Genomic DNA, 1,153,433 nt, shown 5'->3' with positions numbered 1-1,153,433 from the left:
AAAGCTCCAGAAAATAGTAGAAGATCAACAATAACAGACTGAGCACTGAATCAAGAAAAAACCTACTTAAAGTGGTAGGATCTCCTTGGTGTCTTGGCTGGCCCCACCTCAATCCCTCACCAGCTCAGTGCAGAGATGTCACATGCCCAATGTGGATCCCTAGTCCCAGTTCCAGAGGGAGCAGCATACATCTCGTACAACTGCTGGGAGCGTGCATGTGTGGTCCAGTCTGTCCAGTGGTGATCTGAGGAACTCACAGTCCCAGAACTTGCCCTGCATGTAGAACAGTTTTAAGAGCTCTCCTACACAACACTGTGGGAGAAGAGTCAAGTCATGTTACTTGGGGGGCAAGGGACTGCTGGCTACAAAACCTAACAGTGTAGTGACCAGGAATGTGAGGAAACAGTTTCCTAGAGAAGAGGAGACATTCCTATCTGCTTAAACATGGAAATTTCTAGGCCAAAGTGCATGTAACAGATAAAAAAAACAAGAAAAGACAAGGAGGACTCTACAATTTGACCTCAGGATAGTCTCTAATCCAGGGGTTCATAACCAGGAGTTCATGAACCTGAATTCAAACTCAAAATAAAATTATTCTTGTGGGGACATGTTAGTATGGGTGTGATATACTTATTAAATAATACACAGTAGAGTGTGGACTTAGTAAAAGTTCATGGTTTTCACCTGACTGGTAAAGGGGTCCGTGGAACAAAAAAGGTTAAGAACACCTGCAATCTCATTTTGTACAAATAATCTCTGAAGGAGAGCATCCCACAGGTCAATCTGCAAAGAATGGGAAAGTGGTTTTTTTTTTCTCTCCTCTTCCTTTTGTTGTTTGTTTGTTTGTTTGTTTGTTTGTTTCACTCCTGGCATTCGTCCTAACACTAGACAAATGGAATTTAAAGAAGAGATGCCTCAGAGTCCAAATTCCAGTGATAACACATTAAAACATCAAAATGGCTAGGTTTCAACATAAGATTACAAAATACATATAGAAACAGGAAGTAATAAGCTAGACAAAGGAAAAGATTAAAGCATTAAAAAAGCATTAGAAATCATCAATGAGGAGTATCAAAACTTCAACATACCAAAGACTTTTACAAAATGATCCTAATTATGCCCAAAGAGCAAAAAGGAAAACATGACAAAGAACCAAAGGAAATCAGGAAAACAACCGATGAACTCAAAGAGAATATAGAGTTAATTATGAAAAGGAATGAAATAGAGCTGAAGACAATAATGACAGAAATTAAAAACTCTCTAGGGAAATGGATGTGGCTGAACCAATTGGGGGTCTACCTACCACATGGGAGGACCCGGATTCAGGTTCCAGTGACTTCTAAAGTAATGAGCAGACACTGCACCTGCTGCAATGAGCTAGACATCATACTTGCCACAACAAGCTAGATGTAGCACCTGCCATAAAGAGGAGACGCCTAAACGAGCAGATGCCACAAGCCAGCAGACACCGCCAACCATGGGAAGCAGATGTGGCTCAGGCCATTAGGTACTCACCTCCCATTTGGGAGGTCCTGGGTTCGGTTTCTGGTGCCTCCTGGAGAAGGCAAGCAAACAATTGTCAGACAGACAAGAGAACCATCTGGGGGAGGGAAGAGATAGGATTAATTAATTAATTAATTAATTAGTAAATAAATCTTAAAAAGAAAAAACACTCTGGAGGGGTCAACAGCCAACTGAGCTGGCAGAAGAAAGAATCCGTGAACCTGAAGATACGATCAATGAAATTATCCAGGCTGAAGAGCAAAAAGAGGAAAATATTTTAAAAAGTGAACAGAACCTGAGGAACCTGTGAGACACCATCATATGTACCAATATATGCACTGTGGGAACTCAGTAGAAGAGAGAGAGAAAAAGCAGAAAGAATATTTTCTAAAAGGCTGAAAACACCCCAAATTCAACTAAAGACCTGAATATAAATATCCAAGATGCTCAATGAACTCCAAAGAGGATAAAACCATATACACCCACATTTCATTATGTCATAAACTGTTAAATACTCAAGGTGAAAAAAGAATTCTGAAAACCTCAAGAGGGAAACATGTCACATACAAGGGAGCTTCACTAAGATTAATAGCCAATTTCTCTTTAGAAACCAGAGGCAAGAAGGCAGTGGAAAGACCTATTTAAACTGCTGAAAACAAAACACTGCCAACAAAGAATCCATATCTAGCAAAACTACCTTTCATAAATGAGGAAAGAATTAATGCATTCCCAGATAAACAAAAGCTGAGAGACTTTGTCACCACAATACTGGCTCTATACGAAATGCTAAAGAGAGTTCTTCAGGTTGAAAGGAAGGGACCCTAGACAAATGACTGAAGCCTCATGGAGAAATAAAGATATCAAGTAAAGATAATGATGTGGGTAAATATAAATACCAGGACTACTGTATGTCTGTGATTCCACTTTTACTTTCTTACAGGTTCTAAAAGATAAATGCATAAAATATAATGATATATCAATGGTTTTAGACTCATAATGTATAAAAATGTAATTTGTGAAAAGAACTACATAAAGGTGGGGGAATAAAGAGGTTTAGGGACATAATATATGTACACTATTGAGGTTAATTTGGTATCAAAGCAAGAGAGACTGCTGCAGATTTAGGGTATTAGGTCTAAGCCCCATAGTAACTACAAAGAAAATATTAGTATGCAAACTCAAAGAGATAGAAAATAGAGTACAGGTTTTCAGGGGTAGAGGGCTGGGGCAATCGGGAGTTAAAATTATACAAAATGAGCAAAGGGTTTCTGTTTGAAGTGAAGGGAACATAATAGTAAAGAATGGTGGTACTGCAACATTGTAAATGTGACAAATCCTAGTGAATGGTATGCATTGGAGGGGTTTGGATAGGAAGATTTATATTGTATATTTCCACAATAAAATAAAAAAGAAAGGAAAAAACTAACGAGATAATGACAATTAAATGTAATACATGATACTGTACAGAATCTAAGAATGGAGGAGAAAAGGCTCAAAAGCACACTCTTGGGAAATAAGAAAAAAATCAGAAAACAGAATATAAGTTTTTTATCAATGTTAAATTTAATGAACTTAACTGCACTTAAGGTAATTACCTAAGAGAATATCCTTCTGTGTAGGAAATGTACACAGAAGTATTGTGGTCGAGGAATATGATGCATGCTACTTGCTTTCAAATGTTAGGTAGGTAAGCAGAAACATAGATAAGTAGGTAGAATGATAAGGCAAAGATGCCAAAACGTTAAAATTGGTGGATCAGGTATCTGAGGTAGGGGTAGTTTGGAGTTCTTTCCGTGGAATTTGAAATTATTTTTGGAACTGTTCCGTATGTTTGAAATTACTTCAAAAGAAAAAGCTAAAAAATATGTATATATATTCATATTTATATATATAAAACAGCTCATTATTTTTTAAAAGATTTCTAAAATATCTAATGTATTCCACTTTAATAAAATTATTTACCAACTGAATTCATGTTAAAAGCACTACTTCAGGTCATGGTTGGAAACAGTTTTCTTAATACCTCCCCTTACCACCTCAACACACCAAGCACATTCATTTTAAGAGAATAACCAAGATTTTAACATCATAGGTAAAAATAAAATGATCTTATACCTCTAAATTCTTTCTACAGACCACTGTAAACATTTTCCATATGAAGGTATTTTTAGAGACAAAGTTTTCTAATACGTTCTAATATTTTGTTTGAAATACTATATGCTATTATTTAAGCCAGACAAATATGTGTTTCTCTGGAGGTTTCTTTCTTTAACCAAAAAAGTCTAATTCTACTTAATTTTTACTCCATTTTAAGCTTTTTAAAAAATTATAAGCACAAAATTATATAAATTATTAGTCAATATATGAAATGGTATTTATCAGACAATATTATGGAAAACAGGAAATGAGTCAAATGTCTAAAAGAAGACTATCATTAAATTTATAAACAGGAGATGAAAGAAATTGCATATCTTTGCTTTGTCAGGATTTTGGAAACCATGAAAATGGTAAACAATTTCTAATTAATAACTCTTGCCATTTTAAGTTTTGAATAGCTAGACACTTTTTTTACATGAGTGAATAAAATGGTTACATTTCATAAAAACAATACTACCACAAAATATTTATTTCAATAACAAATCTGTATAAAATGTTATATAAAATTCAGTCATCTCAAGCATTTCTTGGCTCCACGTGTATGTTGGCTTCTGACAGCCTAATTCCAAAAAGCAATTACAACCTCAATCCATATGTAAAAAGACAACAGAAAGCAAGTACGTTAAACCAGTTTTAAAAGAATAAAAATCTAAAGAAAACAGATTACGACTGATTTATATGAATGCCTAGTGCTGAAGTTAATTACAAGTAACCCAATAAAATAGTGCCTTTATTATTGTACAGCAAGTAATAGCTCTAGATGTAAAAACCAGATCTCTTTCCGCTGACTTTTGCATGCCCAATCCCACAGCACACAACATTAAGAATTAAACATGTAGTAAATAAGCCATATAGCAAACAGCACTTTTTAACTAAAAGCAGAAAACTCTCCCACTGTTTAACTATTTGGAGTCTGAACAGTGACCACTGTAAACTGGTACTATTCTTTCATTGAGGAAATTCTTAAAGTTAATAAAAAATGAGATTTAAATTTTGATGTTCAAAGTTTAACTTCAAATGAAAAATATAAATAATATCACATTCATTTCACATTCATTAGGAACAAATAAGGTGCCTTTTATGATTATGCTATGAAGTGATGATATCTTTAGAATTTTAAATTTTACAAAACTTATACTACATCTACATGTAAAGTTTTGGTCACTGATTTTAAACATATACTACCTAAGATATAAATATCTTTAGAATTTTAAATTTTACAGACCTTATACTACATCTACATGTAAAGTTTTGGTCTCTGATTTTAAACATATACTACCTAAGATATAAATATTGTTAGAGTAACATCTTGTAGTTGGCAAGAGCTACAACCTATAGCAAATCACAGAATGCATACAAGTTTCCTGGTGAAAAGAAATAAGACCTTTCAGTACAGAATGATTCAGTGACTGTTTCAAACACTTATCAATATACTTAATGAGATATTAGCTGATACCAAGTATAATTTTAAAACAAATGTCCTAAGACACCTTATGGATAAATATAAATATACAGGCCATTCTTTGACCTACAAAATAACTAAAATAGTAGTTATGACAAAATACTAGATAAACTGGTATCACTGAGCAAACATATCAGGACTAATGAAACAAATAATCAACAGTCCATATCCCTGGTAGTATTTTATCTCCATCAACTTCATCTCTATCAGAAATACATGCAATATTAGATTATTTTGCATGTACTTTTTTTTTGGTCAGTGTGATGGTTAATTTCATGTGTCAATTTGCTTAGGTTATAGTGTTCAGTTATTGGGTCAAGGAAGCCTAATTATTAATTGAGGATATTCCTTACATGGAATTATAACATAGGTCAGTTGATTGCATCTATAGAAGATTGCATCTACAATCAACAAAGGAGACTGTCCTCAGCAATAAGGGGAGAATCCGCAACCAATCAGTTGGAAGTCTTAAAGCAAGAACTGAGGATTTCAGAAGTCAGAAAGGAGAAAGAGTTCCTATCTCTACTTCAGCAGCCAGCTTCTCCTGGGGAATCTGACATTTTCATCAGAGTTTCCAACTTCAGGCTTCTCCTGGGAAAATTTGAAGTAAATTTAAACAGAATTTCCAACCTGGTGACCAGCCTTAAGGAATTCAGACTTGCCAATTACCACTGTCACTTGAACCAATTCCTATAATAAATCTCTTAGGGTGTATATATGTTTATATATATCGTTTTGGTTCTGTTACTCCAGAGAACCCTCACTAATACAGGCAGTAACTTCACAAATTGGAATTTGTGTCCAACTATGGTGAAACATTTTAAAGGTAAGGCTCTCTGTCTCCTTGAGTCCTCCATAGCATCTAACTCAATTTTCCATTCAATAGACATTATTTCTTTAACAAACATTTGACAGTAATATTGCCAGGTGCAGTGGAGGGTGCCATTAAGAACACCCAGTGATCTTCAAAGCAATACTAAATGTATTAGATTCTTGTGACACCTGTAACAAATTATCACAAAATTGGTGGCTTAAAACAATAGAATTTTCTCTCTCTCTCTCTCATAATTGTGGAGGCCATTAAACACAAAATCATTTTCATGGACCCTACTTCCTCTGGAGGCTCTACTGAAGAATCTGCTCCTTGCCATTTCCAGCTTCTAGTAGCTGTCACCATTCCCTAGAGTATGGCCACATCTCCCTGTGCTGTCTTCACAAGCCTTCTCCTCTGTGCATCTGTCTAATCTCCTTCTGTCTCTATTTTATGAGGATGCTTATAATGGTATTATCTCCTCCTCTCAAGATCCTTATTTTAATTCACATTTGCAAAGACCCTTTCTCCAAAAAAGGGTTAACATTAAAAAATTACAGAGATTTGATTTGGATATCTTTGGGGGATGGAGGTTGGGACATTTTTTGGCCTGCCACACTAAATAAACTAAATTAAAACAACAGGAAAAACAACTTGAAGAAAAGTAAACTTTACTAAGAAGTTCAAACAAATTGGAGATGATTCAAAAGAAATAAAACTTTTAAAAAAAATTAGTGGCAAGAGATGGAAAAAATTTTAATGCGAATAAAGTTAACTAACTTCTATTCCAAGTGTTAGATTTACTAGTGATTGGGTTATGATTGGTTTTGTTTTCAGTTTCAGAAATCTGATTTAATTTGGTAAGAATAAAGCCTATCAAACTACAATAAACTAAAACTATAGCATTTGAGCTACTGGTGACAAGCTGATATCACACTGAGCAAATTCTAATAAATAGCAGAAAAGCAAAAATGGTGTTGCCAACTATTCAATAAGTAAGGCAGCAGTCCTCACTTGGTAAAGAGACTACTAAGCAATGCAAAGCTCCTTTAAGAAATCCTTCCCCATTATTTTACTTTTGCACTTCCACGGACCAATCTCCTTTCATCTTCTTTAACGTAACACAGCACTATCAAATAGAATCCTATTTTCACAATTTAGACTAGTCCTTCATAAAGGACAAAAGCAGACCTTCTGAATAGATAAAAGATCAGCAACTCTGAAAGCTCAACTTTATAAACTTTTCTAAATAAAGGAATAGGTAAATTTTGTTTCTCTGAAAAAGAAACAATAAGAAACCAAAATTAAATTTGCCCTCTATTTTGTAGCATCTGATAACCAGAATAATCTGAAAAACCAGCAGAGCTAAGACAACAATACTGCTGTTTCAATTAAATGCTTAATGAAAACCTGAGCTTCTAAGTAAGTTTCAGAAGTATATAACTATAAAAAATTATACATCATATATCCAGTATTCAAGACATTAGTAAACATTTGCATACACACTAAAAGTAAAAGCACCCTATACAAAGGAGAGTGCCAGGAGAATGTAGAAAAATTTAGGGTTAGGTTTGTTTTCTTGCAAACCGTCCAGGAGACAGCATGGCATACAAAGCATATATGTCAAATACATGAATAGTGTTTACAAGACAGCACAGAAATAAGTATTAACTAAATTAGTTGTTAGATACTTTGAAAATAAGGCAGAGTAGTTTGAATTTGACAAAAGAGTAAAACAACTACAGGTTCTTGTGAAAAGCAAACATACATAAACAGGCAAGTATATAAGGAAATTTGTCTACTATGTACTGAAAGAGGTAAAATCAAGGGGAAAAAGACTATTTCACTAACTTAGAAATAAATTGGGTCAGAATCTCTGATTCTTAACAGAAACCTCTTTTCTTTTTTTTTTTCTTTTTTTCTCTCTCCTCTTCCTCCCTCCCCCCACCCATTGTCTGCTCTCTGTGTCCATTCACTGCGTGTTCTTATGTGTCCATTTGTATTCTTGTCAGTGGCACTCAGAATCAGTGTCTCTTTTTGTTACGTCATCTTGCTGCATCAGCTCTCCGTGTGTGCGGTGCCATTCCTGGGCAAGCTGCGCTTTTTTCACGCTGGGCGGTTCTTTATGGGGCACACTCCTTGCACGTGGGGCTCCCCTAAGTGGGGGACACCCCTGCGTGGCAGGGAACTCCTTGCGCGCATCAGCACTGCACGTGGGCCAGCTCATCACATGGGTCAGGAGGCCCTGGGTTTGAACCCTGACCTCCCATGTGATAGGTGGAAGCCCTATCCATTGGGCCAAATACACTTCCCAGAAACCTCTTTTCAAATATTACCTTTCATCTTTCCCTCCCTTCATATTCTTAAAGGGTTCACACTGAAAATCATCATAATAAGCAACTGTTAATGGTAGGAATATACTTGGCAAGAAAAAAAATTTTGATCATCAGTGAGTTAGATTAACTGTTATATAAGTATTTTTCCAGTATGGAAACACATGAGGCATGTTTAAAGTAATGTAGTTCATATTGAGGAAAGTTTACAAAAGAGACCCTTAAAAAGTCATTAAAGTAGTAATCCCTATAATGACATCAATCTCACTTGTATTCAGTCAACTTTATTGACTTTCCCAGAAAGAGCTGTCATTACAGCTTGCACAGGAAACTGTGGAATCACCTTTGGGAGCCTACAGAAAATGAAAATGTTATCCATTGACCTTGACTCCATGGAATAAAAAAGCCAAAAACTGCTAATCTGTGAGATCTCTTCTAGCTCTAAAATTTTATTATTTGAAATGAAAATGGATTAGATTGGGGAAATAAACACAGTAAGATCAGAAAAAGAAATACTGCAGAAAACAATGGTTGAATTTGTGAAGCAGAGATCTAAAAAGTCTAATTCATTTCATGAAGAGAAAACAAGATGCATTAAAAACACTGACTAGAAAGGATCTGTGAGCTAAGACACTTAGATTCAGAATCTAGTAATTGTAACTTACAACCAATAAGAAACTGAGGCTCAAATGAGTGAAGTAATTTGCCTAAGATTACACAATTAATAATAGAAGGGAAAATTTTTTATTAAAATCCTAATGTTATCAACACAGCGTTTTTCTGGCTTCAGCCTTGTATTAGTTTCCCAGTTGGTAAAACAATGAGTTCGCTTAACAACAGGAATTTATTGGCTCATGGTTTCAGAGGCTTGAACACTTGCTTCCCGCAGGGATCAGTATCTTCAGGATAGCCAGCAATCTTTGGGGTTCCTTGGCTTTTCTATCACATGGCAATGCACATTGTGGTGTTGTCTCCTTTTTCTTCCAAGTTCTGTTGATTTCCAGCTTCTGGCTGCTCACAGGGGCTTCTCGTTCAATGTCCTATTTCCTTTGCTTATAAAGACTTCAGCCATATTGGATTAAGGCTCACCCTCACTCCATTTGGGCACACCTTAACAATAACATCTTCAAAGGTCCTGTCTACAAATAGGGTCACATCTATAGGACCAGAGATTCAGATTTAGCATGTATGTTGTTCGAGTCAAGATTCAGTCCCTAACAAGTCTCTTCTCAAAAACCTATCGAAGTCATCATATTCCTTCCTCCTTTCATTAATTGCGACAGAAACAATGGCTATCTCTACATGGCCAATCTCAAGTAGTGAAGAATTGACTACTAGGAAAGCAAATAGCCTTCAGAGTTCTGATTCTTACTTCATTTAGACCTCAAAGTTAAAACTTACTTTGATAAACTGTGGACATGCTTCTGGACTTTCATATTGTACAATGGCTACTTTACTAAAACTAACTGCCTGGTTAAAAAATGCATAATAGATGGAATATACATGAATTATGAATGCATAATGTCTCTTCCATAATATTCTATTATATTCGAACTGTACAATGCCAGGGTATGAGAGTACTAAATAACTATTTCAGCTCAAAACCAAGCAAGGCAATCAACATAAACAAATTAAATGCAAAGAAAAAATTTAATCTGTGATATTAGAAACTGGGATGGCTAATATTAACTCTGCTATATAGTATCTATGAAAAAACAATGCAGTACTATGGGACTATAGCTAAACCTTCACAAAGTTATCACATAGTTTGATTTTAAACAAAAGCAATCTTGAGCTTTACACTTTTAACCTGGTCTTTCTATAATACTTCAGGAGACTGGTCTTAAAAAAAAAAAAAAAAAAACAGAAAAAGAAAGAACTAGGCAAAACCATGCATAATAATTGATGAGAAAGGTCAAACTGTATTCGTAATTACATTAAAACCAAAGAAAAACCTTATACTCAGAATATTCCTATTTGTGTATTCTTCCTTTTTCCTAACTCTAACCAAACCCAAGTTTAAAAGACTAGTTGTAAAACAGTAGGGTGCCAAATTAAAGGATACTTTATTTTCAGATGTCTCCACACTCATAGGCTGACTTCCTGTCAGGAAGAGTTCCATTTCACTGAATACCCCAATCAGCAGGGAACTTGCAGAATTAAGTGCCAGTTGATATTACTTTGTTTTGCATTTACCACCCTTGAGAATAATGTTCAAAGATCTAGTTATATAGTCAGCATGGTATCATCCTACTGACCAGACGGCCAAGCCACAGGGTGTACTCCCTGTTTCACAAAATTTACCTTAAATGGTTGCATTTTCTAAATCCTAGCGTGCTGGTGAATCAACAGGATGCCTTGTATTTGAGAATAAATCCTTAAGTTAAACTATGCCTTTCTTTAGTTGTCAAACATATGTAACAAAGCGCTTCAAATTATTATTCTAAAAAAGTCTGCATCCAAGTTCAAAAAAGATCAATTAGCATTTACTAACTCAATCTAAATATTTTCATGTAATTCATTTTGTTTTCAATGTTTTTGCTTTTGTTTAAAGGCAAACATTTACACCTAATAAATATAAGTTATCTTTATAAAATTTTGAATTAAACTATAAATGTTTCTGCCATATTAATACAAATACTTTACTTTCAGATACTTTAAAACTGTTAGTGCAATAGGTGATTACTCCCGATGCAATACTGGAAGCCTACTTTTTTCAAACAAATATAAATGACAGCTCTTATTGATTCTCATTTCATCTGCAAACAAAAGGCCAAAAGCACTGACAGTAACAGAAATCAAGGACAATCAACTCGTATCCACTAATTTTCTATAAGTATATTCTAACCATAACGTACAAACATATCCAAAGTGGCGGGGGGGGATTAGGAAAATGTTGAAATATTAAATTATATCCATCATGACTGGACCATGCTGCATATAAATTAACATTAATAAGTCAGTTTCCCCCAAAGCCCTAATTACCCTATGAGAATGGATGGTTGGTTCCAAAGGGAATGGTATAATTTATTTGTAGAATATTAGAGTATATGTTTAAATATTTAATACAGTTGGAAAAGTTGTATCCATGCAGGTACTCTGAACGAAAATGGTGAAAATTCTATAACAGAAATTTATTTCTTTTATGAAATCTTGACACACAACGAGGTATTCATTTATTTAGGTAAATATATCAATTTTAAGAGCCAAAGGTTCACATTTATCATATTCTCATTGTTAGAAGCTGTGATGACTGACACAAATGTTGGGCTATTTGAAGCCAGTAGCTTGAAGAAATAATTCTACCAAAAGAAAATTTTAAGTGCACAAAATTGATTTCTTCAGAAGTCATCAACAGTATTTTTGAGACCCCAAGTTAATCAAGTGAAAGGGATTTAGAATGTATCATTTTCTTCCCTTAAAACATTTAAGTAGTATAGGGAGAAAATTCAGAATTAGAGCTGGAAACTTACATACCTCTTTCAGTTTAAGATAAAATTGAATACAAGCAAGGCAATTAATAGAGTGAATTCTGTTCCTCACCTAAAGTAAATATTTTAAATAATCAAAAACTCAAAAATTAGGTTAAGTAAGGTAAATATGTTGATTTTAAAACAAATATGTTAAATGCCTATGTATCTAATACTGACAAGCAGAGCAAACACAATGAAAAACTGCCCTCAAGGAGTTATTATAGTACTTAAGACAAATGCTAAACTACTTATATTTCTATAAATTTAACTCTTACCTTAGAACTTAACACTATGAATATAACTCTAATATAGTATTAAGTTCATAAATTCATAACCCATTACCAAATGTTCAGAGTATCTACACTAAGAAATGAAGACTAGTGAGAGTTAACATTGGGAAGCAGATATGGCTCAGGCGACTAGGCTCCCGCCTACCACATGGGAGATCACTGGTTGAGATCCCGGTGCCTCCTAAAGAAGACAGCGTGCAGGCACCGCAAGCTGACATAATAAGAGACAAAAGAAGAAAAAACATAATGAGAAACACAACAAAGCAGGGAGCAGAGGTCCCCAGTGCCTCCTAAAGAAGACAGCAAGCTGATATGACGGGCAGGTGCAGCGAGCTGACACAAGATGACGCAACAGAGACGCAGGGAGGAAAAAACTAATGAGAAACACAACAAAGCACAGAGTGGAGGTGGCTCAAGTAATTAGGTACCTCCTTCCCACATCAGAGGTCCCGGGTTTGGCTCCCGGTGCCTCCTAAAGAAACGAGAAAGATACAGCAAGTGAAAAACAACAAGGGATTGGAAAAATAAATAAATAAAATGTATCTTTAAAAAAAAAAGTTAACATGATACGATTTGGAATAAGTTTTAGCCTCAGAGTAAAAACAAAGAAAACATATTAAACAAGTATATTATTCTACATAATACATGCACAGAGAGATTTTGATTTGTTCTAATACCAGAGCAATTTCTGTATATGTCAAAGGTTGAGTTGTTCAAATCATCTCAGAAGAACAACAAATTCTCTCCTCTATCCTTTAATTTAATGACTGTACCTATATATGCCTTGATGAATTTGAACACAAACATTCCATTTCCCAATTACCTCCCTATTCTTCCCTCACAAAATTGGAAGATTCTTTTTGTTTATTACTTTTAGAAATTGCCTTATTCATAAATTGTATGTTCTAAAACATAGGATACTACAGATTTCAGTGAAAAACGCTAGGCTTAGTCTTCAGTCATTCCTTCACTCTTAATTCTGAATCTCTATTAATATTTTCAATACTGACTTCATATTTTCATTATGTCTACGTCTTGAGCTGCCTCAAATCCTAGATATTTAGAAGGAAATGGATGATACATGGAGAGCCATAGCCACTGCACTGTCAAAGAAACTATTTAGCTGCATAGCTAAACACAGTCTACCACTAATATTTGCATTCATTTATTTTGCTAATATTTACTAAAATTTTGTAACATCAGAAATTGTATCAAGTAACATTTGCATATAGATAAATTTAACCTTCTTTGATTCTTTTGGACCTCTTAAAGTGGATAGCAGAGTTCTATTTCTATAATTGAGTCAAAAATAGTATATATAACTTCTGTTAATAGAAAATACATTCTGATCCTGGTTTCTGGACCTCAAGCTACATACTCGAACGTGACTACAAAGCTTTAACCACAACAACAATGATGAAAAACACAACTGCTATTCACTCAACCAGTATTAGGAAATAACTATATAACCAATTGACATCAAAGTATTTGAATTTATCATTAAACTTTCTATAGGTTCTATAGAAATATTTTTTAATATGCTCTGTTAAACATGAGTTTATTTTAGAAAGAATATTAGTTCTTAGTATAATGAGTTCTGAAGTTCTCTCCTTCAGATACAATGTGTAAATTAGGAGGAATGATGCCCAAACTATCTATAAATGTGAGAGAACATGTCATTGAGATAATTTCTTCTAAATGGAGCAAAAATATTTGCAGTGCTTCATGAAATTATCTAAACTTTTTCTTTGTTTATTAATTAGAGAAACAGAAAAACAGAAATAATACCAGAAAAGAGGCACTTCTAACAATTCTGCCTTGCCTCCTATGCAACAGCAACTTTTCTCAAACTATATTCCACAAAAATTGTCATAAGCATTATGTCCATAAAAAGGATGCTATACGGAAGCAGATGTAGTGGAGTGCCTGCTTCCATGTATGAGGTCCTGGGTTCAATCCCCAGTACCTCCTTAAAAAAAAAAAAAAAAAGGATCCCATGATCAAATATGCTTAGTTAATGCTATTGCTATTTCCACTATAGATTGAACAATATACATTATTATATACAGATATAATATGTAATATATATATACATACACATACATGTATTTACTAAGACCTTGAGAAACTATGCAGTAAAGAAACCTCATTAAGTGTATTTAAAACATTCTTCTAAACATTTTACCATTATATGCATTTTTTACAGAACATTCATTATCATCCCACAATAAACACACTGGGATTTGCTATACAGGAAAATTCTAATAGTGAGAACTGATCAACAAGAGCATAACTATCACAACTCTGGACAAGGAAAATTATAGGCACTAGGCAGAGTAGAAGAAATGTTTAGGGATTTTAATATCCTAAAATATGAGGGTATTTCACAATTTTAAAAATACCAAAAGACTAGAAGGTAAAAAGGCCAAAACATGGTGATTTATCCACAAATTTTACTGATAAAATTATGAGAATGGATGGTTGGTTCCAATATAGATGGAACCCAGAAAATTTTTTACTTAAAGGAGTGAAGAAAAACTGAAATGATGTACTCTTGAACAGAAATTAAAATTAGCATTAAATAGGGATTAATAAATAACTTTTTATACTCCATCCCTAACTCTACTCCCTACCCGTTTTCCTTGTGCTTCTTTTAAAGTCTTTATTAAACTGCATCTCCATTATAAGTATTTGTCTCTCCTACTAGATTACAGTTTCCTTAAGGGAAAGACTTGTCTTAAAAGGATTTGATACATGTTTGGTAAATAAATGAAGAAATAATATCACAACCAAGTATAGCAAAGAATCAGAGTAGAGATATCCACACAAAGCACTGTAGAAGAGATTACATTTGAACTGGGCCTGATTGACAGTAAAAATGAAAAATTCTAAAAGTATAGTTAGTGGCCTCACCATACTGCTTTACAAAGTTCCATACTACAGGATCTCCTTACAGATGAATTTAATCCAAAGATCAAAAATGATAAACTTCTCTCCTGTTTTGTGTATGAAGCTCTCTCTCTTCTAGTGGGTCTTCTTGAAGGAGTGTCCATTTGTATCAACCCACCTGGGGGCGGTGGACTCAATCTGAGTCACATCCTTATTACATGGTCAAATCAAAAGCCCTAAATTGATTAAATCCTTTGAATTTAATATAATCAAAGGGTATCATACAGCAGAGGAACTGATTAGTTTCTAAACATAATCTTTCTCTATTTGGGATTTATAAATAATCTCAAACTGCCACAGATATTATAGTTGACTTAATGAAAATGAAGACTTAATATAAAAAATAATTAAAATCCATAAGTATGGGGGAATTTCATAATGAAAAAGATCAAATAACCAGAAGGCAAAAAGCCAAAATATAGTGATTTATGATCCATGCCAATGTTCATGTATTAATAATATAACCATTTTTGTTGAAAAATTGTTAGGTGTTGAAGATACAATAGAAAAAATACAATGCTTACCACCCTAGAGAAGAGGGAGAAACAGAAAAATCATAGGCAATTTAAATAAAGAATAATGAAAGGGATATAATATGGGTTGGTGAATGCCCTGGAAGAGTACCTTATTCAGGTTGAGTTATGGAAAAGAGAGGAGCCAGGGAAAGCTTTCCAGAAGAAAGCATAACTTAGGTGGGAACTGAATGATTTATTTATTCAACAAATATTCACTGAGAAGCCATCATATGCCAGAGACTATGCTTAGTAGAGATATATATACTATAACAGACAAAACAGAAATAGTTGTTACACACATGGCCTAGGGTACAGAGAGGAGACTGACAATAAACAAGTAAACTAACAACCACATTTAGATTTACAATTTATTTTAAGTTCTATGATGTGTGTTAAGACAAGGACTAAGAAAAGAGATGCCAACTGTAAAAACAATGGTCTGAGAAGGGGATAATTAAGCTGAGCTACGAATAATAAGAAAAACCAACAGTAACCATATTTGAAGAAGAGACATTTTAGGAAAGGAAAAGTATGTGCCAAGATAGAGAAATATGATTGCACCTCTGGAAACTTCAAACAGTTTAACATAGTTAGAGAATAGGTAAAATAACAAAGAGGTGAGAAATGAAGTTCAAAGTTAGGCGTAATAACAAAGAACAATTTTGTGCCATAGTATGAAGCTGGTTTGCTTTTTGTTGCTTGTTTGTTTTAATAACCTATCATACTCAAAATATCCAATAAAACTATAAAAAGGAAAAATTCACAGAGCAATAATGTTAATGTCATATATTTATAAGGGATAAAAACAAAAAGAAGAAAACTAGAATTAGGAAAGAGAAATTATAGGAGAGTAAAGAAAAAGAAGAACACTTTACTATAAAGATTTAGAAAAACATTCAGGTAGTAAAAATTCAAACACAAAACTGACATAAAAGAATCATAAGAATGCTGCCATCTGACTCGAATTGTGATTATTACCATAACTTTTAGTTAATAATTTTTAGTTGATAATTCAGAGAAAAAATTTGAATAACCAAATCTGAAGTCATTTCCTTCATGTAAAGGAAATGTTCCCCAAAACAGAACAATGTACATATTTAATATTTAAATAAAATTTATTTTAAAGACATACCACTCTAGCACAGCATTTTAAATTAATTTTCGCTAGTAATTAATTACTCAGACAGGATGCCAGGCCACACTACATGGTGCTTCTAGTTTTTCTATATACTGTATGCATTTCTGATAAATGGGAAAAGAATAGATGACCTGGCAGAAGGCACAGACAATAATATGTGATTTACAGGACAGGAATGCAGCTACCACAAGATTTATCTGACAGCCCTCTCCAATAGTGAACTGTTGAGTATCCGATAGAATGATTTCTAGTCTAGAAAGTCTACTACTGAGTAGCCATACACATTATTTATTTATTAGATGTTTTGGGTTGAAACCATTTTTAAATGATGCACTTCACAATGCACAGTCATAAATTTAGCTTTAAACCCAAGAAGGGAGGTAGTGTTATTGGAATGTATGTCAGACTGAATTAGGATGAGCAGCACAACGCTATTATAAAGTAGCCTTGAATGCAATGTCAGTTCTTTCAAAAATGATATTAACGTCAAATGAACAAGATATAAATACTTTATACAATGCTGGAGTAATATTACTTGAAACATTTATTTAACATTTTCTTTAAATTCATATATATTTTTTAAAAGTTTATAAACCTGTGCTACAAATAGGAGGCACAAATGAGTTTCATGCTTGCTAAAAAAACAATCTGAAATATAGTTGAGAACTTGTTCAATTTTTTTTGTATGTCAGAGAATACAAACTTTCCCAAGAATGTATGCCATGTTATTCTACAGAATTAAAGAGAATTTAAATCAGACTTTGGAGCTTAATTAGTTCTAGAATTATTTTATATGAGATTCAGTATATGAATAAGCCTAATTTAATAAAACTTAAATAGATGTTAAGTTCACTAAAAAATATCAATATATAATGCTGGGTTATTGTTCAAAAAAGCTTGCTACCTCTAGTTACGTTTTGTCTAAGAAAAGTTAAAATTGAAATAGGATAAATTATGATACATTGCCTAATGAACTTTTAATGAATGAGTGGATATTTAAAAATACAATCCTAGTTAAAACTTTAAGAAAAAAGATTTAGTGACGTGTTTGGTCTTACTGGCAGCACACCAAATGTGATCATTTCCTCATTTCTTAAACTTAAGCTCTAAATACTCTCTTGTAATAAAATGTGACTACACATCTTTAGAAGAATGCAAACAACAAGTATGTTTTGAATGGGTTCAGGAAAAACAGTCATCTAATAAAAAAACTTTCAATAAAACAAATAAAAAATAAACAAAATGTGGCTGATTGTCATGAAATTAACACCAACTAATTTGTAAAGTTCTAAATCAAAGTTGCAGATGTTAGCTTCATAAGCATATCCTATTATTTATGTGATTAAAAAAAAGAGTTTTGACCTGATCTTTCGATCTTTGGCACTCAATCCTCTCCATCTCCGCTAAAAAAAAATTAATTAAAATTTTAGCAAGATGGTAGCTTTTCACTTCCCACCCTATCTCCAGCTAAAAAAAATTATCAATCAAACTCAAGCCATCCCCACCCAATATCTGCAAAATGTCTAAATGAAATTCAGTTTCATATCTCTTAAGCTTTCATGTAGAAAAGGACAGTTCACTTCTTAACAAAATAAATCACTTTTGTGATTGCCACCCTGACCTCTCTGAATTAGGAAAATTCAAAGTGAAAAATGTAATTATCACCCCGGAACAATCTGTATACATCTGGAGCTAATTCTGGCTTCATTTTTCACATTATTTTTCATAATGCATTACATCTTGTAGAGATGCCATGGAACTTTTGAAGAACTCATAAAAAATGTTTAAGATTTCAATAACCACTAATGTATTTTACTCAAATAAAAACGTTGAGGATTTCTGACCTATGTAACTTGCTCTACTAAATAGTCTTTGCATCCCATTTGATTAGATTAGTATTAACCAGCACTGAGACGTACATGATAAATAGGTATATTAAAACATGTCATTCTTTATCTTTTCAGGTTCTAACATTCAACTATGTAGTACAGTATATACAAATATCTTTCATGTACCAAAAATACTTTCAATTCATATAAACCACAAAGTGAAATTTCAATCACCCATGAAACAATTTTATCATTATAAACAAATCCATACTCCTGTGAAGGGATATCCAGAACTGTAAATTACTGCTTCTTAGAAGGTCAAGGGTAATTTGATGTAAGTATAAAAATGGCATATGGTAATTTCAATCTAAGAAATAAATAAGTGATTGCTTCAAATCACATGATTTAACAGGAAATTTTATCCAGTCAGCTTTTGAAGAAATTGAGTTTGCTGGTGGAGATAAGTTATAACAGCATGATTCTCACTAAATCTAAGAATAATAAGCCTACTAGAAACATAACTACTCATCACAAGTTCATTATAAAATTCCATTAGGTGTAATCTCTAAAAGTAATTGTTCTTATTGCATTTTATTGACAATACAAAGTATTGATTTTTCACACCTGCTATGATTCTTTAATTTGTATTCATGAAATGTCCATTGGCACAGTCTAAATAAATTTGGCAATACAGACACTAAAACAAATAAATCAATGCAAAGAAACATTAATTTTTCATTATCCTTATTCATCAGGCAAGTAAACCATAAGAGTTGTAAATGAAGGTCAAAGGTTTTGAAATGGGTCAGAACCCTTGACCTCTAGACCAATACCCTTCCTATTAAAAAAGGCTATTTTAAAGTTTAAAGTAGGGGAATTTACTACCAGCAAGATATTATTCTTAAAAGACTACAAAGAAAACTCTCAATGAAAACATTCATCTGTTTAATTGCAAAACAGAAAGAAAAACATCACAGGATACATGATTTTTATGTTGTTATGAAGTTTTATTTTAATCATTAAAATTCACTACAAAAAGTATACGGTTTTGGAACACTGAAAGTAGTTTTACTTTAAGGAATTTATTTTGGAAATCTTATTATGTTGGCTGCAATATTTTTGTTGACATGTTCCCAAATCTACTATGCGTGTCAAAAATAATCAGAAATGACAAGGATTCAACAGTATTTATCACTCATTTCATAACCTCTATACAAACCCATTATTTGAGAGGAGTCAGAGTGCCACTCCACAATGTATAGAAATAAATCTGTTTCTATACCCTTAATAGATACAGCAAAGTAATTATCCAGTCACCACTAGATCAAGGTTATGTATAAGCTGGATATTTTTAATATGACTCTAGAACCCTCTGTTTTTCCATCTATCTTTAATTCATTCAGCATTTATTTTAAAATCATCTAAATGCTATTTTCAAAAATAAGAAGATAATTTAAACTGTAAACTTAAATTCCCATTACACCAAAAATATCTGATAAAGCCATTATCATTTCCTTGTCTAAATAAACCTAAATGAAATTTTATTTTTAATTCAACATATATTCTTGTAACTCACCTGAGAACACAGTAGCATAACCAATTCCACAACTGAACTACTCGACTTCATGCAAACCAGACCTATTTTAAAGAGAATTTTAAAATATATATTACAAAGCAAAGAACAAATATGAGAGAATTATATGTTATATAACTTTGTCCAAATTGGTTTATTTAAAAAAATGTTAACATATTGTGAAGAACAAAACTTGTACACATTTGACCATATGATTAAACACGGTACTCCAGACACTTTAAACTTGGCACCACCATTTTTGGTAAACTATTTTATTTCAGTTTTCAAAATAGTAAAACATTTAATCCAACTTCATATACAATGACATTTCACAATACTCATAAAAAATGTGCACAACATATGCCATATTGATCAATATCATCTACATTTTGTTTTGGAGAGAGTTGATTGTTAATACATGCAGAGAAGGGAAATGGCTCCCTGACCTTTGCTTTCTCCACCACACTCTTTCCCTTCAACCCTCTAGCTATCAATCAAGTTTCCATTTTGTTTCATGGCAGCAGACATCCCAAACACTCTTATTAGTACCTTGACCTCTGACATTACAATAAACCTTAACAGAAGTGCAAGCCGTTGTCTGCTATATATTCTTGATTTCTGTTAAATTAATTCATTCACATTTTCTCTTTTATGTTCATTTTGACTCTCTGGTTCACCAAAAAGTATTTTACAGAAGGAATTTTTATGCAGTTAATATTCACCTAAAGAAATCTTTCATTTTGATGAGCAATAAAATCTAAAGTAACTTATTCAAAGAACACTTTATAAATAGTATCTAAAAGAGGAATGCCTAAAAAGGACTAAAGTATTTAGTGACATAATGAATAATCAGAAAAATTACTATTTTTAATTATATAATTTGCAAGGTAAACATTAGTTTAAGTTTCATGGTATAAATCTAAAATAATTCTTGGTGGTCCTTAAATACCCTACAAATATATTCCCTTTCTTGCCAATTAGAATTCTACCAAGTGTCCTATTTTGTTCCCTTTCTTTTATCTTCTTGCTGTACATTACTTACTTCTACTTTTTTTTTTAGTGATCATGCTTTAGACTTAATGATACATGTTGACATTTTGTAGCCTTAGAAGCAGCATTCAAATTAAATAGGTGGCTCATTTTTTATTGAAAAGTTACAGCCATTTTTCTTAATGTGTGGAGAAATATGTAACATAGAGATGATAATAGTGTTAACACTGGCATGAAAATTAGCTTTTAGAATGTCTATATATTGTATTAGTCAAGCAGGCCATTAACTAGACTACAGTGTGATTTCAGTAGGGCTAAGTTCAGAGTTGCTCCTCACGCTAATGCTGTCAAGACCACAAGGAAGGGCAGACCTGAAACTATTTCACTTTTCTTAAAATTTAACCCAGCTACCAGGGAGTTCTGTTTACTCTAATTTCAAAATCCATTTACCACCAGTAAGTAAATTCATATATTTTTACCATTAGGTCATTATTCCTTATTGCTCTATTTTAGAGGAACCAGAATTTGTATGAACTATGCTTTTGTGACTAATCATTGGCGTATCTGTTCAGATAATGCAGAATAATAAAAAGGTCCTCCGGCTATCCAAAGTCAGAAAATTTACAGGTGTTCTTTTGTACCTTTTATCACATATCTTAGGATAGTTCATTACTCATATAGTTACCCCTATAATTGTTTTCATGTATATGCATATCTCTAGCTTTGGGTGAGGTTGGTTGCATCTATGAAGAACTGTGAAATTAATTATAATCCAGTAAATCTGTTTTTGGATTTACAGTTAGATGCTAAGGATTATCCAAAGGCCCTAGGACAACAATTGGGGTAAAGATGTAAGTTGTTACCAGAAGCATCAATTTTTGTTTTTACATTTCACACCTATTATTGCAATCAGCAGAAAGAGGAGAAGGTATCTCTGACTCACAGACCTAAATGGGTTTATGATCTGACACCTCTAAAGTTTCTCAAAGAAATAGTTGGGTTCATTTTGCTTGCTTTTATTTTTTAGTCTGTTTTTCACAGATATGGAATTTTAGTTTCTTCCAAAAGAACAAACTCAAACTAAGAGTTTTATAATCTAAACACCTGACTTATTAAGAAATACTGTTGCATAAACAAAGACTAAACCAATTTCTTCAGAAGACATATTAGGGGTTATTCATCCCTAATATATTATCTAAAATTTTTCCTTAATTCATAGTATATTCAGAAAAATCAAATGATTTACCAGAGATTAAACACCATCTAAACCCACTGATATATCTTAAACCTCATATACCAAGAAAAACAGCCATGGTCATTTACATCAGGAACCTTGGAACATTTTTTCTTTTTTAAAATATTCTAAACATTTTAAAAATAATTTATAGAACAAAAGAATGATGATGAACAACATAAAATTTTAATAAGGACTTAAACATAGTAAACTCAAATTCTTCTTCCATATTTTCCTGGATTTGAGTGTATACATATATACCAAAACTGGGCAATGACCTTTGGATGCAACTAACTGTCCTCTATGAATCTAGAAAATATCCGTTTTGTAAATACTAGTTCCAGTTTTCACATACATTTCTAATAGGTCTTAGCTTTTTCTTGAACTTACACCATCACTACATAATGCTTTGGAAAACATTGATGACTAATAATTTTGTAGAAGGAAGGACAGCCATCTTCTTTACTCCAGAAATACAAAAATTTCTTAGCTAGATTTATTAACATCATTTAAAATAATCAATCCACTGATTTTTTTTTCATGTCTACCTGAACTTTTCCCTTCCAGTCATCTTTGTATACACGCGCCTTCAATATTTACCCACTTGCAAAGTATATCAAATAAATTGTGGTGCATAACCATCACAAAACACAGAAGAAAACTATCTTCTTTTTTTTTAGTAAAATGGGATAGCTCAGGTTCTTGTTGCAAAATAATCCGTGATGAAAATTATATATGATGAAGTCATTCCCATTGAATGACATACCGAGAAAAACAATTTCCTTTGTCTTTAGAAATATACTCTTCAATAGCTGATTCTTCAGTTTGATAAAAATGATAGAGTGTTACTCCCTGTCTCTTTTAATTCATCTTCAGATTTTCTAAAAGTTCTAAAATGTACTCCACTCCTCTGACAATTTTATTCTCTTTGCAATAATGGGCAGAAAATGAACAATTCTGAATTTTCAACTGTGTTCAGTAAAAGCTAAAAAAAATTAAGGATGCTATTCACTGACTATACACCATTGTTTTGCAAGCTTTTTTCATTAGTACCCCACTAACAAGACACTTCAGACATTTTTTTTAAATCATACCTCTTCATGAAAATTTAATACTAAAGATATACTACTTACCTATTTATATACTGTGCCCCATTGGAGGGTCAAAAACCATTGTCATAACCAAGGTACTTTCATTCTCCCTAAAAACCAGGTTTTGCCACATCAGGAATGCAAGTTTATACCCTCTTAACCATAATGCAATACTCTGGGAAAAGTAATTAAAAATATGGTGATTCTTTCCTATTGTGCCATCATTCTATAGGCAATCCCATCATTTTTTTCTTATTATTTTAGTCCTTAGTGTCATTAGGAATAATTGAGTAATGATAAAAGAGCAAATATTTTGAGACACAGAAAAAATAAGATCAATGAATTGCCATAATGAATCTTAGATTCATAAAAAGGGCCAATGAATCCATATATGGTATTTATAAGATGAATACATTTTGGGGTTTTTTTGGCTAATTTTCTCTCTGTTGTTTGGCAGATCTCTAAAAAATAAATAAAAGGAATGAAATATCAATCCTTATAAAGAATCATAACTATTTAAATAAAAATGTCAATGTCATTAAAATTGAGACAATTGGACAGTATGTGTCTCCTAAGTATTGCATCTACTTAAACGTCTTAATTATGCCTAACTTCAAATATTCAGAAAATATTTGGGATAAAGGAACCATTACACGACACATTGCACTGAAGCAACAGCCAGAGAAAATGTACCATTCTATAGCAAAACCAACCAGAATTCTTCCTCAAGTCAGTAGCATGAAAACAGAGGCAGATGAGGGAGAAACTTCCTGAGATTAATGAGGACTTATAAGGTTAAGAGACATACCCAAACGCAAGAATGATGATATCTGAATCTTGACAGGAAGAACAACTACAAAAAGACATTTCCTAGATAATCAAAGATAAATATGGTCTGGGTACCAGACAATATTAAATGATTATTACTAATTTCATTTGGTTTAATAAAGATACTGTGATATTAGATGCACTATAAACTACTGAGGGGAGAAAAATGACAAGATGTCTGAGACTGCTGTAAAATACTAAGGCAAAATAAAAGAGGATAGGAGAGATTGAACAATTATGGCTAAATGAAGATGTTTTGGGTAGTTGGTAATAAATTTGTGAATATTATACTCTCTGCTTTTGTGAAGTAGGGAAAAAAAATCATAATTTAAAAAATAATTTTTAAATTTAAACTTTCCAGGATCTATGCATACATTATAGTAGACTGGAGCTATGTACCCCAGAAAAACATGTTCTTAAACTTAATCCATTCATGTGAATGTGAACCCACTAGAAAGGCAACCTTTTGGTGGGGTTACTTCTGTTAAGGTGTGGCCCAACAGAATCAGAATGGGTCTTAATTCTATTATGGGAATGCTTTATAAGCATAATGAAATTTGGATACACATTAATCCAGGGAGCAGCAAGAAACTGGAAGTAAACAGGACCCAAAGAGAAGACAGGTAAGGCTGCCATGTATATTGTCACGTGACAGAAAAACCAAGACAAGGATCACGGGCAGCCAGCCCCAGACAGACTGCCTTAATGATACCTTGATTTTGACTTCCCCTAGCTTCAAAATCATGAGCCAGTAATTTCCCACTTTTTAAGCTAATCCTTTGTATGGTATTTGCTTTAGCAATGAGGAAATTAAAACAGACAACTAAAACTGTAAATTGATATTTAAAGAGATTGGAGTAGAGATAATTTGATTTCCCATGATTTTTCAGTTTCAAAGGAATGCCTGTATTTTATGTTAAACCAGCAACCATGGACACTGATAGGTCAGATTTAGCCATCATCTATTCCAAGCACTTTTTATTCAAAATATTTTTTTATTTATTGAAATGAAATTCAAACAATGTAAAAGTAAACACTATAAAATGAGCAACTCAGCAGCATTGAGTACATTCACAATGTTTAGCAAGCACCACCTCAATCTAGTCCCAAAACATATTCACCACTCCAAAATAAAACTCTGTACTCATTAAACAATTACTCCCCTTTCTTCCTGACCCTGGCAATGACCAATAGGTATTCTGTTTCTATGCAGTCAGAACATTTTTTAATGCAAAAATAAATTCTACATCATGCCTGATAAAAGTCATCTAGCATCTTCTTAAAAATACTGAAGTATTGGTATTTTAAAGTCAATCTCTTAAGCTCTTAAATAGCTCTAATTATTTGAAAATTCATACTCTTAACAGAATGAACTCTACTATGTGCACAAACTCAGGGTAAGTATATTTTCCATTTGGATGAGTCGCCTTTCTAAACTTCAAATATTTGAAGGCACAGGGTACATAGCAAGTATATCATGCTCCTATATATATATCTCAAATTCCTCATTCATTTTTTAAATAGCACATTTTCCAATACCCTCAGCAGCCTTATTCTGCATATTATCTGGTTTGACGCAATCTTAAATAATTACCCAGAAAAGGCCTGACAATCTAAATATAATGTAAATAGAATAGTGTACAATACTAATATAATCTCTACTTATTTGTAAAATAACTCTACTAATAGAGACTAGTAATGCATTCTTCATTTTCCTAATTTGTAGATACACAATATTGTTCATAAGGATCTTACCTTCAAACCTTAGGTAAATGACTCACTAATTACTATGACACTAGTCCCTCCAATTCTCTAGTCTCTTGGTTAATTTTAATGTGTTTTAAAAATCTTAGTTCTCTGAGTCAACACATCATTTTCTGCTTCAGCTAAATCATGATTATCAGATGCCTGCTCAGAGGAAACATATAAATAATAAACTTCCATGCTTCTCTTATTATCAATAATTTAATTTTTCTAACTTTTAAGTTTAAATATGTATAATAAAATACATACATAATAAAATAAAGAAAAATCACTTACTTGTTCCTTCTATGAGTAGCTCTTGTCCATGGCTACCCAAAAGAGTACGAGAGAGAAAAGGTGCAAAATCCACAAAAATCTCTCGCAGTAGAGGAGCTGCCTTTTCCAAAGAATGTTCAAGCCTCTCTGTAATACTATTTGAAAAGAGGTAAATTACATACTATTCAACAGAATTATTCAATTTTCTAGTTTATGAAATAAAGCATGAGATTCCATCGAAATGTAAAATTACATTAAAAATTTTAAATTACCTATAGACTCATTTAGTGCTATGCATAGCAGCCCTTCAGCCTGGGATATCCTTCTTTACCCTGCTCTACCTTATAACCCTAGACCTGGCAAACAACCTGGTGTTAAAAACTCCAAGCATCAATTCTTATTAGAAGTCTTAACTGGCCAGATAAGAATAAAGTTTTTTACTAATGGGCAGTGTAACCTAAACAAACCCAATAATTCTTATCAAACTTGGCTACCAATAAATCATCAGCACCTAGAATTAAAAAACATATCTGCTTCATTTCTAAATTATAAACAGTATACACTATAGACTCAATAAATGTTTATGCAAATAACCAGCTTATTTTTTTGTCATTTAATTTTAACTACCTCTGTTACAACTTAATGTTAATGCAAAATGAATACTTTTTCATTTGAAAAGACATATGCTATATGAGCCCATTTAAATGAATGTAAAATGGAGAAATCCATTTTACATTCTGATATGTGTAACTATGTGTGACTACATGTATATATAGTGATGCATATATATGCATATATAAATACATACACAAATATAAATATATATATTTGATAATTTAAAAATGAACACCCTGAATTTCATAACATTCAGAGGTAACCACAGCTTTAGGTATCACACATGTACACAAACAGTCATTATATATCTCTTAGTAGTTCCTACTACTCATACTACCAAGAAAAAAGCTGCTGCTAAAACTATCTGTTGGTAAACCACTGGGAAATTCCTACTGTCATTAACCATCCCCTGCCATTTTCTACCCTTAAAAATATTCCTCTCTACATATCACATAGACCTTTTTACCCCTGGATGATATCACAACTATGGACCTACATTTGTGGGATGCTATGGATTTTACCTATGGGGTAAGGAGGAACAAAAACTCTCTGTCCATGGTAGAAAACAATTCACAGCATCCAAAATTAGAATTTGAAATAGATATTCCCAATTAAACAAGGAAAATGACACTAATTATCTACAATTCAACACTGTTGAGGCTTTGATTGATCTTCACCTATTCTTACAGCCTTTCTATAGAAAAGAAACTCCAAAAAACTTTCAATTTACAATCATTTGAAAGAACAGCTACTAATTGTCTGTGTAACTAGCATAACTTTTATGCACATAGCATATTTTTGTGATGTACTACTATCACAAACAGCCACTACTTAGGTCATGTCTCATTAATCATTTACATCTTATAATCTTTAAAAATAAATTGAACTTCTAAGATATCAAGAATCAAGTGTCATGCATGTTGATGAAAGAAGAAAGGAAGAAAGAGAAAGGGAGAAAGAGAGGGAAAGAGACAGAGAAAGGGAAACGGGGAGAAAAAAGGGAGAAAAAACAAACAAAAGACAGTTAAAGGGTCATTAAAAGATTAAATCAGAAATACCCAAGTTAGTAGCTTAAATACCTCATATTTGAAACTGGGTCATCTGGAACTAAACCAACTGTTGGAACTGATGGTAATTTTGCATTAGATGATCTACTACCTATAAAAGAAAAATAATTATTTTAGCAATTTTGTTTTAAATAGACTTATTCAAATGAGGAGTTTATCATTATACCAGTAAACACCACTAAAGGTGCTAAAATGCAAATGCATTAAAAGTAAAATTAAATCAATAGTTTTGGATACAAAATGTACAAAGATATAATTCATACAAAAAAAGATGGGGGTACAGTTGGATAGAAGGGTAAATATGTATAATATTGAACATAAGATGGTATCGAATCATAAGTGAGTAATATGGATTTAGGATGTCAAATTTTAATTCCAGAATAATCACAAAGAAAAAATATGAAAAATATGTTCAGAAGGAAATTACGAGGAATTAAAAACGTTACAGTAGAAAAAAACAAATTTGAAAGTAGCCATTAATAGAAGAATTGCAGGTCAAAAAAAATTGTAAGATTTACAAAGGCAAAATAGCAAAATGGCTAAGAAAATGCCTGCATTATTGCATTACTGTCACATTATTTTAAATGTGAATGGACTAAAGTCTCCAATCAAAAGACAGGGGTTAGCAAAATGGATGAAAAGGCAAGATCTAACTAGAAAGTGGTAACAAAAGACTGAAATTCAAAGATATAAGTAGGTTGAAAGTGAAAGGATGGAAAAAATATACCACGCAAGTAATAACAAAGAGAGAGCTGGGGTGGCTATACTAATATTAGATAGGAGAGACATTAAGTTAAGAACAGATATGATGAAGAAAAGGTCATTATATACTAATAAAGAAGCCAAGTCAACAAGAAAACATAATAAATATACATGCACCTAACAGCAGAATCAAAAAAAAAGAAACAAATATTGAAAGATTTTAAGAGAAACAGAAAGTTCTACATTAACAGTACAAGATTTCAATACATCACTTTCAATAATGAATAGAACATCTAGTCAGAAGATCAATAAGAAAATAAAAGACTTGAATGATACTCAAAATCAGCTAGACCTAAGAGGCAGGCATTTATAGAACAATTCATCCAACGACAGCAGCATACATATTCTTCTTTAGTACCCAAGGATCATTTTCCAGGATAGGCCATATGTTAGATCACAAAACAGGTCTCAATAAATTGAAAAATATTAAAATCATGTATCTTCTCCAAGCACAGTGGAACAAACTTAGAATTCAGTAATAGAGGGAAAATGGGAAATTCTACAAATATGTGGAAATTAAGCAGCAGATCTTCAACAAACAATGGGTCAAAGAAGAAATCACAAGGAAAATTAGGAAATATCTTAAGACAACTGAAAATGAAAACACAACATAGCAAACCTTATGGGATACAGCAAAAATAGTATGGAGAAGGAAATTTATAGCTCTAAATGCTTACATTAAAAAAGAAAAAAGACTTCAAATCACAGACCTAACATCAAAACTGGAAGAACTAGAAAAAGAACTACACCCAATGTGAGTAAAAGGATGTAATAATGATTAGAATGGAAATAAATGAAGTAGAGAATTTTTAAAAGGCCAATAGAATCAACAAAACCAAAAGTTGTTGCTTTGAAAGATCAATAAACTCAACCATCCTTTAGCTACAATGACAAAAGAGAGAGAGAGGATGGAAATAACTAAAATCAGAAATGAAAAGGGGACATTACTACTATCTACATAGAAACAAAATAGAATATAAAAGGATACTATAAACAGCTCTATGCCAAGAAAATTAGATAACCTAGATGAGATGGACAAATTCCTAGATACACCCAAACTACCAACACTGACTAAAGAACCAATAATTACTAAAGAGACTGACTCAGTAAATAAAAACGTCCCAACAAAGAAAAGCCCTGGACCAGATGGTGTCACAGTTAAAATTTCCCAAACAGTCTGGGGTGGTTTGAAACTATATGTACCCCCAGAGAAATGGTCTTAAATTTAATCCATTCTGGTGAGTGTGAACCCACTGTAAGAAGGGCATTTTGATGAGGTTAAGGCAATTATGGAGTGGTCCACCTCAAACAAGATAGGTCTTAATCCTATTACTGGAGTCCTTTATAAAGGGAATGAATTCAAAGAAAGAGAAAACACAAAGGGAGTGGCCAGAAGTTGTAATTAATAGAACCCAAAAGAGAAGGGAGAGACCAAGAGACACTGCCATGTTTCTTGCCATGTGACAAGCTTACAACAGCCTCGAGGATGCCTTGATTTGTACATTTTACAAGCCTTGAAGTCAAAACCTAATAAGTTCCAATTGTTTAACCTGACCCATTTCACGGTGTCTGCTTTGAGCAGCCTAGGAATCTAGAATCCGCACCAAGAATTAACACCTACCCTGCTCAAAATCTTCCAAAAACTTGAAGAGGAGGGAACACCCTCTAACTCTTTCTATGAGGCCAACCTTACCCTATGTGGCAGTTTAACATTGTATATGAATTCCAAAAACTGGTCTATTCCTCTGGGTGTGATTATGATTAGGGCTTTGATTGGGTCACATCAGAAGGACACTGAGTCCCCGCCCTTGGTGGGCAGGGACTCACAGAGAAAATGCACCACAGAGAAGGGAGGTTAGAGTTTTGAGCTGGAGCCCCAGGAAGTAAACACAGAGAAGCAGCTACATTAGACATAGCAGAGGCCCTAAGAAGAGAGATAAGCCGTTTGCCTGATAGTCTACAGCTGACCTTGAGGAGAGACCAGAGCACCTGAGCCCAGAGAGGAACAGCCTTATCCCAGCCTACAGCTGATATTGGAAAAAGCTGGGACCACAAGCCAAGAGAGAAAGAGGGAGCCTCAACTCTTGCAGACATCTGCAGCCATCTTGCTCTAACACATGGCAACAGACTTTGGTGAGGGAAGTAACTTACGCTTTATGGACTGGTAACTGAAAGCTTCTACCCCAAATAAACACCCTTTATAAAAGCCAACAGATTTCTGGCACTTTGCATCAGCACTCCTAACACAACATAATACAAAAGTTAGATAGAGAGAACACATAAAAAGAAACTACGGACCAGTATCTCTTACAAATATAGACACAAAACTCCTCAACAAAATACTATGAAACCAAATCCAAATCACAATGAAAGAATTATATACCATGATTAAGTGAGATTTATCTCAGGTATTCAAGGGTGGTTCAAACATCAAATCAATTAAAGTAATATACCACATTAACATAATGAAGGGAAGAAATCACAGGATCATCTCAATTGATGCAGAAAAGGCATTTGACAAAATCTAACACTCCATCTTGATAGAAACACTTAGGAAAATAGGAAAAGGAGGAAACTTCCTTAACAGGATAAAGTATATATTTGAAAAACCCACAACTAATAGCATATTGAAAGCTTTCTTCCTAAGATCAGGAAAAAGAAAAGGAGTCCCACTGTCACCACTTTTATTCAATATCGTATTGGAAGTTCTCGCCAGAGCAATCAGGCAAGAGAAAGAAATATAAGGCATCCAAATCAGAAAGGAAGAAGTGAAACATACCCTATTTGCAGATGACATGAACTTATATGCAGAAAATCCTGGACCATGGCCATGGTGAATCAATATAAATACAATTCCACTCTGTAATCATGTCTGAACACATACAAAACATGAACTTTGTCCAAATAACAAATATGATCAAACATCCCCAATCTTAACATGAGTGACTACTGCTTCTATACAAAAGGCAGCTTTAACCTAGACGTAGTCTTCCCTAAAACATTGTCTGAGTATAAAGTTGCTAATGATTTCCTTGTGGTAAAGATGAATATCTAAAATGAAGGACACTACTACATGTTGCTTCCAAATCTATAAGCCATAGGAAACCATATTCATCTTTCCTTTCACTGCTAAAATGACAGCAAAGGAAAGTGCATTAAAAAGCCAAGTACTCTTACCAGAATCAGCTCTCTTCCGCTTTCCTCTTAGAACTCTCCAGTCCTAAAGTAATTAGCTGGAATAGCTAAAAAAACATCGCACCAGAGCAGTGACCCCACTGACCCAGAGAAAGGTGTCTTGTATGCCCTTCTCTTGTATGAGAAGGGCACACAAGAAGAAAAAACTAAAAAGAACTCTGAGGTAACAGCTTGGAATTAAAGGTATCTGTATGAATTCATGGTTTTCAATATATAGAGAGTTAGAAATAAACATTTGAATTAGGGTGCATATTTTTTTATATACTTTTATATATTAATTGAAAGACAACTAGAGGATAATCTAGGGACTGTATAATAGTGATTCTGGTGGTAGATAAGGATTGTGATTAATACAAACACAAAAATATTCTACTACAAGGTGTTAAGTAAGAGTGTGATGATAAATGACAAAAAATACAACTAATGTAACTTATAGACTATAGTTAACAGTAATGTTATAATATTTTTGTAGCAAAGGCAAAGAAGGTACTATATCAATGCTAAAGATAATGAAAAAATATGGAGCTTAGTTTTATGGCATACAAATATGGTCAAGCACTTTTCTCTTCATTTTCTTTATTAACAAGGAAAACTTGGTCATGTCAATTAACAAATCTGTGCTCATTTATGCATCTTTCTGAATACTGGAGAAACAAATGAGTTTGTATTTGGGATTAAAAGAGATAAATGTGCCTGGACAGAATTTTTCAGAGTAATGCTTTCCTAATTTGTTAAACTGCCTTGTGTCTGTTATTTTATTTTTTGAAGTTGAAATAAGGTTTACTTTTAAGTCAACCATTCAATTCATACATATATTCCTTAGCTCTGTCAACTGAGAGGAACTGAGAATAACACTCTAAGAGCAACATGTACATCTAATGTCCAGATCTTAACTTCTAATCCCATTCTCCAATAAAAAAAGAAAATTACCCATTCCAGGAGTGAAGAAGAAAAGTATAAAATGAGCCTGAAATATCTATTTGTACTTTCTAGAAAGCAAGTTTATGCCCAAGAAATGAAAAGGAAAGGTCACAAGGATACAGAAGCCAGCTTGAAAGGGCCCCCACTGATTAAATTAGGGACAATTAGAGCATCAAAATAGGGATAACAGCTAGCTATAACCCAATGAATAAAACAGGAAACCATAAGACAATACTGATCTGAATAAATGATTACATTGACAATTTGATGAATAGGCTATTTAAACAATTTCAAAGTATGTCCCCACAAAACAATTACAAAGGAAAAAAAGAAGTAACTTTACAATATAGAAATCTTGTAGTTGCCACCTTAATCAAAGGATCACCATCAATACTGTTATGAATTGAATTGCCCATGTGATTTAATTCTTTTCTTCTCATTGGGTTCTACAATATTCTAACCAAAGAAGCACAACCCATATCTAATCATGAGGAAATATCAGACTAATCCAAACTGAAGAACAATTTATAAAATAGCAGGCTTATAATCTTAAAGCATCATGTGACCAAGAACACAAAAAGACAACCAACATTATGTGTATCTTGATAAAGAATACAACACCATCTATGATGTAGTCTTCTGCAAAAATTAAAACCTGACAAAATCTCTAAATTAGAGCTCTGCAAAGAATCTTCTCAGATGATGGAAATATTCTCTTACTTGTTCTGTCCAACAGAGTAGCCACTAGTCACATCTGGCTGGCTTGAAAAGTGGCTACACAACCAAGGAACTACATTTTTAACTTTAATTTCATATTTAATTAGTCTAATAGCTACACACAGCATGTGGCGAGTGACTACTATTATTGGACACTGCAACTTAAATGATAATTTTGCAGGAAATATAGAGGACAGAGGAAAATGGAAATGCAATAGGCATTAAAGAGTAAAAGATAGATGAACTAAAAAGTAAAATAAAGTAAATCTAATCCATACTGTGGAAAGCATGCTTTGAGTGATAACACTACAAGGAAATGTAAGAAAGTGATTACCACAAAAGTCAAGTGATAACCATGATAGTGGTTACTCTTAAAAGGAGAAGATAAAGGTTTGGGGAAAGTGTGCATGGAGGGTTTCTGGATCCCAATTAATAGATGGTGGTTACAAAAAGTTCATAGGATTATTTCGAAGATTAAATTAAAGCACTTAGAAAGGGTCTGGGACATAGTAAATACAGTGAATGACAGCTTCTTTCCCTACTCTTCTACTTTATAACTGTGTTTTAAATATTTTAGGAAAGCTATCATATTTCCCTTTAGTATGTACTTCAGGCTGAAAACACACCCAAATTCCTCAATAATTCATGTGACATGAAGTATAGATAAGTCAGCATTTTTTGACATGTTTTTGTAGTTCTTTTTGAGTTAAACCTTCTAATAAAACAGCTTGGAAAAACAAACAAACAAAAAAAGATGATGTTTATCAGTGCCACTTTAAAAATACAATATTAAACCTTAAGAAAGAAACCAAAGATAATTTCTATTGCAAAGTCTGGAAATTGTGAAGCAAAGAATTATTCCCACATTTAACTTTTATAAAAAGTGTATTTCTACCAATTCAATATATTAGATTAGCATAAAAAACATAAACATTTAATAAACTTGGCCATTGACTTCTAAAAGAATAATATTTTGATTAAAAGGCCGTCACCGCCTCACACCATTCTCACAACTTCCATAGGCTCACTTGAATTGTATCTGGGCATTCTGATTCACATATCTTCACACTAATAATAATAATTTTTTTAAGGACATATATTAACTCTTTCCCATTTCTCCATCCAAAGATTTCTTTTTTTGGAAATGTATTTTATTGTACATTTCCCAATAAAATTGCAAAATAGAGAAGAAAACAAGGTAAAGTTGAAAAACCTTTGATTCTTCAGTATCTGTCATTTTTGACGATCAGGTCCAATCCCTTCATTCCTACACCCAATGAAGTACTTCAAGGATCAAATAGCTTTATTACACTCAGTGAATTACACCTGCAATTTTCTAAATTTTGACAACAATATGATCACTAAACCATGCTTGACCTCTGATTTCTATACTGGTGATTAATTAAATATTTCTGAGCTTTATTTTTTCTTAATTCATGGTAGTTTTTTAAAAAAAATTTTCACTTGGAGTTTATCAGACATTTTCTATAAAATGACTATTGGTAGTCTTTCATGACCTTTTCTGAAGTTGATAAAAAGGCAAGTGTAAGGTTCCAACTACTTAAAAGCAGAGATAGACGTAATAAATCTCAAAAAAGTATTTATATGGAGTTTCAAGTAGTAGTTGTAAAGAAAAGTTAGCACTTACTTTGGTAAATTTTAATAATTTAAGAGAATTATCATTATTTGGCATGGAATAAAACTTTAACATTCTTTGCTGACTCTACCCTTGAAATAATTCCAGTTTTCAAACTGAAAAGAACATTAAAAAAAACGAGCTTTTTACAAAGTATTCTTTCTAAATCAAAAGAAAATACTTTACCATCAAGGATAATTAAATTAATCAGCAATATTTTAAGAAAAAAAGAAAATATGTGAAAAAAATAAACCAAATATATCAGTAATTTCACATCAAGTTAGTCTTCATTCCATAGCCAGTAAGAAAATGTAATTTCCAAATACATTTTGCATTTTTTAAAATTTAGAAAAAAATAATAAATTTACAACAAATTTATTGTTTTAAATTAATTGAAAATTAAGTATTTCTGACAGATAATCAAACAGATGTAAATGAAAAACATATGGAAAGATAATAACTTATCTTTTTCTTATCCTGCCAATGACAGACTGGCTCCTTCAAACTGACAGTTTTCCAGACATTCAAAAGAACAAAAAAGAAAATACAAAGATTGTCTATCTAGCACCTACCCAGGATGTAGCCAATTGTTTATTTGAGATCCCTAAAGGTTAAATAATGTCCCTTAAGATAAGGTGTCAAAAAATAAAAATCAGTTATTTATCCCTTAACACTCCATTTTTCTATTAAACACACAGACACACGCACACTCCAAACATTCACTCCATTCTGGACCACTTCAGCAAGGGTTAATCTCTATGCCCAATGAAAAGTCCTCATTAAATAAATTACACTTGTATTGAATGATTAAAGGCAAGTCTTGTTGGTCAATTTTTATATAATGCAAAAATTGCAAGAATTGGGGAGTAAATGTAGCTCAAGGGGTTGAGCACCTGCTTCCCATGTATGAGGTCCTGGGTTCAATCTCCGGTACCTCCTAAAAACAAACAAATGAAATAACCAAGTCTCACTGGAAAGCAGATATAGCTCAGTGGCTGACTGCCTGCTTCCCATGTATGACAAGGTCCTGGGTTCAATCCCCAGTGCCTCCTTAAAAATAAAAATTAAAAAACTTTTAATTGCATGAATCAAATATTTTTTCCAAGTATTTAAAAAAATGTTACTAATCAAAAATGTACTGGTCTTGATAAACAAAATACCATTTAATAGTCTAGTAAGTAGTAGAATTAAATCAGTGAACATCTAGCACATAGACTGCAAAAGAACAATGTATCTAATTCATTTACTGGGTTAGCTTCAATTTTGTTTTAATCATTTATGCTTAGCAGTGTGGTAGAAAAACAAAATAGTCTATTTCAGGAGAAATGGCATGCAGAAACCACATTGTATACTTGGTTATTAAATACTTGTTGATTAGTAGCCAAAAACTTACAGGATTTCATGTATTTACTAAAACCCTATTTTGTCTTTTAGTTGTCTTTAAAAACATAAAGAGTATATATTTTGTTCTCTATTGCATATCTTTTAGGACTTAAAAGGAGGTTTGCCAATTATTGCTATTAGATCATACTAACACCTTTTTGCTGATAATATGCTACAGAAGCTAAGGACTATTATTCAAATTGAAATCTGAGATCTGCATAATAAAAAAAATTGTCTACTAATTAGTTTTAATAATGTGCAAATCCTAAAATTTTATACTAAGTTATAAAATTTGTAGAGATAATATTTTGACAGATTTCACATAAAGTTTATGTGATTTTTTTCTAGGATAAGAAATTCTATCAGGCGGCTGACTTGGCCCAGTGGTTGGGGCATCCATCCACCAAATGGGAGATCCGTGGTTCAAACCCTGGGCCTCTCTGACCTGTGTGGAGCTGGCCCATGAGCAGTGCTCACATGCGCAAGGAGTGCCATGCCACGCCAGGGTGCCCGCCACATAGGGGAGCCCCACGCACAAGGCGTGCACCCCGTAAGGAGAGCCGCCCAGTAGGAAAGAAAGTGCAGCCTGCCCAGGAATGGTGCCACACACAGGGAGAGCTGACATAACAAGATGACGCAACCAAAAGAAATATAGATTCCTGTGCCACTGACAACAACAGAAGTGAACAAAGAAGATGCAGCAAATAGACACAGAGAACAGACAACCAGGGTGGGGAGGAAGGGGAAATAAATAAATAAATAAATAAATCTTTTTAAAAAAAAAGAAAAAAATTCTCAGCCTCAATTTCTCTTTAATTGTGTCACGGAAGAAATTTAGAAATCTCATTTTGATATAAAAATTTCCAAATAATTTAAACATTTCAACTTTGAAACGCTTATTTTCTCTTTTATAGTCATATGGCTCTTCTAAGGATATCCTCACTACCGCTTATCACATATTATCAAGCATATTTTTTTTAACCAATAATCTACTACTAAATTTGAGCAACTCATTTTTTGTTGATGACTCATTTTAAAGTTCAGAACTGTTGGCATCCCAAGGCACAATGTTTTAAGGTCCACAGTGACATATACTAACAATCTTTCATATGAAGAAAATAATCCAAGGTCAACAATTAACATATCCGGCTCTGCCCTGCTCAGCACACATCATATAATCAATTCATCTGCAAATATTTTTTTCCAAATCCTGCTTGAACCAGGAGGAAAGAGAATAAACTTCAATAGATAAAGTCTACTTATTTACTTATTTTCTAATTGAAAATAAATCATGATATTCACCAGAAAAGAAAAAAAAACAATCTAACAGTTCCCAATATTGAACAGGGGGACAGAACTATTTGTGGGGTTTAAATTCCAAGTGAAAGAGTAGGTAACAAGAATACAAAGGGCAGGTATGACAAATGCACGTAAAGGGGGGCTATACAGTACAATGGAAGAGGTAAAACTAAAACTATAGATTGGGTTAGGTTTTTCTTAGCAAAGTAGTAAAGTTCACAGCAGCAATTAACAAATTAGAATACAAGGAATAAACTGAAATAGAGACATCATATGGCAGTGACAGAGTATAATGAAAGAGGGAAAGGATGAAAACCAAAACAAAGTTATGAAAAGAAAGATCTTCATTACAAAGACTTGGAATGACAAAAAGAGGAATGAGCTATTAAAGGAAAGGAACAAAATATTCTTCCCAAAACAGAAAAAATTGGGAAATCATTTAAGAAACAGCACCACTACAAATTATCTAAAATTTAAATAACAGGGAGAAAAATGTACATTAAAGTTTATTTTGTTTTTATAATTTCAGTCAATAAATATAATAGTGTTCAAAATAGCAAATTACTTTCTAATTCTGCATATATTTTTCATGTTGAGAATTTTATATTATAACGGATTATTAGAAAAAGGACAATGGCTTCAAAATACTGTTTTGTATAAAATATTGTCCATATATTGCAACTCTTTCTTATCTCTTCCAAAGACTGTAATGATTTAAATTTGAAGAATATCTTTAAAAACAATCAGAGGATCCTATTTACTCTGTCCCCCCGAAAAGGTAGCCAACTGGTTAAGGTGATGGTCTGCTATTTACTATGTGCCATAAACTGAAATGAAGGGCAATAAATTCAAAATAAGAGAAAATTATTTTACTCAGTATAATATAAAACTGTGAAATTACTACATTTGCTCAGGGAAAGTATCAAGGAAAACACTAAATTTAAAAGATGGCATACAGTTTCATAGACATCAGTAACTTTTTTCTGTTTCTCATCATAGACGGGTCTAGAAAACCATAGTTGAAGGGATCCTTTTTAAAAAGATTTGGATGGGGGTGGAGAAGCAGGAATTGCCACACCCAGCCTAAAAAACACTAATAAAATATTGGAAAAGATGCTAAAAATAATTTTGAAAATAAAAACGGCCAATAGTCCAACCACATGGAGATATTAATACCTAACTAAATTTATAGTACATTTCCTTATTTTACTATTATAAAAGTACATGCTTTACATAGCTATAACTAGATGGTATGGGAAATTTACATAAAAACTTTTTAAAAATTAATCTATTAACATTTACTCTTATCACTAAATATTATTACATTTGTAAAGATTTAATAAGATTTAAAATTTTGAAAAAAATCCTTTTAATACAATTAATATAACAAGTTAAAAAAACAAAAACAGGGAAGACAAAAGAAATAACCAATCATAATCTTTGCTTCTCGGACAAATTATTATAATCTACCCTTTGTCTCAAACATACACATAAAACCCATCTTTGACAAGTGACTATAGCAATATAAAGTTTCTAGCAAAACTGACATACACTAGTTTACCAAGTAAAGGTAGAGAAGCAAATGAAAGGAAAAAACCTTACCAGAGATATCCCAAAAGGAGAATAAAAAATATTATTTCTGATCTTAATATAATCCCCCAGTCATTCCTATGTAAGTCCTTTTTTTATTTAATTAATCACATTCTAAAGTCATCAGATGAATTCTTTTGTGGGTGCCACATACTGACAACATACTATTTTCTTTGTTTTTTTCCCTTTGTTATCTATATACATTCTTCGGTACTCAAATATTTTTACTTTGTTTAGGCTATTTGCTTTCTAATTATTGTTTGAAGACTCCTTTATATATTCCTGATACAAATACTCTGTCAAAAATATTACATGCAAATATTCCCCCAGCCTATGGCTTTTCGTCTCAATTTTTAATGGCCACTTTTAAATATCAGAAAGCCTATTCTGATGAAGCCAAATATATCATTTTTTTCTTTTATGAATCATGGTTTTAATATCATATCTAAGAAATCTTTGCCTAAGCCAATGTCACAAATATTTTCTCCTACATTTTCTTCTAGAAGTTTTATTAGTTCAGGTTTAAATTTAGGTGTTCAATATATTTTTGAGTTAAATTTTTATATCCACTGATCTATTTATCTATCTTTTGCCAATTCTTCACTATCTTGATTACAATAGCTTTATAATAAGTCTTAAAAACAGACAGTATAAATACTCTATTTTCTTCTTTTTCAAATGTGCTTTGGCTATTCTAAGGTCACTTGCATTTCCATATACATTTAAAAATCACCTTGTCAATTTCTATAGTAAAGCTTGATGGGATTTTGATTGGATTTAATTTGAATCTGTAGGCCAGTTTTGGGAGAACTGACACTTTAACGATATCACAGTCTCTGGGATGTCTCTTCAATATTTTTTGTTGTCCTTAATTCCTCTCAGCAATATTTTGTAAGTTTCAGAGTATTGGTCTTTAGCATATTTTCCTCGATTTATCCCTATATATTCCGTGTTTGATAGTATTGTGAATGGTATTTTTTACATTTCAATAAATAATGTTACCAGTATAGAAAAATACAACTGATTTTGTATATAAATCTTGTAAACTGGAAAGCGGACTTGGCCCAGTGGTTAGGGCGTCCATCTACCACATGGGAGGTCCGCGGTTCAAACCCTGGGCCTCCTTGACCCGTGTGGAGCTGGCGCATGCGCAGTGCTGATGCACACAAGTGCCATGCCACAGTAGGGGTGTCCCCCGCGTAGGGGAGCCTCACACACAAGGAGTGAGCCCCGTAAGGAGAGCCGCCCAGCGCCCAGTGCGAAAGAAAGTGCAGCCTGCCTAAGAATGGCGCCACCCACACAGAAGAGCTGACACAAGATGACGCAACAAAAAGAAACACATATTCCCCTGCCGCTGACAACAACAGAAGAGTACAAAGAAGACGAACTAGCAAATGGACACAGAGAACAGACAACCGGGGCAGGGGAGAAGGGGAGAGAAATAAATAAGTAATTAAAAATAAATAAATAAATAAATCTTGTAAGCTTAAAATATCAATAAACTCACTTAATAGTCTAATAACTTTTTTCTAGATTCCATAGGATTTTGTATGTGAGTGATCATATCTGTATTAAATAAAGAAATGTTTTCCTTTCAAATGTGAAGGCCATTCATATCCTACATTGCCTCATTATGTTGGTTAGAACCTCCAATACAACACCGAGTAAAACTCATGAAAGAAAAATTTTTCTTTTTATTTTAATGAGAAAAGTTGTGAGTTTACAGAAAAATCATGGTCAAAATACAGGGTTCCCATTTACCACCCTAATAATAACACCCCGCATTGTGGTACATTTGTTAAAATTGATGAAAGCAAATTTTTATAACTGTACGAGTAACTATAGTCCATGGATTAACTCTGGATTTATTGTGTTATGCAATTCCATGGATTTTTAAAAATTTTTATTCTAGTACCAAATATATAACATATCCCTTTCATATGTATATGTGTGTGTGTGTATAAATATATATATTTCAGTGCTATTATGTTCACAATGTTGTGCTAACATCACCACCATGCATTCATTAACAAAAATTACCAATCACTCAAATTAGAAAGTGTACATTTTAATTTTAAGCCTTACCTTCCTATTCCTACCCTCACCCCATTCCCTGCTAACCAGTATTCTAGATTCTGATTATATGAGTTTGCTTATTCTAATTTTTTCATATCAGTGACACCATACAGTAATTTGTCCTTTTGTGTCTGGCTTATTCCCCTCAACATGAGGCCTTCAAGGTTCATCCATGTTGTTGCATTCCATTTTATAAAATAGTACAACATTTGCAAAATACTACTGATAGAAATAACATCCCCTTTGTTTCAGTCATTCTGAATACAGAGTCTTCATGTTTCCTGGTATCACCACTAAACCTCCAGTCATTATATAAGGATTTAAAAGATTTGCACCAAGATATATGCACAAAAAGGCTTTATCCTCCAAAGGAATGTAAAAGCAGAGAGAGAAAAAAATAAGACTGCCATAATATTTATTGGACCAGGATGAATACTGCTAGAATGATACTATACTCTAGGACAGCATTCCCTTTCCAATTCTCTAATTAAGAAAAATATGCATGAGGAGAAAAGTAGAGAATATTAATAATAAACATTTGACAATTGATATCCAAATGAAGATGTGAATGCCATTCATTTTCTCCCTTGCTTTATTATGCTGATTAGAACCTCCAATACATGGGACCATATGTCACCAAAACTTTCTAATCACTATTCATACACATCTTCCTAAATGTAGGAAAAGAAAGAAGGGGAAAAATGTATTCCCCACCCCCCCCCCCCCCCGCCCCAAGGCTTCCTCGTCTGTTTGCTCATTGTTTTTGTTCGTTGTCTGCTCGTTGTTTTTTACTTGTTGTCTGTTTCTTTTATCTTTAGGAAGCACCAGAAGCCAACCTGAGACCTCCTACGTGGGAGGTGGGTGCTCAACTGCTTGAGCCATATCAGTTCCATGCTCATTTGTTTTTGCTCATTGTCTTGCTCATTGTCTGCTTGTTGTTTTTCCTCTCTGCTGCTTGTTGTCTGTTTTTTCTTTAGGAGATACCAGGAACCAAACCTGGGACCTCCCATGTGGGAGGAGGGCACTCAACTGCTTGACAACATTCATCCCACAAATACATTTTTATAAACCTATCATTCATTCATACATTCATCCAACCAATCAATAGCAGAATCCATCACACACTAGTAGGTTTTAGTAGAGAAAATATTGAAATTCTTGATTTAACTAATTTTATAATAAACACAAAGTATACTCAATCAAATATATTTTAAAAATCAGCAAACAATGAACAATATAAAGAAAAGCACAATGATTTCTAACATGACTAACAAACGTCTTAACATTATCAAAATTTCTAAGCTTTGCTAAAATGGAATCTAAAAATTTTATTTACTAACTTACTCACCAGGTGATTCTCCTCCCACATCTGAGGATTGGGCTGAATCCAATGAAGAAACCACACTGAGATTGTTGGTAGGTATACTTGTACTAGGTGTGGAAGATAAGACTGCAGATTTTTTTGTTGCAACAATGACACTTCTATAATGAAAAAAATAACTAGATTAAAAATTGCATAAGATCATTTATGTTAATTATGTGAATTTCCAAATAAAAACTAGGCAACTAATCTCATTTTCTAATTCCCTTTTTCTCTATTTTAATTTACAATGTAGACTATTCTTCCCATATGAAATCTCTTCAATTGTGTTAATATTTACCTGCATTGCAATTTGTTAGAGACAAGATAATGCCCTAAGGCCCTGAAGAAATATAACAATCCCTTTTACCATTTAGACTTATTTTTACCATATAGCATTTTTTAAATAGGATCTTTAATTATGCAAAGTAAATAATATATAAACAAAGATATATAAAAAAGGAAACATTTTGTCACTCAAGTGGAAAAGTAATTAACTTTTCTTAACCTTGGAATCAAAACAGAACACTCAACATGTTTCCATAAGGATTTTAAAGCACTGCTACTTTGAAATCATAAAACCTTAAAAATCTTATAATGCAAAAAAAATGCACATTTAAACATTTACCACGTACACAGCCCAAGGTTTTCTTTTTTTAATCCCCCAAAGACTGTCCTTTGATATAATAATATAATATAATATAATATAATATAATATAATATAATATAATATAATATAATATAATATAATATAATATAGAAAAGCAATGCATTGGTATAAAAGCTAGATGTAAAAATATCAAATAATCAAAGTTGTTCATTTTGTATATTATTTAAATGCAGGTATTTATGTTATAAAGATTTCAATTAAAGTGTAATACTTTACACCAAAATAGTAACTAAAAGGTCTTGTTAGGCATAACTTAAAGGCATTTTTAATTGAAGTTAGCTCCATAAACATGCAAAAACCCAGTTAATGAGGTAAAGAGGACAGCTGATATATAATGCACTCCCACAGCAGTGCTTACTTTTAATTACCTGGTGTTAACCGTAAGCCTAAAGTCTTCAACATTCAATTTATTTAATCACATCTTTTGTTGACAATACTGTAACTGCAAGCTACAAGTATTCCCTTAATTGCTTTAAAGTATTCAGTTTCTAAATAAAGTTACTTAGATACTTGTTCCCAATAAATGTATTTCAAAAGTGGGAATTACACCAATACTTTAAAAATACATTTTTTTTATGTCAGAGCTAAGAGAAAGCCAAATAGGAGCCATTTTATTTTAATGCCTTTCATACAAGGGCAAACACTGTTGCCAATTAAATCAAGTTCTCTTGTGTTAGGCATGGCTTATTCAATGTACTTGGGGTAGCTGGTGTCACATCATTATAAGGGTGACTGCCAATGTTAACTATACACTAAAAAATAGAAGCAACAGCCACCTGAGCCCCTAATCCAAAACAGCATGCTTAAATCATGCTAGGTTATATCAGATGAAGATTATTGGCTTCAGCAGGGAAGTAGATATGACCTCTTGGGTGGGTGGGTGGGTGTGAGTTGTAGTGGTACAATCAGAAAAAAAATACAAAATGTAATTTGTGTACTTCCTACTCTAGGAAGAAATTTACAAGTCTATTGTTTAAGAAATTCCCTAGCTACCTTTCCCTCCCAATTTATTGGGGATGGGGAGAGGATATATTTATAAAATTTACATTCATATTTGTTAGCAAAGGAAAGAACCAACAAGATCTAGCTTATGCACACAATAGGTAAATAATGAAAGGAACAATATAAAATAAAAGATAATATTCAGTAAAATGAGATTGTTTTTCTATATTAAAATCTGTGACACATACATCTACCCTATGATCCAACAATTCCACTCCTAGGTATTTACCCAAGAAAACTAAGTTCACAAAAAGATTTGTATAAATAACCTTCATAGAGGCTTAATTTATGATAGCCCAAAATTGGAGATAGCTCAGGGACCCTTCCAGCATGAAGACAGATAAATCAACAGTGGTATGCTTATATAGGGACTACAAACACAAAAACATAGTTTAACTTCAAAAATATTAAGCAAAGTGAAAGAAAGCTTTAACAAAAGAAGACATACTTCATGTTGTTTACATGAAGTTCTATTCTAGGGAAAACTAATCTATGCTGGAAAAAAATCGGAACAAATCACAGCCTCTGGGGAATGGAGACAAAGATTGGCCCTGAAGGAACATAAGAGCACTTTCAGGGGTAATGGTATTTGATTTTCTTTTCTGGCCGCAAGTCCATTTTATTTACGATCATATCCCCAACAAGTAACACATACTGCCTGATATGTAGCAGGTACTAATATATTTATGGAATAGAAGAATAGTATTTTAAGTTAGAAGATCAGTTAGGTTGTCTTTGTTACAAGCCAGCCCAAAATTCAATGACTTAAAAATATTTTTTTAAAATAAAACAGCTATTTTTGTTTATTTTTACTACTTTAAAAAAAAAAAACTACTTATTATGGTAATATAGATGCAACTCAAAATTTTCCATTTTAACCACTTTCAAGTGTACAACTCAGTGCTATTAATTACATTCGCAATGTTGTGCTACCAGGTGATATATTTTGAAAGAGGGTTGGGGATACACAGATGTATGAATTTGTCAAAATTCACCAAATAGTACAGTTATGATCTGTGCATTTCATTTTATGTAACTGTACCTTTAAAAAAGTATTATTGTCTAGTTAGAGATCAGCAAACTGAAGCATTACACAGTAGTCTGCAACTTACTTTGAAAGGCACACACACAAAAAAGACAGACTAATGGATAGAGAGGGATGGCTATATGGAGACAAAGGATGAAACAAAAATAGTAAAGGGCCAGTTGAATAGGGCTATATGGGTATTCCATACAATTACTTAAACTTCTCATTATGTTTGAACATTTTCATAATAAAATCCTGATGTGGCAGTTTGAGATTATTTATAAAACCAAAAAAATATAAGGATATGTTGTAAACTGGTCTGTTCCTCTGGATGTGATAATCTTTGATGGCATAAGATTCAGCTGAGATGTCTTTGATTAAATTGTTAAGAATAGGGCTTTGATTCTGTTGGGTTAAGTCCTGCCCCAATGGTGGATGATATCAACAGGCACTCACTCAAAAAGACACAAAGGAAGAGAAAACACTCCATAGACACAGTAAAGGAGAGAATTTTGATCCTGTGGCCCAGGGAAGAAAGATGAGCCATTCACCTGATAGTTTGCAGCTGATAAAGGAAGCCCTGAGAGACAAGCCCTATGCCAGCCCACAGCTGAGATTGGAAGAAGAGGGGCCTACAGAAGCTCTGGAAGAAGGAAGTAGGGACCAGGCAGAGGCCGCCCACCATCTTGCTTCAACACATGGCAACAGACTTTGGTGGGAACGTACCTCTTACAGTGCCTTGAGTTGGACTCTTTAGGGCCTTGTAACTGTAAACTTTTACCCCAAATAAATACCCTTTATAAAAGCCAACAGTTTCTGATACTTTGCAACAGCACCCCTTTGGGTGACTAATACAGTTAGAAAAACTGGTAATAGGAAAAAAAAAATTACTATAGATGTTCCATAGAATGCATAATCCCTATTTGTTCAAGGTTTTGTGGTTAATTAAAGATAAGAACTTGACCTCATTTCTAATCTTTATCTTATTGCCATTGACCCTGCTTTCACTCATGAATAATAGAGATTCTTTAATTCAAGAAATATTTATTGTCCAATATCTTTCACATATCCTTAGGAATGATACAGCTGAAAGTGGCTTCTTACATGAATTTACATTTAACCCAATGTCCTTTACACACTTTTATGACATGCTTTATGGTCCCTAAGTACACTGTATCATTTCACAACTCCAAACATTTGTATATGCTCTTCTTCTGCCAAGATGTCCTCCTTTTAGCCCTACTTGCCAGCAAACCCCTACTCACCTTTCAAATCCTTGCTCAAAGGTAATCTTCCCCAGATTCCCTAAGTCAAAGTTAACAATGCACTATTCTTTGCACTCCCATAAGATTCTGTCACACAATATAAAATTACAAATTATAGTAGCCGCTATGATTCATTCAGTAATGACAATATTCCAGGAACTATTACTTAATTCTCAAAACAAAGCTAAGGTGCATATTATTTCCATTTAAAAACTTAAAATGTGAAACTGGGAAGCAGATGTGGCTCAAGAGGTAAGGCCTCTGCCTACCATTTGAGAGGACCCAGGTTCAATACCTGGGGCCTCCTGGTGAAAAAGAGGAGAAAGCATGTCTGCATAGGAAGCCCATGCCTGTATGGCGAGCTGAGTGCCCGCGCGGTGAGCCAAGTGCCCACTCAGTGAGTTGAGTGCCCACGCAGCTAGCTGAGTGCCCATGAGGGTGTCAACCAGTGAGCCAAGTGCCCACATGGTGAGCCGAGTGCCCGTGAAAGTGCCCACATCGTGAGCCAAGTGCCCATGTGGTGAGCTGAGTGCCTGCATGGCAAGCCGAGTGCCCTCATGAGTGCCTATGTGGTGAGCCAGTGCAAACATGGTGATCCAAGTGCCCGCATGGCAAGCCGAGTGCCCGCATGGTAAGCTGAGTGACCATGTGAGTACCCATGCAGTGAGCCAGTGCCCACTTGGTGAGCCAAGTCCCACGCAGCAAGCCGAGTGCCATGTGGTAAGCCAGTGCCCGTGAAAGTGAGTCACGCAGCAAGATGATGATGCAACAAAAAAGAGAGATGAAGGGGAGAGTCAAGGTGAAGCGCAGCAGAGCCCAGGAACTGAGGTGGTGCAATTAACAGAGAATCTCTCTCCACATCAGAGGTCCCCAAGATCAAATCCCAGTGAACCCTAGAGGAGAAGATGACAAGAGAAGACAAAAAAAGAGAAACACATATAGAAGATCACACAGTGAATGGACACAGACAGCAAAAACAGCAGGATGACAGAGAGGGAAGGGAAGAAAAATATATATTTTAATAAACAATTTAAAAATAAAAAGTAAAACTCTAGAGAGATAAAGTAATTTGTTAAAGTAAATGACAGAAATACCCTAAAAATCCAGGTTTATCTGAAACCAGAGACACTGCTGAACTGTTTTCTCATACTGACCTTTTATAAAAACAATTTTGACATATAGTTTACATTCCATACAGTTCACCCATTTAAATGTACAATAAATAGTTTTTAATATGTTTATAGAGATGTGCAAACATCAGCACAAGTATATTGACCTCTAAACAATTTTTTAAATTATAATCATATTCAAGTAATGGTAATAATGACATCCAATACATAAAAGTATATATTATTCTATATTAAATACAAAAATATATCAGGTTACAAATGGAAATAGTTGCATTCTTTCGAGGAGCTATCTAATTAGTAGATAATAGAGAGATAAAGCTAATCAATTTCCGAATTCACTGACTACTACAAATCACTTCTGAGGAATTCACATAATATTGCTTCAGTTTTGGAGGGCATAATAAAAAAAATTCAAAGCTATAATGTTCCAATTAAAAGGACATTAAGCAGTAAGCAGATTTGGGGGTATTTTCATTCCATTTACCAAATGTTTTTCTTATTATAAAGTCACAGTGGGTGTAAAAAGACAAAAATCTTCAACAGAGAGGAACTTTAATCTTACAGTTACACTGTAAACTTAAGTAAATCTAAACTAGAAAGGCATGAACTACAGTTTGAAAAAAAAAAAACCTTGACATTAAATTTTTCACTTCTTCAGAGTAATAATGTAAGAATTAAGCATTTCACATCATACCTTTAAAAATGCTTTGGAAAACACAAATAAAATGTAACACTCATTTGACAAAGCTTTGAGACAAAGCTTCCCACGAAATATGCTGGGGATATTTCTCAGGCTACTGCTTAAATTCCTATTTAAGAAACAAACAAATTTTTTTTAATATTTTGGAAACAAATAATGGTCTGAATTTTTAACATGTGACATCAATTTTAAAGAACGGCACTTTCAGCTTTTTGGTATAAAGAACTGGGAAGAAAATTCTGCAAGGTAGTTTTCCAAACTATCAATTCAAAACCCAATATTAAAAAGATAACATTTTACTTATTATGTTTTTTTTTTCTTTTACAGACACACTAACTTTACTGAGTACTTAATATTTGTGAGGCACTATGCTAAGAAGTATATGACTTACCTCATTTAATATTACATCAACCCATGAGGTAGGTACTATGTACTATTATCCCCATTCTTTACAGATGAAAAAGAAGTAGTAGTTTCATAAAGTTCCACAGCTAACAACTGAAAATACTGAACTTTTTATGCATGAACAAGAGAGACTTCTTCAAAATTTCTTTTACTTATTAACAATAATGAATAACAACCTCTTCCAAATCATTAAAGTTCAGAAGTTCCATTTCAGAATTGTATTGTTTCAAATAGGTTCTTCAGAAACCTTAACAAAAATGCTATTTTGTATAATATGCAAATAACTCACTAAAGGAGAAAGAGCATTTTAAGCCTATCACTTTAGTCCTTAAGGATTTTATTGAAAAGCCAGACCAGCTCTTGAACTTTATCAAGATAAATCCCTGGCATCTACTAATCACCAGAGAGGATCTTCAAATTAGATAAGAGCAAGAGTTTTGGCATGGGAATGAACACAACACCCCGCTGTTCACAAAGTCCCACAACCTGGCTGGCTTTCAGCAAGATTTCACTCATGCAACTGTTACTCTAAACTTTCCAGCTATAGCTTGGAAGTTGATAATTCTTAAGATATGAGGAGAGTTGAGATTTCTGACACAGCATTCCTGAGATAAATACATGATCAGAGGGATGCTTTGAAATTCCCAAGGATATTCCACTGGTCTATGGCTGCATGAAAATAGTTTTCCAAAAGGTGTCTCTTTTAAGAAAAACGGGGATGAAGGAGGAACCTCAGAGAGCAGTTTACTTGCCATCTGAGAATATATTAAATGCATACCAGACATGATGAAAAACACTATAACCAAAATTTCCCTCTGCTTACTACTAAAATAAATCCCTTGAAATGTATTATGTAGGCATGGTTTGCTAACTTGAACACTGATGGCATCAGTAAAGTAAAGATTTAATTTCTATACTATTTTTAAAAGAAAAATGTCAAAATACATGAAATTTGGCCATTAAAGGAATCAACTTTCCTCAACCATAATAAAATATATTAAACTGTAAAAATCTTTACTCACATTTAAATCTTTTTTCTGAGTACTCAGTGTAAGATTAATACAGGTGGCGATGGACTTGGCCCAGTGGTTAGGGCGCCCGTCTACCACATGGGAGGTCCACGGTTCAAACCCCGGGCCTCCTTGACCCATGTGCAGCTGGCCCATGTGCAGTGCTGATGCGCTCAAGGAGTGCCCTGCCACGCAGGAGTGTCTCAACGTAGAGGAGCCCCACGCGCAAGGAGTGCGCCCCGTAAGGAGAGCCACCCAGCGCAAAAGAAAGTGCAGACTGCCCAGGAATAGTGCCACACACACAGAGGGCTGACACAACAAGATGACCCAACAAAAAGAAACACAGATTCCTGTGCCGCTGACAACAACAGAAGCGGACAAAGAAGAAGGCGCAGCAAACAAACACAGAGAACAGACAACCGGGGTGGGGGGGGGAGGGGAGAGAAATAAATAAATAAATCTTTAAAAAAAAAAGAATACAAATCTTAGCAAATCATAAAAATTGAGAATCTAAAAAAACACAACTAATCATTCACCTCTTTACATCCTCAAAATATAACCATTGTTTTTAACAGTTTGATAAATACTTCTTGAGGCATATGTGGATAAAGATACCTAGCTTTAAAAAAAACAGAATCATAAATTTCAAGTTATTTTTACACTACTTTTTCCACTTAATAATATAACTTTGAATAGCATTTCATATCAAAACATATCATTCTGTCTCTTTCTTTTGTGGTTATTTTAATATGTATTTACTTCATCATTAGTGATGTAGATTATCTTTACATATTTCCATATTAACAGTATTTCTTCTTATATGAACAGCCTTCTTACCATTTGTCCACTTTTTTTATTTATTTTATTAGCAGATTAAACATTTTCTTGATTTGTTGGCACTATATATATATATGTATATGTATATCGGAAATATAAAACTTTCGTGTGTAACATGTATTCCAAATATTTAAAGCCTACATGTACACACAACAGAAAACAGCAGTATCTGAAATGTCTCATAGATACATAGCTAAGTTTACATGTATTGAGTAATTTCCTCATGCTAAATGCTACAGATTTTTAGGTATTATTATTATCCACAGTTTAGAAATAAGGAAACTGAGTTTAAGGAGATGAGGAAACTTTTCCAAATTCACTAATATGTTAAAAGAGCCAGGACACAAACCCAGTTTTGTTTGGTTTCTATGGTCAATGTTTTCATTCTCATTTGAGAAGGTCTAATTTAAAAAGGACATTTGAATCCAGTAGCCACTATATCCCTAATTTCATTTTATAGGCATGCTAACATGCCATTTACCTGAAATGCAGATTTCTATCAATCTTATCACTCCAGGAAAATGCCCTAATCTTTAAGTAGACGTAGAAGGGACAAGATGGCAGAGGATGATGTTGAAAGACTTTCCACTAAAGTTAGATATTCCCTGTGTTCTTACAGAGAATCTTACTTACCATAAACAATTTTAACAAGCTTGGATATCTAAAGTGCCAACCCTCGGCAGTTCTGAAGTAGAAAACTAGGAGATGAGAGGAAATAAGAAGAACAGGAGACACAAGGAAATAAATGACGTGATAGAAGAAAAGGACTAAAAAATAGGTATCACTGCATATTCCAACAATGAATGTGAATAACAATAAAATGGATTCATCAAGAAGAGGTTAAATTATGATGATGCCATGTCAAAAGAAAACAGAACCCAATTTGAAAAAGATGGCAATGGTAAAATCAATTTGGGCATCAACATCAATAATAGCAGATTATAACCCACTGAATAAAATAGGAAACCATGAGGTCATATGATGAATGAAATGGAAGTTTGATGAGGAATCGGATATTTATAATTTCATAGTACCTCCCCACAAGGAATGCCTTCACAGTGTAGAAACCTATAAAATACTATTTTAATAACTGATCAAAGTGAACATGAGTGATGAGACAAAGTCATGTGCCACTAAATAGGATACAGCATCACCTGTATGACACTCCTGCCAATGACGCATTAACCTTATTCTAATCCTGAGGGACATTCTACCAAATAGTTGGGCTATAACCTTCTAAAATGTCATGGTTATTAAATTCAAGAAAGGCTAAGGAACTATCCTTCCAAATTAAAGGAGACTAAAAAGACAGCACCACTAAACACAACATATAATTCTGAACTGGACTTACCTGCTATAAAGAATATTATTGAGAAAAATAGTGAAACTTGAAAGGTGTTTGAAAATTAACAGGTATCAATGCTAATTTCCTTATTTTAATTCAAGTATTGTGGTTATGTAGAAAATATACAAAGAGTACTCAGAAGTGGAGGGGCATTGTGTCAGCAACTTTCTTTCAAATGGCTTAGGTAAAATAAAACTTCTTTGCACTATACTTGCAACTTTTCTATTAACTTAGAGCTTATTTCCAAATAAAAATGCTGTTTTTTTTAAAAGGACATTTAATAACTCTAATACATGTTTTACCAATAGAATTTCAGAAAACTTAAAAATAGATAATAAAAATTTTTAGGCAGTATAGCAAAATGTTTCTTAAGGTAACAGAAACAGCACAGATAGGGATCTGCAGGCAGGTTTTTCAAGCTGCCAGGGTTCCCCACACCTTCTAAGTTGCTGAATAGGATGGAATTTTTAAATTCCAAGTTTTTTTAAAAAGGCTGGCATAGTATAGGCAGCAAGAAAATGGAGGGCAGTCATTTGTGATTATGGGAAATTTTTAAGTTATAACCAAAGAAAATGCATTATTTAACATGAAAATTTAATGTAATATTAACATTTTTAAAATAAATGTATTGGTCGGTTGATAAGTTATTTGAATTGGCATATAAACCATACAACAAAAATATTCTTGTAATTTTTATAAACCAGATCAAAACATCCCTTGCTAATGTTGAAGGTACAAAACTTAGCAGAGTTAAACTGAAATTCTGTTTTCCCTTTAAATCTTTATAATTTAGAAATATAAGTATACCAAAACAAAAGACTATTTACAGTACCTGTCAAAGGATCTGAACTGCACAGGTTGCTCAGCAGAAAGATCACCAAGAGCTCCAAGACAGGCAGGTGGCAGAATGGCAGGGTCTACTGTGATTCCATCTGCTGGTATGTTAACCAAGCTTCGGAGAATATCCTTCACATTGACATTTTTTGAAACTGGAACCGATGGTGTAACCTTGCTACCCAATTCATTTCCTTCATCATTTTTGGTTTCCTGAGATTTATTGACTTCTAAAGAAAGAGTGCATAGCACCTCACTAATTGCATCTGGGCCTGCACTGACACTTGAAGGTACTGTATGAGGAGCTACATCCACATTGCTTCCTAAACTGGTAGCTGGTTCTTCCCCAATGCCAGAGTCCCTCCTTCGAGAAGGTGTTATGCTTTCAAGTTCTTCCACTGACGCTGGAGTTAAGGGGCTGAATGCTGCTGGTGTGCTTTCTACATCTTAACCAGAAACAGAAGAAAAATTTAGAATTTTTAAAGGTACATTTGCTCTTAAAAGCCATCTATTATTTTAAATTAAATTAAATATATGGCATATTCTAGAAAGCAAAAGTAAATTATGTAATCTATAAAATGTACTGAGTTAATATGCCTACAGATGGTGTATAATTAAACAAAAATACAACTAATATCATATAAAAACCAAAATATACACTGGATATACTTTAATCACTTCTCTGCTTTATCAATTAATATTCAATTTTAAGGGAAGTGGATTTGGCTCAATTGATAGAGCATCCGCCTACCATATGGGAGGGTCCAGGGTTCAAACCCAAGGCCTCCTGATCCATGTGATGAGCTGGCCCACATGCAGAGCTGCTGCACATAAGGAGTGCCATGCCACACAGGGGCACCTCCACGTGGGGATGCCCCACACACAAAAAGTGTGCCCTGCAAGGAGAGCCACCCCACATGAAAAAAGTGCAGCCTGCCCAGGAGTGGCACCACACATATGGAGAGCTGACACAGCAAGATGATACAAAAAGAAGGAATGCAGTTTCTCGTTGCCACTGAGGGTGCAAGTAGACACAGAAGAACACACAGTGAGTGGACACAGAGAGCAGACAAGGGGAGGGGGAAGGGGGGAAAGGGAGAGAAATAAATAAAATAAATCTTAAAAAATATATATTCAATTTTATAATATAGATTTTTAAAAATCAAAAAATTTTCAAACTTGGGGGCACTTCCAGGTAAGTAATAAGGATCAGTTTATACATAAATGACATGGTATTCATTGCCAAGCTCTCTGCTTCTCTCACTTCCCAAATGGGAGCAAGTCATTCATATTTTTTCCAAATTACCACTCTTCTAGCCTTAAATTAAATCCTCTTCACCTCACTTTTGACTATTACAATAGCCTACTTCTAAACTATTCTATAGTACTACAGAATGTCAGCTCCAAGTCTGAAACATTTTGATGGGGCTCTGACTGCCTGTAACAGAAAAAAAAAATCCATTTTCTTCTAACCCACTAACAAGAGACAGGATTTTGACAGGAAAATAAGTACTTAGACATGGGAGAAAATGAGGAGACCTATTGCTATTTTCTTTCCCAACCAAGAAGGTCTAAGAGGAATCACATTTTATATGATATATTAATATTATATATGTGACTAAAATTAACTATTGATACTTCTATTATTGATAATAATATACATGAGAAAACTCTGTATATTAGTCATGACATATAAGGGGTGAGAGTACAAGGATGACAGTCATTGGCCTACAAGACAAAATCCAAAATTCTTAGGATAAAATAAAAGGCTTTTTAATACTATGACCCTACTAGATTATAATCTCTATCAGGGAAAGAACATGTCCTGTTGGTCTCTGCATCTCTAGTGCCTCCAATAATGCCTAGCATATTGGTCAAGAAATATGTATCAAATGACTATTCATCTCCAACCTTATCTTTGGCTAGTCATGCATCAGACATTACACCTCAGCAACATCAAATTACTTGCAATTTGCTGAACCTGACCCAATGTTTGAACTTCTATACCTTTAAACACTGTCATTTATCTGTCTAGTAATCTCAAGACCTATACCTCAAGCATGGTTTCCTTTGCTGAAAACCTTGTTGCCCCTCCCATATGTATAAATATTTCAATGATCCTTAAAAATTCAGTTCAACAAAGAACATCCTCTTTTGTTTTACTTCATTCCCCCAATCATGCTGGTCCCCACCATTCCAACAAAACTTCTTTAATCAAAGTAACCAAAACCTTCTATTGCTAAATTCAATGGCCAAATCTCTATCCTAATATAACTTGATAAAACAGCAGAAATTGATTATTCCCTTCAACTTGATCATGCTTCTTTCACTTGGCTTCCAGGATACCACACTCTTTTGGTTTTACTCCTACTGCCTCACTGGTTACTTCCTCATTATGCCCTTAATTTCCTAAATGGAAATAACTAAAGTAGGACCTAGTCTTTAGTCCTTTTATTTATCATACTTATTTCCTTTGTGATTTCATTCACTCTCAAAGTTTTAAGTAACACTATACAAAAAAAAAAAAAAAATCCCCAAATTCAGACTCTAATATGCAGTGAACTACTTTACATATTCTCTTATATGTCTAAAAGATATCATATAAACTCAACATATCTAAAGCAGCTGAATTACTTACCTTTCCTGAAAATGCTTCATCTTAGTCTTCTGTACTCCTAGGATAAAATCCTCATGATCACTTTTTACTATCTTTTCTCTTTCACATGATCCACACTTTTTAATGTTTAAAATATTGTTGTCTCTAGCATCAAATACTACGCAGAATCTGATGGCTTTTCATCATCTCCACTGCTACCACCCTAGTCCATCCTGCCTCACCTCCTTCCAGGATTACTGCAATCGTCTCCTAACTAAATGTGGTGAACTGTTACTTTAACGACCCCATTGAACTATGCCTCCTGGTCTTCCCCCCTTGAATCTGGGCTGGACCTGACTTACTTTAACTAATAGTATAAAGCAGCAGGAGCACTGTTCTAGTTCTGGGCCCAAGCTTAAGAAGATGTGGCAGTTTTTGTACTCCTGGAATCCTAAATTGCTCTTTAAAAAATATGGCTACGTTCTGAAAAGAACATGTTTTAGAGGAGAGGGGTCCTCAAAAATAATGGAGAGTGTGGAGCTGGCCATGCGCAGTGCTGATGCGCGCAAGGAGTGCTGTGCCACGCAAGGGTGTCCCCCGCGTGGGGGAGCCCCACGCGCAAGAAGTGCGCCCGTGAGGAGAACCGCCCAGCGTGAAAAGAAAGTGCAGCCTGCCCAGGAATGGCGCCGCCCACACTTCCTGTGCCGCTGACGACAACAGAAGCGGACAAAGAAACAAGACGCAACAAATAGACACCAAGAACAGACAACCAGGGGAGGGGGGGAAATTAAATAAATAAATAAATCTTTAAAAAAAAAAAAAAAAAAAAAAAAAAAATAATGGAGAAAAACTGAGGAATCCAGCCAACACCAAGTATCAAGGGGTCTATATATATAACCCCAGATGAGCTGTTTCAGTCAGCCCGTTTTTGAAGCCATCCTAGCTGAGGCACTAGATATACAGTCCCAGGAAATATCACCTGGAGCAGAGATGAATAATTTTCACTGTGCCCTGTCCAAATCTAACTCACAGAATTATGAAAAAGAGTAAAATCGTTAATGATTTTAAGTCACTAAACTTTGAAGTATTTCTTTATTTTTTAAAAGATTTTTATTTATTTATTTATTTCTCTCCCCATCCCCCCTCTCCAGTAGTTGCTCTCTGTGTCCATTCGCTGTGTGTGCTTCTGTGACCACTTCTATCCTTTTCAGCGGCACCAGGAATCTGTGTTTCTTTTTGTTGCATCATCTTGCCGCGTCAGCTCTCCATGTGTGTGGTGCCATTCCTGGGCAGGCTGAACTTTCCTTCGCACTGGGCGGCTCTCCCTATGGGGCGCACTCCTTGCACGTGGGGCTCCCCTACGTGGGGGACACCCCTGCATGGCAGGGCACTCTTTGCGCGCATCAGCACTGCGCATGGGCCAGCTCCACACGGGTCAAAGAGGCCCGGGCTTTGAACCACGGGCCTCCCATGTGGTAGGCAGACGCCCTATCCATTTGCCCAAGTCTGCTGCCCTGAAGTATTTTGTTACACACCAATAGATAATGAAGACAATGGTTTTTATTTCCATTTAGGGTCTATTCTCAACACAGAATCCAGAGAGTTACTTTTGAAACAGAAGTCAGATTGTGATCCCTGTACTAAAAACTCTCCAACAGTTTCCCATTTCCCATAAAGTAAAATCCACAGTCCATTTCTCCTGATCATTCCTGTTCCTTCTACCCTGTACTTTTTTTTTCTTAGTACTTATCATGTTCTAAAATATTATGTAATTTATATAGTTACATTCAGTACTATTCTCAGTTTCCTCTCAGTAGAATATAAGCTCCATGAGAACAAAGAATATACCCAACTACCCAGCAGGTATTAAATGAACATGTACAGACTAAATAAATGCCCTGTTTTGGGTAGCAGCTATTTCCATGAATGTAATAGCTACTTCTATAACTATACTTATATAAATGGCAACTAGTTCTGTAACTCTAATTATTATAGTTATTTGCTAACAAGTGTGTCTCTTCTAAGACACTATTATTAACTTATTCTTCAGAGCAAATGCTGAACAAAAATTAACTCTTTTTTTTGTAAAGGCTAACATTTTCTCACCTTTTAAGTAGATGTCCAATTTTAAGAGCAGATATTATTTCCCAACTGCAATTAATTTCATAATACTTAAAATGTTTAGTCATTAATAAAAATAAATATATGCCTTTGCTTTATACATAAATATATTTAAATTCCAGAATCAATAATTTTACCATCACAAGTAGGTAATGTTTTATCAAAATTTGGATGCCATAAACAATGGAAACTTACCAGGAAGTGAAATATTCCCACTTTCCTTAAATGCCTGGCTATGCCTTTCATTTTGAGGTTCCAGAATATCTCTGTACTTTGAGACCATAAGAACAGAGATAAAGTATACAACTGCCAAGGCTAAAAATTGAGCTTGTTTGCTATCCTCCTGGAGAAAAATTAAAGTAAAGTAAAGTAAAGCCACTATTAAATAGCATGTCTTAATTTTATTTTATATTACTATATTAAAGTATAAAAAATGCTCAGAAACTTTTCAATATACACTGAAAATAATAAACTGATCTGAGCAAATATTAAGTGAAGACTCTTGGAATAACGCAGGGGTTCTTAACCTTTTTTTGTTCCACGGACCCCTCTGCCAGTCAGGTGAAAATCACAGACCCCTTACTAAGTCCACGCTATACTGTGTATTATTATAAATATATCACACCCACAGCAACACATCCCTACAGGAATGTTTTTTGAATTTCAATTCAAACTCACGGACCCCTTGTTAAGAACCCCTGTAATAATGTCTTTAAATGAGAAAAATCTTATAATTTCTAAATATGGAACAAGAGAAATTACCTAATTTTTAAAAATTAGGTAATTTAATGTGAAGGGATATGCCCTAGTATATTTTAAAAGATTAGTCAAATACTAATATTATGTTAATAACTGACTACTTTTTACTTTTAGTCATAAAAATTACAATATGTAAAAATTATAATAAATGTTTTGCTAAAAGACAAACATCAAAGAGAAAAAAGTGAGGTTATCGAATATAGAACAGGATGCCAATGGACTTCCCAACAGTATTTTAAGTAGTACATGCAACCAAGTGTCCAGGGTTGAAAAGAAAGTGTCTGCCAAATAGAAAAGGATTAACTAGATCTGGATTATCTAGATCTTCTCAGGTTTCAACCTAGCTCTACAGATCATCATTTACATACTTGAATATCAATTAGTTCCCACTACAGTAAAATTACCAGTCAAGTAGCCCCTGCACACATCACCATTTTTCTGATCTTTTCAAAATAATTTTGAACTTAATTTAAAATAAAAACTCAAACTTTCCCACAAAGTTCTAAAAGATAAAGATATTTCAACTAGAATATGCAAGTTTAAGATAAGGTAAACAAATAACATTATTGCTTAGCAGATAAATAAATAAAAACAAATGGTTCAAATGAGACTGTAAGCTAATAATTATTGTCAACTGTTTGGGCAAGGAAGCGGATGTGGCTCCAGTGATTGAGCTTCTGCCTACCACAAGGGAGGTCCGTGGTTCAGTTCCCAGTGCCTCCTAAAGAAGACAGCAAGCTGGCACGATGGGCAGGTGGGTCAAGCTGATGCAACAAGAGACTCAAGAAGATAAACATAATGAGAGACATAACAAAGCAGGGAGCAGAGATTCCCAGTGCCTCCTAACGAGGACGAGCAAGACAGCAAGCTGACGCAACAAGATGACACAACAAAAGACACAAGAAGAAGAAAAACACAATGAGAGACACAGCAAAAGCTGGGAATGGAGATGGCTCAAGCAATTAAGCGCCTCCCTCCCACATTGGAGGTCCCAGGTTCGGTTCCCAGTGCCTCCTAAAGAAACAAGGAAGACTAACAGACACAGCAAGTGCAAACAAGGAGATGGGGAGAAATAAATAAATTAAATTAATCTTGAAAAAAGATTTGGGGGCATAATCCATTTCAGGAAAAAAAGAGATATCAGGATCTACTGGAATATATCACTTGATACAATTATAAAACATAATTTATCTAACAAAATCTATGGTGTTTTTCAGGTTTATGTAAGAATGTCTTAGTCTTGATGTAAAGATAAACATATATTTTCTCATTTCTCTAGACATGCCTCTGTTCCTCTGGCACAAATGTTAAAATACCTGCTGCAAAGCATATTAATATTAAAATGCAGACAAATAACCTACCTGGTCTTAACTTATGTTATAAATTATTGATGTAAATCCAAATCCTCTTTTTTCTTTTTGAGGAACCAGGGGCCAGAGATTGAACCTTAAGACCTTGCATGTGGGAAGCTGGTGCTCAACCACTGTCACATCAACTTCCCTGATTTGGTTTTTTGTTTGTTTTGCTTATTGTTTGTTTTAGCTTTTGTTTTTTAGGAGGCACTGGAAACTGAACTAAGGACCTCTCATGTGGGAAGCAGGTACTCAACTGCTTGAGCCACATATGCTTCCCTATCCAAATCCTCTTCATCCCATTAATATGTTCTATGTTTACTAACAACAGTAAGAAGTTTATAATATATACCTGATTTCTGACCTCTAATAAGAAATACTCCCATAGAACCTTAAGTTCTAACTCTTGAAAATAGATTTTCACAGTTGTGGCAGTGTGTTATGTACTTCATATTCAGTCATTAACCCCATTTGAGCAAGATAAGGCCTAGAGAAGTTATGTAATTTACCTAAGGGCATACATTATGTGTAAAAGAAATGTGAACTCAGATTAGAGTGATTAACAGCTTTGGCTCTAAGCAAAGGGGCAGAATAGTTAACGGTTCAAAAAGCAAGGAGGGAAGCTAAATCAGCTTTTTTTCCTGTCCCCTGCTTTACCCTGTTCTTGCCCTGTTATTTTCTCCCATTTCTCTTTTCTCATTTTCTTAATAAACTACAGGCCGACCTGGGGGGTGGGGTGAGCGTGGGAAGCTTTGGCTTTTAAATCTCAAGGTAGTACTTCATCTGCCCAAACTTAGGTCACTTCCTCCATCATTAAAGTCTGCTTATGCTACAAGAAGCTAAACTATGGGATGTGGTTTGGAGATTATGGTCTTTTCTCTTTTCTAAACCTCCTGTAAGGTGATTACATAATTTGGTAATTAGAAAAATACTTAAAACTATTTATTACTTTTAGAAATGTCATGCAAAGGAGATATTCTGATTCTGTTTCCTAATATTGTGATATATTAATAGGTTAGAGAGGTCCACAGGAGCCAGATCATAATGAGTCAGTGTACATAGTTTAGATTTCATTTTAAGTGTTATCAAAAGCCATTAGAAACTTTTTAAAGCAAAAAGATAGCATCATTTTTACTAGATTTTTAAAGATCATTCCAGGAAGTTAAAATTTATGGGGCTGTAGACTCACTGCCCAGAAAGAAAAAAATGGGAAGAAAAGGAAACTGACAACAGTCAGGGAATTCTGAAGAAAAAGCTAGTGGATTCTTGGGAATAACAACGGCTACCAAAAAACAAAGAATTGACATCGAGGGAAACAGTATAACCTAGTGGTAAAGATTAAAATGCCAAGAATCGGATTCTCTAGATTTTTAACACACTTCCATCTCACACTAATTGTGTGATCTTGAGCAGATTATTTAACCTATCATTGCTATCTTCCCCATAGGGTTACTGTGAGAATTAAATGAGATAATACAAACAGAACATCCAATACTGTGCTTAATACACAATAAGTGTTCAGTAACAGTTAACTGATGACAATACTCCAAATCCTGTAAGTGTATAAAAACAGTGAAGAACTCAAGAGTGGATTAAAACATTAGAGAAAAAAGTAGAGAAAGTGAAAAATTGAGGTTATCAATTTTATAAGAAATTTATATGTAATATATATTTAGAGCATTCAACACTGTGTTTAATATGCAATACATGTTCAATAAATATTAATCAATGATAATATTCTAAAACCTGGTGAATGAGATTATATATTATTTTTATTTTCATCTTTACACTTTCTTATATGACTTAAAATTTCCACATGAAACTCAGCATCTCAACTATCATGTAAATCTCAACCATAAATCAGGGAAAACAAAACTGTTTTAAAAGAGTTAAAAATACCACACTGAAAGAAGAACCTTTTCATCATGTACCTTTATATCACATTTATATACATTTGAGGCAAAAATATCTGATATTCAATAAAAAATACACCATTCAGAAGCTGAACATTTCATTACATTTAGAGAATGGACTCTGGAGATAACACTGCAAAGTTTCATCCTGGCTTTATAATTTATAACATCCGTTATCTTGGATAAGCTACCTGTGCCTCAGATTCCTTATCTGTAAAGTGGGAATTACAAAAGTATATACCTCAAGAAGAAGTTGCTGGATTTCATGAGTACATGCTCACTATGTATTCATGGGTTATTCTTTTTCGTATCATTACTCTGGTATACCATCTCTATTTATATAAATGTTGCTAGTTTTGAGGACTTACTATCTCTACTTCATTATTTTATACCATAAAGTGTTTTCACTCTAAACTCTCTGAGTCTAGGAGAAAATATGGATCAGCTAAGACAATATGTGAAATAAATATTGTAACTTACTATGTCTCTGAAGACAACTGCCCTAAGTCGATTAATATCCATGTCTTGTAGGAGCCTGTCAATATCTCTTACTGGAGATATACCACCAGTTACAATGTCCACGGGACTCTTTAAGACAAAAATACACACATACACACATTACAAAGATTAAAAAAAAAAACAACACAATATTCTAAGAACCAGAAAAGCAAGGCTACAACATTCTTTGCCCGTTTTTTTTTTTTCTACTTCTTTCTTATTTTAGGATCGGGGGAGGATGGCTTGGGGGAGTGTAAGAAGGGGTATAGGGCAATTCAAACTGCATTCTATCTACCTCATCAAGCACATGAAACACAAATTAATAGATTTGAAGGAGAAGGAGTCATAGACCCAAGAAAAGTAAACATTTGGAAAAGCAAATAAATCTTTACTATATATTTAAACACAAATATTTGAATGTTATATTCTCAGCTTAAAACAAATATTTTAGGATTTCTGTCAGATTATTTATGTTAAAATGAACACATTTAAGATCTCAATCATAAAATAGGAGTATGCTTTTTAAAAACTAATTATTCCATATGCTTACCTTTGCAGCATATTTCCCCATGGGAATCAGGCTATGTATTATTTTCTGGCCTTTTGCTGTATCACCCCTAGTTTTCAATTGTGAATGCTGTTGACACTCTAAGCAATTCCTTACTGCTACAGCACACACTATATTTTAAGGAAAAGATTGGGCAACAAAAAAAAATTATATTTAAGATTATGGAACTGATAAAAATTATCTACACATTACAATTTACATAAGATTTTATTCCACATAGATTACCTTCAGCAAATTGTTAAAAATGTCTCCTGCATTTTATTACCTAGTGCTGTCTGACTTTGTTAGCTACCCTGTTAAAGGTAAGTGCTAAAATGGAATTAATTTAGGAAACTTAACAGTAGACATCTTAGAAGAGACTACTGTTTCTTAGATCTCACCTAAGCTAGCTGAGAAGAAAAGAATTAAAAGAAAGGTAGAGGAAAATAGAGAATATATAGGACTGACAAGAACTGATCTGGGTGATAAACTTCCATTGCCTTCACTGAGATAAAATTGTTGAACTGGGAACTTTTCTATTTTTCTTACATTTTATCATTAGAGCATAATACTATAGAGATTATTAAAGGATATGGCATTTATAGGGTTTAGCTATTACTAGTTTCAGGTGCTGCGGTGACAGTTACCGGACATTGTATGTCCTCCCATTGCCCACTGGGTGGACTGTGGGAGAGTGTGGGCTATGGTGTGGACGACTGACCATGAGGTGCAGCGGTGCTCAGAGATGTATTCACCAAGGGCAATGAATGTCTCATGATGATGGAAGAGGTTGTTGTTATGGGGGGAGGAGTGGGTTGAGGGGGGTGGGGGGTATATGGGGACCTCATATTTTTTTAATGTAACATTAAAAAAATAAAGACAAAAAAAAAAAACTATCTAGAGGGAAGCGGATTTGGCCCAATGGATAGGGCATCCACGTACCACATGGGAGGTCCAAGGTTCAAACCCAGGGTCTCCTGACCCGTGTGATGAGTTGGACCATCACACATGCTGATGCACGTAAAGGAGTGCCATGCCATGTGGGGGTGTCCCCACATGCAAGCAGTGCGCCCCATAAGGAGAGCCACCCAACATGAAAAAAGTGCAGTCTGTCCAGGAATGGCACCACACACATGGAGAGCTGACGCAGCAAGATGACACAACAAAAAGAGACACAGATTCCTGGTGCTACAGAGAAGAATATAAGCAGACATGGAAGAACACACAGTGAATGGACAGAGAGCAGACAACTGGGGGGGGGCGGGCAGGACAGGGAAGGGGAGAGAAATAATAAATAAAAATAAATAAATCTTAAAAAAAAAAAACTGTTTAGAAAGTGGGGAATAGAAAACAATTTGATTAATTTACAGTCCCAAAGTATATAAAGCTCCACCAATCAGGCAGTTACTCAGATTGAGAAATTAATTTTGAATTAATTTTAAATTTTAAATGACTAATTGATCATTCATATTTGTCTAAGAATTGCTTGATATCATCTAATCATTTCAATTCCCAAGCAAATCTGTTGCACTCAAGGAGTTTGAACTGCGCAACAGTGGGAAAGCAAATTAGAAAAAAATAGCAAACTTAAGTAAAGTGAAGAAATTTAAGTACTATGCAGTACCACACAGTACTACATGACTGTCAGAAAGAAGAAAAGTTTCAGAAAAGTGCCACAAAAGGGAAACAAAGTTGGATAGAAGAAAGGAAGGAAGGAAACAAGGAGGGAGAGAAGAGTATAGAACACAAAATTTGTCAAGTTTGGAATTCTCCCCAGGAAAATAAACCTTTTCCACTACCTTTGACATAGTTAGCATAAAATCAAATTAGCGTCTGCAATTAGAACGGTAAAAACCACACAAGATTTCCTAGGATTGATGAAGTCTTAGGTTACTATTACTGTTGCCATCCTACCTTCTCATCCCCACCCTAGGAAAAGGACAGGAATGAGATCAAGTCTCAGAACGTTTGTATTTTTTACCTAGCTTACCACATTCTATTACGTGATCTTAGGCAAGTCACTTTCTAATCACATTTAAAAAGAGATGGTACTGGGGTAGATTAGAGTACTACCATTATAGCAATGGTAATGGGAAAATAGAGTATTTCCCTAGCTTCTGATTCTAATACCCCTTAAGTATAAGGAAGCATTGCTATTGCAGCCTTGAACTTTTAATTCTAGAAATGTACTTTTTTTAGGAAGGTAGAAAGTTTGAAAAAGAGGTATATACAAAAGCAAAGGAGTCTACATATTTTAATCATATTACTAATAAAAATTTAAATTATACTATAGTAAAAAGAACAGAAGCATTAATAGACAAAACTGTATTTAAATTCCAACTTCACCAACTATACCTTTCGATTTTGGGGATAATTTCCTAATTTCTCTGAGCTCCAATTTCTTCACAAATAAAAGGAAGAAAGTGATCAGCAATAACAACAAATGGCCAGTTTTTGTTTAGTTGTACTCACCAATAAGATTCTCTTAAGTAATATTTTTAAAACTTACTATAAACTACTATATCAAGTTTTTTGAAGTACCCTAAGTCTAAAAGTATTTTGAATAGCATTTTGAGTAAAAATAATTGTACCATAAAAGTCTAAATACAGTATATCTTAGTTTACATAACAGATATTCTTGTTAAAATTTAAAAAGGAAAAAGATTTTATTAACAAATTAGATTTTCCACTTCTGACATTGTTTTCATAGGTGCCTTGTTTTTCATCTGTCTACATATGGCCATGTTTCCTAATAATTTAGCTTCCAAATTCTTGGTCCCTTCCTCCTACTGCCTCCTCTCTGTTTAGTAAACAGATCAAGTGTCAGTATTTATACTAGATCGAGAAAGTCTTCTGAAATGGGGGAAAATAATTTCTTCACCTAAAAAAGTCCAGGTAATACAAATTACGTCATTTCATGTATTTTCATTTTTTTACCTAAGGAACTGCTTCCAGAAGAGAGACCCAACAATTTCATTAACTGCTTGAACAAATTACCACAGCTTACTTGTATAAAGGTTTTTACTTAAATGATGCTAACTTAAAACCTCACTACTCAAATATAGAATTGTAGATTCCACCCAAGACCTATAGAATGGAATCTGCATTTTAATAAGACCCTCAGGTAGTCATTGCACCTTTAAGTTTGGGAAACACTACTTCAAAGCAAAGTTTGGAGTTTGGGGGAGGGGAAGGGAGTACTGACCAGAATTACTTCAGAATTTTCAAAGCACATGTTCTTTCCCAATCTTTCAACTCACTAACTACTACTATACCAGAGTAGAGTCAGACATGGTCGTTCATTCTTTGGAGGTTAAAAAGTAGCCATATAACAAACTGCCTGGCAAACATTTTCTCACCAAAAGGAGCAAATATAATATTCAACTTAATATATCTAGATTCTGAAAAAATTCTTAAGTAAAGTTCTAACTAATGGGTTTTAACAGCTCACCCAGTCGGAGACACTGCCGCAAAATTCCTCCAGATGACAAATTTTTTTCAGCTTCAATTTCAGTAAAGCCAAGAGAACTTGCAAAAATTAGCACATCCACAAGGCTGATTAATCTCTGCAAAAATGTCACAGAGGCTTCTACTGAAAGTCCTTCAGTAGGTTCAATATTCTCCAGCTCATGCTGTCAAGAAAAAAGTTTGAAAATTGTATCTATGTTCTGATAAAAATATTATTTTACCAAATACATTCTGCGAATTTCTAAATTTTAAAAAAGCCAGGCTTGCAGAAATCTATTACAAGAGTCATTTACTTGTCATTTTATCTTTATGTAAGCAAAAACATGAAACACCACCAGTCATATACTTCACTAGCTGAGTCATCCCTAAAAAGTCAAACCTTCTTTTTAGCCCTTTCATTCCTAGAACAATTCTTTCAGGTAACTGTAAGAAATCCTATTACCTTAGATTTACAGCCTCTATGATGCATAGTAAGCAAAATATTCAAGTTTTAATCTATAAAGATGTAAAACACTCATGTTTTCACACCAATTTTATATAGTAAAGTTCTTACTGTAGCAGATGTAGCAGCTGAAAGCAATGGTAGTATACCCCCACAAGTCATGACCATATTGTCCATCACTTGAGAGATGAGATGAATTGTGTTATGTACAAAGATGACATTATCACTGCTATTCACGAAGTCCATAACTGTCTTTGTTGAATGGCTGTCCAAAGATAAAGGATGTTTATTGATAAAGCTTAAGAAAAGGGGAATGCAATTTGCCTATTTGAGGAGAGGGAAGATGAGAAGATGCTTTTGCTTCATTTTGAAAGCTGAGGAAAGATAATGAGGCAGCAGTATTTTAGGGGTACCTTCTCAGAAGATAATCATTTCATATAAACAATTACTACTCACACCCTCCACCAATGCTGAAACATAAATGCTATTCAATTTACCTCAATATAAAAGTTGAACAAAATTAACCTTAACTATGAACAAAACTGAGAGGTTTTGTTAAGAGGTAAATGGAGTCAAATATGCTATTAAAAATGAATTTTCTACTAACATTCTCTCAGAAAATGTCCTAAAATGCTTTTTAATAGAATGAGTAGTATAGAAATAAAAGTAAAAATGTTTAAATTATAAATTACACAATAGTGAATAAATCTTAAAAATACCTTTTATACTAAAAACACACTGGATAATGTTATATTTAAATCCCAATTTTGGGGGAGCTATGGGGAGTGGGACATATGGAATCCCTATATTTTTTTATTTAACATCTATGTAATCTATGTCTTAAAAACAAAAAAAATTATTTTTTAAAAAATCCCAATTTTTTTTTTTTTAGTATTTCTTGTAACAAACTAGTAGACCTACCCTCTGATGAATTCCATGCTACAAAACATGCTATAAGAAATCTTCATGTGATATGGGGGCATTTTTAGGACCTGGAGTTGTCCTGAATGATACTACAGAGACAGATGCAGGACATATATCCTGCCATAACCCACTGAATGGAATGGATATGTAAACTATAATCCATTCTGTGTAGCAGTGCTCCAAAATGTATTCCTCAAATACAATGAATGTACCACACTAATGAAATAAGCTGTTGATGTGGGAAGAGTGGGGGGGGTGGTACAGGGAGTGGGGTATACGGGAACCTGTTATATTTTTTAATGTAACAGTTTGTGTGATCTATGTATCTTTAAAAAAAAAGAAAGATAAAAAAATAAAATTTTTTTAAAAAATCTTCAGCAATATTTTCAAAAGAAAAGTCTCTGATTTTCAAGTGTTTATAATGAATTTCTTATAATGGGAAATAAAAATTAATTCAATAAAACTGTATGCCAGAAATAATTTATATTCTACTTTTTAACCAAATACCTGGAATTAATAGTAAATGCTAACTATATAAATTTCTTTGGAAACAAAGACTAAGGTTTAAACATATTTTCTGTAATAGACATATGGACAAACCTTCTCCACATTTGTATATCTGTTTCTATTGAAAATAACAGATCAGTGAGCAAACGTTGATGCATGTGAGACCACTTGAACTCAGGAATACGAAACACAGCTGATCTGGAATCCCTCCTTTGTCCATTAGCTGCATCTGGAGTTACACCTTCCCCTGGCTGTTCCTGTTGTCTTGGCATCTAAAACAGAAAATTTAAAACTCAATAATAAGTTCAACTTCAAAGGAAAGCATTAGGAAAATAAATAATTTAATATTTTCTATGCATTTCATCAAATGCTACATTAAGACACTAAAGAACCAAATCAAAGAGACAAAAAGTATCAATGAATAATGCCATCAGTATGCTAATACATTTACAGCAAAGTTATAAAAAATGATAAATTACCACAATTCAACAACTAGCTTGGAACCATGTCAGTATTACCACCAGCCATCATAACATTTTACTTGAGTAATCAAAGTGTTCTTTAGCATGAAAGAAAGGCAGAATCTCGATTATAAACTGACTATATACAGAAATGGAACTTAGAGTTGAATAAAGGTGGAAAGAACAACATGCAACTAACCATTTTCTCATGAGTCACTCTGAGAAACTGGTAGAGAAGAAAGCCGTGCCTCTAGACCTCACAAAGTCTCCTTCCTCTTTGGAAGTAAACCAACCTCATGGAACAATATTATCCCATAGACTTTTCAAATAAAATTATACATTAACAATAGTTCCGCAGGAAGGCAGTCCTAGATTTGTTGAAAACTTAATGTGCTAAGACTGGGTTAGTCAAATAAAGGAGTAAATGGCAAGTGTTCCAATTTTTGCTTTATAAACTAAAATTATACGAGGTACCATAAATTTAAAGTGATAACTTCTGGTGATACTGTGGTAGAAATAATATAAAAGCTGCCATTAACATTTTGGTGACACTGGAATCATCCTGCATGGCATTACAATGACAGATACAGGTCATTGTACATTTTGTCCAAAGCTATAGAATTGTGCAGTGCAAAGTGTGAACTGTAATGTAAACTGTAGACCATGGTTGGTAGCAATGCTTCAATATGTAACAATGTATACATATTTATGTATACATCAGTAGATGTACCACAATACAATAGATGTGCTACACTAATGAAAGATGTTGATAGGGAGGGGTGGGAAAGGTATATGGGAATCCCCCTATATTTTTTATATAACATGTATGTAATCTAAAGCTTCTTTCTAAATAAATAAATAAATAATTTTAAAAGAAATTTTAAAAGCTGCCATTTAATGAACTCATAAAAATAGTAAACCTTATGCTAAATACATGAAATTTAATTTTTATACTTAATGCATTTGCACAGTTGCAAATAGCATATGAAACAACTGCAAACTAAAATAAAAATATATACACTCACTCTATTTTAACTCAATACAAATACACTTCGAGAGGAGAAAACATATAATCACCTCAAGTACAGGTCGATGGGGTTGAGATGCTTCCATGTTTGTGCTGGCCTTCAATTCTAGTCTCTCTGTATCTGTAGCCACACTAGAAACATCCAACTTGGCAATCTTCTGCTCCGAAGTAGCAGGAGATTCAAATACATTACCATGATAATCAGTAATTAACTTGGTTTCTCTAACAGAATCAGTTTTCTTCCCTTCCTCCACTATCTGGCCAATATCTGATTGTACAGTTTTTTGGGAAGCAGTAGTTTCTGTTGAAGTAGCTGAAGACCCTAACGGTGTCATATTCAAGATCCCAGAATATTTAAAATCTTTGGTTGCTGTATCACTTTCCTTTTTAGTAACATGTTTTTCCTCAGCAAATATCAAATTGCTGTCATTACCGAACATGTCTTGTGTTTCATTGGACTCATGTGGTGCTGGAGACAAACTATCACATTCGAGCTCAGTAGGTAGACTGGTTTCCTCAGAAGGACTACTTTCTACCTTCAATTCTACATAATCATCATCTTCTTCCTCTACTATTGACTTCTCCAATAATTCTGGCACCTCTGAAGCATCCTCTCCTGAAGGAGAACTTACAGAGGCAGTTACCTCACCGAGGCTTATATCTTTGCCTGTTGTTTGAAAAGAAGGAGAAGAAATAGTCACAGCTTCTATTATGTCAGAAGATACTTCTAGATCTGCATTCACTGGCTCATTTGTCAAGGTTTCTTCCAAGGTGACCTCAGTCAGTAACTCCTGATTTTCTTGCCCAGTTTCCTTGTCTTCATTAGATGTATTATGAGTTTGCAGTTCAGTATCAGATGTAGATTCTACTGAACATGCTTTCTCAGTACTTGACTTTTCATCATCATTTCTGTTGATCTGAGATGAGGCAGGAGAATCCTTAGAATCTGATGGATGGGACCCTTCTGAAACATCAACATCCCTGTTCATGCAAGGGACTGACTGGACTGGACTTGAAGAACACAGTGTTATTTCTTTACCAGCTTTTCCCTGGTGTTCCCTAAATACACTGGCCAGGGCTTCTTTGTGTATTTCAAAAGTGACCTATATAAAAATGTACAATAAGTTAAAACATGCATAAAAATTGAGAATAAAGTGATATATTTTCAACAATTTTTCAAAGAAATGGTTTAAATAGTGCAACAAAACTTAGTTTATATATAATATACTTATTTTAGTAAAATGAGAATAAAAAGTAAGTTAATCACAAAAAGCTAAATATTCAAGAAAAATGGCAGAAAATCTAAATGTTAACATCAAACCACATTTTAAAAAATAATTATTTAGCCTATTCTTAAAGACATATAGGAAAAGAATATACTTGTCCTATAGAACCTGCACCAGAATCAAAGTATGTACCATTGGGAAGTGATTTGTGCATTGGATAATACATGTCTCTTCAACTGCAATGAAAACCCATTTCCACATGATCTATTCTTAGCAGAGATAAAAAAATAATAATAATGTCACTATTAGAGCAACTCTCCATTTATTTATTAAGCAACTAAAACTTTTTCTTACTAAGCTAAAGAGTGCAAATTCTTTTAACAGTGAAAAAAATTCAACCTTTCCACAAAGTTCAACCAATTTTAAAAGTATGAACTTGTCACATAGGTTCCAAATGTTCCAGTTAATCCAGTTGGATTTATTCCATGTATCCAACTTATATGTGACTACTATGTGGTAGGTACCATGAAGATCCCCAGATTATACTTTGCCTTTTATCCAAGTAAAAGGATAAAACTGATTATAGGAAAAGTATAAAAAAGAGTAACAGAAAGTATAAGCAAAATTATGATTTATTCATTGTAGCATTATTCTTTCCAATAGTCTATATTATTGTAACATATATAGTGAATGAACATATGTTCACCAAACTTTTGTCGAGTCCTTGTATAAGATTTGGTAATTGACAATAATAAATAAAGAGAAAAGTTCATTTTTTTATGCCCAAAGATTCATAGACCATTTTGAGTAACAGGAGTATGGACTTGGGCAAAAGGCAAACAGAAGTGTAAAAGAATGCACAGCGTGCAATTGCCTTTACCTACAAAATATATTTTTTTAAAGATTTATTTATTTATTTCTCTCCCCTTCCCCCCCACCCCTGTTGTCTGTTCTCTGTGTCTATTCACTGTGTCTTCTTTGTCCGCTTCTGTTGTTGTCAGCAGCTCGGGAATCTGTGTTTCTTTCTGTTGCCTTATCTTGCAGTGTCAGCTCTCCGTGTGAGCGGCACCATTCCTGGGCAGGCTGCACTTTCTTTCGCGCTGGGCAGCTCTCCTTATGGAGCGCACTCATTGTGCGTGGGGCTCCCTTACTCTGGGGACACCCCTGTATGACAAAGCACTCCTTGCGCGCATCAGCACTGCGCATGGGCCAGCTCCACACGGCCAAGGAGGCCCGGAGTTTGAACCGCGGACCTCCTATGTGGTAGACGGACGCCCTAACCACTGGGCCAAGTCCGCTTCCCGACCCACAAAATATATAGAATAACGTGATACATCTAAAAATAAAGATGTTTGAGAAATAAACATTTTCCTAATTATAAATGATTGGGGAACTTTGAGTATTTCAAGAAGAAATGTACAGATTATGAGTTAAAGAGTAAAATGACACAGAAAAAATATCAATTTCTTCTTTTACAACAATACTGCCAATATTTTCTTTGACCTGGGTTTTCTGTTAACTGACCAATTCTTCACTTAGTTATTCAACAAAAATTGGCTGAGGATCTAGAGTATGCCATACACTGTGTGATGAAAAATACAAAATTCCTCCCTCCATAGAGCTTATATTTTAATGTGGTAGACAAAAAATAAGCACACAAATATGTAATGTCAAGTAGTACTAAAATCCTCAAAATAAAAAAGAGGAGATAGAGAATAAATGTCTAGGTAAGGGGGAGCGGGTGTGACTCAGGCCATCAGAGGTCCCAAGTTTGGTTCCCCAGTGCTCCTGGAAAAGGTGAAGGAAACAATGAGCAGACAATGAATGAACCATCTGGGGCAGGGTGGTGATAAAAAAACAGAAATAAATAAATAGATAGATAAATAAATAAAGTAAAATCTTTTTTAAAAAGTCTAGGTAGGGAGTTATATTTTAGAAGCATAGTTGGGGGAATGCTTTTCTGACAATATTATATTTAAACAGAGAAAAAAGTGAGAGAGCAAACTATGTGAATATCAAGAAGAGTATTACGAACAAATGCAAAGGTTTTGGAGCCAAGATAAGTTTGGTATGTTCAAGGAACAATAAAATATAGTTGGGCTGACAACTATAGAAGGTGAGTTTATAGACACAGCTATTGGCCAGATCACAAATGTAGAGCATTATAAACTATGCTAAAGGCTTTGAATTTTATTCTGAGTGTGAAAGAGAATCAGTAGAGAATTCTGAATTGAGTAAAGACATGACAAATTCCTTTTGGAAAAGATCGTTTAAAATATTGTTTGGTGAACTGGATTGAGAGAGATCATTTCTATACTGATATAACAGTTATTATCTAAGGAAGGCAAGTTACATACTACAAACTTCACTGATTTTGAAAATAGATCACTTATCTCTACAACTGCCAGTCTTTTAAATGAGTTTAATTTTCAATAATCATTTGCTTTGATTTTATTCAAACTAAGGGATTTTTAAATTTGTATAGTAAAATGTATCAATGCATAAGAATATATACAATCTATATGTACAGGTTAAAGAAAAATAATTTTTAAAAATTAGCACATGCTTACCACCCCTGTCACAACGTAATACATTACGAGTACCTCACAATCCCCCTATGTGCCCCACCTCAATGTACTCCCCAACCTCCCCAGCTCTATCAAGAAGAAATCATTATCCTGACATTTCTATTGTTTCCTATTACTTTTTTAATGGTTTTACCACCTATAAAGTTAACATACCTGTGTATGTTCAGTTTGAGGAACTAACTCTAACACTAACCCAGTGTTAGAGGAACTAACTCTAACACTAACCCAGTTCAGTTTGAGGAACTAACCCAGCTGTGTAAGGAAAGGACAATTTTGCCACATTTAACAAAAGGATCCCAGGCAAAGACTAGAATCTGTGAGTTGGTGTAGGGTTTCAGCTTCTCTGAGAAAATATATAAAGCTATTCTTGGGATGTCTGTTGGCAAGGTCATCGGATAGTACTGGGACACTTAGGAGTCAAGTGACTAGGAGCATCTCACAGGTTAGTGTGGGCCAGGTACTGGGTATCTGGCATGAATAAAGTCTGGGAAGTATTGCTTTATATTTTCAGTTCTAAGCTAACCATGGAATTCTTCCACTCTTAGAAAGGGATTCAAGTAGACCAAATTTTTGAGTGAAATGAGAATCCTTAGATGATCCAGGCAGCAGGACTTGAAGGGAGAGCAGGAACTTAATCAGCACATGATCAAGATGAACCAGGTACTCATAAGAATATGGATCCATCTCACCTGGAAATTTGTTCTCAGCTTTAAAAAAAAAATGTTGCCAGATGACATCTCAATCATAACAGTGAAACTGTGGGGAGACTACAAGTAGTTTAACAGAACTTCTTGTCTAACAAATTGTCCTAAGCTTGTTTTTGCAGGTAGCCAAGCTTAAGCACAAGTTACATAACTCGAGCATGCACAGAAATCACCTTCCTCAGAGCCAGAACTACCAAAAATCAAATGCAGGAGGTCCATCAATAAGAAAGATCTGGCCAAAGTCTACTCTCTGCCTTATATGCACTATTTTCTAGTTAACCAATCAAATTGGAACAAATCACGCCTCCCCATCTCTTTCCCCACCCCCAATTCCCATAAACTCTCACTTAGCTCTCAGATGTACAGATTTGAGACTTGCCTCCTGTCTCCTTGCTGGTTGGCCTCAAAATAAAACTTTTTTTCAAAAACCTGATGTCATAATATTGGCCTCTGTGTAGGTCAAGCATCAAGTCTTTGCTCAGTAACAATAGCCCTTAACATGTACTTTTATGCCTCTTGAGTCAAACTGCTCCAATTTAGACAGTCAGATCAATGACTACTACATAGCTGTCATCCTGTGATTTCTCATCACTAAAATCCTAGGGATCCCTTTCACCTCTCTTCTACATTGTCTCTCCAGTTTACTATATTCCTTATCTTTCCTCACTTTGTTTTCATCTCTCCTTTTGGTAGAATACATCCTCCAGTGACTTCTTGAGAAAGGGTACATATGAACTAAATTTTTTGAGACTTGGAATACTGGAAATATATTTACGTTTTGGTATATTTATGTGAAAATAAAGGTAGAATAAATGTATTTTATTTTCATACCTTAGTAATCAGGTTGAGTACAAAATCATAGATTGGAAAGCATTACCTTCAGAATACTGAAGGTATATTATATTTTCATTGCCTTCTTATTTCCATGGTCACTGCTGGGAAGTCTGAAGTTATGCTGATTCCTAATCCGTCAGTTGACTTATTGTTTCCTCTCTGCGAGCATAATATAAAATCTTCTTTTTGTTCTTAGTGCTTTGAATTCTCACAATTACCCTTGGCATGGGTTTATTTTCATCCACTGTCCAACACACCCAATGGGCCCTTTCAATTTAGCAGCAAATACCATTTAGTTCTGGGAAATTTTCTTGAATTAATAAATATATCCTCTCCACTTTTTTCCACTGTTTTCTGAAATTTCTATTTTTTGATGTTGCATTGATGGATACTCTAATTTTCTTATAATTTCTCTTCTACTTCCCATCTCTTTGTCTTTTTATTCTACTAAATCCTTCTATGTGTTTTTCATTTCTCTTTTGTGACTTCGAGCTAGCTATTTCTTGATTGCTCAGTTTCCTTCCTTAGAAAATGGGTATAGTAAAAGCAGAGACAAATGTAAAAAATTTTAAATTTTCCCAGGTGCCAAAAGGGTAAGAGAATGCCACTCTTCTCTTGACATTTCCCTTAGAAAATCTGAAATTGTAAATGCTTTCTCTGTATCTTTGAGCTGTATGTAAATCTTTTTAAAAGCTAAATAAGGCTTTTGCCAGTTTTGCATCCCAAAATGTCTTTCATGGGGGTCTTAAACCCACCTCTTTGAAATATGAAAATCAAGGAAGATGGTGTCCTGTCTCTGTAGGAATTTGAACCAAGGTGCTTGGCTCCAAGTAACTATCTGCTTGTCTAAAAATATCCCCCACCCCTCTGGATAAAGACAATTAACATATATGTAATGGATTGTATTTGCCAGGTCACTTAAAAGGGTGGAAATTCTTTTTTTATTTTTGCAGTCTCTTTAGTAGATTGCCTCTGATGTGCATCACAGTCCGGTTAAATGCGTCTTCAATAATAAAATTGTTTAATTCTTTTCTGTATTTTAATGAGAGGATATTTTGGGGATGGTAAGGGATTTTATTTTTAATTACTGCCCCAAAAATATACTAACAGTGATGTAATTAACATATATTTGTTGAGAGATCAGATACATTAATAAATGGTAAGTGCTTAAAATGGCTGTTTGTTATCATTTATCATTAATTTCCATTTATCATGAGTATTCCATCTTTGTAGCAGCCTATACTAGTTCTGCGGTTTAAAATCTACTCGTCTCTCCAAGGATATTAATAATTGCTTTTGTTTTATTTCTTCTTACATTATCTTTGTTTTCTCCAATTTGCCTTTTTCTATTTGTTTTGTTTCTATTTCTACTGTTAGATGCTTTCTTCAACTTTTTGGTAAGACCTCTGCTCCAGATTAGGGAACAGAAGCACTTAGTACAGTGGGGGAACCACATCAACCTTTACCTTTCTTTACTATAGAGAGATCTGGGTGAGGTTTGGATCAGGAAGGAATATAGATAATCCAAAAAAACGTCTTTCACTAAGATGCTTCCAAAGTAATATAATTTGCATATAGTATAGTAATCCCCCTTCCCCATTTTTCTAATATTACCCAAAACCACAGAAACTCTGTGTTGCCTTCTCTGTAATCCTGAGAGAATAGAGTGGGACTGTATTTCAATAACATTAAGCAAAGGTGAGCATCTAGATATCAAACTGCTTCTCAAACAATTTTTCCCAATGTTCCTTACTTTTAATAAACAACTGCTGACCTTCAGTTTCAGACACAATCGATGTTGCTAGTTACTGAAAATTTTGAGGGTTTTCCTGCAAAAATTGAGTTTGCTCTTGGCTTTTTCCCACACTAGGATTATGAGTCATCTTTCCCAAGACCAATGGGTTAATACAACATACTCATCTTCCTACATTCAAAACTTCATTGCTGTTTCTCCCTCTCTTATTCTCTCCATCATATATATATATACATACACACACACACACATAATTTTTTTCCCAAAATTCTTTCATTGCATTTTAGCAGAGTTTCAAAAGGAAAGTCTACTAAATGGTAATGGATTCTAAATTAGATGCCTGTATTCCACACACAAGTCTTGTTTTATCTATAAACTTTTTTTTTAAGATTTATTTTTTATTTCTCTCCCCTTCCCCACACCCTACCCCCAGTTGTCTGTTGTCTGTGTCCATTTCCTGTGTGCCATTCTGTGTCCGTTGGTATTCTTATCAGCAGCACCCGGAATCTGTGTCTCTTTTTGTTGTCACATCTTGCTGCATCAGCTCTGTGTGTGTGTGGCACCACTCCTGGGCAGGTTGCACTTTTTTTGCACTGGATGGCTCTCCTTACGGGGCGCAATCCTTGCATGTGGGGCTCTCCTACGCAGGGGACACCCCTGCATAGCACGGCACTTCTTGTGTGCATCTGCACTGTGCGTGGGCCAGCTCATCACACAGGTCAGGAGGCCCTGGGTTTGAACTGCCTACGTCCCATGTGGTAGGCAGACAATCGATCCATTGAGCCAAATCCAATTCCCTATCTAAATCAACTTGAAGCAACATTTACTTAGTTTTTGTTCATCTAGTTAACAGTTTTTTAACAAAATCAATATATACATTTCTTCCTTTTTTATTGTTTTAGAATAAAGCAATGTTATCCTTCACAAAAGGAAAAAAATTAAAATAAAAACTATCATAATTTTTAATATTATCCAGGCAATTTCCTATACAAAAGGATTCTAAAATATAATATTTTACCCAACTTTGAGCATAGGCATGGATATATCCTTCTAAACCAAGGGTTCTTAATAAGGAGTCTATGAGCTTCAGTTGAAATTTAAAAAGACATTATTCTTGTAGGGACATGTTGGTGTGAGTGTGATATATTTATTAAATAATACACAATATAATGTAGACTTAGAAAGGGGTCTGTGGGTTTTTACCTGACCGGCAAAGAGGTCTGTGGAACAAAAAAAGTTAAGGATCCCTGTTCTAAATAGTGCAATAATTTTGTGAAAATTGAGTCAAATATTTAATGTAAACAATAATTTTGTTGGAAAAAAGGGGTCATATCCTTGGGATACAGTAAGCAAAAAGGGCAATAAAAGTAGACATTAGGCAATAAAAGTAGACAATAAAAGTGGTTCAAGCAGTTGGGTGCCTACAGAAGGTGAGCTGACACAACAAGATGACTCAACAAGATGATATCACAAGATGACACAATGAGAGATACAACAAGCAGGGCACAGATGTGGCTCAAGCAAAGGGGCACCTCCCTCCCACATGGGAGGTCCCAGGTTCAGTTCCTGATACCTCTTAAAAGAAGACAAGCAGATACAGAGAGCACAAAATGAACAGACATAGAGAGCAGGCAGTGAGTGCAAACAATGACGGGGGAGAGAGAAATAAATAAATAAATAAATATTTTTTTAAGGAGGCATTAGGTTGGGAGATTTGCAAAAGCCTACTTCAAGGGTCAGCAGCTAGAAGGCAGGAAGTCTTTAGACTGAAACAGACCCAAAGGTAAGATCTTTCTGCTGTCAAGCAATACACTAAACTGTTTGCTGTTTCACTATTTCCAAAGTATGCTTTTTCTGTTTCTCTGATCCCTGAAAGCATAAAAAGACCCACCAGGGAAGTGGATTTGGCTCAACTGATAGGGCATCTGCCTAGCACGTGGGGTTCAAACCCAGGGCCTCCTGGCCCATGTGGTGAGCTGGCCCATGCACACTGCTGATGTGCACAAGGAGTGCCATGCCACACAGGGGTGTCCCCCACAGAGGGGAGCCCCATGCATAAGGAGTGCACCCCGTAAGGAAAGCCACTCCTTGTGAAAAAAGTGCAGCCTGCCCAGGAGTGGCACCACACACATAGAGAGCAAGATGATGCAACAAAAAGAGACACAGTCCCGGCGCCACTGACAAGAATCCAAGTGGACACAGAAGAACACACAGGAAATGGACACAGAGAGCAGAAAACAGGGGAGGGGGGAGGAAGGGAAGAGAAATAAATAAATAAATAAATCTTTGGGGGAAAAAAGGCCCACTAATAATTACGCTGTTGAGTTAGATGAGTAACTGGCAAATTGCTACTCACAATGTGTTGGGATGATCAGACATGCTCAAATAAATCTGAACCAATTTCATACAAATAAATAAAGATAGAACAGAGACATTAGGTGAAAACAACCATAAATATTTTACTAAAGTAACTGTATTCTGAATCTGCTTTCCAAAATGCCAAGTTATACAGACTGACAGAACCAGTACAAATGCCTGGGGAGAAATATAAGTAAAATAAATAAGTGAGAAGTCTCAGAATTCAAATTTTAAAAACCTTTTAGTGACTAAAATTTAAAATCAATTCAAATCACAATAAGCCGAGGCTGACTAATTTTTAGAATAAGTTAACATCCTATGACAAGATCAACTGAGATATTTCTAATAAGAAAAAAAAATACTGCTGTCCCCTGGTTGTACTTCATTTGCCTATTAGAAAGGAAAGTTAGCAAAAATACTATAGAATCCATTTGAAAACCACAGTTTCCTATAAAGATAATGGTTTTGAAGAACAAAGAAATCAGACTTAAAAATGAAGAGTGTGGTAGTTTGGAGCTATCTACCCTACTCCAGAAAAACATGCCCTTAAATTTAAGTCATTCCTGTGGGAGTGAACCCATCATAAGTAGAATCTTTTGATGTGCTTACTCCAGTTAAGGCAAGCGTTCTTAAAACTTTTTTGTTCCCCAGACCCCTTTGCCAGTCAAGTGAAAACTATGGACCCCTTTTCAGAATGTATCAGCAGATAGTTTTATGACACTCAACATAGGCATGCCTTTAAATTAAATTTTAGGATTATTCAAAATTACACTTTGTATTTTTTTATTTTTCATTATACTTACATTTATTACATTACAACTGTGCGGAGTGAAATTTTCAACCCTGTTATTTATCCTCACAAAAGGGCACCCCTATACTTCAAAAGATCAAAGACACTGCTTGGGATATCTCTTTCTGTTTGTTACCTACTCTGTGTTGCCAGATAGTTGGCCAACTACACTGCACAACAGTTTGTACCTAGCAGGACTGTGATCATATGTGATCTAGCGTCGGATCTAACAACTACTGTAATTTCAAAGTATGGATGAGTTTAAGCAGTTTTTCAGGATATACAACAAATGCAATGTGACATAAAATGAAAACTACTGTAATTTACTGGAAACATTCATAAGTGAACAAAATGATAGATTTCAGCTATAGGTAAGACAAAATAAAAATAATAAACAGATTTTTTTCAATTCAAGCTCTTGGACTCCCTGAAATCTTTCCACAGACGCCCTGGGTTAAGTCAGGTGAGTTACGTTGTGGCCCAACCCAGTCAGGATGGGTCTTAATCCTATTATGGGAACCCTTTATAAGTAGAAGGTAACTCAGAGAAAGCACTACAGAAGGAGCACCAAGATGCGAAAGAGAAGGGAGAGGCCAGGAGAGGCCCCCATGTGCACTGCCATGTGACAGAGGAACCAAGGACCAAGGATCGCTGGCAGCCAACCCCAGAACACCAGTCATGGGGAAGAAATCATCACCTTGATGAAGCCTTGATCTGGACTTTCCTAGACTAAAAACCATGAGCCAATAAATTCCCATTGTTTAAGCCAACACACTGCACAGTACTTACTTGAGCAGCCAAGATAACTAAAACAAAGAGGTAGGAGCTATATAACTGCCACCATAAATCTCACTCAGGATATAAAAAGAATATGATAAATTTTCAAAATCATTTCACTATCTTTGTTCAATACAGTTTGTTTTTATTTATTTCTCTTCCCTCCCCCCCTCACCCCCCCCAGTTGTCTGCTCCCTGTGTCCATTCGCTGTAATCTTCTGTGTCCACTTGTGTTCTTGTCAGTGGCACCTGGAATGTATGTCTCTTTTAGTTGCATCATCTTGCTGCATCAGCTCTCCATGTGTGCGGCACCACTTCTGGACAGGTTGCACTTTTTTCGCACTGGGCGGCTCTCCTTACAGAGCACACTCTTTGCACATGGGGCTCCCCTACATGGGGACACCCCTGCGTGGCACGGCACTCCTTGCGCACATCAGCACTACAGGTGGGCCAGCTCATCACATGGGTCAGGAGGCCCTGGGTTTGAACCACGGACCTCCCATGTGGTAAGTGGATGCCCTACCTGTTGGGCCAAATCCGCTTCCTGATTCAATATGGTTTTAAGATGCATATCAATTATAATGCTAAAATTGTAACACAAAAGGGATATTATGGGCATTTTGAAATCTTAATTTCAAATCTATAGCCACTAAAAAACACAAATAATTTCATGTCTTGAGTTATACGGCAATAGTATATAAACTTTGTTTCTGTGAAACAAAAAGTCCAAAAAAAATTATTCACGTTTTTATGTTAATGATTTTTAAAGGTTCCTAACTTGGTGACATGGGCTAAACAAAAATTTTATAATCCTTATTGTAGTCAGAATATATGACTTATATATACTTGACCTTCTCTATTGATTTATAAACAAATTGAGGAATTCTTCTTAGATTTCCATATTCTCCTCCATACCAATAAAAGCCATATTTTTTTGCTATCACAAGTTATCCCTTACAGATTTGTTTTCATGATACTGATGCTAGTATGCATTCTTATGTTCGTTTCCATGACAATCTTTCTTTCAACTTTTTGATTATAAACCTCTCATTCCAAAGGAAAAGTATGATTCCATGTAAAATGTTTGTCATCCTTCACCTATATTCATGACCAAACTTTCAACCAGCCATTAGAAAAGTGAGATTAAAGGATTTTATTTCTTACAATTTCAAGCATAAATAGATGGTTTTATATACATACACGTATCAATTCAAAGCCATGTACGCTTTTACACAATATATTCTGAATGTGTGAGTACCTTACATACTTTCCTTGTGTGTTATAAATAGGAAATCAATTCCTGTAATAGTGCTTTATCATTCACAGGCATACCAATTTGTTTAATATTTCTTCTAAAATTTAAATATTGGAATGTTTTAAAAACTGAGTTTGATTTTTAAATTTCCCTTTTATTTACTCCGATATTCTGAAAGCTAAGTAACAATTGAGCAATTATCACTTGTTTTTTTATGCTGTTTTCCTTAAGGTATTTGTGACTTTAAAAACTGCTAATTCCCAATTAATTGCAAGATAGTGAGCTAAATTACCCAGCTAAAAGACTGGTCGTTAATCTTTGCAATCATTTGATAACTAATCTATAGCTGTCTGTAATGTTTGGAAAGCACGTCTATAAATTACTAAAGAAATTTATGAGCTAATAACTACATTTCCTTTAACATTAATTTCCTCTCCATTGGCACTCAAATTTACTATTTAGGAGACAAAAGATGAATACAATACATCAAGAAATTAACACTATCTTTATCTTTCCCATCAATATAGAAAAAAGGATTTTAACATAAAAAATATTTAAATTTTTAAAAATATTGAATGTTAGGCAATTTCAGCAACTGGCTTTGTTTTTAAGCAAATGTATATTTTTCACTGTGTATTATTTTCCGATGGAAATACCAATATGCTAACTTGTAATTCCCAGGTTACCAAACCTTCCCACAATTTATATAAAAAAAATATTTTAAAAGAGATGAATCTTCCCATATAGGGTATCACTGCCTTCATGAAGCTTACTTTCTAGCAGACAAATAACGCTATATATAACGTGACAGGCACCAACTAAGTGCATATATGTTCTAGTTTATTAATCTAAAATAACTATGAATTTGGTAGAATCATCCCCATTTTACAGAGGAAGAAATTAAGACACAGAAAAATAAATTGCACACATCCATTCAGCCAGAAGGTAGAAGGATGATAATTTGAATATTTGTAGGCTGGCTCCCAAATCCATGCTGATAGTCCTGTCAACACTGTAAGTTCAACACTGTAAGTTCGACAACCACCATTGCTAACACTTATGTGCTAGGGACCATTCTCGTATTTTATATGTAATGATTCACTTAATCACTACAAAACACTATGAAGTAAACACTACTATTCCCATTTCACAGACAAAAAAACTGATTCATTAAAAAGGTTAAGTGGGGAAGCAGACTTGGCCCAGTGGTTAGGGCGTCCGCCTACCACATGGGAGGTCCACGGTTCAAACCCCGGGCCTCCTTGACCCGTATGCAGCTGGCCCATGTGCAGTGCTGATGCGTGCAAGGAGTGCCCTGCCACGCAGGGGTGTCCCCCTTGTAGGGGAGCCCCACGCACAAGAAGTGCGCCCTGTAAGGAAAGCTGCCAGCGCGAAGGAAAGTACAGCCTGCCCAAGAATGGCACCACACACACGGCTAACACAACAAGATGACGCCACAAAAAGAAACACAGATTCCTGTGCCGCTGACAACAACAGAAACAGACAAAGAAGAAGATACAGCAAATAGAAGAAGAGGACAGACAACCGGGGGAGGGGAGAAGGGGAGAGAGAGAAATGAATGAATGAATACATAAATAAATAAAATCTTTGTTAAAAAAAAAAAAGGGTTAAGTGTTTTGCCTAAAAGGTGTTAGATCTTGGTAACAAACCTAGATGTCTAGTTCAAGCCCAAGCTCTTAAATACTACCTTATACAGACTCCCAAAATATATATATAAAGAAGTTCCTCAATCCTTTTTACTTGCAAATTGTATTCCATTGTATGGATATATCAAATAATTTAACCAGTTTCATATTGCAAAATGATGGGCTGTGTAGCAGTTTGATATTGCTTATGAATTCCAAAAATAGATACTGGGTTATGTTCATGAACTGGTCTTTTCTTCTGGACATATTAGGTTGTATTGGATTCAGAGGTTTCACTTTTACTTGATTAAATAATAACTAAGGCTTTGATTGTGCCACATCAGTAGGACTTTGAGTCCCCGTCCCCTTGGTGGGCAGACTCAAAGAGAATGCGCAGCACAGAGTAGGGAGTTATAAGTTTTGTTTGTTTGTTTGTTTAAAGATTTATTTTTCATTTATTTCTCTCCCCCCACCCCACCCCATTGTCAGCTCTCTCTGTCCATTCACTGTGTGTTCTTCTGTGTCCACTTGCATTCTTGTCAGCAACACCGGGAATCTTTGTCTCTTTTTGTTGCGTCATCTTGCTGCGTCAGCTCTCCATGTGTGCAGCACCACTCCTGGGCAGGTTGCACTTCTTTTTCATGCAGGGCAGCTCTCCTTGCAGGGGTGCACTCCTTGCGCATGGGGCTCCCATACACAGGACCCCTGCATGGAACAGCACTCCTTGTGCACATCAGCACTGCGTGTGGGCCAGCTCACCACACAGGTCAGGAGGCCCTGGGTTTGAACCCTGGGCCTCCCATATGGTAGGCAGAAGCCCTATCAGTTGAGCCAAATCCACTTCCTGGATTTGATCCTGGAATCCAGGAAGTAAACACAGAGAAACAGGTATGTGAGGAAGGAGAGAAGTTTCCATGAAACACAGGCAGAGGCAGAGGCCTCAGGGAGAGAGACAGAGCAGTTCGCTTAATATCCTACAGCTGGCTTTGTGGAGAAAGCAGAGAAACTGAGCCCAAAGAGAACCGAGTCCCAAGGAAGCCTAAACCCTCACAGACTTGAGAGCCATCTTGCTCCAACATGGGGCAATACACTTTGGCGAGGGAAATAACTTATGCTTTATGGCCTGGTATCTGTAAGCTTCTACTCCAAATAAATACCCTTTATAAAAACCAACCAATTTCTGGTATATTCCATCAGCACCTCTTTGGCTGGCTAATACCAGCTGTTTCCTGACTTCCATTATTACAAACAACGCTGCAACATAAGATAAATTTGCAGGTGATGGCTCAAAGGTTCCATACATTTATAATTTTCATACACAATGCCAAATTGCCCTCCATAGGAATATATGAGTGTGTTTCCTTCAGTCTTGCCAATTCAGTAATGTTTTTTTCAATGATAGGTGAAAAGTGGATTCTCAGTGTAGATTTAATTTGCAGTCCCTTACAATAAGTAGGTTAAACATCTCTTTTTATATCCCTAAAGGACTTTTTACTTAATTTTCTTACTTACATACTCCTGTTCTTTGTCCATTTTTCTAGTGGATTGTCTTTTTCCTATCAATTTTTTTTAAGATCACTTCATATTTTAGGAATATTGTCTTTACTTATTTTTAAATATTTAGTTTTCCTGAATTTGTCATTTGTTGTTTGACTTTGATTATGCTATTTTGTTTCTTTTTTGCCATATAGATATTTTGTTTCATTGTTTGTTTGCTTTAAAATAGTAAAATCATAGTCTTTATTCTCTTTAATGTTTCTGGATTCTAAAACATAGACAGAAAACTCCAAGATTACAGAAGCATTCCTCATGTGTTTTTCTTACATTTAAGAAAGAAAATAGTGATTTTATGGTTTCTTTCTTCTCATATTTAATTGATCCATTTGTTAAATTTCCTGGTAATCCAACTTTATTTTCTTTGCTAGGTGGATCCTTTATTGTCCCAACACTAATAACTGAATAACACATCTTTTCCCTGCTGATTTGAGATGCAGTCTTTATCATATAATAAAGTCTTATATGTACTTTTATATTGCTGTACTTTCTATTTTGTTCCCTTGGTCAGTCTACTTCTAATATGCTAACATCACATATTAAAAATAATTGATGTTTTATGGAATGTTTTAGTATTTGTTAGAGTTAGTCCCCTTCTCATCACTCTTTTATAGCATTCTCTTGGATATTTTTACTTGAACATTTTCCTTATTTTCACTAAATAATTAGCTTATCCTGTTTTCTTCCCACCTAAAGAAAGAAAAAAAGTTTGGTTAGTATATTAGTCAACCATAGGGGTGCTGATGCAAAGTACCAGATATCTGTTGGCTTTTATAAAGTGTATTTATTTAAGGTAAAAGTTACAGTTACAAGGCCCTACAGAGTTCAACTCAAGCTACCATAAGAGGTACTTTCTCACCCAAAGCCTGTGGCCATGTGTTAAAGCAAGATGGCAGCAATGTCTGCAAGAGGTCAGCCTTCCTCTTTCCTCTTAAGGCTCCGTGGTCCCAGCTTTTTCCAATCTCAGCTGCAGCCTGGCATAGGGTAGTCTCTCTTCCTCTAGGGCTCATTTCTTTCCAGGCTCAGCTGCTCTGTTCTCTTCACAAGGTCAGCTGTAAACCATCAGGCTTATCTCACATCCCAGGGGGAAGGATCCTCTGTGTATTTTCTCTGTGTATCTACTTCCATGTGAGAGTCTGTTTTTATCAGCCCACAAGGGGGTGGGGGACTCAACCCTGCATGCCCTAATGACATGGTCAAATCAAAGCCCTAATCTTTTTTTTTTTAGGATGTATTTTATTTATTTATCCCCACTCTCCCACACCTCCATTGTTTGTGCTTGCTCTCTGCTCTCTGTGTCTGTTCACTGAGTGCTCATCTTTTTTGGAGGAACCAGGAATCAAACCTGGAACCTCCCATGTGGGAGGAAGGCACCCAATCTCTTGAGCCACCTCTGCTCCCCAAAGCCCTAATCTTATCATAATTTAATCAATAAATCAAAGGGTTTCATGCCCAGAGGAACAGATCAGTTTACAAACATAATCAAGTATCTTTTTTGGAAGTCATAAATAATATCAAACTGTTATAGTTAGTATTTTTCTTGGGATTGCATTAAATTAATAAAATAACCTAAAGAAATTATGAGTTTTTATAAGTTTATATTGCTGAGTCTTCCTATTCAAGGAAATGATGTGTCTTTTCATTTCTTCATATCTTTTGCACATCCTTTGGAGATGTTTCAAAGAATTTTTCAAATAATTCAACGTTTAGTTTAGAAATATATATATAGGATATAACTGGGATTATACAGAAAATTACATAATTATGTTGAAAAATACCTGGAAATACCAGGAAGAATATAAGAAAAGTTAAGATGACAGTTAAATTTGGCCCTAAAGAATAAGTATTCATTTGCAAGAGAGAAAAAGGTTAAGGGCAGAAGAGATGAAGATGTCTTCCTGAATGAACTCATAACATATGTGAAAGAATATGGCTCATTAAAGATGCAAAGTTATTCGGTATGGCAGTAAGATTACAGTACAAGTTTCTAGGGGAATCATGAGCAAAAAATCAAGAACCTAAGTATAAGCAGGAACTGGACCATGGTTTTGTGAACCATGAGAAGAAATTTAAGTTTCATTATACAGGGAAAGGCAGGCTGTATTTATTCACTGCTTAAAACAATGCATATCCAAAAAAGGTAAACATATACTTTAACATAGAGACATTAAGAAATTATTCTCAAATGGATTTGATTGTAAACCCTAACAAAAATAAAATTTATTCTACTTGTATGTAATTTAAAATAAATAAACTTACTGCAGAGAAAAAAGGAACAAAAGAACAAAAGCAAAATAGAGGGACATATCTCTATACAAGCTTCCCAAAAAAGAGCAAAAGCAAATTTAAAAGTAGTACAGTTATTTATATACTATATTTATATACTATATATATATAGCTATTCTCAAAGGTTTTAAAATCAATTTTCAATTGATTTTTTAAAATACCTCTATCATTTTTCTGAATACAATTTTTGAGAAATTCAGAATATGAAAATTCACATTATTATTCCCTCCTAGGATTTTAAGAGATCTAATATTCAGATATTACAACAAAGCCATAGCTTTTGTTCTAGTTCGCCTTATTTAGAAAACAATCCTAGTAAATATAAAAACAGACTTTCTTCTTTAATAACATGACTTTTGAGCAATACTTCCTTTTTTAACACTAAATGAGGGTATAACCAAGGGTTAAGAATTAACAAATGACTATGATTACTGAATCATTATATAGATACCTCTTTACTTTCTAGTATATTGTAAAATATACTTTTAGCCAAAAGTAAATACCTAAAATTACTGAAACTTGCTGAACTAGACTCCAGATGTCTTGATAATGACTGTAAAACTATTAACCTTTATCTTGTGATTATAAAAACCTTGTGACTAACCCAGGTTTTGTAACCAACCCATCCTCTTTTACAACTTAAAAGTCTTATGCTCACTAGACAGCCACTTAATTTTTATTAAAAAAGGAACCTGAGCCAGCCCCACCCCCAATTACTCATTAACATAAACATGCCTGTATATAGTTATGCCTGTATATGCATTAATTCTGTATATATAACTATACACAGAATTACTACAGTAACTATATCTACAGAGTTACTGCAAGTTCCCGGAGGTAGATTTTATGCCATTAGGCCATCTGACCTCCTTGCTATGTGCTGGCAATAAACCCTTTCTACCCTGTGAAACTGGTTTCTCACAAATTGGTCAATTGAAGTGCATCGGGCAGAAAGGAACCTCACTTTTGCTCAGGAACAAGGATGTAGTTTAAACAAAGGCTTCCAACCACTAACTGTTTTCTTAATCTCTATATCATACAGTAACTCAAAAAACATTCTAGAATTTATTTAATAAAAAGTATTGAAAAGAAAAAAATACTTTGCCCTCAAACTTCCTGAAAGAACCAGAATTTCCATTTAGTCAATAAATACTCCCCAGTTTCACAATTTGCTCAAATATACACGTTATAAATATTAAGTAAAGCTCTTTTTTGTGGGCAATAGTAGACACAGTTTTTCTCAAAATGCTTGTCAAAACAGGTGTGAAAGACTGGGTATACAAATGAACAATGACCAGAATAGAAAGTTTGGCCCACTAGTTACAATTGGTTCAGGAAACTGGCCGCTAACTATAGTAGATATTCTAGGAAGTCAATTCACAGTTTCTATAACTATCTACCCAAAACAGGCAGGACTTAGTAATTCACAACTTCCCTAATTCGTGCACCTGCTTCCAACTTGGCTCCAACCAGAGAAAGCTAAATACACTGTCCTAATCAATCACATAAGATGCCTCACTTCTGGTTAGTCCACCTCCAGCCTCCCTATGCCAACAGTCACCAATCAGGGCATATCTGAAGTCTTCACATTTTTCTACTACAAAATTTCCCCACTGGTCTGCCAGCCTTTGAGTCTCTGCTAAAAACAAGTAATGGTGGCTAACTCCCTTGCAAGCTCTGGTTATAATAGCTTGGTTCTCCTTTAAGTGTTCTTCTTTTATTTCCTTAGCTATGTTATATTGAATGCTTACTGTATGCCATATACTTTCATAAGTATTTGGCATATATTAACATACTGAATCTTAAGAACAACCCAAAAGAGATAAATAGCATTATCCCCATTTTATAAATGAGCACAGGCACAGTGACATAAATAGTATCGCACAGTTAATAACTTCCTAATCTCTCTTTCTTAAAAAAGTCATCTTGACCAATTTTGTTTTCTTAAGGACAGACCAGACAGGGGCTCTATTTCATGGATATCCAATAAAAGTATGATTTGGTACAAGCTTTTAGGTAGCAATTTAGGAATACCTACTAAAACTTTTAGTAAGATCTGCAGACCCTTCTCCTGGAAATTTCAATTAAAGGAATTTATCCTATAAAATAAGAGATATATACATAAGAACAGAGTCATTGCTGCTCACCAATAAGGGAAAGTTATTATGGTATATATGTAGGACATTATAATATAAACTACCTCAATTATTTTTGCAAAAAAATTTTTGGAAATGCCAGAATATAAGTAGTAAACATTTGTCATTCATATACATATATATATATATAATATAAATACTATATATATTATATAATCACTCAATCCTAAAATTATAAGTGATCTGATAGCACTCAGATGTTATATCAAAGCTGTAGCTACGCCTATTAACTTTTTCTCAAAAATGGTGAATTATACGTTAATATGATATATTATACATACCTACCTATTAATATCAAGTCATTAAAATTCATGTAAAAAGTGTGTCAATAAGTGAAATAATATTGTAAAATAGCATATATATTATCACATTTTTGTAAAAAATAATTACATCCATGGGAATATTTATGTATAGAAGTGAATACTGGAAGGTCTTACACTAACATGTTAATATTAATTATATATGAGTATTTGGATAACAGGTGACTAGGAAGTTTTGTGGGTACATGTGCATGCATTTCTGTTGGGTCTCAAATTTCTGCCAATGACCACATATTATTTTTAAAATTAAAAATGATACTGTCTGATCAAGAAATTTGAAATCAATGATATTGGCAATTAAGTATAAAATATCAGTCACACTAAAAACCTATAAAACATGGACATTTTTTTCTCTTTAAAATTTCTTAAAACAATACGTAGCTTTTATTTTTAATCTTACCATATAGCTATGACACACATGCATGCATGTGCATTTACATACACATATTTTTTCACATGTGCACATATTATCTCTAATAATAAGAACTGTTTGTCAATTTCTTAGGATTTTTAAAAATTACTTTTAAAAAAACACTTAGGGAATTCTGAAAACAACAACGACAAAGATTTCCACATGTTTTTTACCCAACCTAATATGTAATTTCTTATATAAAATGACAGAAATTTATGATTAAGCAATTTCACTAGAATGTTAATATATTTCAGATAAATCCAAGATATTTAAATACTTTACCCAATTTCATCATTAAGGGGGAAATCTAACACATTTTTACATTTAGAATTCACATGGGAATAGTCTTTACCAATACCGTATTAAAGTCATAGGCCTATTTTCCCTTATGTAATTATGGGTCTAGACAAAACATTGTGTCTAAAGGTTTTAATTTTCTTTGTTTATAAAAGGGATGTTTTTGGACAATTCTCATAATTTAGAACATTTAAATGCCTTAGTTTAAATTTTAACTAAAGAATAGAAGCATTTTGCACACCAAGTAAAAACAAGAGTATTTTGATTACTCAAGAAAATGTTCAATTTGAAGCAAAAAAAAAAAGGAAAAGGAAAAAATAAATAATGAAAACCTAGATCACAAACTAGACAATGAAATTTTGTTTTACAAAGAGTACTCTTAATAAGTACACATCTGAAATGCTGAGAAGGAAGTAAGCAATATACTGCGTTTATACAAGAAGAGCATATTACTGCTTAGAAACCTAGTTCAGCTGTTGGAGGAGAGGGATACAGTGACAAACAGCTTCCCTGCTACAAAGGTGGCAGGAAATCTATCAAACTGGACAATAAAATTGCAATTGAGTTTCTTTGGCTTTTTATAGCAGCTGCATGGATCCTGATGTAACTCTGTAAAAGCTAACCAATTCTGCAACATTAGTCCTTTACACACCAGTTCTTTATCAAGAACCATGTTATAAATTTGTAAAATTAATATTCAAAATGGCTACAAAAGGGAAAAAATAAGCAGGACTCCAGTATCACATGCATAACAGCACTATAAAAGATTTTATAATGAATATTTTTAGAGAAAAAAATTTGATTCCAATAATTCCAGAATTTTTAACAACATGCTACATTGTTCACCTATTTACTGAAGCACTTCAGTTCCATCCTAAACTTTATTAAATATTGATTTGAAGACCTCAGTGCAGAAATCATCCATTGATACATTAAAATAGATGTCAAGATTTTGAAATTGCAAAAAAAATAAACATAGCAGTCTCAAATTACTTCATATAAACCTATATAAAAGAGAAAACTTTTAATCAATGAAGAAAATTCATAAAACATTTGAAAAATAAATGATATGCATACTATAAATGGATGAACCTTGAAGACATAATGTTGAACGAAATAAGCCAGACACAAATGGACAAATATTATATGATTTAGTTATATGAAATAACTAGAATATGTAAATTCATAGGGACAGAAAGTAGACCATCAGGTTGGGGGTAGGGTGGGAGAAAAAGAATGGGGAGTTAATACTTAGTGGTTAGAGTTTCTGTTTGGGATGATGTAAAAGTTTTGGTAATGAATGGTGGTACTGGTAGCACAACATTGTGAATGTAATTAATATCAATGAAGTGTACAATTGAATAGAAATGTTTTATTTTATATAAGTTAATTTTTAAAAAATTTTAAGTAAAAGATTTATGAAACATTAAAATTAAAGGTGGAAACCACAAAGAACCAACCTGTAATTTTAAAATTTTCTTCTCTCCCTCACAGACTTAGGCAAAGTTTTAGAATTTATGTTTTAAAGCATTCTTTAAAGGCAAAAAAAAAAACACCCACAACGAGCTTATAGTGAGTATACATTCCATTTTAGAAATGTAATCCCAAAACTAAACACAATTCAATGAGTCAAAGATTGGTTCATGGCACAAAGCAGCCCCAAAATGTCTCACCTTAAAGCGACTATTTTCTTGGCAAAGATGTTAAGATCTATAGAAAGCTATTGCTCTGTACAAAATCATTGGAATAAAGGAAAATATAATAAAAAATATACATACATAACACATGAAACGTAAAGTTGTTGTGTTTGTTGTGGATAAGCTGAGTCTAAAAATTACTGATTTCAGTTATTACATAAAGTTTACATTTAACATTGTCTACATCGTAACATAGGCTCACAGAAAGAAAAAAGGTTTTCCTTTACGATGAAAAAAAAATAAGGTATTTTAAACTGGAGTCCATATTTACTTTTTTTTTAGAATTCCCTATCTCCTTTCTAAATAGTATGTTATATGAAAGCAGTTCAGCATGAAGAAGAGGAGAATTTTATGAAAATTCGCAAAATAATGCCCTATATACCAAGGGACTCTTAAAATTTAGCATGCATAAGAACCACCTAAAAGATTTCTGGGAACCTCTCCGTAAGAATCAGATTAAGAGTCTAAGATGAAGCCCAGGAGTCTGCAATGTAATGCACATCCAAATTAACTCGGCGGAGATAACCCCTAAGTCATACTGTGAATCATACTGATATAGGTGCTGTAAAGAAGAGCTGCTATAGCTATTTCCCAGATCGCTGTAAGAGAAGACTGAGACACTAAGGGAACACATAGTTGAACCAAACAGCCCTGCACAATGATGGTGCAGTTCTTCCTACTCCTTCTGCAACAAATATGCAGCTGGCAAGTACTCAGCACTATGCATAGTTCTATGGATGATATGTAGAAGTATAAAATCTCTGCTGATAAGAGTTTAAGAATTTAGTAGCCAAAATAAGACACAGGAGGAAAACTAACCTTTAACCAACAATATAATATGAAAGATAGTACAGGATTATACATGATTAAACGCCAAATGCCAGCCTACATTTCCTACATTACACATTGCTGGGTTTCTTCACATATGTTACACACTACCAAGTGATCCAAACAAGTCACCATGCTTTCTATCAAAGACATCATGTCCGTGGCTTTGCTTATAGTGATTCCCATCACCTCATTCTCTACATGCTCAAATCTTTTTTACCCTGTTGAGACTGTAGTCAAATGACATCTGTTCCACAAACTCCTGTGATGCCCTCAGGAAGAAGGGACAGAATCTAAAGAGGTAATGTAGAACAAAACAACATAAGGAAGGGAAACAAAGGGATATGGTAGCAGAGAATGTGTATGCTACTGAAGTTAAGTTGGTACCTTTTCAAATTAGTAGGTTATAGACAAAGGATGTGCAATACAAACCCCAGAATAACCAAAAAAAAAAAAAAAAAGAATTAAAAACACAGAAACGGAAATTAGAGAGGGATCAGTTAGAAGCATCAGAAAAGATCAACTGTACAGAAAAGGAGACTACAATAAAGGAAAAGAGACAAAAAAGGATATGGCATATAAAAACCTAAGGACAAAATGCATGAAATAATTACTGCCTGTCCAGTAATAACACTGAATGTTAATGGATTAAACTTCTCAATCAAAAAACACAGGTTAGCAGATTTAATGAAAATGCATGATCCAACTATATGATGTTTACAAGAGACTCACCTAAGATCTGAAAACACAAAAAGGTTGAAAGTGAAAGGTTGCAAAAAGATAATCCATGCAGGGAAGCTGATTTGGCTCAATCGATAGAGCATCTACCTACCATATGGGAGGACCAGAGTTCAAACCCAGGGCCTCCCTGACCCATGTGGAGCTGGCCCACGTGCAGTGCTGATGTGCGCAAGGAGTGCTGTGCCATGCAGGGGTGTCCCCCGCGTTGGAGAGCCACACATGCAAGGAGCGCACCCCACAAGGAGAGCCACCCCACGCAAAAAAAGCACAGCCTGCCCAGGAGTGGCGCCACACACACGGAGAGCTGACGCAGCAAGATAACATAACAAAAAGAGGCACAGATTCCCTGTGGCGCTGACAAGAATACAACTGGACACAGAAGAACACACAGCCAATGGACACAGACAGCAGAGAACAGACATTGGTGGGGTAAGAGGGAAGGGGAGAGAAATAAATTAAAAAAAAAAAAAAAAAGATAATCCCAAATAGAAACCAAAAGAGACCTGGGGTAGCTATACTAATACTGGACAAAATATACCAAGTCAAAAGTTGTCTCTTCTCTCACTGTGTTTCTCTTCCATGGTACATTATTGCCCCCTATTTTGTATTTCAGTTATTTTTATAGGTGTATTATAATATTAAAATGTAACTTCACTGAGGATAAGATCTGTTTCTGATTCATCTTTGTATTTTTCACAGTAAGTAAAAGGCTCAAATAGAAGATAGAACAAAAGGGAGAGGTAAAAAGGAATTTTAAAAAGGAAATTTCAAAAAGTTAGGCTTAACTTTTTGAAGAAACCCACCACTTTTCCAATAATTAAAAACAAAAACAAAAACAAAATGATTGAGAAACTAACCAAGTAATCTGATGGAGAAAGAGGAAAAGATAAAAAGAGAGAAAAACTGAGAGACTAAGATTCAAAGACAGGGACAAACAGAGAGAGATTTACCAAAGGAGGATCAGACAGAAAAAAAGCTAAATGGGTTGGTGGGGAGGAAGAAGGAAGAGGAGTTGGAATGGGTGTAAGGATGTTAGAAGAAAGAACAGATAATGAAAAAGAAGGTGATGGGAAAGAGGGAGATAGTGGCCAAAAAGAGAGAGAGACAGGCAGGCAAACAAGAAAAGTTAGCTAGGCAGGGATAGAGGTGCAAACTGAAACAAGTACCCACTGTAACACTAAAAGACTGGGGTGAGGATTAATTGATTGGTTGGGGCAATAAAATGGCAGTGAGACAGGAAAGGAGAGGGGGAAAAAGAAGATTTAGACAGATTGTGAATTCATATAGTATGACTTGGCCTGAGAGTAAGAAAAACTTTCATATAGAAGTGACTTAGCTAGCTAAGTCCTGAAAAATATAAATCTGATAAGCACAAAAAAGTACACAGTACATATCCTGAATAAACAAAATTAAAGATTCAACAAAGCATATATTTTTGAAAAGGTCTAGAACCATACTACTAGGGTGGAGATTTTTGTCTAGGGATGTAATGTAAGATAAAGTAGGAAATATTTTTTTCAAAGAGAACTGTGAGAGATTAGGTAGCAAGTATTTTGTAAAAACTCTTACCTTTCTAAGAAGATTAGAACAAAGTATTTATGCAGAGGGGCTAAATCATATAAGTTGTTTATTGTTTAGTAAATCTAGAGGAAAATATCACTAAGGCTAGAGACTATTACAAATACCCAGACCAGAAGTGATCTGGGCACATATAAAGAACTAAAAATCATTAAGAAAAGGAAAAACCTAATAGAAAAACAGGCAAAAGAAAAAGCCATGCCATAAAAAGAAGTCTGATAGTATCAAGGAGTACAGGATGAAACGACAGTTAGAACTAGTGATTCTACTTCTAATCCTATCTCCTAGAAGAGTGCATTTTCAGACTGAGGCTAATTCAGTCAGAGAATCATGAAATCAACTTATAGGGCTATCGTCAGCATTTCTTAAATGAAAAAGCATAGACAATATCAGAGTGCATCACTATATAGACTTTAAACCTTTGCCCATGAGTACCTGAGTTATTCATAGAAATGAAAATGAATGAACTAAAGCTACATGTAACAATAAAAAAGAACCTTGGAAACAAAAAGATTTGACAGAAAACAGATAGCTAGATAGATAGATAGATAGCTAGATAAATAAATGGAATCCATACAGTATGGTGCCATTTTTACAAAGCTTAAGAATAGGAAAAATTAGACAACTTATTAGGAAAAATTATTAAACTTTCTTTTTTCTTGAAGAAGGGAATGATAAACACAAGATACAGAATGGTGTTAACCTTTGGAAAGTGGAGAAGAGGTGATTGCATTGGGAGTATCATACAGATAGTTTAAAGTAACAATTCTTCCATTATAACACTTCATAGATGTATGCTATATAAAATATTCTAGATATAATTCTTTATTTTAGAAGTTGTAATTAAATAAAAACATGAAGTGATCTGGGCACAAAGAGTAAGAACAGGGAGAAAAGGATGAAATTGATGAAATGGGAAAAAAAGGATGAAAGGATGAATAGTCATTGAGCATTCATTCTACTCTCTGCGATTTCACACCTTAATTCTTAACTTCAACAACATGCCTTCTGTATATTTCCACATTTTCATTTAAAGTTTAGACATTGATGGCAAAGAAAAGTTTAAAAACTAACCTGAGTTTACACAGGTAATAATTTCTACGAATCAATTCAAAACTAGGACTTTCCTAATTCTACACTCCACGTTCTCATCATTACTCACACAAATGGACTGGTAATTGGATATATATCTTTAATCATAACTGTTTAAAAGCTGAAAGCACCTGACAGATGACCTAGTCTAACCTTTTTTTTTAAAGATAGGGAGTTCAAAGAGACTCAGCTATTAGCCCTAAATACCCAGTGACTTTCCAAGGCAATTGTCAAACATTTTGGTCTCAAGACCATTCACACTCTTTAAAAAAAGTACTGAGACCCCAAAGACCTTTTGCGTATGTGGGTTATATCTATAGATAGCCAATTAGAAATAAAAATTGAGAATCTTCATACACATTTAATAATTCATTTAAAAATAACAATAAAGCTATTACATGGTAATATACATAAAATATTTTGGAAAAAGTAAAAACTAGCAAGAGAGGTGCCATTATTTCAAATTTTTGCAATGTATGTATGGCTTATTAGAAGAGAGTTGCATTTTTATCTCTGTTTCTGTATGCAATCTGTTGTATTACATTATTGTGGCTGAAATATATGAAGAAAGGAAATCAAGACCATGCACAACTTCTTTTTCTTATTTATCACCAAGCTATATACAAACATATATTTGTAAGTTGATTCTTCCACCCTTAGAATATCCTTGTAAACTCTTACAATAGCAGCACAACATCCTCTTATTGAGGAAAGAAGAAGCAAAATGAATCATTCTTGGGTATTTCGAATACTTGAAATCTACTCAAAAAAAAACAAACCTAAAAACACATATTTTGTAAATAGCAATATATTCCTATAAAAGAGCAAACTATTCCAGATTAATAACTGATGTGAACAACAAATTTTCTTAAAAATATATCAAATGTATCATTTCTGTACTTTCTTCTTTCCAATAAATTTAATGGAGAAAGAAAAGTGAAATATATGTGAAAATTATATTTTTGTTACTTTTAAGTAAGAAAAGAATTCATAAACAAGATTCAAAATCCATAGACCATAGAGCAAAGGTTCTTAACCTTTTTTGTTCCACGGACACCTCTGCCAGTCAGGCGAAAACCACGGACCTCTTACTAAGTCCATACAATACTGTGTATTATTTAATAAATATAAAACACACTCACCAAAATGTAACCAAAAGAATGTGTTTTTTTAATTTCAATTCAAGCTCACAGACCCCTTGCTAAGACACACTGTCAAAGAGGATTGTGAAAAGATGATGCTAGACTAACAGGCAAGGCTCAATGCTTTCACAAAAGCAATGGAGAAAGAGTCAAAGGCCATCCGAGGGACCTGCTTCAGGGGTCAGCAGACCTGGAGAACACTACACAACTCCCAGGAAGGTGAGGAACAAAGAAAAGAAGAATCCCAAACAACAAACATGAGTTTCCAAGCACTCACTGCAGCCAGGAAGAGCTCTCCTGCCCCATCCTGAAGATAATAAGCTGTGGTAAAACCCCTGGCTCACTGCACCTGACTGAGAGGGGATCAAACAACTTCCTCCCTGTCAGCTGTTTCAAGGAAAAAGGGACAGGGAGCCAGGGACTTTTCTTCAGTGAAATTGGCCAGCAGATCCCACTTTGAATCTCCCCTGTAGAGATTCAACACATGAAAACAGGAAAGCTGAGACTTAAGCACCGCCATGGAAAGGTAGCTGAGAGCACCATTTGCAGGCCAGTCCAGAAACTGCATGGACAAAAACTGTTTCCAGTTCTCTCTGTACCCTAAACCCTGTGGGGAAATCTGTGACCCATTAGTGAGTTGCTCACCCGATTTTTATAACTTAAGCTGGGCAATTCTAAAGACTGAGAATAAGTTGAATCAAATATCAAAAAAAGAGCTGTGAAAGAAATATTAGGCAAGACAGAGAAACTGGCCATTAGAGTAAATTCACCAATGTATTCAGATGCCAAGATATCAGCAAAAAATTACAAGCCATATTAGGAAACAGGAAGACATGGCCCAGCAAAAGGAACAAAGCAAATATCCTGAAGAGATACAGGATTTACAACACTTAATCAGTGATAATCACACAACTCTTCTACATCAACTCAAAGAATTTAAAGAAAATACAATTAAAGAAATAAAGGCTATTAAGACACCATGGGTGAGCATAAAGGACAAATTGAAATCCTGCAAAGAAATATAATAGATGCTATGGGAATGAAAAATGCAATGGATGAGATTTTAAAATACTTGAGGCCCAAAAGAGCAGATCTGAATAGCTCGAAGACAGAATTTGTGAATTCGAAGACAAAACATCTGAATTGGAGAAGACAGGAGAACAGAAAGAGAAGAGAATGGAAAAAATGGAACAGAGTCTTAGGGAGCTGAATTACAACATGAAACATGCAAACATTCACATTATTAGTGTCCCAGAAGGAGAAGAGAATGGAAAAGGGGTATAAAGAATATTTGAGGAAATAATGACTGAAAACTTCCCAAACTTTATGAAAGACATAAATATCAATATTTTAGAAAAACAACATACCTGAAGCAAAAAAAAAAAAAATCCCAATAGAACTACCCTGAAATACCAACTATTCAGAATGACAAATATCAGATATAAAGAGATGATACTGGAGGTTGCAAGAGAAAAGTAAGGAATCACATATACTTAATAAGAATAAGTGCTGACCTCTCATCAAAAACCATGAAGGTGAGAAGAAGGTGGTATGATGTATTTAAAGTACTGAAAGAGAAAAAATGCCAACCAATGTTTTCCAGTAAACCAAAAGTACGATACTGATATTTATCTTGTATTTGTAACCTGAGTTTTACCACCTAAATGTAATTTTTACTTGATTCTTCAGTAGTAAATAAAGCCATTACATTAAAATATTTTTTGTTTAAAAATTTAAAAAAACAAACTGCCAGCCAAGAATTCTGTATCTGGCAAAACTGTCCTTCAAAAATGAGGGCAAGTTCAAAGTCTTCAGAGACAAACAGAAAACTGATAGAATATGTTACCAAGAGACCATAATTACAAAAGGCACTAAGAGAGTGCTACAGCCTAAAAGAAAACACAAGGGCAAAAAATTAGAGAAGAGTGTAGAAATGAATATTATTGGAAGGAGCAAACTAAAAGGTAAGAAGACAGACAACAGAATAATAGGATAACACAGAGCCAAAGGACAAAATAGATGAAGTGATGCTTTTACAATAATAACATTGAATGTTAAAGGCTTGAACTCCACAATCAAAAGACATAGACTGATAGAATAGATTTAAAAATATGAGAAATCTATATGTTGTCTACAAGAAATCTACCTCAGATGTAAAGACACAACCAGGTTAAAATTGAAAGGTTGGAAAAAGATTTTCCATGCAAATAGTAACCAAAAAAAGAGCTGGAGTAGTGACACTAATATCGGACAAAATAGATTTCAACTGCAAAACTGTTATAAGGGATGAAGAAGGTCATTATATATTAATGAAAGGGCAATTCACCAAGAAAAAATAACTATATTAAATATTTATGCACCTAAAATGAGTGCCTCAACATACATAAGGCACACACTGGCAAAACTGAAGGGAGAAATAGATGTCTCTACAATAATAGCTGGAGACTTTAATACACCACTCTCAGTATTGGATAGAACATTTGCACAGAGGATAAAGAAACAGAGAATTTGAACAACTTGATAAATGAACTAGACCTAAAAGACATCTATACAGAAATGCTCTCGAAAGCAGGATATACATTCTTTTCAAGGACTTATGAATCCTTCTCCAAGATAAACTATGTATTGGGTCACAAGACAAGTCTCAATAAATTTTAAAAGATTGAAATTACACAAAACACTTTCTCTGATCGTAACAGAATGGAGCTGGAAATCAATAATGGATGGAAAAAGGAAAAATTAATAAATATATGGAGATTAAACAACACACCCTTAAACAATCAGTGGGTCAAGGAAAAAATTGAAAGAGAATTCAACAAGTATCTGCAGAGGAATGAAAATGAGAACTCAACACATCAAAACTTAAGAGACCCTGCAAACACAGTGATGAGAAGGAAATTTACAGCCCTCAATGCTTATATTAATTTTAAAAAAAAAAGAAAGAACTAAATTTGAAGATCTAACTGCACACCTGGAGAAACTAGAAAAAGAAACCGCAAATGAATCTCAAACCAAGTCAAAGGAAAGAAATGGTAAAAATCAGAACAGAAATAAATGAAATCAACAACAACAACAACAAAAGAATAAACAAAGCCAAGAGTTGGTTCTTTGAGAAGATCAACAAAATCAACAAATGCTTAGCTAGACAGAGGAAGAAAGAAAGAGGGAAGATGCAAATATAATCAGAAATGAGAGGCGGGACATTACCACTGACCCCACAGAGATCATAAGAGAATACTATGAACTTGTATGCCAAAAAATGAGACAATGTAGACAAGATGGACAAATCACTAGAAATACACAAGCCACCTACAATGACCCAAGCAGAAAGAGAAGATCTCAATAAATCCATCACTAGTGAAGATATTGAAACAGTCATAAAAAACCTCCCAAAGATGAAAAGCCCAGGACCAGAATGCTTCACAGGTGAATTTTACCAATCATTCAAATACAATCTAATACCAATCTTGCGCAAGCTATTTCAAAAAATTGAACAGGAAAAAATGCTACCAAACTCATTCCATGAAGCCATCATCACCCTAACACCAAAACCAGATAAAGATACTATGAAAAAAGAAAATTAGGGGGATGCAGATATGGCTCAAGTGATTGGACTCCCGTTTACCAGATGGGAGGTCCAGGGTTCAATTCCCAGGGCCTCCTGGTGAAGGCAAGCTGGCCCATTAGGTGAGCTGGCCTGAGTGGCATGCTGGCGCGAGCGGAGTGCAGACCCCCGCGGTGAGCTGGCCCAAGTGGAGAGCTGGCGCAGCAAGAGGATGCCACAAAAAGAGACAATAAGAGATGCAGCAGAACAGGAAGCTGAGATGGCGAAAGAGATTGAGCCCCTCTCTCCCACTCCAGAAGGTCCCAAGATTGGTTCCCAGTGCCGCCTAAAGAGAACACAAGCTGACACAGAAGAACACACAGTGAGTGGACACAGAGAGCAGACAACAAAGGGGGTAGGGAAACATAAATAAATAAATAAATCTTTTTAGAAAAAGAAGAAATAAAATTAGAGACCACTATCTATAATGAATATAGATGCAAAAATCCTCAACAAAATACTTGCAAACAGAATCCAAAAGCACACTGAAAGAATTATATACCACTATCAAGTAAGTTTTATCCCAGGTATGCAAGGGTGGTCCAACACAAGAAAATCAATTAGTGTAATAAACCACAATGATAAATTGAAGAAGAAGAATCACACAATTCCTCTTGATTGGTGCAGAAAAGGCCTTTGACAAAATACATCACCCTTTCTTGATAAAAGCACGAAAGACAACAATAGAAGGAAGCCTTCTCAATATGGTAAACTGCATATATGAAAAGTCTAGAGCAAGTACTGTACTCAATGGTTAAAGTCAGAAAGCTTTTCCTCTGAAATCAGGAACAAGACAGAATGCCACTGTCACCATTGTTATTCAATATGCTACAGGATCTAGCAAGAACAATTAATTAGGCTAAATAAATAAGAGACACCCGAATAGTAAAGGAAGAAGGAATATTTTCACTATTTGCTGATGATATATGATCCTATATCTAGAATCTCCTGAAATATCCACAATAAAGCTACTAGAACTAATAGACAAGTTCAACAATGTGGCGGGATACAGGATTAATACCCCAAAATCAATAGCATTTCTATACACTACTGATGAATAACCTAAGGAGGAAATCAGGGGGAAAATTCCATTTATAAGAGCAACTAAAAAAATCAAATATTTAGGAATAAACTTAACCAAAAATATAAAGGACCTGTATTCAGAAAACTACAAAATATTGCTAAAAGAAACTGAAGAAGACAAATAAATGGAAGGATAGGATTGGAAGACTAAATATCATTAAGAAGTCTAATCTACACAAACTTATTTACAAATTTAAAGCAATCCCAATAAAAATCCCAACAGCCTTTTTGCAGAAATGGAAAAATCAGTTATCAAATTTATTTGGAAGGGTCCCCAAATAGCCAAAAAGGATATTTAAAAAGAAGACCAAAATTGGAAGACTCTCACTTCCAGGCTTTAAAGCACATTACTTATCTACATTGGTAAAAACAGCATGGTACTGGCATAAAGACAGACACATTGACCAAGAACTCAAAGGAAGACTCTCACACCTATAGTCAAGTGATTTTTGACAAGGTGGTTAAGCCCTCCCAGCAGGGCCAGAACAGTCTAATCAACAAATGGTGCTAGGAGAACTGGATATCAATATCCAAAAGAAAGAGAGGGAACCCCCACACACCTTATACAAAAAATTAATTCAAAATGGGTCAAGGACATAAATATGAAAGTGACAATCATCATAAAATTCCTAGAAGAAAATGTAGGAAAACATCTTCAAGATCTTGTGGTGGGGAAGCGGACTTGGCCCAGTGGTTAGGGCGTCCATCTACCACATGGGAGGTCTGAGGTTCAAACCCCGGGCCTCCCTGACCCGTGTGGAGCTGGCCCATGAGCAGTACTGATGCACGCAAGGAGTGCCGTGCCACACAGGGGTGTCCCTGTGCAGGGGAGCCCCACGTGCAAGGAGTGCACCCCGTAAGGAGAGCCGCCCAGCGTGAAAGAAAGTGCAGCCTGCCCAGGAATGGCGCCGCCCACACAGAGAGCTGACACAACAAGATGACGCAACAAAAAAAAAAAAAAAAGAAAGAAAGAAACAGATTCCTGTCTGCTGACAACAAGAGAAGGGGACAAAGAAGAAGACACAGCAAATAAACACAGAGAACAGACAACTGGGGCAGGGGGAACGGGGAAATAAATAAATCTCTGGGAAAAAAAAAAAAGATCTTGTGGTGGGAGGTAGTTTCTTAAACCTTACACCCAAAGCATGAACAACAAAAGAAAAAATAGATAAATGGGATGTCCTGAAAATTAAACACTTCTGCACCTCAAAGGACTTTGTCAAAAGGGTAAAAAGGTAGCCAACACAATGGGAGAAAATATTTGGCAATCACATATCTGATAAGAGTTTAAAATCCATGATCTACAAAGAGATCATAGAACTCAACAATAAAAAGACAAACTATCTGATTTAAAAATGGTCGAAACACTTGAAAAAACAATTGTTCAAAGAAGAAATAAAAATGGCGAAGAAACACATGAAAGAAAACGTTCAACATCACTAGCAATTAGGGAAATGCAAATCAAAACTACACTGAGATATTGTTGCACACCTAGTAGACTGGCCACTATTAAAAAGTCGGAAAACTGTACATGTTGGAGAGGATGTGGAGAGATAGAAAAGTTTATTCACCGTTGGTGGGAATGCAGAATGGTACAGCCACTGTGGATGACTGTTTGGCAATTCCTAAGGAATTTGTATATAGACTTGCCATGTGAGCTGGCAATACCATTACCAAGTATATACCCAGAAGAACTGAGAGCAGAACCAAGAACAGACATCTGCCCACCAATGTTCACAGCAGTGTTATTCACAATTGTCAAAAGCTGGAAACAACCCAGGTGTCCATCAACTGATAAACAGATAAACAAATTGTGGTGTATTCACATGATGGAATATTATGTAGCAGAAAGAAGACATGAAGTCATGAAGCATATGACAACATGGATGAACCTGGAAGACATTATATTTAGTGAAGCAAGCCAGTCACAAAACAACAAATACTGTTATGATTGCGCTATATGAACTAAACATATCGTGTAAACTCAAAGAGTTAACAATTAAAATATAGGTCACCAGAAAATAGAAGGAGGGTAGAGGATGGAAAGTTGATGGCTAATCTGTGCAGAACTGGTAAAAAGGTTGTCTTTTGTAAATCTTTGGAAATGAATAGAAACGGTGAAAGCATATCATGGTGTTTGTAACTAGCAGAGTTATTATATGGGTATGACAGGAGGTGAAAGGGAAAGTTTAAGGTCATGTATATTACTAGAAGGAAAACTAAAAACTGTAAAATGGGATGATAAAAGATAGTAAAACCTCATGAAAACACAAACACAGGTGAGATTGCATAGATAAGACTGGTTTTACAAAATACAAATACCAATATACTAGACAAAAGGAAAAAGAACAGCAGCTATATACAGCAGGGGAAGCACAGAATGACTGAAATGGGATGAGTTTTGTTTGTTTTATTATTATTGGAATAATGAAAATACTCTAAGAATGACTGAAGTGATGAATGCACAAATATGTGATTACACCAAATACCACTGATTGTATATTTTGGGTGGATTTATGTTTTAATAATACGTATCAATAAATTTGATTTGTTAAAAAAAAATAATGAAAAAGCATCGACCATAGATGAAACAACTAATGAATGTTACTACATAAAAAATTTGAAATGTATATGGATTAGAATGGACTGACAGATATTCTACTACTGAATTATTGTGACTCTAGCAATAGAAGAAACTATCATTGGTGTGAAGACAGCGGCCACAGGAGTTGCTGAGGGCAAGGAGAGGGAAGAAGAGGTGTGATATGGGGACATTTTCGAGACTTGAAGTTGTCCTGAATGATATTGTAGGGACAGATGTAGGACATCTTAAAACCTGCCATAACCCACTGAATGGACTGGGAGAGAGTGTAAACGATAATGTAAACTATAATCCCTGCTGTGTACCAGTGCTCCAAAATGTATTCATCAAATGCAATGAATGTGCCATACTGATGAAAGAACTTAGTGATGTGGGAGGAGTGGAGGTGGGGTAGGGAGTGGGGGTATATGGGATCTTCTTATATTTTTTAAGGAACATTTTATATGATCTATGTATCTTTTAAAAAAAAATTTTAATCCAGTTAAAAAATTTTGAAATGTAAAATTTCTTCAGAAAACAGAAATATAAAACTCTAAAACTAAACAGACAAGCCACAAGTTGGCAGAAGATATTCATAAACTATAGAGCCAGCAAAGCACTAAGACCAAGAAAAATGCTTTGCTGGCTCTATAGTTCCCACAGAACAGGAAGAAAATACAAAGGAAGATCACAGGGAGATTATATGAATTTAAAATTCAACAAATGGGCAAAATTTTAAGCTCCAGCCAAACCAAATGATGAGGTAGTATGAAGAAGCAATGAAGAACTCCTACACTGGTGGTGGAAATGTAAACTAATACATCACTTTTGGGGAAAGAATCTGTATTATCTTGTAATGTTCAACATTTGCAATTTCACTTCAAGGAATATAAACAGAGAAACTCTAAAATATAAACAAAATGTGTACAAAAATACTCATGAATTGGCAAATGGATAAAGTCATGTAATGGATCACAATACAACTGAGAAAACAAACATGTGGTTCAATATTGGTGATGAAATCTCAAAAACAGAAGATAGAGGAAAATGTATGATATCATTTATATAAATTTGAGAAGTATGCAAAAAAAATTCTTCATTGTTTAGAGTTATATATACATATAGGAGAAATAGAGAGAATACATAGGAACAATGATGATAAGTTCAGGTTAATGGTGAGGGATAGTAGACAAGGTAATTGGGAACTCAATTTCCTAAACAGTGGTAAGTGCACTGTTCTTGATATGTCTAGCATTTCATAACAAAAGTTAATAAAAACTATACATAACTTTCTAACTTATATAAGCTTAATTTTAAAAAGCAGACTTGTAGATTCTTCCTAAACAATTTTTTATTATAACTGGCTAAAATACAAAGAAGGTAAAGACGGCAGCCAGATCTTTTTATTCAACTGCCTTACATTAGTAAAGAATTTTTCATCTTTGAATATAGTACGCCACCTTGTGGTCAAAAGCTCTGAACTACTATGAAATTCAGGGAACTTACATCTGTGAACCTGTTTATTGAAAATACAAATTATTTTATGCTGTGGCGCAAGGTTTGACTTAACTCAAAAGCACATAAAACTGACATGTAAAAAATAATTTGATTTTTGGAGAAGTTGGCAATACTCTGTATTTCTTTTTAGGGAGTCCCTTTTTTAGTTGCTCATTTCAGTGGACTAAGAATAACCTCCCTTTTTACCTTGATTTTCAGTACATTTATTTTTTAAATGAGTAAACTTCTAATTTAAAGGAATTTTAATGCTAAAATACACTTTCATAACAAAACTTACCTTTGAATGTGTGATTGATAAGGTGTCTACCCATACACGCCAGCCACCCCACTCATATTTGACAGCATGGTAAAGTAGAATTCTGAATATGGCATATACCATTTCGGTTATCTTCTGTTCATCTGAATTCTTTGGATTAAAATAGCAGAGAGAAAGCATCCACTCTTGCCACACAGAGCACTGTAGCAAGCTCCTGAAAATTGTAAGAGGGTAATGAATTAATAAGATGAAATGTTTGAAAAAATTCTAAAAACTAAAGGTTTAAAACAAAATAAACCTCCAAAAAACACCTTTACCTATGCATTCAAAACAAAGAAAGTAGTACTGAAAATTCTAAACAGTATGGAACTTTATTTACATGCCCTTAATGACATATATGAAAAATTCATTTCACAGTTTTTATAAAGCAATTTTTCTTAAGACACAATGGGCTTATATAAAGGTATATTTGAGTACAAATAAATGCTTTCTGATCCTGCTTACCTCCTGTTTTCTCTACTGTTATTAAAAAGTTTAATCATGTCAGAAAGAAAGGCTCTGCGGACATCCATGCTCCCTGGACACTGGAGAGAATTTCGAAGTAGGGTTGCAATTACTTTCAGTATCTCTGCAAAAGACAGTTCATAAATGAGTAAAACCACAACAAAAAATTAATGATGGAGGGCCATCAGCAATTTCTGTAGTTTCCCTGACATAATGCCTACTGAAAACATTCTAGTGTTATTTTTAAAATCATTTATTTTAAAAAAAGAATAACATTACATTCTTTAGAAATCTATAAGCAAAAGATTTATTTATTCCATGACTTGAATGAACAAAGTAAAGGTGAATTTTAAAAGGTTAAAATAAAGCAAGTTACAAAATGAATATGAAGTTAAAACTTCTTATACTCCTCCCTAATCTCTGCCAAATGCTAAGCTGATCTAAAAAATACTGCAATCAATACCTCAGAAAAAGAGAACAATTTCTCAACTCCTTCAACATAATTTATAATAAGCATATAGACTTTCCTTTATCACAGTGAGTTTTAAAAGTTGCCATGACTTTCTTCTGTAATTGATGAAGTAAAATTAGAGGCAAAAATCCCACAGAAATTTAAAAATATAGTCAACCCCCACCAATTGTAAACAAAACTGCTACTATAATGGTCTTAATATAAAGTTGACTAAATTTCCAGGATTTAGCTATAAAAAAAAAAAACTTTAAATAAATAATATAACCCTGAATTTAGAATTCAATAATATATCAAACTTTCAATCAATTGAAAATTTAGGAATTCAAAACTAGTTTTTGCTAAGCATTTTGGTGAGTCTGAAGCAGTAAGTGTTATTTTTCATAAATAACAAATATGAAGATACTTCATCATAAAATTGATTTCTTAGGAGAAATTTCCGAATTCTTCGAAAGACAAATTCAAAATTACTCTGACTGAAAACTGATTATAGGGAAGCGGACTTGGCCCAGTGGTTAGGGTGTGCGTCTACCACATGGGAGGTCCGCAGTCCAAACCCCGGGCCTCCTTGACCCGTGAGGAGCTGGCCCACGCGCAGTGCTGATGTGTGCAAGGAGTGCCCTGCCACACAAGAGTGTCCCCGCGTAGGGGAGCCCCACGCGCAGGAGTGCGCCCCGTAAGAAGAGCCGCCCAGCGTGAAAGAAAGTTCAGCCTGCCCAGGAATGGCACCGCACACACGGAGAGCTGACACAACAAGGTGACGCAACAAAAAGAAACACAGATTCCCATGCCGCTAACAACAACAGAAGCAGACAACGAAGAACATGCAGCAAAATAGACACAGAGAAAACAGACAACTGAGGGGGGAGGGAGAGGAGAGGAAAAAAAAAGAAAATTGATAATAATGGTCATCATAATTATAATGATAATGATGAAGATAAGAAAAATTAAAAATAGCCACAAACTTTTGAAGTAGCATGTGGTACTGTTTTAAGAAAATACAGATATTATTAATAACTCATTTAATCCTTATACAACGATAGACAGATACTATTATTATTCCCAAATTAGAAATAGGAAAACTCAGAAATTAAGTCGTTTACCCAAAGCTACCTAGCTAGTAAGTAAGGATTCCAACACAGGTAGCCTATACCTTTAATAATCATACAATACTGACTCCCTTTTCTAAGCCAGTACAGTAGATTAATAATGCATTTGAAAATCTTACTTCAATAAGTCATTTTCCCTATAGCTATATAAAATACATGCCTATATAAACACACACACATATATAACTATATGTCACATCTCTCCAAAGACTGAGAAAACTTAAACTTCAGAGTCAGATTTTTAAAACTAGCACTCAAACTGAAACACACCCAAACACATCACACATGATCTAAACAAAAGAAAGAAGACGAAAATGTGTACTCTGTAAAATGCTTAAGAATTCTAAATATCCAAAGAAAGGAGTATTAAACAAAATTATGTTCTTAAAGATTGAAGGAAACATATTTTCCGTTTCCAAATTTGGTTTTCTTATATTGATAGTAATTTAAGATAAAAGCTACCTCCATAACACGTGTAATTTAGTCTGACATCATAAGTACTGCAATCAGAGCTTTCCTGAAAATCTGAACATACATTAGACCACGGTCTTCTGCATATAATTCTCCAAAACCATTACATTTCCATATAACCTAAGGTCAATTTGAAGTGATATTTAACATAAAACACCAAAAAAAAGCTAATAATATATCATTACCATCAATGAAAAATTCATTGAACAATCAGTTTTTCAACAATATCAACTTTAGGTTTTAGTTTTTTAAAAAAAGAGCAAAAGACAGATTTTAGAAAGTATTAAAAAGTACGTACGAGGATTTTGTATCTTTACTGAAGAATCAGGATCGGGATGCTGTTTATGTATCACCTGAGTACTAATCTGTTCTATTAAAATCTGTAGAAGACAAAAGATTGTATTAGCATAATCACTTTATTAGCATCAACATTAACAAACTTGAAGCGCAATACTCATCAAAAATTAGTATATGGGCCAATGTTACATTAAATTACCTTTGGCATGATATGAAAATAAATGACTTCAACATTATAAGTCAATTTTTACTTAACTGTAATATGAGACCTCAAATTATCAATACAACGCAGGAAAAACTTAAACAGGGATTTCCACACTGTATAATTCACAAATTAATATATTTGTAAAAATGCAGCCACATCTAACTTATATATTGATTTCAAAATTGTACATTACAAATTTAAGTGATCTTATTTCATATAGACACCATTAGCTCAATTTCACAGACACTTTCATAAAAAAATTACCTTTTAAGAAATTAGTAGGATTAAATTGTAACTATGATTCCTACCTCAAACAGGACATTGTATGTGGTCATTGTGATTAAATTTGTATGAAGCATGAGTCTTTCAGCTAGTAATGAAAACAATCCATGCCCAAGCATAACTTCAGCTTTTCTCCTGCAATTACAACAAATGAAATCATTAAATGCAGATTTTTTTTAACTGTACACTATTTAGTATGCATCTTGCATCAAAGACAATCAAACAAGGTTTTTACATACCATCAAATTCAAGTTCAATAATTCTCCTCTATTTTCTTCCATTTAGAATCCTTAAGGCTACAAAATGTTTAGGCAGAGAAATACTAACTATAATACAAGCACAACTAAAGTAAAAAAAAAAAAAAAAAAAATCATAAGATTGGCTAGGCTTCAGCACAGAAAAAAAAAAGTTCACCAAAATTTTCAGAGCAATTATTTAACTAATGGATACTATCCTCCAACATTAAGCTTAGATTCTACTGGGGGTGATAATCTAAAGTACAAGTAAAGTAATTAAATAGAAAAGCAACATGGAAGAAAAGGTAGAAGATATTTAAGAGAATTTAACAGAATAAAAAATATGAAGAGATATATACCGAAATTAACCTTCCAAACATAAATTTAGAAACTGAAGAATCACAAACGATAATTCTACTCCTCAGGTCAGCAAACTTTCTCTGCAAATGTCTGTATAGTAAATAATTTAGGTTTTGTGGACCACATAACTCTGTCACAACACAACTCTGCTAACGTATCAAGAAGTAGTCACAGATACCACATGTAAATTAAATGTGGCTGTATTCCAATATAACTTTATTTATAAAAACAGGAGTCCTATAGAGTCAACCTGAGGACTGCAGTTCACCAACACCCATTCTACCCTCAAAAATGTTTAGTTTTGGCGGAAGACTTGGCCCAGTGGTTAGGGAATCCGTCTACCACATGGGAGGCCTGCGGTTCAAACCCTGGGCCTCCTTGACCCGTGTGGAGCTGGCCCATGCGCAGTGCTGATGCGCACAAGGAGTGCCCTGCCACGCAGGGGTGTCCCCTGCGTAGGGGAGCCCCATGCGCAAGGAGTACACCCCGTAAGGAGAGCCGCCCAGCGTGAAAGAAAGTGCAGCCTGCCCAGGAATGGTGCCACACACATGGAGAGCTGACACAACAAAAAGAAACACAGATTCCCATGCCACTGACAACAACAGAAGCAGACAAAGATGAAGCAAATAGACACAGAGAACAGACAACCGGGGTGGGGGGGGAGGAGAGAGAAATAAATAAATAAATAAATCTTTTTTAAAAAATGTTTAGTTTTTATAATAAACTGCTCCTATTACTAGGAACAATAATAGGTAGAATATAAGGGTCTACATTCAGCTAAAAAAAAAAAAGAATGCTAGTTATGCATACAACAGAGTACAAGTGTAATAAACACCCATTTTAATGTGTCAGGTTAATAACACAGGTAAAACAAAACCAAGTCACCTGGGATGAAACCTCCATAGTTTTAATATCTAGAACTCAGTTTACCCAAATTTATCTAATAATGAACACAAAATAATTTAAATAACTTCCATATAAAACAAAATATACATTTTTGTTCATTTACTTTTAAAAACACGTAATTATGGCATTAAATTTATAGAAAATTATATGAATAAAAATAAAGGTAAGGCAGAAAGACAAGAAGAACCACCAAATACAAATGTTTTTCCAAAGATTTATAAATAAATAACATACAACAGTCTATTTTAGATTTTATGCATACTCACTTTGGGGCCAGGTGTTTTAAAAAATAGCCCATTGCCTTGAGAGCTTGTACTCTGATTCCTTCACTTTTGGATGCCAGAAGTTTGTAGATAACCCTGAATGAGTAAAAATTAAAAAGAAACTATTCTGACTATATTTTTCAAAAGCAAAGATTTAAGTTATATATTTTTTCATGTATTATAAACCTAATTTCAAAGAAGTTATGGGTGAACTTAATACCCATCTCTGAAATATGAAGACCAGCTTATCACACACTAGCATAATTTCTTTTAGTGAAGACCAGGAAATAAGAACAAATCATAAGTGTTCATGTTTTTAAAACTTCAACAAATAAGTGAAATAACTAAGCCATATTCTTTCAACTGATTAATTTATCAATCCAGGACACAAAGTTTGAAACTTATGAAATTTAGTAATATTTTCCATGCACAAATATATAAAAACATGCAGCATTAAAGCTGGCTTTGAAATGCTCTTTTGTGTGGGGGGCCAGGGCTATGCTGCACGTTTTAAAAAGAAAGGCAATATAAAAAAATCTTAATGATAGTATACATTTAAATTTGTAAAAACTTATCACAGTGAAAGTAAGACAGCAAGTTGGTAAGAAATGATAATCAGAAATAATTATAAAAGTACAAAGATTTAAAGACAAATGACAATTTAACAATAAATTTCATATTCAATTCTCAAAAATTAGATAATTTAAAATACAATCCGAGCGCTGTCAGCCATAGACCACTGATTTGAGATTAACAAGAGTATACTCAAAGTTAAATTCAATTGATTCATTGTAGCATTTTCTTCCTCATAATAATTTGGAACAAAGGGAAAAATCAGAAATTTTTATAATTACTTGCTCACAAAAAAGTTATGTTTTTCAACTATCTAACCTGGATAAAAATTTCAATGTTTAATAACTAAGTCTGAAAAAAATAAAGAGATGATGAAAAATAAGTGAAGCTCTTCATCCTCTAATGATCAAAAGAAAACTGAATATATAAATAGAAGTTTGATTCCTTTTAAAACATAAATTAAAAGCATCAAGATCCATAATATATCGTAAAGTCATAAAATGAGACATCTGAAATTAGTTTTTAATTCAAATCTTAGTACCAAATTATAATAATCATTTATTTGGGTAGCAATGATATGTTGGTAACTCCCTTTTTCTTCAATGACTTAAATTAAATTAAATTAAAACTAAATGGTTGGTAGCAAAAATTAATGTAAATGTAATACTGGTTTAAAATTACAACAGTTTAAGGGCATGTTAACACATCAAAATTGATGTTTGATTAATAAATATCTTTGTATAAAATTTGAAAGATTTCATCAAAAGATATATACCAGATACTATCGTCTAATTATTTTCAAATAATGTTTTATTAGCATTGAAGATGAAGATGAGAAGAGTTCAAAAGACTTGACTTGCATCTATATTTATTATACATATCATACAATATTTTAAATGCTTCTCAATTCTAACTAAGGTAGAATCCAATTAGTTTATATTTTATTTGCTAAACATAAGCAATAAATTTTATAAAAGTATAATGGGCATATTTAGCTTTTGACCTAAGTTCAGTTGCTATTTAGCTAAATAATACTTTCCACATAGGAAGAAAAAAAACCCTGTAGTATGTTAAAAGTCATATATTGGTTTCCCTAATTATAAAAAAAATTATAAGTACTGTCCATTTCTCTATTGGGAAATAAAGAAGTATTACATAGATGATAAAAATAATCCATGAAAAAAAACTGCTAAATTGAGAATGTTTTCATGCAATCTATTTTATGTTGATCATAATGTAAATAAAAAAATATGTAAGGATATTCCCAATATACCTATTTTTTCTAATTAGAACGCACAATGGTAATTGTACTATGGCATTTTCAATGGAAAAAAATTTAATTTTGGTAACAGAAACACCCAAAGGAACAATTTGATTAACAACAGATTATTTCTAACTGATAACAGATACTAAAAGTTATGATAACAGCTCATAAAATTAGACTCTGAAAATTTAAAATTCACAAAAAGTTAAGCCAGTCACATGATGTGACTGACACTGTGTCAGAAAACATAGTCAATTGTGAGAAAGGGTATGTCAATTGTGAGAAAGGGTATGTGAGAAAGAGACAGTTAAGCTCAAGGTAATGTTTAAATGATTTGATTGAAAGAGAAAAATTATACTTAACAAATTAATGTGAAAAATGCTGTCATTCTCTGAAAATTAAACTGTCACTCATAATTTGGAAATGCTTCTGACTACTATGATGCGATTTGGTATTACTATATTATCTTATGTCAGTAAAGACTATCCTCCCTCCAATTTTGTCAGTCTGAACAAAATAAACCTTTGTTTATACAGCACCACATTTGACTTTCAATTTATACGCCAGCTTCACAAAAGCCACCTCTCTTCTTTTCATATTGGCTTTTAAAAATCATCACACTACACAGTTATCCCAATGTAACTATAAATAGAAACTAAAATTATGTGGTAATACTCAATTCGGATTCTTTCCTTGTTTCTTTTTAAATATCAAAAGGAAAATCTACAATTTAAAAAAATCTCATATAGAATTTTTTGAACCAAGGACTACTACCACAGAACTCCAATTTGATTCAAAGGAACTCCCAAACAATTACAAGTTACTTGTAACCTATATACTTATATAAATATTAAATGAGTCCCTTTGTCCAATGCTTAAAAGTAAATAAACTGCACTTTCAAAGAACTAATTGTTCATGCTTCTATTTATTTACCCAAATTAGAGAACTTTTCTTCTTCAAAACAATAAAATATTGGGGAAAAGTACAAAATATTAAAGCACACTATAAAACAAAACAGGGAAAAGGACTTCCTGGAATGGCAACATAAAGAGGTAAACACTTTCCTTCCACACACAAAAAAAGACAAGCATAAAACCAGACAAAATTGTGACATGCAACTATTTCAAGGTATTGGTAATCGACCAGAGTAAGACAACCAATTGAGAGTCGGTAGAAATTAAAGAAAATAAAGAATCAGTGGCCTACTTAATGAGGTCACTCCCATAATACCATCAGTTTAGGTGATGAAAACAGTACCTTTACCAGTCTGGGGTTGGAAACAAAGCAGCAGCAATACTTTCAAAGAGGTAGATGAGATTCAGTATAAGGGATACAAATCCCAGCTTTCCAGCTGAAAATGGCAAGCTCAGTTACTAATGAAAAGGAAAAACCCACAGCTCTGCTAGAACAAGGTTGTAGTCACAATAACAGGTGAGCAACAGAACACTCAGAAATTTAACAGGGAGATGCTAGAAAAGAGGCAGCCATACAAGTGTTGAAATCAGCTCTCCAGACATTCCCAGCTGACCGGAAAATTACATATGGACAAGAAAGACCAGAGTAAAACAGGAAAAAGTTAAATAGAGAGAGACTTGAGAGTTGAATACATATTCGAAAGCAATCTCCCCCACCCCACACACATTTGCACAAAGACCATTCAGCAGAGAGTGTGGGCCTTATGGGCTCAAAATGTTTGAGCATAATCTCTAACTAAATCATTAACCTCTAAAATATGTAAAAATATGGGAGGTCCTAAAGGTGCAAAGTTAAAAAATAAGAACAGAAATAAAAATACTGACAAGAGACATCAGAAGCTGCACCCCCTGGAGAAGACAGATTCTGGAGATGAGACAAGTTATTCAAAACACACACATAAAGAAGAACTCTAGAGTTAACAAGTACAATAAGAAAAATAAAAAATTTACTAGAGGCCCTCAGCACCAGAACCAGATGACAGAAGAAAGAATTAGTGAGCTTGAAGAGAGATCATTAGAAATTATCCAATCTGAAGACAGAGAGGGAAAAAAGTGGGGGGAGAGGGGGAATAACCTAATAAACCCCCAAAGACCTTGAAGACAATGTAAAGTATTCCAGCATATGTGTACTGGAGTGCCAAAAAAAAGAGAGGAATGGGGCAGAAAAAAATATCTGAAGAAAATAATGGCCAAAACCTTCCAGAATTTGAAGAAAAACATCAACTTAAATATCCAAGAACTCAGGAAGAGAAATAGTATAGTGAAACTGCTAAAATCCAAAGACAAAGGAAAAAAATCTTGAAAGCAACAAGAGAAAAAGAAGAACAATACAATAAATGTCTGGCTTATCAGAAATAATAGAGGCTAAAACTAATTGAAATGACTGTCAAATACTAACAGGAAAAAAAGTGTCAAATAAGATTTCTATGTCCAGAGAAACTATCCTCTGAAAATGAGGGCATTTCCAGATACAAAGACTAAGAACATTCATTGCTGTCAGACATATCATACAAGAAATAATAAAGTAAGTCTATCAGGAAAAAAGAAATACTTTTATATTTTACAGCAATTAAATAAAAAGTAATTTTTTTAAAAACCCTAAATAATCACAGGATGTTATAGTTGGACCAATAAGGAGTAAGTGAGATACAGCCTTTGACAGAGATTACAACTAAAGAATATAGGAAGAAAATACAAAAACAACTTTCTATGGACCCTGAACAGTAAACAAAAGCAGAAGCACTGTTAAAAGAAATAAAAATTTGGAGATAAGATTCTCTCTCTCTTCTCTTGTGGATTTAACCCATCACAGTTGAGTGTTAAAAAGCTGAAGCAGTTAAATTTTTCAGAAAAACTCTTTCAAAAGAAAGCAGAAGTAGCTACAGGAATAACAAGCCAAGTAGATTTCAGATGAAGGAATATTTCCAAGGATAAAGAAGGAACTTACATAATTATAAGAGTCAATTCAGTAAGACGATATAACAATATTAAATATATATATCTAATAACTGAGTTTCAAAGCACATGAAGCAAAAACTGATAGGATCTTATGGGGAAAAATAGATGAAAACACCATAATTATAGCCAGAAATTTCAATATCCTTATCGCAATAAATGAAAGAGCAGTTATACAAAACTTAAGGTATAGCAAAAATTTAAAGACTACTACCAACCAACTTAACCTAATTGACAATTACAGAACACTCAGCACATACTTTTTCAGTGCACATGGAACATTTATCCACATTGCCATACTCTGAACTATAAAACAAGTCTTAATAAATTTAAAAGGATTCAAGCCATAAAAAGAAGTTTCACTGACCACAGGGAATTAAATTAGAAATCAAAGACAAAAAGATCTCTAGAACACAATTCTACATAACACATAGGTTAAACATGAAATAAAAATATTGAAAACAATAAAAATAAGAGATGACGCTTAAAAGGTGCTTAAATTACAATATGTAGCATATATACATATATTAGAAAAGAAAAACCAGCCTCAAAACAATGTCCTCAGTTTAAATAACCAGAAATAATGAAGAGAAGAGGAAAATAAACCTAAAGAAAAAGGAAGGAAATAATAACACTTAGAGGGGAAATAAGTAAAACAAAAAAGAGAAAAATTTAAAAAAACTAAAAGTTGGTTTCTTATGACAATCAATAAATTTGATCAACCTCTAGCCAGATAGAATAACAAGAGAGAATAAAAAAATTAACAATATCAGGAATAAGAGAGGTAACATCGCTACAGACACTACACATAATTAAATGAAAATAAGGAAAACTTTACGTCAATAAATTTGACAATTCAGGTGAGATGGACAATTGCTTGAAAAATACAATCTACCAAAGTTCAGAAAAAAAGAAAAATAACCAAAATGGCCTATATCTATTAAGGAAACTGAATTTGTCACTAAAAAGAAAACTAGCTAGCATCACTGGTAAATTTTACCAAGCATTTCAAGAATAAAGAGTAAACAATAAGAACTCTATTCTAATTCTTCCAGAAAACTGAAGTGGAAAGAATATTTCTCAACTCATTCTATGGGGACAGCATTTACACTAAAACCAAAATCAGACAACGACCTTAAAAGAAAACTAAAATGCAATACCCTTCATGAACACAGATGCAAAATTCTTTCTAAATTTTTAGCAAATTGAATCCAACAATCTATAATAAATAAATATATAAATATAAATATATATATATATGATGCCCTAATGATTTTATCCCAGAAACGGGGTTTCACATTCACAAATCAATCAATATGGTAATGAATAATATTAACAAACTAAAACTTCAAAACAATACCATGTCAATACATACAGAAAAAGCATTTGGGGAAGCATATGTGGCTCAATTGATTGAGCTCCCACCTACCACATGGGAGGTCCTGGGTTTGGTTCCCAGTGCCAACTGGAGAAGAAAAGCAAGACAACAAGCTGGCGCAATGGGCTTGCACGGCAAGCGACACAACAAGATGATGCAACAAGGAGACACAAAGAGGAAACACAATGAGAAACACAACAAAGCAGGGAGCGGAGGTGGCTCAAGTAATTGAGCGCCTCTCTCTCACATGGGAGGTCCCAGGACCGGTTCCCAGTGGCTCCTAAAGAGAAGACAAGCAGACACAGAGAGCACACAGTGAATGGACACAGAGAGCAGACAGCGAGAGCAAACAATGAGGGGGATAGGGGAATAAAAAAACAAATATATTTTTTTAAAATATTTGACTAAAATCCAACATTCATTTCTGATTAAAAAAAAAAAATTCCTAGTAACCTGGTATTGGAAGGAAACTTACTCAACCTGGTAGAGAGCCCCTGAAAACCTACAAATAATATCATAATCAATGGAGAAAGACAGAATGCTTTTCCCCTAACATCAGAAACAATGCAGGTTTTCTGTTTTCAGTGCTTCTATTCAATATTGCACTGGGGTTCTTGCTCGTTCAACTGGGCAAGAAAAAGAAAAAAAAAAAGCATCCAAAGCAAAAGAAGTAAAACCACCTTAATTTTCAGATGAAAAAGCATCTACACAGGAAATCCTAAAGTATTTACAAAAAATCTACTGACCTAATAAATAAGTTTAACTAGGTTACAGCAAACAAGATCAAATACAAAATCAATTTTACTTCTATATGTTAGCAATGAACATATGAAAATTGATTTAAAAAAATAAAATATTACTCAGGGATAAACATTACAAAAGATGAGTAAAATTTATACAACGAAAATTTCATAACACTTCAAGAAAATTAAAGAACTATATAAATGGAGAAATAAATTGTGTTCATAGATCAGAATCAATATTTGATCCTTACAGTGAAAATGTCACTTCTCCTAAATTCAATATAATTGAAATCAATATCTCAGCAGGAGGGATGCAGATGTGTGGTTCCAGTGATTGAGCTCCCACCTACTACATGGGAGGTCCATGGTTCAGTTCCCCAGGCCTCCTAAAGAAGAGAGCAAGCTGGCATAATGGGCAGGCACAGAAAGCTGGCACAATAAGATGATGCAACAAGAGGCACAAGAAGAAAAACATAATGAGACCCACAACAAAGCAGGGAGCGGAGGTTCCTGGTAAAACAAGCAATAGGCAGATACAGCAAGCTGACATAACAAGAGACACAAGAAGAGAAACATAATGAGAAACACAACAAAGCAGGGAATCAGGGTGGCTCAAGAGAATAGGCACCTCCCTCTGATATCGGAGGTCCCGGGTTCAGTTCCCAGTGCCTCCAAAAGAAACAAGATAAATAGACACAGCAGGTACAAACAATGAGGGGGTGAGCAGAAATAGCTAAATAAAATAAATCTTTAAAAAAAAAATTCCAGGAGCATTTCTTGTGGTATTTGACAAAACAACTCTGAAATCCACATGGAAAGGCAAATAGCTAAAACAATGCTAAAAAAGAACAAAGTTGGAGGAATCACACTACCTGAATTCAAGGCTTATTAGAGTAATCAAGACAGTTTGGGTTTGGTATCAAAATAAAAAAAGAAATCAATGGAACAAAGAGACAGTCCAGATATAGAACCACATACATATGGTCAATCAATATTCAAGTATGATGGGAAGTTAGAGAAAGAATAAACTTTCCAACAAAATGTGCTAAACATCATTTGCAAAAAAAAAGAACCTTGGTCCATAACTTACGTCACATACAAAAATTAATTCAAAGTGAGTCATAAACTTAAATGTCAAACCCAAAACTGCAAAAGTTCTAGAAGTAAACAAAAGAGAAAGTATCTGTGAACTCAGGTTAGAAAAAATTTTCTTAGATATGACATCAAAAGCATCATCCATAGAGGAAAATTGGACAATATTAAAATTAAGAACTTTTACTCCCTGAAAGGGAGAATACATGTGCAAATTACAAACTGGATAAAGGACTTGTATCCAGAATATATAAAGAAATCTTAGAACAATAATAAGTTTAAAAATCAGTGTTTTAAAAATGGGCAAAGATTGGAATATTTCACCCAAGAAACCAATGACAAATAAGCACAAGAAAAGATACTCAACATAATTAATCATTAGAGAAATGCAAATCAAACAAAAATGAGATTCTACTACACATTACTAGAAAGGATAAAATTAAAGACTGACCACAGTAAGTGTTGGTGAGGATGTGGAAAAAATGGAAACATCATACTCAACTGGTGGAATGTATAATGGAACAACCACTTTGGAAAAGTTTGGCAGTTTCCTAAAAAGTTATAAATGTGTATGTATACCTACCATATGATCAAGCCATTCCACTCCTACATGTGTACACAAGAGAAATAAAAGCATATGTCCATACAAAGACTTGCAAGTAAATGCCCTGTAGCAGTTTGATGTTATTGATGAATTCCAAAAAGAAATATTGGATTATGTTTGTAACTGGTCTTTTCCACAGGGTGTATGAGAGTGTACTGAATTCAGAAGTTTTACTTTTACATGATTAAATAATGATTAAAGTTTCGATTAGGCCATGTCAGTAGGATGTGGTCACAGAAAACAACATGGTACAAGAGAAAGTAGGAGTTTTGAACTGGAGCCCAGGAAGTGAACACAAAGGAGAAGAACACAGAGGAATAGAGACAGCTCCTTAGATACAGCAGAAACCCCAGGAAGAGAGACAGAGCCGTTTGCCTGATAGTCTACAGCTGACCTTGTGGAGAAAACAGAGGAGCTGAGCCCTGAAAGAAATGAACCTTGGGAAGAGAGGAACCCAGGAAGCCTGAACCCTGGCTAACATTGGCAGCCATCTTGCTTCAAAACATGGCAAAAAACTTTGGTGAGGGAAGTAACTTATGCTTTATGGCCTGGTAACTATAAGCTTCTACCCCAAATAAATACCCCTTTATAAAAACCAACTGATTTCTGGTATTTTGCATCAGCACCCCTTTGCCTGAATAATACATGTTCACAGCAAGCTTTATTTATAATAACCAAAAACTTAAAATAAATATCTATAAATAATGAATGGTTAAATAGTTTATGGTATATATATATATGGAATACTATTCAGCAATACAGAGGAATGAACTATTGATATATGCAATAGGGATGAGTCTCAAAACAATTTATGCTGATGAAAGAAGCCAGATAAATAATCATGTATACTGTATGATTCTATTAATACAAAAGTCTGGAAAATCCAAATTAATCTTTAGTAACAATAAAAAGATCCAGGCCTGCCTGGGGATTGGCAAGAGGGAGGAATCACAAAGGGCCATGAAGAAACTTTTGGCAGGGATAGATATGTTCATTATCTTGATTGCAGTAATGGCTTCACAGGTTTAGGTATATGTCAAAACCTTTCAAAGTTTTTAAACATGTGCAGTTTACTGTATGTAAATTATTCTGTAACAAAGCTATTAAAAAATAAAAATGATACTGAAAAAACTTAGTGACACTATAATGCCAAATAATTTATCATGGTAATGAATGGTCTCAAGTAAATGTGAAGTAACACATTGGAGCAGATATGGGTGAAGCAGTTGAACACCTCCTTCCCACATGGGAGGTCCCAGGTTCAGTGCCCGGTGCCTCCAAAAAACGAAAAAACAAACAACAAGCAAACCTAGTGAACAAACAAAAAGGCCAATTCAGGTGAGCCAATGTGGCTCAGTGGTTGAGTACCAGCTTCCCATATATACAAAGTCCCAAGTTCAATCCCTGGCCCCACTACCTAAAAACAAATCAAACAAACAAACAAAAAAACCTCTCATTCAGACTACCATGGCATTTTGCTATAGTTTACCCAACTCTGAAATAATATTTAAGTCGAGGAAGAGGTTCAAATATCCAAGAAAAAAATCTTCTAGCACTATCTAGTATAGAAACTTTTTCTGTAAAGCATCCAGTAGGAAACATTTCAGGTTTTGTGGGCTATATTGTCTCTGTCACAATTACTTGACTTTGTCATCAGAGCAAGAAAAAAAGATAGATGATGAATAAAAGAAAGGGAGTGGCTGTGTCCCAATAAACTTTATTTGTAAAAACCAGATGGTTATGGAAGAGTAAATGAAAGAAGGTAACAGAAGAAATAGAAAAAAATATGATTAAAGGCAATGGTGTTGGACAGCAATTATCAGGAAGAGGAAGGACTCCATCTACTACCACAAGTTATTAAATAAGAATGGGTTTTTAAACACACCTTTGTGGAGGCTGGGGAAAGAAGATGGATGTTTGAGATAATGCATTTCTAATAGCCTTAAAGACATATAATATGAGGCTGATTAAAACTGACAGTAACAGGAAAGAGAAGCAAACATCTGGAATGTTATCTGAAGGAATAAATAAAAGGGATGTCTAGCAATGCTAAAAGTATAGCTGATTTTAAAATCATGAATTTATAATGGTATCAGTACACACAGTTTAAGATTTTTCCCCAGCAACCAAGGTTTAGAAGCTGAGAGGGAATCTACACAGATTGAACTAGGGTTGGAATTCTAAAGAGCAGATATGAAAGGATAAGGGCAGAAGAGAATTTTCATTAAAAACTAGTTCCAACAATCAACCAAGCTAAGAAAAAAGTAAACAATAACAGAAGGATGGCAGACTGGAATAAAAATAGCAAGATCAAGGGCCAAAAGGTCTCCAAGAGATTGAAGAGCACTGGAAAGGGCAATGCTAGAAACATGGAAGGAGAAAGACGATGATGAGAGGGTAAGGCACTGGAGTTTAAGGTTTCCTGTGATGAAAAGGTCCCAGTTTTTCAAATAGGAATGGATAAATTCGATTTAGAATGGAAATAAACATCACTGAATTTAATCAATTAAAGAATTGCAAGATATGGATGTTAAAGTGAGTGTACGACATAGACGATAAAATTACTCAGACCTAGAGAAAGAGAGAGGGCTGTGAACCAACAGCTCACACACTAAGACTAAAGATTAAAAAGTACAGACTTTCACTGCTGAGAATTTCAGTAGAATAATTCTTTAATATTTAAACATCTTTGCAACTATTTCTTAGAAATCCTATACTAATTCACAGAATATACTAACATATTCATACAAATACCAAGAAAATAAGGAATTAAAATGTGATACTTGGCACACACACAAAAAAACCCTGCTACATGGTAACTAAACCTTTGAATTTTTTTCTGAATTCAGTTAATAGATGTGAAATGTGTACATAGAACCAAATTAATGATTGTTTTGTGTTAATATGCCTACTGTGAATAAAAAAGGGCTGACCCTTGTAAAAAGAATAATATCAAACTTAGGCAGTTTACTAATATCTATTCTTTGTAGATCCCCCAAAAATATAAATATTATTATACTATGAGTGTGTGTATATATGTATAGAGAAAGAGAGAAAGAGAGAGAGACTAAGTCTGGAAAATCTTATTGAAAAACAACAGTCACAGGGGCCATGAACAAAGACTGGAGATTTACAGATATGGGCAGTCATAATCTTTCTTTTTTCATTGAAATCTTGTAAAGGTATTCTTAGATTGGAAGAAAAAACATTCCTGCCAAATATAAATTAAAATTAAAACTCTGAGGAAAAGTGAGTACTTAAAACAAGCAGCATTAAAAAGTAGCAAATTAAAGCTATTAATGAGGAACCAGAAGTTGGCTAAAGATTTTTCCAATTATTCAAGAGCCACCCCAAAAGACCATACACATATAATTCTTTCACAAGTTCTAATCTACAATACAGGACTGTCTTTTCTTTCTTTACTTTTTGTGACTCCTGCTGTTTCCTCAGGAATTAGGTAAGGTACATGAGTTATTTCAAAGTAACAACTATTAATAGTCTAATAAAGAGGGAAAATTAAGAGAAATTTCTTCAGTGACAAAACTGCAAATAAATGACTTTACCGCATAAATATAATGTATAAAGTCCTTTTATTTCTTATAAAGTACAGAGGAACTAAAAGGTACCAAATAAAGGACTTGTAATAAAGGATTAATGTCAGAAATTTATTATAACAAGATCATTAAATTAATTACTCTAAACAAACATCCAACAAAGCAATTGTTAAACTCTTTTGGTCCAAAAAACTTTCCATCATCCAAACACTCTAAAACATCCCTAAAGGTATATCAAAAGTATTCTGTTTTTGTTTTTGTTGATTGGGGATTGAAGGCTGGGGAAGTAATATTTTAAAGGCAATACAGAAATCTTCCCTTAGATCACAATTGGATACTACTGTACTACTATTCTAGAACATAAAGATAACTCCACTAAAGAAATTACATCTTAAATAGCTCTATCAGAGCACTCACCACACAACTTACAGGAATGATTTGTTTACCTCTCTCTACGAATTAAATTGTAACATAGGCTCTATAATTAAATATTCATTAAAAAAACAAAACATGAAATAAAAAGGTCATAGGTCTTAATTCACCTCCAGATATAAACACATTTCATAATGTAAGGTCAAATAATAACTTTCATATATAAGAACTCTTTCTATAGTTTTAAACTAATATTTCATATTAAATATATTAAAACTCTTGATATATTAAACTCTTACCGTAACCCATTCCTTTGATCAAAAGCAGGAATCATAGAGTTAGGATGTTCTGACATTAATGCAACAAGCAGTTGTAGGACATCCATTAGATTATCATCCTAAAATCATTTTAGAAATTTAAAATTTTAAAAACAGAAAGGTAAGGAAACAACATATTTGAAGGCTGAATGTCTTGGAAACAGCAGAAATTTCAATTTAAAAAAATGAGAATGCAATAAATATTTGCTCATAATAAATTGTCTTCCATATATACACACTCATCTGTATAATAATTCAAAATACATATAATCTAAAATTCTTACTCTAAATATGCAATTTCTTAATGAAAGAAATAAAATCCTTCTAAAAACATATTCTACAGAAACAGTTCTGACACAACAGGCTTTGTTTTTTGAAAAAAATAGGAAGATTTATGCATCAAGAAATTAGGAAAGAGCTAAGTTCTTTTTTAATATAGCAGGACATTAGAACCTTTAATATGTAATGTATGTTGTGAATCCAATGGTAGTGGTTGTGGACAATATTTTATGTATCATTTCCTAAACTTATTTTATCCCAGTATACTTTATTCATTGAGCTGCTCAAGAAACTACTTCCAAAATAACATTTTTTGGAAAGTGATAACAATATGGTTCTCATATATTATCTATTATCAGAATTAAAGATGTAGATAATCAATAAATGTTCTTGGAATCACAAAGCACTATATATGGTATAACCTGATAACACAGAATATCAGCACAGGTGTATATATGAGTTCTAGATCCAAAAAAACCTTGAAGATAATCCTTCATAGCCTTTCTTGAATATTCAAGTATATGGATATTATTAGGGCCAACTTGGGCAATAATGACCCAAAGAGGAAAAGAGAATCAGCTAACAGGGGTTACTTGTCTCTGTTGTCCTTGTTTGTCCTTCACTACTTTTGTACTTTGCTATGGAAGCTAGTTGAATGTTACAGTTCAATAAACTAAGTAGATGATCTTTGGAAAAGTAAAATTTTGGAAGACTTGAAAGATTTCTGAATTAGAAGAATCTCAGGGAAAAGAGGGGATCACTGTGATTTTCAGTTTATCTCTTATAATGGACTTCTGTTCCTTAGGGCTAATAAAAAACAAAATCACAGATGACAACCCCTAGGAAATTAAATTGAAAAATCTTCAAATTTACACTGAGTAGGAAAATTTTTTAAAAATAAAGAATACCTTAACTCAAGAGGGAAAAAAAATCATTACCATTAATGCTTGAGTCAAATATGATCCAATCAAGAAATTTAATCCATTCTTTTCTGTCCCAATTAATAAAGATAGGTGCCAAAATAATCTCTCATTAATTAATGATTAAAGAAGGCATTACTCCATAATGAAGCATGCATTATAATATAGGAATATACATTATCATGTAAAATGTTGCACCTTATATGAAATTCCATTAATTCTCAAATTTTACTTATTTATAACATTATCTAATCAGATTATTCTGGCATATATTATCTTTCACTATTGCTAAAACTAGGGGGGAATAAAAGAACCCAGACATTCCAACCTCTCAAACGTTCTGTATCCCTTTCAACTGCCTAAATTTCAATCCTACTAAAACTGAAATAACAAAATGAAAATGAAAGGGAAAAAAAGTGAATTAACAGTATTTGAACATTCAAAATCAATGTGAAGATTTTATTATGAATTTTTAAATCTAATCATTTTTAACCATTTCCATAAATTTTTTTTCATTTGTTACTCTGGTTCCTTGAAATACACTGCAAGTATGCTTTGGTACACCTTAATATTAAATGTGTTGAGATCTAATTTTAACCCTTTTAAAAGCCTTTCATGATTATTCTCAATGCAAAGTCATCTCGTGTTATAAAGGATATTTAAATGAAAGTTGCTAGGATTTAATTTCTAAATACCCATGTTTACTCCACATCACAGTTACATCATTAGTGAATTTTTAAATTTTAAAACAAATTTTTAAACAAATTTAATTTTAAAACCAAGTTCATAAGTACAGCTTCAAAAAATAACATCCAAAAATATAAAATTCAAATGTTACCTCATGCATAGTGAGTAGATAATTAAGAATGGCTTGCAATTCATCCTCCTTTACTCCAGAATCCTTTAAAAACATAATTCAAGTATCTTATGCATATAAAAAACAATTTTTTAAGAGAAAGTATATACATAGATTTGACAAACTGGTCAGTGGCTATAAATACAAAAAGATAACATAACACATAGAAATATAAATTTAAACTTAAAATGTGAGGAGAACACTGAAGATGTATACAGTATAAAAGACTGTGTAGTAGTTAAAGAGATATGATATCAATATCTTGGTTTTGGCACCTTATATATAAGATGCCATGCTTACGTTGTGAAGAATTATGAAGAAGGACACAATAATCAATGAATTATAAGTGAACTCAGTATGAAAATTTCAACCTACTCTAATAATTTATCAATCATGAAAAAAAACCTCAAAAAAGAACAATAATTAAGAGAATTGGGAAACAAGTAAAAAATAAATACACTGAGAAGGATACAGAAACAGACAACTCAAGACAAAAATAGTTTTATAAACAGAAATAAGGTGTCTGAGTCTGAAAGGTATACTAAAAAGGTAGGTCCACTTGCCAAAATATTACGTAACAGCTATGAAAACATTACATTGTAAAGAAAAAGAAATAAAACAATATGCGGATTTGGCTCAACTGGTAGAGCATCCATCTACCACATGGGAGGTCCAGATTTCAAACCCGGGGCCTCCTGACCCATGTGGTGAGCTGGCCCATGCACAGTGCTGATGTGCGCAAGGAGGGCCGTGCCACCAGGGGTGTCCCCTGCATAGGGGAGCCCCACGTGAAAGGAGTGCGCCCCGTAAGGAGAGCTGCCCTGCGCAAAATAAGCGCAGCCTGCCCAGGAGTGGCACCGCACACACAGAAAGCTGACACAGCAAGATGACACAATGAAAAGAGACACAGATTCCCAATGCCACTGAAAAGAATGCAAGCAGACACAGAACACACAGCGAATGAGAAATAAATAAAAAATAAATCTTTAATTAAAAAAAACAATATGAGAAAGTGCTGAATAAAATATTAGCATCAAACCCATTTATATATTGCTATGTTATAAAACAAAAATACCTTCAAAAATAATATTAAATTTTACTTCATCTATTATAGAATGCAAAGGGACAAAATGCAATCATTTCTAAAGACTGATAGACCTATTTGGTACATTTATTCAGGAATATTATTTCTCAAACTCTAATAATTCAGTTACAAAAGCCCCCTAAAGGCTAGGACTCCCTGGCACCAAGGGGTTACTACCAAGCACTGGCTGGTGATGCAACTGGAAAAAGACCTTGAATAAAAGGGGGAAAAGGTAAAGACAAATGAGTTTATATGGCTAAAAGACTTCAAAGTGATTCAGGAGATCATCAGAGAGGTAATGCATATGCACATCTCAGCAGGATCTCACAGACTGTTAAAGTTGATACTATTCCAAGTAGTGGGGCTCCTGATGGCTCCAGAGACACCCAGGCCCTACAGTCATTGTAGATAGCATCAGAGTTTGGTACCTTGCCAGTGGGCCCTATTTTGGAGTTTATGCTCCCGAGTGTGACAGAGTTGGACTCAGTTGTGACATCTTTACACACGCCTCTCCTGTCCCTTTAATATGAACCTATAGTTGGTGCTGGAGTTAGTAGGTCTACCTCCGAGACACTTGAATCTCTGGGCTGTCCATGTGCTAGCTGGACCCTGAGCCTCAGTGGAGTTGCAGCACCTACTCTCCAGTTCACTAGACTCACCCAGGACGACTAATAAGGAGGTGAGGGTGGACAACCACCACACCAAGGAAACGAGAGAGTCTATAAATGCATGCAAGAAAGTCCCATCCATCAGCCATATGGGATTGAAGTCCCATCTCAATTAGAAGTGGAGTGGGCATCACCATCCCAGAATCCTCAGGATTGAGGAATAAAATATGGACTATAGTGGACTCACTGGTATTCTACCATAGACACTGTGATTCTAGCAATGGAAGAAATTATATTATTGATGTGGGGTCAGTGGCCACAGGAGGTGCTGAGGGAGGGAGAAAAAGAGGTGTAATATGGGAGCATTTTCAGGACTTGGAATTGCCCTGAATGACACTGCAATGACAGATACTGGCCATTACATATCCTGCCATAACCTACAGAATTGAGTGGGAAAGAGTATAAACAACAATGTAAACTATAATCCATGCTTAGTGGCAATGCTCCAAAATGTGTTCATCAATTGCAAGGGAAGTACCACACTAATGAAAGAAGTTGTTAATGTGGAGAAAAGTGGGAGGTGTGGGGAATGGGGCATATGGGAATACCTTATATTTATGTAACATTTACGTAATCTAAGTATTTTTTAAAAACAAATAAATATATTTTAAAAAAAGAAGCCCTAAAAAATAAAGGTTTTTTGCCTGTTCTATCACCAGTGCCAAAAAATAGTGCCTAAGACCTAATTAGAGCTCAGTAATAATTATTTGCTGAATGCAAGTATAAATACACTTGAACTTCAACAGAAATTCATATGACACAGATCATAATTATTAATATCCAACTCTGCAAAACTTTATATACATATTTCTAGGAGTCCAGGGACTAGCCAAATTCCTATGTGTGATTTTTCAGGCTTAACTGTAAGCAATTACAAAGGCTTTACCTGGCAGGTCTCACAGTGGGAAAGCTGCCCTCCCCACATCAGACTTGGTGCACAACCAGTGTATTGCAGACTCTAGAGGGAGTTGCAGCCAACGACTGAGGTCCTCTTACACACACCTGCATTACTGGCCTAGGTCTTCCTCAAGCACCTCTGCTGAGACCTCCTTATGGTGGAAGATCAGGATAGGTGAGTAATACTAAGATACTTTTCTCGACTCTGACTCAGTATACAATACTTTTCCACTCAGAGCCCCTTCACCCAGACCTCTTCCTAGGCTTCAGGGTCCACAAAACTGCAGAAGCCTTTTCTTCCAGGCTCCCTTCCACAGTAAGAGATCCCCAAAATCTGTGCTGGTCCATCTGACTCTCAACTGTCAGTGCCATTCCATGGGGGAAAATGAAATGGGAGTAGTTGGCTTTTTTTTTTTTTTTTACCTTTTATCTCTACTATTGCAGCTAAATGATTAAAGGTTAACTTTTACTTTCATTTTGGCTTGTTGTCTTGATCCGCTACCTTTAAAACCTAGCAGCTCAGCTCAGATTGCACAGCTCAGCTCATGACACATATGCCCAAAATGGAGGGGGGGGTTTAAAAGTAAACAAACATCTTCCAAAGGAATTTTCCAATGTGTAACTCTAATAATAGAGCAAAGGGTGAATAAGTTAAGATTATATTTTATGAGAAATTATAAACTACAACATTCAGCATGCTATATGATAAGCAGTATGAACTCACCTTCATCACTAATTGCTTAATGAACATCAACAAGAATGCTCGTAGAGAAAGTATTTCTTTTTGATTAGGTCGTGGTCCATCTTAAAAAAGAATACAAGCACACACTTAGCATTTCAAAGACCTAGCAGCTATCTAAGTTTAATATTCTCCTTCCTAATAATTTTGCCATTTATAATAAACACAAAGATCAGATACTTCCCTTTTATGCCTCTAGAAAGATAAGTATTCAATCTCAAATGCAATTAATTGCATATATGTAATACAATGTTCCAAATATATAAAATAGGTTATACTGAAACTATGATGAAGTTTGTTCTCTGAACAATATCAAAGAAATTTTAAACCATAAAAACGAGAGAAATAAAATTTGCAGTAATAAAAACTACTTTTTTTCAAAGATACTCTGAGAGTAGTTGTATGGTAATAAATTTATAAAGGTAAAATAAAGGGAAATCTTAAACTTGAATCTTGATATTATATGTTAATTCAGTATGAAAATGTTTTCTTCACTGTTACAGGTATGCAAACTAATGAAAAAACTCTCAAAAGCACACCTCACCACACAATGTCATTCAAGAAGAGGGGAATCATTATGTCGACTACGTCTGACATCTCCTCCTGCTCTTGAAAAACTCCTTGATCACACATGGCTCACATTAAGTCAATTTTCCATGTCTCAAACATAATCACCAAGTAGAAAGGCTTTTGAAATCAAACACCCATTGTTCTAAAATCCTGAGGTACCTGTTTGCCTCACAAATTCTTCAACTTTCCTCCAGTAATCACTATTTACCACTACTTCCTAGACCACCAAGGCATAGAATCACCATGACCTTTAATAGATCAATTAGAATAGAAAGAAAATTGTTTAAAATTTGTTCCACATGATGATTCATATTCAAAGAATAAGCTATAGAATTAGAACAAAATCACAAATTTGTCCACATTTCTCACTTGAAGAATGATTTTTCCCAAGGTCACTACTAAATTAAATTAAATTAAAGCAATAACACAAACTAATACCCAGGACAGTATATGATTCATCTACAGCACCCTGGAGTGTTTTCAGGAAATTCTGATCTGTTTCTACATCTGCAACAACCTTACCAGCTTAAATAGATCATATTATTTCTGTTATGCCAACAGTTACATTAATATAAATTATTAATATATATTAAATTATTCTCTGAGAATAAACCAAGTATATTTGAAAGGGACATAAAAAGTACTGCATTAAGATGAAGTCCTGCCTTTGTAAATCACTGAATGGCCAAAGCCTTTGACTACAATCAGAATGTGCGTTGTTTGACTCTCCAGCATTTATTTCCTGATCTTAAGCAACAGCTCTCAATTTTTATCAAGGGACTGAACCCATCCTTATTCTTAGATGATCTGTTTAAGGATTAGGGGACTTGGTGAATGGGCAATCAGTGCAATAATAGCCACAGAAACTTGGACACATAATCCAATCAGAGCCAATAAGTCACACTGGAAATGCTTGATAAAGGCAGATAGATGTTCTTTTGCTGGATTAAAATCATGAGAATGTGAAAGTGGAGTTACTGCTTGCTACTATGAAGGAAGAGAATATGTAAAACAGCCAAAAACAGAAGAGGTAGAACTGAGAGATGGAAAGAGACAAATCGGGTTCTAGGGACATCATCTGAACCCCTGCAGCAACTGTCCTAGTTTTTATGAGCTAATTAACTCCCATTTTTGGCTTAAGCCAGTTTGACACAGGTTTTGCAATACATCAGAAGAGCCCCTATTTGTCAAAAATGCTATCCTTCTGGTGAGTTAGTGGTGATTATACAGGAAATTAATGAAATTTTATTATATCTTCATTAGAAGTAGATACACACTACTTCCCCAAAAAACCTTCATCACCCAAAAACTTAATATACATGAAAAATGCTATTTACAATGAAGTTTATTGTGATAATTGGTTTCAGTATCAACACTAATTGCTAAATAAGAATTTCTTCTCAGGTTCAGTACCTTAAAACAACCAGCCCAGTCATATTTGCTCCCCAATCAAGTCATACCTACACAGGTAGCATTCTTTCATAAAAGTAACAAGTTACTAACCTCTGGGAACCACAATTTAAGACAAACAATTAAAAATTTTTTAAAAATTGCCATAATGAGATTTTTTAAACATCCAGAATAATACAACAGTATTGGTTAAAAGAAAAAAAGAAAGAAAAAATAAAATCCTGACTTGGTATATACATAACATAACATATAGACAGAGATAATATACCTAATCCTTTTGGGGTGATACCACTTCTGTCCTGAGGATTCACTGCCCAATAGTAGTATTTCAGTGTATGTGTGATGAGAAGCACTGTTCCAACTCTCCGAATGGCATTGTATATGTTGACTGTACCAATGAATTCCGTCGACAGGTAAGTATAGAGTGTCAACTGAACCTAAAGGGTAAAAATAAAGAACTTAAACAAGTCCAAAAACATCTAACCCCTGTTTACAGTAACAGTCTAAAGGTGATTTACTTTAAGTGTGATTGTACAAAAAGATACTGAAGCTTGATAATCACATCCATGTTAGATAAAACATACCCCTGAAACACACACACCCCACACACTTTTTAGAAAGTCAAACCAACTAATTCTTCTTTTACAACACATTCTAAAGTAAACACTTCCAATTATATTACATTTTTGCAGCACTATTCAACAGAAATAACTCTTTGATTCCTATTTAGCAATCAGGAACTAAAATACCTACTAATGCTATACACAGTTGTGAAAAAGCTAGAACATTTTCTTCATTTTGGAGAAAATTAGAAGTTGGAATAACAAGAGAAAAAGTAGGAGTAACTAAAAGAAAAACAAGAAAATAGGAAGAATTCAAATGAAAGCGAACCATACAAAAAGTTGTAGAGACTACCTTGAGAGATATTTACTAGAAAAAGAATTTTGTTACAAAAGCCCAACATTACAAAGATGTATCATTCCAATCTTAACATTACATAAGTCTCTAAGCATGTATATCAGCTCAGTCTTCCAATGAGGTAAGCAATCTACTAGTCTTATTTCTAAAACAAAAAAAAAATCTTAATAACCAGATGAGAACTCAAATTCAAAAACAGAAGCTCTTTCTGTAAGAAAGAGGATTCCACCTTTCTATACCACACATTCCAACTTAACACAAAATTTCAGTGAAATTATAACTCTAATATTCAACAAAACTACACTCCAATATGTATGACAGCACGAAATAAAGACCACTTTACTTATGCCAAAACAAAAACATTTTCATTTCAACTATCAGTGACTATATTTTATAACTGAACAACCTAAAATAAGGCACATACACTCTCCAACTGGCCACAGACCAAAGTGCTTCTTATCATTTACAATCGTCTGCTGTGAACATTTATTCTACCTTCCAGAACACTGAAGACATTTGCATTTTCAAACCTGCAAGACACCTCAGTGTTACCTGGGAACTTCTTCAGAGAGCCAAAAATAGATGTCTAAGTTCCAGATGCCCTACAAATAAGCAACCAAGACTAAATGAATTAGGGAGTCAATCATTATTCCTCCACGACAAAGGGTAACATATTCTGAGGCCCTTTAAAATTGGGATACCAGTCCCTATGGGTACTATCATTTTGGGTGGTAGCCATCAGAACACACTGTGAGACTGAGAAGTGAAGGAAGGCGATTGAGTGCCCCTCCACAAGAGGACTGTTTTCTCCCAAAGGCCTGGATATTCTTAACTTTCTACAATCATGGTGGATAAATTAATTGGAATTGATATTATCAACCATGACAAATATAAACCTAAGATTGACACTAGGAGTACAAAAAAGAGTTGCCCTTAGCTGGAATAGCCAAAAAAGGGGACTGCCTACAGAAAGAGGAGTGTCAAGTTCCAGTTGTATATCCTGGGCCAAAATGCATACAAAGTATGACCTACAACATCACGCCCTTGCATAGGGCCACATGGAGTGTGTGAAAGATCAGTTTGGTTTCCTTAATTAAGAAGCAGGAAATAGTAAGAAGCTCTTTTTCCATGTGAAAGAAGTTCAGGATGGCACTGAGCTACAGACAGGAGATGAGGTAGAGTTCTGAGTGATTCTTAATCAGTGCACTAGCAAGTGCAGCACCTAAACATTTGGTGATTCTGTGAAGGCCCAAACAGTGTTGCAGCTCCAAGACCTGATCGGTTGGTCAACTGCTTGAAAAGCATCACCCTGGATGATGCCACTGCTCCTTGCCTAATGGTTCTTCATCACCCAAGGGGACCAGATAACTCAATGGGATTTGGTTTAAAAATAAAGATCCATCAAGCTGGTGTCATTGACTAACCACATCTACAAGGCACACAATCAATCCACTATGATCAAGTAAGAGGGATTCTGTTGAAGGGTTCTGAATATGTCCCTCTTCATACCTCCCAAAATCTGAAGTACTTATTCTATTGAGCTATTATACTACTTTCAACACCTTCCTCCTGTTATGTTTTTTGGTTTATCTTTTGCTTTTTTCCAGGTACCGAGGCTGTGAAGTGAACCCAGGACCTCATATGTAGGAAGCCAGCACTCAAGCACTAAGCCACAGCAGCTCCCCTGAGTTGTTTTTTGTTTGTTTCTTTGCTTGTGGTTTGGTTTTTTTTGTTTGTTTGTTTTTAAAGAAGCACTGGGAACCGAACCTGGGCTCTCCCATGTGGGCAGCCGGCATTCAACTGCTTAAGCTCCCCTTGTATTACATGTTTTAAAAAATTAAATTTAAGAAAACTGTTTTAAAATTATGCACAGTTGCAGCCTGGAAAAATTAAGGTGGCACATTATGGTATCAATTTTAGGAGCTTTATTTGGTGCATTTAATGCAACTGGTAATTGCAAAGCCCACTTTGCATGTGTACGTGAAAAATATGAAAATATAAATTGTTATCTTGTTGGCCCTATGAAATTCTGTACTTGGTATTTAGTGTGTACTCTACCTTCATTATGTCTGGCAACATGTTCTGCCTTAGCACTTGGTTGCATTCTTTTCTTTCCTGTTCATTATGCTTTAAATCTGAGGACCATATGAGGGTAGAACACATCACCTTTTAAAATTACAAAAATTTAAAAATTTGTACAGGTAAACCATTTCCTTAAGTTGATGGCCAAATGGTAAAATGTTATTTTTCATATAATTTATAATCTTGTTACAGTCGACTCAATAAAGTTTGGTTAGATTTGAGTGAAAATTATCTTCTAGAACAATTTTTTTCCCCTGGGATGGTAGATAACTTTACTACAACTAGTATGTTCGGTGCAGAATTTCATGCAAATGAGGTTTGCCAGCAGTGTGATAATTTAAACGAACAAAAAAGATGAATGTACAAACTTGCTGCCGTTTAGAACACTGAAGCTTCTAGGATCCAGTTTCTTTACTAATTTAAAAAACAAAAAATAATAATAAAAAAGTTTTGCCTGAAATGAACCTTGTTTTGTTTTTTTTTTCATAAGTAGCCACCTGGTTCCTATGCCCTGTAAAATACAGGCTCTTAAGCCTTGGTGTAGTTTCTGTTTGACTTTACATCACAGGAATGGATTGGTCTGATTTTTTGGGCCTCGTCTTGAATTGGTCTCATTCAGGGTTCCTGAAGGCTTTGTCTAAGATGAGAATGGTTAGCTCTGGCAATGTGGGAGAGGTCATTTTATCTTCCTCATTGTCATTTGAGGTTTTGATCTCTGGGTAGAGAGGCCTTTTATCGTTGCAACATAAAAACATTTTGCCTTGTCCAGTTTTCTGCTGATGGTGAAAGAATGCAAGCAAACAGTTTCACTGATTTTTGTGAAACCAGAAAATAAAGAGTTGCCCTGTAGTTTTAATGGGAAAACTATGTATAATAGAGGTTATACCCCCAGGCAAAACAGTGAGGATTTCTAAAATTCTTTATATTGGTTGCAGTATTGGTATTAAGAAATGTCTAATTGTTCCCTTATCAATTTTCAGTTTACCAAGCAACTTGGAAAAATAAACAACACATCAATATTGTGTCAGTGCCTTCAAACTTCACAGTTTGCCTATCCCTTCCTTGTTCAGGTGAAGTTTGGGGATTAGTTGGACCTAATGGTATTAGAAAATCAACTGCTTTAAAATTTTTTACCAGGAAAACAAAAACGAAACCTTGGAAAGAATGGTGATCCACCTGATTGGCAAGAAATTTTTGAGTTACTTTCCTTCATTAGGCACTGCCTATGTTCTCGAGACTCTTGCCCCTCTACTGAGAACATAGCTGGAGAGTTTACAGATTCTGAAAGATGGTGATGATGGGGGAAAACAGTACTGCTAAAACAACTTTTATCAGAATTCTTGCCGGAAGACTTAAACGTGATGGAGGAGGAGAACTACCAATTCTAAATGTCAGTTATAAGCTACAGAAGACCAGTATTAAATCAACTGGAAGTGTTCACCATTTAGTACATGAAAAAATAAGCGGTGCTCATACTCATCCACTATTTGTGACTTAGATGGAAAAAAAAAAAAGGCCTCTGCAAATTGGAAATATTACGGACCAAGAGGTGCAGACATTATCTGATGGTGAACCATAGCAAGTAGTTTCAGCTCTTTGTTTGGGTAAACCTGCTAATATCACTTTAATTTATAAACCATCTGCATATTTGGATTCTGAGCAAAGACTGAAGGCAGATAGAGTGTCAAATATTTCCTACTCCATGAGAAAAAGTCAGCCTTTGTTATGGAATGTGACTTCCTGATGGCCACCTATCTAGTATATTGGGTCATCGTTTTTGATGGTGTATCATCTAAAAACGTTAGTTGAGTAAGAGCTGAAATCCAGTTGAAAAGATGGAAAATGGAAAACACATGAAATAAGTGAAAAACCAAAGTTATAAAATATACCTACCGAAACATAAGAAATATCTTAGGATATAATTAGTTGCAAAGTAAGTGGTAACAGAGCTATTAATTACTATGAATTCAGAGGCCAGTGAAGTTACTACAGGACACAATGAAACAGTCAAAAAAAAAAAAAAAACTTTATTAACACAGCAGGAATTAAGATAGTTCTATTCATTTTCAAAACCTAAGATATATAAACAGAATAAGAAAGGAATTTCAAACAAGGAAAATGGTGGATGAAAAAAGTTTCCTTAGAATAGAACAATGGTTCCTATTCCTGACTGCACAATAAAATATACAGAAAACATTTTTGAAAAGGATTGATGCATAGGCCCTATCCCAGACTAATTAATCAGAATCAGGGGTGAAGGGGGTAGAATTTTAAAAAACCAAAAACCTTCCCCATTTTACTCTACCAGCAGCCAAAATTGAGAACCACTGCTCTACATCTATCTTTTCTACCTTTCTGACCACTGAAAATATTTGAGTTTGTAAGTTAGAAAGACTAGAAAGGTAAATTGGCATAAGGCCTTAATGCTAGATAACAGACTTTTCATTTGGAAAAAAAGGTGAGGGGTAATCATTAAGAGTTCAGAGACTAGAAAATTATCTGATAAGAGTGATACATTATGAATATACAGAAATTCCGACAAAAAAAAAAACCTGATTAAATACATAAATGGAAAGCTGGAGTAAGTCAGTCTATGGAGAATGATATTGTGGTAAAGGAGAATGAAGAGGATTTAATAACATATTGAGATGCCTATTATAAATAGACCTTCTTTTATTCACTTAATGCATCATCCAATAATCACATAAATTATTTGCTAACATCTGTCCTTCCCACCGGACCTATATTCTATGTGGACAGGATCTATGTAGATCTATTTTGCTCACCACCGTATCCACAGTGCCTAGTGCAGTCATTCAACAAATACTTGTTGAGTAAATGAAGTACTAGTGCAGACAAAAAAATTATTCTCTCCAGTTAGGTCATTTAAAAAGAAAAGTCTGTCTCTGAGCAGATCAAAGATAAATAGAATTTATAAATCATTGCTAGCACCTTTTTCTACAAGTAAAGGTTGGTGATCAGAGGCGCATTTACCATGAAGCTAATGAAGCTTAAACTTTATGATCACTCACCTGCTCAGATTCCTTCCAAAGCCCTGAATCTAATTTTGTATTCAGTATATTGTATTCTTTTTCTTACCTACCTATCTCAACCCCTCCCAACTGCATAAGCTTTCAGTCCAACAAAATTTGGGTCAGCCCTTTGTAATAAGTACTTTAAAATAAAATAAAAACTGAAACAACATCTCATGAGTACTCAAAGCAGCTAGCTGAAATAGAAGTAAAGTTTAATATTACCAAATCAATTGAAAATTCTAAAAAGGAAATTAAAGAAAGTTATTAACAAGTACGAGGTAAGAAATAAGGTATAATAATAGCTAGGAATCTAAGGAACTAATATGATGAAATCATAAATATTCCCCTACAACTAAGCATCTAATAAGGGACTTTTTAACCACATCAAAAGACACATATAGCTCTACATATATACTGGTAGTAAGGCAAAGAAGTGTCTAGTAAAACAGTTTTTAAAGTAACTTGAAACAATGCTTGAGAAGAAATAAGACTGAGGGTCACAGAAGAGAAAAAGGTCAAATTTAAACGTGGAGATAAAAAGCTACCACCTCCAGCTGCCTCCTTTGATTATTTCCAAATGGCAATCAGAGTCAGCAGCTGTTTTTCTCTTTTACATTTGAAAAGACAAATTGAAAAAAAGATACTCTGACTTAAGAAAAGCAAAAAAGTTCACAGGAATATTTTTCTGATAACTAGAATAAGTACTGCCTAAACAACGATATGCAATGCAAGTAGAACAAAAGGAGAAAGAAATAAAAGGAAAATAATGAGTTTGAACTTTAATAACATCTAATAAAAAATGCAGATAATACAGACACAATTATGCAATTTAATAAAAATTTGTTCAAGTTCTGCCTAATACCACCACTATAAATATTTTTAGGACAATTTATTGCAATATTAGGATTTATTAAAGGTTTTCTTCATATATTTTATCATAAATTCACTGATAACCACTGAGAAGTACTTCATTATCACAGTACTAAAAAATTACTTTGCACAAATACATGTTTTTATAATTTGTATTACTATAAAATTGAAATGATTACATGTGACCAATGTATCATGCAAGCCCTCAAGGAAAGAGTAACATTTCAGCTTTACTGTAAGAATGAAACTAAGGAGTCCATCATGTTGGAGAAGGAGAATGTGTGTAAAGAGCAGAGAGACAGAGGGAGCAGGGTGGGTTGTTAAAGAATGAAAAATATGTATATTTGCAGTAGAACAGAGCTACAGTTGCCATGAATCATTATATTTACATTAGAGCTATAAAACTTGGCTTTATATTTAGTGAAATAAAGCCTCTCTCAAAGACAACTTTATTTAACAGAAACGACCATAGTTCTAGTTATGAAAACACAGGCATTGCTTTACAAAAATAAAAAGAAAATAATAAATTGACTTACAAAGTTTCCTAAAAAGAAAAGAAGTATGGTTAGTCAAAAAATTCAATACACTGAAATTTTACACAGTAGTATGTAAAAAAATAAAAGAAAATCCTCATATAAATGAAGATAGTAAAACAAAATCAATATGTATTACCTTGGCTGGAGTATGAATCCATATTGCTGGGTTAAGAAGAATATGATCACACAATTGCTTTAGTAGGGGCATCCCATTCTGCAGATTACTTAGGTACTTTGAAAATGCAAGGCAAAGTTCAAGTACGGCTCTGCTGACATGGGATTTGGAAGACTGTGAAGAAAAGCAGTTCAAAGGTCACTAGCAATTCAAGGCAAAGTAAGAAAATTGGAGACTGTCAATACCAGAAAAAAGGTGGCCCATCAGCTCAAAGTTAAAGATGCCATAAGGCTCAATATCACATTTGCTCTAATAGAGGAATGGGACAAGGTGAAATGACAAAAGGCTATTTTAATTTAGGTAATATTGTGTAACCAACGAGACATACTTGCAGGCATAATTTAACTACTTAGTAGTCCAAGTCCATGACCTGCAAATTAAGAATCAAAAACATAAAGTATTTCATACTTTACCTTTTCAAGACTATATCCTATTACCAAGAAGCCTTTACAGGCAAGCATCTGCTCCTGCATTGCAATTGAGTTCTTCAACAACTCCATGATAAAAGACAGCAAGGTTGAACTGGAAAAGAAAAAAGACAATGGTTTGAAAAAACATAATTTCTATAAAAAAAAAAAAAAACTCACAGAGATTAATAAGTTATTTTTGCAAGAAAACTGAAGTTCTACTAAAACTACCTCCAACATTAATTTTAGGAAAAGAATTTTAATACAGTAATTGGAGTTAATCAAATATTTATTTCATTAACTTTATCAAAAACATATAACTCAATGAATTAGTTAGAAACAATATGACAGACATGAAATAGAGAGTTGGCAATGTATAAAAACAAGAAACAGAAATAGTATATTAATAAGTATTTTAAGGCCTTGAAGAAAAAATATAACTAGGATAAGCAGGAGATTCAGGAGCCAAAGGGAAGAAAAAGAAGTTTGGAGCAAAAGAATTAGGGTGGAAATACTCAAAATGGATTATGGCTTCAGGCTGTCCTAGTTTGAATGGAACAGATGGATCATGAAAGAGAAGATGGGAAAGTAAAGTTAAATTGGAGACCAACTTGAGGGTCTTGAACACTAATTAAAGAGACTTGTTCACGATACAACATGAAAATTGTAATTCACCAATCTTGAAGACTTTTTAAACTGAAAAGGGCCATAGCTATGCTCCAATCCCCATAACTTTTAGAGATTCCCAAAAGGGAAGGGAACAACCTAACTGTTATCTCCTACTTAAATGCTCTCAAAGATTCCTACAAAGAAAGAGCACATACTGTGCCAACCTCCTCCTCACCTCAGTGCTTTTAAAGACCAGCAATTACAATAGAGATGTTGAAAAAATAAAAAGGATAACCAAGGAAAAGGACTTAGTCCCTGCTATGAAGGTTTTAGAATAGGACACAAGAAAATTCTGTAAGATAAAACAAAGATAATTTTCTTTTTGCTACTTTAAAGGTAGTCAACAAATATTAATTCCTTTTTTAAAAGTAGTACTTTTCTTGCCTAAACATAATCTTGGGGAAATCATTGCATCATTTATTATGTACATTGATACTAAACAACAAGTTACATATAAAAACACAAAGACTGAGAATTTCAAAAGGAGAGATTGGAAAACTTACTTAAATATGTTGAAAAATAAATGAAAGATAATTATTTTACAATAAATAGTTTCACTAGAAAATATAGGTTCAAAATCAGCTATGAGAATTCATTTAAACATCCCATTCCATGTCTTATAATTTATTCTAGAATTCATGTGCCCCGTCTTTCCTAGATGCAATACAACAGAAGAGACAAAATGGACCAAATGTTCAATCTAAAATCAAAAATGACTAAATCACCTCTTATCAAGCCCCATCAAATATGCTGGCTTTCAATTGGTTACATGCATTCAGTTATGAATAATTAAAATATAAAAAGCTAAATTCCCACAACTGCCAAGTAACAAATTAAAATATCTTTTCCATTAGAACTTCTGACAAAACTTTTTACTGATAAATCCATTAATTATCACCAGATATACCTCTATTCTAAAGCAAATTTCCTGTTTTTTGTGTTTCCGTATTTTACTGATAAGCAACAATCTAAATTTACACTAATAATACTGAAATAAATTAATACTATTTGTAGTTTGCAAATTTCTTAAATATATATTATCTCTTTTAACATTACAACAAACTGAAAGGCAGAGAAGATGAAGTGCAGCTCAACTATAATGAAAGCAATTCTCACACCAAATTAAAGGAAAAAAAATATACTCACCATATAGTTAAGTCAACTTCATCAGATAAATATTGCCTATAATCCAATTGTGCAAAAAGTGGAAAAAGCACTTGTACTCCTCCAATTGAATGCATGGCACTTTGGATGGAATGTGTTAAAACTGCCTTCACATCCTTATAAAATAGAAGACATAGTAAAAGTTCCAGTAATTCATTTTCCAAAACAATTACAAATGAAGCACAAAATCCAAGAACACTAAAATGTTAAATTCCATGTGTTTAATAAAAGCTACTATATATACCTCAAATATACATCAGAACTTATCCTTAAAAATATTTTTAAAAGATCATAGTTAGTACCTGGAGCATGAGTGCATGCGGTGAATGAACAAAAATGGAAGGATTATCCTTAGGGGATGACTCCAGGCAGAGCTGGGCATCTGTAGCCCGAGGATTGTATGTGAATGCAATGGCATTTGAGAGTTTGCCATCATACAATAAAAGTTTGTGATGTTCAGCAAGAAAGAGGTCGCTTTCTGCTTTGAATTTAAATGTGCCCTAAGAATTAACAGAAAAGAGAAGAGTTAATGTAGTAAGCCACAAAAAGGAAATCTAAATACAAATCATCACTGGTATAAACATGTAAGGAGAAATATCATTGATAATTTTTCTAACAAAATCAAATAGGAAGTCCTAGGTTATTTAATTACTTTCAAAATAGGCTGAAGTCATTTTAAAGCTGAAATGGGAACCAACTCCAAGAAATCCAAGACTAGGATAAAAATAAAATTGAACATTTTAACTATAACCACTGAAAGCACTTGAAGAAATATCTCCGAGAGCTTATGAATTTTTCAATACTGCCTTAAAAATAAAATATGGGGACCTCTTATATTTACTGAATGCAACATTTTAAAAAAAGAGAGAGAGAGAGAAAATAAAATAAAATATGAATCACAACAGGAAGATTCTTTACCCCTCTGATTTTACATGAAACTTTTAAAGGGATGTTATTAAACATATGATGATCCATTTCATTTTTCTAAAATTTCTATGTCTTAAATAAACTCCTGACAAATTTTTAAGCACACATTTAAAAGTTGTAGAGAAAGCAATTAATAGTGGGGATAAATGCCATCAGAGAGAATGCCTTCTGGGCAAACTAAAAAAGATAACCTGTTTGTCACTTTTTATCAAATAATAGCCATGTGATTTTGGAGAGTATATAGTCCATTTTCCAGAGGCATAAGAAGACCAAAGAAATTTACCAATGATTACAGTCTACAATATTAACTTGTGACAAAGGAAAACATGGAAACCAACCCAAGAAAAAAATATTGCAGGTCCACATTTTCAATGCCTATTTTTTTCTTTTTTTTTTTTTTAAAGAAACATCTAAACAGACACATTTTATTTGAATTCTGTGTGGAATTTAGGGATATATTTATTCCTAGTAACAAGTCACTTTACTGATTTCTTTAAAAATCACCCTAAAAATAGAGTAATTATAAAATCAGTAAAATTATTTTTCACACTCAGCAGAAAACCTGACTCAAATTAAAGAAGCAAAAATCAACTATTTATCAAAATGGTACATATTAATTACTATAACTTGGATAACTTAAATTTTCAAGAAAGAACATATCTTTAATGGAAATTTATCTAAATTTTAAGAATTTAAAATTACTAACAGTAACTCAAAATTATCAAAAATTTGAAAAAAATGAGTCGCAAAGCTTTAAATTATAATAGATATTTTCTACAGTGAATTTTAAGACATTCATATTTTAATATATGTTTGAAAGGAAATATCTGTAACTGCCATACAAAATAATTTAGCCAGGTTCCACAAACAAGTCGGAAAAAATAACTCATGAAATAATGATACAATTTAGTTAAGAGACATGGCCAAACCTAAGTACTGGAAAAATTCACAGGAAGTTCTGCTAACTTTGGAAGATTAATATGTAAATATAGCTGGCATCATTAATAAAAATCAAAACAATGCATTTTCAAAGGACTTAATGCAACACAGTACTTCAATAAACAGAATATACAAAGTAAACATTCAAGCCTTCATTTCTTTTGAAGTATTTTTTAAAGCCTTAAATTACTTAATCAATTGCAATGTATTCCATTCCTGTGGGCCTGTTTATTTTCCATTCCTGTGCTATACCTTTAAAAAGTTTTGAGGAATTCCTTAAGCCAAGGAATATACTACATGACAGATTTTAACAGAAGTAATGAATAATTCTATTATTATCAGTTTCTTACCTAAACATCATTTTTAGTACAGTTTATCACTATCTAACCATTCGAGTAAGGATAATAAAAGCTAGTTATATATTAAAGGTTATTATCAGTAAAATTTTTGTCCTAGTTTATATTATGTACTAAAGTCAGAAATTTTTGCTACCCATTTACCACGAATGTGTATCCCTCTAGGACCAAGTATAATTTTCAAGTGGGGATAATGAAATCAGGGATTTTGAATCTTTTTTTTTTTCACCTTGTTATAAAAAAAAAAAAAGTCATTCTACTCAAGCCAAGATTTTAGATAAGATGAATATATTCCTTTCATAATTTAAAAAAAAAAATTATGTTAGAATCCAATATAGTACAAATCCCTAATCCCAAGCACAAGACAAGCAATGGTTTTACATTAACTAGGTAAAACAAGCACCTTTTAAGATTCTAGAAAAGGAATCTTCTGAAAACTAACATTACCCACTGTCTAGTGATTCTAAGAAGTTTACTCAAAGAAGACAAAGAGTTGGCACAATGGGCAGGCGTGGCAAGCTGACACAACAAGAAGACACAACAAGAGACATAACAAAAAAAAAACACAGTGAGAGACACAACAAAACAGGGAGCAGAGCTTCTGGTGCCTCCTAAAGAAGACCGCAAGCGAGAAGCAGAAGTGACTCAACTGATAGAGCAATCTGCCTACCATATGGAGGGTCCAGGGTTCAATACCCAGGGCCTCCCGACCCGTGTGGTAAGCTGGCCCTCACACAGTGTTGCCACATGCAAGGAGTTCCATGCCACGCAAGGATGCCCCCGCGTAGAGATGTCCCACACACAAGGAGTACGCCCCACAAGGAGAGTGGCCCCACGTGAAAAAAGCATAGCCCGCCCAGGCGTGGCACCGTATACACGGAGAGCTGACGCAGCAGGATAATGTAACAAAAAAAAAAAGAGATGCAGTTTCCCAGTACCGCCTGACAATGCAGGCAAACAAAGAAGAACACACAGAGAGCAAACAACCAGGGAAAAGGGGAGAGAAATAAATAAAATAAATCTTAAAAAACAAAAAAAAAGAACATTCCTTTTAAAAAAGAAGACAGCAAGCTGACATGACCGGCAGCGAGCTGGCGCAACAAAATGACACAACAAGAGATACAGGGAGGAAAAACACAATGAGAGACACAACAAGTTAGGGGGTCGAAGTGGCTCAGGCAATTGGGGGCCTCCCTCCCATACTGGAAGTCCCAGGTTCAGCTGGCTCCCAGTGCCTCCTAAAGAAACAAAGGAAGATGAAGAGACACAGCAAATGCAGACAATGAGGAGGTGGGGGAAATTAATTAATTAATTAATTAATTTAAAAAGTTTTTTTTAAAATAGACCCACTTAGTCATGGTGGATAATCCTTTGATATGTTGCTAGATTTCACTTCCTAGTATTTGTTGTGGATATTTCCACTTATTTTCAACAAAATACTGGCAAACCAAATGCAGCAATATATAAAAAGGATTATATAACATTACAGAGACAGATTTAAATTAAAGACAAAAAGCAAGTTTGGTTTGCCATCTGAACAGCAACCAGTGTAATACACTATATTAATAGTATAAAGGACAAAAATCACATGATCATCTTAGTAGAAGCAGAAAGAACATTTGATAAAAAGCAACATCCCCTCATAATAAAAACATTCAAGGAACTAGAAATAGAAATGAACTTCTTCAAACTCGCAAAGCTATGAAAACTCATAGCCAAACTCATATTTAATGGTGAAAGACTGAATCCCTCACCCCTAGGAACAGGAGGGAAAAAAAACGGAAATATCCATACTTACCACTTTCAATACAACATTGTAATTGAGGTTCTAACTATAGCATTAGGCAAGAAAAATAAATGAATGACCTCAATTGGAAAAGAAAGCATAAAATATCTATATTTGCAGAAGACATGATCCTGGATAGAGAAAACCTAAAGAAGGGGATACACACACAGTGTAGCAGTTTGGTATTGTTTATGAACTTCAAAAATAGATATTGGATTATGTTTGTAAACTGGTCTGTTCCTCTAGGCATAATTAGATTATACTGGATTCAGAGGTTTCACTTTTACAGATTAAATAATGATTTAGGCTTTGATTGGGCCACATCAGGACATTGCATCCCTGCCCTTTGGTGGGCAAGAACTTACAGAGAAACACATGGCAGAAAAGAGAATTTGGAGTTTGATATTGGACCCCAGGAAGCAAACACACAGAGAAGCGGGAAACGGACTTGGCTCAGTGGTTAGGGCGTCCATCTACCACATGGGAGGTCCGCGGTTCAAACCCCGGGCCTCCTTGACCTGAGTGGAGCTGGTCCATGCGCAGTGCTGATGCACGCAAGGAGTGCCCTGCCACGCAGGGGTGTCCCCGGCATAGGGGAGCCCCACGCGCAAGGAGTGCACCCGTAAGGAGAGCCGCCCAGCGTGAAAGAAAGTGCAGCCTGCCCAGGAATGGCACCGCCCACACTTCCCGTGCCGCTGACGACAACAGAAGCCTACAAAGAAACAAGACGCAGCAAATAGACACAGAGAACAGACAACCGGTGGACAGGGGGTGGGGGTGGGGGAATTAAATAAAATAAATAAATGTTTAAAAAAAAAACAAAAACACACACACAGAGAAGCAGATATGTGAGGAAGGAGAGAAGGCTCCATTATACATGGCAGAGACCTGAGGAAGAGCGACTAGCCATTAGCCTGATACTCTACAGCTGACTTGTGGAGAAAACAGAGCAGCTGAGTCTAGAGAGAAATAAGTCCCATGAGAGAGACTAGACTTATCCCAGTCTACGGCTGATATTGGAAGAAGGTGAGACCATGGAACCTTAAGAGAAAGAGGAAGAGGAAGCCTGAACCCTTGCAGACATTGGCAGCCATTTGCTCCAACACATGGCAACAGACTTCGGTGAGGGAAGTAACTTAGCTTTATATCCTGGTAATTTTAAGCTTCTACCCTAGATAAATACCCTTTATAAAGGCCAACAGATTTCTGGTATTTTGCATCAGCACCCCTTTGGCTGACTAATACACACACATACAAGCTATTAGAGGTAATCAGTTAGTATAGCAAGCTTGCAAGATAAAATATAAACATAAAAAAAACTATTGTATTTCTATGTACCACCAATGAAAAATTTGAAATGATATTAAGAAACAGCATCAAAAAGGAAAAATATTTAGGTTAATTTAACAAAAGAAATATAAGACTTGTTCACCAAAACCTATAAAACATCAATGAAAGAAATTAAAGAAGACTTCAATAAATGAAAAGACATAATAGGGAAGTGGATATGGCTCAAGCAATTGAGCTCCCACCTACCACATGGGAGGTCTGGGTTCAGTTCCCAGTGCCTCCTAAAGAAGTCAAGCAAGACAGCAAGCTGTCAAGACAAGATGATGCAAAAAGAGACACAAGGAGGGAAGCATAATGAGAGATACAGCAATGCAGGGAGCGTAGGTGGCTCAAGGGAATAGAAGCCTCCCTTCCCCAGGTTCAGTTCCCAAAGCCTCCTAAAAGGAAGATGAGCACACAATGAACAGACGAAGCAAATGCAAACAATAAGGGGGTGGGGAGAAATAAATAAGTAAAAAATAAATCTTTTATTAAAAGAAGGACATACCACGCAACTAGGTTAGAAGCTTAATATTAAGATGGCAATATTCTCTAAATCCACAAAAAATACCTATCAAAATCCTAGATGTCCTTTTTGCAGAAACTGACAGGCTGATCTTAAATGGAAATGTAGGGACCCAGGATAACCAAAATAATCTTGAGAAGGAAAAACAAAGTTGAAGGACACACATTTCCTGATTTCAAAATGTCCTACAAAGATACAATAATCAAGATTGTGTGGTGCTGGCATAAAAACAGACATAAATGGACTAAAATTAAGAGTCCAGAAATAGATACTAGCATTTATGGTCAAATGATTTTCAACAAGTTTTCCAAGATATTATTATTTAATAATCATATTTAGTTGTGGAAGACAGAATGCTACCCCCCAGCCCCCACCAAATCAGGATCAAGGCAAGATATCCATTCTCCACTTTCATTCAGCAGTTTACTGGAGGTCCTATCCAGTGCAAGTGGGGCAGGAAAAGAAATGTAAAAATAAAACTTGCACGCAACATGAACTTAAATGTATAAAATTCTAAAACATCTACAGAAAGAGCTACTTAAATTAAAAAAACAAGTTTAGCAAGGTTTTAGGTTAATATATCAACGAAGTTCAATTATATTTCTATATGCTAAGAACATTAATTTTTTAAAAAACATAACATAATATCATCCAATAAACACAAAATATGCAGGGATATATTTAACAAAATATATAGAAGACCTACACAATAAAAACGATAAGACATTGCTGAGAAAATTTAAAAACCTAAATAAACAAGAGATATACTATGCTCATGGATTGGAAAACTCAGTAAGATGTCAAGTTTTCCCATATTCATCCAATGCAATCCCAAATAAAATCCCAGGAAACTATTTTGTGGAAATTGATAGCTGGCTCTAAAATGTATACAGAAACACAAAGGACCTAGAAAAACCAAAACAATTTTGAAAATTAAGGAGAATGTTAGACTTCCCATTTTCAAGAATTAGTATAAAGTTATAATATTAAAAGTGTGGTATGACCTAGGAAAAAACATATAAATCAACAGACTAGAATAGTCCCGAAGATGCCAAGGTAATGCAATGAAGAGAGAAAAGTAATAATCAAAAAATAGTGCTGGAACAACTGGGTAACCTTATGAAAAAAAAATGAACCTTCACCTTTACCTCACACACCTAACATTTAAACCATAGGCATAAATGAAAAAGATATAACTATTAAAATTATAGAAACCATTAGAGAAAATCTTTACAACACTGGAGTAGACCAATGTTTCTTAGGACACACCAAAAAGCAGAATCCTTAAAAAAAAAAGATAAACTAGAATTTATCAAAATAAAATTCCTTTGCTTTTCAAAAGGTATTATTAAAACAACAAAAAGGTAAGACAGACTGGGGAAAACTATTTGGAAATCATATATATGATAAAAGACTTACATGTAGAATGAATAAAAAAACCTCAACTCTCAAATAAGAAAATGAACAACCCAATAAAAAAATGGACAAAATTTTGAATAGATACTTCACAAAAGATCTGCAAATGGCAAATAAGCAATGAAAAGATCTTCAAATCTGTAGTTACAAGAGTAATACAAACTACAATGAGGGAAGTGGATTTAGCTCAACTGATAGAGCATCCGCCTACCACAAAGGAGGTCCAGAGTTCAAACCCCGGGCCTCCTGACCCGTGTGGTGAGCTGGCTCACGCGCAGTGCTGATGCGCACAAGGACTGCCATGCCATGCAGGGGGCTCCCCGCATAGTGGAGCCCCACGTGCAAGGAGCGTGCCCCTCAAGGAGAGCCACCCTGCAAGGAGAGCAGCCTGCCCAGAAGGGGTGCCACACATACATGGAGAGCTGACATAGCAAGATAACACAACAAACAGAGACACAGATTCCAGGTGCCACTGACAAGAATGCAAGCAAACACAGAAGAACATATAGCGAATGTACACAGAGAGCAGTCAATGGGGTGGGGGGAGAGAGAGAAATATCTAAAAAATCAATCTTTAAAAAAATTGAAAAAAAAAAAAACACCACAGTGAGGTACTGGTATGCATCCACTCAAATGTCCAATATTAAAAAGACTGACAATACCACATGTTAACAATGTAAAGCAAGGATGTGATCTCATAACCTGCTTCTGGGAAGGTAAAAGTATACAGCCACCTTAGAAAAGAGTTTGGCAATTTTGATTACCATGCCGTTTAGAAATTTCTTAGGTATTTACAAAATGAAACACATATCTACACGTACTTTTACACCAATGTTCATAGTAGCTTATGCACAGAGGCAAAAACTGGACACAACCAAATGTTATCAACAGATGTGAATTTTAAAATTATGATATATTCATACAATGGAATACTACTCATGAGGCAACAAAAAGGAGTTACTGACATAAAACAACATAGATAAATCTCGATACTTGCTGAAAAAAACTAAGACTCAAAAAAGCATATATTGGTATATGGGCGGGAGGTGTGGAGAGTGGGGCATATGGGAATCCCTTATATATTTTTTATGTAACATTTTATATAATTAAGTATCTTTTAAAAATAAATTTTAAAATATACTTTAAAAAGAGCATATAATGGATGATCTCATTCACTAAGGAAAACAAATCAAATCAATAGTGAAAAAATATAAATTAGTGGTGGTCAATCAACAGGAATGAGGTGGGACTGGATAGGTAGAAGGAACTGACTGAAAGGAGGTGATAAAAATGTTCTATTTTTTGATTGTTGTGGAAGTTATACTTATGCCAAAACTCAATTAAAATATTATTTTATTGTATATAAATTTTATGTAAAATAACACAATAAAGTTGGATTTTTTTTTAAAGGAACAAAGCAAACATTAAGTCACCCTCTGCAACCAAACCCCACATTATCAATGGCTTAACCTTGAGATTCTCAAACTTTACCAGTTCATGTCATTCTTAGCATATCCTTAATTTTTGCCTGGAACTCTAAACCAAAATAGTAAACATTTCTGTTTATTACCTGGTTTGGTCCAAACAACTTTATACCCTAACAATTTAGCACCCATTGGAAAAAAAAACAATGCACAAATTGACAGAAAATATTTTTCACTTCATTCTTAAATAAGCAAAAGTACTTAATGGGAAGTATACACATCCTGGACATTGCACAAATCCTCAAACCTTGGAATCAAATTGCACACTGTCACCCTCATTTCTGGGTCCAAACTGATTTTCACAGAGTACTTGCTGTTCATCACAGCAATTGCCAAAAATTGAGCTATGCAAAGACATGATAACATCAAAGAAATGTATCATGAACTAAAATTGAAACCTGAGCTAGTAGTTTGTTTAATATCTCATCTATATCATCATTAATGCTATGTTTACCTCAAAATTTAATATAACTTTAGCATCCCAGTGTCTTCCCTACAGAAGTTCTCTGGTTGCATCAACAAAAATATTGGTAACCCAAGGTAATTCACCTCATGCATCACCCACCTTCAAATCAAGCTCATCTAACATTAATTAAGCAGTGAGGAGTTAAGTAAAGTACCTTGTATCCCAGGCCCAACTGATAAATAGCAAAAATCTGAGCTGCATTAAGAGCTTCACTAAAAAGGTACACTGCAGTCATCTGACCACAGAACACTCTATTAGCATCTGCCGTTTCTGAGGAGCCCAGGAAGCATTTGTCATACGTCTGTGAAATAAAACAGAAGATTTTATTAAAGAAAAACCAAAAAGTTCTCTCCTCCAGAAATAATAAAAACTTACACTGATATAAACATTTTGTCCATTCTAATCTATAATTTGAATAGATAAGATAGTTCATTTAGCATTTCTCTTCTTTCATTCCCTTCTGGAGTAGAGATCAGGAAAGACATCATAGGAAATGAGATACAATTTTTCCAAAGTACAATAAACAAAATTTGATGACTAACCAGATCTAGAAAAAAGTATCAGACAAATCATTATGGAACTTGACCCATACAAAGACCCATACAGAAGTACAGGCATTGGACCAAATAGAAAAATAATGAGTTAGGTTTGGGATATACTGCATTGTCCTTTTCTGTGAGTTAATATAGACAGAGTTAAAAATCAGAAAAGCAGTTGTCAATAGGGTCCTGTAAGTTGGGTGAAATGTTAAAAGTCGGAAAAACAGATTTTTGCAGACATTGAGATATAAAGTCATGAGAGTAGAAACAATCTCTCAAAAAGGAATGTATAAATCAAGAAAAGGTCCTTTTTTTCGCCTAACATAGAAAAATCCTCTTAAAAATGTTCACGTTGCAAATGACACATTTTTCTTAAATCATGTGCAAAACATAGAGAAAAAAAGAAGCTATCTGTGCCTAATTAAAACTAATATTTCAAACTGTGAAATTACTGATATGAATGTTGAAAAAATTCTACATTTTGACATTAGAGAATATAGAGAATTTATTACCATTTGGGGTCTGAAGTCAGACAACCTAGGCCAAATCCCTACTTTACATAATGCTGACCTTTACAGGTTACTTAACCTCTCTGTGCTTCAGTCTCCATATCTGTTAAATTGAAATTATAATAGTACTTATCTCATAAAGTCACTGGGAGTTTTAGAAAATAAAGTAATTGATCACAATATTGAAATACAAGAAGCAGTCAATAAAACTTATTGAAGAAAAAATCAGGTTGCAAAACCATATACATATTTGAACCCTTCTTATATTTAAGAAATGAGAGCTAAATTTACTGAGCACTTATTCAAGACACTCTTAGTTGAGCATATCATTTAATCATCACAACAACCTTCTGATGTATTTGAGAAACTAAGGCTTAATAAGTTAATTAAGTTCATACCATCACTGACAGAGCAGTGATTCAAACCTAGATCTGTCTGAAACAAGAATCTGACCTCTGATGGTTAACATTATTCAAAATGTAAACATTAGTTTGTAATTAGAGGTAAAAACAAAGGCATTTTTATTTCATTCTAACCTATGGATTTCTTTTGGAACCCTGAAAAAAAATTAAAACATAATTGGTAGCTGTAGCAGCTATATAAAAAAGTTATAAGCATGCATTATCCAGCTCATTCATAAAAACTAAAAAGTTCATTGTATTTTATATACATATATATGTATTTTTTAGGAGGTACTGGGGATTGAATTCAGGACCTCATACAAGCAAAAAAGGTGCTCAACCACTAAGCTACACCCACTTCCTGTAGGTTTATTTTGATCAATGACCCATGGAACCAAATGCTTTCAAGATACTGCCAGTTACCTATACATCTTTATCTATACCCTATTCAGTATAATTTTAAAAGTTGGACTGTGAAATATCTTAATGACCCATTAACACAGTTTTATTTTATTAATGAATTAAAATGCTAAACAAATTATGATTAGAAAAAGTCACCATTGTGCTAGTCAATAATTTATATTCAAGTTCCAAAATTTATTTGAATAGCCCATGTTTTAAAAATAATTTTTTTACTGTAACATTTTCAAACTACTTACATCACCAGTGTTGACAAACCATGTTATCTCTCCGTAGGAAGCTAGCTCACCATTCACATAACATCGAAGCTCACTGTTCTTCCAACGGTTATAAATATGCACTATAGTTACCATATACCACTGAGTAAGCAAAAACAAATAAAATAGATAATCTTTACAATAACTAAGCCATATAGATAATAAAAAGTAAAACTAAAGGATAAATTGCAATTAAACATAAAAATAAAATAATAACTACCTTTATTAAATTCACTATTCTACCTCTAGAAAAAGTAATTATTGGGGATGCTCTGAAAAGATACAAACTTAACCTCTAAATTATTTTTCCAGCTTTTATTATGAAAACTTTAAAATGCACAAAAATGTTGAAAGTCTACTACAAATACCCTCTCCCACCTGAATATATTCCACAATTGTTAACATTTGCTATATTTGTTCTACACACACACACACACACACACACACACATACATATCCACCTTGTTATGAACCATCCATTAATTTCTACTTTTTAAGGTACAAAAGAAAGCACATACTAAATTTCCACAACTAACATAATAGCCACTGATATTTTTACCCAGTACTCCCTTAAATTCTATAGGTAACTATCCAATCTTTTTATTATCGAAAATAGAGAATTTAACAGCTATCCAGAAACTCAAACCTCATTTTCTGACACAGTATAAACATAGTTGTGATATACAACACCTTATGCCAACAACATTAAAACAAAGCATCTTTAAGGCTAGCATAACTTGTTAACTATGACTAAATAAGTTCACATACCTTTTGGGGCTTGAAATCAAATTTCACACAGTGTTGAAAGCCTTTTCCTTTGGACTTTATTGATGTTATAATCAAACAGCCTCCAACAAAGTGAGCAGAATAACCAAGACCTTTGCTAGTTCTGAAACTACGAAAAATAAGTTTTCATTTTACCTCTAAATATTTTTCTCATCTCCAAAGTAAAGTAATAACATTAGTTAGATACAGAAATACATACCAATATAAATACGGTTTATCCTTATCCACATTGATATTATTTACAGGATCCATTCTAAGCCAGGTATGAAAAGTAAAGCCATTCTGGTATGGCCATTTGGCTATAGGAGGTAATGCAATAGCCTAAATAAAAGAAATTTTGAATTACTTACTCACAAGAAAAATGTTATTAAAATAATGAAAATGAGATTTTTCAATGCTATATGTTATTTCTACTATATCATATTATTCTTCTATGTCATGATTAAAATATCTGGAAGAAGACTACTGATTTTCCTATAATGATGTCAATTTAATTAAATAGAATATTCAGTATGACTTGCTGGACACACTGGACTTGTCTTCTTCTTTTCTTAGAATGAACATATCCAAAGAGATTCCAAATAAAAGACGGAGGTAGAGATATCAAGGGAAATTTGTTGCAGAATGTTGAAGACTTAAAAAGGATGAACAAGAAAGAGAAAGGTAAGGGGAAAAAGTTTGGTATATACTTCATATTTTAACCATAAATGCAAACTGAAGGCAATTCATTTGTAGTATTTTTTGAGTAGCATTCAGAAGTCACGACACAAACGGCTTTACCACTTGGTTAAAAATTTCTACTCAAAAGATCAAAATACATAATGGAAGGGACTCAGAGAAGCCCAAAGAATCTTAACAAAAATGAACAAAGTGGGAGTACGTGAACTTCCAATTCCAAAACTTACTACAAAGATACAGTAATCAAGACATTGTGATATTGCCATAAAGACAAACATAAAGGTCAATGGAATCAATTTAAGAGCCCAAAATTAAACCCTTACATTTAAGATCAATTGATTTTTAATACGAGTGCCAAGAAAATTCACTGGGGGAAGAACTGTTTTCTGACAAATTGTCCTGGTAACCTGGTTATCTACATGCAAAAGACTATAGGTGACCTCTCCATACACCATGCAAAAAAATTAATTCCAATGAATCATAGACCTAAATATAAGAGCTAAAACTATAAAATCTGATAAGGAAACAAAATAATAAAGCTTTGTGACTCTGGGTTAGGGAAAGTCCTCTTAGACACAAAACCAAAAGCATAAGAAACAAAAGAATAGGGAAACGGACTTTGGCCCAGTGGTTAGGGCGTCCGTCTACCATATGGGAGGTCCGCGGTTCAAACCCCGGGCCGCCTTGACCCGTGTGGAGCTGGCCATGCGCAGTGCTGATGCGCGCAAGGAGTGCCGTGCCACGCAAGGGTGTCCCCCGCGTGGGGGAGCCCCACGCGCAAGGAGTGCGCCCGTGAGGAAAGCCGCCCAGCGTGAAAAGAAAGAGCAGCCTGCCCAGGAATGGCGCCGCCCACACTTCCCGTGCCGCTGCGACAACAGAAGCGGGTGCCGCTGACGACAACAGAAGCGGACAAAGAAACAAGACGCAGCAAACAGACACCAAGAACAGACAACCAGGGGAGGGGGGGAAATTAAATAAAATAAATAAATCTTTAAAAAAAAAAAAAAAAGAAACAAAAGAATAAATAGATAAATTGAACATAAAAAGTTAAAACTTTTGTGCTTGAAAGACACCATCAAGAAAGTGAAAATACAAGAACAGAATGGGAGAAAATATTTGTGAATAATATATCCTAAAAAGGGACTTGTATCCAGAATATATAAAGAACTCTTCCAAGTCAAAAAAACGACAGCCCAACTGGAAAATGCGCAAAGGATCAGACTGACATTTCACCAAAGATATACAAAAGGCCAAAAAACAAAGGAAAAGATGCTTAATGTTATTAGTCATTAGAGAATTACATATAAAACCGCAATGAATTCCCACTAGGAAGACTTATTTAAAGTCAAATGTGGAGAATTAGAGAAAATGGAACTCTCATACACTGCTAGTGGGATTTTCAAATTCTGAAGCCACTAGAGAAAACAAATTGACAGTTCCTCAAACTGTTAAATATGGAATATGTCAGTGAGACAGTTACCTGCTCAATTCCCCCACAGAAGCTTTGAAAAACCTGTTAAGAAATGGCAGAAACATCCTTCTCAAGTAACAGAAAACAAAAGACTGTAGTAACAGGGCAAGTGCCAAATCAAAAGCAAGTCTTCTTAAAAGTGGTAGGATCATGTGGCACCCTGGCCGGCTACTTCCTAAGGAGCCAGCATGAGCTCCCACTGCAGACCCCTGATCCCACTTAAAGAGGGAGCAGAGTGACCCACATATGCTGGGGGCATATATGTCTGCTCCAAAGTGTCTGGTGGTTGCCTGAGGGACTCTCTGTTCCAGAACTTGTCCTGAGCTCTCTACAGAATGCTATGGGAGGGAAGCGGACTTGGCCCAGTGGTTAGGGCGTCCATCTACCACATGGGAGGTCTGCTGTTCAAACTCCGGGCCTCCTTGACCCGTGTGGAGCTGGCCCACATGCAGTGCTGATGCGCGCAAGGTGTGCTGTGCCATGCAGGGGTGTCCCCCGCGTAGGGAAGCCCTATGCACAAGGAATGCACCCCGTAAGGAGAGCCACCCAGCACGAAAGAAAGTGTAGCCTGCCCAAGAATGGCGCCGCACACACAGAGAGCTGACACAACAAGATGACCCAACAAAAAGAAACACAGATTCCCATGCTGCTGACAACAACAAAGCAGGCAAAGAAGAACATGCAGCAAATAGACAAAGAGAAGAGACAACTGGGGCAGGGGGAAAGGGGAGAGAAATAAATAAATAAATCTTAAAAAAATAAAAAAAAGAATGCTATGGGAGAGGAGTCAAGTCATATTGCCTGGGACAAGGGATTACTGGCTGTAGGACATACACAGCAGTGCCCAGGACTGTGAGGAAACGCTTTCTTAGGGAAGTAGGGACATTTGTATGTGTGTAAAGGGGAGATTCACGGGGACACCAGCACATGCCCCAGACAAGACCCACACTCAGAAAAGATTAGAAAAGCCCCTGTGCTTTGGCCTGGAGTTATTCTCAGGCAAAACACTGTACGGAAAGCCCTGAAGGTGAGAGCACTTGTGCAGGTCAGTCTACAGAGACTGAAAAGGCATTTTCTTTTTTCCCTCCTCCCTCTTTTTTTGTTAGCTCCTGGCATTCAAGGAAAATTCAGTCATAACATTAGCTGGATACAAGCTTAAGGAACAGATGTCACAGTCTAAATTCCAACACATTAAAATATCAAAATGACCAGGTTTCAACAAAAAGTTACAAAACATACAAAGAAACAGGAAGTGATGGCACAGGCGAAGGAGAAGAGTAAAGCGTTAGAAACCATTTATGAGAAGGACCAGACCTAGGACATACCAGAAAAAGACTTTCAAAGCATGATCCTAATTATGCGCAAAGAGCTAAAGAAACACATGGACAAAGAACTAAAGGAAATCAGGGAAATAATAAATGAACACAGGGTATATCAATGGAGAGGTGGAAATTATGAAAAGAAACTAAACAGAGCTGAAGACCACAATGACAGAAACTTTAAATTCCCTGTAAGACTTCAAGAGCAGATTGGAGCTGGCAGAAGAAAGAATCAGTGAACTTGAAGATAAAACCAATGAACTCATCCAGTCTGAGAGGCAGAAAGAAGAAAGAATGCATACCAAAATACATGTCATGGGAGACCCAGGAGAAGAAAGAGAAAAGGGAGCAAAGAGAAAATTCAAAGAAATAAAGGAGAAAACTTTCAAATTTAACAAAAGAAATTAATATATACACCCAAAATACTCAATGACCCCCAAACAGATAAACCCAAACAGGCCCAAACTGAAGCATATTATAATTAAATTGGCAAATGACAAAGATAAACAGGGTATTCTATAAGCTGCAAGAAATGCAAAATGTAACGATAAATCAGTGGTTTTGGACTCATAATGCATAAACATGTAATTTGTTACAAGAACTACATTAAAGGGGTAGGAGACAGAGTGGTATAGGAAGATAGAATGTGTATACTATTGCAGTTAAATTGGTACCAAAGCAAAAGAGAAGGTTATAGATTTAGGATGCTAAATTGAAGCCTCATGGTAACCACAAAGAAAATATCACAGAATATGCAAACTTATGGAGACAGAGAGTAAAGTAAAGGCTAGCAAGGGCAGGGGGCAGATCATGGGAAATTAATGCAATATGGGTATAGGGTTTCTGCTTAGGGTGAAAGAAAAATTATAGTAATGGATGGTGGTAAGGGTAATGCAACATTATAAACATGATTAATCCACTGAATAGTATGTTTGTGAGGGGACGGAAAGATTTATTTATTTATTCTCCCCTACCCTTTGTTGTTTGCACTCACTATATGCTCTCTGTGTCTGCTCGACTTCTTTTTAGGAAGCACTGGGAATCTTACCTGGGAAGCAGGCACCCAACTGCTTGAGCCATCTCCATTCCCGTTATTTTGTTTTTAGGAGGTAACAGGGATAGAACTCAGCACCTCATAGGTGGGAAGCAGGTGTTCAACGACTTGAACCACATCCACTCCCATAAATTAATATTCTTGTTCATAGGAAATGCACATATGGAAATATTATGTGTTCAATATGATATATATAAACTGCTCTCAAATGTTCAGAAGATAGATTGACAGTAAAGGAGAGGGAGGGAGTGAGGGAGGGAACAAGCGATAGGGGAAAGGTGGCAGCATGTTAAAAACTGTTGGATCTGGGTTTCTAGGGAGGTAGGGAATGTTGGAATTCTCTGTATGGGGTTTGTATTATTTTTCCAACTAACCTGTACGTTGGAAATTATTTCAAAATAAATAGCCTTTAAAAATAAAAAAAAAAACACAGATCAGAACACACACATGCAAAATTAAATGCAATAAATAATCCTGGACTGGATCAAATAACAGAGGAAAAAAGCACAAATGGACATTATTGGGACACACAAAAAAAAACTGGTACATAGACTAAAAGCTTTAAATCAATGTTAAATGTCTTGAACTTGATAACCTTACTTAAGGCATTTACATAAGTAAATATCCTTGTTCTTAGGAAATGTACATGGACATATGACATATTATGTGTTCAAGGAGCATAATGCATACAATCTAATCTCAAATATTTATAAAACAGATAGATACATGAAAATGTGACAAAATGCTAAAATTGGTGGATCTTGGTATCTTGGTGACGGGGAAGGATATGTTGGAATTCTCTATATGAATTTTGTATTATTGTTGCAACTATCCTGGAAGTTTGAAATTATTTCAAATGAAAAGTAAAAAACAAAAACAAAAAAACTTGTAAATGAATGTCCATAGCAGCATTATCAAAAAGTTAGAAACAAACCAAATGTCTATCAACTGATGAATGGATAAACAAAGTGTGGTATATGAACACAATGGAATATTATTCAGGCATAAAAAGCAATGAAGAACTTGTACTTCCGACAACATGGGTAAACTTTGAAAATATTTCTTTTTCTTCTTTTGGAGGTAAAGAAATTGTTCTAAAAATAGATAGTGGTGATGACTGCATAACTCTGAGAATATACTAAAAACCATTAAACTGTACATTTCTTCTTTAAGCCTATTTTATGTTTATTTTTAAGTTTTATTTTTTTATGTTTGAGACAAATGATATGCTCAATTCCAAGAGAGTAAATTCATTCTAAAAACCATCAAATCTAAAATGTTTATTAAGGAAAAGTAGTGTTAAAAAACATCTGTGCAATAAAACTTTCCAAAGAAATGAATATGGAATATTCAACTATTCCAAATGTCTTTTTTAAATATACTATTATCTTTCTACAGCTATTGTCAGGCTACTTAGGTCCTAACAAGCAAACAACATCTTATGAGAACCAAAACAGAAAAGAAAAAAAAAAAAAAAGGAAAGATAAAATCAAAAGCAGAAATATCTATCAAAGAAAGTTTTGGTTGAAAGAGGCAGACCAATGTAATATTAAGGTTAAAAAGTTCCCATAAATAACATAATGAACTTCTGTAACATCTGAAACATTACAGATATTCTACCAGACAAACTGTTATTTATAAACTACTTAACAGTATATAAGTCATAATGGCTGAGAGAGACATAATTGGGTAACTCACAAGTGAGGAATAAATGCCTAGTATTTTTCAGAGTTACTCTCATTCTATACACCAGATGCACAAGAGACAATGGTAGGGAAATGTAATACTAGAGAAAGATGTTAAGAAAGACAGAAAGTAAGGAGTAAACATATACAAACACCTATTTAAGGATACAAAGATAAATTCATGGGACAGCATGGCTTATGTCCTTGTTCCATTGCTGTCCCAATCCATGAATGGACAACTTTCTTAACCTCTTTATGCATCTATTCCTTCATCTCTAAATCAGTTAAGAGAAAGGACAGTTGTTGAAAGGATTAATTCAGTTCATGCAGTGAAACTTCTACCTAACACAGAACCTGTCAGCGATGTTTACAGGGCTATACTTTGGAGAAGCAAAGAAAAGGAGAACACCAAATGATTTCCTTAAGGTTTACTTACTGCAGCACTCCTTCCCGGAAAGTTGAAAAATGCATCAGGACCATACTTCTGAGGCATGTGCTTTAATACAGACAGCAACTTCCCAGCATGTGGAGGCTACGAAAATAGTAATTTATTCACCACATTATTCACCATAAAACAAAAATACATGTTAATAAAGTCATGTTTTAAACACACAAAGAACAATCAAATATTAGCTAAAAGAAAAACCTGTAAAATAATTGAAAATGTTATTTTCACCTCAAAGAAATAAGCAACAATCTCTATGCTGCTTTTTCCTTTGTAATACTTTGGAACATATTACGTATCTATACATATGAGGCAATATCATCTGATTCTTGAAACTTTTCCACACTGCAGCAAAATGGTGTTGTTGTTTTTTTAGAGCAATGGCTCTTTTTTTTTTTAAGATTTATTTATTTTATTTACTTTATTTATGCCCTCCTTCCACCAGATTATTCGATCATCTGTCTGCTCGTGTTCTCAAGGAGGCACAGAACGGAACCCGGGACTTCCCATATGAGAGGGGGGTGCCCAACAGACCAAACCACATGTACTCCTGTGGGATGCAAGGTTTGCTGGCTTCTGGTCTCTGCTTGTTGTGGTGGGGGTGATGTCTAGTTGCTTGTGGCACAGGGTGGAGTCTAGCTCATTGCATCGGAAGGCAACAGCTTTGGGGCTCATTGTGGCAGTTGGCGGCTTTCTAGTTCGCTGTGGTGGTGGCAGGTGGCTTTCTAGCTTGCTGTGGCAGGAGGCAGTGTCTACTTATCTTCTTTTAGGAGACACCAGGACGGAACCCAGGATCTCCCATGTGGTAGGCAGGCACCCAAATGGTTGAGGCACATCCACTTCCCAAGAATGGTCTTTTAAAAATATAAACTATATCAAACCACCCCATCACCTCCTACCTTGAATACTTTTTAATTTAATAATGCTTTACTATGTGCCACTATTAAAGGTGCTTTAAAATCACTGAAACATTTTAACCTCATAACCACCTTATGGAGTGGTACTACTATTATCCCCATTTTACAGAGGAGGAAACTGAGGTACAGGAACATGTTCAAGGTAGAAAGGTAGTTAAGTGGCAGGGTGGGGATCAAAACTCAGTCTAATTCCATGCTTTTAACCACTGTACTTTCACTTTTATATTATGCTCTCTCTCCTCTAGCTTCCCACTACCTTTAAATTTTTTTTTTATCACCCACCCTTGCAGCTTTTTGCATGCTATCTGCTCTCTGTGTCCATTCGCTGTGCAGTCTTCTGTGTCTGTATTTTTTTTATTTCCCCTCCCCCCTTGTGGCTTGCTTGCTGTCTGCTCTCTGTGTCCATTTGCTGAGTGCTCTTCTGCGTTTTTTTGCTTTTTGTTGCATCACCTTGCTGAGTCGGCTCTCCGTGGCACATGCGGGCCGGGTGGCACTTCACAGCGTGCTGGTGAGTCTGCCTTCACAAGGAGGCCCTGGGACACGAACCCAGGGCCTCCCATATGGTAGACAGGAGCTCAACTGATTGAGCCACAGCTGCTTCCCATCCCTTAAATTTATGCACAAAACTTTTATGATACTGCATGGTCTGGCCCCTGTCTACCTCTTGAGCCCCATTTTGCATCTCACTCTCCCCCACTTCTTTCTGCACTCCATCCACAATGCCTTCTCTCATTTCTCTCATAATAGAGCCTTAACTAAGCTATTACCTCTTCTTGAAATGTTCCTACTAGGCCTATTCCATTCTCCTCAATCAAGTAAATCTACCCATCTTTAGAGCTCATCTTAATGATCACATCCTTAGGGAAGTCTTCCCCTTCCCTGACCTTCTGAGACCTTCAGTCCAAAATATACCCCTACTAAATAGCATGTACAAAAGCTGTGGGGTTACATTTATTTACTAATGCTTCTTTGGCCCACAAATCTCCTCCAATACATGAAACAATGAACAAGTAAAGCAAAAATAGTTTATTTACATTTACAAGGAAAAGCAAAAGACAATGAGATATGCATTATCCTAATCAACTTAAAGAAAGTAAGATAAAGTGTAGATCCACTCTCTGTTAAAAGGTTAAAAGTTCTAAACGGTCAAGCTATAAGTCAAATCACTTATTTGCCTTCATTCTATTTTAGAAGTTGCTCTGAGTTATACTACTAATTGTCAATAGTGTGACAACCTTTCAACTAAATAGTAAGTGGAAAGTAAAACTGGAAAGCTTCATTTTTAAGTGATTAAGAAATTTTCAGTTAAGTACAATGCTCAATTATAAACGTGTACTAAAAAATAACTACAAACTGTTTTTTTAAAAATCATTCCTCCAAATTGCCTCTACAAAAACTAACCAGCAAAAGAACACATTAAGATAAGCATTTTCTTCCATAGGCACTGCTGGTGGGAATATACACTACAAAAGCCTTTCAGAAAACAATTTAGCAAGCAGCATAGTTTAAGAGTCTTTAAAAATATTCACATCCATTGATGCATTATTTCCACATGTAAAAATCTATAGTAAAGTAATAATCAGAAAAGCAGGTATAGATTTAGACATAAGAATTTTTCACCACACTTCTGTGATAGCAAAAGATGAAATAAACTGAATATTTATTTTTTAAAATAGGTAAATAAATATGATAAATGTCTCTTTCTCTTTACTAATAGTTTGTTATTTTTTTTCCATATCCCCTAAACCTATTCTCATTCCCTTCCCTCTTCTCATTGGCAACTATATTAACATATTTAATCCTTTTGTATGTGCTCCTTCAAAAATGTGTTTCTGGGTGCTTCTACTTATAATTTAAATAACTAGTGTTGAGTTAAATACATCATTCTGTTTCTTACTGTCAATATTTTCTGCATCTCTTCATGTTAATCCAAGCATTGATTCTAAACACTGTATAATCTATCCTATGCTTCTAACACATTTTACCTATCCACTCTCCTAATGATCTACACCCATAGTGACAATTTACTGCCACCAAAAATAATGATTCAGTGAATATTTCAAATACATTTCCTTATGGAATTATGAAAGAATTCCTTGGAATATATACCCAGGAAAAAAATTGCTAAGTTATGGGTATGAGTGTAATTTATGTGACCACCTAGTGCTAGATTCCTCTTGAGTTTGGCAACACTAGTGTTCATTCCTACTAACAGCACCCAAGATTTAAAGTAGCCCTATCTCCACAACTATACTTGACATTATCCAACTTTATTTTTTTATAATAAAAGATAGAAAGTGATATCAATATTGTTTTAATTTGAATGTTTCTATTAATGATTTTGTGTTTATTTGATTCTTAGGTTCTACCTTTGTCAATAAATATCTGTTTAGATCTTTTGGTACTTTCTTATATATAATTTCCTATATTCACCTGTATAATAAAAAAGGTATTATTATTTATTTAGAAAAATAAAGTATTTGAATATTAAAAAAAACCAAAATCAAACCACTTTACTTCCTCTTCTGAATATGACATAGTAACAGGACCTGGACTTAACAACCCACCATAAACAACCAGAAAACTGGAGAAAATGTATGAAATAAACACTGTTTTCAGATATGGAATGAGAGGTAATAAAGAACTCTGATCATTAAGGAAAGGGAAACAAATAAGCCATATGAGTATCATAACTTTCTACCTAGAAGCAATTTTCATACCACTACACAGAAAAAGGGAATGCAAATAGAACTTGAAGGTCTTGCTGAATTGAAGTGACAGAGCAAGTACCAGGAGTCTGAAGTGGCTATAAAAGGCAGAGTACTGCAGAGGAAGGAAATATGTAGAGAAGAAGCTCCAGAAACTTGTATTTAGTCTTTGGCTCAGAATCAAACTGTGCTTGCCTATGATAAAACTTGACAAGATGAAGCCAAGATACTGAGGGGTATGTAAGTCAAAGAATTCCCAGAGCTAGTACACAGCCAGGAGTTGTTTTGGCATTGTGGGGAGACCACAATCCTATGCTATCTCTCGTTCCACACCTGAGACTTAGGGACATTAAGTAGAGACCCTAGAAAGGCCAGGCCTAAGTAGTAAAGCTAAACTAGTCCTAGAGTAACAGCTACTCTAGACCCCAAGAAAAAAATAAATAAATGAACACTTTAAAACTACCAGGAAAGGATAAAGTTAATCCAAAATAACTTAACCCACCTGTCAGAACAAAGTCTAACAATCTTAAAAGGAATATGACAAAATATAGCACTCAATAAATTACGATTCACTATGTCTACCAAAACTATGCCTATAATCATTAGCCATAAGCAGGAAAATGTGACCCATAAGTAGGAGCAAAATCAGTGAGTAGAAACAAAACCAGAAAATGACAGATTATAGAAATAGACAAGAACATTAAAGCAACTATTAAAATATGCCAAATATTCTCAAGGATTTAAAGGAAAATGTAAACATAATGAGGTAAGAAATATAACACATTAAGAAGAACCAAACAGAACACACTTCAGAAGAAAAGCTCACTTAACTTGAGAATATAACAACAAAAGCAATCCAAAATAAAGCATAAAGAGAAAAGATAGGGGGGAGGGGGCAGAGTGAACAGAATCCAAGTGACCTGTGACACAATATCCAGAGGTCTAACAAACATGTAATTGGAGTCCCAAGAAGATAGAAATGGGGAGAAGCAAGGACAAGAAAATAATAATAGCCAAAATTTTTCCAAATTTGATGAAAATTATAACCCACAGATGCAAAAACTCTAATAAGTATAAAGACTAAGTAAAACACACCAAAAAAACAATCACATTGCTGAAAACCAGAATAAAATCATAAAAGCAACCTGAGAACTGGAGTGTGATAAACAAGCAAAGCAGTCTATTCAATTTAACACATTGAATTAAAAGTTTATCATTGCAACCCACAATGTAGATACATATAATCAGACCTAGATTAAGGATCAGCTGCTCAAGCAGGTGCCAATCTCTAAAGAGCACTAAAATAAGGCTGGAAATGTACAAAGAAAAAAAATAGAGAAAATAATATTTACTAGAACTCCTCTAAGGGACAGCTAACTAAGTAGTAATGATAAGTGGTAACAGTTTGATAAGCCATGTGGAGTTCACAATGAATTCACTACCATCACCACTACCACCACCCCTTGCAAAAGACCACTATTTACATCTAAGGAATTAACTGCAAAGCTTTGTTTGAGTGGGTCATTCAAGATTAAGGCCACAGCTAAATTATTCAGATCAATAGAAAGAGAAGCTAGGTGGTGCTACCTATAGTCTTCTTGCTCTGTTCTTTCCTCTAAATAAATGGTGACTCTATACTTAAAGAACAATTTAAAGAACTGTTATGAGCTTTCCTGAAACACCCAGTTCTATTAGACCACCTTCGTATTTCCTCATAGCTAAAGTAGATACATAGACCTAAATGCTATTTTAACTCACCTCTTCCCTTCAATTTAACATTTACCCCTGTGTATTAACATTATTTATTTACAAGTTACTAATATGCTTGGAGTGGGGGATACTTTCAAATACCATAGTATTAGATATTCTTACCCATTGTCCTTTATCTCCTTGAAGTTTACTGAAGAATAGCTTTAGTTCCCGAACTGTCAAATTATAGCTAGCCAGCACTCCCAACATGTCAACTAAAAGATCTGGAAACAAAAGAAAGCAATAAAATAATTAAGTCAATTATATTTCTTGAACAATTAAGATATACAATGCTTACTTAACGATCTGGACACTGAAGTATCAGGAACATGATAAATGCTCAAATATTTCTTAAATATTGCTCAATGAAATAAGAAACATACATTATTTAACAATTAACTTCTTCACATACATTGTACTATACAATAAGTCATACCTGCTATCATATTGTCAACTTTTTCAATTTCCCCAAGCACTTTTTCAACAAGGCCTACTTCAGTACAGACTTGAAGATTTCGTATGCTTTTCTTCAGAATAGCTGTAAACATACTCCAGACTTCAGCTTGGCAAGTAATGTCACATTTTTCCAGTAGGTCCACCATGCAAATGATACTCTCGCCTTCTTGGATAATGAAATTCATTTCTAAATCAAACTGTCCTCCTACCAGCTTCCAAAAAAAAAAAAAAATTAAAAGCATTACTACTGCTTCAGTTTCACTACAGCACACCATGAATCTTAATTTAGCAATAACACATTCTTCTTTACCCTTATAATTTTAAGAAATTAATTTTTAAAACACAGCTCTAAAATAATAAAGATTCTAAAGAAATCTTCAAGATAAGTTAGCACAAGAGTCAAATAAGACTAAGAATATAAAAACTGAAATATTTTTCAACAAAACACAAACATAAGATGTCTTAGGTAAGTCAGTGTCTTCTGCTAGCTCTGTAATTGCTTTTTTTTTTTTAATTTCTCTCCCCTCCCCCGCCCCAGTTGTCTGCTTTCTGTGTCTATTTGTTGCGTGTTCTTTTTTTTTCCCTATTCCCTTCTCTCCCCTCTCCCCCCCCAGTTGTCTGTTCTGTGTGTCTATTTGCTGCGTGTTCTTCTTTGTCCGCTTCTGTTATTGTCAGCAGCATGGGAATCTGTGTTTCTTTTTGTTGCGTCATCTTGCTTTGTCAGTTCTCCGTGTGTACGGCACCTTTACTGAGCAAGCTGCACTTTCTTTCACGCTGGGCGGCTCTCCTTGAGGGGTGCGCTCCTTGCAAGCATCAGCCCTGCATGGCAGGGCACTCCTTGCGTGCATCAGCACTGCATGTGGGCCAGCTCCTCACGGGTCAAGGAGGCCCGGGGTTTGAACCGCAGACCTCCCATGTGATAGACGGACGCCCTATTCACTGGGCCAAGTCTGCTTCCCATGCTGCGTGTTCTTCTTTTGTCCACTTCTATTGTTGTCAGCAGCACAGGAATCTGTGTCTCTCTTTGTTGCGTCATCTTGCTGTGTCAGCTCTCCGTCACCAGGAACCAAACCTGAGACCTCTCATTTGGGAGGCTAGTGCCCAATCACTTGAGCCACTTTCATTCCCTCCTGGTTGCATGCTCTGCTGGTGGCATCACCTGCTAGTTGTGGCATCTGCTGGATGGGGCATCAGGTCATTGCAGCATCTGCTCATTGCAGCATCTGTTCTTTGTGGCATCTGCTTGTTGCAGCAGTTGCTGTGTCTGCTTGTTGAGGTGTCTGCTCATTGCAGCATCTTCAGCATCTCCTGGTTGCAGTGTCTGCTCATTGAATGCATCTGTTCATTGCAACATCTGCTCGTTGCGGCATCTGCTTGTCTTCTTTAGGCAGCACTGAGAACCGAACCCAGGACCTCCCATGTGGGAGGTGGGCACCCAATTGCTTGAGCCACATCAGCTCTCCCAGAAATAAACATTTTAAAACTCCTGAAAACAGTTAAAGGACTGCAGTTAAAGGATAAACACTAAATGAAGGAAATGCTTCTTAAAAGTGGTAGGGTCTCATGGCACACTAGCAGGACCCTCTCCTACCACACACAAGCTAGACATATAGCTGGTCTGTGCTACCAGTGCCTCAATCTGGTTCTGAATGGAGCAAAGCAGCCTCATGCACAAAGTGGGAGCATGTGTCTGCTCCAATCTGTCTGGTGGTTGCCTGAATGAGTTGCTATCCCAGAACTTGCCCTGTGCATAGACATTTCACTGAGCTCTCAACAGAATGCTATGGAAGAGCAGTCAAGTCATATTGCCTGGGGCAAGGGATTACTGGCTGTAGGACATACACAGCAGTGCCCAGGACTGTGAGGAAACGCTTTCTTAGGGAAGTAGGGACATTTGTATGTGTGTAAATGGGAGATTCACAGGGACATTCATGGGGACTACCAGCACATGCCCCAGACAAGACCCATACTTGGAAAAGATTAGAAAAGCCCCTGTGCTTTGGCCTGGAGTTATTCTCAGGCAAACCACTATACAGAAAGCCCTGAAGGTGAGAGCACTTGTGCAGGTCAATCTACAGAGACTGAAAAGGCATTTTCTTTTTTCCCTCCTCCCTCTTTTTTTGTTAGCTCCTGGCATTCAAGGAAAATTCAGTCATAACATTAGCTGGATACAAGCTTAAGGAACAGATGTCACAGTCTAAATTCCAACACATTAAAATATCAAAATGACCAGGTTTCAACAAAAAGTTACAAAACATACAAAGAAACAGGAAGTGATGGCACAGGCGAAGGAGAAGAGTAAAGCGTTAGAAACCATCTATGAGAAGGACCAGACCTGGGACATACCAGAAAAAGACTTTCAAAGCATGATCATAATTATGCTCAAAGATCTAAAGGAAATCAGGGAAATGATAAATGAACACAGGGAATATCAGTGGAGAGGTGGAAATCATGAAAAGAAACTAAACAGAGCTGAAGACCACAATGACAGAAACTTTAAATTCAAGACTTCAAGAGCAGGTTGGAGCTGGCAGAAGAAAGAATCAGTGAACTTGAAGATAAAACCAATGAACTCCAGTCTGAGGGGCAGAAAGAAGAATGCATACCAATATACAGGTATGGGGGTCCCAGAAAAAGAAAGATAAAAGGAGGCAGAGAGAAAATTCAATGAAATCAATGCTGAAAACTTTCAAATTTAACAAAAAACGTAAACATATACATCCAAGACACTCAATGACCTCCAAACAGCATTATTGTATTTTTAGTTTGTAACTCCACTTTTTACTTCTTACAGGATGAAAGGTAAATGCACAAAATGTAACGATAATCAGTGGTTCTGGACGGAAAATGCATAAACATGTAATTAGTGACAAGAACTACATAAAGGTGGTGGAAAAGAAGTGTCTGGGAACACTGTTCATGTATTTTATATAAATTAAACTGGCATCAAAGAAAATGAGATTATTATAAATTGATGATATTAAATTTAAGATACAGGTAACTACAAAGAAAATACCAGAGAATATGCAACCTCATAGACAGAAAGTAAATTGCAGGTAGATAGGGGCATGGAGCTGGGGCAATGAGGAGTTCATTCATAATTGCTGTAAAGTTTCTGTCTGGGGAGATGGGAAAGTTTTAGTAATGGCATGTGGTAAAAGTTCTGCAGTAATGTAAATGTGAAAAATCCTATTGAATGGTATGCTTGGGAGAGGTTGAGATAAGAATATTTGTTTATATATATTGCCACAGTTCTAAATAAGAAAAAAATAAAGCAACTAAAGAGACAATGATAATTAAATGCAATGCATAATCCTGGGTGGGATCTAGCAAAGCAAGAAAAAGGCTCAGAGTAGTGTTATTGGGATATAAGAAAAAATTGGAATATAGACTGTAAGCTTTATATCAATGTTAAATTTTTGAACTTGATAACTACAAAAGTTGGTTTCATTGAGTGAATATCCTTGTTCTTAATAAATGTACATGGCAGTATTAAGTGTTCAAGGATCATGATGTATACAACCTACAAGCAAGTTTCAGAAAATGAACTGACAGATAGAGTGGAGGATGGCTAGATGGATGGAATGATATGAGCAAAGGTGGCAAAATTTAAAGGTGGTGGATCTGGGTAGGTAGAAATAGAGGTAAAGTAGAGTTCGCTGTAAGACATTTTAATTATTTTTGTAGCTGTTCTATAAGTTTCAAAGTAGTTCAAAATAAAAAGTTTAAAAAAAATAAAATTCATGGAAGAATATACCAAAAATAGGGTGAATTTTGCTGTATTTAATTACATATCAATAAACCTTATTTTAAAATTAAAATATGTGTGTGTATACACACACACACACACACACACATACAGGACATATAAGATAAAACTTTCCTAAGGTACCTACGGAAAAATTTTGATAAATGAAGAGATATCCAAATCCGTGTCTAGGAATATTAAATCCTCTCATGTTGTTAACTTTTCACATATTAATTTATAAATTCAGCATAATACCATTAAAAAACCCAGTGGGATTTTTTTTAAACTGGACAAAAGTTTTTATTTGTTTGTTATTCTTTATATTTCATTTGGACAAAGGTTTTAATTTCAATCTGGGAATTAAATATATGAAACTAGTCAAGGGAAATTCTACACAAAAAGAGGTTATGAGGAACAGATGTTAACATAAAAATAAATTCAATATAGGATTAAACTGGCATCTCAATAATTAAAAAGATCTATGGCAATGTTTATTTTTTTTTAATTAGGGTTGGATCCTTGCTTCATGTCATACACCAAAATAAACTCAGAATAAGTAAAAAAAAAATTAAAATTAAATTGGAAGACTCAAGATATAAGAAATTTACAATAAGAAAAAAATCAATACAACTTTATAGACATAAAAAGTATAAAAGGAAATGACGAAAGCATTTTCATTTGGAAAAAGAAAAATATTAGGAACACATAAACTGTTAATTCACAAAAGAAGCACAAATGATGAATAATACCAATGGAGAAACATTTACTAAAAAAAAATTTACTACATAAAAGTCAGCTATTTTAACATATAATAGGAGAGGGTGTGGGGGGCATTATATGGGAATCCCCCATATCTTCTATGGCTTTTTGGTAACCAAAAGCTTCTTAGAAAATGAAAAAAAATAAAAAATAAAAAAAATAAACCCACTGGGGGAACATAACATAAGGAATTGTCAATATACAGAAAAGAGAACAGATCTTCTGATGATGAAAGGCACAAAATTTTTTAAATTTATTTTTATTTATTTTATTTTGGCTTTGTTTGGGGGCAGGGGGAGTGAATTCCAAAAAGGTTGCAACTGTGGCAGGGGAAGATCACTATACAGGGCATCAGCGGTAGGGGTCTGTGTGGGGAGGGGTGCAGCTGGGGCATGCCTCTATGGAATATGAATATGTTCATATGGTCATGTGGTATTATCTCGGTGGGTGGAGATACACACAATGACCAGAGAATATTGAATTCCCACCCTGGAGGCCTACTACATTCTGTAATAGAATGGAAAGAATCTCTAGAGTACAGGGGAAGTGCCCAGTGGAAAAGAGACAGACCAATACACCAAGGTCTTCATATTGATGCTTGTACTTATAAACTTTGTTCTTGTGAAATTGAAACAGCTTAAGTAACATATGTTGTCTAAGAGTAACCTTCTGAAAGTCTCCTTGTTGCTCAAATGTGGCCTCTCTCTAAACCAAACTCAGCATATAAACTCTCTAACCCCAGCATGAGACATGACTCCTGGGGATAGGTCTCCCTGGCACCAAGGATTATTACCAAGTGCCAGTTAGCAATGCATATGGAAAATGACCTAGACCAAAAGGAGAAAATATTAAATACAAATGAATTCTTAAGACTTATTTCAAAGTCAGTCAGAAGGTCATTTCAGAGGTTACACTTATGCATGTCTCAGAAGGGTTTCACTGACTGCCACAATAAACAGTTCCTCAAGCAGGGATGCTCTTGAGGGCTCTAGAGACAGCTAAACACTACAGGCAGGGCAGACAACCCCAGGAAATCAGCACCTGACGGTGGCCCTTACCTAGAAATACATGATAATCTATCCCCTCAGTGTATCAGAGTTAGACCCATTTATAATTTTCCTACAGATGGTTCTTCTTCCCCTTTTATTTGAACCTATAGTTAGCACTATGCCTTCTAAATATGCCTTTACATCTTGTGGTTGTTCATATGCCGGTTAAGCCCAACCTCAACAGAGTTGCACCCTACATCAACTCTTCAGTTCATCAGACTCCCTAGGATAACTAACAAATGGATGATGATGGACAATGCATATCCCAAAAAAACAGAATATCTACAACAGGAGCAAAACAGTTCCATCCATCTGCCCATGGGATCTAAGCCACCTTTCAATATGTAGCAGAGTGGGCATCACTATCGTAAAATCCTCAAGACTGAAGAATGAACAAACATAAGGGAGAAATACAACTATGGGCTAAGGCAGACTTATTATTATTCTGGTAATGGAAGAATTTGTAATATTGATATAAAAACAGTGGTCACCAGAGGTTCTGAGGGCGGGAAAGAGAAGAACAGGTGTAACATGGGGCATTTTTGGGACATTATGAATTGTTTTGCATGACATTGCAAAAACATACAGACCATTATATATTTTGTCAAAACCTGTAAAATTATGCAGTACAATAAACCATAATGTAAGCTACAGACCATGGTTAGTAGCAATGCTTCAATATTTGCTCATCAATTGTGACAAATGTACCACTCTAATGTAAGATGTTGTTAATGAGGGAAAGTGTGGGAGGGGAAGGGGTTGGAGTATATGGGAATCCCTTTAATTTCAATGTAACATTTATGGAATCTAAAGTTTCTTTAAAAATAAAACAAATTTTTTAAATAAAATTTACATTTATATATATATATATATATATATATATATATATAAAACCAAGGATGAGATGAAACAACATCTTCACATACTCCTGGCAAAATATTTACAGAATGCAGTATGGTAATACTAGTTAAATACATAATTGTGTTAGGTCAGGACTATCTTTTATAAAAATTGAACAGAAACCATCAATGGCAGATGTTAAAGAATTAAGTAAATTTAATTAGAAAAATTCAAAACTGAGAATATTCTTTCCATTAATCTAAACCTGAAACACTGGTAAACATAATTTTTAATCAATTTTAGCAGTAGAAGTTCTGGTCCAGCTCTGAAAATAACAGTGTTCTTTGGGGGGGAAATGTGAGAAAGCCATAAAGACACACAGGAAAAGTAGACTGTAAAATTAAGGAGTGAGAAAATCCTCAGGCACAAGGAAAATTCCCAAGGTTTGGGAAAGAATTGTAAAGACTCAGAAAGGTAGCCAAATAAACAACCCAAAAAAACAAAAAATCTCCAATGCCATAACAAACTAGCAATTCTTTAATATAACATATGATAACTCATAGTAATTCTAAAATAGTTAACGCTTTGCTGAAAAGAAAGCTGAAAGGGAAAAGATGTTATAAAAGCCATTTAGTGGTAAATACTGAAAACAAACTCTTCAGGAATATTTTCCAGAAGATGGAAACTGAACGTTTTCCACAGAATAAAAGATATCTTTAAACACATACACATACTTGGACTTTATTTAATATAAAGTTATCCAACTAATATATTTGAAGCAATTTACTGTCACAGATGTAAAGTCAGGAAAGAATACGAAATACTGTGAAAATGTCTATCAACAATTATATATCTTCCACACAGATGTAAATAAGTCAAAAATCTAGATGCATCTAACTTAAGAGACCTTCACCTTAATATTACTTACATCAATTCTTCATTTTGATCTGTGTAATATCACCATCAATAACCACCCTTCCAAGAAGTTATCAAATTAATTTTTGAAAGTAATTTCCAAAAATACCCCAAATATTTCACCAGCTTTTAAATTGAGTTTATACTGCGAGAAGAGTGTCCGGACAGGTATTTTAAATATTTCCTCATTGCTTTAAATATCATAAAGTATGCCTTTCAAGGAGAAAATTGATGGTAGAAATTGGTACATACAAATGTGTGGCATATTTGATATACTATATATATGCATATCTATTATACCTAAAAATCATGCACAGGGTTTACAGTATGTCATGTTAACCCTTTCTAATAGTTATTTGAAGCTGATCAACCTTCAAAACACAAATTTGTTTCCAATGACAGGAATCATAACCCAGGTCCAGGCACTGGCTAGTTATTATCTGAGCTATAGTAATGGCTCTGCACTACAAAATGTAATCTTCCCAAATGTCACAGTAAGTTATGAATATCTTAGCAGCCTAATGCACTTTACTAGCCATGAAATGTGAAAATGTAATCTTATTACCTTTTTTATGGTTGTATTTTTTGAATAATGTAGCCTGGAAACTGATGTATAGTCTTTTTCTGCATTTTAGCATGATTTGGTCCCCTCTGCTATATAGAACATTTTTCAAAACTCTCCATTTCAACATATTTTAGTCTTGGCATGAACTTCATAAACAATGTTTATAGCAACCTACAGGGTAGCATAACAAGCTTTCTATAGGTTATAGTTTAATGTCTAAGATTACAGTAATTTTAAAGCATATTATTCAAAGAATTCAAATAAACTTTCACAAGTTCTATATTTGGACTTCAATTGGACATTTTCCTCTCAATGGTATATTAATAAAATATTAAGTTTAAATTAGTCACTAAATTTAAGTCATTTTATTTTCAGAAAAAAAAAAACACTGAGACCAAACTAATTCTCTTTTTCAAAAGATTTACAAAACTAGAAAAACTGTAACTTCAAAAATTCTATTCATTCAAAGGAAAGCTATATTTTCCAAGGATGACCCAGTGGGAAAAAATTTTTCTACAAAGATGAGGCAGGAGTAAACTAGAGTAGAAAAACATTGGACATGATAGCTTCTGCCCACGATTGGGTATTTTCTAATTGTGAGACAAACACTTTTTCTAAAAGTAAGACAAACCACTTTTTTCTCTGGACCTGTCTATTCATTTGCAAAATGAGAAAATGAACTAAGTAAAAGTAGTGTTATTTTTTAAATTTACCTGAATCCTTCAAAAATACTTTTAATTTCTAAAAGTTCCAATCTGAAAGTATCCAATTTTGCCCCTAAGAATCTATTCCTAGGTGACTATGATCCTGTACATGTTTACAGTCACTAGAAACATAACTGAAAAAGGGATGTTGGAAGAAAACAACAATGCTGTGGCACATACTGCACTACCTCCCAATTCATAGTTTCTCCTTCTTCCATAGTCATAAGAGTTTCTAGATGGGCACATGGAGCCTGGGGGGAAAAAACCTTACTTCTCAGCTTTCCTTGAATTTACTAGCCTTGTGACCAAGTTCAGACAATGAGGACAGGCAGTAATGTGTGCAACTTCTGGGTATTGCCCTTTCAAGGAAGGAACAGGACCTCTTTTTGTATATTTCCTCTTTCTTCCTGGGTGTGATGCAGAAATAATGGCAATAAGCTGTAAACTGTACAAACAATATGTTCTGGTTTATGCTGAACACCTGCTTTCTTTCTGGAAATCTGGAATTTTGGTGTATTTTGGAATTTGGTGTATTTTTGACAAAGGGTGCCTACGTGACCAGTCCCTAATAATAACCTTGGGCACTGAGTCTCTAAGGAGTGTCCCTGATTGGCATTTTACAGATGTATGTGACTCCACTGGAAGAGGACTCTTAGAAGCTTGCATCTGATTTCTTCCATACTTAGCCCTACGTGCCTTTTCTCTTTGCTAATTGTATCCTTCCACAGTAATAAATCATAGGAATATGTACAACTATATGCTGAGTTCTGAGTCCTTCTGAAGAATCATTGAATCTGGGGATGATCTGGGAGAATCCCAACTTAAAATCTTGTATAAGATTTGTTTCTTCTGCCCATGTCCCTGAAGAAGTCACTCCTCCCCCCCACAGATGGTTTCCTTATCTGTTTGCTCTTTGTTTTTGCTCATTGTCTGCTTGTTGCTTTTTTACGTGTTGTCTGTTTTGTTTTGTTTTCTTTTCTTTTTTTCCTGAGGAGGTACCAGAAACTGAACTCGGGACGTCCTGTGTGGGAGGCAGGCACCCAACTGCCTGAGTCACATCCACTCCCCTGAAGAATGCAGTCTTTATCACTGAAACTCATTAACCAAGCTTATTGTTAAGCATTTTAATCAACTTTCACTCTGATATCTTAATAGGCAGATTTGGTTCTTTGTTCATTCACTGAACACATACCTCCTATTATTTTTTTGAAAGGTTTTCTCGTTTCATTAGGGTCTCTATGTCAGGTACAATTATTTTTATTAGATTAATCTTGGTCCTCCAGTTCTACCAGCTTTTATTTGGCTCTTTTATTCACTTTTACTCATATTTTTAACTTAGGCAAATTAAATCACTGTGACTATCCCACGTCTCCCCTCTACGAATAATTCAATTTTCAGCCATATATATCAGCTCAGCTAAGGCAAAATGTACTTTGTTAGAAAACCTTTGTTCAGCAATCACTTTCAAGGTTTTATCAAACTTCCCGTATCATAAGTCTACTATCCAATTCAGGGTATACTCCATTTCCATGAGAGGTTCGTTTGCGGTATGAGAGATGACCCTAATTCAGTTGCATCCTACTACTTTTACTTCCATCAAAAATAATCATCCCACCTTTTTCATCAGCAGTCATTTCTACTTCTCTCTAATTAGAAGAGGGAAGAGATGATATTCCTTTAGTTTGAAAATCTCAAAATATAAGGGATTTAGCACGAATTCTGGGGGCTATTAATTATAACTCACTAACTTAGCTTCTACGAGATGGAGTGGGGTTTTGACTCTCTTTATTCTGTGCAACTCCATTTCATTCTATTTCTTGTCTTGGACACCATTTCTTGATGTTTATGAGTTATTCTCATAATACAATCCATGTTATAACAAGAATGAAACTTGAAAACATTAGGCAAAGTGAAAGAAGCCAGTCACAAAAGACCACATAATCTATTATCCCATTTATATGAAATGTTCAGAACAAGAAACCTTATAGAGACAGAAAGTACATTAGTAGCTGTTTAGGGATGAGGGGGGAGGAGATACATGGAGGTGACAGCTAAAGAGTAAAGGGTTTCCTTTGGAGGTGATGCAAAAGTTCAAAAATTGATTGTGGTAATGGCCATACAACCACATGAACATACAAAAAAAGCACTGGAATGTATACTCTCAATGGGTGGATTGCATGGTATGTGAATTATAGCTCTATAACTTGTTATTTTAAAAATTGGGTCACCAAATTTTCCCAGTTAGTACTGCCAAGAATTGCCCTATAATAACATGTTATTATAATCTATAGACATATTAAATCAAAACTTCCAATGTTTTTATTTTTTGACACTCTTCTAAAATTCTACATCTTTATCACAAAATAAAGATGACAAGTGAAACACATAGCCACTGCCCTGATCTTATGAAAGTATGCTAAAGGAGTAAGAGGACAGTTTAAAAGGGGAAAATTGATTCTTGGAAGAAAGGGCAATTTTTGGAAGAAAGGCATTTAAAAAGTCAAAATATTTGATGTGATGCAAATATACCATACTAATGTATAACATACTTTACAAATCATAATTAGTAGGCAAACTTAAAAAAAATAATTGGCGGAAACTTCTCCTTTTAACTATTTCTTTAAAATCTCTTTTCATAACTGTGTTTAGTAGGCCAAATTGGGTCTTCAACACCAAAATAAATAAGGAAATGATAGAAATATAAAAATAATCCTTTTAAATTGAAATGTGATCTCAGAGACAGTTTGTAAATGCATCACTGATGAGCACTTGAATTCCCAGATCTGAAATAAAACCAAAGAAACCTCACATGCTGTAAATTGTCTGAAAAATGTTATAGAAGGATGGATAGCAGTAGGACCCACTCTAATCCCCTCCCCCCCATACTCAACATTACAACTTTAGTTCAGGCCTATAAAAATAATCTAGTCTACTACAACAGCTTTCTAATAGTCTCCTTAGTCTGCCCAAGTTCAAATCCACTGGTCACAAAACCATGAATGTCATCACTCCTAACACTGAAGATAACATGAAGTTCTACAGAAATAATGGCTAATGATAGGCCCATTCATTGTTTATTTTAAACTGCCTGTTTAAAAAAAAAAGGACAGGAAAGCCCAGATCTTGGCTTCTAATATCATTCTTACATAAAAGGAGAATCAGGGTTTCTTAAGAAATGGGTAATTTTAGGACTGGGGCAGGAAATATACAAGATGAGCCTGAAGCATTTTGTAGTACCAGAAAGTAAGGGGAAAAAAAAAAAAAAGGAAAGGAAGAAAGTAAGGAAATACTCAAAAGAAACCACAACAATGGGAGTATATTAAAGGGATACAACAGCCAACTGAAAGAGCTCCCAATGGCCAAAGCTGAAACAATATGAGCAACAAAATAAGTAACATGGTACTGTAATATAACCCAAAGAATAAAATAAATATCCCAAGTCCATGCTGATATAAATGATTGAATAAATAAAAGGAGAAGAAGAGACAAATATCCAATGCAGAAGAATTTCAAGTAATTTATGTAGATACTTGGCCTTCAAAGAAGTTCATCATAATTCCTACTTCTTGAAAGTGCACTTTTGCATAGTGACTTCCTTACAAAGTGTACAGTATTGGGGGGAAGGAATAAAGAGTAACTTTACGGTGGAGAAACCCAACAAACACTATCTCAGCCAGGTGACCAAGGTTAACATAACATTATAAATTATATTTGGAGTATACATTCCTGATATGATGTAATAAGGATGGCAATTATGGTGTACTTCCTCCAAACACATAACCCCAATCTAATCATGAGAAAAACATCAGACAGTCCCAACTGAGGAACATTTTACAATATACTTGACCAGTATTCCTCAAAAATGTCAAGGTCCTCAAAAGCAAGGAAAGTCCGAGAAACTGTCAAAGTCAAGAGAAGCCTATTGACACGGTGACTAAATGTAAAGTGCAATATAAATAGAAACAGAACAGAAAAAGGAAATTAGGTAAAAACTAAGGAAATATCTGAATAACACATTAAGTTAATAATATCAATATTGGTTCATTAATGGTAACAAATGTATCATACAAATATAAGGCACTAATAAGGAAAACTGAGTATTGGTTATATGGGAACTTTGAACAATCTTCTCATTTTTCTATAAATCAAACTATTTCAAAATTTAGACTTTGTTTTATTTTAAAAAGGAACGTTAATTTCTATGTTCAAATATAAAAAATAATTTCACATTGATGAAAGATTTAAAATTAACATGAAAGTACAAATCAAAATCTTCAGATGGGAAAAACCTTAAAATCACAAAAAGAAATAATGGTGAATTTTCCTTGCAAATAATATTAACCAGTCTTTGGGAGAGTGAAAATATGGTGTTTTTTGGTTTTATTTTGGCTTTGGTTTGGTTTTTGGTTATCTATACTTTTTATAATTTTCTACAAATGCACATGTTACTTTTACAGTAATTTAACATCATAGTAAGTGGAATGGCATTACTATACAAGACACTATAACAAAATTTAGACCTACTCAGGAAATAGTTACTATCCTTAATATAAAAAGGCTCTTACAAACCAATAAGAAAGATACAAACCAATAGTAAAATGGACAAAGTATATGAACAAGCAATATACAAAAAAAAAGCCAATATATATGAAAAGATATTCAGTCCCATTATTACTCAAAAAATGCAAATCAAGTAGATAATTTTATACTTATTAGATTGCCAAAATGTTACAAGTTTGATATTGTCCAGTGTTAAAAAGGTGAGGAAAAGCAAGTACTAATATATATTGCTGCCAAGAGTGTGAATGGGCATAATTTTCCAGGTCAGCCTGATAACTGTATGAAAATATAAAATGTGCAATAATCTAACTCATTAAGTCCAACATTAATTGTAAGGAAATAATCAACTAAATACCCAAAGGTAATTGCATAAAAATTTTTACCATGTAATTCTTCAGCATAATGAAAAGTCAAAAACCCAAAATCTACCAATAAGAGATAGGTTGAATAAATTTTGGCATAATCATATCATAAAATATTAGGTAATGACTAAAAACCAAATGCAATGACATTAAAGTGTCAATGGCACATTAAAATTAAATGTTCTAGAATAGTATGTGTAAAATGCCATGCGAATAGAGGTGTATGTACAGGTATGTATTCACAAGGAAAAAGAGGTCACAAATACCAAGTAAATATTAACAGTAGGGATGATATTATAGGGGAATTTTTAAGTTTCCACCAACTTGATAGACTATTTCTTTAACTTTTTACAAGCACATGTTACTATTAAATTAATCTGGGTATTTCCATTTACAAAATAAAAATTCACTTACTGGTTAATACTTTCAGTGGTTTATATATTAAAATAACGCTTCAGAAGTTAATGTAATAAGGTACATGTAACTAAGATATTCCTAGAACCCCTCTCACAGCCATTACAGCTGTTGCAGAAGATATGAGGAAAGTCTCTGCTTCCACAATCAGGAATTCAAAAGGAAACTGTTTTCACATACAAATAAGCTTCTACATGGTGCATAGGCTCTGCAATAACGTAGTCCAAAACCTGGTTCTGCACATCAAATAGAACACTATTCTTAATGGAAAACGTGTTCAAAATATATCTAAACATATAAATAGTGCTTTCACATTTAACATCACCTAGCCCTTAAAATCAGCATTCTCAGTGTGGAAGAAAGAAGATACTGATGTAATACAGATGAGGTAAATATATGAGTAAAATGTGTGTGTGTGTGTGTGTGTGCATGTGTGTGTCTATATCCATGTGTATAGATCTAGCCACTGGAAAGTAGATAATGACCACAATGACCAACACCACAGCAATGAGCATTCTTAGTTTCCAGATTGTGATCTTAAAATATCGTTCCTCACTAAAGAAAAGCAGGGCTTCTTGAAGAAATGGCTGATTCAAAGTCCAGAACTGGAAATGAAAAGATGAGCCTGGAATATAAGAGGAAAGCGATCAAAGTCTACTGGGGTTGTGTTAAAAGGACTCAGGAGGCAACTTGAGAAAGCTCCTATTGGCCAAAGATAAAAGAACTTGAGGTCCAAGAAAGATAATAATTGCAAAGTATTGAACCTCAATAAATATATTTAAATCCATTAGCTCATAACGACATTAAAAAATGACAATGAAAACAAGTAATTGGTCAATTTTGGAGATTGATAAGAAAAACATCTGCTATTGTAAAAACTAGTAAATAAAGGGAAAGAATCAAGCATTTATCCTGCTTTCTCAATATTAACTGTACCCCAGGGTAAACAGATGAGGGAAAGCATCTCTTCATAGAAGTAGTCTACCTAATACATGAAGAAACCAGTATATCATGATTCTGCAGACCCCAGTGAATTAATGACTCGAGACATTTAGCACTGAGAGTTGGAAACATTAAAAAGACACAACCAGGCGTAATTTGTCTCCCATGATGAAAGAGCACAGCACCACCTACCGGTTAGCTATAGAGATGAAAGTTCTCTCTGATATATCCTCAGGATTCAGCTGCCAAATCAGCAAATACAAAGAACAGAGGTATATGTTGAACTGCATTATGTATAATGCAATCAACAATATCCACACTTTAAAAATTCTATGTGTAAAAAGGCCTGGGCTCTTCAGAAGATTCTGACCTGAGGAGGAAGCACACTTTCTAGCCTCTGAAACCATGAACCAATAAATTCCTGTTGTTAAGCCAAAAAACAAAACAAAACAAAAAAAGGCCTGGGTTCCTAAATGCATAAATTGAACTGAAATTTAAAAGACATAGTAAAAAAAAAATAGGACTAAATTATAGACTAGGGATGTATTCACATATAATATAAACTATAAAGAAGCATTAAAAAGTTTCAGGGAAATAAGCATTTGTGATTAGAGGCATTCTGGGATGGCTGGCAAAATTCTATTTCTTGGCCTGGGTGGTGGTTTCGAGCATGTTTAACCTTCAGGTATATTTTTGTTTGGTTTTCTGTAGTTGTGCTTTATTTCACAATAAGTTTTTTATATAAAAGTATTTTCCAGTGGTTAACTTCTGATTTTTTAAAAACTCCATAGTCAGGCACTGAAATTCCATCATAAGATTGGTAGTTTTACCTTTAACAAGTTAACAACTTGCAACCTGTGTTGAATACACACATTATTTATTTCTTTCAGTGACTTCTAAGCTATATCTAATGAACACCCAACCTCCATCATTAAGTCACCCTCAAAACAGTAGCATACACACAGTATATTCTTGAATACTACACAGTCTTCCTGAAATAATTAAGCAAAAGAGTAGGTATTTTAAAGGACTCAGATATTCCTCAAGCCTGGTCTTTCCAAATAAATCTAAAAGAGTCATCACAACAGGCAAAAAAATCTGTCCTTGGGACAGTAGTACAGCTTACATTGTCAAGAAATTTTAAAACAAAAAGTTATAACTTATTAGAAAACTGGTACATTTCAAAAGATTTAAGAGCTGCAGAAAATGATATTTCAAATACCAAGAATACAAAACAGATAAATTTTTTTTTTAATTGATGGGGTGAGGGAAGAGACTAAACAAGCTGCCTCTAAATTTTTCTTGGAAAATTAAGCAACAAGAATAGCCAGAAAACTATGAAAATTAGGAGCAAGAAAGAGGAAGTAGCTCTATCAGAGATTAAGAGAAATAAATCCAAATATAACAGAAAATCATTATACCATAATAACAGCAAATTTTTATAGCTCTTAATAGGTGCCAGGCACGAAGAGTTTTATGTATATTAATTCATTCAATCTTGAACTACCCTGTGAAGTAGGTACCAAAATTATCTCATTCTTTTATTTGAGGAAACAGATTAAATAATTTATACAAGACCTCAGTGGTCCTGTTATAATTCAAATCTAGGCAAGATAATTCCAAAGTCCACTCTTAATCACTATGCACTATGGCTTTTCCATTTAGGTGCCCTTTCAAAACATTGGGGAAAAGATGAACAACTCAATAAATGGTAATGAATTATAATGACCAAACAGACATATGCAAGGGCAAAATTAAGTTGGAGTCACATTTCAAATGAAGATAAATTTCTAATTGCTCAAAGATTTTAATGAACCGACAGATATCAACATCAAAATGTTCAAGGAAAACAAAGAACTTTCAATCTCTAAGTAAAGTCTTTCTAAGTATGACTCAACTTCCAATTTAGTTCAGAACTCTAATAATTATCAAATCATTTCCAAAGAGCATTTTAACCATGCCCAGAGGGGAGGGGGAAGGAAAATATCACGGTTCTTCATCAATTAGAGAGTACATTTCCAGTCACTTAGTCTACCCTTCAAAATCTCAATAAGCCTCACCTCTTATTCTATCCCTTCCCAAACTTACTGGTCAAGCCAGTCCAGACTACTTACATCCAGAAAGAGTCTTAATATTTTACTTCCTCTACAATGTACTCTCTTCCTAAAATTCAACGTTTAGCTCCATTCCAAGCTCTAACAAAAAATAAATAAATAAATAAATTCCAGGTGATACCAAAAAAGAAGTTAAAGCATGCCTTCTGTATTATAAAGCATGTTCAGTATTATAAAGTATGTTCAGTTCACACTTACAATTTTGAATTATTAGGTATATTTTTACATGAGTCTTTTCTCCATAAGACTGTAAGCTCCTGAGAAGGAAAACTACATTGGTACAGCATCTACTGCATGTCAGGCATTATTCTCAAAGATTCTAACAACAGTCCTACGAAGTTGGCACTATTATCTCCATTTTACAGATACAGATAAGAAAGAGGGTTTGCCCAAGACCACAAAGCTAGGAAGTGACAGAACTAGGAATCAAACTGAACTCTATCCAATTCTAAGCTGGAGGGAGGGAGGGAGGGAGGGAGGAAAGGATTATAGATAGAAAGGATGATGGAAGGAAGGAAGGAAGGGAGGGAGGGAGAGAGGGAGGGAGGGAGGGATGTTATAAAGCCATATAGTATACAGCAAACTTTCAAAGTGTTCTTACATATTTAGTCTTCATAGCAACCCTAAAATATATAGTTGCACCACTTTGGTCTGCCAAGCATGCTTTCACATTCCCCGTCCTCTGAGTCCTTTGGGGAAGTCTCTCCTGACTTCCTAGTCCTGAACAGGGAGCCAATCAAGGCACCCAAAGTCACACAAAATGACATGTGAGGGAAGAGGATTTGGCTCAACTGGTAGAGCACCTACCTACCACATGGGAGATCCAGGGATCAAACCCGGGGCCTCCTGACCCATGTGGTGAGCTGGCCCATGCGCAGTGCTGATGCGTGCAAGGAGTGCCGTGCCATGCAAGGGTGTCCCCCGTGTAGTGGAGCCCCACGTTCAAGGAGTGCGCCCTGCAAGGAGAGCCGTCCCACGCGAAAATAGCGCAGCCTGCCTAGGAGTGGCGCCGCACACACGGAGAGCTGACGCAGCAAGATGATGCAACAAAAAGAGACACAGATTCTGGGTGCAGCTGACAAGAATATAAGTGGACAAGAACACACAACAAATGGACACAGAGAGCAGACAATGGGGGGGGAGAAATAAATCTTTTTTTAAAAAATGACATGTGACATTAGTCAGGCAATCAGAATATCAAACTGTCAGACATGGTTATTGTTTCAGTGTTAGGGCAATGGTATAAGACAGGCATCTTCCAAGGTAAATATCTTTGTGATAAAGAAAGAGGGGAAAAGATGGTCCTCCTCCTTTTGGATTATGAGTTGTAAAAGGACTTTAAAACTGCCACAGAGCCTATTTTTAGCAGGAAAATATGAGGACAAGTGCAAACCAAAAAAGAGCCAATTAAGATAGGGCAAAGGAAGAGTAGTGGGTCACAATACCATTTGAGCTTCTGACTCTAGCTACACCTGTATTTGACAGTTTTCCAAGTCAGTAAACCTCCTTTTGGGCTTAAGTTAGCTTTATTTGGTCTCTAAAACTAGCAATTTAAAAAGTCAAAAAATATATACTTCTTTCAGACAAGAAAATGAGGCCCAGAAAAGTTAAGTGATTTTTTTCCCCAGGTCTATGTTTCAAGGAAGAGGCAGAGACAAACTGATTTATCTTTCACAATACTGGATAAAACAGACTTACAATAATCACTTATAAGTCTGTAAATATGAAACAATGCCTTGTACATATAAGGTACCAAATGTAGTCAATTAACTAATACTAATAATTACACACTGTTTAAAGATGACAGTATAGAAGTTGTCATCTCTATATATCTGTTCTCCCTTTCTTTCTTAACATAACTCTGTGCTTTGTGACCCAATAAAGAAAGGCAGGGGAAAGCCTGTGCTTTTTTTTTCAAGAGTGATGTTAATGTTTCATTACATATTCCAGCAAATTTTTTTAGGAGGTACCAGAATTGAAACTGGGAACTCGTACCTGTAAAGCAGGTGGCTCAACCACTGAGCTCCACCCCCTCCAACACTTTACTTTTTCTTTCTTTTTTTTTTAATACATTTTTTATTTTTAAAAGATACTCAGACTACAAAAAATGCTACACAAAAAAACACAAGGGATACCCACATGCCCCACTCCCCACACCTCTCACCTTTTCCCCACACTAACAACTTCCTTTATTACTGCGGGACATTTTGGAGCATGGCCACACAGCATGTATTGTAGTTCATATCGTAGTTCACACTCTCTCCCACTCCATTCTGTAGGCTATGGCAGGATATATAATGTACTGTATCTGTCTTTGCTGTGTGATTTACTTTTACTTTCAAGTCTCCCTTTAAACAAGTATGATCATGTTGAGATGTAAGCAAAAGGTATTAGATATAACTTCCAGGAAAATTATTTAAAAGGTTGTACCTCTTTAACCTTTCTGACTTTTCTACTACCTGGAACAAGAAACCAACTTGAATCATTCAGGTGACCTAGAGGTAGAAAGTCACACTTGGCTAGAAGAATGTGACAGAAAGATTGAAGAGGTCTGGGACCCTGATGACCCTGCCAGCCCTTTACTACCTACCTTCAAAATTATTTTACATGAGAGATAAACATCCATCTTGCTTAAGTAACTGTTATTTTGAGATTTATTTTATATCTTAACTGATATAATGGTCCTCCGATCCTACATAAAGAACAATAGCAAGAACATTAGCTACAAAGCAGAAAGGCAGCATATGAATTCTATAATGCTATGCACCCTTGAAATTTTTAATTAACATAAGCTTGCTCACAGTTATATAACACATCAGCATACCACAACAGATATATTACTGAATTATTTGTATATACCTGACTATATAAATATAACAATACACATGCTAAAGGTTTGATATAATAATTACACAAGAAAGTAATTACTAAGTTTTTACATTAAAATGGTTCATCTATTTTTATAAATGTGTTCATTAGTACTTGTATTTGTTGACTGATTTAAAAGAAATTTATATAAAAGCAGCCTTTTCTATCAACTATTATTTGTAAAAGCATTTTAAAAGAAATCCAGAATCACAAGTCAGTTCTAAACACTGGTATGCCCTCTCATGACAACTTAAAATCACCTCTCTTACCCTGTTTCTAAGTCCCAAACACAATGTTATAACAGGGAATATCAGTTAAAGGATGAAGGAAAGATCAAAACTTAGTCAATATACACTTTACCCAAATAAATTTCCCAGTAAAGTCAAACTCCTGAACTGCAGGTACTTTAGTCAAATCTATGCATGAGGTCTTATCTTCAGAAGTTACTTTTTTCTAAATAAGCCTGTAATAACCTAAGCCAGGTCTGAGTCTTTTCATAATGTTATTTTCTGTACAATTCCTTCTACCTTATCCAGGTTATGCTCACATTCCTCAACTCCATGCCACACAAATTTGATAAAATTTCAATTAATTCCAAAAGGAAAATTTGGCACAAAGATGACATTCCAGAGATATACTTGCTTCCTCATATATGACTGAAATCTATATTCAAAAAAAGTTAACCAATTTAAAAATGGGCAAAAGACTTGAACAGAAATTTCTCTAAAATGGAAATACAAATGGCCAAAAAGAATATGAAAAAAAAATGTTCAACATCACTATTAGGGAAATGTGGATCAAAACTACAATGAGATACCATTTCACTCCTTATAGAATGGCCATTATAAAAAAAAAAAAAAAGACAACTACAAGTGCTGGAGAGGATGTGGAGAAACAGGAACACTCCTTCACTGTTGTGGGAATATAAAATGGTACAGCCTCTGTGGAAAACAGTTTGGCAGTACCTTAAGAAGCTAAAAATAAATAAAACTGCAGTATGATCCAACAATCCTGTTACTAGGGAAATATTCAGAAGAACTGAAAGCAAGGATGTGAACTGACATTTGCACACCAAAGTTCATAGCAGCATTATTCACAATTGCTAAAATATGGAATCAACCCAAGTACCTATCAACCGATGAATGGATTAACAAAATTGTGGTATATATACATAAGGGAATACTATTCAGCTGTAAGAAGAAATGAAATAGGGATGCATATGACAACATGGATGAATTTGAGGATATTATGTTGAGTGAAATAGCGAGACACAGAAGGACAAATATCGTATTGTCTAAGTAAGATGAGTAAACTCACAGAGTTAAATTATAGAGTATAGGTTACTAGGAGATAGAATGTGGGTTAAGAATGGGAGCAGATGCTCAATGTATGTAGAATTTTTAATAAGGTTTACTGTAAAAGTTGGAAATGATGGTAACACATAGTGAGTATAACTAACACTCCTGATTTGTAAATGTGATTGTGGCTGAAAGGGGTAGTCTGTGGAAGTAAATGTCAATTGAAAGGAAACGAGAGAATAATCTAAGAATTCAGTGGTAGAGGAAGATTGTGGTTAATAGCATAAGAATGTTCTTTTACAAAGTATTAAGAATTTGGTGATACACAGGAAAATTACAGCTAATGTAACTTGTGGATGATAGTTAACATTAATATTGTAGTAGTATTGCAGCAATGGCAAAGAAGATATTATATCCATTCTAAGGGACAACTATACGGGGTATAATGAGGTACAGGATTTTTCCTTTTGGAGTAATGAAAACATTCTAAAATTGACTGAGGTGATGACAGCACAACTTTGTGATGAAAATGACAGCCACTAAGTGTACACTTTGAATGGACTATACAAAACAGGGACTCCAGTAGTGGAAGATGAACTGCCCTTAAATGGACAAATATGAGAACATTCTCTCATGAACTACAGCAAGTATGTATAATACTAATACAAGCTGTTAATAATCAGATGGGTTGGGGGGGAAATACACCAAATATAACATATGGGCTGTTGATGGTAGTAATATTTTGACAATGCTCTTTCAGTATGTAACAAATGTTTCACAATAATGCAAGGTGTTGGTGGTAGAACAATGTATGGGAACCCTGTATAACAATATGCATGCTTGTTTTATAAGTTCACAACTTTTACTATAAACTCACTGTTTGTGTATGTTCATATAAGAATGATACACTTCAATAAAATTTTATTTAAAAAAAAAGTTAAAAACTAGTAGAATGCTTTCAGTTTAGAGTAACCAGATCACAAAATACCATTCTCTTTCTAATCATAAGATATACTACTTTGTATTTAGCAAATATCTACAGCAAGTAAAAAATTGAGAGTTTAAAATTTCATTTACTGTTTTACAAGGGTTAATGGCCTGATCCAAGGAGGAAGGGGGAAAGAATTTACATGTTATTTTAAAAAAACAACAACACAGAAATGTAATATGCTGTTTATGTTAAAGGCAGAAAATGAGATGCATTTAATGCAGCATTCATTTGAAAGCTCTCGGCAAATCAATGCATATTAGCCAACTTAAACAGATTACAGAAGAAATAAATGAGATTAGAGCAAGATAGGCATGAGTACATCATGCTGACATAATAAATCACCATACTGTTATAACTACACAGAAAATATTCAGAAGATTACATCACAAAATATATACTCTTATGAGCATCACACAAAACATGTTACAAAAGTGAAACTAATGAGTATTATCTCCTGGATATTTTTTTAATGTGTAAAACCATCCTTAACAACAGCTTGAAAGACCCAGTCTATATACTAAAGGTTTAATTATAAAACTTTCTTTTAAAACTCAGGTTTCATACAGATACCCTAGAAAGCTAAAAAATGAATGAAACACATAGAGAAATGATATTTAAGTCCATAATAAAATAGCTTCAACAAATATTAGGATAAAAGATTAAAAAAAAAAGATTCTCCATTACCAAATATAAAATGGACATTGTAGAAGAGTTAAATAGAAGCAAAGTCTTTTTTTTTTTTTTAAAGATGTATTTATTTATTTAATCCCCACCCCCGGTTGTCTGTTCTGTGTCTATTTGCTGCGTCTTGTTTCTTTGTCCACTTCTGTTGTCGTCAGCGGCACGGGAAGTGTGGGCGGCGCCATTCCTGGGCAGGCTGCACTTTCTTTCACGCTGGGCGGCTCTCCTTGCGGGACGCACTCCTTTGCGCATGGGGCTCCTCTACACGGGGGACACCCCTGCGTGACACGGCACTCCGTGCGCGCATCAGCACTGTGCATGGGCCAGCTCCACACGGGTCAAGGAGGCCCGGGGTTTGAACCACAGACCTCCCATGTGGTAGACGGACGCCCTAACCACTGGGCCAAGTCCATTTCCCTAGAAGCAAAGTCTTAATCCTGATTAAATATACGAGGAACTTCCAGGAAGATGGCAGACTAGAAAAACATGGGACTCCCAGAAAAAGAGCTAAAGGGCAGGCTGAAATGGCCTGGATAAAGATCTCCTAGGGTTTAGGACACCAAGAGAAGGTTAGACACTGCCCAGAAGAGAGAGGGACAAAGGCAGGGAATCACGATGACAAAACTGTGAGTTGAAACCAGCAGCTGCAACTGCAAGCACCCTCCCCTACACTAACGACACTGTAGAATTCTCAGGCCTCTGAGCCAGCTACAAAGGGGCTACAGAGAACCACTGCCCAAGGAAGAGAGAGAGAGGCACACAGCCTAAGGCTGACTCAGCTTTTGACGCACAGATTAGGTCTGCTGTGTCCCACAGCACTTCCATGCTGGGTGGGACCCCGCCGCTGTATGTCCTGGGAGCCAACACGGGCCTGGAGGGATCCAGCCATCTCCATCTCCCTCTCTTCTAACAGGGACTGATGGCTGAGGACACAACTCCCCAGGAAAGGGGACAAGAGGTACACAGACTAAGGCTGATGCAGCTTTTAACCCAGAAATTTGGTCTGCTGTGTCCCTCCAGCCCTTCCAGGCAACATGGGGCCATCCCATTGTTTGCCTCAGGAACCAGTAAGGAACTAAAAAGATGACGGACTAAAGAGATCCGACCCTCCCAAACGCCTTCTCTACTACCAGGACTGATTGTTGAGAACACAGAGGGGAGTGGAATTATTCCCCACCCGAGAAAAGGGAGAGAGCTGCCAGAGGAGGCTGGAGAACTGTCTCTGAGGAACTTTAAATTGTAAGGCTCTCACCCTCAAGGCAGGAACCTCTATCACACTGATCAGTCTGTGTTGCAGCAAAGACACTCTGATCAGGCCTTGAACTGACAGGGCTGTCAAAGAGCACCATCTGCTGGCACAGTAACGAAGTGCATGTGAGAAAATTTAAAGTAAATGAGAAAGAAGGGCTTTTTCCACCCTTTATGGCCTCCCTCCCCAAGGGCCTAGGAAGCAGGTCTACAACCCATTACTGGATCCAGAGCCCAGTTTTGAGAAAATAACAGGGACAATCCTAACAATCCAGGTTGAATCAAGAATCAAAGAGGGGGAAGCAGACTTGGCCAGTGGACAAGGCGTCCGTCTACCACATGGGAGGTCCACGGTTCAAACCCCAGGCCTCCTTGACCCATGTGGAGCTGGCCCACGCACAGGGCTGATGCGCGCAAGGAGTGCCCTGCCACACAGGGGTGTCCCCCGTGTAGGGGAGCCCCATGCACAAGGAGTGCGCCCCATAAGGAGAGTCGCCCAGCATGAAAGGAAGTACAGCCTGCCCAGGAATGGTGCAGCACACACGGAGAGCTGACACAACAAGATGACGCAACAAAAAGAAACACAGATTCCCAGGCCGCTGACAACAGAAGCGGACAAAGAAGAACACGCAGCAAATGGACACAGAGAGTAGACAATGGGACGGTTGGGGGGAGGGAAGGGGAGAGAAATAAATTTTTAAAAATAAAAATACTTAAAAAAAAAAAAAAGAATCAAACAGGAATAGTAACACACAGCCTCTTGCCACTAAATCCCTATGACAGAGAAAGAAATCAAGCATCTGAGTAAACTACCATCCTAATCAGATGCCTAGATATCAGCAAAAAAATTATAAGCCATATTAAGAAAATGGAAGACACAGCCCAAGACAAGGAATATATCAAAGCCCCAGAAGAGACACAGAATTTGAGAAACTAATTAATGAGATGCACACGTATTTCCAAAGGAATTAATGAGTTAAAAGACAATATGGCCAAAGAGATAAAAAATATCAAGAAGACACTGAACAAGCATAAAGAAGAATTTGAAATCCTGAAAAGTAACAGACCTCATAGGAATGAAAGACATAATAGGTAAGATCAAAAATGCATTAAAGGCATTCAACAGCAGATTCAAAAAGTCAGGAGAAAGAATAAGTGATAAAGAAACCAGAACAGCTGAAACTGGAGAGAGAACTACAACAGAGAGAGAAAAGAATGGAAAAATTCTGAGTAAGAGTTCAAGGAATTGAATGGCAACATGAAGCGCAAACAACATAAGCATCATGGATGTTCCAGAAGGAAAAGTGAAGGGAAAAGGGGCAGAAAGAATATTTGACAAAATAAGAGATGAAAATTGCCCTACTCTCATGAAAGAAATGAACTTTCAGGTCCAAGAAACACAGTGTCCCCCAATCAGAATAAATCTGAATAGACCTATTCCAAGGCACATACTACTGAGAATGTGAAATGTCACAGATAAAGAGAAAATTCTGAAAGCAGCAAGGAAGAAGCAAATCATCACAAACAAGGGACACCCAGAAAAAGTTAGTGCAGATGTCTCATCAGAAACCATGGAGGCAAGAAGACAGTGGTATGATACAATTAGGATACTGAAAGAGAAAAACTGCCAGCCAAGAATTCTTTATTCATCAAACTGTCCTTCAAATATGAAAATGAGTATAAAATATTCACAAATAAAGAAAAATTAAGAGACCTCATAAAAAAGAATTCACATTTGCAGGAAATATTAAAGGAAGCCTTACAGCCTGAAAGATAATGACAGCAGCAAGACACTTGGAGGAGAATACAGAATAGCAGAAATGACAACTAAAAGAGTAAAAAGACAGATGAAAATATAATATGACATATGAAAACCAAAGAATAAAATAGTGGAAGTAAATAATGCATTTACAGTAATATCACTGAATGGATTAAACTCCCCAATCAAAAGATACAGGCTAACACAATGGATAAAACAAAGGACACAACAGATTAAAAAACATGAGCCATCCAGATGCTACTTACAATAGACTCACCTTACACCCAGGGATGCAAACCAGCTGAAAGTGAAAGGCTGGGAAAAGATACTCCTTGTAAATAGTAACCAAAAAAGAGTAGGGGTAGTTACACTAATATAGGGGAAAAAGACTTTAAATGAAAAAAAGGTGTGACACACAGAAGGCCATTATATATTAATAAAAGGGACAATCCACAAGGAAGATGTAACAGTCATAAATATCTATGCACCTAACCAGGGTGCCCCAAAATACATGAGGCAAACTCTGGCAAAAACTGAAGGCAGAAATAGACATCTCTATAATAATAGTTGGAACTTCAACACACCATTCACATCATTAGATCAAACAACTAGACAGAAGATCAACACGGAAACAGAGAGCTTGAATGATAAGAGAATTGAGTTAGACCTAACAGGCATATACAGAACATTTCATCCAAACTCAGCCTTTTATACAGTCTTCTCAAGTGCCCATGGATCTTTCTTCAGGACAGACCACATGTTAGGGCACAACACAGCTCTCAATAAATATAAAAGAACTGAAATTATACAAAGCATCTTCCCAAATCCTAATAGAATGAAAGTGGAAATCAACAAAAGACGGGAAAGAGGTAAATTCGCAATGTGTGGCAGCTAAACAACACATTCCTAAATAATCAGTGGGTCAAAGAAGAAATTGCAAGTGAAATCAATAAACATATTGAGGCAAATGAAAATGAAAACACAATTTATCAAAACTTATGGGTTACAGCGAAGGCAGTCTTGAGAGGGTAATTTACAGCCCTAAATTCCTATATTAAAAAGAAGAAATAGCAAAAATTAAAAGATTTAACCTAACAACTGAAGAAACTAGAAAAAGAACAGCAAGCCAATCCCAAAGCAAGCAGCAGGAAAGAAATAATAAAGATTAGAGCAGAAATAAACGAAATTGAGAACAAAAAACAAAAAAATACAGAAAATCAACAAAAGCAAAAGCTGGTTCTGTGAGAAGATCAATGAAATTGACAAACCCCTAGCTAGAATAACAAGGAAAAAGAGTTAAGATGCAAATAAATACAATCAGAAATGAAAGGGGGGGGAATGTTACGACTGACCCCACAAAAATAAAAAGGATCAAAAGAGGTTATTATGAGAAACTGTATGCCAACAAACTAGACAACCTAGATGAAATGGACAAATTCCTAGAAATGTACAAACAACCTACACTGATGCTAAAAGAAATAAAAGAACTTAACAAACCAGTCACATTTAAATAGATTGAATCAGTCATCAAAAATCTCCCAACAAAGATAAGTCCAGGACCAGATGGCTTCCCAGGTGAATCTGACCAAGCATTTCCAGAAGAATTAACACTAATTCTGTTTAAATGCTTCCAAAAAATTGGAGTGGAGAAAAAAGTATCCAACACATTGTATTTTTTTTTTAAAGATTCATTTTATTTATCTCTTTCCTCTTCCCCCTTTGTGTGTTCTCTGTGTCCATTCACTGTGTGTTCTTCTGCGTCTGCTTGCATTGTCAGTGGGCACTGGGAAACTGCCTCTCTTTTTTGTTGCATCATCTTGCTGTGTCAGCTCTCCAAGTGTGTGGCACCACTCCTGGGTGAGCTGCGTCTTTTTTCACATGGGACAGCTCTCCTTACGGGGTGCACTCCTTGCACGTGGGGCTCCCCTACACGGGGGTGCCCCTGTGTGGCACAGCACTCCTTGCACACGGCAGCACTGCTTGTGGGCCAGCTCACCACAAGGGTCAGGAGGCCCTGGGGATCGAACCCTGGGCCCTCCATATGGTAGGAGGACACTCTATCAGTTGAGCCACGTCTGCTTCCCCAACACATTTTATGAAGCCAACATCACCCTAATACCAAGGCCAGATAAATATACTACAAGAAAAGAAAATCACAGATCAATCTCTTTAATGAACATAGATGCGAAACTTCTCAACAAAATACTTGCAAATCCAATTCAATAGCATATCAAAAGACTTATACATCATGACCAAGTGGGATTTATTCCTGGTATGCAAGGCTGGTTCAATATAAGAAAATCAATCATTGTAATACACTATATTAACAAATTGAAGGGAAAAAAAGCATATGATCATCCCAATCAACACAGAAAAGGCATTTGACAAAATCCAGCATCCTTTCTTGATAAAAACACTTCGAAAGATATGAATACAAGGAAAATTCCTCAATATAATAAAAGGCATATATGAAAAACCCACAGCCAACATCATACTCAATGGGGAAAGGTTGAAAGCTTTTCTTTGAAGATCAGGAACAAGAGGATGCCCACTATCACCCTCATTATTCAACATTATATACAGAAGTTCGAGCTAGAGCAATTAGACAAGGAAAAAAAAAAAAATAACAGCATCCAAATAGGAAAAGAGAAAGTAAAATTCTATTTGCAGATGACATGATCTCATGTTTAGAAAATTCTGAAATGCCTACTACAAAACTGCTTGAGCTAAAAAATCGAGCTCAGCAAAGTGGCAGGATATGATCAACATGCAAAAATCAGCAATATTTTTGTAAACTAGTATTGAACAATCTGAGGAGGAAATCGGGGAGGGGGGGGAGGAATTCCATTGCCAATCGCAACAAAAAGACTCAAATACCTAGGAATCAATTTAACCAAAGCAGTTCAGGACCAATATGCAGAAAACTATAAAACAATGCCAAAAGAAGTCACTGAAGACCTAAAAAAGTGGAAAGCCATTCCAAGTTCATGGATTGGAAGACTAAATATCATGATGATGTCAATCCTACCCAAACTGATTTATAGATTCAGTGCAACACCAATCAAAATTCCAATGCCTACTTCACAAAATTAGAAAAGGCAATGACCAAATTCATTTGGAAGAGAAAGTGCACCCAAATAGTTAAAAACATTCTAAAGAAGAAGAGTGACATGGAAGGAATTTCACTGCCTGACCTTGAAACATTAGAAAGCTACAATGGTCAAAAAGGTTGGTATTGGCGTAAAGACAGATACAGCAGTCAGTGGAATAAATTTGAGAGTACAGAAATAAACCCTCACCTCTATGTTCAATTGGTTTCTGACAAACCTACCAAGTCATGTTAACGGGACAAAATGGTCTCTTCAACAAATGGTGCTGGTAGAACTGGAAATCTATAACCAAAAGAATGAAAAAGGACCCCTATCTCACTCTCTGTACAAGAATCAACTCAAAATGGATCAAAGACTTAAAAAAGCCATGACCATAAAACTACTAAAAGAAAATGTAGGGAAACATCTTCAAGAACTTGGGGTAGGTGGTGGTTTCCTGGACCTTACACCCAAAGCATGTGCAACCAAAGAAAAAATTCTTAAATGGGACCTCCTCAAAACTAAACACTTTTGCACCTCACAGGACTTTTCAAAAGGGCGAAAATGCAGCCGATTCAGTGGAAGAAAATATTTGGAAATCACATGTCCAGTAAGAGTTTATTATCCATGATATATAACGAGATGTCACAACTCAATAAAAAGACAAACAACCCAATTTAAAAATGGGCAAAAGACTTGAACATTCATTCAAAGAAGAAATACAAATGACAAAAAAATACATGAAAAAATATTCACCATCACTAATAATCAGGGAAATGCAAAACTAGTGAGATATCATTTTACACCTCTTAGAATGGCCACTATTAAAAAGACAGAAAAAAAATAAGTGTTGGAGAGGATGTGGAGAGAAAGGAATACTTATTCACTGCTGGTGGGAATGCAGAATGGTACAGCCACTGTGGAAGACTGTTTGGCAGTTCCTAAAGAAGTTGAGTATATAAGAGATTTGCCACATGGCCCAGCAATACCACTATGGATTATATATACCCAGAATAACTGAGAGCAATGACACAAATAGTCATCTGCACATGGATGTTCATAGTGGCATTATTCACAATGGCCAAAAGGTGGGAACAACCTAGGTGTCCATCAACTGATGAATGGATAAAATGTGGTGTACACACACGATGGAACATTATACAGCAGAAAGACTTGAAGTCATGAAGCATATAATAACATGGATGAATCTGGAGGACATTATGTTAAGTGAAGGAAGTGAGATACAAAATGACAAATACTGTATAACTGCATTAGTATGAACTAAATATATGGTGTAACATTTTGTATGATTCTATTTATATAAAATGTCAATTAATAAAGATGAAATTTGATTAGTGGTTATGTAGGGCTAAGGAAGGCATGCTAAGGGGTGTGGGGTGTTTCTTTTTGGATTAATGAAATAATTCTAAAATTTTTTCTGATGATGAATGCATAACATTGTGATTACACTGAAAGCCAATGATTACACACTTTAGATAGATTATATGGTATGTGAATATATCTCAATAAAACTGCTCAATAAACTTAAATAAAAAACTAGGAAAAAATAATACATCAGTTTTTAACAATATGAATCAAGCTTTTAGATAGGTATGGCAACTCTGAAGGTAATATAAACTGACCCTTTCTTGTCCTACATAAGAGATTTTCCATTTTTAAAAGGTCAGAAGAAATTAAAAATTAAAATATTAACATTACACCTTTTAATGTTGAACTTTTAAAAATAAAAGCATTTCCCATTGCAAAGAAAAGCAAGCATTTTCAAAGCAAAGCAATTTTTGCTGGTTTCTCTGGCCCCCTATACAATATGAAAGTTGATTTTCCAAAAGCAATCAAGAGGAACACACTAGCTTGACTATCTGATACCAAACAATGCCATTATTTCCTACCTGAAATTTCATCCAATAGCAATATACAGTCACTGAAGTGCTGCAGTGTCACATTGTCACTTGGTTTATGTTACATGGACTCACATTCTGTAAGTTAATAGTTTGATCAAGTATCTTCTTATAGTGCTAGAAGGAGTGGCAAACTTTTGAAAACAAAAACTATAATTTTTTAAATTTATCACTAATTAGTCTTGGTGTCAATTCTAATCTTCTTATTCTGCATTAACATTTGAAAAAAGGAAAAATTGGATAAAATCAATCCTTTATATAATTGCATAAAAATTAGTAATTCTGTTCCAATAACTAAGTGATGATACATAAGGTAAAAAGATGTATGAATGAAAATCTTTGTGACTTTCTGCCATATAGGCTATTACACAAATCTTTTTTCTTAATGGTACTTAGACTACATAAATGTTACCTAAAAAAATAGAGGGGATTCCCATATGCCCTACTCCCCACGCCTCCCACATTTTCCCATATTAGCAACATCCTTCATTACTGAGGTACATTTGTTATAATTGATTAACACATTTTGGAGCATTGCCACTAGCATTATACATTGTAGTTACACTCTCTTCCCCACAATTTTGTAAGTTATGACAAAAGCCTGTTAACTGTCATTGCATTGTCATTCAGGACAATTCCCAAGTCCCAAAAATGCCCCATATTAAACCTGTTTTTCCCCCTCCCTGCCCTCAGAACTTCCAGGGGCCACTGCCTCCACATATGAGTTAGGAACACAAAGCAACCAACTCATTCTGAAAAAGGGAAAACAAAGGGAAAACAAATCAAGCATTTATCCTGCCTTTCCTGTAGAAATTGTACCCCTATTTACCAAATAGTTCATTTGGTAAATTTTTTCATTATAGAAAGATTCTAGAAAATGAACACAAAAAAATTATCACCACTTGGAACCCTTGATGAAATAATGGATCTAGATAATGGTTATGAACGGCTACAAAAGCCATTAGGTAACAGAGTGATAAGGAACTTGAAAATAAGTGGGTCAAGCTAATACCTAAACTCACTGGATTATTAATCACACACCCACTAATCCTGACATCAAAGAGACACAATGAGACTTACATGCTTCCTGATATGATGCAAGAATAAATACTCAGCCACTATGAAGAATTCTCCCCCAAAAAATCTTTGAATCTTAATCTAATCAAGCCTCTACCATTTTATAGAAAATAATCTAGAATATGGAAAATTCTATAGAAAAAAAGACCTATTTCCATTAATAAATAAAAGGCAAGAAAAAAGGGAGTGAGGGAAATCAAAAAAAGATTTAAGAGATACAAACTAAATGCAATATTAACACTTTATTTGGTTCATGGTTTGAATAAACCAACTATATTTAAAACAAAACAAAAATGAGTGGAATATGAAGGAAGTTTGAAGACTTGATTGAATATTTAGTAATTATTATTAATTTTTAGGTGTGATAATGGTTCTATGGTTTGACTGGTTTTTAAAGAGTCCCTATTTAGAGATATTCACACTGAAGTACTCACAAATGAAATAGAGGAAGAAGGAATGCTCACTCAGTGAGTAAAACATGATTATACATAATGTTATGATGTATAAATACCAAAAGTTGATACTGAAATCAATAAAAAATAAAACCCTATATATTTCTAAGTCTTCTAAGCTTCAAAGTCTTAAGGCAAAATTCATAACCCTTTGGTCCAGCAATTCACTGACTACAAATCTATCCCAAGTAAATTAACCAAAATAATGAAAAGTACTTTGTACACACTAAATTATAGTATTATTTGTAACAAAAGCAACAGACATCTAACAGTGGTGGTATTATAATATATCAACTTTGCTAGGCTGAACCACATTCCCCAGAATTCCCTTTCCTGCGTATATCTGATTAGTCACAAGAAACATTCTAATGGGAGATTTGGAACCTGGAAGTAAGGCAGCTACCATATTGTAGCTCATATCCACTGTACCTTATGTGCTCCATGACAAAGGATCCCTGGTTTTGATAAGACACACCATCAAGTTCAGAGACAATCATCAAGACATAGGTGGGTTTCTTTCCATCCTTGTGGACTACAGCTTGTGGTTGTAGACTCTAGATTTTATTTGCTCTCCCCACTTTACATGAATATTCTCTTCACATCTGTCTGCCTTATGAACATCAAATTTCAAGCATAAATATTTCATGAGCTCACTGATATGAACTAATTCGAATAAGCACGTTCATAGAGTTAGAATCTAGAATATAGGTTATTAGGGGACAGAGGAGGAGGTATGAATGGGGGGGTTAATGCTTATTTGGTACAAAATTTCTGTTTGAGGTAATGGAAACGTTTTTATAATGGATGGTGATGATGGTAGCATAATACTGTAAATGTAATTAACTTCACTGAGTTATATATTTGAATGTGGTAAAAAAGGGAAAAATTTAGTTTTATTTATTACCAGAATTTAAAAAAAAAAACTGTACAACACAAATAGTGAACTCTAATGTAAACTTTGAGCTAAAGTTAACAGCACAATTATAACAATATTCTTTCAGCAACTGTAATAAAGGTACCACACTAAAGCAAAATGTTAATAATAATGAATAATAGTGTATATAACAGAGAGTGGAGAGGATATAAGTGAAGTCTATATTTTCTGCATGACTTTTCTATAAACCTGCAACTTCTCTAATAATAACTGGAAAATACTCTGCAATAAATGACACCATATTCAACATCTCACCATAAACAACCAGAAAAATAAAAAAATATATAAAACAATTATTTTTAAACACTGGACAACAAGCAGAACTGGAGTGTGATCACTGAGAGAAGGGAAACAAATGAGGTAAGATCACCCCAGCTCTGTGCCTAGAGGTTTTTTTTAAACTACAGTAGAACATGGAAATCTCAATGAGTTGAAGAGACAACAATCTCAGGGATGCTATGGTGGCTAGAATTCATGAGGAAATTTACCTGAGAAATTGTTCTAGAAACCAGAGGAGAAATTTACCTGAGAAACTGCTCCAGAAACTTAAATAGTGGCCCCTTGAGTAGATGGATGAATACCAAGCTGTGTAGGGATAGGGTAAGACCAAGAACAGTATCAAGCAAAAACAACTACTCGGGGAAAATTCCTGGAGGTCACACAAAGCTAGGAGAAGCTTTTAATTCTGGAATGATCTCAAACATTCAAGCCTTTGAGATACTCCAAAAAGATCAAGCCTTAGGAGTATAGCTAAACTATTTCTAGAGTCAAGGCTACTCCATATGCACTGTAACAATGTTTAAAAACAAGCATCAACTCTGACTTAGGGTAAGCCCCAGTCCAGGAGATACACAGCAAAGCAATGAAAGAGAAAGCCAAAATGCCACACAAATCCCATAAAGGCAGATATACCAAGAAAAGAGGCTGGAGAGGACGGGGGAATTGTGAAGGGAACTGAGTATGACCCACACAAGGCTGGCTTGGACTCACTCCTCGGCTATGCAAAAGACAGACCTGAACCAGCAAAGCAAAAGCTCTGGGAGTTTATCTGATACTTAAACCATGATTCAAGTCTTAGATTAACTCCTGAGTGGCACATACATAGAATAGACCCAAAAAAAGCAGGGAAAAGCCTTGGAAAACTAAACATATTTAAACCACCACACACAGAAAGCAAGATACAACTTGTTTTCTGACCCTAACCAGGTTGATCACCTGCTGAAACAAAAATTCATCATTCTCCAAGGATTACTCAAGAGTCTACAACATAACATGGACAACGCCCAGGATACAATCCAAAATTAACTGAGATACAAAGAACCAGGAATTCTCATTAAATACAAGCAAACACCAAAATGACTCAGATATTAAGATTATTAAGTTTAAAGCAGCCAGTATAACTAGCATGAGGCTAAACTTGAATGAAAATAAAGAGGCTCTCAGCAGAGAAACTTTAGAAGTGGAAATATATTGTAAAATATATTAAGCATGGATGGACTCATTAGCAGAAAGTAGACAGATGACAGAGGAAATAATAAATGAACAGGAAGATAAATATAAATTATTTAATTCAAGCACAAAGGGGGAAAAAATGAAAAAAAAAAAAGGAACAGTCTCAGGGACATAGAGAAATGTCAAAATGCCTAACATACATGTCACTGAATTCCAAAAAAGGAAAGCAGAAAGAGATGAGGCAGAAAAAAATATTAGCCCAAAGCTTCCAAAATGTTGTGAAAGACGTAAGATTTTTCTACACACTTTAACTGAAGTAGCCTTATCAAAGGGTCCTACTTACAATGGGTTCGCTCTCACAGGCATGTATTAAGTTTAAGACCATGTTTTTCAGGGTGACAACTGCTTCAGACCACCACACCTTGCAACAAGGATTCCCATGGGCTCTAAGTTTCATCAGCCAAAACCATCTGTGATGTGTAGGCTCATGCGTCAACCACCACAAACATATATTTATCCTCTACCTCATTTCTTACTGATAGGAATATGTAATCAGAGGTTTGGAGATTATTAATCCAGAGGTGATTATTTACTACTACTGCAGGAGAGAAATTCAAACTCTGCATCACTGATGAAATGCTTTTCCTTGGAGGGCCACACTATACTATTAGGTTATATGAAGTTCTAGCTTACAGTGTTACTTAGATGTTAGAAATATCGCTGATGGTTACTTAGAAAAGATAAACAAATTTATAAGATCTTTCCTTTTTTAATAGAAAAATGCCTAACTCATCTTTGGTTTAGCTATTAAATATTTTACAAATACCACAACCAGTGAACCTTTGAGTATTCAAAAATTTTTATAATTACTCCGCATCTCATCACAAAATATTGTTAAAAGTTTACTAAATATAAAGTAACAATCTTTAAGTTCACTTACCCAGGCACAAGTAAACACAGGATAAAAAGTGAAGGGAAATATATAAGTCAGAGTTCTATTATCAACCCCTCCAGGCTTCCTGGGGATGCCACACAAACTACAAATCTCACTTGACCATCTGACAAAATAAGGGGCACCAGTGTAAAGCTTATTTTTCTTCTTATATTCTATTAAAAAACAAATATAAATTCTAATACTTTCTTCAAGTACTTAACTGGGTAATCTTAAGCACCCCAAGTTGGAGCCCACTATTGTTACCATATTTTATTAGAAAATGAATGATTTTTTTCTAAGTTTGAATTTACAATCTCAAATTTTACCAAATCCTAGCCTTCCACAAGGAAATTATACAGATGGTTTGGGTATCTTTCTCCAAGTTAAGGAAAGGGCTAAATATATGTATATGTAACTAAAAGTCACCAAAGTCCTCCCCAGTTAAAAGTCACCAAAGTCCTCCCCATTTCGAGGGGAAAGGGACATAGACCTCACCTCTCACTGACACTGTAAGAACGATGAGACAGAAGATAGTGTTACAGCCATCTTTGGAACATACAATCTGCCTGATAGCTGTTTTTCAGGAAGCCAAGATTGCCTAAAGTCTGACCACTCTATCAGTGATCTAATACCCTAATATAGTGTATACTACTTAACTAATGTAGCACTTACATTCAAACACATGCACTATAACTGAAATTTAAAAGGAAGAAATTTTTAAAATAAAGAGAGATGCTCTGTTATTTCCATCCTTCACCCCACTTTAGAAATCACACCTATAAACAATGTAAATTTTACTTCTTACAAAAGTAAATTTCAATTAAATAAACAATAGTTTTGAAAGCAAAGCTGAGGGAAGCAGTCTTGGCCTAGTGGTTGGGCGTCCGTCTACCACATGGGAGGTCCGCGGTTCAAACCGTGGGCCTCCTTGACCCGTGTGGAGCTGGTCCATGCGCAGTGCTGATGCACACGGGGAGTGCTGTTCCATGCAGGGGTATCCCCATGTAGGGGAGCCCCACGCGCAGGGAGTGCGCCCCGTAGGGAGAGTCACCCAGCACAAAAGAGGGTTCAGCCTGCCCAGGAATGGCGCCTCACACACGGAGAACTGATACAACAAGATGACACAACAAAAAGAAACACAGATTTCCATGCCGCTGACAACAACAGAAGCGGACAAAGAACATGCAGCAAATAGACACAGAGAACAGACAACTGGGGGGGGGAGGGGAGAGAAATGAAATAAGAAAAAAAAAAAAGAAAGCAAAGCTGTCAGCTAAAAATAAACAGACAAGACAATGTAGAACTAAGTATTTCATCAATTCCAACTCTTTCATATCTCATATGTTCATGTCTCTGAAATAAGAGTGCACATTACATTCGGTGATGTCATTTTTAGTCAGGCAACAGTCATGATGTCAACCTTGCCTGTACAAACTTTGTTTCTCATTCTACGGGTATGGCCAGACAACCAATCTTGTCAAGAACCCATTTAAGAAAAGAGTAGGAGTGCTAGTTGTTTGTCTTAAATTTTTTTCCATTGATACCTTCTGATAAAATCATGAAAACACCAGCCTCAAAATTTACAGAATGGGTGACAGAAGTTTGGGAGAAAATCATAGAGATAATAATGAAGTGATATTAATGTTACATCACCAACAGTTTTCATGGCAAAAAAATGATACTGGCTAGTTAAACACAGACATCAAGAACACTGAATCAGGAGTAGATGCGGCTCATACAGCTGGGCTCCCACTTCCCATAAGGGAGGTCCCAGGTTCAGTTCCCAGTGCCTCCTAAAGAAGACAGTGAGCTGACACAACAGGCTAGCATAGCAAGCTGCTGCAATGAGATAACACAACAAGATGACACAACAAGATGTCACAATGAGGATACGCAATGAGGATACACAACAAGAGACACAACAAGCAGGGAACGGATGTGGCTCAAGCATTTGGGTGCCTGCCTCCCACATGGGAGGTCCTGGGTTCAGTTCCCAGTGGCTCCTAAAAAAAAAAAAAAAGATGAGCAGACACAGAGAACACATAAAGAACAGACACAGAGAGCAGATAGCACATACAAATAATGAGGCAGGGGGAATAAATAAATAAATCTTTAAAAAAAAAACTCTGAATTGAAAAGTAATTCAGACAATTTTGACTGGTATATCAAACAATTTTAGGTATACCTCAATTTTTTGCTTATATTTTCCTTCAGATGTATATATATAATAGATCTCCATGTCCAAGTCTAAAAGAGCTTTTAATAATTATAGAATAAAATATCTAATTTTGAATATATAATAAATGTGAAAACCCCATTTACTACAGAACATAAAAGATAAAAATAATTAAGGATAATATTAACAAGAAATCTATATGAAGTAAACAATAAAAAAATCTCCTGAAAGGCACAAAAATAGACTTGAACAAATGGAAAGACTGCCACATTCTTGGTTAGGATGTCTCAATATCATTAAAATATCAGTCCTACTAAAGATATTTAATAAATTTAATGTGGTCCCAATAAAAATACCAATGAGCTTTAAAAAGGAGCTGGGCACATTGGTACTAAAGCTCATATAGAAAAATTCATGAAAATAGCTAGGAAAACACTAAAACATAAGAGCTATTAAAAGAGACAAGCTCTACCAGATATTTATATCTTCTATAGAGCCTCTAAAACTAAAACAGTATGGTATTGGTACAGAGACAAACAGACCAATAGAAGGGAAAAGAAAGTCCAGAAATAGACAGCCACAGAAAACATCAAATATATGAACAAAGTGCCATTCCAATTCATTGGGGTAAAGTTGTTCTTTTTTATTTTAAGGAATTTTTTTTTTAATTTAAGCAGTGAGTTAAGAAAACAATCATGCATACCATACAAGCATCCCATATATCACTCCACCACCAATACCTCACATTTTTGTGACACGTTTGTTACAAATGATGAAAAAACATCATCATAACATCACTGCTACCTATAGTCCATAGTTTGTATTTGGTGTATTTTTCCCACAAACCATACTATTATTGACACCACGTATTAGTACTATATATTTGTCATAGTTCATGAGAGAATTGTACTGTTAACCACAGTCCATCATGCACCTTGGGGGTTCACTGCGAAGTTGGTCTTTTTAGTAAATGGTGTTTTGGGACAAGTGAATAGCCATTTGGAAAAGGACAAACCTGGATCCACTCCTCACACCACACATAAAAATAAACTCAAAATGGATCAGGGAACTAAATATAAAACATTAAACTATACAACTACTAGAAGAAAACAGGGTGAATTTCAATATAAGCTGAAAATAGGGAAAGTCTTTCAAACTGTGATTAAAACTCCAGGTGCAAAAAAAGGAAAAAATTATATGACTACATAAAAATTTAAAAATTTGAATAGCAAAACACCATAAGCAAAGGTGAAAGACAAATAGCAAACTGGGATAAAGTATCCTCAACATACATCATAGATAAAAGGCTAATTAATATATCTCACACAAAAAACTCTTTTTTAAAGAAGAGGGAAAAGACCAAAAATCCTATAGTAAAATGGGCATAAGATATGAACATACAATTTACAAAAAGATATAAAAATGGCCTTTCCTGAAATGTGAAAAAAGTTCAAATTCACTCATAACAAATAAAAATTATACTGAAATACCATTTCTCACCCAGAAAACTAACAAAAAATTCAAAAGCTTGACAACAGGAGGAAGGGCAAGATGGTAGTAAAGTAAGGAGCTCCAAGAGTCAGCTCATCCTACAGCACAATTAGTAATCAGCTAAAGCTATCTAAAGCACCTGATTAGGAGGTCCAGGAAACCAAGAGCATCCTGCAAAATCCTTGGAAGAACTGAAGGAGGAGACCTCCCAATTAGAGTGAAGCTTTATAGGTAGAGCACTCCAGGACACTGAGGCCAGTAATAGTCTGATGATGTTCTCTCATAATTTGTAACAAATGTTCCACAACAATGTAATGTGTTGATGGAGAGATGTTGTATGGGAATTCTGCACATTTTGCATGACTGTTTTGAAAGTTCACAACTTCCGTAATAAAAGAAAATATATACTGTTGGCAATGTTGCAGGTAAATAATGATTTGTTATATCTTAGTAGTGGGAATGCAAAATGGTACAGCCACTAGAGATGAATCTGGTAATATTTAACAGAAATACAAATGCATTTATGATAGAATACCCAGCTATTCCACTTGTAAGAATATACCCTGAATAGTCATTTCCAACCATAAAAAATACATATGAACAAGGTTATTCACTGCAAGGTTATTTGGAAATATAGGTGGAAAAACCACCTAAATATCCAAGCACAGGAGAATGGCTATATAAACCATGACATATATACAAAAATGAATGCTATGCAGCTGTACAAAAGAATGAAGGTCTCTATGAACCAATCTGGAAAGACTTCCATAAGACATTATTGGGTGAAAAGAAAATAAAGTTCAAAAGAGCATATGCTACCTTTTGTGTAAAAAAGGGAAAATTAAAATACATCTATCAGTTTTCATTACAAAAATAAACACAAGAAAGACAAATCAGAAAACAATGTAATTGATTTCCTATAAGGGGGATAATGGAAGATGTTCTACATATTTAAAAACATTTTATTAATCAAGAAAGATGAGAAGGGGAAAAAACTAAAACTGAAAGAATTCAATTAATTTCAAGTTAATGCCATAATCATATAGAAGGGGGAAAGGAGCTAATCTAACAACTTAAAATACTATTAGAATATATATACGCCCACAGTCTTGGGTACAATAGAGAATGAACTGTAAACAAATCTTGATTCTTTTTAATAGGTGGGTTTGTGGGGATTTTTGGTAGTGAAAAAGGAATGAAAATTCTGAAACTATTTTGGGGGTATATTAGAACTGAGCAAATGAGATACAGAGATATTGTTCAGAGCCAGAGTTCTCACTGTGCAAGAGGCAACATACAAACACGGAATGGTGGAAGACAAAAAAAAAATCTTACTAGGATGGACTGGATTTGAAGGTAGAGTGAACTCAAGAATTCTAAAATATGTATATGTACATATCTGAATACATACATAAGCATGTGTACTCCTACTTGTGAATGTGTATGCATCTAAGTATATACATACACACATACCTGAAAACATTAAAAATGCCTATTTTCTTCCCTCTGTCCCCTGAAAGAAGCAAAGACACCTCAGAAATAATGAAAAAACCTAGAACCCAGATCTCAGACTCCACAAAGACAATTCCCCATAAAGGAAACTTGTTTCCTAAAAAAAAAAAAAAAAAGGGTGGGGGAAGGGGCACTAATTCCTGCATAGGTATACGATGGGCCAGGAACATCTTACATCAGAAAGGAAGTGCTCAAAAAAATAAGGGAATGTCACATGTACAAGACGAAGCAACTAACTTAAAGGCTCCCAGGGACCTAATGTAGGACATTTTGTAGATCAAAGTACTTAAGGACAGTAATGAATTAAAAAACAATGGGGAAAATAAGGAATCCAAGAATTGACATCTGTAATAAACAGATAAATATATAAATGGGGAAGAAGAGAGGGCTTTTGATTATAGAAGAATGCCAAGGGATGACTGACTAATAAATGTAGAGGGAATAATAGAGTTGGAAAAATCATTTTTTTAAACGAATCGATTTTATTGATACATATTAATAAAGCATACAATCCATCCAAAGTGTACAATCAATGGCATTTGGGATAATCATATAGTTGTGAATTCATCAATTCAATCATTATTAGAAAATGTTCATTATTCCAATAATAATAAAATATAAAAAACAGACAAAAAAATTCATCACCTTTCAATCTGTTTCCCCTGCCATCCATAGCTGCTACTGTTTCTGTTCCTCTAGTTTATTTATATAGATGGAGTCAAGAAATATGTAGTACCCTGTGTCTAGTTTCTTTCCCTTTTTTTTTTTTTTTTTACTTTTACTGAAAGATTGCTACACAGTATTGTCCTTGTCCATAGTTTGTTTTGGTTGTATTTTTGCCTGATATTAATATCTTGTCACATTAACATACATTTGTTCAGTTTCAAAGAAAGACCGTCTTGAATATGCAATATTACCCATATTTATATTTCACATGAGGTTTCACTATGCTATATAGTCCCATGTTGCATTTTTTAGCTTGTGTTCTAGTAATATACATGACCTTAGACTCTCCCTTTCAACCACTGTCAAAACCATGGAAAATAATCATTTTGTAGCAATCATTATAAAGGGAAGAAACATCTAATCTAGGAAGAAATTTTTAGGAGAAGCATGCTAACTGTGTGGTTTTAAAAAATCTTCTCAGATTGTTAGCTGCAAGGGTAAAAATACAGAGGCTATACATAGAAACACCTTGACCAACTAATCAAAATTATCATCACCAATGAGGACAAGATGAATATCTTGTGCCTACATATTTGATACCCTGAGAAAAGCACAAAATCATTTATGTAGCATCACTGATGCAAGTTATGCATCAGAAATGCATAACCTGAATATAATTATACACACTTCAGGAAAATCCAAGATAAGGAATATTATATTAAGAAAAAAAAAAGATTGTATTTTTCAATTTGTCAAATACCATAAAAGACAAAGAAAGGCTATGGAAATATTCCAGATTAAAAGAGACTAAAAAAACGTGACAAATAAATTCAATCTTGACCCTTCTGGGAAAGGGGAAAAAAAATTTAAAGGACGTTATTGGATCAACTGGCAAAAATGGGTTACAGATGGTACATAAAATAATTCTGTAAAAGTTAAATTTACTGAAGTTGATCACTGTCTTTTTGGTTATAAAGAAGAATATTTTCTTCTTAGAAAATATGCACAATGCCTATTAGGGGTAAAGAGCCATGGTATATTCAACTTATTCTGAACTGATTCAGAAAAAGACAGTAAGCAAATGATAAAACAAATGGGATAAAATGTTAAGAGCAGATGGATCTAGAAAAGGATATGGAGATGCAACTTTTCCTTAAGTTTGAAATTATATACAAATGAAAAGTTTTTTAAAAGCCTAAGAGAACTGTTTTACAGCTAAGTAAGATATGTCTTCTCTTCCTTGGTAGTACATAAAATAATGATACATCTCACAATTAATAGCACCTTAGAGTCAATGAAAACTAATAAATGGATAGGGGGAAAAATCAAGTTTTTGCATGAATAACAAGTGTTGTGGGAAAAAAAATGACCCACAAGCACACTAAATTAAGACTGCTTAGAGGTACAAAAGACTTCATATTATCAATCTAGTCTTCAAGCAATTAGGACTTTAAGTACCAATTCTTCCCTACGTCATTTTATAATATTTCATGCTTAATTATAATTGCAAAAGTACCTATGAGTGGAGTGGGTGTAGTTCAGTTGTTGAGCACCTGCTTTGCATGTACGAAGTCCCGGGCTCAATCCCCAGCACTTCCGGGGTTAAAAAAAAAGTACCTACATGCACTGAAAGAAATGAATGAACAATTATTTAAAATACATAATAGATTTTAAATGGGCTTTTATAAATTCAAAAATAGAAATGCCCTTGAAAATTAAAATTATATTGAACTGGAAGATGCTAGATTGGCAAATTAATAAGTGACCATCCAAAATCAAGTATTGATAGAGGTAAAGCCCCAAACAAGGGAGAAGAATGCAAGATAATAATTTATCTGGAATTCAAATACAGAAAGTAGAAAGAATATAACTCAACTCAGAGAAATCCCTGTGAAAATATAATGACAAAATTATCATGTTGTCATGTGCATATTAAAGAATACGTGACAAAAACAAAAACCCATAGAATAAAAACTAAGTTTACTTTTGTAATTTGCATAATTTTCTACTTCTGGAAGGAGCATAATGCTTAAGAAAGATCACTAAGATCAATCAAACAACTGGAGAAGAAAGTGAATAAAGTAGACACAGAATGTAGGGCAATGCTTATCAGTATAACCAAGTGAATCAGGAGACTATGGTTTGTAATGGAAGACAGGCAATCCGCTGAGCTGGAAAAAGGATCTAAAAACTCACATTGTGACCTGTGTGTTTATGTAAATGACAGGCACAGAAGTGAAAAAAGGGGAAGGAAAACTAGGCACTAAATAACTTCTTAGGAAATATCCAATCTGATGATTTTTCCACTTTTTAAAAAATTTTCCATTCCAATTGCAACCACCCACTGGGAAGTCAGTGAACATTCTCAGTTTTTTTCAATGTATTTATGATGAACTATCAAATGTAGAAACAGAACAGAAATGACTATGTTATTACATAGGTTATATCCAGGCAAGTCACAAATTATATTCACTATATTCACTATAAGGTGTACGAGTACTATTAAACATCTCCGCTCTAAATTTCTTATCTTCTAAGATACTGAAAATTGAAATCTGCAGTAATATAAAAACTATACATTTTTCATACTGTATTTTTATGTGAAAAGTAATTCAAGTAAAAGAAAATGATAATTGATAACCCTTATCAAGAATTAAAAGAAATCCTAAAGAAATCAGATAAAAGAATTCAAAGCTTAACAATCTCATGACAGTCTGCCAAAAGATATACTAATTAATTCAATAGCTTCTAAAAGAATCATTGTTATCAAAATAGTCTACCATATATTAAAGCTGGTAAATGAGCTAGTTATTTAAATATGGTTAAAATATTTGGTTTTCAAATTTGCTGTTTAAATAAGCAGGATTAGGTGCCTGCTGGGCACTAGAGAGTAAGAGAAGAGAAATGTGGGTGTAAAATATCTACTCTGCTGAGAAGGCAGAGGACATGCCACAAGTTAGTGAACTTTATATTGAGTGCAGAAAAGACAGGCTTGGGACCAAGAGAGTATGGCTGATACCGGGCAAGTGGTAGCAGCAGAGAATGACAGAGTGTGAAAGCTCTGGCCTAGGGCAAACTCCCACTCCCCAGGGTCCCATCAGCACTTGCCCCTAACGGTGCTGCTAGAACACAATTAGCCACTTCTTGCTTAAATGTCTGCAGAGAGGTATTTCTAGTGGTCACATTCATTTTATTTTTTTCCTGGTGAAGTTTTATGTTTATAGAAAAATCACTCGTAAAACACAGGGTTATCATATGGTACCCTACCATTAACATGGCATTGATGTGGTACATACATTACAATTAATGGTAAGCATAGTTTTATAACTGTACTATTAACTTTAGTCTGAGGTTTATCTTAGGGTCCACGGTTTCTGGTGTACAATTTGATGGTTTTTGTTTTTCGTTTTATTCTCCTATCATATGTACAACCTAAAATTCCCTTTTAATTTTAAAATTTCACCTTTTAATCACATTCAAATACATATTTCAGTGCTGTGAATTACATACACAATGTCATGTTACCATCACCACCATCTCATATCAAAACTTTTCCATCATCCCAAAAAAGACATTCTGTACATTTTAAGTATTAACCCCCCAATCCTTACCCCAACGCTAACCCCTGGTAATGTGTATTCAAGTTTTTGACTATACAAATTTGTTTATCCTAATTATTTCATATCAGTTAGATCACACAATATTTGTCCTTTTTAGCCTGGCTTATTATATTTCACTCAATGTGATGTCTTGTAGGTTCAACTATGTTGTCGAGTATATCACAACTTCATTCTTTTTCAGCTAAATAATATTCCAGTATGTGTATATGTAATATTTATCCATTTTTCAGTTAGTGGACACTTGAGTTACTTCCATCTTTTTGCAATTGTGACTAATGTTGTTATAAATTTTGGTGTGCAAATATTTGAGTCCCTGCTTTCAATTCTTTTGAGGCTACACATACCTACAAGTGTGATAGATGGGTCATATGGTAATTCTATACTTAACTTTCTGAGAAACCTCCAAACTTTCTTTCACAGTACCTGCATCCTTCTGGATTTCTACCGACAATGAACAAGTGTTTTGATTACTATGGCTTTGCAATAAGTTTTAAGATTGGGATGTGTGTCTTCTAACTTTGTTCTTTTTCAAGACGGCATTGGATATTCAGGGCCCCTTACCCTTTCATATAAATTTCATGATTAGCTTTTCCATTACTGCAAAGGCAGTTCTTGGAATTTTAATTGCAATTACATTGAATCTGTATATTGCTGTGTTAAAATTGACATCTTAACAATATTTAGTTTTCTGATTCATCTGCACAATCCATTTATTTAGATCTCCTTTGATTCCTTTTAGCAATGTTTTGTAGTTTCTCTACATCCGTAATTAGATTTATTTCTAGAAGTTTCTTTCACTTGCCGCTGTAAATGGAACTTTTTTTCTTGGATTTCCTCTACTGATGGTTTGTTACTAGTATGTAGAAATACTACTAACTTGTTGGTGTTGATCTTATACTTTGTTGAGTTCATTTATGAGGTCTAGGAGTTTTGCTGTGGATTTTCCAGGATTTTCTGTACGTAGGATCAGGACATCAACAAAAAGGGAAAGTTTTATTTCTTCCTTACCAATTTGGATGGTTTTTATATCTTTTACTTGCCTAATTGCTCTGGACAGACCTTCTACTACTTTGTTGAATATCAGTGGTAACAGCAGGCATCCTGGTCTTGTTCTTGATCTTAGAGGAAAAGCTTTCAGTCTTTCAACATTAAGTAGGATATTAAACGTGGGTTTTTCATATATGCCTTTTATTATATTGAAAAAATTTCCTTCTATTCCTAGTTTTCTAAGATTTTTTATCAAGCACCTGTATCAAGGGGTACTGGATTCTGTCAAATGCTTTTTCTAAATCAATTGAAAATGATGGTTTTTTTTGTTCTTTCATCCTGTTAATGTAGTATATTACATTAATTGATTTTCTTATTATGAACCACCCTTGCAGTCATAGGATAAGTCCTACTTGACCATATTGTATAATTCTTTTAATGTGTTATTGAATTCCACTTGCTAGATTTTGTTGAGGATTTTTTAATCTATTCTCAAGAGCTATTGGTATGTAATTTTCTTTTCTTGTGATATAATTATCTGGGTTTGGTATTGGGGTAATGCTGGCCTCATAAAATGAATTAGGAACAGTTTCCTCCTCTTAAACTTTTTGAAGTGTTTGAGCAAGGTTGGTGATAAATCTTCTTGGTAAGTTTGGTAAAATTCCCTAGGGCAGGCATCAGGTACTGGACTTTTCTTTGTTGGGAAGATTTTGGTTACAGATTCAATATCTTCAGCAATTACTGGTTTGCTGAGATCTTCTTTTCTTCTTGAGCAAGCATAAATATTTTGTGTGTTTCTAGATTTTGATAATTTCATTCAGGTTATCTAGTTTGTTGGCACAGAGTTGTTCATGGTATTCTCTAACAGTTGTTTTTTTTTTCCATCAGTCTAGCTAAAGGGCTGTCAATTTTATTGAACTTTTCAAAGTACCAACTTTGGTTTTGTTAAATATATTGGGTTGTTCGTTTTTGCTATTGTATTTACCTATGCTTTAAACTTTATTTCCTTCCTTCTGCTCACTTGAGTTTAGTTTGCTTTTCGTTTTCAAGTTCTCCCAGTTTTTAGGTTAGGTCTCTGATTTGAAATCTTTCTCATCTTTTGCTGTAAGCATTTAGAGATATGAATTTCCTTCTTAGTACTGCCTTTGCTGAATCCCATACGTTTTGCCATTTTAGTATTTTCATTTTCATTTGCCTCAAGGTATTTCCTAATTTCCCTTGTGATTTCCTCTTTGACCTCATGTTTGGTTAAGAGTACATTGTTCAATTTACAAATATTTGTGAATTTCGCATTTCTCCCTCTGTATTGATTTCTGGCTTCATTCCATTGTAGCAGAAGATACAAATTGCATTATTTCAATGTTTTCTAATTTACTGAGATTTGCTTTGTAACACAAGATATGGTCTATCCTGGAGAATGATCCATGTGCACTCAAGAAGAATGTGCATTCTCTTGTTGTTGTGTGTAGGGTTCTATACATGTCTATTAGGTTTAGTTGGTTTAGAAAATTCTTCAAGTCTTCTATTTCCTTATTGATCTTCTGTCTAGATGTTCAGTTATTTGAAGTGATTTTTTAAAGTCTCTTACTATTCATGTAGAACAATCTAGTTCTAGCTTCAAATCTGTCAATATCTGCTTCATATATTTTGGAGTTCTACTGTCAGGTGGATATATACTTATAATTGTTATGGCTTCTTGTTAATGACTATTTTATCAATATATAACGACTGTCTTTGTTCATTGTAAAAGTTTTTGACTTAAAGTCTATTTTATCTGATATGAGAAGAGTTACCCCAGCTCTCTTTTGGTTTACTATTTTTTCTAGCCTTTCACTTTCAACCTATTTGTACCTTTGGATTTAAGGTTAGTCTCTTAAACAGCATATAGTTGTGTCATGCTTTTCATCAACCTGCCAATCTCTGCCTTTCGAATGGGGATTTTAATCCATTTACATTTTAAGTCACTACTAATAATGCAGGCCTTTCTTCTGCCATTTTGCTATTTGGTCTTTATAAGTCATTCCTTTTTTGTCACTCAATTCTTCCAATAATGCCTACTTTCATATTTGTTTTTTTTTTTTTGTATTGTACCTTATTGAGTTCTTTCGCATTTCTTTCTGAATATATTTTTCATATAATTTCCTTGTGGTAACTATGGGGGTAAAATGTAACATCCTAAATACATAACTATGACATTTGATTTGATACCAACTTGACATCAATAACACACATATAGGGAAGCAAATTTGGCACAACAGATAGGGCGTCCACCTACTAAATGGGAGGTCCAAGGTTCAAACACAGGGCCTCCTGACCCATGTGATGAGCTGGCCCATGCACAGTGCTGATGCACGCAAGGAGTTCCGTGCCACACAGGGGTGTCCCCCGCATAGGGGAGTCCGCCGCATAGGGGAGCCCCACACGCAAGGAGTGTGCCCTGCAAGGACAGCCACCCAGCATGAAAAAAGTGCAGCCTACCCAGGAATGGCGCCGCACACACAGAAAGCTGACGCAGCAAGATGACACAACAAAAAGAGACACAGATTCCGGGTGCCACTGACAAAAATATAAGCGGACACAGAATACACAGCAAATGAACACAGAGAGCAGACAACCGGGGTGCAGGGGTGGCAGGGGGGAAGGGGAAGGGGAGAGAAATAAATAAATAATAAATCTTTAAAAAATAAAAATAAAAAAATAAAAAATAACATACACTCTGTTCCTATACCCTACCCTTCTATCCCCCGCTTTTTTGTAACTTTTACCAATTATATCTCTGTCCAAAACCACAGGTTCACCATTACTTTTCATGCATTTGTATTCTAGCATCTATAGGAAGTAAAAAAGGTAAATTACATACCAAAGCATATAATACTGACATTATATTTACCCATGTAGTTTACTCTACTGGGTGTGTTTATTTCTTTAGGCTGCTCCAATTCATTGTCTAATATCCTTTCCTTTCAGTTAAAGAACTCCCTTTACCATTTCTTATAGGGCAGATCCAGTGGTAATGAACTCCCTCAGCTTTTGCTTATCTGGGAATGTCTTGATCTCACTCTTATTTCTAAAGAAAGTCTAACCAGACTCACCAGTTATAAAATTCTTGGTTGGTGATTATTTTCTCTCAGGACTTTTAAGTATTTCAATCCACTGCCTTCTTGCCTCCATGGTTTCTGATGAGAATTCAGCACTTAATCTAACTGGGATTGCCTTGTATATAATGTTGATTTCTCTTTATTTTTTTTTTTAATTAGAGAAGCTGTAGGTTTACAGAAAAATCATGTAAAAATTATATCATTACCATATACCTCCTATTGTTATATGTTGCATTAGTGCTGTACTTTGTTACAATTTATGAAAAAATATAAAAATTGTACTATTAGCTATAGTCCATAGTTTACATTAGACATATTTTTTTCCCATATACTACTCTATTATTAACACCTTGTATTAGTGTGGTAATTTGTTATAATTCATGAAAGAACATTTTTTCACTTGTACTATTAACTATAGTCCATCATTTACAATAGGGTTCGCTGGATAACATGTTGTTATTCTCCTGAAGCTTTCAGAATTCTCAACTTATCCTCTGCATTCAACAATTTGATCAGTATGTGACAGGGCACATTTTTCTTCAAGTTTATCCTTGAAGGTGTGGTATTCGCAGGGCTTCAAGGATATGTATATTCACATCTTTTGCTAAGTTTAGGGAGTTTTACATCACCATTTCTTTAAATATTTCTTCTGCCCCTTGCTCGCTTTCTTCTCCTTCAGGGAGTCCCATAAAGTGTTTATTGGTATGCCTGATGGTGTCCCATAGGTCTCTTATGCTATTTTCACTTTTTATCATTCTTTTTTTTCTGCTCCTCAACCTGACTCATTTCAATTGTCTTGTCTTCAAGTTCACTGATTTTTCCTTCTGCCAGTTCCAACCTGCTGCTGAAACACTCCTGAGAATTTTTTTCATTTCAGTTATTTTGGTCTTCAACTCCAGTATTTCTGTTTAATTACTTTTAAAAGTTTTATCACAAACTTACTAAGCTTCTCACATTGCACATGCATTGTTCTCCTGTTATCACTTACTTCTTTTTCCTGTATTTTTTCTTCATCAACTTGTGTACACTGAAGATTATTTTTAAATTTCTATCCAGTATGTACACAGTCTGATCTTCATTGACGTTTTCTGGATTTTCAGCCTCTCCCTGTGGACGGACCATTATTTCCTATTTCTTTTTCTTGTAATCTTCTGTTGCACACTGTACATTTAATATTTCAAAATGTTAATTCTGGGACTTTCTCCCAGAGATGTCTATTTCTGGAGTTTGTATTCAGCCAGTGACATGACAGAGATTTTCTTGAGTTTCAAGAGATAACAAAACCAAGCAAACCTAAGCAAAAACACCTTTTTTTTTTTAAGATCGATTTTATTTTATTTATCCCCTCCCCCTTGCCACTTACTTGCTGTCTGCTCTCTGTGTCCATTCGCTGCACATTCTGTGCCTGTTTGTCTCCCTTTTGTTACATCATTGTGCTGTGCCAGCTCTCTGTGGGCTGTCAGCTCTCTGCAGGCCGTCAGCTCTCCACAGGCACAGACCAGCCTGCCTTCACAAGAGGGCTCTAGGAAGTGAACCCAGGGCCCCCCATATGGTAGGCAGGAGCCCACTCGGTTGAACCACATCCGCTTCCCAGCAAAAACACTTTTCACCATCTTTACAAATTTGCTTTTCGTTAGATGGTGCCATCCTTCAGAGTTCAGCTCTCCTATCAGGAAGGTCAGCCCAAGGTGAATGCGAAGTGTAGGGTCCTTCCTGCCTTTTCTCAGTCTGTGTCTTGTCCTGCACTTGTGCTTACTAGTGACCTTAGGAGTTCCCCTGTTTAAAGGGATTTGAGCCCCACCTCTATTTCCCACTGTGGAAAAAGCTTACCTGCTTTAAGTCCCAGGTTGCCCACTTCAATTGTTTCTTACACTATTTTTGTTGCCTCAGAAGTTTTCACCTGGAAGGCAAATTCAGGGAAACAGGGGCGCACCGGAAAGGAACTTCCTAAGTCAGTCTTTCCCACTGGGAACAAGGACAGGGACCCATAAAGGGAGTGCTGACCAAATCAAAACTGCCCCGGGAAGAGGATGTTGAAGGATGTCAGGGCCTTCTTTCATGGCTCCACAAAGTTGGGCTTTCTTGATTTGGCACCTGACCTGCAAATGCAGCCCTTCGACTGTCCTCTGAAGCTCTGAGGAAGCACACCACCTTTAAGTCTCCTCCACTGCATTTGTCCAGGGTAGGTTGAAACAAGGACCACCCTCAGAGCCAGGCCCCAGTAATTGAAGTAGCTAATCAAAAACAGTGATCAGTCAGGTCATCAAAGGTAATGTTCCTAACTAGGAGCTTTAGGAGGCTGTTTTTGCATTTTAAGCAGAATAACTGAGCTCCAAATGAGCACATTCGGCTTTGGAAAACTGTATTATTTAAGCTAGAGCATCCTGTTTTAAATTTTAGAAGTTTTAAAATAAAAGACTTTGCATTTTAAGTAGTTAAAAAAAAAAAAAAAAAGCAGTGATCCATGATTAGACCACTACTCCCTCATCAGAACTTGGGAACTAGATTTTTATGTCTCTCTCTGGCACTGGCAAGCTACACTGTGGACTAAATCCCACTGCTGCCTGCCATGAAAGCAGAGGATGGGTGATGGTGACCACTGCATGGAAAGAACAGTTCACTGGTATTTACCACAGTTTACCATCCTCTTCTTCCCATTCTTCCCTGGGTTCTACAGACTATTCTATTTTGAAACTAGTCTTGAACAATTGTTTTAGACAGTTCCTGCCCATTTAAATAGTTTTTCTGGTGGAAGGTCTGATTCCAAGAGACTCCTACTCTGCCATCTTCCCAACATTCATACAATTTTGAAAAGTTGGAGATCTCTGAAGCTAGCATTTCATGCACAGAGCTCATTTAGAACCTTTTGAGAAACACCAATGTTTTAGTCTGCCACAAGGCTGCCAATGCAAAATACCAGAAATTGATTGGTTTTTATAATGGGAAATTTATTAGGGTAAAAGCTTATAGTTCCAAGACTGTGAAATGTACAAATAAAGGAACTATCAGAGATGCTCAAAAAGTCAACTATGATTGATTTTGGAGTCCTGTCAAGTGATGAAGATAGCTGCAGAAATTGGCAGAGGTCTCTAACTTCCTCTCCAGAATCTTCAGTCTCCTGGAGTTCAGCTATGGGCAACTAGGCATAGGGCTTATCTCTTACTGGCCTCCTCTCTGTTTCAGCTGCTCCACTTTCTTCCTGAGTTCAGATGTGGGCTGTCAGGCATATGGCTCCTCTCTTCAGCCTTGAGCTACTCCATGGGCCCAGCCTCTCAGAAGGCCTCTCTCCGTGCCTCTGTGCTCTACTGGTTCCAGATTCAGGGCTTGTCTCAGCCCTCAGGACTTCTCTGTTTTCCTTCAGTCCTCTCTCTCACATGGTAGGATCAATATGTCAGCTTCCTTTCTCTATGTCTCTGTTTATATTAGACCCTGCAAGAAGGCAGAGACCCAAGCTGGCTCGTGCCTCACTGATGCAGTCCATTCAAAAGGCCCAAGACCCCTAGGAATGGATTTGTTCAAAAACATAAACCTCTTCTTTGGGGGATTCATTAAAGAACTTCAAACTGTCACAACCAGTATATTCTGCCTCAAAAAATGGGCTAAGTAAGGATGCCTCTGGAGATGGAATTAACAAATAAGTAATGGAGAGAAGCCATATGGTAGCCAGCCTTCAAATGGCACCCAATAATTCTCATCTCCTGGTACTCATGTCTTTGAATACTCTCCTCCTACTTCCACACTGCTGTTGGAAATATAAAATGGTACAAGTACTTCTGAAAATAATTTGACAGATTCTTAAAATGTTAAACATACACATACTGTATGACTGAGCCATTCCATTCTTGAGTATTTACCCAAGATTTTTCCTTCATTTTTGAAAGCAAGTGTCCACACAAAAACTTGTATACAAATGTTCACTACAGCTTTATTTTAATAACCAAAAACTTGAAACAATCAAGATGTCCTTCAAAAGGTGAATGGATAAACAAATTATGGTATACCTATATAATGGAATAATACAGCAAAACAAAAGAACAAACTATTACTCTCAAAAACATAGATGAAACTCAAAACAATTATGCTAAGTATAAGAAGACAACAACCAAAAAAAAAATACATATTGGATGATTCCATTTGTATATTTTAAAAGTTTATATAAAACCCTAGAAAATACAAATCTAACTAGCATAAAAGCAGACAGGAATACAGTCATTCTTTCAAGCAAAAAACATATTATTCCCGCTTTATTTTTTCCCCTAACTTTGCCCTTTCCAAGTCTGTATTTTTTTTAACTAAGTACAAAACAAAATGCAGTTCTAAAAGAAATTCCAAAATACATACTAGAAGGTTAATAGAGAAGCACCAAATAACATTTTATACTTGGGGAATAAAAACAAAATCCAACCTCAATCTAGATTTGTATAAGTGATCCAAATTCTAAAGACTAGAATTTGTATCAAATATTCACAAGCCTCAAAACAAACGAGATTAATTCTACCATCTCTTGTCCAATTACATTTTATTGGACCAAGAGCAATGAAGAGTACTGGTTTTGCAATCCTTAATTATTTTTCCTTACTCTTTTCAAGAACACAAAACTTTGTTTAGAAATTAGTAGTTCTAAAAATCTTAACACAAAAATTAAACGTTAAAAAATCAACTTATTAGATGTAAATTAAACCAAATACAGAAAAATTCTTTTCAAGGCAGTATCTAAGTAACGAGCATGTAATATGTGATGGTTAGGTTCATAAGTCAACTTGGCCAGGTAATGGTTCCCAGTTATTTGGTCAAGCAAGCACTGGTCTAATTGTTACTGTGAAGACATTCTGTGGATTTAAATCATCAGTAAACTGATTGTATCTATGGCTGATTACACTTATAATCAACTGAAGAGACTGCCTTCAGCAACCAGAGATATTTCAACCCATCAGTTGATGGCATTAAAAGAAGTAATGGTTTCAACAGTGAAGAAAGAGAATTTCCATCTCTACTTCAGCCAACCAACTTCTGGTGAATTCATGAAAAATGTTCATGAGAATTACTGACTTGCAACCTGACCTACAGATTTTGGAACTGTGCATCCCCACAGCCACATCAGACAATTTTATCTCTTAATATTTACAGATATCTTCGGTCAGTTCTGTGTTCCTAGAGAACCCTGACAAATACACTATAATCATAAATGTACTAAAGCATTTTTTCTTTTATTTCCCAATCTATGACATTAATTCATGACAGAGACCACCCCTTATATACTTCCAGACCTGTACTATAGACTTGGGCAGCCTTCCCACTATCTTCTTAACTAGCAGAGAATGCTAAAACATGATCTGAAATAGAATGTAGGCAGATCTGGTAAAACCAGTAAGATGTTTAAAAGAGGTGGACACTAGTATAGTAACTGTCTCTGAATCAAACAATAAAAGCCATCAAAGTCATCATGCTAATTTTTTTTATTCCTCTGAGGGCAGCAAACATATTAGGAAAACAAAATGGAGATGTACTTAACTGTAGTGACTGAAGAGAAAGATTTTATAGGCCTTCTTACTTAAATCAGAATGCCAAGGAAGCTTCTAATTCCAAAAGAAAACAGATTTCAGCGAAAAGAAAAGGCAGTCCAAAGTCTGGGAGGGAAATGGTAGATTTACCAGAGGTAGAAGGAGAGAAAGAGAAACTTTGTGGAAATTTCCACCTACTTCTAAAGGATAGAAAAAAATAACAGGGTGTACCAGATCACCTAACAATAAACCCTGTGGGGCCAGAGAGCAAAGAAGCTAGCTGAAAACATGCTCATTAGAGTAAAAATTTTACTTGCCTTAGGCAATAACATTCCTAAAAGTTTTTTCCACATCCAAGTGTTCAAGTCTTCAGATTTATACAGAGAGGGTTTTCCTCAACCATAATCAATTAATTGGCATTTCCAAATGGAAATAAGATCTTAAATTATTAGGCAGTAGTCCCAAAGATTGCAGGCTCTCAGAACTATGATGGATTATGATTTGAAATTAAAAATATTTTATTCCCACTCCCAGGAATCACAAAACCTAAAACAAAAGTACACGAAGTCTTTCTCGAAACTAGAATTATAATAAAGTATTGGAGAAATTGTGCTCATGCCTTTAAGGTTACTAAAGATAAGGTATTTATTTACAAAAGTACACATTTAAATCTCTAGCAGGTAGGACTAAAACCAATTCAACATCACTCACCTTATTGAAAACTGCCCCTATAAAAATCATCCATTACTTTATCCTAAATTACATTATTAGACTTCTATCTCAAATATACACTATATATATATATATGCACACTAATAAAATAAAGTGACATCCAATATAAAAACCCACAGTAACACCAGACAGTTAAGTCCAAAATGAATCAAAATGCTACCACTCACAAAACAAAACAGTACAGCACAAACTGGATTCTGTTATTGAACACAGTACCACTATATTCAACATACCAACCACAGATACTATCTCAACAATTTCACATAAACTCGGGCAGCAGATTTTAAGTTCCTAGAAAATTACTCCCCAAACTTTATTGCCCTTATTTAAAGTACTACAATTTCAAGGAACAAATCACAGACATCCAAAGAAAACAAACATATAGGAGCCATAAAAAGCATTTGTTAAAATAACACATGAAAGAAGGGGAAAAAGTTGATAATGATTGAAGCCAGTTGATAAGAACATGGTTTTCTCATGCTTTTGTGTATGTCTCAAATTTTTCAAAGATCGTTTCTTTCTGCTTTTAATGAAGTTTGACAGACATCAATTTTTAAAGCCCAAAAGAGCGATTTTTTTTGTTAGGTGCTTATAAATTGGGGGAGATGAGACAAGGTAACTAGCATTAAGTGCCTGCCTACCTTTTGTTTTAATATACAACAACCCTATGAAACACAGTTAGTTCAATTCTACATAAAAAAAAAATTGAGAAAAAGAGGGGTAAAATTTCTTGCCCAAACTCATATAAAAGCTTAACTGAGATTTACAAACAAGAGAGGTTAAAAAAAAAAAAAACAGCATTGCAATAATAAAAAACATAACATTAGAGAATTACAATTTCTAGAAAACACTACAAGTTAAAAGATTCTTATAAAATTATTCAATGACACAAAATTCAAGGACAAAAAAACAATCGTACTTAAAAGACCTGTAATTATTCTGAACTTTCAAGTACTGCATATTTTACTCTAGCTCCAACATAACAAGTCCTAAACCTTTGAAATATATTTCCTAGGTGCACCTTTAATATCTACACTGTAAAGGTACATATCTTGGGGATGAGAATCTAAAAGTAGAAATGTGATTTTCAGCAATTGCTGCTAAACAACTTTAAAAACATAAAATCAAAACTTCCCTAAACTTTAATTTAGCTATTTCTGACCTACCTTTCTCACAGTGAGAAATAAAAAGGGACTCTAAAACGTCTTGTAGTATATGCACAGTGGTATTTTATGCTTATAATTCAGAAGAATTTATATAAATTCATTATATTTCAAGTCCAATATATAAATGCATTATTCCGATATTAAGAGAACAACCCTTCACTGTAAAGGAAATCATCTAAAGTAAAGTGCATATGCGAAAATCCATTTTAAAGCTTACAGATCTGAGGCTATTTTTAAAAATGCCCAAATCAAGGCATCATCAGAGGTGCTGTCACATTGAAGGTCGGGCTGATGGAGAGCCTGGACTTCTCTCTCAGACGGCAAGGCACAAGGAGGCATCTGCTTCTCTTCAGGGTCTTGTTGTTTCAGATTCTGGACACTCCATCTATGGCTTCCTCTCTCCTGGATTCCTCTCTGAGCTTCTGGATTCCTTCTCTCTGTCTCTGCAGCTTTTTCTCTGTGTGTCTTTGAATTTAGTCCTCCATTTATAAAGTACTCCATCAAGAAGATCAAGAGCCATCCCAGGCCACACATCACTGAAGCAATACAATCAAAAGCCCCCCAAATAAATCCAATCTAATCAAAGGGTTCCACACCCACAAGAATGGATTAGTTTTAAGAACATGATCTTTTCTGTGATCTACAAAAGGCTTGCAACTGTCAACAGTGGGTAACAGTGAAGAAAGAAAAATATAAAAATACTGCCTCAAATGAGAAGAGGAATTATAAAATTTGACTCTCTAAATTGAAAGCCATCGAGATCTAAATGAAAAAGAAATGGATGAGAATTTAGGAGAGCTGGATTCTAGAACCATGACCATACCTTACGTAACTGGCCCTCCTTGGGCAAATCTCTGATCCTTTGTTTCCTCACCTAAAAATTGAGAGGGTTAAACTGAGTTATCGCTAAGGTTTCTTCCAACTATAACATGCTAAGAAATACAAATAGTTAAAAACAAAAACTAAAGCCACATGTATTTGTCAGCCAAAGGGGTGCTGATGCAAAACACCAGAAATTGGTTGGTTTTTATAAAGGGTTTTTATTTAGGGTAGGAGCTTACAGATACCAGGCCATATAAAGCAGAAGTTACTTCCCTCATCAAAGTCTATTTTCACATGTTGGAACAAGACGACTGCTGACATCTGCGAGGGTTCAGGCTTCCTGGGTCCCTCTGGGCTCAGCTCCCCTGTTTTCTCCACAAGGTCAGCTGTAGACTATGAGGCTCTCTAGGCTTTGCCACTCTCCACAAAATCAGCTGTAGATTATCAGGCGAACAGTTCTGTCTCCTTCTCCAGGGTTCCAGCTTAAGACTTCAGCATCAAACTCCAACATCAAAACTCCAACATTAAGAACCCTCAACTCTGTCCTTTGCCATGCCTTTTATCTGTGAGTCCCCACCCCTTGGTGTGTGGGGACTCAATGCCCTAATGACATGGCCCAATCAAAGCCCTAATCATAACTTAATCATGCCCAGGTACAGGCCAGATTACAAACATCATCCAATATCTATTTTTGGACTACATCAAACTGCTATACCACATTAAGGCTAACTAAGAGAAAGAGAACAGAAATTATGATGGACCAGAAATGAAAACACAAAGAAGTTTTTTTAAGAATAGAAACCTAAATGGGAAAAATGAGAGACTATCTTCAATAAATGATTGACTAAATTCATATCCTACAAGAGAACTAAATTATATGACAACAAATTTATAATTATTTTTGAATACATATTTTAGAGTTGGAAAAGAACATCACTTCAACCATGGAAATAGCTCAGGTATGAGTCTCATTCTTAATTCTTAATTTCAAGCTTAGAAATGAATTGACTCAAAGTGACACAGTTCAAGATGCATAATAGCATTAAACACTATATTCTGTCATTCTATCTTGAAATACTACATATTGCAGATAAAAAGATACTGAGCCAAAATGAGACAACACAAGAAACATGCTAGAATGACTAATATGTGAAATTCTGACAAGATCAAGTGCCTTCCAAGATAGAGAACTAGAACTCATAAATCCTTGATGAAGATAAAAAATGGTACATACTCTTTGGAAAACAATTTTGCAGTTCCTTGTAAAGTTAAGCATATACTTACTATATGACCATTCCTAGGTATTTACCCAATAGAAATGAAAACATGTCCACACAAAGATCTGTTTACACATGTTTTGAGAACCATTATCCATAATGGTCAATGGAAACAACCTGGAAACTGGATAAATAGTGTGTACATCAATAGACTACTCATCAATAAAAAGGAACAAACTATTAATATATGTAACAAATCTCAATGCAGTATGCTAAGTATAAGAAGACAATCACAAAAGGTTACCTACTGTATGATTCTATTTTTATTTGACATTCTGAAAAAAACAAAACTATAGGGACAAAAATTAGATCAATGGTTGCCAAGGGTTGCAGAGAAGGCAAGGGATTGTCTACAAAGGGACATGAGGGAACTTTCCGGGGTGATGGAAATGTCCTAACAAGTCAAATGTGATGGTGATTACATGACTACACACAAACTATGCATTTTAAAAGGGCAAATATCATTGTATGTAAATTACACCCTAATAAACCCGACTAAAAATGATGAAAATATTATAGTTTGACTTCAGGTTCATGATCTAATAGGAAAAAACAAATATCTAAACAAGTAATTACAGAACTAGATAAATGCTATGTAAGGTACAAACAAAATACTGTGTTAGAATGGAAGAAGGAAGAACGAAGTCAGAGTGGTGTGTAGGATTCTTAGTGAAGATAACATCTAAATTATGTCTTAAAGGACGAACATGACTATGATAAGCAGAGAAGAAAGAAAAGCATCCAAGCAGAGGTAGCAATTGATAAAGAAGAGAAGTATACAAAGGCAAAATGTGTGGCTTGAAATATGGTATGTTTAATGGATATGGTGAGTTACAAAAGAAAGTGTTAGAAGGAGTTAGGGCCAGATTTTGAGGGTCCTCTTAAATAGACTATGCCATTCATAAGATTTATGTTTTAGAAAGATAGATGTAAACATCTACTGGGAAAAATCTATGATGCTGTGGAACAACTGGCAGTTCAAAAAGACCAATTTCAAAGGCTGCTACTATACTCCAAGTAAGATACACCAGGTGTCTGAATTAAGGCTGAAAATCTAGAGTCCGAGAGGAGTCCAAACTAAAACATGTAGGAGGTAGAGTATTTGGTGATGAGCAGTTATGGGATTGAGGAAAAAAGGTAAGTCGAAGTTAATTCAAGTTTCTAGCAAAGGAAAAAAGATATTGAGATGAGAAACACAAAGGAAATGTAGGTTTGTCTGATAATCTGAATCAAAGGGAAATGCACCTGGCTTCTATTTTCCCATCTAACCAGCTTGTTGGATTCCTTCTCTAACTAAATTGAATTTTTTTTATAAATTATCAATCTGAAATACCTTATAAAATAACTAATAAAGACAACACAGCATACTGCAGCAGAATCTTTAAATTAGAAGGGACAGCATAACAGTTATTTTTAAAATTTAAAGAAGAAAAAAAAGGAAAGAACAAAAGAAAGAAAATGGGAGAGGGGAAAAATCAATGGATTTAAGTACTGCACAAGCTGTCCAATTTACATATTAGGGGCTAAAATTTATTTGAAAATTAATTATTTGAAATCTAGAATATAATTTCCCACAGAAACCATGGGATACATAGTAGAGTTGAAATGTAGTTAGTTTCACTAACTTGTGAAGAACAACCCCATTACCTCACCACCACAAAAGCTTAGTGGTTAGGGGAACAGGTTGCTCTAGAGTTGGACTGCCTTGGGTTCCTTGACTATTTACTATGTTACCTTAATTAACTCTTCAGGGAAATGGACTTTGGCCCAGTAGTTGGGGCGTCCGTCTACCATATGGGAGGTCCGCGGTTCGAACCCCGGGCCTCCTTGACCCGTGTGGAGCTGGCCATGCGCAGCGCTGATGCGCGCAAGGAGTGCCGTGCCACGCAGGGGTGTCCCCCGCGTGGGGGAGCCCCACGCGCAAGGAGTGCGCCCGTGAGGAGAGCCGCCCAGCGTGAAAGGAGAGAGCAGCCTGCCCAGGAATGGCGCCGCCCACACTTCCCGTGCCACTGATGACAACAGAAGCGGAAAAAGAAACAAGACGCAGTGAATAGACACCAAGAACAGACAACCAGGGGAGGGGGAGAAATTAAATAAATAAATAAATCTTTAAAAAAAAAAAAAAAATTAACTCTTCAAGTCTAAGTCTCCTCATCTTTAAAATGGACATGGTATCAGAGTTGCAACACCTACTCTCATTTATTGGACTCACCCAGGACAACTAACAAGGAGATGATGAAGGACAATGCCCATTCCGAGGAACACAGAGTATCTGCACCTGCAAGCAAGATAATCCTCTCCATTTGCCCCATGGGATCTAAGCTCCCTTTAATTGGAAGCAGAGTGGGCATCATTATCCCAAAATCCTTAAGCTGGGAAATGAACAATGGACTAAAGTACACTTACTGTTCTTCTACTATAGACATTATTTTAGCAATGGAAAACTCTTACCGTTGATATAAAAGCAGTGGCCATGAGAGGTTCTGAGGGATGGGAAAGGGAAAAATAGGTGTAATACTGGGACATTTTCAGGACATTGGCACTGTCCTGCATGACACTGTAGTGATGGATACAGGCTATTATATATTTTGTCATAACCTACAAAATTGTGTGGGACAGAATGTAAACTATAATGCAAACTGTAATCCATGGTTAGTAGCAATGCTTCAACATGTGTTCACCAATTGTAACAAATGTACCACATTAATGAGGGATACTGTTGATGTGGGAAAATGCAGGATGAGGAGGGAGTGGGACACAAGGAAATGCCTTACATTTTTTTATGTAGCATTTATGTAACCTAAAGTTTCTTTAGGTTTTTTTTTTTTTTTTTTTTTTTTTTTTGGTTTGTTTTGCTAGGAGGTACTGGGGATTGAACCCAGGACCTGGTACATGGGAAGCAGATGCTCAACCACTTGAGCTACAGCTGCTCCCCCTAAAGTTTCTTTAAAAATAAAAATAAAAAAATTAATAAAAAGGAAAGGGCAGTAAATCATAAAAATAAAATAAAAAGGACTTCACAGAGTTAAATTAGGGAGAATAATCCATGTAAATTGCTTAATACATTTATTCATCCATCAGGTACTTATTGAGCAACTACTGTGACAAATACCATTCTAAGTACTGGCAACAGAGCAGTAAATACAAAAGAGTCTCTACTCCCATGGAGATTATGTTCTAATATAAGAAAACAAACAATAAACAAAATATCTCATATATATAAATGTTATGAAAAATACAGCAGGATACAAGAAATAAAGGATGACAAAGATGGATCCCATGAGCCCTTAGGACAGAAAACTTTCTCAGTTTGCTGGCAGAAGAGGAATGAGAAGGATTCAACATGGGAGACAGAATACAGGAAGAACTCTAAGAGCAGGGGGCAATCCCAACTTCACAGCCACCAAGAAAATGGAGTTCTCAGTTTTAAAACCACAATAATCTCTCAATACCTCTCTCAATAATCTAACTGAGCTTGGAAGCAGATTGCTCCCTAGTAACTCAAAATGAGAACTCACACCAGTTAACACCTTGATTTTAGATATATATAATACCCTAAGCAGAGAATCAAGCCACACTATGCAGATTTCTGATTTACAAAACTGTGGGCTGATAAATGGATGTTTTAAGCTGTTGAATTCATGGAATTCTGTGGAACATGGTGGAATAGGGAGCTCCAGAACTCAGTACTTCACCAAAACAACTAAAAGATGTGAACTACCTGAAACAACTGTTCTGGGGCTCCAGAGGCCAGAAGAACACTGTACAGTATCCTGGGAAGAGAGGGAAGAAGAGGATGGTAAACTACAGTAAAGAAAATGAGTTGTACTCTCTGTGTGGCAGCTGCAGTACCAAGCTCACACTCTTGTGGCAGGCCGCCTTGGGGTCCAGTCCCTGGCTAGTTCACTAGAAACAGAAAGGGACATAAAAATCTTCTTCCCCAAGAATAGGTAGGTCATGGCCAATCACTGATCATGGCTTTTGAGTAGCGAAATGAGATCACTGGGTCCCACTCTAAGCTACTGTTTCAACCCGTCCTGAACAAAGGCAGCAGCAGCCATGATTTCAACCTTGCCCCTGACATGGGCAAAGATGGTAAAGATTCACAGACCCAGTCCTTCCTCGGGGCTGCAGCAGACAGCTGAAGGGCGGCATTTGCTGGGTAGGTCAAGAAAGCAAAGCTTTGGGGAAGCCATCAAAGAGGCCTTTGGCATGTTTCCTGATCTCTACCCCAGAATACTTGCAGCCAATCTATGCCACTTACATGGGTCTCTGGCCCTGTTTTGGCTGGGAATCACTGACTTGTGAAATTCCTCATCACAGACTTTGCACTCCACACAAAAGCAATTAGACACAATGAAAGGAGTGTAAAAAACTATAGAAGCAAAACAAAAACAAACAGAACACATCAAGATCCCTACAGAAGGAACAGAGGAAAGGAAGCTTTCTCTGGAAGTGAAACAATTGCACAAGTGCAATCTTAAAAATCATACTGCAAATCCAGGAAAAGAATCAGATAGAAAAGGGCTAAAAAAATCTGATTGGTTAAATATGGGCTGTTCTAAAAGTCTAGACAGAGTTGAACCAAGTATCAATAAGAAGCCTTAACAAAAAGTCAATCACCAATAAAATCCTAGTCATGAGAGAGAAACTGACCAAGATAATCAGATACCTAGACAAGAGCAAAAAAATAGAAGTCATATTAAGAAAAAGGAAGATATAGCCCAGTCAAGAAGACAAATTAAAACAATTAAGACAATTAAAAGGAAGCACAGATTTTGGAACAACCAAAGATGATCAAACAAATCTCCTAATTCAATTGAAGTAGATGAAGGAAAACATGTCTCAAGAGATACAGTATATAAAAAGACAATGTATGAGCATAAAGAAGAATCTGAAAGTATAAAAAGAAACATAACACAAGTTATGGGGATGAAAGGCACAATAGAAGAGACTGAAAATACACCAGAGGCATACAACAGCAAATTTGAACAGGCAGAAGAGTTAGTGAACTAGAAGATAGGACAATCAAAATCAACAACATAAAAATGAATGGAAAAAACTGAGCAGGGTCTCAGGATTTGAATGACAGTATGACGCACACAAATATATGTGTCATGGGTATCTCAGAAGAAGAAAAAGGGAAAGTGAAGAAAGAATATTTGATGAAATAATGGCCAAAAATTTCCCAGCTCTTATAAAAGACATAAACATATATGTCCAAGAAGCACAACATAGCCCAAACAGAATAAATCCTAATAGACCTACCCTGAGACACATACTAATCAGAATGTCAAAAGCCAAAGACAGAGAATTCTAAAAGCAGCAAGAGAAAAATAATTTGTCACCACACAAAAGATCCTCAATAAGACTAAGTGCCAATTTCTCATAAGAAACCATGGAGACAAGAAGGCAATGATATGACATATTTAAAGTAATGAAAGAAAAAAAAGTGGCAATCAAAAATTCTTTATCCAGCAAAACTGTCCTTTGAAAGGAAGAGGAGTTTAAAACAGTCACAGATAAACAGAAAATAAGAAAGCTTGTCAACAAGAGACTGCGATACTAGAAATACCAAAGGGTCGAAATGAAAAGACAGGTGAGAGCTAAATATAAGAACCAGGATTATATCTCCCAGATGAAAATATAGGTTAACATCTTCAAGATCCTGCGGTAGTAAACAGTTTCTTAGACTTTACACCCAAAGCACAGGAATGGACCAATTTAAGAACGTTATTTTCTGGGATTCACAAAAGACTCAAGTACAGGGACCTCATCAAAACTGAAAACTTTGGTGCATCAAAGGATTTTGTCAAGAAAGTGAGAAGACAACCTTTTCAATGAGAGAAAATATTTGGAAACCACATATCTGACGAGGGTTTAATATCCAGAATATATAAAGAAATCCTGCAACTCAACAATAAAAAAACTAACTACCCAATTTTAAAAATAGGCAAAAGACTTGAACAGACATTTCTCCAAAGAAGAAATTCAAATGGCTAAAATGCACATGAAAAGATGCTCAACATCATTAGCTTTTAGGGAAATGCAAATCAAAACCACAATGAGGGAAGCGGATATGGCTCAAGTGATAGGGCATCTGCCTACCATATGGGAGGACCTGGGTTCAATCCCTGGGACCTCCTGGTAAAAAAGAAAAAGAGAAAGCGTGCATGAGCAGTGAGCCAGGGCCTGCATGGTGAGCCAAGCACCTGCGCAGCAAGCCAAGTGCCCACATAAGTGCCCTCATGGCAAGCTGAGTGCCTGCACGAGTACCCGAACAGCAAGCCAAATGCCCACACGGTAAGCTAAGTGCCCGCGCATCGAGCCAGTGCCCACCTGGCGAGCGAGTGCCCATGCAAGTGAGTCACGCAGCAAGGTGATGATGCAACAAAAGATAGATGAAGGGGAGAGTCAAGGTAAAGTGCAGCAGAAACCAAAACTGAGGTGATGCAGGTGACAGGGAACCTCTCTCCACATCAGAGGTCCCCAGGATCGAATCCCAGTGAATACTAGAGGAGAAAAAAAAAAAGAAAAAAGAAGCAATGACAAAAAGAGAAATAGATACAGAAGATTACACAGCCAATGACACAGACATCAAAAACAGCAAGGCAGGGGGAGGGGGAGGAAGACGGGAAAAATAAATACATTAAAAAAAAAACACACAGTGAGGTATCATTTCACACCTACTAGACATTATTATTATAAATGGACACTATTTAAAAAAAAAAAGAAAACTAAAATATTTGGAAAGAATGTGCGTAAATAGGAATCCTTGTTCATTGTTTGTGGGATAGTAAATGGTGTAGCCACAGTGGAAGACAGTTTGACAGTTCCTCAGAAAACTAAATATAGAAATACCATATGACCCAGCAATCATGCTACTAGGTATATACCCAGAAAAAATTAAAAGCAGGACTCGAGCACATATATGCACACCAATGTTCAAAGAAGGATTATTCACAATTGCCAAAAGATGGAAACAACCCAAGTGTGCATCAAATGATGAATGGATAAACAAAATGTGGTATATACATACAATGGAATATTATTCACCCATAAAAAGGAATGAAGTCCTGATGCATGGGACAACATGGATAAACCTTGAGGACTTTATGTTGAGTGAAATAAGTAAATCACAAAAAGAAAAATATTATTTGATCTCACAGTTATGAACTAATTATAATAAGCAGACTCATAGAGATAGAATCTAGAATATAGTTTACCAGGAGATTAGGGTTAGAGAATGGAGTTGATGCTTAACTTGTACAAAGTTTCTACTTAGGCTAATAATAAAGGTTTGGAAATGGATGTGGTGATGGTAGATTTATATTGTGGTTGTAATCACCGTACTATATAGGTGAATGTTATTAAAAGAGGAAACTTTAGGATATATATATTACTAGATTAAAAAGTAAAAGATAAAACATAAGATTGTACAACACAGTGAACCTAATTATAGATGATGGACTAAGTTAATACTACAAGTATAAAATAGTTCTTTTATAAATTATAACTAATGTACAATACTAACACAAGGTAGTAATAATACAGTGGTATGTGTGGAGAAAAATACAACTAATTAAATAATGGATGGCAAAACTATTTTCATATTCTTTCATCAATTTTAAGAAAAGTGATCAATTTTTAAAAATGGTACAATTATTTTTAAAAGTGCTATCATCAGTTGTAACAAATGTTCCACACCAATGGAGATGTTGGTGGTAGGATGGCACATGGGCATCTTGTATGTTATGCATGAGTATTTAGTAAACTCACAACTTCTCTAATTAAAAAAGAATGACAAGGAGGGTACTGTTTTGGTATTAAAAAAGGACATTATAGGCGGGCGGACTTGGCCCAGTGGTTAGGGCGTCCATCTACCACATGGGAGGTCCACGGTTCAAACCCCGGGCCTCCTTGACCCGTGTGGAGCTGGCCCATCACAGTGCTGATGCGCGCAAGGAGTGCCCTGCCACGCAGGGGTGTCCCCCGCGTAGGGGAGCCCCACATGCAAGGAGTGTGCCCCATAAGGAGAACCGCCCAGTGCGAAAGAAAGTGCAGCCTGCCCAGGAATGGTGCCGCGCACACGGAGAGCTGACACAATGACGCAAGATGACGCAACAAAAAGAAACACAGATTCGCATGCCAGAAGCGGACAAAGAAGACGCAGCAAACAGACACAGAGAACAGACAACTGGGGTGGGGGAGGAGGGGGAGGGTGAGGGGAGATAAATAAATAAATAAATCTTAAAAAAAAAAAGGGCATTATAATAAGGTGACATTTGAACACAGACCAAAAGAGAATGAAAGTCATACAGATAACTGGGATAAGAGATCAGACTTCCATTTCTCCCAATAGACCAGCTGTCCAGAAAAACACTTGTGATTCAAAATCCTTTAAAATGCTGGACAGAATACTAAAACAATAAAAAAATATTTTCCACAAGTAGTGGTTGAGCTGGAGGGAAAACAAAGAAAATCTTTGGAGGTAAGAAACAATAACAAAGTTTTAGTAAGCATAGAAGCCATCATCTGCCCTGGAGCAAAACCCCTAGTGGTTTACAACTTGGGTTTAAGGGACTACTACTAGTGTGGAAAAGGGCATAAAGCTATCACTTCTCAGCCTTTTGGCTAAGATCAACTGAAAAAGGCATAATACTTGGGGCCCGCGCAAAGTGAGAAATCTGAGAGGAAAAAAGTGAGAAAAGTGGAATTTTTGCCTGTCTCACCCTGGTTAGGAGAGAAGAAAGAGTCTCCCACCGCTAACTACACTTTTGGGAGCCAGAATTCATACTATATATGTAGTCTAACAAATTCAAAATAAAAATTTTGATTTGAGAGATTCTGGGTTAGAAGAGAATGAGGGAAGCAGATGTGGCTCAACTGACAGAGTGTCCGCCTACCATATGGAGGGTCCAGGGTTCAATCCCCAGGGCCTCCTGACCCGTGTGGTAAGCTGGTTCACACGCAGTGCTGCCATGTGCAAGGAGTGCCATGCCGCACAAGGAGAGCCATCCCACGTGAAAAAAGCACAACCTGCCCAGGAGTAGTGCTGCACACACACAGAGTTGACACAGCAAGATGACACAACAAAAAAGAGATGCAGTTTCCTGGTACCACTGGATAATGCAAGCAAATGCAGAAGAACACACAGCAAATGGACACAGAGAGCAGAAAACAGGGGGAAAGGGGAGAGAAATAAATTAAATAAATCTTTAAAAAAAAAAAAAAAAAAGAAGAGAATGAAATGTATCAGAAGCAAACACTTGTCCAGCCTGGAAGAGTGCATTTTTAAACCCAGACCTCAAACTATACCACAAATAAAAGTCCATGGAACTTTTCAACTTCTCAAAAATACTAAAGAAACAAACCCCCAAAAATAAGCAGAACAAGCCTTACAGAAACAGAAACCCAAACACTAAAAATATAAAAATGATGAGATATACAATATTAAGATTCTAATGTTTACAGAAATGAGAGAGCAGAAGTATGAATGAGAAAGAGAAACTATAAAAATAGTGTAATATAAAAAAATCAATTGGAAGTTCTAGAAATGAAAATTATAATTTATATCATATGTATAACATATTTCTTTTTCTTAATATTTATAATACAATGGAACTAGATACCCGAGAAGAAATCATTCTAGACAGAAGGAAAAATATCAAGGCCCTAATGTGGGAGTATGCATGGCTTGCTGTAGGAAGAGCAAAGGGGCTATTGCATCCAGGGTTGAGTAAACAAGAAATGAGGAAAAAAAGGTAGTACTTAGTACACAAAAGCACACAATAAATATTAGTTATTACCCCAGTGGAAAAATTTCTAGTGGAAAAATTTGGATAGGAATACCAAGTTCTTCTTTCATATTTCCATATCAGATATAGCAGCAAGAGCAGAACTCCAGGGGGCCCAAGTAGGTTTCAAAAAGAAAAAGAAAATATTACTTTTCTATAAAGTGAGGAGAATCTTAAGTAGAGATCTCAGTGTCAAGGAGGCAATATCGATCTTGTGTAAGCAAGATTGAGAAGAGAGAAAGAGGAAAATCATCCTCAAGTGACTCGGAAAATAAGTTTCTGGAGGCAACAATAGTCAAGAGAAAAAAAGCATGCAACTGAAACTATCATTACAAAGTAGGGGACACTTCAAACTTGGACATTAATAAGAAATCAGATGTGTCCTCCCTGAATTAAAATTTTCACAATTGAGGGAAACGCACTTGGCTGAGTGGTTAGGGCATCTGCCTACCACATGGGAGGTCTGTGGTTCAAACACCGGGCCTCCTTGACCCGTGTGGAGCTGGCCCTTGCGCAGCGCTGATGAGCGCAAGGAGTGCCCTGCCACGCAGGGGTGTCCCCCGCGTAGGGAAGACCCACGCACAAGGAGTGTGTCCCGCAAGGAGAGCCGCCCAGCGTGAAAGAAAGTGCAGCCTGCCCAGGAATGGTGCTGCCCACACTTCCCATGCCGCTGACGCAACAGAAGCGGACAAAGAAACAAGACGCAGCAAACAGACACAGAGAGCAGACAACCAGGGGAGGAGGGGAATTAAATAAATAAATAAATCTTTAAAAAAAAAATTTTTTTTCACAATTGAAGTCAACATCAACATCCTATGGCAATGAAAACTTGTAATAAATGAAACTTGCAAAGATTTAATTCTCAATTTTTTCTAAATCCTTACAACAGATACTGACAAGAAATAAATTTACTAATTTGATTTTCCCTTTTCCAACATTCCCAATCTCAAGTAAGGTACTCCTAAAAAGCCACAATAAAAACTCAAGTAATATAGATTAAAAATAATGTTCATAGAAGAATTCCAAACAGCGCTCAACACTCTTACAAAAATAAAAAAGCAAGAGCAAAAAGCAATGAGGGAACTGCTTTGAGGATCTGCAGACCAGAAGAGTGCTGTGCACACTGTCCAGGAAGGAGAGAGACAAAGAAAACTAAACACAAATCATGAGTTATTCACCACCAGGACTGGGAATGGCACCCATCACCCACCCTCTAGGCAAAGAGCCTCTATAAAACCGTAGACTGATGACAGCCCACTGAGAAGGGAACACATTTCCCTCCCTGGGAAGGGAGAGAGTGTAGCCAAGGGCTGAGCATGGTTTCTTTTCAACAAATTTGGACAGCTGGGCCCCACTTTGAATTGCAGCTCTAGCCTGTCCAGAAACACAAGCAAGTGAAGACTGAAAAAGTCACATTCATGGAAAAAGTTGCCAAAGAACGCATTCTTCTCATAGGCTGGGAAATGAAAGAAGAAAAAAGCTTTTTGGAGACTCAAATGTCCCTACTCCCAGACCCCTTTAGATCTGGTCTGTGCCCCATGAGTGGGTACCTGGCCCTGTTTTGATAACTTAAGAGGGAAAGATTTAGAATAAGTTGAACCAAAAATCAACAAAAAGCCAAGAAACAAAACCACTAGGCAAGAGAGAGAAATTGACTATCAGAATAAATTCACCACCATAAGCTGATGCTGAGACACTAAAAATGCATTAGAAGGACCGGATGTGGCTCAAGTAGTTGACCGCCCACCTCCCACAGGAGAAGTCCAAATAATCAGGGAGTGGATATGGCTCAAGCAGTTGCATGCCCACCTCCTACATGGGAGGTCCAGGGTTCAATTCCCATTGCCTCCTAAAGAAAAAACAGACAGACAACAAGCAAAAACAATGAACAGACAACTAGTAAAAACAACAAGCAGACAAAGAGCGCAGACAATGAGCAAAGAGATTAGGGACCCATCTCAGGGAGGGAAAAAAAACATAATAATGAGCAGACAATGAGCAAAAGCAAACAAGCAGGGAGTAGATGTAGCAACCTGCCTCCCACATGTGAAGTCCCAGGTTTAGTTCCTGGTGCCTCCTAAAGAAAAAAGTTAATAAAAAACTAAAGCAAACAATGAGCAAAAAAACAGCAAGCAGACAACAAGCAAACAGATGAGGAAGGGGGGTGATATTTTTAAAAAAATACATTAGATGGAACAGATGTAGCTCAAGCAGTTGAGCTCCTCCTTCCCACATAGGAGATCCCAGGTTCAGTTCTCAGTGCCTCCTAAAAAGCAAAAACAAACAACAAACAGACAAACCAACTTGGGAGAGCCAAAGTGGCTCAGTGGTTGAGCACCAGCTTCCCACATATGAGGTCCTGGGTTCAATCCCTGCCCTAGTACCTTAAAAAAAAAATTGTAAAGATATATATAATTTCAGCAGACTTGAAATAGGAGAAGAATAAATAAGTGAAATGGAAGACAGAGCATGTGAACTTCAAAAGACAAAACAGAAAAAAAAGAATGGAAAAAATTTTAACAGGGTCTCAGAGAATTGAATAACAGCACAAAATGTACAAATATACACATCACAGGTGTTCCAAAAGGAGAAAAAAAAGGAAAGGGGCAGAAAGAAGATTTGAGGAAATAATGGCCAAAAATTTCCCAAACCGCAGGAAAAACATAAATATCAATATCCAAGAAGAACAGACTAAACACAGAATGAATCCAAAGAAACCCACTCCAAGACACCTACTATGTCAAATGCCAGAGATAGAATTCTGAAAGGAGCAAGTAAAAATAAATCCATCACATACAAGGGATGTTCAATAAGATTAAGTGCCAATTTCTCATCAGAAACCATGGAGGAAAGAGGGCAATGCTATGACATATATTTAAGATACTGAAAGAAAAATCTAACAGCCAAGAATTCTTCTTTTTATGTAAGAATCTTAAGATACATGAGTATAACATATGAAAATGTAATAGAAAAAAACTCATTCATTAGATCAATAAAACCTGTAAAATATGAAGCAAAGATTAACAAGACATGTCTAAATCATAAAGGAAAAATGTGCGTGACATACTCTGTTTCTCACTAAGTGCAATTAAAATAACAGACAATCATAAGACAAAGATAAAAGAGGGAGGCAGACTGGCTACAGACCTCCTCAGAACTTGAAGAATGACACAAAAATTAGTTCCTTAATTTTTCCTTTTATGACCTTTATATCTCTTACTGGGTACTGGAAAAGCCCACAAACCAGATCCACCACAGACCCAGATAAATGCAAATCCCATAAAAAGTTTTCTCTCTCTAGCCAAAGGGTCCAGAAATGGGAAGCAGAGCAGGATAGAATCATTTTTGACAATACTCACCCTACCCAAGCCAAACTCCACAGACAATGCCTTCCTTGGTAGGGAGTCTAGACTACTGTTTATCATCTAGCAGCACAAGGTAGCCTAGGTGGACACTTTCCTACTCCATTGGCCTTCTGTCTCCCGACACACCCCACAATCAGCAGCAAGGAGTCTGGGAAGTCACTTTCCTCCCTCACCAGCAGTGTCAGCAAAAACCAAGCTGGTTGTCTAGTTTCCTACCCTTCACTCAGTGACAGCAAGCAGCCCAGACAGTGGCATCATCAACAGAGACTGACCTGGGAGTCTAACCTCTTGCCTCTCATTGGGATGGTAGCAGATAATGTGCTGGGGGATTGGCAGCTGAGACTCCATAGGAAGTCAGGACATGCTAGTCCCATCTAGTGGCAGAAGGGAGCAAAGAAGGAATAGGGAGTCTGGGTTTCCACTCTAAACCAATGGTGGACGGTGGTACCCCTCACTTTCTCAATGAGACACCAGGAAAACTTATTTAAAAGTGTACAGGGAAAAGAAATGTATGTGGCTCAACCAACTGCACTACTGTCTACCATATAGGAGGCCCAGGGTTCAATGCCCAGAGCCTCATGGTGAGGGCAAGCTGGCCCATGCAGCAAGCTGGCCCACACGGAGTGCCAGCCCATGCAAGAATGCAACCCCACCCAAGAGTGCCATCCTGCGTGGGAAAGCCACCCTGAATGGGAAAGCTGCCCTGCACAGGAATGTCGGCCGATGCAGAGAGCTGGTGCAGCAAGATGACACAACGAGAGACACAGAGGAGGAAAAAAAGAAGACATAGTAGAACAGGGACCTAAGGTGGCGCAAGAGAGTAATAGCTTCTCTCTCACTCCAGAAGGTCCCAGAATTAGTTTACAGAGCCACCTAATAAGAATACAAGCAGTCAAAGAAGAACACACAGCAAATGGACACAGAGAGCAGACAACGAGGGGAACAGAGGGAATGGGGGTGGGGGAGATAAAAAAATCTTAAAAAAAAAAAAAAACTATATAGGGAAGTGGATGTGGCTCAAGCTCCTACCTACCACATGGGAGGTCCCTGGTTCATTTCCTGGTACCTCCTAAAGACAGCCAACAGGCACAATGGGCAGGCACGTCACCTTGACACAACAAGATAACTCAACAAGAGACACAAGAAGAAAAATGTAAGGAGAGACTCAACAAAGCAGGGAATGTAGGTAGCTCAAATGATTAGGTACCTTCCTCCCACATTGGAGATTCCAGGTTCAGTGTCCCTCCTAATGAACAAGGAAGATGAACAGACACAGCTAGTGCAAACAACAAGGAGGTGGGGAGAAATCAATCGATCAATCAATCTTAAAAAATAAAACTATATAGGAAACCCTGGGTACCGGACTGATGCAAATATGAACTGATCAGAACACACCAAAAGTTTTGAGAATTGAACTACAGTGTGTTATTCCAAACTATTTTCAGAGTGACCTTCAAGTAGCACAAAGATGAAGTAGACCAGTACAGCACTGCAAGGCCCCTGAGAACTATGTTGTCATCGGAAACTTTGGCAATTTGAGATTATTTTACGAATCCCAAAAAGAACTATGTTGGTAAACTGTTCTATTCCTCTGGGTGTGAAACCTTTTGATTTCATTAAATTCAGCTGAGGGACCTTTGATTAGATTACTTGATAAGATCAATTTAGGGCTCTGGATTAGATTACAATAGAAAAGCAGGATTCAGGTTGTCTCTAACCCCTTGCTAGATCTGTTATAAACCCAGAAACACAGACAGACAGAGGAAAAGGGAGCTGGCATATTTGATTCTGCAATGTGAGAGAGAGAACTGCAGGAAAACAGAAGACCCCAAAAGGCTCAAAGAAACTGGGCCTACTAGACATCTCAGAGGAGATGAGCCCAGCTATATGCCTGGTTGCCCTGAGCTGAGCTAAAACCATGGAAAGAAATCAGAGCAGCCAAGACTGATATAGGAGGCCCAAAAAAAGACAAGCCCTATGTGTAGGTGCCCTCAGCTGAGCACAAACCTTGGCAGAGATTGGCAGAATCAACAGTAGCTGACTTTGGTGAGAAGGCACCTCTTATGGTGTCTCAGTCTGGACTTTTCACAGTCTTAGAACTGTCTTTTACCCCAAATAAATCCCCTTTATAAAAGTCAACCTGATTTTTACACCTCTCTCATGGCAGCTAGGCTTTGAACACTCCTACTCATAAGTTGGCAACCAAGCCCTCTTGTGCAGTCAGCTCCATCCTTATCCCAGCTCATCACCCACTATTTTCCACAAGCTACCTCCTGGCTGATTTGTCTTTTCCCTTCATTGTCCCCTTCCTTTCCACCTACTTCAAACATGCTATGTTTATTATTTACTTATGTTGGGGTTCACAATTATAATTATTCATAGCCCATTTCTCTAAATTTTAAACCGATTGAAAAATGGATGTAGCAATGAAATAAAAGTCAAAATGCCTGTTTTATCTCTACAAAAGCTGCATTGGAGAATGTGGCTTCATTCTGAAGCCAGATGGGGTTTTGTATTTTTACCCCAAGCCTTGACCTTAGGGGACAATCGGCGAAACACTTAGGAGACTTTGGCATGCCTCACATGTGTCAAACACAGATGAGCCAAGAGAATAACAGCACATGGACCCAGTGATCTCTAATCCATCAGCCCAGTCCTGTAAAGAAGCATTCACCCAAGGCTGCTGTTCCAATTCTAACCATCCCACCACCCAGGGCTATGATTCGGCCACATCATTAGGACATTGAGACCCCACCCCCATGGTGGGCAAGGACTCACCAAGAAAACAACACAGAAAAACACAGAGGAAGAGAGACAGCTCATTAGACACAGCAGAGGCCTCAGAAAGAGAGATAAGCCTGATAGTCTACAGTTGACCTTGTGAAGAGAACTGGGCAGCTGAGCCCAGAAAGAAACAAACCCCAGGGAAAAAGATGAGCATTATACCACTGAAACTCATTTGTAATACCAAGAATCAGTAAAATCACAACCAGAATGAGAACAGACAATCAAATGATACCACACTGAAATGATTCAAATATTGGAATCATCTCACAAAGGTTTTAAAGCAGCAATTACAAAAATATTCAATGAGGAATTAGGAATAATCTTGAAAGATTAAAATATAGAAAATTACAGGAATAAACAAAATATAAAACATATGGCATTTGTAGAACTGAGAAATACAACAAATTTTTTAAAAACCTCACTGATAAGATTCAATACTAGACTAGACTTGAGAAAGGATGGGAACAGTGAATTTGAGTTTAGATGAATAGAATTTACCCAAGCTGACATAAAAAAAATTAGCCTTAAGAAAATGAGCAGAGTCTCAGAAACCTGTGAGGGCATTAGAAAATTATCTAACATTCATGTCACTGGAGTCCCAGAAATTGAGAAAGGGTGTGAGACCAAAAATATTTTAGAAAATAATGGCTGAAATATTTTCAAATTTGGTGAAAAACATATACCTACAGATTCAAGAAGGTGAGTCAATTTCAAACAGTACTCAAACTGAATCTCAAATCCCGAAAAACCCATGCCAAGACATCATATTTAAACCTCTGAAAACTGAAGACAAAACATCTTCAAAGCAGCTAAAGAAAAATGACATATTAAGTATAGGGAAACAATGATTCAAATGGCAATGGATTTCTCATCTAAAATCATGAAGCCAGAAAGAAGTGGCACAACATTTTTCAAGGACTGAAAAATGTTAGAGAAATATAATTTAAATGGACAACTGCTCCTAACCCAGAAAACCTTTCCACAGCAAAAGAGAAATAAAAATAATTTTATTATGGAATAAGCATTAAACCAGAACATGATGCATCACAGATACTCCATTAAAGATAGTGAAAAAAAAGAAAGAAATCTCAACCTTTTATATAACCACACAGAAAAAAATCATTCATACATGCTCTCAAGGGAGACAGTAACTATTCCTTAAGAAAGAAGACTAGAAAATATCATTTGTCACACTTAGTTCATCTTAAATTCACCTGGTAATTGGGGTATCATTTGCATTTTCTGAATGCCTCCAACGAAAGGAATAAAAATACTTCACATACCTCTGTGACAGGTAGATAGTTAAAATTTGGAACCAGACACCTAAGTTAAATCCCCATGAGGATGGAAAGATAGGAACTTTCTTCACCCAAGAATTCTTTTTTTTTTTTTAAAGATTTATTTATTTTATTTATTTGTTTCCCCTTTCCCCTCCCCCCGCCCCAGTTGTCTGTTCTCTATGTCTATCTGCTGCATGTTCTTCTTTGTCCCCTTCTGTTGTTGTCAGTGGCATGGGAATCTGTGTTTCTTTTTGTTGCGTCATCTTGTTGTGTCAGCTCTCCGTGTGTGCGGCACCATTCTTGGGCAGGCTGCACTTTCTTTCACGCTGGGCGGCTCTCCTTACAGAGTGCACTCCTTGCGCATGGGGCTCCCCTACACGGGGGGCACCCCTGCATGACACGGCACTCCTTGCACGCAACAGCACTGCACACGGGCCAGCTCTACACGGGTCAAGGAGGCCCAGGGTTTGAACCGTGAACCTCCCATGTGGTAGACGGACATCCTAACCACTGGGCCAACTCCGCTTCCCAGCCAAGAACTCTTTATCCACCAAAACTGCCCTTCAAAAATAAGGCTGAGTTTATTTAAAGTCTTCACAGATAAACAAAAACTGAGAAAGTTTGTCACCAAGAGACTGGACTTAGAAGAAATTCTAAAGGCAGTGCTGAAGCCTGAAGGGAAAAGAAAGGAGAGAGAGGCTTGCAGGCTTCATATAAAAATGAAGATTATTAGTAAGAGTAATTAAAAGGGTAAAAAGACTGACAATAGTAAGACACAACAATGGAAAGCCAAAGGATAAAATGGATGAAGTAATGAATTTACAATATAACTCCAAATGTTAATAGATTGAAATTCCCAATCAAAAGACACAGATTGGCAGAATGGATAAAAAATATACAAGCCATATATAACTGTCTACAAGACACTCAACTTATGCAAGAAAACAAGTAGTCTGAAAGTGAAGGGTTGGAAAAACAAATTCCATGCAAATAGTAACCAAAAAAGAGTCGGAATACCTACAGTAATATCAGACAAAAAAACAGATTTCAAATGCAAAACTGTTATAAGAGATGAAGGTTATTATATACTAATAAAAGGGACAATTCACAAAGAAGAAATAAAAATAATAAATATGTATGCACCTAACCCAGGTGCTCCAAGATAAAGGAAGCAAACTCTGGCAAAACTGAAGGAAGAAATAGGAATCCTTACAGTAATAGTTGAAGACTTCAATACAGCACTCTCATCACTGGATAAAACATCTAGACAGAGGATAAAGAAACAGAGAGTTTGAATAACATGATAATTGAATGCAGCAGTTTGATATGGTTTATAAATTCCGAAAAGAGATATTGGGTTATGTTTGTAAACGGGCATGTTCTTCTGGGCATATTAGATTATATTGGATTCAGAGGTTTCACTTTCACTTGATTATTTAAGGCTTTGATTAGGCCACGTCAGTAGGATGTTAAGTCCCCATCCCCTTGGTGGGTGGAGACTCACAGAGAAATTGCACTGAAGAGATGGGAAGTTGGAGTTTGATCCTGGATCCCTGGGAAGTAAATACACAAAGAAGCAAAAATGTGAGGAAAGAGAGAAGGCTCCATTTGATGTGGCAGAGGCCCCAGGAAAAGAAGACGAGCGATTAGCCTGACAGCTTATAGCTGGCCTTGTGGAGAAAGCAGAGCAGCTGAGTTCAGAGAGAAATGAGACCCTGAAAAGAGCAGAGACTTTTTCCCAGCCTTCAGCTGGTATTGGAAGAATCTGGGACCACAGAGCCTTAAGTGGGAGAGGAAGCCTGAACCCCTGCAGAAGTTAGCAACCATCTTGCTCCAACATGTGGCAACAGACTTTGGTGAGGGAAGTAACCTACATTTTATGGCCTGGTAATTGTAAGTTTCTATCCCAAATAAATACCCTTTATGAAAGCCAACAGATTTCTGGTATTTTGCATCAGCACCTCTTTGGCTGACTAATACACTGAACTAGACCTAAGAGAAATATATAGAAGACTGCACGACAAAACATCAGGATATACATTCTTCTCAAGTGCTCGTGGATATTTTCCAGGACAGACCATTCATAAGGACATACACAGGTCTCAATAGATTTTAAAACATTGAAATTATACAATATAGAATGTAATGAAGCTAGAAATCAATAATGGGGGGAGAAGGGAAAATTCACAAATATATGGAAATTAACACAGTCAATCAGTGGGTCAAAGAAGAAACTGCAAGAAAAAATCAGTATATATCTCGAGACAATTGAAAATGAGAACATAACATATCAAAATTTATGGGATACAAAAAAGATAGTGCTGAAAGGGAAATTTATAGCACTCAATGCTTACATTACAAGAAGAAAGAGCTAAAATAACAGATCTAACTGCACACCTAGAGGAACTGGAAAAAGAAGAGCAAACTAACCCCAAAACAAGCACAACAAAAGAAAAAACAAAGATTAGAGCAAAAATGAATGAAACTGAGAACTAATAAACAATAGAGAGAATCAACAAAACCAAAAGTTGGTTCTTCGAGAAGATCAACAAAATCAACGAACCCTGAGCTAGGCTAACAAGAAAAAAAGAGAAGATGCAAATAAGTAAAATCAGAAATTTGAGGGGGGACATTACTACTGACCCCACTGATATAAAAGACAGCATAAGAGGATACTATGAACAACTGTACATAAATAAACAAGACAACAGAGATGAAATGGGCGAATTCACAGAAACACAAAATCAATCAATACTAACCCTAAAAGAAATAGAAGACCTCAACAAACCAATGACAATAAAACAGACTGAGACAGTCTCAAAAACTTTCCAAAAACGAAAAGCCCAGGACAAGATGGCTTCACAGGTGAAATCTAACATTCATTCCAAGATGATCTATTATCAATCTTGCTCAAGCTCTTCCAAAAAAATTGAACAGGAAAGAATGCTATCAAACTCATTCTATGAAGCTATCACCACCGTACTACCAATGCCAGATAAAAATACCATGAAAAAAGGAAATTTCTCTAATGAATATAGATGAAAGAAAATACTTGCAATCTGAATCCAAAAGAAATATACACCATGATCAAGTAGGTTTTATCCCTAGTATGCAAGGGTAGTAAAACACAAGAAAAGCAATTAGTGAAATAAGCATTAATAAATTGAAGAAGAAAAATCACATGATCATCTCAACTGACACAGAAAAGGCATTTGTCAAAATATAGCATCCTTTCTTGGAAATAATACTATAAAAGATATGAAGAGAAGGAAACATTCTCAACATGATAAAGCGCACATACAAAGAAAACCCAGATAACATTATACCCAATGATGAAAGACTGAGATCAGGAACAAGACAAGGATGCCCAATGTCACCACTGTTATTCAATATTCTACTAGAGCTGCCAAGGCACACACATGTGGCCCAGAAGGAATTAACATCAGCCCCGCAAGCGGAGGAACCTGGATGCCTCTCTGGGGTGGAGGCTGTCCACAGACATCATGTCTCACCTACAGATGAAACTCCTGCACAAAAAGATCGAGAAGCAGAATTTAAAATTGCAGCAACGAAATCTAAAGCTACTGGGGGCCTCAGGTGTGAGCCTATCAGAAATCCAAAATGGAGATGAGTCTGAAGTAACTGTGGAAGCTGGAAAAGTTAAGAAATCCCTAAAACAATCTATGGATGTGGGCTTGTCAGAAACCCAAAATAGACATGTCTAATGAAACAAAGAAAAATGATAAAGTTAAAAAATTCCAAAAGAAATCTACTGTCTTAGCCAATGGGGAAGCAGCAACACAGTCAGCCAATTCAGAAACAAAGAAGAAAAAGAAGAAGAAAAAGAGAAAAAGGCAGAAAATGCTGGGCCTGATGCAAAAAAAAAAAAAACTGAAACTAAAGAAGAGACTGAAGAAGAAGGTGCTGGAGCTCCTGAAGAAACAGAAAATAGTGTGGAAAAGCCCAATGATGAAGATGATAGTGAAGTGCCCAGCTTGCCTCTGGGACTGATAGGAGCTTTTGAGGATACTTCCTTCACATCCCTAGCTAATCTTGTCAGTGAAAACATCGTGAAGGTGATAAAAGAAATGGCTTTACACACATGACTGAAATCCAACATAAAAGTATCAGACCACTTCTGGAAGGCAGAGATCTTCTAGCAGCTGCAAAAACAGGCAGTGGCAAAACTCTGGCATTTCTCATCCCTGCTGTTGAACTCATTTATAAGTTAAGATTCATGCCCAGGAATGGAATGGGAGTCCTTATTCTTTCACCTACCAGAGAACTGGCCATGCAGACTTTTGGTGTGCTTAAGGAGCTAATGAAGTACAACATGTCCACACCTATGGATTGATACTGGGGGGTAATAACAGATCTGCTGAAGCACAGAAACTTGGAAATGGGATCAACATCATTGTGGCCACACCAGGCCGGCTCCTGGACCATATGCAGAATACCCCAGGGTTTATGTATAAAAACCTGCAGTGTCTGGTTATTGATGAGGCTGATCATATCTTGGATGTTGGGTTTGAAGAGGAATTAAAGCAAATTATTAAACTTCTGCCAGTACGCAGGCAAACCATGCTCTTTTCTGCCACAAACTCGCAAAGTTGAAGACCTGGCAAGAATTTCTCTGAAAAAGAAGCCATTGTATGTTGGTGTTTATGACGATAAAACTAATCCAACAGTGGATTGTCTTGAGCAGGGATATGTTGTTTGTCCCTCTGAAAAGAGATTCCTTCTGCGCTTTACTTTCCTTAAGAAGAACCAAAAAAAGAAAATGATGGTATTCTTTTCATCCTGTATGTCTGTGAAATACCACTACGAGTTGCTGAACTACATCGACAAGCACCTTCTTCCAGTTCCGCAATGCAGATTCGGGGATACTGCTGTGTACAAATGTGGCAGCCTGAGGGCTGGATATTCCTGAAGTCGACTGGATTGTTCAATATGACTCTCCAGATGACTCAAAGGAATACAATCATCGTGTGGGTCGAACAGCCAGAGGCCTAAATGGAAGAGGACATGCCTTGCTCATTTTGCACCCAGAAGAATTGGGTTTCCTTCGTTACTTGAAGCAATCCAAGGCACCATTAAGTGAATTTGAGTTTTCCTGGTCCAAAATTTCTGACATTCAGTCTCAGCTTGAGAAATTGATTGAAAAGAACTACTTCCTTCATAAGTCAGCCCAAGAAGCTTATAAGTCATCCGAGCATATGATTCCCATTCTCTGAAACAAATCTATAATGTTAATAACTTAAATTTGCCTCAGGTTGCTCTGTCATTCAGTTTCAAATATATATATATATTCTACTAGAAATTCTAGCTAGAGCAATTATTCAAGAAAAAGAAATAAAAGGCACCCACATTGCAAAGGAAGAAGTAAAACTTCCACTGTTTGCTGACAATATGATCCTGTCTTTAGAAAATCCAAAAACATCCACAACAAAACTAAAAGAACAAATAGATGAGTTCAACAAAGTAGCAGAACACAAACATCAGTACCACTTCTATTACACTACTAAAAAGCAAATTGCGGAGGAAGCCAGAAAAAAACTCCATTTACAATAGTGACTAAAAGTATCAAACATTTAGGAATAAACTTAATCAAGGACATTAAGGACCTGTATTCGGAAAACTACAAAACATCACAAAAAGAAACCAAAGAACAAAATAGATGGATATACATTCTGTGTTCATGGATTAGAACACTAAATATCATTAAGATGTCAATTCTACCCAAACTGATTTACAGATTTAACACGTCCCAATAAACACCCCACCAGTCTTTTTTGTACAATTGAAAAACCCAATAATCAAATTTATCTGGAAGGATAAGGGCCACCAAATAGGCAAAAATATCTTAAAAAAGAAGAATGTGGGAAGCGGATATGGCTCAAGTGATAGGGCTTCCACCTACCATATGGGAGGAACCCAGGTTTGATCCCTGGGGATTCCTGGAGAAAAAGAAGAAGAGAAAGCATGGCCTACACAGTGAGCCAGTGCCCACATGGTGAACCAGTGCCCGCTCAGCAAGCCAGTGCCCACACTGTGAGCGGAGTGCCTGCACGAGTGAGTCACACAGCAAGATGATGACACAACAAAAGAGAGACAAAGGGGAGAGTCAAGGTGAAGCACAGCAGAAACCAGGAACTGAGTTGGTGCAGCTAACAGGGAACTTCTCTCCACTTCAGAGGTCCCCAGGATCAAATCCTGGTGAATCCTAGAGGAGAAAAAATGAGAAGAGAAGACCAAAAAGAGAAATAGATACAGAAATCACACAGTGAATGGACAGACAGCAAAAACAGCAGGGGGAGGATGATAAATAAATAAATAAGTCTTTTTTTAAAAAAAAAAACAAAGCTGGAGGACTACGGCAATTTGAGATTTATGAATCTCCAAAAGAGATTGTTTGTAAACTACTTTATTCTTCTGGTTGTGATACCCTTTGATTTTACCAGATACAGCTGAGATGTCTTTCATTAAATGATGTTAAGATTAGGGCTTTGATCCAACCACATGAGTAAGGCATGATTCTAGGTGAGTCCCTGCCCCCTTGGTGGGCTGATATAAATAGACACTCACTCAAGAAGACACACAGGAAGAGAGGGAGCTCCATAGGCAGGGCACAGAAGAGAACTTTGATCCTGTGGCCCTGGGAATAGAAACGAACCATTCACCTGATAGTTTGCAGCACTGAGAAAGCCCAGAAAGAAACAAGCCCTATGCCAGCCTGTAGCTGAGAGAGAGGAAGGCCAAATCCCCGCAATGATCAGCAACCATCTTGCTTCAACACATGGCAACTGACTGTGGTGAGAAAGCAGTCTTGAGATGTACTCTTTAATTGTAAGCCTTTATCCCAAATAAATACCCTTTATAAAAGTCAACAGATTTCTGTTACTTTACATCAGCGCCCCTTTGGCTGACTAATACACGAACTCTCACCTTCCAACTTTAAAGCATATTACTTAGTTAGAGCGGTAAAAACAACATGAAACTTGCACAAAGAAATATTGATCAATGGGATCAAATTGAGAGTTCAGAAATAGACCCTCACAACTATGGTCAATTGATTTTTGGTAAGTCAGAGTAGGTCAGAACAGTCTAATCAATAAGTGGTGCTGGGAGAACTGGATATCCATATCCAAAAGAAAAAAAGACCTCTATCTCACACCTTATACAAAAATGAACTAAAAATGGATCAAAGACCTAACCATAAAAGTTAGAACCATAAAACTCATAGAATAATATATAGGGAAATATCTTCAGGAATTTGTTGTAAGTGGTGGTTTCTTGGACCTTACACCCAAAGCACAAGCCATGAAAGAAAAAAATAGATAAATGGAACCTCAAAATTAAACACATTTTTGTTTAAAATGACTGATAAGAACGTGAAAAGGCAGCCTACTCAATGGGAGAAATTTTTCAGAAATCTCACATCTTATGAGGGTTTGATCTCCATGTTATATAAAAGAGATCACACAATTCAACAACAAAAAGCCAAGAAACCCAATTTTTAAATGGGAAAAAGACTTGAAAACACATTTTTCCAAAGAGGAAATACAAATGGCCAAAAGCACATGAAAAGATACTCAGCATCACCAGCTACTGGGAAAATGCAGAGCAAAACTACAATGAATGGAAAGGAAAAAAAAGCACAAAACAGCAAAACTACAATGAGATACCATTTTTCATGCCTTACAGAATGGCCATTAAAAAAAAAAAAACTACAAGTCTAGAGAGGATATGGAGAAAAAGGAACACTCCTTCACTCTTGGTGGGAATGTAAAATGGTGCAGCCCCTATGGAACACAGACTGACATTTTCTCAGGAAGCTAAATATAGAACTGCCTTATGATCCGGCAATCTACTATAAGAATATATTCAGAAAAAGTGAAAGCAAGGATACAGACAGATATTTGCACACCAATATTCATAGCAGCATTATTCACAACTGCTAAGGAGGGAAACAACCTAAGTGACTGCCAATCAACAAATAGATAAAATATGGTATATACATATGACGGAATACTATTCAGCTTTAAGAATAAATGAACTAGGGAAGCACATGAAAACATGGATAAACCCTGAAGATATTATGTTGAATGCAGTAAGTCTGATACAAAAGAACAAATATCATATGGTCTCACTAATATGAACTAAATAAGGTGAGTAAACTTATAAACTACAGAGGTTAGTAGGAGTCAGAATGTGGGTTGAGAAGGGAGAACTGATGCTGAATGTATGTAGAATGTTTAATAAAACGGTTTGTAAATATATGGAAATGGATAGAATTGATGGTAGCACATAATAATGAGTATAACTAACACTGCTGATTTATAAATGTGACTGTGGCTAAAAGAGGTAGTCAAGGGAGGTTAACATTACAGGATAATCTAGGGACTGTATAACACAGTGATTTTGGTGGTAGATGAGGACTGTGGTTAAAAATACAAATACAGGGAAGAAGACTTGGCTCAATGGATAGAGCATCCACCTACCACATGGGAGGTCTGCGGTTCAAACCCAGGACCTCCTTGACCCATGTGGAGCTGACCCAAGTGCAGTGCTGATGTACACAAGGAGTGCCATGCCACACAGGGGTATCCCCTGTGTAGGGGGAGCCTCACACGCAAGGAGCACACCCCATAAGGAGAGCCACCCAGTGCGAAAGAAAGTCCAGCCTGCCCAGGAGTAGTGCTGCACTAACAGAGAGCTGATGCAGCAAGACGATGCAACAACAACAACAACAACAACAAAAGAAAGAGACACGGATTCCCAGTGCCACTGACAAGAATAGAAGCGGACACAAAAGAACACACAGAAAATGGACACAGAGAGCAGACAACTGGGGGGGAGGGGGGAGGGGGGAGGGGAAGTGGGAATAAATCTTAAAAAAAAAAATACGAACACAAGAACATTCCTCTATTACAAGGTGTTTAAAATATAGTGATACATGTGGAAAATACATGTATCTTATAGACTATAGTTAACAGTAATATTGTATTATTATTATTATTATTATTATGCGGCAAAGGCAAAGAAGGTACTATATCAATGTTAAAGGTCATAAAAAAAGAATATGGGGGAAGCAGATTTGGCTCAGCTGATAGTCTGCCTACCACATGGGAGGTTCAGGGTTCAAACCCAAGGCCTCCTGACCCGTGTGATGAGCTGGCCCACTCCCAGTGCTAATGTACACAAGGAGTGCCGTGCCACGCAGCGGTGTCCCCCATGTAGGGGAGACCCGTAAAGAGAGCTGCCCCACGTGAGAAAAGCACAGCCTGCCCAGGAGTGGCACCGCACACACAGAGAGCTGACACAGCAAGATGACGCAATAGAAACAGACACAGATTCCTGGTACCACTGACAAGAATCCAAGCAGACACAGAAGAACACACAGCGAATGGACACAGAGAGCAGACAACAATGAGGGGACGGGGAGAATACATTTTTTTAAAAAAGAATATGGGATTTCGTTTTATGAGATATGAATATAATCAAGCAGTTTTTTCCTCTTCATTTTCTACATTAACAAGGAGACCTTGTTCATGTCATATATTAAAAAGAAAATACTAACAAACGGTCATCAATTGACTCATCACTATTTTGTTTCAAAAGTTCAAACATGGGCAGAGGAAAATGTTAAAGACAGTACAATTCACTAAAAATCGTCATGTTCCCTAATAACACAAGTGAGATTACTATGCAGATTTTTAGTATTATCATCTAAATGACTAAAAACTAAGGAAGAATTAAGATTCAAAGAATAGAACTATTTCATGCTACGTTGCTTGTCTGAAGTGGGTGGGAGTTAGAAAAAAAAATAAGGCTTCCTTTCTACCATTGGGCTTGATATCACTAGTCTACAATACTAAAAGAGCAGAACACTACTCATTTCATTACATTTAATTAAAAACACCACCTCCACATGAAATTTCCCATGAAGAAATGTAAATTTCGTTTTGGTAATATACAGTTCCATTCTAAAATGAAAACTGCTCATTTGCTTGTATACAGACATGTAAGCATTTAGTAAAGAAGAAAAATGACAAATTTTCTTTACCTACACTTTCTTCATTGATCTATAGTAAAACTGCATAATCTATAACTATTTAAGGTACACCTAGACAGGAAATGACTTGACCTGTTCTATCCTAATTGGTCCTATATTTTTTCTCCAGCTTATACATATTCATCACTTTGCAATACCGATAGTTCCAACAGGACTAAGGTAACCTAAAAGCCATCACTATGATACCCACGAATATTAGGTAAAATAGCAAAAACTACTTCTCAATGAAGAGATAAGGTAGTTTTCATTAAAAAAATACTAAAGAAGGCCCAAAGTGAAGAAGAAACTGAAAAAGTTAAGTATCTGAAATGATGCTACAACTGCTAAAGGGACAAGGAAGAAGCAGCTAGTATCCTAGGCACTTGAATCTTAACGCCTATAAAGAAACACAAAATACGGTATGCGTCCAGTCAAGGTAAGGAACTAGAAATGAAATCTACACATAAATATGAGATTCTCAAGAGTTTAGACCCTTAGAGAAAAAACAGACCCCCCCAAAAAAAAAAAAAAATTCCAACCACTGAAACAAAGAAATTACAAATAACTAGTCTTTGGCTAGGCTGCTGATTTTTAAAAAATCAAATGAAAAAAATTTTTAAAGGCTCCTATGAGAAAATAATTCATAATGGGTTTAGAGAGTCCAAATTTATCCTGCTGGTGTGAACTGGAAATCACAGAATAACAAATGAAAAAATAATAATAATCCCATATATAACATAGCCCCTAGTCTCATGGCAAATAAAATACATACATTCAGGTACATTTAGGTAATAAATATTTCTTGAGCATCTATGTATCTCAAATACTCTTCTCAGTGCAAAGAAAACAACAGTGAAAAAACTGACAAAAATCCATACTCTTACAAAACATACAATGGAGAGAAAAAAACAATAAACAAAATACAGTGTTATGTATTAGAGGATAAATCTATAGGAAAAAAACAGATGAGAAAAGGATGTAAAGGAGTGTCATGTGAGGCAAGGAGAGAGAACTACAGAAAGATGTTAAATTTCTACAAACTATCTACAAGGACTCTCATAAATAGAGTTCCACTAAAAATGAACTCGAAATCCAAAATTACAAAACACCCTTGTAAACAGCCCTCATTGGAGATCACAGATCTTAACTATTAAAGTACAAAAGTAATATGTTTGAATAATTAAAGAATAAAACTAAAAACTGAGAATATGAGACTACAGATGAGATGAAGAAAGAAGGAAGGATTATAGAAATACCCAATCTTCCAAATCGCATCCCAAACAGTAACATTCAAAATGATGACCTAAAATTATCAAAGAAAAATTCAAATCACAGATAACAGCAAATTGTACAATCCAGACTGAATTCTTGATTATCAAAAAAGGCTAAAATTAAAATGTATTTGCATAAAAAGAAAGTTCCACAGAAGGCTGATTGTGATGCTGAGGTGAAAATAACAGTAGAGATATAATCTTACTACCAAAGTCATACCTTGGTAATTGACTGCCTTGAAACTTGTTGAATTTGGTACTCAACGCATTTTGAAAGAAAAATTTTGTCCCAGTACTCATCGTTTGTTACTCAACAGGCAAGCAAGAACTTGGTGTTGGTTGCCTCATGACCTGCAACCTTTTCCAGCCAAAACAAAGTGTCACATGTTAGTCACATGGTAGCTTTTGCCCTGTGCACATCCCACTGCAGTCTTCTTACTGTAGTTATGAATTCCAAAAACAGATAATAGATATATGTTTGTAAACCGGTCTGTACCTGGGTGTGAGTAAATTATGATTAGGGCTTTGATTGGGCCACATCAGGAGGGTGTTAAGTCTCTACCTGTTGGTGGTTGGGGACTCATAGATAAAAGACATAGCAAAGGACAGTGTTGGAGGTTTTTGATGCTGGAGTTTTGATGTTGGGAGTTTGCTGTTGAAGTCTGAAGCTGGAGCCCCAGGAAGTAAGCTCAGAGAGAAAAGAGAAGCAAGCCCCAGGAAGAAACGAACTCTGAGCCCAGAGAGAAGCAAGCCCTGGAAAGAGAGGAACCCTGAGACTGGAGAGAAGCAAGACCTGGGAAGAGAGGAACCCAGGAAGCCTGAACCTGGTGAACATAGGCAGCCATCTTGCTCTAACACATGGCAATAGACTTTGGTGAGGGAAGTAACTTATGCTTTATGGACTGGCATCTGTAAGCTGCTACCCCAAATACATACCCTTTATAAAAGTCAACAGACTTCTGGTATTTTGCATCAGCACCCCTTTGGATGACTAATGCACTTAGCCTTCTGTGGTCATTTTGTGTATTTTTGCATTTTTTCTCATCCTGGGTTCTAAGAAAATAAGCAGTGATAGCGCTGAGCAGAAAAGAAATTACTTCTCACTACTATTGAGTCACAGAGAGAAATAAGAAGTAAATGTGAAAACGATATTCCCATTACTGATTTTGCTAGGGAATACAGTATACCTAGAACAAAGGTCTCCATCATCATTAAGAATAAAGAAGCAATAAAAAAGGCTGATGTTGCAAAAGGAGATAAAGCAGTAACAAAGCAGCATTCCCTAACAGTCGAGGAAGTTGAAAAGCTGTTAATAACTTGAGTAAACAATAAGCAGTTAGTATATCAGAAGCCATTATATATAAAAAAGCAAAAGTGTTGCATGCCATTCTTTTGAAAGACAAACCAGAACCTACTGATGACAGTGCTGAAGTTTTTAAGGCCAGTTACAGCTGGTTTGCTATTTTTTAAAAAAGGACCAGCATCCATAGTGTCATGAGGCATGACAAGGCAGCAAGTGCTAATAAAAAGGTTGATGAATGCGTCAGTGAATTTCAAGACTACATAGAGGCTGAGGGTTTTATTTCCCACCAAGTTTTTAACTGTGATAAAACTAGAGTTTTTTGGGGAAAAAAATGCCAAGTAGAACCTACATCACAAAAGAGGAGAAGGCATTACCAGGCCACAAACCAATGAAGGACAGGCCCGCTCTACCGCTGTATGGGAATGCTAATGGGGACTTAAAACTCAAGCCTCTACTATTCTATCAGAATGAAAACCTGCAAGTTTTCAAGAAGCATAATGTCATAAAAAGCAAACTCCATGTGATGTGGAGGGCAAATGGCAAAGCTTGGGTCATGAGGCGATTTTTCACCAAGTGGATAAATGAAGTGTTTGGTTCCTCAGTGAAAAAATATTTGTTGGAGAAAGATTTGCCTGTGAAAACTCCTATTTTTGGACAATGCACCTGTCCACCGTCCAGGCTTGGAAGTTGACTTGCTGAAGGAGTTCAGCTTCATCACTGTAAGGCTCCTGCCCCCAACACTACTCTTCCCATCCAGCCCATGGACCAGCAGGTCACTTCAAACTTCAAAAAGTTGTACACCAAGGCGCTTTTCCAGGGTGCTTTGAGATCACCTCTGACACTCCCTTGACCGTCACAGAATTCAAGAAGGAGCATTTCAATATCCTACACTGCCTTAACCTTACTGATGAGGCCTGGAATGAAGTCTCCTAGAGGACATGATCTTGGCATGGAAGAATCTGTGGCCAGAAGCTGTGACTCAGAGAGACTTCGAAGGGTTTGAGGCTGACCCCATGGCTGCAGGTACAGAGGGTACAGTTGTGCTGGGTATTGTATCTTTGGGCCAATCCATGGGTCTGGAGGTTGATGCTGCTGATGTTGAGGAGTTAGTGGAGGAACATCATAAAGAGTGAGCACTGAGGAGCTGCAGGAACTACAGAAGGAGCAGCAACAGGAGGTGGCTGAAAAGATTTCTTCAGGTGAGGAGGAGAAAGGGAGGATGTCCACAGTTCTTTGATAAAAGAAATATATGCAAAATGGGCAGAAGTTCAAAACTTTATGGAGACATACCATCCAGACAAAGCTCTGACAAGCAGAAATGCAAATTTACTGAATGACCAAACAATTTCACACTTCTGAGGAATTTTGAAAAGAAGACAGAGGCAGTCCTCATAGGATAAGTTTTTAATGAAGGTGACAAAGAATGTGTCAGAGCCTGTGGTGCAAGTTGAAAAAAGGCAGAAAAGAGAAAGAATATCTGAAGTACAAGTGCCCAATGTTCTATTAGAGGGGAACTCTCCTCTCCTCACTACTCTCTTCCCACCATCCCATTAGGCCATGGAGTCTTCTCAGTAGAGGTAAAGTGAAGTTTTTTTTTTTATTTAATCTAAGTATTTATTAATTTTTAGGCTTATTTCTCATGTAAAGTAGTGACATACAATCCTATCTTTTCAATATTGCCTTAAAAATGTGCATTGTCTTTCAGTTGGGAACATATTAAATTTATTTACATTATCCACATGAGAATAACTCATTGTTTTTGGTACTTATCGCACTTCCCAGAACCAATTAACAATGAGTACCAAGACACCACTGTATTTTTGTTAAGTTTTTACTGATTCTGTTAATACCCTTGTTACAAAGTTCCACAGGTATTGAGTGGTCCAGTCCGAGATACCTATTCAAAATGACAAATATCAGAGACAGATGATTCTAAAAGAAGCAAGAGTAAATAAAGTAATGCATCACATACAAGGGAAGCTCAATAAGGCTTAGTGCCAATCTCTAATCAGAAACCATGGAGGCAAGAAGGCCATGGTATGATATATTTAAGGTACTGAAAAAGAAAAACTGCACATATATGATAAGGTTTTGAGTTTCATGCTATATAAAGAGATCATACAACTCAACCATAAAAGAGTGAGCAATCAAATTTTAAAAGGGGCAAAGACTTAAATACACATTTCTCCCAAGAGAAAATACAAATGGTGGAAAAGCACATGAAAAAATGTTTAATATCACTAGCTATTAGGGAAAAGCAAATCAAAACTACAATAAGATATTATCTCACACCTCAAAAAATAGCTATTATTTTTAAAAATGCAGAAAACAATAAGTACTGGACAGGATGTGGAAAAATAAGAATATTCCTTCACTGTTGGTACAAATGCAGAATTGTGCAGCCTCTGTAGAAGACAGTTTGGCAGTTCCTCAGAAAACTAAATATAGAACTGCCCTATCCAGCAATCCCTCTACTAGGAATATATACAGAAGAACTGAAAACAGTGCACAGACAGACATTTTCACACTGATGTTCATAGAGGTATTATTCACAACTGCCAAAAGATGGAAGCAACTCAAGTGTCCATCAAGCAATGAATGGATAAACAAAGTGTAATATATGAATATGATGGAATATTATGCTGCTATAAGAAGAAATAAAATAACATGGATAAACCTTGAGAACATTATGCTAAGTGAAATAAGCCAGACAAATATTGTATGGTCCCACTAATATAAACTAAATATGAAAAATAAACACATGGAGTTAAAACCTAGCCTATAGGATACTGGGAGATGGGATGAGGGTTGAGAAAGGGTATTGATGCTTTACCTATGTCAAATTTTCAATTAACCTGATGGTAAAAGTGTGCAAATGGGTAGAGGTGATGGTAACACATAGTGAGTAAAACTAACACAGATGGTTTATGAATGGGATTTTGGCTGAAAGGGGCAGTCTAGGGATATAAACGTCCCCTGAAAGAAACCTAGAGAATAACCTACAGACTGAATAACATGATGAACCCAGAGGTGGATGAGGATTTTGGTTAATAATACAAATACAAGAGTGTTCTATGAACTAGAACAAATGTATGTCACTATTACAAGGTTGTAAGAATATAGTGATGCATGGGAAAAATACAATTAATGTACTTTATGGACTACAGTAAAAATGTTGTAATATTCTTGCATAAATGCCAGAGAAGATACTATAACAATGCTAAGGGGGTATGGGACTTTTTCTTTTGAAGTAAGGAAAACATTAAAACGTTTACTGGGCAATGACTGCACAACTGTGACAAAAGTGAGAGCCACTGAGTACATAACTTGGATAGAATGTACACAGCGTGAAACTGTATGTGGTGGAAGATGGCCTATGGTTAACAGTACAAATATGAGTGTTCTCTCATGAACTATAACAAATGTATAATACTAATACACAGTGTTAATAATAGGGGGTTATATGGAAAAAATAAACTAAGGGTATACTTTGGGCCATAATTAGTGGTAATGGTTTGATAATGTTAACAGATGTTTCACAACAATGTAAGATGTTGATGGAGCAGTTATTTACGGGAATTCTGCACATTATGCATGATTGTTCTGTAAGCTCACAACTTCTCTATAAAATATTTAAAATTTTTTAAAAAAAGAAGAGCTAAAATCCAAGACAAAACTGCATACCTGGAGGAAGCAGAAAAAAAATAAACTATCCCCAAACCAAGCTGATGGAAAGAAATTATAAAGATCAAGCAGATGGTAAGTGGACTTGGCCCAGTGGTTAGGGCGTCCGTCTACCACATGGGAGGTCCGCGGTTCAAACCCCGGGCCTCCTTGACCCGTGTGCAGCTGGCCCACGCACAGTGCTGATGCGCGCAAGGAGTGCCCTACCACACAGGGGTGTCCCTGCGCAGGGGAGCCCTATGTGAAAGGAGTGCACCCCAGAAGGAGAGCCGCCCAGCGCGAAAGAAAGTGCAGCCTGCCCAGGAATGGCACCGCACACACTGAGAACTGACACAACAAGATGATGCAACAAAAAGAAACACAAATTCCCGTGCCACTGACAACAGAAACGGACAAAGAACACGCAGCAAATAAACACAGAGAACAGACAACTGGGGGTCGGGGAATAAATAAATAAATAAGTCTTTTAAAAAAAAGATCAAGCAGAAATAAATGAAATTGAGAATAAATAAACAATAGAAAGAATCAAAAAAGCAAAATTTAGGGAAACAGACTTTGGCCCAGTGGTTAGGGCGTCCGTCTACCACATGGGAGGCCCGCGGTTCAAGCCCCGGGCCTCCTTGACCCGTGTGGAGCTGGCCCATGCGCAGTGCTGATGCACGCAAGGAGTGCCCTGCAACACAGGGGTGTCCCCCGCGAAGGGGAGCCCCACGCGCAAGGAGTGCACCCATAAGGAGAGCCGCCCAGCGCGAAGGAGGAAGCAGCCTGCCGAGGAATGGCGCCGCCCACACTTCCCATGCAGCTGACGACAACAGGAGCGGACAAAGAAACAAGACGCAGCAAAAAGACACAGAAAACAGACAACCGGGGGAGGGGAGGGGAATTAAATAAATAAAAATAAATCTTTAAAAAAAAAAAAAAAAGCAAAATTTAACTCTCTGAGAAAATCAACAAAATTAACAAACCCTTAACAAGACCGACAAAGAAAAGAAAGAGAGAAGAAGCAAATAAAATCAGAGAGAGGGACATCACCACTGATCCTGCAGAAATAAGAGAGATCATAAGAGGATACCATGAACAACTGTACACCAACAAGCTAGACAACGGAGACGAACTGGACAAATTCCTAGAAACACGCAAAAAAACAACACTAACCCTAGAAGACAGAGAAACATCAACAAACCAATCACAAGTAAACAGATTGATGCAGTCATCAAAAACCTCCCAATAATGAAAAGTCAGGACCAGATGGCCTCACTGGTGAATTCTACCACTCACTCAATGATTTAATACCAATCTTGCTCAAGTTTTTCCAAATAACTGAACACTACACCAAACTCATTCCATGAAGCCACGATCACCCTAATACCAAAGTCAGATAAAGACACTAAGAAAAAAGAAAATTACAGATAACTTTAATGAATACAGATACAAAAATTCTCAACTAAATGCTTACAAACCAAACCCAAAAGCACATCAAAAGAATTATACACCATGATCAAATGCAAGGATGCAAGGATAGTACAACACAAGAAAAGCCATCATCACACTAATACCAATACCAGATAAAGATACCACAAGAAAATAAAATTACAAATCAATTTCTTTAATGAATATAGATGCAAAAATTTTCAACAATATACTTGCAAACTGAACCCAAAAGCACATTAAAAGAATCATACTTCACAATCAAGTCAGTTTTATTCCTGATATGCGAGGGTGGTTCAACATAAGAAAATCAACCAATGTAATATACCACATTAACAAATCAAAGGGGAAAAAAACATATGATCATCTCAATTGATGCAGAAAAGGCATTTGGCAAAATCCAATCAAAAGATAGGTATAGAAGAAAATGTAAAAAAATTTAGACCTTTTTCTCATGCTATACCAAAATTAACTTAAAATATATCATAGACCTGATTGTAAGAGCTAATAGCATTAAAAAAAAAACTTCTCAAAAAAAACACAGGATGTAAATGTTCTAAAATAAGACTGTGGTGATGGCTGTACAGCCCTGTAAAATTACTGAGAAAAAACATTGAATTTTATACTTAAATATGAGTGAATTTTATGGTTCATAAATTGTGCCTCACTAAAACTTTTATTTAAATGTCACCTCTAAAAGATGGTAATGGCTGTTAAAGTAAACTCAAAATAAGAATTAGATAGAATATTGCAGACCAATTAAGCTTACAATGGATATACAGAAATTTTAAAAAGTTATAACACAAATTTTAAAAGACTAGAACATGACAATTGCATCGATCTAAAATTTCACATATTATATAATACCAAATAGTAATAAATGACATTTATTGTGCCAGGCACTATTTTAAGTGCTTTACAGTATTAGTCATTTAATCTTTGCTACAACATACAATGTCCCCATTGTGCAAATGGGGATACTAAAGCACCAAGAGGTTAAAAAACTTGCTCAAAGTCATAATGGGGTATTGGGATAATGGATTATCTCCCCCACCCCTTTATATAAATATCTTTAACATTATTATTATTTGTGCGTCTAAAGAGAAAGGAAGGAACAGACATCATTGGTTGTCTAGCCAGCACTATTTGTACTTCCAAGTTCTCACCCCGATTTTTATGTGGGTGCCACCATTGCCTATTCATGCCATATACTTCAGAAAAAAGTGACCCCAGGAAGCAGATGTGACTCAAGCAATTGAGTGTCCACCGCCCACATGGGGGGTCCTGGGTTCAGTTCCTAATGCCTCCTGAGTAAACAAAAACAACAACAAGCAAAACAGATGGGCAAACCAACACTGGGAAACCAATGTGGCCAGTGGTTGAGCACTGGCCTCCCAAATACGAGGTACTGGGTTCAATCCCCAGCACTGAGTACCTCAACCAAAAAAAAAAAAGGGGGGGCCCTATCCTTAGGTATAGCAGTTGGAGCTGGGAGACTTAAGCCAATCAGCACATTTCAATTACCTCAGTCATTGGTTCAGCTATCCAATAAGGACTCTTACTTGAAATGTTAGGAGAGACTCTGCCACAAGCAGCCATGCTACACCATGAGGTTAATGACAGATTCAAGTTGCCATCACAGAAAACAAAACAGAAAAAGGAAGTAATTGGATCTTTAATATTATTGTGATCAACAAACTACAACTCTTGCCCAAACAATGCACTTTCAGATAAATGAGACTATAAATCCTTTTTATTGTGTTTACACCATTTCAAATTTTCTATTACTTAAAACATGATGTACAAATTTATATTAGAGAGGAAAGGGAGCTTATCAACAAGCATGTTTCTGGAATGGATTACTCTTAACCTTTAAATCTATGGTGACAGGTATCAAAAAGGAATAACTTGAAGATACACAATAAAAATAAAAACATGTTAATAATCACCTTTCTAATAAAGGTTCATATCAGAACTTGAAAAGTAGCTACCTGCAATTTTACGTGGCCTAGACAGTATTTTTTAATATTTAAAAAATTTTTAAATGCAAATTTCCAGTTCTTCCTGAAAAATCAGAAGGTGTGACACCACTGGGCCCGTGTTACTGAAAGACAACAATCTCCTGGAATAGAACAGCAGCTGCTTCTTTAAGTCTACCTGTACACTTTCGGATTGTCCACATAAATTCTTTATGTGATCTGTTCAGCTCCTATAAATTTATTCGCGTTTGCATCATTAACATTTAGCAGACTTATGCCAAATACCATGTAATTAGTAATGAAAAATTATCTTCCATTTTTGTTTTAACATTTTAATTAAAATCAGTAATATTTAAAAAAAAAAAATTTTTTTTCATTAAATATTTGTCACCAGCCTACAGGAAACATGATTTTCGAACTAAATATCATTGAATACCTTTAAAGACCTGATGGGAGCCTTAAATTCAGCAGCAGTTTCTGAAAATATACTAATATGTTAATTATTCTAGGCCCAAAAGTATCACACATTACTTTAGCATATAGATGAGGACAAAAGAAAATGGTCTTGAATTCCAACAAGAGTATATGTTAAAATTGACCAGGGGTGCAGATGTAGCTTAGTGATTGAGTGCCTGCTTCCCAGGTACAAGTTCCTAGGTTCAATTCCCAGTATCTCCTAAAAAATAAAAAATAAAAAAAACATTTTTGGGAGAAAATGTGGCTCAAGTGGTTGAGCACCTCCTTTCCACACAGGAGGCCCCAGTTTTGGTTCCCAGTCCTCCTAAAAACAACAAAAAAACAAACAACAAGCAAACAAATGAAAAAAATAACTTTGGGGAACTGATGTGGCTCAGTGGTTGAGTGCTGGCTTCCTACATACAAGGTCCTGGGTTCCATTCCCAACCCCGGTACCTTAAAAAAATTTTTTTTTTTTTTACCAGAAGTTTGATACACCAGAATAGGCTGGAGTACTATTAAATCAAAATGTATCTATAAAATAGCTTCACAAAGAAATTGCAAGAGGTATGGTAAATTTCAGACGATTTATTACAAGGTAAGGTCAAGCAACATTAGCAAAGTTGGAAGAGAGCACTGTAAAGAAAGACCTCTGCAGTTACATGGCTCTACCACATACTAGTTGAACAACTTTGAGGGAAGAGAACGGTGAGTTTTTAATTTTAATAGTACCAAATTTATTGTTTAAAGTAGCTATTATATATGTGGTTCTATGGTTAAAACATGCCTTAAAAAAAGAAAAGGGTATGACGGCTATAAATACAGTTTAAATTTACTAATGAAAACCCATTAAATGTATGATAAGGGAGGAACATACATTCACAAATTCATATCAGCAATATTCATAATATCCTGTGCAATTTTGAGGTTCAAATAGGATATAAAACTGGAATTCAGTAATATCTATAATATCCTTGTTAAATGGAAGTTTACTGGGCTTAGATTGTTACATAATACTTCACACTATTGCACATTGCATATCTTGTTTGTATTCCATTTTTCACAATTTTCAAAATTTTCATCCAATGTACTGAATGTAATAAAAATTCATCAACTTTCTACACCTCACATTCTGAGTGAAAAAAACTATCTGCCTGACCTGTTTTTCACGTCTAAGGTCTTTCACAAGCAATTTTTGGTAAAGTACTTGAAAGTTAAATTTTTTAAAATCTGATGTAGGTTTCACCATTAATATTTTAAAGGACTTATGATTTTAGTGTCCTCACACTGGGGGAAGCTTTACCTCAGCTAAGAACAACTGCTTAAGGAAGCAAACAAGTTTATATTAATTCATAAGACAGATGTATTCCCGAAAAGGTTGCCATTCTAAGAATAAGCAAATTGTGGACAATCTATTTAACTTTTCAATGCCTCAGTTTCCCCAGCTATAAATAGGATATATATAAAGAGTTATTTAGAAGATTAAACAATATATGTAAAGCACCTGGCCCACTGTCTGACACAAAGTACAGTATAGTTAGATTTTTTAAGATCATATTTATTATTAATGTAATTAATTTCCTTCTTTGAGTACAATTAAGACTAAGGCTGCCAACTAGTCATCAGGATATATTTAGGTGTAGCAGTACAAAATGTTGAGATGAATTCGCTTCCCAGGGTCACATCATTTCAGTTCCCAAGATTTTCAAACACTGGCCAAGACCCCAGATATTCACAAAAGAGCATAAAAAGTATTGTAAGGAAGATAGTTGTGAAAGGAAAGAAATTTCCACCTACTCTTCTCATCAACTTTCCCTGCCCTATGGGAGAAGAAAATGATGGCAAAAAGGAAGAGGTGTAACAGAATAGTTTCCCTTTCCTTCTTCCCTGACACCTATTACTCTGCAAACCAATGGCTATGAAGGACTTAAGCAATGACCCTAAAATTTCTAACAGACCTAAAATTCTACACAGGATATAAGCAAACTATTAGTACAAAATTTGGTTTTTCCTTAAAGATAAAAATGGAAGTGACTCGTGTTTGATCATCCACCTGCTCAAAGCATATTCTAAAGAAGAGAGGAGTTCAGACCTTCCTTCAACCAAAGCAATGTTATCTCTCCCCACACAAACTAATTATGAATTATCACTAACACAGGGCTCTGTTCAGTATACAACAGGTTTAGAAAAAGAAAAAAAATGTAAAAAATTTTAAGTCCCTCTATTTTGAGGTAAAGGAATATATGAAGTTAACTTTTATCTCCTCAAGACTGACAATCTTCTAAAATCTCCCCACACAAAATCTCCAAAAAAGTTAATAATTGTTAAAGACGGGTGATGGATACCCCAGTTCATTTTCATTATACTATTCTATTTTTGTGTATATGTGAGCATTTCCATAATAGAAAGTTAAAAATACATATGTACACATGCATGTCTATATTTATAGATAAACTCCCAATATAACAAATTGGTAGAGAAAAGTTAAAAGTTTTCATAGTCTAGAAATAAGTGAATTTCGCCTAGCTTCTTTCTCATTCTATTAGTTGTAGGTGACCAGACTATTAGTAAAGGTCTAGTGAAGCAGATAACTAACTGACCTGGAATAAACACAAGTCTAACTTTGAAAACACAGAGGAAAAGGAGAAAGGTACCAGTTATTTTAACTAATGTACATTTACACTTGGTTTCATCTGTTATCTCTAACATAGGTGGATAGAGGGAAATATCCAATTTTAAGGCCAAATTTACTTTTAATTCTTTAGATCGGTGGGCAGTAGGGGCTGGAATAAAGATCTCTAAAAAGTCCCTCATTAGAAATGATAACCATTCTAGGAACGGAATAGAGGAAACAAGGAAATTATTTCATTTCTACTTTTTCAGAAGCTCACAGTAGTAGTACAATCAGCAATTTCCAGTGAACCAAGTATGCTTTACTGTTAAACATGAATTTACAAAAGAAATAAAGATTTATATTGTAATGTTGCAATCCTTTTTTCAAATTGCTATTCAATTTTCACAAGAATGCTTTAAACGTAACTCTAAATGACTCTAAAATTTACCTTTTGTTTTTTTATCTAAAGGTAAAAGTATTCAAAATTAAAAATAAATAACTACTTTGCAGCAAATTTATTTTTTCAGCACTATGAACAAGAATTTTGTTTTTAAAATTTATCATTGCAGAGTCACTTTAACATAACTTACGTAGACTCAAAAGAGTAGACAGGCCTATCCATTTATATTACTTCTCAAGTCCAAAAAAACGTCATAAGAAGTTATTAAAAATGTTAATAGTGCAGACACAGATATACACCCCACTGGAAAAAAAATTTACAGATTACTCTTCCACCTGAAGTCCCCAAAATACTTTCATAGCAACAATTATTTCCTTAGCATCGAAATGATCTGTTCACTTTCACAAAACTTATGGCATATCAGTTTGCATAAATCCCCTTAAATTGAAAACTATCAAAAAACTGCTCCATTTAGGTCTACAGAATTTTGTGTTTCTATACATAGAAAAAGCCATCATCAGTCTTAGTAAAGCGCATGCCTCCAGTTTTAACTTATCGTTCCCCAATCCACTGAGAACAGTACATATTTATAAAATATCTACTTACCAGGTTAAAGACAGTTTCTACAATATCTCTGTTGGATACTTCTCCAACTTCTACCAACCCCGTCAGGACGGCAAATTTCATTCTGATGCCCCTAATGGGAATCCCAGGTTTCAGGGACAATGCACTCCCTTCCGTGGGGTTTTCTTCTTTCCCTCCACCTTCTCCGTCATCACCTGTGGGCGACGGGGAAGGGACATCGTTGTCTTCACTAGCCATTGCTAGTCTGCGAGAAAGGACACCTCAGAGTCACCCTGGGACAGCAGCCGCTGCACTAGTTAGAAGCACAATACACACAACACAAAACGAAAAGGGTCTCTCTTCCAACTTATGGTGAAACCCCAAAAGCAGTTGATGTGAAAAGTCCTTGGCGTCGCCCTCCTCCTCCTGGAGAATATTTGTCCAATCTCTCTCAACGAGGCTGACAACAACGCCAAACCCTATTGGAAGATTAGATATATGTTAAATAGGCTAGGTTTTGTTTTTATGGGTTTGGGGGGCGAGGGGGAGAGGAGAAGGGGATAGTTATCGTTGGCCAAATAAGTTACTAAAGAGACCCCACTACCAGCCTCCCGCTTCTCCCTGACTCAAGGAGCCGGGTTCTGGGTGAAGGAGGGTTCAAGAGGCCCCAGAACCGGTTCACTCCTCCCCCCACTCTCTCGCAGGTTCCAGGCGGAGAGCAACCTCTTCACAGGTGCACGCAAAGAGAAACTGTCAGGAGGGCAAAGAGGGGATCGGAGAAGACGAAGGGGACCCCACACTACCACGGCGGTAGAAAGTTCCTCCTCACCCAGACACTCTGGCCTCGTCCTCACCCCCCGCCAGGGAGCAGCGAAAACGGAGGTGGCCGCGCAGATCCAGGGCAGGAAAAGGCGGGGGAAGGGGGCGGTGATAATTCTAAACGCTCGGCCCAGAAGGAGGCGTGGTGTACTTCTCTCTAGCACCTGAGGTTTGACCGGGAGAGGAAGGAAGGTGTGTGTTGTGGGAGGAGGGGAAGAGAAGCAGCCAGGGAGGCCCGGTAGCGACCGCGGAGAGAGGAGGGAGGAGAGAGGTCAGTGCACCTGGTCGCAGCCTCCAAGTTTCCCTAGTCCGCTCCCCTGGAGTCCGCGGCTGCACAGAACTCCAAGGCTTCCTAGTCCGCCCCACCCCTACGCTCAGTCTTTGCAAACACAGGCGCTGCTGACTCTATGAACGCTGTGACTGAGGCTGCTGCCGGTCGTGAAGATGCTACTGCCACAGCTCGCCCCGCCTCGGCTCACGCGGCTGCCACTGTGTCCACTGTTGCTGCTCTCAGCCGCCATGACAGCGCCGAGGACAGCTGGGCGCGGCGTGCGCGTGCGCGAGCGCGCGGGGCGGTGGGATGCGAGGGCGCCAAGGCGCAGGCGACCGCGCAGCAGGGTGGGACGCGCGGGCGGCCCGGAGGCCCGGGAACAAACCCGGCGCTGACCGCGGACTGCCTGGCCGGACGGGCTGTAAGGCTGCGCAATTCGGAGGGAGCACTACTCGAGGAGCGCTGTCTCCTCCCTTCACCGCCCCCGACCTGGGAATGTGCTTTGACAAGTGCCCAGTCGCTCATTCTGTTACCTTAGGTTCTCCTGGCGCGGAGGGAAACCTCCCCCACGTTACCAAGGTGTCTTCTTGGACTTGGAGAAGGACACCTGGGGGACCTCTACAAGCCAGAGAGGTGGCAGCAGTGGAACTGGTGGGGCTGCCGGCCTTGTCTAAAGGGAGCAATGATTCCCCGCCCCTGACTGCTTTAAGTTGCTGCTCAACCGCCGCTCTCCGCGAACACTTGGAAAAAGATTTCCACCGGGACGCCCAGGCAGCTGCCATCATTCTAAGGGGAAGAGGGTGGGGCAGCGTCGACAAGAAACGGGAAAGATTCCTTGCTTTGCAGCTGCCAAACCTCTCCCACATTCTCAGGAGGGGAAGATTCCTGAGACAGCTGCTGCAAACATAGCTTGGAGGCGGGTTTAATTTTGCGTGTTAATCTGCCGGGGTTTTTTTTCTTTTTGTGATTTTTCAATGTGAAAGTTGGGTTCGCCACATTTTCAGAGGAGTTGAAAAGATAAGTTGTATTAGGATTGAAACAAGTACGGATCTTCATGATCTTAAAGTGCCCTTCCTCCTCCACTATTAACTAAGTGCTATTCCTGATGCGTTACTGAGAAACAAAAATCATAGAGGAACGTGGTTTTCCACCTTTGTGGTAGTCTTTGAGGTAATAAGACCTTAAAAAATGTTTAAAATACTCCTAGCTCCCTAAAAGGAAAGCAAAGCAAAATGTGGGATCAAATTAAAGTTAGGAAGCACTGTAGAGGAATAAGAAGAAAAAATTATATTGGTTTGACAAATGAGGGAGATTGCTGGAGAAAGGGTTATTTGAGATGGCCTTGAAAAGTAGTTTTGACTATCAGGTGAAACTTGGGGAAGAGGGAGGCAACATGAGAAGACTAAAGAAGCATCAGAGTGTCTTCTTTAGAAAAGTGTTAGGCCTTCTTAAAATATTAACGTGAGCCACATGTATAAATAATGTAATAATATTAATAGGGTGGGGTGGGGAAAAAATACCCCAAATATAAGATACTTTTCTTAGTAATATTTTGAGAATGTTCTTTAATCATGAGTTAAAAATATTTCACAACAATGCAAGGTATTGGTATGTATGTTTTGTAAGTTCACAACTATTAATATACACTTATTGTTTAGGTTTGTTTATGAGTGATAAACTTCAATAAATTTTTTTAAAAATCAGTTTTCCATAAATGTGTTTTTTAAAAATTGGAAAACAGCCTACCTAATATATGGTGCTAGAAGGCAGGATGATGATTCCTTTTAGGAGAAAAGAAGGTTTAGCAACTGGGGGCTCCACATGTGAGAATTTTCGGGTGCTATTCATGTTCTAATACTTCGGCTAGGTGGTGTTATACAGTACATTTACTTTGTAATAACTCATTTTTCCATGTTTATAATACAATAAGTTATAAAAATATGTTCAGGTCAAATATATATATATTAACATGAACTCAACTGCCAGTAAATCTCATGTGATTGCAAATGTTTGTTAAAGATTCTGTTTTCCTAAGTGAGTTTAGATATGCCAACCATGAAGCAGACATCTTTCTAATCATCTGAATTGGTGACTTTTGCTTGCGTTTTCCAGGTAAGAGAGGCGATGTCAATGGCTTGTTATTCCTGAAACGCATAAAAGATCTACTTAAACACCTCAGGTTTATATCAATTGTTAAATGAGTAAGTCTGGAATAATGGAGAAGGGTAGTCTTTCACACATCTGTATTTTGAGGGAGGGAAGCATTAAGCAATGAAAGGCCAGGATTTTTTCTTTTTTTTTTTTTTTTTATTATGGTAACAAAACATTAAAAGTGCCATTTTAGTTGTTCCATCTCATAGGATTTTGCATCCTCAAAGTTGAGCAAATAGTCTAACCTCAGGATATAATGATAAGTTTGGCATATAAGTGCTAACAAAGGATTTGTTAAATTAATGCATGTCCTCTATTTAAAAGAAGTTGCTGATGATGGCGAAAATGTCCTCGACACAATGTGGTCAAAACTATTCAATCTAAATGATCTTACTTTGCCAAAGAGCTGCCAAGGCAAAATACTAGGAATGTGTTGGCTTTTATAAAGGGGAATTTGGGGTTAAAAAAAAAGAAAGCTTATCGTTCCAAGGCCATGAAAAGTCCAGATCAGGAAACCATGGGGAGTGCTTTTCTCACCGAAGTGAGCTGCTGTAGATCCTGGCATGTTGCTACGTGGTGAAGCAAGATAGCCACCAATCTCTGCCTACGTTTCAACTTTCCCCTAAGGCAGGAGTCTCTCCACGGAACCCCAAGGGGTACATGGAAAGATTTCAGGGGGACTATGAACCAGAACTGAAAAAAATCAACTGGATTAGATGTCCAACATGATATTCATATTGCCTTGTCAAATACTATACCACAGTTTAATGTTTTCTTTTTCAAGATAAACAAGTCTTCACATTGACATGTCTTTAAAAAATAAAATTTAACTTTAACTTTCCTTTATGTTTGATGTATTAGATTTATTTAATGTGTTAAGAAAGAAGCACATGTATAGTATTATGTTTTTCATTTTGGTAACTATTTCAATATATGTAACTGATTTCCTTTATAATTTTATGCATTTAAAAACATTCTTGTGGGAACCTGTTGGTGTGGGTATTGTATATTTATTGAATAATACACAGTATAGTGTGGACTTAGTATGATTTTTATTTTGATGTAGCATGTTCTGAGTGCAGTAGATAACTGCCTGCAAAAAGCTTGGTAAGGATAGCAGAGATGGTTTTATGACACTGTGGGAAAACTTGAATTTCTAAATGTTTGCCAAATGACCATTTGAACAGATGTTGAACCGTATTAGGTTATCAGGTATTGAAATTATGGGAAAATTGCAAAATGCAATTTTGAATAATCCTACTAAAGGTTAATTTAAAGACCTGCCGATGTCAAGTGTCATAAAACTCTATCTGCTACTATATTCTGAGAAAGGGTCCGTGTTTTTCACGTTACTGACAAAGGAGTCTGTGGAACGAAAAGGTTAAGGACTCCTGCCTTAAGGGTTCATCCCTTCTTTGAGCAGCTCAGTGGACTTGGGGCTTCATGCTTAAGCAATCTTCTCTCTTACATGGCAGGATCAAACACGGCAGCTTCCTTTTCCTTTGTCTGTCTGAGTTGCTCTGTGTTTCTGTTCATATTAGACCCAGCAAGGGGACGGAAGTGCAACCTGATTCACGCCACACTGATGTAGTCCAATCAAAAGCCCTAAATCGATCTTAACAAGTAATTTAATACAATCAAACATCGGAGAAATGGATTAGTTTACAAACATAATATTTCTTTTCTGGAGATTCATAAAATAATTTCAAACTGCCACAGGGCTAAGATTGTGTCTTTGATGGGTTTGCTAGTTCACTGTTAACGATGTGCTTTTACTGGTAAAACAAAAGTGGATGTGGAAAGCAGATGTGGCTCAACTAGTTGGGCACCTGCCTTCCACATGGGAGGTCCCAGGTTTGGGTCCTGTTGCCTCCTAAAGAACATGAGCAGCTACTGCACCTGGCACAACAACCTAGACACTGGAACGAGCAGATGCCTAAATGAGCAGATGCCACAAGCCACAAACAGCACAGCCTGTGGAGAGCAGATGTGGCTCAGGCTGTTGGGCACTTGCCTCCCATGTGGGAGGTCCTGGGTTCAGTTCCCAGTTCCTCCTGGAGAAGGCAAGTGAACAATGAGCAGACAGATTAGAGAACCATCTGGGGGAGTGGGGGGTGAGAGGTTAAAAAAACTTAAAAAGTGGATGTGAGACAATTGTCCAAATTGTATCAAAACAAATTTTAAAATGTTTTTTACATATTTTCAGAATTAATCAGTCTTTAGTTTTGTTTTTTCCCTGGCTACAGTAAAATTGATGGCAAAATCAGTTGTTCACTGTAGAGGAGAAAGAAAGGAAGGTAGAAGGGGAAACTGTTCTCTAGGCAAGCCACAGTCAAATGCACTTGCTGTGGATTATTGTTTAGCCATAAAGCACACTACTGTGGAGTGCTTCAGGATGAACTATCCGCAGCTCTTAAGCTTCTTAATGGCACAGTACATTGCACATTGTAGATAATGTATATATTATTTGGTTTGAATTGTATGGAAACTAAAGTACTTGTTTTGATTTTTCTGACACAAAGCCCTTGCCTTATTCTATTGCCTTATCACCAGTTAGGAGGAGAAACCTGGTGTAAATGGCCATCTTAATATGGAAAGCACTTTTACCATTTGATAAAAATTTGTTTATACCCTTAGTCCTATTAATGGAAATTTTTCTAGTCAAAAGTCATCATATGAACTGCCAGCAAATAACTTTATAGGAATGCCTTACCTTTATCCCTGTAGCATATACTCAACTACTACACATATAGAGAAAAAAATATATTATCTCCTGTAGAGCCAGGTTCAAATTTCCTAGCATCATCAATTTTGTATCTTGACATCAACATCTTGACAGAATTAAAGACTAAGGATTTTCATAATTTTACTTGCCTTTAGCATGCACTGAAACCATAACAGGAAAAAAAAATTACACAGTGGATTCAGAACAGGAAGCCTTATGCATACCTCAGAGGAACTCAAGCAAAGAGAATGTAATTTCATGCTGAAATCAAAATTACCCTTACCTATAACAAAAAAAAGGGGAGGGGATAGAATTATCTTTCCCCAGAAAGACCACCCAAGGCACTCAATTGTAACTTCTTAGCATTTTGCTAGGATATAGGTTAAATGATGGAGAAGAAAAGCACCACCTACATACTTTACTATGCAACTGTGTGTGTATACCTGGAGTTAGAGTTTTCTTCAAATTGTTCTTCAGCATGGTTTATGATATTTTTTGGTGGAAATTCATGGCCTTGGTTTGTAGCTGCCTCCTTGTAAGAAAGTCAAACATTTTTACTATTCATTAAAGCTTACCAGTGTTAAATAAACCTTCAAATGTTAGTAGCCTTTGTTAATGACCTTTTAGAGGGGCTTTAAACTCTAAAAATAAATATAATTTTATAGGGGAAAAACATTGCCTACTCTTATTGATGGGACTTCAAAAGTTTAAGATTAAAAGTTCATGTTTGTTCAATATCGAATTTAAGGTGATCCACATCAACTTACTACATTTTGATCATTTTTTTTTTTAAAGATTTATTTATTTAATCCGCCCCCCCCCCCCCATTGTCTGTTCTCTGTGTCTATTTGCTGAGTCTTCTTTCTTTGTCCACTTCTGTTGTCATCAGCAGCACGGGAAGTGTGGGCGGCGCCATTCCTGGGCAGGCTGCACTTTCTTTTGTGCTGGGCGGCTCTCCTTACGGGGCGTACTCCTTGCGCGTGGGGCTCCCCTACGCGGGGGACACCCCTGGGTGGCACAGCACTCCTTGCGCGCATCAGCACCGCGCATGGGCCAGCTCCACACGGGTCAAGGAGGCCGGGGGTTTGAACCGCAGACCTCCCATGTGGTAGACGGACGCCCTAACCACTGGGCCAAGTCCGTTTCCCTTGATCATTCTTTAAATTGTTTTTTCCCCTTCAATCCTGTCACGCAAGGGGTAGAGACTTTGAAAAGAGCCACCACACCTTCAAGTATGCTAGCCAAAGTACACTGTTTTTTTTGAACAAAATATTAATGCAGTATTTACTGAAGTTGATATGGACATAGACTAGGGTGGTTTAGTCATTTTTTCTATTTCCCCATCTCTATTTTCTACTTATATAGTGTGTAAAAAGATTGCCCATTTGCAGCTTTCTATAATGATAATAAAATAGTAATTGCCATGGAACTGCAATGAAAGGGTGTAACACCACCCCAACCCACCTTTGCTATCTATTTCAGTACATATGGCAAAAATGACTATTGGCATCTATTGGCATTGGTCAGCTAAGTTCTAAATTACTTGTCCAGTTGAGATCTCTGAGAGGCTACTTTGTCCCCTGAAAGTGGTAGGTTGTCATTACAGTTATCAGGATGGGATTGGAGGAGAAAGGCACACAGAAAATGAGACCCCAGAAGGTTGACTTCAACCAAACAAGAGAGGAAATTATTTTTCCTGCTCCTCATCTCTGGGGTTTGAACTTTAAATTTCTTGCTAGTATTCCAATTGGAGGGAGAAAGATGACTTCTGTCATTCTTGTAGCCTTCCCTGTTTGAACCCATGTCACATGGAGAAGGCATGTGGAGAAAAACTGAGGTCTTCCAGTTGACAGTCCCAGCTGAATTTCCAATCAACCACCAGCACCAACTCTTCACCAGGTGAGTGAACCATCTTGGATATACCAGCCTCGTTGAGCCTTCAAACAATGACAGCCCCAGCCTCTATGATGTCGTGCTCACTCAGCTCTCACAGAAATTAATACTGACAATACTGTTTTTTTTTAAGCTACTGAATTTTGGAGTTGTTTGTTATATAACAATAGATAGAAAACCAAAACATCAGGTAAAACAAATTATCTTGTTTTGGGTTGCTCTCCCTGACCATATGTGATAGGTAAGTTCATGTGTCACCTTGACTAGGGTTGGTGTCCAGTCATTTGGTCAAGCAAGCACTGTCCTGATTCATACTAAGAGGAAATTTCCTGGATTTAAATCATCAGTAAGTTGATTGCATCTACAGCTGATTACATCTACAATCAACCAAGGAGATGTCTTCAACAATGAGAGAAGTCTCATCCAATAAATTGATGGTCTTAAAGGGAGAAGTGATGATTTCAACAGTCAGAAGAAAGAATTTCCATCTCTACCTCAGTCAACCAGCTTCTGTGGAATTCATCGAAAATCTCTTTTTTTTTTTTTTTAGTAAAGTGTCAAGGTTGTTTATTATTTCCCACCTGGAAATCCAACTGTGTATGGCAGTAGAAAAGAAAAGGATAAACCCACTGTTTGTTGTAGAGGTGATACCACTTTTGCAGTCCAAATCCCCAAACTACTGGCAAGACCAACAGCAAAGGAGTTCAGTTCTTTATTGAACATTTTACTAAAGGGGTCTAGTCAAAAAGACCAAAGCCTATGTCATCATCCGATTCCTCAGATTCTTCCTTCTTTGCTTCCACTTTCTTCTCCTCAGCTGGGGCAGCAGTGGTGGTGGGGGCAGGACCTCCTGCTGGTGCCGCACCTGCTGCTGGGGCAGGTCCACCAGCCCCTACGTAGCAGATAAGGCTCCCAATGCTGATGTTGGCCAGGACCTTTGCAAACAAGCCAGGCCAGAAAGGTTCAACATTTACACCAGCTGCTTTAATGAGGGCATTGATCTTATCCTCCGTGACTGTGACTTCATCGTCATGGAGTTTGAGGGCCGAGTAGATGCAGGCAAGCTCTGAGACCGAGGCCATTGTGCGGGCGAGTGCCGGGCGCGGTGCTAGTCGCCAGATGAAGTGAGGGCCTCACCCCAACGCGGCCTTAGCTTCCTCGGAAGAACCGAGCACCTTAGCGGCCACTGAGGAAAGGACCTCATCGAAAATCTTCATTGGAGTTCCCAGCCTTGCAGCCTGCCCTAGGGAATTCAGACTTGTCAATCCCCACACAGTCATGTGAACCAATTCCTCTAATAAATCTCACAACATTTACATAATACATATTGATATATGCACATATATCACTCCTGTTGGTTTTGTTTCCCTGGAGAGCCCTGAATAATACACTATATCACTGTTATTTGTCCACAGTAAAAACTTTTAAAAATATTCCAGCCTGGTCTCAGCTATGCTGCAATTGAGAATATTCATAATGCGGCCAGGATGTTAAAGAGTGTAGAAGCACTGGATTTAGCCCAAGATCCCCAAAGGAAAGAGGAATTTTTGGGATCACATGTGAGACTATAAGATCCACAAGGAATTTTCCAGAGAACTTTTCCCTTTGTTCCTGTAAGAACTAGGTTTTACAGGACGAATGGTTTTCTCTCACAGAAATATGTACAGCTACCATAGATGAGCATCCCTGCTATCTGGCCATATAACATATGCTTGATCTGAAAGATCTCTGAAACATCAATAATGCCCTTAGGGAAGCGGACTTGGCCCAGTGGTTAGGGCACCCGCCTACCACATGGGAGGTCCACGGTTCAAACCCCGGGCCTCCTTGACCCGTGTGGAGCTGGCACACGAGCAGTGCTGATGCATGCAAGGAGTGCTGTGCCACACAGGGGTGTCCCCCACATAGGGGAGCCCCATGCGCAAGGAGTGCGCCCCATAAGGAGAGCTGCCCAGCGCAACAGAAAGTGCAGCTTGCCTAAGAATGGCGCCGCCCACTCGGAGAGCTGACACAAGATGACGCATGAAAAGAAACACAGATTCCTGTGCCGCTGGCAACAACAGAAGTGGACAAAGAAGACGATGCAGCAAATAGACACAGAGAACAGACAACCGGGTCGGGGGGTTGGGGGAGAAGGGGAGAGAAATAAATAAATAAATAAATAAATAAATAAATAAATAAATCTTTAAAATAATAATAATAATAATGCCTTGGTTAGACTGGTTTGGCACAGCCTTGGAAAATACAGTTACACATTACACATAGTCCAGCTCAAATGAAATAAACCCTACATTAGATTCTGCAGAGTCTCTATCAACCACCTTATTAAAGATAAAGGAAAAAAATGTTCAGCTCCACTATAATTAAAGAAATACAAACTAAGAATGTTGAGGTAACATTTTTGCCTCTCTTATTGCAAATATTTATAGTTACCAGTGTGGCAAAGGAGAAATTTACTGCACATGCATTACATCTCTGAGGGATATTTTAGAGACAATCTAAAAATCTAATACAAAAAAAAGTTGGTTGACGAAATTATGATATGTTCATGCAGTTATTTCTATGCTGTCATTAAAAATGTAATTGGAAATAAATATTTGCGCTGAAATTTTTCAGGATTTATTGTCCAGCAATTATTTACCTTTTTGAATCATGTACCACTTTGAAAACTTGATGGAAGACCAAATAGGACCAAAACATTTTTAAAGCGAGAGAAAATCCACTCATTATATTCAATCATTCCAGAAAACATTTATTGAACATGCCTGTGTAGCAGGCACTTCATTAGACATTTAAGTTAGAAGAGTAAATCAAGTCCCTGCCTTGAAGACTCAGTCTAGCCACTGAGGCAGACATTACAATGCAGTATGTTAAGCCTATAAAAATCAAAAAGAGACTTCCAAGAGAAGGTAATACTGTAACTGAGTGTTAAAGGATAAATAGAAAGAAGCCAGGTAAAGAAGTCAGGGAAGGTTATTCCAAGATAGGAAAATTCTCCAGAATGATTGGACATTTTGTCCTTAGAAGACAAACAAAGACAACTGTCACTCTTAAGGAATGAGATTTTTCTTCTAGATGTATCTTATAGAGCAATACAGATGTTGCTCTGTGAAAGTAGGTTGAAATTCGTATCCCACAATGCCCCTATGATCACAACCTCTTTACAGGTACATTATGTATGAGGAACATAAATTTGGGTAACTTTCATCCTAGGACATTAAATAATACTGTGATTGTTTAAAATATCATTCCAAGTTCACTGAATAGGCTGCAGAAGGGAAAATGAATAGATTAAAGTCCATTCTAGGTTCTATTGTGAATGAAGAATATATGAGCATAATCAAGCAAGACCGCAGCTCTAAATTACAAGTGTTACATGAAAATTATGAGTCTAAGAAGAGCAAGTAAGTTGTTAATGGGAGGTTGACTAAGAGATGAAGCTATAAAGGTAGGATGGAATATGATAAACCAGGTTAAGGACTTTGAAACTTTACCCTGAAGTTAACCTGCTCTCTTTAAAGGATTTTAAGCAATAACGTGATAGTATTTTACTAGCCTCTTAAGAAAATTACCAGCAGATTTCCAACCCTATGTGTATATTTGGATGGAATCCTTCATTGTATAGTATTGGTGGAATCTAATGCTTACGTTACTTTATAATTTGCATTTATAAAGATGCACAATTTTGTAGGATAATGAGATGATTAACATATTCCTTGCAGGAGGGTGCTAGTTGTAGGCCTTCTCTTTTTTTTCAAAATGTCAGAAAGCTGAAGATAAAGTAAAAATGTCTTACATTATCTCCCTGCCTATACCATACTATTTTAACTGAGGGGCTCTGGAGGTGCATAAATATTTTTGAGCTGCTAAGCAAATACTTAAATTGAAACATTTCAGAAGATTGATGTCGTTGTGGTTAAACTGGTGTGGCACAGTCTTAGGAAAATATATCGCCACCTTTGTCATATATGCAACCAACCTCAAAGATAGGAATTACATTTTATAGCTGAAACTGCCTGTTTTGGTGGCTCTTAACCTTGGCCACACTTTAGAACAAGGATTCTTAACCAGGGGTCCATGGACCCCCAAGGTGTCTGTGGAAAGATTTCAGGGCATCAGGGAACTTGAACTGAAAATTCAAAAAAACATTATTCATGTGGGGATGTGTTGGTACAGGTATGATATATTTATTAAATAATACACAGTATAGTGTGGACTTAGTAAGAGGTCCGTTGTTTTCACCTGACTGGCAAAGGGGTCTATGGAACTTTAAGAACCCCTGCTTTAGAATCACCCGGAAACTTTTAGAAATCTCAATGCTCAGACTACTTAAATCAGCATCTCTGAAATGGGACCCAGGCATCTGTATTTTATGAAGCTTCCCCAGTAATTCCAATGTGGGACCAAGGTTTATAACCATTGGTCTAATTTATTTTTATTTGACTTCACAATACTCCTTTGATTTATATGTAATAAGTTTAATGTTAATTAAAGTAAACTTTTATAAGATTTTAGAATCACTCATTGAAATTATTGGAAACAGCCTAGAATATCACCAAATTTGGACAGTTTGGTCTATATATTTTATCCCAAAGCAGCAGGCTTCTGAATCAGAAAGTAGAAGAATTGAGAGTTCTAAGGAAAAGCATATAACAAACTACTGCTAAATTTCATGTTAAAGGCAATACAGAAATGTGTCAGCTTTCAAATTGCTTATTTCTAAAGCAAAATGTGGTTAGTAAACAAGAAATGATCATTTAGGAAAATGTGCTCTAATTTTTAGTATCTAAATGAGATTAATGAGGGTTCTGTGATCAGCGACTATGGAAAAAATAGCTGGGGAAAATCATTTTACATTTATAGTAAAATTAGTTCTTTATTCCTCTGCTAAGCCTAACTTCTTTTAGTGGGAGGTTGTTAGTTTAATTTTCTGTTTAAACTTTTTTTCTTTTAAAGATTTATTTGTTCCCTCCTTCCCCCATTTTTTTGCTCTCGCTATCTGCTTTCTGTGTCCATTTGCCCACTTTCTGTATCCATTTGCTCTAAGTTCTTCTGTGTCTGCTTGTCTTCTCTTTGGGTGGCACCAGGATCTGATTGCGGGAACTTCCGGAGTGAAAGAGAGGTGCTCAGTCTCTTGTGCCACCTCAGCTCCCTGGTCTGCTACATCTCTTATTTTGTCTCCTCTGTGTCTCTTTTTGTTGCGTCATCTTGCTGGGCCAGCATTCCTCATTGGCCAACTCGCCTTCACCAGGAGGTCCCAGGAATTAAACCCTGGACCTTCTATGTGGTAGATGGGAGCCCAATCGCTCGAGCCACATCTGCTTCCCTGTGTTTAAACTTTTTTAAAAAAATTATTTTGCTTATGTCATTTTAACCAGGTAAGAAAAAATTCTAACACAGAAACTAACACTGTCCTAATTTAGTTCCATGAGTCATAGTTGTAGAAACTTAGAAGTAAAAAAATTAAACAAAATGAAAGGTACCTATTGAATTGAGGTCCTGAAAAAAATGAGATTAAGACTAATTTATACAAAAATTTAAAGAGGGAAAAAAAAGACTAATTTAATAGGAAATAAGTTTGATAAGCCACCCCCAGACTACAATACAGATTTATTTCAGCATGGATGAGAATTTTTTAATCTGTTTTATTGATACATATTAATAAAACATACCATCCATCCAAAGTTTACAATCCATCCAAAGTATACAATCACTGGTATTTGGTGTAATCAGATAGTTGTATATTCATCACTTCAAACACTATGGATGAGAATTTTTAAAGGAATATAATCCCCCCTGTTTTTTTTTCTTTCATTTTTCCCTCAACCATTGGTAACCAAGGTGGTGTCATACAATTGATGTTTTTGTCAAGTATTAAATAAATGTTTTTGTCAAGTATTTAACTGATAGGAAACCAAAATGAATTCAACTTTTTTAGAGTACTATCAAATTAATTCAGAATTGATAATTCAGACAAGCAAGGTAAATCACCTTTGCAGTAGAAAGAATGAAGGAAGACCAGAGCCACTTATTCTGAGGTTTCAGCCTCAAATCCCAGAGCTTAGTGCAACTAGCTGTGTATGGAAAATGCATGGTGGCTAGGCACAATTAAAAACAAAGACTAGTGAGGAAAACACTGGAATACTCTAGGCAAGCTGGAAGCTGAAAAGGGAAGGAAAAGGATTTAAGGGATATTTTGAAAATAGAACCAGAAAGGACTTACTGATGTATTGGAGGTGAGGGGGATGAAGATGGGGAAAAAAAGGGAGAAATAAAAAATGGCTTCCAGGCTCTTGACCAGATCAATAGGGTGGGTAGTCCATTGATTGAGATGGGGATGCTGAGGTTGGACTGGAGAGAGTCCGCAGTGAAACCAAGGGCTTGCTTCATTCCTTTCTTGTTACTTGTCTGGCTCCTGAAGCCATTTTAATTTTTTCTCTTCTGAGGTAGATGGTGAAGAGGAGACCAGGGCCAAGCCAGAGTCTCTCTAAAACATAAAGGAGAATAAGGAAATGGGAAGGGACTGAAAAAGGAGACTGAGAAAAAGAAGGCAAATGAGATGGAAAATAAAAACATGAAGTCATGCAAGTCAAGGGAAAAAAGCAATTCAAGGAGGAAAATGATCAGGATGTGATTGTGCTTACTCATGACCCTGGTTAACATGATATCAGATAATGGAAAATTATGAGACATATCTTCACTGGTGACTGCACCTGCATTTTTGTCACAACTACATTCACATGCTCAGAGCTCCCCGCCCTTCTTTCCCCACAAAATTTCCGTTATCTGTCATGAAACTGATGGTGGTACAATTGTTATTCCTCTTACTATATATCTCTTCCACTTAAATAACATTGAAAAGTCATATAATTACAAGTACAATACAGTTAATTTTTGAAAGTCTGGAGAATGTAGAAAAGTTCTAAAACTGAAGAGAAAATGCACCCATAATTGCAACACCTGGAGATAACATCTCTAACATTTAGTGTATGTATTCCCTCTAAATGAATGTGTATTACAAAATTGAGATCATTATACCCATACCATTTTATAGCCTGCTTTTATCACATAGAAATGTATCAACATTTTCCCATATACTAGTCTTTTAAACATGACCTTAATAACTGCATATTACATTGTATGACTAGAACATAATTTAACCAATCCTCTATTGTATGAATTCAAATTGTTTCTAATTTTTGCTCTTATCACCAACATAACATTGTGTGCCAGTTAAGAGGACAAGCTTTGGCTTCTAACACATACAGCTTAAATGCACTATGCTCTTGGAAAATTATTAAACAAAGCATTGAAATCTCGGTTTCCTTATCGGTACAATGACTAAAATAATAGTACCTATTGTGAAGATTACATGTAAAACACTTTACATGGTGCCTCCAAATCAATTAGCACTTAATAAATGGAGCCAATATTATAATTAAACCATATATTAAATGGTATTTCTTAAAAAATTTTTTGAGAAAAATTACGAGAGCTTCTCTGATCAACTTAGCTATCTATTTTATATTTACCAACTAATATGGTTAGCATTTGGAACATCCATATAACCTTTGATTCAGTCACAAGGTCTGTTAGTTTCTTGGAGTAAAGAAGTTATTGCTTGACAAGAGGGTTTTTGTTGTTGTTGTTATTGTTGTTTGCTTTAGGAGATACCAAGGATTGAACCTGGGCCCTCCTATGTGTGAAGCAGGCATCCAACCACTAAGCTACACCCGCTCAGCAGACAAAAAAGGTTATTTTTTGCTCACTCAGACATTAGAAATTCATGAAGCAAATTATTTGATTTTTTTCAGAATTGGAATCTCTGTGCAATTCTTTCAAATAATGTTAAGTGTACTAATGTGACAAAATATCACAAAAAGTATCTACGACTATACATAATAAAATGGTGCACACGCCTGCATCCTACTCTCCCAGTGTTGCCTACTTCCTCTCTGCCACTTTATTCTAAGTAATGAAAACAGAATGCTAGCAAAGTTCATAGGGCATCTGAGAAGAATGGAGTTACTGAAGATCTTCTCTTCCCAATAAAGCATCTCTGTCATCTAGACCCTCCTCTAGCACTTCTCCAGTGCTCATGGACTCCAAAGTTAACTAGATTTCCAACTACAGATTATTGTGTTCCTGAGTCAACAAAGAAATATTCTGACTTCCTTTGAAGTAAACTGAGGTTCTCCCTTATGCCTTTGTCATTTTTTTTTTAATCATTGAAAATTCTCCAAGGTTCCTACATGTGAGCTATTTGAATCAAAAGTTTTGGTCACCAGATTTTTTGGCCAGACACCTTTCCCCTTTAAAATAAATAAAATAAAATAAAATAATAAAAAAATAAAAATACTGTTTTATGGATTGTGGTTTGTCTCCTGTGATCTCTTTCTGTCAGGTTCGCTGTGTACTATTGAAACTAGAGAAAGTACTGGTATTATGTTTACACAGCTTCCCATCTATTTACAAAATCTCTCTGTGGAGGCTGTAAAGGGTTTTTCTTTTCTTTTTTTTTCCATGCCGCACCTGTCCAACTCTAATCATCAACCAATGAACAAAAAGGTCTGAACCAATTTCTAATGGGGGAAGTGGGAGGGGTACCCATCAAACTGGTTTGACTGCTTGAAGATGACTGATTACCCAATTTTAGCAAAAAATTAATCATACAAAATAAAGTTACTCTTTGTATTTCCCAAGACTGAAAATTGAATTGGGGGGCTGTGAAAAACCGCTAATATATTTTTTGCTTTTTAACCTTTCAACTGCCATGCAGACACAGCTTTAGAGAGCCGTGCTGTTGTTACCAACACTACAGATTTTATTGTACCTTCTTAGATTGAAAGAGTTATTTTCCCAAGCACCTGATTGCTGGGTCACTTTGACAGTGAAAAACATAAGAGTCTCCTGAGTTAAATAAAAGGTACGAAATCTGGAGATCTGCCAGTCCATTTGATTTAAGTGCTGGCATTTAGGTTCCCTATTTAGTAGAAACCAAAAGAAGATGTGTACTTAAATAAACTTTCTTCTCCTCGTTCTCTTAAGAATTCATTTCAAATTATGAGAAGAGTTTAATTCTACTTGAGGCTAGTTTCCTATATTCTTATTTAATTCCTCTGAGTTTCACTTTTCTCATCTGTAAAATAGAGCTAGTAATGCCTACCAGATGGAATTGTTACGAAGATCAAGCAAGATAAGGATTTAGCACCGGGTATAGTAAACCCTTTCAAAAGATAGTCTTAACATTTATAGTATAATGAACCAGCAATACAAGAGAAAAACAATTTTCCTTTAAGAAGTACAAAACTTATAAATTAATTTTTCTTAACCAATGGGATATGGGTAATAAATTCCCTCTTATTTCAAGGACACAAACAATGATTCAAGGTCACTTTTGGCTGCCCCCTCCTCTTCACATACACAGAATGCTGCTTGTGCTACTTATCACTTATAATTTCTTTGGAGTCATGAGTAGTGAAGAAGCGCGAGAAGAGGGTAAAAATAATGGAGAAGCTTTATTGGGAGGGGAAAAGCTTCAGTAACTCTATTCTTCTTCTCAGACATCTTATTTATCTCACTTTGTTATGCTTTGAACTTTAGTCACTTGTATATCAATCTATTTTTCCTTCACAAGGACATTCCAGAAGTCTTTTTTCCCATACAACATCTGACATAGGGTCTTGGATGTAGTGTTCTTTCCTTAAACTGTGTTGAAATGAAAGAAGAGGAAGCAGAATGTAGAACCTGTTGTGGGAATTCACTGTTTCCTATTAACATTCATATTCTAGTTGGATTCCCCTTTTATTCTCTGTCAATGGAAAAGGGACATAGGTGCCATCAGGATGAGTTGGAAAGGAAAAGAGTTTTAAGAACTAGGGAAGGTTGCAATGCTGAATTTTGCAAATAAGGAGGGAAGGATGAGGGTTGATCAAAGCCACTTGGCTTTTCTGGTGGTTCAAGAGAAATAGCTCAATGATAAATTGATAAAAGAAAAGCCACATTGTTGAAGGCTTGGAAGTGAGTGAGTGGTAATAACGGGCTAGAAGGAAGACTAGACCCTATTAGACAAAAATGTGTGTCCTAGGGGTTTGAGCTCCAATCCAGCATGATATATCAGTGCCCTCCCCAGTTCTATTCTCCAGCCAAGAGAATAGAACCAGTGATCCCCCATCTCAAGTATTTTGTTGTTGCTCTTCCCACATGACCTAAAAGTCAACTATTCTAAAACTCTAAAATCTTTTCCTGGTTGCTCCAGTTTCAAATATTCTGCATTGCCCTGAAGCCAGTAACATGAGAGCTGTAACTTCCTTATGGCATTGAAGACAGGTATATGTATGATTTATCTTATTGGTCTGTTAGGGATAAACGAATTTTTTAACAAACACTAAAACTGTTTTTCATATTAAGATACAATCCATTCCATATTAAGATACTACTGGTCATAGTTCCACAGATCCAGGAAAAGTGTTTTAAGTCATAAAAATTAAAGAGATTTTAGAGATTCAATTTAATTCAACAAAACTTGTACTGAATGGCTTCTATGGACAAAGCACTGTGTGATCAAGACATTTACAATTTTTAAAATTTAAATTAAAAAATTGTTTTTAAATTTTAAAAAAAATTTTTAATTTATTTATTTGAACAAATCCATTTTATTGGTACATATTAATAAAGCACACAGTTCATCAAAAGTGAACAATCAGTGTCACTTGGTATAATCACATGATTGTGTATTCATCACTACAATTATTATTAGAGCATTTTCATTCTTTCAGTAATAATAATAAACAAAAAACAGACAAACAAGTAAACAAGAAAAATTTTTTAATAAAAAAAAGCTTACAGTCTAATGAAGGATTACCATATGACCCGGGGACTCAGATATATGTACGCCAATGTTCTTAGCATTAGTCACATTAGCCAAAAAATAGAAACCACACAAATGTCCTTCAACAGAGGAATGGATAAACAAAATATGTTATATACATGCAGGAGAATATTGTTTAGGTGTGAAAGAAGAATGAAGTTCTGATACACACTACAACATAGATGAACCTTGAAATCATGTTTAATGAAATAAGCCAGACACAGAAGGACAAATGCTGTATATTCCACTTAAATAAAATGTCTAAAATATACAAAGTCAGGGAAGCGGACTTGGCCCAATGGATAGGGCAACCACCTACCACATGGGAGGTCTGCGGTTCAAACCCCGGGCCTCCTTGACCCATGTGGAGCTGGCCCATGCGCAGTGCTGATGTGCGCAAGGAGTGCCCTGCCACGCGGGGGTGTCTGCTGCGTAAGGGAGCCCCATGTGCAAGGAGTGCGCCCCGTAAGGAGTCCCACCCAGCGCGAAAGAAAGTGCAGCCTGCCCAAGAATGGTGCCACAGTCATGGAGAGCTGACACAACAAGATGATGCAACAAAAAGAAAACAGATTCTGGGTGCCACTGATAAGGATAGAAGCAGTCACAGAAGAACACAGTGAATGGACACAGAGAGAAGACACCTGGGGCGGGGAAGGGGAGAGAAATAAATAAAAAATAAATCATTTTAATAAATAAATAAAATAAGCAAAGTCATAGAGACAGAAAGTAGAAATTACCAGGGGTTCAGAAGAGGGGAGAAAGGGGAATTAATGCTTGATAGATACAGAATTTCTGTTTGAAGTGATTTATAATTTTTGGTAATGGATGATGGTGATGATAGGACAACATTGTGAATATAATTACTATCACTGAATTGAACACTTAAAGTGGTTAAAATGGAAAAATTCATGTTTTGTACATATGTTATCACAATTAAAAATTTTTAAAAAGATCTATTGCAGTGGTCAGCAAATGCTTTTTGTAAAGGGTCAGATAGTAAATATTTTAGATATTGTGGACCATATGGTCTCTGTCAAAATTACTCAGCCCTACCATTGTAGCGTGAAAGCAGTCATCATCAATACCTAAACGAATAAGGGTGGCTGTGTTCCAATACAACTATGTTTATAAGCCTTGAAATTTGAATTTCATATAATGTTCATATGTTGTGATATATCATTCTTTTAGTATTTTTCCAATGGTCTAAAACTACAAACATTTTTAGCTTGTGGGTCATACAAAAACAGGTTGCAGACTGGATGTGGCCCATAGGCCATAGTTTGTAAATCCCTGGTACAAAGAATGGAAGAACGAATAGATAGTTCACTCAGAGACCCAGTGCCACCATTTTGACAGTATTTGTGATTGATTTATCCTTTGTAGGCAAGATTTTCATTTATTTATTAAGAAAATATTCACTCAGTGCCTACTCTATTCCAATCACTGTGCCAGGCACTGTGGATACAGCTGTGAAGGGGTCAGAAAAGATGACTGCCTTTAGAAAATCACCATTTTGCAACACCACTTTAAATTGATTCGAGGATCAACAAAAGTTACTAAAAACAATGGGTGAAAGATTATTGAAAAACTGAATATTCCATGTTCTTTATTTTATTTTTTAAAAGATTTATTTATTTATTTCTCCCCCACCCCACCCCCAGTTGTCTATTTGCTGCGTCTTGTTTGTCCACTTCTGTTGTTGTCAGTGGCACGGGAACCTGTGTTTCTTTTTGTTGCATCATCTTGTTGTGTCAGTTCTCCGTGTGTGTGGTGCCATTCCTGGGCAGGCTGCACTTTCTTTCGTGCTGGGCGGGTCCCCTTACGGGGCACACTCCTTGCATGTGGGGCTCCCCTACGCGGGGGACACCCCTGCGTGGCAGGGCACTCCTTGCCCCCATCAGCACTGAGCCTGGGCCAGTTCCACATGGGTCAAGGAGACCCGGGGTTTGAACTGCAGACCTCCCATGTGTTAAACAGACACCCTGACCACTGGGCCAAGTCCGTTTCCCGACATGCTCTTTAAATATCAATATTAATTACAAAGGGAAGAGGTATTTTTACAATGATGTGATTTGATAGACCCATCCCACCTTCACCAAGTGATGAAACAGTATCACCAAGAATGAGACAAAATGACATTATATAGCTCCTATATGATGTCATGCAAAGTACATCACTGAGGTTAATATTCTTGCCAAAAATATTTAACCAAATCTAATCATGAGGAAATAATACAAAGCTAGATTGTCGAAGATTGTATAAGACAAGGGCCCTGGACTCTTTAAAATGGTCAGTGTCATTAAAGATTTTTTTTTCTTTTCTTTTAAAAGAAGGAGGAACTGCAATGGTGATCCTTGATTGGATCCTGAGCTGAGAAAAATAGACATTAGGGTATTTTGGGAAAACTGGGGAAACTTGAATATGGACTATAAATTAGATATTATTATAGTCAATGTTAAATTACTTGTGATAATGGTATTATGATTTTGCAGGAATGATTCCTTGTTCTTAGGAGATTCAGGCTGAAGTAATTTGTTAGTATTAATAACAAGTAAGTAAAACAATACCATTTACAGATTGTAAGCTCAGTGAAGAAAACAAGGTGATATGCTAGAGAGTAGTTTGATGGATGGGAGGGCTATTTTGGATACAGTGTTCAGGAAAAACTTCTCTGAGGAGGTATCATTTTATCTGAGATTCTGAAGATGAACTGTTTGAAAAGCCAGTAGAAAAAGTACTCCAGCATTCTAGGTTAAGGGAAAAGCAACTGCAAAGGTGTGAACATGTCATCAATTAAAGTTGAAGAGGCAGGGAGGAGCCAGATTAAACAAGGACCAGCTGTATTAGTCAGCCAGTGGGTTGCTGATGTAAAATACCAGAAATCTGTTAGCTTTTATAAAGGCTTTTTATTTGGGATAGAAGCTTACAGTTACCAGGCCATAAAGTGTAAGTTACTTCTTTCACCAAAGTCTGTTGCCACATGTTGGAGCAAGATGGTTGCCGATGTCTGCAAGGATTCAGGCTCTCTCTTCCTCTTAAGACTCTGTGGTCCCAGCTTCTTCCAGTATCAGCTGTAGACTGGGATAAGTCTCGTCTCTCTCTCCTGGGGCTTGTTTCTCTCCAGGCTCAGCTGCTTTGCTCTCTCCACAAGGCCTGTTGACTATCAGGTGAACAGTAGGTCTCTCTTCCTGGGGCTTCTGCTGTGTCTAATGGAGCCTTCTCTCTTTCCTCATGTATCTGCTTCTCTGTGTGTTTACTTTCCGGGGCTCTGATATCAAAACTCCAAACTCCTCCTCTGCCACATTGTTTCCTCTGGGCCGGGACTCAACATCCTACTGATGTGGCCCAATCAAAGCCTTAATGATAATTTAATCAACTAAAAGTGAAACCTCTGAATCCAATACAATATAATATGCCCATAGGAAAAGACCAGCTCACAAACATAATCCAATATCTATTTTTGGAATTCATGAACAACAGCAACTGCTACACCAGGGGTTCTTAACCTTTTTTGTTCCATGGACCCCATTGCCAATCAGGTGAAATGAATACTTCTATAATTTATTCCATAAATTCATAAGTGAAGGAAATGCTAGATTTCAGATAGAGGTCAGAGAAAACAAAAATAATAAGTTGATTTTTTTTCTATTCAAGCTCATAGAACCCCTGAAATTTTCCACAGATTCCTTGGGGTCCCTGAACCCCTGAATAAGAACCCCTGCTAGGCCATGGTTAATGGTTTCGGGTTTTTAATAAAATCCAATGCGAGAAGGTTGCATACTTTGTGAATTGTACACTTTAAAAAGTGAATTTTATGGTATGTGGATTATATCTCAATAAAAATATTAAATAAAAATAAATTCAATGAGAATCCACTGATAGTTTAAAACAGGAAAGTGGCATGACCTAATTTACTGTTAAAAAGTGCACTCTGGCTGACTGCAGTTTTCTTACGACACTTACCTTTATGCCTTATACTAAGGTTCCAAATGGGTTTGAACTCATTAATACTCTGTAAGAGCCTGCGTAATGTAATTGGTGCCCCAATTATCTTTACATTCCTGTGTGTCAAGCCCAGTGTCTTACTAATGTTTTATGTAAATTTAGTAAATATTTGTAAAATGAAAGAATTAACAAAGGAAAAATCACATCTCAATGATAATTATATATTCTAAATGTCTGACGTAATTTATACTTTTAGAATCAAGAAATCCATGTCCAAACATATATTTAAATGGGTTATAGTTTTAAAAAGCCACTGATGTAAAATATTTCAAAATTGCCCTTCCATCCAGTCATGGGATTGTTTATGGGGAACTTCAATTTTTCTTTTGGTATGTTTGGCCACATTTTTCAAGTTTCCTACAGATGAACTCATATTACTTTTATAATAATAATCATTTTAAGGTGAATTTTGTTAAGCCCTAGAAATACCTCTTTAGGACTACAAGTTAATATTCAAGAAAAGATTATGATCATTAATTTTTAAAATAGAGTACACACAATCCAAAGTATGGTTCCTGCTCAAATTTCAGTCTCTCCAGCTCTCTTCTTCACCCAGTTGAGGCCACTTCTTCATTCATCAGTAAAATAGTTATTGAACCCATAGTATGGGTCAAGTCAGGGCTGATGGTTACACAGCTCCTGGGGGCACATAGAGCACAGTATGAAAGGCGCCCTCTGGAATTGTGTAACCAGCCACTGCGTAAGCCCTGGAGATACGACAATAAACAGAGCAGATCTCACATCACATTGTAATGGCCTGTTTAATTATGAGTTTCTTACAGTGGGCTGTAAGCACTGTGAGGTCAGGAAACACGTAAAATGCTAAAGGAGGTGATGACTAAGAAGTTTACCAAGAGAAGCAGAAGGGTCAAGGAAGAGGATTCTATTCAGGGAGAAGCCATGGAAAGACATGGAGGCAAAAGAGAATCGGATTTGGCAAGTTCTGTTTATCTGGGAAGAAGAAGAGGACTAATGGATTGGAAAGAGGTCCCATCCTATAGGGTTTTGTAAACCATAATAAAGAATTTAATCCTAGAAGCCAGGGGAATCAGAGAAGAGTTTTAAGGAAGGGATTAGCTTGATCAGATTTGTGCATTCCCAAACTAGACACTGAATTAGAGGTAGGATCTGACTGAAGGCAGTGAGACTTGATCACAGCCTAAATCCAGGGCTTGATAACCTGTGGTTGAAGGTAGACTGAATTTGAATGGGGTAAAAATGACATCTTTATTTTTACTCATCTCTAATTGAAATTTAGGGTTTCCTCCCATTATGAATGTAGCAACAAACCACAGTAGTATTAACAACACCTGTGACTGCAAACAATAGAAATTATTTTCATAGCACATTCTAGTTATGGTAGATATCTCAAAACATTGTTTTTCCTAATGCTGTTGTGAGATTACAATAGTTATTGGACTCACTGCTAGACCTCATTATTTAATGGACAAATAAAGTACATATACTGCACTTGTGTTTTTAAAATCTACACCGCATTCCTATTTTATATGTTTGAAAACATTATTCTGAGGAGGGATCATAAGCTTTACCAGATTGCCAAAGTGGGCTGTGCCATAAAAAATGGTTTAGGGGAAGTGGATTTGGCCCAATGGAGGGGGCGTCTGCCTACCACATGGGCCATCCAGGGTTCAAATCCAGGGCCTCCTGACCTGTGCAGTGAGCTGGCCAATGTGTACTGCTGATGCACGCAAGAAGTGATGTGCCACAAAGGGGTGTCCCTCACGTAGGGAAGCCCCATGCACAAGGAGTGCGCCCCATAAGGAGAGCCGCCCAGCGCTGAAGAAAGTGCAGCCTGCCCAGGAATGGCGCTGCACACACGGAGAGCTGACACAACAAGATGACGCAACAAAAAGAGACACAGATTACGGGTGCCGCTGACAAGAATACAAGCCAACACAGAAGAACACACAGCAAATGGACACAGAGAGCAGAAAACTGGTGGGGAGGGTGGATGGGAAGGGGAGAGAGAGAAAATATAAATCTTAAAAAAAAAAATGGTTTAGAATCCCTGCTCGGGCTTTTTCTTGCTGGAATACTTGGGGCTCCTCTAAGATACCAGCCTCCCCTCTCTGATCTCCCCCTATTTGCCCAGTCTCTTCTGCCTTAAATGCCAGTTCTTCTCTCCACCCTCAAACTAACTCCTTCAGACCTCACCTCAGGATTTCCGGCATCCCCCTTCCCCAGTCAGGTATCATTCTGCGTGTTCCCATGGCAACCTGGAACATAGTACTTACCGCTTGGATCTGGTATCCCAAAACTTAACATTCCAGGTTTTAAATATCACAAGTGTCCCTGAAACTCAAAGACATGTAGTAATTTGTCAGTCTGCTGAGGCATGAAATAGGATAGCTACTGCGGAGGTGCAGTCACTGAACCCGTCAGGAGCTGGGCTGTCCAGGATCCCCATTTCTTCTTCACGAAGTTATTTAAAGCTCACGGCACTGCTCTAAATGAAGTCATATTCTCCCCAAACAACAGATGAAGAATTTAAAGAATTCATCAGTTATCACTTAGAGTTTCTTGAGAGTTTCAAAGGGCTTCAGTCACATCTCTTTAGTCTATTGCATTGTTTCTGACTCAACCATAAGCAACTGAGCTCCTTGAAGGTAAGAACTTTGCCTTTAATCTTGGCACCTCCAGGCCAACACTGGGCCAGACACTTAGTAGGTGTTCAATACATGGCTTCTTTGTTTAATACATAAAATTTTATTGGAGTATATCTTTCATGGACATACCTAAACAGTAAATGTATTGTAAAATTTGTGAATTTACAAAACAAACATGCATAGCATCTTACAAGGCTCTCGTACATCTCCCCACCACCAATACCTTGCATTTTTGTGAAACATTTATTACAAACTGTGAAAGAGCATCATCAAAATACTGCTACTGGGAAACGGACTTTGGCCCAGTGGTTAGGGCGTCCGTCTACCATATGGGAGGTCCGCGGTTCAAACCCCGGGCCTCCTTGACCCGTGTGGAGCTGGCCATGCGCAGTGCTGATGCGCGCAAGGAGTGCCGGGCCACGCAAGGGTGTCCCCCGCGTGGGGGAGCCCCACGCGCAAGGAGTGCGCCCGTGAGGAAAGCCGCCCAGCGTGAAGAGAAAGTGCAGCCTGCCCAGGAATGGCGCCGCCCACACTTCCCGTGCCGCTGACAACAACAGAAGCGGACAAAGAAACAAGACGCAGCAAATAGACACCAAGAACAGACAACCAGGGGTGGGGGGGAAATTAAATAAATAAATAAATAAATCTTTAAAAAAAAAATACTACTACTAACTATAGCTCACATCTTACGTTTGGGTATATTTCCCCTAATCTACCCAATTATTAACACCCTATATTAGTATTATCATTCAGGAGAAAACATTCCCGTATTTGTCCTGTTAACCATACATAATCCATCATCCTCCACTGGATTCCATGTTATACAGTCCCAAGCTTTTTTTTTTTAAGGAGGTACCAGGGATTGAATCTGGAATCTTATATATGGAAAGCAGGAGCTCAACCACTTGAGCTACATCTCCTCCTCACAGTCCCATGCTTTGTACAATCCATTCAAAGCATACACTCCGTAGTTCTCATTTTCATCAGTTATGTTGTCATGACCTCAGTCAATTTTAGAGAATTTTCATTACTCCAAAAGAAAAAATCCCATACTCCCTTATACCCACCTATTTTTGTCCCTTAGCATTGAAAAAATATATTCTTGCCATTACTGTAATATATTGCAATATTACTGTTAACTGTCATCCATAAGTTACATTAGGGAAATGGACTTGGCCCAGTGGTTAGGGCGTCCGTCTACCACATGGGAGGTCCGCGGTTCAAACCCCGGGCCTCCTTGACCTGTGTGGAGCTGGCCAATGCGCAGTGCTGATGCACGCAAGGAGTGCCCTGCCACGCAGGGGTGTCCCCCGTGTAGGGGAGCCCCATGCGCAAGGAGTGCACCCGTGAGGAGAGCCGCCCAGCGCGAAAGCAAGTGCAGCCTGCCCAGGAATGGTGCCACACACACTTCCTGTGCCGCTGACAACGACAGAAGTGGACAAAGAAACAAGACGCAGCAAATAGACACAGAGAACAGACAGCCGGGGGGGGGGGGGTTTAAATAAATAAATAAATAAATAAATAAATAAATAGAAAGTTACATTAGTTGCAGTTTTCCCATGTATTACCATATTCTTAGCACTTTGTAAAAGAAGAGCATTCTTTTTTTTTTTAAAGATTTATTTTATTTATTTCTCTCCCCTTCTCCCCTGTTGTCTGCTCTCTGTGTCTATTCACTATGTGTTCTTATGCGTCTGCTCGTATTACCAGGCGGCACCAGGAAACTGTCTCTTTTTTGCCGCATCATCTTGCTGCGTCACCTCTGTGTGTGTGTGGCGCCACTCCTGGGCGGGCTGCACTTTTTTACACAGGGCAGCTCTCCTTGAGGGGTGCACTCCTTGCACATGGGGCTCCCCTACCCCTGTGTGGCACAGCACTCCTTGCACGCATGACAGTACTGTGCATGGGCCAGCTCACCACACGGGTCAGGAGGCCCTGGATATAGAACCCTGGACCCTCCATATGGTAGGCGGACGCTCTATCAGTTGAGCTGTGTCTGCTTCCCAAAGAAGAACATTCTTAAATTATTAACCACAATCTTTATCTATCCCTGAAATCACTATGTTATACATACCTAGATTATTCTCTAGTTTCCTTTCAGTTGACATTTACTTTCAGCCACAATCATATTTATAAATCAGTAGTGTTCATTATACTCATCATAACATGTTATTCTCAACTCTAATAATTTCCAAAGTTTTACAAGAACCCTTATCAATAATGCTACATACCTTATACACCATCTCCTATTCTCAGCCACCTTCTAGCTCCTAGTAACCCATACTCTAGAGCAGGTTCTTAACCTTTTTTGTTCCATGGACCCCTTTGCCAGTCAGGTGAAAAGAGCAGACCCCTTACTAAATACACACTATACTGTGTATTATTTAATAAACATATCACACCCGCACCAACACGACCCCACAAGAATAATGTTTTTTTGAATATCAATTCAATCACACGGACCCCTTGTTAAGAACCCCTGCTCTGGAGTTTACCTCCGTGAGTTTACTCATCGTATTTAGTTTGTATCAGTGAGACCATACAATGTTTGACCTTTTGTGTCTGACTTATTTCAGTCAACATAATATCCTCTAGGTTCAACCACGTTGTTATACGCATCTCTATTTCATTTCTTCTTACAGCTGAATAGTATCCCATTGTGTGTATATATCACATTTTGTTTATCCATTCATCGGTTGATGAATACTTGGCTGGTTCTATGTTGCTATGAACATTGGTGTGCAAATGTCAGCTCACATTCTTGTTTTCACTTCTTCTGAATATATTTCTAGAAATGGGATTGCTGGATCATATGGCAGTTCTTTATTCATCTTCTGCCAAACTGTCTTCCACAGAGGCTTCATCATTCCACATTCCCACCAACAGTGAAGGAGTGTTTGTTTCTCCACATCCTCTCCAGCACTTGTAGTTTTCTGATTTTTTAATAATGGTCATTCTATAAAGTGTGAAGTGGTTCTCACTATAGTTTTGATCTGCATTTCCCTAATAGCTAGTGATGTTGAGCATTTTTTCATGTACTTTTTGGCCATTTGTGAGTTCTCAATAAATCGTTTCTTGATTAATGAGAGAAGGAATCCTAAACCCCACCATCCCTCATTTGAAAGGAAATTGACTTGAGGTCGTGGCTCCACATTGTTCCCGTTGAAGTTACTGCTCCTAGAATAGTGCCTGGCTGTGACAGCTTGTCAAACTCTAATTTGTGTTTATTGGACACCTGACACATATTTTCTTTCATTGAGGGTATCCTGTAAATATTTTTGAGCTTCGAAATAATATGTAAAAATATAAACAAGGCTAGTTTTATATGTAGCTCACAATTCTTTTCAGTACTTTTTTTATTCTTTGAAATAAATTGAATATCATTCTTCTTGATTATTACAGAAAGTTTTTACTTAGAAAATATGGGAAGAGAAATCTATATTGTTTTGGCTGTTGATCATTATTAAACATGTAACTGACACACATAATAGGTAAGTATACTTTTATATAATTGTAGTTTGTCTTAAGTTCTAATAAATTAAAAATAATAATACCTAATTTCTAAAATTTTTCTAATTCTTTATCTCACAGAACAAAAAAAAAGGGGAGGGGCAAAAATAAATATTGTCAAGAGGAAACCCTGAATGAAAGCTTTTACTAAACTGAAACCATAAAATGTATTAGGCTTCTTAAAAACATATTTTTAACTTTATTTTTTATGTAGGCTTTTTAAAATTTGTTTTTAAGAGGGATGACATATGGTGGTAGTACAGGGTCAAAAAATGAAGGGTACATCTTTTTCTGTGTCTAAAATGTGTTGAGAATAAAAAGTATACTACCTCAAAATGCTTTCCTTCCTGATAGATCCAGAAATAGACACATAAAACCCAAAAAGTGAAATGTGCAAATTTCTACTTAATGCCTTGCTCTTTTCCCTCATTAGCTTCAGCTGAACTGAGCTTGCTCAATTAGTCACTAATAACTGTGCGCCCCATGTATATTTAGAAGCCACCTTGCAAGCATTTGTCTTTGCCCCTGAGTGTACAGTTTCAGTCAGAAATTTTCAGTTACTGTTTCTTACATATCACAGAAATCCAACATTATGAAATCAGCCACTTTCACTTTCTTAAAATAATGAGCTTTCATATGGGGAGAGATGACATTTCCTTGGTTTACCATGCAATAGAAGCAAATTTACTAATGAGTTTTAAATGAGTGCTGTCATGAATAGGTGGATAAAATGAAACAAAGATGAAGCAATTTCAGTTCTTCTTTGTGAAGTTTGGAATACTCTGGCACACGGAGACATTTTATTGAATCCTAACAAATGCTGAGCCTACATATATATGATGTGATATAATGGGTCCAAAATTACCTCTCCATCAGGGTTTTACTACACTGAAAAAGTCAGTAATGGGATTAGTCATTAAAAGTTTCCTTAGTTTGCAAATATTTTAATTGTGTTAAGTCTGCTAATTTTATCTATGAATTCAGTCCTGCTCTTGTTATCTAGAGGATATCATGGCCCTGAAGAAATGTCATGTGTAACAGGTTTTTATGAAGAAAAGATTAGCTAGAGTAAAAGGCCCATCTCTTGATATATCAAAGTAGCTAGGTATTAATGCTTCATCATCCTTCTCTACAGGTGGTTGTGATCTCAGGAATTGTGACTTTGAGTTGGGAAAGAAGTAACATTGGTCAAACCTAGCACATTGGTCTTCCTAAGTGATGAGTCTAAAAGATAAATCTCAATAGTTTTGACCTATAGTACAAGAGAGGCAAAGATTCTGTTCAGATCTAAAGTACACTATAATGTTCATAGTAAGACTAAGTAAATTAAGAGTCATTTCCTAAATTTCTACATCAAGATTACAAATCAAGCAGAGGCATTCATTTCACACTTTCCCCAAATCATACTAAAACTACAGAACAGGGAAACAGAGACAGCAATAATGCAATTTGGAAGCTAAAGACAAAATAGACCAATGGTAATTGACTTAGACCAAGAAACCTGCATCAAAAGACCATAGTAGAAAAACTGAAAAACAACTCAACATATTCTTACAGCATCTTCAAAAGACGTGGGAAGTGGGAGGAACTTGCCATTAATAGGACTAGACTAAAAGCAGTTTAAAATAAAGATGGAGGGAAACGGACTTTGGCCCAGTGTTTAGGGCATCCGTCTACCACATGGGAGGTCTGCGGTTCAAACCCCCGGCCTCCTTGACCCGTGTGGAGCCGGCCCATGCGCAGTGCTGATGCGCGCAAGGAGTGCCGTGCCAGGCAGGGGTGTCCCCCGCGTAGGGGAGCCCCACACGCAAGGAGTACACCTGTAAGGAGAGCTGCCCAGCACAAAAGAGAGTGCAGCCTGCCAAGGAATGGCGCCACCCACACTTCCCATGCCGCTGACGACAACAGAAGCGGACAAAGAAACAAGATGCAGCAAAAAAAGACACAGAAAACAGACAACCGGAGGAGGGGAGGGGAATTAAATAAATAAAAATAAATCTTAAAAAAAATAAATAAATAAAATAAGGATGGATTCCTTGAGCCCCTCCCCAATCACAACTGCTGAGCAGTTACCCTTCCTTAAGCCCGGTGGTAGTCGGGACATGTATTGTCTGGAAAGAAGTAAACTTAAGGTCCCTGAACTATGAAAGTGCCTGGCACAGTTGAGGACATAGATCCTGTACCCCAAACAGGAGGATTTACCAACCTTATGTATATCAAATGCTGGATGCTGAATGCAGAGCCCCCCCCCCCAAATACCCCCCACACCCCCCCACCAGCTCCCAGAATGCTAGTAACCACGTGCTCACCTACCTGCCAGGAAATCAGAAGTTTCTCACTTGGTGAATTTGACTAACCCGAGTTAATACCTAAATTTTAATGATCCCTAAAAACATGTCCAACCAAGTCACTTTATAGTGAAGAAGGTCAAGAAGCCCTATATTCAACACTCCCATTGACTTCTTTTAGTCCTCCGTGTTTAATCATAGACTTACATAACCAAGGATTACCAGTCGTTACAATGTACAAGAGAGAAACAGAAAGAAAACATTCTGGTCTGGTGTCCCCTTCAGCCATGGCCGCTGCCACCCCTGCCGAAGGTCCTAGGGGCACTGCTGTCCCTGTCGAATTACTCCAGGAGGGTGACACTGAGAAGAAGGAAGAGGAGCTGGAAGAGGAAGATGAGGAACTGGATAAAACCCTGTTGGGGCCTGACAGAGATGTTTCGGGACGGTTCGGTCCTCAGCTGGAGCCACTTTTGATCTCTCTCTCTGGCGAAAAATACACAGGGAAGAGATTTGGCTCAACTGATAGAGTGTCCACTTACCATATGGGAGGTCCAGAGTCCAAACCCAAGGCCTTCTGACCCATGTGATGAGCTGGCCCACATGCAGCACTGATGCGTGCAAGGAGTGCCACGCCACGCAGGGGTGTCCCCTGCGTAGGGGAGCCCCACGTGCAAGGAGTGTGCCCCACAAGGAGAACCGCCCCATGCATAAAAAGCGCAGCCTGCCCAGGAGTGGCACTGCACACACAGAGAGCTGATGCAGCAAGATGATGCAACATAAAAAGACACAGATTCCTGGTGCTGCTGACAAGAATGCAGGCGGACACAGAAGAACACACAGTGAATGGACACAGAGAGCAGACAACAGGGGAAAGAAAGAAAAAAAATAAATCTTTAAAATATATATATATACAGATTTTCGAGGGCAGCCTTCTGGATTGGGACCTCTTCCTTTATGATCCCGATTCTTTTTTTTTTGTTTTTGAGACTCAGGAGTTGCAAATGGAGCAACAACAGCAATTGCAGCAGAGGCAGATACTTCTAGGGCCAAACACAGTGGTGGGGAGGAATCCTGGGAGCTCTACCTTCACCTCCTGGGAAGATCTATTTAATAGGTGTTGCCGCTATATTTGAACTGCCTTGGTGGGAGAAATTTGAAATTCAGTAATGTTTGAGCTGCTAAATATTTGGATTTCTTTTTTACCCTAGGCATATTGATCTATCTAAACCTCGTGGGGAGAATTCTTCCTACTTTCTCAGAGACTCCAAACTTGCAACTGCACGCTCCACACTGTTCTGTTCTCACTCTGATACTAGAGTGCAGCAATGCAGAAGGTTACTCCAACTCTGGCCACCCCACCACTTTCTCTAAATCAGGGGTTCTTAACAAGGGGTCTGTGAGCTTGAATTTAAATTTTAAAAAAACAACATTATTCTTGTGGGGACTTGTGAGTGTGAAATATTTATTAAATAATGCAAGTTTAGTGTGGACTTAGTAAGGGGTCCATGGTTTTCACCTGACTGGCAAAGAGGCCCATGGAACAAAAAGGCTAAGAACCCCTGTGCCAGGAGTGAAAGCAGCACTGAGCCCACCCAGCCGGGAACAGAGGGAGTGCAAGCAGAACCAGGTGAGTTAGACCTTTTGGATAGACTGTAACCCCTGAAGTACCTGATCAATGGGGAACAGGGGAGGGACCTGCATGTTAGGTTTAGGGTATAAATGTTAGCATTTCTTGCTGTTTGGCACGCCCTCCATTTTATCCAGGTTGCACGATGGCTCTTGCAAGATCGTTAATAAAATTCTTTTCTCCTCCACAATCAGGTGGGTTTTTGTTCTCTTACAGGTGCAGCTTTCTTTCTAACAAACCGGAGCATACTTTCTCCTGACAGTTTTCAAGGAATGAAGACAATATTGCTCTTTCCTTCTACAACTAGGTTTGCAATTACTACTCTTGTTTTCAAAACTAAATTATATATTCTTTAGGGATAGATGAGGCTTTGGGGGAAATCAAGTGAATCAGACAATAGTTGCCTCTGGGGAGAAGGGGAGGGGCACACGGATCACTGGTGCTGGTAATGGTTTCTTACATTGGTACGTGAATTATCATTACTATTTAACCTATACATATATGTTTGACACACTGTCCCATACAAATGATAATTTCACAATAAAACATTTTAAAAAGAAAAGATTAAAATAGATATTTTATTAAACTTCTTTAACGGCTTTTAAAAAAAACTTTCTATTTATTACCAACTTTGATTTCAGATCATAAACTAATTCAAATATTTTATGAAACCTCATCTCCCATGTTCCATTCAAAAGAAAATCAAATAATACAATATTGCTGCTATGTAGAAAAGAGAAAACAACTTTCTCCCAAATAAGCATAACAGAGCACCCTTTTCTACTATGTAAGTTTTCTTTTTCTCTGAATAGCAATATATGTGGCTATCTTACAAATATAAAAAATTGGGAATATTTGCTCAATATTCATGATGATCAGTAAGCAGTGGTTGAGCACCAATTTCCCATATGAGGCCCTAGGTTTAATCCCTGGCCCCAGTACCTCAAAAAAGAAAAAAGAAAAAAAAAAAAAATCCAAAGAGCCACACAAAAATGCTCAGCTTTTCTTAATAAATCAATTATAACAATTTTAAATGAATCTGCTTATCTTTCATTTTTAAACTGGTCGATGAGATATAGTTTTTTTTTAGACTTTTTGGATTTTGGTTTGTTTTATTTTTAATTTCTGAGTCATTGCTGAGGTTCAGGTCAAGGAATTTTACAAAGTTTCATAAAACAAACACATTTTTTTTCCATGACTAAATTTAAGTTAGGGTTAAGAAAATTTAAATTTCCCTCTGGACACATTGCCTCAGGCAAATATCTACTTTTATCTATGCCCATGGCTTCTGATTCATCACACATCAAAACTGCAGCTTAGGGAAGCAGACTTGGCCCAGTGGTTAGGGCGTCCTTCTGCCACATGCGAGGTCTGCGGTTCAAACCCTGGGCCTCCTTGACCCGTGTGGAGCTGGCCCACGCGCAGTGCTAATGCACACGGGGAGTGCCGTTCCATGCAGGGGTATCCCCATGTAGGGGAGCCCCATGTGCGAGGAGTGCACCACATAAGGAGAGCCTCCCAGTGTGAAAGAAAGTGCAGCCTGCCCAGGAATGGCGCCGCACACACGGAGAGCTGACACAGCGAGATGATGCAACAAAAAGAAACACAGATTCCTGTGCCAATAACAGAAGTGGGCAAAGAAGAACACACAGAGAACAGACAACCAGGGCGGGAGGGGGAGGAGAAATAAACAACAAAAACAACAACAACAAAAAACTGCAGCTTACCTGATACCTGAAAAATACTCACTATTTCTTCTTTTTCTTTTTTTTTTTTTTTTAAAGATTTATTTATTTATTTAATTTCCCCCCTCCCCTGGTTGTCTGTTCTCGGTGTCTATTTGCTGCGTCTTGTTTCTTTGTCCGCTTCTGTTGTCGTCAGCGGCACGGGAAGTGTGGGCGGCGCCATTCCTGGGCAGGCTGCACTTTCTTTCACGCTGGGCGGCTCTCCTTACGGGGCGCGCGCGTGGGGCTCCCCTACACGGGGGACACCCCTGCGTGGCAGGGCACTCCCTGCGCGCATCAGCACTGCGCATGGGCCAGCGCCACACAGGTCAAGGGGGCCCGGGGTTTGAACCGCAGACCTCCCGTGTGATAGGCAGACGCCCTAACCACTGGGCCAAGTCCGTTTCCCTATTTCTTCTTTTTCTAACATATACTGCCTTAAGGCAAGTGTCAGGCTTAAACTAAAAAATAGATCATTTGCTCTAGTAATCAGTAGCATAAATACTTTTCATATAAAAGTCCTTAATATAAAAAGCTAGATCTTATTAATTAATTAAAGAACATTTTTTGAGTACCTACCCCATGTTAGGCACTATCCTAGGTACTTTTGATACATAAGAGAATAAAACAAACAAAATCTCTGACTTCAAAGGGATGATCAATGATTTTTAAAAAGATACATTAAACAGCATGTGAGAGTGAGAAGAAACTTAGAGGAAAATATCGTAGGTAAGGAAAAATATGCATAGTAGACAAGGAATGTATACGTTGTGAAGGTTGTGATTTTAATAGGACACTTAAGGAAGATTTCTTAAGGAAATGATATCTGAGCAGACTTTAAGGAGATGAGTTGTGGGGATGTCTGGGAGAGCGTTTAAAAGGCAGAGGGAACAGACAAAGGCCCTGAAATAGGCATATCCCTGGTTTGTTTGTGGGACAAAAATGAGGCTATTATGACTATTATGACTACAGTGGGATGAGTGAAGAAGACTGCTGTAGATGAGGTCAGAGAAGCAAGGAGGGACAGATCACATAAAGCCTCGTAGCCACTGTGAGGAGTACAGTGGAAGGCACTGGAGGGCCTTAAGCAGAGCACTGACAAAATTGACACATATTTTAAGAGCCACTCTGGTTGCTGGGTTGAGAATAGACTGAAGAGGGGGCCAGAGCCTACATGGGAAGGCCATTCAGAAGAATCCAGGCAAGATTTGATAATGGCTTTGACTAGAGTGTTTTCAGTGGAGGTTATAAGAAGTGGATATATTTTGCAGGAAGAGCTGATAGGTAGAAGTGATATGGAATATGAAAGAAAGAGAAGAGTTGAGGACGATTCTGAAGTTTTAGGCCTAAACAACCGAAAGAATTCAGCTGCCATTACGAAATGGGGAAGGCCGCAACCAGTCAATAGGAGTCTCTGGGTTTACAAATGTGAATTTATTCCTAAATAATATTTCTAAATACCTACCAAAGTATTTTACAGTGAGAGATCATTATTTATAACTATAAAGAAGCTCGAGTCAGAGTATGAGTATGCATTCCTGAGGATCTAGTAAATGAAAAAGCATTCGCAATCATTCTTTAAAAAAGCACTTCTTATATAATTGTTATGTATAATTTGCAATCTTTGTTCCAGTTGAGTGCTGAAGTCCTCATTGCCTCATTGTGGGTGTTAAAGTACTGGTATACATGCAGGGACTGTCTATCTAGCACTTTAATTGTAGGAATTATCTCTTGGCCTATCCATCTTTTGGTTTTTAATTATCTTTAGAGAGGATTATACATAGAATTTCCACAATGATTACCCAGTGTCCCTTGCTGGTAACTCCAACCTGTTCCCTATATGATATAAATAGGATAAGAGTCTTCTCCACTCCACTTCATAGGGTATATTTCTCTGTATCCTTTTCTGTTTCAACATAGTCTAAATCTAGAGAAATATGTTCTTTCCCCTCTTAATTTTCTCAAGAAGTAAAATTCTTCACTTTCAGGATTTTACTCTTGCTTTGACTTTTTAATTTGGTATTCTATAATGGAAATGCATTGTTTATTTTTACATAGTTAGTTGTTTTATGTGTGTGTGTGTTTTGTTGTTGTTGTTGTACATTTTGTTTTGTTTTTTTCAAGATTCTGGAATTCTGTTTTCACTACCATGAAGAATATTGACCTGTTTTACCTTCTAGTTAACCTTGAAATTAATATGGAATCACGCATTAGAGTTGGTTGGAAGCTTGGAAATGTTTCACTATATATGTAATTAAGCATTCACCCAGCATGGTTTTTAATCATTCCAGTATCAGGGAACCCACTATACCACATGGTAGCCCACGCATTTTTGGAGAGCTTTAATTGCTAGAAAGTTCGAATTGAAGCTGGCCTTCCTATAGCTTCTATTCATCTCTCCCTGGAGCTACAAAAAGCTCTGCCTTGGAGTGAGACATGCAGGGATTTATTCCCAGGACAGCCAGCACTAGCCATGTGACTTCAGATCAAAAATCATAACCACTCTGTGCCTCACTTTTCTGATCTCTAAAATGAGAGGGTTGAATACCTCACCTAGCTCTAAAATGCCAGGTTTCCAATAACTTTTCCACAGGACCTTATGTACCTGAAAGGAAATCTCTAAGTTTGCTTTTTCCACCCTAATGTCTTGAGTTCACTTAAAGATTCCTTGTGTAACATGATTTATTTCCTTCACAATCCTTATTGCTCTACCCTGGATACTCTCCAGTCAATAAGCTAAAGGGATCACCAAAATTGAACCAATGAATATTTCAAATGTGGTCCAGTTACTGAATTTCATCCTTAAGAGATAGCACCAAGAACTAAAGAAAATAAATGTTTCAAGTGTGGTCTGGCTACTGAGGTCCATCTTATTAGAATTCCATTGCCCTTGTATTAGTTATCTATTGCTGTGTAACAAATTTCCCCAAAATGTGACAGCTTAAAACAACAACAAATGTTTATTTTCTCACGATTCTGTATGTCGGAAATGGGGGAAGAATTTAGCTGAGTGATTCTGGCTCAGGTTGTCTCATGAGGTTGAAGTTCAAGTCACTGGCCAGACCTGTAGTCAACTCAGTGCTTAAATTGGGCTAAAGAACCCCCTTTTAAGCTCATTCACATGGTTGTCCATAGGCTTAAATTCTCAAGGGCTGTTGAACTGAAAGCCTCAATTTCTTGCCACACCATGTGGTTCTCTCCATAAAGACTGTTCACATCATGTGTCATGGCCAATTGCTTCTAAAGCAAGTGATCCAAGGGAGAGGGAGAAAGTGAGAGATCCTTGACAGAATCTATATCCCATCACTTCTGCCATATTCTATTTGTCAGAACTGAGTCAGTAAGTCCTGCTCACACTCAGGGGAGATTACACAAGGGCATGAACATCAGGAAGTGGGAGTCACTGGGGCCATCTTAGAGCCTGCCCACCTTGGTCCTGACCACCATCTTCCTATTTATGCAGCTTCAGTTTGCCTCTTGGTATTGTGCCCATTGGTTCATACTAAGCTTCTAGTTAAATAAAGCACAAAAAATTTCTCCTGGACCCCCCCGCCCCTGCCAAGGAAGTCCTTGTTTTTAGGAGGTATGGGGGATTAAACCCAGGACTTCGTACATGTGAAGCAGGCACTCAACCACTGAGCTACCTGCTCATATTTCAGAAAGTCATTGATTTTGTAGTTAATCCTTTGACACTAAGTGTAAGACATTACTATATTTATTTCTAATACATTTGTCTCTAATTTTTTAAAAAAATACTTCCTATACCTTATAATATATCCCTTTATTGAAAGAATAGAGAATCTGCTAAATCATATGGTTTCAGATGTTGACTTTGAATAATCACTGTGCTATCTCCTGAGTGTTAGAGTGTTTAAAGTGGTATCAAAAGTAAATGCAATATCTTGTTAAGCCATAGAGTTCTCCTAAAAAACTCGATAGGCATTCTTTATTGAATTAGCAGAGATGACTACAAATAAACTATTATTTCTGTCTTGGTCTCTAAGAGCCCTTTCAATCTCTAATTACCGAAGTCTTGCAAGAATGGAATATAGTTAATATCTATTCTGCTTTATATTTCTTTAGGTTACTTAAAGTCACTATGTATGATGCAAAATAATCTTATTTTTCTAATCCAGTTGAAATATTATTTATAATTATATATTAATATAATTAAATAGAATTAATATTAAATATAGTCTCCACTTAGAAATTTATCCTCTACCAGTTCTGCTTTCTGATTAAAGGCTTTTAGCATACAAAATGAAATAAAAATGACACAATAATTCTCAGACTAAAAACATATTTTTAAAAGATTTATTTTATTTAGTTCCCCCTTCTGCTGCTTGTGCTCACTGTCTGCTCTGTGTACATTCACTGAATGTTCTTGTGTGTCTGCTTTTCTTCTCATCATCTCTTTAGGAAGCACTGAGAAACTCGATCCAATATTCCAACATCGGGGAGAGGCACTCAATCGTTTGAGTCACCTCAGCTCCCTGGTTTGTAGTGGCTCTCATTGTCTTTTCTTCTGTGTCTCTCTTTTGTTGCATCATCTTATTGCACCAGCTCTCCGTGCAGGCCAGGTCTCCATGCAGGCCAGCTTACCTGTACCAGGAGGCCCCAGAAACCGAACCCAGGACCTCCCATATGGTAGACGGTAGCCATTGCTTGAGCCACATCCATTTCCCTAAAAATATTCTTTATATCAACAAGATAAAAGATGTATTTAGTGTCATAAATCTTATACACTTCAGTTTCTAAATAATTCTTTTCAAAAAATAAATTATGAAGGGGAGCTAGTGTTGCTCAGTGGTTGAGCACTAGTCTCCCACATATGAGGTCCCAGGTTCAATCCCTGGCCCCAATACCTCCCGAAATAAATAAATAAATATGAATAGAAGGATATTGTTACTGTTTTGTACTGGTTTGGCAAAATATGAAATAAACATCTTTTTAATGGCCCTTTTTAGTAGCATAGTACAGTTTTATACTGTAAATTAAGGAAGCACATTTTGAGTTAGGAATCTCTGACCTGACTCAGAAATCCAACCAAAATAAAATAGTGTAAGTTCTTTTTTTAAAAATTTGTTTATTTCTCCACCCCCTCCCACCTCGTTTTTTGCACTTGCTGTATGGTCCCTGCGTCTGTCCATGTGTACTCTGTATATGCTTGCCTTATTAGAAGGCACCAGGAACCAAACCTGGGACCTCCCATTTGATAGGTGGGCGCCCAATTGTGTGAGCCACATCCGCTCCCCAAAATAGTATAAGTTTTGATAAATGCTTGAATAAGAGTTTCAATATTGTTTCTTTTCTTTCAACAGAAAGAACCATTTTATTAAGAGTCAGAAGACTGGGGCTCTGAACGTATTGCTGCCACTGTGATATGACCTTAGAACAGTCACTGATCACTTTACATCTTGGTTGCTAGTTTGTAAAAGGAGTTGGCTACACCAAGGTTTCTTTCAGATTTGAAAGATTGTAATTCTATGAATCTCCTACTGTTCCTACTGCCTTCCCTGATAATTTGATCTAAAATTGTGGAAATTATGGAGAAGCATAGGCAAATTTATATGAATATTGTCATATTTAGGATTTTCCATTAATCTTTTAGAAAAAAATTACTTTTTTGATTAAAAAAGCATAATCTTTGCAAGAAATTCAAATATTTTAGAAATGTGTAATTTACAAGTGAAAATCTACTATAATCATTCCGAAAAGTAATTCATAATAACAGTTTTGCATAAACTTCTTGATTTTTAAAGTGCATTTTAAACTATATATTAACTCAGTATTTAATGAGCACCTATTATGTGATAGGATTATATAAGATCACATAAACATTAATTTTGCGGTCATATTAATCATTCAATACATGCTATTCATGCCACTTCCTCTTTTCATTTAATATATCTTTGAATATCACATGGTGTTCTGTCATCCTACTAATGGATAATTGGGTTCTTTAAAATTTTTCATCATTATGAACAAACTTTCAATAGCTATCCTTCTGTTTATATTTTCATGCACTGGTGAGAGTATTTCTCCAAAACAGAATCTTTGAAATGGAACTGATGAGTCAAAAAGCAGGCGTATCTAAAATTATAATAAATATTGCAAACCACTATCCAAAATGATCATACAATTTTACTCCCCTGTCACCAGTAAAACAGGAGTGCTTATTTCCAAAAACTTTCTCCCTTGCTGAATATTATCAATCTTTTAAATCTTTGCCAATCTGAGAGGGGTGAAATGATTTCTCATTGTTGTATTCACTTGCATTTCCTTAATTTTCAGTAAGTTTGAGCATCTCTTCATATATCCATTTGTACTTCTCCTATGATTCATCATCTATGAGATTTTCATCTACATTGACTGAGAAATGGTGACAGATTTAATAAGAGGCAAATTTAATTGGAATCTAAACCACTAAAATGTATCCCTTAGAAAAGAGAGATTGTAGTCTCTGTATGGTAACAGACCTGGTTCCTTTTTTTTTTTTTTATCTTTTTATTTAGCTTTTATTATCTTTTTTTAAAAGATACATGGATCACACAAAATTTTACATTAAAAAATATAAGAAGTGGCATTCCTGAGGGCTACAGAGACACCCAGGTCCCACAGTCATGGCAGATGGCTCTGGAGTTCAGTGCCTTGCCAGTGGGCCCTACTTTGGAACTTGTGCTCCTGAGTGTGATGGAGTTGGACTCAGATGTGACCTCTCTACACATGCCACTTGTGTCACTTTTACTGAATCTGTGGTTGGCGCTGGGGTTGGTGTATGCTCAGGAGACTTGAATCTCTGGACTGTCCATGTGCCAGCTAGGACCTGAGCCTCAGCAGAGTTGCAACACCTACTCTCCGGTTCATTGGACTTACCCAGGTCAGCTAATGTGCCACACTGATGAAAAAGATTGTTGGTATGGGGGTGGATGGGAGGGGTGGGCAGTAGGCTACATGGGAACCTCTTTTTTTTTTTTAATTTACATTTTTAATTATCTTTTTTTAAAAGATGTGTAAATCACACAAAATATTACAATAAAAATATAAGAGGTTCCCATATACCACAATTTCCACACACCCCACTCCTCCCATGTTCCATTTGATGAGTGTGGTACATTCATTGCATTTGATGAGTATATTTTGGAGCACTGCTACACAGCATGGATTATAGTTGATGTTGTGGTTTACACTCTCTCCCAGTCCATTCAGTCAGTTATGGCAGGGTATATAATGTCCTGCACCTGTCCCTGCAATATCATTCAGGACAACTCCAAGTCCTGAAAATGCCCCCATATCACACCTCTTCTTCTCTCTCCCTGCCTTCAGCAACTCCCGTGGCCACTGTCTCCACATCAACAATACAGTTTCTTCCATTGCTAGAGTCACAATAATTCTGTAGTAGAATACCAGTAAGTCCACTGTAATCCATATTTTATTCCTCCATCCTGAGGACCCTGGGGTCGTGATATCTACTCCATCTCTAATTCAAGAGGGGGCTTAGATCCCATATATACTATCCCATAGATAGATGTGATCCTCCTGCTTGCAGTTGTAGACTCTCTCTGTTCCCTGCTGTGGTGGTTGACCATCATCATCTCCCTGTTAGCTGACCTCAGTAAGTCCAATGAACCAGAGAGTAGGTGTTGCAACTCTGCTGAGGCCACATGGCGGCAGACTTGGCCCAGTGGTTAGGGCATCCGTCTACAACATGGGAGGTCCACGGTTCAACCCCGGGCCTCCTTGACCTGTGTGGAGCTGGCCCATGCGCAGTGCTGATGTGTGCAAGGAGTGCCCTGCCACACAGGAGTGTCCCCCGCGTAGGGGAGCCCCACGTGCAAGGACTGCACCCCGTAAGGAGAGCCGCCCAGCGCGAAAGAAAGTGCAGCCTGCCCAGGAATGGCGCTGCACACACGGAGAGCTGACACAGCAAGATGACGCAACAAAAAGAAACACAGATTCCTGCGCCGCTGACAACAACAGACGCGGACAAAGAAGACGCAGCAAATAGACACAGAGAACAGACAACCGGGGTGGGGGGGGGCGGAGAGAAGAGAAATAAATAAATAAATTATTGTAAAAATAATAATACAGATTAGAGAGAACATTTAAAAAAAAAAAGAGTGGCCACCTTTGAGCCTCATGGAGGCTCTCAGGAGGTAACAATTAGGCACTCTGCAGCTCTAGGCCTAGTGGAAATTTCAAGCACACAGGCTCATAAACATAGCCATCAGTATCAAGGGCCCATCATTGGACCATCTTTCTTCACTGGTCTTTGCCCTTGCATTTGGGGGATTATTGTTGCTCCTTTTTTAAATCTCTTTGACAGTTTGGAAACAAATTGGCTGGAGCAGATACTGATGTGTATAAATTTTGACTCCACCCTCAGTTAGTGGCAATAGAAGGATTATTATTTTTTTATTTTACCCTTTACCTCCTCAAGTACATTTAGAAAGATCTTGAGGTATAGTCAAGTTGTTATATTGGTGCAAAGAACAGTGTTTCAGGGGAAACGTGTGTGAAAATGGTAGGCAATAATATTTGAGAGGGTAAAATGTGAATTCGATTATGATTTGTCACTGTTGACTACTGTAGCAATTTGATATGGTTATGAATTCCAAAAAGAGATATTGGAATATATTTGTAATCTGGTCTGTACCTGAACATGATTAAATCATGATTAGGGCTTTGATTGGGCCACGACATTAGGGTGTTGAGTCCCCACTCCTTGATGGGTGGGGACTCAGATAAAAGGCATGGCAAAGGACAGAGTTGAGGGTTCTTAATGTTGGGGTTTTGATGTTGGAGTTTGATACTGAATTCTTAAGCTGGAGCCCCGGAGAAGGAGACAGAACTGTTCGCCTGATAATCTACAGCTGATTTTGTGGAGAGAGGCAAAGCCTAGAGAGCCTCATAGTCTACAGCTAACCTTGTGGAGAAAACAGGGGAGCTGAGCCCAGAGGGACCCAGGAAGCCTGAATCCTCGCAGATGTCAGCAGTCGTCTTGTTCCAACATGTGAAAATAGACTTTGATGAGGGAAGTAACTTCTGCTTTATATGGCCTGGTATCTGTAAGCTCCTACCCCAAATAAATACCCTTTATAAAAACCAACCAATTTCTGATATTTTGCATCAGCACCCCTTTGGCTGACTAATACAACTACTGATATTTTTCTACATACTTCTTACCCTAATTCCACATATATTTCTAGAGTTAAAATTTTGTTGCTGCAACATAAGCTAAATGGACTATAAATTAAATTGATTTTTCAGAGATAGAATTCACAACCCATAAAACTCGCCCTTCTAATGTATACAATTCAGTGGTTTTTATATATTCACAGTGTTATACAACTGTCACCTCTATCTAATTCCAGAATATTTCATCACCCCAAAAAGAAACCCCAAACCAATTAGCACTTGCTCCTCATTTTCTATACTGCTATCCACTGTCAACTACTACTTTCTCTCTTTTTACAGTTTAATGTCTGTTCCAGACATTAAATAGAAATTGAATCATATAATGTGTGATCTTTTGTGTCTGGCTCCTTTCACTTAGCATAAGATTTTCAAGGTTCATCCATGTTTACAGTATTAATAGAATGCCATTCCTTTTTATTGCTAAAGAATACTCAGTTGTATGGATATACAGCATTTTGTTTATGCATTCAGCAGTTGATGGACATTTGAGTTGTTTCCACTTCTGGACTATTATGAATAATGCTGCTATAAACATTCCTGTACACATTTTTGTATGGACATATGCTGTCATTTCTTTTGGATATTTATTTAGGAGTGGGATTGCTGGACCATGTGGTAACTCTGTGTATAACCATTTGAGGAACTGCTAATCTGTTTTCTTAAGTGGTCTTAAGACCATTTTATGATCCTACCAGCAATATATGAGTGTTCTTATTTCTCTACATCCTCAACACTTGTTACACGCTGTGTTTTGTTTATTATAATCCTCCTAATGTGTGTGAGGTGGTAACTCATTATGGTTTTGATTTGTATTTCCCTCATGACCTAATGGTGTCAATTATCTTTTCATGTGCTGTTGGACACTTGTATATCTTCCTTGGGGAAATGTCTATTCAGTTCCTTCTTCCATTTTTAAGCTGGATTACTTGTGTTTTTATTATTTAGATTGTGTTACATATTCTGGACACAATTCCCTTTTCAGATATATGATTTGCAAATATTTTCTCCCATTCTGTGGGTTTCCTTTTTACTTTCTTGATAGTACCCTTGGAAGAACAAAAGTTTTTTTTAATTTTAATGATAAATTACTTTTTTAAAAAAATCCTTTGGAGATCTGGATCCAGGCTAATGTTTTCATAACACATACTAAAGAGTTTCATAGAATTTTGTAAGAAGTAGGAACATAATTCAAGAGTATATTTCAAGAAGAAAAAGAGAATCTAATTGATAATAATTAAAAGGAAAAATATTTTCATGGGTAGGAAATTAAATTTCACACAGTTAATACATAAAAATAAAGGCCCTGTGTTATACACTTAGCTTCTTTTATATGTGTAATACACATAAAACAGATTTTACAAAACACAAGTCAGAGAAAAATCTCGGCCTCACCCAAAACCTGGCTAAGTGGAACTGAAAGGAAACCAGAGTTGATTACTCAGGTTAATGGGTTGCTCTCTATAAATGACAAATAGCTTTATTAGAGAAGTTAGCTTTATATACTGAACTAATTGTAATGATATTTTAATTAACAATAGTTGCTCTTGAAATAAGATTTTCTGGTTAATTTCTCCTCTCTCCTTGGAATCTTTGGTACTTAAAAAAAAGATATTAAATATGCATTTGAAACTTTTACAACAGTTCATGCAGAACATACAACGTTAACAGCCCATAAATTCTCTGTACCTAAAGAAAGAAAAAATAGTGTAAGAAACTATGAAACCATGTGTGGTCACTCCTGCTAAAATACCTCTCCAATGCATTTTGAGCTATTCATTTCCTTTTATAAATATGTTCTACTATGCTTTATGTAAACTAACAGCAAAACTGAAAACTCATGAAGATACCCAACGAAAGTCAGAGGAGCAATTGGTCAGGAATTCAGATAGGCAGGTGAGGCTTAAAGACTAAGGAATTTTTAAACGTTAAGTTTGGAAGCAGACTTTTCTACTTTGGTCAGTAATGCAGGCAAAAGGGCAGCATGGGTTCAAAAACTGATCCAAGCAGACTCATCAAGGGAGGTCAGAATGAAGCAGGTATAGCTCAGTGGTCGGGCACCTGCCTTGCATGTATGAGGTTCCCAGTTCAATCCTCAGTGCCTCTTAAAAAATTAAATAAATAAAACAATTATTTTTAAAAAGAGCTCAGAATTTAAGCAGGAGTTTAGGTAACAGAAACAGGGCACATATCTGTGAATTTTTTTATGCTTTGTGTTAAGGGGGAAATTTTCTCAAAATTGGCACAAGTCTGTATTAGAGGTCAGTGGAAGAACTGGCTGAAACAAAGAAAATAGCAACTCTTGACCAACTAATCCTAATAAGAGGTCAAGGACCTGGCACCTGGGAGACTTTCTAGACTTTTGGAACCATGTGTATTCACCATAGGCTGGAAGAATATCCTCCACTGGAAAATAAAGGATGAGTTAAAGAAAGCATTTTACCTACACCTGGGGAAAATCAGTGTTATTGAGTGACACTAAAGGTCAGTAGGTCAGTTAGAATGCATTCCTTGTGAATAATTAATAAAATGTACTCAAACTGTGAATAATACTTAAACAATAAGGAAATTTATTATGTCACCTAACAAGGAAGTCCAGAGGTAGCGCAGGGCAGGTAAATGGAGTTTCATTGCCAAGGATCCAGGTTTCTTCTATCCTTTCCCTCTGCCATTCTTGACAACAGCTTCATTCTCAGATACTAGCAAGATACTGTAATTGCAAAAATTCTTTACGTTATACCTAGACATGTCAACCCCTAGAGAAGAAGACAATTCTTGGTATTGAGAAAGTAGTTCTAAGAACTGGGACAGAATTGGTCACATGGCGACTTTGTAATCAATTATTAGCAAGGGGATAGAAAAATTATGATTGGTTTAGACTAGTCATCTGGGGTGTCTGCAAATCAATTATTTATACTCAAAGAGATCTAATTTTACTTCATTGAGATTTCCTTAATATTCCTTTAAATTGCCTATAACCTAATTAATCTTGACAGATAACACTGAAGAGATAGTTAATTTTGTTTACCTGTTTTGGTAAAGCAAAACAAAACAACTCTACTTTTTTTTCAAGCCAGAAAGTCATAACAGGGTGCCATTGTCCTTCTGTGATAACCTAGAAGGAAACAGACATTTATACACTTAGGTTGTAAACCAAATTTAAAAACTGATCAAATTAGGAAACAGATTTGACTCAACTGATAGAGCATCCGCCTACCACATGGGAGGTCCGTGGTTCAAACCCCACGCCTCCTTGACCTGTGTGATGAGCTGGTCCATGTGCAGTGCTGATGTGCGCAAGGAGTGCCCTGCCACGCAGGGGTGTCCTCCAGTAGGGGAGCCCCACGTGCAAGAAGTGCGCCCTGCAAGGAGAGCCGCCCCATGTGAAAAAAGCACAGCCTACCCAGGAGTGCTGCCACACACACAGAGCTGATGCAGCAAGATGGCACAACAAGACACAGATTTCTGGTGCCGCTGACAAGAATGCAAAAGGACACATAAGAACACACAGCAAATGGACACAGAGAGCAGACAATGAGGGGGGAGGGGAAAGAAATAAATAAAAAATAAATCTTTAAAAAAAAAGTGATGAAATTATAATAGGGTGGTATATGGGAATGCTGTATTTTATGCATGATTTTTCTGAAAACCTACAACTTCTCCAACCAACAAAAATGATGAAAAATGTGGGGGATAAGTGAATTAACATTAGTTATGAAACAGTTTAGTTACATGTGTTTCCATACGATTAAGGGTCAAAATTAATTGTATGGATACTACTACTTGAACTTAGTGGGGGCAAGGTGCGTGTGAGGGGGCATTATGTACATTATGCAATGACACCTGGGCTTATCCGACATCACAATAAAGACCACACGGACCACAGAGTTGTGATGACTAGTATTCTGTTGTCTGAGAGATTACTGACCCACAAGGAGTCACATTGTCCCCGTCCATCAGCAAACTTGGGTAAATCGTGCCACAGTGGAACGCGTGTAGGACTCAACCTTTCCTATTCAAAGAAGTAAAGAGGTTAAAGGAGTTTGAGTCCCACCAGAGATGCTATTTCCAGGCACCTAAAGGCACCGGCACATTTGTGTCTTCATTCCTGGCAGACCAAACAAAAGATGTTGACAGAGTGGGAACTATTAAATAGTGCAAAATTCCTGAATGAAAGCATGAAAAAGGGAGGTTATTTTTTTACGTGTACTAAAGGACAGAATCTCTGTGTGTACAAATTCTAAAATGAAAAAAAAAAACATAACAACCCCATTTTTTTCCTCAATAACTCCGAGTTTAGCTAACTAATTTTATTAGATATGTATTTCTAGCAGTGTTTTTCAAACTTTTCTGATCATAACCCACAGTAAGAAACACATTTTACGTGTTGATCAAGCACACACACACACACACACTTATTTTGTTTCAAATGAAAAAAAAGTTTTATGAAATGATCATTAAATTCTCTAAATACTCGAGAGTTTCTTTTCTATTTTATTTCATTTAAAAACAAGTGCTGATTGGCATCCACTAAATTGATTTCATGACCTGCAGTTCGAAAATTATTGTTCTAAGGTAAATGAATAAGGAACGCCTGGCTTTCTTAATATTTTTAAAATAATGTTTTATTATCTCTCCAATGGAGCAAGGAAGAATGTACGGTGAGAAGTGGCTGGACCGGTTCGCCCCAACTTTGGAGTCCTGACTTTGGTCTCCTGGGTTTTCCTTTCCTTTGGGAATTGCTCACAGTAAGGGCTGCCACACCACGTCGGCCTCATGGGGATTTATTCCACCCCGCCCCTTAGACTCTGGTCCAAGGTGGATAGTGCTCTCCTCTTAACTCCCTGTGGCCCAGTTAAATCAGGGTGAAACATTTAGATACGATTTTGCCAAAAGCTGAGGGGTCAAGAGGGAAATGGACAAAAAAAGAATATGATCCTAGTCCATCTTTAAGATACGGCTCCTTCATCTTCCACGTTGGTGCCAAGGCTCGTCTGCCTCCATGCTCCGAAAGTTATCCTTTCTCTTCCTTTCCCAAGATCCCCTGAAATGAGCTCTTAAGAGGATAACAGAGTGACTCCCACCAAATAACTGCAGTTTCCACCTCTGACCAGCCAGTGTCTTAGCTCCCAAATCTTCTCTGATAGTTTGTGTCATGAAAGTCCAGCTCTGGTAGGGACCCTCAACCCCACTATGCTCTGTGGTTTTATCCTTCCCAGACCGTAATGGACAAGCTTAACATTTTTAGAAAAGATGTACCTCAAAAAAGTATTTTTGTCAATCCCTAAAAAACTGGTTAAAATAAATACCTTCAAATTTACAAAAAACTAATAGGTTTACACTGGTTACTCTGAGAGAAGACTATGATAAACTCACATGGATTAGTGACATGGTTAGAGTGGCAAAAGCACCGTGTTTCTCAATTTTAACTTTTATTCCTTTTCCTTCTTTTGAGTACAGACTTTGGAGTCAAGTATGAATTCCAACTCCCCATTCCTTTAAGGGCAAGTTTCTTAATCTCTCTGAGCCCCATTTTAGTCTTCCACAAAAAGGACATAAGTAACACTTCACAGGGTTGTAAAAAGGACTTAATGAGCCAATCATAAAATAAGTATAAGCCTCTTAGCAGATGATCAGTAAATGACTGCTGCTGCTTATTGTAGGCCAGACAGATATAGACTAAGAAAGCAAATAATATAAATGCATTGCTTAACAACAACCAAAAAAAAAAAAACAAACAAAAACGAACATGTTAGACTGTCTGATATTTCCTGGTCTAATGTCTTCCTTGCGGAAGCACTAGGTATGCCTGTATCAGAAGGATACTGTTATATATCTGCCAACTCCTGCCATGGAGGAAATCCAGTTGTAGGTGGGATAGAAATAACAGAAAACTAAGGAGCAAATACAGGCTTCCATGTGTTTCTCCATTCCTTCTATTACTTCCTAATAGAAAGTCTCAAGAGACTCAGATCGTAAGAGGTCCTATGCCTCCAGTTCATCTTCCCTCCAATCATGCCAGATAGATTTCTTAAAACAGAGTTTTAATTGTGTCGTTTTGCTGCTCGATAACTACCAAACGAACTCTAAACTCTAAATTTTGGCAATGATATACCGTAGGGAAAAAAGTCTCTAACTTATTTTTTAAAAACAGCTTTATTGAGATATAATTCATATAACATTCAACTATATAAATCACACAATTTTTAAAAATTTAGTATATCTGCAGATATGTGCAACAATCACCACAATTTTAGAACACTTTAATTGCCTTTAAAAAATCTCTTTAGCTATTATCCCCACCATCCAACACCCTGCCCCGCCCCAACCTAAACCCATCTCTAGGCAACCACTAACCTACTGCCTGTCTCTGCATTTGACTATTCCGGACATGTCATATAAATAAAATCATATGACATAAGGTCTTTTGTAATTGACTTCCTTCACTTAGCATAACATTTTCAAATTTCATCCATGTTATAGTATTTATCAGTATTTCATTCCTTTTTATGACTGAATAATATTTCTTTGTATAGATATATCATTTTTTGCTCACACATTCATTAATGTGTGATGGAAATTTGTGTGTGTGTGTGTTTTTACCACCTTTGGACTACTGTGAATAATGGTGCTATAACCATTCCTATATAAGCTTTTGTGTGGACATATGTTTTCATTTCTTTTAGGTATATAGTTGGGAATGGAACTGGTGGGTCATATAGTAACACTATGGATAACAGTTTGAGGAACTGCTAATCTGTTTTCCCAAGGGGTTGCACCATTTTTACAATCCCACCAGCAGTGCACAAGCGTTCCCCTTTGTCCATGTTAACCCCAACACCTACTATTGTCTTGTCTTTATTATATCCAGCCTAGTGAGTGTAAAGTGGTATTTCACTGTGATTTTGATTTGCATTTCCCTGCCTAATGATGTCGATTATCTTTTCATGTGGTTATTGGCCATTTGAATAACTTTTTTGAAGAAATGTCTGTTCAGATCCTTTGCCCATTTTTATATTGGGTTATCTGTCTATTGGTTTTAAGAGTTCTTTATATTTTCCATCTTCCAGTCTTTTATCAGATATAAGACGTGCAAATATTTTCTTTTCTATCATGGGTTGTCTTTTCTTCCTTTTTACCCTCCTTACCCCCTTCCTCCACCCTCCTGTTTTTGCTGTCTGTGTCCATTCACTGTGTGATCTTCTGTATCTAGTTCTCTTTTTGTCTTCTCGTTTTTGTTTTTGTTTTTTCTTCTAGGGTTCATCAGGATTTGTTTTGATCCTGGGGAACTCTGATGTGGAGAGAGATTCCCTGTCACCTGAACCACCTCAGTTCCTGGTTTCTGCTGCACTTCACCTCGACTCTCCCCTTTGTCTCTCTTTTGTTGCATCGTCATCTTGCTGTGTGACTCACTTGCATGGGCACTGGATCACTGCACAAGCACTGGCTGGCTGCGTGGCACACTTTCTCTTTTTCTTTTTTTTTTTTCACCAGGAGGCCTCAGGGATCAAACCTGGGTCCTCCCATATAGTAGGTGGAAGCGCTATCATTGAGCCACATCCACTTCCCTGTCTTTTCTTTCTTGATATTGTCCTTGGAAGCATGGTAGATTTTAATTTTGATGATGTCTAATTCAATTTTTCCTTTTGTTGCTTGTGCTGTCAGTGGTCATATCTAAGAATTCACTGGCAAATCTAAGGTCAAGAATATTTGCCCCATAAGAGTTTTATAGTTTCAGCACTTACATTCAGGCCTTTGATACATTTTTAAGTTAATTTTTATGAAGTAACTTCATTCTTTTGCATACAGCTATCAAGTTGTACCAGCACTGTTTTTTGAACAGACTACTCTTTTCCTCCATTGTATGTCTTAGTACCCTTTTTGAAAACCGGTTGTCCATAGATGTTTATTTCTGGAGTCTCAATTTTTATTTATTCTTTGAGCCATTGATTATTGTGAGTTTCCCAAGTTTCTTTCTGTTTTTGATTTGTAATTTCATTCTATTGTGGTCTGAAAACATACTTTGTATTATTTCTATCCTTTAAAACTTACTGAAATTTTTTTTATGGCCTAACATATGATCTACCCTGGAGAATGTTCCATGTGCACTTGAAAGAAAGTATATTCTGCCGCTTTGGGATTGGTGTACTCTTTTGATGTCCATTAGGTTCACTTGTTAAAAACAGCAACTTTTAGAGTATTGCTAATATCTTCTACTTCCTTGTTTATTTTCTGCCCTGTTGCTCTATATGATATTGAATGTGGAATATTAAAGTCTCCAACTATTATTTTTAATTGTCCCTTCATTTGTGTCAGTGTTTGCCTCATCTATTTTGGGGCTCTCTTAGGTGTGTATGCTTATAAGTTTTATGTCTTCCCTTTTATCATTATAAAATGTCCCTTTTTATATCTAGTAACATTTTCTTTTAATTTAAAGTATTTTGTCTGACGGTAATATAGACACAACAGCTTTTTTGTGGTTGCTGTTTGCATGATTTATCTTTTTCCATCCTTCAACTTTCCATCTGTCTGTATCCTTGAATCTAAAATCTACCTCCTACAAACAGTATAGAGTTGGATCTCGTTTTTTTTTTCCATCCAGCCTGACAATCTCTGCCTTTTAATTGGATTGTTTAATCCATTCACCTTTCATGTTATTATTGAAATCATTGGATATACACCTGCCATTTTACTTTTTGGTTTTCTATATATCTCATGTCTTTTTATTGCTCTTTTTTTTTTGTGCACAAAATGGGTGTGTGTTTCAAGAGGGGCAAACTGGTTTGTTCCCTCACCAATATATGCTGCTGTTTCCAAACCCAAATTGAATACAAATTTAGAGATAATGGATAGTAAGTAGAACAGACTTGCCCCATAGTTCTTAAATCCCAAACCAGCAGATAAGTGTCACATGGGAATTTGTTAGAGGAAAAAGCTTAACCTCTGCCATCAAATTTGGGTTGAATTCCAGTTCCACGACTTACAGCTGTGTGCAGTTCAGAACAAGTTGCCAGATCACTGAGTCTGTTTCCTCAGTTAATAATGAGGTTGTTGTAGGGCTAAAAGAAATGAACTGAGATCATGAAAATAATTCTACTACTAGATTAGGACTTTCATTAGGTTAACTTTCTCTCCCGTTGCCACAATATAACAAAGGTTTCTATCTTTTGTAGAGTTTTTTTTGTTTTTTGTTTTTTTCCCCAGTGTAACTACCAGGGGCTTAAATTACTTAAACCACTTCTCATTTTAGCAACTACTTGGAAGGAAAAATGCAGAAACAGGAATAAGAATAGAAAATATGTATTTTTGTGTTTTTTAAGCAGCAAAAAAGAGAAAATCATTCTGAGTTCATATTTCAAGGTTCTTAGAAATATTAGGTGGTTATTTAAATATCACCTTGGTTGACGGTATGTATGCTCAATGCCTGAAATAATAGCAATAGAAAATAATCACTATTCTATGTATTTTTTAAATTTTATTTTGTACATTCAATAATTGAAAATATAGACAATAATTTAAAAGAAAAAGAAAAGACAGGTGAATAAAAACATACATTTCTCAATTAAATGTACTGGATGCATAAATAAAAAATTTTTTTTGAATCATCCACTATATTACACAATATATTTGGTTAATAGTAACGCAACCACACAGTATTTAGTATTTGTCCTTTGTGTCTGGTTTGCTTTGCTCTGGACAATTTCGGGTAGAGGAAAGAACATAGGTTTTGAAGTCAGACCTCATTTCAAGGCACTGCACTGTCACCAGTTGTGTAACTTTGGTCAGATTAGTTCACTTTTATCTTGTCTTTGGTATCTCACCAGTAAATGGGAATAATACCTACCACTATGGTTACTGTAAGGATCAAATAAGACAGTCTACATTAGAAGTCTAGCACAGGTCTTGACATGTAGTAGACACTAAATGGTATTATCTACATGCACAGTGATCTCTATCCTCTCGATATATCTTTATTTTGAGACCTTCTCAAAAGCTGTGAAACCATGTAACATGGTGGAAAAGAAACTGGGTTTGGAATTAATTGACATGGCTTCAATCCCAGCTTTCTTACCTACTAGTTGTGCAGACACAGGGAAGTCACTGAATTCCTCTGAGTTTTAGGTCACTGTGAAATAGAGATAATAATGTCTGCCCTACTCCCTCACACGATTATTGGCATGCTCTCAATAAAAGTGAAAAGTACATAGAAATAAAATTGGAAAGCATAAAACAACATGGATGAACCTGGAGGACATTATGATGAATGAACCAGCTGGTTCAAATGATCTCTCATTTTCCAGCAGGCTAGCTCAGGCTTCTTAACCTGGTAGGCTCAGATTCTAATGAGCAGAAAGACAGAGCAAGATCCAAGGATGCCAGTATTTTTAAAGCCCCTCCTTGACTTGTAGTTGCTAAAGTCCCCTTGCAATAGCAAACCATGTGGTCAAGCCCAGAGTCAAAGTGGGAGAAGACTACACAGGGCATGAAGATATATAAAGAAGGAGTGAAAAAAACTGAGGGAGTGGGAGGGCATAGAAGGTGGATTGAGTATTGAACTAGGTTTAGTTTCCTGGGCAGGGATGGAGGAGGATAAGCTGCAAAGAAGTACAGCATTTTGGTGAGAAAGTATGTTGTTGAGATGAACAACGAAGGACTTCAGGTTGGGAAGGAAAGGAAGTAAGGTCAGAAGGTGCCACAGACTGGGAAAAAATGAAGTACCAACAGGAATGGAGGTCTCCATGAGCAGGGAGGACAGGTGTGTTGGTAGCAATGGAGAGAGTTGGAAGGACAAACGATGTAGCCAGACAGTATAATATGTGATTATAAGAGTGTAGGATTGTGGAAGTGGATTTGGCTCAGCTGATAGAGCATCCACCTACCACATGGGAGGTCCAGGGTTCAAACCCAAGGCCTCCTGACCCGTGTGGTGAGCTGACCCTTGTGCAGTGCTGATGTGCGCAAGGAGTGCCGTGCCACACAGGGGTGTCCCTGCGTAGGGGAACCCCACGTGCAAGGAGTGAACCCTGTAAGGAGAGCCGCCCCACGTGAAAAAGTGCAGCCTGCCCAGGAGTGGCAATACACACATGGAGAGCTGACACAGCAAGATGACACAACAAAAAAGAGATGCAGTTTCCCACTGCCGCTGACAATAGTACAAGCAGACACAGAAGAACACACAACGAATGGACAGAGAGAGCAAACAGCTGGGGGTGGGGGAAGGTGAGAGAAATAAAAAAAATAATAAAAATCTTAAAAAAAAAAGATTGTAGGATTGACTATTTAAAAATATGGTCAAACACTGGATATTTCATAAATAATATTCTCTTTAGAAGTTATATATTTAATTTCAAAAAATAACAGCTTAAGATACATTACATACCATCAAACTCACCCTTTTAAAGTGTACAATTCAGTGAGATTTTTTAGTGTAGTCACAGAATTGTGCAACTATCATCATTATACAAGATAATGTTACATTTAAAATTATAAACTTAACACTTAATATCAAAGGAAACGTGACAAGAACAGAAGAAAAAACTATAATACTACCCTAGTACAACTACATTGATTTCTTCTAAGTCTGGAAGGGATAGGCTTACCAAACAATTTGGGAGATTTAAATTAGTAAAGTTTCTAATATTTGATATATTTCCTCCAGTCTTTTTACCACTGTATTTGTCCTTTACATAAATATAATTAGGGCATACATAAAGTTCTATATCCTGCACTGACTACTTTATCAGAAATATTTTCCATGTATCTTAAGAATGTTCATATCCATAATTTATCATGGTGCATAGTCTATCAAGTGGATGTATCTTAATTTAACCATTTCCTTATTGTAAAACACTTAGGTTATTTCTAATCTTCTGATCTCAGGATTGAATATTATCTTTACACATTTGGATTATTTCCGTTTGATATATATTCAGATGATGTTAAACACTTTTATGGCTTTTGAATCATATTGAAAATTACTTTTCAAATAGTTCATAAATATAAAATACTAACAGCTACAAATGAGGGAGCAGGGAAGGAGATTTGGCCCAAGAAATAGGGTGTCTGCCTACCACATGGGAGGTCCGCAGTTCAAAGCCCAGGCCTCCTTGACCCGTGTGGAGCTGGCCCATGTGCAGTGCTGATGCACACAAGGAGTGACCTGACGTGCAGGGGTGTCCCCTGTGTAGGGGAGCCCCACACGCAAGGAGTGCGCCCCATAAGGAGAGCCGCCTAGCGCAAAAGAAAGTGCAGCCTGCCCAAGAATGGCGCTGCACACAACAAGATGATGCAACAAAAAGAAACACAGATTCCTGGTGCCACTGATAAGGATAGAAGCGGTCACAGAAGAACACACAATGAATGGACACAGAGAGCAGACAACTAGGGAGGGGGGAAGGGGAGAGAAATTAATAAATTTTTAAAAAATGGTATTAAAAAAACAAACAAAAAAACATGAGGGCACAGTAGTTTCACTACAATCTGGTTAGGATTTAGTAATATCATTTAAACATTTTAGATTATGTCATCAATAAAGATACTTCAAAATATGCATTTATTTTATAAGGATGACAAATAAAATGTGGAATATAAAATTTAAAATAATAAAACAAGATTTTCTCAAGTCTCTGCATCCATGGGAGATATTTCTAACCATCAGCTAAATAAATAACCTATTTATCAATACCTTAAGATTCTGAACCAAAATGCTATTTAATGCTATCTGTGGGGGAAGTGGATGTGGCTCAAGTGATAAGGCCTCCACCTACCATATGGAAGCACCTGGTTTCAATCCCTGTGGTCTCCTGGTGAAAAAGAAGAAGAGAAAGCATGCCTGCATGGCAAGCTGAGTGCCCACACAAATGCCCACGTGGTGAGCCAGTGCCCGCATGGCAAGCCAGTGCCCATGTGGCGAGCCAAGTGCCCGTGCAGCAAGCCGAGTGCCCACACAGTGAGCCAGTGCCTGTGCAAGTGAGTCACGCAGCAAGACGATGATGCAACAAGAGTGATAAAGGGGAGAGTCAAGGTGAAGCATAGCAGAGACCAGGAACTGAGGTGGTGCAATTGACGGGGAACCTCTCTCCACATCAGAGGTGCCCAGGATCAAATCCTGGTAAAGCCTAGAGGAGGAAGACGAGAAGCAAAGACAAAAAGAGAAATAGATACAGAAGATCGCACAGTGAATGGACAGATGACAAAAAAAGGAGAGCGGGGGTGGGGAAAATAAAATAAAAAATTTAAAAATTTTAAAAAATGCTATCTTTGGGAAGTGGATGTGGCTCAAGCAATGGGCTTCCATCTACCATATAGGAAGTCCAGGGTTCCATTCCCAGGGCCCCCTGGTGAAAGCAAGCTGGCCCAAGTGGACAGCTGGCACAGCAAGATGACGCAACAAAAAGAAACACAGAGAAGACACAATAAGAGATGCAGCAGACCAGGGAGCTGAGGTGGCTCAAGAGATTGAGCACCTCTCTCCTGCTCTGGAATGTCCCAGGATCGATTCCCAGTGCTGCCTAAAAAGACAAGCAGACACAGAAGAATACACAGTGAATGGGCACAGAGAGCAAACAATAAGGGGGGAAGGAAGAAAGAAAGAAAGAAGGAAAGAAAGAAAAAGAAAGAAATCTTTTTAAAAATAAGTAAATAAAATGCTACCTTTTTAGTAAGGAATTACCTGGTCAAAACAGAACAGAATAAAAGGAAATAAACTAGGTAAACACAAGGTAAACAAATACCAAGCTACTTTTGCCTTAAGAATATGTCTTGGTTCCAGAAAACTGGAAAATTTATTCAGACAAACAGTGTTACAGGGACAGAAATCCAACCTCAGGGTCCCTAGAAATTATGGAGTCTAACAGGGGAACTTCTCCTCAATAAGCCAGGAACCCAATGGGTTACATTCTCAGGGTAAGAGGTGGATCCAGAACTGAACTGCCCCATAAGGAATTGTAGCCTGGTTGTTTAGGAAGCTTAATACCTTAAACTTGGTTTAAAGTAGTCTTGGGGAAGCGGACATGGCTCAGCTGATAGAGCATCTGCCTACCATATGGAAGGGTCCAGAGTTCGATACCCAGGGCCTCCTGACCTATAAGGTGAGCTGGCTGACGTCAGAGCTGCCGTGTGCAAGGAGTGCCATGCCACGCAACCCCACATGCAAGGAGTGTGCCCTGCAAGGAGAGTCGCCCTGCATGAAAAAAGTGCAGCCCACCCAGGAGTGGTGTCGCACATGCGGAGAGCCATCGTAGCAAGATGACGCAACAAAAAAGAGATGCAGTTTCCTGTTACCACCGAGGGTGCAAGCAGACACAGAAGAACACAGAACAAGTCGACACAGAGAGCAGACAATGGGGGGGGGAGAAATAAATAAAAAATTAATCTTTAATAAATAAGTAAAGTAGTCTTGGAAAGGTAAGCCTGCAGGAACCTGGCAGAAAGATACGAATATCCTTTCTGAACAAAGATACTTTCATCCTAAACCGACAACAACTTTTCCAATGCAATGGTCAGTACACAAAAATAACTTGGAACACAAGGAAAAGTAGACTCCATGATGGAAAACCTGTCTACAAAAGGTAGACAACTGAAACAGACTGGCCGAGAATTCAGGTACTGGAACTATCAGATAATGACTGCAAAACATATTTACTCATGTGGTTTAAATATATAAAAGATAAGCTTGAAGATGGCTGCAGAAAATAAGAAACTATTCAAAAGTGACACGACATATTGGAAAAGAACTAAATTGAATGTCTATAGAAATAAAAAACATAAAAATCAAAATTTAAGTTCAATGTATGAATGAATAGGTTAGACAAAAATAAAAAGAAAATTAATGAACTAATATTATACTTTACTGGGTATAACATTTCTGATATTTTTCTACTTTATTTTATTCTATCTGAGGTTTAAAAGATGGCTGTATAAAAAAAATATTTAAAAAGATGTTGGAGACCCAACAAACATTTTACATACCCCTATGCTGTCTTCAATATAATTAAATTAAAACTGATGATTGCACTATTTAATGAAACAGTATTGGGGAAATATGAATTTTTCTTAAAGCTTTTACTACAAAACAAGGTTGTGGTTTGAAATACATAAGCCTGATGAATCCCTTAGGTGCTGTTATGGTTAGAATAAACCAGATGCAGCTGACTTCATTAATATCTCCCCTGTGGCTTTTTCACTCTTGGGCAGAAAGAGGAATCAGGAACAAGGCAAGTTTGGTTTTTATTCTGGTGACAGTTGTCTGGGGGTCTATAACATTTTCCACTGCGAAAGTTTTAAAACTAGTGAACTGCCATCTATGGAGTAAAGTTAGTCAAGGTTACTATAGGTAGAGTTTTACATAGAGTTTAGTAGACTCAATATTATATTTGGAAGGACTGATTGATTTCCCCTGGTCAGGAGTGTTCACCAGTCTGCAGTAAGATGAGAAAAATAAGGTCTATATAGTTTTTCATAAAAGCTAATTTATTCACTTAAAAGGGCTGTTCAGAGAATATGTTCTTAATTTTTTAAATTTTGAGTCAAAATATACTTTTAAATGAGATGACTGATTATACGGAGAGCCATTGATTATACACTTTGAATGAATGTATGGTATGTGAATAAAACTGCTTAAACAACAACACAGATAACCAAGAATCCTGTATCCAAAAAGGCCATCTTTCAAAAATGTCTACCTTTCAAAAAATTATAAAGTAATACTTATAATTTAAAAAAGGAAGTGAAGAGTGAAAGCTTGAGGGGTAACAAAATAAATGTGTTTCGGGAATGAAAACAAATGAGATGACTCTCAGAATAAATCGCAGTCTTTTTTGCTTTTGTTTCATAGTTTGGCAAAATTTGAAAATAGCAGTCCTGTTGGTTCTCGAAATTATTTTAAAAATTTGTAACAATCCACAAAATCCAAAGGACTGGGAAACACCACTGATGTAGCCTGATCTCTTGTTTATTTAACAAAATATTTTGAGGGCCTACTATATAAAACATGGGGCACAAATAAGAAAAAAAAAATCTATTCTTCTGCTCACAGAGAGGAAGACATTTAATCAAGTAACTAACAAGTTAGAGCTAGGTGCCCTGGGAACAGAATAAAGCAAAGCTTGTTTGCCTAGGGAATCGATCTCTTATACAAAGAAGAAACAAAGCTGAGCTGTTCTGAAAATGCACAGGTATTTGCCTGCTGATGAGGAAAAAGGCAAGAGAAGCCTGTTTAGTACAGGGAATTATAAATAGTTCCAGATGGCTGGAAAAGGGTACGAGATGGAGGATAAGGTGCTGAAAATGAAACATGAAAATGGGTAGGGCCAGATAAGAAAAGTTGTGGAGGTTTTGTAGGCCCACTTAAGGTCTTTGACTTCATCGTGCAGGCAATTGAGGATTTTGTATTAAAAGATTTCAGGATCAGATTAGAGATTTAGGAATATTGTCTCGGAGGGTGGTGGATGTCATGCAAGATAGGGGTTCAGGGTTAGAAGGTCTGGAAGGGATCTTAGGATATAAAAAGTTTGCCGGAGGCAGTGGGAGTGGGAGTTCTCGCTTCTTGGTGTTTGGGGTGCAATGTTTTGCCAGAGGGGAAGTTAGACAAGGAACTCATACATCACTGGCTAAGTACCAAGCTGTGTAGAACAGAAGCTCTCCAGGGGCTACACACATGGGCGAGCTTGGCACATTTAGCCAGGATGTGGTTTGTTAAAACCCTATAGCTAAAAAAAAAATTTCTTTTCAATAAGTTGCAAAAATTGAAAAATTTTGAGGTTTCACAAAAAATGTGCATCTCCGGCTTTTCTTGGAAATTCAAAATATCTGGGAACACTGGATCCATGGTGCCTCAGAGCAAAAATCAGCATAGTTTGCTTCACTAAAAGCAAAAGCAAAACAACAAAAAAACTTAAACTTTCTCTCTACATAGTAAGTGTATAAACTGGATGAAAGTGAAGCTACTTATCTAACCAGCACCCGTAACAACAAACAGAACATCACAGTATCCCAGGCCTTACACTCATTTAATCCTAACATCTTCATGAAGTAGCTAATATGATCCCCATCTTACAGGTTAAAAGTTAAAGCGTAGGCTGTTCAAAACAGCATTTGAATCTACATCTGCTCTGTTTAATTCCAAAGCCCATTCTTTTCAGAAGAAACAGTTTCGGACCTAAAAGACTGCAAGTTCAGCTTGGAATAAAGGCCGCACGCCTCCCGAGCGCAAGGCCCGGTGCTGCGCGACCTCCTCACACAAGACGGCGCTGTCTCAGCTACCGTCAAACGTGTGCGTGTCTTTGTTGTCGCGATATTCTTGAGGCCGGAAGCGCGCAAGATCGAAGGTCACGTAGACAGCGCGGCCCGCCCCCGTAAGCCTAAGTTCTCGCGCGAGTTGTACTTCCACCCTTTTGGCTCTCTGAGCAGCACCATGGCGGTTGGCAAGAACAAGCGCCTTACGAAAGGTGGCAAAAAGGGAGCAAAGAAGAAAGTGTGAGTGGCGATCGTCGTGGATCCCCGCTCTTTGGGGTCCAGCTAGAATCGGCGGGCGGGTTCTAGGTCGCGGCGTGGGCCGGATGGCGCTGATGCCAGTCGGATTGCGCCGCCCGGGTCGCGTTGGTGCACTGATGACCGCGGCGGAGCCGATCTGGGAGCTGCGTCGCGGCCGCCCGGCAGCCGTCGCTTGACTTCCTGAGCCTGGCGTGCTCCGCGTTTGAGCCGATTGCCGCCACGACTCAGGGCCAGCGTGTTCTCTATTGTGGGTTCTAACTTAGTAGACTGCTCCGGCATTTGGTACCTCTCCAGTATCAGGAGTTTTGTAAAGCACTGTCTATTCCTGTCTCTCCAGAACCCTGCACCCCCCCCCCCCCATCACTTTGGGCCCCTGGGAACCTGGGGGCTCCTCCTAGGGTACCTTTTAGGGTAATGCGAGGCCCTTTTGGGTCCGTGCCATCAAGTATTGATAAAGTTCACGACGTGTGTATGTTACTTGCTGGCAGTACTACCTGTGTAGGGGAAGGAACGAGGGGGGTGGTGTGAGTATCTGGTCTGTAGTGACATAGTGCCAACAGCTTGATTTCCATTTGTGACCCTCCACTGAGGGAAAGTTTATTCTAATGTCTAAATTCCAGTTCGTCGTTTAAGCTTTTAGAAATATTTAGAAAATATTAACGGTCTTATTTGAATGAAAATTAGGTGATCTGTAATGAAACTTAAGCAAACTTTTTGTGTTTGTTTTTTTTTTAAATCCAGGGTCGATCCATTTTCTAAAAAAGATTGGTATGATGTGAAAGCACCAGCGATGTTCAATATAAGAAATATTGGGAAAACACTAGTTACAAGGACTCAAGGAACCAGTGAGTATCACAAGTTGGTCCTGTGGTGGGAGACTTCAGGGAAATGTCAGTCCTTAGTTGTAGCTTTTGTCTGGTGTTGTGGAAGAAAAGGTGGTGCTTTCAGAACTCAGAAAATGTGCATAGGTCGTTGCTTTTTCTTTCTTTTTTTTTTTAACTAGGCATTTTTAAGAGTTTTAAAAATTCCCCCGCAGAAATCTCCATCATCTGTCTGCTTGTTTGCAGTCGTTGCCGGCTCATCTTAATTTAGTAGGCACCAGTAACTGAATCTGGTACCTCCCATGTGGCAGGTTGGCACCCAACTGCTTGAACCACTTCCATTCCCATAGGTCATTTTTATGAGCACTCTGAATAAGTCATTGATGTCCATGTGGGTTGAATAACAAAAGTTAAGGTCTTCATAATTTACCTAAGCTTAACTTGTATACATGGAAATGATCTCTGTAGGCTTGATTTTGTTATTGTGATTCCTAATGTTAATGAGAATTGATTCTTGTTTTGTAGAAATTGCATCTGATGGCCTTAAGGGTCGTGTTTTTGAAGTAAGCCTTGCTGATCTACAGAATGATGAAGTTGCATTTAGAAAATTCAAGCTAATTACTGAGGATGTGCAGGGCAAAAACTGCCTAACCAACTTCCATGGCATGGATCTTACCCGTGACAAAATGTGCTCCATGGTCAAGAAATGGCAGGTGAGCCATAAAGTTCATTAGAGTCTGTGGTGCATGAACAAGGATGTCATGGCATACCCTTGATGTTTCTTGGTATTTTTGAATGCTAACACTGGGCTTGGCACTGCTGAGCTTGAGCAATAATAGTCAACAACTGCCATCAATTTATCTGTTTAAATTGAATCCCAGTATTAATAACTGGTTATCATCAAAGTGAGTTTGCATTGTTGTGTGAATTAGTGGCTGTTTGAGAAAGTTGTGGGTGCATGTGGGTCGTTTGCCTGTGTTTGGTGTGTCTTTGCACTTCAAATTCTCGTGATTTTTTTTTTTTTTTTTTTGGTAGAGAAAGGTTGACTGGTCTTTTGATTGTCTCTGGTAATATAGCATAATCGGAGTGGCATACCTCTGCTATCAGGTTGAAATCTCCATTTCCAAATTGTGTCCCTAGTGCAGAATCAGTTAAGCTTGAAGCCTTGATTTCCTCTTAAAGATCCACATAAACATGGTTAGCACAGTGCTTCCATGTAAAGAGCACTCGATAAATGTTAACTCTATTGCAGGAAGTAATTATATTGGTTCTGATGTTTATTGGTCTGCCTAATCACCCAGCATGGGCATATTATGTATGTGGGGATGAATGATGACAAAATGTTTCGGTCCCAAATGATAACATACTGATTATACCGTAACATTTGTTTCTGACATTCCCCTAGGGTTTTTTAAAAGTATAAGATTTATAAAATGCAAAGAAGGCAATTCAGTTTTTATCCTTACCTTAAGATAATTTTTGTTTCTTAAATATAGATGATAATATGACTACTAACTATGGATTTTAATTATAAAATTGAATGCTTGATAATGGGGATAGAGAAAAGTATTAGAGGAGGGAGAGGGAGTCTGTTCCGCTAACTTAGTATTTATGGATACTTTATATTGTATAAGGAATGTTAGTTTTTCCAGTTTTTCTCTGTTGGAGGGATGAAAACTGATTGTGTTAGGACATGTTTTATGAGACAGTATCTTTTTTTTCCGTAGACTATGATTGAAGCACATGTTGATGTCAAAACCACCGATGGTTATTTGCTTCGTCTGTTCTGTGTTGGTTTTACTAAAAAACGCAACAATCAGATTCGGAAGACCTCATATGCCCAGCATCAACAGGTCCGCCAAATCCGGAAGAAGATGATGGAAATCATGACCCGAGAGGTGCAGACAAATGACTTGAAAGAAGTCGTCAATAAATTGTAAGTGTGTCATTTCTATTTTCTTCCCTCAGTGCAGCCTTGAATCTGATTCTCCCTCAGATGATGGAAAGATGTGAGTCAGGATAGTGAATCCTGGCCTGTATTTAAACCCTGTCACCGAATACTTCTAGTTATAATCCCTTTAAGTGGAAATGTTAAGTGTATAGTAAATTTGGTATGGTTTCTTTATTTTGGTGAAGATATCCCATCCCTTGGCAGTTAGTGAGACTGAAGAACAGGAAATGCTTTTGCCTTAATTAGAAAATAAACCGGTTAGACAAAGCCCTCCACAATCTGTAATGTATGGGAATACATGATGAGAAAATGTTTCGGTCCCAGCTGATGTACACTGATAACTTAACATTTTTCTGATGTTCCCATGCAATCTGGATTTGGCTAGGTAGTAAGGGAAAAGGCATAAGACTTGGAAAGTTGGAAGGCTCAAATAACTAACATTACGACTAACTAGCTATGTATGAGACATCATTTAACATTTATCTATAAAGGGGCAATAATGAGGATTTATGTGAATTAAAGGAGGTAGATATTATAAGTATGAGCTTATTCTAAGGCTTTTTTTAGAAGAAACTACTTTTATGTGCGGTCTGAGACTTTTTTTTTTTTAACTGTTTTTACTGTTGATTTCCAGGATTCCAGATAGCATTGGTAAAGACATAGAAAAGGCCTGCCAATCTATCTATCCTCTCCATGATGTGTTCGTTAGAAAAGTAAAAATGCTGAAGAAGCCCAAGTTTGAATGTGAGTGAAAATCAAAATCATGTGATTCCTGAAAGAAAAAATGTAGGAAATATATTGGGTTGTTTTTTTTTTTGAGACCAAATGATGGCCTCCAAATACTATACACCTAATGTTTTCTTTTCCCTTTTAGTGGGAAAACTCATGGAGCTTCACGGTGAAGGTAGTAGTTCTGGAAAAGCAACTGGAGATGAGACAGGTGCTAAAGTTGAACGAGCTGATGGATATGAGCCACCAGTCCAAGAATCTGTTTAAAATTCACCCTTTTAAAAGTGGCAAATAAAATGTCTTATTTGTGATGGTTTGCTTTAAATAGTCTTAACAGTTTGGTATATCAAGTGTTCTGATAGTGAAAGCTCGATCTGGTGTATGAATTTTTTCTATGGCCCTTTGGTAAGTAATTGAGAAAGGGATATCATTTGCCATTCTAAGTTCTTGTAATTTAGAATGGAAGTATTATGTAGATGGTTAATGAAAGGAAGCCCTTTCTTCACATGGCTTACATTTAAGTGTTACTGTGCACTTGTACTGAGAAGCTGAATTTGGCTAGAGAAGCACAATGGTTACTGGTCTCCTGTTAACTAAATTCAGTGCTGCCAACTACCCAGTATTTCCTTATCTAATTACTTGCCCATTCTGTTTACTACCTCCTCAAACCTCCAGCTTTTCCATGTTGTTGCTGAGCTGAGTGACCCTGCTTACTGTAATATCTAAGTAGATGAGAAAAGGACCTTACCAATTCTACCTTGTAATCTATGCATGTGTTTCTATTTTCTTCCCTCTTCACTGGATGAATTGTGCTAAGACTTACCTTTACACTTTTAGATCTCAGGCCTTCTTGCCTGATCAACCTTATGGCTTCAGCAGTTCTCAAATGCATCACTTTTCCTTCTAGGACTCCCATAATACAAATTGAAATACTCTGCCCTTGCAGGTTTCCACCTTATTTTAACCCTCTTACAATAGCCAATTATCTTCTAATCCATTGCAGTTAGACTTTCCCTCATACCACTCCAGGGAAGCTGCTGCTCTCAAGAGTGTTAGTAGTCCATTCTCAACTTCCATTTTACTTCACCTCTACTGGCATCGTTTGAAGGTTGATTGTGTTCTCCTTCCTGTGTTATTCTTAACTGTCTTCCAGGACCTCGGGTTTTGCTCCCACTTCACTGGCTACTCTCTCATCTCAGACCTTTAATTGGTGTTTAAGGCCCTAAAACTTAGCACTTAGGGCTGTAGGCATTTATTTATATTTTCCATAAATATTTTCTTTCTTGGTTTTAAATAAACCGGTAGCTCAGATTTTTATGTTTCTAACCATTTTGAATTGTCTATGCAACTGTCTACTTGATTATCTCCATTTGAATATCAGATAGTCATTTCAGATTTAACATGTCTAAACTAGTATTCTTGTTCTCTACATTTTTACCCATCCTTCCAATTGTTTAGGCCAAAAATCCTCTGGGCATCTTTATCACTTGTAGTCCAGAGTATTTTAAATCTAACCATCTCTTGCCACTTCCATTACTCTCACTTTGGAGCAAGCCCATTACCACCATCTGAGTTGTTGTCATTGCATGATCTTTCTGCTTCCTTCACTGAAGTATATTTTAAAAGGTCAGTTTGCCCAGAAAGTCCATTGTGATCTTAGCTCTGAACTGTATGTTATTCCCCTTCCCAACCTGTTAACCCAACTATCCTATTTCTTAACCATTCTAGGAACATTCTTTTTCTAGGAGGTACTGGGGATTGGACTCAGGATGAAGCAGGTGATTAACCACTTGGAGCTATATCCACTCCCTGTAGGAACATTCTTGAGTTAGGGTTTTTATGCTTGTCTTCCCACTGCTTGGAAGATTCTTCACATAGATGACCACAGGGACTCTTTGATAAGTTTCATCCTATTAATTGTATCCCTCCACACCCAGAATTCCCATTTTTCCTTTATTGTTTCCATACTTGGTTTTGTCTCTACTAGGAAAATTCCATGACTGATTTTTTTTTCCTCTTTAAGGACTGATTTTTTTGCTTTATAACTGCTACAATCCCCAGTGCCTAGGAGTCCAATATTTGTTGAACAAAGGAATGAATTATGCTCCCTATTAATATGCCATATTGAAGCAGATACTCTAATGTACTACCGAAAGTTGACTTAGTTGTAAACTCAATGACAGGGTCTTATTCCTGTATGGGCAGAAGTTGGGTGTAAAGGGTGGAGACTGATTTGTTTATATAAGTGGCATGATGCTTTGAGGCTAGGCATCATTTAGTAAGAAGTTACCCGTAATCAAGTTCTGATCCGCTATATCTGAATAAACTTTCATAAGGGGCAATTAGAAATTTCCCATTTAAGTTTCACATCTACTTGGCGAAATATGTAATCTTTTTCTTCATCAAAATTTTTGTGTTTTGGTTTTTAATTTCTACTAATTAGTTTTATTGGTATTATGAACTCAGATTTAAATGTATTAGATGGACTTCTTCCACTGCAGTTATCTTTTCTGATTCTCAGATCTTTGACTAGTGGGAGCTTCAGGATGGGTCCCAAGTTTCTTTAAACCCTATTAATCTTGGAAAACTTTTTGCTTTTTGTTATGACATGGTGTTTAAGTCTCACCCTAGACCTGAATCAAGAAGCATCCTTTTCTTTTAGTGGGAAATGGTATTTTTAGACCACTGTCTGGGCACTAAGGGTACTCAGTCCTACTGGACTGGTTACTATTACAAGGCCTCTTTAGGGGACTATAGCACCTTTATATGTGTTCTTTAAGGTAAAAACAAATTTAAGATCAAATACATCAAGTTTGTCGATAATCCCATGTCAAATTCAGACCATAGTTTTTACTTTGTTATCTCCTTTAACATTGAGAATCTAGTTCTGAAGGACACAGTGGATGATAGAGCTGTAATACCCCACAATAATTCATTTACTTTATCCCATGTTACATGCACAATAGTGTCAAAATAACAATACTACCAATATAATTATCAAGAGCAATTTTTAAAGATTTGATACATGTGTTTTAGTTTGCTAAAAGGTGCTGGGAGCAATATACCAGAAATGTGTTGGCTTTTATAATAGAAATATACTAGGTTAAAAACTACTAGAAGAAAATGTAGGGAAATACCTTAAAGAATTTGTGGTAGATGGTGGTTTCTTGGGTTTTGCACCCAAAGCACGAGCAACAAAAGGGAAACTAGATAAATGGGACCTCCTCAAAAGCAGTGATATGAACAGACCTTTCTAAAAGATGGAAATAATCCAGGTGTCCATCAGCCAATGAATGGATAAATTGTGTATACATAAGTTGGAAATGTTATGCAGTGGTAAGAAGAAATGAAATGAAGCATACGACAACATGGATGCACTTGGAGGACATGTTGAGTGAAGCAATCCAGACACAAAAGGATAAATACAGTTAGGATTGTGCAGGTAAAGATTATTTCTCTCCATGCCCTCACCTCCTCTGGTCTGTGTCTGTCCCGGTCCCCTTCTCTCTGTCCGCTTACACTCTTGGTGGCACTGGGAATCTGTCTTTTTTATCTAGCATCAGCTTTCCTAGGCAGGCTACATTTTTTTCATGTGGGGTGGCTCAATGCAGGATGCACTTCTTGTGCGTGGGGGTCCCCTACGCTGGGGACACCCCTGCGTGGCACAGCACTCCTTGCATATGGCAGCATTGCATGTGGGCCAGCTCACCACACGGGCCAGGAGGCCCTGGGTTTGAGCCCTGGACCTCCCATATGGTAGGCAGATACTCCATCAGTTCAGTTACGTCCACTTCCCTAAAAAATATCTTTGGAAATTAATGGAAATGGTGTAAGCACATAAGAATTTATAACTAGCAGAGCTATTATATGGGTATGACAGTGGTTGAAAGGGAAAGTCTATTACCAGAAGGAAAGCTAAAAAATATAACATGGGGCTATGTAACAGTGAAACCTCATGAAATATGAGTAATATTGCATATATGTCTTATTACAAAATACAAATAAACGAGAGAGACGGAAACTAGCAGCTGTGTACGACGGGGGAAGCATAGATTGAGAGGTAGTAAGTTGTGGGGTTTTTTTGTCTTTTCTATTAAATTTGGAATAATGAAAATGCCTAATAATGATTAAAATGATGAATGCACAACTGAATATTCCAGATACCATTGTACACTTTGGATGGATTGTATGCTTCATTAATATGTATCAATAAAATTGATTTGTTTAAAATTTTTCTTAAAGGTTTGCAGTTCTGAAGGCATTAAAGTGTCCAGATCAAGGCATCATCAGGAGACCGGTCACCTACCTATAATAGGTTTACATGCAAAGGAATGATTACCTCTAAGGACATTATCTTTTCTGGGATCCACAAAAAGCTTCAAATTGTTAAAATATGCTTTCCCCATTCTCACCCACTAACTTTTTATAGTTGTACTATGTTTCTTTTTTTTAAAAGATTTATTTATTTCTCTCCCCTCCCCCCCTGCCCATCCCAGTCGTCTGTTCTCTGTGTCTGTTTGCTGCGTCGTCTTTGTCCACTTCTGTTGTCAGAGGCATGAGAATCTGTTTCTTTTTGTTGCATCATCTTGTTGTGTCAGCTCTCCGTGTGTGCGGTGACATTCCTGAGCAGGCTGCACTTTCTTTTGCACTGGGCGGCTCTCCTTATGGGGCGCACTCCTTGCATGTGGGGCTCCCCTATGCAGGGGACACTCATGCGTGGCAGGGCACTCTGCGCTTCAGCACTGCGCATGGGCCAGCTCCACATGGGTCAAGGAGGCCCGGGGTTTGAACCGCGGACCTCCCATGTGGTAGACGGACGCCCTAACCACTGGGCCAAGTCTGCCGCCTAGTTGTACTGTGTTTACATAGTTTTTTAAAATAGTTGTATTATGTTTTTGTTTCTTGAACAAAGAGCCATTACTTACATTCTTTCCCACTTAGCCCTCATGTAGTCTTTTTTTTTTTTTTAGGTGATACCAGGGATTAAACCCAGGACTTCATACAGGGGAAGCAGGCACTCAACAACTTGAGCTACAGCTGCTCTCCCCTCAATTAGTCTTAGTGCTACAAGTAACTATGTTTAACACCACTGCTTATGTTGATGACTAGCTGTTTTGGTGATTTGAAGCTTGTTTTTTGGTAGATTTCTCAGGAAGTTCTCATAGCAACAATATTCCCTGAGTTCTTGCATGTTGAGTAGTTTGTCAATATACTTTATACCTGAAAGCCACTTCTGAATATAAAACCTGGATATAAAATCCTTGGCTCACATGTTCTTCGAATATCTTAACTGTACTAGCACAAAGCACTTACAATGAAAAGCCACTTCCTCGTTTTGGCTAAAGGCCAAACAATTTTCTCTTTCTTTGAAGTCCAATACTTTTCCTAAAATATGTCTTGGTCTTGGTGGTGCTGATGGAATAGACTCAGGTGTGCAATATACTTACCATCCACAGAGCTGACATTGTTGAGCATTAAAAAGACTTCTGACTCTTATTACCCTTATCCTTTCCCACACACCTGAGTAAGGTAGTTTGGGCACTGTATATGGCAATCCTCAGAAAAGACTCATCTCCCACTACTTCCTGGCTAGTAATCAGGACAAAAGATGTGGGTGAAAGAAGGGATGATTGGGAAAAAATGAAGTAGGTATTGGGTGAGTCAGACTAATTCTGTGGCAGTGGAGGGAAAGCAGCCATACTGGCCCCTGGGGAGATAACACCCTAGACCCCAGGAATGGAGGAAAACAATTTCCTTTGTTCCTAGATCATGGTTTCTCAACCTTGACACCACTGATATTTTAGGTCAGATAATTCTGTTGTGAGGGGCTGGCATGAGCATTGTCGGATGTTTAGCTGCATTCCTGGCCTCTACCCACTAGATGCAGTTGTGACAAACAAAAATGTCTTTAGACATTGCCAAATGTCCCGGGGTAGGGGGATGGGGGATTGTCCCCAGTTAAGATCTGCCTTGGTTCAAAACTGCCACCTGAACTAAGTGGCAGCTGTGGCTACGAGTCTGACCTGCTGCTCTTCATGCTGTTCATGATCCCTGTTCATGTGATGTGAAAGCAGGAACACTCACATGGTCCTGAACTATTCTGCTCCACTGATGCCATCAACAGTAGCTCTCAGTGGGAATGTGTACAAACGTGTGTGGACACAACCTTGTTTCAATCTCTGACCATATGCCTCTGTCTGGGTGCCACTGAGTTATGCTATGTGTGGTGACTGAAGCTACAATTGATTCACACTGCCTCAAACAGTTTGGCATTATTTATGAATTCCAAAAAAGAATTATGTTTGTAAGCTGGCCTGTTCCTACGGGTGTGCTCCCCTTTGGTTGTATTAGATTCACCTGAGATGTCTTTGATTAAATCACTGATCAAGATTAGGGCTTTGATTTGACCACATCAGAAGGACGTGACTCAGGGTTGAGTCCCTACGTCCTTGGTGGGGTGATACAAACCGGCACTCACTCAAGATGACACATAAAAGAAGACACAGGAAGAGAGAGAGAACTGCATAGACATGGCAGAGGAAAGAAGTTTGATCCTGTGGATCTGGGAAGAGAGGTGAGCTATTTGCCTGATAGTTTGCCACTGAGCCCAGAAAGCAGCAAGCCCTATGCCAGCCTGTAGCTGAGACAGAGGAAGGCTGAACCTTCACAGAGATCGCCCACTGTCTTGCCTCAACACGTGGCAACTGACTTGGGTAAGAAAATACTTCTTATGGTAACTTGAGTTGGATTCTTTAGGGCCTTGTAACTGTGAGCTTTTACCCCAAATACTCTTTATAAAAGCCAACAGATTTCTGGTACTTTGCATCAACACCTCTTTGGTTGACTAATACACTGCCCTTGTGAATTAACTAAACCAATTGATGATCCAAATTAGGTTTAAGAATTAATCTGGAACTAACTAAAGTCACCTGTGCCCCTTCACGTTATATTTTTGAATGTGGGAGAAAATAGGTCATGCGATGTGTCTTCGTTTGGGATGGGTTGTTTTTTTAGCGCATCTATTGCTCCTGAAGCTATTCACAATTACACCAAAGACTAGCAGGTCAGTCTAAACTGCTTTGCACAGGCCATAATGAATGGATTCAGACTACATTCTGGCTGTAAAATAAGACCTACTGGTCCCCCTGGGATTTATTCAGTTGGCTGAGTCTGGGCCCCTGAGGTCAATCCTGCAGGTTGCCTTCATCTTGCTGCTTTGAGTCTTATATAGTAGCTTTAATTAAGTGCTGTATAAGACAGAACGGACTTGGTTCCAGCCTCTGTTGGCCTGACAGAGTGGTGTACTCATGTAAAAATTGAAGTTTGGCCAAGAACGTGTCAGGCTAAAGAGTGAATTGTGGGAGGGACAATCTGCCATAGACAGTGTCCCTGCATGGTCTCCATGGTTAGGTTAATACAACTCTGACTGCTCTTTACCTGGGCTGCTCTCAAGTTGTGTTTGCAACCTCGGTGAGCAACCTTGAGAGGTGAGGTAACTCCCCCACTGGAAAGAGAGCAGGCTTTTCCTCACTTGCTATAAAAGCAGTAAATCTGTATTCCTATCCTCTGACACAACCCACTGCATGATGGGCCCTTTGTATCACCATCAGGGGACCTGGGGACATGGAAAACTGACACAAATGAACATGAAGCTCTGGCTACTGCTTTTGCTACAAGTAATAAAGTCCTTTGTTTCTAACTTAGAAGTCTAAAGTATTTTGCCAGCAACCATGAACTGTGGCCGGCTAACATTTTAGCTTGCAAGTTGAGCAAAATTTCAAACCCTACACAGTTCCTGACCCTTTCTCCTGCGCGCCCCCCCAAAAAAAGACATTACCACAAACATTACATTTCCAGATTTCAGCAATTCTTTAATATCATTAAATATCACACCAATTTAATGGGTAATTCTGTTGCATATAATGCTGTGATAGGCAATTCAAGTGTGAAACATATGAAGGCTAATGAGATTCTATTTGCTAAGATCATTCGTGAAGTCAAGGTAGAGAAATTACTGCAGGTGTCGTTAGTTCCAAGAAGTCTGCAGCACAGGCACAGCTTGTTTTATTGTGTTTTGTTTTACTGTGCTTTGTAGATACTGTTTTTTACAAATTGAAGTTTTGTGGCAGTCCCGCATCGAGCAAGTCTGTTGGCCCCATTCTTCCAACACATGCTCACTTTGTGTCTCTGTGTCACATTTTGGTAATTCTCACAATATTTCAAACCTTTTCATTATTATATCTGCTATAGTGATCTGTGATGTCAATCTTTGATATTACTACTGTAATTATTTTAGGATGCCACGAAACACACTCACATAAGATGGCAACTTAATCGATAAATATGTGTTCTCACTGCTCTACTGACAAGCTGTTCCCTCTCCCTCTCCTCAGCCTCCCTATTCCCTGAGACATGATAATATTGAAATGAGGCCAATTAATAACCTTTAAGAGTTCAAGTGAACTCTCCTTAAACCACAAGCTAGAAATGATTAAGTTTAGTGAGGAAGGCATGTGGAAAGCCAAGATAGGCCAAGTTAGCCAAGTTGTGAATGCAAAAAACAAGTTCTTGAAAGAAATTAGAAGCGCCACTTCGCTGATAACCTGCACCACGGAGAGCTGGCGCAGCAAGATGATGCAACAGAGGGAGTCACAGAGGAGCGACACTGAGAGACACAGCAGACCAGGGAGCTGATGTGGCTCAAGCGATTCAGTGCCTCCCTTCCACGTGGGAGGTCCCAGGATTGGTTCCCGGTGCCTCCTGAAGAGAACACAGACTCAGAAGAACTCAGAAGAATGTGCAGGGAATGGACACAGAGCACAGCGAGAGCCGATTGCGAGCGCAGGCAGCAAGGGGTGGGGGGGATGAATAAAATGATTTTTTAAACTTTACTTTGTACATTTAATAATTGAAAATATAAACAATTAAAAACTAAAAAGAAAACAGATGAATAAAAACATATTTCTCATTTAAATGTATTGGACACTTAAAAATTTTTTTTGGAATCATACACTATGTTACACAATATATTTGGTTCATAGTAATGCAGTCATACAGTATTTGTCCTTTTGTGTCTGGCTTGCTTCGCTCAACATAATGTCCTCCAGGTTCATCCATGTTGTTGTATGTTTTACAACTTCATTTCTTCTTACAGCTGCATAATACTCCATTGTGTGAATAGACCACAGTTTGTTTATCCATTCATCTGTTAATGGATACCTGGATTGTTTCCAACTTTTGGCAATTGTGAATAATGTTGCTATGAACATTGGTGTGAAAATAAATCTTAAATAAACAAAAGTGCTATACCAGTGAACAAATGAATAAGAAAGCAAAACTGCCTTATTGCTGATGTGGACAAAGTTTTAGTGGTCTGATTGGTCAAACCAGTCACAACATTCCTTATGCCAAAACCTAATCAAAAGCAAAGCCCTGCAATACCATTCCTGCCATAACCACTCAATGGACTGGGAGAGAGTATAAACTACAATGTAAACTACAATCCATGCTGTGTGGCAGTGTTCCAAAATGTATTCATCAAATGCAATGAGTGTGCCACACTGATGAAAGAGGTTGTTGATGTGGGAGGAATGGGGGTGGGGAGTGGGAAGTGGGGGTATATGGGAACCTCTTATCTTTTTTAATATAACATTGTGTGATCTATGTATCTTTAAAAAAAAAAAAGGCCCTCTCTTCAATTCTGTGAAGGCTTAGAGAAGTGAGGAAGCTGCAGAAGAAAAGTTTGAAGCTAGCAGAGGTTGGTTCATGAGGTTTAAGGAAAGAAGTCATCTCCATACCATAAGGTGAAGAATCAAACGCTGGGAAAGAAGCTGCAACAAGTTATCAAAAAAATCTAGCTAAGATAATTGATGAAGGTAGCTACACTAAACAGATTCTCAATGTAGATAAAGCAGCTTTCTATCACAAGATGATATCTAGCATTTCCTAGCTGGAGAGGGGAAGTCAATGCCGGGCTTCAAAACTTCAGAGGACAGGCTGACTCTTTAAGGGGCTAATTCAGCTGGTGACTTTAAGTTGAAGCCATGATCATTTACCACCAAGAATATTAGGGTCCTTAAGAATTATGCTGAATCTATTCTGCCTGTGCTCTTTAAATGCAACATCAAAACCCAGCACATCTGTTTACAACATGGTTTACTGAATATTTTAAGACCAGTGTTGAGGCTTACTATTCAGAAAAAAGATTGGTTTCCAAAGATTGCAATCACTGATAATGCACCTGGTTACCCAAGAGCTCTGATGAAGATGTTCAACAAAATTAATATTGCTTTCATGCCTGCTTTCAAGTGTTACTATTTAAGAAATATATTTCATAAGGCTATAACTGCCACAGATTGTGATTCCTCTGATGGACAAAGTAAATTGTAAATCTTTTGGAAAGGATTTACCGTTCTAGATGCTATGAAGAACATTTGTGATTCATAAGAGGTGTCAAAATACCAACATTAACAGGAGTTGGGAAGACCTCATAGAGAAAGTAACTGCCGATGTGGTAGAAACTGCAAGAGAAGTAGAAGTGGAACCTGAAGATATGACTGAATTGCTGCAATCTCATGATAAAACTTGAAGGAGTAAGGAGTTGCTTCTTACAGATAAGCAAAGGAAGTGGTTTCTTGAGATGGAATCTATGCCTGGTGAAGATGCTGTGAACACTGTTGAAATGACAACAAAGGATTTAGAATATTATATCAACTTAGGTCATAAAGCAGTGGCAGAGTTTGAGAGAATTGACTCCAGTTTTGGAAGAAGTTCTACTGTGGATAAAATGCTATCAAACAACATTTCATGCTGCAGGGAAATCTTTTGAGAAAGGAAGAATCAATTGATGCAGTAAACTTCATTGTTGTCTTATTTTAAGAAATTGCTATGGCCATGCCAACCTTCAGCATCCACCACCCTGATGAGCCAGCAGCCATCAACACTGAGGCAGGGCCTCCACCAGCAAAAACACTGGGACTTGCTGAAGGCTCAGATGGTTAGCATTCTTTAACAATAAACTATTTTAAATTAAGGTATATACACTGTTTTAGGCATAATGCTGTCGGATACCTAAGAGACTATAGTGCAAACATAACTTTTATATGCACTGGGAAACCAAAAAATTCATGTGACTTGCTATATTGCGATATTTGCTTTATGAGGCATTCTGGAACCAAACCTGCAATAGCTCCAAGGTATGCCTGTACTGTAATTGTTTTGTGTCAAAAGAAAATCTCACACACTCATTAACAATGGCTTAAAACTGACAAAATCCACAGACTGACAAAACCAAATGTTGGTAAGGATATGGATCTTACACATTGCTGATAGACTGCAAAATGGTACAACCACTTTGGAAAACAGGAAGTTTCTTATAATGTTAAACATAATTAAATTGACCTAACAATTTTACTACTATGTATTTATCCAAAAGAAATGAAATCCTCTGTCCACGAAAGATTTGTTTAAAAATGTTTATAGCAACTTTACTCATAATAGCTGAAAACTGGAAGCAACACAATAGGAGAGTGGATAAACAAGTTGCATTATATTCATACATAGAAATAAAACTAAAAAAAAAAAAGAAATAGAACAAAGAAATAAGAAGGAATAAAAGTAAACTAGTGGTACACACAACGTGGCTAAATCTCAAAAAGAAGCCAGAAGAAAGGAGTAGATACTATGTGATTCTGTTTTTATGAAGTCCAAGAATAGGTAAAACTATACTGAGGTGATAGAAATCAGCGATTTCTAGATTGCCTCGGCAGGAAGGAGGATGTGGTGACTGGAAAGGAGTATGAAGGAATTTTCTGGGAGTGATGGAAATGTGCTATATCTTGATGTTTATGTGAACTTATATAATTGTCAAAACTCATAGAATTTTATACTTAATACATTTTAGTCGATGTAAACTATAACTTAATTTTTTAAAAAGCATGTGTCTAGCCAGTTCAGTTATGGACTTGCTGCATTTTATGTCCCATGAGCCCTTCCAGGCTGGGTGGGGCCCGGCCATTGTTTAAGTTAGGAGCCAGCTTGGGACTAAAGAGATCCAACCCTTTCAACCGCCCTCTCAATTATCCTGGCCTGTCTGTTGAGGATGCACCTATCCAGGAAAGGGGAGAAAGAGGGTCACAGCCTAAGGCTGACTCAGCTTCTGACCCAAAAATCTGGTCTGCTGTATCCAGGAAGCCTTCCAGGCTGGGTGGGGCTGAACCATTCTTTGACTTGGGAGCCAGATCAAGACTAAAGAGATCTGGGACTAAAGAGATTAGACCCTCTCAGTCTCCCATTCTACAAACCAGGACTGACTGTTGAGGACACAGAGCGGAGTAGGATTATTTCCTATCCAGGAAAAGGGACGAGGTAGCCAGGGAAAGCTGGAGAACTGTCTCTGAGAAAGTTTGAACTACAAGGCACTTAGCCTCCGGGCATGAACCTATATCACACTGATCCAGTCCTATTGCTGCAAACACACTCCAACAAGGTATTGAAATGGGAGGGCTGTCAAAGAGCAGACTTAAAATGACAGAAGAATAAGACATACTGAAGTCTGAACAGCTGAAATTGAAGAGAGAAAAGAATAGAGAGGAAAAATGGAAAAAATTGAGCAGGGGCTTGAATGGCAACATGAAATGCAACAACATATGTGTCATGGGAGTTCCAGAAGGAGAAGAGAAGGGAAAAGGGGCAGAAAGAGTATTTGATGAAATAATAACTGAAAATTTCCCAATTCTCACAAAAGAAATGAACTTACATGTCCAAGAAGCACAGCGTATCCCAATCAGAATAAATCTGAATAGACCTACTCCAAGACACATACTACTCAGGATGTAAAACATCAAAGATAAAGAAAATTCTGAGAGCAGCAAGGGAGAAGCAAACCATCACATACAAAGGATGCCCAGTATGAGTGCAGATTTCTCATTTGAAACCATGGAGGCAAGAAGCCAGTGACAGAATACAATTAGGATACTCAAAGAGAAAAACTGCCAGCTGAGAATTCTTTATCTGGCAAATTGTCCTTGAAATATGAAGGTTGAGTATAAAACATTCACAAACAAACAGAAACTAAGATCCACTTAAAAAAGAACCCATCTTTCCTGGAAATATTAAAGGATGCCCTAGAGACAGGAGAGAGAGGCTTGGAGGAATATAGAAGAAGAGCAGAGAGAAGTGGATGTGGTTCAAGTGATAGGGCTTTTTTTTTTGCCTACCATATGGGGGGACCTGGGTTTGATTCCTGGGGCCTCCCGGTGAAAAAGAAGAGAAGGGGTGCCTGTGTGGTGAGCCAAGTGCCCGTGCAGTGAGCCAGTGCCTGCACAAGAGAGTCACACAGCAAGATGATGACACAACAAAAGAGAGACGAAGGGGAGAGTCAAGGTGAAGTGCAGCATAAACCAGGAACTGAGGTGGCACAGCGAACAGGGAACCTCTCTCCACATCAGGGGTCCCCAGGATCAAATCCTGGTGAATCCTAGAGAAGAAAAAACAAAAGAAGACCAAAAGAGAAATAGATACAGAAGATCACACAGAGAATGGATAGACAGCAAAATAGCAGGGTGGGGGGAAGGGGGAAATAACTAACTACTAAGTAAATCTTTAAAAAAAGAAAGCAATAGCAGAAAAGATAACCAAAGAGTAAAAAGACAGACAAAAATAAGATATGACATATGAAAACCAAAGAACAAAATGGTGGAAGTAAATAATGCATTTACAGTAATGTCACTGGATATGAATGGATTCAACTCCCCAATCAAAAGATACAGGCTGACACAATGGATAAAAAAAACCAACAAAAAAACATGAGCCATTCATATGCTGCTTATAAGAGACTCATCTTAGACACAGGGATACAAACCAGCAGAAAGAGAAAGGTTGTAAAAAGATACTTCACACAAATAGTAACCAAAAAAGAACAGGGGTAGCTATACTAATATTGGACAAAACAGACTTTAAATGCAAAAGAGTTGTAAGAGATACAGAAGGCCATTATATATTAATAAAAGGGATAATCCACCAGGAAGATAACAGTCATAAATATCTATGTACCTAACCAGGGTGCCCCAAAATACATGGGGCAAGCTCTGGTAAAACTGAAGTCAGAAATAGACATCTCTACAAAAGATGTTGGGGACTTCAACACACCACTCACATCATGAGATAGAACAAATGGACTGAAGATCAACAAGGAAACAGAGAACTTGAACAATGATAGAGTTAGACCTAACAGACACATACAGAACACTGCTGATCTACAGAAGGAGGTTGTACTCAAACGCAGAGGGTTATACCTTCTTCTCAAGTGCCCATGGATCTTTCTCCAGAATAGACCACATGTGAGTCCACAATGTAGCTCTCAATAAATAAATATAGAAAGAAATGACACAAAGCACCTTCTCAGATCATAATGGAATGAAACTGAAAATCAATAATACACAGGAAAGAGATACATTTGCAAATGTGTAGAGGCTAAACAACCCATTCTTAAACAATCAGTGGGTCAAAGAAGAAACTGCAAATGAAATCAGAAAAAATTTTGAGACAAATAAAAAGGAGTACACAACTTATCAAAACTTATGGGTTATAGCAAAACTATATTGAGAAGGAAATTTATACCCCTAAATGCCTATATTTAAAAAGAAGGGTTAAAATCAAAGATCTAACTAAACAACTGGAGAAATTAGAAAAAGAACAGCAAACCAATCCCAAAGCAAGCAGAAGGAAAGAAATAATAAAGATTAGAGCAGAAATAAGTGAAATTAAGAACAACAACAAAAAATCAATAGAGAAAATCAAAACCAAAAGCTGGTTCTTTGAGAAGATCAATAAAACTAACAAACCCCTAGCCAGACTAATAAAAAAAAAAAAAAGAAAGAAGATGCAAATAAATACAATCAGAAATGCAATGGGGGAAGTTACGACTGACTCCACAGAAATAAAAAAGAATCATTAAGAGGTTATGAGAAACTGTATGCCAACAACTAGACAATCTAGATGAAATGGACAAATTTCTAGAAATGCACAAATAACCTACACTGATGCTACAAGAACTATAAGAACTTAATAAACTAATTGTATTTAAAGAGATTGGATCTGTCATAAAAAATCTCACAAGAAAGGAAAGCCCAGGACCAGATGGCTTCACAGGTGAATTCTACTAAGCAGATCGAGATGAATTAACATTAACACCAATCTCATTTAAACTCTTCCAAAAAATAGAAGAGGAGGGAAAATTACCCAACACATTTTATGCAGCCAACATCACCCTAAAACCAAAGCCAGAAAGACACAAGAAAAAAAAAATTACAGACCAATCTCTCTAATAAGCATAGATGCAAAATTTCTTAACAAAATACTTGCAAATTGAACCTAACAGCGTATTAAAAGACCAACTGGGATTTACTTCTGGAATGCAAGGCTGGTTCAATGGAAGAAAATCAATTAATGTAATATACCACATTAACAAATTGAAGGAAAAAAACACATGATCATCTTGATTGATGAGGAAAAGGCATTAGACAAAATCCAGCATCATTTTTTTTTTTCTGGGAGCAGTGAATTTTATTTGCACATTTTGGGGGTATACTGATGAGTTTGCAGTTAGGAGAGAGGTGAGGGTGGATTGGACCATGGGTTCTTGAGCAGGTCCAGGAGGGCATAGAACAATTTCAGTTGAAGAACGTTGGAAAACCTTAAAAGGGTTTGGCTGAGTAAAGCTGTGACAAACTTCTGCCAAGCACCTCTACCTTAATTAGGTCAGGGCTGCACCATATTTCATCAGAGTTTCTCAAGTACTCATCCAAGCCAGAAGCCAGTGCCTGCAGAGCTGTGATCAAATGGAGACTGTTCAGCACATCTCCTTGGAGCTGATGTACTTGGTGAGAGCCTTGGTGCCCTTGGACATGGCATGCTTGTCCAGCTCCCTGGGCAGCAGCAGGCACATCTGGATCTCCCTGGACGTGATGGTCAAGCACTTGTAATCCTCTAGGTGTGATGCCTCTCCCATGATGCCTCGAAGAAGTCACTGACTAACAAGTTCATGATGACAATGGCCTTGGACGAGATGCTGGTGTCGGGGAACATCTTCTTCAGCTCCTTGTACAAGAAGACCAAGTAGTTCTCCTTGCGGCTGCGCTTGCACTTCTTGCCATCCTTCTGCACCTTGGCCACCACCTTCTTGGAGCCCTTCTTTGGAGCCAAGGCTGACTTCGCTGGTTTTGGTATCCTGAGAACTTGAAAGACCAAACAAGCAGTGGCCCAGCATCCTTTCTTGATAAAAAACACTTCAAAAGATAGGAATAGAAAGAAAATACCTCAATATGATAAAAGGCATATATGAAAAACCCACACATCATACTCTATGGGGAAAGGTTGAAAGCTTTCCCTCTAAGATCAGGAATAAGACAAGGATGCCCACTGTCACCATTTATATATTTGTTTGTTATTTTTAAATTTATTTCTCTACCCCCTCTACCGCCCCCCAGTTGTCTGCTCTCTGTGTCCACTTGCTGTGTGTTCTTCTGTGTCCACTTGTATTCTTATCAGCGGCACCAGGAATCTGTATCTCTTTTTGTTGTGTCATCTTGTTGTGTCAGCTCTCCGTATGTGTAGTGCCACTTCTGGGTAGGCTGCACTTTCTTTCGCACGGGGCAGCTCTCCTTATGGGGCGCGCTCCTTGTGCATGGGGCTCCCCTACGTGGGCGACACCCCTGAGTGACACAGCACTCCTTGCGCGCATCAGCACTGCACGTGGGCCATCTCACCACATGGGTCAGGAGGCCCTGGGTTTGAACCCTGGACCTCCCATGTGGTAGACGGATGCTCTATCCATTGAGCTAAGTCTGCATCCCTGTCACCATTTATTATTCAACATTGTGCTAAAAGTTCAAGCTAGAGCAATTAGACAAGGGAAAAAAAGGGCAACCAAATAGGAAAAGAGGAAATAAAACTCTCACAATTTGTGGATGACAGGATCCTATATTTAGAAAACTCTGAAATGTCTACTTCAACTATTATAAGAAACGAGTTCAGCGAAGTGGCATTATACAAGATCAACATGCAAAAATCAGTAGTGTTTCTGTACACTAGTTTTGAAAAATCTGAGGAGGAAATCAGGGGAAAAAATTCCTTTATAATAGCAACAAAAAGACTCAAATACCTAGGAATTAATTTAACCAAAGGAGCATAGGACCTATATGCAGAAACCTACAAAACAATGCAAGAAGAAATCATGAAGACCTAAACTAATAGACATTCTGTGTTCATGGCCTGGAAGACTAAATATCATGACTCCTACCTAAACTGATGTATAGATTCAATGCAATACTAATCAAAATTCCAACAGCCTACTGTATGGTAATAGAAAACGCAATTACCCAATTCATTTGGAAGGGAAAGTGCACCCGAATAGCCAAAAGCATTCTAAAAAAGAAGAGCGACATGGGAGGAATTTCACTGCCTGACCTTGAAACATATTACAAAGCTAGTGGTCAAAACAGCATGGTACTGGCATAAAGACAGACACATCGCCCAGTGCAATAGAATTGAAGTTCAGAAATAAACCCTCACCTCTGCAGCCAACTGGTTTTTTTTTTTTTTTTAAGATTTCTTTCTTTCCTGCCCCCTGCCCCGCCCTTGTTTTGCACTCGCTGTCTGCTGTGTCCATTCCCTGTGTCTTCTTGTGTCTGCTTGTCTTCTCTTTAGGCTGCTCCGTGAACACTGGGACCTTCTGCAGTGGGAGAGAGGTGCTCAATCTCTTGCACCACCACAACACCCTGGTTTGCGGCATCTCTTATTGTCTCTCCTCTGTGTGACTTTTTGTTGCGTCATCTTGCTGCACCAGCTCTCCATGCAGACCAGCACTCCTGCATGGACCAGCACCCAGTGTAGGCCAGCTCTCTGCTTGGGCCAGCCTGCCTTCCCCAGGAAGCTCTGGGACTTGAACCCTGGACCTCCTATATGGTAGATGGGAGCCCAATTGCTTGAGCCACATCTGCTTTTCCCAACTGGTTTTTGACAAATCTACAAAGCCCGTGTTATTGGGACAGAATAGTCTCTTCAACAAATCATGCTGGGAGAACTGGATGTCCATAACCAAAAAAATTTGAGGACCCCTATTTCACTCCCTATTCAGGAATCAATTCTAAATGGATCAAAGACTAAATATAAAAGCCAGGACCATAAAACTACTAGAAGAAAATGTAGAGAAACATTTTCAAGACCTTGTGGTAGATGGTGGACCTTACAGCCAAAGCATGTGCAACAAATGAGAAAATAGGTAAATGGGACTTCCTCAAAGTTAAGCACTGTTGCACCTCACAGGACTTTGTCAAAAGGGTTTTGAAAAGGCAGCCGACTCAATGGGAAAAAATATTTGGAAATCACATGTCCGATAAGGGTTTAATATCCATTATGTATAAAAAAAATGTTACAACTCAACAATATAAAGACAAATGACCCACTTAAAAAATGGGCAAAAGACTTGAATAGACATTTTCCAAAGAAGAAACACAAACGACAAAAAAACACATTAAAATATGTTCAACAGCACTAAGATTTAGGGAAATGCAAATGAAACTACAAAATATCATTTCACACCTATCAGAATGGCCACTATTAAAAAGACAGAGAACTACAAGTGATAGAGTGGATGTGAAGAGATAGGAACACTTACTCACTGTTGGTGGAAATGTAGAATGGTGCAGCCACCATGGAGGATTATCTGGCAGTTTCTAAAGGTGGATATAGATTTGCTATATGGCCCTACAACACCACCACTGGGTATATACCCAGAACTGAGAGCACTGACATGAATAGACATCTGCACACCAATGTTCATAGCAGCGTTATTCATGATTGCCAAAAGCTGGAAACAACCCTGGTGTCCACCAACTGATGAATATATTCACATGATGGAATTTTATGCAGCTGTAAGAAGAAATTTGTAAAGCATATGACAACATGGATGGACCAGGAGGACATTAAGTGAAACAAGCCAGACACAAAACAACAAATACTGTATGATTGTACTATTATGCACTAAATAGTTGTATGGTTCCATTTCTATAAAATGTAAATATAAATCAGTTTATAAAGATGAAATGATTAGTGGTTATGTAGGACTGGGGAAGGCATGCTAAGGGGTGTGGAGTTTTTCTTTTTGGTGTAATGAAATGGTTCTAAATTTTTTTTGTGGTGATGAATGCATAACATTGTGATTATACTAAAAGCCACTGATTATACACTTTAGATAGATCGTATGGTATGTGAATATATCTCACTAAAACTGCTTAATAGATAATAATTATGCAAGGTAGCCAGAAATAGTAGCTATGTACAGCAGAGGAAACAGATTGAGAAGTGCAGAATATTTTTATCTTTTTTATTATTTATTGAAATAATGAAAATGCTCTCATAATGATTGAAGTGATGAATGTGTAACTATGTGATTATGCCAAATACCATTGATTTTATACTTTGGATGCTTTATTAATATGCATCAATAAAATTGATTTGTTTGAAATATATATATATTATTGCCATCTATGGCCTGGGGAAGTGGTTCTCACTGCCAAACCCAGAAGAGAATCTCTCTTCAGCTGGGCACCCGTTTCCGTGCTTTGACAGCTGGCCTTGCGGAGGCTCTGCTTGGCAGCACTATTTGTGAACGTGATGCTGATTCTCATCTTCCCTGAGTATGCAGCATCTATGGTCTCAACATTATCCTCATTCTCTTATACAGTAGGCCCTCCCTGTGTCCACCAACCAGAAGCTGAGATGGAGGCCATCCATCTCCTCATCTAGCAGGAGCAGCCTGACACATTTGCATGGGGACAATTAATTGGCCTACTTTGCAGTCAGTCTGACAGATTCAGTGTCTTCCTGCCCTGATTGTCTGTTGCTCTTTTAGTTTGCTACAGGCCGCCAATGCACAATACCAGAAAAGGGTTGGCTTTTACAATGGGAATTTATGAATTTTAAAGCTTACAATTCTGAGGCTGTGAAAACGTCCAAATCAAGGCATCATCAGAGATGCTCTCTCAGCAAAGGTCAGCTGCTGGTGACCGAGGACTCCTGCTACATGGCAAGGCAAATGGCGGGCAGTCTCAGCCTTCTCCTGCATGCTCACTTTTTCCCCAAGCTCAGCTGTGGGCGATAAGGCAGATGGCTCATACAAACAGCCTCGTTGCTTCAGCTTGGGCTGCTACCCTGATGCAAGCATCAGGCCTTTCTGCAGCTGCAGGCGATCCCGAAGTCCTCTTTCACATGGCAGGGTAAAATGGCAGCTCTGCTCACCTCTACATGTATACAGAACTCCAGGGAGAGGATGAGGATCCACCCCAGGCCCCGCAATCTAACCAAAGGCCCATAACTAAAGCGATCTAATCAAAAGATCCCACATACAATAGGTTCACATGCACAGGAATGGGTTAACTTAAAAAACATGAAAAAGACTCAAACCAGAATTTTCTCCAACCTTGCCCTCAACGCCGTCCTTGCAATGTACACCTGGGTCTTTGCATAGCCCAAACAGGTTCCTCTGCTCAGCAAAACTGGAGGATTCTGCCTGCTTGCGCACATATATCTAGTCCTAGAGTGCTCTGTTTGTAACAATGAATGTTTTTAAAATTTTTTTATCACTGCTTTCAAAAAAAATAGTTTTGACATTTTCATATCTAAAGAGAAAACACCACTGTCTCCCTACCGCAGAGTATTATCAAGTAGAATACTGTACAGGAGGGTTAGTCAAATGCTCTGAGGCTATCTTGTGAGTAACAACTCTGTTCTTAGCCTCCCTGGGAGCCTCTCTGTCTTCAGAGTCAATGCTCTATCTCATAAAGTACTTGGAGATGATAAGAGAAATAAGTAACTATTCCTATATTTTTTTACTGTAAGAACAAAAATAGGCTGATTTTTTTTGTTTTTTGCTTACCGTTTCTTTGTATTTTTATTGAACATTTTCAGTATTTTTTTCCCTTAAATTTCTGCCCAGTTACAACCAAATGGGAAAATACAATTAGAGTTCACAAACTGTGGCATGAAAGTAACACGTATCCCATCAAGAATGACACAAAATCCTTTCCTTATTATTCATTCAAAAGAGAGTCCAATGCACAAGTGTTACTAAATGTTAGCATTTTTTTTTTTTTCTTAGAAGGGGGAAAAACATTTATTCTGGCAGCGATTTTAAATTCCAGGAAGTGATTTTGATACTGCAAGTTGCATGAACAGAAATGACAACAAATGTGGAAGGTATTTGCTTGAGAGTCAAGGGACTACCTGGTTGGAAAAACTCTTGTGCTTAAGTGAACTACGTGTCAATCTTGCCTGGATGCTGAGTCTACTTTGACTTCACGCTGAAAGTCAAATCTGAATTTCCTGCAGAGACAGTGAAAATTCTTGCAGAGCACAATGTTTTCTGTATATCTAACCCTGCTTCCCAGCACCCCACCCCCAAGCAAGTTCTCAAAATTTTCTGTGGCTTCTTTTGGTCCCATGACCTTCTATCACAATAACCTTTTTGCTGAAATCCCTGTGACCACAAGTTTTCTTTTTTTAAAAAATTTTTATGGTACTTATTTTTTCTCTATACTTTTAAAACATTACATTAAAAAAAATATAAGCGGTCCCCATATATCCCCCACCCAAGATTTCTTATACTGCTTCTCTAGGGCTTAGAAGCAAGCACAAAACACCACTTGTCAAAAAAACTCCAGCTATTAAGAAGATGCACATTTTTGACCATAGAAATATGAAACTTTGGAGGATAAGTCACCCAAGGGAATATTTTTCCCTTTAGTATGGTCCCCTGAGGAGTAAGCCCTAAGTGACGTACTTCAGAGCCTTTTCAAGAATAGGCTAAAATATATATTTTTTAAAGGCAAAGACTTTTTTTTTTTTAAAGATTTATTTCTTTCCCCTTCCCCGCCCCACCCCAATTGTCTGTTCTCTGTGTCTATTTTGCTGCGTCGTCTTCTTTGTCCGTTTCTGTTGTTGTCAGTGGCACAGGGATCGGTGTTTTCTTTTTGTTGTGTCATCGTGTTGTGTCAATATAGGCTAATATTTTGATAAGAAAATTTCCAATCAATTTCTGTCAGAAGACAACTAGTATGTAATAGTGCTTTCCAAATTATCATTTTGAATCATTACTTCTCCTGAAAAATATTCAATTACTGCCTAATTTGTAGCTTTTAATGATAAATAAACATTCCATGGTTTAGGAACAACTAGGATTCCTTTAAAGTAAATCCAAAATATATCCCAGACTCTATAAATTTATTAGCTTAATAGAGTTTGAGTTAATCTTTTGGAACCCAAAGTACTAATAACAATGTTTTAAGCTACATTTATATTAAAAAATAGGTTTAAGATTGCTCTGCTGTTATCAAGGACACAGTCCCACAGGCACATCTTTACAATATCTGAGATACCAAAAATTTAAATATTCTTACTAAACAGATAAAGAGTCTCCATTAAATGAATCTGTTTCTAGGTAACATCAATATAAATTGTACGAATAAAACTGAAGAGATAAGCAGGGCTTTAATTCTTTAAAGAAATACATTCAAGACTTTATTTTTTGCAACTCTTTCTAATTACAAGTTTGTTTTGAGAAGTTGTAATCTTCACAGGCCAATAAGATGAGTTTTACTTGTTTAACTGCTAAAGTGAAATATATCACTTTAGCACAATAAGTGGAAAAAACACTGGTTTGGGAATCACAGAGCTGGGTTTTACTTTAAGTTGTGCCGTAAACTATGTGACCTTAGCAAATTATTTAGCCTCTGCACGTTGAGCTATGGTCTTCCAAGGCCTTTATTTGGGGATTTAACAGGATGAACTTGCAATTAGGGAAGAAGCCCCTAGATGGTGCTATTGTTCTGAGTTAAGCTTTGTATTTTTTCCCTTCTATAAATACAATGAAATGAAAGGGCATAGGTGAGAAAATGATTTCCCATTAGTTCTGAAAAAAACTCACCACTAAGAGTTCATTCACTGGCATTCAAATGGCATTAGATTATGAATCATATGGCCCTTGTGCATTTGATATTAATTAAAAGGAATAAATTAATGATCATATCAAAAAGAACATACCTCCTTATAATGTCGCCATATATCCATCACTATTTTCTCTAGGAATATTCATCTAAATTTAAGAAACTGAATAAAAGCTAAAAAATGCTGAGTACTAACCCTATAGAAAAATGATATTCAAATGCCATTCTAATAATAAATTTTGAAAAATGCACTGAATTTTTAATTCTAAAATTTTCAGGCCATATTCAGAACCTATGATTTCCACAAGCACGATGACAGAACATCACACCACATCATCCCTCTACCCTTCCAGCCATGTAAACAAGGGCAGCTTTTTTTTGTGAGTGCGCCCCCACCATGGTTCTCTCATCTGTTTACTCACCGTTAGCTCTCGTTGTTAGCACTTGTTGTCTGTCTGTGTGTTTTTTAGGAGGCACTGGGAACTGAACCCGGGACCTCCCATGTGGTAGGGCCACATCTGCCCAACCCCACACCCGAAATGACATCTTTTAGAGAAATCTTCTCTTAGTGTTTAAAAGGGTAGGCATAATAGAGTAAATGGCTTCTCAAGTTTAACCAGCAAAGAAAAAGGATTCAGAGATTCTAGATTGCAAAAGTAATGAACAATATCAGATTTTCACCTAAAATTCCTGAAAGGAAACAATGCATTCTTTCTATTTCTTTCCTGTAAAATTCACTGAGTACAAAAATGATTATCCTCTTTAAACCTGGTTCAGTCTTGCAATGAGTTCAAACAATACGCAGAATAAGAAAGTAGCTATGATAACACATATTGGCTTCCTGTCAGCTGAGTGGGTAATAAATGGGCAAGCCAAAAAAAGAACATGACAGAATGAAATTACATCCTATAGTACTGTGAATTTTGTTTCAATATAGACTTTGTCAACAAATCAAAAAGGAAAGATGTGGGTGACTAAGATGCTATTGTTCTATGTGAAAGTTACTCATCCTTCCATCCATCCATCCATTTATTGCACCTATCTGGTGCACAGGGCTGGGAACACAAAGATAAATAAGATACATCTTCATTCTCAAAAAACTGTCTAGTGCAAGAAAGGAATATAAAAAGTTCAGTTCAGTTTATTATAGGGTCAAGTAGATTTACAACTATTGCACTTTAAGTCATTGTGCTGACAGAAGGCCAAATTTAAAAGGGGTGTTTTCTCCAATAAATCTAGCTTTTTGTAATCTTCAATTTAAAACATTAAAATTACACAAGCAAAGAAATATATCTCATGTCCATTGTCCACACCTCCTTCCTTGTTATTGTACACCTTGCTGCAAGTAGAAATTTAGTTGGGATAATGCTCTAAGTCATCTCTTTCTCATGGAATTACTTTTGAGTGAAATTTGACAAGAGTTTTCCTTATACTGTCTTCTTTACCTAAAACATGTAGAAAAAACAGCTCCTATATTCCAAAACCAAATGGGAGATGAAATTTAATCAAAGACAAAGTTAAACATCACCTCCCTTGCAGAAGCCCATGTGGTTTTCACGTAACAACATGACCAATGGCTGTCTAACTTTCTAGACAATGAGAAACAATAAAAGCTAAAAAAAGTGACCCAGCATATGAAACTCTTCTCAAAAATAGAAGAAAATCATAAACATTGTTGGGAAAGTATTTTATGTTTCCAATGAAATTCTATACCATTGATCTGTTTGGAAGATTGTCTTCAATCTATTTGGCTTTAGCCCATAAACTGTAATTGAGTCAGTCATATAAAGGACCACTTTTATATTAAGCCTACAATGCATAACAATGGGTAGTGGGAAAGTGGTTTTTAAAATTTACTATAATAATTGTGCAGGGATGAGCTGGCAAAAAAAAAAAAAAAAGGGCAAAGCAAAAAAACCCAGCCTTCCCTCAGTCCTCTAAATTCTTTTTCACTCTGATTACATTAGGAAGAAATGAGCTGTGGGGGTTGGCAATATTTTCCATCTGAATAGTTGCTATGATTTTATATGTGATTCATAATGTACCACAATAACTAGACACAGATTTTATATATTACTGGCATAATGCAAAGAAAATTAATTTTTCTTTGGGTACCAGTAATTGTCAAAGGAATGATTGCAGATTCAGAAAATGTGCTTTTTAATAACCCTGTTACATAAAGTCTACACTGAGGAAAGAAATAAGTATGCCAGGTATATGGGAATGTTAGTTGTATTAATGAGATATTTCAAGGAAGGTTTTGGACCTTTTGACTAAGCAAGATATATCAAATTTTGAATGCTGTCAAATCCTTAGCAAAAAGAGTATGAATTGATTTCACCACATGCTTACAAATGCTCCAACTATTCAATAAATTATCACCTCACCTGGAGCATAGATTTGCCCTGGTAATAAAGACATGTATTCCAGCTGCTAGAATTAATCTGAATATAAAAAATGAGACTTAGATTACAAAACATATCCTGATGGTATAACATGTAGAATGTGAAATGTCCTCTTTTTATACTAAAGTAAAAAATGAAGAAGCCTGGTTAATTCACATGTGCTGATTAAAATAGATGTCCAAGTGCAACTTTTGTGTATGAGCCTCCCCGTGCTGCCATGTAGCCAGATACTTTCTCTGGGGGAAAATGTGTTATCTGCCTTGCCAATCCTGCCTGATGTTTTCCTTGGAAGAATACTTGGCTCATGGGCTTCCATGTATATGCTTCAACTGTGAATGAAAGCTAAATATAAAAACTAGAAATTTTCTGCTTCCAGAAAATTCTAGTGTATCATGTACAGTGTAGACATTTCTCTTTCAGTTAAAAAAAAAGTGCAAAAACATATCTGATAGTCAAAGTGATAGTTCAAGTGAATTTTTGTGCCAATGAATGTAGTCAAGTTTCCCCCTCTTAGCTGACTTGTAGAAACTGAATGTAGTTTTTGGGAAATATCCCCGATTTTCCCATTAGTTCTCCACTCATCCAGTCGTCATCGACAGATTCCAGCTCTGTTATTATATCTCCTGCCTGTGAGAAGAGAGTAATTGGAAATAATTATTGGTTTCTGTTGCGTCTAAGCATGGTGAACAGCCCACCTGAAGAGCATGAATAATTTTCTCTTTATGTAACTCATTTATCTTAATTTACTGAGAGGATTAAACATTAGGCCACAAAAATAAGCTATTCCTCATAATGCCTTTTGTGTGTATGCCTGTCTTGTTCATGACAGGCTTAGTCTTCTTACTAAAGTCATTTCTTGCGTAACCTTTTGTCCTTCAAGTTCTCTACTCCTAATCTAAAATTAAAAATCCTCTTGAGAAAGCGCCACTTAACTAGGGCAGTCTGGGAAGGCTCACTGAGGATGACATTTAAGCAAAGATTTAGAGATGAGCGTGCATCACATGCTTATCGTAACCCTTGTCCTACTCCATTCCATGTCCTGACAGGCACTGACTCATTCAAACAACACAGAAGTCCTAAGAGTTAGGGATTATTATTATCATCACCTCCATTCTAAAACGGATATATTTTTAATAGATTTCCTTATTTTACAGAAAAGGAAACTGAAGCTCAGAGAAATTAAGTAACTTTCCTAATGGCATTCCTAGTTAGTGATGGTGCCAGGATTCCCATCGTGTGCGATTGCGGGGCTCGCGGTCCTGCCCTAGCCTGTGTGGCCACCACCTCCTACAACAGCCCTCTGAAAGACTTTGCTGTAGTTGACTTTTATCAGCATCCTGAGCATTTCTGCACTCTGCATTCATTCTTCTGCGTAATGGTATTCTCCTCTACCATTTGGTTTATTCTATTCCTCCGTGGCCTCAATATCAAACCTGCATTCTTATCTGTCTTAAAGAGCTTTGCCCTGACTCAGAACACTGACTTGTCCTCATCAGCTTAGTCGAAGGTGGTGTCTTATTCATCTGAGAATCATTCCTGCAGCAGATGGAGACAATTTCTGAAATTATCTCCTCAGACTACTTTGTTCTTTATGGTTTCTAACCATTTCTTAGAGTCTGGTCCAAGATGACCCTGGAGAGTTTTAAGAATACCTTTATCAGACTAAATGGATTTATTTGTAGCCCTTGTACTCTGCCCTCTGGAAAAGTACTTTAAGGCTTTTCTTTCTGGAAAATGGAAAAGAAAAATGCTGACTATCAAATGTCATTAATTTACTCTACTCTTTTAAAATCTGTAAAAATCCTGGCTATTCAAAGTTTCTATTATAAATAACTTCCCTCTGGTTTCTAAGTGATAATGTAATGATTGACTAAAACTTTTTTTTTTTTAAGCTCTGGTCTATATGTATATATTTTGTGTTTGTTTCCTGAGGGCTAGGACATTAAAAAAAAATAAGTTCTGTCCACTAACATTAATATTTAATAAAATATTAATGATCAATATTACTGGAAGCAATACAGATGCCCTTAACTAAAACTCTGGAACTATCTTGTTTTTAGTCAGTCATCTGTAGAATGAGGACAACCTATCTTCTGTAGGATACCGTGGATTCTGTTTTTTATACTGACATAATTGAAATGAAGGACAAAATTACATCCAAAAACTTTGAATCCAGGTTATTCATTGTTGTACCATTTTATGTAAAGATAAAAGGATTGTATTTTGAACTCCTGACTATCAAGACAGAAAAGGACTAAGGCAAGTTTCCAAACTTTTATATTCTAAGGGTCAAAAAATTTTAAGAAAAAGGAATTGATTTAGAGTTACCAGCTTTTAATTTTTTTTTTTAGTTAGGGCATAAAAAGATACCTATAATTTTCTAACATTCGTATTTTATAATAGAAAGGATATTTTAATATTAAAAAATAGAGGGACCTTCTTAGAATAAAGGAAAATTCCATCACAAAATAGGAAAGTTAGCAACCTTATACTCTCGGAATGCCGCCTTCACTCCCTTACTGCACCAAAGCCTGCATACACCCAATATTGCCTTGTTTTCCTCACTGTGCTGTAGACAGGTGAAAAATCTGGACACGCAGCATTTTAAGTCTCATTTCATCCAATCACCTACCTGATGCTTTCCTTCTTCCTAAAGCATCCCTGCCTCTGACTAAACACCTCCTGATGGGGAATTTACCACTGTCTGACACAGGTTATTCTGACAGCAGTGACTATTAAAGAAGGTATTCATCACATAAAGCTAAACTGATTGCTTTTATAACTTCCACCCACTTATCATGGGCCCTACAAACAACAAAATCTGTCTTCCAAGGGACGGTCCTTTAAATGTTTGAGCTCTAAATATCCCCTGGTTTCTTAAGCCACCCTCCTGCCTCTGGCACAGTCCCCAGAATCTACCCTGGGTATTTTTCTCTGACCATGTCCCAATAATAACTGGGAAACTACGTGATGGAACTGCTGTTTTTATTTTAGAGGAAAAGAAAAAGAAAAAAAATCACTTCTTCAGTCAAAATTAAGTTTTAGGCTTCTTAAAAAACCTTTCCCAAGTGGCTTAACTTTTTGAGACCATTTCCCCAAAACTCTGGTCAACATCTTTGCAGACAAGAGTCTCATGTCTTATGAGGCACTGCAGAAGTGGACAGCTCTAGCGAATTCCATCTGATTCCACCATGTTTCAAAGACATGATGTAGCAGGCTGTCAGGGCCATGAGGAGGACGGAGCATCCTTTATTAGGACTGTCAAGAAGACCCCTGATATTACTGCGCTTAGACAATATAAGACCAAGAATCAGGAATCAGATTGGGGGTTCTGAGGCTACCAGATCAAGTAGCCCTCCTAAACTCCTGGTCGTTAGTGTAAATTTTCAGTGTTATCTGCCATATTTGCTTTCACTCGTCTCTTCCTTTAGAATTAGGGTCTGAGATCTTTCCATGCTTGGCTAACGATGAACCCTCCACCCAACTATTCTAGTCTTCAGAGAAGACATTTAAAACTTCATAGCTACTTAATATTGCTATATAATGTGATATAACAGCATTATGAAGAGATACACAGTCTGACCTTGAAGGAGAGCTCATCTTCATTCTCCCCATGGAAATCATACAAGGCTCTGGCCTTCCTTGCCTTCGGTACTACAGCACACAGACTTTTTGCCTCGGCTGTGAAGACACCAAAAAGTATGACTGTATAGAATGTACAGAAAAACACGGTGCCGAAACACAAATCAAACGTTTAAAGAACAGAATATTTTTAATTAGCGCTGAAGTGATATACTTGCAAAAAGATGAAGGATGTTTTCTTAGCGGGGAAAAAAAAATAATGTATTTAGTTGATAAAATTAGCCAAAATGAAGGCATTTTATCTTTCTTTCTCTGTAGCTCCAACAAAGTATATGAATGAGTTTGCATAAATTTAACTCCTTAAAATGTAGCATGCAGACAAACAACTTAAACTGAGCAGGGCAAGAGGGAAGAGGAATACACACACACACACACACACACACACACACGCACACGCACACACAGTCTTGGGCTCCCCTTGAAGGGTACGATTCCTTTCTTGTGGCTGTCATACCTGGGCAGGGCCGCACAAAAACTGCTGGGAAGATCCCCTCCCTGCCGTGCAGTCTGCCCTTGCACCAGTCGGAGTCCAGACGCCCCAGGACCAGGATCCGGTCTCCCCTTTTGAAGGTCAAGTCTTCACTTGTCTCTGCTGAGAAACTGTGAAGAGCTTCACACCATTCTCCTGAAAGACGGTTATCCTATTACGAACCAGAGGGTTTGGTAAGAAACAGGAGTTTTATTTGAAATTGATTTCTACAAAGCTTAAACAGTTGTGGAAGGAAAGCAATGGGGTCAAAAGATTTCAAAGCCCAAGGCTTCTCCCCAACAGTTTATTTTGCTATTAAGTTTCAAAAATATCAAGTGTCAAAAATTTTTTCTTAAAATATAATTCTAAATGACAGGTGGGATCGAATTTGTGGCTTTTCTGTTCTTAAAGGATACATGATGTTTAAGCAAAAACTTTCATTATGCTCCATTATATTCGTTACCATAAAAGCACACTATTTACGTATTATATTATGGCACTGTAAAAAAATTCTGGTAGAGCATCTAGCTCTCAAGAGAAGCCTTCTTTATCTAAAGGATCAGAATGGGATAGTGTGTTAATTTCCAGGTCTTTACTTGATTTAGCAACATCAGATTCCATATTTAGGACTTTATTAATTTGCAATTTTTATTTTGTGAGACAAAGTTAGCTCTAAGGCTGGTAGGATAACCACCAAAATGTAGTGGGTTAGTATGACGGAGCACTTCAATGAGAATGCTTTTAGCACAAACACATCAGAGGAAGGTTTTGCTCTAAGAAGAGGCATCTCTGCCCATTCAGAATGAGACCCCTATGCTCAGGAAGCTCAAGCGGGCAGTAGAAGATTAATGATAAGAGCAGAAGCTTTGGAGTCAGACAGGCATGGGTTCCAGACCCAGCTCTGCTACTTCCTAGCTGTGGGGCACTGGAGCAAGATGCCTCTCTTCTTTGAACCTCAGGTTCATCTTAGTGTTGTTGTGAGGATGAAATGAGATAATGCATGTAACACATATAACAAAGAGCCATATAACACACAGCAAGTTCTCAGTGACTGATGGCTAATAAAACAGAAACAAAAACCCTAACCTTAGCCCTTTTGTTCCTGGAATTTAATATCCAACCCTAAAGAATGGTATTTGGGAAACGGATATGGCTCAAGTGGTTGGGCACCTGCCTATCACATGGGAGGTCCCAGGTTTGGTTCCCAGTGCCTCCTAAAGAAGATGAGCAAGACACTGAGCTGACAAAATGGGCTGGCGCAGTAAGCTGATGCAACGAAGAGACACAACAAGGAATGAGAGAGACAACAAAGAGGGGAGCAGAGGTGGCTCAAGCAATTTGGTGCCTCCCTTCTACATGGGAGGTCCTGGGTTCAGTTCCCGGTGCCTCCCAAAATGAAGACAAGCACACAACCAATGGACACAGACAGTAGACAGCAAGTGCAGACAATGGTGGGGGGAGGGGAGTATATGAAAAAAAAAAAAAGGAAAGAATGATATTTATCATTCCCAAGAAATGCAGGCAACCATGTGAACATTTCCTTTTGGAGAATTGTAGTCAGTTTCTTTTCTGTTTGACTTTATCAATAGGTAGAGATGGAAGAATTAAGAAACACACAGCCCAATCCCCGGTGACATCTGGACAAACACAATAATCCCATCAGGCTCACTTTTCTAAAATAGGCCCCCCCAAAAAACATGGACGTCACCCACATTCCTATTCAGTTTAAACACTCCCCACTCCACCCCCATCCCAGCTGCACCATTTATTCATTATATGATCTTGGGATGTCACTTCCACTCTCCAAATCTCAGTTTCCTCTTTTTTAAGGTGGAGAGATAAACTGACAAGATGACAGACTAGCACAAGCCAACCCCAGGCCAGGGGACACCTAAGTGGAAAGGAGGTTGACAGATCTGAGGAAGTAGCATGAATGCCATGAGACCTCCCTGAAGCCATCAGAGAGGGGTTAGATCTGGGGTTGGGGTGGGGGAAGAGCAGCCCAGGGTGGAAGAGAACAGGGCTCCGCAGAAGGGAATCAGGCTCATGAAAGAGTTTACACACTTTTGAAGTCATGCTATAGAGAACGAAAATTTTAATCCAGGTTTTTTTTTCTTCCTTCCATTATAGAAGTAATACAAATGTTCTTTAAAAACCTGGCAAGTTTAGAAAGGCACAAAGAGGTGGGGAACCCCTCCCCCCCATAATCCCACCACCTAGAGGCAACCAACTGAATGTAATCAATTAAAAATATTTCTTTCCAGTCTTTTTATACAAAGATATGTAATTATTTTATATATAGATACAGGGAAGCAGATGAGGCTCAATTGACAGAGCATCCGTCTACCATATGGAGGGTCCAGGGTTCGATCCCCAGGGCCTCCTGACCCCTGTGGTGAGCTGACCCATGCGCAGTGCTGCTGTGTGCAAGGAGTGCTGTGCCGTGTAGGGGTGGCCCACATGCAAGGAGTGTGCCCTGTAAGGAAAGCCATCCTACATGAAAAAGCGCAGCCCACCAGGGGTGGTGCTGCACACACAGAGAGCTGACACAGCAAGATGACGCAACCAAAAGGAGACAGTTTCCCAGTGCCGCCAGATAATGCAAGTGGATGCAGAAGGACACACAGCAAATTTACACAGAGAGCAGACAACAGGGGGAAGGGGAGAGAAATAAATAAATCTTAAAAAAATATATATATAGCTATATATATACACAATGTTATATTCCCTTCCCCTATGCCAGAATGTATGTTTTCCTCCTATACATTTATTTTATAAATCTAATTCTCCATGGCCTCAGTACATAAAGACAATAATATCAAAATTAGGTTGTTTTCAATTTTTCCCTAGTATAATAACATCACTATGACCACCTTTATGCTGAAAACTTAGTCTCATTTTTTTTATCCTTTTCTAAGGTGAGAAATAATAGTCCCTTTTTTAACACTCACCACACTTACAATCACTCATTTACTGTTGCGTTATATTGCATCTTTGTTAACTGGACAGGTTAAATGGCATTTTATTGCTCCTTTGGAATGCATTTCTTTGGTAGTAAGGTTAAATATTTTTTCAATATTATCTACTTATAGTATTTCTTGTATGAATTCTCCAATTACGTCTCTCTGTTAGTTTTCTACCAGGGTCCAAATGTTTTATCCATTTGCATAAATTCTATACATGGTAAAGATGTTAACTATATATCTGTTTTATTTATTACAAACAATTGTTACATGCATTGAAAAATGATTTCATAGTATATTCTCTTGATAACTGCAATTACTATTTGTAGCAGTTTAATATTATTGATGAATTTCAAAAAGAAATATTGGATTATGCTTGTAATCTGATCTGTACCTGGGCATGACTGAGTTATGATTAGGGCATTGAGTCTCCACCCCTTAGTGGGTAGGGACTCACAGATAAAAGGCATGGCAAAGAACAGATTTGAGGGTTTCTGATGTTGGAGTTTTGATGTAGGAGTTTGATGCTAAAGACTTAAGCTGGAGCCCTGGGAAGTCAGCACACAGAGGAAAGAGAAGCCAGCCCCAGGAAGAGAGGAAACTTGAACCCAGAGAAAAGCAAGCCCCAGGAAGAGAGGAACCCAGGAAGCCTGAACCCTCACAGTCGGCAGCCATCTTGCTCCAACACGTGAAAATAGACTTTGGTGAGCAAAGTAACTTACGTTTTATGGCCTGGTATCTATAAGCTCCTACCCTTTATAAAAACCAACCAATTTCTGGTATTTTGCATCAGCACCCACTTGGCTGACTAATACACTATTCCTTCCAGATTTTAAACCTAGCCGTCACTACAGTTATCTGTTCAAGTCACCTACCTGAGAATTTGAACCAGGATCTTCTTTTTTCGTCTTTGGTGGTACCTTCGTGCCTACATTAAAGGGAAAAAAAGGCTGAGATATCAGATGTAAAAACAATATAGAACTGGAGAAAAAAACTGGGTGGGAGTGGAGAGCCTGGGTTCTCCAAGCAGACAATTCATGTCCTGGCTATGTAACCCTGATCTGGAACTAGCCTCTGGGCTTGCTTCCTTAACTATAAGGACCTACGCTGTTAAATTCCAGATTCCATTTGTGTTTAAGTCTGTGATTCTTTGGCCTTTCTGATATGAAGGTATAGCTTAATGCTCCAAACATCAAAAAACCAACGCTCTGAGAGGTCACCACAATAATGGCGACCACACACAAATTATCATTTTAAAATCAATTTTCCTTCTACCTTAAAAAATATGGCAATATGGATTATTATGCAGCTTCAGCATTGTCCACCCTCTTATTTGGTTTACTTGAATTAGGACATGACACAACCAAAAACTATGTTCTCTATACTTACTTAAAACATTTGCATCAGAGGTGGGCTGATCCTCAACAAGTTCCACAAAGTTAAGGGGGAAAATCCCAGTTTTGTCTCGAAGTTCTCCTCTGGCCCATTCCTCATTCACATACTCTTTTAGAAGAATAATTTCTCCCTCTGAGAAACTTAGCTCATCCCTCTGGTCTCCAATATACTCGAACCGAGCCACACATCTTGGGCCTCTGAACAAAGAACACATTTTTAGGTTAAACTAGAAAGAAATAACTTCCAAATGCTTTGAAACCTTCATTCAGCCTTTCAACGAATATACTAGACCCTTCTAAATGACAGTCCTTACTTTTTAGAAAGAACATATTCATTGAGAAAGCTCCAGGGCAAAAGGTTCAGGAAGAATTCCAGATAAGCCGCTGGGTCATCAATGTCTTTGATCACCTTTATTTCATTCGAGTCTCCCCCACCTCCATGTCTTTTTATCTTTGGGCCATAGTGACCCATAGGTCAACCTAAACCATCTCAATCTTTCTTTTTTTTTTTAAGATTTATTTATTTATTTCTCTCCCCTACCCCGACCCCACCCCGGTTGTCTGTTCTCTGTGTCTATTTGCTGCGTATTCTTTGTCCGATTCTGTTGTTGTCAGCGGCACGGGAATCTGTCTCTTTTTGTTGCATCATCTTGTGTCAGCTCTCCATGTGGGCAGTGCCATTCCTGGGCAGGCTGCACTTTCTTTCATGCTGGGTGATTCTTCTTACGGGGCGCACTCCTTGTGCGTGGGGCTCCCTTACACGGGGGACACCCCTGCATGGTGCTGCGCATGGGCCAGCTCCACACAGGTCAAGGAGGCCCAGGGTTTGAACCGCAGACCTCCCATGTGGTAGGCGGACGCCCTAACCACTGGGCCAAGTCCGCTAAGTCTGCTTCCCCCATCTCAATCTTATATGCACTGAGTTTGGCTGGGCTAACCCTGAGACCCTCAGGGCAAAAAAACCAAACTACTGCTACAGCAGAATGCAATGGGCATACAGGAGATGCTGGGTATATACTTAGTCAATCAATCAGTTGAATATATAGATGAATGGCCTTCAAAACTAGAAGGTGGGATGAAGACATAAGCTCAGCACATCATCTTACAGCACTGAATTTTATACCACTACCTTAAAATATGTTTTTGCATCTCCTTTAAAAAGGCTTCATTTCTGAGAATTGGAATAATCCTTAAATGATCTGCAAATTTGACTAAAAATAAGATAAAAGCAGAGATAAAAGTGGTATGACTTAATACCAAACCTTTGAGGAATACAGGCTTTAGAAAGGAAGTTTCAATTACAACAGGCTAAGGAAAAGTAATTGCCTCAACAGAAAAGGTTGGTCCTGACTAATCAAATTCTGATTTAAGTAAGGCCAATGGATCAACAACTGTGAAAGCCACTTTACATTCAACCTGCTGACACAGTAAACACTACTGAACAACAGGAGAAAAAACGGAAGCTGAAATAGAACACAACTATTTTGGCATCAAAAGTTTTCTTATTTGTGATAACCTTTGCATCTATTTTCTAGAGTCCTCAGGGAGCGTCTCCTTATGTCTGACCTATTCAGAGCAAGTTTATAGTCTTCAGCAGATAGTGACTTCCATTAATTTGCTCATTTAACTAGAATATAAAGTTGCACTGTGGCAGTGCAATCACAGTCTTTTAAATCACAAGAGTTACAAGGCTGCATAAAAGGATATATAAATTCACAGAAAGGTCCTGAGACATAAAGGAAGACCCCTCCAACTTAACTCTTCCTTCCCTTTTTCTGGTTCCTTTTAAAAACCCAACAACAGATGTTTAGCATTCATATTTCTATAGGGGTTAAATATTTCCCATGACAAACATATTTGAACCTTCTAAAACCTCGGTGAAGATCAACACCACAGGCCACTTAAGCTGAGAAGACTGTGGGAAGCATTTTGATAGACTCTGCTGTGTGGCTGTGTGCTGTGTGCTGTATGTTCTGTATAAATATGGAGTCGTGCTGATGTCAGCTTCTACCAGCACGCTGCATTTTTACAAGTTTAATCCACTAAGGTTTTTAAAACAAATTACTCCAATAATGACAAAGATATACCAATAATCTGAAAAATCATACATTTGACGTCTTTAGGCTTGGTAAGTCTAAATGATATAAATGCCTGCCTCCTTCATATTTTGTGGAAAAGAACACAAATAAATCTTACTTAACACAATGAGATGAAATCAGTTCTCTTTTTCCACTTTCTTCTTCTGGAATATCAATCTAGTAAAGACAAAAGCAAGGTATCAGGTGTTATTTTTAAAGATTTTAATAAGACAGATTTTTTTTTTTTTTAAGATTAAAAAAATTTTTTTATTCCTCTCCCCTTCCTCCCCATTGTCTACTCTCTGTGTCCATTCACTGTGGGTTCTTCTGCATCCACTTGCATTGTCAGGCAGCACCGGTAAACTCTGTCTCTTTTTTGTTGCGTCATCTTGTTGTGTCAGCTCTCCATGTGTGTGGTGCCACTCCTGGGCGGGCTGCGCTTTTTTCATGTGGGGTGGCTCTCCTTGCGGGGCCGCACTCCTTGCACATGGGGCGCCCCTGCATGGCACGGCACTCCTTGTGTGCCCACCGCAGCACTGCGCATGGGCCAGCTCATCACACGGGTCAGGAGGCCCTGGGTATGGAACCCTGGACCCTCCATATGGTAGGCAGATGCTCTATCAGTTGAGCCACGGCTGCTTCCCAAGATAGGTTTAAAATTAAATAATTAGGAAATGCACCACTGAAGTCAATGAGTTTGCTAGATGCTAAACTGAGTAAGTGGTACCATATATGCTAATAAGAAATCCTGACTTTGTTTTGAAAAAATGTATTAACATGTGATGTAGCCTTCCCTGTGAAGCCAATCAATCTTTCTTTTGTTTGTGAGAACAAGCACATTAATATCATTCTACCCCTGACGGAGATTTCTCTATCCCATGTACTCCAAGCTGAAAACTTCAGATGAGAAAGTCTTAAGATAGAAACCAAGTGACAGGCATTGTCACCCATTAGCATCGCCATACTCAACTCAAAGTGTTGGAATACCTCCTTGACCCCCAAATCAAATATTTAATCAAATTTTTGGATTCTTTCCATATTCATAACTCAGGAACATTTGTTTTCTCTTTCAATGTTAATAGGGAAGGAGGAAAAGAATTAGTACTTAGTAAGCCTCTACTAAATGGCAAGTGCTTTATGTAACACCTCATTGACAAGGTTCATAGAGCTGGTAATAAAATACATAGCCACAATGAACACAATCTAAAAACTACTTAAAGCTTTGAGGTTTACATAAACAAATCAGTGCCCTTCTGGGTGAATTCTAAAAATTCTAAATATTAAAAACTTTGAACTTTTAAAAATATGTGGGCTTAGGAATAATAGTTATACCAAAAACGTGGCAGATTCAGTATATTTGATTTTAGCCTTCTAACTGTGCTTTTTAAAGTACTGCTACATTGGACAGAAGAAAAATGAAGAAGAGTGCTAAAACCAACAGTATTCTTAATATTAATTTAAAATGGTTGGATTTCTCCAGAGAATCAGGGCATATATATATAGGATAATTTTAAAGACCCAGTTTTTTCTCGTAATCCAAGAAACTTAAACTCATTTATATTTGAATTTTAAAATAGAGGTTCTTCTGTTAAAATTGTTTTCTAAGCTTCTGATATGAAAAAACATCCTCTCCCCCCCCATATGCTGTGAATGCTCAATTATTTAAGCTACCTTGTACTGATATTTTCCAGCATCAGTAAAAGTTATGTCAGGGGCTGAGTCATGCTCTTTCTGTTAATATAAACATTAGAGTGGCAGTGTGATTTTATCCCCATGTCTCATAGTCACCTGGGATTAGCACTTAGGGCTCTATCATACCAGTCCGCTCTCGTACATTAGGCTGTGGTAGTGTATAAAATTCTGCTGTTTTAATATAATCTTTCCCAACCATATTTGAAATTATGTGAAAAACCATTAATTGACAACTACCTCCAATAAAATTACTTTAGTATTTCTAAGTATATATTTTTCATAAATAGAGGGGAATGGAAAGAATGAAAGAAAGTTAAAGTAAAATTAACTCCCAAAAAAGTATAAAGTGGTACCACAACCTCAGAGAATATTCCTTCAGGATGAGTTAGTAACATATAATGCATGTTTCCTAAACGTCTCAAAAAATCACAATATGTTGTTAAGTGCTTAAGAACCTCTATGACTACTAGATCCACCAGCTGACTGGCAGCGGTTTTTCACCTTAGGATTACAGATAGCATTTAGACAAATTCTAACACCCCAAAATACAATAATAGTTAACCATTATCTGTACATGGAAGTGTTAAGTGTTAGAGAAACATGATGTGTGCAACCTATTCTCAAATGTTTAGAAAATAGGTAGATAAATAGAATGATATAACAAATATGGCAAAATGCTAATAGTTGGCAAATCTGGATATCTGGGTAGGGGTTAGGTTGACATTCTCTGTATTGTTTCTGTATTATTTTTACAACTTTCCCATAACTCCGAAATGGTTTTAGAATAAGATTTTAAGATTAACCAAAATTGCGTTACACTACTCTCTATTTTTAAAAATTTCCAAACACATGAATCAATGGGAAAGACAGAATTAGAATCCAAGGCTCTGGACTTCTGTTATTTTTTCTAATATGCACCTAAAACGCACTCTCTCTTTCACTGAGTATATGACTCACTACAACAAACATGACCCACTTACAATTACTTTGACGAAGTTGGCAGGAAAGAGGCCAGTCTGGTCTCTGCATTTCCCTCTGTACCAGTCTGTATCTATTTTTTCCAGAAGATAGACAATTTCTCCAGAAGTGAGGTTCAAATCATCAACTTGCTCTGTAATATGAAATTATCATTTTGTAAGATGAATTATCCTGGTTGCCAATTTGATTAAAGTAGAGAACAAATTAGCATTTATTTCTGTCCACTAAGGAAGTATATTCTATGGATTCTGAGAAAAGATTACACTAACCAAATTGACTTAAAAATCACCATCTTTTAAAAAAATATATATTGTTATAAGCTCCTTCTTTTAAGACCAAATTAAATATATTTACCATGCACTGATTTGTGGGAGATGGTTAAAACAACCCTGTGCTTGGTCAATGATTCTTACTGTGCCAAAATAAATACTCTGCTTCCAGTCTTAATATATGTTAAATAGCTTAATGGGCTTTATAAACATGGTATACTTTTCTTATCATTATTCTCAATCATGTTTAAAAAAGTATCAATTTGGAAATACCAGCTAAGGGAGTGCTGCATACGGCCTTGCATTAAGGAAATTTACCCACACTAAAAATCAGTCTGCCCAGTTGATAAAAAGGAGGTTGCAAATAACTCAGGAGTTTATCTAAATTAATGATTACAAAACAAATTTATATTTGGATCACACAGTAGGTTTTTATAGCTCTTAGGACAAAAGAACATCACTAGTTAGAATTAATTTCATTGCAGTTACTAATTGGTACCCCCTGTTTTGAAAGGGTTAAAAAATCTACACCCAGTAGGGAATTTGTTGTTTATTTCATAGGGAAATTGGTCTCTCTTTCCTCTCTAAGTTTCACAGGAAGGGCTGGGTGCAATCAACTCTTCGGAAGGCTGAGTGATGGGTAGGGTGACCTCTCACGAAGGATGTCCTTGAGAGGTCCGTGTCCTTGAGAGGTCGGCCGGGCAGGAGGCCAGCCTGGGCCCCCCGGGCTCTATCTCTTTAGCATTCTGTCCTTACCTGCTGGGAAATCGTGGAGAACGACAGCGTGAGGAGCACTGCGGTCAGCACCAGGCTTCAAGGCGGGGCTTGGATCCTTAGAGGGAAAACAGGGCTGTGAGAGGCGTCCAGGAAGGATGCGGATTTACTATCCACTCTGAGAGCTTTCTTTTTTTTCTCATTTGAGTCCTTCTGATACAATTACGAGTACAAGCTGCAAACCACATACTTGAGTCAAATAAGGGAATCATTATCAAGTTGAAAAGGAATGGTCTTTGCCAAGAAAGGACAGAAATAACTCTGAATTATCACTATTCTCCTGCATGTTTTTTTTTTAAACTGAAAGTTAAAAATACAAAAAAGAATCAAACTTAAAATTTTTTTTTCTAACAGTGCCTATTCTAACCCTGAATTGGGTGTCTTGGCCTCTTTCCATTTCAAGGGTGACCTTTTCTTCAAACTGTGATCATGACTAACCCTGGAGGTCAGAGCCTTAAAGCTGCACCTTCAACTGAATGGGAAAAGAAGGATGTCCTGCAGTTTTTCTTCTTTTGTACTGGAAGGAGTTAATGACTTCCTACAAAAGCATAATTCACAAAAAGTGAAACTGATTTATTACTACTAAATAATAGTAATAACTGAATGTCTTCCCTAATTTGAAAGCAATGCTACTTTTCAAACTACCTATACTGACTCTAGAAGAAAATATGAAAAACAAACAAAAACAATTGGTAAAACCTCCCACAAAGCCCTTTCCACAGGCATGTCAATCATTTTAATTTTCCTCTAGGTGGAAAAGGATCTCCATAACGAGATCCTTGGTCACATTCCGGGTGAGCCTCCCCATGTGTACTTTGGTGGGTTTAGGGGAAGGACGGAAGGACTTTGCCTTTTCCTTCCCTTTCCATCTCTTTTGGGTGGTTTGGGTTTGGCGCGTGAATGCCGCCTATTGTCACGTCTGCGCCAAGGACTCGGAGAGTTAGAGGAGCTGCTGGAGCTGGAGCTGCGGGATGTGCTGGACCTGCCCGAGTAGCTTGAGGCCAAAGAGGCGCTGGAGCCACTGCTGGAGCCTGCGTTGGCGCTGGAGCCAGAGCTGGAGCGAGACCTGGTACTGCTGCTACCACTGGAAGCGTGGCGCCTCCTCTGAGTTTTATCCTTGCCACAATTCTTCTTGCTCAACTCCTTGGTGGCCCCGTTATCTTTGGAGCGATTCTTGGACTTGCGGTCAGAGCGGTCTTTGTACACGGGAGGAGGAGCCCTAGTGCTGGACTTTTCATTTTCTTTGACTCCTAGCAAGCTCTTCTTTTTTACTTCTGAAAAATCCATTCTCCCCTTCTGAAGTGTTCAAAGCAGCAATGGCAGCCTCACTTATCTGAACTCTCACTTCTAACTTGATTCTGAGAAATGATCCCTGATTGTAGTTTATGCCAAAGAGCTGCATCCTCCCACCGCCAACACCTCTTGCCACTCTCAGCCACCGAGGCTGGCGCCCTGTACAGTTTCTGTTTGGGTTGATGGAACAGTTTTGATAATGGATGATGGTGAAGGCAGTACAGCATTGTGGAAGCAATGACCAACATTTAATTTTATATTTGAGTACCGTTAAAAGGGGTAATTTTAGTTGTACGTGTAACTAGAATAAAAATTAAACAAATAAAAAAACAAACCATAGACCCATTCAACACAAACATTGAACCCTAAGTTAAACCATGGACTATAGTTAATAGTACAATTACAAAAAGGTTCTTTTATCAATTTTAACAAATGTACCACTCCAATGCAAGGAGTTAATAATAGGGTGGTATATGGAAACTCCACATTTTATGTATGATTTTTTCTGTAAATCTCCGGCTACTCTCAATTAAAAAAAAAAAAGCCTAACCAAGCATGGGAGGGACTAGGAGGGAGAACTGTGCCTTACACACCTCAACTACATTTTCCCTACACCGCGCTCATGGACGGCCCTCCCTGGGTGCTCATCCCAGATTGGCAGACGAAGGGCAAGAGGGACAGGCTAGACAGGGTTGCCCGCAAGGAACTGGTACAGTTTAGACCATACCGTCCAGGTAGGTATCTGTTTATAAATCTATCTCAAAGGTCATTCTAATATGAATATAATGCTAATACAAACAAGCAAAAATAAGACTAGATAATATTTATAGTTCACTCACTGTGTGCTGTTCACTGTATTAAATACCTTATATACATTAGCTCATTAAATTTTTAAAATCTTTATTGAGATTTAAATCACTTACCATAAAATTCACCCATTTAAAATGTAAAGTGCAATTGTTTTAGTGTAAGCATGGAGTTATACCAGTGTCACCACATTAGAGTATTTTCTCCACCCCCAAAAGCAGTCACCCGATACCCTCCTCCTCAGTCTTAGGCAACCACTAATCTACTTTCTGTCTCTATGTATTTCCCTATTCTGGACTTTTCATATGAAGAGAACATTCAATATGTCATTTAATTCTAAAAACAACTCTTTGAGGAATAAGCATACCTATTTATACATTAGCAGAAAAAAAAAAAGGAGTTTAGAGGGGAGTGGATATAGCTCAAGTGGTTGAGTGCCTGCTTCCCATGAGGTCCCAGGTTCCATCCCCGCTACCTCCTAAAAACAAACAAACAAAAAAACCCAACTCTCACTGGGAAGCAGATGTAGCTCAGAAGTTGACAGCCTGCTTCCCATGTACAAGGTCCTGGGTTCGGTCCCCAGTACCTCCTTAAAATGAAAAAAGAAAAAAATGATTAGAGAGATTAAATAACTGGTTAAAGTGATAGAAGGGGAACTCAACCCAGCTCCATGAAACCCAAATCTGTGCTTTCACCTTGCATTAGGAAATCAACTTCAACCAGTACTGTTCAATTTTCTGTTTATTGAGGGGAAAGTATAACACATTTTTAGAAATCTCTGCCACAAACTAGGCTTTCAAATAGGTACATTTCATTTTTCTAGAGAAAACATAATGATGGCCATCAGCCCAGGAGCCTAAGGGAGGCTTTATTTCAGTATCATCCAAAGATGGTCACTGGAGGTCAACTCTCTGCAAGTTTGTAATGCAAGGTGAGTAGGGTAATGCTTTAAGTAGAAAAAACTCTGGGCTATTACAGAAGAGTAACTTCTAATTTTTTTAAGTTTCTATTTTTCGCAAAGGAAGGCTTTTTGGCAGTAGAACTCTCACTGTCACTCACCAATGTGTTCTGATGGGAAGGACAATTATGACAGATGGATAACACTGTATCAAAATATAGAGAAAATGAGTAATAGAAGAGTTTTTCCTGAGTGAAGTTATAATTTTTTTTTTTTTTGAGGTACCAGGGATCAAACTCAGGACCTCATCCATGGTAAGCAGGCACTCAACCTTGACCTACATCTGCTCCCCAGAATTTTGAATGTCCTAGCTGCTTAACAACATAGCTTTGGTCTCTAAAATACACATTTTTAATATCTTAGTAAAACTTCAAAAGATAAACTGCCCCTAAGAAGAAAGAATTGGATTAGATTATGTATAGTAGAATGAATGGCAAACTAAGTATTTTACTTGGGTGAAATGTTTGGTGGGTATTATTTTTCATGTTTTTATTTTAATAACTAATAGACAGTGGAAATTTAACTGGATAACTTAAGAAATTCTCAAAAATATACCTCTACAAATTTCTAAATGGTATTTTCCTTCCTAAACAAATGGCCTTCAATAATTACTGTATTCCCCCAGGCTCCATAAATTTGTTAGGCCCAAATGGCGACCTGAAGTCAATGGATTACATTTCATTTCATTATTTTATGAGCTATAATCAGAGAAATCAGGTTCACACTAAGTTTACATCTTAAAGGGAAGTGCTTTTTACATCAGACATAGCATTTACAGGGCCCCCCTTTAAAATAATTATCCACTCTGCTAGGAAACTAATCTCTCACACTTTGGTAAGCATGTTTACATTATTTAAAAAATAAACAGTTCTTGCAGTTGAAAATTAATGAATGAGTGTTCGGGTTGCCGTAAGTCAGCATGATATGAAGCAGGCAAAACACACACAGTCACTCTGGTACCAAAGTGATTAGTATGGCAGTGGCAAGTTCCTTAGAAGTAATTTACTCCTAAAATGGAATAAAACGCTACTGTAATTTTTTACTCTGGCTAAAATAAGCGTGCTAATAAAAACCTGAGGATGAGCTATAATTAATAGTGCTCTGAAATGTACTGCCATGTGTGACATAAAGGCTGCACAATATTAATTCCTTACTTTTGGTCTGTTTCTAAGATGTTCATCAAGTGGGGTGATAATCTTCATCTGAGAAAGGTGAACTCGGCCAGTCTCTTCTCCCTTTTGGCATTCCAAGTAATTATTTTCAGCCTGCCCCAATGTCACAAGTACGTCCCCATGCTGTAAGGTACAATACCACTCACTGAAGCAATTATTGTTTAATAAAACATTATTACATTTTTTCACATTTTAATCTTTGGAGCCTAAAGCATTTAGTAATGTGCAGTAGCAGTACCAGAGGCCAGCAATTTTTTACATTAGTCAATAAAGAAAGAGACCTTCTTTACCTTACAAGAGAGTTCTCCAGGGTTTTGTGAGACAATGTCTTCACTGGCAATTCCGTGAGGCACAGACAGCTTAAATATAAACCAATAAAAGGATTATTCTCAAATAATCTCATAAACTGCTGATCATCTGGGATTTGGCATGTATGCCTCAAGAGCAACTCCTCCAGCAGTTAAACTCTTTATCTGGCTTCTTTACACTCTAGACCTAGTGGGACCTTTCATTTTGCACAGATTCTAAAAGCTCTTGGGGGAAAGTGGATGTGGCTCAAACAACTGGGCTCCCGCCTATCACACGGGAAGTCCATGGTTTGGTTTCTGGTGCCTCCTAAAGAAGACAGTGAGCTGGCAGAATTAGCAGGTGCTGCAAGCTGACACAACAAGAAGATGCAACAAGAGACACAAGAAGGAAAAAAACGTAATGAGAGATACAAAAAAGCAGGGAGCAGAGGTTCCTGGTGCCTTCTAAAGAGGATGAGCAGGACAGAGAGTTGGCGCGATGGGCAGGAATGGTGAGCTGACTTGACAAGATGATGCAACAAGAGACACAAGAAGAAAAACATAACAAGAGACACAACAAAGCAGGGAATGAAGGTGACTCAAGTGATTACCTCCCTCCCACATTGGAGGTCCTGGGTTTGGTTCCCGGTGCCTCCTAAAGAAATAACTAAGATGAACAGACATAGCAAATGCAAACAACAAGGGGGTGGGGAAAGATAAGTAAATAACATAAATCCTTGAAAAATAAAAAAAAAAAAAAGCTCTTGGGGTGTGAGGTTGAACCACAGACCACAAGGCCTCAGTGTGGCATCAGGTCCCCTTTACCAACCACAGCCAGGAAGTTCCATTCTACAGGGCAAAGCCCACCAAGCCCCCTGTGCATCCTGAAAGGTAACTACTCAGTAACTGGCCTCCTACAGTGTCAAGGTACCTTAACACAGAGTTCTCAGCTGTTCCCTTTTGAAGGCTGAAAACTGCCCTCTGGGTAGCATCTGACTGCCTGCCTCTATTTGCACTGAACTCTCTCTTCTCCCAGAGTCTTTCAGAGACCCAGTGTCTGGCCCCCGCTACTTCCTGGTGCACTCAGCAGCATCTGACCTTAGGTTTTTTCACATGTGCATGCTGCCATGGTTGGTTTTAATGGATCGTGCAGGTCAGAGGGCTAATACAATGTGAAAGGCAAACCCAGGAAGTGGGATCATACAAGCTTATTTCTAGTAAGGAAAAGGAGGTGCTGGGGCCCCTGAATCACCCAGGGGTAAAGACACAGAGTGAAGGGGAGAGACCCTTAACGCCGAGTAGGGTGGTGCTGCTTACCCCCATGTGTCAGCGGCCTGGGGTTCCCACTGCACCCAATTTCAAGCTAGGTGTAGCAGTTTGATAAAGTTATGAATCCCAAAAATAGATATTGGATTATGTTTGTAAACTGGTCTATACCTGGGTGTGATTAAGTTATGATTAGGGCTTTGATTGGGCCACGTCTTTAGGGTGTTGAGTCCCTACCCCTTGGTGGGTGGGGACTCACAGATAAAAGGCATGGCAAAGGATAGAGTTGAGAGTTTCTGATGTTGGAGTTTGATGCTGAAGCCTTAAGCTGGAGCCCTGGGAAGTAAGCTCACAGAGGAAAGAGAAGCCAGCCCCAGGAAGAGAGGAACCATGAGCCCAGGAAGAAGCAAGCCCTGGGAAGAAAGGAACCCTGAACGCAGAAAGAAGCAAGACCCTGGAAGGGAGGAACCCAGGAAGCCTGAACCCTTTCAGCTGTTGGCAGCCATCTTGCTCCAAAACGTGATAATAGACGTTGGTGAGGGGAGTAACTTATGCTTATGGCCTGGTATCTGTAAGCGCCTACCCCAAATAAATACCAACCAATTTCTGGTATTTTGCATCAGTACCCCTTTGGCTGACTTGTGGCTTGCCCATTTGAGGCTAGTATTAAATGGTAAGGTAGCCATGAGAAATATAAGGGACTCAGATAATTATTTCATAATGAGGCACCGTCATTTAGAATTTATTAATTTCTTTGAGTTCCTCAAATGTCTATTACACAATTAAGCTTAGCACCATAAGTGAAATCTGGTTCCCCCTACATGAGGTTCTTAACAAGGAATGGCAAAGCAAATAGACTCTTTACAAGTAGTAATACTCTTTTCATAATATGGCATAATAGCTAAGAGGGTAGGTCCTACCATGCGCTGGCTCTGTGATCCTGGGCAAATTACTTAGTTTATGTCTTATTTTCCTTTGTGTTCAATGGGGAAAATAATAGTAGCTACATCACAGAGTTGGTGTGTAGATTAAATGTTATTTAATCTATATAAAGTGCTTAGAACAGTGTCTTATAATTAATACTCAATAAAAACACCAGCTAATATTTTTATATTTAAGTAATCCATACCAAAGAGCTCCCTGGGTTTTAGCAATTGAAATTTTATTTGTTTAAATGAACATGAATATTTAAGAATATAATACTTCCTTCTTATTTGTCTACATCCTTTTCTAAGGAGGATTTAAAAAACCTCTAAATTTAAAGTAAAAAGATTTTCTGGATCAATTATGGAAACGTAGAACAATATGAAACTATTAATTGCTTCTCTTGAATGTCTAAATGGTAACTAGACTGTGGTAATTAGGCTAAGAAAAGGGAAAAAGAGGGAAAACCTCCATCTTAATAAGAACTTTCTACTTAATTTAAAATTTTACCTAGTGGCAAGGCAGCAGAAGTAAATTACAATATCTGTCAGATTTACTTCCGTTACTATAATCTACTGAGCTGAATTTTTCAGAGATCCTGTTTGGTCAAGCTAGACAGCAGGTTATAATCCCTGTCTGCCCTCTTCACTTTCCCTATATTTCTCCTAATAATGAAAACTTACATTAATAACACTGGTTTTACTATGGCCTACTTTTTTCTAAACTACTCTTGGGGTCGAGCGGTAACTCTACACTGGCTCCATCATCTGTTTCTAAAGAACAATGGCATCTTCTAAACACTTTAGAATAAACCTCTTGGCCACAGAAATGTTTCAACCTAAATTTACCATGTACTTCCTGTAGAGAGGGTGCCCTGGTTTGGGGCGAGGGGGTAGCACCGGATCCTGATTTCTTAAGACTTGACTCTTGGCTTTTGAGAGTGCAGATGCCAAGTTACTTTGTTTTTTCTGAAGATCCATGTCAGAAGAGGACCGACTAAAGGACAGTTTTTTATGTGACGCTCTGGTTGCAGGAAGTCTGGGGGGCGGTGGTCTCTCAGGGGCTGCCTTGGGAGGAGGCTGTCGAGCGGGTCCGACTTTTCCATTTACAGGCCTGAAAGTCGATGCAGAAGCCATGAGTCAGCTTTTGACTGGGATTAGGGTCTTTTTTTTTTACAGACACACACACACACACACACACACACACAAACCCAGCTTTCTGCTAGTGGGATACAATTTCATGAAACATGCAGGGTATGTTATTTTCTAGCAAACGACTGCTGCATTAAACACGGTATTATTAGAGGAAATGCCATGATGCTCCAGCTTCCTCTTACCTTGCACTAGAGATTCATTAGTTCAAGACAAACAAGCATTTATTATCATGAGCTCTCTAAGGCCCCATTTGCCCTTAAACACACCATGACTACTTTAGGAAACTAAGCAGTTTCTACCAATGAAGAGCTTATAATAAGATACAAGTTGTATGGGCTAGGGTCTTGCACGTGATTAGGAAAGGAACATCAAAACCCCCTAATATTCATGTTATACGCATTACTATTAAAACTGCAATTTAGATTAGTAGAAAGCAAGCTAGTTCTGGAAATGGATGACGACAGTTATTACTTGACAGTTATTTCCTTAATCCCTATGATAAAAACAAGGTCCAGGTGTAACACTCCTGAGAGCATCACAGCCTTTTGTCCAAACAGCCCTGGAGCTCAGAAGGGCAGATCAGCTCTGAGCTCACAAGGCCGGTCTCCCTTTGGAAATGCCAAATCCCAGGCTGGTCTCTCAGAGTGGGAAGCGTGTGTGTGCATGTGTGTGTAGATATTCCAGAAGTGGAGCTGTTCCAGGTTTAGGGGCGGGTGTTGTTTGTTTGTTTGTCTGGGGAAAAAGAAATACAGATCCATGTTTGTGCTCTGGAAAGTCTGGATTGTGTTAAAAGGAAAGAGGAACATCTCCTACCACCTTCAGGAACAGACTATGGGTTAGTGGCCTGGGTAAATTTCTGAGTTTAATATATCTCGAAAAGAAATAGTATAAAGGTCAGAACGCAGTCGTGGTGACAGAAAAGAGACTGAGGTCTTCAGGTCTCCCCACACTTACATACCTTGGCGGCAGCCTGGGGGGTCCTCGCACGGAACCTCCTGTCTGACCTGCCTGCTCAGGTTCCTGCAAGATTGGAGAATGCTTTTTAGGTAAGGTTCATCTGAAACAAGAGCTTGTCAAGAGGAAATTGGGTTTTTGGTTGGACCAATAAATGGAAATAAGCTGAGGTTTAGGAAGTAGCTTAAGAGTTTTTAATCTTAACAATATTAAACTCATTACCTAAATTATCCACATGCCAATACAAGTGAAAATGCTGAGAGGAAGAAGCCCTGTTGTGGCTCACAGCCTCACCTGCTGCACGGCATGGTTACACGCCCACAGGATTCAGAAGGCATTCAGGATGCTATTTAATCATGACAGGTTACACAGTAACAATATAAGCAGGCCCCACAGGGAATTAAAAAAATAAAATAAAAGAAATATAGGTTCTTTACTCATCCCAGGATAGTACTTAAGATAAGCATCGTTCCTTAATTTAAAAATATAATGGTTAAACTATAGTGTAAACTATGGTCCATGCTTAGTGGCAATGCTCCAAAATGTGTACATCAGTTGTAACAAATACACCATGCTAGTGAAGGATACTGTTGATGTGGAAAATGCGGGAGGGGTAGGGAGTGGGGCATATGGGAATCCCCTATATTTTTATGTAACATTTATATAATCTAAGTATCTTCTGGGGAAAAAAAGCATATTAAAAAATATATATACATAATGGTTAAAAACAAGTGCGTGGGGAGCAGGAGTGGCTCAGTGCTTGAGCACCTGCTTCCCATGTAAGAGGTCCTGGGTTCAATCCCAGTACCTCCAAAAACAAAATAAAACAAAACAAAACAAAGCAAAACATATAAGTGGTTATTTGTTCCTTTTGATTTGAATAGTCAGATCTTATCTTAACACTGAATGGTTTATATTAATACTTTGTTTTGAACTAGAAGGAAGCAGGTAAATGAAATAAGCTTAAGGGACAGTGTGAAAGGAAGACAAGTGAGTGGGAACAGAAAAGGCCCACAAAAGAAGAGAGGCTTGTGCCACTATGGCAAAGGAGTTGGATGAGTTGGGAAGAAGAGTTGTGAAGGAAAGAGTAAAGGAGGATAATATAAAGAATAGAAGATTGCTGGAATTTTTAATGTAACGAGGATGAGAGAAACTGGAAGTAGAGACATCAACAGGAAGATTTCTCTTGGGTAGGGCATTCAAATTGTGATTTAAATTGGCTTCCCAAACATATTATAAATCCAAGGAATGGGAAATGAGTATAATCCATGGAAAATATTTTGAGATTTCTGTTGAGTGGGAAGTTAAAGGATCTTAGAGCCCAAACTTCTGCTATTTTTTTGTTTTCTTTGGGTGGGGGAAGTCCTCATTAAATTTTTCAAATTCTGATAGCCTCCTTCTTTCCTTTTCTTTCTAACCCCCCACTACTGATACCCTAGGAATAATATTTCTCCAAGACCTCATAAGGGGTAAAAATACTAGCCCTGTAAAATTATACTTTTTTTTTTTTTTTTTTAAATTTTGGTAAAGGGGCTTAACTATAGCTTGGGAATCTTTGAGCTAATTCAGACTCTTTTCCTTCTTCTCATCTTATAAACAAGGTAAAACTCATTTCCATGGTTTTGATTCATACTGAGTAATTACCACTTTTCTTTAAATACCAAATGATTAATTGCCAATAACTGCACTCATTTAAATATGTTTCAGTTTTTTAAAATCCCATCTTTAAAAACAAATTAAGCTTGCCCTTAAAACTGGGTTTCACTAATGAGTTCAGCTAATGTAGTGAGACAAATCATCAGCTCATAAATCCTGAAATATTCCAGAATATAATCCATGCCTTATAAACATGCTGCTGCCTATTCCCCTCCCCCTCCCACCCCAAGAAATATTGCTATATATTTGAAAAACTCATTTAAAACTTTGGCCACCTTTAAAATGAAAAAAAAAAAAAACAAAAAACAAACAAACAAAAACCCAAAACACAACAATTCTAGCAGGTAGTCAGGACCTCTTATTGCTTTTCTCAAAACTGTACCTGTTAGATACCTTAATTAAAAGTTTTAAAAATAGAGATGTATAAATGATTTACTATAATAAACACATATAATATGACCCCAACTTTGTACCACATAACAGCTGCTGTTATCTCTGGGTGGTGGTATTTTCATGAGGAGTCTTCAAATTTTAAATCTCCCAACTTCTTACAGTAAGTACATTTTAAGTAAAAAAATTTTTTAAAAGTATATTCAAATACCCCGGGGAGCTTAGGCACGTCCTGAAGGCAGTGTTGTGTCTGATGTGTTTCAAATACTGACATCAGAGCCTTGGTTCCTGCAGGAGCCACTGACTCGATATGTGCCTTCGTCTGCATTCAAGTGCAGGTTCTGCTGATGGGTCTTTGGAAAATTATTGATTAGGGGCTTTGCTCTCTTCAATATTCCATACTTGACTGGAACTTCTCTGCAGCTGAGTTTTGGCCTTTTTTTTTTTTTTTTTTTTTAAGGATTTATATATTTATCCCCCCCACCCACCCCAGTCGTCTGTTCTCTGTGTCTATTTGCTGTGTCTTCTTTGTGCGCTTCTGTTATTGTCAGCGGCCCGGGCATCTGTGTTTCTCTTTGTTGAGTCATCTTGCTGTGTCAGCTCTCCATGTGTGTGGTGCCATTCCTGGGCAGGCTGCACGTTCTTTCACGCTGGGCAGCTCTCCTTATGGGGCACACTCCTTGTGTGTGGGGCTCCCCTACGCGGGGGACACCGCTGTGTGGCACGGCACTCCTTGCGCACATCAGCACTGCGCATGGGCCAGCTCCACACGGGTCAAGGAGGCCCGGGGTTTGAACCGTGGACCTCCCATGTGGTAGGCAGACTCCCTAACCACTGGGCCAAGTCCGCTGCCGAGTTTTGGTAGTTTTACTCTAGTTTTAACATCCGTCAACTTTTGCTTTTGATATGTTGGGATAAGCCTTTTTCTTTCCAGCAAAGTTGGCTTTTCAGCTTGTATGGTCCCTGCAGATGCCATCTTTTTGTTTACCTGCACTGGAGCAGTTCCTCATGTAATATCATGTAATATCAAAATAATTTCTCATGTAATATCAAAATAATTTCCTGTTTCAGGGTATCTTAAAAAAAACAAACAAACCAGATATTCCTCATGAGACTACACTCTTATCTGTTGGAATTACCGAGCAGCCTCCCCAGATATTTCATCTCTTCTTTCTGTAGGAACTGGTACTATTTCTCAGGCCCTGAATTCAGAATCATCCTCTGCCTTTTTCTCCACTGACAGAACATGCTTATGCTCACTGGCCAGCTTCTGGGTCACTTCTTTTTGGCTTAAACAACAGGAATTTTCTGCATCATGATTTTGTTCTAGGTCATTTCTTGATTCCTTACACAGACAGTCAGTGTCTGCTAGCTTTCCTCCTGCAGTGGTTGGCAGCCTCCTGGGGCATGCCTTGGGAGCCTTGTGTCCACTCTGTGGACAAATGGGCACACAGAGACATATGCTCCTGCTGACGAGATAGCTCGAGCAGCTCCTTACCCCAGAGTCCCTCATCGCTTAAGTGAAGACAGCGACGACTGCCAACTGCAGCCATTTTATCCTGAGAGGGAAGCTTCCTGGCAGTCAAGGCGGGAGACACGGTAGACGGTTTTTGTTCTGTGCCTCGTCAGGAGACACAGTTTGCAAAGACTGTATCTATACTCATTGGTCACTAGACTGGTGAAATATTCTTTATGGTCTCTGGTGTAAGATGTATTCAGTAATTGCCACTCTCAAACAAAAGGAATTTCTCAGGGGTAGATTTGGCTTTCTGGCCCTGGGAAGCCAAATGTGTGACTTCAGGCAAATCAATTATCTTGTGGGTCTATTTCCTCATTTCCCCTTTCTTCAGACTCAGTATGTCCTTTCTGGCAGAAAGCCCCAACTTTTTGTAAACAGTACAGGATGGGATTTCCTTCATGTTTTTCATGTGAGGCACAAACAATGCATATAGTTATCTCTACAGATGGCTTAGTTTTTAGTCTAACTTCTTTTCTTTGTAGATCTACTTAATGCCAAATGTAATAATACCTAAAATTTTATTAGTGCTTTGTAGTTTACAAGATCATAATTAATGATACGTATTTCTTGGTCCTCTTACTCCCTTTTACAACCCTTTGAAAATAGAAGCCAGCAACCTTCTCAAGTGACTTTTTCTCTATGAATTCTGGGATTTTCCTATTCGACAATAGTATGGCAGGAGCCCCACTATCCTCTTTTTGGGCTTTCTTAACCCAGTTTTAATAAAAATTTATTACCAAGTACTTTGAAAATGCAAGTGATCCCTCAATTTTAATTCCTCTTACAGGAAAATCTCATTAACTTGATATTGGCAAATTCACTTTCATGCGTCTAAAGAAATTTCTCTTCACCAGATAATTAGATAGGCCTGCCTGAATAAGTAAAGTTAATTTACAACATAAAACTATTACGAGGGAAGCGGACTTGGCCCAATGGATAGGGCATCCACCTACCACATGGGAGGTCTGCGGTTCAAACCCTGGGCCCTCCTTGACCCGTGTGGAGCTGGCCCATGCGCAGTGCTGATGCGCGCAAGGAGTGCCGTGCCACGCAGGGGTGTCCCCTGCAAAGGGGAGCCCCACGTGCAAGGAGTGCGCCCTGTAAGGAGAGCCGCCCAGCTTAAAGGAAAGTGCAGCCTGCCCAGGAATGGCGCCGCACACACGGAGAGCTGACACAGCAAGATGATGCAACAGAAAGAAACAAATTCCCGGTGCTGCTGCTAAGGATGGAAGCAGTCAGAGAAGAACACACAATGAATGGACACAGAGAGCAGACAACTGGGGTGGGGGGGGAAGGGAGAGGAAAAAAAACTATTATGAAATGTGAATTGAAAATTTGGTTCAAAGACTTTAAGAATTGGTTTCTTTTTTTTTTTTAAAGATTTATTTATTTATTTATTTATTTATTTATTTATTTATTTATTTACCTCTCTCCCCTCCCCCCCCCCCACCGCCCCTGGTTGTCTATTCTCTGTGTCTATTTGCTGTGTCTTCCTTGTCCGTTTCTGTTGTTGTCAGCAGCACGGGAATCTGTGTTTCTTTTTGTTGCATCATCTTGTTGTGTCAGCTCTTCGTGTGCGCAGCGCCATTCCTGGGCAGGCTGCACTTTCGCGCTGGGTGGCTCTCCTTATGGGGTGCACTCCTTGCACATGGGGCTCCCCTACACGGGGGCCACCCCTTCATGGCAGGGCACTCCTTGAGCACATCAGCACTGTGCATGGGCCAGCTCCACACGGGTCAAGGAGGCCCGGGGTTTGAACCACGGACCTCCCACGTGGTAGACGGACGCCCTAACCACTGGGCCAAGTCTGCCGCCGAATTGGTTTCTTTTGAGACAAAGATTATCTGCCATAGGGGAATCAGGAATGTGTAAATGATTTAATTACCTAAAAAACAGTATGGGGATCTGAAGTTGAGACTGAAATTTAAAAATGTTTTAAATAACTCTTTGGTCACCATCTGTTAACAAGCACACCATAAAGCACTATTTTTCAAATTAAAAAAATTTTTCCCTTAAATTTCAAATTAACAAATTCTTATAGTAATTACCTTAAAATTATGCCTCTAATTGGGTATTTTAAATACAAACTGACAATTTGACTAAATTTGTTTCCACAAATATTAAAGGTTTTTAGAGATTTTTAATAAACTCATTATTAGTGCCATTTAAGACAATGTCATTACGTTGGCATAGGACAAATTACTTTATAATGAAGTACAATGAATTGGCCTAATTCTTTTGTTCTTTAGGGATTTTTAAAATATTGAATATCACATTAAGTATGTACATGGGACTTAGAAATTGGTTTGTAATAACTTTTTTTTTATCTGACAGGTAGTAAAATAATTTAGACATCAATTGAGCATTTAAAATTAGCATATAGCTCAGTCGTCAACATAAGTCAGACTATAATGACCACTTACCAAGTTTCTACCTCTGTCAACATTAATGAGTTTTCCAGATACTGAGCTGCAAGTGTTTCCAATGGGTTTTTCAGCAGGTAGAGGAGGGGGGCTTTGTGGATTCTCACGTAAACCTGGAAAAATAGCAGTTAATTCATCAACAATTTCTGGTTTTTGGGGATGAAATGATTGCAGTTTGGTTGCTTGGGGGAAATAGCTATCATAAAAGATCCACACAAAGAATGGATAGCCAAACAAAGAAGAAAGAGCTCTCAGCAAATCTCAAGGAACTGTTGAGTTGGCCAACATAGGTTAACTTTCCCGAATGCTTTATAGAGTGAAAATAATGCTGAAAATTACAAGAGAAGCTAACATTTGTTGGGACCCTTCTATGGTGAGGCATTAAGTTAGGCACTTTATCCATGTTTCTTCAATCAACATTGATATACTAGATCTGCACTGTCCATTAGTTAATAACTGCATGTGGTGATTTAAACTTAGTTTTTAATTAATTAAAATTAAGCAAAATAAAAATTGCACTTTCTCAGTTGTACCAGCCATATTGCAAGTGCTCAATAGGCACGTGTGGCTAGCAGCTATCATATTTGACAGCACATAGACATTTACATCTTCATAGAATATTCTATTGAATAGTGCTAAATATTTTACCCATTTTACAGATGAAGAAACCGAGGCTAAGAAAAAAAATAAATGAGGTGCCCAAGGTCTCAATGCTAGCAAATATCAATCCAGGGTTTTGAACCTAAATGCCTGTGCTTATTCTAATAAGGCATGCTACTTTTAATAGGTGGCGTATTCAACCTTCCCCCATCTCAATATTCAAATACATTTTCCAATTCATTAACTCCAGATTAAAGGACTTAATTACCTCCAATATAACAAGCAATACCTTTACACCTCAACTCTTCCTTATCTCAATGATAGTGCACCTCCAATTGATTTCAAAAAGAAAACAAAAATAGCCATATTTAATTAGTGATTGCTAATTTAAGAAATACCCAAGTACAAAATAACTTGGAGACAGAACTATAACATGCAGATGGAGGTTAAATCTGCCTTTTATATACTGTTTGGCTTGGACACTGAAAGAAGGTAAGAATTTTCTCTTCCTTTCAAATGAACATCCCCTGCTTCCATTTCACAAGATAAACCTACAACAAGAGGATGATTTGTCAGGACTTCCTGTTTTACACACAGACAGGAAAACACTTTCAAAGGGAGGCATACCAGGAGCCAACTATCAGGAAGACAATAATTTAGAGACAGGCAGGCATTCTTGGAGAGAGGTGGGGCTGCTGTCGAAAGGAACATCCCAATTCAGTCTGCATGCTAAAGACTTTTCCTGTGGTGCAGAGTCAGAGAATACAAGGAAATAATGAGCCATTTAGGAAATAATATTGTTGTGAAAAATATTTAAAAGTACAAGAAAGTACAGAGGAGATAACTCCTGGCATGAAGGTGCATAGCAAGTATAAGGTGTGTGGGAGGAAGATGGGGGGGGTCTGGTGGTAGGAGCTTCTAATTTTAAATAGTGTGATTAGGAAAGATCTTATACTGAAAAACGTGGCATCTAATCAAAAACTTTGAAGGAATGGTGAGGGAGGAGGCCGTGCAGATATCTGGGAAAAGGACATTACTGGCCAGAGGAAGAGGCAAGTTTCAAAAGAACAGCAAAAAGTTTTTCATCACAAAGCTGCTCCTTTCTTCCCTGGTCCTCTCCAAGGCTGGAGACATCAAAAGATGCATTTCTGGGAAGCGGACTTGGCCTAGTGGTTAGGGCGTCTGTCTACCACATGGGCCCCCTGGATATGTGTGCAGCTGGCCCATGTGCTGCGCTGATGCGCGCAAGGAGTGCCGTGCCACGCAAGGGTGTCCCCCGCATAGGGGAGCCCCACGCTCAAGGAGTGCACCCCATAAGAAGAGCTGCCCAGTGTGAAAGAAAGTGCAGCCTGCCTAAGAATGGCGCCGCACACATGGAGAGCTGACACAACAAGATGACGCAACAAAGAGAAACACAGATTCCCGTGCTGCTGACAACAACAGAAGTGGACAAAAAGAACACGCAGCAAAATGGACACAGAGAACAGTCACCTGGGGGTTGGGAGGGGGGAGAGAAATAAATAAAAAAATAAATCTTAAAAAAAATAGATGCATTCCTAATAACTATAATAATAAAATTCTGAATAACAGGGGTTTTAAATCTAAATAGAAATAGCTCTCTAAAAACTGTTTTGACACTTCAGTTCTCTCACATCTAGCATAATAATTAAAAGTGATTCCACAGCATATCCTTTTGAGGATATCAGGGCTATTAATCCAGGTTATAGGTGTCCAGAAAAAGTTAACCTAGCAGGCTTGAGAAATTATCCTTAGAAAGGCCTACTTACAAGTTTGGCCCTTGGCTGGCATCTGGGAATTTGGATTTCAGGAGTTCCTACAAGTGCCAGAAATGCTGAGTGGCTCATGGTGCCTGAACTGTCTGAGCAAACAGCATGGTTTACTTCTGGGAGCCTGGAGTTTTGGAACATGCCAAGCTGGGGGGTGCCTACACGACTAGACCCCAGTAAAAACTCTGGAAACTGAGTCCCTAATGAGCTCCCCTGGTTGACAACATTTCACACATGTCGTAATAAGTCGCTTGAGGAATTAAGTGTGTCCTATGTGATTCCTCTAGGAGAGGACTCTTGAGCCTGGTTTCCTCTAGATTTTGCTCCATGCACACTTTTCCTTTGCTGATTTTGCTTTGTATCTCTGCTAGAATATCACAGTTATCAGCACAACTATATGCTGAGTCCCAGTGAATCATCAAACCAGGAAGTGGTCTTGGGGAATCCCCAACTCAAAAGGAAAATAAATTTAAGTGTACAAATTGTATTTAAGACTCATATGAACACCTGATAATATCTAAGATCATTATTTCTCACTATGCTTATTAAAATCCGTAATACTTTCAACAAGGTAAAGGCAAACAGGTAAAGAACTTCTAACCATCTCAAACAACCCAATAAGCTACCATTACTGTGCTGTGTGGGATATATAATTCTATAAAATAAAAATACACCAGTTCTTTAATCTAACGCTACCATGTGACCTCTTGAGAAGCAAAAACCCCCCAAATTTGGTACACTTGACCTTTTTTCCTGTTCATTCTTCATGGCAACTCAGTTCAATCTTCCTGACACTGGCTGGGAGCCATCAGTTAATAATAAAGCCATCATGAGAGCAAAATCAATACGCTCCTTCAGCGTGGTATGGTAAAATAAAGGGATGATGATGGTATTTCAGGGTACGTTTGCAAAATTACCCTAGGACACTAGAGGTGAAAGACTGGGATACTTGCTCTGCTGTGAGGGGTATGCAGTGGGCAGAACTGCTTGTTAGACAAAGGCAAGGATGCACTGGGCTATCAAAGACATTGGAGCTATCAATGAAACCAGAGACCTACGGAGAAAACTGTGTGATCACTCTGAGCAAAGCCTGAACTGCTCTGGAACCCAACACACACACACACGTTTTAATAATCTCTGGAGCCTAAAATAAAATGGTGCTGTCCCTCTCAGCTTCTCCTTTATGATAAATATTAGATTTGAAGTGGGGAGGGGGAGAATACTTATTAAAGCTCATATAAAATTTCATTTATTGTACCATTAAAAAATCAAGTAAAGAAGTGTATCCAAATGTAGTATTACACTCATTTTTTTAAAAAGGACACTTTTATATGTATTTAAAATTTTTAGTTTTTGGCCTTATACAGTGCCCACAGAACCATATTTGGATTAGAAAGTTTAGAAAAAATATACTCCTCATACACTTACATATCCTTATTTGCTACTAATTTCAATTACTTACCCACCAAATCTTTGTCAGCAGTACTAACATGGGATACTACAGTTGTTCTGAGTTTTAGTCTCCCTCTTTTCTCTCTGCCTAATAACATTAAAGGGAAATGAAATCCAAATTTACTGTACTAATTCTTTAAAGTACTGTGAAAAAAACTTGTTTTTAAATGTCTATGACTATGAATAATAATAAACAGATTACACATAATTTCAAAAGGAGACATTGATAAATTAGCATATATTTTTCCTAGGCTCTTGGAAAGTAAAAAAAAAAGAAAGCAGAGAAGTGCTTACATTTTCCTGGTTTGGCTGGAATTCGAATCACAGTGGGCTTCCTGCTGGGTGCTGGTTGAACTGCTCTTTCTTTTGTTGGTTCTGTTTTTGTGGGGAGCTGAAAGGGATCTAATGAAAAACACAGTTTATTTTGCATGTTTTAGTTAACACGGACTCAAACAAAAAAACTCATTCATAATTAAAGAGTCATATTTTTCACGCCCCAGGGGAAACTATTCATGGATAAACAAAATCTCAGTTTGCAAAGACAAAAACAAAGTTGAAGCTCATGAAAGGAAATAACTTAGTGCTCTGTAAATAATTCATAAGGCTTTTCTTCCTCTCTGGTGAGATTCAGGATGATACTGAATTATGGAGAAGCTATCTTTCATGGGAGTGTAATCATTTCATAAATGTCCCCCTGAAAATGAAGGGCAAATGAAGGAAGGAGCCAATCTTCCCTCACTGTGAAACTTCCCAGGTGTCCCAGGAAGGAAGGATTCCCTTCTGTCCTGCACCTGTTGTGCCTGTACTAGAGTACATACCCCCAGGAACTCAGCAATGGCCCTCATCATCTCTCATCCTAGCCAGCATCTTTCCTGAACAGGACAGGTGCTCATCAGAGTCTTGGATTTAGCAGTGTTTGGGGGATGAATCAAGTCCCCCTCAAATGGCATGTTCAAATCCCAATTCCTGGTCCTGTGGGGGTGAACCTATTTGTAAACAGAACCTCTGAAGACGCTATCAGTTAAGGTGTGGCCTTCCTCCACTATGACTGAGGTCCTTACAAGCAAAGGAGGCAGGACACAGGAAGAAGTCACGGGGGCAACCAGAAGCTAGAAGTCAATGGAACCCAGAAGAAAAGATGATCAAGGATCGTGAGCAGCCAACCCCAGAATGCCACAGGCTTTGGGGAGGAAGCACCACCTTGCTGAAACCAGACTTCTAGCTTCAAAACTGCGAGCCAATAAATTCCCACTGTTTAGCCAACCCACTGTATGGTACTTGTTTTAGCAGCTAGGAAACAAATAGAAGTAGTCTGGTAAAACTACATTTCAATAACATGAAAATTGAAAAACATTTTTATTCCAGAAACAAAGTAAGACACCTACCTTCAAACACTTAATTTTGGGGTAATGATACATAACTTGGAATATTTCCATTTTAAAGGATTTATTTTAAATGGACAGTATGTGCTCAGAGCAAGTATGTTAAACAAATGCCCTAGTTTAGCAAAATGACCACAAATTTTAAAAAAGAGATGGGAAAACTAATAGATGAGCAAAAATGAGATAAAATGTTATATCCTCGATGCTCCAGACAGCATACAGGGTCCCATGAGGCCACCTCTGCCTTTTATTCAGCAAGAGGCAGAATGCATATATGCTGTAATTCTGCCCCTGCTCTATGGATCCTGCCTGTGGGGAAATTCTGCCTATAAAACAATGTACTCCACAGCTCCGATGATGAACAGCATTCATGTCCTGCCTGTGTTATGAGCTTCAGTTCAATAAGCACCTTTTGCTGACCAGCTCTCTGCAGGATATGTGAAGAGCTGAGCCAAGGCTAAGAAGGCCTTTCCACTCCCTACTACATCCCCCTCCCTTTCACCCAGCGCTCAGCCAACCCACGGTCATACACCCTGCCGCTGTCCTCGTCCCCTCACTCGCTCTGGAATTTATATCTATCATGTGCCAGTAACTGTGCTAGGTCAGGAGGCACGAAAGTAAAATACAATCAATTCTAGTTTAATCTTTTTATCTACTGCCTCAGAAAGGTCCCCAGATTTCACACTAGCAAAAATAATTATTAGGTTACTGAGAAAAAAATGTTTTTCCTCCATGGAAACCTTGTCTGTTATAGCGATTATTTTTTATTTCGAAAGATTTGCTGTAAAAAAATAGAAATAGGAAATATATAAGAAATAAAAGATATATTTAAAAAAAGAAATATATAAGAAAAAGGAAATCTACTATAATCCCATTCTCAATAATTATTGTCTAAAATTTATTATATCTGCCTTTAAAATTTTTAAATAAATATTTCATGTATTACCATGCAGATATTTTAGAAAAAGATCCCCGCCCTCATAGAGCTGACATTCCAGGAGGGAGACGGCACAATACAATAGGTAATTAAATGGTATGTTAGAGGGTGAGCAGTACTTTGGAAAAAGAAAAAAGCAAAGCAGGGTGAGGAACCTCAGGTGTGGGCAGAAGGGAGGCAGGTTGCAATAAGAAACTGGAGGGTGAGGGAGGGGGTGAGAGGTTCCATTAACGATACCATCTGATTGTTCTTTCCAAGGACTAGATTTTAAGTATTCTAACTTGAATAAGGTACATCTGGTCTTTAGGAAACAGCTGTGCCAACAGATAAAAGGGTTAGGTGCACTTGTTTAAAAGCTGCAAAAATTACCTAATCTGAACTCCCCCAAATGGTTCAGATGAAAAATATGAGCTAAACTGAAAGAATCTGAAGATCCATGTAACTGTAACATACATTTTATCCAAACATGAAAACATGGTGTCTTTCCTTCTGTGCACCTTTCTTCTTCATCCTTCCCTCACTGCCCTTGCCTCACCTGCTTCTGTGGCCCTCTTAGGAGTCCAGTGACCTCCACGGACTGTTAAGCCTTCTTTTCTGTGCCACTGTAGAGACTTGAGCCCTGCCCTATTGGGCCACCACAGCCCATTCTCAGGGCTGTTTTCTCCTGAGAAAAGGACCAAAAATTCAAGAAAAGGACTAAGGCGAAAATTGTTCCCCGTGTTCTATCTTCCAAGTGGCATTTCTACACTATCAGCTGCATTTGGTACCTGTTACCTGTTGGGCACTGGCACTGGCTTTTAGTTGATGATGTTTTTAGAGAGGTGCAGAGCAGGAAGAAAATCTTGAGCCTGGGATGACTTAAATGGTTTCCTGGTGCATACTAAGTTCTGGAAACTACACCACGACACTTTCCCTCTGATTCCAGGAGTGGAGGCACAGACAGGGGGGCAGGGAAGAGGAGAATGGCCAGTCACCGGCTTGGAGGGGCCGGGCAGGGGGGGTCGTCTGAAACGTGCCTGCTGTGCAGGGCGGCCTCAGAAGAGCCGGCCCGAATCCTGCATGCAGTTTGGGCAGGCATCACCTACTGTGTTAAAGGTGGCCCCATCATTAAAAGCTAAAAACAAACAAAAAACAGAAGGATTTTACTCAAAGTGGCATACAGATTACTTAAATATCAAGTGTCCTACCTACAAGATCCTGCTACTCTTTTCTCCTATGCTCTTTCATATTTTTATTTACTTTTCTTGGTGGTTAAGTGATCCTTTATTTAAACACTTCCCTCTGTAGTTCTTCACCACCTGGGCTTCCCCCTGCACCACTGCTGGTGTCACCTCTGCTGTCATGAGGGTGACAACCATCAACACTGCCAGGCTGGGCAGTCCCCAGAACCTCTTCCAATGGTTCCAGAGAGTTCTGTGGCTCAAGATGGGTGCCGCCTCTGTTGGCGATGGTGGCAATCTCATCGACAGTGTTATGTCCATTGTGTGTAAGGTTTTCCCGCTTCTTCTGTCTCTGGGCTTTGACGATCAGGGTGGAGGCTGAAGGTACCGCCTCGACCCTGGGCCTGCCCATCCTGACTGGCCAGTTTCACCGCACTCCCACACCCTGCCAGTCACAGCTGCTCAGACGTGTCACCGGTCTTTTAGTTTTAACACCTGCTGTAGATTGAACTGCGTCCCCCAACAAGATACGTTCAAATCCTAACTGCTGGTCCTATCACTGAATTTATTCGTAAACAGGATCTCTGAAGATGTTATTTGTCACTATGAGGCCAAACTGGATTAGGGAAGCCCTAATCCAGCAAGACTGGTGTCCTCATAAGCGGAGGGAATCTGGGTAGTCAGTAAGAGACAGAAACAGAGAGAAGGCCACGCAAGCGAGGCAGACAGTGCGTTATGCCACAAGCCGGAGAACATCATGGATTGCCAGATACCCGCCAGAAGCCAGTGGGCAGGCATGGAAGAGAGTCTCCCCACTACGAAGAGGCACGGCCCTGTCATCACTTTGATTTGGGACTTGTAGCCTCCAGAACCATGAGATAATACATTTCTGTTGTTTAAGCCACCTAATCTGCCGTATTCTGTCATAGCAGCCCTGGCAAACTAAGACAATACCACTAGTTGGTCTTTAATAATTTGCATTCACATCATGAATAATTATTCTACATGTCTCTGGAAAAAAAGTTCTTTCTCGATACAGGGAAGTGAGGAAGTCTTAGTGTTAAGCCACTGTGGGCTGTTTGGCAGGAGTGGGTTTGTTTAATTATCTACTCCAGCTGTGCTCACTGAGGCACATGAACGCTGCACCTGCTTCTCCGTCTGCACAGTGTCACGGGCTGTAATCCACACGAGGAGGGCAGATTTGTGGGAGGACAAACGGCATGACTTCAGTGAGAAGGTGGAGCCAGGGGCCTGCTTTTCATCTTGCTTGTGGTGTTCAAACCTCTCTGGCTACACAGCATGAAGTTCATTTCTTATGTCTTTTCATGAAAGGATGTTTTGTTCCAACAGAAATGAAAAGTGGACAACATATAATGCAAGGATAGCACCTGTCTGGGAACTCCATTTTAGGCAGTGCCAGGCTGGACACTAGATAAGAGGTAACAGTTAATGTTTAAAAGGTTCATAACCTTTGACCCAATCATCCCACTTTTGGAGACTTAGTTAAAACACTTGCAGGCAGAGAATGCTTATTACTGCTTTTTTTTTTTTTTTTTTTTTTGTAGTGGCAAAACCCAGAATTGTAAATAAAAACAAATGGAACAACCTGAATGTTCATCAATAGGGGAAACAACTCAATTGTGCTACACTTGTAGTTGGGAAGATTAGGCAGTTATGAAGAAACAATGGATGAGTTTTAGACCTCCTACCCTGAAGAAAAGTCCATAAAAATATTGTTAAAGGAAAAACGTACACTGCTCAGTAATGGGCTTACTATGATAACATCTTTTTTTTTTTGGTAAAAAGTAGGGAAAAGGTCTATGTAAATGTATATGTTTGAAAGCTTTGGTTTAGCATGTGCAAAGGTACAGAAAGCTAAACTCAGCATTGTTCACTGGTTACTGTGGGGATTTGGATGGACTGGAGGGAGATTAACTTTTTCTTTTTTCTTCTTCTTTACTAAATCTCTGTATTGTTTGACTTGTTACAATGAATATGTGCTACTTTTGTGACTGAAAGAAAATCCAATAAAATACATTCAATCATAAGAGAAAAGTAACAAGATTGAGCAAAAATTATAGCCCCACCAAACAAACCAAAACCAAAACTACTTAAAAACAAGGGGCAAAAAAAGAAAATTCTTGTCTCTTCCGTTGTTTTTCAAGGCAATAATGGCCATAAAATTTTTGATACCATTCCTCAGAGATTCTACTTAATAGGAAATAATGCAGATGTTTTTGAATTTGTCTCATTTATACACATTTGGTTGATAATCATTAGCTTCTATTTTATAATCCTGAATAATGTAACTTTGTAAAATCACTAATTATTTTATATTTTTTAAAATTTCTAGTCATCACAATGCTGAGTATCAATGGAAGAGGCAACTTTCTGTTGCACAGACCACAAGAGCTAACTCTCCCGGTTTCTTTTAGCCTAATTCTGCTTATGCTCAGCTAAAAGATTACTTATTCATTATTTTGTAAAAGGTAATACTTGCACATGGTCTGAAATTCAAAAGGGATCAAAAGGTATATAGTGAAACCCAGGTTTCCTCACCCTCTCCTGCCTACCCAGTCTCCTCACAAAAGACAACGTGTACATCTTTCCACAGACACTGTATATTTGTGTAATTGTATGTGAGCTTTTAACAAAAACAGCAGCTCAAAGACTCTGAATAATACTCTGTATCTTGCATTTTCACCCAATCCTTTCTAGGAGGTTGGTCCATAGTAGGAGATATTGTATCTGCCTCCTTTTTAAATTACCATACAAAACTCCATTGAATGGAAGGAATATAATTTATTTAAGCAGTCCATTTAAGGTTATTCCAATATCCTATAATAGGAATCCTTAATCTAGGGCCCAAGAGTGGGTCCCTGAAGCTCCAGAAATTATATTTTGAATTTGCACAAATGTATGCACCCCAGTGCTATCTTCAGGGGAGATGCATCAGATTCTCAAAGGGGTCTGTGACCCAGAAACAGTTCAGGATCTCGCTGCCATAGTTCCCTCTATCACAGCCTGTTTGCTTTTGCTTCCACAGAAAAAAACAGAGTAGGAGAAGACTCTCCTATCCAAATCTAAGGAAAGTCAATGGCATTTTTCTCTATCTTCATTTGCAGGGTTTAGTCGGTCCTCCTTCCAGCATCTCACACCAACACCAGTTATTCTACACCTGCTGTCAAACAAACAGGCCTCTTTACACCTCTATTCGCACAGGTCTTCATTACCAGGGAGAGAAAAACACTGATGATAAAGAGTTTTCTGCCCATTACCTGTCTCTGATAATATCCTTGTCATCATAATTAGTTTCACTATCCCTGGCTTGCTTTTCTGTCATTTCTTTCCCTTGAGTTCTGTTAACAGCAGAAATGAGCTGCTAAACTATTATTCTGGGGAATGGGGCTGACGGCAGAAGCAGTCCGCTTTTTTTTTTTTTCCTGGACAAGTGGGCGGGCATGATTTGTAAAGGTGTGAAGATGACTTGCTAATACTTCTCAGCTTCATTACATTAACCTGGAAGGCATTCTACTCAAGAAATGAATCCAGTATTAAATTGCCTGTTTTATGAGTTTTCCTTTAATAATTTTTCTAATCTTTACAATGTTTTCATAGCTTCGGTATTTCCTGATCTCTATTTCCTGAGATTAATAAGGCAACTTCATTTTATGAACACTGTTTTATTAGATTTTCTTTATTTGGGAGGGAAGACATGCCTGTGAGTTCCTCTCTCTGTTTCTGGCTGATGCCTAGATGCTTAGGCAACGTTTCAGAGCGACTACAATAGAACGCTACGGGTATACCATCAAAAGTCAAAAAGCCCCCAAACACATCAATAAACAAAATTCTCCCATGTAGAGCATTTCAGAGGGGACCTGGCAAGCCCCTAGAGGGAATGACTGAAGGAGCAACAAAGTCCAGGGTGCATTCCAGAAAAATCTGTCGGGTGGCCACAGTATGAAGGACGACGGATCTGAGGCAGAAGCAGGAGCTCAATTTAGGAGGTCACTGCAGTGATCTGGGCAAGAGATGACAAAGGCCTCAAGTGGGGCCAGTAAGTAGCAGGAGGGATGGAGAGAAGAGATTCAAGAACTATTCAGTAGGTAAAACCAGCAGGAGTCGGTAACTAATTGGATGTGAAGGGCAAGAAGTAACAATAATTACTATTTAATGAGCACTTACCGTGTTTCAGACAATGTGAAAGGGCCTTCCCGCCTCACTACATTTAATCCTTGCAATAACTCTGTGAGGAGTTTTATCATGTTTTAGAGATGAAGAAACAGGTACCTCGAGCTTAAGTAAATTGCCCAAGGTCACAAAGCAAATAAATGACCCGTCCAACTACAAGAGCAAGCAGCAGCTAGTCCCGATATGACCCAGTGGGAGGACTTTGGGATCACTGTGATGCGGTGGGAGGCCCCAAGGATGCTCTCCAGCTTTCTCTAGAGACTCTAGGGTCTGCGGTGGTGTCACCAAGTGAGGGACAGAATATAGAAGCAGGTTTAGAAAGATAAGGTGTTCAGTTGATTCTACAGTCAAGAGCAACAATTAAAGTCAGGTAGGGCAAAGAAATTACATATTTTGCTTAAAGATTCTCCCAATAATTAAATGTTGTGACATGAGGTGGCAGAAATCAGGAAACAGAAAAGGCTGAGTACGAAGCATGAAACTGTATTCACACTGAAGGTATACTGTTGACCTTCCTTTTTGAAAATGACTGTAATTACATGCTTGATGACACAGAATAAATCTCCAGCAATTATTAACCAAGTTGTCATCCCCACAGAAACTAACAGGTTCTACATAGGTGATTTTTTGGCCTGTACTTTTGCCACCCCTTAACTTGCTGCTACTGGATTTATTCTGAGCTCTCAGTTCTACCGTGAACCTTTCAACACTGAAAAAGTTTAAAGAAGAAAAGCAAGTCCACTGAGACTTAAAAAGTTTTTGAAGTGCTGCCTGGTTTAAGAGTTCACAAAAATGTTGGGTGGCAACATGATAAAGTGAAAAATAAATGAGACTTTGGAATAAAAAGACTGGGATGGAATTCTGGCTTGGAAATTGTTAGCTTCATGACACTGATCTCTTTCAGTTTCACTCTCTTGACCTGCAAACTGGGGCTGATGATAATATTGCCGAGGATTACTGCAAGTACTAAATGAGACAACATATGCCTGAGCATCTGGCAGAGGGCTTGGAGCACCATAGAAGCCCAATATATGCTAGTGTTTTTCCTTCCACCCTTTAAAGGCAGCTTGTAAGCTATATAGCCAGTTACAATGTTGTGCACACGATATTTAATAAATAGCTTTTTATCATGTACAACACATTTGTGCTGTGCAAAATTTGGTTTTGAAATAACAGATCTAGTTACATTTTGACCCATGTTAAATATATATAAGATGGCAGTTAACCTCTTGAAAATACTACTAAGCTTATACGTTCACATATTCCATCCAAAAAAGCAAACAGTAGTAAAAGGAATCTCATCATTGACAGCAGATCAGCTTTACTATCACACTCTCCACCTGAACAGTGCAAGGAAAGAAAACATCCTCCCTGCTTTTTGGGAAATTTAATTGTCTTGATCTTGGCAGCAAACCTACCACGGTTATATTTTATTTATAAAACTTTGCATTCCCAAGGAAGACACTCCATGAAGATCATGGGGTGGGGAAGTAACGTCTGGCCAGGTCCTCCCTGTGGGCATGCCTTGCCAGAGCCCTGCCCAGGGACTGGCCCCCACCCGGGTTCCCAGGTGGGGCCTGTTCAATCTATGGCGCCTGTCTGGGATCACTGTATGACGTCCCACTTATGAGCATCTTCCCTGTGCCTTCTCCTCGTGCCACATCCCAACCACCCTGGATCCTTTCAATGTGAAGCCTGAAGCTACACCTGCCTCTGTAAGGGGAGCTAGCTCCACACTGAGCTTAGTCCAGGCCCCAGCCTGCTTATCCCTGGCTCATATAATGGTAAACAATGAATCAAGCACAAATTGCCACATGGAGCATTTCTGTAAGAATTCTGTCACTGTGCCTACTACCTCCTTGTTTCTCTGTTTCCATCTCCCCCACTTCATGTTTTCCTCTCCCTCTGTCTCCATCCTCCAACATCCAGTTCCACGTTTCAGCATCTGTCTCTGTCCCTCCCTATTTGTCTCTGACTCTATACACCCCCCCCCCGCAATAACTTATGTACTGAAAACCAAAACAACAAGTAAGCAAGTATTTAAAGTAACCGATGATGAGTTTAGGTTCCCTCCCACTTCTGAGTTTTACTCACCCAGAACTATCTCTGAACCGATAAATTCTTCAGCCAGGTTCCCAGAAGGGGTGGGTAGAACGTCGTCATCAAAGCTGATGAGGTCGACCTCCCCGGGGGGCTGGCTTTGCAGAACTGGAACCCGGGGGTTGGCTGGGGGCCCTTCTCCCAACGACCTGAAGGCTTTGGCTTGTGATGCCACCGAGAGTCGGGGAGGAACCGTGAGCGGCTTCAGCAAAGTTGAAGGGCAAGTGGGGTTTTCTGAAGACACTGACTTCTTGGGGGGCAAAGGGCGTGGGGCAGGAGTTGGGACTTTCTTCCCACCACCAGGGCCCTCAGCTGTGGGCCCTCCTCCTGGAAGCTCATGACTAACACTTCGCATAAGGCCAGGGTTTGGTTTCTTTGGCAATTCCGGTTTGGTTACTGGGACGCCCCCCGCTTCTTGAGGTGGAGGGCATGGGGTGAGCCCTTCCCTGGGGGCTGCCTGGAGTCTGTCAGTCCAGGAGTCCCATTCTCCAGAAGCTCTGTTAGCAGCTGGTTTGGGAGCCACGGAGGGTTTCCCTGAGGAAACAACAGGCCTTGGGGGGAGTGTGCGGGGAGCAATTTCCGGCTTCTTGGGCAGTCCCTTGGTTTCTGCACTTGTCTGTCCCTCGAATGCCTTGATCCTTGAAACAATACTATCTTGGCTTCGTTCTGTGTTCATAATGTTCATGGCGGCCTGACCGTCCACGTCGCTGGTGTCGTCTGGCAGAGACGGGGGCCGGCTCGGGGACGATTCTTCTTCCGTGGCTGCTGGGCTAATGTGCTGGTGTCTCTGTTCTTTAATGTGAGTATCTCTGGCTATTGGTCTGAGGTTGCTTTTTGATCTTGGCCTTGGCACTGGACATCTTGTAGCACTGGGGTTTTCAGAACTATTTTGTTCTTCAGAAACATCAAAGACAATTAATGGTGCCACGTTTGCTGGAGGATCACCAGGGGAGACCGCTGGGGAAGGCTGAAGAGGCTTGAGAGGCGCCTGTAGTGCTGCCAAGACCAAAACAAAAAGAAGAGCAATGTTATAATTGAAAAGAAAACAAAAATTAGAAGATTTGCAGGTTTTTGTTTTTTGTTTTTTTATAAAAAACAAAACCCAAACATACAGAAGATTTTGATTTCCTTAATTAGTAAAAAGTAATCCCAAAACTACTGGGGAAATGTTTATATTCAGTTTCCTGCAGGGGTGTTCTTCCAGTTATCTTTGCTCAGATAACAAAATATTCATTCCATAATACTTTTTTTTTTTTTTTAAAGATTTTATTTCTCTCCCCTTCTCCCCCACCCCGGTTGTCTGTTCTCTGTGTCTATTTGCTGCGTCTTCATCTGCTTCTGTTGTTGTCAGCGGCACGGGAATCTGTTTCTTTTTGTTGCGTCATCTTGTTGTGTCAGCTCTCCATGTGTGCGGCGCCATTCGGCAGGCTGCACTTTCTTTTGCACTGGGTGGCTCTCCTTACAGGGTGCACTCCTTGTGCTTGGGGCTCCCCTATGCGGGGGACAGCCCTGTGTGGCAGGGCACTCCTTGTGCACATCAGCACTGCGCATGGGCCAGCTCCATACGGGTCAAGGAGGTCTGGGGTTTGAACCGCAGACCTCCCATGTGGTAGACGGATGCCCTAACCACTGGGCCAAGTCCGCCGCCTGTAATACTTTTAAACACCATTAAATTCTTGATTCTCACTAGATTTATCATGTGAACCAATCCTCTCTGTCTGTCAAAACTCCAAAATTTCTTGCTTTACTTTTCCAAAGCAACTCCCATCGCTGTTGCCTTAACACTACGTTTTTTAAAGTCTAATAGGACAATCATTATTGGCATTTTATTAAGTTTAAGTTGCTAAATCTAACATCCTTCCCAATGAGAATAAAGAACATCAGTAGTAATATCCACCATGAGCTAAACAGATGACGTTTTCGTGGTATGAGTGAGGGTGAGCTCCTGGATCAGGGCTATGACTTGGTGGAAGGGTTTATTATAATAACCATGGCACACCCAAACAAAGGAAGCACATAGTGATCACACTGACTGGGAAGCAGAGCTCCATGAACTATGCACAAACTGCAAATTGTGTTAAAGGCTGGAAGCCTACTGATTACTTCCCTAGACGTAAGTCAAAATTAGGAAGAACAAATTATTTGCATTACTTTGAGGCAGATGGTTGTCTATTTCTTCTGAAAAGTCAGTCTGAGTTGCAGAAGTAATAGTATGTCTGGGAGTGGCAGCAGCATTATTATTATTTGTGGAATTAACTTGAACTTGGTTGATTTCTTTTATGACTTGCTCATAAGATGGTGGGAGCTGCAAAGTAAAGAATTGAGATTTTAGACAAGCTATGGGCAAGTAGCCAAGGTGTCGACAGTTCATTGCTCCATTTTTTTATTTTGCTTTAAAAATAAAATTTAAAGAGATCCTGGGATGTTTATTCACCTCAGCAGGAACCAGCTCACTGGGCCTCCAAGGGCCTGCTGAAGAAGACGGGGGAAATCCCAATCCAGGGGCTGGGGCTCCGGGGAACCACGAGGCTGGCCTCAGCGGCTCTGCTGCCACAATGGTGATCTCTGGGCGCCTGGCAAACAGAAGTCTCGGTGAGGTTTTGTAGGTTGGAAACAAGCTATTTTCTATCTGCAAATGTTCCAAGATTCATAAAAACTACCCCAAGAAACGTTACATAAGAAACACCATATTCACAGAAATGACTTGTCTAGCCCAGGCTGTCTCTAACAGCGCACTCAGACAGACTCCAGGGAAGCAGATGGCAGTCATCCCCGACGACTTCGGCCTCAAAAAGTCAGCGATGTATCCTGAGCACAGCAACCAAGGGCTAAGGACTATGTAAAACACCCACAAAATCTCCCCATTCCAGGGTTCTACTACCCGACCCTCAGCACAAACATAATTGTGAGGTAGGAAAGTATACTGGTCAGTTGGAATTGTTTGGTTTTCTGCTATTACAAAGTATAAACCCTGAACTGAAAACTGGCAGATGGAAAGACCACCCTTTTCTGCCTCATCCTACCTCTGCCCCAATTCCACGTTCTCTTTAAGTGTTTAGAGTTCACTTGTTTACTTTGAGAATCTGGTATGTGTACCTGTGTTCTTGATGAATTCTGCACATGATTTGATGATTAACCTTTGTTGCAGTGGGGTAGGAGTGTTTTGGGCATGGCCTCATTCATCACTTTCTTAAGCTGACTCTACATACCCAGGTTAGCGTCTAACAAGATTTTTTAATAAACACCAACTGTTTTACCCTGAGGAAACGAAACAATCTCTCTGAGCTCATTCTCACCTGACAAATGAGGCTGATGATATCTGCCCTGCCTCTCTCTAATACTCAATGAAAAATCAAGAGATTTTCAAAATCAAAAAGCACTGTTAGGGGAGTGGATGTGGCTTAAGCAGTTGAGCACCTGCCTCCCACAAGAGTTCCCGGGTTCAGTTCCCGGTGCCTCCTGAAAACAAAAACAAACCCAAAAACAAACAACAGTCAAAAACAAAACTAAAAAAAAAAACCAACTGAAGGAAGTCAATGTGGCTCAGTGGTTGAGCGCTGGCTCTATGTACATATGAGGTCCCAGGTTCAATCCCCAACCCCCAGGACCTCAAAACAAACAAACAAAAAAACAAACACTGTCATTATCAAAACATATACACATGCTCACATACTAGCTTGTGAAATAATAAAATCTGATCTTTGCTTAAGTCTGAATTGCTTTCCTTAAGAACCTCTGCTTACAACTTTTATCTAAATAAGCAGTACCAATAATGTTACTATTTAATGAGTGTTAAGTACTTTACACACATTAATCCTTATGACCTTTATGAAGTAGGTTTGATTAGCCCCATTTTATAGATGGGAATACAAAAGCTGAGAAAGAGGGAAGCAGATGTGGCTCAACTGACAGAGTGTCGCCTACCACACAGGAGGTCCAGCGTTCAAACCCAGGGCCTCCTGACCCATGTGGTGAGCTGGCCCATGCACAGTGCTGATGCACGCAAGGAGTGCTGTGCCACACGGGTGTCCCCCGTGTAGGGGAGCCCCACGCACAAGGAGTGCGCCCCGCACGATAAAAATGCAGCCTGCCCAGGAGTGGCACCGCACACAAGAGAGCTGACACAGCAAGATGATGCAACAAAAAAGAGACAGTTTCCTGGTGCCACATGACAAGAATGCAAGTGGACACAGAGAACACAGCAAATGGACAGAGAGAGCAGACAAGGCAGGGGAGGGAAGGGGAGAGAAATAAATAAAAATAAATCTTAAAAAAAAAAGCTGAGAGAGATTAAGTAGCTTGCCAAGGTCACATGGTAGGAAAATAGTGAAGTCAGAATTTGAACTTGGTTTTGTTTGACTTTAAGGACCTTGCTTTTAATTACTCTATAACATACTGTAAAAAAACAAACCTCGGAAATAGGTACTATGTCTTTCAAATGCTCCTGCCTTCTATCTATTCACCTAATCACTCCTCCTTCTCTCCGTCTCTCCAACCAACCAAATTTATCCATCTAGTCATCTATCACGCCTGCCTGCCTCTTTCCCTTTCTTCTTCCTTCCATTCAATCTTCTGCCCTGTCATCCACTCATTTATCTATGCAACATTTACTAAGTAGCTATGAGGTACAAAGCATTCCTTTCTTAAAAGCAGTTATAAGAATGCTTTACACATAGCAGTTGCTTAAAAAACTTATTTCAGTAAACAGTCACTTCTTCAAACTTAGATTAATTTAGGGAATGCATTGATGAGGCAGAAAACCAGTAGTACTTTGCTTATGAAAGAGAAATATTTAGCATTCTAACTGGTGGCACTTATTTCAATTATTAGCAGAATATATACCCTCCATTATAAATACAGCCATACCTCCTATCTCGATGAAGGTCACTCTGAATAGAAGTCCGAGAAGCTATAGAGGGAAGAATTAATTGGTATAGCACAAAATTAATACAGTCCATAAAGGTTTACATTTTTATAGAGTGCATAATCAGGAAAAGTTAGCTTATAGTTGACATCACATAGAATGTATGAATTTTAACATCATTAACTAGAAAAGTAAATCAAAATAGTCTTATTATGGTATACAATTAATTACAGTTAAATATTTAAATTGCACAAGGAAACAAAAACTCCCCACAGCACATTCCATGGTTCTGAAAATAATTTGAAGAAAAAAGAGAGAAATTATATGTAAAATGCATGGTAAGGGCATTAAGACAATGCCATGAAATAAAAATGGCTAGAAAAAATTTTTGAAAATACCTATTCTAATCTCTATGACTATAGTTTTGTGATATTTGTTTATAACTTTATTGTCAAAAGAGTGGAAGTGGTCAAATTTTCATCTATTATTTTCTAACTTTTCTGGAACTTTACAACCTTTAAATTTTTTTATCACTTAAAGATAACAAATGCAAAAAATGTTCAAATCACTTTAAAAGTTAGAATAATTTTTCCCCAAAATTTACTTTATAAATCAAACAAGTCTTAATCTGGAGAATATGTCACATAAGGGGGTTAAATTTTGTACAACAGAGGACAGTATCCCTATTTTCAATGAACATATTCTAAAGACCCTTCAACAACAACAACAAAAAATCTTCAAACACTATACTGTAAAGATTTGTGCCCAATAGGGAATTTGTTTCAGCCACCAACCGTTTCTGCCAGTTGCCTTCATCTCTCCCCTAATACTCTATTTTTTCAATTCTTCTGATTTGAAAGGATTGGAGGTGGGAATATTTTCTTTCTGCTTCCAAATGAGTTGTGTTTTTTTAGAGGAGGTACCAGAGATTGAATCCAGGACCTCATACATGGGAAGCAGGCACTCAACCACTACACCCACTCCCCTCAATTGAGTTCTGAAACTCTCTGAACAAGGAAGCTGCTAAAGCTGGGAAAAGTCAGGGAGACGGGGAGGGGGCATTGAACTTTAGACTGGGGTGGGAGCCAAGACAGCTGAACCTATACTGGGTTGGCAAAACAAGCCTCCAACATCTGAAACCAAAAGCCCTCCATCTGTAGTTGGAGGATGTCCTATATTCTTACCAGCTGGTTTGAGTATTAGATTTTTACCAAGAGCTAAACCAAGTTGAAGCGCATTTTGTCTGTTGCAATAAAAGAGGACAGAAAGGCTAAAGCTCTGGGCGTTACATCTGATTTGTAAGAATGGTCTCATTCAGAGGCTCTCCCGAGTGTGCTACGATCACATCGTCACCATTACTAACACCAGAATTAGCAGACAGAGCACTTTAAAAGACATCAGTTATTGTCACAAACATACCTCTTCCACGGGGCATTTTTGCTGTGCACTATTCATGAGTGCTAAGGGAAAAAAAGAAGGGGTTATAGAAGAGGAAAGGGAGAGAAAAGGAGTGAACCCAGTTGCCTATCCTCTAATGTATTCAGGGCCAGATTGGCTTGCCTTACCACTGTTTTTTTCCCTGTCTATACACTACAAAGGAGAAGAAAAGTTTAACTATAGTTATAGAGAGTAAAGAAATCTGTAGCTATGAAGATATATATGAACAAACCAGGACATCCAGACACATAACCACAGTCCAAATGTTCTGCCTATAGTTAACAATGGTACCAAAAAAAAAATCTAAAACCTCTTTTGCAGAATCAGTTTGCTACTTCAATAGGGATCAGTTTTAAAGTAGGGAAAATACTTAGGTAACTTGGTAGTCAATTTACTTTCTTTTAAATCAGTGGCTTTTAACCTGTCTCTGCCCCTCAAGTCAGAGATCCTTAGTAAGGGGACCTCTTTAGTAACAGAGTGGTCTTCTCTCTCCCCCTCCTCCCGCTGTAGAGGAACGAGGGGAGAGGAGGACTTGCGGTCTTACTTATACCCTCAGAGAGTTCTTGCTTTCCCCTCTCCTACTCTGATGCTTTCCCCCCTTCACTCATCTAGTATGAAATCTCTCTTGATCCTTACAGAACGAGTTTGCCTTTTGTCAGTGTTGGACAAGCTTAGTAGCTACAGACGCCATTTTCTTGTCAGATTTTCATACCCTGTCTCACAATTTCTTCCTGTTAATTTCTCAACTATCTACTTAGAAACCTCATTCCTACTTTCTCAGATTAAAAAGCACTGATGTAGGTGTTGTCAGGAGAATCGAATTTGCTACCAGTGCCTTTACAGACCAATGTGCTCCATTTAATCCCTGCCACAAGTTCTTAGTCTTTCATAATTTTTGGTTCATACCACAGAGTAAGGCAATATTTTGACTTGAAGTTATTCCTTCATCTTACAGAATTATTTCTATAAAATGGTTAAACTCGATAAGTAGAAAACATTCATATTAGGATGTTTTTAAGAGTTGAGAGGGAGCAGGTGTGGCTCAGGCAGTTGGGTGCCTGCTTCCCACATCGGAGGTCCCAGGTTTGGTCCCTGGTACATCCATAAAAATATAAAAACAAAAAACAACAAGCAAACAAACAAAAAGACCAACTCAGGGGAGCTCATGTGGCTCAGTGGTTGAGTGCCAGCTTCCCACATAAGAGGTCCCGGGTTCAATCCCTGGTCCCCGTACCTCAAAGAAAAAAAAAAAAAAAGAGGTGAGATATGGATTTACAATTTTAGCACAATAAAGAATACTCCCAAGTTCCAACAGGATTAGGCCTGGAAGAACCCTCAGAGATCATCGTACTCAAACTTTACAGATGAGGAAATTGAGATCCAAAGAGGGTAAGTGAATTATCCCAAGTCTCAAAGCCCATTAGGCACAGGCAGGGAACACTTTAACACCTTGTGGAGTCAAAGAGCTGGATGCTAGCCCTGATTTAAAGAACTCAGAATTAACGATTAAATGATGGTCAAAAGAAATAAAAACATAGGAGTCTTCTATTATAGAATTGATGTAAATCAATACAAGCACAATAATATTAATGGAAAAAACTCACTAACAATATTTGCTTGGGACAGGAGATGAGATGGATGCATCTGACATGGCAGCAAGTACATCTGGGATGGAGTGGAAAGCTCAGTGGCCTTGGAGCCAGGAAGCCCAGGTTCACATCCTGGCTCTACACGGTAATAGTCATTCCTCTCTGAGACGCAGTTTCCCTCCATTTGTAAAATGGGGTTATACCTCCCATGCAGTGTTCCTTCACAGTGTATGTGAAATAGCTCCTGACTTAAGGTAGGCAATCAACAGTAGCTAAACCTGAATTTTGGAGAACGATTTTCCCTAAAAGGCTAATGTAAGGAACATGATGAAATTCCAGATACATTCAGTTAGGACACTTGCCTGGAAACCAGAATGATTGCAAAAGAATTTGAAATACAACCAGTTAAAGAGTATCATTTTATAAATGTGGTGGTCTTTCTTCCTGCCAGGGTTGGAGGACTGAGTCTAGGATAGTAACGCAAACATTTCAATGGGCTGGGTAAGATGAAAGTTGTTTACAACCTTATCTTATAGGACGGGCAAAAAGGGAAAACAAGAAAAGGGAATGGCACAATTATTTGTCATTCTTGCTTTATATGCCATCATGTGAGACCTGTTTGGTCTCTTGGCCTAACCATCAGGAATAAACACAATCAACAAATACTTCTTTTGCCTTTACAAAGTGACTGACACGTAAGAATTAAAAGACAAAGGGTTAGTAAAATTAAAGCAGACCCCTCAAAGAAAGGGTTCTCCCTTTATTTCATCTCCTTCCAATCTCTGCTGGGGTCCTGCTTTACCAATTTTCTCTTTTCTCTTTCTCCAGTCTGATCGCTCCACTGACTTCTCTGCTGCCTACAAACATCTCCAAGATACCTCATCCTAGACAGTCTACAAACAGGTCCAACTCTCCTCTTTGCTTGACCCTGCTCCTCTCCTACTGTCTCCCTCTCTCCTCCCACCTCTCCTCCTGCCTCTCCTTTGTTTTCCACCAAATTTCAGAAGAGTGGGTTGCCCCCACATATTCCATTCATTGTTCAAACTGAAGTCTGGCTTCTAACTTCAATATTCTACTGAAATTGCTCTCTCTGAGGTCACCACTGACTTCGAAGTGTTCACATACAATGATCTATTTTCAGTCTTCTGCTTGACCTTGCTGCACCATTAAGAGCTATTTGTGATTGATCATTCCCTTCAAAGCACTCTCCTCTTATAGCTGATCCCTTGGTTTCCTTCTACTCTGACTCTTCTTTTTCAGCTTTCTTTGCTGATTCCTTCTTAGCTGCCTTCTCCTTAAGCTTTGCATGGCATGGTTTCAGGGTAATCAAGATCCATTTTGGAGGACCTATGGGAAATCAGGTGTAGATTATGATCCCAAACAAAGAGCTCTTGAAACCTAAGAGAAGGTAAGGTAAGAAGATAGGGAAAAAAGGCAAGAGCCAGTAGACAGGATTCAGTCAAAGGAGGCCGTCTTCAGCAGGCTGGGTTTATCAGGTCATGTGTTTTTTGTCCTAAGGTCCCTTAAAGGCATAGCCTGGCTTCAGACATCAATGTTTCCCAAGATTCTGTCCTTTGTTGTCTTCTCTATCCTCTACACTTTCTTCCCAAATGTTTAGCTACTCTCCCAAGAGTTTGCCCAAAATCTTGATTCTCCCCAAATTATAGCTTCAGCAAGAAATTCTTGCCTAAATTGCAGATCCTAATTTCCAACCTAAATTCCATTTATCTTCTTTTCTAAAGAGTTCTAAAGCATTTAAAGCTGGCATGAATTTTTCATTTCTACACCTGAATTCCCTCCATCATACATTGTGGCATTCCCACATCCTTATAAGTACCATCAAAGGAAAAAAATGTATTGGGCAAATGTGGTATATACTTCTGTATTACCACCTTGTAAATTTTTCACTGGAAGGTTCAAACTAATGCTGTTCATAACCTGAGGTTCCTAAATTCATACTAATATTATGAATTTTATTTTTAAAAACAGGCTACATTCTCACACGGTGGTTATCTAAGGGCTCAAATAATGTGAAGCATATATTAAAACATCTAAACTCCCTTCTTTTCCCACAATAGGTAACCCATATCTTATTTGTCAAAAGGACCATTCCAGAGTCTTTTATTAAAAGGACTGTTAATCAAGAGGTAGAGACAGAAAGTATGAAAAGACTATTTTGGAGGGAATTCTACTCCCAGCATTTCTCTCTTGCATGTGGAAGTATAAGCCTATCTTCACTGGCATCTATGCAGTTAAAAATATTCTGCAGAGACCGGTAGAAGCAATGAACCAAAAAGGACAGGGTTTGGTATTTTACAAACTTCTCAGATGTCTCTACTTACAGAAAACAGGTATATAAAATTTAGACTAAATTATAGAAATTTACAAGATAGTCCAGGTTTTTTTGTTTGTTTTTAAAAAAAACAGCTTAGATCTGTAAGAGAAAATTACTGTTCTTAGAAACTGGCTTATCAATAAATGCAACTTTAAAGGGAAGTTAAAAAACTAGCTGCTTGTCTGAAAATGCTTTATTCCTCATTAGGATAAACTACTCTTGTTTTTTTCTAAGATTCATCAAATACAGTCAGTTGCTGGAAATCTAACAGTCATCACTTAAAAGCATTGCAGAACAAGAAAAAACAAACTTACATCTCTTGATTACCGCTCTAATGGATGATAAGGGTCCTTGGCTAGAAAAAGAAAGAAAGAAAACTTATTATACATTCATCAATCCTTTTGAAGAAGAGTCATTCTCAATGCCAGTTTACTTCTGAGGCTCAATATGGCACCGAGCCACAAGTATGACACTTTAGTCATTGGCCTATCTTCTTTATGAAACAAAACTAAAGAAATCTTTCAGAAAATTGACTTTGATATTTAAGATGTTTTATAGGAAGTGAGGAGGCTGGTGAAATGTATCTGCCGTGTAAATAAACTTTCTCCTTAATATTACGTATGCAGCTGCTTACATATTGTGTCTTCCAGTGAAAATCTGGACATCATTTGGAATCAGGTAGCAAAAACTTGAAAGAACACTGACTCCCTCCCTATGTACCTCCTATGTATGGCATTGGAAATTCCTGTCCTCTAATAGCAGATGAAAGCAGATCATCTCAGTAGTCAATTTGACCTAGCCAGCAGCACTTGTTCCTATAATTAGAATAAAAAACATCACCACCCAAATACAAAACTCTCTTCTGCCTGTTTTAAGTTTTGTTTAATAGCTGGCTGTGCCGGCTTTGTTTCTAACTGTGTGACCCTGGGCAAGCCATGGAACTCTTCTGAGCCGCTGGTTACTCATTGGTCAAGACCTTCTAGCTATAAAGATTTTTGCTATTAGTTTGTGAGGTTTGTATACTGTCTTTATTCAAACCAGCTGTGCTAACAGTTTTTAATTGATGCACATTAATAAAGCATACAATCTATCCAAAGTGTACAATCAGTGGTATTTGGTATAATCACATAGTTGTGCATTCATCACTTCAATCATTATTAGGGCATTTTCATTATTTGAATAATAATGGAAAACAAAAATCAAACAAACAAAAAATTCATCAGCTCTCAGTCTCTATGCTTCCTCTGCTGTACATAGCTGCTATTTCTGGCTATTTTTGCTTATTTATTTAAATGCAGTTTTATTGAGATATATTCACATACCATACAATCTATTAATGGCTTTTAGTATAATCAAAATGTTAAGCATTCATCACCACAAAAAATTTTAGAACAATTCCATTACTCCAATAAGAAAAGCTCCACCCCTCAGCAGTCACCTCTCAATCCCTCTATACTGTCCCAGCCCTACATGACCACTAATCTAATTCAATCTTTATAACTGATTTATATTTATATTTTATATAAATGCAATCATACAATATGTAATACTTTGTACCTGGTTTCTTTCACTTAGCAAAATGGTTTTTTTTGGTCTGATACTAACATCTCATAACATTAACATACATTTGTTCAGCTTCAAAGAAAATCAGTCTTTATATATATATATTTTTTAGCTGTTAAAAAGACTATTGTAAAATTGTAAAATAAAATAGAAAAATAGATGGAAAGAAATTACAAATTTTAAAAGACAATGTAAGGCCAGGTTAGATTTAATATAATCGATTATAAGAGATAGTATAGCAACAAACATTTATAAATGTAAATAATAATTCTAGTATAATGGAAATTAATTATGTCGTAATTCTAATTTTTATATTACAGCTCTAACAACTGGACATAATTATCTCTAAGAATGAAAGAAATTATTGGTTTAGTTATTTAATTTTTATTTAGGCCATAGTTCTTTCTGGATAATGAAGTTCCTATTTGGGAATTCTTCACATTTTATTGGAATGACTTACCGCCGATAACAATATGCCAACTCGTAATTGTATGAGGCAGAAAAACTCAATCTTTTTCAATAGTAGTCATGCTAAATCATTATTGATCTAGATGGATTGAGTAACAAGTATGCATAAGAAGGGGTTAAAGAAAAACAAAGCATCCTCAATTAAAAGCAAGTGTTTATTTTGAATGAAGAAACAGAATACTGATGACAGGAACAATTTACTAGGTACACTGAGTAATTATTATTCATATAATATTGTTATTTTACATTTACCTGGTCTACTCCAGCTCTTTTTTGGTTACTATTTGCATGGAATACTTTTTTCTAGTCTTTCACTTTTAACCTGGTTGTGTCCTTATGTTTGAGGTGGGTCTCTTGTAGACAACATATAGACGCCTCGTATTTTTTTATCCATTCTATCAGTTGGTGTCTTTTTAAATTTTTTGTAAATTTGTAATCTTTTATTATCTTTTTTGGAAAAGATGCATAGATCATGAAAAAGGTTACATTAAAAAAATACAAGAGGGTCCCACATACGCCCCCCCCCCCCACTCCCCACACATCCACAACCTCTTTCATCATTGTGGCACATTCATTGCATTTGATGAGTACATTTTGGAACACCACTATACTGCATGGATTATAGTTTACATTGTAGTTTACACTCTCTCCCAGTCTACTGGGTGGGTAATGGCAGGACATACAATGTCCTGCATCTGTCCCTGCAATATCATTCAGGACAACTCCAAGTCCTGAAAATGTCCCCATAGCAGATCTCTTCTTCCCTCTAGTCTGTATCTTTTGACTAGGGAGTTCAATCCATTAACAGTCAATGCTTCTACTGTAAAGGCATTACTTACTACATCCATTTTGCCCTTCAGTTCCCTGTTGTCATATTGCTCTATTGTCTGTCTTCTTATCCTTAGTTTACCCTTTCTAATAATCTTCATTTCTAAAGTCTTCTCCAAATCTCTCATCCTTGTTTGTTCCTTTCAGGCTACAGCACTCCCTTTAGTATCTCTTGTAAATCTGGTCTTTAGGAACATATACTATCAGTTTTTTTCGTCTGTGAAGATTTTAAACTCACCCTTTTTTAAAAAAATTTATTTCTCTCCACCTCTCATTGTTTGTACTTGCTTTGTCTGTCTTCTTTTTGTTTCTTCAGGAAGCACCAAAAACTGAAACCGGGACCTGTGATGTGGGAGGGAGGCACCTAATTGCTTAAGCTACCTCCATTCCCTGCTTTTGTTGTGTTTCTTATGTTTTTTTTTCTTCTTTTTGTGTCTCTTGTTTCGTCACCTGGCCGTGCCTTTCCATCGCACCAGCTCGCCATCCTGCTTGTCCTCTTTAGGAGGTACTGGGAACCTCTGCCCCCTGCTTTGTTGGGTCTCTCATTATGTTTTTCTTCTTGTGTCTCTTCCTGTGTCAGCTTGCCATGCCTGCCTGTTGTGCCAGCTTGCTTTCTTCTTTAGGAGGCACTGGGAAACGAACCACAGGCCTCCCATGTAGTAGGTGGGAGCTCGGTTGCTTGAGCCACATCCACTTCCCATACCCTCATTTTTGAAGAACAACTTTGCTGGATACAGAATTCTTGACTGGCAGTTTTTCTCTTTCAGTACCTTAAACACCTCATACCACTTTCTTCTCTCCTCCATGGTTTCTGATGAGAGGTCTGTACTTAGTCTTATTGAGTTTCCCTTGTATGTGAAGCTTTACTTTTCTCTTGCTGCTTTCAGAATCCTCTCTTTATCTCTGATATTTGTCATTCTGAATAGTAAGTGTCTTGGGGTAGGTCTATTTGGATTTATTCTGTTTGGCGTGTGTTGTCCTTCTTGGATACTGATATTTATGTCCTTCATAAGGGTTGGGAAGCTTTCAGTCATTATTTTCTCTAATATTCGTTCTGCCCCTTTTCCCATTATTTTCTCTAATATTCGTTCTGCCCCTTTTCCATTATTTTCTCCTTCTGGGACACCAATAACGTGAATGTTTGTGCGTTTCACGTTTTCATTAATTTCCCTGAGACTCTTCCACTTTTTCCATTCTCTTTGCTTTCTTTTTTCCTGTCTTTTCCAGTTCAGATGTTCTGCCTTTGAAGTCACTAATTCTGTCTTCAAGCAATTCAAATCTGCTCCTATGTGCCTCTAATGTATTTTTTTAAATAAAGCTCTTTTTTAAAAAAAATTTATTTCTCCCTGCCCCACCCCCACCCCGGTTGTCTGTTCTCTGTGTCCATTTTGCTGCGTGTTCTTTGTCCGCTTCTGTTGTTGTTGGCGGCACGAGAATCTGTGTCTCTTTTTTGTTACGTCATCTTGCTGCGTCAGCTCTCTGTAAGGGTGGCACCATTCCTAGGCAGGTTGCACTTTCTTTCGTGCTGGGCGGCTCTCCTTAGGGGGCACACTCCTTGCGCATGGGGCTCCCCTATGCAGGGGACACTCCTGCATGGCAGGGCACTCCTTGCGCGCATCAGCACTGCGCATGGGCCAACTCTACACGGGTCAAGGAGGCCCGGGGTTTGAACCGCGGACCTCCCATGTGGTAGACGGACGCCCTAACCACTGGGCCAAGTCCGTTTCCCTCTAATGTATTTTTAATCTCAACCCATCGTGTCTTTCATTCCCATAAGGTCTGTTACTTTTCTTTGCAGGCTTTCAAATGGTTTTTTATACTCTCCCAGTGTCTTTTTAATATCCTCTATTTCTTTAGTCGTATTTTCTATAAATTCTTTTAAGTGATTTAGGAGAGTTGTGTGATTATCACTGATTAATTGTCTTAAATCCTATATCGCCTCAGGATATTTGTTTGTTCTTTTGGCTGGGCCATCTCTCCCTGTTTCCTAGTATGGCTTGTAATTTTTTGCTGATATCTAGGCATCTGAATAGGTTGTTGAGTTTACTCTGAAGGCCAGTTTCCCTCTCTTGCCTATTTTTGTTTCCCCATGGTTTTTTTTTTTTTTTTTTTGTTTGTTTGTTTAATATATTTGGTTCAACTTATTCTCAGTCTTTAAAATTGCTCAACCTAAGTTTTCAAAATCGGGCCAGGGACTCACCAGTGTAGCACAGATTTTCTCTCAGGGGTTGGATACAGAGCATGAATGGTTTTTGTCCATGCAATTTCCAGACTGGTCAGCAGATGGTGCTACTTAGCACACCTTTCCACTGAAGTGTTTCAGTCTTAGCTTTCCGGTGTGTGTTCCTGTGCAGAATCTCCAGAGCAGAGATTCAAAGTGGGCTCTGCTGGCCAAATTCACTGAAGAAAAGCACCTCAACCTCCCCTCCCTTTTCCCCTGAAACAGCTGACAGGAAGGAAGATACCTGCTACACTCTCAGCTGGTTACAGTGAGCCAGGGATTTTTCCCCAGCTTAATATCTTGGGGGTGGGGGAGTAGAGTCCTTCCCAGCTGCCACAGTAACTCATGTTTGTCATTTCAGCTTCTTCGTTTCTCTGTCCCTCACTGTCCTGGGAGTTGTACAGCACTGTCCTGGTCTGCTGACCCCAGAAGAAGGTACCTCAGAGAGCTTTTGGCTCTTTCTCTGTTGTTTTTGTGAGAGCATTCATCTCTGCCTTTCAATCTGTCACCATCTTCCCACAGTCCTCCTGTAGGTTTTTCATAAATGCCCTTTACCATATTGAGGAATTTTTCTTCTATTTTTATCTTTCTAAGCATTTTCTTAAATCAAGAAAGGATGCTGGATTTTGTCAAATGCCTTTTCTGCATCAATTGAGAGGAACATGTGGTTGTAATTTGTTAATGTGGTATATTACATTAATTGATTTTCTTGTGCTAAACCACCCTCGCATTCCAGGAAAAAATCCCACTTGGTCAAGTTTTATGAGACTTCTGATATACTGTTGGAATCTATTTTCAAGTATTTTATTGAGAAGTTTTGTGTCTATGTTCATTAGAGAAATTGGTCTGTGATTTTCTTTTCTTGTAGTATCTTTATCTAGTCTTGGTATTATGGTGATGTTGGTTTCATAAAATGTGTTGGGTCATTTTCCCTCCTCTCCAATTTTTGGGAAGCATTTAAACAGAATTAGTGCTAATTCTTCTTGAAATGCTTGGCAGAATTCATCTGTGAAGCTATCTGGTCCTGGACTTTTCTTTGTTGGGAGATTTTTGATGACTTATTCAATCTCTTTAAATGTGACTGGTTTGTTAAGTTCTTGTTTTCTTGTAGTGTGAGTGTAGGTTGTTTGTGCGTTTCTAGGAATCTGTACATTTCATGTAGGTTGTCTAGGTCATTGGCATAGTTTCTCATAATATCTCCTTATGGTCCTTTTTATTTCTGTGGATTCAGTTGTAATTTCCCGCTTTCATTTCTGATTTTATATGCATCTTTTTTCTTTGTTACTTAGCTGAGGGTTTACCAATTTTATTGATCTTCTCAAAGAACCAGCTTTTGGTTTTGCTGATTTTCTTTATTGTTCTCAATATCATTTATTTCTGCACTAATCTTTCTTTCCTTCTGCTTGCTTTGGGTATGGTTTGTTCTTTTTCTAGTTTCTCCAGTTGTCCAGTTAGATCTTTGATTTTAGCTCTTCTTTTTTAATAGAAGCATTTAGGACTACAAATTTCCATTTAAGCACTGCCTTCACTGTATCCCCTAAGTTTTGATGTTATGTTCTCGTTTTCACTTGTCTCAATATATTTATTAATTTCCCTCACAATTTCTTCTTTGACCCACTGATTGTTTAGAAGTGTTGTTCAGCCTCTACATATCTGCAAATTTCCCCTTTTCCCTTCTATTATTGACTTCCAGTTTCATCCCATTATGATCTGAGAAGGTGTTTTGTATAATTTCAATCTTTATTTATTGAGACCTGTATTGTGACCTAACATGTGGTCTATCCTGGAGAAAGATCCATGGGCACTTGAGAAGAATGTATACCCTGCTGATTTGGGATGCAGTGTTCTGTATATGTCTGTTATGTCTAGCACGTTTATCACATTGTTCAAGTTCTCTGTTTCCGTGTTGATCTTCTGTCTAGTTTTTCTCTCCAGTGATGTCAGTGGTGTGTTGAAGTCTCCAACAATTATTGTAGAGATGTCTATTTCTCCCTTTATTTTTGCCAGAATTTGACTCATTTATTTTGGGGTTCCCTGGTTAGTTGCATAGATATTTATGACTGTTATTTCTTCCTGGTGGATTGTTCCTTTCTGTATGGATTGTGACTTTCTGTATCTCTCATAACTTTTTTTGTATTTAAAGTCTGTTTTGTCCAATATTAACATAGCTACTCCAGCTCTTTTTTCGGTTACTGGTTGCATGGAATATTTTTATCCAACCTTTCACTTTCAGTTGGTTTGTATCCCTGGGTGTAGGGTATCTTGTAAGCAGCATATGGATGGCTCATTTTTTTTTTTTTTAATCCATTCACATTCAATGATATTATTGCAAATGCATTATTTATTTCCACCATTTTATTCTTTGGTTTTCATATGTTACGCCTTATTTTTGTCTTTTTACTCTTTTCATTATTCTTTCTTCTCTTCTTAGTTTATACACGCTCCGCCAAGCCTCTCTCTCCTGTCATTTTCTTTCAGGCTGTAAGGCTCCCTTTAATATTTCCTGCAAAGGCAGATTCTTTTTTATTTTTTTAGGCGGTACTGGGGATTAAAGTCGGGATCTCATATGTGGGAGGTGCTCAGCTACGAAGCTACATCTGCACTTAGTTTGTGAATATTTCAAATTCACCTTTATATTTAAAGGACAATTTTGCTAGATAAAGAATTCTCAGCTGGCAGTCTTTATCCTTCAGTATCCTAATTGTATCATTCCACTGTCTTCCTGCCTCTATGGTTTCTGATGAGAAATTCACACAAAGTCTTTTTTGTTGTCCCTTGTATGTGATAGTTTGCTTCTCCTTTGCTGCTCTCAGAATTTTCTCTTTATCTTTGGTGTTTGACATTCTGAGCAGTAGGCATCTTGGAGTAGGTGTATCTGGATTGGGTTATGCTGCGCTTCTTAGAAATGTAAGTTCATTTCTTTCATGAGGGTTGAGAAATTTTCAGCCATTATTTCCTCAAATACTCTTTCAGCCCTCTTTCCCTTCTCTTCTCTTTCTGGAACTCCCATGACACATATGTTGATACATTTTATATTATTCATCTCCCTGTTCTATTTTTTTCCGTTTTTTTTCTCTCTGTTTTTTTCTCTTTTCTATTTCAGCTGTTTTGTCTTCTGTATCATTTATTCTTTCTTCTATAGTTTTGAGTCAGCTGTTGCATGCCTCAAATATTTTTTTGATCTCATCTATTGTGTCTTTCATTCCCATAAGCTCTTGATACTTTCCAGGTTTTCAAAATTTTCCTTGTGCTCACTCAGTGTCTATTTATTTATTTCTCCCACCCCCTCATTGTTTGCATTTGCTGTGTCTGTTATTTAAGAGGAACTGGGAACTGAACCTGGGACCTCTGATGTGGGAGAGAGGCACCTAATTGCTTGAGCCACCTCAAGCAAATGCTTGTGTTTCTCATTATGTTTTTTTCTTTGTGTGTCTCATTTCATCAGCTCGCATGCCTGCCCATTGTGTCAGCTTGTTGTCTTGCTCGTTTTCTTTAAGAGGCATCAGGAACCTCTGTTCCCTGCTTTGCTGTGTTTCTCATTATGTTTTTCTTCTTGTGGCTCTTGTTGTATCATCTTGTTGTGTCAGCCTGCCATGCCTGCCTGTTGTGCCAGCTCACTGTCTTCTTTAGGAGGTATGAGGAACTGAGCCACGGACCTCTCGTGTGGTAGGTGGGAGCTCAATCACTTGAGTCCCACCTGCTTTCTACTTAATGTCCTTTATCTCTTTAGTCATATTGTCTTTCAAGTCATTGGCTTAATTTTGGAAATCTGTATGAATCTCACTGATTAGTCCTCTCAAACTCTGTTGTATCTCATCTTGGGCTTTGATATATTCCTTTTCTTGGGGCATTTCTTCCATTTTCTTAATGTAGCTTGTAATTTTTTTTTCTAATGTATAGGCATCTGATTATGATGGTGTTCACTTCCTCTCTTTTTTGCAGGGCTTTAGCTGCAATCAGCTGTGTGTTAATGCCATTCTTTGATTCTTAGTTCATCCTGTTCTGGGTCTTCAGGATTGTCCCTACTAGTTGCTCAAATCTAGGCCCTGGATCTAGTAATGGGTTGCAGACCCCCTTCCAAGGGCCTTGAGGAAGGAGGCTGGAAAGGCTGGAAAAAGCCTCTTACTTTTAGTTTCCTGATGTGCCCATCCTTGGCTGGCCAGCAGATGGTGCACTTCAGCAGCCCTCTCAGGTAAAGACTGGTAGGAGTGTGTTGGCTGCAAAAGGGACCAGATCAAAGTGATAGAGGATCTTGCCTGGAGGCTAAGAGTCTAGTAATTCAAACTTTCTAAGAGGTTTCTCTTACCTTTGCTGGCAGCCCCCTTTCTTTTCGCAGGTAGGAAATAATTCCTCTCACCTCTGGGTACTCAACAAGCAGTCCCAGTCAGTACAGAGGGTGATTGAAAGGGTCAGATCTGTTTAGTCCAGTGCTGGCCCCACCCAGCATGGAAGGACTTGTGGGACACAGCTGAACATACGCGTGGGTCAAAAGCTGAGTCAGCCTCAGGCTGAGTACCCTCGCTCCCTTTTCCTGGGGAGGTGGATCTCTGGGGTCCCCCTCGGTCTGTAGCCGCTGGCCTTGAGGCCTGAGAATTCAAAATTGTAGAGCTCCACCTGCAGCTTTAACCCACAGTTTTGCTGTTGAGATTCTTTTACTACCTGCTTCTCTCTTCTGGGCGGTGTCTAGCCTTCCCCTGGTGTCCTAAATCCTAGAACACTTTTTTTCCAGGCAGTTTCTGCCTGTCCTCTAGCTATTTTCTCTGGGAGGGGAGAGAGTCCCGTGTTTCTAGTGTGCCATCTTCCTGCAAGTCTGTGCTAACAGTTTTTGAGATTTTTTAGAAAAAAAGATACAATCCTTAAAGATTCATGATTTGATTTAGGAAAAAAAAAAGAAAGACATTTCTGTTTATAAAATTCTTAACTTTTCTCAGAATGCTAATTTTAATTTTACATTTATTTTTTACTGTACGCTCTTTAAAAATTTATACTTATGGTCATCTGTATATATCCTCTGCCTGTTTCTTAGGTAGAGGAGATAAAACTTCAGGAAGACACAATGATTTATAATTTTACTTTAAGAAAGGGACATTTTTGGGAAATCGACATGGCTCAACCAATTGGGCTCCCATCTACCATATAGGAGGTCCAGGGTACGATGCCTAGGGCCTCCTGGTGAGGTCAGGCTGGCCCACGCGGTGAGCTGGCCCACGCAGAGTGCCAGCCTACGCAGGAATGTGGCTCAGGGCAGGAGTGCTGCACTGCGTGGGAAAGCCACCCTGTGCAGGAGTGCTGGCCGACGTGGAGAGCAGGCGCAGCAAGATGATGCACCAAGAGACACAGAGGAGAGAAAATAAGGAGACAGAGCATAACGGAGGAGCTGAGGTAGCACAAGTGAGTAACTGCCTCTCTCCGACTCCAGAAGGTCCCCGAATCAGTTCCCAGAGCCGCCTAATGAGAATACAAGCAGACACAGAAGAACACACAGTGAATGGACATAGAGAGCAAACAATGGGGGGGAACGGGGAGGGAGTGGGGGGATAAATTTTAAAAAACACATCTTAAAAATAAAAAAGATAGTGCAGACAAGGTGTCAGCACCAGAATGTAAATAGGAGACTGTAGGAGAAACTTCTTGGTGCAACAATACAGAGAATCTGCAAATTAATATTTATATTAGTTAACTCAAGGCCCAGGATTTTCATTAGGAAAATGAAAATCAGTACATAGAATGTCAAAGTTTCAGGTGTGTGCCCAGGCAGGGCAGCAGTATTTGTTATTATTTATGTCATACATAATATCACTGCTCATCCCATCACTAATTTAAGGGACTGTTGTTATTATTTAAAAACATCCTCTACTCCCTTTTGGGCAGGAAGACTGCATAGTACGAAGGATGAAACATGAGAAAGCTTCTGGGGTGTGAGTGGTGGTTACATACTGTGACAGTTCACTGAACTGTGTACCTTGTGCACTTTTAAAAATGCACTACTTAAATAAAAAGTTGGGAAAGGGAACCTTGTACAAGTTGGATTTTGGCTGAGGTCATCCCATGTTCTCTAATTCCCAAGATTTGGCAGTACCACCTTTAGGCTGGATCTATAGAACGAAACAAGACAAAAAACTAATATCTTATGTCTAGAATAGCATTTTCCAAATGCTAAAATTTTGAGCTTTCCTTTAGAGGTTAACAGGGTTTTGCAGTGGGGAAAATAACCTAATGGTCAAATACATCTCTGTGGGAAGCAGTTTGGGGAATTGGAGTCGGCTCCTTGCTGTACAGTACAAACAACTTCTGTTTATCTCAAATACAGCTATGGATGGAGACACTGGTTTTGAAGACAGTCCTCTCGATCTGACCATACCCTTTATAGTCCTAAGGGAAACCTCAAGGGGCTCTTTCCTCAGCTTGAGCTTGGTCTCGGTTGGTAGCCTCCAGGAAGGACGGCCTCACAGGATGGGGTCATGGCCAGACGGTCCCAGACCTAGGCTCATCCAGAGAAGGCAGCGGAACCTGCGGAGTTAGGGAGATAGTTCTGGCCTCCACCTGCCCGTCCTGACCTCTGCTGTCTTAGCGGATATGATGTTGCGCAAAGTTGTACAGAGTTAGACAAACTGTTTTACTCGCCTCATCTAAAGCTTCCCATTTTCCCTTGTATAAATGCAGAGATAACTGAATACTCCCTCCTGAAGTTGTTGTGAAGAATAAGGAACTCTGTGGCTTTGATTTGCATTTTCCCCGACAGCTAATGATGTTGAGCATGTTTAAATGTACTTTCTGGCCATTTGTATATCTTCTTTGGACATATCTATTCAAGTACTTTGCTCATTTTAAAACTGGGGTGTCTTTTTGTTATTAAGTTAAATGATTTCTTTATATATTCTGGACATTAAACCTTTATCAGATATGTGGTTTCTAAATATTTTCTCCCATCATGTAGGCTCTTGTCATTTTACTTTCATGGTAAAGTCCTTTGAGGCACAGAAGTTTTTCATCTCTAGGGAAGCAGATTTGGCTCAACTGATAGAGTGTCCGCCTATGACATGGGAGGTCCAGGGTTCAAACCTAGGGCCTCTTGACCTGTGTGGTGAGCTGGCCCATGCACAGTGCTGATGCACGCAAGGAGTGCCGTGCCATGCAGGGTGTGTCCCCTGCGTAGGGGAATCCCATGTACAAGGAGTGCACCCTGTAAGGATAGCCGCCCCATGTGAAAAAGCGCAGCCTGCCCAGGAGTGGTACCACATACATGGAGAGCTGACGCAGCAAGATAAAGCAACAAAGAGAGACACAGATTGCCGGTGCTGCTGACAAGAATGCAAGCGGACACAGAAGAACACTCAGCAAATGGACACAGAAAGCAGACAACTAGGGGGGAAGGGGAGAGAAATAAAATAAAAATAAATCTTTTTAAAAAAACTAAAAAAAAAAAAAAGTTTTTCATCTCAATAAGGTCCCATCAAAGGCTAAGAAACCACTGCCTAACACAAGGTCCTGAGATGCTTCCCTACATTCTGGCTCACCTATTTAGCTTTTTGATCCATTTTGAGTTGATTTTTGTATAAGGTATGAGGTGGGAGGACCCTCCTTGTTTTTTTTTTTTTTTTTTTTTTTTTGCTGTTGTTTGCAAATGGAAATCCAGTTTTCCCAGCATCCTTTGTTGAAAAGATTATTCTTTCGCAATTGTGTGGTCTTGTCAAAGATCAGTTGGCCGTGTGTGACAGCTGATTTCTGAACTCTCAATTCTATTCCATTGGTCTTTTTTTTAAAGATTTGTTTTTTATTCCCCCTCCCCCCCCCCCCCCCGTTGTCTGCTTTCTGTATCCATTCGCTGTGTGTTCTTCTGTGTCCACTTGCATTCTTATCAGCAGCACTGGGAATCTGCGTCTCTTTTTTGTTGCGTCATCTTGTTGTGTCAGCTCTCTGTCTGTGCGGTGCCACTCCTGGGCAGTTTGTGCTTTTTTTGCGCGGGGTGGCTCTCCTTGCAGGGCGCATTCCTTGTGCTTGGGGCTCCCCTACATGGGGGACACCCCTGTGTGGCACAGTACTCCTTGTGCGCATCAGCACTGAGTGTGGGCCAACTCACCACCACGCGGGTCAGGAGGCCCTGGGTTTGAACCCTGGACCTCCCACGTGGTAGGCAGATGCTCTAACAGTTGAGACAATTCTGCCTCCCTCCATTGGTCTTTATGTTTGTCCTTGTGCCAGCACTGTACTGTTTTGATTACTGTGGCACTGTAGTAAGTTTTAAGACCAGGAAGTGTGAGTCCTCATACCTCATTCTCTTTCAAGATGGTTTTAGCTCTTTGGGGCTCCCTACCCTTTCACATAAATTTGATGACTGGCTTTTCCATTTCTGCAAAGAAGGTTATTGGAATTTTGACTGGGATTGCAGGATTGACATCTTAATGATATTTAGTCTTCCAATCCATGAACAAGGAATGTCCTTCCACTTATTTATGTTTTCTTTGATTTCTTTTAGCAGTGTTTTCTAGTTTTCTGTGTACAAGTCCTTCACAGTCTTGGATGCATTTCTTTCTAGATATTTGATTCTTTCATGCTATTGTGAATGGACTGTTTATTTCTTCTTCTCTGTTTTCATTGCTTGTGTATATAAACACTGCTGATTTTGGGGTGTTTATCTTGTATGCTGTAACTCTGCTGAAATCATTTATTAGTTCTAGGAGATTTGTGGTGGACTTTACAGGACTTTGTGTATATAGGATAATGTCATCTTCCAACAGAGAAAGTTTTACTTCTTCCTTTCCAATTTGGATGCCTTTTTTTCTTTTTCTTGCCCATTTGCTCTCTTCAGAACTTCTAGTACAATACTGAATAACAGTGGTGACAGTGGGCATCTTTGTCTTGTTCCTGATCTTAAGAGGAAAAGCTTTCAATCTTTCACCATTAAGTAGTAAGTCAGTTGTGGGCATTTCAAATGCCCTTTATTGTGCTGAGGAAGTTTCCTTCTATTGCTAGGGTTCTAAGTGCTTTTATTAAGAAGGGATGCTGCATTTTGTTGAATACCTTTTCTGTATCAATTGAGATGATCTGTGGGTTTCTTTTCCTTCACTGTGATAATAAGGTATATTCCATTAATTTATTTTTCTTATGTTGAGCCAACATTACATGCCAGAGATAAATCCTACTTTATCATGGTAAATAATTCTTTTAATATGCTATTGGATTCCGTTTGCTAGTATTTTTTTTTGAAGACTGGTCTTGTGGCATCTTTATCAGGCTTTGGTATGAAGGTGATACTGGCCTTGCAGAATGAATTAGGGAATGTTCCCTCCTCTTCAGTTTTTTGGAAGAGTTTGAGGAGAATTGGAGTTCTTGGAATGTTTGGTAGAATTTCCCTGTGAAACCAAATGGTCCTGGGCTTTACTTTGTTGAGAGATTTTTCATTACTGATTTAATCTCTTTACTATTATTGGTTTGTTGAGATCTTCTCTTTCTTCTTGAGTCAGTGTAGAAAATTTGTTTCCAGGAATTTGTCCGTTTCATCAAGGTTATCTAATTTTGGTGTACAGTTGTTGATAGTACCCTCTTGTAGTCATTTCTGTTTTAGTGGGGTTCATAGTAATGTCCCTCTTCCTTCCAGCCTTTCGTCCTGTTCCCCCAATAAGCCCTTCTCAGGCGAGCTGTAGGATCACTCTCTACCACTGTCTCTGCATTAAACCTTAGCTTGTTGTTAGGAAAGTATTTTTAAGAAAGAAAATTGCATTTAAAAAGAATTCCTTAACCTAATGAAATGAATTTCTAAACATGGGATTTCAGTGGTGAACATGATGATGATAACAGCTTGTAATTATTTGTGTGCCACACATACGATCAATTTAACACATGAGGAAACTGAAGCATAGAGATTAGGTATCTTGCCTGTGGTCACACAGCTGGTAAGGAGCCAAAGCAAATGTGAATTCACTACTGTTTTGACTATAATTTAGAATTCTATACTTCAGGCTTGGGGGATACAGTAGTTTGGCATTATTTGTGAATTCCAAAAAGAGATATTGGGCTATGTTTGTGAGCTGGCCTCTTTGCACATTAGATTGTACTGGATTCAGAGTTTTCACTTTTATTTGATTAAATAATGACTAAGGCTTTGATTGGGCCATGTCAGTAGGATGTTGCATCCCAGTCCCCTTGGTGGGCAGGAACTCACAGAGAAAACAAGGCATAGGAGTAGTTGGAGGTTTTGATCCTGGGGCCTGGGAAGTAAGCATGCAGGAAGAACAGATACGGGAGGAAAGAGAGAAGGTTCTGTTAGACATGGTAGAGACCATGGGAAGAGACATAAGCCATATGCCTGAGAGCTTACAGCTGACCTTGTGGAGAGAGGCGAACAGGTGAACCTGGAGAGAATTGAGCCCCAGGGAGAGAGACAAAGCCTAGAGAGCCTGATTGTCAACAGCTGACTTTGTGGAGACAACAGAGCAGTTGAGCCTGGAGAAAAATGAACCCTGGGAGAGAGACGAGACTTATCCCAGCCTACAGCTGATACTGGGAGAAGCTGGGACCATGGAGCCTTAAGAGAAGAGGGAGCCTGAATCCTCGCAGACACTGGCAGCCGTCTTGCTCCAACAAGTGGCAAGAGACTTTGGTGAGGGAAGTAACTTATGCTTTATAGCCTGATAACTGTAAGCTTCTACCCCGAATAAATACCCTTTATAAAAGCCAACAGATTTCTGGTATTTTGCATCAGCACCCCTTTGGCTGACTAATACAGGGGGATGGGTAAACATCTCTGGATGGTCTACAAAATTCAGTATGTAGGTAATTATTCCCAAGCATAAAGTTAACCAAAGGAATTTCACATTGGAGTCTCACATCAGACTCTGCATAGGCAGGAGAAGGCAAAATAAAAGTTGCCTGATATGACATTTTGATGTTGTCAAAAACCACCGCCACAGCAATGGTTAACTCTGTTTTTTTTAAAAGATTTTTTATTTATTTCTCTCCCCTTCCCCGCCCCGCCCCCCCCAGTTGTCTGCTCTCTGTGTCCATTCACTGTATGTTCTTCTGTGTCCTCTTATATTCTTGCCAGTGGCACTGGGAAACTGCGTCTCTCTCTCTTTTTTTTTTTTATTTAAAGATTTATTTATTTATTTAATTCCCCCCTCCCCCGGTTGTCTGTTCTCTGTGTCTATTTGCTGCGTCTTGTTTCTTTGTCCACCTCTGTTGTCGTCAGAGGCATGGGAAGTGTGGGCGGTGCCATTCCTGGGCAGGCTGCACTTTCTTTCGCATTGGGAGACTCTCCTTATGGGGCGCACTCCTTGCACGTGGGGCTCCCCTACGTGAGGGACACCCCTGCATGGCAGGCACTCCTTGCGCGCATCAGCACTACGCATGGGCCAGCTCCACACAGGTCAAGGAGGCTCGGGGTTTGTACCGCGGACCTCCCATGTGGTAGACGGATGCCCTAACCACTGGGCCAAGTCCGTTTCCCATGCGTCTCTTTTTGTTGTGTGATCTTGCTGTGTCAGCCCTCCATGTGGGCGGTGCTACTCCTGGGCAGGCTGCACTTTTTTCACACTGGGCAGCTCTCCCTACAGGGCGCACTCCTTGCGCGTAGGGCTCCCCTAGGCGGGGGACACCCCTGTATGACACGGTACTCCGTGCATGTGCATCAGCACTGTATGTGGGCCAGCTCACCACATGGGTCAGGAGGCCCTGGTTTTGAACCCTGGATCTCCCATGTGGTAGGGAGATGCTCTTATTCATTGAGCCAAATCTGCTTCCCACAGTGGTTAACTCTTAATCTCACCAAAGAAAATCCAATCGCTCTTTATTTTCCAACATGTTTTATTTATAATAAAAGATTCCAAAAAAAAATTTACTCAGTTTTCAAAGTAAGGAACTTATTTCCAAGTTTACACATACACATGCATAAAATCGTTTTCTTTTATGAGAAAACGATTACAAACAAGCAAGAGGAGTTAGAGGGTTTGGTTTCTTTGGTACACTATTGAGAATAATGTCTGCAAGTACCCATCATCATCATATGGCCTGGGGATTCCTTCTATGTATAAAGACCACTGAGTATGTTAAAAAATGCCTTCCTGGGAAGCGGATGTGGCTCAAGTGATAGGGCCTCCCCCTACCATATGAGAGGACCTGGGTTCAAACCCTGGGACCTCCTGGTGAAAAAGAAAAAGAGAAACCATGCCTGCGCAAGTCAGTGCCCGCAAGGCGGGCCAAGTGCCCACATGAGTGCCTGCACGGTCAAGGTGAGCCAGTGCCTGCACAAGTGAGTCACACAGAAAGATGATGATGCAACACAAGAGAGACGAAAGGAAGAGTTAAGGTGAAGCACACCAGAGACCAGGAACTGAGGTGGCGCAACTGACAGGGAACCTCTCTCCACATCAGAGGTCCCCAGGATCGAATCTTGATGAATTCTAGAGAAGAAAGAGAAGACAAAAAAAAAAGAAGAGAAAGTGTCCCTGTACAGCGAGCCAGTGCCCATATGGCAAGCTGAGTGCCTGTGTGAATGCCTGCATGGTGAGCCAAGTGCCTATGTGAGCCACTGCCTAAGCAAGTGAGTCATGCAGCAAGATGATGACTCTACAAGAGAGAGATGAAGGGGAGAGTCAAGGTGAAGGGCAGCAGAGACCAGGAACTGAGGTGGTGCAACTGACAGGGAACCTCTCTCCACATCAGTGGTCCCCAGGTTCGAATCCTGGTGAATCCTAGAGGAAAAAGACGAGAGACGACAAAAAGAGAAACAGAGGAGATCACACAGCAAATAGATACAGACAGCAAAAACAGCAGGGCAGGGGAGGGGGAGGAGGGGAAGGAAAAAAGTTTTACATTCCTTGTAAAAACCCTCAACAAGGCCAAGAACATATCATTAGAACGCCACTCAGTAAAGGCAGTAGCTTAAAAAGGAGTCAAGCTAATGCTGTTCAGGAGAGTAGCCTCTGTTCATGTAAACTGATAAAACTACCAGTCGATACATGGTTTATTCCCGAAAGCTCTTGACATGACTCATCCCCATTTCCTAGAAAAAAGGATTTAGCCTGGTTGGTGTGATTTTTGCAGGTCAGAGTATTTTCTTACCAACACTTACCCATCCATTTTCTTATACATCCAGTACTTACCACATGTACAATACCAGGTACAAGGAATGCTTTGAAAACAGACTCTGCCGTCAGTGGGAAAGACAAATATTGCAACTGCCTTTTAAAAATATATATAGTATTACTGGGGTAGGTACAAGTTGCTAAGGATGCAGAAAAGGTACATCACTCTATCTTGGGGTATCAGGAAAGGCTTCCAAAAAGGGAAACATCTTGACTGCGACCTGAAAAATCTGTAGGAGAATGGCTCTAAAGAGGGAGTTTCAGGCAGCAAGTACAAAGGATCAGGGGTGAGGGGACAGTTCAGCATTGTTTAAGTACAGTGTGCGAAGAAGTCTATGTAGGAGAAAAATAGGGACTAGAACTCAAATATTTTCACCACAATAAAGCAAAAGACCTTGACATGCTGCTTTTCAGAAAAAAAAAAAAATCATTACATGAAGTTTTTAAAAAGAAGTCTTGGGCCAATATTGATTTATTTCTCAAAACCTAAAGCAACGGTGTATTACAGAATTACAGAAATATGTATGTTTTCATGTTACATGTGCATAGTCATAATGTGTATCTCCCTATATTACCTGAAAGACTAAGGCAATAAATTATATAATGAAGAGAATTAAGTATGAGTTAGCACTTGCCTCTGAGACAAATATAAAACTATCATTTTAATAGGGTCTGAATTAATATTATTTTCACAATATACAGAGTCAGATCTATCAACTGTGGGGAATGGAAAAGAATAGGTGTGGTCACTTGATACTAGTGAAAACAAAATATCTTATACTTTTAAAACTCTTATGAGCCTCCATAGTTTCATATTCTTTCTGTGAGAATTATATAATAATATATATAATTATATATAATTATATATATTTATAATTATATATAATTATAATATATATAATTAAAAACTGTAACAAAACTGCAAAGGACTTCTATTGATACTCTTGAAATCTTTGGGAGAAAAGTTGTATGAATTCTGAGTTCACTTACTTTTAGCATTATTGACAGCCTGATTATGATCATTAAGATCTATAATATGGGAAACAGATTTGGCTCAACTGATAGAGTGTCCACTTACCACATGGGAGGTGCAGGGTTCAAACCCAGGGCCTCCTGATCTGTGTGGTGATCTGGCCCATGCGCAGTGCTGATGTGCGCAAGGAGTGCCATGCCATGCAGGGGTGACCCCATGTAGGGGATCCATGCACAAGGAGCGTGCCCTGTAAGGAGAGCCGACCCATGTGAAGAGTGCAGCCTGCCCAGGAGTGGCTCCACACACACGGAGAGTTGACGCAGTAAGATGGCGCAACAAAAAGAGACACAGATTCCCGGTTCTGCTGACAAGAATACAAGTGGACACAGAAGAACACACAGCAAATGAACACACACACAACAGACAGGAGAGGGAGAAGGGGAAAGAAAGAAATAAAAAATCTTAAAGAAAAATATCTATGACATCATGTTACATCAGGTGTTTTTCTACCTAATCTTTTTCAAGGACAAGCAAATCTTAAATGCCACCATTATTAAACACATTTAGTTTTTGGACAAATAAAGCTAATAAATACATTTAAATGAATTTCATGAACACATTTTACCTAACATAAAATTTGTGAAATGAGTTCTATAGTCAGTCACACCTGTGGGCACAAAGAATATGGAGGGTAGGTAGAAAAAAAACAAATAGGATATATGAAGATCTAGTGGGGGCAAGTACAAGATTTGGAGCCAGCCAGAGACCTACTTTCCTACCTGTGTGAGCTCAGCCGATTTACTTGCTTGCTAAAATTGTATCCTTATTTTTAAAATAAGGATAATAAATGCCTACTTTTTGGCTAGTTGCTGAGACTGAATGAGAAAACAATGTAAAATATATAGCACAGTGTTTGGCACATCTTAGACTCTCAAAAAATGCTAATTATATTTCCTGCCCTACTTTCCAATACATGAATTGTGGCAGGCTATGATATATGAGGCTGAAATTTCTGGAACCATCCTGCCAATACCAGACAGGTAGTCTTATAGTTACCATAATCCTATTTTATGAACTCAAATAATTGACCATTCACATTTCAGTTGGAATTATTATTCACTACTTACAACCATTCTGAGTTTCACAATGCAAGCTTCTCATATACCTAATCTCCTATGAAGCTGAAGCCATGACAAAGCTAAGAGAACAAAACACACTGACAAGCCTTTGTGAGTACTCTATTATCCTCAGTGAAAACAAAGATCTCTGTTCCTTTAGGTCATCCTTCCCAAGATATTTTCTTCTAATGAGCAAGGTTCTGTAGATTTAGTTTCATATTTCTTTAACTCTTAAAAAAGTAATCACACAAAACAGTTCAAAAATACTGGCAGACACTTTCAACTACATTATTAATATAACTTTAAATTATATTAACTTTAATATAATTTTAAATTAGAATGTTACCTTCTTCCAAGTTCTTTTTAAGTTTGTTGGTTTTCCCCCCTTCTTTACACACATACATCTTGACTCCCTAATTTAAGTGATTAGACTATTTATTAGACTATCATTTTTATAGTTTGACTCAGTGGAGTTTCATGTGCTCAATGAACTAATGTGAACTTAATACCAATAAGAGAGAGAAAGAAGTAATTCAGATAGTTCAGGCGATTCCCTCTACAATCTATTCAATAGGCAAATCCCCAACAATAAATGAGAGATGTTTTTGTTGCTGGTTTTGTTCTGTTGGCTTCGATTCCCAGTTATATGCACATCTTATATGCACATCTTGCCAAATACTGTACTCTGAATGTCCACTGATGGAATCCCAAGGCTAATTTAGTGTAATCACAGATTTCATTGTACACTATCTTTATTTTTTAAAGATTTATTTGTTTTATTTAATTTCCCCCCCTCCCCTGGCCGTCCGCTCTTGGTGTCCACCCGCTGACGTCTTGTCTCTCCGACCGCTTCCGTTGCCGTCAGCGGCACGGGAAGTGTGGGCGGCGCCACTCCTGGGCAGGCCGCCCCCTCCCCTCACGCTGGGCGGCTCTCCTTATGGGCGCACTCCCGGCGTCCCGGCGCGCGGGGCTCCCCCACGCGGGGGAGACCCCCGCGCGGCACGGCACTCCCTGCGCGCATCAGCGCCGCGCATGGGCCAGCTCCACACGGGTCAAGGAGGCCCGGGGTCCGAACCGCGGACCTCCCACATGGCAGACGGACGCCCTAACCACTGGGCCAAAGTCCGCTTCCCTGTACACTATCTTTAGATCCTGTCCTTTCATAAATTAAGACCCTGGTGGCCCTCAACCAGTCGGCAGCATAAACTCTTCACCGGTGTCCTGATTAATTTCAAACCATGCATAATACGCAATCATGTGCAGTGATGTTGATCAGATGGAACTTGTCCAAGTGGGTTATGTTTATAAAATGTGGGGCTGGTACAATCTGTTTTGAAAAGAGGTACAGGGTGTAAATCAAGCCTGCACTTAAGAAGGATGGTGTTTATTGCCAACATGTGAAAATGGCATCTTTAACCTCTTCAAATACAAACACAAAAACATTGAGAACCATGGGTCTGATGTATAATCATGTTCAGTAAACACCAAATGAACCAAAGAATTAATAATTAGAAAAATATTTTCTGGCAGCATATCTTTCCTCCACAGTTAACTTAGAGTGAGCTAAAGAGTTTATATAAAAATTCTAAGGAAACAAAACAGGCAAAAACCCAAGCCTCTCTTTTCTATATATAAAGCAATAGAGGAGGATTAAATTTTATGATTAAAAGTTATTTGTTGGTAAAAGGCATAAAAAGGATAGCACAGTTCTAAGGGGGTGCCCATTGTATGACAAGACAAAATGGGGGATAATAAAATATTAGACAAATACATGGCAGTTTCAGTTTGAAGTATCTATAACATCCAGAGATTGATTTTTCAAGCTTTTCCTCATTTAGCTGGAGATTTCTGTATGTTTGACCATAAAGTGAGTGTGTATGCAACTAGTAAGAGTAAACTTTAATTTCTGAACCAAGATGTTTAATGTCTATGCTGTTTGAGGCATTATACTAGGTATCTGTCTTAGTTTGCCAGGGCTACTGTAACTAAATGCCACAGACCAGGTGGCTTAAACAACAAAAATTTATCATCTCACAGTTCTGGAGGCTAGAAATCCAAAATCAAGGTGCCAGCAGAACCATGGCTTTACATAAAGGGGAGAATCTGTCCCCTGCCTCTCCCTGGGTTTCTGGTGGGTGGTTGGCAGTTCATGGTGTTGCTTGGCTTGTGGCATCACTCATCTCCGCCACTCTTGCTAGCCGTGTCCAAACTTCCTCTCCTTATCTGGACACCAGTCATATTGAATTAGGACCCAATGTAATCCAGTTTGACCTCATCTTAACAAACGACATCTGTAAAAATACTATTTACAAGTGAGCTCACATTCACTGGAGGTTTGGGCAATTCAAAATAATAGTACAAAGGAAAACAATCAACAAAGAAACGGTCCCTGCCCATCTAGTGAGAAGTTAATAGACAAGCGAAGGGCTTACAACTTGTGTGTATTTCTGCATTTCTTAATATTAAAACTGCCATATCCTTTTTATCTTGTACTAGAAGTATTTTTGTAATTTCTCTATAAAATGATAATTTCCTTCTCTGGCCAGGCACATTTTTGATATTCAATACATGTTTATATGACATTGCATACAAATCTTAAAAAAAAAAAAAAAAAAAGCAATTTTAATGCCCTTTAAATATGCTCAGATTCCATGCTATGAAATATTTTAGATCATATGTAAAGAATAATTCTCCTAAAAACAACTGATTCATCCAGCTACACCCCATTTAAGAATGACTTTTAAAAGATATGAAGAGTTCTTAAAAAAAAAAAAAGAAAAATCATACCCTACCCTAAAACCTTACATCCATGGTTTCAAAAACTATATGCAGCAGCACCTCTATGGAAAGGGGGCGACACATCCCTTTGGATACTTCCTTATGGACATTCAAGGGACACCTGGTATAATCTCCTATGCCAGACGTGAGATTGGCAGGTGATATCGCCTGGCAGGAGAAATTAGGACGACACAGGAAGCTTGGTGGAAATCCAAAGGGGAATCACTTGATAATACCAGAGATGGAAAAATTAAAGGCTGATGTTTCCTACATCACAGTCTATAGTTAGACTCTTAACTCCTCTACATTATAAACACCAAATAAAACTCCTCTGTCCAAGACATGGAGAAATACTCAGGGAGAAAAGGAAAGTGAAAAATTTTCTCGTAACAGACTAGCTAATCAGCTACTTGGAAACATCTGCCTTATGGCATGTTAGCTTGTCTCTTACTAAACATATACTAAATGCTCTAAAACGCTGGATCTCGTCAGAACATATCTATTTTTTTCCTCTTTTGGTTCCATAATGCAAAAGTTGGCAGTGACACCACTTCCTACACTTGTTGCTGTGGACTCCGAGCATCCTGGTGATGGTGTCTGATGGCAGAGTTATGGAGAATAACTCTCCATGCTCACATCTCTGGCTATAGCTTTTTAGTTATCTTTTACTTTCTCTTGTATGAAAAAATGAAGCATTTTTTAAACAGCAACCAGATTAACGCTAATGCTTTGGGAGACACTGCAAATTAAAGGAACATATATGGAGATAAGTAATTGACTGTGTTAATGAATTGATTTGAATTTTACTTCACTTAAAGGATAAAGGATGGAAGAAGAGAGGAATTAGACTCTTATATGCAACCTGGTAAATCTATCAGAGTAAAAGTGGGAGGATTAATTATTTAGCAGAGGTACAATTAGTGCAGACCAATATTTCTGGCCTTCATTTTGACATCGTTCCTAAGTCACTTGGAATCATTCAGTCCTGACACCTGGAAGGCATGACTGCATGGCAGAGGTGCAGGGTGTCTGCCGATGATGTGGTAAGCAAAATCGGCACCAAAATGGAAACATTCCAAAGCAGCTGGTATTGAAACTGGGCTAGCAACAAACTCTGTGACAAACAAATGCATGCATATGAATATTTGGGAAGATGCCTCAAGCTCAGCATGTGGTATTTTTCAAATGAGACCAAATTTATCTCAATTAACCAATGCAATAGTCCCTTGTAAAAAAAATAAAACTTAACTATTAATAAAAACATAAAAAAATCAGTGGGTATAGTAGAAGGAAGCAGGAAAGAAAATAGGTAAGAAATATGATTTTGTGTTTCTTCATTCTTTATAGAATTAAAATAAAACTTCTGTGAAGGATGATAGTTTGTTACATTTCAGTACAAAAACAAATACATATTTTAAGCACCTGAAACAGATCAAAATATTAATTAACTGATTCTTCTGGCAAGCTAGAAATTAAGTCAGTTTGAAACCCAAATTTAAATCTAAAAAAAGGTATCATTTCTGAAAATCAGCTCCATTTATTAATTTGAAATTATAAGGCTGAAACTTCTTTTTAAAAAAGCTAAGTTTAAATGTTATTAATAAAAATGCCTAAATTAAGTTGTTACAGGACACTATTAGATTTTTCTACACCAAAAACGTCTTTAAAAAATTATCTCTTAAATGTAAAGTCCAAGCTATCCATTTCTTAGCTTTGCAGTCACTTGATCAAAGGTTTTAGGTTGGCTAACTACTCAATTTCACTTTTAGAGCTTCCTACAGCATAATATTTCTATCTTTTCACCAAATCTCAGTGATATCCCACGACAAAATTAACTAGGCTCAATTGATGGCAGAGAAAATAATGAAACAAATATACTCAAAACAGCAAAACCTAATCATGTAATTTCATATATTAAAGATCTTAAAAAACATTCTAATAATAAAAACAAGTACTTTTTAAATAGCTCACTTAGTCAAGTCCTTCAAAAATAGGCAATTCTTAAAGACTTTCTGTTACAAATCTGAAGGCATTGACCAAGAATATAAATGGAACATGGAAACAGCTGAGTTCATTCTAACAACACTTGGAATTTGTTCTCCTCTGGGAATTGCAACAGAAATGTCAACATTGGGCAGGGACAAAACTTTTACTGCAATTTCAACAATCTCTTCATTACACAAGAATTGGAAGCAGCCCTCCCACTAACTAATATATATATAAAGTTTTTGCAAAGCCCCTGGAAAATGTTTCCACTCCATAACCAAGAACACAGTGTAGTAGTCAAAGGAATTTAAAGTCACTTAAAGTTATAACTACCAGTAGACATGAAATTACCCAAAAGATAAAGTAAACTTTTAGATTGGGGAGCCTAAAGAGCAAGTTAGGATATCAACATTATGTATTTGAGGATACCGTCTTTAAGGGTCACAACTGTATTATGTATTTGAGGATACCGTCTTTAAGGCCCCCAGACAAACAGTCCTGTCTTTACAGGATATTTTTAAAAGATTCAGAGAGCAAACTCTGCTTTTCTAGGCATCAGAAAGAGACATAAAGGAAGGAAGTTAGAAGATGTAGACAATAATGCAGGAGAGAATGGGAAGCATGGGGTCCAGGTAAACAAAATACAGAGCATGTAGAATGGACAATGATAGGTGGGTTTCCAAATGCTGTCTAGATGAGGACCCAACCTGAGGAATTACCAAGCACACACTTGCACACCATACATTAAAGAACTGGTCTGCCGTGGAGGATGGTGATGCTTCACTGATTCCGTTCATTCTCTCCTCTTCTCCCCCACATTTTATCCAGCTGTTCTTACTCAGTTCCCCTTATGACCAGCTATGCTCACCCTGAGATGGTCTGAAGCACAGTCTGTGCCAAAGCAACAGAGCATGACCAAGTGATTTTGGAATCCAATTCCAGAAGGTGGATAAACAGATCACAGAAGTGAATATTCATATGATCCCATTCTTATTTTTAAAATCTTAAAAAATTGTATGTGTATGTGTGTGTAAAGACTGAGGGGACATCTCTCAGTGGTATACTGGAGCTGACTCATATAGGTTCAAAGAGCTGATTATTGAATTTTCAGGAATTTTTAAATTAAATTATATAACCTTCCAATTCAATAAATTATATAAAAGCAAAAGTACTAAGTATTCAAAACTCATCATTTCCTAATTCTTTTACCATATATAACTATTACTTATCTTTTGACCTTATTTATGTCCTATATAGTGGTGGGTATTGTGCACCACTTCCCAACTCTGCTTTAGTGGTGTCACTTTGGTAGCTTGAAATTGGCTGTGGTGGGAGTATTTACTTCACAAAAATTGGCAAACTAGGATTTAATTTACTGTTTTGCTGGTTGCCTAGACTGAAGAGAGTGAAGGAAAAAACATTAATAGTCCAGAAATTATGGGGATGAAAGGCACAATAATGGAGATGAAAAATCAACTAGAGGTGTACAAGAGCAGATATGAACAGGTGGAAGAAAGAATCAGTAAACTAGAAGATAGGACAATTGAAATCACTGAGTCAGAAGAACAGAGGAAGGAGAGATGCAACTATTATTAGTGGTAGTCTTAGAAGCTAAGACTTGCTTCCAAGCTCTGCTCCTAATTCTACCTCATTCCCACAGGCCACAACCCTGAGACCAAGGGTCTGAAAATCAGTGTGTGGAATCCCTGTGAAAGAACAATCTGCAATAGCAGCAACAGTACCAGTATCCCCATCATTGCCATAGCATCTTAACCAGAAAAGAGCCAGCTAATATACAGCAATCCTTGACAGTGGGGAGGCAGGGCTATTAGAAGATTTCAGTAGCCTGAGAAGACAATGATGTATGAAGATAGCCAATGAACAAGTACAAAACTCCATGTGAAAACCAGAAAGGTTTTCTTTAGCACATTTATTTATTTTTGCAAGCAACTTCAGGAGGGAATACATTTCTAGATATCCTGTGAATTTAGTTGTTTTTAGTTCACTTCAGAGAGTCACCTCTCCATTCAATTCAGGAAATATTAAGTAACTGATCACCCGCTATGCACACACCCTGGAGATACAAAGATGAACAACTGTGCTCAGGTAGGAAAGCCAGACTCATAAACATATAATTATAAATGGTAGTACAAAGTTATTCATGCTCTTGACAGAAGTACAATATGCTGAATTAATTGGGGGAGCAGTCTTATTTTTGTCTCTGCAACATTGAATGTTTTTAAGTAGTAACTTTAAGCTTCAATCTTTAAATTTCAACATAAGGACTTTGTACTTGTTTTCCCTTCTAACACTAAAGTTCTATAAGAGATGTTTGTTTTCAAACTAGGACTTTCCATAAAAACAATACAAAGAGTTTTCCTTTATTGAAATGATTTAGCTTTGATCAGTTTATCTTATAATATTCAGTGAAGCAGAATAAAAGCTTCTCATCATGCTAATAGTGAATTGCTGCAATTCATATTATCATTAGTAACTTTATATGTGGGATTTTTTGGGGCAGTCTTTTATTTTTAAATAAACTTTTAATATTAGAATCATTTTAGATTTAATTAAAAAGTTACAAAAGCTAATACAGAGACTTCCTATGCACCCCACACCCAGATTCACCTATTATCTTACATTACTATGATTCATTTGCCATAATTATGTATGCATATTTTTAAACTACTCTGATCATGTATATTCTTACATTTTTTAAGAGATTATAGAAAGTACTAGAAAACCTCTACAGAAGTTAGAAGAGCAGAGAAGTTAGAAGTTTACATCCAAGTAAATGCTTGGGTGTAAAATATCCCAATATTAAAGACGAGAGGACGAAACACTATAGGTTTCTATTACTCACTAAGACACAGTGTTCCTAAGCGGAATAATATATTTCCCTCTTCACACATAATAATATATGGCAAGAATTTGGTTTGTACATAAATGCTTTAAGGTACTACTCTGCTGGACTTTTTCAGTATAGTCATGGCAAACTAACCTATGTGGAAATAAATCCTAGTATCCAGGGTATATACTAGGATAGTCCTAAAGGCAATGTAATTATGTAGTTTTCATTTCTAAATTGCATTATTACCATTATTTCTTCCAATGGTATTATATTATCTTGTAAGGTTAAAAGAAAATGAAACTCCTTTAAACTTGATTTAAATAAAGGGGTTTTTATTATGAGCATACTGCAGCACTGGGAAACAAGGTGGTCACTCTTGCAAGCTCTTATTTGTCCTCATTTTCTCTCTGGGACACATTATCTCTGCATCTTTCTTCACATCTCCTGTCACAGTCAGACTCTCTCAGCTTGTTCAATAGCATACTGATATCATTATTATTTTTTTCAGCCAAATGTATGATTTTTGGAGAAAAAATTAAAATCAAGGTTTTTTCCAATAAATGGGAGAAACAACAATATGAGATCTTCAGACCCTGGTTACATGTTAATTATCATATTCCATACAATGTAGATATATTCAACATGTATTCAATGACAATAGGAATAATGAACACTTGTGATTTAAAAATCAAATCACCAATTGCCAACCTTGTAAATTTGTAAGTGTTTAAATACCTACAAATAAGTATATTTTAAAAACCAAAGGGAAGTACATGTGGCTCAAGCAATTGGGTTCCCGTCTGCCATATTGGAGGTCCAGGGTTTGATGCCCAGGGCCTTCTGGTAAAGGCAAGTGGGCCCATGTGGCAAGTTGGCCTGTGTGTAGTGCTGACCTGCACAGAGTACTGCCCTGCGCAGGAGTGCTGCCCGTGGGAGTGCTGGCCCATGCAGTGAGCTGGCGTAGCAAGATGATGCAACAAAAGGAGACACAGGGAAGAGATAATGAGACGCACCAGAACAGGGAGCTGAGGTGGCACAAGAGAATGATCGCCTCCCTCCAACTCCAGAAGGTCCCAGGATCAGTTCCCACAGCTGCCTAATGAGAATTCAGGTAGACACAGAAGAACACACAGCAAATGGACACAGAGAGCAGACAATGGGGGGGGGGGGGGGAGGGGGATAAGTAAATAAATAAATCTAAATTAAAACAAAACAAAAACTAAAGCCTTTGATAACATTTTTGGACCAATTCAAACGTTACATACAAATAGTAGAGCAAATAAAGTGACATCACCTCCAAGTTCAAATCTAAATAATTTTCAAGTTCCAGAAACTATGACTCTCATTCCTGTGTCTTTTAGTTTAAACTTTCAAGAGAAAGAAAGAGCTCATGGATCAGGGGGTCCATCAGTGATGGTAAAATGGAATACGTTCATGGGAAGCCATGTGGCAAAAAGGGTTTTCTTAGTTTTTCTAGGACTGCCCTAACAAAGTACTACAAACTGGGCGGCTTAAAGCAACTGAAACAGTTCTGAAGGCCCAAAATCTGAAATTAAGGTGTCAGCATGGTGGGCTTCCTCTGAAACCTGTAAGGAGAATCCTTCCTGGTCTCTTCTAGCTTCTGGTGTTTCCCAGCAAGACTCGTGGTCCTTGGTTTATAGACCCATCACTCTAACCTCTGCCTCCGTCATCACATGGGCTGTGTCTGTGTCTCTTCTCCTCTTAGAAGGACACCAGTCATACTGGATGAGGGCCCGTTCAGTCTAGCCTCATCTTAACTTGAATACATCAACACAGACCCTATATCCAAATAAAGCCACATTCACAAAGGGACATACCTTTTTGGAAATCACAATTTAAGACCCTAAAAGGAGCCTATCCCTCAGCTGGGACTGAGGCCTGAGAAACCAATTCTTAGAGAAGAAGGCAAGGGCCAGTAGTTTTGGTGAGTACATTGTCACTCCACCGTTCAGACCTGTGGAAAGAAATTTAAAACGGAAATGGAGGCCTAGAGGAGGCACTAGAGGATCAATTACAGGGGTTGTTTCCAGAACAAGGGAACTATACTAACAATGCCAATTGTGCTTTTTCCCATTAGTTATTTTATTTCTGAGTGACCTGTTCTTTCCTAATTAGAAGGGGCAGAGAGGATATCCTATTTTCAGACTGAAAAGAGATTAGAGGTTATTACATTCAAGAGAATATAATCAGTTTCCCAAAAGGAAGTTCATCTGCACTAGTAAAAGTACAGGCCAAAAATCTCGATCTCTTCTTCAAGTGGTCAAAGATAATAACCCCCAGACTTTAACAGCCTGTACAAAGCAAGGACACATAGTGGGTTGCTCATCAAAGCACCGGCAGATACCAGGTAAGAGCAGATACAGCCGGGGTCAGGGTGTTGGGTTATATCCCTGAGTAGAATCTTGCCATGGCCAGACACCCCTGCTCTAGTTGAGAGAACCTGATAGGACAATGAGGAATACAACTATGTAGTTACACGGGGACTTGAAGAGCCCTGATCTTGAAAGGCACAGGCACTAAAATTCATTCCCAAATGGGCTTAGTCTGTTTGACTCAGGTCCAGTTCAACTGTGATAGTCAGTTTCTTTTTTTTTTTTTCTCAAAGATTTATTTATTTATTTATTTATTTCCCACCCCTGCCCCGGCTTTCTCTTCTCTGTGTCTATTTGCTGTGTGGTCTTCTTTGTTCGCTTCTGTTGTTGTCAGCAGCACAGGAATCTGTATTTCTTTTTGTTGTGTCATCTTGTTGTGTCAGCTCTCCGTGTGTGTGGCACCATTCCTGGGCAGGCTGCACTCTTTCGCGCTGGGCGGCTCTCCTTAGGGGGTGCACTCCTTGCACGTGGGGCTCCCCTATGCAGGGACACCCCTGCGTGGCACGGCACTCCTTGCACGCATCAGCACTGCACGTGGGCCAGCTCCACATGGGTCAAGGAGGCCCGGGCTTCGAACCGCGGATCTCCCATGTGGTAGATGGACGCCCTAACCACTGGCCAAGTCCGCTGCCTGTGATAGTTTCATATGTTCATTTGGCTAGGCTAGAGTCTCCAGATACTCAACCAAAATGATAATCTAGATGTTTCTGTGAAGATATTTTGTAGATTATCAGTTGACTTTAAGTAAGAGATTATTTTAGATAATCTGGGTGGGTCTGATTGAATCAGTTAAATGAGGTGTTAACAGCAGAGCTGAGGCTTCCCTGATGAAGGAGGAATTCCCTCTGGGGGCAGCGGTTTCAGCCCAGGGAAGAGTTTCCTGAACAGCCTTCCCTGTGGTTTCCAGGTTCACCTAGCCAGTGCCCACAATTACACAAGCCAATTATTTATAATAATCTCGTAACTTATTTAATACTTAAATAAATTTAATACTTTGTTTATTCAGCATTTATTTAATACTTAATACTTTCCAATAAATACTTGGAAAGTATTGCTTTGGGACCTGAAATAAAAATTATGAAACAGATCATGCTTAACCAACCTGAGCATTCTAACACAAAAATACCAGTTAAGCAGAAAGGAAGAATATTCTTATTGGTTATTTTCTTCAAACCAAGCAGGGGAGGGTGATTTTTTTTTTTTTTTAATTTATTTATCTCCTCTCCCCCTCCCCCCAAGCTGTCTGCTCTCTGTCTCCATTCGTTGTGTGTTCTTCTGTGACCGCTTCCATCCGTATCAGCGGTACTGGGAATCTGTGTTTCTTTTTGTTGTGTCATCTTGCTGTGTCGGCTCTCCGAGTGTGTGGCACCATTCTTGGACAGGCTGCACTTTATTCTGCACTGGGCGGCTCTCCTTTTGGGGCACACTCCTTGCGTGTGGAGCTCCCCTATGTGGGGGACACCCCTGCGTGGCATGGCACTCCTTGCATGCATCAGTGCTGCACACGAGTCAGCTCCACATGTGCCAAGGAGGCCCAGGATTTGAACTGCACACCTCCCATGTGGTAGGCGGACACCCTATCCATTGGGCCAAGTCTGCTTCCTGGGGTGATCTTTAAAGGATGTTATTCTTGTTATATTAGTGTTATATATTTTTTTAAATTTTATAGAAGCTTTAGCTTAACATTAATGTTACATAAAAAATATGGAGGATTCCCATATAGTACAATCCCTCCTTCTGCCCCACCTTCCTCCATCTGACAACAGAGGATATAACGTTTTATGAATTTGGTAGTAAAATGAAAAGTCTTGAAATGTTTTATATATCTTTTGATACATTAATTTCACTGCTAGGAATTTATCACAAGATGGGATAATCAGTGATGTTCTATAAATCTGCAGGTATAAAGAACTTCATTACAGCATTATTTGTAATAGTAAAAAAATGGTAATCTACCAAAATATCTGACAATAGGAAAATAAATAAAAATTATGGTGGATTTATATGATAGAATCCCATTAAAAATTATGTCATGAGAAAATGTATATGAATTATAGTTTTGTAAAAAAAAAAGGTTATATACAAGACTATTTACATTATGATCCCAATTATATTTTAAAAAAAATAAGCACAGAAAAAAGACCAAATTGCCAAGATACAGTTATCATTCAGCAGTTGGACTATGAATGATTTTAACTGCTTTTTTTAGTATTTTCCCAAATTTACTATATGCATGCACTGTTTTTTTTATATTTAAGAAATAATTTTATCATACTTTGTAAGATTACATATTGAAATGGAAAAATGCTCACAATAATGAAATAATTTAAAAGCAGTCTATTCATGAACCTCTGTGTTAAAATTACAGTATTTATTTGAAAAGATAAAAATAAGAAAAATACATCAAAATATAATAGCGATCAAGTAATAGGGAAGTGAGGTTATAGATTATTTCTTTTCCTTTATGTATTTTTTTTCCAAATTTTCTATAATGAATATGTACTGTTAAAGAACAAATTAATATAAGATCACTGAAAAAAATGAAGAGCAAAATTGCGTTAAAGTTAGGATTTCACCATACGGAAAAATTATGACGCATGTAGTACTGTTTATAAGGAATTTTCAAAAAAATTTATTTCTCTCCCCTTCCTCCGCCTCCCAGTTGTCTGCTCACTGTGTCCATTCGCTGTGTGTTCTTCTCTGTCTGCTTGTATTCTTGTCAGAGGCACCGGCAATCTGTGTCTCTTTTTGTTGCGTCATCTTGCTATGCCAGCTCTCCGTGTGCACGGCAATACCCTGGGCAGGCTGCACATTTTCCGTGCTGGGCGGCTCTCCTTACAGGGCGCACTTCTTGTGCGTGGGGCTCCCCTAGGCTGGGGACACCCCTGTGTGGCATGGAACTCCTTGCACGCATCAGCACTGCGTGTTGGCCAGCTCCACATGGGTCAAGGAGGCCGAGGTTTGAACCTTGGACCTCCCATGTGGTAGGCAGACGCCCTGTCCGTTGGGCTAAATCCACTTCCCTATAAGGAAGTTTTCTACATGAAGTTTCTCTTCACAATGTATAACCAAGAGTTAAAACTAGGCAAGAGGGGGAAGCAGACTTGGCCCAATGGATAGGGCGTCCATCTACCACACGGGAGGTCCAAGGTTCAAACCCCGGGCCTCCTTGACCCGTGTGGAGCTGGCCCATGCGCACTGTTGATGTGCGCAAGGAGTACCCTGCCACGCAGGGGTGTCCCCCACATAGAGGAGCCCCATGTGCAAGGAGTGCACCTCGTAAGGAGAGCCACCCAGCACAAAAAAAGTGCAGCCTGCCCAAGAAGGCACCACACACACGGAGAGCTGACACAAGAAGATTATGCAACAAAAAGAAACACATATTCCCGGTGCCACTGATAAGGATAGAAGCGGTCACAGAAGAATACACAGCGAATGGACACAGAGAGCAGACAACTGGGGGCGGGTAGAAATAAATAAAAAATAAATCTTTAAAAAAATTTAAAACATTAAAAAAAAAAAACTAGGCAAGAGATGGTACTAAACTTTAAGCCCTGCTCATCATCTCTGGATAACTTCCCTGGACTTCCTGTGCAAGGCAGTGTGCCAGGGACAATATTGTCTGAAGGAAACAGGTTTGAAATCAAGGGGATGTTTGCATCTTATACACAGTGATACTCTGAGGCCTTTAGATAATCAATATTTTCCTTTCATTCTTTTATTTTCCTAATTACCAAAGTGTACTGATTCTCAATCCGCCTGTCTAAAAAGAGAGTATTACACACATGTCCTTTTTGGGGAGGCCTACTTTTTGTGTACATTGTGTTACACAAGGGTTAGCTTGCTCACTCTGCATCTTTGGAGAGTTATGCTATGAATGGAACAAGATCAAGGTGGCAAAAACTGTTACTAGGGCAAAATTCAATGCCCTGATTTATTATCTAGAGGAGCCCCTAATCAGCAAGGAAGCCTCCAACCCTGAATTTCTATTCTCAGGAACAGGTCTTATTTTTGGTTTTGAGAAGGGTTGTGAATATAAAGACGAAACTGAATTTTCCTTTCTTTATTGTGGTAAAATATGCATAAGCTAATATTTACCATTTTTAGCATTTTTATGTGTACAATTCAGTGGCCTTAACTATATGCACAATGGTGTATACTTATCACTACCATTTCCAGAACCTTCTCATCTCTCCAAAATCTCAGTAACTCTCCATTTCCCCACCCCCCACCCCCAAGCCCCTGGTAATCTCCAATCTACTTTCTGTTCCTGTGGATTTGCCTATTCTACATATTTCATATAAGTGGAATCATATAATATTTGTCCTTCTGTGATTGGCTTATTTCACTTAGTATAATGTTTTCAAGGTCATTCATTCTGTAGTGTGTATGAGAACATTCCTTTTTACAATCAAATAATACTCTAGGGTATGGCAGACCACATTTTGTTTATCCATTCATCTGTTGATGGATATTTGAGTTATTTCCACATTTTGGCAATTGTGCTACTAAGAACATGCATGTATTTTGTTTGAGTCCCTGTTTTCTATTCCACCTAGGAGTGGAAGTACTGGGTCATATGGTAATTTCATGTTTAACTTTTTGAAGAACTACCAACCTGTCTTCCAAAATGGGTGAACCATTTTACATTCCTACCAGCAATGCACATGAATTCCAGTTTCTCTACAATCTTACCAACACTTGGTATTTTCTGTTTGTTGGTATGCTTTTCAGAATAGCCAGCCTAGTGAGTGAGGAGTCGTGAGGTTTTGATTTGCACTTCCCTAATGACTAATGATGTTGAGTATCAAATGTGCTTTTTGGCCATCTGTGTATCTTCTTTGGAGAAATACTTATTCAAGTCCTTTACTCATTTTTTAAATTGGATGGCTCGATTTTTGGTGTTGACTTCTTATCCTGAATATTAATTCCTTATCAGATAATATGATTTGCAAATACTTTCTCCTATTCTGTGGGATTTTTCACATTCTTAATAATGTTGTTTAATGCACAATGTTTTTAACTTGATGAAATCTAATTTACCCAATTTTTCTTTTATTTCCTCTGCTGTTTGTGGACAAGACTGAATTTTGATCAACAGCAGTTTATTGTTAATAAGATGGGAGGTGACTGGGTTACCAGATGATTGTTTGACAATTCCGTCCACACTGACATTCTTCCAGGAACTAGGTGCCAATAAGGGAAAATATTTCAATAAAACTTTGAAGTCCAGGTGTACAAGGGCATTAGGTGGGGTAAGACCACAACCAAAGGACAGGCCGAGATCCACAAAGATGTATACAAAGTTCTCTCAACTAAAATTCCTTTATTACAGCTTTTGCAGAACTGTGTAAATAACTGCTTCTAAGTAATAATGAAGTAAGGTAAAGAATTAATACGAAAGATAACTCAAGGGGAAAAGAGAGGGAAAATTTAGGATGAAAACATCTTAGGGCCAGGATTTCCATGTGCTCCCTGGACTGCTGAGAACTGGGTAGCCACATAGGCCTGTCTACAAAAAAAGTAATAAATACAGGACCTGCTGCTGTTCCAAAGTTACCTGCCTGCTGATACTTTAATTTGAAATAACTCGGAGAAGCTCCCATATTAAGTACTATGGCAGAGGTAAGCCAGCTGATAAAACTTTTCAATTACCCAACTGATACACCATATAAATGCTTCATTTCCATTCCCACCACACTAGGGAAAAATGCTAAAGTCACATTTCTTAAAACCACAATATAACAATATAATATATATAGTCTCTGTAGGATGACATTTAATGTTAATAATTCTTTCACATCTCCCACTGCCAAGTGTTTTCCCCCCCACAAAACCTGTATACACTTTAATTTTTCACCTCATTTATAGCATTGCAGATGCTAGAGCAGAAGTAATGTTTCTCTTAAAGCCCAGAAAACATAATGGCAGAAAGTAATTATACACAGCTATAGTTTATGGAGGTAGAGGAATCAAAACATATGGGCAGGGAAATGCTACAGAATTAGAGTAGTTAAACTAAGCCCAACAGAGTATGATATATTAACAGACATATTTAGAAAGTAGAAAATTTTTTAAAAAGTTAAATCTTTTGCTTTTCATTAATTTATTTAAACCATAATGTGATGATAAAGTGTCAAAATAAAATCCTCAACATTCTTATAGGAGTCAAAACGGGAATCAATGCTGAGAAACAGGACCTGTTTAAATTCTTAATGACAAATTGGTTGCTATGAGTTTTAATGTCATCAACTAATAATTCTGAGGGTACTCAACTATGTGCTTCAAATATTCTGCATATTGAGTTTGAGTCCCTCTCTGTGTTGGGTGACATTTAAGACCACATCATGGGGAGGGAGGCTGTAATAGGCCCTATTGAAGCTGGAGCACCACAAAAACACCATGAAGTTACCTGAGATTTAAGAAGAAAAGAGAAATGGAGGTCATATAAAATTTTTAAACTTAAAATAACTGTGAAAGAGAATATGTCTTCAATAGAAATTTGAGAAAATCTGATCACGGAAGAAGCAACTAAGATTTTGTTACACATATATATATATACAAAGATATGAATAAAGATGTTTAATGCAGCATTATTTCTAGGTGTAATGAAATAGAAACAACCTAAACACTATCAGTAAAAGGCCTTCTTGTTGGCCTTTTATTTATGAAAATTTCCAGGATTAAAAAGAAAGTATGGGGGAACGGATGTACCTCAAGTGGTTGAGTGCCTTCCCATGTATGAAGTCCTGAGTTTGATCCCCAATACCTCTTAAAAACAAAAACAATTTATGTATTTTTTTTTTAAAAAAAAGATAATAAAAAAATACAAATGGAGAAAAAAACAAACCAACGATAAAACTAACTTTCACTGGGGAGCGGATGTAGCTCTGTGGTTGAATGTCTCCGTCCCATGTATGAGGTCCTGAGTTCAATTCCCAGTACCTTCTAAAAAAAAAAAGGCCATCATTCAGCTTAAGAGAAAAGCAGTACAGATATACTTGAAGATCCCTGAGGACACTTTCCTGATCTCATTCCTTCCATATCAATAACCTAAAATCACTATTTATCACTTCATGCATCTTTTAACACTTTTATTACATATATAGGTACTCATAAATACATGCAACATATTGTTTGTGTTTGCCTGTGATAAAACCTTGTCTCAGGACTCAGCAAACTTTTTCTATAAAGGGCCAGGTAGAAGTTGAATAATCCAGTTGCTCAGTACTAGAAAGTGGAAGACCTAGAATTTGAGCCTAAATTTACCTGAGTTTAGAACTATCACACTTCACTTGGTGGAGAGCTATGCCTCTTATATTTTTGTATTACTCTAGCCTCTGCCTAAACAATGTGATCATTCAAATATGGAACTAACAAATGGTAGACTTCTGTTTGTTGATTACTAGCCAATAAACAGAAACTATTAAAAAAAAAAGAAGGGCCAGGTAGTAAATATTTTCAGCTCTGTGGGCCATAAGGCCCCTGCTGCAACTACTCAACTCTGCTGATGTAGTAGCAAAGCAACCACAGACAACAGCCAAACAAATATGCATGGCTGTGTTCCCAGAAAACTTTACTTACCAAAACACGTGGCAAGCCAGATCTGGCCCATGGGCTGTAGTTTGCAGACTTCTGCTCTATTTAAATGGCGGTATCATACTGTATCCGTCCTTTCTACAATTTGCTTTTTATCATCCAAAATCATGTTTTTGAGATTTATTTACGTTGATACATAACTGTAGTTCCCTTAATCCAACCAGTGCTACTCTGAACATTATTGTACATGGCTCTGAGCACACGTAATAGACTTTCTCTAAGGCATATATACCACTTGGATTGTAAGGTATGAGCATTTTTAGCTTTACCAGATATTTCTTTCTAAATATATTATACAAATAACAATCCCATCAGTAGTGTATGAGAGTTACTGTATCTGATCCAATCAGTCTTTATGATTTCTGTGTCAACCTGATGGAAACAAAATGATTTATCATTATGTCACTACGCAGCTTCTTAACATTATTGAGGTGAAGAGTCTTTTCTTATATTAGTTGGCTATTTTGGTTTTATCTTTTGTGAGTTCCCTGCTCATATTTTACTGGATTATTTGTCTCTTTCTTTCTAACACACAGTTTTAAAATTTTTATCCTACACACTAGCTCTTTGTCACCTCTGTGCACTGCAGTCATGACCTGTCTTTTCACATGCTTTTGATGCTTTCATATACATAAATTTTAAAGTATAACATAGTCAAATTTTCTGTCTTTTTATTTAATGTCTAAGCCTTATGAACTCATTCCTTACCCCAAAGTCATAAATATTCTCATATAGTACTTCAAACTTGCAATTTTACTACTTTACTTTTATGTCCTTAGATCCTTATTGAAAAAATCAATTCCATACAGATTTTTAAAAATATGGATAATCAACAGTTTGAGCAACATTTGTTAACACATCCACTTTCCACCACTGATCTGTAATGCCACCTCTTCATATCACATGACAGACAAGTGTAGCTATCCATGTCTAGTCTGTTCCCACTGAACTATTCTCTGCTTAATTTCAAAACACTGTCTTCATTACTTGCTAATGACATAGGATAAGTCTATCTCTCCCTCTTAATCTCCTTCAAAATTGTCTTGATTATTGTTGCTTTTCCTTATAAATCTGAGAATCACTTTGTCAAGTTCCACAAGAAAATTCTATGGTGATTTTTACCAAAATATCACTGAGTTTTATAAATAGGTATCAAAGGGAATTATGACAGGCATTTTTATGAAGACTTTAAGGAGACTAAGATTCAAATGACAGTTTTCGAGAACCAGATTTAGGGTTTTTTGTTTTGCTACTTTTCTTGCTGCTGTGAATTACTATTCCCTTATAGTAGGTAAAACATTTGAGACCAAGTATCTGGTTTTTCAGCACTCACAAGTCACTGGGATCTATTTATTCAGAGGGGATGGGGTAGCTAAAAAGAGCTCCTAATTTTCCATTCATGGCACTGATTGCCAGAGGGCTTAACTTTTCTTTATTATCTTTAGCTCCACTTGACTCTCAATTAGTTTCCTAAACTGCCATTCCATGAAATATTTTTCTAGGTGTATTAATAGGTATGCCTGGGAAAGGAGGTTACAAATTCAAATAAATTTTTAAAATGCTGTTAAGTATATCTCTCACTTGGAATTTATAATGCATTTGAATATAACAAAGACTCTGAATAATGTCACAGTAAAGAAATATGTCTAATTCTGTTTAACTCATCATTTCACAAACTTTTATTGTAGTGAACATTTTTTGACATACTAACTAATATCCAATAGAAGAGTGTTGCATAGGGCATCAACTTTGGAAATGGTCTATTTAAACAAATAAGGCTGAGACAAAAATAATTCAAATGTTTCTGACATCCACATTAATCAATCAGCAAAAAGCACAAAAAGGCAACATCAAAAAAAAAAAAAACCTAATCAAAAAGCAGTAAGCAAGCCTCTTAAAAATGCTTAAATGGTGTTTTTTTGGTTGGGGTCTTAAGCGTTGGCTTTTAATTGATACATTTTATCCTTTACTTTACAAGAATTATGCTTTTCTTTTAATTTCAACACCGAAGTGAAAGAACAAGACAGACATCCCAGATTTATTCACCTCTCACTATGAAAGCTGGGGGAAGAGTCTGGCCTTGTAAAAACACAAACAAAAGGAAGGCATTTCTCTTATCCTTGCTGGCTTTCAGCCCATCATTTTTGCTGCCAAGTGGCCTGAGTGGGCTGAGGAAAACCAACAAACATACCAAAATTAAGTGACTTTTTGTTTCTATTTTCCTCTTCCTGCTCTGTTGACGCAGCAGGTATTAATCTGCTTGATACGCTGCTGGCCTGGTGGGGTGGCCCTGCACTGAGAAGGACGGCAGGGGAAGAACAGGTGACGGCTGATCTCGGTGGATCCCTGGCCTGAAAACGCCTTTACTGGAAAAATACTTCTTTCTTATAGGCCATTATTCCTTGCTGTTGTAACAAATATTCAGTAATGCTCGTGGTGAGGTTTTGAGAGTCAGATTCTTCCCAATTTGTATGGGGAAAATGTAGACATTTCCCTTTCTCTTCTCCAATACATTTAGTATTCATTTATTAAGTGCTTATTGGGTAGCAGGCACTATACTAAATGTTGGGTTACCAAGACTAGTAATGCAGTTCTTGGGAAATTTACAGTATAAATTCAAGGCTAAAGAATAATCAGAATACTGTCAGGTTATTGAGGATTTCAGGATATCCTCAAGATTACCATAAGCACTGCCTCAAACTTGGATCCTGACTTTAGGGTAAACGGAGCAGCAAAAGCTCTAAGAGGTGAAGAGTGTAGTCCAAAACAAATGGACGCACCATGAAACTGGAGACTTTTTCTTGCTTTCAATTGTATCCCAAGCCTAGAACTGGGCCTCTCAACAAATTTATTGGATACTGAATGAGAGAGAGGCTGGAGTCATCCAGAACCATGACTGAGCAATGTGTGAATCTTCTGTTTCATTCCCAACCCTACTAGCCTGTCTAGCCTTTCCTTGAACCTATTCTTTCACAGATGACCCATTCCTCATAAGGTGTAGAAACCCTCCTCTGTCAAAGTTCCACCAACAGATGCATATTCTGCCCTCTGGGACCCCAGAGGACACACACTAATTTCCACCAGTGCTACGTTTTGTTTCAAAATCTTTAAATCTACAGAAAAGTTGAAAGAATAGTACAACACATATATACATTTCATCTATTCACCAATGATTAATATTTTCCCACATTTGCTTCTTTCTCTCTCACTCTTTTTTCTCGGAATTATTTGAGAGTAAGTGGCAAACATAAAACTACCTATATCATTTTGAAATAACTTCAATCTTACAGGAAAGTTGCAAAAACTGTACAAAAACAATACATAGAACTACAACATAACCCCTCACCCAGATACCCAGATTTACCAACTTGTGACATCTTGTGACATTTACTGTGTCATTCTATCTTTCATCTATTATCTAAACATTTGAGAATAGGTTGCATACATTGCTACCCTAATACTTAACACTTTCAGTATACTTCCTGAGAACAAGGACACTCACAACCTTAAGTACAGTAATCCAGTTCAAGAAATGAAACACTGATATATGTAGGGCAATATTTTAAGGCAGTGTGATTGTTCCCCAACAAAACTTTCACCCAAATTTTAGCCAACAATGATGATCCTTGCCTCAATCACTATTACACGAAGAGTCACAAACTAACAAATCTCTATCATTCTTTCTGTAAGGATTTTTAAAAATTCAGTGTTAGACTCCACTATCATCATCTTTTTTTCCTCCGATATTTAAATTGTCCCAAATTTGGCCGCGGAGGTCTTGAAGCTGCTGTCCATGCCTTTTGGGTGTGACCTCATTAGCTGAGCCCTTCCTAGCTTTCTGTCACAGCTAGGAGTCCAGACTCACCTTATACTTTTCCCTGCCCCAGACCTGGAATTAACCATTCTTCTCTTGGTGGGGAACAGCTTTTATAAAGAATAATTCTGCAAGCCTCTTATACATGCCAATCCTGGATGTTTGAAGCCAGTTATCATTTTTGTCTCATACATCCCCCCAAACTTCCATGTCTTGCCTAAATTTACCCAGTCCCTCACATCAGTCCTCTTGTGACTTAGCTTTGACTTCTACCCTACTCTTCTTTTTCATCTCCCCATCCCAATTCAGTTGTTGTCTTCTACATCAGTGGTCACCAACCTGGCTATGCTTCAGAATGGGGAGACTTCTTTAATATGTACATTTCCAGGATTTACTCCAAACTTACTGAGTGTGAGGTGGGGCATCAAATTCTGTTCTCCCTCACCCCCCAAATGCCCCAGGCTACTTAAATATGGTCAGACCACTGCATTCTTTGAAATTTCAAGTTCCTGTGGTCCCCAGAATTTGACCAATATTACAAAGGCGGTCCAGAGCTACCATTTTTCTTATACAGGATAATATACTTCCCTCAATTTAATATGAAATCATTGGTGATTTGGAGGGGGGGAGGGTTGGAAGCAATCACATCAAATATTGTATTCATGGTGAATTTATAATGAACTAAATCCTCAAGACATTTTCATGTTCTATTGGTTTTTCAGATCTAAGAGTAAGGAGTTACATTTGTTCATACTGAAATTCAGTCCTACCTTCAGTATGTCAAAAGTCTACTTTTGACTTTTCATCCTAAATATTTTTACCCCTCCCAACTTCTAACTTTATGTCACCCACAGCTGTCAAAGGCCTCTCCTGTACATTGTCTGTTTTGTGGGTTTTTTGGAAAGTATTTTTTTTTTTAAATCAATTTTACAAACTATTCAAGGATTGTAGTGGTGGTCACATAACTGATTCTATTTGTCAAAGCTCCTAGAATCATACACTAAAAAGAGCTTGTTTCACTATATGTGAATTTTACCTCAAAAAAGATCAGTCTTACATTCTAAATACTCAGCTATATTCTCCCAGATTAGGTCTCAATATATTATTTTGATCGACAATTTCTGCAAAACACATTGCTAGTCTAAGTAACTGAGTTTTCATAGACTTTGTATTTTTATTCATCATTGAGGTCAATGCATTTTAGGGTTTGATCCTTTGATAAATCATCAGGGTTTAACTGACCAGACCAATCAATCCAATAAAGAGATGAAGAATGCAATATTATAATTGCAATGTTTATCAGTTTCCAAAATACAAAATACAAAGAAAAAGCAAAGGAATGGGAGTAAGGAGAAAATAATGTGAGAAAAGGCAGTGTGAATATCTATTCCTCAGCAAAACTTTTTACCCAAGTTTTAGCTGCCTTTACAGCTAAAGAATACAACCTGTCATTCTTGCCTAGAAATGGAAGTCAGACAAATTTCCAACTATAAGTCTGTGAGGATTTTTGAAAATATTCTTCTGTGCTAGTGAAGATCTATAGAAACACTGTGAGGTAGTATTGGGTGAGAGGTTTAAATGATATAACTTTCTTAACCATTTGAAACTATCTTACTAGAACTTGAAATAGTTTATTTGAATACATATACGCTAGTTTAAAAAAATCTAGAAGGAAATACACCAAAATATAAGTATTAGCCAGCCATTCTAGGTGATAGACAAACTTTTTTTTTATGCTTTGTATTTTTTCATATTTTCTAAATTTCTACAAAAAGCCTATATTAGTTTTACAATCAAGAAAAAAGCACTATATATTTTAAAGAAATACGGCATAAGAGGAGAAAAGCCACAAAAAGAAAGGTATGAATAAAATATATTTTTTATGAAAGTATATCTGTCACTTATAGGTATTCTCAAAATAAAACATGTCTTACAGGTAGCAATAATTTTATAAAGAATTTTTATTCAGAGAATGAACAGGACTTCCCCTGTGAAGCTTCTCTGAATGCCTCAGAAAAGATTCAAATAGACAGTAACTAAAAGAGATACTTGCATTGCCTCCAAACAATATTTTTCAAACAAGCAGCTTTACACAGAATTATTAAATACTATAAATTCATACCTTGAAGAACGATGCTCTGGCTTATTTCTCTCGTTGCAATCTGTAAAGAAAGAAGACAGGTACATGTCAAAATGCTCTTTACAAGTCCTGGAGAAGTTCTTAAATCCCAACTGCCATACCACTGGATTCCACAAAGGACTGTTCAAAGGTCTCTGTGTCTTTCCTAAACAAACCTTTTTAACAGAGGTGAGGAGAAGATTTGTCTAAAGAGGAGATAGAAAAGATACCACAAAGAACAGGTATATATAGTTTTTACAGTTTGTTAAAATCAGCTGCTTGGAAAATACATCATTACCATTTATTATTTCATTTTAAAGATCTTTGCTGTTTTAAACACTTTTCTAAAACCCAAACAGATTTAACTAAGGAAAGAAAGTAAGGAAACTGAAAAGCCACAGATTACTCAGCTCAAAAAAATCATTCCATGAATCATGCTTGGCAGAAGCTTCTAACAGAATGGGGAGGGAGAAAAAGGAGGCTTTGGCTATAGCAACATCTGCAAATACACTAACCAGTACCACCCCATCCTTAACTCTCTATCGCCCAGAACATTTTGGAAGTTGGATTTCAAAGTGCTATAGGGCAGTGGTTCCCAACCAGGGGTGCTTTTGCTACCCACGGGGCATGTGGCAATGTCTCGGGACATTTTTTGGTTGTCACAGCTGGGGAAGATGGAGCTACTGGCATCTGGCAGGCAGAGGCTCGAGAAACTGCTAAACATCTTCAATGCACACAGGACAGCCCCCACAATGACGAATCATTGAGCCCAAAATGTCAGCAGTGTTCAGATTGAGAAATCCTGCTACAGGGTAAAACACAAGTGCACAGCTGCCTAAGTTTACAAAAGTGCCTCTCTAAACAGAAAATGCTGTTAATCAATCTGAAGACGATCACAAACAAGAGAAATGAGTCACAAAACCCACAGGCTGTCTTTTTCTTTTCTTTCTTTTTTTAAATTTTTTTGACTTTAGAGAATTTTTTAAAGTACATACTTTAAAAAAAGTAAGTGAAGTAAAAAGGCCCCGATGTTACAGAAAAAATCACAACAGAAAGCAACTTAAAAATGACAATAATATCCTAAGCAATAACTTTGAAAAAATAATCGTATGCAATATTGTGAAAATATAGTTTTCTGAAGTATTTTCTGAATTAATATTAACAAGATAGAAGTTTATGACAAAACAAAGACTTGACAAGAACTCTTTTTTCTTAATTTTATTGCTGGTTAACAGCATAAGGAGGATAAAAAACGCATTCTAAAACTTCTAGACAGAAATCTGGAAGGAAAGGAATTGGATTTATATAGTTAAATGAACTACCAACTCTGAATGGGTTCATAATAAAAAAGAAATCTTTTTAGGAGACAAAGGAATAGTGCACATGAAGACAAGTTTCTCTGAAAGACTAACAATTAGAGAAAGATTCACAACAAGGTATAATGGTCTCCAAAATTAATATGCTTCTGGCTTCAATTTCTCTTCACAGTGATCACTGCACTGACGCTTTCAAAACTTTGTTTTACTTCAATTTGGTTTTACCCCCTCCCATAAATAAAAAGATATTGTTTTTTCAATTGTTGAATTACTAAAAATTTAAAGTCATAACAATACATTGCACATTTTAATCAACTGTTCCATAGCTCCCTTCCAGCTTTTAGTCTGCTAGTTTTGGGAACAAAATTATAATATCTCCAAGTAAATCCATACTCTGGAGGCACATCAGCCAACCTCATATAACAAAACAACTCTTACCTGTGGCTAAAGATGTGCTAAAACTGCCCCCAATGTCATTTGCTGTGGCTGTGATCCTAGTTTCGTAGTTTATTCAGGCATGTAATAGCAAGTTCCCCTGCTAATCTTCCTGGTGGTGCAACACAGGAGGAGAGGAGAAATAGAGTCACGATGCATGTAAACAGGAGAGCATCGGAGGGCTTCCTTCCAGGGCCAGTTCTGATTGGCAGATGGGTTATGACCAGTCTGCACAGCTGGAATGTGGCCACTCAGGAAGCGAATGGCTCATAGCTCTCCTTCCCACTTGCTTAAAACAGGAAATTCTACACTCACTTTTATACTTTCTTCTCTAAGAAAATACAAATGGCTTCCCACAGTACTTTCCCATTGAACTATTAATTAAAACCAGGAAAATAACTTGATCGTCTGTTGAAGGACGTTTTAGACAAATTTGCTCTTACTTTCTTATGTATTATATTCCTATGTAACACACACAGTGTTTCTACATGTTATTCCTAAGAACCCATATAATTGATACTTTGGGGTCAAGTTTAAATCATCTATTACTTACAATATCCCCCAAACCCTACCCCTTGCTAAGAGAAAACAAACTGACACACATATTCTTGGCTTGATCATTTTTTTCTCCAAATATACAAATGACATACAGATGACTGGATTTTGTATTGTGCTATATAGTCATCTATTAGCTTGAGGACATGTAAGTATGTTTTATATCTACGTATGTCCACACATTTTTATTTAGTTATAATTAAAGCAAAGTAATTTTTATGAGAACCAAGAATATTGTGCAATTGTCAAGAAACACATTAGTGGAAAATGCTGAATTTCTGGCAAAATAATAACTTATTTTGGTCCGAAAGCCAAGACTGAACAAAACAAAGCTCTGAGGGCAGATTTGGATATCTGCTTTCTTGCCAATAATAACAAAATATTTGGATAAAATCCCCTTAAAAAGAATGAGAATAAATTTATAGCAAACATGGAAATTTTATCTTGGCTATACACAGTACGCTCAGTGTATAGGTTTTGTTTCAAATCAATCAAGTACCTTTGGCACATCCCCATTTTTTTTAGAGTTTCTAATTTTTCAAATTATTAGGAAAGAATATACTTGCAAAGGCTTCTTGAACTTAGATATACTTAGAAGTTATATAGTAACTTAGTAGCCCAAAGTTTCACCATTTCTATGAAAAAAAAAAGGTTATTAAAAATAAGAATGTCCTACCTCTAAAATTTATTTGCCAAATGCTGCACATTTGCAGTGGTTAATGTACCAGCCCGAGGGGCCCACCAAGAGAATGAGGTGACTTAGGTCACCCAGAAAGACCAGCGTACACTCTCAATGCAAGGGTCAGCATGACTGAAAAATCAGGTAAAGGTCTGTTGGCTTTACAGGTATATCTAACACACACACACACACAGAGCTTGCATTCCCTGATCCTATAAACCACATACCTACCCACGCCTGCTGGTTCATAAAGCCGACTGAGTAAATGGAAGACTACTACAAGCAGAAGAAAGGCAGAAGAGCAAGCAGAGCTGGTGTAAAGGCTGCTTATGTCTGCATGTAACTGTGGGGGAGAAGTGGTAGAAGCAATATGGGAAGACTTGGGGCAACAAGGAGACTTGGGGTCAACTGGAAATGTAGGATACCACCTGGATCAGGCACTGTGTGTGAGAACTCCAGATTATCCACATTTTCCTGTCAGGATGACTTCTGGTTTAAAGTAACCTGGATAGAATGGGATTACAATGTTCATGTATTTAGGTGTTACATCCCTTAGGTAGTTCTGGTGGGAACAGCTTTTTGGAAATGGCTAGACAGACCCCACTAAAATGGAACCATTCAGGGTGACTCTGAACCTAATAAAATGAAATGGAGATGACAAAGATGCAAATGTCCTGTTTTGCTTTGATTAAAACAAAGAAGAAAGGCCAACGCAGAACTTCTTAGAATCTGTTCTAAGACATTCAGATTTTGAAAATCTGGCTTGATTCCTTAACTGGAGAGAAATTCAAACCTCACTGGGTAGGGACCTACTTTTCTAACTCAAGTTGGCAGTGAAAGGTCCTCAATCGTTCTTTGAAATTAGGGGAAGACGACAGTCCAAGTGAATAAAGCTACAGAACACACACATTCACTTGCAGAAACACTTCAGTAGAGTAGAAAGTGATATAAAGACACCTGTCTTGTACCCTTACAGGTGTATTACCTATGAAGGGTTTCTATAGCCTACTCCCAAGCATGATTGTCAAGTTCCAGCTTAGGAGTATATATTGTATACTTTTTAAAAAAGATTTATTTTATTTATTTCTCGCCACCCCCTCATTGTTTGCACTTGCTGTGTCTGTTTGCCTTTCCTTATTATTATTTTTAAAGATTTACTTATTTATTCCCTCCACCCTCCCACCCCCCGTCTGCTCTCTGTGTCCATTCACTGTGTGTTCTTCTGTGTCTGCTTGTCTTCTATTTAGGCAGCACTGGGAACCTCCCTGGTCTGCTGTGTCTATCGTCTCTCCTCTGTGTCTCTTTTTGTTGCACCATCTTGCTGTACCAGCTCTCTGCTCGGACCAGCTTGCCATGGAGGCCAGCACTCCTGCTCAGGCCAGCTCTCTGCTCAGGCCAGCTTGCTGCATGGTCTAGCTCCTGCCTCACTAGGAGGCCCCAGGAATCAAACCCTGGACTTCCCATATGGTAGATGGGAGCCCAATCGCTTGAGCCACATCTACATCCCCCCTTGTTTCTTTAAGAGGCACCAGGAACTGAACCCGGGACCTCTGATTTGGGGGGGGAGACACCTAACCACTTGAGCCACCTCCGTTCCCTGCTTTGTTGGGTCTCTCATTATGTGTTTCTTCTGGTGTCTCTTGTTGTGTCACTTTGTTGCGTCAGCTTGCTGCACCTGCCCATCCTATAAGCTTGCAGTCTTGCTAGTCTTCTTTAGGAGGCAGTGAGAACCTCTGCTCCCTGCTTTGTTGTGTCTCTTGTTATGTCTTTCTTCTTGTGTCTCTTATTGGGTCATCTTGTTGTTCAACTTCCCATGCCTGCCCATTGCACCGGCTCACTGTCTTCTTTAGGAGGCACCAGGAACCAAACTACGGACCTCCCATGTGTTAGGTGGGAGCTCAATCACTTGGGTCACATCTGCTTCCCACATATACATTGTTTTTTAAACACACATCAATCCTAAATAAAAATTCAGAATAAACTAAAGGGTCCACACAGCCTGAAAAAGAATTACTTGCAGTAACAATGTCATTACTTTTTTATGATTAGCAGGATAAATAAAGCTATGAACACATGGAGTATAAGATAGAAGATACTCAAGGTTCATGACTGTCACTTTGGTGACCCTTTAAAAGATAGTAAAACTGGTTCCACTCAAGTAGAATGTGGGTGGAATTTTATATATCTGATAATGGAGTTTCAAAGGCTTTTCTGAAAGCTTTAACTGGTTCTTAAATTTAAGCAAGAAAACCACAAATATATATGCCTATCTAAAAACAAGTGCTCATTTTACGAAATAATGGACACCAGTTAAATCCTATCCACCTCCTCTTTCCAACTTTCTAATTCATTGTGTCCGCCCTTGTTCAAGTGTGTCTCCAAACTGATTTCTCTTCACTTTTGAGACTCCCACAGGAAATAATACATGATAGGTTTTTCAGTAAACATATTTGTTATTGCTGCATTAATACATCCGTTGACCTTAGTAAGAAAGTTCTGACTTTCTTGGTTGAAAATAAGCCAAGAAATGAAAAATGACTTCTGCAAGTTCCCACTGCCGGAGGAAAATTAGACATATTATAGAGAAGTATATTCTACTGCTGCCCACGCTTCTATGGCTAAGTGGAAAAGTTGGTCCACAGCTTTGGCAATGCTGACACCTCTCATTAATTCTAATTATAAAGTGACTAAATGAATTAAAACACAACATCCTAATCACACAGGGAGAGAAGGACTGCAGGTGGAAGGGAAGTCTTTTCAATGTAAGGTTTATGTTTCAACAAAGGAGTAGATTTTGTCTCTGGAATCTATTTTCTCCTTCCCATGTCCACTGTTCTTCCCCCCATTTTAGGTTCTTATCAGCACTTGTAGCACTGCTGGCTGTCATCGTGTCCTGACTGGATTTTCTGGTTTCAGTCTCTTCTCCTCCAATATAATGTACCCAAATCCTTGAGCACTAAATGAGCTGATGCCAGTGACATCGTTAGCACCTGCCAGCATACAGTGAGCATTCAGTATAAATGCCTGCTGCCATTATGTTGTTAAAGGCCCGCTATTACCCAGTGGTATGACACCAGAAGTTACTCTACCTCTCTCAGTCTCAGTTTCCTCATCTACAAGATGGAAAGAGAATTTCTGGCAGAGTTTTTATGAGGATAAACGAGTTAAAGGGTATTAAGAGCCTAGCTCAGTACCCAGAATATAACAAATTCTAGGACTCTAATTCTGTTACTACTATTCTTAGTATCTTTAATGCCTGGTTCAAGAATTGCCTCCTCCATAATTCTTGGTTCCTTTTTCCCTTCAGCATCCTTTTTGAACACTTACACTAGCTATGCTATGCACTTGTCACTAGGCACATAATAAAGCATATTGCTATTTAAGGTTTTAGGCATGTGGTCTGGCCCCTTATCTGATGAAGGTGGGCTATGTCTTAGACTCTGCCTCACAGTCAGCCCTCAGTAACTGCTTGTTGATAATGGTAATATCCAAAGTCTTCCTATTTCCTTTTCTGGCCTCTTTAGGATGCAGTTGGTTCACTGGCCTACCTGACACTGCTGAAAAAAAAAGTGCCTTCTTAAAAATTCCCATATATTTTTGACTTTTTATAAACACAGTAGTGATTTAAAAGTCACTTTCACCCTAAAATGATCCACTTTTGGTCTCTCCTTCTGCCTCAAAGTAGGTCTCTCCAAACCAAACCAGGCATAATCAGAAAAACTACATCACATGTGAGTTAGAAGAGGAACAAATTATTTGGCAGCAGGATCCTACTTCTTTTTAATAATTATTTAAAATAGTTCAATGGAATCAATTTGATGAAATTCAACTGACAGTCGAATTCAGGGTTTTTTTATGATTTGAGTTTTATGTGTTAATAGTTTCATAGATGAAAAATCAGAGCCTCTATCTGCTCTGTCCCTTTTCACCCCAAGGTGAATTTGGCAGAGACTTTTTAGAAGACAGATATTTCATCAGTGCTGCTCACGTCCAGGGAAGCCAGGTGCTAAGGGAAAGAGAAATGAAGTAGGTTGGGGACGAAGCGGCATCAACCCTCTTGATGGTCCCACTTGAAGCTTCCTAAAGATTCTCTAACTGTAGTAATTACTTTCATACCTCTTCTTGTTAGAAAATCTTATTTTTTTTACAGTAAGGGAAATGTTAAGGAGGCATATAAAGATCTTTCAGTTAAAAAAACAAAGAAAAAACTCCTCGATTCCCTTGACTACCACAGTAACCCAAAATTCAAAATATTAGACCATTCATAAGGGTTTTTCTAAAGGAGTCATAAATGCTCCAAGAATGGGAATCTGAGAAGATAACCTAATAACAGGGAATGTGTTCAGTGTTTCCCAAATTATAATAATCTATTAAATCACAAAGTATATCAGAATGTTAAAGATGCTGAGAAATTTTGTAGTTATATTTTTAAAAATCTGTTTAACCTTAACATAGCCTTTCCCAAAATAATTTGAGTATGAAAAAACATGTTTTACAAAATCAGCTGGACAATATTATCTCATTATCACACATATACCACCTCCGCCCCCCTCAGGACCAATGTCCCCTATAAATATTTTGGTCTTAGTCATCTCCATATCCAGAGCCATTCCTGACACACAGCTGTCGCTTCTCAAACACACACAATTCCAACTGGTGTAGGACCAGGCTCCAAGTACAAAAGGGAGTGCGGAAGTGATGACAATGAAACTTCCTTCCAATGCAATCAGATGGAACCATGATCTTTTAAGAATATATTGAATGCATCCTTTCTTTAATCCCATTACTTATTTATCTTTGATTCTGCATTATTTAGGTTAATTTGTGCATCTTAGATGGATAGAAAAGGTGAGCACTGATTACTTAGTGGCGTCGTGTATCTACAGTTGCATCATGCCCACAATGGGAAGTCAATAGAAATTTCAGCCTGACAACCTAAGTGAAGGTTAAGAGTATGAACTCTGGGTCAGACAGGCCTTTTTTGAGTTCTTGCTTCACTACTTATTTATTACTCAAGTGACCATAGTGAGTTACTTAACCTCTGTAAGCCTCAGGGTCCACACAGTATCCATATCTCATCAAGTTGAGTGAGGATTAAACAAACAAATAAAAAGCATAAAAGTATAGCATGGTTGTTGAGTACTGTAAGTGCTCAGTAAATGTTTACTACTATTATGATAGATAATATCAGGGGCACAGAAGACTCAGTGTTCATAATATTGGGGGTAGAATTATCTAAAAGGTTAATTATCCTCTCTCCAGTATAGATTTTTCAATTCTGTAGGATTTTTTATTGCTTATTACTGGTCAAAAGGACAGGAATGTACTAATATTTCTAAACCTTCCCTTATCCAATAGTTTCAGCCTCTTTCCTTTCCCAGCCTTTTTCAACCAAGTCTACTATGAAAAATTAATAAATCTGATTTTCACTCTTTTTCATTTTCCCATTGCAGCCTCTGGCAGAAGTGATAAATAACCCCTAAACAGAAGAAGCGGAACGAAAAAAACGAGAACTAAAAGGCCAGCAGAGGCAGTTCCTTCATGATGAAAAACTGTGCCAGGTAGGGACTGCCTTCCATCCCATTCCTTGAAGCCCTACTGCCTCTCCCTATCCCTAATTCTTCCTGTGGGTTATTAAGCCTTCACAGTCATTTTTTAAGATTCAAGAAACGAAAAATGAATTTCATGACTAGGATGAATGAGTGTATATAGAAAGGACGGACATATATTAAAAAGAAATATTTTATCTATTTATGAAATTACTAAAATCTGCCTAAGTCAGGATGGTATGGATTTCATTTGCAAGAATCCAGAAAACAAAGATTAAAATTGTTATTTCAGGTGCCAAGGATGGATAACTTCTTAACCACAGTTGCTTTTTCAATATTTTAGGGTAAAAATTTTAATTTTTTTTTCCTTAAGAAGCAAAAGAACCATTCTCACTGTTTCTTTTTCCTTAAGTTCTAATTAATTCATAGATCAGATAATATAAGTTTTTAACTCTGTACAGCTGCCTGCAAAATAAGAACTATCAGAAAACAATGTAATCAAGAGACTCCTCTGCCTGAGAAGTCGGAAGAAAGGAAAACAACATTATTCTGAATACCAGGAACCTCACTCTGGTGTAAGAACACCAGGCTCTGTAAATCTTTCATACGTGGATAAGGATGTTTCTGATCTAGGTCTTCAAACTGAGCCTTTTATCCACAGTGGGGGCAGTCTTAGTCTCTAATCTATAGCAATGATTTTCTTTTTTTTTTTTTCTTTTAACCAAGACAAAGGTAAAGCCACATGTAGGTCCTGGTCAAATTGGCTTACCCAGGGATAGGGACTGTATTCTCTGTACAACATATCCCTTCTTGCAAATTCAAGCCTACCCGCCTTCTTCTGCCCCACTTGATTGTAAACTCCCATCCACACAACCACCTCAAAAAAGCTACAGGAACACAAACAAGAAAAATGCCCAACTCTTCACCCTGCAGGATGAAGGCCAATTCTTCACCATGCGAATGCCTCCTAAGTCAGTGCTCGGTTCTGAGTTTTCACAGAATCTTTGAGAAGAGACTTGAGAGACCTGCCACCTCTCGGCGGAAGCCTTATTTAGTTTCCCAGAAGCAGAAATAATGGCAGCCCCCTCCCCCCACATATACGCCTAGCCCCTGTCGGCACATTCTTACATTTCAATTCCACCTACATCTTACTGCTGCCACTCTAAATTCCTACAGGACAGGGCCTTTATATGTTCGGTAAAGCCCCTTATACAAAATAGGTTCAACATAAGTATTTGTCCTTGAATACACAGGGAGGGCTACCATCCAAACCTCCACAATCCGCTGAGCTAAAAGCCTTTGTGTTGTCTGTTTTTTCTTTTTTGAAGGGAAGGAGAATATAGAGAAGAGATAGGCATTACCATGCAGAGGCTTCAAATAATTTTGATTTGGAAAGAAAGCATTTTGAAGTGCTACTTCAGATCTGCAGAATTTGTAAAAACATGATATTCATGTAATGAAAAATGCACTGTTTCAGCAGGGGGAAGCAAGGCAATTATCAAAGAGAGGCACAGAAGTTACACAAGGGATTCACTTCTGTGGCTCAAAGGTCATAGAAAACTGTTGAGATAATTTCAAGAAATGACAAACATAATAACTATTATACAGCAAGTCTTTACTACGTTAGAGGTGTCTTTGAACATTCTCATTTAATCTTTGCAGAAGTCCCATGATGGATGCCTTTTCCATTTCATTGATAAGAAAGCAAAGTCTCAGAGTAGCTAGTAAATAAAACGGGAATATGAATTTTCAAACCTGGATCTGAAGAACCCCAAAGCCCCAGATCTTTCTACTACATCAGAAGACCGGAGGCCCCACTTGTTTGATGGACTACATCGAAAATGTGCAGAGATGCCGCTCATCACAAGCCACACTCCTATTTCAGTATCAGTGTGTGGTTCGGAGCCTGGATCTAGGGTCTCATATTCATATTCCTTGCCACTGTCTCTGAGGTTTTCTTTTCTTTTTTTTTTTTGAGGTATTCTTTAGCTCCACAAAGCACACGAAAACCCTCCCATCAACTCCTAAGAAAATAGAAGATTTTGACTTGGGCAATTTAGGATAAGATGTCTAAGCTGGGGGAATAGCTCCAATTCACAACCTACTGCTGTCAACAATATGCTACTATCGTTAGGTTTATGGCCAACAGAGTATAGATACAGGTAAATGATGATAAAGAGGTAGCAGTTTAGTGATAATAATTAACTATAAAATTAACAGATTGTAAGACAGGCCTGATTTTTGTTGAAATATTGTATGTGTTTTTAATTGCTCATCCCTGTGCCTCAAAGTGACCCGAGAAAATTATTATATTTTTATAAGTATACCAAAGTCAACACGAGAAAAAACCTGGGTGTCACTGATTTTCTTTTCATAATTAGCAACCTTTTCATTACAATGCTAAGTCCACTTTGCAATGCTAAGGCTAGCGGCACCCAGAATCTATGTCTCTCTTTGTTACGTCATCTTGCTACATCAGCTCTCCATGTGTGCGGCGCGACTCCTGGGCAGCCTGCACTTTTTTCACGCTGGGCGGCTCTCCTTATGGGGCGCAATCCTTGTGTATGGGGCTCCCCTAGGCAGGGGACACTCCTGCGTAGCACGGCACTCCTTGCGTGTATCAGTGCTGCATAAGAGCCAGCTCATCACACGGGTCAGGAGGCCCTGGGTTTGAACCTTGTACCTCCCATGTAGTAGGTGGATGCCCTATCCATTGGGCCAAATCCGCTTCCCTGCTAAGTTCACTTTTAATAAAGATAATTAAAACACATAAATATTGGGGAGTGGGGAAGAACTATAAAATATATTCGCCAAATGCAGCTTATGTGTCCTTTCTCCAAACCAGACTTTCACATATCTTGTGAATGCCTGGCATTACCACCTAAGAATATTTCCATACCATTCCACACCCAGACTCATTGACACATGATGAAATAGGTTTGTTTGCATCACCCTTGGATTAACCCATGTACCACAGACAATTTAAAAATAGATCTGAGAAACAGACTGACTGCTTGGTCAGGGGACCCTTCTGGCAATACAGAGGTGAAATATAGGGCTTTTCTATTTTATCAGAAACCAAAGTAAAGTGCCATGTACTTTCTTCCCACAAAGCCATGGATGAACCAACTGCAGGCATGGGTGAGTGAAATCCTTCCCAGCCACCCTCTGGCTCAGCTTGCTCCTGGATAGACCACCTCTGACCCACCCCAACTCTGACCCAGAGAAAAAAGAATCATAAGTAACACTAAATAACTTAGATGCAAGTAGATTGGAGAATACTTTTGGAGTACAACATAATCTACTTTCAACATACTCATATCTATGATGAGAAATAGAAGCAAACGATTTCTAATGCATAGTGCATGTATAAAAGGTACAGAAGAACCTTAACATTCTTGACTGATACGTCAGGAAAATTTTAAGAATCTCCAAATCCTGAATAGCAAAAATACTAGGACAAATTTTGAGACCTTTCCCAAGTAACAATTTCACCCAGACCCCTGTATTTCCTGTACATATTTTATAGCATGAGTTAACTGCATTTTCAATTTTCACTAAAGTTTTATCAATCACTTGGACTGCTCTATCAGTCTTGCAACAGGAATAAAAAATTCCAGAATTGGTTGATAGGCAAATTACTTTCAAGACTTGGACTTACAGGGTTGCTAGTGAATAATCAAATGGTGAAGGTTAAATAAATGAATGCCCAAGAACTCCTAAAATATGGTATTACAAGGGAAAGTTTAGTTGTGACTAGGAAATCTTTGAAGTTGTCCCAGAATAGGTAGTATTTGACCTAAGTATAAATTTAGGTTGGTAAAATCTGAGTAGAGATGGGATGAAGGGCATCTAAGTTCAGGAGAACCATGTATACAAAAGGTGCAAAGAACTGAGGGTGGTGAGTAATCCAGTTATGGATAGAGCTCAAGGTGTGAGGAAAATATATTTAGAAATGCTATCATAAAGTTAATTCAAGATCATACAAGGGCAAGTCATGAATGCTATGCCTTAGTGTTTGTACTTTTCCGTAGGCCGTGGAGAAAGGTGAATCTGGAGGGGATGGCTGGGGAGGTGGAGAAGGGGACACTAGAAGCAGAGAGACCAGGCACAACAGTATAAACCAGGCTTAAAAACCTGACTCTTTAAGACAAGAGTAAGAAGAAATGAAAGTACGAGGGCTGACTGGAAAGAAAGATGTGAAAGTGACAGGATTAGGAAATGGACAAAACACTGAGGGAGGGAGCAGAAGGAACAATATGGTACACAGAATACACTACTGTTAACTGAGATTGGGAACAAAGCAAGATGAGGAAGCAAACTGAGGGAGAGGATGGGACTGTATGGTTTGGCATAATATATCAAGTTTGAGGCTTCTAAGTAAAAAACCACAAGGCAGTGTTTACTTGATACATTCAAGATGGCTGAACAAGTAGTCACATCTACCTCCTCTCTCTCTAAAAGTGAAGTGACAATAAAAAATATATAATACCTGAATGGAACCATAATAAAAATAAAAAACAAGACGACCAGACGTCCTAAGAAATTACAAATCTAGGTCCAAGATATTGGAGGCTAAGCATGGATTCCACTCCCCCCCCCCCCCCCCCCCCGGGGTCCCTCTGGGCTTTGGGCTATCATGAAGATAACTCATTAAAGAGCTGCATTCAGAATACCAGATCCAGGTACTCAAGAGCTGCGTAGCCCACCCAACAACCAATTACAAGAAAGGGTAGCCAAAGTTTCCCTTTGGAGCTAAAGGCAACCTTTTGTTCTCTGTGCAAAGTTAGGGATCTGCACAGGAAGGTTCCCAGCAGGGGATCTGGGGCTTGGGAGGAAAGAATTGAATTTAAGAAGATTAGGATTTGAGGTCATTTTAAATCCAGAAATAGTTGGGAGACAGGGAAAAAATACAGCTCCTAGAGGAAAAATAGGTACGGAAAAGCATTTCATCTCCAAATACATCTTATCCCTGGAATGACAACTTCCTAAAGTTGGCAATTTTGGGGTTCCAGCTTGCCCCTGTCCCTTACTGGGAAGCTCACCTATTGGCATGCTCCATTAATTCACCCATTGATCCATCAGTTATATCGTTCAGAGGAAAGGCTTTCTGGAGGAATAAACCCAATCTAATTGGTATCCTCAGTGATGAACAGCATACCATATTTCTAAAACAAGAAGAGCTGATCATGAAAAAGGAAAAACCAGAGAGAAAAAAACAATTCTTAGAATTAAATATGGGGAATCAGACTTGGCCCAATGCATAGGCCGTCTGCCTACGACATGGGAAGTCCAGGGTTCAAACTCTGGACCTCCTGAGCTATGTGATGAGCTGGCCCACGCACAGTGCTGTTGTGCACAAGGAGTGCCGTGCCACGCAGGGGTGTCCCCCGCGTAGGGGAGCCCCACACACAAGGAGTGCGCCCTGTGAGGAGAGCTGCCCAGCGAGAAAGAAAGTGCAGCCTGCCCAAGTATGGTGCCGCACACACGGAGAGCTGACACAACAACATGACATCAACAAGATGACCCAACAAAAAAGAAACAGAGATTCCCGGTGCCGCTGATAAGGATAGAAGTGATAGAAGTGGTCAAAGAAGAACACGCAGCAAATGGACACAGAGCAGACAACGGGGGGGGGGGGGGGGGGGGGGAATAAATAAATCTTAAAAAAAGAATTAAATATGATTGTCAATATAAAAGATTAAGCAAATAGGCTGAATAATAGAATAGACAAGGCTGAAAACTGAATTTACAACCTTAAAACAAAGTTGACGTAATTTTAAAGAACCCAAATCAAACAATAAAGAGAAAATATAAAAATAAAGAGCCATGGAAAATAGATTTAGGAGATTTGCATCATTCATATAATTATAATTAGCATTTCAGACAAAGAGGCTAGAGATCACAGAGAGGATAAGGTGCTCAAAGAAATGACGAAAGAAAAGTTATGAAAAGTAAATATTGTACCCTGATAACTTAGTAGTTCTTTGTTCAGAAGATCTATCCATTGGACTGCACTCTAAAATTCTGTCAGGAGAAAATCTCTCAAGGAGAAGGATGGACAGTGGAAAGATTAAAACAAAGGTGTTACGGATCTGTTCACCCTGTTACCATATCTATAGGTGGGTTGCTAGAAGAGAACTGATAAGCACAAGACGACTGCTGGAAACAGAAAACTGCAAATTAGGAGAATGTGTTACAGCGATCATGAAAAAAAAAAAATACATAGGAAAGTTCTGTTCACTAGGTACTCAATAAGTAAAAGATTCCCCATATGTGGCTTAACTGTTCAATCACCCTCAACATTGACTATCTATTACCAAAGCATGAGTAATATTCTCTACTCCAAAAAGCTGCTAAGAATCTGCAATGATGTACCACTTCACCTTCACCAGAATGGCCATAATAAAATGGCTAATAACAAGTGTTGAAAAGATATGGGTAAACCAGAACCCTCGTATACTGCCAGAGTCTGTAACATGGTATGGCTGCTTTGGAAAACAGTCTAGCAGTTCCTCAAAAGGTTAAACATCAAGTTCCTATATGATCTAGTAATTCCATTCCTAGGTCTATACACCAAAGAATGGAAAGCAGGGACTCAAACAGGTATTGTATGCCAATGTTCATAGCAGCATTATTCACAATAGCCAAAAGGAGGAAACAAACCAAATGTCTATCAACTGATGGGTAAAGTAGTATATCTATACAATGCAATATTACTTGGCAATAAAAAAAAATGAAGCACTGATACATGCTGCGACATGGATGAACCTTGAAAACATTATGCTATGTTGAAGAATCCAAAAGGCAGTATAACTGTACAGACTGTAGGACTTCATTTATCTGAAATGTCCAGAACAGGCAAATCTATAGAGACAGAAAGGAGAATACTGGTTGCCTGGGAGGAAGGGGATGAAGAGATACGGGGAGGGGAGATGGCAAAAGGGTATGGATTTGGTGTGTGTGGGGGGAGGTGTGATAAAAATGTTGTAAAATTTAATGTGGTAATGATTGCCCAACTATATGAATATACTAAAAAACTGTGTATACTTTAAACGGATGAATTATATTGATACGTGAATTATATCTCAATAAAGCCACCTCCCCAAAAAATGTTGCCAAGAAAGAGAACCCTGATTAAATGAGTCAGAGTAAATAGTGCTGAGATGTTAATTTTAACACTCCTAAAACCCCAAGAATGGGGGAGCTGATGTGGCTCAGTGGTTGAGTTGCTGCTTCCCATGTAAAAGGTCCTGGGTTCAAGCCCCAGTACCACCACAAAAAAAAACAAACCCAAGAATAGAACTAAGAAATAAATATATTTATAATTGATACAATTTGGTATGATATTCAGATTTTTAAAGTTCAAATTTCCGGGAAACGGACTATGGCCCAGTGGTTAGGGTGTCCGTCTACCACATGGGAGGTCCGCGGTTCAAACCCCGGGCGTCCTTGACCAGTGTGGAGCTGGCCCATGCGCAGTGCTGATGCGCGCAAGGAGTGCTGTGCCACATGGGGGTGTCCCCCGTGTAGGGGAGCCCCACGCGCAAGGAGTGCACCCGTAAGGAGAGCCGCCCAGCGCGAAAGAAAGTGCAGCCTGCCCAGGAATGGCGACGCCCACACTTCCCGTGCGGCTGATGACAACAGAAGCGGACAAAGAAACAAGATGCAGCAAAAAGACACAGAGAACACAACCAGGGGAGGGGAGGGGAATTAAATAAATAAATAAATCTTTTAAAAAAAAAAGTTCAAATTTCCAATTAACATTCTAGAATTGGATCTCTGGTTCTTTAAGAAATAGATATTAGGAATTTCACTTAACAGGCTCACCAACCAGATCTATGCCAAACTGAAATGTAATGGAAAGAACTAGAGCAGGCCATTTTACTGATTTCCATTCCATGTGTGTGGCATGTGCATTTACCATAACCTCACTGTCCTGCGATTATTTCCATTTCACAAATGCTCACAGAAGTACCTTGCTCTGGGTCATAAGACAAGAAGAGGGTCCATATTCAGGATGGTTTTCAGAAGAGCAGTCCTGATGTGTCTTTTTAAATAGATAGTGAAAGAAAGTAAAAGCATCACATTTCTATTAATAACACAGAGTTCAGCTTGTAAAAGGAGAAAACTGCAATGAAATGGAAAAGAGAAGGTGTATTTAGAAAAACAGGTTTTTTATGACTTTATATGATTCTTCATACTCTGGAGTGACAGCTGATTGAAAAAGTAATGATAATATTCCAAGGTATAAAGACTGGTATGAGGGCTTCAGGAATCAAGGGGATTGTATCTAATCAGGGCAATAAGATTCTAAACCTCTAAATATGATACATGGGAAATTAAAAAGATAAATGATCTTTCAATAAAATGTTAAAAGAAAATCTCCCAGGTATAGAAAAGAAGCTGAACCTAAGATCTGGCATTGATAGTACAAATAAATGTAGCTGTATGAATCAAAGGGGAAAAGAGAATAAGCAGAAGAAATTTCCCAATAACTTTAGGTGACAGACACGCTGTAAGTCCATGGACAAGCTGTAGAAAGATTTAGAGAGAATATACTTGGACTTCTCTTCCATTTTTCTAGAAACAAATGGCATAGGAAAGAGGATAAAGCTTCCAGTGATTCTCTTTTCTCATTTTTGATGATGCTAACCAACATAGGGCAATTAACACTGCAATTAAGAATCTGTATCCTTCCTGAGTAATCTGAGTTCAAACATTTATAAGAAAAACAATTTAATGTCTAGGTTGAGATGGTACTCTTGTATAATCAAACAAAAGACAGAAACTCCCTTTCTTAGATATAAGCTTAGTATATAGATATAGGCTAAGTAGCATAATTTAAGAATTACTGCTAAAAAGAAGACAAACCATGAAGAGATTTTCAAATACTTACTAAAACAAGAAGTGAACAAGGAGAATATCTCCAAATATCAGGACCTCTTCACAATGACTGAAAAACTCTGGATTTTGAAGCCTCCCTTGGAATTGAATTTCCAAAGTAGTACTTAACATTTAAGACATTAATAGGCATTGGTAAGGAGTCTGAACCATTCTGTGGCTTAAAAACATGGCTATTATCTGCTGAATGTAATAACTAGGGAGCAAAAGCTGATTTGACCTCTAAAGAATGATAGTATGCAATACATAGATAGTTTACTGTGATGGCTCAGAATGTTTACAGCTCCAGTAGAAAGAAACCGTTTAAGGGTTTTCTTGGGAAACGGACTTTGGCCCAGTGGTTAGGGCGTCCGTCTACCACATGGGAGGCCCGCGGTTCAAGCCCCGGGCCTCCTTGACCCGTGTGGAGCTGGCCCATGCGCAGTGCTGATGCGCGCAAGGAGTGCGGTGCCACACAGGGGTGTCCCCACGTAGGGGAGCCCCACGTGCAAGGAGTACACCTGTAAGGAGAGTCGCCCAGCGTGAAGGAGAGAGCAGCCTGCCCAGGAATGGCGCCGCCCACACTTCCCGTGCCGCTGACGACAACAGAAGCGGACAAAGAAACAAGAGACGCAGCAAAAAGACTCAGAAAACAGACAACCGGGGGAGGGGAGGGGAATTAAATAAATAAAAATAAATCTTTAAAAAAAAAAAAAAAGGGTTTTCTTTAGTTCAAAGACACCCAAAGGAAGATGCTAACACGAGTCCAGAATGTTTCCTTTTACAGTGAGGATCACAGTAATGACTTTTTTTTCCTTCATAATTTTTTTAATGAAGATTTTTAAAAATTTATCCGCCCGCCACCCCCACCCCCCCCACCCTGTTCCCTCGTTTTCTGCTCTCTGTGTCCATTTGCTGTGTGTTCTTCTGTGTCTGCTTGTATTCTCATTAGACGGCTCCGGGAACTGATCGAGGGACCTTCCTGAGTGGGAGAGAGGCGATTACTCTCTTGCACCACCTCAGCTCCCTGCTTTGTTACGTCTTTTTATTTTCTTTCCTCTGTGTCTCTTCTCCTGTCATCTTGCTGTGCCAGCTTTGGCCAGCACTCCTGCGTGGGGCAGCTTTCCCGTGCTGGGTGGCATTCCCACACAGGGAGGCAATCCTGTGCAGGGCAGCATTCCCGCATAGGCTGGCATTCTGTGTGGGCCAGCTTGCTCTCACCAGGAGACCCTGGGCATTGAACCCTGGACCTCTTATATGGTGGACGAGAACCCAAATGGTTGAGCCACATCCATTTCCCCAGAATTGTTCTTTAAATAAGAAAAAACATTAATGATTATTAAATCTGAGAACTGGCTTCGGCTTCTGCCGCTGCCTCTGCTATCACACCCACCACTGCCACAGCCGCGGGTGGCTTGTAGCTCTAAACTGGCATCATTGACTTGGACAAATATGTGGAGACAGTATAGTGGTTATGCAAGTCACTGCCCAAGCACGACCTAAAGCGGCTACGTGGCTGTGTTTGTGACCTGGAGGACCGGGGAAACAGGATGTGTTTGCTTTTTTTTCCCCCTCTTTTAAAGTAAATTAGAAGAGACTACACTGAAATACTCCTTCTTTTTGTTATTCTGTGGGCATGATGGGCTGCAACTGTCTCGAGTTATGTACACCTGTCCAACTGTAAACTTCATTGCCCTTTGTTGGATATTTTAAATGAATATAAAATAAACTGGTATAATGGGGGGAAAAAAACCCTTAGAATAAAATCCAAAGTTTATTTTTAGAAGGCTTGACTATACCATATCATAGTCAGAGACTACAAAGCACATATGTCAAGTGAAATGTATATTCTGAAAGAACCCAAGATGCCACGCAGACTCAAACAGGTATTTGTACACTAATGTTCACGGCAGCATTATTAACAATAGCCAAAAGGTAGAAGCAACCCAACTGTCCACCGACAGAAGAATATATAAACAAAATGTGGTATATCCACGCAATGGAATATTATTCAGCTGTAAAAAGGAGTGAAATTCTGATAAATGCTGTAATATGGATGAACCTTTAAGACATCACCTTGAGTGAAATGTCAGACATTAAAAGACAGATCCTTTGTGATTTCACTTATATAGAAACCTAGAATATGCACATTCATAAAGACAGTCAATTACAGGTTACCAGGGACCAGAGGGGAAGGGGATGGCATTGCTCATTGAGTTCAGAGTTTCTATTTGAGGTGATAAAAATTGGGATAATGAATGTTGGTGACGGTAGTACAACACTGAATGTAATTAATACCGTGTAACTGTACACTTGAAAGAGATTTAAATGGGAAATTTTGAGTTGTATATATGCTACTACAATAAAAAGTTTTTTAAAGAATGATGTGAATGTACTTCAGAACCATGGTAGTGTCTCAGCTGTAGCAGCCCATTTAAAATAATCTGTATAGAAAAGGTGTTTCCAATATTGAATTGAAATGTTAAACAAGGGTCAATGAGTGTGGCTGTCTCTAAAACACAGCCTTACAGCTAAACATGAGCAATCTCTGTTGTGTAGAATTCAAATAAAAACAAGAATTAAATTGCTAAAGAGCTTTATCACTGTTGATTTTTCTGCCATAAAGTCTTTAACATCACTAATATATTAATACTAATCTGTTCAAATATTGATTAAAGAGTGCACCCAAACTTGTTTCCCTATTAGTTTTTTCCCTAAAAAACAAACTAATAGCAAATTGGCAAGATTCAAAAATGAATGCTCTAATTCAGGAAAAGGGACAATGTCAAGTATTTTCAGGAGAAATTGCCCAGGGCTCTTCTAGATATTCCTATGAGAAGTATACCTGTTTCCTATAAAAGATTATAGAAGTTCCTCATTTTTTCTAGCTGAAAAATCATCTAATTTCACATTCAATTAGATGGATTTGCTCTGGTCCAGTGTAGGATGTCTTAGTTTACTGGGGCTGCCATAACGAGTACAACAGACTAAGTGGCTAAAACAACAGGAATTTATGATCTCAGAGTTCTAGAGGCTAGAAGTCTGAAATTAAGGTGTTAAGACTTCCCCTGAAGTCTGCAGCATTCTGGAAGTGGCTTGCTGACAATCCATGGTTTGTGTCATAACTCAATTTCTGCCTCTCTTTCATGGCTATGTTCTCTCTCTTTCTGTCTGGGTACAATTTTCTCTATTTACAAGCACACCAATCATATTGGATTAAAGCCTACCCTAATCAATTTGTCCTCTTCTTAACTAATAGAATCTTCAAAGATCCTATTTCCAAATAGGATCATACTCATGGGACTGGGGTTTAGGAATTGAGCATGTCTTGTAGGGACACAATTCAATTCATAACACAGGGTTATAAGTCTTTCACTGGAACTTGACCCCATCCTCATTTCCCAAACACTTTAAAGATTTCATCTCAGTTAACTGGAGAAAGGAACAATAAGGAGAAAGATTGGAAAGATACATGACTTCACAGCCCTCTTGGGGACAAAAAAAATGTAAAGCTTAAAATATAAGATATTAACCCTTGGTGGCATTTGTTTTGGTAGACAATTTTTTTAAGGGATTTTTTTTAAAGGAAATTTTCTACCTCAGATTACAGCTGAAATAAAATTATGAAGGCAAATACCCTAACATCTTGTAAAAATTGAATATGAAAACGAAAATCCATTCTAAGTTATTCATCTAGAAGGCTACTAATGACATTTCTATTTCTCTGAGGTTCAGGCATTTGGGGAAAAAATTTTGAGTTAAGGTTGTGATCTATGCTCTCAATATGTGAGGTATACAAAATGATTAAATTATATTTTTGGCTTATCAAATTAACAAGATCTTCTTTTTAATGATTGTGCTCAATGATGGTACAGGTAGTAGAGAAAAACGACATCCTTATATACCTTTAGTAGGAACTTGTATTTCCTGAAGAGCAATTTGGGCCTTTCTGAAGAGCAGTTTATGACCTGCTCTAAAAATTCAAAAATTCTAAAAATCTATCTTCAGGAAACAGAAGAGTGAAGGAAATTTTCCATAAAGATATTTATCATGCTGTTCTTTGTAAGAGTAAATCTAGATGGCCAACAATAAGAGAAATGACGAAACAAAACTTGATGTATTCATTATTTTGTATAAATTATGCAGTTACCATATTTAACATTCATTTAATGTCAAACACTTCTTCACAGGAACCTTTTGAAGAAAGTTCTCTCACTTACTGGTCCCATTTTACTGATGGAAAGAAGTTCAGTAACTAGTCCAAGGTCACAGAGCTAGGACATGATGGTGCTAGGATTCCAAACTAGCACTTTACAACGTGATACTGGATTCTGTTCTAAATTTCTTTCTTTCAAAGACTTTCGTTTCAATATTCACAAGCAACATTGATTTCTGGTTTTCTTTTAAGGGAAATTCCTTTCCCAGGTTTCAACAGGAAATTCCTTTTCCTGGTTTATGAGGTTATTTTCACCTCATAAACAGTAATTTGATAACTTTCTTTCAATTGTTCTATGCTCTAAAACTGTTTAAAATAGCACTGCAATGATCTATTTCTTAAAGGTTTAGTAGAATTTCCTTGAAAACATGGGAGAGAAGGGGCAGGGTAGCTCCTTGACAATTTTCTCTACTTCATCAGTAACAACTGTTCTTTTAGATTCACTATGTCTTCTGGGGTCAGCTATGGTTACATTTCTATTTCATTTAAAAAAAAATTTAACAGCTTTATTGAGGTATAACCTGTTTGAAAGGTAGAGTTTGGTGATTTTTAGTAACTTTAGAGCATTGTTCAACCATCACCACAATCCAGCTTTGGAACATTCCCATTACTTAAAATGATCCCTTGTGCCCGTTAGCAGTCAATTTCATTGCCACAGCCAGTCCCTCCACTGTGTTTTAGCAGAAAGGCTCTATATCCTTAATGCATATTAATAGATACACTTGTTTTATATAGAAAAGATGAGATAGTAGAGTGAAATCTAAGATATACTGCATATAGTGTGACTACATTATATAAAAACAACAAAGATTATTTACTTTTAAAAAAATTAATGAGGTGCTGTGCATAAGCAGTGTAATTTTCTTACAGCTCATTAAAGCTACTAGGTACTTCTAGAAAAAAAATCAAATAGTATGCTTGTTCTCATTTCCCTTTGTTCAGCACTGAGACTTCCATAAACATGTATTCTTATCAGCCCCATTGGCAGCAAGCAATAGGAATTAAAATAAGATCCCAACAAACACCACTCTGCCTTCAGACATATCAGAAATTGCCTTTTTTGTTTGTTTAACTTCATGTTAACCATCTTTCCTAACCATAAGATAGTTTAAAATGGTTTATTTTTTCTTCTTTCTTACGTTCTTCTTTCTATTTTCTCTAATGAGAGTGTGGAAAAGTCTAGCTGTTAATGAATTAAACAAAGTGTTTTACCCATAATATTCAGCAAATTAATGCTTAGAATTAAACACAGCTGACTAGAAGACCAGCCAATATTTTTTTTATTTAGCACTGAATAGAGATTCCTCTAATTAGGAAGCACTAGCATCACCTGACTTCTGATCCTTGCTTCAAAGTTCTTCCACACAACAGGGAACATTAAGGATAAGGATTAAACTTAATTTAAAAAGAAAATATTTTTACATGTTCAAACATGTATAATATAGTCAGAAGCATTTCAGATCTAAGATTAGGAAAAATTGCTTTTGGCATCAAAAATTTCTTCCAATTATAAAGGTCAACAGAAAACAGACTTGTGGAAAAGTGGAAAGAGTGCTGACTGTGGATCTCCAGACCTGGGTTCCAATCTCAGGTCTGCCAACCACTTGGTGGGTGTCCATCTTTTTCCTCCCCTTTTCTCTCTCTCCCTTTTCCATGCCTGACAGACCCCTGCAAAAACAAAACAAAATGCAACAACACGCAAATAAAACACTTCAGTGGAAACATACACCCAAGATTTTTTTTTAAAGATTTATTTATTTATTCATCCCCCCCCCCCAGTTGTCTGCACTCTGTGTCCATTCGCTGTGTTCTTCTATGACCGCGTCTATCCTTATCAGTGGCACCCAGAATCTGTTTTCTTTTTTTGGGTCATCTTGCTGCGTCAGCTCTCCATGTGTGCGGCACCATTCCTGGGCAGGCTGCACTTTTTTCGTGCTGGGCAGCTCTCACGGGGCACACTCCTTGTGCATGGGGCTCCCAGACGTGGGGGACACCCCTGCGTGGCATGGCACTCCTTGTGCGCATCAGCGCTGTGCATGGGCCAGCTCCACACACGTCAAGGAGGCCTGGGGTTTGAACCTTAGACCTCCCATGTGGTAGGCGGACGCCCTATCCATTGGGCCAAGTCCGCTTCCTAATACCCAAGATTTTTAAGTGAGTTTATACTGATTTAATTTTTTTTCATTTGGGAACTAACGCAACTAAATTATGTTGCTCCCTTGTCAACTCAATATCCTTGTTGGCCATCTGGTACTGTTCCATCATCTTCTTCTCAAAGATATAAAGTGAGCATCAAAAACACTTAAGTGCATATTGCAAGACTGTTTTGAGTTTTAAACAGATGTGTAGTTACATGAATGCCCAACTATAAAGTACTCAAGGGTGTGTAATTACTGTGCTGACAAGTACAAGTTCAAAATAAAGATATCCTATATACACAGTCTGTACACACACATCCCTAAGTATATATTCATTATAGCCTATAAAAGTCACCGTATTTTAAAATATCTTCTTATAGTTTCATACCTAAGATTTGTTTTCAAACGTTTCTCTGAAAAAAAAAAAGTATGTCATCAAATCATTATAAGAGATGGACTTTTAACTGGGGAAGAGCATAAATATAAGATTCTACATAAAATAAACATAAGAAAAAGCACTACCAAAATGTACTATTGTATCAAATATGTATTAATCCCAAAAAGGCCAAAGTTTAAAGATCAGAAAACCTGATTACTGATATAAAATCTCTTTCCAATTTAGTCGCCAGAATTAAACTCACATAAGATCTGAAACCATTTCCTTAAAAGAGCTCACAAAAAAACTTGAAATCTTTGCAAACTTGCAAATAAATAAAGATTTGAAACAGTATTTTCAGGAACAAAAGAAAAGAAATAAGGTCTGCCTTCTCTTATTTGAACACATCATGTCGAAGCAAGTACACAAATATATTGCATTATATAACAGCAAAAAATAAAGAAAACTCAAATGTCCATCAACACGGGCACACTTTTAAAGTTATGTGACTTCTTTAATGTAGAATATTATGCAGCTGGTTTGTTTGTTTTTTTAAAAAAAGCAGTCAGGTTATTATGTACTAACACAGAAGGACTCTGGGTGGAAAAAATGAAGTTGCATATAGAATGACATATAGATATTTTCATTTTTCCTGTGAATAAATATATCTGTATATATATATTTATATATAGGTGGGGGGTGGAGTGAGAAATCTGGAATGATGCACACAAAATAATCCATAAGAACAATAAGTGAAGAGGGAGGAAACTTTCTTTTTACTTAATATACTTCTCTGTTTTGATCTGCTTTCAGGGCTAAATGATATTTCCACCCAATCTCGGACTCCCATGGTCTTCCCTAGCCTTGTTTGTTATCACCAATAACAGCAACCCTTCTGTGATCTCAGTTTTAAGCATCCCACCTTCCCTACCTATTTATTATTTTTCTTACTCCTTATAGGCAAGTATACCAACTCCAATGTTTCAAACTCATTAGGACTTAACAATCCACTGATTTTACCTTTAGTTGCTTTCTCTGTCTACTCATTTCTTTCTCCCCTCACTTTCAGCTTAAGTTCCTGGTCAATCATTGTCATCACTCTCTTGCCCTCGCCCCCTTCATTACACTCACCCCGGGAAATCCCAACCCTAATTGCAGCCAACCCTGTGCCTTTTCCATGCCTCCATCCATGGGGCTGAACATTACAACTATGCCGGTCGACTTTAAATTCAAGTTTGACTTATATCTGTTCTGCCCAGCAGTTACCCTCTATTTCTTGAGTCCATTCATCTCCCGAACTCTAGATGACTGTTTCATTCCTCCTCCTTAAACCTTAAACCTCCAACACCTCCACTCCCAAACTCACTCTCAATGGATGATTTGTTTTCTCTTCCACTGAGGAAGCAGAAACATTCAGCAGGGAACTTCCTACCCACGGGCATCTGGGCCCACATACTTGCCTCCACCGCCCGTCATATAAAAGCCCTATCTGTACTCCAACCCAAGCATCCTTACAGCCGAGGTGGTGAGGCAGATTCAGTCTCCAGCCTGCTAAAGGACACTGCTTCAGCTCTTCTCCCACTTTCTCTCCTGCATGATCAATTTCCCCCTCGTTTGTGAAATTCCATGAGCACACAAACATGCGATAACTTCTCCCATCTTAAAACAGAACAACAAAATTGCCCTTCCTATGTCTTCTGCCAGCTGCCTCACTGCTTCCCTTCACAGCAAAACTACTTAAAAGAATTGTCTGTATTTGCTAACTCCAATTCCTCCCCTCTTATATTCTCTTGAACCCTTTCCACAATGCTGATTCCTCTGGTCAGTTCTCAGTGGTCTGTAGCATTTAACAGTCCAACACTCCATCCTCTTTCAAACACATTCTCTACTTGTCTTCTAGGACACCACTCTCAGTTCTTTGCCTGCCTCACTGCAGTTGCTTTTCAGACTCTTACTGGTTTCCTTTTAGCTCTTCTAAATATTGATGGGTCCCTAGATTTCACAGTGGGCTCTCGTTATACTCACTCCCTAGGTGACCTCATTTCATCTCATGGATTTAAATATTATCACATGCTGATGGCACCCTAACCTCGCCCCTCAGCTTGAATCAAACTTCTCAATTCCAGATTCACATATTCAACTGATAAAGACACCTCCTGTTGGACAGCTAACAAGCATCTCAAACTTAACATGCCTACAAATATATTTCTGATCCCAATCACCACCACTAAACCTGCTCTGCCTCAGTGTTCCCTCACACCTAAATGGTAATTCCATTCTTCCATTTGCACAGGTCAAAAAATCTTGGCATCATCCTTGAGACTTCTTTTTCTTTCATACCTCACATCCAATCCATCAGCAAATCCTATTGGTTCTACCTTCAAAATGTAACCAGAATCTGACAACTTCTCCCTACTTCTGCCTCCACATCTCTGGTTCAAAGTCACCATCACCTCCTGCCCAAATTATTGCAATAGTTTCCTGCCTGCCTTCCCTCCTTTAATTCTTGATCATTCCCAACCCAGGAGCCAGTGTGATCTATTTGAAACTTTAAGTCATATCAAAATCCTCCCATTTTATTAAGAATAAAAGCCAAAGTCCTCACACAGCCTACAAGGGCCTACAGGATCTGGTACCTTTCCCTACCTGACTTCATATCCTACCTCTAGAGCCCTTTGCACACACTCTGTTCTAGCCACAATGTTTCTGAAATGCTCCCCCACACACACACTCCTCCTCCTTGGCCTTTATACTTACTGTTCTCTGTGCTCAGACCCTGTGGCAGTTTGAAGCTTTTGTAGAGCCCAGAAAATCATGTCTTTAGGGCTAGTCCAGCTCTGTGCCAGTAAACTTATTGCAATGGGGACTTTTGTTAAATTACTTCAGTTAATGGCCTTTGATTAGATTATATGACCCAGGGTGAGCTTAATCCTCTTACCAGAGTCCTTCAAAAATGGAGGAATAAAAAGCCACAGGTACAGAAAAAAGCGGCAGGGACAGAGAGGAACCCAGAAACCAGAAGCTGGAATCATCAGAACACAGAAGCTGAGAGGAAGCCACTTCAGTCAGAAGCTGAAAGCAACAAAGACAGGGGAGAGAACAGCATCCACCATGAACCTGATTGCCCACAGATGCAGCTCGGGGAGAAAACATCTGATGATGCCTTGATTTGGAAATCTTCATAGCCTCAGTACTCTAAGCTTTTTTTTTTTTAATCCCCCTGCCCCGAATGCTACCTGCTTGTCTGTCTGCTCATCTTCTTTAGGAGGCACTGCGAACCAAACCTGGGACCTTCCATGTGGAAGGCGGGTGCCCAACCGCTCGAGTCAGAGTCACATCTGCTCCCTGCTCACTGTGCCTGTTTGTCTTCTTTAGGAGGCCCTGGGGACTGAATGCAGGTCTGGTATATTGCCTTGGCAGCATTTAGCAAACTAAAAAAGACCCGCCTTCCCTCAATTACCCACCTGGCTCATGTTCTCTCTCTTTAGGGTCTTTGCTCAGAAATCACCTCAGTGATGCCTTTCCTGACCACCCTATTTAAAAGTAATGCCTCACCCCAAGCATCCCCATCCTCAGCTAAGCACGAGTAGTGACTGGACCTGCAGCTATACTACAAACTCCAGGAAGGCAGGGCTTTTTCTCTGTTGTTTACACCCCTATTTCCTGCATCTTGAACAGTACCTGGCATGGGTACTATTCAATAGTTGCTGAGTAAATGAATGGTGTCTCCTGGACTTGGGAAGCTGTTGTGGAATAGAGAGAAAGATTACCGAACAATGAATGAGGAGATCTGGGTTTGAATCTGATTACTAGATTAGATAGAAGCAACCCCCAACTTTGCTCTGCACGGTATCACACAATTAGTATAGTTACTTAACCCCCAAGGGCCTCTGTTTCTTCATCTAAAAAATCAGAATGAAAACATGCTGCCCTCAAGGGGTCACTGTGAGGATGAAAATGTTAGCCATATGTAAAACTGTCAAGCTTTTATAGCACATCACATATGTTAAACTACTTAAACTCAATCTAACATTTCCACATGATAGTTTATTCATATAAGGTTTATTTCCTTTGTAAACCAAAATGACAACTTGGATTATAACAAAGGGTTTAACCACACTCTCCCCTCCAGGGTTTATAATTGTCTATTATATTGTAAATTGTACCCACTAGTAACCTATACACACTAACTTATGAGCATTATGGCCAAAATGATCTCTGCTTTCCCTTCTAGGTCCTCATCCATTCCCTTCTATGTATGGAAGGGTAAGACTAAATATCTTGAGGACGTAAATAATGCTTTACTTTTATTTGCTCTAACCTTCCTGCAGGCTTTCCTGCAGCCCACAACCAGGCAAAGCTGAGACAGGTTCCCAGAAAGGCAGAAATACAGGCCAGGTACCTTAGTTTACATAAAATTTGAACAGTCCAAATGGAGTCTAAAGAATATGAACCTCACTCACCAGAGCACAGCTGGAAAGAATGGTATTTTAAAGAGGAAAAAGATATCATCTCTACGTTCAACTTGTTTCATGACCTTAGTTTACATAAAATTTGAACAGTCCAAATGGAGTCTAAAGAATATGAACCTCACTCACCAGAGCACAGCTGGGAAGAATGGTATTTTAAAGGTATCATCTCTACGTTCAACTTGTTTCATGTTATAAGAAATATAAATACTTCTGAACGCTTCAAAAAATGGCTTAATCAGGATCCAAAATGAAGGCATCAGTATTTACTGTGAGACAATATTAAAAAAAAAAAACAGGAATACCAGGAATGTTTCTCAGTCCCTTAAAAATTAGGTTAGCCAATTTGCTTTTCACAAGATTGTGACTAACTCTTTGAATTTATTGCCATGGGGAGGAAACGTATCTCCTGACTAAAGAGTATGCTTCCTATTATAAGACAATGTGAACTATTTTAATAGCTCATTGTAGTCCTTTTTTTTTTTTGCCTCAGCCTCTAGAAAGCTTCAAGTTAAATGAATGGACTCTTAATTGCAATAGTTTTAATAATCCCATCCTTGATTTTTGGATATATAATCTCCCTTTTTTCCTACAGGCCTTCTAACCTCAGTCTTTTATTTTATCCATAGTGCTCCCCTGTACCAAGCACTGGGTGTGGAATATTAAATAATCTCAATAACTGTTTCATTATCATCATGTTCTTAAAAATAGCAACCAGCATTTACTCAGCACTTTTGTTACCCATCTTGTCTAAATTCAAAGGTTCTCAAACTATTTGAGGAGGGCTGAGAGTGAAGGCTAAGCCGCCTGAGGCACACAGACAAAGATCTGTCAATCAGCTTTCACAGCCTTCTGCCCTGTTTGTTCTTTTAAATGAACAGGATATAAACCATCAATAAAAACTCTCCTGACTCATTTCCTTATTCTGCCTTTCTCCAACAACTAGACTGTCAACCCCTTCCCAGCAGCTCCACGATTCACGCTTCTCTATAAAGCCTGCTCCCCACTTAGTGCAACGACTTGTTCACAACCAACATCCCCAAAAATATTTGCTGGCTAAGGAAGGCAACGAACAGATAATAACAAGTAGAGATTGAAGCAAAAAGGGAAAGACAGAAGCAGAAACCGAGTCAGGAATGGCTTATTTCCTCTTTTTAAATTTTCTCCTGCTTGTCTCGTAACTTCTCTGAAATTCCATCGGGTCTGCGGAGACCTCTGTGACCCAAGCTCAAGGTGTGCCTGGGGTTGGTTCACCCTCGGCCAGGCTGGAACAGATGAGAGCGCCTGGTGCCGATCCCGGACACTCAGCAGAACGGGCAAGTGGGAGGGAGAAAGCCTGTGAGCCTGGACACATCCGGGCCACCCGGGGCCGGGCGAGCCTGCTCCTTCCTCCACCCTCCCAGCCTGTCCTCATCCCCGACCCCAGACAGGCGCCTCGGACACCCCCGACGGCAGGAGGCGCCTCAGACGCCCCGGTCTCCCCCACCCCAGACAGGCGCCTCAGACACCCTGGTCTCCCCCGACGGCAGGAGGCGCCTCTGACACACGCTTCTCCCCCTGGTCTGTTCTAGGCTGCTGAAGTCTGGTCACTTCAGCATTCGCCAGGACCAGCCGTGGAGGCTGCAGCGGGGGAAGGAGTGAAGCACAGGATTCACCTGGGAGCAGCCAGCCCTCTCCCCTCTCTGGGAGGCCCAGTCCAGGAAGCAGAAGTGCCGATCCTGAGGGCAGAAACATGGGCCCTGCTGGCCAGGCCTTCCTGCTTTCCCTGCTGCTGGGGCTCTCAGGTCAGCCCCCGGCTTGGGACGAGGAGAGGGGGTTCCCGGCCCAGGAAAGGCTGCTGTGCCGGGCATGGGGTGTGCCCCCCTCCCCCCAGCACCAAGAGCCCGTCGTGGCTGCCTCCCACGGTCCCCCTTCTCTCTTCCCAGGTGCAAATGAGGAGGAACCAGACAATCTCTTGACGTCAAGTAAGACTGCTGGGCGGGCCAAGGGAGGAGGATCTGTGCCAAGGAAGAGAAAGGACACCGGTTTGGGATGCCAGAGCAGAGGAGGGAGGGGGCGGAAGGGCCGAGCCCTGGGGCGGGTCCCACAGGCCTGTCTCCTCTCTTACCAGTCTGTGGGCGGCCCGCGGTCACATCCGGCATCGCCTCCGGCAGGGAGGCCAACGTGGGGCAGTGGCCCTGGCAAGTCAGCATCCGCCAGGGCTTGCTCCACGTCTGCGCAGGCGCCCTCATCTCAGATCAGTGGGTGCTGACGGCGGCAAGCTGCTTCCAGTGAGTGCCTTGCTTGCTGGGGGGGACATCCATCAGGGACGCGGGTGACAGAATTCCTAGGCTGAGGTGAGGGAGGAGTACTTCCACTGCCCAATACAGCACGCCTTAGAAGTGGGTCCCAGTATTTCCTGCCCTAGCTCTTACTTCAATGCAACTACTCTCAAACTTCAGGCTTCTTCCAATTTGAAAATCACCTCAATTGAAATGAATACCGAAAACAGTGACCCCATCCCCATCTAACCTCTATTCCAGGGAGGACCCCTCCTTCTACAGCATGTCCATAACTTCACAGCACTCTTCAGATGCTCAGTCCTGAGCCTGCTTCACTCTCTTTAGGTGAACTCACTCACTCTTGCAGCTTAAAATGTCATATTTTTGCTGATAACAACCAATGTTTATCTCTAGCTGTATATGCTAGTCCTTATGCACTTCCATTTGGATGCCTCATTGGCATCTCAAAGGTAATGCTGCCAAAACAGAACTTCAATTTTACCACCACCACTAACCCCACTACTCTAAACCTAGACTCTCTGTCTTCCCCATCTCACTCAAGAACATAACCAGATGCTCAAGCCAGAAATATGATGCCTCCCCTTCCCTCACCCTCCACATCCAAAGCATATACCAATCTTGTCAGTTCTACTATAAAATTATGCTTTGACCCTAGTGTGGATGTCCCAGACCACTGCAAGAGCATAACAGCTTTTGCTACTTTTACACTGGTTCCTCTAGCCCATCTGCCACCCAACAAATTAGAAACAATAACAAAAAAACCCCACAGAGAATGAGATTATGTCACTCGCTCTTTTAACCCTTCCAGTGGTTACCCAGGCACCTAGAACAACATCACTGTGGCACATATGACATGAATTATCAGGCATCTGCTCTCTTTTCAACCTCATCCCATGCTACTTCAGCTTTTCTTTCAGTTCTTAGGAACTATCAAGCTCTTTCTCACTCTCTGGTGATATGCTATTCTCACTTTTAAGAGGTTTCTCCTTAATAGCTCTTTGCACAGCTGACTCCTGTCTTGCAGGACTGAGTTGAAAAGTCACCTCTTCAGTGACACCTTCTCTGATCACCCAGTCTAAAGAGTCTTCCCCCTCCCTTAGTCTCTACTTTAAAATCCTATTTATTTTCTTCATACTATTTATAATTTAAAATTTTGTTCCTTTGTTTGGTGTTGGTCTCTCTCCTCACTCTCCAACACATACACACAACCTGTAAGACCATAAGCCCTATGAGGCCAAGGTCAAGTCTATCTTGGTCTCCACGTGTCCTCAGGAGATGTTCAATAAGTGTTGAACAAATGCTTATTAAGAGCTAGATGAAAGATGCAGACTCCAGAACTCTGGGCTCTGCGGGGACACTCCAAGGCAGAGTCCTAAGAAACACATGACACCTGTTCTGCTTCTCTTCTTAGGTCTAAAGACGTCAGAAAATATGATGTATCGGTGGGGTCACTTCAGGTCATTAGTCGTCCACACTTCAAACTGACTTTAATACCTGTGTCCAGGGTTATTTCCTACCCTGGCTTACAGGGAAACATAGCCAACAACATCGCTGTGGTAGAACTGGCCTACCCAGTTTCCTTCAGCCCTGTCATCCTGCCCATCTGCCTCCCCTCATCTGCAGACCAGCTGAAGAATGCAACCTCCTGCTGGGTGACCGGATGGGGTTATTCTAGGAGATACCCAAGTAAGGATAAGTAGATTTTCTGAGCTCAATTTCCTTAAATAACATTCTCTCTCCACTATTCTCTATCCCATCCCCTGCACCAGATATATTGCTCCAGGCAATCTGTAGGTACTGTACACCTCAAATTCTCCTTGTTCCTGTACCTTCCCTTTGACTCCTTCATATTTCTGACGTAATCTCTTTGTTTATTTATACCTGCTTTTGCTCCTGTTTAGCAATCGTGCTAAGACATTAAAAATGATAGGAGGGAAGTGGATTTGGTTCAACAGATAGAGTATCTGCCTACCACATGGGAGGTCCAGGGTTCAAACCCCAGGCCTCCAGACCCGTGTGGTAAGCTGGCCCATGCGCAGTGCTGATGCGTGCAAGGAATGCCATGCCACACAGGGGTGTTCCCCGCATAGGGGAGCCCCATGCACAAGGAGTGAGCCCCGTAGGGAGAGCCGCCCAACACGAAAAAAGTGCAGCCTGCCCAGGAGTGGCGTTGCACACATGGAGAGCTGACGCAGCAACAAAAAAGGACAGATTCCTGGTGCCACTGACAAGAATACAAGTGGACATAGAAGAACACAAAGCAAATGGACACAGAGAGCAGACAACTGGGGGGGGGAGATGGGGTGGGAAATAAATAGAAAATAAATCTTAAAAAAAAAAAAAAGATGAAAAGGCCAGAGTGATAAACTTAGAGAGGATAGTTCTGTGCAGTCTGGGAAGGAACATACTTCACCCTTCACATCAGAGTGGAGTGTGTGTGGTAGGTGGTGGTAGGCAGGTGAGTTCAGAAAAGTAAGGCCACGTCATAGAAGTCCCCAAGTCAGACTATGAACATTAAGTTCGTTTCTGTGTAGACAGCCTCAGTTTTTCTCAGCATATTAGATCTACTCTTTATTTCTATGTGAGAAGAAAACTAAATCCTAAAGCCAGACTAATTCTACTTCATTCATTGTTTTGGGCTTCACAGAATCACAAGATTTTTCTGTTAGTAATTTGTACCATTTGAGTAAGAGGGACTGCCTTCAGTTTTGTTCAGAGTCATGGAGCTCAGTCTTTAGGCTATTTCACAAACCCAAAATCGGAATGTTGTCTAACACGGAGGCAGAATATTTGAAACCAGGGTGATCCCTGGAAATCAGAAGCATAAAATCTGTATCCCTAGCTGAAATCTGTTTCCTAATTCTTCAAGATAGCTTTTGACCTCTTTTGACCCTACAGGTGTCAAGCCATCTTATATAATGAAGGAGCTGAGAGTGCCCCTCATTGATCTCCAGACATGCAATGACTACTATCAGAATGAAGTCCGGCCTTATGGAATCAAGTCCATCATCAATGAAAATATGATCTGCTCCAAGGTTCCAGTGGAGCAGATGGATCCATGTATCGTAAGAATCCATCCCTAAGGTGCCTTTCAGAGCCCTTTCCCTCCCCAGCGCTCCTTCCCCATGCCTCATATCCTTGGAGATAACCTGGTGTACTCAGAGCCACCTGGACAGGCCCTAATTCCAAACATCCTAGATAAACTCTTGGAGAGTTAGTTAGCACCTTTCCTTTGTCCTGCAAACCACCTAACCAACTCTCCTCTCTCTCTCTTGCAGGGCAGTAAAGGAGATCCCCTGGTGTGTACAGTTGAGGATTTCTGGGTCCTGGCAGGAGTGGTGATGGCGGACTCAAACTGCGTTCAAACCAATGAGCCTAGACTATATACAAACATCAGTTTCTACAAATCCTGGATTGAGAAATCAGCCATCTCTGCTACCGCCAGTCTGGGCCTCTCTAGGCTTCTTCCAGTTATGTTTCTGCCTTTGATATTACTGGGGTCACCCTAACAGGCTGAGGTACATGCATCCAGGGTGAAGTGACAATTGAGAATGGGGGAGAAGGGGGAAATCCTTAGGAGGTGAGGATTTTGAAGAGAGATTTTGAAGATTCAGCAAGACAGATGTTGTCTGCTTTTTCTAGGCAAGGCCCTCATAAGCCTATTCTGTTTGTTACTTCCCCCTGGGTCCAGGTCAAAATGGAAAGCAAGATCACCAACGTGAATAAAGTCTGGCTGATTCTAACTATTAGCTCTCACCTTCATTTTGATGACACTGGAAACAGGGCCTGGGGAAATACAGAACCAAGGAACTTTGGGGATAGAAGGGACTCTTTAGAAATCACCTGGCCCAATCAAACTCTACATTCTATAGAAGAAGAATTTGGAGACCAGAGAAGTTAACTAGTTGCCCTGTGCCCCTGGACAGTGAAAGTCATGCAACCTAGACAGAAAGAGCCAGGCAACTTGGAACTAGACTGGGTTCTGAAAATTAGAAAGTTTCAGGAGAAGCAGACCTGGGCCAGAGGAGCTCAGGGTGGTATATTAGCCATCTATTGCTGTGAAACAGATTACCCCAAACTTTAGTGCTGAAAACAACAGACATTTATTATCTCACAGTTTCAGGAATCCGGGAGTGGCTTAGCTGGGTAGTTCTAGATGAGTTTTTCACAAGGTTGTGCACAGGGTGTCAGCCACATCCACAAGCATCTCAAGGCTCTAATGGGGAAGGACCTGCTTCTAAGCTCACCCACAAGTGCCTCTACACAGGGCTGCCTAATGATATGGCATCTGGTTTCCCCAGAGTGAGCGATCCAAGACAGAGAGAGAAAGAGAGCACCTGAGACAGAAGCCACAGTCTTTTTATAACCTGATCTCAAAATGACAACTTATCACTTCTGTCATATTCTAGTCTTTAGAAGTGAGTCACCAGGATTAGTCTACCTTCAAGGGGAGGGAATTATTTAAGGGTGTGAATACCAGTAGGCAAGGGTGCTGGGGGACCACCTCAGAGGCTGCCTTCCACAGGTGGAGTGATGGGAGGCTCTTGACTGAGGGGCTGGGAAGCTGCAGCTGAACATGTTTGGTTGTCATGGATTTTTAAAAATGGATGGCAGAAGGAAATTGTACAATGTGAAGAAGGATTCTTTCTGCATCTTCCATTAACCCCGCCCACTGAAAACACTTCATAGTTGTGCTCATAGGTTGTTTAGAATTAGGGAATGGTGTTCATTAGAGATTTCCAACCCATAACATACTGTGACCAGAGAGCAGCCTAACAGCATGTCTCATAAGAGAAGTGTATCTTAATCCTTTTCCTGGGCCTCTAGTACACAAAGAGCAGTTAAGAACATGGAATCTGACACTGGTCAGAGCTATGTTAAGTTGTAGATTTCAGAAAATACGGATTAAAATAACAAGAGGATGTTTTTATTATTTGACATACAGTAGTAAAAATAATTGAAGAGTTTTGGCAAGACAGTGGAGTGAACAGTAAAGTGAATGCCCTTTCCCCAAATTTCATTAAATACCAGAAAATCTTTGCTAGAAAATGGAAATTTTTACTATTGGTAGCAAAGATGAGATAATTAAATAATGAGTAAAGAAAATCTGGGCCATTAAAAAAAAGGTTTTCCATACATATGAGGAACATAGTAAAAACTTTGGAAAAAAGTTATTCCCCAAATGCAAAACTTATAAAAAGCAGGGTTCAAAGAATGATTAAGATTTATTCTCAAAGAGACACAAGAAAATACTGCTCATCTTAATAAGATCTTGTCAGGATTCTTTTTTCTTTAGATGACAACATTGTAGAATTGTGAGCAAGGTATTATTGCTATTATGGAAAACTGCGTCAGGAAAAGAGAAGAAAATATGTAAATATGTACAGTAAGAAAATAAGTAACAATGATAAAAGAATGAGAGAAGATGATGAATCTAGATACTGGAGCCAAAAAATGGAACATGGAGATAGAATAAGGTTTCAGAATCATAAAAACAATTAGAAGCACTGACAAGCCATCTGAACCAACTCCCAGATCAAGGCAAAAACTTGCTTTTTAATAGATCCACTAGATGAACATTACATTTCTTAATATACAAGCACTGGAAAAGTAACTGTTCATTGTTAAGAGTGGGAACCATTTTTACTACACAGCGCCATCCCAACTCCTGCCAGCTCGAATCCTCTAAAACTTAAAAGTACACACATAATGTGACATCTCCATTTGGACATCTAACAAGCATCTCAACCTTAAAATATCTACAAATATATTTCTGATGAAAGAATCCAAAATATGTCAGTAAATACATGCCTCTTGAATTTTTTGGTAATAAGCTAACTTGAAGACTTGGGCATAATCTCAAGGCAACATGTCAGAAATTAGATCAAACCTAAGACGGCTTAAACCTAATCAACAGGGTTAAGGGCTGACTGAAGGAAAATCGTGTTGAGATGGGGGATGGTCAGCATGGAGCCTAAGAAGGGAGAAGTCAGATAACTATGTGTGTTCATTAGACCCTAGGCTGTCAAGGGAGAGAGACCTTGCATCTGATCAATGCAAACTTCAATTTACTTAGAAAAATACATCTGTTATGAAGAAGTGCTTTTTCATTTTTTTGTGAAGAAGGGATATTTCATTCTAGTAAGTGAAAACTTTTGGAGATTAGCTACCTCCATTTGTTCTGGTCCTAAGCTTCTTATAAACCACAACCTATGGGCTTTCCTGATCCTATTAAGAAGGGATGATAATTCCAAGCATTAGAAACAAATAACAATCATTACAAATCAACATTTTGGTTCATAAAGAAGTCTCTTAAAATTTATTGAATCAGTCTTTTGAATTTGATCTATGCTAGGTGCTCTGAAAACTCCCGATTTCCAGAAGCTAAAATGCTCAGGGCCCAGATCCTGACCGCTGTGAATTGAGCCAAGTCAGGCTGCCTGTGAAAGAACAGCCTAAGTTGTCTGTCTGTGTGACATGACACCTTTATCTCTTATCTAACTATGGCAAGAACTTATATTTATTCTATGCCTCCTATGTATTCGGAACTGTATTAGTCAGGGTTTCTTAGGGAAACAGAACCAATGAAGATTTTTTTTAATAGGAATTTGGTTCACGCGACTATGGGGATGAGCAAGTCCATATTTCTTAGGGTAGGCCACAAGCTGGGAACTCCAAAGAAGGTCCTTGATGAATTCCCCAGGAGAAGCTAGTAGATGAAGTAAAGACAGAAATTCTCCTTTTGACTGCTGAAATCACCACTTCTCCTTTTAAAGCCTTCAACTGATTGGATGTCTCTCATTGTTGAAGGCAATCTCCTCAGTTGACTATGGATGTAGTCAGCCATGGATGCAATCAACTTATTGATTATTTAAATCCATGAAATGTCCTCACAGAAACAATCAGACCAGTGTTTGCTTGACCAAATTATTGGATACCATAATCTGGCCAAGCTGACACAGGAAAAACCATCACAGGTATTAAGATAGTTACTTTAAATACTATCTTATTTAGTCCTAGCAACTCAAGAAGGTATCATTTATCCCACTTTTACAAATGAAAAACAAACAAACAAAAAAACCCAGAGGATCAAAAAGGCTAAGTAACTTGCCTCAAATCACACAGCTGATATTTGATTAAAAAGTCTTAAATCTAGGACTTTCTAAATCCAAAGATCTGGCTCTTTCCAGTATACCAAATTACCCCCATTCATTGCTGGAAAGCTCTGTTAAAGATTATCGTTATACTATCCTAAAGTAGTATCTCCCTTTGATCCTTGTTATTTGTACCTCTTATTTGGTCCTAGTTATTTCAACTCCATTTGTAGTTATTTGGGTACACAAAACCTTACTTCTTCTGAACAGACAGGTACAACCTTGTAAAGAGAAATTGCTGTGTTATTCATCCTCTTGACTGTTTCAGTTTTCTGGCTGCTACAAGCAAATATCATGCAATGGGATGGCTTAAACAATGGGATTTTACTGGCTCACATTTTTGCAGCTGGGAAAAGTCCAAAATCAAGGCCTCATCAAGGTGATGCTTTCCCCAGGAGACTGTGGCTCTCTCGGGTTGGCTGCTGGCAATCCTTGGTTCTTGGTTTTTTTGTCACATGGCAATGCATGAGGCGGCCTCTCCTTTCTCTTCTGGGTTCCACTGACTTTCAGCTTCTGGCTGCTCCCTCTGACTTTTTTCACTCTGTGGACCTCCCTCTGAAATAGGATCAAAACTATCCTGAGTCAGTTAGGCCCCACCCTAACTGAAGTAACTTCCTCAAAAGGTCCTAAAAGGGGCAAAATAATTGAACAGGCATTTTTCCAAAATGGAAATATAAATGCTCAAAAGACAAATGAAAAGATGTTTAACATCATAGCTATTAGGAAAACACAGATCAAAACTACAAGAAATTATTTCACACAATATAGAATGGCCACTATTAAAAGAACAGAAAACTTCAAGTGCTGGAGAGGATGTAGAGAAATAGGTTCACTCCTTCACTGTTGATGAAGGGTATAAGATAGTGCAGTTTCTATGGAAGATGATCTGGCAGTTCCTCAGGAAACTAAAGATAGAACTGCTATAAGATTCAGCAATGCCACTAAGAGTATATTCACAAGAACTGAAAGCAAGGATGTGGACATTGGTAACGGCACATCCATTTTCACAGAGGCATTATTCACAGTTGCTAAAAGATGGAAACAACCTAAATGTCCACCTACCAAAGAATGAATAAACTAGATGTGGTATACTCATATGATGGAATAATACTCAGCTGTAAGAAGAAATAAATTGGGGAAGCACATGACAATATGGAGGAACCTTGAGGATATTATGCTGAGTGAAATAAGTCAGACAGAAAAGGATGACTATCATATGGTCTCACTGATATGAACTAAATATAATGAGGAGACTTAAGGAGTTAGACTATGAAGAGTAGGTTGGTGGGAGATGGAATGTGGGATGAGAAAGAGGAAAAGACATTGGATATATGTAGAATATTTAATAAAGTCAAAAAGAAATATGTGGTTATAGTTGGACTTGATGGTAACATATTATAATGAATGCAATGGACACCACTGATTTATGGATATGATCGTGGTTGAAATGAGTTATTCAGGAAAATTAATGTTGGTTGGAGGACAGCTGAAGGATTAAAGAAAAGGTCCTATTTACAATGGGTTCACACCCAAATGAATTAAGTTAAGAACATGTTTTTCTGGGGTACATAACTCCAGGCTACCATGCTCACCCTCTAATAGCATCTAGTATGGTGTCTTGCCAACAGAAGGTACCAAATCTTGTTATTAAATAGCAGAATGAGAACTGTAGACTATAGAAGGCCAGCTGTCAAAACGATAAGGAAGAAATCCTTTAGTATGAGTAGAAGCAAATAAACAAGAAAAGGAAATATTTCTTCTCTTAGTGATCAAAGGTCCATGACCAATCCCTGGAAAGAGGGACTGGTTAACAGGTGTTAGGGCCACAGGCAAGTAGGCCCCGCAAAGTAGAGAAGGTGAGTACAGGCCAGGGAAACCTAAAGACTTGGTCAGTAAGGCAAAGAGGAGGGGAAAGGAAGAGGTTGTCCAGGGCTTGGCCAGAATTGACTATATGGATAAGTTCCAGGCTTTTAATGCTCAGTATAACCAAAGCTGGACTGAAAACTTCTTTTCCAAGTTCACGAACAAAGACCAGACTGGACCATTTAGTAGAAGGCACAGGTATCTAGTGCTGCAAGGTGATAAAACAAAAAGGCAAAACCAGAGTCCACTAGGGAAATAAATTATTTAAGAGACTGTTTATAAAAGGATTATTCATTTTTCAAAACAACAGAATGATAAATTGAATTAAAAAAGAGACACTGGAGTCCATTTCTTCTTCCTGAAAATACAAAATATATAAAACCTGCGAACCTACTGTTGTGCCTGTTTTATCCTCAGGGAGCTTAAGAGAAGATTTAATCCCTATAATGTCAGCCTAGCTCTACAGTGGTTCTCATGGTTCTCAACCAGGGGCGATTTTGCTTCCCAGGGGGACATTTGGCAATCTCTGGAGATATTTTTGGTTGTCACAACTGGGGTGGAGAGGGGCTACTGACATCCAGCGAGTAGAGGCCAGAGCTGCTGCTGCAAATCCTATAGTACACAGGACAGTCCCCCACAACAATTATCTGGTCCAAAATGTCAATAGTGCAGAGGATGAAAAATCCTGGTGTACATATAGGCACCATCAACCTCAATCTAAACCATCACCAAGATGACCTAAGTTTGTTCAGAATTGAACAGTTAAAATGAAGATAATATTCAATAACAACTATAATAAAAACAGCAGCGACCATTAATTATTGTATGCCTAAAGGGGCCAAACCTGAGGTAAGTACTTGCCATTTAATATCTCATTTAATGCTTACTAAAAAAAATCTTGTAAGGTAATATTATTTCCATTTCACAAAGACGGACTAGTAAGTAACTTGTCCATGGCTACATGGTGAGTAAGTAAAGTTCTTACCACCACCACCACCATATGACCACTTCCCAAAGCAAGTTATGGGGTAAAGATAACAGAATAATGATCTGGGAATAGAGATTCTAAAACATGGAGATAGAGCACACAATAAGACAGGCAGAAAGCTATAAGAGCTGTCTTTAGGAAAAGCCCTAGAGTGGGGATTATGCACCAACTCTCACTGCCAACAGCTTGGTATTTAAGTTTTTTCTTATCTTAGAGACAAGGGAGAAGCAAAATGGCAGATCAACATGTTACTTGATTGCTGGACCAAAAATAAAGATGGTATGTGTAGAAGGATAATGGAAATAATAGTAAAGAAAAATAGATGGATGGGGTGATTTAAGCAAGTGATGCATAATTCATTATCACATCTGTAAGGAATCTTTGCGATCATTAAAAGATTACATTATTTTCATGTTAAAATAGGGAAAAGTGACTTGTTTACGGTCACACAGCCATCTCCATGAAAAAGAACGAACGAATTATGGGTTGAAAACCAGAGGAAATTTCTCCAAAATGATAAAAGGGTTTTGGTAGAGATTTAGAAAGAACTCACAGGTTCCCAACTCTCTCTTTAAAAATGAACATTTTCACAGGGAAAACCGTGTAAGATGGGAAGGGAGAGGGTGCTACTTTCTGCATTTTTCTGTAAGCCTACAACTATGTAAGAGAGATAGATAAAATAGATGATGGATAGACAGTATTTTCTTACATAATCACACCTATCAGATTAACAATAATTCCTTCATACCATCTAATATGCAGTTCATTATCAAATTTCCTTGATTGTATCACAGTGTCTTTTTAGAACTGGTTTGTTAAATCAGCATACAGGGGAAGCAGATGTGGCTCAAGCAACTGGGCTACTACCATCTACAATATAGGAGGTTCAGGGTTTGATTCCCAGGGCCTTCTGGTGAAGGTGAGCTGGCCCACGCAGGAGAGCTGGCACATCAAGATGACACAACAAAAAGAGACACAGAGGAGAGAGACAATAAGAGATGCGGCAGACCAGGAAGCTGAGGTGATACAGGAGAATGATCACCTCTCTCCCACTCTAGAAGGTCCCAGATCAGTTCCCAATGCTGCCGAAAGAGAAGACGAGCAGACACAGAACACACAGCGAATAGACAGAGAGCAGACAGTGAATGCAAAACAGGGGGGTCGGGGGCGGGGGGGAATAAATAAAATCTAAAAGAAAAATCACCCTATAAGCAAGGTCCAACATAGTTTTGTTTCTTAAATTTCTCTCACTCTAGAGGAATCTTCCTTTTTTTTACCCTCATACCATTGTAGTGTTATAGAAACCAGACCAGTTTTTATAAAATATCCCACTAGTTCTAGATTTGACTATTACTGCATGCCTAAAGTGTTTTCATTTAACAGACTCCTCTATCTCCTGTATTTGCTGTAAATAGAAGTTAGCTTTAGAGATTCAGGGTTTTTTGTTTGTTTTTTTTAACAAGAATACCTCATAGGAGGTACTGTGTGCTTCTTACTATGTCGCATCAGGAGGTACATAATGTCTGGTGTGTCCCACTTTTAGTGACGCTAAGATTGATCGGAGGGTTCAGATTGTTACAGCCTTGGTCCCTCCATCAACCTTTCATCTTAGGCTTTCAACTACTGATTCTCACTCCCTGAATCAATTATTTCATTAGGAGCTGCAAATGGTGCTTTTCTACTTCTATCAGTCCAAACCACACTCAGTCGGAATTTTTCCCTCATCGACTAAGCCTCCTTTGTTACTCTGAAATGCAGTTTGTATAGGAAAAAACCAATAAATATTTAATTCTCTCCTTTTACTTGCCAATTTTCAGAGTGAGGAGCTGGTGCCTTAGTTAGTTCCAATAGAGTTCATTTCCAGCTAAATTGAAAACAGCCCAAAACTGAGATATGTTCTCATAAAACATTTATGCAAAAGGAAAAAGAAGAGATTCTGAAAGCAATCCAACTAACAATGTAGGTCCATTTAGAGGATATAAATCAGTGACTTCAGATTTGTCCAGGGATATGGAAGACCAATGGCACAGGACTACCTCAAGACCCTCAAAAGGAATGTCTGGTCAATTTTCTTCCTGTGAATAAATCAAAGGAAAGACCTGTACAGAGCTGAGGTATCTCTGCAAAATGACTAATAAGATACGTTTACTCCAAACTTGACTTCAAGGTAAATCTCAAACTGAGGCCTGACTGGTTTTTTTTTAAAGCTGTACTTACATGAGTTAATTAAATAGTTAAAATTGCCTATGAGTACCATAAATTAATTAGAATACCCACAAGGATGGTTGTGATAGGAATAAAGTCTTTTTCCTCAATTAATGAGAAAAATCATAGGTTAACATTAATTTCAGAAAGAATTAAAGAGAAAAATACCAAAAATTAATATATGGTGATTAATATAAAAGTGAATACATAAACCACACCAGAAAAAATCAAAATAGGATACACAAAACAATAACCATTAAAATGTAAGGAGGAAAAAAAAAATGTAAGGAGAAAGTAACATGAATGAATTGCAGCTGGAGATTTTAATCCTCATCAAGCAGACACAAATGAAGACAAGGAGATCTGAAACACACAAGTGGGAAGCGGATGTGGCTCAAGCAGTTGGGCTCCCGTCTACCATATAGGAGGTCCAGGGTCTATGGCCCGAGTGCTGAGTCTGGCCCACGTAGGAATGCTGGCACACAGAGAGCTGGTGCAGCAAGATGATGCAACAATAAGAGACACAGAGAAAAGAGAATAAGACATGCAGCAGATCAGGGAGCTGAGGTGTGGCGCAAGAGAATGAAACACATAGGTAAATTAAAAATTCATAGTTGTGGCAGTAAACAAGTAAATGGAAAACTGATTTTTTTTTTCAGGTGTTCATATGTAAAATCTTAAACAATGGATTTTGAGAAGTAAACATCTTATGCTATTGTACTGAGATACAGGAAACCTGGATTCTGTCTTGCCACCCAGTCCCTGTTACTTAACAGGCCAGATTTCTGCATCTTCACACATGTGGATACTTAACCCAAAGACAATTAACCCATAGCCACGAATGCATGTCAAGAAAAGATAATCTTTACCTTAACAGACATCTTGGGAATTTGAACTGAAAATAAGGATAAACTAGGACAATTTGTAGTGGGGTAGAAAGAAAAGACACGGAAGATGATTGAGCCATATTAATGGCAAAGGACCAGAGTGGAGCTCCTGAAACCCGCTTTAGAGCTCTCTGAAGGATCATGATTCCAGAGCCTCCTTCCAGTCTGGTCTCCAGCCGAGGGCCCCAGTTCTGGCCTGTAACAACGCCAAATGTCCCGTTCCCCTCTGCTCCTTACTGTTTCATAGGTATCCTTAAAAGAATCCCCTCTTTGTTTAAACAACAGGTCCCTGTTGCTCGCTCCTAAACAAACCTTACCAAAATAGCGATGTTTTCTGGCCTGCTATTATTTTCTAACTCTTCATCTGTTCTTTTCAAACCTTCCAATATTTTAAGCGAGGAGAGAGCAATAACACGCTTTAACAGTTCACTGAATTCTGCTTCCACAGAACTAATATCCTGCAAACAAATGGTAGAGAAAACATAAGCGGCGCAGAGAAGACTTCTGAAAGGGACGCGGCGGCTCCCCGCCCCAGTGCCCCTGCAGGACCGAAGCACTCATGGCCCCAGCAGCGGGCACACGGGCTGCTGACAGCACAGCTCGCTGTGGACGGAGCCGCCTCACCAGGGTAACGCCCCTCCCTGGAGGAGAACGACGCAGAAGTGCACCCCAGCCCCAGGGCTCCCTGCGCACAAGGCCGAGGTCTCTGCTGCAAGGACTTCACGGTTTAACTTCTCTCTCTGCCCATCCTGTTTCTTTCTCCAAGATGCTGGTCCTGATACTGTCACACACCTCCACCACCCAAAAACCAAAAAAGCTTCCTCCAAACAATTTTCTGTCTTAGAATCTATTTCCCAGGAAATCTGACTGGAAGCATATTCTAGGCTAACCCTATAACAAAAATGAAAACAAACTGGTATTCTACTATAGAATTATTGTGACTCTAGCAATGGAAGAAATTATATCATTGATGTGGGAGACAGTGGCCACGGGAGTTGCTGCAGGCAGGGAGAGGGGAAAGGAGGTGATACGGGTTTTTTTTTTCGGGATTTGGCGTTGTCCTGAATGATACTGCAGGGACAGGTGCAGGACATTATATATCCTGCCACAACCCACTGAATAGCCTGGGAGAGAGTGTAAACTACAAGGTAAACTATAATTCATGCTGTGTAGCAGTGCTCCATCATCTCATCAAATGCAATGAATATATCACACTAATGAAAGAAGTTGCTGATGTGGGAGGAGTGGGGGGTGTGGGGAGTGGGATACATGGGAATCTCTTATATTTTTTAAGGTAACAGTTTGTGTGAGCTATGTACCTTAAAAAAAAAAAAGATAATTTAAAAAATGAAACATGAAAAAAAAAAAAAAACAGTGAGAAAAACTGGCAAGATACTAAGTTCTTCCTTCCTTTGCTTTGCTTGCTCTGGAAGAATCCTGTCCATCCTTCACCCCCTTGCTGGGGCCAGGGCCCTGCTCCTCCCCTCACCCTCCCCAGCCCCGCCCTCTTCCGGCCTCCCATCCCCCACCCCAGGCAGGCACCCCAGGCAGCAGGGGGCGCCTCCTCTGGGTCTGCAGCGAGGCATCGGAAGTCTGGTTTCCTCAGCATCTGCAGCACGTGAAGACTAAAAGAGAGGAGGGCGTGAAGCCCAGGAGTCCGGCGAGAAGCCCGCGCTGCCCCAGCTCTGCTGCTGCGCCTCAGCCAGCCCCTCTGAGAAGCCCCATCCTGGGAGCAGGACAGAAACATGGCTCCTGCCGGCCAGGCTCTCCTGCTGTCCCTGCTGCTGGGGATCTCGGGTGAGTCCCAGGGGTGGGTGGCAGAGGCAGAGGTTTCCAGGTCAAGAAGGCTCTGTGGAGAGTAACTCAACACCACCGCTGGGACGTTACTGATGAAGGGGGTGACCTGAGACAGTCCTGAGAGGCAGCTTTCCAAGTCTCTTGGTTGGCTAAAGCAGTAAGCAAAGCAAAAATCCTTGTCGTCGGTGAGCTTACGTCTATAAAGGGGAGACAGGTAGTAAACAAGGCACATAGTAAATACATAAATCATAAGGCACGTTAGAAGGCGATGAACACTACGAAAGGACAGGGGCATCCAGGGTGTGAGGATAAGGAGTGAGTTGTAACTTCAAATAGGGTAGCAAGGAAAGGCCTTGCTAAGAACAAGTTATTGGAACAAAAACTTGAAGGAAATGGGTGAGTTAGTTCAGAGGATCTAGGAAAAGGGTATTCCAGGCAGAGAGAAGCCAAAGTGCAGGTGCCATTCAGTACTTGTTCATATGCTTGTTCATTTCTTTTTCCTGGCCCACATCAATTTAAAAGTAGGGTAGGCTGAAAAATAGCAAAAAAAGTAACAGCTGACAAAGAGGAAGACACACAACTACAAAATCTCAAACCAGTTAAACAAAACAGCACAAAGTAAAGGGGTTGGGGAAGCAGCTGTGGCTCAATCAGTTGGGCTCCTGCCTACCATACGGGAGGCCCTGGGTTCGTGTCCCGGGGCCTCCTTGTGAAGGCAGGTTCGTCCGCACACTGCAGAGAGCGGCCAGCCCGCAAGCACCATGGAGGGCCAACTCAGCAAGGTGACACACCAAAAAGGGAGATAAGCAAAAACACAGAAGAGCTCACAGTAAATGGACACAGAGAGCAGACAACAAGCAAACCACAAGGGGGAGGAATAAATAAAAATACAAGCAAACCGCAAGGGGGGGGCGGAATAAATAAAAATAAATAAATACAGACACACAGAAGAACACACAGCAAATGGACACAGAGTAGACAGCAAGCAAGTCACGGGGCGGGGAGAATAAAAAAAATTTTAAAAAAACAAAACTAAATGGGTCACAAACCTCAAAAGCACTTGATGGCATTTTATTTATAACCTAACATACTTGATACTCCTAATGACAACCTTGAATCATCAAGCAAAACTTAAACTATATTCCAAGTACACTGTCAGAGAAGGCAGGTGAGTATGTAATTACCAAGATCCCCACCAGTGAGTTGACATTTGTAAACAGTTGGCCTTTGATATCAATCTGGAAAATTTAAATATGTGGAAAGCCTCATCCAGTGAATCTAGAGAGAAGATGTATTTACTATTACATAGTAATCATCTGGTCTATCTTTCTTAGAGCCTTATTACCTGACCACTTCTGAGCATGACAACGAGCTAGAATCAGGTGAGTGGTCTCCACTTGGGCCCAGGACTCCTGGCTCGGGGCTGGACCAGGAGGTGGTATGGCGGGTCGGGAGGACGTGGGTCCTGGGAATGGATGGGACTTTGGGGATGGGGTCCAGAGGAACAGGACTCCTAGGTTTCCATGGTTCCCTCTCTACTCTTTCTTTAGTGTGTGGGCGACATATGGGAAAAACGAGCCGCATTACGGGTGGCCAGGATGCTCCTGAGGGGAAGTGGCCTTGGCAGGTCAGCATACGCTTGGTGCAGACCCATATCTGTGGAGGGTCCCTCATCCATCACAGGTGGATACTGACGGCGGCACACTGCTTTACAACGTGAGTTCTAGCTAGTGCCCCGCACGCAGACAGGTGTACTCAATCAATATGCAAACAATTTCATGAAAATCAACAGACAAATGAAAGTGGTAAGATAGGCGGGGCAAAAGGAAACCCTAGAATACCTGGATTCTAGAACTAGGAGCTACTAGGGACAGGGCACGTAGGTAAAAATAATTTATATATATATCTATATATATGTAGATATATAGATGGAGACAGGCACTATGTTAGTTGCTTTTCTTACATTTTGCCAGCAGATCTAAACACCACTCAGGAAACTATGTCTTTACCTTTTCTGGTGTCACAAATGCAAACTAGGCTCTCTCAGAATCATATGTGAGGGCAAACAAGTTGCCTTGTGCTGAGCAGTTCTATGAAGAGGCCCAAGTGGGAAGAAATGATGTCCCCAGCCAACAGCTAGTAAAGACCCAAGGCTTGCCAAAGAGTCATATGAATAAACTTGGAAGCGGATCTTTCCCCAGGCTGGGCCTTGAGATGAGACCACAGCCCGTACCTTGTTTGCAGCCTCATGAAAGTTCCCGTGTCACAGGCATCTGATTCCTGACCCACAGGAACTGTGAGATACAGGTCTATTGTTTTAAGCCACTAAGTTTTGGGACAATTTGTTATGCAACAATGCACGACAAAAACATACAGAAATCAAAATGACACGACTTTTCAATAACAACAGTGACACTCAAAGGAAAGGGAGTAATGACTTCAAAATGGTGAGGGAAAATGATTTCTAGCCTACAATTCTACCCATATATATGTACACATCATCAATTATGTGTGGAGTAGAAACAAGATGTCTGCAAATACGCAAAATAGCAAAAATGTTACCTCTCGTGCATATTTTCTAAGAAGCCACAAGAAAATAAGCTTCAATAAAATGAGAGCAGGGCAAAACAGAAAAACATCAGGTCCAAGAGCGAGGGGAAACCACACAGAAGGGAATGCCCAAGAAAATCATTAAGGGAAATGGGAAGGAGATAGCTGTGCAGCAGGCAGACCAGATTGGTGCAAGAAAAAAGGCGGCTCTGAAAAAAATAATACTGATAGAATGCCTGAAATGCTGGAACATACTGAGAGGAGATTTACAATTCTGATAAAGAGGTTTGGGAATGAACAATGAATTAATGATGGATATACGGAAAATAAAGAACCCAAAAGAAGTGAGACCACATTCTGACTCCAGGAGAAGCAAAAAGTTTTACAACAGAGTTTCACAGTTCCCAGTGCGACCCAGTAGTGAATAATACTTACACAGTCACAAAAACATACACATTAACTACTGATCTTACAAAAACTTACCATGCTAGTTTAAAAGGGTGGGTGGAAAGGAATTCAGGGGTAGGGAAGCAGGGAGTTATAAGAAAGCTTGATCCTCACCTTCTATAGTAGAAGTCAATGGAAAAAAAATAAAAACCCAGCAATACATTGTTCCTTGAAAATACTGGAGCAAATATTAAAAGAGCTAAAAGAGTAGAAAATAATTGCCTCTGGATAGTGTTAACTGAGGGGCTGGGGCAGAGAACTTGTCTTTCCTTTATTTCTTTATTTTGTACATCATATCAAACTACTTGACCTTTTAAGCTAGGTGATATATATTAGTTTGGTTTAAAATTTATTTAGAAATAAAGTCTAGTGCTCAGAACAGAAATCAGAATTGGCAATAAAGAATGTGACTATTAAGCGTACCAGGTGAGGGCTGACACCATGAGGAATGGCAGAGGTGAATGAGAGAGAGAATGCCAGACAGAACCCTGGCCCTAGACATACAAGAGGAGACCACAGAAAGAGAAAACGACAAACGAAAATGGTCAGAGAGGTAGAGAATTGGGGGGGGGGGGGGGGGGGGGGCGGGGGGAAGAGAAGGGACAACCCAACCCTATCCAAATCAGAAGCACCCTGGTTAATGTCTCCCTCCTTTTTTGCCTAGAGACTTAGTGCTACCTATAGACAATTTGTTCGGGACCAGCTATAGCACATAGCTATATTCTACTCTTAATCTCTTTCTCTTCCCCTTAGGACGTGGATTTTCAATCCATATACTGTGTGGCTGGGATCAGTTAGTACAGACTACTCACCTGAAGGCCAGCAGTACTATGTATCCCAAATCATCATCCATCCGGAACATAGAAATCTACACGCAGACATTGCCTTGTTGAAGCTACGCTCCCCAGTCACTTTCTCTCCTTTCATCACTCCCATCTGCTTGCCCCAGATCAAAAAGCAGGTGATACTTCCACACACCTGTTGGGTGACTGGATGGGGAAAAACTCAGGACTATGATGGTAAGAATGGGCTGAGAGAGGGGTTTTTATACTTCACCCTCTTGTACTGTCTCGAGAAATTCACCTTCTAGGCATGTCATTACCACAACAAGTATTTTTGAACAAAACCAGTTTAACCTATTCATATTCTCTATGTCTGCAAATAAAATGCCTTGACATTTATATGTTTATTTTATTTACTCTTATATTCTGCCCAGAGTCTAGTTATAGCTGCAAGAGCAGATATCAGCAATCTAAATACACAGGTACCTCTCTCAGAGGTTAATAAACCTGATATGAAGTTTGGAGTGTCTAATCTGTTTTTTGTCTTGTGTCAACTTTTTACAGTAAGAATAGTGACAAGCTAGGAATTGAGCTGGGAGCAGAAAAATGGGAAAAGAAGGGGTTTTAGAGTACTTTACAAGTCACAGTTTTATCATAATTACTATTTATGCTGAACATTAGGGATACCTTACTTAGAAAAAAAAAATTTTTTTAATATTTTTTCCCCTCCCTCTCCCTGTCCTGCTGTTTGTGCTGTCCGTGTCCACTTGCTGTGAGATCTTCTGTATCTACTTGTCTTTTTGTCTTCTTTTCTCGTCTTTCTCCTCTAGGATTCACTGGGATTCAATCCTGGGGACCTCTGATGTGGAGAGAGGTCCCCTGTCAATTGGATCACCTCAGTTCCTGGTCTCTGCTGCGCTTCACCTTACTCTCCCCTTTGTCTCTTTTGCTGCATCATCATCTTGATGCATGACTCACTTGCATGGGCACTGGCTCACTGTGCGGGCACTTGGCTTGCTGCGTGGGTACTCAGCTTACCACGCGAGTACTGGCTCACCATGGGAGCACTCACACAGGCACTCGGCTCACCATGCGGGCACTCACACAGGCACTCGGCTCACCATGCAGGTACTCGGCTCACCGCGCAGGCACTTGGCTCACCATGCAGGCACTCAGCTCATGGCGCAGACACTCAGCTCACCACATGGGCACTCAGCTCGCCACATGGACACTGGCTTGCCACACAGGCACGCCTTCTCCTCTTCTTTTTCACCAGGAAGCCCCAGGGAGCAAACCTGGGTCCTCCCATATGGTAGGCAGAGGCCTTATCACTTGAGCCACATCCACTTCCCCAAATTTTTTTAAATTAAAGACATTGTAGGCTTACAGAAAAATTATGCAGAAAACACAGCATTCCCATATACCTGCCCTACTACTATTAACACTTAGCATTGCTGTAGTACTATTGTAACAACTGATGAAGGAGTATTATAATTGCACTATTAACTACAGTCCATAGTTTACATTAGGGTTCACATATCGTATAGCCCTATGTTTTATCTTTTTATTTTGTTCTAGTAATATATATACGACCTAAAATTTCCATTTTAACCACATTCACGTATATAATTCAGTGCTATTAATTATACTCACAATGTTCAAGGATACTTCACCTTTGCACATTATAAAAATGCCAAACATGCCAGAGTCAAACAAATAATTCTGAGTTATCCATTGTTTTTAGATTAAGTGTACCAAAACATCCTTCCATTAGGAAAGGTGATTGGAAATTAATTATATTCCACTTTGGGGTTCCCATTCAGACTTCTGCATATTAGGATTGAATGGTGCTTGCTTTAACCTTCCATTCCTGTCTATCTTACAGATTTTGAATACCCTTCAATCCTCCAGGAAATAGAAGTACCCCTTGTTGACCACAAAACTTGTGAACATCTCTACAACCCAACAAGTACTGTAGCAACAGTGGACCCTGTCATCAAGGAAGACATGCTTTGTGCTGGTGATGCTGATAAAGGAAAGGACAGTTGCAGGGTTAGGATATGACCTTTTATTTCTTTTTTTCTTTTTAGAGTATGCTCTTGAGTCTTTTTATAAGATGAGATCTTAATTTGGATTCAGGTTTTCCCATCTGTAAACATCAGTGGATTGCAAATCAGGAGATGAGAGTTCTGATCATTCTTTTTTGTTACCCTGGACAAGTCACTTAACCTATATATATAAATGTAATCTCTTCAACTATAAGACTGTTGACCTAGACCAAAGCTAACCATGGTCACTGGATTTTTACAAACCAAGTTTTCATAAATCTACTGAGAGGGAGACACAGAGTTGTCAATTTTTTTTTCCAAGTAAGAACATTTCATTCTGCACTTAAAATGTCATTCCACTGTCTACCGATCATAACAGTCTTAATGAAAAATAGTCGTAAGTTTTACCTTTATTACATTATATGTAATACATTGTTCTGCTATGGCTGCTTTCAATATTTTTTCTTTTTGCTTATTTTTTTTATTGTGGCAAAATAGATATAACATAAAATTTGCCATATTTTAACCATTTTTAAGTGTAACCTCTAATCTACTTTGTTTCAGTGAATTTGCCCTTTCTAGTTTCATATACATGAAATTATACAATATGTGTCTTTTTGTTCTGGCTTATTCCACTTAGCTTGTTTTCAAGGTTCATCATGTTGCACCATGTACCGTAACTTACTTCCTTTTTATGGCTGAAAAACATTCCATTGTAAGGATATACCCAATTTTGTTTAGCCATTCATCTGTTGATGGACTTTTGGACTGTTTCTACCTTTCGGATATTTTAAGTAATGCTGCCATGAACAATGACGTACATATTTTCAATTCTTTTGAGTTTATACCTAGGAATGGAATTGCTGGGTCATATGGTAGTTCTATGTTTAACTCTTTGAGGAACCATTAATATTTTTCTCTTTGGTTGTCGGTAGTTTGAACATGATGTACTAGGTGTGATTTTCTTTGTATATATCCTATTTGGGGTTCCCTGAGTTTTTTTTTTTTTTTTAATCTAGTCTTTCATTATGTCTTTCACCAAAATTTAGGATATGTTCTATAATCATTTCTTCAAATATTATTCTACCTCATCTCTCCGTTCTCCATTTCCAGTTAAGATCAGAAACTTGCAAGGTATACCCTTCTCACACAAGACTGTGAGGCTCTGTTCACTTTATTTTTACCTTTCCCTCTGTTCTTCAAGTAGAATTCTTTTTATTAAGCTTACATCTACACATCTTTCCCACATCTACATTTTGCTAAATTCATCCAGTGAGATTTTAATTATAGATATTTTATTTTTTAGTTCTAAAACATCCTTTTTTTTTTTTTTTAAAGTGGCTTCATTACCAAATTATCAACTTTTTTTTCAGGAGGTACTGGGGATTAAACCCAGGACCTTAGACATGTGAAGCACATGCTCAACCCCCTTCACTCATTTGGGTTTTTTTTCATTCATTCATTTTATCCCCCCCTCCCTTGAGGCTTTTTTTGCATGCTCTCTGCTCTGTGTCCATTCACTGTACGCTCTTCTGTGTCTATATTTATTTTATGTTCTCTCTCCCCTTGCGGCTTGCTTGCTGTCTGCTTTGTGTGTCCATTTGCTGTGGGCTCTTCTGTGTTCTCACTTGTCTCCCTTCTTTTGGTTGCTTCATCTTGCTGAGTCAGCTCTCCGCGGCATCTGCGGGCCTGGTGGCGCTCTGCAGCGTCTGTGGGCCGAGCGCTGCTCCACAGCATGCAGGCCAGCCTGCCTTCACAAGGAGGCCCTGGGACACGAACAGAGGCCTCCCATATGGTAGACAGGCACTCATCTGATTGAGCCACAGCTGCTTCCCTCATTTGCTTTTATATACACACTCACATACACATTTTTCTATGTCTGCCAAGATTTCCTGCCTGTGCATTCATTATGAGCATATTTTCCTTTGTATTTGTTGAACTCAAATATAGCTGTTATAATAACTGCTTTAAAATCCTTACCTGCTAATTCCAAAATCTGAGTTATGTCAGGCTCATATTCCATTGATTGCTTTTTCTCTTCTGTAACATTTTGCCTTTTCTCCTGGGAAATATTTTCCTGTTTTGTTGAATATCCAGGGACTTTGGATTCTATCCTAGATACTGTCAGTGATACATAACAGAGAACATGGTTTATCATATTTCTCTGAAAAAAAGCTGATTTTCTCTTTTTATAGGTAGTTAACTTGGCTGAACTCAAACTCCAAATTGGGACTCTCCTATGGTAGGCAGCAGCTGAAATCTCTGTACAGTTCTTTTAAGCTTTAGCTTGGCTACGTGGAGTTTAACCTGCATGCATATATGTAATTCAGGGGTGAGTCAAAGATTAGAGGAGTTTATATGGAAAATTTGCCCTCTACTCGCCTCCCTGTCTTGTGGCTCTCTCCTTTCCGGGATTTCTTTTCATCACTTTCTGATTGCTATGGTAGCCCTGAACTCTGTCTTCTGATTCCTTAAGTCAGCAAAACAGGAGTTTCTATTTGAGTTTCAGTCACCACCTAGGGTGATGACTGGCGCCTGCTCCATGGGAGAAGAAAAAAGACCTAAAAACAAAACAAACAAAATGAGTGCCAGGAAAAAAAGAAACACAAAAAATATATAAGAAAAAATAAAAAGGAAAAAAATGAACAAATAGAAAGAAAAAATAAAACAAACAAACAACACAACACAGTACCATTCTATTCTTCCAAGGATTAAGTCCTTTCCAGTTTCTGCCTACTTCTGGCCACTCTCTAGCACCCTCGGAAAGTTAGGCTTTTTTATAGGCTGTCCACAATTTAGAATTGTTATCTGCAGCAAACTTAATCTGAGGTAATCTAATCCCTTAAGACAATTTAAAATGAGGAAAAACTCTAACAATAGCAGAATATACTTTCTCCTTAAATGTACACAGAACATTCACCAGGAGGGACCATATGTTAGGCCGTAAAACAAGTTTCAAAAAATTTAAAGGAATTAAAGTCATGCAAAGAAGGCTCTCTGATTACAATGGAATGAAGTTAGAAATCAACAGAAAGAAACCTGAGAAATTTAAAAATATGTGGAAATACAACAATGCACTACTAAACAATCAACAGGTCAAAGAAGAAATCACAAGGGAAATTGGAAAACACTGTGAGAGGAATGAAAATGAAGATGCAACACACCAAACTTTTGGGATGCAGCTAAAGCAGTGTCCAGGGAAATTTATAACTGTAAACACCTACATTCTAAAAAAAGAATTTCAGGGAAGCAGCTGTGGCTCAAGCAACTGAGCCCCCGCCTACCACATGGGAGGTCCCCAGTTTGGTTCCCAGTGCCTCCTGAAAAAGACAGCAAGGTGGTGTGACACGCAGGCACAGCAAGGTGACACAACAAGAGACACAAGGAAAAAAACATGATGAGAGACACAACAAGGCAGGGAGCAGAGGTTCCGGTGCCTCCTAAAGAAGAGAGCTGAAGCGACGGGCAGGCGCAACAAGATGATGCAACAAGAGACAAAAGGAGAAACATAATGAGAGACACAACAAAAGTAGGGAGCAGAGGTGGCTCAAAATAGTCATATTAAAAAAAAAACAGTCACAGCAGGTACGTACAAAGAGGGGGTGCGGAGGAAGAAAGAAATAAAATAAATTTTTAAAAAATTTTCAAATAAAGAAACTAACTTTCCACTTTGAGACAATGGAAGAAGAGCAAGTTACACCAAGGCAAGCAGAAAGAATGAAATAATAAGTATTAGAGTAGAAATTAATGAAATACAAAACAGAAAAATAAGAGACAGCCAACAATAGCAAAAGTTGGTTTTTTGAAAAGATTAAGAAGTGAAACAAAACCTTTAGACTGATAAAAAGGAAAAGGGAAAAGACTCAAATTACTAACATCAGGAATGAAAAAAGGGGATGTTAGTATCAGCCTTACAGAAAAAAAAGTATTAAAAATAATATTAGAAATATAATATATTTAAATATTTCTTATCTATAATAAACCGTATAATAAACTAAAATAAGATGATATAGGCAAATTTCTAGAAAGACATAAACTACTATAACTAACTCAAAAAGAAATATAAAATCTGAGTAGACCTAGAACAAGAGATGGATATAGTGATTAAAAAAGAAAAACTACCAAAAAGATGGCTTCCCTGGTGAATTCTACTAAATATTTAAAGGAAAAAAACAAACAAACAAACAAAAAAAACTCTTTACAAGCTAGTCCACCAAAATATAAAGGAGGAACAAATACTTCCCAACTCATTCTATGAGACCAGGATTACCAACATACCCAAACCAGACAAAGTCGTCAAGAGGGGAAGCAGATGTGACTCAAGTGATAGGGCTTCCACATACTGTATGGGAAGACCCAGGTTCGATCCCTGGGGCCTCCTGGTGAAAAAGATGAGAGAGCATGACTGCTTGGCACACCAGTGCCCATGTGGTGAGCCAGTGCCTGCTCAAGTGAGTCACGCAGCAAGATGATGATGCAACCAAAAAAAAAAAAGAGATGAAGGGGAGTCAAGGTGAAGCCCAGCAGAAACCCAGGAACTGAGGTGGCACAACTAACAGAGAAAGTTTCTCCACATCGGAGGTCCCCAGGATCAAATCCCAGTGACTCCTAGAAGAGAAAAAAGAAGAGAAGACCGAAAGAGAAATATATATAGAAGATCACACAGCGAATGGATACAGATAGCAAAAACAGCAGGGTGGGAGAGGAGGGAAAATAAATAAATCTTAAAAAAAAAAAGACATCATGAGAAAACTACAAATCAATATCTCATAAACACAGGCACAAAAGTCCTCAACAAAATACTAGAAAACAAATTCATATAGAAAGGATTATACATCATGACCAAGAGAAATTTATCCCAGAATGTGAGATAAGTTTAACATCCAAAAAAACAATTAATGTAATGCACAATATTGATAGATAAATAATAAAAACCATACAATCATATCATGGCCATTTTCATGATAAGAACACTCAACAAACTTGGAATTGCAGGGAACTTTTTCAACCTGACAAAATACATCCACAAAAACCCCACAGCTAACATCATATTTAATGGTGAAAGACCGAAAGTTTTCTGCTTGAAACAGGAAAAAGGGTATCTGCTGTTACCACTTCTATTTATACGATACCAGAGGTTTCAGTCAAGGCAATTAAGTAAAAAAAAAAAAGGTGTCCATATTGGAAAGGAAGAAGTAATTAGAACTAATAAATGAGTTTGGCAAGGTTGCAGGATTCAAGATCAATATATAGGGAAGTGGACTTGGCCCAATGGATAGGGCACCCGCCTACCACATGGGAGGTTTGCGGTTCAAATCCCGGGCCTCCTTGACCCATGTGGAGCTGGCCCATGCGCAGTGCTGACGCGCGCAAGGAGTGCCGTGCCATGTAGGGTATCCCCTGCGTAGGGGAGTCCCACGCGCAAGGAGTGCACCGCACAAGGAGAGCCGCCCAGCGCGAAAGGAAGTGCAGCCTGCCCAAGAATGGCGCTGCACACACAGAGAGCTGACACAACAAGATGACGCAACAAAAAGAAACACAGATTCCCGGTGCTGCTGATAAGTATAGAAGCAGTCACAGAAGAACACACAGTGAATGGACACAGAGAGTAGACAACTAGGGGCGAGGAAGGGAGAGAAATAAAAAATAAATTAAAAAAAAAAAGGATCAATATACAAAACTCAATTTTAGTTCTATACTCTGGCAAAGAACAATCCAAAAGTGAAATTAACAATTCCATTTACAATGAATGTAACATATACTCTAAAACTACAAAACATTATTGAAATTAAATAAATGGAAAGATACCCCATGTTCATAGATCAGAAGACAATACTGTTAAGCTGATAATATTCCCCAAATTGATCACAAATTCAGTGCAATCCCTATGAAAATCCATCTGATTTCTTTGCAGAAATTGACAAGTTATTCCTAAAATTCATAAGTAAATTTGAGGGACCCAGAGAAGCAAAAAAATCTTGAAAAAAGAAGAAGACTTATACTTCCCGATTCCAAAACTTACTATGAAGCAACAATAATCAACAGTAACAAGACAATGTGGTACTGGCATAAGGCTAGAATAGTTTGATGTATTCATAGCAGCATTATTCATAACAGCCAAAAAGTGGAAACCCATGCCCATCAACAGATAAATAAACAATCGAAAATTACTTGGCCACAAAAAGGAATGAAATTCTGATACATGCTACAACATGGATGAACCTTGAAGACATTATCCTAAGTGAAATAAATCAGACAAAAAAAGATCAACTATTGCATGAGTCCTCTTATATGAAATATCTAGAATAAGCAAACTCACAGACAAAGGTAGGTTACTGGTTACTAGGGGCTGGGGGAGAAGAGGTAGGCTAGTTATTGCTTAATGAATTTGGGTTTCTGCTTTGGATGATTTAAAAGTTTTGGTAATAGGATGGTGGTACCTAGCACATTATAAATGTAATTAGTGCCACCAATTTGTACACTTAAAAATGGTTAATATGGCAAATTTTTTAATGAATAAAATTATATAATTATTTCATATTACCACAATAAAAAAAAAAAGCAGGAAGGACCTGAGAACAGAGAAAAAGGTGTGTGTGTGTGGGGGGGGCAGTTTGTTCAAGTGAATGAATTTAGCTTTAATGAAAACCTCATCACATTAATCTTATTTCTCTTATTTCACCACTTACCTGGTGAAAATTTGAGTACAAATGAATGTTTTGAAATTCTTGGTATATTTAGCTAAAGCCCCTGCCAATATCAAATTCTATGAGTCTAGACTTCCCAGGATCTCCTCCTGATGCAGTGGGAGGTACAGCTCCCTCCAGAGCGCTGTAGCTCTGTGGGCTGCACTGCCTGGTTCTAAGGAACTCTTTACCCCTTGTGACCACTCTCTTCTTCATGGTCCCTTTTCACTATGCTCATGACCTTTCTCTCTTCCTTAGGGTGATTCTGGAGGCCCTCTGTCATGTCATATTGATGATATATGGATTCAGATAGGAGTGGTAAGCTGGGGAGCAGATTGTGGTAGACTTCCTGGAGTGTACGCCAATGTGACCTACTACCAGCACTGGATTAATGCCACAATCTCAAGAGCGGAGGTCTTGGGTCCCAAAAATCTGGACCAACCTGACTACCTGTTCCTGACTGTACTGTTCTCTCTGGCTTTCCTGGGACCCTCCTGTGCCCTCTGGGCCTAACACTAGACCAGGAGATTTTGCAGGACAGCTGAAGCCACTGGCCGAGGGCAGGGCTGGAAAGAGTGCCTGGAGAACAAGCCCCAGAGGCAAAGAGCTCACAGGAAAGTCAGTGGGAATCCTAGATGAGTTAATTGAAAAAAAAAAAGAAAAATGATTTCATTTTTAATGTTCTTGAGTCTGGATGTGTTTTTGTGGTCAGAATGTGAACAACTGATTTCAGTGCATGGCATTCTTTGCTCCTGACTATGAGTCCTGCAGGGCAGGAAGGATCCCCTCTATGAATAACTACTTGTGGACACAATTAAATGGCTTCTGAAGAAACAGGCAAGCCAAAAAGTATCTGTGATGACAAAAGAGAGATGTCTTCAAGTAAAGATAGTAAAAGGGTGTACTTTGAGCCCATGGGTTGCATTATAGGCTTCTTACCTGATGTGTATTTCTCACCTCCTCTACTATCCTACACTTCCAACCCCCGCCCAAACTTGAGCATGAGATCTAATAAGAAATACATATACGTAGCTCAGCCCTGTGTTTTTCTGAAATCTTTATTTTTTGGAATAACAATCCAGTCTGCTACCAAAAACGGGATGAATGCCATGATCTCAAGAGCTGAGGTTTCAGGCCTCAACACTCTGGACCTATCCAGGTTGTTTAATGTCACTTCTATAATCAAGTCCTTTAAATGCTCAGAGCAAGGAAAAGGTTATATCCCTTACTTAACTAGCATGCTTCCTTTTGTCAGACAATCAAATTCTATGCTTAAGTTGCTGGGAGATCAGAGCTAACATCTGTACTCAGTTGTAGTCATTTCCTTTATTATAGATTTTCTGCTGTAATTCCACTCATTTAAGTCTCACTTGAATGAGACTATTGCATCTGTCTTCTACGGTAAGCCAACTTTCAAAAACAAAAACAGTATTTTCTGGATAAGTAAATACATTTAATAAGAAGTGAGATAGCTTTGGAAACTTGAAATCCTTGCTAATCCTCAGCCTCACCTCTTATCTGCACCGCCACCAGTCTCCTAACTGGCACCTCCCCCATGGAGTCTCCATGTCCCTTCTTACATCCCACACCTCCATCCAACTCCACCTACTCTCCACAGCATTCAGACTAGTGTTTTAAAAACAAAAAAACGTGTATTCCCTCTCCCCTTCCTCCCTTGCTCACAGCACTTGAAAGGCACTGTGTTGCTCAGAGGTTATGGACTAGTCTTTACTAGGTAGGGCCTGCCAAGCCCTGCGTGGGTGCCCCTGCCCCTGCAGCCTCACTCAGCACCACTCTGCCCTGCTTTCCATGCCTTCTCTTCCGCAAATGCTCCAAGCCCCTTCTCAGCACCAGACTTTCGCACCTGCTATTCCCTCTTCCTTGCTGCCTTTGGTCAGTCAATTCTTACTGTGCCTTCAAATCTCAGTTACCCTTCCTTTCTGCAAGGAAGCCAACCCTCCTGCTACTGATCAGAACAAATTCCCCTAATATACATGGCTCAAAGCACTCTGGAGTCCTCCTCGATAGGAGGAGCATAGCTGTAATTTAACGTTCATTTATGCAATTATCTAATTAATGGGTGTCCAATATCACAGTCTCACAAATACCCGGTGAATGAATCAATGAATGAAGGAATAATAAATACCCAATTGAGTTGTTTGTCTCCCAAACTGAGCACCTAGGTATTTTGTTTACCTGGTAGCTCAGCACCTGGCACAACGCCTTACACAAGTAGGTTTTCTAATTATTCGTTAAATGAAAGGATGAACTGGGCTCCAGCCCAGTTCTCTTACTCTCACCTCTTCAGCTAAAAGGGAAAAGGAGAGAAAAAGAGTATGCAGAGCAGGTAAACTGAAAGATTTCTCAGAGGCAGGAACTCAAGCAAGACAGGCTCTGGAATGACAGAGGACTAAGTAAAAGGGCACCTGAAAGAGAGAGCATGAAGGGACGGGGGAGGAAAAGGGAGGAAAAGGAACTAAGGTCAAGAACCAGGGAGGAGAAGCAGACGTGGCTCAACTGATAGAACGTCCCCCTACCACATGGAGGGTCCAGGGTTCAAGTCCAGGGCCTCCTTGATGACCCGTGTGGAGCTGGCACACGCGCAGTGCTGCCACACACAAGGAGTGCCATGCCACGCAGGGGTGCCCCCGCGTAGTGGTGCCCCCCACACAAGGAGAGCTGCCCCACATGAAAAAAGCGCAGCCCGCCCAGGAGTGGCGCCGCACACACTGAGAGCTGATGCAGCAAATGACACAACAAAAAGAGACGCAGTTTCCCAGTGCCGCCTGCTAATACAAGCAGACACAGAAGAACACCGTGAATGGACACAGAGCGCAGACGAGGGGGCGGGAAGGGGAGAGAAATAAATAAATCTATGAAAAAAATTTTTTTAAAGAAGGACCAGGGAGGAACGAATAGGAAGACAAAGCACACAAATATGTGAGCCAGGACAACACGCACAAAAAGACCTAAAGAAGGTCAAGAAAGACCCTGCAGTGGGTGACAGCGTGAGGGAAGGCCATATTTGCCAGAGCCCGGGAGCCAGCGGCTGCACGGGTGAGCGCCAGGACGCTGGCGCCGCGCCTCCACCACCACTGGGGATGCCTTGCACGCGCACATGCCCACCCTCAGCGTGGCTACAAGTACCCCCTGCCTTCTCTTAGCAGGGTTCGGGAGTGCTCGGCTGAAACAGAATGGAATGCTATCCTAGCCACCTTAGCTCTGAAGGCTTTCCATCTTTTCACAGGATGAGAAGTTCCAATTCATCTCCCCTGCTCAGATGAAACTCTTTTCTGTTTTTGTTTTTGTTACTTGTTTTTAGGAGGCACTGGGGATTGAACCCAGACCTCTTAAGTGGGAAGCAGGTGGTCAGTCACTGGAACTTGTTTTCAAAATGTTAACAGACTGTTGTCCCCTCCAGCCCTTCCCCACAGATGGCTGGCTGCCTCATCTGTCTGCTCACCTTCTTTAGGAGACACCAGGAACCAAACCGTTGACCTCCTGTGTGGGAGGCAGGTGCCCAACTGCTCGAGCCACATCCACTCCCAACAGTTTGTTTTTATTTCTCCCTGTTTCCCTCTCCCGCTTTACAAGGCTCTGAACCTACATACTTTAAGATTGAGAAAAGATTCTGCAGTTGATTAGGATGTGTGTTTTAAGTAGGTAGTAGTTAAGTGTTGATGAAAAAAACATAAAAAAGTTACCTACCTTACATCAAACTGTAGTTTGCCTCCAAGATACCAGTCTCTCACTTTAATCTTTTCTTTTGAATACATTTGTTACCTAAAATTGTTCTTTGTTCCTTTTCATAAGCTAATACAACTCTAAGGATTGTTTTTTTTTAAGATTTTTTTACTCCCCTCCCCCTGCCCCATTCCCCCCTGTTGTCTGCTCTCTGTGTCCATTTGCTGTGTGTTCTTCTGTGTCTGCTTGTATTCTCTGGGAACCAATCCTGGGAACTTCCAGAGTGGAAGAGAGGCAATTACTCTCTTGTGCCAACCCAACTCCCTGTTCTGCTACATCTTCTTATTTTCTTTATTCTGTCTCTTGGTGCATCATCGTGCTGTGGCAGGTCTCCGCATCGGCCAGCGCTCCTGTGGGCCAGCCTGCCCTCACCAGGAGGCCCTGGACGTGAAACCCTGGACCTCCTATATAGTAGACGGGAGCCCACCTGGTTGAGCCACATGTGGTTCCCTAAGGATTGTTTTTAGTAAACACTGACGGCATGCTTTACTTAGCAGGGGTCCCAGTTTGGCATAAGTCTGTTTTTCAATTCCACTTAATACAATTTCCTTTTTGCTTAAGTATTTGCATGACTATTAGAGCTCTCGAGTCCATTAAAAAGTGCACGTTATACATATAGAAGAGAAACTTATACCTAACATGGACCCTGGAAATTTTTTATTCTGAGACTAAGTTGATCAAAATGTGGGGAGGGAAAAAAAAAAAGTCAAGAAAGTCAAAGTACTCCTTTCCAGCATTTCTCCAGACCCTTCACCTCAAAGTAGGAGTCAACCGTTCCAGAGTTGGGGCCTGGCAGAATAGTTCTCATGAGCCAAAACTTACAACTTTTGCAGGAACCCAGCCTATGCTAAGTAAATGAAAGGGGTTCCAGAGAGTGGAGGACCTTGTGACCTTGCTGCTCTGACAGCTGTCCAGGCGACAGGGGGGAAGAGGCACTCAATACTGGGCAACCCAACAGATGCCTCTTGGGAAGTCTTAATGTGTCCACGCTCCAGACACTGCGGCAGGTGCTAAGGATACAGTCCTACATACCAGGCAGCACACCTGCCCTCCAGGAGCTTACATTCCAGCGGGAGAGGAAGTTAATAACCCAATGAAAAAGAAATGTACATCATAATACCACGTGGAGAAAATTCTGATGATAAAAAATAAAACAAAAGGCAAGTGTGTAATGGGGGGGGGGTCCACACTTTAGATAAGGGTGGTCAGGGAAGCCTACGGTGGTAACATCTGATAGAACGAATGAAACAAGAAATACCCAGGAAAAGGGCACAGTGGGTAGAGGGAACAGCAAATACAAAGGTCTGAGGTGGGAACTTGCCGGGTGTGCGTGAGGAAGAGCAGGGAGGCCAGTGTGGCTGGAACGCTGGGAGCGCGGGAGCGAGGGATGGGAACTGGGAGCAGAGAGCAGCCAGAGCCCAGGCCCTGCAAAGCCCTGTCGGTGTCAATAAGGCCTCAACTCTTACTCTCAATGAGATGAGAAGCAACTGGAGGGCTGAGAGCAGGGGAATGCTGGAAAACTGGAAGAGTGCTGCAGATGGACAGAATCCCACACCACTGCTCGCCATGGTATGAGGGGGTAAGGATGGTAGAGAGGGTTGTTGAATGGGCGCAGAGCTGGAACGAGCGGTGGAGAAAGAGAAGCAGACACCAGTGTGAGGAGATGGGAAGAAAATAAATAATTCTTAAAAAAAAAATTTATGATGTGTTTGTAGCTCTCTAAATATACATTTTTTTGTCTTTGTTACATTAAAAAAATATGAGGTCCCCATATACCCCCCACCCCCCTCACCACACTCCTCCCCCTATAATAACCTCCTCCATCATCATGAGACATTCACTGCACTTGGTGAATACATCTCCGAGCACCGCTGCACCCCATGGTCAATGGTCCACACCATAGCCCACACTCCCCCACAGTCCACCCAGTGGGCCATGCAAGGACACACAATGTCCAGCAACTGTCTCCGCAGCACCACCCGGGACAACTTCAAGTCCCGAAAACGCCCCCACATCACATCTCCTCCTCCCACTCCCTACCCCCAACAGCCACCATGGCCACTTTCTCCACACCAATGCCACATTTTCTTCAATTACTAATCACAATAGTTGATGAATAGAATATCAGTAAGTCCACTCTAATCCATACTCTATTCCTCCATCCTGTGAACCTTGGAATGGTTGTGTCCACTCCACATCTATATCAAGAGGGGGCTTAGATTCCACATGGATGCTGGATGCAATTCTCCTGCTTTCAGTTGTAGGCACTCTTGGCTCCCTGGTGTGGTGGTTGACCCTCTTCATCTCCATGTTAACTGAGTGGGGTAAGTCCAATAAACCAGAATGTAGGAATTGCAAGTCTATTGAGGCTCAGGGCCTGGCTATCACATGGTCAGTCCAGAGATTCAGGTCCCCTGGGTATACATTAAACCCCAGCAACAACTGCAGTTCCGGTAAAAGTAACAGGAGAGACTTGTGGACAAAGATCACATCTAAGTCCAGCTCCATCACACAGAAACACAAACTCCAAAGTAGGGCCAACTGAGATGGCACTGAACTCCATTTGCCATGACCATAGAACCTGTGGGTCTCTGTAGCCCCCCGAAGAACCAATACCTGAGGTTGTATCCACTTTATCTGTCTCTGGGACTCTGCTAAGGTGTGCATAAGAGCAACCCCTCTGATAACCTCCTGGCTCTTTTTGGAGACTCACAGCCATATAAACTCATTTGTCCTTTCCATTTCCCCCTTTTATTCAGGTCAAAAAGCATTTTTAACTCCTGGTATTATATGTAGACTGAGAAATTCTGCTGGTCCAAGTTGACCCTTTTATTCAAAGTCATTTTCTAGTTACATCATCAGCTGGAACTTGGTAGTAATCCCTCAGTGCCAGGGAGGCTCATTCCCAGGAGTCATGTCCCATGCTGGGGGGAAGGCAAAGGCAACGCATCTACATGCTGAGTTTGGCCTCAAGACTGGCCACACTTGAGCAACACAGAGGCTCTCCAGAGGTAACTCCTAGGCACCCTGAAGCTCCAGGCCTTGTTCTCACCTCAGGTGCACAGGCTCACAAGCATAGTCATTAGCATCAAGGGCTCATTGTTGGACCCTCCTTCTTTTTTGGTCTTTGCCATTGCATTTGGGAGATTGTTGCTGTTCCTTTAGGGAATGTGATAGAGCTCCCCTGACTAGGAACTCAGCACTCCCTCAGTTGTTGTTTTCACTTGTAACCGCCATGAAAATATCCAAACATTTTTATGTACCCTGGATATATGCCCTGGAGAACTCCCTGCCAACCATGTGTCCCCTGTCAACAACATTCCACACCAGCATTCCTCCCCTGCCATAGTTGAACCTCTCTGTGATCCAAAACCTCCTCAAAAATGAAGCCCAATATATTGCCAGGTTCCATTAATAGTAAAATGGAATATAGTGATGAGAGTTTAAAGGCCAGATATAGAATACATACCAATTTAGAAAAATTAAGGTAAAAATAAATTGGGGTATCAAAAAATTTAAAAATGCAAAAGCCTCGTTCTTGATGTTTTGCCTTCCATCACTGCAACAAGTGTGGCCTTATATGCAAATTGGCAAGGCAACCTCTTCCATCCTTTCCTCAGTGTCTACGTCCTTTCTTTTTCTTTTTTTTTCCTAATTAAGCAGCTTGTCTTCACAAAAGTTTTAGATCACAGTAATACATACAATATACAGTACTTCCACATATTCAACATAAAACCCTTTCCCTTCCACAGCAATAAACTTTTTACATATTTAAACAATTCTTGTGATTGAATTTCCAAAAAATGGCTCTAACTAAATATCTACATAGATTTTTTGTTTCAAATGCTAAAACAGAAAATGTGAAGCTTAACCCAATATATGAGATAAAGCACCTGGAAACACATTACTGGAAGAAAAATCAATAAACATTTGTATTCACAAAACTGAAATGTCAAGCACTTACTGGTAACTAATTTAGTCAGAGATACCACAACTGACCAAATGAGGAGGATATAAATAGGGATGTCTTTACATTATATTGGGGGTGGGGTGGGCTCAACGTAGCATTTGTGCCTTGAAAATCAATTTTAACATGCAGAGCACTTTATTTCTTGGAATACCTGATTTGTAGTGAGCTCCAATTTTCATTTCTACACGTTTGAAGGAATTTTAACTAATGCGGGGCTTGCTAAACTCACATTTAAGGAATAAAGCTATATGCTAATACTGCTGAAAATCCAATCTGGAATTTTTTTTTTCTAAAAATGGAAAAAAGCCTGTACATTTAGATATTTCTAGATTTGCTCTTCATATAATAAGTTACTTCAGGTGATCACTCATTTTTCCTTTTTTTACTAACCTGTAAAGCCACCTGTAGCAGTTTGATATGGGTTATGAATTGCAAAGATATTGGATTATGTTTGTAATCTGGTCTGTACCTGGGCATGATTAAGTTATGATCAGGGCTTTGACTGGGCCACATCATTAGATAAAAGGCATGGCAAAGGACAGAGTAGAAGGTTTTTGATGTTGGAGTTTGATGCTGAAGCCTTAAGCTGGAGCCCCGGGAAGTAAGCTCACAGAGGAGAGAGAAGCAAGCCCCAGGAAGAGAGGAACCTTGAACCCAGAGAGAAGCAAGACCCTGGAAGGGAGGAACCCAGGAAGCCTGAACCCTCGTAGATGTTGGCAGCCATCTTGCTCCAACACGTGGAAATAGACTTTGGTGAGTGAAGTAACTTATGCTTTATGGCCTGGTATCTGTAAGCTCCTATCCCAAATAAATATCCTTTATGAAAAAACAACCAATTTCTAGTATTTTGCATCAGCACCCCTTCGACTAATACAGAATTTGGTACTGAGGAGTGGGAAAGTGCTTTTGCAATTTCCGAAATGCTGGAACAGTTTTATAAATGAGTAAGAGGTATTTTTTTGACGGAAATATGAGATGCCTGGAAGAAAAGACCTACAGTGCTTTGAAGAGACTGTTGATAGCAAAATGGATGCTAAAGAGACTTTTTATGATGCCTTAGAAGTAAATGATGAAACTATTATTGGAAACTGGAAGAAAGGTGATGCTTGTTTTAACATCACCTTTTTTTTTTTAACATCACCTAGAGAACTTAGAAAGATTAACTCCTGGTGTTGTAGGGAAGGCAGAATTTGAAAATGGCAAGCCTGGATATTTAGCTGAAGAACATTCTAAAGCAAACTCGGAGAATGTGGCTTGGCTTCTGCTTGCAGCTTATAGCAAAATGCTAGACAAGAGAGATATGCCGAGGACTGAACTGTTGAGCACAAAGAAAAGAGAAACTAATTCTGCAAAGTCCAAGACTCTGGAAATCAAGCTCCCAGATAACCGTGCCCCACTGGAGGACTTCACTAAACTTGAAACTTGTAAATCAGAATTGAAGATGCAGTTATGTCGGAAAGTCTTACTGTCTGACGGCTTGGATTCCTGCTTCCTGCATGCTAAACCAACAGACTTTTTGAGAGATGTATAAACAAAACCACTGTCAGCCTGGAATAAAAAGGACATGAAAAGGAGAGAATGAAGGGGAAATGACTTCAAGAGGAAAACCATGGAAGTTCAGATCTGGAATTAGGATATCACCTTGGACCAAGAGAGGAACCCCACCCATGTATACAGAGAGGGTGAGTTTGCCCCAGCAGTTGGAGAGGGTGGATGTTCCTACCCGATGTTCTGGGAGAGTTTTGCTGCCCCAGTGTACAGAGAGGGTGGAGGCATTCCCCAAGGATTAGGGTGGTTAAGGTCAGCACGCCACAGGTCTGAGAGGAGTGGACCTGTCCCCCAAAGGTTAGGGAAGGCCAGGAGGTCAACCCGTTGCCCTGCGAGGGTTGAGCCCGTATGCCAAAGGTTAGGGAGAATGTGGTCTTCACATCACAATACTAGGGGGGTTAAGACTCTAACCCAAAGATTGGGTAAGGTGTGGCAAACCCCCAACACTCTTGGAGGGAGAGGTCTGGAGCTTGGTCGACATCCAGATGCTTGATGAGGGTGGAACCAAGAAAATGGCTGTTGGGCAAATCAGTGAAAAGGGTGGGTCCCCATACGGCCCCAAGGAAAAGAAACCACCTTTTAAGAATGATTCTCAGACTGAAATCAAATGGAGGATGCCCTGCAGGTTTACTGAACTGTGGAGGACTAAAGTTTCCCTCCCAATTTCTCCTTATTATAATGAAGATGTTTACCTTTGTCCATTTGTGTATGAAAACAGATAAATTGTTTTGAAGTTTCACAGGTCTATAGCAGACGGGACTTTGCCCCAAGACAAACTGTATTTAAATTGATTGTGATATGGTTTTGTACTTGCATTGTTACTGATTTAAGTTTTTTTCAAATACTGTAATGTCTTTTTGGAATTCAGAGGGTGGAGTGTAGCAGTTTGATATGGTTATGAATTCCAAAAATAGATGTGGGATTATGTTTGTAATCTAGTCTGTACCTGGGCATGATTAAGTTATAAGTAGGGCTTTGATTGGGCCACGTCATTAGGGTGTTGAGTCTCCACCCCTTGGTGGGTGGGAACTCATAGATAAAAGGCATGGCAAAGGACAGAGTTGGAAGGGTTTTTGATGTTGGAGTTGTGATGTTGGAGTCTGATGCTGAAGCCTGAAGCTGGAGCCCCAGGAAATATGCACACAGAGGAAAGAAAGGCAAGCCCCAGGAAGAGAGGAAGCCTGAGTTCAGGAAGAAGCAAGCCCTCAGAAGAGAGGAACCCTGAACCCAGAGAGAAGCAAGACCCTGGAAGGGAGGAACCCAGGAAGCCTGAATCCTCGCAGACGTCAGCAGCCATCTTGCTCCTACAAGTGGAAATAGACTTTGGTGAGGGAAGTAACTTATGCTTTATGGCCTGGTATCTGTAAGCTCCTACCCCAAATAAATACCCTTTATAAAAACCAACCAATTTTCTGGTATTTTGCATCAGCACCCCTTTGGTTGACTAACACACAACCCCCCCCCCCCAAAAGAAAAGAAAAGAAAAGAGGTAGGAATAAGGATTGTTACAGAAAAAGGATTCAGAGAAATAAAATTTGAAGTTATATTTTGATTTATTTCATCAATAGCAGATAATTTATTTTAGGTGTTTGACCTCATTCTGAAGCTATTAAGATTTTCCCCACCAAATCTGACTACATATACCATACCATATTAACACACTGGAAATCAACTGCCTGATAATTTCATTAAACATGTCCCTTCTTTAAGAAAGAAAGAAGGGAAAGAAGCTATTCCAGAAAACCAGAGATTAGATTAATTTTATTCCCTACTACTGATGAATGACTGGAAATGTTCACTGTCAGAAGAATAAACAAGAATGATATCTAAAAAAAAAATCCATGTAACTATACTACACAGTGAACCTAAGTGAAATCACGGACTTTAGTTAATAGTAAAATTATAAAAGTGTGCTTTCATCAATTTTAACAAATGTACCAAACCAATGCAAGGTGTTAATAATAGGGGGTTATATGAGAAGACTGTATTTTATGTTGATTGTTCTATAAATGCACAGTTACTTTAAAAAATACCTATGTATCTACCTAGGTATCTACATACACACAAATAAAATCTCCTCTGGGAGCATCCCCCTTATCCACTCCACCTTAGGGACAGACCCTTAGCAATACCAGCTAAAAAAGTAGGTAGAATTGACCTACTTCTCTAATTAAACCAACTTCTCTAATTAAAAAAAAAAGATTGAAATCTTTAATGGACTTGCCTTTGAGGATAATTATCCTTAACTCACCCAAATCCACAGCTTCTCTTACCATGTAAGCCTTCATTGCCATCTCCATGTGGTTGGAATAAAGCAGTTGGGATCCAGTCCTGTGGCACTTTGTGTTACTCCTATGACACCACCTTCTACTATAATTAGCTATGAACAATCAGGAATGAAAGGCATAGGATAGGATGAAGGCCTAAGGCCCCAAATGCTGAAGACATTTTGGTTTTAGTGGAAATAGTAAGAAGAGAGCATATTCTGGATACAGTTACATGGTAGAACTGAGAGACCATTTTAATTGGATTTGGATTGATTTGATGGATTGGATGTAGGTGGTGGGAGTGGGGGTGGTGACTGGGAGGAGAGGATGGGGAGAGTTAGAGAGAAGAAAAAGCAAGAATGCCTCTGGGGTTTTTGGCCTGAGAATGGGGGTACCATTAAGTGAAATGAGTTAGACTGGAGAAGGAACAGGTTTGCAGAACTATTAAATCAAGTGGAAGGCTGAGTGACAGCCCACCCAATCGATGTCTGTGTCCTAATCTCCAGAACCTACGTTACCTTACATTGTGAAGAGGGACTTCGCAAATGTGTTAAGGATCTTGGGCTAAATTAATTTGCAAATTAAGGACTTGAGATGGGGAGATTATCCTGGACTACCCATGAGGGTGCAGTATAAATCACAGGATCATTGTTTAAGAGGGAGTCAGTAGGATGAGAGTCAGAGATGGAAGAAGACAGAGAGGAAAGATGGGCTATGCTGCTGGCTTGGAGGGAGAGGAAAGGCCCACAAGCTTAGGAATGTTGGCAGCCTCTAGAAGTTTTCTAACAGTGATGGTTAAAACAACTGCACAGCTTCAGAGCTGAAAGACATTTGGTTAATTTTATTAAAAATCCCACACTACTAGACTACATAAAAAGATAGTAGTTGGCTGAGCAAAGAAATTTGTGTCAATAAAATTTTTTAATCATTTGAGAAGTTTTAAGTATACAGAAAAATCATGCAGAAAATACAGAGTTCCCACATACCTATGCCCCCCAGTTTTTCACATGTTTAACACTTTGCATTAGTGTGGTATCTTTGTTAAAACTGGTAAACCACTAACATTATAATTATACTATTAACTATAGCCCATTGCTTACATCAGAGTTCACTGTACTGTACAGTCCTATAGATTTTAATTATTTCATTCTAGTAACATATATAAAACATAAGATTTCCCCTTTTAACCACCTTCAAATATGTAATTCAGTGGAGTTAATCACATTCACAATATTGTGCTACCATCACTACTATCCAATACCAAAACTTTTCCCATCACCCCCATAGAAGCTCTGTACAATTTAAGCATTAACTCCCTGTTCCCAAACCACATCCTGGTCCCATCCTGTTTCACATAATATTCCACTGTATGTATATACCATATTTTGTTTATCCATTCATCCCTTGAGGGACACTTAAGCTACTTCCATCTTTGGGCAATTCTGAGTTATGCGGCTATGAATATCTATGTGCAAATATCTGTTTGAATCCCTGTTTTTAATTCTTTTGGGTATATACCTAAAAGTAGGTGTAATAGTCAGCCAAAGGGGTGCTGATGCAAAGTACCAGAAATCTGCTGGCTTTTATAAAGGGTATTTTTTGGGGGTAGAAACTTTCAGTCACAAGGTCCTAAAGAGCCCAACTCAAGGTACCATAAGAGATACTCTCTCACTCAAAGTCTGTTGCCACATGCTGATGCAAGATGGTGGGTGATGTCTGCAAGGGTTCACCCTTCCTCTTTCCTCTTTCCATGCTCTCAGCTTCTTCTGATCTCAGCTGTAGGCAGGCATAGGGCTCTTCTCTCTTCCCAGGGCTGTTTCTTTCTGGGCTCAGCTGTAGACTATGAGGCTCATCTCTCTTCCTGGGCCGTATGTATTTTCTCTGTGTTCTTCTTCTCTTGTGTATCTACTTCCATGTCAGAGTCTGTTTTATCTGCCCACCAAGGTGGCTGGGACTCAATGATGAATTGCACTCTCATGACTTGGCTGAATCAAAGTCTTAATCTTAAGATAATTTATCAGACATCTCAGGTGAATCTAATACAATCAAAGGGTTATCTTGCCCAGAGGAACAGACCAGTTTACAACCAACCTATATCTCTTTTTGGAATTCATAAATAATACCAAACTGCTAGAGTAGGATTGCCGAGTCATACAGTAATTCTAAACTTTCTGAGGAACCACCAAACTGTTTTCCACAGCATCTGCACTATTTTACATTCTCCCCAACAATGAATTGAGATTTCTTATTTCTCCACATCTTCTCCAACACTTGTTATTTTCCATTTTTAAAAAACAATAGCCATTTTAGTGGATGTGCAATGATATCTTGTGGGGGTTTTTTCCCTCGACTTCCAGTATCTTTACTTTTCCTAAAACTTAGATACAATTAACTTTTAATTTCACTCAATATTGATATGACACAAAATTAAAATTATTTAAGCAACACCTGGCCTATATTACAGAACCCGGCCCTCTTATAAGGTAGCTTATAAACATTACAAGTTATTTTATCCTTTTCTGTCCTAACCACATGTTGCAACCAACATACCACTCAATAAGTTTTTTTTTTTTTTTTGGTCCTCATAAGCTTTTTACTAATTACTTAAGCCAAATTAAGTGATGGTCTCTCCACTTAGCCATAGATGACGGAAAAAAAACAAAACAAAAACCAATTCCTGTCCTAAAAATCATTGGATTAACCCCATCAATTTCTTCTCAAAATTCATCACATAAAACACCAGAAACAGATTATGAGTAACTCTAAGTCCTTTGCCTATGTAATTCAGGGTTGACCTTTCAAAAGAAGGCACAGGTCTCTCATTAACTCATTTTGCCTTAATGGGATTCAAAATTCCGTGCCAGATTTTTGGTCAAGTTATTTCCATTTTAAAAGTACTGATTTTAAAAACTAGTAACTTAACACTGTCACACTAAAGAAATAATTAGACCACAAAACATTCCTTTCCTTATGAAGGTTTTACGATGCATTATCATTAATGAGCCTATTCTTATTAAACTTATTAAATTCAAAAGGCCAACTGAGACAGAGTTCTGAGAATGGTTTTCCACCACTGATTAAGACTAGGATGGCAGGGGTTATGGAAAACACTCACTTAGCCTTCTGAGCTCTCCAGGCAGCCTTGGTGGCCCTGCCAGCCCTAGCAGCCTTCTTGTCCACTGTCTTCGTGACACCTGCAGCAACTGTCTCTTATCACGAACAGCAAAACAACCCAGAGGAGGATAATCTGAGAAGTTCTCGATACACGTGGGCTTGCCAGAACCATATCAACCATGGCAGCAGCACCAGATTTCAAGAATTTGGGGCCATTTTCCCAATTTCTTACCAAAACAGTGATCAAACTCCTCCAGCTCAGAAAACTTGTAAGCAATGCCAGCTGTGAAACAATCCCGCACAGGTGCGTAGCTAACACTGATTTCACCTGGAAGGTTCACTGCCTGAGCAGTGAAACCACTGGTGGGTCATTTGTGCTGTCACCAGCCACATACATGGCCATGACAAACTTCTTTTACAGACACATTCTTAACAACGAAGGCCACACTGCAGCAGGAAGAACTTCACTCAAAGCTTCCTGGTACATTCCAACAGACTTTACTTCCTTCAGTTGTAACATTAACTGGAACAAAGGTGACCATCACGCCTGGTTTGAGAACACCAGTCTCCACTCAGCCCACAGGGAAAAATACCAATACCACCAATTTTGTAGACATCCTAGAAGGGCAGATGCAAGAGTATGCCAGTTGGATGATTGGGTGGCAAGATGTAATCCAGAGCTTCAAGCGGCAGATGGCCAAGAAGCACATGAAAAGTGCTCAACGTCATGAGCCCTCAGGAAAGGAAATCAAAGCCTGGCATTGCTCCCCTGGGACAATGGCTCACTGGCATTGCACTCCTAAGGGTGACCTTGCATCCCTGGAACCAAGGGAGCTGGCTCCAGCATCTTGTCACCATTCCCACCAGAAACTGGCACAAATGCTACCGTTTTCTTAATGAAGGTGCTGACTTACTTAACAATTTCCTCATATCTCTTCTGGCTGCAGAGTGTCTGGTTTTCCTCATTGATGGTTTCTGGATTTTTATCTTGTTCCTTTGGATGGACCATCATTTCCTGTTTATTTGTCTTGTAATTTTTTGTTACACACTGCATAGCTTAATGTTTTAAAGTGTCAACTCTTTGATTTCCATCCTGAGCTCTCTGTTCCCTAAGTCTGTATCCAGCCAGTGATAAGACAGAGATCTCCTTGACCGCCAGGAACAAACAGAAACAAACAGAAGCAAAAAAAAAACAAACAAAAAACCACCTTTCACAGTCTGCCAATTGGCTCTGCTTTGGCTGGTGCTCTCCTTCAGAGCTCAGCCCTTCCATTAAGAATTAAGAAGATCAGCCCCAGGCAAAAGTTAAGTCCAAGGTCCTCTTCATCTTTTCTGAGTCTGCTTCTCGTCCTGGGCTTATGCTTGCTTGTGGCCTTTGGAATTCCCCTCCTTCGAGAATGTGACTGCCTCTCTACTCCCAGTGAAATACACACTTTGCGTCCCCTCCCAGGCTCCCTATTGTAATTCTTAAATCCAGTGATCCTTTGGCCCTGGTCGCTTGGACTTCTTTTTTTAAACACTATTTAGCTGTCTGCAAGCTGCTTCTGCCTGCAGGACAAGTTCTCAGAGTGGGGGCCAGAGAAGAGTTTCCTGGCTCAGTCTTTCAGAAGGCCGCCTGATAGACTGGCACCAGCATGCAGGCACCCCAGGATGCACATAGGTGTTACTGTGCTCCCTCTGGAAAAGACCCAGGGGCCCACAGCGAGAGCACAAGCTGGCTCCACACCACTCGGCGGAAGGGGTGGGAGTAGGGCCGGCAAGGGCTCAAGCAACTTCTCCTATAGTTTTCAGGGCTGCCCGTTCTTGATTCAGCCCTCTCCCAGTTACTGCAGCCCTTTAGCTATTTTCCGGGGGAATGGCACCTGGAACACCTTATACCGCCATCTTGATTGACCACACTTTGACTCTGTGCCACTGAATTTTAAATAATGAAAACATTTGGCCTTAAGATCACTGGAGTACTTTCAAAGGCAATGATTTGGATTTTCAGGAAATATCTCCTACCCCCCTATGAGTTCAGTGATGCCACTTCTATTTGGAAACAGAAGGTTAACAAAAAAGACCTAGAAGAAAGACTCAAAAAGAAATGCACTAATATTTTACACTCTTTTTGGTCCAGAGGCTGCTGAGTTAGGTCAGAAAAAATTGCTACTCCATTTTAAGAGGCCCAATAAATAACTAGTTTCAAAATGGGCACATTTTAAACTTCTAAAATCAGGTCACAGAGAAAGTAAAACCAAACTAGTGTTGACCCAGCTTTATTTAGAGCCCAGGGGCTACCCTCTGGCTTATCCAAGCCCCTCCAATCCATTGAGGATCCCCATAGGAACAATCTGCCATTGGACCAGGCTTTATAATACTTATAGTCAGTGTTGCACAATAGTTTTATCAAGTGTTTTAAATCTCAGCAAGTGAAAAACATCTTCCAAATACCATGAATTCATAAAATACGCTCTAGAAAAAATTTCTTTAAAAAAAAGATTATATTTACAGCTATGAGAATAAACTGAGTATAAAAGAATAACCAGAAAAATAAAGGGAAAAAAGTACAAGGCATTGTTAAGAGGTCTGACCTGTAAAGGGAGGGTACAAATATACAAAGCCACTTGAGAAAGGTTTTTTTAATGCAGAGGAATGACACGATCAGTTTGCATTTTAGAGAAATCACTTTGATTGTTGGGTGGAGAGTGGATTTGAGAGAATCAAGTCAGGAGGCAAAACAGCTAAGAGGCTGTTTCAAAGGGTTGAGAGATAACTTGGACCAAGATGGTGGCAACGAGGACGGAGAGAAGAGGACAGAGTCAAGAGCTCCATAGTAGATGGATTCAGTAGAATCTGGTGACTGCGTGATTAAATATAGGTAATCACAGTGAGGGAGGAAATCAAGAACCTCACCCAGGCTTCTAGCTTGGACAACTTGGTTTCATTTTGTGAGCTATGGAACCATGGAGGAGAAAAGAGCCAGGGGTAAAAACCTTAGAGACATCAAGAGTCTGCAAAAGGGAAATCTCAACAGGTACATTATATTCTTAAATTCATTATTTATTAAATAAGCAAGGTGAGAGAACTAAAATATACTCCAAAAGCTCAATAGGTCAATTTCTAGTTACTTATAGTAGTTGCAGAGTATTCATGAAGAAATAAAATACACAAATTAGTTTCAGTCCACTCAAACTAGCAATCTTTTAAGGAGGTTGTGGTATATGACACTGCTCCCAATGATTAAACTACCGTGCCTACAGAAAGAAGATCCATCCTCTGGAGGTGCCAGGTGACTTGCAGAGTCTACCTGCAAAAGGAGGTAGACCCCGACATCAGGTTAGCCAAGGGACTTACCTGGGCCAATGAAATGCAAGACAAGAGATATATGCCACTTCTGAGCAGACATTTTAAAAGCTGGCACATCATTTGTCCATTGCTCTTTCTCCCAGAGGAGGACAGCTCCTTCAGCCAGAACCTCAGAATGAAGGCAGGTGAAGGCGAGCTGTAGCTCACGAGGTGAATATAACTGTTATAAGACACTAAGCAGTAGGGGTTGCTTGTGACTACAGCAGAACAACCAAAATTGACCAACACAGGTGTCCAACACATAACAATGTATGATTTATTTGCATTTCTCCTCTTCAAGGCCAAGTTTTCTAGCGATTTGCTAAAAATCAACCTGACTTTAAAAAAAAAAAAAAAAAAAGTTAGTTGGTCAGAACATCCTGAAATTGGAACAGGAATTTCTGAACTGGAACGCAAACTTAATAATCAGAAGTCAATCAACTACTTCTGTAAAGGGCCAGACAGTAAACATCTTAGGCTTTGCGGGTCACTCCCACTCTGGTGCAACTACTCAACTCTGCTGATGTAGTAGAATATGTAAATAAATGAGCCTGGCTGTGCTCCAGCAAGCTTTATTTGCAAGAACAGGTGCAAACCTGGCCCACCTGTCTGGAGTTTACCAACTCCCCAGTCTAAATCCTTCACATTGTTGATGAGGTATCTGAGGCCTTGCTTAAAGTTATACAGCTGGTGAGTGGCAGGTCGAGCAACAGAATCAGGTCTCCTGAATCTAGTCTTCTAGAGTAGGCTCTGTCGGTTCACAGAATGGATACAAAATACAGAAAAAAAAGCAGAAAAGGCAGGGAATGCTAAGGTCAGTTTTGATTGTGTCAAGCAGCTTTCAACGATTGTTAAAAGTAATGATGTGCTTTTCAAGTGATGATGGATTTCAAAAAACCAGTGGAAGTTATAAGACTAAGGAGTGAACAAATAATAAATTAGCCAGTATTTTGAAAAATGATATTCAGAGGAAACACAATTATGTGTCTCCCTCCTACTAAAATTTCCAGTTTATTCATCATTTCTTTTAACAACAAGACAGCATTTGCTATGATCATTATAGTAAATTCACCTTAGAGGAAAAACTAGATTTTTTTAAAAATCCCATAATAAACAGCAAATACACTAGACCAGTTTTGTTTTCTTTTCTTTTAATGTCAAAAGTAATACTTATTGAAAGAAACTCAAATAATAAAGAAGTATATAAAATGACACATTCCATGGCCTCTCCAATTCCACTCCCGATCATTAACCATATATTATTTTTGTACATAACTGATTCATAACAGAAGAGTGCAGTAAAGCTACTTTCTCTTGGCCACTTTTTTTTTTTTTTTTTTTTAACAATAAAGAGGAATATGGAGTTCCCCTGGCCAGATATTTCTTGGAAATTATGTTTTGAGTAAAAGAGGTGTGCAGAGTTTTCTGTGGCCTGAAACTGAGAAAAACAAGCAACACATGCAGGGTTTGCACAAGAGGTCTTGGGGAAAAAGAAAAAAAATTCACTCACAATATTCTCTAAGAGTTCAGAAACAGAAGAGACATGCATTATTTGATCATCTCTACTGTCCTACAAAAAGTAACTAACAAAAAGATTGGCTCCTTCTATGCTGGAATTATAAAATGTACTATGTAAAAATGCTTAAAAGTTTTTTTGTTACTTGTAATTTTCATTCTCTTACAAAATAGATTTAGCTGTAAAATAACATTTTTTAATATTCAAAGATGTCTTTATAGGCTATTCCCCCTCCCCCCCCCCCCAAGTTTGGTGTTTCGGCTTCCTCCTCGCTGTCCCTGACTCTTTTGTTAGCTGAAGCGGTGTCCCGGTCTGCTGGACCCCTGAGCAGGTGGCCAAGGCAGCCCCAGACTCCCCGTCAGGTGTTGTGTAAAGAGCTAAGTTTTCTGTCTACCCCGTTGCCGTTTTCCCACAATCCTCAAAACTTTTTTAAAGGAATTAGGTGAAGATACAAGATGAAACAAGAGTTGACAATTGCTGAACCTGGTGATGGGTACGTGTGTTCATTACGATATTCATTCCACTTTCGTGTAAGTTTGAAGTTTTCTATTAATAAAGGTGATGTTTAATTCTAAAGGAAAAATAGGATAAGAACCTGCATCCCAAGACTGTCAGGATTACATGATTTCCTGACACACACTAAGCACTAAATGACTGATAAATTAATAATTTTATTCATATATGCTAAAAAGCTGGTATTTTTTGTTTTTATGCTACTGCAGGACTAAAAACGCTAGGCAAAGAATAAAATAATACTGGAATCAGAACCCCTAGTCCTTTATTATCTGCATTAAACATTCACTGGGAACCCGTGAGGTGATCGTACCAATTATGTTCTATGAGGTTTACAAAATCCCTGCACTTGAGGTGCTATTGAAAGGGTTGTTCTAAGCGCTAAGTAAGCACGCATCGTTATATTCAACACTAACAGCAAATGCACTTAATTAAGGCTTAATACTAAAATGTTTAGCATCATTCCCGGAGAGGCTGTCAAATGACAACTACCATTTCCCATGTCACGAAATGTTAGCAATATTGGACTTGTCCCTCACTTTGATGTCCTACATCCCATCAGTCACAAGTCCTGTCAATTCTTCCTCAGAGATATCTCTAACATCACCTCCCAAAACTTTCCACTCAATATATATAGGCGGCTTGGGGCTTTTTAAAAAGCAGCAACTGCTTCAAATACTCCTAGAGACTCCCTCCTCAACCGGAAATTAGCCTCCTTTTCTGGGCTAAATATCCAAATTTGAACTTGAAAATTCAATTCTATTTGATAGATACGGCACAACCTACTATGTGACAGGCACTGTTTCCGAGTTATGGGATATAACAATGAATAAAATAAACCTCTTCCCTCATAGAACTCATTTCTCAGTCAGAGTGTTCAGGTTATGCTGGGCCTGCCAATTTTACCCTCTTCCTGTTCTGAGGCACCTCAGAGCACCCACAGACCCACAGGCTCCGTCTGACAGATGCAACTGTAGGCCGCTTCTCGCACGCAGGGAGCCGCGTGGGTCCCACAAGACCCCCCATCCTCCCCAGGGGAAGGGACCAGGGCTGGGTCTGAAGAGGCGGCTAGCTATAGGTTTGCCACAGGCCTCTGAGGTGAACAGCTTGGAACCCAAAAGGGGCACTCCATGCAAAACATCAGCTGCCAACCTCCTTACAGCCACTGCTGGGGGGTGCTGACTGTGAGAACACAAGACAGGGCCAGCTAGCAACTTCAGTCGCCATGGAAACAGAGAAAGCAAGTCCCAAAAACGATGGTGCCTCCAACTGCAGGAGCAACAGGGGCACCCCAGCTTACAAAGGAATGTTCTCCAGGGTAGCTACCTGCTGTTGGTTCCCCAGAGTTACTCCTATTTCCAAATGACTTCTGAGACTGCTTCTCTATTTTTCCAGCTTACAAATAACTTATCGTAACAATAAGCTTCCATCAGCTGGGGTTAGCAGAACAGGCCTCTACTCCTTGCAATCTAAAAGAACATAACTAACGTACACAGTGCTTTCATTACGTCGACGCTAGCTCACCACAGCGTTCTTTACGTGGAGCCTTCTTAGGTTACAAGATATTAGAAGGACTGAATAAAACCCGTGTATGAAATGCATGGTTGATTCCATTTGTTTATTCTGTTTGACTAGAAGTCATCACAACGTGAATTACTTATGATGGAAAACAGTTCAAATTACAAGAAATCACACTGAAACCACCAAGCATCGTATTTTGCAACAGGACACTAAGTCGGTGATTCTTACACCACACACAACTTAAAAAATCCAGCTCCTAGACTATTTCAGACATAATTAACCAAAATATCTGAGTGCGGGGTGCTGAGCACGTGTCTTTTGTAAAGCTAACAGCTGATTCTGAACCCTGGCCCTAAGGTGAAGATATCTGAGGACCTTGGTACTCCAAGGGTGGCTTCTGGCCCAGCAGCATCTGTGTTGCCTGGAGCCTGTTAGAAATGCTGGATCTCAGGCCCCACTGCACTCCTCCTGTATCAGGATCTGCATTTTAACAAGATTCTCAGGTGATTTGTGGGCATTTCAAAGTTTGAGGGTTCTCATTACTACAGAAATGTAGGAAACACCACAGCACATGATAAGTTGAATACCTCAAGAAATTTTCTAGGAAGAAGAAAAATACAACAGGGTAGGCAATAAAATGAAATGCTGTTTACGATATTAAGGCATTACGTATTATTAAGCATCTAGTTAGGAGTAACATTCAAATATGAGACTCTTCTGCACATTTAAAAATTTACAATACCACTCCTTATTGCAAATGAGTTCCATTTACTGACCACACCCTCCTCCGGAGAAATTACACCTCCACTGAGTCCTACAAACCTACCTGGCACAAGTTCTCCAGATAACTCCAGCTGTCTCCACTGAGCTTGTGTGTGTGTACTGAGTGGGAATCCTTGCGAAGGGATGAAGAAACAACAGGTGTGGGAGCAAGACAAGAACAGAAGATTTACAAGGGGACCTTCGAGTGTTATAGAAATACCTCGTTTCAAAGTACTGTAGGGAAATGGTGATATTTACTGCCAGAAAAACTAATTCTCCAAACCTTGGGCAACAATGTTCTTCTGTGCCCCTTGCTCTTGGCCAGCTCTCAGTGAAAAAGCATTTAACTATCTTTCAGTGTAGTGATTCCTGGAGTAATGATCTTCTGGTAACAAAGCTCTAGAACAAAGAAGGTAGCCATATGGAAAATAAACTCTGAATCCCATCGGTGCAGAGGACAAAATCACCTCCCTTCAGTTTCTACTTACTCCTTCCCTCAGAAGTATATTCATGGCTGGCACTAGTCAAAAGGACAAAATCTGTATAATCTGTTTTCAGCTCTTTAGGTTTCCACTTTGGTACCTTTAAACGTGGCCAAGGATGACCATGACCCCCTTCGAGAACTATACACCACATGAGAACTTCAAGTTCACAAGCACCTTCCTCAAAATGAACCTGTGCAGTAGTTAGAGAATGAATAGTATCCAGCTGAAGGAATATCAAAAAAGCTAAGTGATTTGTCCAAGATCACACTATAAGACAGTACAACATAGCAACAAGAATCTAGGTATCCTAGGTAACTTCATGTTAATAAAATGCATTATAGTTTGGTGGTAAAAGGAGGAACTGTGGAAACAATAAGATCAAGTTGAAATCTACTTCAACTGGGAATTGCATTCAGCTGCTAGTCAGACGCCTACCAGTGGCTTAAACAAGACAGCTTATCTTTTCTCAAAAAGAGGAGGAGATAGGCAATCAAAAGTTCATATGGTGGGGAACAGATGTGGCTCAAGCAGTTGGGTGCCTGCCTCCCACATGGGAGGTCCTGGGTTTGGTTATCAGTGCCTCCTAAAAAAGATGAGCAAGACAGTGAGCTGATGTGATGGGCTAGCACTACAAGGAGGCGCAACAAGCAGGGAGGTAGTGGATGTGGCTCAGGCAATTGGGCTCCCACATGGGAAGTCCCTGGTTTGGTTCCCAATGATTCCTAAAGATGACAAGCAGACACAGAGAGCACACAATGAACAGGTACAGAGAATAGACAGTGAGCACAAACAATGGGGGGAGGGGGAATAAATAAATATTGAAAAAAAAAAAGCTCATATGGTTACTCTATCATCAGAGACCAACATTTCATCTATTTTTTTGCACTATCATTCTCAGTGCATAGCTTCTACCTGCCATGTTGCCTCATGGTGCAAAATAGTTGCTAGAGCTCCAGCCATCACATCTTTCTTCCTGGTAGAAGGGGGAAAGAAGGAAACAGAGCAAAGAGTATTCTGTGGAGTTCAGTCAGCTCCCTGTAAGTAATTTTCCTGGAAAACTCACTTTACAACTTTCACTTGCATCTCATCAGCAGTCTTAGGAGAAATAGTTTCACAGGTGGGCCACATGGCTACAACCAGCAATGGAGCAGTTCCATTTACAAAGGAGGGAAGGAAGGACTAAATACTGTGTAGGTAACTAGGAATCTGCTCCATAGTCCTCATTCCATCACTCACTTGCTGGGTGACCATGATTAATTATTTATCTCTCTGGGCTTCATTCTCCTCATCTGTAAAATGAAGGAAATAGTCACACCTATCTCACAGAATGGATGTGAGGACTAACTGAGGAAAAAAATGCACGTAAAACAAGTAGAATACTACCTGGCACCAGTCAGAACAATTTACTCATTATTATTTGATTATCCTAGTCTAGTACCCTTTCCTAATTCTTCTCTTACTCTAATTTCCTCTAATTCATATTAGTCATTTGTACCTGTTGACAGAGTACTTCAGTGTGAATGAGTTTCAGTCACTAGGTTACCTCCATCAGGCCTGTGCATTTACGCTTTTCTTTTCTAATTATGTGTCAGACATCAGCAGCCATCAGTTATTTTCAACAGAATTATGGTGGAGGAATTGGGCTTAAACTCCCCCAAAGGCAGGGCCTATTGGCAATCCCAACACAGATCTTTGAAGAGACTGAAGAAGTTAAGGATGGAGTAAAAAAAGGACACGTTCTCCCATGTAGAAGAATTCCAAATACTGTATGTAGGTACTCTACATCAAGGGGATGGCCGGTAACTCCCCCAGTCCTTAGGTACAGGCCGTGCACAGTGACGTCCTCCAAAGAGTACAGTAAGGAAAGGGGGAAGAAAAGAGAGTAACTTTACAGTGGAGAACCTGACAAACACTACCCCAGACAGGTGCTCAATGTCAACTCAATAGCAGGAAGTCCTGCTGAGAATATGTACCTTGGACATCATGTGAGAGAACAGCACTTTACCTCTGTCATCTTCTTCCCCAAAACTCATCACCCCAGTCTATTCATGAGAAAAATATCAGACAAATTCCAGTACAGGAATCCTACAAAATACCTCACCAGTACTCCTCAAAATTATCAAGACCATCGAAAAGAAAGCGCAAAACCGCCACGGCCTAGAGGCACCTAAGGAGACCGTGTGTTTTTTAGTTAGAATAACTTATCAACATTAATTCATTAATTATAACAAGGGGGGATATATGAGAACTCGCTGTACTATGTGCTCAATTTTTATGTAAATCTGAAACTGTCCCACAAAATAAATTTTATTAAAAAGAAAAGAATTGATGAATGCACAACTATGTGATTATACCACATACCATTAATAGTACACTTTGGATGGATTTATGCTGTATTAGTAGGTATCAATAAAATTGATTTGTTTTTTAAAAAATGCTTAAGACAGACACTCCAAAAGAAAATATTACATATTTACAAGAAAAGGGGATAGACTGTCAAAACAAAAGAGGTTTTCAAGTGTTCTGGGAATTCATTTAAAATAAAATACATGTCTTATGTCACTAAAAGAAAATGTTACATATACTGCTTTTCATGCAACGGGATCTAAAAAAATACTGATTGAAAAAAATAATGCATATTTTCTTTTCCCTGATAAAATCTAATTTTGCCCTCATCCATTACATTATTCCCATGATGTTTCTAAAAAATAATAAGACTTTTAGCATATAAATAAAATACTGGGTTTTAAAATTTAAAAATTAAATTAAAAGAAAAGAAAGGTCTACCATCACCCTCTACTGCACCCCCCCCCCCCCCCCGCAAGGGCAAGTTTACTGAGCTTCCAAACTTGGGTGCTCCAACTTCCTCAGCCTCCTCCTACCACCTGGTGTCCTGACAAACTCTCTTCTCTTCCTCCTCAACCTTATCCTGGCTCTGTGCTCAGAAGCTACTAGACACCTAGTTGATCTTGTACTGATCTGCTGACATTTCCCTCACACATATGCTCAGTACCATACCTGCCCCTGGAGAGGGAAGGCAGGATCTCGATCCCGGCACCTCTCGCTTCTCCCTTAGCAACGCAGCACGACCTGGGGAACCCAGGCACACCCCCTCTCCTCCCCCCACCCCAAGACCTAACTTAGAACATTGGGAAACTTCTGTAAAACAAGTCAGGTATTCTTCTTCTTCTCATCAACTGGAATCATAAAATGTAAAGTTGTAGGACTCACCCCTTCATTTAATAATGCAAAAAGTAGAAAGATGACACAGATGGCTGGAGGCTACAAGGGAAGAGAGAGAAGGAGAAAGAGAGAGAGAATTATCCAAGTATTCAGAGGATTAGTATCTAAATACCATAGAATGCAAAGGGAAAATGATGAGGGAAAACAAAATGAGTGTGTTTCCCCGGGAAGAGAATACACCAATGAAGTTCTGGAAGCACTGGGTGAAGAGTGTAGACGAAAAATAAAAGAGAATGAAGGGAAGCACCCTAATTATTAAAAGTCGGTTGTAACAGTGGTGACTCTGTCCCTGCCCCTGGCAAAGGAGAAAGTTGTAAGAAGACTCAGTGGTCCCTGGCGCAATGAGGGCAGCTTAAGCCTCCACAGCTTATAGCACCAACTACATGCTGGGCTCCTACTGCATAACCAGCAAGGGAGAAAGGATAGGAAGCCCTAAACTAAAGAGAAAATCTGCACCCAGAATAAATACTCTAGTAAGCCAGATGCAAATACACCAACAAAAAATTACAATTCACACCAAGAAACAGGAAGACATGGCCCAGTTAAAGGAACAAGATAAGCTTCCAGATGATATAAAGGAGTTGAGACAATAATTATAGACGTTCAAACAAATTTCCTTAATAAATTCAATGAGATGGCTAAAGAGATTAAGGATATTAAGAAGACAATAGATGAGCACAAATAAGACTCTGAAAGCATACATAGAAAAACAGCAGATCTTATGGAAATGAAATGTGCAATCAATGAAATTTAAAAAACATTGGAATCATATAATAGCAGATTTGAGGAGGCAGAAAAAAGGATTGGTGAGCTTAAAGAAATGGCCTCTGAAAGTGAACATACAGAAGAACAGATGAAGAATGGAAAAAACTGAACAAGTTCTCAGGGAACTAAATGACAGCAAAAGATGTGCAAATATACGTGTCATGGGTGTCCCAGAAGGAAAAGAGAAGGGAAAACGGGCAGAAGGAATATTTGAAGAAATAATGGTAGAAAATTTCCCAACCCTATTGAAGGGCATAGAAATCCCTGTCCAAGAAGCACAACGTACTTTCCATCCGAAAAAATCCGAATAGACCTACTCCAAGACACATACTCATCAGAATGTCAAATGCCAAAGACAAAGAGAATTCTGAGAGCAGCAAGAGAAGAGCAATGCAAAACATATAAGGGATATCCAATAAAATTAAGTGCTTATTTCTCACCAGAAACCATGTAGGCAAGAAGACAGTGGTCTGATATATTTAAGATACTACAAGAGAAAAACTTCCAGCCAAGAATCTTATATTCAGCAAGACTGTCTTTCAAAAACGAGGGCTAGATTAGAATATTCACAGATAAACAGAAACTGAGAGAATTTCTAAGCAAGAGACCAGATTTGCAAGAAATACTAAAGGGTGTGCTAGAGCCTGAAAAGAAAAGACAGGAGAGAGGGGCCTGGAAGAGAGTCTAGAAATGTAACATTATATCAATAAAAGTAACTAAAAGTGTCAAAAGAGTGGTGAAAATAAAATATGACAGATAAAACTCAAATAGGAATAAACTTAACCAATGATGTAAAGCACTTGTATTCAGAAAACTGCAACTCAATGTTAAAACAAATCAAAAAAGCCCTAACTAACTGGAAGAACGTTCCATGCTCATGGATTGGAAGACTAAATATCATTAAGATGTCAATTCTACTCAAACTGATACACAGATTTAATACAATTCTGATAAAAATCCACCAACATTAAAGAAAAAAATTGAAAACACGATCATTAAATTTATTTGTAAGGGTAAGGAGTCCTGAATAGCCAGAAACATCATAAAAAGGAAAAGTGAACCCTCCTCTCCAGACTTTAAATCATAATACCTACCTATAGTTGTAAGAACAGCACGGTACTAGCCTAAAGACAGACACAATAGACCAATGGAACCCAATTTATGGTTCAGAAACAGACCCTCACAGGTATGGTCAAGTGATTTTTGACTAGCCTGTCAAACTCACACAGCTTGGGCAGAACAATCCATTCAACAAAAGGTGCTGAAAGAATTGGATATCCATAGCTGAAAGAAGGAAAGAGAACCCCTACCTCACACCTTATCCAAAAATTAACTCAAAATGAATCAGAAAAATAAAAACAGAAGAACCATAAAACCTCTAGAAGAAATTATTGGAAAATATCTTCAAGACCTGATGATAGGTGGTGGATTCTTAAAGGAGATAAGAGGAGGACTAAGTGGACTACTGATGGTTAACGTTTTTTTTTTTCTTTATTTTTTTAATGTTACATTTTAAAAAATGAGGTCTCCATATACTCCCCCCACCCCCCTCACCCCACTCCTCCCATAACAACAACCTCCTCCATCATCATGGGACATTCATTGCTCTTGGTGAATACATCTCTGAGCACTGCTGCATCACATGTCAATGGTCCACATTATAGTTTACACTCTCCCCCAGTCTACCCAGTGGGCCATGGAAGGATATATAATGCCCGGTAACTGTCCCTGCAGTACCATCCAGGACAGCTCCAAGTCCTGAAAATGCCCCCACATCACATCTCTTCTTCCCACTCCCTACCCTCAGCAGCCACCATGGCCACTTTCTCCAAATCAATGCTACATTTTCTTCGATTACTAATCACAATAGTTCATGAATAGAATATCAGTTAAGTCCACTCTAATCCATACTCTATTCCTCCATCCTGTGGACCTTACAATGATTGTGTCCAGTCCACATCTATATCATAAGGGGGCTTAGATTCCACATGGATGATGGATACAATTCTCCTGCTTTCAGTTGTACGCACTCTTGGTTCTCTCTTGTGGTGGTTGACCTTCTTCACCTCCATGTTCGCTGAGTGGGGTAAGTCCAATAAACCAGACCATAGGAGTTGCTAGTCTGTTGAGGCGCAGGGCCTGGCTATCACATGGTCAGTCCAGAGATTCAGGTTCCCTGGGTATACACTAAACCCTAGTGCCAACCACAGGTCCAGTAAAAGTAACAGGAGAGGCTTGTGTCCCATCTAAATCCAGCTCCATCACACAAAAACACAAACTCCAAAGTAGGGCCAATTGACATGGCTGTTTAATGTTTTTAGAAGTTTTAATTAGCTTTGCCGTAAAAGTGTGGAAATGAATAGAGCGGATAGTAACACAGTGAGTAACAACTAGTTTATAAATGGGGATGTGACTGAAAATGGTAGTCTAGTTATGCAAATGCCAATTGACAGAATGCTAGAGATTAATCTAGGAACTGGATAGCACAGTAAACCAAGATGTGGATGAGAATTGTGGTTGATGGTACAGATGAAAGAGTGTCCTTTTTAACTAGAGCAAATGTGTATCACTACTGCAGTGGTGTTGGGAATGTGGAGAAGCATGGGAAAAATACAGCTGGAGTGATCTATGGACCTGATTAGCAGTAACAAAATAATATTCTTGCATCTATGTGGAAGATGGACTCTGTTGATACTGAAGCAGTATGGAAAATGTGAGCCAAATGTACACCATGGACATGGTAACAATCAGATGTTATTTTATCTGTAGCAAATGACATACCACATTGTGGTGTGTTGATGAAGGGGTGTTGTTTGGGAATTCTGCACATGTGCATGATTGTTTTATAAGTTTACAACTTCTGTCATAAAAAACATATTTAAATAATAATAATAATAGGGTGGGTTGGGGGAAAAACACACCAAATGTAAGATAAGGCCTATGATTAATAGTAAGATTTTGACAATATTCTTTCACAGTTTGTAACAAACGTCTCATGACAATGCAAGGTGTTGGTGGAGGGTTGATGTATGGGGCCCCTGCATGATATTATGCATGTTTCCTTTGTAAGTTCACAACTTTTACTATACATTAATTGTTTATGTTCATATATAAATGATATAAAGAGAATAGGATTGGTGGCGGGGGGGGGGAATACTTTGTTTAATAGTAATATTTTGACAATGCTCTTTAATCATTAGTTAAAAAGGTTTGGGAGGTGGACTTGGCCCAGTGGATAGGACATCAGTCTACCACATGGGAGGTCCAAGGTTCAAACCCTGGGCCTCCTTGACCCGTGTGGAGCTGGCCCATGAGCAGTGCTGATGTGTGCAAGGAGTGCCATGCGACGCAGGGGTGTCCCCTGCGTAGGGGAGCCCCAACCGCAAGTAGTGCGCCCCGCAAGGAGAGGCACCCAACACGAAAGAAAGTGCAGCCTGCCCAGGAATGGCGCCACACACACAGAGAGCTGACACAACAAGATGACACAACAAAAAGAAACACAGATTCCCAGTGCCGCTGATAAGGATAGAAGCAGTCACAGAACACACAGCGAATGGACACAGAGAGCAGACCCCCCCTCGGGGGGGGGGGCAGGGAATAAATAACAAATAAATAAACCTTTAAAAAAAAATACAAACTTACCTCTGATTTGTTAAAATCACTTGGAACATAATTGCTTATATTACAAGAACAAGCTTTTCATTTGCAACGATGAAGAAAAGCTAAACACTATTATCAAGCCATGTTAAAATAATTTTCATGGCTTAGGAATTCCAAATACAGATGACATGATTAAATATATAGAAAATCCCAAATAATCTATAAGAAAACTACTAGAGCTGATAAATGAATTCGGCAAAGTTGTGGGATACAAAATCAATACACAAATATCAGTGGTTTTTCTATACAGCAGCAATGAACAATCCAAAAAGGAAATCAAGAAAACAATTCCATTTATAATAGCAACTACAACAATCAAATATCTAGGAATAAATTTAAACAAAATAAAACAAGGTTGTAAAGGTCTTGTTCCATGCTCATGAATGGACTTAATACCATTAAAATGTCAATGCTAGCTAAAGCTATTTACAGATTTAACACCATATCAAACAAAACTCTAACAGCCTTCTTCACAGAAATGGAAACGCCAGTCATCAAATTCATAGGGAAGGGCAAGGGACCTCAATTAGCCAAATCATACTGAAAAAGAACAAAGTTGGAAGACTTAACCCTCCTGATTACAAAACTTATTACAAAGTAACAGTAATCAAAAGAGTGTAGCTGCATCTCTCACAGACATGGAGCAGTTAATGTCTGCTGCTAAGGTTTCCACTGCAGATACAAGAAAACAAAGGTTTGTACTTTCAGTCCGTCTGGTTGTGGCTGCCAAGATGAAAGGGGAAATACAGGGAATTCTAAAAACATGGGGTAGGGAAAATAATCTTTGCAACTCAGAAATAAACTTGTAAACAGAGAAGAAGAAGAAAAACCAGTATGGTACTGGAAGAACAGGCATAAAGACCAATGGAAGAGAATTGTGAGTGCAGAAATAAACCCAAACATATAAGGCCAACTATTTTTGGCACAGGTGCTAAGTTGGCTCAATAAGGAAAGAACAGTCCCTTAAAGAAATGGAATGGTGCTGGGAAAACAAGCCATCCAATATGCAAAATAATGAAAGGGGACCCTTGCCTTACAACATATATAAATATTAACTAGAAATGGATCAAAGACCTAAATATAAGAGCTAAAAATATAAAACTACTAGAAAAAAAACATAGGGAAATATCTTTATGATCTTGTATTAGGCAAGGGAGTCTTAGACTTTACACAAAAACCACATGCAGCAAAAGAAAAACTGAAAAATATGAACTTCATCAAAATTTGAAACTTTTGTGCAAAGAACATCACCAAGAAAGTGAAAAGAAAACCAACAGATGGCAAGCGGATTCAGCCAAACAGATAGGGCGTCCGCCTACCACATGGGAGGTCCAAAGTTCAAACCCCGGGCCTCCTGACCCGTGTGGAGCTGGCCCATGCGCAGTGCTGATGCGCTCAAGGAGTCCCGTGCCACGCAGGGGTGTCCCCCGTGTAGGGGAGCCCCATGTGCAAGGAGTGGGCCCCGTAAGGAGAGCCGCCCAGCACGAAAGAAAGTGCAGCCTGCCCAGGAATGGCGCCACACACACAGAGAGCCGACGCAACAAGATGATGCAACAAAAAGACACACGGATTCTGGGTGCCGCTGACAAGAATGCAAGCAGGCAAAGAACACGCAGCGAATGGACAGAGAGAGCAGACAACTGGGGGTGGAGGGTGAGGAAGGGGAGAGAATAAATAAATAAATCTTGGGAAGTGGATTTGGTCCAACAGATAGGGTGTCCACCTACCACATGGGAGGTCCAGGGTTCAAACCCAGAGCCTCCTGACCCGTGTGGAGCTGGCCCATGCGCAGTGCTGATGCGCGCAAGGAGTGCCCTGCCACGCAGGGGTGTCCCCCGCGTAGGGGAGCCCCACGCGCAAGGAGTGTGCCCCGTAAGGAGAGCCGCCCAGCACAAAAAAAGTGCAGCCTGCCCAGGAATGACGCTGCACACATGGAGAGTTGACGCAGCAAGATGACACAACAAAAAAAGAAACACAGATTCCGGATGCCACTGCCGAGAATACAAGTGGACACAGAAGAACACACAGCAAATGGACAGAGAGCAGGCAACTGGGGGTGGGGGGAAAGGAGAGAGAAATAAATTTTAAAAAATAAAATAAAATCCTTTAAAAATAAATAAATAAATAAATAAATCTTTAAAAAAGAGAAAAAGAAAACCAACAGAATGGGAGAAAACATTTGGCAACCACATATCCGATAAGGGTTTACTATCCAGAATATACTAAAAAAAAAACAACTCCTACAACTCAACAACAAATAGACAACCCAATCAACAAACGGGCAAAGGACTTGGATAGATAATTCTCCAAAGAAAATAAATAAATGGCCAATAAGCATAAGAAAGATATTCAGCATTATTAGCCCTCAGGGAAATGCAAATCAAAACCACAAAGAGATACCACCTCACACCCAATAGGAAGGCTATTATTTTAAAAATGGGAAATAAGCTGGTGAGGGAGAAATAGGAACCTTGGGACATTGTTAATGGAAATGTAAAATGGTGCAGCCGCTGTGGAAAACAGTTTGGTGGTTCCTCAAAAAGTGAAACTCAGAACTACCATATGACCCAGCAATCCTAATTCTAGGTATATACCCCAAAGATGTGAAAGCAGGGACACAAACAGGTATTTGTACACCAATGGTCATAAGAGCATTATTCACAATATTTAAAAGGTGGCAGCAACCCAAGTGTCCATCAATGGATGAATGGATAAACAAAATGTGGTAATATATACAACAAAATATTATTCAGTCATAAAAAGGAATGAAGTTCTGATACATGGACGATATGGTTCAGCCTTGAAAACATCATGTTGAGTGGAATAAAGGCAAATATTGTATTCCACTTATATGAAATATCTAGAATATGCAAACTCATAGAGAAAGTAGATTAGAGGTTACTAGGGGCAGGGTGGAATGGAAGGAGGAAATGAGGTGTTACTGCTTAATGAGACTGGAATTTCTGTTTGGGGTAATGAAAAATCTTTGGTAATAGATGGTAGCACAATATTTTGAATATAATTTTGAACGTAATTAATATCACTGAATTGTAAATATGAATGTTGTTAAAATGGGAAATTCTGTGTTGTACATAAAATACTATGATAAAATTTAAAAATTTAAAAATAAAATGAAATCTTTTTTTCTTAAAACAAAATTTACTAGAGTGGAAGAGGATTTTTGAAACACATAACAAAAGTTGAGATTCCTGTGTAAAAAAAGAACTTCTACAAATCATTTAAAAAAGACAGACAAAAAAGTGTGGTATACATTTATACAATGAAAATAACCTACAGCTATATGTAGCAATATGGGTTTATCTTACAAATTGAATAATGAATGAAAAAAACATGGCATGAAAGAATCATACAGGATGATTCCATTTCTATGAACAGGTAAAACTAAATACCATTGTATAGGGATGTATATGTATATGGTACAACCATAGAAAAAAGTAAGGAAAAATCGCAGAAGTCAAAAAGGGGGCACCTCTAGGAGGGAGGGAGCTATGATTGAACTAATGGAACTGCCAATATTCTATTTCTTTATTTGGGTGGTGGTTACAAGACTTTTCACTTTAGAAATTACAGATTTTATGCACTCTTCTCTATATGCATTTCAAAAATAAATAAAAGCACTTACACAGTTATACCTAAATTTAGCAAGGAGAGAAGGGATTCACTGACTCCCTGATACCCATAAGCCTCTCAGTCGGTTCATACTCTCTCACCGGAGAAAAAGCAAAATCTAGCACAGACAGTACTAACAAATGTCCAAGCTTGGTAAGGAATGCGACGGTGTCTGAACAACACGTTAACTAGTGAGGGGAAAGAGAAGCACAGCTTCTAAAGAACTGTAAACTATTAAATAATTTATCCCAAAAGAAACAAAACCAAAAATTACAAGTCTAGGCCTCTACCCATTCGGTAAGATTTACGTCCCTCACCCCTTATTGAGCACTTAGTAAAAGGTTAGATACCGCAAGCACAATTTCTGAGTGCAAAAGTACATTATATCATGTCTCAGCAATAAATTATCACAGAACCTAGAAAAGCCTCTGCTGGCCTTGGGAAATTTGTGAAAACAAGTTACAAAATGCCATTTCCACCAGCCTTGGGATAAATACACATATTGCGACTAAATGATAAACATACATCTGGATCATGTCTAGCTTGAGCTCCAATATAGCTCCTCACAGTACAGTCCCCTGTAAGAGAGACTAAAGCTTTTTGCTAAAGGTAATGGGAACTCAGTCTACACTGTTTAAATCAATAATTCCACAGAAGCATATTTTTGCAAAGTTTTTTCATTGTTTTCACAAGAAATATTTACTCATACCCAGCAATAACTAGCTTATTTTCATTAGGTCTGGTTTTACACTAAAGAAAACTATTCACCATTTTCAAAACGACTGCTATTGTAGACAATCAAGTGCCTTATTCTGATGAAAACTCCTAGTAATGGCCATAGGAATTATTATCAATGTTCCAAGACTCGACCAAGGGTATCAAATTGACTATTTCTGCACGTTCTGCTCAAGCTCTTTCCTTCCATCCCATTTTCTATATCCTCCATTTTCCCCACAGACGCACTATCTTCTTTTGCAACTTTGTCTTAGCGGTTAAGGAAGCCTCACAGGAGATTCTCCGTGGCTTGATGGAACGTTCACTATATACCACCCTCTAACAAGGCTCTTAATGAACTGTTTTCACCTGACTCTTTTCCACTTCCATAACCCTCATTTGTTGTCAACCCCCTTGGTGTGTTCTTCCCTTTTGTTTTCAGATAACTCGGCTTAACCAGCTGGAACCAATGGTCAAATAATTTCCTTTTGATTACGTTTGATTGAAAAATAGCCCCGGGAGGACGTTAGGAGCGTGGAGCTCCCCTTGCCCGGTCCCCTCCTGCGCCATACTGTTTAATCCGTGCAACTTTTGTGCACCAAAACCCCCCACAAGATCATAAAAGTAATAATGGGCCCAGAAGTGAGTTTCCGTCCACAATGAGTTGCCTTCTGGTATATTATTTTGTTGTTGTTGTTTACTGGGGTGCTCACAAGGTAACTCTAAGGCAAGTCCTACAGCAATCTGCTGAGGCTCGGCGGAGGGTCAGGCGAGGGGGAAAGGTCGCAAGTACGAAGTTCAGGAGACGCAAAGCAGACGTGACTCAGTCACTAGCACGTGGTTTGACCCGTTGGGTGGCGCTGGCAAACCTCGGGGAGGGGGTCACCGAGACGGCCAGACCCAGTGAACTGTCCACCAGCCTTTGACTCAACCAGAGATAAGTAATCACCCGGGCCACAAGTTCTAAGCCAGCAGCTTCCAGATTTAGCTTGCACGGAAATTTTGGAGTACGGGCTCCAGGACCACCAGCAGGTAGAGACCGGTTTGAATCTCCTAGGATCTAGGGCTCGGGCCAAAAGTGAGGAAGAGGATGGAAAGGCCACGCTCCCCGCCACCACCGCCCCCCGCCCCCGAGAGCCGAAGGTGCGGGACCCTGCGGGCGGGTGGAGGAGCCGCGGGTCCCGGGCGGGTCCCGCGCAGGCCCCGCGCCGCCCGGCCCCGGGTCGCCCGGCTCTCGGCTCCTCGCGGGCCCTGGTCCCGCCCGCGCAGCCCGCGCTCCTCACCTGCGGCCGAGTGGCCCGAGAGCGCGCGGCCCCGAGCGCGGCGCGGGCCCCCCAGCTCCCGGCGCTCGCGCAGCTCGTCCCCCTCGTCCTCTCGCCGCCGGCCTTCGGCCATGGGCTTCGCGCCGAGGCGCAGCCGGGGAGCGCGGGCGAGCCCCGAGCCGAAGCCCCCGGGGCCAGGGAGGTACCTCCCGCCGGGAAGAGGCGGCGGCGGCGGCGGAACGGGGCCCTGGGCGGACTCCACCTGCGGCCCGCGGGAGGGCGGCCGGGCCGGGGCCGAGCCGGTTTCCCCGCCTCCTCGCCGCGCACCGGCGGCCTCCGCCTTGGCCCGCTCTCTCCCGCTCACTTCCCTCTTCCTCTTTCCCGTCCCCGTCCCGCAGGATCCAGCCCGACCTCGGCCCCGGCCAGGCCTCGCCTCCTCTGGGAGGGGTTACGGGCAGCTGGGGCCGCCCCGAAGTCGCACACGAGGGACCCAAACAAACGTGTCCAAAATAAACAAACAGGATGGGAAGTGGAGAAGGAGGGGGCCTGGGCTCTTCCTGCGCGCTCCCAATATTCCGATGTCAACAGGAAACCCATTTGCTTGACATTTAAACAAAAGGAGGAGGAGGAACCTGCTCGGAGCTAGACGGGGAGAGAAGGGCGTGAGGGCAGGGGAGCAGCTGACCTTTGGAATCAACTTAGCTTGGAATTTGTTCGAGCCTTTTACATTGACTTTTTTTTTTTTTCTTCCTTCTCTTTTCGCTCCTTAAAATCAAGTCAGCTAATTAAGGATTGAGAAATGACCACAATCCCTAGAAGGACAGGAGAAAAAAAGTCTATTTAAGGAGACCCACAGCTGATTATTTTATAGAGAAGCAATTCGATGAAGTGAAGGGAGCAGTGGCTTTGGAGTCCAAAACCGTAATCGAAGTACTTGGCTGTGGATCCTACCAGTGTAAAAGTTTTTAAAAGCTGGAAAGAACTGTGTAACTAAAGTTATGTGTATCTATATAAAACATATCTTAGGTTCAGGACTCGCACATACGCACATACACAAAGAGGGCAGATTCAGAAATCTCAGAAAAAAAGATACCCAAGCAGCAGGCAGGAACATTGCCTGGGCATGAACCATAGGAAACAACTGTGAGGGATGATCAGGCCTTTATCTTCAGCCTCTTACTCTATTTCTAAGAAATTGTGACAGCTGCTGATGTTCAGAGGGTAAAAGAAAAAAGGAAAAAAGGGTCACTAAAAATAGAAGTGCCTACCATACCCCAGTGCAGTTTCTTTGCCTTTTCAATAGTGGTTGTTGCTGCCTTAGAAAATGTGTCAGCTTTTAAGCCTGAAGAACTACAATTGATTTGTGGAATTGCGGTCAAATCCACAAGTTAAAACTTCAGTACTGCATAATCAGTTAAATAACTGGACATCAGAAGAACTTGAAATTAAACCAGTGTTAGACAGTCAAAGGGGTGCTAATGCAAAATACCAGAAATTGGTTGGTTTTTATGAAGGGTATTTGTTTGGGGTAGGAGCTTTCAGATACCAGGCCATAAGCATAAGTTACTTCTCTCACCAAAGTCTATTTGGAGTAAGATGGCTGCTGACGTCTGTGAGCGTTCAGGCTTCCTGGGTTCCTACATTCCTGGGGTTTGCTTTTCTCTGGGTTCAAGGTTCCTTTCTTCCTGGGGCTGGCTCTCTCTATGAGCTTACTTCCCTGGGCTCCAGCTTAAGTCTTCAGCATCAAACTCCAACAATGGAAATCCTCAACTCTGTTCTTTGCCATGCCTTTTATCTGTGAGTCCCCACCCACCAAGGGGCTGGGACTCAAAGCCCTAATCATAACTCAGTCATGCCCAAGTTACAGATTAGATTACAAGCATAATCCAATATCTATTTTTGGAATTCATAACCATATCAAACTTCTACAACCAGCAAGGAAAAAATCCTTCAATGTCTTTTTTTTTTTTTTTTTTTAATGTTACATTTCAATGTTCTTTTAAATGTTTGGATTCACTTAAAGTGAATATGTATCACTTACCTTCAAGATTGAGGAATCATTCGGAGGCCCTTACCTTGACCACACTGCAACTTCACTTAACTGTTGGGGTCAGTTCTGTTATTCAGATTCTTAGTTTGGAAAGGAATGAAAGTGGTTCTGGAACACCCATCCACTCAGAGCTTTGGGAGCCCACACTTTTCCTTCAGGTGTATGCATGCTCAATCCCGCATTACATTCAGCAAACATTTCTGGTAACTATTATGTGCTAAGCACCACACTAAGTGTTGTAGGGAGATTCAAATGAAAAACAGAAATTACTGTCAGGCCCTAAGATAGGTGAATTTCACATAGGTTTTCTCATTTTAAATAAACAAATCGTGTTCCTTATCCTCCAACAGGAGTACTGGAGAGAAAGATTTATCCAATTTACCCCCAAACAAGACAAGTTCTATAATAAAGCTATAATCTTAGACAAGGGTGCCAAGACAATTCGATGAGAAAAAAAAAAACTTTTTAACAAGTGCTGGGACAGCTGGATATCCAAATGCAAAAGAAGGAACATGGACCTCTCCCTTACACCATTTACAAAAATTTACTCAAAATGGGCCACAAACCTAAATGTAAGAACTAAAATTATAAAACTCTTAGAAGAAAACATAGGTGTAACTCCTTGTGACCTTGATTAGGCAACAGTTTCTTAAATACATCAAAAGCCCTTTGACAGGGAAGAGAATGTGACTCAAATGATAGAGCTTCTGCCTACCATATGGGAGGACCTGGGTTTGGTCCCTGGGGCCTCCTGGTGAAAAAGAGCAGAAAGCATGACTGCACAGCAAGCCAGTGCCTGCACAGCGAGCCAGTGCCTGTGCAAGTGTCCACACGGTTAGCCAGTGCCCCACTCAAGTGAGTCACGCAGCATGATGATGCATCAAAAAGAGAGACGGGGGTGGGGAATGGGGTATATGGGAACCTCTTATGTTTTTTAACATAACGTTTTATATGATCTATTTATCTTTTAAAAAAATTTTTTTTAATAATTTAAAAAAAAGACAAGAGGAGAGTGTGAAGCACAGCAGAAACCAGGAACTGAGGTGGCACAATTGAGAGGGAACCTCTCTCCCCATCAGAGGTCTCCAGGATCAAATCCCAGTGAATCCTGGAGAGAGGAAATGAGAAGAGAAGACCAAACAGACAGGAAAAACAGCAGGGTAGGAGGAGGGGAAGGGGAGGAAAATAAATAAATCTTTTAAAAAAAGCCCACTGACAAAAGAAAACAATTATTAAAGATCTCATCAAAATTAAAAACACTTGTGCTTCAAAAGACACCATCAAAAAATTGAAAGGACAGTCCACAAAATGGAAGGAAATATTTGCAAATCATATATCTAAGGGGCTTATATTCAAAATATATAAAGAATCTAAAAAGAATTGCTGTTGAAAATGCAAAATGGTATATCGCTTTGGAAGACAGTCTGGCAGTTTTTTTTAAAGCTAAAAATAGACTTACTGTATGATCCAGGCATCATGCTTCTAGGTATTTACCCTAGTGAGTTAAAAACTTATGTCCACACAAAAACATGCACATGAATGTTTATAGCAGCTTATTTGATAACTGTCAAAAATTGGAAGAAAGATGTCCTTCAATAGGTGGATGGATAAACAAACTATATACAACAGAGTATTATTCAGTTAAAAAAAGAAACGAGGGAAGCAGATATAGCTCAAGTGATTGAGCTTCTGCCTACCACATGGAAGGTGTGTGGTTTGATTTCCAGTGCCTTCTAAAGAAGACAGTGAGCTGGCACGACAGGCAGGCACAGCAAGCTGATGCAACAAGAGACACAAGAAGAAAAACACAATGACAGACCCAACAAAGCAGGGAACAGAGGTGGCTCAAGTGATTAGGCACCTCCCTCCCATATCAGAGGTCCTGGGTTTGGTTCCTTGTGCCACCTAAGGAAGCAAGGAAGATGAACAGACAAAGCAAGTGCAAAAACAATGAGGGGGTGGGGAGAAATAAATAAATTAAATAAACCTTAAAAAAAAAAAAGGACCTAGCAGGATGGCTCAAATAAAAAAGACAAAAACAAGTGTTAGGGAAGTGGATGTGGCTCAAGTGGTAAGGCCTCCACCTACCATATGGGAGGACCCAGGTTTTAACCCTGGGGCCTCCTGGTGAAAAAGAAGAGAAAGTGTGCCTGCACAGCAAGCACATGTGGTGAGCTGAGTGCCCGCATGGTGAGCCGAGTGCCCATGTGAGTGCCTCTGTGGCGAGCCAGTGCCCACGCAGCAAGGTGAGTGCCCACGTGGTGAGCCAGTGCCCACACAAGTGAGTCTCACAGCAAGATGATGATGCAACAAAAGAGAGACAAAGGGGAGAGTCAGGTGAAGCGCAGCAGAGACCAGGAACTGAGGTGGCACAATTGACAGGGAACCTCTCTCCACATCAGAGGTCCCCAGGATCAAATCCTGGTGAATCCTAGAGGAGAAAGTGAGAAGAGAAGACAAAAAGAGAAATAGAGACAGAACATCACAAAGTGAATGGACACAGCAAAAACAGCAGGGAGGAGGAGAGGGTGGAGAGGGTGGGGAGGGAGAGGGGAGGGGAGGGGAGAGAAGAAATAAGCAACAAGTGAAGTAAAATCTTTTTTAAAAAGACCATAATAGTTCAGACAAATCAGTAATAATTAAAAACAAAAAACAAATGTTAGTGAAGATGTGGAGAAACTGGAGCTTTCTTATATTGCTGGTGGGAGTGTGAAATGGTGCAGCCACTTTGGAAAACAGTTTAGCAGTTCTACAAAAGGATAAAGTTACTGTATGACCCAGCAATCCCACTTCTACTAAGTAAATTATTGGTTGTCCAGCAGATGGGAATGAGGAGGAGCTGCTGATGGGTAGAGGGCTTCTTTCGGGCATGATGAAAATGTTTTAAAATCAACTAGTGGTGATGATTGCACAACTCTGTGAATATACTAAAAACTCTTCAATTGTATACATTAAAGGGGTGACTTATATCTCAATAGAGCTATTATTTTTTTTAAAAGAAAGATATAACCAACTCATAAAAGCACAAAAAACAAAGACCAAGGAGATGATTGCATTGTAATGATATTTAAGTAGAGAAACCCAGTAGGAGTTACAAGCTATAAGAATTTAATCATATGAAAGAAAACCAAAGGTGTGGCCAATGAGCAACTAAATAAACATGCCAAAACATCCTACCCACCCAAGTGACACAACAAGGAGCCAAACCCATAAAAGGAAAATGTTAAGAAACTTGGAAAGAAAATGTAGAACAAGATTAGCCCTCAAAACTTTAGGGTATTAATACAAAAATGAAAGAGACATTGAAAAGAGGTTTCCATTATAAGAGAAAATTTTCTTTGCTTTTCATGTCTTTAGCTATATAGTCTGAAGCAAAATACTGTGCAAATAGAACACCACACAAAAAATAACAACCCTACACAAATACATATATGAGGGAGCAGATGTGGTTCAAGCAGTTAGGTGCCCACCTTCCACATGGGAGGTCCTGGGTTCGGTTCCCAGTGTCTCCTAAAGACAGCAAGCAGCGCAATGAGCTGACACAATGAGCAGGGAGCAGCTGTGGCTCAAGTGGTTGGGCAGCCACCTCCCACATGGGAAGGTCCCAGTGCTTCCTAAAGAAGACAAGCAGACAATGAGTAGACACAATGAGCAGAGACAATGAGCAGACACAGCAAGAAGACAACGAGCAGAGGAGGGAGCCATGGAGGGCAGGGGGAATGTCTTTAAAAATACATATATGGTGCAGTGCTTAGCAAATAAAAAGCACAATAAATATTTGTTAAATGACTGAATTAGAACAATTCCATTTTTTTTCCTTGCTGAATTACTGGAAGGCATGGGTCTTAAATCCTTTAACTTAAATAAAAAGTACATGAAATTAAAAGGTTATAGCCAGAAACCTCAAAAAAGAAAAAGCAAGGAAGGAGAGGGATATATAGTGAATTTAAAAAGTATCTGCAAAGGTTTTTTCTTAAAATATTGAGACAAATAAGAACAAATTTTAAGATTTTGTAAAGTAGAATAGAGAGTTCAAGAGCGGTTATTACGGGAAACGGACTTGGCCCAGTGGTTAGGGCGTCCGTCTACCACATGGGAGGTCCGCGGTTCAAACCCCGGGCTTCCTTGACCCGTGTGGAGCTGGCCCATGCGCAGTGCTGATGCACGCAAGGAGTGCCCTGCCACGCAGGGGTGTCCCCCGTGTAGTAAGGAGAGCCGCCCAGCGTGAAAGAAAGTGCAGCCTGCCCAGGAATGGCGCCGCCCACACTTCCCATGCCGCTGACGACAGAAGCAGACAAAGACGCAGCAAATAGACACAGAGAACTGGGGCGGGGTGGGGGGGGGAATTAAATAAATAAATAAATCTTAAAAAAAAAAAGAGTGGTTATCTCATTCTCCATATTTTCTCTTTGTTTTAAAATTTTAATTCTGCCTTTTTGAAAAACAAAAAACACGCTATAGTTTCTGCTTGCCTAGTGCACTTCACTCTAGGGAATTCCTCTTTGTAGGAGACTGCTTACAAAAGTGCCCCTAATTCTTTATGCCTCCATGTCGCTGTACACAGTCATGTGACTTCACAGCTCCTCTAAGAAGTGGTTCCCCACTCCATGGATCCAGGCTGCCGTGGGATTTGCTTTGGCCAATAGAATATGACAGACATGACAATGTGAGAACTTCAAGTCACACACCTCAAGAGACCTTTCTAGATATGGGTTTCTCTGCCAGAGGGGTGCCAATGCAAAGTACCAGAAATCTGTTGGCCTTTATAAAGGATATTTATTTGTGGTAAAAGCTTATTACAAGGCTGTAAAAAGTCCAACTCAAGGCTGATTTCTCACCAAAGTCAGCTGCCACTTGTTGAGGCAAGATGCTCGCTGATCTCCAGCTGGCCTCTGCCTTCCCCTCTGGGCTTCCTCTTCCTCTGAGGCTCCACGGGCCCAGCTTCTTCCTGATCTCAGTTGCAGGTTGGCATGGGACTTGTCTCTCAGGGCCTCCTCTATCAGGCTCGGCTCGCTTCCCAAGGTCAGCTGTCAGCTATTAGGCAGAATGGTTCATTTCTTCCTGGGGCGTTAGCTGTTTGAGCCTTCTCCTTTCTGTCACATGCCCAGACCAAAAATGACAAACTTTCTCTTCCAGGGTGTCCGCCTGTCTGTGTGAGTGTGTGTTTATATCAGACCCACCAAGGAGGTAGGGACTCAACCTGAGTCACACCTTCCTGATGGGGGGGGTCTAATTAAAAAAAACCCTCATGCAATCTTAACAGGTAATCTAATCAAAGGCCCCTCAGCTGAATTTAATATAATCAAAGGGGATGAAACCCAGAGGAACAGATTAGATTACGAACATAATCTTTCTGTTTTGGGGATTCACAAATAATCTCAAACTGCAATAGAAGCCGTGCACCACGGTGTGAGCAAGCCAGGGCAAGTCTATTAGAGAACAAGAAACTGTGGGGAAGCGGACTTGGGCCCAGTGGTTAGGGCGCCCGCCTACCACACGGGAGGTCCACAGTTCAAACCCCAGGCCTCCTTGACCCGTGTGGAGCTGGCCCATGCGCAGTGCTGATGCGCGCAAGGAGTGCCCTGCCAAGTTTCCCGCATTGGGGAGCCCCACATGCAAGGAGTGTTCCCCGTGAGGAGAGCGGCCCAGCATGAAAGAAAGTGCGGCCTGCCCAGGAATGGCGCTGCACACACGGAGAGCTGACACAGCAAGATGACGCAACAAAAAGAAATACAGATTCCTGGTGTTGCTGATAAGGATAGAAGTGGTCACAGAAGAACACAAAGTGAATGGACAGAGAACAGACAACTAGCGGCGGGGGGCGAGAAACGAGAAATAAATAAAAAATCTTTAAAAAAAAAAAAAAAGAAAAGAAACTATCCGGAGAGACCAGTATCCCCCATAGGCCATTTAGACCAGTCTATAGCAACACCCCCCAGAACAAGTGAGAACCAGTGGAGATCAGCAGAGCTACTTATCTGGCCAGCAGATGACCACAGACACATGAGTGACTCAGCTGAGACCCAAACAGCTGCCCAGGTGACCTGTAAACTCATAAGCACTAAAAAATGTTCAATGCTTTGTTACGGAGGTTTGTGGTTGTATGTTTCACAACACATGCTAGTTTGGAGTCTCTGGAAATCAGTTGCTGAGATAGAGTTAGGAGTGCAAAAACTTTATTAGGGAGTAACACCTATGAAAGGAACAGGGGAGGAAGAAAGATTGGTCAAGAGGAACTGTCACGCCAGTATGTGGATCTGAAAAAGTCTCTGCCAGCCCAACAGGAAGCTCCAGAATAAAGAATCCCACTTTTGGTATAAATGGGCTAGAGGCTGCCCCAGGAAGAGTGCAACCTCAACCTCAACCACCTAGCTAAGGCTGTTCAAAAGCAGAGGCAGACCACGAAGGAGCTAACGGCTTGAGACTGTCGGTTTCCTACATTCCTCATATCTGGGCACCCAGTCCTTTCTTGAAGGGAGATCTCAGTGGCACATCTCTGTGTCTGCCAGTCCGCCCCTTGCATCATGCAAATCTACTTCTCCACATACGTTCGGGTGACAGCTCCTCCAAGGCTCTGGTGGCCTCTCTTCCTGAGAGGAAACTTGGAATACGGAGGGCAGCCTCTATCACTGAAATTTGTCTCAGGGTCTCCACTAGACTCATCACTTCCCTTCTCCACTATCCATTCTAAATTCCTCATGCTTTCAGCTACCACCTCTTCTTACTTAGTGTGACTCAAACCCACATTCTTAAGGGGTCTAGTAGGCATGTCCTTCCCCAGCTAGGACTACTTCACTTGTCCATTCACAGTTACAGTTGGCCAAGAGAGAACCACGAAGTACTCAAGTGAGTCACCTGAGTTCCCCACATATGCCCCCCTGCCCCATTGTGTAAAATCAACCTTACCTCCTCCTGCTGAGCAGAGCTGATTATCTGTGCAAAGATGGTGTCTCTTCTCACCTGCTGGTGGGATGTCAAAGTACCCAAGTGGAAGCTGTGGTTTGTAATTCAGTTGGACCCTTGCTGTGTCCTCAGGTGAGATTGTGCCCCTGTTGACAACCAGGACCTTTAAGGCTGTAAAGCCCAAGAAGCACAACCCAAGTCTGCCTGTGGGGTCACTGGGAGTGATGGTAAGCAGGACCACTCCTGTTTCCACCGCTTGGTTTCCACATCCATGCATTCTTCTGACAGGAGACACAGCACAATCGAAGATCTTGGCCATGGTGTGTATGTTACATTCTGGAGAATTAAGCACCATCTCTGCAGGGTATTGCCTCTCGTGTTGCACTTCAGATACTTCTTCATGTATATGTATGAAACTAGAGGTAAGGAGCACAATATATAATAGATTTTTAAAATAAGTACTACTTCAGCCATCAAAAACAAATCCATAAACCATGTAAGCATAAAATCCAAATCTCTCAAAGTCACATTCATGGAATAAACAATTATTATTAGTCCCTCTTTTCAAATAAAAATGAAGCCCATGCTGCAAAATCAAGATGAGGGCTCTCAGGAACTGAAGTTCCAGATTCAAAATGTAATAAAACACGTGGAAGTGTCAAAAGTGAGGGCTCATTTCCTGACAAGAGGACATTTATTTTCAAACTTTGGACACATCTGAAAAAGAAAAATATTGGTTTATATACAATGACCTAGAGCTTCCACACTTGTACCAGTTCAAGCTTTAATCCTTTTCCTTTGCCACATTTTTCTTTTTCCCTATTCCTGTCCACATTTTAACTTTAAAAAATGTCCCTTTCTCCTGCCTTTCATCCTCTCTCTTTCTATTTGTCTGTACCTCTTTCTCTTTACTTTCCTTGAAATTGTCTTTGGTTTTCTTCATTGTGTGCCTCAGTCTCTTCATCTGTAAAATGGGGATAATAATGCTAACTATCTCACAAGCACATTGTGAAGATTAAAATGAGTTAAGATATGTAAAGCACTTAGAACACTGCCTGGCAAAAAGAAGCACTATGTAAATATTATTTATTGAGTACATGCTATGTGAGGCACTGTGTTAGGTACTGAGGAGGTAAGAGTGAATCATATGCGGTTCTGTCCCTCTAGGAGCTCACGCTGTGATCGGAGCCATGGGAGAGGTGGTGTAGGGCGACCGATCATCCCAGTTGGTCCAGAACAGAGGGGCTCCCTGGGACGCAAGACTTTCAATGCTAAAACCATAGAAGTCCTGGGCAAGCCAAGCCAAGGTGGTCACCCCAGAGCTATGCAAGGTGGAGAGGACATGGGATCTAGGAGGGAACGTTGGAAAGGCGCTGTTTCCCCCAGTATCTGTTTACGCCTTGGTGATCAAGAATAAAGACTATATTTTCCAGTGTGCTATGGCACTAGGCATGTGACTAACTTCTGGATAATGGGAAATGGTGTGTGCAACTTTAGAGAAATGGAATAAAGGGAAAGTACATGCCCTTCTTTACCGCCTTCCTTGATAGACTAGAATTTGGATGTAATGGCTGGAGCCAGAACAGCCATCTCAGACCACAAGATGGAAGCCAGGTCTTCAGGAACTCGACGAAGCCTGACTCCCTGATGATCATACTTCTAGACTTCATTTATGTGCGAGAGAAACTTCTTTTTAAAGCTATGATTATGTGAGGTTTTCTGGCACATGGTTCATGTAACTCAAACGATTACAGACGTTAAACACTAACAGCCATGTAAGAAAAGGGAAGAAAAGTGTTCTAAGCAGAAGAAACAGTACGTTTTAAATCTTGCAAGTAAAGGAGAGTCTGGGGTAACTTCTAATTTCACAATAATTTGGGAGAAGATCTTCCTATTACAAAATACCTCTAATAAATTAAGGGAAATCTCTAAGGACTAAAATGAAAAAGGAGGTAAAACCGGAGTGTTAATAATAGTTGGCACACATATGGTACTATTCTAAGTGTTATACATATCTTAACTCACTCAGTCCTAACAAAAACCCAGGAAGTAGATACTATTTTTATCCCCACTTTATAGATAAGGAAACTGGGGCACATAAAGTTTACCTAAGATAAAAGGACAAGGGACAGTGGGTATCCCTACCAGAATTCTAGGAAAAGGAAAGAGAAAAGAATTGAGAAAAGTCAACATTCAAAAAGATAATTGCTGAAATTTGTCCAGAACGGATAACAATTTTCACAATAATGAAAATACAAAGCCCAGGTAGGTCTCTGAGGTAATACTAATACAAATACTAACAGTTGCACTTATTGAGTACTTAGAGCTAAGAATTCTTGTAAGTAAATTGGTTAATATGAATTAACCAATTTAGCCTTCACAACACCCTTTCAGAGAGAGTTCCTACCATCGTTACCATTTTACAGATGAGGAAACTGAGGCACAGAGTCTGTAAGTGGTAGAGTTAGGATTGAAACTCAGACAATTTGATTCCAAAGAAATGCACTTTCAAATCACCACTCTGGAAAATCCTTTTTAGGGCAAATTGATGAGTTTGGGATATTTAAGTGGAGTGAACCAAGTAGCAGTTAAAGCGATGGGTCTTTTTGCTGTCGAATGGAACTGTCTATGATGATGGCAGTGTTTTAAATCCAGGCTCTTCAGTGTGGTGGCCACTAGCCATACTGGCTATTGAACAACTGAAATGTGACTAGTGTGACTGAGGAACTAAATTTTAAGTTTTACTTAATTTTTATGTGGTGAGTGGCTACCATACTAGACAGTGCAGGTTCAGAGCCTACGAAGAAATCTGATCTGAATACAGATTAATACACTAATCCCCTTGACTCCAAACTTAAATAACTCCCAATTTTAGATGAGAAAAAATGAACGGAGTGAAGTTGTTCTTAAATAGAGTAAAAATTACCCTTAAATAGCTTTTAAGTTGTCTATAAAGAACTGTATGTATGTTTTGTTTGCATCACCCTGTATAATAATATGTGTGTGTAATTGTATTAGTCAGCCAAAGGGGTGCTGATGCAAAAGATTTTATAAAGGGTATTTATTTGGAGTAGAAGCTTACAGTTACAAGGCTCTAAAGAGTCCAACTCAAGGTTACTTCCTTACTCTGTTGCCATGTGTTGAAGCAAGATGGCGGGTGATGCCTGCGAGGGTTCAGCCCTCCTTTTCCCTCTTAAGGGTCCAGCATCTTCTGGTCTCAGCTGTAGGCTGGTGTAGAGCTCATCTCTCTTTCCACAGCTCGTTTCTTTCCAGGCTCAGCTGCTCTCTTCTCCTCACAAGGCCAGCTATAAACTATCAGGCGAATGGCTCATCTCTTCCTGGGGCCTCTGCACTGTCTATGGAGCTGTCTCTCTTCCTCTGTGTATTTCCTCTGTGTATCTACTTCTGTGCAAGAGTCTGTTTTATCAGCTCACTAATGGGGCGGGGCTCAACCCTGTGCCCCTAATGTTGTGGTCAAATCAAAGCCCTAATCTTGATTTAATCAAGCAAATGTAAAGCCTTTGAATTTAAATCAATCAAAGGGTATCATGCCCAGAGAAACAGACCAGTTTACAAACATAATATCTCTTCTTGGAATTCATAAATAATATCAAACTGCCACAGTAATGTATGTAGGAATGTTAAGAGTTCACAAATATGAACAGAAACCAGCAATGACTGAAAAGGAGGATTTAGTGAGATTGGAGAAAAACCAAAAAAGGGGATTATCTAGTAGGCCATGTGATGAATGTCTTGCAAGAGTAAGAAAGTACAACTGTATCAGATAGTGCTTGTACCTTATTGAGTGGAATAATCAGGAGTGGGGGGGTTTAGTACACACACTAGTTAGATTATTTTTTCTCCAATTCATAGACTATATACAAGTAAAATTTACATATGTGACATATTCGAAATGTCTATATGTGTACTTATATATATATATATTTAAAGATTTATTTTATTTATTTATCTCTCCCCACCCCCTTGTTGTTTGCACTTGCTGTGTCTGTTCATTTTTGTTTCTTTAGGAGGCACCGGGAACCGAATCTGGGACCACCAGTGTGGGAGGAAGGTACCTAATCACTTAAGCCACCTCCATTCCCTGCTTTGTTGTAGCTCTCATTATATTTTTCCTCTTGTGTCTCTTGTGTCATCTTGTTGTGCCACCTCGCCATACCTGCCCATCATGACAGCTCGCTGACTTCTTTAGGAGGCACTGGGAATTGAACCACAGACCTCCCATGTGGTAGGCAGGGGCCAATCCCTTCAGCCACATCTGCTTCCCCTTATATATTTTAAACTTTTTTGAAGTATTAGTTTTCAGTTGCTGCATAACAGATTACCACAAATTTAGCAGCTTAATACAATTCTCATTTATTAGCTCACATTTCTGACAGTAAGAAGTCCAGGCAATTGTGTTTTCTGCTTAGGGTCTCACAAGGCCAAAATTAAAGTAGAGGCCAGCCTGGGTTCTGATCTCAGCTGTGGCAAAGAACCTGCTTCCAAGCTCATTCTGGTTGTTGGCAGATTTCAGTTGCAGGACTGGAGCTTCCGTTTTCTTGCTGCCCTCAAGGAGGGCTGTCAGCTCCTGGAAGCTCCTCTGAGGTTCTTTCCACGTGGCCCCCTCCATCTTCATGCCAGTAACGACACTTCTCATCCTTCTTCAGCTTGGAATGTCTGACTTCCTCTTCTACAATCAGCCAGAGAAAACTCTACTTTTAAAGGGCTCCTTTTGTTATGTTAGGCCCATTCAGAATAATCTCCTTTTTTTCCACATAATGTAGCATAACCACAGTCCTGCTTTCCTTAGGAATCTGTGGTGTACAATAGGTCCTGAAAATTTTTGTCTATAAATGTGACGTTTAATGTCTCCCAAAATTTTATTTTCATTATTTACATATTTTTAACAAAATCTTCAGATTCATTTGATCTAAATTTGAAAATTAGATGATGCATTTTTCTTAACATCCTACTCCTTGTCCTTCCCTCCTCTTTTTTCTTGTCTTCATTAATGTTCATTTTCATTTGTTGTACATACTATTCAACGTCACTAAAAACTATTAAGGTTTTACATAACACAGAAATATTAAGGGTTTTGTTATATAGTAAGGATAGTGAAGCAAAGAACAAAGACCTTATGAATTACGAAATATATCTGCTTGAGCCTCTGGAGGAAGCAGTACTTGTTATTTTTTGAGTGCCCACTATATGTCAGGCAATGTATCAAGTGACTTATGTATCTGATCTTATTTTATTCCAGCAGCAAGTTTCTGAACTATTATCACAAATACATTTAGAGAAAAAGGAACAGTTTCAGAAGCGTTATATAACTTGACCAAACTCACACAAGTAGCTAGTGACAGGACAGTTCTCTAATCCGAGGCTCTCTGACTTGTACATGTTATTTATTTAGTCTGCCAAAGTCAGGTCTGGTTTGAATCCCAGTTCTGTCCCTTAAAGTATTGCTCAAATTATTTGGAGAGGCAATAATTTAATTCAAAAAGGTTTGCTGTAGATGAGAATGAGCATGGTCTTAGAGATACCTTCAGAACACCTGACCTGAGGAAACAGAAGCTTCTCATTGGCTGACTCCTCTCCATCTTCTAAGGTGTAATTAGTGTGGGGAGAATAGTGCCAAATTGACTGAGTGACAAGTTTGGAAACCATATGTAGTACATCACTTTCTAACGTAGCAATTATATAACCTTCAGAAAAAAATTGTTAAAATACTCTAAACTGCACAAATTCTTCTAGTAAAGGATTCCTAAAAGGTTAGGCCACGTGCTTCATTGAAACAGAGAGAGGGCCTCTCCCTTTAATTCTGTGAAGTGCTTCTTCTCCTAAAGCCATAGCCTCCTCTATAGCGCCACTGAACATTCAGGGAGTCAAGGAACCTGTCACCACCAAGTAAAAATGCTGTTGCCCCAGCCCTGAATCCTTGACTAATTAGAACTGCGTATGCAAAGGACCTGTGTTTTCCCAGGTGACTACAATGACCTTTCACGTCTGCGGGTTTAGTAACCCGTCTTTGGGATATATGTTTGACAGCGCCAGCCAGGCCCTGTCATCTGATTCTGAATGTTAATATAGTCTCTTCTTCATTGAAGTTTTGGCAGTTGCTTCCTACTGAGTTATTAGTAAGTTACATGACATAAAAATTATATACTATTGTGATGTTAGGCTAATGTGTCAACTCAGCCAGGTAAATGTGCCCAGTTGTTCGGTCAAGCAAGCACTGGACTAACTGTAATACAAGGGCATTTATGGACTTTAGTCACCACTGACTTTACTGCAGTGGTAAATCATAGATAGCTGATTACAATTACGTCAGTCAGGAAGATTGCCTTCAGCAATGAGTGATGCTTTATCCAATCAGCTGAATGCCTTAAAAGGGGAAGTGATTCCAGCATTGAGTGAGGATTTCCCAGCTGGTCTTTGGACAACCAACGTCTCCCAGAACTCATCAAGAACCTTCACTGGACTTTCATTGGAGCCCCTGGTTGCAGCCTGCCTGTGGAGCCTGGACTTGTGCATCCCCACGGTCACGTGAGAGACTCACAAAAACGCATACTATTGACAGATATCTCTTGTTGATTCTGTTTCCCTAGAGAACCCTGACTAATATAACTATATATAACCTGGCTCAGTTCTTTGACACTATCTTTTTAAGAGAGGCCTGGGAGTGAAAGGACAGGGGCACTGAGATCAGATTCAAAGTCCACTGGTAGGAACGTATGGACAGGTTACATGGCACCTGCACAGATGTGATTTCCACCAGTTGTTACTCCCTTGCTTTCTGAAAAATAAACCTAAATATTATCCATGTCCCCTTTTTAATTTATTGACTTTTAAATTTTATGTATGAATATTTTCAAAACAAAGAGACAAATCTTTGTTCATATAAACCACTAGACTTTTCATTTTCATTCTCAAACCTAGCCCTATATATCTTAGCATAGCAGTTATCACTTATACTGAAGTAAGTGGTGTGGTATCAACCTATATCCCTCTTTACTGACATGGCAGCTTAATTATTAGTTGGACTCAACAATAATTTAAAAGAAATTACTTTTAGTTTTTAGGCATACAATTTTTCTTCTCACCTGACAAATTAATCTCAGCTGTATCTCTGTATCACAGATACTTCCATAAATGAGATAAGATATTGGTATAATTCTGGGGAAAAAAGGAGGGGAAATATAGGCTTTCTCATCTAGCCTACCACAAGGCAGACATGTTGCAAAGATATCCTTTCAGGTTTGTATGAATAGAAATTTATGTATGTGTGAAGTTTGTGTAGGTGCAAAGGATAAAGCCAAAGACGAATAGAGTCTAAGACTGAGAAAGGAGTAAAATCAATTCTGATCATACTTAAGTGTCATAGAATCCTTGCCTTCATTTTCTTACTAAAAATATAGAAGTGGGAAGTGGATAGAGAGAATTTAGTTACATGAGACTATTGTGAAATTAAATGCTCCAGGAATATTCCACAAAGACTTTGAAGAGGTGCCTGGAGCATTAATTCAAAGTAAAAATGGCAGAGGCAAATGGCTGATTACATAAGTTTATATTACATTTCTAAGTCTTGTTACATCTGTCATTGGGCATGATAACTTCACCAAAACTAGGCCTAAAAGTGCCTGAAGCTTGAAAATACCTCTGTAGCACAGCCTGCAATAATTTTGTGGCTTAAGGAAGAAACATTTCAATCAAAAAGAAAGCTACCACAACAGCTTTTAGAACATCTTTTGTCCATCTTGGAATCTCTCAGCAAAATCTGATGAATTGATTATCTGTGCAAAAAGTGAACATGGAGAGAATAAATAAAAGTGCGTGAAATTTATACTTGTCTCTCATTACCAAAAATCTCAGATTCTGAGGCAGTGGCAGCCATTCTATTTGTACATAAATTTATGTAACTGTACAGAAATCAAATCGCCAATATCTCAGCTATTTGAGAGTATTTGGCCAGAGGTATTCACTAGGATTTAATCCAGACACTGAAATTCTCCCCAACTCAAAAAGAGTTCTTCCAAGTCAGGGTTTCTTGGCCTGCGGTCCATGAGAAGGCTTCAGGGCAGTACATAAAATCATATGTTAAGTGTGTGAGGAAGTGGATTTTATATTTTCTCATGTGGAGAGAATGCGTACTTTTATCAGCTTTGCAAAAGGGCTAGTGAATTTTTTTTAACATAAGAACAACTATTTTTTGGCCCTGAAACAATGGAACCATATTATTTGTTCTAGTTTTTCTGCTTTAAGGTCTTACTTTATTAAAGTCCTACAAAGCCATATTTGATACATAAGACATTTGAACATTACTTTTCTACCCACCCAGTCACTAATACCAATGACTTTCTCTTTCTCTTATAAATGGTCTGTGTTGGCTTTTTATCCTCTCATTTTCCTCAAAATATCAAGAAACCTCTCCTTACAATAAATCCTGTCAATATTTTTCTTACTCCTTGCTCATAATATCCCATTGCCCTTCTTAGTCAACGTTGGTTGTGACTGTGTGATTATACCTCAGCATTTCATTAGGTGACTCATTCCACAACCCTCAGAATTTTCATTCATTTAGGATTCAACAAACTGACTATAAAAATACTTTTCCGGGAAACGGACTTTGGCCCAGTGGTTAGGGCGTCCGTCTACCACATGGGAGGTCCCCGGTTCAAGCCCCGGGCCTCCTTGACCTGTGTGGAGCTGGCCCATGCGCAGTACTGATGCGCGCAAGGAGTGCTGTGCCACGCAGGGGTGTCCCCCGCGTAGGGGAGCCCCACGCACAAGGAGTGCACCCGTAAGGAGAGCCGCCCAGCGCGAAGGAGGGAGCAGCCTGCCCTGGAACGGCGCCGCCCACACTTCCCGTGCCGCTGACGACAACAGAAGCGGACAAAGAAACAAGATGCAGCAAAAAGACACAGAAAACAGACAACCGGGGGAGGGGAGGGGAATTAAATAAATAAAAATAAATCTTAAAAAAAAAACAAAAAAAAAAAACTTTTCCTCATTCTCTTCCCTCTCTTATATTTACTATCTTCTTTATGGACACAGGCTAATCTTAAGAAAAAATGTGGCATCTCAGTGATATTTCTGATAGAACTGAGTAGGAACAGGATGGAAAATCTGGTTTTAATGCTAATAATAATAGTTTATCTTTACAAATCAACTTTCTTCCAAATTATTCCATATATTCTTGCTTTTATTATGTCTTTTTTTGTCGAATTATAGTGTGATGGATAAGTTCTCAGGTTTTCGTGCTATTGATTTTGAATCCCAAATTACCCATTTACTAGCTGTGTGACCTGGGAAATTTTGTTAACTTCTCTGAGCTCAAGTTTCTTCATCTGAAAACTGAGTCTAACAATATAATGCCTACATTATAAGTTAGTGGGGAGACTTGAATAAGAAAATGCATATAAAGTACAGGGTCTGCTTTGTTTAAATGTTTATTAAGATGTATCTAAGTTTAATTTTTTTTTTTTTTTTTTTTTTTTAGGTACCAGTGGCCAGGATTTGGATCTGGGACCTTGTATGTGGGACACTGGTGCTCAACCACTGAGCCACATTGGCTTCCCTGATTTGTTTTTTTTCATTTGTTTTGCTTGTTTTTCATTTTTTGTTTTTTCAGGAGGTAATGAATTCAGGACCTCCTATGTGGGAGGCAGGAGTTCAACCACTTGAGCCACATCTGCTTCTTAAGTTTAATTTCCTCCTGGCATGGGACATGACTCCCAGGGATGAGCCTCTCTGGCTTGTAGGGATTGATACTAAACACCAACTAGCAATGCGACTGGAAAAAGACCCTGGCAAAAAGGGGGAAAGGGTAAAGACAAATGAGTTTATATGGCTAAAAGACTGCCAAGTGAGTTAGGAGGTCATTCCAGAGGCTACGCTTATGCATGTCTCATCAGGATCTCATTAACTGCCATGGTAAATATTACCTCAAATAGTGGGGCTCCTGAGGGCTCCAGAGACATCCAGACAGTATAGGCATGGCTGACGGTTCAGGAGTTTGGCACCCTGTCAGTGGGCCCTACTTTGGAATTTATGCTCCCCAGTGTGACAGAGTTGGACTCAGTTGTGGTTTCTCTGCACATGGACTCACTCAGGACAACTAACAAGGAAATGATGATGAACAGCAACAATCCCAAGGAACAGAGAGAGTCTACAACTACAAGCAAAATAGTCCCATTCATCTGTACCATGGGATCTAAGCCCCCTCTTGATTAGATATGGAGTGGACATCACCATCCCAGAATCCTCAGTATTGGGGAATGAATGATGGACTAAAGTAGACTTACTGTTATTCTACTATAGACTTACAGTTATTCTAGCAATGGAAAAACTTTTTTAAAAATTATTTTTTTAAAGATACATAAATCACACAAAATGTAACGTTAAAAAATATAAGAAGTTTCCATATACTCCACTTCCCACACCCCCAACTCCTCCCACATCAACAACTTTCATTAATTGTGGTAGGAAAACTTTTATCATTGATGTGGAGGCAGTGGCTACCAGAGGTTCTGAGGGGAGGGAGAGGGGAAAAATAGGTGTAATATGGGGGCATTTTCAGGACATTGTAATGGTCTTGAATGACGTTGCAATGACAGATACAGGCCATTATATATCTTGTCATAACTTACAAAATTGTGTGGGAGAAAGTTTAAACTATAATGTGAACTACAATCCAAACTTAATGGCAATGCTCCAATACGTGTTCATCAATTGCAACAACTGTCCCACACTAATGAAGGATGTTGTTAATGTGGGAAAGTGTGGGAGGGGTAGGGTGTGGGGCTTATGGGAACCCCCAACATTTTTAATGTATCATTTATCTAATCTAAGTATTTTTTTTAAAAAAACTAAAACAAACAGAAAACATCATATGTGTCATAATTAAAGACAGGTTTTATCAAGAGGGCCAAGCCCAAGAGACTACTAGACCAAAAGTTTACCATGGTAGTCCTGGCAGCGGTGGGTTGGACAGCAGGCAATACAGAGAGCAGCTCTAAGACAGGACGTTCAGAGCTCCACTTCAGGAGGCACACCTTCAGATGACGGAGCTCCAGCTTCAATAACCAGAGTTTAAGTTTACCACCCATTCTAACCACTCTCAGGAAAATTTATGGAATCTCAAGTAACTAATGTATTGAAAGGCTTTGTTTAGGAAAAGAAAGTGTAGCATCAGATTGTGTCAAGCATAAAGAGTGATTTGATGCTAAGCTGACCAGTTGGCAAGAGCCAAATGGGCACAGAAATTGAAAATGGTGTTGACTGGTTCCAGGTGCTAGAATTAGAAGTCAAGTAGATCATTATTCCATAAACATTTACAATTGGATCCCCACTGCCAAAAATAACAATAATAAAATATATCATTGCCTTAGGGATTTATACTATCTGCCCTTACCTCCATTATAGACCCTGCATTCTAAAGCTGATTCTTGCTCTCTGTTTGCCCTTTTGACCTGAGGTTCAGAGAGCCTGAACATCAGTATTGTTTCTTGCTAACCTAGATCGACTCACTCAGAAATTAGATTATGCTTCATCTTTGTTCCAATCCCCCAGACACTTCCCTCTCACATTTCGGCCCTGAATCTAAAAATTTCCCAGAGGCTCAGTCTCTAACTCATCTGGGAGGAGGTAAAAAAGATGGCTAAGAAAAGGTATTGGATTCGGGGACAGAAAAATTGGACTTAAGTCCAAGTTGTGACTCTAATGAGCAGTGTGACATTGGATAATGACAATTCATATTTATTGAGGTTTTCATTACCCTGAGGTAAATTGTATTATCATCTCCGTTTTAGAATTGTGGAGACCAACACAGAGAGGTTAAATATGCTGCCTGATGTAACAAGGCTAGGAAGTAGCAGAACTCTTACTCAATCTCAGGCAGTTCAGATCCCTAACCAATATGCTACAGTGCTTCATGTCACATAACATCTAATGCAGACAGAAATACTAATAAAGTCAATCTTCATGGGGAAATGGGTTCTGAGCATAAAACACTATCAAATACTGAAAGTGAAAATATGATACATATGCAAAGCATTCCTTTTTTTTTTTTTTTTCAGGTACCTGGGGCTGGGGATTGAACCAGGGACCTTATATGTCAGAAGTCAGCACTCAACCACTGAGCCACATCGGCTTCCCCGGGTTGGTTTATTCGTTTGTTTTGCTTATTGAACTGAATCTGGGCCCTCCTGTGTGGGACATGAGATCTCAACCATTTGAGCCATATCTGCTCCCCGAGCATGCCTCTCTATAATTTTTTTCTCTTTATCAGTTTTAACTTTTTCAGTATTTTTGCTACCCAGAGGCCATAGTTCTTTATTGCGCCTTTTTCTACCTATAAAAAAAACAGATTCTTTGCATATAAAATTTATATATCCATTTTCTTCTCAAGTCCCTTGCTCTGATACATTTAGAGATAATATCACTGTGATTCTTTCTATACCTTCTGCTGTGGGAATATTCTTTTCTGCCTTGTAACTTTCCAGTGGTATCAAACATCAATTTGTTATATAATGCATCCCATAAAACATCTCTGTTTTATCCCAGTTTTTAATTTTCCAGGTCCCTTAAAATTTTTTTAAATGTCTTAAACATTATTTAAATGTTCTTATTGCATAAGCAGTCAATCTCTTTCAACATTTCTTGGTGCTATGCACTCTTGATTTCCAGAATTAGGCCATCAAACAAGGATAGGGTTCTGAAGGAAATGGGAAGTCCAGACACACACTGGGCCAGCAGCCTTACAAATTGTAACCACTATTAGCAGAGGTCAAAAAGATGCCCAAAGATAGAACCACCTGCATATACAACTGTAAAACAACTGGCCCAGATTGATCTTCTTAATCCCTCTCCCCAAAAGAATACACCAAATATTCTCACAACCTGCTTGATATTTTTTATATTCTGTTCTTCCTTTCTGACATTTTTGGAACCTTTTGTTATGAGGTGCTATGGTTTTATCTGACTCTTTTTAAATGTATTTTAAGCATTGACTCCTTTTCTCCATTTTTGTCAGAATGAAAATATCTTAACAACTTCATTAAAACTGCATTATGAGGGAGTGCATGTAGCTCAAGTGTGTGAGTGCCTGCTTCCCGTGTATGAGGTCCCAGGTTCAATCCTCTGTATCGACTGAAAGCAAAAACAAACAAAAAACCCAACTCTATGGAGCAAGTGTAGCTCAGTGGTTGAGTGCCTACTGCCCATGTATTAAGTCCTGGGTTCAATTCCTGGTACCACCTAAAACAACAACAAAAACAAAAAAATGCATTATGACCATCCTTTTCCTTCTTTATACTTCCTTTAAACTTTGTTTTTCTGATAGGGGACTTCAGACTACCCATGGAGTGGCAGGATAACATTAATAGCTCTATCATTTTAATTCTTCACCACCCCTCTCATGAGCATGAGGCTATTGTTTCAGTGATTTCTAGAGTCTTATAAATTTTTAAGAAGCTTTTTATTAAAATATACCTAAGGCACTAGAAGTGTCCACATATCATAAATATGCATTTTAATGAATTATAACAAAGTGATCTCTCTTAAGTCACTACTAACCAAGTCAAGAAAAAGTATTTCCCAGTATCCTAGAAGCCCAAACTCTTCCCACTTACTACCCAGCTTTCCTCCGTGAAAGTAACTTCTATCCCTTTTTTTTTTAAAGATTTTTTAAAAATTTTATTTCTTTCCCTGCTCCCCCCCCCAAGTTGTCTACTCTCTGCGTCCATTTGCTGTGTGTTCTTCTGTGACTGCTTCTATCCTTATCAGCAGCACAGGAATCTGTGTTTATTTTTGTTCTGTCTTCTTGCTGTGTCAGGTCTCCGTATGTGTGGAGCTATTCTTGGGCAGGCTGCACTTTCTTTCACACTGGGCAGATCTCCTTACGGGGCGCACTATTTGCACGTGGGGCTCCCCTACGTGGGGGACACCCCTGCGTGGCACAGCACTCTTTCCTTGCATGCATCAGCACTGCGCATAGGCCAGCTCCACACAGATCAAAGAGGCCCGGGGTTTGAACCGCAGACCTCCCATGTGGTAGGTGGACACCCTATCCATTGGGCCAAGTCCACTTCCCATATCCTAACTTCTAATACTATGAATTAGCAGGGTATGTTATTGAGTTGTGTATGAATGTTCAAGGAAATGAAGGAAAATACAGAGAAAGAATTAAAGGATATCAAGAAAATAATGAGGGAGGCAGATGTGGCTCAAGTGATAAGGCCTCTGCCTACAATATGAGAGGACTGGGTTTGATCCCTGGGTCTCCTGGTAAAAAAGAAGAGAAAGCATGCCTGTGCAGCAAGCCAGTGTCTGTGTGGCAAGCTGAGTGCCCACATGGTGAGCCAAGTGCCCATTGCCGAGTACCCAGTAGGTGCATGTGCAATGAGCCGAGTGCCCACGCGAGCCTGCATGGCGAGCCAGTGCCCACGTGACAAGCTAAGAGCCTGCACAGTGAGCTGAGTGCCCACATGAGTGCCTGTGTGAGAGCTGAGTGCCCATGTGAGTGTCTGCGTGGTGAGCCAGTGCCTGTGCAGCAAGCCAGTGCCTGCACAGTGAGCTGAGTGCCTGTGTGGCAAGCCAAGTACCCACATGGTGAGCTGAGTACCCACGTGGTGAGCCGAGTGCCCACACAAGTGCCTGTATAGTAAGCCAGTGCCCATGCAGTGAGCCAATGCCTGCGTGGTGAGCCAAGTGCCCGCACAGCAAGCCGAGTGCCCATGCAAGTGAGTCATGCATCAAGATGATGACACAACAAAAGAGAGACGAAGGGGAAAGTCAAGGTATAGTGCAGCAGAGACCAGGAACTGAGGTGGCACAATTGACTGGGAACCTCTCTCCACATCAGCATTTCCCAGGATTGAATCCCAGTGAATCCTAGAGAAGAAAAATGAGAAGACAAAAAGAGAAATAAATACAGAAGATCACACAGCAAATGGACACAGACAGCAAGAATAGCGGGAGGGAAAGGAGGGGGAGAGAAAATGATGAATAAGCAATATAAGAACCTTAGAAAAGAGAAATCTTAAAAAGAAACCAAACAGAGCTACTGGAGTTGAAGACCACTGTGACATTTTAAATTTGGTGAATCCCCATAAAAGATTATGTTTTTGAACTAATCCATTCCTGTGGGTGTGAGAACCTTTTGATTACATTAAGTTCAGTTTAGGGGCCTTTGACTGGATCACTTCATTGGATCACTTTAGGGCTTTTGATTGGACTGTCAGTGAGGTGTGACACAGGTCCTTCCCCTTGCTGGGTTTTATATAAATGAAGACACAGAGAGAAAGAGGACCCAGAAAAGGGAACTCTGCCATTTTGACCTGATCATGTAAGACAGAGAGACCTTGAGAATCACTAGTAGCCAAATCTGAAGCACAAAGCCCCCAAGAGGTTGCGTCCATGGAGCAGCTCAAGACTGAAGAGATGGTGAGTCTGGAGGGGAAGGACCTCAGCAGAGACAGACAGCCATCTTGCTTCACCACTTGGCAGGATTACCAGTAATCCTGACTTTGGTGAGAAAGCATCTCTGATGATGCTTTAATTTGGACATTTTATGGCCTTGGGCTGTAAGCTTTTACCCTAACACATTTCCAATTATAAAAGTCAACCCATTCTGGTACTGTGGCAAACCAAGACAACAACAATAAGTGAAACAAAAAATTCCCAAGATAATTTCAAGAGTAGATTGGGCGAAGAAAGAGTCAGTAAACTCAAGCTCAAGACACTTGAAACAAGTCAGACAGAGGAGCAGAAAAGCAAAAGGATTATTAAAATAAAAATATCCTAAGACCTCTTTGGAACACCATCAAGCATACCAATATATATATTATGGGAGTCCCAGAATAAGGAAGAGAAAAAGAGGAAAAGGAATATTCAAAGAAATAAAGACAGAGAACTTCCCAAACAAAAAAAGATGTGAATATGTACATCCAAGAAGCCCAGAGAATGCCAAAGAGGATAAATATGAAGAAAAACACACCCTGTCATATACTGATCATTCTATTGAATGTAAAGGACAAGGAGACAGTTCTGAAAGCTCCAAGAGAAAAGCAACATGTGACCTACAAGGGAGTGACAATTAGATTGAGTGCTAATTTTACTTTATCACTATAGAAGGCAAGAAAGTTGCTGGTTGAAATACTTAAAAGTACTGAAAGAAAACAACTGCCAGCCAAGTATTTTATACGCAGAGACTTTCTTTCAAGAATGAGAGAAAGATTCAGATGTTCTTAGATAAACTAAAGCTGAGTGCGTTCATCACCTCTAGATCTGACTTACAAACAATGCTAAAGGAAAGGACACTACAGAGTGCTTTAAATCATCATAAAGAAATAAGAAAAAAAAGAGAAAAAAAAAATAAGACATGCAGTAAAGATAACCATTTGGATAATTTTAAATGCTATTATTATTGTAGTATATTATTTGCTATGTAACTATTTCTTACTTCCTATAGATACAAAAATGCAAATGCATAAAACATAATAATAAATCTGTGGTTTGGACATACAATGTACAAAGATATAAGTGTTAAGTACAGAAAAAGGTGGGGGGAATTGCGGTATAGGAAAAGTATATGTTCATGCTATTTAAATTAAGTTGGTATCAAACCAAATATAATCATTATATACTTAGGATGTTAAATTTTAACCCCATGGTAACCACAAGGATAATAAATGAAAAATATATCCTTATAGAAAGAAGTCACTCAATATAGTACAACAAACAAAAAAGCAAATGAATATAAAAGCAGGCATTAACAGAAGTGAGGGACAAAAAAGATATGACTTATAAAGCCTAAAAAGCAAAATGGCAGAAAAAAGTCTGGTGTTATCATAGTGACTTTAAATTAAAATGGATTAAACTATCCAGTCAAAAGGGATGTATTTGCAAATGGATAAAAAACATGTTGCAACTATATGCTGTCTGTAAGAGATTCACCTTCAATTTAAAGATACAAGTAAGTTGAAAGAAAACAGATGGAAAAAATATACCATGCAAGTACCAAAAGAGCTGGGGTAACCAAACTAATATCAGATAAAATAGACTTTTAAGTCAAAAGAGGTTACAAAGGGAAAAGACAGTCATTATATATTGATAAAGGGGACAATTCAATGAGCAGATGTAGTAATTACAAATATATAGCAATGAAAAGCAGAATCCCAAAAGATATGAAGCCAATACTGACAAAATTGAAGGGAGAAACTGATGGTTCTACATTAATAGTAGGAGACTTTAATAAGCCATTTTCAATAATGAATAGAACATCTGGTCAGAAGATCAGTAAGGAAACACAAGACTTGAGTGATACTCTAAACCAACTAGAACTAACAGACATCTGGTTTTGTTTGGTACAGTGTTCTACAGAATACACATTCTTCTCAAGTGCACATGAGTCGGTCTCCAGAATAAACCATATGTTAGGTCACAAAACAAGTCTCAATAAATTAAAAAATATTGAACTCATACAATTTATATTCTCCAAGCACAACACAATAAAGCTAGAAAACAATGAAGGAAGCAGACTTGGCTCAATAGATAGAGTGTCTGCCTACTACATGGGAGGTCCGCGATTCAAACCCAGGACCTCCTTGACCCGTGTGGAGCTGGCCCACGCGCAGCGCTGATGCGCACAAGGAATGCCATGTCATGCAGGGGTGTCCCCCCGTAGGAGAGCCCCATCTACAAGGAGTGCGCCCTATAAGGAGAGCTGCCCAGCATGAAAGAAAGTCCAGCCTGCCCAGGAGAGGCGCCATGCACACGGAGAACTGATGCAGCAAGATGACACAACAACAAAAAACAGACACAGATTCCCAGGCTGCTGACAAGAATAGAAGAGGACACAGAAGAACACACAGCAATGGACACAGAGAGCAGACAACTGGTTGGGGGCAGGGGAAGGGAGAGAAATAAAAAAAAAGAAAAGAAAACAATGAAGCTAGAAAATTCACAAATATTTGGCAATTAAACAACAAAACCTTAAACAACCAATGGTAAACAGGAAATCAGAAGGGAAGTTAGGAAATATCTTGAGGAAAATGAAAATGAAAATACAACATATAAAAACTTATGAGGGACCCTCACATCTATGGTCAAGTGATTTTTGACAAGCCTGTTAAGTCCTCCCAGTTGGGGCAGAACAGTCTATTCAACAAATGGTGTTGGGAGAACAGGATATCCATAGTCAAAAGAAAGAAAGAAGACCCCTACCTCACACCTTATACAAAAATTAACTCAAAATGGATCAAAGACCTAAATATAAAAGGGAGTACAATAAAGCTCCTAGAAGAAAATATAGGGAAATATCTTCAAGACCTGGTGGTAGGTGGTAGATTCTTAAATATTACACCAAAAGCACAAGCAACAAAAGAAAACATGGATAAATGGGACCTCCTCAAACTTAAACATTTCTGTGATTCAAAGGACTTCATCAGGAAGGTGAAAAGGCAGCCCTGTCCATGGGAGAAAATATTTGGAAACCACTTATCCAATAAGGGTTTGATTTCCGTTCTATATAAAGAGATCATGCAACTCAACACTAAAAGAGCAAGCAATCCAATTTAAAAATGGGCAAAAGATTTAAATAGATATTTCTCCAAAGAGGAAATACAAATAGCCAAAAAGCACATGAAAAAAATGTTCCATTTTTAATAATGTTCCAGTATTAAGGAAATGCAAATTAAAACAACAATGAGATATCATCGAACACCACATAGAATGGCCATTATTTAAAAAACAGACAATAAGTGCTGGAGAGGATGTGGAGAAACAGGAACACTCCTTCACTGTTGGTGGGAGTGTAAATGGTGCAGCCTCTATGGAAGACAGTTTGGCGGTTCCTCAGGAAGCTAAATATAGAACTACCATATGATCCGGCAATTCCTTTACTAGGAATATATCCAGAAGAACTAAAAACTATGACACAAACAGACATCTGCACACTGATGTTCATAGAGATGTTATTCACAATTGCCAAAAGATGAAAACAACCCAAGTGTCCATCCACCAATGAATGGATAAACTAAATGTGGTATATATGTATGATGGAATACTAAGCTGCAATAAGAAGAAATGAAATTCGGACATTTGTGATAACAAGGATGAGTCTTGAAGACATTATACAAGCGAAGTAAGTCAGACACAAAAGGACAAATATTGCATGGTCTCATTAATATGAACTAAATACAAATAATAAACACATGGAATTAGAACCTAGAGTATAGGTTATAAGGAGATAAGAGGAGGGTTGAGAAGAACTATGGATGAGAACGTACATAGAAGTTTTAATCAACTTGACTGTAAAGGTGTGGAGATGGATAGAGTTGATAGTAACACAGAGTGAGTAACAACTGGTTTATAAATGGGATTGTGACTGAAAAAGGTAGTCTGGGGAAGTAAATATCAATAGAAAGAAAGCTAAAGAATAATCTAGGGACTGAATAACACAGTGAACCCAGGGGAGGTTGAGAATTGTGGTTAAGGATACAAATGCAAGAGAGTCCTTCTGTTAGCTAGAGCAAATGTACATCACTATTGCAGGGTGATGGGAATATGGAGAAACATGGGAAAACTACAACTGATGTGACCTATAGACTGTGGTTAACAGCGATACTGTAATGTTCTTGCATTAATGCCAAGCTATACTGTGTTGATAGTGGAGGTGTATGGAAAAAGTGTGCCAAACGTATGCTATGGACCATGACTAGTGGTAATAGTTTGATGATATTATCTCATAATCTGTAACAAATGTTCCACCAGGGTGTGGAGTTATATGAGAAATCTATACATCTGAATGATTGTTTTGCAAGTTCACAACATCTGTAACAAAAATACATAAAAAAAAATAGTATGGGTTGGGGAAAAATACACCAAATGTAAGATAAGGAATACAGTTGGCAGTAATATTTTGATGATGCTCTTGTATAGTTTGTTAACAAATGTTTCACACCAATGCAAAGAGTTGGTGGAGGGGTGATTTATGAGACCCCTGTGTGATGTTATGTATGTTTATTTTGTAAGTTCACAATCTTTACTATACACTTATTGTTTATGTGTGTTCATGTATGAATATTTCAATAAAAAAATGTAAAAAACACACAAAAAACAAACAAAACTTATGAGGGAATTTTATTTAAAAAAAAAAGATAAGAAAAAAACAAACCTTATGGGGGGAGTGGATGTGGCTCAAGCAGTTGAAAGCCTGCTTTCTACATGGAAGTTCCTGGTGCCTCCTAACACACACACACACACCAAGAAAAACAAACAAAAACCAACTCAGGATTGCTGATATGGTCAGTGGTGGAGCACCAGCTTTCCACATAGGAGGTCCTGGGTTCATTCCTCAACCCCCAGTATCTCAAAAACAAAACAAAAAACCAGACTTATGGGATGCAGCTAAGGCAGTGCTGAGAGAGAAATTTATAGCTCTACATGCTCACATTAAAATAGAACAAAAACTTCAAATCAGAGAACTAACCTCAAAATTGAAAGAACTAGAAAAAGAAGAGCAAACTAAAACCAAAGCAAGCAGAAGGAAGGAAATAACAAAGATTAGAGCAGAGATAAATGAAACAGAAAACAAACAAACAATAAACAATAGTGAGAATCAACAAAACCAAAATTTGATTCTTTTAAAAGATCAATTAAATTGACAACACTGTAGTATGACAAAGAATAAGAGAGGGGATACAAATAATGAAAACAAAAAATGAAAAGGGGGACATTACTACCAATCCTATTGAAATAGAAATGACTACAAGAGGATACCATGAGCAACTGTGTGCCAACAAATTAGATAACCTAGGTGAAATAGACAAATTTTTAGAAACCCTAAAACTACATACACCGACTCAAGAAGAAATACAAGATCTCAGCAAACCAATTACTAGTAAATTCAGTAATCAAAAACCACCCAACAAAGAAAAGTTCAGGACGAGGTGGCTTCACAGGGGAATTCTACCAAACATTCCAGGGTACCTAACTCCAATTTTGTTCAGGCTCTTTCAAAAAATTAAAGTGATGTGAACACTCCTAATTTACTCTATGAGACAAAGATCAACCTCATACCAAAACCAGATAAAGATACCAAAAGAAAACTACAGACCAATACCTCTGTGGCAGTTCGAGATTACTTTATGAATCTCCAAAAGAGAAAAATTATGTTTTTAAACTAATCTATTCCTGTGGATGTGGTACCCTTTGATTACTGTAAATTCAGCTGAGGATCCTTTGATTAGATTACTTGATAAGATCACTTTAGGGCTTTTTATTAGACTACATCAGTGGGGTATGATTCATGTTGAGTCTCATCCTCTTGCTGGATCTGATAAAAATAGAGACAGAGAGAGAGACACACACACACAAAGGCACAAGAAAAGGAAGCATTGTTTTTAACCCTGCCATCTGAGAGAAGACTAGAGGCTCACTTAAGCATGAACATGGACCAGCTCAAAAGCAGCCAAGGCCTACTATATGCCTGAGAGTTTACAGCTAAACTTGAGAAGAAAGCAGAGACTGAGAGAGGAGGCCCAGTAAGAGCCAGGCCTTTGCCAGGTTTGCCTATAGTTGTAGAAAAACAGAGACCTCAGCAGAGATCGGTGGCCATCTTGCTCCCCACATGACAACTGACTTTGGTGAGAAAGCACCTCTTATGGAGATTTTACAGCCTTGGAATTGTAAGCTTTTACCCCAAATAAATCCCCTTTATAAAAGCCAACACATTTCTGGTACTTTGCTTCAGCAGCCCTTCAGTAAATTAAAACAACCTCTTATAAATATAGATGCAAAAATCCTCAACAAATTAATAGCAAAACAAACTTAACTGCATGTTTAAAGAATTATGCAGCATGATCAAGTGGGATTTACCCATGGTAGGCAAGGTTGGTTCAGCATAAGAAAATCAATTAAGGTAATATACCACATTAACACAATGAAGGAAAAAAAACATGATAATTTCAATTGATGCAGAAAAGGAATTTGTCAAAACCAAGCACAACTTCTTGATAAAAACACTTAAAACACTAGGAACAGAAGGAAACTTCCTCAAAAGGTATGATAAAAAGACATATATGAATAGCCTATAGTTAATATCCTACTTGGTGATGAAAGACTGAAAGCTTTCCCTCTATGATCAGGAACAAGACAACATACCAACTGTCACCATTGTTATTAAACATTATCCTGGGAGTAATTGCCAGAGCAATTAGACAAGAAAAAGAAAAAAGGCATCCAAACTGGAAAAGAAGAAGTAAAACATTCTCTATTTGCAAATTATATGATCTGTTGCAGTTTTAAATTATTTATGAATTCCAAAAAGAGAGGTTATATTTGTGAACTGATCTGTTCCTCTAGATGTGATCACTTTTGATTATATTCGATTCAGCAGAGATGTCTTTGATTAAATATCTTAGGAAGAGGGTTTTGATTCAACCACATCAGAAGGTTGTAACTCAGAGTTGAGTCCCTACCCCCGTGGTGGGCTATATAAATAGACACTCACACAGAAGAAGACACAGAAGAGGAAAGAACTTGGTCATTTCAGTCCTGCCATGTGACAGAAAGAAGGCTCAAACAGCTAAAACCCTGGGAAGAAAGATGAACCCTATGCCAGCCTGTAGCTGAATCAGCAACCATCTTGCTTCAGCCTGTGGCAATTGACTTTGGTAAGAATGAAATCTTGAGCTGGACTCTTTAGGGCCTTGTAACAGTAAGTTTTTACCCCAAATAAATACCCTTTATAAAAGCCAATAGATTTCTGGCACTTTGCCTCAGACCCTTTTTTAGCTGACTGATACATCATCCTATATACTTAAATCCTGAAGAATCCACAAAAAAGCTTCTAGAGGTAATAAATGAATTTAGCAAAGTAGTGAGGTATAATATAAACACCCCCAAAATAAATAGTGTTTTATACACTAGCAATGAACAGTTGGAAGAAGAAAATTCTATTCACAACAGCATTTAAAGGAATTAAATATCTAGAAATAAATCTAGCCAAGAGTTTAAGGACTTGTACACAGACAATTACAAAACATTGCTAAAATAATTTCAAGAAAACCTAAATAACTGGAAGGACATTCCGTGTTCATGAGTTGGAAGACCAAATATCATAAGATATCAGTCATACCCAAAGTAATTTATAGAGTCAATGCAATCCCAATCATAATTTCGACAACCTTCTTAGCAGAAAAGGAAATACCAATCATCAAATTTATATGGAAGGGTAGGGGCTCCAAATAGCTAAAGCCATCTTGAAAAAGAAAGGTTAATTTGTAGTAGTCATACTTCCTGAACTTATTACAGAGCCACAGTAATCAAAACAGCATTGGGGAGCAGATGTAGCTCAGCAGTTGGGTGCCTGCTTCCCATGTATGAGGTCCCAGGTTCAATCCCCAGAACCTCCTAAAACCAACCAACAAACAAAAGCATCAGCTCTCATTGGGGAGCAGATGTAGCTTAGTGGTTGAGCACCTACTTCCCAGGTACAAAGTCTTGGGTTCAATCCCTGGTGCCTCCTAAAAATACACACACACACACACACACAAACCCAGCATGGTACTGGCACAAGGACAGACATATAGATGAAAGGAATGGAATTGAGAGCTTAGAAATCAACCTTACATTTATGGCCAACTGATTTTTACAGGTGGACAAAGACTACTCAACTGGGAAAAATTAGTCTCTACAACAAATGGTTCTGGGATAACTGGAAATCCACATGCAAAAGAATGAATGTAGACCCCTACCTTTCAGCATATGCAAAAATTAATTAAAAATGAACCCATGACCTAAATGTAGGAACTAATACTCTAAAACTCTCACAAGAAAATATAAGGAAATATCTTCAGGACATTATAGTAGGCAACGGATTTTTATACCAAATGCACAGGCAACAAAAGAAACAATGTATCAAAGGACGTTATCAAGAAAGTGAATGACAACCTACAGAATGGGGGAGAACCATTTGGAAACCTCATATCTGATAAAGGCTTAATATAAAGAATATATAAAGAACTCCTACAACTCAATAACAAAAGACAACCCAATTTAAAAATTGATCAAAACTGAAAACAGTAAGTGCTGACAAGGACTCAGAAAAGTAGCAATCTTTGTACATTGTTGGTTAGAATGCAAAATGGTACAGCCACTGTGGAAAACTGTTAACAGAAAGTTAAACATAGAGTTATCATGTGACCCAGCAATTCCACACCTAGGTATATTCTAAAAAGAAATGAAGTTGGGACTGTGCCTATATTTGTACACCACTGTTCATAGCAGCATCATTCACAAAAGTCAAAAAGTGGAAGCAACCCAAGTATCCTTCAATAGATTAATAGATAAGTGAAATGTGGCATATCCATACAATGGAATATTACTCAGCCGTAAAAAGAAGGGAAGTGCTGGTACACGGTATAACATTGATGAGCCTTGAAGACATCATGTTAAGTGAATTCAGTCGGGCACAAAAAGACAAATATTGTTTGATTTCTCTTATATGAAATACTTAAAGCAAGTTCATGGAGACAGAATGCAGAATTGTGGTTTCCAGCAGCAGGGGTAGGAGGGAATGGGATGGTTTGCTAAAAGAGTATGAATTTGGGTTTGGGATGATGAAAATAGCCCGAAAATATTGTTGAAAGTTATTCGTTCTGTCAATATATTTATTGTCAAAGAATTGTCCACGTAAAATGGTTAAAATGGTTTTTACGGTGTGTATATATTTACCACAATTAAATAATTTTTCAAATTGTACCATGCTGGAGAGGAAGAGAAAAGCATGGAAAGGGGTGGGAAAGTGTCAGTCAATAGCCAGGGGAATTGAAATACAAGGATCCTTAACTGGACAGCAGACAGAGTCCTAAGCAATGAAGGAAGGGATTGGATGCTATGGATGCAGAGAAAAGAAGTAAAAAAAAAGGCCAGGGGTCTCTGGATCCATTCTGAGGAATGCTGGGGCTGGCCTTGCCAGGGGTGAACTTACATCAGGCAAAGCCTTCCTGTGGACCTCCTTTCCCATGTTAACTTGCCTGCTTCCCTGCATGGAGGCCCCATGAATAACACCACGAGCTGGTCCCTGACTGTGCCCTGAGCTGACCTGCGCAAACACCAGGGCTCCCCTCAGCCTGGAGTGCCGTCCTGCCCTGCTCCACCGTGGAAGTCCTCCACAGCTTCCTGACTCGATGAGACTCCACCTTCCTGAGGAAGCCTCTCCTGGGCCTCCTCCCCTCCCCGCCTGGATGTCCTGTTGCTGTTAAGCTCCCATGCCACTCCACTTCCCCTCGTGAACATTTCATGTTTGTCGGGTATTATAATGGCCTGTAGATGCATCTCATTCACCCACGTGTTATTACCAAGTAGTCTGCACCCCCATGAAAAGAAAATGCTCCTTAATCTGACTCATTTTAGTATTCTGTGCCTTTGATACAAATTGTGGTCCGTGGACCAGCAGCTTCGGCATCACCTGGGAGCTTATTATAAATACAGATTATCAGGCCCCACCTCAGACCCGCTAAATCAGAATCTGCATTGTATCAAGATCCTCAGGGGACTTGTATGCACTGTAAAGTTTAAGAAGCACTGCTCTGTGACTCACCAGTACAATCCTCTTACAATATACTAGGTGAACAATAAAAAGTCTAACTTTGATATAATTGTTTGCAGTTTTCTAATATTGTTAGACTGTAAGATCTACCTGGGCAGGGACTGTGTCTGCCTGACTTTTATTTTCCTCTTTAAGTGCCCTGTGCTAACCCTGGCACATACAAGGCCCTCAGTAAAACCTGGTTAATTAATTAAATAAATATTAACAGGAAATTGATAGATTGTAATTATGGAAACAATATATAAGATATAGGAATGCCCTCTTTTTGTTTTATTTTCATCTAAGTTAAAGTTTAAAATATATGAGGAAAAAGAGGTACTGGTAATGTTCTTGAATTGTTTTTCACTGGAACTTAATGATTGTTCTATTATTTTAAAATCAATACCATACATAAAAATAACCACGCAGATAATGTTTAATATTCTTTTCATCAATTATAATAAAGACACCACACCAATGCTTAGTATCAAAATAGTGGGGTATAAGGATTATGGGGTTTTTCTTTTTGAAGTAATGAAAATATTCTAAAATTGTGGTGATGAATGCACAACACTGTGATTATACTGAGAGCCATTGACTGTATACTTTGGATGGACTATATGGAGTGTGGATATATCTCAGTAAGACTGCTTATGAAAAATTACTAGGCAGAAATTAATTTTCCTTTCCCCCCAAAAGAGTACACATAACATGTAGCTCCTTCAGTTTAAAGCATAGGATACAGAGAATGTATAGAGAACAAAGGTGAATTCTCAGTTTCCATTTCCCAAAATTAAAAGCTATATGATGCTGAAAGGAATTACCCCTATATGCAAATAGTCCATCCAGCAGGAAGAGAGAACAAGGCGGGCCTTCTGTGAAGATTTGGACTTGGTCAATTTCAATTTCATTTTCTGAGGTTTCTCTTTGAATTCGTGTTTATTTGCACTACTTGTTATGTATGGAATCTTGATTTACTGTGCTTCCCTCTAATTTCGCTTTTGGAAGACAAACATTTTTGTGTGTCTTTGCTTATGTGCCGTCTCCATAGCAATTGTCAGAACTCTTCCTCAGCAGCAAACCCACCACATTGACCTTAGCGAGGCCAAAAATGTCTTACACAGAGCTTGTCTTATTTCGTCCACTCCGAAGGGAATGTTCAGCTTCAGCAGTTCTTAGAGCTAAATATCATGAGCAAATTGGCGGCACTGGCATATTTTACAAACTTCAGTCCTTGGAGGTGGTGGGTAGCCTGGCTGTGATGGGCTCCCCCCACCCACTGCTCTCCTCCTACCCTCTTTCCCCCTCCACACACAAGTTGTCACTGTGCTCGACACACCTTTTTCTTAAATGTCTCCCTTTTGAGTCATGATATTACTCCTGCCAAGATCAGAGAGACAGGAATGGAGGGAGAATATGGGCTTTGGGAAAACCCAGGTTCACTTCTATAATTTTCCTGCAAGTTTCCGAACCACTTTGAACTGTTTATTGATCAGAAAAGTAGAGAGAGCAATATAACATTTAGGGCTCTCGTAAGGATAAAATGAAATAATAGTAATAAATAGTTAACACTTAATGAGTACTTACATGGGAGCATTGTGATAAGTGCCTATGATATCTGATTTAATTCTTATGCCAACAGCACACTTATCCTTTTAATAACCCTTTCCATACTGCGAAACGGTGAGGTTTTTTACACACGTCTTACACACCAAGTTGTTAACTCTTCCAGGACTAGGAAATTATTTTCTTACTGTTCTTTGAATCAGATACCATGCCTGACACAAATAGGCGCTCAATGAATGCTTTTGAAATGAGTTAATGTTATGGTTTGTTGAAATTTTGGCTATCTCTATACTGCTTAAGAAGACTGAAAGGTGAACAATAATGGATTCCAAGCTGCATCCAGCATTCTCCTCTGTTACTGTTTGTAGCCTCTTGTTTGCTTTAAGAAATTAGAATTTTGCATAGCATGACTCTGCCTCTGGCTTTGATACCCAATTGTTTCATTTATGTCTCTTTTTTCTTGCACCTTATTCCCTTACAATGCCTCACCTTTACCCCCTCAACAGCTTACCACACATTAATACTCTAAACACTGGCCTTTCTATTTTGGCCACTCCTTAACCAGTAGATCCACTCGGCCGCAAAAGATCCACTTGGTCGCATGCCTCACTTCATTCTGAGACAGAGACTGTGAAGTGAATTCTTAAGAAGTTGCTCCAAGAGAGAAGCAACAACAGAGTAACAGCCTGCCTACCATTTCATATTCTAGGGTTTTCCTGGAGAAGGGTAAAAAGCCAGCTTTCTCTGGAAAACATATTTGGAGTGTTTTAAAAATTAATCTCTCTTCTCTATAACACTGCCATTTCTTTCTAGGAAATCTGTACTTGTAGTTTAGGTATTTAAATGGCCCCAGAGATTTCTAATGGGGTCTCAAGTGGAACTAAATAACTGATTAGCACCACACAACACACAGGTTCAGAAAGGAGCAGTGGGTGTAAGTGAGAACAGCAGGTGCACAGAAGCAGCTTCATGGAGACAAACTCATGCAGGCTCTATAGTCAAATACTGCCTCGTCCGAATCCTGGTTCTGCCACTCGTCATGTGTCCTTGAATAAGTCACTTGCCCTCTTCAGGGCTAAGTTTGTTCATCTAGTGAAAGTAATACCTACCTTGCTTAGTTATTTTGAATACCTAGTGCGAATGTTTGAACTATGTTCCGCAATTTAGACATAATCTTAATCCATGCCCCTGTGGATGGGAACTCATTGTAAATAGGACTTTACCCAGAAGTTGTTTTTAGTTAAGGTAAGGCCAAATGAGCCACGGCAGACCTTGACCTTGGTTCCTGGAGGCCTTGTAAAGAGAAAGCCACAGGAAGAGGCAGGAAGTTAGTAGGGGCCTGGAAGAGAGAGGAGAGGACACGGCCATGATGGGGAAGCTACAGAAGCCCAAGGACTGCCTGCACCCAGCCCTGGAACACTACAGTCTTTGGTGAGAAAGCAAGCCTTGCCAATTTCTAGATTTTGAACTTATCTCAGCCTCAAAAGTATAAACCAATAAATTCTACTGCTGATAGCAGCTCAGGCAAACTAAGACATTTACCTTACAGAGTTATTTGGAGATGAGATGGGGCATGTTTTAGTTTTCCTAGGCTGCCAGTGCAAAAATTATTGGAAATGGGTTGGCTTTTATAATGGGGGTTTATTGGGGTAAAAATTTACAATTCTGAGGCAGTGAAAATGTCCAAATCAAGCCATCATCAGAGATGCTGTTTCACCAAAGGTTAGTTGTTGGAAGACCCTGAGTCCTGCCATGTGGCAAGGCAAAATGGCGGTTCTCCATCTGGGCCTGTGCCTTCTCCAGGCCACTTTCTCCTCAAGCTCAGCTGTGGATGATCAAGCACATGGCATGGCTTGTCTCTTCAGCTTTGAGCTGCTCTGTGGGCCCAGCCTCTCAGGGGCCTCTCTCCATGCCTCTGTGCTCCACTGCTTCCAGCCTCTGGCGTCTCTCTCTCTGTCTCTCAGGGTTTCTCTTGGCCTTTCTTTCAGATGTAGCCAATCCTGGAGTCCTCTTTCACATGGCAGGGTAAAAATGTGGCTGCATTTCTCTGCGTGTTTCTGCTTTCAGTTCTCAGTTTATTTAAGAACCCAGCAAGAGGGTGGAGACCCAACCTGGCTCACGCCTCAATGATGCAGTCCAATCAAAAGGCCTCATGCCCACAGAAATGCATTAGTTCTAAGAACATAAACTGGGATTCACAAAAGAACTTCAAACTGTTACAGGGGATGAGTAAGGCGGGGAAGGTGGATGCTTTCTCAGGATATTCATGACACATCAAGGATGCTCTCCCACACTATATACTCTTCCCATTCCAATCTCAGCACTCATTGGTTCGATCCTTAGGAGTCTATCTCCAAAGTCCCAGGAGAGGAAGTAATTGCAATATTAAGGAAAACAACTATCTAGTATTTTCCAATATTTTATCAACAACTTTATGTGGTTAATATAAAAGTTTGAGCAGCAAGTACAAAACCAGATGTATAAGGAAAAGGCAAAATTAAAGAAGGCATTGTTAGATAAAGCTCACAAGGACAATGAGATAACAGAATTTCTGGGCCATAGTCTGGCCTCAGTCGATGAAAAGTAGTTAGGAGCAAGGTCATGAGTGAGACCTGGAAAACAGAACTTACCACAGATGGGGCAATTGGCAGGTGGCCTGGGTACATAGTCGAAACTATGGTGGGGCTGCTCTGTACTTTCTGCTTCTAAGTTCACTGGGACTCATCTCCATTTCTGGTGCAGATAAAAGCAGAAAGTTTCTGTGGGGTTTAATACGTATCCTTAGCAGGTCTAGGCAATAGTCCATGGTGGGGGGCAGGTGGGCAGGAGCAGAAACCCCTTCAAAAATGGATAAGGCAAACCAAGTCCAAATAAGAATCTGGATCAGACTCAGCCAGGCAATCCATACTCAGATTTTTTAAAGGGGTATGATAGCGGTTGACATCTTAGAAATAACCTCCCTTAGCATATCTGTCTCTTAAGCCACATTGCACCAATTTGGACTGTTTGTCCTTTTTTTTTTTTTTTTTTTTTTTTAAAGATTTATTTATTTTATTTAATTTCCCCCCTCCCCCGGTTGTCTGTTCTTGGTGTCGATTTGCTGCGTCTTGTTTCTTTGTCGGCTTCTGTTGTCCGCTTCTGTTGTCGTCAGTGGCACGGGAAGTGTGGGCGGCGCCATTCCTGGGCAGGCTGCTCTTTCTTTTCACGCTGGGCGGCTTTCCTCACGGGCGCACTCCTTGCGCGTGGGGCTCCCCCACACGGGGGACACCCTTGCGTGGCACGGCACTCCTTGCGCACATCAGCACTGCGCATGGGCCAGCTCCACACGGGTCAAGGAGGCCCGGGGTTTGAACCGCGGACCTCCCATATGGTAGACGGACGCCCTAACCACTGGGCCAAAGTCCGTTTCCCTGTTTGTCCTTTACATCTGGTATACAGCTAATATATCATCATCCTGAAGACTCTCTTACCTATTTCTTATTTGGATCTTCTGTTTTCCTATAATCCATATGTTCTTTCTTGGCTTACTCTATATTTTTTATTTTAAACATAATGCCATAGCTTCTTGAAGTATGTCTGAGATGTAATCTTTTTGAGAATTCATGTTTATTCTACCTTTATTCTTTTTTAATTAAAAAAATTTTATTGTGGTAACATAGATGCAACAGAAAAATTTCCCATTTTAACCACTGCAGTGGTTTGGAACTGTATGCACCCCAGGAAATCATGTCCTTAAAGCTAATCCATTCCTGTGGGTGTAAACTTTTTGTAAGTAGGAATTTTCAAAAAGGTTACTTCAGGTAAGGCATGACCCAGGGTGGGTCTTAATCCTCTTACTGTAGTTCTTTATAAGAGAATGAAATTCAAAGGGAGAAAGTCACAGAAGCAAGAAGCTGAAAGCAACAAAACTTGGAAGAGAAGGAAGAGACCAGGAGATGCTACCATGTGCCTTGCCAGGTGACAGAAGAGTCCAGGATCACTGGCAGCCAGGCTTTGGGGAAGAAAGCATAACCTTATGATGCCTTGATTTGTACATTTTTCTTGACCTTGGAACTATAAGCTTGTAAGCTCATAAATCCCCACTATTAAAAGCCAAACCATTTTATGGTATCTGCTTTGCACAGCCTAGCGAACTAAAACAACCACTTTCAAGCATACAATTCAATGGTATCAATTACATTCACAACACTGTGCCACCACCACCACTATCCATTACCAAAACTTTTCCATCACCCCAAACAGAAATTCTGTACTCTCTAAGCATTAACTCCCCATCTCCCTCAAACTGCAATCTACTTCCTGTCTCGGTGCATTTGCATATTCTATATTCTACCTTTATTCTTAATGGACAATTTGACTGGTTATAGAAATCTAGTTTGGAAATTATTTTCCTTTAGAATTTTGGAAGTATTGCTCCATTATCCTTCAGGTTCGGGTTATTGAGAAGTCCAGCACCACTATGATTTTTCTCCTTTGTATGTGCTTTTTATCTTTGGAAGTTAAGAGAATTTTGTCTTTGTGCCTAATGCTCTAAAATTTCAAGATAATATGCTTGGTATGGTTCTGTTCCCATCCATTGGGCTAAGAATTTGATGGACCCTTTCAATCTGGCCATTTAGCTCCTGCAGTTATCTTTCTGTTAGATTTCCTTAGCTGTTCGATAATCTAGTGGTATGCTCACATATAAGGGTGGGATAGTAAAAAGCTGACTGGATATGTTACTAGAATAAAAATTAAAAATCAAAAACACTGTACAACACAGTGAACCCTAATGTAAACTATCAAATATAATAGATCAATTATAAAAGTGTTCTTTTATCAATTATAACAAATATACCACACTAAAGCAAGGTGTTAATAATAGGATGTTATATGGGAACTTTGTATTTTATGCATGATTTTTCTAAACACCTACAACTTCTCTAATTTAAAAAAACTTAAAAAAAGAAGAAAAAAAAAAGCTGATCAGAAGCTCATTTTGAGGAAGACCTGTTGACCATGGACTTTACTGTAAAGTGATCTGGGTAGGCTCCATATTATTATCTTTAGGGTTTTTCTCTCTTGGCTAGTAATAGTCCCTAGACAAGTCTTCTCCAATATTCTGTCTTGGAGTATAAAGATTGAATTCCAGCATTCCAGGAATTGGGAATCTGGGATTTAGAATGCCTGCATTAATTAATCCCTGTTTTCTCCCTAGAGTTTCTAGTGTCCTTCAGCAATGGATCAGGGAAGCTCTCACCTAGAGGAAGAGAGTGTAGGAAGAGGATACAAAGTCCTACTGCTTCTCTAACAATCTGCAACCACTTCTCCTTATTTCATCCCTCCTGCATCTTCACCCCATATCCAAAGGACTTTGCAAAGTCACTAGCTTAACATTTGGTTTTCTCAGGTTTGCCAAATCCTTTATCACTGTCCGCTAGCCTCCAACATTCCGTAGCTATTGTTTCTTCTCCTTTTTCCCATCCTGATGGGTTTTAGTGGGGTTCCAGAGGGAGTCAAATTTAGATGCATTTGCTCAATTCATCATCTCTACCCGGAACCAACTGTGAAACGTTCTAAAAAACTAAAATTCATTAATCTCATAAATACTGGGTGCCTATTATAGGAGTCAGTGTCAGGTTCTTGGCTATGTCACATAAAGGAATTTAAGGACATGCTATAGGGTAGGCAGGGGAGTAAAGAGTTTATTAAGAAACAAGAAGGGAAGGGGATGTGGCTCATGTGATAAGGACTCCGCCTACCACATGGGAAGACCTGGGCTTGATCCCTGGGGCCTCCTGGTGAAAAAGAGAAAGCGTGTCTTCACAGTGAGCCAGTGCCCACGTGGCGAGCCAAGGGCACATGCGGCAAGCCAAGGGCACATGCGGTGAGCTGAGTGCCCATGCAGTGAGCCAAGTGCCCGCACTGTGAACCAACTGCCCATGTGGGCCTGTGCGGTGAGCCAAGTGCCCACATGGTAAGCCAAGTGCCCACATGAGTGCCAGCTCAGCAAGCCGAGTGCCTGTGTGGTGAGCCAGGGCTTGCGCAAGTGAGTCATGCAGTAAGATGATGATGCAACAAGAGAGAGATGAAGGGAAGAGTCAAGGTAAAGTGCAGCAGAGACCAGGAACTGAGGTGGTGCAACTGACAGGGAACCTCTCTCCACATCAGAGGTCCCCAGTATCAAATCCCAGGAAATCCTAGAGGAGAAAGACCAAGAAGACAAAAAGAGAAATAAATGCAGAAGATCACACAGTAAATGGACACAGACAGCAAAAACAGTGGTGTGGGGAAGAAAAAAAATAAATCTTAAAAAAAAAAAGGAAACAAGAAAAGAGATGTACACAACCCTAGACATGGGTGTGGGCATGCTACCAGGTAAGACATGCGCCCCTCCTCTAGGGTTTTCTGGTTTTATTGGCTACCCTTGGGAGTTAGGGTTTATGCTGATTGGAGTATTTAGGACAAAGTGGGGAAACTTAATTGGGTAGTTTGATTTTTATGGGCTGCTGTCTGGTGGTTATTGCCTTCTGGTTATTGCTCCTGAACCCTCCTGGAGTTTGCTGTGTGAGGGGCTTATGAAAATGGGTGGGTGGTATGGGAATTTCCTGTTTTTCTCCTTCTTTCTGCTGGGTGGATGCTGCATGCCACGTTCCCATAACTTATTTGTGCACATCAGCAGGCACAACTGCCAGGGCTGCTTCTGCAGCTGACGGGTGAATGCTGCAAGTTGCTTCCTAATAATGTGCCTGCATGAGTCCAGCAGGATGCCGCTTCAGTTTTTCTACTGGGTAGTGTTCATGTGAAAATTTATTAGGTTTTCTACCTCTGCTCCTAAAGTCTCTATTCTATCCTGCCTCACTATGATGATTTGGTCACTTTGATAACTGCTAGAGATGAACTATGTTTTATCTTCAGTCATGATGACTAATACATTAAGGTAATGTTTTGAAAGGAGATGGTTCCTTTCCTTGCTACCATACTGGAGGAAGAATTTTATTTTATGGTGATTGCTATATACTGGGGGTTATTTGAGGGCTAGGGCAGCTCTCTAACTGATTCTGATTCAAAACCACATCTAGAAGCCCGGATCATTTCTGATGATACCCACCCTGGATCTACTTCTGAGTGTGGACTGCATGGTCTGATACCTAATTCTAAGATGGTACACAGTGTCAGAGCTCATCTGTCTTAAAGGTGTCTCATTCTGAATACTGCATAAGTAAAGATCAGTTGCCTCTAGCACTGAATAAAGGGTGGGTGGGCAGTAGTTTTAATGGAATCCCTACAAGTTCCTGATTGTGTCTCTCTTCCTGATAGCAATTTATTCTAGATCTTGTCCTCAAAATCTGGCAGTGAGTTCATTAATAGAAAATGGTAGGAAAAGGACAGAGAAAAATCTAACATTTATTGAATGCCTACTATATGCCAAGCAGTGGCATTGATACTTCACAGTTGATAACATTTATTATTCCATAATAAATTCATAAACATAGTACAATTCCCCTGGAACAAAGCAAATTATTCAAACACTTGTCACTCTCTTTTCAATCTCCTCCTTGCTCAGAATTCTTATATCTGTTCTACACTTCTGTATTCTATTTATGCAAATCATGTACATATGAGAGTGTGTTCCAAGGATTTGCTAATAACCCTAGTTCACTCTGTTTTTATATTTCCAAGAGATGAACTGTGTCTATCTAGCAACAGGACCCTGCTGCTTTGATGGCAGGTGTGAGGCACCCTGGGAAATGAGAAGATGCCAGTCCCATGGGGACCAGTCCATGAGTTCTACTTCTTTACCTTGAACAATGAGTCAGGAAAATCACTCATTTAGGACAACTATAAATAATAGTAATAATAATAGCATCTTATTTTTGCATAGGACTTACAGATTGCAAAGTATCATCGCACACACACGTTCCTTAATTTTTTTATTTTATTTTTTTTAGAGTTATTTTATTTATTTCTCTCCCTTTCCCCCCCACTGTCTGCTCCCTGTGTCCATTCACTGTGTGTTCTTCTGCATCCGCTTGCATTATCTGGCGGCACTGGGAAACTGTGTCTCTTTCTCTTTTTTGTTGCGTCATCTTGCTCTGTCAGCTCTTCCTGTGTGCAGCACCATTCCTGGGTGGGCAGCACTATTTTTCACACGGGGCGGCTCTCCTTGTGGGGCGCACTCTTTGTGCATGGGGCACCCCTACACAGGGGTGCCTGCATGGCACGGCACTCCTTGCACCCGGCAGCACTGCACGTGGGCCAGTTCACTACATGGGTCAGGAGGCTCTGGGGATCGAATCCTGGGCCCTCCATAAGGTAGACGGATGCTCTATCAGTTGAGAGTCCCATCTGCTTCCCACAAGTTCCTTGAACTTGGTTTTCCTTGATTTATAACTGTATGATTCAAAGATTACACATTACAAATTCATTAATGATTAACTATAAACAACTAGTGATTTCCTAATCTCAGTTTAAAGGTATAGCAAATCCCCTCCTCCCATAATAACTGCACCTGAAAAAATATCAGGAGAATAAGGGCCTTAGCAAACAAGGGTGATCTGTTTGAAGTTTGGAAGCAATCCTTAGGATAACAGCATAAAATCTCAGTTCAGCTAGTTCAAACCTCTACCTAATCTTGATCTACATTCAAATATCCTTCTGGAAGGCTCTGAACTCTCTGAAAGCACTATGCATTTTCGAGGTAGTGGACTGCTCCTCAGGGGCTTTGGGCAGTTTACAATAGTAGGTGGGAGAATTGGAGGCAGTGGATAACGAGTTGGAGGAAGCGAGAGGTGTGGAAAGTATCTTAGAGAGAGAAGAGAGAAAAGAGCTTATTTGTTCTATACACACTGACACTTACCAGGGACCAGGCCCTTTTGGTGCTGTGGTGGGTACTCAGATGGAAATAAAACAGACCCCACCTCTGGGAGTTTACAGGCTGGTGCAGGAGGAAGAATGTTACACAGGAAACAGTTAAATGCAGGGTGTGCCACTGAGTTGTCCCTTGAACTCTGAGAATTTGACTAATAAAATAAATACAAATTGGATGATGTCAGATGCAGACATCTTAAAGTGAAAGAACTCGCAGGCCAGGTGCATGATTTTTCTAGAGCAGAACTGGAGATGTTAACTTTTCTAAACAAAGAATTTATTAATAGATAGGATAAATGGATAAATGAAATGTGGTGACATACAATGGAATGTGAGCCATTAAAAGGAACGAAGTTCTGATACATGCTATGACATGGATGAACCTTGAAGACAACATGTTGAGTGAAATAAGCCAGTCACAAAAGGACAGATGTATGCGTTCAGTTACATGAAGCAACTGAAATATGAAAACTCACAGAAACACAAAGTAGGGGTGGGAATAGAGGGGTAAAAGGGAGTTAAAGCATAATGAGTGTGGAGTTTCTGTTAGGAGTCATGAAAAAGTTTTGGTAATGGATGGTAGTGATGGTAGCACACATTGTGAATGTAATTAATATCACTGAATTATACACAATGCAAGGGGTCACAGTGGGAAATTTTATATTGATAAGTGTTTTCACATTTTTTTTAAAGGCGGAGGGTAGCAGGTGTGGTAAGAGGGACACAACCAAGAAGCCCTAGAAGTATAAGGATTACAAATCACTTCTGGTGTTGCTGATAGAAAAGCGTTTGCGTTGGCCTTCAAGCTAAGAGATGAGCAGGAGAGGAAGAGCAGAAGACAGAGAGCCTCAGCAAGGGAATAGAGGTGGGGCTGTGCAAAGGGTGGTAGGGAGCTGAGAACTGAAGCAAATCAGGAAGCAGAGAAGTGAGGTAGAAGATAAAGATTTGTCAGGCTAAGGTGCTCTATTCTGGAGATGCTGGGAACCGGTGGTGACTTGCTGCAATGTTCAGGTAGGGCTAATTACCATGGGCAGTGTTGTCAGCCTAGCCTTAGGTATAAAGGCAAGGTAAATTTTTTGGCCGGGTACCTGAGGTTTTGAAAATTTTTTACTCTATAATTGTGTCAACTGCTGAGAGAGCTTCTGAGAGTTTTACGTAGTAAGTTGTTCTTATTTTGCCCTTTCATTTCACTGTCATTATTTTTGCTTAGCAGTCTAAGACAGACCCCATGGAGACAAATAACCACAGACTGGAAACATGGTAGGTTCTCACCTTCCTGGTTATGTCATCCGTGATCATGGGGCTAGGGCGGCCTATAGCGAAATTACTATAGGACCTTTCAGTTTGAGTTAACAGTGCCTGACATATACCAAACCCTCAGTTAATGTTAGCCCATGTACAGCTGTATTCAACTATTAGAAAAATAACTTCTTTTCTACAGTCTTGGAATAGAACCCAAGTATATTGTTCAGGATTCTATTGGTTAGAAGTGACAGAAAGCCAAAACCAGCTTATCCCCCGAATTAGATTTATTGGATAGATACTGGGGTAACTCACAGAACTGAAGGAAAAGCCAGAAGCAAGCAGCTCTGGAGTCTTGGAGGTGAACTGGGCCCAAGGCCACCAGGACTCTAGCTACCCTCCTCTCCATTCCTCCCTGCTGGTGGGAACATAGCTGCCGACAGCCCAGGTTCACTTCCTTCCAGCATCTTACCCAAGAGGCAGGAGTGAGTCTCTCCCTCTTGCTCCAGTAGAAAAACCTGGATAAGGGTTTGAAATGACTTGGTTTGACTCGTATGCGGTTTGACTCGTAAGCGTCTTGAGCTCATTGCTGTAATGAGATGATGGAAGGGATGGGATAGAGCTCCGCGATGGTCTCAGGACGTTACATGCCCTCCTCTGTGGTCAGGGAGGTTAGAGGATGTTGCCAGAAGGAGTGTGGAAGAGCACGGGGCAGACAGCGGTAGCAGCTGCTACACAAAGACAAAAAGCCTCGTGTAGATGCTCAGTTGATTTTGGCTAGAACTCTGAGGATTTCCTGATGGAAGCTCCAAAGGCTTAACTTTATGATTGGGTTTCACTCTACTGAGTACAAATTAACTCTGTCCCTACACTGCAGTGTACCTTAATTATGTCTTAATTATGTCTGGGTCACTGACACATGGTCTAAGTCTTTCAAATAGTTTAATTTAAAAGGCATTCATTTTTACCTCTAAGCTCTGTTTATCTTAAAAGTCATCTTTTTTTTTTTTTAATTTCCTTAGCTCAGAAATGGAATTTCTGGAACCATGGAAATGGAACCATGTCTAACAGCCATGCTTATGCTTTAAAAGACACCCAAGGTTGTTTTTAGGAGATTTTTTTTCTTTCCCGGAGATGAGGGGGTGGTTCCGTCATTATTCACCAGCTGCTGATCTCCAGCAGCCCCTTCGGTGTCTGAACCTGGAAGAGGGAGCACTGGGGCCACCCATGCTGGGTCAGAGCAGAGAAACAGCTGGGGTGGTGGGGGGCGGGGGGAGGTTCTCAACAAAAGAGCCAAGGAGTTGCTCATTCTAAAGCATCCGGTGTCACTTGGATCCTGGGCAAGCAGTGTAAAATAACTAACACCTCCAGAGTGGAGGAACATACCCTTCCCTTGTACAGTCCCCCCACCCCGCCCCCCATGTATAACCATGCCCCTCTCTGCCTAGTTTGGGGCTACATATCTTCACGTCTCCCCCAGCCCTGGTCTTTTCCTACCTCTCCTTCCAACCGTTACCCCGGCTTTGACTTCCCTATGGTCCCACCACTCCCAGCCTCACTGACATCCGTTCTGACTGTGAGTCCCTGGATTTTCCCCATTGCGAATCCTGACAGTAACCCACCCCGGGTCACCTCCTCAAACATCAAAATCTGACTCAGAAGTTTCTCTTTTCCTGATATGGGCTGAGCCCTGGTGAATCCTCCTGTCTTGCTGCACTTGCAGAAGGCACGTAGGGAAAACGGCCCCTGAGGCAGCAGCAATGGGGGATATTCCCAAGGCGATAGCTGGCTAGAGTCAACCCTGAGTGGAAGAGGCTTTCAGGCCACGTCAATCAACAGAAGCACAGGGGCTGTCAAAGCCATCCCTCTGGGGATTTTGGATCATTTGTTTCTTCCTTTGACTTTATTTCTCATGGTGGGAGGCAACAATTGGTCAAAACATAGGATTGGGGTCAGAAAGATCTGGATTCTAGAGCGAGCTCTGGCGTGTTCTGGTTGTACAACCTCGTGGAAGTACCTTGACTTCCCTGCGCCTCATTTATAAAACAGCGTTATGAAGATGAAATAAAATGATAATTGCTTAAATTTACTGAAAGCTAACATTTATGTTCAAGATGCTTTGCTACATGAACCAATTCATTTAAAATGTTTTTAAACACTTGGGCTGGGGTCTAGTATACAGTAAAACTCAGGAAAGAGCAGCTCTTCTGCTAGTAGCACAGCGTGGGAGAGGTGGGCAGCTCTCCTTCTTATCCAGATGTTTGCAATAGAAGCCTATCATATCAAATGCATTTGAAGAAAAAAGACAAATTGCAACGCATTTTAAGGGCCCATTTAATTTTGTTAATACTCTAATTAGGTTGTATTTGATATTTCTTAAAATAAGATGACTCTCTGTTGGAAATGTTTGAGTATTAGTGAATTTTTTATATGGCTATACTTTATAGAGGATTGTGCCTATGTATAGATAGTCAATCAAAACCTGAACTCAAATAATTCACTCAACATTATATCAATGGTTCTCAGCCTTGCTTTTGTACCCCTGGGGGACATTAGCAACATCTGGAGACATTTTTGGTTTCCATGACAGGACAGCCCTTTATGACAAAGAACTACCCGGCCTAAAATGTCAGTAATGCCAAGTTTGAGAAATCTCTTTGTCCCCCTCTCTCTCACTCTCTGTGACTTCAAACGCACACACAGGATGGGCTTTTTGCATATATATATATGTATGTATGCATATGCGAAAGCACAGTCTCCAAAGAAACAGAGTGAAAGAAGTCTAGTGAAAAAGGACTTTATCAAAGAAGATGCTCATGGGGAGGGAAGTTGTGAAGTTGAACTGTGTGTCCACAGAGTGTGTCTGCAGTGGTTGGAGAGGATCAGGATGTCAGGTTTCTGAACAAGTCAGGCAAATTTCCAACACATCTGCCAAGAGCAGAGCCCAGTTCTGCCTCAGCCTAGTGACCCATCTGTGAGCCTTGGCTACTGGAGACAAAAGTGTTGCTATCTTTTCATGGAGCTGGGCACAATTACAGAGTAATGCACACTAGCATTCTTGTTAGGGGTTGGCAACTTCACAATTACCGCGATTGTTCCAGAAAGTATGTGAGTGCACTATTGCTTCATGTCATTAATGTCTGCAGTGTGCTAGGAATAAAAGGCTGGTTGGGGGAAGGGAGAACACGAGTTTCAATTATTCAAATACATGCAGAATTATACAGCCTTAAAGACTCCATTTCTGAGACTCCTTCCTGCATCAATATAATGTGTTAGAGTCTACTGACTACCCGAAAGAACTCCCTTGCTTTGTGTCAGGAATTTCAAAGAGGCCCATTAATTCCGTGAGGCTACCAAGTGATTATTTGGTCATTCTTGTTGTGGGAGGGGAAAAAAAAGAAATTACATAAACCTGGACCAAGGTCCCTTGGTTTACCCACCACCTCTTTTGTTTTTTTTTTAAACATCGCAGCAACTCAGAGGTAGCCTTTCATGGTTTAAGGCCCACAATTTACACAGTCATGTTGATCAACTGCTGTTATTGATTTCCCTTCTGAGTTTTTTAAAGCTAAAGTAAATATTTGGGATTCTATCATCCCAGTATTAAAAGACATTCACTCTGTGGTGACAGGTTAATTTCTTACATCCCAAAAAAGTTATTAACAATGTCAGATCACCAGGATAATATTTTTTGGGGGGAGAGCAGGGGGGTCTTTCAGGGCAAGGGGTGATTCAAAGAAGAATGTTGCTTAGTCCTTCTATGCATATAAAACAACAAATATTTAATGAGTGACCACTCATATTCAACATTGTTTTAAGTGCTATGAAATATATAAATATGTGTTACATAAATATATAAAGGGAAAGTAACAGATGTTTACTGGGTCAGGAGCATTGTTTGTCGTGAAGGAGTGTTTTCGTAGGGGGTGGCTCAAAAGATCGTTCTATAGCATTCGGGCTTCAAGGCTATCATAACCTAGTTAGGAAGACAAATTTCATTGATGGTAGAGAATTAATGCGTGCTAAATGGTCTGGTCTTAATTATCACTGCAGTGTTAGTTTATAAAAGGAAAAACCAGATTGGCTTGTACAAATGGTATGTTCTGTGAAGTAGTGGGAAATAAGGTGGGATGAATAATTCATACTGGGAGGAATAGTCAAGCTAAGAAGTCTGAAACTGATCACACACACACACAAACACACATGCACTGAAGCAACTGGCCTGAGCTAGAGACAGCAGTCAGTCAAAGGTCTTAACGCGTGTGGCCTCTGCTGGGGCCCAGAGCACCGCGATAACCAGTGTACAACTCCTGCTCTTACAGAGCTCACAAGGAGGCATTAGATGAAACCGATTTTGTCCAAGTCCACAGGGCAGACAGGAATGAGGAGAGTCCAGAGCTAAGGAAACCAGCCACCAGGACGGGATAGGGAGATGTGGCCTGGGCTAGTTTGCCGGAGAGCAGAGGAAAAGCCAGCCTAAAGGGCACTGAGCACTTAGAGCCTGGAGAGGGGGATTGGAAGTGAGGGAAACAGTACGAGAGCAGGGAGATGGGAGGCATGGCGGTGCCACCTACCGAAATGGGGACCTTGCAAAGGCAGCCCGTTGGAATACCAGGGATTATGACACATTTTTGATGTTGAAAGTGAGATAGTGTCAGAACGGTTGAAATAAATACCAGGGGGATGGAACTGTGAACTGACGCAAGATAGAGAAGAATGGATGAATTCTCTAGGAACTGAAAAGAGAGAGATCAGAAGACAGAGCCTTGGGGAGGAGAAGGAGATCAAAAGTAGCTGAAAAGGTCAAGAAGAACTAGGGAAATGTAGTGTCACTGGATCTAAGGGAGGAAAGAATTTCAAGGAGTGGGCTGTCGGGGTGGTTAAATGCCAGAGAGAGGTTGAAGAATGAAAACCAAGATAAAGTCATTCATTGTGTAACATTTTACTCTCTAAAACAGCCTGTGAGTTTTTGTTTTAAAATTAAATGAAAAGTATAAGATATTAACAAACTCTGAAATAAAACACATATGCAAAGGAACAGCAAAAATTCAGCCTGTAGGGCTGAGGTAACAGTACTTTATAATCATGTAGCACTTTTGTTTTCAAAGCATCCTTCGAATACATTATTTCAACTGATCTTTACAACATTCCTGGGATGATTGTAGCCTAAAAGGAGTCAAATTTCCTCTTTTCATCATTTGCTAGCTCAATTACAGTTTGCATTTGTGCAACCACCAACACTACTTCTAATGAGTAACTGTCTAGGACTGTGCTTCAGTAAATGAAAGATGATAATGATGATACCCAGAGTAAAAATACCCAGCATTTATAGAGCATAAAGTGATTTCACATACGTTATTTCATTTCACCTTTAACACCTCTGTGAAATAAATATCATTACCTCCATTTCAGATGTGTGGGCTGCTTTCAAAACCCATGTCAAAAGCAAACACATTGTACAGGGCTAAACTAGACCAAATTAACAGGCTTTTCACGTTGAATAAACTTAAGCTTTGCTAAGAACAACAGAGAAAATCTTATTATAGAATAAGAAAAGATCTCGAAATACCAGGACACATCAATTACCCTTCTTTCTATGAGAAGAGTATAAAGCTGCTTATCTCATTTGAAAGTCATAAATTTCTTTGTGTGTTAGTAATTTTTTGTTGCAAATGATAGAAACTCACCTCAAACTTACTTAGGGAGAAAAAGTGGCTGGGGGATTTATCAGCTCAATAACTGAAGTCTTGAGAAGTGGATGTGGCTAAAGCGCTTGGGCAGCCATCTACCATACAGGAGGCCCAGGGTTCAATTCCTGGGACCTCCTGGTGAAGGCAAGCTGGTCGGCATGGTGAACTGGCCCATATGGAGAGCTGGCCCATGCTGGAGTGCTGGCCTGCCTGGCAAGCTGGCCCAAGTGGAGAGCTGGTGCAGCAAAATGATGCAACAAAAACAGATACAGAGGAGAGGCAATAAGAGATACAGCAGAGTAGGGAGCTGAGGTGGTGTGAGAGATTGAGCACCTCTCTCCCACCCCAGAAGGTCCGAGGATTAGTTCCTGGTGCCGCCTCAAGAGAAGACAAGCAGACACAGAAGAACACACAGTGAATGGACAGAGAGCAGACAACAGGGGGTGGGGTGGGATAAATAAATAAATCTTAAAAAAAAAAGCCTAAGAGTACAAGTTCAGCATGAAAGTTCAGACATGATTGGATGCAAGTGTAATTCCAATAAACAAAGACCAAATCCAGAGCTTGAATGGGCTGGTGTGTATGTGTGTGTGTGTGTGTGTATTGTGGGGGTGGAAGGGTTGAGGATGAGAATCAGTCCTACATCAACAGCAAAAACTTAAGAGTAAAGAGGGGGTGGTTGTCCAAAGGAAAACTGAGGTGCACCTAGCAGGAGAAAGAGGAATTGTTGCTGAGAAGGCAAAACTAGCAGATCTCCAAACATTACACCTGTCGTCCACTACTAGTTCCACCAACTCTCCTGAAATTCTCACCTTTGGAACCATGCTTTTAAGACTTCTGGTCTCAGGGGTTTCCTATGAAAATGCAAAGTTCCTCAACTCTGCTACACATAAAATCACATGGGTAGCCAAAAAATGCTTCTAAACATATGAATGCCTGAGCCTAATCCCTTGAGTAGGTCTAGACATTGCATTTTTGTGTTTTTTTTTTTTTAAAGCCTGTCAGGTGATTCAATGTACGGTCAGGGTTAAAAACCAATGGTTTGGGTATTGGGTTAAATATGGACAGTACAACACGTTCACATACTAAATTGGCAGTGGTATTTGTTCAGTTAATGAGGAAAGTAAGAGTCATTTTGGAAAGGAGGGAACAAGTCCCTAAGGGTCAGGATGCAGCAGAGTCAGCAATATCTGACCACAGGGCGTTATCTATGGGCAGTGCTATTGTTTCGGGGTCAGGAGTGGCAGAGGGATGCTGGCAGCACAGCGGCAGCAAAATGGCAGCATAAGCCTCTTCAGAAGGGAGGTTGTCAGAGGACAGCAATCATTCCTTTAGCTTAGCCTACTTTTCTTGAGGATTCTTAGGTTAAAATTCAGTATCTCCCGAGAAGGGTATTTTTAAAAAATAGACTTAACTTAAAAAAATATATTAGCTTTACATAAAAAATTGAGAAAATAATACAGAGTTCCCATACACATCTTCAGTTATTAACAGTTTCCCTCATTATTAACATCTTATATTGGTATATGTGTTACAAATAGTGAACCAATATTGACACATTATTATGAACTAACATCCATATTTTATTTGCATTGCCTTAGCTTTTTTTTTTTTTAACTTTTTATTGTGGTAACAATCATATAACTAGAAAATTTCCATTTTAACCACTTTCAAGGGTACAATTCAGTGGTATTAATTACATTTGCATATTGTGCTAGCTTCATCAACATCCACTATTTCAACTTTTTCATCACCTCAACAGAAACTCTGCACCCATTAAGCAATTACTCTCTCCTTAGTTTTTATCTAATGCCTCTTCCAGGATCCCATCCAAGGTACCACATTACATTTATTCATCATGACTCCTAAGGTTCCTCTCGGCTGTGACAGTTTCCCACACTTTCCTTGTTTTTGATAACCTTGACAGTTTTGAGGAGCACTGGTCAGGTATTTTGTAAGATGCCCCTCTAATGGACTTTGTTTTTCTCATGATTAGACTGGGGTTTATGGATTTGGGGGAGGAAGACCACAGAGGTAATTTTCCATTTTCATCAATCACTTTGTATCAAGGATATATATTATCAGTATTTTTACTACTATTAATATTGACCTTGATCACTGAACTGAGGTAGTGTTTGTCAGTTTTGTTTGCTTTTACTCTACCTCCCACCTTGTCCATATTGCCAAAGTATGGGTTTTAAATATAGATGCATATGCATTCACTTGTGATCCATAACAAAGCTCCTAAAAATAAAAAATGAATTCAGAAAGTGTCTGGGATACAAATCAACACTCAAAAGCCAGCAGCATTGCCAGTAATGAACAATTAGAAGAAGAAATCTAGGGAAAAAAAATCTGTTTATGATAACAACTTAAGAATCAAATATCTAGGAATAAATTTAACAAAGGGTATAAAAGACTTGTACCCAGAAAACTACAAGTCATTGCTAATAGAAATCAAAGAAGACCTAAATTAATGAACATTTTGTGTTCATAAATAGGAAGACCAAATATTGTTAATATATCAATTCTATTTCAAGTGATTTACAGATTCAATGCAATCCCAATCAAAATTCCAACAGCTGGGGAGTGGATATAGCTCAAGTGGTTGAGTGCCTGCTTTCCATGTACAAGGTCCTGAGTTTGAGCCCCAGTACCTCCTAAAACAAAAACAAACAAGCAAATAAAAAAAAAAACAACTCTCATTGAGGAGTGGATGTAGCTCAGTGGTTGGGTGCCTGCTTCCCATGTATGAAGTCCTAGGTTTGATCTCTCATACCTCCTTAAAAAAAAAAATTCCAGCAGACTTCTTTGCAGAAATGGAAAATACAAAAATTAAATTTATATGGAAGGGTAAGGTATTCCAAAGAACCAAAAACATCTTGAAAAAGAACAAAGTAGGGAAATGGACTTGGCCCAGTGGTTAGGGCGTCCGTCTACCACATGGGAGGTCCACAGTTCAAACCCCGGGCCTCCTTGACCCATGTGGAGCTGGCCCATGCGCAGTGCTGTTGCACACAAGGAGTGCCGTGCCACGCAGGGGTGTCCCCCGCGTAGGGGAGCCCCACGCGCAAGGAGTGTGCCCCGTAAGGAGAGCCGCCCAGTGCGAAAGAAAGTGCAGCCTGCCCAGGAATGGCGCCGCCCACACTTCCCGTGCCGCTGACGACAACAGAAGTGGACAAAGAAACAAGACGCAGCAAATAGACACAGAGAACAGACAACCGGGGGAGGGAGGGGAATTAAATAAATAAAATAAATCTTTAAAAAATAAAAATAAAAAAAAATAAAAATAAAAAAAGAACAAAGTAGGAAGATTCATATTAGTAAATCTTGACTTATTCTAAAGTCACAATAATCAAAACAGCATGGTACTGGCACAAGGAGAGACACAAAGACAAATGCAATCAGACTGAAAGTGCAGAAATAATCAATCCTGACATTTATGCCCAACTGATTTTTGACAAGGAGGCAAATAACACTCAATTGGTGCTGGACAATTAGACATACTTATCCAAAAGAATAAAAGTGGATCCCTACCTCACACCAAATTCAAAAGTCAACTCAAAATGGATCCTCACAGACCTAAATATAAGAGCCATAACTATAAGACTTCTGGGAGAATACATAGGGCAGCATCTTCAGGACCTTGTGTTAGGCAATGGTTTCTTGGAATTTATACCCAAAGCACAAGCAACAAAAGAAAAAATAGATAAATGGGACCTCATTAACATTAAAAACTTTTGTGTATCAAAGGGTTGTATCATGAAAGTAAAATGACAACCTACTCAATGGGAGAAAATATTTGGAAACCACATATCTGATAAGGGTTTAATATCCAGAGTATATAAAGAAATTCTTCAACTCAACAACAAAAAGACAAACAACCCAATTAAAAAGTGGGCAAAAGACTTGAATAGACATTTCTCTAAGATGATATACAAATTGCTAAAAAGATGCTCAACATCATTAGCTATTAAGGAAATGCAAATCAAAACCACAACGAGATACCATTTCATACTCAGTAGATTGACTATTATTTTAAAAAAAAGAAAATTATAAATTTTGGAGAGGATGTGGAGAAACTGGAACATTCATTAATTGTTAGTGGCAATGTAAAGTGGTGCAGCTGCTGTGGAAGATAGTTTCGTGGTTCCTCAGAAAGTTTAGTACAGAATTACTATATGACCCTGTAATCCCACTTTTAGGTATATACCTAAAAGAACTGAAAGCAGAAGTTCAAAAAGATATTTGAATACCAACGTTCATAGCACCATTATTCACAATGACCAAAGAGATGGAAGCAACCCAGGTGTCTATCAAGTGATGAATGGATAAACAAAATGTGGTGTATCCACTCAATGGAATATTATTCAGCCATGAAAAAGGAATGAAGTTCTAGATACATGTGACAACATGGTTGAACCTTGAAGACATCATGTTGAGTGACAAATGTTTGATCTTGCTGATACAAACTAATTAAAATAAGCAAACTCATAGAGTAAAAATCTAGAATAGAGGTTACCAGTTAAGGCTTAAAATGTACAGTTTCTATTGGGGATAATGGAAAAGTTTTGGTATAGATGGTGGTAATGGTAGCACAACATTGTGAACATAATTAACAGCACTGCATTACATATTTGAATGTGGTTAAAAGGGGAAATGTTAGGTTGTTTATATGTTACTATAATAAAATTTTTTTTAAAAATCCACAGAATGACACAACACATATAGTGAATCCTAAGTTAAACTCTGGACTATAGTTAATAGTACAATTATAAAAATGTGCTTTCAAATGTAACAAATGTACCACATCAAAGCAAGTCATTAATAATATGGTGGAATATGGGATACTTTCATTTTATACATGATTTTTCTATGATTCCACAATTTCTCTAATTAAATAAAATATGTAACTGCCAATCATAACTTTTAACAAGCATGGCACAGCCAGTATTACCACAATGGAATAATATAAACCCTTACCCTAGAAATTATTTCCTTTAGGCTTTTGAAAATATGGAAAATAGCTCTTGGGACCAAACCAATGAGCCCCAGACAGTTCGGGAGTCCACATTGAACATGAGTGCTATAACATTAACTGCAATTTCCTCTAAAATAATAAGCAGTGTTACAAAAAGTGTGAGTTAAATTTAGCTACAACTTAAGATATTTTTAAGATCTGAGATCATCAGGAGCCCACGCTCCAGGACTGGCCCTGTGGAAAGTCCTTCAAAATCATTACCTGAATCTGTACTAAAGGATTCATACATTATCCGGAGGAACCTTAGAAGGAAATATTCAAGGGTGAAACCCATATTTTCAACATATGTGTCTGGATAGAAAACTGTACAAGCACTCCTGCCCTTGTGCGAATGAAGTCTGAAAATCTGGTGAGCCTATTTGTGGAAGTTTGAGATTATTTATGAATGCCAAAAAGAGAGATTATGTTTGTAATCTATTCCTCTAGGTGTGATACTCTTTGAGTGCATTAGATTCAGCTGACATGTCTTGATAAATTACCTGCTAAGATTAGGACTTTGATTCAACCACATCAGTAGGTTGTGACTCACCTTGAGTCCCTGTCCCCTTGGTGGGCTGACAGAAACAGACATTACTCAAGAAGACACACAGGAAGAGAGAGAACTCCATAGATGCCAGAGGAGAGCGCTTTGTCATGTGACAGAAAGGAGAAAGCTCAAACAACTAAAGCCAGGGAGAGATGCACCATTTGCCTGATAGTTTGCTGCTGAAGAGAACAGAGCAGCTGAGCAGCTGAGAAGGCCTGGAAAGAAATGACCCCGACACCAGAGACTGATATAGGAAACCCTGAGAGACCAGGCAGAGATCGCCAGTCATCTTGCTTTAATATGTGGCAATTGACTTTGGTGAGAAAGCAGCCTTGAGTTAGACTCCATAGGGCCTTGAGACTGTAAGCTTTTACCCCAAATAAATACCCTTTGTGAAAGTCAACAGATGTCTGGTACTTTGCATCAGCACCCCATTTGGCTGATTCATACACCATGAAACCACTGCTTTTGAAGTTACACCCATGGTTTGAACTTCTCTTTCATTCTATGCCCACCATTAACGATGGATTCTGTTTCCTGATCCAAGTGGATTAGCTGATACTACTGACAAAATATTGCTGTATTTTCCTCAGAATGAACCATCCATGCAAGTTGCTTGTCAGGGTGTCTGAAAGGATGGAGAGTGGAGGCTTCACTAGGTTTATAGGAAGGAAGACATTTTAATGTTTTGCGCCTACTGGCAAAAAAAATGTGTTATGTGGCAGAATTTGGTTCAAGAAACTGACTTTCATTTTAATAGCTCATGAGATAACAATGTTGTAGAGGAGGAAACAGTGCTCATCATCCTCTAATTGTCTGAGGCTATCATTTTACCAAAGCTATCTGAAAACTGTGAACAGTCTATTGGCCTAGGTTAATATACAAGTCAAATATGGCACAAGATACTGACAAGTATAATCAATACCTAACTTACCTGTTTACTATAAAGCTATTTATCAAGTGGTAAGTTTGACTAAATAGAAATCTCATTTACAATATTTAGAGATAAATACATGGTTTGCTACAACTACTTCCAAACAATGTCTCAGATAGTCTAGAGATTTACAATTCTCAAGCATCAATATTTCTAAGATTCTAATCATTTTAATTAAAAATATACACCAAGACAAGAAAGGTCTTCTTTCCCCACCTCCACTCTCTCTAAAAGAAATTCTCTTGTGGATCTTTAAAACAGCAGCGACAATCAGGCCTCATCAGACCTGCTGAATCAGAATGGCCAGAAGTGTGGTCCAGGTGTTGGTAGTTTTAAAAGCTTCACATATGACTCATGATGGGGAACCACTGAGAATTGAGAATTGGCACGTTATTCCACTACTTGTCATTGCCACCTAATTGAAATAATTAACAATTAACAGGAAGCCGAACAAAGAAACAATGAGTTTTGATGGAAAGTTGGGAGACAGGTTGAATTCTTGGGAAGGTATCCAGGGTTCAGCATTAGAGGCGGGGACATTGAGGAAGGTTCTGAGAAGGCAGGAGGTTACTGGGAGCATGAAAATAAGAGTGGTACTGAGAAGGATGATGATACCGACTGGAAGAGTAGAAAGCACCAGAGCCGAGCAACTTAATTGTGGTTCTGGGAACTGACAGTCCCCTATTTCTGGACAGTGAGAACATCTATTGGTCTGGGGCCCTGCCCTCTGAAGCCAGATTTGAAGGTCGAGCACTGTTACTGCCCCTTGAATACACCTGCCTACCCGTAGGCAATAGGCTCTGCTCCCCTAGCTCTCAAATCTCCACATCCAATCAGTTACCAAATGATCTTGATTCTTTCTTCACAACCCCTTTAGGGTCTGCTTCCTTCACTTTCCTGGTCTTTACATATTATACCTGGATTACCAGTTTCTTCTGGTTCTTCGTCTGCGGTATCTCCTTCCACACCATTCTATGTATCCCTATTAGATAAATCTTACTAAAGCACCGATCTTTCATACCACCCAAGGGCACAGCTGTTGCTTCTGTGCTCAGAAAACTTCCATGACTCCCGCTTGCTTGTTACAAAGCCTAAATAAAATCCTCAGTTTAGCATTTAAAGCCTCCCAACCAGCTCTCTCAGTCCCATATCCCACCACTCTCCAAAGCCATGCTATCTATTCATAATTTCCCAGGACTTTGCCTTGAGGCTGTTTCTGTGCCTTAATGAAAGTGACTGCCTTACCTGGAGTCACAATGCCCACACCACTGGAAGTGAACCTTCTCTCAATTCCAAAATTGCATCATCTCCTATTGCACCCCATTCTCCTTTCCTTCCTCAAAACCCCAAGCTTTGTTATTTTTTTTTAGGTTTAAAATTTTTAAAATTTATTTCTCCCCCCTACCCCCGCCCCATTGTCTGCTCTCTGTGTCCATTTGCTGTGTGTTCTTGTGTTCATTTGTATTCTTGTCAGCAGCACCGGGAATCTGTGTCTCTTTTTGTTGCGTCATCTTGTTGTGCCAGCTCTCCGTGTGTGCAGTGCCATTCCTGGGCAGGCTGCACTTTCTTTCGCACTGGGCGGCTCTCCTTATGGGGCACACTCCTTGTGCATGGGGCTCTCCTACATGGGGGACGCCCCTGCGTGGCACAGCACTCCTTGCGTGCATCAGCACTGCGCATGGACCAGCTTGCCACACAGGTCAGGAGGCCCTGAATTTGAACCCTGGAGCTCCTGTATGGTAGGTGGATGCTCTATCAGTTGAGCTAAATCCGCTTCCCAAGCTTTGTTTATATGTAAGTGTTTGAAAGGAATAAATAGTTGTGCAAAGTTAATGACAGGAGATACTAGTTAGTTCCCCATCCTGTAGTTCTCTCTCCTCCGTTTTCTCTTCCCATGCTATCAGTGAGGCCTGTGATAGAGAAGGCATGCCAAAAATGTTGGCAGAATTGAATATAATGGAATTGAATTGAGAGAATATATTATACTACACTTGTTCATGTTTATGTGCTTTCCTTCTTTGAACATACTAGGTCTTTCTTCTGGTTGCAACTTACTGTCTCCAAGGTAAGAAACGCAACGGTCAGAGGGAGGAGGAGTCAGGGACTGCAGGACCTCCAGTCCAGTAGAGCAGCGAGATCAGTTTATAGGCATTACCCTTCAGAGTTGTGGTAGCATATGGAGGGCACAGCCCCCCCCCACAGCCAGCCCCCCCACCTTCGGGAATCAAAAGAAGCCTAACTCAACAGAGGTTTAGAATTCAGACAGAAAAGATGGGATATAGGGTTTGCTTAGCACATGTAATGTCCAGTAAGCAAGAAGCCTGGCCCATTTGGGGACTTGCAAATAGTTTGTTCTGATTAGAGAAAAGTGCCTAAGGGCAGAGTGACTGGGGCTGAAGCTGGACAAAGGAGCAAGGGACTTAAGTTGTGTCTTTTTATTAAAGTGCTAGGGCTCCAAAGAAGTGTTTATTACACCAACAATCGACACATTCTATCATTTTCTATTTGTGAGATGAAGAATAATATTACAATTTTAAAGCGGATTAAAAAACCAGTCAAGAAATGAGGCCAAATGCTTTCGGAAGAGCATTGTGATTTGACGCTCCTATGCTGCAGTGCCACAGCTCGGCCACAGGGGTGCAGTGCAGCTTAGCAGACAGTGGGAACCCGAGAGCACAGGATAGATGGACAGGGAGGATTCCAGGGAGCACCCCGAGGGCACAGCCAAAGAACGGCAGTTTTGGACTAGGTGGAGCATATTACCCCCACTTCTACTGCTTCACACTTCCTTCCTTTATCCTCCCCCCATGACAAACACAACAAATACACACAGATACAGACACACAACACACAAAACAATCACCTCTATCATGAAGTAATTTGTGAGGAGCACAAAACTGTTTGTAAAATGACAGTCCCTACAGGACTTGCTTATATGTTCCCTCTATCCCTTGGCAATAACCAAAATGTCAAATGATAGAGGGCTGGCTAAGTGATTTGTAGAATGCTCATATAAACAAATACAATGCAGCTATTTTAAAAATCTGTTCCAAAGACAATTTAAAGGTAGGGGAAATAGTAATGGGGAAATGTTGAATGGAAAAAGTAAAATTATTATTTATACACATAGTAAAAGACCCTGGAAATTGCCCGTGATAAGCTCTAGATGTTAGAATGAATGTTGATTTTTATTTTCTTCTTTATAGATTTCATACTTTACAAAATAACAAATGTAAATATAATGAATAGGAGTACTTCTGTACTTAGAAGAAAATTATATGAAGGAAACACCAAAACAAATAAATATCCACCCAACATCTGCAAAAAGATGACCAATGTATCAATTATATAATGCCATATTGGCTCATGGAACTCCTTCCATGTTTGTATAGTAACAGGATCTTCTGCTGATACAGGCCAAGGATTGAGAAGCATACTTACAAGTCCTTGAAAGAAGATTTAAGTACTCTAACATTTTAATAGTGATTATGGATAATTTTAAACTTTTGTTCTTAATACTTTATTTTTCAAATTTTCCATAGAAAGCTTGTACAAGTTTTTTTTTTACTTCTTTAATTTCTTTTAAATGTTACATTCTGTACAAGTTTTATTTAACATTTTTAAAAAACAATAGCAGGTACGGACTGATTACAAAATGAAAAACAAAAAAATAAATGGAAGGAAGGAACAAAGATTTGAGATCTATTTTACAGTTATTTAAAGGTAGTTCTTCCCTCTCCAGTTTGAAACAGGATCTTTTCAGATATAATTTGAGATGGCCATCATTTTTTCATGCTAAAAAAATCACAATTTATATATATATGTATCTTTCAAATAGTAAAACATCAAGAATTTTAAATTTTAAAATTTTCTTAAAAATTACAAAAGCGTGGGAAACGGACTTTGGCCCAGTGGTTAGGGCGTCCATCTACCACATGGGAGGCCCGCGGTTCAAGCCCCGGGCCTCCTTGACCCGTGTGGAGCTGGCCCATGCGCAGTGCTGATGCGCGCAAGGAGCGCCCTGCCACGCAGGGGTGTCCCTCGCGTAGGGGAGCCCCACGCGCAAGGAGTGCACCGGTAAGGAGAGCCGCCCAGCGCGAAGGAGGGAACAGCCTGCCGAGGAATGGCGCCGCCCACACTTCCCGAGCCGCTGACGACAGCAGAAGCGGACAAAGAAACAAGACGCAGCAGCAAAAAAGACACAGAAGACAGACAACTGGGGGAGGGGAGGGGAATTAAATAAATAAAAATAAATCTTAAAAAAAAAAAAATTACAAAAGCCTTATGTGATTTTTTGTGAAAAAATAATCTCTTCACTTAGAACTGTCAATATTTTGTTATATATTCTTCTAGATATATATATATAAACATATTTTTAAACAAAGGAGGGCCTATTTTATGACTCACTTAATTCATGTAATTGTATATCCTGAACTTTCCCCTCATGTCATTAAATACATGAATTTTTTATGATTGACTGCATACTTATTTTAAGTGTATACCACAACTTATGCAACCAATTTCCTTTGTTAAATATTCATTTATTTTCTAGTTTTTAGCCATTATGAATAATGGTGACATTAATATCCTTGCTTGTTCTTCTGTGTGTATTTTTTAGTACAATTTGCTAGAATTGATTTGCTGGATCAAAGATTTTTCATCCATTTACAGAGAACACCCGGAAAGGGTGTGCCAATCTATACTCTCTTCAGTAGACTGTAATGATAACTTCGTAGTAAATTGTGAAATCAGGTAGGGAGTTATACAAAATTATTTTGGGTATTCTAGGTGTTTTGCATTTCTATACGGATTTTGGAATCAATTTGCCAGTTTCTATAAAAAGTCTCCTGGGATTTTGATTAGGATTGCACTGATTTTGGAAGCAGATTTGGCTCAAAGGATAGAGGGTTCACCTACCACATGGGAGATCCAGGGTTCAAACCCAGGTCCTCCTGACTCGTGTGGTGAGCTGGCCCACGCGCAGCGCTGATGCACACAAGGAGTGCCGTGTCATGCAGGGGTGTCCCCCACATAGGGGAGCCCCACATGCAAGAAGTGCGCCCTGTAAGGAGAGCCACCCCACACAAAAAAAGTGTAGACTGCCCAGGAGTGGTGCTGCACACACGGAGAGCTGACGCAGCAAGATGATGCAACAAAGAGACACAGATTCCCAGTGCTGCTGACAAGAATACAAGTAGACCCAGAAGAACACACTGCAAATGGACATAGAGAGCAGACAACTGGGGTGGGGGAAAGGGGAGAGAAATAAAAAAATAAATCTTAAAAAAAAAAAAAGCATTGCTAAATCTATAAATCATTATGGGGGTAATTGACATCTTATCAATACTGAGTCTTTCAACTCATGAACAAAGTATATTTTTCCATTTATTTAGGTCTTTAATTTTTTCAGCAATGTTTGTAGTTTTCAATGTACAGATCTTTTGCATCTTTTGTCAGATTTATCCCTAAGTATTTTGTATTTTTTTGTTATTATAAATGATAATGTTTTTTAATTTTGATTTTTGATTGTTGCTAGTATATAGAAATACTATTGTTTTTTGTATATTGATCTTGTATCCTATGACTTTGCTAAACTCACTTGTTAGTTCTAGTGGCTTGTTTGTAGACTCCATTGGATTTTCCACATATACTATTATATTGTCTGCAAATAAGAATAGTTTTACTTCTTCCCTTCTAGAACCTCCAATATAATGTTGAAAATAAGGGTTGAGCATGGTTTTATGCATTAAGTCTTTCGCAATAAGTATGATGTTTGGTGTAGATATTTTACAGAAGCCCTTTATCTGTTTGAGATAAACAGTTACCTAGTTAACTGAGAATGGATATTGGATTTTGTCAAATGCCCTCTCCGCATCTACTGAGATGAGCATAGATTTTCTTTTTCACTTTGTTAGTATGGTGACTTACATTGATTCATTTTCTAATGTGAAGCCAACTCTACATTCCTGGATATATCCCACTTGGTCATTATACATTATTTATTTTACATAGTGTTGGATTTGATTTGTTCAGATTTTGTTTAGGATTTTTGCATCTATGTTCATGAGGGATATTGGTCTATAGTTTTCTTTTCTTGTAATTTGTCTACTTTTGGTATCAGGGGAATACAGGATTCATAGAGTGAGTCTGAAAATATTTCCTCCTCTTAACTTTTCTGGAAAGATTTTTTACAATTGTTATTATCTCTTCTTTAAATGCTTGCTAGAATTTACCGGTGAAGCCATCTAGGCCTGGAATTTTCTCTGTGGATGATTTTTAATTCCACTCTCAATTTATTTAATAGATATACAGCTATTTAAGATAATAAGGGCTACCTAATTCTAGTTTGTGTTTTTCAAAGAATTTGTCCATTTCATCTAAGTTGTTGAATTTACAGGCATAAAGTTGTATGCTATTATCCTTTTAAAATCTGTAGTCTTTGGTGATACCATTTTCAGTCCTGTTACGGGTAATTTGTGTCTTCTCTTTTCCTGATTGGTCTAGTGAGAGGTATATTAACTTTATTGATCTTCTCAATGAACTAGCTTTTAATGTCATTGATTTTTTTCCTATTGTTTCTCTGTTTTATTTTTCAATGATTTATGCTCTGATCTGTATTATTTGCTTTCTTTTGCTTACTTTGAATTTACTTTGCTCTTCTTTTTCTATTTTCTTTAAAGGCGAAAACTGAGGTTATTGATTTGAGATCTTTTTTTCAAATATGGGAGTATAGTACAGGCAACCCTCACTCTATTGCACTTATTTTTACAAATTGAAGATTTGTGGCAACTCTGCATTGACCAAGTGTATCAGCACTATTTTTCCAACAGCATGTGCTCACTTCATGCCTCTGTGTTATGTTTTGGTATTTCTCACAATATTTCAAACATTTTCATTATTATTATGTCTATTCTGGTGATCAGTGATCTTTGATGTTACTACTGTTGTTATCGTTTGGGGTGCCATGACCTGTACCTATATAAGACGGCAACCTTAATTGATACATATTGTGTGTTCTGACTATTCCACTGACTGGCCATTCCCCATCTCTCTCCCTCTCCTCAGGCTGCCCTACTCTCTGAGATACAACAATATTGAAATTAGGCTAGTTAATAATCCTACAATGGTCTAGCAAGGACGGCATGTCAAAAGCCAAGATAGGCCAAAAGCTAGGCCTCTTGTGCCAGTCAGTCAAGTTGTGAATGCAAAGGAAAAGTTCTTGAAGGAAATTAAATGTGCTACTCCAGGGAACACATGGCTTATAAGAAAGCAAAACAGTCTTATTGTTGATATGGAGAAAGTTTTAGTAGTCTGAACAGAAGATCAAACCAGCCACAACATTCCCATAAGCCAAAACCTAATCCAATGCAAGGCCCTAACTCTTTTCAATTCTATGAAGGCTGAGAGAGGTGAGGAAGCTGCAGAAGAACAGTTTTAAGCTAGCAGAGGTTGTTTAAGGAAGGAAGCTACCTTCATAATATCAAAGTGCAAGGTGAAGCATCAAGTGCTGATGAAGAAGCTGCAGCAAGTTATTCAGAAGATCTAGGTAAGATAACAACAGAATTTCAATGTAGATGAAATAGCCTTTTATCAGAAGAAAATGCCATCTAGGACTTTCCTTTTTTTTTCTTTTTCTTTTTCTTAGATTCATGAATGAGTTTTATCTTCCAATTGACAATTTATTCCAGGTTAAAGTCTCCAAACCTGTATCCATAAGAAACACTATTTATTCATGTGGGTTAAAGAGTGAATTATATTAACTATATTCTTTAAACTTTTGGAAGTAAAGTTCCAAAAAAAAGAAGGGACCTATATAGTACTAAATTACACTATTTTATTTATACTCATGTATGAAAAAGATGGTTGCATTATCATGTTTACATACATGCCAAAATTAGAAAGAGTTCAGTAACAAAAGACATCAGAATATTATAAAGAAAACACAAATATTTAAACACTGGTTATAGAAAGCAGAGTTGGAACAAACCCATTTTCATTTTAGGTAAAGAGCAACACCCTCTGAGAAGGATCAAACAATTAGTAATATTTGTCTATACTAAGAAACAATATACACATAAGAAACTTAGTTATAGTACTAACTTTATTACTTTTGCTAAGCCATTTTATCTTCCTCACATTCAATGCAAAGAAATAAAACTTAATATAAAGCACTTCCAGGAAAGTGGCTGACAAGAAAGACACAGAACTCTCTTCTCTCCCAGAAAAATAGCTAGAGGACAGGCAGAAACAGCCTGGAAGAAAAAATCTTCTAGGGTTTAGGACACCAGGGAAAGGCTGGACACCACCCAGAGGAAAGACAGGCAAAAGAAAATAATCGCAATGGCGAAACTGTGAGTTAAAAGCCACAGCTGCAAATGCTGGCACCCTCCTCCACCTTAGAGGCAATTTTGAGTTCTCAGTCCTTGGAAGGCAGACAGACAAAGGGGGCCCCAGGGATCTGCCTCCCAGGAAAGGGGAGAGAGAGGGACACAACTTAAGGTTAACTCAGCCTTTCACCCACAGATTTGGTCTGCTGTGTCCCAGGAGCCCTTCCAGACTAGGTGGGGCTGCACCATTATTTGCGTAGGGAGCCTTCGGTGGACATCTCCCTCTCTGCTGACTGGGGACTGATTGCTGAGGATGCAGAGGGAAGTGGAATACTATCCAGGAGAAGGGAGGGGGCTGCCTGCAAAGGTTGGAAAATTCCTCTAAGAAAGTTTGACTTAGATTCTTAGCCTCCAGGAAGGGTCCTCTATCACTTTGAGCCAGTGTGTGTTGCAGTTAACACACTCAGACCAGGCATTGAACTGAGAGGGCTGCCAAAGAGCTCTATCTGCTGGCAGACCAAGGAAGTACATGTGAAGAAAGTAAAAGTAAATACGAAAGGCTTTTTGGTATTTACAGCCTCCCTTCCCAAGGCCCTAGGAAGCAGGTCTGCAAACCATTACTGGGTACAGGGCCCAGATTTGGGCAACTAACAGGAACAATCCTAAAGACCCAGAACAGAGTGAACCAAGAATCAAAGAACAACAGGAAAACACAGCCTCCTGCCACTAAAACCCTAAAAAAGAATGAGAAACAGAGCACCTGAGTAAACCTCCATTCTAAGCAGATGCCTAGTCATCAACAAAAAATTATAAGCCATACTAAGAAAATGGAAGAAATGGCCCAAGAAAAGGAATATATCAAAGCCCCACAAGAGATGCCAGATTTGAGACAACAAATTAACAAGATACATACAAATTTCCAAAATCAAATTAATGAGCTGAAAGACAATATGGCTAAAGAGACAAAGGACATCAAGAAGACACCAAGCAAACACAAAGAAGTATTTGAAAATCTGAATAAAAAAAGTAACAGAGCTCATGGGAATGAAAGACATGATAGGTAAGATCAAAAACACATTAGAGGCATATGACAGTATATTCGAAATGATAGAAGAATGAATAAGGGATGCAGAAGAATAGTTGAAATTGAAGAGAGAAAGAACAAAACACCATAGCATACATGTCATGGGAGTTCCAGAAAGAGAAGAGAAGGGTAAAGGGGAAGAAAGAGTATGTGAGGAAATAATGGCTGAAAATTTCCCAACTCTCATGAAAGAAATGAACCTATATGTCCAAGAAGTGTCGTGTACCCCAATGAGAATAAATGAGAACAGACCTGCTCCAAGACACATACTACTCAGAATGGCAAAGATAAAGAGAAAATTCTGAGAGCAGTAAGGGAGAAGCAAACCATTACATAAAAGGGATTTCTCAACAGAAACCACTGAGGGAAAAAGACAGTGGTATGATACAATTAGGATACTGAAAGAGAAAAACTGCCAGCTGAGGATTCTTTATCCAGAAAAACTGTCCTTCAAATGAAGGTGAGTTTAAAATATTCACAAACAGAAACTAAGAGAGTTCATAAAAAAAGAATCCACCTTTGCTGAAATATTAAAGGAAGCCTTAGAGTCTGAAAGAAAGAGACAGGAGAGAGAAGCTTTAAGTAGAGTATAGAAGAAAGAATGGCAGAAAGGATAACCAAAGAGTAAAAAGACAGACAAAAATAAGATATGACATATGAAAACCAAAGAATAAAATGGTGGAAGCAAATAATGCATTTATAATAATATCATTGAAAGTGAATGGATTAGGGAAACGGACTTTGGCCCAGTGGTTAGGGCGTCGTCTACCATATGGGAGGTCCGCGGTTCAAACCCCAGGCCTCCTTGACCCGTGTGGAGCTGGCCATGCGCAGTGCTGATGCGCGCAAGGAGTGCCGTGCCACGCGAGGGTGTCCCCCGTGTAGGGGAGCCCCAAGCGCAAGGAGTGCGCCCGTGAGGAAAGCCACCCAGCATGAAAAGAAAGAGCAGCCTGCCCAGGAATGGCGCTGCCCACACTTCCCGTGCCGCTGATGACAACAGAAGCGGACAAAGAAACAAGACGCAGCAAATAGACACCAAGAACAGACAACTGGGGTGGGGGGGGGGAATAAATAAATAAATCTTTAAAAAAAAAAAAAAGAAAGTGAATGGATTAAACTCCCCAATCAAAAGATATAGGCTAGGGAAGCGGACTTGGCCCAATGGATAGGGCATCTGCCTACCACATGGGAGGTCTGTGGTTCAAACCCTGGGCCTCCTTGACCCATGTGGAGCTGGCCCATGCGCAGTGCTGATGTGCACAAGGAGTGCCGTGCCATGCAGGGGTGTCCCCCACGTAGGGGTGCCCCACGCACAAGGAGTGCGCCCCGTAAGGAGAGCTGCCCAGTGCAAAAGAAAGTGCAGCCTGCCCAAGAATGGTGCAGCACACATGGAGAGCTGACACAACAAGATGATGCAACAAAAAGAAACACAGATTCCTGGTGCCGCTGAGAAGGATAGAAGCAGTCACAGAAGAACACACAGTGGATGGACGCAGAGAGCAGACAACTGGGGGGGGGGGAGGATGGGGAGATAAAGAAATAAAAAGAATAAATCTTTTAAAAAAAAAGATATAGGCTGACAGAATGATTAAAAAAAAAAAAAAGAGCTATCCATATGTTGTCTACAAGAGACTCACCTGACCCCCAGCGATATAAACCAGCTGAAAATGAAAGGTTGGAAAAAGATACTCCCTGCAACCAGTAACCAAAAAAAGAGCAGGAGCAACAAAAAGAAACACAGATTCCTAGTGCTGCTGATAAAGATAGAAGCGGTCACAGAAGAACAGGCAGTGAATTGACTCAAGAGAGCAGACAACTTGTGGGGGGCGGGGGAGGGAAATAAAAAATAAATCTTTAAAAAAATTTTTTAAAAAAAGAGCAGGAGTAGCTATACTAATACCAGATAAAACAGACTTTAAATGCAAAAAAGTTATAAGAAATACATAAGGCCATTATATATTAATAAAAGAGACAATCCACCAGGACGAAATAACAGACATAAATATCTATGCACCTAATCAGGGAGCCCCACAATAAATGAAACAAACTATGGCAAAACTGAAAAGAGAAATAGACACTTCTACAATAATCATTGCAGACTTCAACACACCACTCACATCATTAGATAGAACAACTAGACAGAAGAGCAACAAAGAAGCAGAAAACTTGAACACTATGACAAATGAGTTAGACCTAATAGACATACAAAACACCCAAACTCAGCAGGTTATACGTTCCTTTCAAGTGTCCATGGACCTTTCTCCAGGATAGACCACATGTTAGGGCACAATGAAAGGTCTCAATAAATATAAAAAGATTGAAATTATTCAAAGCACCTTCTCAGATCATAATGGAACAAAATTGTGTCAATAATAGGCAGGTAAAAGGTAAATTCACAAATGTGTGGAGGTCCACACACTTCTAAATAATTAGTGGGTCAAAGAAGAAATTACAAGTGAAATCAGTAAATATATTGAGACAAATGAAAGCAAAAACACAATTTATCAAAATTTATGGGTATAATGAAGAGAGCCTTGAGAGGGAAATTTATAGCCCTAAATGCTTATATTAAAAAAAGAAGAGAGAACTAAAATCAAAGCTCTAACTGACAACTGGAGAAACTAGAAAAAGATAAGCAAACCAATTCCCAAAATAAGCAGAAGGAAAGTAGTAATAAAGATTAGAGCAGAAATAAATGAAATTGAGAAAGAAAAAAAAAAACAGAGAAAATCAACAAAACCAAAATCAAGTTATTTGAAAAGATCAATAAAATTGACAAACCACTAGCTAGATTAACAAAGAAAAAAAGAGAGAAGATGCAAATAAAGAAAATAAGAAATGAAAGGGACAGAGTTAAGACTGACCCCACAGAAAAATAAAAAGGATCATAAGAAGGTATTATGAGAAACTGTATCTAGACAATCTAGATGACATGGACAAACTCCTAGAAATGCACAAACAACCTACATTGATGCTACAAGGAATACAAGAACATAACAAGTCAATCACACTTATAGAGATTAAATCAGTCATCAAAAATCTCCCAAAAAAGAAAAGTCCAAGACAGGTGAATTCTAATAAGTATTTTGAGAATAATTAACACCAATTCTGTTTAAACTCTTCAAAAAGATTGGAGAAGGAAAATTACCCTATACATTTTGTGAAGCCAACATCACCCTCCTAATACCAAAACCAGATAAAGATACCTCAAGAAAAGAAAATTAAAGACCAATCCCTCTAATGAACATAGATGCAGACATTCTAAGCAAAATATTTGAAATTGAATCCAAAAGTCTTTTTTTTTTTTTTTTTAAAGATTTATTTATTTATTTAATTTCCCCCCCTCCCCCGGTTGTCTGTTCTTGGTGTCTATTTGCTGCATCTTGTTTCTTTGTCCGCTTCTGTTGTCGTCAGCGGCACGGGAAGTGTGGGCGGCGCCATTCCTGGGCAGGCTGCTCTCTCCTTTCACGCTGGGCGGCTTTCCTCACGGGCGCACTCCTTGCGCGTGGGGCTCCCCCACGCGGGGGACACCCTTGAGTGGCACGGCACTCCTTGCGCGCATCAGCGCTGAGCTTGGCCAGCTCCACAGGAGTCAAGGAGGCCTGGGGTGTGAACCGTGGACCTCCCATATGGTAGACTGACGCCCTAACCACTGGGCCAAAGTCTGTTTCCCCTCCAAAAGTCTTATACAGCATGACCTGGTGGGATTTATTCCTGGTATTCAAGGGTAGTTCAACATAAGAAAATCAATTAATGAAATACACCACATTAACAAATTAAAGGAAATAAAAACACATCATCATCTCACTCGATGCAGAAAAGGCACTTGACAAAATCGAGCATTCTTTCTTGATAAAAACACTTTGAAAGATAGGAATAGGAGGAAAATTCCTCAATATGATAAACGGTATATATAAAAACCCATAGCCAACATCAACATCATACTCAATAGGGAAAAGTTGAAAGCTTTCCCTCTAAGATTGGGAACAAGACAAGTATGCCCACTGTCACCAATTTTATTCAACATTGTACTAGAAGTTCTAGTTAGAGCAATTATACAAGGAAAAGAAAAAGGCATCTACATAGGAAAAGAGGGAGTAAAACTCTCACTATTTGCAGATGACATGATCCTATATTTAGAAAATTCTGAAATGTCTACAACAAAGCTACTTGAACTAATAAATGAGTTCAGCAAAGTGGCAAGATACATGCAAAAATCAGTAATACTTCTGTACACAAGTTTTGAACAATCTGAGGAGGTTATCAGGAAAAAAAATACCATTTACAATTGCAACAAAAGACTCAAATACCTAGGAATCAATTTAACCACAGAAGAACAATATGCAGAAAACTACAAAACAATGCTAAAAGAAATCAATGAAGACCTAAACAAATGGAAACACATTACATGCTCATGGATTGGAAGACTAAATATTGTGAAGATGTCAATCTTATTCTACAATCTGATTTATAGATTAAATATAATACCAATCCTACAAACTGATTCATAGATTAAAAGCAATACCAATCAAAATTCCAACAGCCTGCTTTACAGATATAGAAAAGGCAATTATGAAATTCATTTGGAAGGGGAAGTGCACCTGAATAGCCAAAAGCATTCTGAAAAGGAAGAGCAATGTTAGGAATTTCACTGCCTAACCTTGAAACATATTGCAAAGCTACAATGGTCAAAACAGCATGGTATTGGCATAAAGATAGGCACACTGATCAGTGGAATAGAATTGAGAGCCCAGAAATAAACCCTCAGGTGAGGGCCAACTGGTTTTTTTTTTTTTTACAAACCTACCAAGTCCAGGATTAATGGAACAAAACATTTTCTTCCACAAATGGTGCTGGGAGAACTGGATATCCATAACCAAAAGAATGAAAAAGGGCCCCTATCTCACTCAAAATGGACCAAAGACCTTAATGTAAAATCCGGGACCATAAAACTATGAGAAGAAAATGCAGGGAAACATCTTAAAGTCCTTGTGGTAGGTGGTGGTTTCTTGGACCTACACACAAAGTACAGGTAACAGGAGAAAAAATGGATGAATGGTACCTTCCCAAAATTAAACACTTTTGCCCCTCACAGGACTTTGTCAAAAGGGTGAAAAGGTAGTCGATTCAATAGGAGAAAGTATTTGGAAATCACATGTCCAATCAGGGTTTAATATCCTTGATATTAAAGAGATGCTATAACTCAACAATAAAAAGACAAATGATCCTATTAAAAAATGGGCAAAAGAATAGACACTGGTTCAAAGGAGAAATACAAATGGCACAAAAAGATATGAAAAAATGTTCAACATCACTAGCAATTAGGGAAATGCAAATCAGAACTATATTGAGATATTTCATACCTCTCAGAATGCCCACCTTTAAAAAGACAGAGAACTATAACTGCTGGAGAGGATGTTGAGAGATAGGAACACTTATTCATTGTTGATGGGAATGTAGAATGGTATGGCCAGGACTGTTTGGCAGTTCCTAAAGAAGCTGAATATAGAATTGCCATGTGACCCTGCAATACCATTACTAGTTATATACCCAGAAGAACTGAGAGCAGAGACACGAAAAGACATCTGCACACTGATGTTCATAGTGGCATTATTCACAATGCCAAAAGATTGAAACAACCCAGGTGTCCATCGAATGGATAAGCAAACTGTGGTGTATTCACATGATGGAATATTATTTCAGCTGTAAGAAGAAATGAAGTTGTAAAGCATGTGACAATGTGGGTGAACCTGGAGGACATTATGTTGAGTGAAGCAAGCCAGACACAAAAGGACAAGTACAGTATGACTGTGCTACTATAAATCAAATATATTGTGTAATCTCATGGAATTAATAACTTGAATATGGAATTCAAGAAAACAGAATATTAGAGAATGGAAACCTAAGGATTAACTTGTGCAGAATTGGTATAAAAAAAAAAAAAAGGATGTGTGTTAATCTTTGGAAGTGAATAGAAAGGTGAAAGACCAAAATAATGTTTGTAACTAGTAGTACTATTATGAGGGTATGGAAGTGGTTTAAAGGGAAAGTCCAAGGTCATGTATATTACTAAAAGGAAAGCAAAAAAATGTAATATGGAACTGTGTAGCATAGTAAAACCATATGTGAAATATGAACATGGGTAAAACTGCATATATAAGACCGGTTTTCTTTGCAGCTGAACAAATGTATGTTAATACTACACAACGTTAATATTAGACCAAAATAAACCCAAATTATGCTATATGAAAGAAACCAGACACCAAGTACTACATATTGTATGATTCCATTTATATAAAATGTAAATATAAATAAGTTTATAAAGGATGAAAGAAATGTAATATGAAGAAAAATATGTCCTCATTATTATTCACAATAAAAAGAGTCTGATTCAGTCTGAAGGCATGGGAGTATTATACAATAGGGATCACTTAATGGCTCAACTGGACCAATACACAGTTTCAATTCTGATCCACTGAAGAGAATCTTACGCATATTTGGTGACTGAACTAACTTCATGGGAGTTGACACAGACGGAACAATTTTTGTAGAGTCCCCAGATCTCACTAAGTTAGAAATGACCTTAAACAAGGAAATATAACAATCTATCCAGAAATTACATCTTTAGGCTTTTAGTATAAGGTGGGAAAGTGGCCCTTTCTTGGGTATATGGGTACAAGTATTATTGTGGTCTAAAGATTGCTGGATTGACATTGTGTCTGGCATAATGAAGATAAGGTACATACTGAATCCCCTGTCAGATTAAGAAACATCCACAACTTGTGTCAATTCTTCAAACAATGGAGCAAGTTCCTTTTCTAGGCTGACAGTCCTGTGTTGGCATAGGATTGGAAGACTAGTTATGAAACTCACCAGCAAAGGTAAATGATTAAATTGAACCACCCGTTAGGTGTTAAAGTCACAGATAGCACTTTTGTTTTTTGAAAGTCCAAGTTTGCTCTCTTGGTCAGTTGCAAGGGCAAAAGTAGATAAGAAACTAGGTCTTGAAGCAGGCTCTGGGGCCTTATCATTTGCCACTTTAATAACAGGTACCCATATCTATTTGACACAACAATAGCATGCAGCCCTTCAACACCTGGTAAATTTTTATACAGGAATAATTTTAAATCATCTGCCATGATGAACCCCTTTCTTCTGCAGGCTCAGTCTCTATGCTTGGACTTTGGTTCCAGGAGCTGTCTGTGTTTTCCCTGCTGTCACTTTAGGAACAGCTTCAAAAACAGGTTCCTCTACAAGCCACTGTCACATGATTTGTGACCTTGTCGGCTCTGTAGGAAGCACTGTGACTACTCATTGGCAGTGCACCTGCTCACCAAAGAGCTCTGATGGAGATATACAATGAGATTAATATTGTTTTCATGTCTGCTAACATCCATTTTGACTTTCACATTTAATATTTAAGAAATACATTTTGTAAGGCTATAGTTGCCATACAGAGTGATTCCTCTGATGAATCTGAGCCAAGTCAATTGAAAACCTTCTGGAAAGGATTCAGCATTCTAGATGCCATGAAGAACATTCACGGGGAAGCAGATGTGGCTCAACTGATAGAGCATCCATCTACCATATAGGAGGTCCATGATTCGATACCCAGGGCCTCCTGGCTCATGTGGTGAGCTGGCCCACGTGCAGTGCTGCCATGCGCAAGGGGTGCCATGCCACGTGGGGGTGTCCCCCGTGTAGAGGTGCCCCATGTGCAAGGAGTGCACCCCACAAAGAGAGCCACCCCATGTGAAAAAAGCACAGCCCACCCAGGAGTGGTGCCACACATATGGAGAGCTAATGCAGCAAGATGATGCAACAAAAAGAGACACAGATTCTCAGTGCTGCCTTACAAGAATGCAAGTAGACATAGAAGAACACACAAGGAGTGGACACAGAGAGCAGACAATGGGGGAGGGGAGGGAAGGGGAGAGAAATAAGTAAAAATAAGTCTTGAAAAAAACAAAAACAAAGAAGAAACATCCACAATTCATGGGAAAATGTCAAAATATCAATATTAACAGGAATTTAGAAGAAGTTGATTCCAAGCCTCCTGGATGACTTTTGAGGGGTTCAAGACTTCAGTGGAAGAAGTAGCAAGAGAACTAGAATGAGCAGTGGAGCCTGAAGATGTGACTGAATTGCTGCAACTCATGATAAAACTTGAACAGATGAGGAGTTGTTTCTTATGGATGAGCAAAAAAAGTGGTTTCTTGTGATGAAATCTACTCCTGAGGAAGGTGCTGTGAACATTGTTGACATTACAACAAAGTATTTAGAATATTAAATCAACTTAGTTCATAAAGCAGTGGCAGGGTTTGCAAGGATTGACTCCAATTTTGAAAGAAGTTTTACTGTAGTTAACATGCTATCATAGGCAGCGGACTTGGCCCAGTGGTTAGGGCATCCATCTACCACATGGGAGGTCCGTGGTTCAAACCCTGGGCCTCCTTGACCCGTGTGGAGCTGGCCCATGCGCAGTGCTGATGTGCACAAGGAGTGCCCTGCCACGTAGGGGTGTCCCCGCGTAGGGGAGCCCCACGCGCAAGGAGTGCGCCCTCCGTAAGGAGAGCCGCCCAGCGTGAAAGAAAGTGCAGCCTGCCCAGGAATGGTGCCACGCACATGGAGAACTGACACAACAAGATGACACAACAAAAAGAAACACAGATTCCCGTGCTGCTGACAACAACAGAAGCAGACAAAGACGATGAAGCAAATAGACACAGAGAATAGACAACAGGGGTGGGGGTGGGGGGAAGGGGAGAGAAATAAATAAATAAATAAATCTTTTTAAAAAAAATGCTATCACATAGCCAAAAGTTGGAAACAATACGGATATCCATCAACTGATGAATGGATAAATAAATTGTGGAGTTTACACATGATGGAATATTATGCAGCTGTAAGAAGAAATGAAGTTATGAAACATATAACAACATGGATGAATCTGGAAGACATTATGTTGAGTGAAGCAAGCCAGGCACAAAAGGACAGACACTTTATGATTGCCCTATTATGAACTAAATATATTATGTGAAATATGAATATATTGTGTGAAATATGAATATGGGTAGAATTGCATATATGACTGTTTTTCTCTGAAGCTGAACAAATAAAATTGATAGTATGAAATGTTAATATCAGACAAAAAAACCCACAAACATTATACTAAGTGAAGGAGACCAGACACATACAATTCCATTTATACAAAATGTAAATATAAATCAATTTATAAAGATGAAAGGAAATTAGTGGTTATGTAGTCTGAGGAAGGAATGCTAAGTGGTGTTGAGTCTTTTTGGAGTAATGAAATTGTTCTAAAATTTTTGAGAAGATGAATGTACAATATTGTGATTATACTAAATGCCATTGATTATATACTTTGGATCTAATAGCCAGAAACAGCAGCTATGTTCAATGCGGGGGTGCATAGAGTGATTGAGAGATGAGGAATTTTCATGTTTGTCTGTTTCATGTTTCTTATTATTACTGAAATAATGAAAATACTCTAATAATGATTCAAGTGATGAATGCACAACTCTGTAATTATAGCAAATAACACTGATTGTACACTCTGGATGAATTGTATGTCTATTAAAATGTATTAATAAAATGGATTTGTTATTAAGAAAATGCTATCATATCACATCACATGCTACAGAGAAATCTTTCACGAAAGGAAGAGTCAATCTATGTGCCAAACTTCATGATTGTCTTATTTTAAGAAATTACCTTAGCCACCCTAACCACCAGCAACTACTACCCTGATTAGTCAGCAGCAACCAACATAGAGGCAAGACCCTCCACCAGCAAAAAGATTACAACCTGAAGACTCAGATTGTGACTAGCATTTTTTAGCAATACAGTGCTTTTTAATAAAGTATGTACATTGTTTTTTAGACATAATGCTATTGCACACTTAAGAGACTACACTATAGTATAACTTTATTTTTTTTTTTTAATTTTTTTATTTTTTATTGACTTTGTAATAATATTACATTAAAAATATATATGTGAGGTCCCATTCAACCCCACCCCCCCACCCCCCCTCTCCCCCCCCCCCAACAACACTCGTTCCCATCATCATGACACATCCATTGGATTTGGTAAGTACATCTTTGGGCACCTCTGCACCTCATATACATTGGTTCACATCATGGCCCATACTCTCCTCTATTCCATCATGTAGGCCCTGTGAGGATTTACAATGTCCGGTGATTACCTCTGAAGCACCATCCAGGGCAGCTCCATGTCCCGAAGACGCCTCCACCTCTCATCTCAGTATAACTTTAATATGTACTGGGAAACCAAAAAATTCATGTGACTCAATTTATTGCAATATTTGCTTTATTGCAGTTTTCTGGAACTGAACACACAATATCTCCGAGGTATGCCTGTATTATAAATTTCCCCCTGAGTACTACTTAACAGCATTCCACAAATTCTGGTATGCTCTGTTTCCTTTTCATTTAGTTAAAAATATTTTTTTATTTCTCTTGAGATTTGTTTGACCCATGTGCAATTTTTTAAAAACTTTTTTATTTTGAAATAATTTCAAACTTACAGGAAAGTTGCAAAAATAATATAAAAGCAATACAGAGAACTCCAAAATACCCCCTACCCAGATCCCAGATAGGTATATTAACATTTTGTCACTTTTGTTCTACCTCTACTTTCCCTTTCTCCCTCCCTCCCTTCCTTCCTTCCCTCATTGCTCCCTCCCTCTGTCCCTTCTTTCTGTTTTCCTGTCATTCTCTACCTACCTATATATCTATATATCTATTTTCTAAACTTTTGAGAGTAGATCACACACATTAAACATTTAATACTTTCATGCATATTTCCTAAAAACAAGAACATTCACTTGTGTATCCACATTAAATATAGTTATCAAGTTCAAGAAATTTAAGATTGATATAAATCATACAATCCATATTCCAATTTTTTTCAATTGTCCTAATAATGCCCTTTTGGGCCTTTTTCCCTTCATTATTAGACCCAGTCCAGGATCATGTATTGCAATCAATTGTTGTTGTCTCTTTAGTCTCTCTCTTTCTCTTTTTCAAATTGGGATAACATATATCCAACACAAAATTCCCATCTTAAGTACTAGTTCTCCCAAGTATACAATTCAGTGGCATTAATCACTTTCACAGTGTTGTGCTGCCATCACCAGCATCCACTACCAGTAATTTTTCATGATCTAAAACAAATCATTATACTTTAACTCCTCATTCCCATTCCCTCTACTCATCCTGGTAAAGTCTAATCTACTTTCTGTCTCTATGAAGTTGCATATTCTAGTTATTTCATGTAAGTGGAATCATAAGATGTCTTTCATTTTGTGTCTGTCTTATTTCACTCAACATGATGCCTTCTAGGTTCATCCATGTTGTAGCATGTATCAGAACTTCACTTCTCTTTATGGCTGAATAGTATTCCATTGTATGTTTTTACCACATTGTGTTTATCTATTTACCTGTTGGAAGAAGAGTTGGTTTTTTCATTTGTATGTTTGTTTGTTTTAAAGATTTATTTATTTATTTCTCTCCCCTCCCCCCCACCCCATTTGTCTGTTCTCTGTGTCTACCTGCTGCGTTGTCTTCTTTGTCCGCTTCTGTTGTTGTCAGCAACACAGGAATCTGTGTTTCTTTTTTAAAATAATTAATTAATTAATTTTTAAAATTCATTTTTAAAAATATTACATTAAAAATATGAGGTCCCCATATACCCCCCACCCTCCTCACCCCACTATTTCCCCCCATAGCAACATTCTCCTCCATCATCATGAGACATTCACTGCATTTGGTGAATGCATCTCTGAGCATCGCTGCACCTCATGGTCAATGGTCCACATCATAGCCCACACTCTCCCACATTCCATCCAGCGGGCCATGGAAGGACATACAATGTCCAGTAATTGTCCCTGCAGTGCCACCCAGGACAACTCCAAGTCCCGAAAATGCCTCCACATCTCATCTCTTCCTCCCATTCCCCACACCCAGCAGCCACCATGGCCACTTTCTCCACACCAATGCCACATTTTCTCGATTATTAACCACAATAGTTCATGAATAGAATATCAGTAAGTCCACTGTAATCCATATTCTATTCCTCCATCCTGTGGACCTTGGATTGGTTGTGTCCATTCCACATCTATGTCAAGAGGGGGCTTAGAGTCCACATGGATGCTGGATGCAATCCTCCTGCTTTCTGGTTCCATGGTGTGGTGGTTTCCAAATTAATATGTATTCTATATCTAACCTTTAAGCTCATCACTGTATTACATTTTACTATTAAGGGAACCTGGCAATATATTGGGCTTCACTTTTCAGGAAGTTTTGGATCATAGAGAGGTTCAACAAGGGCAGTGGAGGAATACTAGTGTGGGATGCTATTGACAGAGGACACATGGTTGGCAGGGAGTTCTCCAGGGCATATATCCAGGGTACATAAAAATGTTTGGATATTTTCATAGTGGAAACAATTAAAAACAACAACTGAGGGAGTGCTGAGATTCTAGCCAGGGGAGCTCTATCACAGTCCCTAAAGGAACAGCAACAATCCCCCAAGTGCAATGGCAAAGACCAAAAAAGAATGAAGGTCCAACAATGAGCCCCTGATACTAATGGCTATGCTTGTGAGCCTGTGCACCTGAAATAAGAACAAGGCCTAGAGCAGCAGTGTGCCTAAGAGTTACCTCCTGAGAGCCTCTGTTGCTCACATCTGTGTTTCTTTTTGTTGCGTCATCTTGTTGTGTCAGCTCTCCCTGTGTGCGGTGCCATTCCTGGGAAGGCTGCACTTTCTTTCGCGCTGGGCGGCTCTCCTTACAGGGCGCACTCCTTGCACATGGGGCTCCCCTACGCAGGAGACACCCCGTGTGGCATAGCACTCCTTGCACGCATCAGCACTGCGCATGAGCCAGCTGCACACAGGTCAAGGAGGCCCGGGTTTGAACCGTGGACCTCCCATGTGGTAGATAGACGCCCTAACCACTGGGCCAAGTCTGCCGCCCTGTTTGTTTGTTTTCAAGAATTATTAGGGATCAAACCTGGGATTTCGTATATGGGAAGCAGACGCTCAAGTACTTGTGCTACATCTGCTTCCCATCACTTTGGGTTTTTGAAAGATATTTTTGCTGGGTTTAGAATTCTAGGTTGACAGCTTTTTTTTCTTTGAGTACTTTAAAGATATTGCTTCACTGTCTACTCCTTTGCATTGTTTCTGATAAGAAATGGCATCCTTATCTTTGTGTCTCTGTACATAACATGTCTTTTAAAAGATTTTTTGTCTTTATTACTGGTTTTGAGCAATTTGATTATGATGAGTCTTGGCATAATTTTCTTCTGTTTCTTTTGCTTGGGTTTATTGAGCTTCTCAGATGTAGGGGTTTATAGTGTTCATTAAATTTTGAATATTTTTGGTTGTTATTTTTAAAAATATTTTTTCTGTTCCCCTGTCTCTCTCTTTCTAGATACTCCAATTACTCTATATTAGGCTGCTTGAAATTGGCCCACAGCTCACTGATGCTCTTTACAGTTATGGAAATTCTTTTTATCTCTGTGTTTTATTTTGCTATGTCTTTGAGTTCACTAATCGTTACTTCTGTCCTGTCTCATCTATCATAATCCCATCCCATGAATTTCTCATTTCAGCCATGTAAGTTTCATCTCTGTAAGTTTGATTTTTTTAAAGAAGATTTATTTTTTATTTCTCTTCCCTTCCCCCCTCCCCTCGAGTTGTCTGCTCTCTGTGTCCATTTGCTGTGTGTTCTCTTGTGTCTGCCTATATTCTTGTCAGTAGCATGGGGAATCTGTGTTTCTTTTTGTTGCGTCATCTTGCTGTGTCAGCTCTCTGTGTGCACGACTCCACTCCTGGGCAGCCTGCACTATTGCAGTACTTTAAAGATAATCCAATCTTTTATTGGATTGCAAATATTGTTAATGTTACCTTGTTTGATCCTGGATATTTTTGCATTTTGTAAGTATTACTGACCTTTTTTTAATAGCATGCAGTTAAGTTACTTGGAAATAGTTTTGATCTTTGGGTCTTGCTTTTGTGATTTAATAGGCAGGGCCAGAGCAGTGCTCAGTTAAGGGCTAATTATTCCCTCCCTATTCAGGCAATCCCAAGTATTCTATCCAATGGCTATGATCGTGAATTTTTCCAGTCTGACTGATAGTACACAGGTACTATCCCCAGCCCTGTGTGAGTGCCTATCACTGTTCTCTAATCCTTCCCCCCTCTACCTAAGATCAACTCCATTGAATAACCTCTGCAGAGATCCTCTGTAGGTCTCTAGCACTCTCTGTGCATCTCTTTCTTTTCTGGTAATCTGTTGTGTGAATTCTAGCCATCCTGGTTCCTTAGTCTAATAGCTCCATCTCCTTAACTCAGGAAGTCCAGTGGCCTCGGCCTGGATTCCTCCTCCCTGCACTCAACCTGGAAGCTCTGAAAGCAGTAAGCTGCAGTAATTTTAGGGCTCACTGTGCTTATTTCTCAACTCTCAGGGATCATTCTCCTTCATTGCCTGCTCTCCGTTATCTTGAAAACTATTGTTTCTGATACTTTTTCTTTTTCTTTTCTGGTTCCTGTTTATCTTCTGCAGAAGCAGAACTTTCTACACTGTTTTTATAGCTTCATAGCAACAAATATTCCTTTGAGTAGTCCAAAAATTCCCAGTATAAATTTGGTAGGTGCTACATATCTTTGATCAGTAGTAAATTTAGTGAGAAAAATTGTTATGAATTTATTTTGAGAATTCCTAATACCCTTATTATATACTCTGTGAAAACACTTTATAAATTGTAAAGCTCTATGCAGTTGTTAAGTATCATTATTGTTATGTATTCCATGCTGTACAAAAGTCATATATATAATAGAGGCTTAAACTTTACTCCTGCTGTGACACAAGATTTAGAAAAGACTGAACAATGAAACATGGTAAACAATATCACAAAATGCTTAATTTTGGTAAATTTACCAATTATGTTTAATAAGTTAAATTTTCTAGTTTACTGAGTCATTACACACAAAGATCTTAGATAGGACTATTTTAAAAGTTTGTATTAGGAAAAGATTATGTGTCTTTTAAAAGTTTATATTGGGGTAGACTTGCTCTTAATAGCTTGCCTTTACAAGTTCTACAAATTCAGGAAATATTTAAATGAAGAGAAATTTAGCAAAAATTATAGTAATTAATGAACATTCAGGAAAAGAGTTAAAACACCCACTCAGAAATGCAAATGTGAAACTATCTCTTATGATGATTTGAATTGAGTATGCTCTAATACACACTGAAATCTATAATGTTAAATTATTTTATAAATGATAAAATAATTATGTTTCTAAAAATGAAAGCAGGAATCACAAAAAGTACTTTTGGCATGCTGAACTCAATTTAGGTTTTGTTTTTTTAAAAAATAATGCGTAGTAGTTCAGTGCACAGTTGAGTCAACTTAAACTTTTCTCATCCATGGTAAATATTTACAAGTATTGTTTGGATGAAGATAAAGGTGAAGACAATAGAAAGACTTTGGTACCTATCACTCTTTCTAGAGAAATGCATTCCCTTATCCTGTCAATGTACAGCAGAGTAACCACAAACTAGCCAATTAGTCAAAAATTTAACAACCAACTCTTTCAAGACCATTTCATTAGTATTCACAGGTAACTGTCTCTAAGACTACAGAAGTAAAGGAATTAACAGTGAATTCCCACTTAAAAATGCTATTCTTTTACTGACAAAAGGAGAAATAAACTGACCTTCTAATGGGTGAAAATTAATGCAATATTTATTTTTGAAGGGTAAGGTTGCAAGTTGTCATGAACAAAATCCATCAAAGAAAACATGGGAACCCAGATTCTGAATCATACCCTATCATGTATTTTGAGTCATCCAGTTTTGATTCATACAGTTACCACATCCTATCAAATACAGAAACCAGTGAAGAGGATAAATTGGACACCTGACAGCTTTCTGGTTAAGCAGTTTTCCCATGCTCTTTCACTGAAACTATTAGGAAATTTCTACTTGACTTGAACAGAACTGTTAGACTGAAGTTCCCCATAGGAAAAAATGATTACTTAACTCTTGTATCAATTTGGAGGCTCATGGGTTCAATGAAAACTAGCAAGCTATATTTCCCCCATGGGAAATGCATTACATCAGGCATTCACATAGTGTACACCTCAATCTTCAGCTTTTTCCAAACAAATATGTCCTGTAGCAATTTATGAGGATGAGGGTCGCTATGAATTACTTTTTTAAAAAAGCAGTTTTATTGACATATATTCATATAGCATACAATCCATTCAAAGTGTACAATCATTGACTTTCAGTATAATCACAGAGTTGTGCATTCATCACCACAATTTTCGAACATTTTCATTGCTCCAAAAAGGAAAACCCCATACCCTTTATACCCCCCAATTATTGACACTTGACCCAGGTGTGGTACCTTTGTTACACTTGATGAAAGAATATTAAAATATTACTGTTAGCTATAGTCCATAGTTTGCATTAGGTGTATTTCTTCCACATATGCCACCCTATTATTAACACCTTGTAATAGTGATATACATTTACTCTATTTCTTGGAAGAACATTCTTATATTTGTACTATTAACCACAGTCATCCTCCACAACAGGCTTTACTATGTTATACAGTTCCATATTTCACCCTCTAGTTTTCCTTCAAGTGACGTACATGACCCGAAACTTCTCCTTTCAACCATAATCACACGCATAATTCAGCACTGTTAATTACACTCACAATTATGTTACTATCACCTCTATCCATTTACAAACATTTATAATCAATCTTATTAAAAATTCTGCACTAATTAAGTATTAGCTTCTCATTTTCTACCCTCATTCTATCTCCTGGTAACCTATATTCTAAATTTTAACTCTGTGAGTTTACTTATTATAATAAGTTCATATTAATAAGATCATACAATATTTGTCCTTTTGTGTTTGGCTTGTTTCACTCAATATAATGTCTCAAGGTTCATCCATATTGTCATATGCTTCAGGACTTCATTCCTTCTTACAGCAGAATAATATTCCATTATATGTATATTATCCATTCATTGGTTGATAGACTCTTGGGTTATTTCCATCTTTTGGCAATTGTGAATAATGCCGCTATGAACATCCGTGTGCAAATGTCTGCTCATTTCCCTGCTTTCAGTTCTTCTGGATATGTCCTATAGAGGGATTGTCAGATCACATGGCAATTCTGTACTTAGTTTCCTGAGGGACCGCCAAATTGTCTTCCACAGCCAGTATCCCATTTTACATTCCCACCAGTACTAAGTGTTCCTGTTTTTTTCACACCCTCTCCAACACTTGATTTCTGTTGTTGTTTTTAAAATAGTGGCCATTCTAGTAGGTGTGAAATGATAGCTCATTGTGGTTTTGATTTGCAGTTCCCTAATAGTGAATGATGTTGTACACCTTTTCATTTGCTTTTTATCCATTTGTATTTCCTCTTTGGAAAAAGTCTATTTAAGTCTTTTGCCCATTTTTTAAAATGGGTTGTCTTTTTAGTGTTGAGTTGTAGGATTTCTTTATATATTCTGGATGGTAAACCCGTATCAGTTACATGGTTTCCAAATATTTTTTTCCATTCTGTTGGCTGTCTTTTCACTTTCTTAATGATGATGTCCTTGGATGTTTTCGAATTTGATGAAGGTCATTTTGTTCAATTCTTTTGTTGTACAGGCTTTTGGTGTAAAGTCTAAGACTTCATTGCCTAATACAGGGTCTTGAAGATATTCCCCTATGTTTTTTCCTAAGAGTTATATAGTTTTAATGCTTATATTTAGGTCTTTGATCCATTTTGGATTAATTTTTGTATATGGTATGAGATAAGGGTCCTTTTTCATTCTTTTGGATATGGATATCTAGTTTTCCCAGCACCATTTGCTGAAGAGACTATTCTTTCCCAACTAGGTGGACTTGGCAGCCTTGTCAATAATCAATTGACTATAGATGTGAGGGTCTATTTCTGAACTCTCAATTCAATTCTGTTTGTCAATATAGCTATCTTTATGCAATACCATGCTGTTTTGACCACTGTAGTTTTGTAATATGCTTTAAAAATTTTTTTTTTAATTTTTATGAGATACCAGGGATTGAACTAGGGACCTCATACATGCAAAGCACATGCACAACCACTTAGCTACACCTGCTCCAGTAATATGCTTTAAAGTCAGGAAGTATAAGTCTTCCAACTTCATTATTCTTTTCCAAGATCATTTAGGCTATTCAGGGCCCCTAACCCTTCAAAATAAAATTGATAATTGGCTTTTCCATATCCTTCAAAGTAGCATGTTGGAACTTTGTTTGGTATTGCAATGAATCTGTAAATCAATTTGGTTAATATTGACATTGTAACAATATTTAGCTGTTAAATCCATGAACACAAACTGTCCTTTCATTTATTTAGGTCTTCTTTGATTTCTTTTAGCAATGTTTTGTAATTTTATGTGTACAGGTAGTTTACATTCTTGGTTAAATTTATTCCTAGATATGTTGTTCTTTTAGTTGCTATTGTAAATGGAATTTTTTCTTGAATTCCTCCTCAGATTGCTCTTAATAGTATATAGATACACTACCAATTTTTGTGTGTTGATCTTGTATCCCACCACTTTGCTGAACTTATTAGTTCCAGTAGCTTTGTTGTAGATTTTTCAGGACTTTCAATATATAGAATATCATCTGCAAATAGGGAAGGCTTTACTTCTTCCTTTCCAATTTGGATGCCTTTCTTTTTCTTGTCTGATTGCTCTAGCTAGCATTTCTAACACAATGTTGAATAACAGTGGTGACAGCATTCTGTCTTGTTACTGATATTAGAGGGAAAACTTTCAGTCTTTCATCATTGAATATGATGTCAGCTGTGTGTTCTTCAGACATGCACTTTATTGTATTGAGGAATTTTCCTTCTATTCCTATCTTTCAAAGTGTATTTTTCAAGAAAGGATGCTAGATTTTGTCAAATGCCTTTTCTGTATCAATTGAGATGATCATGTGGATTTTCATCTTTGATTTGCTAAAGTGGTTTATTACATTAATTTATTTCCTTGTGTTGAGCCACCCTTGCATACCTGGGATAAAACCCACTTGGTCATGGTTATATATAATTTTTTTGTTTTTAGGAGGTACTGAGCACTGAACCCAGGACCTCGTTCTTGGGGAGCAGGCACTGAAACCACTGAGCTACACCCACTACCCTGTATAATTCTTTTAATGTGCTGTTGTATTCAATTTGCAAGTATTTTGTTAAGGATTTTTATATGTCTATACATTAGAGAAATTTGTCTGTAACTTCTTTCCTTACAGTATCTTTATCTGGCTTTGGTGTTGAGGTGCTATTGGCTTCATAGAATAAGTTAGTAGTAGTCCATGAATTACTTTTTTAGGAAGGAAACTTTAATCCTTGTCTTTTTAAAAAGCCATAATAGGGAGGCAGATGTGACTCAAGCAATTGGGCTCCTGTCTACCATATAGGAGGTCCAGGGTTTGATACCCAGGGCCTTCTGGTGAAGGCAAGCTGGCCTGTGTGTTGAGCCGGCCCATGCAGAATGTTGGCCCATGCAGAGTGCTGCCCTGCACAGGAGTGCTGGCCCATGCAGGAGTGCTGGCGCACATGGAGAGTTGGTGCAGCAAGATGATGCAACAAAAAGAGACACAGAGGAGAGACAATAAGAGACGCAGCAGACCAGGGAGCTGAATTGGCCCAAGGGAATGATCGCCTCTCTCCCACTCTGGAAGGTCCCAGGATCAGTTCCTACAGCCACCTAATGAGAATACAAGCAGACACAGAAGAACACACAGTGAATGGACACAGGGCAGACAATGGAGGAAGGGGAGGGGGGATTAATAAATCTTTTTTAAAAAAGCCATAATAGCTCAATTATTCATTTTTAAAATAAAATCAATTTATACATGTATTGTAGAATATACACAAAGCAAAAAGAAATTTAAAATACTGCAGTGTTATCCACCGCCAAATTTGGTATATAATTTTCTCATCTTTTTGCTATGTATAAATGTGTGCATGTGTGTGTGAATTTATTTTACCACAATGGCCTCTTTCTGAGATTATGAAGCCCCATTGGAGAGAGGAAGGGAAAATGTTGATGATTAGTTGGATATTTCATATACTGCTTTATACAAGAGGGAGAAGTAACTACCCCTAGAAAAGATTCACAGGCTTTGTTGGTTGAAAAGATTAGAAATGTGTAGTGCGCAAGTTATAGTTATTTTTTCATGTTAGCCAAGTGGACCATAATGACCAAGTTATCTGGCCCTAAATATTTCAGGACCTTTGCAGGGACAATTGGAGAATAAGGTTTAGACAAAAGCATATACACACAACCAATATTCAAAGCAAAGTTCTAGAGTTGTTTAGGCTCTTTTTGGTTCCCAAGTTAAGCAAATGGGACAAAGCAGTAGCAAGGTTTAAAGTACCTTCCTGATAACAGAAATATTCTGAGTAAATGGCAAAGTCAAGAGTATTGTTGTTAATAATACCTAATATGTGTTCCATGCTCACCATGTTGCTTAGTACTATGTTAAGCTCTTGTGGTGTCCAAGATGCACCTCTTGTACCTCCAACCACAGGAGGTCTGAGCCTCAGTTTGCTGTGCCTGGAAACCATGTCCTGTGTGGGCTGAGGCTACGCTCCCCACGGGCTGTACCCAGCCAATGCCTGAGCATGGCAGCCCCATTCCTGAAAGACATAGGACTTCTGAAGGGCAACTAACTGGCTGGAGGGTTCCCCAGTGGTCATGTCAAATCTTCTATAGCCTGTACAGAAATCCAGGACACTCCTACCCAACTTGCCTTCATTTTCCAATTTACCCACTGTCAGCCTTGCATGGTGGCCTGGTGGTGCTGCAGCCCTTTCTATTTTATCTCACAGGAGATTTCCATTTTAAAAACCATTGTACCTTTACATTTTGTCTTTTCATTGTTAAGTTGTATGATCTCTTTATATATTAAACCCTTACCATATATGTGATTGTCAAATATTTTCTTCCATTGAGTTGGCTGTCACCCTTTTGACAAAATCCTTTGAGGTGCAAAACTGTTGAATTTGGGGGAGGTCCCATTTATATATTTTTCTTTTGTTGCTTGTGCTTTGGGTGTAAGGTTTAAGAAACTACTGCCTACCACAAGATCTTGAAGATATTTTCCTACACTTTCTTCTAGGAGTTTTATGGTCTTTGTTTCTATATTTAGGTCTTTGATTCATTTTGAGTTAATTTTTGTATAAGTGTGAGATAGGGGTCTTCTTTCTTTCTTTTAGATATGGTTTTCCAGTACTTCCAGCACCATTTGTTGAATAGACTGTTCTGGCCCAGCTGGAAGGGCTCAGCAGCCATGTCAAAAAATCACTTGACTGTAGATGTGAGGGTCTATTTCTGTGTTCTTGATTTGGTTCCATTGGTCAATCTGCCTGTCCTTATGCCAGTACCATGCTGTTTATTACTGTAGTTATGTAAGTAAGTTAAGTACTTAAAGTCAGGAACTGAGAGTCCTCCAACTTCGTTCTTTTTTAAGACATTTTTTGGCTATTTGGGGTCCCATACCATCCAAATAAATTTGATTACTGGCTTTTTGATTTCTCCCAAAAAGGCTGTTGGGATTTTTATTGGGATTGCTTTGAATCTGTAAATCAGATTGTGTAGAATTGTCATCTTAACAATATTTAGCCTTTCAACCCATGAACACAGAATATCCTTCCATTTATTCAAGTCTTCTTCAATTTCTTTTAGCAATGTTTTGTAGTTTTCTGAATACAGGCTCTTTATGCCCTTAGTTAAGTTTATTCCTAAATATTTGATGGTTTTAGTCACTATTAATAATATAAATGGACTTTTTTTTCCTGATTTCCTCCTCAGATTGCACATCTGTAGTGTATAGAAGCATTACTAGTTTTTGTGTATTAATCTTGTATCCCGCCACTTTGCTGAATTTGTCTTTGACTCTAGTAGCTTTGTTGTGGATTTTTCAGGATTTTCTAGATATAGGATCATGTCATTGGTGAATAGTGAAAGTTTTGCTTTCTTTTCTATTTGTGTGCCTTTTGTTTCTTTATCTAGCCTAATTGCTCTAGCTAGAACTTCTAGTACAATATTGAATAATAATGGTTACAGTAGGCATCCTTGTCTTGTTCCTGATGTCAGTGGGAAAGCTTTCAGTCTTTCACCATGGAGTAAAATACTAGCTGAAGTTTTCTCATATATGCATTTTACCATATTGAGAAAGCTTCCTTCTATTTCTATCATTTGGAATGTTTTTATCAAGAAAGGGTGTTGTATTTTGTCAAATGCCTTTTCTGTATCAAAAGAGAGGATCATGTGATTTTTCTTCTTTAATTTATCAATGTAGTTTATTGTACTAATTGATTTTCTTGTGTTGAACCACCCTTGCATACTTGGGATAAAACTCACTTGATCATTCTTTTAATGTGCTTTTGGATTTGGTTTGCAAATATTTTTGTCAGGATTTTCGCATCTATATTCACTAGAGATATTGGTCTGTAATTTTCCTTTTTCCTAGTATCTTTATCTGGTTTTGGTATTAGGATGATGTTGTCTTCATAGTTTGGTAGCAGTCTTTCCTGTTCAATTCTTTGGAAGAACTTGAGCAAGTATGGTATTAGGTCATCTTTGAATGATTGTGGAATTCACCTGTGAAGCCATCTGGTCCTGGGCTTTACATATTTGGGAGGGCTTTGATGACTGTTTCAATTTCTTCACTTGTGAGTAGTTTGTTGAGGTCTTCTATTTCTTTCAGGGTCAGTGTAGGTGGTTTTTATGTTTCTAGGAATTTGTCTACATTTTCTAGTTTTTTGGCATACAATTGTTCATAGACCCTCTTATGATCTCTCTTATTTCTGGAGGGTCAGTGATAATGTCCCCTCTCTCATTTCTCATTTATTTGAATCTTCTTTCTTTTTTTCTTTGTCAGTCTAGCTAAGTGTTAGTCAATTTTGTTGATCTTCTCAAAGAACCAACTTTTGGTTTTGTTGATTCTATTGTTCTTTTTTTCCCTCAAAGTCATTTACTTACATTCTGATCTTTACTATTTCTTCCCTTTGGCTTGGTTTGGGATTAGTTTGCTGTTCTTTTTCTAGTTCCTCCCGTTGTGCAGTTGGGTCTCCAATTTTAGCTCTTTCTTCTTTTTTAATGTAAGCATTGAGAGCTATAAATTTCCCTCTCAGCACAGCTTTTGCAATGTCCATAGGTTTTGATATGTTGTATTCTCATTTTCATTCAAGATATTTGCTGAATTTCCTTGAATTTCTTCTTTCACCTACTGATTATTTAAGAGAATTTTGTTTAATCTCCATATATTTATGAATTTCCCCTTTTTCCATCCATTATTGATTTCCAGCTTCATTCCATTATGATAAGATAAAGTGTTTTGTATAATTTCTATCTTTTTAAATTTATTGAGACTTGTCTTGTTATCCAACAAATGGTCCATGAGAAGGATCCATGAGCACTTGACAGAATGTATATCCTGCTGCTTTTGGGTGCAATGCTCTATAGATGTCTGTTATCTAGTTCATTTATCACATTACTCAAGCTTTCTGTTTCTTTATTTATCCTCTGTCCAGATAGTCTATCCAATACTGAGAGTGGTGTATTGAAGTCTCCAACTATTATTGTAGAGACATCTATTTCTCCCTTCATCTTTGCGGTGTGTACCACATGTATATTGGGGCACTAACCTCAGTTCCCCAATAAAAGGGGCAATTTCTTCTTGCTGAATTGCCCCTTTTATTAATATATAATGACTTTCTTAATCCCTTATAACAGCTTTGCATTTAAAATCTGTTTTTTCTGATATTAGTATTGCTACTCCAGCTCTTTTTTGGTTACTATTTGTTTGGAATATCTTTTCCAACCTTTCACTTTTAACCTGGTTGTGTCCTTACATCTGAGGTGAGTCTCTTGTAAATAACATATAGATGGCTCATATTTTTTTTATACATTCTATCAGTCTATGTCTTTTGTTTGGGGAGTGCAATCCATTAACATTCAATGTTATAACTGCAAAGGCATTACTTACTTTATGCATTTTGACCTTTGGCTCTCTGTTAGCATCATATTATTGCCTGACTTTTTAACCTTTAATTTACCCTTTATATAATCTTCATTTCTACACTCTTCTCCAAGTCTCTCACCCTTGTTTTTTTCCTTTCAGGCTGCAGCACTTCCTTTAGAATCTCTTATAATTCTGGTCTTTGGTGACATATTCTGTCAGTTTTTGTCTGTGAAGACTTTGAAATCACCCTCATTTTTGAAGGGCAGCTTTGCTGGATACAGAATTCTTGGCTGGCAGTTTTTCCCTTTCAATACCTTAAATACATCATACCACTTTCTTCTCTCCTCCATGGTTTCTGATAAGAGGTCAGCATTCAATCTTATCAAGTTTCCCTTTTATGTGATACTTTGTTTTCTCTTGCTGCTTTCAGGATCTTCTCTGAGGTAGATCAATTTGGACGTACTCTGTTTGGGGTATGTTGTTCTTCTTGGGTATTGATATTTATGTCTTTCATAAGGGTTGGGAAATTTTTGGTCATTATTTCCTCAAAAATTCTTTCAGCCACTTTCCCATTCTCTTCTCCTTCTGGGACACCAATAATGAGTATATTTTTGCATTTTGCATTGCCATTCAATTCCCTGAGACACTGTTCCATTTTTTTCCATTCTCTTCTCTTTCTGTTCTCCTGTATTTTCAGGTTCAGATGTTCGGTCTTCAAAATCACTCATTCTGTCTTTTTTTTTTTTTTTTTAAAGATTTTATTTATTTATTTAATTTCCCCCCCCCCTCCCCTGGTTGTCTGTTCTTCGTGTCTATTTGCTGCGTCTTGTTTCTTTGTCCGCTTCTGTTGTCGTCAGCGGCATGGGAAGTGTGGGCGGCGCCTTTCCTGGGCAGGCTGCTCTTTCTTTTCATGCTGGGCGGCTTTTCCTCACGGGCGCACTCCTTGCGCGTGGGGCTCCCCCACGCGGGGGACACCCTTGCGCGGCACGGCACTCCTTGCGCGCATCAGAGCTGTGCATGGCCAGCTCCACACGGGTCAAGGAGGCCTGGGGTTTGAACCGCAGACCTCCCATATGGTAGACGGACGCCCTAACCACTGGGCCAAAGTCCGTTTCCCCACTCATTCTGTCTTTGAGCAATTTAAATTTGCTCTTATATGCCTCTATCGTATTTTAAATCTTATCCATCATGTCTTTCATTCCCATAAGATTGTTACTTTTCTTTGCAGACTTTCAAATTGTCCTTCATGCTTACTCAGTGTCTTCTTAACATCCTTTATCTCTTAGTCATATTTTCTTTCAATTCTTTAAATTGATTTAGGAGAGTTGTGTGATTATCATTGGTTCATTGTCATAAATCCTGTATCTCTTCAGGATATTTGGTTTTCTCCTTTGACTGGGCATCTCTCTCTGTTTCTATTATGACTTGTAATTTTTTGCTGATGTCTAGGCTTCTGAATATGTTGGTGAATTTAGTCTGATGGCCAATTTCTCTCTCTTCCTCATTGTTATTTTTTTTCACAGCTCTTCTTTGATATTTGATTCAACTTATCCTAAGTCATTAAGGTTCCCAACTCGTTTTCAAAACTGTGCCAAGTTTATTTTAAAAATCATGCCAAAGACTCATTATTGGGGCACAGATTTTCACCCAGAAATTAGAGAACAGAGTTTTTGTTCATGCAGTTTCCAGACCAGCCAGCAAATGGTGTTCATCAGCACACTTTTTGATGGAGGTTTAATTCTCTATTTTCCTTTGTTTTGGTCTGGCCATAACCAAGATTCAAAGTACTCTCTGCTGGCTGAATTCACGGAAGAAAAGCACCCCCTCGACTTCCTTTTCCTAATCCCTTGTAACAGCTGACAGGGAGTAAGATGTTTATTCCCCTTTCAGTCAGCTGCAGTGAGCCAGGGGTTTTACTCCAGCTTAAGATCTTGGGTGTGGGGGAGAGGAGTCCTTCCCAGCCACTGGGAAGTTCGGTAACTCACAGTTTGTTGTTACAGGCTCTTCTCTCTCTGTCCCTCAACCTCCTGGGAGCTGTGAAGTACTATCCTGGTGTCCTGACCTCAAAACAGATCCTTCAGGCAGCTTTTGGCTCTTTCTTCATTATTTTTGTGTGAGAGCTGAGCCTTGCCTGTCTTATTTGATGCCTTCTTCTCACAATTTCTCTGATTTCTAAAAATATGTAAGTAATAAAACATCACACTCAAACATTACTAATAAAGATTCCAATCTCAGGCCCAGTGCCTTTCTTAGGCAACCACTTTCATGATTTTGTTGTCTTTCCATTCTGTTTTTTATAATTTTAATACACACATATGTATCCACAAAAATGTTATATTGTTTTATGTTTCCAAAATTTATATTAAATGGAAGTATACTGTCTTTTTTTTCAGCTTGCTTTTTTAAATGACTTATTTTCAGATTAGTACATGTTGCTAGTTTATTCATCTAAACCAGTGGTTCTCAACCTGCAGGGGTGGGGCAAATGTTACCCCCTGGGAAATATTTGGCACTATCTACAGATCTTTATGGTTGTCACAACTGGGGGAGGGGTGTGATACTAGCAATCTGTGGGTAAAGGCCAGGGATGCTGCTAAACTTCCTATAGTGAACAGGACAGACTCCCACCCCCAAAGAACTATCTTGCCCAATATGTTAATGGTGATAAGGCTGTGAAACCCTGATTCATTCTCAAAGTGGTCCCTGACCAGCAGCATAAGCATCACATGAGAATTTGTTAGACTGCAAAAGCTTGGTCTCTGCCCTTGACCTAATGAATCAGAAACTCAGGGGGCAGGACCAAGTAATTTGTGGATTAACAAACCCTCCATGTGATTCTGATGCATACTCAAGGTGAGAACCATTGATCTAGACTATTGAATAGTATGCAGTTATATAGAAACACCCTGATTTATTTATCTTTGGACCACTCCACATTTATTATGAACAACAATGCTCTTTGTATTATAACATGTCTGTGTTCTCCTATTGTACACCTTAACACATACCCATTAACAAAATCAACTAGGTATTTTGGTAACAATAAACATCTATTGAATGCCTGCTATGAGGCTTGGCATTAATGTAAGTACTTATCATCTACTAACTTCTCACAACAGCCCTGGGAAATCGGTGCCAGTATCCACATTGTCAGTATCCAATTTCACAGATGAGAATCAAAGTAATTATTAAGTAATTATTAAGTTGCTCAAGGTCACATAACTAGTAAGTGTCTGGTGGACCAAGATCTGAACCCAGGCAGTCTGGGACTAGAATCTGTTTCTTTAATGTTACTTCCCCAAACATAGACCATATGATTTTTACTTAATGTCCAAAATCTAGTATAATGGATTGTGCATCCACTTGCCTAACAAAAGTCAACGTGGAATGAGAGAAAAGGATGCAGTGAAGATAAAGTCTTACCTGTATCTGACATGAGTCTATCAAACACAGAATCCACATTTTATCTCAAATATCTTTAAGTACCTGCTTCAGCCATATACACAGGCATTTATATTTATGTCAATAAAGGGTAAGCTTCCATGTGAAATTTGGAGGAAGAATCTGGCTTCTCAGCTCTTTTTTTAAATAGATAAAACACAGGACTTGGAATCAGGTTAAGTACTGACCTAAGGACATGAAAAGTAGATCCTAAAGCCTTAACGGTGTAAAACAAAACAAACAAACAAACAAAAAAAGAAATGAAAACTTGATTGTGACCTTTAATCACTTACTGTGATTTAATTTTTCTTGAGAGTCATATTCCATTTTGATGTGGTATGAAAGATGGAGTGACTTTCCATCTTAAGATATTTACTGATCACTTCCTAGGAGTCGATAATATAGTTGGGGGAAAAATACACATGTGAAACATTTAAATAATAATATAAGGTCAGATAAACTTGAGATTCTAAAAATGTAGCAGATACAAAAGCAATAAAGGCTATAGGAACTCAGGAGAAAAGAAGAATGAAGTATTTGGATGACTGGAAATTTCTTCTGAAGGAGGTCAAATTGTGTTAGGTCAGAAGAAGAGAAGAGTAGTATTACAAAAAGGAAAGGCACATCAATGTAAGTTTGAAATTTCAAAAAAAAAAAAAAAGCAGAAAAATTTCATTACTCTCAGTAATGAGCAAAACAACCACCGTCATCTGCAGACTCCCATTCTTCCAGCCTAGCAGTCCCAGGAAAAAGATGCCTATCTCTCTCCCAGCATCTCACAGCAAGCCATGGAATCTCTCTGATTTGTCCCTGTTCATGTCATGTGACCATTTCTGGACTAATCACTGTTCCTAGAACTATGGGCTGCAATGACAGGCCCTGTTTGCATCTATACTCACTCCAGTGACCACATGGAAAAAAGAACAGGCAGTTTCTCAAAGGAAACAGGGGTGGTAGATGCTCAAAACTACAGCTATTGACTCCACCTTAAAACCAATGTTATCTCCACCTCTCCCCATGAAGCCCAATATATTAGCCAAGTCAGTCTCATTGTTTTTCCCTGATCTTGCCAGGTTCGTTCCAGACTCTAAGTTTAAGGCTCTGCTCATGTTGTTTGTGTCACCAGAATGTCACTCCTTTTCCTTTCCTATTTCCAAATACTATCCATTCTTTAAGCTTAATGCAAACTGACCTCCTTAATAAGGAATTCTCAGATATTTCATTCTTTTGCTACTCTGCCTGATTGGAGAGACATATTTAAAGAACTCTCATATTCTTTCCACCAGATTTCCCAATTGTTAAAATTTCATTACATTTGCTTCATCACCCTCTTTATTATATATGTATGTGTGTGGAAATGGTGTATGTATCCGTTATCCTTAGCATTTTGGGGGACCATTTGAGAGCAAGCACAGACATGAAGCCCCATCATCCCTAAATACTCCAGCATGTATTTCCCTAAAATGTAACAACCCTTCAACTCTCCAGGTCAGGATACCAACATCAATATTACACTACTGTCTAATTTAGAGGCCCCATTCAAAGTTGACTAACTGTTCCTAAAGTATCTCATTTTACTTTCTCACCTAGAATCCTATCCAGAAATATGTATTGTATTTGGTTGTCATGTCTCTTTAGCCTCTTTTGATTGGGAACACATCTTTAGTCTTTCCGACTCTTTCATGTCCTTGGCACATGATGTTGGCCCATTGGGTTAACCTTGATCACTTGGTCACATTGGTGTTTGTCAGGTTCCTCCGCTATGAAGCTGTTCCCTCCTTCCTAAAGGATTAGGAGTAATATTCCAAGATTCTGTCAATATCGTTTTCTTTATCAAACCTCTACCTACCAGCATTAGCTCCCACCTGAATCAGTCACCACTATGATGGCTGCCAAATGGTGATTTTCTATTTTCATCATTCCTTCTACTTTTATCATTGAGAATACTGTTGTAAGAAAAGGCTTTCCATTCATTCATTCCTCCATCCATTCATTCATTTATACCTGTATGGATTGATGGGTTCTTATTTTACTCTATGGGTTGTATTTTATTCCTACAGTTGTTTTTCAATGTTCAAATTGTCCCAGATGTGCCCAATGTGAACCCCTTCAATGTGGTTCCTGTGTCTTCTTGATTTGTTCCCATTATTTTTCGAGCAATATCTAAATTCCTGGTGCAAGGCAGTCTAAATTCATGTACCTTCCCTGCCCCAGCCCTAAGAACCTCATTTATCCAACAAGCTCGAAGTGTTTTCAGTAGAGGATGCTATTTAGAAACCACAATCTGAGACTCATTGCCACTAGGGGGAGGGGTCATTGCTTTTAGGCTTTCTCAGTGATATAAATCTAGATATAAATCTATAACTTTTTAAATCAATCATACACATTTTAAAAAGTGAGTTCATATGATACCTCCAATTCTAATGCTATGCTTTCTAGCTTTCCCTCTTTCCATGTTGGCAAATATCTTCTCCAAAATTTTTGATATGTTTTCTTATTCACTCAATTGGTTTACTTATTTGCTCATGGCCTCAGAACTGTAGGCTCATAAGTTAATATATAATTAATGTAAAAGCCAACCCATTTCTGGTGTATTGCTTCCCCCAGCTTTTAGCAGACTAAAACGGAAATTGGTACTGAGAGTGGGGTGTGTGCTGCTATGCAAATACCAAAAATGTTGGAATGGTTGTACAAGTGGGGAGGGGAAGATTTTGTAAAAATTGTGATATGCTAGAGAGATTGCTTTGAAGAGACTGTTGGTAGAAACATGGATGCTAACGATACTTCTGATGGACCTTAGACAGAAATGATGACTGTGTCATTGCAAACTGGAAGAAAGGTGGTCCTTGCTTTAAAGTGGCAGAGAACTTGACAAATTGACTCCTCATGTTAGATAGTAGGCAGAATTTGAAAGTGATGAGCTTGGATATTTAGCTGAGATTTCCAAACTAAATGTGGAAAGTGAAACCTGGATTCTCCTTGAAGCTTAGAGTAAAATGTGAGAGGAAAGGGATAACCTGAGAACTGAACTCCTGGACACAAAGGAACCAGAGGGAAATTCTGAGCTTCTGGAAAGTGAGTCCCCAGAGACCACTGCCCCATGTGAGAGTTTTACTGAACATTGAACCAGCCAGCCATTTCAGTGTTAAGTTAGGATTGGAAATCCAGGAAGGATCTGTGGAAACTTTAATTGTCAGATGGTTGGGACCCCTGTATCTTGCATGTAAAACCAACATGTTTTTTTGTGTGAAATAGGTATGAATAGAACCACTGCGAGCCTGAATTAAAAGGGACAGAAAAGGGAGAGATTGAAGGGAAAACTACTTCAAGGGTAGAACTGTGGAAGCTGATGTCTGGGTTTAAGGTATATTCTTGGGCCATGAGAGGGACCCCACCCATGTGTACAGAAAGGGTGAGTATGGCCCAGAGCTTGAAGAGGGCAAGTCTTTCACCCTTTTGTCAGGGAGATTGTTATCACAGGCTTCAGAGCAAATAGAGCACATTCCCTAGGGATTGAAGAGAGTTTGGCTACCACCCTACTGTTCTGAAGGGGTTGAACCTCTACCCCAGAGATTGGGGAGAGTCTGGCCTTTACCCTAGTGTTCTCAGAGGGTGGGACCTAGAGTTTGGCTGCCATCCAGATGTTTGATGAGAATGGAGCTGAGAACATGGCCTCGGGACAAGGCCTTGGAAAGGGTGGGACTGTCACTCCATCAGGCCCCAAAGAGAAGAAACCATAGTTCTTCAGATGACTCTCAGACTTTGAAATCTGAGTATGTTCTGTAGGTTTATAGAACTGTTTGGGACTGTGATTCCTGCTTTGCTTCCAATTTCTCCTTTTGGCAGTGTGAGGTTTATTTTATGACTGCCCTGACTTTGTATATTAGAAGTAGGTAACTTCTTTTCTGAGTTTCACAGGTCCACAACCAGATGGGAAATTTTGCCCCTAGACTATATGCCTATAACGATTTTGATGAGATTTTGTACTTAATGTTATCACTGAAATGATTTAAGCTTTTTGAAATACTGTGCTGGAAAGACTGAATTTTGCTAATGGAAATAACATATATTGGGGGCCCAGAGGGTGGAGTGTGGCAGTTTGAAGTTTTGTGGATCCCAGAAAATCCTGTTCTTAAAGCTAATTCATTCCTGTGCATGTGAACCTACTGTAGGTGGGATCTTTTGATTAAATTACCTTAATTAAATCTTTATTTAGATTGATTAGATTGTGTGTCCCACCGTGGGTCTTAATCCTCTTTCTGGAGTCCTTTATAAACAGGGGAATAAAAAGTCGCAACACAGAAAAAAGCTGCAGGGTCAGAGAGGAACCCAGAAGCTGAGAGAGAAGGCCCTGGGAGTCAGAAACTAAGAGGAGGCCATTTTAGCCAGAAGCTGAAAGCAACAAGGCCTGCAGGAGAGGGGAGAGGTAAGCAGTGACCTGCCATGTGCCTGATCACCTGTAGTTACATATTCGGGGGGAAAAGGATCTCTTGCTGATGCCTTGATCTGGATACTTTCAGGGCCTCAGTACTGTAAGCTCATAAGTTAATAAATTCCCATTGTAAAAGCCAACCCATTTCTGATATCTTGCTCCCAGCAGCTTTTAGCAAACTAAAAGAGTAACAATCCTCCAACACACTGGCTGTCTCCTTTGCCTGCCTCCTCCACTCTCCATCTCCTTAATACTTTGTGTTTTTCCTGATGTGCCTTTGCCTACCCCTTTACTTCTCAGTGCCTACATCCTTGGGTAGCACTAGGCATGACTGTTTCTTAAGTAGGGAGCTATTGGTATTTTGAGTAGAATAATTCTTTATTATGTAGAGAAATCTGTTGCACATGGCAGGAAATTAAAAGTTCTTGCTCCCCCACTATTAAATGTCCAAAGTGTTCTCCAGTCATGTGACAACCAACAATGCTCCCACACATTTTTAAAATGTAAACTAGTGCCTTGATACTCAAAGTGTGGCCCCTGCACCAGCAGCATCGGCATCAGGTGGGAGCTTATTAGAAATGTGAGACGTAGGCCCCATCCCAAAGCAGAATTAGAACCTGCATTTTAACAAGAATTCAGGTGATTTTCAGGTACATTAAATTTGAAAAGCAAGATGGGGTCACCTCTTGAAAACCATTTCCCTACAGAAACCTCCAAATATATACCAGGAGACATGCACAAATATGTTCAGGCTAGAGATGCTAAACATTTTTACAATGTGGTTCCACTTCTGATTGTGAATCACTAACTTAGAGCATTTCTGCAAAATGAAACTGATACCCACTGGGATGCAGAGTCAAATGGCAGATAAGTACAACTCCTAACAAGATTGTTTGAACCCCTCAAAGCATCTTTGCCTGTAGCCAGTTACCTAGTTATGTAACACAATAAACCTGCTTTTTAAAATTTAAACAGGCTTGTTTCAATTACTTGCAAGTGTAAGGGCCCTAGAGTAGGGCCAGACTATGCAAAGTCTCCTAGTTTGAAGAATGTGAACAATATACTGTAACCAGATATTCCCAACTCTTGGTTTGTGAATGGGTTACTGAAAGGTCAAGAGGCTGGTCTTTCAGACCTTGGAGCAACCATGTGGTGCCAGAGATGGCCAGAGACGCAGCTCATTACCTTTGGCCTCTAATAGCTTTACCCATTACCCTAAAATGCTAGTGATCATTTTCTACGTGCGTTATGGTTAGAAAATGATTGGGAATGACTGCTGTTGGCAATGGGAACTCACTGAAAGTTTTGAATAAATGGAGAGATGTGAACTGATAGTAAGCAAAAGATCTAGTAACTGATATTAATAATCAATAGGTGACTCCTTTAGGTCCCCAGATTCTGTGCATTAACCACTTTAAATATAATTCTTTCTGTAAAAGGGCTTTGATCAACTTGAGCAGAGGTTGCCCTGGCATCACCTGGAGAAGCTTAAAAAAGTACTGATATCTGGGTTCTAACCCCAGAGATTCGGATTTAATTGTTCTGGGGGTAAAGCCTGGGTATTGGTAAAGCTTCATGGGTGATTTTAATATGCAGCCAAGGTTGAGAACCACTATTGCAAAATTTGTGCATGTTAATCACAAATGTTATTTACTTGCTTTACTTATTTAGTAAAAGACAGCTTGTAGATTTAAGAAAAGGTGAAAAAGCATGTTTTCCAATTTAATTCTAATTCAATTTATTACTTTCCACAACATTTGGCAATACTAGAGGGAATCCAACTTCAAGGATTTATACATTTTAAAAGAGCTCTTGAATTACAAACTGCTTATGCTATTATTTTTATAACTGTATCATACACTCCTTCGATAAAATGGCAATTATTTTATCCTAATGGCATCAACTTCTAACTCCATGAACCATATTCAAAAGCAAAAATACTGGCAAATGAAATATACTCAAGAACTGTAAACAAACCTAAAGTGAAAATATAACTATTTCTTCATATTTCATAACTGAATATACACGCTGTTAGAGATAAGGCCTCTTATTTATTTCTTAGCCTTCTTAGCGTTGGAAATATCGCTGTTAATCAATTATATTTTCACGAATTTTGGCTATGAACACAATTAGAAATTCAAATTCAGTGTCAAAGGCTGGGACACAGAGAGGCTTGGAGAGGGATTAAGGAGAATAAAGAAAGGAATAAGAAAAGCTGCTTGTTTTTAGTTATAGAGGTAAGCCCAGAGGACTGTAACAAAGAGCAGCTAACATGCTTAGTTCTGGAATTATTTTGATAACAGACATCAGACATGCCTTATTTGGTGCTATATTTTCTAGCTTTCATTTTGCAAAGTCAGACTGAGGGTGACTAAATTCCAAAGTTATTTAGAATTAGAGGAATGTAACACGGGTATAATGAAGAGTTGTCCTTTAAAAACTTTCCCCTTGGATTTCTCCTTTACATCAGCCCTTTTCAAACTTCACTATGCATCAGAATCACTGGTGCGCTTTGTACCAGATGGATTGCTTAGCCCCATTCCAAATGATTATGATTGGTAGATCTAGGTCAGGATCCCCAAAATTTCCATTTTGAAAATATTCCAGCTGATGCTGAGAGGGTCGAAGGGAGGACACACACTTCGTTTTATATTATCTTCTTTAATACTTAGCCTCACTGGCCATAGGTGTCTCATATTATTCCTTGTTCTTGAGTTCTGAGCATATCTTTCAAACTGATTTTTGCATTTGATGGTTTTGTCATTTTTATGTTTTCCTTTGAAAATAATTTCAATCTGATATCTGCTCCTGTTTTTCAACTGAGTAAAAATTCCTACTGAGTAACTCCCAGCATTCACCTATTTATGTGGCCATGTTCTAATGTGAGTTTTATAAGGGATATATTTGATTTATAAACAAAAATTATTTTTCTAACTGTAACAGTGCATTTTATAGTCCTGCTAATAAAATTACATATCCAAATTTTGGGTGACAGTTGTGAATTACAGGAGTAGGAGTAGCTGGTAGGAAAAGAGGGTTCAGGGCATAGAAGAAAGCAAATTTTATTAGAATAACCTGTGGATTTCAATTATTCATTCAATTTTATCCTATGAATAATCAAGAGCTCACTGTGGCTATAATTTTCTGTTGAAATTTTCCTTTTCAAAAGCTCCACATAGCAGCTTAATTATAATCTCTCCCTACCTATTCAGATAAAGCTGTTGAAATTGGTTATACGTCTCCTAAGTAACCAAGAGCTTAATGTGTGATTTTGTAGCTTAGGACAGAAGATAACGTGTACAGTGTAAAACGTGTGTAATAAGGTATAAAAAGAATGCTCTATACAAGAAATCTAAAAGAGAAATGGTAAACATTCTTAAAACTACACAGTATAAAAATAGAGGAAAGAGCAAAAGGAGGGGTAGATGCCTCTAAGTGCTGAAGATTTTACCTCTCTTTTCAAGAAAAATGTTTAAAGTGGATGCTAACTATAAAAAGTGGAAGAAAAAAACTCTCAGATGTCATGAAAATTTGAAGACTATATTAAAATAAAAAACTGGGCCAATTACTATCAGGAGGGTCTTAAGAGCATTAAAAAAAATTGGAGTATGTGACAGCAGAGACACCAATAGCATCAGTAACAATTAAAATAAATCATTCCTGGGGAAGAGCATATTTTAAAGAAGGGGGAAAGAATTGGCCTAGTGATTTTGGAATAGTAATTATTTATTAAATACTTAGATAATTAGCCTCAATTATAGCTTGATCAAGAAATGTGCAAGGCACTGTGAAACACTGTACTTAGCTTTATGAGGAGAAAATTGGGTCACCGATTTAAATATTTTCTATGATAAGAGCATGCTAAGTAAAAAAGGCAGTATTTATTCTGTTTTAGGGTGTCTGGATTTTTCCTTTTTTGATAGAGCTCACATCCTATCAGTTGACTGGATAAAGGATTATCAAGACATCATCTGGGATAAGAGACCAAAAATACATAGACTCAAGAATTATCTTCTGGGAAGCAGCTCAATTGATAGGGCCTCCGCCTGCATATGGGAGGACCCAGATTCGATCCCTGGGGCCTCCTGGTGAAAAAGAAGCCAAGTGCCCACGTGGTGAGCCGAGTGCCCATGCAAGTGCCCATGTAGCAAGCCGAGTGCCTGTGTGGCAAGCTGAGTGCCCTCACGGTGAGCTGAGTGCCCACCTGTATGGAGTGCCTGTATGGAGAGCCAAGTACCCGCCTGGTAAGCTGAGTGCCCTTGCAAGTGCCTGGGTGAGTGCCTGTGCGAGTGTGCCTGAGTGACAAGCCAGTGCCCATGTGGTGAGCCAAAGTCCACGTGGTGAGCCGAGCACCTGTGCATCAAGACAAGTGCCTGCACGGTGAGCCAGTGCCCGTGCAACTGAGTCACTCAGTAAGATGATGACACAACAAAAGAGAGATGAAGGGGAGAGTCAAGGTGAAGCACAGCAGAGACCAGGAACTGAAGTGGTGTAATTGACAGGGAAACTCTCTCCACATCAGCGGTCCCTGGATCGAATCCTGGTGAATCATAGAGGAGAAACATGAGAAGACAAAAAGAGAAACATGGGAAGTGGATTTGGTTCAACAGATAGAGTGTCCACCTACCACATGGGAGGTCCAGGGTTCAAACCCCAGGCCTCCTTGACCTGTGTGGAGCTGGCCCATGCACAGTGCTGATGCACACAAGGAGTGTCTTGCCACGCAGCGGTGTCCCCCGTGTTGGGGAGCCCCACGTGCAAGGAGTGCGCCCCATAAGGAGGGCAGCCCAGTGTGAAAAAAATGCAGCCTGCCAAGGAATGGCACCACACACATGGAGAGCTGACGCAGCAAGATGGCACAACAAAAAGAGACATGGATTCCAGGTGCTGCTGACAAGAATACAAGCAGACACAGAAGAACACACAGTGAATGGATACAGAGAGCAGACAACCTGGGGGGGGGGGGGGGGAGGGAAGCGGGCAGGGAAGGGGAGAGAAATAAATAAAAAATAAATCTTTAAAAAAAAAAAGAGAAATATATACAGAAGATCACACAGTGAGTGGACTCGGCAAAAACAGTAGGGTGGGGGAGGAGAAAAGGGGAAAAAAAGAAAGTTAAATTCTTTATTTTAAAAAAAGTTATCTTCTGCTTTAATTTGCTAAAGGCTGCTGGGAGCAACATATCAGAAATGGGTGGGCTTTTATGATAGGAATTTATTAATTTTTTTCCTTTTTTTTTTTTTTTAATGTTACATTAAAAAAAATATGAGGTCCCCATATCCTCTCCACCCCCCTACCCCTCCTCCCACATCAACAACCTCTTTCATCATCGCGACACATTCATTGCATTTGGTGAATATATTTTGGAGCACTGCTGGACCTCATGGAGAGTGGTTTACATTGAAGTTTACACTCTCCCCCAGTCCACCCAGTGGGCTATGGCAGGGCATACAATGTCTAGCACCTGTCCCTGCAGTACCATCCAGCAAAACTCCAAGTATAATGGGAATTAATTAAGTTAACAACTTACAGTTCTGAGGCTGTGAACATATCCAAATCAAGGCATCAGCAGATATGCTGTCTCCTCAAATGCTGGCTGTGGCTGATCAGGCATATGACTCCTTCTCCTCCCCTCTCCTCCAGGCCTCTAGCGGCCTCTCGGGGGCCTCTTTCCATCCTCTGTGCTCCACTGGCTCCAGCCTCCAGGACCTCTCTCTCAGCCTCTTGGGATTTCTCTGTCTCTGCCACTTTTTTCTGTGTCCCTGCATGTTTCTGCCATTTATAAAGGACTCCAGCAAGAGGACCCCCTCCTCCAGGTCATTCCTCACTGAAGTAATCTACTCAAAGCCCCCCCACCCACCTAAAAGAATCCAACCGATCAAAGGGTCCCACACTGACAGGAATGGATTAGCTTTAAGAACATGATCAGGAAGCAGACGTGGCTCAACCGATACAGCGTCCATCTACCATATGGAGGGGCCAGGGTTCGATCCCCAGGGCCTCCTGATCTGTGTGGTGAGCTGGCCCATGCGCAGTGCTGCCACGGCAAGGAGTGCTGTGCCACGCAGGGGCACCCCCGCGTACGGGTATCCCACATGCAAGAAATGTGCCCTGCAAGGAGAGCCGCCCCGCATGAAGAAATAGCACAGCCCACCCAGGAATGGAGCCGCACACACACGGAGAGCTGACGCAGCAAGATGATGTAACAAAAAAGAGATCCAGTTTCCCAGTGCCGCTGGATAATGCAAGCAGATGCAGAAGAACACACTGTGAATGGACACAGACAACAGACATGGGAGGAGGGGGAGAGAAAGAAATAAAATAAATCTTTTAAAAAAAAGAACATGATTTTTTCTGGAATCCACAAAAAGCTTCTAGCTATCACATCTTCCTTCAATGGAAAAGAGGGAGAGGATTGTCATGTAAGAACTGTGATCATAAACAATGAGATACTCCACAATGTACACATTGAAAAATAATCTTCAAGTTTAGAGACTCATATATATCCAGCCTAGGACATGGAGACATGTATAGCCAGGTCCTCATAATCTATTATATATGGACCTTTGAAAAGCTGTTGTTTATTTTTCACTCCTTTTTGCATAAAGAAGATATTTCCTGTTAAAAAAATACTATCAATAATAACATGGAGGTGGAAAGGCATGTTCAGGGAATGGGCAATAGTGCTGATGGACCAAAGGGAGTGATAAGATTGGTTTAATGTGTAATCTGTGTAGAGCCTCAACTAAAAGTCACTTCCCTTTTTAAAATCACTCATACCCCTACTCATGTTACATCTTATACGTAGTGATTAGGATATGTGGTTAATTTTCTTTACTGGATTATGAAGGTGAAGATGGTGTTATATTAATTTAATGGCTCCCTCAAGGCCTAATGCAATGTTTGGGATTTGTTGGATTCTCGAAAGATGTGTAAAATAGTGAAAGACAGAAAGAAGGAAAGAATATATGTGATTGTGTGTTTATAAATATATATGTATACATGTGTATACATATAGTTTACTTCTTATCCTTAAGGCATGTATATGTACTTATATAAATGTAATTGCATTAATATTTCATGCATTAAACCAGAGACTTCTGGTTCCAGATAAGATGGTGAACTGAGCATGACTGCTTGATTTCTCTCATGGAGAAACAATTCTAGAGATGCCAGAAAGGAGATACCCATAACAATCTGGAATAAACTGGTGGGAGGTGAGATATGAGTAGAGAATTTGGAGAGGTATGAGTTTGCTAAACTTTAGACAGTGGTAAGGAAAAAATAAGCAAAAGTATGATCTTCAACAAGTTTAGGGATTACTACCAAAAGAATAAATATAAAATGTATAATTTTCAAACAAGCGGACGTAAATGTCAACCAACAAAAAAGAAAGTATGGCAAAAATAAAACTTGAAAAATGTAGCAGTTTGATATGGTTCTGAATTCCAAAAATAGATGTGGGATTATGTTTGTAATCTGGTCTGTACCTGGGCATGATTAAGTTATGATTAGGGCTTTGATTGGGCTACGTCATTAGTCCCACCAAGGGGTGGGGACTCACAGATAAAAGGCATGGCAAAGGATAGGGTTGGGGGTTTTTGATGTTGGAGTTTTGATGTTGGAGTTTGATGCTGAAGCCTTAAGCTGGAGCCCCAGGAAGTTAAGCACGCAGAGGAAAGAGAAGCAGATCCCAGGAAGAGAGGAACTTTGAGCCCAGGAAGAAGCAAGTCCTGGGAAGAGCAGAACCCTGAACCCAGAGAGAAGCAAGACCCTGGAAGGGAGAAACCCAGAGCGCCTGACCCTTGCAGACATTGACAGCCATCTTGCTTCAACACGTGAAAATAGACTTTAGCGAGGGAAGTAACTTATACCTTATGGCTTGGTGTCTGTAATCTCCTACCCCAAATAAATACCTTTTATAAAAACCAACCAATTTCTGGTATTTTGCATCAGCACCCTTTTGGCTGACTAATACAAAAAAGATGGCAAGTAAAGTCTCCATACATCAGAAATTAAATAAATCTGAAAGGGTTAAACCTAAAAATCACAAGACAGATTCTCAGGATATTTTTAAAAAATGTGATCAAGCAATATGTTGTTTATAAATGAAAGACTTAAAATAAATAAAAGGCCTAAGAAAAATGGTAGAGTAATAGAAAATGTTAACTAGCAAAATATGAACCAGAGGAAAGCTGGGATAACAATTTTAATATAAAAGCTGAGTTTAAGGCAAAAGGAAATAATAAGGGATAAAGAGAGGAAATTGTATATTTATAAAAAAACAAAATTCAAGAAAATATAACAATCATGAACATATATGCCATAATAAATGAAGAAATATGCCCTTAACAATATATACTCAAAATACAGAAAGCAAACTGGAAAAATAATGGGGAGGAAATTTTAATATCAATAATTATAGTTGCTGAATCTAACAAGACACCTTTAGAAATTTTTTTTCTCTCCCCTTCCCCGCCCAGTTGTCTGCTCTCTGTGTCCATTCGCTGCATGTTCTTCCGTGTTCTGTATTCTTGTCAGTGGCACCCAGAATCCGTCTCTTTTTTTGTTGCATCATCTTGCTGCGTTAGCTCTCCGTGTGTGTGGCACCATTCCTTGGTAGGCTGTACTTTTTTCACGCTGGGCGGCTCTCCTTACGGGACGCACTCCTTGTGTGTGGGGCTCCTCTACATGGGGGACACCCCTGCATGGCACGGCACACCTTGCACGCATCAGCACTGCGCATGGGCCAGCTCATCACATGGGTCAGGAGGCCCTGGGTTTGAACCTTGGACCTCTCATGTGGTAGGCGGACACCCTATCCATTGGGCCAAATCCGCTTCCCACCTTTAGAAATTTTTGATGATGGACAAAAAATAGGCAAAATTTTTGAAGAAAAAGATTAATGTTATATCTTCTATATTTTTATATATCTGACTATACTCTTTCAAAAAAGCAAATATCCATTTTTTAAGTACTTATGGAACATTGATATTAATTGGTCATACATTTATTGCAAAGGAAGCATCAGAAAACTCCAAAGAATGAACCACACACAGTATATGTTCTCTGACAATAATGTAATAAAATAAGTAATAAAAAAAAAGGTAGATTTTAAAGATTAGGCAATTTAAAAAATTACTAAAAGACCCAAGGATTAAAAGGAAATCAGAAGGGAAAGTTTAATATTAAATTTGTTTGAATGTTATCTGTGGTAATTCTTTAAGACCTGCGTTTAAAATACATTCCTTGAGAGGATTTGTGTTTCCTTAAACCACACACCTGGAGGCCAAACAGCTCAGGATCTAATTTAAACTTTTGGTATGGGGTATTTTTGGACCACACAGGTAATATAAATTTTGGCTTCAAACCCGGTGTGGTTAGGGATTCTCAGGGGAAACATTTAAAACATTTACATTTATAACATCTAGAGCCAAGGCCTTTAGGCACATAACCTCACTATAGTGGATTTCACCCCTTATTCTCCCATTGTCTTCTTCTAAAGGTTTGTCTCCTGTTCATTCATAGGTGGTCCATTGTAAATCCAGGTTCTAGGCTACCAGGGATCATAGATACTCTCAAGGCAGTAGATAATTCTTTGGAATCACACTTTTCTTTAAAAATTGAGATATAATTCATATCCCATAAAGCCATCCTTTAAAAATGTACAATTCAGTGGTTTTGTGTATTTACAAGATTGTACAACCATTATCATGATCAAATTCCAAAATATTTTCATTAGCCCAGAAAGAAACCCCGTACCCATTAGCTGTTATTTCCCATTCCCCTCTTCCTCCAACCCCTGGAAACTACTAGTTTACTTTCTGTCTCTGTGGATTTGCCTATTCTGATTTTGGACATCTCATATAAATGAAATCATATAGTATATAGCCTTTTGTGTCTGGCTTCTTTTACTTAGCATATTTTTTCAGGTATATCCATGCTGTAACATATGTCAGTACTTCATTCCTTTTTATGACCAAATAATATTCCACTGTATGGATATACCACATTTTATTTATACATTCATTACTTTGTGGACATCTGGGTTGTTTCCATTTGGGGCTATTATGAAAAATGCTACTATGAATCTACATGTACAAATTTTTGGGGAGGACATATGTTTTCAATTCTCTTGGGTGTATACCTAGGAACAGAATTGCTGGGTCAAATGTTAACTGTATGTTTAACATTTTGAGGAACTTCCAGACTGTTGTCCAAAGCAGTGGCACCATTCCAACCTTTTTAATATCCTGCATGCATTTAAAAAATTATCTTTAACATCTTATCTCTACCACCCAAATCACCACCAACAGTCGAATAGATAACTAATTTATGGAATATTCACCCAATGGAATACAGCAAAGAACAAAGCACCCATAACTACACCAACAATATGATGAATCTTGTAAGTAGTAAGCAGTCAGAAAGAAAAGAGTACATATTTTATTATTCCAATGATATAAAATACAAAAATAGACAAAGCTATTGAAATCAGGACTTTCCTTGAGGATAATAGAAGTAGAAAGGGGGCATAAAGAAGCTTCTGGAGTCCTGGTAATCTTCTGTTTCCTGGTCTGGGTGCTGGTTTCATGAGTTTATTTAGTTTGTGAAAATTCATTGTGTTGTACAGTTACAACATGTGCATTGTTTTTATGCGTATTAAGTCAATAAAAGGATAAAGGAAAAAATTATCCAATTTCTGATTGTGTGGACCAAGACAGTTTTCCCTGAACCCTATTGCCTGATAATTCCTGTTACACAAGTTACTTTAGAAAAATAGAGAAAGGGGCAAAGCACCCAAATAATTTATATGGCCAATATAATATTGCTACCTAGTGACATAAAGATAGTACAAGAAAAAAAGGGCATATTTTACTTATAAACATAGATGCAGAAAATCCTAAATAAAATGTTAGCTACTTGAATCCAATACTCTATTAAAGAATATTTCACAATCAAATAGGGTTAATAATAGTAATGTAAATTTGGTTTAACAACTGAAATCTACCAATAAAAATAATCACATTGAGGGATATAAACAGAAAAAAAGAAATGACATGAATCTCAAATGCAGAAAAAGCAATTCTAGTTGATAGATGAAAAAAACTCTTGGAAGTTTTCTAAGACTATAAGAGTTTTTTTGACCTAATGAAGGACATCAGCCTACATCTACAGCAAACATCATATTTGACAAAAACTTTAGATATTATGTTATTTAGAAATGTGGTAACTACATGTGAAAAGAAACCAAAATAACAGTGGTGTGAACACACAAGGTGTAGTTTTCCCTCATAACAGGAAGTCCAGGCATGGGCAGTAAAGTGCTGGCACACTTTACAAAGCTTCAGTGTTCTAGGTGCCTTCCAGCTTTCTGCTCCACCATCATGCACATTCAGGTTTTTGTCCTCTTACTCCAAAGTGGCATCTCCATCTCTAGATAACCAGGTAGCAGGAAGAAGGGGGTGGATGAAGGGTGAAGAGATGTTGAACACAGACAGCAGGATTTTCTGAAAGCCCTCATAGGGTTGTCCTCTTACAGCCTATTGGCTTGGACTGTGTCACACAAGCATATTTAAGTGGCAAGGCAAACTGCATTCTGCCTTTACAAACTGACATGGGTTTACGGCAGGAAGGAAAAAATAGGGAATGCAAATTGAGAAGTCAACTAGCAGGGTTTCTTTTATATTCCCTTTAGGTTTGAGAATACTGTTGATCCCCCACTATGATTGCTGATTATGAAAGAATATTAGGTAGCTTTCAGAGTGTATAAAGTTGACCACAGATGCGGTCTTGGAGGTTATCTAGCTAGGAATCACATTACAGAATTGCTTCAGTGGAAACAACCCTGTGACCACTGAGTGGCAAGGACACTGCACCATGTACCGCCAAAGCCACCAATCTGAACATGGGGGACTAATGCCAGGATCTTGGCTACGACCATATCTCTGTCTTCCACCTCTTTCAGAACGATTCTGGCATAGTGCCTGTTTCTTTATTTCATCAATTTCCTTTCCAATGTCTGTGTTTTAGCTGATAGGAGTCTGAGAAAAGGCAAGTTTATGTCTCCTGTAATAGGAGGTGGAGAATTAAGGCGAGAAACCTCTTTGAATGCCTAGAAGGATGTTTAAAGATGCCAGGTAGCTGAAAAAATGACAAATATATGTTACAACATACAGTGGCTTGAAGCTGTATGTACCCCAGGAAAACATATTCTTAAATTTAATCCATTCCTGAGGGTGTGAACCCATTGTAAATAGGACCTGTTAATGTTTCTTTGGTTAAGGTGTGGCCCAACTAAATCAGGATGGTTCTTAATCCTAATACTGGAGTCCTTTATAAGCAGAATGAAATCCAGATATATGTAGAGAAAGCCACTGAAAGCAAGAAAATGAAGGTCAACGGAAGTCAGATGAAAAGGGAGAGGCACAGAGGTCACTATGTGCATTTGCCATGTGATAAAGAAGTCAAGGACTCTTTTAGTGAGAATATGTAGTGTTGTTGACTCTTGAGAAGATGGGAGTAAAGTTCAAATTGATCTAATGATTTAGCAACACAGCCCAACACAAAATGTTGGGGGAAGACCTGAGTAGTAGTACTGGATTGTAAACAATGCCATTAAATATACTGGTACTTAACAACAAATCACTGCAGTTATAGGGGTAGCTAGTGAGAGCTGCTTCAGTCCTCTTGTTTAAGATCCTTTTAATCTAATTCAGGTTACAAATATACCCCTTAAGAGTAAAATTTATGCCCTTTTTTATAATTATAAAAGTAATACATGTTCATTGTAGAAAATTTGAAAAATACACAAAAGCATAATGAAGAAAATAATGATCACTTGGAATCTTGGTACTTCAAGATAACTAGTATTAACACTTCGGTTTGCATCATTTCAATCTTTTTCCTGTCCATGTGTACTCATGGCTGATGTTTGTGGACACTTGCTCATTTGTAGAAATTAGAAAAGGTGACCTGTTCCCCAGGTGAGTGCAGCCCTACCCGAGGATGTGCAGCTTTGTTAGCCGAGTATAGCTAGATTTCAGATCCTACTTGCCCCGAGGGCAGGTACCCTTGTGCAGTAAACAGCTTTCATAACTGTATTCTTTTTTTTAAGATCTATTTATTTATTTATTTCTCTCCTCTTCCCCTCCCCCCCGCCCCGGTTGTCTGTTCTCTGTGTCTATTTGCTGCGTCATCTTTGTCCGCTTCTGTTGTTGTCAGCAGCATGGGAATCTGTGTTTCTTTTTGTTGCGTCATCTTGCTGTGTCAGCTCTCTGTGCGGGCGGCATCATTCTTAGGCAGGCTGCACTTTCTTTTGCGCTGGGCGGCTCTCCTTACGGGGCGCACTCCTTGAGCGTGGGGCTCCCCTACGCGGGGGACACCCCTGCGTGGCACGGCACTCCTTGAGCATTAGTACTGCACATGGGCCAGCTCCACATGGGTCAAGGAGGTCCGGGGTTTGAACTGCGGACCTCCCATGTGGTAGACGGACGCCCTAATAACCACTGGGCCAAGTCTGCTTCCCCATAACAGTATTTTGTAGTGAATACACACATGGGCTTTACTTGATATATGTTATAAAACTGAGATCATACTATTAGTTAAATCATGTTTGTATACACCATAATATATTTCAGCCAACCCCTATTGGACAATTAAGTTGTTTCCAATGTTTTGATATTATAAAATATTGCTGGGATGACAATACTTGTATATTACATCTTTTTGCACATTTACAATTTTATTTTATGATAAATTCCTAGAAATTACATTGAAAATGAAATTTACCAAGTGCTTATTATGTTTCCTACACTGTGCTCAGAAATGTGTATTTAAAGGGAACGGCTCTGACTCAATCAGACGAGCTCCCTTCTGCCATATGGGAGGCCCTTGGTTTGTGACTCCTTGTGAAGGCAGCTTGCCTGCACGCTGCAGAGCACTGCCCAGCCTGCAGACGCTGTGGAGAGCAGACTCAGCAAGGTGATGCAACAAAAAGAAGGGAGACAAGTGAGTACACAGAACAGGCTGCAGCAAATGGACACAGAGAGCAGACAGCAAGCGAGCCACAAGTGGGGAGGGGAAATAAAATAAATAAATACAGACACAGAAGAATGCACAGCAAATGGACACAGCAGACAGCACACAAAAAGCCACAAGGCAGGGAGAAAAATGTGTATATACATTAGTTTTCAGTACGATCCTGTAAGTTAAGTATTATTATTATCTACTTTTAGAGAGAAAACTAAGGCACAAAGGGGGAAGTTACTTGATACCTCTAAAAGAGTTACAGAGCTCAAAACGGGTAGAAGTGGGATTTGAACCCAAGTTTTTTGGCTCCATCTTCTCCAGATGGACTCTTAAAACCCTATAGGGGGGAAGCAGATTTGGCTCAATGGATAGAGCATGCGCCTACCACGTGGGAGGTCCAGGGTTCAAATCCAGGGCCTCCTGACCGTTGCGGTGAGCTGACTCACGTGCAGTGCCGATGCGCGCAAGGAGTGCCCTGCCATGCAGGGGTGTCCCCCGTGTGGGGGAGCCCCACGCAGAAGGAGTGAGCCCCATAAGGAGAAGGAGAGCCACCCACACGAAAAAAGTGCTGCCTGCCCAGGAGTGGCGCTGCACACACGGAGAGCTGATGCAGCAACATGATGCAACAAAGAGACACAGATTCCCAGTGCTGCTGACAAGAATACAAGTGGACACAGAAGAACACACAGTGAATGGACAGAGAGAGCAGACAATGGGGGGAGGGGGGAAAGAAATAGATAAAAAAAATAAATCTTTAAAATCAAAACAAAAGAAAACAAAACCCTATAGCGGTTCACTTTATTTATTTTTAAAGATTTATTTTATTTATCCCAACCCTCCCACCCCCACTGCCACTTGTGTTCACTGTCTGCTTTGTGTGTCCATTCACTGTGCATTCTTCTGTGTCCGCTTGTTTTCTCTTCTCGTCTTCTCTCTAGCAGGCACTGGGAACTGATGCTGGGATTTTCTGACATGGGAGAGAGGCACTCAATCACTTGAGCCACTTCAGCTTCCTGGTTTGTTGTGTCTCTCATTGTCTTTTCTCTGTGCCTCTTTTTTTAGTTGTTGTTGTGTCATTTTGTTGTGTTAGCTCTCTACATGGGCCAGCTTGCCTTCACCAGGAGGTCCCAGGAATCAAACCCAGGGCCTTCCATATGGTAGATGGGGGCCCAATCTCTTGGGCCACACCCACTTTCCAGTGATTCACTTTAAAGGAGAAGGTAGATGGTTTTGAGAAGAGTGATAACGATCAATCGATAAATCTTACAACATCAGTGGAGTAGATCCTGACCACTTGATAATTTTCACAGGAGACCAGACCATTCAAAAGCAATGGGCTTTTTTGGTTGGTAAGAATTTCTTGACAGTATGATCAATATTTTAACAGGATAACATTATTCATTACTGGGTTCTTTTAAGAGGTGCATCTTTGGGAGATAATTTAAATTTAGATTTGATTTGACTACAAATGATAATGTCTTAGTGTCCTTTTTAGTTCAGATTTCAATGAAGGAATTACTTCGATGCCTTCACCTTGGCTTCTGCTTTTGTTAAAGAGAAGTGCTAGTGTTTGTACACTTCCTCACAGAGATGCTGAGATCTCTAGGCCTGTGAGCTCTGAGAAGAGTGTGTGTATGTGTATGTAAACATTATACACATACATAATATGGATTATGCTCTGATCTCCTTTTTTCATATAATGTTTGGATTTTTTTTTTTTTTTTTAAGATTTATTTATTTATTTAATTTCCCCCCCTCCCCTGGTTGTCTGTTCTTGGTGTCTATTTGTTGCGTCTTGTTTCTTTGTCTGCTTTTGTTTCTTTGTCCGCTTCTGTTGTCGTCAGCGGCACAGGAAGTGTGGGCGGCGCCATTCCTGGGCAGGCTGCACTTTCTTTTCACGCTGGGCGACTTTCCTCACGCGCGCACTCCTTGCGCGTGGGGGCTCCCCCACGTGGGGGACACCCTTGCATGGCACGGCACTCCTTGCGCGCATCAGCACTGCGCATGGCCAGCTCCACACGGGTCGAGGAGGCCCGGGGTTTGAACCGCGGACCTCCCATATGGTAGACGGATGCCCTAACCACTGGGCCAAAGTCCGTTTCCCTGGATATTTCTGTTCAAGGTTCTCTTTCATGTTCTTGATCTGATTAGTATTTAAAATTATTAATTTGAGAAAATATAATTCAATTTAAGATATAATTGCTTTTTTAAGTGGGAACATAGGGAATAAGAAAAAAGAGAAAAGAGTCTTGTCTGTTTTACAGCATTAAAGAAATATAGTTTCAGTGCTTTGAAGCACTCACTGTACATATTAGCTGGAGAGGGTAAAAATAAAGAAATGAGATAAATCAAGGAAAAATACAATTTAGAAAAGGCTGACAGTATGCTACTAATATATGTGTTCACAACCATAGTTCTTCTAACTTTTTGCTTAATAATGATTGTAACTTCTAAAGCAGAAGGTTCAAATAAATGGCCTTTTACTGTAAGCATGCTGTTAAAAATGCATTGCTCCCAACCAGAATGCTTATATATTACAGGTCGGAGTGTGAATTGGTACAACTGTTTTGGAAAACAGTTTGATGGTATGAACTAAAGTTCATCATTTTTATAGTTTAATATTTGGCCTTTCCATGCCTAAAAGAAAGCCATACTTGCTTATGGCAGAAAACTTGGGCATAGAAAAAAGCACTAAAAAGAGAAAAACTATCATCTAGTATCCAGAGATAACCATTATTAATATTTTGCTACAGGTCCTTTCTGTTTGTTTTCTACGTATGTATTGATATTGTTGAACTTCATTTCTTATGTTCTCATTCAAGTTACATGTCTTTTCTTTCCTATCTTTCTTTTTGCCTTTTTTTTTTGTTCTTAGAAGACAATTTGTTTGGATAAGTCACCATTTCTTCTATCAAGTGGCTTTTAAATATCTCTTATACAGTTCATAAACATATTTTTACAAATAATCAGAGACCAACATTCATGTGTTAAGAAAATCCAAACAAATTCAGAGTAAGTTTTATAAAATATATTTTTGGTTCCATTTCCCCCCTTATTTCTTTCCTGGATTAATATTTTCAGTTTCAACGCTTAGTTTGTAGAACCCTATCAATAGTGTGTTAGCAGTAGTACTAGCTAAATTATAAGCACCCTTTCTAAGGCAATTAGATATAATAACAAATGAAAAGATTCAGTTATAATAGTCTTGGGTCTCTGTTCTTCTAAATTTTAGCTGTGTTGACTAAATTATTTAAATAAATATTCTAGGGCTTCCACTTAAAACTGTTGGTTGATTCTATAAATTTGGAAGGAGCTTGAAGGTACGTATTTAAAACAAAACAAAACAAAACAACAACAACAACAAAATTCTGGGAGATTTACAATCTTCTTTCACAAGTGAACAGCCTTTAGCCGACCCAGAGGGACCTGGTAATTTATACGAAATCACAACACTAGTTACTGAGTAGAACAAGATTAGGATCCTGGAGTTCAGGTTCAATTTTTTTATTTACTGCCTCACACTATACAGCTCTGGGCAACTGTGACTTTTTTTTGCAACGGGGGAGGGGTTAGGGAGCCAGGCCAGGAACTTAATTCTTTTTTCTATACTGATAGAAGTCATTCTTTTTTTTTTCTCTTTTAGGAATTATTTGTTAATTTGATATTATCATTCTGCCGTATGAAGATACACACAGAGTGAATCGGCAGGCATGAATAGTTTGACATAGAAACACAACTTACTCAAGTTACTTAAAACTTGCATTCTTTTACAAAATAAGTTTAACTGTAAAATAACATTTGAAAGACTTTTTTTTTTTTTAAATTTAGAGGTCATTCTTTGTGATTCCAATTGTTTTCCTTTCTTTCTACAACAAAATATTTTCCTTCCATTTTTTTCTCTTTTTTCTTTTCCTGGCCCAAACTAACCCACACCATTTCTGTTCTTGATCCTGCCTTCGTCCTCATCCGCAGGGTAGGTATTCCATTAATCACCCCCTCTCTTACTTACATCTAAAACTTCCATATCTTTAGGTTTTTATATTCATATTTCCATTCAGTTTTTTGAAAATTTATTGGGCTCCTATTATGTGCTGAGCCCTATGTTTGGCACTGTAGACAGTGATAAACAAGACAGATGCAGTCTCTGCTTACATTGATTTTAGTTTAGTGGGGACTAGTTTAGAAGCAAATAGTCAGGTTCAAATTGTGCTGTTTGCTCCACAAAGATTTATTTCCTGAGTCAAAATTTCCCTTTTAGTGAGATCCTCCAGTGATTTGTATGCAAACTGAGGCTTGAGAGTACTGCTAAGGTTCCTTTAGGATTGACTACATTTTGAAAGGCTGCGGAGGGGTTAGCATTTAACGCCAAATTTGGAAGCTGATGGTGACTGTACATGCAAACAGGTGTTTCAAAAACACGGGTCTCCTCTCTCCGTCTCAGCTGCTCCACTTTCTTGCTGAGTTCAGCTGTGAACTCTCAGGCATATGGCTCATCTTTGCCTGGGCCTCAGCTCTTTGAGTCTCTCGGGGCTTTTCTCCTTGAGCTCAGCTGTGAGCGAAACTGGAGGCCTTTCTCTCACATTGCAGGGTGAAATATGGCTGCTTTCTTGATTTTTACCCTCAAAACTGCTTCTTTTGATATCTCGTCCATCTTTGTATATGTCCTTCCAGTTCCTCAGGCCAAAAACTTCAGAGTCATCCATGTCTCCTCTCTCTTTCATACCCCACATCCTATCTGTGAGGAAATTTCATTGTCTCCTCACCTCCACCACTGTCACCCTGGTCTGAGCCACTATCCTCTATGTCCTTGATGATTTTAACAGCCTCCCAACCGGTCTCTTTACTTTGGCCTTTAGCCCCTATGGTCTATTCTCAACTCAGTGACGTGATGGAATTACAACATACCAGAAGATGTCAGTTGTCTGCACAAAACACTGCAATAGCTCCTAACTCAGAGCAGTATTTAGACCTCACCCAGACCTCACCTCTGACTACCTTTTCCGTTTTGCCTCTCTGGCCTCTTGGTTGTTCTAGTACACTCAGGAATACCCCTGCCTCAGAGCCATTGCACTTGCTGTGCTTTCTGCCTAGAAAGCTCTCTGCCCAGGTATCTGTTCCTTCACCTTATTCAGGTCTTTGCTCAAACGTCACCTGCTCCAAAGGCTTTCCATAATCACCTTATATATAAGAGCACCCCACCCCCATACTCCTTATTTCTTCTCTAATTTTTCTTCATAGCATTTCTCATGAAAGGTAGCCCACAAATTTGCCTTATTTATTTTTCACCAGTCTCTCCTACCTGGGAGGTAAGCTCCAGGAAGGGAGGGATTTTCATGTTTTTGTTCTCTGCTATATCCCTAACCCCTAGGACAGTGCGTAGCAAACAAACAAACAAAAATGATCAATAAAATATTGGTTGAAGAAAGGAATGTCTCTCCCATTCATTTGTTGTTGGAACAGACCAAGGTAACTTGATTTGTACTTTGATCTCTATCTCCCCTGTTCTTCCCCGGCTTCTACTTAGAGCTATTTCTTGATTCCAGTTGTCACATGTGAAAGTCTGGCAAACCCTGAGAGGCACTGGTGGCAAATGCAAGCTGTATTTCTACTGCCCTCCACAGCCACAGCAGTAATGACAGACAGCTATAGAAGGAAGTGTGAAGTTTTCATCCCGTGACTACCAAGGTTGCATGAGAAAACTTGAAACCAGACATACCTGAATGTGGTTATCTCCAGATGCCAGTCACTGAAAATGAAAGGAGGATAAAACTCACTCCAAAGGAGAATTTGGGGAGGTGCCAGGAGGATATTGCTGCAGTGGAAAAACTTCCACATCCGTTTTTGCAAACTGTGGTTTGCAACCACTTGCTTGGATTGAGGCTCACCTCAGGTTTCAGCCACACCAACCACAGGGCTTTGAAAATGTCAAGAGAGCCTCTAACTAACAGCTTCTGATTCCTCCTCCAGGATTTTAAAAGTAAATTTATTTTTAAAGAAGCATTAGATTACATAAATGTTATATTACAAATAAAGGGAATTTCCATATACCCTTTTCCCCTTTCCCCTCCCCTCTCCCACACATTCCCCCATTAACATCCTTCATTAGTGTGGTACATTTGTTACAACTGAAGAACTCATATTGAAGCATTGCTACTAACCAGGGTCTATAGTTTAAAGTTTACACTTAGTACTGCACAATTTTATAGACTTTGACAAAATGCATAATGGCCTGTATCTGTCATTGAAATGTCAGGCAGGACAATTCCAATGTCACCAAAATGCTCCATGTTACACTTATTCTTCCCTCTTCCTCCCCTCAGACGCTCTGGTGGCCATTTCTTCTTATAGCAGTGATACAAGTTCTTCCTCTGCTAGAATAATAAGTTCATAGTTCCATTACCCCCTGATGTTTGTTCATTCCTCAATCTTGAGGATTTTGGGATGGTGATGCCCACTCTGTTTCTGATTGAGAGGGAGCTTAGATCCTATGGGGCAGATGGATGGAACTGTCTTGCTTGCGGTTGTAGATACTTTGTTTTTTTGGGATGGTGTTGTCCATCATCATCCTTTTGTTAGTTGTCCTGGTCGAGCCCAGTGAACAATAGAGTAGGTGATGCAACTCTGCTGAGATTCAGGGCTCAACTAGCATATGAACAGACTGATGATTTAAGTCTCTGGGGCATATAATTAATGAATATAGTACTAATTATAAGTTCAAATAAAAGGGACAGAAGAGCCATGTGTAGGGAAATTATAAATGAGTCTAACTCTGAAATGACTAGGGAATATATATTCCAAAGCAAGGCCCACTGACAGGGTGCTGGATTCCTGAGATTGTCTGCCCTGCCTACAGTATCTAGATGTCTCTAGAGCCTTCCTCCAGGATTTGAAGTTCGGAAAGCATATGACAACATGGATGAACCTGGAAGATATTATGTTGAGCAAAGTAAGCCAGACAGAAAAGGACAAATACTGTATGACTGCATTACTATGAACCAAATATATTGTGCAATATATTGCATGGTTAAAATGATTTTTTAAATATGTTTCCAGTACATTTCATTGAGAGAGAGAAAAAAAAGAAAGAAAGCAGAGCCCTGACTTTGCTTCTCAAGCACTCTAGGGAAAGGAAGAATGGGGAGGGAGGCGGTCCTGCTCAGTTTGGAAAGGTGCACAGCTCAGAGTCTATGAGGTTAGAGCAGCGGACAAATGCCGCGAGGTTCCCAGTCAGAGGTCTGGGAAGGATAAACCTCTGGGCAGTGCCCAAGGTCACACCTCCCAGGACGGTAGGGACTCATCTGGGGAGTGGAGCTGCCCTCATTTTTTTTTTTTAATTGCCAGTGAAGGCGTGACGCATACACACCCACACATACTCTCCAAACGCACATATAATCGCAACACTAGGCCAACCCTTAAAAAAAAATAAAAAAGGACAATTCAGCAATTTCCCCTCTTTAAACATCACCCTCCCAACCTCACACAAATTCCGGTACTTCATTAACATCTGCTGAAACCAAATTTCACAGTCCACTTCAAGGGACTTGCCAGGAGATTAACAGGCGAAGGTTTTCATCATTTGACTCAGCTCTATCGCGACTGTATTAGCATTTTAACATTCAAACCTCCGGGGCGGAAAAAGGCAGCACGGAAAAAAAATTGGGAGTGGGGCGGGACGCCGATGGCGGCAGTCAAACCTTTAAGAAGTGCGAACTCTAACACGTCCGTGATGCGTGGAATTGTCTGTCCTCCTGCACTGGTGAGAACCCTAGAAATAAGCCGTAAAGGCCAGTTTATTTCGGCGGGGACAGGTGTGAAGGGGCGTAGTTCCGACGACAGGCGAGCCCCCAAGGACGAGGCGTCCTCCAATCTGCCCCAGTTGAAGTTTCAGTGGAAACTCAGAGGCCCCGCCTCCTTCGCCTTGGCAACCGGCGCCGAGGGCGGCGCGCGCCGCACCCGGGCACCCGCCTTCCGCTCCACCCCACCATGCACCTGGCGGCCGCGAGGCCCGGGCGGCGGGGGCGGGGCGGCTGCCCGCTCCCTCCGCTCGCCCGGCAGGTTGGGCCCCGCCCCGCCCCGGCTCGGCTTCGCCAGCGTTCCCCAGGGTGTGCGGGGCGGGCCGGGAGTGGCGCGCCTCAGCCACCCACCCGCCTGACGCACCGTCGGAAAGTTGCGCTCCGGCCCGCTCCGGTCGCCAACTTTCTTCCTCGGACCCCACAGTTGAGCTGGAGGCGGCCGGAAGAACCAGCGCAGAGACCTGCGGAGGGGCGGCCGGCCCGAGCGCGGAGCGGAGTGTCCCGCACTGGGTGAGGAGCCAGTTTGCCCTTCCTCGCGGAGCGCAGTTTCCCCAGGACCCCGGCCCAGACTTTCTGGACTATCCGAGGACACTGGTCCGGCGAGTTCAGGACCGCGCGGGGAGGAGGAGCCGCGGCCGCCGACAGGTACGTGGTGATCTGACCCGAGATTTGCTCCGACGGATTCTTTTATTTTACAGAAATGAGGGAGGGGGGAGAGCAGAAGTGTCTCTTCCCTCGTTCCCGAACCGGGTAGGAGGAACAGGTATTGGGGTGAGGGACTCTCAGGGAACGTCTCAACGAGATCCCTGCGTCTGGCTGGGACGCTGCGGGGTGGAGGTGGCTCCTCAGGGTGCGAGCTGCGCGAGGGGCGTTACTCGCTGCCTGACCCCGGGGAAAATACGGCCAACTTGTTTTGACGGAGGAAGATGTCATCTGGTCTCTTCTGGGTCCCTGGAGTCAGAGAGGCGGGGTCCTACGGGAGGAACAGGCAAAAAATGCGTAGAGATCTGAGGGCTCAGTTTTCCTCTCCAAACCTCCCTGCTTATACAAGAGACAGTGGCGATGCCACTTTGAGGTTTGCAGCGCGTTCCTGGTTGTAGTGACTTGTCCGGTGACTATTGCTCAATTTCATAAATTCGTGAAAGTGCATTCGAGTCGTGGTGATGGTGGCGGTGGTGGCGGCCGCGTGTGTTTTTTCCCCGGCCTGGACAAAGCTCCCTTGTTCACCCAATTTATGGGTTAGGGAGTGAAACTAGCCGTTGTCCTATTTCCAGCCCAGCTAGGTGTTGGTAGTGGCAGTCTGTGTGAGACTTTGGGAGTCTCGTGGGGCAGGTGTGATGAACAAGTCCAGCTCTTTCCTAGCCCCGCTGGACCCATCCATTCCAAGCACAGCCATCTTCCACATTTCCGGCAGGTGCTGCACCCCCAGCCATCCAGGGACGGAAACAGACCTCAGGAGTGGTGAACAAGGCATACCAGTTGGTATTTCCCTATAAATCCCTATAAATTGGGTCTCCTCCCTGGCCTCTTTGGAAGGGCCCTGCTATTAAATTCATCTTATTAGGAAGTCAGCTGCTTTTTGCTAATAACCACAGCAGCCCTGATGAAATTATATAGGTCATTGAAAAATAATTCCTGCTTAATCACCTTTATCCTTTTGATTAACGAGAGAAAAGATTTTCTCTCCTAAATATACCATGACTGCTTGCCAGGGTCACCTCCTTGACCTCAGGTTCACTTGAACCTGGCACCAGACTGGGTGCTGTCCCTGAAGCTGCCCAAACCTAGCAAAATCTCAACGTGGTTACATGGGGAGAATTTCAGTAGTCTTCTCTGGGGTGAAATTGGAAAGGAGATTCAGTCCATAAATTTACGCTTTAATGCAGCGTACTTATTGGCTTTAGATAACTTTTCAGATAATTAAAGGCTTGAATTCTTTCAGCTCCAGTTAACCCCTTTCCACAAAGCCCATAAAAATTGCCCCTTCCTCTGCTGAAATAAATTAAGTTTATGGTCCCATTTGCCATTGGCTCCTATACCTTTGTGTGGAACGTGTGGAGAGGGTAAGAGAAACTGGGCATAGTCAAAATAGACTTAGAAAGAGATTTAGATTAGAAATGGCCTAGTAATTTAGGCCCTGCTACCCAGCTAGCTTCCTTCATATCTCTAAAATAGAGGTACTATGGGTTGTACCACTTTTTTTAATTAAAGATTTATTTGTTCCCCCCACCTTTGCCGCTTGCTTGCTGTCTGCTGTGTCCATTCGCTGCACATTCTTTTGTGTCTTTTTGTCTCCCTTTGTTGTGTCATCTTGCTGTGCCAGCTGTCTGCAGGCACAGGCCAGCTTGCCTTCACAAGGAGGCCCTTGGATGTGAACCCAGGGCCCTCCCATATGATAGACGGGAGCCCAATCAGTTGAGCCACATCCACTTCCCATACCGCTTTTAATGTAGGCCTTTTCTAACTAGAAATGAAGAGAGTTTTTTTTTTTTTTTAAATACATACTTTTATTTTTAACAGAGTAATGCATTTCTAGATAGTTCTGTACTCTACAGCCCAGGTTCTAGACAGTTTCTCTGCAAAGTTCTACCATTATAGAAGTCAATAGAGTAATGTCTACAAATCAAGATCTAGAAATACAAGCATATTTTCTAGAAATACAGAGGCAAATATTGGATGAAAGAAATAAGAGTTGCCTAAAGGAGTGACTTTGTATTTGGTATGTTCTTGTATTACTTTAAAAATGAAAATTAGGTCAAGAACCTTCCCTAGCAAAAATATAAAACACACTTGTTTTCTCTGAATTGTTCCTGCTTAGTTGTGTGATTTTTATTCTGTGTGCATTCCTTTGAAGAGATGGATGTTTAGATTCCGGCCTTGGAACATAATTTACATCTACTATACCTTTACTTTCAGTGACTTTCAACTCTTAGTTTTTTTAGCCTAGGTAGAAGAACAGTGTTCAAGAGTGACTAATAACACCAAGGACTTCATTTATGGGATCTCTTAGTAAAGACAACAACAGCAACTAACATTTCTGTAGTGCTTTATGATTAACAAAGTGCTTTCACATGTACCTTATTTGCAATTTGTGATTTAATCACTTTGTAATAAGTACTATTATTCTCAGATCACACAGGAGGAAAACTAATGAGGTTTGGTGATAAAGGACTTTTTTGTGGATATTTTGCTTCTATGTGATGGATTTAGATCTGATCCCTTCATACATTTTGTGAAGTGTTGGATGTGAAATGGGATCTTGTTTCTTTTTAGCCAAAATGTGAGCTAATTAGCGGCATATATACATTTTAAAAATCTTTATATTCTTAGCATTTCAACAGTGTAGCTGTCCAATAAAATTGAATTAACTTCCCTTAAATTTGGGACAGAGATTCATAGTTAGAATAAATGCCCTGATGGGAATAAAGAACTTTTGGCCATGTTTAAAATTGAAAAAAAAAATCAGGAAATAGAAATGTGAGTAAGTAAGATTTAGAAAGATTGATATAGTTACCAGAAGAAACAACCAGAAAAATTGGAAGAGCTATTTTGTGAGTGGAAATTAGGGGGAGGCACATTTGGGCAGAAGCCTGCTGTTTTTGGCTATAAACCTTATAATAAATAATATTTTTTATGTGTGTATATATATATTTAAAATCCTTGATGGGGACTGAGTAAAAAGATCTATTGTCAAAATTTTTAGAGCTGAAAGGAACCACAGAGATTATTTATTACCAATTCTTTCAATTTGTGGATGAGGAAACAGATATAGGAGTTTAATGTTTTGGCTAAGGTTACGTAACTATTGAGACAAATCTCTCCCAACACAAATTCACATCCTTCCTTAGACAGAGGAAAATTTTCCAATAGATGTGATTCTTCAATTACCTTTCCAGTCACTTCTTTCCTCCTCCTATCTAGGTTTTACAATGTTTAAATAGTTTACAGAGTTATGAATTCAAAAGTAGTTAGTTCTGATTCATCATATTTACCATCATGAAAATGCCTCAAATATATGTATGTCTTTTGAGGAGGTGCCAGGAATTGAACCCAGGACCTCGTGCATGTGAAGGCTGCTCAATCACTAAGCTATACCTACTCCCCTCAAATATCTTTAAAATGTAGAATCTGCACTTTTGAGGGGTTAATTCTGGAATAACTTTTACTTAGAATTAGATATATTTATGTAGTTTGTAAGTATTTAGGAAATGACTGTGATTCGGTTGAATTTGAGAAACACAGGCTTTTGGACTCGTCCTAAGAAGCTATTACTAAGAAGAGATGTTAAGGGGCTTTTCCAATATTTATGTATGTTGCTTAATTTTGAAGTTCTCAGAGTAAGGCATACTACTGTTTTCCAAAAGATATGTGGAGACAGAGGGTATTTTAGAGTTACTATAGAAAAATTAACACTCTAAACTTTTTCTTTTCTCTATAAATAACATTTTCCCTTACTTTCCCTCCAATTATATCACTAAATTAAAAGTTTATTGTTTCCTGATTATAAACACAATACATATTAAAAAATGAGATATTACAGAAATGTATACTGTTGAATGATAAAGTTCACTATAGTCTTACATTCTGGAGAAAACACTGTTAATAGTTTGGTGTATGTTTTCCCACCAAAGACTTCTTTCTCTATAAAACATTTGTTATGACTGTGGTTATTAATAACCCCTAGGGCACTACTCTGTAACTTTCTTCTTGATTTTTGTTTCTCAACATTTCATGTTAAAATACTTCCATGACCATACATTCAGATCATCTTCATTTTTTTTTTTTTTAGCAATACTATGTACAGTCAGTATTGCATTGAATGGATATATCACAGGTTACTTAAACAGTTTCCTATTGTTAGGACTTTTGACTGTTTTCCATTTTTCTGTATTAAGAATAGTACTTCAGAGAACATCCGTGCATATATATTTTTGTAGGAAGCGTTTGTGAGAGTCTTAAGAAAATTTTAAGTTTCTTTAATTTGCATTTTCTTTACTAGTACTCCTCTACTTTTAATTATATCAACGCCCTTTTTCTTTCTAAATGCACAAGAATAAAATACAGAAATTATTAATCATGACCGGTGAAATAAGAGATCGTAGTGGCAAAAGGTATTGAGCTTTTAGGCAAGGCTCACTTAATTTCCTCAAATTTTAGATTCTTTTAATGTTTTCCCTAAGTGAAGACAGTAATTGATAAGAGCTATAAAAATACTCTTTAGTTGCTGGATGAGCTGTTAATTAGCTTTTATGGAGGAGCATACTTCTCTTTTTGTTTTTTCAACTTCTTAAAAAGAACATTATTCTAGGACATGCCATTCAGGAGTTTGGAAAGTGTACTAGGTTTTGCAGAATGCCGAATGAATGTATTTTAGCTCCTCTTCTTGTATTGTTAAAGTTTATCTCTGTCAATTTTAGGATGATTAGACTTGTAGAAAGTACCAGGAACTGACTATCCTCTTATGTTAGTGGTAAATATGAAATAAGATATTTCATGACTCGGGCTCATGAGAGCAACAACATTTCACGAATTCCTGTGGCAAAATTTTTATTGACCAGCTTAGAGAACTGATTAATATTTTTGAGTCCAAGCTTTGTTCCATTGAGAGGATTATGTTTCATTCCTCAAATTGAGTGTTGTCTGTTTTATTTTTGTTCTTGAAGTTTTACCTAGAGTTCTTTAGTGTCAGATTGAATTTCTTTGTAATGTATCTGAACAAGTACAGAAAAATGAATTTATATATTATATATAACGATATACACATACATTCTATATACACACACATATATTCATACATAATTATCTGGTAATACAAGCTATACTTAAAAAATATCTCCCAACAGGTCATGAAACATGAAAACTTTGTACATCCTCAGAATTGGGGCTAATGTCTGCCTATATCTATTATCTTAGGAAAAGGTTCTTTGATTTTTTTTGTATGAAAAATTTTCTTAATAAGAATTTCTTAGAACATAGAGGAGACTATACTTTGTATATACTCATGTTTTCATCTTTTGAGGAAGGGCTAATGATAACACTAAGTCATTTTTTTTTGATAGGTTAAATATTTTAAGTCTCTAATTTATAATGAAACATTTTTAGTTTATTTTAAACAAGAAGTCTTAGTTTGAATGCTTATAAAAATTCTTGACAACAGGACTTCAGTGACTTTGATTTGCATGAACCATGAGATTACCTCATGTTTACCTAAGGGTTGTATTAAAAACTTAATGTTTCATGTTAATTTCTTACCAGCTTAATCAAGTTTTACCTTCTCTGAATTTTTCCTCTCTGTACTTCTCCACCATGTGACTTGTTAGGATCTTACATGTCCTATTTGAAGAGTAGACTGTAGAGTTGCTATACATGGCAAAAACCAGCCAGCAGCAAGTATTTAGGTATCTCGGACTGGTTGTGTTGCCCTCCTCCCTTTTTTTTCCCCTTAAAGTAGTCCTACCTTTTGATCATGTCAGTTGGTTAAAGACTCCTTAGAGTAGTGTATTACTGAAGAGTGGTCATTTCTTCATTGTGAATCACAAAATGAGTTGGTTTGATGGGGCTTCCTGACTTTGACTGACTCAACCTGTTGTCCTCGAGCTTCCGGCAGTATTGACGTGTCAGGAGTGAATGCTACATTTGGGCTCTTTGCTATCTTCCTTTTGTGGATAATTCCTAAATCTGCATCCTTATTGCTCATCTTCTCAATCCTTGGCTTGTTTCTCTAATTCCTGCTAGACAGGTATACATTTAGATCCTGACAAAAAATTAAACTTTTGGGTGGCAAGAGTAGCTCTTCATCTTAAGCACTTAGGAGACTACTTTATAATAGTGAGTAGAATCCTAAAAATGTATTTTTTTATTACAAAAATTTATTTTAAGAAGGTACCAGGGATCTAACATGGGATCTACCTAAGGAAAGAGAGGCAAGTGTGGGGCTTTCGTGTCTGCATTCCCCATCGTGAGCCCATGGCAGAAATTTCTAATCCATTCCCTTAAGACCCAGAACTCTTTTTCAAAGCAGTACTCCAGGGAGGCCTTGTCCGTTGTTTGGGATTGTTACTAGAAATGAAACCACCCTTGACCTAAAGCCAACTTTTCCTAAGGAAAAATAATTGATTCATATTTAAAATCTCGTTGAATTAGTTGCATCTGTTTTTGTTGTCTTCTGCTTTGCCTTTGACTCTTGTCAAAGTCTTTTCCTATCTTCCTTTATAAATATGCTATGAAGCACATTTGGGTCGATAATTTTGAACAAGGTTGAAGAAAAAGAAATATAGAAAATTGGCTTCATGTTTATAGGCAATTTGGATTTTTCAAACTTTACACATTTTTTTTTTTCAGGCACAGTTGTAGCTTACTTTTTCCTGCACTTGAAGGTACTTTTTGAGGCAACTCATTGGAGGTCTGAACTCATTCTGCTCTTTGGCTGATCTTTTGAGCACGAAGTATTGCAAATCTTCCCTTCCTGTCCCTTACCCGGTTTTCCTGCACTTGCCATCTTATTATAATTTACTTATTTATTTGTCTATTGCTTATTGACTGTTTCCCTAGGTGAAAATATACAAACTCCATGAAGAGCAGGGATCTTTGGCTATTTTTCTCTATGACTGTTTTTAGCTATGTATCCCAAGACTAAGAACTGTGCCTGACTGACACTCAGTATTTGCTGAATTGAGAAGGGGTTTGCATACCTGGGCTATGCCACCTCCAACATCCTTTTGGTGTCCAGGCTTTCTGCTATATCCTTTCGAATCTCACTCTCTTTTTTCCTTCTTGGTGCGGAAGGCCCCTGCTAATCTAGACCTGGTTAGTTCCTTCAAATCATAAAACCACCTGCTTCCCAGGTCTGTACCTTTGTAATAGTCACGTTACTGGCATAAGTAATTTATATTTTCTTAGCATTTTATAGTTAACAAAGGACTTTCATATACAAAATCTTTTTTGAGTTGTTCTTGAGTCTGTGAAAGTGACTATATTCTTTTGGGGCTATTTTTCACCAAAGTATGTAAGTGAGGGAAATCTGGCCCCACTGGAGGGTGCAGCCATTTTTCACTTCATGGCTGGTGCATCCTCCTTTTGGCTGTGGTGTTGCCAAATTAAGTATGAGGAGCATGCCTCTTTGACACTTTCTTCTGGCCCTCTAGGAACAATGAGTAGAATATACAAGAGCGCCTTTATGGTAATAAATTTCTCAAGTAAAGTGATGAAAATGGGAACGGAAAAAAGGAAACAGATCATCACCAATAAGCATTTCTGAGATGATTCTTAACAGAAGGTACCTAGCTAGATGCTGAAGTTTTACAGAGATAAAAAACTCATGTTGTCCCAAAGTTAATTTGATGGTAGGATCTCCATGTGGGCCTATCCAACAGGAGTTGAATATGAACCTGAATCTGAGAGGCTCAGAGAGAAGGATGCAGATCATGTAAAAGATGAGAGCTGGTAACTTTTGATTCATTGATAGTGAATTGCTCTCTCTCTCTTTCTGGCCTGTCTCTCTTTTATGCTATGTAGATGGAACCATTTTCTTCCTAAAGGCCTCTGTTCTTGCCTCCAAGCCATGGGAGTACTTAATAACTGTTCGTGTTTAATGATGACACAGGAATATTCCTTTGAGCAATTGGAGAGCTGTAGGTGTGTCACACATTGACAAGTGCTCACAAATCTTTTTTTGCTGTTTTGAAATATCACTGCCAGGGGAGTTGTATACAACTTGTTCTGAGAGAGTAGTCTTAAATATTCATTCCTTTTATCCATTACTTTAATAGAACTATCAGCATTTAGTCTTCAGGTTGCCACTAACAATTTTGGAGAAATTGTGCTATAATTTTTTCAGGATACTGATTTTCATATAGCTCATTTATTTTTTTATTTTTATTTGTTTAAAGATTTTTTTATTTATTACTCTCCCTCACCCCCTAATTGTCTGCTCTCTGTGTCCCTTCCCTGTGCACTCTTCTGTGTCCGCTTGTATTCCTGTCTGTGGCACTGGGAATCTGTGTCTCTTTTTTGTTGCGTCATCTTGCTGCGTAGGCTCTCCATGTGTGTGGTGCCACTCCTGGGCAGGCTGCATTTTTTTGGCGCAGGGTGTCTCTCCTTATGGACACACTTCTTGCATGTGGGGCTCCCATATGCGGTGGACGCCCCTATGTGGCATGTGGCAGGGCACTCCTTGCGTGCATCAGCACTGCATGTGGGCCAGGTCACCACACGGGTCAGGAGGCCCTGGGCTTGGACCCTGGACCTCCTATGTGGTAGGTGGACGCTCTATCAATTGAGCCAAATCCGCTTCCCAATATAGCTCATTTATTGATATATTAATATATTAATGATATTTTTAATGATGAAGGAACATGTACACTAGGGTTAGTGGAAATTCAGGGGTTAAATTCTCTTATCAATTAGGTCCTTTAAGTTAGAATTATTAAGTATTTATTGTTATGTAAGGTCACTTGGCATAGTGGAAAGAAAATACAATCTGGATTCAAATCTTGTTTCGATCCCTGCTCAACCTATTAATTATGTGTCCTTGAGCAGTTACTTTCCTTTGATAAGCCTTCACTTCCTCATCTATAAAATTGAGAAAATAATGCCCATCCCAGAGAGTTTCTGTGAGGATTAAATAAGATAACACATGTAAAGTGTATAACATGGAAGTAGTAACAGATGCTAGTTGTTATTATTTATGTGCTGAGTCTTTACTAGTACTATTTCAGGGATTGTGGGGGCTTCAGAAGATATGTGTCTGCAAGGCCACAAAGGATGGTAACAAATACATATTTGGCAAGCAGAAAATCAGGATGGAATGTATTGGAAGTGTTTCTTGTACAGAAAGTAAGGACAAGGAGCCAGAAAGTTAGTTGTCACTACAGTGATGGTCATCTAGAATCGTGATGGAGAATGTATTAGGATTCCGTTAGTTGCAAGTTATAGTACTTTTAAACTGTATGTTAGGGAGATTTATTAATTACATGACCAAAGTGTGGGAGAAATGAGGTGGATCTCAGGGAGCCAAAACTGGGAACTCCTGTACATCAAGATTCTTAGTCTCTTATCTCTGCTTCTTTCTTTGCATCTTCTTCCTCCACATAGTTGGGGATAGGGCTACCATCACCTTAGTCTTAATTCTCAGAATCCCAGGAATGTCTCTGATGGACCTGGCTTGGGTAATGTGCCTGTCCTTGTGGTCAGGAGTACAAATTACCTGATAATTGGTAGCCTTCTTTAGAAATACGTGATTAGGGATAGGGAAGAGGAGCAATTTCTTTAAAAAAAAAAAAGGTTGTGTCATTCCCAGAAAAAAAAAGAGGAGTGCTGGACAAGAGGCGTGTTTATTCCTGAGGAGGAATGCCTCACCTGGTTTGAGGGAGAGAGGCAGACACATCAAACACTGAACCAAAGTCACAGAGTCTAGAATGAGAACATGGTGTGTGTTATTGAGTGTATTAGTCAGCCAAAGGGGTACTGATGCAAATGTTGGCTTTTATAAAGGGCATTTATTTGGGGTAAAGCTTATAGTTTCAAGGCCCTAAAGAGTCCAACTCAAAGTTAGTTCCTTATCAAACTCTCTTGCCATGTGTTGAAGCAAGATGACTGGCGAGGGTTCAGCTTCTTCTTGCCTCTGAAGGCTCCATGGATTCATTTTCTTCTGATCTCAGCTGTGGGCTTGCATAAGGCTTGTCTCTCTTTCCATGGTGTGTTTCTTTCTGGTCTCAGCTGCTCTGTTCTCTTCACAAGGTCAGCTGTAAACTATCAGGCGAATGACTCTTCTCTCTTTTCAGGCCCACAGGAGCCTGCTCCATGTCTATGGAGCTGTCTCTCTTCCTCTGTGTATCTTCTTTCTCTGTGTATCTACCTCTGTGAGTGTCTATATATATATATATATATATATAGAGCCCACAAAGGGAGTCACCCTAATGACATGATTGAATCAAAGTCCTAAATCTGAACATAATTTAATCAAAGCCATCTCAGATGAATCTAATATAGTCAAAAGGTATCACACCCAGAGGAACAGACCAGTTTACAAACACAATCAATATCTCATATTGGAATTCATAAATAATATCAAACTGCTACAGTGAGGTATAGGATAAGGTGGAATCAGAGCAAAGTGGTTGGTTGAGGAGGATCTGATGGGGCATAAGCCATAAGAACTAACATCAAATTGATAAAATTGTATTGGATCATGGCTTTTATTTTTTTTTTAATTGATTTAATATTTTAGGCCAAGTATATGAATTGGTAACTTGAAACCTGACGTGAGTGCAGTGAGAAGTTATATTTATTGACTGTGTTGTAATCAAGAGACAGTTGACTATCTTGACACTACCTTAAGTAGATGGCTATCATTTATTTTACCTTTCCTGTAAAAAAGTGTATTTTAGAGTAACCAAATAGATGATTTGGATAAGATCTTGTTTTTAGAATAATTCCAGCTAATAAAGAAGGAATGATACAAATATTAATAAAAATATTGCCATTTTATTACCCCTAAGGAAATAATGGATCTAGGCCTGATCATCAGTGTTTGTTAAAACCATTAGGTGAAAGGCTGATGGGGAACTTTGTAATTAATAGATCAGGCTAATAACTCCTGAACTCAATAATCATTTCGACCTTTACCAAAAGGAAAAAGAAGCAGACATGTATCTCCTAATTTGATGCAACAGGAAATGTGAATCTGAGCAAGACTTTAGATCTAACTACCAATTTACAGAAGTGGGAGAAGCATGTTAAACAGTACTATGGGGGATGTAATTAACCAAATCCTGAATGTCATGGTTTTTAATGGACAAATTACCTACTTCAGTAAATAAAAGGCAAAACAAAAATGGAAGAGGAATTAGTGATAAGAGACGTAAGAGACATTTTAGTCAAGTTTGGATTGGTATTTGGATAAATCATAAATGCAAAATTATGAGACAATTTGGGAAATTTAAACACTGCATATTAGACGAATTAAGGATTTAAAAAAAGGAACAGTAATGGTATTATTAAAAGGGGCTCAATGGATAGGGCATCCGTCTACCACATGGGAGGTCCAAGGTTCAAACCCAGGGCTTCCTGACCTGTGTGATGAACTGGCCCACATGCAGTGCTGATGCACACAAGGAGTGTTGTGCCATGCAGGGGTGTCCCCCATGTTGGGGAGCCCCATGTGTGAGGAGTATGCCCTGTAAGGAGAGCTGCCCAGCGTGAAAAAGCACAGCCTGCCCAGGAATGGCACTGCACACACGGAGAGCTGACGCAGCAAGATGACGCAACAAAAACAAGACACAGATTCTGGGTGCCACTGACAAGAATACAAGTGGACACAGAAGATTACACAGTGAATGGACACAGAAAGCAGACAACTGGGTGTGGGGGGGCGGGAAGGGAAGAAAAATAAAAAAAATAAAAGGAAGAGTCCTTACTTCTTAAAGATATATACTGGGAGGCGAATGTGGCTCAAGCAGGTGGGCTCCTGCCAACCATATAGGAGGTCAGGGATTTGATGCCCAGGGCCTCCTGGTGAAGGCAAGCTGGCCTGTGCGTGAGTGCATGAAGTGCTGGCCTGCCCAGGAGTACTGCTGACGTGGAGAGCTGACGCAGTAAGATGACACAAGGAAAAGAGACACAGAGGAGATACAATAAGAGATGTAGCAGAACAGGGAGCTGAGGTGGTGCAAGAGAATGATTGCCTCTCTCCCACTCTGAAAGGTCCAAGGATCGGTTTTCGGAGCTGCCTAATGAGAGTGTAAGTGGACATAGAAGAACACACAGCGATTGGACACAAAAGAACACACAGCGATTGGACACAGAGAGCAGACAATTGAGGGAGGGGGAGAAATAAATAAATCTTAAAAAAAAGATACGTATCAAAGTTTTTACAGATTTATGTGATACTGTGTTAGTTTTCTGTGCCTCTTGTAACAAATTACCCTAAATTGTGACTTAAACAACAGAACTCTATTCTCTGAAAGTTCTGGAAGCCAGAAACCTGAAATCAAGGTGTTGTCAGAGCCATGCTCCCTTGGAGGCTCTGGTGGAGAATCTTTACTCGTCTGGCTTCTGGTGGCTCCGAGTGTTTCTTGGTTTGTGGCTGCATCTCTGTTCCAGCTTCACATCACCTTCTGTTCTCTGTATGTTTGTGTCTAATCTCCCTCTTATAAAGATATGTGTGATTACATTTAGGGCCAACCCAGGATAATCCAGGAAAAGCTCCTACTCTTAAAATCCTTAATTTAATCACATATTTTGCCAGATAAGATTCTATTTACAGGTTCCAGGGATTAGGAAGTAAATATGGTTTTGCAGGGGGCATGATTTTCGGTGTACCTCGTATATATTTTATGGGATTTGCCTTAAAATAATCTAGCTGGAGTGAGGAGTAAAATTGGGAGATTATGACCCACTAGCCTTAAATTGTTAATTTTTGAGTTGGGTGATAGCAGTGTGTTGTACTATTCTCTCTTTTGTATATGTTTGAAATTTCTGTAATAAAAAGGGAAAATGAAGCAAGGAAAGATAAACGCTGATACTGTGATTCCTTAGTAATCAGTTCCTCCCAGAATCTGGAAAATACCATATTCATCCTTAGAAATATGATTTTTTTCTGTTCATAAAAATTAGGTGTGAGATACTTATCCTGGTTAATCCTTCAAGCTCTTGCCACCTTTTTTGGGCATAATTTCTTTTTGCGCTTCAAGAAAGTGCATCCACTCTTCAGTAGATGAAAATTCCTTTACTTGGAATTCAGGAATTGTGTGAGGACCTGAGGCTTAGATAAGCTAATAATTTTTTCTCCTCCTTAATAAAATGTTGGTGAATGCATGAATTTGCATGTGGGTAGAGTAACTTATCATGGCATCTTAGTCAAGCATTTTTATTATAGGATCTGTCTTTCAAGTATGTTTTGGTATGATCATAAAATGTCCAAGTGAGCTGCAACTTGGCTTACCCTGGCATAGCTTAGTGGTAATTAATATTTTTCTGTAAATTACTCTTTTAGATAGGTCTATAGTGTTATAAGGCTTGCGTTTTTAATACTTAACTCCATTTAAATCTGCTTTTCTTTAAAAACCAAAAAATACTATGATTTTTTGTGATATCCTTTCTGTATCCCCGTGCTAGAAAGAGTCCAAGGCACACATTTAAATATAGCCATACAACCACTATCAACTACCAACTGATGATGCAACTGGAAAATGACCTTATACGGAAGGTTCAATGCGGATCAGCAGAATATCCATGTCTACATAAAATACCATGACTTTAAAATGCTGTTTGACCTAAAGTAAGGGGGAAATGGAAAGGAGAAATGAGTTTATATGGCTACGAGTTTCTAAAAAAGAGTCTGGAGGCTGGCAGAAGGTTTGCCCTCATGCACAACTGAGCAGAGTCAGAGAGACAGATAAAGCAGATACAACCCCCAGATATTGGTTCCTTTGAGGGCTAAAGAGACCCATGGGAGTTATGGTCATGGCCGATGGGGTTAACTACCAGGGCAGATGGCCCCTCTTTGGAAATGGTGTTTATGTGTGATGAATCTGGACTCAGATGGGATCTCCCTTCATAAGACTTTCATGCTAAAGTGCTGGAGGTGCAGTTAATGTTGGGGTTTAAGATATATTTAGGGGATTTGAATCTCTGGACTGACAATGTGATAGCCAGATCCTGAGCCTCAACAGACTCCAGCACCTACAATCTGATTTATTGGACTTACCACACTCAGCTAAGATGGAGGTGAAGAAGGACAACCACCACACCATGGAGCCTAGAGTGATTACAACTGAAAATGGGAGGATTGCATCCAGCATCCAGGTGGAATCTGAGCCTCCTCTTGACATAAAGGTGCAATGGACACAACCAATCCAGTGTCTACATAGAAGAGGTGGCATTGGATTGGGAAAAGTGGACATAATGGACAAAGGGTATGGGGAAAGGCAGGAAGAGATGAGAGGTGGAGGCGTCTTCGGGACATGGAGCTGCCCTGGATGGTGCTTCAGAGGTAATCACCGGACATTGTAAATCCTCACAGGGCCTACATGATGGAATAGAGGAGAGTATGGGCCATGATGTGAACCAATGTATATGAGGTGCAGAGGTGCCCAAAGATGTACTTACCAAATCCAATGGATGTGTCATGATGATGGGAACGAGTGTTGTTGGGGGGGGGGAGAGGGGGGGTGGGGGGGTGGGGTTGAATGGGACCTCACATATATATTTTTAATGTAATATTATTACAAAGTCAATAAAAAAAATAAATAAATAAATATAGCCATACAAGACAAAGCACAGCATTTCTCAAAGAGCTATTGTGGAATATCAGAAGTATAATATTTCTTAAAATACTAGTATATGCCCAAATTAGGCTTAAGCCTGTGTATTATAAAGTTAATGACTGTCAAGCTATTGTTATAGGCTACTCAAGGTATTTCACATATACTTTAGTACCTTCGTGATTTTTTTAAAAGAAGGAAAACAGAAATTAATATACAGAATTTCCATTTAAATAGTGTCTAGGTTATGACTTAAGTTGTCAAAGCCTTTATAAGTCAATTTATTGACATATTGTGGTTTTACATTCTTAGTGATTTTCACATTGGATTTGTTTCTTACCAAGTCAAAAGCAGCACAAGAGGTAGTATAAAACTCTAGTTGCAAAATTTCAAAATTAGATCGTCTATTTTTAGATCACAGGATTAGAGTTTAGCTGGTACATTTGTTGATATATGAGACTAGTAAAGTACAGCTCTTTTATGTTTATTCTTAGCTGTGGTACACATTGGTCTGTATTAGTCAGGCATACAATCACGTGGCCAGTTCAGTTCAAAAGTATAGACTTTTTTGTATTATTTGTGATCATATGTTTTAAAAGGCTGACTACATTTTGAACTTCTTATTGCATTCCTATGACATTGTAGCCCAGGCTTAGAGTAAAGCTATATTTTCTGGAGAATGTGGAAAAGAGAAGGCATACAGTAGTAATACAGAGATAAAAATAACTTTTCCTTGTGGGTAAAGTCACTGGTAAAGGAGTAGATCTAAATTCTTGCCAACCTTTTGAGCATTTTATTTGCTTAAATGGTTTATTATGAAACGTGATGATGATTATTACATTTCTGAGCCATACCATCCTTTTGGAGTTTGTAAAATCACCCAATTTATGTACACTGTAATAAAGGTGAAATGATATACAGAAATAATCAAGATAACGGTTTATATTTCACTTGATATATAGTAACATGATAATCTGTTCCACGTTTTAGATATCCTTTTGTGCAAGGAAGAAAAGTTTACTCAGTAAAATTCTTTAAGGTATGGGTTCTTTTATTACCCACCTGTAGCACAGTTTTTCAGGAACACACATTTTTTCATAAAATGAGGTATTTCTTAAGTTTTGTTTTTTTCTTGACTACTTTTTCTTCTTTATCTAAAATATGCTACAGAAATACCATAAATATTATGCAGAAAGCTGATTTTAAAAAGAACCGTAACCTCCTCAAACTTAAACACTACTGTGATTCAAAGTACATTATTAAGAAGGTGAAAGAGCAGCCCACTCGTTCATTGGAAGAAAAATATATGGAAACCACATATCTGATAAGGGTTTGAGTTCCTTGTTATATAAAGTGATCCTACAACTCAACAATAAAAGAGTAAGCAATCCATTTAAAAATGGGCAAAAGACTTAAATAGACCTTGCTCCAAAGAGGAAATGCAAATATAAATGGTAAAAGAACACATGAAAAAATGTACAGTATCACTAGCTGTTAGGGAAATGCAGATCAAAACTATAGTGAGATATCATTTCATACCTCACAGAGTGGCGATTATTAAAACAGAAATCAATAAGTGCTGGAGAGGATGTGGAGAAATAGGAACACTCCTTCACTTTTGGTGGGAAAGTAAAATGGTGCAACCTCTGTGGAAGACAGTTTGGCAGTTCCCCAGAAAACTAAATGTAGAATTTCTATTTAATCTAGCAGTCCCTCTACCAGAAATATGTCCAGAAAAACTGAAAACAGTGGTGCAAACAGACATTTGCACACCAGTGTTCATAGTGGTGTTATTCTCAATTGCCAAAGCTGGAAACACCACCGATGTCCATCAACCGATGAATGGATGAACAAAGTGTAGTATATACATACAATGAAATACCAGCTGCTGTAAAAAGAAATAAAATTGGGACACATATGATAACATGGATGAACCTTGAAGACATTATGCTGAGTGAAATAAACCAGACACAAAAGAACAAATATTGTATGGTCTCACTAATATGAACTAAATATGAAGAATAAACACAGAGTTAAAACCTAGAGTATAGATTACTAGGAGATAGGTTGAGGGCTGAGAAGGGGTACCGATGCTTAATGTATGTGTGTAGAATTTTTAATTAGCTTGACTGTAAAAGTGTGGAAATGGATAGAGTTGATGGTAACAAATTATAGTGAGTTTAACTAACACAGCTGGTTTATAAATGGGCTGTGGCTGAAAGGGTAGTCTAGGGATATAAATATCATTTGAAAGAAAGCTAAAGAATAATCTAGAGACTGAATAACATAATGAACCCAGAGGTGGATGAGCTTAATAGTACAAATACAAGAATGTTCTTCTTTGAACTAGAACAAATGTACATCACTATTACAAGGTTTAAGAATATTGAAATTCAAAAAAACATTCTTGTGGGGACATATTGGTGTGGGTGTGATATATTTATTAAATAATACACAGTATGGTGCGGACTTTGTAAGGAGTCCGTAGTTTTCACCTGACTGGCAAAGGTGTCCATGAACAAAAAAGTTAACCCCTGCTTTAGAGAACACAAAACAGTTAAGGAGCTTACCATCTGGCTAGAAAGGTAAAACTGCCATACAGATATATATTAAATGTCAGTACAAGGCAATATGTGAGAAGTTTATAACTACCTTGTTCAACAAGCCTGTATTGTGTGCCTACTGTGTGCTGGAAAGTTATTTTTGTTATCTTTATTTTTTCATTTTTGTTTGTTGGAATAGTGGTATTGCAAAGAAATCATCCAGGGGGTGTAGTTCCCATATATATCCTCCTTCACATATACACATTTTCCCCTATTATTAACATTTTGCATTAGTGTGGTACCTTTGTTACAATTCATGAACTAATATTATTATAATTACATTATTAACCATACTCCATAATTTGCATTAGAGTTCATTGTTTGTGTTGTGTAGTTCTTATGGTCTGTTTGTTTAATTTTTATTCTGGTAATCTAACATTAAACTTCCCATTTTGACCACATACACAGAACCCTAACATTTGTGTAATTTTTTTTTTCTCTTTGCAAATAATTAACAAATTAGGAGCTCTTAGGCAAAACCAAAGCATTACCTTTGAGCAAATAAAGAATATAGCGCTCTATCCAATCCTTTTATTTTACATCCTTAGTATCTCTCAAATCCAATAATTTCACCCCACGTTTACTAGTTCCACCTTCTCTTCTAGATTATTACAGTAGCCTCCTAATTGGTCTTTCTGCTTCTACTCTGCCTACTCCCCCATTGGTTCTCCACCCTAGTTTTAGTGGCATTTAAGGAATATAGACCTCATCTTGTCATTCTTCTTTAATTCCTCCCACTCCACTCATGTTTTAATATCCCTTTGGGACTTAATCAGGTAAGTTAAGACCTTAATGTATGCAAGGTTCTGTGGAATCTGGCCCACCTATCTTGCCAGCTTTATCTCATACCAGTCTCTTCCTAGCTGACAGTACTTAAGCACTACTGGCGTTCTTTCATTTCCTTGAATGTACCTTTCAGCTGTGGAGCCTTGGAGCATGCTCTTTACTCTACCTGAAACACCATTCCTTTCCCCACCCTCACTCCAACCATCTCTATACCTCTTTCCTCAAACCGCTTTGCCCAGTTAGGTAACTCCTGTTTATCTACAGCTCAAATCTTGTCTTCCTAGGGAAGCCTCCTTACATTAGTTGGTTCTCACTGCAATAGGCCTTTATATCACCATATATCTTTTTTTTGGTTGAACTTCTGGGTTGTAATTTATGTTTATGTAATTGTCTTCCCATATGACTGTAAGCTTCATGAGGAGAGCCTGCTTTTGCTCTGCTATTCTCCCATCACTTAGCACAGTGTCTAGCACATAATAGGTGCTCCATAAATATTTTTTGAATGAATGAGTAACATGAAAAAAATTGAATCAGATTTAGCTGTTATCCAGTTGATTAAATGCACACCCGGGGCCAATTCCAAAGGCATTTAAGAAGTGACTATGCCCTTCAGAGAGGTCATCTGGGGAGGTTACCTGCTTATTTCATAGCTGTTGTTAGAAAGGAATTTTGCAACAATTCTAAGTAATTATCTTTACAAGTAAAGGGACATAAGTAAAGGAGTTATCCTTTTGATTGAGAATAATATCGATCTTGATGATTTTCTTTTATTTTCTAAATGTTCTTCCAACATACAGATGATACAGATGTTCTACTTTAGAGAACGAAATTTGCCACAGTTGAAAAATTCAAAAGACTGTTATATACTTGAAGCAAAAAGTTGTTCCTTAGCGCATTGGTGGCATTTCTTTTTTAAGCCACTTTTTATTTATCCACGTCTTTACTATTTTTTTTTTCATTTATTGAAATATATCACTTATACATAAACATACATAAACATTAAATGTATAATAGTTGTGAACTTACAAAACAAACATATATAACATCAAACAACATATATGACATCTCACCCTGTCACCAATAACTTGCATTGTTTTTAAACCTTTTTAACTAATGATTAAGGAGTATTGTCAAAATATTACTACTAAACAAAGTATTTTTCCCCTTACCAATCCGATTATTATCTTTGTATCATTTATATAAGATTTGTATCATTTACATATGATTATATATGTATCATTTATATATATAAACAATTAAGTGTATAGTAAAAGTTATGAACTTCAAAGCAAACAAGCATAAAACATCATACAGGGGTCCCATACATAAACCCTCTACCAATACCTTGCATTGTCATGAGACGTTTGTTACAAACTATGAAAGAACTCTGTCAAAATCTTACCACTAATCATAGTTCTTATCTTAACATTTGGTGTGTTTTACCCCAAACCCACCCTATTATTATTTTTTAAATATATATATTTTTTATGACAGAAGTTGTAAACTTATAAAACAATCATGCACATGGGCAGAATTCCCAAACAACACCCCTCCATCAACACACCACAATGTGGTGTGTCATTTGCTACAGATAAAATTATATCATCTGATTATTGCCATGTCCATAGTGTACATTTGGCTCACATTTTCCATACTGCCTCAGTATCATCACAGTACATCTTTTGCATAGATGCAAGAATATTATATTATTACTACTAACCACAGTCCATAGGTCACTGCAGCTGTATTTTCCCCATGCTTCTCCACATTCCCACCACGCTGCAGTAGTGATGTACATTTGCTCTAGTTTACAAAGGACATTCTTGCATCTGTACCATCAACCACAATTCTCATCCACCTCTGGGTTTACTGTGCTGTCCAGTTCCTAGATTATTCTCAAGCATTCTGTCAATTGGCATTTACATAACTAGACTGCCATCTTCAGTCACATCACCATTTATAAACTAGCTGTTTCACTGTGTGTTACCATCCCCTCTATATATTTCCACACTTTTACAGTAAAGCTAATTAATTCTACATATATTAAACATCAGTAGTCCACTCAGTCCTTCTTTTATCTTCTTTAAGAATCCACCACTTAACACCAGGTCTTGAAGATATTTTCCAATAATTTCTTCTAGAAGTTTTATGGTTCTTTTATTTTTAAGTTTTTGATCCATTTTGAGTTAGTTTTTGGATAAGATGTGAGATAGGGATCCTCTTTCCTTCCTTCAGCTATGGATATCCAATTCTTTCAGCACCATTTGTTGAATAGATTGTTCTGCCTGAGCTGTGTGAGTTTGACAGGCTAGTCAAAAATCACTTGACCATACCTGTGAGGGTCTGTTTCTGAACCATAAATTGGGTTCCATTGGTCTATTGTGTCTGTCTTTAGGCTAGTACCATGCTGTTTTTACCACTATAGGTAGGTATTATGATTTAAAGTCTGGAGATGAGGGTTCACTTTTCCTTTTTATGATGTTTCTGGCTATTCAGGACTCCTTACCCTTACAAATAAATTTAATGAACGTGTTTTCAATTTTTTCTTTAATGCTGGTGGAATTTTCTCGGGATTGCATTAAATTTTTGTATCAATTTGAGTAGAACTGACATCTTAATGATATTTAGTCTTCCAATCCCTGAGCATGGAATGTTATTCCAGTTAGTTAGGGCTTTTTTGATTTGTTTTAACATTGAGTTGCCGTTTTCTGAATACAAGTGCTTTACATCATTGGTTAAGTTTATTCCTGACTATTTGAGTTTTATCTGTCCTATTTTATTTTTACCACTCTTTTGACACTTTTAGTTACTTTTATTGATATAATCTTCATTTCTAGACTCTCTTCCAGGCCCCTCTCTCCTGTCTTTTCAGGCTCTAGCACACCCTTTAGTATTTCCTGAAATTCTGGTCTCTTGCTTAGAAATGCTCTCAGTTTCTGTTTATCTGTGAATATTCTAATCTAGCCCTTATTTTTGAAAGACAATCTTGCTGGATATAAGATTCTTGGCTGGAAGTTTTTCTCTTGTAGTATCTTAAATATATCAGACCACTGTCTTCTTGCCTCCATGGTTTCTGGTGAGAAATCAGCACTTAATGTTATTGGATATCCCTTATATGTTATGCATTGCTTTTCTCTTGCTGCTCTCAGAATTCTCTCTTTGTCTTTGGCCTTCGACATTCTGATGAGTATGTGTCTTAGAGTTGGTCTGTTTGGATTTTTTTCGGATGGGAGTACATTGTGCTTCTTGGACAGGGATATCTATGTCCTTCAATAGGGTTGGGAAATTTTCTAGCATTATTTCTTCAAATATTCCTTCTGCCCTTTTTCCCACTTCTTCTCCTTCTGGAACACCCATTACATGACGGTTGGCACACCTTTTGCTGTCATTTAGTTCCCTGAGACCTTGTTCAATTTTTTCCATTCTTCATCTCTTCTTTTGTATGTTCGTTTTCAGAGGCCATTTCTTCAAGCTCACCAATCCTTTCTTCTGCCTCCTCAAATCTATTATGTGATTCCAATGTTTTTTAAATTTCATTGATTTACCTTTCATTCTGTTAAGATCTGCTGTTTTTCTATGTATGCTTTCAAATTCTTCTTTGTGCTCATCCAATGACTTCTTTTTTTTTTAAAGATGTATTTTTTTTTTTTGTGGCATTAGGGAATTTATTTATTTATTTATTTATTTTTTAAGAGACAAGTTAATGAACTTTATGTTTCTGTCCATGTGTCCCAACTCTTTTTGGGTTTGTCTGTTTGTTAACTGGCAGTATATATTTTATTTTATTTTATTTTATTTTTTTTATTGACTTTGTAATAATATTACATTAAAAATATATATGTGAGGTCCCATTCAACCCCACCCCCCCACCCCCCCTCTCCCCCCCCAACAACACTCGTTCCCATCATCATGACACATCCATTGGATTTGGTAAGTACATCTTTGGGCACCTCTGCACCTCATAGACAATGGTCCACATCATGGCCCATACTCTCCTCCATTCCATCCAGTGGGCCCTGTGAGGATTTACAATGTCCGGTGATTATCTCTGAAGCACCATCCAGGGCAGCTCCATGTCCCAAAGACACCTCCACCTCTCATCTCTTCCTGCCTTTCCCCATACCCATCGTCCACCATGTCCACTTTTCCCAATCCAATGCCACCTCTTCTATGTGGACATTGGATTGGTTGTGTCCATTGCACCTCTATGTCAAGACGAGGCTCAGATTCCACATGGATGCTGGATGCAATCCGCCCATTTTCAGTTGTAATCACTCTAGGCTCCATGGTGTGGTGGTTGTCTTTCTTCAACTCCATCTTAGCTGAGTGTGGTAAGTCCAATAAATCAGATTGTAGGTGCTGGAGTCTGTTGAGGCTCAGGACCTGGCTATCACATTGTCAGTCCAGAGATTCAAATCCCCTAAATATATCTTAAACCCCAACATTAACTGCACCTCCAGCACATTAGCATGAAAGTCTTATGAAGGGAGATCCCATCTGAGTCCAGATTCATCACACATAAACACCATTTCCAAAGAGGGGCCATCTGCCCTGGTAGTTAACCCCATCGGCCATGACCATAACTCTCATGGGTCTCTTTAGCCTTCAAAGGAACCAATATCTGGGGGTTGTATCTGCTTTATCTGTCTCTCTGACTCTGCTCAGTTGTGCATGAGGGCAATCCTTCTGCCAGCCTCCAGACTCTTTTTTAGAAACTCGTAGCCATATAAACTCATTTCTCCTTTCCATTTCCCCCTTACTTTAGGTCAAACAGCATTTTAAAGTCATGTTATTTTATGTAGACATGGATATTCTGCTGATCCGCATTGAACCTTCCGTATAAGGTCCTTTTCCAGTTGCATCATCAGTTGGTAGTTGATAGTGGTCCCTCGTTGCCAGGGAGGCTCATCCCCGGGTGTCATGTCCCACGCTGGGGGGAAGGCATTGCATTTACATGCTGAGTTTGGCTTCGAGACTGGCCACATTTGAGTAACATGAAGGCTGACAGGAGGAAATTCCCAGGCACAATGTTGCTCTAGGCCTTGTTCTTATTTTAGGTTTATCAGCTCACAAGCATAGTCATTAGCATCAGGGGCTCACTGTTGAACCCTCACTCCCTCCCGGTCCCCGCCGCTGTACCTGGGAGACTGTCACTGCTCCCCTAGGGACCACGACAGAGCACCACTGGCCAGGAACCCAGTACCCCCCCTGCTGTGGTTTTTAATTGTTGCCACTATGAGTATATCCAAACATTACCATGCACCCTGGACATATGTTCTGTACAGCTCCCTGTCAGCCATATATCACCTGTCATTGGTATCCCATACCAGTATCCCTCCATTGCCATTGTTGAAACACTCTGTGATCCAGAACTCCCCGAAATTTGAAGCCCAATATAATGTCATGGTCCCTTACTAGGGAATGGCATATAGTGATGGGTTTAAAGGATAGATAAAGAACTTGGATAAAGTTAGATAAAGAACTTAGATAAAGAATGTTGACTTGAAAAAATTCCACATCCTATCTTTTTTTTTTTTTTTTTCCCCCCTAATTATTCAGCTTTTCTTCACAGGAGTCCTAGACCACAGCAATGCATATATATAATATATAGCACTCCCACACATCCACCAGAAAACCTTTTCCCTTCCACAGTGATACTCTTACGCCCTATTCATATCATATTTACTTAAAGTGATGTACAGAGTCTGAGACATTAGCTTTCTAACAAGGTGACATCTGTGCTTACATTATGGTGCATACTTTAGGATACACAGTTCTTTACATTTTTAGTTATCCTATGTTTTACATTATGGTTTACATTATCAGTCTGTCATCTCCTATATGTTATGGTGTAATATTACATGTTTTATATCCCTCCTTGTGTACTCTCAAGAAACTCCTCTCTTACCCCCCATTTACTTTGGTTCCACACATTTAACGTCCATTTTCCCTTCCACCTTGGTGCCCACAGTGACAGCCAACCTCCGTTTCCTGAGGAGCCACTTCCAGAGATAGATGGAATAGTGTTCAGGGCCTAACTTGCTCAACTGCCCCAATGCCCTGGGAGCCACCCTTTCTAAAGATGTATTTTTTATTTATTTCTCCCTCCCCACCCCAGCTGTCTGCTCCCTGTGTCCACTTGCTGAGTGTTCCTCTGTGTCCACTTGTATTCTTGTCAGTGGCACCAGGGCATCCGTGTCTCTTTTTGTTGTGTTGTCTTGCTGTCTCAGCTCTCCCATGTGTGCGGCACCATTGCTGGGTAGGCTGCACTTTTTTCGTGCTGGATGGCTCTCCTTGAGGGGCGTACTCCTTGCGCATGGGGCTCCCTGACGCAGGGGATACCTCTGCATGGCAGGGCACTCCTTGCGCACATCAGCACTGCACGTGGGCCAGCTCATTACACGGGTCAGGAGGCCCTGGGCTTTAACCTTGAACCTCCCATGTGGTAGGCGGATGCCCTATCCGTTGGGCCAAATCTGCTTCCCCCAATGTCTTCTTAATATCCTTAATCTCTTTAGCCATCTCATTGAATTTATTAAGGACATTTGTTTGAGTATCTATAATTAGTTTTCTCAACTCCTTTATGTCATCTAGAAGCTTATCTTATTCCTTTAACTGGGCCATAGATTCCTGTTTCTTGGTGTGGATTGTAATTTTTTTTGGTGTCTTCTCCTCTGGCTTACTAGAGTATTTTTTCTGGGTGTAGTTTTTCTCTCTAGTTCAGGGCTTCCTATCATTTCTTCCTTGCTGGTTGTGCAGTAGGAGCCAAGCTTGTAGTTCATGCTATAAACTGTGGAGGCTCAAGCTGCCCTCATTGCACCAGGAACCACTGAAGCTTCTTCCAACTTTCTCCTTTGCCAGGGGCAGGGACAGAGTCACAGCTATGTGGAATAATCCACGTGCAGGCCTAGACTGTAGTTGCCCAGAGAGACGGATGAAGCTTCACATCCCTTTCTCCACTACCTGGAGCAGGGATGGAGCTGCAGGTGTGGGCAGCAATCTATGCAGTGCTGGTCCTAGGATGACCGCAGTTGCCCAGGTAGACTTCTGTTTTTCAGTGTATGCCAGCCAAAGGTCCCTGCCTTACCTGTATAGGCTGGTGCAGGGCTTCTCAGCCTCCTCCCTGCCAGAGGCAGGCCTGAAGCTGCAGGCTGATCTGGGAGAAAGAAACTGTCAGCCTTGCTTCTCCTCAGGCTGGGGAGGGAAAGAATGGTGGCTACTGGCCTCTTTCTGACTTGGGCTGGTTCTCACCCCAGCTGTTCCCAGGGTTATCTCTTAGCCAGCCAAGTCTCTCAATCAGTAGCTGAAATTGGCAGCGAACTGTCTCCTCCTTCCCTGTTTCTGGGAAATGGAGCTTCCAATTCCCATCACAGAGCAGCTCGTGCGGCAGCTTGTACCACCAGAGTAGGACAATCACTGGCCTCCGCGGCTTGGCCGGTAATTTCCCCAAGAGGTTGGCTCAGGTCCCTGCAGCTTTCTCCCTGCTGGAGGTGGCACTGGGGCCTAGGCTAGACCTGCAGTATGATCTGGATGGGAAGAAGCTGGTCCCCACCAGCACTGGGATTTTCAGTTCGCCCTGCTTCCCCTTGTGCCAGGCGCGGAGTTAAGATGGCAGCTCCCAGCCTCTTTCTGACCTGGACAGGCTCAAACCTTAGCTGTTCTCAGGTTCATACTGTAGCCCACTGAATTTCCTCATCATAGCTGAAATTGGTGCCCAACTGTCTCTTCCTCCCCTGTTTTGTGGAAGTGGAGCTTTCAATTCCAACCGTGGAACACCTCCCAAGGAGGCTTGTGCCACCAGTGGAGGATGGGCACCAGGCTCCGTGGCATTGAGCGCTCTACTTCAAGTCTTCTCTGCAATGGGCAGTCTCCTTCGGCTCCCCCAAGGATGTTGCAGGATGCTCTTCTGGTCTCCTGGAGCCCCCAGATAGGTGCTTCAGCTAGCTCCAGAGAGCTCTGGGTGTTTGCTAACTGCCCTGTAGCAGGAGCTGAGTGTAGGAGCTCCTTACTCCATTGCCATCTTGCTGGTTTCTCCATTGGTGGCATTTTGTAGTAAGCATTTAGCCTTTGGTGGAGCTAATACTACTGTGGATGTATGAGATCAGGTATGTTTCTGTAAAAATCTTTACAAAGTCCCTTTTCATGCATTGAGATTATTCTAGTTTTATTTCTGGTCATGAGGTGGAGGGATGTATTTTACTTTCCTGAGTCATTCTCTTCATCTTTGTGCTTTTCATCCTCCTTGGGCAGAGTAAGTCTCATAAAATTTTACTTTTTATTTATTTTTTAACCAAAAAGCAATGCAATAGGGAATTGCATTAACGATTTAAAGTATTATAAATTCGTCAGGTATTGTGTTCTATGTTTAGGAAAATTCTCTGTTGGTATGTAAGGAAGTGACCTGGGGCTATGCTTTTTCACTGAAAGATATCAGAGATTCTTGTCTAGTTCTGCCGTTCAAAGTTATTTATTCAATACTTGAGTTGATTTAGCCACTATTACCCTCTTTTATACTAGGTACTGCCCCTTTTATCTCCTGAGCTTGGAAGACAGTTGCTGTATGTGCCATCTTTCCCCAGGATCATAAATCAGCATTGATTTTAAGCAGGAGTAACTGAGTTTAAAATAACATATATTTGTCTGTGCCAGTTAATCGGTGGGAATTGAATATACTAAATTGATAACAGTAAATATTTCAGATTATCTTCCAGCAGGGCATTTGTCACAGCTCTATTCAGGTCACTATTAGCATTGTACTTTTTACTTGTTTACCTTTGAGAAAGTATCCTCAACTAAACATGGTATAGGTGCTCTCAGAGTATTAAACAACTCTGTTAGCTAACATTTCCTTGCAGGCCTTTAACTGTGTGGGCAGTGACAAAAGTTCTATTGATCTTTTATTCTCAAGTGTTCTTGTTTGCACCTGGGCAACAGAGGTCTGGCTTTCGATTTTTTTTTTTCTTTGTTTACTCCTTGGCAATTTCAGTCTGCTTCAGTGCTGACCTATTTGCTCATGCAAATACATGTTTATAATACCAGATTTGTGAGAGAATGAATCTGGTCCTTTAAAGAGGGAAGCGCACGACTTGGCCCAATGGATAGGGTGTCTGTCTACCACATGGGAGGTCCGCAGTTCAAACCCCACACCTCCTTGACCCGTGTGGAGCTGGCCCATGCACAGTGCTGATGCGCGCAAGGAGTGCCCTGACACACAGGGGTGTCCGCTGCATAGGGGAGTCCCATGCGCAAGGAGTGCGCCCCGTAAGGAGAGCCGCCCAGCGCAAAAGAAAGTGCAGCCTGCCCAAGAATGGTGCCGCACACACGGAGAGCTGACACAAGATGATAGAAATAAATAAAAAATAAATCTTTAAAAAAAAAAGAGTTCTATGCTAAATATCTTCTTTGATAGGTTGTTGCTGCTCTTTGGTAAATAAGTCTGGTAGAGAAAGCTATTTCAGTGTGTTTCCTGCCTATCTGTGTAAATCTCAGTGAATTCTGTCTGTGGCTGAGCCACAGCCTCTTACCTGAGTTAGTGACATTCATCCGTGTGAGCCTTGGCCAACTACTCCCTACTTCCAAACATAATTGCCCCCCAGGGGGATTTGAGTACTGGCAAATACGTTTTCACAGAAATGTACTTACCTTAGCATTAAGCCCTTTATCATTATTTAAAATCATCCATTCTTACTCCTGGGTCTTGTTGCTGTATAATGTATTTAATAGGTACAGTTCATGTGCTCCTTATCAGATTGTTGTGCTGTTTCCTATGTGGGGTATTAAGGGAAGGAGAGTTACTCTTCTGTGTGAGATAGTATTATCTTGGGACATTATTTTGCTGTGGCTCCAGGAAGTCTTAGGAATGATGGCAGCAATGTGCTGAAATACACCTGTGCTCACTGGATGAGCACTGAAATGCTGTAAGGTCATGAAAAGTTAATGGAGAATTAATACCTTGTAAACATAATCCCCTACTATTTAAAATAATGGCCTACTGAAGTTTAGACAACATGTATTAAAATACTCTGGTATGAGTTGGACAATTTAAAACTGATAAAGAAGAGGTAATAAAGGATTTAGGACTGACTATTCATTTAGCTGTGAAGTAAATAGGTTGTTTTGTATGGCAGGTTTAATAACCTTTGTTTAAGAAGGAAGCTGAGGCATGGAGAGGTTGAATAATGTGCTCCAAATCATATAGGTAATAAATGACAAATTGGAACCCAGGCCTCTCTGACAGCCCAGCTGTGATCTTATACTGCAGCGTCACCTTTCCTCTGGGCGAAAGGTATTATGTGGTGTAAGCAGTAATGCAGAATCCTCAAATTCAGATTTAGAAGATAAATTAGTAAATTATTTGGGCTTTTATTGAGCCAATAATTCAGTTTAATAGCAGTTTTTCAAGGGTCTAGTATGTGTACATCACTATGCTAGGTGCAAGGGAGGATATCAAGATTACCTACTACCATCAGAGCTTATAAGACATGTATAAAAAAGAACTTTTATACAACGTGGAATTCATTCACTTAGAACCTATGGTGTGCCAGGACTGGGCTATACATTGAAAATCATTTATGTGTTCATTAATTCATCCTAAACTTTTGATTACCTACTATGTGCCAGGCACCATTCTGGAGCTGGGAATACAGTTGAGAACAAAGCAGATAAGATCCATATCTTATTGTATGTAGATTCTAGTGGGAAGGAGACAGACAGTAAACAATTAAGCAAGAAGACTGACTCTACAGAGAATTAAAATAGGATGGTGTGCAGAGAGAGTGACTGGGTAGCTATATTAGATAAGTAGTACTTGGTTCTTGCCCTGGAGGAGACAGATATATAAAAAGCTAGTTACAGTGCGATGTGATACGTGCATTGATTGATGTATGAACAAAGTGCTGTGGGTGAAGCTGACTGAGAAGGGCATTGTGTACCTTCATGAGGAAACTAAGGGACAACAGTATGCAATATGTATGTTTAAGATGGCAGTTGTGGAGCACTTTGAATTTTAGGCTGAGACAGACAGATGAGTAGATAAGGTGATTACTCTGGAATTACAGCCCTTGTCAAGTGTTAAAGGGGAGGAGAGAGGAGTGGCTTACTTGTCATCAAGAGATTTAGGAAAGACTCTTGGGTGAGGTAACATTTAAACTTGGTCTTTTAACATACAAAAATGAGGGGGAGGGCATCCATGGTAATACTACCATAAGCAAAAATGGAAAGATACAGCATAATTTGGGAGTGGCTAGACAAATGGGCTGGCTACAGCATGATGGTGTGAGAAAGAAAGTCATGGAGGGGTAGGCCTAAAATGTGGTGTATTGATCAGGGTTCTCCAGAGAAACAGAACCAATTAGGTGTGTGTGTCTATATGTGTGTGTGTGTTTATTATATGTAATTCATTTAGCTATATAAAGAGATTTATTTTAAGAACTTGGCTCATGCGATTATGGGGGCTGGCAAGTCTGAAATCCTTAGGTTAGGCTAACAGGCCAGAAATTCATGGGAGTTAATGATGTAGTCTTGTGGAAAAAATTTCTTCTTCAGGAAATCTCTTAAGGCCTTTAACTGATTGGATGAGTCCCTCCCACATTATTGAAGGTAATTTCTTTTACTTTAAAGCCAACTGATTTTGGCGGGAAACGGACTTGGCCCAGTGGTTAGGGCATCCGTCTACCACATGGGAGGTCCGCGGTTCAAATCCCGGGCCTCCTTGACCCGTGTGGAGCTGGCCCATGCGCAGTGCTGATGCGCGCAAGGAGTGCCGCACCACGCAGGGGTGTCCCCCGCGTAGGGGTGTCCCCCGCGTAGGGGAGCCCCACGCGCAAGGAGTGCGCCCCATAAGGAGAGCCGCCCAGCGCGAAAGAAGGTGCAGCCTGCCCAGGAATGGCGCCGCCCACACTTCCTGTGCCGCTGACGACAACAGAAGCGGACAAAGAAACAAGACGCAGCAAATAGACACTGAGAACAGAGAACAGACAAACGGGGGGGGGGGGGGGGGGGGGAATTAAATAAATAAATAAATCTTAAAAAAAAAAATAAAGCCAACTGATTTTGGTAACCACATCTATAAAATACCGTCACAATGACATCTAGATTAGTTTTTGATTAAATAACCAGGTACCATAGACTCTCCAAGTTGACACATAAAATTAACCATCCCATATGGATTTGCATTAGATAAGCAGAAAGAAACTGCTGAGATTTTTCGGTAGATTGACATAAGCATAGCCTTAGGAATGTTATTCTAACATATACTGTGTATAACAGAAATTGAAGTAGGAAGAGACTGTGTATGAAAGATAATTCTGAAGGCTATTGCAATAGCCCTTAGGTAATGGGAAATCTCATCTTTTAATAGAATATCGGCCTTGGGTTGTAGTGGAGATCAAGCCATAGATGTGGAGATAGAAATAGTAAGGGCAACTAGTGATCAGATGTGGGTAGTTATGATGAGAGAGAAGAATGTGGCTCCAAGAATGTAACCGAGATGCCTGGGAAAGTAGTCTCCACTGACAAACTAGGGAACGCAGAAGGTAAATGGGTTTAGGAGGCCATGTGACTTAGATTGGTTTGGGATTTTTGGAGTGAATGGTGCTGGTGGGACCTTGAAGTAAAGTGTTAAGACCACTAAATGCAAATGGGATTTTAGCTCTGGGTTAGAAGTGTATCCAGAGAAAAATAGCATCTCTGGAATAACTGAAGGATATATTCCATCTGTTTCTAAAGTACACCCTGGAAGCTGGGTACCTGGGCCTCAGTGTGTTGGCTTCCAGAATATTGTGCTGACTTTTTGGTTTGCATGGTACTTTTGGTCTGTATTGAGACATTAAAAAAAACCAACCCTCTCAAATTTATCACTTTTTTTGTTTAAAAAAAAAACTTTTAGATTTTTATTACATTAGACAGTATTCTCTATCAGGACCTACAAGATAAATTTTTTTCTGATCTCAGTATCAAAAAATAGTTCTTTCTCTGAGCACTTGGTTTATTTTTATGCTCTGGACACTGAATCTTACAGCACAGATCATGTTTCTCTCTTCATGTTGGCTGTAGCACAGCTTAGAGCAAAATCTATTGCCCATTTCTAGCAAGAGACTAAGATTTCATAGCATATTGTATAGTAATCTCATTTTTCAATCCATTTTACTTTCCTGTCCTTATTTCCCTTTTTTTTTTTTTTTCATTTTTCTTACTTTAAATTTATTTGAAGAATAACATCTTAAATACGTTTTGGGCAGCATGGATATTTAATCTTTTTCTCATTTTTAGTGATGCCATTTGATGGGGTTAAGGTTGAGTTTTGTGCCTCTTACATTTCAGTAACAGCAGGTTCTATCGGTGTGTTCCCAGCAGTAAAAATCCCAGAGGTGGACATAAAATATGTGTATCGTTCATGGAATCTTTCCTGATTCTTCATGGTTTGGATCGTTAGTTTTCTAGTTCATTCTTTTCACTCCTCTTCTTCCATCTCTCCCTCCCTCCATGCTCCTTAAATGTTTACAGCACTTCTCTTCTGGCTCTCATTCTACCTTGTAGCTGCAGTTATTGCCGCACATCTTTTTTAAATTATTTATTTATTTCTCTCCCCTTCACTTCCCCCCCACCCCCCCACCCCTGTTGTCTGCTTTCTGTGTCCATTCGCTGTGTGTTCTTCTGTGACTGCTTCTATCCTTATCAGCAGCACCGGGAATCTGTTTTTCTGTTGCGTCATCCTGTCCTGTCAGCTCTCCGTGTGTGCGGCGCCATTCCTGGGCAGGCTGCACTTTCTTTCGTGCTGGGCGTCTCTCCTTATGGGGCGCACTCCTTGCACGTGGGGCTCTGCTTCACAGGGGACACCCCTGCGTGACGGGGCACTCCTTGCGCGTTATCAGCACTGCGCATGGGCCAGCTCCACACGGGTCAAGGAGGCCCAGGGTTTGGACTGCAGACCTCCCATGTGGTAGATGGACACCCTATCCATTGGGCCAAGTCTACTTCCCTTGCCACACATCTTATCCTACTAGTTTAAAAGCTCTTTGAAGACAAGAATTCCACTCTGTATTTGTTATATTGTTAGAGTGCCTTGCACATATTTGTCATTCAAATAATGGTTGAATTCACTATTAGTAGGCCATTAAAAAATAGCTCCATGTTGAGTCCTCCATGGTAATAAGGAGAAATAAATAAGCAATGTGCCAGTAAATGCTGAAATATGCTGAGGGTCAGAGGGGTTGTGTGTTTGAAAATATGGTACAGTGAAACAGGATATTATTCCTAAGGATGAGAAACGAATGTTGAATATGGGAGCCAATATATGCTATTTTTTACTTTGTGTCATATCTAAATGTACTGGCATCTCTCAACTTTGCTCCAGTAAGAAAGATCAATTCTCCTCTCATAGAAAAAGGTAAGAGATTTGTTTGGAGAAAAACAATCAGTGAAAACTACTTTAAGATCTATACATACAAATAATGTAGAATATTCCTACTGTGTAATGTAGATTATATCCCTTCTAAAATCTTCGTTTTAAATGATTGTGAGCCATAGCCAATGATCTGTGTACTCAACTATTTATATGTGTACTCAACTATTTATATTCCAGTACAGCTAAAGAATGTGGGCAGACCCATGGAGTGAATTGTAATGGTACGTGACACACAGAACCCCTTAATAGCAAAATCCATGGAAATGAAAATGAGCCTAGTTAATGGAAAGAAATATCATCAACTTTAGACACATGGTTGGTAACACTATTTTATAATGAAATTCACAAAATATCTATGTTTAGTTACATTTAGAAGGGAAGCCTTTGTTTATTCTTTTATAAATGTTATATTTTATCAGTTATCATATGTTGTAAGTTATCAGTATGCACTGTGAGTCTAATACTAAAGCTTTAAATATTAGATGCTTAGAAAAGTACTAATCAGAGAAAAAATGTAATTATTTTCATTGTATTTTTCACCCCTCTTCCCTTCCCGAAAACCGAAGCATAAAATTTGTTTTTTTAAAAAAAGCTTGCCTTACCATAATTTCACTGTTTTAAAACTTTGCTTTAGGGTCTTGAAAGAGTTTCTTTGAAGTAGTATGTAGTTGAAACTATACCTTTAAGAATCCTTCACTGAATTAATGAAGCACCAATTTATTAAGCATAATACGGATTATATTATATAGTTTAAATTTTTTTTTACTTCTGGAGCATTGTTTTCTTCAAATGAAGCTTAAATAATTTCATTTACAACATACAGCTTTGTTCTAATTCTCTTAGACCTATATGAAAAGCCTAGAACTTGTTTTTCTCATTAATGAAAAAGATTATTATACTTTATTAAGCAATGCATAAATAATTAGAAGAGGTGGCATGGTATCAAAGTACCAGCTCTGGAGTCCGACTGCCGTATAGGGTTGTTGTGAAGGTTAAATGAGTTTATTCATGACGAGGATTTAGAATAGTGCTTGGCACAAAGTAAGTGTTGTATAAATATTTGCTCTTTTTATTGTTAGTATAAATAGCTTAAGCTATTTATTTAATGTAATTTAAAAAAATAATTTTTATTGCCTCACTCCTAAAAAGGATTTGTGTCTTCTTAGAAACCACTGAAGTGGCTTCTGGTATCAGTAGAAGTGACTAAAAAACTAGAGAGTTTTGGAGCTCTGCTTCTGCCCACAGTGCTCTTTTTTTGAAGGTGAGGTTACTAGAATTCTGTAGGCCTTCATTTCCTCATTTGTAAGATGAAAGTGTCTTTCTAAAGTAATGGAGTCTCTGGTATCTCTTTAAGCCATATTAGTTCTGTAAATCTTTGATCTTACCTTCTTAACCAAGAAAGCTGAGGTTATTTATGTTAAAGCGCTTGATCTTAGAACTAGAGGGAATATAATCAAACACTCCTCTCTGAAGAATTCTTCCCTCCTCTCAGCTTCATTTAATGTTTGTGTGTGTGTGTGAATTAGTACCAATATTTATTTTTTAATCTTGTTTCATTTTTTCCAAAGCACATTTTTTGTATTTTTAAAAATTTTATTAGAGGAGTGTAGTTTACAGAAATACCATGCAGAAAATACAGTCTTGATATACCTTCTCTCACTCAGTTTTCTGTGTTATTAAAACTTTTCTTAGTGTGTACCTTTGTTACAGTTGATGAAGCAATCTTATTTTAATTATGCTATACATTTAATTGTATCCATATACTATAATTATGCTATACATTTAATTGTATATATACACATTAGAATTCACTGTGTTTTTCAGTCCTATGGTTTATTTTTAAGTTTTTATTCTAGTAAGATGTATACAACCTAAAATTTCCCTTTTTTTAATATATATATATATTTTTAAAGATTTATTTATTTTATTTATTTCTCTCCCCTTCCCCCGCCCCCCCGCCCCGGTTGTTTGTTCTCTGTGTCTGTTTGCTGCGTCTTCTTTGTCCACTTCTGTTGTTGTCAGTGGCACGGGAATCTGTGTTTCTTTTGGTTGCATCATCTTGTTGTGTCAGCTTTCCGTGTGTGTGGCACCATTCCTGGGCAGGCTGCACTTTCTTTCACGCTGGGCGGCTCTCCTTATGGGGTGCACTCCTTGCGTGTGGGGCTCCCCTACGTGGGTGACACCCCTGTGTGGCAGGGCACTCCTTGCACGCATCAGCACGGGTCAAGGAGGCCTGGGGTTTGAACCGCAGACCCCCCATATGGTAGATGGACGCCCTAACCACTGGGCCAAGTCCGCTGCCCCTAAAATTTCCCTTTTAAGCTACATTCAAATATATAATTCAGTGGTGTTAATTACATTCACAGTTTTGTGCCACCATTACCATCATCTATTGCCAAAACTTTCCCATCATCCCAAACAGAAACTGTATACCTTTTAAATATTAGCTCTCCACTCCCCATTCCCACCTAGTTTTAGATTCTATGCATTTGCTTTTACTTTAATTATTTCATATCAGTGAGATCATACAATATTTGTCCTTTTTTGTCCTTTTGTGTCTGGCTTATCTCACTCATCTTGATGTCTTTAAGGTTGTCCGTATTATTGAATGTGTCAGGATTTCATTTCTTTTTTACAGCAGTATAATATTCCATTGTACGTATATACCACATTTTGTTTATCCATTCATCTGTTGATGGACACTTGTGTTCCTTCTATCTTTTGGCGATTGTGAATAATGCCATTATGAACAAATCTGAGTCCTTGCTTTCAGTTCTTTTGGGTGTATACCTAAAAGTGGGATTTCTGGGTCCTATGGTAATTCGTTCTTAACTTTCTGAGGAACCAGTCACCTGTTTTCCACAGCAGCTGAACTATTTTACATTCCCAAGAAGAATGAACAAATATTCTTATATTGCTACATCCTCTCCAAAACTTATTTTCCATTGTATTCCACATATATGTATTTTTATTAGAGAAGTTGTAGGTTTACAGAAAAATCATGCATAAACTACAGAGTTCCGGTACACTGCCCTATTATTAACACGTTGCATTAGTGTGGTACATTTGTTACAATTCATGAAAGAACTTTGTATAAATGTACTATCAACTGTAGTCCATCATTTACAATAGGGATCACTATTTGTGTTGTTCAGTCTTGTGGTTTTTGTTTAAAATTTTTATCCTAGTAGCAACTATATAACTTTAAATTTTCCTTCATTCAAATATAAATTCAGTTTCATATTCACAATGTTGTGTTACCATCACCACTACCTATTATTAAAGTTTTTCCATTGGCCTAAATAGGAACTCTGTGCAATTTAAGCATTAACTTCCTTTTCCTTACCCCCACTATATTCTAGTTTCTGACTCTATGAATTTGCTTATTCTAATTTTCTTATCAGTGAGATCATATGATATTTGTCCTTTTGGGTCTGGCTTATTTCACTCAACATGCTGTCTTCAAGATTCCTCCAAGTTGTTGCATGTATGGATCCTTTTTACAGCTGAGTAACACTCATACATTTTATGTATGACCACATTGTTTGTATGTATGTATGTATTTATGACCACATTTGTTTATCCATTCATCAGTTGATGGACACTTGAGTTGCTTTCATCTTTTAGCAATTGTGAATAGTGTTCTTACGAACATTGCTGTGTGGGTATCTGTTTGAGTCCCTCTGTTCAGTTCTTTTGGTATTTACCTAGAAGTGGGATTACCAGTTCATATGGTCATCCTATGCTTAACTTTCTGAGGAACTGCCAAACTCTTCCAAAGTGGCTGTGCCATTTTACATTCCCACCAACAGTGTACTAGGGTACCTGTTTGTTCACATCGTCTCCAAAACTTATAATTTTCTCTTTTCTTTTTTTTTAATAGTAGCGATTCTAATGAATGTAAAATGGTATTTCATTGTGGCTTTGATTTGCATTTCTCTGATAGCTAATGTTGAGCATCTTTTCATGTGCTTTTTGGCCATTTGTATGTCTTTGGAGAAATATCTATTCAAGCCTTTTGCTTCTTTTTAAATTGTTTTGTCTTTTTATTGTTGAATTGTAGGATTTTAAAATATATTCTGGATATTAAACTCTTACCAGATATGTGATGTGGTGGTTTGGAGCTATATGTACCCAGAAAAACAAGTTCTTAAACATAATCTATATATGTGAGTGTGAACCCATTGTAAATAGGACATTTTAATGAGGTTACTTCAGTTAAAATGTGACCCAATCCAATCAGGATGGGCTTTAATACTATTACTGGCATCCTTTATAAGGATTATGAAATTCAGATACAGAGAAAAAGCCACAGAATCTGAAAGTCAACAGAACCCAGAAGAGAATGGAGAAGCAAGGAGAGGTTGCCATATGCATTGTCAAATAACAGAAGGCAAGGACCAAGGATTGCCGGCAGCCAGCCCCAGAACACCTGTCTTTAGGAAGAAAGCATTGCTTTGATGACATCTTGATTTGGAATTTTTTTAGCCTCAAAACCATAAGCTAATAAATTCCTGTGTTTACATCAACCCATTGAATGGTATTTGCTTGAGCGGTCCAGGAAACTGAAACACGTAGTTTCCAAATATTTCCACCTATGGAGTAGGTTGTCTTTTTTTTTTTTTTTTTTTAATTTTTTTATTTTTTATTGACTTTGTAATAATATTACATTAAAAATATATATGTGAGGTCCCATTCAACCCCACCCCCCCACCCCCCCCCTCCCCCCCCCCCCCCCCAACAACACTCGTTCCCATCATCATGACACATCCATTGGATTTGGTAAGTACATCTTTGGGCACCTCTGCACCTCATATACATTGGTTCACATCATGGCCCATACTCTCCTCTATTCCATCATGTAGGCCCTGTGAGGATTTACAATGTCCGGTGATTACCTCTGAAGCACCATCCAGGGCAGCTCCATGTCCCGAAGACGCCTCCACCTCTCATCTCTTCCTGCCTTTCCCCATACCCTTTGTCCATTATGTCCACTTTTCCCAATCCAATGCCACCTCTTCTATGTGGACACTGGATTGGTTGTGTCCATTGCACCTTTATGTCAAGAGGAGGCTCAGATTCCACCTGGATGCTGGATGCAATCCTCCCATTTTCAGTTGTAATCACTCTAGGCTCCATGGTGTGGTGGTTGTCCTTCTTCACCTCCATCTTAGCTGAGTGTGGTAAGTCCAATAAATCAGATTGTAGGTGCTGGAGTCTGTTGAGGCTCAGGATCTGGCTATCACATTGTCAGTCCAGAGATTCAAATCCCCTAAATATATCTTAAACCCCAACATTAACTGCACCTCCAGCACATTAGCATGAAAGTCTTATGAAGGGAGATCCCATCTGAGTCCAGATTCATCACACATAAACACCATTTCCAAAGAGGGGCCATCTGCCCTGGTAGTTAACCCCATCGGCCATGACCATATAGGTTGTCTTTATACGTTTATGATAAAGTCCCTTGATACGTAAAAGTTTTAAATTTTGAGTAGTCCCATTTATCCATTTTTCTTTTGTTGCTTGTGCTTTTGGGTGTAAAATCTAAGAAACCGTTGCCTGACACAAAGTCTTGTGGATGCTTCCCTATGTTTTCTTCCAAGAGTTTTATAGTTCTAATTCTTATATTTAGGTCTTTTATCCATTTTGAGTTGATTTTTGTATATGGTGTAAGGTAGGGATCCACTTTCATCATTTTGCACATGGACATCCAGTTTTCCTAGCATTGTTGAAGAGACTGTTTCTTTTTTTCTAATTGAGTGGAATTGGCACCCTTGTGAAAAATCACTTGACCGTAGCTGTGAGGGTCTATTTCTGAACTCTCAATTCAGTTCCATTGGTCTTTGTCTGTCCTTATGCCAATACCATGCTATTTTGATTACTGAAGTTTTGTTGTGAGGTTTAAAATCAGGAGGTGTAAGTCCTTCAACCTCTTTCATTTTTCTTTTTAAGATGATTTTGGCTAATTGGGGCCCCTTACTGTTTCAGATAAGCTTAATGATTGGCTTTTTCATTTCTGAAGGCTGTTGAAATTTGGATGGGATGTTATTGAATCTGTAGTTTGCTTTGGTTAGAACTGGCATGTTAAGAATATTTAGTATTCTAATCCATGAACATGGAGTATCTTTCCATTTATTTAGGTCTTCTCTGATTTCTTTTGTCACTGTTTTTAGCATTCTATGTATAAATCCTTTACATCCTTGATTAAATTATTCCTGGATATTCTTTTATTTATTTATTTATTTTAAAGATTTATTTATTTATTTAATTCCCCTCCTCCCCTGGTTGTCTGTTCTCTGTGTCTATTTGCTGCGTCTTGTTTCTTTGTCCACTTCTGTTGTCGTCAGCGGCACGGGAAGTGTGGGTGGCGCCATTCCTGGGCAGGCTGCACTTTCTTTCGCACTGGGCATCTCTCCTTACGGGGTGCTCTCCTTGCACGTGGGGCTCCCCTATGCGGGGGACACCCCTGCATGGCAGGGCACTCCTTGCGCGCATCAGCACTGCGCATGGGCCAGCTCCACACGGGTCAAGGAGGCCCGGGGTTTGAACCGCGGACCTCCCATGTGGTAGACGGACGCCCTAACCACTGGGCCAAGTCCGTTTCCCGCTGGGTATTCTTTTAGTTGCTATTTTAAGTACAATTTTTTCTTGAGTTTTCTTCTTCAGAGTGTTCTTTCTATACAAAATACTATGGATATTTGTGTGTTGATTTTGTGGCCCACCCACCACTTTGCCAAATTTATTTGTTATCTCTAGTAGCTTTATTGTGGATTTTTCAGGATTTTCTGATATATAATCCTGTCATCTGCAAATAGTGATAGTTTTACTTCTTCCTTTCCAGTTTGGATGCCTTTTATTTCTTTTTCTTATCTGAATGCTCTGGCTAGGACTTCCAGGTCAGTGTTGAGTAACAGTGGTGACAGTGCACATCCTTGTCTTGTTTCTGATCTTAGGGGAAAAGCTTTCATTCTTTCACAATTGAATGATATTTACTGTTTTTCATAAATGTTTTTTTTATGTTGAGAAAGTTCCCTTCTATTCCTACTTTTTTGAGTGTTTTTATATGAAAACATACTGGGTTTTATCATATGTCTTTTTTGTATCAGGATGATCATGTGGTTTTTTTTTTTAAAGATTTATTTATTTATTTATTTCTACCCCCTCCCCCGGTTGTCTGTTCTCGATTTGCTGCGTCTTGTTTCTTTGTCGGCTTCTGTTGTCATCAGCGGCATGGGAAGTGTGGGCGGCGCCATTCCTGGGCAGGCTGCACTTTCTTTCGCGCTGGGCGGTTCTCCTTACGGGGCGCACTCCTTGCGCGTGGGGCTCCCCTACGCGGGGGACATCCCTGCGTGGCAGGGCACTCCTTGCGCGCATTAGCACTGCGCATGGGCCAGCTCCACACGGGTTAAGGAGGCCCAGGGTTTGAACCGCGGACCTCCCATGTGGTAGATGGACGCCCTAACCACTGGGCCAAGTCTGTTTCCCGATCATGTGGTTTTTTAATTACTTCTGTTACTAATGTACATTAGTTGATTTTCTTATGTTGATCCACAGTGCACTCAAATTCCAGTTGTTCATAGTGTATAATTCTTTTAACGTGCTCTTGGATTCTATTTGTCAGTATTTTGTTGAGGAGTTTTGCACCTATGTTTGTAACTTTCTTTTTTGTGATAAATTTATCTAGTTTTGTTATTAGGGTGATGTTGATGACTTCATAGATTAAGTTAGGAAGTGTTCCCTCCTCTTTGATTTTTTTTTGGATGAGTTTAAGCAGGATTGGTGTTAATTCTTCTTGGAATGTTTAGTAAAATTCCCCTGGGTGGCCATCTGGTCCTGGACTTTTCTTAGATGGTAAATTTTAAATTACTGATTTAATCTATTTACTGTCAATATCTTCTATTTCTTTTTGAATTAGCATGTTTCTAGGAGTTTGACCATTTCTTCCAGGCTATTTAATTTATTGGCATCTGGTTGTTCATGGAATCCTCTTATAATCTTTCTTATTTCTGTGGGGTGGGTACCGCTCCCTCTTTCGTTTCTGATTTTAGTTATTTGCATCATCTCTTTTTTTTTGTTAGTCTAGCTAAAGATCTGTTGACTTTTTCCCCCACTCTTTTTCAGAGTACCAACTTTTGGTTTTGTTGATTCTGTTTCTCTGTTCTCTCAGTTATGTCCACTCTAATCTTAGTTGTTTCCTTTCCTCTGCTTGCTTTGGATTTAGTTTACTCTTTTTCTAGTTTCTCCAGTTGTGAGATTGTGTCTTTGGTGTGAGATCTTTTTCAGGGAAGCATTTAAAGTTGTAAATTTCCCTTTGAGTACTGCCTTTGCTGAATCCTATAAATTTTGGTATCCTACTTTTTTGTTTTCATTCAACTCAAGCTATTCCCCTTGCGATTTCTTCTTTGACCTATTGGCTTTTTGGAGTGTATATTGTTTAATTTCCACATATTTGTGAATTTTAAAATTTCTCCCTCTATTATTGCTTTCTAGCTTCATTCCATTGTGGTTGGAGAAGATTCATTGCATTTTAAAATTTATTGTGTCTTGCTTTCTGACCTAACATATGGTCTGCCCTTGAGAATGAATCTTGTATACTAGAGAAGAATGTGTATTCTGCTGTTATTTGGTGGGTGAAGTGTTTTATGTATGTCTGTTAGGTCTGGTTGGTTAATAGATTATTCAAGTCTGCTGTTACTTTATTGATCTTCTGTCTAGATGTTGTATCCATTATTGAAAGTGGTGTATTGAATTCTCATACTATTAATGTAGTACTGTCTTTTTCTTCCTTCAAATCTGTCAGTATTTGCTTCATATATTTTTGACTTTTAGGTGCATATATATATTTGAAATTTTTATACCTTCTTGTTGAATTGATCCCTATATCAGTATAAAATGACTTTTGTTCCTCACAACAGTTTTCGACTTAAAGTCTGTTATCTTTTATTAGTATAGCTACTCCAGCTCTCTTTTGGTTACTATTTGCATGGTATATATTTTTTCATCCTTTGTTTCAGCCTACTTTGTATTTAAATTTAAGGTGAATCTTTCGTAAACAGCATATAGTTAGGTCATGCTTTTTTATTCATTCTGCCAATCTCTGCCTTTTGACTGTAGAGTGTAATTGGTTTACAGAGTCTAGTGATAATGCAGAAATTTCTTCTGCCATTTTTCTACTTGGTTTTTGAATGCCTTGTGCATTTTTTGCCCCCAATTCTTCCATTAGTGCTTACTTTCATATTTATTTGATTTTTTTTGTAGTGTACTGGGTCCTTTTTCATTTCCTTCTGAAGCATGCTATTAAGATAGGGAATTACTTGACAGATCTGGAACCTGGCAGAGGGTCCATGTGGACATCAGTAGCCCCCAGGATGGCTGCTGGAAGACCCCACCCCCAGGATTCTGCTATCCAGAATAAAGACTACTAGGATGCAAGGAAAAGCCCGGGATGTTCCCTAAGGGTTTTTATCATTGGACCCTCACAGGAATTGATGGGTGGGGTGATCAGTCAAAACAGCAAATAGCTGGAACCGCTCCTCTGCCATTAGCAAAGGAGTGAAATAATTAATAGTTTAAAGTGAGGCCTGGGCACGCTAATGGGGAATTGTAGCCTGTAAATCAGCCCTCTTTATCACTTTTCAGCCCCTTCCTTTCTGCCTTGGACCCCTGCTCTGTTATTTTCTTCCATTTCTCTTCCCTCCCTACCTGAATAAATTACTGGCCTAACTCCCCGATATGCTCTTTTTTATTTTTTAAAGATTTATTTATTTATTTCTCTCTCCTTCTCCCCCTCCACCCCAGTTGTCTGTTCTCTGTGTCTATTTGCTGCGTGTTCTTTGTCTGCTTTTGTTGTTGTCAGCGGCATGGGAATCTGTGGTTTTTTTTTGTTGTTGTTGTTGCGTCATCTTGTTGTGTCAACTCTCCGTGTGTGTGGCGCCATTCCTGGGCAGGCTGCACTTTCTTTCGCGCTGGGCGGCTCTTCTTACGGGGCGCACTCCTTGCACGTGGGGCTCCCCGACGCAGGGGACACCCCTGCGTGGCACGGCACTCCTTGCGTGCGTCAGCATTGTGTGTGGGCCAGCTCCACACGGGTCAAGGAGGCCCGGGGTTTGAACCGTGGACCTCCCATGTTGTAGACAGACGCCCTAACCACTGGGCCAAGTCTGCTTCCCTCCCAACGTCCTCTTGAAATTCATTTCTCCAGCATGGTCAAAGAACCTAAACGAAATCCGGTGACACTTCTGCATGTATTTTTATGTTTTCTTTGTGGTTACCATGGGGCTTAATTTTAGCATTCTAAGTCTATAAAAATCACATTTGATTTGATAACAATTTAACTTCAATATCATACAGAAACACTATTCCTATGCCCTCTGTCCCCCTCCTTTTTGTTTTACTTGTTACAAACTGTATCTTTATACATTGTATTTTCAAAACCATAGATTTATTCTTTGCTTGTATGCATTTGTATTTTAGGAATTGTAAGAAGTAAGAGTGGTGTTCCATACCAAAAAATACAACACAAAAAATTGGAATTTATAATGACCTGTATGGGTACCTTTACTAGAGGTCTTTATTTCTTTATGCTGCTTTGATCCACTGTCTAGTGTCCTTTTCTTTCAGTTCAAAGTATTCCCTTTAGCATTGCTTATTGTATAAGTCCCTCATTTTTTGCTTATCTGGAAATGTCTTAATCTCTTCCTTATTTTAAAAAATCATCCTTCCTAGATATGTATATATGCTTTTAAAAAAATTTTAAAGTAATTTTACTAGTCTGTGTAATTAGAAAGTCTGGGAATCACAAGTCTTGTTGACTGCTAATTGCAGGAGTGTACGCACTCCATCATCTAATCTTGGTGGCCATTTTCTCCCTGCTTAATTCTGGTGTTCATTTCTCAAGGTCTTAGACATTGGCTTATGAGTCTCACGCTGTTTTTTATGCTGGTTATCCAAGTAGAAGATGCATGAAAATTACCTTCCTTATATGCAAAAGAGTTTCCTTTTCATTTCTAAAGCTTCAAAGAATATATTTTGTCAGTGCACATTAATCTTGACAGTAGCCTTCTATGCCCTTTCTAAGTAAATCAGCTTTATTCAGTTTATCAAAGGAGAAATTTTGCATGGCTTTCTAATTTTTCAGGCTGATTGAAGAACTCAGTGAGGATACAAAAGACATTAATTCGTTCCTTTTCCAAATCTTGAACCATTTGTTCTCTGTTCCATATCGTCAGGCAAGTTAACATTCTCCCCCTTTTAAAAATTGTTTTCCAATTTCAAGTTTTCATTGAATGTTTCATTGAATACACTACATATTTATTTTTGCATTTTGATATTTTAATTGCTAGGAGTATTTGATCAGATATAAACTTAATAATAACGTTCAGCAATACCACACAGCTCCCATTTGTGCAGATTGCTGACAGAATGACAGGTGGTGGGTGCCATTATTGTATGCTACATAGCTGATTGATGAAGGGAATGTCAGGTGTTCCCATGTTGTAGCAAGCATAATGTGGTATTTCTTTGCTACTGTGTAGTTCCAGATAATTGATACCTGCACTTTTAATCAGAGTTTATTGCAAGGAACAGAAGCCCACTCAAGTTAATTTAAATAGAAGGATTTAACTGTCATTGACAGCAGAGACTATCAGGGACCAGAGGCTAGTAAGTCAAGAATCATGGTCACATTGCCTCTTCCGCTCTCTGCTTCTTTTTTTTTGGCAATATATTTTAAAAAATATTTAAAAAGTTCTTTATTGTTTTCAAATCATTGTGTCCTGGGCTTGATCAATTGTGTAGTATCTTCTTGAATCTCTTTCAATTGTAATGCCCTCTTTTATTTCTTTTAAGTAGTTCTGTTTCCTCTCAGGGTCAGTTTTTTTTTCTCCCTTCTATGTTAATCGTTTTCCTTATTACAGGTCTGACAGCCTATGAAGGTTCCTTCCTCCCAACTAGGTTTTTGTTCTGGGAACAGTAAAGATATGGACATTCTCTTGCATGTTTCTGGGTATACACATGAAAAAATTTCTCTCAGGTATTCAATTTGAAATGGAATTACTGGTTTTTGAGATATTTGAAATGCGACTTCATAAAATAATGAATTTTTTTCAGAGTTCGACAATTTACATTCCCAGTCACAGTACAAAAAAAAAAAACTTTAAAGATCCACATGTTGTCCAAAACTTAGTACTGGCAGATATGTTAACTGTTGTACATTGAGTAAATTGCAAATTTGTATCTAATTGTGGCCTTGATTTGTATTCTACTGATCACTAATGCCATCTTTTATTTTTCTTGATTAAATTTCCTTCGTTTGTGAGGGTTTCCTGTATTATTTTAAAAACACGTAAACATGTTTTTTTGTGTTGTACCTCTACCCGGAGTGAGATTTCTAAATGGACTCTGTGTGTGTGTGTGTGTGTATGAATGGTAGGTGAATGGTGGAAGGGGGTTTGGAGTATCTGCTGGCTAACTTTGCATCACCCCAAAAGTGTATTAATGAGGAAGAACTTATTCTGAGTTACCAAAATTCACATCAGAATCTCTCACTAGCCATCTTTCACTTCTCTGCTGCCACAATTTGTTCAGTTTATTTTGAAATCGACCCTTTAGTCTCAGATGATTTGTCTCTCTCTTACCCTTTGTCAAAGTTGGGGAGTGCTGACTGCCATCACTTTACCACTTCCCCCGCCCCCCTCCCCCCTTAATACCTGTTGACTCTGACCCTGAGTCTCCTGGGATTCTTTTGAGCGGATTGCCTGCCTCCTTGGTGGCTTTGGTAGCAGCTTTTTGTTTTATCTGTCATCACGTTCCCATTCCTTGCTCTGTTTTCCTGAAATCTGGTGAATCTCTAGTCCAACTAAGTGTTTTCATCTTATGGAATTATTCTATATTTTATTTGATACTTTTACTTCATTAGGAATTCAGAGATTCAGGAGGGACATCCAGGCAGTCCATTCAGGATCTTGAAATCGAAGCCTCATTAGTTTTTTTTTTTTTTTGGCGGTACTGGGGATTGAACCCAGGACCTTGTATATGTGAAACATGCAATCACTGAACTCTACCTGCTCCACTAGCATTTGGTTTTTTACTTTTTTTTTATTTTCCTTTTTCAAAATGAGAGATATATATGCAGAGAGTATATATAATGTATATATATAATTTAAAGAAAATAATGAACAGTAACTGCATGAACTATGCAGCTTAAGAAATGGAATATTATGTTATTATTACCTTAAAAGCCCCTTAGTATCCTTCCTTGATTGTATTCCCTTTGTTGCCCCTACTTTCTATCATAACCATTATCCTTAATTTTTTAGTCATTCCCTTTATTAAAAACATGGAACAGAGTTGTGGGAAGATGGTGACAGAGTAACAGGCAGAGCTGATTGAGCACACAAAAAAATGAAGAGGCAAAACCTGTCTGAGGGGTCAGTAGACAAGGACAGTGCTACACAACTCCAGGAGAGTAAGGGACTGAGATGAAGAGACTGAAACAACAAATGTGAGTTACCAAGCCACTGTGGCCGCCGGGAAGGGCTCTCTTCCCACACCCTCAAGATATTAAACTGGGGTAAAACTCCTGAATCACTGCAGCCAACTGAGGGGAACAGACATCTTCCTTCCTGTCATCTGTTCCAAGGGAAAAGGGAGGGGAGGTTGGGGTGCTTTACTTCAGTGAATTTGGCCAGCAGAGCTTACTTTGAATCTCTGCTCTGGAGATTCAACATAGGAACACAGGAAGTCGAGACTGAAACACCTCAGTGGAAAGTGCTCTGATTAGTGCTATCTGCTGGTTGGTCTGGAAATTTCATTGACAAAAACTGCTCTGCTCTCTCTGTATCCAACCCCTAGGAGAAAATTTGCATTGTACTCGTGAGTCCCTGGCCCGATTTGGAAAACTTAAGCTGGGCAGTTTTACAGACTGAGAATAAGTTGAACCAAATATCAAAGAAAAGCTGTGAGAAAAAAATAAAACAATAGGCAAGAGAGAAATCGGACATCAGAGTAAATTCATCAACATGTTCAGATGTGTAGATATCAGCAAAAAATTACTAGCCATACCAGGAAACATGAAGAGATGGCCCAGCCAAAAGAACAGACGAAATATCCTGAAGAAGTATAGAATTTAAGACAATCAGTGATAATCACACAACTCTCCTAAATCACTTCAAAGAACTTATAGAAAATATGACTAAAGAAGTAAAGGATGTTAAGAAGACGCTGAGAGAGGATGAAGAACAATTTGAAAGCCTACAAAGGAACAGACCTTAATGGGAATGAAAGATACGATGGATGAGATAAAAAACATATTAGAGGCACATAGGAGCAGATTTGAATTACTTGAAGATAGAATTAGTGACTTTGATGGCAGAAATTACTCAGTGCAACTAGCAAATTGTTCCTGTGATCAGTATTCTTCATACAAAATTTTAATTGAGGAGGACTGGGGAAGAGATATTTTTACATACTTTATTTTTCTTTTAACCCTTTCTTATGTATACATGTTAATTAAAATAATCCACCTGAATCAATGACTTCTGTTGAAAAAGATTTTGAGTTTTTCTGCCTCATAAAATTATCAATTTGCATATTATTATCTGCTGTAATTCATTCCAAATAGATGTGAATTCCCTAATAGGAATTTGATTATCCAGAAAGAATTATGGCCTAAATGGAAATAAATAACTAAACCAATAATTAATTTCATTCTTAGAGATTATTATGTCCAATAGTTGGTGCTGTTTGGTGGGTGAAATCATACCTTATTATGTGTACTTACACATAATTATGTGTTTTCTACATATATATAGTTTATATACAGTAAAATTTACCTTATTGTGGCTTTAATTTCCAAATGTATGATTTTTAATGAGGATAAGCACCTTTTCAAATGTTTATTAACCTTTTATGTTTTCTGTGAAATTTCTACTCATGTCTTTTGTTTGTTTTTCCAATTAGTGTTTTCTCCTGTTGACTATTAGGTGTTCCTTATATATTCTCAATATATAAGAATAGAATATATAGAATAGGATTGCTTTCTTTATGCTGTCTTTTGATTAAGAGAATTTTTTTTTCTTTTTATTGTGGAAAATTTCAAACATATGTGAAGAAAAGAAAGTAGTATAATGAATTCCCAAGTGTCCATCACCTATTTTCAACAATGATCAGGTTTTTTTGGTTCTTGTTTCATCTAACAAGGGTATCAAATGCTGTCTTATTAGTCTTTTGATCTTCATTCCTTTAATTGTGAATTAGACTAGGTATCTTTTCATGTGTTTCTTGGCTATTTATATTTCTTTTTCTGTTTATACCTTTTTGTCCATTTTTTTTACCCCTTTGGTGTTTTTTCCTTACTGATTTTTAAATTTTTAAATTTTACTTTTAATATTTTTTAATTCATAATTTTTTAGAGAAGTTGTAGGTTTACAGAAATATTATTTTGATAAGGTACAGAATCTTTGCCTTCTAGCCAGATCACTCAGATGGTTAAGAAAAACCCTTTACAACCCCTTATTAAAGTTAGTGGAATGTTCTTGGTTCTGGGCTTCTAGGTTCTTGGCTATGTCTCATAAAGGAATTTAATGACACACCATAAGGTAGGCAAGAGTAAAGAGAAAAGAGTTTATTAAGAAACAAGAATAGGAAAATAGTACACAACCCCAGACATGGGTGTGGGCATGCTGCAGGGTGAGATGTGCCCTTACTGATTTTTAAGTGCTCTAAAAAAATTTACCTTATAAAAAAATTACCTGTGTACTGTAGGGTATCTTTTAACTTTGTTTATTTTTGTTTTAAGGTTTTATGTAGTCAAATGCATCGGCCTTTTCCCTTAAGTTTTCTGGGGTTTGGGTCATTTCTGCTTTCTTCTAATATTTTTATGATTTTTATCTTTCTTTTACACACTTAAATCTCGAGCAGTCAGGAAATTATTTGGTGTATGGCCTTGGGATCTTTGCTATGCTCTTCTCTTCTTAAAATGTACTGGTTTCCTCATATCTTTGCATACTGAACCATAAAAGTGCAGCTAAGAGCCCAGCTTCTCTCAACTGATCCTTTGACACACCCATACTATTTGATGACATTTTTGTAATAAAGTACTTATTTAAGTTAAATATATTTTTCAAGTTAAACCTCAATAGTGATTCTTTTTTAATTCTGAAAATTAGTAGATTGGGCTGGTTAAACAAAGGGCTCTGAGGAGATTTTATCAAATGTAAACCTTAAAGATGTTGCTTTCTGTCAATGCATATTTGAAAAATGCTTTGGTTTTTAAATATTGCATATTATGGCAGACAAAAATATCTGCTTGGGAAATATAGAAGCATATCAGCAGAAATGTGGACACTTTCTCTAGGCCTTAAATAAGCTTTTAATTTTTTAAATAAGTTTTTTTTCTGGTTATAAAAGTGATACATATTTATAATAGAACATTTTGGATATATAGAAAGTATTTTAATACCATAATATACACTATAATGCCATCAGCCAGAGATAAACATAATTAAATTCTGGTGTTTTTCTTTCTTTTTTATATGCCTACAGACACTGAAACATATACAAACACATAAACATACATTGATAACTTACAAAATTAGATCTTGGCTGGATATAGTTTTAATTTTTTATTTACTCTTATGGCATAAGCATTTTTCATGCCATTAAATACTCTGAGAACATCTGCCACTTAGCTGTGCTGCCTCAGGCTAGTCACTCTAACTTCCTGCTTCTTATTCTTCTCCTCTGTGATGGGGATAGTAATGGAGATAATATTACCTACTGTAGCAGTTTGATATGGTTATGAATTCCAAAAATAGATATTGGATTATGTTTGTAATCTGGTCTGTACCTGGGTGTGATTAAGTTATGATTAGGCCATGTCATTACTTCCCACCGCTTGGTGGGTAGGAACTCATAGATAAAAGCCATGGCAAGGGACAGAGTTTAAGGATTTTTGATGTTGGAGTTTTGATGTTGGAGTTTGATGCTGATGCCTTAAGCTGGAGCACCGGGAAGTAAGCTCACAGAGGAGAGAGAAGCAAGACTTTGTAGACAGTGGCAAAGTCTAGAGCGCCTCATAGTCTACAGCTGACTTTGTGGAGAAAACAAGATGCTGAGCCCAGAGGAACCCAGGAAGCCTGAACCCTCACAGATGTTGGCAGCCATCTTGCTCCAACACATGAAAATAGACTTTGGTGAGGGAAATAACTTATGCATTATGGCCATAATGCCCCTTATGAAAACCAACCAATTTCTGGTATTTTGCTTCAGTACCCCTTTGGCTGACTAATACACCTACCTTATAAGTTTGTTGTAAGCATTAAAGAAATTAATTCATGTTACCTGATGTGTTGTAAGTGCATGCCATAGGGTAGGCAAGGGTGTAAATAAGTTGTTATTTTTATTTAAAAAATCTAACAAACATGATTTATAATTGCTCCATAGTATTCCATCACATGGATGTATAATAATATATTTAGCCACTTCCTTATTTTGGATACTTCTTACCAAATTTTCACACGCTGATGTGATGAATAAATATTTTTGTACATAATTGTATACATGCTGTTTCCTTAGAATAATTCCCCAGAAATTGTGTTACTAGATATCAGTACTTTCAGATATCATACAGAGAGCCTTTTAGTTTTGTTGGGAAGGTGGTGATAAAATATGGCTTTTTAATTATCACTTGGTTAAATCAAAGAGAGTTGATTCTCTAAGGGTTGTGATGTGGCATTCATATATTTCTTGATTCAGGATTATCACCTTGGAAGCTCACCAGAAAGCTATGGGGGTTTTGGTGTGTGAAATAACTGGCAGCCTTTTTTTTTCTTTTTTCTTTTGGCTTAGGAGCTTGAACCATCTCTTTGGGCCAAGAACTTTGTTCTTATAGGTAACTTTGGGTATCCTTTTGTGATACAGGATCAGCCATGTCAAAATGGAGGCATTTCCTACTACAGAGATTCCGTGTAGTAGCTCTTTTGCAGAACTGAGGAACCTAGTAATTTTATCACCCTTCCCCCTTAGTAAAATTTCATTATTCCTAAGTGTTTGCAGCTTTATTTGTTTAAAAGAGTCAAGTACTGAAAAATTAGAGTGGAGAAAATGGAGCAAGGTTGAGGCAAAGTAGGCCTCAGAAATCTCAAGCTGAGTATGTAGTCAAACACAAGAAGCCTGGAAAGGCACAGGTGTTTCCCAGAAGGGCGTTTTTGAAATTGTGAAAGAGTTATATGTTTGATTGTAAATGGTAAATTTCAACTGCCTGAAAGATTAGAGTCAAAGAGGTTGAGTTAGGACTATCTCTAAATATAGCTTTTATTTTTTTTATCTTGGGTTGAAAATAAAAAGATTATGTGGGTTTATTTCTTCTTTCCTTGCCTCTGTGTGGATTTCTCCTTACCCCAACAGCAATTCTTTGTGGCTTACAGTGGTAAAACAAAAATTGTTTACTGGGGTTTGGGACAGACAGTGCCGTACAGACTCACTGGGGGGTCAGTCCCAGTCACTGCCTATTCCCGCCCCACCCCCTGCCATTCTAAACTTTAGTTTGAATAGATGATAATTTGACTCTGAAGCAGCTCAGTTTAACAATTACAAGTTCACAGTTTTTAAGGATTAGTAGTAGCTGTATAAATACCTAGGAAAATTAATTTTACATATACAACTTATATTTTTATTCATGTACTTTGTAATACCCGCTGGCTTAAGAATTCACAGTAAATATACTTAAAGCTATTGAAGCCAAAGGGTATAATGATGTTTCTTCTATTAGTCGCCATTCTTCAGTGTCACTGTAACCGTAGCACCTTGTCTAATAATCCTGAAAACCCTACCAGTGCTTCATAGGCTCTGTAAACTGAGATAACCACTGCTGTCATTAAACGAGGGCAGGTCATCACCCAGCAGGGATCAGCTACTCCTGCCTCATACTATTTGCTGGTTTAGTTCTCTTTGAAATAGTAAAGTTGGATCAGGAGTCTCGCTAATAGCGCAGGGTTTTCCAAAGGAGCAGGAGTTTAATTTCACTGCTTTCTTGAGGTGTGGCATCTCCAGGTTTGTTTTTCTTACATTGGAAGTTTAGAGCTAGCTCAGGGAGAAGTTACTTTCTTCCTTTAGTGTTGTGGTTGTTTACTGAAAGCCTTCTCATCAGTGGTCTTGACCTCTGTCAGTGTGGCCACATCTCATTCTTTGCTGTTACACATAATTCAGAGTTTCTACTAAAGGCAAAGAAGAAGAAGGCTGGATTTACTTTACTGTTAATTAATTGATTAATTGCTTCATTGATATTCAGCAAATAGATATCAAAAGTCTGCTGTATGTTGAGGCAGTTGGGGTAATCTCTGTAGAGGTATATAAAGCAAATATCAAACACAGTTGTTGTTTGAAAGTGTCTGAAGTGCAGGATAAAAGCATTGTGCACTAGAGAACATGCCCAACTGGCCCCAGAAAGGACTACATGGTGTGTGACAGAGATTAAGTGCTATGGAATGCCTTAAGGAGGAGAGTTGGTCATTAAATGTCTCAGAAGATGAAAAGAGGGAAAGCAAATGAGGAACACTAGGTTGAGGAACTTTCTGCGCATTCACTCTCCTTAAGGGACTGGGACCTTTAGAAAATGTAGCCTGATCCTCCAGTGATGGTTAGTTGTGGGAAACTGGCTTACCTGTTCCTTACTGAAAATACTACACCTGTTCTTTTGTAGATGTTGCTATTGTTAGATGTTGCAGTTAGTTGTTCCCTATTATTGTAGATGATGTTGCAGTTCTAATAGCAAACAGCTGCTTGGTAGTTTCCAATAAATATGCGGTAAAAACGAGGGTCAAGGCTCTCAGTTCCAGAAGCTGTGAGTCCCCTGGTCCCACCTGTATTTCCTCTCTTGTGTCTTTCTTTCTCTGTCCTTTATTTCTGTAAGTTCTGCATTGCCTTCCCTTCAAGCCAACCTATTTCTGAGCTGATTGCAGCAACTGGTGCCCAATGTGGGGCCCAAAGGGAAGAAGGCTCGAACCAACTGGTGCCCACGTAGGGACCTGAAGGGAAAAAGGAACACCTCAAGCAAAACTAAAGTTGGGTAATGGTGCAGAGCCCCAAGTGGTTTGGAAAGCCTTTGAAGTCCTCGAGGGTTTGCTTGTATTTCCCCAGGAGACAGAGAATGTCCTGTGTGAGTATGTTGGATAAAGCATACCATGAACACCAAGAGATGACAAAAGTTCCTGTGGAACCCAGAACCTCTGGTCATGCAGATGGAAAGACGCTGGAAACTGCACTGCTGGATCTTATTCCGAAGACTAGAATGGCTTTTACATCAAAGTATCTAAACTACAGAACTTGTTCAAGCATGGCATCATAAAGCAAGTATGACTTGGGGACAGAAAGACATTAAGAAGGAAATTAAGAGGAGGAAAACTGGAAAAGTAATGTTGAATTATAAAAGGAAGCAGTGAAGAAATTTTAGATTAATAGATTTGGAACTGCTTTTGTGTCTGTTCAATGTGTGTGTTGTAATTGTTTCAGTGTGATTGTTTAAAAAAAGAAAAAGGGAGGAAAAAAATAATAGCAAAAAAGGAAGGAAAAAGAAAAAGGAAGGATAAAAGAAAAAGGAAGGAAAAATAAGGAAGGAAAAGAAGAGTAAAAGGAAGGAAAAAAGGAAGGAAAAAAGGAAGGAAAAAAGGAAGGAAAAAAGGAAGGAAAAAAGAAGGAAGGAAAAAGAAAAGGAAGGAAAAAAGAAAAAAGTAAGGAAAAAAGAAAGGAAGGAAAAAAGAAAGAGAAAAGGAAGGAAAAAGGAAAAAAGAAAAGGAAGGAAAAAAGAAAAAGAAAAAGGAAGGAAAAAAGGAAGAAAAAAAGAAAAAGGAAGGGAGAAAAAGGAAGAAAGAAAAAAGAGGAAGGATAAAATGAAAGATGTAAAAGTTAAGCGAATATTGAAAAAGGTAAAATGTTTGTGGAAATGTTAACTGAAATGTTATAAGGTGTGTTTTGTCCTAAAATAAAATAGTTAATGTGGAGATATGTGGGTCAGGACTAGTATGCATATAGCAAGTTGTTTAAGTATTGTGGTAGCATTCAGTGAGTTAATGTGTTTTGTGAAAGTAAAACAAACCTGAATAAATACAAAAAGTGCAAAAACTGTGTGAAAAGGTCAGCAATGGACTTTTGCAGTTCTTTAAGGCTTTCTGCCCTGATGGCAATGCATCTGGCTGCATAGAAGAAACCTGTGGCAGTGACACTACTAAGAAACATCAGAGACAGTGGTATTTTAAGGACTAAGCAAAACTTTAATAATGTAACATTGTATACTTAAGTGATTTGATGAACTGTAAATGATATATAAATGTACCTTGTTGAATATATATATAAATATCTTGTTTTAAGTTTGAACAATCCTGGAACTGAATATATTGAGAAAAAATTTAATGAGTATTGTTCAAACCTAAAAGTGAAAATATCATGCAGGAAGCTTTGTTAGTCAGTGAAACGGTATTTGCATAGACTTTGCAAAAAACAAAAAGGGGAAATGTGGGAAACTGGCATACCTTTTCCTTATTTTAGATGTTACACCTGTTATATTGTAGATGTTGCAGTTGTTCCTTATTGTTGCAGATGATGTTGCAGTTCTAATAGCAAACAGCTGCTTGGTAGTTTCCAGTAAATATGGCGTGGAAGCGAGGGTCAAGGCTCTCAGTTCCCGAAGCTGTGAATCCCCTGGTCCCATCTTTATCTCCTCTCTCATGTTTCTCTCTGTCCTTTATTTCTGTAAGTTCTGCATTGCCTTCCCTTCGAGCCAACCTATTTCTGAGCTGATTGCAGCAGTCAGGTCCAATACTGTTAAAATATATTTAATAAGCATTTTTTTTTCTCTTATAATGCAAGTGTTAACTTTTGTAGAGCAGGTCATCACCCAGCAGGTTGGAAGATTTGGAAAACACAGATCCACACAAAAGAAAAGTAAATCACCTATGATCTGATCACCTAGAAATAATCACTGCCAACATTGTGGAATATGTCTCCCTTTTTTTACCCTATGTAAATGGGTTTATTGTATTTACTCAGACCAGAGTATACAGATTCCATAAAGAATTAATATGAGTTGGGTGCATATAAGATCATTGCATTGGATGTTGTGATGATAATTTTGACCCTATCTAACATTTACTTTGTAGTCATTTTGAAAATTTTTGTAAGCACTTGAAAAAAGCCCCTTTGTTTTCATTTTAGAGTATTTGAAAGCAAATGACCTTATTTTAAAGAAAACGCTTTTCAATGGATAGACTTTAGGGAATGGTAGGAGACAGATTTTCTAGTAAACAGAGTTATTGTTGTTAATTTTCTGAAACCAATGAGGCTCTAAATAGGTAAATATCTTTATAGACTTTTAGTGCTTAATTTTTTTGGGTATCTTTTACAATGTAATTTTTCAAAAATGAAAGTATCCTTATCACAAGGTCCTACTTAAAAGGAACTCATACTCACAGGAATGGTTGAATTTAGGAACATGTTTGTCTGGGGTATACAGCTCCAAACCACCAAGATAGTAAGTGACAGAGTTATAGCTAGGTTTGTCTGACTCTGAATCTTGAGCTTTGTGATATGTTTTGATTTTAGACCACAGAACTTAAAAAAAATTTTTAATTAGAGAAGTTGTAGGTTTACAAAAATATCATGTAAAAAATACAGCACTCCCATATATCCCCCTGTTGTTGACACTTGGCATTAGTGTGGTAACTTTGTTACAATTGATTAAAGAATACTAAAATTGTACTATTAACTATAATCCAGAGTTACATTACATTAGGCCTATTTTTCCCATGTACTACCTGTAGCAGTTTGATACAGTTATGAATTCCAAAAATAGATATTGGGTTATGTTTTTGAACTGGTCTGTACCTGGGTGTGGTTAAATTGTGATTGGGGCTTTGATTAGGCCACATCAGTGGTGTGTTGAGTCCCTTGCCCCTTGGTGGGTGGGGACTCACAGATAAAAGACATGGCAAAGGAAAAGAGCTGTAGTTCTGATGTTGGTGTTTTGATGCTGGAGTCTTGAACTGGAGCCCTAGGAAATAAGCACACAGAGGAGCTTGGTTGTGAGGGAAGAGAAGCAAGCCCTAGGAAGAGAGAAACCCTTAACCCAGAGAGAAGGAAGCCCTGGGAAGAGAGGAATGCTGAGCCTGGAGAGAAGCAAGCACTGGGAAGAGAGGAACCTAGAAAGCCTGAACCCTGGCAGACGTTGGCAGCCATCTTGCTCCAACATGTGACAAAAGACTTTAGTGAAGGAAGTAACTTATGCTTTATGGCCTGGTAACTGGAAGCTTCTACCCCAAATAAATACCCTTTTGCACCAGCATCTCTTTGACTGACTAATATACCACTTTATTATTATTATTTTTTTAAAGATTTATTTATTTATTTAATTTCCCCCCCTCCCCTGGTTGTCTGTTCTTGGTGTCTATTTGCTGCGTCTTGTTTCTTTGTCCGCTTCTGTTGTCGTCAGCGGCATGGGAAGTGTGGGCGGTGCCATTCCTGGGCAGGCTGCTCTTTCTTTTCACGCTGGGCGGCTTTCCTCACGGGCGCACTCCTTGCGCGTGGGGCTCCCCCACGCGGGGGACACCCTTGCGTGGCACGGCACTCCTTGCGCGCATCAGCACTGCGCGTGGCCAGTTCCACACGGGTCAAGGAGGCCCGGGGTTTGAACCGCGGACCTCCCATATGGTAGACGGACGCCCTAACCAGTGGGCCAAAGTCCGTTTCCCCCACTTTATTATTAATAGCTCATATTGGTGTCATACATTTGTTAAAATTCATGAAAGTGTATCTTATCCTTGTAGTATTAACTATAGTCCATCATTTACAGTAGAATTTCCTGTGTTATGATCCCATGTTTTATCAGTTTTTTTCTAGTGACATACATATAGCCTGAAGTTTCCCCTTTAACCACATTCTCCTATATGTCATTGCTATTAATGATACTCACATAATGTGTGCTACCATGCCCACTATCCATTTCCAAACTTTTACAATCAGCCTAAATAGAAATTTTGTACCAATTAAGTGTCAACTCCCCAGTCTCTACCCCAAATCTGTTTCATGGTAACCTATATTCTGGATTCTATTGTATGAGTTTGGTTATTATAATTCATATCAGTAAGATCATATGATATTTATCCTTTTATGTCTGGCTTATTTCACTCACATAATGTCTTCAGGGTTCATCCATGTTGTCCCATGCATCAAGACTTCATTCTTTTTGATGGCAGAATATTCCATTGTATGTATATGCCATATTTTGTTTAGTTATTCTGTTGATAGACACTTGGATTACTTCCTTCTTTTGGCAAGTAACAAATAATGCTGCTGTGAACAATGGTGTGCAAAATCTGTTAAAGTCCCTGCTTACAGTTCTTCTGAGTATAAACTTAGTGGCAGGACTGCCAGATCATATGATAATTCTATACTTAGCTTCCTGAGAAACATCCAAGAAACATCCAAACTGTCTTCCACAGTGGCTGCACCATTGTACATTCCTATCAACAGTGAATGAATATTCCTATTTCTCCAAATCTCCTCCAACAACTTGTAATTTTTTTCTTTTAGTAGTATGGATTCTGGTGGGTATGAAATGATATCTCATTGTGGTTTTGATTTGCATTTTCCTAATAGCTAGTGATGTTGAACATCTTTTCATGTGCTGTTAAGCCCTTTATATATCCTCTTTGTAGAAATGTCTATTCAAGTCTTGGGCTCATTTTAAAATTGTTTTTTTTTTATGTTGAATTGTTGGATTTCTTTATATATATTGGATATTGCCCCCTTATTAGATATGTAATTTCTAAATAGTTTTTCCAGTTGAGTAAGTTGTTTTTTCACTTTCGTAACAAAGTCCTTTAAAGTGCAAAAGTTTTTAATTTTGAGGAGGTCCCATTTATTTATTTTTCTTTCATTGCTTGTGCTTGGGTGTAAAGTCTAAGAAACCATTGCCTACCACAAAATCTTGAAGATGTTACCCTGCAGTTTTTTCTAGTCCTCATTCTTCTAGTTAGGTCTTTGATCCATTTTGAGTTAATTTATGAGTTAGGGGGTCCTCTTTGGTTCACATGCATATGGATACGTTCTCAAGCACCCTTTGTTGAAGAGACTGTTCTTTCCCAATTGAGTGGCCTGGCAATCTTGTAAAAAAATCAATTGGGCGGCGGACTTGGCTGAGTGGTTAGGGCGTCCGTCTACCACATGGGAGGTCCGCGGTTCAAACCCCAGGCCTCCTTGACCTGTGTGCAGCTGGCCCACACGCAGTGCTGAGGCGCGCAAGGAGTGCCATGCTGCACAGGGGTGTCCCACACGTAGGGGAGCCCCATGTGCAAGGAGTGCACCCCGTAAGGAGAGCTGCCCAGCGTGAGAGAAAGTGCAGCCTACCCAGGAATGGCGCCACACATACTGAGAGCTGACACAACAAGATGATGCAACAAAAAGAAACACAGATTCCTGTGCCGCTGACAACAACAGAAGCGGACAAAGAAGACTGCAACAAATAGACACAGAGAACAGACAACCGGGGTGGGGGGGGGGTGGAGGAAGGGGAGAGAAATAAATAAATAAATAAATCTTAAAAAAAAAAATCAATTGGCCATAGATGTGAGGGTCAATTTCTGAACTCTCAATTTGATTCCATTGGTCAATATATCTATCCTTGTGCCAGTACTACACTGTTTTGACTACTCTTGCTTTGTAATAATCTTTAAAATCAGGAAATTTGAGTCTTCCAACTTCATTCTTCTTTTTCAGGATGTTTTTTACTATTTGGGACTGCTTATGCATCCAAATACATTTGATAATTGGCTTTCCCATTTCTGCAAAGTAGGCTGTTGGAATTTTGATTGAGATTGCATTGAATCTGTGAATCAATTTGGGTAGAATCTTAACGATCTGTAGTCTTCTAGTCTGAGAACATGGATTGCCCTTCCATTTATTTAGGTCTTTGATATCTTGTAGTAATGTTTTGTAGTATTCTGTATATATGTCCTTTACATTCTTGGTTAAATTTATTCCCAGTTGATTCTTTTAGTTTCTATTGTAAACAGATTTTTTTCTTGATTTCCTCCACAGATTGCTCATTACTAGTGTATAGAAACACTACTGATTTTTGCAAGTTGATCTTGCACCCTGTCATTTTGCTGAATTTATTTGTTCTAGTAGCTCTATTGTGGATTTTTTTGGTTGTTCTTCCTATAAGATCATGCTATCTGCAAATAGGCAAAGTTTTACTTCTTCCTTTCCAATTTGGATGCATTTTATTTAGTTTCCTTGCCAAGTGTTCTGACTAGAATTTCCAGTACAAGTTGAGTAACACTGGTGACAGTTGGCATTAGAGGGAAAGCTTTCATATATTCCCTTTATCATATTGAAGAGTTTACTTCTATTCCTATTTTTTCTAAGTGTTTTTATAAAAAAAAATAAAAATAAAAAGGATGCTGAATTTTGTCAAATGCCTTTCCTATGTCAATTGAGATCATCATGTGGTTATTTTCCTTCCTTTTGTTAATGTGGGATGTTACATTAATTTATTTTCTTATGTTGAATCACTCTTACATATGTGGGGTAATACCCATGATCATGGTGTATAGTTCTTTTAATATACTATTGGATTCAATATGCTAGTATTTTGTTGATTTTTGCATTTATATTCATAAGAGAAATTCTATAATTTTCTTTTCTTTTAGTGTACTCTATTTGGCTTTGGTATTAGGGTAATGTTGGCCTGATAGAAGAGTTTGAGCTGGATTGGTATTTATTGTTCTTGGAATGATTGATAGGATTCACTGGAGAAGCCTTTTGGTCCTGGGCTTTTCTTTGTTGGGAGGTTTTTGATGACTCATTCAGTCAGTTTACTTGTAGTTGGTTTGTTGAGATCTTTTATTCCTGCTGTAGTCAGTGTAGGTTGTTCATGTGTTTCTAGGAATTTGTCCATTTCATTGATGTTGTCTAATTAGTTGGCATACAGCTATTCATAGTATCCTCTTATGATCCTTTTTATTTCTGTGGGGTCAGTAGTAATGTCCCTCTTCTCATTTCTGATTTTATTTGTTTCTTCCTTCTTTTTTCTTTGTCAGTCTGTCTAAGGGTTTGTCAATTTTATTGATCTTTTCCAAGAGCCAACTTTTGGTTTTGTTAGTTTTCACTTATGCTTTTTTGTTTTCAATTTCATTTATTTCAGCTCTAATTGTTATTTCTTTCTTTCTGCTTGCTTTGGGATTAGTTTGTCTTCTTTTTTCTAGATCCTTCAATCGTGCAGTTAGGTCTTTGATTTTGGGTCTGTCTTCTTTTTTGAATGTAAGTATTTAGGGCTATAAATTTCCCTCTCAGCCCGGCCTTTGCTGTGTCTCATATATTTTGATATGTTGTGTTCTCATTTTCATTATTCTCAAGATATTTACTGATTTCCCTTGCAGTTTCTTCTTTGACCCACTTATTTTTTTTGAGTGTGCTATTTAAATTCCTTAGATTTGTTTGTTTTCCAGTTCTTTGCCTATTACTGATATCTGGCTTCATTCTGTTATGGTCAGAGAAGATGCTTTTTGTAATTTTAATCTTTTAAAATCGATTGAGACTTGTTTTGTTGCCAATATATAGTCTATCCTGGAGAATAATTCATGTGCCCTTGCGAAGAATGTATGTCCTGCTCTTTTGGGGTGCAACGTTCCGTATGTCTTTTAGGTCTAGTTCATTTATCATATTAGTCACCTTTTCTGTTTCCTTATTGATCTTCTCTCTATATGTTCTATCTATTAATAAGAACGGTGTATTAAGTTCTTTTCCAACTACTATTGTAGAGGTGACTATTCTTCCTTCAGTTTCACCAGTGTTTGTGTCAGATATTGTGGGGTGCCTTGGGTAGGTGCTTAGATATTTATGATTGTTATTTCTTCTTGGTGGATTGCTCTTTTATTAATATGTAGTGTCCTTCTTTGTGTCTTATAGTATGTTTTGACTTAAAGTCTATTTTCCCCAATATTAGTATAACTATTCTAGCTTTCTTTTGGCTTACTATAATATTTGTATGGAATATCTTTTTCCATCATTTTATTGTCAACTTATTTTTATCTTTAGGCCTGAGGTGAATCTTTTGTAAACAACATATGGTTGGATCATGCTTTTTTAACCATTTTACCTATTTGTGTCTTTTGATTGCAGAGTCTAATCCATTAACATTCAGTTTATTACTGTAGAGACTTAATTCAGCCAGTTGGTTCCTTGGTTTTCATACGTCATATATTTTTTGATCTCTTTTTTCCTTTTTTTCCAACCTTCTTTTCCGTGTTGTTGATCTTTTGTGATGTATTTGAGTGATTCCGTTCTCATTTCTGTTTCTGCATTTTTAAAATACTTTCTCTAGGGAAGTGGACTTGGTCCAATGGATAGGGCATCCACCTACCACATGGGAGGTCTGTGGTTCAAACCCTGGGCCTCCTTGACCCATGTGGAGCTGGCCCATACAGGGGGCTGATGTGCTCAAGGAGTGCCTTGCCATGCAGGGGTGTCCCCAGTATAGGGGAGCCCCACGCGCAAGGAGTGCACCCCATAAGGAGAGCTGCCCAGCGCGAAGGAAAGTGCAGCCTGCCCAAGAATGGTGCCGCACACACGGAGAGCTGACACAATAAGATGACGCAACAAAAAGAAACACAGATTCCTGGTGCCCTTTATAAGGATAGAAGCGGTCACAGAAGAGCACACAGTGAATGGACACAGAGAGCTGACAACTGGGGGGGCGGCGGGGAAGAGGAGAGAAATAAATAAAAATAAATCTTAAAAAAAAAACAAAATAAAATACTTTCTCTGTAGTCACCCTGGGGTTTATATTATACAACTTACATCTATAACCTACTAATTTAAAAAGATACCAACCTAGCTTAGCTTCAGGTGCATTAATGATCCCTGGTCCCATATCTTTGTGTTTCCCCTCTTTATGTTCTTTTTGTCCCACTATTTCCACTTTATATTTTGCATGTCCATTATCTGGAAATATACCTTTTTCTTATTCAATTCTTACTCTTTCAGGAATTGAAGAGTAGAGTTGTATATTGAGGACACAGTACTATTGGGTTTTGCATTTACCCTTTTAGTTACACTTACTGATGATCTTCATTTCTTCGCACTGCGCCAAACCTTTCCTGTTTTCCTTTCAACCTGTAGAACTCTCTTTAGTAATTTTTGTAGGGCAGGTCTTTTGTTGACACATTCTCTCAATTTCTGTTTATCTGTGTATGTTTTAAAATTTACCTCATTTTTGAAGGACAGTTTTGCCAGATAAAAGATTTGGCTGGCAGGTTTTCTCTTTCAGTACCTAAATTTGTCATACCACTGCCTTCTAGCCTCCATGGTTTCTGATGAAAAATTGGTACTTAGTCTTATTGGATTGAATCTCTTTTCTTTTGCTGGTTTTAGAATTATCTCTTTATCTTTGGCATTTGACTTTCTGATTAGTATGTGTCTTAGAGTAGGTCTGTTAGGATTCTGTTTAGAATATTTTACACTTCTTGGACATGTATATTTACATCTTTCATAAGAATTGGGAAATTTTTAGACCTTATTTCCTATTTTTTGGAATTCCCTTCCCTTCTCTTTCTGGGACACCCATGATGTATGTTTGTGTGGTTCGTGCTGTCACTCAAATTCCTGAAACACTGCTCAATTTTTCTATTGTATTCTCTATTTGTTCTTCTGACTGTATAATTTTTATTGTCCTGTCTTTTAGTTCACTGATTCTTTCTTCTGCTTGTTCTGATTTGTTGTTGTATGCTTCTAGTATATTTTTAATCTCTATTGTGCCTTTCATCCCTGTAATTTTTGTCATTTTTAAAAATATACTTTCAGGTTCTTCTTAATATCCTTCAGCTCTTAATGCATATTTTTCTTCATCTCCTTGAATTGATTTAGGAGTTCTGTTTGAACAAATCTGATTACTGTTCCAAATTCTCTGCTGCTTCTGAGGTTTTAATTTGTCCTCTTGAATGAGCCTTATCTTCCTGTTTCTTACCATGGCTTGTACTTTTTTCCTGGTGTCTGGGCATCTGATTATCTTGATTTGTTAACTCTGAAGGTTAGATATTTCCTCTTCTCTAGGGTTTTATTGTTGATTGGCATTTTGTTAAGGCTCTTGTTTTACACTTGATCCACCTTATTTGAGACCTTTACAGTAGCCCATGTTTTAACTGTACAGATTTTCTCAACTCTTCTTCATTTGATTCTTGCCCTGGATTTGATTCTTCATTCTGGATATATGGTACAATTTTTAGATTAATTTTTTAAATTTATTTCACTCCCCTCCCCTCCTCTTGTCTGCTCTCTGTGTCTATTCGCTGTTTGTTGTTCTGTGTCTGCTTGCATTGTCAGTGGCACCAGGAATCTGTGTTTCTTTTTGTTGCGTCATCTTGCTGTGTCAGCTCTCCATGTGTGCGGCGCTACTTTTGGGCAGGCTGTGCTTTTTATGCATGGGGCAGTTCCTTGTGTGTGGGGCTCCCATATGCAGGGGACACCCCTGCATGGCATGGTACTCCTTGTGTGCAGCAGCACTGCGTGTGGACCAGCTCACCACATGGGTCAGGAGGCCTTGGGTTTGAACCCTGGACCTCCTATGTGGTAGGCGGATGCTCTATCAGTTGAGCCATATCCACTTCGCTGTGGTACAATTTTTAAGATTGTACTTTTTGTGCAGTTGATTCACCTCCAGGAAAAAGCTTTCTTTCCTCTCTTCCTTCTCTAGGAATCTCAATTTGTTCTGTTGTTTTTGTACAGAATGAACCTCATTGCTCTTAACAATTTGTTTAAATTCTCTCTATCACTCGGTGCCCTTTATTCTTACATTTTTTAGTTCTTGGATCCATCCTGTCTTATAGTAGTTAAATTTAACACCTTCTCCCTTTTCTTTTATTTCTCTGTGTCTCGTTTTCTCCCTGCTAGGGTTTTCTGTCCTGTGGAGTTACATGAGGTCAATTCAGAAAGGTGGTCACTCCAGAAAAGCCCATTTTGCATTTAGGTGGTCCAGCCCACAGAAACTGGATTGAGTGTGTGTACCTCTTCCCAGCAGTTCTGCTGTGGTCTTCGTTTTTTCCCCTGCTTGGGGGCCCTTTTGTTTGCAGCATCATTTTGTGGCTTGTGTTCTGCCCTCTGTCTCTGCAGATTTGGGTCCCTGTGCCTGGATATGCATGGAGTTCTAACTCACTGCTGTTAGTGGCTCTATTATCTGTCTTTGCAGTGGCAGGGACTTAGGCAACTGCCTTTGCATAACTCCCTAGTGGTCAGTCACTGGTTAAACTACTCAAAGTGATGGCACTGGCCAGCTTTGTGGCCTTGAGTAAGTCTTTGGAGAAGGGGAAGTGTTCTTGGTCATAGAGGAAGACAACAGCAGGATCAAGTCTGCTGCTGGATTCAGTGTTGACAGGCTCTAGAAGAGTCTTCATCAGGTGCCTTGGAAAGAGATTACCTTGGTAGCAGATAAAGAAAATAATAGTTCTGGCAAGGTGTAGAAGATATGTGGGGTTGGTTGGTGTATTAGCGAAATGGGGTGCTGATGCAAATTACCAGAAATCTGTTGGGTATTTATTTGAGGGTAAAAGCTTACAGTTACAAGGTCCTGAAGAGTCCAATTCAAGACTGCTTTCTCACCAAAGGCAGTTGCCATGTGTTGAAGCAAGATGGCGATCTCTGCCTGGTCTCTCGAGCCTTCTCAGCTCTTTATCTGCTCTGTTCTCTTTGGCTGCAAATTATCAGGCAAATGGCTCATTTGTCTTCCTGGGGCTTTAGATGTTTGAACCTTCTTATTTCTGTCACATGGCAGGGCCAAATGACCAAGTTCTCTCCTCTGTGTCTTCTTGAGTGAGGGTCCTTTTATATCAGTCAACCAAGAGGGTGGGTATTCAACCCTGAGTCATGCCTTACTGACTTGTCGATTTAAGACCCTAATCTAAACAGGTAATTTAATGAAGACATGTCAACTGAATCTAATACATTCAAAAGGTATTATACCCGGAGGAATAGATTAGTTTACAAGCATAATCTTTCTCTTTTTTGGGGGGGAGTTCATAAATAATATTAAACTGTCACATCTGGGCTTGTGAGTATCTGTGCAAAATTATAGGAGTGGAAAATCAGATAAATGAAAGTTAAATCGGAACTTGAAATACAGGTTTTGGCATAGGTTAAGGATACATTGTACCCTTGGCTCTTTAACTGTGTTTGAGGGATATCTGGAGCTGTAGAATAAAGAACTAAAACCTATGGGTTTCTTCAGTACTTGGTTTTATTCTGAGATTTCATCAGTACTTGGTTTTATTCTGGGCGGAGGGGATTGACTTTTTCCCCATTGTCTTTTGTTTGGATATCTCAGTCTGCTCCCACTCACAAGCCTCAGATTTGCTTTTCTGGGGCATAGTGGATCTCTATCAAGATCACTGGCATTTCCTTTGATATTTAGAAAAAGAATCATAAAGAAAGAATCCTTACAAACCTTTGATTGTTGAATTAACCAGCAAAACTAAAATATTTGACTGTAACATAGTACCTGTAAATGAACAGGTTACATTCTGACTTGTTGATATGGGCTATGGGTGGGGGCTCTGCCTCTCTTCGTGAATAACCTGGGCTGTGTGTATCAAACAATAAAAACTGCAGCCCTGCCCTTCGTAACCCTGCCAACCAGCTCCAGTCCCAGAAAGCCAACTAAGTGATATAGGCTCTATAGACTTTGAATATTCAGGAAGGATGCAAACTAAATACGTTAATTCAGTCTTACCTGGAATGTGAGAAATATGTGTTAACTCAAGTTTATCTAGCACTCAAACAAAGCACCATTTGAGTCTTTACTCCTACATCCTCTGTATGAAAAGAACCCGAAAATCTTATTTGGGGCTCCGGTTTTTGAACAGAGAAGTTCCTGAGTCCAGCCGGTTGTAAATAAATTTTTTCCTTCCCAAAATTTTTACTGAGTCCTGACCTTCCATATGCAATTATTGAATCTCTCTGCTTCCACAATATTGTGAAGTTTTTCTAAGTGACTTTAACACAAATAAAAAGTAAAACCAAACTGTTCGCAACTGGCTGCATTAGAGCATGTAACTGCCGAAACACACAGCATCCTCTGTCAGAGACCTGTCTGCATAAACATGAGAGCATTAAAGAGAATTAAAAAATACATATGTATTTTCTATGTTTCATATATATGTGTGTGTATATATATAAAAAAATTAAAGGGTTCCACCTTGATTTTTTTTCTTGAAAAATGTGAATATACTACAAAAAAACATGGAAGGTAAATTGATTAATGAGGTTTGCTTCCTGCTGCAGGTTTTAAATAGATACTGAACGAGGAGGAAGCAAATTTAGTTGAAAGAAACCTAATACTCCTTGAAGAAGGGTAGGGGAAGGGGTGAGACCAAAAATAGAGCGTGAGTGGGTCTAGGGAAGTCCTTCTGTTGAATTGTTTCATTGGTTTAAAATGATTGCTTTCCTAGGAGCGGCAAGAAAAACTGGTCCAGTTTGTTTTTAGAGTTGTAAGTAAATACTTATGTAAGCAGTTCCTGGCTTTGCAATGTTTCCATCTGGAATATCATTTAAGAATTTGGCCAGATCTCAAGTGATTTATGTTTAGTAAACAAGATTATCTTCAGCTTCCTATTGTGAAAGAGCAAATGTGGTTTAGGGTTTAATTGCTTTTTTCAGCCTGTTTTAATTGCTTCTTCAAGGTAATACTGCATTAATCTCTGTTATGTATCTCTAATGTCAGGTGTGCCACAGTGGGTTCTGAAGAAAGAAACCGGAACAGTGGCTGAAGCTAGAATAGCTTAAAGTATTAATACCCTTATTATAAAGCTATCAAAGCTATAACTGTTTACTATAATTTAAGGTTGGGGCAGAGGGAGAGGAGAAAGTTAAGGAAGGACTTTGTACAGACTTAAAATTCAATTTTTAAAATTTTTTCATATCATCAGATGCTCTTAAATTTTTGGACAAATGAAATAAAGGGACTATCTAGTAAGCTTTTTCAAATTCTTATGATTTTTCATGTTTTAAATGTTTAATTTCCACCTCTGCTTTCCCATGTAGGAAAACAAAACATTTTTTTACTGAAAATTGAAATTGTGGGTACCTAGTGAAAAATGAAAATTTTTTTTGGTATTTGAGGATGCATTTTGAAAATTTGAATACTGGAATACTATTAAAATATGCATAGTTTTTTTTTCCTAAAGAGTGTTTATTTTTCTCCCCTTCTGCCTCTCTCCCCTGCTGTTGTCTGCTCTCTGTGTCCATTCGCTGTGTGTTCTGCTGTGTCTGCATGCATTCTTGTCAGCAGCACTGGGAATTGGTGTTTCTTTTGGTTGCATCATCTTGCTGCATCAGCTCTCTGTGTGTGTGGTGCCACTACTGGGCAGGCTGTGCTTTTTTTTGCGCGGGGTGGCTCTCCTTGCGGGGCACATTCCTTGTGTGTGGGCCAGCTCACTACATGGATCAGGAGGCCCTGGGCTTGAACCTTGAACCTCCTTTATGGTAGGCAGATGTTCTATCAGTTGAGCCAAATCTGCTTTCCAATATATTTTCATGTTTGTTTCAGATGAAATAGCTACTAACATATACTTAGTAAGTTCTCTGATATATTATAATAACCCCTCCCTACTCAGTCCACATACCTTTTCCTAAATCTTAAATGGAAGGTCTCTTTCTAAATTTGTACCTTAATATTTTAAAGTTTTGTATTTTGTACACAGTACAAACCAAGCAAGAGATAAAATGTATATAGAAGGTCACTGTCTTTCAGATTCTATTAGCTATTTTGAATCTAATTCTTAAACTGCTCATGGTACCTTGGCATTTTATCTCACTAGAGTTCAGTCTAGTCCTGTCAAGAACGGGTTTATTAGTCTTTTTTAATTGCCTGTTTAAAAATTTTCATTTCCAAAATAGTTGAGGAATTTAAGACGGTTATAAGTGTGGACTGAGGTGAAGAAAAAGTTCTGATCATATCAGGAATTCATAAAGGAAGGAAATGCAGAGGTGAATGATTTTAAGACTGTTGTGGAGGAATGGAGGATTTCTGAAGCATTTGTGTCCAGGAGAACAAGGCTTAGATTGTGTAGTTGCATAGAAAGGTATATGACATTTACATGAAGGAGAAGAACCAATTGCACTAGGTATAGAACCTACTTGGGTGACCATAGCAGAATTTACAGTATGATCTATAAAAGAAGGAAGACTGAAAAAGCAAGTGAGATAAAGAGACCTTAAGGGATAGGTAGGAACAGAGAGAGTTGTTTTCTGAGAAAACACTTGTTGAATGAAATAATGCATACATGAGCCTCTGGGAATGGGAGAGGTTTCCCAGCATATTGGGCAGGCTTACTATGTTGATGCCGATAGCTGAGTCTGAAAGGTGTGGTGGGTGTGGCTTATTCTTGTGACTACATGTGGAGAACAGACGTGGAAAAAGATATAAGTATTAGCCTGCAGGGTGTGTTTGGAGCCACAGTGGAAGGCAGTGGCATTTGGGGCCAGTTGAGTCAAATCAGTAACCTTAGAGGCCCATCTTTTTTTCTTGAATCATCCCTGACCTGAGGAACTTTGGGAAATGAGATCTGCTTTGTAACGTTTTGAGGGCAGGACAGACCCTGAAAAACTTTTGAATATGTAGTGTTAGAATCTCCTCTTGTTCCTTACAGTCCTCTTTCTGAGGTGTACTGTGGGTTCACATTGTTTTCTGGCAACTACTTTGCTGGGGGTGTATTTCATGTTCTGGATCTTTATTATTTTTTTTCCACTTCCCTTACCAAAAACTTAACTGTACATTGTCTAGTATCCTAGTATCTCTATATAATTGGAGCTAATTTAGTAAAATCATGCATTATCCTGTGTAGGATTACTATTTAACCCCTTTCCTGTTACATATTTGCATTAAAAAAGTTTCACATTATGTTAGCCCATGAAATGGTGGCATTTTTCGCATGTCTTTAGGTAGCTATTAAGATGATGATTTACAGTGGGATCATATTATATGCATATTTTTCTCACAGGAGTAAACTAATGCACTTGGCTGAAAAAAAAATATGGCAAGAAATAACAATTATGATATGATGTGCATAGTCCTGGAATGATCATCAGATGGGTGATGTGATCCTGCTGTTTTTCCAGAGATTTTGTTTCCTCTCAGAGTGTAAGCATTTTGGCTTTAACTACATAGCCTATGAAATGAAAGCCAACTACTTCATCTGGTGTTCACCAGAAGAAGCAATAGTTTTTCCAAAAGGTAGGAAAACTTGGTTATTTCGGTTTTGTTTTGGAGTTAGAGACAGTATAGTAATATATTTTATGAGGAATTTTAGGGATTTTTCAAGGGCGGTTTTGAACATTAGCAATTATTGCCTTGGGTTGATTTTATTCTAACCCATTTATCTGCCCCATCAGATATGACTACAGAGTATTGGTTGGCTGAGGGTAGGGCTTTTGGGCCAAGTGTGAGCTCCTTGAGGTTTGGGCCTATGTGTTATTTATCATTGTCAAAGGAGCTCAGAAAACATTGGTTGGTGAATGAGATGATGAATATATAACATCTCTGCCTGATGTTCCCTGCCCCTGCACATGGTCCCTAGAGCAGATATAGTGGGAATATTCTTGCTGCCTAGGTTTAGAAGAGATGGGTTTTGCGGAGTGGTTTAGACTGTGGGGACAAATTGTTGTACTTGCTGACACTGTCCTTTCTTCCTGCCTCTAGGTTCTGCCCTAGCCAAAGAAGATAGCATTGGGGATAGGTTGAAAGTAGGATGATGGTGTATATGAGATCCTGGTGGCTTTAAAGATACTCTTTTCATCCTTTCTTTTTTTTTTTTTTAAGATTTATTTATTTTTTATTTAACTCCCCCCCTCCCCCTGGTTGTCTGTTCTCTGTGTCCATTTGCTGCGTCTTCTTTCCTTGTCCGCTTCTGTTGTCGTCAGCGGCACGGGAAGTGTGTGCGGCGCCATTCCTGGACAGGCCGAGCCCCCTTTCGCGCTGGGTGGCTTTCCCCACGGGGCGCACTCCTTGAGCGTGGGGCTCCCCTACACGGGGACACCCCTGCGTGGCAGGGCACTCCTTGCGCGCATCAGCACTGCGCATGGGCCAACTCCACACGGGTCAAGGAGGCCCGGGGTTTGAACCGCGGACCTCCCATGCGGTAGACGGACGCCCTAACCACTGGGCCAAGTCCGTTTCCCCATCCTTTCTTTTTTATACCAATGCTCTTGTCTATTCCATGACAGGGCACCCTTGTCATTACATCTTGCATGGTCAAATTAGCATCATGTTAGCAGTTCAGGAATGCATGGTCCCCTGCTTAGAAGATTCCATTTCCGATTTGCCTCCACAGGTGATTTTGGTCACTGGAATTATGGGTGACTTATAATGAAAGCATCTAATAATCATCTCCTACTTCTTTCCTTTCATCTGTGGTCCAGTTTTAGACTGCAGTAATGATCCTAGTACTTTATGAATAGTTTGCATGGTAACTTACAAATACGTGTCATAATGAAAAGTTTTACCAGTTTAGTGGGTGACTGTGTTCAATGAAATTCTGAGTATGTGGCATCTCACAGTATCACCATGGTGCTTACTAAAAGGAGTCTGATTTTTATAAGGTGTCTGCTTAGCAGGGCAAGATTAAGTAACGATAGCCTTGCCACTGGAATTGGTCTGCTTTTTATGTTCCATTAACAGAGGTACACTTGTTGCCTCAGTTAGATTGTAGATTGGAAGCTCCTGTGTTTGCCATCCAGGCTTTCACACCAGAATTGCTTTTTTTTGAAAATTTTTTATTGTTTGCACTAGCTTTCTCCTTTCTCTGTCCATTCGCTGTGTGCTCTCTATGGCTGTGTCTTCTCTTTAGTAGGCATCGAAAACCAAACCTGGGACCTTCCATGTGTGAGAGAGGCGCTCAAATCGCTTCAGCCTCATCAACTCTCTGCTTTGTTGTGTCCCTCATTGTCTTTCTTCTTTGTGTCTCCTTGTTGTATTATCTTGCTGTGCCTGCCTGTTGTGCCAGCTTACTGTCTTGCTCATCTTCTCCAGGAGACACTGGAAACTGAACCCGAAACCTCCCATATGGAAGATGGGGGCTCAGTCACTCTTGAGCCACATCCGCTTCCCCAGAATTTCATTCTGATGCAATTTGTAGCCTTCTGTCAGCCTCCTGGTCTGGACTGATGTTTTTATTTTTGTAATGTGCCACTCAACCTTTGTTGTATTATATTAAAATAGGTCACAGAAATGGGGGGGACTCTTGCAGGTAACTAAATCCAATGGTTTTCAAACCTTTCCCTCAAAGGAACAGTAAAACCATTAAAAAATACAGTTTATCTCAATAGATTAATCAGAGAAAAGCTGACCTTGTTCAGAGAATATAGAAATGGGAGACCCAAAGCCTCCATCATTTCTCTATTCTTTCCAAACCCAACCCTTGAGACATAACGTGGGACTCTCTGGAGTTCTATTTGAGAACTACAGCTTTGGAGTAATAGATGGATTGCTAAGTCTTAAGGAAATCTTCCTAATGCCAATTTACTGTTTATTGCTTCCTGAGGGCAAAATTTTAAGACAAAATTGCTTGAAGTTCTTCTTCCGTTGTCTGTAGTGTGGATTACATATAGACACTCACTAGTCATTAAGAATCTTATTGTGTGCCCTGAATATATAATCCAACCACTGTGCACTATAGGTACCCCAGATGACAGGGGTAAGTGGTGGTCCTGGCTTTTTTATTTGATGATGATTATGCCATCTGGATGGCCTCTGAGTGACATCAGGGCTTTCTTGCTGAGAGGGAGGAACCAGACTTGTATATTGGCCAGATTAAATTGCCATTCGAATTCACTTTCTTTTCTCTTTCCTTTCTTCTCCCTCTCTCCCCTTCTTCCCTCTCTCTCTCTCATCAATTGTCATCTGTCTTCTAAACATTTGAGAGTTGGTTTCATTTGTCGTGTTCCTTGAATACCTAATGGTTCCATGCATATTTCCTAATACCAAGGATATTCACTTACATAATCTCATTAAGTAGTTACCGAGTTTAAGAAATTTAACTTTGATATAATGCATATAGTCTATAATGTCCTTTTGGACATTTTCTCTTCCATTATTAGATCCAGCCCAGGATTATGTAATGCATTTAATTGTCATTGTATCTTTAGCCTCATTTTTAAAAAAATTGTGAAAACATGTACACAATGTAAGCTTTCCCATTTAAACTATTCCCAAGCATAAATTTAAGTAGAATTAATCCAGTAGAATTAATGTTGTGCTATCCTCACTACCAACCATTAGTAAAACTTTTCTATTACTCCAAACAAATCCTGTAACCATTAGGCATTAATTCCCCATTCTGCCTTCCTCCTACCCTTGGTAACTTGTACTCTAATTTTTGTCTCTATGAATTTATATATTCTAGTTATTTCATATAAGTGGAATCATATAATATTTGTCTTTTTGTGTCTGACTAATTTCACTTAACGTGATGTCTTCAGGGTTCATCCGTGTTGCAGCCTGTCTCAGAAATGCATTCCATTTAGTCTTAATAATACCACATTGTATGTATATACCATGTGTTGTTTATTCATTCATCTGTTAATGCATGTTTGAGCTGCTTCCAAATTTTGGCTATTGTGAATAATGTCACTGAACATGGGTCTCTTTTGGAGTTCCTGATTTCTATCCTTTAGATAGATACCTAGGAAGAGGGATGACTCAGTCATATGTTAGTTCCATGTTTAAATTTTTGAAGAACTACTGAACTGTTCTCCAAGTGGCTACCGCATTTTATATTCCCACCAACAATGTACTGTAGTTCCTGTTTCTCTGCATCTTTGACAGCACTGTTGTTCTCCATTCTTTTAATAGTAGCCATTTAGTGAGTGTGAAATGTATCTCATTGGGGTTTTGATTTGCATTTCCTATGATGGCTAATGATGTTGAACATCTTTTCGTGTGCTTTTTGGACACTTGTATATCTTCTTTGGGTAAATATTCAAGTCCTTAGCCCATTTTTAAATTGAGTTTTTTGTCTTTCTGTTGTTGAGTTGTAAGAATTCATAATTATTTCTGGATATTGAACTCTATCAGATATGTGGTTTCCAAATACTTTCTCCCATTCTATTTGTCTTTTCACTTTCTTGATAATGTCCTTTGCACAAAACTTGTGTATTTTGTTGAAGCCCAATTTATCTGCCTTTTTTTTTTGTTGCTCATGGTTTTGGTTGTAAGGTCTAGGAACCCATTGTCAAATGTATTTTGTTGCTCATGGTTTTGGTTGTAAGGTCTAGGAACCCATTGTCAAATACAAGAACCTGAAGTTATTTCCCCATGTGTTCTTCAAGAGTTTTATAGTTTTTGCTCTAATATTTCAGTTATCCATTTTGACTTAATTATTGAATATGGTGTGAGGTCTCTGGACTTTGATCAGATGCTGGAAAGAATCCATCCATAGTCCCTTTACTCTACCTCTACCCCAAAAGATGATTACTGCCTTAGTTGCTCTAGTTCTTTTGGATAATAGTTTTAAGACTTTCACAAGTGTGTAGCCATTTGAGTTGAGGAACTTTCAGGAGATTGGCAATCATATATATTTTTTAACTTTTTATTTTGAAATACTTAAAGGGCAGTTACAAACATAATCCAAACTCCATACAGAGAACACCTCTAGATACCCAGATCCACCAATTTTAACATTTTGCCACATTTGCTGTATCATTCTATCTACTCATTCATATAAATGTCTCTTTATCAATCCATTTTCTGAACACTTCGATGTGGTCTTTGAACACTTAATACTTACATGTACATTTCCTAAGAATAAGCATATTCAGTTATGTAACCACCTTACGTACAGTTATTAAGATCAAGAAATTTAACATTGATATAAAGCTTACAGTCTATATTCTAATTTTTCATATATTCCAATAATGTTCCTTTGAGCTTTTTCTACACCCTTGTTAATTCCCATCTAAGACTACCCGTCCAAGATCATGTATTTAATTTGTCATTGTTTTTTTAAATTGTAGGAAAAATTGCAATTTCAACCTCTCCCAAGCATACATTTCCGTGGTATTAACCACATTCACAATACAGTATTCTAACCGCCTTCCATTACTAAAACTTTCCCATCTTCCCAAACAGAAACCCTATACCCATTATGTGCTGATTCCTCATTCCCTGTCCCACACACCCCTGGCAACCTGTACTCTAATTTCTGTCTCTATGAGCTTGTATATTTTCTGGTATTTTATTTGTAGTTACAATGGGGCTTAAATTTAACAACTTAATCAGTAACAATCTCATTTTCTTTGGTACCAGTTTAACTTCAATAGATTGAACAAACTATGTTCCTATACCCTTCTGTCTCGCACCTTTATGTAGTTCTTGTCACAAATGACCTGTTTATATATTTCGAATAAAAACCACTGATTTATCATTGCATTTAATGAATTTGATTTTTAGATCCTGTAGGAAGTAAAAAGTGAAGTTACAAACCAAACATACTATAGTGCTGGCACTTATATTTACCCCTGTTGTTACCCTCACCATGATCTTTATTTCTTCATGTGAATTTGATCTATTATCTATTGTCCTTTACTTTCAACCTGCAGAAATCTTTTTAGCTTCTCTTGTAGGGCTGGTGTAGTGATGATGAACTCCCTCAGCTTTTGTTTATCTGGGAATGTCTTAATCTCTCCCTCATATTTGAAAGATGATTTTGCTGGATATAGATTCTTGGTTGGCAATTTTTTGTTTCCAGCACTTTAAAAATGTCAGCCCACTATCTTCTTGTCCCCATAGTTTCTGATGAAAAATTGGCACTTAATCTTGTTGAAGCTCTTTTAATGGGACACATTGCTTCTCTCTCATGGCTTTCAGAATTCTCTTAGGCATTTGACAGTTTGACTATTATATGCTATGGTGTGGGTCTATTTGGGTTTATCCTGATTGGAGTTTGTTGCGCATCTTGGATATGTATATTCATGTTTTCATTAAATTTTGGAGGTTTTCAGACATTATTTATTTGAATATTTTCTCTGCCCCTTTCTCTGTTCTCCTTTTTGGACTCCCACAGTGAATTTGTTGGCATGCTTGATGGTGAGCCACAGGTTTACGCAGGGTCTATTCATTTGACTTCATTCATTCATCTTTCTGCTCTTCAGTGTGAGTGATTTCAATTGTCTCATTTCAGGGACACTGATTCTTTCTTTTGCCAGCTCCAGTCTGGTGTTGAACCCTTGTAGGTAATTTTAAATTTCTATTACTGTGCTTTTTAGCTCTGTTTGGTACTTTTTCATAATTTTCATCTCTGTTGATATTCTCTTTGTGTTCATCTGTCAGCTTCCTGATTTCCTTTAGGTTTTTTGTCCATGTTTTCCTTGAGGCCTTAGGACCATTTTTGCATCTATAATCATTAGAGAAATTAGTTTGTAATTTTCTTTTTTTCGTATATCTTTATCTGGCTTCAGTATTAGGGCCAGATATTTTTGGCTTCATGGAATGAGTTTGGTAGTGTTCCTTCCTATTCAGTTTTTTTTTTTTGAAGAGCTTGAGAAAGATTGGTATTAGGTTATCTTTGACTGTTTGGTAGAATTCATCTGTGAAGCCATGTGATTCTGGTCTTTTCATTTTTCGGGAGGTGTTTCATGACTGTTTTCAATCTCTTGTGATTCTTTTGTTGAGGTCTTCTATATCTTCTAGGGTCAGTGAAGATTGTTCATGTGTTTCTAGGAATTTGTCCATTTTTTCTGTGTTGTCTAGTTTGTTGGCATGCAGTTGTTGATATTATCCTCTTTTAGTCTCTCCTATTTCTGTGGGATCAGTGGTGATGTCCCCCCTCTCATTTCTGATTTTATTTATTTGTGTCTTCTGTCTTTTCTTTGCCAGTCTAGCTAAGGGTTTGTTGATTTTGTTGATCTTCTTAAAGAACCACCTTTCAGTTTTATTGATTCTCTCTATTGTTTGTTCTAAATTTCATGTATTTTTGCTTGATTTTTATTATTTTTCTTCTGTGCTCTTTGGGATTAGTTTTCTCTTCTTTTTTTCTAGTTGCCCAGGTGTGCAGTTAGTTCTTTGATTTGACTCTTCTTTTTCAGTGTGAGCATTGAGGGCTATAAATTTACCTCTCAGCACTGCCTTTGCTGTATCCTATAAGTTTTGATATATTGTGTTCTCGTTTTCATTGATGCATTGCTTTTATCTTGCTGCTTTCAGAATCCTTTGTCTCTGATATTTATCATTCTGAATAGTAGGGGTCTTAGAGTATGTCTACTTGGATTTATTTTGTTTGAGATGCCTTGTCCTCCTTGGATTTTTTTTTTTAAGATTTATTTATTTATTTATTTCTCCCCCCCGCCCCACCACAGTCTGTTCTCTCTGTCTGTTTGCTGTGTCTTGTTTCTTTGTCATCAGCAGCCTGGGAATCTGTGTCTCTTTTCTTGTTGCATCATCTTGTTGTGTCAGCTCTCCTTGTGGGTGGCGCCATTCCTGGGCAGGCTGCACTTTCTTTTGTGTAGGGTGCCTCTCCTTACGGGGTGCCCTCCTTGCGCGTGGGGCCCACCTATGCGGGGGACACCCCTGCGTGACACGGCACTCCTTGTGCGTATCAGCACTGAGCGTGGGCCAGCTCCACACGGGTCAAGGAGGTCCGGGGTTTGAACCGCGGACCTCCCATGTGGTAGGCAGATGCCCTAACCACTGGGCCAAGTCTACCGTCCTCCTTGGATTTTTATATCTATGTCTTTTATAAGGGTTGGGAAATTTTCGGTCATTATTTCCTCAATTATTCTTTCTGCCCCTTTTCTATTATCCTTTCCTTCTGGGGCACCTACAACACATATGTTTGTGTGTTTCATGTTTTTATTCAGTTCCCTGAGATCCTATCCAATTTTTTCCATTCTTTTTCCTGTCTGTTTTTCTGTCTTTTCAAGTTCAAAACTTCTGTTCTCAGTTTTGCTAATTGGTTCTTCTGCCATTTCAAATCTGTTGTTATATGCCTTTAATGTATTTTCTAAATTAAAGATTTATTTCTTTATCTTCCCCCACCCCCAAATTGTTTATACTTGCTCTGTTCGTTGTCTTTGTTTCTTTAGGAGCACTGGGAACTGAACCTGGAACCTCCAAAGTAGGAGGGAGGCACCTAATCATGTAAGCCACCTCTTTTCCCTGCTTTGTTGTATCTCTTGTTGTGTTTTTCCTCTTGTGTCTCTTATGTTAACTTGTTGTGTCAGCTCTCTGTGCCTCCTGTTTGCACAAGCTTGCCATCCTGCTTGTCTTTTTTAGAAGCACTGGGAACCTCTGCTTCCTGCTTTGCTGTGTCTCTCATTATGTTTTTCTTCTTGTGTCTCTTGTTGAGTCATCTTGTTGTGTCAGCTTGCTGTACCTTCCCATCGCGCTAACTTGCTGTCTTCTTTAGGAGGCACCGGGACCTGGACTGTGGACCTCCCATGTGGTAGTCAGGAACCCAGTTTCTTGAGCCACATCTGCTTCCCTCTAATGTGTTTTTAATCTCATCCATTGAGTCTTTCATTCCCATAAGTTGTTACTTTTCTTTGCAGGCTTTCTAATTGTTCTTGATGTTCACACCGTGTCTTCTTAATATCCTTTATCTCTTTAGCCATGTTTTCCTTTCAACTCTTGAATTGATTTAGATTTGTGTGATTACCATTTATTAATTGTCTCAAATCCTGTGTCTCATCAGGATTTTTGGTTTGTTCCTTTGTCCAGGCCATCTCTTACTGTTTCTTAGTATGACTTGTAAATTTTTGCTGATGTCTAGGCATCTGATTATGCTGGTGAATTTATTCTAATGGTCAATTTCTCTCTCTTTCCTAGTGGTTTTGTTTCATGCCTCTACTTTGATTTTTGGTTAATTGTATTCTCAGTCTTCTTATTAGAGAAGTAGTAGGTTTACAGAAAAATCATGCTTAAAATATAGGATTTCCATATACCATTTTATTATTAGCATCCTGGATTGGTATGATACATTTGTTAGAATTGATGAAAGCATACTTTCATTTTGTCCTATTAACTCTATCCTGTGGCTTAATTTAGAGTTCACTGTGTTGTACTATTCCATGGATTTTATTTTAAAAAATATTTATTCTAGTATCATAATATAATCCAACATTTCCACTCTTTCAACCCTGTTCAGCTACATATTTCTGTCCTGTTAATTATATTCACAATGTGGGAATTAAAAAAAAAATAGTCTTTATTTGATTTTTTAATGTTATATTAAAAAAATATGAGGTCCCCATATACCCCCCACCTCCCTCACCCCACCCATCCCCCCATAACAACAACCTCCTCCATCATCATGAGACATTTATTGCATTTGGTGAATACATCTCTGAGCACCGCTGCACCTCATGGTCAATGGTCCATACCATAGCCAACAATCTCAGTGGGCCATGGGAAGACATATATTGTCCAGTAACTGTCCCTGCAGCACCACCAGGACAACTCCAACCCCCAAAAATGCCCCCACATCACATCTCCTCCTCCCACTCCCTACCCCCAGCAGCCACCATGGCCACTTGCTCCACAGCAGTGCCACACCTTCTTCAATTACTAATCACAACAGTTCATGAATAGAATATCAGTAAGTCCACTCTAATCCATACTCTATTCCTCCATCCTGTGGACCTTAGAATGGTTGTGTCCACTCCACATCTATATCAAGAGGGGGCCTAGATTCCACATGGATGCTGGATGCAATTCTCCTGCTTTCAGTTGTAGGCACTCTTGGCTTCCTGGAGTGGTGGTTGACCTTCTTCACCTACATGTTAGCTGAGTAGGGTAAGTCCAATAAACCAGAGTGTAGGAGTTGCAAGTCTGCTGAGGCTCAGGGCCTGGCTATCACATGGTCAGTCCAGAGACAATGTAGGAATTTTTTAAAAGCAAAATTATATACATGTATTTCCTACTTCACAGTTGAATAAAAGCCTATACTGGTCCCTTTTCTTCTTTCTTCCACCAAGATCATAGAGAAATTCTACCTGATCATATATTAGCTTTTAGGGTCAGGTAGGGCAGGTCATTGACAGCTAATAATATCTCCTTATTTTCGTTGGATTGTTCTTTGGGTTTCAAAGACTTGTGCCTGTAACTTATATTACATAGCCTTAAAATTGCACATAAAAGTTTGCTATGGGAAAATAGCAAATGTAAGATAAATTGAGAAGGTTAAAGGGAAAATGGTGCTAAGAGCTTCTCATAAATGAATTCTCATCATAAAAGCATGGTGATTTCTCCAGGTGACAAATTAGCTTGAGACTGTTCTTTGCATTTTTAAATAATGTGTGGTAGGGTAATTCCATTTGTGTTTAAGCCAGAGGTCAGTGCCTCAATTTATTCCATTTGTGCTTTTTGCCTAATAGGATAGAAAAGAAAGCTGTATATATGGATATTTGATTTACTTTTATTTTGCAAATGCATTGTATCTGTGATTTCATAATAAGGTGCTGCGTGTTAAGTCAGGTTGGCATATAAAAAGGTGCCTTTGCTGAGGGCTTGGGGCCAGAGCATTTTTTCCAAAAGGAATTTATGTGCTTAGAAAACTTCTTATAAAGATTTTTGTTCTGACTTGAATTACTCTTTCACATCAGTGGGGTTGCTGGAAAAGATATCAAGATGCCAGTTAAGTATTTTAGTTCACGGACATTGGGTGGATAGAAAAGGCATTATTATTGGTTTATTATTATTTATTGAGTGGGTGGTTGTTCTTTCTGCCAGCAAATCAGAGGTTTGCTTCTAACAATTCTGAGCAAGTGACTCCATCTTTTATTAGGAATAGGCATATGCATATTAATATTGTTTAGATTTCTTTTGGGAGAAATACCGTGATTTTAGAGTTTGTGCATTTGTGATGTGCTGTACACTAATTAGAGTAAAGAAAAGAGAGATTATACCTTTCCCCTTATAATCTTGTAAAACCCAATGGATCGTGTGAAACTGTTTTTCTTCTAGCCATTGTTGTCAGTATTATGAGTTTAGACTGGGTAATAAATAACAATATATTAGCCCTCTGCATCCTTCTATTTTCATTTCCTTGTTCTGGCCTGTGGCCACATTGCATTTTTACTCCAGGATTTTAATTTGTGGGGTAGAGAACACTGGTCATGATGTTAGCTAATTGCCTCACATGCTGGCTGTTGTGGCCTTGACCTTTCAAAGGTCAGTGATGCCAAAGGTCTCAGTTTTGAATGAGAATTTTATGGTTTCAACCTCAGGGGAATCTTGGTGTTCGGGGATCAATGGATGTAGTTGCAAAGAAGGATAAGGGAAATGTGGGGCAGGTGCTTGATTCAGGAGCTCCAGGGCCACATACCAATCATTCTGCCATCCTGTGGTACTGGTCTTCACATTTTCTGAAGGAAACAGAAGAGATTTATATAGCTAAGTCTATGAGAGAGCCTAAAGCCAACACAGGCCTCTGGATTTCCCTAAAGTGTCTTTTAACACTGGGTTCCTCCTGGGATCATTTTTTTGTTCAACTTTAATGTCCTTTTTCCCACAAGAAAAAAAGAAAAACAACCTAGAAATCTATGCTGCCTCTGGTGGAACGTGGTATATAACATAATCTGTTTGCATCGAAATAAATAAGGTAATCATAGTTTCAATGACATGCCAATGAACAGACCCAGACACCATATGTTGACTTGGCTTTTTTGAGGTTGTATTTTCACCCATCTGGACAGATGAGGACACCAGACATATGTAAGAATAGGAAGTACATATGTGATTAAAATGATTATTTATTGCATAAACATCTTACTCTTTGGCTAGAGTAGTGACTTATGAACTTACTTTAAAATAGCTTTGCCTTGGAAAGCGGACTTGGGCCAATGGATAGGGCATCCACCTACCATGTGGGAGGTCTGCAGTTCAAACCCTGGGCCTCCTTGACCTGTGTGGAGCTGGCCCACGCACAGTGCTGATGCACACAAGGAGTGTCCTGCCACGCAGGGGTATCCCCTGCGTAGGGGATCCTCAAGCACAAGGTGTGTACCCTGTAAGGCGAGCCGCCCAGCGTGAAAGAAAGTGCTGCCTGCCCAAGAATGGCGCCGCACACACATGGAGAGCTGACACAACTAGATGACGCAACAAAAAGAAACAAAGATTCCTGGTGCTGCTGATAAGGATAGAAGTGGTCACAGAAGAACACACAGTGAGTGGACGCAGAGAGCAGACAACTGGGGAGGGGAGAAAAAAATAAAAAATAAATCTTAAAAAAAAAATAGCTTTGCCCTAATAATTCAAGCTATGAATTGTTTTTTGTATTTTTAAAATTGAGATAAAATTCATAATTTAAAAGCCATGAATATTTTTTTGTCAAGAGAATTTAAGAAAAGTTAATTGACTCAACACTTGATTGATTCAGTTATTTCAATTTAATGGCTGATAGTCTAGGGTAATAAAATGCAAGTTCCTTTCCTTCAAGGAATTACAACTTACTGAGGGTATAAGAATATCTAAACAAATACTAAAAGAGACATGTGCAAGGTGCTTTGTTCTGGCCAAGGATGTTTATCATATTTTTGTTTTCGAGCCTGCCTCTGAAAATGGTTGCATCTTTTCTTCTTGCTTTGTTTTTGTTACTGATCGCTACTTGCCTCACTTCATTGCTTTAGTATTTTCTGTATTAGTGTATTAGGGTTCTCCAGAGAAACAGAGCCAAAAGGACACACACACAAACACACACAGAGACTTATTTTGAGAAATTGGTGGGGCCTGGCAAGTCTGAAATCTGTAGGGCAGGCTGACCGGCTGGATTATGCAGTAGTTGATGTTGTAGGCTTGAGACACAATTTCTTCTTTGGGAAGACTCTGTTTTTATTCTGCAGTCCTTCAATTTGTTGGATGAGGCTCACCCACATTATTGAGGGTAATCTTCAATAATGAAGCTAACAGATTAGATGTCAATCACATGTACAAAATACCTTCACACAACATCTAGTATCTGACCCAACTACAGAGCACCATAGTTTAGCCAAGTTGACATATAAAATTAACCATCACAATTAAGAATTGTGTATGTTAAGTTAGACTTTGTTAGCCACTTCATGCTTCTGAATACCTCTTGCTTCTATGATTTAAAGGAGGAAATAAAAGTGGTGATGCCTGGTATTAGTCTTTTTGCTAGGATTGTAACCATGCAGCACATAGAAAGTTTGATATAAAAAGGTACTTTTGAATGTTGGAGTATAAACTGTGATTCTTTCAAGCTTATTTTTCCTGCAAGTTTGTGAGAAGCCATTGCACAGTAAAGCTCTAGATCTGCTTACTTACTTAATCCCAAAGTATATTTCCATTTTATTATGTTTAATTCCCTCTTCTCCTCCCCAAGGCCCAAACCCGGGAAATGGCCCTGTCTCTTCTGCTTTGAAGCTTCTTAAAACTTGATATCTCTAATTTCTGCCCCCTTTTAATAAAGTTATTTGCATGTTGCAGTTGAAAATAGCGATGACTTCTCCTTTTTTATTGGTAAGTGAAGGATTAACTGGATAATATTTATAAGGATCTCTGGAATTCTTAGAGAAAGTACTATTGAATGAAATAGTAATTATGCAGGATTAATAAATTATTTTCTTGGATTAAGCTGAGTTTTATTAAGGTGAATTTTTCTCAGTGCTAGTCTTTTTCTTTTTTTAAAAATTTTAAACATCTAGCCTCCTGTTTTACAGTTAATGCTCTTTTGATTCTATTACTTCCCTACTCTAGGCCATTTCTTTTTGTTTGATTCAAAAAAACTTATTTTTAATTGTAAAATTTACATAAAATTATTCCAACCACTTTTATTATTGGACAATTCTTTTACATTAAGTGTACTGACAATACTGTGTAACTTTCACCACTGTCTATTTCTAGAGTTTTCATCATCCCAAACCCAGCCTCCCTCTCCTTTAGCAATAAATGCCATTACCCCTTCCCCAATCTCTTGTAGCCACTATTCTGTTCTCTTTCTCTTTGATGTGCTTATTCTAAGTATTTCATATAAAAGACACCATACAATATTTGTACTTTCTTGTCTGGCTTATTTCATGCAGTTTGAGTTCATCCATGTTATAGCATATACCAGCATTTCATTGCTTTTTATGACTGAATAATCTTTTATGTGGATATATCACATTTTGTTTATCCCTTCACCCTATGATGGACCACTTGGGTTGTGCCCACCTTTTGGCAATTGTGAATAAAATAATGCTGTTATAAACACTGGTATACAAATATCTATCTGAGTCCCTGCTTTCAGGCCTTTTGTATGTATATGTAGGAGTGAGAATTCTATGTTTAACTTTCTCTGGAACTGCTAAACTGTTTTACACAGCACCATTTAACATTCCCCCTAATAGTGTAGGAAGCTTCCTATGTCTCTGCATTATTGCCAAACACTTGTTATTTTAAGAATAGCCATCCTATTGGGCATGAAATGATATCTCATATTAGTTTTAATTTGCATCTTTCTAATGGCTCATGATGTTGACCATATTTTCATATACTTATTGGTTATTTGAAAGTCTTATTTTGAGAAATGTCTGTTCAAATCCTTGGCAAATTTTTAAATTGGGTTGTTAATTTTGTTTAGTTGTAGAATTAAAAAAAAATACATAGTCTGCTTATTAAACCTTTATCAGATATATATGGTTTCCAAATATTTTCTCCTTTTCTACAAATTGTCTTTTCACTTTCTTGATAATAACCTTTGTTGAACAAAAGGTTTTAATTGTGGTGAAGTCCATTTTAATCTATTTTTCTTTAGTTGTTTGTGCTTTTGGTGTAAAATTGGAAAATCCATTGCCTACTAAAAGATACTGAAAATATTTCCCCTTGTTGTCTTGTGAGAGAGTTACAGAATTAGCACTTATATTTAGGTTGTTGATCCATTTTGAATTATTTTTTTATGTATGATGAGAGGTGGGAATCTGCTTTCCCTCATTTGCTTGTGGATTTCTAGTTTCCCAGCACCATTTGTTGAAGAAGCTATTATTTCTACATTCAATGAATTTGGCATCCATGCCAAAAGTCAGCTGTCTGTAGATGTATGAATTTATCTCTGTACTCTTACTTCTATTCCATTGGTTTATATATCTGTCCTTATGCCAATACTGCATTGTGTCATTATTATTGCTATTTTTTACTGGTGCAGTATATTGTTTTAATCTCTTATTATATCAAAGTCAAACTTTTCATTTTTAATTAAGGTAAACTGTAACATCACTAGACAGCAATGCACAAAGACAGATTTTGTCACATAAACAATTTTCCATTTAGGCAGGCAGCTGTGTCTAGCTGTCACAGTAGGGATAGGTGCAGAACAACTAACTGTGCTTGAGCCTTCTTTGCAAGCAGCTTTAAATCTGTAATGCACATGGCATTTGTCTCCTTTTCCTGCTGTGTAGAGATGCTCTGTACCATGTACTTCTCCACCTACTTTATCATGTGTTCTTGCTCCTTTTAATGCATCATATTCTGCACAGAGATTTAGTAGTACAGACAGTTCTTTACTTCCTTATGTATTCTATGAAGCCTTTCCTGGTAAGTAACCTCCAAGGCCATGTTATTCCTCTGGACATCGAAAAGGTAGTGGATACTGCTGCCCCAGTGCCTACTGTGATTTCTTGAAGCCATTTGCATCTTGAATGTTTTTTGATTGAAGCCTGATTCACCTCTTCTAGGTGGGCAATAGTTTGCTCATTGAGTGTATCAGCAAATTGTCCAGTAAAGGATCATATTTTTTAATTACAGTGATGAGCAACCCTACTATTGATAATGCAGAGAAGGTTTCTGGGGTAATCACATATTTTTCTTGGATAGAAAATACAAGATAAGTCCAGTTCCTAGGATCTGGGTTCCTGTGACACTGATTTTAGGAAAAAGGAACTGGAAGAATTCCTCAAGGATCAGCCCAAGGTGAACTTTTCCTTCTTAATCAGGAAGAGGTGGTATAGGGGCAAAACTTGGCTGCTCTGCTTGATAATACCCCTGGATCTAGGAAGGCTCTATTCTATGGAGAGGGGGCGGCTGTGGTGGTACCAGAAAGTGCCACATGGGACAGCATGGTTAGTCAAGGTCCAGGCAGGAGAATTCCGTGACCCCACAAGAGTTTGTCAGGGGCAGCGGTAAGATGGCCAGTTACCATACTGCTGTAATTATTGTAGCTTTATAGTAAGTTTTGCAATCAGGAAGTGTGAATACTTGAAGAAATTTTTCTTTTTTAATATTATTTTGGCTATTTAGAGCCACTGGCATATGAATTTGAGGATCAGCTTTTTCATTTCTACGAAGATAGCTGTTGGAATTTTGAAAGGAAGTTCATTGAATTTGTAGATAGGTCTTCCAATACATGAACATGGGATATCTTTTCATTTTGTTTAGGTCTTTACATTCTTTCAGCAATGCTTTGTAGTTTTCAGTTTGTAAGTCTTTCACCTCCTTGGTTACATTTATTCCTAAGTATTTTGTTCTTTTAGATGCTATTTATAAATGGAATTATTTTCTTGATTTCATTTTCAGATTATTCTCTGCTGGTATATAGAAACCCAACTGACTTCTATGTGCTTATTTTATATCCTGCAACTATGCTGAATTTATTTACTAGTTCTAGTGGCTTTCTTGTGGATTGTTTGGGATTACCTATATATAAGATCACATCATCTTTGAGTATGGATAATTTGACTTCTTCTTTTCCAATTTTAATGCCTTTTATTTCTTTTTCTTGCCTGATTGTTCTGGCTAGTACTTCCAGGTCAGTACTGAATAACAGTGGTGACAGAGGGTATCCTTATCTTGTTTTTGATCTTAGATCTAAAGCTTTCAGTCTTTCACCATTGGGTATGGTATTTGCTGTAGGCTTTTTATAAATGTTCTTTTTATTTATTTATTTTAAAGATTTATTTTATTTATTTCTCTCTCCCCTTCCACCCACCTCCATTGTCTGCTCTGGTCCATTCACTGTGCGCTCTTCTGTATTTGACTGCACTCCTGTCATGTGGCACTGGGAAAACAGTCACTTTTTTTGTTGTGTCATCTTGCTGCGTCAGCTCTCCGTGTGTGCAGTGCCACTCCTGGCCAGGCTGTGCCTTTTTTGCATGGGGTGGCTCTCTTTGCGGGGTGCATTTCTTGTGTGGGGGACACCCCTATGCGGGGGACACTTCTCCATGGCATGGCACTCCTTGCATGCGGCAGCACTGCGCATGGGCTAGCTCACCACACGGGTCAGAAGGCCCTGGGTATTGGAACCCCAGACCCTCCATATGGTGGGTGGATGCTCTATCTGTTGAGCCACAACCGCTTCCCTATAAATGTTCTTCATTATGCTGAGTAAGTTCCTTTCTATGCCTAGTTTACTGAGTGTGTGTTTTTCAAAGATTCATTTTATTTATTTTATTTCTCCCCACCCCTTTGTTGTTTGCATTTGCTGTGCCTGTTCATTGTGTGCTAGTCTTCCTTTTAGTAGGCGATGGGAACTGAGCCTGGGACCTCCTGTGTGGGAGGGAGGTGCCTAAATCACTTGAGTCACCTCTGCTCCCAGTTTTGTTGTGCTTCTCATTATGTTTTTGTCTTTGTGTCTCTTGTTGTGTCATTTTGTTGTGTCAGCTCACTGTGCCAGCCCATTGCATCAGCTTGCTGTCTTGCTTGTCTTCTTTAGGAGGCACTGGGAACCAAACCTGTGACCTCCCTTGTGGTAGGCGGGAGCTCAGTCACTTGAGCCACATCTGCTTCCCTACTGTTTTGTTTTTCTTTTTTTTCCCTTTGTCTAGTTTTTAAAAAATATATTGAAGTATATCACTTATACATAAACATACATAAACAAATATATGTAGTAATAGCTGTGGGAGCATCCTCAAAATATTACTTCTAACCAAAGAATCTTACATTTGGTGTATTTTTTCCCCCAACCCACAGTATTATTATTATTACTATTATTATTACTACTACTACTATTACTTTTATATCATTTATATATGAACATACATAAACAGTAAGTGTACGGTAAAAGTTCTGAACTTACAAGGCAAACATGCATAACATTATGCAGAGGTCCCCTACACCAACCCACCACCAATACTTTGCATTGTCGTGAGACATCTGTTTGAAATTATGGAAGAACATTGTCAAAATCTTACTACTAAGTATAGTTCTTATCTGATATTTGGTGTATTTCCCCCCCAACCCACCCCATATTTGTTAAATTTTTATGATAGAAGTTTATAAACTTACAAAACAGTCATGCACATGTGCAGAATTCCCATACAATGCCCCTCTGTCAACACATCACATCATGGTAGAACATTTGTCACAGATTATGAGGTAATATCATCAGACTATTACCAGGTCCATAGTATACATTTGCACACTTTTTCTGTACTCCCCCATTATCAAAACAGTACATCTTTGGCATAGATGTATGAATATTATATTATTGTTATCCACAGTTCATAAGTTATTCCAGTTGCATTTTTCCTATGCTTCTCCACATTCCCAACACCTCGCAATAGTGACATACATCTGCTCTAGCTCATAAAGGACACTCTTGCATCTGCACCATCAGCCTCATTTCTCATCCACCTCTGGGTTTACTGTGTTATTCAGTCCCTAGATTACTCTCGAACTTTCTTTCCATTGGCATTTACATCCCTATTTATAGCAGTTTGATATTATTGATGAATTCCAAAAAGAAATATTGGCTTATGTTTGTAATCTGATCTGTACCGGGGCATGATTGAGTTACGATTAGGGCGTTGAGTCCCCACCTCTTGGTGGGCAAAGAACAGAGTTGAGGGTTTTTCTGATGTTGGGTTCTTAATGTTGGTGTTTGATGCTGAAGACTTAAGGTGGAGCCCCGGGAAATCAGCATGCAGAGGAAAAAGAAGCCAGCCCCAGGAAGAAAGGAACCTTGAACCCAAAGAGAAGCAAGCCCCAGGAATGTAGGAACCCAGGAAGCCTGAACCCTGGCAGATTTCGGCAGCCATCTTGCTCCAAAAAGACTTTGGTGAAGGAAATAACTTGTGCTTTATGGCCTGATATCCGTAAACTCATCCCCAAATAAATACCCTTTATAAAAACCAACCAATTTCTGGTATTTTGCACCTGCACCCCTTTGGCTGACTAATACACTAGTCTACCCTTTTCAGCCACATTCCCATTTGTAAACCAGTTTTTCCTCACTATAATGTTACCATCAACTCTTTACCATTTCTACACTTTTACACTAAAGTTAATTAAAACTTCTATATACATTAAACATCAGTAGTCTTATCTCATTCCTCCTCTTATCTTTAAGAATCCACCATGTCTTGAAGATGTTTTCCTATATTTTCTTCTAGAAACTTTATGGATCTTGCTTTTATATTTAGGTTTTTGACCTATTCTAAGTTAATTTTTGAATAGGTTATGCGATCGGGGACCTCTTTCCTTCTTTCGGCTATGGATATCCAGTTCTCCCAGCTCCATTTGTTGAATGGACGGTTCAGCCTGAGTTGGGTGGGTTTGACAGGCTTGTCAAAAATCAACTGACCATAGATGAGAGGGTTTGTGTCTGAACCATCAATTCGGTTCCATTGGTCTATGTGTCTGTCTTTATGTCAGTATTGTGCTGTTTGTTTGTTTTTTTTTTAACCACTGTAGCTAGGTAATATGATTTAAAGTCCAGAAGTGAGAATCCGCTAGCTTTGCTTTTCCTTTTTAAGATGTTTCTGGCTGTTCAAGACCCCTTATCCTTCCAAGTAAATTTGATAATTGTGTTTTCCATTTACTTTTTAAAATGCTGGTGGGATTTTTATTGGGATTGCTTTGAATTTGCATATCAGTTGGGTAGAATTGACATCTTTTTTTTTTTGATACACAAATTTTATTTTTTGTTTTTCAAAATTTATTTTTTTGTCTTTATTTTTTTAATATTACATTAAAAAAATATGAGGTCCCCATATACTCCCCACCCCCCTCACCCCACTCCTCCCCCCAAAACAACAATTTCCTCCTTCATCATGAGACAGTCACTGCATTTGGTGAATACATCTCTGAGCACCGCTGCACCTCAGGGTCAATGGTCCACATCATAGCCCACACTCTCCCACAGTCCACCCTGCGGGCCATGGGAGGACATAAAATGTCCGGTAACTGTCCCTGCAGCACCACCCAGGACAACTCCAAGTCCCAAAAATGCCCCCACATCTCATCTCTTCCTCCCATTCTCTATCCCCAGCAGCCACCATGGCCACTTGCTCCACACCAATGCCACATTTTCTTCAATTACTAATCACCATAGTTCATGAACAGAATATCAGTAAGTCCACTCTAATCCATACTCTATTCCTCCTTTCTGTGGACATTGGAATGGTTGTGTCCACTCCACATCTATATCAAGAGGGACTTTAGATTCCACATGGATGCTGGATGCAATTCTCCTACTTTCAGCTGTAGGCACTCTTGGCTCCCTGGTGTGATGGTTGACCTTCTTCAACTCCATGGTAGCTGAGTGGGGTAAGTCCAATAAACCAGAGTGTAGGAGTTGCAAGTCTGTTGAGGCTCAGGGCCTGTCTATCACATGGTCAGTCCAGAGGTTCAGGTCACCTGGGTATATATTAAACCCCAGCACCAACTACAGTTCTGGTAAAAGTAACAGGAGAGGCTTGTGAACAGAGATCACATCTGAGTCCAGCTCCATCACACAGAAACACAAACTCTACTGTAGGGCCAACTGACATGGCACTGAACTCCATCTGCCATGACCATAGAACCTGTGGGTCTCTGTAGCCCTCAGAAGAACAAATACCCGGGGTTGTACCTACTTTATCTGTCTCTGGGACTCTGCTGAGGTGTGCATAAGGGCAACCCATCTCATAACCTACTGGCTCTTTTTGGAGACTTACAGCCATATAAACTCATTTGTCCTTTCCATTTCCCCCTTTGATTCAGGTCAAAAAACATTTTTAACTCCTGGAATTATATGTAGATTGAGATATTCTGCTGGTCCGAGTTGACCCTTTTATTCAAGGTCATTTTCTAGTTACATCATCAGCTGGTACTTGGCAATAATCCCTCGGCGCCAGGGAGGCTCATACCTGGGAGTCATGTCCCATGCTGGGGGGAAGGCAACACATTTACATGCTGAGTTTGGCTTTGAGACTGGTCACATTTGAGCAACACGGAGGCTCTCAGGAGGTAATTCTTAGGCACCCTGCAGCTCTAGGCCGTATTCTTATTTCAGGTGCACAAGCTCACAGGCATAGTCTTTAGTATCAAGGGCTCATTGTTCGGCCTTCATTCTTTTTTTGGTCTTTGCCGTTGTACTTGGGGAATTGTTGCTGTTCCTTTAGGGACTGTGATAGAGCTCCCCTGGCTAGGAACTCAGCACTCCCTCAGTTGTTGTTTTTAATTGTATCCACTATGAAAATATCAAAACATTTTTATGTACCCTGAATATATGCCCTGTAGAACTCCCTGCCAACCATATGTCCCGTCAATAACATCCTACACCAGTATTCCTCCCCTGCCATTGTTGAACCTCTCTGTGATCCAAAACTTCTTGGAAAGTGAAGCTCAATATATTGCCAGGTTCCATTAATAGTAAAATGGAATATAGTGAAGAGTTTAAAGGTTAGATATAGAATACATATTAATTTAGAAAAATTAAGGTAAAAATAAATTGGGATATCAAAAAGGAATTGACATCTTAATGACATTTAGTCTTCCAATCAGTGAGCATGGGATGTTCTCCCAATTATTTAGGTCTTTTTTGATTTCTTCTTTCTTTTTTAAAAAGATTTATTTTTTATTTATTTCTCTCCCCTTCCCTGCCCCTGTTTTCTGCTCTCTGTGTCCATTCACTGTGTGTTATTTTGTGTCCACTTGTAATCTTGTCAGCATCACCCAGAATCTGTGTCTCATTTTGTTGTGTCATCTTGGTATGTCAGCTCTCCATGTGTGCGGCGCCATTCCTGGGCAGGCTGCACTCTTTTCCTGCTGGGCGGCTCTCCTTATGGAACACACTCCTTGCACATGGGGCTCCCCTATGTGGGGGACACCCCTGCATGGCATGGCACTTCTCGCATGCATCAGCACTGCACATGGGCCAGCTCATCACATGGGTCAGGAGGTCCTGGGTTTGAACCTTAGACCTCCCATGTGGTAGGCAGATGCCCTATCCGTTGGGCCAAATCCGCTTCCCTTGATTGCTTTTAACAATTTGTGTTCTGAATACAAGTGCATTACATCATTGGTTAAGTTTATTCCTAAATATTTGATTGTTTTAGTCGCTATTGTAAATGGAATTCTTTTTCCCGACTTCCTCCTCAGATTGCTTATTACTAGTGTCTTTTAAAGTCTATTTCATCTGATCTAAGTATAGCTACTCAGGCTTTTTTCCCCCTGCATGTGTGGAATATCTTTTTCCAGCCTTTCACTTTCTGTCTATTGGTATTCTTGGGTCTAAGGTGAGTCTCATGCAGACAGCATATAGGTGTCTCATATATTCTTATCCATTCTTCCAGTCAGTGTCTTTTGAATGGGGTGTTTACTCCAATAACATTCTGTTTTATTACTATAAAGGCAGTTCATATTTTACCCATTTTGACCTTCGGGGTTTATCTGTATATTTTATTTTCACCACTCTTTAGACACTTTTAGTTACTTTTACTCATAAAATCTTCATTTCTAGACTCTTCAAGCCTCTCTCTCCTGTCTTTTCTTTTCAGATGGTACCACACCGTGTAATATTTCCTGCAAAGCCGGTCTCTTGGTTATAGACTTTCTCAGTTTCTTTTTGTCTGTGAATATTCTAAACTCGCCCTCATTTTTGAAAGACAGTCTTGTAGGATGTAAGATTCTTGACTGGCAGTGTCTTAAATATATCATACCACTGCCTTCTTGCCTCTGTGGTTTCTGATGAAAAATCGGCACTTTATTTTATTGGGTATCCCTTGTATGTTATGTATTGCTTTTCTTTTGCTGCTCTCAGAATTCTCTCTTTGTTCTTGGCATTTGACATTCTGATTACTGTGTGTCTCAGGGTTGGTCTGTTTGGATTTATTCAAATGGGAGTAGGTTGTGCTTCTTGGACATGGATACCTATGTCTTTCAATAGGGTTGGGAAATTTTCCACCATTGTTTCTTCAAATATTCTTTCTGCCCCTTTTCCTGTCTCTTCTTCTGGGACACCCATAACATATATGTTTGTATGTCTCTTGCTGTCATTTAGTTTCCTGAGACTTTGTTCAATTTTTTTCCATTCTTTTCTCCATCTGTCCTTTTGTATGTTTGCTCACAGAGGCCATTTCTTTAAGCTCACCAATCCTTTCTTCTCCTTCCTCAAATCTGCTATTATATGATTCCAGGTGTTTTTAATTTCATTTATTGCACTTTTCATTCTCATAATATATGCTATTTTTTCTCGGTATGCTTTCAAATTCTTCTTTGTACTCATTTACTATCTCCTTAATATTCTTAATCTCTTTATTAAGGAGATTTGTTTGAACATCAGTGATTAGTGTCTCAACTCCTTTATGTCATCTGGAAGCTTATCTTGTTCCTTTAACTGGGCCATATCTTCCTATTTCTTGGTGTGGATTACAGTTTTTTGTTGGTATCTTGGCATCTGGTTTACTAGATGTATTTATCCTAGGTGCAGTTTCTCCCTTTTGTTTAGGGTTTTCTTGCCCTTTCTCCCTTGCTGGTTGTGCAGTAGCAACAGCCAAGGATGTAGTTGGTGCTGTAAGCTGTGAAGCCTCAAGCTGCCCTCATTGCTCCAATGAAGCGTCTCTCAACTTTCTCCTTTGCCCACAGGTAGGGATAGAGCTACAGCCATATATAATAATCCAAGTTGTGCAGTCCTAGACTGTAGTTGCCCAGAGAGACTGATGAAGTTTCATGCCCTTTTCTCCCTTGCCTGGGGCAGGGATGGAGCTGCAGGTGTGGGCAGCAGTCTGTGCTGTATAGGTTCAAAATTATTTCAGTTGCCCTGGTATACTTCGAACTATTCAGTCTGTGCCAGCTGAATGTATCTTCAGTTACCTGGAGAGGCTGTTGCAGGGTCTGCTAGCTTCTTCCCTCCTGGGGGTTGGACTGAAGCCTAGACTAGGGCTGCAGGCTGATCTGGGTGAAGGAAGATCGTCCCTACCTTCACTGTGATTTTCAGTTAGCCCTGCTTCTCCTCATGCCGGGGGTAGATTCAAACTGGTGGCTACCTGTCCCTTTTTGACTTGGACAGGTTCAAACTTTAGCTGTTCTTAGGGTTATACTATGCCACCCAATTTACCAATCAGTAGCTTAAGTCCATGGCCAACAGTCTTACCTCCCCTGTTTTTGGGAAACAGAGCTTTCAATTCCAGGCACAGAATAGTTCCTCAGGCAGTCTGCACCACCACAGTAGGATGAGCACCGACTTCTGTGGGATGGCCCATATTTTCCCAGAGAGACTAGCTTGGTCCTACCAGCTTCCTCCCTGCCAGAGGTGGGGCTGGGGCTTAAGCTAGTGCTGCAATCCAAACTGGATGGAAAGAAGCAAGTCCTATGAGTGCTGTGATTTTCAGCCTACCCTATTTCCCCTTGTGCCAAGGGCAGAGTTAAAATGGCAGTTACTGGCCTCTTTTTCTGATTTGGACAGCTTCAAATTTTAGCTGTTCTTGTAGTTGTTGCTGGGGTTTAATGTATACCCAGGGGACCTGAATCTCTGGACTGACCATGTGATAGCCAGGCCCTGAGCCTCAACAGACTTGCAACTCCTACACTTTGGTTTGGACTTATCCCACTCAGCTAACATGGAGGTGAAGAAGGTCAATCACCACAGCACGGAGCCAAGTGTACCTACAACTGAAAGCAGGAGAATTGCATCCAGCATCCATGTGGAATCTAAGCCCCCTCTTGATATAGATGTGGAGTGGACACAACCATTCTAAGGTCCACAGGATGGAGGAATAGAGTATGGATTAGAGTGGACTTACTGATATTCTGTTCACGAACTATTGTGATTAGTAATTGAAGAAAATGTGGCATTGGTGTGGAGCAAGTGGCCATGGTGGCTGCTGGGGATAGGGAGTGGGAGGAAGAGATGTGATGTGGGGGCATTTTTGGGACTTGGAGTTGTCCTGGGTGGTGCTGCAGGGACAGTTACCGGACATTGTATGTCCTCCTTTGGCCCACTGGGTGGACTGTGGGAGAGTTGGGCTATGGTGTGGACCATTGACCCTGAGGTGCAGCGGTGCTCAGAGATGTATTCACCAAGTGCAATGAATGTCTCATGATGATGGAGGAGGTTGTTATGGGGGTAGGAGTGGGGTGAGGGGGGTAGGGGACATATAGGGACCTCATATTTTTTAATGTAACATTAAAAAAATAAAGACAAAAAATTTTTTTTAGCTGTTCCTAGGGTTATACATTAGCCTGCCAAATTTACTAATCAGTAGCTGAAGTTGGGGCCCAACTGTCTCTTCCTCGCCTGTTCTTGGGAAGTGGAACACCCAATTCAAGGTGTGGAATAGTTCCCAAGGTGGCTTGGGCCACCAGTGGATGATGGGCACCAACCTCTGTGGTGTGGAGTGCTCTACTTATGAATCTTCTCTGTAGATGGGCTGTCTTTCCTCCCATTCCTCCAAGGATGTTGTAGGATGCTCTTCTGGTCTTCTGGAACCCCCAAACAGATGCTTTAGATAGGTCTGGGTGATTACTAACTGACATGTAGCACGAGGTGACTCTAGGAACTCCTTACTCTTCCACCGTCTTGCTAGTTGTCCTACTTAGTGTTTTTTTTTTTTTTTAATCATGAAATGATGTTGAATTTGTTGGATGCCGTTGCTATGTCAATTGAGATGATGTGTTTTTAAAAACATTCTTTGGGAAGTGGATGTGGCTCAGTTGGTAGAGTGTCCACCTACCATATGACAGGGTCCAGAGTTCTATACCCAGGGCCTCCTGACCTGTGTGGTGAGCTGGCCCATGCGCAGAGCTGCCATATGCAAGGAGTGCTGTGCCACGCAGGGTTGCCCCCATGTGGGGGTACCCCACATGCAAGGAGTGTGCCCTGCAAGGAGAGCTGCCCCACATGAAAGAAGCGCAGCCCAGCCCGCCTAGGAGTGGTGCCGCACACATGGAGAGCTGATGCAGCAAGATGATGCAACAAAAAGGTGATGGTTTCCCGGTGCTGCATGACAAGAATGCATGCAGACACAGAAGAATACACAGCGAATGGACACAGAGAGCAGACAATGGGGGTGGGAAGGGGAGAGAAATAAATAAAAATAAATCTTAAAGAAAAAAACCTCATTGTATTAATGTGGTGTATCACATTGATTTTCTTATGTTGAACCATCCTTGCATTCCTGGAATAAATCCCACTTTGTCTTCTGTATAACCCTGTATACTGTTGGATTTGGTTTGCCTGTGTTTTGTTGAGGATTTTAAATCCATATTCGTAGAGAGTGTGGTTTTCGTTTCAGGGTAATGCTGACCTCGTAGAGTGAGTTAGGAGGTAATCCATTCTCTTCAGCTTTCTTGGAAGAGTTTGAGGGGATTGGTATCTTTATTAGAATTCTACATTGAAACCATTTGTTCTGGGCTCTTCTATTTTTGGGATGTTTTAGTTACTAATTTGTTTTTTTTACTCATTGTAGGTCTGTTGAGATTATTTGTTGTTTTAGGCAATTTGTATGTTTCTAGGAATTTGTCCATTTCATCTAGGTTTTCTAATTCTTTGGCATAGAATTTGTTACAGTACTTCTTATAATTCTTTTTATTTCTCTATGGTTGGTAGCAATGTCCCTACTTTCAGATTTTAATTGTTTTTGTCCTCTCCTCTTTCTTTCTGACTAAAGGTTTGTGAATTCTTGATCTTTCCATAAAGTCAACTTTGGTTTATTGTTTTTTTTTTCCCTATTATTTATTTCATTTATCTCTGTTATAATCTTTACTCTTTCCTTCTTCTAACTTAGGGTTTAGTTTGTTTTTCTTGTTCTAATTTCTTTAGGTGTAAAGTTTGGTTATTGATTTGTGATCTTGTGTTGTAAATAGGCATTTAGAGGTATACATTTCCCTCTGAGCACTGCCTTCACTGTGCTCTCTCTATATATATTTTAAAAGATCTTATTTATTTATTTATTTCTCTCTCCTTCCCCCCGCCCTGGTTGTCTGTTCTCTGTGTCTATTTGCTGCATCTTCTTTGTCCACTTCTGTTGTTGTCAGCGGCACGGGAATCTGTGTTTCTTTTTGTTGCGTCATCTTGTTGTGTCAGCTCTCTGTGTGTGTGGCACCATTCCTAGGCAGGCTGCACTTTCTTTTGCGCTGGGTGGCTCTCCTTATGGGGCGCACCTGTTTGTGGGGGACACCCCTGCATGGCATGGCACTCCTTGCGTGCATCAGCACCACGTGTGGGCCAGCTCCACATGGGTCCAGGAGGCTCGGGGTTTCAACCACGGACCTCCCATGTGGTAGGTGGACACCCTAATCACTGGGCCAAGTCCGCTTCCTTCTATAGGTTTTGGTATGTTGTGTTTTTGATTTCCTTTGTCTCAAGATATTTTATAATTTTCATTTTGCTTTGTTCTTTGTCTTGTTGGTTGTTTAATATTGTGTTGTTTAATTTCCACATATTTATTATTTTTCCTGTTTTCCTTCTGTTGATTTCTATCTTTATTCCGTTATGGTTTCAGAAGATACTTTAGATAATTTCAATATTTTTACATTTATTAATATTTGATTTGTGGCGTAGCATATGGTCTATCCTGGAAAATGTCCTAAACACTTGAGAAGAGTGTGCATTCTCCTTTTGGATGAAGGGTTCTATATTTGTCCATTAGGTCTAATTGCTTAATAGTGTTTTTCAAATCCTTTATTTTCTTACTTTCTGATTTGATTATATATTAATTATTTAAGTGATGTATTTTAGTCTTCAATTATTATTGTAGAAATATCTTTTTTTCCCTTCAATTCTGTGGATTTTCCTTCATGTATTTTGTGATCTGATGTCAAGTGCATATTTGTTTATGGTTGCTGTATCTTCTCACTGGATTGGATATATATCAGTAAATAATATCCCTGTCTCTTGTAGTTTTTTTTTGACTTAAGGACTATTTTGTCTGACAATGATATAATCACTCTCTCTTTTGAACTATTTGCATGAAATATCTTTTCTACCCGTTTACTTTCAATGTCTTTGTGGCTTTGTACCTAAAGTGAATCTCTTGTAAACTGCATATAGATGGATCATGCTTTTGCATCCAATCTGCCAATCTCTGCCTTTTAATAGGGAGTTTGATCCATTGATGTGCACGGTAATAACTGAGACAGAAGAATTTATTTCTGCCACTTAGGTATTTGTTTTCTGTATGTCTTGTAAGTTATTTTTTCCCTCATTTACTCCATTACTGCTCTTTATGTATTTAGTTGCTTTTTTGTAGTTTATCATTTTGATTTCCTTCATTTCTTTTCTCTAATCATTAATTATTTTAGTGGTTATCTTTGTAGTTAACGATGAGCATCTTGAACCTAAAACCTGGTTTAACAAGTACCAGCATAGTTTCAGTAGTATAGAAACTCTCCAATTCTTATATGTTTCCATTCCTCCCCTTTATATTATTGTTGTCTCAGTATATCTCTATATATTATATGCCCAGTAACATAGATTTTAAATGGTTTTTTACACATTTGCTTTTGAGTTATGGGGGGGTGGGGAGTGGAGGGTTGAAAGGAGTTAGAAAGCAAAAATACAATGCATGGGGAAATGGACTTGGCCCAGAGGTTAGGGCGTCCGTCTACCACATGGGAGGTCCACGGTTCAAACCCCTGGCCTCCTTGACCCATGTGGAGCTGGCCCATATGCAGTGCTGATGCACGCAAGGAGTGCCGCGCCACGCAGGGGTGTCCCCTGCGTAGGGGAGCCCCACGCGCAAGGAGTGCACCCTGTAAGGAGAACCGCCCAGGGCTAAAGAAAGTGCAGCCTGCCCAGAAATGGCGCAGCCCATACTTCCCATGCCGCTGACGACAACAGAAGCCGACAAAGAAACAAGACACAGCAAATAGGCACAGAGAACAGACAACCGGGGAAGGGGGGGATTAAATTTAAAAAAATAAATAAATAAAAATTAAAAAAAAAAAAGGTGTAAAAAACCTTTAAAAAAAAATACAATCATGATTTTATATTTACCTATGTAGTTACTTTTACCAATGTTCTTTTTTCTTTGTTTGGCTTTGAGTTACTGTGTTGTTCTTTTTTTTCAACCTAAAGGACTTCCTTTAGTATTACTTAAAGATCAGTTCTTTTGGTAATGAATTCTTTCAGCTTTTATCTGCAAATCTCTTAAATTCTCCTTCATTATTGAAAGATAATTTTCATTGATATAGAATTTTTGATTGACTTTTTTTTTCTGTAATGACTTTCAATGTGCCAGTCTGTTTTCTTCAATTCTAGTTTTCTTTTTTTTTTTTTTTTTTTTAAGATTTATTTATTTATTTAATTCCCCCCCCCTCCCCTGGTTGTCTGTTCTTGGTGTCTATTTGCTGCGTCTTGTTTCTTTGTCTGCTTCTGTTGTCGTCAGCGGCACGGGAAGTGTGGGCGGTGCCATTCCTGGGCAGGCTGCTCTTTCTTTTCACGCTGGGCGGCTTTTCCTCACGGGTGCACTCCTTGGGTGTCGGGCTCCCCCACGCGGGGGACACCCTTGCGTGGCACGGCACTCCTTGCGCGCATCAGCACTGCGCACGGCCAGCTCCACACGGGTCAAGGAGGCCCGGGGTTTGAACCGCGGACCTCCCATATGGTAGATGGACGCCCTAACCACTGGGCCAAAGTCCGTTTCCCCAATTCTAGTTTTCTGATGAGAAATCCATATCCAATCTTATTGGACTGTCTCTTGTATTGAACAAGTCCCATCTCTCTTGTGACTTCAAAATACTGTCCTTGTCTTTGGATTTTGAAAATTTCCTTAAAGTGTATTGATTTTGATCTCTTAGAATCTTTCGTCTTGACGTTCGCTGAGCCTCCTGGATTTGTATATTCATGTCTTTCATCAGATTTGGGAAGTTTTCATTCATTATTTCTTAAAAATTTTTTCTGCTCCTATCTCTCTTGTCCTTCTTGGACTCCAAAGATGTGTACGTTGGTATTCTTGATGGTATTGAACAGGTCTCTCAGGCTATATTCATTTTTAATTTATTTGCTCCTCGGGTTAATTTCAGTAATTTCCTCTCCTTTTTCACTGATGCTTTCTTCTGCCTATTCACATCTGCTTGTTGAATCTATGTAGGGAATGTTTCATTTTAATTACAGTACTGTGGAGCTCCAAAATTTCTCTTTGGTTTCTTTTTACAATTTCCATTCAGTTTTGCTCAAATAGTGTTTCTGTAATTTCCTTTTATTTATTTTTAATTTTTTTATACTTTTAAAATTAAAGTTAATAGATAAAAAAGAATATTACATTAAAAAAACATGAGATTCTCATATAACCCACTCCCCACCCCCCCATTATTTTTGTGAATTGTATTTTTTTGAAGATATATACATCACAGAAAATGTTACATTAAAAAACATGAGGTTACTATATATTCCCCCACCCCCCCACCCCACTCCTCCCACACAAGCAACCTCCTCCGTCATTGTGGCACACTCATCGCACTCGGTGAACACATTTTGGAACACTGCTGCACCACATGGATAATAGTTTACCCTGTAGTTCACACTCTTCCCCGAGTACATTCAGTGGGTTATGGCAGGATATATAAAGTCCAGCATCTGACCCTGCACTATCATTTAGGACAATTCAAAGTCCCCAAAATGCCCCCACATCACATTTCTTCTTCCCTCTCCCTGCCCTCAGCAACTACTGTGGCCACTTTCTCCATCTCAATGCTACAGTTTTTTCTATTACTTGTCACAATAGTTTTATAGTAGAATATCAGTAAGTCCACTCTAATCCATATTTTATTCCTCCATTCTGTGGACTCTGGGATGGTGATGTCCACTCCACCTCTATATCAGAACAAGGCTTAGATTCCACATGGATGATGGAGGCAATTCTCTTGCTTGTAGTTGTAGGCACTCTTGATTCCCTGGTGTGGTGGTTGACCATTTGCACCTCCCTGTTAGCTGACCTGGATAAGTCCAATGAACCAGAGAGTAGGAGCTGCAACTCTGCTGAGACTCAGGGCCCAGCTGGCACATGGGCAGTCCAGAGATTCAAGTCTCCTAGTTTACACCATCCCTAGCGCCAACTACAGGTTCAGTAAAATTGACAGAAGAAGCATGTGTAGGAAGGTCACATCTGAGTCCAGCTCTATCACACTTAGGAGCACAAATTCCGAAGTAGGGCCCTCTGACATGGCACAGAACTCCAAATCCATCTGCTATGACCATATAGCCTGTGGGCCTTCAAGAGAACCAGTACCTAGGGTTGTATCTACTTTGGCTTTTTCTGGGGTCCTGCCAACGCATGTGTAAGCACGACCCCTCTGATGACCTCCTGACTCTTTTTTGAAGACTCTTAGCCATATAAAGTCATTTGTCTTTGCCATTTCCCCCTTTTATTCAAGTCAAAAGCAGTTTTTAATACATGATCCTACAAGTAGGCTGAGATATTCTGCTCGTTTGAGTTGACCCTTTTATTCAAGGTCCCTTTCTAGTTGCATCACCAGTTTGTGATTGATAGTAATCCCTTGGCACCAGGGAGGTTCATCCCCAGGAATCATATCCCACGCTGCAGGGAAGGTAATGCATTTACATGCTGAGTTTGGCTTACAGAGTGGCAACATTTGAGTAACATGGAAGCTCTCAGGAGGTAACACTTAGGCACCCTGCACCTCTAGGCCTAGGTTGTATTTTAGGCACACAGGCTCATAAGCATAGTTATCAGTATCAAGGGCTCATTATTGAACCATCCTTCCTTGTCAGTCTTTGCCATTGCACTTGGGGGATTATTGCTGCTCCATTGGGGAATGTGACAGAGCTCCCCTGGGTAGGAACTCAGCATTCCCTCAGTTGACGTTTGTAACTACTATGAAAATACCCAACATATATCAGAACATTTTTATGTCCCCTATATACATGCCCTGGAGAATCCCTCCCACCCATGTGTTCCCCATCAATAACACCCCACACCAGTGTTTCTCCTCTGCCATAGTTGAACCTCTCTGTGGTCCAAAACTTCTTCAACAATAAGCCTAATTTATTGCTAAATTCAATTAATAGGAAATTGAAATATAGTGATAGGTTTAAAGTTTAGAAATAGAATACATACTAACTTAGAAATACTAAATGAAGTAAAAATAAATTGTATTATAAAAGTGAAAAATATTGTAAAGTTTTGTTTTTAATGTTTTGCCTTTCATCACTGTAATAGGTGTTGCCCTATATGTACAGTGGCAAGGCACTTTATTTCATTTCTTCCTTAGTGTCTACATCCTTTCTTTTCTTTTTTTTTTCTTCTAATTTTGTCTTCAAAAAATTTTTAGATCACAGTAATTCACATATACAGTATAGGGGACTCCCATATAGCCAACATCAAACCCTTTTCCCCTTTCCCCAGTAATGATCTTTTTACATGTTCATGTTATATTTGCTGCAGCTGATAAACAGATTTTGAAACATAGCTATCAAACATGGTTCCATTTTGGTTTATATTATGGTTTATATTTTTGACTGTACACATTTTTAATTTCTTAGTTTCCTTATGTTTTACATTATGGTTTACATTTTAGCTTATAGACTTTTATACACTTTTGGTGTAAGTTAACATCTCCTATAGCCATCATTATATGATCTTGTGGAGTACTTCCATTGCCCCCCAGTTGCCCTGCTTCCATCTATTCTATACCTCTCTTCCCCTTCTCTCAGGGCCCACAGTGACAATCAATCTTCACTACTTGAGGGACCAGATTACAGATACTGGCAACAATGCTGAGGGCTTGACATGCTAGACTGCCCTAACCTAATGGGAGCCACTGATTATCTCGAGTGTCACACTTCTCTCTGTTTGAGAACGTCAGGCCTCCCCAGGATGTGGGTACACCTTCACACTCATTTTATGTGTCTCCACCCAAAGATATAACACACTATGACAAAATGAGCACTCACACACTCCCTAGAAGCCTGCCCCATGCTAGATGCCCCCCCCTTAAGCAACCTAAACACGTAATCCTTCATTATTATATTTTCTAAAGAATTTTCTCAACATTATAGTTTCAACCATATACCTGACAGTCTCCCATATTCAACTGTTCCCCTCAGACCTCTCCCCAATTCCTTGGGCCATCTGACCCATCCTTCCAACCCTAGCCCCCCTCAAACCCACGAAGCCCCACCCAAAGGTATCCGTATGCCCCCATCTTATCCCTTCCCTGTACAAATACTTACCTCCAGCTTATCATAGACTTCATCCATGTAGGCATCAGCTCCCATCCTTCCTCTGCCCCCTAAATTCCTTTAAGCCTATCTTCCAGGCTCTAGCTCTCTGAGACAGCTTGGTTTGCCTGTTTCATATCAGAGAGGTTATGGAGTATTTGTCCTTGAATGCCGGGCTTGCTTCAATCAACATAAGGTCCTCAAGATTCATCCATGTTATCACGTGTGTTTGTACTGTATTTCTTCTTATAGCTGAGTAGTATTCCATTGTATGTATATACCACATTTTATTTATCCATTCACCTGTTGATGGGCATTTGAGTTGATTCCAACTTTTGACTATAGTAAATAATGCCGCTGTGAATATTGGTGTGCATATATCAGTTTGTGTCCTTATTTTCAGTTCTGGGTGTATACCCAGCAATGGAATTGGTGGGTCATATAGCAAATCTATAGCTAACTTTTTGAGAAACCGCCAAACTGTACTACAGCATGGCTGGGTCCTTCTGCATTCCTACCAGCAGTGGATGAGTGTTCATTCCTCCACATCCTCTCCAGCACTTGTAGCCTTATGTTTTTTTGATAGCTGCCAGTCTTATGGGAGTAATGGTATCTCATTGTAGTTTTGATTTGCATTTCCCTAATAGCTAGTGATTTTGAGCATTTTTTTCATGTGCTTTTTAGCCATTTGTATTTCTTCTTTGGAGAAGTGTCTGTTCAAATCTTTTCCCCATTTTTAAAATGGATTGTTTATCTTTTTTTATGCAAGATATAAGTCTCCTCTCAGATATATGGTTACCAAATATTTTCTCCCATTGGGTGGGCTCTCTTTTCACTTTCTGACAAACTCCTTTGAGGTGCAAAAGGCTTTAATTTTGAGGAAGTCTCATTTTCTATTTGTTCTTTTGCTGCTCATGTTTTGGTTGTGAAGTTCATGAAGCCATTTCCTATTACAAGGTCCTGTAGATGCTTCCCTACATTGCTTTCTAAGGTCCTTATGGTCTTGGCTCTTACATTTAGGTCTTCGATCCATCTTGAGTTGGTTTTTGTGTAAGTTATGAGATGGTAATCCTCTTTCCTTCTTTTGCATATGGATATCGAATTCTCTAGGCACCATTTGTTGAAGAGACCATTCTCTCCCAGTTGAATGAACTTGGTGGCCTTGTCAAATATCAGATGAGTGTATATATATGAGGGTCTATATCAAAACTCTCAATTTGGTTCCTTTGGTAAGTGTATATATCCTTGTGCCAATACCATGCCATTTTCACTGCTGTAGCTTTGTAGTGTGTTTTGAAATTAGGTAGTGTGAGAGTCCTCCAATTTCATTTTTTCCTTTTCAATATGTCTTTGGTTATTCGGGGCCTCTTTTCTTTCCAAATAAATTTCATAGTTAGTTTTTCTAGTTCATTAAAAAATGCTGTGTTGATTTTTATTGGGATTGCATTGAATCTGTAGATCAGTTTTGGTAGGATAGACATCTTAATAATATTTAGTCTTCCTATCCATGAACAGGGAATATTCTTCTATTTATTTAGGTCTTCTTTTATTTCCTTGAACAGTGTTGTATAGTTTTTTGTGTATTAGTCTTTTACATTTTTAAATTTATACCTAGGTATTTGATTTTTAAATTCACTATTGTAAACAGTATTTGTTTCTTCATTTCCTCCTCAGATTCCTCATTATTGGTGTGTAGAAATGCTGATTTTTGTGCATTGATCTTGTAACCTGTGACTTTACTGAACTCATTTATAAGTTCTAGAATCTTTGTTATAGAATTCCCAGGGCTTTCTATATATAGGATCATGTCATCTGCAAATAGTGAAAATTTGACTTCTTCCTTTCCTGTTAGGATCCCTTTTATATCTGGGTGTTGCCTCAGTGCTCGAGCAAGTACTTCTAATAGAATGTTAAATAGAAGGGGTGATAGTAGGCATCCTTGTCTTATTCCTGATCTTTGAGGGAAAGATTTTAGGATTTCACCATTGTAAATGATGTTAGCTGTGGGTTTTTCATATATACCCTTTATCATGTTCAGAAAGTTTCCTTCTATTCCTATCTTTTGCAGTGTTTTTATCAAGAAAGGGTCCTGTATTTTGTTAAATGCTTTTTCTGCATCTATAGATATGATCATGTAATTTTTTCCCCTTTGATCTGTTTATGTGGTGTATTACCTTAATTGATTTTCTTATGTTGAACCATCTTTGCATACAAGGAATGAAACCCACTTGGTCATGGTGTATAAATTGTTTAATATGTTGTTGAATACAATTAGCACATATTTTGTTGAGGATTTTCGCATCTAGGTTCATTAGAGAGATTGATCTGTAATTTTCCTTTGTTGTCGTGTTTTTGGCTTTGGTATTAGGGTAATGTTGGCATCATAAAATGAGTTATGCAATGTTCCTTCTATTTTGATTTTTTGGAAGAGTTTAAGCAAGATTGGTGTTAGTTCTTTCTGGAATGTTTGGTAGAATTGACCTGTAAAGTCGTCTGGCCCTGGGCTCTTCTTAGTTGGGAGGTTTTTAATGACTGATTATATCTCTTTACTTCTGATTGGTTTGTTGAGGTTGTTGATTTCTTCTTTCATCAATGTAGGCTGCTTATGTGATTCTAGGAATTTGTCCATTTCCTCTAAATTGTCTGTCTTGTTGGAATATAGTTTTTCAAAGTGTCCTCTTAAGATATTCTTTATTTCAGTGGGGTCAGTGGTGATATTCCCTTTCTTATTTCTTGTTTTGTGCATTTGCATCTTCTTGTTTATTTTTTCTTTGTTAGCCTAGCTAAGAGTTTGTCAATTTTATTGATCTTCTCGAAGAACCAGCTCTTTGTTTTGTTTATTTTTTTGAGTGCTTTTTTATTTTCTATTTCATTTAGTTCTGCTCTGATATTTGTTATTTCTCTCTTCTTTCTTTAGGGTTAGTTTGTTGTTTTTTTAAACTAATTCCTCCAATTGTACAGTTCTTCAATTTTAGCTCTTCTTTTTTGATGTATGAATTTATGTCTGTGAATTTCCCTCACAGTACAGCTTTTGCTGCATCCCATAAGCTTTGATATATTGTGTTATTATTTTCATTAGTTTCATGGTAGTTATTGATTTCTGTTGAGATTTCCTCCTCGACCCACTGGTTTTCTAAGAGTGTGTTGTTTAACTTACGTATCTTGGTGCCAAATCTGGGTCTCTGGCCCTTGCGATTTCCAGCTTCATTCCACTGTGGTCAGAGAAATTATTTTGTATGATTTCAGTCTTTCAGAATTAATTGAGAACTTTCTTTGTGGCCTAGCATGTGATCTATCTTGGAGAATGATCCATGTGCACTTGAGAAGAGTGTATATCTTGCTGTATTTGGGTGTAATGTTTTGTATATGTCTATTAGGTCCAGATCCTCTAATCTCTTGTTCAAAGTCTTTGTTTCTTTATTGATTCTCTTTTGAGATGTTCTGTCCAATGGTGATAGCGGTGTGTTAAAGTCCCCTACTATTATTGTAGAGGCTTCTATTCCTTCCCTTAGTTTCTCTAGTGCTTGCCTTGGAGGCACCCTTGCTAGGGGCATAAATGTTTATGATTGTTCTTTCTTCTGAAAGATTATCCCTTTCACTAATGTGTAGTGTCCATCTTTTTCTCTCACAATAGTTTTGCATTTAAAGTTTATTTTGTCTGATATTAATATAGCTACTCATGCCTTTTTTAGGTTATTGTTTGCCTGTAAGGTTGTTTTCCAGCAATTCACTTTCAGTCTCCTTGAATCCCTGGGTCTAAGATATGTTTCTTGTAGACAGCATATAGATGGGTCATATTTCATTATCTAATCTTCCAATCTGTGTCTCTTAACAGGTGAGTTTATTCTATTGACATTCAGTGTTGCTACTTTCAAGGAATCACTTATATTAGCCATATTTTCTTTGGATTTGTGTTTGTCATATGTTGTTTGATTTTTTTTTTCTCTTTTTGTCGTTTTAGTTGTTTTTACAATCTACTCCAACACTGTCTCTCCTGTTTTTTTCCTTCCTCCTGCAGAACTCCCTTTAGTATTTCTTGGAGGGCAAATTTCTTGTTGGCATACTCTCTTAGTTTCTATTTATCTGTGGATATTTTGAACTCTCCATCATTTTTGAATGCTAGCTTTGCCTTATAGAGTACTCTTGGTTGGAAATTCTTTTCTTTTAGTACCTTGACTATGTCATACCATTGCCTTCTTGCCTTCATGGTTTCAGATGAGAACTCAGCATTTAATCTTATTGAGCCTTGCTTGAATGTGATGGTTCTCTTTTCTCTTGCAGCTTTTAGTATTTTCTCTTTGTCTTGCACATTGAATAATTTGACAAGTATATGTCTTGGGGTAGGCCTGTTGGGATTTATGCTGTTTGGGGTGCGTTGTGCTTCCTGGATATGTACATGCATCTCCCTCAATAGATTTGGGAAGTTTTCGGCCATTATTTCCTCCAACATCCCTTCTGTCCCCTTTCCCTTCTCTTCTCCTTAATATGCTTAATCTCTTCCTTTACTTCATTAAATTGGTCCATGATACATGTTTTGAGAGCTTTAATTAGTCATTTGATGTTCCACTCCTCTTCCTGGTTTTTAGTTTGTTCATTGGATTGGGCCCGCTTTTCTGATTATTGGTATGGTCTGTAGTTTTTTTGTTGCTGTCTGGTCATTATTTTATCTTGTTCGCTTTATTCAGTAGATTAGTTTCTTCATCTTTGGGTTTAATTAGTTGTTGTTTTTGTGTGCATGTTAAGTCTTCTCTTTGTCACTTTGTTCTTCTTATTCTATTTCTTTGTTTTTGGCTAAGTTCCCTTGAAGGAAAATATTAGGGCTAGAGAAAGCAAATGGGGTGAGAAAAGAAAAATATAATAGTAGTATTGGTAGTAAATGTTAGAAGAACCATGTGAGATCTAGGAGAATGGATATTGAAGTCATGTAATCTGTGTAGAGTTGTAACAGTAAAAAAGTGGAGTACCTATAATGAGATAGTAAACTGAATATGGGGAGGAATATAGTATGAATTAAAAGGCCAGTTTCATCAGGAGAAAGGGAAAGAGAAAAGAAAGGACAATAATATAGAGAGTGAATAAAAGATAGAAAACAGAATAGAGATATTAGACATAAAAAGTCAGAAATATTGGGGGCTAAACAAAGAAAGGTGGAATGTAAAAGAAACAATAAATGATGGAGGATAGAAAGATGTAAAGGAAAGGGGATGGCTTTGGTAGCCAAATCAGTACACACAGAAAAGAGGAAATTGAGGATGAGGAAGCACAGCAAAGAAGAAATGTTGCCTGCAGCATCTAATACAAAAACAAAAAGAAAAAAGAAGGAAAAAAAAAAAGAGGAAAAAAAAAAAAGCAAGCAGAAAAAGAGAAAGGAAAAAAAGAAAAGAAAAAAAAGGGCTGTGGGGGGGCCAACGAGGAAGGAAAAACAAGAAAACAAACCAATAAATAAGACCAGACAAGGCCTCAGGCGAGGAATCCTCTTTGCAATTGAATAAACTGCTTAGGAGTCTGATCTTCCTCCTTTCTCCCTTCCTCACTTCTCTCTCTTCTAGGGCAGGAGGAAGGCTGTGTGAGGGCTCCAGTAGGAGATTCAAATGGGTCCCTGGTGAACCAACTCATCTCGGAAAATGTCTCTTAATTTTTTGAGAGAGCACCCACCTTTGCCAGGAACCCTAAATATGTTATTGGAAGCCTCCAAGGCATATCCTACTGTCCCTCTCCCATACGAGTGCTACAGGGATGTAGTTAATTTTCTGACTCTACCTTCTCCCATACCAAGTTTCCTATCCCAGGGCATTTAGGTAAATTGGGCCCTCTCACCAGATTCACCTCTCCTCCCTTCCTAGGCTCTCCCCAAGTCAGCTAATATGCTCCTCCAAACTCAATAAAAGGAGGGACCAGAAAAATGAACCTGTACTCCTTGGGCCCCTCTGCACCTTCCACCTAGACCCTCCCACTCCCGGAGTTAGTCCAAGACCAGAGGACTGGGAAACAGACATGGCTCGACTGATAGAGCATCTGCCTACCACATGGGAGGTCTAGGCTTCAAACCCAGGGCCTCCTGGCCTGTGTGATGAGCTGGCCCACATGCAGTGCTGATGCACGCAAGGAGTGCTGTACCACGCAGGGGTGTCCCCCACGTAGGGGAGCCCCACGTGCAAGGAGTGCGCCCTGCAAGGAGAGCCACCCTGTGCGAAAAGCACAGCCCTCGCAGGAATGGGCCGCGCACACAGAGAGGTGACGCAGCAAGATGACACAATAAAAAAAGAGACACAGATTCCCAGTGCTGCCGAGAATGTAAGTGAACACAGAACACACAGGAATGGATGCAAGAGAGCAGACAATGGGGGGTGCGGAGGGAAGGGGAGAGAAATAAAAAAAAGAAAAGAAAAAGACCAAGAGGGCTAGGGCAACACCAGATTTCCAAGAGCGCTGGGCTCAGGAAACAGAGGCCTTGGAGAATATGGACTCGGGGTACGCAAGTCTGTGAAATGTGGGTTGCGGGGTTTCAGGGAATACAGACTTGGGGTTCACGTGTTTGGGGAACATAGGGCTGGGGAACATGGGGCTGGGGAATGCTGCCGTGGGACCGGCAGTTCTCAGGGAACGCTGGGGCCCTTAGCCCTGGGGGGAAGGGATTTACCTTCCTACGGCTTCCAAGTTCAGTTTAGAAACTCGCAGTTTTACCTTGAGCTAGTACTAATTTTGTTGCAGTCTCTCCAGATCGATGTCCAAACACCTCCTGCTTTGCAGGTTCCCAAAACAGCCCACTCCGGCAGGATTCTGTCACCACTTAGCCAGTCCTTTGCAGGAGAGATGATGATGGTGTACTTACTCAGATCGTGAATTACTAATATTTTTCTCTTTCTTCAATTCAGTGTTGTGGAGTCCTTCTCCAGCTTCTACCATCCTCCAGACCTCTGGAATCTGGCCTTATAGCCTCTGAATATCTCTGAAGTGTTTTCTTCTTTTATTTTTTTGTATATGGATTCCTTTAGTTCATTGAACATATTAGGAAAGTTGGTTTAAAACTTCTGACTGATAGTTCCAATGTGTGATCTTCCTCAGGAATGGTTTTAGGCAAATTCTTTTTTCCTGTGAATTTACTAAACTTTCCTGTTTTATTTTGTGTGTGTTTTTAATTTTTTGACACATGGACACTCGAAATATTATATTGTCATAACTTTGGAAATCTTGTTCTCCTATTTTACTCTGGTTGCTAAGTTTGTTGTTTTTGAGGGCTTGAGCCTTCAGTTTGTGACTTTTCCGAACTGCTTTTGTTCCTAAACAAGAAATGGAAAGGTAAAGAGAAAAAAAAAATGTACACCCTCTTTAAGACTCCTCTGTTCCTTTTGCCAGAACCAGTCCCCCAGCATCTGAAGTTGCTGATCCAAAGCAGTGGTAACAGTCAGACCACGCATACCTGAATTTGGGAGATATAGGTACCTAAAGCTTATCCTGACACCAGCAAGCTGCAGCAGGAACCTGGACTGCAGAACCCACTGCTACCTGTTGTGTGGTTGGGGTTGGGGTTGAGGTTTGGGGGATGGTAACCACTATTTGGAGAGTAACATTCACTGATACCAGGCTTTTCCTTTAGTTCTTCTTTGTATGCTGCACAGTGTTCCACTAGACTCCAAAATGTCAAATTAGTTGATTTGGATAGTTCCTGCCAGTTCAATAACTTTTAGCTGGAGGGACTGATTCTGGGAGCTTCGTACTCTACCATCTCCCCACAATTTTCTCATTAAAGCATTTCTGAACTCGTACAATAGTAATTTTTGCTTAATTTTATAAAGTATGGTTTTAAATGCTACTTTTAAAAATTCTCTAATACCATTTCCTTGGTTCATAAAATGTAAAACAGTACTTCAGTTGACTTTACTTTCTTAATTTTACTTTATTAAAATCTTCCACAACCTTTTGGTCGAATGCTAGAATATATATACTTTTCATATTTAACCTTTAAATATTAACCTAAGGTTTATTTATTTTTTCTCTTTTTGTGAACTGCTTGAAGGGCACATTTATCTGGTTACACTTTACAGTTTTACAAAAAGATCCTTTTCTTCCTTTTACTATCTTAACAGGTGAGATGTCAAGGAGACAATCAATAGACTGGTTTAAGTGAGTGGAAATTTGTCCAGTGTACTGGAATTTGTTTTCTCCATGGTGTGAAAGCTTGTGTTTGTGGCACAGAAAGTGATGTAGAGTAAAAATGTAAAGGACAGGATTTACTCTGGCCTTGACCAAGGTGAGAATTAGAGATGAAAGAGTTGGTCTTTTTATAAAAGTGTTTTGGAACTTGACAAATCTGTCAGTTTTGCTACCTATCAATTAAGCTGAAGACTAGGTAAATGAGATGCAGTTTCAGAACCCAAGATATACCCCTAAAATCTTTTTTTTTTTTTGGTTCATGTATTTTTAAGCAGTTTGAATACATTTTCCATAAATTTTTTGGCCTTCTGTTTGAATAGAAGCCAATGAGAAATACTTAGAAGACTCGTGCAATTATAGAATGAACTGTTAGAAAAGTGCTGCCTTTTCTCAAGTGTGTGCTGGGGGAAAAACTACTGTAATTTAATAGAGAATTGTTGGAAAATGATTTTATTTATGACTTAAAAAACATAGATGAGCCTTCCTTTTAAAATTCATAGATTCAAAACAGTTATGCCTTATTAGCTCAGTCTTTGTTCGTTATGCTTTACATTAATGGAATTTAACATGCCATGTTGCATTGTTGGATCTGCTGCACAGTTCTAAAATACTGGATTTGATGGGGAAAAAATAGATACTGTTAATGTTTGCCTTAGTTTTCTTGTTGCCAAAGCAAATACCATTAGTGTATTCGCTTACAGGGAAATTTTTTGGTTCCCATTTTTGAGGGTGGGAGAAGTCCAAAATGAAAGGTGTCATCAAGATGATGCTTTCTCCTAGAAGACTGTGGTGCTCTAGGTCTGGCTGCTGGCGATCCTGGGTCCTTGGATTTTCTGTAACATGTCATTGCACATGGCGGCCTTCTCTAACTTTTCCCTTCTTTTTTGGATTCCATTGATGTTCAGCTTCTGGTTGCTCTCTGTGTAGCTTCCTCTGTCTTTGTGACCTTCCCTAAAAGGTCTCCAGTAATAGGTTTAAGATCCATCCTGGGAAGCGGACTTGGCCCAATGGATAGGGCATCCGCCTACCACATGGGAGGTCCATGGTTCAAACCCCAGGCCTCCTTGACCCGTGTGCAGCACTGGCCCATGCGCAGTGCTAATGCGTGCGAAGAGTGCTGTGCCACGCAGGGGTGTCCCCCACATAGGGGAGCCCCATAAGGAGAGCTGCCCAGCATGAAAGAAAGTGCAGCCTGCTTAAGAATGGCGCCGCCCACATGGAGAGCTGACACAACAAGATGATGCAACAAAAAGAGACACAGATTCCTGGTGCTGCTGACAACAGCAGAAGCGAACAAAGAAGACGCAGCAAATAGACACAGAGAACAGACAACTGGGGGAGGGGGGGGGGCGGAGAAATAAATAAATAAATCTTTAAAAAAAAAAAGACCCATCCTGATTGAGGTGGGACGCACCTTAACTGAAATAACCTCGTCAAAAGGTCCTGTTTATAAGAGTTCACACCTGTAGGAATGGATTAATTTTAAGAATGTGTTTGTTTTGGGGTATATAGCTCAAGTTCCAATGTAAGAAATGGAAGTTTGTGGAATTTTGTTTTGAGCCTAGAGTTGGTTCACACAAGGAAAATGTCTCAGTGAACAGGAGGAATACCTAATTGTAACTTAATTGTTGACCCTCCACCCCTAATATGAAATATATATATATATATATATATATATATAGAATTTGAAATGGTAGATGGCTTTTCAAAGCTCAGTCCTTGGTGTCTGTACTGGCTATAATATCGCTAGCTACTGGGGATTGGAACTTCTTGCACATATATCTGCCAGTACCAGTAGTAAACATACATGTTTATTGGTCATTAAGCTCTGAAATGTCCAGTTTTATCTTTCAGATATCCAAGGACACATATAGATGAAAGTCAGAGCTTTATGATGCTTACTCTGAGGCTCATGGGTGTTAAGAGAGGAAAGCTGCCCTGCTATAATTCTGAAGGAATTCTTTGAAGGCCGTCTTCTAATTCTTTTGCTTACTTCATACAGGGACCATCTACACAGTTTTCCTCTGATCTTTAATGGAGTTAGTAACTCCTGCTTTAACATTCATAATATTTTAAGAACATTTTGTAGTGGCCTAATATCACTTGACTTTTTTTTTTTTAATGCTTAAGAGTAGAGAATTGAAAGTTAGACTTTGGTTTTAGTACTAGCTCTGTCACTGTGTGATCTCACTTACATAATATCTTTAAGCTTCGGTTTTCTTGCCTATAAAATGGGCATTTATGCATTCATGTACATTTACTCATTCATTTTAACAAACATTTATTAAGTACTTCTGTTTGCTAGACCTATTTTCAGCCCTTGGAAGCTAGTAGTGAAGAAAGCAGACAAAACCTCTGCTCCATGGAGCTTACATTTTACTGGGGAGATGGAATATAACTTAATGATGATTAAAACATTAAATGGTAGCAGTTGAAACAAAAACAAAACAGGACCAGGTGTAGAGAGAGAGAAGATTGGAAGGGAGTTTCGGTTTTGTGTGGGGTAGACAGGAGAGGCCTCTGTAATTAGGTGACCTAATAGCAGAAACATACATGAAGAGAGGAATGATGTATGAGGATATCTGGGGACAAAGCATCTTAGGGAACAGCAAAGATGGCAGACTCTGCACAGTCCCTGGGGTAAGCCCAGCCTTGGTGTTTCTGAGGAGTAATGAGACCAGTGTGGCTAGAATAGAGTGAGGGGCAGAGCAGGCATGATAGTAGTAACTCTTGTATACAGTTGCTTAGAAAATTGAATGAGGTAACAGATTTAATATGTAAATTGCACACACTAAAAGAATCATAGTGAGTGAAGGTTATTTTGGGAATGCAAAAAAGGATTAATACTAGGGCATTTATTGATGATTTTCATAATCCCATTAGATATAACTAGGTCTCCAATAATAGGAATAGGCAGCAGACTTGGCCCAGTGGTTAGGGCGTTGGTCTACCACAAGGGAGGTCCGCCATTCAAAACCCTGGGCCTCCTTGACCCGTGTGGAACTGGCCCATGCGCAGCCATGCTGATGTGTGCAAAGAGTGCTGTGCCATGCAGGGGTGTCCCCCGCATAGGGGAGCCCCACGCGCAAGGAGTGCGCCCCGTAAGGAAAGCTGCCCAGTGCGAAAGAAAGTACAGCCTGCCCAGGAATGGTGCCGCACACACGGAGAGCTGACATAACAAGATGATGCAACAAAAAGAAACACAGATTTCTGTGCTGCTGACAATAACAGAAATGGACAAAGAAGACGATGCAGCAAATAGACACAGAGAACAGACACCCGGGGAGAAGGGGGGACGGGGAGAGAAATAAATAAATAAATAAATCTTAAAAAAAAAAAGGAATAATGGAAGTAATAGCATCAATTTTATAGAAAAGCCATCTGATAAAATTCAGTATTGATTATTGTTTTTTAAAAAGTGCCCCACATTCTCTGCAAAATGAAGTGTATCCATCTCAACCCAAAAACAATCTCTGGCTTAATAGGGAATTCAGGAACATTCCCATTAAAGTCAGGAACAAAATAGTAGGGGATGCCCACTACTCCCACTATTTATTGTATTTTGGAATCAGAAACCAGTGCAGCTAGACAAGAAAAAGGAAGTAAAGGTATAAAGTCAGAAAAGAAGTAAAATGAATATTATTTATAAATAATATAAATATTTGATTAGAATACCTAAGAGAATCAAGTGAAAAACTACTTATCAATAATAGTATAATTTGTAAATGTGCTTGAATACCCATTAATGTATTAACATTCTTACTACCAATAACTATTTAGAAGATATAATGGAAGAAAAGTTCATTGGCATAAAAAAGGATAAAATAAGATTACACTTAACAAAAAATATGTATGATATACATGAAGGAATTTAAAGATTCTCCTGCAGGTCACAAAAGAAGATAGGAAAAAATGGGAAGGCTTGCCATATTCTTGGATAAAAGACCAATTCTCCCTAATTAATGTGTGTTTAATGTAATTCTAATAAAATACTAAGAGAAATTTTTAAGGAGAACTAAACAAAGTGATTCTGTGTTCCTCTGGAAAATAAACAAGCATCAATAGCTAGGACAATTCTGAAAAAGATATTAAAATATACAGTAAGGCTACAACAATGGTATTACTAAGTGAATATACAGCTAGATCAATGGAACAAGAATAAAATGCTGAGAAATAGACATAGATACTTATGGCAGTTTAGCATATAATAAAGGTTGGGGAAAGATGTTCTCTTCAATAAATAGTAGTGGGATACTCAAATAACTATCTGGGGGAAAAAAGTTATTTGGATGTTAAACCAAAATCAGTATGTATTAAAGATTTCAAAAACACAACAATAAGTTGTAGAAGAAACCATAGGAAAGTTATCTTATAATATTGGAGTACATACGGCCTCTGACAACTGAGAGGCCATTAAAGAAGAGATTGATAAATTTGATTACCAAAAAAACCAAAAATCTAAAAACTCCAGAGATCCTGTATGAGCAACAATAAAGAACAAAGAGACTTGGAAAAACATTTGCTTCTCATATCACAAAGGAATTATTAGTTTCCCTAATGAAGAGCCTCTGTAAGTATATAAGAAAAAATCCAAAGTCCAATAAAAATTGACAAATAATATAACTAGTCTAAATGAAAGGAAATAACAATGGCTTTTAAACATATGAAAAGATGCCTCACTTTATTCATTATAAGAGATATGTACATTAAACTACAATGACATGCCATTTATCACTATCAGATGGAGAAAGATGAAAAAGTTTTATAACATAGTCTTTAGAGAGTATGAGTACAAAACAATACAGTCTTTAGTGGGCAAGTTGGCAAAATCTATATTAAAAGTCTCATATCCTTTGACCAGGAATTTCAGTTCCAGAAACTTATCCTAGTTAAAAATACATATATATGTGTGTGTATACACATGTATATATATATTATATATATAGTTATATATATGTGTGTATATATACGCATTTATATATATTATGAATGTATCATATCCTATATATACATACATATTCACCCTGCATGAGAAAATGATGTGTGTACAAGAAGACTCATTATAGACATATTTTAAATAGCTAAATATTGGAAACAACCTAAGTATTCATTAATGGGAGCCTGAATAAATGTTACAATTATACATTAGAAAATTGTGCAGTACTGAAAAAAGGCCCTTTTGAACCAATTTGGGAATATTGCAAGTATATATTGTTAAGTGAAGAATGCAAGGTGCAGAACCGCTTATGTAATATGTTTTCAGGAAAAAGATGCCTACATAATGTTTGCTTGAATATGAATAGATATAGCCTCTAGGGAGAGTAATTTGGTGACTGAGGATCCTCCCCTCTTTTCAAAAATGAAAAAAGTTACATTTAGCCCAGTGCCTTGTACTTAATGCATAAGTTAGTAGTGGTTTTAATTGTGGTCACAGGGTTCTTTTGTTTCATGGCTTGTTAAAAGTTGAGCCTGGAAGAGGGTACTCATCTCCCCATAAATAGTGTTTAATAAGTGTCTTACTCAGGTTATTCATCAAGAATGCTTGTTGTGTGTCCCTCTTGAAGTATGTTCCCTGGAAGATGTACCTACCAGCTCTGCACACCAGTGATTCAAACAAGACTGAGAAACATTGGGATAAACAGAAATAAGTGGACTTCTTTTATCCAGACCCTCTGTGACAGTGTGAAGTTATTTTATGAATCCCCAGAAGGAAAAGATTATGTTGTTGAACTAATCCATTCCTGTAGGTGTGGGTCCTTTTTGATCGGATGTCAGTGAAGCGTGACTCAGATTGGGTCTCTGCCCTTTTACTTTATATAAATGGAGTCACAGAGAAAGGAAGCTGCCATTTCTAACCCTGCCATGTGAGAGGGCTCCAGGATCGCTAGAAGCAAAAGCTTGAGCATGCAGCTCCCCTGAGGCTGGGCTCACAGAGCAGCTGAGGGCTGAAGAAACTAGCCATATGCCTGATAGCTCACAGCTGAATTCAGGACTGAGCAAGGAGGTCCAAAAAAAGACAAGCTTTATACCTGGCTGTCCACAGCTGAGCTTTGGGAGTCAATAGGTTCTGGAGGAGAAGGCAGGGACCTTGGCAGAGATCGGCCACCATCTTTGCCACATGGCAGGACACCAGGATCACTAATAGGCGGCTTTGGTGAGACGTCATCTCTGATAGTGTCTTGATTTGAACATTTCATAGCCTTGGAACTGTAATTTCCCCCTAATAAAATTCCCATTATAAAAGCCAACCCATTTCTGTACTTTGCATCGGCAGTCCTGTGGCAAACTAAGACACCCTCTTAGAACCTTAACATATATAATGTGGTTTCTGAGTATTCAAAAGGGATATTTAGAATGCAGCGTTTTCCAAATTTATTTGAATACAGAACCTTAAACAATAACTATGATGACAATTTTGACTGCTACTTCTTTTAAGATACGTGAGTCTAGTTGTCACTGTGGGAAACATCACTTTGATATTTGGAATTTAGTTTTTTTCACCTTCATTATTTTTTTTTTCCAACTAAAAGCAAGTGTTTATTTTATATGAGAAAAATTGCAGAATACTGGTCACAGGAACGATTTGCCTATTGTGCTGAGTAATTATTGTTCATATACTATATTGTTGTTATTTTACATTTATCTGGTCAACTCCAGCTCTTTTTCGGTTACTATTTGCATGGCATACCTTTCTCTAACTTTCACTTTTAACCTGGTTGTGTCCTTACATCTGAGGTGGGTCTCTTGTAGTCAATATATAGATGGCTTATATATTTTATTCATTCTATCAGTCTTTGTTTTTTGATTGGGGAATTCAATCCATTAATATTCAGTGTTATTACTGTAAAGGCATTACTTACTTCATCCATTTTGCCCTTCGGCTCTCTGTTTTCTTATCCCTTTATTGCTTACCTTCTTTTCTTTTGTTTACCCTTCCTAATAATCTTCATTTCTAAACTCTGCTCCAAATCTCTTGCCCTTGTTTTTTCCTTTCAGGCTGCAGCACCTCCTTTAGTATCACTTGTAAATCTGGTCCTTTGGTAACATATTCTATCAGTTTTTGTTTGCCTGTGAAGACTTTGAACTAACCCTCCTTTTTGAAGGACAACTTTGCCATATGTAGAATTCTGGGCTGGCAGTTTTTCTCTTTCAGCATCTTATATCATACCACTTTCTTCTCTCCATGGTTCCTGCTGAGAGGTCAGCACTTAGTCTTATCGAGGTTCTCTTTTATGTGATGCTTTGCTTTTCTCTTGCTGCTTTCATATCTCTATCTCTGATTGTCATTATGAATAGTGGGTGTCCTGGGGTAGCTCTATTTGGATCTATTCTGTTTTGGGTACATTGTTCTTCTTGGGTGTTGATATTTATGTCCTTCATAAGAATTGGAAAGTTTTTGGTCATATTTTCCTCAGATATTTTCTCTACCCCTTTTCCATTCTCTTCTCCTTCTGTGACATCAGTAATACGAATGTGTGTTTCACAGTGTCATTCAATTCCCTGAGTTTCTGTTTCATTTTTACCATTCTCTTCTCTTCTCTTTCTGTTCTCCTGTCTTTTCTAGTTCAGATGTTCTGTCTTCAAAATCACTGTTTTACTAAGCCAAAGGGGTGCTGATGCAAAGTACCAGAACTCTTTTGGCTTTTTATAAAGGAGATATTTATTTGGGACAGGAGCTTACAGTCACAAGACCCTAGAGACTCAACTCAAGGTACCATAAGAGGTACTTTCTCACCCAAAGTCATTGGCCACATGTTAGAGCAAGATGGCTGGAGATGTCTGCCATTGTTCAGCCTTCTTCCTCTTTTTTTTTTTTTTTTTTTAAAGATTTTATTTTTATTTATTTAATTCCCCTCCCCCAGTTGTCTGTTTTCTGTGTCTTTTTGCTGCATTTTGTTTCTTTGTCCGCTTCTCTTGTCGTCAGCGGACGGCACGGGAAGTGTGGGCGGCACCATTCCTCGGCAGGCTGCTCCCTCCTTCGCGCTGGGCGGCTCTCCTTATGGGTGCACTCCTTGCGCGTGGGGCTCTCCTACGCGGGGGACACCCCTGTGTAGCACGGCACTCCTTGCGCACATCAGCACTGCACATGGGCCAGCTCCACACGGGTCAAGGAGGCCCGGGGCTTGAACCGCGGACCTCCCATGTGGTAGACGGACGCCCTAACCACTGGGCCAAAGTCCGTTTCCCCCTTCTTCCTCTTAATGCTCTGTGGTCCCAGCTTCTTCCAGTCTCAGCTGTAGGTTGGTATAAGGCTCATCTGTCTCTGGGGTTTGTTTCTCTCTAAGCTCAGCTTCAGCTGTAGGCTGTTAGGTTCATTTTTCTTCCTGGGGCCTCTGCTATGTCTACAGAGCTATCTCTATTCTTTGTGGTGTTCTTCTGTGTATTTACTTCCCTCGACTCCAGCACCAAAAACTCTCTCTCTTCTGCTCTGTTGTTTTCTCTGTGAGTCCCTGCCTACCAATGGGACTTACTAATGTGACTGAATCAAAACCTTAATCATAATTTAATCAAGTAAAAATGAAACCTCTGAATCTAATGCAATATAATATGCCCAGAGGAACAGACTAGTTTACAAACACAATTCAATTTCTATTTTTGGAATTCATAAACAATACCAAACTGCCGCAATCACTAATTCTGTCTTCAAGCTCAAATCTGCTCTTATGTACCTCTAATGTTTTTATTTTTATTTTTTTAAAGATTTTGTTTCTCTCCCTTTCCCCCCATTTTCTGCTCTCTGTGTCCATTTGCTGTGTGTTCTTCTGCGTCCACTTGTATTATCAGGCAACACTGGGAATCTGTGTCTCTTTTTTGTTACATCCTCTTGCTGCGTCAGCTGTGTGTGTGTGTGTGTGGCACCACTCTTGGGTGGGCAGCGTTTTTTTCACGTGGGGTGACTCAATGCGGGGTGCACTCCTTGCGCGTGGGGTTCCCCTATGCGGGAGACACCCCTGCAGGGCACGGCACACGGCACTCCTTGTAAGCTTAAGCGCTGTGCATGGGCCAGCTCACCACATGGGTCAGGAGGCCCTGGGTTTGAACCCTGGACCTCCCATGTAGTAGGCAGATGCTCTATCTGTTGAGCCACGTTCGCTTCCCTCTAATGTATTTTTAATCTCATCCATCCTGTCTTTCATGCCCATAAAGTCTGTTCCTTTTCTTTGCAATCTCCCAAGTTGTTCTTTGTGCTCTCCAGTGTCGTCTTAGTATCCTTTATTTCTTTAGTCATATTTTTAAAAAATTCCTTGAAGTGATTTAGGAGAGTTGTGTGATTATCACTGATTAATTGTCTTAAATCCTGTATCTCTTCAGGATATTTGGTTTGTTCTTTTGGCTGGGCCATGTCTTCCTATTTCCTAGTATGACTTGTCATTTTTTTTTTTATCCCCCCCTTGTGGGTTTTTGCTTGCTCTCTGCTTTCTGTGTCCATTTGCTGTGTGTTCTTCCATGTCTATATTTATTTTTCATTTTATTTATCCTCCTCCCCTTGTGGCTCGTTTGCTCCTCCCCTTGTCTGCTCTCTGCGTCTATTCGCTGCATGTTCCTCTGCATTTTTTGCTTTTTCTCCCTTTTTGTTGTGTCACCTTGCTGAGTCGGCTCTCCGCAGAGCTTGTGGGCTGGCAGCATTCTCTGGCACCTGGGCCGGTGGCTCTCCACAGCGTGGACCCGGGATGTGAACCCAGGACCTCCCATATGGTAGATGGGAGCCCAGCTGAGCCACAGCCACTTCGCTGGCTTGTAATTTTTTGCTGATGCCTAGGCATCTGAATATGTTGGTGAATTTACTCTGATGGCTAATTTCTCTCTCTTGCAAATTTTTTTCCCCCACAGCTCTTCTTTGATATGTGGTTCACCCTGTTGTCAGATTTTAAAATTGCCCAACTTAAGTTTTCAAAATCTGTTCAGGGACTCACTAGTGGGGAGCAAATTTTCTACCAGGGGTTGGATAAAGAGAGTGTGAAGTTTCTGTCCATGCAATTTCCAGACCAGCCAGCAGATGGTGGATGTCAGCACACCCTTCTACGGAGGTGTTTCAGTCTTGGCTTTCCTGTGCTCCTGTGTTGAATCTGCTGGCAGAAATCACTGAAGAAAAGCACCCCTACCTCCCCTCCTTTTTCCCCGTGAAACAGCTGATAGGAAGGAAGATGTCTGTTCTCCTCTCAGCTGCAGTGAGCCAGGGTTTTACCTCATTGTAATATCTAGGGGGTGAGGAAGGGGAGCTCCCCACCCCTCCCCACCATATAGGCTTGGTAACTCACATTTGTGTTTTCACCTTCTTTGTCTCTCTGTCCCTCACCCTCCTAGGAGTTGTATAGCACTGTCTGGTCAGCTGACCCCCAAAGCAGGTCCCTCCTTTTGGTCCTCTAAAAGAGCTTTTGGCTCTTTTAACATTGTTTTATGAGAATGTTCTGTTCTGCCTGTTAGTCCTTTCCTATCTTCCCACAATCCTCACTCCTTCATTTTTAATTTTAATTAATCAGTATTCTTGGTTCATTTATGATACCTGTCATCTCCTGCCTACTTTTACTCCACTATAATATGCTGCAGCTCACTAATTATTCTATGGTTGAAAGCCTCCCAAAGTCACCCAAATTACACCGGGTTACTTAGGTAAAGAACAGAATTTTCTATAATTAATGTGAAATCTCAGGGATTGAATGAATGAGAATTGAAGATTGAAGTTTCATTTGATTCAGCTTTTCCCAAAGCTTTAAAAGGTTTGCTGTTCTGAGGGAGGAATAAGATCAACTTAATGGGTAGAAAAGTGAGGAATTGTAAGTTTGATGTGAAGATAGCGTCACTGTGGGAGTTAGGTGATAGAGGGCTACTTATTTTCACCAGTTGCTTAATTTTGCTTTACCAGTTGCTTAATTTTGCACAGGTCACTTAACCTCCCAATGCTTCAATTACTTTTATCTGTAAAATACAGGGATTGGAATTTTGTGATCAGTATGGGTCTATCCATTTTAAGATTCTTAGTTATTATTAATGTGCTTAATGGAATCAGTGGAGACTGTGGGTCTCGGAAGCATATTTTGTTCTACCATGCAAGTTTTCACATGTGATATAATGAATAACCTGTCCTAGTTCAACCTTTTGGAGAATAAAATCACTCAATAATTAGCTCATAGTCAACTCCAGGTATTTGAAAACTTGTTTAATTGTTTGAGACTTCTGTCTTCATTGGTTGATTGAAAGGAAAAGCACTAGATTCAATTAATGGTTAACTAATACAATGCTATGAATAAATCCACTTCTCCTGTGTTTATTTCACTGATACGGGAAGAAATCTGTGATGCTGAAATTAATTATCCTTATCCCTGAACATAGTGTTTATTTCATGGTTTTGCTGTGCGTTTTGTCCATTCTCTGCTGGTTATCAAATTTCTGAACCAAGCACAGTAGAGGTCTGAATTCAGTGATGCCACCTGGAAATGAGCTTTAAAATTTGTTCCTCTGTTGAAATTAGGGTTATGACACATGTATTACACAGAAGAATTGTGAGCCTGAATTTGATTTCATTACATGGAGGTAGAGTGTTTTGTTAGAAGGAAATCATTTGCCTGGGGAGAATTTAAGTGTGCCTGAATTGTTAACTGCTAACAACCCCCTTTTCAGCTTGAGACATTTTTCTTTTTTTTAAAGATTTATTTATTCCCCCCACCCCCTTCTCTCATCCTGCTGTTTTTGTTCTGTGTATTGTCTTCTCTTCTCATTTTCTCTCCTCTAGGATTCACTGGGATTTGATCCTGGAAATCCCTGATGTGGAGAGAGGTTCCCTGTCAATTGCACCACCTCTGTTTCTGGTTTCTGCTGCACTTCACCTTGACTCTCCCCTTGTTTCTCTTTTGATGGCGTTAACATCTTGCTGCGTGACTCACTTGCATGGGGCACTGGCTCACCATGTGGGCACTTGTGCAGGCACTCATGCAGGCACTGGCTCACCATGCAGGCACTCGCGCGGGCACTGGCTTGACGTGTAGGCACACTTTCTCTTCTTCTTTTTCACCAGGAGGCCCCAGGGATTGAACCCAGGTCCTCCTATATGGTAGGTGAAAGCTCTGTCACTTGAGCCACATCTGCTTCCCCATATTTTGTTTTTAAAGGAGATGACAACCACGACAATTATCAAGACCCAGTCAATTTTAAGAGAGTCCTTTCAATTTACTTGAATTTCATTTAATCTTGCTTTCGACGTCATTCTCTGCATTACTGTCAAAGGATTTGACTTCCTTTGAAGTTGTGAAGTATTGTGCTGGTGGAATCTTGATGGTAAAATAAAAGAGTGGATCCTAGTAAAATCCTTACTGGTAGATATCAGTGCCCCATTATCTACATAAAAACATATATGTGTGTCTGTGTGAGTACATAAAAATGTGGAGTATAAGAGGAGGATATATGATAATGGACACTAGGATGGGAACAATCAGTATTTCTCATGAATTAGGGATGACCTTTCATAATTCACGAGTTGCAGAATAAGGAAAGGCTTGAAATCACCTGAAAAAAGCATCTGGAAGCAATCTGTAATTCTAAGATGCAACCGAAGAGCCTGTATTTCTCTAGTTCATGATTATAAAACTGTTTGTGTGAGGAGAAGTAGAATTTTGTTATATCTGTGAAACCTCATATGATGAAATACCCGGAGATTTGATTATGAAGTTTTACTGCTAGGTCCTAGTGCTTAATAAGTGACTGATTGTTTAGAGTGAGGAAAGCAGATTTGAGAGTAGAGGAAATTTCAGTATGAACAATTAGTTTATTTGCATGTGAAACATAATCCTTTATGTTTAAGAATATTCTATATTTAATATTTAAGATTATGTTTAAGAATCCCATTTCTTTTTGTGCTCTGTCATTACATCAGTGTGTCCACCTTTGAATATTTAGGTCATATTACCGTCCCCCCCCCTTTATTTCCTTTCTTTGAACATTTGTTATAAGAAAAGATATTACATTCCAAGCCTTTGCAGACATATAGAGGTAAACACACACACACACATAAACTAAATGAAAAAACCTCTTATAGTGACTTCTAGGGAAGTCTTTTAATATATTGGACTGTTGCAGAAAAATTATTACATTCATGAGTGGCTTACTCTTTGGGGCTTGGAAAGAGCTTGTTATACAGAGATTTTGAAAAGAGGTATTTGTTGTACTTAACTGAACTTGAATTGCTCATCTTAACCTGTAGATGGGAGAATGTTTTACCTAATATTTATAACTGTAACTGAACAAGTTGCATCTTGTTTCTTTTTTTCTTTTTAAAGATTTATTTTTATTTATTTAATTCCCCCCCTCCCCTGGTTGTTGGTTCTCTGTGTCTTTTTGCTGCGTCTTGTTTCTTTGTCCGCTTCTGTTGTTGTCAGCCGCATGGGAAGTGTGGGCGGTGCCATTTCTGGGCAGGCTGCTCTTTCTTTTGCGCTGGGTGGCTCTCCTTACGGGTGCACTCCTTGCGCGTGGGGCTCGCCTACGCGGGGGACACCCCTGCGTGGCACGGCACTCCTTGTGCGCATCAGCACTGCGCCTGGGCCAGCTCCACACGGGTCAAGGAGGCCCGGGGTTTGAACCGCGGACCTCCCATGTGGTAGACGGATGCCCTAACCACTGGGCCAAGTCCGTTTCCCGCATCTTGTTTCTTGCTTTTGAAATAAGTATTGTGATCATATATAATTACAACGTTGACTTTTCTTTCTTCTTTACATTATAAATGACAGTTTCCCATTAATCACTTTTTTTTCTTTTTTTTTGGTGATACCAGGGGTTGTGTATTGTACCTAGGACCTCGTATGTGGGAAGCTGGCGCTCAACCACTGAGCCATATCCACTTCCCTGAGTTGTTTTTTTTCATCTGTTTTGCCTCCCCCCCACCCCCCCCAGGAACCTAACCTGGGACCTCCTATGTGGGAGGCAGGCACTCAACTGCTCGAGCCACATCTCCCAAACTCAAACTCAATCACTTTTTTTTTTAAGATTTATTTTATTTATTTCTCTCCCCTCCCCCCCCCCCATTGTCTGCTCTCTGTCCATTTGCTGTGTGATCTTCTGTATCTATGTCTCTTTGTCTTCTCTTCTCGTTTTTCTCCTCTTGGATTTACCACGATTTGATCCTGGGGACCTCTGATGTGGAGAGAGGTTCCCTGTCACTTTCTCCTCTTCAGTTCCTGATTTCTGTTGTGCTTCACCTTGACTTTCCCCTTCATCTCTCTCTCTCTTTGTTGTGTCATTGTCTTGCTGCATGACTCATTTGTGCGGGCACTGGCTCACCGTGTGGGCACTTGGCTTGCCGTGCGGGCAGTGGCTTGCCACGCAGACACGCTTTCTCTTTTTTTTAGGAGGCCCCAGGGGTCGAACCTGGGTCCTCCCATATGGTTGGCGGAAGCTCTATTGATTGAGCCACATCTGCCTCCCTTATATTCTTTAGATGATAAATATAAGTGCAATCTGGGGAAGGGAAGAAAACATAGAGAAACTTAGGGTTTTTGCAGTTTATTAATGATTTTGCAACATTTTCTCTTAATTTCTGTAGATTTTGGAAGTTGTCTTCTGGGATTTTCCAGCATTACCATTTGTTGCAGAAATTTTTTCCACTCCTCCGATAGAGTGAAGTGAACAAATACAACCCTGCAGTGGTCTACTTAAGAGAGCAATCACAGGTGATGTGTTCTTTTCTTATTACCATTGATATGTGTTTAGTAATGTTTAATAATATATTGTACTTTTTAAAACCAAGCCTGTTTGAACTTACTCATCTAAGTAAACATTAACTTGTTCAAAACAATCCTCTTTAGAGGCTATACAATATTCTCTACTAAGGATATTTTTGAAATTTTTCTTTGTGAACTACATCTTGATCCTCTTGTAGCATTCTTTTGAGCAACCCATTTTTGTTGGTAGCAAATCTTAACCCTGTGAAAGGTTTATTTGAGAAATCATCTAAACTCATTTAGAGATAGAGTGATAAAGCTGGGGAGCTCTCTTTTAAGGAAACAGTGACATAATAAAAACAGTTTTCTCCCTTCCTCCTCCCTCCTTCTGTCCCTCCCTTCCTTCATCATATCTAGCATCTTGGAGCAGAGAGGAAGAGAAATAAGACGTCAAGGATAGATGATATTAGGTGGGCTAGGAGACCTGTGCTTACTTAGGTCGTTTTGTGCCTCAGGTTGTCATTAGAAAGCTTGGATCTCTACATGGTACTCTTCCCTCCAGTTCCCATAAACTCCAATATAGACCACTGTTGGCCTCATTAAGGGTCAGTTCTGGTTTAAAATTTCCTTCACGCTCTAGGATAAGTGAATAATACCTGGTGAGGATAAGATCTCTTGGGGTAGAGGGGAGAGAGCATGAGAACACTGGGAGTCCCAAGTGGGAACAGGCTCCTTTTCCACCCTTCACTCACCAAGGGAAGGTCCTGTGAATAAAACTGGGCTCAGGAAAGAAGGCCCATGAGGTCTGCCATCACTTTCCCAGCTAGGGTTCATGTAAGCCTACCACGTGCCCTCTTGGTTTCTGCCCCATTGGGGGTTTACCTCTGATCCAGGGCTCCACACTTCCCAGTGTCCTCAGTCTTCTTCAGGGTTGTGTCCTAAGCGTGCCTCCTCTACCTAGGACTGGGCCTCAGGAATGCAGGGATAAATGCTTCTATCCCTGTTTTACAGCCTGGTTGCAACATCTTTTTAAGTTGGGGGAAGAGAGAGTTACGAAGAGGAGGCCAATAGGTGGGTGATAAATTTATACTACTATCTGATTTTACTAGGAACTGGCTGGGCCTCCCTTCCATTTTTTTTTTTTTTTTTTTTTTTTAATTTTTTTATTTTTTATTGACTTTGTAATAATATTACATTAAAAATATATATGTGAGGTCCCATTCAACCCCACCCCCCCACCCCCCCTCTCCCCCCCCCCAACAACACTCGTTCCCATCATCATGACACATCCATTGGATTTGGTAAGTACATCTTTGGGCACCTCTGCACCTCATATACATTGGTTCACATCATGGCCCATACTCTCCTCTATTCCATCATGTAGGCCCTGTGAGGATTTACAATGTCCGGTGATTACCTCTGAAGCACCATCCAGGGCAGCTCCATGTCCCGAAGACGCCTCCACCTCTCATCTCTTCCTGCCTTTCCCCATACCCTTTGTCCATTATGTCCACTTTTCCCAATCCAATGCCACCTCTTCTATGTGGACACTGGATTGGTTGTGTCCATTGCACCTTTATGTCAAGAGGAGGCTCAGATTCCACCTGGATGCTGGATGCAATCCTCCCATTTTCAGTTGTAATCACTCTAGGCTCCATGGTGTGGTGGTTGTCCTTCTTCACCTCCATCTTAGCTGAGTGTGGTAAGTCCAATAAATCAGATTGTAGGTGCTGGAGTCTGTTGAGGCTCGGGATCTGGCTATCACATTGTCAGTCCAGAGATTCAAATCCCCTAAATATATCTTAAACCCCAACATTAACTGCACCTCCAGCACATTAGCATGAAAGTCTTATGAAGGGAGATCCCATCTGAGTCCAGATTCATCACACATAAACACCATTTCCAAAGAGGGGCCATCTGCCCTGGTAGTTAACCCCATCGGCCATGACCATAACTCCCATGGGTCTCTTTAGCCCTCAAAGGAACCAATGTCTGGGGGTTGTATCTGCTTTATCTGTCTCTCTGACTCTGCTCAGTTGTGCATGAGGGCAAACCTTCTGCCAGCCTCCAGACTCTTTTTTAGAAACTCGTAGCCATATAAACTCATTTCTCCTTTCCATTTCCCCCTTACTTTAGGTCAAAAAGCATTTTAAAGTCATGGTATTTTATGTAGACATGGATATTCTGCTGATCCGCATTGAACCTTCCGTATAAGGTCATTTTCCAGTTGCATCATCAGTTGGTAGTTGATAGTGGTCCCTCGTTGCCAGGGAGGCTCATCCCCGGGTGTCATGTCCCACGCTGGGGGGAAGGCATTGCATTTACATGCTGAGTTTGGCTTCGAGACTGGCCACATTTGAGTAACATGAAGGCTGACAGAAGGAAATTCCCAGGCACAAAGTTGCTCTAGGCCTTGTTCTTATTTTGGGTTTATCAGCTCACAAGCATAGTCATTAGTATCAGGGGCTCACTGTTGAACCCTCACTCCCTCCCGGTCCCCACCACTGTACCTGGGAGACTGTCGCTGCTCCCCTAGGGACCACGACAGAGCACCACTGGCCAGGAACCCAGTACCCCCCCTACTGTGGTTTTTAATTGTTGCCACTATGAGTATATCCAAACATTGCCATGCACCCTGGACATATGTTCTGTACCGCTCCCTGTCAGTCATATATCACCTGTCATTGGTATCCCATACCAGTATCCCTCCATTGCCATTGTTGAAACACTCTGTGATCCAGAACTCCCCGAAATTTGAAGCCCAATATAATGTCATGGTCCCTTACTAGGGAATGGCATATAGCGATGAGTTTAAAGGATAGATAAAGAACTTGGATAAAGTTAGATAAAGAACTTAGATAAAGAATGTTGACTTGAAAAAATTCCACATCCTATTTTTTTCTTTTTTTTTCTTTTTTTTCCCCCCCCCCCCCCCCCTAATTATTCAGCTTTTCTTCACAGGAGTCCTAGACCACAGCAATGTATATATATAATATACAGCACTCCCACACATCCACCAGAAAACCTTTTCCCTTCCACAGTGATACTCTTATGCCCTATTCATATCATATTTACTTAAAGTGATGTACAGAGTCTGAGACATTAGCTTTCTAACAAGGTGACATCTGTGTTTACATTATGGTGCATACTTTAGGATACACAGTTCTTTACATTTTTAGTTATCCTATGTTTTACATTATGGTTTACATTATCAGTCTGTCATCTCCTATATGTTATGGTGTAATATTACATGTTTTATATCCATCCTTGTGTACTCTCAAGAAACTCCTCTCTTACCCCCCATTTACTTTGGTTCCACACATTTAACGTCCATTTTCCCTTCCACCTTGGTGCCCTCAGTGATAGCCAACCTCCGTTTCCTGAGGAGCCACTTCCAGAGATAGATGGAATAGTGTTCAGGGCCTAACTTGCTCAACTGCCCCAATGCCCTGGGAGCCACCCTTTCTCTCGAGGGATACAGTTCCCTCTATTGGATGGCATTAGTCCTCCCCAGGATGTGGGTCCACCCCCACTCTTACTACTTGGGTTTCTACCCCATGGTGTCACCCACTCTGGCAGAATGAGCATTTAGACATTCCCCAGGAGCCCGTCCTGCATCAGACCCTCCCCTCCGAGCATTCTAAACAGGTAACCCTCTTTATTATATTTTGATATGATTTTCTCGGCATTTTACTATCCACCAACACCTGACCCTCTCCTGGTTCGTATGCTACCCCTCCCTCCCCCCACTTTTGGGCAACGTTACCCACCCGTCCCTCCCCAGCCACCCTCAAACCCGCAAAGCCCCAAGCAAAGGCAACCCCTTGCCCCCCTTTTATCTCTTCTTTGTGTTCATACTTACCACCATCTCGTCTTAAATTCCACCCCTGCAGACATCGGCTCATATCCTTCCTCCACCCTCCGATTTCCTGCAAGCCTATCGTTCAGTCTCTTGCTATCTAGGGCAGCTTGTTTATTTCATATCATTGAGGTCATGTAGTATTTGTCCTTCAATGTCTGGGTTGCTTCACTCAACATAAGGTTCTCAAGATTCATCCATGTTATCACATGTGTTTGTAGTGTGTTTGTTCTTACAGCCGAGTAGTATTCCATTGTGTGTATATACCACATTTTATTGATCCACTCGTCTGTTGATGGGCATTTGGGTTGATTCCAACTTTTGGCAATAGTGAACAATGCTGCTATGAACATTGGTGTACATATATTGGTTTGTGTTCTTGTTTTCAGTTCTGCTGGGTATATTCCCAGCAGTGGTATTGCTGGGTCATATGGCAAATCTATGGCTAGTTTTTTGAGAAACCGCCATACTGTTCTCCAGAATGGTTGGATCCTTCTGCATTCCCACCAGCAGTGGATGAGTGTTCCCCTTCCTTCACATCCTCTCCAGCACTTGTATTCTTCTGTTTTTTTCATAGCTGCCAATCTTATGGGTGTAAGATGGTATCTCATTGTGGTTTTGATTTGCATTTCCCTGATAGCTAGAGATTTGGAACATTTTTTCATGTGCTTTCTTGCCATTTGTATTTCTTCTTCGGAGAAGTGTCTGTTTAAGTCTTTTTCCCATTTTTTAAATGGATTGTTTATCTTTTTATTTTCAAGATGTAGGAGTTCTTTATATATGCAAGTTATAAGTTTCTTATCAGATATGTGATTGCCAAATATTTTCTCCCACTGTGTGGGCTCCCTTTTTACTTTCTTGACAAACTCCTTTGAGGTGCAGAAGGCTTTAATTTTGAGGAAGTCCCATTTATCTATTAGTTCTTTTGCTGCTCGTGCTTTTGGTGAGATATTCATAAATCCATTACCTATTACAAGGTCCTGTAGATGTTTCCCTACACTGCTTTCTAAGGTTTTTATGGTCTTGGCTCTTATATTTAGGTCTTTGATCCATCTTGAGTTGATCTTTGTATAAGGTGTGAGATGGTAATCCTCTTTCATTCTTCTACATATGGCTATCCAGTTCTCCAGACACCATTTGTTGAATAGGCCACTCTCTCCCAGTTGAGAGGGTTTGGTGGCTTTATCGAATATTATGTGGTTGTATATGTGAGGTTCTATATCAGAGCTTTCAATTCGATTCCATTGGTCTATATGTCTCTCCTTATGCCAATACCATGCTGTTTTCACCACCGTAGCTTTATAGTATGTTTTGAAGTCAGGTAGTGTGATTCCTCCAATTTCGTTTTTCTTTTTCAGTATGTCTTTGGCTATTTGGGGTCTCTTTCCTTTCCAAATAAATTTCATAGTTAGTTTTTCTAGTTCCTTAAAGAAGGCTGCATTGATTTTTATTGGGATTGCATTGAATGTGTAGATCAATTTTGGTAGGATAGACATCTTAATAATGTTCAGTCTTCCTATCCATGAACAAGGAATAGTCTTCCATTTATTTAGGTCTTCTTTGATTTCCTTGAACAATCTTGTATAGTTCTCAGTGTATAAGTTCTTTACCTCTTTAGTTAAATTTATTCCTAAGTATTTGATTTTTTTATTTACTATTGTGAATGGTATTTGTTTCTTGATTTCCTCCTGATCTTGCTCATTATTGGTGTACAGAAATGCTACTGATTTTTGCGCATTGATCTTATAACCTGCGACTTTACTAAACTCATTTATGAGTTCTAGAATCTTCGTTGTAGATCTCTCAGGGTTTTCTATGTATAGGATCATGTCATCTGCAAATAATGAAATTTTGACTTCTTCCTTTCCAATTTGAATGCCTTTTATTTCTGGTTCTTGCCTCAGTGCTCGAGCAAGTACTTCTAAGACAATGTTAAATAGGAGCGGCGACAGTGGGCATCCTTGTCTTGTTCCTGAGTTTAGAGGGAAGGAGTCTAGGATTTCTCCATTGTAAACAATATTGGCTTTAGGTTTTTCATATATACTCTTTATCATGTTCAAAAAATTTCCTTGTATTCCAATCATTTGGAGTGTTTTTATCAAGAAAGGGTGCTGTATTTTGTCAAATGCTTTTTCTGCATCAATAGATATAATCATGTGATTTTTTTCCTTCAATCTGTTTATATGGTGTATTACGTTGATTGATTTTCTTATGTTGAACCATCCTTGCATACCTGGGATGAATCCCACTTGGTCGTGGTGTATAATTCGTTTAATGTGTTGTTGAATACGATTAGCAAGTATTTTGTTAAGTATTTTTGCGTCTAGGTTCATTAGAGAAATTGGTCTGTAATTTTCCTTTCTTGTGATGTCTTTGTTTGGCTTTGGTACTAGGGTAATGTTGGCATCATAGAAGGAGTTGGGTAATGTTCTTTCTGTTTCGATGGTTTGGAATAGTTTCAGCAGGATTGGTGTCAGTTCTTTCCGGAATGTTTTATAGAATTCACCTGTGAAGCCATCTGGCCCTGGGCTCTTCTTAGTTGGGAGATTTTTAATAACTGATTCTATCTCTCTGCTTGTGATTGGTTTGTTAAGATCATCAATTTCTTCTTTTGTCAATATGGGCTGTTTATGTGTTTCTAGGAATTTGTCCATTTCCTCTAGATTGTCGTTTTTGTTGGAATATAGTTTTTCAAAATATCCTCTTATGATAGTCTTTATTTCTGTGGGGTCAGTGGTGATATCGCCTTTCTCATTTCTTATTTTGTGTATTTGCATCTTCTCTCTTTTTTTCTTTGTTAGTGTTGCTAAAGGTTTGTCAATTTTGTTAATCTTCTCAAAAAACCAGCTCTTGGTCTTGTTTATCTGTTCAAGTGCTTTCTTATTTTCTATTTCATTTAGTTCTGCTCTTATCTTTGTTATTTCCTTCCTTCTTCTTCCTGTTGGGTTACTTTGTTGTTGTTTTTCTAATTCCTTCAAATGTGCAGTTAGTTCTTCAATTTTTGCTCTTTCTTCTTTTTTGATATATGAATTTATGGCTATAAACTTCCCTCTCAGTACTGCTTTTGCTGCATCCCATAAATTTTGGTATGTTGTGTTATCATTATCATTTGTTTCAAGGTAGTCATTGATTTCTTTTGAGATTTCCTCTTTGACCCACTGTTTTTCTAAGAGTGTGTTGTTTAATTTCCAAATCGTGGTGTGAAATCTGGGCTTCTTTCCCTTGCAAATCTCCAGCTTGACTCCACTGTGGTCAGAGATAATGTTTTGTATGATTTCAATCTTTCTGAATTCGTTCAGCCTTTCTTTGTGGCCTAGCATATGATCTATCTTGGAGAATGATCCATGTGCGCTTGAGAAAAATGTATATCCTGCTGTGTTTGGGTGTAGCGATCTATATATGTCTATTAGATCGAGCTCCTCTATTATACTATTCAGATGTTTTGTTTCTTTGGTGATTCTCTTTTGAGATGTTCTGTCCAGAGTTGATAGTGGTGTATTAAAATCCCCCACTATAATTGTAGATGTATCTATTCTTTCACTTAGTTTTTCCAGCGTTTGCCTGACGTATTTAGAGGCACCCTTGTTAGGGGCATAGATATTTATGATTGTTTGATCTTCTTGACAGATTTTCCCTTTGACTAACATGTAGTATCCTTCTTTGTCTCTCACAATTGTTTCACATTTAAAGTCTATTTTGTCTGATATTAATATAGCTACTCCTGCCTTTTTTTGGTTATTGTTAGCTTGTATGATTGTTTTCCAGCCTTTCACTTTCAATCTCCATGCGTCTCTGGGTCTAAGATGTGTCTCTTGTAGACAGCATATGGATGGGTCATATTTCCTTATCCAGTGTCCCAGTCTGAATCTTTTGATAGGTGAGTTTAATCCATTGACATTCAGTGTTATTACTATCAAGGATTTATTTGTGTTAGCCATATTTTGATTGGATTTGTGTTTGTCATATTTTGTTTGTATATTTTTTTTTTGTCTTTTTTGTTGTTGTTGTTGGTCTTATACTCTCCTCCAACTTTGCCTTTCCTGTTTTTTCCTTTCTTCCTGCAGAACTCCCTTTAGAATTTCTTGAAGGGGAGGTTTCTTGTTGGTATACTCTTTCAGTTTCTGTTTGTCTGCGAATGTTTTGAACTCTCCATCATGTTTGAATGCTAGTTTAGCTGGATAGAGTATTCTTGGTTGGAAATTTTTTTCCTTTAGTACCTTGACTATATCATACCACTGTCTTCTTGCCTCCATGGTTTCAGAAGAGAAATCAGCACTTAATCTAATTGAGCTTCCCTTGTATGTGATGGTTTTCTTTTCTCTTGCTGCTTTTAGGATTTTCTCTTTGTCTTGAGCATTGGATAATTTGACAAGTATATGTCTTGGGGTGGGCCTGTTGGAGTTTATGACTTGTGGAGTGCGCTGTGCTTCTTGGATATGTACATCTGTCTCTTTCAGTAGATTTGGGAAGTTTTCAGCCATTATTTCCTGCAACACTCTTTCTGACCCCTTTCCCTTCTCTTCACCTTCTGGAATGCCTATAATACGTATGTTTGAGCGTTTTGCATTGTCATTCAGGTCCCTAAATCCTAATTGGATTTTTTCTATCTTCTTATTGACCCCTTCTACTATCTGTTTGATTTCTGATGTACTGTCTTCCACATCACTAATTCTCTGCTCTGTCTCTTCTAGTCTGCTGATATTTGCTGCAAGTGTATTTTTGATTTCTTGAACTGTGGTGTTCATTCCCATCATATCTGTTATGTTTTTGCGTATGTCTGCAATTTCCCCTCCAAGTGATGTCTTCATGTTGTTAACCTCTTTCATTACTGCATCAAATTTGTCGGTGATAAATGTTCTGAGATCTTTCATTGCTTGTGCCAAGTTTTGCTCCCCTTCGTGATTATTGGTTTGTTGATTGGATTCAGCCATGTTTTCCTGATTATTGGTTTGGTTCGTAGATTTTTGTTGCTTTCTGGTCATCTCTTTATTTTGACGAATTTAATCAGTTCCTTAGCTTCTTTGTCTGCTCTTGGAGGTTAATTAGTTGTTATTTTTGCACAGGTGTTATATCTTCTCTTTGTCACTTTTTTCTTCTTATTCTAGTTACTTGTTGTTGGTTAAGTTCACTTTAGAGGAAAGTATTAGTGTTGGGGAAAGGCAATTGTGTAAGCAAGGGAAAAGTGTAAAGTTGTATTGGTGATGTATGTTAATAAAGCAGGAATATGAGATCTGGAAGGATGGAGGTTAGATTCATGTAGATTGTATAGAGTTATAGCTGTAGGTAGAGTACCTTTTATGAAGTTGATGACTGAATTTGGGAGGAATATGGTATGAACTACACAGCTATTGTTTTCATGAGAGAGGGAAAAAGAAAAGAAAGGTAATAGTTTCAAGAGTGGATAATAGACAGAAAACAGAACAAAGGTATTAGAAATTAAGAGTTAGACACTTTGTGGATCAAAGAACGGGAGGTGGGGGGTGGAATATAGGAGAGACAGTAGATGATAGTGGATATCAAGATGCAGGGGAAGGGGGATAGTGTAGGTAGCCTAAATCAGTTCACACAGAAAAGAGGCAGTGGAGGATGGGAAAACCCAGCAAATGTGAGGTGTTCCCTGTAGCACCTATTGTATACTTGAATTAAAGTAAAAATAAGTGGAAGATGAGGGACAAGAGGGAAAGAGAAAACCGAAAAAAAAAAAAACAAAAAAACTCATTATAATAAAGAAAAAAGAAAGGCAAGAAGAAAGGAAGAAAGAAAAAGAGGATGGGCAAACGGTGGGGAACGGATAGGGAGAAGAGAGATACAGGTACACACGTGTCACAATTGCAACACTATCTAAAACAACAACTTCCCCCCGCTTTGCCCTAAAACCCCCCCGTCTGTCTGCCCAAATGGGTCTGCAAGCACCTCCCTTCCCACAAACCCCCAATAGGCCGCCCAGGGCCCACGAACTCCCCGGTACTGCAGATGCTCAAAAAAAAAAAAAAAAAAAAAAAAAAATTAAGTAAAATTAAAAAAAAAACAAAAAACAAAAAACAAAAAACAAACAAACAAACAAACAAACAAAAAAAAAACAAAACCAGAAACCCCTCCGCAGGCCCGGCTCCGCCCGCCGCGGAGGCTTGGACCGGCTCTGCCCGGCTCCTCACGCCGCCTTGGCCTGGCCTGGCTCCGCCCAGCTCCGCTCGCTACAGCGGCCCAGCCGGCTCCGGCGTCCACCTCCCGCCACCGCGGCCTGGACCGGCCCTGCCCGGCTCCATACCCGCCGCGGCCTGACCCGGGCCCGCCCGGCTCCAAACGCTACCGCGGCCCGCAGCCGGGGCCTGCACTGGCCCCGCCCGGCTCCAAGCGCTACCGCGGCCCGCAGCCGGGGCCTGCACCGGCCCCGCCCGGCTCCAAGCGCTACCGCGGCCCGCAGCCGGGGCCTGCACCGCCCCGCCCGGCTCCAAGCGCTACCGCGGCCCGCAGCCGGGGCCTGCACCGGCCCCGCCCGGCTCCAAGCGCTACTGCGGCCCGCAGCCGGGGCCTGCACCGGCCCCGCCCGGCTCCAAGCGCTACCGCGGCCCGCAGCCGGGGCCTGCACCGGCCCCGCCCGGTTCCAAGCGCTACCGCGGCCCGGCTCGGCCTGGCTCGGCCCCGCCCGGCCCCGCTCCGGCGTCCGCCACTGCGGCCCGGCCTGGCTCAGCCCCACCGAGCGGGGCTAGATGCCTCGTCTCCGCCTACCCAAGAAGGGAATCCTCTACAGGTAGCTGGGATCTCCGTGTATATTTCACAGATGAATCCTCTCTGTTACCTTCCCTCCAAATCGATGTCCAGACACCTCCGGACCAGCAAAAATCCCGAAACAATCCGGTCCCAAAGAGTCTCCAACGCCGCCCAGCCGATTCCCTGCAGAAGACTCTAACAGGGATGTTCACTCGGCCGCCATCTTGCCCATCTCCCCTAAATATCTCCCTTCCATTTTTTAAAATGAAATTTTACTAAAGTATATCTTTCATACATGAATACATATAATGTATAGTAAAAGTTGTGAACTTACAAAACATATTCCTAGATATCACCCCACCACCAACACCTTGCATTGTTGTGAAACATTTGTTACAAGCAAGTGTTTTTGATGATGAAAGGGCATCATCAAAATATTAATGCTAATTATAGGCAAGCAGATTTGGCTCAACTGATAGAGCATCCGCCTACCATATGGGAGGTGCAGGGTTCAAACCCAGGGCCTCCTGACCCGTGTGGTGAGCTGGCCCATGCGCAGTGCTGATGCATGCAAGGAGTGCTGTGCCACGCAGGGCTGTCTCCCGTGTAGGCGTGCCCCATGCGCAAGGAGTGCATCTTGCAAGGAGAGCCGCCCCTCATGGAAAAAAGCGCAGCCTGCCCAGGAATGGCACTGCACATACTGAGAGCTGATGCAGCAAGATGACACAACAAAAAGAGACATAGGTTCCTGGTGCCGCTGACAAGAATGCAAGCCGACACAGCAGAACACACAGCAAATGGACACAGAGAGCAGACAATGGCTGCAGGGGGGGTGGAGTGGCGGGAGAGAAATAATAAATAAAATTTAAAAATCTTTAAAAAGAAAAAAGCTAATCGTAGCTCTTATCTTACATTTGGTGTAATTTTCCACCAATCCACCCACTTATTAACATCCTTTATTAGTAGTATATATTTATTATAGTTTATGAGAGAATATTCTCATATTTGTTCTATTAATCACAATCCATCTCTTACACTGGATTCACTATGTTATAAAGCCCCATGTTTTGTACAGTCCATTCAAAGTAGTTTTCTTTTTGTGATCCGTTAATATGTTTGAAGGTTCATACAATGTATTGGATGTTAATTCTAAGAAGAGATGACTAAGTTTCAGTCAATGGTTAATCTTGTTAAAATTAGGCTTTACAGCATACAGAGAATCATATATTATTTATTTGACTGAATAAATGTTGGTATTCTTTCTTATAAAAATAATCTACCAATATTGTAATAAGGACTTCTATGTTAAGTTAAATGCAATTAGGTCTGAACCTCCTCATAAGGTATACCTTTACGACTTTGTATTTACATCTTATAAATGATTCCCTGGGCATGTGTTTTACAGTGTTTTTCAGAGTGTTAGTAGGGTACTTAAAATGCACATTAGTTAAAAGAATTATCAAGAAAATAAAAAGACAGCCAACACAGTGGCAGAAAATATTTGGAAAACATTTATCTCAACAGGGTTTAATATACAGAATATGTAAAGAACTCCTACAACCAAAAAGGAAGACAAACAACCCAATTAAAAAATGGACAATGGACTGGAATGGACTTATTTCCAAAGAAGATTTACAAATGGCCAATAAGCACATGAAAAGATGCTCAGTATCATTAGTCTTTAGGGAAATATAAATTAAAACTGCAGTGAGATACCACCTCACACTCACCAGGATGGCTATTATTAAAAAACTGGAAAATAGCAAGTATTGGTGAGGATGTGGTAAAATAGGAACCCTCTGTATTGCTGGTGGGGATGTACAATGATGCAGCCATTCTGGAAAATAGTTGGATGGTTCCTCAAAAAGTTAACCATACAATTACCATGTGGCCTGGAAATGCCTTTTCTAGGTATATACTCAGAACAAGTGAAAGCAGGAACTCAGATACTTGTACACCATTGTTCATAGCAACATTATTCATGATATCCAAAGAGCAGAAACAACCTAAGTGTCTATCAGCAGATGAATGGATGAATAAATGTAATATGTCCATACAATAGATATTTTTTTGCCATAAAAAGGAATGAACTTCTCATACATGATACAACATGAATGAACCTTGAAAACATTATGCTGAGTGAAATAAGCCAGACAGAAAAGGACAAATATTATAAGGTTACACTTTTATGAAATACCTAGAGAATAAGCAAATTCATAGAAAGTAGATTAGAGGTTACCAGGGCTGGGTGGAGGGAAGGTTAGTACTTAATGAGTACAGAATTTCTGTTTCGGATCATGAATAAGTTTTGGTATAGATGGTGGCAATGGTAGCAAACATTATAATTGTGATTAATACCACCGAATTGGACACTTAAAAATTGTTAAAATGGCAAATTTTATGTTTACTATATATATGCATGTGTGTTTGTGTTTTACCACAATAGAAAAGGGCACATTAAAATTCAGATTACTAAGGCCCCAATCTGGTGCATCAGAATCAGAACGTGAGTAGAAGACAAATCTTGGAAATGTTCTTACAAGTTAGTGCCACCAAAGTTTGACACTATAAGTTGTATGTCTGTTAAAAAACATGGATTGATTTACATTATACTTCGTCCTTAAGTTAGTGTCTAAAAGTTGTTTTGTTTCCTTTTTCGTGAGATATTTTTCTCTTCTGCTTTTTCCAATTTCATTGTTACTTGATGAGCCCTACTATATAATTAGAATCTTTCTTAATTGAAAGCTATTGTATAGTTATTAAGTTTTACTTAGAATAAACATTGCTACTATTTTTAATACACTGTCTGGACACAGTTATATTCTCAAGAAGCTTATTATTAGGTCAAATTGAGAGTGTAATTGAGTAAAACTGTAGTTAAACTTCATGTCTAAATTTGAAATATATTTTTTTCTTGGATGCAAGTGGATAAATCTTTTTTTGGCATATAGATGCCAAAAATTAAATTTTATGAAACATCTATTCTTTAAATATGCTAAGAAGTTGTACCTCAGATCTCTTATTCAAATTGGGGGTAAAGAGGAATGAATGGGTAGGCATTGGAGGCCCCTGGATTAGATGCCATACTATAGTTAACATCTAGTCCAACAGCTTTCCAATAGATGTTGTGATGAACATTTTGCAGTGCAATTTATAGTTCCAATAGACAAACTACTAATAAAAATTATTTCTTTTGCCCTGAGATATTGTGAAGTACTTGGAATTCTTCAAATTAAAGGAAGCAAATTAATATGAAATATAAAGTAGCCTTTAATATGAAGTTATTTTCATTACCATTTACATTCTTTGGTAAATTGTTCCTATAAATTTATTAATTTTATAGGGTGTCAGTTTTTTGTATCTAGACTGCTACTTTTAGATCTTTTAAATCATATAAACAAATTATGTTTACTTTAAAAGATATATACAACATTAAAGCACTTTGTGCATGTTACTATTGAGAGATAATATACTTTTTATAAAATAAAAATGTGACTATTAATTTATAAGTTAAGGCTAATAACTTCAGATTCTTGTTTCCTATTAAAATATTTAACTTATTTGTAAGAAATATTCCATAAAGTTTATATTTTTAAACTGTGTTCCGTATAAGAAAAAAAAAAGGAGGCAATCATAGCTATGCTCTTTCTACAAAGAAATTCCCATAAAATCCTTTGTTTTTAATTAAGAGGATGTGTCAGAAACAAAAGGATATTGAGGCATGATGTGTATATTTGAAGTTCACCTTAGACAATGATTTAATAATTGTAGCTAGGCATAGAGCCTGTGTTTAAATTTTATCTTAGTTATTTGGTGAGTGATGACTTCTTAATCTGGTGTTTGATTCTCGTGAACCCTGAATTTTGGTCTTTAGGTGATATGCGTGTGTGCATGCATTTGTGTGTATCTTGTAACAGGGCTTTTCCCAGTTAACTCTGAGCAATGAGAGGTTCTCTAATGTTTTAGAACGCTTCCTAAAGACTATAAGTGACTCAGTATTGTCATGGTGAGAAATAGCCGGTAGTGAATTCTAAGAAAAATCTATAGCCAGTTCAAACCATTCATTTGTCTGTATAACTGGAATTATTTGGAACCCCTTCTTGCTTCTTAGAGCTAAAAATTGGCATGTATGTTGACAGAATGATACTTCTATTGGTTTTGAAAAGGTCAAAAACCAGATATTGTGCCCTTAGTAAGGAGATGAATTTTTCGGAGGGCAGGAGGGTATTGGGGTTGGTGTTTGGAGAACACAAAAGCAAGTTTTACATAACTGACTAGGGGGGAAGCCTAGGCAAGGGTACTAAGAAGATAGAAGCATCTTAAGTGGGTGTAGGAATAATTTCGATAATGGAAGGATCAAATACTTTAGTGTATTACTCTCTTCAGAGAAAGTAATAGCAGACAATAAAGGTAGCACAGCAAGAACCACAAGTGGAAAATGGTACTGAGAATGGAGTCTAAAGGGTGTAAGACAATCTGGTGTAAAATGTGTATGATTGTCCTAAGGAGATGCTGGCAGTAGAATTCGGCTGTTAGGCATTTTGAATGTGTTCTCAGAACAGTGAGACAAGTAGTAGGTAGACAGAGACAATTACAGAGATTGAGCTGTTGAAAGAATTACATATTTGAATATAGGATTTCAGAGTTAACAGCTATCTATATGAGAAAAGAGTAGTAGTTATAGAAGCATTAGAATGCTTTTCTTTCTAATGTAGTGCTGCCATGTCTGAGTCAGGCTGAATTGGGGATGGTGAGTAAGAAATGTTTCTTTGTGTCTTCCCTAACTTTTTGTGCAATCAGTGAGAAACCATTTTGAAAAGTGGTTTTTAATAAAAACCTAGTCTTGAGACTACTTTGGGATTGAGTAAATAACAGAAAGATACTTAAAAATGGCCTGCTAAGTCGAATAAGCAAAACAAGTATCTCATTAAAACTTTCTGAAATTTGGTTATTCTCCAGATACCTTTTCATAATTTTATAGATTTTAATAATCCACCGTATTTCTGTGAATTCAGTCTTTTTATATGTTCATTACTTTTCTCTTTTCTCATGTTCCATTACCATTATAATTACTTTTTAGCTCAGTTTGGGTCTTTTCTAGCTCTTTATTTTTCTTCAAGTGACCAGAACAGCTAAGAATAATTGCATATAATTTATGTTTTGTCATGTTACTTATTACATTTTCAATATCATTCCTGAAATATTTTGCCTTGTCTTGATCTTTAATGGTACAGGACCATATTGAACTGATGTACTCAGAGAAAAGTCTCTAAAGACTAGTCTAGACAGAGTTTCTCAAAGTGTGTTCCTGGAGGAACAGCATCAACCCCACCTGGGAACTTGTTAAGACATGTAAATTCTTGGATCCACCTTAGACCTACAGAATTAGAAACTCTGAAGGTGGAGTTCAGCAGTTTGTATTAAGCCCTCCAGGTGATTCTGATGCACGTTAAAGCTTGAGAACCGCTCATTGACTATGTGCTCTTGTCCAATTCATTCAGTTTTTTACTACAAAAACAGAGTTTAGTCCGACCTAGAGAGGGATGGCATTTTTAATTTTGGCAGACCTTAAGAAGAAGGCTCTCTTCTCTCCTTCCCCAATTCTATTCTCTATCCACAGTAAACCACTTTCACTCCGTACAGTATATCATGTACTTCTTTCTGTGGGCCTTTGCATATGCTATTCATTCCCTCTGCTTGGAATACTCTTCCCCCAGTGCCCATTTTCCTGGATAATACTACTGTTACCGGATTTTGTCTAGGTTCTTGACTATGTTGCAGAAATGAAGTTCAAGAGCACGCTGGGTGAGTTAGGTCAGTAATTTATTCAGGTGGGGAGGGACAAGAAATGGGAGAAAGTAACAGATCAGGGGCACCAGGTAAAGAGGAAGGGGCTGAAAAATGATAACGAGGGCTAATTTACAGACTACAGTTCCCCACTATAGATTATAAATGCCCAGGTTTTACTTGAGTGGCCATCCTGGCAGAGGAAAAAACGGTGAGAGCAGGGCACAGAGGGCAGGAGTGGGGTGGGGGTGTCTAGAAGCAAGAGAGCATGAATTCAGGCCTTGCACCTGCTTTTTGAACTGTTGATTATCCCACCCCTTTGCTAATGGTAGGGGAGGAATCCCAACTGTTTGTCGTTTTGATTGATTACCCTACCCACCAATCCCCTGGGAGGGTCCAATGATAAAATCCTTGAGGAATATCCGGGGTTTCTTCTGGCTTCCGGAGAAAGCCATTCTTTTGAATGGCAGAATCTTTTGGGCAGGGGTCTTTCAACAGCCATCTTGGGGGTTGTTGATGTCCACATGGACTTCTTGCCAGGTTCTAGATCCATCTACTGATTCCCTATCTTATTAGCCTGCTTCACTACCATTTCCTTTTTCAGGTTGCAAGTTAAATTTCATCTCCCCTGAAAAGCCTTCTCTAATTCCATTTACCTTTCCAAAGTTTGGGTTAGATGCTTTTTCATACATGCTGTCATAACATCCCATTCTTTCCCTGGTTGAGGTAATCCATGTACCTGACCCTGAAAAAAGATTAGGTGTTCCAGTGACCTTTTTCATATTCATAGACTCTTTAACTGGGAATAGATTAATTTTAGAGATGCATTCCAGAATGTTAGATAAGGAAGAATACATGAAAATATGTTAAATATAAATCAAAATAGTGTTAGGTTAAAAAACAACAAGAACAAAAGCAAACACACCCATAATTCAAAATGTTTATTTGGGTTTTTTTCAGACCTAGGGATGAGAATGCAAGGTTTGGGGTTATATTTAGAGGGAAAAGGGCAGATTTGTGGGAACATTTTAGAGGAGTGTTGTAGTTTACTAAAAGTTGCTGAAAAGAGTGTACCAGAAATGTGTTGGCTTTTACAATGGGGATTTATTAATTTACAAGCTTACAGTTCTGAGGCTGAGAAAAATTGTCCAAATCAAGGCATTAGGCAATGCCTTTTCCCCAAAGACCGGTTGTCAGTGATCCTGGACTCCTCTGTCAAATGGGAAGGCATATGGCAGTGTCTGCCTTGTCCTCCAGATCTTGTTGCTTTCAGTTTTTTGGTTTCTATGGCTCCTTCTCTCAGCTTCTATGGGTTTCTCTGTCTCCCCTTGTGGGTTTTTCTCTCTGCTCCAGTGGCTTTTTCTCTGTGTTCTGTCTCTCTGTATTCATCTTGTTTCTAAAAGACTTCAGTAAGAGGGTTAAGACCTACCCTGGGTCATGCCTTACTGAAATAATCTACTCAGATGCGCTTAACTGAAGTAATCTAATCAAAAGGCCACCTACAAAGGTTCACACCCACAAGAATGGATTAACTCTAAGCATGTCATCTTTTCTGGGGTCTGTAAAAGCCTCAGACTACCACAAAGAGTTTTTTCCTAGGCTATTTGAATATGAGCACACCTTTCAAATGTAAAAATATATTGTGGATTGTTCTGTGATTCTGCTTCTAATTCTGATATCCCTCAATTGAGAAGATAATATTGATAGAAAGTTAATAAGATTCTAATCATAGTTTTAAGTAAATATGTATTTTGTTAAATATAATCCTGTTAATATATCTATTTGAAAAATGATATTTAGTCTAAAGTGGAGTTTGACACACTATATATAGCTCATGGGTCAAATCTGGCCTATTGCCTGTTTTTAAATTTAATTTTATTTATCCCCCCCTCTTGCAGCTTGCTTGCTGTCTGCTGTCTGTGTCCATTTGCTGCGTGTTCTTCTGTGTCTGCTTGTCTCCCTTTGTTGTGTCATCTTGTTGCACCAGCTCTCCACAGGTGTGAGCTGTCAGCTCTCCGCAGGCAGGCCTGCTTGCCTTCACAAGGAGGCCCTGGGACGGCAACCCCAGGTCTCCCATATGGTAGATGGGAGCCCAGTCAATTGAGCTACAGCCACTTCCCTATTGTCTGTTTTTGTATAGCCCATTAGCTAAGATCGGGGTTTTTATGCATTTAAATGATTGGGAAAAAAGACAACAAAGAAGAATTTGCAGGGATCATATGTATGTTGCCAAAGCCTAAGATATTTATTATTTGACCATTTACAGAAAAAGTTTGCAAATCCCTGGTGCTTCTCAACCAGGAAGCATTTTGTCTTTCAGGGGACATTTGGCCATTTCTAGAGACAATTCTGATTGTCACAACTGTGAGGTACCACTAGCATTTACTGGATAGAGGCTGAAAATATTGCGAGGCATTCTATAGTACACAGAATGGCCCCCCACGACTAAGAATTATCTGACCCAAAATGTCAGTAGTATCAAGGTTGAGAGACCCTGACTAAAGTAATGTTTGGTACACATATGAATTCAGCAATCACCTCTACAAAAGACTCTGAAGTAGCCCCTTTCATAAACTCTTGGGTTCCACTGCTTTATAAATAGGGGACTGGACAGCACAGATATGTACTAGGGAATAGCTGTCTTCAGAACTTTGAAGAGGCCAGTTGTAAAGACTAAAGATTCTACAGAGAGGTACAATCGGGACAGAGGTGGCTGTGCTGTGTTTAACGTTGGTTCTACTCTGTGGATATTGTTATGATTTAAATAAGGTTGACTCTGTCTGGGGGATTTCATTAACAGTCTCCCTTCCTCCCCAATATTTCCCTGCCTATCTTCATTAAAGGATGAAGTCTCACAGTCATCAAGATAAAAAGCTCAAATGCAAATGCAAATGCTCATTAAAGCAGTTTTTAAGCTGATCCTGAGTATGGTGAGGAGCTATATAAATGACAGTTTCCTGCTAAACTGAGAATGACTATGTCAGCGCAAAGAAAGACTCAGGCAAGTCCAGCTTGGCGAGTAATGAGCTTTTATATAGGGGACTTATGTAGGATCCTTATCCTCAGCAGTGGGAAGAAAGACCGTATTTTCTGATCTTGATTGTCTATACCTGCCTCAAAATGAGGGGTCTTTTATAATGCATGTGTACATGCAGATGGGGAAGGCACATGAGGGGCAGCAGGACTTCTGAAGAATGTCGTTTTACAAGATTTACTGATTGGACTTCCAGGCAGATAGCATCAGAGTAGGTAGGCAGGGCTCAACTTTCACAAAAACAAGGAGTAAGGGCAAAGAGCTGTCCTAAGGACCTGCTTTGGGGATCGGCAGACCAGGAGATCACTGCACACCTTCCCATAGGGTGAAAGACAGACAAAGAAGGTGAAATGAAAACTATAAGTTATTAATCCCCACAGCTGGGAATGCTACCTATCCACCACCTTCAAGGCAAAGTCTGGATAAAACTAATGGCTCAGCAGCTAACTGGGATGGAAACAGATGTCTTCCTTCCTGGTAATAGGAAGGATGTGACAGCATGGCGGGTGGTTTTTCTTTAGCGAATTTGGCCAGCAGAGCCTGCTTTGAATCTTGGTTTCAGTCAGACCAGAATCATGGGCAAGTGGAGGTTGAAAGAGACATGTCTGTAGAAAAAAAAAAGTAACAGAGCTTATGGGAATGAGAGACACAATAGATGAGATTAAAAATACATTAGAGAAAGTAACAAAAAGGAAAAAAGAAACAAAATATACACTAGAGGAATATAGCAGCAAGTTTGAATTGATGGAAGACAGAATTAATATCTTGAGGGACCGGGAATCTGAACTTGAAAAGACAGGAGAACAGAAAGAAAAAAGAATGGAAAAAATGGAACACGGTCTTAGGGAATTGGATGACAAGAAAGGCTCTGGGTACCTGCTATTCAGAATGACAAATACCAGAGATAGAGGATTCTAAAAGCATCAAGAAAAGCAATGCATCATATGCAAGGGAACCGCAATAAGAGTAAGTGTTGAGCCCTCATCAGAAACCATGAAGGCGAGAAGATTTGATTATTTAAGGTAGTGAAAGAGAAAAACTGCCAGCCAAGAATTCTTTATCCAGCAAAACTGTCCTTCAAAGATGATGGTCAGTTTAAAGGCTTTATAGACAAACAATGAGAGAATATGTTACCAAAAGATCAGATTTACAAGAGATACTAAACAGGGAGTGTTATAGCCTGAAAGGAAAAAACAGGGTGAGACACTTGGAGAAAAGTGTAAAATTGAAGATTATTAGTAAGGATAATTTAAAGGGAGAAAAGGCAATAGTAAGATAATGAAAAGATATTATATAAGATAACGAAAGACAATGGAAAGCCAAAGAATAAAATGGATGAAGTAAGGATTGCTTTTACAGTAATATCATTGGATGTTAATGGTTTGAACTCCTCAATAAAAAGACATAGACTGACAGAATTGATTAAAAAATAGTAGCCATCTGTACGCTGTCTCTAAGAGACTCTTCTCAGACATAAGAACACAGTCTGGTTGAAAGTGAAAGGTTGGAAAAAGGTACTCCACACAAAAGCAACCAAAAAGATCTGTAGTAGTGGTACTAATTATCAGACAAAATGGATTTTAAGTGCAAGAGTGTTATAAGAGATGAAGAAAGTCATTATGTAGTAATAAAAGGGGCAATTCACTAAGAAGAAGTAACTGTAATCAATATTTATGTACCTAGCTTGGGGTGCCCAAAGATAAATAAGTAACACACTGGCAAAACTGAAGGGAGAAATAGACATCTCTACAATAAAGGTTGGAGACTTCAATACACCACTCTCAGCATTGGATAGAACATCTGGACAGAGGATAAATAAAGGAAGAGCTTAAAGACTATGATGAATGAACTAGACCTAACATATTTATAGAGAATTAACTCCCTAAAACAACAGGATATACGTTCTACTCAAGCATTCATGGATTCTTTTCCAGGATAGACTTTATGTTGGGTTCAAGACAGGACCCTGGGAAGTGGACTTGGGTCAACTGATAGAGCATCCACCTACCACATGGGAGGTCCAGGGTTCAAACCCAGGGCCTCCTGACCTGTGTGGTGAACTGGTCCACTCACAGTGTTGATACGTGCAAGGAGTGCCGTGCCACGCAGGGATGTCCCTCGCATCAGGGAGCCCCATGCACAAGGAGTGTGCCCTGTAAGGAGAACTGTCCCGCGCAAAAAAAAAGTGCAGCCTGCCCAGGAGTGGCCGCCACACACACACACATAGAGCTGACGCAGCAAGAAGACGCAACAAAAAGAGACACAGATTCCCGGTGCTGCTGACAAGAGTACAAGCGGACACAGAAGAACACACAGAGAATGGACACAGAGAGCAGACAACTGAGGGTGGGGTGGGGAAGGGGAGAGAAATAAATGAAAAATAAATCTTAAAAAAAAAAGCACCCAGTAAATTTAAAACGATTAAAATTATACAAAGTGCTTTCTCTGATCGTAATGGAATGAAGCTGGAAATTAGTAACAGATGGAAAAAGGGAAAATTCACAAATATATGGACGTTAACTCATTCTTAAATAATTGGTGAGTCAAAGTAGAAATTGTAAGATAAATCAATAAATTTTTTCCTTTTTTATTAATTTTTAAAGGAGCTTTAGATTATATAAATGTTACATTGAAAATATAGGGGATTCCCATATATCTCACCCCTTCCCACTCCCACACTTTCTCCAATTAACAACATCTTTCATTAGTGTGGTACATTTGTTACAATCAAAGAACAAATATTGAAGCATTGCTCCTAACCATGGTTAATAGTTTACATTATGGTTTACCTTTTACACGGTATACTTTAACAGGTTCTGACAAAATATGTAATGGTCTGTATCTGTCACTGCCAGTTGATGCAGAACAATTCCAGTGCTCTGGTCCCCCCAATTGCCCTATGTTCCACCCATTCTTCCTCCCACCTCCTATTGGAATCTATGGCAACCACTAAATTTCAATTTTTGAAGAATAAGATTCATAGTTAGATGCATTAATATTGTGGGCTTAACATACTGGTCCGTTTTCTTTTTTTATGCTGCCTGTGTATTAGAGAGGTTCTTGCCCCTCTATTTGAAAATGTAGCAGGACTTCCCAGGATGGGAGTTTAATATTTTCTTGTTTGTTTTGTGGATCTTCACCAACTTAGATAACACCATGTGCCAGGATGAATGCATTCATGTTCCATGGAAGCATGCTCCAGGTGCACCTTTTCCCACGTATCCCCCCACCACTGATGTCCTGCACCAGTGACCCTCCCCTGCCACATTTGCTAAAAAAGGCAACAACATTCCCACTATTGTAGTTTCAACTGCATATCTACAAATCCCCAGAGTTCACCTGTTCCTTCCTCCAATTCTTCCCTCAGATTCATGGATAGTCCATCCCAAGCCCCCCCAACTGCTCACCCTCACATTCCAGCTCCATCGGCCACACTTACATCCCTGCACCACTGTCACTCCCCTCCACTGCCAAATCACCCTATTCCACCTTATCATAGATTTTGCCGATTTTGAGCATTGGCTCACAACACCCTATTCTCTTTCTGTCTCCTGATAACCTATCTTCCAGACTCTAGCTCTGTGAGTCTGCTCAATAGGCTTAGGTTATATCAGTGAGATCATGCAATGTATGTCCTTTAGTGACTTGGTTACTCAACACATGGTCTTCAAGATTTCATCCATGTTGTTTTGTGTGTCAGTACTTCATTCCTTCTTACAGTTGATTAATACTCCATTGTATATATATGCCACGGTTTACTTATCCATTTATCTATTGATGGACACTTGGATTGCTTCAGTTTTTGGCAATAGCAAATAATGCGACTATGAACATTGGTGTGCATTTATCTGTGTCCTTGCTTTCAGTTCTTCTGGGTATATACCCAGAAGTGGGATTGCTGGATCATATGGTAATTCTATAGTTAGCTTCCTGAGGAACCACTAAACTGTTCTCCACAATGGCTGCACCATTCTACATTCCCACCAGCAGTGTATGAAGTTTCCCATTCTTCCCCATCCTCTTAAACACTTGTGTTCTTTTTTTTTTTTTAATAGGTGTAAAATTATAACTCATTGTAGTTTTGATTTGCATTTCCCTAATAGCTTGTGAAGTCGAGCATCTTTTCCTGTACTTTTTAGCCATTTGTATTTCCTCTTTGGAAAAGTGTCTATTCAAATCTCTTGCCCATTTTTAAAAAGGGTTGTTTGTCTTTTTATTTTAGAGATGTAGGATTTTTTAATATATGCTGGTTATTAGGTCATTATAGGATAGGTGGTTCCCAAATATTTTCTCCCATTGAGTAGACTACCTTTTCACTTTCTTGACAAACTCCTTTGAAGTGCAAATGTTTTTAATTTTGAGAAGGTCCCATTTTTCTGTTTTTTCTTTTGTTGCTTGTGCTTTGGGTATAAAGTTTATGAAACAATTTCTTACTACAAGATCTCTTAGGTACTTCTGTAATTATCTTCTTGGAGTTTTATGGTCTTGGCTCTTATAATTAGGTCTTTGATTCATCTTGAGCTGATTTTTGTATAGATTTTGTATAGAAAACTGCGCCTGCTGTCCCGGTCCCAGGACGGGGGTCCCAAGTGACCACTGTGGCCCTGGCCAGCCAGCGTGTCCCAGTGCTGGCGGCGCCATTCGAGGACCCCCTGCAGGTGCTGCCCTTGCCCTGCCTGAGCCCCCACTCCCTGGGCTCCAGCCCCATGCCTAGGCCCTGAGCTTCGGCCTTCAACCTCAGGGTCCACTTCTGGCCAGTCTGAGTCTGGAGAGTTAGGGTTGATCCTCTCTCATTCTTTTGGATATACATATCCAAAAGATAAACATACATGGTTATGTTCTCCCAAAACCATTTGTTGAAGAGGCCATTCTGTCCCAGTTAAGTGGCCTTCGGCCTTGTCAAATATCAGTTGACCTTATATACCAGGATCTATAACAGGACTCTCAGTTCAGTTCCATTGGTTGGTATGTTTATCCTTGTGCCAACACCATGCAGTTTTGACCACTATAGCTTTGTAGTATGCTTTAAAGCCAGGTAGCAAGCTTCCACCAGTTTTGTTTTTCTTTTTCAGTATGTTTTTGGCTTTTTGGGGCCCTTGCACTTTCAAATAAATTTCATAATTGCTTTTTCCAATATAGTGAAAATGCTATTGTAAACCAGCAAGATGGTGGCAAAGTAAGGAGCTCCTAGAGTCAGCTTCTGCACAGGGCAGTTAGTTATCACCCAGAGCTCTCTGGAGCTAGCCGAAGCACCTGTTTGGGGGCTCCAGGAGACCAGAAGAGCACCCTCCCACATCCTTGAATGAATCAAAGGAGGAGACTGCCCATCTGCAGAGAAGACTCATAAGTAGAGCGCACCATGCCATGGAGGCCAGTGCCCGTCCTCCACTGGAGGCACAAGCCACCTCAGGAGCTATTTTGTGGCTGGAATTACTAAACTCCACTTCTCCAAAACGGGGGAGGAAGAGATGGTTGGGCAAAACGGGGGAGCTACTGATGAGTAAATGCAGTGGGCTCAAGTATAATCCTTAGAGCAGCTGATGTTTGAGCCTATCCAAGTCAGAAAGAGGCTGGGAGCCACCATTTTAACTTCACCCCTGGCATGAGGAGAAGTGGCGTGGGCTAAAAATCATGGTGCTGATAGGGACTGGCTTCTTTCTATACAGATCAGATTACAGATCTAGCCTAAGTCCCAGCCCCACCTCTAGGAGGAAGGATGCTTGGGGAACCTGCACCAACCTCTCCAGGAAATTACTGGCCAATACATGGATGGTGGTGATTGGCTACTTTGGTAGCACAAGCTGCCCAGGAGCTATTGTGTGGCTGAAATTGGAAGCTCCATTTGCCAAAAACAGAGGAGGAGGAGATGGTTGGCCACTGATTTTGGCTACTGATTAGTAGACTCGGCTAGCTAAGGCATCACCCTAGGAACAGCTAGGGTGTGAATTTGTCCAAGTCAGAAAGAGGCCTTTAGCCGCCAGCCTGAGGGGAAGCCAGGACCAAAAATCACAGTGATGGTAGGAACCAGTTTCTTTGACTCAGATCAGCCTGCAGCCCTAGCCTAGGCTTCAACCCCACCTCTGGCAGGGAAGAGGCTGGAGGGCCCTGCACCAGTCTGTCCAGGTAATTGCAGGTACATTTGGCTGGCACAGACTGAATAATTGGAAGTCTTCCGGGGCAACTGTGGTCATCTTGGAACTGCATTGCATAGATTACTGCCCACACCTGCATCTCCATCCCCGCCCCAGGCAGGGGAGAAAGGGGCATGAAGCCTTATCAGTCTCAATGGACAACTACAGTCTTGGCCTGCACGACTTGGGAGAAGCTTCATCGGCCTCCATAGTTTATAGCACCAAGTACATCCTTGGCTCCTACTGCACAACCAGCAAGGGAGAAAGGGCAGGAAGCCCTAAACTAAAGAGAAAAACTGCACCCAGAATAAATACTCCAGTAAGGCAGATGCCAAGGCATCAACAAAAAATGACAATCCACACCAAGAAACAGGAAGCTATGATTCAGTTAAAGGAACAACATAAGCCTCCAGATGACATAAAGGAGTTGAGACAACTAATCATAGATGTTCAAACAAATCTCCTTAATAAATTCAATGAGATGGCTAAAGAGATTAAGGATATTAAGAAGACATTGGGTGATGGACTTGGCCCAGTGGTTAGGGTGTCTGTCTACCACATGGGAGGTCCGCGGTTCAAACCCTGGGCCTCCTTGACCTGTGTGGAGCTAGCCCATGCGCAGTGCTGATGGAGGGTGGTGGGAATGTGGAGAAGCATGGGAAAAATACAACTGGAGTGACCTTTGGACTGTGGTTAGCAGTAACAATGTAATATGCTTGCATCTCTGCCAAAGATGTGCTGGTTGATAATGGGGTAGTATGGAGAATGTATGCCAAATGTACACTATGGACATGGTAACAATCAGATGGTATTATTTTATCTATAACAAATATTCCACCACAGTATGGTATATTGATAGATGGATGTTGTTTGGGAATTATGCACGTGTATGATTGTTTTATAAGTTTACAACTTCTGTCATAAAAAATATATTTAAAAAATAATAATAGGATGGGTTGGGGGAAAAATACACCAAATGTAAGATAAGGACTATAATTAGTAGTAAGATTTTACAATATTCTTTCATTATCTGTATTAAATGTCTCCTGACAATGCAAGGTGTTGGTGGAGGGTTGATGTATGGGTTCCTTGTATAATGTTATGCATGTTTGCTTCGTAAGTCCAAAACTTTTACTATACACTTAATGTTTGTGTGTGTTCATATATAAATGATATAAAGATAATAATAATAGGGTGGGTTGGGGGAAAATACTTTGTTTACTAGTAATTTTTTAAAAAAAGATTTATTTTATTTATCTCCCCCCCCCCCCATTGTCTGCTCTCTCTGTCCATTTCCTGTGTGTTCTTCTGCATCCACTTGCATTATCCGGTGGAACTGGGAAACCGTGTCCCTTTTTTGTTGCGTCATCTTGCTGTGTTAGCTCTCCGTGTGTGCGGCACCACTCCTGGGAGGGCTGTGCTTTTTTCATGCAGGGATGCTCTCCTTACAGGGTGGTTGCATTCCTTGCACATGGGGCACCCTTATGTGAGGGCACCCCTGCATGTCACGGCACTCCTCAAGCGTGAAGCACTGCACATAGGCCAACTTACCACATGGGTCAGGAGGCCTTGGGGATTCAACCCTCGAACCTCCTTATGGTAGACAGATGCTCTTATCAGTGAGCCATGTCCGTTTCCCTAGTAGTAATATTTTGACAATGCTCTGTAATCATTAGTTTTAAGTGTTTAACAACAATGCAAGGTATTGGTGGTAGAGTGAGTTATGAGAGTCCTGTATGATGATATGTATGTTCGTTTTGTAAGTTCACAACTATTACTATACACTTATTGTTTATGTATGTTTATGTATGAGTGATATACTTCAATAAATCTTTAAAAATGACAAAAAATATTGTTGTAATTTTTATTGGGTTCCATTAAATCTGTAAATCAATTTGAGTAAGACAGACATCTTGATGTTTAGTCTTTGAACTAAACATCATGAATATCCATGAACATGAATATCCATGAACATGGGATATTCTTCCATTTCTTTAGATCTTCTTTGATTTCTTTTAACAATGTTGTGAAGTTTTCTGTGTACAAATCTTTAGTCAACTTAATTCCTAGATATTTGATTCTTTTAGTTGCTATTTTAAATGGAATTTTTTTCTTGATTTTCTACTCAGATTGCCCATCATTAGTGTACAGAAATGCTATTGATTTTTGTGTGTTGGTCTTATATTCTGCCTGTTATTGAACTTGTTTATCAGCTCTAGAAGCTTTGTTGTAAATTTTTTAGGGCTTTCTACGTATAGGATAATGTCATCTGCAAATAGTGAAATTTTTACTTCTTTCTTATAAGAGGATACTTTGAACAACTGTAGGCCAACAAGCTAGACAACATAGTCAAAATTGACAAATTCCTAGTAAGACATGAACAACCTTCAGTGATCCTAGAAGAAATATAAGACCTCACCAAACAAACCACAAGTAAAGAGATTGATATATTTCAATTTTAAAAAATATTTTTTATATTTTCTTATTTTTAAAACTATTATTTCATTTTCTTATTAATTTTTATTTGGTTGTTTTGTTGGCTTAATTTTTGGGGAGGTTTTGGATCACATAAGGGTCTCAACTGTGGCAGGGAAGGATCACTGGTATGGAGTGTCAGTGATGGGGGACCCATCGGGAGGGACTCTCTTGGGGTATGCTTCCAAGGAATATGAATATGTTCAACATGGGCATTGTCTTGGTGGTGGGGATGCACACAGTAACTGAAAGAATACTGAATTCCCATCCTGGGGAGTTCTGTTTTGTTCTCTAATAGGGCAGCTAGAATCCCCTGAGTACATGGGCAGTACCTAGGGAAGAAAGACAGACCATTACACCAGACCCTTGATATTGATGATTGTATTTATGATCCTTTTCTTGTGAAATTGATAGTTAGTCTACTATTATATATTGCCTAAGAGTTCCTCCTAAAAGCCTCCTTGTTGCTCAAATGTGGACTCTGTCTAAGCCAAACTCAGCATATAAACACAACCTTTCCCTGGCATGGGTTGTGACTCCTGGGCATGAGTCTCCTTGGCACCTAGGTTTTATTACCAAGCACCAGTAGCAATGCATCTGGAAAAAGACCTTGACCAAAAGGGGGAAATGGTAAGTAAAAATGAGTTTTTATGGCTAAGAGATTTCAAAGTGAGTTGGGAGGTTCATTCCAGAAATTACGCTTATACATGTCTCAGCACAATCTCATAGACTGGCACAGTAAACAGTGCCTCAAACAGCAGGGCCCTGAGGGCCCTAGAGACATCCAGACACTATAAGCAGGGTAGACAGCTCAGGAATTCAGCACCCTGTAACTGGGCCTTATGTTGGAATTTATGCTCCCCAGTGTAACAAGAGTTAGAATCACTTATAATTTCCCTTCACATGGCTCTTCTGTCTCTTTTAATTTTATTTTATTAAAAAAATTATTTTTTTACTTTTTTTATTAAAGTTAATAGATCACAAAGAACGTTACATTAAAAAACATGAAAAACTGTAAAAAAACATGAGGTTCCCATATAACTCACTCCCCACCCCCCATCATTTTTTTAAATTGTATTTTTTTGAAGATCTATACATCACACAAAAAATGTTGCACTAAAAAATATAAGAGGTCCCCGTATATCCCCCCACCCCCCCACCCCAATCCTCCCACATCAACAACCTCCTCCATCATTGTGGCACTCTCATCGCACTCTGTGAACACATTTTGGAGCACTGCTGCACCACATGGATAATAGTTTACGCTGTAGTTCACACTCTCCCCCAGGACATTCAGTGGGTTATGGCAGGATATATAAAGTCCAGCATCTGACCCTGCACTATCATTTAGGACAACTCAAAGTCCCAAAAATGCCCCACATCACATCTCTTCTTCCCTCTCCCTGCCCTCAGCAACTACTGTGGCCACTTTCTCCACCTCAATGCTACAATTTTTTCTATTACTTGTCACAATAGTTTTATAGTAGAATATCAGTAAGTCCACTCTAATCTATATTTTATTCCTCCATTCTGTGGATCCTGAAATGGTGATGTCCACTCCACCTCTATATCAAGAGGGGGCTTAGATTCCACATGGATGATGGAGGCAATTCTTCTGCTTGTAGTTGTAGGAACTCTTGATTCCCTGGTGTGGTGGTTGACCATTTGCACCTCCCTGTTAGCTGACCTGGATAAGTCCAATGAACCAGAGAGTAGGAGTTGCAGCTCTGCTGAGACTCAGGGCCCAGCTGGCACATGGGCAGTCCAGAGATTCAAGTCCCCTAGTTTACACCATCCCTAGCGCCAACCACAGGTTCAGTAAAATTGACAGAAGAAGCATGTGTAGAAAGGTCACATCTGAGTCCAGCTCCATCACACTTAGGAGCACAAATTCCAAAGTAGGGCCCTCTGATATGGCACAGAACTCCAAATCCATCTGCCATGACCATATATCCTTTGAGTCTCCGTAGCCTTCAAAACCAGTACTTAGGGTTGTATCTATTTCTGGGATCTTGCTGAGGCATTTGTAAACGCGACCTCTCTGATGACCTCCTGACTCTTTTTTGAAGACTCTTAGCCATATAAAGTCATTTGTCTTTGCCATTTCCCCTTTATACAAAGTCAAAAAGCAGTTTTTAACACTTGATCCAACATGTAGGCTGAGATATTCTGCTGGTCTGAGTTGACCCTTTTATTCAAGGTCTCTTTCTAGTTGCAGCACCAGTTAGTGATTGGTAGTAATCCCTTGGCGCCAGGGAGGTTCATCCCGAGGAGTCATGTCCCACACTGGGGGGAAGGTAATGCATTTACATGCTGATTTTGACTTAGAGAGTGGCGACATCTGAGCAACATGGAGGCTTTCATGAGGTAACACTTAGGCACCCTGCAGCTCTAGGTCTTGTTCATATTTCAGGCACACAGGCTCATAAGCATAGTCATCAGTATCAAGGACTCATTATTGGACCATCTTCCTTGTTGGTCTTTGTTCTTGGACTTGGGGGATTATTGCTGTTCCATTGGGGGATATGACAGAGCTTCTCTGGGTAGGAAGTCAGCACTCCCTCAGTTGATGTTTGTAACTGTAACTACTATGAAAATACCCAACATATATCAGAACCTTTTTATGTTGCCTGTATACATGCTCTGGAGAACTACCCCCCACCCATGTGGCCCCCATCAATAACACCCCACACCAGTGTTCCTCCCCTGCCATGTCTCTTTTATTTGAACATATAATTAGCACTATACTTGATAAATATATGTCCCAGAGACTTAAATCTTTGGTCCGTCCATGTGCCAGTTGAGCCCTGAATTTCAGCAGAGTTGCAACACCTACTCTCCAGTTCACTGGACTCGCCCAGGACAACTAAAATGGAGATGACGATGGATAACACCCATCCCAAGGAATAGAGAGTGTCTGCAACTGCAGACAAGATATTTACATCTATCTGCCCCATGGGATCTAAGCCCTTTCTCAGTTAGAAACAGTGAACATTACCACCCCAAAATTTTCATTATTTGGGAATTAGCAATGGACTGGACTAAAGTAGACTTATTATTCTATTATGGACTTACTAGTATTCTAGCAATGGAAGAACTTTTATCATTGATATAAAGGCAGTGGCCACCAGAGGTTCTGAGGGGAGGGAGAGGGAAGAATACATGTAATGTGGAGGCATTTTTGGGACATTGGAATGGTCCTGCATGACATCACAATAATGGATACAGACCATTATATATTTTGCCATAACCTACAAAACTGTGCAGAATGGAGTGTGAACTATAGTTCACAGTTAGTGGCACTGCTTCATTATGTGATCATTAATTTAACAAATGTACCACACTAATGAAGAATGTTGTTAATGTGGGAAAATGTGGGAGGGGAAGGGAGTGGGGCATATGGGAATACCCTATATTTTTATGTAACATTTATGTAATATAAAGCTTTTTCAAAAATAAAAAACAATGATTAGAAAAACAAAAAACCTCCCCAAAATGGCTTCACAGATGAATTCAACCAATCATTCAAAGACATTCTTTTTTTTTTTTTTTTGTCTTTTTAATTTTTTTTAATCAAAAAAAATCACTCTAATACTAATCCTGCTCAGGCTCTTCCAAAAAACTGAACAGGAAGGAATGCTCCCAAACTTATTCTATTCAACCAACAAGGTCCTAACCAAAACCAGATAAAGGTGCTACTAAAGAAGAAAATTACAGTCCAGTTTTCTCTATAGATGGAAAAATCCTCAACAAAGTACTTGCAAACCAAATCCAAAAGCACATTAAAAGAATTATACCTACCAATCAAGTGGGTTTTATTCCAGGTATGCAAGAGTGGTTGAACAGAAGAAAATTAGTGTAATAAACCACATTAATAAATCAAAGAAGAAAAATCACATGATCCCCTTGATTGATGCAGAAAAGATATTTAAGAAAGTACAGCATCCTTTCTTGTTAAAAACACTCCAAAGGGTAGGAATGGAAGGACACTTTCTCAATATGTTAACATGCATATATGAAAAACCCACATATTGTACTAGCATTGTACTCAATGATGAAAGACTGGAAGCTTTCCTGATGGGATTGGGAACAAGACAAGGATACCCACTGTTACCACAGTTATTCAATATAGTGCTAGAAGTTCTAGCTAGAGCAATTAGGGAAGAAAAAAAATACAAGGCACAAAAATAGGAAAGGAAGAAGTTTTTACAATAGCAACTAAAATATTCAAATATTTAGGAATCAACTTAATCAAGGACATAAAAAGCTGTATTCCGAAAACTACAAAAGATTGATAAAAGAAACAAAAAAACCTAAGTAAATGGAAGGACATTTTGTGTTCTTGGGTTGGAAGACTAAATACTGTTAAAATGTCAATTCTACTTAAAGTAACCAGATTTAATGCAGTCCCCCCCAAAATCCCAATAGCCTTTTTTTTCTTGCCGAAATGGAAAAGCCAATTATTAAATTTATTTGGAAGGTTAAGATGTGCCTTATAGCCAGAAATTTCTTATAAAAGAATGAAGTTGGACTGCTCTCACTTCCTGACTTTAAAGCTTATTACTGAGCTACATTGCTAAGAACACCATGGTACTGGCCTAAAGATAAACGTATTGACCATTGGTACCAAATTAAGAACTCAGAAATAGACCGTCACATCTACAGTGAAGTGATTTTTTTTTTCAGAAGGTACTGGGGAATGAACCCAGGACCTCGCACACTTGAAGTATGTGCTCAACCCCTGAGCTACACCTGTGCCACAAGTGATTTTTGACCAGGCTGTTAATCTCATCCAGCTGGGCCAGAACAGTCTCTTCTACAAATTCGTGCTGGGAACTGGATATCAATATCCGCAAGAGAGAGAGAGGACTCCTAATTCATACCTTATATAAAAATGAACTCAAAATGGATCAAGGACCTAAATCTAAAAGCCTCAGCCATAAAACTCCTAGAAGAAAATGTTGGGAAACATCTTTAAGATCTTGTAGTTAAAGATAAGATAAGGCAGTTTCTTAACCCTTACACCCAAAGTGTGAGCAATGAAAGAAAAAATAGACGAATGGAACCTCCTCAAAATTAAACACTTTTGTTTCTTAAAATACTTTGTCAGCCTATTCAATAGAAGAAAATATTTGGAAACTGCATATATGATAAGGGCTTTATATCCATGTTATATAAAGAGATCATACGACTCAACAATAAAAAGACAAGCAACCCAATTTTTAAAAAAATGCACAAAAGACTTGAATAAACATTTTTTCCATAGAGGAATTACAAATGGCCAAAAGGTACACGAAAAAAATGTACACATCACTATCAGCGAAAAGCAGATCAAAACTACAAGATACCATTCCACACCTTATAGATAATTGAGAAAACAAAAAAACTACAAGTTTTGGAGTGGCTGTGGAGAAATAGGACCACTCCTTCACTGTTGGTGGGAACGTAGAGTGGTGCAGCCTCTGTAGAAGACAGTTTGACAGTACCTCAAAAGCTGCATATAGAACTGCCATATGATCCGGCAGTCCCTCTGCTAGGAATATATTCAGAAGTTAAAGGAAGGACTCGAACTGACATTTACACACTGATGTTTATAGCAGTGTTATTCACAATTGCTCAAATACAGAACCAGCTCAAGTATTCAGAAAGAAAAGTTCAACCCATAAATGGTTAAACAGTATATGGTGTAGACATACAAAAGAATTCTATTCACTTGTGAGAAAAAATGAAATTGGGATGCATATGACATGTATGAACTTTGAGGACAGTAGGTTGAGTGAAATAAGTTAGATACAAAAGGACAAATATTGTATGGTCTCACTAATATGAATTAAATACAATTAATAAACTCATGGAGGTAAAGTCTAGAGTATAGGTTATTAGGAGATAGAATGTTGTTTGAGAATGGGTGCTGAGGCTTAATGTATGTAGAATTTTTAATAAGATTTATTGTAAAAGTGTCAGTGAACAGAGTTGATGGTAACACATTATAATGAGTATTGCTAGCACTGCTGATTTATAAATGAGCTTGTGACTGAAAGGGGTAGTATGTGGATATAAATTTCAATTGAAAGGAACCTATAGAAAAATCTAGAATGTATAACTGATTCTGGTGGTTGGTGAGATATGGTTAATAGTATAAATATAAGAATGTTCTTTTACAAGCTTTTAAGAATATGGTGATACACGGGAAAATTACAACTAATGGAACTAACGGATGATAGTTAACAGTAATATTGTGATATTTTTGCAGCAATGATAGAGAAGATATATCAATTCTAATAAGTGGGTTTAAGGGGGTATGGGGTTTTTCCTTTTGTATAATGAAACTGTTCTAAAAGTGATTGAGATGATGACAGCACAGTTCTTTGATGAAAATGGGAGCTATTGAGTGTATACATTGAATGGATTGTACAAAGCAGGGAACCACATAACACATGGAATCCAGTGGTGGAAGATGGACTGTGGTTAACAGAACCTGTATGAGAACATTTTCTCATTAACTATAACAAATATATAATACTAATATGGGATGTTAGTAATTGGGGGGGAGGTTGGTGGAAAAATACACCAAAATGTAAGTAATATATGGGCTATAGTTAGTAGTAATATTTTAATAATGCTCTTTCATAGTTTATAACAAATGTTTCACAAGGCAAGGTGTTGGTGATGGGGTGATGTATGGGGGCCCTGTATGTATGCATGTTTATTTTGTAAGTTCACCACTTTTACTATACACTTATTGTTTATGTGTGTTTACATATAAATGATATACTTTGATAAAATTTTATGTAAAATTTACCGATCAGTCACCAGTTCACAACCAGTTCCTGAGGCTTGCCTTTTAACTATTTAGGAATGGAATTTTTGCTGTGACTAGAAGGGGAAAGAACTGGAAGTGTTGGAGAAAATGCCAAGTTATATTTATCACAAGCCATAAATATAAGTGGTTGCCATATCGTTCCTATTTCTCATTTAAAGTTGGGCTTGAAGAGAACAGGAATTCACAAGGAATCTGAAAATGTGAATCTGTATTTTTGTGTAGAAGTTAAGGAGGTTGGAAATCTTCATTGGTGGATTGGAGACAGAAAGTTAAAGACAAAGGAAAAAGTTAAAGCTAAAACTAGGCTTCACCCTTTTTGTGTACCTGAGTCCTAAACCCACCTTTCTTTTGACTAATTGTATTCCAAGAACTGGAGCCCTGATGTCTATTCTATGCATGTGGCCAAAGCTTTGATATTAACTAAAGCTTTCTTCTCTGGGCCAAAACCCCTAGATCCTTTGGCTTACTGCTGGTCTGAACTTCTTTCTTTACATAGAGCCAGACCTACTCAATGCATGTTCAGCCTGGTTAGCAGAACCATTCCAGCTGATGTTTCTGTTTGTTCTGTACCCTTAATTTTCCTTAACCAGACTATACCTTCCCAGGTTCTAAAATATGACCTCTAAAGTAAACATAGTTAAGAACTGGCTGCATATCTGTCCATATTTTATTAAACTTATCTCCGCACTCCCCTCCATTCTCCACACAGATTTTAATTTTTTTTTTCCATTTTCTTATGCAATTCTTCCATTTTGGTGGTTGCAGGTCATTAGCGCAAATCCTGTTTGTAGGTTTTCAACTCTTGTCAGGTGGAATCTGTTGGATAGGGACTTTATTACTGCTATTAGGCCATTATCTAAGACTGTATTAATGACTTATAATTGTCAACAAAGATGATGTCCACAAGGACATGGGGAAACTTTAGAGTTTGTGCAGAGAAACAAAGGGTGCATATAGAGATTTTTAATTGGCAGCTTAGGGACTTGTAACCTCTCATTATATTTCTAGATCCCCAAGTTACCATTTCCACATACAGTCCTAGCAACTCAATAAAAGAAGGCAACTTGTCAGTTAAGTAACTAGGTAGAACCTACCAATTTACTATTTGTTATTAATTTAATAGATATAGAAAAACCTACTTTTTTCTGGTTGGATTGAGATCAGCTGTTCTTTTTAAATAAAATCCTTCCAGTTTCTTTTTAATTAAATAAGCTAATGCACCCTAAGAAAATTCTGTATAGTCTGGGTGAAGCTTGAGGTAGATAATATATCCAGGGTACACTCTACTGTAACTAGTGAAGTATGGTGAATGGAGGGGAATGCAGAGATAAGTTCTAATGAGAATGTGTAAAGACTGTATGGCCATTTTGTAATCAAACTTACTTTTTGAAGTCTAGCTCATTCTCTCTTCCTTCTTAGTTGTCCATTATAGTGGAGTGTTTAAGAGTACTGACTGGAGATAGCTTGCTGGGTTTGAATCCTGGTTCTGCCTTTTACTGCCCATGTCACCTGGATAGGTTACTTGACTTCTGTGTGTCTCAGATTCCTCAGGTGTAAAATGAGAAATATAACAGTATACCTACTGTTGTTGTTAGGACTATATTAGTTTACATATATTGTTCTTAGAACAGTGCTAGCCACACTCTAACTGCTATGATGCCTTACCTATTTATTATTAGTTGTATTCATTGCAGTCTTGGAGGTATGACCCAGTTCAGCCAAAGATAATTTTAGGGTATACGAGAAAGTGTTTTCAGACATTTTCAGAAAGAAAAGTTGAAGCATAATTCTTCGAAGTACCTGAAATCAGACAGGGAAAGATAAAATTGTGGGTAGTGTTAATTATATATTTTTCAAATAGGTTACTCACCATGGACATATCAGCATATACCTCTATGTTCAAGTATTTTTAGCTGACAAAAGTTGCTAAGGCACTGAAAAAACTGCTACCACCTGGATATCTATCAGGGAGGTTGGTTAAAATGGTATTCAGGTAAATACAAATTTCACTGTGCAAATATCAATTTGCTGAAGAGCATAGGAATGAAAATTCCTGTGGGATTTAGTTTTGGAGAGGATAGTGAAATATACAGAGTTTGAATTCCAGTGACAATTAGCAGTAATAAGGGCAGTATAAATACCCAAATTTAGGTCTATTGATAGAATAAACTCGTCATTTATGGAGGGGGCAGTTTCCTTCATTTTGTTTAGTGACACAAGAATTGAAGATTAAGCAATTTAAATAAGTATAGGCATGTTATTTGATAAAACAGAAACATTTCTAAATAAAATTTGCTTTCTTAAAATAACAAAGGAAATTCCTAAAGCTGTATCTTCATATTTTATGCCTCTATCCTAAATTTTTTGTATGTGTGTTTATAATCAAGTGCAGCTGTGTACATATCTGTGTACACATAATAAAAGAATGTAATTATGGTAGAAAACATATTTAGGAAATAGATGATGGATTTCTAGTTTTAAAAAATAAAAATCAGTTCCTTTTTCTGAAAATGTTTTTCTTTAAGTACACCAGAAAATTTGAGCATAATTCTGCCAGTTTATTTCTTTAAAAAGATGAAGCAGATGCTTCATTGATCCTTGATATGGTTATTTATGTGGCTAGATTTCCACACAAGGGGAAAAAGTTTGATGAATTACCATTAACTGTGATATATCCCATGGGTAATAATTTTTTGTGTGTATCTTTTTTATCCTCCCTCCCCCATTTTTTTGTCATTTTTTTAATCCCCCGCCCCCCCCCTTTGCAGCCTTGCTTGCTGTCTGCTCTCTCTGTCCATTTGCCGTGCGTTCTTCTGTGTGTCTGTATTTATTTTATTTATCCCCCCTCTGCAGCTTGCTTATTGTCTTGCTCTCTATGTCCGTTCACTGCACGCTCTTCTGTGTTTTTTACTTGTCTCCCTTTTTGTTGCGTCACCTTGCTGAGTTGGCTCTCCACGGCGTTTGCAGGCCGGGTGGCACTCCGTGGGGCTTGTGGGCCAGTGGCTCTCTGCGGCGTGCGGGTGAGCCTGCTTTCACAAGGAGGCCCCAGGACGCAAACCCAGGGCCTCCCGTATGGTAGACGGGAGCCCAACTGATTGAGCCACAGCCACTTCCCATCCCTTCCCCATTTTTGAAAAATAAATTGGTGGCTATGTAAACAACTTTCTATAAATCAATCTGCTAGGACATTAAGTGGAAAATAAATGGAGTGTCATCAAAAGGATGGGATGGCAACATTGTCAAGTACTTAATGGAACCTGAAAGATATTGTGTCCCACTGTCTGCAGAATCTGAGTCTTTGTCATTTTTCTAGGAGTCTGTGTTAAATCCCTCTTGTGCCTGTGCATCTCAAGGCAGTTGCTTAGGCTGACAACATCAGTTTGTTGCCATGAACTCCAGTATGAAAATGAAGCCCATCCTGAGAGTAAACCTATTTCCTTGATTTCAGTAACTTCTGCTGACTGTTGAGTCACAAAACCTGTCATAGTTGCTGTTCTATGAAATAGTGCTTCCTAATTTAGGGTAATAAAATACTTTTGATATGCTTTTGCACATTTTTGTCTCATTTGATTCTCTAATGCTATTCAGTAGGAAGAAGGGTGAAAACAGTTGTGTTAAAAGGCTCAAATATTAATTTTCCTTGGTTCATGAAAGGAACTAGACAGTAGACAATTTTAGATTTAGGTTTTTGATCAGTGCCATAATTTCATATCGATTGAAAAATGAGCTGATATTTTGTGAGAAAATTAAATAAATTGGCTTAAATGGTGGATCATCCCACCCCTGCATAGAGTAGACTGTAATTATATCTGTAGACTAATTCCTTACTATCCATACAGATTGGGAACATGACACTCATTTTAACTTTCTTGTTATTTATACTCCAACTTGTCCTAAAAAAAAGGTGGAGGTGGTTAATAGAAATTTAGGATAAAAAAGAAAGATGGAACTGTAAAGGTGAAAATAAAGGTATACAATAAATGCTTTAACAAGCTCTGTCACTATGACTGGATAAATTCGAATTAGAGCTTCCTAGAAACACCTTGCTCCAATAAAGGTAGTCCCATGTGAGTGTGAAACCTCACATTGATCTAACGGCAAGTGTCCTGAAGGCTGAGCCTCACTGAGGCTGGAGTGGGAGGTGGTTCTGGGTACGTGGTATTTGTAGACTTTCATTTCAGTCTTTCAAAAGTCATCTCTTGGCTATTCATAGTTCATAAAAAAACTGTTTACCTTCAGGTTCTCTATACAAGGAATTCATCTACCTAGCCAACATTCCAGTTGTTTTGTGTTCAGAGCAGAAATTCTAATTGGAAGGATAGAGACTGTGAACTGATTTGATTGGGGATCTGAGGACAAAAGGATTCAGGTCAGTATTTGCCCAGAGGCAGTCCATATTGTAGAGAAAGTCTGATGTTGTCTCAGTAAAACAGGAGCTTGTTAGCGGTCCTAGTGCACTTACTTGGGGATGAACCACTGAACTAAATGGAACCTGGAAGGAGTAAGAATGCCAGGGAATGTAACATTTTTCAACCTGTGGGATTTCAGTAGAGTTATAACTTTTACTTGTTTCCTGAAAAACAAATAAGGGACAGGTAAAGATGAATAGCAGAGAAACAGAATGAGTACAGTTCAATTTCAGAGCAAGAATATAAAGTTAATGTAGTAAAACATCTTCGTATAGCAGGCATTTACAATTTTTTAACTGTATTGAAAAGGTGGGTTGACACCATCCTTGTAATGACTTGCACTGCAATAGGGAAATGATATAAACTCCAGCACTCCTTGGTATGTACTCACTAAGGTATTTTTAGTTGTCCCAAGGTGGCATGGACTGACAACAAAATTGTGTGTTGTTTAAGGCAATTAAATAATAAACTAGGTGGCCACCAACAAAAATCGGCTTTGGTACTTAATGGCTGGCACTGAATAATTTGGGGTTTTTAAAATTTTAAACAGTTTAATTGTCTTCTCACCTCTAGACCATCTGTAAAAGAGCTTCATTTGCCTAGAACTACGTATTGAAAGAATCAGTGATCAGACTTTGAAAGGCTCTCTTGATAAAATAGGACAGATTATGCTAAATTCAAGAGACAGTCTGCAAAGACTTGGTCAGTGACTTTTATTTAAAGGTGTTTTGCCCTGTGGTTTTCTCAGAAGGCCAAAGATTGGGCCTCAGATTCTATCAAGTAATAAATCATGTTCTTGAACTTGGACTGGTGCTTACCTGCATTTTAGGGGTAGAATTCAGATGGGGTTGTGGAAAGTGGGCAAAGGAATTGACTGGGTGATTATGCAGAGAGGGGTGATTTTCCTTTTTTTTTTTTTTTTACAGGATAGTTAATAAAATATTTACTATGACTGCAAGGCTCCACTGAGTTTTTGATGACCTTTGCTAGAGAAATAGTTCAACTAGATAAAAGGACATACCTTACAAGAGTGCTGAATTTCAGAACACAAAAAATATGGAACTAATTATATAGGAAGAGATTCAGAACTGGGGCAGTTATTTCTTAAATTTATTAACAAACCAACTTTATTTACTGGAACAGTGGACAAATCTTCCCACTTCTACTAAAAAGAAGTAAAATATAACATTTCGAAAACACTTAAGGCAAAAATAAAACTTCCATGATCTTGAACAAGAGGTGCTTGATTCTAACTGGGGTGTCCCTGCCAAAGTAAACTGTTTTATTCAGTGACATATACCACTGTCTCTATTTATGCTTTGATAGCTATATCTAATTTTTTAAAGGGAGGACAAGTAGACGTGAGAGAGAGAGAAGAAACTAGAAGAAAAGAAAAAAGATTAAGACATTAAAACATGTTATATATTATTTTAACCCAAGTCCTCCATATATAACCTCCTTTCATTCAATATGGGCAGTTATTAGATATCCTTAATTATCAAATACTAATAATATATTCTTATTATCATGTCATTATACATCATCAAATTGTTTGGCAGATTATCTTAAATCTATATCATCTCTTGTAGGAAATGCTTCCTTAGGCTATTAAGTGAACAAGGAATATCTTATTATGTATATGTATATATGTATGTATCTATCTTCAGAGTCATAATGACCTTTAGAAAAGCCCCATTGCTTCCTCCCCCCAGGATAAATCTTAACACTTTGAGGGTCACAGCTTTGTCTCTGTGAGAGAGATGGAGACATTTACCAGAATAGAGGTGAACAGAGATCTCTCTTTTCAGAGAGATCATGTTATGTATTATTTAAACAGTGAAAGCAAATGTTACTGATCCTAGAAGCAGGAGTAGTACTGAATTTAGAGTTTCTTTCTTCAGGCTGTTTGAGTTTGAAGGATTCAGGAGAAGACAGAAGAATATAAAATGAAAACTGAAGAGCCATTTCAAGGTAAAGACTGGAAGAGGTGGCAAATGAAGGCTTAGCACTCAGGCCTTACCAAGAAAGTTTATGAAAAGTTTGGAAGAGGATCAGAGAGTGAACTGGGGAGATGAAATAGGGATTATAATGTAATAGGACTGCATTGTTTTATGTGGTTTTGTTTTTTTGAGCAACTGAATTTTTATTTAATCTTTAGTATATCTCAGAGAGGTGCAGCACTCACATGTTAAAACGACCTTGTATTAGTCAGCCAAAGGGGTGCTGATGCAAAATACCAGAAATCTGCTGGGTGTTATAAAGGGTATTTATTTGGGGTAGCAGCTTATAGTTACTAGGCCATAAAGCATAAGTTACTTCCCTCACCAAAGTTTACTTCCACTTATTGGAACAAGATGGCTGCTGACATCTGTGAAGGTTCAGGCTTTCTAGGTTTCTCTGGGCTCAGCTCCTCTGTTTCCTCCACAAGGTCAGCTGTAGACTATTAGGGGAACAGCTCTGTCTCTTTCCCCGGGGCTCTAGCTTAAGGCTTCAGCTTCAAACTCCAACATCAAAACTCCAACATCAGAAACCGCCACTCTGTCCTTTGCCATGCCTTTATCTGTGAGTCCCTACCCACCAAGGGGTGGGGTCTCAATGCCCTAATCATAACTCAGTCATGCCCAGGTATAGATCAGATTACAAATAGAATCGAAGATCTACTTTTGGAACTCATAACCATATCAAACCTCTACGAACCTTTTGGAACTAAGATCTAGGAAAAAGAGAGGCAGGCCCAGTAATTTAGGGGAGAAAAACTCTGGGAACCTGCCTTTTTTCACAGTATGGTAATGGTGTCAGTGTTTCTTTAGTTTGTTGGCTCAGTAGTTGTTAGCCCTTGGCCTTGGGGTAGAATCTGGCCATCTAGAGATTCCTTATCAGAGCCTAAAAACTAAGTTAAAGGCTATGTGTGGCTCCAGTTTGGAGCTGTGGATGAAAGGATCAGGGAGAAAGAGCAGCCTGTGTTCTCCCTCCAGGGGTGAACAGCAGCACACCATTGAGCCCTCTGCTGAACTTAGAGTTGAATGAAACAGTCAGCAGTGTACTTGTGTGCAAAGACTTTCAGGATTAAGGTGTGACTTTATTACCCTTTCAGGGATTAAAATCATGTGCTAGTAAAAAATTGGTAATTTGGAAGTAGAACTCACTGAGTTCTAGGTTTTGACTGACATTGCCAGAGAAACAACAGAGCAAATGGGCAGGTCAGAGGTTGGAAAATCACATTTCCCTGATCAGCCAGCTTTTATCCATTCCCTCCCAAATCCCCACCTCACCAACACCCCGTCATCCCCTTCTGCCCTCCCCACCCTCCCCCAGCTAGCCTTATAGGATGTTTACATCCTAAAAAACTACCCATAATTTTGAATTAACATTCTTTCTAAAATTTCTGCCCCAAACTAAATCTAGGAAACCTTCAAAGTATCAGTTGTTCCTTCTTTTGGGTTTTGGTAAAATTCTTCTATGTGGACAGGTATTAGTTATTCTTTGGGAAGTATATGCACACCTCTAGAATGGGGCTACCCTTGTACAAATGGATACTTAATAAATATTACTCAAGTAGAGTAGATGAATTGGAAAGCAAACTGACTCTTTCAGCCATCAACATCACTGAAAGCGTTTACTAAACTCTACTTTAATAAGTTACTGAGCCACAGATGGTACAAAATACAGTATCAGATGTGACATCTCCCTTGGGAACTGAGGGCACCATTTGTAAGCTCATTCTTTTGTGAAGTTTACCTCTCTTGTCATTCTCAGCTGACAGGTGAATAAGGTGGCCGACAGAACACTAGCATTTAGGTAGACCGTACCAAAGGGCGCCTCCTCAGTTCATTCCACTTTTTTCTTTCTCACAGAGCTGCTGGCAGTACTTTTATTATTTATTTATTAAAGATTTATTTTTTATTTATTTCTCTCCCTCCCCCCCCCCCCCCAGTTGTCTGCTCTCTGTGTCCATTCCCTGTGTGTTCTTGTGTGACCACTTCTGTCCCTAGGCAGGCTGCACTATCGCGCTGGGCGGCTCTCCTTATAGGGCGCACTCCTTGCATGTGGGGCTCCCCTACGCAGGGGACAGCCCTGCATGGCACGGCACTCCTTGCGTGCATCAGCACTGCACATGGGCCAGCTCCACACGGGTCAAGGAGGCCCGGGGTTTGAACCGCGGGCCTCCCATGTTGTAGGCAGATGCCCTATCCATTCGGCCGAGTCTGCTTTCCTGGAAGAACTTTTAAAATACTGTACTTGTTATAGTTACTCCTTATGTTTTGTGTAGGTGTAAATATATTTAAAAAGCTATTTTTCCCCCCACTATAATGGAAACATATATGACATATTGTGATCTGGATTGGAAACAAGGGAATAATAAACCTTTTGGGGCCTAAATATTTTTCTTACAATGGAAAGTTTCATTGAACCGTGGCTGGTCCAGGACAAGGTTGTGTGAGCTGGGAAGAGAGGTTTGTTCTCCCTATGCTGGCCCATTCTTGTGTTCTTGTATACCTCCTGCTCCTTTCAGCTCCCTCCCTCCACATTTGGCCTGGGCTGTCCATGTTAACATATTTAAAAGACTTTTTATTTTGAAATAATTTTAACATCTAAAGAACAGTTGCAAAAATGGTATGGAGAGGTCCCATGTACCGTATATCACTCAAGTTCCCCTAATGTCAATTTCATATATAACCTGTCAGCAATTTGATCAGCAGTTTCCACTGAGGATTTTTTTTTTAACCTTCTCCTGTTTGCTAGTGATCTTTAAGGATTACAGCTATGACAATATGCCTTTCTCTAACCTCAAGGAGCTAGCAATCTATTTTTTTTAAACAAATCAGTTTTATTGATATATGTTAATAAAGTATACAATTCACCTAAAGTGTACAATCTGTGGTATTTGGTATAATCACATAGTTGTGCATTCATTGCTTCAATCATTATTAGAGCATTTTTGTCATTTCAATAATAGTAATAAAAAACACACAAAAAACAAGAAAATTCTTTACCTCTGAATCTCTCTTTGCTCCTTTTGCTGTTCATAGCTGCTATTTCTGGCTATTCTTGCACATTTATTATTTATTTTTTAATCAGTTTTATTGAGATATATTCACATACCATAATCTCTATCCAAAGTGTATAGTCCATCACTTTTAATATAATCACAATGTTGTGCATTCATCACCACAAAAGATTTTAGAACCAATTTTATTCTCCAAGAAGAAAAACCCCAGGAGCAGATTTGGCCCAATGGATCGAGCGTCCGCCTACCACATGGGAGGTCCACGGTTCAAACCCTGGGCCTCCTTGACCCGTGTGGAGCTGGCCCATGCACCGTACTGATGCATGCAAGGAGTTCCGTGCCATGCAGCGTGTCCCCCACGTAGGGGAGCCCCACGTGCAAGGAGTGCACCCCGTAAGGAGAGCCGCCCAGCGTGAAAAAAGTGCAGCCTGCACAGGATTGGTGTCGCATACACAGAGAGCTGATGCAGCAAGATGACACAACAGGATGACACAACAAAAAGAGACACAGTTTCCGGGTGCTGCTAACAGGAATATAAGTGGATACAGAACACACAGTGAATGGGCATAGAGATCAGACAATGGTGGGGGGGGGGGGGGTGTGAAGAGGAGAGAAATAAATAAAAAATAAAATCTTTAAAAAAAAAAAGATAAACCCCACAATCATTCCATCTATCCTTCCCCAGCCTTACATACACTAATCAATTTAATCTTTATAACTTGATTTATATTTACATTTTATATAAATGGAATCATGTAATATATAATACTTTGTGTCTGGTTTGTTTCAATTAGCATAATGTGATTTTTTGGTCTGATATTAACTTCTTGTAGTATTAATATGTATTAGTTCAGTTTTATGGAAAAACAGTCTTCTATATGCAATTTTACCCATATTTATATTTCACATGCAGTGTTACTGTGCTATACATTAACATTTTCGTTTTTTCAAGGAGCTAGCAATCTTGTGGTGGGTGGGTTTTAGTGATTTGAAATTTTATCTTCTCACAAGATTTTTTACATTTAAAAATACTTTTTTTTTCCCCAGGAAGGAACAGTAGTGAATCCAAAAGTAACAGTTTCTAGTGATTGATTTTAGCTACAGTAGTAACTGGCAGAAAGATTTTTTTAAGAAAAGTATTTAATTTTTTAGTGTTTGCATGGTTTATCTTTAAAATTTTTTCATTTTTAAAGAAGCTTTAGATTACATAAATGTTAGATCAGAAATGTAGACTATTCCTATATGTTTCACCCCTTCCCCCTCCTACACTTTCCCACATTAACAACATCTTTCATTAGTGTGGTACATTTGTTACATTTGATGAACACGTACTAAAGCATTGCTACTAACCATGGTCTGTAGTTTATATTATAGTTTACACTCTGCCCCACACAATTGTATAGGTTATAACAAACTTTATAATGACCTGTGACCATCATTGCAGTATCATGCAGGACAATTCCAATGTCCAGAAAATACTCCCATGTTCTACCTAATCTTCCCTCTTCCTCCCCTCAGAATTGCTTGTGATCACTGCCTTTACGTCAATAATACAAGTTTTTCCATTGCTAGAATAGTAAGAAATCTATAGTAGAATAATAATAAGTCTACTTTAGTCCTAGCTCATTCCCCAATAATGAGGATTTTGAGATGGTGATGCCCACTCTGTTTCTAATTGAGAGAGGATTTAGATCTCATGGGGCAGATGGATGGAACTGTATTGCTTTCAGTTATGGATACTCTGATTTTTGGGATGGGCATTGTACATCATCCTTTTGTTAGTTGTCCTGGGTGAGTATAATGACTAAAGAGTAGGTGTGCAACTCTGCTGAGATTCAGGCTCAACTGGCACATGAACAGACTGAAGATTTAGGTCTCTGGCACATACATTTAACAAGTATAGCACTAATTATAGGTTCAGATAAAAGGGGCAGAAGAGCCATATGTAGGAAAGCTATAAATGAGTCTAACTCTATTACACTGGGGAGCATAAATTCTGAGTTAAGGCCCACCGACAGGGTGCCGAATTCCTTAGCCTGTCTGCCTTTCTTATGGTGTCTAGATTTCTCTAGAGCCCTCAGGAGCCCTGCTGTTTGAGGCACTGTGTATGGGGCAGTCAGTGAGATCCTGTTGAGATGTACATCAGCGTAATCTCTGGAGTGACCTCCCAACTCACTTTGAAATCTCTTAGCCATAAAAACTCATTTGTCTTAAATATGTCACCCTTTTGGTCAAGGTCTTTTTCCAGATGGATTGCTATTTGGTGCTTGGAAATAATCCCTCAGTGCCAGGGAGGCTTATCCCTGGGAGTCTTGTCTATACCAGTGGGAAGGTAGTGCATTTATATGCTGAATTTAGCTTAGAGAGAGGCCACATTTGAGCAACAAGGAGGCTTTTTGGAGGTAACTTTAGGCAGTATATAATACTAAGCTAAGTTTTGGTTTCACAAGAAAAGGTTCATTGGTACAATCATCAGTATGAAGGGCCTTGCCTAATGGTCTGTCTTCCTTCACTAGGCACTGCCTATGTACTCAGGGGATTCTTGCTGTTCTATTAGAGAATGTAGCAGGACTCCCAAGGATGAGAATTCAGTATTCTTTTGGTTACTCTGTGAGTCTCCACCCACTGAGACAATGCCCCATGAACACTTGAACATATATTTATATGCCTGAGAAGCATGCCCCCAGGTGCATCCCCACACATTCCCCCATCACCAATACCCCACATCAGTGATCCTCCCCTATCACAGTTGCGGTCCTTCTGTAATCCAAAACCTTCCCCAAAATGAAGGCAAAAAACACAAAAACCAAAAAACAAAAACCCAAATAAAATTAATAAGAAAATAGAATAAAAATAGAAAATAAAATACAGAAATATAAATAGAAAAATTATAAAATTTTTGAAATAAAAATCACTGTAAGAACTGTCATCTTGTATGTACAGTGACAATTTCTTCTGCGTATTCCCCCAGTGTCTTATTTTTTTTTAAATTTTAACTTCAAAGAAGCTGTGGGTTACAGAAGAGTCACATAGAAAATATAGGGGATTCCCATGTACCCAACAACTTCCCCCTCTTCCATGCTCCCCTATTAATAACATTTTACATGCAGATGGTACATTTGTTTCAATTGATTTACAAATATTGAAGCATTGCTGCGAAGCATGGTCAGTGGTTTACATTATGATTTATGTTTTGCGCTATACATTTTTATAGGGTTTGATGAAATTTAAAATGGCCTTTGTCTGTTACTGCAATATCATGCAGAACAATTCTGTTGTCCTAACTATAACCTATGTTTTGCCATATTCTTTCCTCCCCCTGCCCTTGGAACCTATGGTAACCACTAAGTTTCAATTTTTGAAGAATAAGGTTCATAGTTACTTGCAGGAATATTGAGGGCTTGACATATTGGTCTGTTTCTTTTATTAGGCACTGCCTGTGTTCTCAAGAGATTCTTGTCACTCTAATTAAGAACAATAACAGGACTTCCCAGGATGGGAGTTCAATATTTTCTTGTTTATTGTTTGGGTCTCCACCCACGGAGATAACGTATTATGACAAGATGAACACTTATATATACTGTAGAGGCATGCCCCAGGTGCACCCTATCCCACATATCACCCCACACCTGATACCCTACACCAGAAAACCTCCGCTGCCATATTTGTCAAATGAACATTCGCACCATTGTAGTTTTAACCGCAGACCTGCAAATCTCCAGAAGAGATATTTTGAACTGAGGGCACTTTCGAGATTTTGAAATTGCTGTTTATTACTTTGCTGTTCTTTTTTTCATTCAGCATTTATTAACTGTGCCAAATGTGCCAAATGCAGTGTTAACCTCTGGAGATGCTGAGTTGAATTTCAAAGTGTAGCTCTTGCTTTTAAGGAGGTTTGGATCTAGTAGGGAAAATATACTTGCAAAACAGTATGAAAATGCTGCTGTGGAAGCATATGGAAGGAGACCCTGAAACCTAGCTTGATCTGACATATTTTCATTAGACTAACCCCAAACTAGAAAGAGCGTTCATTGGACACAATGAAATATATGTGTGCTATTCTAACTAAAATTACATTTAAGATGGCCTAGGTAAATTCATATGAATGGATAATACAGTGCTCCTCTGCGAAGTAAGAGTTAAAATATGATCATTAAATACAATAATAGGTTGATTGTGGTTATCTTCCAAGTTTTTCTGTGCATATTTTTACCTTTAAAAACACTAAAATAAGATCATCTTATACATGCTATTTTGTATCCTCTTTTTTTTTTTAAGATTTTCTTTTTTTTTTTTTAAGTTTTTTTTTGTTTCTCTCCCCTTCCCCGCCCTCCCCCACCCCCCCAGCCCCAGTTGTCTGTTCTCTGAGTCCATTTGCTGCTGTATTCTTTTGTCCACTTCTGTTGTTGTCAATGGCACGGGAATCTGTGTCTCTTTTTGTTGCGTCATCTTGCTGCGTCAGTTCTCCGTGTGGGCAGCGCCATTCTTGGGCAGGCTGCACTTTCTTTGCGCTGGGTGGCTCTCCTTATGGGGCGCACTCCTTACGCGTGGGGCTCTGCTACACGGGACACACCTGGTGGCACGGCACTCCTTGTGCACATCAGCACTGTGTGTGGGCCAGCGTCACACGGGTCAAGGAGGCCCAGGGTTTGAACTGCGGACCTCCCATGTGGTAGATGGACACCCTATCCACTGGGCCAAGTCCGCTTCCCTAAGATTTCCTTTTAATTGAACATAGTTAGAGGACTGTATTTCCCCCTTCCTGCCTTGCTGTTTTTGTTGTCTGTGTCCATTTGCTCTATGATCTGCTGTATCTATTTCTCTTTTTGTCTTCTCATTTTTCTCCTCTAGGATTCACTGGGATTCGAACTTGTGGACCTCTGACATGGAGAGAGATTCCCTGTCAGTTGTGCCACCTCTGTTTCTGGTCTCTGCTGTGCTTCACCTTGACTCTCCCTTTCATCTCTCTTTTGTTGCATCATCATCTTGCTGCATGGCTCACTTGCTCGGGTACTGGCTTACCGCTTGGGCACTTGGCTTGCCACATGGACACTCAGCTTGCTACACAGGAACTCGGCTCACCATGTAGGCACTCACATGGCCACTTGGCTCGCTATGCAGGCACTCACATGGGCCCTTGGCTCACCACACGGACACTGGGCTCTCTGCGTGGGTATTTGGCTCACCATGTGGGCACTGGCTCATTGTGCAGGCATGCTTTCTCTTCTTTTTCACCAGGAGGCCCCAGGGATCAAATCCGGGTCCTCCCATATGGTGGGTGGAGGCCCTATCGCTTGAGCAACATCCGCTTCCCTGTATCCTTTTTACATTTAACGATATATCGATTGTTATTGTATATCCCTAAGTATTCTTTTTACACCATGTGTTTCGGTATTTTTCATGAAAAATTAAAAAATATAGCAAAGTTCAATTTGCTATATTGTACTCACCATCTAAATTCTATAAAGTTTTTCTGTACTATCATCACATTTATCCATTTATCCGTCACTTTCTCAATCCATTAATCTATCCCAATTTTTAGATACATTTTGAAGTAAGTTGCAGATATCAGGAAATTTCCATTATATACTTCAGCATGTATATCATTAACTAGAATTGAATACCTGTTTACAGTTTTTCTTTTGGTATAAAATTTACACTCAATGATAAACATACCTCCTAAATGTGTATTTGCTGAGTTTTGACAAGCACATACACCTGTGTAGCCCAGACTATATTGACGTAGTTTATAAACCCTAGGAAGTTCCCTCACCCATCCCAATTTCCAAACTTTGCCCCTCCAGAGGCAACCACTCTTCTGATTTTTCCATCATAGATTCATTTTGCCTGTTCTAGGATTTCATTTAGAAAGAATGATAAAATATATACTCCTTTGTGTAGTGCTTCTTTCATTCAGTATAATGCTTTTGAGATTCGTATATGTTGTATGTTTTAGTAAATTCCTTTTTGTTGCTTAGTAGTATTCAGTTGTATGAATACCACAAATTGTCCATTTTCTTATTGATGGGCACCTGGACTGTTTCTATTTTTTTTTTTTTAGCTATTATGAATGAAGCTTCCATGAAAACTCTCCTGCAAGTGTTTTTTATGGATATATATCCATTAGGTAAATGCCTTGGAGTGGAATTGCTTCATCATAACAGGTGTATGCTCACATTTATATGAAAATGTCAGATCTATTTCCCAAATGGTTGCACTGTTTTTACATTTCCATTAATAATGTATGAGAGTTTTTGTTGCTTTACATCTTTGGATTGTCAGTCTTTAATTTTGGTCATTTGTGTCATAGTGTAACTGGTGTAACGATGTTGAATACTTTTAATGTGCTTATTGGCCATTTGTATGCCTTCTTTTGTGAAGTGTCTTTAAATCTTCCACTCATTAAAAAAAAAAAAAGGGTTGTTCTTATTATTGAGTTGTTAGAGTTCTTTATATATCTGGGTACCAGTCCTTTATGAGATATGTTTTGCAGATCTTTTCTCCCAGTCTGTGACTTGCCTATTCATTTTTTTAATCATGTCTTTGAGTAGAACTTTTTACTTTCAACAAAATTGAACTTATTATTGTTTCTTATGTTATTATTTTCTGTGACCTAAGAAACTTTTGACCACTCCCAAGTAATAATGATATTCTGTTTTCCTCTAAAAGCTTTATGTCTTTAGCTTTTATATTTGTGTATGTATTTTATCTCAAATGAGTTTTTGTGAAAGATGTGAGGTAGGTGTCAGAGTTATTTTTTTTCCATATGAATATTTCATTCTCTACAGCATGATTTGTTGAAAAAATCTTTCTTCCTCTATTGGATTGGTTTGGTGCCTTTGTTGAAAATCGTGACTGTTTAAGAGAGGATCTATATCTGTGATTCTCTACTCTGTTCCATTGATCTACGTTTTGATCTTTTTGTTTTTCTAATACCACACTACTTTGATTAGTCCTGTACCATTTTTAATAGCTGTAGATTGTATAAATTTTCTCTTGTCACTTTGCTGTTGTTGGACATTTTAATTTTTTGCTATTAAAAACAATACCATGATGCATATTACTGATTTTAATCTTTAATTATTTATTTTCATTGTTTAGAAATAATTTGTAAATAGAATTCAAAACAAATATGTTTAAATGTAAAATTATTGTTTAGCTTTGCATAGTATATTCTAATTTTTAGCTTGGTGACAAATGAAGTGCCTGTTGTTGGCAAGAAGGTATACCAGCAGACATGAAGTTCTTATCAGTTGGGAGAAGGAAATTCATTTTGCTTCTAAATGTTATTTATGGATTGTTTCTATAATAGTGACAACCAAAGTTATTAGAATAGAGAAGTATAATGACTAAAAACTTCAAAAAGATTTTTTTAGAACTTACTGTTCGTTGGTCCCATAATGTACTGTAAATCTGTATTTGCATGCATGTCAAGTGACCAAAAATGAGAGGCAGACATTTGACCATTTGTCTAAAGGCATTCAACTAATTAAGGAAACAAAAGAGTGGTCATGATTCATGTCATGTGTACTGCTAGACATGAGAGGTTATCTGTCTTAAGCTTTTTTATATGATAGCATATAACACATTTAGTTGTATAAATGATCCACAAGGCACATGCTATTATTTTATGTGGGTATATGTATTAGCCAAAAGGGGTGCTAATGCAAAGTACCAGAAATACTTCCATGTTCTTGACTGAGCATCTCGTGATAGAGTCCACCAAGTGGTTGGGGCTTCAACCCTGCACGCCCTAATGTTGTGGTCAAATCAAAGCCCTATTCTTGATTTAATAAAGTAAATATAAAGCCTTTGAATTTAATTCAGTCAAAGGGTATCATGCCCAGAGAAACAGTCCAGTTTACGAACATAGTATCTCTTTTTGGAATTCGTAAATAATTACAAACTGCTATAATCTACCCTCTGAATTGAAAAAAAAAAGACATTACAATATTCAAAAAACCTTTGTTTCTTTCAGCTAGTAATGCTAAGTACCAAATTACATCATAATTAGTTTAAAGAAATACAGTTTGTCTTAGGGAAAACTCCCATCTGGCTGTAGACCTCTGAAACCTACAAAACAGTTTACTTGCTTCCAGTATATAAAGAGACAGACAAAGGATAAACATTTGCATTACTGTAAGAATTTTGGAGGGAAACATGAGTCTCTGGTCCCCTACAGTTCTGAAAACCTGCAGGGCATACTTAATTAGATTTCAAAGTCTGAGAGTTATTCTAAAGATGATGGTTTCTTCTCCCTGGGGCCTCATGGGGACCCACCCTTTCCACAGGCTTGCCCAAACACCAGTTTCTTGGTTCCACCCTTATCAAGCATGGGGGTGGCCATTGAGCTCCAGACCTCACCCTCCAAGAATGCTGGGGTGATGGTCACACTTCACCCAATCTTTGGGGGTAGAGTCTCAACCCCTTTAGTACAGTGAGAGGGAGGAAACATTCTCCCTTATCTCTGACCTATAGGCCCAATCCTCTCAGAGCAATGAGCTGTTGACCTGGCCTTTCCTAATCTATGGGGGATAAGCCTACCTCGCTCTGATCTATGGGGTATTGTCCTCATTCTCCCCAACCTTTGGGGAATGTGCTCTACCCTCTCTGTAGCCTGGGGTGGCAAAAAGTCTCCTTGAACAATGGGCTGGAACATTCACCCTCCACCTGCTAGGGCATACTCACCCTCTCTGTACACATGGGTGGGGTTCCTCTCTTGGCCCAAGGAGATGTCTTAATTCCAGACCTCAGCTTCCATGGTTTTCCTCTTAAACCCATTTCCCCCCTCCATGTCCCTTTTAGTCCAGGCTGATAGTGGTTTTGTTCATACAGCTCTTGCATAAAGCTTGTTGGTTTAGCATGTAGGAATCAGGGGTCCAAGCCATCAGACAGTAAAGCTGCATTTTCAATCCTGACTTACAAGTTCCAAGTTTAATTAATTCCTCAAATGGGGCTGGGACTTGGAATTCCCAGAGGTTTGGAATTTCTGGAATCAGTTTCTGTTTCTTTGTGCCCGACAATTAAGTTATCATCCTGTCTTTCCTCTAACAGTTTGCTATAAGCTGCAAGGAGAAGCCAGACTATTTTTGACATTTAGTTTGGAAATCTCCTTGGCTAAATGTCTAAGCTTGTAGTTTTCAAATTCTGCTTTCCATATAGCATCAGGAGTCAAACTTGCTAAATTCTCTGTGACTGTAAAACACCATCACCTTTTTCCCAGTTTCTAATAATAGTTTCATAATTTCCTTTTAAGGCCTTATCAAAAGTCACTCTAGACTGTACCATCCGGTGTCTGTGACTGCTGAAGAGGTGGTCGGAAAAACAGGCATCTTCCGCGCACATTCTGACCTCGCCATGGCAGAAAGCGCCTTCTCTATAGGACATCAATGCAAACCTGAATAAGAAAAACAGTTTCTTCCTCCAAAACCATGGCATATCAGTTATATAGAACTACCATTTTGGGAAACAGTCTTCAGGAGAGCCTAGATGAGCTTATACAGTCTCAACAGATCACCCCCCGACCTGTCCTTCAAGTTCTCCTTCAGTTTGATAAGGCTTCAGTTTGATAAATTCAGCATTGGCTCGGAGTGTCAGGAACAGAGTCAATTTCAGAGGCTCTCTAAATACATACAGATACTGTGAAAACGAGTGGACTTTTGTGTTGAATGATGTTGAATTCAGAGAGGTGACAGAACTTATTAAAGTGGATAAAGTGAAAATTATAGCCTGTGATGGTAAAAATACTGGCTCCAATACTATGGAATGAATAGGAAAAAAAATGGGCTTTTTTATGCATCTTGTGTTATTATTCAACACTTTTTGAAGAGAAGCATAGAAGAGACTTTTTTATTCTAGCAATGAAGAAATGACTACATTGTGCTCTGCTATCAGAGAATTCTAGTAGTAAGAAGCTTATAACTCAGTAGTCCTTAATTACCTTTATTATACAGCATGGAGAAACATAACTTTTTTTAAATGACAAGTCAAAAGTTGTTCCCTTCTAAAAACATTCTTTAGTAAACTCATTTTAAAACAAAACAAAAGTCTCTCTAGTGTCCATATTCCTATCAACAGTCTCTTCAAAGCAATCTAGGCCTGTTCTATCAAGTACCTCAGTTCCTCCAAAAAATACCCTTTACCTCTTGATAAAACCATTCCAGCATTTTGGTAATTGGAAAAGCACCATTCCACTCTCCTGGTACCAAATTCTATATTAGTCAGCCACAGCGGGTACTGATACAAAGTTCCAGAACTCTGTTGGCTTTCATAAAGGGTATTTATTTAGGGTAGAAGCTTATTGTCACAAGGCCCTAAAGAGTCCAACTCAAGGTACCATAAGAGGTATTTTCTCACCTAAAATGTTTGGCCACGTGTTCGCGCAAGATGGCAGGCAGTGTTTGCCAGGGTTCAGCCTGTCTTCTGCCTCTTTATGCTCCATGGTCTCAGGTTCTTCCAATCTCAGCTGTAGGCTGGCATAAGGCTCATCTCTCAGGGCTTCTCAGCTGCTCTTTTCTCTTCAGCTGCAAACTGTTAGGCTCATCTCTCTTCCTGAGGCCTCTTCCTGAGGCCTCTGCCTGTCTATGGTGCGGTCTTTCGTCCTCTGTGTTCTTCTTCTTTGTGTATCTATTTCTGTGTTCTTGATTGAGCCTCCATTTTTATTTATTTATTTATTTATATTTTTTCCTTTATTTTCTTTTAAATGTTGCATTCAAAAAATATGAGGTCCCCATATAACCCCCACCCCACCCACGCCACCCCTCCCACATCAACAAACTCTTCCATCATTGTGGCACATCCACTGCACCTGGCGAATACCTTCTGGAGAACTGCTGTAGCACATGGACAGTGGTCCACATTGTAGTCCACATTCTCCCCCAGTCCACCCAGTGGGCTACCACAGGACACACAACGTCCAGCATCCATCCCTGCAGCACCACCTAGGACAACTCCAAATCCTGAAAATGCCCCCATACTATATCTCTTCTACCCTCTCCCGACCATCAGCAGCCACCGTGGCCACCCTCTCCTCATCACTACTACAATTTCTTCCCTTACTAATCACAATAGTTTCCCAGCAGAACACCAGTAAGTCCACTCTAATCCATACCTATTCCTCCATCTTGTGTGAGCATCCATTTTTATAGCCCAATGAAGGGGGTGGGTACTCAACCTTGCGTGCCCTAATGATGTGGTTGAATGAAAACCCTGATCTTGATTTAATAAAGTAAATGTAAAGCTTTTGAACTTAAATCAGTCAAAGGGTATCATGCCCAGAGAAACAGACCAGTTTACAAACATAATCAATATCTCTTTTTGGAATTCATAAACTATAGCAAACTGTTATATATACAAAATTATACCACTGTGAGATATTTGTAAATGCTTAACTTCTCTACTGATAATTTATCCACTTATAGGAACAATTTGCAGTGTATAAGCCACCCTGGATTTTAAGTATCTGTAATACTTCTTGGGGAAGATAGATCAATTTTAAGAGGGAAACAGTTATTTTGCATGTTTAATATTTTTTCCTAATTCTCAAAACTTTATTTTTTCCATATGGACAGTGAAATAATAATTGTATGTCATAATTTTTAAAGGATTTTTTTAGTTTATATTAATAAAAATTATTATCTGTTGGAAGTACCATTGTCTTGGAAAACTACAATTTTCATAAATTATTAAGTCATCTCAGCAGTTTGTAATTGAGTTTGATAGGTACAGCTTGGGATATGCACGGCTTTGGGAAATGAAGAAGATGGAACTAGATAGAACTAAAATGGTATCATAAGAACCTGTGTAAGAATGGGTTTTTCAGACTTTACACATGCCTTTTCATTTGTCTAGAAATTAGAGACTTCCTTTCTGGACCATGTCAGTTATTTTTTTAAGACAAACTTGTCTTTCTAAAGCTTTCATTATCAGACTATTCTAATATATTAGAGTCTTTTAGAGGGACACCTCCTTTTTCTCTCTCTTCTCCCTTTGCTTAGGGGTGACAAGAAAGAGCACAACAAGTAAGTAAAAAGGCATTTATTCTCCATTCCAGCCTCAATGCTGATTCCAGCCTTCAATGCTGATCCATTCACTAGATCATTTTGGATATAAGACATGAGGCCACTCTAACCCACACCCTACTTGGATTCAACTCATGATATGGTTTGATGGAATTTTTGGTTGTATTGGCTTCAAAGTTTTGAGGTGTATCCCAGAGTGAATCACAGGACACTTGGACTGAACTCAGTCTTTAGTTATTCTTGATGAAAGAAGCTCTCCTTTCTCACAGAACCAGTGTGGACAACCTTCAATCCCTCTCTGTTCAGGAATCTCCCTGTGGGAAGTCAGTGGAGATTTAACCAGAAAGAGTGAGTGGACTGTTATAGCTGGTTATGGCTGCCATATATTCCCTTCAGTATCCACTTTTCCAGCCCCCTGTCTATTGTAATGAGAAATAAGGCAGAAAATGGAACAGATCAAAAACAAAAACCATAAAATAAGCTTAAAGTGAATTACATCCTTTGACTTAACCTTTTCACTTACTCATCCTGTTTTCAGCAGGTTTTGAGAATCTGTATTGTATGTATAAATTAACATATGTTTTCATTTAAAAAAAAAAAAGAGCTAGGTGGTTGTAAGCTCATGATGTTCAAAATGGAAGCTTAAAATTAAGTTCCCTCCTTTCCTTTACATTGTGATCTTTAACATCACCATCAGGAAGTATGTGGTTTTGTGATCAATTGTGTTTGGTTTTGTGATCAGTTTTCTTAGAGCTGACTCTTGCTACTAATGAACATTATTATTTATTCAGTGTCATTGTAGTATAGGCATGTTAAATAATTTATTGGACCATGGCAGATAGAGAATAGTTAATGCAGTCCTTTTGTTGCTATGGTAATACATTTGGTTAAGGGCACTGTTCGTTTTTGGACCGCATGGATCTGGAGCATGTGACATAGTTGCTTGTGGTTGAGACAATTGGAGGGGAAAATCAACTTAAGAAGAGGTGCCATTTTGAAGCAAGTTAAGGTATATTTTAGAAAGTTCTTGGGCATACCATTGTGGAATGACTTATTTTCTGTTAAAAGGTTCATTCTTAGAAAATGTGTCAGCATGGAGAATGAGTTAAGTGACAGTTTTGTTTATTGCTAACATGGTGGGATTTGATCATTTATAAAATGGTTATTGTGTGAGATTCAATTCTTTCCTCTGTTGTCCCTTTCAGGGCTCCCTACAGGTGAAATTGATGCCTTATATATTAGATGTCGTGATGGGAAGGGACAACATATTCTCTCTCCTTTTATTTCCCTAATTTTTGCCATAACCCCTTAAAGGCAGCAGCTATGTTTATATAGCCTTTCAGCAAATATTTATTCAGAACTCAACCAGGTACTCTAAGGGGTTGGGAGTTGTATTAATTAGGGTTCTGCAGAAAAATAGAATAGTAGATATATATGTGCATGTGTGGGTGTATGTATGTACATATGAAGACATTTATTTTAGGATTTGGCTCACACAATCATGGGGATTGATAAATCCGGATTCTGTAGGGCTGGCTGCAAGTTGGGAATTCCAGTGAAGGTTTTTCTGAATTTCCCAGGAGAAGATGGCTGGCTGAAGTAGAGATAGGAATTTTTCTTTCTGACTGCTGAAATCATTAGTTCTCCTGTTAGAACCTGAGGTGACTGGGTGGGACTTCCCTTATTGTTGAGAGCAATATCCTTTGATGGATTTTGCAGTCAACCATAGATGTAATCAACTGACTAACGATTTAAGTTCATGAAATACCTTCACAGTAGCAATCAGGCCAGTGCTTCCTTGAGTCAACAACTGGACACCATAACCTAGCCAAGTTGACACAAAGATCACTGAAGTATGCAGGGAGCAAAGTGGACATGATCTCTGTTCTGAGAGGTTAGACTCAAGTGAACCCTATCTACTTATCTTTGATTCCCCACCCCCCTGCCCAGCACTACTTATTGAGAACTTTCTCAATAAGTGTTTGATAAATTTTTATAAAGATACTTTCTTAATTCCTTCCCAGTACAGTCTCTTAATATGTCTTTTTTTCCTTATTGGTTTATTAATACTATGTGTCAACCCACAAAAATGATATGAAAGCTCAAGTGACATAAGCTTTTCTGTTGATCCATGTCTTTCCTGTCCTTCATGCTTAGCTCAGGTTCTGTCTCTGCCATGATGCTGTCGAAGCCAACAGCAGTATCTTTTTGGATAGTCTACTCAGTTAATATGGCATCTTTTTGTCTCTTTTTTTTATTATTTAATCTTTCATGTGTTTTGGCCATACCTCGTAGATGTATTGGGGTATGTAAAAAGCCAAAAATCTCTGGTCATATCCCAGCATCTTTATTTTATAGAGAAGGAACCAGGTCTATAGAAATCAAGTGAAAATTGGCTATTAAAGAATTAGGGGAAGCGGATTTGGCCCAATGGATAGAGTGTCCGCCTACCACATGAAAGGTCTGGGGTTCAAACCCAGGGCCTCCTGACCCATGTGGAGCTGGCCCATGCGCAGTGCTGATGCATGCAAGGAGTGCAGGCCATGCAGGAGTGTCCCCCATGTAGGAGAGCCCCATGCACAAGGAGTGCACCCTGTAGGGAGAGCCGCTTAGCATGAAAAAAGTGCAGCCTGTCCAGGAGTGGTGCCACACACACGGAGAGCTGACATAGCAAGATGATGTAACAAAAAAGAGACACAGATTCCTGGTGCCACTGACAAGAATATAAGTGGACACAGGGGAACACACAGCAAATGGACACAGAGAGCAGACAACTTCGGGGGGTGGGGAGGATGGGAAAGAGGAGAGAAAAAAAAAAAAGAATTAGGACTGTTATCTGAATGTTCAGGCTCTGGGATCTCTCCTCTTTACTCTTCTCAGACTGTATATGAGAGGAAGCATCAGCTTGTGCCATGCTGTCAACTTCGAGTGGGAGTCTTGTGTAAACGTGGGATGGCAAACAAGTGAGTTGATTCTAGGATTTACTGTGAGTTTAGGCATAATGGGTTATGACAGTGGTTAGATAATGCAGAACTAATGGATACAACACTTTACTGAGAGTTTTAATTTGATACGCAAAGCACTTAGAGGTCACTGTAGGCCCCAGAGAAGAAGCTTAACATGAGCAAATGAATATTCGAGGGAAGGTTCTAGAGAAGCTTGCTGCTGTGTGTTAGTATGGTTGGTGGCAGGGAGGATAGCAAGAGATGCCCTTGGAAGGGGAAGTATTACAGTACTATTTGACACATAGAAATTCAAGACCCTTTGATTTTGAACTAAGATGCTGTAATAAATACATGGCAAAAATAGGAATCAAATTCTCAAATGGCATGTCAGCTCCATTCTCATGATCAAATTAGGTTTCTGGCTCTGAATTTTGATGATTATCTTAATATTTTATTTTTACTTGTGAAAGGATCATTCTAATGTTATTTTATCCTCTTCCCATGCTTATGTTATTTCTACCTGTATTAGTCAGCTGAAGGTGTGCTGATACAGAAATTCGTTGGTTTTTATAAAGGGTATTTATTTGGGGTAGGAGCTTACAGATACCAGGCTATAAAACATAAGTTACTTCCCTCATCAAAGTCTGTTTTCATGTTTTGGAGCAAGATGGCTGCTGATGTCTGCGAGGGTCAGGCTTCCTGGGTTTCTCCCTTCCAGGGTCTTGCTTCTCTCTGGGTTCAGGGTTCCTCTCTTCCCAGTGCTTGCTTCTTCCTGCGTTCAAGTTTCCTCTCTTCCTGGGGCTTGCTTCTCTTTCCTCTGTGAGCTTACTTCATGGGGCTCCAACTTAAGGCTTCAGCATCAGACTCCAACATCAAAACTCCAACATCAGAAACCCTCAACTCTGTCCTTTGCCATGTCTTTTATCTGTGAGTCCCTACCCCTTGGTGGGAGTAATGATGTGGCCCAATCAAAGCCCTAATCATAACTTAATCATGCCCAGGTACAGACCAGATTATAAACATAATCCAGTATCTATTTTTGGAATTCATAACCATATCAAACTGCTATATAACCCAAATTTAAATATTAATAGATTGAAATTAAGAGAAGCTACTAGGTTAAATAAGAAGAGAAATGTATTGAGAGAATTTTAGTATCTTATGGAACTCAGGGTCAACTGGACCTCTGGAAGGACTCAAACCAGGAATTAGAATGCTAGCTCATCACTCTATTTTATTTTCTCTTTCTTTCACTAGACTGAATTTTCCTCCATATCACTAAACTGAGCTGCTCTATAGCTCCTAGATTTATGTCACAGTTTTGAAGCAACTAGGAAAGCAGATTTAGCATATCTCAATTCTGATTATGAATTCCTTGGTATATTAGCCAAAGGTGTGTTGATGCAAAATACCAGAAATCTGTTGGCTTTTATAAAGGGTATTTATTTGGGATAGAACCTTACAGTTACCAGGCTGAGTTACTTCTCTCACCAAAGTCTCTTGCCATGTGTTGGAGCAAGATGGGTCTTGTGAGGTCTCTGCAAGGGTTCAACCTCCCTCTTCCACTAAGGCTCATGGTCTCAGTTCTTTCGTCTCAGTTCTTTCTAGGCTAAACTGCTGTGTTCTCTCCACAAGGTCAACTGTAGACTGTCAGGCTCTGTCTCCTCCCATGGCCTCTGCTATATCTATGAAGCTGTCTTTATTTCTCTGTTTTCTTCTCCTGGATATATATATATATTTTTTAAAGATCAATTTATTTATTTATCCCCCCCCCCCCAACGCCCCAGTTGTCTGTTCTCTGTGTCTATTGGCTGCGTGTTCTTTGTACGCTTCTGTTGTTGTCAGCGGCATGGGAATCTGTGTTTCTTTTTGTTGCGTAATCCTGTTGTGTCAGCTCTCCATGTGTGTGGCAGGCTGCACTTTCTTTTGAGCTGAGTGGCTCTCCTTATGGGGCACACTCCTTGCGCGTGGGGCTCCCCTATGCGGGGGACACCCCTGCGTGGCTCAGCATTCCTTGCGCGCATCAGCACTGCACGTGGGCCAGCTCCACACGGGTCAAGGAGGCCCAGGGTTTGAACCGCGGACCTCCCATGTTGTAGATGGACGCCCTAACCACTGGGCCAAGTCCGCTTCCCCTCCTGGGTATTTACTTCCCAGGGTTCCAGCAGGAAAAAACTCCAAACTCTGCTCTGTAGTGGCCCAATCAAATCCCTAATGATAATTTAATCAAGTAAAAGTGAAACCTCTGACGGTAATACAATCTAATACCTTCAGAGGAACAGATCAGTTTACAAACATAATCAAGTATCTATTTTTATTTTTATTTATTTTTATTTTTAAAAGATACTTAGATTACATAAAATGTTACATAAAAAAGTATAAGGGATTCCCATATGCCATACTCGCCACTCCTATTTATCCCCACATTAACAACTTCTTTCTTTGGTGAACAACTTCTTTCTTTGCATTCATTGCAATTGATGAACACATTTTGGAGCATTGCCACTAAGTATGGATTATAGTTTACATTGTAGTTTACACTCTTTCCCACTCAATTCTGTAGATTATGGCAGGATATATAGTGGCCTGTGTCTTGTGTTGCAGTGTCATTAAGGACAATTCCAAGTCCTGGAAATGCCCCCATATTACACCTCTTTTTCTCTCTCCTTGACTTCTGCACCTCAAGTGGCCCCTGTTTCCACATCAGTGATATAATTTCTTCCATTGCTAGAATCACAATAAGTCTATAGTAGAATATCAGTAAGTACACTCTAGTCCATAGTTCATTCCCCAATCCTGAGGATTCTGGGATGGTGATGCCCACTCCACCTCTCATTGAGAGGGGACTTTGATTCCATATGGCTGATGGATGGGACTGTCTTGCTGTCAGTTGTAGACTCTCTTGGATCCTTGTTTTTTAAAGATTTATTTTTTATTTATTTCTCTCCCCTCTTCCCTTCCCCCCCAGTTGTCTGCTCTCTGTGTCAATTTGCTGTGTGTTCTTCTGTGACTGCTTCTATCCTTATCAGCGGCCCTGGGAATCTGTGTTTCTTTTTGTTGCGTCATCTTGTTGTGTCAGCTCTTCATGTGTGCAGCACCATTCCTGGGCAGGCTGCACTTTCTTTTGTGCTGGGCAGATTTCCTTACGGGGAGCATTCCTTACGCGTGGGGCTCCCCTACGCAGGGGACACCCCTGTGTGGCACGGCATTCCTTGCGCGCATCAGCACTGTGCATGGGCCAGCTCCACATGGGTCAGGGAGGCCCGGGGTTTGAACTGCGGACCTCCCATGTGGTAGGCAGATGCCTCATCTGTTGGACCAAGCCTGCTTCCCTCTCTTGGATCCTTGGTGTGGTGGTTGCCCATCCTCTCTTCCTTGTTAGCTGTCCTGGGTGAGTCCAATGAACTAGAGAGTACGTGTTGCAACTCTGTTCAGGCTCAGGGCCCAGCTAGCGCATGGACAGCCCAGAGATTCAAGTCTCTTGGACGTACACCTACCAACTCCAGTGCCAACTATGAGCTCAGATAAAAGGGACAGAAGAGGCATGTATAGAGAAGTCACATCTGAATCCAGCTCTGTCACACTCAGGAGCACAGACTGGCAAAGCATCAAACTCCGGAGCTATCGACCTCATCCATAGGATCTCAGTGTCTCCAGAGACCTCAGGAGCCCCACTATTTGGGGTAGTAACTACTTTGGCAGTCTATGAAATATCTATTTTTAGAATTCATAAACAATATCAAACTGCTATGTTTGGTGGAACATTTGTTTCAATTTGGGATAGGTGTCCATCTTGGTCCAGTCAGCAAAGGTGAAGGGCAGGACAGCCAGGCTCATGTGATGTCAAAGTGGCTGCCAAATGGGGATGTTGAGGACGGTTCTCGGAGAAGAGGGTCTGGACAGATAACCTCCAACAAATTAAAATTCCCCACTTTAAATTGCCCAAACTCCCAGAAATTGTTTTACCATTTTTACATAAATGTTTTTACATTTCTTTTTGTGGTATAATGAGGAATTAAATTCATTTTATCCATTGAATGATTTTCATCATTTGAAACAATAATCCTGGCATTTCCTTGAAGCTCATGTTTTGTTGCTTACCTCTGTATTTCTCAAAACCTATTGGAAAGTGATTTTTTTTTTTTTTAACATCGTTCGTGAGATGTTAAAAGTCTTCAGTGCTCTAATATAATTCCCTGGCAATTACAATGTGAATTTTCATGCATTAAGGCCATTTGTTAATTGCAAATCACATTTCTTTTGATTGTATTTATGTCCATCCCAGAGAGGTTTAGAAATGAATAACCTTGAGATGTTCAGGCCTCAGAAGGCTTACTAGCTTCAAAGAGTATGATTTTATTTATAGGCTGCAAGAAAACGCTCAGTGAAGTTTGTTGTGATTCACTGCTTATGACTTTGAGCTATTGCCACTCAATGCCTGGAAGGCATTGAATCTTGTACAGTGAGAGAATAGAATGAAAACCTTGTAGCTCAAAACAGAAGTCTGAGTGTTGTTATCTCAGGTATGTCTCCTAATAATATATTGGATGGATCCAGACCTATGGCTTTAGATCTGAATTCTTCTTTCACCCCTGTGTGAAACAAATACTTTGTCTATATAGCAGCTGCTTGTGAGATTGGTTCTTTCGCTACATGAAGGAAATGTTATATGGAACAATACATTTTTTAAGGTCAAAAGTTGTTTTGCTATAGTTGAGTAGTGGTCTGATGACAATAAATCTGGATAAATTATGTTTTGACCTGTTAGAATACCCCTGTTTCCCTCCCCAGGTTTGATTTATGCAAGAGTCCTCTTTTCTTTTGCCTCTTTTAAATCTACAGTAAACAAATTTTCTGTTTTATTTGCATTTTTGAGAGAAGGCACTTAAAAAAGTTGTGTGAAATGTACAAGGGTGTCTGCTGAACCCATTGTCCATTTTGTTGAAATATAGTACTTACATATTTAAACCGGAAGGCATAAAGTGCAACAAATTGGGTTGCAAGTCAGGTAATAAAATAAATGATATGGAAAGGGGCCCCAAAGGTGTTCAGGAGAGCCAGCATGGTATCAGAGGCCAGGCTAGGAGGAGGTGGGTGTTGGGGAAGGCTTCATGTAATGACTCCATGGTTGATGTAACTTGTTATTTTGTTCTTTTTTCCCTAAATTATGTATTTGAGAGAGGCTTTGTTTTAAAGTTTTAAAAAATTTTTTAATTTTTTAATTTTTTAAAGGAAGGTTGAATAGTCTGTTTTTTTTTAAAGACTTTGTTTTAAAAGAAGTTTTAGACTACAAAAAGTTGCAATGGAAATACAGATACCTCCCAGATACCCCTCCCCTTCCCCCTCTCATATTTTCCCCTATTAATAACAACTTATATTTGTGTGGTCCTTTTGTTACAATTGATAAACAAATACTGAAGCACTGCAAGCCAGTCTTGAAAGGACAAATACTGCCTGATCTCATTGGTAAGAACCGAGGATATTGAGCAGACTCACAGAGGTAGAGCATGCTTTGTTTTTTTAATTCTTCAGTGAAAATTCATCTTGAAGAGAAAATCAGCAACATTTGGCTTTGTTTCAATCTCAAGAAATGCTAAAGTCATATTTTTTCCCCTCAAAGAAGACGGTGGATGATAGCAAATGTATGAGGTTTTTAGACTTTATTGGATACTTTAATTCATAGAACTTACAAAAATACTTATCACAACCAGGATGCTACCCTCCCCCATCAGTTTCCCTCCCCCCCCCAGTTTTTTCATATGGGTCTGTGAGAGGCATCTTGAGCCCATCTCAGCCAGATGGATCATGTTATTTCTGTCTTCAAATTTGTTCAGTAAGGTCTTAGAAAGCAGCTTGGTAAGTAATTCTTTGCTCTCATGGCCTGTTTCACAGGTGGGTGTAGACTTCCTACTTGCCTTATCCTCTGGTTGCAAGCTACAGAGATACAGTCCTGTGATTTCATGCTGTATTTATTGTGAGAATACTTATGGATGGGAACCTAGGAAAAGGGAACAGCTAGGATTCAGAAAGGTAAAGAGGTAAAGGGGGAAGCAGATTTGGCTCAATTGATAGAGTGTCCACCTACCACATTGAAAGTTCAGGGTTCAAACCTAGGGTCTCCTGACCCATGTGGTGAGCTGGCCCACGTGCAGTGCTGATGCGTGCAAGGAATGCCGTGACACACAGGGGTTTCCCCCGTGTAGGGGGTGTGCCACTTAAGGAGAGCCGCACTGCATAGAAAAAGCACAGTCTGCCTGGGAGTGGCGCCGCACACAAGGAGAGCTCACAGAGCAAGATGACGCAACCAAGAAGAGATGTAGTTTCCCGGTGCCACTGACAAGAATTCAGGCAGATGCAGAACACACACAGTGAATGGATGCACAGTGAAAGCAGACAATGGGGGTGGGGGGGAAGGAGAGAGAAGTAAATAAAAAATCTTGAAAAAAAGAGGTAAAGGACTGAAGGGAACTGGACATCTGGAGGGTGGAACCAGAAGGTTGTATGGATCACCAGCAGTTTTAGGAGCCTGAGCTGTGAGGGTGTGGATCTTTACTCTGGGGAGTCTATCCTCACTGTAACCCAGTACTCTCCAAATTGCTGTTTTGACTTGGGCCCTATCTGCTGCACTGCCTGCTGCCAGCTAACTTTACTTCCAGAGAATGTGAATGGCTGAGCCAATTAGCCATCATTTCTGACATCAAGCCATGTTACAGGTTGGTGACCAGCCTAGAGACTGGTTGTCAGATTCTATTTCATATCACTAGCAGGTAGGTGATGATGATGGTAATGGTGGTGATGATGATGATATATGTGTGTGTTTTGGTACAAAAAATCATTACCTAAGGCTGCCCCCAAACACTAGATGGGATTATTATCCATTTGCCTTAGAAGGGGCTGTGTGTAGGGCATACATCATTATGGAGGTAAAGAGCATACCCTATTATCCCCATTTTGAAACTGAGGAAATTGGGATCAAAGACATTAAGGGGAAGTGGACTTGGTCCAATGAATAGGGCATCTGCCTACCGCATGGGAGGTCCGCAGTTCAAACCCCGGGCCTCCTTGACCCATGTGGAGCTGGCCCATGCGCAGTGCTGATATGCTCAAGGAGTGCCCTGCCACGCAGGGGTGTCCCCTGCATAGGGGAGCCCCATGCACAAGGAGTGAGCCCCGTAAGGAGAGCCGCCCAGCCTGAAAGAAAGCACAGCCTGCCTAAGAATGGCGCCACCCACACGGAGAGCTGACACAACAAGATGATGCAACAAAAAGAAACACAGATTCACAGTGTTGCTGATAGGGATAGAAGCAGTCACACAAGAACACACAGCGAATGGACACAGAGAGCAGAGAACTGCGGGGGTGGGGAGGGTGGGTAAATAAAAAATCTTTAAAAGAAAAAGAGAGATTAAGTACTTTGCTTAAATTTATAGACTTAGTAGGTGGCAAAGGATTTGAATTCAGATTTGACTCCACTAAGCCATGGCTTGTTTTTTACTTTTGAGTGCTTCACGGATGAGGCAGAACACATTGAACCCTCATGAATAATGTTGGTCCTGACTTGTTCTTGGAAGGGCTGGAGCTATGAAGTTTCAGGACTTTTCTTTCCCTAGTGCCTGAGAATTTTGCCCTCACATGGTCTTTCTTTCCGGGATAGCCTCTCATTTTTCCAGCTTTAGGGAAGTTTTCCAGGAAGGGTCCTGAGTTTTCAGTTAGTGAAAAGAAACAGTTCAAAACTCATTGCATTGGAGTCTATACTGTTCCCATTGTAGTATACCTGAGTTAAGAGGTTGAGAGGTTTTCATTTGGAGAAGTCTTGGTTTGGGAATCTTTGCACTCAAGATTCCAAGAGTCTCTCTGTGAATTGAGGAACAGTAGAGGCAAGCATTTCTGGAATCCTATCAGTCCTGTATATTTACCTTCACAGGTTCTCTTTCTCATTTAGAGTTAAAAAAAATTTTTTTTTATTCCAGAAGTTAGGAACTTACAAAACAATCATGCACATATGTAGAATTCTCATACAACAACCCTTCACCAACAAACACACAATTTAGAGTTTTGTGATTTCTTTCTAACATGTGTAGTCTTGAGACTATAACAGAGGGTGGGGGTGGGAGCAGCTTTAACAACTGGTACACAGCAGGCATGCAATACATGTTTGTTGGATGATTGGGTAAAAAGTGGAAACCTTTGTGACTCTATGGCCTGCACTTCTTGATGAATCTTCTTGATGCATCCTCTTATCACAGCCTCATCATTTTTCTTAAATTTTACCGGCCTTGGGAAATGTTGGGGATTGAATCATGTCCCCTTCAAAAGGCACCTTCAGGTCTCAATCCCTGGTTCTGTGAATGTGAATATAAATAGGAATTCTGAAGATGTTATTAAAGTGTGCCTAAACTGAATGAGGTGTGGATCTTAATCCAATATAGCTGAACTGCTTATAAGCAAAGGACTTGGATGCAGAAAAAGAAGCCATGGTGAGCAGCTAGAGGCTGGAAGTCTATTTGACCTGGAAGAGAAAGATGATGTCATCATGTGCAACGCCATGTGACAGAAAAACAAAGGACCAAGTATTGCCAGCAGCCAGCACCAGAATGGCACAGTCTTTGGGGAGAGAACATTGCCTCGCAGATGGCTTGATTTTGGACTTCTCCTAGCCTCAAAACTGTGGGCAAAGAAATTCCCATTATTTAATCCAGCAACAATCAACAACATTGTAGATATTTGTTTTAGCAGCCGGAAAACCAAAACAGGAAAGAAGGCAGGTTTTCTGACACTTGCTGGGAGAATTTTGTTTGGGCTTCTCTAGTTGTTCAACATTCAACTTCTGTGGTTCTGACCATTTTCAGTTTTTAAACTGTACTCTGGGGAAATAAAGACTTTTGCAGTTACCAACTCCTTATCCCCTTCCTTTGACATGACTTCTTTGGTGGCAATGTAGTGATTAACATCATAACTTTGGAGACCGACAGACCTGGATTCAATTCCCCTCTCTGACATAACTTGACAAGTTATTCAGTCTCTGAGCTTAGGGCATGTAAAAGTCACTTAAAGCAGTGTGTGCCACATACTAACAACTGAAAGAAACTTAGATGCTGCTAATATTATAATAATATTTGTGGTAATTATTGCCTTTCATTTTCAGGACTATTAATGCTCCTTATTCCCAAAAGGGAGAGCTCTTAACTTTGAGCTGCAGCAAAATGGTAATGGATAGGAGCTGTAATGCATGGTCTTTTTGTTTATATTCTGTTGTCATACTAGCATTTGAAGCATTTTAAGTGTTAGCAAATTTGTATTAAGAAAATTATCATGCTTCTAATGTAGTTGGGAGCTGAGGTTTTTAAATTAATGATGTGCCATCAACTCTTTCAAATGGGGGAAATGTGATTTTTTCAAAGCCTTCATCTATTTTGTCATAATAGAAACATTTGGAATGCTCAGGCATAATATCTGTTGATTTGTACACTTTCGTTAAGCAATAAGGATTGAATGACCCAGTGAACAGACTTTTAGTAGATCAGGTTCCAGTTTTGACGAGGAGGAGGAGCAGGACTGTGCATACTTTGACCTCTTTTCCCCTGCCCATTTTTCCTCATAACTTTTACTCACATTTGTGTTCATCTAAAACAATGCTCGTGTACTTTTTGAAGTCCCAAAAGTTTTAGAATCTCTCTACTGCATTTTCCTCTGCTTGCCTTGTGAATCAATCTGGCTAAATTCCTAGTTAGAGAATAAAAATTTCGTAGGACACTCTTGAGAGTATTTAAGATGGTTAATAATGAAAATGAAAACGGTGAAGTTAGTGCCATGAGATTTAGAAGAGAGAGAGAAAGAGATTAGTAAAGTAAAAAACTTTGGAACTGAAAAGGACTGTTGATTCCATATCTAACTCATCATTTTATGGACTTTGAGCTCCTTAAGTACAGGAATCATGTTTGACTAGTTCAGTGTTGTATTCCTTATTTCTAGCACCAAACTTGGTACAAAGTAGAATTTGTTTAATCTTCAGAATCTTCAAAATCTTCAGGGTCCAGTGAGAAATGTGTAATGAAGAAGGGAATTAGGTTTAAGAAAAGGCAGAAGAAAAACATTGATATAGGAATATATAAGGAATATTTAAGAAAGTAACAAAATAGAAAAAAATGTAAACTTTCTTGCTGGTAATTCATATGGAAAGAACAGAGTATGTGGATATGTGCCATTGCTTAATTTAAGGCTGCCATTTTATTTTTCAAAAAGCAGAGGTTGAGCAGGTGCATAACAATTTTGCTATTGTTTGGTTTGTATATTTCCTTGGCTTTGTTAATTTATTGTTTATGCCAGGGTGACTTTTCAAGCTCAAAGTCTGATTTTATTTTTATTTTTATTTTTCCATCTTAGGCGTATACTTGCTGTCTTGGATTACCATTAATTTCAAAACTCTTTTCCTTGCAATGAATGCAGATTATATAATTTCTAATTCATTTTCATTCGTCAAATCCTTTATCAGTTGGGTCAAAAGCTAGTCCTCAGGGGAGCAGATGTAGGTCAAGTGGTTGAGTGCCTATTTGCCATGTATGTGGTCCCAGGTTTGATCCTCAGTTCTTCCTAAAAACAACGAATAAAACAAAGGGAAAAACCAGCGCTCATTGGGTAATGGAGGTCGCACAGTGGCTGAGCACTTGCTTCCCATGTATGAGGGTCCTGGGTTCAATCACTGGTACTTCCTTAAAAAAACAAAAACAAAAAAGCTAGTCCTACATATATCTTCATTGAGCAAGATTTTGAGTTTTAGGTCAGTTCTCCACATACCCTCTGTTGTCTAGATTTCATGGACCAGATTCTGTTCCTTTTCCCACTCCCCTGTCTGCCACACCTGTAGACATCCAGACGTGTGCTACGGAGAACTCCTGGTGGAGACCTCCTGATCAGTGCTTCTTAAGCATGGGGACATTTTTTTGTGGGTGAGTGAAGAATATTTTATTTAAAATATTCCATAAAGGTACTCCCAACAAAATAAAAGCTTAGAAAAAAAGACGGGGTGGGGGTAAGGGTGGGAATGTGTGTGAAAGAAACTGTAATCCTGTGGACAATACTGAATGGTCCTTTGAAAAGTTATTTCTGAGCTTAATGTAAGAGTGAGTCAAAGCATTGATTTAACTAATTGTTAACATAAATATGATTTCCAGTAGTTTGTCAGAACCACAGTATTAGTAACAGGAATATGGTATAAACAAATAAATAATTAAGAACCATTGTCTTGTCAGCATAGTGGGAGGCTCCTCTTACGGCTACATCCTGAAGCTGGGGAAGGATTCTAACTCTTGGTTGTGGCTTTCTGGGATGGAATTGCGTTGCGGGGGAGGGGGTGGCAATTCATGAGGAGTAGAAGGGCACAGGTTGATGATCAGCTTCCTCCCCTCCTCTTTTCAACTCAGGGCATATTCATGATTGTGGTGTGGAGAGTGGTAGTTTCCTTACGGGACAGAAGAGAGGACCTCTTCTTTTTTCTTGTTAGAAAGCACCTGGCAGAGTTTTACCTTGGTGATGTTTTCTTGGGTGAATTCAACATTGTTGACTGCCAGATAATAATCATTACCATACAGAACTGGAGCAGATATCTGAGGGAGCCAGTTTAAGTGCTGTTTGGGTGGCATATAGGATGTATTTCCTTTAGCTCATTGGAACACACATTGTGACTTCTAATTATGTAGGTCCATAGAAAAATTAGTTTTGAAAATCCCAAAAGTTTGCCCGTAGATCTGTTTACAAATACATCTGTAATTATTTATTGATCATGTACCATGTGACCAAGCCTGCTGAGCCCCCCTGCACAGATAGACAACTAAAATTTAGTCCAGGGTTCTTTTTAAACTGTCATTCTGTTTGTGATTTAGGTTATTAGGGAAAGCCCATTTACCCTGAGATCACGACAGATAGCCTCTGGGAGTGAAGAGTGGAAATTAATCTGTTTCTTCTGTCATTGAGAAGGTGCCGTACTTGTACTTTCCAGCAGTGGATTATGCACAATCAACGGTGATGAATGTATGAGTGTTTTTAATTAGTCTTCATGCCCTCTGTCTAATGCAATCAGAAATCTTCTATCAGAGTAGAGGTTTATAATCAATCATTCATCATCTTCTGAAATGGATAAAAACTCATTTTGCTTTTAGCTTGCAGCTTAAAATATCTCCTTTAGAGAATTATTTAACCAGGTAGGTATCTGTAAACCAAGTATATTTTGAGCATGTAGACTTAAGCCTCAAGTTGTAGACTGCTCTGATTAAGCATGAGAATTAAGATGTCTCTAGCTTCTAGTCTGTATACAGAAAACCTGCCAAAAGACAAAATAGTGCTGGAAAAAGAGTGTCAGACTGGAATTAAGGAGACCTGCATTCCAGATCTATCTTTGTGAACTCCAGTTTCCTCTTCTGTTAAAAAAAAAAAAAAAGGGAATTTGAATAGCTAGTATTTAAGTTCTCACATGTCTTGTTACTTATAATAGAACACTAATAGTAAACAACATTTGTGGACCATTTAACATGTGCTGGGCATCGGACTATAGTTCTTTATAAGCCCACATAGTCTAATTTATTCTCATATCATCCCTGTGAGATAAATACTATGAAAAGGCCACCTCTGCCCTGAGCCAGGGAATTTTTAGTGTGGAGGCTGATCTTGTTAGGCTAAAGATTTGGATATGTCAAATATGAATCCACAGTGATTATTTAAATAAAATTCATTAAATTGACTATAGAGTCCTATACAAATGATTTCTCATTTTCCTTAGCGGGTCTGACAAAATTCTTTAAAGTTGAAATTGACAAATTATATTTTGTAATTTAACTGACAAGCAAATAATTACTCTATTTAGTGTTACAGCTGAATTTTTTATTCAAAAGTGAAATTATAGACAACCCAAGAAATAGTTAAACCTCAGTTTTATTTAGCAGCACAAATAGGTAGATAATGGCTCACATTCATCCCCCTCCCTTTCAGTGTTGGGGGATAAAGCCGTATAGCCTTTTGGGAACCCACTTACACCAAAAGCCTTTAAGTATGCATTCCCTTTGAGCCAACATTTCCACTTCTGGGATTTTAATTGAAGGACAAAATCAAGAATATGCTCAAATGTTAAATTATAAGGATGTTCATTGCACACTATTTATGACACTGCAAACTTGGAAACAAATTAAATACCTAACCATTAGCAGATTGGTTATATAAACATTACTGTATGTTAAATATGTCATTAAAATGACTTGTATTGTTAAGCAAAAAAAAAAAAACAGTTGAGAAAGCAGTATATGCTGTGTGAGCCTATCTTGGTATCACTGCAACAGCAAATACATACATAGCTATTACTTTAAAGTAGTATATTTTAGGCTTAAAATAGTAATTTTTTTCTGACTTAGTGATATTTCAGGTATTTTGGTTACTTTTTTCCATTAAAATTTTTTTTCCTGTAATTAGTCTGCATTATTTTTGTGATAAGGAAAACTTGGCAAAAGCAAACAGTAAAAACAAAAACCTCCAGAAGCCAGAAATTGCTTACAAACCTGGATTTGTGAGAAGTGGTAATTATTATGAATGTTTATAATTCTTACCATCAAGTAGACCCATTTGATTAATTTGCATTCTGATTGAAGAGGTCTTTGGGTCCTTTGGGTCAGAAGTTAGAAAAATTTCACCCTTACTGTACCTAGGTAGAAAACAAAACAAACTAAAAAGGAAAAAAAAAGCATTCCCTGGGGACCAGCCTTTTTCCCCCCACAATTAGAAAAAAGATGAACAGTAATAGAACTTGTTAATTATAGAAATTAAATTTAGAATGTACAGGTAAACAAAGCAAATAAAATTAAATAAAACACACACACACAATCCCATTTCTCAGAAATAACCACTTTTGACATTTTGGTTATAGCCTTCCAGCGTTCACACTATATGTTCATATATATCCGTGTGTAATCACACACTCAGATACATGTATATAATACTTTCTCACCTATTTTTCTCACTCTCCAATAAAGGACAGTCCATGAGACAGTAAGTTTAGTGAACACAGAGACCATTCATTGTTTGGCACATGTAAGTTCCCAGTGTAAGAACGGTGCCTGGCATGTGGCAGGAATTGAATAAATATTTGTGGAATGACTCTATATCTCTTGGATATCTATCTAGGTCAACTGTTTTGCTCCCAAAGATTATTTCGATGACTGCATAGAATTTCATAGTGTGGATATGCCACATTTAGTTGTTTATAGCCCTTTACTAACAATCAGTGCTAAAATAAAAAGTGTGAATATTTGACATATCATGTTATATATTAAAACTAGTATGCTAAAAGAGGAATTGTTGGCTCAAAGGATGTATATGCGTTTCTCACTTTTGATGGCATTGCCAAATTCCTCCACAAGAGGTGTGCCATTTCACATTCCCAGTGAGAGAAGACAGTGCTAGATTTTACGTACACACTCAAAAGCATGGGCCTTTATTATTTTTAATTGCAATTTTTATTGAGATAATTGTAGATTCACACGCTATTGTAAGAAATAATACAGAAAATCCCATGTACACTTTCTGTAGTTTTCACCAATGTTAACATTTTGCAAAACTATAATATCACAACCAGTATTTTGATACATTCCAAAATTATTTGGATTAATTTGCATGTGTACTACGTTCTGTACAACTTTACCACCTGTGTAGGTTTGTGTATTTACCAACACAGTTGAGATACCAAACAGTTCCAACCCTACAGAGATTCATCCTGTTTTATTTTAATAATCAAACCCACTTCCTTCCCGAACCCTTCCCCGTTTTCACCATTGTTTAGTGTTGTCAGTATTTTTTATATTAGCCATTTTGACAGATATGCAGTGATATCTCATTGTGTTTTTAATTTGCATTTCTCTAATAGCTACTGCTACTAAACATGTTTTCATGTTACTTGTCATCTGTGTATCTTTGGTGAAATGTGTTCATGTCTTTTGCTTATTTTATAATTGAATTGCTTGTTTTTTCACTGTTGATTTTTGAGATTTCTTTGTATGTTCTAGAGATAAATTCTTTGTTGGATACATGGTTTGCAAATATTTTCTGCCAGTCTGTAGTTTGTCTTTTCATCCTCTTCAAGTGGGATTTCACAGAGCAAAAGTTTTGAATTTTTAAAAATTTTATTTAAAGATTCTTTCTATAAAGATTAAATTGAATGCTTTGGAAAGACTAAATAAGGAAAGTTGCTATAAGACACATCAAGTTGGATGCAGACGAGAACTCTAGAAGGTTGGGAAAATGTTAAAAAATATGCAATGGTCTATACTTAGATTGATTCACATTAAAGTTTTTCTTAATTTCAAGTAGCCAAAACTGGAAATTATAGATTATACTTTATGAGTATGGTTTCTGTAAGAAGGACAACTTAGAACTTCAATCAGTAGACCTATACTTGAAATAGTCTAGACCTATGTGAAAATATTGGCAAATAAATTTGCTTTTTTATATTTTGCAATAAAATAAGGTGTTTAAGATATGTATATGTGTCACTTTTTTTTAAGGTTTATTTTTATTTATTTCTCTCCCCTTCCCCTTGCCCCCCCACCATTGTCTGCCCTCTTGTGACCATTCGCTGTGTGTTCTTCTGTGTCCGCTTGCATTCTCATCAGGCAGCACAGGAATCTGTATCTCTTTTTTGTTGTGCCATCTTGCTCTATCACCTCTCTGTGTGTGTGGCGCCATTCCTGGGCAGGCTGCGCTTTTTACGTGGGGCGGTTCTTCTCGTGGCTCACTCCTTGCATGTGGGGTTCCCCTACGCGGGGGACACCCCTGCGTGGCATGGTACTCATTGCACACAGCAGCACTGCACGTGGGCCAGCTTACCACATGGGCCAGGAGGCCCTGGGTTTGAGCCCTGGACCTCCTATATGGTAGGCGGATGCTCTATCAGTTGAGCCGCATCCACTTCCCTGTCACTTTTTAATGATTCCATGCTGTTGTCAACGTTTTTAATTAATCTACCGATTATCACCTCAATTGTTGCAGATGCAAAGATGTCTGCATTTGTTCCATTCCACAGAGCTATATTCTAACAGAATTGAGCAGTTGACCAAGATTAATCTACAGCCAACTTGGGTGGGTGGGAGCTCTCTTTTTAGAGAAAACAAAGCTCTTAAAGCAAATTATCCATAAATATGGTTAAAAAATGCTTACTGAAATTTTGTTTGACTTCTTTATTTTCTACCATAACTCTTATCTAGTTTTAGTTTTCCAAATATTTAAATATCAATAGATATTTGGTATCTCAACTGGGTTGGAGAATACACAAACTTACACAGGTGGTAAAGTTGTATAGATTTGGTAAAATCAACATTTTGTTTTCCTGTGAAAAATTGCTCATGTAAACGACAGTATTTATTCAATATAACATGACACACGGTGATTCATTTTTCAAGTTCAAGGGTATTCAAAATACTTTACAGCAATAAAATTGGGCATGATAACCTGTTCTGACTTAACGTATGAACCTAGTATACAGTTTTATGTAAAATCTTAGTTTTTAAAATAAGGAGTTTGGAAAATAAAAATATGAACAGTCTGCTTATATGGCTTACTCTGTTCTACTCCCATGACCTCCTTTGGGCATCAGGCAGGCTGCACCCACCCTACCCAGGGCCCCATGATCATGAACTTCTCTACTGTTTCTGGACCAAGGTTCCCTCCAGGCAGTGCTGTTGAAGTTAGAACAGGCAAGACACTTTGGATGAGCAGTTACGTAAATTTATCGATACACTGACCTTGGTTAGAGTCCATGTGAGAGAGATAGTTTTATATTTTCCTTCCTGATGAAGAAAATTTGCTTTTTGTGTGGGTGTGTGTGTGTATATATATATATATACCCTCTGAATGTAACCTCTGAGTCAGCTGCCCTTTGATTAGCAGATTACTAAATGAAGCTTGTATTGTTACTTCTCTTTACTGTTAGTCATCTTTCCTCACTAAATGTTTTTTTTTTTTTAGCATACCAAGCAGGTTTTTAGACCCTCTCCTGCTTTAAAACAAAAGAATAGGTAGAGATAATAATATAATACTTGCACATGTTAAGTGCCCAAGAATTGTTACTGAATGAATGCCTTTGCCAGTCCCAAGAGACATCACTTGCATTTGCTAATAACCCCTACTGAAGAGAGGAGTTATCAGTTAGATTAATAAACCATTAAGTTGAGAGTGGGAATGTTAAGGCAGGCATAATGTAGTAAAATTGCCTGGCTAGAGTTGGTAATTGGACTGTAGCCATAACATATACTTTTTTTTTTTTGCAGTCCTTCATTTTTCTTTTCCACCGTGAAAGCTCATTCTTTTGGGACTCATGTCTGTGTCATCACCATCCAGTAATACTCATTAAGCTCCTGCATGCTGAGTACTGCTAGGTTTTGTCCCTTTTAATGAGCGTGAATGTTTAGGTTGAAAGATAGGCTTTTATGTGACACTACTTTGTCTTGGAAGGAGTAATTTGTGAGTACACATAATGTTGGCATGCTGTTTTCCTCAGTTCAGTAGGCTAATTAGATCAATCACATATTTTGTTGGCAAGCTTTTTAAACATGGAGTAAATCAGCTTGCTTTTGTGCTGCAAGTTATTATCAGACCTGGGCCTTTGTTAGTATTAGCCATTAGTGGGTTCTTTACCCTGATTTTGTAAATAGCCACTTCCTTTTACACAATAGGTGTTTATGCAATATGATTCCATGCTAATCACTTTTTTCACTTACTACAGTGTACCTTTCCAGTCATCAAACATTGCTTGCACAGAGTACTATGTTGTGTAATGCTTTGATTTATGCAAATCTTCTGTTGGTTAGGTCTTTAAAAAATGCATTGAAAATAAATAATTGCACTAAAACCACATCTAACAAAATTTACCAAAACCAAAATTAAAGGAAACATTCCTGGTCAGGCCCTCAGTGAGTTGTGAGGTGTGATTTTCGCCCCCCTTACCTCTGGTATTCAGTGTTTCTGAGCTCTCTTATTTTGTCCTTCAAAGTGTTCTTTTGATTTTCCCTGTTCTCCATTCTTTTTGCTGTCACCTGGCCTTATCCCCTAAGCACTGCATCACCAGCTTTGTCTGTAATATTTCTCTCTTTTTTTGGTGACAGCTTCCTTTTGTCTGTGCCAACTTTTTTCCCATTTACCTTTTTTATTTTTATTTTTTATTTTTTTATTTCTTTTTTTTTTTTTTAGAGAAGTTGTGAGTCTATGAAACAGTCATGCAGGATTCCCATATATTACCCCACCACCACCATCCTAACCCTCTCCCATTCCCCCAAATTCTTCCTCCAGAAACTCTCTCTAATGTATTTGATAAAATACTTGAATATATATGTGTTTTTAAATCCTCTATTGTTTTGTATGTATATCCATTAAGCTTTACATAAATATGGCACTAAAACTGTTTTCTATATCTTTTTTTTTTTTTATTTTACCCATTGCTTTGATTGCTAAGATACTGATTCGCTACTCCTTGCTGATATTTGGTAGTATCTGACTTTCCAAATTTTGTCATTCCAGTGGTTGTAAAGTGGTAACTCATTGTGGTATTATTTTATTTATCTTGGGTGACTAATAAAGATGCATATCTCTTTCTACACTTGTTCTGTGAACAGCCCTGGAGACTAATTTCCTTACATTCCTCTTTTGTCCTATAAATATATTGCTCAGAAATCTTTATCAGCTCCCAATTGCCTAAAGAACCAGAGCTTAACTCCCTACCCTGGCTTTCATTATCCAATCCCAAGTACTTTGTCAGTGGTAGTTTTTGTGCTCTTTAAAAATAAGCTACTGTCCCAGGGTTAGCTTGTTTAGTGCTCCCTACAGGATGGCACTATGGTTAAGAGCAGGGGCACCGGAGTGAGGTTTGCTTGGGATCAAATGCTGGTGTGGCTACTTACCTTGGGTAGATATCCTCTATGCTGTAGATTTCTCATCTATAAATTGGTCATATTGATAGTCCTTTCTTCACAGAATTGTCAGATGTGAGTTCTGTATGTACTTGACACAAAGTAAGAATTCGGCAAAAGGGTGAACTGTTTTTGTTATTAGGCTTAAGTTGCCTAAAATGCCCTTCTAATAATTATATTAGTACTTATAATGTGTCAGGCAGTGTGCTAAAATCCTCCCTGTATTTTATTTAATCCTCACAATAACTCTGTGAGGAAAGTACTGATACCAGTTCTCTTTTATAGATGAGGTTACTGAGGTGCAGAGAATTTGAGTGAATTTCTTAAATGCACACAACTAGTAGGTGACAAAGCTAGGATTTGAACCTGGAAAATAAAGATCGCGACAAGTGAAAACCCCCTAGAGAACACTTTCCTCTGCCATTCTACCCATAATGATGCCTTTCTGAGTTCCTAATGCTCTAAATAGGCAGAATAATAATGAATAGGCAGAGTAATTGCTAAAACCCTCATTTTTTTTTAATATCCTTCAATCCTGTATATATAAAAAATCCTGTGATTACAAAGTTATTAGATGCTATAAAAGAGAATTTGGGATATGGAAACACTAAAGAAGAAATAAAATATACCAGGAGATAACAGATATTCACATATTATTGTAGTCTTATTTATAAATATTATACATATATACATAATATAACAGATATTCACATGTTATTGTAGTCTTATTTATAAGTATGCCTACATACATAATAATATAGGCCACATTCATTATATACAATTATGGATATACCATATATAAACTTGTATAGCCTGGTTTTCTTGCTTAACATTATAATGTGTTTGCCTGTGTCATGAAATATTATTCTAAATCACCACTGTAATGAATGCAAACTATTTAATTGTTTAATGTATAGGGAGCACATTGTTTAATTTTTAAATGACTATAAACACTTCTTTAATTATGGCCTTAAAAAAGAGTTCTGGTATGTATGCAAAATTGCCTTTCTAAAGATTTTACCAACTTATTACTTTCACTGTAGTGGGAAACCCTAGGGTGTTTCACTGCATTTTTGCAGTCATTGACTGCTAATGTCCTGATAAATCTTTGGTAATGGGATAGACGATGTAGGGCAAGGGTCTTGGCTTGAGTTTCATTGAAATGGATACACTTAAAATAGTGATAATTAGCACATGGTGCTCCATAGAATTTATTTGGTTAATTTTCAGTAGTGATGTGTGATGGGCTTTGTAGAATTCTAGGATTTAGAAACTGGAAGAGACCATACAAATCATTTAAGGTAGCCCCACATTTTGAAGATAAAGTGAGATGCAGAGAGGTTAAGTAACTTGTCCAAGTTCATATAGATAGATAGGCGCAGAATCAGGATTAGTTTCTGGTTTTCAAACATACTGATATTTTACTATGTCACACTGTTTCTCATTTACTTTCATCCATCCACATTCTCCCATATGGCTTCCCTTACAATGAGATGTAGGCGGCCAAATTTGGAGATACAGCTTACGACCATGGAACAGAATCAATGTTTTCAACTTTTGGGGGCTAAGGTAAAGGGATTCGAACGTAACCAGGCAGTCCATCTTTGTCGCCCTTAACTTCCTCCTTTCCCTACTTAAAGCCTCCCAGGTGAGCATGTTTAATTAAGATCAGATGGAAGGGGTGTGAAGATGGGGACCTGAAATATGGCCTGTGCCTCAAAGCTGGAACCCCCAGACTCTGTGAGGTTGTTCAGTGCTTTGTGCTTGGAAATAGATTCCCACGGGGCATGGGGGTATGGATTTAGGTGGTAATTGCAATGTCTGGCTATGTGGCCTTTTGCCTTTCATACCATGGTGTTGAGAAAAGGTATGGTGTCAGAGTGAATCCATGGAAGCTAGCTCAGCCTGATTCAATCTTGCCCCTGGAACTGGTTTTCTGAGGCATCATTATATGCAGTCTTGCTGTATAGGTTCAGAAGTGTCAGAGTCTTCATTGCCATCAATATTTTTGCATTTCCCTTAATAGCACTTGGTTTCCTAGGAAGGTATGGATAACATGGATTAATATTGCTATATATCTATATATGTGAATGAAAAGTAAATGAAATGACTTTGCAGTTCAAATCTTCTTTTTGATATTGTGATGATTGAGCTATGAAAAGGTTAGCAGCTTCAAGACTGGAAACACGTGTTAAATCTCACTTTTATTGCCAATAAGATTTGTTAAAATTGCCCGAACTATTTCTTCACACTTCTTAGCCTCAGAGTAACCCACCTCTATCATCCTTCACATCTTTAAGGACAAAGGATGTTATCAATTGATTACAATAATTATCTTGATTAATTAAAAATTTCCTTTAAAAATAAGCATTCAAAAAGGAAATTTGCTTTTAAAAGACTCTCACTGTTGGAGAAAGGTGGATGCTTTTAAGATGCTATACTATTTAATATGCTTTTGGATGAGAAGAAAGAAATGGAACTTTTAAAAGATAATGATATCCTAGTTATCTTATGATCTTTCAAGAATTTATTAGTTTATTTAAACGCTATGGAAATGACACATATAAATGACTAAAGTTTGTAACTCAGCAGCCCAGTTTTCCCTTTCTTTTTTTACTTGCTCATTTGTTTACTCAGTAATTCTCTCATGTGACATGCATTGTGTAAGGCATTAGGGAAAGAGCAGTGAACAAAATGTAGACCTTGCCTTCCTGGAATTTATAGTTCAGTGGAGCAAAAACGCAAAGTCTTCTTGGAAGGCTTCTGTAGTGGTGGAGACATGAAAGCCAAGGTGTGAAATCATAGTTGCATGGGACAGAAAAATATGCCTACCGGGATCGGATTTAGAAATGCTCTCTGAAAGTGGGGATGCTGGTGCTTTGTTTGATGGTTAATTTGGACATACACGTATGATATGTTAAAGAAGGAGGGGCCATGAAAACATTCAGGTACAATAACAGTTTTTATCTCAAAAACAAAAACTGTTTTAGAGCATAAACTTTATTTCTTCTGCAGTCAGATCTCTTGAGCTAGGGGAAAAATCAAGGTCACAGGTTGAATCAGAAAGGCATTCTTTTTGGTCCTCATGCCGTCAGCTCCAGAAACTTCAGCCACTTTCTATCTTGCCACTTGATCCTTTAGTTTGAAAACTGCATGGTTATTCTTTATCCACTCTGGCTGATAGCTCTGATTAGAGTAGATTATTTCTACTTAGAAACTAGGAAAAAATAGTTGTGACATGTTTTTGTGCAGTGGTACCATTGCTTGGATATATCTTGTTCCCTGAAGAGTTGTCATAAAAGACTATAGGCCACCAGATGCATCCTGTATGTGTGAGAAGTGTCAGAAGAACCTGTAGGTACAGTGCTGGTGGTGTTTTAAAAAAAAGGTCTCCGGTGGCAGACTTGGCCCAGTGGTTAGGGCGTCTGTCTACTACCTGGGAGGTCCGCAGTTTAAATCCCGGGCCTCCTTGACCTGTGTGCAGCTGGCCCATGTGCAGTGCTGATGCGCGCAAGGAGTGCCCTGCCACACAGGGGTGTCCCCCGTGTTGGGGAGCCCCATGCACAAGGAGTGCGCCCCGTAAGGAGAGCTGCCCAGCGCAAAGCAAAGTGCAGCCTGCCCAGGAATGGTGCCGCACACATGGAGAGCTGACACAAGATGACGATTCCCGTGCCGCTGACAACAGAAGCGGACAAAGAGGATGACGCAGCAAATAGACACAGAAAACAGACTCCCGGGATGGGGGATGGGGACGGGGAGAGAAATAAAAAAAAAAAAAAAAGAAGGTCTCTCTGAAAACAGTCAAGTCAAGCTTCTCTATTATAATGTGTAAGTGGCAGCTCCATAAGGAAAGCGCTCACAGGAAGCTAAGGCTAAAGCCCCAAGATCACTTTTTTCCCTCAAACAAAACCTTCTTTGTAAATCCAAAATATAAATCTGATAAAAACAATAAATTGACACATGGAGAATTCATTGTTTTAAATGCCTGAAGCACTGCTTCTCCCCATAGCTCTTGGGTCTGCTCAGCAGGCACTGATTGGAAAATAGCTAATAGTAATAGTGATTATTATTATTATTAGTGATTGCAATGAGAGAGACATTGTGCTGAACACTTACCCACAGTGTCACATTTAATCTCTTCCATCAGATAGGCACCATTATGATCATCTCCACTTGACAGATGAGATGGTAGGCTAGGTTTCAATGATTTGTTCAAGAATACAGGCAAGTGGTGGGGCTAGGATTTGAGCCTGAGTCTTCCTGACTAACAAGACAGTGCCTTTAATTACTGATCTAGTGGAATCTCATCCCTAGATGCCGCCAAATGTTATCATGACCTGCCTGAGGTCACATTTGTGGCCAGTACCAGCACCAAGATTGGGACCCAGGTATTTTGATCCCTGAACCAGGGTTCTTTGTGTGGCATCATATGCCAACTGCTTTAGAAATATCAAATTAATATTTTATAGGTGAGCTAGTTTCCTAGAAACACATTCCCTGAAAGCAAAATATAGTATAGAACACATGTCCTCCTTTTCATATAACCTAGGATAGTCTTTTTGAAAGAAAGATGAGCATGTTCTCATGTTAAAATACCGGGGGTGAAATCTCTTTTTTGTCTCCTTCCTACTCTATGCCCTTTTGTAATCAGAAGACTTGAAAAATCTTTGAAAAGTATTTATTTTTGAAGGAAAAAAGTTGGTAACTACATTAATTTATTTTTCTTGTTCTCTAGGTTGTTGGTATTTATTTCATTTTAGTTGGCTCTGTTACCTACCAGCCTAACATTAGGGGTAAATGATTTTTAAGATGGTAATGTTAGCACAGAGTAAAGTCCAGGATTCGGATTCTGAGACAGAGATTTCCATGAAGGAGTTCGTTAGGAAGAACTCTCTGAATAACAACTGTGGGGAGAGAAGGAAGCAGGATTGGGTAGAGGTCGGTGGTAGGCTGTGGTGAAGTCTCAGCAAAGGCCTGGGCCAATCCCACAGGGAGTTCTGGAGCTGGGATGACCCTTCAGAGTTGTCCTGAGTTGGGGCAGAGGAGTTAGACCTTTTATCTACACCTCCACTATGTGCCCTGGACCAAACACTGGATGTGGGCTGCCCTTAATGGGAGGGAGAAATCTTGGGCCAAGTAGCTCTCTTCAGCAGAGGGCAGCACTCTTAGCAACTGGGAGTGAGCTGGAATGCCCTTAATTCTTGAAATTCAGTGAAAGGGCAGGAGACAGTGCAAAGAATGTCGTTAGAGAATTCCTGTGTGATGAATATGGTTTTAAGATAGGTGCACAGTTGTACAAGATGTAATCCATTGTCAAATCTATTTTCCCCCTCTTTGTGTGTGTCTATGTATATGCGTTAAAAAGGTTTGGCATAGAACTCTGAAAATAAAACCACTTTTCTTATATATTTTACCTGATTCATGATGTGATTTATTCCATTATTAAACTCCAAATATGGCTAAGTCACAGATGTTTAAATTGCTCACCCAGCAATGTGCTTTGTATTCTAATTATCATAGGAAAAATTTGGGATCATGCTGCATGGAGAAGATGAACATGTTTTATAGAAATTTTACAATACCAGGAGCCAAATTGTAGAATGTGACCTACAGTGGGGATTTAATGTGGGTATTAATGTGATTAATGACTTTGAATTTTTAAAAAATTGCATGTTTTTATACTTCATAAACAATTCCAGGAAAGCACATACAATTATATCTTAATTTGCTCATTTAAATTGTATAAAAGTTAGAGTATATATACAACTAAATTTATGTGCTGTTCCTCACATTATTGCTCAGTACATACCATATGAAAAGGAGAACACAGTAATATTTTGAATTATGTGTCTCTCAGTAGATGCTAATATGTCCTCCTTATTTGAATTAAAGTAATGAATTAGGATGTATTAAATACTTAATGTTTAGTGTGGGTTTTTTTTTTTTCTTTTTGATGACACGATAATCAGTTTTGTCTTTCTAACATGTATTGGATTTACTAACCACTTGGACTTCATTTGGATAACTAGACCTTACTTAAGCAGGGAAATGCAACAACATCTACAGTGGCTAAAACTCCAAGTGTTCTAGACTGTTTGAGTGATAAACTGTCATGGTAGGAATTGCCATTGGACCAGTGGTTACAGCCTTTTCAAGCCATTATTTCCCCTATTCCCAAACTTTTAATCTTCTTAAGAGTTGGATTTGCAGTATAACAGCTGTGTTCTGGTGACCTTAGGTCAAAACAAAGAAAGGAGCTATTTCATTAGGGGCTAGAATATAAGGAATCACTTATTTTTATCACACACTGTGTCTCCATTTGCTTAGGTGCATTTCTTTTTTGTCTCACCTCTAGATATATTCCTATACAAAAATGGTATTGATCAAGGAGCTGCTCTGGTGATACCATTTCTAAGCCCCTGTCCTGATCATGGCTGTAAACGGACTCTTCCTCCCGTGCAGTCCTCCCAACTCTGCTTCTTGCTAGCTCTGTGACCAGTTTGTCCAAAGCTCCAATTTCTTCATCTGTAAAATGGGGATAATGGTCCTTACCTTGTTGGGGGATTGTGAGAATTAAATGGATACTTTAGTGTGGTGCCTGACACAAATCAAGTGCTCAAAAAATAGCAGCCTCTTACTGGGGGCTATTACTATTACTTGTTCATGATAATATCTCCCCTCAGTGAGCTGCATATTCTCTGAGGCCAGGACTGGATCTTACTCTAATGCCTCATTTTGTATATTCTGGGTGTTAGATAAATGCTTATTGAATTAACCCTTGAATAGCATAAAATGTGATTCCTACCCTCAAGGAGACCAGAGTTTGGTTCTCATGTGACTACAACACAAAGCAGAAGAGAATATGTGTAGTAATAGGACAGGTTTAGGAAAGCTCTTAGTAGGTGTTCAGCATACTGTTTTTGATCTTGGTAACCAAAGGTTTGGTGGTGATGAAAATGTTTGCTAAATTATGCTGGAAATGCGAAGTTTTTTCCCCTATAAATTCTACCCCATCAATTAAAAAAAACACAGCATTTATTTGTTAATGTCACATTAAAAATTTTTTTAAAGTTATACTATCTTTAAAAGCACAATTAAGGAATTTTAATAGAGAAATCCTTTCGTCCCCCTTTTCTCTCCTGTTCACTATTCCTTAATGAATTAAGAATCTAAGAGAAGTAACTAGAAAACAAAGTTTTGTGGAATCCATCATTCAGAGTGCTTACATAATGATTAGGTTAATATTGCTTCATATGAAAATTTTCTTTTAACAAAAATGATAACCTTGATTGTTTATTACAAAAAACTTCAGTCCAAAAGTTCATTATATTGAGAAATGCTTTCCTCCTCCCTCTCAGAACCATTATATATAGCAGAGAATAATCAAGAGCAGATTGCTAATCTAGTGAATTCTAACCCTGTCAATTTTTAATGAGGACTTGTTGTTTGACTGTACATGTGACAGAGATGGACAAGTGCTTTACTTTAACTCAAGCAGATAGAATTAAATCTGAAGGTGTCTGTTAAATGTATCCAGTTCGTTTTGAAACTTTGCAACCATTTACTGAATATGTGGTCATTTGTACTGGAGGTGCTGTTATGCTGAATATAAGCTAATTTCATAGGCCTGTATGTAGTTAGTAAGTGTAGATAATTTGCACATTTTTGCTTTTTTAAAACTTTCATTATATAATTAATCTATTTAAGGACTTTCAGAATATTGTTTCTCCAGAGAAAGCACCAAACTAGAATTATTTTTTTAATCACATTTTTTTTTGGAGTATAGCATGTTCTGCTTTGTATTCCCATTCCACCCCCAACCGCACCCCCAGCTAATCGTATCAGCTAGATTTAGGAGAGAAATCATAGGGGGATCTATTCAGACAGTTACTTGTTTGATTCCCCCATAGGCACTGGCTCTTTGATCTTCTACTAGTGTAGCTCCTCTGATCTTTTATTCTGTAAGGTGTTTGTGTCTGTGTTTGATGGATGTTTCACTGACTCAAGTAAATGGAAGAAAATTTTCTCCAGCCTTTAAATGTATTGCTTTCCTTGTTCTTTCAAAAAACACACTATCCTTGGGTAAGAACATTTTAGAGGCATTTGGCATCAAATCAACAAAATTGTGACCTTAAATGGAATTTGAGGCACTGAGAGGTGGTTTGATTGGTAAGAATCCATTTTTGTTTCTTTTTCCTTGAGTGTACCCCCTCACATAATAACAGAAACAACACTGCTTTCTCTTAGGTTTTGAAACAAGAGAGTCTGATTTCATTGAATTTTGTACTTTGGCTTTTATTGTCACTTTCCCATTTTCTTTGCAGGGGAGGAAGAACTCTGTGTATAGAGTAAATTAAATTATGAGGAAAATAGTCCATGGAGCTAAACAAGACAAACTAAGGTTTTGGAACTGAATGTAAGAATTTCCTTACCATTATAGATAGTTTAATCCATGATTCAGAAACATATAAGTCATTTTGATAGACTTGATTTGACTAATTAGCCTGAAATCTGCTAGAGACTGAATTGCTCAAGTCAACTCGTAATTTTGGTTAAATCAATGAGTAATTACCGTTTTAAGCGGGAAACAAATATAGCATACTGATTGTTAGACTAAAGAAGATGTTACTGTGATATAATCAAATAAAATATTTAACTCCAGTACCACAGCAGACCTTTACTCTTTTCTTACTCTAGGATTTTAATTCCCAGAGAACACAGTAGAAAAAGGTTGTGGTAACTTTTTGGAGAGAATCTCTTTATTCTCTCAATAAGTAATATATAAATATGTGAGAGAGTCTGTGGTGCTAAGTTAAATACTCTTATATTTTAAGTATATTTTAATTATAATAATAATTTTGGAAATCCTCAGAACTAAATACAGTCAGATTTAGTGCTCAAAATTTCCCTCAAATATCACAAAGAACCTAGAAATGAACAATTTGTATGGTTGGGGTAGAAGTTATTGCTTCTAATTTCCTTCCTAGTTTATTAGATACATATTAGTATGAGCAGATCTACCTAAAACCCATTCAAATAGCTCCTTTTGTTTGGTTTTCATTTTATCATCATCATTTTCCTCACTTTTGAGAAATCTTTCTATAGAGCATGATGTTTATTACTGAATTTCTTATCGTCAATTTTGTATGCTATATTCCTGGGTATAAATTTAAAATATTTTAGAATCAGAGACATGTTTATTTCATGGAAAAATCTTTTTAAAATGGTACTTGAGTGTTCTCCTGTATTATTTACTTGGATTAGATTCCTTTACTACGAAAGCAGGAAATACAATTTGCTTGGAACTTTGTGCAGATTGCCCCTTGGAATGTGAATCTCTCATTGTACTGAAAGTTATTCTTGCATTTAAACACACATTAATTTTTGTGCAATATGATCCCAAATGCCTTGGATACACAGCTTTCTACAGCTTAATGAGAAAAAATATGTGATTTTCAACAAGTGCCTTGCTAAGGGGTATTGGTAGTGATTTTGACTTTATGCATTTTTGGCCTTTTATGCTAGTGTTTGAACCTAATCCTAAGATTAGATGCAGCTCCACTCTAATAATATTGAGTCAGATTATCAATTTTTGGTAATTCCCTAGGACAAAGAAAGGAAATGAATTATTATATGTTAATATTATATAAAGTTATTAAAAAAAAATAAAACTACTCAGGCCTCCCTTCTTCTATATCTTCCTCACAATTCCTTTTTGAAGCTATTTTATTCTTTATTTTAACTCTTACTCTTTGTCTATTCTTGCTCATAGTTTTATACTTGAAACACCAACTCTGGGGAAAAATAATACAAATGCAAAATTTATCTGAAGCAAAATTTAAAGTAGAACACTGTCTTTTTCTTCTCTTGCTTTCCTTTTCTTTCACCTCTGTACAAAGACACTGATACATAGTGGAAAAGAGTTTTAATTAAAGGAGTATAAATAGCCAGAAATCCTTTAAGGCTGTGCCAGTCACTGTAGAGGCAAGTGTAGATGAATTTAAGTAGAATACAGGAGAGTTGTGATATACCAGTTGCTTCTGGAGCATTATAGATAAATTAATACCCGCTTTGGGCAGCTGGCACTCATCCACTTAGTAAGTCATCCTTGCTGTGCAAGAACTGCTTAATATAAGTTTTTAGCTTTTACTTTTATTTCTTGGAAAGGCAGTGCAGTAAGCCTAAATTCTGGACCCCCAAGTAGAAATTGGAGCTTCCAGTACTCTTTGTTGATTGCACATTACTCAGGGCTTTTTCTGTTGTAGGAGCTCTGAAAATGCACTAATAAATGATTACCATTTACATCTGTGTGTCAAGCCAGACTTGGATCTGTGTGTGTGTCATGCACAAGGAAGAGAGAGAAAATATACCCTTCACTGAGGTAAAGTACTGTTCAATTTAGGGGTAACCAATCTCTTACCAAGGTCTATTTAGGAATTCCACTGAGTGATGCTTTACGGAAAAATAAAATTTTCAAGCAATGATGATGTGCTGTTAATGAGTGCAATATTTTTAAAAGAGAAAGTTTAAGAAAGTTATTTAGAGGTATATAATAATCTTTGGTTTTCAAGGTAAATGCTAGTCCTGAAAGAATTAGCTTTGTCCTAGTAGGAAAAAAATCCTACAAAAAAGTCACACAATTAAAAAAGTGGTGGTTGGTCTGGGGCGTCAGTGGAAGGGGCATGTGTGTATGGGGTTATGCCTGGAATATGCCTCTATAGAGTGTGTGTGTTCATGTGGTCATGGAGTGTTATCTTGGTGGGTGGAGACCCACAGAATATTGAATTCCCATTCTGTGGAGTCCTGCTACATTCTCTTATAGAGTGGCAAGAATCTCTGGAGTATATAGGCAGTGCCTAGCAAAGGAGGGCAGACCAATGCAGCAGGCCTTTGATATTGATGCTTGTACTTATGAACCTTGTCCTTATGAAATTGAAACTTGGCCCAATAATATGTATTGCTTAAGAGATACCTCCTGAGGGCTTCCTTGTTGTTCAAATGTGACCTCCTACTAAGCCAAACTTGGCATATAAATTCACTGCCTTCCCTCCAATGTGGGACTCCCAGGTTTGAGCTTCCCTGGCACCAAGAGAGTATTACCAAGCACCAACTAATGATGCATTTGGAGAAAGACCTAGACCAAAAGGGGGAAATATTAAATGCAAATGAGTTTTTATGAATAAGAGATTTCAAAGTGAGTCAGGAGGTCATTCCAAAGGTTACACTCATGCACATCTCAGTAGGATCCCACTGACTGCCACAGTAAACAGTGCCTCAAGTAGGAGTGCTTCTAGGGGCTGTAGAGACATCAACACTATAGGCGGGGCAGACAACCCCAGGAAATTGGCATCCCATGGTGGATCTTACCTTGGAGTATAATCACCCATTTCCCCTAGTGTATCAGAGTTAGACTCATTTATCTTTGTCCTACATATGGTTCTTCTGCCCCATTTATGTGAACCTATAATTAGCACTACACCCCTCAAATATATGTCCCATAGACTTCAATTTTCTGTCTGTTCATATGCTGGGTCAGCCCTGAAACTCAGCAGAGTTGCAGCCAACACCTACTCTGTCAGTTCATTGGACTCGCCCAGGACAACTAACAAAAGGATGATGATAGACAATGCCCATCCCAAAAAGCAAAGAGTATCTACAATTGCAGGCAAGACAGTTCCATCCTACTGCCTCATGGGATTTTAGCCCCCTCTCAATCGGAAGCAGAGTGGGTATCACCATCCCCAAATCCTCAAGATAGAGAAACGAACAAACATAAGGGGGGAATGCAACTGTGGAGTAAAATAGACATTGTTATTCTAGTAATGGTAGCACTTGTAACATTAATATAAAGACAGTGGCCACCAGAAGTTCTGAGGGGAAGAATAGGTGTAACATGGGGCATTTTGAGACATGGTAATTGTTTGGCATGATATTGCAATGATGGATACAAGCCATTTTACATTTTGTCAAAACTAATAAAATTGTGCAGTGAATGTTTACTATAGACCATGCTTAATAGCAGTATTTTAGTATTAGTTCATCAATTGTATCAAATGTACCATACTAATGAAAGATGTTAATGGTGGAAAGTGTGGGAGGAGGAGGGAGTGGGGTATATGGGAATCCCCTATATTTTTGATGTAACATTTATGTAATCTAAAGCTCCTTTGAAAATAAAGAAAAAATATTTTAAAGTTTCTCTCTTACAGAAAAAACAAAAAACAAAGTGGTGACTAATGGTGAAACTGCTCAAATATAACTACAGTAATTTGCAAAACAGGAAGCATATTTTTGGATATGAGTAATCTCCATGGCGAGCTATATATATTTAATTTTGTTTTGTCTTAAAAAGAGGCCATTAAAAAATTATTGAGGACCTGGGGGGACCTCTGAAAAGGGTCTTGGGAAACCCCAGAGACCCTCAGGCCACATTTGAGCACCACTGGTTTAGACTGACAGAAGTCATAGTAGAAGGTTAACTTTACAAATTCCTATAGCTATGAACTCCATAGGCTGAAGATTAATTGGATAAATTTAATTCAGTAAGTATTATTGCACAATGCTATTAGAATAAGTATTTTACCAAAGAGATCCTTAAAAACAAGACTCTTCTGAATTCTTTACACTTTCCTGACATATCATATTCATCCTTATTTACTCCACTGGAAGTTAACAACTCTTAGATCCACATGTATACTTCTCTTGTGTGTGTGAGTTTTTTGTTTTTTTGTTTTACTAAATTTCAACATTTGTGGTCATTGTAATTGATTCAGATGTCATATTAAGATAATCTGGGGGGCAGATGTGGCTCAAGCAGCTGAGCACCTGCTTCCCACATGGGAGGGTCCCGGGTTTGGTCCCTGTGCCTCCTAAAAACAAAAACAACAAGCAAACAAATGGAAAAACCAGCTCAGGGGAGCTGATGTTGCTCAATGGTTGAGCGCCAGCTTCGCACATACAAAGTCCTGGGGTTCAATTCCCCAGGAATTGAGGGAAAAAAAAGAAACTCTGAAACCTACTCATATTCATCAGGCTGTAATCAGTATGCAGGCACTCTCCTTTAAGAATTGTGACTAAGAAGAGACTTCATGTACATTGTAATTGCTACACTTAAGCAGGATTTAGGTAATTTACTTTCATTTAGGGTGTTCTTTTGTTTTTATTTTGTTAAATTAAGAAAATGTTTCCACTAAGTAGTGCAAAACATGGTACAAAATTCAAGAAGTGCAAAAGTGTTCATGTGAAATGTAAGTCTCCCTCCCTTACCTGTCGCCCAGTCACCAAGCACCCCTCTGCTGAGGTGGCCAAGTTAAGAGTCCTTGTGTATCTCACAGAGATATTCTGTGCATTTATAAGCATACAGAATAATACATTCCTTTTTTTTTTTGGTACACGCAAATGTTGGCGTACTATCCTGGCAGCCTTTTCATATCAGTACATTCAGATCTGCCTCTTTTTTTTTTAAACTGTGACATGGTATTCTGTTATATTGAGGTGCCATAATGTATACAAACAGAACCATTGATGATGGATATTTAGGATCTTTCTAAACAATGCAGCCAAAGGTATAACTGTAGATAGGTACTGTATTAGTCAGCCAAAGGAGCCCTGATACAAAATACCAGAAATATCTTGGCTTTTATAAAGAGTATTTGTTTGGGGTAGAACCTTACAGTTACCAGGCCATAAATAGTAAGTTACTTCTCTCACCAAAGCCTGTTGCCATGTGATGGAACAATATGACTGCCGATCTCTGTGAGGGTTCAGCCTTCCTCTTCCTCCTCAGACTCTGTGGTCCCAGCTCCTTCTGTTCTCAACTGTGAGCTAGTATAAGGCTCATCTTTCTCCCTAGGTTTGCTCTTTCCCGGCTTTCTCAGTTGTTCAGGGCTCTGGTCTCTTCAGCTGCCAACTATCAGGTGAATGGCTCAGCTCTCTTCCTGGGGCTCCAGTGTCCAAAACTAAACCCACTGTGTTCTCCTCTGTATATTTACTTTCCTGTCTTTGATTGAGCATCCGTTTATATAGCCCCTAAAGGAGGTGTGTGTGTGGGGCGGTGATGACTCAAACCAAGTTGCCCTAATGACATGGTCAAATAAAGCCCTAATCTTGATTTAATAAAGTAAAAGTGAAACCTCTGAATCTGATACAATCTAATATGCCCAGAGGAACAGACTAGTTTACAAACACAATCCAGTATTTATTTTTGGAATTTATAAACAATACAAACTGTGATGGGTACTTACTGGTTAAGAACATGTTCTCTGAGGTCTGACTTGACAGTCTGAGTCAGACCTCATGATATCTGTGTGGTCTTAATAAGGCAATACCTTTTATATCTTTGTGCCTTATTTTCCTTATCTGTAAAAGAGGAGAATACTGGTTCACTAGATTATGGAAAAGATTTAATGAGTTAATGGTATAAAGCACTTAGAATAATAGCTGGCACACAGTGCTCTCTGAGTGTCAACTCTTGCCATTATTCAGTATGTTGTTTTGTAAAATGAAAGTTATTCATAGAATAAATACACAGAAGTGGTTTTGTTGATCAAATTTAATTTTGAAGAATGTTGCCAAATTGCTCTTTATAGATAGAATATCAGTTTATGTTCCCACCTGGGGTATATCAGATGTATCCATTTTTACTTCTCATAACAGTCACCTCTTGATATCTGTAAATGTTGACATTGATTCTATACTTTTAAGGCTTTATATATAGTTCTCACTCAAGAGGAAGAGATTCTGAGTTAAATTTTTCTTCCCCTTGAAATTTTTTAGTGCTTCTAAAATATCCTACTTTTAAATTTTATCAATATTAAATATTTGAGTGGTAAACTACTTTAAACCAGTAGGTTTTTACCATATACTTATAAAATCTTTCATCTACTTATACATATGGAAAAAATAGTCTTTTCAATTGATACAACAGCATACCATTTGTTAGAGGGGTTATTCTGTTTACATATAAGGAAGTCTTGCATTATTTCTGTATTCTAATTTCAATAAATATGAAATTAGAACTTCAAGTCATATTCTTAGTACCACATAGTTTATATTATTATACCTCCTGAAGGCAAGTTACCTGTATCTATGATGTGCAAACACCAGTGGTTTACTCCACTTCTGTCTTCTTTATATAGAACAAAAGGCAACCACCTCTTCTACTTGTGATCCATTTCATACATGGTGGAGAAAAGTGCTCTGGCTTTGGCCTAATCAGCATGGAATCATGTTCTAGGAGACAAGCCAGTTGTTGACTTCTAAGTCTGTTGCTAACATTATAATAAGTACTAACACTTTGTACATCTGACATCTCACCTTGCAGTGTTTGGGGTAGGAGAAGAGGTACTTAGCCAGCCATAAAATTTTTCAAAGCATTTTTTTTTTAAAAAAGGATATTTAGATTACATAAATGTTATATAAAAAATATAGGGGATTCTCATATACCCCGCTCCCCACACCACCCACATTTACCCACATTAACAACATACATCATTAGTGTGGTACATTCATTGCAATTGATGAGCACATTTTGGAGTATTGCCACCAAGCATGGACTACAGTCCACATTCTGTCCCACACAATTCCGTCGGTTATGGCAAGACATACAATGGCCTGCATCCGTCGCTGTAGTGCCACCCAGGACAACTCCCAAGTCCCTAAAATGCCCCTCTATTATACCTGGTTTCCCTCTCCCTGACTTCAGTATTCCCAGTGGCCACTGCCTTCACATCAATATATAAATTCTTCCGTTGCTAGAATCACAATAAATTTATAGTAGAATACCAGTAAGTCCACTCTAGTCCATAGTTCATTTCCCGATCCTGAGGATTTGGGGATGGTAAGGTCCACTCCACCTCTTATTGAGAGGGGCCTTCAGTCCCATACAGCCAGTGGATGGGACTTTCTTGCTTGCAGTTACAGATTCTCTCGGTTCTTTGATATGGTAGTTGTCCATCATCACCTACTTGTTAGTTGTCCTGGGTGAGTCAGATGAACTGGAGAGTAGGTGTTGCAGCTCCATTGAGGCTCAGGGCCCAGCTGGCACACAGACAGTCCAAAGATTCAAGTGTCTTGGATGTACACCTACCAATTCCAGCACCAACTATAGGTTCAAATAGAAGGCACAGAAGAGCTATGTGTAGGGAAACTACAATTGAGTTCAGTTCTGTCTCACTGGAGAACACAAACCCCAAAGTAGGGCCCACTGGCAAGGCACCAAATTCATGAGCTGTCTGTCCTAACCAAAGTACCTGGGTGTCTCCACAGTCCTCAGGAGCCCTACTATTTGGGGTGGTGTCTAATTTGGCAGTCAGTGAGATCCTGCTGAGACATGCATAAGCGTAACCTCTGGAATGACCTCCTGACTCACTTTGAAGTCTCTTAGCAATATAAACTCACTTGTCTTTACCTTTTCCCCTTTTGGTCAAGGTTTTTTAGCAATAGCATTGCTAGTTGGTGCTTGGTAGTAATCCCTTGGTGCCTTATTCAAGAGTACAGTTATCCATGTGCTGAAACAACCCATGAATTTCTGAAATAGAACTTTGTGTTATCATGGAAGTCACCACATTTCTACAACTATCTCTTCAGGAATATTCTTAGAATTTGAACCAGCTTTTAGTCTCTGTTTTGGAACTCTTTGTGTTTTTACCATGAATGCATCTTTAAAGTGGCTTTTAAACTTTTTTGAAGGCAGTTGTTTCTTGGACTCTTTTGAGAATTGGCTGAAAACTGTGGCTTCCTCTTTCCACTAAAATATGCCCACAATTTATGATATTCATGGATGTATAAGAAATTTCATTTTCACTTAACTCATTGCATTTAGTACTTCTTTTGTCATGCATGGATAAAGAACCTTGTTGAAAAGGAGACTTTTCATTTGTTATTCCAAAAGATAATCATCACATCCTTTTACACTGCAGGTCTTATATCTGAAATTTTTCATATGAAGACATTTGTAGGACTGGCAGTGGGAACTAATTCTGTATTGATATAGCTATGAAGAGACAGGTATTAGACTAACCAGCATAATTTACCAAAGGCACCTCCTTTTCCAGGATGAATGCTCAAGACATGTTGGTCAAAAACTTCAATGTATTTTTTACGGGAATATTTATTGAGAAGAACTTCATGAGCATTAGAGTTCTTCTTAGAGGGATTCAGAACATTTACCTCAAACCTCTGTTTTAAAGTACTATCTGACAGAAGTTGTCTGATAATCTTAGTTTTGCATTTACCTTGGTTGAATTTTAAGTTTTTGTTGTAGATATCTTAACTGAGTTGTTCCTTAATAGTTTTCAACAAAGTAGTGTTGTGAAAGGATGGACTATACTACCAAGATTTACAAGGACTGGTCATTTGGGAGACTCGTCCCAAGAATGGTCCAGTTGTCATGTTTCAACAAATCGCTCCATGTGTATAAGAAACTTTTACATTTCATCACTGATAGGCTGATGTCTTAGCACTCATATAATTCACAAAAGCTATAATTTTTGCATTCCAAACCCTTGTTTGTAGAGTTTAGTATCCTAAACAAGTCTTAAGTCCCCAAACAATTTTCAGGTATGAATTTGAATATTAATTTTAATTTTTCTTTCTCCATTTATTCTGCCTACCTGTCATTTGCATTGCACTTGGGTCTGACCTTGATGATGGTTTGTTCTTGTGAAATTAGGGTGCAAAATGTGGTGTGATTATTTCATAGCATTAACAGCTTTCTGCAGTCTTGTTATTACTTTGAAGTGTACATTTATCAAAGCTTGAAACCATTTGAAATGTGTGTACTGAGAGAATTTTCTTTGTGCACACCTTCTTTTGTTAACTGATCCACCTACAAGTTATTGTAAACAAATAAGATACTGCTTTACTGACATGATAGACATTTAACAATGAATGAATCAGAAGTCAGAGTATGGCAAGTTGAAGGAGGGTTAGGGCAAACTGTAGGAGATGCTTGCTTTATTTTTCACAGACAAATATTGCCATGTGATATGATGACAAGCTAGAAAAGGAAACTGGGCCAAAGGATTAGAGCCCAGTGAGGATTTAGGTCTTATCGGATTTTATTTGGCTCTAAGCAGAGATTGTGTGAGGCACTTTGACCCAAAATGATTTCCCTGTACTGCTGTTAGTTATAATTTAGGGCACAAGGTTCCCCTCTCTTCAGGTATTCCCAATATTTGAAGAGTGTTTACCCTTAGATGGAATTTTACATGATAAGCACATTTACAGTGATAGACTTTTAAAAATGTTATTAGTACCCAATTTGGGGCATTCCAAATTGCATTATAAAATAACGAATTTTTCTACTGGCAGTTGTTCAGGGGAAAAAAGGGCAAAGAAAGAAAAAGAGAAAAACAACAACCATGAAATTATATTTGAGATGGTAGATTCTTGTGCTGTGGGTTCCTTAAACAAAATATACTTTAATAGTAAAAAAAGTACAGAGAAAATCTCATTTACAACTAGAATCCTTACAAAGATCTTTGTACAAGGGCCATTATTCTTCTTTAATGATTATATGATTATTCCCCCCCCCCATTATTCTAACATTGGTCCCCAGTCATGTCATAGTATCTCTTTAATAAAGTACATAAAATAATGACGTTTGAGCTGGAAAAGACCTAAGAAATCATCATTTAGTCCAAGTTACTTACTTTCTAAGCAGGATTAGAGCTAGAACTAGAGTTCTCAGTGCAAAGCTCAAGTCCCCAAGGTAGGACGTGAAGTTTTTAGACTTTCAGGTTTGGAGGGAACTGAGCTAAACTCTTACTAGGCCTTACCCTGTGTTACTTACTGAATTGTGTCTCCCCAAAAGATATGTTCAAGTCCTAATCCCAGGTTCTATGAAAGTAGTCTTATTTGGAAAGAGGGTCTTAGAAGATGTTGTTAGTTAAGATGAGGCCAGATTACATCAGGGTGGATTCTAATGCAGTATGACTGGTGGCTTTGTAAAAAGAGGAAATCTAGATACAGAAAATGGCCATGTGATGGAGGCAGAGACTGAGTTATGCCACAAGCCAAAGAACACCAAGGACTGATGACAAGCCACTGCCAGAATCCTACAGATTTCAGAGGAAGCAAGGCTCTGCCAACGTTTTGATTTTGGACTTCTAACCTCCATAACTCTGAGACAAAAATCCAGTTTGTGGCACTTTCTTATCACATCCCTAGGAAACTCTATTCCTCTAAACTTTTAAAAATCCACCTAAACTTTCTAACCATTTCCACAAACCAACCAGAGAAGTAACAGGAGGGAAAAAGAGGGAAAGAGGGTGAAACTGGGGGAGATTGCCATATTTTTTTGTCAAGTGAGATAACTTACTTCTGATTTAGTAACTTACTATGAAAAGACTCAGCTCTACTTCTCTTTTATCTTTAGGACTCTGCTACCTGTGTCCCCCCTTTTTAAAAAAATTGTAAAATGCATATAACAGAAAGTTTCCCATTTTAACCACTTTCAAGCATAAAATGGCATTTCCAATGTTGTGCTACCATCACCACCATCCATTACCAAAACCTAACTATTGCCCCAAACAGAAATTCTGCACCTACTCATTAATTATTGACTCCCCCTTTACCCTGCTCACCAACCCCTACACTGGAGACCTGTACTCTACTTTCTGTCACCATGAATTTGCATATTCTAGTTATTTCAATAGTGAAGTTATTCAGTATATCTCCTTCTGTGTCTGGTTTATTTCATTCAACATGTTCAAGTTTCATCAGTGTTTTTGCATGCATCAGAACTTCATTCCTTTTTATGGCTGAATAACATTCCCTTATGTATATATACCACATTTTGTTTATCTCTTCATCCATTGATAAACACTTGGGTTGCTTCTACCTTTTGGTTCTTATAAATCTGCTGTGAACACATCAGTGTACAAATATCTATTTGAGCCCCTACTTTCCATTCTTTTGGTATATATCTACTGATGAGGTTGCCAGGTCATATGGTATTCTATGTTTCATCTGTGAAACTACCAAATTGTTTTTCAGAGTGGCTGCACTATTTTATATTCCCACCAACAATATATGAGGGTTCCTAGTTCTACACATTGTTGTCAACACTTGTTAGTTTCTATTTAGGAAAAAAAAAAAGCTGGGACAGTTTAAAGCTTTTTGTGAATCCCAGAAGAATCATGTTCTTGGAGATTATTCATGTGGGGATGTATACCCTTAGATTGGATTGAATTCAGCCTTTGATTGGAGCACTTCAGTGAAGCATGACCCAAAATGAGTCTTGGTCCTTTTGCTGGAGTCATATCTAAACAGGAGGAATAGGCAGAGACACACAGAGTAAGAGAGCTGCCATTTTTATCCTACCATGTGAGAGAGGGCTCAAGGATCACCTGTAGCTGCGGAAGTACAGGGAAACCCCGAGAGGCTAACAGAGAGGCTGGGGGCTGGATGCAGCAGAGCAGCCTGAAGTTGGAGAGACCAGGCCCAGGGATAGAAGAGCCATGTGCCTGTTCACCCATGTGCCTGGGGAGGAAGTGAGCCTACAGGAGAAGGTAGAGTCTGGCCCCTATTTTTCCCTGCTACTTGGCAGGAATCCAGGATTGCCAGTAGCTGACCTTTGGTGAAACAGCATCTGTGATGATGCCTTTATTTGAACATCTTCACAGCCTTGGAATTGTAAGATTTTTACCCTAGTAAATTTCCATTTTAAAAGCTAACCCATTTCTTACATTTTGCATTGGCAGCCTTGATCAAATAAAACAGTAGCCACCATTCTAGTGGGTATTAGGTGGTCTGTCATTGTGGCTTTGATTTGCATTTCCCTAATGGCTAATGGTATCAAGCATCGTTTTTAGAGGTTTATTGGCCATCTGTTTATCATCTTTGAAGAAATGTCTATTCAACTTCTTAGTGCATTTTTAAATTGGATTGGTTGTCTTTTTGTTGAGTTAGAGGAATTCTCTATATATTCCAGACATTAAGCCCTTCTTAGACATATAGTTTGCAATTACTTTCCCCATTCTGTTGGTTGTCTATTAATTTTATCAATGATGATCTTTTTGATACACAATAGTTTTACTTTTGAGGAAGTCTCATTTGTTATTCTTTTGTTGCTCATGCTTTTGGTGTAAAGAATATAAGGGCCAGAAGAGATTACCTTATGTATTGACATCTTTTTTTTTTTTCTTTAAGATTTATTTATTTATTTCTCTCCCCTTCCCTCCCCCCCCCCCCCAGTCGTCTATTCTCTGTGTCTTTTTGCTGTGTGTTCTTCTAGTCCGCTTCTGTTGTTGTCAGTGGCACGGGAATCTGTGTTTCTTTTTGTTGTGTCATCTTGTTGTGTCAGCTCTCCGTGTGTGTGGCGCCATCCCTGGGCAGGCTGAACTTTCTTTCGCGGTGGGTGGCTCTCCTTATGGGGCACACTCCTTGCATGTGGGGCTCCCCTACGCAGGGTCACCTCTGCGTGGCAGGGCATTCCTTGCACGCATCAACACTGCGCGTGGGCCAGCTCCACACGGGTCAAGGAGGCCTGGGGTTTGAACTGTGGACCTCACATGTGGTAGACGGATGTCCTAACCACTGGGCCAAGTCTGCTTCTTGTATTGACATCTTAATAATATTTAGTCTTCCAATCCATGAAAACAAAATGTCTTTCCTTTTATTTTACTCTTTTTTAGTTTCTCTCAGCATTGTTTTATAGTTTTCCATGTATAAGTCCTTTAAATCCTTGGTTAAATTTATTCCTAGCTATTTTGTTCTTTTAGTTGCCATTGTAAATGAAAATGCATTCTTTTTTTTTTTTTTTTGTTATTTCTCTCCCCTTCCCCACCCCCACCCTGGTTGTCTGTTCTCTGTGTCTGTTTGCTGTGTCTTCTTCTTTGTCCGCTTCTGTTGTTGTCAGTGGCATGGGAATCTGTGTTTCTTTTTGTTGCATCATCTTGTTGTGTCAGCTCTCCATGTGTGTGGCGCCATTCTTGGGCAGGCTGTACTTTCTTTGGCGCTGGGTTTCTCTCCTTGGGCGTGGGGCTCCCCTACGTGGGGGACACCCCTGCGCAGCAGGGCACTCTTTGTGCATCAGCACTGCACATGGGCCAGCTCCACAGAGGTCAAGGAGGCCCGGGGTTTGAACCGCGGACCTCCCATGTGGTAGATGGACGCCCTAACCACTGGGCCAAGTCTGCCGCCAGAAATGTATTCTTGATTTCCTTTTCAGGTAGCTCATTGTTGGCGTACAGAATTACTTCTTACATTAACATTTTGATCTTATACCCCACCACTTTACTGAATTTATTTCTGAGCCCTAGGAGTTTTGTTGTGGATTTTTCGAGATTTTCTTTGTATAGGGTCACGTCATCTGCAAGTAAGGAAGATTTCCCTTCTTCCTCTCCAATTTGAATGCTTTTTATTTCTTTTCCTTGCCTAAGTATTCTGGCCAAAACTTCCCAGACAATGTTAAGCAATAATGGTGACAGTGGGCATCCTTGTTTTGTTTCTGATCTTAGAGGAAAAACTTTCAGTCTTTACTGTTGAGTATGTTGTTAGCTGTGGGTTAATCATACATGCCCTTATTATATTGAAGAAATTCCCTTCTATTTCTGATTTTCTGAGTTTCTGGTGTTTTTTTTTTTGGTCATGGAGGGGTGATAGATTTTGTCAAATTCCTTTTCTATATCAATTCAGATGATCATATGTTTTTTGTCCTTTGTTCTTTTGTGGTGTATTATGTTAATTGATTTTCCTATGTTGAACTACCCTTGGATTTCTTGGATGAATCCCACTTAATCATGGTGTATAATTCTTCTAAGGTGCAGTTAGATTCAGATTGCTTGTATTTGTTAGAGATTTTTGCATCTATATCCATAAGGGATATTGGTCTGTAATTTTCTTTTTCTGGCTTTGGTGTTAGAGTGATGCTGCTCTTAAAGAATGAGTGAGAAATATTTCCTCTGCTCTAGCTTTTGGAAGAGTTTGAGCAGGATTGGTGTTAATTCTTCTTTGAATGTTTAGTGAAATTCACCAATGAAGTCAACTGGGCTTGAATTTTTGTTTGTTGGTTTGGAGTATTTGATTACTGATTCAATCCTTACTTATTATTAGTCCGTTGAGATAATCTATTTCTTCTTGAGTCAATTTAGGTAGTTTGTGTGTTTCTATGAATTTGTTCATTTCATCTGGATTATCTAATTTGTTGGCATGCAATTATTTGTAGTATCCTCTTATAATTCTTTTTTATTTCTGTAAGGCACAATTCCCCCTTTCATTTTTGATTTTGGTTATTTGATTTCTTCTCTCTCTCTCTCTGTCTCTCTGTTTCAGTCTTCTTTTTTTTTTTTTTTTTTAAAGATTTATTTATTTATTTAATTTCCCCCCCTCCCCTGGTTGTCTGTTCTTGGTGTCTATTTGCTGCGTCTTGTTTCTTTGTCCGCTTCTGTTGTCGTCAACGGCACGGGAAGTGTGGGCGGCGCCATTCCTGGGCAGGCTGCTCCTTCTTTTCACGCTGGGCGGCTTTCCTCATGGGCGCACTCCTTGCGAGTGGGGCTCCCCCACACGGGGGACACCCTTGCGTGGCACGGCACTCCTTGCGCGCATCAACACTGCGCATGGCCAGCTCCACACGGGTCAAGGAGGCCCGGGGTTTGAACCGCGGACCTCCCATATGGTAGACGGACGCCCTAACCACTGGGCCAAAGTCCGTTTCCCTGTTTCAGTCTTCTTAAAGGTTTGTTGATTTCATTGATACTTTCAAAGAATCAGTTTTTGGTTTTGTTGATTCTCTCTGTTTTTCTGTTTCCTATTTCGGTTACCTTCACTCTAATCTTTATTTCTTTCCTCCTGCTCACTTTGGGTTGAGTTTGTTCTTCTTTTTGTAGTTCCTCTAGATGTGAGGTTAGGCTACTGATTTGTGATCTTTTTAATGTAATGATTTAGATCTGTAAATTTCCCTCTGAGCTCTGCCTTTGACACATCCCATCAGTTTTCGTATGTTGTGTTTTTTTTACACTCACCTCAAGATACTTCCTAGTTTCCCTTGTGATTTCTTCTTTGATCCATGGGTTAAGAGTGTGTTGTTGTTTCTAAAGAAAGATGTTTTTAATGGGGAAGAGTGTGGGAATAGGGGTAGGGGTTAGGAAAAATGGGAATCCTCTATGCTCTCTGTGGCCATTCGCTGTGTGTTCTTCTGTGTCTGCTTGTATTCTTGTCAGTGGCACTGGGAACCTGTGTCTCTCTCTCTTTTTTTTTTTAAGATTTATTTATTTTTATTTCTCTCCCCTTCCCCTCCCCCAGTTGTCTGTTCTCTGTGTCTGTTTGCTGCATGTTCTTCTTTGTTTGCTTCTGTTGTTGTCAGCAGCATGTGAATCTGTGTTTCTTTTTGTTGTGTCATCTTGTTGTGTCAGCTCTTCGTGTGTGCAGCGCCATTCCTGGGCAGGCTGAACTTTCTTTCGCGCCGGGCGGCTCTCCTTACGGGGTGCACTCCTTGTGCGTGGGGCTCCCCTACGCGGGGACACCCGTGAGTAGCAGGGCACTCCTTGCGCACATCAACACTGCTCGTGGGACAGATCCACACAGGTCAGGGAGGCCCGGGGTTTGAACCGCGGACCTCCCATGTGGTAGACAGACACCCTAACCACTGGGCCAAGTTTGCTTCCCTCTGTCTCTTTTTGTTGTGTCATCTTGCTGCATCAGCTCTCTGTGTGTGGTGCCACACCAGAACAGGTTGCACTTTTTTCATGTGGGACGACTCTCCTAATGCACTCCTTGCGCGTGGGCTGCCCTACGCGGGGGACACCCCTGCATGGCATGGCATTCCTTGTGCGCATCAGCACTGCGCGTGGGCTGGCTCACCACATGGATCAGGGGGCCTTGGATTTGAACCCTGGACCACCTGGGCGGACTCTCTCTCAGTTGAACCAAATCCGCTTCCCCGCTAGCTATATACTTATCTCTTTCTTCTGTTCTTGTTCAATCAAAATCTTTTCATGGATTGAAGATTTTCCATGTTCAGTTGTTCCTTCCAGTGAGACTTGCAAATGTGATCACTTTTCTCTTAGTAAAAATGTTCTTTTACTCTGCTTCCCTTTAAGATAGCCTTCTCATTTCTTTCCCTTAAGCAATTTTTTAATACTAAATTATTAGAAGATGTTATATTTAAATAGATAAAAGACTTGAAGGCTTGAATGAGATAATATAATTAAATACTGAAATGTTTAACTGATTGTGGAAGAGGAATTATATAAAAATATAGTCATTGGTAGTCAGGAAAAAATGTGACTTTGACCATTTAGAGCTGCCTGAAGGGTTATAGCATTCCAAAGCAGTCTGAAATTAGATAAATTGTCTGTTTGGAAATAAGGTTGAAGAAATTTTACATTGGAAAGGAGGTGTGCTTTAGATGAGTAGAATCTAAACTTTTATGATTATGTGGTATTTTTAATAATATGTACCATGAAAACCTATGCTTGTATTTTTCATAGTAATAAAAAATATTAGATACTTTTAACAAAGGGAGCAAATAAAAACATCCACATGTAAAAAGATCATTGCTGGGGAAGGGGGGAAGGGGTTGGTGTTGTGTATATGGGAGTTCTCTATAATCTATATGTGACTTTACTATGACCTAAAACTTTTTTGAAGACATAGTAAAAAAAAAAATACATACGGTTCTTTTATCAGTAATCCCTGTTTCTAACAAGATTCAATATGATTTGTATTTCCTTATTGTTAGAAAGTACTTTATATATAATTTTAATGAAATATGTAAGTGTGACTACTCAGTATCTTTGGAAATCATGTAGTCAGTTCTCTTTCCTGTGTAGTGTAGACTGAGCTGAAATATCAGGCTTTTATACATATATTTCCTATTCCTCTACTAAGCAACTGTAGCACAAAATCATATTCAACTACTGTTGGGAAAAGAATCCTCTAGGTATTTTTTGGTGTTGGTGGATTTTTGAAGGGGCAAAAATAATCACTCTTTAGGGGCTGAAACAATTTATAGAGCTCTTTCTCAAGCAGGAATTCAAGTTGATGTGCATGTGCATATTTAGGGGATGAACAGGCTGAACATGTGGTGAAATTGGCAAGCTTTGTTCTAACCATTCCCAGCTTCAGGTACTGTAAGCTGAAGAGAACAGAGGGCTAGAAAGGAAAAATGTCTGATGATACCATCTTCATGACACAAACATACATTTTAGTGATTGCAGTCTCTTTTACCTACTCACACGTTTTTGCTTGTTTTCGTCCTTTTTTCTTCCCTGGATTGCAGATCGGAGAGTAAAATCAAAAGCTTGGAATGGCTGCAAAAAAAATAGTATAGGGTGATGACAGGAAATTATAGAAAATGTATTGAAAACCTTGGTGTTTGAGGAAATAAGTCCTTAGAGAATATTTCACAAGTATGGAGCTATCTCTCTCTTTCAGTTTTATATTGCTTTTGGGACATGCCTGTGCTTTAATACTCTGATAATATGTAAGTAACAGTGAGATTGCTAATATCCAACTCTTTGGTCTCTGGGTGTTTTGGGTAGTATTTTCATTGATAGGATCTTCTGGCATGGCTTTACCTTTCTCACACTTGGCTTACTTTACTTGCCTTCAAACTCCGCCTTTCTCACCCACATTTTCTTTATATTGTAGTTTCTGTGTTTAAGAAAGATTTAGTATCTGGGATATGCCCCCAAAAGAATTGGTTTGGATAACCATAAACTAAGAGAGATACACTTTCCTCCAAGAGTTAACAGATTCCTGAAGGACACAGGGCCAGGGATTATAGTCAGCAGAAGGGAGAATACCAATTCCTAGAAAGAGCACTGGACTGGGATCAAAAGTAACTTGTAAGTTTATGTCCTTGACCAAGATATTTATTCTCTCTGTACTGCAGTCTTTTTATGTGATAAGATTATATATAAGCTCCTTTTGAGACCAAATTTGAAGGATCTTAAATAGCATATGTTTCTAATTTTGATTTATAAGCAATTGACATGATATACATTGCCCTCGTACCTCTGAGGAAGAATCTAAATTACTGGAGCTGGAAGGGGTCTTAAGGGATATTTAGCTTTTCAACTTTGGTAAACTAGAACATTCTGATTTTCCTCATTACTGTCATTATATCATCTGAATAAAAGGCCTCGACATTTTCCTAGAAAAACAGTGTTTAGGACAATGAAGAAGCTGACTCAGAACCTTGTTTTATCTCTTATCGCTTAAAACAGGGCTGTACACTTTAATGTCTCCAAGGGCTAACAGATAACCTAAATGAAGTGAGGAGGCTGGCAGTAGGACCATAGGGAGTGGTGGGGATTGTGGGGACTGGAGAATATGTACCCTGCATATGTGGGGAGACCATTCCTGATTTTTAAAGTACCAGGTGGATACAATGAAACATGCCAGTTATGGCAAAGAACTGTGGGTAGCAGTGGACAGTGTCTTTTTGAAAACAATCCATTTTTATTATTGAGTTATAGGGTTGGGGAATTTGCCATTTTAATAATAAAATACAGTTATAGGAGAGCTACACAAAATGTTTCCATCAAGTACTTAACATGTACAGTCCTCCTTTTAATGGGCTGTCCTCTTTCTAAATGACTTTATCCTCTTCCATTCTCCTTAAAAAATTTTTCCTTTATGAAATAATTTTTGTTTTCTGTTCTCATGTCCTAAAAAAATTTTAAAGATCCTTTAATATTGAATAAGTACAAAAGTACTTATTATGAATGTTATTTAACTTTTTCCCAGTGAAATTCTACTCCCCGCAAACCTGAATCGTCACCTTAAGCCCCATTTCTCACATTCTATTATTTGTTGAGAGGAGTAGTTGATCACTGTACTCCTTGTGATACTCTACATACATGCATTTGAAAAGAGCCTGGTTTTTTCTTTCTTTTTTTCTTTTGGTACTATATGTTTGGAAACTTTTATCATGGAGTTTGTTTCCTGTGCTCTGATAATTGTGATGTTATTACTTTTCTATGTGCTCTTTCCAATCTGTACATTAAAAAAAAAATTTTTATTATCTGTACCCAGTCTTACGGTCTGACCAAACTGTGAGATAATACCACTATCAAATTTCTTTTGTCAGAGGTTTAGCACCACACTGCTGGATCATACGTAGCTCAATATCTTTTCACTCCTACTGGCTTTGTTGTAGTTAGACTATTTTCATATTTTATCCACATAATTCACTTTTCATTTATAAGTGTGAAATAATAAGCACTATCATGTTTTTGATTTATCATTTCTGTCTCTTATTTGTGAAAGTCATTTGGAATTCCCTTATTTTTCAGAAGTTCTTGAAACCTTAACTTAGTTGTAGCCACAAAATGACTAAGAATGCTTTCAATTCTATTATGACTGTCATGGCCAGAAAAAAAAGTATTCAATAATATTGGATCCAGAAGTCCTGGTACTGTTTCTAACTCTTCCAAGTTGCATCAAGCCATTTATTTCTGTTGCTGTTTACTAATGGCTTTCCAGTTAGTAGGTATTTTTTTTAAATTCATAAACATTGCTATTGCAGTTTCTTGCTTGATTACTGATGCGTTATGAAGCTCTTTTGTATAATTTGTAATTATATTAGTATCTTTATTGTAGAAAATAGACTTGAGTGATTTAGAATAATAATTTGGAGGGTGATGGTTTGTGTTATAAACCCAATAATTGCTTATGATTGTAGCTTTGGTATGTCATATTGTTTTGTATGTTTAGAAACAAGGTGAGAGAAAATAGGAAAGTTTTCAGATTGAGTAGAATTATCTATTTTATTGATATTTTGTTCTGTGTTGGACTTTGACAATGTATGTCTATGCTTTGATATAAATTTAATAATTGGTGTTATTTAATATGAGAGCATAATGAAGTGTATTTTTTTTGTTATTGTCTTTACAGGTTTCTGAAGGTGACAGTGAATATCGAAGATATTACATTTCTAATGTGATACTTGAAAGTTAGCAACTGCTTACCAAATTTTCATGAAAATTAAATATGACTTAGAAGCTTTGATTTATAAAATTTATGATGTCATCGGTTGCCACAGAAAGCAAACTCCAGCAGGCTGTGAGTCTGCAGGGAGTTGACCCGGAAACATGCATGATTGTATTTAAAAATCATTGGGCACAGGTAATGTATGTTTCCCCTTTTCTGCTGGTCTTGGTAGCCCCTGGGGCCTTTTTCACACTGAAGTACAGTTTCTTACTTCTGTGACAGCTAACTAGGCTTCTAGAAACATAGGAAGGGAAATCCTTTCTGGTGATAAGAAAACCAACTTTCTCTTCTTGGTTTCCAAGAATAGATAGCTGATTAAAAACCATAGTATTCACAAAAGTAATTAAGGGACAAAAATGTTCCTCAGATATCCTTAGAAGAACAGCAGTTGGCCTTAAAGTGGTGTTATCACTTTGAAATATATTTGCCCATAATAACATCCTCTTTCTTTCCCCTTGTTGACTTCCATACCAGGCCTTAAACTCTAATAATATTAAAATATCCATTTATTAAACATTTACCCAGTACTATGCTAAGTGAGTACTTCAAATACCTTACATCATTTAATCTTCTCCACACACCCATAAGGTAGTAAATATTAGTATGCTCATTTTGCAAATGAGGACATGGAAAATTATAGAGGTAAATTGTTTGGGGTTATTCAACTAGTGACTTACTACACCAGTGATGTCAAGGCACATGCATTTAACTGACCATGCATGTAACTGATAAACTTTACTATTTTTGAGTTGGGGTTCCTGTATAATTTAAGGAAAGAAGAGGCCTAGCTTTATCTGAATATGTCTTCTCCATTACAAAGCTGATTATAAAAGTTTTTAGTTTATTCATTTTGACTTCTCTCTGACTCTTTTCTGATCTTGTGTGGATAATTAATGGTTTAGAGTTCAGAAAATTTACCAGCCCACCCCTTTCCTCAGGGAGTTTACAAATAGTAAAATAAATTAAATTGGCCTTCTTTACTACTTGCTCAACATTGCAGTCCCCAGGTGAGCTGGTAAGTGGCTATTTATGTGACAGTTTTCTAATGACTACTCAGTTCCTTCTTATGGCCAGAAACAGCATGTGAGTTAAAGCACTGAGCCTGTAAATCACAGCAATTATAGAGGACACAGTTTAGATAAAAAATTGAATAAAATCATTTTGCTTCTGGATCATTTACATGCTGTAGCTTCTTACCACTATCCAAGATTTTTTGTGCATTTCCCATTCTCTGACTTTTCACTGTTAGAGTATTAATGGATTTGCCCTGGACAACAAAGGCACGTCTTCGTTAGCAAGGAGAAGGAAGTAATTCAGGAGTTTTCCAGATAATAAGAGTTATTGCCCTTGGCTTTGTATTTTTATAAGTATTTTAAAACAGTGGCTTCAAAGTAGGGTGATGAACTCTATGAACTGTGCCTGGTAGTCCATTGGTGTTGGAAGACTATCTTAGAAGGTTTGTTTCTAATCTTTTTATCTTACCTTTAAAAAGTGTTTTGTGTTTATAATGTACCTAATATGTTTTTATATTAGGACATGTATATTTATTAATTTTTTATAAATAAATACTCAAATATTGGAAATAAGTGCTCATTTTTAAACTAATAGGTATGCACAATCATATATTTTGAATTTAGAACATTTTTTTGCTCAGAAACTTTGCTTGGGCTCATGTAGTCTATCATTCAAATATATATTCTTTGCTCAAGGACTCCATTTTATTTATTTATGTGCATTATCTTCTCTTTCACCAAGTCATATGACATCAACCTCTTGGCTCTATACAGGTAAATCATCTGCCCTTCAAATTCTATCCTGGGCAAACTCCACAAAGCTATTGGAGTGCTGTTAAAGCATTTTTTTCCTGAATTCAAGAGTGTGTAAATACTCTTTTACACGGTGAAAGAATGAAATATTGGTCCCACAATCATATTATTTATTTCTGTATTTGATATCAATGACTTCCACATTATCTGATATTTTAGGTTACCTGAAGCATTACCTGCTTCCTTTGGTGCAGCTATAACCTGTTAGAACACACAAAAAAATATTTATTTGAAAGTAAGGATAACTTTGGAAGAAGGAATAGTATTTGGTAATTGAACATTTCCTTTTTTAAAGTTATTTAACTTTGGGCGAGTCTCCTAACTCTTTGTGCTTGATTTTTTCTTTTATTAAAATGCTTTCAAACTTTTCATTAGAAGTTGCAGGTTTACAGAAAAATCATGCAGAAAATACAGACTTCCCAAATATGCCCCCTCATGCTCAACAGTTTCCCCTATTATTAACACTTTGTTGTGGTATGGTACCTTTGTTACAATTGAAGAAATAATTTTATTATAATTATGCTATTAATTATAGCCCATAGTTTACATTAGGAGACACTGTGCTGTATGGTCCTGTGGTTGTTTTGTTGTTGTTGTTGTTTTCTTTTTTCAGTTAGACCAGTAAAAATAATTTATTTGGGAAATGGGGGAAAGAACAGAACTTGCTGAGAAATGGGAGAGAAAGATGAAAGATGGAAATACATACCAAGGTTTGGTGTGGGCCCATCTAGGCAGAGAGAGCCAGTCCTGTGTTTTTTCAAAAAAATTTTATTCTAGTGACATATAAAACCTAAAATTTCTTCTTTTGACACATTCAAATATGTAGTTCAGTGGTGTTAATTATACTCACAATGTTATGCTACCATTACTACCATCCATTACCAAAACTTTTCTATCACCCTAACTTATACCCTGTACTAACAAAGCATTAGCAGCCCATTCACTACCCTTATTCTGACCTGTGGTGACCCTGTTTTCTAGTTTCTGCCTCTATGAATTTGATTATTTTGATTATTTTGTATCAGTGAGATCATACAGTATTTGCTCTTTTGTGTCTAACTTGTTTCCTTCAAGGTGATGTCTTCATGATTCATCCATATTGTAGCATGTATCAGAACTTAATTCATTTTTATGGCTGAATAATAATTTGTTGTGCATATATACCACCACGTTTTGTTTTTCCATTCATCTGTTGGATGGACAGCTAGGTTGCTTACATCTTTTGTCAATTGTGAATAATGGCACTGTACTAAAATAAAAAACAAAGCAAATCAATTGTAGGACTATATAACACAGTGATCCCTAGTGTAAACCATGGACTATAGTTAATAGTACAATTATAGAAATGTTCTCTTATCAATTGCACTAATGTAAGGTATTAATAATAGGGTCTTTATGTGAACTCTGTATTTTATGCATAATTTTTTCTGTAAACTTACAACTTCTTTAATTTTAAAAATGCCACTATAAACATCACTGTACAAATACCTCTTTGAATCTGCTTTCATTTCTTTTGTGTGTAAACCTACAAGTGGATTGCCAGGTAATATGATAATTCTATACTTAATTTTCTGAGGAGTCACCAAAAGTTTTCCACAGCAGCTGACCATTTTACATTCTCACCAACAATACACTAAGCAATGTTTTGTAGTTACCCATGTATTAGTCCTTTGCATCCTTAGTTAGATTTATTCTTAGATATTTGATTCTTTCAGTTGCTATTGTAATTGCAGTTTTTTCTTGATTTTTTCTTCAGACTGTTCTCTATTAGTTGTAAACACTAGAAATTTTTGTACCCTTCCACTGATTTTGTTTATTCGCTTTGTTGTGGATTTTTCAAATCTATCTATATCTAGGTATATCAATCATAGATCATGGTATCTGCAAATAGGGAAAGTTTCACTTTTTCCTTTCCTATTTGGATGCCTTTTCATTTATTTCTTTTTCTTGCCTAATTGCTCTGGCTAGACTCCCAGTATAGTGTTAACAGTGGTGACAGAGGGCATCCTTGTCTTGTTCCTGATCTTAGAGGGAAAGCTTTCAGCCCTTCACCATTGAGTATATCTTAGCTGTGGCTTTTCATATATTCCCTTAACATGTTAAGGAAGTGTTCTTCTATTTCTAGATTTCTATGTTTTTTGACTAGGAAGGGATGCTGAATTTTGTCAGATGCTTTTTCTCTGTCAATTGAGATGATCGTGTGTTTTTTTCTCTTCACTCTATTAACATGTATTACATGAAGTAATTTTCTTATGTTCAACTGCCCTTGCATCCCTGGAATAAATCCCATTTATTCTTAGTGTATAATTCATTTAATGTGTAATTGGATTCAGTTTACTTATATTTTGTTGAACAAATTTTAGGAGTTTAGCATCTATAGTAATATGTGATATTGGTCTGTGATTTTCTCTTCTAGTCTCTTTACAATCTTTGGTTAAGTGTGATATTGTCCTCATGGAAAAATTTAGGAATTATTCCCTCCTCTTGCATTTTTTGGAAGAGTTTGAACAGAATTAGTGTTAATTCTTCTTAGAATGCTCGGCAAAATTCCCTTTTTAAAGCCATTTAGTCCTGGACTTTTCTTTTTTGGGAGATTTTTTGTTTATTGACTCACTCTCTTTACCAGTTATTGGTTTGTTAAGATCTTGTATTTTTTCTTGAATCAGTGCATGTAGTTTGTGTATTTTTAGGAATTTGTTCATTTCATCTAAGTTATCTAATTAGTTGATGTACAGTTGTTCATAGTATATATACTGTTAAAATACTTTTTATTTCTATGGAGTTGGAGAAATAGTCCCTATTTCATTTTTTATTTTAATTATTTATGCTTTTTTTACTTCTTTGTCTAACTAAAAGTTTGCTGATTTTATTGATCATTTCAAAGAACAAACTTTTGGTTTTGCTGATTCTGTTGTTTTTTATACTATTTTCATTGACCATCCCTCTAATCTTCCTTCTGCTTGTTTTGTGTTTAGTTTGGTCTTATTTTTCTATGTTTTCCAGTTGTAAAATTAGGACTCTGATTTGAACTCTTCTTTTTAATGAATATATTGATGAGTATTTATATTTTCAGATACTTTTCAGCCTTGGCTGAGTCTCTTAAGTTTTGGAGTATTGTGTTTTTGTTTTCATTCACATTATTATATTTCTTAATTTCCCCTGTGACAACTTCTTTGACTCATTGATGGTTTAAGAGTATATTATTTAACATCCACATATTTTTTAGTTTTCCAGCTCTCCCACTATTACTGATTTCTAACTTCATTGTGGTTAGAGAAGAGTCATGGTTTGGTTTCAGTATTTTAAAATTTATTTAGACTTGTCTTGTGACCTAATACATGGTTTATTCTGGAAAACGATCCCTGTGTACTGGAGAAGAATGTGTATTTAGCTGCTGTTGAGTGAAATGTTTATATATGTTAGGTCCAGTTGATTTATAGTATCATTCAAGTCTTCTGTTTCCTTTTTTATTTCTATTTAGATGATCTATGTATTATTAAAAGTGGTATATTTCAGTCTCCTATTAATGTGGAGGTGTCTTATTTTTCTATTCATACCTGTCAATATTGCTTTATGTATTTTGGGCTATGCCTTTGGATGCATAGATATTTATAACTGTTATGTCTTCTTGTTGAATTGACCCTTTTATCAGTAAATAGTGACTTTTTTTGGTAACAGTTTTTACTTAAAGTCTTTTTTTCATGATCTTATTATAGCTACCCCAGCTCTATTTTGGTTACTGTTTACATGTATATGTTTTTCTATGCTTTTACTTTCACCCTTCTTCTGTCTTTGAATTTAAGGTGAGTCTCTTGTAAACATCATATAATTGGGTTATGCTTTTTTTATTCATTCTGCCAATCTCTGCCTTTTGACCAGAGAGTTTAATCCACTTATGTTTAAGATATCTATTGACAATGCAGGACTTTCTTCTGCCATTTTACTATTTGTTCTTTGTTTAAGTCTTATTCCTTTTCCCCTCAATTCTTCCATTAATACCTACTTTGTGTCTGTGTGATTTTTTTGGTAGTGTAACATTTAGAATTCCTTCTCATTTCCTTCTATATGTATTTTTCAAATATTTTCTTTGTGATTACCTTGGGATTTACATCCTAAATCTTTAAGTCATGTTTGATTTGATATCAGCTTAACTTCAATAACATACACAAATACTATTCCTACACCCCCTGTCCTCCTACGTTTTTGTTGTATTCATTACAAATTATATCTTTGTACATTATATGTCCCAAACCATAGAGTTATCATGACTTTTTTGCATTTTCATTTTAGAACTTGTAAGTAATAAAAAGTAGAGTTACATATGAAAACATACAATAGTACTGACATCTATAATTACCCAAATGGTTATCTCTATTGGAGGTCTTTATTTATTTATGCCACTTTTGACCACTGTCTACTACCCTTTCCTTTTAGTCTGAAGAACTTCCTTTAACATTGCTTGTAGGGCAGGTCTAGTGGTGACATACTGACATACTCCCTCAGGTTTTCTTTATATAGGAATGTCTTAATCTCTCCCTGGTTTAAAATATTTTTATTTTTAATTTTTAAAGAAGCTTTAGATTACATCAATGTTACATGAAAAATATAGGGGTTTCTCATATGCTCAACTTCCTCCACCTTCCACACTTTCCCACATTAACAACATTTTTCATTAGTGAGGTACATCTGTATAATTGATGAACACATATTGAAGCATTGCTATTAACTGTGGACTGCTGTTTGTGTTCTAGTTTACACTCTGCCCCACACAATTTTATAGGTTATAACATAATGTGTAATGGCCTGTATCCATCATTTCAGTGTCATGTAGGACAATTCCAGTGTCCCAAAAATGCCCCCATGTTATACCTATTCTTTCCATTCCCTCCCCTCAGAACATCTGTTGGCCACTACCTTTATATGAATGGTAAAATAGTAATAAGGCTATACTGTAGTAATAATGTCTACTTTAGCCCATTGTTCATTGCCCAAACTTGAGCATTTGGGGGTGGTGATGCTCACTCTGTTCCTAATTGAGAGGGGGCTTTTCCCATGAGGCAGATGGATGGAACTATCTTGCTTAGAGTTGTAGATACTCTGTGTTCCCTAGGATGTGCATTGTCCATCATCATTTCCTTGTTAGTTATTCTGGGTGAGTCCAATGAACTGGAGAGTAGGTGTCCATCATCATTTCCTTGTTAGTTATTCTGGGTGAGTCCAATGAACTGGAGAGTAGGTGTTACAACTTTGCTGAGAAACCAACTCTGTCTGTTTTCCTTTGGCATCTTTGTCTCTCCCTCCTGGATGATGTGCAGCACTCTCCTGTTCTGCAGATCCCCATGGTAACTCCCTCAGGTAGCTTTTTGCCCTTCATCTGTTTTTTTGTGAGAGAGTTGAGCTCTGCCTACCTACTTCAGTGTCATCTTCCCAGATCTCCCCCTTCCTCTCCTTGGTTTTTGAAAGATAGTTTAGCAGATATAGAATTATTGGTCAGTAATTTTTTTCTTTCAGCACTAAGTATTTCATCCCACTGCCTTCTTGCCTCCATGGTTTCTGATGAGAAACGGGCACTTAATCTTACTGAGTCTCACATGTACTTCAGTTGCTTTTCTTTTGTAGCTTTCAGAACTCTCTTGTTTTCACTGTTTAGCAGTTAGACTGCTATGTTCTTATTGAGTTAATCCTGTTTGGTGTTTATTGGGATTCTTAAATGTGCATATTCACATCTTTTGTTAAATTCAGAGTATCTTTTGGCATTATTTATTTGAATATTCCTTCTGCCTCTTTCTGACTTTATTCTTCTGTGAACTCCCATAATGAGTATATTGGTACACTTGATGATATCACATCTTTCTGTTAGGCTCTATATGCTTTTTAAAATTCTCTTTGCTCTTCAACCTGAATCATTTCAATTGTCTTTTCTTCAAGTTCATGCATTCGTTCTTCTGCTATCTCTTATAGGTTGTTGGGACCCTCTAGGGAATTTTTTATTAAGTTATTGTGTTAACATCGGTATTTCTGTTTGGTTCCTTTTTAAAATATCTCTTTCTTTATTGAGATTCTCATATGCTCCAGTCACTGTTTTCCTGATATCCTTTAGTTCTTTTTCTGTGTTCTCCCTTATCTCCTTGAGTGTATTGAGGATAATTTTTTAAAAAGTCTTTGCCTGGTTTGTCCAAAGTCTGGTCTTTGTTGATGGTTCCTTGATTTTTATCTTGTTCCTTGGATGACCCATCATTTCCTATTTCTTTGTTTATCTTGTTATCTTTTGTTTCATACTATATATTTTAATATATTAAAGTACTAAATCTGGAATTTAATCCCTGAGCTGTCTGTTCATTAAATTTATTCATCTAGTGATATGCCAGAGATTTCCTTGTTTTTACTTGGAATTAAAAGCAAAAACCACTTTTCGCAGTCTTTGCAAGTTGGTTCTGTGTTGACTGGTGTTCACTTCAGAGGTTAGCTCTCTTATCAAGACAGTCAGCCAAAGGTGATAGCAAGGTCTAGAGTCCTCTCCATCTTTGCTGAGTCATTGTCTTATAATGGGCTTGTGCTTCCTCTTTGTGCTTGCTGGTAACCTTAGGAATTCCCCCTTTACAGGAATCCAGATGTCCCCTCCACTTCCTATAAAATAGATTCCTCCTCAGTCCACCCTCCCCTAGTCTCTTGTGTGTCTTTGCTGCTGTGATGTAAATGTTTGTGATGTTAGCTGCCACAGGCTACTTCTGCCTGAAGGGCAAGTTCTGGGGGGCAAGCAAGAATTGCATTTTCTGGTTAAGTCTTTCCTGTAGTCACCAGATACCATTGGTACCTGCATACAAGCATCCCAGTATGCTTACAGGGATTACACTGCACTGGGAGTACAGGCTGGCTTCGTACCAAGGATGCTATGAGCTTCTCTTGCCATTTTTAAAGCTGAGTTCTCTTCATTTGGTTCTTATCCAGTTACTGTAAACATTTAGCTGTTTTACAGAGTTTTTAGGTAGATGCCTTTGCCAGTTTTACTAGTTATTCAAAGATTCTGTTGGGGAACAGCACCCAGGAGTATCTTATACCACCTTGGTCAACTGGGAGTCTTGACTTTTCCTGTTAAATAAATCAAGAAAATGCCCTCAGTTTTTGTCTACATCTAAAGGCTCTTGAGGTTCTATTTCCTTCAAGAATGAAAATACAGGTTGAAGAAGTTCAAGTGGGTGTTAGAGTGATTATTTTTCAACAGAGTGTTACTCAACCTACACTTTAGATGCTTCAATGTAGGTATTGAAGGTAGAATTTAGTAATGTATCAGCCTTGGTCTGGGCTTTTTAAAAATGTATAAGCTAGTTGAGATGACACTGCAAGATGAATAATTACAAAATGAATAATAATGGTTGTAGGATTAAGTCAAGAGAAAGGATTCTTATGGATGGAAATGGACTTGGAAATGGAGGAAATGTGATTGTGCTAGCTTGGCTCTGGAATAAGAAGATACATATGGACAGAGAGGAAGAGAACTTTTTAGATCAGGGATATTTGGAAGAAGTGGTCAGTTTGGGCTTTTTTTGGATGGTAAAAAGAAGGTGGGGAAGTCAGGGCAAGACAGAGATGAGGGATCATGTGTGAGGCATCCCAGAAAATCAGAAAGGCTGGTAAGAAATGTGACATAGATATACACTGGGTGACAACATTTCATTTACTGAAATGTTTCATTAGCTTCCCATTACAATGTATTTTTATATGTTAAATTAGAGAAAACGAAGGCAACAAGTCTGTGGTATTCTGAGTTCTTTTTGTTGGGATACTTATGTACAAATTTGGCATAATTAATATACATTTGATTGATTCTCTTCTCCTGTTTACTAGTAACTTTATTACAAGCTTGAGTTAAAATCTGAACTTTGATGGAGGAGGATGCCTGCTCTGCCCATCTTTACCTTGCAGTCTGTCAGGGGCAGCTGGTATACAACCAACTTTCATCCAAGGCAGTTTGTGATTCAGGAGAGAGACTCTGAGTGGCCCACTCGTGCACTTGAGTTTCCAAAGTGTTCTATGGGTCACCTCATGGCGTCCCAGAATAGTTCTATATTAACATTCAGGAATAGTTGCATTCCTGAATTGCTCTGGAGAATCCAGGTTGTAGGAAGTGGCCTCTGTCCTGTACTTCCTCTTACCTTCACAGATGCCATCTTGTGCCATCTTGTGCCTTAAGTTGCCAGAGCAGTGAATCTAAAAATCCAGATTTGGCTAGCTCTTTCCTCTAGTTAGAACCTTCAGTGACATCTGGCCACTGACATATAGGGTTCATTATGTCTTGGCTTACATCATTCCCTACCTCTCATCTAGTCTCTAGAAATGCAAAATTGCTGGTAGTTCCTAGCTACTCCCATCTCTGGGCAGGGCCCATCATGCTGTTTCTTGCCTTGATGCCTTAGGCATATTCTCTTCTTTCTGGCTGGCTATTCCTCACCCTGGTTAAATGCCTCTACTTTTATAGAACTCATCTGAGTCATCATTTCCTCCAGGAAACTTTCCCTGCCCTCTTTGACGTTTCCAGTCTGTGCGCCAACCACACCCTGAGTGTTCTTTCACTGTTATACTAACCACCTTTTAATAAAATTACACATAAACATCTTCTCCTCAACCTCATTACAAGATCCTTGGGATCAGAGACGATTTGTAGTTTATCTGCATCCCCAGGTCTCAGGACACAGCTTGGCGTATTGTAGATACTCAATAAACTGTTGAACTGAAAGGCAGAAAATATGAAATACACCTTTAGTAGAGGTGGGTGACTTAGAGAACAGCTTTGGGCATGCACTAATGTATAAAATACTCTTACTAGGAGATCTTTGGACTTGGATTTAATGATCTGGAGAAGTGTTAGTGTGTTTAATTCTTATAGTAGTCTATGAGAACAGTTTATAATCTCATAGATTGTTGTTTTTGTCTCTTGCCTTTGTTTCTTTTTCTCAATGGAATAGAGGGCAAGAATGGTAAGAAGCATCAGTCTACCAGATAATACACTGTTCAACTAGACTGCCATGAGAATTAAGCTCCCCATAGTGGTTATCTAACGGCACAATTGTATTTCATGAAACTTCATGGACCTTGCTATATTCATTCTTTGTTCTCTCCTTTTAAGCATTGAATTGGTATTAGTTATCTGAATGGTGTCTGTTCTTAGAGCTGGGAGACAGAGGTTGTAAGTTTAAAAGAGTATCTATTGGAAATACACCTTCCTGTTTTGGCTTTTAGTTAGTTCATAGCCCAATGCTTCTCCTTACTATCAGCATCCACAGATAGGCTGTAACACAGTTCTGGGGGCTCAGAAAATTTCATACCTCAATTAAGAGTAATGGTGATGGATGAAGAAAAGCCAAGTGGGTTTAGTAACCCTTTTTTTTTTTTTTTTTTTTTTTAATATCATGGAGGGGATTTGGGTGGTAAAGAATGGAATCATCTAGATTAGTTAATTAAGTCAAATGGCTTTCCACAATGATAAAAAATATATATATATTATGTTTTAGGTATAGTATCTTGCCTAGAACTCCAAGTAGCTGGAATCTATTAAAGAATAGAGCACCTAAACATGGATTTGAGGTGTATGTATAAATATGTTCCCTGTGAATCGCTTTCTCTTACTCTGTTCACCTTTACTCTTTTGGTCTTTGTCTTGTCCTAGGCCAAATTACAGAGGAAAATTAAGTTAATCCTTTGAGAGTTAAAAAAGTTGAGAAGTATTAGAAGAACTCTGATTAACCTTCTTAATATGCTAGTAGGTTGATGTTTGTTAACATGTAAAAAATGTATATTTCTCTTTAGAGCTTTGTATAAGTAGCTCTAAATTTGACTATAAAGCAGAGCAAAAGCTGTGCTTCTTAAGATAAAAGACCAAGGCACTAACTTGTGCTTCTGTTAGGTTGAGCGTATTGAAATTTCAGCAACTCTCCCTGTGTATGCTCAATGATAAGACTGATTTTTGCTATAGTTGAAATTATAGTGTTCTCTACAATATTATTATATAGGTAATTAACTTGGCACTTTTCATATTGTCTTAATTTTTAAAAATATTATGCCTAAACTTAGGTGATTTATTACATTATTTTATTGGTTGATACTTCTACCATGTGTCTGTGTTGTGGTAGTTACCAAGACTACTTTGGGTCTCAAGGAGGTATGTGTGTAGACATAGGTCCTGCTTTATCCTGTTTTTATCCCAAATTTAGAAAAGTCTTTGGAGTTCAGGACTGGAGCTGACATTAAACAACTGGTGCAAACATGAACATATTATAAGGCTGTTATTTAAATATGAAAAGAAATGTCTTAGTGTCAAGATCTCCCATTGGAATAGGTATGCAAAGAATACCCCCAAATCATAGACAGCTGATAACTAATGAACAGGACTGGATGGAAATTTAGTTTTGTCATAGTTATTCAGTACATTAAGTGGAATTTGGCTTAAGACCCTGCCTATCTTTTAAAGAATGAAATCAAGATCTTAGAAAGCCTGTGTGATAGAAAATGTTGTTTAGTGACCTGGTTTTTTGCCATGATGCTACTTTAATATTCCAAAGGATTTGGCAGTATGGGTTATACTCTTTTTTTGTTTTTAAATAAATTTTTCTGAGATATTTATTTCTGTTTTTCTTATTTCTAATTCCTTTTTACTATTTTTATTTATTTATGTATTTCTCTCCCCCCCCACCCCCTCCGGTTGTTTGTTCTCTGTGTCCATTTGCTGAATCTTCTTTGTCCGCTTCTGTTGTTGTCAGTGGCACGGGAATCTGTGTTTCTATTTGTTGTGTCATCTTGTTTTGTCAGTACTCTGTGTGTGCGGCGCTATTCCTGGGCAGGCTGCACTTTCTTTCGCGCTGGGCGGCTCTCCTTACGGGGTGCGCTCCTTGCGCGTGGGGCTCCCCTACGCGGGGGACACCCCTGCCACGAGTGCGCATCAGCACTGGGCATGGGCCAGCCCCACACGGGTCAAGGAGGCCCAGGGTTTGAACCGTGGACCTCCCATGTGGCAGACGGATGCCCTAACCACTGGGCCAAGTCCATCGCCTTTTTCTTTTTTTAAGATTTATTTATTTATTTCTCTCCCCTTCCCAACCCCCCGCCCCAGTTGTCTGTTCTCTGTGTCTATTTGCTGTGTGTTCTTCTTTGTCCACTTCTGTTGTTATCAGCGGCATGGGAATCTGTGTTTCTTTTTGTCGCGTCGTCTTGTTGTCAGCTCTCTGTGTGTGTGGCACCATTCCTGGGCAGGCTGCACTACCTTTTGCACTGGGCGGCTCCCCTTATGGGGTGCACTCCTTGCGCGTGGGGCTCCCCTATGCGGGGACACCCCTGCGTGGCACGGCACTCCTTGCGCGCATCAGCACTGAGTGTGGGCCAGCTCCACACGGGTCAAGGAGGCTGGGGATTTGAACCGCTGACCTCCCATGTGGTAGACGGATGCCCTAACCACTGGGCCAAATCCACTTCCCGGGTTATACTCTTAAGACTTGTTTAAAATAACTGGGTTCCAACCAAAGTAGCATAAGTAATTACTTACTGATACTTGTATGTGTGTAAGACATACGTAACATGTTTAAAGCAGAAATAAAGCTAATCTGACAGAAATCCTTGTGTTTATCATGAAGTATAACCATTTGTTGTTTTAGGTGTGGTTATGTTATTTATTTAGCTCTTTGATCCTGAAAGCGTTTGAGCTTCCTATTTAGAATTTGTGAAAATTTGAAAATTGGGCCCATTGACTGATAGGGGCCATTATTAGAGCTGAGGACAGGAGTATCTGATATTCTATAATGAAAGAAATATGCTATTTGTTTGTTTTAGTTAGTCCCTAAATCTTCATTTTTAGGTCAAATAACTTTGAAGTTAGTTTAAAAATTTTTGCTATGTTGAGCTCATGATAATTTGAATACCATTGAAACTTGAAATTTGAACACCGTTGAACACTTTCGATTTTTGTGTATCTTTTTAAAAAATTGTGGCAATTTACATGTGGATCTACGTGTGATCTGGGTTCATGGTTCACGCATATATGTACCAGCCTGTATTTGTTAAATTTTGTAGATCAGCAGATGCTTAGGTATGATCAGCAGAACATTTAATTTGCTATTTCTGATCTCAATTACTTAATGACTGTAGGCCTCATCAGGGGTTGATTAGTTCACTAAATGGTATTTTCAGTATGACAAAATGAGCTTGTTTTGTAAAGAAAATATTTACAAAGCTTATTTTCTTGCTTTCACTTTCTTCCATGTTAGGATCCCACTACCTGCATTCATTATGATTTTCTCCCCCCTGAACTGAATTCCTGAGACAGAGAGTAGGTAGCTGAGAAGAAGCTGGAGTTGGGAAGTCTGTCAGGGAAATGTGGAAGGTGGCAGGTAATCACAGGAGTGGGCCAGGCCTTGTGAAAGCACTGTGCGCAGCACGGAATCCTGACGTCAGTAGGACTCTGAGGTCAGAGCCAGTAAGCTAGTGAAACTAGGCGGCAAGCAGAAGTCAAGGACATGGGGAATATTGGAGTCTGGTGAGAGAGATGTGAGAAGAAAGCACAAAAGGGGAAAAAATAAAGTCCAGATTGTTTCAGGAATCAGTGTACAGAAACTGAAAGAAGTATGAAACATTCTGGGCAGCAAACTGGGGACATCACAACAGAAGTTCTTTGGTGTTTTGATGCAAGTTGTACTTTAGTCAAGAAGCTTCTTAGGCATTCCCTGCCAGGATGTGAACCCCCAGAGCCTGCTTGCAAAAGTAGGTCACAGGTGTGTCTGCCTGGAAGGGAAAGGGAGGTGACCTGGGAGGGACCTGGCACCTAAGACGTGAGTTTAAGGACAAGTGGCAACACAGGGATAATTAGCACTTTACTGACTGTCTTGTATTCCATGACTCACAGGAGTCCACACTGGTTATAACACACCCATCTTCCAGGGAGTAACTGGAGCTGGAAATGAGTAAAGGGCTCTTAATTTATTTGCTCCATCCCACACAATTAGGAAACCTTACATCTCTGTGGGTTATTATAGCTCGGCTTGTAGGTTTTTTTGTACATACAGGAGCTATAAGGAGGGTAAAGTTGCTTCAGTTAACAAGCTGCTGAACAGTTTGCATATTGTATAGAAATCTCAGTTCTCTTTCTAAGGCTTTTCATAGCAAGAAAAAGTAGGTCTGTTTGCAGAAGAATGCACTGGGGTAAATATAAATGAAGATAAATTGATGAGAAAAATGTAAATTGTGATGGTGTAAATATAAGATACTACTGTATATTACATATATACATTGAATACATAATATATATGTACATGTTCACATATAGTACAAATACATATTCATATGTATAAATTTATATTACTTAGGAATTTCTGAGAATTAGATTTCCAATTAATTTATTTCTTTTTTTAGGAGGTTCCGGGTATTGAACCCAGGACCTCATACATAGGAAGCAGGCACTCAAACACTGAGCTATATCTGCTCCCCAGTGAAAGTTGTTTTTGTTTTCTAGTTTGTTTTGTTTTTAGGATGTACCAGGAATTGAACCTGGGACCTCATACATGTGAAGCAGGTGCCCTAACACTTGAGTTACATTATTAATTATTTTTAACCTAGTCATTTTTTTTTTATTTAAGGCATCAGTACACAATTACTTTGTCTACTTTTATTTTTTTAAATTTATATTGTGAAATTAGGTAATTTTACAGGAAAGAAAAATTAACCTTAAAATCTTATTTACATCTTTCCAAGCTCACTTCTAATCATGAATCTACTCATCAATATATTTGTTTTTGTGTTATTTAATATGTACATTTGCAAATGATATGATTCACTTAATGTTATTTTTAATAGCTATTGTATGGTGTTGTAACACTTTTTAAATATAATTCCCTTATTTTTGACCAATACTATTTTTATTTTTCATTAATTCAGGCTTTCAGTTTGAACTTTTTTTTAATAAACTATTTTTGGATTGTTTTCTTGGGGTATTTTCCCCAAAGTGGGATTATCAAGTCAAAGGCTAGGAATATTTTTTATAGCTTCTGTTACATTTTGCCAGATTGCTTTCCAGAAGGATTGAACTAATTTACAATGTAAAAGGCACAGTGTCAGTTTACATAGTCTGAGCACATAAGAGAGAATACTTTTTTTTTTTAACCCTAAGTTCTAGTTATAAAGATAGCTCTGATAAGTAAACTCAATATATGGACTTTGAAATTATTGATCTGATAAAGTGAATAGCTCATTTGCTCTTCAGAATGTGGAACCTTCAGGTTAGGACTGTTGGGGCTGGAAAACATGGTTTTTTGGGTGGGGGGACCCCATTTGGACAAATGTGGTACTATGATCCTACTCTATGAGATGTTGTCAAGGGCCAGATTGGCAAAGGGAAAAGAAGGAGAGCCAGATCCCAGGGTTTGTCAGCAAGGTTGTTAGGCTTGCAAGGAATTCTGGAGCGCTCACTGGAGGGTGTGGGATACTGGGGCCACTCTCAAGTCAGACATGCAGCAAAAAAGAAGATGTCTTATGGCAGCACTGGGGTCACCAGTCAATGGGCCATGTACCTCCTCGGTAGCTGCTAACTGAAGGCCTTTCTCATTAAAAATGTCAATTCATTGGTGTTGGGGTAATTTTTCCCCCCTTTGTGATGGAATTATCAATTTCATAAAGAAAGTCAGTAGAGATCACAGGTTTTGTAGAAAACCATTCATTCTTGTAGGTATGTTCCTATTTGGTCTATAACGGTTCCTTTGTTCTGCTTCTGACACGGGAGACCTTTCCCTGAGAAATAAATTTCCCTCAGTGTTCAAGCATGCTGACATAGCATTGTACATTTGCCAACTTCTTTACTGACTTGCAAAAATTCTGTAAACCAAATACATAGCATGTAATAGCATGTCATAGAACTGGGCTAGGAGGGTCATGCAAGAGACAAATGTATCCCAGACAGCTTGCAGGTCAGAAAGGCAAAAAGAAACAAAGACAAATCACTAACAAAATGTTTAAAAATTACCGTATGTACTTATTTTAATGAGAGTAAGTGGAATGGGTATTGAGGTTTCTCCTCTGGTTTCTAAGTCATAAAGTTAAATGGAGGTTGAGATATAAAAATTAGTAGTAGAAGGCAGAGAGAGGTAGGAAGCATTCAAATGGCGGCAGTGGTAAGGGAGAGAAGGAGTTCAGAGTGGTGACATGACCTATTTAGGGATTTACTTTGTAAGTGATTAGCTCAGAATTTTTTCTGGTTTGCAGAAATCCCAAGTTGAAACACTTCTCTTTATTAACTAAACATATGCCATATATTAGGGTTAATTTTATTAGGTATATGTCCCTTGCTCATCACTTTCTTTTCATTTTTCCTATGCTGCATGTTTGCTTGAAGAAGATGTCCATCAAAATAGAGGTGGGAGGGATATTGTTCTGTTAAGGGCTTTTGAGTAGCTGTGTTCCCTTGATGAAATCTCCAGATCAACTCTTAAGGTCTGTAGGAGAACTAAAAGGTTGTCAGATTTCCTTTTGTTAAGGTATTTTAGAATAAAAAAGTAATATTATATATTTGAAAGTTTAGAAAAATTTTTAAAAGAAATTGTCATCACTTTGAACACAAACATTATTTTTGCTGTTTTCACAAATATATTTTGACATAGTTAATTATTATTATTTAAATATCTCTAAATATATAACATCATTTACAATTTTTCAGAAGACTGTGTTGCTTAATAGTCTTCAGAATAGTGGTCCAAGAAATGCATGTAGTTTAATTTATACAGCCACACCACTTTCTTTGACATTTAGGTTCCCCAAATTTTTAACAATTAAAAATGAACATCTTCAAGTATCTTTCTATGGTTTAACTTCTTCATTTCATTCTGTGTGAGAGGGAGAAGCACATAGCTCTCATATATTTTGTTGGGGGATGTATTCCTGCATTTTCAGTGACAATTTGGTAAAAAAAAATAGTGTGCCTTCATAATAACAATAAATATTAAATGAATGACAGATATTTGATTTGGTTTCAGGTGGTGAAAATCTTAGAAAAGCATGATCCCTTGAAGAATACCCAAGCAAAATATGGATCCATCCCTCCAGATGAGGCCAGTGCTGTGCAGAATTATGTAGAACACATGCTCTTTTTGCTGATTGAGGAGCAAGCCAAGGATGCTGCAATGGGGCCAATTCTGGAATTTGTGGTCTCTGAGAACATCATGGAGAAACTCTTCCTTTGGAGCTTGAGGCGGGAATTTACTGATGAGACTAAAATTGAGCAGCTAAAGATGTATGAGATGCTGGTCACCCAATCACACCAGCCTCTGCTGCACCACAAGCCCATCTTGAAACCCCTGATGATGTTGCTAAGCTCTTGTTCTGGAACAGCCACCCCTGCTGTGGAGGCAAAGCTGGTTGTCCTGCTCAATCAGCTCTGTTCCATCCTTGCCAAAGATCCATCCATTCTGGAACTCTTTTTCCATACCAGTGAGGACCAAGGGGCTGCCAACTTCCTCATCTTTTCTCTTCTGATTCCCTTCATTCACCGGGAGGGAGCAGTAGGCCAGCAGGCCCGGGATGCTTTGCTTTTCATCATGTCTCTTTCTGCTGAGAATAGCATGGTGGCTCATCACATTGTGGAGAACACCTACTTCTGCCCAGTAAGTTCCTCTCATTGGTATGTTTCCCACCCATTCCTCTTTCCCCCTCCTGTGCTATGATAAATACTTTCCTGTCCCCTTTTTTCCCCAGCAAGTTATATTTGGCACCTTCCACAGAAAGGTGTTTAGAGGAAACCTTTTGGAGGGAGCATAGGAATCTAAGTTGGCTTGCTTTTTGGCTGAGCAATGTCAGCTCAAAATAAGCCATCAGAGGAAACTATCTATTTTACCATTCTTGGTTCATTTCTGTTTTGTTAGGAACTATTTTAGATTTATATATTTTATTTAGGGGTACTGGGCATTGAACGTGGGACTTTGTACATGCAAAGCAGGCACTCAGCCACTGAGTTACACCCACTCCCCTTATTTATTTTAGTTTTAGATAAGCGCATAGCCTGAGATACTGGTAAAACCTGTACTTTCTATATTCCTAGTTTTCAGGTTGATTTTGTGCTAGTAAATGATGGCATTTGGTGAGACCTCCATACACACAGCTGTTTTCACAAATTAATTTGTTTTTTAGCAAGATAATGACCACTAGTTGTAGATCCAAATCATTTATTTCATTTTTAAAATAAATACATATCTGCAGTTTGAGGTAGCAAGAAATAATCTACTCTGTTGTGTCATTTCTTAATGGAGAGAAATAAAATGCAAAGTTCTTGCAGATGTCTGAGAACTCTTAAGAGCCTTAGGGCTCATTTGTTTGTGTGTGTGTGTTTGTGTGTTAGTGCGATCTTTAGAAGGGGGACTTAAGTGATAGATTTATAAATTTCTGTCTTTTTCCAGTTGGTCAGCTATATTGGGAAATAAGCTCTTTGTGTTTTCCCAGCTCAGTGAACAAACCAACTTCTTATTTCATTGTCTAGATATATATTTTTTACCAATCATTCCATTTGTTAATAAACTATGTGGCTTATAAGTGAGTTTCATTGGAGCAGGCCAGGCAAGTTGCTGTAGGTAAATTAGATTCACTGTTAATATTCTACAGGTAGTTCTTGACTAGGGATGTTAGGCCCCCTACAGGGTATTTAGAAATGTGTTTGGATTGTGTTTGTGATAAGGACATGGGTGACTGTAGTGTGGAACTGCTGGCATTTAGTCTTCAAGAGTCAGGGATGGTTAATGTCCAGTAGTTTGCGGGAGGGTCAATATTAATCCTGTTACATAAAATATTGCAAATTACTTTGAGGTTGAAAAGCATCTATCTCTTTATACTATTGTGTTTCTACTTTTACTGATAAAACAGGCTCACCTAGTATCTTGTGAATATTTACTTCAGATGAATAAAAATTTTGAAAAATAAAAATTAATTCAAGAGGTTCAGGGTACCAGTTGTCTCTTCTTTCTCCTGGGTCCAGGCCAATGGGATAGGGATTTGCATAAAGATTGCTAGTTTCAAATGAAAAGTGAAGAACTGATTTTTGCTAGTCAAATAAGATGTAAGAACTGATTTGTCTGTGCCAGAACATTAAATCTCACCTCATCTCCTTCAACTCTTTTGAAAGAAAATGACAGGTAAAAATGAGACTTCTCACCCTGAATCCATGATTTTATACAATGTTATAACAAATTACCAAAAATTAATGACTTAAAACAGAACAAATTCATTATTTTACAATTCTCTAGGTTAGAAGTCCATTGGGTCTCAATGGGCTGAAATCAAAGTCTCAGCAAAACTGTGTTCCTTATTGGAGGCTCTAGGGGTGAATCTGTTTCCTTATCTTGTCCAGCTTCTAGGGGCTACCTACATTTCTTGGTACATGGCGCTTTTCTTCCATCTTCAAAGCCAGCAACATAGCATGTCTCTGACCGTTTAGTCACTTCTCCCTCTGACTCTTCTCTTCTGCCTCCCTCTTTCATTTTTAAGGACCCTGTGATTACATTGGGCCTACCTGGATAATTTAGAATAATATTTATATTTTAAAGTCAGCTGGTTTAGCAACTAATTCCATCTTTAATCCCCTTTGCCATATAATTTAACATATTCACAGTTTCCAGGGATTAGGTATGGACATCTTTGGGTGGCCATTATATTGCTTACCACAATTGCTGAAACCAATTTGGGGAGCTTTTGAAGAAATTTGAAGCAAGGACAAAGCAAAATCAGAATTTTGGAGAGAGTTTAATCTGAGTATGTACAATAGATAAGTTTGGGAGATGCCGAAGAAGTAGGGGAGACACACTAGGGTCCAGGTAACAAGGGTGGCAGGATTAAGAATGAAAAGGAGGAGCTGGATATGAGCAATGTTGTAGAGGCAGAGGCTTATTAAAAAATAAGCAGTTACTGAGAGAACCGTATTTAGATGTTTGCCTTTGGCTTATTTGAACTGTTTTGTGTAGTTCTGTGGTTAAAGGAGAAGTAGTATTGAAACAAATCATCAAAATGCTCAGGTGACTCCCCATGGTTGAAGGATACAAGATCAATATACAAAATTCAATTTAAAAAGATTACATTTACAAAAGCAGCACAATCATAAGGTATTGTGAAATGAATCTAACAAATATGTGTGGAGCTTTTACAGAGAAAATTATAAAACCTTGTCGAAGGACATAAAATGTGTAAATAAATGGAAAGCTCTATAATGTGTAGATATTATAAAGAATGTACTTTTCCCTCCAAATTAGTGCATAAAGTTAATGTAATTTATTTTTTTAAAAACTATTAACAATAAAACCCAAAATACAGAAAAGTTAGAAAACACTAAAATGAACCCTATGTACATACCACCTACAGGCAAATTTAACATTTTGCCATTCTTCGGTGTATCTATCATATCTGTATTTTTATTTGTTTTTTGTTCTATCATTTGAAAGTAAGTTGCAGGCATCACATTAGCATGCATCTCCTAAGAAAAAGGACATTCTCCTATATAACTGTAATACCCAATAACCATTATACCTAAAAAAAATTACACAATAATTTCTTAATGTGATCTAATCTCCAGTTCCCCAATTGCTCCAAAAAACTTTTATAGCTGTTTTTTACCCCTGAAACTAGAGTCCAATGCGAGGTACACATTTGGTTGTCATATCTCTTTAGTCTCTACTGATCTAGAGACTAGCCTTGCCACTTTTTCTTTCCTATGGTATTAACTTTTTTTCCCCCCTAATGTTTATTTTCGTTAATCTCTCTCTTATTGATATTGATCAATGCAGGAGTTCTCTGCTGGATGTGCATGAGAGAGCCAATTTTGTGACACTGGGGTTTCAAAGAGAAAAAGCTTATTGCTAAGTTCAAAGTCTTGGAGATCAGAAGGCCTATTGGCCATAAATCTTTCTCCAGGTGTTGACTTGAGACCAAGCTATTGTCTTGTAGAATCCTCCACATTCTGGGTGGGTTTGTTTCATGTTGTATAGTTTGAGTTATCCCTATCTGTATTTTCTGCAAATTAGAATTAGGTCTAAAGACTCAATTGAATTCAGATTACTCATTTCTGGCAAGAATACTTTATAGGTGATGCTGTATATTTCTTATTGCATTAGGTCAAGAGGCATGTATTAGGTTGCTTGATCACTTGGTTAACATGGTGACTACTAGATCTCTCCTTTGTAAAGGCACAATTTTCTCAGTATAATTAATTGTTAGGTTGTAATTTATGAGGCGTTAATATGATTTAAATAAAAATCCTAGTAGGGCTCTTCATGGAACTTGACAAGGTGGACCTAAAAGTCATGTAAAAATGTATAAAGGGCCAAGAATTGCTGAGATAATTATGAATAATGGTAACATTGATATCTTACACTTGTTGATAGCTTACTGTGTGACAGGAACTTTTCTAAGTGCTTTACATATATTAATTCATCTAATCCTAACAACAACTCTAGGTACCAGTGTTACTCCCTTTTTAAAGATGAGGAAAGTGAGGCTCAAGGCCATTAAGTAAATTTATACGAGGCCATGTGGATTGTAAGAGGTAGAGTCAGGAATTGAACCTGGGCAGTTTGATCTAACTAACTTATGCAAAAGTAATAAAATGTCAGAATTTTCTATAAAGTATCAACCGTAAAGAAAGACTGGAATTAAGAACAAAACACAGATTGGGAGAAGTTAATTGTATCATATATAACTACAAATGATTGGTATCCAAACTACACAAAGATATTTGTAATGTGACAAATTAATAAGAAAAAGAAAAAAACATTCCATTTAGAAAAATGGATAAAGGATATGAGCAGATAATTTGCAGAAGACATCCAAAGCCAATAAATATATGAAAATACACTCAACTTCTCTAGCATAAGGGAAATGTAAAATAAACCTTCAATGAGAAAACAGTAATACAAATCAGGTTGGCCAACCTTTAGATATCTGGTAATAACAAATATTGTCAAGAGTGTGGAAAAACAGGAACTGTTGAGGCTATAAATTGCTAAAATAACTCAAGAAAATAATATAGCAATACCTAGGAAAATTACATGTGTACTCTAATCTTGTAACTTCATTTTTAAATGTCTGCACCAGAGAGATCTGGCATATGTTTACAAGGGTATATGTTCAAAGATGTTCAATAGAACATAAATTTGAAGAAGAGGAAAAATAGACATATATTAGGGGAAAGATAAGTAAACTGGTTTATTCACAAATCAGTGGAATGCTATGTAGAATTCAAAATGAAGGAATCACATGTATTAGCATATAACTACATCTACATGTATGAACATTAATAAATCTAAAAACATGCTGAGTAAAAAAAGGAGCAAAAGGTTGCATACAACATATTTGTCTTTACATAAAATTTACTTAAAGTTTTAAAACCAAACCTTAGTGTATACTGTTTTTTGGGTACATGTGTATGTGCTAAAAGTACAAAAACAAGAACAGGAATCCTATGTGCCAAATTCAAGACTGAACTTTTGGGGGTGAAAGAATAAGAAGGGATGGTAATGTATGGTAGGATTTAGCTCTATTTGTAATTTTTTTATTTTTTGAAGAAAAAAAGCACTCTGAAGGAATTATGACAAAAATGTTAATATGTATTAGATCTTGGGGATGGGTTTCCATTATATTTTTTGTATATTGAAATATTTCATAATTTAAAATTTTAAAAATGTTAGGACAAGAATGGTAGATTTTTAAAATGTTTAGATTTCCACTTACATTACAGGCAGATTTCACTGAGTAATTATTGCTTTTATAAAAATGTGCTTTAAAACACTGTACAGTTCATTAAAATTAGAGGGAAAACAACATATTCAGCTGACCTTATTTGCTAGAATGGAACATGGAGCTTCATTGTATTCCGTTGCCCCTCAGGATAGGCCTCATAATCTCATTTGTACTCAGTTTTCTATAATTACGTCTGACAACATAATTTTAAAAGGGCCTCTTAATGTTGAAGATAAAAGCATACTCTATTAACCATCCAGCTAAGGACCACAATTGACAAAAAGCTTTCTCTAATTAGTATGATTGTCAAAGTGTATTAGCATCAAGCTATTGGAAGAGTAACGTCTCTTTCAGAAAATCCGACCACTTTTGGAAACTTTTATTGTAGTTGATAAGAGAGCTTGATTCCTCTGCCCCTTGTCTCAAGATATGCTTTCCTGCAAAAGGAGAACAATTTGGTGGCAACAGGGAGTTGGCAGCTATTTGATCCTATTATTTCTTTTGATTTTTTTAACCAAATATTTATGGCTAAGCCATTGTCACTTGTTACATATTGGCAAAAGTAGAAAGTAGCATATTTATAAATAATAAATGCAAATTGAAATAAGTAACCTTTACTTACACAGTGGCAGGTAGAAAGTTATTTGTCCCATTTCCAAAATTTATGAGGGTTTTTATTTTGGCAAGTTGTTTCAGATGGTCCCCACCAGGTGTTTTGCTGCTAGCTTCATATTCAAGCCCATCTGCTAAAAATCTTTATGTTTTTGCCAAAGTTAACTGGGTACTGCTAGATATTTAATGTTAGATCTACATTTCCTGACTTGTTCAGTGTACTGTGCACCTCATCTTTCTTTCCTCTGTTGGAAGCATTGCTAAGAGTAAACCAGCATTCTGATCTTTTTACATGGGATTATGTTCTTAATCTTTATAACTCAATGAAGAAACTGAAACTCAGAGAATTTTAATTAAACCTGGCCTGAACATGGTTGAATGTGGGTTCAAAACCGTGTTAGCCTGATTCTAAAACCCATTGTTTCAACAACTACCATGCTGTATTGCTGTCAGGGAACTTGTTTTCTTTATTGAGTTTCCTGTTGTTATACTTGTGGTTTTATATGGTGATCTGTTTCATTCAGTGGACCTCTGGAGAGAAGATAAATGGAAAATACTGAGTTAATACCTAACATGTTGGGAATATAATGTTTTATAATCACTTTTTTTGTGGCCAGGATCAATAAAAGGCTAAAATGATGGATGGGCATTTTACTTTTAATTAACTGTTAAAATTATTTTAAAATTTAAAAATTTTAAGTTAAAAATGAAATTTAAATGTAAATAAATAGTGCCATTGAATAGTTGACCTTCGAAAAAATTATCTACAAACCTGTTGTGTTGTTGGAGTTAACATGGTAAGATGACAGATTTAGCTGAAATCTGAAAAACTGAATTACTTTTTTTGCCATACATCCAAGAATATATGACTTCTAGATGGTATATGGAAAACGAACACCAGGAGCTGGGCTTGGCATGGAACTTGAGCCTGAGTTTCTCTTTCAAGAAGCTTTAGTGTATAAAATTGGGATACATACTGAAGGTGTTGGGTTTTTCCATTAAGTGTGCTCTTGGTGTACAAAAATGGTTTGTTGTTAGGGATGTTTAATTATTTTAAGTTATAATTGTTAGCTTCCTGAATTAAGCTTTTCTCTAGTTTTACACAGAGTTTGTGAACATTTTACATAAAGGTAGATTTCCATTTTAAATCTCAATTTAATTTCTGCTTCAACTTGAGATATTTATTTGTCCTATTAATAGAAGGTCATTTCACTCTATTCTTATCCTACTGAAGAATATAGTGAGTATTTTTCACCCACTTCCTTCCCTCTACTTCCAATGTACATATTTTCTTTTTCTCTTTGGAAAAGGACTGGATTGTTTTTCATTTTCTAAATAAATAATAATGATAGATTTTTAACTTAAGAGGAAAGTTGTTATATTACAAATGGTTCATATTTAGGTTTTTCCTGGAGGAATATTACTTTAAACAGAATAAGAACTTTTATAAGGTGGTTTAGTGGGTAATATAGGCTTTTCCTAACAGGCTCACTAAATGTAAGTTTTAGAATGAGTGTGTCATTTCCCAAATCAAACTATTATGCTTTACTAGTTCCTGTCTTCCTTATCTCACTTGAGGTTTTTAGATTTTCTTAGTCTGAGGGAGTACCTTCAATCTCAACTTGATGCCAATGTTGTCATGTCTCTCTTGTATAAAACCTTTCTATGATTTCTTTTAGGGCAGTGTCCAGAGTCCTAGCAAGGTTCCAGGAACCTCTGCATCTGGCCCATGCCTGCCTCTTTAGCTAGATATCTCCTCTCACAAGCCATACTGGTCATTTTTTTTTTCTATTTCTTTATTTATTTATTTTTAATTTTATTTTATTTATTCATTTTTAAAAAAATATTACATTAAAAAAATATGAGGTCCCCATTCACCCCCACCGCCCCCACCCCACCACTCCCCCCACAGTAACACTCTCCCCCATCATAATGACACATCCATTGCATCTGGTGAGTACATCTCTGGGCATCGCTGCATCCCATGGCCTGTGGTCCACACCATAGCCCACACTCTCCCACGTTCCATCCAGTGGGACATGGGAGGACATACAATGTCTGGCAATTGTCCCTGCAGCACCACTCAGGACAACTCCAAGTCCTGAAAGTGCCTCCACAGTTCATCTTTTCCTCCCATTTCCTGCACCCAGCAGCCACCATGGCCACTTTTTCCACACCAATGCCACATTTTCTCGATTATTAACCACAATAGTTCATGAATAGAATATCATTAAGTCCACTCTATGGTCATTTTTTAATTCCTTAAATTCTCACACCTTCACGCCTGTCCTTTTCCCTTGTCATGTTCCCATAACACCCACTATATCCCTATTGTTAGCCATCATATTTTTTTGCATTTATCAGTTTATAGTTTTTTTTCTCCGTTTCACTTTGTCTGGCTTATTCACCAACCTTACCTAGTATCTGGCTCACAGTCTGTGTTCTAGAAATATGTATAAACTGCATGAATGAATCTGAACTCTGAACAGAACTTTGGAAGGGAAGATATAGATATTTAGTGGTAATGATTTGGAATCTTGTTCCTAAGACTATGTATTACTCTTTATTCTGCAGAGTATTTTCTTCCACGTTTCTTTGCCATTCTGAAGAAAGTAGATAGCAGAGACACTATCTAGCCCCACTTTACAGTGGCATGAACACGGTGGGACCCCAGTCCAGCTATCACATTGCACTTTCCATTTGTACACGAAGGCTTTTGTTCAGATTGCAGTCATGCGCTTTTCAGAATACTCTTCTTTGTAAAAATTTTAAAAAGGTGAATATTAGATATGTGTAATTTTTAATTACTGTCACTGATGTATGTAATTTGGATATTAATGTTGCTATAATTATATTGATATACTGAACAGTTATTCCCAGCTTTTTAGTCAGACAAATTAAGCCTGTCTTTATGAATTCATCTTCAGAGCCTTAAAGTGGTTAAGGAATCAGGAGTACGCAGAATTAAAGTCTTTGTTCTGTGGCTAATTTAGCATGAGTTAGCAAATGTAATTGATTTTTAAAATGTGGCATCAAGATTAGATTTCTCTTCAAGGAGAACTTTTGGTCTCTGTTCTCTCTTGCCAGAGGTTTCTAATTTATAACAGGCAACTCAGGTCACATGCATAACTGAAATTAATGTGATTTGTTTGGATATGTTGACAGGGAGTTACATACTTTAAATAGGGGACATTCTCTTTTGGGATCACAGATGTCCTGATTATGAAAAAGAGATAAATGTACTGTTTTTTTTTTTTATTGTTGTATTTCCTGCGTCTAGCATAGTGCCTGGCCTGAAGTAAGTGCTCAGTAATTTTTCTCTTTAATGGGTGAATTAATGAATGAGTGAATAAAGGCCAGTAGGAAACAGAACAGAGAAATCTTTATTATCTTTTGGTTTCTCCGTTATTGCACTGTTGTGGTTCATCTCTCTCTCACTGCCCTTTATACTCCATTTCAAACTTCTGTACCATCTTACACATGGCTGCCAGGAATCTTGCTCCTAACGCTACTCAGGGTTCCTACCTGTAAGACTTTCTGTCGTGGAACCCAGAGCTTTCTCCCTGTAGATTGGGGTATGTGCCTTCTCTGTATTTGCACTCTTGGTATTGTACTATAATGTATTGTTTGTTTATGAGTTTGTCCCTTTCCTGAACTCCTTGAGGCAGGAATCATATTTTATTAATCTTTCTGTGTGTTCTCACTCTCCCCATCGCCATCCCATCCCAGTGCTGGCACATAGGGCATGACGAGCCCATATCAACCATGTGTGTATTCGCCAAATTGGTGCTGCTGTTCCTTCTGCTGGAATTGTCCTTTCCTATTCTCTCTACCTGTTGAATCTTCCTGGCTAGCTGATATCCTCTAATTGTGTTATCTGGCTGCTTAAAATGCAATATTTGGATCAGTGGCATTGGTGTCACTTGGAAGCTGTTTGTTGCAGGTTAAAAACTTTGCAAAAGACTTCATTATGTTTTTATTTCTGAACACAGGTGCTTGCAACTGGACTCAGTGGCCTCTACTCTTCCCTGCCTACAAAGCTAGAAGAGAAAGGCGAGGAATGGCATTGTCTTCTGAAAGATGACTGGCTCCTGCTCCCTTCTCTTGTCCAGTTCATGAATTCCCTAGAGTTTTGCAATGCAGTTATACAGGTACACATCACAATAAGAGAACCCTTTGTTATGGTCCTGTTGAACACAAGCAGGCTTATGAAATATTTATGTTTTAAGCATACTGAATGCCCTTGACTGAGTGAAAATATTAAGTTTTATAGTTTTCTGGGAAGTTTTAATTGAGAAAAAGTAGATTTTCTTTATCTTCTTCATAAAATGCGTTAATTTTGTTTTGATTATCCACTTAGCCATCAAGAATAAGTTCAATGTCTGACTCATTAAATAGATATTTTTAGCTTTCTAACTACTTCAAATTTTATTGCTTTTACTTCAAGGTCTTCTTGGTAGCCTACAATGAAAAGTAGTTTATTTTGCTTAATGGTGCATACTACATAAAGAATATTGTTATCTCAATTGAATTTAGAAGAAGTTAAGCATATTCTTAACAACACAAATTAAATTTGCTTTGAAATGGGCCTGCTTGGGGGAAGAAACAACCGCTCAACTCTTGTATTTTTGGCTTCTTGATTAGATTTTACCTTCAGATTCATGTTACTGTTTTCAGTAAAATTCAAATTATATATATGTATTTAAGAATATAGTAGGTTTTCATCAAAAATGTTTTTATTTCTGTACAGCATAAATATTACCTTACTTTTGGATTTGTTAAGAAATCCCAGTTACTTTATGGTAATTATGGAGTGAAAAATGTTAGTTAAAATCTGTTTACCAAATAACGAAATAGCTTCTGGAAAAAAATTTAAGTAAATTATTTTAATTCCCATCTCTTTTTTATTGCTAAGTCAAAGGAAGTTTTATTTATATATAAGATAAATGGATTACATTTTAAATTAGTTTTTCTTTACTATTACAGTCTACCAACATTTTCTTGCAGAAGTGTGTGAAAATATAAAAAGACGGAACTATTAGTTCCTCCCCATGTGTACACAGAGATTGTCAGTGATTTGAAGATCTAGCCCTACTTTCGTAGAAATTGCTTTTTTACTTTGTTGTTTGACTTTATTTTTTTAAGAAAGAGAATCAGAGCTAATGGGCATGTTTAAGAACAGAGAAATGATATATTAAATACTATATTTTAAAATTGAAGCCATATACTTTTAAGGGTTTTTGTTTGGGAATATTATTGCAATAATTACTTAGATTTTAGCAAATAATGCATAAATATGTTTTGAAAATCAAATATAGAAAGTGTTGGAATTCTGATACTGTTTTTTGCTTTTGAACAGTGTTTATTTTTAATGAAAATGTTTTCTAAATACCTTACTTTCCAATACATATGATTATCAGATAAATGCATCTTCAAAATGAGAAAATGCTTTCTGCTCACAAAGTAAATGTATTTAATTGTCCATTTTAAAAAATTGTCTATTTTGACAACTCTGCCCTTTTTTTCTTAATTAGTCACAAGTTAAAATGGATGAAGTTATGAGGCAAAATTATACTTTTCAGGTTATTAATTTTTATGAATCCTTATTCATATTCAATCTTTATTGTCTTTTTTCAAATAGAAACTTTAAAATTACCATTTTTAATTTGGAAGCAAACTTTTGCTGATTTTAGCCAATCTGTTTATACTACAATAAATCACCTGAAAAAATTACATGACAGTTTGAGGTCTGAACTACTTTTTAACCACTGAATAAAATTGCCAAAATTTGGATTTCCATTTTGAATTCAGAATGTACACAGAAATGTTTGCCTTTAAAAAGACTTAAAGCTTCAACTTTTTGTTTTTTTCATCACTACCTGTTTCTCTTTTAGGTGGCTCACCCCTTGATTCGTAATCAGCTTGTCAATTACATTTACAATGGATTCTTGGTACCTGTCTTGGCTCCTGCTCTCCATAAGGTCAGTAACTGACTAATAATTATCATCTGTTTATAGTACAACTGATGGAATCTGGGGAAGGTGAACAAAATTAATTGAACAGGTGGTGGCTTTAGTCTTGTTGTTTTCCCCATCCCATCCATTTTTTTCTTAGCAATATAAAAGACAGGTCTTTAACAATGGCCACAGGTTAAGTCTCATGGGTTCTATTTGGTGTCATAGAATATGGCATTGTGAAGTCAAGTTGGCGAGTCTAAAGTAGGATTGGCAAATAGTCTCTGACTCTCTGTTTCATTTTTCCCTGGGGCCAAGTCTGTCATAGAGAGGGCAAGGTCTATTGTACATATGGTGCCACTGGTAGCACAAGTGCTTTGGTTTTGTTATCTCTTTAATAGAACCTTGTTTTTGTTTTCACTTTTCTTAATTTTAAGATTTTGATTTTGAAGTACTTTCATACTTATAGTTACAAAATTACTACAAACTCCTTACAGAGAACTCCAACATACCCCTATTACTAGATTCCTAAATCCACCAATTTAACATGTTGCCACATTTGCTGTATCATTCTGGCTATCCATCCACCTATCTATCCTTCTGTCTTTCTGTCTATGTATTTTTCAATCCATTTTTTGGACATTTGAGTGTAGGTTGTATAGTCGTATATATCACACTTCTTTAACACTTAATATTTCCATGTATCTTTCCCAAGAATAAGAATATTCACTTCCAAATACACCCTAAGTGCAGTAGAACATAACTTTTTTATTATAAGAATTTTGTAGGGAAATGGATGTGGTTCAAGCAATTGGGCTTCTGGGAAACGGACTTGGCCCAGTGGTTAGGGCGTCCGTCTACCACATGGGAGGTCTGCGGTTCAAACCCCGGGCCTTCTTGACCCATGTGGAGCTGGCCCATGTGCAGTGCTGATGCGCGCAAGGAGTGCTGTGCCATGCAGGGGTGTCCCCCGCGTAGGGGAGCCCCACGCGCAAGGAATGCGCCCTGTAAGGAGATCCGCCCAGCCCAAAAGAAAGTGCAGCCTGCCCAGGAGTGGTGCCACACACGCGGAGAGCTGACACAAGATGATGCAACAAAAAGAAACACAAATTCCCATGCCACTGACAACAACAGAAGCGGACAAAGAAACAAGACGCAGCAAATAGACACAGGAAACAGACAACTGGGGTGGGGGGGGCGGGGGAGAGAAATAAATAAATAAATAAATCTTTATTTAAAAAATGCAACTGGGCTTCTGTCTACCATAAAGGAGGTCCAGGGTTCAATTCCTGGGGCCTCCTGGTGAAAGACAAGTTGGCCTGTATGGAGTGCTGGCCCACATGGAGTGCTGGCCCACGCAGGAGTGCTGGCGCAGCAAGATGATTCAACAAAAAGAGACACAGAGGAGAGACAATAAGAGATGAAGCAGACCAGGGAGCTGAGGTGGAGCAAGAGATTGAGCACCTCTCTCCACTCTGAAAAGTCCCAGGATTGGTGGTGCTGCCTAAAGAGGAGACAAGTAGACACAGAAGAACACAGAGAGATCAGTAAGTGAGTACAAAACAACAAGTTGGGGGAGAAATAAAGAAATAAAATCTTTTTTTTTTTTTTTTTTAAAGAATTTTGTGACAGCAGTGATAAAAGTGAAACCAGATTAAGGCCCTATCAGAAGTTTGTGTCCACATTTGTACCACTCAATTCCTGTGACACTCATTTTGTATGGTAAATCAGCTGTCTTTTCCATTGTGAGTTGTTGGGGAGATACCCATGGACACAGAATTCTAACTTTAAGGAGTTGTTTTTCTTCACTAAATAAAAAGACATATACAGTATTTAGTTTCTGAGGATCTTAGCTTGTCAAGCTATTATGATTGCCAGCTCTGGGAGGGACAGAAGCAAGGAGTAACTTACCATATGTTATTTTGATGGAATGCCCATCTTTCCAAATTGTGAAGTTCCATTTTCATGCACTGTCATTTAATAGAATCTAAGAAAAGTTCCCTGATTTTGGCAACTTTGAAGCCTGTCTGTACATGCTGATAGGTTTCTGGTTTAGAGCATCAAGTCTTGATGGAAGATGTTCATCTCTTAGCATTTAGTGTCCTTTGAGCACAATGACCATAGTTTCCAAAACGAACAGGGTATTTGGTCTGATTAGGATTTTTATGTTGCTTCTTGGTTCAAAGTAGTCTTGAAAATAGGATTTAAATAAAAAATATTGAGATTACTAGATTATTTTAGTAGCTTATGGACACTTAGGAAAGAAGTCTCTGAAATTAGATCTGTCTTGGAAAAATAGGGCATATTTTCAGAAAATACAAGCCTTGTGTTTATATCCTTCTGTTAGTATCTTGTTCTGGAGGTGGGGTTGGTGTCTTTTGTTGAAGGTCTCTATGCCTTTGCATGGAGGAATTTTTCTCTTTGGAGGAATGCAACAGTGTTATTGAAGTTCTTTTGCAATAATTTTTCATGTACATTCTCATACATTTACATTTTCTTCTTCATTTATTCCCATTTTTCTTATTGACCTAGTTACATAAAATAATTTCCCATCATTATTATAATAGTAATAATTATTGTAATCACTATTTGTTAGTATATTTTGTTATGTAATTAGCATACCTTAGTATTACAAATATTAATGATAACTCCATACTTTAGGATGACATCCACTTACTTCATAGAGCTGTTAGCAGGTTTTCATTGGTCACTGTGTAGTTCTTTCATAGCATTTAATGCAAATGGAATTAAGTCTTTAAATGTGCAGTTTACTTATTTAATATCTGTCTCCCCAGTGGTATGTGAGCTTCTTGGGGGTGGGGATCACATCTGTTTTGTTCATTGTTGTATCTCCAGTGGCAAGCATAGTACTTTAGGCTTAGGGGGTGGAATAAACAGTACACAAGTGGAATGATGTTTGTTAAAGTTCCAGGCATGGTACTGAAACTTATCCTAGAAAATGGTTCATAGAAAATAATAGGTAACATTTGATAAAGCGTTTTATATTTATTAATTAATATTCTCAACTATGGCTATAATTAAAATAGATTTTTTAAAGTTATGAGGTTAATACTTGTTTATTTAGTCAATACTGAATATATATGCAGTGCAAAGTAAAAGTAACTTTAGATTTGAATTTCTAGCCCCTGATTAAAGACCCTTTATCCATTGCAGGCAAATTCTCTAGGGCTGTTTGTGGACTAAGGAGAACAAAGCCTGACTTTTTTTAGCCCCCTTAATTTATTTGTTCTCCTTACTCTCTGCCTTTGTATACTTGCTTATTACTTAGAATTAAAAGGGTTAGGAAGAGATCAGGAGAAGGGGAGGTGTACAGCCTCTTCTCAAGCTTTTGACTTCCTAAGTGGTTGATAAAGGAAGGCGCCCCTTCATAATTGCCTGGACCTGGGTATCAGAGGCAGATGAGCAAAGAAATACTTAATAAGGAGTTTCTTGAGGAGTTCTCAGTGGGAGCAGTCATATCCTGTATGCTGCACCTCTCATTTGATATGGAAAGGGATACCTAGTGGTCTGGACTCAGGACTACAGTAGGGGGCTTCTGTCCATATTTTTCATGCTTTGTGCCCTGCCTTGATAGGTATGACTTATTTAGTATCACGAATAAATTTCCTTTGTGAGCTGTCTCAGCACCTAACTTATGCATAACGTTTTAGTTACCTGCCATCAATGTAAGCAGTTTACAAAAGTGAACTTATTCTTTCTGTTTCATATAAATTCATATTTAAAATTTTCCATCATCACCATCAGTATTCAAAACAATATTTCCACTTCTTCACAGAGATAGTCATTACAAAGCACTGTGGCTAATTAAAGTTGGGGAGTGGGAATGTGTAACAAAGATTATCTCCACTTTCCTGTTCCTCATTCCATGTATGTATAATATAATCTCACCTTTGCTACTTTCTTTCTTTCTTTCTTCTTATTTTTTTTCCTTTAGGAGGTACCAGGGCCAGGGATCAAATCTGGTACTGGGGACATGGGAAGCAGGTGCACAACCACTGAGCTACCTGTTCCCCACTGCTTGCTTTTTAAATTCATCACTGTGGCATGGCCATTTGTTCTTCTGTGTCAGTAGGAAGGCTTATCTGATTCATTTTAAGGGCTTTTTCATACATGAACATACATAAACAATAAGTGTATAGTGAAAGTTGTAAACTTACAAAACAAACATGCATAACATCATACAGGGTTCCCACACATCATCTCACCAGAAATTCCTTGCATTGTTGTGAAACATTTGTAACAAATTATAAAAGATCATCATCAAAGTATTACTACTAACTATCGTCCATATCTTATTTGGTGTAGTTTTCCTTCAATCCACCCTATTATTATTATTTTTTTTAAGATTTATTTTCTTTATTCCCCCCACTACTTGTTGTTTTGCACTCACTGTTTGCTCTCTATGTCTGCTCATCTTCTCTTTAGGAGGCAACAGGAACTGAACCTGGGACCTCCCATGTGGGAGAGAGGTGCCCAATTGCCAGAGTCACCTCAGCTCCCTGCTTTGTTGTATCTCCCATTGTCTTTCATCTTTGTGTCTCCTTGTTGCATCAGCTCTTTGCACCTGCCTGTTGTGTCAGCTCCCTATCCTGCTTGTCCTCTTTAGGAGGCCCCAGGAACTGAACTCAGGACTTCCCATGTGCTAGGCGGGAGCTGAATCACTTGAGCCACTTCTGCTTCCCTATTATTTTTTTTGTTGCTCATAAACCATACAGTTTATCTGAAGTGTACCATCATTGGCATTTGGTATAATGACCGAGTTGTGCATTCATCAGTTAATATTAGAGAATTTTCATTACTCCAGACAAACAAAACAAAACAAAAGAAAAAAACCCCATTATCATACCCATATGTTAGTGCTACTAATTAGAGAATCCTGTGATGTGCTTTCACCATTTCTATTCATTTCCAGACATTTCCAGACAACTTTTTACCAATTCTGCACAGACTAAGCACTAAGCATCAACTTTCCATTCTCTAACCACATTCTCTTATTTGGTGACTTATATTCTAGCTATTAACTTCATGGGTTTGCTTGTTATATTTAGTTCATAATAGCATCATATAATATTTGTCCTTTTGTGCCTGGCTTGCTTCACTCAACATAATAGCCTCCAGGTTCATTCACACTGTCATATGTTTCACTACTTCATTTCTTCTCACAGCTGAATAATATTCAATTGTGTGTATATACCACAGTATATTTCTCCATTCATCAGTTGATGGACACCTGGGTTGTCTCCATCTTTTGACAATTATGAGTGTTACTATGAACATCAATGTGCTTTGTGTCACTGCTGTCAGTCCTTCTGGGTATATACCTAGTAGCGGTATTGCCGGATCACATGGTAGATCTGTACTAACTTGCTTAGGAACCAGAAAACAGACTTCCACAGTGGCTGTATCACTCTACGTTCCCACCAGCAGTGAACTAGTGTTCCTATCTCTCCACACCCTCTACAAAACTTGTAGTTTTCTGTTTTGTTAATAGTGTCCATTCTAGTAGGTATGAAATGATACCTCATTGTACCTTTGATTTGCATTTCCCTAATAGCTGGTGATGCTGAGCATTTTTTCCTGTGTGTTTTTTTTTTTCCACCAGTTGTATTTCTTCTTTAGAAAAATGTTGTTTCAGGTCTTTTGCCCATTTTTTAATTGGGTTATTTGTCATTAAAAAAAAAATTATTTATTTACTCTATTTTTCTTTATTTATGCCCCACCTCTCCCAGATGGTTCTCTGGTCTGTCTGCTCATTTTTGCTAGACTTCACCAGGAGGTGCTGGGAACCGAACCTGGGACCTCCCGCATGAGAAACAAGTGCCCATGGCCTGAGCCATATAAGCTCCCCGTGGGCTGTGGCATCTGCTTGTTGTTGTGGGAGTGGTGTCTGCTGTCTTCTTTTAGGAGGCACTGGGACACAAACCTGGGGCCTCTTGTGAAGTAGGCAGGTGCCCATCTGATTGAGCCACATCAGCTTCCTGTTATTTTGTCTTTTTATTGTTGAGTTTTATGGTCTCTCTCTATATCATAGATATTAGACCCTAGCCAGATGTATGATTTCCAAATATTTTCTCCTATTGAGTAGGCTACCTTTTTCCTCTCTTCACAATGGTCTTTGAAATGCTTAATTTTGAGGAGGTCCCATATATCTATTTTTTTTTTTGTTGCTTGTGCTTTGGGTGTTAGGCTTAAGAGACCCCCATCTACAAGGTCTTATACATGTTTCCGTATGTTATCCTCTAGGAATTTTATGGTCCTGGCTTTTATATTTAGGTCGTTGATCTATTTTGAGTTGATTCCTGTATAGAGAGTGAGATAGACATTCTTTTTTATTCTTTTGGTTAGGGATATCCAGTTCTCCCAGCATCATTTATTGAAGAGACTGTTCTGTCCCAAAAAAGTAGATTTGGTAGGATTATAAAAAATCAGTTGACTATAGAGGTGAGGGTCTATTTTGAATGCTCAATATGATTCCATTGATCAGTGTGTTAGCCTTTATGCCAACACTGTGCTATTTGACCTCTGTCGCTTTATAAGACACTTCAAGGACAGGGAGCATGAGTCCTCTGACTTGCTTCTCTATTTTAGGATGTTTTTGATATTCAGGACCCCTTTCCCTTCTGAATAATTATGGTAATTGACTTTTCTATTTCTGAAAAGTAAGCTGTTGGAATTTGGATTGGTATTGCATTGAATATATAAATTGATTTGGGTAGAATCGACATCTTCATGATGTTTACTTTTCCAACCCCTGAGCATGAACTAATGTCCTTCCATTTGTTTATGTCTTCTTTCATTTCTTTTAGCACTGTTTTATAGATTTCTTAATACAGATTCTTAACATTCCTGGTTAAATGAATTCCTAGATATTTTACTCTTTTTGTTGCTATTGTAAATGGTAATTTTTTCTTGATTTCCTCCTCAGCTTGCTCATTAGTAGTGTATAAAAGCTGCTGATTTTTGCACGTTCATCTTGCATCCTGCTATTTGCTGAACTCATTTATTATTATAGCTCAAGTAGCTTTGTTGTAGATATTTCAGGATATTCTAAATATAGGATCATGTCATCTTCAAATAGTGAGAGTTTTACTTCCTCTTTTCCAATTTGGGTGCCTTTTATTTCTTTTTCTTGTCTAATTGCTTTAGCTAGAGTGTCTAGCACAATGTTGAATAACAGAGGAGACAGTGAACATACTTTTATTATTCTTGATCTTAGATGGAAAGCGTTCAGCCTCTCTCCTTTGAGTACAATGAGGGCTATGGGATTTTCATATATGCCCTTTATGTTGAAGAACTTTCCTTTTATACCTATCTTTTGAAGCATTTTTATCAAGAAAGGAGGCTGAATTCTGTCAAATGCCTTCTCTGCCTTACATGAGAAGATCATGTGTTTTTTTTCCCTTTGATTTGTTAATGTGTGATGTATTTTCTTATGTTGAACCACCCTGGCATACCGGGAATAAAACTCACTTGTTTGTGATGCATAATTGTTTTTATATGCTGTTGGATTCTTTTTCCAAGTATTTTGTTGAGAAATATTGCATCTATATTCATTAGAAAGATTGGTCTGTAATTTTTCTGGCTTTAGTGTTAGGGTGATATTGGCTTCATAAAATGTTGGGTAATTTTCCCTCCTTTTCAGTTTTTTGAAAGAGTTTAAACAGGATGGTATTCTTCTTGAAATGCTTGGTAGAATTCACCTGTGAGGCCATCTGGTCCTAGACTTTTCTTTGTTGGAAGATTTTGATGACTATTTCAGTCTGTGCTTGTGATTAGTTTGTTTGAGTTCCTGTATTTCTTATAAAGTTAGTGTAGGTTGTTTGTGTATTTCTAGGAATTTGTCCATTTCATCTAGGTTGTCTAATTTGTTGGCATACAGTTTCTCATGATAGCCTCTTATGGTCCTTTTTATTTCTGTGGGGTCAGTTGTATTTCCCCCCCTTTCTTTCCTGATTTCATTTATTTGCATCTTCTTTCTTTTTTTTTTTTTAGTCGTGCTAAGGGTTTGTCGATTTTATTGATTTTCTCAAAGAACCAGCTTTTGAGTTTGTTAATTTTCTCTATTGTTTTTTGTTTTTCTTTTTCTTTGTTCTCAATTTTATTTCTTTCTGCTCTAATCTTTGTTATTTGTCTCTTTCTGCTTGCTTTGGGATTGGTTTGCTGTTCTTTTTCTAGTTTTTCCAGTTGTTAAGTTAGTTCATTGATTTCAGCTCTTTCTTCTTCTTCTTTAACATAGGCATTTAGGCCTATAAATTTCCCTCTCAGCACTACCTTCACTGTATCCCATAAGTTCTGGTTGTGTTCTTGTTTTCATTCATCTCCAGGTCTACTAATTTCTCTTGCAATTTCTTCTTTGACCTACTGATTGTTTAAGAGTATGTTGCTCAGCCTCCATATATTTGGAAATTTCTCCCTTTACTGCCTATTCTTGATTTCCAGTTTAATTCCATTATGATCAGAGAAGGTGCTTTGTGTAATTTCAGTCTTCTTGAATTTATTAAAAGCTGTGTTGTGGCCCAACAAGTGGTATATCTAAGAGAAAGATCTATGAGCACTTGAGAACAATGTATAACATGCTATTATGGGGTGCAATGTTATGTATACTTCTGTGAGGTCTACCTCATTTATCATATTGTTCAAATTCTGTTTCCTTGTTGATCTTCCATCTAGTTCTATGTATTGATGTTAGTTGTGTGTTGAAATCTCCAGCTGTTATTGTTGAGATGTCTATTTCTCCTTTCAGTTTTGCAAGGTTTGCCTCATTTATTTTGGGATACCCTGGCTAGAGACATAGATATTTGACTATTTCTCCATCCTGGTAGATTGTCATTTTTATTAATATATAATGGCTTTCTGTATCTCTTATCACTTTTTTGCATTGAAAGTCTGTTTTTCTGACAGTGGTATAGCTACTCCTTCTCCCTTTTGGTTACTGTTTGAGTGAAATATCTTTTTCTAACCTTTCACTTTCAGTCTGTTTACATCCTTGTGTCTATGGTAAGTCTCTTGCAGACAGCACATGGGTGGCTCCTGTTTCCTTTATCCATTCTGTCAACCTGTTTCTTTTGATTGGGGACTTTAATCCACTAACATTCAGTGTTATTAATGTAAAGGCATTACTTACTTCAACCATTTTATCCTTTGGCTTTCATATGTCATATCTTATTTTTGTCTGTCTTTTTGCCTATTTGGTTACCCTATCTGATAGTCTTCACTTTTACACTCTCCTCAAAGCATCTCTCTTGTCTTTTCCTTTCTGGCTGCAGAACTCCCTTTAGTGTTTCCTGCAGAACTGGATTCTTGCTTATGAACTCTCTTAAGTTTCTGTTTATCTGTGAATATTTTAAGTTCACTGTCATATTTGAAGGAAAGTTTTGCTACAAAAAGAATTCTTGACTGGCAGTTTTTCTCTTTCAGGGCCTTAATTATATCATGCCATTGCCTCTAGCCCCCAAGATTTCTGAAGAGATTCACACTAAGTCTTATTGGATGTGCCTTGTATGGGATGTTGCACTTTTCCTTGCTGCTTTCAGAATTTTCTCCTTATCTTTGGCATTTGGAATTCTACATATTATTTGTCTTGGAATAGGTCTATTTGGAGTATATTGAGCTTGATAAGTATATTCATGTCCGTCAGGAGATTTGGGAAATTTTCAGTCATTATTTCCTCAGATACTCTTTCTGCCTCTTTTCCCATCTTGTCTCCTTCTGGAACTCCCATAACATGTATGTTAGTTTGCCTCATGTTGTCATTCAACTTCCTGAGCCCCTGCTCAATTTTTTCCCCATTCTGTCCTCTTTATGTTGCTTTTTTTTAAGTTGCAGTTTTTTTTTCCGTTATGTCCCTGGTTCTTTCTTTTATGATTTTAAATCTGCTGTTTTTTGTCTCTGTTACATTTTAAATCTTACTTATTGTTTCTTTCATTCCCATAACCTCTGCTATTTTTATATCCAAGATTTCAAATTTTTCTTTGTGCTTATTCAATGTTGTCTAAATGTTTTTTATTTCTTTAGCCATGTTGTCCTTCAACTCTGATTTGATTTAGGAGGCTTGCATGAATCTCTTGATTAGCTGTTTCAAGTCCTGTGTCTCATCTGGAGTTTTGATTTGTTCCTTTGCCTGAGTCATATCTTCCTTTTTCATTGTATGGCTTGTAACTTTTTTTGATGTCTGATGCGTTTGATTCTGATACTGAGTTTACTCAGATGTTCAGTTTCTCTCTCTTGCCTAGGGATTTACTGTTAAGTAGCTGTGTGCTACCACTGTTGTTTGACTCCTGGTTCAACATGTTATAGGTATTTAGGATTATGCCTTTTTAACTTCTCATACTAGGGCAAAGGACCCAGTAATGGGGTGCAGGCCTGTTTTCAAGGGCCTTGGAGAGAGTGGCAGTAAAGACACATGCTTTCCTCTTTCATTTATCATTTTTCCTTTTTCATGCCCTTTTCTGGCTGGGCCAGCATATGGCATTCTTTGACAGACCTCTCAGCTTAAACCCCATGTGCTGGGGAGGAATGCATTCAGTGTAACTCCTCAGGCTGACACATAAGCAGTGTCAAAAAAAAAAAAAAAAAAAGCAGAGTCCTCAGGGATAGCCAAGCCTTACAAACAGACTTTCTCAGGGACTGTTTTCTGCCTCTGGCCTGCAGCACTCTCCCTTCCTCTGCCTTTTTAGCCACCAGCCTAGGGCAGTAGTGACGGTTTTTAAGCAGGCAAATTATCTTTAATGCCCTCTTGGCTCTCAGGACAAACAGTGTTGTGGCCCTAGCACGCCTGGAAACCTATGGCCTCTTCAATGCAGCAGACCATGTTTGCTGGTCAAAATCTGAATTTTCTGTAGATTGTGTCCCTCCCTCTTCCCTTTCCTTGGGGAAGAGAACCCGTGCAACACCCATCAGTATGCAGCAATTGCAGTCCACAGCTACCACTGCAGTCTGCAGACTGGTTTTTGCTCTGTAGGTGGGAGTAAGGGCGCACACTGCTGTTTTTGCCACTCTATTCGTGGGATTTTCAGCCAGCTGAGACTCTTTTCCTTCGATTCTCTCTCTTCTGGGTGGTTTCTCCCCTTCCCCTAGTATCTTGAGCCCCAAAGCAGCCCTCCACACAGTCTCTGCCTGTTCTCTAGCTACTTTTTCTGGGAGAGAAGTAATTCCTCACTCCCTAATCCTCTATCTTCCTGTAATTCTCTTCTGCATAGTTTTTTGTATTGTAGAGATTCAGCTTCACAGTCCCTTATCCACAAATGACAAGTTCAAAAAGTTGTGAACTTTTTTCATATTTCATTTGGAGATACAGCCTAACCCTTGCTGTGTTAAATTTGGTGGCAAACCTTGACCTGACCTTGAGGTCAGGGTTGGGGAAGGTTACCTTTATTAAGCTATTAATATTCCTCCCCTTGCTAATATTCAGGGAAGGGCCCCAGCTGTTTGCTGCTCTGATTGACTACCCCGCCTATTAGTTCCCTAGAGGGCCCAGTGGGAAGGCCCCTGGAGGGTATCCGGGGTTTTGCCTTGACTCCAGTTGACATCTCATTCCAGTCTCATTCCAAATGGGTTCTCGCAGGGTCCTTCCAGCAGCCTTCTTGGGGGCGGTCTTTCCCTCGGGCTTTCCAGGCATGGTTCCATGGCCACGTGTTTTGCAGCCATGGTTTTCTGCCAGGTCTTAGACTCATCTTCCCTTTCCACAAACTAGCCTGCCTCAACTCCCACCTCAGAGGGTTCACACCCTTATTCTTAATGGGGCGCTGAAGGACGATGGTCATTCTTTTGTAACTACTTCCTGCTGGTTAGAGGGAGTAGGCCCTACCTGGCAAGGTGTAAAACCCTCTTGCTGCTCTATCATGGTTGGGGAATGTGAGTCTGCCACTGTGGGTAGAGCTGGAGAAATCCCTGCATGGCTAATAAGGTATTGATTCTGGAAGAAATAAACTTAGTTAGAATTTAATATGCATGGTTTTACTAAAAGGATGAAGAAGATGATGGTAGGCAGGCCCAAAGAGGGGCTAGCCATGACATACTGGACCATGAGAATGAGAAAGTCCAAGTGCCTTCAGAGACTGCATCCTCCCAAAGTTGATGGGAATCAGCATTCTTTTTTTTTTTTTTTTTTTTTTTTTTGAGTTCTTTTATGCTGCCAGTTAACTCTAGGGAGAGACTGTGGTAGACAAACTGGTCTTGGTGTATAATTGCCAATCCCATTTTTCCCATGGTGGTGGTTATGCTTAGGACAGCTAGGAGAGGTATGAAGAGAGGCCCTGCCCTGGACATAAACTCACAAAGACAGTACAGGCAACAAAAGACAACATATGGTGAGGAAAATAAAGACAGTACTTAAGAGAGCTTATACCTTTATCTTATAGGCAGTTCATTAACTACTTATAAGATGAATTAAGTTTACCAAGACTTCTAACATGTTCAGTATCCTTCTGCATATGATCAAGATTAGAAGAGATATTATCATATTCATCATGTATATAGGTACAGTACTTAATACTAGTTAGTGCACAAGTTCCTCTTTGAGCTGCAGTTAATAGATCTAAGCTCCAGGTTTGCAATACCATACATGTTGCCTCTCCATGGGAGCAGGCCATAACGACAATTGTGTTTAAGCTCTACTCACATCACTCTGGTAGTCATTGCTCCATTTGGTATGCCTTTCACACAGCCAGCATGCTGCAGCACAGTTGATCCTAGAAAGACTAGGAAGGTAAGGCTCCAGTTTTTTACCTGCCTGGTGCATAGTGCCTTTCAGCACTGTGAAACAGAGCCAATCTGGAGGCAGTGTTCATTGTACATCTGGTCATATTGAGCTGTCGCTGACTGCTGCAGGAGTCTGAAACGGCAGTGTACTCTCCATCCACTTCAGGAGAATAACCAGAGATGTAGTAGATACTTTCATTTTAGGGGTCAGTGACCAACCTAGCCAATAACTCAAATGGAGAGGCACCATGCAGGATATTTGGGCCTGGCTTAATGCACAAGAGTTTGACAGTACTGAAGTCTACCTTTTTAAATCTTTATACACTTTCTAAACACTTCTAATACAATATATAACATATCAAATGAACTTCCCTATTTTAGTGCTTCACTTTTTATCTCTACACCTTTACCATGATTACATTAATTAACAGGTATTTTACTTTAGCAGCACAGGAAAAACTACTTTTTCCATTATTTTATGAGAACCCAATATTCCCAGTGGAATCAGGTTATTTTTCTTAACCACCACTTTAATATGCAGATTGAGGTGGTTTCTGACAGGTTTCCCTGTAATGAAGTTACTTTTTGTTATTAATATCAATTTAGATTTCTAATTTATAATGGCTTCCTGAAATTGGCCATATAAATGCTTCAGTTTAGAAGATGCTTTTACAAACTCCTAATTAGCCATAACCACATAGACTGGTTACTTTGCCTTAAAATTAGCTTATTAAGTTACAATTAGAAACCAATGAAATTGGCTTTATCCATTTAAGAGTAGGCAGATTTACATTTCTTTAACTTAATTTCATTAGATATGAATGTACAACTTTAATCATCCTAAAGATTTAATACGTATAATGTTGATTTATCTTATTAGTATCCTATAAACTTAGGAAGATTACATCCAAGCTAAATAAAATTGAAACTGTGAATAGTCTTAAAAGCATACTGACTGCTATGTTCTGGTATAATTGTAATTGTTTAATTTGTTTTAAAAGATATTTCCATATCTCTCAAGGACTTTTCTTTTACTTCTTGACATTTGGTAATAGGATTATTAACCACCCTTATTTTAAGGCTGTTTAAACGATTAAATTGGGAATTAAAAGTACAAACTCTGATTCTTTATTTCCCAGAGGTGAGGATAGAGTCACACCTCGCCCTGCCCCCAAAGCCCCTGGAAAGAGAACGCCCTGGGGGCTGGGTAGGTCAAAGAGTTTAGGAAAAACTTTTTCCCTTTCCCAAAAGTTTCTATATCCAGATTTCTGTATGATATTTCCATCCTGCTTAGCCTAATTTGGGCTCCAGGAATACTTACTTATTCACATATATAAGTGCAGATTTAATTTTACAATTTGACTAGAGCTCTTTTAAGAATTTTCATTGTTAATTTGACATATCATCCTGATGTGTGAAGATATACACTGAACAAATAGGCAGACACAAATAGAATTAGACACAGAAATATACAGCTCACTAATGTTGCTTGTAATTTTCATTTTCTTACAGAATAAGTTTAACTGTAAAATAACTTTTAAAAGATATCTCTGAAGGTTATTTCTAATTAATCTGCACTGTGACCATGAAGTTTTGCACAATAATTTTGTTCTTTAATTATAGGCTTATAATCAAAATTCCCCAGTGCTTTAAAATACAATTTTCCTTTGCTTCAGAATTAACTTATTTCCCATTTTGACTTTGGTAGACCCTGGATGAGAAACACTAATCCCAGTTATATACTCACTGAGGTCATTTAAGCCTTAGGGAAACTCGTTTCTCTCATGAATTGCTGCTTTTAAGAACCTCTACACTTGAAATGGTGAGCCTATCCCACTCCCTAGTCCTTGGAGGTAACAGGACTCTGGTGGCCTGTAGACTGGGAGAGTGGACATTTAACCCTGAGGGCTGAGAATTCCACCAGGCAGCAATTTACTCCACATCTGGAGTTATGAGAGAAAGCAGAGTTATTAATACCGTTTGAAGAACAGGAGACAGGGGTGTCTCAAATTTATCTTCCCCTGAGCCATAGGGGATGGAGGTTGCCAGCTACAAACTGGAGAATAGAGTAGTTGCCATCAAAGGTGAGACCAGGCCTGAAATAACCATAAGTAAAAGCAAGCTCAGTTTAGAATTCCTTTACTGTAGTGCGTTTAGGGGAGAAGCTAGACTCAAAATAACCATATGCAAAGGTAAGTTCAGTTTATAATTACCATTACTATAGCAAGCACAGGCTAGACCAAATTAGCCAGAAGCAAAGGTAAATTAATCTAAGATTCTCACTGTAATAGTAGGTTCTAGGCTAAATCCACCCAGTTTTACCAATTTCAGATATCTTTCTGCTGTTTTATAGTATAAAATTGTCTATATAATGATCTTAACTCTTAGTTACAGTTTCTAGTGAAGTTTTTATTTTAAGCAAATTGGGCACTTTGGTTTAACTAAGCAACTAAAATGGTTTTATTAGTAACAGCGTTGCTAAGTTTTCTTGCTTTTCCAGCAGTTAAACTAATTTCATGTGATTTCTCTTATATATCAATTCCAATGGCAAAGTAGTGTAGACATTTAAAGATTAATTTTTAGGTTACCGTTCACCAATGTCCAATTTGTAGGAGGTGAATGTCAAATCAGATTCCCTAGTCATGAACAGACTGACAAACACAGATTTAAAAGTTAAACACAAAGTTAAGCACAGATCAGAACCAAAGAGAGGATTTTATACCCTTAGTATAGAGAAAGACCTGATGGAAATCATTTACTAGGAGCTTTTTAATCTTAACTGGTGGCATATGAGTAGGTTCCTTATTTTACAGGAGAGAGATTTAGTAAATGACCTAAATCTTGATTCCCCATTTTCTCCCCTTATAGGCACAGCTGAGTTTAGAAAGGTCTGGAATGCAGGCTAGGACCAAGTAATTGGCTCCCATGTTAAAAGGTGAGCCTGTTTCTGGGCCCTCTGCATATTACTCCTTACCTTCTTCATTTTGTTGGTGTGGTCTTGATTGTTGAAAACTGAGAAGGCTGTTCCTAAAAGGAAGACAGTGGAAGTTTGAGAGCCCAGAGAAGGTTTCTGCAGCTTTCTATGGATATCTGAGTCAGACTGGCTGGATTTCTAGGTTCTGCCTGAGTAACTCCCTGAGCTTAGTTAAAATTGACCAGTTTTCCATAGTACATTTCCTCATCCCTTTTAAGGAAATCTTGCCACATGGTCTCTGGCCCTCAAATCTGCCCGTTCTCTCCTTCTCTCCTTTTCTCTTACACGGGTTTAACTGTAATTCAGGGTCCCATGCAGAGGCCTCTCTCGGCCATACTGTGACCACGTAGACCATCAGTAGGCAGGTTGTTAGGTTGTCAGGTTGTCCTGATTCCTGAAAAGACACCCTTGTGGGGAGTCTGCCGGAATGTTAGAGACCATGCCCATTATTCTAGGAAAAACGAAGAAGGGCTTGTCACCTGATCTGGCATCCCAGAGTTGGAGACTGACTAAACTTTTACCTTCCAAACCAAAGCCCCCAAAATTACTTGTCCCTCTAAGAAGTTAGGAGACACCGACTGCTAGGAGGTTATATAGGCTTTGGGAGATGTTTGGAGCTGCTGAGACGTTTGGAGCATCCTGAGAATTTGGAGCCTTGCCATTGGTCACCCCCATGGCAGAACTACATCTTGGGAGCTGACCAAACCTGGGTTTCAGACCAAAGCTACTAATCTGGGTATGTGGGAGATGTTTGAAACTGTTACCCTCCAGCCAAACCCCCTAAAATTCTTGATTCTTCCTAGGAAAGGGGCTTGCTTGCCTACTAAGTGGCCTCATTTTATGGCCCTGTGGGAGTTTCATAGTTAAACCAGACATTAAAGGTCCATTAAGAAATTAAAGATCAGTTGTTCCAGCCAATAGTCTCGGGGGCCCTGAGGCAAAGTCAGGGCCTCCTAGGGGCTGGGAAGGAGCAGAACCTCCCTGTGCCAAGGGTGGGACCAAAGCCTCCTAGCAAATACACTTTAAGTAACATTCCAAAGCATTTTACAAACCTGAAATGAGGACTTCAGTAGTAGGAAGATTAAAGGCGGACTAGAGGAGAAGCACTGACACAGCCCCCTGGCCCATGATCCCCCTGGGAAGGGAAATGCCGGCCACTGCATGGCATCCACCTTGGCCCTGCCTGCCACCATTCTCCCATCCTGTCCCAGACTGGGAGAGCCAGGTGGGGTGGGGATTGGTAGGAAGGTAGGTCAGCAAGGTGCAGATGCACAGGGAGGCCTGTGTGCAAGGCAGGACTCCCCAGGAGGAGCACAAGCCCCTTCCTGTCAGCTACTGCCACTGAGGGACAAAAGTGGAAGAAGATAGTGGCTGCCAGGTACAGGGCTGGCTGCTAAAAAGCCTGGGGCTTTATAGTGGGAACACCCCATCCAGGTCAGAAAAGACAGCCCTATTGCCCCTGAAGCCTGTCCCAGGACTCCCTGTCTTGGAGGAGCACTGCTTTGTGTCCCTGCCCTGTGCCTCTGTGCTCCCAGCCAGAGCCAAGTCTGATTAGTCTAGGTGCGCAGCATGGATGTGGTGGGGTCCCCACACTCTGGTCCTGGCCCCATACCTGGTATTATGCTCTGTGGGGGCCCATCTGGGTACCTGCTTAAAATGGGTAACCAAAGGAGGGCACTAAATAGGCTATAATTCATAGTTTGAACTCACCAGTCCTCACTGGGGTTGGGAAAGGTTACCTGCCTCTATAACTCCTGGCTGGCTCGCCAAATAAATTTGTGGTTGGGGAAGGTTACCTTTATTAAGCGGTTATTCCTCTGCTAGCTAATGTTCAGGGGAGGGGCCCCAGCTGTTTGCTGTTCTGATTGATTATCCCACCTGTCAGTTCCCCAGGGGACCCAATGGTGAGACCCCTTGAGGGTATCTGGGACTTTCCCTTGACCCCAGTTGAGATCTCATTCCAACCTCATTCCAAATGGGGTTCTTGTAGGGTCTTTCCGGCAGCCTTCTTGATGGTGGTCTTTTCCTCGGGGTTTCCAGGCGTGGTTCCATGGCCATGTGTTTTGTGGCCATGGTTTTCTGCCAGGTCTTAGGCTTGTCCTCCCTTTCCCTAAACTAGCCTGCCTCAACCTATCTCAAGGCTACTTATTTTTATTTTTCCACCTTTGTTAATATTTGTATGTTTTATAGAAGAAACATTAATGTATTTGATATGGTGCTATTCCAGTCCTGCTGGGGATATGTTGTCAGATATGGCAGATGTACATGTTAATTTTCTAAAACATGAAACTTCCTGAATTCCAAAATAAATGTAGTTTCTTGGTTTTGGATAAGGACCTGGAAGCCTGTTTTGGACATTTAGGAAAGAATAAATTTTCAGTGAAAGGTTAAAATCATACTTTGTAAAAACCCATATTAATGAAAATATCTTAATTATGTAGTTCATATAGAAACCAGATCTAGCCATAGATATGTCTACCAAATTATAGGAAACTGGTTACTGATTCAGTTTAATAGGACAACACTTTGAAATAAGAGCTAGTTCTGTCTCTGTACGTTTACTTTATCGAAGCCAGTTTCCAAGAGCGAATATTTATTGGTTAATTTATTGTACTAGTCTAGATTCTTAGAGAAGCAGATGCCAAAATGGGATTGTGCAAAGATTTTATTAGAGGAAATTACTATGTGAGATAAAATAGGGAACAAGCTGGGAAGGCTGGGAGAGTTGTCAGATCACAATGTAAGTCTTTCCCCATGTGAAAGAGAAGAGATAAGGTTGAGTGGAAATGCTGTGCAGACTAAGAAAGGCCAGCAGAGGAGGCCTGTCTCTCCCAGGAACCTGTCTATCTTAGTAAACCTGCTGCACTCAATTATTGGCTGGACACAGACTGTGGGATGTGTGGCCAAGTGTGCAAATGCTGTGAGTATTGCAGAGTATAGCAGCAGGGACCTTGGGTCAGTTACACTCTTTGTAGATCAATTCTGGTCCTAGAACCACAATATTAACTGATTTCTATTGTTTTTCTGATTATAGATATGAAAAAGATATATATATTTGCTTCATTTATAGACCTCCTTCTGGATATGCAGAATATTCAGTTCAAATGGATCCTTAATGGATAGATTTTAGTTATCATTCAGTGAACATGCTGCAGTCACAAACAAAATTTCAGTGACTGAAGCTACAAATAATTATTTCTTCTTCATACTGCATGCACATCTTGGATTGTGGGATAAGCAGTTTGCAGGGGGGTATTTTTCTTCATATTAGCCTCACTCAGGAAACCAGGATGATAGACCCCTCATTATCTGGAACTGAAACCATAGGTCATAATGTCAGAAGGAAAAGAATATAGATGGTCCACTGGTTTGTTCAGCTTTGTTTGGAAGTGACATATGTGTCATTTATGTTCACATTTCATTGTCTAAAGCAAAGCAAGTCACAAGGCTAATATCTGACCTTAGGGGAAAGTGTGTTTCTACCATTTTCCCAGATGAAAGGAAGTCTAGAATATTCATGGTCATCAGCCCTAATGACTATCATACTTATTTATTAGGGTCTCTGGAGGAACAGATGGTACTCAAATGGGGTTGTGAGGAGAATTTAGTAAGTGGAATATTTACAAGAGGGATGTTTCAGTAACCTATTGCTATGTAACAAACTTCCCCAAAACGTAGTGACTTAAAACAACCATTTATTAGTAGTATATATCACAACTCTTTGGTTCAAAATTTGGACGGGGCACGGCAGGGATAAATTATATCTGCTCTGTGATGGCTTGGGCCTAAACAGCTTGGATCTGGCTGATCTCTCTCTCCCCTTCTCTTACTCCTCCATACAGCATCGCCACAAAGCCAGCCAGCATGGGCCAGCTCGCCATGTGTGCCAGCATGCCTTCACCAGGAGGCCCTGGGCATCAAACCCTGGACCTCCCATATGGTAGATGGGCACCCAACTGCTTGAGCCACATCTGCTTCCCAGTCAAGTGTCTCAAGTGAACTAGATTGAACTTAAATCTTATGGGATATTTTGGTTCCCTTATTTGGAGATTGTTAGGAAGTTAGGCCAGGCATTTGAGGCTATCTGTGGTGTGTTGAGGCAGACACCTGGAGGGAAGTGTACCGAAACAAGGGATGGATAGATGGATGAGAAAATAATTACACACCATCATCTTCTGCAGGCAGCTCACAGACATTTGCAGTGATAATCAAAGAAAACCTGACCTTTGGTTTTTGCAGAACAACCAGCTGTGTTTCATTCACCAAATTATTCCATACAAATGCACTTGGAAAAACAGAAGCAAAATATCTACCAGAGAAACTGATTTTTCCACCATCTCTTGTGCTAAAACCATGCTTAACAATATACATGGGTAGAATAATTTCATTCATTGCCTTAAAGGCACGTGTGCTTAGTTCATATAAGCCACTGTGAAGCCCATTTGCTTTACAATCTTGTCTTCCAAACACATACATATTCATGATCTGCTTCAGCAAGCTCAATAACTCATGGCTTACTGACTTAGGTTGATGGATGGAAGATTTTCGGGGATTAGAGAATAAAAGAAAGTTTGCAAGTCTGGGAACAGCAGAACTTGTGGGTCGCCTACTTGCTTTTAGTGTATAAGTGGTAGGATGGGGTGGGAACCTATCAGAACCCAGTTGGGCTCTCACTAACTAGGCATGATTTATACTTTTATGTCCAGCAAAGCTAGTGACTGAAATTTTAAGAACAATTAGTTACCATCTTCAAATTATTATAACCGTTATTAAATATTAATGAACTATAATTGAGTGCTGAGTTTAGGAAGAATACACAAATCCTTTATGTCATTGTATTTTCAGTCTTTGGTGAGGATTGTGCCTAGCAGCCTGCTGCTTAACCATTACTTAGCTCCATTTCTTCTATCTTTTCTCATGCATTTCTTTTTTTTTTTAAGATTTATTTATTTATCGCCCCCCCCCCCCCCCCCCCCCCGCCGCCCTGGTTGTCTGTTCTCTGTGTCTATTTGCTGCGTCTTCTTCTTTGTCCACTTTTGCTGTTGTCAGCGGCATGGGAATCTTTGTTTCTTTTTGTTGCGTCATCTTGTTGTGTCATCTCTCCATGTGGGCGGCACCATTCTTAGGCAGGCTGCACGTTCTTTCGCGCTGGGCGGCTCTCCTTATGGGGTGCACTCCTTGCGCGTGGGGCTCCCCTATGCGGGGGACACCCCTGCATGGCATGGCACTCCTTGCGCGCATCAGCACTGCACGTGGGCAAGCTCCACACAGGTCAGGGAGGCCCGGGGTTTGAACCGCAGATCTCCCGTGTGGTAGACGGACGCTGTAATCACTGGGCCAAGTCCTTTTCCCTCTCATGCATTTATAATCTGAGAGAGAGTAGAAGAGGTGCTGGAGTGGGACGAGGTAGAGAGGAAGTCTCAGTACTTGCTCTTCTTGCAGATTTCCTCTTGCATTTTTGGATGCCTACTATGTTGGTACTCTATCATTCTGTTGTCATCTATGCCACTTCCTAATGAAAAATGCCTTGCAGTTTTATGTCTAGTGTCCAAAAATGATGTGTATTTTCATTAAGTAGGTCATTCCATTCAATGGAAAATTGGGAGAAAAAAGGAACCAAAGCATGAATTTCAAATGCCATCTTAGTTCTAGAATTTTGAGATTTTATTCTTCAAACTTGCTTGCTTTTTGCTAAATCTTTGGTAGTTTCCTTTAAATTATAAAACCCCAATCTAAACTTCAAACTATACTTTGGTCCTGGGGCAAACTAAACAGAATTATATATAGAGAGAAGTTTTTGGTCTCTGTATTTCATATATTTTATTTTATTTTAATTTTTAAATTTCTCTCCACCACCCCCCCCCCCCGCCCATTGTCTGCTCTCTGTGTCCATTTGCTGTGTGTTCTTCTTCGTCCTCTTCTGTTGTTGTCAGCAGCACGGGAATCTGTGTTTCTTTTTGTTGCATCATCTTGTGCGTCAGCTCTCCGTCATTACTGGGCAGGCTGCACTTTCTTTCACACTGGACAGTTCTCCTTATGGGGCGCACTCCTTGCGCGTGGGGCTCCCCTGCGCAGGGACACACCTGCGTGTCACAGCGCGCATCAGCACTGTGCATCGGCCAGCTCCACACAGGTCAGGAGGCCTGGGGTTTGAACCGCGGACCTCCCATGTGGTAGACAGACACCTTCTCCACTGGGCCAAGTCCACTTCCCTCTACATTTCATATTGATACTTATACATTTTAATAATTCACTTTTTAAAACCTGTTCTCTACAATATTGACCTATATTTGTTATAACTGAGACTCCAGAATGTTACCTTGTCCTGTTTTTGCTAGTTACTCCTTCCTCATCCTGTAATAATGTTGAGCTGTATTTGTTCATATGGAACTTTATTTCTTACCATTCCTGGAGTAAACCAGTTGCTAAAAATGATTCTGTTCTCCATTGTACTGAAAACATATCTGTGTGCCTACCTTAGCTGTTGACTCCTGGTCTGGTTTAAAGTGAAGGAGCTTCAAGGATGTCCTAGAGAAATGAGGACATTCCTCTTAGCTGCTATTGGTGTCCTCACATCTTCACAGGCAGGCTCCAGCTGGCTCCATGACAAGGAGGTGTTTCCTTTATGGCCCTCTAGCAGCTGGGGAAGCCACAAGTGGTGCACATGCTTGAGCTCAGCAGAAGAACTTGATGCTCTTGGTGTCATCTCAGACTTGTGGTCATTGTCTGATGCTGGAGATCCAATTGTAACTGAGAAGGACATAATTAAGGAGCCTTGCTCAGCTGGGATTGGGGGAAGGAGACAGGTGATCATTCTGATTCCTCAGTTATCCCGGCCTTAACAGAAAAGTATCTTAGAAGCAGAGAGGCCAGATGTAAAAATCACTGTAGTCAGTCGGTAATTGCAGTTGAATGAGGTAGTTAAAAGGCCCAGACCTGGTGTGGGCCTGCAGCTATGTAACGTGGAGTGGCAGTAGCCACTATTAAACTTGGATTGAAAAACCGTATTAAAAAAAAGAAAAAGAAAAAGAAAAAGAAAAATCATATTAAGCAGGCCAATTCCAGACAGACTAAATTAATAATTGCTCTATCCAGTGAGACCCAGCTATTGAATAGATCTAGATTTTAGTGAGAATTATAAGAGATTTGTACTTGGCAATACTTGGTTTATTAATTGAAAATTAAAAGTTAGGGTGTACTATTTAATACATTCAATTATTACATTATAGTCAATGAATAGAATTTTGGGAAGCAGTCCAGCTCAAAACATTTTTGAAGTTGGAGAATCCTCAGTTTGAGTTCTGGCTCTTTGTTCCTTAACTATAATAGAGATGGGATTGTAGGCAAGTATTCTCATATATATATATGTATATATATATATTATATATATATATCATATATATAATCTATGGATAATAACATCTACTTCATCAGGTTTTTGTGAAGAATGAATGAGATAATGCATTTAAAGTTCTCATCATTGTCCCTGGCACTTTAGAGTACTAAATAAATATTACCTGTTATTATTTATGAACCAACCAGCTGAATCTCTAAAATGAGGTTTCAGAGACATCCTTCGCATGACACTGTTTGTTACTAACAAGTGAATTTTATACCATTTTAGTTAATATGCTTTGTTTTTCCTTAACATACTTTTACATTATTTCATAGATAGGACAACATTATATTCCCTTATTTTTCTCAGAATGTGATGTCAATTCAGCTGTCCATAGATTTATTTTCCTATCTGTGGATTTTCCCATTTCTTAATGCCAGAGGTTCTTAAGCTTAAATGTGCAAAGAGAGTTACCTGGGAATGTTTTAAATGCAAACTCTTGAGTACAAGGGATTCTGATTAATAGATTAGGTGGAGGTCCAGTAGTTTGTACTTTAGAAAGCTCTTAGGTGTTCCAAGGGCCACACTTGAAGATAATACTGATCTATATGCTCTTCTGCTGGCTCTTTTGGTCTTTGTATTATTTCATTGGACATGTGTTCTAGTTTTTTATGTGGTTGCTAGTGCTTAACCTTTCTGGGATCCTGATTTGTCACTTGTAGTAATCCCTATCCTGCCAATCTCATAGGACTGTGGTGAGCAAATGATAACATAGATAAAAGTTCTTTGAGAAAGCCCTTTCCAAATATACAAGGTATTAAAATGGGGGTAAGGTCTGCCTTGCGTTCCTTTGGAGCTGTTTTAGCCTTAAAAGCAGCAACAAAGATCAAAATATTTTTACGTAATTTAGGACTTAGTAGAAGAAGTAGTAGTAGTAGTAGTATCTAAAGGTGAATAGAGAAAGGAGATTCTTGGGTTCTTAAATATGGGTTCTAAGAATGGGTTTCTGTCCCTGATGTATGAATAGTGTTTGGTTGAGAGAGGAAACTTCCGTTGTTCAGAATGCTGGACAAGTTCCATTATTTGTTACATGAAATCATCTTTGCTTTCTCGTATATGTGGACAGTGATGTCAAACTCCATAAGAAATATTATCAACTTGGGAATGACAATACCAGCCACTCACTGATGTTACATATATCAAAAAATATTATTAAGATATATATTATATCCCATCAGTTGCCTTGGTGCAAAGGCAGAAGGGAAAATGAGTGTAATTGAGGTTGCATACTATAGAGGGGATTGTAAGATTTTCTTCAGTTGAATGTAACCATTATTATTTTTTTACTTCTCACATTCTAGGTTATTAAGATAATGATGATGCACGCAGACACTTGGATCCGTATACAAATATACTTTACCCTATATCAATTTATAGAAAAGCCTAAGAGAGTCCATTATTTATCCCAAAGCTGTTCACTTGTGGACCAACGTTGGAACATAACAAAATTTCTTGTGTTTATTGTAGAAAGCCTCTGAGAATGTGGAAATATATTATAAATGCTACTGAAACATTCATTTCTCTCTTTTTTTAAAGAAAATCTTCTAATTAATGTCTGAGGTCTTGTGCTAAGTTTCCAACCTAATTAAGTACTATTTAAATATCTTGTAGACAGGAGGGTCCAAGTAAGGAACTTGGCATGTATGTATCTGAGACCTGGGCATATTGTTATGTGAATGGAAGCCTAAATGTTTCCTCTCATTTTGCATATTCATAGAACAAATAGTGAACTAGCAGAATATTGACCCATGATATTATCATTTTGCCTTACAGCTAGCTTCAGTATCTTGGGGCATCCCGATCCCGTTAATGCTATAGCTAATGCTGTGAAAACACACACACACACAAGCTGGCTTAAATAAACAGATTTAAACTAGAGAGCAAAGAGGAAGGCAAATTTATTCATTGACATAATCCTATCTGTAGTGGTATCCAGTGAGTAAGTTATTTTTAAAGGATTTAGTGTAGTATGGAGTCAGACTGCTGGGGTTGGTATCACAGCCCTGCTTTTTGCTAGCTGCACACCCTTGAGCAGAACATTTAACCTCTTGGGTCATTTTCCTCATTTGTAAAATGGGAAGATAATAGTATCTACATTATAACATTTGTGAGGATTTAAATGAGTTAATACTTTAAAATGGTGCCTAGCACAAAGTAAATGCTATGTAAGTGTCAATTTTTGTTGGTTTGTTGTTTATAGTTGTTAGAAAATCATAGTTTTAGGTAACTGAGCAGCTCTTTCCTTGTTCTGTAATTTATAAAATTTGGCATATTGCAAGGACGAAGTACTAGAGAACTGCAGATATCAAGGATATTTTAGGAGAAATAACTCAGATTTGGTATAGCCCAAATATTCTCATCTTTTTCCTAGCCTAATTACAAACTTCCTCCCGCTTTCCTTGCCAGTGATTTACTTCTCCAGCTGTACTGGATCATTTGCTACCCTGAATGTGAATTGAGCCTTCTAGACACATGCCAGTACTTATGCCTTCCCCTTACATGAGATGCCTTTCTTCTCCAATTATACTTTCTAAATTATACTGTCTAATTCTTTCTCATCCTCTAACATCCAGACCACATGCCATCTCCTCCTGAAAGTCTTCCATGGTCAAACCAGGAATAGGCAATCACTTTTCACTTCTCTATAGTTTGACTGGTATCACTCATGGCACATAAAGGTTACCTTGTATGATCATTATGGGTTTAATATTCTTACTTCTCCTACTAGGTGGTAAACATCATGAGAGTAGGAACCATTTTTTTAGTTTCTGTTAATTTATTCATCCATTTGTTGAACAAATGGTATAGCAGCATATTAGCATACTGCCTCATACATAAAGAATGTTAGGATGTTTCTCGAATAAATAACTGAAAGTGTAAACATAGATATGGTGTGTGTGTGTTTCAAAGTGAGGGAGTAAGAGGAGAAAGGGAAGATTAGATGGTTTAGAACTGTTGGTGTTCAGACAGGTTGATGAACTATTGTTTGGTTCCTAGCTGGCATTCTGGGGTGCCATGGAGTGGGAGAGAAGTGAGTTGCCTGAGGGAAGGGATATTTAGAGTTGTCTAGACCTGGGTGTTGCCAAAAGTAAGACAGCTCTTAATTGTTGTGGAAGTCCAGAAGAGAAATTACCACACTGAGACAGATATTGCTGGAAAAATACAAATATTTTCTAGAAAGAAGCAGGAGGAAAATGAACAACAACAAAAAAATTAATGAAGAATCACTGATGGCTACAAGATCCATGTTTGAAAGTGCTTGCCACATGTAGAAATGAAATTGTATGAAGTAGGAAAACTTTACTGTTTTTGGTTTGGGTTCCCTGTGAGATATCAAATTAATAATACTTCGCAATATGTTATTGCCATAGTTGTTTATCAAGACATTAAACTATATAGGAATTGTGTTATTTTTATTTATATTAAATGCTTTCATAGAACTAGTAGATTTAGCTGTCCAATTTCTTCCTTTGGAGACAGCATTCTGTTTGTCAGAATTTAGGAATTTAGAACTTTGAAATCCATTAAATTGTAATTTCACAGAGGAGGTGTGTGTGGTGTAAAGATGAGGGACTCTCTCTTTGACTCTTACTGCCTGGCATAGTTAGCCCAATGCTTGGTACCCAATAAATGCTCTATCCATGATTTTCACTACATGAATTCATAAAATCTCAATTTTTAAAACTTTCACAGATGGGATGGATTTCATGAAACATCTTTGTGTTTAAAGTTCTTGCCAAATCTAGATGGGGAAATTAGAAATAGAAAGAGAATATGCTGTGTACATAGAATTTTTTTTAAGGAGGTACCAGGGAATGAACCGGGACTTGTACATGGAAAACAAGCACTCAACCACTGAGCTACATCAGCTTTCTAATGAGAGTTGGTTTTTTTGTTTCTTTCTTTGTTTTGTTTTGTTTTGAGGAGGTACCGGGGATCAAACCTGGGCCCTTGAACATGGGAAGCAGGTGTTCAATCCCTTGAGCTATGTCCCCTTCCCTGTAGAATTTTAGCATTAGTAAATTTCAGAGCAAATTTTATAGAAATAATTCAGAGATAGTCTACTTCCAGCTCTCCCTTTTTTCAAGAAAGACGTTGAGGACCAGAAAGGCTAAGTGACTTGCTTAGGTTCATACAACTGATTTGTTGCAGAATTTGGAGCAAACCCAGATGTTCAAGGCTTCCCATTACCATCCTATGAAGTCAGCCCTAGTTTCAGGCCTCCTTCCATGACATAAATTTAACCCGAGTGCCCAATGCAAAATTTAGAAAAAAATTTCCCTTTTGTTAATTGCCAAATAGAAAGATTTCTTACAGATCAAGTCCTCTTCCTCTTGAGGCTCCTATGCAATAGGAGCTGATTAGGGGTGCCCATCTTAATTTCTTAATGCCCTTCTTGAATTTCTTCTCTTGGTAGTCAACTCAAATGGTGAACTTGCACCATCTAATGAATTTAAAAAGAGGCTCTCAAGTTTGATTTTTTGTTGCCCGTATTTTAAGAAGAAAGGAACAATATTTTTATTTAATTAATCTGCAGATTGTTATTTGCAACCCTTTGTTCTTATCATGAGAGTGGGGTGAGCAGCACAGAATGATGGTAGGGTCACTTTGTACTTCACAGTGCTAAAAACAAGGCACATAATTGGCCATGATTTTTCTACCTAGTACGTGGATGTTTTTACTAATTAGTTCAAAACATTAGCTCTCCTGTAATGGGCCTTCCCATCAGAGTTGGGAATTTCTCAAATCCTACTATTATTCCTGGGAAATCCTCTAGTGCTCATTTGGGCAGTTAACTTACTTGTTCAAGAATGTTCAGTGTTCTGCTATCCAATTAGATTAATGAAGTTTTTGGAAGCTTTCACAATACTCCTTTGTTTTCCTTCAGTAGAGGTTTTGGATCTTTTCATAAGCGCTGCAAAATATTTCTCTCATATGGCAGGTGGTAGAAGATGTTATCTGTCAAGCAGGATAACTTAATGACTGAGTGGGTCCCTCAATTGACTGAGGTGGGGAGATCTTACTTTTGACTTTGCCGTGGAATCTGAAATGCCTGTTAATCTCCTGGGCCCATGTTTCCTTTGAAAAGAGTGGCATTGGTCATCTTCATATGAACAAAATACTGTAGCTCAGTAAAAACTTCTTTTCCTTTTGTTACTCCATCAGCTGAAATATTTAAAATGGCACTTTAGCATTGTTTAGTATGGTCATAATTTATTTATTTATTTTAAAAATTGATTTGTTATTTATTTCTCCCCCCCTCCCTGCCCCCCACCAGTTGTCTGCTCTCTCTGTCCATTCTCTGTGTGTTCTTCTGTGACAGCTTCTATCCTTATCAGTGGCACTGGGAATCTGTGTCTCCTTTTGTTGCGTCTTCTTGCTGTGTTAGCTCTCCGTGTGTGTGGCGCCATTCTTGGGCAGGCTGGACTTTCTTTCACGCCGGGTGGCTCTCCTTATAGGGCGCACTCCTCACGCGTGGGGCTCCCCTCTGCGGGGAACACCCCTGCATGGCACGGTACTCCTTCCTTGCACTCATCAGCGCTGCACATGGGCCAGCTCCACACAGGTCAAGGAGGCCCGAGGTTTGAACCGCGGACCTCCCATGTGGTAGGCGGACACCCTATCCATTGGGCCAAGTCCGCTTCCCTGGTCATAATTTATAATCATAGTGACCAGGAGACTTTATGATAGTGGTTCTCACCCTGGTGCACATCAGAATTACCAGGAGATGCCTGGCCCAAATCCTGGAAGTTCTCATTTAACTGAATCAGGGTGAGGCATGAGTATGGGTGTGATTCCAATGTGGAGCCAGGGGTGAGAACCACTGCTGAGTGATGTTCTTGAAAATTTTTATTGTGCATCATTGGATTCCAAATCAAATTTGCTAGTGTCAAGTCTATTTTATGGCTTTTTAATTATTTGAAAATTGGCAATCCGTATTTAATAACCAGTATTCTCTTTGGGTCCAGGGAGCAGGAAGTGTACCATATTGTATTTGGAGTAATAAAGTCACCATTGCATTTAAATGACTCCATTTTTATATCTCTAGGAGGTGCTGGTAGGAGTCAGTTTTGGTGCAGAATCCATTACTTTCAGAATCAGTGAGGGTTAGAAGTTAATATTTTTGTGAGTGGCAGTTTAACGTATTATTATAATTGACCTCGTCTGAGGGCATTGATCAGTTGGTGTCTCACTTAAAGCATTTTTTTTCTCTTGTTGGTTTAATGATGAATTTTATTTGTTCCTGTGGTTTCCAGTTTTAAGGTGCTCAGTGAATTCTTTGGAGAAGCTATTTTCTGGGCAGAGTCCTGATCTCTCACTGGGAGCAGCCGTCTTTGGATAAATGTAACTGAATTGGTTGGAGAAGAGATGGAGTGGTAAAAGGGCAGGGGTTAGGTGGCATATCCTATAATTGCAGTAACTTGAACCCTTATAGTGGGGAATAATGTCTTTGACTTTAATCAGTCCATTTGGTTAATATAAACATTCAATTTTCAAAGGACTTCTGCTCTGCTTTCAGAGGACAGAGGATGAGAATGTTGGAATTGTTAGAATTCTTTTCTTTGTTCTCCTTGAAATAGTACTAGGAATGTGAAATCAGTTCTTAAGCTTCAGAATTATGAAAGGATAAGAAGGGGGAAGCAGATGTGACTGAACCACTTGGGCACCCACCTACCACATGGGAGGTCCCAAATAGAGTCCTGGTGCCTCCTAAAGAAGACAAGCAGACCCTGCCCCTGCTACAAGAGCAGATGCTACAAGCCAGCAGATACCACAGCCCTCAGGGAGCAGATGTGGCTCAGGCCTTTGGGTACTCGCCCCTCACATGAGAGGTCCTGGGTTTGGTTCCTGGAGGTTCCTGGAGAAGGCAAGCAAACAATGAACAGACAGATGAGAGAACCATTGGGGTGGGGGGTGGGGATAAATAAAAATGAAGTAAATAAATTTAAAAAAAAAAAGATAAGCATCCCACACGCCCCTTCCCAGAGCAATAAAAAAACAAAACAAAACACACAAAACCCCACCTTATTTAAGGTAGCCAGGTGGTATTTGTCTTGGAAGCAAATGTGGAGAGGAGAGGGAGAATCTGGTCTAAAACTTGTGAATATTTTATTCTTTGCTGTGCTTTCCTAAGAGAACATTAAAAATTTATCAGCAACAAATGCCCTGCAAGATTTTCTTCAAGTAGTCACAAGAAAACCAAAAAGCAAGGAAAACAGAAAGTAAGTTTATATAGTCTTTATTTTACCTTCTTGAAATAATTTTCTCTTGTCCTGCACTAACTTTTCTAATGCTCTGCTTTCCCCTAATTTTATGTCAGATTTGCATTTCTGGTGAGATAGAGAAGAAATAATTCTGACAGGATGCTTCTCTGTGATTATCCAGTGCCACTTGGTGAGCAATTGGGATAACAGAGGAAAATGGCCAGAATGATTAGAATTAATGAATTCATTCAGGCAGACACCTGTGTGTTTTCTGAGTCTTCCAATTGTGTTGAGGTCTTTCTACCTCTCATGGAAAATAAACTAGGAATGAAACCTTTCTTTCATCACAAGGGCTTGCATTTGTTATAGTTTTGGTGTCTAGAAAAACTAGTCTGCACATAAAATTCTACCATCAAATAATACATTTAACCCACAGGCAGATCGATTTGGGGATAGGAGGAGCCACTATACCACCTTCTTGTAATTGTTCTCAGACACTTCATTCTAAAGGAGCTGCTGGTTAAGATTTTGGCTCATGAATCGTTTTCCTTCTACTGTAGGATTTAAAGTCAGTTTCATCAGAATTCATCAGGAAGAGAAATAGGGGGAAACCCTATTTCCTGATGGATCTCTTTTCTAGATTGTACTAATTTGAGAGCATGTCATGAGTTAGGCTCTGTATATTCACTGAAATATTATTCGTTATAAAGGTAAATTCTCTCTGCTGTTCAAGTATTGTCAAATTAATTTACCTTGCTCTGCTAACGAAGCCTGTGAAAACTTGTGCTTTTAGTAGTAACAAGGCTGCTGGTTTCTACGTTGGCACATTTATTGTTTGTCCTTTGAGTACCTGACAGTACACTAAGTGTTTTGAGAATGCACTTGGTAGGTCAGACATCATCATTTCTGCAGTAAGTTTGTACTCTTAAAGGGCAGATACATTTTTTAAGAAAGCCAAGAAAAGGAATTGATTTGGCCTAGAGAAGAGGGAACTGAGGGGTTTAATAAGAATTCTAGAATAGAAAAGAAAGTTGAGTTTTGGGAGGCATTTCTCCACCCCCACTTCTTAATGTGGGGGCAGGGTGGGACACAAATTAAATTGCACCAGCTGGAATCTCCCTTAACTGTTAGGTATGTGTTCTGATTAAAAAGAGTATAAGCTACCACCTGAGCTGCGTTGCCAGAGGAAGCTCTGTTTTGGCCCATCATCAGACCTCCTTCCTTCTGGTGTGTATTCTGGGGAGGTAGAACCTGCCTTTTACCATGGAAGTGAGAGGTGATGGACTCACTTTCCTACCCTACCTTGCAGCCAGAATGTGGCCACATGACCTAGGCATGACCAGTTAGTTATACCTAGGAGTCTGTGACACAAAGAAGTAGAAACAGTGGAGAAGTGGCAGCAACATCCAGGTAGTAGGACTGATTATAGCTGTGATGCCAGACGCAGCATCCAGAATCCAGTGGGGAGGCCATAGTGGTATAAGCTGTGTCCTCCCCAGACTGATTCTGAGACATAGTTTAGGTCCAAGCTGTTCCTAGCCGTCCTGTATTAGTCAGCCAAAGGAGCATTGATGCAAAATACCAGAAATCAGTTTTTATAAAGAGTGTTTATTTGGGGTAGTTGCTTACGGATACCAGGCCATAAAGCATAAGTTACTTCAGAGTCTATTTCCATGTGTTGGAGCAAGATGTCTGCCAACGTCTGCCAGGGTTCAGGCTTCCTGGGTTCCTCTCTTCCCATGTGTTGCTTCTCTCTGGGCTCAGGGTTCCTCTCTTCCTGGGGCTTACTTCTGTTTGCTCTGTGTGCTTACTTCGTGGTGCTCCAGCTTAAGACTTCAGCATCAAAGCCAACATTAAACACCCCACCAGTGTGTCCTTTGCCTGTCTTTTATCTGTGATTCCCCACCCACCAAGGAGCCGGAACTCAACACCCTACTGACACAAGAGGTTGACTTGATTACTTAAGCAAGTATAATCTAACATGTCCAGAGGAGAAGACCAGTTTACAAACATAATCCAATATTTCCTTTTGGAATTCATCAATAATATCAAACTGCTACACCCCCCTCATTCCTGTCCATTTTCTAAGCCTGATTCCCCCAGTGTCCTTTCAGTAATTATATTTTCTGCTTAAGTCATTTTGAGTCAGTTCTCATAAGTCTGTATGGATTAAAGAGCTGAAACACAATATGCTTTCCTTAACTGGCACAGTAGGTGCTCAATAACTGATAAATACTCTTGCCCTTCATATTATTATTTTTGTGCTTGCTACTAAAAAGTTTGACTGAATGAAAAAGGAAGAATGTTTCAATTATTAAACAGGAAAAGGGATGAAATACTCTCCAGATCTTTGTTTCTGAGCTAAAATATCCTATAATTTCCCTGTTAATTCTGACCTCAGAGCCATTTTATGAAATACATTTCTTATGTGGTATTTGGAGTATTTCAATAACTACACTCTTATTGGATAAGGTTCACATATAATGAATTCAAATATATTGAATTACACTCAATAAATTATAATAAAGTTACAAATTTAGAAATATCCATTTCCTGAATCCTCCAAGGAGAGAAAAGTTTATGTTAGGTAAGAGGAAAGAATGTTGACGTTCTAAGGACAGTAACTTGGCCAACCCAGTTGCAGCATGGCCCCATTGCTCATAGGGTCATTCTTGTGGCAGTGACAGCTTTACTTCTGTTCTCAAATTCTGTTCAGTTGTGTTTATGGGATTAGAACTAGGTTTCAGCTGGCTAATATTGGCAATTACAGAAGGAAAAAGTGTTTTAGAGAGTTTCGGTGTCCCCTCCTTTACTCCAGCCTGTCCTAGAGTACACTTACTCTTTGGAGCTGCTATAGTCCATCTCTTGTGACCACCTCAAGATCTTCTGATTCTGTAAAATGCCTGGAAAGAAATTGTAAGGTGGGGAGTGTTGCAGGGAGGTGTTAGAAGCAGAGGAGGTGGCTCATTTTCTATAAGGACTACTGTACTCTTCCCCTACCACTTTCCCCCAAATTTGCAGATGGGTACATTTTGTTCTTTTAGCATCATCCACCTTCCCTCAACATCCCGGTCCTTTCTTGTCCCAATTTAGCTTATTTTAAGATAGATGCCCCAAAATGGAGAATAAATAGCCACCCTTTACTGAGTGTGTCCCTTCTATTGTTAAGATTTATGCCTATTATCTCTAATCTTCTCAGTACTTTTAAGATAGTGGATTATCCCTATTTTATGGAGGAGGAACTAGGCTCATTAAGTACCACAACAAGGTCACACAGCCAGTAAATGTTAGCATTGGAACTTAGTTCCAAAGCCTGTGCTCTTTCTGTAAAACAGTTTCTCCTCTTCCTCAGAGCCTCATTTTCTCCTCAGTGCTGGCAACTGTCTTCTCTGCAAGGCCAGCATTACTCTGAAACTCCTGGTGTAGACCTCGCATATGTTCGGGTCTTAATTAGAATTTCCTAATACTTTGGGAGTCTAATACTTTTGGTTACTGCTTACAGTAGCAAAGCATTCAGAACTATATCTCACTCATCTTTTTATCCCCAGCATCTAGTGCAGAGCATCACATGTGTTTAACAAAAGTTTGTTGAATATTGCAGTTCCTGATTCGTTCCCCTTGCCGGGAAGTACGGGAAACCTTAGAAACTCCAAAAGGTGTAGCATCCGTACTAGTTGATACTATTCATGACAATGCAGTCTACACCCTGAGAACAAAGTGGGAAAAGTACAAAAAAAAGAATCTTTAAAAAGAGGTGTATCTTGGGGTAGTCAGTAAGAGTGGTATTTATTCACACACCTTGAGTTTGGGCCAGTGGAGTACACTGGAAGCATGTGGAAAGGTGCAGAGCTCAGCGAGGAAGCCTTGCGGCGATGGTAGTGCCCCAGTGCCCATGCAGTGTGCGTGGCACTGCCTCTCGGAGTGTATCCCAGGTGCTGGGCTACCGTTCTCCTGGGTGGATGGAGAGGCGTTTCACCATTCAGGGTCTGGAAGCACTCTGAAAAGTCATTTGCTTTACTTTCCCCTCTCCCCAAAGGTACAAGTTTATTATATTTAATCATAAAATTATTACAGATACATTGAAGAAAAGTTGGAAAAGAAGGACAGAGATGGGCTTTTAATTTTAACAGCTTTCACCCAAAATATGTTACTGAAGTCCTTACTATAACAATTATTTTAATTTCCTCCTTCCTCCAATATTTTAGGAATAAGTAGCCAAACTTTTTGACTGTGGGTGTCACCCCTATTTACCTCTCCAGCCTAACTCTTGGTGTGGTGTCAGTGGACTGTGGGGCCTAGAGGTCAAAGAGCAGAAGGGAGGTGTGAGGGGGCCAGGAAGGGAGCCACAGTCATCAACTGCAGATGGTTTTCAGGCCTTGAATACTTGAATGTCTTCTGTCCTGAAGTGTTGAGTGAAGTGATAGGGCTGCATGCTGAGAGCCAGGGTATCTGTCTTCCCTTCTGTATTTGCGGTTTGTGTCCTTTGAGGGAAAAAGATGACTGTGAAGAGCCCACCCAGCTGCTGCCCTTGCTGCAGTGTGGTGGCCATGCCTCCTGCCTGTCCATCAGCTGGCTTATCTCCAGCAGCATCGGGCAGGGTATCTCGTAACCTTTCGCTCCTGTTCATGGGATCCGGTTCAGTTATTCTTCCCCGCTGCTGCATTCAGTCGGTCAGGTTCACCTGAGTCACAGTGTTCTTGACTGGGGGTTGAGCTCACAGGTGATCCAGACAAACCAGTGCTTAATTAGTTTTCTCCTCTGATATCAAAGGCAAAGCCAAGAAATGGTGACTTCTAACCTAGAGAGGTTTCAACGGTCACCTCTCACCACTGCCTGCCATCTGTATGAGTGACAGAAGGTAGGATCCATCTGTCTGATCCAGTGTGACTGGATCATACATACATACAAAAAAAAAAAATTAGCAGGTGGAAAATTTATTTTTCAGGATACAGAGAAACCTGCCAATGCAGGTGGGTTTCTGGTGCTAATTTAGATGCAGATGAATTGCCCAACTAGAGCAGATTACAGAAAGGTCAGAACATCTGTATATTCTATTTCACTCCTACCCTATGCATTAAGTTAATGTGCTTCTGCTGTTTCGCGCGTAAGGACTGGGCTTGTTCTGGTCTTCATTTGTTTAGAGAGTGTTGACTTTGTAGAAGTGGAATGTGACACATGGTGTCACCTTGTCTCTTTCCATCTTTCCCCCTTTTAAAAGAAAATCAATTGTCTATTTTGTCCATTCCTGAGAAGTGTGAATTACAAAAAAAAAACTTTATTCACACTTCAAAAAAAAAAAACAGACAAAAGACAGCTTAACAAATTATGGAAGCATTACTTGAAAAAATCCTGTCCAGGCACATTTATCTTATTTGAAATTTTAATAAAAACCGCATTTTTGGAGCTCTTAGGCTAAGATAAAAAGGAATAGATTGACAGTAAATTCAGTTGGCAAACTGGTTAGAGAACTGATCTTGACTATGCTTGCATTTCTTCCAGGCCAGACCATGCTGGGGAATAGCCTGGACTATAGAAAACTGGTAAAGAGAACTGGTGGGTGAAGGATTGAAGAAAGGATTATTGGTTGTGATTATTTCAGGGCTAGTGTAGTGTTCAGATGTTCTTGACTGCAACTCACAGTCATAAACTTATTTTATACATTTGCATATATTTACTGAATATATAAGCAAAGCATATGTATATGTAATCTATTGCATTATATATATTTGAACTAAATACATATACAGAAATTTTATAGAATAGTACTTACCCTTACTACATGCATCATGCTCTATTTTCTATTTGAAACTGATCTAAACCATTAGTGAAATAATAAATTGATTTCACTACCCACTCGAGTCTCAGACTACACTTTGCAAAACACCAGTTTAAGGGATTTGTGAAGGGTGCTTGGCACAAAGGAAGGATCTAGATAAGGACTATTGGAAGGTGGAGAAAGTGGACAAAGAGATTTATTTCAAAGAATGAATAAACTGGATTTGATAGCAGTAAAATCAAGTACCCAAGACAGGGCTTTGTTCTAGAACTTGGACTAAGAACTAACACCTAAGAGTGCCTGGGAGATATATAATTTAGGGTTATGGGTGTATTTATCTTGTCAAGAATTATTATTTGTTTGTGAGAACTGAATTCTCCTTAGATTATTGCAGTCGCAGTAGTCATTGTGGTCTACCTTTAGTAAGAAATAACATTCTTTAAAATCATAAACTTTATTATTGCATATGATATGGTAGCAAAGTAGAACCTCATTTACTTTTTCTACTAGTATTTCTATGGAAATGTGTAGCTACGTGCAATTCGTTATAGAAGAGGATAAATATTGACAATCATCTATAAGGTAAAATGTCTTACTTAAATTAACAGCTGATTTCCCTCATACTTGGGTCATAAACAGTATGCTAGTTTCTTATTTTCCTCATACTTCTTTGGGATGTTAGGTGAAGTTTCAGTTTTACATTCTGCACAGAAAACCTTTTCTCTGGGGTTTTATCATTTGCTTTCAAGTGATCACACTTAGGCTCTGTTCTCATCCTCGTTAAGGAGGCTGCCTATTTAGGGGAATTAAAGGAAGTTTCTGAAAAGATAATGAGGCAGGAAAAGATTTTCTGGGATAAAAGGCTTCTGAGGGCTAAGAGGATATGATATGATGGAGGGAAGAGATGGGAAAGAGAAAGGTACCAAGTTTTCCTCATTTGGGTATTAGTTTAAGGTGAGTGTGACCTCTCTTTATAGCTTGATGCAGCTTGATGCTCAGTGGAATTGTGATATTAATATTTATAGCTTGTTATAGAAATGCTGCCCCTCCCAGTGCTTTCTTAAATCCTCTTAGCTCATAAATGACAGCTTTTATTTCTAAAAAGATATAAAATCTTTTCCTTTATCCAGCCTAAGAGTAGTAAACCATAGATGCTATGCCTTCCTTTCATGTCAGCTCCTAAAGGTGGAGATTTATAGTCTAGAGAGTTTATTGCTGTGCTTCTGAGCTTATTAAGGTCTTGTGTAACTTAAGAGGGGAGAGAGCTGTATCTACAAAGGCAGATTCTAGAATTCTGGATGATACATCAGCTCAGCAGTGCCCAATAGATAAGTTGAAAATACGGTCAAGATTGTAAGAAAATTATCCTCTAGCTTTCCTTCTAGCCTCATGGATGGCCCAAAACTTCCCCTTTTGATCACATTCATACTCACACTTCAGCACTGTTAATTACACTCATGTTGCTCTGCCACTTTCACCCCTATTTCCAAATCATAACAATCAACCTAATTATAAAATCTACTGATCTCTTCTCCTCTTCTATTTCCTGGTTAACCTGTCTTCTAGATTCTACCTCCTTGAATCTGCTCACTATCCTGAGTTTCTATCAGAGATCATGAAATATTTGTCATTTTGCATCTGGCTTACTTCATTCAATGTAACTTTCTCAAGGCTCATTCATACTGTACCATGTGTCAATATTCCATTCCTTCTTACAGCTAAATAATATTCCATTGTACAGATATACCACATTTTGTTTACCCATTCATCTGTTGATGGACACTTGAGTTGCTTCCATCTTTTGGCAATTGTGAATAATACTGTTATGAACATTGGTGTGCAGTGATTAGGGGCCATCCATGACACTAGAAGAAAAGCCAGAAGATAAAATGGGTAATTGTATAACTCAGTAAACTCTGGGGAGGTGAGGATTGTGGTTAAGAATACAAATATAGGGAAACGGACTTTGGCCCAGTGGTTAGGGCGTCCGTCTACCATATGGGAGGTCCGCGGTTCAAACCCCGGGCCTCCTCAACCCGTGTGGAGCTGGCCATGCGCAGTGCTGATGCGCGCAAGGAGTGCCGTGCCACGCAAGGGTGTCCCCCGCGTGGGGGAGCCCCCACGTGTGAGGAGTGCGCCCGTGAGGAAAGCCGCCCAGCGTGAAAAGAAAGTGCAGCCTGCCCAGGAATGGCGCCGCCCACACTTCCTGTGCCGTGGACAAAGAAACAAAAGCAGACAAAGAAACAAGACGCAACAAATAGACACCAAGAACAGACAACCAGGGGAGGGGGGGAAATTAAATAAATAAATAAATAAATAAATCTTTAAAAAAAAAAAAAAGAATACAAATATAAGAATTTTCTTTCAGGATCTGTCACAAAGATATGTCACTGGTACAAGGTGTTGATAGTGAGGACATATATAGGGGAAAATGTACCTAAAGCATACTTCTGTGAGATATGGATGTGTTCCTATGTTTTCTCAATAGAGACCCACACAGTAGCTAACAAAATATTAAACTTCCAAAGAGTGGATGTAGCTCAAGTGATTGAGTGCCTGCTTCCCGTATGAGGTCCTGGGTTCAATTGCTGGTACCTACTTAAAAATATACACACATACACAAACAAAGCTTCCATCCTGGGGAGGGCCTGCTATTTTCTCAAAGAAAATGGCAAAAAATCTCTAGAATCCATAAGATGTGCCTAATAAAAGAAAACAGGCCAAGATGCCAAGCCCTTGGTCTTAATGCTTATACTTAAGAACTTATGCTTGTAAAAATGAAACTTAACCTAATTATACTTAATGCCCAAGAGTTACCTCCTGAAAGCCCTCCTTGTTACTCAAATGTGACCTATCTTTAAGCCAAATTCAGCAAATAAATTCAGTATCTTCCCCCTGATGTGGGACATGACTCCTGGGGATGAACCTCCTGGCACCAGGGGATTATTATCAAGCATTAACCAGTGATGCATTTGGGAAAGGACCAAGAGAGGGAAACATTAAGTAAAAAAGAGTTTTTATGGTGAAGAGATTTCAAAGTGAGTCAGGAGGTCATTCTGGAGATTACACTTATACAGGTCCTGAACAGATTTTACTATGTTGACATAGTAAACAAAGTCTCAAACAAAAGCACTTCTGAGGGCTCTAGGGACATCCATACAACAGAGACAAGGCACACAGTCTCATGAAGTCAATACCCCCTTGGTGGGGCCTGTTTGGGAATATATAATAATCTGTTTCCCCAATATAACATAGTTACATTCATTTATAATTCCCTACTCATGATTCTTCTACCCCTTTTATTTGAACCTATAATTTTCAGTATATCCATTAAATATATCTCTCAGAGACTTAAATTTTTGGATTGTTTATATGCCAGTTGACCCTGAATCCTAGCAGTGTTGCAGCCAACTCTTATTCTCCAGTTCTTCAGGCTTGCCCTGAACAACCAGCAAGACTATGATAATGGGCAAGTCCCATCCCAACAAACAAGGAGTATCTACAACTGCAAGCAAAACAATTCCTTCCATCTGGCCTATAATACTTAACTCCCCTCTCAGTCTGAAGCAGTCAGAGTGAACATCTTCCCAAATCGCTCAAGACTGAGGAATGAACAAACATAAGGGGGAGTGTAGCCATGGACCAAATATAGATTTTTATTGTAGTTATTATCTTATGTTAACAGAAGAACTTGTAACATTGATATAAAGATAGTGGTTTCCATGGGCTCAGAAGGGATGAATAGGTGGAACACAGGGCATTTTTAGGTCAGTGAAAGTGTTCTGTTTGATACTACAGTGACAGATCCATGACATTATACATTTGTCAAAGCCTATAAACTGTACAGCTCAAAATATAAAACATAATGTAAATTATAGACTTTGGTGAGTAGCAGTGCTTCAATATTGGCTTGTCAGTTGTAACAAATGTACCACCCTAATGTAGGAGTTAATAGTGGGAGAAACTATGTGTATAGGGGTGGGGTTATACAGGAATTTCCTATACTTTTGGCTTAATTTTTCTGTAAATCTAAAACATCTCCAAAAAGAAAATTTATTATCATTAAATTACAAGATTATTAGGGAATTTGACTTTACCAAGTATTATGGATTAAGTGTTTGCTAAAGGATCCTGAGATTGCAGTAGTGGAATGAATATGAGTTAGTGGAACTATATGTTTGGGGTTGTGAGTTATTTCCCCCTTTAGAAGTATCTAGGGACATCTTTTATTTTTCATGTCTTTATAAAAAATGTCCTCACTCTCTGGAGCTTACTCAACACATGCAGAGGATAGGAAGGAATTGAAAGTTAAGCTTAGCTCTGGCAAATGCTAGGTCATAGGGAGCTGTCATTCATTCGGTAAACACTGATTAAGTACCTTGTATGTGCCAGTCCCTGTACAACATACTTGTGTAGTAAAGAAAAAGACAGTGTGTATTCCATGACAGTGCCCTGAGTACAGGCTAGAGAACACCATAAAATACAAGGTCAGAAGCAGTTTGTTTCAGAAGCGGAGCCAGTCCATGTGGAATGCCCTTCTCAAGCTCATTTATTTGCCAAGTGTGTAATGCTTACCTGTTTCCCTTTGCTGTATTTGGGGCACAGAGAGTTCTTTAAAATTGGTCAGGTGACAAAGTACTGTGTTGAATGTTTGAAGGCTCATAACATTGGTGCTGAATTCCAGGGAAAGGGTATTTGTGTGCTGATAGTGTGCTCAGGCCACTCAGGGCACTGCTGTGTGAGTTTTCAATAGATTCTAAGACAGTGGGTTCAAATTTATTGTATAGGCATGCCTCTGTTAGAATAAAGAAAACAGACAAAACTGATTTGGTAATATTTTATCCACTTGGGCTCATCTATCCATAATATAGCTGAGAGCAAGGATTTTATAAGTAATTTAAGCAGCCAAAATAGATATCACCAAGTCCTTATGCACAGATGTGTCCACTTAGGGCCCATTTTTACTTATTGTAGAAGATTTAGAGATATGATTTCTAAACCAATCTGTGAATTTTGAAAGGAGAAAGCTCTAAGGGAAGAGGAATGTAGTATAAAAAAAGAAATGGACCAGCAATAAAGTGGTGGCTAACACTTTCAAAGGGATGGAAAAAAAAGATGGAACCTGGAAAATGGAAGATATGATTAATTACTAAGTTTTGTCATTTGTTTCATTTAACATCAAGTGCGTTTGACTCATGGGGAGGGGGTGTTTAAGATTTCTAAGGTGCACTGTTGGAATCTGAAATTTTAAACTACCTCCCTAATAATTTTCATACATCCAAGTTTGGGTGTTTCTCTGCTATAAACAGTAAGGCAGTTGATGACCTTGATGACCCCTTCTATCACAAGATGTTATATTTTCCTTCTAGGAGGACAAAGAAATGTATATTAGCTCTTAAAATATTTCCAGTCAAAGCATTTAAAATTAAAATTTTGATGCTTAATGGGATAAATCCTCAGCTCTGAAAAATTTGGCTCTTCAAATTCTTACTTGCTGAAAAATTGGAATTTACTGTGTGGGAAAATCACACTAGATAGAAGATATTAATTTGCATTACAAAAAAAGTCAAAATTAGGGAAGTGGATGTGGCTCAAGTGATAGCGCTTCGGCCTACCATATGGGAGGACCTGGGTTCGATCTCTGGGGCCTCCTGGTGAAAAAGAAGAAGAGATAGCTAGCCAGTGCCTGCTCAAGTGCCCACATGGTAAGCTAGTGCCTGCATGATGAACCAGTTCCACGCAAGTGAGTCATGCAGTAAAGATGATGACACAACAAAAAAGAAACGAAGGGGAGAGTCAAGGTGAAGCACAGTAGAGACCAGGATCTGAAGTAGTGCAATTGACAGGGAACCTCTCTCCACATCAGAGGTGCCCAAGGTTGAATCCCGGTGAATCCTAGAGGAGAGAAAATGAGAAGAGAAGAAAGTCAAAAAGAGAAATAGGTACAGAAGATCACACAGCGAATGCACACAGACAGCAAGAACAGCAGAGTGAGAGGAGGAGAAGGGGGAAAATAAATCTTTCAAAAAAAGTAAAAATTACCTTATAAACATTAAGCACTTATAAAATTTTATAAATAACACTAATACATGTTATTCAGTTATAAAAATTTGACTTGTATACCCCTCCAGAAACACGTCTGAACATCTGCAGCTCTTCCTGTCTATACTTCTCTTTTGCCATTTATTATGTTATTATTTTGTTCATTAGTTTTATCTTCTTGATGGACAGAAACATATTCTTATGTTCCCTTTCCTTGTACATGGCAGATACCAATAAATGTTTATTGAATGACTAATAATGAAACAAATTTGCTGAGCTTCCTAATTAATTCTTTACCAACCATGTAAATACTTTCCATTATCTTTTCCCCCTTTTTGATTAACACTAAAATCTTTATGGTATGTGAACTGCATTTGATAGTTAGAGTTGTTGGAATACTTGAATTGTTTCTTTATGTCTTTACTTTTCCCTTAGTAAATTAAGGGGTGGAAGCAGCATGAGGTGTTGTGGAATGTAAATAGGTTATGAGCTTCAGATGAAACTATTAAGTGTGTTCTGTGGCAGGTATGTTCATTCCATGCCAGGCCAGGAGACAGTTGGCAAGGCTTGATTCATAGCATCGAGTAGCTGTTTATCTCTCCTTACTCTGTCTTTGGTCACAGGTAACTGTGGAGGAAGTCATGACCACAACTGCATATTTGGACCTTTTCCTGCGTAGCATTTCTGAGCCAGCACTGCTTGAGATCTTCCTCCGTTTTATTCTGCTGCACCAGCATGAGAATGTCCATATCTTGGACACTCTCACAAGCCGAATCAACACCCCATTTCGGGTAAGGAAAACCCTAGAGGAAGGGAATTCATGATTCAAAAATAGATTTCAGGAGAACTTTTTGGAAAGAAAGTATGAATATTCTTTCTTTCCTTGTTATTCTCTTATAGCTAATACCTCCTCTTCTATTTTGGAAGAGATGAACTTGATACTGTGTTTTCCTATTAGGAGTCCTCCTGGCCAGGAAGTGCCATTTATTGCCTTTCATGGGACATTTTTCTCAGTTTGTCTGGGTTGGCACTTTTCTTCTGTAGATCTAGCAAAACGTACCTGAGAGGAGGCAATATGCAGAGGAATGTATGGACTTATGTGCACTGTAAAGCTGAGGAAAGACAGCATATTAAGTTGTAGTCAGCCGAAGGTGTGCTGCTGCAGAGTACCTGAAATTTGTTGGCTTTTATAAGAATATTAATTTGGGATAAAAGCCTGCAGCTACCCCAAAAGAGTCCAACTCAGGGTTTCTTCCTTAACAAACCTGGTTGCCATGTGTTGAAGTGAGATGATGGGTGACGTCTGCGAAGGTTCAGACTTCCTCTTGCCTCTTAGGACTCCGTGGGTCCAGCTTCTTCCTATTTTAGCTGTAGACTGGCATAGGGCTAGTCTGTCTTCCCAGATCTCAATTCTTTCTGAGCTCAGCTGCTCTGGTCTCTTTACAAGATGAGCTGTAAACTATCAAGTTAATGGCTTATCTCTCTTCCCAGGACCTCTGCCATGTCTATGGAACTGTTTGTCTTCCTCTTTGTATCTTCTTCTGTGTATCTGCTACTGTATGTCTCTTTGATTGAGTGTCCGTTTATATAACTCCCGAAGTGGGGCAGGAACTCAAACTGGGTTACAGTCTACTGATCTTAACATTTAATCAAAGACATCTCGGATGAATCTAATAAAATCAAAGGGTATTATGCCCAGAGGAACATACCTGTTTACAAACATAATCTCTCTTTTTGGAATTCATAAATAATTTCAAACTTCTGTACAAGTCTAGGTATTAGAGACCATATTTATGTTCATGAGTATTTTGAAATGGAAGTCTGGGCAATTGTGAATATAGACAGTCATTTTTTAGTTTGGGGCTCTGATTTACTTTAAAAATCCTTTTATACTATTAGTGCTACCCCTCAGATCACCCTATCAAATGCTGTGTCTCTCTTGAATTACAACTACTATTCCAAAATTAAAAGAATAACAGTTTTAACAATGTATTTTTCAGTTTGGAACATATGTAGTTATAAAATGTATAATCATAACACAAAGGTGGGTAGGGGGAGAAAGAGTAAGGCTATGTGAGACTAACATTTCTATATCTAACTGCACTGATATAATATATATCTGAAGTAGATTCTAATAAGTTAATATGTATATGGTATGCCCTAGAGCTATGAACTAAGAAAATAAGTCAAAGTATATACTGAAAAAATCTTTAAAGAAATTAAAATGTTACAATAGAAAATATTCACTTAATGCAAAAGAAAGCAGAAAAGCAGAAATAGAGGAACAAAAAAAGACATGAAATATATAGAAAACAATAAATAAAATGGCAGATGTAAATCTACATATATCAATAATAACATTAAATGTGAGTGAATAAAACAATTAAGAGACAGATTGTCAGGCTGGATTAAAAAAACATGTAACCAAGGAAGTGGATGTGGTACAAGTAGTTGGGTGCCTCCCTACCACATGGGAGGTCCTGGGTTCAATTCCTGGTGTCTCCTAAAGAAGACAAAGAACACAGAGAGCTGATATGATGGGCTGGTGTGGCAAGCTGCCTCAACAAGATGATGCCACAAGATGATACAATGAGGAAACAAAATGCGGAAACACAATGAGAGGAACAGCAAGCGGGGATTGGAGGTAGCTCAAGCCATTGGGTGCCTCCCTCCCACATGGTGCCTCCTAAAAAGATGAGCAGACATAGAGAGCATACAATGAACAGAACAGAGCAGACAGCGCAAACAACGAGGGGGAGGGAGAAATAAATCTTTTTAAAAAACCACAACTATGTTCTATCTACAAGAGACATACTAGATTCAGATATACAAATAGGTTGGAAGTAAAAGGATGGAAAAAGATATGTCATGCAAATGCACAAATGCATAATCATAGCAGGAGTGGATGTACTAATATTAGATAAAATAGACTTTAAAACGAAAAGTGTTAAGATAAACAAGGACCTGTTATAATGATAAAAGGGTCAGTCCATTAGAAAGCTATAACAATAATTAATATACATATGCATTAAAAACAGAGCTCTAACACATATAGCCAAATCTGACAATATTTAAGGGAGAAATAGGCAATTCAACAATAATTGTTGGAGACTTCAGTACCTCACTTTCAGTAATGGATAGAATAACTAGGCAGAAGCTCAACAAGGAAACACAGACTTGGACAACACTATTAACTAACTATACCTAACAGACACCTGTAGAACACTTGACCTAACAGAAGCAGAATACAAATTCTTCTCAATGCACATGGAATATTCTCCTAGAGAGGCTATATATTAGGCCATAAAATAAAACTCAGTGAATTTAAAATAATTGAAATCATACTATATATGTTCTCTGGTCACAGTGGGGTGAAATCAGAAATCAACATCAGAAATAAATTTGGGAAATTCACAAATATATGGAAATTAAGCAGTACACTCCTAAAGAACCATTGGGCCAAAGAAGTACTCACAAGGGAAATGAGAACACACTTTGAGATGAATGAGAATGAAGAAAACAAAATACTAAAACTTAGGGTATGCAGGGAAAGCAGTGCGAGGAAAATTTATTGCTGTAAAACACCCACATTGTAACAGAAAGATCTCAAATCAATAATCTAACCTTTCATCTTAAGACACTGGAAAAAGAAGAGCAAACTCAAAGCAAAAAGAAGGAAGGAAATAATAAAGATTAGAGCAGAAATTAATGAAATAGAGTATAGAAAAACAATAGAGAAAAATCAATGAAACCAAAATTTGGTTTTAAAAAAGTTAACAAACTTGACAGACTTAGCTAGGCTTCATATAAAAAGAGAGAAGACTCAAATTACTAAAATCAGGAATGAAAGAGGGGATGTTACTACTGACCTTACAGAAATGAAAAGGATTATAAGGAAATACTTTGAACAATTGTATGCCCACAAATTAGATTAATTCAGATAAAATGGACACATTCTAGAAAGAAAGACACGAACTTCTGAAATTGGTTCAGAAGAAATAGAAAAACTGAACAGGTCTTCAGCAAGCAAAGAGATTTAATTAATAACTTAAAATCTACCCACAAAGAAAAGGCCAGGCCCAGATGGCTTCACTGGTGAGTTCTATTAAATATTTAAAGAAGAATTTATACCAATTCTTCACGTACTCTTTCAAAAAGTAGAAGAGGTGGCAGACTTGACCCAGTGGTGAGGGCGTCCGTCTACCACATGGGAGGTCTGCAGTTCAAACCCCGGGCCTCCTTGACCCGTGTGCAGCTGGCCCATGCACAGTGCTGATGTGTGCAAGGAGTGCCCTGCCACGCAGGGGTGTCTCCCGCGTAGGGGCGCAAGGAGTGCGCCCCTTAAGGAGAGCCACCCATCGCGAAAGAAAGTGCAGCCTGCCCAGGAATGGCGCTGCACACACGGAGAGCTGACACAACAAGATGACGCAACCAAAAGAAACACAGATTCTGGTGCTACTGACAACAACAGAAGCGGACAAAGAAGACGCAGCAAATAGACAAAGAGAACAGACAACCAGGGTGGGGGGGGAAGGGGAGAGAAATAAATAAATAAATCTTAAAAAAAAAAAAAAAAGTAGAAGAGGGCGGAACACTTCCCAGCTAATTATTATGAGGTTAATATTACACTGATGCCAAAACCAGACAAAGACATAACAAGATTAAGGTAACTATAGACCAATATCTCTAATGAATATAGGCAGAAACATCCTCAGCAAAACACTAGCAAACCAAATCCAACGATATATAGATAGGATTATACACCAAAAGCAAGTAAGATTTATCCCTGTAATTCAAGGCTGTTTTCACATCCAAAAATTATTTCATGTAATACGTATCAATAGATTAAAGGACAAAAATCATATAATCATCTCAATAGATGCAGAAAAAGCATTTGACTAAATTCAACACACTTTTATGATAAAAACACTCAACAAATGGAATTAAAGGGAACTTCCTTGATCTGATAAAGGGCATCTATGAAAATCCACAGCTTACATAACATTAAGTAATGTTGAGTTACTGAAATTGTTGAGTGACTGAAAGCTTTCCCTTTAAGATGAGGAACTAGAGAAGGAATGTCCACTGCAGCCACCTATATTCAGCATTGTACTTGCATTCTAGTCAGGGCATCTAGACAAGAAAATGAAGTAAAGGCATAAAGGGGAGTGGCTATAACTCAAGTTATTTGAGTGTCTGCTTCCCAAGTACGAGGTCCCAGGTTCAATCCCCAGTACCTCATAAAAACAAACAAAAAATGATTCTCTTTGGGGAATGGATATTGCTCAGTGTATGAGTGCCTGCTTCTCATGTACAAGGTCCTGGGCTCAATCCCTGGTAGCTCCTAAAAAAAATTTATAAAAATATTTTTTAAAAAAGCATTCAGATTAGAAATAAAAGTAACTATTTTTAGATTACATATCTTACATATAGAAAAGCCTAAGGAATTTGCTAAGGAACCATTAGAACTAATAAGTGAATTCTGCAAGATTGCAGGTACAAGATCAATATAGAAAAATCAGTTGTTTTTCTCTACAGTAGCAATGAACAATCCGAAAATGGAATTAAGAAAAAATTCCATTTATGATAGCATAAAAGGGAATAAAATACTAATAAATTTAACAAAATATGTACATTGTTGAAAGAAATTAAAGAAGACCTGAATAAATGGAGTGACATCCCATATTCATGGATCCAAAGTCTTAATATTAAGATGGTAGTACTTCTCAATTTGATTTACAGATACACTGTAATCCCTGTCAAACTCCCAGCCACCTTTTTTGCAGAAATTGACAAGCTGATCCTAAAATTCATATGGAAATGCAACAGTCCCAGAATAGCCAAAACACTTTTGAAAAAGAACGAGTTTGAAGGACTTACATGTCCCAATTTCAGTATTTAGCACAAAGCTACAGTAATCAAGACTGCATACTACTGGCATAAGGATAGACATATATAGATTAATGGAATGGAATTGAGAACCCAAAAATAAACTCTTATGTCTATGGTAAATGGATTTTCAACAAAGTTGTCAAGTAAATTCAATGGGGAAAGAATAGTCTTTTCAACAAATGGTGCTGGGACAATTGGATAACCACATGCAAAAGAATGAAACTGGATCCTTACCATATACAAAGAAATTAAATAATATACCTAAATGTAAGCCTTAAAGATATAAAACTCTTAGAAGAAAACACAGGGACAAATTCTTTGGCCTTGGAGTAGACAGTAGTTTCTTAGATATGCCAAAAGCATGAAAAACAACAAAAAATAGCTAAATTGGACAGCATCAGAATTAAAAATGTTTATGTTTCAAAGAACTCCATCAAGAAATTGAAGAGTCTACAAAATGGGAGGAAAGTTTTATAAATTATTTATCTGATAGTTACTTGTATGTAAAATAAAGAACTCTTACAACTCAGTAATAAAAAGACAAATACACCATGCTGGGCACCCTTAGCAGTGATTAGCAGGGGTTACTATGGCAATTTGTAAGAAGAACACCTAACGGGCTGGAGAAAGGAGATGGTGAGTGGTAAACCTGGGAAAAAGAACAGAAAGATGTCCTAGGTGAGATGATGCCTAAGCTAAGTATTTGAGAATAAGTGGGAGTTAGCCTATGGAGGAGGCATTCCAGACAAAGGAACAGCGTGTGCGAAAGCTTGAGATGGGATAGAGTATGCTGTGTCTGGATAACTGTAACTACAGGCCAAGTACAACTATTTCTTTATGACAGCATTTTGGATTTCATTGAACAGATTTTTAACCCATTCTACCTAGGAGACAGATTAACATTTAGTCTCCCATGCAAAGAATGAGAACATAAATTACTTAATTAGCATGATAAATTGATATGCAATTATTCCCGAAAGGGTACAGTGATTTTGTAATATACACTTTGGGTATTTTCCCTGTTTGGCTGTGTATCTTTCATTTGTAGAAATCAGAGATTGTATGAACTTCCAAAAAAAGTATAATTGCATACTGTCAGCACTTTGGGAAATGAAAAAGGAGAATGTAAGGCCCAAAGCACTTTAGAAGGGCCGAGAGTTGGGGTTGAGACTTCTAAAGCAAAAGTTGTTCAATTTTCTCTCAGCACTGTCTAGTAAATAGCTGTATTTGAAAATTCTTAGTAAATGTCCTGAGTATGGTGGGGAGCTTTATAAATTAATGGCTTTCCACCAAACTGATAGGAATACATGAGATCAAAAAAAGATTCAGACAAGTCCAGCTTGGTGAGTAATGAGCATTTATTAAAATTTAGGAGGCTTATGTGCGGTCCTCCTCCCTGGCAGTGGGAGGAGAGAAAGCGTTTGCAAGTTCAGTCGTTGGCGTTTGCCACAAAACGGAGGGGTCTTTTATAATGCATGCCTACCTGCAGGTGGGGAAGGCACAGGAGGACAGCAGGACTTCTCAAGAATGCAGTGTTGCAAGATTTACTGATCAGTCACCAGTTCACAAGCAGTTCCTGAGGCTTGCCTTTTAACTATTTAGGAATGGAATTGTATTAGTCAGCCAAAGGGGTGCTGATGCAAAGTACCAGAACTCTGTTGGCTTTTATTAAGGGTATTTATTTAGGATAGAAGCTTACAGTTACAAGGCCCTAAAGAGTCCCACTCAAGGTTACTTCTCTCACCGAAGTCTGTTGCCATGTGCTGCAGCAAGATGATGGGTGATGTCTGTGAGGGTTCAGCCTTTCTCTCTCTCTCAAGGCTGATGGGCTGAACTTCTGATTTCAGCTGTAGAATGGAGGGCTCCCTTCTTTCTGGGCCTTCTTAGCTGCTCAGGGTTCTGTTCTCCTCAGCTGCAAACTATCAAGCAAATGGCTTATCTGTCTGTGGAGCCCCAGAATCAAGCTCTCTCCTCTGCTATGTCTGTGGAGCTATCTCTATTCCTGTATATCTTCTTCTGTGCCCTCCTTGACTGAGTGTCCATTCATGTAGCCACCAAGGGGGTGGGGACTCAACCTTGCACTCCCTAATGACAATGACGTGGGTGAATCAAAGCCCTCATCTTAACATAATCAAGTAAATGTAAAACCTTTGACTTCAATGCAGTCAAAAGTTATCACGCCCAGAGGAAAGACCAGTTTACAAACATAATATCTCTTTTTGGAATTCATAAATAATATCAAACTGCCATAGGAATGTTGCTGTGACTGAAAGGAGAAAGAACTGGGAGGGTTGGGGAGAAAATGCAAAGTCATATATACCACAGCCCACCTGGTCCCCCAACTCTTCCTGCCCCCTCTTTTGTATGAAGCCTTAAGCATGGAATGGGGGGTTTATAAACAGTGGTGCTGTGGTATAAGGCTACAGCTACAATATAAACAACAAGACAAGCAAATTACTATGTAATTATAGGAGTCAGTGGGCTCTGGGAGTTGCCACCCAGAAGGGTGGCTCTTACTTCAGTCTTTAGTCAATGACTCCATTTCATCAAAGATAAAGGAAGCATATTCCAGAGGAGACCAGAGCTGCCGGATGCTGGCACGTATCTGTACACCCAACAGTCGGATCGATTGTGGGTTGTTGTCACAGTGGCAGACCAGGTAAGGAAGACATTGGATGAAGCAATATGAATCAGGAAGAGAGGCCTAAGGCCATAAGCACAAATGTTTAGTAAGGTACCCAGAGGAGGAGGTTTTCTCCAGTGAGTAAAGTAACAGTAGAACTTTCTCCCATAGGCACTAGGACATTTGATGAGAGTAGCCAGGATCCAGGCTTATGAAACCACACATATTGACCCTCCGTAGAAGCAATACCAATTGTGTTTCTACCTGTATCACTCTGGCAGGTATTGCTCTTGTTGGTATGTCTTTCATGCAGTTGACATACCATAGTACCGTCAGTCCTCTCGAGAATAGGAAGGTTGGCTCCAGTGTTCCACTGGCGTGTTGCATAGTGCCTTCTGGCATGATGAAGCAGAGCCAGTCTGGAGGCAGTGTCCTCTGTAGGGCTAAGGAAACTGAGCCATCGCCACTGGTAAAGCCTCAGGCATTTTCAGCAGCAGCATGTTTCCATGCCACAGATACCTTTATTGTTATAGGGGTAAACTAACTAACTATGCCAGTAACTCAAGTGGAGATAGACACTATGTGCAGTAGTTGGGACCTCTTCTAAGTACACGAATCTATATGCTAGTCCCTTAAGAGTTTTGTGCACATGCCTACTGCTGTAAGGCACCAAACATGATTGGAGCCATGAACAGGCCTCACAGGCTAGTACAATATGAAAGCATCTCAGGATTTAGAAATAACAGTCAGAGCGAAGCAGATTTGGCCCAATGGATAGGGCATCCACCTACCACATGGGAGGTCCGCAGTTCAAACCCAGGGCCTCCTGATCTGTGTGGTGAGCTGGCCCACGCGCAGTGCTGATGTGCACAAGGAGTGCCCTGCCACTCAGGGGTGTCCCCCGCGTAGGGGAGCCCCACGTGCAAGGAGAGCTGCCCAGAGCAAAAAAAGTACAAGGAGTGACGCTGCACACACTGAGAGCTGAGGCAGCAAAATGACGCAACAAAAAGAGACAGATTCCCGGTGCCGCTGACAAGAATAGAAGCAGAAACAGAAGAACACAAAGCGAATGGACACAGAGAGCAGACAATTGCGGATGGGGGGGCGGGGAAGGGGAGAGAAATAAAAAATAACAGATCAAAGATCAGGAATAAATGTGACTGCTGCAAGAGCTTAGGCCTTAATTTCCTTATGAGTATTTTCAGTACAGCTGTTTCTGGAGATTGTTAAATGATGGCTGTAGTAGAAGTTTTGTTGTGTTTTATTTTATACTTTTACTAAGATTATGTTAAACAGGTAAAACGTAACTTACAGGCTTTCCTTGTTTCTCTATTAAAGTCCCATTTTGTTGCAGATGATCTGACTGCATGCAATTTTAGAGAAGCATCAGAGGAGAACAGCGTAATCGATAAGGGATTTTGTTTGTTTTCATAGTATATCACATTCTTCAAAGAATAACTAAAACTGTAATCAACAGAGGTTTAGAAAATTCCTTCAATTTTACAGCACTTCCCAAACACTTCTCATATTTACATATACATTAAATGAAACTATATTTTTTAAGGCACTTGAAAATATTTTACTTCAGATTAAAATGAACAGCTTCCACACTGCTGTAAGATACACAATATTCACAAATAAACTTAGGCAGTACAGGGGGAAAAAACTATTTTCTCAGTTGTTTTATGAAAAGCTGAGATTTCCAATGGAATCAAGATTTTCTCCCTATTACCACCACCTTAATATGATTACATACCTATTGGAACACTAACATTTATACCCTCAGAGTACATTTACTTTCAACAATGAAGGTGATTATTTTTTTTAAGGGGGAGAAAATGCAGATTCATATGTGCCACAGTAAAACAAATGATATAAGCTATGAATCCTTTCTTGTGTGTGTGTGTATGTGTGTGTCTGTCTTGGGAAGCTGGGTGGGCATGTATATCTGAATCTTTAAAAGTTGGAAATATGAGCATACATAGTTTCTAGGAGGGTTACTTTGCATAATCGTGTAATTCCTGGCATAGGCTTTTGAATCAAATCCTATAGTAGAACTGTTAACCCTGAATACTCTCTGGTAGCAGCATGCATTTTATCAAAACTGTTAAAAAAGAGACCAATTTGTTGGGCAATTCTGATTTTTATTTACCATCTGTGGGGAATATACCTATTATTCCAGTGTCTAAAATAGAACATGCATTTATTGCTTCCCAGCTTTGTGTGGTGTCCCTGGCATTATTCAGAACTCTCATTGGTTTACATTGTGAAGATGTGATGTTACAACTCGTTCTAAGGTGAGTTGCCATTTTTGTTCCCTTTAAAAGAACCCTGCTCTATGTAATACTATTTTACTTTACCTTGATAATACAGACTAGTTTACAGGCTTTTAAGGAAAAAAGTCACTAAGAACATGAGTTTAATTTCAGCATTGTTTCCCAAGGTTAATTTTAGTTTTAAAATATTTAAAAGTTTTAAGTGGCTGTATACATTTTATTCTGTTTTAGTTTCCTTGGCTGCTCAAGTAAATACCATGCATGGGCTGACTTAAACAGTGGGAATTTATTTGCTCATGGTGTTGAAGCTAAGAGAAAATCCAAATCAAGGCCTTGTCAAGGTGGTGCTTTCTTTCCAAAGACTGGCATTCTGGGGCTGGCTGCCAGCGATCCTTGGTCCTTGGTTCCGCTGTCACATGGCAAGGCACATGGCGGCATCTCCTGGTCTGTCTGTTATCTTCTGAGTTCCACTGAATTTCAGCTTCTTGCTTCCTATGACTTTCTCTCTTATCTGTCTGGATTTCATTCTGCTTATGGAGGACTCCAGTAATAGGATTAAGACCTATCCTGATAGAGGTTGGCCACATCTTAACTGCCTGAACCTTATCAAAAAGTCCTATTTACGGTGGGTTCACACCCACAAGAATGGATTAAGTTAAAGAACATGGTTTTCTGGGATACATACAGTTCCAAACCACCACATACTCTAAATATGCTCCTGGTCAATTGTCGAATGTCTTTCTGCTGAAGTGCATTTTTTGGGCACCTGTGTTAGTAAAAACAACTTTTTCCAAATATGAAATACTGTTGACTCCTGCTTTGGTAATGGTTACATATACAGTGTGCATTGTCTGACCTTTGAGGATGTTTCAGTTAAATTTCAGTAAATATTAAAGAGTACTTTCTGTGCAAAATGCAGAGAGAGTAAGGAATGGAGTAGAGGAATTGAAAAAGACTTACATACATGGCAGGAAAGGTGTGTCCTTCAGAAGTACAGACAGGGAAGTGAATTGTTATAAGATAACAGTAATTTGGTAATTTGGTTAGGGGACTCAGAACACCAAATCCTGCCTTGTTCCAGCTATGCCTCTGCCTCTTGGAGCATTTGACCCTTGTGCAGAACTATAGAAACCTGGGCCAGGCCATGCTGCACTCCTTTCTTCCTTTTTGCCAAACTGAAATCCTTAATCTTGGAATTAACCTCTCCAGCACCTCAGCACTACAGAAAATGGAGTCCAGGAGTATGTTGCCCCAAAGGTGAGAGAACAGTGAAGGGCTAGGGTTGAAAAACTCCCTAGAGAGAGTTAGCCAGGGTTTGTGCTCTCACACTTCCCTCTGATGGCGTAGAAGCAAAAAGGAAGAAAGAGAAATTGCCTATGTAGACAAGACACAATCAGGGTCTTTGGTATCACCCTCTTCCTTCCTTGGTAACTTTCTGACTCATTTACACCTGCCTTGGGTAAACTGAGAGCAGGGGAAGAGGGAGGAGACTTGGGATTCCTCTAGTTCACTTTGGGATTTTGACATGATTTGAGTAGAAATTACCAAGGAGCAGGTGTTCCAGGTAGATGTAGTACCATCTCCAGGGCAGTAGTTCTAGGGAAGAGAAAGGGATCCAGGTGTGTTCCTGAGAACAGCAGCAGCATCACCTGGGATCTAGTTAGAAATTACCCCAGACCTACTAAATCAGAAACTCTAGGGTTGGGGCCCAGCAAGCTGTGTTTTAACAGGCTCTCCAGGTGAGTCTGGTTCATGCTGTTTGTAAGTCCCTGGTTTAAGGAATGCTACCCTGTGGATGGAGCATCCTACAAAAAGGAGTGGTAAAAAATCAGGCTGGAAAAGTTGGTGATGTTATATTGGCAAGGATCTTACAGAGTTATAATTTTAATGGAGAGTATCACCTATTTTTTAAGTTAAAAAAAAGATTTTGGACTTTTTAGGGTTTAGATCAGGGCATGGGTAACTAATCTTAAGCCTTAAGGCATTACCGGAGAATGCATCCAGTCACAAAGGAATACCATGGTTATTATGGGTAGAGCATTAGTTGTCTGTCCTAAAGGGATTATTTTAGCTCCCCATCAAGTCTCTACTGATACGATAGAACACATTAGCAAGGCCTGAATGAAGTCTCAAAGCAACTTGTTAAAAGCCCTTTTATTGCCACAAATCAGCTTTGTCTTCAACATGGACAAAACCTGATTGTAGCTCACATGTTAAATTCTTGAATACTGCTTCTTTGATGGCATGAACAGCAATTGTCCTTTTTTAGTGTGTTTGGAAGCCTGGCCTAGTTCAGGAGATAGAGAGCTTCCCAACTTGGTCACCAGATCAGATTTAGCCCAAGTGGTGAAAGCTCCATGGCTGTTCCACAACCTTCACAAGGTGAGCTCTGAGTGCCTTTTGTCTTCTCCTGAAGCACTGCCTGTTGTGTTAAAAACTGTCCTCAGAGATGGCATTAGTTATGGCCATCTTTTTTTTTCATTAGTGAGGTACATTTATTGCAATTGATGAACACATTTTGGAGCATTGCCACTAAGCATGGATTAAAGTTTTCATTGTAGTTTACATTTTCTCCCACCCAGTTCTGTAGGTTATGGCAAGATTTATAATGGCCTGTATCTGTTATTGTGATGTCATTCAGAACAATTCCCAAGTCCCACAGATATTCCCATATTACACTTATTTTTCCCTCTCCCTGCCCTCAGAACCTCCAGTGGCCACTGCCACCACATCAACGATACAATTTCTTCCATTGCTGGAATCACAGTAAGTCTCTAGTACAATACCAGTAACTCTACTTTAGTCCATAGTTCATTCCCCAATCCTAGAATTCTGGGATGGTGATGTTCACACCACCTCTATTTGAGAGGGGGCTGTGATCCCATTGGGCCAATGGATGGGACTCTCTTGCTTGCAGTTGTAAACTCGCTCAGATCCTTGGTATGGTGGTTGTCCATCATCACCTCCATGTTAGCTGTCCTGGGTGAGACCAATGAACTGGAGAGTAGGTGTTGCAATTCTGTTGAGAGTCAGGGCCCAGTTGGCACATGGCCAGCCCAAAGATTTAAGTCTCTTGCATGTACACCTACCAACTGTAGTACTAAGTATAGGTTCAAATAGAAGGACAGAAGAGCCATGTGTAGGAAAACCACAGCTGAGTCCAACTCTGTCACTCTGGGGGGCATAAATTCCAAAGTAGGGCCCACTGGCAAGGCACCAAACTCCTTAATTACCTGCCCTGACTATAGTGTCTGGAGGTCTCCAGAGCCCTATGGCCATCTTTTGAGACCCAGACCTTTACCTTATAAAGGTGAAGAAATCAGCTCATGGTTAAAAGATTTACATGTCCAAGTTGGGGCTAGTCATTTCCAGGGTGGATCAGGACTAGTAATTTCCTAGGAAAGTGCCTAAAGAACGTGATATCACAAGTTCTGAATGGAATAATTTTAAAAATGCCCAAACTATGGTTAGAAGATCACCTTAACCTCCTGGTCCTAGGCTCTCTGAGCCAAGTTTCCTCCTTGTTTCTTTAGTGAGGACAGTAATAATAATAATGATGATAGTTGTCCTTTATTGAGTGCCTCCTATAATTTCTAATTCCACCTCATTGACTGGAGAAAATTGATGTAGAGCAAATGAGAGGATTTAATGTTAGCACGTTAATAGACACTCTGGAAACTTGTAGATCCTGATCTCCTCCTGATTTGACTTGACCTATTCTGCTTTTGGAATATTCTGTCTAATCAGGTTTCAGGGAGGATCAAGTGTGGTGAAAATCTTTGAAAATGTTTTGAAATGCTGTATAGTATTATACAAATTTAAAGGAGGGAATTTCCCTGAAAATACATCCTAATGAAAACTGGTTTATATACTAAGTCAACTTCCTTAATTTAGAATCTGTACCAAAAGCATGGGCAATGAAAAATCTTTATTCTTCTAGTAATTTGAACTTTTTTTTTAAGCAACATAAGAAAATGAACTAGATTTATAATCCATCCTTTTTTGTTGTTGTCACTGCAGTCATTGTAATGTACATGATAAACTTGTAGCTCTGAGAGCAAGTAGAGCGGTGACAACTATGTGAATTTTTTAATGAAATTGTTTATGTGATAAGTAAATCATAATTAGATGGCAATTTTTTTTTTAGGAGGTACTTGGGGTTGAACCCAGGACCTTGTACATGGGAAGCAGGCACTCAACCACTGACCTACAACTATGCCCAATGAGAGATGGTTTTTTTGTTTGTTTCTTTGTTTTTAAGACATATCAAGATTGAACCTAGGACCTCGTTTGTGGGAAGCAGGCACTTGACCACTTGAGCTACATCTGTTCTCCAGAGTTGTTTGATTTTTTAAAAAATTTATTGAAGTATATCACTCATAAACACACCCAAACAAGTGTACAATAATAGTTGTGAACTTACAAAACAAACATACATAACATCATACAGGACTGTCATAACTCACACACCACCATTAACCTGCATTGTTGTTAAACCTTTTAAACTAAAAACTAAAGAGCAATGTCAAAATATAACTATTAAACAAAGTATTTCCCCCCCAAACAATCCTATCAATATCATCTTTTTATCATTTATATAAGAACATACATAAACAATTAAATGTAAAGTAAATGTTGTGGACTTACAAAGAAAACATGCATAACGTCATACAGGGGTCCCATACATCGACCCTCCACCAACACCTTGCATTATCATGAGATGTTTGTTACAAATTATGAAAGAATATTGTCAAACTCTTACTACTAATCATAGTCCCTATCTTATACTTGGTGCGTTTCCCCATACCCACCCTATTATTATTTTTTAAATATGTTTTTTATGACAGAAGTTGTAAACTTATAAAACAATTATGCACATGTGCAGAATTCCCAAACAACACCCCTCCATCAACACACCACAATGTGATGTGTCCTTTGCTACAGATAAAATAATATCATCTGATTGTTACCATGTCCATAGTGTACATTTGGCTCACATTTTCCATACTGCCTCAGTATCAACACAGGACATCTTGTACATAGATGCAAGAATATTGTATTATTACTACTAACCAGAGTCTATAGGTCACTCCAGCTGTATTTTTCCCATGGTTCTCCACATTCCCAATACCCTGCTGTAGTGATATACATTTGCTCTGGCTAACACAGGACACTCTTGCATCTGTACCGTCAACCACAGTTCTCATCTACCTCTTGGTTTACTGTGCTATCCAGTTCCTGGATTATTCTCTAGCATTCTGTCAGTTGGTATTTACATAACTAGACTACCATTTTCAGTTACATCCCCATTTATAAACTAGCTGTTACTCACTGCATGTTACCACCCAGTCTGTACATTTCCACACTTTTACAGTAAAATGAATTAAAACTTCTACATACATTAAACATCAGTAGTCCACTCAGTCCTCCTCTTAAGAATCCACCACCTACCACCAGGTCTTGAAGATATTTTCCAATAATTTCTTCTAGAAGTTTTATGGTTCTTGCTTTTATTTTTAGTTTTTTTATCCATTTTGAGTTAATTTTTCCATAAGGTATGAGAAAGGGGTCCTCTTTCCTTCTTTCAGCTATGGATATCCAATTCTTTGAGCACCATTTGTTGAATGGATTGTTCTGCCTGAGCTGTGTGAGTTTGACAGGCTAGTCAAAGATCACCTGACCATACCTGTGAGGGTCTGTTTCTGAACCATAAATTGGGTTCCATTGGTCTATTGTGTCTGTCTTTAGGCTAGTACCGTGCTGTTCTTACCACTATAGGTAGGTATTGTGATTTAAAGTCTGGAGATGAGGGTTCACTTTTCCTTTTTATGATGTTTCTGGCTTCCAAATAAATTTAATGATCGTGTTTTCAATTTTTTCTTTGATGCTGGTGGAATTTTTTATCAGGATTGTATTAAATCTGTGTATCAATAAGAGTAGAATTGACATCTAAATGATATTTAGTCTTCACAATCCATGAGCATGGAATGTTCTTCCAGTTACTTAGGGCTTTTTTGATTTGTTTTAACACTGAGTTGCAGTTTTCTAAATACAAATGCTTTATTACATCATTGCTTAAGTTTATTCCTGACTATTTGAGTTTTATCTGTCATATTTTATTTTCACCACTCTTTTGATACTTTTTGTTACTTTTATTGATAAAATCTCCATTTCTAGACTCTCTTCCAGGTCCCTCTCTCCTGTCTTTTCTTTTCAGGCTCTAGCACACCCTTTAGTATTTCCTGAAAATCTGGTCTCTTGCTTAGAAATTCTCTCAGTTTCTGTTTATCAGTGAATATTCTAATTTCACCCTCAATTTTGAAAGACAGTCTTGCTGGATATAAGATTCTTGGCTAGAATTTTTTCTCTTGTAGTACCTTAAATATATCAGACCACTGTCTTCTTGCCTCCATGGTTTCTGGTGAGAAATCAGCACTTAATCTTATTGGGTATCCCTTATATGTTATGCATTGTTTTTCTCTTGCTTCTCTCTGAAGTCTGTCTTTGGCGTTTGACATTCTGATGAGTATGTGTCTTGGAGTTGGTCTATTTGGATTTTTTCAGATGGGAGTATGTTGTGCTTCTTGGATATGGATACCTACGTCTTTCAGTAGGGCTACCATTATTTCTTCAAATAGTCCTTCTGCCCCTTTTCCCTTCTCTTCTCCTTCTGGGACACCCATGACATACTTGTTTGCATGCCCTTTGCTGTCATTTAGTTCCCTGAGACCTTGTTCAATTTTTTCCATTATTTTCATTATCTGTTATTTTATATGTTCACTTTCAGAGGCCATTTCTTCAAGCTCACCAATCCTTTCTTCTGCCTCCCCAAATCTGCTATTATATGACTCCAGTGTTTTTTTTATTTTCATTGATTGCACCTTTCATTCCCATAAGATCTGCTATTTTTCTGTGTGTACTTTCAAATTCTTCTTTGTGCTCATCCAGTGTATTCTGAATATCCTTAATCTCTTTAGCCATCTCATTGAATTTATTAAGGAGATTTGTTTAAACATCTATGATTAGTTGTCTCAACTCCTTTATGTCATTGGGAGGCTTATCTTGTTCCTTTAACTGGGCCATAGCTTGCTTCCTGTTTCTTGCTGAGGATTGTAATTTTTTGTTGGTGTCTTTGCATCTGGCGTAATAGAGTGTTTATCTAGGTGCAGTTTTTCTCTTTTGTTTAGGGCTTCTTATCCTTTCTCTCTTGCTGGTTGTACAGTAGGAGCCAAGCATGTAGTTGGTGCTGTAAGCTGTGGAGGCTCAAGCTGCCTCATTGTGCCAGGGACAGATGAAGCTTTTTCCAACTTTCTCCTTTGTTAGGGATAGGGACAGAGTGATGACTGTGTGGAATAATCCAAGTGTTGTAGGCCTAGACTGTAGTTGCCCAGAGAGACTGATGAAGCTTCACATCCCTTTCTCCCCTGCTTGGGGTAGGGATGGAGCTGCAGGTGTGGGCAGCAATCTATGCAGTGTGGGTCCAAGATGACCACAGTTGCCCTGGTAGATTTCTGATTTTCAGTCTACGGCAGCCAATGTTACCTGCAGTTACCTGTATAGGCTGGTGCAGGGCTCCTCAGCCTTTCCCCACCACAGGCAAGGCTGAAGCCTAGGCGGGCTACAGGCTGATCTGTGTGGAAGAAGCTGGTTCCTGCCAACACTGAGCGTTTCAGTCAGCCCAGCTTCCCCTCAGGCTGGGGGCTGAGTCAGAAAGGCGGCTATTGGCCTCTTTCTCACTTGGGCTGGTTCTCACCCCCCTGTTCCCAGGGTTATATCTTAGCCAGTCAAGACTACCAATCGATAACCAAAATCGGCAGCCACCTGTCTCCTCGTCTGTTTCTGGGAAATGGAACCTCCAATTCCAGCCACGGAACAGCTCCTGGGCCGGCTTGTGCTGCCAGAACAGGATAATCCCTACCCTCTGTGGCTTGGCCGGCAATTTCCCAGAGAGGCTGGTTCAGGTCCCTGAAACTTCTTCTCTGCCTGAGGTGGCACTGGTGCTTAGGCTGGAGCTGCAATCTGACCTGGATGAAAGAAGCTGGTCCCCATCAGCACTGGGATTCTCAGTCCACTCGTGCCAGGCGTGGAGTTAAGATGGCGGCTCCCTGCCTCTTTCTGACCTCGACAGGCCCAAACTTTAGCTGTTCTCAGGATTATACTGTAGCCTGCTGAATTTACTCATCAGTATCTAAAATTGGTGCCCAACTGTCTCGTCCTCCCCTGTTTTGCATAAGTGGAGCTTTCAATTTCAGCCGCAGAACAGCTCCCCAGGTGGCTTGTGCCTCCAGTGGAGGATGGGCGGAGGATCCGTGTATGGAGCGCTCTGCTTACAAGTCTTCTTTGCAGACGGGCAGTCTCCTCCTTCCACTCCTTCACAAACATTGCAGGAGGCTCTTCTGGTCTCCCAGCGCCCCAAACAGGTGCTTCAGCTAGCTCCAGAGAGCTCTGGGATTTTGCTAACTGCCCTGTAGCAGGAGCTGACTCTAGGAGCTCCTTACTCCACTACCATCTCGCTGGTTCTTCTGTTGTTTAATTTTTTAATATCAGTATAGCAGTAGGCAGTATATGTGCTTTGGTTTCAATTGTTTGTCACTGAATTGTTTCAGAGGTGATGTTTTATTTTAGATTTAATGAATGATATCTAGGAAAATAGGAGACAGACCTAGAGTTGCAGAGGGTTTGGGAAATAATGAAAAAGGAGAGGACAGTATATTTTTTTGTGCTATGTTGGAAAGTGGCTTTGAGTAGTCTGGACTTCTAAAATCAGACATTTATTAGTCTCTGATTATTTTTATTGCTTCCAAAATTTAAATAAATTCTCCCAACAAAATTAATGTAGTATAAATTAAAGGATAGTTTGATGACAAATACCTATGTTAAATTCCTAAGTGCTTTTTCTACTTCTGACACTAACTTCATTTTGACACTTGAAAGTTGGAGCTTCTGGCATTCATTCTGTTCCTAATCTTTCTCTTTAAATGGTGGAAAGACAGAAGGTCCATGTAAGCTTTTTCCACTTTTACCCTTCATTTTAAAGGCACAGCAGAACTCCTCTTCTGGATACAATAGGGGTATTCTTCCGAATTGACTCCCCCATCTCCAATTTCATAGAACCTCTCCTTCAGCTGATAGGGGATCTCCCTTCATTTGATTTATTCAGAAGAAAATCTTGTTTCTATTGACAGCATGTATTTGAGAAGTTGTAGATTCTCAGTGGCTTTCTAGCCTAATAAAATATCAAGCTTCCCACTGGTGATATTTGATAAATAGCTTTATTAGGTTTGATACAGTGTTCCATTTTTTATACTTAAAACAGAGAGTAGAAATCTTTGTATATCAGCTTAAATAATGAAATATTCTTGGCTTGAGCTGTAAATAGTCATTCAGTTCCTGCAGTATATAAAAGCATTGAAGCCATTTATTTACTAAGTAATTAATGATCAAAATAAAGATAGAGTAAATCCTGTATAATCTGAATTTCCTTAGGCCTCACCAGCCTGTGAGTTGAGAAGGGTTTATATCAACTACCACAAGACAGGTTTCCCTGGCTCTGCTCTAGCCCCTCTCAAGTAAGATGTTGACCCCTGCCAATGAGGGGCCTTACATATATTCATGAACAAATCTGTCTCCTACCATAGTTACAGCATCTGCCATTGTCTCTTCACCTGCTTTGGCCACTTTTGTGGGTGCTTCCTCATCTCTGTTCTGCTGTAGACCAGCCACCTCCTGGATATAGAGAGGTGGTGAGGAGCTGGCATAGCGCTGCATTCCCTGGTGCATGCTGGACCAGAGCTGTGCTTTGTTTAGAGAGAGATGGGAGAATACCTTTCTCCTCTGCATCATTCTTGGTTACCTAAGCATCTCTACAGAGATCCTTGTGGAAAAGAGCTCCTTTACTTTCTGCCTCTGCAGCATCCAATAGTCTGAGACACAGGTCCCTCAAGCTGAGCCAAGAATTAGAACAGATCTGCCCCTTTTCCCATACTGTCCTCCTGTGTATTTCCATTCCATTCTTATAACCTTCAACTTTCATGAAATTGAACTTAGGAAAATAGATGTCTCCACAACAGACATTTGGGGCATGTCTGGATGTTAGTGATAGCAGTTGATGCTTAAGGTATGTATGTTTGCTTGGGATGGGGGGAGAGGAAAATCGGATCCCTTCACCTCTCTGTTTAGATATTCAGAATACTTAAGAAATGGTTTGAGTTTTTTGAGTACTGAAGAATAAGTGAAGAATTTGTCATTCATACTTGGAAAATATTATTAAAACCTTTATTGTAAAGTACCATGAAGAGAATTAAATCTCTTTTCCTCCTTGACTCAGGGTGCTTGCAATGGATCAGTCATTAATATAAGAATAGGTTTTCTTTAGTTGGAGTAACAGGAAGTATGGGAGATGTCTTTATATTTACAGGCCTCAAGACATATCCTGAAAGTGGTACTTTTTATCTTGTTAACTGAACCTTGACCATAGTTTGTTTTCTGAAAGCAGAAAGAAAAGCATTCCATTTTATTAAAGATTGTAGTTGTTCATGTAAGGGTTTAGGCCTTTCTGAAATTGGCTCCTGCACAGATATGTGATGGTTAGCTCTGGCAATGACACCTCCATCACATTTGCTTCATTTTTGTTTTGTATAAATGATATCTTAGTTACTAGGCTGTATAACAAATACCATACAGTGGGTTAGCTTAAACCACAAGCACTTATTTGACTCATGGTTTTGGGGCTTGAAGAAGTCCAAAATCAAGATATTGGCAAGCTTGCTTTCTCCTGGAATCTATAGTATTTTGGTGCTGGCTGTTGCCAATCCTTGGGATTCCTTGGCTTGTATATCTGCCTCCCATCACATGGAAATGTCCTCTTCTTTCTTCAGCTCTTCCAGTTTCCATTAATTTCTGGCTTCTTCTTGTGATGAGGCCTTCACCAACTTCTGGCTTCTAGTTTTTTCTTTTTATAAGGCCTCCAGTAATGTGGATTAAGACCCACCCCTCTTTAAGTTGGGCCATACCTTAACTTAAAAAGTACTATTTATAATGCTTTCACACCCTTAGGAATCTAGATTAAGATTAGGAACATGTCTAAATTGGGGTATGTAATTCAATCTGCCACAAGTGGTGTATTCCTTGCTCTTATGAAAGTAAGCCATTTAAACATGCTTTATTTTACTTATGAAGCCCACATATTTAGAAATGGTTGCCCAAATTTTCTTGTCTCCAGGCTCATAATGATGCCAAGATGCTTTTGTTCACCAACCAAAAGTGTTTTGTGTGAATTCGGTTCCAGTGCTCATCAGTGAATCCTTAGCCACCATATTTTCTTACAATCCTGCTTGAGAATATGAGAGGGGGTTTTCAGTCTGGAGAGGCTCTTTGCTTTTTCTTGAAACTGCTGTCATTCATTGCTCACTATGAGTTTCTGGGATTATAAGACAAAATATTGAAGTAGTGCCCTTGCTCTGGTAGCACATACTTTTAGAGGCAGAAACAGAAATAAATGTGATTGAAGGTAATGGTGCTTTATGAGAGGGCTGTGAGCATAGTAGAGGGAAGGATTAGCCCTGTCTTAGTGGATTCAAAAATCTTCTCAGAGAAGGTGACATTAATGCTGTATTTCAAAGAAAGAGTAGTCACTTGCTAGGCAGAGAATGGGGAAAAGGCATTCCAGGTAAATGTTACACTTAGAGGGCATCGGAGCAAAAAGGGTTAGAGAAGTGGAAGTTAAATTGTGAAGGCCTTTAAACACTCTGCTGAGGGTTGGTTCTTTCACAGCAAAGAAACCTTAAAATCTTTTAAGCAAGTGAGTGAACTCTGGTGGCTGGGTGGGATGGATGGATGGAGAGTGAGAGGATGATCATGGTTTAGGAGGTGGCTGACTAGAAACGGTCATTGCAGAGACTGAATGCAAGCTCTTTTTGTTCTTCCAGGTATTTGATCCCCTGCAATCACATGATGCTGAGTCAAAGGTGGGCTGTGAAGGAGAGAGACTGTTACTCTGTTTCTGCAGCCAAGCTGCTCGCCCTGACCCCCATCTGCTGCTCCAGTGGGATCACTCTGACACTTGGGAACCAAGAGAGAGATTATATTCTCTGGTCAAAGTGTACACATGATAGTTCAGGTGAGAACTTGCTTCTAAGTATCTTTAAACAGAATGATGCCAGATTCCATCTCTCCTTGGGGTACCTATCAATTTGGATAGGCAAGGACTGATGTAGTGAGTCCTGTTTCTTTTATGAATGACTAATGAGGGTCCTTTTCTGCTTCATTAGGAATTTTGGACACTTGAATCAGTGTCATTGAAGCACCCAGCCACTACCTGGTTGCGATCTGAGGCATTATTTTAAGGAGGCTTTCTAGTGGTATCCTCAAAGGCCAAATGTGAAAAAATGTAATGGTGTGTCTTTTAAAAGAAAATGGGGGGTGGGCACAGAGATAACCACAGCTGAGACAGAATTAGCCTTTATTTTAATTTCCACAATGACCTATTTGTAAACTCTATGCTTGTCAATAATTTTTCATTATGAAATTTGAAATTTGTGATATAGCAACAGTATGATTCATTTGATTGACCTAATGAGGTGGCTTTCATAAATATTGTCTTTACATGAGTTATAGTATTTGTGTCTAATTGTCATCTACAGTTCCCCCAATACAATTAAAATTTATATGGCCATTTCTATCAACCTTGGCCCTCTAGTAGGCAGCTGAAGCAAGGGGGAATTTGTGTATTTTGGTGGTCATATTGCTGTTTCTGTCAGGACGATTCTGCCTGTTTGTGACCAAAAGGAAATGGTCTAGTCCAGCATTGATTCAGGAGTTTCCAATCTGTATTCTAGTATCTCCCCAAACAAAGTCATCTGTCCACTCATCTACAGTCTTCCTACATAAAGTAGATCTATAAGCTGGCTATCTGACTGAAAATATCCTCACATTTGGCATAAATATAATTTTTAGAAATTATCATCTCACTGAGTCTTGGTTTTTATATAAAGATAGGCTATGTGCATGGAAATTAATGATTTTGGGAAGCGGACTTGGCCCAATGGTTAGGGCGTCCGTCTACCACATGGGAGGTCCGCGGTTCAAACCCAGGGCCTCCTTGACCCATGTGGAGCTGGCCCATGTGCAGTGCTGATGTGCACAAGGAGTGCTGTGCCACGCAGGGGTGTCCCCCGCGTAAGGGAGCCCCACGCGCAAGGAGTGCACCCGGTAAGGAGAGCCGCCCAGCGCAAAAGAAAGTGCAGCCTGCCCATGAATGGCGCCGCCCACACATGGAGAGCTGACACAACAAGATGACGAAACAAAAAGAAACGCAGATTCCTGTGCCGATGACAACATAAGTGGACAAAGAAAAACATGCAGCAAATAGACACAGAGAACAGACAACTGGGGTGGGGTGGGGAGAGAAACAAATAAATCTTAAAAAAAAATAATGATTTTATGTGGTGGTATAATAAACTGTATCTTAAGCGTGTTTTCTTGTTAGGAAGATATTGTGAATATCTTCCATTTTCTTATCCAGTTGTTAATTTTTAAAAAACATACTTGAAAACTTATGTTGTTTTAATTTGCTAAACAAGTTGTTTCAAGAATGATCCTGTGGCTGACCTTACCTCAGTTCAAAATCCAAGTTAAACGTATGATTGTTGAGTGTCTGCAACTTGCCAAATTCTTTCCCTGTTTTATCACATTTGATCCATTGAAGAAGGTAGTATTCCCATTTTACAGAAGAAGAAACAAACTCAGAGAGAGGAATTGCCTTGTTCAAGTTTGCATAACCAGCAAGTTTTTGGATTCCATATTCCATCTTCTTTCCAGTAAACTGCCTCTAGGGTTGCCTTACAGAAGAGAAAAAGATCCTAATAGATGGATGGTCAGATAGATAGATGATCTCATCATTGTGCAGTGGTTAACAGCTCAAATCCTGAATCTTGGCTGTGCCATTTTCTTGGGCAAATAACTCAATCTTTCGAAACTTTTTTTCTCATCTATAAAATACTACTTATCTACTTCAAAGAGTGTTACAAGGATAAGTGAGTTAAGACATGTAAAGCTCTAAGAAGATTGACGGGCATGTAGTAAGTGCCCAGTAAATGTTGATGATAGTAGTTTTTTTATGTGATTTTTTTTAAGAGATAAGGGGTAAGCACTAAGCTTTTCATGGTAGAGCTGTAAAAGTGAATTATGTCCACCCTGATGACTTGTAAATGTTTATTTCTTAAAGACTCAAATCTGATCCAGTTTGGTAGAGATTTAGGTAATGAAGAGATGAGAGACTTACAAAGGCGAGGCTTCAAAGGAAAAGCAGAGGGGTTGGCATGAGACAACCTGTGTTTTGAGTTGTGGCTCTGCCACTCAGTAGTTGCGTTTTTTTTTCATTGCCGAGACTCAATTTCTTCTTCTGTAAATGCAGAAAATAATACATACCACATAGAGTTATTATGAGAATTAAATTAGATAGCATTGACAGAGCACCTGCCACATAGTAGGTATTTAAGGAATAGGAAAATATTTATTAATTTTTTTGAGTGAGAAAATGCACACTTAAATGCAGATATTTTTAATAGCTCTTTGAATGAGGAGGTTTCCACATCAAAGGCATAGTATCATATGGTAGCACAAGAAGCATTCTTAAGTTAAAAGGCCAATTTTGGTGTTGAATATGACTTTTCTGTAAGAGACTGTTTGATACATATCAATATCCTGATAGTTCCCAGTAGGCAGAAGGAGTTAATAGGCTTTTCTAAGAACCCAGAGTTTATTCATGGGTTACTGGCCTTCTACCTTGGAATCAAATTTCAAAACTTTTAAATTATTGCCTCCTCTGTCGTGGGTGCTGTGTTAAGTATATTACCTAATTTAATCCTCTCACCAACCTGAGAGGTTGTCATTGTTAGCTCTTATTTCTCTGACTGATATCAAATAATAGTTTTGCATTGACCATAGCCAATATCTGACTTGCCCATATTGGTGTTGTATCTTGTTAGGGCTGAGTTTCTGTTCCTATCTTTTCTTCTTATAATATAACCATTTTTATTATTCAGAAATCATTTAATCAGAAATTTATTTTAACCAATGTGGCTGATGAAACAAAGTTCTAGCAGCTCAAGTGAGTCACATCTCTACGCACTATATTTGCGCCAACACCTCCCTGAAGTGTAAAACAGGGGCTTGTTCTGACTTGTTTCTGCCTTGGCTTGCAGGGCCCATGGAGCAGCTGCTCCCTGAGATGTTCTCTCCTTCAGCCTGCATTGTGGAATACGGCAAGGCCCTGGACATCAGCTACCTGCAGTACCTCTGGGAGGCTCACACCAACATCCTCCACTGCATGAGAGACTGCCGCATGTGGTCCACTCTGTACGACGGAGAGTCCCCAGACCCTGGGACACTTCTCCAGAGTCTGACAGAGGAGAGCAGTATGACTTCAGCCTACCCTGCTGTGTTTAGTCTCCAACAGCAATTCCCCAGTAAGATGGGCTCTCAGCTGGCTCCAAGAAAGGAGAAGAGCCAGACAGAGCTGGAATGGGATGACAGCTATGACACTGGCATCTCCTCAGGGGCTGATATGAACTCCCCTGGGCCCAATGAGAATCCGGAAAACTCAGACCCTCCAGTGCCAATTGATCCCCCGAAACACATCCAAGAGATGAAGAAAAATGCCATTCTGCTCTTCAAAGGCTCCTACATTGAAGAGTCAGACTTTCAGGATGATGTGATGGTGTACAGGTTGTGTGCTGAGAAGGACTCTGAGGATGCTAGAAATGCACAGGAGGAAACGGCAGGATCAGCCACTGAAGCCCAGAGCGAGGTTCAGAGCCCCCTGATGAACAATGGCCCCCTTCGCAGTCCTCAGTCAGAAACAGATTCAGAGGAGGAGTGTGATAGCGGCATGTCAGAGCAGGTACAAATTGTGTCCAAGGAATCAAAACAAGAGAGCGAAAGTGAGGTAGCCCCAGAATCAAACTCAGTGTTAACCCCTGCCTCTGTGGGAAAGCACGACGCAAACCTGATGGTTGTTAACCCAGAGAGCGAAGACTTCATTGCCCAGTACAACCAGATCATTCAGGAGCTGGATTCTGGCCCCGAGGGCTTAATAGAACCGCGTTTCCCCACATCTGATGCCTTGCTTCCTGCAGAAGAGGAAGAGAGAAAGGAAGGAGAGAGCAAAGAAGAAACGGAGGGAGAAGAGGAGGGAAAGAAGGAGCCAGAAGAGGATGAGGATGACGACTTTGACTCTTTTATAGCAGAAACTCCTCCTGTAGAGACTGTACCTTCCCCTTTTGGGGCAAGAGATGAGCCTGCCTTTGCCAGTCACCATCAAGGGAGGACTCAGAGCACCCCGTTCACAGGTGACAGCCTTACACTGTTTTGTGGTTTCTGCTTTTCAAAGTACTTATACATATTGGAGCAGGAAAGTGAGGTAGGTGGAGGTGAGGAGCAATGATCTGCTTACCGAACAGGTGTGAAAATATTTTTATAAAGAGCAAAGAGGGATGACTGAATTTGAATCTAGTTTAATTTTGTCATTTTTGCAGTGAATGCATTGTTTAGCAAATTAGGGGTTAATTTAGTAATTAAGTTACCTTTTAGTCACTTCCCTTAGTATGTCTGTGATGAAGTAATAGGACTGATTAAGCCACCTAAGCAATTTAGTCATATTATTTAGTAGCCTCATTTCCTTTAGTCTCATTTCTTTTTTCTTTGGTGCTTATTTTCGTGTGTGTGTGTGTGTTTTGAGGTCCTGGGGGCTGGGGATTGAACCCAGGACCTCGTATATGGGAAGCCAGTGCTCAACCACTGGGCCACTTTGACTCCCCTGAGTTGGTTTTCTTGTTTGTTTTGCTTGTTGTTTGATTTTGCTTTTTCATGAGGCACCTGGAAGCGAATCTGGCCCTCCTCCCCCTTGTGAGAGGTGGGTGTTCAACTGCTTGAGCCACATCTGTTCTCTTTATGTGTACTTTTTTATTTTTAAAGATTCATTTTTTATTTATTTCTCTCCCCTTCCCCCCATTGTCTGCACTCTGTCCATTCGCTGTGTGTTCTTCTTTGTCCACTTGCATTCTTGTCAGTGGCACTGGGAATCTGTGTCTCTTCTTGTTGTGTCATCTTGCTACATCAGCTCTCTGTGTGTGCGGTGCCGCTCTGGGCAGGCTGCACTTTTTTCACACAGGGTGGCTCTCCGTGCAGGGTGCACTCCTTGCACGTGGTGCTCCCTACGCACGGGACACCCCTGTGTGGCAGGGCACTCCATGCGCACATCAGCACTGCACGTGGGCCAGCTTCACATGGGTCAGGAGGCTCGGGGTTTGAACCTTGGACCTCCTGTGTGGTACGCAGATGCTCTTATCTGTTGAGCCAAATCCACTTCTCCTTTTATGTGTACTTTTAAAAGATTATTATCTTTCTCCCCCACTAGAATGCATGCTCCTCGAGGGCAGAGATACTGGTTTGTTCTTTGCTCTATCCCCAGCAGCTCAATAGTGAACAGAGCACATAGTAGGTGCTCAGTACTTTCTGAATTAATGCAGCTGTGTACATATGTCAGAGGCCAGTGGGGGTGGTTGTGTTTTTGTCTAGGATCCTATTTCAGATAACCACAAAATCTTCACTCAAAAATAAGTAGAGTAAACCCACATAAAGTTCTAGCTCTGTGACAGAATGGGTGTGTACCAGGGGCACACCCTCATATAATGGCAAATCATGTAAGAGGCAAAGGGATAGGATAGGATACCAGACAAGGGGAGGGGTGAGGAATTGTGACAGAAAATGTCACTAAATATTAACCAAAATATCCCAATCTGCCAATCCTGATGCAGAGAGAATTGGCACAGAAGGTTCATTAAGATCAGGGAAGGCTAGAGTTGGGCCTCTCAATGGTGGTCAAGTAGCAAATGAGAGGTCCTGGAAGAAACTAGTGACACAAAGGGACAGGCAGTGGCTTTGGAGTCAGGCCTTGCAGGTGGCTCTTGGCTGCCACTCTTACGTGTGGCTGTGGCCCTCAGACCCTCTGCTCCTGTGAGGGCTGGATGCTTGTGTGGAGGTCACTATCAGTGTTCCCACAGGCAGCCCCGGCGGCCTCAGTTGTGCCCGGTCCTTCCCTGGCAAGCAGGGAGCAGCTTGGTGAAGAGGGACCGTGCTCCCACCTCCTTGGGTCACCCAGCATAGCCTAAATCAGATCTCCTCTGGTCCAGCTCTGGGCTAATATAATTTCTAGGACATCTTGTACTGTCTTGTCCCAGTCTTTATTCATCTATTTACTGATGCCTGACTATTTAAACAGGGAGAAAGCTTTTAATTCCACAATTAAAGAGCTTGAGGTTATAATTGATATAATATTTCAGTGTGAATGCATTTTAATTAAAATTCAGTCAGTCAGTCAATCATATATAAAAAGGATTAGATGTTCTCACTTCTCCCACTTGATAAAAGTTGGGGGCTGGAGGGCTCTGGCTGACTGAAGAGCGGGGGAGAGCTCAGTCAGAGGGAAAAGGGCAGAATTAACCTCCCCCACGTCACAGGTTTGCTGATGGCCTGCCCCGTGCACTCCCGCCCAGCAGGAAACCCCAGGCTTTGTCCTGCTGTCTTCTCATAGGACATCAGGGCCACTTATGATGTGACTAATGAAGATTATTTTCTAGAATGCCACTTTTTTTTTTTTTTAATATTCCACCCCCCACACCCCCCCCCCCCGTGACTTGCTTGCTGTCTGCTCTCTGTGTCCGTTTGCTGCGCGCTCTTCTGTGTTTTTACGTGTCTCCTTTTTTGTTGCGTCACCTTGCTGAGTGGCTCTCCGCGGCGCTTGCGGGCTGGCACCGTGGCATGCGGGTGAGCCTGCCTTCACAAGGAGGTCCCGGGATGCAAACCCAGGGCCTCCCACATGGTAGACGGGAACCCAACTGATTGAGTCACAGCCGCTTCCCCAATGCCAACTTTTTAAAACAAAGGGGCTTCATCTCTGGGAAGTATGTAATTTGAGGAAACAAAGCATAGCTTAGGGCTAAAGAGGAAAAAAAGAAGCTAATGTAACGCTTTATTAAATAACATCAATAGTTAGCATAAGATACACCTGAGAACTGACAAAACAGAATGTGAGTTTTTTGATACATATGTAATTTTAACTTGATTTTTTCTCCTTTGAAACTTGTACACAGCGTTAGGAAATACTTTTTCTCTGTCCTTTTCTATGAACTTTATAGTTTTCAAACTTCTGAGTATGCTCTGTAGTATTAGACTTAACTTCCTTCTCACCAGGGAATCCTGATTTCCACTAGGATGAATTTGCTTCCCAGTAAAATCAAAGTATTCCTTTGTTTTTTTTAAAGATTTACTTATTTATCCCCTCCCCCTCATTGTTTGAGGTTGCTCTCTGCTCTCTGTGTCCATTTGCTGTGTGCTTGTCTCCTTTAGGAGGCACCATTATCCCAATTTGGGACCTCCTGTATGGGAGATAGGCACTCAATCACCTGAGCCACCTCAGCTCCCTGGTTTGTTGTGTCTCTCGTTGTCTTTCCTCTTTTGCCTCTTTTTGTTGCATCAGCTTGCCATGCCTGTCCATTGCGCATGCCCCTTGTGCCAGCTCACCTTCTCCAGGAGGCACCAGGAACCTAACCCGGGGCCTCCCATGTGGTAGGCAGAATAAGCCCAATCGCTTGAGCCACAGCCACTTCCCAAAGTATTCCTTTGTTTAATTTGTTTTATTTACTCATGCATTTAGCAACCTTTTATTGATGCCTTAATATTTGGCAGCCTCTATGCTAGGCATTAAGGACACAAAAATGGAGTTCACAGACTTTCAGAGCAGACATCAGCAAGGAACTATACTCTTTTTAGTGAGAAATGCATAATTAGTCATTGTACGTCACATCCTTGGGAGCTCAGTGAAGGGGGGTAGAGTGGGGCTTCACAGAGGAGGGGTGGGACAGTGAATAGAAATTTACAGGTAAAAGTGGATGAGAATGGTAGTGCAGGCAGAGGAAACGACCAGAGGTAGTGCAGGCAGAGGGAAGGCAAGAGAGCCTGACAGCGATGGGGTATTTTGAGAGGAGAATGTCTAAAGCATGGAGCATGTGGGGCAGAGAGGGTGGGAAATGAGGCTGGAAAACTTGGCTAATATCAGGTTATGTTGGGCTTTTGGGCCAAGCTGAGGAATAAAACCTTGTGCCCTTGGAAGTTAAGAAGGTCCTGAAGTGTTCAAAGTTGGGGAGTGATATGTGGGGTCTGTTTGAAAAAGCTACCCTCCATATAGTGTGGGAAATACTAGAGCAAGGAGAGGTTGGTACCAGGAAGATTAAGTGAAAGGCTCTTACAGTCTTATTGAAATTCAAAGTGCACCAATACTTTGATGCAGTAATTTTGTTTCTTAGGAACATTTCACAGGGGGTATTTATACTTATGTGTGAAAATGATGTATACACAAGGATGTCCACTGCAGCATTCTTTATGATAGAAGACTGGAAACAGCCCAGATGCCCACCCGGGGGAGACTGCTTTACTTATGCAGCACCCACTGACTCTTGAGGTGAATGACGCAGCTCTCTGTGCCAACATGGGACAGTCTCCAGGATATAGTAACAGGAAAAGCATGGTACAGAGCAATGCGAAGAGAATGTTGTCATTTGTTTTTTTGAAAGAATACCAGGAGGGAGGTGCACATGCATACATAAACACACACGCACACATCCTAGAAGGCAAGATAGTATGCTGGTTAAGAGAACAAGCACTGGAGACAGAGTCTGAATTCTTTCTCCATCATTTACAATGTGTGTTCAGCATTGTGCCTCATTTTTAAATGAGGACAAATAATAAACATGCTTCCTAGGGTTGTATTAAGTGACCTGACCCATGAGAAGTGTTTAGAACACTGTCTGGCATATAGTACATGCTTATTAAATGCTTTCAGCAACCATTCTAGTATTATTTTATTACATACAGAAAACATTTCTGGAAGAATACACTAGACTCTATTTGTTAGTAGGGGTTGCCTCGAGGGAGGAGGCCTGTTTTCCATTGTATAATTTTATACTGTTTTAATTTTCTTTTTTAAATCATTTTTGTCTCAATTAAAATAGAAAAACTGGTGCTGGAGTCCATACAAGAAAAGATAAGACTCTGGCCTAAGGCAGTGCTGATAGGGGATATGACGGAGACCTTTTCCAAGGCACAGAATTGATGGGACTACATTCTGGGAGTTAGAAAATACAGGAGGGAGGGTGTGAGTTATTTCAGGAAGGGGATAGGGCACTTGAGGGGGGGGACATGAATGACAAGGAGGGGTGATGGAGATAACCTTATTTCTGAAAAATTAAATATTTTATGGGTAGGGAGTTTCTTCCTAGGAGAAGAGGAAAAAACTACCTTTCACTCCTCCTTACACACGTTTGACTTTCTGAATTGTAGTTGAGTTCTCTGATTTTCAGTTGCTGGCCAGTGTTCTTGTAGTAACTGGTTTTTGCTAAGCAGTTTTTTTTTAAGTGCTTGAACCAGTAAGAATAATACAGGAATTTGAAAGGGTTTTTAAATATATGTGTTTTATTGCACATAGCTAGTAAGTTGTAATTAATGTCAATAGTGGATAATGAGAGTCTGCTGACTTTAACCTAATATTCTATCATTCAAGTGAGAAAATGCTAACACGCTCTTACTCTCAACAGGGTGGAGTTCAAGCTGTTTTACTTTGTTTTGTTCCCCTTATAGTGGTCTCCCCTGACCCTTGCATGATCAGGAACTTTCATGTTTTAGGATGGCCGAATGAGGCCAAATGTGATCTGGGACCGTGAAAAGAAAGTTGAAAGATCACATTTGGGATGTATGTTTTATGGAAGAGTCTACAAACCTAAATATGATTTCATGGACCTGCCTGAAGAGAATAGATACAGAGCCAGGGACTGCCCTGGGCGAGAGGGGAATGGGCAAGGTCTAGGTCCAGAGCTGAGGAGGGTGAGGGGAAGCAGCCTTCTCCTTGAAGCTCTACCTGGAAGCCAAAATTGTGTTGCGATGCCATAAGAAAAGTTACCAGTGGCTTTTCAGGAGTCCTTGATGAGAAAATCATTAGTTGCTTTCAAACTGGGCTTCCAGTCTGGAGTTTCTGAATGTTTGGCAAACTCTACAGGTTTTGTTTTGTAAGCTTCTCTAAGGACTTTCTGGTAGAAGAGTGACTGGGGAACTCTGCCACCCATCCCAAGGATGGGGAAACTGAAGCTAAACAGAGGACAACTCAACACATCAAGGTTTGGTAACTTTCAAGTTTTATGAGTCCCCTGAGAGACATTCTCTGTATTCCTGGAGATAGGAATATTGACCAGTACTCTCTTACTTGTCTGTGTTAGTAAAAAGTTTAGGTTTGGTGTTTCCATTCTCACAGACAGGTTCTATTTCCCTGCAAAGGGCTTTACTTTCTTCTACCACTAGGACTTTGATGAAACATCTTGTGATGAAGTATGTTTTTGTTACTCTCATATTGTTAGTAAAGTCTTTATGAGGCATGTTTATTCATCAAAATGGTGTGCTTTTGTTTTAGATGTGCTGTGGTTTAGTGGCAACATCAGTAGCTTCACTGGGGAAATACAAAATTCTTAATGGACTTAATGGAATAGTTTTATGGTAAAAATTTAAAAGATCTACAAATAATTTTTTTGATATCAGATCTTTTCTCTTTATTTTTCCCTGCCTTCAGTAGACTCAGACATAAAATATTAATTTTCTAGTGACCCAATTAATAGACATTCCTTTTTGTCTAATTTTTATATGAATTGCTTTTATAGTCATGTGTATTTTCTTTTTTTAAGGAACCTGTGGCACAAACTGTCTCCCAAAACTGAATCCCTTCTCCTTCATCTTAAAATTAACGTATTGTTGCTGAGTTGCACGGGGCCACTGAAAGTACAGCCTAGGGCCTCCCTCACCCCTTGTCTTTGTCTTCTTCTCGTTCTTCCATGTTTTGATGCTTGACAAAGAAGAATCTTTTTCACAGTGCATGTTTGAGGTAGACCATCCCTATTCACAGTGTTGATGTTTGGTACACATAGCTTATATGTGGTTGGTATTCTTTAATAATACAAAGATGTTTGCAATACTAAAAGTTTTTATGGGGAAACGGACTTTGGCCCAGTGGTTAGGGCGTCCGTCTACCACATGGGAGGTCCGCGGTTCAAGCCCCAGGCCTCCTTGACCCGTGTGGAGCTGGCCAATGTGCAGTGCTGATGCGCGCAAGGAGTGCCGTGCCACACAGGGTGTCCCCCGCGTAGGGAAGCCCCACGCGCAAGGAGTGCACCCATAAGGAGAGCCGCCCAGCGCGAAGGAGGGAGCAGCCTGCCGAGGAATGGCGCCGCCCACACTTCCCGTGCCGCTGACGACAACAGAAGCGGACAAAGAAACAAGACGCAGCAAAAAGACACAGAAAACAGACAACCGGGGGAGGGGAGGGGAATTAAATAAATAAAAAAAATAAAATCTTAAAAAAAAAAAAAAAGAAGAAAGATTAAAAAAATAAAATAAAATAAAATAAAAGTTTTTATGGCCTCTAATATTTATATGAAGCCCTACAGTATCATGAGATGGTACATGTCATGTTTTTGAGCACTGGCAGCCTCAAGAAATGCAGAAATAGTGTGGAAATGTATGTTTTAATTTTTAAAACTTAAATTATTGGGGAGTGGATGTAGCTTAGTGGTTGAAGGTTTACTTCCCATGTGTGAGGTCCTGGATTCAATCCCTCGTACCTCCTAAAAAACAAAAATAAATGAATTAAAAAATTTTTTAAAACCCAAATTATTTATGGTCTGATTTTTTTTAAAAGAGCTGTTATAATTTCCAGCATTGAAAGTATTTGTCGAGTGGAAATATTAGTTCCCATGCATATTTTCTGCTTTCTTTTGGTGGGGGGTGGTTTGTTTTTGTTTTGAGTCAGGAGAGCTGGCCGTGTTTGGCATGTCTGGGTCTGTACCTGGGGCCTGTGGTAGTTTGGGAGCTGTGGCTCCAGTAGCTCCTTAGTTGTCAAGGAAAAATATCCCTGTATGGCCACCAGTCCTGAAGCCCTGTATTCTTCCTGCAGGCCCATTTATCAGCGTGGTCCTGTCAAAGCTGGAGAACATGCTGGAGAACTCTTTGCATGTTAATTTGCTACTTATTGGGATCATTACTCAGCTAGCCAGCTATCCCCAGCCGCTCCTGCGCTCTTTTCTGCTCAACACCAACATGGTCTTCCAGCCGAGTGTCCGCTCTCTCTATCAGGTATGTTAGCTGGGCGCACATCCTTACCTGCTGATTATGTGGGTGTTCATTTGCAGGGCTCCTTTCCTCTTTCCCGTTATTATTTTGTTGTTGTTCTTGTTTAAATCCCTCTAATTAATTTGCTTTCCTTCCCTGTCTTATTAAGCTAGTTGTGTAGATTGTTTTAGACAAACTGCAAAGCTTTATTTAGTTTGATGTTTCAAGGGTGTCCTTCCAGGAACAGCCAGGCAGTTCAAAATGAGCAAATGCCTGATGTAATAGTTCCTGCAAGTACCTGAAAGATATTTTGATAACTGAAGGTGAAATTCCATTGTGAAACATTAATATCATTAATGTTGTTTTTGACAGGTCCTTGCATCTGTTAAAAACAAAATTGAACAGTTTGCGTCTGTGGAGAGAGATTTCCCAGGACTCCTCATACAAGCCCAGCAATACCTGCTCTTCCGTGTGGACATGTCTGATATAACCCCTGAGTCACTAACGAAAGGTAACCGAGGTTTCTGAAACCCTCCTGGTTTGGATATCCTCTGTGGGTTCGCAGATGTGCATTGTTTCCTGGGCTCTAGAAGCATCGAAGGACGTTTTCATTTTTATCTACTAGGAGGGACCTCTAAACTGTTCTGAAACTTAAAGAAAGGACTACCCTGTCCACATCTGGCCTTTTCCCACTCTGAAGGGACAAGCGGAGCATTTATTTTCCTGAGAGTGGTTAAGGGAAGGAGCTGATGTGTGGGTTGTTGTAAGGCTAGAAGTAAATAAGTTGGCACATATGGGCCAGAAAGAGGCATTACAAACACACCCCAAGCCATTTTTTGAGGAGGGCATCTGTTCTCTTTATTATGTTGTCACAGGCTCTCTGGCCAAAAATAAATGTGCTTTGAGCCTCTAGGAGATAAAAACCACTTGCTTGGACTGGCAGAAGTAAAGATTATGCTCATCCTAAAATTCCTGAGATTGCCATTTAATCAGCTGTAGAGGGGGCAGTTGAATTGGGCCCTGACAAAGCAGGAGGGCAAGGGTGCCAGGTCAGTGCTGAGGGGCGTTGCTGAGAAGGGTCCTGCTGCAGGCCAGGCTGAGGGAGTGCTGCTGCTTTGTCTTGTTTAAGCTCAGGCTGCACAGGCTGGATGCTGCATTGTCTCTGAGATGTGACTTAGGCCTTGGGGAGCACAAATTAAGTAATGCTCCATATTACAATGACTCTTACCTTATCTCTACACAGATGTGTCAGGCTTCTTTGTGGCTCTCAGTCCTGGGATGATTAGAAACAAGATTGAGAGAGGCAGAGCCCTTGGGATACAAAAATATAACTTTGGGCAATTTTCAATCCTTTAACAGAAGCTCTGCTGAGCTATCTATTTTGCAATATAGGAAACAAAGTGTGGTACCAGCCAGAAATGCAGGCAGTGACTTTGTGTTAACAAGGAAAGCTCAGTGGTTTATAAAGAGGAATTTAGGGGGAAACAAAAACAAATGAAAGCCTGGTCTTCAGTCTTAATACAGGGAACAGTACTATCCAGAAGCGTAACCTCTGCAGGTGATAAGTGCCTTAGGGCACTACAAGGCAGATTTTGAAAAAGAAAGTAGGCTTTGTGCCACTGGTAAAATGAGGGACCAGGTTTCAGGCTATTGGACTCTGAGGAGAGCTGACAAGACCATTCTTGGAGAGAAAGAAGCCCACGTCTTAGTGGGAAGCTGGATTGCAGACCCCAATTGGCCTCTCGTAAGCACAGAACACTCAGTCAGCTGTACTCCTCCTGAACAGGGATCGTGATGCTATAACCCACCGTACTAGTCAGCCAAAGGGGTGCTGATGCAAAATACCAGAAATTGGTTGTTTTTTATAAAGGGTATTTACTTAGGAGCTTACAGATACCAGGCCATAAAGCATTAGTTACGTCCCTCACTAAATTCTATTTCCACATGTTGGAGCAAGATGGCTGTCTGCTAGGGTTCAGGCTTCCTGGGTTCCTGGAAGCTCAGCGCCTCTGTTTCCTCCACAAGGTCAGCTGTAGACTATGAGGCTCTCTAGGCTTTGCCTCTCTCTACAAGATCAACTGTAGACTATCAGGTGAATGGCTCTATCTCTTTACCCGGGGCTGCAGCTTAAGACTTCAGCATCAAACGCCAACATCAAAACTCCAACATCAGAAACCCTCAACTCTGTCCTTTGCCATGCCTTTTATCCTTGGTGGGTGGGGACTCAACGCCCAACTGGCATAAAGAGGTTTACATGATTACTTAATCAAGCAAACCTCTGAATCCAATATAATCTAATATATCCAGAGGAAAAAATCAATTTACAAACATAATCCAGTATTTCTTTTTGGAATTCATCAATAATATCAAACAGCTACACCCACCCTATGAAAAGAAGTTGTGTCAGTTAGCTTTTGTGCATAACAAACCACTGCAAAAACTCAGTGGCTTAAAACAAAAGCATTATGATTGTTTTTGTTTGCTAAAAGCTGCCAAAGCCATATAGCAGAAATGGATTGGCTTTTACAATGAGGTTTATTGGCTTGCAAGCTTACAGTTCCAAGACTGAGAAGAGTATCCAAATCAAGACATGGTCAGGCAACGCCCTCTCTGGTAGCCCAAAGGCCGCTGCCAGTGATAAGGCTCATGGCAGCATCTGCCAATCTCTACCTTCTCCGGGCTCCATTGTGAAACGCTTCTGGCTGCTCTGTCTGAGGTTTCTCTCTCAGCTTTGTGGGTTCTTCTTGGAGCACCTGTGTCTTTGTGTCTGCTTCCATGCCTTTCTCTCTGCCGTTTCTCTGTACCCATCACATTTATAAAGTTCTCCAGTAAGAGGATTAAGATCCCCTGGGTCACACCTTCCTGAAGTAACCTAATCAATGACCTTTAACTTAAGTGATCTAACCAAATGTTCCCACCTACAATAAGACGTTCATACCCATAAGAATAGACTAGCTCTAAGGACATGATCTTTTGTGTCCGTAAAAGCCTCCTACTACCCACAATGATTGCTCATGAGTCTATGAGGTTAGCTGGAGATTCTGGTGATCTTGGCTGGACTCACTTGTTTGTCATCAGCAATTGGCTAGATGTCTAGGATGGCATTGGTCACGTATCTGGCTATCAGCTGGGTTTGGGGAATGATGGTTTCTCATGATCCAGTGGATTAGCCCAGGCTTGTCAATATCATGGCTTTAGGGTTTCAGTAGTGAGAGCAGAAGCATATAGTAATAAAACCTTTTGAGGCTCCAACCTAGAACTCACACAAGGTCAGTTCTGTTGCATTTTGTCCAAAGCAAGTCACGGAGCCAACTTTGGCATGACTGGACATGCACCTTAGCCGATACTTTCAGGGAAAGGGATGATGGGATGGGGAGTGGTGGCAATATTCACACCTGTGTTTTGTTCCTGTCTGCCTGTCTGACAGCCACAGTTGCCAGATATATGCCGGGAGGATCTTGTTCCCACTCACAGTTTGTCAGGTGTGGTCAGTGCTTTTTAAGATCTGTGACATTCGGGGGTACTCTTTGACCTGTAGGAAGCTTTTCTTGGGTTGTAAGACTTTCCTTTTAATTGAGTTTCTCAAATTAACTTTCTAATTTCTTTCCAATTTAGCAAAGTAATACCCCCTGACTTAGAAAATCTTTTAAATAGTAGAACAAGAAAGGTTCCTATCCCCTTGTACAAAGCTGACTTCTGAAGCATTGAGTGTGATGTGTGCACATGTGAGTGAGTTGAATGTGGGAGCCCTGTTCTCACTGGGACACAGAGCAGCTTTACAATTAAGAATTGTGGTAATGGGCCAGATATTTTGGTTTCCAGTGTCTTTATGTGCCCTTTCCCTAATGTTGCTGACAGGAAGATGAATGTATAATGTATTTCTCTTCTAACTTCTGAAATCTTCCCAGTATTAGCCTTGAAAACTCTCTATTTCAGTTTTTCAGACCAATGTTTTAAAAAACCACTCCTGGTTCTGCCATTTATTAATATTCCCCTTCCTCCCTGCCATTTTCTTCAGGTATTTGTGTGCATTTGTTGAGGCCTTTTACAAAGGGTGTAACTCAGGCACCTGCAGAAGGAAATTTCTGTGTGACCACTGCTGCAGAGCTGTCACATTGTGATTCTTTAGACTCTTGGTCTGTCAGGTTCATCTACTGGCTGGGCTTTTATTTTTTCCCTTCAGATACTTTCCAAACCAGAGAGTTCCTTATATTTGCTTATATTCAGATTAATTTCAGTGATTTCTAATCCTGGAAGGAAGATCTGTTTTACAGAGAAGGAATCTGAGAAATTATATACTTAGCTGGTTGCCAGGTAGGGACCATAACTTGGGTCTCCTGGCTCTTGAATCAAGAGCTTGATGGTACTTTTTGGTACACTGAAAGGCCAGTACCCAAAGGGGAGCCCTGCGGATAGGACCCAGCTGCTGGTGGAATCACTTTAAGGATTATTTAGCCCAATTGCCCCTCAGACTCCCTGACTGGGTATCTTCATGAATATAATTTTAATTCTAGAATCCAGTTGGATAAGTGAACCTTAGTGATGACATTTCTTATTCATGGATTCAAGGTAGTAAAAGGAGCCACAACAGCCCTTTTTGCGGGGGAGAGGAAGAGTGAATTTGAAAGAGAAAGATGAAGATGAGGAATATGAGACATCTCCAGGGAGAGTCAGGAGGGAAGACCTTATGTGGGTCACTTCCTTCACTCACTTGTTCAACATATGTGTTATTAGCTTCTGCTTTGAATAATGAACAACTTTGTGCTAGGGGCTATGAAGGACACATTATCAGATGGGGGCTCAGCCCTCAGAAAGCTCAAAATCGGTTCTCTTAATTCTTGTGCCTGGTGCCTCTTACAGCTAGTCCAATTTAGGTGTGCAGAGCTACGAGGAAGTGCAGTCAGCAGAAGAATGGACAGTGCAGTCTTGGTCTGGAATTGGTGCCCAAGAATCTTCACTCCTGTGCATATTTACCAGCTTCCTGTGCAGCTTTGCTGGGCCCTTTGGAGGGTTACAGGGCTTGAGGGTCAGGGCAAGGGGGTGCTCTACCAGGATGACCTCAGCGGTGTAACACTTTTGCCCTCATTCTGTCGTCAAGGCATATTGTGATTTTTTGCCAAGAGGTAGCAGCAGACAGATTTTCTATGTCTTTTCTAGTTCTTTATGGCATGAACTGTGATAAGCTTTAATCTAATAGGATATTTAAAGCAGTAAAATAGGGGATTAAAAAAAGAAACCACTATAAAGACTATAGTAGTAAGATGTGGACAGTACTAAAAATAGCAAGAATTTTCAGTACTGTAGTTAAGAATTCCCACTTGGAGAAGAGTGTTGAAAAATAGGACTGAATTCCAAAAGGCAGCCAAAATAACGAAGAGCTTGAATATTATGATTTATAATGAATGATGAGACTGTTTGGGTAGGAGGCAGAAAAAGACATAAATAATTTCTATAAGTAATGAGGGCTAGAGATGTTCAGGAATTAAATATTCAGGGAAGTATAAACCATTTTAATTAGTAAAACTGATTTGGTATGACAGTGTAAATCACTTGACTATCACAGTTTGGGCTCATACCATCTTAGACCTACGTTATTTAAATTGATATTGAAACCCACGGAAACCCTACTTCAATGTAGGCATCTAAGTCATTTGCTGCCCCTGCATCTCCGTGGTTGCAGGAAGTTCCCAGTCTGGTCTAACAGCATCCAACTTCCTTTCCATTATTTCCAACTATCCAAGACATCACAGGAAATTAGGTGAAAAAAGGACTTCTGCCCTGGCCATGTGGCCAGGAGACTGAGGGTCACCAGGGGACCCTAGTGGCCACAACTGGAGCTGTGTAGCCCAGCCTTCCTCCTGTAGCTACACCATGTGATGAGCGCTTAACCAGCAAAGGCACTAATCACCTCAATACTGGGAGGTGAGGGGAGCAGGCGGTACCTGGCCGTCCTTCCTGCTGTGTTGTCTTCACTCGTTGATGCCAGAGGCAGGAGATGCCTTCCCCCACCTCCACACCCCCACATCCTCAGCATGTAGGGTTCTTGGTAAACCTTCATTTTTGCCATGGTTTCAGCACAGAGTTCTCATAAAGGTATAAAACTCATACCACATGCCCTATGCATGTGAAATAAGGTATGTGCTCAAGAGCGGGGTCTTCAGACTTGACTCAGTTATAACAACTGAGTCCATGACTAGAAACCCTCCCCCTTACCACACACACACTTCATTTAAGAGGGTGGAAGGTCACAATGACAGTCCTTGTTTCTGCTTTCAGATCCCATTCATGATGCTTCCTGGACTCGAAGTGGTAAGAACCTTTTAGTGGAAGGTCCTCCGAGGGTGCTTCAGCCCTTCCTGACCAACAGAACCAAGGTGTCTGGGGCACCCCCAAACCTGCCCCTGCCGGTGAGGAACACCATGTTGGCTGCTGCCCTCTTCCCAGAGTTCCTGAAGGAACTGGCTGCCTTGGCCCAGGAACACTCCATCCTGTGCTACAAGATCCTGGGCGACTTGGAGGACTCCTGTTGTTAGCTTTTTTTTTGTTTTTTGTTTTTTTTTTTGAAGAGAGGTTCATGTTTTATAAGATTTTAGTGTTTTGTCTGAATGTTAAATGCAAAGCTGCTTATAAAAATTTCTACTTTGATATTTCCTGACAATACTTGATTTGGGGAGGGGGGTGTATTTTCTTTATATCTCCTCTCTCTATAGCCAGGTCTTTCCATCTTATGTTATATAGAATCTAAGTCTCTAAGGTGACTGCTGCTCCCTCGACAGCTTTTCTTCCTTTTTTTGGTCATTTTTCTCCCATCTCTTCCAGTCACTCATATTACAGCTCAGATTGCACTGAGTGAATATTGGGGCTCAGTGATTTCTGGAAGTACCCATGTCAGAGGGTTAGTGCATATCTGCAACTTACACAGCTCTTGTTGCCTTCTGCATTTTGACTTCCATTTTATAAATAGGAAGATTAAAGATGGATAGCTCAGCCCCTTCTTGCCTTCATCACACAAGCACTTATCACATGTCCCTTTGAATTTTACTTCAAAGCATGTGCTGCCCAGCATGTGCTGGCCTATTGCAGGCAAATCTGGTCTCACCAACTCCCTCAGAAGTCCGCTGTAGTCTTGGAGAGAGTTTGGAATGTAGGGAAGTTTTCTTATTGCTTGAGAGCTTTCTTTAATCAATGTATCACTACCTAAGCACTGAAGATAGCGCTGTTGTAGTGTGTTTGCACAAAGTGAAGTGTACCTGTGCAGACAGTTATTTTGGTTTTTAGGACTTGGACCAGATGAAGAAAGCATGGTTTCATATACTTATATAAGAAGATAACTATTGTTCATCCTTAAAATGCTTCATGAATATAAACAGATTAACTTGTGAAGCTATTTTGTGGGTTTATTTTATTTTTTGGTGGGGGGAGTAGAATGATAGACTGGGGACAAAGGATAAATGTAAAGAAAATGAAATCTGTAAAAACACTGGTAATTGTTTTAAATCGTTTGCTTTTGCTAATATGTTGCACTTTGTAGAGAAACAGGTACTGTATAGCCCACTTTAGGAGCTGGGCTGCAAACATAAACAGGTCACAGGGAGCTATGCGAAGCCATACAGAAATTCTGCCTTCTGAGTAATGGGGTTCATTAGAAAGCCCCAGCATGATGTATTAGTGCATTTCTGCTGCTTTTCAGCCTGCACCAAGAGGCATAATTTTACATAGAGCCACAGTCACCAAGAGGGGGAAAAGCACAAAATATTTATGGATATTAAATTCTGCTCCCTTCTTTTGGGCCCAGTTCTGTAGGCGAGAAGCAGGTAATGAGGATGAGCCTCCCTGTTCAGGAGGGAAACTGGAAGTCCCAGTTGGGTTTTCTGCTGAGACCTGGGGGCAGCACAGGCCTGGTTGACTGACAGTCCCTACTCAGGTGCCAGATGGGGTTGTGCCTTAGGAGCACTGGTTTGGTGTCAATCAGCATCCTTAGTACAGGGGGGCACTGGAGGAAAGAGTTATATCTGAGACATGGCAGAAGTGCAGCTGGCCCTTTTGTGCTTCAGGGATGTTGAAGTAGCTTTGTATTGAGAGAGAAAGAACTAACCTTCCGGCTAAAGATACCAGGAGATCTGGCTTGGGCTGGGCTAGCTCTCAGGAGCCAGCCTATCAGAGTTTCTGAGTCTAGGGAAGAAACCAAAGATACCAATTCATTGTACATTTCTGACTTATACATTTCTGACTTCAAACTTGTCTGTCTTGAAGAATGGTTTGTCCAGCTGTGGTACAGCAGCCAAAATGTCTGAGGCCCAGCAGACTGGCTTATTCTCAGCTTCCCAACACCTGGTTGTATTTGCACAATCCAGAAATCTCTTCTGGAGAAGGTGGCAGCTTAAGATAGAAAGAGAGGAACAGTTATGGATAGAATTTCGGTTGTAATTTATTATCCTTTAACTTTGTTGTGCACAAGTATTTAGCTACTTATTTGTATTTACCAGGAACATAAAATGCTAAAGCCACATCTGGAAACTGTGTTCTTTAGGTTTTTGGTTTTATTTACACCTGTTTTCTGGTGGCGGTGTAAATTCTTCTTGGCTCATATTGCTTTATTATAGAACCGTGGTCCCCTCTGTGGACAGCACTCCTTAGGAAAGAGATCCATTAGGTGCCTCTTAGTATGGTTTTTAACAGGTATTGAAGTAGGCTTACTTTACAGGGGACAGAGATGACTGGTATCTGGGGTGAATAAGAAAATTTAACTTCCCATGGGAGAAGGTGGTAGTACTGGAAGCAAGCTCACCTAAATAATCCTTAATTTAGAATTGGGAAATGATTCGTGTTTCTTTGACTCCATCACAGCCTCTTCCAGATGCTGCATCTAGTTTTGCAAAGTGGAGTCAGAAAACTGACCTGGAAATAGGGAACTAGAAAACCCACATGGGTTGAGTGAAATAGCCAGGAGTCGTTTAGGTAAGGATGGTTCAGGGAATGGTATGCACATGCCAAAGGAAAAACAGAGATCTGAGGTCATAAAAAGCAGAAAAGCAAATCCTAAAGGATTCGGGGGCGTGAACATTGATTTAAGCAGATATGAAGATATAATGTATAACAGTTAGTGACAGTGGGAACTGCTTGGTGGGGAAAAACCATCACAATGAAGTAGAATACTAGTCCAGGGGTTCTTAACCTTTTTTGTACCACGGACTCCTTTGCCAGCCAGGTGAAAACCACGGACCCCTTACTAAGTCTACACTATACTGTGTATCATTTAATAAATATCTCATACCTGCACCAACATGTCCCTGCAAGAATGTTTTTTTGAATTTCTATTAAAGCTCACAGACCCCTTGTTAAGAACCCCTGCTCTAGTCCTAAAGTAATTAGGTGAGGCCCTTAGCAAGAGCTTTATTATTATTTACATAATGACTTAGGGGGACATTTTTAACAGGATATTTGGCATGCTTGAAAATATGCTTCCAGTGTGTGGATGCTTTTCTAGGTGGCAGGCTCCCACATCAGTTGCTGTGCTCTTCTTGTTGAAAGAACACAGGCAAGAGGGAAGCAGTGGTTGCAAATCCTTCGGAATGGCCTGTGAGGTTGGCATCACTGTGACTCACCTACTGATCCTGGGCAGGGAAGGCTAATCAAGGGTTCCTGGAACATCACAACATTAACCTCAACTCGTAATTCAGGGTCTGATTTAAAGGTAGATGGAATAGACTTTGTAGTTCAAATTATATGAGAACCCTGGGGTACTGAAAAATATTTTTTTTAAATGGCCAAGTTAAACAAAGACATTTCAGGTTAGGTTCAGCCTAAAACATAATTTCATGGAGTAAATTATAATTTCCCAGCCATGATAGATTCAGGAGTGTCTAGAGATGTGATTTCCTTTTCTCGCTGTTTAGAGGAATTGTGAAATTGACCCCATTTTATTTATCTTGGAAAATACTTTGACACGCTGAGGTTGAGTCGATGTCTCTGTCGTGTGTAGGAAGGATACATTCAGTTCACTGACAGGTCCTTAAGAGAGTACCATTTCCTCAGCAGGTGGTTTTTACTTAGGTCAGATATAGTTGATTTTCAATTCACAAAGATGTGATGGGGCCAGGGTGTGCTGTCTGGAAAGCATTTTCTTTAGAATCTAGAAATGGGATCCAGGAGTATTTGCACTGCCTGTTCAATTTGGGCAGTCAGTGGGTACCCATGTTGAGGCTTTTGTTTTCTGGTGTTTTTTTGATGTCTGAAACAACTTGGCTGCAGTGGTCATGTGGTTGATTTTCCTATGTTTGGAAGTTGGGGTTGTGGATGGCTTGCACATTCTAAGCTCGGGCAGCACCTCTAGGTTGCTTTCATTAGGGAGCTCAGCCAGCAGGGGTGGGACGGATCACTGGTGGGATGCTAATGCCTGCAGTTGTTGGTCCACCGTATATGCTCCAGCTCTCGTTTAAGGACATGTATTTATTGAAATGGCTGTCATGTTTGCCGTTTTTATGAAACATTTTATAGCAGGACAGCTATTATTGTATATGCTACTTCCAGTCACTGGGCCCTGGCCAGTGTAATGTGGTTTGCTGTGAACTTCTGTCGGCTTTTCAGTATTTGCTCTTCCTGGGATCAGCAGTCCTCTTGTCAGAGGCCCATCAGCTTTAGTTCATTAAGGTATCCCCAGGCCCCTTCTTTCTTCAGCCGTCAGTATACATCACACAACACTAATTCTCCATTAAGTAACAGCTTAAAACAGAACACTGTCAAACCAGTTTATACTCTACCCTTAAATCACATCATGGAGGAAATATTTTAAAAAGAATGGAGTTGATTCTTTTTTTTCTTTGAATGACCGTAATAAACCTAACACTTTAGAAAAAATGCTCTCAGTAGACTAAGAACTGTTTTCAGGACAATTTCATCTCAGTAAATTCTCTCTACATTCAGGCATTTATTAGGTCATTACTTGTTTTGGAGGACAGATTTTCCTGGCAGCTTATTAACTGGATAAACAGGGTTTTGGTGAAAGATTTTCATTTGCAGTTCTACTGAATAAAAGGGCCAGGACAAGATGGGGGAAACTTTCTTTGGCCCCTTAGAGTCCTAAAACTGATAATGATTTTTAGTTAGGACTGCCCCTTCATAGCCTATCAGATCACTGTGAATTTTGTTTCCATCTCGTAAGTTGTAAGTAAACCTAACTCACCCCACACAAGTACCAAGACCACCACTAGGATTCTTTCAGCATGAATTCAATATGCATTTCAGGCATCTTTTGGAGAGTTTAGATTTACTGTATCATTTCAGAACCTGACAGAGTGATGCGACCTCTTCTGCCAGATTATAAATTTCATGGAGCTGAGGCTGCAGAATTTTGTCCTACTTAGTAATATAACTGACTTTTTAATTGGGACAAGTCTACAAAAGGCTCACCAGGCCTCTTTTTGCCCTGCAGATATTTTAAGAGAAAATTTAGTGATGACCATCTTACTGATACCATTTTTGCTAAGTCATTTGACCAAGAGAGGCAGCAAGAGAAGGTTTCAATCAAATGCTTTCCATCTCACAGTCTGTCAGCTCTGTTCACAAATAATCCAATGATGCATTTGTCTAAAACTTGCTGAAGAAGCATGGTAACCATTTCCACAGTGCATCTAGTAATTGGTAAATAACATGACATTTCAGATAGATTTAGTGGTTTTAATCTATGTAGAATCATTGAAACAAAGAAGCTAAATTTAATAGAATTGAAAAATACAATAAAATTGTGGCTCATGGCCATAAACAATATACTAAACTTTCCCCCTAAGAGCTGAGGCAGAGTGCATACAACTGTGATGTATTTTTAAATTCTATGGCCTTTTTCCAGATTAGCAGTACTTAAATACACAAAAAAGTTTGCTGGGTGGGGCATGGAGGGCTGCTCAGCTAAAATGTCCTTACCTTGGTGTAATCATGATCAAAGTTCTTTTTTTCTGGGCTAACACCTTAAAATATAGGAAGAGAGTTTCACCTTGATGCATCTGCCTGGACAGACAAGAAGCTCCTTTCTAGACCAAAACGGCCCAGAATTTAAAGCCTAGTAGTTGGCTATACCCATTTCACACAGAAGGCTGTCCATTAATTTTGTTTAGTAAACAAACTTGTGATGAATACTCTGTGCCTGGCAGTGTGCTGCATGCTGGTGCTGACGCTCCTACCCTCCTCACCCCACACCCAGCATCCAGCAGTCTCCTCAAGCCCCAGAGCCATGGTTTGGGCCTGACCTGGTGGAGCTGGATCAGGCTGGCCTTGGAGCGTTTTCTGGCCCATTCCCCTCCATAGTCAGAGCCTCACTGTTACACACCTAGCTTCTCTGCAGGTCTGTGGATTCCAATGACAGGTGGCAGTGGCTTCACCTGGGGCACCAACTCATACATTTTGAGATTTTCTCCTGAATAACACAGAACCAGACTAAATTCACACTCATGCAAGAATATCTTAAAAATTCTATTTCACTGAGGCCCATATACAAGCCGAGCCATACTTTGTGAATTTCTTAGGCTGTTATGTAAACATATCTTTCAAATATGTATTAGGATCCAAGTAAGATATCTGAGCTGAGGCCTTTTTTTTTTCCTAGTACCAGTTATATCAATATAAAGTCTGGCTTTCAGGATTTCAGAAAATGGCATTCAAGACAACAGGCGATGTCAGAAATGAACAATAATTAGCATTTTAAGGATCAAGTATTTTAACAATGACATTTTTATCTAGGGAAAGATCAGCCCATTACATTATTACATTTATTGGTAAAGTGGCACCCTCATTTAAGCAAGCACTTGATTTAAAAGAGTCTGGAAAAATCCTGCAGAGCTTTTTGTAAGGTTTGATTGTCCAAAAGGCCAGAATCTTTGGTAAAATTGAACCTTATGATTTCTTGCAAAATAAAAGGCCTCACCAGATTCCAGTCTCACACCTTTGCCTGTTTGTAATCCACAGGGAGGAGAAAGGACTGTCTTTATCTGTCTTAAGAAGGTTTAACAATAACAGCACTTTTTAATTTTCGGCCCAGTAGTTTTTAAGGATTGCTATAGAATGTGGGGCACATAGCTTCCTAGGAGATATACCATTTTCTTTTACAATTTTAACTAATTAAAAGATTTTTAACATTTTTTTAAAGGTTACTTCCTAATACTTATCTAAAATAAACCACACAACAGATTTCCTTTCCCTCCTGGCTTTTTGGCTGGGTGAGAGGGACACTTCTCTCATCGCCCTCAGTTAGGGAAGCCCTCAGCCATAGCCCACTGAAGCGGTGACTGGGCAGCAGGGGCTCTATCCTCTAGTTGCCACTGGAGCAGTGCTGACAACAGGAACGTTTTTCACTGTTCTCTGATGGGGCTAGAGGATTCACAGTTTACATTCAGGGACCTCAAAGATTTTTTCCTTATATCATAGTTTTTTTGGCATGTGCTTTTAAAGAAATAACATTTGTAAAACCAGTCTTTGAAGTAAGAATTGTGAGAACAAAGGGGTGCCACAGTACAAAAGCGAGAAAAAGTATTACTGTCATGAAAACAGGAGTGAAGGTAACAACCCAGCCTTCATCATGACAATAACTGCATCATGATTTTTGTTAAGGTCAGGATTTTGAGTTACTAGTTTATAATCTTATTTTTTCCAGACAAAACAAATCATTTTAATGTTACAGCTTGTATCATTTTAAGTTTTTATGGCCCAAGGATGGGGGTGGTTTGAGTGGGTTATCAACTGCATAATCTTTGAAGTGTAACTAAATTTTTTATGTGATATTTCAGTATATATTTTAAACCATTAAATTTATTTGAAAACTTCTGTTGTCTTTTTACCAAAAACGCAACAAAAAATTCACTTACTCTCAGACCTCTGCCTTCCAGGATCCCTGGGGCACGGCACGGGACGGCACCATCACCGAGACGCGGTAGCTGTGTGAGGAGGATGAATACGTTCTCCCCTGCCCGCGCGCGATCTCCCTAAACACATCTGGTTATTCCGCTTTGTGTTTTCACCTCATAAAGCTCCGTACAGGTTTCAAGCATACCGCGTCCTACGGCCTGTCTCGACCACTGCCACTTCCCAGGAGCTAGAACAAGGCCTGGCCCTCAGGAAGCCCTCAGAAATAATTGTGGAATGGACTGCTGAACAAGAAGTTTTCTTAGGAAGGATGGCAGTATTTGAAAGATGTTTTATTTAGTTCAGAATTACTCAATGCTAGAATTTTCTATTTCTTAATCACTGCTGAAGCAATCATTGAACCATTATTTTGACATCAGGGAAGCAGACAGGGGCATGCCTCCTGGGACGTGACACCCCAGTGTACAGGTCTGACAGGACAAAATATGTGTGAAAACATCACAACAGAGAAGTGGGGGTGCGTGGGCCTGCCTCCAGCCAGGGTCGAGAGCGGGCAGAAGCACGTGGACAGCAGGTTGCACAGCTCCAGCTCTCATCACGGCTGTTCTGTTCTCTCACTCTCTGAGGCAGAAGAGCTGCAAATATCTCATGATAGCTTCTTATCCAGTATTTGCTTTATCACTGTTGGATCTGCTCGGTTTAGAGTTGCTTTTCGGGCCAACCCAATCAGTTTATTGATAGCTTTGAGGTTTCCCTTCTTCACCTCCATTACCTTAAACGATAAAAATTAAGAGGAGAAAATAAGACTCATACCTAAAATTCCTAAAGTAAGGTTTAAGTTTACTGAAAATTAAATTGTTTCTTCTATTACTACTGGATATAAGATGAGGAAAAAAGGGGAAGGGCCTGACTTCTGAGGAGGTCCCTAGGCTCCTGCCCAAGGAGATTCTCCTACTTTGCCTTCTGATTAAAATGAGCAAGAGGAGATGCCGATGTATACCAAGTGATTGTCTAAGCTAGAGAAGCTGGCAGGGAGGACAGGGCACTCCCTTTCTGGGTGCCACAAGGGCATGAGGACATAGAGCTTCTCAGTCTTCTAGTAATCTATGATGAATTAACAAGCCTACTCAGAATAAGGATACCAGCAATCACTGGAAATATAGCTTTTCTCTACCCCTTCCCTGCCAGTAAGATCCATTATTAGAAAACAAATCTAAGAAATGGCAGTTCCTCCAGCACATTTGGTTAGTGGGGTGGGGGTGGAGGGGTGCGTTGTGATGGGTTAGGTGGGGATGATGAAGACAAGAGGTGCTAAATTCTTATCAAATAACCCTTGATGGAGGGCCCACCCGCCTCTACCTCTAGCTCTGCGGTGTCGTGATGAGCAGTAGCGTCTGAGTGTATCTGCACTCAAGTGCTGCAGGAGTCAGAAACTACTTTATCAGTCTCTACAGATGAAGCAAGAAGATGAAGATTGCCAAGGCCCAGTCAAGCTCATTTTCCTTATCAAGAGCTCTTTATAGAGCTGTTAGTGTCCCTGGCAAGCTGATGGTGAGTGGGTATTATTCTGAAAGAGATACTAGCAGTTTTCTTCCCCACTGAAATATATCTAGACAATATGATTAGACTTGGGGAGGGAGGAATGCTACTCATTTTAGCTTTTCTATTTTGTGCTATGCTCAGAACACAAAATGACTTCCTTTTCTGCCATGCTCCCATCAAGGATTTTCTAATTTACAAATAATTTTCCTTTCTGCTTTTCTTCCCACCTCTTAAAAGCACAAAGCTAAAAAGTTTCCCTATCTTTTTTTCCCCTCTGCAGCCACGCCTGCTGGTTATTACTGAGAGATCCTTCTTATAAAATAGGGCTAGCTAAAACAGATTCAAAATGCCAGCCTTGGAGGCAGTGACACGCCTGGGAAACCAAAACTTGGGTCAAGTGAGCTTGATAACTGCCCTTTAAGTTGTAACCCCATGATGATTAAATCCAGCAATAGGAAAATAGGTTGCATTTGTCTAATATTCACTTAATTTCATCTCTTTTGATCTAACTAGAAAAGCTAATAGGGCATTAGTGGAAAAGCTGGGTGAGCTGCTACTGAGAAGAGCCTCTGGGCTGCAACAGGGAGCAACAGAAAGGCTCACGGCCGTGTCCTCAGGCTTGGCTGGCCAGTCTTGGTCCTGTAGGCTGCTCCAACCCTGGCCTCGGCTGGTCAGGAGGGTAGACCCTCTCCTACTGTGTATGAAGACCCCTCTTCAACCTGCAGCAAGACCGTTACCACTTGAGGATGTTCCTCCATCACGGCTTGGCAGAGCTGTTCCAGGGCTTCTTGATCCTGCATCAGCTCAAGCTTCTTTTCTGAAACGATCTGTGCTGGAGTCTTCCCTTTACTTCTCCACAATTCCTCGAACACCTACAGGCCAGAGGAGGGAGAGAGGGAAAGAGAAGTGAGTCGTCAGGCCTTTTGGCCAGCCCCACTTCCCACTGCAATGCGCAGGCCCTAAGAAGGCATGACCTCCCGGCTGCATGCCTGCCCCGACCAGCGGGGGCACCTGGCTGCTCCCTGGCTGTCCTGGCTGTCCTGAAGCATCCCTGACAGGTGGGCTGGGGACTGACGCCATCTAGATGGCATGTAAACAAACAAGAGTCTCTCTGGAATGCTAGTTCTCAGTACAGAGGACAGGACTCCGGTTCCCACTCATGGGGGTTGCCAGGCACCCACAGGGCCCTGCAGAGACGGGAGTCCTCCCCATGTGCTGACCCCAACTGCAGCGGCTCCTCCCCCCTGGAGGGTGGTGGGAGGGGTGGGGTGATGATTCCTCACAGGACTCCTGCTGACAGGAGTCAGAGCTGTGGCAGCTGTCTCATGTCCACTGAACTGAGGGGACATTTTGGTAAAGGATAAGGTTACATGAGGCCACACTACTGCACTTTAGATGAAGTCTAGAAACTCTGCCTCCTGGTAATCATGATTTTCAAGGGGGCATAATGAAGATACAGAATGGAAAACAACTGAAAAAATAAATCCACAGAGGCCTCTGGCCTACTACATTTATCCCCTAGAGGTAGAGCTGGACCCAAATCTGACTAGGATAATTAATGGCTAGTGGTAGCATGTATATTCTTCTACTTAAAAAATTATATGACAACAACAAATATCCAAATTGATCAAACTTGGTGAAAAAGGAAAAGATTTTCAAAGAAGACATTTCCTACAGTTGTTATTTCCCTTGTTCTTGCTCTTCTAGTGTAAGGTGGAATGAAGCAGGGGTCCCTCTGTTAGTCCCCTGCGGGCACCACCTTCCTCTCAGCCATGGTCCTTCCAGAACACTGAACACTCCCTACAGCAGTCTGGCTGAGTAGGGGCCAACCAGGAGCCCGCCTGCAGCAGAGAGAGCTCGTCAGTAATTAGCATGTGCAGCAAGCAAAGGCAGGGCAAGATAGTCTGAGTCTCAGCAGGGCTCAAAGTTTCCTCCAACCTGAATCAAAACAAACCAGATATATTTATCCTGGCTATGGACAGGCTGGGCCCCACACTTTCAGCTCAGCCCATCAGAACATGGATAGAGAATGTAGCCAGGATGTGTACTTGGGGGTCCTTGTGTGAGCTCCTCAATGGGGCTGCTTTTGGCCACACAGCCCTGGCTTCCCATGGGAAATGTGGCCCTGCTCAGAGGAAAATAATGAAAATCATGCTTCCAGCTCAATTCATCTAATATTAACCTGACAATGAGTAAAGCCTTGAGGGTGGGGGAGTATAAGAGCAGTTAAGAACTTTCTCTGCCCTCAACACACTTATTAACGGAGTGCCAGCAGCTAAGGAAGAGAACAGAACAATTTTTAGTGAGGTTTATACTCGGGGAGCCACCTCACAGGCAAGTCTGAAGAGTTTCTCTACTCCCTATCCCTGATATATAACTTTGGATTAAGACTTAAAACTTTTAAACACTGTTTTCAATTATAAAGTTAATACAGGCTCACTGTCAAAATAAGGAAATAAAGAAAAGATAAAAAGAAATCTTTAGTATTCCCATTCCCTCAAGATAACCCATGTTAATATTTTGTTGTGTTTTCCTATTTTTTCCTTTCTTTTTAAACATAGTTGTGATCACAACGTATATACAATTTGCATTTTTTTGCTTATTACAGAATTACTTTATTAATAAAAAAAAATCTTAACAGCCATCAAATGTATTTATCATAATTTAATTGAATTACCCCCATTGGTAGATATTTCAACTTCTTCCAGTGTGTATTTTGTTCATTGGCAAAGACTCCTAAAAAAGTTCCTAGATGAAGATGTCCAACATTCAGGAAGAACTTCCGCAGAGATTTCAAACCCTGGCTCAAAACCAAACCACCTGTAAGGACTTGCTCGTAAAGAATCTGCACAGCCCTTCTCACAGGAAAAGGAGGTGGAGAGACGGTCACGCCACACAGCCGGGCTGGATGCGGGTGCAGGCAGGCAGAGGGCCGCCTCCGGTCTGCGACCACACCGGGACACAGCGGGTCCCCCGGCCTGGCCACTGCACTGGAGGCAGAGCAGGCCCCAGGCGGCCCCTCAAGGGAGTCAGCCTTTGCCCGGGGCCCAGGGCCCAGTACAGCGGAGACTCGACAAGCTCAGACTCAGCTGGATTCGCCTGGCCCGAAACCACCCCAGTAGTGGCAATGTGACAACCAGACACAAGGCAAAGCTCAGGGGTCACATCCCAGCTAGACCACTCAAAAGGGAAAGGAGTTTAGGCCTGGATGGAGGTTTTTAAACCTCTGCAGCAGTGGCTGGCCACTCCCTGCGACAGGGGCGCGGGGTAGGTACAAAGGAGGGGCGCTAGGGAAATACTGCAGCAGCTTCCGGGGACAATGGCAGCTGGCGGCTGGGGTATTCTTCACTCCCCGAGCTGGAGCACATCAGCTTACTAACTCCACGGACTGTACAAGTAGTCGACTGAGGAGGTCATTACAGCCAGACCCAGGTCCCTGGCCGACACGCTAGCTTCCAGCTGCCCGACCCTCTTACTCCTCCTGAAGTGGAGGAGGCTGCATCCTGGCGCGCGCCCCGCAGGGACAGAGTCCCTAAGGGGGCTGGACATGCCTCCAGCACACCGGGAGGCCAGGCCAGGCCCTCGAGGGCTCCTCTGGCCCTCCTGATGCTCACACAACAGCCTCTGTGGCTGCTGGGCTCGGGCTGCAGCATAAATCCTCAGCTTTTTTGTTTCATCACCACCCTGGGAAATGCAGTCGAAGTGCAATTGTTTCTGGCCGAGTACAGCTCCAGGCCCCACTGCTGTCTCCTGAAGACACGCATACACAAAAAGGGTGTCGAGCCGAGTGTGGGTGCTCGGTGTTAATAAACGGACAACAAAAGCATGGCATAGTGTAAGCTGGGAAGCCCCATCCCAGTCACACAACAGCCACTTCAGCCAGCTCTGACAGACGGGGCCGAAAATCAGCCTTTGCTTCCCTGGGCACTGAATCCATACTCCCTTTTCTTGACTGCTAACCACTTGTTTCTCTGGCTAAAGTTATTTTTTAAAGTATCTTATAGGGAAGATGGAAGGAAAAAACACAGGCCCCCTAACCTGCCCCTGCCCATCACAGCGTTTCAAGGTCCCAGCGTGGAGGAAAGACCTGTTTGAGCTAGATCACAGAGAGGGAGCGTGACAACTACAGCGGGGGAGCCCCCCTCTTTGGTCAAAAGCAAGTATTGTGAAAGGCCATTCTTCTAGAAAGGCACAGTAAAATGTGCAAAGAGCTATAGCACTAAAAGGGGGGAACGCATTAAACAATTTGTAACAGTTCTAATGCATCATCTATACCACTTTCTTCATTAAAGGGCCTTAAGTGATTTCTCTTTAAAGCAGACCCCAAAGTAGACAAGAGAAAATGGTTAAATGACACACTTGCATGCTAAAGCACAATTTCCTGCCCAGTCTCACTGGTAACATGAACTGGACAGTCCTTGGGAGACAGGAGATTACATCCATCTATTTCCAGGATGTGCTAAGGACACACAGACATGCCCTGTATGACTGATTTCCCCTTGAGCCTTGACTCTGGCCAGCAGTCTGGAAAACACCTAAGGCCTCTGAGTTACAAGGAAGCTTGAAAACTACTGGGATACAATTTGAAGGTTAGCAGTGACTCTGGCAGTTTGGGAGTCTGGTGTGTCCAAGCTGGCCCTGTCCTTGGAGAGGGAGGAGGTGGGGCCTGCCGCCTCTACCTCAATAGACACAACGGGATCTTGTGATAGATACCCTGTCTACAGTTACCAAGAGGTTGCTCCCAATGATACTTGATCTTTGAGTTTCTATTTCCATCCCTAAAAAACAAGGGCTGCTTCATAGCAACAATATCTTAACTTCCTCCTGGGTCCTGAGGGGAAGACGTGTTGCTACACGTGCGAGGAAGGTGAAATGTGTAAGGGGTAAAAAGAATACTGAAAGGGAGAGACAGGCAGAGAAGGATTAATAACAGATTAGGGGGAAGCAGATTTGGCTCAACTGATAAGAGTGTCCGCCTACCACAAAGGAGGTCCAGGGTTCAAACCCAGGGCCTCCTCAAACCGTGTGGAGCTGGCCCATGCGCAGTGCTGATACGTGCAAGGAGTGCCGTGCCACGCAGGGGTGCCCCCGCGTAGGGGAACCCCGCGCACAAGGAGTGCGCCCCATAAGGAGAGCTGATCTGTGCGCAAAAAAGCGCAGCCCGCCCAGGAGTGGGGCCACACAAACGGAGAGATGACGCAGCAAGAAGACCCAACAAACAAAAAGACACAGATTCCCGGTGCCGCTAACAAGAATACAAGCAGATACAGAAAAACACACAGCAAATGGACACAGAGCAGAAGGGGAGGGGCGTAGGGGAAAGAAATAAAAAATAATAATAAATTAGGACATAACATGGGGGATTCTTTGGAATTCAGAATGCTCTCAGGACAGGAGGATTCGTTCTGTGTGTCTGTCATCCCCAGGAGTCAGTCACCCTTCTTCATCCCCTGATCATCACTAATGGAACCTCTGCCAGGATCTATCAGAAGGAACACCCGCAGCCTGTGCGAGCAGAGTGTCTTTCTGTTCTGCTTGTGCCCTCTCAGACTTACATGTTTCCAAAACCCAAGGCATACCTGGACTCTTCTGTTAAATACAAGTAAAATTAAATGTAAAACTTTTTGTTGCTTAAAAAAAGTACACTATACTAGTAAGACATGAAAAGATGCTCAACATTAGCCATTAGGGAAATGCAAATCAATACCACAATGAGGATACTACCTCACACCCACGAGGACGGCTGTATTTAAAAAGACAGATCATGTGTTGGTCAGATGTGGAAAAATTGGAACCCTCACCCATTGCTGGTAGGAATGTAAAATGATGTAGCTACTTTAGAAAATGGCCTGGCAATTCCTCAAAAGGTTAAACACAGAATTACCATATTATCTGGCAGTTCCAGTCCTAGGTATGTACCTAAGAAAAAAAATATATGCCCACAAAAAATGTATACCTGAGTTCATGGCAGCATTATTCATAATATCCCAAAAGTGGAAGCAACCAAATATCCATCATCTGATGGATGGATAAACAAAATGTAGTCTATCCATGCCATGGAATATTATTCAGCTATAAAAAGGAATGAAGTATTGATTCAGGCTACAACATGGATGAACCTTGAAAACATTATGCTAAGTGAAAGAAGCCAGATTCAAAAGATCATGTATTACATGATCCCCTTATGAAATGTCCAGAATAGGCAAATCCATAGAGACAGAAAATAGACGAGGGGCTGGGAGGAGGGGGAGTGGGTTTTGACTGCTAATGGGTACAGGATTTCTTTGTGGGGTGATGAGAATGCTATGGAAGTAGTGGTGACGGCTGCACAACTTTGTGAATATACTAAAACCACTGAATTGTACAATTTTAAAAAGTACACCATAACCGCTTCTTTTCTAAAGGTTTTCTCTAACTTTATACCTTTCCTTCCTTCCTTCCTCCCTCCCTTGAAAATCATTAAGTGATTTTCTTAAAAGTAGAAAATGAAAATTAGAAAATAAAAATACCAAGACCCCAAGGCATTGAGAGGTAAGGGAGACTCCCTTATACGGCACCCACATACCACCTTTCTAGTCGGCTTTCCATTTTAGTGTGATTGCCTCCCAGAATCCAGATTCACCCCACCTCCTTTAAACATGTCAGAAGTTGAGAAAATCCCAGAGTGTCTCTATATCTGAACCCAGCTGTCAGCATCTCACAGCATTTGCATTTCTTCCTACTGGAACTAATTGCATTAGGCAATTTTTTTTTTTTTTTTTTTGGTGGGCAGGAAGGGTAGGAAGAGAAAGATTTTTCCCTCTTTCATTTCAAATGCTACAATTCATCTGCTCTTATTTATATCTACCGCTTTTTCTGCCCTCAGGCCATCACATCTTTCTGCTACAGCTGAGCACTGTCATAAACATTTGTATTCCTCTGACATCCAGGCAACCAGAACAGTTTCCCAAATGTGGCAGGGTCCCTGTAGTTGACAGCATCACTGGGTGGCAGGTAAACAGAGCCTTCCTTAGTTCCTGTCTCCAGTTTCACAGCAGGGAACCGAGTGTGTGCTCCTTGGTGCCTCACAATTAGCCAGAAGCAGCAGCTTTTCCAAAGTCTCACTTTGTAACCTGCCACTGCTGTCGGTGTGGATAAATATTAAACGCAAAGGCCCCATTAAAACAACATTACGTTTCTGGCTGAAGCACTGACAGCTGTGATATCTTATCTGAGGCTGAGATCAGGCAGCTGCCATGGTGTGCTTCGTGCTTCTAAGTACATATTTGTGAGAGTTTTCTGAATTCCAGGAGTCTGCCACCTACCGAGGGCTGTGAGGAGGAGGTGGGGGTGGAGATGAGGCAGAAGGCCACTTCAGATGATCCTGGGTGTGTGTGTAAAATTTTATCCACTAAGTAGGCGGTAATCTGGCCTCAGGCTCCTTGCTGGAGGACTCGCTTTCTGAGGGCAACCATGTGACAATGACAAGAGAGCGGAGGCTGCCCCGGATCTGATCTGGCCGAGGCCCCGGGGAGCCCCAGCCTATACACAACACAAATATTTGGGGTAACGTTCAGGGCAAAGCCAAACAACTATTTTCCACAGTTAGTAAAGATGAAAAGCAAACTGACTGTGTGGCACACGCTGGCTTTATATCTTTGCTAAATAAAATGTTTCTACTTTGCAGCACAAAAATATCACTCGTAAACATTTAACACTTAAAATATCAAAATGCACTTAGCAATGGCACTTGGGTTTCACATAACTTATTGGGATGACAGAGCATTCTGAAGCTCTGGAAAGTTTGGACATACCTGTTTAGCTGCTGATGAAGAGATGACCTTCCGGTCCAGCAGGGTGAGAAGCTCGGCGAGTGCAGAAGGCGGGACAGGACTAGCAGCCCCAAAGGAGGGAAGACAAAATTGTCAGCGCATCCATTCATTGTTATGCAGATTCAGAACACTCAGTTTCATTGGTTTAAATAATTAAACCCATACCCAGGAATGAAAATGACAGGCCAATTAGGCTCTATTTTATTTATTTTGTATTTTGGGATATAACAAGTTTTTGTGACTTGTGTTGTTATTTATTTTACCACCCAACAACAATAGCAGCTGTTTGGCAGAAATTGTAGCAACAGACAAGTGCTCAGTTTAATTAGTAAAAAAAAAAAGGGGGGGGCACTCTAAAATGCATGAACCATTACAAGGGGGGAAAAAAAACAAAAAGCAGTAATTAAATATTTTTACTGAAAGATCAGCCTAAAAATTACTTAAAAAAAAAAACAACAGAGCTAGCAAAGCCACTTCTTTGAGTGTTTTTGTGCAAATATAACTTCCTTTTCATTGTAAGACATTTTCTTTAAGGGAACACTACCATATCTTTATCACATGCCCCGTTCTTTTCTTCAGGCTCCCAACAGCATTATAGCAATACTTCTAGAACACAACTTCTGTGCCTGGGGCAACCAATCACAGTAAAGCGTCATTAATTCACATTTGGGAATAGGCATGGGGGGAATGCATGCCTAAAATTAGTGAAGTGACAAGACTGAATTATGGACGATTTCTTTTGATATATATGGTTTGGTTACTTCTAAATACCTACAGGAACTAGGGTAATGACATGCTATCTGAGGTCATTAGGGTACTCATTTTAAATAGATAGGAAGGACTTATAAATAGCACATTAGTGTGCCTATGTAAATGAAGGTTTCTGAAATGCCAATGCCATTTGAAAATAACTTTTTTTTAAGTCTCTCATTTACTATTAATATCTTAGCAAGCCTTGAGATAATAAAATAGAAAGTACATCTTAGCCCCAAGCCAATATGCAGAACTCCAAGCCAACAGAGTCGAAGCTATGGAGGTATGACTTACTATATACTCTAATTCATGTACAATGAAGCCTCATTCAAGTTTTCATTCAAAGCAGGTGGCACACTGAAGCAGACCATCATGCTTAAAGTTCTTGTTTATCCCAAAGCATGTATAAAAAGTAATTCTAAGTGGAAATTATGTTTGGAGAATTAAATTGGTATTTTTAACATCTGTGACCATCCTGATTGAAGCTCAACAGGAAGAGGGGCAGAAGCTTGGGGAAATAAACTGATACCCTTCGTCCACCCTCTGCCCTTACTGACAATAAGAGGAAACTGGGTTTTCAAGGTGCCAGAGTGTTAAGCAATCCTAGAAAACACACTGGACAATTATCTAAGAGTGCAGACTGTCTGTAGAACCCATAATAAAGCACTAAGAGTAGACTGGATTTATAGAGCGTGCAACAGACAACAGGGTCCTTAATCCCATAGGAGCAGATGCTACAGAGGACTGGAGGCAGGAATGGGGAGGCGGCAGAGAGGGACACAAAAAGAACCCAAAGTAATTTGGCTTAAAGAAATTTATCTCATGACCTTAATTCACCAGTAAAGTAATAAAGCCACATTATAAAATATCTCTACTGACCTAACAGCACCTGGGATTGCTCAGTCACCTTTGTGCTCCCACAGTGACACAGAGCAGGTCAATAATGTCTGCAGCAACGAAGGCCTGCCGCCAACAAGAACGTCTGGTCTACCGCATATATGGAGTCCAGATATGCCAGGGCTAAAACTCCAGGAAGATGGGGTGACAAGGATCAGCACCTGTCACACCAACCCTGAGAGACCCCAATCATCAGTTAAATAAAGTAACCATGAGATGTGGAACATAAGGTGGCAGAGGCACAAGTTACTAATTTGTTGCTATCAGATTTCTGGATAGTGAATGTGTTTTCACGAAGGAAGACTGACATTGCAGGCTAAAACTAAAGCTGTGTGTGCTTGTCTCTCTTCCAGTCTTTCAATATCAGGGTATTCCTTCAATCTTCCTTCTTACTACACATTAATTATAGCCACCCCTTCCTCTGCATTCCCAATACCCCCGTTTTTGACGTTGCTGTGATTATGGCCAGGATGATTTCTACCAAGCTTCCAAACCCTGCAGCCCCCTTCCTGGAGGCTTTCCCACAGGAACCGTTGCCGGGCTGATCTTCCTATCACCGTCATGTCCCTTATCTACCCAAAAACCCTACACTGGCTTCCCAGTGTTTCAGAAAACAGATGCCATAGCTAACCTGGAATTTCATGAAATGCTTGGCTAGGGAATGGGCAATTTTAACTTTCTTAAGAAATGAAAGCTATTATTAACAATGATTTAGAATCAGCTGTTAACAACAATAATAATAAACAACTTTCAAAGCAATACACTCAAAATAATTAAATAGCCACATTCAACAAAAGCTTTTCTGGTTGGATCTTTTAAATGCCAGTTTTCTGAAAGGTCCTTAAAGATGAATGCTAATTTGCAAAATCAGCCCCTGCCAATTTGATCCCTGAAGTGTTCCTGGTCTGGGTATCATCATAAGACTGTTGCTAGCTTTGCAACTACCTCTGTTCTAAGCTTTGAAAACCTTAGCTCTAATGGCTGGGGCCGATCGTTAATTAATGGTGCTCCCAGGCAAGGCTGGAATAGCCAGTGTGGCTAAAAGTTCTTTGGACCATGTAGAAAACGAGCAGCTGGCTGACAATCCCATGAGTAGAGCTGCAAAAGCAGCAGCGGGCACCCTTCCCCCACCTGCCCAGCAAATAGCAGTCAGCCATGCAGTGGCTGAGGACTGCAGTGGCTCCAGTCTGGGGGCATTGCAGGGGTCCTCTTTCCCAAATACGGGGAGAGGGAGGGACACCACCTACAAGAAATTCAGATTTTGGCCCGTGAACTTGGTCTGCTGCACTGGAGAGGTCACATACCTCCAGGCCTGGTGGGCCCAGTCATTGTCTGCCTGGAGAGCCTAAAGGGAATTAAAGGTAATTGGCCTTCTCAAACACCCTCCCTGCTATCCCAGGCAGATTGCTAAGAGGAAAAGGGAGGGAAGGTGCAGCCAGCTGCCAAGGGTGAGAACAGCCTCCTAGAAAGTTTGTGAGGCTTGGCCAGGCCTGAGGCAATTGCTTCTGCACCATCCACGGGCCTGAGGAGTTACACTGGATGCATCCCCCTAGCACCTGGGGTCTGAGCTGAGCGTTCTACCAAAGAGCACCATCTGCTGGCCAGACCAGAAAAGTGCACAAAAGGGAAAATAAAAGCAGCAAGCAGGTGCCTTTACTGCCACTGTTTCCAAGGTCCTTGAAAACTGGCCTGCACTCCATTACTGGGTCCTTAGCCCTGGTGTGAATTACTGGGGCAATTCTAAATACCTAGAACAAGTTGATCCAAGAGTCAAAGAACAGTGGTAGCACACAGCTACTTAACAGTAAATCCCTTGGCAAGAGAGAAACCGAACATCAGAGTAAACTCAGCATCAGAATCAGATGCCTAGATGTCAGCAAAAAATTAGAATCCATACAAAGAAAAGGAAGATATGACTCCATTAAAGGAACAAGTCAGATCTCCAGATAAGACACAGGACTTGAAACCGCTAACCAATGAGGTTCATACAAACCTCCTAAATGAAATCATGGAGTTGAAGGAACACATGGCTAGAGAAATAAAAGACATTAGGAAGACAATAAGTGAGCACAAAGAAAAATGTGAAATGTTGGGTAGAAAAAAAAATAGCTTACGGGAATGAAAGACAGAATAAGTGAGATTTAAAATATAATAGAAGCACACAGCAGATTTGAAATCACAGAAGAACGAATCAGCAATGTAGAGGAAAGAACAAGAAATTGAAGAGAAAGAAGAACGGAGAGAGAAAAGAATGGAAAAAATTGATCAGGGGCTCATGAAGCGCACCAACATACATGTCATGGGAGTTTCAGACAGAGGCAAGAGGGAGAAAGGGGCAGAAAGAATATTTGAGGAAATAATGGCTGAAAACTGCCCAACTCTCATGAAAGACATGAATATATGTATCAAGAAGCACAGCGTACTCCATTTAGAATAAATCCAAAATGGCCTACCCCGAGACACACAATAGGCAGAATGCCAAATGTCAAAGATAAAGAGAAAATTCTGAAAGCAAGGGAAAATCAAAACATCACACACACAGGGACATCCAGTAAGACTTAGTGCACAATTCTCTTTAGAAATCATGGAGGCAAGAAGGCAGTGGTATGATATAATTAAGGTACTGAAAGATAAAAACTGTTAGCCAAGAATCATTTATCCAGCAAAACTTTTCTTCAGATATGACAGTGAGTTTAAATTTTCACAGATAAACAGAAACTAAGAGAGGTCATAAACAAGAACCCAGCTCTGCAGGGAGTTCTGCAGTCAGAAAAAAGAGAGAGATGCTTAGAGGAGAGTATAGAAGTAAAAACTACCAGAAAGGGTAACAAAACAGGCAAAAAGATGTACAAAAGATATGACCTATGAAAGCCAAAAGATAAAATGGCTGAAGTAATGCCATTACAGTAATAACACTGAATGTTAATGGATTAAACTCCACAATCTAAAGCCTAGACTAACAGAATGGATAAGAAAATATGAGCCTTCCATATGCTGTCTGCAGGGGACTTGCCTTAGACCTGACTCACCGTAGACTCAAGGATGAACATAAACTGAAAGTAAAAGGTTGGAAACTTATTTCACACAAATAGTAACCAAAAGAGAGCAGGTGTAGCTATACTGGTGTCAAACAAAACAGACTTTAAATGCAAAAAAGTGATAAGAGATGCAGAAGACCATTATATATTAAAAAAAGATAATCCACCAGGGAAAAAAAACAGTCATAAATATCTATGCCCCTAACCAGGGTATCCCAAAATATATGAGAAAAAGTCTGGCAAAACTAAAAGGAGAAACAGACATCTCTACAATAATAGGTGGAGACCAAACACGCCACTCACATCAATAGACTGAATAACTAGACAGAAGATCTACAAGCAAACAAAGAACTTGAACAATATGATAAATAAGCTGGACCTTCACAGATGTATACATAACCCTGCACCCCAAATCAGCAGGTTTTACATTCTTCTCAAGTGCTCATGGATCTTTCTTCAGGATAGACCACATTTGGGCCACTACACAGCTCTCAATAAATCCAAGAAGACAAATTATATGAAGCACCTTTTCTGATCATAATGGAATGAAGCTGGAAATCAATAAAAGGCCGGAAAGGGGGAAATTTGCAAATATATGGAGGCTAAATAATACATTCTTAATCAGTGGGTCAAAGAAGAAATTGCCAAAGAAATTAGGAGACATCTCAAGACAAATGAAAATGAGAACACAACATCACAAAGCATATGGGATACAGTGAAGGGAGTGCTGAGAGAGCAATTTATAGCCCTAAATACCTTTATTAAAAAAGAAGAAAGCTAAAATCAAAGAACTAACTGAACAACTGGAGAAACTAGAAAAAGAACAGCAAACCATGAAGGAAGGAAAAAAGGAAGGGAGGGAGGGAGGGAGATTAGTGCAGAAATAAATGAAATTGAGAACAATAACAACAACAACAAAACAGAATAAGTCAACAAAACCAAAAGCTGGTTCTTTGAGAAAAATCAATAAAATTGAAAAATTCTTAGCAAGACTAACAAAGAAAAAAAGAAAGAAGATGCAAACAAACTCAGGAATGAAAGGAGGGACAGTATGACTAACCCCACAGAAATAAGAAGGCTCATAAGAGGATATCATGAGAAGCTGTATGCCAACAAATTAGACAACCTAGATGAAGTGGGAAAATTACTAGAAAAGCACAAACAAACTACACAGACTACGAGAAATAGAAGAAGTCAACATACAAATCACAAGAGACTGATTTAGTCATCAAAACTCTCCCAAAAGGGAGCAGAGTTAGTGCAAGTGGTTGAGCTCCTGCTATCCATGGGCAAGGTCCTGGGTTTGATATCCAGTACCTCCTAAAAACAAGAACAAAACAAACAAATGAAAAAGCCAGCTCTCACTGGGGAGCAGATTTAGGTCAGTGGTTGAATGCCTGCTTCCCATATACTAGGTCCTGGGTTCAATCCCTGTTACATCCTAAAAAAAAAAAAAAAAGCAAACTCCCAACAAAGAAAAGTCAAGACCAGATGGCTTCATGGGTGCAATCTGCCAAACATTTCAAGAGGAATTAATAACAATCCTGTTTAAAACTCTTCCAAAAAATTTAAAAGGAGGGAAAATTACCCAACACATTTTATGAAGCCAACATCACCCTAATACCAAAGCCAGATAAAGATGCTACAAGAAAAAAAATTATAGGCCAATCTTGCTAGTGAACATAGATGCAAAAATTCTCAACAAAATACTTGCAAATTGACTCCAAAAGCATATAAAAACAACTATACATCATGATCAAGTGGGTTTATTCCTGGTTTGCAAGGGTGGTTCAACATAAGAAAATTAACATAATATACATTAACAAATCAAAGGGAAAAAAACACGATTATCTTGATTGATACAAAAGAGGCATTTAACAAAATCCAGCATCCTTTCTTGATAAAAGCACTTCAAAAGATAGGTAGAGAAGGAAAGTTACTCAACATAATAAAGGGCAGATATGAAAATCCCACAGGCAACATATAACTCAGTGGGGAGAGGTTGAAAGCTTTCCCTGTACGATCATGAACAAGACAAGGATGCCCACTGTCTCCACTGTCATTCAACTGTGCTAAAGTTCTAGCTAGAGCAATTAGACAAGCTAAAAGAAATAAAAGGCATCCAAATGTAAATGAGAAGTAAAACTCTATTTGCAGATGACATGATCCTATATTTAGAAAATCCTGAAATATCTACAACAAAGATACTTGAGTTAATAAGTTCAGCAAAGTGGCAGGATATAAGATAACACACAAAAACCAGTAGCATTTCTATACGCTAGTAATGAGCAAGCTGAGGAGGAAATCAAGGGGAAAAAATTCCATTTACAATAGCAACAAAAAGAATAAAATATCTAGGAATTTATGTAACCAGGAATGTAAAGGACCTGTATTCAGAAAACCACAAAGCATTGTTAAAAGAAATCAAGGAAGACTTAAACAAATGGATGGCCATTCCACACTCATGGATTGGAAGATTAAACATCGTGAAAATGCCAGTTCTACCCAAATTGATTTATAGATTCAATGCAGTAACAACAGAAATTCCAACAGCGTACTTTACAGAAATAGGAAAGTCAATTATCAAATTTATTGGGAAGGGAAAGTGGTCCTTAATACCAAAATCATCCTAAAAAAGAAGAGCGAAGTAGGAGGAACTCACGTTCCCTGTCTTTGAAGTATATTACAAAGCTACAGTAGGCAAAACAGCATGGTATTGGCATAAAGAGAGACACATAGGTCAATAGAATCAAATTGAGAGTTCAGAAATAGACCCTCACCTCTATGGTCAACTGATTTTCAATAATCCTACCAAGTCCACTTTTCTGGGACAGAACAGTCTCTTCATTAAATAGTGTTGTGAGAACTGTATATCCATAACCAAAAGAATGAAAGAGGATCCCTATCTCACTCACTATACAAAAATCAACTGAAAATGGATCAAAGACCTAAACATAAAAGCCAGGACCATAAAATTCCTAGAAGACAGTACAGGAAAACATCTAAAAGATCTTAGAGGTGGGGGATTATTCTTTTTGTTGCTATTGTAAATGGATTTTTTTTTCTTGATTTCTTCCTCAGCTTGCTCATTACTAGTGTATAGAAATGCTACTGATTTTTATGTGATATCTTGCATCCTGTCACTTTGCTGAACACTCGCAGCACAAGCAACAAAAGAAAAAGGAGACAAATGGGACTTCCTCAAAATTAAACACTTCTAGAGGAGCGGCTGTGGCTCAAGCAGTTGAGCACCCGCCTCCCACATGGGAGGTCCCAGGTTCAGTTCCCTGTGCCTCCTAAGGAAGACAAGCAATGAGCAGACATTGAGCAAAAACAAAGAATGGACAATGGGCAAAAACAATGAGCAGACAATGAGAAAAAAAACAAAACAAAACAAGCAGGGAATGGATCTGGCTCAGGGAGCTAAGCACCCACCTCCCACATGCGAGGTCCTGGGTTCATTTCCTGATGCCTCCTAAAGAAAAAATAGACAATAAGCAAAAACAAGCCAACAGACAAAGGAGCCACCTCAGGGGAAGAGGGGGTTAAACACTTTTGTACCACAAAGGACTTTGTAAAGAGAGAGTAAAGGCAGCCTCCTCAATGGGAGAAAATATTTGGAAATCACACATCTGGCTACAGTCTAATATCCATGATATATAAAGAGATCCTACAACTCAACATTAAAGACACAAATCACCCGACTGAAAAATGGGTAAAAGACCTGAATAGACATTTTTCTAAAGAAGAAATATAATTGGTGAAAAAAACACCACCACATGAAAAAATGCTCAGCATCACTGGCTATTAGGGAAATACAATTCAAAGCTACAATGAGGTATTATTTCACTCCTACTAGAATGACCACTATTAATAAAACTGGAAACTAAGTGTTGGAGAGGATGTGGAGAGAGAGAAACCCTTCTTCACTGCTGGTGGGAATGTAGAATGGGACAGCCACTGTGGAAGTCTGTTTGGCGGTTCCTAAGGAAGTTGGATATAGAGCTACCATGTGACCCAGCATTACTGCTACTAAGTATATACCAGGAAGAACTGAGAGCAGCCACCGGAACAGACATCTGCATACTGTTATTCATAGTTGCCAAATTTACAGTTGCCAAAAGATGGAAACATGATGGAATATTATTCAGCTGTAAGAAGAAATGAAGTCGTGAAGCACAGGGCAACGTGGATGAACCTAGAGGATATTATGTTGAGTGAAGCAAGTCAGGCACAAAAGGACAAATATTATATGACGCCACTGTTTTGAACTAAACACAATGAGCAAACTCATGGAGTTACTAGCTAAAATATAACAGACAAAAGAATATGGTTAGAGAATGGAAAGATGAGGTTTAATCTGTGCAGAATTGGTAAAAAGTTGTTTGGAAATGAATAGAAATGGTGAAAGCATGTCATAGGATCTGTAATTAGAGCTAACATATGGATATGAAAGTGGGTTTTGTTTTGTTTGGAGTAATGAAAATGCTCTAATATTGACTGAAGTGATGAATGCACAAGTTGATGATTATACCAAAGGCCATTTACTGTACACTTTAGATAACTGTCTGGTTTATGAACAAAAAAAATAACAGGGTGAGTTGGGACAAAAACACACCAAATGTAAGATGTGGACTATAGTTAGTAGTAATACTTTGATGATGCTCTTTCATAATTTGTTACATATTTCATATTTCATAATTTGTTACAACTGCAAGGTATTTGTGCTGGGGTGATGTATGGGAGTTCTGTACGATGTTATGCATCTTTGTTTTGTAAGTTCACATCTTTTACTATACACTTTTACTAAACATTTACTAAACAATTTGTTCTTTCAATGTATGAATGATATGCTTCAATAAATCGTTTTTAAAATGAGAAAGAAGATACATACCCGCACTTCCTTCCTTGTCTGCTTGCCAGCAGTGACCTCTACAGTGAGGAAACTGAGGTTCAGAGAGGTGAACTCAACCAAGCTCCCTTCTGGGAAGCAGCCAAGTAAGGAAGCGGCTGACCCCACAGAGCCACAGAAACACACTGAGAGCAGCACTGAACACGAAGACCACGTACACTTGTAAACTTGCATTCCCCAGAGTGTCATGCTGAGACTCACTGCAGGAGTTTCCCACAGGCCACTCCCTAAGCCTGGAACGCCTTCCCGCTCTCACTGGGCCTGACCAACCCTGCTCAGCCTTCACCCAGGTCTTAGCGTAACTGCTACTTTCTTCCAACTGCCAGTCCTCGCGAGCAGGGCCTGTGTCTGCCTTGTTGACCGGTTTTCCCTAGTGCTTAGTGCAGAGCAGAGCCTGAATAAGCAAGTGCTGGAGAAAGAACAAATGAGAACACTCGAGTTTACCCTCCCAGGTATCCTGGGAAACTGCACGTCCATATGTCAAGCCTACAGGGTAGCCCGGAGAGGGGGACGCGTGTCCTTAGGCAGCGCAAACCCAGCATGGCCCAAGTGGAACAAGACCTGCGTCCTCCACTCCCTTCCCTCTCAACTCTTCCCCGTCCTTTCCCTCTTACCAGATGTAACAGCACTGCCCTCCACCGCACCACGTCGCCCGAGCGGTACACCGGAAGTGCTGCCGGCGTGGGGTTGCGTGCCCTCCCCTGGGCCGGCTTCTCAGCTCTGCCATGGCTGCGTGGCTCAGGCTGCGCCAGTGCTCACCGACACTCCTGCGACGGGCTCCTGGTTGGTGTCCCTGCCTCTAGCCTGCTCTTCTACCCCACCCCTGAACTTGTGACCTCTGGCTTTCAAGGGCTGTTGACAAAGGCACACAGGACCTCCAGGTGGCCCCTGGCCCTCAACCCAGCGCTCCCCCCTCCTTCCCGGCCCCCTCGTCTGCTGCTGCTTTAGCTGGAGACCTCCTGCCCGGCCTGCCTCGCGGCAACTCCCACCAGCCCCCCAGAGCTTGGCTCAAACGCCACCTTCTGAGGAAAGCTCTCGTGGTTTCCCTGGCCTCAGCTCAGGCTCCTGTCACTCCTCCAGCCTAAGCGATCACACCGGCTGACGTCGCTGTCCTCCCAGCCCAGTGTGCAGCCTTGTCTCACTCCCCCTCAAGCCCCCAGTCCCCACCACAGTACCAAGGACGTAATGTGCAGTCAGAGGTTTGAATAAATGAGTGTTTTCAAACGGGATGGAGGACATCTCTGTGAATGTGGAATTCACAAGGGACGTCTGCCTTGTCAGGATATCCTGAGGGGGAAAGGAGAGCAAGAAACTGGGCCTGCCCTATTTCAACTGCTTCTGGACACAGAGTTCATCGTAACAGAAAAAAAGAAATCCCCAAAGCTCACTCACCTCTCACTGACAGCAAGGTTCTGTTGCTTCAAATAGCACAGAAAAGTATTGAGGACCCAACTCGTCACCTTCTTTGGTTCTGCCCTAGTTTCTTTTATTACATTTTGGAAGAAATCCAGTAGGCCAACTTCATTCTGTGAAAAAAAAAAAAAGAAAGAAAATTATATAAAGCTTCCCCCACCAATGAGAGATCAGCATTCCGAAGGCAAATCTGAAACTGTCCCCCTTGTCCCCCTTTCCCTCCCCTGAGACATCCACTCTTTCTTTGCTAAACGCTGAGAGACGTCACCCAAAAATTCAGATCACTTTTCAGTAAATAGCAAGTATTCAACTTCTCCTTCTGCGGTCCCCAGGCATTTACACAGCATTTTCCCACAGGAGTCGGTGTATGGGAGAGAGCCCTGGTCCTGGGCGCCAGGGCTGGTGAGCCCCACGGGGCCCCAAATGCCCTCCAACCTTCATCCTTCTGCTGCGAATCCTAAGGCTTGGTGGAAGAAGGAAATGAAAAAAGAAGCAAATCAAGACGCAACAGACTATCATGCCTCAGAAAACACACAAGTGGACTGTTACCTACTACACATCTTCAGGTCATCCCCAGAGGTAGACAGAACGGTGGTGGTGTCTAACGCAGCTCGCGGGACCATGACCCTCGCTGGCCGTGGAAAGAGCGGAGGGACGGCCCCGGGCTCCGGACTCCTGGGCTGCGCAGTGTGCAGCTGACCCGGCCTCTCACCTGGCTCCCGGGAAGGACCGGGCGGGCTGGCTCTGCTGCTGCCCCTCTGGACCGCGAGCTCCGGAGCCAGGCCGGCCGCTCGCCTGCACCCTCCAGGGGCAGCCTGCGGCAGGGGCTGCGCACAGGCAGCTGCAGGTGGATGGAAGCGGCGTCTTCCCCCCGCCCCCAGGTGTGTGGGTTTTAAATCACAGGCGAGCTCTCCTTCCTTACCATACCACGCTCGCCTTTCATTATGGGAGTAAGAGGATCCCCTGAAGAACTCATCAAGTTATAACTACGTCTAGCTGCCAGCTCAGATTCAGCAGAGCCCAAGAAATTTAGCAAAGTCTACCCCTTGTTTTCCAAGAAGAAAAAGAAAGATGTGTTCCACTCCCATAAGGGAAGGCTGAAATTTCCAACTGCAGAGGAATCAAGTTTTAACTACTAGATTTTCCCTACCTGCTGAAATTCCAATCAAACCACACTCCTCGAACTATTCCCTTTTAAGTTCACGCTGTGGCAAAGGCTCCCACCCCCATCCCTTGCACAGAACCTTCATTAACCAAAAGAATTTTCTTAAATAAGATGCTGGGAAAAAGCAAGACACACTAACAAAGAGTGCTCTGAATGTTTAGCTATTGTGAATGCTAAAATACATATGTAGGCATGCATTTGCTAAAGTAGAAATTCCATAATAAAATCTACATTCCCTTTGTAACAAATTCTCTGGTGACAAGTCTACTGAGTAAGCCCAGAATAATGTCTCAAATCTCTTTTCAAGCCAATGCTATTATTCTGCTCATGCTAAACCAGGGCAAAAGGCCACCTCAGCAGCCAAAGCTTGACTATAGATAAAGGCAAAGTCAGGCAACATGAAGAGGGAGTTCTGCTTAACTTATGGAAAAGTATTCAAACTTCCACAGTGGTACACAAATCACTGGGGAAGGAGAAAACCACTGTCTGGCCCAAATCAGACGGGCAGAATTCCCTTTGTTCTCACCAGCCTGGCCCACTGGTGAACGAGCTGTCAGAAGGAGAACGCTTTGCTTTGCCAAGGAAAGGCTTTCTAAATCTACCTAGAAATATTGCAGTTGAACTCATAGGCTTGGCTGAGTTGCTGGGATGTGATGAGTATCTATTCATCTACCCTTGGGTGATTCTTTTATTGGATGGATAACATGGCAAGTCAGATTTCTGTTTGTCTTTTCATGTCAGCACTGTGATGAAGCCGTTCGCGCGGGAACTGTACTTCACTAGGGGATATGTGGTTTCAGTCCACAGTTTAAAGCAGACAAGAAACTGCGGCTGTGATGGGGTGAGCTACAGAGAGCAGGGCCGGAGAAGCCTGAGCTGCGCTGCCCAGAGTGATGGGTCAATAAAAGCTGCACACGGGCTGCCTGCTCTGGCTCTTTAGAGCAGAAGCCCGCTTTTCAGGAAAAATCACTGCATTCGAGGAAAGGTCGTCTTCGCTTTCGATGAGACTGGAAAATGCTAATGAGCTTGGCACAAATCTCAGTGAACATCCCTGGTGAACGTGGCAGTGTCAGCCATCTGGTTTTCTCAGAAAAACAGTGGGCCAGTAATTCCCTTACATAAAAATCATATTTAGAGCAACACAAAAAGGCTACTACATCAGGGGACCTTTAACGTCCTTCTCGGAGACAATAAGCAAGCTTTCAACTCAGCACTAATCGAGCCTAAATAAGAGAACTGCAGCTTCAGCCGCACAGTAAGTCGAGTCCCATGGCTGACTGTGGCTCTAACTGTTCCTTCAGAGACAGCTAAGGCGGAGGGGTAACTGGTCCAATCTTCTGTATACTACTAGACAGTCTTCACAGACATCTTTTTCACATTTTAATCAAACTTCCCAGAGTATTCGTTTACACCCAGTGCCAATGCCAGATCTAGCTCTCCGAGGTTAACGGAGCCCCCCATGGCTAACGGTTTTGTTGGCTTATCAACGGCGGCCGAGGCAAGGCACAGGATCACTCGTCTCCACTGCCCGTTCAGGGAAGAAAGCTCCATTTCCCCTTGCAAATAGCTTTGGAGCTATTTGCTCCAAAGTCATCTTTTGCATTCTTTTTTCAGAGATGATAAAACACAGAGAAACAATCCAGTTGGAATAGGATAAAGGCTGATTTCCCCACTGCAATTCTGGTTCTGTTTAAGCCACGTGTCTTGGGATCCTGATGATGAAGCACTGCAAAGGCCATAAATGAGGTTGCACAATATTTATAAGTTGAATGAAACCTGATAGAGACAGCTGTCCAGTGGCAGACTTGGGGAAGAAAAAGAAGCCCAGAAAATACTAGTTGGGGAGCAGTTGGTTATGTAGCAGCTATGTATGTGTTTTGTCACTGGCAACTAAAAGGGACACCAGATTAGCAATGCTGGGCTAGTCAAAAGGCTCTCGGGAGTGTTCACTGAATACCTGCGAGAGACAGCAATCAGCGGCAGTGGCCCAGCTGGGCGCCGCACAGGGCTCATGATGATGTGCTAATAACAGGAATAATAACAAAAACAACAACAGCAACAATAGGTACCAGGCACGGTTCTTAGCCCTCTCTCTGCATCAACTCATTTAATTCCAGCAGCAACCCTATGAGGCAGGTACTGTTATAATTCCCTTTTATTGATGAGGGCCCTGAGGAGCTGAAGGAACTTGCTCAAGATCACATAGTAGGAAAGGCAGAGCAGGATTCGAACCTCTGCAGTCTGTGCACCTGACCTGTGTCACTCTGCCTCTGATCCCGGCATTCCTGGAGGCTGCAACCTGAGCACCTACGCGATGCCAGGCACAATGTGAGGGAACCAGCCCATGTGAAGGCGGCACTTCTCCCCACTTCCGTCCATCATTTTAGTTGACAGCTACCAGCTGCTCAAAGGTTAACATATTAAGAACATACAAAAGACCCCAGCCTTATAAATTAGAAGGAGAAAATGGCAAGCTCACTTTGTGACCTTGCCAATGTACACCCACATCCTGAGGTCCCCCAGCTGGGGCATGGCACCCACCTGCACCCAGATCTGGCTGAAGACAGGCATGGCCCTAGCTATAGCAGGCTGCCAGGGGACAGGAGGGCGGCCAGGGCTCCCCGCGCCCATTCTGCATCCCCGCACCCTCTCCACAGAGAATTTATCCCGAGTATGCCCAAACCAAAAGGCTGCATGGTTCTGAAGTCCCTTCTGACATTAAGAACAAATCCATGAGGGAAGTGGATTTGGCTCAACTGATAGAGCATCCGTCTACCACATGGGAGGTCCGCAGTTCAAACCCAGGGCCTTCTGACCCGCGTGGAGCTGGCCCATGCGCAGTGCTAATGTGCGCAAGGAGTGCCCTGCCACACAGGGGTGTCCCCCGCGTAGGGGAGCCCCATGTGCAAGAAGTGTGCCCCGTAAGAAGAGCTGCCCCACATGAAAAAAGTGCAGTCTGCCTAGGAGTGGGGCTGCACACACTGAGAACTGATGTAGCAAGATGACACAACCCAAAGAGACATAGATTCCTGGTGCCACTGACAAGAATATAAACGGACACAGAACACAACAGTGCATGGACACAGAGAGCAGACAACTGGGGGCAGGGGGAAGGGGGAGAGAAAATAAAAAATAAATCTTAAATTTAAAAAAAGGAACAAATCCATGAGTGGGGGAGAAGGGGTATATGGGAGTCCCCTGTATTCCCCCCCGTGCATTTTGCATGCTATCTGCTGTGTCCATTCGCTGTGTGTTCTTCTGTGTCTGTATTTATTTATTTATTCACCCCCACCCTAGTGGCTTCCTTGTTGTCTGCTCTCTGTGTCCATTCACTGCGCACTCTTCTGTGAATTTTTGCTTGTCTCCCTTTTTCTGTTGCGTCACCTTGCTGAGTCGGCTCTCCGCAGCGCCTGGGCCTGTGGCATCACGGGCGAGCCTGCCTTCTCAAAGAGGCCCCAGGACGGAAACCCAGGGCCTCCCGTATGGTAGACGGGAGCCCATTTGATTGAGCCACGGCCGCTTTCCCCCTCTGTATTTTTGATGTAACTTTTCTGTAGTTTAAAATTTCCTTAAAAGTAAGTTAAAAAGCAAAAGAAAGAATAAATCCCATTGTTCCTGTGTTAAGCACACTATTTTATTCTATGGCACCCTACTTCCTCTAACATGGGTGACTCCCGCAGGGTGCCCAGGCTCCCTCGGCAGCTGTGCCTGCAGGGAAGGCAGCCCCATCCTGGAGACGTCCTGCAGCTGCAGAACCAATGACAGCGGTGTCAGCTGGTCTCTCACATGTCATCATCCGTCATTTCGCCGAAGTACAACTGGCAGTGAGTGTGTCCCCTGGGTGGCAGGGGTGGGGGTGAGGCAGCCCCTCAAGAACGCTGCAGACACGGGAGCAGCCTGGGGTGCCTGCCGCTGCCTCATTCTCCTGGTGAATGTGGTCATTCTTACAAAGTGGCAAAAACAAAACCCAAACCTCACAACTGGGTGAAAAACGGCCCCCAAAATAACACCGAGAGCCGGGGGTGGGGATGGGGACGGAAGGGATGTAGAGAGAAAGCAGCAGTTGCGCTAAGAGGGGCTGGCACCTCCGCGGGCCATGGGCGGGGTCCTCCCTCTGCTTTTCACGGACAGTAGATTTCCCGTGAAATTCCTCCAGCAAGCGCTCCAGTGAGAGGAAGAAGGACTCTTCAGTGGGGAGAAGAAAAATTAGTTCTGTGACGTGAAGCTGGGCAGGGAGGCGCACGGCTCTCCATTTGGATACGTCAGGGGAGAGCCAGAATCCTGAGCCGTCAGGGCCACCTTCAAGACTTAGGATCCAGAGACGCCTGCCCCTGACGCAGCAAACAAGGGGATGGTCTCCAGTCTGTCCCAAGGAGCGATAACCTGAGGCCCGTGGTCCTATTCTGGTCCCTACAAATTCCACCCCTGGTTCAGGCTCCTCGCAGGGCTCAGCAGCCCCGAGCATCTCAGATAACTCTGGTCCCAACAATTTCTCCTTGTGCTGTGTTCCCAGCCAAACCAGGAAATACCCACATCTGCGTTCAGCTCAGGGTACCAGTTCCATTCAGGGAGTTTTCTCATTTACAGTTGGCTGAGACTAATGTGAAAATGAGTCTACGTTCTCTGAGATATATTAACTCTAGGAGATGTTGACGGAAACTAATTTGGGAATAAGAATTTCCCCTGGATAATCAAAATCCAAATAATTCAGGTAATAAAAGTTGACAGCAGACAGGCATAGTTAGAAGACTACATCCGCTAGAACGGGACACAAGAAGTATGCTGTCAAGATATCAGTTATGATTATAATCACATTACGACCGGCCAACGCCCACCACTGTCAAACTGAGAGTCGCAACACTCAGAACCTCTGCTGCTGCATAGCAGCTTCCCAGCTGCGGCCTGGGAACAGCGACAAAGCCTGAGGACAGTGGGGGGTGCTCATCTCCTCCAGAGAGCTGACTGGAACGTCAATAATGCCAAGTGTCCCAGAGAGGAAGTCATCCCACAAACAGGGCCTCAGGCCTCAGGAGGAGTTGGGGAAGCACCCTGGGCACTCCCTGCACAGTCACCCCCGTGGGCAGGTCCCTGACAGGTCGGCAGGCTTTGAAAGCCCCTGGGCTCAAGTCTCTGAAAGAAATGAATTGTTGTTTTTGCAGGGGTGGACTTAGAAGCCGCACCTTTACATTTAACTTTACCAGGGTAAATATTGGTTAAAGCAGGCAAGCACTGGGTGCAATTTTGTAAAATGGAGAATAAAATCAATTTTGACAATTGCATGGAGCTAAAATATGCTGAACAATGTTGACCAGATGGATTTTTCTTAAACAGTAGTTAGGAGGTGAGTACTTTGCATTACGGTAAATGGGGGCAGTCTAAGCTAGTCAATATGGTTTCAGATGCTTTTTTAAACTATTTAGCTTTAAAATAGTGATATATATGGGATAGACAGATATTTATCATGGGAAATTACTTGATAGGCAATTCATCCAGAAAGCAAACCAGGCCCTTTCAGGCTTACTAGAGACTCAAAGGAAAGCTCTGAAAAACAATCCACTTAACAACCAACTGTAGTCATGATGTCTTTTCTGTTTCTTTGTCCCTTGGAGATACTTTAACCTTTTCCATGATGTCAGAAACAATGGATTATGACTTCAATTGGGGAATAACCAGCTGGGGAAAATGAAGTTGTTCAAATAAGATGAAACAGCTCGAGGTTGAATACAGAAACAGAGACACACACATGGCAGAGCAGATTACTGATTCAGGGGTTCACAACTGCATTTTTCTACAGCCTCCCTGGAAGCAGGCGGCAGTTTCTTAAAATTCTGCCTTATGTGGATCTCAAGGAACAAATTTGGGGTGGTTTGGTGCCAGTGTTCTCCCTGGCAGCATATTCTTGGGAGTCTTGCTCGACCACATTTTAAAAAAAAATTCACCCAGGATTTGCTATGTCTATCATATTTGAGGTCAGGGACTCCTTTTTCTCCTCTCTCAGCTGGGGGACGAGGAGTGGGGGTTAATGGATCTGGTTACCCCGTCAGAGCCCTGCCAGCTGCTGAGCGTCAGAGGAGAGATTGGGACTCCAGAGGGCTTGTCTCTTCCTCAGGTTCCCTGAGTTACGCAGTTTTTGAACCCCTACCCTGGAGACTTAAAAGCAACCCTGGAAAAGACAAAGCTCTAGGAAACATTCACATTTGATGTTGAGTGGGGCAGGTTCTCAAAGAAGGCTAAATGGAGGAGGCGGCACCATTTTCCCACTGAAATCGCTCACGACAGAAGCAGTGAGGTTTAAATCTTTCGGTCCCACTGACTTCAGCACGGCCACCTGTCCTGCAACGTTCCTTCCCAAGGGCTCCTGTGTGCCAGGCGGCACTGGGCAGACCATCTCACAAAGTCCACACCCTGTCTGACCTAGGCGCACTTCTCAATGATTCAGTCAGCAGAGAGTTTCAGCAACAAAATAAATGAAGCTGCAGAGGAAAGCTTAACTCACCTCTCTTCCAACATAACTGTTCAATCTGGAAAATGGAGATAGTTTCCAGTCGGTCAATGGAGTTGCTCAATTTTCATGCTACTTAGTAGATAGCACTTTGTTTATTGATAGGGCAATCTGGTATCTTAAAAAAGCAATGGAGGCGGTGGACTTGGCCCAGTGGTCAGGGCGTCCGTCTACCACATGGGAAGTCCGCGGTTCAAACCCCGGGCCTCCTTGACCCGTGTGGAGCTGGCCATGTGCAGCGCTGATATGCGCAAGGAGTGCCCTGCCATGCAGGGATGTCCCCCGCGTAGGGGAGCCCCACGCGCAAGGAGTGCGCCCCGTAAGGAGAACCGCCCAGCGCGAAGGAGAGTGCAGCCTGCCCAGGAATGGTGCCGCACACACGGAGAACTGACACAATAAGATGACATAACAAAAAGAAACAGATTCCTGTGCCGCTCACAACAACAGAAGCGGACAAAGAAGATGCAGCAAATAGACACAAAGAGCAGACAACTGGGGTGGGGAGGGGAAGGGGAGAGAAATAAATAAATAAATCTTTAAGAAAAAAAAAACCAATGGAGGTGGTCAAAAGTTTTTAAATCACCATATACTTAGGAAAATTAACTAATGCCTTATATTTAAGCACACAAGGTAAGTTTCCTTACCTGTAAAATGGGGAGAACAATACCTATCTCACAGAATTGTTGTGAGGATAAGGGAAAAAGTGCTGCACTGTAAACTGCAGAGCATGCCGTAAGTGAGCAGGTTTTTATGTGCTGTTTAGGCAAGTGACTAAAATTAACTTGCATTCCATGAGTCAGGTAACAGACAGATAGAGAGTTCAGGAAAAAAGGTCCCCAAGAAATCAGGCGGGGATTATTTTCCCAAGAAAAATCCACATGGAAGTAATCCTGATTTTTCTAATAATTACTAGATGTGCTTGGATATACTGACTCATAAAAGAATTTGTTATGCTAATTAGAATCTTTCAAGTTTCAGAATCCTAATACCTGCAACTCAGCTTCCATATTCCATTCCTTAATTTTTACAAAGAATGTCATCAAGCAAGGCTAAATGTGACAGAAGATAGGAAAGCAAGTTTAGCTGAAGAGATGACATTTCAGGTGGGGCAAGATATTTCTTATGTGCCAGAGGGAAAAAAAAATAATAAAGGTTTTCTTTTGGGAGGGGATTTTCAAGAGGGTTTAAGAGGAAATATCAGGATGTAGATTTGATTTAATTTCCTAATTAAGCCTGTTCAGAAAACAGGAGTCAGAGAGATCAGGTGACTTGCATAAGGCCACAGGCCGAGGCCTCACTGAAATGGCATCCGGGTCTCCTGATGCGGAGTTCAGCAACACCTGTGTCACCCATGATTTGCTGGCAAGTCAAATGGGTGGTTTATATACTGACTTTTAGAGGCAGGGGTGCTTTGGCCACGGGCACCTACTTCTCCCAGAACTTTAATGTATACTGTAACAGAATCTCATTCATTCACTCATCTGTCCTCGATTCACTGAACAAACAAATCATGGAGTGCCTGTGTGTGCCAGGCACTGTGTTATATACACCAAGGGATAGGACTGGAGTTCTGCAAATATCAAGGATAATGTCAGCAATATATAATTCGTGCTTGCTGTACAATAAAATGACAAGGTGAATTAAAGACTGGAGTTAAATTCTGAAGTTTTTATTATCTGTGGGTAAAGCATGTTGGAGGGCGGAGTATATGCCTAATGCTTAATTTAATAAGCAATCCAAAGGCATGGCACGCGGAGTCGCAGCTCCGTGAAGCACACCTCCACCACTGCTATTTGTCTAATGAATACTCCTGGGCACTCTTTAGATTGAAAGATGGTTCATTAGATTTGTGCATCTGCCCTTCTCAGCAATCTGTTGTGTATCTGATGAAGGCAGAAAAAAAACAAGAGCCTATCATTTTTGGGTACATTATGAGTAACTTGGCTTCCAGTGATTACAAAGTCGTAAGGGCCCAGGCTGTCTACTTTCAGGAAAATACGTTTGTCTGAATCACTCTCTCTTCTTTCTCATTTCCACTCATCTGGGAAATCTCAAGTACCAGCTTTTTTTTCAAAGTAATCACTTAATACATTATATGCAAGCTATAAAAATAAGCACATTTTTAAGCTATCAAAAAGTAAGCCTCCTTAATCACCGGACATTGTAAATCCTCACAGGGCCCACTTGATGGAATAGAGGAGAGTATGGGCCATGATGTGAACCAATGTATATGAGGTGCAGAGGTGCCCAAAGATGTACTTACCAAATCCAATGGATGTGTCATGATGATGGGAACGAGTGTTGTTGGGGGGGGGGAGAGGGGGGGGTGGGGGGGTGGGGTTGAATGGGACCTCACATATATATTTTTAATGTAATATTATTACAAAGTCAATAAAAAATAAAAAAAATTAAAAAAAAAAAAAAAAAAAGTAAGCCTCTTGAAATCTGGCTCAAAAATCACTTCCTTGAAGTTTTCCCCTTTTACCCCAATCAAATCAATCACTACTTCTTCTGGGCTCCCATCGTATTTTATACTTCTATCCCAATCTGCCCCAATCTGCCATGTGTGCTGGCTAGCTGTTGTGTAGTAGAGGATATAAACGCTTGAAAGGCACAGAAAACATTTTTTTTTCTCTTCGCCCTTCTCTCTGTACCTGCTATACAGGACATACTAATAAAAGTGCTGAAATGAATTAATTCATTAAAGGTAGATTTCCCTAAATAGGGCCCTAAACTATTACTCAATCATTTGCCACCCTTCAATATTTATTCAAGGCCCCTGGCTCTTGGCATGGCAAAGAAGAGAGGGAACAGAGGCTGGGGTGCAAACATGAACATGAAAAGGTCCTTGCCCTCACACGACTATGCTCAAAGGAGGGGAACCAGCCGCCCTCCCCCTCACACTCTCTCTGGAGGCCAAGCACGATGGTTCCAGAGATGCTCTCCGAAGGGAGCGTATGTATTCAGGCAGTGCCTTGACGAGAAATAACCCCTCTAAAAGGTTCTTTCACTTCTCTTATGGAGAAACCTGACATGTAATTTTTTTAAATGTTATGTTTAGTGGCTTCTTCTCTGAAATCCCAGTCTTGAACAAAGAAATGGCCAAGAAACTTTGGTTCGTCATACGCAATCTTTAAAGGGTTTGCTCCCTCCACCTGGTAGAATGTCAAGTGGAGATGGGTAACTGATGTCTTTGAGGTGAGGCACCTCAGTCACCTTTCTCCCACCTCTTATTTAATTTGGCAAATATGTAATAAAACAAAGGTCTGGAATTGAGTACTTATTTCAGGTGGGCTGGAAATTCAAGTGGTCAAGATGGTGGGGACAACTCGTAAGACTAGAACTCAGCTGTGTTAAATTGACCTAGCAAAAACACCTGAGTCAGAAGAGGCTCCAGCTTAAATGGTGGCTTATATGGGAAGATAATGGATTTATTCATATATTCAAAGACTTGGCACTAAGCACTGTTGATATGCTAGTCTGTGTTGAGTAAGAGAGATGAGCCAACAGCCCTTGACTTCAAGGCTCTGGGAGCTCTAGTTGATGAACCAGCTACACTAATAAATAATTAAAATACAGTGATGTGATCACTATGGAGATCTGAGGAAGCTACAACAGCAGCTCACAGGAGGTGGAGATCAAGTCTACCTGAAGTATTAGGAAAGAACTGATCATGCCTAATCATTATTGGAATAAAAGAGGTATTTTCATCTGAGACTCTGGATAATTCTGCAGCTAGCAACTTATGGATGAGGAAGATAAAGAGAGAATCATTCATTGAAAAAATATTTGATAGCCTACCTTGTCCTGGAAACTGTGCTACGTTGCTGGTATTGAAGTATATGCACATAAATAAACATATACACACACAGATACACATGCACACATACACGCATACATAGACACATATATACGATTCTAGCATTCCTTTATAGTTATGACTACTCATTTAAAATGCAAAAATTCCAAGTTTCCAAATATTTCACTACTTCAAAAGAGAGTGGCATATATTTGATCTCTGAAAGACGCCAACAGTAAAACTTTCCACATCCCCCCTAAGAGACAAGTGGAAGACAACTGTGACAAAATGCTAAACTCACTGATTCCATATCACTTTAATGCTGCCATGACAAAGAAAACTGCAAAGCCCAAGAAACTTTCAGAAGGACAGAAAATCCCTAAACAGATCTCAGTGGTGTCAGATTCTCTAACAGCCCTTTTAGATGTATACTCAAGCCTCAAAGGACTGATACCTTTAAATAATAGTTCTCAGAATTTCCTGTGAATAAATGTTTTCTTCTACAGTTGGTAGAACAACTGCTGGCTTTTGAGAACCTACCGTCCTGCCAGACCCTGACATGGTTCAATACTGCCAGACACCGAGAAGCCCTAGACATTGGTTTTCTTCTGTCCTGCAGGCACACGGGAACATACTCATTCATAACCCTTGGACTGCCTTCAAGAAGACGACACGGCTGCTGTGAGCAGCTGTTCGTTTATATACTGAAGAAATGACTAACATGAGATTCTTTTTCATCTTTCGGCTTTAAGAGGAGCATTTATCATAAAGGGTGGTGAGCAAAGGTTAATACACTGTAGTCCTCTCAGAAGCATCTGTGGGAAAATGGGGAAAATGCCAACTGTTTGCAAAGGGGTCTCTGGAGAGCATCAATTGAAGCACTGAGCTGGGTTTTATCAGCATCTGATCAATACACCTACCAATAAGGTGAGGCTGTGTTCTGGCAGCATCCCATACTGCTCAATGAGCTTCTCTCGGGTCCGGCTGGGGAGCTCCGGGAGCCTCTCCCGGATCTGGTCAACGTTGATCACCTGCTGCGAGTCCACGCCTGCAGGCAGAGACGCGGTGTCATAGAGCAACAGCGGCGGCAAGTTGGGTTCTGGCATGAACCTGGGCAGAGAGAGGAGGCCGGGGCAAATTGGGAGTGTTTGGTTTGGTGAGGAAAAATGATCTATCATTAACGTAAATGGTTCTGTGTTTAGATGCCATCGTCCTTGCAAAGTTTTCTAATATCCTATATTGGCAAGTCTCCCTGTTTTCCAGGATCTAGTCCTTGCGCCAGTGTAATCTACATGTCATAACCAACAACTCTGCCACTCTTTGTGCTGATAGAGTAATGGTGGTGTGAACTCAGCATAACAGAGTCGAAGCCACACTATGATACATAAGTGTGGGTAAAGTATATATTCATAAGGTTGGCTGGAAAAAATCAGACCAAATGGGAGCAATTCCCTTATTAGGAAGAATGAGGATTTCCTCCCATATGTTGACTTTGACTATTTTATTGCAGTATTTGTGTAATAAATGAAAAGCCTAAAAAAAACCTGCCTGCCCTACTTGAGAAGGAGAATAAATAGATTTTGCCTTACTCTGAGACAAAGCTGGCCCTCCCTCAGTTGTACCCCAGCTCTGTTTTCTCTCAACGCATGCTTGTCTAGGGTTTCTGTAAAAGCAGGTGACACAGAACAAATGTGGGCTCCAAAGAAATAAGTTAGACGTGGAAGTGACCCATCACCTCAATGCCAAATCTGTTTATGACTCAGCCTGCTTTTGAAGGCCAGAGGAAACCAAAGTGCAGCTTCCTGAGTCCAACCGCCTCATAGCCTCAGGGATCCAGCTGGAGCCACTGGCCAAGTTAGAAGCAAAATTCCAAGACAGTAGCATAGATAGAGCAGGGAGCAATGCAGAAGAACAAAAAGGTTCTTGGGAAGAACAGACTGACTCTAGATGATCACAATAATTAAAATAATCCTGGCTTTGACAGAACACATGAAAAGGAATGCTTCAGAGTGAGGTTTGCTCTATGGTTTATGGGCTGCTTCCTTCCTATAGAATGATGCTATGTTTGTTTCTCATTGACAGCAATAGCTGCACTTAGATTCCCTGCACTTCACATGGGAAACATCAACTGGCCTCAATAACTTTGTTGCTTGAGTGTTCAGTCTTTGCAATCTGCTAAACCCAAGGGGGTAAAGGCTCATTTTCAATCAACATTATTCTTATTACTTGCTCTATTCATGGGTCTCTTACTAATTTCTCAATTAAAGAATATCCTCTGAAGTTTTCAGGGAAATACCATGAACAGATACATCTCTTTCCTCACTTCTTGTCAAGGACCTTCAGTATAGGACTCAATTTGTTACTGAACATAAGAATCAGAATAGCTTAGGCCCGACCTCAGTGGATAGACTTTCCGCTCTGACAACTCTGACAGGCTGGCGAGTGAACAGGTGTCTTCCAACAGTTGGATCCAGTCCAGCAAGCCACTCTTAGGCTACTGACTCAGGAAAATATTACTTCTCTTGGTACACACATCAAATAGAGAGTCTAAATTTTTCATCATGCAACAGCAATAGCAAGAAGTGGTTCCTAAAAACTAGTCAGGATCATTATGTTGATATTTCAGTGGCTTTAATATGTTAATTCCAACACTGTAATGGTATTTTGAAAAGAGGAGTGGCCACCTGTAGTCTTGTTTTCCTTCTTTGTCTCTCATGGGCACGGTGCACCTACAACAGTTAAATGAGAAAATGTTAAGGAAACATCACGCACAGCACTGGCCAGCACACGTGCCAGGGGGCTGCCCCGCTGGCAAGGGAGGCACACACATGCGAGTGCTTCAGCCTTCCAAAGGGCATACTTACATGAACACATTTTAAAAATAACAATAAAGGAAAGAGCACTGTTTAAAATGATTAAAAACAAGAAAAGGAAAATGCTTCAATGTTTCCAACTTTTACCCAGCTCAAATTCTAGGCTCTCAAGCTTTTTTCAGTCTTCTGCTAAAAGCATAAAATCCTCACAATTTAGATTCAGAAAATTAGTGTCAATGTTACCTAAACAACAACCCTCTACAACCAGGTCATAGCTCTCTTCTACATCTAGCTTAAGATGGTAAAGATCTAATAGATTATGCAGGAAATAAAAATTATTGCAGCAAAGCAGGCAAACTGGAGCAAGGGAAGGTCCAGAATCAGACTAAGTAAGCACTTACGTACAGTTTAAACTCTCAGCATCCCTACAGGGTATATTATACCCCAGCAGGAAACAGTCTTTTTCTAATTTCACTAAGCCAGACACTGAAGTGCATAGAAGCTCAGTTCCCTCTTCAAGTCACGCGCTTCTCTGCCGCAGGGCCCAGGCTCTAGGTCAGGCCTCTCTTGCCCCCACCCTCATCCCAGCTGCCCTTGAGAGGCTTTTCAACAAAACTCACCCCAACTTGTAATCAAACGATCGAGTTTCATTTAGAATTTCACCTCCATTCTCAAGTTCATGGATTTGCCTCTGAATTTCATAGTCTAAGGAAAACACAGTCACTTAGTATGATATTTTAGAATTTTGATTATATCTTTCATTCAGTCAGGCAATAATTAGAAATCTTTTTTCAATCTTTCAATAAAAATACAATCAGGAATAGGACGGCGTATAGTAATTCTCTTACATGTGATACTGTCTTCTCACCTCCATTACAGAATAATGGTGCTGAAAAGGGCCTTAGGAATCCCTTCAGTCCTATTCCCTCATTTTTTGAGAAAGCTCAAAGTTTAGAGAGATTATAACAACTAACTATAGATAAAACAACGTAGCTGGGACAAATATCTAGGTCTAATGGCCCAGATCTATGGTGCTGTTGTGGATGGACTTCAAGAGGTTCTGGTACCTCCTTAAATGATATACAAAGTCGGGTATATGCATATGTACATTTTTTTTGGAAAGAAGGTCCAGAATTTTCATATTTTAAAAGGGATCTGTGGGAAGCGATTCTGGCTCAACAGATAGAATGTCCGCCTAAAACATGGGAGGTCCAGGGTTCAAACCCAGGCCTCCTGACCCATATGATGAGCTGGCCCATGCGCAATGCTGATGTGCACTAGGAGTGCCATGCCATTCAGGGGTGTCCCCCATGTAGGGGAGCCCCATGCACAAGGAGTGTACCCCGTAAGGAGAGCCGCCCAGTGCAAAAAAAGCACAGACTGCCCAGGAGTGGTGTTGCACACACGGAGAGCTGACACAGCAAGATGACACAACAAAAAAGAGATGCAGTTTCCCAGTGCTGCTGACAAGAATACAAGCAGACACAGAAGAACACACAGCAAATGGGCATGGACAGCAGACAACTGGGGGTGGGGAAGGGGAGAGAAATAAATAAAAAATAAATCTTAAAAAAAAAATAAAAAAAATAAAAGGGATCTGTGACCCAAAATGATTAAGAATCACTGCTCTATGCCATCTGCCCTCTGCCATAAAACAAGGCAGGCTGTGGTAATCAAAACATAGCCACAATTTCTAAGATTGTTTGCGAAAAGAGCTTTAGCTTCTCCTGCAACTCCCCACTCTACCGTACAACATTTTCATTTGCCCAAACCTAAATCCTTTTATCTGAACTGCTAAAAAGCAGCAAAGCAACATCAAAATATGCCAGTTTTTTCTTCCCATCCCCCCACTCTAATGCTTTCTCTTTGATTGGCACTAGATGCTGGCTAACAGGCCTACCATAGGAAGAGAATTACAGTAGAAAAACGCCTGGCTTGGAGAACTAAACCATAAGAGCAAAGTTTTGGTTCTTCCAATGAGAGTCAGACCAGAGGTCTACCAAGCTCAGAATTCTGTCTGAGATTGCTGCTCCAAAGGGTACTTCATAGGACAAGAGAAGATTAGGGAGAGCCAAAAACAAGCCAGGCGTCTCCTTCATAACTCCATATGGATGACTCTATGTAAAATCTTGTCACTCATTTGTTTTGTTTGTTACCATTATTACCTCCTAGAATAATAAGTCCCAGAACACTTACTTACTACCTACAAGGGGAAGTGGAACTTCACTTCTTTGTTCCAAGCTCCCCCTTCTTAAACTTGGGCTATAAAAGGTTTGTCCTGAACCAAACCTTTTTATGGCTTAGAAACATGGATTGAATCCCCTTTTAGATACAGAAGAGTGTGCCTTCTTTAGTCTGTCTTCATATGGGAACTTTTCCTTCCCCTCCCGTAGGTCAGAATGCTTTAACCATTTTAATGCTTTTTACCAGGAAATGCATAGACCAAGAATGTCTTCACTGAGGCTGGTTGATCATTTCAGGTTCAAGGGGATCATGGTTTTATGAAAGACTAGAATAATCTGTCCTGTATTGGTTCTAATTTTTCTTGACAAGGCCCAAGACTCCATTAAACGTTTTGGCTGTAGCAATACATTCTTGCTCTCTGTGTACACTTGATGGCGTGCTCTTTAAACCCCACTCTTACCTTAGCTTCTCTATTCCTCATAAGAGATCTTTGGTTATGCAGAATATTTTTAGATGTCTGAGATGTCCTCCCCTCAGATTCAGCTATCAATTTCTATGGGACTGCACGAGATGTTTATCTTAATCAACTGTTATACTTTAATTATTATTATATTGTATTTATTATGTATTATTATATATTTATCATCGCTGGTGATCCAATAAGATCGCACATGCAGTTCATTAGTAGAAACATTAAAAAACAGGAAAATGTACTGGCTAATCAATGATGAACAAATATGACTTTAAAAAGTTCAGGCTGGTGGTGGACTTGGCCCAGTGGTTAGGGCGTCTGTCTACCACATGGGAGGTCCACGGTTCAAACCCTGGGCCTCCTTGACCTGTGTGGAGCTGGCCCATGCACAGTGCTGATGCGCACAAGGAGTGCCCTGCCACGAAGGGGTGTCCCTGCATAGGGGAGCCCCATGCGCAAGGAGTGCACCCCATAAGGAGAGCTGCCCAGCACAAAAGAAAGCACAGCCTGCCCAGGAATGGCGCCGCACACACAGAGAACTGACACAACAAGATGACGCAACAAAAAGAAACACAGATTCCTGTGCCGCTGACAACAACAGAAACGGACAAAGAAGACACAGCAAATAGACACAGAGAACAGACAACCAGGGCGGGAGAGGGGGAGGGGAGAGAAATAAATAAATAAATCTTTAAAAAAAAAAAAGTTCAGGCTGGTCAGAAAGAATGAAATAAATGGAAAAACCTAATCAATATATTTTGCATATCCTCCCATAAAAAGGTGGAGTCTATTTCCCCTCCCCTTAAATCTGCTTTGAATTCAAGTTGCTTGAATAGAATGCTTTGGAAGAGACACTGCACGTTCCAGAGCTTAGGCCTCAAGAGGCCTCGAGGCTTCAGCCTCCATCCTCCTGGAGCACTCCCACCGCCCGACAGGAAAGCCCCGGCTGGACCACTGCATAAAGGCTAGGTGGATGGAGAAACAGACACCCAGCATCCAGGCCCCAGACCGGCGAGGCCACCTTGGATCCTAAGTTTCAGCTGAGCTGCCAGCTGACTACAGCTGCATGTCTGAGTCAAGGTGAGAAGTAAGACCGGTTGAAGAAGCACCCAGTTCACCAGCTGTGAAGACTGAAATGGTTAGTATGGTTAGGGGTGGTTTGTGACACAGCAATAGAAAACTGGTATAAAGAGGTATGTTAGGTGTAAGAGCTGACATTCACCTATTGCTTTAGCCAAGAACTTGACGCTGTTGAGATTCTTCACTTCGGTGCGAACACCCAAAGGTTCCCCAGGATGATGCACAGATATGTTGGCATCCACTCTCAACTGGCCCTCTGCAAAGAGCAAAAAAAAAAAAAGACATGTCTTTAAATATCTTGTTAAGCAACATGGTCTTCTTAAGGAAGGAGACTGAAGACTGTCAGGGTAAGCAGTATCTAATTCTACCTGCTAGTCAGTTACAGCCACCTAACTTTAGAGAAGGTACCACTGGTCCTGAAATACATGGCTGGCACTTCTGTCCACTCGAAGTTATAGTCTTAAGGCATATGGTACGTATGCATGTACTTGTGTGTGTGTGGGTACGTGTGCACCGTGCACATGCAGAGCAGGGGAGAAGCTGTGGCTATACCATCTAATTTCTTTTGTGCTAAGAAAACCAATGCTGTTAAAATGGAGATTTACTCAGTTTTATTCTGAAATTTTTTTCAAGGTGTCAGAGCTGGGATGGGGGGAAGCCCTCAAAAATGATTATCTGATAGCCCTACGCTGCTCTCCAATGGAATGCGGATTTCTAACAGTGATTCTGAGAGATTTATGAGAGTCCTTAAGAATTTACCGCTCAAGGGCAAGAGCCAGAAACCTGGGCTTTTTCTCTTCTCCTTCCTCCAGGTACTGTAATAATCTCTTCCTTCCACAAACATGAAACCCTTCCTGATGCTGGGAGGATTTGTTATAGCAGGGACACTGCTATTAAAAAGCGGGGATTATGTGGTGGGACTAGGAGTCGGGGCTGACCCCATTCGGAAGAACATTCTCTGGCCCCAAAGCCCCTTCAGATTAGGAGCAAACCCCCCCAAAGAAGCAGATGATTTGTGCAGAGGACTGGGAGACAGGTGAGGAAAAGAGGGTGTAAAAATTCCCAAACAGAGAGAGGAAGGTAAGAAATCATCACACTTTGTACCTTTTACAATATCTAAAACAGAGCAGACAAAAGGCTGGATTTCTATTTTCCTAGTAAGGTTTTTTTTTTTTATAGCCTTGTCTGAAGTGCCGGCTCAAGTACCTACCCCGAGGAGCCTTTCCTGATCGCCCCAGGCAGTATTAATCCCTCTCTCTGCACCCTGCACCCACGTCTCTTTATGCCAGTATTTCCACCTTTTAATGCCCTCACTCCTGTCAGCCACGACGGTCTCCTCGTGAGAGAACACACACTAGCCCCCTCAAGTCATTCGCACTTGGTGACCCCTCAGCTTAGAACTCGTGCCCCCCAGATATCCACTCGGCTCCTAGTTAGGTTTTTAAATTAAAAAAAAAAAGGAAGAAAAGAAAAGTAACCCACCCAAGCACAAGTGCTCTGATGGGCTGAATAAAGAAATCCATTTTCCAATACTTCACAACAAGAGTATATATTAGAAAAAAGTATAAATAAATTCCACGCCAAGAAGAGGAGGCCCTTGAAACTGACTTTCCGTCATCCCCCCACTGCTGAACTGTGGGGGCTCAGTCCACCACCAGGCTGAGGCAGCAGACAGGCCTCTGCTTGCTCTTCTCTCTTATTCCCTCAGAAGAGGGAAAAGGTCACCCAGCCTCATGGTTCCAATTGCTACCCATGCTGACAGTCAGGGGAAAGGTGCTTTCAGCTCAAAACTTACTCAAAACTATATCTCTAGCACTGACTTCTCAATATTTTTACAAAATTTTATAGCTGCTGATGTTTAATCACCTTTTGGACACATCTGCACTTCTCTGAATCTCAAGAAACTCAACCATCCCCAACATTATTGGACTCTTCTGCGTCTCCATTTTCTTTGCCCTCTATATCCAACCAACTGAATCCTAGACATTCTTCTTTCCAAACATGCCTCGTATCTGTCACTTCCTCTCCCTTTCCACTACTACTAACCTCGCCTGAGTTGTCAGAGCTCCAGGCCTGGATTACGGTGTTGCATCCTGACTCCTGACATAGCAACTCCACCTTGTCCAGTCAACTTGCATGAAGCTCCTCCTCTCATCCTGCTACCGTGGTGTGCTCTGTATCATTCCAGCTCCTCACGCAAGCCGACCAACGACTCCACTGGATCATCTCGCCTCCTCTCCTTGGTGTTCATGAGTCTTCAACTGGTCTCAATGGACATGGCCAACATTTTCCCACTACTCCTTCTCTGAGGACACTCCCTCTGCTCAGGGGACCTTTCTACATACAACCCCCTGTCCACCCCGCTGGCTTCTGTGCATTCATTTTTGCAGGGTGACTGTCCTTCCCTCCCTTCAACCTCTGTTCATCCTTCAAGGTCTCACTTTTGTCTTGCAACCTCCTCCTCCAAGAAACCTTCATTAGTAAGTTAGCCTTCACTGGTGGCTCCTCTTAACTATTAGAATATACACAATTTATATCAGAAAATAATATAGCACATGGCTATGGTATATTCTGAACGAATCTCACTGCACAGTGGGAAGATGGTAGAGTAGGAAGCTCCAGGAATCAGTCCCTCCACCAAAACAACTATAGAACTGGCAGGAACTGTCTGAATCAATTATTTTGGAACTCTGGAGTCTAATGGAACACATGCAGCTTCCAGGGAAGTGATGGATGAAGAAACTGGTAAATTTCAATAAATATCAGCGAGTTTATATGGCTATGAGTCTCCAAAAGAGTCAGGCAGTCAACAGAGGGGTAATGTTTATGCATGCCTCAGCAGGGTACCAGAGACAGTCAAAGTAGATACAACCTCAGGTAGTATTGCTTCTGAGGGCTACGGAGACACCCAGGTCCCACGGTCATGGCAGATGGCTCTGGAGTTCAGTGCCTTGCCAGTGGGTCCTACTTTGGAACTCGTGCTCCTGAGTGTGATGGAGTTGGACTCAGATATGACCTTTTTACACATGCCTCTTCTATTACTTTTACCGGAAATGTGGTTGGTGTTTGGGTTGGTGTATGCCCAGGAGACCTGAATCTCTGGACTGTCCATGTGACAGCCAGGCCCTGAGCCTCAGCAGACTTGCAACTCCTACCGTCTGGTTTATTGGACTTACCCCAGCCAGCTAACAGGGAGGTGAGGAAGGCCAACCACCACACCAGGGAGCCAAGAGTGCCTACAACCGCAAGCAGGAGAATTGCATCCATCATCCATGTGGAATCTAAGCCCCCTCTTGATGTAGAGGGGCCTGGACTTAACCATCCAAGGGTCCACAGGATGGAGGAATAGGGTATAGATTAGAGTGGACTTATTGGTGTTCTGCTGGGGAACTATTGTGATTAGTAAGGGAAGAAATTGTAATATTGATATGGAGAAAGTGGCCACGGTAGCTGCTGATGGTAGGAAAAGGGAAGAAGAGATACGATGTGGGGGCATTTTCAGGATTTGGAGTTGTCCTGGGTGGTGCTGCAGGGACGGATGCTGGACATTGTGTGTCCTGCCATGGCCCACTGGGAGGACTGGGGGAGAGTGTAAACTACAATGTAGACCACTGTCCATGTGGTGCAGCAGTGCTCCAGAATGTATTCACCAGGTGCAGTGAATGTGCCACGATGATGGAAGACGCTGTTGATGTGGGAGGAGTGGGGTAAGGGGGTGGAGGGTATATGGGGACCTCTTTTTTTTTTTTTTAATGTAACATTTAAAGGAAAATAAAGAAGAAAAAAATATATCAGTGAATTTCACCTTCCCTATGGCAGCTGTGGGAACTGCCATTTGTGCAGCTTTCTTGTCCCGAGATGGGCAATAAGGACCCTGCTTCCTCCAAAAACCCGGGGTGTGTGGTCCGACTGCTGATCACAGCGTTTGATTACTGGAGGACCTGGAAGGGAGGGTGACCACTGCATAAACACCTCACAGGCAGAACTGCAGAGAAATCTTAAAGAAACAGTGCCTTTTGTTTTTTCCTTTCTTTTCTTTCTCCGTTTGGATGCAAAAATGGTATGGAAGTCACAAACTCCTCAAGAAGGGAACAAAAAAAAACCCAAAAACCAGTAATCCCAGAGGCCTGGGAGAATAAGATTTCTAGAGTTTCAACTTAATAATAAAAATGTCCAGTTCTAAACAAAAAAATTACAAAATTCAGAGAGAAACAATGTTGCCTGAACAAATACTGGAAGGTTGCCCTTTTATGAACTAAATATATTATGTGAAATATGAATATGAGTAAAATTGCATACATAAGACCATTTTCTTTTGAAGCTTAACAAATGCAGGTTAATACTACAAAATGTTAATATCAGACAAAAAAAATTATACTAAGTGAAGGAGACTACACACAGAATACTACATATTTTATGATGTCATTTGTATAAAATGTAGATTCAATCAATTTATAAAGATGAAATTAGATTAGTGGTTAGGTAAGGCTGGGGAAGGAATGCTAAGGGGTGTAGAGTTTTTCTTTTTAGAGTAATGAAATTATTGTAAAATTTTTGAGATGATGAATGGACAACATTGCAGTTATATCAAAGACACTGATTATATATTTTGGATAGATCATATGGTATGTAACCATATCTTAATAAAACTGCTTAATAAACAAATGATTGTGGAATAATAGTCAGAAATAGTAGCTATGTACAGCAGGGGTATAATCACATAGTTGTCCTTCATCACTTCAATCATTATTAAGGCATTTTCATTATTTCAGTAATAATAATAATAATAATAATAAAAACCAGACAAACAAACAAGAACAATCCTTACCTCTCAATATCTCTGTTTCCCCTGCTGTACACAGCTGCTATTTCTGGCTATTATTGCACAATTATTTATAATAAGATTAACAGCTAATTTCTCAACAGGAAGCAAGGAGGCCAGAAGGCAGTGGGATGACATATTAAAGTAAAGAAAAAACTGTCAACTAAGAATTCTTTGGCAGCAAAAGTATCCTTCAAGAATGCAGGAGAAATGGAGCCATTTACAGATAGACAAAAGCTCAAGTTTATTATGAGAAGATCTGTCATCAAGAAAAGCTATAAGGATTCCATCAGGCTGAAATAAAAGGAAATTAGATAGTAACTCGAAAACAGAAGAAGAAATAACACTGATAAAGTTAATTACATAGGTAAATATAAAATCTTGTCTTACTGTACTTTTGGTTTGTAACTGCTTCCCCCCCTGCCTGCCCCGGTGTCTGCTCTCTGTTTCCATTCACTGTGTGTTCTTCTTTGTCTACTTGCATTCTTGTCAGCGGCACCGGGAGTCTGTGTCTCTTTTTGTTGCATCATCTTGCTGCATCACCACTCTATGCATGCGGCGCCACTCCTGGGCAGGCTGCACTTTTTTTGGGGGGGGGGGGCAGTTCTCCTTACAGGGCACACTCCTTGTAAGCAGGGGACACCCCTGTGTGGCAGGGCACTCCTTGCGCACATCAGCACTGCACGTGGGCCAGCTCACCACACAGGTCAGGAGGCCCTGGGTTTGAACCCTGGACTTCCCATGTGGCAGGCGGAATCCCTATCAGTTGAGCCAAATCCGCTTCCCTGTAACTGCTTTTTATCCTCCTTTATGACAAAAGGTAAATGTGTGAAACAATCATTAAAGTCTATATGAAGGGGCATACAATGCATAAAGACGTCATGAAACAATAACATTGTACAGGGAGAGGGATGGAGCTCTACAGGAGTAAAGCATTGTATACTACTGAAACTAAGTTCAAACTAGGTTGTTAATTAGTTTAAGATATTGTCATCACAAACATAACCACTACGAAAGTAACTAAAAAATACAGAAGAAAGGAAAGAAGAGAATAAAAAAGGAAGCACTATAAAAATCAACTAAATACATTTAACAGGCAATAATGGAATAACTGAGAAAAAGATATACAAGACATACAGAAAACAAGTAGCTATATGACAGAAATAAATTCTTCCTTCTCAGCTATTACCTGAAATGTAAATGAATTAACCTCTCCTATTTAAGGATAGAGATGGACAGATTGGGTGAAAAAATCATGATCCCAGCTATATGCTGTCTACAGGAAACTTACTTTAGATATAGGACACAAAGAGGTAGAAAATAACTGTATAGAAAAGGACATTCCATGCAACTAGTAATGGAAAGAGAGCCAGACTGTCTATATTATAGTCAGACAAAATAAATCTTAAGTCGAAAAGGGTTACAGGAGACAAAGAAGGACATTATATATTGATAAAAGGTTCAAACCACAAGGAGATACAATTATAAAGACATGCAGCTAACAACAAAGCCCAAAATATATAAAGCAAAAATTGATAGAACTAAAAGGAGAAATAGATAGTTCTACAGTAACAATCGGAGATTTCAATATGCCACTTTCAATAATTTACAGAATATCTAACATAAGATCAACAAGGAAATAGAGGCCATGTTCAGAGGGAAAGTTAAAGCTGTACATGTTTATATTAAAAAAGAAGAAATATCACAAGTCAATAACCTAACTTTACACCTAGAAGAACCAGGAAAAGAAAAGCAAGCTAAACCCAAAGCAAGTAGAAGGAAGGCAATAGTAAAGATTAAAGCAGAGATAAATGAAATAGGAGAAAAACAATAAAAAGAATCAACAAAATCAAAATTTGCTTCTTTGAAAAGATCAATAAAATCAGAACACCTTTAGCTAGCCTGACAAGAAGAGGAGACACAAATAACGAAGAGCAGGAGTGAAAGTGGGAAATTAACATCAACCTCACAGAATTAAAAAAGATTATAATAGAATACTATGAAAGCAAGAAAAAGAAAAAGAAAAAATAAACAAAGAAAATGCTATGAACAATTGTATGCCAAAAAAAAGAGAGTGAAATGGACAAATTTCTAAAACATAAAAATTACCCAGAATGACTCAAGAAGAAACAGATCTCAATAGATCAATAATTAGTAAAGAGATCGCATCAGTAACCAACCCCCCCAAAAGGAAAGCCCAGGACCAAACGGCTTTAATACTGAATTCTACCAAGCAGTTAAAGAAGAATTAATTCCAATGCTTCTCAAATTCTTTTAAGAAACAGAAGAAGTAACACTTTCTAACTCAATTCGATAAGGTCAGCATTACCTGATACCAAAGCAAGATAAAGACAGCACAAGAAAAGAAAATTACAGACCAATGTCCCTTATGAATAGAGATGTAAAAATCCTCAAAAACTGGCAAACCAAATCTGGCAATATATTAAAAAGACTATACACCATGGCCAAGCAGGAGTTTATTTTAGGAATACCAGTATAACTAAATATAAGAATATCAATGTATTACATCACATTGATAGAATGAAGAACAAAAAGCACATGCTGATCTCAACTGATGCAGAAAAGGCACTTAACGAAATCCAACACCCATTTATGACAAAAACACTCAGAAAACTAGGAAAGAAGGGAAATTTCTCAATATGATAAAGGGCGTTTATGAAAAATGCACAGTGAATATCAGACTCTATGGTGAAAGACTGAAAACTTTCCTTCTAAAATCAGGAACAAGACAAGGACGTCTACTGTCATCACTGTTAGTCAACATTGTATTGGAAGTACTAGCCAGAGCAACAATTATGCATAAAAAGAAATAAAAAGCATCCGAATTGGAAAGGAAGAAGTAAAACTCTCCCTATACAAAGATGACAAAATTATTTACATAGAAAATCAGAAGGAATCACAAGAAATCTACTAGAGCTAATAAAAGAATTAAACAAAGTTGCAGGGTCAAAGATCAACACCCCCAAATCAATTCTTTCTCTGTACACCAGTAATGAATAATCTGAAAGGAAATTAAGAAAGCAATACTATATATGATAGCATCTAAAAAATTTTAAAATGTAGAAATAAATTTAACCATGGGGTGGAAGACTTATACAATGAGGACTACAAAACATTGCTGAAAGAAATTAAAGATAATCTAAAATAATGGAAACACTTCTCAAGCTCATGGATTGAAAGATTTAATTTTGTTAAGATGTCAATACTTCCTTAAGCAATCTACAAATTCAGTGCAATCCCTATCAAAATTCCAGCATCCTTTTTGGCATAAATGGGAAAGCTGATCCTCAAATTCGTAAGGAATTGCAAGGGTACACAAACAGCAAACAATCTTGAAAAAGAACAAAGTTGGAGTACTCACACTTCTTGATTTCAAAGCTACAGTAATTAAAACAGTAGGTGGGGTTCTGGCATAAAGATAGACATATGGACCAATGGAATAGAATTAAGGGTCTAGAAACAAACCCTCACATCTATGGCCAGATGATTTTCAACAAGGGTACCAAATCCATTCAATGGGGAAATTACACTCTCTTGAACAAATGGTGCTGGGACAACTGGAAACCCACATGCAAAAGAATGAATTCGACCCTTATCTCTTACCATACACAAACATTAAGTCAAAATGGATCAATGGCCAAAATATAAGAGCTAAAACTACAAAAATAAGTAAACACAGGGAAATGTCTTTAGGATCTTGTATTAGGCTATGGATTCTTACATATTACACCAGAAACATGAGCAACAAGTGACAAAATAGATAAGTTGGACTTGATCAAAATTAAAGATTTTTATGCATCAAAGTACATGTATCAAGAAAGTGAACAACCTACAGAATAGGAGAAAACATTTGGAAATCATATATCTGGTAAGGATTTAACATCCAGAATATATGAAGTACTGCTAAAACTCAACAACAAAAAGAAAATCCAATTTAAAATGGGAAAAGGATTTGAACAGATATTTCTCCAAAGAAGAAATACAAATGGCCCATAAGCCCTTGAAAAGATGATCAACATTATTAGTTATTAGAGAAATGCAAATCAAAACTACGATGAGATACTACTTCACACTCAACCAGAATCGCTAATATTAAAAAAAGAAACACAAGTGTTGGCAAGAATGTGGAGAAACAGGAACTCTTAAACACTGTTAGTGGGGATGTACAATGGTGCAGCCACTGTGGAAAACCATTTGGCAGTTGCTCTGAAAGTTAAATACAGAGTTAGCATATTAGCTGCAATCCCACTTCTAGTTATATACCCAAAGGAATGAAAAGCAAGGACTCAAACAGATATTTACACACTGATATTCAAAGTGGTATTATTCCCAATTGCCAAAAGATGGAAGCAACTCAAGTGATCATTCATAGATGAATGGATAAACAAAATGTTATTCAATGGAATATTATTCAGCAGTAAAAAGGAATGAAATTCTGACATATTCAACAACATGGATGAACCTGGACGATATCGTGTTAAGTAAAATAAGCCAGATACAGAAGAACAAATAGTGTATAATTTCTCTTATATGAAACACTTAGAATAAGCAAATTCATAAAGACAGAAAGGAGAACAGTGGGTATCAGGGGCTGGGGGTGAGGGGAATGAGGAGTTAGTGCTTAAAGGGTATAAGTTTCTGTTAGGGATGATGAAAATGTTTTGGACATAGTGATGAAAATTACAGTGTATTTAATGTGACAGAATTGCACACTTAAAAATGGTTAAAATGATGTTTATGTTATGTATAGTTTTACCACAACAAAAAAAAAAAGCAGAAAATCCCTGAAAAAACCTAGAATGGAAGGCTCCTGAGGACTGGACCCAGATTTTTAATCCCCATTACTTTTGCCTTCTCATGAGTTTACTCTCATTTATCTTCTCTCTCCCACTATAATCACTAATATCTCTTTCTCAGTATTCTCTGACATATACACATTCAATAGTATTTTTCATTAAAAAACAAAAAGCCTTCTCCCTTGAACCTAATTCTCACTACATAATTCATTCAGCAACATTTTCTACTTCTCTTTTCAACAAACCCTCTCAAAGAATTTGTGTGTGTGTGTGTGTTCTGCATTTATTGTTCCCACTATCTCACACCTCCCATTTACTCTTAAACCCACTTCAGTTTGGCATCTGTCTCCACTTCTCTGAAACTGTCCTTGCCAAAGTAACCAGCCACCTTCCTGCTGCCAAACCTAAGACACATTTTGTCTTCATCTTATTTGACACTTGAGTAGCATGTGACTTCTCAGCTAATACTCCCTTCCTGAAATAGTCTCCTCTCTCAGTTTCTGTGAGCTTCTGCTTGCTTGGTTTTCCTCCTACCGCCCTGGACACTCTATGACTATTTCTTTTCTATCCAAACTGAGGACATTCTTCTTTACTTGTGTCTCTCTGTAGGGGAACATGATTTTTAAATGCCACCGATGTGCTGATAACCCCCCTAAACTTCTCTCTTTAGCTCAGACCGCTACTCTGAGCTCCACATTTACCTGCAATATCTGATACGTTTACCTGGCGGTCTCACAGGCATTTCAATTTCCAAAACTAAATCCTGATTTTCCCCTCCACAAAACCATTTTCAGCCTCATCTTCTCCATTTCAGTGAACAGCACCACCACCTAGCACCTCAAACTTTCCGGAAGGCATCCTTGATTTCTTCCTGTCCCTTACCTTCCACATCCGCCTATTAGCAAGTCCTGTTATTTCCATTTCTGAAAACCATCTGTCTTGATCTCTCCATCTTCACTGCCACCATCCCTGTCCAAAACATTTTCCATCTGAACAAAAACAAAAGCCCCTCAACCGGTCTCCAAGCTTACCCTTCTGGTGTCTACTTCCACACAGCAGCCAGAAGGGCTTTCTAAAACAAGTCATCAGACTACATCTTTCCCTTGCTTAGGAACTTGTGGTGAATTCCCACTGAACCTGGAATGAAATGTAAACTTGGTACCGTTAGCTGTCATCCCTGCCTGGCCTGGCTTTCCAGCCTTATCTCACGCTTTCCTTCAGGGTCTTCTGCCATCTCGTCAAACACTCGAGCTCTATTTCATCTCAAGGCACCTGCTTGAGCTACTCCCTGGAAGGCGCATCCCCTGGCCCTTCACTGGCTGGGGTCTCAGACCATTCTTCAGGTCTCAGTAAATGTTACCTCCTCTGAGTGGACTTCAGAAGCAACATCTACACACCACCAACACTATATATTTTCTTGTAGCACTTATCATCATAACTCTTTTGTTTTATCTGTTAATGGATTTGTCTTCTTCATGAACTGAAGGTCCATTTGGTAGAATGATGCCTTTTTCACTATTACATCAGAACCTATAACGGGGTATAGCACATGGTATTTAGTAAGTTAATAATCATGGTGAATGAATGACTGCTAAACCTCTTGTATGTATCTGAGCAATGAGTTAGCAGAATGGTTGCCTCAGAGTCCATATCTGATAAGTTCTTTTTTTTTTCTTTCTTTCTTTTGAGGTACTGGGGCCAAGAATTGAACCAGGGAACCGTATGTGGGAAGCTGGCACTCAACCACTGAGCTACACTGGCTCCCCCAGAGTTAGTTTTTACATTTGTTTGTTTCATTTTTGGAGGTATCAGGAATCGAACCTAGTTCTTCATACATGGGAGGCAGGCACTCAACTAACTGAGCCACATCTGCTCCCCTGATAAGTTCTAAAGTCCTGTCTGAACAGGACTAACCTACAGAAGGAATCATCTGAAAGACCCATTAAACACAGAGGAAAACTTCTAAAGTATGCTGAGCTCTGCTTAACTGAATTCTATACTTGGAAGACACTTTTTTTGAACTCAGGAAACCATGAATTGCACCTCACCTGCTCAAAAAATAAAACCATCTTTCAAAATTTAAAATTCTAATTTGGCACACGAATAAAGCATGAATTTTAGTCTCCCCCACAGAGGACCATACTTCATAAATGTCTGAAAGGAATCATTTAGTATCCTGCAGTGATGAAAGAGAATTTGCTAGCCTGGATTCAAATATAGTATTAAACATTAACAAAAGACATTCTATCCAGTGAAGACAAAATAGCTTTTAAACAAATTAGGTAAAATTGCCTCAAGTGCACAAAAGCCTTACCAATCAGATTGACTTCCATGAATTCTGCTACACTGAGGGAGGCCTTCATTGACACATCGCATGACCGTTATCAAGCTCCATTTCTATCTTCCAGAAGTAGAGATTTGTAACAGCAAAACTAAAAAACTATACCACCGAGCGCAGTGAGATGGTGCAGTTACCTATTTTTCTCTCAAATGCATTCACACACCTGAAATATAACATCAGGACAGAAAACTGTTTTGTAAACAGCAGGGGCCAGAGGATTTGGAGAGAAGGTCTGTTAAGCTATCTCATTGTGACCACTGAACACTCTCGAAAACTAAAATAACACAGTATGACAAAAAAATGTGACCAAATTTCATCCAACACATCTCACAAAGCTTATTCATCCAAATGAGTGGCAATTCCGTAAAAGTAACACTGCTTACTACTGTTACTAAAAGCACCTATCATTTACTGAGCGCAGGCTATCTGCCAGGTGCTGTGCTAAGTTGTATGTACATTATCATATTCATTCCCTACAATAGAGCTTTAATGGCAAAGCCATGTAGACATTCCCTTAGGTATTTCGAACGTACATCCAAAATGGAATTCTGGATTCCCTCCCACAAAGCCGTTCCTCTCCTAATCTTCCCATCTCAGTAAATCCCAACAAGCTGCCCCAACTCTCTTTGAAGTCATCCTTGATTTCTTCCTTTCCATTTTCATATAAAATTATTATTGGATAGGGGGGTGTCATTTTAAGTGTGGAAACTGAGGCTCAGAGAATCCCAAATAACTGGCCCAGGCTCCTGCAGCAAGAAGTGGTAGCACAGGATTCCAACCCCAGCGAGGACTTCAGAGCCCTCAGCAACCATGCCAGGCTCCACTGCCTCTCTAAGCTGTCCTAGGGCAGTTGTGACACTACTGTGGCTGCCACTAGGAAGCAGTACCACACGGGGCTGAAGGAAAGGGCTTCTGGAGTCAGACACGGCTGGTCCCAAAACCCAGCTCAGCCACTTCTTGTGAGCCTGGGAAATAACTAACCTGTACAAGAGTCACAATAATACCTATCTTGCAAAAATGTCATAAGTTTAAATGAGATGACAGATTAATTTTTTAAAAAATGCTTAGCAAACTGATAAGCCACCTGATAAATGTTCAAACTGGTAGGTATTATTGTCATCGAAAACATTTAGCCTGTCCACTTTGCACACGTTCAACTCAATAAACTGCTTTCAGGAGCTCCTCCGCGGTGGCAAAACATGGTCCACTGAGAAGGAAGCAACTTGGGGAGCCAGGCCTGAGCTGGTCTAATCTCACTAGCGAAATGTAATGGGGAATTCATTGAATCACAGGCCACAACAACTGAGGTTTCATTCCACAAGCTCCCTGGGGATCTGCTTGTCCTCAGTGCCACCTCTCTAGCAGACCTCGGCGCTCAGGCTGCAGCCTCCAATGCGGACACAGTGGTCAGAGGGGGGTGGGACAGAAGAATGAGCAAAGGGGTGAGGCTGATAAAATACTGACAGCCCCAAGAAGCTGGACTCCTGCGGATTCCAGGCAGACCTTAACTCCCCACAGCCGCTTAGAGCAATCAGAGCCGCTGGCTGCTGTGCTTGGAGCAAAGCTGTTGGATTTGTATTTAAAAGAAACAAAAAGTGTCACAACAAATAAGATTTAATGAACACTCTCAGCTGTCACTGAGTGATGAGTTCTTGCCAGTGTATTTTATCTCTTGGCAAGTACCCAGATGGGACTATTCCTCAGCTAACAGGTGGCCTGTTTATTATTCTATAGGTTTAACAGGACTCACAGTTATTTTGAGGAAGAATGGAATAATAAAAACTTTTTAAAAGCAATAGAAAATCAACACTTAGCACATTAATGGCTAACCATCCACCCAGCCCATATTTCATTTATGTTCTATGGGTAAAAAAAACAACATGAACGATAGATATGAAAAAAAAAAATTCTCTTCCTCTAAAACAGCCTCATTTCTATAAAGCGAACTTGTGGGCAGCTAACCTTTATACCACTGAAACTCATGTGTCTGTGTTTTCCAGCTTAGAGAAGATAGGAAAGAGGCAAGTTCTGTCTTGAAATTCAACTTGAACCAGGGCTTTCATGTTACAATTTGTTGCCTATATTTTGTTCTAGGTGACAAATGTGGCCTCACGAGCTCAGAAGTCCCTTTGTAACATGCAGATTTATTATGTGACATGATAATGTTGATGAAGAATATTACGACAGCAGGGAGATGAATCCTCACCATCAGTGGAATTCACTGGGCACCTACCGCAACCACTGTACTGTGCCATGGAAGAATGCAATTGTATGCTCAGAACCTGCATCCTTTCCTTTCCTTCCTTGTCAGGGAGTGCTGGTGGAGGAGGGGTCAAAGTTTTTAAAAAGTCCAACACACGCGAGAAACTAGCCTTTGGGGATGTAAGGGTGGGCAAAGCAGCACTAGACAGGGGCTAGGAAAGCCAGGCCATGAAGAAACCAACTTTGAACAAAATGTGTAATCTATATCTAGTTTGCTAACACTTAAAACTTTCAACTTCCTTGGTCCCAAGGGTATGAATGTTTCTTTTGTTTGTTTGATTTAACTTTCTACTGAATTTCTACTGAACTTCAATATCTCAAAGTTAAAGTTTTGTGAAATCATAATCCTGGTTTACAGTCACTATAATTTGGCTTCAGCTGTGCATGGATGAAAATGCTACAATAGAAAGAAAAGCAAGAGGCCCAAAGGGAAAGCAGCAAGCAGCAAATAAATGCAACCTACACAGCATTCACACACGAATTGTTCTTGATAAACAGTGTCTTCCTTCTTCTGAGAAGTTGAAACATGTTATTTCATTAAAGCTCACACACTGTGATGTATGAAGCCAAGAAAAAGTATGTAGTGCTTTGACTCCTAATCTCACACTCTTGGGCTTAGTGTCTCTCTACTGTTGCCTTCGTGAATTTGTTTGGTTTTGGTTAGCGGCTCAGAAAAGAATCCAAGGAAAATTCTAAGGTGGGTGGGTGCGGGAAACAGGGTGCAAAAGTCTGAAAAAAAAGAATGTAAACAACCCCAAGATAGCTGATATCAGGCAGGGGACAAAACTCAAGTCAGAAGAGATCTAGAAGCAGAAAGCAGGGAGGTGAGTAAGGAGGGCAATGTTTCTGGGGCTTCTACCTGCCATGTTTGCCTGGCTGGTCCCCAGAGCTTGAAGTATCAGCTGCAGCTCCCTGACAGCGGTGGCTGCCTCCTCTCCACAGGACATGTCAGGCTCCAGGACCAGTTCCAGAAGGCCAACTCCTGCCAGAGAGAGACGGTCAGCCCGACTGGAGCTTTCCAAGCTGAACAGATCAATGAGGCTTAAAGTCTTAGGAAAAACCCCTGAACTACTTAAAGATTCTCAAAGTGGTTCTCTTTCCTCCCACTTTTTGATATTTAACTTTGGTTCATTCTTCTTTTAATGTCTGCCTAAGATATCAAGCTGTTGGGTCCATAACTAGGTGGATTAGTTTATCTAGGGGTAAATTACTGATAAACCCAATGGGAATCATGGTCCAAGCCACGCTTAATCAGCTATACCAGTAGTAATGCTGAGAGTTGGATCTCCATCTGCAGGTCCCTGTGCCTGTTTCCTCAATTGGTTTGGGAAAACTTTAAGAGGGGAGGAGATGCCTCCCATCCAACAATCGAGAGAGCTGGAAGGAAAAGGAAAAGAATTCCAAGCCTACCTGCCCTGTTCAAGTCAATGAGTGTCTGGGACCTCAGGTCATCGTGGAGGCTTTTGCCGCTGTCTTGCTCCAACTGGATCTGTTTGATCCTTGCGCTCTTGGTGATCATCTGACCCCGTTTTTTCCCCACACAGAGGTTGTATGTCAAGCTCCCATTCACAGCCACCGGAAGCCTTTGCTGGGTAATTTGGTAGCCTGCCTGCACACAAACACGGGTTACAGAGTCATTAATCCAGTCTGTTGACTTGAAAAGAAAAGCTGGGAACCAGTTTACTATTCCTTTTAGTATCACAAAGCTGTAGGCTCACTTAACAAAAAAGAAAAAGAAAAATGAGTTTGCGTACTGCATCCTATCTGGCTCTGGCTTCTTCTGGCTTCCACATTCTCCCTTAACCTCCTGTACATGACCCCTCCACGACCAAGTAATGACTGGCGATGAACAACACGGAGCCCATCTTTCTTACCAAAGTGCCATTTTCAGGAATAACAATAATCTCATTGTTAGGGGACCCTAAGGAAAGAATCTATTATTTCCATTTAGCTCATTAGCCTAAACTCTGTTTCTCATTACTGGGTTCCTCGCAGACCCTTCTTAGGAGATGCTGGCTAAGTATCTTGCTCTCTACTCCCAACACAGCAGAGCAGTTGCTAGTGCATTTGAGCTTGTTTTGTTTCTCTTCTTTAAGCAAAGTGACTGTGCCAGCTGCCTCACTGACCCACACAAGTCAGCTAACTGAATGCACATAGCACTAAAATCCTGCGGGGTGTAGTAAGGACTCCCTCACCTCCTTCTAACCAGAAAGGAAGAACCCTCTTCAAAATGCACATGTGCATCAGCATACACTAAAGAGACAGCAGGAAAACTGGAGAAGAAAAGAGAACAGCTAACCTGCCTATGTCACTTGCTAGGTCCTGAGCACTGTTCTCAGCACTTTCTTCTTGTTCAATCCTCACCACAACCCTAAGAGTTGGGAATGGGGCCCAAAAAGCTAGCACATATGTCGGGATTAGAACTCAGATGGCCTGGCTCCAGCATCTGTGCTCTTAATCGCTAGGCCAGTGGTTTTCAAACTTCAGCTGCATCAGAATCCCCCAAGTGGCTTGTTAGAACACAGATCACTGGACCCTGCGATTCACTAGGTCTGGGGTGGGGCCTAAGAATCTCTATTTCTAACAAATTCCCAGGAGATACTGGTGCTAGTAGCCTGGGCACCACACTTTTTTTTTATATAGTGTTGTTCAAGTCCTCTATTTTCTTTTTTTTTTTCAGTTTATTTCTCTCCCGCCCGCACCCGCCCCCCCCAGTTGTCTGCTCTCTGTGTCCATTCGCTGTGTGTTCTTCTTTGTCTGTTTGTATTCTTGTCAGTGGCACTGGGAAACTGCATTTCTTTTTTGTTGTGTCATCTTGCTGCTTCAGCTCTCCGTGTGTGCAGCACCACTCCTAGGCAGGCTACACTTTTTTTGTGTGGGGTGGCTCTTCTTTATGGGGCGCACTCTTTGCACATGGGGCTCCCTGACACGAGGGACACCCCTGCATGGCACAGCACTCCTTGTGCACATCAGCACTGCATGTGGGCCAGTTCACCACACGGGTCAGGAGGCCCTGGGTTTGAACCCTAAACTTCCCACGTGGTAGGCAGAAGCTCTATCAGTTGAGTCAAATCCACTACCCAGCACCACACTTTTGAGAACTGCTGAACTAAGCTCATTTGTTCTCTATGTTGAGGTAGGAAGTCTCAATTTGTAAAAATTAAACTCTAGGGTTGCCAGAGGTAAAATGCAGGGCACCCAGTTAAATGTGAACTTTGGAGAAACAATGAATATATATTTTTCAGTATAAGTATGTCTCATTTAATATTTAGCAGCCTTAACTCTGGATTATCTGAGCTATCTGGGCCATGATCAAACATCTCATTTTAGACACATATTGCTAACTGAACTGGTTCTCTTTAAAAAAATAGAAAAGTACCGTTTACTTCTCTATAAGCAGTAAAATTTGCTAAAAAGCTGGTAGCCAGAGAGAAAAGAAAAGCAGCACTTGGAGAGTTCGGGCTGTAATTATATTTTCTATTGAATTCTACTCCTGTCCTACTAAATACAGCTTATCCTATTCTTCAGTTCAAGAAGAATGAATTGAAGCAACATTATCACTATTGTTTTTCTAAATCTGAAGGGTAGCCATGCTTACTATCAGAGGCTCAGATCAAATGAAACATTATTTTGGGAAACCCTATCAACATTTCAGTTCAATATTATGAAAAATTGGCCCTAGTTCATTTCAGGAAAAAGCTGGTTAAGATTGGGTTTACTGTTCAGCCAATTACTGTAATTAGCTGAGGTTTCCTAGATCATGTCTCTTGCTTACTATTGTCCACTTACGTGTTCCTCCTGAGATGACAGAAATGTCTCCAGAGGAGACAGTCTTGTTATTGGAACTTCAACTTAAAATAGAGAGGCTCTTGCTATGTCTACAGAGCCACAGTGTGCATTTGCCATTGCATTAGCCACAGAGTTTGCTTTCGTCCTAACTGGCAATTAAGCACCAAACACGAGGGCTGGGCTAAGCCTGAAAACACTGGCTGCTTCTACTCTCCGTGCAATTAGGAGAGAGCCACCGGAAGCATGAGGCTGAGCAAGGAATCAGCAATCAGGACAACTGCATCCAATCTTGTAAACATCAGGGGGCACCTGCCTTCATCAGGGCCGGGTGGAACCTCCTGCTGCGCTGGACCGGGCACCGACTGGAAACATGAGAGGCACAGGCCCCCGTCCTCGCTTCAAACCCTCCCTCTCACCCACCCCACAGCAGGACTAGCCCAGCTCTAAGAACTGAGGAGGTGCGGATCACAAGGCATACTTACAGGGAGATCGGCATAGAAGTAGTGCTTCCTGTCAAACAAGGATTTCTTGTTTATGCGGCAGTTCAGTGCCAAGCCTGTCATCACGGCCGCTTCCACACATCTCCTGTTGAGAACCTGTAGAAACATGACACACAGCTCCCCTCAGATCCACAGCCTGAACAAATGCTTCCCCCACACACTGACAGCCTCAGTGAATATTCAATTTGGCCCTTCAACGGGCATTATCGCTGGTTCTCTGCGTGGGCGGCTCAACTTCACAAGCTGGCTGTTTGTGAATTGGGAAAACTTTATCCAGAAAAAAGAAAATGTAGGCAGCCGGGAGGCCTGCTGGGCACTTAATGAACAGCCACATCAAGGCACCTTTCCCCCAACACGCTGTTGTCAAACTTAGCAGGAAGAGTCCCCGGAAAGCATAGTGGAGTGGCTACGTGGAATAAACTTCATCTCACTTCTGCTTCAGCAGAGTAAGGAGTGGGATGGAAAACACGAAGGGGCGCTGGTTCCCTCTTGAGAGCAGAGGATCCAAGAGGAAACTCCCCAAACAGCTCACAGTGAGGCAGAGGCAGGATCCACAAGGCTGAACTTGGCTGAGCTCTGGAAACCACGGCTGCAGGCATTTCCTGAGGGGCTGGGAAATGTGCGCCTGCCTCCAGCTCTCAGTCTGGGCCTGGCCCAAGCCCTGAAGGTGAACTCCCAGCGAGAGCCAGCCATCCCCGACCACCCCAGCTGCCCATCTCACCAAGGGTGCCTGGGGCTCAGACCTGGATCCCACCCTGCCCCCGTGAAGGAGCTAAAGACCAAGGAATGGCTACCGAACTTGCCAGCCCCAAAGGAAGTGAACAGGTTTTAAGAATTTGGGGCGCTGGGGATCAAGACAGACAAGCAGAAATAACATAGTGTAGGAGACAGAACCTCAATTCTAGAGTCAGACAGGTCCAAATCCCACTTCTGCTCAGTGTAGTGTGGGCCTGGGAGCCTCAGTTTCCTCATCTCTGAAATGGGGATTCCTAAAGCAGATAAAGTAACATTCAACATGTAGCCTAGGGAAGACTCAATAAACAGCGCCTTTCCTCCACTCTAACTTGGGGCATGGTGGGGGATGTCAAGCATGCTGGTGAAACTGATCTCTCTTTTTCATGAGAATACCTATGATACTCTTTAGCATGCTTAGTGTACTACTATTTATATAGGGCTTTCCAACTAAGCATGCCCACAGCCACTATTTTATTTCAGCCTCACAGCAACCCCATTTTTAAAAAAAGGAATCGGTATTTTTCCAATATTTAAGATAAAGATAAAACAAAGACCCAGAGACTATAAGAGACTTGCCCAAAGCCAGAGTTGTCAAGGGGTAAAGCTAGCTCTACAGCCCATGCGTGCTCTTGCCTGCAGGGTGGCAGAGTTCCCACTCTGTGCTTCTGGGACTGGCTCTCCAGGCTGGGCGATGAGTGACGGGGATAACCTGTTGACCAAACTAACAGGTTTTCAAACGAATTTGTACAATGAAATGTACAAGGCATCTCCACTCGCTGCAATGTCCTGCATCCCCCAAAGGAAACCCAAACAGCTAATCTCCCTCCTAGTGATGACAGCACATCCCTTCTGATGGAACTCAGGTTGCAAAATGGAGTCGTCTCCCAGTGAGGAGGCCGAGCTCTTCATTCTGGGTCTAATAGTATTGTCAGCTCAGCAGTCATAATGGTTTTCATGAAAAGATATGTGTGGGGGACAGGATGCTCTAATTATTGATGTTTTCGCTTGCTAACGTCTGGCATTTTACCCAGCAGTTGTTACTGCAATACAAATAAAGCCACTGGAGGATCCTGCCAAATGCAAGCCTGATGATTTGGGTCAAGGCACATAGGAAAGGGAAGCTGGCCGCCCAGCCTGAGCTCTGTTCCTCCTGCCTGCCAGCTGCACGTCTGCCTTGTCTGCACCAGCTCTTGCTTTGTCACTCCCACTGTTTTTCCAGCCACCATTTCTGTCCAAGTTACCCCTGTGGCACTAACCTGCTTCTCTCCTCTGTGCATGAAGACAATCCAGGTTTGTTTTGCTTGTTCATTCTTAAGCATGCATCACTAACAGACTCCTCTGTGAGCCAGCACAGACTAGCACAGACCCTTACTGCGCCTCTACACGCGTACACAGGGCCACTTGATAAACCATCAATTTCCAAAGAATAAGAATGCAATGAAACACACAAACATTAGAGTGATACTGAATATACTTTAATCTGTTTTTTTGATGATTTAGAAGGCTTGAAGTAGCTCAGGGTCAGAATTATAAGCATCAATCACCACTACCTGCAGTTGCACTGGAGGGGGGGGCAGTAAATAGAGAGTACCAGTTAAAAGAATGCCAAGGAAAAAGAATTTATTATGATCTTAGTCAAGCTGCTCGTGACAGATGGAGGTCCAGGTCAGCATGCTCTGCAGATAAGAGGCAGAACTGGGAAATTCAACCTGGGTTGTTTTTATTCCAAAAATTTTCTTGAGTGTCTATAAAGGACTAGACATTTGGGATAAAAAGATAAATAGGATTTTGCCCCTGTCCTCAAGGAATCTGCAGTCGTGACACGAAGCTGCCAGCACCTCCAACTTCCTTCTCAAATTCATTTTCCAGATGCCTGGTGGGGTGATCCTACTAAAATGCAAATCTCATGGCATTCTCTTGCCTAAAACCCATCAACAGTTTCCACTGTCCACATGAATAGAAGCCAAGCTCTTCCATAATCAAACTCCTGCCAACATCTCACTTGCATCTCCTAACACAGCCCCACCTACACTCTATAGTCCAGTTTCCCTGCAGAAACTATGCTGCTGTTGTTTCTTTTTCTATGATTAATTTTTAAAAATTTATTGAGGTATATCACTCATACAAAACATACATAAACAATAAGTATATAGTAATAGTTGTGAACTTACAAAACAAACATATATAACATCATACAGAACTCTCATAACTCACCCTACCACCAATACCTTGTATTATTGTGAAACATTTATAACTACTGATTACAGAACACGGTCAAAATATTACTGCTAACCAAAGTATTTTTCCCACAACCCACCCTATTATTATTATCTTTATATCATTTATATATGAACATACATGAACAATAAGTATATAGTAAAAGTTGTGAACTTACAAAGCAAACATGCATAACATCATACAGGGGCCCCATATATTAACCCTCCACCAACACATGGCATTGTCATGAGATGTTTGTTACAAATTTTCCTACAATTTCTTCTAGAAGCTTTATTGTTCTGACTTTTATTTTTAGGTTTTTGATACATTTTTACTTAATTTTTAGATAAGGTGTAAGATAGGGGTCCTCTTTCCTTCTTTTGGCTATGGATATCCAGTTCTTTCAGCACCATTTGTTGAATGGACTGTTCTGCCCAAGTTGTGTGGGTTTGACAGGCTAGTAAAAAATCATTTGACCATACACGTGAAGGTCTGTTTCTGAACCATCAATTTGGTTCCATTGGTCTATATGTCTGTCTCTGTGCTAGTACCATGCTGTTTTTACCACTGTAGCTAGATAATATGGTTTAAAGCCTGGAGATGAGGGTTTGCTTCTCCTTTTTAAGATGTGTCTGGCTATTCAGAACCCCTTACCCTTCCAAATAATGATAATTGTGTTTTCAATTAAAAAAAAAATGCTGGTGGAATTTTTATCAGGATTGCATTGAGTCTGTATATCATTTTGAGTAGAACTGACATCTTAATGATATTTAGTCTTCTAATCCGTGAGTATGGAATATTCTTTCAGTTATTTAGGCCATTTTTTATTTCTTTTAACACTGAGTTGAAGTTTTCTGAATACAAGTGCTTTACATCATTGGTTAAATTTATTCCTATTTGAGTTTTATCTGTCATATTTTATTTTCGCCACTCTTTTGACACTTTTAGTTACTTGTATTGATAAAATCTTCATTTTGAGACTCTTTTCCAGGCCTCTCTCTCCTGTCTTTTCTTTTCAGGCTCTAGCACACCCTTTAGTATTTCCTGAAATCTGGTCTCTTGGTTAGAAATTCTCCCAGTTTCTGTTTATCTGTGAATATTCTAATTTTGCCCTCATTTTTGAAAGAGAGTTTTGCTGGATATAAAAGTCTTGGCTGGAAGTTTTTCTCTTGTAGTACCTTAAATATATCAGACCACTGTCTTCTTGCCTCCATGGTTGCTGGTGAGAAATCAGCACTTAATCTTACTGGGTATCCCTTATATGTTATGCATTGCTTTTTTCTTGCTGTTCTCAGAATTCTCTCTTTGTCTTTGGCATTTGACATTCTGATTAGCATGTGTCTCGGAGTTGGTCTATTTGGATTTTTTCAGATGGGAGAACATTGTGCTTTTTGGATATGGATACCTAAGTCCTTCAATAGGACTACCATTATTTCTTCAAATATTCCTTCTACTCCTTTTCCCTTCTCTTCTCCTTCTGGGACACCCATGACACATATGTTTGCATATCTCTTGCTGTCATTTAGTTCTCTGAGACCTTGTTCATTTTTCTCCATTCTTATCTTCATCTGTTCTTTCATTTTCAGAGGCCATTTCATCACACTCACCAATCTTTTCTTCTGCCTCCTCAAATCTGCTATTATTTGATTCCAATGTTTTTTAATTTAATTGATTGCACCTTTCATTCCCATAAGATCTATTTTTCCATGTATGCTTTTCAAATTCTTCTTTGTGCTCATCCAATGTCTTCTTAATATCCTTAATCTCCTTAGCCATCTCATTTAATTTATTAAAGAGATTTGTTTGAACATCTATGATTAGTTGTCTCAACTCCTTTATGTTATCTGGAGGCTTATCTTGTTTTTGGCATGGATTGTTATTTTTTGCCGGGGTCCTGGCATCTGGCTTACTAGAGTATTTATTCTGGGTACAGTTTTTCTCTTTAATTTAGGGCTTCCTGCCCTTTCTCCCTTGCTGACTGTGCAGTAGGAGCCAAGGATGTAGTTGGTACTCTAAGTTGTGGAGCCTCAAGCTGCCCTCATTGTCCCAGGGACTGATGAAGCTTCTTCCTTTGCCAGGAGTAGGGACAGAATCACAGCTGTGTAAAATAATCCAAGTCGTGCAGGCCTAGACTGTAGTTGCCCAGAGAGATGGATGAAGCTTCATGCCCCCTTCTCCCCTGCCTGGGGCAGGGATGGAGCTGCTGGTGTGGCAGCAATCTATGCAGTGTGGGTCCAAGATGGCCGTAGTTGCCCCGGTAGACTTCCAATTACTCTGTGCAAGCCGCAGTTACCTGGATAGGCTGGTGCAGGGCCCACCAGCCTCCTCCCTGCCAGAGGTGCGGCAGAAGCCTAGCCTAGCACTGCAGGATGATCTGGGTGAAAGAAACCGGTTCCTACTGTCACTGTGATTTTCATTCAGCCCAGATTCCCCTTATGTTGGGGGCAGAGTCAAAATGGTGGCCACTGGCCTCTTTCCAACTTGGACAGATTCACACCCTAGCTGTTCATAACGGTTATACCTTAGCCAGCCAAGTCTACTAATCAGTAGCCGAAATTGGTGGCCAACCATCTCTTCCTCCCCTGTTTTTGGGAAATGGAACTTCCAATTCCAGCCACAGAATAGCTCCTGGGGTGGCTTGCACTGCCAAAGTAGAATAATCACTGACCTCCGTGGCTTAGCCGGTAATTTCCTGGAGAGGCTGGTGTAGGTCCCTCCAGCTTCCTACCTGCCAGAGGTGGGGGTGGGGTTTTGGCTAGACCTACAATCTGATCTGGATGGAAAAAAGCCAGTCCCTACTAGCACTGTCATTTTCAGTCTGCCCTGCTTCCCCTCGTGTCAGGCACAGAGTTATGATGGTGGCTACTGGCCTCTTTCTGACTTGGACAGATTCAAACTTGAGCTGCTCTTAGGATTATACTTTAGCCTATCAAATTTACTAATCAGTAGCTGAAGTTGGTGCCCAACCACCTCTTCTTCCCTCATTTTTGGGAAGTGGAGCTTCCAATTCAACTGTGGAATAATTCCCAAGGCAGCTTGTGCCCCCAGTTAAAGATGGGAGTCAGCCTCCATGGTGTGGAGTACTCTACTTAATGCATCTTCTCTGCAGATGGGTAGTCTCCTCCTTCCATTCCTTCAGGAATGTTGCAGGATGCTCTTCTGGTCTCCTGGAGCTCCCAAACAGGTGCTTCAGCTAGGTCAAGAGAGCGCTGGGTGTTTACTAACTGCCCTATAGCAGGAGTTGACTCCTTACTCCTTACTCCACCACCATCTTGCTGGTTGTCCATAACACTGTTTTTGACTCTCCCCATTTAGATTCCCTCAAAATCATTTTGAGATGTCACCACCTCTGTGAAGCCTTCCTTAATATACATCTTATGGATATCTTATCTACTCATTTCCTGTATCAGTTTCTTTATGTACATTTCCATTAGATATAAGTTCCATGAGGATGGGAATTGTCTTTTCACCCTTTTATCTTTGGAACTTAATACAGACCCTGAAAAGCAATGGTGCATGTGTGCGCAAAGGAGTGCCATGCCATGCAGGTTATCCCTCACACAGGGGTGCCCCATGCGCAAGGACTGCACCCCACAAGGAGAGCTGCCCTGCGCGAAAAAAGTGCAGCCTGCCCAGGAGTGGCACCGCACACACGGAGAGCTGACGCAGCAAAATGATGCTACAAAAAAAGCGACAGTTTCCTGGTGCCACATGACAAGAATGCAAGTGGAGAGAGAAGAACACACAGCAAACAGATACAGAGAGCAGACAACAGAGGGGAAGGGGAGAGAAATAAATAAAATAAATCTTAAAAAAAAAAGCAATGGTGCATAATTAATGTGCACTGAATTCAAATTGAGGAAGGTGAAGGGTATCAGCAGAAGGCTGCAGAGGGGCAGCGATGCCTGGGGCTTTTCTCAGGAGTTATCTGTCACCTTCTGGCCTTTGAACTTGTTTCTGGAAGTGCCCTGAAATGATCCGAAAACTTGAGACATAAGGACTCAAAAGCCTTCCTTGTCCTGAAGAAATTGACATAAAGTGATTACAAAGTGTCTCAGGGTGAGCCCTTCCAGAATTTCCACTAAAGGAAAACAGTGATCCCTGTAACTCACACACCACACTTTTCTCACCTATGCCTTTAACCCAACTTGGCTTTGGGAATGACTAAGTATTTATTATGAACTTGAAATGGACCAGGCGGCATGCTATACACTATGCACTACGTCCATCACGTACGTTTGCCACTTCATCCTCTCAGCACTCCTGGGGTAGATACTATGATTTTCATTATTTTATAGAAAATGAATGGAAGAGAAAAAGATTCAGTAATCTGGACAAGACCACACATGTAAATGGCAGGGTCAGGAAGTCAGAACCCAGGCTTTCAGTCACTATGCTTGATCTTAAATCTAAGAATAAAGCCACTTTTAGTTATCAAGACTACTAACACCTGGTCAAAATTCCAGAGCAGCAGGTTAAAGGCAGATCTTCTTTCTTACATTTTCTTCTTGCCCGTTTCTGTCTCTTTAGGTTTGTTTTCTGATGCTGAGCTCCAAGGGGGCAAATACTGTGTCCTTCTAACTCTGCCTAACACTCAATAGAGACTATGGGGGTTATGGTAAAGGGAGTGGACAGCCTCTAAGTTTTCTCTATTAGTAGATGTTTTATTACTAGATTTCTTAAATAAAAGGATTTCACAAATAAGTGAAGAGACTACTTTTTTATTTAAACAAAAGATAAGATTGTAGACAACCAGCAACATGGCAGCAGAGTAAGGAACTCCTACAGTCAACTCATGCTGCAGGGCAGTTAGTAATCAGTCAGATACAGCTACCTAAAGCACCTGTTTGGGGGGTCCAGGATACCAGAAGAGCATCCTGCAACATCCCTGAAGGAATGGAAGGTGGAAACTGCCCATCTGCCAAAAAGATTCGTAAGTAGAGCACTCTATGCCCTGGAGGCGGATGCCCATCCTCTACTGGCAGCACAAGCCACCTCGGGAGCTATTCTGTGGCTGGAATTGGAAGCTCCACTTCCCAAAAATGGGCAAGAGACAGTCGGGCACCAACTTCAGCTACTGATTAGTAAATTCAGCGGGCTAAAGTAGAATCCTAAGCACAGCTAAAATTTGAAGCTGTCCAAGTCAGAAAAAGGCCGGTAGCTGTCATTTTAACTCTGCCCCTGGCACAAGGGGAAACAGGGCCGACTGAAAATCTCAATGCTTATAGGGATTGGCTTCTTTCCATCAAGTTTGGATTATAGCTCTAGCCTAAGCCCCAACCCCACCTCAAGCAGGGAGGAAACTGGGGGGACCTACACCAGCCTATCCAGGAAAATACAGGCCACACCACAAAGGCACGTGCTCATCCTACTCTGGCAGCGCAAGCTGAAAGCTGAAGTGGAAAGTGGAAGCTCCATTTTCCAAACATAGGGAAGGAAGAGACTGTTGGCCACTGACTTCGGCTACTGCTTAGTAAATTCAGCTGGCTAAAGTATAACCCCAAGAACAACTAAAGTTTTAACCTCTCCAAGTTGGAAAGAGGCCGGTAGCCACCATTTTAACTCTGCCCCTGGCATGAGGGGAAGCCAGACTGACTAAAAATCATGATGAAGGTGGGGACAGGCTTCTTTTACCCAGATCGGCCTGCAGCCCTGGCCTAGGCTGGTAGACCCTGCACCAGCCTCTCCAGATAACTGCAAGTACATTCAGCTGGCACAGACCAAAATCGGAAGTCTACTGAGGAAATTACAGTCATTTTGGACCCCCATGGCATAGACTGCTGCCCACACATGCAGCTCCATCCCTGCCCCAGGCAGGGGAGAAAGGGGCGTGAAGCTTCATCAGTCTCTGTGGGCAACTACAGTTGAGGCCCACACAACTTGGATTACTACACGTGGCTGTGGCTCTGTCTCTACCCCTGGCAAAGAAGAAAACTGGGAGATGTTTCACTGGTCCCTGGGACAATGCGGGCAGCTTGAGGCTCCACAACTCTTATAGCGCCAACTATATCTTTGGCTGTTACTGCACAACCAGCAAGGGAGAGACAGCAGGAAGCCCTAAACTAAAGACAGAAACTTCATACAGAATAAATACTCTAGTAAGCCAGACGCCAAGACACCAACAAAAAATTATAGTTCACACCAAGAAACAGGAAGATATGGCCCAGTTAAAGGAACAAGATAAGCCTCCAGAGGACATAAAGGAGCTGAGACAACTAATTATAGATGTTCAAACAAATCTCCTTAATAAATTCAATGAGATGGCTAAAGAGATTAAGGATATTAAGAAGATATTGGATGAACACAAAGAATCTGAAAGCATACATAGAAAAATAGCAGGTTTTACAGGAAGGAAAGGTACAATAAATGAAATAAAAAATACAGTGGAGTCATATAATAGTAGTTTTGATGAGGCAGAAGAAAGGCTTGATGAGCTTGAAGAAATGGACTCGAAAAGTAAACATACAAAAGAACACATGAAGAAAAGAATGGGAAAAATTGTGTCATGGGTGTTCCAGAAGGAGAAGAGAAGGGAAAAGGGCAGAAGGAATATTTGAAGAAATAATGGTAGAAAGTTTCCCAACCCTATTGAAGGACACAGATATCCATGTCCAAGAAGCACAACATATTCCCATATGAATAAATCCGAATAGGCCAACCCCAAGACACATACTAATCAGAATGTCAAATGCCAAAAACAAAGAGAATTTTGAGAGCAGCAAGAGAAAAGCAATGTATAACATATAAGGTATACTCAATAAGATTAAGTGACAATTTCTCTTCAGAAACTATGGAGGCAAGAAGACAGTGGTATGATATATTTAAGATACTGCAAGAGAAAAACTTCCAGTCAAGAATCTTATATCCTGCAAGATTGTCCTTTAAAAGTGAGGGCAAATTTAGAATATTCATAGAGAAGAGAAACTGAGAAAGTTTGTTACCAAGACATTGGCTTTGCAGGAAATGATAAAGGATGTGCTACAGTCTGAAAAGTAAAGACAGGAGAGAGAGGCTTGGAAGAGAGTTTAGAAATGAAAATTTTACCAGTAAAGGTAACTAAAAGTCTCAAAAGAGTGGTGAAAATAAAAAATGACAGATAAAACTCAAAGGTCAAAATGGGTGAAATAAGAACTGCCTTTACAGTAATAACAATGAATGTTAATGGATTAAACTCCCCAATCAAAAGACACAGACTGGCAGAATGGATGAGAAAATATAAGTCACCTATATGCTGTCTGCAAGAGACATCTAGTTGTGAGATTTAGTTAGCCTAACCAAACAAGCATTTCCTAATCTCTGAGTGTGCCTGACCATCATTTAGTAACGACTCCCAACACATATAAAAAAATCACCAAGTTCTGCACATTCTGTTTTCATAGTATATCTTCACTTCCCCTCCTCCACACAGCCTTTGGCTTGATTCAGGCCTCCATTCAACCACCACCCACCCTGGCCAGGCTTCTCTGCCTCCACTCCCCCCCCCCCCCCCCCGCTCTGATCTCTCCTCCCCGCTCCTTTCTAAAGGGTAAATCTGTTCATGGAATTCCTCTGCTGAAAATCTTTCACTGCCCCATCACTGACAGGATTAAGGCCAAGTGCTTCATGCAGGCTTGGAAACCCTTTACAGGCAGCACTGACTACCCATTTAGCACCCCCTCCTCCACTACTCTAACCCCACATGCTGGGGCCAGGCTGGAGACAAGCATTCACACAAACTGCTGCTTCCACCAGGGACACCTTTCTTCCTCATCTGCTTGAGCAAGGTCTTTTTAGCATCTGCCAAGGCTCTCAGACACCACTACCTCTTTTGTGAAGTCTCTCCCACTACTATCTGAGTCTAGGTGTTCTCTATTCTTGGCTCCCACAGCACCCTGGAAAAGCTGACCGCTTGGCCTCCTAATGACTCCCCCAAGAAGATGGAGCTACTTGAGGGCAGTCAAGTCACTTTATTCTTCTTTACCCCATTACCCAAGGACAAGACTCTTTGTTTCCTAGGTTGCTCAAAGCAAATACCAAGAAATGGGTCCTGTTAAGCAATGGGAATTATTAGCTTACTGTTTTGAGGCCAGGAAAATGTCCAGACCAAGGTGTTATCAAGGCAATACCTTCTCCCCAAGACTGTGCTTTTTGGGCTGGCTGCTGGCAATCCTTAGCTTGTCATGTGGTGGTGTCTCCTGGTCTCGACCTTCTCTTCCAGGTTTTGTTTTGTTTGGGTTTTCTGGCTTCTTGTGGCTTTCTCTCTCTGTGTCTGAATGTCACTCTCTTATAAAGGACTCCAGTAACAGGATTAATTCCTATCCTGTTTGAGGTGGACCACACCTTACCTGAAGTAACCTCACCAAAAGGTCCTACTTACAATGGGTTCACTCCTAGAGGATTGGATTATATTTAAGAACACGTTTTTCTGGGGTACACACAGCTGCAAACACCACAAATACCAAACTGATTAAACAATGAGTGAGGTAATCAATAATTTAGCATTCCCTTTATGAACACCCATAAGACCACACACTACGAAATAAAAGCACAGTTGTTCTATAAAATGCATCAGTCAAGAAAAGGGAAGCACTCTTGGTGTGTAAAATAAAACGGATTTAATGCAGAGACTTTCAATTACGGAGATGATAAAAGAGCTGAGAAGTGAAAGAGGGCAGAATGAGGCAACGTGGATTCTTGACAGCAGGAAGCTGCATCTATCCCAGGGCTGGGGGGACACAGAGGTGGAGGAGCTGCGGCATTACAGAGCCAGGCACTGGGATACCCAGAGGAGCTGGAAACAGGGTGGACCTGTCTCCCTGAAGCTGGAGTCATGGACAAGAAAGACCCAGTCACTAGCAGGGACACTGCCAGAGACAGAGAGGGAGGGAAATACTTTGTTGCTGGAGGCTCCCTTTGGCCTGACCAGAAGCCAGCTGCCCCGGGCATCAGGAACTGCAGACTAATGCGGGTCAGAGTCGGGGAACTGAAAAGACACGCAGGCCACAACTGTACAAGCATATGTACAGCAAATACATACACTTGTACTCATTTCTGTGCCTTTTCCTTTGACAAGGAAATAACTAATCAATAAAATGATGCATCCTCAAGCCTGTCCAACCAACATAAAGCTGAACATTTTGTGGACTCCCTTTTCACGTACTGTGAAACAAGGATTAGGAAATGTTACTAATTTAGAAGGGACATTTGTGATAACTCAACCTGGGTTTGAACTAAACTCAAAGCTACATGAACTGTTAAGAAGAATTCATTAAGCAAATTAACACAATAAACAAGACTGCATAACCTACTAAAACTGACAAAATAGTCTCTAGGATTGTGGCACATTTATGTGAAATTCTACTAATTATAAATAAATCTATTCATTAAAGTCAGTTTCTGGAACTATGGTAGTTTGAGACTATGTAACCCAGAAAAATTGTGGTCTTAAAACTGGCCCATTCTGGTGGGTGTGAACCTATTTTGGATGGGACCATATGATTAGATTTCCTCAGTAAAGCATGACCCAGGGTGGGTCTTAATCCTCTTACTGGACATCCATTACGAACAATGAATGTAAAGAGAGGGGGTTGCTGAGACACACAGAAGGTCAGAGAGATACCCCCAGAGGCTGAGAGAGAGGGTCCCGGAGGGCAAAGGCTAGAACTGGCAGAGTAGGGGTATGGAGAGACACCTCAGAAGTGGAGAGAGGAAGCCACAGAAACCAGGAAGCTGAAAGCAATGAGACCTAGGGGAGCCTGATGCCTTGATTTGGACATTTTCATGGCCTCAGAACTCTAAGTTTATAAGTCAATAAACCTCCACGGTAAAGGCCGACCTATAACTGGTATATTGCCTTGCCAGCCTTTAGTCAACTAAAACGAACCTATAGTGGAAAATATTTTGTGGCATACTTTAAAGGGATAAAATTGTGTCTTTCAAAAAGTCTCTATTTCATACCATTTTTCTCCCCTTTATCTTACTCTCAACAAGTGAGTCCATTATGCTATATAACCCAAGTTATTCAAATGGGAATGTGACAGTTTGAAGTTCTTTTATGAATTCCCAAAAGAAAAAGATTGTTTTTAAACTAATCTATTCCTGTGGATGTGGGCCCCTTTTGATTGGACTACGTGCGGCATGGCACAGGTAGGGTTTCTGCCCTCTTGCTGAGCTTTATATAACCAGAGAGAGACACAGAGAGACAGAGAGAAAGAAAGCTGCCATTTTTGAGCCCGCCATGTGAGAGAGGACCCAAGGAGTGCTAGCAGTCAAAGCTTAAGTGTGAAGCCCCATAAGGCTGGGCTCACGGAGCAGCTCAAGGCCAAAGAGATGAGCCACATGCCTGAGAGCCCACAGCTGAACTCAGGAGGAAAGTAGAGCAGCTGAGACTGAGAGAGGAGGCTGAGAAAGAGATAAGCCCCATGCCTGGTTGCCACTGTTGGGTTCTGGGAGATGGGAGATCCTGGAGGGGAAGGCAGGGACCTCAGCTGAGATCGGCCACCACTTCTGCCAAGTAGCAGGATGCCAGGATCACCAGTAACTGACTTTGGTGAGAAAGCATCTCTGATAGTGCCTTGATTTGGACATTTCATGGCTTTGAAACTATAAGCTTTTACCTCAAATAAAATTCCTATTATGAAAGCCAACCTGTTTCTGGTACTTTGCATCTGCAAATTAAGACAGGGTTTCAGTACTTCCTTTAACAATTAAGGTAACATGACAAGACTAGTGCACTCACTGAAAATCCAGTTACCAATTCTTCCGGAGCATTAAAACAAAGACTATAAGGTGATGTTTCTCCAAAAGCCCAAATGGCAATTACTCTGTGAAACTAATGCTATATATGACAATTCTGATGACTAGGCTATAGCATGGTAAATGTCTTAATTTATGGTGAGATAGTAACTAAAATTTATTAAGTAAAAAAATGGTCCTTTATCTTACTGCTATCCATAAATTTGTCTCAAAGCATGAAATCCCTCTGATTCATATTCAAAGCAAAAGTTAACACATATATATTTTCATTACAGTTGAGTAAATTGTTCCCCCATTTCCTCACCCCCACATCCCTTTTCACCACTGAGCCCTTTTATCATCACTCAAAGCAAACACAAAAACTCTAATCTTGCCTTTGTTTAAATCTATCTTTCACAAGGGGTTGGGGAGTCAAACAAGGATCTCAGGGGGAACAATGCCTGTTCCAAAGAAGAGGGGTGTGCTCTGGCAAGTGGCAAGCAGAGCTGACTTTCAGATCCAGCAGATCTAGTGTTCCTATCCCCAGCCCTCTCCCCCAGTACCACCCCAGAACTGGTCAGGATCAAGGACAAGGATATTTCCTTGGCCCAAAGTATCAGAAGGCTCACTCTCCTAATCTGGGATTCCATTCTCCCTACTTGTTCTGCCTTCTGGTGCAGTCAGGAGGTCAAGGGGCTGCGCCCAGTGTCACCACCAGAGAGGCTAGAGACGGGCAGCCTAGACCAGCAGGGCCTACAACACTGGAGGAAACGCTCTTGCTTTTCCGTGGACCTCTGGAATGCTAAGATCTGAGATTCACATCTGGGCTTGTAGGAAGAGGAAGGAAAAGCCCTTGGCCTGTGTCAGCTCTAGGCCTGCCTCTGGTTTAGGCAAATAGTTTTCACATGACATAGCCTGGTCTAATTAGAGTTCACTCTGGGGTTGGAGTCCAATGGCCCAATGCCTGTAGTATTCATTTGTAGAATGTTGTATATGACCAGGAGCTAAGAAAGAAAGAAATGTTACATAGCAGTTGGCAGTCGGTAGAAGACAGGTTTGGGAATGCAGGTTAACTGGTGTCTAGCATGCTTTGCCATAACATTCTCAATACTTAGAAATCTAGTACTGCTCACAGGTGAAATTTAACCTTATCTCAGAAAGACTTTTACTAATAGATGAACTGGGGCAAAACTGAGCCAGAAGGACCTGCACCTGAATCTCATCTCTACTATTAATTTGCTGTGTGACCTCACACAAATTACCTAATTTCTCTGGGTCTCAAGTTTCCTTATCTTCTAGGGGAAGAAGAATGATTTTGCAGATTGTTCTGTGAATTACATAAAATAACTTGGCAGTGATAGCATCCAATAAATAATAGTTTCAGAATGGAAGTATTATTAAATTCAAAGGGCCCACCTCAATTGAAATTTTCATATGCAAACTTTTCTAGGAGGCAAGGGAATCTAAAGAAAAAAAGGTCTAAGCAGCTCCACAGATCCATTAGTTTGGATTTATAATCCAAAGTAAGGTACAACAGATGCTAGCATTATGTATTATGTCGATATTATATTTCTCCTTTAAATGATAATCAATGCCTTTTGGATAATTAGTGTATTATCTTCAGTGGAATGGAGATCATATTTCTTCTTGCCACATGAAGCACATATTACTTCATTTTCTGTGTTTCATAGTGAAGAAAAATTTCCAGAATAACTTTGTATGCTTGCCTTGTGGCTGGAAAATCTATTTGCAAGTGAAAGAACCTCACTTCTAACAAGCTAAACAGTTATACACCAGTATTTTAAGAGCCAATTTTTAACTCCATCTCAATGTTCCCCATCACACATCTATGATGTCATGTCTTCAAATAGCTACTTTGGAAATTCAACGAGAGTCTGTGGAGAAGAGATGCAAGAAGCGATGGAGTGGACATAGGAAGCAAGTAAAAAAAACGATAATCATTGTTCTTTTTGAATAGAACTTTGGGATGGGGCCAGGATCTTTAATGAAGAAAGCTTCCACCTACATTTATTCTGAATATGTCTTTCTCTCATACATAGCTTTTAAAAAGAGCATATTTATATTAAAAAGGTTAAAATGTACCAACTTATTAATTTTAGATTTAGCTCCATACTGAAACCGCCAAGTATTTCCTGGCCTATCCTAAAATTTACTCACATGACTCCACATCTGGGCAGATTAGATGGCATGACAAATTTTTTCAAGTTTCTGAAACCTTAAGAGCATACAGTGGTAGTAACAAGAAACATTAATTTCATGAGTGCAGTGATTGAATGGTGCCCTCCCCCACTCCCACTCCACCCCCCAAAAAATATATGTCCATGTCCAATCCCTGGAATCTGTGATGTTAGTTTATCAGGTGCAATGAAGTTAAGGACCTTGAGATAAGATCATCCTGGATCATCTGGGAAGGCCCTAAATCCAGCAAGTATGGCTTTAAGGGAGAAGAGAAGGCAATAGGAAGACAGAGAGATGTGGCCATGAGCCAAGGAAGCTGGCAATCACCAGAAGATGGAAGAAGCGAGGAAGAGGTTCTCCCCTAGAGCCCTAGAGAGAGTGCAGCCCTTCCGACACCTTGACTTTGGAATTTGGGCCTCTAGAACTGTGAGACAAGTTTTTGCTGTTTTAAGTTATCCAGTTTGTGGTAATTTGTTATGGCAGCACAGGAAACTAAGACAATGCATGAAAAGCTTTAATCGTCCAGAACGAAATCTACTTTTCATCTTTATATAGGAGATGAGTATTAAGTTGAAAGATTTTACTGTCGCTGAGAAGCTAAAGAATGGGTTTAAACCAACCAAACTCTAAATAACAAATGCTAGCTAGGTATTCACTATTGGTGATGGATATGGAATTTGGTGGAATGAGGTCTGTACATATCAAAAAGCAAATTCCTAGAGACCCCTGCCATTCTATCAAAAGTGCACCTGTGGGGAGCAGATGTGGCTCAGGCAGTTGGGCACCCACCTCCCACACGGGTGGTCTCGGGTTCAGTTCCAGTGCCTCCTAAAGAAGACAAACAAAACAAGCAGACAACAAGCAAAAAAAAAAAAACAAGATCAGACGAGAAAAAACAAGCAGATAATGAGGAAAAAATAAACCACAATGAGCAAACAAACAAAAACAATGAGCAAGACAATGAGTAAACAATGAGCAAATAATGAGCAGGCAGGAAGTGGATGTGGTTCAAGCAGGTGGGTGCCCACCTCCCACATGGGAGGTCCTGGGTTCAGTTCCTGGTACCCCCTAAAGAAGAAAGAAACAGACAACGAGCAAAAACAATAAATAGACAATGAGCAGAAACAATAAGCAAACAGACAAGGGAGCCATGGCGGGGGCGGGGGGGGGGGGAATACATGGAACTAAAAGTTTACAGCTGAAAACCTAAAAAAAAAAAAAAGTGCACTTGTAATGTCATAGTCCCAGGGATGTTGAGGAGTCCCTCAGGACACAGATTTTTAGGAAGGAAAAAAAACAACAACAAAATTTTAATTTTACATATCCAATAAGAATATGGCATTTCATTAGCGGCTTCATGGCAAACCATAAATCATGGACGTGAAGAGAAAAAATTCCAAACTTCCATTGGGTAAAACCCCAAGATCCTTAATTATATTTGCTTCAAGAGTAGATAATAAAATATCTATAAAAGAATTGGCCTGGAGTTTTCAAAAATGTCAATGCCATTGAAGGGAGGAAGGAAGGAAGAGAGAAGGAGAGAGAGTAGAAAAAGGGAAGGGAGGGGAAGAAGAAAATGAAAAGGAAATAGAAAAAATGAGACAACTGTATAATCTTTGATTGGATCCTTGGTTTTGGCAGGGGCAGGGTTAACAATGGAGTATAATACTGAGATAATTGTAGAAATTTGAGTATGAACTGTATTTCAGACAACAGTTTTATATCAATGTTAGCGTTCCTGAATGTAATAATTATACAGTGGTCAGATATAGGAGAATGTTTTGTTCTTAGGAGAGAGACGCTAAAGTGTTTAGGAATAAAGGGCCATGATATCTATAATTTATTTTCACATGGCTCATGCAAAGGGAAAAAAAATTCTAGTTATAGGAAGGATAGTCATTGTATTATTCTTTCCACTTTTCTTTGTTTGACTTTCATTCAAAATAAAAAGTGGAATTCTTTCAAAATAAAAATTCTCCTACCTGAGAGGATGGTGAGATGGTCTATGGCTCCCCACAAAAACCTGAGGACTATATCATCCATGAACAGAAGGGGGTGATAGAGCCAGAGGAGGCAGGAGCTGTGTAAACTGACTGCTAACTCATAAACCACTCACACAGACCTGAAGCTTCCATTCTAAGTTGCTGAAAAAGTTACAAAAAACATTTTTATACACTACATTTATCTTTTTTTTTTAAGATTTATTTTTTATTTATTTCTCTCTCCTTCCCCCCCGCCCCAGTTGTCTGCTCTCTCTGTCCATTCTCTGTGTGTTCTTCTGCAACTGCTTCTATCCTTATCAGCGGCACTGGGAATCTGTGTTTCTTTTTGTTGCGTCATCTTGTTGTTTCAGCTCTCCGTGTGTATGGTGCCATTCTTGGGCAGGCTGCACTTTCTTTCGCACTGGGAGGCTCTCTTTAGAGGGTGCACTCCTTGTGCGTGGGGCTCCCCCACGTGGGGAACACCCCTGCGCAGCAGGGCACTCCTTGCGTGCATCAGCACTGCGCATGGGCCAGCTCCACACGGGTCAAGGAGGGCCGGGGTTTGAACTGCAGACCTCCCATGTGGTAGGTGGACGCCCTATCCATTGGGCCAAGTCCGCTTCCCCACTGCATTTATCTATTTAAAACTTTCTAGTGACAAAGATTCATTTAAGTTATAAGACATATCAAGGCCCTCATGTAGGAAATGAAGTACGGCATAACCCTCTTAGTAACACATGAAAAACCTGTTATTAGACAATTCTGCAATAGCTAAATAAGAATATAAATCCTGCATCTAGGCACCATACATACAAGAATAGTCTACCTAGTAGAAAAACAGTATTATCTAAGTATATCTTTTCTAGTTGAAAATTCCTTTAGCTTCCCCCAAAGTTGTCTGTGCATCTTGTCTGTTAATGTTTCCATTCTGTTGCCTCCCTATGTGAAAGCACATGTAATTTCTCAATTTGTGCATCTCTGAAAGACATCTATAATTCAAAACTTCCTTTTAGTTGTTATTCACACCACTGGAAGATGTAGCATCTTAAGGTATTTCAGCAAAGTGTTACTCAAATGTTTATCACCCCTCACCCTCCAACCCAATTCTACTAGACACTATGAAAAGGAAGTACCTATATTTATAGTTTAATGATGCAAAGTTAAGAATATGAGTATCTTAATAATATCAAGTAATATTTATGTGCCACCTGGGAGTTTATGAAGTGCTTTCACTTACATTAACTTCCCTGCATACAAGTAAAAATGGAAGAGAATAAGAGATAAGGTAAATAAGATAGCTGGCTGGGAAAGTAAGCAAAGGTTATAAGTGGCTACAGGCATTTAAATATTTACAAGCAGCCATAAAGGAAAAATTCTCTGTTATATTCTGTCATAAATGGACAATTAGCAAATGTTGCAGAAGAGAACACAGTCAGGTACTTTACGTTAAGAATGGGAACCAGCAGTTCTATTTTTAACCGGGCAAACCAATGAAGTCCTTGGTTTCTAGTCCTATCACTTGGGGGGGAGCCCCTGACATTGGACATTGGGGTGGCCTATGAGTTGGCAAACATTACTGAAAATACACAATGCTATTGACAATCACATATTACTGCCTGTCTGCCTCTCCAAAGAAAGCCGCAGAGCATAACAAAGATTCTTGATTGATTATGTTTCCTCCTTTTATACTTGTGAAAGGAGATTGATGCATCAGGATTTGGAATAGAATACTTTTAAGTCTTCTGGAAATGATAATGTTTTTCAATTCCTACTCACTCCCCCCTCTCAGCTCCAGTCCTTGCATATATGCACTCGGTGGCTGACGGCTAAAAAACACAAAGGCTCACTGGGAAGAAGCTCTTGCCATAAGGAACAGAATGCTCTTCAGAGGAGCCCAGCCTGACTGCACATTCTCAAAACACCAAGCCCACGCTTGTCATCTTTTGGGATGCCAATGGCAAGATGACTTCCTAACTTTGCCAAGATTTTAGAAAGAACTAAAGAAAACACATATCCCAAGATGCTGCTAAGTAGGAGATAGCCAACCCCCCCGCCACCAGCCTACACTAAATGTGAAGCTGAAAATGCATATAAAAATAGCCACATAAGAGAGGCCCATCTCTATGGCCTAAGAAAACAAGTGTACATACTCGTAGTGTGGGAAAAGAACTCCATAGAACCCACTAACCAAAAAGAATGGCTCACATCTACTCCCAGACATGCTGTGGACACATTCATATCAGCCTTGTGCTTTGAGCTTGAACATGGGCAACCTCCACCGCCCTGGCCTCAAGTTTCTAGGGAGCAAAACTTGGCTCTCAAATCCATACTCTCGTTTCCAAAGGGGGAGGGAGTACAATCTTTTTGACCAGTGACTTTGGAAAAGGAACTGAGCCCATGTGGGTCAGCCCCTTGTGGCAGAGCACTTTGACCACAGGCTATTAGCATAAACCATCAGCATAAAGCCTGTATGAGCACTCTTTCTCAGTGCTTGCCCCCAGATGAAATGATCTAGCTCGACTTTTGGCCACATGATACGCTTTCTGCAGAAGCAGGCTCTATCCTTTAAGTGGAAGCCTGGAGTTTTGGGGAACTGAGGCCAACTCAGGCACAAACTAGAAGCCTCCTGACCACATTTCGAGTTACACTGTACATTCAAACTTTTATCAGTGATAAAGCTGATATTTCCATCTCCATCTGAATGACTTCTATGTAGGTTTCTTAATTTGGTTCTGAACTCAGAGGGAAAGGGGGTTCTATTTGTATTGATCCCCTAAGCCCTTACAATATCTTCTTGGAAACATTTCCAGGACTCATGGACCTAATTTGGAACCTCCCACAGCATCACTGATGATACCATAAGGCAGAGGAAACCCAAGAAGGCAGCTGCCATGGCCAGGTATGCAATTTCTGAGAAGGAAGAGCTTTATAGGTCTGCTGCAATTTTTTAAGTCCTGGAACTGTCCATGGAAGAAAAATGAATGGTACCCAGCTGCATGATTTCAGGCTGCATTTTTATTACAGGCTTCTAGTATAAATCACCAGAACAAAGCCCTGTATGAGCTGCCCGAATGTCAGAGATAAAAATAGTGGCACAGAATACTGTTAGGTATTTTTTTTTTAAAACTACTACATATTTATGTCAACAAAAGACCCCTAAGCTTTCACATTCCCAGGCATTTTGGGTAATGTGGTTATATTTTATTTCCTATATATCTCCTCCCCACTTTCTGGTATTAGAGATTTTTTTTATAAAGTAGTGCACAAAATTCATTTTAAATAGATTAAACATTTATTTTTTTAGGAGGTACCAGAGACTGAACCCAGAACCTCATACATGGAAGGAGGTGCTTAACCACTGAGCCACACCCACTCCCCCAGTTTAAACATTTAAACAAGAGTTCTAAGTGTAGTGCTACCTCCTCTGACAAGAGCTTCTTGTTATCAGGCTCAATCTCTCATCCAGGTGCATATTTTTTAAGGGTAAACAAACCACCTTAAGGAGATATGGAAATGTAAGAACAGTCCTTCCCAAGCACAATACTGAAGGTTTCTTGCTCAAAACAAATCTCTGGGGGGATAAGCACACTGCCTGGGAGATGGTGTCCTCTTCCCAGGAAAGGAACACCCAGCACCCAAAAACACTTTTGGATCTGAGACAAGGTACAGGCCCGAAAGGCCAGATGGGGTTCCCTCATGTTCTCCAAGGTTGGAGTTGAGGGGGAAAAACAAACCCTCAATTTCCTCCCACTAGAGCTGCTGCTCCTCTCAGTCCTACCGTACTGCTTTATGTTGCACCTTAAGAGAAATGAGATAGCATCAGCATTTCCGTGTGCAAAGGTTAAGGGAATGATTCACTGAGGATGAGATTTTTTGGGAAAGTGATCATCTTTAAAGGTGGGGGGAGAGAGTGAAAAGGGGCATCCCTGCACATCTAGGAGGAATTTGGAAAGAGATCAATCAGTTGATCTGTATCTGTGACAGGAGAAAAGTTGAACTGGAATGTGTACATATTTGAGCTTGCACTGGCTTGAAGAACTGTAATAAATACCAAATAACATCAATGGCAGAAGGAAAGCAAGCTGGAGTGGGATGTAAAGATGCCTCTCCTGCTCCATTCTCAGGTGCCCACATGCCTGCCTTGTCCATAGCCCAGGCTACACTGTCCTACCCTCTGTTCTCTCCTGTAAGATTTCAGCCTTAGTGTGGTGGACCCCAAAAATTATGCTTTTAAGCAAACCCATTCCTGTGGGTATAAATCTATTGTAGTTGGGACCTTTAGATTAGATTACTTCAATTGAGTCCTTTATAAATGGGATGAAAGAGACAGAAAAAAGGCACAGAGACACACAGGAGCTCAGTGAGAAGTACCCAGAAGCTGAGAGAGAAGGCCCTAGGACAAGAAGCTAGAATCCAGGGAACACAGAAGTTGAGAGGGGAAAACGGACTTTGGCCCAGTGGTTAGGGCATCCGTCTACCACATGGGAGGTCCGCGGTTCAAGCCCCGGGCCTCCTTGACCCGTGTGGAGCTGGCCCATGCACAGTGCTGATGCACGCAAGGAGTGCCCTGCCACACAGGGGTGTCCCCCGCGTAGGGGAGCCCCACGCGCAAGGAGTGCACCCATGGGGAGAGCCGCCCAGCGCGAAAGAAAGTGCAGCCTGCCCAGGAATGACGCCGCCCACACTTCCCGTGCCGCTGACAACAGAAGCAGACAAAGAAACAAGACGCAGCAAAAAGACACAGAAAACAGACAACCGGGGGAGGGGAGGGGAATTAAATAAATAAAAAAATAAATAAATCTTTAAAAAAAAAAAAAAAAAGTTGAGAGGAAGCCACTTTAGCCAGAAGCTGAAAAGAGACCAAGAGGAGAGGGGAGAGAGGAGCGGACACTGCCATGTACCTGATCAGCCACAGCTGCAGCTTGGGAAGAAAGCATCCTCTGATGATACCTTGATCTGGACACATTCGTGGCTTCAGAACTGTAAGCTTATAAGATAATAAATTCCCGTTGTGAAAGCTAACCCATGTGACAGTTTGATATTTATGAATTCCAAAAAGGATATTTGATTATGTTTGTAAACCGGTCTGTTCCTCTGGATATGATCCCCTTTGATTGTATTAGGTTCAGCTGAGATGGCTTTGAATAAATTATGTTAAGATTAGGCCTTGGATTCAACCATGTCATTAGGGCATGCAGGGTTGAGTACCAGCCCCCTTGGTGGGCTGATAAAACAGACTCTCACATGGAAGTAGACATAAAAAGAACACAGAGCACTCCACGGACATGGCAGAGGCCCCAGGAAGAGAGATGAGCCTGCGAGTTTGCAGCTGAAGAGAAGAGAGCAGCTGAGCACAGAAGAAATGAGCCCTGGGAAGAGAGATGAGCCTTATCCCAGCCAAGAGCTGAGATCAGAAGAAGCTGGGACCACAGAGCTGGAAGAGGAAGGCTGAACCCTTGCAGATCTTGCTCTAACACATGGCACCAGACTTTGGTGAGGGAAGTAGCTTACTCTTTAATGGCCTTGTGACTAAGCTTCTATCCCAAATAAATACCCTTTATAAAAGTCAACAGATTTCTGGTATTTTGCATCAGCACTCCTTTTGGCTGACTAATACAACTCATTTCTAGTAAAAGACATAGTAAGGGAGTAGACCAGGGGAAAAAATCTCTTTACAGACAAAAGAAGATGACAAAAAAACTTGCTGATTCAGCCCAGACATTAAATTTTTAAAAAAAAAGTCTGTCCTCAGAATTAAAAGTTACAAGTCTATACTCGGGCAGGTTTTTGTTTGTTTTAACATGTATTATTTATTTTTTTCCCCTTCCCCTCCTCCTGCCTGCTGTTTTTGCTGTCTGTGTTGTCTTCTCTTCTCATTTTCTCTCCTCTAGGATTCACCGGGATTCGATCCTAGAGACTCCTGATGTGGAGAGAGGTTCCCTGCCAATTGCGCCACCTCAGTTACTAGTTTCTGCTGCGCTTCACCTTGACTCTTTTCTTGTCTCTCTTCTGATGTGTCATCGTCTTGCTGTGTGACTCACTTGTGCGGAGCACTGGCTCACCAAGCGGGCACTCGCGTGGGCACAGACTTGCCACTCAGGCACCTTTCTCTTCTTTTTCATCAGGAGGCCCCAGGGATCGAACCCAGGTCCTCCCATATAGCAGGCAGAAGCTCTATCACTTGAGCCACATCTGCTTCCCTCAGGCAGGTTTTGAGTTTGAATTTACTAATTCTGCAGTTCTGAAACCCCTAAGCTAAGAGATAAACATGACAAAAGAACCTGGCTTAGATCTGTGGTATCTAGCAAAAGAAAAAGAAAAAGTATTCGGAGGCACTCTTAACCCAGCCACGAGATTCTCACTAGCCCTTGTCAACCATGACCTCATAATCCAAAGTTAAAACATACACATAATGATTTTATCCACCATTAGAATCAGCAGACACAACAAAGAGCAGAATAAGCTCTCCCAAGAACCATAGGTGATAGAATTACTGAACAGACTATAAAATAAGTTGAAAATCATTAAAGAAACAAAAAACCAAATTCATGAATAGGAACACGATCTTCCCAAAAGATAATAGAGATTCTAAAAGAAAACAGAGTTTCTATAAATGAAAAGTACTCTCCATGAAATAAAACACTCAACAGATATGTTGAACAGAAATAATCAGTGAACTGGAATGAAGTGTAGAGGAAATTACCCAGAATGCAGCACAGACAGAAGGTCCTAAAGAAATTTTACATTATTATCAATTAAGAAAAGGAAAACACCTCCTGGGACAGCTGTTCATGTATATATCTGAAGTTCTGTGAACTAAGAGGACGTCTCGAAAGAATATGAGCTTTCTTTAGGGTCCCACAAGATGAGGGAAGAAACCTCTGTGATTAACACATTAGAGGCTGGATACCATTTCAGTAAGCCCCCTCTTGACATAGATGTGGAGTGGACACAACCATTCTAAGGTCCACAGGATGGAGGAATAGAGTATAGATTAGAGTGGACTTACTGATACTCTATTCATGAAATACTGTGATTAGTAATGGAAGAAAATGTGGCATTGGTGTGGAGAAAGTGGCCATGGTGGTTCTGGGGATAGGGAGTGGGAGGAAGAGATGTGATGTGGGGGCATTTTTGGGGGTTGGGGTTGTCCTGGGTGGTGCTGCAGGGACAGTTACCAGACATTGTATGTCCTCCCATGGCCCACTGGGTGGACTGTGGGAGAGTGTGGGCTATGGTGTGGACCAGTGACCATGAGGTGCAGTGGTGCTCAGAGATGTATTCACCAAGTGCAATGAATGTTTCATGATGATGGAGGAGGTTGTTATGGGGGGAGAAATAGGGGGAGGGGAGTGGGGGTATATGGGGACCTCATATCTTTTTAATGTAACATTTTAAAAAAAAGACAAAAAAATACATTAAAAAAAAAAAAGGAACAGAGGCTTAAGAACAGTTAAGAACAGTGACATTGGATGTCACTAGGGTGACCTAGGTTTAGTACCAGTTCCTTTCCCTGCTAGTTCTATAACACTGAGGAACTCAGCTTCAGTTTCTTCACCTGCAAATGGGGATAACAAGAGTACCTACTTCATGTGCCTTTTGTGAGGACTGATGAAAATACCATAGAATTCCAAGACAACAGGCTCTGGAGCCAGACTGCCTGGATCCAAAGGCCAGCTCTGTCACTTACTGATTGTGTGACCAGGACAACTCACTTAACTTTTCTGTCCTTCAGTTTCTTCTTTCATTAGCTGAGGAAAACAACAGTACCTACTCAAAAGGCTTTTGTGAAGATTAAATAAATTCAGACTTGTACTCAAAGCAGTGCCTGGCACATAATAAAAGCTCAAATATAAATGTTATCTATTATTACTAACATATTATATATAAATCATTTAATACAGTACCTTGAAATACAAGTTAACAACTATTACTACTATTGTTGTTTTTGTTACTATCACTATTCCATAAAGAAAGAAGCTTTATGGCTGAAGGCTTTGGCACCACATTGCCATAGAAGTAGAGGGTCTAGAACCCAGATTTATGGATGGTACCAAAGAACTCTGATTAATGGAAAAGGCTTAGCAACCTGAAAGAAACCAAGGGGATTGGATCTACTATCCACATGGTGATATGTACAGTTGAGAGCTTCCCAGAGTGAGGGCTGCTATTTAAGGGTGGGTCCGGAAAAATCCAGGTCATGGGGCAGTTGAATTGGTCATTAGTTAGTTTAAATTTTTATGCATTTCTGCTTCTTAATCAGCTCTCTCTTTACGCTCTCCCCAGGTTTAGATCTCATACATAGAGGATATGCAAACGCACGGCACATTCAGTGTCAATATTGTACAGTCGATGCCTCTGTGTATATATAAGAATGTGGGGGTACATCTATTAGCATATCTCATATGCATCTGTTCATGGCATTAATGTTTTGAGATGTATACTCACACATATACATCCCTGAAAATATCTCCACCTATATAAATCAACTCCAACTATAGTGACCCACAGATCGGAAGCAGAGCATTAAAACAGGAGTAAGGAACATGGGCTCTAATCTGACCTGGACATTAGGTAATTGTCTGACAGTAGACAAGTCCCAACAGTAGCTCTCTCTTCTATGAATTAAAAGGACTGACCAGAATGATTTCCAGGATCTCTCCAGCTCTAATTGGACATGATCTATAATTTTGAGAAGCATTCATGAGCTTTATTTTGTAGGACAGGGTTCTACCCAGAACCTTGCTCTTACTTACATGAACAAATGTGGTAGTCGTGTTTTCCAGACCAGAACCGATCAGAAATAATAATTAAGTATAAAATGAGCAAGAAGGGGTTCTTAGAGTCAATATGCTGACAGTGGTTTAAAAAGGGGGTGAAGAGTGCAAGACTGTAATAGCAACAAAAGAGAACATAATACGAAACCCAAGCAGAAAGGCTGTCCTTAGTCATTTACTATAAGGTCAGATAGCTTTACCTACCTCAGTAGGCCTGAAGGCACCATTTTATTACAACACTGAGCAATAACTGATGTTGATAACGATAACCTTGTGTAATCAAGAAAAGGTTACCTTATGTTCAATATATCCAATTTAAATGCAGGAAAGTAGGGAATATGTTTTAGAAAGATTCCCATAAAGAAGTTAAAAAATATCAAAGGCGTTTTAAGTACCTGGAAAATTCTTTCACATGGACCCTTCATGTAGATGCACATATGTGTAAGTACACAGAGAAATATTTATGTTCATAATCAAATGTAAAAATCCCTATAAGCAGGCATATAAGAACAAATATGAAATAGAAGCATTATGTACGAAAACAGATTTCATGCAAGGAATATTGCATGTAAGGCTGGCAGGGAGGTGGGGAGAATGAAAACAGTTGCTAAGAGAGAGGCTTTCGAGAATCCACTGAAAGCTGGAAAAAGACACATGGTAGGTCAAGAATCAGATGCTTCCCACATGAAGGGAGGTGAGATTGATGCTCCCTACTGAACATGAGAGACCAGAGGCATTGTGAGTCACCTGAGTTCATGGAGGACATCCAGTTAATGTCATGATAAGCGCGTCTGGACCACCAAAAGAGTTCAAGGGCTTAAAAGAGAACCTTTCCATGTGTGCAGGTATGAGCTCACAGATGCACACCTCCTTTACAGGGGAAGGATTACAGAGTAAAACACCTGCTACCCGGAAAACACCCTGTACGAAGGAATGAAAGAAAACTATCCAAGGGACTTCTAGAGCGGCTAGCAAGATTAAAGTCTGCAGAATAGTGTATTAGAAAGTCTACAGACTACATTAAAGCAAATCATTGAAATGGAAAAAAATTTAATAGAAAACTGTCACATTTTGTCTTAACTAAATAACTAAGCATCATCTAAGCATGAATGGACAGAGTTTAATATAAATCTGATTATAAATGTATGTGTTTAAATGCTTTTCCCTAATAATGTTTTCTTGAATTTCTAATTTATTTCACAGTTTTGAGTTAAAGACAACTTTTATAATTACATTTAGAATTAAGGGTCAGGAAAGCATTTCAGTCTTATGATCTCTAGAACTAGTCAAGTATTTCTAATCCTACTGGGTCCTTCAAAACAAAAGTTATTACCAATATCTGCCACATTCATAAAGCTAGAATATTGAAGGTTTACCTAGCTTCAAATAAATCTGTCATAAGAAATTTAGGAAATGAATTAATCCAAAAAGACTTTACAAAAGCATCCACATGATCATTTCTTTCAAGGGACAAAATCCCTCATGGTGCAATCTGCTTACACATGCTCAAGGATAAATCTCCAGCATAAAGCCCAGTATCTGCAGTGTTTGTTAGTTTCCAGAGGCAGGGATCACATCACGTTTATTCTTGTACCCTCCCTCTTCATTCCCCTTCTCCTACTAATAACAGCATATGTTCTTCTGAATAAAAGGAAGATTTACAAAATGTGGGAAACAACTAAGAAACATTCCAGTTTCCATTCCAGAGCTGCCAGGGCCAATTCCAAACACTTCTAATATAGAAAACACCAAATGCTTTCTCAGACAGGCTGATCCTGAGGAGCAAGGAGACTGTTCTTGCATACACATTTTGAAAAACAGCTCTTACAGTCTTTTCCCCAATTCTGGAAATGAGAGGTGTTCGTCATTGCAAAGGTTCTGTGTTACGTACAGATAAGAGCTTTCAGACACACAAACTAGACCAGAGTCACCAGTCTGTAATTAATCTAATTGTGGTGCAGCCTGATTATCAGAAGAAGTTACTAGACAGAGCCACAGCTGAGCATTTCTACCAGGTGGCAAGCGCAGAAACCACAACATTCTGTCCCCTTTCGCTTGCACAGGGACTGATCTGCAAGGAAGGGGCAAGCATTTCAAATAACAAAGAGAGAGCATATGTGCATATGCATGCGCATGAGCAAATTCAAGCTGGCACATGGGTAAATTTCAAACAAACATGATGGCTTGCTGAAATCTCACCATTACTAGAAACATTATTTAGCAAATTATGAAACACAGACTTGTAAGTTCCCTCTCATTTAATCAAATATATTTTACTTTCTTTCCTATTTTCTACCCATTTCATATCCAAATGCACAATATTGCAAGTAGAGAAATTGGGATGGCATTGACAAATAGGGACAGAACTGACTCGAAGTAAATAACCTAGGATCCTGTCTATGGTTCTGTAGATGATGACTATTTAATAAATTAAGGAATACCCTGGACCAGACAAAGAGGTTTCACTACATCAAAATAATGAGTGAGGCTGAATCCCTGCTAATAAAAACAGAGATTGCTGTCCTTAGGTTTTCTGTAATCCTGCCAGTAAGCAGGAAAATGGACTGACCTTTTCACTCTGAAGACTTATGATGGTATTCCAAATATTTCTAAGACTAAAGGTGAAATAAGAGGGAAAAATGCCTGTGGTTGTAAGAAACATTTAAAAGCAGGGCAGCTGATCAGAATCGGGGAGGGGAGCTGTAGCCAGTGATCAAGAGAGCCAACTAAGCGATGCAGGCATGCGGGTGGAGGCAGAGGGGAATGGGGGCTGAAAAAATGATATCTACACACACATAGGTTACACACACATACAATATGCAAATCACACACACAGTATTAAGCTCAAAAGCAAGCAAGGCACTCTCCTGGGTGTTACCAATGGCGGGAGTAACCCAGAGGTAAGCAGGAAGCAGGGCAGCACAGAGGTTTTGAGCAAGAGCTTTGAAGCCAGACTACTAGATTTGCACCATGACTTCTCCATTTACTTTCTAATAGGGATGAGGAGAGTAAACTGCCTCATGGGGATGCTCTGATGTTAAAATAAGTTAACACACAGAAAGCACTTAGAATAGTGTCTGCCACATAGTAAGCGCTCAATAAATGTTAACTGATTTTACTATCATTATTATTAACCAGGCTGAAAAGACACCAGATGCTGGTGATTTAAAGCATACCACGACAGAAGTTGAGGCTGAAAGCCTCCACCTGGAGGATTTGTTATGGAGGTGTGTTGGTTCTAGTCCTCTGTGGACTCCAGAAAATTATGTTCTTAAATTGAATCTATTGCAAATCTTTGATTAGAATATTTCAGTTAAGGGTCATTTGATTATATTACGCCAATAGGATATGACCCAGGGTGGATCTTACTGCCATCCTTTATAAATGGAGAAACAAAAGTTGCAGACATAGGAAAAAAAGCTGCAGTGACAGAGAGAAGCCTCTGGAAGTTAAAATTAATAAACGTGGGAGAGGGAAAAACCACAGCTCCACCAAGGAGGCCCAGAGAACAGAGGAGAGCCAAGGTGAAGTCACCATTATGCCCTGCCATGTGCCTGATCCCCCACAGCTGAGCTCAGGGAGAAAATGAGCCTGGAGGAGAAGGCAGAGGCCAACAGAGCTGCCATTGTGCCTTGTCACGTAGCAGGAGTCCAGGATCACCAACAGCTGACCTTCGGGGAGACAGCTTCACATGATGCCTTGATCTGGGCATTTTTCCCAGCTTCAGAACTATAAGCTTTTAATCAAATAATTTCCCATTATAAAAGACAACCTATTTCTGCTATGTTACTCTCAGCATCTTTTAACAAACTAAAATAGTAGGCCACCCATCCTAGGCCATAGGTGAAAAGAATCTTGAGAAATCAGAGCTCCAAGCCCTGTCCCTGGCTTGGGCATGGGCCGAAATGCTGGCACTGTCCAAGCTGTGTGACAGTCAAGGGCAGAGAAATGAGCATAGAAACAGGTTCATTCGATGAAGTGCGATGGGCCCTGGCAGAGGCCGCCAGGAATTCACGCAATAGAGATGAGTTATCTCCACAGTCCAGGTCAGGGTCCTTAAGTTGAAAACACACACTGAGTACTGACGGAATGAATAAAAGCAAATTCATCCGTGGACTCATCCCAGCTAAAGTTATCAGAAAGAAAACCAACAGCTCTACAAAGGATGTAGACTTCTCATCAGCAGTAATAGATGCCCGAGGACAAAGGAATAATGTCTTCAAGTGCTGAGGGGGAAATAACTGTCAACTTTGAATTTTATACTATCATTCAAGAGTGAGAGAGAAACAGAAAGGCAGGCACTAAGCGTGTTCACCACCCACCACCCACCCAGAACACAAAAGATACTAAAACAGAGAGGAAACAGCACCAAAAAGGGAGAGTGAAAAAATGTTTAGTAGTAAAGGGGAAAAAAGCAAATCACAGGGGCACTTCCTCAACTTTCCATGATCAAACCTAAAAACATGACCTTTCCCTTGGGTTAGGGTGGAAGAGCTGCCTTTCTCCTTGCACTCTGGAGACATCTCTTTCTGCTTTCTCAGGAACTTGATTCTATAACAATTCCCTTTCCTCTATATCTTTATTTTAAAAACCTAATTTTAAATGAAAAAAATATTACATGCATGTAGTTTAAAATAATTTATAATAAGAAGCAGCAGGCCCCTACCCCTACTCACTTTCACCTTTGCACATCTAGTTGTTACCTGGCAGCAACCACTTTCAGATCTTTTAGCTGTCTTGTCTGGTATTTTATCTTCCTATTTTTATATAATATGCTCTGCCAGGGGACCTTTGGAAAATCCATCACCTGCCAGCCAAGGCATCTTGGCCGTGTGCCATGTAACAATCCTTCCTTAATCTGGCAAAAAAGACAGACTTGATAAACTATCACAATAGCATAGTGTACTTGTTTCTAGTACATGGAACCACAAGACTTGGCCCATTCTATGAGCGAGATAATTTATGTTACAAAGTGAGAGAATAAAAATATGAGACCATTTTCTGTACTTCTACATCTTACTCTATGACCTAAGAATTCACACATGCTTGCTTCTTTATTGTATTTCAGCCTACCCTAAAGTGCGCTAAATGATAAGTTGGGTAACGCAGAGTTCACCATCTCTGGGTGAAAAAAGGAAGGCATGACCCTTCAACCTCAGGGGAAGCAATGGCCCCAGTATAGGCATAAACTTGAGCGTGAATGAATCTATTCTGCCTATGTTCTGGGGACAGGAAGGTTTTTGGGGGGGTGGTGTTTTCACTCTTAGACTTTGGAAACTAAAAAGGAAGAAATTTTACCAGCAGAAGACTCAGAAACTACTACAGGTAACATGTGGTTATTACCTAGTATTTTCTTACATATAAAAAAAAGAAGCCTTGCTAGAAACCTTCTTGACAACCTGTCTCTGGAAAGTTGTAAATTGTTCACTCATTGCCTTACTTTAAAAATAAAAGACAGTTTGGGGGACTTTGCCCTGATCAAGATGGCAGAGTGAGATGCTACAGGGTTCCAACTATCCACAGAAGTTTCCGTCTCTCCACAGAAGTTTTGAACGATAAGCAGAATGGGCAAAAACATCTTTTTCAAAGCTCTAGGAAACAGTTAAAGCATTGCAATAGCAGGGCAAGCACCAAATCAAGAAAAACACAACTTAAAAATGGTAGGCTCCTGGCACCCTGGCAGGACCCTGCCCCAGGCCCTCACCAGCTTGGCACGGAGCTGGCCTGGGCTCCCAGTGTGGGCCCCTGTTCTTGGCTCAGAGGCAGCTGAGTAACCTTGTGCACACACTGGGGTGCGTGTACATCTGTGCCATTCTGTCTGGAGGCAGCCTGAAGCAGAGAAACAGGACACTTTTTGCCAGCTCACAGGCTCACTGTCCCAGAACTTGCCCTGCATGTAAAAGTGGTTCACAGAGCTCTCCTACAGAACACTGCAGAACAGTCAAATCCCAGCTGTGGGGCATTGTGGCAATTTGATATTATTTACAAAACCCCAAAAATAAGAAAGATTAAGTTTGTAAACTGGTCTGTTCCTCTGGCTCTGATACCCTTTGACTGTATTAAATTCAAAGGTTTTGGGAAGCGGACTTGGCCCAGTGGTTAGGGCGTCCGTCTACCACATGGGAGGTCAGCGGTTCAAACCCCGGGCCTCCTTGACCCATGTGGAGCTGGCCCATGCGCAGCCCTGATGCGCGCAAGGAGTGCCCTGCGACACAGGGGTGTCCCCAGAGTAGGGGAGCCCCATGCGCAAGGAGTGCACCCCATAAGGAGAGCCGCCCAGCGTGAAAGAAAGTGCAGCCTGCCCAAGAATGGCGCCGCACACACGGAGAACTGACACAACAAGATGACACAACAAAAAGAAACACAGATTCCCATGCCGCTGACAACAACAGAAGCGGATAAAGAAGAACATGCAGCAAATAGACACAGAGAACAGAGAACAGACAAGAGGGGGGGTGGGGGGGAGAAATAAAAAATAAAATAAATAAATCTTAAAAAAAATTCAAAGGTTTTAAGTTACTTGCTAAAATCAACTTAGGGCTTTTGATTTGACGTCAGAAAGGCATGACTCAGGTTAAATCCCTGCACCCTTGGTTGCCCTACATAAAAGGACACTCACTCAAGAAGACACATGGGGGAAGCAGATGTGGCTCAAGTGATAAGGCCTCCACCCACCATTTGGGAGGACTTGGGTCCGATCCCTGGGGCCTCCTGGTGAAAAAGAAGAGAAAGCGTGCCTTCGCAGCAAGTCAGTGCCCACAAGGTAAGCCAAGTGCCCACATGAGTCCTGTGTGGTGAGCCAAGTGCCTGCACGAGTGCCCACGTGGTGAGCTAGTGTCCACACGAGTGCCTGTGCAGTGAGCCAGTGCCCATTTGGCAAGCTGAGTGTCTGTGTGGTGAGCCAAGCGCCCACATGGTGAGCCGAGTGCCCACGCAGTGAGCCAGTGTCGCAAATGAGTCATGCAGCAAGATGATGATGCAATAAAAGAAAGACGAAGGGGAGAGTCAAGGTGAAGCACAGCAGAGACCAGGAACTGAGGTGGTACAAATGACATGGAACCTCTCTCCAATCAGAGGTCCCAGGATCAAATCCTGGTGAATCCTGGAGGAGAAAGACAAGAAGAGAAGACAAAAAGAGAAACAGATACAGAAGATCACAAAGCAAATGGACACAGACAGCAAAAACAGCAGGGTGGGGGAGGAGGAAGGGAAGAAAAAAATTTAAAAAAAGAAGACAGATGGAAGAGGAGAGAACTTGGTTATTTCAGTCCTACTATGTGACAGAAAGGAGAAGGCTCAAGTAGCTAAAGCCCCAGGAAAAGAGAAAAGCCATTTGCCTGGTAGTTTGCAGCCGAAGAGAACAGAGCAGCTGAGCAGCTGAGAAGACCTGGAAAGAAATGAGCCCAACACCGGAGACTGATATAGGAAGCCCTGAGAGACCAGGCAGAGCTCACCTGCCATCTTGCTTCAACATGTGGCAACTGACTTTGGTGAGAAAGTAGCCTTGAATTGGGCTCTTTAAGGCCTTATAACTGTGAGCTTCTACCCCACTAAATACCCTTTATAAAAGCCAACAGATTTCTAGTACTTTGCATCCACACCCCTTTGAGTGACTAATACAGGCATATAATGTAGCACCTGGGACTGTAAGGAAACACTGTTTTCTAAGGGAATGAGAGCATTCATTTCCTTGTAAATAGGGAAAACCTAGGTCATACGCGCATGCCCAAGACAAGACACATTCACAGAGAAGACTGAGGAGTTTCTACATTTCTACCATGGACTGTTTTCTAAACTCACTGTATGGCTAAGCTGGGGAAGCAGAGCACTCCCACAGACCAATCTGCAATGGCTGGGAAAGGTGTTTTCTTTTTCTCTTGTTAGCTACTGGCTAGTCAAGGAAATACCCTTTATAAAGCCAGCAGATTTCTGGAATTTTGCATCAGCACTCCTTGGCTGACTAATATACCACCCCACTTTTTCCAGGAACCTCTCCTCTCCTCTGGAGCCATCCATCCTCCTCTCCCATCAGGCCCTCTTAGATGGCTGCAGAGCTGGCATCCTGGGACTTCTCTACTATTTCAGTAGGTTCCTTTGATAATGGAAGACAAAAATTTTGAGCCCTTGCTTGGTGTGAAAATAGTATTCTACTTTCATATTTAATTGATATTGCTGGGTACAGAATTCCAAATTAGAATTTTTTTTCCCCTAAGAATTATTAAGGAACTGCTCCATTTTCGTCTAGGTTTTAAGTGCTGCCATTGAGAAGTCTGATGCCTTTCTGATTCCTAATCTTTTGAGAGTGACATAACTTTTCTTCTCTATAAACTTTAGTATCTTATCTTTATCCCTGGTGCTCATAAATGTCATGATGGTAGGAGTGGATGCAAGTCTATTTTTATTCCTTGTGCTGGGTAGTTGGCAGCTCTTTTGATTTGGAGACTCATGTCCTTTATTCTGGGAAATTAATGTGTTACTTGTGTGATAGTTTCCTCTCATCTCTTTTTTCTTTTCTCTTTCTGGAACTCCAATTAATCAGATGTTGGACTTCTTGGATTGATTTTCTAAGGTTCTTATTTTTTTCTTCCTGTTGTCTAATTCAATGTATGTTTGTTTTTCTTTCTGGAAGACTTTCTTGACTTTCTCTTCTAACTAACCCTTCTGAATTAAATCTCCCCCAACCCAGCACACCATAAGTTTAATTTCCAAGCACTCGATTAGTTCTGATTGTTCATTTTTTCAAAATAGTATCCTGTTCTTATTTCAAGGATGTAGTTTCCTTCTCATATCTCTCTGAGCATATTTATAAAAGCTTTTAATTGTTTAAATATCTTTATCCCATGCATTATCTGTTGCCTATTTCCTTTACATTGTTTCAGTCTCTGTCCACCATGTTGGAGATTTCCTCAAACGTCCGATGATTTTTAAAGTTCTATATAAATGTCCAGGGCTTGCTGATTGGTGGACTTCACTCTAGGACAACTAGGTAGCCAGGTAGCTTTTTACTGGGGGGCCCTCAAATGACAATATCTGAAGTTCTACCCTCTAGCGATACATATATTTTCTCCAAAGAAGTTCCCATACATTTCTGCTTTGGTCAAGCAGGGAAGAGAAGGGATGGACATAGGAGGTCATTCAAGTTCCTCAAAAAAGGCAAGGGAAGGGACTGTGCAGGTTCCAGAGTTCAGCATGCAGACACAGTCATCTCACCAGTGCCTTCTGCTCTACTTGGTGTCCCTGAGGGGAGTGAGTCATTAGTTGAATTTCTCCAGCAAGTACAGCCCAGGCTCCTGTGGCAGTGGGCAACTGCAGCCAAAGGACCCCAAGTCGGCCTGCTCTGCATTCAGACTTTCAGTTCATCACTTTGCTTTCACCTCACTCTGGCCTTCCACAATGCCTGCTACTCGCATGCCCTGACCCTTTCTGATGCTGTGTAGGGCACATCATCTCATTTCACACTGGTATCTCTTTCTGCAGGTGCACAGGTTATAGCTTGCCCTGCTCCGGTAAGTTAGGCCCTCCTTCCAGCACCATCTACCATCTCACACATCCCTTGTCTCCCCTCCCATTCTCTTGTGGGTTTATAACTTTTAAAGACTTCCGTTATCATTTCAGTGAGGTTTCTTTGAGAGGACAGGGGTAGTAAAATTAAAATGTGTATGTTCAATTTGTTATATTAATCAAAAGCTTCTTCTGTCTTTCACTGCCCCTTCTTCATTAGCTCCTTTTCATCAGCATTTAAACATTCTCAGGGCTCTCCCTTGTTTGTTTGTTTGTGGTTTTTTAAAGGCTAATAAAATTTTCTCCTTTGATTCCATGGCTCCTTTCACCTACTCTTTTCTTCACAGTTAAACTTCTGGAAACAGTTGCCCACACTCTCTCACCTCTTCTCAGTGGCCCATTTCTCAATCTACCATTACCTTCATTCGACCCCTTCACACCAGTGTTCAGTGAAACCATTCTTGGAAATGACACCCCTTGCTGATAAATCTAATGGACACTTCCTAGTCCTCACCTCTCAGTGCCTGACCTCTCAGGAACTCCTGAATCTGCCATACTCCTTCCTTCTTAAAATACTCCCTTCCTTGGATGCCCTGACCCTGCACTCTCCTTATTTCTTCTCAGGTCTTTGCACATGGGATCCTGTCACTCTCTTGCTTGAAAGCTAGTTAGTGATATCCAAAACTCAGCTGAAGCTTATCTGGTAAGGGCTATGTTCACTGCTCCAGCCTCATCTCTTGACATGCCTGTATTTAAGTTTCCTGCTTTAACATACAGAACTTTTTTGCGTTCCTAGAGCAAGCCATGTTGTGTTTTCCTTCTAGTTACATCCTATTCCGTTTTTACTTGGCCCATTTCCCCAATTTCCTATGTCTTTGTTATATGCCCCTCCTATGTGCTCCCACTATATTTCCAGTACTATCACGTGTATTAAAAGATACTGCAATTGCCCACTTACTAATCCATGCTCCCTACGGGTAAGTCATATATCTGTCTTCTGCCTTGTTCAAAGCTGTGTCACTAGAGTTAGTACAATGGCTAGCACAGGGTAGGCATGCAATAAATATCAGTTGAGGGAATGAAGGCACAACCAAGAGATACAGAGGGAGAATAAAATGCCTTCTGAAAGACATATTATCATAATTTCTTGAAGTAACGATCCTGTTTTTTGTGAAATCAAGAGACAGTACCATGTATGCTGAAGACATTCAATAAATATTTACTGCTGATTAATCTTGATATATTTTAAAGCACTACCATTCTGGTGAGCATCTGGTGCTTCTACAATCGTGGACATCTCTTTCACCATGTCAGTGGGGCAAATACAATTATATAAAGGTCAAAATTAGTCTATGGAAGAACACTTCACATTATAACCTAAATTCTTTTGACTACATTTTTCTATCCTCTTACCAGTGTACCTGACAAACAACTGGCCACCATTTTCCATACCAAAACAACCTCCACATATTGATTGACTTTCAAAAAACATCTCTAGTAAGACTTTCCTTTTGCAAACTTAGGAATTAATTCTAAATCAGAAATAATTCTATCCATTATACTATTTTTTAGTTGTGACTGCTGTCTTAATCTTCCACATATTTCCAGGTTATTTTTGTGGAGTAGGTCACTTCAATGAAATCAAGGTTACTTGACTAACTGTTGTGTATGGCACTTACTTTTGCTGTCCCTAACAACATAACTCCCCTCAATAACTCAGGAGAGCCTTTGTAATGATGAAAACCATTGGTCACTACAAATTACACAAATAGGTAAAATTTACTGATTACTTATTATGTGTGATCACTATTTTAAGTGTTTTAAAAGTATTAATTCATTTAATTCTCACACACAAAAAGAATCAAATTATCCTCATTTTACAAATAAGAAACTGAGACAAAAGAAGGTTAAGTAATCTATATGAAACTTCTATTCACCTCACTGAGATTTATATCCTTTATAAGCACTATTAGTGGCTTCATAACATCCCACTGTTCAGATGTATCATAATTTACTTGACCATTATCCCCACCACTGGGCAATTCTGGTTACTTTCAATTTTATACTGTTATAAATAGTCTGTCCTGCTATATACATCTCAGTATATCTCTTTGCCCACATTTTGATTATTTTACTGAGTAGATTCCTAGAAGAATTAGTGGGTCAATGAATCTTTTCTGGTCTAATAAAGTAATCAAAGCTCCATTATTTTACTTTATTAATTTTTCCTCCTGCTTTCATGCTCATTAAGTGTTTCCCCCATCCTCAAGACAAATGAATATTCTGGTGTGGTTTTTTTTTCAGTTTAATTTTACATTTAACTTGTTATATACATTTGAATTGTTTTGATATATAAGGTAAATTCTAAATGTAATTTTTCTTCAAATAGGCAACCAATTTTCCAACACCATGAAGTGAATAAACCTTTCCAACTGACGTTCATTCTTTCTTTGATATATGTGTATGTGTGTGTATGACATACATTTCCCCCTCTAACATTCATTTCTGAGCAGACTAGTTTTTTCCACTGATCTGTTGGTTTATTCTTTTGTCAGCAGGCAGTGAAACTTTGGAGAGAAAGGAGAATAGGTTCAATATTATTGTTGCTATATTTGAGATACCAGTTAATCACGCAATGGAAATTTAATGTAGAAAATTAAAAATACAGATTTATTATCTAGTAGAGAGAAAGGAGCTTTATGTGAGATGAACAAGATTACCCAGGAGAACACAGAGGAGAAGCAACCATGAGAGTTAAGGAATGAGCCAGATGAAAACACACTTAAGGGCTGGTGGAGTAAAACAACCACATGAACAGGAGCAGTAGCAAATTAGAGGTAGGAGAAGCAAGGGAAAAGAGAATAACATAAGCCTTGGGAAGAGACAGTTTCAAGCATCATCATGAATAAAACATACTTCTTGGCTTAACTGATAGCAAAACAATAGCATAATGTTCTACTCTAAATCCTCAGAAACAGAAACATACCATTTTAGTTTGCCAAAGGGCTGCCAATGCAAAGTACCAGAAATGGGTTGGCTTTTAAAATGGCGTCTTTGGGACATGGAGCTGCCCTGGATGGTGCTTCAGAGGCAATCACCGGACATTGTAAATCCTCACAGGGCCCACTGGATGGAATGGGGGAGAGTGTGGGCCATGGTGTGGACCGTTGACCATGGGGTGCGGGGGTGCCCAGAGATGTACTTGCCAAATGCAATGGATGTGTCATGATGATGGGAGGGAGAGTTGCTGAGGGGGGTAGAGGTGGGGTGGGGGTGGTAGGGCTCAATGGGACCTCATATATATATTTTTTTAATGTAATATTATTACAAAGTCAATTAAAAAAAAAAATGGCAAGTTTATTTGGGGGAAAAGTGTACAGTTCCAAGGCTGTGAAAAGTCCAAATCAAGGCACCATCAGAGATGCTTTCTCACCAAAGTCAACTTCTGCTAATCCTAGCATCCTGCCACACAGTGAAGATGACGCGATCTCTGCCTTCCCGTCCAGAATCTACTGGAGGTGTTCTTAGCCTTTTTTGTTCCATGGACCCCTCTGCCAGTCAGATGAAAACCACGGACCCCTTACTAAGTCCACATTACATTGTGTATTATTTAATAAATATATCACACCCACACCAACACGTCCCCACAAGAATGATGTTTTTTTTGCATTTCAGTTCACACTCACTGACCCCTTGTTAAGAATACCTGATCTACCATCTCCTGGAGCTCAGCTGTGGGCAACCTGGCATAGGGCTGGTCTCTTTCCATGCCTCCTCTATTAGTCTCTGTCTCTGCTTTCTTGCAGTTCAGCTGCAAGCTATCAGTCATATGGCCCATCTCTCCCTGGGACCCAGCTCTCGAGCCTCTAGGGGCTCAGCTGAGGTGAAACTGGAGTCCTCTCCAGCCATCAAATATGGTGGCTTCCTTAATCTGTGTGTCTGTCTCTCACTGTGTCTCCATTATATCAATTACAGTAAGAGGGCAGAGACTCAACCTGAGTCATGCCTCGCTGATGCAATCCAATCAAAAGGACCTCACAACCACAGGAATTGATTAGTTCAAAAACATAATCTTCCTCTTTTTGGGATTCATAAAAGAACTCCAAACTGTCACACATACTCTGAAACCATTAATTTTGTTACAAGTATTTACCACATGCAGAATCAGGAGACCAGAGATTATCATACCCTCCCCAAACGGCTGAAGGATGGACAACTGCCTAAATGTTTCAGTACATTTTAAATCCGTATCTATGTAAATTGTAGGATTTTGAAATGCTATGGGAGTGACAATGTTTTATTCTAATGGTTTTGGTATAATTTAGCTCACCTACTAAAATGGGTTCTTTAAAGACAGAAATGTTTCTGCAAAAGAGAACTCTTATCTAGAGAATAACCCATTTAGACTACTCAAACTATGGGTATTATATGGGTTCTGAAGAGGAAAAACAAATCCTAGCTCATGCAAAAACTGGATCTTTAGCCTCTGTCTGTCACTTAATTAATGTAAGTCAAGTTCTCAAAGCCCAAATGCCCCAAACACCTTCCATGTTTGACTGGCGTGTTTATTGCTGGGCAGAACCATCCATCATTGGTGTTTGACAAACTTTCAAAGCATGTTGACATTTTGGTTATTTTGAATTGTCTCTAGTAACTGACCATTTAAGGAAAGCTGAATAGAAAATGTACCAAAAATACACCTATCTGCAGATGGATCTATTTCTAAGTGTGAACTACAATAAATACCCTGCTGGATAATACATTCCCAACTAGAAGAACCCAGAAAGATCTCAGAGCTTACGCCTAGTCTCTTGATAATGAACATCCAAATTGGGGGGAAAGGAGGATTTGAATTGAGAAAGAAAAAGGGAGAGGGGTGTGATAAATTGCCTTCCATTTCACTTGTCTGTATATTATTTCTACTATATCTGAGTCTTTGCCCAAAAAAGAACTCATAGGTTTATAAGTGAAAAAACTGTCTCTTCTGAAAAAACAATCTCTTCATAGATACTGAGTTGGGGCGGGGGGATGAGGAAGGAGGGAGGGAGAACTACACCTGTCTTCTCCACAGAAGATTCAATAGCAAATCAAAGGTGACTCCACATAAGGCTTGTAGGGTGGAAGTCCTCCATGATAAAAAAGTACAAGTAAGAAAAGACAAGAGATGCCACCCCAACAGAACCAAAGCCCCAGATACAGCAGGTACCTTGAAGGCACTGACTCCAGGGCGTATACACCTCTGTCCCTCCAAGCCGGCCAGTGCTCAATTCAACCTGCTTTCGTTTGTATTTAATGTCAGAGAATATGGAATTCAGCCATGATAACCATGTTCCCCTTATCACCACCATGCATACACATTCCCTCCAAGGATGGCCAGGCCAGGAAATCTCACACCCAGCAGACCATAGGCCCTGAATCCAGCCTTGGGCTTTTTGTATCTGTGAGGTCCTGTCAAAGGAAGCAGCAGATATCACAAGTGATATTCCAATGTAAGGTCGAAGATGATGATGGTTATTTAAAATTAAGAAGCAGTCAATAATGGAGAAAAAAGTCAACCAAAATATGCTTTGAGTTAAAATCACTACTCACTTTCATTAAATCCAAGGAATGACCAGGTACAATGAACCCATTAGCAAGATTTTTTGGCATAAATTTTCATATATTTGGCTAAATTATGAAGAAAAGGATGGAACAATGTAAATGTTTGGGCTAATAAACAGCCAACGACATGTGATTTTTAACTCAATGCCTCTTTTGACTAGACTTCTCTTGCTTCATTTACTGCTTAACTCCAATTTGGCTTCCCTGAAAACTTAGACACCACTTCCTCCAACGTCCCTTCTTTAACCCTCTCCCAATTACCCACCATAGTCCTTGCCTTTACTGAATTAGGAGTCCTTCCTCTGGGATCCAAAACCATCCTTATTCATATTACCTTCACAAAAGTAATCACACTGTACTCTATTTCTGTATAAGACTAGTCTGTGAATTCTTCCCAACTAGTCTGTGAATTCATAAAAAACAAGGATCTTCACTCAGTTTTACATTCCATTTCATAGTACAGTGTCTGGTTGGTATTTCGTAAGCACTCTAAAATGTCTTGTGAAGAAAGTGAATAAAAGTATGAATGAAGGGAAACGGACTTTGGCCCAGTGGTTAGGGCGTCCGTCTACCACATGGGAGGCCCACGGTTCAAGCCCCCGGCCTCCTTGACCCATGTGGAGCTGGCCCATGCGCAGTGCTAATGCGCGCAGGGAGTGCCGTGCCACACAGGTGAGTGTCCCCCACGTAGGGGAGCCCCACGCGCAAGGAGTGCACCCATAAGGAGAGCCGCCCAGCGCGAAGGAGGGAGCAGCCTGCCGAGGAATGGCGCGGCCCACACTTCCCGTGCCGCTGACAACAACAGAAGCAGACAAAGAAACAAGACGCAGCAAAAAGACACAGAAAACAGACAACCGGGGGAGGGGAGGGGAATTAAATAATAAAAAAAAAAAAGTATGAATGAATGGGTGACTTTTATACTCAGAAACAGAATTTCAGGGCTGAGTCTTTGGAAATCATTTAGTCCATCGCACTTCATCCAAAATTCCCTAAACAGGTATTTCTTAAGAGTTATGTCAGGATATTAAAACAAAAAAGTCATTATCTATATTCAATAAAATAGAAATTTTACTAACAAAAATACAATTAAATATTTTAAAACCTTACCGGCAGAGTTCCAGGCAGAGATGCATCAAAAAAAGAAACCAAAGAGTTTGGAGGTGCTGCAAATTGGACTTGAGATCCAGAGAAGAGTTTAGAGTTGGAAGAAATCTGGGCATGAATCTCCAAACCTACCACAGCTGCCCATTCGTGTTCACTAAAGAGAAAGGCACAATGGTCAAGAAGCAGCTCTATCACCGGACATGAATTTCTATGAGCCTAAACCCCAAATATTAATTTCCTACTTGCATTCCTAACTTATTAAAATTTCATATTCTTAAATTTATAAATGTGTTCTATTTTTTTCAGTGACTAAATAAAAAATACAATAAAATGAATGCCTCACTTTTAAAAACACTGGCAAAATAGAATTCATTACAACTCGGCAATAGGAGAGTTCACTGTACAAACAGAAAGGGGATAGAGAATGGGACAATTTAGCATCATAAACCAATTTAGAAATGAGTTATCAGGTAACAACTACTTGGCTGACTTGGATGAAAGCGGTATTTTCTAAATTAACTGTACCTTATCAACTAATCATTTAGTAAATGAAGAAAGCTGATCTTGTGAACATTATTTAAAATTAACATAAACATCAGGATTCTATTACTAGAGGAATAATTGTAAATAAATAGCTCCAGATCTCAATATTTAAAAAAGGACATTCTCAATCATATTGTGACTACATACATGTTTTATAACACTGGCTTGCAAATAGAATTTTCAGAGTGACAGACAGATACAATAAATCACCACTAAATGATACTTCTCCTTGGAATTTGTACAAAGAAAAACATAAAACCATCAGATATGGCATATTTTTGGTCCTCCAAATCATTTTCGATTCCTCAGAAATGTCAGATTCCTTTGCTTGTTTGTTCATATTTGCTATCAAATTAAAGGGAGTTGTAGTATTTTCTCTTATTTGACACTCCTACACTGTTGAATCTAAACACAGGTCTCTCCAGGTTCTTATAAGTGTGCTTATACCCTATGAAACCCATGTATGCTGGACAATCTCCAGATGGCCAACTTACACATACTCTTTCCATATTTCGTTTCTCTTCTCTCAAGCAATTCTGTGCATATCTAGATTTTTTTTACATACATGTATTGAGATTTGTTTCAGTCATTTCAGCACATGAAGTTCTGTATCTATGGTATTGCAAGGAGTATTCCTTCTTTTTAAGATGTGGAACTGAGAAGAATTAAACTAAGAGCTCATCAGAAATTCTGTATTCACTGAAGTATTACTCAAAGTATTTTTGTACAATTTCATTACATGAGAAAAACATTTTCCATTCACAGTGAGATGATCTAATTTGGAAAAGACTAGAAATGGAATGCATATGGACATTTTCCCTTTGTTTTTCCAACTGAAAAGCAAAAAATAATGCCAACCTATCTTAAAATGATAAACAAAAAATCAGAACCAGGTCATATGTTTCCGGGTTTAAAAGGAACCTATTTAAGTCTTACATAGTGGAGCATAAACAGCTGTTCAGCGAATAACTGACAAAATAAGCAAAACTTCCCACATAATCAGAGGAAAAATCTCTTCCATTGGGCTGCATCCGCCTAGGTCTAGATACAAGTGTTCCACACAAATTGCCTCCATAAACGGCAGGTGTTTTCTGACTAACGGCATTAAATCACCACCATCCAGAGGTTATAGGTAAAGGCTCCCTTTCTACCTTTAGGAGGCCTATACTGGCGTTAAACAAATCCCAACTAAGAGTCGCCGAACGCGCCGCTAGTACAATTAATTAGTAAGATGAGTGAATCCACTCTTTGCAGCCTTCGATGCAAAAAAACACTTGGGATTTTACACTTGCCGGTTCCATAAATACGCCTGTCTAAGTGAAGACAGTGATTTATGTGTTGTGGCAGGGTGGAAAGCCCGTTTTTTGTTTTGTTTTTTTCCTCAAGTTTCAAGACTCCAAGATAGAGCCCAACACCGTCCCGCTTACCAAAACGTCTACACTAAAGGGTCGGCTATAATCCACCATCTCCCCAGTCCCGCAGTTACACCTCAGGCTTAGATGGGCTGTAATGGCACGAAATAGTATATACCCTTTCCTCGGCTTCTGGGCCATGACCAGGGGCTGCTGAGCCACACAGCTCTTTCCCCTCATCCCGCTGGGCGTGCACCCAGTCGGAGTCCCTCTTCCATGGCAGGAACCGCGGGGAACGCAGGCTAAAACCCAACGTCTTCCAGCACAACGCCAGGACACCCTGGGCGCCGCCATTGCGCCTCCAGAGTTCTGGTCAGGTGACACAGGCTCAGTCAACCTTGAGACTCGCTGGGAAATGTAGTTTTGAAGAATGTATAACCACTATATAGGCCTGGACCGGAAGACTACTATTCCCGGCGAGCATTGCGACCTGAATTCTGCCGGAACTCTGGTTGGGAGGGGAGGGAAAGAGAAATAGAAAGGGTGGGAGACTTTCAGAATCGGAAGGTGTGACTCCTCCTAGCGGGGAGTTGAAGAGGTTTGTATCTGTGAAGCAGTGTGTCGGTTTGAGTGTGCAGTTGGTGCCCGTGTCCGACTGGGATTTTAATATCCTTGACATCTCTTTGTAGACTTCTTGGACGCTCAACCCACTCAATTATTTCTAGCTACTCTCACACTTTAAATGCACATTTACACATTAGTTTAATGATACTTACTTGCGTGCTTACTATATGCCAGGCACAGTTTTTAGGCACTGGGGGTAGAGCAGTGAGGAAGACACGCTTGGCACCTTTGCTCATGGAGCTTAAAATCTAGGGGGAGGAGAAATACAGTAAAGACGTTAACACAAGTAAGTTACTTTCATAGTTAATAAGTGCTAAATTTAAGCAGAGGTGCTTGAAGACAAACAGACCTAGACAGAACTTCCAGGTGCATTTTTACTTATTCTCCTTTTTGTTCTTGGCCAGGATCTCATCCACTCTTCTTACTTATGTGCAATAAAGTCTTCTTTTATGGCAGATACCACCATCCCAGGGGATTTTGTTGTTGTTTTGGGATTTTTTTCTTTTGCTTCAAAACTCACATTCCTTGTTGAAATTCCCACTAATTACTTTGTTTTGAACACTAATCTAAAAAAAACAGTCTTTCAGCCATTCTGTATTAGGCTATCTGATTTAAATTATCCACACAGTACTTTGGTCTATCTCATGTTTATATTGTCTCCTGAAGCTCGATGAGGGTAGTGACCTTGTCTATCTTATTCACCACAGTATTACCCTAAAAAAAATTGTTTATTTTTCAGAGGTGCTGAGTCCACTCAGTGGGGAAAGAATAGTCTCCTCAACAAATGAAACTGGGGAAACTGGATAGCCATATTTAAAAGAATCAAGGTGGACATGGCTTATGCCATAAATTAGTTCAAAATGTATTAAAAACCTAAATATAAGAACCAAAATCATAAAACTCCAATAAGAAAACATAGAAAAGCCTCTTTAGGACATTGTGTTAGGCAATGGTTTCTTAGACTTTACATCAAAAGCATGAGAAACAAAAGAAAACATAGGTAAATGGGACTTCATCAAAATTTTTAAAAACTTGTACATCAAAGGACTTCATCATGAAAGTAAAAATAGGAACTTCAGAATGGGAGAAAATTTGGAAACCACATATCTGGATGATACCCAGAATATATAAAGACATCCTGCAACTCACAAGAACAAACTCAGCCAAATTAAAAAATAGGGCAAAGACTTGAAAAGACATTTCTCCAAATAAGATACACAAATGGCCAAAAAGTTCATGCAAAGATGATCAACATCATTACCCATTAAGGAAATGCAAATCAAAACCACAATGAGATACCATTTCACACCCACCAGAATGGATACTATTTAAAATAATGGAAAATAACAAGTGTTGGAGAGAATGTGGAGAAATAGGAACACTCATTCAGTGTTACTAGGAATGTAAAATGATGCAGCTGCTGTGGAAAACAGTTTGGCAGTTTCTCAGGGAGTTAAATATAGATTTACCATATGATTTTGACAATCCACTTCAAAATAATTGATAGCAGTGATTCAAACAGGTATTTGCACACCAATGTTCATAGCAGCATTATTCACAGTAGTCAAAAGATGGAATAAGTGTACATTAACTGATGAAGGGATAAAACAAAATGTGGTATATACATACATTGGAATATTATTCATCCATAAAAAAGGAATGAAGTTCTGACACATTCAACAACATGGATGACCCTGAAAGACATCATTTTGAATGAAATAAGCCAGACACACAAGGACAAACATCGTATGATCTAGCTGATATGAAATAATTAGAATAAGCAAATTCATAGACTCAGAAACTAAAATACATGTTACCATGGAGTATAATGAGTGTAGGGAATGGGGAGTTAATGCTTAAAATATACAGAGTTTCTGTCTGGGGCGATGGGAAAGTTTCGGTAATGGATGGTGGTGATGGTCGCAAAACATTGTGAATGTAATTAACAGCACTGAATTGTATATTTGAATGTGTTTACAGGGGAAATCTTAGGTTGTATATGTTACTAGAATAAAAATTTTTAAAACATTATAGGACTATACAACACACTGAATCCTAATGTAAACTATGGATTATAGTTGAGTATAATTATAATAATAGTTTCATCAATTGTAACAAATATAGCCTACTAATACAAAGTGTTAATAACAGGAAAATAGTGTATGTGTGTGTGTGCATGTGTGTGTGTGTGTGATGTATGGAAGCTCTATTTTCTGATTGATTTTTCTGTAAACCTACAATTTCTCTAATAAAAAAAAAGAAATGTTGAATGAAGTAGCTCGGTGGGGAAAATGAATTTGACTAAGGATCGAGGGGATGCACTTAGGAGTAGTCATCATTTAGGAGAAGGATATTGAGAGTACAGGGTGGGGGTGGGGGTGTAGAAGTTTGATATGGTTATGAATTCCAAAAGTAGAAATTGGATTATATTTGTGATCTGGTCTGCACCCGGGAGTGATTGAGTTATGATTGGGACTTTGATTGGGCCATGTCATTAGGGCATTGAGTCCCCGCTCTTTGGGGACTCATAGATAAAAGGCATGGTAAAGGATAGAGTTGAGGGTTCTTAATGTTGGAGTTTTGATGTTGGAGTTTGATGCTGAAGTCTTAAGCTGGCGCCCTGGGAAGTAAGCACACAGAGGATAGAGAAGCAAGCCCCAGGAAGAAAGGAACCTTGAACCAAGAGAGAAGCAAGACCCTGGAAGGGAGGAACCCAGAAAGCCTGAATCCTTGCAGAGGTCGGCAGCCATCTTGCTCCAATACGTGAAAACAGACTTTGGAGAGGGAAGTAATTTATGCTTATGGCCTGGTATCTGTAAGCTCCTACCCCAAATAACTACCCTTTATAAAAACCAACCAATTTCTGATATTTTGCATTAGCACCCCTTTGTCTGACTAATACAGGGGGGGAATTTGGAAACAAAGAGAAATTGACCAATTTGAGATAGATTTAGGGGGTGAGATAGAAAAACTCAGTCAAGGACTCCTAGTGGTGGAAGACTAGAAGAGTCAAGTAATTCCTGGATTTCTGGCTTGCACAACTGGGATGGCTGATGGAGTTATTCACTGAGATAATGAAACTAGAAAAGAACCCAGCTTGCAGGGAAAACATGAGTTTGGTTGCCTTGGAGACACCCAGGAGAAGTAACTGTGAGTATGGAGCAGGGAGAAAAAGCTGCATATTCTGCATACTTCACACTGTTTGGTTTTCAGTTGCTGATCAATAACCCATTGATTAAACAGCTAAAGCCTATGCTTTATTTCCACTAATACTCTTGAACTGTTGGGATATTATGTAATTTAATCCCTCCAAATGAATGGAGGCAATTTGTAGTTACTCTCATTAAATTGTCATCATTTACTCTTCTATCCTTTCTAATTTTTCATCCACTATCACTGATCCAAATTGCTATGCCAGAAATATTTCCACATGATCAAGAGTGACAATGAGAGAAATAGCAGAGTATGGAAGGTAGAGAGGGAGACTTGTTCCTCAATTCATCTCTAATTAGTTCTCTTTACATCTTGTTCAGATCCGTCTTTAGACCCTTTATTAGTTTGTCTCCTCTGAATTTCCATATTTCCCACCTTTGCTCTAAGTAAGCCTCTATTGCCTTTCTCATTTAGCTCCTCAAGTGGTTCTGGCCCAGACTGGTAGGCGAAAGAGTTGTGTCTTACACAGCATGGTTCCACTTTTGATATCACTATTGTGAAAAGAGGAATCCTGTGATTAGAAATGAGCATGGGCACCCTCTAACCAAAAGGAGTTGGAGACCCTTGCTAAATTCCACTGGTAATCAGCTTCTTAGGAGGCAATTTACTCCTTGATATGTAGGGTTGGGGGTGTTTTGAGAACCACCATAAGAGATAGCAGCACACTTAATGAATATTCTAATTTTATGGGCAAAATGCACTAGAAATTCATCTTTGCTATTGAAGCAATATTATGCCGCCACTGGATGTCACCTCAAAGGTCCTCACCCCACCACTAGAGGGAGAGAAAATCCCACGCATGCAGTTGTATTTGATTCTTTTCACAAATGGAAACCTTCCCATTCAAAGCATCTTCAGATCTAATCATGGTCCTTTTAAAATCCCACAAGAGCTAACGGTGGAAATAAGAACCTGTCATTCATCTCCCTGGTTCTGCCCTCCCCCAAGATTGTCATTTCCAGAAATGCCTGCTGGCTTCTTTCGGCTTGGTCTGGTGTTTATGAGTGCACTGTTTTGCAGCACTCCTGCCTTGCTCCTTAGCTAAACAAGTGTTCCCACCAAACCTTCTTCCATGGGACCATTTCTTGCCTTCCTCCTGCATGCCAAATCTGATATCTGTCAGGAAGAATCCTGACAGACAGCTCCCTAGCTGAGAGAGCTATTTTGGTTCCACTGAAAGGTGGCTGTCATCTGGAAGACACAGAGATTTTCATCTTCAAGGAGCTCAGAAGGTAGCAGGACAGGGATCCTAGTAAAAACAACATTTTCTTAGGAAGGGTTTCTCAATTCTTATTTTGTCCACTTCGTTCACACAGTACAAATGGATTTAGAGCAAGTCTTTAAAAAGACACACAAGCCAGGGAAGAATTTTGAGTTGTTACTTAGAGATAGTAAGGGTTAGAAAGTATATCTAAAATAACATTGTTGGTTTTGTTTAGTATTCTTTACATACTCTTCCAATGTCAGAATTGGAACTGACTGGCTCACCTCTGGGGTTGAGTCAAAATCATCACCTATCTATACAAATTTCTGAACACAAATTATTTTTTCCCAAAATCTAAGTTGTGTATTTAACTGCAACCACTTCCTTTCTCACCCTTTCACTGGTTAGGATGGGAAAATCATGGAAACATGGTTTTCTAGGAATTGTAACTTTTTCAGTAATATAGATACAATTTGAGGGAATAATGCAAGTAGTACTAAATTTCCATTTTTTAAATGATGTAATAATTTTAATGGAAATATTTAAAAATTCAAGTAAAATTAAAGGGAGGTAGTTCTGACTATTCCTTTTAAGAACATCTCAACAATGTATCTCAAAATCTCACTGGCGGGCAGTGGACTTGGCCCAGTGGTTAGGGCGTCCGTCTACCATATGGGAGGTCCACGGTTCAAACCCTGGGCCTCCTTGACCCGTGTGGAGCTGGCCCATGCGCAGTGCTGGTATGTGCAAGGAGTGCCGTGCCAGGCAGGGGTGTCCCCTGCGTAGGGGAGCCCCATATGCCCCATAAGGAGAGGCGCCCAGTGGGAAAGGAAGTGCAGCCTGCCCAGGAATGGCGCCACACACACGGAGAACTGACACAACAAGATGACGTAACAACAACAACAAAAAGAAGTACAGATTCCCATGCTGCTGACAACAACAGAAACGGACAAAGAAGATGCAGCAAATGGACACAGAGAACAGACAACCGGGGTGGGGGTGGGGGGGAGGAGAGAGAAATAAATAGATCTTAAAAAAAATATCTACTGGTATACATTTTTTTAAATCTTAAAATTGTGTAAACTAACCTATTCTTTGATTGACCACTTTTGCCCTGCAGAAACAAAGATAATGCTTTAATAAAATTTAGCAGACTAATAAATAAAAATGCTCCTTGCAGTCTAACAGAGCTGCATGTGGATAATTATGTCTGTATTTCTTAACATGTTTCTGATGAGATCACAGTTAGGGGTTTAATCCCTCTGTAGGACTGTTAGCTCCTCTCTGTTATATGACTATGAAACCCAGCCAGCTGTCTTGAAATTGTATGCCATGTATATAGGGAGAGATAGCAGCTTGGTTAGTATAAATTAATAAATACCAAATTTAAAATAAAAACAAAACTTAAAATGATGTTCATCTGACAAAAATTGGCACCCCCATTTTCATACAGGAAGAACATTAGAACGAGAAGAGCCCTCGTTTTCAGTCTTCTGAAAACCTAAAGTTCCTTCATAGGAAAAGCATCTTTTGTTAAGTGTCATTAGGGGAAAAAGAAAGTCTGGGAATATATGCATGCTGGGCAATTGGGAGAACAGGATTCATTTCTTTTTATTTTACCATTAAAGTCTGTATTCTGATAAAATACTGATGTGGAGGGAACAATTGCTTTCTCTAGAAGATTGCTTTGAGGCTAAGAAATCTATAACTTTTTCTTCCTTTCCAATGCAAGGAAATGGAACACCCTGTCCAATGTCTTTGTGGAGATGAAGTGGCATCTAGGGAAGACGAGGCCAGGGCACTGCTGCTATTAGGCAGGCCGGGCCCATTAAATAAAATCTCTCTCTGGTGTTCTCTCTTCTAACTCGTCTCAAGGGGCCACTTTCTGTTTTCCCAGGCTTCTTCTTATCTACAAATCTGACTAATCCCAGAAAGCAAACAGGAATTATGCATAAGAAAGAAGTTCTTCCTCACTCCTACCCATTCCCTCCACTCACCACTTACTCGAAAGAAGTTACCCAGGGGCTGCAAGTACCGGATAGTAGAACGTGCTACTCCACGTTTCTACAAGCTACGTTTAAGCAAATAGTCAGGTTCCTGCTATGCACTAAGAAGCTCTCCCTTGTGTTTTGGAATTAAGTATTTTGGCCTTCAAAACTAGAAAATTTGTATGCATATGTCTAAGCATTATCTTCTCTCAGGATCAGTCACAAATAATCACAGGTTTTGGATTTCAAAAGGGCCAGTATTTTTATATGATAGATTGTCCTGCTGGCTTCAGGTTTAAGGTGTTTAGGAGTGAAAATATGATGTTAAAGACACATGAACTTTAATGACAACTTTCTTGCAGTGAATGGGCTCCTGCTTGACTATTGAAGGGAAGATGTATTAGAATCCACCAAGTGGTACAGGAGAGAGTAGAAAGGCATATGTTACACATCTTGCCAGGTAATAAGTGCCACTTACCTGCAGGTATCTGACCTGGTATCTCTGTATCTAGGCGGCCCTTGAACCAAGAATGGATGGACTGCACAGAGCAATAAATGCTGAAATCTTGTTGGTGGCAGAGCCTTCAAGGCTCACCACAGTTTAACGTAAAGCCATTGAGAGGAAATTTAGGGCTCATGAAGAGGTGCCAGGTTGAATTAAAATCAAGCAGCTCAATTCAAATCCATTAACAATCAAATGATACAACTACTGAGATAAATGCGAAGAGAGAGACAGAGAAATATTCCCAGTGATTCATGAATACTAATTAGGAAGGAGAAGACTAGCACAGAAATTATTCATGTCTCCTTGGAGTCTGAATCTAGATTCTAATTCGCCAATAAGATTTGATGACTTGGTGCAACAGTGAATTCAAGTTGATGTTGATTCCACACTTAGATAAGCTTTGCTACTAAAAGCATTTTCACTGCTCTCACAAATTGTAAAAACAAAAAGAAATGGTATTAAGAATGGGACTGGATACCATGTTATTCAAAAGGCAGAAGAGAGTAAAAATATATAAAATGTCACTTTACCCACGAACAAAAGTTCAACTGGCCCAATATTCTGTCTTTGTTCATTCTCTAAAGCTGTTACCTTAATTTTTTTAAACCGAAGCTCCAAAACTGCATACAGTATTCCACTGGGCAATCACGCTAGAGTTTTGTAAAGAACGTGTGCTTTTTCTTTTCTTTTTAAAATTTGCATCTCCTTCCAGGTAAGTACACTGCTGCCTCATTTTGGCTGCCATGGTACTTTGGTGCAATATCTTCAGGAAACATTTGGCAGTGATTCAAACCCCATGGCTTTTAAAGTTTATATAGATGTATTTTAATAAATGAATTACCTTTTATTTACCACACTCAAAGTTACACAATCGCATGAAATATTCTCACCATTTTTGAGGGTCAGTTTGGCATTTCACAATCTCTCAGAGTTTAGGGTCCTTAGCAGATATCACAATAAATTATCTTGAGTTTGGGAAAGAAAATATTCATCTTTTTTGGTTCTCTAAACCAGTCACCATTTTTGATGCCTGGACGTTTCTCTTAGGATCTGTGACAAGAGAATATTAGCTGATATGAACAACCATCTTTACAATTCTTTTGTTTTCTAGAAAAGTAGCTCACTTCCCTAGCAAAACCAAGAGTATTTTTCTATTGGTCTACATGGCTTGTTATCTCTTTCTAGAAACTTCTCCTGGGTTTATTCTTATGCCCTTGTATCTCTTTACCCAAAAGAGATATAAAGCATCTCTTATTTCAAAGTGATAATATCCCTTTGTCACTGGTTCTGTTATGTGGTGGATCAAATAAACCGTGCATCTCACTGTGAAACTTATTAGAAGTTGTCTATGGAATTGAAAAATAAACCTGAGCATGTATTTTTAGTTGGATTTCTACAGCACCATTGAGTCAAATGTTGTGTTTACTCTTTCTTCTTTCAAAAAAAAATGCTGTTATTCATTTTCAATTGTTAAGAAACTGTAAGCTGGAAATGGTAATTTTCACCCTGTCTGAAATATAATGTGTCAAGACAGGCCAAATTACAGGAAAATCAGTTACATAGTGTCTGTTACAAGAGTCATATATCCAAACCCCTGTTCTGTCTCTGGTTCCAATAGCTCATGTCTGCTCCTCTCCAAAGGAATTCTTAGGCGTAAACCACCCATAGATTTTTTTTCTGGAGCAAAAACTCAATACAACCTAGGCATTTAATCCTTGTCAATTTAGACAGAGGAAGAGATGCATTTCTTCCTTGAATAGCTTATTCTCTTCCAATACTTTTAAACCTCATACTCGTGACAGGGCAAGTAGCATGTTATGTTCTGAGACCTAAAGTTTCACAATACTGTAATTTCTATATTATATTCTCTGTGCCTCCTCGTGTCAGGTAAAAGCCATCTTGTTTCCCACATGGTTTCATGTAAGTCTGATCCACATCAAGAACTTTTCTGTTGTCCCTTGCTATGAAATCAACTAACAGGTTCAATTGGTCAAATATATCTAGGCCCATTATTTCTTTTTTCCCCCATTAGTTCTAGTTTACTATTTCATAGATTTACAGTTGAACATGGCTCTGACAAGATAATGTTGCCCCCAAATTTCCCTTGCTTTTATCTTTTATGTGTTTTCAAGGGGAGGATTTTGCTTCAAAGATTCATTTCAAAGTCAGATAACTTCTTATACTGTAGCTAAAGAAACCAAAGAAATCTGAAATCAGGAGAAACAAATACATGTTTTTAAGATGGAATTTTATTGATTTCAGAATATTACTGATACTGTTTTCCCCATCATGGACAGGGCAGCCAGAATCAACTAAATCTCCAATTAACATTGGCATGCACTTAAAACAAGAATTATCTGAAAGAGTTATTAAGCAGCATAAAATGTGTAGTAAGCCAAGTTATAACTCCCATGTTATCTAGGGTCTATAATTAATTTTTAAAAAATCAAAACACTTTAAAAAATAGTCTTGAGTATTGAATTCCAGCATGGTGCTGATTTTTGTAGAGGGGTTTCTATAAAATGCAAGTTTATTTATAGATTGCAAGTGACTCAAAGATGTTTCAGTATAAAAGAAAATGATACTCAAGAGCCTTTTTTCGGGCTGTTCGGGGCTCTCAGAATGCTCAATTCACTCAGAGGATTGATTTTAATCTTCAGAAGCAATAGGAATTTCATAAATTAAAACTGTTGGCCAGATGGAATTTCCTGATTAATTTTTTAGTGTTTGGTGTTTAACATTATAATGAAAGGGGGAGTTCTGAGAGTAAACCCAATTACCATTTTATAAAATCTATTGCTCTAAACATGGCTTTCACCTTACTTTGTGATTTCTACCCACCAACTTTCTGGACAGTCTGACTACCTTGAAAAAAAATGAACATACTCCACTTCCCTCCATTTCTTCCTTTTTTTAAATCACTCCACATCCTTCTCCCTTTCATTCTCTATTTACTCATCGCATTCTTACTTGGTTACGGACACCACTCCAGGGCTTACTTTGTCCTATTCCTTATGGTTCTTGGTAGAAGAAATATTTTTAACAGTTTATACTAGTAAATCACTGGTGCTAGAGTGGTGCCTCTCTTGTACAAGAGTTTCTATTTCATCTATAATCATAGACCAGTTTGTAGTTTTATAGGAACTAGTTGCTTTAGTTCCCTAGGCTGCTGGAATCAGATACCATGAAATGGTTCAGCTTGAACAAGGGGAATTTACTAGCTTACAGTTTTGAAGCTGAAGAAAGTATCCCAATTAAGGCATCATGAAGGCGTTGCTTTTGTTTCAAAGACTGGTTGCCTTGGCTTCTCCTGTCACATGGCAAGGCACATGCTGGTCTCTCTCTTCTCCTCCAGGTTTTGTTGATTCCAACTTCTTGCTTCTATGGCTTTCTTCCCTCTGGGTGTTAATTCTGTTTATAAAGGACTCCAGTAATAGGATTAAATCCCATCCTGACTGAAGTGGGTCATATCATAACTGAAGTGGCCTCATTAAAAAGATCTTACTAAAATAATAATAAATAAATAATTAAAAAAATAAAAAAAATAAAAAATAAAAAGATCTTACTTACAATTGGTATATACCCATAGGACTGAATTCACTTAAAGAACATGATTTTCTGGGGTACATACAGTTCCAAACCCCCACTAGTCTCTGTGATGTTATAAGCAAAGGTGGACATCTATCCATATTTTCTTTTCCTATTCATCATTTTCTCACAGCACTTGGACATTTACCATTCACATTCAAGATGAATATATTCATTTGGATATGTGGGTATGGGGAAACAAACTCTTCAAAGGAAAATATGTCCTACTAGACAGTGAGATTTTTGAATACCAGAAACATGTCTTTCATTTTTCAGTGTCTGCTCATTTCTCAGAACAAAGTTAGTCATACTGGCCACCATCTAACCACTCTTCCTGAGAGCTACTTCCCCTTCACCACCCACTCCCATCCACATGCCTATGTTAGGAATTGCCAATGTGAGTTACTACTTTATGCAAATCTGACTACAGATTTGTGGGGTCCCTTTTCAAAAAATTGTTAAGAATTTCAAGATGGCAACAGTAGAGCAGTCAACCAGGCATGGGGCCTTCCAGAGAGCAGGAACCTGGGTGATGGCACTGGTTGCATGTCCATGAATCTGGCCTTGCTCCCTGCCTACACACACACACACACACACGGTTTATTGAGCCCTACGGGAAAGGAATATCTGACCCAAGTAAGAACAACTAGTGCCCTTTCTTTGTTTATTTATTTGTTTATACCAGAACCAAGAAAAGCCATTTTTAACCCCTTGGGTAAAACTGGGGATCTAATACAGAAAGACATTGCCATGCACAACACATCCCTCCATTCTATCTCAGACATGTGCAGGGGATTTTTGCACATGCCCCAAATACCAGGTAAGGTCCTGATGTTATAGCCTGCTATGTTCCTACTGGCCTGCAACTTACTATCCACCAGCCATGAAGCTCAGCGGGTTGGATCAGATGACCTCTTGAGCATTTTCCAGGTACGTAATTCTCTGAGTCTGCAAATTCTGTAAGACTGACATCATCTACAACCATATTTTTTTGGGAATGTAGAAGGGTGCTTGATTCTCATTTTTTCTTAGTCAAGGTTCATATGACAGCCATTTGCTTAGACCTCAGTAGTATAGTGAGAACTGAAATTAGAAGCCTGTCTGTTTAAGGCCCATCAAGGTAATTTTTTAGTATTCCAGTGGGAAGGTGATTCTGATACTTCCTTAGGGGAAAACTTCTTTAAGTTTAGGCAAAGTAGGCAAAGAAGACCTAATACCCCAGGGAACCGCTGTCTACACAGTGTCAGTCTCTTTCTCCTTTTCCCAATAATACAATCCCCAAGAATTTTCTCAAAGAGGATTCACAAAACACCGGTAAATGAATAAAGGTTGGCTCCTGGCAGATCTCCTGACTGCCATTCTTCTGGAAGATAGTTGTAAAGAGCAAGTTAGGGGCCATGGTCGATTTCCATGGAGTAGGATCTGGGTTTTAGAATTTTCTGAAATTTTCTATCATTTTATTAGTCAGATGCTTCAAGGAAAGAAAGCAGCATCAGGATTAAATGAAGTTTAAATTTAATAACTGATTGTTTCCTAACTTACACATGGAAACAGAGAAGAACCTCAGCTAATTTATGTGCTATCTCAAATACTTTAAAACAAAATGTATATTGATTGAAATCTGTTCTAATGAGAAATGAATAATTCCTCAAGATACACCAAATATACCTGAAATTTAGGGTCATAGATATGGAGCAGTTTGTTGTGCAACAGTATTTAAGCAAGTTATTCTCGGGAAGATTTCTTTTTAGTGTCGCCTCTTTGGAAATTTGCAAATGAAGTGGCTGACCCCCAGCGTGGTAAAAACTCATTTTTTCACTTTGTGTCTCTGGATCCACCCCGACCTCATTTTCCCTAACCATGGCTAGGTTACTGTCCAGAGTCCTGCCTCTGCACAAGATCTCAGAAAGGTGAGAAATCGATACGTGTCATAATGGTGACCTGTTCTTACATTAATATTTTTAGTTCTTTCAATTGAATACAACTTAGCTTTTTAAAAAAAAAATCTCCTAAGTAAACATGATAAAGCTCAGGTGAGAGCTGTAAGAGCAGAAGTGAGGGCCAGCCTGCAAAGACAGACCTGAAGGGAAGGTTATTTCCAAAATGACCAGAAAATTCTGTTCCTGTGTTCACTGCAGTGTCACATCTTACAGGGCCAAAGGAATACATCCCAGACATGCAGAACGGCAAGCCTGCAGCCTCTCCCCGGCAGCCTGTCAAGTCCGCAGCACTAATGCACAAACCAAATAGGGCAGCCAGAGCCTCGAGACTTTTCATGCTAACCTACAGCCTCCTTCTGCTCTCCTAATGCAGTGGAGTGAAAAAATTACAACCAGGCCCCTGCCCTACACCTCTAGGCCAGAAAGCTGGAAGAGAGTTGGTGAGGTAGAAGAGAAAGAAGGCATATAATTAAGTCATATAATTAAGGACTCTCTACTAAAGGGCCTGCCACAAAATTTTGTACTTGTGCTCTCACTGGTCAGAAAAGCAGAAATATCACACCTCCTTTTTCCTCAACGTTCCTCTCTTTCTCTTTCTCCCTTATGATCTGTCCTCCACAGCTGAATGCTTCTGAGTGTTTTCACTCTCAGAAACAGTATGATTTCTGTCAAACCACAGCTTAAACTTTTCAGAAAAGCTCTTGAGCTTTCATTTCTGTAACCAAGATCAGCGATCTGTCATGTACAGCGGCATTTCCAACTGACTGCTGGAAATCTCCACCTGGGTGCCCTGTCAGCACCTTGAAATCAACACGTCCACAATCTCAGCATCTTCCCTCCTGAATGTAATAATTCTGCCACGTACTTTTTTTCTGTTGATGATAACCCATTTCTCAGCCATTCTGGCTACAGACATTGAACTTCTATTGGATTTCTTGCCTCTCCTTGTACAGTCACATATGTTAGGGGACCACTAAGGTTTCTAGCATGAGTGACTGAGTGGAGATGATACCTCCATAGGAAACTAAGACGGTGTGTGCGAGAGGTTGCTAAGTGCAGTTTTGAACACATTGAATTTGAGACAACTAAGTCGACACTTGTAAGACTAGTTGGAAAATACTGGTCTGAAACCCAAGAAGTCTGGACTGAAAATATATAGATTTGGGAGTCATCAGAAGATAAGTGATGGTTAAAGAATGGTGGAGCTACTCGGCATGGGGGATGTATAGCATGATTTCAATGTTTTTAATACATATGTTTGTTTATTTATTTATTTAGTCTTGAAAGCCAACAAGAGGTTTCTGGATCAGAGGCAGAGTTATTGTAACCACATGGGTTCTCCACATCCCATCCCCCTCCTCCAGGAGAATGCGACAAGAGTCAAGTATCACCTGGTACACACAAAGGGGCCTTTGCGCTATGTGAAAGGCACTCTGAAATTAGGAATCTGGGAATTCATCACACAGATTTTCTCATATGTTTGCCTTTAGAAGTGTTACAGCTTTAGACTTTACATTTTGATCTATGATATATTTTGGGTTAATTTTTTCAAATGATGTGAGGTATCAGTCAAAGTTCATTTTTTAAAAAATGTGGATATTCAATTGTTCTGTAAGAAACATTGTCCTTCCTTTACTGAATTACGTTTACACCATGGTTGAAAAATAGTTGTCTATACGTATGTGGCTCTATTTCTGGAGTCTCTGTTCTGTTCCATTGATTTATTTATCTACCTTTACACCAATACCACACTGTATTAATTATTAGTGCTTTAAAATAAACCTTGAAATTGGCGTTTGTAGCAGTTTGATATGGTTATGAATTCCAAAAATAGATAATTGGATTATGCTTGTAATCTGATCTGTACCTGGGCATGACTGAGTTTTGATTAGGGCTTTGATTGGATCACATTATTAGGGCATTGAGTTCCCACCCCTTGGTAGGTGGGGATAAAAGGCATGGCAAAGAACAGAGTTGAGGTTTTCTGATGTTGGAGTTTGATGCTGAAGTCTTAAGCTGGAGCCCCAGGGAAAGAGACAGAGCAGTTTGCCTGATAGTCTACAGCTGACCTTGTGGAGGAAACAAAGGAGCTGAGTCCAGAGGAACCCAGGAAGCCTGGGTTGGCAGCCATCTTGTCCCAACATGTGGAAATGGTCTTTGGTGAGGGAAGTAATGCCTTATGGCCTGGTTACTGTAAGCTCCTACCCCAAATACTCTTTATAATGTCCAGCAGATTTCTGGTATTTTGCATCAGCACCCCTTTGGCTGACTAAAACAGAATTTGGTACCAAGGAATGGGGAAGTGCTTTTGCAATTACTGAAATGCTGGAATGGTTTTATAAATGGGTTAGGGGTATTTTTTGGAGGAATTGTGAGATGCTTGGAAGAAAAGACATACAGTGCTTTGAAGAGACTGTTGATAGCACTATGGATGCTAAAGAGACTTTTTATGATGCCTTAGAAGTAAATGATGAAACTATTATTGGAAACCGGAGGAAAGGCGATCAGTGTTTTAAAGTTGTAGAGAATTTAGCAAGATTAATTCCTGGTGTTTTATGGAAGACAGAATTTGAAAATGGCAAGCCTGGACACTTACCTGAAGAAGTTTCCAAAGTAAACCTCGAGAATGTAGCTTGGTTTCTGCTTGCAGCTTATAGGAAAATGTTAGATGAGTGAGATATGTTGAGGACTGAACTGTTGGGCACAAAGAAAACAGAAACTGATTCTGGAAATTCCAAGCCTCTGCTTTCGAACTCCCAGATGAAAGTACCCCATTGGAGGACTTAACTAAACTTGGAACTGGTAAATCAAGATTGAAGATGCAGTTATCTAGGAAAGACTTGTGGAAAGTCTTACTGTCTGATGGCTTGGACCCCTGCTTCCTGCATGCTAAACCAACAAAGTTTTTGAGAGAGCTGTATGAACAAAACTACTGTCAGCCTGGAATAAAAAGGACATGGGAAGAAGAGATTGAAGGAAAAACAGCTTTAAGAGAAAAACCATGGAAGCTGAGACCTGGAATTAAGATTTCACCTTGGGCCAAGAAAGGAACCCTATTCATATACAGAGAGGGTGAGTTTGCCCCAGCAGTTGAAGAGGGTGGTTTTTCCTGTCTGATGTTCTGGGAGAGGTTTGCTGCCCCAGGGTACAGAAGGGATAGAACATATTCCCCAAGGATTAGGGCAGTTAAGGTCAACACCCCACAGGTCTAAGAGGGGTGGACCTGTCCCTCAAAGGTTAGGAAAGGCCAGGTGGTTAACTCTTTGCTCTGAGAGGGTTGAGCCTGTTTGCCAAAGGTTAGGGGAAATGTTGTCTTCACATCACTGTACTGTACTAGGGGATTAAGACTCTAACCCAAAGATTGGTGAGGTGTGGTAATCACCCCAACACTCTTGGAGGGAGAGGTCTGGAGCTTCGTTGACATCCAAATGCTTGATGAGGGTGGAACCAAGAAAATGACTGTTGGGCAAGACTGTGGAAAGTGTGGGTTCCCATATGGCCCCAAGGAGAAGAAACCATCATCTAAAGAATGACTCTCAGACTAAAATAGAATAGAGGATGCCCTGCAGGTTTACTGAACTGTAAAGGACTAGTGACTCATGTTTCCCTTCCAATTTCTCCTTATTGTAATGAAAATGCTTATCCTATGTCTGTCCATTTGTGTATTGGAAACAGATAATTGTTTTTTAAGTTTCAGAGGTCTATAGCAGACAAGACTTTGCCCTAAGACAAACTATATTTCTTTAAATAGGTTGTGATATGATTTAGTACTTGCATTGTTACTGATTTAAGGTTTTTTCAAATATTGTATTGTCTTTTTGGAATTCAGAGGGTAGAGTATAGCAGTTTGATATGGTTATGAATTCCAAAAATAGATACTGGATTATGTTTGTAATCTGATCTGTACCTGGGCATGACTGAACTATGATTAGGGCGTTGAGTCCCTCACAGGTAAAAGGCATGGCAAAGAACAGAGATGAGGGTTTCTGATGTTGGAGTTTTGATGTTGGAGTTTTGATGTTGGAGTTTGATGCTGAAGTCTTAAGCTGGAGCCCTGGGGAAAGAGACAGAGCCATTCACCTGATAGTCTACAGCTGACCTTGTGGAGAGAGGCAAAGCCTAGAGAGCCTTGTAGTCTACAGCTGTCCTTGTGAAGGAAACAAAGGCAGTGAGCCCAGAGGAACCCAGAAAGCCTGAACTCTTGCAGACATCAGCAGCCATCTTGCTCCAACGCGTGGAAATAGAGTTTAGTGAGAGAAGTAACTAATGTTTTATGGCCTGGTATCTGTACCTACCCCAAGTAAATACCCTTTGTAATGCTCAGCAGATTTCTGGTATTTTGCATCAGCACCCCTTTGGCTAACTAATACAGTGTTCATCCTCAACTTTGTTGTTGTTTTTCCCCATTGTTTTTAGCTACTCTAGGTCCTTCTCATTTTCATATACATTTTAGAAGAAGCTTGTCAATTTATACCAAAAAAAAAAAAAAAGCCCCCTGCAATCTTGATTGGGAGTGCATTGAGTGTATAGATAGATTCAAATTATGGGGACAACTGACATCTTAAGAATATTATGTCTTGTTTAATTTATTTAGTTCTTTTGTTTAGTTATTTAATCTCTCTCAGCAGTATTTTGCAGTTTTAAGTGCACATATTTTACAGTTTTGTCAGATTTATCCCTAACTATGTCATGTTTGGGTGCTATTATAAATGGTATTGTTTTTTAAATTTTATCTTCTGCGGTCACCCCTCGGGCTGAAGTGTGGTTTGCTGGCCTGGCAGGGGAGCGGCCGCGGTAGGCCTAATTCCGCTGCCCCCATAATAGGGTGGTTGGTCGGGCCCACCGCCACCCCTGAAGGAAGCTTGGCATGGGCGCAGAGTGCCCTCTGGTCTCTCCTTCTCGGCAGCCATGCTTCCGCGGCCGCCCCTCCTCCCGGATGGCGCCACACGATGCCTTGTGGGGCGGCACCCTTCTTCTTCTTTCTCCCTGCGCAGGCGCAGGGCGGAAAATTCCAGTCTGCCCTTTTCCCCTCCCCCGACAGCAGCAACAGCCAGGCGTGGGCGGAAAAATCCAGTCTGCCCTTTTCCCTCCCCCCGACAGCAGCAACAGCCAGGCGTGGGCAGGAAACTCAAGTCTGCCCTCCACCCCAGCAACAGCAGCCACCAATCCCTAAACCCTGCCCCTTCCCCCAGTAACAGCGACAGCCAATCCCTAATCACCACCCCTCCCCCGTCCAGTACCGCCCACTGACCTTTCGCCGGCAACCAATCAGAACAGGGCGTGGCTTCAACCAATCAGCCTTCCCCAGCCCCTATAAAACTGTTGCCTCTCCCTCAATAAAGTGGACTTGCGTGTTTACCTTGTCTCCGCGGTAGTTCTTCTGCCGTGCGCCCTCCAGTCCTGAGAGCCCCCGACAAGGGCCTGGCCTCCCTTGTCCCCAGTTCGTCGCCTGCTTCTCCGGGCGACCCCTTCGTCGCCGGCTTCGCCAGGCGACCCCGTCAGCCGAACCGCGCAACCCCTGTGAGACTGATCCCTCGTCTGCTGCCGGACCGACCCCTCGTCCCAAGCGGGACCGACCCCTCGTCCAGAGCTGGACCGACCCCTTGTCCGCAGCCAGACCCCACCTCTACCGACCAAGCAAACCGACGCAATCTTCTGCTTATTTGTTGCTGGTATATAGAATTACAAATGATTTTTGTATATTGAGTTTGTATTCTGAAATCTTGCTGAACTCACTGTTCTATTTCCATTTTGTAGATTCCACCAGATTTTATAAATGTACTATCATGTTGTCTGCAAATAAAATCAGTTTCACTTCTTTCTTTTCAACCCAGATGTATGTTTTTTCTTCACTTATTACACTGATTAGAACCTCCAGGACAAGGTTGAAAGCAAGTGGTGAGAATGAACATTGTTTTGTTCTTAATCTTACTTGGAAAGCATGATGCAGCTGTAGGCGTTTCATAGATGCCCTTTATCAGATTAAGTTCCCTTCTTTATTAATAGTTATCTGAGCGTTTTTAGCAGGAATATATGCTGAATTTTGTTCCTTTTTTGTCATCTTCTGAAATAATTATGTGGTTTTCTTTTTTTTTTTTAGTTGTTAGCATGATGATTTACATTGATTAGTTTTCAAAAGTTAAACCAAAAGTATATTCCTGGGATAAACCCTACCTGGGCCAGATGCATTTTTCTTTGTGTATATTGCTATCTTCAATTTGCTAAAAAATTTTTTAGGATTTTTGAATCTATGTTCTTGAAGGATGTTGATTTGTAGTTTTCTTTTCTTGGATTGTCTTAACCTTGTTTTGGTGTTAGGGAAATGCTGACCTTAGATTTATATTGCCTCTGCTTCTATTTTTCAGGAAGAGTTTGTAATGAATTGTAATTATAGCTTCCTTAAATGTTTGGTAAAATTTACCAGTGAAGCCATGTGGGCCTGGAATATTCTTTGTGGGAAGGTCTTTTATTATAAAATCAAATTCTTTAGTAGGTGTAGGGCTATTCAGTTTTCTATTTTTTCATGGGTGAGCTTTGGTAATTTGTGTCCTTCAAGGAATTTGTTCAATTCCTCTAACTTGTCAATTGTATTGACATAAAGGTGTTTGTAATATACCCTTATTATCCTTTCAAGGTCTATGGTGATAGTTCCTCTTTCACTCCTGATATTGGTAATCTGTGTCTTCTCTCTTTTTTCCTGATGATTCTGGCTAGAGGTTTATCAATTTTATTGTTTTACTGTAAGAACTGTCTTTGGTGTCATTGATTTTCTCAATGTATTTTAAATTTTCCATTTCATTGATCTCTGCTCTGATCTTCTCTAATTACTTTCTCCTATTACTTTCGGTTGAATTTTCAACTCTTTTTCAAGTGGTCTTAAAGTGAAAGTCAAAGTCATTGATTTCTTATCTTTATTCCTTCCTAATACTGATATTTAAGGCTATAAATTTCTCCCCTAAGAACTGCTTTTGTGGAATCCCACAAATTTTGATATATTTTCATTTTCATTTAGTTCAAAAAACTTAGTAATTTCTCCTTTGATTTATTTTATGACATATGGATTATTTTAAAATATGGCATTTAGTGTCCAAATAATTGGTGATTTTCCCGATATCTTGCTATTATCAATTTCTGTTTTAATTCATTTGTGGTCAGAGAACAAACTTTTATGACTTGAAATCTTTAAAAAATTATCGATGCTTGTTTTACGGCCCAGAATGTGGTCTGTCATGGTAAATGTTCTAAATGCATTTGAAAAGAATGTATTTTGCTGGGTTTTTTTTGGCGGTGTGTTCTATGAATATTAATTAAGTCAAGTTGGTTGATAGCATTTGTCAAATCTTCAATACCTCTACTCTTTTCTGTCTATTTCTAGCTATTATTAAGGATACCTGTTAATATCTCTGACTATAATTGTAGATATTTAAATTTTTCTCTTAAAAGTCTATCAATTTTTGCTTCAGCTATTTTGAAGGTCTGTTATTAGATGCACAAACATTTAGCATCATTGAGTCCTCTTGATGAGTGGACACTTTTATCATTATAAATTGACCCTCTCATCCCTGCTATTTTTCTTTCCTCTGAAATCTATTTCCTCTTATTTTTTTAATAGATTTATTATTTCTCTTCTCCCCCCCACCCCCACCCCCACCTTGTTGTCTGCTCTCTGTGTCCATTCCCTGTGTGTTTTTCTGTGTCTGCCTGTATTCTTGTCGGTGTCCCGGGAATCTATGTCCCTTTTGTTGAGTCATCTTGCTGTGTCAGCTTTCCATATGTGCAGCACCACTCCTGCGCAGGCTGTGCATTTTTCACGTGGGGCGGCCCTCCTTATTGGGAGCACTCCTTGCATGTGGGGCTCCCCTATGCAGGGGACACCCCTCCATGGCATGGCACTCCTTGCACGCATTAGCACTGTGTGTGGGCCAGCTCACCACATGGGTCAGGAGGCCCTGGGTTTGAACCCTGGACCTTCCAGGTGGTAGGTGGATGCTCTATCAGTTGAGCCACATCTGCTTCCCTGTTTCCTCTGATATTGATATAACCACTCCAGCTTTTTTTCTTTTAAACTACTGTTAGCATGGTACATCTTTTTCAATTCTTTTAATTTTCACCCCTTTGTGTCTTCATATATAAAGTGTGTTTCTTGTGGGTAACATATAACTGAGTATTGCTTTTTTATCTAGTCTGACAACCTCTTTTTATATGGTTAGGTTTATATCTATCATGTTGTTATTTGTCATATTTGTTTCCTTTTTCTTCCTTTTCTTCCTTCTTTTGATATTGGTATTATGCTTCCATTTTATCTCCTTTATTTACTTACTAGGTCTAACTTTTTGTTTTATTTTAGTGGTTGCTTTAGGGTTATTATATACACCTTTAACTTAACATGGCCAATCTTTAAGTCATATACCACATCATAATGGATATGAACTTTATGGTATTATGCTATTCCTTTCTTCCTAGATGTTATGCTATCATATATTTTACTTATACATATTTATAAACCCCACGATACATTTTAGATTTTTGTTTAAGCTGACAAGTATCTTAAAGAGATTTAGGAAATAAAAGTTCTAATATATTTACCTTTGTAGTTAACAATTCTAGTACTCTTCATTCTTTTGCATAGATCCAAATTTCCATCTGTTGTTATTTTCTTTCTGCCCGAAGGACTTCCTTTAACATTGCTCATAATGCAGATTTACTGCTGCTGAATTATTTCAACAGTTGTATGTTAAAAAGGATATGTTTTGCCTTCATTAAAAAAATTATTATGGTAATATATATATGCAAAATAAAATTTCCTATTTTAACCACTTCGTGTATCTAATTCAGTGACATTAGTTACATTCACAATATTGTGCTATCAACTCCACAGCTCCAGCCAGTGTCAAAATTTTTTCATAATTCCAAACAGAAACACTGCAACGACTAAGAAATAACTCCCCATACACTTGCCCTCCCTGGCTCCTAATAACCTGTAATCTACTTTCTGTCTCTGTGACTTTGCTTAGTCTAGGTATTTCACATAAGTGTAATTGTACAATATTTGTCCTTTTGTGTCTAGTTTATTTTGCTCAACACAATGTGTTCAAGGTTCACCCATTTGTAGCATGAATTAGAACTTCATTGCTTTTTTTTAAGGATTTATTTATTTATTTCTGGCCTCACCCCCACCCCACCCCATTGTCTGCTCTCTGTATCCAATCGCTGTGTGTTCTTCCTTTTAGGTGACACTGGGAACCTATTCTGAGATCTTCTGGAGTGGGAGAGAGATGCTCAATCTCTTGTGCCACCTCAGCCCAGGTCTGCTGCATCTCTTATTTTGTCTCCTCTGTGTCTCTTTTTGTTGCATCATCTTGCTGCACCAGTTCACTGCTTGGACCAGCTTGCCATGTGGGCCAGCACTCCTGTGTGGGCCAGCATGACACTTGGGCCAGCTAGCCGTGGGACACCCCTACGTGGCAGGGCACTCCTTGCGCCTATCAGCACTGCGTATGGGCCAGCTGCACACGGGTCAAGGAGGCCTGGGGTTTGAACTGTGTACCTCCCATGTGGCAGACGACGCCCTAACCACTGGGCCAAGTCCGCCACCTACTGTATCTTTTTATTTTTAAGGAGGTGCAGGGAGTTGAACCCAGGGCCTCATACATGGAAAGGAGACGCTCAACCACTAGAGCTATATCTGCTCCCCAAGGAGAGTTGTTTTTTTGTTTGTTTGTTTGTTTGTTTGTTTGTGTTTTTAGAGGTACTGGGGATCAAACCCGAAAGCTCAAAAATGGGAAGCAGGCACTTGACTACTTGAGCTACATCTGCCCCCTGCTTCTCTGTATTCTCATTGGCATTGCTTCTGACATAAAACCTGCTGTCATCCTCTGTATATAATAATGCCTTTTTTCTCTGGATGTTTTAAGATTTTCACTTTATCACTGGATTTCAGCACTTTATGATGTGCCTTGTGCTTGAGATTCATTTAGCTTCTTTGATCTGTGGATTTATAGGTTTTGCCAAATACAGAAAATTTTCAGCTTTTAATTGTTCAAATACTTTTTTCTGTCCTCTTCCTCCTCATCTTCTCCTTCAGGGATTGCAATGATATATATCAGGGTTTTAAAGGTTATCCCGCAGCTTACTGGGGCTCTTTTCATTTAAAAATGTCTTTTTTCTATGAGAGTCTAATTTTGGATATGTCTTCAACTTTACTGATCTTTTCTTCTGCAATGTCTAATATTCCATTTGTCTCATCCAGTGTATTTTTCATCTCAGACGTGCCAGTAGAAAGGAGGTCTGTGCAGTAAGAAACACCATTCATTAGGTGAAACTTCAGGGCCCAAAAGAAGTTTTTCAAGTAGGCATTTAGCAGTTCTTCTCGCTGAGCATCTGCTTACCATCCCCAACAACAATTTTTCATTTTTATTTTTTATCCAAATTATATGTACATGGTTTAGTAGGCCTCATGTTTCATGTATTAGAATTAATTTCAGCTGTATTTAACAGAATCCCAAGATAAGTGACTTAAATATATAATATTTATTCATTCATAGTAAAAATTTTTAGTGGTAGTCAGTCCAGGGGCTTTTTGGTAGTTCCTGAAGCTTCGGTAATATAGCCTCCTGTTTTCTGCTTCTCAGTCCTTAGCATGTGACTTCCATAATCAAGATTACCTCATGGTCAAAGAGAAAAGGCACTTTTCTCATCGACTCCCAAAAGTTGATTTCCATCAAAATTTATTTTAAATAGTTACTATGAATATACTCATTCCATTCTGTTTTCAGCATCAAGCTAAAAAAAATGTCTAATCTTTTAAATGAATGGTAGATTCAATTTAATCACTGTGCATTTTTTTCTGACAACTAATAAAAGGTTTACCATGTATATACTTATGTACCATGGAATAGAAAAAGTTAGCATAGAAATAAATGTCACAGAGGTCCAGAAAGTTGCAATGCAGGAATTTATGTGTGTATATATTAGTGTAAATTATATATGGATGGTGTAAACCAGTTATTAAAAACAAACAAAAGCATCACTTTTTTTGCTTTAAAAATAGTATGTGCTCAAAATGATGAGATTTGTAAGATATTCTGAAGCTTTAATTTATTTTTAATTTTATCCAGGTTGGAGCCCTTTTTTAAAATAAGCAATTCAGCAGGCAAGAGAATACCCAAAATATTTAAAGTTGTATTTATACCAAGAGTAAATTTGAAATATTTTCTAATATTTGAGCAATTTTTGTCCATTTGTCTGCCAAATATGCCAAAAATTAAACATTCAATATTTTCAACATTTAGGCCTTTTTACTGGTTTATTGTATCTAATGAGGATTCGTGTACCCAAAGCAACTGATATTAACAGGTTTTGTGCTTTCCCTCATTCTTTAGAATTGGGGATCCACACCAAACTTAGCATGCAAAACACAAACAACGGACAGTTTCTTGGTGTAATAAATGAGTTGGATACCACCTTGATGTAAAAATTTGTAAAGGGAAATTTTCACCATTTTGAATGTCAAATGTATTTTTAACTGTCTGGTTTGTAATTGTAAGACTTTTGTACTACCAAAGCAGAGTGAAATAAAAATGTTAAGTACAAAAAAAAAAAAAAAGATTACCTTATGCGATCAGTGCTCTAGCCATTCACATCTGCATTCCAAGCAGCAGGTATAAGGAAAGGGAAAGGGTGTGGTGTGTTCTACTCAACAGTTGCTGCTTACATTCCACTGGCCAGAATGAAGTCATATGTGACATCTGGCTGCAGGAGTGACTGAGGAGCATGGCTTTTTATTCAGTGTACTCCTGTCCTGAATATAACTGAATTTCTATTTGTAAGGACAAAGAGCAGAATGGTCTGCAACAATAGGTTTTGTAACAGTTTCCATGAAGAACTGTTTCCCTGTGCCTTCTTTCCCCTCACCCTGCTTTCCACTCCCTAGAGGCTCTTTTCACCTCTTTTAGCTGCTTCCCCTAGTATTTGCCTTCATATTTAGACAACAGCAACATTGTTCTGCTAATCCATTGTTTCCATTGTATATTAAATGTTGTCTATTTTTTTCCATACACATAAGGATTTTACCTCTTATGTACCTCCATCCCATACCACCCCCACCATCCTTCCAATATAATCGAGTCATCATTTTATTCACTCAGTATGCGATATTTATATTGTTAGGACCATGCTGATATTATTCAAAGCTGAGTTGTGAAGTATATTGTAAGAAAACACCGTTTTCTTTTTAAACCTTTAAAATTTTCCCTGGAGTTAGGTTTGGCATTGTTTTCTTTTGCTCCATTTTGTGTATCCCTACTTTATTCCTAAGATTTTAATTTAAGTGTAAATTGCCTCTCAGTACCGACATAGCTTTGCCTATCAATTTCATCTTTGCTTTGGAGGCATGCTTCTGGAACCCGCTGTTTCCTCTTGCTCCAGTCTGACTGCTCTCTGGTCCTGATAACAACTGTCTTCCTGAACCATCCCGTCATCACAGTCCTGGAGATTTTCTCCACTTATGTGTCAAATCACCGATTTCCTTGTTCTCATCCTATGTCTTCTTTCTTGGTTGATTCCGCCTTTTGATAAAGCATGTTCTCTTGTAGCTTCCTGAGAAAGGACACGTTGGCAGTAAATATTTTTGAGATGCATATCTGAAAATGTCGTTATTCTAACTCCTATTTGTTGATTGTTTGGATGGGTTTAGAGTTCTAGGGTAGAGATTGGTTCTCTCAGACTTCTTTTTTCTTCCCTGTCCCCTGCCCCAGACTTTTTAAGGCATTGTTCCTTTCTCATTTTCAATGTTACTATTGTGAAATGCTTTGCCATTTTGCTTCCTAATCCTTTTTAGGTCACCCGGTTTTCTCTCTTGGAGGCTTTTAGGATCTTCTCGTTATTCCCATGGTTCTGGCATTTCATAACACTGTCCTGTCACATGAGTCTGTTTTTTTATTTAGATCATGTCGATGATCTCAATCTAAAAATTTTTATTTTTCAGTTCTAGAAAAATTGTTTTTGAATTATTTCTCCAGTAATTCCCTCTTATTTGTTCTCTCTTTCTGGAATTCCTACTATTCTGATGTTGAACCTCTTAGACTGAACTTCTCCCTCAATATTTTTATGATAGTGGGTTTATGCTCTGTTTTATGCCTTTTCTGTCATGTTGACATAGTTTTGAGAAGAGGTTATGGTAAGTCCATGTATCCAGTCCTCTACTAACTGGAACCCCCTGACTTTTGTCAGATATCATTATTGCAGGTAGGGAGGCTGTTACAGAAATCCATATGGTCTCTGTGTGAGCTTGATTTTCTTTTGTTGGCTTGATTCTCCCACAGATCAAACTTTGCTTCAGGATGTTTACATGAAGTAGAAACAAAGGCAAGTAAATGAAAGTAGAGCAGACCGGTGCAAGCCCCCTAGGTGTGTCATCTATGTTCTCTGTCTGGAGGTTTTCTCATTTGAGGACAAGGGACAGTAATATACACCTTTACAGCTCAGTGTTGTGACAATCAAATGAAGGCATATAAGTTAACATCATTGGAAAGATACGTGGTGAAATATGAAGGTGAACGTTTATAACTCTCAGAAAGGAACACAGAACCTCCTAATAAATACTCAGTTAGAACTTGTTGCTGTTTTTGACCAATGAGAACTAAATAAAGCAAGAATAGAAAAGCAAGAATCAGGCAAGGTTAGCGGCACCCACTGGTTCACAGAGGAGCTGTGGCAGTGAATGGAGCAGAGGCCTTTGAGATAGATGGACTGGGTTCACAGGCTACTTTCAGAATTTATTGGGTCACCCATAAGTGCCCTTGTCAGCAAAATGAGGAAAATACTACCTGCCTTGCAGTGTTGCTGTAAGAAACAGCCTTACAGAGGTACAAATATATGTAGTGCACCTGTCATACAGCTGCCATTCAATAGATGGTAGTGATTATCAGGCTAGGTTTGCAGGCAGTCTGGGGTCAGTCTCATTCCACCACTTAGAAGTTGTGTAATTTGTAGCAAATTACTTAACGTCTCTGGCCTCTTTCTTCATCTGTAAGATAGGCTAGTAACAGTAGCCACTTTATTAGGTAGTTGTGGATATTAAATAGGTTAGTCAATGGAAAATGTCTACAACAGAGGCCTGACACATAAGCTCTCAATAAATATCAGCTATTATTATTGTTATTAGCAACTTAACAAAGCAACTATTTCAACTGTGCATTGAGTCATCATTCAGAGTCCAGATAAGTTTGCAGAAGGAATTTTATTTCTGTGCTGAAATAAATTTGCACACGTATCACATAGAGATAACCTGTCTTGGCCCTGGGTTTGCTCATTACCTAAAAGACCTCCATTCCTGGGGTTCTGGAACCATAGGTACTGAACCCAGGGATGGCTGAATGAGCACAGTTAAAGACGTCTGAAGTTAGGGCTCAGGGCCACGTCCTGATTTCGATGTGGAAAAGTGGGCACCCCAAACTGGGAAACTTCAAAGGGAAGAAGGATGAATTATCTCCTAATCAGCCTCACAGGCCTCGTGGGTTTCTCCGAATAGCCCTGGACATCGTGGCCTTACCGTTTGACATAAAAACTGATAACTTACTGTACTTTGTCTTCCTGATTTCAAATATCCCTATTCCAACTGCCTACCCCAAACCGAAGCCTCGGCTGACCATGGAGACCTCCTAGATCACTCGGCAGGCCTGACTTTACCCCAGTTTACCGTTGACTCTGAGCCTACTCAGCCCGGGGGCTGCCTGCCTTGTGTTTTTTTGACATGCTCCCAGGTTGCAGGAAAGGCAGCGCTACCTAGGGGCGTAATGAACACTTATTGAATGAACAGCTAATCCGTGGGTGGGTAAAATAGCGAGTGTGTCTGTGTTCATATTTGCCTGAGATATCCGTGTAAAGGCACTATCTAGCGTGTATGTGTGTGTGTATACATATATGTATGTATTTTTAAGGCTACTGTCTATCTTCAGTTTCTTCTTCTCCCCTAAGTTCACACCACTTGAAACATAGTGGTTCAGTGTCTGTGTCTCCTCTAAAAAATTGTGAGCCTCTCAAAGGCAGGGACTCATTTTTCTCCTCTGTAATGCTTGAGGAATGGACGAATGGATGAATGAATAAATTTATTCATTCAACAAAAATTTGGTGAGCTCCCAGCTCTCATCTGGATATACAGCAGTGCACAAGACAGATGAGGTCTGTGATCTCATGGTGCTTACCTTTTAGAGGAAGAGACAACCAATAAATGAGCAAATGAACAAGATAATTTCCGATAGTGAATTCAATAAACTCCTCATAAACCCCATCAGTGCAAATTTCGCAGGCATTTTTTCATAAAGAAAGTGTAGTGTATAATTTGGCCTTGTGTGCCTTATCTATGCATCAGGTCTCTACAGAGGGAAGACGTATAAACAGCAAGGATTTATCTAAATGCCTAAACTATAATAATCTAGTCCTCCAAAATGAGACAAGCAGTGGCATTGCTTAAATGTTTTAGCTTGGCTGGAAATTTGTTAATCAGAACTATAGCTGACATGCCATAAAACCACACAGGCTTTTTTTTTTTAAAGATTTATTTTTTAACTTATTCCCCGCCCTCCCCCAGTTGTCTGCTCTCTGTGTCCATTTGCTGTGCGCTCCTCTGTGACCACTCCCATCCTCATCAGCCATTCTGGGAATCTGTGTTTCTTTTTGTTGCGTCATCTTGCTGTGTCAGCTTTCCGTGTGTGTGGTGCCATTCCTGGGCAGGCTGCACTTTCTGTCGCGCTGGGCGGCTCTCCTCACTGGCGCACTCCTTGCGCGTGGGGCTCCCCTATGTGGGGGACACCCCTGCGTGACAGGGCACTCCCTGTGTGCATCAGCACTGTGCATGGGCCAGCTGCACATGGGTCAAGGAGGTCTGGGGTTTGAACCGTGGACCTTCCATGTGGTAGGCAGACGCCCCATCCATTGGGCCAAGTCTGCTTCCCACACACAGGCTTTTAACCCATACGTTTACAGAAGGTCCAGCAGCAATCTGCCCCCTGTAATTGGAAGTTGAAAGACCCAAATCTCAGGTCCTTTACATAAAAAGCCAAATACTCCTTCTGAAAATTGAAGGAAAATATCTCTGAAAGAAATGATCTGATATAGGTCTATAACCCCAGTGAAGAACTGACAAAGAAGTCCTTACTTTAGGGACTCATAGCACCTTTAATTGAAAAGTGTATGCAAGAAAAATTCTTTCTTCAAAACATGATGAACGTATTTTGGAAATACCACTCGACTGTCTAAATGAAAAAAAGAAAAACAAACTTAATTAGTCTAGACCAAATTTCACCCTTTGATTCACATAGATAACCCCTGCTGAGATAATTATACAAAACCCAGGGCTGTGTTTGGATATCAGAATGATGTGT

General features: G+C 38.8%; 6 protein-coding genes, 2 non-coding genes and 4 pseudogenes across 19 annotated transcripts in view; 6 read left to right on the top strand and 6 right to left on the bottom strand.

Annotated features, from left to right (window-relative positions):
• LRBA (LPS responsive beige-like anchor protein) overlaps positions 1–267,642 on the bottom strand; it is an 891,557-nt gene extending 623,915 nt beyond the window's left edge. For 2 of the 4 annotated variants that reach the window (XM_058282502.1, XM_058282620.2), the window contains exons 1-34: positions 267,369–267,642; positions 266,311–266,747; positions 166,545–166,776; positions 166,232–166,332; positions 160,726–160,821; positions 154,282–154,403; positions 154,065–154,191; positions 153,279–153,398; positions 151,325–151,471; positions 142,244–142,441; positions 141,924–142,057; positions 140,115–140,223; positions 139,663–139,815; positions 132,354–132,522; positions 130,091–130,170; positions 126,700–126,762; positions 124,645–124,742; positions 111,838–111,930; positions 110,096–110,204; positions 109,584–109,665; positions 107,237–107,360; positions 106,754–106,946; positions 69,707–70,759; positions 68,262–68,440; positions 66,849–67,002; positions 66,279–66,459; positions 62,831–62,958; positions 62,263–62,370; positions 57,954–58,101; positions 53,040–53,487; positions 42,805–42,938; positions 27,890–27,968; positions 26,217–26,350; positions 20,037–20,098 (exon numbers count right to left, since the gene is read on the bottom strand). In XM_058282502.1, the coding sequence (XP_058138485.1) occupies positions 20,037–20,098; positions 26,217–26,350; positions 27,890–27,968; positions 42,805–42,938; positions 53,040–53,487; positions 57,954–58,101; positions 62,263–62,370; positions 62,831–62,958; positions 66,279–66,459; positions 66,849–67,002; positions 68,262–68,440; positions 69,707–70,759; positions 106,754–106,946; positions 107,237–107,360; positions 109,584–109,665; positions 110,096–110,204; positions 111,838–111,930; positions 124,645–124,742; positions 126,700–126,762; positions 130,091–130,170; positions 132,354–132,522; positions 139,663–139,815; positions 140,115–140,223; positions 141,924–142,057; positions 142,244–142,441; positions 151,325–151,471; positions 153,279–153,398; positions 154,065–154,191; positions 154,282–154,403; positions 160,726–160,821; positions 166,232–166,332; positions 166,545–166,776; positions 266,311–266,526 (5,574 nt within the window). In that variant the 5' untranslated portion in view covers positions 266,527–266,747; positions 267,369–267,642. Of the gene's footprint in view, positions 1–20,036; positions 20,099–26,216; positions 26,351–27,889; positions 27,969–42,804; positions 42,939–53,039; positions 53,488–57,953; positions 58,102–62,262; positions 62,371–62,830; positions 62,959–66,278; positions 66,460–66,848; positions 67,003–68,261; positions 68,441–69,706; positions 70,760–106,753; positions 106,947–107,236; positions 107,361–109,583; positions 109,666–110,095; positions 110,205–111,837; positions 111,931–124,644; positions 124,743–126,699; positions 126,763–130,090; positions 130,171–132,353; positions 132,523–139,662; positions 139,816–140,114; positions 140,224–141,923; positions 142,058–142,243; positions 142,442–151,324; positions 151,472–153,278; positions 153,399–154,064; positions 154,192–154,281; positions 154,404–160,725; positions 160,822–166,231; positions 166,333–166,544; positions 166,777–266,310; positions 266,748–267,097 lie in introns of all 4 variants that reach the window. The other 2 variants (XM_058282452.2, XM_058282567.2) reach the window with 1 other exon arrangement.
• On the top strand, positions 245,997–247,832 carry LOC139439530 (ATP-dependent RNA helicase DDX18 pseudogene; annotated as a pseudogene).
• A 7,212-nt stretch (positions 267,643–274,854) lies between the features above and the next one.
• On the bottom strand, positions 274,855–275,319 carry LOC101438944 (large ribosomal subunit protein P1 pseudogene; annotated as a pseudogene).
• A 51,944-nt stretch (positions 275,320–327,263) lies between these two features.
• Positions 327,264–335,197, top strand: RPS3A (ribosomal protein S3A). Its single transcript, XM_004469808.4, has 6 exons — positions 327,264–327,448; positions 328,208–328,311; positions 328,813–329,000; positions 330,015–330,223; positions 330,873–330,982; positions 331,113–335,197. Exons 1-6 carry the CDS (start codon positions 327,387–327,389, stop codon positions 331,232–331,234), a joined length of 795 nt encoding a protein of 264 aa, XP_004469865.1. The 5' UTR covers positions 327,264–327,386; the 3' UTR covers positions 331,235–335,197.
• On the top strand, positions 329,612–329,685 carry LOC111766898 (small nucleolar RNA SNORD73). Its single transcript, XR_002798828.1, has one exon. It is a non-coding gene; the product is annotated as a small nucleolar RNA SNORD73 (small nucleolar RNA).
• On the top strand, positions 330,532–330,599 carry LOC111766899 (small nucleolar RNA SNORD73). Its single transcript, XR_002798829.1, has one exon. It is a non-coding gene; the product is annotated as a small nucleolar RNA SNORD73 (small nucleolar RNA).
• A 5,439-nt stretch (positions 335,198–340,636) lies between the features above and the next one.
• LOC139436939 (histone H2B type 2-F-like) lies at positions 340,637–350,655 on the bottom strand (annotated as a pseudogene).
• A 4,430-nt stretch (positions 350,656–355,085) lies between these two features.
• SH3D19 (SH3 domain containing 19) lies at positions 355,086–668,958 on the bottom strand. 9 transcript variants are annotated; one of them, XM_071214441.1, is made up of 23 exons: positions 547,429–547,507; positions 491,450–491,668; positions 453,065–453,104; positions 409,583–409,623; positions 405,327–405,367; positions 403,910–403,952; positions 401,478–401,616; positions 401,195–401,348; positions 399,038–400,039; positions 389,568–389,675; positions 385,435–385,547; positions 379,451–379,512; positions 378,187–378,451; positions 375,152–375,220; positions 374,844–374,984; positions 370,614–370,689; positions 369,591–369,721; positions 367,037–367,095; positions 364,836–365,038; positions 364,322–364,374; positions 360,469–360,655; positions 359,956–360,053; positions 355,086–356,999 (listed from the first exon to the last, which is right to left on the bottom strand). In XM_071214441.1, the coding sequence occupies exons 5-23, from the start codon at positions 405,340–405,342 to the stop codon at positions 356,883–356,885; spliced, it is 3,036 nt and encodes a 1,011-aa protein (XP_071070542.1). In that variant the 5' UTR covers positions 405,343–405,367; positions 409,583–409,623; positions 453,065–453,104; positions 491,450–491,668; positions 547,429–547,507; the 3' UTR covers positions 355,086–356,882. The 9 variants fall into 9 exon arrangements, with proteins under 9 accessions (XP_071070542.1, XP_058138021.1, XP_071070541.1 ...); XM_058282038.2 differs by lacking the exons at positions 405,327–405,367; positions 491,450–491,668; positions 547,429–547,507 and adding exons at positions 556,364–556,776; positions 668,889–668,951; XM_071214440.1 differs by lacking the exon at positions 491,450–491,668 and having other exon boundaries at positions 547,429–547,810.
• On the top strand, positions 483,020–487,702 carry PRSS48 (serine protease 48). The gene is made up of 6 exons (XM_058282321.2): positions 483,020–483,461; positions 483,603–483,641; positions 483,788–483,947; positions 485,371–485,645; positions 486,858–487,024; positions 487,238–487,702. Exons 1-6 carry the CDS (start codon positions 483,410–483,412, stop codon positions 487,466–487,468), a joined length of 924 nt encoding a protein of 307 aa, XP_058138304.1. The 5' UTR covers positions 483,020–483,409; the 3' UTR covers positions 487,469–487,702.
• Positions 668,959–669,274: 316 nt separating the features above from the next.
• Positions 669,275–1,015,149, top strand: FHIP1A (FHF complex subunit HOOK interacting protein 1A). The gene is made up of 13 exons (XM_004469803.4): positions 669,275–669,632; positions 794,069–794,195; positions 901,169–901,399; positions 919,092–919,718; positions 929,433–929,591; positions 931,335–931,421; positions 974,131–974,298; positions 984,240–984,319; positions 996,226–996,416; positions 999,502–1,000,647; positions 1,008,348–1,008,526; positions 1,008,875–1,009,013; positions 1,014,779–1,015,149. Exons 3-13 carry the CDS (start codon positions 901,295–901,297, stop codon positions 1,015,033–1,015,035), a joined length of 3,138 nt encoding a protein of 1,045 aa, XP_004469860.2. The 5' UTR covers positions 669,275–669,632; positions 794,069–794,195; positions 901,169–901,294; the 3' UTR covers positions 1,015,036–1,015,149.
• Positions 753,360–755,055, bottom strand: LOC101443452 (ATP synthase F(0) complex subunit B1, mitochondrial pseudogene; annotated as a pseudogene).
• Positions 1,015,150–1,022,664: 7,515 nt separating the features above from the next.
• Positions 1,022,665–1,124,402, bottom strand: GATB (glutamyl-tRNA amidotransferase subunit B). The gene is made up of 13 exons (XM_004469802.5): positions 1,124,168–1,124,402; positions 1,122,098–1,122,248; positions 1,079,248–1,079,361; positions 1,076,387–1,076,585; positions 1,075,836–1,075,958; positions 1,060,877–1,060,990; positions 1,057,619–1,057,703; positions 1,056,870–1,056,914; positions 1,055,106–1,055,295; positions 1,042,699–1,042,832; positions 1,031,689–1,031,767; positions 1,024,633–1,024,767; positions 1,022,665–1,023,125 (listed from the first exon to the last, which is right to left on the bottom strand). Exons 1-13 carry the CDS (start codon positions 1,124,341–1,124,343, stop codon positions 1,023,000–1,023,002), a joined length of 1,671 nt encoding a protein of 556 aa, XP_004469859.1. The 5' UTR covers positions 1,124,344–1,124,402; the 3' UTR covers positions 1,022,665–1,022,999.
• Positions 1,124,403–1,153,433: the final 29,031 nt, after the last annotated feature.

This window comes from Dasypus novemcinctus, chromosome 1 (assembly GCF_030445035.2).
Source record: "Dasypus novemcinctus isolate mDasNov1 chromosome 1, mDasNov1.1.hap2, whole genome shotgun sequence".
NCBI classification, from domain to species: Eukaryota; Metazoa; Chordata; class Mammalia; order Cingulata; family Dasypodidae; genus Dasypus; species Dasypus novemcinctus.
This window is presented reverse-complemented; position numbering and strand designations above follow the sequence as displayed.

Excerpts from the sequence above, each read along its gene's own strand:
- RPS3A (XM_004469808.4), top strand. The coding sequence starts at position 327,387 with ATGGCGGTTGGCAAGAACAAGCGCCTTACGAAAGGTGGCAAAAAGGGA. Across the intron at positions 330,224-330,872 it reads AAAGAAGTCGTCAATAAATT|GATTCCAGATAGCATTGGTA; the intron begins GTAAGTGTGTCA and ends GTTGATTTCCAG. Across the intron at positions 330,983-331,112 it reads GAAGAAGCCCAAGTTTGAAT|TGGGAAAACTCATGGAGCTT; the intron begins GTGAGTGAAAAT and ends TTTCCCTTTTAG.
- PRSS48 (XM_058282321.2), top strand. The coding sequence starts at position 483,410 with ATGGGCCCTGCTGGCCAGGCCTTCCTGCTTTCCCTGCTGCTGGGGCTC. Across the intron at positions 483,642-483,787 it reads AGACAATCTCTTGACGTCAA|TCTGTGGGCGGCCCGCGGTC; the intron begins GTAAGACTGCTG and ends CTCTCTTACCAG. Across the intron at positions 485,646-486,857 it reads TTATTCTAGGAGATACCCAA|GTGTCAAGCCATCTTATATA; the intron begins GTAAGGATAAGT and ends TTGACCCTACAG.
- SH3D19 (XM_058282038.2), bottom strand. The coding sequence starts at position 556,715 with ATGGTGCTTAATTCTCCAGAATGTAACATACACACCATGGCCAAGATC. Across the intron at positions 401,349-401,477 it reads GTGAGCTGGTTCCTGCTGAG|CTCCCACCATCTTATGAGCA; the intron begins GTGAATAAACAT and ends TTTACTTTGCAG. Across the intron at positions 389,676-399,037 it reads CGGTTCAGAGATAGTTCTGG|ATCCCTTTCAGCTCCCCACA; the intron begins GTGAGTAAAACT and ends GTTTTTCATTAG.
- FHIP1A (XM_004469803.4), top strand. The coding sequence starts at position 901,295 with ATGATGTCATCGGTTGCCACAGAAAGCAAACTCCAGCAGGCTGTGAGT. Across the intron at positions 919,719-929,432 it reads AGAACACCTACTTCTGCCCA|GTGCTTGCAACTGGACTCAG; the intron begins GTAAGTTCCTCT and ends TTCTGAACACAG. Across the intron at positions 1,000,648-1,008,347 it reads TCAGAGCACCCCGTTCACAG|GCCCATTTATCAGCGTGGTC; the intron begins GTGACAGCCTTA and ends TTCTTCCTGCAG.
- GATB (XM_004469802.5), bottom strand. The coding sequence starts at position 1,124,343 with ATGGCGGCGCCCAGGGTGTCCTGGCGTTGTGCTGGAAGACGTTGGGTT. Across the intron at positions 1,122,249-1,124,167 it reads GCCCAGAAGCCGAGGAAAGG|TGAACACGAATGGGCAGCTG; the intron begins GTATATACTATT and ends CTTTCTCTTTAG. Across the intron at positions 1,076,586-1,079,247 it reads ACTTCTATGCCGATCTCCCT|GCAGGCTACCAAATTACCCA; the intron begins GTAAGTATGCCT and ends GTTTGTGTGCAG.